This window comes from Neodiprion lecontei, chromosome 4 (genome assembly GCF_021901455.1).
Source record: "Neodiprion lecontei isolate iyNeoLeco1 chromosome 4, iyNeoLeco1.1, whole genome shotgun sequence".
In the NCBI taxonomy this organism is placed as follows: domain Eukaryota; kingdom Metazoa; phylum Arthropoda; class Insecta; order Hymenoptera; family Diprionidae; genus Neodiprion; species Neodiprion lecontei.
This window is the reverse complement of record NC_060263.1, coordinates 14,157,768-15,120,816: the sequence shown is the minus strand read 5'-3', so window position 1 is coordinate 15,120,816 and position 963,049 is coordinate 14,157,768. Positions and strand designations below refer to the sequence as shown.

At 38.8% G+C, this 963,049-nt stretch overlaps 98 protein-coding genes, 21 long non-coding RNA genes, 1 other non-coding gene and 1 pseudogene across 318 annotated transcripts; 56 read left to right on the top strand and 65 right to left on the bottom strand.

Annotated features, from left to right (window-relative positions):
- Positions 1-3,919: 3,919 nt before the first annotated feature.
- On the top strand, positions 3,920-32,500 carry LOC107226773 (40S ribosomal protein S4). Of its 7 annotated transcripts, none has more exons than XM_046736067.1 (7): positions 3,920-3,986; positions 9,433-9,440; positions 30,895-31,153; positions 31,442-31,539; positions 31,617-31,788; positions 31,911-32,040; positions 32,323-32,500. In XM_046736067.1, exons 1-7 carry the CDS (start codon positions 3,935-3,937, stop codon positions 32,447-32,449), a joined length of 846 nt encoding a protein of 281 aa, XP_046592023.1. In that variant the 5' UTR covers positions 3,920-3,934; the 3' UTR covers positions 32,450-32,500. The 7 variants fall into 7 exon arrangements, with proteins under 7 accessions (XP_046592023.1, XP_046592027.1, XP_046592028.1 ...); XM_046736071.1 differs by lacking the exons at positions 3,920-3,986; positions 9,433-9,440 and adding exons at positions 9,580-9,585; positions 27,752-27,757; XM_046736072.1 differs by lacking the exons at positions 3,920-3,986; positions 9,433-9,440 and adding exons at positions 9,580-9,585; positions 17,024-17,028.
- Positions 32,501-32,910: 410 nt separating this feature from the next.
- LOC107226771 (transcription elongation factor SPT5) lies at positions 32,911-40,070 on the bottom strand. The gene is made up of 14 exons (XM_015667685.2): positions 39,890-40,070; positions 39,234-39,501; positions 37,686-37,777; positions 37,524-37,611; positions 37,256-37,423; positions 36,897-37,129; positions 36,322-36,820; positions 35,894-36,245; positions 35,443-35,808; positions 35,137-35,360; positions 34,684-35,042; positions 34,182-34,583; positions 33,915-34,090; positions 32,911-33,745 (listed from the first exon to the last, which is right to left on the bottom strand). The coding sequence occupies exons 2-14, from the start codon at positions 39,467-39,469 to the stop codon at positions 33,503-33,505; spliced, it is 3,438 nt and encodes a 1,145-aa protein (XP_015523171.1). The 5' UTR covers positions 39,470-39,501; positions 39,890-40,070; the 3' UTR covers positions 32,911-33,502.
- Positions 40,071-40,975: 905 nt separating this feature from the next.
- On the top strand, positions 40,976-42,658 carry LOC107226770 (probable NADH dehydrogenase [ubiquinone] 1 alpha subcomplex subunit 12). The gene is made up of 3 exons (XM_015667683.2): positions 40,976-41,331; positions 41,482-41,564; positions 42,228-42,658. Exons 1-3 carry the CDS (start codon positions 41,237-41,239, stop codon positions 42,464-42,466), a joined length of 417 nt encoding a protein of 138 aa, XP_015523169.1. The 5' UTR covers positions 40,976-41,236; the 3' UTR covers positions 42,467-42,658.
- A 5,038-nt stretch (positions 42,659-47,696) lies between these two features.
- Positions 47,697-54,563, top strand: LOC107226772 (neural/ectodermal development factor IMP-L2). 2 transcript variants are annotated; one of them, XM_046736066.1, is made up of 9 exons: positions 47,697-47,898; positions 51,128-51,242; positions 51,582-51,803; positions 52,145-52,209; positions 52,295-52,379; positions 52,750-52,939; positions 53,523-53,722; positions 53,804-53,926; positions 54,024-54,563. In XM_046736066.1, exons 3-9 carry the CDS (start codon positions 51,582-51,584, stop codon positions 54,042-54,044), a joined length of 906 nt encoding a protein of 301 aa, XP_046592022.1. In that variant the 5' UTR covers positions 47,697-47,898; positions 51,128-51,242; the 3' UTR covers positions 54,045-54,563. The 2 variants fall into 2 exon arrangements, with proteins under 2 accessions (XP_046592022.1, XP_015523172.1); XM_015667686.2 differs by lacking the exon at positions 51,128-51,242 and having other exon boundaries at positions 47,698-47,898.
- A 22,265-nt stretch (positions 54,564-76,828) lies between these two features.
- Positions 76,829-78,296, top strand: LOC124294076. Its single transcript, XM_046737930.1, has 6 exons — positions 76,829-76,862; positions 76,909-77,298; positions 77,381-77,619; positions 77,693-77,807; positions 77,891-77,944; positions 78,019-78,296. The coding sequence occupies exons 1-6, from the start codon at positions 76,829-76,831 to the stop codon at positions 78,060-78,062; spliced, it is 876 nt and encodes a 291-aa protein (XP_046593886.1). The 3' UTR covers positions 78,063-78,296.
- A 3,076-nt stretch (positions 78,297-81,372) lies between these two features.
- On the top strand, positions 81,373-90,918 carry LOC107225101 (lysine-specific demethylase 4C). Of its 4 annotated transcripts, XM_046736576.1 has the most exons (12): positions 81,373-81,745; positions 82,315-83,186; positions 83,263-83,468; positions 83,696-84,051; positions 84,146-86,805; positions 86,925-87,107; positions 87,231-87,530; positions 87,717-87,908; positions 88,008-88,121; positions 88,596-88,688; positions 88,765-88,806; positions 90,508-90,918. In XM_046736576.1, the coding sequence occupies exons 2-11, from the start codon at positions 82,407-82,409 to the stop codon at positions 88,804-88,806; spliced, it is 4,926 nt and encodes a 1,641-aa protein (XP_046592532.1). In that variant the 5' UTR covers positions 81,373-81,745; positions 82,315-82,406; the 3' UTR covers positions 90,508-90,918. The 4 variants fall into 4 exon arrangements, with proteins under 4 accessions (XP_046592532.1, XP_015520923.2, XP_046592531.1 ...); XM_015665437.2 differs by lacking the exon at positions 88,765-88,806; XM_046736575.1 differs by lacking the exons at positions 88,765-88,806; positions 90,508-90,918 and adding an exon at positions 89,222-90,185 and having other exon boundaries at positions 81,373-81,532.
- Positions 90,919-91,004: 86 nt separating this feature from the next.
- On the bottom strand, positions 91,005-93,264 carry LOC107225100 (nuclear nucleic acid-binding protein C1D). Its single transcript, XM_015665435.2, has 2 exons — positions 92,834-93,264; positions 91,005-92,758 (listed from the first exon to the last, which is right to left on the bottom strand). The coding sequence occupies exons 1-2, from the start codon at positions 93,045-93,047 to the stop codon at positions 92,547-92,549; spliced, it is 426 nt and encodes a 141-aa protein (XP_015520921.1). The 5' UTR covers positions 93,048-93,264; the 3' UTR covers positions 91,005-92,546.
- Positions 93,265-118,189: 24,925 nt separating this feature from the next.
- On the top strand, positions 118,190-180,939 carry LOC107225099 (octopamine receptor beta-1R-like). 6 transcript variants are annotated; one of them, XR_006903768.1, is made up of 5 exons: positions 118,190-119,546; positions 127,443-128,609; positions 153,606-153,827; positions 159,667-160,925; positions 180,887-180,939. XR_006903768.1 is itself a non-coding variant. In XM_046736757.1 (5 exons), exons 2-4 carry the CDS (start codon positions 127,852-127,854, stop codon positions 159,971-159,973), a joined length of 1,287 nt encoding a protein of 428 aa, XP_046592713.1. In that variant the 5' UTR covers positions 118,190-119,546; positions 127,443-127,851; the 3' UTR covers positions 159,974-159,990; positions 169,042-169,082. The 6 variants fall into 6 exon arrangements, 4 of the variants coding, with proteins under 4 accessions (XP_046592713.1, XP_046592711.1, XP_046592710.1 ...); XR_006903767.1 differs by lacking the exon at positions 180,887-180,939 and adding an exon at positions 162,204-162,653; XM_046736757.1 differs by lacking the exon at positions 180,887-180,939 and adding an exon at positions 169,042-169,082 and having other exon boundaries at positions 159,667-159,990.
- LOC107221403 lies at positions 177,925-186,638 on the top strand. Of its 2 annotated transcripts, XM_015660384.2 has the most exons (19): positions 177,930-178,229; positions 180,887-181,109; positions 181,263-181,428; positions 181,505-181,727; positions 181,842-182,127; positions 182,228-182,493; positions 183,170-183,350; positions 183,457-183,696; positions 183,787-183,877; positions 184,013-184,263; positions 184,343-184,517; positions 184,604-184,875; positions 184,991-185,102; positions 185,229-185,315; positions 185,416-185,550; positions 185,629-185,903; positions 185,999-186,123; positions 186,191-186,346; positions 186,440-186,638. In XM_015660384.2, exons 1-19 carry the CDS (start codon positions 178,193-178,195, stop codon positions 186,541-186,543), a joined length of 3,405 nt encoding a protein of 1,134 aa, XP_015515870.2. In that variant the 5' UTR covers positions 177,930-178,192; the 3' UTR covers positions 186,544-186,638. The 2 variants fall into 2 exon arrangements, with proteins under 2 accessions (XP_046592709.1, XP_015515870.2); XM_046736753.1 differs by lacking the exon at positions 186,440-186,638 and having other exon boundaries at positions 177,925-178,229; positions 186,043-186,123; positions 186,191-186,332.
- Positions 186,639-201,281: 14,643 nt separating this feature from the next.
- LOC107221390 (aspartate--tRNA ligase, cytoplasmic) lies at positions 201,282-204,977 on the top strand. Of its 4 annotated transcripts, none has more exons than XM_015660364.2 (12): positions 201,282-201,423; positions 202,275-202,337; positions 202,412-202,496; positions 202,587-202,773; positions 202,870-202,972; positions 203,135-203,453; positions 203,532-203,703; positions 203,817-203,964; positions 204,070-204,259; positions 204,339-204,419; positions 204,501-204,612; positions 204,693-204,977. In XM_015660364.2, the coding sequence occupies exons 2-12, from the start codon at positions 202,300-202,302 to the stop codon at positions 204,854-204,856; spliced, it is 1,599 nt and encodes a 532-aa protein (XP_015515850.1). In that variant the 5' UTR covers positions 201,282-201,423; positions 202,275-202,299; the 3' UTR covers positions 204,857-204,977. The 4 variants fall into 4 exon arrangements, with proteins under 4 accessions (XP_015515850.1, XP_015515849.1, XP_046593135.1 ...); XM_015660363.2 differs by having other exon boundaries at positions 201,331-201,487; XM_046737179.1 differs by having other exon boundaries at positions 201,343-201,482.
- Positions 203,036-209,088, bottom strand: LOC107221388 (mediator of RNA polymerase II transcription subunit 16). Of its 4 annotated transcripts, none has more exons than XM_046737177.1 (15): positions 208,908-209,088; positions 208,495-208,641; positions 208,128-208,326; positions 207,771-208,017; positions 207,542-207,697; positions 207,274-207,443; positions 206,861-207,188; positions 206,574-206,781; positions 206,281-206,455; positions 206,045-206,200; positions 205,747-205,960; positions 205,576-205,685; positions 205,357-205,502; positions 205,145-205,271; positions 203,036-203,700 (listed from the first exon to the last, which is right to left on the bottom strand). In XM_046737177.1, exons 1-14 carry the CDS (start codon positions 208,964-208,966, stop codon positions 205,148-205,150), a joined length of 2,439 nt encoding a protein of 812 aa, XP_046593133.1. In that variant the 5' UTR covers positions 208,967-209,088; the 3' UTR covers positions 203,036-203,700; positions 205,145-205,147. The 4 variants fall into 4 exon arrangements, with proteins under 4 accessions (XP_046593133.1, XP_046593132.1, XP_015515848.1 ...); XM_046737176.1 differs by lacking the exon at positions 203,036-203,700 and adding an exon at positions 203,832-204,903; XM_015660362.2 differs by lacking the exon at positions 203,036-203,700 and adding an exon at positions 203,832-204,903 and having other exon boundaries at positions 206,054-206,200.
- Positions 209,089-209,449: 361 nt separating this feature from the next.
- LOC107221385 (lipoma-preferred partner homolog) lies at positions 209,450-214,075 on the bottom strand. 2 transcript variants are annotated; one of them, XM_046737181.1, is made up of 6 exons: positions 213,742-214,075; positions 212,904-213,040; positions 211,641-212,157; positions 211,225-211,559; positions 210,729-211,144; positions 209,450-210,600 (listed from the first exon to the last, which is right to left on the bottom strand). In XM_046737181.1, exons 2-6 carry the CDS (start codon positions 213,030-213,032, stop codon positions 210,348-210,350), a joined length of 1,650 nt encoding a protein of 549 aa, XP_046593137.1. In that variant the 5' UTR covers positions 213,033-213,040; positions 213,742-214,075; the 3' UTR covers positions 209,450-210,347. The 2 variants fall into 2 exon arrangements, with proteins under 2 accessions (XP_046593137.1, XP_046593138.1); XM_046737182.1 differs by having other exon boundaries at positions 211,641-212,028.
- A 138-nt stretch (positions 214,076-214,213) lies between these two features.
- LOC124293980 (COMM domain-containing protein 3) lies at positions 214,214-215,137 on the bottom strand. The gene is made up of 4 exons (XM_046737187.1): positions 215,118-215,137; positions 214,915-215,059; positions 214,570-214,841; positions 214,214-214,465 (listed from the first exon to the last, which is right to left on the bottom strand). Exons 2-4 carry the CDS (start codon positions 215,042-215,044, stop codon positions 214,295-214,297), a joined length of 573 nt encoding a protein of 190 aa, XP_046593143.1. The 5' UTR covers positions 215,045-215,059; positions 215,118-215,137; the 3' UTR covers positions 214,214-214,294.
- Positions 215,138-215,277: 140 nt separating this feature from the next.
- Positions 215,278-220,417, bottom strand: LOC107221384 (116 kDa U5 small nuclear ribonucleoprotein component). 4 transcript variants are annotated; one of them, XM_015660354.2, is made up of 8 exons: positions 220,270-220,417; positions 218,942-219,195; positions 218,575-218,846; positions 217,810-218,498; positions 217,477-217,706; positions 216,647-217,365; positions 216,265-216,545; positions 215,278-216,186 (listed from the first exon to the last, which is right to left on the bottom strand). In XM_015660354.2, exons 2-8 carry the CDS (start codon positions 219,182-219,184, stop codon positions 215,681-215,683), a joined length of 2,940 nt encoding a protein of 979 aa, XP_015515840.1. In that variant the 5' UTR covers positions 219,185-219,195; positions 220,270-220,417; the 3' UTR covers positions 215,278-215,680. The 4 variants fall into 4 exon arrangements, with proteins under 4 accessions (XP_015515840.1, XP_046593123.1, XP_015515839.1 ...); XM_046737167.1 differs by lacking the exon at positions 220,270-220,417 and adding an exon at positions 219,865-219,888; XM_015660353.2 differs by lacking the exon at positions 220,270-220,417 and adding an exon at positions 219,337-219,489.
- On the top strand, positions 220,411-222,935 carry LOC107221378. Of its 2 annotated transcripts, none has more exons than XM_046737183.1 (9): positions 220,411-220,521; positions 220,579-220,866; positions 220,962-221,052; positions 221,282-221,508; positions 221,582-221,806; positions 221,906-222,013; positions 222,097-222,207; positions 222,288-222,398; positions 222,483-222,935. In XM_046737183.1, exons 1-9 carry the CDS (start codon positions 220,435-220,437, stop codon positions 222,612-222,614), a joined length of 1,380 nt encoding a protein of 459 aa, XP_046593139.1. In that variant the 5' UTR covers positions 220,411-220,434; the 3' UTR covers positions 222,615-222,935. The 2 variants fall into 2 exon arrangements, with proteins under 2 accessions (XP_046593139.1, XP_046593140.1); XM_046737184.1 differs by having other exon boundaries at positions 220,962-221,102; positions 221,395-221,508.
- On the bottom strand, positions 222,630-226,861 carry LOC107221401 (vacuolar protein sorting-associated protein 41 homolog). Of its 3 annotated transcripts, none has more exons than XM_046737174.1 (12): positions 226,709-226,861; positions 226,430-226,567; positions 225,971-226,253; positions 225,670-225,868; positions 225,310-225,464; positions 224,687-225,192; positions 224,092-224,583; positions 223,688-224,024; positions 223,372-223,608; positions 223,230-223,274; positions 223,056-223,129; positions 222,630-222,969 (listed from the first exon to the last, which is right to left on the bottom strand). In XM_046737174.1, exons 1-12 carry the CDS (start codon positions 226,727-226,729, stop codon positions 222,931-222,933), a joined length of 2,526 nt encoding a protein of 841 aa, XP_046593130.1. In that variant the 5' UTR covers positions 226,730-226,861; the 3' UTR covers positions 222,630-222,930. The 3 variants fall into 3 exon arrangements, with proteins under 3 accessions (XP_046593130.1, XP_015515868.1, XP_046593131.1); XM_015660382.2 differs by having other exon boundaries at positions 222,630-222,943; XM_046737175.1 differs by lacking the exons at positions 225,310-225,464; positions 225,670-225,868 and having other exon boundaries at positions 222,630-222,943.
- Positions 226,862-228,799: 1,938 nt separating this feature from the next.
- Positions 228,800-233,613, top strand: LOC107221399 (mediator of RNA polymerase II transcription subunit 24). Of its 4 annotated transcripts, XM_046737165.1 has the most exons (13): positions 228,802-228,917; positions 229,005-229,037; positions 229,125-229,280; positions 229,356-229,481; positions 229,563-229,896; positions 229,982-230,404; positions 230,645-230,828; positions 231,149-231,524; positions 231,606-232,051; positions 232,134-232,226; positions 232,286-232,576; positions 232,663-233,110; positions 233,189-233,613. In XM_046737165.1, exons 3-13 carry the CDS (start codon positions 229,149-229,151, stop codon positions 233,333-233,335), a joined length of 3,000 nt encoding a protein of 999 aa, XP_046593121.1. In that variant the 5' UTR covers positions 228,802-228,917; positions 229,005-229,037; positions 229,125-229,148; the 3' UTR covers positions 233,336-233,613. The 4 variants fall into 4 exon arrangements, with proteins under 4 accessions (XP_046593120.1, XP_046593121.1, XP_015515863.1 ...); XM_046737164.1 differs by having other exon boundaries at positions 228,800-228,917; positions 229,005-229,280; XM_015660377.2 differs by having other exon boundaries at positions 228,813-229,037.
- Positions 233,502-235,286, bottom strand: LOC124293979 (Parkinson disease protein 7 homolog). The gene is made up of 5 exons (XM_046737185.1): positions 234,944-235,286; positions 234,701-234,862; positions 234,440-234,641; positions 234,182-234,360; positions 233,502-234,104 (listed from the first exon to the last, which is right to left on the bottom strand). The coding sequence occupies exons 1-5, from the start codon at positions 235,136-235,138 to the stop codon at positions 233,757-233,759; spliced, it is 1,086 nt and encodes a 361-aa protein (XP_046593141.1). The 5' UTR covers positions 235,139-235,286; the 3' UTR covers positions 233,502-233,756.
- A 63-nt stretch (positions 235,287-235,349) lies between these two features.
- On the bottom strand, positions 235,350-237,809 carry LOC107221392 (inactive peptidyl-prolyl cis-trans isomerase FKBP6). Its single transcript, XM_015660369.2, has 6 exons — positions 237,668-237,809; positions 237,280-237,541; positions 236,745-237,205; positions 236,473-236,661; positions 236,250-236,361; positions 235,350-236,115 (listed from the first exon to the last, which is right to left on the bottom strand). Exons 1-6 carry the CDS (start codon positions 237,709-237,711, stop codon positions 235,810-235,812), a joined length of 1,374 nt encoding a protein of 457 aa, XP_015515855.1. The 5' UTR covers positions 237,712-237,809; the 3' UTR covers positions 235,350-235,809.
- Positions 237,810-238,272: 463 nt separating this feature from the next.
- On the top strand, positions 238,273-239,116 carry LOC107221376 (NAD-dependent protein deacylase). Its single transcript, XM_015660341.2, has 3 exons — positions 238,273-238,515; positions 238,619-238,843; positions 238,978-239,116. Exons 1-2 carry the CDS (start codon positions 238,285-238,287, stop codon positions 238,835-238,837), a joined length of 450 nt encoding a protein of 149 aa, XP_015515827.1. The 5' UTR covers positions 238,273-238,284; the 3' UTR covers positions 238,838-238,843; positions 238,978-239,116.
- Positions 239,117-239,484: 368 nt separating this feature from the next.
- Positions 239,485-243,334, bottom strand: LOC107221391 (fanconi-associated nuclease 1). Of its 3 annotated transcripts, none has more exons than XM_046737169.1 (8): positions 243,271-243,334; positions 242,108-243,082; positions 241,597-242,002; positions 241,386-241,523; positions 240,863-241,300; positions 240,352-240,763; positions 240,147-240,269; positions 239,485-240,005 (listed from the first exon to the last, which is right to left on the bottom strand). In XM_046737169.1, the coding sequence occupies exons 2-8, from the start codon at positions 243,039-243,041 to the stop codon at positions 239,760-239,762; spliced, it is 2,697 nt and encodes an 898-aa protein (XP_046593125.1). In that variant the 5' UTR covers positions 243,042-243,082; positions 243,271-243,334; the 3' UTR covers positions 239,485-239,759. The 3 variants fall into 3 exon arrangements, with proteins under 3 accessions (XP_046593125.1, XP_046593126.1, XP_046593124.1); XM_046737170.1 differs by having other exon boundaries at positions 239,485-239,626; positions 239,894-240,005; positions 242,108-243,301; XM_046737168.1 differs by having other exon boundaries at positions 243,174-243,300.
- Positions 243,335-243,446: 112 nt separating this feature from the next.
- Positions 243,447-251,347, top strand: LOC107221375 (protein MMS22-like). Its single transcript, XM_015660340.2, has 19 exons — positions 243,447-243,886; positions 243,960-244,094; positions 244,198-244,351; positions 245,153-245,389; positions 245,507-245,632; positions 245,725-245,934; positions 246,076-246,323; positions 246,474-246,565; positions 246,642-246,817; positions 246,931-247,086; positions 247,175-247,424; positions 247,482-247,716; positions 248,989-249,085; positions 249,161-249,355; positions 249,453-249,626; positions 249,720-250,073; positions 250,180-250,382; positions 250,446-250,634; positions 250,745-251,347. The coding sequence occupies exons 1-19, from the start codon at positions 243,672-243,674 to the stop codon at positions 250,815-250,817; spliced, it is 3,519 nt and encodes a 1,172-aa protein (XP_015515826.1). The 5' UTR covers positions 243,447-243,671; the 3' UTR covers positions 250,818-251,347.
- LOC107221407 (high mobility group protein 20A) lies at positions 251,317-254,077 on the bottom strand. The gene is made up of 7 exons (XM_015660389.2): positions 253,404-254,077; positions 253,100-253,280; positions 252,819-252,933; positions 252,533-252,697; positions 252,387-252,468; positions 252,090-252,305; positions 251,317-251,989 (listed from the first exon to the last, which is right to left on the bottom strand). Exons 1-7 carry the CDS (start codon positions 253,486-253,488, stop codon positions 251,853-251,855), a joined length of 981 nt encoding a protein of 326 aa, XP_015515875.1. The 5' UTR covers positions 253,489-254,077; the 3' UTR covers positions 251,317-251,852.
- Positions 254,078-254,602: 525 nt separating this feature from the next.
- Positions 254,603-263,017, top strand: LOC107221393 (piwi-like protein Siwi). 3 transcript variants are annotated; one of them, XM_046737172.1, is made up of 11 exons: positions 254,603-254,801; positions 255,307-255,535; positions 257,690-257,768; positions 257,954-258,052; positions 258,146-258,354; positions 258,513-258,698; positions 258,967-259,137; positions 259,257-259,536; positions 259,686-260,041; positions 260,151-260,559; positions 260,712-263,017. In XM_046737172.1, exons 2-11 carry the CDS (start codon positions 255,317-255,319, stop codon positions 261,350-261,352), a joined length of 2,649 nt encoding a protein of 882 aa, XP_046593128.1. In that variant the 5' UTR covers positions 254,603-254,801; positions 255,307-255,316; the 3' UTR covers positions 261,353-263,017. The 3 variants fall into 3 exon arrangements, with proteins under 3 accessions (XP_046593128.1, XP_015515856.2, XP_046593127.1); XM_015660370.2 differs by having other exon boundaries at positions 255,307-255,541; XM_046737171.1 differs by lacking the exon at positions 254,603-254,801 and adding an exon at positions 255,159-255,226 and having other exon boundaries at positions 255,307-255,541.
- On the bottom strand, positions 261,359-264,430 carry LOC124293981. The gene is made up of 2 exons (XR_006903842.1): positions 263,566-264,430; positions 261,359-263,199 (listed from the first exon to the last, which is right to left on the bottom strand). It is a non-coding gene; the product is annotated as an uncharacterized LOC124293981 (long non-coding RNA).
- An 83-nt stretch (positions 264,431-264,513) lies between these two features.
- LOC124293983 lies at positions 264,514-266,458 on the top strand. Its single transcript, XR_006903844.1, has 2 exons — positions 264,514-265,216; positions 265,373-266,458. It is a non-coding gene; the product is annotated as an uncharacterized LOC124293983 (long non-coding RNA).
- Positions 266,459-269,094: 2,636 nt separating this feature from the next.
- On the bottom strand, positions 269,095-299,271 carry LOC107221386 (neogenin). 6 transcript variants are annotated; one of them, XM_046737159.1, is made up of 26 exons: positions 298,911-299,271; positions 280,091-280,259; positions 279,848-279,987; positions 279,601-279,768; positions 279,381-279,503; positions 279,136-279,298; positions 278,915-279,042; positions 278,666-278,825; positions 278,466-278,581; positions 277,724-278,135; positions 277,485-277,635; positions 277,234-277,362; positions 276,014-276,220; positions 275,640-275,928; positions 275,394-275,552; positions 275,068-275,273; positions 274,830-274,985; positions 274,578-274,740; positions 274,291-274,485; positions 271,563-271,704; positions 271,247-271,479; positions 270,930-271,034; positions 270,484-270,695; positions 270,194-270,404; positions 269,963-270,102; positions 269,095-269,882 (listed from the first exon to the last, which is right to left on the bottom strand). In XM_046737159.1, exons 1-26 carry the CDS (start codon positions 298,963-298,965, stop codon positions 269,784-269,786), a joined length of 4,431 nt encoding a protein of 1,476 aa, XP_046593115.1. In that variant the 5' UTR covers positions 298,966-299,271; the 3' UTR covers positions 269,095-269,783. The 6 variants fall into 6 exon arrangements, with proteins under 6 accessions (XP_046593115.1, XP_046593117.1, XP_046593116.1 ...); XM_046737161.1 differs by having other exon boundaries at positions 271,328-271,479; XM_046737160.1 differs by having other exon boundaries at positions 271,563-271,692.
- On the bottom strand, positions 285,481-286,691 carry LOC124293982. Its single transcript, XR_006903843.1, has 2 exons — positions 286,037-286,691; positions 285,481-285,685 (listed from the first exon to the last, which is right to left on the bottom strand). It is a non-coding gene; the product is annotated as an uncharacterized LOC124293982 (long non-coding RNA).
- A 656-nt stretch (positions 299,272-299,927) lies between the features above and the next one.
- LOC107221380 (arginine-glutamic acid dipeptide repeats protein) lies at positions 299,928-310,254 on the top strand. Of its 7 annotated transcripts, none has more exons than XM_046736198.1 (10): positions 299,928-300,246; positions 300,698-300,871; positions 301,796-301,931; positions 302,315-302,674; positions 302,761-302,841; positions 302,951-306,374; positions 307,484-307,759; positions 308,028-308,235; positions 308,397-308,463; positions 310,199-310,254. In XM_046736198.1, exons 3-9 carry the CDS (start codon positions 301,884-301,886, stop codon positions 308,461-308,463), a joined length of 4,464 nt encoding a protein of 1,487 aa, XP_046592154.1. In that variant the 5' UTR covers positions 299,928-300,246; positions 300,698-300,871; positions 301,796-301,883; the 3' UTR covers positions 310,199-310,254. The 7 variants fall into 7 exon arrangements, with proteins under 7 accessions (XP_046592154.1, XP_015515830.1, XP_046592152.1 ...); XM_015660344.2 differs by lacking the exon at positions 310,199-310,254 and adding an exon at positions 309,230-309,338 and having other exon boundaries at positions 308,028-308,226; XM_046736196.1 differs by lacking the exon at positions 310,199-310,254 and adding an exon at positions 309,230-309,338.
- Positions 310,220-312,208, top strand: LOC107221383. Its single transcript, XM_046737928.1, has 4 exons — positions 310,220-310,280; positions 310,394-310,490; positions 311,177-311,447; positions 311,613-312,208. Exons 1-4 carry the CDS (start codon positions 310,220-310,222, stop codon positions 311,724-311,726), a joined length of 543 nt encoding a protein of 180 aa, XP_046593884.1. The 3' UTR covers positions 311,727-312,208.
- A 462-nt stretch (positions 312,209-312,670) lies between these two features.
- LOC107221381 (atrophin-1) lies at positions 312,671-325,301 on the top strand. 5 transcript variants are annotated; one of them, XM_046736203.1, is made up of 8 exons: positions 312,671-312,798; positions 313,718-313,889; positions 314,536-314,820; positions 314,907-315,042; positions 315,132-315,251; positions 315,389-315,492; positions 317,139-317,552; positions 317,790-325,301. In XM_046736203.1, exons 2-8 carry the CDS (start codon positions 313,887-313,889, stop codon positions 319,350-319,352), a joined length of 2,625 nt encoding a protein of 874 aa, XP_046592159.1. In that variant the 5' UTR covers positions 312,671-312,798; positions 313,718-313,886; the 3' UTR covers positions 319,353-325,301. The 5 variants fall into 5 exon arrangements, with proteins under 5 accessions (XP_046592159.1, XP_046592160.1, XP_046592161.1 ...); XM_046736204.1 differs by lacking the exon at positions 312,671-312,798 and adding an exon at positions 312,817-313,033; XM_046736205.1 differs by lacking the exon at positions 312,671-312,798 and having other exon boundaries at positions 313,045-313,920.
- Positions 325,302-331,607: 6,306 nt separating this feature from the next.
- On the bottom strand, positions 331,608-336,346 carry LOC107221396 (delta-1-pyrroline-5-carboxylate dehydrogenase, mitochondrial). Its single transcript, XM_015660375.2, has 7 exons — positions 336,207-336,346; positions 334,742-334,955; positions 334,170-334,604; positions 333,622-334,032; positions 333,244-333,422; positions 332,969-333,157; positions 331,608-332,787 (listed from the first exon to the last, which is right to left on the bottom strand). The coding sequence occupies exons 1-7, from the start codon at positions 336,248-336,250 to the stop codon at positions 332,553-332,555; spliced, it is 1,707 nt and encodes a 568-aa protein (XP_015515861.1). The 5' UTR covers positions 336,251-336,346; the 3' UTR covers positions 331,608-332,552.
- LOC107221397 lies at positions 334,843-336,907 on the top strand. 2 transcript variants are annotated; one of them, XR_001525625.2, is made up of 3 exons: positions 334,843-334,976; positions 335,112-335,300; positions 335,590-336,391. It is a non-coding gene; the product is annotated as an uncharacterized LOC107221397 (long non-coding RNA). The 2 variants fall into 2 exon arrangements; XR_006903663.1 differs by adding an exon at positions 336,770-336,907 and having other exon boundaries at positions 334,951-335,300; positions 335,590-335,771.
- Positions 336,908-337,240: 333 nt separating this feature from the next.
- Positions 337,241-342,224, bottom strand: LOC107221400 (probable ATP-dependent RNA helicase DDX23). 3 transcript variants are annotated; one of them, XM_015660381.2, is made up of 11 exons: positions 340,759-340,920; positions 340,295-340,568; positions 339,922-340,234; positions 339,485-339,817; positions 338,968-339,390; positions 338,703-338,829; positions 338,487-338,610; positions 338,293-338,408; positions 337,917-338,177; positions 337,658-337,832; positions 337,241-337,574 (listed from the first exon to the last, which is right to left on the bottom strand). In XM_015660381.2, the coding sequence occupies exons 2-11, from the start codon at positions 340,551-340,553 to the stop codon at positions 337,351-337,353; spliced, it is 2,355 nt and encodes a 784-aa protein (XP_015515867.1). In that variant the 5' UTR covers positions 340,554-340,568; positions 340,759-340,920; the 3' UTR covers positions 337,241-337,350. The 3 variants fall into 3 exon arrangements, with proteins under 3 accessions (XP_015515867.1, XP_046592162.1, XP_015515866.1); XM_046736206.1 differs by lacking the exon at positions 340,759-340,920 and adding an exon at positions 342,095-342,224 and having other exon boundaries at positions 339,922-340,568; XM_015660380.2 differs by having other exon boundaries at positions 339,922-340,568.
- Positions 341,077-349,414, top strand: LOC107221402. 3 transcript variants are annotated; one of them, XM_046736201.1, is made up of 7 exons: positions 341,101-341,236; positions 341,305-341,520; positions 342,057-342,311; positions 342,429-342,621; positions 342,805-343,015; positions 343,156-343,298; positions 343,436-349,414. In XM_046736201.1, exons 2-7 carry the CDS (start codon positions 341,450-341,452, stop codon positions 346,016-346,018), a joined length of 3,456 nt encoding a protein of 1,151 aa, XP_046592157.1. In that variant the 5' UTR covers positions 341,101-341,236; positions 341,305-341,449; the 3' UTR covers positions 346,019-349,414. The 3 variants fall into 3 exon arrangements, with proteins under 3 accessions (XP_015515869.1, XP_046592157.1, XP_046592158.1); XM_015660383.2 differs by having other exon boundaries at positions 341,077-341,520; XM_046736202.1 differs by lacking the exons at positions 341,101-341,236; positions 341,305-341,520 and having other exon boundaries at positions 342,234-342,344.
- A 1,745-nt stretch (positions 349,415-351,159) lies between these two features.
- On the bottom strand, positions 351,160-355,354 carry LOC107221398 (ATP-dependent zinc metalloprotease YME1L). The gene is made up of 12 exons (XM_015660376.2): positions 354,939-355,354; positions 354,671-354,799; positions 354,180-354,566; positions 353,821-354,061; positions 353,459-353,553; positions 353,071-353,314; positions 352,850-352,982; positions 352,526-352,763; positions 352,200-352,442; positions 351,959-352,105; positions 351,723-351,884; positions 351,160-351,637 (listed from the first exon to the last, which is right to left on the bottom strand). The coding sequence occupies exons 1-12, from the start codon at positions 354,963-354,965 to the stop codon at positions 351,452-351,454; spliced, it is 2,232 nt and encodes a 743-aa protein (XP_015515862.1). The 5' UTR covers positions 354,966-355,354; the 3' UTR covers positions 351,160-351,451.
- Positions 355,355-356,568: 1,214 nt separating this feature from the next.
- Positions 356,569-364,223, bottom strand: LOC107221394. 6 transcript variants are annotated; one of them, XM_046736191.1, is made up of 11 exons: positions 363,472-364,223; positions 360,082-363,137; positions 358,917-359,204; positions 358,666-358,809; positions 358,398-358,601; positions 358,084-358,219; positions 357,978-358,001; positions 357,691-357,828; positions 357,269-357,583; positions 357,088-357,193; positions 356,569-356,979 (listed from the first exon to the last, which is right to left on the bottom strand). In XM_046736191.1, exons 2-11 carry the CDS (start codon positions 363,070-363,072, stop codon positions 356,808-356,810), a joined length of 4,518 nt encoding a protein of 1,505 aa, XP_046592147.1. In that variant the 5' UTR covers positions 363,073-363,137; positions 363,472-364,223; the 3' UTR covers positions 356,569-356,807. The 6 variants fall into 6 exon arrangements, with proteins under 6 accessions (XP_046592147.1, XP_046592146.1, XP_046592149.1 ...); XM_046736190.1 differs by having other exon boundaries at positions 360,082-363,112; positions 363,472-364,217; XM_046736193.1 differs by having other exon boundaries at positions 357,703-357,828; positions 360,082-363,112; positions 363,472-364,217.
- A 136-nt stretch (positions 364,224-364,359) lies between these two features.
- LOC107221379 (signal peptidase complex subunit 1) lies at positions 364,360-365,275 on the bottom strand. The gene is made up of 3 exons (XM_015660343.2): positions 365,115-365,275; positions 364,721-364,780; positions 364,360-364,639 (listed from the first exon to the last, which is right to left on the bottom strand). Exons 1-3 carry the CDS (start codon positions 365,145-365,147, stop codon positions 364,457-364,459), a joined length of 276 nt encoding a protein of 91 aa, XP_015515829.1. The 5' UTR covers positions 365,148-365,275; the 3' UTR covers positions 364,360-364,456.
- Positions 365,276-365,453: 178 nt separating this feature from the next.
- On the top strand, positions 365,454-369,256 carry LOC107221404 (ubiquitin carboxyl-terminal hydrolase MINDY-3 homolog). 4 transcript variants are annotated; one of them, XM_015660386.2, is made up of 5 exons: positions 365,454-366,000; positions 366,275-366,673; positions 366,768-367,036; positions 367,158-367,455; positions 367,556-369,256. In XM_015660386.2, exons 1-5 carry the CDS (start codon positions 365,954-365,956, stop codon positions 367,860-367,862), a joined length of 1,320 nt encoding a protein of 439 aa, XP_015515872.1. In that variant the 5' UTR covers positions 365,454-365,953; the 3' UTR covers positions 367,863-369,256. The 4 variants fall into 4 exon arrangements, with proteins under 4 accessions (XP_015515872.1, XP_015515871.1, XP_046592165.1 ...); XM_015660385.2 differs by having other exon boundaries at positions 366,262-366,673; XM_046736209.1 differs by having other exon boundaries at positions 365,455-365,728.
- On the bottom strand, positions 369,110-378,670 carry LOC124293817. The gene is made up of 3 exons (XR_006903665.1): positions 378,216-378,670; positions 373,362-373,368; positions 369,110-369,194 (listed from the first exon to the last, which is right to left on the bottom strand). It is a non-coding gene; the product is annotated as an uncharacterized LOC124293817 (long non-coding RNA).
- LOC107221406 (ell-associated factor Eaf) lies at positions 369,449-372,112 on the top strand. Of its 2 annotated transcripts, none has more exons than XM_015660387.2 (6): positions 369,449-370,080; positions 370,553-370,677; positions 370,751-370,982; positions 371,073-371,306; positions 371,384-371,679; positions 371,776-372,112. In XM_015660387.2, the coding sequence occupies exons 2-6, from the start codon at positions 370,581-370,583 to the stop codon at positions 371,904-371,906; spliced, it is 990 nt and encodes a 329-aa protein (XP_015515873.1). In that variant the 5' UTR covers positions 369,449-370,080; positions 370,553-370,580; the 3' UTR covers positions 371,907-372,112. The 2 variants fall into 2 exon arrangements, with proteins under 2 accessions (XP_015515873.1, XP_015515874.1); XM_015660388.2 differs by having other exon boundaries at positions 369,452-370,080; positions 371,806-372,111.
- On the top strand, positions 375,763-376,550 carry LOC124293816. Its single transcript, XR_006903664.1, has 2 exons — positions 375,763-376,199; positions 376,307-376,550. It is a non-coding gene; the product is annotated as an uncharacterized LOC124293816 (long non-coding RNA).
- On the bottom strand, positions 376,436-378,196 carry LOC124293815 (putative nuclease HARBI1). Its single transcript, XM_046736210.1, has 4 exons — positions 377,819-378,196; positions 377,410-377,706; positions 377,080-377,288; positions 376,436-376,981 (listed from the first exon to the last, which is right to left on the bottom strand). The coding sequence occupies exons 1-4, from the start codon at positions 378,083-378,085 to the stop codon at positions 376,687-376,689; spliced, it is 1,068 nt and encodes a 355-aa protein (XP_046592166.1). The 5' UTR covers positions 378,086-378,196; the 3' UTR covers positions 376,436-376,686.
- A 3,547-nt stretch (positions 378,671-382,217) lies between the features above and the next one.
- LOC124294032 lies at positions 382,218-421,103 on the bottom strand. Of its 4 annotated transcripts, none has more exons than XR_006903916.1 (4): positions 421,086-421,103; positions 383,536-383,880; positions 383,090-383,291; positions 382,218-383,010 (listed from the first exon to the last, which is right to left on the bottom strand). It is a non-coding gene; the product is annotated as an uncharacterized LOC124294032 (long non-coding RNA). The 4 variants fall into 4 exon arrangements; XR_006903917.1 differs by lacking the exon at positions 421,086-421,103 and adding an exon at positions 384,135-384,162; XR_006903918.1 differs by lacking the exon at positions 421,086-421,103 and adding an exon at positions 383,967-383,986.
- Positions 384,205-391,482, top strand: LOC107226725 (golgin subfamily A member 4). Of its 3 annotated transcripts, XM_015667628.2 has the most exons (9): positions 384,206-384,628; positions 384,794-384,881; positions 384,951-385,108; positions 385,188-385,508; positions 385,586-389,567; positions 389,647-389,963; positions 390,189-390,218; positions 390,476-390,778; positions 390,855-391,482. In XM_015667628.2, exons 1-9 carry the CDS (start codon positions 384,542-384,544, stop codon positions 390,876-390,878), a joined length of 5,310 nt encoding a protein of 1,769 aa, XP_015523114.2. In that variant the 5' UTR covers positions 384,206-384,541; the 3' UTR covers positions 390,879-391,482. The 3 variants fall into 3 exon arrangements, with proteins under 3 accessions (XP_046593494.1, XP_015523114.2, XP_046593495.1); XM_046737538.1 differs by lacking the exon at positions 390,189-390,218 and having other exon boundaries at positions 384,205-384,628; XM_046737539.1 differs by lacking the exons at positions 384,206-384,628; positions 384,794-384,881 and having other exon boundaries at positions 384,972-385,108; positions 385,192-385,508.
- Positions 390,770-392,753, bottom strand: LOC107226730 (transmembrane protein 177). The gene is made up of 2 exons (XM_015667637.2): positions 392,535-392,753; positions 390,770-392,281 (listed from the first exon to the last, which is right to left on the bottom strand). Exons 1-2 carry the CDS (start codon positions 392,711-392,713, stop codon positions 391,507-391,509), a joined length of 954 nt encoding a protein of 317 aa, XP_015523123.1. The 5' UTR covers positions 392,714-392,753; the 3' UTR covers positions 390,770-391,506.
- LOC107226728 (inositol hexakisphosphate and diphosphoinositol-pentakisphosphate kinase) lies at positions 393,299-407,403 on the bottom strand. 21 transcript variants are annotated; one of them, XM_046737545.1, is made up of 30 exons: positions 407,286-407,333; positions 406,527-406,586; positions 405,735-405,842; positions 404,206-404,406; positions 403,972-404,112; positions 403,767-403,866; positions 403,542-403,696; positions 403,124-403,416; positions 402,837-403,031; positions 402,648-402,734; positions 402,332-402,520; positions 402,073-402,170; positions 401,755-401,877; positions 401,380-401,614; positions 401,063-401,271; positions 400,745-400,971; positions 400,527-400,663; positions 400,212-400,344; positions 399,860-400,099; positions 399,660-399,773; positions 399,391-399,545; positions 399,153-399,301; positions 398,783-398,830; positions 397,169-397,519; positions 396,356-396,535; positions 396,014-396,257; positions 395,754-395,782; positions 395,562-395,673; positions 395,090-395,458; positions 393,299-394,861 (listed from the first exon to the last, which is right to left on the bottom strand). In XM_046737545.1, exons 2-30 carry the CDS (start codon positions 406,557-406,559, stop codon positions 394,369-394,371), a joined length of 5,148 nt encoding a protein of 1,715 aa, XP_046593501.1. In that variant the 5' UTR covers positions 406,560-406,586; positions 407,286-407,333; the 3' UTR covers positions 393,299-394,368. The 21 variants fall into 21 exon arrangements, with proteins under 21 accessions (XP_046593501.1, XP_046593505.1, XP_046593500.1 ...); XM_046737549.1 differs by having other exon boundaries at positions 402,085-402,170; XM_046737544.1 differs by having other exon boundaries at positions 401,740-401,877; positions 402,085-402,170; positions 407,286-407,332.
- On the top strand, positions 407,491-408,693 carry LOC107226727 (NADH dehydrogenase [ubiquinone] 1 alpha subcomplex subunit 8). Its single transcript, XM_015667630.2, has 3 exons — positions 407,491-407,749; positions 408,063-408,238; positions 408,336-408,693. The coding sequence occupies exons 1-3, from the start codon at positions 407,621-407,623 to the stop codon at positions 408,556-408,558; spliced, it is 528 nt and encodes a 175-aa protein (XP_015523116.1). The 5' UTR covers positions 407,491-407,620; the 3' UTR covers positions 408,559-408,693.
- LOC107226726 lies at positions 409,409-412,723 on the bottom strand. Its single transcript, XM_015667629.2, has 6 exons — positions 412,508-412,723; positions 412,085-412,304; positions 411,791-411,951; positions 411,510-411,700; positions 411,150-411,423; positions 409,409-409,955 (listed from the first exon to the last, which is right to left on the bottom strand). Coding segments are annotated over exons 1-6 (1,284 nt in total). The 5' UTR covers positions 412,509-412,723; the 3' UTR covers positions 409,409-409,518.
- Positions 413,346-414,746, top strand: LOC124294045. The gene is made up of 2 exons (XR_006903938.1): positions 413,346-413,727; positions 414,008-414,746. It is a non-coding gene; the product is annotated as an uncharacterized LOC124294045 (long non-coding RNA).
- LOC107225617 lies at positions 413,943-415,594 on the bottom strand. Of its 2 annotated transcripts, none has more exons than XM_046737632.1 (4): positions 415,482-415,594; positions 415,091-415,303; positions 414,807-414,981; positions 413,943-414,745 (listed from the first exon to the last, which is right to left on the bottom strand). In XM_046737632.1, exons 2-4 carry the CDS (start codon positions 415,157-415,159, stop codon positions 414,540-414,542), a joined length of 450 nt encoding a protein of 149 aa, XP_046593588.1. In that variant the 5' UTR covers positions 415,160-415,303; positions 415,482-415,594; the 3' UTR covers positions 413,943-414,539. The 2 variants fall into 2 exon arrangements, with proteins under 2 accessions (XP_046593588.1, XP_046593589.1); XM_046737633.1 differs by having other exon boundaries at positions 414,817-414,981.
- On the top strand, positions 416,698-418,860 carry LOC124294029 (THAP domain-containing protein 5-like). Of its 2 annotated transcripts, XM_046737631.1 has the most exons (6): positions 416,698-416,715; positions 416,811-416,892; positions 417,109-417,351; positions 417,419-417,594; positions 417,798-417,908; positions 418,140-418,860. In XM_046737631.1, the coding sequence occupies exons 2-5, from the start codon at positions 416,831-416,833 to the stop codon at positions 417,893-417,895; spliced, it is 579 nt and encodes a 192-aa protein (XP_046593587.1). In that variant the 5' UTR covers positions 416,698-416,715; positions 416,811-416,830; the 3' UTR covers positions 417,896-417,908; positions 418,140-418,860. The 2 variants fall into 2 exon arrangements, with proteins under 2 accessions (XP_046593587.1, XP_046593586.1); XM_046737630.1 differs by lacking the exon at positions 416,698-416,715 and having other exon boundaries at positions 416,749-416,892; positions 418,140-418,859.
- Positions 418,936-421,108, bottom strand: LOC124294028 (THAP domain-containing protein 5-like). 3 transcript variants are annotated; one of them, XM_046737629.1, is made up of 6 exons: positions 421,023-421,108; positions 420,594-420,675; positions 420,136-420,378; positions 419,893-420,068; positions 419,579-419,689; positions 418,937-419,347 (listed from the first exon to the last, which is right to left on the bottom strand). In XM_046737629.1, exons 2-5 carry the CDS (start codon positions 420,653-420,655, stop codon positions 419,592-419,594), a joined length of 579 nt encoding a protein of 192 aa, XP_046593585.1. In that variant the 5' UTR covers positions 420,656-420,675; positions 421,023-421,108; the 3' UTR covers positions 418,937-419,347; positions 419,579-419,591. The 3 variants fall into 3 exon arrangements, 2 of the variants coding, with proteins under 2 accessions (XP_046593585.1, XP_046593584.1); XR_006903914.1 differs by lacking the exon at positions 421,023-421,108 and having other exon boundaries at positions 418,936-419,347; positions 420,485-420,727; XM_046737628.1 differs by lacking the exon at positions 421,023-421,108 and having other exon boundaries at positions 420,594-420,727.
- Positions 421,109-421,151: 43 nt separating this feature from the next.
- LOC124294024 (putative nuclease HARBI1) lies at positions 421,152-423,279 on the top strand. Its single transcript, XM_046737606.1, has 4 exons — positions 421,152-422,012; positions 422,125-422,421; positions 422,543-422,751; positions 422,850-423,279. The coding sequence occupies exons 1-4, from the start codon at positions 421,671-421,673 to the stop codon at positions 423,142-423,144; spliced, it is 1,143 nt and encodes a 380-aa protein (XP_046593562.1). The 5' UTR covers positions 421,152-421,670; the 3' UTR covers positions 423,145-423,279.
- LOC124294040 lies at positions 422,539-424,073 on the bottom strand. Its single transcript, XR_006903932.1, has 2 exons — positions 423,632-424,073; positions 422,539-423,524 (listed from the first exon to the last, which is right to left on the bottom strand). It is a non-coding gene; the product is annotated as an uncharacterized LOC124294040 (long non-coding RNA).
- A 238-nt stretch (positions 424,074-424,311) lies between these two features.
- Positions 424,312-426,585, top strand: LOC107218034 (methionine aminopeptidase 1D, mitochondrial). The gene is made up of 6 exons (XM_015655777.2): positions 424,312-424,796; positions 424,871-425,113; positions 425,204-425,395; positions 425,763-425,913; positions 426,002-426,112; positions 426,311-426,585. The coding sequence occupies exons 1-6, from the start codon at positions 424,698-424,700 to the stop codon at positions 426,499-426,501; spliced, it is 987 nt and encodes a 328-aa protein (XP_015511263.2). The 5' UTR covers positions 424,312-424,697; the 3' UTR covers positions 426,502-426,585.
- On the bottom strand, positions 426,563-428,270 carry LOC107218033 (proteasome subunit beta type-4). The gene is made up of 5 exons (XM_015655776.2): positions 428,055-428,270; positions 427,536-427,742; positions 427,301-427,447; positions 426,935-427,133; positions 426,563-426,833 (listed from the first exon to the last, which is right to left on the bottom strand). Exons 1-5 carry the CDS (start codon positions 428,225-428,227, stop codon positions 426,741-426,743), a joined length of 819 nt encoding a protein of 272 aa, XP_015511262.1. The 5' UTR covers positions 428,228-428,270; the 3' UTR covers positions 426,563-426,740.
- A 4,461-nt stretch (positions 428,271-432,731) lies between these two features.
- Positions 432,732-433,629, bottom strand: LOC124294034. Of its 5 annotated transcripts, none has more exons than XR_006903921.1 (3): positions 433,378-433,432; positions 432,983-433,225; positions 432,732-432,915 (listed from the first exon to the last, which is right to left on the bottom strand). It is a non-coding gene; the product is annotated as an uncharacterized LOC124294034 (long non-coding RNA). The 5 variants fall into 5 exon arrangements; XR_006903924.1 differs by having other exon boundaries at positions 433,396-433,423; XR_006903923.1 differs by lacking the exon at positions 433,378-433,432 and adding an exon at positions 433,344-433,361.
- Positions 433,630-436,854: 3,225 nt separating this feature from the next.
- LOC107224363 (cyclin-L2) lies at positions 436,855-440,012 on the top strand. Of its 3 annotated transcripts, XM_046737602.1 has the most exons (5): positions 437,324-437,465; positions 437,709-437,975; positions 438,502-438,686; positions 438,834-439,418; positions 439,577-440,012. In XM_046737602.1, exons 2-5 carry the CDS (start codon positions 437,943-437,945, stop codon positions 439,830-439,832), a joined length of 1,059 nt encoding a protein of 352 aa, XP_046593558.1. In that variant the 5' UTR covers positions 437,324-437,465; positions 437,709-437,942; the 3' UTR covers positions 439,833-440,012. The 3 variants fall into 3 exon arrangements, with proteins under 3 accessions (XP_015519872.1, XP_046593558.1, XP_046593557.1); XM_015664386.2 differs by lacking the exon at positions 437,709-437,975 and having other exon boundaries at positions 436,855-437,465; XM_046737601.1 differs by having other exon boundaries at positions 437,709-438,686.
- Positions 439,578-441,047, bottom strand: LOC107224348 (leucine-rich repeat-containing protein 51-like). Its single transcript, XM_015664360.2, has 3 exons — positions 440,977-441,047; positions 440,617-440,756; positions 439,578-440,493 (listed from the first exon to the last, which is right to left on the bottom strand). Exons 2-3 carry the CDS (start codon positions 440,732-440,734, stop codon positions 440,018-440,020), a joined length of 594 nt encoding a protein of 197 aa, XP_015519846.1. The 5' UTR covers positions 440,735-440,756; positions 440,977-441,047; the 3' UTR covers positions 439,578-440,017.
- Positions 441,046-444,342, bottom strand: LOC107224364 (chondroitin sulfate synthase 2). The gene is made up of 6 exons (XM_015664387.2): positions 443,245-444,342; positions 442,854-443,161; positions 442,193-442,783; positions 441,832-442,107; positions 441,570-441,756; positions 441,046-441,461 (listed from the first exon to the last, which is right to left on the bottom strand). Exons 1-6 carry the CDS (start codon positions 443,888-443,890, stop codon positions 441,163-441,165), a joined length of 2,307 nt encoding a protein of 768 aa, XP_015519873.1. The 5' UTR covers positions 443,891-444,342; the 3' UTR covers positions 441,046-441,162.
- Positions 444,343-444,473: 131 nt separating this feature from the next.
- Positions 444,474-452,254, top strand: LOC107224360 (mucin-5AC). Of its 3 annotated transcripts, none has more exons than XM_015664381.2 (5): positions 444,474-444,783; positions 445,202-445,323; positions 445,555-445,707; positions 445,791-446,164; positions 446,460-452,254. In XM_015664381.2, exons 2-5 carry the CDS (start codon positions 445,203-445,205, stop codon positions 450,075-450,077), a joined length of 4,266 nt encoding a protein of 1,421 aa, XP_015519867.1. In that variant the 5' UTR covers positions 444,474-444,783; position 445,202; the 3' UTR covers positions 450,078-452,254. The 3 variants fall into 3 exon arrangements, with proteins under 3 accessions (XP_015519867.1, XP_046593524.1, XP_046593523.1); XM_046737567.1 differs by lacking the exon at positions 444,474-444,783 and adding an exon at positions 444,847-445,091; XM_046737568.1 differs by lacking the exon at positions 445,555-445,707.
- A 708-nt stretch (positions 452,255-452,962) lies between these two features.
- On the bottom strand, positions 452,963-460,051 carry LOC107224365 (ceramide synthase 6). Its single transcript, XM_015664388.2, has 7 exons — positions 459,556-460,051; positions 457,764-457,881; positions 457,558-457,670; positions 457,099-457,429; positions 456,897-457,015; positions 456,661-456,805; positions 452,963-456,547 (listed from the first exon to the last, which is right to left on the bottom strand). Exons 1-7 carry the CDS (start codon positions 459,732-459,734, stop codon positions 456,422-456,424), a joined length of 1,131 nt encoding a protein of 376 aa, XP_015519874.1. The 5' UTR covers positions 459,735-460,051; the 3' UTR covers positions 452,963-456,421.
- A 178-nt stretch (positions 460,052-460,229) lies between these two features.
- LOC107225493 (protein ANTAGONIST OF LIKE HETEROCHROMATIN PROTEIN 1) lies at positions 460,230-462,204 on the top strand. 4 transcript variants are annotated; one of them, XM_015665979.2, is made up of 4 exons: positions 460,230-460,449; positions 460,530-460,566; positions 460,778-461,087; positions 461,188-462,204. In XM_015665979.2, the coding sequence occupies exons 3-4, from the start codon at positions 460,780-460,782 to the stop codon at positions 462,068-462,070; spliced, it is 1,191 nt and encodes a 396-aa protein (XP_015521465.2). In that variant the 5' UTR covers positions 460,230-460,449; positions 460,530-460,566; positions 460,778-460,779; the 3' UTR covers positions 462,071-462,204. The 4 variants fall into 4 exon arrangements, with proteins under 4 accessions (XP_015521465.2, XP_046593560.1, XP_015521466.2 ...); XM_046737604.1 differs by having other exon boundaries at positions 460,743-461,087; XM_015665980.2 differs by lacking the exon at positions 460,530-460,566.
- Positions 462,099-464,608, bottom strand: LOC107227993 (transcription factor Adf-1). 2 transcript variants are annotated; one of them, XM_046737615.1, is made up of 4 exons: positions 464,367-464,608; positions 463,860-464,126; positions 463,355-463,517; positions 462,099-463,256 (listed from the first exon to the last, which is right to left on the bottom strand). In XM_046737615.1, the coding sequence occupies exons 2-4, from the start codon at positions 464,107-464,109 to the stop codon at positions 462,608-462,610; spliced, it is 1,062 nt and encodes a 353-aa protein (XP_046593571.1). In that variant the 5' UTR covers positions 464,110-464,126; positions 464,367-464,608; the 3' UTR covers positions 462,099-462,607. The 2 variants fall into 2 exon arrangements, with proteins under 2 accessions (XP_046593571.1, XP_046593570.1); XM_046737614.1 differs by having other exon boundaries at positions 463,860-464,111.
- A 2,790-nt stretch (positions 464,609-467,398) lies between these two features.
- LOC107224350 (protein Malvolio) lies at positions 467,399-473,630 on the bottom strand. 6 transcript variants are annotated; one of them, XM_046737595.1, is made up of 11 exons: positions 473,320-473,630; positions 471,827-472,029; positions 470,612-470,734; positions 470,286-470,512; positions 470,008-470,146; positions 469,606-469,761; positions 469,356-469,514; positions 469,188-469,238; positions 468,268-468,650; positions 467,974-468,184; positions 467,399-467,854 (listed from the first exon to the last, which is right to left on the bottom strand). In XM_046737595.1, the coding sequence occupies exons 1-11, from the start codon at positions 473,414-473,416 to the stop codon at positions 467,774-467,776; spliced, it is 1,830 nt and encodes a 609-aa protein (XP_046593551.1). In that variant the 5' UTR covers positions 473,417-473,630; the 3' UTR covers positions 467,399-467,773. The 6 variants fall into 6 exon arrangements, with proteins under 6 accessions (XP_046593551.1, XP_015519851.1, XP_046593552.1 ...); XM_015664365.2 differs by lacking the exon at positions 473,320-473,630 and adding an exon at positions 473,140-473,313; XM_046737596.1 differs by lacking the exon at positions 473,320-473,630 and adding an exon at positions 472,999-473,061.
- A 74-nt stretch (positions 473,631-473,704) lies between these two features.
- On the top strand, positions 473,705-475,883 carry LOC107224351 (elongator complex protein 5). The gene is made up of 2 exons (XM_015664367.2): positions 473,705-473,967; positions 474,124-475,883. The coding sequence occupies exons 1-2, from the start codon at positions 473,907-473,909 to the stop codon at positions 474,921-474,923; spliced, it is 861 nt and encodes a 286-aa protein (XP_015519853.1). The 5' UTR covers positions 473,705-473,906; the 3' UTR covers positions 474,924-475,883.
- On the bottom strand, positions 475,330-480,676 carry LOC107224349 (integral membrane protein GPR155). 2 transcript variants are annotated; one of them, XM_015664361.2, is made up of 10 exons: positions 479,978-480,676; positions 479,473-479,635; positions 479,110-479,399; positions 477,993-478,804; positions 477,787-477,854; positions 477,520-477,666; positions 477,315-477,457; positions 477,058-477,220; positions 476,771-476,960; positions 475,330-476,676 (listed from the first exon to the last, which is right to left on the bottom strand). In XM_015664361.2, the coding sequence occupies exons 2-10, from the start codon at positions 479,553-479,555 to the stop codon at positions 476,176-476,178; spliced, it is 2,397 nt and encodes a 798-aa protein (XP_015519847.1). In that variant the 5' UTR covers positions 479,556-479,635; positions 479,978-480,676; the 3' UTR covers positions 475,330-476,175. The 2 variants fall into 2 exon arrangements, with proteins under 2 accessions (XP_015519847.1, XP_015519848.1); XM_015664362.2 differs by lacking the exon at positions 479,978-480,676 and adding an exon at positions 479,781-479,942.
- A 202-nt stretch (positions 480,677-480,878) lies between these two features.
- Positions 480,879-487,339, top strand: LOC107224352 (calsyntenin-1). Its single transcript, XM_015664368.2, has 4 exons — positions 480,879-481,609; positions 482,361-482,640; positions 483,104-483,915; positions 484,075-487,339. Exons 1-4 carry the CDS (start codon positions 481,501-481,503, stop codon positions 485,736-485,738), a joined length of 2,865 nt encoding a protein of 954 aa, XP_015519854.2. The 5' UTR covers positions 480,879-481,500; the 3' UTR covers positions 485,739-487,339.
- Positions 487,340-490,038: 2,699 nt separating this feature from the next.
- LOC107224353 (RING finger protein 207-like) lies at positions 490,039-495,441 on the bottom strand. The gene is made up of 6 exons (XM_015664369.2): positions 494,924-495,441; positions 494,145-494,293; positions 493,232-494,016; positions 492,828-493,172; positions 492,454-492,736; positions 490,039-492,381 (listed from the first exon to the last, which is right to left on the bottom strand). Exons 1-6 carry the CDS (start codon positions 495,094-495,096, stop codon positions 491,408-491,410), a joined length of 2,709 nt encoding a protein of 902 aa, XP_015519855.1. The 5' UTR covers positions 495,097-495,441; the 3' UTR covers positions 490,039-491,407.
- A 96-nt stretch (positions 495,442-495,537) lies between these two features.
- LOC107224354 (retinal rod rhodopsin-sensitive cGMP 3',5'-cyclic phosphodiesterase subunit delta) lies at positions 495,538-496,663 on the top strand. Its single transcript, XM_015664370.2, has 4 exons — positions 495,538-495,701; positions 495,912-495,974; positions 496,048-496,305; positions 496,406-496,663. Exons 1-4 carry the CDS (start codon positions 495,661-495,663, stop codon positions 496,485-496,487), a joined length of 444 nt encoding a protein of 147 aa, XP_015519856.1. The 5' UTR covers positions 495,538-495,660; the 3' UTR covers positions 496,488-496,663.
- A 134-nt stretch (positions 496,664-496,797) lies between these two features.
- Positions 496,798-498,458, bottom strand: LOC124294039. Its single transcript, XR_006903931.1, has 2 exons — positions 498,318-498,458; positions 496,798-498,052 (listed from the first exon to the last, which is right to left on the bottom strand). It is a non-coding gene; the product is annotated as an uncharacterized LOC124294039 (long non-coding RNA).
- LOC107224347 (homeobox protein ARX) lies at positions 497,857-499,990 on the top strand. Its single transcript, XM_015664359.2, has 3 exons — positions 497,857-498,064; positions 498,348-498,553; positions 498,633-499,990. Exons 1-3 carry the CDS (start codon positions 497,857-497,859, stop codon positions 498,951-498,953), a joined length of 735 nt encoding a protein of 244 aa, XP_015519845.1. The 3' UTR covers positions 498,954-499,990.
- LOC107224356 (cullin-2) lies at positions 499,548-504,661 on the bottom strand. Of its 4 annotated transcripts, none has more exons than XM_015664373.2 (8): positions 504,525-504,661; positions 503,072-503,315; positions 502,495-502,993; positions 501,984-502,163; positions 501,657-501,875; positions 501,360-501,530; positions 500,335-501,276; positions 499,548-500,027 (listed from the first exon to the last, which is right to left on the bottom strand). In XM_015664373.2, the coding sequence occupies exons 2-8, from the start codon at positions 503,188-503,190 to the stop codon at positions 499,896-499,898; spliced, it is 2,262 nt and encodes a 753-aa protein (XP_015519859.1). In that variant the 5' UTR covers positions 503,191-503,315; positions 504,525-504,661; the 3' UTR covers positions 499,548-499,895. The 4 variants fall into 4 exon arrangements, with proteins under 4 accessions (XP_015519859.1, XP_015519860.1, XP_015519858.1 ...); XM_015664374.2 differs by having other exon boundaries at positions 504,433-504,579; XM_015664372.2 differs by lacking the exon at positions 504,525-504,661 and adding an exon at positions 503,957-504,404.
- An 8-nt stretch (positions 504,662-504,669) lies between these two features.
- LOC107224359 (proteasome subunit beta type-3) lies at positions 504,670-506,007 on the top strand. The gene is made up of 3 exons (XM_015664380.2): positions 504,670-504,825; positions 505,100-505,665; positions 505,893-506,007. Exons 1-3 carry the CDS (start codon positions 504,823-504,825, stop codon positions 505,939-505,941), a joined length of 618 nt encoding a protein of 205 aa, XP_015519866.1. The 5' UTR covers positions 504,670-504,822; the 3' UTR covers positions 505,942-506,007.
- A 193-nt stretch (positions 506,008-506,200) lies between these two features.
- Positions 506,201-507,158, bottom strand: LOC107224358. Its single transcript, XM_015664379.2, has 2 exons — positions 506,991-507,158; positions 506,201-506,901 (listed from the first exon to the last, which is right to left on the bottom strand). The coding sequence occupies exons 1-2, from the start codon at positions 507,040-507,042 to the stop codon at positions 506,273-506,275; spliced, it is 681 nt and encodes a 226-aa protein (XP_015519865.1). The 5' UTR covers positions 507,043-507,158; the 3' UTR covers positions 506,201-506,272.
- Positions 506,557-512,315, top strand: LOC107224357 (band 4.1-like protein 5). 3 transcript variants are annotated; one of them, XM_015664377.2, is made up of 9 exons: positions 506,557-506,692; positions 507,170-507,343; positions 507,416-507,631; positions 507,868-508,015; positions 508,112-508,288; positions 508,371-509,099; positions 509,253-509,692; positions 510,046-510,486; positions 510,702-512,311. In XM_015664377.2, the coding sequence occupies exons 3-9, from the start codon at positions 507,479-507,481 to the stop codon at positions 510,831-510,833; spliced, it is 2,220 nt and encodes a 739-aa protein (XP_015519863.1). In that variant the 5' UTR covers positions 506,557-506,692; positions 507,170-507,343; positions 507,416-507,478; the 3' UTR covers positions 510,834-512,311. The 3 variants fall into 3 exon arrangements, with proteins under 3 accessions (XP_015519863.1, XP_015519862.1, XP_015519864.1); XM_015664376.2 differs by having other exon boundaries at positions 507,170-507,333; positions 510,702-512,310; XM_015664378.2 differs by lacking the exon at positions 510,046-510,486 and having other exon boundaries at positions 507,170-507,333; positions 510,702-512,315.
- On the bottom strand, positions 511,344-519,563 carry LOC124294075 (facilitated trehalose transporter Tret1-2 homolog). The gene is made up of 2 exons (XM_046737927.1): positions 519,384-519,563; positions 511,344-517,102 (listed from the first exon to the last, which is right to left on the bottom strand). Exon 2 carries the CDS (start codon positions 517,072-517,074, stop codon positions 515,482-515,484), a length of 1,593 nt encoding a protein of 530 aa, XP_046593883.1. The 5' UTR covers positions 517,075-517,102; positions 519,384-519,563; the 3' UTR covers positions 511,344-515,481.
- Positions 519,564-521,719: 2,156 nt separating this feature from the next.
- Positions 521,720-533,242, bottom strand: LOC107224361 (polycomb group protein Psc). 2 transcript variants are annotated; one of them, XM_015664382.2, is made up of 4 exons: positions 532,715-533,242; positions 530,172-530,303; positions 528,931-529,580; positions 521,720-527,784 (listed from the first exon to the last, which is right to left on the bottom strand). In XM_015664382.2, exons 2-4 carry the CDS (start codon positions 530,290-530,292, stop codon positions 525,412-525,414), a joined length of 3,144 nt encoding a protein of 1,047 aa, XP_015519868.2. In that variant the 5' UTR covers positions 530,293-530,303; positions 532,715-533,242; the 3' UTR covers positions 521,720-525,411. The 2 variants fall into 2 exon arrangements, with proteins under 2 accessions (XP_015519868.2, XP_015519869.2); XM_015664383.2 differs by lacking the exon at positions 532,715-533,242 and adding an exon at positions 530,508-530,781.
- Positions 533,243-538,199: 4,957 nt separating this feature from the next.
- LOC107220987 (polycomb group protein Psc-like) lies at positions 538,200-552,686 on the top strand. 2 transcript variants are annotated; one of them, XM_046737572.1, is made up of 6 exons: positions 538,200-538,544; positions 540,157-540,360; positions 548,020-548,110; positions 548,211-548,314; positions 548,481-548,851; positions 549,329-552,686. In XM_046737572.1, the coding sequence occupies exons 2-6, from the start codon at positions 540,246-540,248 to the stop codon at positions 551,321-551,323; spliced, it is 2,676 nt and encodes an 891-aa protein (XP_046593528.1). In that variant the 5' UTR covers positions 538,200-538,544; positions 540,157-540,245; the 3' UTR covers positions 551,324-552,686. The 2 variants fall into 2 exon arrangements, with proteins under 2 accessions (XP_046593528.1, XP_046593527.1); XM_046737571.1 differs by having other exon boundaries at positions 540,154-540,360.
- A 127-nt stretch (positions 552,687-552,813) lies between these two features.
- LOC124294041 lies at positions 552,814-554,710 on the bottom strand. 2 transcript variants are annotated; one of them, XR_006903934.1, is made up of 3 exons: positions 553,880-554,710; positions 553,427-553,521; positions 552,814-553,271 (listed from the first exon to the last, which is right to left on the bottom strand). It is a non-coding gene; the product is annotated as an uncharacterized LOC124294041 (long non-coding RNA). The 2 variants fall into 2 exon arrangements; XR_006903933.1 differs by lacking the exon at positions 553,880-554,710 and having other exon boundaries at positions 553,427-553,855.
- Positions 554,711-555,562: 852 nt separating this feature from the next.
- Positions 555,563-559,885, top strand: LOC107221001 (prohibitin-2). 2 transcript variants are annotated; one of them, XM_015659837.2, is made up of 7 exons: positions 555,563-555,918; positions 556,079-556,341; positions 556,503-556,820; positions 556,973-557,050; positions 557,269-557,365; positions 557,665-557,918; positions 558,049-559,885. In XM_015659837.2, exons 1-6 carry the CDS (start codon positions 555,789-555,791, stop codon positions 557,865-557,867), a joined length of 1,089 nt encoding a protein of 362 aa, XP_015515323.1. In that variant the 5' UTR covers positions 555,563-555,788; the 3' UTR covers positions 557,868-557,918; positions 558,049-559,885. The 2 variants fall into 2 exon arrangements, with proteins under 2 accessions (XP_015515323.1, XP_015515324.1); XM_015659838.2 differs by lacking the exon at positions 557,665-557,918 and having other exon boundaries at positions 555,566-555,918.
- On the bottom strand, positions 559,574-563,528 carry LOC107220999 (solute carrier family 35 member F6). The gene is made up of 8 exons (XM_015659835.2): positions 563,259-563,528; positions 562,970-563,077; positions 562,736-562,883; positions 562,039-562,389; positions 561,680-561,764; positions 560,553-560,711; positions 560,282-560,436; positions 559,574-560,191 (listed from the first exon to the last, which is right to left on the bottom strand). Exons 2-8 carry the CDS (start codon positions 563,044-563,046, stop codon positions 560,024-560,026), a joined length of 1,143 nt encoding a protein of 380 aa, XP_015515321.1. The 5' UTR covers positions 563,047-563,077; positions 563,259-563,528; the 3' UTR covers positions 559,574-560,023.
- A 95-nt stretch (positions 563,529-563,623) lies between these two features.
- LOC107221000 lies at positions 563,624-569,224 on the top strand. Its single transcript, XM_015659836.2, has 3 exons — positions 563,624-563,978; positions 565,187-565,399; positions 565,496-569,224. The coding sequence occupies exons 1-3, from the start codon at positions 563,906-563,908 to the stop codon at positions 565,669-565,671; spliced, it is 462 nt and encodes a 153-aa protein (XP_015515322.1). The 5' UTR covers positions 563,624-563,905; the 3' UTR covers positions 565,672-569,224.
- On the bottom strand, positions 568,464-650,700 carry LOC107220997 (transcription factor 12). Of its 18 annotated transcripts, XM_046737583.1 has the most exons (18): positions 650,608-650,700; positions 638,810-638,859; positions 634,083-634,305; positions 632,945-632,970; positions 632,207-632,251; positions 581,605-581,689; positions 580,708-580,844; positions 579,769-580,047; positions 579,415-579,579; positions 578,575-578,634; positions 577,880-578,032; positions 577,682-577,799; positions 576,953-577,109; positions 576,329-576,418; positions 574,557-574,646; positions 573,877-574,022; positions 573,620-573,774; positions 568,464-573,525 (listed from the first exon to the last, which is right to left on the bottom strand). In XM_046737583.1, the coding sequence occupies exons 1-18, from the start codon at positions 650,687-650,689 to the stop codon at positions 573,481-573,483; spliced, it is 2,106 nt and encodes a 701-aa protein (XP_046593539.1). In that variant the 5' UTR covers positions 650,690-650,700; the 3' UTR covers positions 568,464-573,480. The 18 variants fall into 18 exon arrangements, 17 of the variants coding, with proteins under 17 accessions (XP_046593539.1, XP_046593544.1, XP_046593545.1 ...); XM_046737588.1 differs by lacking the exon at positions 632,207-632,251; XR_006903913.1 differs by lacking the exons at positions 632,207-632,251; positions 632,945-632,970; positions 634,083-634,305; positions 638,810-638,859; positions 650,608-650,700 and adding an exon at positions 588,795-589,481 and having other exon boundaries at positions 568,464-573,193; positions 573,362-573,525.
- Positions 589,716-591,304, top strand: LOC124294044. Its single transcript, XR_006903937.1, has 3 exons — positions 589,716-590,264; positions 590,338-590,659; positions 591,046-591,304. It is a non-coding gene; the product is annotated as an uncharacterized LOC124294044 (long non-coding RNA).
- A 592-nt stretch (positions 650,701-651,292) lies between the features above and the next one.
- Positions 651,293-655,648, bottom strand: LOC107221002 (glucose-6-phosphatase 2). The gene is made up of 9 exons (XM_015659839.2): positions 655,578-655,648; positions 653,860-653,962; positions 653,374-653,565; positions 653,006-653,100; positions 652,844-652,925; positions 652,624-652,754; positions 652,392-652,532; positions 652,161-652,308; positions 651,293-652,081 (listed from the first exon to the last, which is right to left on the bottom strand). The coding sequence occupies exons 2-9, from the start codon at positions 653,919-653,921 to the stop codon at positions 651,859-651,861; spliced, it is 1,074 nt and encodes a 357-aa protein (XP_015515325.2). The 5' UTR covers positions 653,922-653,962; positions 655,578-655,648; the 3' UTR covers positions 651,293-651,858.
- Positions 655,649-656,279: 631 nt separating this feature from the next.
- LOC124294030 (cuticle protein 1) lies at positions 656,280-664,891 on the bottom strand. Its single transcript, XM_046737635.1, has 3 exons — positions 664,654-664,891; positions 657,332-657,526; positions 656,280-656,800 (listed from the first exon to the last, which is right to left on the bottom strand). Exons 1-3 carry the CDS (start codon positions 664,705-664,707, stop codon positions 656,651-656,653), a joined length of 399 nt encoding a protein of 132 aa, XP_046593591.1. The 5' UTR covers positions 664,708-664,891; the 3' UTR covers positions 656,280-656,650.
- Trnak-uuu lies at positions 657,660-657,732 on the top strand. Its single transcript has one exon. It is a non-coding gene; the product is annotated as a tRNA-Lys (tRNA).
- LOC107220992 (U-scoloptoxin(01)-Er1a) lies at positions 658,492-662,278 on the bottom strand. Its single transcript, XM_015659817.2, has 3 exons — positions 661,919-662,278; positions 659,528-659,718; positions 658,492-659,115 (listed from the first exon to the last, which is right to left on the bottom strand). Exons 1-3 carry the CDS (start codon positions 661,947-661,949, stop codon positions 658,981-658,983), a joined length of 357 nt encoding a protein of 118 aa, XP_015515303.1. The 5' UTR covers positions 661,950-662,278; the 3' UTR covers positions 658,492-658,980.
- Positions 664,892-670,262: 5,371 nt separating the features above from the next.
- LOC107220990 (probable chitinase 2) lies at positions 670,263-676,257 on the bottom strand. Its single transcript, XM_015659815.2, has 9 exons — positions 676,124-676,257; positions 675,861-676,023; positions 672,745-672,948; positions 672,470-672,635; positions 672,039-672,135; positions 671,741-671,950; positions 671,402-671,599; positions 671,153-671,281; positions 670,263-671,049 (listed from the first exon to the last, which is right to left on the bottom strand). Exons 2-9 carry the CDS (start codon positions 675,952-675,954, stop codon positions 670,756-670,758), a joined length of 1,392 nt encoding a protein of 463 aa, XP_015515301.2. The 5' UTR covers positions 675,955-676,023; positions 676,124-676,257; the 3' UTR covers positions 670,263-670,755.
- Positions 676,258-676,948: 691 nt separating this feature from the next.
- Positions 676,949-684,179, bottom strand: LOC107220994 (protein seele). Of its 11 annotated transcripts, none has more exons than XM_046737620.1 (6): positions 683,923-684,179; positions 683,415-683,644; positions 678,754-678,850; positions 678,490-678,605; positions 678,012-678,218; positions 676,949-677,913 (listed from the first exon to the last, which is right to left on the bottom strand). In XM_046737620.1, exons 3-6 carry the CDS (start codon positions 678,845-678,847, stop codon positions 677,740-677,742), a joined length of 591 nt encoding a protein of 196 aa, XP_046593576.1. In that variant the 5' UTR covers positions 678,848-678,850; positions 683,415-683,644; positions 683,923-684,179; the 3' UTR covers positions 676,949-677,739. The 11 variants fall into 11 exon arrangements, with proteins under 11 accessions (XP_046593576.1, XP_015515313.1, XP_015515311.1 ...); XM_015659827.2 differs by having other exon boundaries at positions 683,400-683,644; positions 683,923-684,157; XM_015659825.2 differs by having other exon boundaries at positions 683,415-683,641; positions 683,923-684,157.
- Positions 679,822-702,660, top strand: LOC107220993 (paired amphipathic helix protein Sin3b). 8 transcript variants are annotated; one of them, XM_046737561.1, is made up of 18 exons: positions 679,825-680,686; positions 684,449-684,747; positions 688,709-689,025; positions 689,561-689,707; positions 689,804-690,132; positions 690,223-690,463; positions 690,560-690,817; positions 690,989-691,399; positions 691,513-691,961; positions 692,054-692,528; positions 692,611-692,857; positions 692,952-693,317; positions 693,404-693,573; positions 693,729-693,923; positions 694,326-694,622; positions 698,920-699,071; positions 699,149-699,359; positions 699,443-702,660. In XM_046737561.1, the coding sequence occupies exons 3-18, from the start codon at positions 688,729-688,731 to the stop codon at positions 699,692-699,694; spliced, it is 4,497 nt and encodes a 1,498-aa protein (XP_046593517.1). In that variant the 5' UTR covers positions 679,825-680,686; positions 684,449-684,747; positions 688,709-688,728; the 3' UTR covers positions 699,695-702,660. The 8 variants fall into 8 exon arrangements, with proteins under 8 accessions (XP_046593522.1, XP_046593520.1, XP_046593518.1 ...); XM_046737562.1 differs by lacking the exon at positions 684,449-684,747 and having other exon boundaries at positions 679,823-680,686; positions 693,404-693,564; XM_015659822.2 differs by lacking the exon at positions 684,449-684,747 and having other exon boundaries at positions 691,004-691,399.
- Positions 702,661-704,676: 2,016 nt separating this feature from the next.
- On the bottom strand, positions 704,677-718,048 carry LOC107220996 (ATP-citrate synthase). 3 transcript variants are annotated; one of them, XM_015659829.2, is made up of 11 exons: positions 717,910-718,048; positions 710,047-710,401; positions 709,381-709,574; positions 708,761-709,071; positions 708,295-708,613; positions 707,771-708,203; positions 707,362-707,687; positions 706,756-707,275; positions 706,365-706,670; positions 705,827-706,244; positions 704,677-705,727 (listed from the first exon to the last, which is right to left on the bottom strand). In XM_015659829.2, exons 2-11 carry the CDS (start codon positions 710,386-710,388, stop codon positions 705,636-705,638), a joined length of 3,261 nt encoding a protein of 1,086 aa, XP_015515315.1. In that variant the 5' UTR covers positions 710,389-710,401; positions 717,910-718,048; the 3' UTR covers positions 704,677-705,635. The 3 variants fall into 3 exon arrangements, with proteins under 3 accessions (XP_015515315.1, XP_046593525.1, XP_015515316.1); XM_046737569.1 differs by lacking the exon at positions 717,910-718,048 and adding an exon at positions 712,191-712,482; XM_015659830.2 differs by lacking the exon at positions 717,910-718,048 and adding an exon at positions 712,265-712,481.
- LOC124294038 lies at positions 717,065-718,048 on the top strand. Its single transcript, XR_006903930.1, has 3 exons — positions 717,065-717,169; positions 717,675-717,853; positions 717,913-718,048. It is a non-coding gene; the product is annotated as an uncharacterized LOC124294038 (long non-coding RNA).
- Positions 718,049-720,863: 2,815 nt separating this feature from the next.
- LOC107220988 (serine/threonine-protein kinase 16) lies at positions 720,864-724,239 on the bottom strand. Of its 3 annotated transcripts, XM_046737616.1 has the most exons (8): positions 723,750-724,029; positions 723,432-723,666; positions 723,157-723,361; positions 722,909-723,063; positions 722,658-722,792; positions 721,415-722,562; positions 721,069-721,250; positions 720,864-720,915 (listed from the first exon to the last, which is right to left on the bottom strand). In XM_046737616.1, exons 1-6 carry the CDS (start codon positions 723,857-723,859, stop codon positions 722,446-722,448), a joined length of 957 nt encoding a protein of 318 aa, XP_046593572.1. In that variant the 5' UTR covers positions 723,860-724,029; the 3' UTR covers positions 720,864-720,915; positions 721,069-721,250; positions 721,415-722,445. The 3 variants fall into 3 exon arrangements, with proteins under 3 accessions (XP_046593572.1, XP_015515300.2, XP_046593573.1); XM_015659814.2 differs by having other exon boundaries at positions 720,864-721,250; XM_046737617.1 differs by lacking the exon at positions 722,658-722,792 and having other exon boundaries at positions 720,864-721,250; positions 723,750-724,239.
- Positions 724,240-725,612: 1,373 nt separating this feature from the next.
- On the top strand, positions 725,613-735,316 carry LOC107220998 (phosphatidylinositol 5-phosphate 4-kinase type-2 alpha). 2 transcript variants are annotated; one of them, XM_015659833.2, is made up of 9 exons: positions 725,613-726,013; positions 727,134-727,231; positions 727,653-727,763; positions 728,120-728,314; positions 730,359-730,497; positions 730,574-730,873; positions 730,977-731,155; positions 731,373-731,515; positions 731,718-735,316. In XM_015659833.2, exons 1-9 carry the CDS (start codon positions 725,876-725,878, stop codon positions 731,903-731,905), a joined length of 1,491 nt encoding a protein of 496 aa, XP_015515319.1. In that variant the 5' UTR covers positions 725,613-725,875; the 3' UTR covers positions 731,906-735,316. The 2 variants fall into 2 exon arrangements, with proteins under 2 accessions (XP_015515319.1, XP_015515320.1); XM_015659834.2 differs by lacking the exon at positions 728,120-728,314.
- Positions 729,150-731,035, bottom strand: LOC124294043. Its single transcript, XR_006903936.1, has 2 exons — positions 730,917-731,035; positions 729,150-729,246 (listed from the first exon to the last, which is right to left on the bottom strand). It is a non-coding gene; the product is annotated as an uncharacterized LOC124294043 (long non-coding RNA).
- Positions 732,273-736,252, bottom strand: LOC107220991 (CDGSH iron-sulfur domain-containing protein 3, mitochondrial). Of its 2 annotated transcripts, none has more exons than XM_015659816.2 (2): positions 735,942-736,252; positions 732,273-735,639 (listed from the first exon to the last, which is right to left on the bottom strand). In XM_015659816.2, exons 1-2 carry the CDS (start codon positions 736,014-736,016, stop codon positions 735,277-735,279), a joined length of 438 nt encoding a protein of 145 aa, XP_015515302.1. In that variant the 5' UTR covers positions 736,017-736,252; the 3' UTR covers positions 732,273-735,276. The 2 variants fall into 2 exon arrangements, with proteins under 2 accessions (XP_015515302.1, XP_046593590.1); XM_046737634.1 differs by lacking the exon at positions 735,942-736,252 and adding an exon at positions 735,760-735,926.
- A 17,412-nt stretch (positions 736,253-753,664) lies between these two features.
- On the bottom strand, positions 753,665-755,832 carry LOC124294025. 5 transcript variants are annotated; one of them, XM_046737611.1, is made up of 3 exons: positions 755,539-755,832; positions 755,242-755,339; positions 753,665-755,150 (listed from the first exon to the last, which is right to left on the bottom strand). In XM_046737611.1, the coding sequence occupies exon 3, from the start codon at positions 755,135-755,137 to the stop codon at positions 754,196-754,198; it is 942 nt and encodes a 313-aa protein (XP_046593567.1). In that variant the 5' UTR covers positions 755,138-755,150; positions 755,242-755,339; positions 755,539-755,832; the 3' UTR covers positions 753,665-754,195. The 5 variants fall into 5 exon arrangements, with proteins under 5 accessions (XP_046593567.1, XP_046593566.1, XP_046593564.1 ...); XM_046737610.1 differs by having other exon boundaries at positions 755,242-755,470; positions 755,543-755,832; XM_046737608.1 differs by having other exon boundaries at positions 755,242-755,390; positions 755,543-755,832.
- Positions 755,833-768,461: 12,629 nt separating this feature from the next.
- Positions 768,462-770,101, top strand: LOC124294033. The gene is made up of 3 exons (XR_006903919.1): positions 768,462-768,806; positions 769,051-769,252; positions 769,332-770,101. It is a non-coding gene; the product is annotated as an uncharacterized LOC124294033 (long non-coding RNA).
- Positions 770,102-771,316: 1,215 nt separating this feature from the next.
- LOC124294027 (THAP domain-containing protein 1-like) lies at positions 771,317-772,916 on the bottom strand. 3 transcript variants are annotated; one of them, XM_046737626.1, is made up of 5 exons: positions 772,895-772,916; positions 772,718-772,799; positions 772,259-772,501; positions 772,016-772,191; positions 771,529-771,812 (listed from the first exon to the last, which is right to left on the bottom strand). In XM_046737626.1, exons 2-5 carry the CDS (start codon positions 772,777-772,779, stop codon positions 771,715-771,717), a joined length of 579 nt encoding a protein of 192 aa, XP_046593582.1. In that variant the 5' UTR covers positions 772,780-772,799; positions 772,895-772,916; the 3' UTR covers positions 771,529-771,714. The 3 variants fall into 3 exon arrangements, with proteins under 3 accessions (XP_046593583.1, XP_046593582.1, XP_046593581.1); XM_046737627.1 differs by lacking the exons at positions 771,529-771,812; positions 772,895-772,916 and adding an exon at positions 771,317-771,473 and having other exon boundaries at positions 772,718-772,878; XM_046737625.1 differs by lacking the exon at positions 772,895-772,916 and having other exon boundaries at positions 772,718-772,877.
- A 5,665-nt stretch (positions 772,917-778,581) lies between these two features.
- Positions 778,582-788,412, top strand: LOC107226365 (sperm-associated antigen 6-like). 3 transcript variants are annotated; one of them, XM_015667160.2, is made up of 10 exons: positions 778,582-778,640; positions 778,713-778,975; positions 779,063-779,273; positions 779,363-779,541; positions 779,632-779,805; positions 779,872-780,024; positions 780,107-780,256; positions 780,326-780,484; positions 786,696-786,841; positions 787,738-788,412. In XM_015667160.2, exons 1-10 carry the CDS (start codon positions 778,616-778,618, stop codon positions 787,889-787,891), a joined length of 1,614 nt encoding a protein of 537 aa, XP_015522646.1. In that variant the 5' UTR covers positions 778,582-778,615; the 3' UTR covers positions 787,892-788,412. The 3 variants fall into 3 exon arrangements, with proteins under 3 accessions (XP_015522646.1, XP_046593555.1, XP_046593556.1); XM_046737599.1 differs by having other exon boundaries at positions 779,608-779,805; XM_046737600.1 differs by lacking the exon at positions 780,326-780,484 and having other exon boundaries at positions 779,608-779,805.
- LOC124294035 lies at positions 785,369-786,718 on the bottom strand. Its single transcript, XR_006903925.1, has 2 exons — positions 785,789-786,718; positions 785,369-785,548 (listed from the first exon to the last, which is right to left on the bottom strand). It is a non-coding gene; the product is annotated as an uncharacterized LOC124294035 (long non-coding RNA).
- Positions 788,355-789,645, top strand: LOC124294031 (annotated as a pseudogene).
- A 187-nt stretch (positions 789,646-789,832) lies between these two features.
- LOC107226364 (cuticlin-4) lies at positions 789,833-823,325 on the bottom strand. Its single transcript, XM_015667159.2, has 9 exons — positions 822,269-823,325; positions 818,684-818,721; positions 815,091-815,148; positions 803,248-803,462; positions 792,738-792,905; positions 792,263-792,468; positions 792,013-792,175; positions 791,686-791,883; positions 789,833-791,533 (listed from the first exon to the last, which is right to left on the bottom strand). The coding sequence occupies exons 1-9, from the start codon at positions 822,333-822,335 to the stop codon at positions 791,330-791,332; spliced, it is 1,317 nt and encodes a 438-aa protein (XP_015522645.1). The 5' UTR covers positions 822,336-823,325; the 3' UTR covers positions 789,833-791,329.
- LOC124294042 lies at positions 792,823-795,833 on the top strand. Its single transcript, XR_006903935.1, has 3 exons — positions 792,823-792,938; positions 794,453-794,562; positions 795,489-795,833. It is a non-coding gene; the product is annotated as an uncharacterized LOC124294042 (long non-coding RNA).
- LOC124294037 lies at positions 796,863-806,087 on the top strand. Of its 3 annotated transcripts, XR_006903929.1 has the most exons (5): positions 796,868-797,415; positions 797,518-797,761; positions 799,485-799,798; positions 804,790-805,081; positions 805,600-806,087. It is a non-coding gene; the product is annotated as an uncharacterized LOC124294037 (long non-coding RNA). The 3 variants fall into 3 exon arrangements; XR_006903927.1 differs by lacking the exons at positions 804,790-805,081; positions 805,600-806,087 and adding an exon at positions 800,759-800,773 and having other exon boundaries at positions 796,863-797,415; positions 799,485-800,553; XR_006903928.1 differs by lacking the exons at positions 804,790-805,081; positions 805,600-806,087 and having other exon boundaries at positions 796,939-796,953; positions 797,036-797,415; positions 799,485-799,987.
- A 1,510-nt stretch (positions 823,326-824,835) lies between the features above and the next one.
- LOC107226363 (poly(A) RNA polymerase, mitochondrial) lies at positions 824,836-828,849 on the top strand. Of its 3 annotated transcripts, none has more exons than XM_015667157.2 (7): positions 824,836-825,038; positions 825,207-825,400; positions 825,502-825,738; positions 825,833-826,042; positions 826,141-826,355; positions 826,504-826,724; positions 827,626-828,849. In XM_015667157.2, the coding sequence occupies exons 1-7, from the start codon at positions 824,876-824,878 to the stop codon at positions 828,222-828,224; spliced, it is 1,839 nt and encodes a 612-aa protein (XP_015522643.1). In that variant the 5' UTR covers positions 824,836-824,875; the 3' UTR covers positions 828,225-828,849. The 3 variants fall into 3 exon arrangements, with proteins under 3 accessions (XP_015522643.1, XP_046593549.1, XP_046593548.1); XM_046737593.1 differs by having other exon boundaries at positions 824,885-825,024; XM_046737592.1 differs by having other exon boundaries at positions 824,938-825,074.
- On the bottom strand, positions 828,303-831,147 carry LOC107226366 (thioredoxin-like protein 1). The gene is made up of 4 exons (XM_015667161.2): positions 830,928-831,147; positions 830,484-830,751; positions 829,374-829,657; positions 828,303-829,283 (listed from the first exon to the last, which is right to left on the bottom strand). The coding sequence occupies exons 1-4, from the start codon at positions 831,023-831,025 to the stop codon at positions 829,070-829,072; spliced, it is 864 nt and encodes a 287-aa protein (XP_015522647.1). The 5' UTR covers positions 831,026-831,147; the 3' UTR covers positions 828,303-829,069.
- Positions 831,148-836,597: 5,450 nt separating this feature from the next.
- On the top strand, positions 836,598-838,728 carry LOC124294026 (putative nuclease HARBI1). The gene is made up of 4 exons (XM_046737613.1): positions 836,598-837,461; positions 837,574-837,870; positions 837,992-838,200; positions 838,299-838,728. The coding sequence occupies exons 1-4, from the start codon at positions 837,195-837,197 to the stop codon at positions 838,591-838,593; spliced, it is 1,068 nt and encodes a 355-aa protein (XP_046593569.1). The 5' UTR covers positions 836,598-837,194; the 3' UTR covers positions 838,594-838,728.
- Position 838,729: 1 nt separating this feature from the next.
- LOC124294036 lies at positions 838,730-839,514 on the bottom strand. Its single transcript, XR_006903926.1, has 2 exons — positions 839,081-839,514; positions 838,730-838,973 (listed from the first exon to the last, which is right to left on the bottom strand). It is a non-coding gene; the product is annotated as an uncharacterized LOC124294036 (long non-coding RNA).
- A 1,249-nt stretch (positions 839,515-840,763) lies between these two features.
- On the top strand, positions 840,764-846,309 carry LOC107220041 (dymeclin). Of its 12 annotated transcripts, none has more exons than XM_046737835.1 (13): positions 840,764-840,850; positions 841,371-841,530; positions 841,630-841,935; positions 842,064-842,267; positions 842,383-842,627; positions 842,763-843,002; positions 843,071-843,255; positions 843,360-843,485; positions 843,563-843,676; positions 843,788-844,000; positions 844,096-844,278; positions 844,381-844,497; positions 844,584-846,309. In XM_046737835.1, the coding sequence occupies exons 3-13, from the start codon at positions 841,649-841,651 to the stop codon at positions 844,752-844,754; spliced, it is 2,085 nt and encodes a 694-aa protein (XP_046593791.1). In that variant the 5' UTR covers positions 840,764-840,850; positions 841,371-841,530; positions 841,630-841,648; the 3' UTR covers positions 844,755-846,309. The 12 variants fall into 12 exon arrangements, with proteins under 12 accessions (XP_046593791.1, XP_046593792.1, XP_015513934.1 ...); XM_046737836.1 differs by having other exon boundaries at positions 840,795-840,850; positions 841,386-841,530; XM_015658448.2 differs by having other exon boundaries at positions 840,797-840,946; positions 841,381-841,530; positions 842,787-843,002; positions 843,074-843,255.
- Positions 846,310-847,364: 1,055 nt separating this feature from the next.
- Positions 847,365-853,616, top strand: LOC107220036 (Hermansky-Pudlak syndrome 3 protein). The gene is made up of 3 exons (XM_015658431.2): positions 847,365-851,170; positions 851,332-851,449; positions 851,552-853,616. Exons 1-3 carry the CDS (start codon positions 847,931-847,933, stop codon positions 851,731-851,733), a joined length of 3,540 nt encoding a protein of 1,179 aa, XP_015513917.1. The 5' UTR covers positions 847,365-847,930; the 3' UTR covers positions 851,734-853,616.
- On the bottom strand, positions 853,382-874,456 carry LOC107220037 (facilitated trehalose transporter Tret1). Of its 3 annotated transcripts, XM_015658432.2 has the most exons (9): positions 866,489-866,915; positions 865,008-865,518; positions 856,715-856,844; positions 856,477-856,612; positions 855,691-856,144; positions 855,231-855,480; positions 854,942-855,151; positions 854,639-854,831; positions 853,382-854,533 (listed from the first exon to the last, which is right to left on the bottom strand). In XM_015658432.2, exons 2-9 carry the CDS (start codon positions 865,025-865,027, stop codon positions 854,289-854,291), a joined length of 1,638 nt encoding a protein of 545 aa, XP_015513918.1. In that variant the 5' UTR covers positions 865,028-865,518; positions 866,489-866,915; the 3' UTR covers positions 853,382-854,288. The 3 variants fall into 3 exon arrangements, with proteins under 3 accessions (XP_015513918.1, XP_015513919.1, XP_046593801.1); XM_015658433.2 differs by lacking the exons at positions 865,008-865,518; positions 866,489-866,915 and adding an exon at positions 874,343-874,456; XM_046737845.1 differs by lacking the exons at positions 865,008-865,518; positions 866,489-866,915 and adding an exon at positions 872,421-872,694.
- A 1,580-nt stretch (positions 874,457-876,036) lies between these two features.
- On the top strand, positions 876,037-877,664 carry LOC107220035 (NADH dehydrogenase [ubiquinone] 1 beta subcomplex subunit 5, mitochondrial). Its single transcript, XM_015658430.2, has 3 exons — positions 876,037-876,191; positions 876,711-876,928; positions 877,160-877,664. The coding sequence occupies exons 1-3, from the start codon at positions 876,104-876,106 to the stop codon at positions 877,403-877,405; spliced, it is 552 nt and encodes a 183-aa protein (XP_015513916.1). The 5' UTR covers positions 876,037-876,103; the 3' UTR covers positions 877,406-877,664.
- Positions 877,665-883,747: 6,083 nt separating this feature from the next.
- On the bottom strand, positions 883,748-902,131 carry LOC124294065. The gene is made up of 4 exons (XR_006903963.1): positions 901,960-902,131; positions 901,735-901,895; positions 901,377-901,616; positions 883,748-883,947 (listed from the first exon to the last, which is right to left on the bottom strand). It is a non-coding gene; the product is annotated as an uncharacterized LOC124294065 (long non-coding RNA).
- LOC107220039 (facilitated trehalose transporter Tret1) lies at positions 883,939-908,940 on the top strand. Of its 4 annotated transcripts, none has more exons than XM_015658435.2 (5): positions 898,766-899,407; positions 901,197-901,285; positions 905,338-905,685; positions 906,734-906,891; positions 906,988-908,940. In XM_015658435.2, exons 2-5 carry the CDS (start codon positions 901,229-901,231, stop codon positions 908,081-908,083), a joined length of 1,659 nt encoding a protein of 552 aa, XP_015513921.1. In that variant the 5' UTR covers positions 898,766-899,407; positions 901,197-901,228; the 3' UTR covers positions 908,084-908,940. The 4 variants fall into 4 exon arrangements, with proteins under 4 accessions (XP_046593800.1, XP_015513921.1, XP_046593799.1 ...); XM_046737843.1 differs by lacking the exon at positions 898,766-899,407 and adding an exon at positions 900,474-900,689; XM_046737844.1 differs by lacking the exons at positions 898,766-899,407; positions 901,197-901,285 and adding an exon at positions 883,939-883,956.
- Positions 885,150-892,952, bottom strand: LOC124294064. Of its 6 annotated transcripts, none has more exons than XM_046737841.1 (6): positions 892,334-892,952; positions 890,767-890,838; positions 887,860-888,076; positions 886,858-887,678; positions 886,014-886,183; positions 885,397-885,800 (listed from the first exon to the last, which is right to left on the bottom strand). In XM_046737841.1, exons 3-6 carry the CDS (start codon positions 888,059-888,061, stop codon positions 885,758-885,760), a joined length of 1,236 nt encoding a protein of 411 aa, XP_046593797.1. In that variant the 5' UTR covers positions 888,062-888,076; positions 890,767-890,838; positions 892,334-892,952; the 3' UTR covers positions 885,397-885,757. The 6 variants fall into 6 exon arrangements, 4 of the variants coding, with proteins under 4 accessions (XP_046593797.1, XP_046593794.1, XP_046593796.1 ...); XM_046737838.1 differs by having other exon boundaries at positions 886,014-886,170; positions 892,334-892,939; XM_046737840.1 differs by lacking the exon at positions 890,767-890,838 and having other exon boundaries at positions 886,014-886,170; positions 892,334-892,938.
- Positions 908,941-928,542: 19,602 nt separating the features above from the next.
- Positions 928,543-931,920, bottom strand: LOC124293875. 4 transcript variants are annotated; one of them, XM_046736673.1, is made up of 6 exons: positions 931,562-931,920; positions 930,438-930,951; positions 930,046-930,347; positions 929,648-929,769; positions 929,360-929,531; positions 928,543-929,216 (listed from the first exon to the last, which is right to left on the bottom strand). In XM_046736673.1, exons 2-6 carry the CDS (start codon positions 930,889-930,891, stop codon positions 929,064-929,066), a joined length of 1,203 nt encoding a protein of 400 aa, XP_046592629.1. In that variant the 5' UTR covers positions 930,892-930,951; positions 931,562-931,920; the 3' UTR covers positions 928,543-929,063. The 4 variants fall into 4 exon arrangements, with proteins under 4 accessions (XP_046592629.1, XP_046592626.1, XP_046592627.1 ...); XM_046736670.1 differs by having other exon boundaries at positions 931,448-931,918; XM_046736671.1 differs by lacking the exon at positions 931,562-931,920 and adding an exon at positions 931,208-931,275.
- A 2,431-nt stretch (positions 931,921-934,351) lies between these two features.
- LOC107220042 lies at positions 934,352-962,444 on the bottom strand. Of its 2 annotated transcripts, none has more exons than XM_015658449.2 (6): positions 962,069-962,444; positions 944,088-944,479; positions 943,269-943,957; positions 942,600-942,754; positions 937,514-937,733; positions 934,352-937,422 (listed from the first exon to the last, which is right to left on the bottom strand). In XM_015658449.2, the coding sequence occupies exons 1-6, from the start codon at positions 962,099-962,101 to the stop codon at positions 937,088-937,090; spliced, it is 1,824 nt and encodes a 607-aa protein (XP_015513935.1). In that variant the 5' UTR covers positions 962,102-962,444; the 3' UTR covers positions 934,352-937,087. The 2 variants fall into 2 exon arrangements, with proteins under 2 accessions (XP_015513935.1, XP_046592625.1); XM_046736669.1 differs by lacking the exon at positions 962,069-962,444 and adding an exon at positions 948,017-949,478.
- Between the last annotated feature and the right edge of the window lie 605 nt (positions 962,445-963,049).

The following is a 963,049-nucleotide window of genomic DNA, read 5'->3' as shown; positions in this document are numbered from 1 at the left end:
TCCTTCTCCCGTAGTAGACTAACCTTCCCGGTACCAAACTACCACATAATGATCGACCTTAGCGTCAATATTGGTGATTTCAATGCTGATGCCGACAGTTTACACATGCGCAATTGGATGGAAACAATCGAGAGTATGAGACGATTCTATAATTGGCTCAACAACTTCGCGCTCGAAGCCGCGCGTAAACATTTCCAAATATTGTACTCAACCGCGCAGAGATTTGTTGTGTTTGAAATGCAAGGGTGAAGGCCATACGCAGAGGTAACTACCGTGCAAACGAGTACGGCGGAAAGAACGGTTGACGTGATAGTTAGTAACAACCGACAGGCGATCAGTAAATATTCAAATAAATTAAAGTAAAAAATAGTGAATTAAAAGGTTGAATCGATCCCGGAAGTTCCAAGTGTACTGTGAAAGCTTCGGTAGCTTTACTCGAACAATTCGAAGTGATTTGTGTAATTTCACAATTAAATGACCTCGCACGAGATTATTTTAAAGTAAAATTTTCCGGAATATTGCACGCAAACGTGACCGTAGACGAGATGACAGTGTGAACGTAGTTTTGCAGATCGTATCAGACGACACGCAAGCAGTCGATGTGATAGTCTGTCGAACTTTTACGGAAGCACCCGTCCCAGAATTCCATAAAGTGGGCAATGATTTAATCTTCAAGTTAAGTGAAGACACTCGGACCCATGAGATGACCGTGGGAATAAACAGTGAAATTGTTCGAGCAACAACGGACCAGAGTGAGCTACCCCCACTGTCCGTAAACTTTATCGAAATGGCCACTAACGAACACTGGCATGCTTTACCTCTGCTTAATTTGAATTCCTCCATGCAACGATTCCTGGGAAAGAAAGTCTGCTTACTGGATGAATTACGGAAAATATCGTCGACAGAACCGCCGGTATCCTACGAGAGCATCGACCGAGTGGATATCAAAGTGGGACCGGAACAATCGAAGATGTAATAGAGGACTTGCCAAACGTATTACATAAGTTCCGTGTTGCGTAGCCATGAATTTCAATGAGCTAGGGTGCGCCCGAGATGTAGTCATGGATATACAAGAGATTCTTGGATCTACACCTGTAAGTAATAAACCCTATCGGCAGAGTAATAACGATCGCGAAGCTATGAAAAAAATTATGGAATAATGGAAGAAGGCCGGAATTGTAACTGATACCGAGTTATGCGAGCCCGGCGTATCGTTATAAATTACCGTGATTTGAATAAGCAGACGAAACGGATTCATGTTCCGCTACCCGACTTAGACGAGAATTTGGTCCAAATAAGAGATGGGCAGTTGGTTATTACATTAGATTTAGCTTACGGCTACTTACAAGTACTCCTGTCAAACGAAGCTCGATCAAAGACATTTATCACACCCGACGACATGGGAGAATTACGTATAGTATGACGTTCGGTTTTATGAACAGTCCTTTCTATTTTTCGAAGGCCATGTACAAGGCTGCACTAAGACCCTTATGCGATCAAGCTGCTCTGTTTGACCCGGACGACATTTTCATATTTGTTAAGGACTGGAGCAATTTGAAATATCGTCTGACTGTCGTTCTCGAAGCGCTATGAGAGGTATAGGTTTAACGATTAAAATGTCAATTTCGCAAGAGAAAGTAAACTACTTAGGTTTTGAAGTTTCTAAAAACGGGATAGAGCCAGGTAGTTTTAAAGTTCGAGCGATAACGAATATTCTTACTTTGACAAACCTATATGAAGTACGACGCTTTTTTTGGTTTAACGCGTTTCTTCCAACGTTGCGTACCAAAATTTGCTCAAATTGCGGAGCTTTTGCATGCCCTTCTGAGAAAAGATCAACCCTGTACGTAGAGATAGCAAGAAAACGAAGCATTTCATAAGTTAAAAAGCGCGGTAATAAACAAGCCGAGAGTTCAGCCATTTAACACCAAAAATTTCATGGAACTACTCACCGAAGCTAGTTCCAAGGGCTTAGGAGCAATGCTTCTACAAAAAGGGAAGGATAATAAATTACACCTTGTTTATGTGATAGGTGAACGAACAGGTGAGACTAAAAAAAAAAATTACCACTCGAGTAAATTAGAGTTAGTAGCGACAGTTTAGGCAAAACGGCCGTTTACGAAATTTGTTATTAATGAAATACCATTTATTGTTGCCATCGATTATCAACCACTGATCTATCTTCTCGCCTACAAACTGAAAAACCCGCAAGTCACTAGATGGTCGGATCAATAAGGTGAATACGATTTTGATGTAATATATCGACCAGGTACTAAGCATGTAAGTGCCTTAGGAGTACGTAGTATACGTAGGAGTATCGAGCGAGCAGACTTACCCTTTGTCTTCCTATAATTAATGAACAAATGAACGAGGAGGGTTCAAATTTCGACGGTGCATCGCTCTTTCGTAGCGTAATTTACAGAAGTTACACACATCCCGAAAATCGTCAAAAAAATTTGTAGTCTTTTTAATCGTGTTATTATTCCCATGTATCCCCCATTTTACGGGCCAAAAAGTGCACAATTGAGATACTTTGCACAATTCTGGAAAGAATGAAGATTAAAATGTGCCGTCGTGAGACTGTTTTCATGCAATATTGCGGTTGGTAGACAAGAAGTAGGAATTATAATAATTTCGTAAATAAAAGACACTCTCACGGTCAGATGGGTGTACGTTATTCCTAGTTTTGTTTCCTCCTAGTCCATGGTCGGACTACTCTCGCCTTCCTCTTTCTCGCGCGATAATAGCTCACTTTTCGATTCTCCCTCTGTGCATGCGCGGTGCTCGCTTACCCCCCAACTTTCCTCCCACTACACATGCATGACGCACAGATTTCCCGCGCTCACCATGTCATATGATTGCTGGAAGTGTGTTCATATTAGCTGCTATAGCACATATAGGCAACCGAAAACGTCCTTATTCGACCAAAGATAAGAAGTAATAGAAAATAGCTCCGCTCGATCGGCGACAGATAGTCCGCGTGATAAGTGTTGGTGATCCTTGAAAAATATGCCTATCCCACACCCTTTCGGAGAGCAGTGAACCGATCGGCTATGTATACATGTTTCTAATCGGAGTAGTTTTTGTCCATGATGCTGTTGAAATTACCTGGCGTTCTTTGGGAGGTTTTAGGCTAATTCCGACATTTAGATCGACTTGATTATTTTGGAACAATGATTTGGAAATCATTTTTTTAATATTCTGCCGTAGCTAGTAAATTTTTGAGTCGAGTCCTTTATGACTGACCTATTATAATTCCATGTTCTTTTTCAAAAAGCTCGTGTATCCAAATTTCTGCTTCTTTGAAATCTGAGCCGATAGTTTCTCTGAGTTTGACTACCTCTTTATTATATGAGAAAATGACACAGTTGGTATCCGTCGCCTTGTGGTTTCCTCCACAGTTTGCACATTTGATTTCACTAGAGCAGTCCTCCTCGTGGTTCTCGCCACATCTGTTGCATCTGATCGTGTGGTTGCAGTTTGTTTACCCTGGATTACTATCCCTTACTGTTTACTGCGTCAATGTCCTTACCTTTGCCATTATAGTTTAGTAATGTTTAGTGTTATTATCTGTGTCCGTTTACAAGACCAGATCCTCAATTAAGGAGTGGACAATAAATAATTTTGTCTCCTGCGAGATTCCCCAATAGATCAACACTGGCTGCGTTATACCTTGAACAACTCCAACTTAGGTGATCCAGCGACTCTTGGTCCTCTCCGTAAAAGCAGAAATCCCCATTTACGATCTTCATCCTTTTGAAATGGATTTAGTTCTTGTATGTCCACTTTTTAATCTATTTGTAATACATATTTGGGCCCTGTTCCAACTCAAGGTTCTGAACCAGGGATTAAGCTTGAAGTCACGCGCCAGTCTAGCATATCGCACTTATTTTATATGTTGCTATGCCTTCCTCATTTTCCATCTCTCTCAGTAATGCTTTATCCTTTTGCCATAAGTGATATAATCTGGAGTTTAACACCTGTGCGTTGGTTACATGTCTATGGTTTTTAAGAACTTGGACCTTTTTGAGTTTTTATTTTCTCTATGGGGCTGTTTAAGTAGGCCATTTTCCTAATCATAAAGCGTTTGGATAATTCATTGAATGCATCCCTCTGTGATACCAGTCTGATTAGGTGCAAAAGCATGTTAATTGGGATAGTTTTTTAGCAGCCAAGGCTCGATCTCATAGCTGAGTTCTATGTCGCTTAAGTCGATGCAATTTGTTATAACTCGCGGTAGCCAATAAAAATCCTGCCCGTTCCATAGCAGGTCTCACTAGGTCCTTGCAAACCTGTATGAGGGTCGTTCGATAGGCTCCCCATTTGAAGCCTGCGATTGCCTGGAGAATATTTAGCAATTTACCGGCTTTAGTTCTGATTGTGTCTATACATGGGTCATTTCACCAAATATTGGCCAATGTTGTACCGAGTGGTCAAAATTTCAAAAAACTAAATTTGCCTTTCGAAAGATGGTACTCAAAAAGATATCCATGATTTTTTGAAAATTTTTTTGGCCAGTGGTTTTTGAGCAATAGCGGCGGAAAATTTTCGAGTTTTCAAAATTACAAAATTTTCAACTCGATATATCTTTCTTCCCTGAATAGATAGAAAAAAACTTCACAGACATTTTTTTTTCGTGAAACTCTGAAATTTCCAACAAAAAATATATCAATATCCAATGCTATGTTTATAACCTCGAAAATCAAAGTTGAAATCTAAAAAACAATTTTTTAGCCCTTGCCCCCAATTTTAGATCGTTGAAAATATTTTTTTCGGAACATTCAGAGTTTTTTACATCGAAAATAACTCAAAGGAACTTGGGATCTCCATAAGTACGTAGGACAAGAATTAAAATTAAAAATAATGACAGCAAAATTTACCATATTTTGTTTACTTTTCCTTTTTATCGATGATTTGTTACGTAAATAAGTTAAAAACTTATTTACCAACATTTACAAAAACCATTTGCAAAATTGATTCTGTTCCTTTCAAGGGTTTTACTTTTGGATATCTTTCTTTCAGATACTCCTTCACTCGATTTTTACGCATCGTTAGATACCATAGCAAAGTTCATTTGATCAAAATATTCATCAGCTCACTTAGTACGACGCAACAGATGTTAACATTTAATTTTTTGTGCCCATTTGTAATGCTTTTGAAAATGCTACAATACCTTCTGCCGGTAAGGCAGTTTCCTTCCTGGGCCTCCGGGTAGTGTGGCAAATGAATTCAAGCGCGACCACTAGAGGCGCTTAAGTCAGCATCTCCTCAAGCAGTTTGATAATATAATTATTCAAATAACTATACTAACATTAGTGTTGCAGTGTTGACGTATTTTTTTCGTTTGTGTTAAACGTTGGACATTATAGTGTCGGTTTTTCACTATGCCCAAAACACCAAGAAAGCGGAAAAATAAAACATGTTTCAATCCATTTGAGAAACCAATCTTCTCGTATAAGTAATTTGAATATGTTTTTCTTCTACAGTAAAAAGCAATTAGCTTCGTTTGCATTACAGATAACAAGAGCAAAACTGATCTGCGCAATGGCTGAAAAATTGTTTTTTAGATTTCAACTTTGATTATCGAGGTTATAAACATAGCTGAAAGAATGTAAATTCGAAAAATTGGTGATTTCGAAAAATTAACGACGGAGCCAGGAATCGAACCTGGCGTCTAGAGTCTTATAAACATAGCATTGGATATTGATATATTTTTTGTTTAAAATTTCAGAGTTTTACGAAAAAAAAATTTCTGTGAAGTTTTTTTCTATCTATTCAGGGAAAAAAGATATATCGAGTTGAAAATTTTGTAATTTCGAAAACTCGAAAATTTGCCGCCGCAATTGCTCAAAAATCACTGGCCAAAAAAATTTTCAAAAAATCATGGCTATCTTTTTGAGTACTATTTTTCAAAAGGCAAATTTAGTTTTTTGAAATTTTGACCACTCGCTACAACTTTGGCCAATCATTGGCGAAATGACCCACATGGTGTCCAGCTGAGTTCCACATTCCATGTTACTTCGAGATATCTCGCTAGATTAACATTGCTTATTACATTTATTTATTTTATTTATTTACTTATTTATTTGCCAGGCAGTACAAAATTGAACATAATATGATATTCAGTACTTATACCCTACGGAGGTCTAAAACATCTGTACATAGGATCAGCGTGGGAAAGAGATTTTAACAAAATTAGGTTACTATATAATAGATGAAATCAAAAGAGAAAATAAAGACAAAAGAAGAAATAAAAGGTTTAATAGATTTAGGTGGTAAAATAATTACTTCAGTCCGACTAGCCAGTTTCTCAACTCCCTTTTTATAGTATTTTTTTTTTTTTGTGGTTCAAGGATTTAAGATTATTATCCAATTTATTGAAGTATATCGTAGCAGTAATGAGACTGCTTCTATAATAGACTTCCCTTTTGTTGTAGGGAGGAATAGCGCTTTGTTTCTAATGTTGGAGCTAGAGATATCGAGGTTAGATTTTAAATTTGGATAGTAATGTATTAGTGATTTTCAAATATAGGAATCTTTGAGACACAGGGGTGTCTCTCTTCTAACATTATGTTTGCTCAGCACTATTTTTTGGAGCTTATCCTGCAGTGTTTGGAGAGGCCCTATAACGTTTGCATGTGCTCCGACCCAGGCAACTATGCCATGCAAAGCCACGTTATGGAATAGCGCATAATAAATTGTTAGTCTAGTTTTAGGGTCTTTGCTCTGACTCGTTATCGTCTTTTCCTCTTCCAATTCATCTTCTTCCTCTTCAACTGTCTCTTCGACGATCGGTATCTTGATGAACTCTCTGAATTGTCCAAAATCCTTTTGTTTCTCTGGTTTTGGTTCACGCTTTTTTTCCAGGAATATTACATTCCTTCGTTTGTATACTTCGTACGTGTTTGGGTTGATTAGTCAATATCCTTTCGTGTTATCGGCACAGCCTACAAAGATTAGTTCTTCTGAATCGAAATGGTAATCTTGGTTATCGAGGTCATTAAACAGAACAACCGAAAATTTGTTCACGTTTCGGCTCGAGTGGGGGCCTTCCTCAAAACGAATATTTATTTATTGACCACATCTATGACAAGTGAGAACAACAGGTAACAGAAGGAAATGAGATAAAAAAGATAAATACAGAAGGTAGCACTAAGAAAGTAAAACTTAGATTTAAAATTATTTTATAAGAAGACATATCAGTATCGAGGCAATCTGTGCCAAACGAAAAAACAAGAAAAACGAGCGGTAAATGCCTGATCGTAACGTTGTCAGTTGCATAAATGATGAACAAAAACACGACGAACATCACAGGATAAAACACAAAGGGGTGACAAGCCCAACGGTATAGTGTAAAAACAGAGCGATGCGTTTTTTCCAAACGTACATCTTAATCAATTAATTATTAAAATTGAAGTTGATAATGTTAAAAATTGATAATGTTATTACGTTCCGAGAGGAACGTTTCGAGTCGATTCTGATTCACTGCGTGATTTAAATTATTCTCCTGACTTTCGTAGTTGGTATATGTAAATCTCGGGAATCCGCTGATTAGCTCCTCAGATCTTCTCATTCAACTCGCCTACAATTCTAAGAGTTTGTTAGGTAAGGCTCGTGCCAACCATCACTACGCGTGATTGAAATAATTATTTATAACAACACTTGGGTTAACTACACATTTATTAACAATCTCCTTCTAGATCTCAATGGTAGGTTTACAATTGTGGTACAAACTGATGTTAATCACTATCGCAGTCACAAACTGTTAATAAGTCTCGGAGGTTCTGAATGTGATTTAATTCTAGGATTTCAGTAAAGTTCTGATCTGTTCTCTATGATGTCTGAATCTTCTCTTGTGTTCTCTATGATGTCTGAAGTTCTTCTCTTCTATTCTATTCTCTGGAAGGGTTGAATTGGAGGGAAAGTAGGAGAAGTTCAAAAGGAGTCGCGGTTTCTCGCAGGTCTCGGATGATTGGTTAAGGATGATGAAATAATTGGGGGTAAGGTTTCTGGTTAGTGCATGAGATCTCGGTGGTGGATTAGCGCGAGGTGGTTGGTTTACGGAAGCAAGCGGCGAAGCGCTAATTGATCTTATCGTCATTAAAATGAAGGCGCTATCCTGAATTCTGAGAATAAGGGTTTCTTTCTCTGTGAGCTATCCATGATTTCTCTTCCCACGTTTCCGGTGTTTAGTCTACTCGATTATCTTAACTATTGCAGGTGTTTATGATTTTGGGTTATTGCGGCTGAGATCGTAAATCAAAGTTTTTATGTGAAAGCTAATGTTGAAAGGTTAATGTTTAAAAATTATTGTGACCGAAAGGACGAAAAATAATTTGAAAAAGCACATGTGGATCATCCGACGTGTGAGCGGGAAAAGGTTAAAGGTAAGGTAAAATTAAGGTAATAGACAGCGCGGCAGCTCAAACTCAAAGAGTTAAATAGATAAGGTTATAGCATGGTTAAAGGTAAACTCAGTCGGTATTGGTTAGGCTCTATGTATCAGTGGAGTCTAAATTATGCTAAGATGTTCGATGTCCTGTCTTAAGTTAACAGCATTAGAATGTGCAACAATATTACACATTTCTAACAGTATACGTTTATAATAATGCGGCTCAACTTCTAAGGTGCTGGCTTGATCATAATTAAAAGCATGATCAAATCCGATAGAATGTCTCGTGAGAGCTGTGTGATTGTCCTCATGTTCAAAAATATTGCGTTTGTGTTCCTTTATTGTGGTATGCAACCGTCTGCTAGTTTGATCTATGTATAGACTGTTGCATTATTTACACGGAATTTTATACACGACGCAAGAACGTTTATCCAAAGGTAACAAATCTTTACCTGAGTCGAATAAGGAAGATAAGTCGTGAGTGTTTTTTCCGACAAATTGAAGGTTGAATTTAGAAAATATTCTGTTAAGTGTTTCAAATAGACCAGCCACATATGGGATGCTAACAAAGTTTTTTTGAATGATAGGTGCGACGATTGTGTTGATGTTGTCAGAATCAATAACCTCCACAATTGACTTATATTTCGCTTGTATATGTTTCTTAAGAAGGACGGGAGCATAAGCGTTCTTACGTAATACATCGTCTATCAAGGACAAATTCTTATTACGAAATTCGCTACTGGATAATCTGATTGCTCTGTCAACCAAACAATTGATCGTTCTGATCTTGTATGATCTGGAATGGTGAGAGTGAAAATTCAGGTACCTTTGTGACCAGGTGACTTTGTGGAACCAATCAGTTTTGATGAGATGATTTTCCTTGATTATTAGAACTTCCAAGAAACTATTCATCATTAGTTCTTCTACCTTGGAATCCCATTTTTTGCGTCGTCTCTTTAGGACCTGTGCCATCGCCTTGCACTCAAATACTTTGAAATTTCTTAAATCCGGTTTTAGACCGGTCCACATTTCTTCTGGAGTCTTCCCAGTGATTTCTCTGATTGGAGATCTGTTATTCAGGTAAACAGCCGTAGCTACCGTTTCTCCCTCTCTCAACGATAGTGCTGTTCAATCTCGAATCACGAACTCACCTTCGTTGTCGGATCGGATGTATTGTATTTCTCTTCCGGTCTGTTTTTCCACAAACGTTTTCATCTCCGTGGTGCTATCTTTCTCTTGGTCCTTTTTTTTCAAGAAATAGATAAACACTTTACGACTGAAATCATTGATTAAGATTATGAAATATCTCGATTCTCCAATAAATGCACTCTCCATCGGTCCACATAAATCTGTATGTATGACTTCGAGCATTTCCTTAATATATTTTCCTTCCTTTGGTAACGGTTTTTTTTTGCAACCTTACCCTTGACGCATGGAATACAAGGTTATTCTTCAATGTTACTCAGCTTTATTCCTGTTGCTAAGTCGTTACTGAGTTGTGATATACCTCGGTAATGAAGATGACCTAGTCTCCTATGCCAAAGTTCCACTGTTGGTCGCTCTATTGCGTAGAAAGCCTTCTCCTTTGCCATCTTGAGTTTGTATACACCTCCTTCTAACGACATTGTGCCTAGGTTGTTCCCCTCATCATCGCAGAACTCGCTGATCTTTACAGAAAAATCTACAGATAAACCCTCTTTAACAATTTGATTTACTGGGAGCAGGTTGATTGTGCTTTTCGGCATGTAGAGCAAGTTGTATCTCTACACTTGTACTCGTGGGAATCTCTAGGTTCATATCTCCGATTGACCTTGCTGACATACCTTGGTTTTTTCGCCATAGTCACTTTCTTTACTGAGCATATTGTCTGGTTTTTTTATCCCTCATCCTTTGTCGAAATATGGTTCGATGCACACGAGTCGACGAACTAGTTTCTACCATTCATTCCCGTCGATGGTAGGAAATTCCAATACGCTTCACCTTGTGTTGGCGCTTTCATCCTTTTGCTTTATTCGCCTGTACTCGGTTTTTCGATTAGCTTCGCTTTGCATTCGCCAGCAAAGTGTCCTATGCGCTTAAACCGAAAACACCGTACACTTTTCGAGTTTGGTTTTGTTCCGTTTGTGTAGAATGCCGTATCACTGTTCGCACCCTTAGCCATCTTCGTATTCTTGATGTCTTGCAGCAGTTTTGTCTTTATCGAATCTGCCGTTATCGCTGTTCCAGAGTTTTCCAGACCCATAATCATGGGGCGATATTCGTCTGGTAGTCCTGTCAGAAGTAGCGTTCCTACCTACTCGTCCAGTACCTTAAATCCTACGCCGTTGAGTTTGTGGGCTGTTGTAATTATAATGTCTACATAGTCTTCAACGTCTTTACATTTTTGTAATTGAGGAGTTACTAAGAACCTTAAGAGGCTGACCTTGTGCGTCAATCCCAAGTCTTTGAAAGTAGTTTGAAATTTTTCCCATACCTCTTTCGCAGTGGCGCACTCCTGAATATGCACATAATTTATGGGGTCTACTGATAAGATAAGTTTCGACTTAGCCTTTGTAGCCTTTTTCTCGTCAGCTACGTACTCTTCCGTATCGATTACGTACGCCCACAGGTCATCGTGTTCCGGTAATGCTTGCATCGCGAATTTCAATGTTGGGAAATTTTCTCTTCTATACAGCTTCTCGACGAGTAGTGTTCGGTTTAAGCTCGATATTCTTTACGGGAATGAAATTTGTTAGCAGCGAATCGCCAATTATTGCTGAGAAATAACAGAAGGCTTTCACACGTATCTCTCACGTTGAGCGGCAAGAAAAGTTTTTCTTTTGAGGTTAGGTTACCCACGCCTCGTATTTTTTATTTATTTTTTTTTGCTCCGTACGTACTGATACAAAAATAATATGATTGACAAAAAAATAATAATAGATTGAAAAATGATAATAGAATAAAAGATATATTGGATACAAAACAAGACGGCCAGTGCTGGCCTCGACTGTCGAATAAGCGCGAGGGGTTTTAAATCATGAGTTTACCTTTTCAACATTTTGTGCTTTCCCAGATTCTTTCTGCTCCTATGACCTCTGCTCCTTGTGGCATTCTGGACATTTATGTTCTTATGTAGTAGATTTTTGTTTATCTAAGTTATCAGACCCCCGCATTTACTGCTGCTTCATCTTTCCTAATAATGTTTAAATTTTTAACTGCTGGGTTGAACCTGGAAGTTAACGATAGTTTGGTCTCTGGTAAGCATAGTATATCACATTGTTAAGCTGATTTATCACGTCGTGATATTTGGAACATATTCCATTTAGGTTCCACCCTATAATCTCCATTATCCTTTAGTCTATTTATTCTCAGTTGAATTTTAATTAAGTTTCCAGAAGTTATGTGCCATACAAATTGAGCCCGGGGCTTCTATCCTCTGGAGCTGAGAGATCTTGATTCGGATGGATTCCTCAGTTACCCCTCTCTTTTCCCAGAGGGGGTCGAGGACCTGTCCTACGTAGTTCCAACTCAGGCAATCTTGTGAATACAAGATGACCTAGCCATCTGGCCTGGCCATTATCGCCTGGGATCGCCAGATTGGTTATTTCTTAGAAATGGGGGAAGAGATGAACTTACGTCCTGTTTTTTCCATTACTTCATTAATGGCCAGTGCCTCTGCTTGGCTCAATATTCTCAGTAATTCCGAATCCTTTCTATGCTGACTTACCAATTTTCTTCCAATATCCTCGACTACCTCCTGATTGATATTAACTTTATCGATTTTAGAATTTAGTTCTGAGGTAGAATGACTTGTCGCAATCTCCTACTTACGAAATTCTCCTGGCCTGCTTTCTTTGTCTTGGAGATTATTAATACTGAAGGCTCCAGCACTTGGCGGAAGGTCATCACTGGGTTAAAAACTTAGCTGTTCCTGTTTCCGTGATCGTTACTCCATGATTTGCGCCGAAAAACTGCAGGGTCCACGCCTCCGTCTCCTTGTAGTCGGTGCCCAAGGAATTTCTAAGTTTTATCCCCTCTTCGTTATAATTAAATATAATACAGTTATCGTCCGAAGCGCAGTGTGTTTCCGAGCAATTGGCACATTTGACATGATTATCGCAGCCCTTCGCCTATGTCCTACTCCACATCTGTTGTATCTCATGGGGTGGTTGCAGTTGGCTTTATGTCCGAAGCGCTGACAGTTAAAACACCACACTCACCTTTTGAAATGAGGTGAGTTTAAGAATATCCAACAGATTCTTTCAATCCATCTATATCTTACTCATGATCATGAAAATTAGAATTAACTTGTCTGCAATAAGTTTTCCTTGTGAGAGAGACAGAGAGAAACGGAATTATTATAAGTCCTGGGACACTACGATCCCCGAAAGACTTTGCACCAAGTACACACAAAGAAGATAAACAAAACCAATAAAAAAAAAAGAAACAAAAATTACGATACATCAATAAAAATAAATAAAATGAGGAGTAAAATAAGAAAATTAAAAAGTAAAAATAAAGAGTAGTTAAGAAAATAAAGATTGAAAAAATAAAAATAAGAAAACAAAAAATAAACAACTAAAAAGCACGAAAATACAAAGTACAAAAATGATGCTACCCCAAAAATTCAAACATCCAGTTATAACTACAGCTTAGGGTGGTCCTTATTTTGGGTAAGTCGGAATTTCAAACCTCTCACCCCTTGCATATCTCCCATTTGCCAAAAAAAAAATGTGTGCAAAGTTTAAGCCCAATCGGACAACGGTTTACCCGTGGCCCAAGAGGGTCAAAGTTTAATATTGGAGCCTAATGGTAAAAACGAGCTTGAAGGCCTTGAGATATGCAAGGGGTGAGAGGTTTGAAATTCCGACTTACCCAAAATAAGGACCACCCTACTACAGCTAGTTCACATATAGGGCTTAAAATTTAAATTTCGAATTTTACCTGACGGTAACAGCTTCTACGAGTCTAGTCCTGAAAGTCGAAAGCGACCTTGCTTCATGTACAGCCAAGGGAAGTGAGTTCCACAGGGAACAAGTTAGAAGCAAGATAGACAGATTTTTGGAAGGCTGCCGTTCTGGCATACGAAAGATAAAGGTCATTAGATTTCGACCTTACGTCCCTCTGCTGTACAGTTTGTTTCCGCAATACACGCAAGGCGAGATATTGGGGTTCCTGTGTGACTAGGAGTTTAAAAATAAACAGGCCAAGAAAGTATTTCCGCCTAATCTCAACTGATAGCCATCCCAGCACGTGATAGAAAGGGGATATGTGCTCAGCCTTTCGCACACCAAAAATAAATCGTACGCAACAGTTGAGCGTACGGTTCAACTTCCCATTGGTTTCATTAAAAAGAGAAGAGATCCCAAGACAAAGCCCTGAGGCACACCCTAGTCCAAGGGTGCCCAGACAGACATCGTACTAGATTGACCTACAACGGCTTGGGTGCGACCCTGGAGGTAACTTGAAACCCAAGTCAGCACGTGCTGAGAGAGACCAAGAGATAGGATCTTGAACAGAAGGGTTGCATGTACGATGGTATCGAACGCTTTACTAAAATCGAAGAGCACTAATATAGTGACCTTACGACAGTCAAAACGCAACGAACATCTTCTGTGAGCTTCAGCAATGCGGTTTGCGTACTGTAGTCGGGTCGGAAGCCGGACTGACGTGGGTTTAACAACATGTGATCGTCAAAAAATGTTTTGAACTCCACCAAAACAATACGCTCAAGCAACTTAGAAGTGAGGCACAAGTTAGCGATGGGCCAAACTTGCTGGAGCGAAGATGGTGATTTTATTTTGGCTAGCGGATGAATACGAGCTCGCTTCCACTCAGCTGGGAAGATAGCGGTATTAATGGACGGATTAAACAAAGCCAGCAAGTAAGGGAAGATTACCAGCAGCGCATCTCAGATGTTACGCAAAGAGATGTCATCAACGTGACGAGAAATGAGAAATCGCATTGCGAAGAGCAACGGGAGGGATGTCGCCAAAGTAGAAAAGTGAGTCATCGTACACTCGCGGGGGAAAACTGGCGAAGAAGCTAGCTACTTCCTCATTTGCCGTAGGACGCTGAGACACAGAGGCGAAGTGGATTTTAAACTCATCAGTACTGAACCTGCTGAAATCATTATGGTGCAAAGGCATAAGGCCAAGGAGCCTAAGTTCATTCCAGAGCAATCGAGAGTTGTTCATTCCAGCAAGTCGGCTAGTATAAAATGCAGTTGCGAGCGGCAGTGATGCGTTTATGCAAAGTGTCCCTGGGGTCACGATACTGTAGAAGAGAAGTGTGGTTACGCGATCGCTTGTAGGCTCGATAGTAAACGTCCCTGGTGCGAGCGAGGGACAGAAGCTCAGGTGAGATACACGGAGGCTGCTGACGCTTGAGATGAAAGGTGCGATGTGGCGCATGCACATTTAAGGCCGAAGTGATGTTACCCTGCAGGCACGAGAGCATTTCGTCGACAGAGGCAGCTGGGTAGAAACTGATCCAATTGCCGCTTTCGAGCTGTTGAAGAAATCTTTCCGACGAGAAAGCCCTGTACGAACGCGCGGTTATCAGCTTGTCCGCAAGAGGGGGGGAATTAATCGCAATGGTGATGAAGATCAGATGAACGGTGCATCCGTCTGCCCATGGCCGAGAACAGCATTCAGATCGCTGACCAAGCAGAGGTCCAACAGTGAATCCGCAGTGTGCGTATGATGAGTAGCCTCCGACGGTAACAGGTGAAGAGCATGCGCAAAGCAGGAGTGCACGTTTTAAGCATGGTAGGAGTTACCGAGCTGGTCCGCGTTGAAGCCGCCAAAGACTAGAGAGAGGCTATAGTTGTTACAAAGCAAGCCAGAGTCCTGCTCGAAGTTAGCTAGGTTGGCTGTTTGGTGGCCGATAAACAACGGAGACTAGAATAGGTGGAGCCCACCACGGTTTGACTTCAGCAATAGGGTACTCAGGGTTGGAGGCGTATTGCAGAATGGAAAGTTTCCGACAGTCGATACCATGCTTGATATTGTAACAACGGGGGAAATTAAGAAAGGACTAAGAGAATCAAAGGGTTCTCTGTGCAATTTAAGCGAACGCCGAGCCAAAGAAGTCTCACAAAACAAGGAATATTTTAGAAAGAAAATAGATATATTTCATTACGATGCTGTCTTTTTAAAGTCTAGAGACTAACTCATAGAAGATACTTCTTCCCACTGAGGCCCGACTCCTGTGGATTTCCAATTCCGAACTAGGAGGAGTTCTGAATCTTTCTCCTGGGCGATGATCCAGTCTTATTTATTTTCAACGAGAGAAATTTGACGAACGTTAAGCGAGGGATCTTACTGTTTAATTAAACGAGAGCACTGTTCGCAATCGTCCCCGCACGGACGACGAGAAAGTGCATCAGCATTACCATGCAGAACTCCGGGACGGTGTTTAGTTTCAAAGTCATATTGACCTAACCTCTCCAACCATCGAGCTACTTGGCCTTCAGGTGATTTGAACGAAAGAAGCCAAGTTAAGGAAGCATTGTCTGTCCGAATCAAAAATTTCCTTCCATAAAGATAATGATGGAAATGGCAAATAGATTTTACCATCGCTAATAATTCCCTACGGGTAACACAATAATTGCGTTCCGGTTTAGACAAGACCCGACTAAAATAACTAATAACGTGCTCTTGGTTATCCTGAATTTGAGACAAAACCCCACCTATACCACAGAGAAAAGCGTCAGTATCTACGGTGAATTGAGAATCGGTGATGGGATAAGCTAATATCGGCGATGAAGTTAATAATTTTTTAAGGAGAACAAAGGCTCCTTCGCATTCGGAAGTCCAATCAAAAACAACTTTAATTCCTGTAAGAGCATGGAGGGGTCTCGCTATAGAAGCAAAGCCCTTAACGAAACGTCTGTAATAAGTACAAAGTCCTAAGAAACTTTGAACCTTTTCTTTTGAATCCGGACGAGGCCAATTCGAGACCTTTTCTATTTTAGAAGGATCTGTCTTAACACCTTCCGCTGAAACGACGTGTCCGAGAAAGGTTACTTCTTTTTTGAATAAATGACATTTTTTGGGACTCATTTTTAGACCAGCTTGGAATAAACGACTAAAAACCTGCTCAAGATTTTCCAATTCTTCATCAAAAGTCTTACCGAACACGATAATGTCATCGAGATAAACTAAACAAATCTTGCCAGTGAGACCTTGAAGGGCGAGTTCCGTCGCTCTTTCGAAGGTAGCTGGAGCGTTACAAAGGCCAAAAGGCATAACTTTAAATTGCCAAAGTCCACCTAACCCTGTGACAAAAGCTGTTTTCGCTTTATCTAACGGATTCATTTCGACTTGCCAATAACCGCTCTGTAAATCTATCGTAGAAAACCAACGGGCACCAGATATTAAATCAAGGGTATCTCCTATCTGAGGAAGCGGATATGCATCTTTCTTGATGACCTCGTTCAACTTTCTATGATCTATACAAAACCTGTTGGAATCATCTTTTTATTGACTGAGACAATAGGAGAAGCCCACGGACTAGAAGACGGCTCAATAACATCTGCTGTTCTCATATCTTCTACTAATTTTTCAACTTCCCTGCGACCGTTTAAAGGAAGCCGTCTAGCTGCCTGTTTAATCGGAGCGTTATTCCCTACATCTATCGAATGCTTAGCGATGGTACATCTCCCGATGTCGGCAGAGTCTTTAGCGAAAGTCTCTTTAAAATCGTTAAAAAGGCAAACGAGACTGTTAGTCTGAGCGATATCTAAATCTTTAGAAGACCTAGTAAAGAGTTCCGTGAGATAAGAAGGAACGACTAAAGAGTCCGAAACATGTTCTAAAACGCGCAAAGACGAGAGGGTTTCTTTCTGTTGAGAACAGTTAATATACCTAGACGTTTCGAGGTTGATTTTACGGTAACCAGAACAGAGAGTCGAATCCCCGGTAGAAATGACGCAGTTGTGAGCGGAAATAAAATCTACGCCTAAAATGCCTTCATCTTCTATATCAGCTACTAGAACTTCATGTGGGGATTGAACACAATCCGCTCCGCTACTGTTACCTGTACGACCATCTTACCTACGACAGGGGTAGTTGCTCCGGTAGCGGTGCGAATAGACAAATTGTCGGTTTATTCCAAGTTCCTTAGCCCTATTGTTTCACAGTTCGTGGTAAGAGGCCTGCGTCGTACCGGCCTATATGCTAAAGGTTCCGTTAACGGAACAGGTTGTTTGTGGGTGATAGATACCGGAGCCGAAATTTCCGTTGTTCGTCCTGATATGATTTCGTCTCTTGCTTCAATTGCATTCTGTGTCTATTCGCACCGCTACCGGAGCAACTACCCCTGTCGTAGGTAGATGGTCATGCAGGTAACAGTAGCGGATTGTGTTCAATCCCCACATGAAGTTCTAGTAGCTGATATAGAAGATGAAGGCATTTTAGGCGTAGATTTTATTTCCGCTCACAACTGCGTCATTTCTACCGGGGATTCGACTCTCTGTTCTGGTTACCGTAAAATCAACCTCGAAACGTCTAGGTATATTAACTGTTCTCAACAGAAAGAAACCCTCTCGTCTTTGCGCGTTTTAGAACATGTTTCGGACTCTTTAGTCGTTCCTTCTTATCTCACGGAACTCTTTACTAGGTCTTCTAAAGATTTAGATATCGCTCAGACTAACAGTCTCGTTTGCCTTTTTAACGATTTTAAAGAGACTTTCGCTAAAGACTCTGCCGACATCGGGAGATGTACCATCGCTAAGCATTCGATAGATGTAGGGAATAACGCTCCGATTAAACAGGCAGCTAGACGGCTTCCTTTAAACGGTCGCAGGGAAGTTGAAAAATTAGTAGAAGATATGAGAACAGCAGATGTTATTGAGCCGTCTTCTAGTCCGTGGGCTTCTCCTATTGTCTCAGTCAATAAAAAGATGATTCCAACAGGTTTTGTATAGATCATAGAAAGTTGAACGAGGTCATCAAGAAAGATGCATATCCGCTTCCTCAGATAGGAGATACCCTTGATTTAATATCTGGTGCCCGTTGGTTTTCTACGATAGATTTACAGAGCGGTTATTGGCAAGTCGAAATGAATCCGTTAGATAAAGCGAAAACAGCTTTTGTCACAGGGTTAGGTGGACTTTGGCAATTTAAAGTTATGCCTTTTGGCCTTTGTAACGCTCCAGCTACCTTCGAAAGAGCGACGGAACTCGCCCTTCAAGGTCTCACTGGCAAGATTTGTTTAGTTTATCTCGATGACATTATCGTGTTCGGTAAGACTTTTGATGAAGAATTGGAAAATCTTGAGCAGGTTTTTAGTCGTTTATTCCAAGCTGGTCTAAAAATGAGTCCCAAAAAATGTCATTTATTCAAAAAAGAAGTAACCTTTCTCGGACACGTCGTTTCAGCGGAAGGTGTTAAGACAGATCCTTCTAAAATAGAAAAGGTCTCGAATTGGCCTCGTCCGGATTCAAAAGAAAAGGTTCAAAGTTTCTTAGGACTTTGTACTTATTACAGACGTTTCGTTAAGGGCTTTGCTTCTATAGCGAGACCCCTCCATGCTCTTACAGGAATTAAAGTTGTTTTTGATTGGACTTCCGAATGCGAAGGAGCCTTTGTTCTCCTTAAAAAATTATTAACTTCATCGCCGATATTAGCTTATCCCATCACCGATTCTCAATTCACCGTAGATACTGACGCTTTTCTCTGTGGTATAGGTGGGGTTTTGTCTCAAATTCAGGATAACCAAGAGCACGTTATTAGTTATTTTAGTCGGGTCTTGTCTAAACCGGAACGCAATTATTGTGTTACCCGTAGGGAATTATTAGCGATGGTAAAATCTATTTGCCATTTCCATCATTATCTTTATGGAAGGAAATTTTTGATTCGGACAGACAATGCTTCCTTAACTTGGCTTCTTTCGTTCAAATCACCTGAAGGCCAAGTAGCTCGATGGTTGGAGAGGTTAGGTCAATATGACTTTGAAACTAAACACCGTCCCGGAGTTCTGCATGGTAATGCTGATGCACTTTCTCGTCGTCCGTGCGGGGACGATTGCGAACAGTGCTCTCGTTTAATTAAACAGTAAGATCCCTCGCTTAACGTTCGTCAAATTTCTCTCGTTGAAAATAAATAAGACTGGATCATCGCCCAGGAGAAAGATTCAGAACTCCTCCTAGTTCGGAATTGGAAATCCACAGGAGTCGGGCCTCAGTGGGAAGAAGTATCTTCTATGAGTTAGTCTCTAGACTTTAAAAAGACAGCATCGTAATGAAATATATCTATTTTCTTTCTAAAATATTCCTTGTTTTGTGAGACTTCTTTGGCTCGGCGTTCGCTTAAATCGCACAGAGAACCCTTTGATTCTCTAAGTCCTTTCGTTATTACAGTGACACAAATAAGTGCACTCTGCGTACTTATACCCTTTCGGAAACCGGACTGCCATGGGTCTAAGCAACCACTCTCGCGAAAAGAATCAGATAGCTGATTGAAAACAAGTTTTCCGAGCAGCTTAGAGGTAGCGCAGAGAATGGATATAGGTCGAAAGTCATTGTACTTTTGGCACTAGAGATTTTAGGAAGAGGGCACGTGTGGAGTGCTTCCAAATTTCCGAAAAGACATCATGCATTAGTGAGAAGTTGAAATATCGAGGAGGATGGGCACCACAACTGATGCAGCTAGATTCAGGTAGCTGACAAGGATGCCATCGCAACCCCTCGCGTTTGACTTTACAGGGATAGACACTTCTTGATCTGGGCTAATGTCACATACCGAAAGTTGAAGTCGGAGTCAAAAACGGGAGGAGGACAGACGATTCACAATCCTGCACTCCTCCCATATATTCAGAAATGAAGAAGTCGTTAAAACCATTGGTCGAGAGGTGGTTGGGTATAGCATGGCTTTTGCGTTTGATGAGGCCCATTTCCCGAAGTTTTTTCCAAAGCAACCTGGAATCTGTGACCCCTTTCAATTTGTCCGCAAAATATCTGCTGCGACCCGCACGAATCGTTGTTTGAACCCGGTTCCGAAGGGATTTTAAATTAACTCTGACCAAAGGGTTACGCGAGCGAAAGAAAGCCCTACGCGCAGAGTCCCTTTCTCTGATAAGCTGCCTGATTTCATCATTGAACCAGGGTGCAGGGGCCTTTGAGGGGCGAACCGTGCGCAGAGGGACACAGGAGTCAATCGAGGCTTTAAGCTTGTTAGTGCCTGCACCATGCAATCAACCGAGCTGGATGAGGGAACAGCTGACCAATCCCTGCAGTGCAGGTCCTGAGTGGAAGCCAAAACTATAGACCAATCTCACTACTGTCTAATATTGCCAAGGTTTTCGAAAAGTTGTTGCACAAAAGACTTTCTAACTTCATCAAGGAAAATGAATTGATCGCTAGCATGCAATACGGTTTTAGACAAGGCAAGGGCACAAAAGATGCGCTGGCTTTCGTCACAAATACACTCTATCAAAATATAGACAAAACGAATGCCACCATTGTCACTTTCCTGGATTTGGCAAAGGCTTTCGACACCGTAAACTTTGAAATTTTGTTCAGGAAATTATACAGATACAGTATTAGGGGAAAGGCATTAGACAGTATCAAAAGCTATCTGACAGATAGAACGCAGGTTGTAAATTTAAATAGCACCAAAAGCAAAGAAACAAAGGTTGAAATGGGAGTGCCGCAAGGTTCAATTTTAGGGCCACTGCTTTTTGTTATATACATAAATGATATTTTCGATGAATTACCACAAGGATGTATTGTTTCTTTTGCTGATGATACTTCGATAATTAGCACCGACTCAACTTGGGAGCAAGCAAGACTCAAAATGGTGAATTATTTAGATAAAATTGGAGACTGGCTCAAACGTAACAAATTAACTTTAAATGTAGAAAAAACTGTGTTCATCCCTTTTGGGGCTTATCAAGTCAACATTCCGACAGAGTTCACAACTACCATTAACGGTATGGAAATAAAGAGAGTACAGAGTACAAAGTACTTAGGGGTTATCTTTGATAGTCATCTCAGGTGGAATTTTCAAATAGACCACATTATCAAAAAAACCAGACATTTCCTCTACGTTTTCTGGAGACTATCGCATTTCGCTCATAAAAAAATTCTGGTAATGATGTACCATGCACTTTTTGGAAGTATAGCTCACTACGGTATAATAGCATCGGGTGGAGCATACGGAAATGTAATGGACTCTCTTGAGAGGGTCCAGCACAGACTATGGAAGATAATTGCACGAAATAATGCTGATTTGATGGAACCTCTAAACATCCGCGAGACTTACACATTGGAGTCACTGCTATATCATTATGACGACTTGAAAATCAAATACACCCAATCGGGAAGCAATACTAGAAACAAAACCATTGCTATACCAAAGACCTCCAAAACTATAGGCTTTAAAAATCATGTGATTCAGGGAATAAAGAGCTATAACAGACTCACGCATGAGCTGAAAATATTAGAATGTAGTAAAAAAAATATAAAGAGGCAAATAAAGAGCTACCAAATATCACAAAGAAACTACTCAAGCACCGAAAAACTACAACAAAAACGATCATTTTATTTTATATTTCACATTATATTTTATTATATTATTATTGATAAACTTTCTTAGTTATATCTTAAATAACTATTTTGTTATTTTTTTCTCCATCTACTTTCGCCAGTCCTGCGCGATATTGTTGTCCTTGGGACTATTAGTCTTAAGTCAAGTATGTATATGATGTAAATTGCTGGTTTAAGTATACAAATAAATATACAAATATTGAACTACTTTGATAAATTAGATCATTAAAAAAAACTTACATGTATCGACATTCCTTAGCACTTATGATGTTTGGTACATGGTGTTCAAGAAGGAAGTGATTATCCATATGCCTCTACTGACAGACTATTCTCTTAATATTAATTATAACAACTATCTTTGATGTCATACATCTATTTACATATTTGTTGGTATGTTGGAAAATTGTTTACACAACAGTCAATACATGTACTCTTGACTATTTATATCATGTCAGAATAGAGGTGACTCAAATCCTGAATGTCAGTTCTTTTGTTGACAGTGTTGTTTTTAGAAATATGCAATGTATCATTTCCTTTATGATCCTATTATACCAATTAGTTTCTTTGTCCATAATTTTCACATTTTCAAAATCAAACCTGTGGCCTTCGACCAATGAGTAATGGGCCAACGCCGATGTAACTGGACACCGTGTTTTTATATCATACTTATGATTAGCAATCTGTTTTTTTAGATGCTGCGATGATTGGCCAATATAGCATTTATCACAATCTTTACAATCGATTTTATAGACAATGTTGGATTGTTCCAGTGTGGCTGTTTTTGATTTTAAAGACGTAAATATATTATTCAACGTATTAGTAATTTTGTACGAGACATTGCTGTTTTCTTTAGACAGTGCCTTTTTGATGTTTTGTGATAGGCCTTCAATAAAAGGGATTGATCCAAGACACTTGTGTTTGCTAGTATCAATGTTATCCACATTGTTTTCTATGCAACTATTATAATGTTTATCTATTCGTTGTTCTTGTAAATGCCTGATCAGTTTTGCTGGATAACCATTTTTCTTCAGAGTTTCGCGTAATAATTTCAAATTTCGCTTTCTAAATTCAGCATGCGAGTGTATAATACTTCTATCAAATAGGCCTATTGCTACTCTTTTTTTATACTGAAGCGGATGGTGAGATTGATAGTTTCTGTATCTGGCAGACAAAGTTTCTTTGTGGTACCAGTCAGTTTTCACTATTCCTTCGTAATTAATTATCCACGCATCAAGAAAACTAATTCTATTGTTTTTTTCAATTTCATAAGTGATTTTTATACGTGGATGATACAAATTAAATGCATTTAGTAGTAGTTGGATGTTGTCCTTGTGCACACATGTTATTATATCATCTACGTATCGTTTGTAGAAAATTAATTCGGAGGGCAGAGAATTGATGACTGTGTGTTCTAGTTTTTCCGTCACCAAATTAGCTACGCTCCGACTAATTGGTGATCCCGTAGCTGATTGAATACAGGTTTGTGTTAAAATCGCCCACGATAACCACATTGTCGTAGAGGTAACTAAATCTCAACAATTTTGTTCAAAAGTAACCAACCCTCCCACTTTCGGAGGTCTGTAAACCAACGAGAACATTAGCTTCGAAATGCCCTGCCCCGACAAATCGATAATCAAGAACTCAGGCCTGTGAGGGAGATACGACATCTAGCGGTTGATTGAAAATATTACTTCATACTTTCCCATGCATATTCGTAATCTTATCAAACTAAATCGAATTCTAAAATTGTCGATAATCACAATTTTTGGCAAAAATTCGTCCAATTTTACGATAATTTATGGAGTTTATAAAAAGTTGTAGTTTTCAATCAAATGCTTATAATACTACGAGAAAGAAAATTTATGTTGTCTGAGTTCGAAATCGTAATCATTTTTCATAGTAAATTTTCAATTTTTATCATTTTTTGTAGAAATTCGTAATTTTCCATGCCAGCCCTTACGGAAAAAACCCCCAATTTTACCCCCAAAATAACCCTCAACCTCGTACCCCTTAATTCAGGGTTAACCTCGAAGTCGAAGGATTACTCCCAAGTCGAGGGTTTACTCCCAAATTGAGGGTTTACTTTCAAGTCGAAGGTCTACTCCCAAGTCGAGGGTTTACTCCCAAGTTGAGGGTTTACTTTCAAGTCGAGGGTCTAATCCCAAATCGAGGGTTTACTCCCAAGTTGAGGGCTTACCTCTTAAGTGAGGGTTAACTCCAAAGTCAAGGGTTTACCTCCAAGTTGAGGGTGAACCTCCCAATTGAGGATTCACTTTGAAAGAATTCTCGAGTCAAGAGCTTATTATGTCATTTTATTGGGATTATAGATGTAACGGTATTATAAAAGTGCATTACACACCATTAGTAAATACAATAGAAACTGACTAATCAAGAAGTTGTCTGGTTATTTCTCATTTGATATCTTAAGGCAATCATATACATATATTATATATGCATTTGGATATTCATTTTTATCATTGAATGCCAAGAAAATGATATATTAACATTATTAAATTCTTGTATATCTATACGAATTCGCGTTTAATATAGAAGGAGGGTATAATGTATTCCCACGCAGAAAAATAATCGTAAATAAAATTTAATCTACGTATACGTATAATTCATATAGCCATGAAGAATTATCTATACCCAATGCATTCCATTTATTATTATATTATAATGAAGATGTATGCGTACATGTACATACACTATATGAAAATATATAAAATATTCAGATTCGATAATTTTCAGATAATTTCTAAGAACTATCATATGAAAAATCACTGAGATAATCGAAGAGGGTCAATTTTTTTGATTCACCGAGTTGACGTGGGAATCCCCATATGGGGGTTTCTCCGTCAACTCGGCCACGTTTTTTTCGACCATCTGAGATCTGCCCCATAATTGGTTATATCAAAGTACTACTAAAAAGTACTCTATGTGAATTTTTTCAAATTTTTTAATTCATTATTTGAGAAGTTGCCGTTTTTTTTCAAATGAATATATCTCGGAAACTTGAAGTAACTGAAAAAAAATGACTCTGCATAAAAGTTGTAGTTTTTTGTTAGCTTTCGAGAGGAATTGAGGAATGAAAAAATTTTTACGTTCCGGTAACGCTGATTTTTTACCAAAAAAGGAAAAAATTATTTTTTTTATTCAAGATGGACCCTTTTTTTGCTGAAAAAATTACAGAGTCTTCCAATATGTGGGACAATATCACCAAAAAATCTCCAGAGTGGCACGGGTCGAGGTTCAAGGGTAAAAAAAATTAAGCCACACAAATAATAGGTTACAAAATAATATTCTGAAAATCATAAGCAAAAATACATTTATAACTGAAAATTACCCTTTAAATCTTGAACAAACATATGCGCTTGAATCATTAGCCTATCACTATTCAAAATTATTAAAACTCCATAATGAATCAACAAGCAAAACAAGGTGTAAAAGCATATAGCTACCAAAAATATGTAAGACGACGTGTAAAAACATAAGGTATGTTAATGAGATAAAACTTTTTAATAGACTTCCAAATGATTTAAAATCACCTGGAACAAAAAGAAGTAATATAAAAAAGAAATTAAAAATTTGGGTGAAAAATAACATTTAAAACATCTGATTATATATTTTCCATTATTGTAATAAAAGAAAAAAATAAACTCAATTATTTACAAAATCAAACTCTACAAAAAATAAATCACTACTTATTTACTACACTACTAGCAGACAGCTGGTTACTCAACTGTTTTGCACTACCTTGTGCACTTTTTTTTTTTTATTTTTATCTTAGTTATTAGGTTATCTATAAGTTATTTTTAAGGTTGTATTCCAGTCCTATGTACAAGGGTCTCGCACACTTCTATAGACGGTAGTTCATCCCATGGATGACTACCTGTACTTTTACTGATCAATAAATTAAATTCGGTCGAGGTTCCGGTAAAAAAAAAATTAATTTGTGTGGCTTTACCATCAATTTTTGGGAGTAAACCCCTAAATTTACCCCTAGGCTTACCCCCAAAAATTGAGGGTTTTCTTCCGTGAGGGAGAACTTAAGCCTGCGTGCCAGTAATAAGTAGGCCCGTTTTTGGCGCAGAGTTAGCATGTAAACTAGGTAGCTATCAACAACTGATCAACACTCAATAATCATAATATTTGAACTACCAAAGAACACGGACGCAGCAAGTGGCAGAAATCGATACAATTAAATCTGGGCTGAAATCTGGCCCGACTTTGTTTTCCGGAGTTTCATCTCCTTCTCTCTTACTTCCTAGTCATGGATTCAGAACCCCATTTAAGATAGATATTTTGTTCTCGATATTATCTTAATATCGATACTGATCTCTTGATATATCATTTGATATCAATATTGATATTTTTCATTCGATTCTCTTCCCTAGTCCGAATTGTCGCAGAGTACTCGTAGGGGTTGAATTGCAGAGCAAGCCAGAAGCTGATTCTCAGGCTGAAGATCTTTGTGAAAACAACGCCCACTAATAATAAGACTATGAATAAGACTTTCACAGGTAAGAAGAGACCAGAAGTATGCAAAGAGCGCAGTTTTTTACCTATTGAAGACAATACGCAACGTGAGAATACTAAACTGATCGGTGATGTAAGCTTGATAAAATCGCTTCTGCTTGGTTGGAAGTATTTCATTTTTTCCCCCTTTTTTACATCGATGACTAAGAAAAATATACCTACATCAAATGAACATTCACAAATATAAATTATTTCCATGTATGTGTTTTACGCACTACACGATGATAATTTTTGATCACTTCTAACTTGATGTTATTTTATAATGTTAATGTCCTGTAATTTCCGGCATTATAATTATCTTCATTACTATTATTATTACTAGTACTGCTATTATTATGGGAGATAGTGAGACCTTGTTTATATAGGTATTATTTTTAAGCTGGTAAATTTGTACGTGGTATTAAAAGAGAACAGCCTGGTCAAAATGATTTCTACGATTTTCTACGAACTTTGAAAGAAATTTGAACATTTTGTACAAAACAATTTTTCCTACAGAATTGTAAATATGCATGATTTTTCATAAAAACTTGTTGATTTTGAAGAAAATTTGAATTTTTTCTGTAAAAAATATGCAAGGCACTACAATTTTTAAAGCAATTTAACAAATCTTTATCAAAAACCATACATATCTACAATTTTATACGAAACAATACGAAATGTTCCAAATTTAGTAAAAATTCGTAGTAGTAAAGATTTTTACTTCGGTCATTCGACACTTGCTTAGCTAAAATTGTTTCAGAATTCTTTTGGGAATAATAGATGCTATGATAACACTATTAGAAAAAATTGTCTTGCGTTCTTTACTATATATTTCAGTACAAAATTCCATCTATAACAACAATTACCAAGAGGAATGATTCTGGTGGAGGATCCTGCATTGACAACTTTTATATTAAAAGCAATGGTGTAAACTTTTAAGCTCATAAACTTGTATACAGCTTAACGGATTATGATCCAATACTGATACAATTAGATGCAGTTCATTCATTAGAACCTACTCCCATAACTGAAATATACAGGAAAGTTGTCTTTAAAAACTTTACCAAACTAAATGACCTTGGTGATAAATCTAAAATGAATAAAAAAATTAATAAACGGAGACTTCCAAGGAAACCTTGGATCACCACGGCTATTATTAAATCCTGTGACATTAAAAACAATATATATAAAAAATGGTAAGTTGATCTTAATAATCAGGAAAAGAAAATGTGAACAATATTCTGATAAATTAAATGGAATTATTAAATTTGCAAAGCAACAAAATGGCTCAGAATATATAAAAAAGGTAGAAAATGGTAATGAAAGAATACGGAAATATATTAATAATAAAGTAGGTAGACAAATTAAGGGAAAGGCTAAAATAAGTAAGCTAGACTGTGATAAATGTGTAATTCTGAGGATGTAAATATTGCTAATAAATTCAATAAGTTCTTTGGTACGGTAGGCAAAAATCTATCCCAAATTATGGCATCGGTTGACGCCTATGTTAGTAATGAATCAAATAGTAGAAGCATAAGGGAGTCAATATTCTTGAAGTCTACTAATATCTCTAAACCAGTATAGACAATAAGTCTACTAAAAAATAAAATGACTTGTTTAGATCAACTACATGCAAACATATTGAAACAAGCTGGCCCGTATATTTATAGCTGAACTTCTAAGCAAGATTTTCAATGAATGTTTAGCAAAGGGATATTGCTCTAGGTATTTTTAAAAAGCGGAAATTGTACGCGTATACAGCAAATCAAAAAATACTACATCAGCATATATCACCGCACATACTGAATTTGAGCTAAACTCAAAGGCAGGTATCAAACCTATGTACAGCCCGTTGTAAAACAACAAAATTAAAACAATAAAAAACTTTTCGAATTTTGAAAGAAGTTGGAGATGGCTAAAGTTACATGAACTTATAATCAGACGTATTACAAACGAAGAAAGCATAATGCCAAGTTTCGAGTGATCGAAATTGATAATGACTAAAAACGAACAAAATTTTTTTGTTGTCACTTGGAATGGGGGTCGTTAAGTCTGACAGAAGATGATAAAAGTGGGGGGAGGGGATCAAAAACTCAAAATTCGATGACGTCATTTATGGACGCTCCCTCTATTATGAATCTTCCAAGTGATTTTATTTTAACGATTAAAGAAAAAATTATAACCTGGGCAATGCCGGGTATTTCTGCTAGTCTTGAATAAATTGATAGTCAGCATGATCATTCAAAGGATTGCAATCAATTCTATATTAACCCTTACTTACCACACTTCGGTACAATCACGTACTTGCCAGACTGGGATGCTTCAAGCCCCAGCGACAAACATTGTTTTAAAAAATAAACTGTCGAACATTTTTACGTCAAATTTTTTTTTAGAACATTGTGCAAGTTTACCTTAAAGCGTCATGTAGTTAATATAGTCAATAATTAAATTTAAGTATACTAGAAAGATGCAATGGAAATTTTAAGAAAAAATGATTATTTTTCCAAAAAAATTCACGATTTTTTTTCATTTTTATTATTATTACCTTATTTTTTTTTTTTAACTTTATTTAATTTAGGGGAAAAAAGGCCTAGGGGACTTACACCCCTAGATGGCAAGTAAGTTGTCATAAGTGTTTCGTCCAACAAAAGTATTTTGTTGAATTAAGTAAGGATTGTGTTCGCCGCATTTGACTATAGCATTTAGTTGAATCAAATGAATATCACTCGACTCAAATAATCCTTTCCTTCGCAGGATCTTCACATTTGCTGTATAATACTTCCAGAAAAAAAAGATTGATACAATTATAAAGAAATGTAAATAAATTTTTAAAAAAGGACCGCACAAAGAGACCGAGAATAGTAACCCAGTCGGAATGTAAAAAAAAGAAAATACCTCAAGTTGCATTGATTTAACAGCATGATTTTATTTTTGTAATCGTTGGATCGATGAGGGGGGGGGGGGGGTTCATCGGTAGTCTAATTCCAGATTTTCTAGCTTCGGCCGCCATATTGAATTAATAGTTCAAGTGGAAAAATATCAATCGTAGATAAAAAAATGTTCATAACAAAGTTGTAGAGAATTAAATTTACTACAAGTTTGGTTATTACCATTTTTCGTTTAAAACTAGAAATCAACGAATTATTTGATAATAAAAAATTCCCCCTTCATTCAAGACAAATGGTTAATTTTTATTTATTTTTCTTTTGAGTGGTCTATACATTATTTCACGTTTCTTTTCACCTATGTAACAAAGACTAAAATCAATGAATTGTCCTTACCGGGTGAAATAAACCAACAATCCATTACTATAAAAATGTATTGAATTTACTTTCAACGAAAGGTTAATAACGAATAAATAGGAGAGCAGCTAGGAGAAGCGAGAAGTTATGAAGTCACGGAAAATGGGTGAGCTTCAGTCGATATTTAATGACGGCTTATAATTGTTCAAATTACAATATTATTCTTAGGTTAATAATTAAACTATAAATGATATTTAAATATTGTATAACGCATGTGGAAGCGTGATAAACTCGGATTTTCCTGGTCTATCAAAGTGAATTCCGGTAAACGTATCAACGTTCCACTATTACAATACATATTAATTTTCAATCTTTGTATAAAATCGAGTGGGTCAAAGAAAATCAAACTTGCGTTTTCCATCACTCCTACGTAATTTGAAAAACTGAAACGGAAGTAATTTCTGTCGATCAAGAAGGAGAACAGTATTACCGGTATTACCATACGGATAGTGGTTGCCATCTTATTTACGACGTCACTCGGGTTCGCTTCTTCTTCGCCAGCCGTGTCCGCCTCCATAGCCTTCTCCCTAGTCTACGGTCTCTTTTCCGTTCAGAAATCCAAGATGGTAAGTTTGTCCTGTGACCGATGATACAAATCCTTAAACATCGCCAATATCACGCATCACCATAATAAGTATTGTATAAAATATGGAAGTGTAATCAACGGTGTGGAATAACATATCCGAATTTTATGTCAAATCGAGGAATAAAGTGCGATAAGGCTGTCTGAAGTGAACGTGTGTTTTCGGCTTGTGTCTGTTTGGCACGCACGCGAGCTCAAGTTATCCGTAAATGCTCCGAAATTATTTATCGCGTTATTTGACTCTCCATAAACATACATTCTTCCGGGAATAATTCTCGAAATCTTTCTCTACGCATTCCTGAGCCACCAAGGTTGTATTTAATCTGCAAGCCGAAGCAACAACATCACGACAGAAAACTTTCACCATAACCGCGATTTGACAGTTTACTTAATACTTTCGCAGCTGCAGTAAAGAATCTTAGGCTCTTCTTTTCGTCGTCGTTTTAAAGTCAGGTTGATAGTCGTAGGAATTATTTTGCGACATAACCTCGACGGACTTTCACTACTGTTTATTATATCTGATGGCACGATCCAGAATCTTAACTAATTGCAAACATTTAATTTTCAGGCTCGCGGACCCAAAAAGCACTTGAAGCGTTTAAACGCGCCTAAGGCATGGATGTTAGACAAGTTGGGAGGTGTCTATGCACCTCGGCCATCAACAGGGCCCCACAAGCTACGGGAGTCTCTTCCGCTTGTAATTTTTCTTCGCAACAGGCTAAAGTATGCCCTTACGAATTGCGAGGTAAAGAAAATTGTTATGCAACGCCTCATCAAAGTTGATGGCAAAGTCAGGACTGACCCCAACTACCCATCCGGCTTCATGGGTAAGATGTGAATATTTATATATTCGTAGACCAAGTACGCTTAGCACAAATTGTTGTATTTCGGCCTTTCGAAGCTATGGTAGTTTGTCTTGAATAATACTGTAGTCAAAAGTTGGCCGATAATAAATCATCCTTCTTATGGTCACAGATACACCGTCAAATGGTTTAATTTGTATTACCCAAGGAGGAAACAACTAATAAAACATGGAATGTCTAACATATTAGTAATAATAATAGCCCTGCAACTATCAATGCATGCGCTTCTATACTTTCTTTATATTCTTACAGATGTCGTGACTATTGAAAAGACTGGTGAATTTTTCCGCCTGATCTATGATGTCAAGGGACGTTTTACCATTCACAGAATTTCCGCCGAGGAAGCTAAGGTATTTAAGCAACATTCAGGTTAACTTTTAGAGATTTACACTTCGCGGTGGTAATTATTCTGTGTTTTTATTTTCAGTACAAGCTCTGCAAAGTTAAACGTGTACAAACCGGACCCAAAGGAATTCCCTTCCTTGTTACCCATGACGGTAGAACATTGCGTTACCCAGACCCTGTAATCAAGGTGAATGACACCATACAGCTGGACATTGCCACAGGAAAAATTATTGACTCTATTCGATTTGATTCTGGTACATATCTTTCGCTATCTTCTCGATTCTGTGAATTGAAAATACTCGAATTTGTGTGCAAGTAATAGTTTACCCAACGCGAATTTCGTAAACTTATTCCAATTTGTTGTCCAATTTTCAAGGCAATTTGTGCATGATCACGGGAGGCAGGAATTTGGGTCGTGTTGGCAGTGTTGTGAGCCGTGAGCGTCATCCTGGATCCTTTGACATCTGTCATATCAAAGATTCTCAAGGACACACCTTTGCCACCAGGTAGTGAAAAACCCCTTCTATTAAATATTTATCTTTTTTTCAATTTTGTACTTGATGAATTTGGCCATATCGAAGCTAAGGCATTGTATCTTGAAACGTGTCTAAGTCAAAAGTTGGCCAAAATGAAATTAATGTCCCTCCAAGGTCACTGTCAGGTCACAGCTCACCTTTCCGTATTACCCAGGAAGGATACAAACAAATTGTCATGTAGAATAATTTCAATTTGCGATTGTTCATGCACCTCGAAATAAGGTATCTCTAAACTTGATTTTTCTTTCTTAGGCTCAACAACGTGTTCATTATTGGCAAAGGATCTAAGGCTTACGTTAGTTTGCCAAGAGGCAAGGGTGTCAAGTTGTCCATTGCTGAAGAACGTGACAAGAGGCTGGCTGCCAAGGGTGGAAACTAATGTAAACATTCAAACAAAAATCAATAAACTAAGTGATTTATCTTGGTGAAATTCTTTGCTTGAATTTACTTACCGTGTCAACAGGGCGTCTAATGCTCCTTAAGTCCCGGAAAATGTCTGGAATATTTTGATTTATTCTGAAAAAGTTGACATAATACATTTTTGATTCAAAACTCCTACGTTTCATTTGTAATACGCGGCTTTGAACATTCTTTCAATCATGCAATTTTTCTGGGTCGCCCAAGATCCCACTCTCTGCCGTTGAAATGTGAATTTTTACTGTAATACTCACCATAGACGTATACTTGGGAATGCCTATGATACTCACTGATTTCGCGTAAAACTGTGATATATTTATTCATAGCTTATTAGCCGACGCGATACTAAAAAAAACTCGCGTTTTTGAGACTTCACGAGACAGCGGTTCGTGAGGGAAAAATGTGAGAGTTAAACGACTGATATTAAATTTTGTATAGAAATTTATTTGTCAGCAGAAAGATCCCATCTAGATCGTTACAACTATTAATCTTTCAGGCCTATGTAAAGTGTTGGGATATCATAACTAATATTTCATTTCAATTAGGTACTATACGTAACGAGTAATTATCGCAAATCTTGAATGCAAAACAACTTAATGCATTCTCATAATGTTAGAGTTTCGACACTTGCAGACGTTTGTAAGATACAATTAATTCTGTTTTTAAATTTTACCGAATCCGAATGAGCGCAATGAATGATCCAACTGAGATTTTTTGCAAGTTCGTAGCTTAGAATATTTTGAATGAAGATTTTTGAATCCTTTTTGTGGGCAGCGTTACTTTATTTACATTTTCTTTTCATACTAAAATTGATCTGTTCCAGTAGAATTATTGTATTAACTTGTATCAAACTTTGCGTGGTACATAAGACTAAGATTGCTGTAGATATTCGACGCGGAACGAATTGCCCCTAAAATAACTTATTTCCTAAGATTAACGTCTGCACGGGTCTCTTTTAAAAACTGAGAATGCAACGTATTATCCGACTCTGTAACAAGACACTCGTGATAGCTTATTAAGTCGTAGAAGCCTTCATTTTACACAGAAATCGCAGGTGCAGCATCTTAACAGCGTCTGTACTAAGTTTAACGACCCCTTCTTGATTATCAATAGAAAGAAGAATTCCTACTGCTTCTCTATCTTCGCCGACGACAACTTTGACCTGATCGCCGCGAGATGGAACGACAGGCTCTAGTTGCTCGCATAAAAGATTCACCACTCTGTCTTCGGCAGGCAGAAAAACTGCGCACATACCACCCTGTAAAAAAAATGTGGAATAGTTTATTTGTTACAAAGAAACTAAGCGATATTACGTAATGATTTTGGTATCAGTTTGTGCACATTCTTAATCTTCTTGCAATGGTGAAAGTTTAAAGCTGATGTAATTTGTTGACGACTGTGACGTTTTTCACTCAAGTATAACTTACCGATATTCCACGGATTACTCCTTGCTGTCCTGCTAGAGCCGGATCCTGGTGAGTATCGCGTATCCGTACTTCTATATCCGGGGTATGCCATTCCGAGCCCATCATCATACCACTACTAGCCCCAGTGTCAAGTCCGGCGCCGGGTGTTTGAGGGTTGTAAGGACTGCCCGCAACGCCTGTATATTCGAGTGAAAAAATTATACAAAGGAGTTTGAACTAGTGGAAAAAAACATGCAGAGAATTTCCCATAAATTTTTATTAATTTACCAGGCGTCATCGGGCTATAACCCATCGGTGACGGCGATGCAAACGCGCCGTGCGGACTCGTAGTGTATCCAGTTCCCGAGGGAGATGGGGTGGCCACATAACCGGCTGGACTCGGACTTGCGCTTGCGCTTGCAGCCGGACTAGGACTCGGCTGATAGGGACTGTAGCTCTGCTCTGAACCGTACATTGTCCCGGGTGTTTGGGGTGTGAACGGACCGCCAGTCGAAGGGTAGCCAGGAGCGTAACCCGGAGACCCTCCTTCTTCCATGCTGTAATTGTCGAAATCGTTCGCTCGCGCTGGCGTGTTTGTCACAGCCGGGTCCCATGCTCCTGATTGACCAGGGGTACGAGAACCGTCGTGCGAAGGGGTCATCGAGCCATAATGAGGCGTGCGCGAGCCGTCTGCAAAAATAGAACAAGTTGAATGACATTTGCCACTGTTGTGTTTTCACTGATCATTCACCGTAGTATAAACGGTGTTTTAGATTTTTTCAGTACTCACTTTCGTACATCGGCGTTTGCGAACCGTGCATCGGAGTCTTTGAACCATCTCTAGCGTACATTGGAGTCTGACCACCGGCCGTGTAAGCCGGGGTCCGGTTGTAGCTACTGAATCCACCATCCTTGGTCGGCACGCCAACGTTCGCAATGTGTGAACGATCCACAGATATCGTTTGACACGTCGAGTGAAGTTCTACACGCGCCGTATTCTCTGTTGCGTCTTTTACTATTCCAACGTTACCTTTGTATGGCCCACCCGTTATCTTTATCGTTGTTCCGATCAGCTCTCTGTCACGTCTCGCACCTCCACCTCGGCCTCTGCCTCTTCCGCCACCTCCGCCACCTCTTCCGAACCCGCCACTGGTTAAATGAGAGCGTAAATTCATTGGTTAAATTTTTCTTGAGAGAAGTACATACGATTTTTGCGGCAAGAATTCTCATTTTAGATACCTACCCACTTGGATGCATCGGTGATGCGATTCTGGGAGACATAAATCCGGACGATGGCGACATCGCAGGGCCCATTCCAGCTTTGTTGCCTCCAGCTAGCTGAAGGTGTCTAGTTTTACATACGAATATTCCTCCGTTGTCCAGATACATTCTCGAGTGCAGAAACGCGAAACTTCTGTAAAGATGCTTGATCTCACCTCCTCTGCCTGCGTGCGGTCCATCGATTACCTTTCAAGTTAATTTGAGAATTGTGTTAACATTTTGGATACATTTTTTGGACTCGATGTTCTTAGAAAATCCGAAAACATACCTTCACTATATCCTTTTTCTGGATCGTGTTTTGCTGCGAATCTAACGCGACTGCGTTTCTGTTTTCACGACGCTTTGTAAGACCTTGAGGTCTCGCCTCGACTACTTTTCCGTTCATCGATAATACGTGAAAATTCTCGCGCTCCAATCGAACGATTACACCGACGGTCTGAACATCGAGCTGTACTAAATCACCCCATTGAAATTGACCCAGACTGTCAACGCCGGTTGCCATGTCAGAACAAAGTTGTAGATCTCGTGGGAGTACCTCTAGCTCGTGCATTGATAAATCGGAAAAAAGAACAACCCTATTTTGTTCGACACGTACAATCAGCCCCGTGTCTCCTTCGTATCTACCAGCTACTACCTGCAAATTTGAAAAATTGACAATTTGGAACCGTTTGAATAAAAGATAATACAAATACGGAATCCAAGATTTGTAAAAAGATTACCTTTGCATGATCTCCCATTCTAAAGTATTTTCTTAACTCATTTGCCTGGAATTCTAAGGCTTCTTTGAGTTCCTCGTGCTTTGGCATGACCATTATCATGTTACCATCAATTGATACAATTTTTCCTTGTAAATTCATCAATTCTCCCTCGCAAACTTCTACATTGTCGCCATTACTGAATGAATGAGTAACTGCCTGATCCTCTTTACCGGCAGAAACTCCTGTAGTCGGAGTGCCGCTTAGTTCTATGTCTATACCCTCGGGAGCTTCTTCAAATCTCTCCAGTTCAGAGAGCGTCGGTTTAACACCTTCGGCGATAATGGCACTTGTCGTGAAATTTTTGTAGAGAAATCTAAACGGTAAAAGTTCAGTTAGACCTAATTTTTTGGTGTTAGAAACTCGGAGCTTAAGTGATTAAAATAACAAACCCTTTTCGACTGTATCTGTTCCCTTCAAATATTAAAAAGTCTCCGTCGCTGGTCACCTCTCCACCGATTGCGCGGATCGCTTCTGGATCGAAAGGTTTTGCCGGTGGTCGTCTTTTCTTTTTGCGTTTCAGTGCCTCGGATTCACTTTGTGCAGTTCTTAGGGCACCTCGAGGTCTCGTGTAGTCTATTCTCGGTAGCAGTTTTAAATGTACTTGATTTTGCGCCAAATCCACATAGTCCACTTGCGCTATGTCATCCTTGTATATTCCTCTCTTTAAACGAACCCATTGCTTTGCCTTCAAGCCAGTTTGCTCCTTGACGACACGCAGTACATCCGTCATCTCCTTGATCGGAACCATTTGTTGTTTCCAAATACCCATTCTCAAATTACCGACGTTTTCTATAACGGCCTTTACATGAGGCTGTTTGTATGCCTCGATGTAAATATAACCTTTAACGCCCTCGGGCGCAACAACGGACTTTATTTGCAATGGTTCTCCTGCGAATTAAATAGGAAAGAGCGCTTAGCAAATGGAAAAATAAAATATTGCAATTGGGAAATTGAACCATCGTACCTGAAAACTGATATGTTATGAATTTTCGCATGAGTAAGAGCACGGTGGCTTTTTCTTCACCGATACGGCACTTGACCATCCAGAGATTGGGGTCCTTCACACCAGGCAAAAGCGTTTGCTGGGTAATTTCATCGCTCATTTCTTCACCCCCATCTCCAAAGTGACGCGAAACGACAGATTCGTCGGCATATTTCTTTCTGAGGTACTCTTCAATTTCATCTTCTTTCTGTGAACTAAATTCGCGGGATAGCTATTGTTAGACACTGGTCAACACTGATTATTGCACAGGTATAGATGTGGTTATTTGGCAAACTGTTCCGTGTATTTCTTGATTTTTATATCCTTATCCTTTTACTCACTCCCACAGATTTGTGCCTCGACGTCTTCCCTCAATTTCAGGTGCAGTCGGCCCCAATTCGTCCACTTCGTTTCCAACAATTCCTATCTCCTGCGCTCCATCCTCCCATTCGTCGTCATCTTCAACTTCGTCATCCACTTCAGCCTCGTCGATAATAAAACCACCAAATCTGTAAGAATAGCAGGTAAACGGAATACATGCCGTATTTCTTTAAGGATTATCAGTTAAAAAATCATCAATTAATGTATGGATCGGATCATGTAACTGACTTGTCTTTCTTCTTCTTTTTCCGGCTTGGTCTGTCGTCATCCTCGTACTCCTCCTCGTCATAATCACTGCTACCATCCAAATCTTCCCCTGAAAAAAGTACATGAGATCTCGATAATCACATCTGCCTTATCAAATCAGTCACAACTGTGTTAAAGACTCACCTTCTGGTTCTTCCTCAGCCTCAACTTCTTCATCATCACCAGAATGAGCTTCTTCAGCCTCATCCGCTCGATGGCTACCTCCAGCATCCGAACTTTTGCATGGAAAGAAAAAATATTATTCACAATTAAATTTCGGCTTAACAAGGCGACACTACACCAATGACATTTTTGTAATTTTTCATAGTTATGGTACTGAAAGGTGAGAACTCGAATAACAATTACCCAAAGCTGTTCGACACGGCCTACAGTTTTCTAGAAAATCGATTTTGAAATACTACAAACGTGTTATGTACAATAAATGGTAAGTACCCGGCAGCAAGGTCCATGGCACACCGGGTAGCATACTAGGCCAGTAATCGCTGGATCGCTGGTACGATAACTACCATGAGTAACTTTTTTATATTCATTTACTTTTTCTTTTATATGTCGGCTCACATTATTTAGGTGCGGATTTGATCAAATTTATGTTAATCAACGGACATTTCATGATTTTCAATGACAGAGACAGATCTTGCTTTTGCTTACCTCTCGCTTTAAAAGTCGGGCTTACCATTGAAAATAGTAATTCTTAACCAACAATGTTTGTGATAAATTGAATTTTTATACAAAACTTGCTAGCCTTCCTGAAATTCTGCAGAAATCTTCTGTGCAATTGCAGCTGAGTTCCGCAGGTAGGTAATTCTAGGATATCGCTGTTCGGCCCATTATGGGCTTGTGGGAGAATTTCTGCAGAATTTCAGGAAGGCTGGCAGGTTTTGTATGAAAATTTAATTTATGACAAATATTAAGAATTTCAGCAGGTACGTTATACTAGCGTGTGGGCCTACAATGGGCCAACGAGCCATTTCCTAGTATTACCTACTTGCGAGATACAGCTGCAACTGCACAGAACATTTCTGTAGAATTTCAGGAAGGCTGGCAGATTTTTTATGAAAATTTAATTTATCACAAATATTGTTGGTTAACCTTTAGACGCCCGGGATTTGTGAGTTAAAATAGCCCTTGAAAAGTACCCAAATTAGTGTCTGATATCATGTATGAACTATATACAAAATTTATATCACAGGGTCAGCAGATATATCGGTTTTCCGATCCTCTAGAGGTTAGGAATTACTATTTTCAACAGTAAGCCCAACTTTTGAAACGAGAGGTAAGCGAAAGCAAGATCCGCCTTTGTCATTGAAAATCACGAAATATCTGTCAATGAGCATAAATTTGATCAAATCGACAAGTAAGTGATGTGAGCAAAAACTTATCAGCAATTCAACGATTACTCACCTGGTACGCTACCCGGTGTACCACGGACCTTGCTGTCGGATGCTTACCGTTTAATGTACATAACACGCTCGTAGTAATTCAAAATCGATTTTTTCGAAAACTATATGCGGCGGGGTCGAATGGCTTTGGGGTATTGTTATTTCAGACCTCACTTTTCAGTACCATAGGTGTCAAAACTTACAAAAATATCATTGGCATAAAGTCCCTTTGTAAAAGAACAAGATTATTGTGCATGACTTGGTGCTTAACACAAATTTAGTATTTACTAACCCAGAACCGGAACGAGAGCGTGATCTCGATCTTGAATGACTTCTGGATTGTGATCTTGATCTGCTTCTGCTCCTACTTCTCGATACGCTACGAGAACGGTGTCCACTACCTGCGTCGCTACCGACTCCAGATTTTACCGAACGGTTGTCTTCAGGCTCGCTTTCACTTCCACCACCACCACGGCCTCCCGCGTCACTGTCATTGTCCGAAAAATTACTAGCCTCTGAATCTGACATTTTCTTTATTTCTTGGTGTGGAAATTTCGCTCCTGAAATACATGAGTAATAATTGCAGTAGCTTTAAATATGGTTGCAGCTTGTGATACTCAATAGTGCAAAGAAATTGGAGTGGTACTGAAGTTGAAGCATTGAGTAAACATTTCAACAGATAATTTAGAAACTGTTTGAGCCATATGTGAGGTTACTTGACTGGTTAAATGTGAAGAAAAGAAATTCTCACTGATAATTGGACGGTTTTCAACAGTGGCAAAGATTCTTAGCCTTAATTAGGGGACTACCGAGATTTGTTTAGTGGGTAAATACACACTCAGCACCTCATGAATGAGGTATAAAAATGGAGACAAAAGTATGATTTCTTCAATTGTATGGAATAATTACTGTTGATCGCCAGAAAAGTTTTTCTAAAATTTTACTCACCTTAACAGCAGAAAAAGAATATTATCCAACAACTGTGTTACAGTTATGAAAAATACAGTATTATGGTACAATCGCAATCAACTCGATAATAATTATCAAAGCTTCTCTCACTTCACCGAGATTCACTGAGTAACTGAATCAAACTGAATGTAAGCGTATGTATGAAGTTGGCTCGAAACGGTACTTAGAGCATAGACTACTGCAGACTACCTATGTCGGCAACTAGCCCCCCGGCACTCGACTAGATTTCAATATAACAGGCAGTCCGCCTCAACGTCCCCCGCCGCTACGTAGCGCTGATAGTAACTTGCTCTACCCCTACCCCCACTTCACCCCCCGGCGACAATCACCGCCCGCAAATCTGCTGTCAGCATTGTTTACGTTGATTCTAACCTCGACATAACGCATATAACCGATATAAACTATAGTTCTTTCTGATTTTTATTGCTTTTATTCGTACGTTTACAATGCCTTCGCCTGTTGTACCGGGCGGTACCTCTGTCTACCAAACGAACACGGAAAAATTACATTGTTTTACTGTGCCGTGTGATCCCGAAACCCTGGAATTGTCGAGGAAAGCCATTAAATGTACGGACATAATAATAAAGTCAGGGTTCTATTGTATCAATTCCTACTTCATTTTCTAGCTATGATATAAGTATGTGTAATTTCTATATAATAAATTTGGAATAACAAGATTCAAACGGGTCGTACGTAGACCCGCACATTGTGAGCAGGACTACTAGCGCCACGCAGTGGCGCGGGAGATCAAAATAGACTCGAAAAAATTGGATTGTCAGGGGGCTGTCGGTAACCTCGTAAAACTGTGGCCATAGTGATGAAACAGCGAGATATAGGTATGTCCCCGGGCTCCCCGGGTTACCCTGGATATTCTGTCTCTCTCGCTTTGCATTTTATTGGCTGAGAAAAGAGGTATCGGCGAACCAGGTTGTAGAGCGAGAGAGACAGGCTGTACATGGCGGACATGGCACAACTACTCCATCTCATGCCTCTGTCACACTTTCTGTAACCGTGAGGCTACCTCCAATAGTATATGCTCTAAGGACTGGACAAACTTCTGGGACTAGCGAATCTTCAATAAGATCCCAAAAATTCAATGTTGACGAATTGAAGACTATTTAATCGTATTCCAAACATAAATTAAAGAATCGCTATAAATTTTAGATTCGCTATCATTTGGTCATTCATCTTTATTGCTTAGCTATGGCTTAGCTTATGGTTCTAAACCGCGTATCGAATTTCTCGCAGCCATTTTGTATTTACATAATTTGTTAACATTTACATGTCTAGCTGCAGCAGACAGTCAACGTTGTTGATTTAAAAAAGATGGCGAAATTTTTTGGAGTTGATAAAGTCGTGAGATTTTTCCAGATTGTAAGAGATAATGGTGGCATACGAGGATCATTACGAGCTCTGTACAGGTTTGTATCGTACAGCGTTTTTTAACTATTGGTCGAATATTGTTTCGACCTAACCTATACTAACGTTCATTTATGCTATCAAAATATGAAGATAAGCCTCTTCGAGTTACGTATTACCATCAACGCTTGTTTTATCATTATTTTCTGTAGACGGGATGAATTGAAATCAGGAACTTTGATTGGCGAGGACAAATACGGGAATCGCTACTTCGAAAATAACATGCACTTTTATGGTAATTATTATATTGTTAAATTAATGCTGAAACATCATCTTATACCCTATTCTGTCGATCTTGTTCTTAGGTGAAGTTTAGATTTCTCAATTACTTCTTTCCCAATTTCTATCACCGGTTTTATATTTACATTTATACCTGCTATTACTGCGCAGTAAATACATCACATGATTCACAAGATGCTAACTGTAGCTGGAGCCAAATATCGTTGTATTTTCAAATAATGTTTACAACATCCAACATTCCCAGCATACAAAAGGTGTAAGCACACGCTTTGTTTAGTCGCAATCCTTAGCTGAAACAAGAGCTGTAAGACTTGGGTTTAAGCAATTTCTTTTTCTCTTCTCTTCTTTTCTTTTCTTTGTTCTTTTTTCTTCTACCCACTTACCGGTTAAAGGGAGAAGAGAAAGAAAGCAATAAGAAGTAAAGAATGCTTCAATGTCGTCTACTTTTCAAATTCACTTGGCTGTTTTATTTTTTATTACATAACCGCCTACTTTTGCCCCAGATTGCCCTTGAGCCAGACCATAATATTGACCTTGTGTAAATTAATACCTTGTGACAATTCTGTTACGAATATGAAACTACAAACATTTCCAACTGTTTGCTTCTCTTTTTCTATAACTTCGTAATTGATAAAACTCGTTTGTTGGGCCATTTTAGGACGCAATCGTTGGGTTGAATATGCCGATCATGTTGGTCTAGACTACAACGCATCTCAAGTGCCTCCCGAATGGTTCGGCTGGTTGCATTACAAGACTGATCTACCTCCATACAAGGATCCATCTCGTCCCAACTACAAGTGGATGCTTGATCATACAGAAAATATGACGGGAACGAGAGATGCTTACATGCCTTATAGTACGACTCGTCCTAAAATTGAAGCGTGGAAACCCAAGTAAGATTATTGCCAAATCTAGAGTATGATGAAAGTAGAAAATAAATTTACAAGCATTACAATCGTGAAAAACGTAGTCGTAGAGACAAGCAAAAGAAATGAAACCCTTAGCTAAATTATTTCGTATATGTAACATATATTATAGTACGCTGTGTGTACAATTGTTGCAAATAAATCGCATCTCTATTAACTTCAATATATTTACAAATTGTGTCAATATATGAAATATGAACCAGACTATCCTCATGGTGTTCTTTGAATGATTGATATCTTCCCAAATTTTTATTTCTTATCATTTAATATATATATATATATATATATATATATATATATATCACAAAGGTAAAGAAGAAAAATTTTATTCCAAATTCAGTGCATTTTCAAATCTGATCCTGCTCTATTTTTTGCTGATAACGAAAACAATAATAATACTTGTTGTTATAATAAGTAATATTATTGACACAAATTATCGGTATTGACGTTATTTCTATTATTATTGTCATTATTATTGTAGTGAAAATAACGCGGTGTGGGATTAAGAAATTACGACCATGCGCTGTATTTCAAGATATGAATTGCGTGCGTAGCTGCCGATTTTATTTTGCACTTATTACGTAGAGTCCTTGACTTTCACATACAGCTGATTTGGCGGTGAGGGAAGTGGAAGAAGAAGAAGAAGAAGACTACAGTGAAGAAGAAAAAAACGATGTGAAGAAATAAGGAGTTAACTGGCGTTGTTCTGTAACATAAAACGCGCGAGATGCGAAGAAGATAGTAGTAGTAGAGAAGAGGAGAATGGGTGCTGCAGAAAAAAAAAGAGTAAAAATTGATCGGAAATGGGGCGACGAGGCAAGGACAAATTTTAATCTACGTATTGCACACAGCATAAGCATAATGCACGTGAATCGGCATTCATATTGAAAGCTGAAGGTGATCAGGCAGGATCCGGTGATGTCCGGCGAAAACTGGCGCGAACTCTCGCAACCGATGAGCCACTTTCTCATCCTCACTTTATACATATACGTACACGTATATGGAGGTACATTAATTTCTTTTTACATTCATACTTTATAAATGTATATATTTACGGCACGTGTTACGATAAACGTGTTTATCTGATTCTGATGTAAAAATTAATGAATTATCGATCGCGCAGCGAGAAACCCCAGTGATGTGCCTTAATTAGCAATCAGTCGAAACGAATGACTTTGTACAGGGTTGGGCTCGCGCGTAAGTTAAACACTGACGCAGCTATGTAATTCTAATTTAAGAACGCACCGCGTCCACATCGTCGGGCAAACAGTGTAAATATGAGTTGAAGAGTATTATTCTCGCAGACAAATGCAATTCTCGAATTTCAAAGCACAATCTTGGAACCACGATTTGTTCTGAGATGTGAACGAGTCAAACACGTGTGACTGGTCAGTTTCCAAAACCAACCCGAAAAGTCGAAAAGAAAATACTCGACCATTTGATAAATGAATTTGAATTATGGTATAAAATCAACATGGCCCCTGTTTGCCTCTCGATTCGAATTCTATTTTGGCTCTAAAATGGTTTCCAGCGCTGGTCGTTTTACAGACGTTATTACACGCCGAACAGAATCGCGGCAAGAATAGTTTAGTTACAAATTCGCTGCCGACGAAAGCCCAGCGAACCGAAAATTTAGATTGCGAAATTCTATCATACGCGCCCTCTCCGCTGTTTGCAATTGACCCGCGACATCATGTACCGCAGAACAATTATATCGTCCAATTAATTGTACTGTCTAATACGTGCGTTGACGCCTTCTTCGTCTCTTTTCCACTATCCGCCTTTAACCATCTACCCGTCGGTCGTAAGCGGTATTCGTGTTTGTCCATTTATTAACGATCAATTTTGCTCAATATATCTTTTATTAATAGTAATATCAGGAGCAGCGTGACGCCCTTCTCCTTTCTTCGTGGCCACTCATCCTTATTTTCTTCCTATTAATTATCACCCTCGGCTCTATTTCAAGGCTCTGGCTGTTGTACAATTAGCCGTAATTAGACATAAATCATCAGAACGAGGAAAAAGGGATGCTTTACCCAAGTTGATTTCAAAGGCGATCGTCTTTTGAGAAATTTTTCATTTAAAAACTGCAAACCTGCTTCGTTAGGGTAACATTTTATCCACACAAAGTTCATCTGTCCCTTTATCTATTTTCCATATTATATGTGACAGGCATATTTTATTTGGTAAAGAGACCTCGTAAACTGGAAACATGTTTTCGTATAAAAGGAAAATTCATTCCAAATTTTCTAGTTTTTCAATCATTTTTTATAATTTTTTTTTTTTTGCAACTGATTTTGCGAACGCAACATCTTTCGAGAACTTCGAGTATGGTGTTACGGGTGTACTTTTCTTGTTTTTTTCTCCCGTGTTTGCGGTTTTTTGTTTATCTATTTGTATGTATACAGCAATGTTGGGCATTTTTTTCTTCCCTGGCTTTTTTTATTTTTTTTTTTTTTTAATTTCACTCACGATTCTTCCTCCTCACCTTTTCGCCACTCTGTCGTCTTTTTCTCACAGCCAAGAATATAAATATGGAGATTAAGTTCTGACTGCTGTTTAACCTTGGAATTAGCATGGGAGAAGCTGAATTTATCGTACCTACAGAAAGATTTTGCCCTCCGTTTTTCTTCTCCTCTTTTAAAGTTTCTTCCTCGTTCTTTTCATTCGTCATCTTCGTCTCTTCGTCTGTGACTTCGTCTTCCTTCGACTCTGTAGTTCGTGCAGGAATTCGCATTGCATACATGTAGGTTGTTGCGCGTTCACAATATATTCCTATTTGCAACATTTCGATGCATCGTTACGTCACAAATTAGCTACCGATTCTTCAATTTTTGTGCATATAATATGTATCCCATTTATGACGCGTATGTACATACAAATACATGGGCACTCGTAACACCTGTGAGTGCATATTCGTATGTTATTAAATCTCGCTCGGTTCCCACGAAACCTGTTTTCCACGCATTGAAATCGTTCTCGTTTTATATATGTATGTATACCACACACCGCATGTACGGCGATGAATCACTAATTCTTTTTAAAAAAAAAATCACCGTACACTCTGGTGTACATATGTACTACATATACACATAAACATATACGAACGTGCGCACCTTGCACCGGTTAAACCACCCACCTAAGTTATAGTGAAGACACGCGGATAATAGGAACGGGGTATTCGTTTTTATTCCCATTATCATTAGATATTACGTATGTACAAACGGGAGAATTTTGTCTCTCCCTTGACAGAAGGAGGTCGGTATGTGTTAATGCGTAATTTACGGCTCTCTCTCTCTCTGTCTCTGTCTCTTTTTCGTCCTCTCTCCTTCTTCATATACTTCTAGGAATCAATTAGTTATTAGATATTCACGGACAAGAAGTAATAACGTCAGAGGAAACTACGAATCGTTGAGACAGTTTCCTGCATTCCGCGGAGAACACTCATTGTACTTTGAAGTATAATATCAGAGTATACCTACTTGAGTTTTCGTGCCTGAAAATAGGATAAAGTGATCTGCATTTATTGCAGGATAAAAAATAAGGGAAGGAAAAATGAAACGATTCGTTGTTGAACAATTTGTTCACAGTTGGAAATAATGACGAGAAGGATGACGAGGAGGAGGAGGAAATAAAATGAGGCAATATAATAGCCGTTTGATTTTCAATATATGCATCATTAGCTAATGGTAATGATAATTGAAAGATTGTTCACTTTTCGCTGCGGGGGAAACGCGTCTCGTTAGCCAGACATGCCGATATATATATTATACATACATACCATCAACCTGTATAATTATTTACATAACATATCGACATTGTTATACATTATACGTATTTTGTGAAAAAAATTTAATTTGTGTCAATTGATTTTTGTCTCCGAAATATTGGACGACGTTTTTTCTTGTTTGCTTCTTTCTCCTCGCATCCGTCACGTTTCGAGGTGTCCACACTGCGCATAGCGTTGGTATATATACATAAGTGATACGTAATAAGTCGAAGTTCTTCTCAGAACGAGATAACAATTACTAGATTCCAAGATTGAAACCCAAAGACGGGATGACGACAGAACCGTGAGACAGAAGCTCACTGTAGCTTTTATTCTTTTGCAAGCTGCGCAGCGCAGGGTGGTAATTTGCATCATGTGCTGTAACTTTAATTACCATCCGCAGGCAGCACTCGAACGGATTCGGCAGAGCTGATGATACTTCCGCGAAAAGTGTAACCGTGTCTCTCGTGGTTACCCTGAGCTTGTATCGATACAGATATACCAGCAGGCATTGAATGTGTGTATATAAGTAACGCGCATACACAGATTCGGAGTATGTGCGTATTCGTCATCGGATGAATTGAACTAGTTTTAAAAAGATCAAAACGAACTTCCTCTTTACGTTGTAATGATGATCGTTCTCCGCTTTCGTTCTTAATTAACCGCTTCTTCTTCTGAATGTATGTAAAACGATTGACACGCCAAATTCTCCTTGCCGTAAAACCCATGGGGATAGAATCGCATATGCGAATACCGCAGTTATACTTGTTTCCGTTATGACTTTAATGTTACGAAAATTGAAATCTCACCGTGATAATTCATGAAAATCGAGGACCGGGGAAAAAAGAGAAAAATCGTTCGTACTGTATACGGACAGAGATTCTATTTTTTAATGTTACTTGTGTAGAATTTTGTTTCCTCATTATTGCATTATAACTGGCGTAACAGCATGTGCAGTGTGAACAGTTTAAAATCATTTTTCCGTTGTTACCAACAATCACCTCTGCAGCAGTTGCCCCTTGCAGCTTTGAAATGTATATACGCAGTGCAGTGAAAGAGTGTGAAAGGGTAGTTGTTATAGATTTATCAAATGTAAAATCAACGGCTACAATGCGAATTGATTGATACCGCAGTGGGAGAAATTTCCAAGAAATAAAACCTTTTAAGTGGTATAATATCAGGCATACCTTGCATACATATATATAAAATATGCTTACGTATGGGTTGCGTGCGCACGTTTGTGTGTGCCTGCGTACACCGCGCGGTACGGAGAACCAAGTATACTAAAATGTTGGAAATGATTGGTTGCCATGGGAAACCTCTCCCCCTACCCGCCTTAATCCTAACCAGCGCTAGCCAATCCAGTAACAGCGAGGGACAGCATTGTTGTTTTTGAAACGTATAAATTGACCGACACTAACCCTCTGCAAATCAGTTCCCAGGTTGAACGCGGTCTTATATAAAGAGAGTTTTTTCACGTAGATAAACGATAACGATATCGCGCATTATTTACTGCAACGCGTTCTATTACACAGAGCATTCGGATATAGATATTGTAAAAAGGTTCGGCTAATTGTCGTCCTATCGTACATATCTGCCACTGTAGCTTCTGTATATCCTCAGTCGTCTCATCGGTGAGTAGAAAATAACATATTATTGTTGCTTGCGTTGTTGCATTGGCGTTTTTATTGTTGAAAGAAAAGAGAACGATAACTCGGGTGATAAAAAATTCTATAGATATCACGTCGTTATCTGCACATGATAAGGCAGTAAAAAATGCATTTCCAATTAAACGTATCACGGTAAGAATATATACGAATTGTACAGATAAAAATTACCATATTCGCTATAATTATCGTCAGCACGACACAATGCTCAAATTTTTTTGGAGTTGATCCTCGTTCCTTCTTCCGCCTGTTCGGCTCACCGGAATTTTTTTTTTTTTTTTGTTAGTTGTATAATTCGCTATCGGGCAAGGAACACCGTTTTCTTTCTTCCAATTCCCGAACTTTGGAATTATTCTAGTTGAGAGGGATTATAGTTTCTTTGTTTCGTGTTTCTCTCTCGTCTTTTTCTTTCAAGTAACAGTAGAAGATTAATTTCAGTACGGATATAAATGACGAGAATAATTCGCGTATATTGCATATACAGGTGCGATACGCTTTTATACCTATGCCGTGTAATCACTGCAGCACGAGGGAATTGTGGTCAGGTAACAATTTATACACGTCCATCCATCCTGTCAGCATTAATTGCAACCTGCATCGTATACCTGGATACGTTGGGTAGAACATAGATATGCCGGGTATCAGCGCTGCTACAATATTCCGGGAAAGTTTAAAAGAAATGATACGGTGTATCTTGCGCAGGGAATAAATAAAGAAATATAAGGAATGAATGAATGAATGAATGAATGAATGAATGAAAGACAGGGAAACCAGATATAGATAATAAACAAAACATCGTTAAGCTTGCTCAATGATCAGCGGAGTTCCACGATCGTATTTGATTAAACAGGTATAGGTGTGCGCATACATGGTTTATTATACATTGTACCTATGTTCAACATGTATAATATGTATAATAGACACATGTGTACACGTCTCCATTCTCCCCGTACGTGTAACTCGCGGTCGTTGTATTGCGGAGTTAAATTACACACAAAAAATTTATCGTTTACGACATCCGGACGTGAATAACTACGGGTGTGTGTGTGTGTGTGTGTGCGTATAATATCGTGTATATAAGGCATTATTCGCGCAACTCTGCAGCAGCACGTCGTCGCGCGAGGTTTGCGTTCGGCACATCAGCCAATTTTTCGAATCGACTCATAGAAATACTTACCGACGTCGCCATATTTATACCTTATTTATATATATATATATGTATACGTATATTATGTGTGTCTGTAAAATGTATGTTTAGTTGATCGCCCTTGGCTCTGTATTATTTATTAGATAGATTTATCTTTAAAACATGAAATTCGTGACACGTGCCTCTCGCGATCTCAAATCTCGCGGTCCGCGGCGTCGCCGCACGATTCTCCGCGAATTTGAATCTCATATCGCTGTAATTCGGCGTAGCTGGATGAATATATATACATACACATGCATGTGTGTGTGTATATATATATATATATATATACACACATGTATATATGTATATATATATATATATATATACATACATGTGCCTAATATCCAAATTCCATAACATATCTGGTGAATCCACATAAAATATGACGAAATCTATGATTCAATATCGATATACAGATGTATCACGAGATATGCACGTATGTATATACGTATTTATTCTCTCATCTCTCTCTTCCTCCCTCCCACTCCTCCTCCACCCTCTCTCTCTCTCTCTCTCTCTCTCTCTTGCTTCGAGCTCTTCTGGCTCGTCGCATAAAGTTTGCCCCTGGCCCGCGCGCCAAACGATAATCAAATGCGAACCTCATCGAGTTTCTATGAATAAATAAGCAATGTCCGGTAGATTTCTTTACGTCATCGTTTTCTAGGAGAACCGGGTCAACGGGACCGAAGGTAAGAGCATCTAGAGATCCGACTGATGATTGTACTCTCCTGTGTGTGCATGTGTGTGCGCGTGTACTTGTAATAAACGTGCATAAGAGAAGAGATTTTCGGAACTTTACGGCTCGTCAAGTTTCACACACAGCGCGACTTTTATACGCTCTGCATGTGATTTTCTCAAGCACTAAACTCGGATGCATTTATCAGACGGACTCGGCGCGCTACGCGCGTCGACGCTCACGTGTATAATAATAAGCTGCGTAACTCGTAAGCAGAGCGTTTTAAAAGACCAAACGATCGCGCGATGCGGTATCCTAATTAACTTATACACATACATCAAAAGTTTCCGGAGAACTCGTTTATATGTATACATCGTCCCGGTTTGTGCCAGTCAGCAGCAGTTCCTTGTCTCTCTTTATTTCTGTATAATTTTACCGCAATTTTTCACCCGCACACGAATTATCTAAACGAATCCGCGGTAAAGTTCCTGTAATTTAAAGCTAACAACGCCCATTTGTTGGATGCCTAATTCGGTGCGCTCGGCTTTACGAAATGCCTGAAATTGTGCGTTATCAAAACATCGAGTCATTCTTGTACTCGTTAAACGGAAAAACGGGCCGCAGGTAGGGACTCATCGCGATGCCTACGTGCTACTCCGTACGTGTGCTACTGATAATGTTTAATGTGCGGTAGTACGATACGGTCAAATTTTAGCTGGGACCTTTACCCGTCTGATCTATGTATTATTCATAGATCCGCGGGTGGATTTATAAGGCCTTACCGAGGGTTTATAAATATTAAAATACATCCTTCTTGGCCTTTGGGGTTTGTATGTGCATATTATTATAACATTGTCTCCGCATAACAACGTGGAGTAAGACACGTATCCCGCATCCTAGTCATCGCGGCCAACAGAACATCGAGATGAAATATAGGTTCGATTATCATAGACGTTTTTTGAATGAACCTCAAGTCGTAAATCTTTAATACGGGGTTTAGTATACTGTTTTTTAGTATCCTATTTTTTAGTATTCTCTCTATCTCTCTCTCTCTCTCTCCCTACATACGAGCTTAGGAAATTTATGTTCGAGATGTTCGGAAAGTACCCGGGATATCTTACACGCCTTTCGGCTCACTCAATAATTGGCTAGCCCGTTATTATTGCCGGATCGGGTTTGAACAGAGCAATTTATTGCTGTATAATGAATCAATCAATCATAAATCGGCACAATTTTCAGGCTGCAGCGCCGTTCGAATTCAAATTACAAACACATTATTAGATAACGCAACCGATAGTTAATGTATCCATCGAATTTTTTTTACCACGTAGTTTATCCCCTGAAGGATCGCGCCACGACGTCTTTTCATGGTGAATTTATAATTCATTCGATCGCTGCGGGCAGGAAGACTACCATTCAACTATCGCTAATTCCTCATTCATCCATGTATGTATTTACTTACGTAATTCGGAATTCGCTGTACCATAGGTTTAATATCTTATTATTTGAACGTCGCGAGATTTTTTGCTATTAATGTTCAGATTTCGCCGTGGTTACAGGCATACTAGGGTGTCATTCTCCCTTACATCAAATCGTCTAACTATTACTCTGTGATAATAAACCTCCAACCATTACTGTCTAACTATAGTTGAGTTGTTATCGACTAATTATTGAAGACGTCGTATATTCTCGGATAATAAATCTAGTTTACAATCTATTCGAGGCTCGCAAAGTGAAGGGAAAGGTTATGTTCATTATTTCAGACATAGAAGTCTATGATTTCAGATGCATCGACTGGTGTTGATATGCTCGGCGGGCTTTCTGCTCGTGTCTACAATTCTCGAATTTGCGAATGGCAGCCCGTTGTCCTTCCTGAGGGGTCGCGTCCAAGAAGCCGACGATGATCGGGTGATCGAGGGGAATGAGATCGATGGTGACGTTGTGGTGGCGCCACCGGTTGTCATCTCTCAAACGCGACAACCCGTCAAGGGAAAAAATAAATTTAAGGTAAATGAAGATGTAGCCGTTAGTTACAGTACGCTTTCGAAAATCTGAACAACTCTGTGTCATGTCCTCTGACCGAACTTATTAGGAACTTATTCCATTATTCTTTCATCCTCCCTAACAATGGCGAGTAATAATGCAATGCGTGAATGGGAAATCCTGGGTAATTTTGCATTGCACGCGTGGTCCTGAATTCGAAACCGTAGATCACCGAGATGAGATTTTTCCAATAAATCGAAGCTAAGAGTATGAAATAGAATTTTCATTTCGGCTTTGAAGATTCGTTGGGAATGAGATTGTATTGGCATTACTAATTCTCAAATGTTCCAATTTCGAAATTCTAGATAATCAACAAGGAATGGGTACAGATGCCGAAAAGTCCGCCAGGTGCTATCAGTGTTCCCTTAAGGTAAATACGATTTTTGATTTCATTTGATTTCGTCTCATCCACAAACTGATAATGGGAATTGATTATCTCAATTTTTCTAACGTAGATCACACATTGAATTGGAATGTGAGGCGATTGGAAGTCCTGCGCCTCAAATTTATTGGCTTCGAGGAACAGAGCCCCTACGCCAGGTATCTTAAACTGTTGTTTGATGTACATGAGATCATTTCAGGGTCACAGAAAATTTAACTGTATATTAAATCAAACACAGAGTAAAGTTTTTATTGACGTCAGCTCACTTATCGCTTTTGTAAGGATCTATATCCCGGGCAGTTGATATACTTTAGTTTGATGCCTTATGCTTTGCTAGAAAGGTGATATAAGCAAACGTTAAAGCCGCATTTCCAGTTCAAGTAGATGCTGCAATACTCGTAGCATCTGATAGTGCAGATGAAATCCAATCTTTGTAATATCTACAAAGAAGAAAATCGATTCTATATCGAAGACTGGAAGTGATATTGCTCTTCCATTATTATAATCATATTTTTCTTCATTATATAGCTAGATGAAGTGGTTGGAAATAGCGTAGCAGATATTAATACTACACCTTCGGTTTGGGGAGGTATTGCAAGAACCAGATCTCGACTTGTCATTGACTGCGCTTCACCTAGAGACCAAGGCATCATTCACTGCGCCGCTGTCGCTGGCAGTAGGATAGTTCTTTCAAAGCCAACCATGATTATTATCGACGGTAAGGATTCTTCTTATTTCTTATAGCTATACCGCAGTCCTGAATGTGCCAATACGGTAAGGATTGCAGCATGGACTGTGTGAACCAAAAGACTATTTCAAATTTCAAGAAGTCTTAAAAATAATTCTGCAAGTCGTTGTGTGCAAACGAAAAGTATATTTTTGACCACATCGAGAATAGGAAGATTTATATCAGTAGTTAAAACCGCAGTTCTATTTCTATACTGCATTAACATATCGGCAATATGGGATACGTTCGTATAATACGAAGTTGTATCAAATTTGAATAATCAAATCAGCTCGTGATCTGAATTTTTGGAATCGGCTGCCAATAGACATATGACCATATCTCTAAATAAATCATTTCTAACAGCTGCTGAATATCAAATTGAAGTCAGATTTGTAAGGCACAAAAATTTATGCAGATTCAATAGGGTCATTGATTTCTAACTGTATTGTAGGCTAGAATTTTCAGAACTATAGGCGTCTCATATCTCATCAACTAAGTATTTAAAAAAAATGAAATCACTATTTGCTCTCCATAAGCCCTCCCCCTTGGTATATTTAAACCACTATTTTTTCAGAACTCAGCAAGGGTAACGGTAGCAGCTGTGGAGCAGAAACTAAACCCCGAGTCACTCTTTATTCTCCAGTTATGCTAGCAGCTATAGGATCGACGGTCACCTTGCCATGCCGGGCTAACGGAAGACCTCGCCCCCCTCGTACTCTTTGGCTGGACAATGATGACCGGCCTATAACATCTTCCTCTAATCCTCGCTTTAAGGTATTATTCGATTTATCTGTTACATTATTCGTTTTCCTTTATCATATTCCTGTAGAATAATTTGAAATATCTTTGCATCAGGTCTTGGGGACCGGTGAGTTGGTGATTTTTCCCTTGAATTGGGACGACATGGGTGGATACACATGTATCGCTCAGTCTGATCGAGACGAGGATGCTGCCAGCACGTTCTTATATCCAACGCTGGTTGGTTTTTTGCAATTTTATAAAATTTCATGCATGAATCTGGAGTTGAGTATGAACAATATCTTCACTATTTTTTTTCCCTGTTTCTATTTTACAGAACGATGAGAACAATAGCTAAGCAAGTAAAGGGGCAACGCGGCAGCGTACAAATAAACTCGGTCATTGGTGTACTGTCAAAATTGAATTCAACGATTAGAGCAACGAGTCATATTTGCATACTTATATATTATAGTTGAGTTGCGTTACTTTGAGATGCATTCAATTAAATGTTCTAGTCACTAAGCGTTAAGTAGTGTTTATTTTTGGAAAAGTATTTCTTTTTGAAATTTTCTTTTAGTTGAAAAGTAATTATTAGAAAAAGTAATAACATTCCGCTGCTTAATATATTATGATTCTTATTTTTATTATCATTATCATTATTATTATTATTATTATTATACATCAATATATCGTATTTGGTTTGAAATGGGTAAATGATGTAGTGTAGGGAATCGTACGTACTTCAAAGTATTCAATTGATTATTATTATATGTTAGTTAACATTGCCAAACAGTAAATACGAATACATGTATACACTCATTTATTGTCATCAGCACTTTTATTACATTACTCAATAATATTATCAAATAATAATATATATATATGATTTCATATACACCATAAATGCATAAAACAACATCGTAGACACGCATACATTCCATACAGATTATAGTACAATTCAGAGTGATTGTTTCTGTTCCTATAATATTATTATTTATTACTCGTAAGATTGATTTCTATTTACGAATACGGTATTCTATACATGCTTGTACATTTTACAAGTGCATACATACATAAGTAACAATTTTGCGTTGCATAACGTATTACCCTTCTAAAAATTTTCTAAGCACAATATAATTGTTTATGTTAAAAATAATTTGCAAAATGAGAGAGAAGGTATGGAGTATAGTTTCGTTGCTCTCTATTAAGGAAATAATAAATTTACAATGTAAGGACAAAATCATGAATGTACTTAATCAAAAATGAATAATAAAGGGTAAAAAATATTAAATTAATAATGAACAAAAGTTAAATTCAGATTACTATTGAATTTGTACCAATAAAATGTTTGAAAGAATTCATATGGTAACCTGGATAATACTCTAGGTTACATGAGTGAAATGGTGCTACGTGACAAAATGGTAAGATTCAAACTGCCGCGGATGATGTATTGCGCAACTGCGCATGTGGGATAAAAATAACCGTTGATCCCATAGCCGTATAAGGTGCCGCTGACCTGGATCTAAGAGATGTAATCGATCGAAGCGCCCTCTGCGTAAGTTTTCTCGGTTCCAAACCATTCGAAGGTGGTACTCTCCACCGGGGAGTAGCGCAACACAATATTAGACAAAACGCGGTCGGTAAAGGGCCTGAATCTGAGTCGGTAACCATACCAGCAGGATTGACTCGAATTTTGCATGCAAATGATGACGTCATGCGTATAACGATTGCATCACGACCGAACTGATTATTTTGATAGTTTTATGGTGAATATAGCAAATTCAATTTATTGTTCTGTGAAACACCCTTGAATATGGGACATTCTTTGACGAATCGGACAGATTTAGATAAAAATCGACCGACACAATTTTGATGTAGCTTAAAATTGTTTCACGGGTTCTATATCGAAAAAATAGGGATACGTGTTCGAGGATTTTTTTATTTTACATATTTCGTAACATAGAGGGGATCGAAAATTTGATAAAATTTGGTGTTTTCTGGCACGGAGAACTCATTTTCAAAAATTCATAACGCCGGTTCTGTTTGAGCTGAAAAGTTGGTTTTTTAAACCCAAAGCTAATAAAATGAATTTTAATGCAACAATTGTTTCATTTACGATTATTCTGAAATTTATATTGTTATAAACAATTAATGTGTTTAAATCGATTTTTAGCAATTGCCTTCACCTCGTAGCGAGTTCTCAGCACGACCATCGTATTCTACGTCAAATTATCTATCAATAACGCATTTATATTTGATGGCGAAATTATTATTACTGTAGGAAAAAATTAATTTATCCAGCGCGGCACGTCACATCGGCGCGCGGGTTCCATTGCACGCCTCATTATCTTGCCTCGTATCGTTTTCTTCTGTAATATAAATGATTACTGTATATTCTCAATTGAATAATAATATTCAATAGCAAGTAAGACTTTATGAAAAATGTAACAAAAAAATAATCAAATACAAAATATTATTGTGTCAAATAAAAAATCAATTTATTAAGATTTCAATACATTATTTTTTAGTTAATAAGTACCTCGTCCTGCTGTACGTCTTAAAATATTTACATTTATTCTTGAAAATTTGTGTGATTCCAACCTTTCTTGAAGAATTGGAAACAAAGCAATTCTCATTGTGTCAGCAAAAAAACGGTTGTACAAATTTTTAAACGAAAAATACTATAGATATTAAAAGTGAATGTAAATATTGTGAGACGTAATGCAGAACGAGGTGTTTATTAAATAATAATAATGTATTAAAATCTTGGTAAATTAATTTTTTATTTGCCACAATAATATTTTTTATTTTATTATTTTTTTGTTAAATTTTTTATAAAGTCTTATATGCTAATAAATAATATTATTCAATTAAAAATATAGAGTAATCATTTATATTACAGAGGAAAACGATACGAGGCAAGATGATAAGGGGCCGTCCATTAATCACGTGATCTTTTTTTAAGGGCGTTACCTAGCTAGAAAGCGCGGGCTACTCCGCTTCCCGCGTTAACCGTGGCGAGAGAGAGGGTAAAGAAACAAGTGAGACGGAGCAACCGAGCTGTCGCCGGAGTGGGGCGGGTGACGCGCTAGCCTCTTCCACCCCTCACGGGCATTCGGTTTCAAATACTTTTAAACAGCCCAGTGTATCGCGCTCGGCACGACGCAGCACCTGATGAATAATAGAAAAAAAAGTAGACTCCTTTCAGATTCCACTTGAAAAATTTACTAGTAATACAGAATTTAATAAGGAACCCGAAACTATTTTTTTTATAATTCGAAAACTTGTCATTAATGAGGTAAAAATCGTCAAACATTTGAATTGTTTAAAAAAATTGGGATTTTCAATAATGTTCAACATTGCATTTTTTTTATGAAAGCTTATTCGTTCACCTTCCGAATGCACTGTAAATGATGTCTTTACGTCGAATAGAACCGGATATATATGCGAGCTCCTTTTGTATCAAAATTGAATGATTGTCTTGTAACTTTCGAAAACAAACATAATTCGGACGAACACCAAAATGCGTGTCGATTCTTTTTACCTTTATTTCTTGTGAAAAAAAGTATGAATAGATTGAAAAAATACGAGGTCATTTTTTGATGGACGTGACGTAGAATTCCTTATACGTATGTTGATATAGATATACATTCTTCATATTTCAACGAAAATTATATTCACCGGCGCGGCGTCCGTATTTCTACGCAATGCGATCACGTGACTGGTAATAGTCTAACAGCCGGTATTCATAGTCAGGTTCGATTTGCAGGACTGTCTTGAGGCAGCTCAAAGCATAGCTTGATCGGCTGAGAGCTGTTCCTAATACAGTCTCAAAAATAATACGTAACTATTTACGAATACCGGCCAGACGTCGTCACAGGTCATTTTAAATTGAAAATGCAACGAATAGCTGTGAGCAAATTCATGATATAACAACGAAAATATCATCAATCTCCCAGGTCTCACCACGTGGAGGTCGCTATCAAACAGAGACCCGCCTAACCCGTCTCTACCTCCCAACCATGATCGGGTTTGCACCAAACAAATACAAAATGATAAAAAATAATATAAAATGGTAAAAGTAAAATTGAACTCGTTTAAAATTAATAAACATAATCACGAAATCTGTATGAGAAGGATCTCATAGAAATTAAATTGAAACAGTATAAGTGAAACATGACAGTAATCTTGATAAAGAAAATTGATATAACAAAGCATCGAGCATTGTATACATTATATGGCTAAATAAATTCTATAGAAAGCGCGAACTATGGAAAGTAGTACGTCACGAGTGCAGGTCACAGATAGTAATGTAAAAATAGGCTATAGAATATTTACATAATATATAGGTATACACGCAGTCTGGTCCGACTGCAGAAAGTATTCCTGGAATGAATAATCAGATATATAATTATAACGATATGACTAGCAAATTTTTAGCACAGTAATACATATAACTAACTAAACATAAATCACAGAAATATTGCACGTAAGCTATATACAAAGCTATTATATTTATGTACACGTGTTCATATATTTAGATTACAGTGTTTTGTCGTCTGTCGGTCGTGAATTTACTGTTTCTTACGCGCGGCCTTATCTGGGCTTCGATGATTTGAGGGGGTTCGCGGATTGAGCGTTGTCGGGCGCGTCTAGAATCTACGATCTCGGGTTACAAACAAAAGTAAAAGAAATCTGCTCATTTATTCTCCATTTTTTCGGTCCAGAATTTATCGTCACGTTTTATTTTATCAAAAATCAATCCCTTTGGCGTCCAAACTATAAAATAGCACCACTTCCTATTCGTAATGTGTAGAAGACCTTGGACCTGATACATGTAATTATGAGAAAGCTCTAACTTGGCTTTTCCACCGATTATTTTCGTCTCAAATATTAATTCTGTATCCCAAAAATCTATCGAGCGAGCGCAGCGAGCGAGCAAAATTTTTAAATGTTCAAGCGAAATCCCACAAAAAGTACTGATATCCCCAAAAAGCACCTCTGGTGCAAAAACCTTTCGCCAAGTATATTAATGTGACAGCCACCCACATAACAGCCACCTACAAAACTGTCAACAAATTAGATACTGCTGCCAAGTATAATTTATTTAGAAGCTAATGATGATTTTGATATACTATAACTAATATAATGACGAAAAAAAAAAATTGAAATCAAAATTGAAATTGAAAAAAAAAAAAAAAATTTTATTGAAATAAAAAAAATTAGAGATAGTGGTAAAAGGCGGGCTTTTTTAAAACAAGCACAAGAAAATACAAGTCGAGTTATATCAATGTTGTAATGGCAATATAAACATGGGCCCGCCAAGTACCACGTACTCCAATTTTTTTTTTATCAAAATTTTTTTTTTTTTTTTTTTGAATTTCAATTTTGATTTCAATTTTTTTTTTTTTTTGTCATCATTAGTTATAGTATATCAAAATCATCATTAGTTTCTAAATAAATTATACTTGGCAGTAGTATCTGATTTGATGACAGTTTTGTAGGTGGCTGATTTGTAAGTAATGTGTGCATGTATGATTACCCCAGAATTACGTCAAGTTTATTTCTAAAAACAAAATGCGCGTATTTTAGTGGCCTAATACGTATGCGCCGTATTTACTTTGTATGGAAAATTCTGTCAGGTACATTGTAATTTTACCTTGGATACTTAGGTAGTCACAATAAGTGATAAGAATATTCCTTATGATCGACAAAGTGTAAACACTCATGCTAATTGCCGAATATCGATTTCGATCATTTAACCTGAACACGTAACAAATTGATGACATATTTTAGCGACTAATGCAAACCGGGCTAGTACCACACGTCACAATGCATTCTAGTTCATATTTTCGTATGTATAAAAAAACTAGAGAATGAATTTATACTGCTATTATGAACAGCACTATCGGCTCTTGAAAGTACCTTCTTAAATTAAAGCCCTGCGATTGTTCGTACTCAAGTGATTGAATCTCGAAGTCAGAGAGGGTGCACCATCAATCATATAAATAATTCGATTTACCTCCTTTTTTCCTGAAATTTAGCCAAAATCTTTATGTCGGGTCGTTTCTTCTTCTTCAAAGACACATTCCCTCTCTTCTTAGCCATCGCGGGAATAAATACTGATTCGAAATAATAAAAAACACTGTAGAAAAACACAAGCAAAAATAAAAGCACGGAACACTATCCACGTGCCGAGCGACGAGGATTCGAAGGAGGGGAATTGTAGTGGGGGGTGTTGAGTCTACTCTCCTCGCCTGTAATTCGCATGGTCGCCGGCCAACGCAGTCGTGGCGTGGCGCTAGCAGCCGCCCGCCTTTTGCGCGAAAAATTTGTTGTTTTATGCTTCGTGATTTTCCTTCTCATTTCCTCATTTTTGAAGATACTTAGGTTCTTAGGGAGTCATTTTGAAGATAAAGAATAGATCTGTGTCGCCTTTTTCGCCGAATTGCGAAAAAAAATTCACTGTCCGCTGTGTTTCACTTCAAACATAACGTACTTTCAAGTACGTTTTACGCAAATCTGAAAGCGAAATCGAAAATTCGGCAAAAAAGGCGACACAGATCTATCCTTTACCTTCAAAATGACCCCCTAAGAACCTAATTATCTTCAAAAATGAGGAAATGAGAAGGAAAATCGTGAGTCTCTGTTTGCGCGCGCTCTTCGAGGCATAGGCAACGCCCCCGCCCCTCCCCCTTGGTGATACGTGGTGAGGTTTAAGACTACCCCCCCCCCCACCCCCCACCCAACATCACGTATATTTTTAGTATCTAAAAAAAATCTAAAATTTTTCAGAATATCTTAGAATATTATCCTAAGTACAGATATAAAATATAATCTTATCTTATTCTGATATTAAGGACCATGATAAAAATAAATACACGTGATATCTTATTACACCCCCCCCCCCTTGTAAAATTTCGTGATTTTTGTCAACCCCCCCCCCCTGCCTTTCAAGCCTCACGTGATTAATGGACGGCCCCTGAGGCGTGCAATGGAACTCTCGCGACGATGTGACGTGCCGCGCTAGATAAATTAATTCTTTTCCTCCAGTAATAATAATTTCTCCATCAATTCAAAATACGTTATGGACAAAAAATTTGACGTAGAATACGATGGTTGTGCTAAGAACTCGCTACGAGGTTGGGGCAATTGTTAAAGATCGATTAAAACATATTAATTGTTTATAACAGTAGAAATTTCGGAATAATCGTTAATGAAAGAATTGTTGTAATAAAATTCATTTTATTAGCTTTGAGATGAAAAAAACGAACTTTCCAGCTCAAATAGAACCGGCGTTATGAAATTTTGAAAGTGAGTCTTCCAAGCCAAAAAACACCAAATTATCAAATTTCCGATCCCCTCTATTTTACGAAATATGTGAAATAAAAAATCCTCGAATACGTATCCCTATTTTTTCGGTATAGAACCCGTCAAAAAAAATTTCAGCTGAATCAAAAATGTGTCGGTTACAAAGGTGTTCGGTTGTAAAAGAATGTCCCATATACATTAAAACATATCGCGCAATATTAGTTTTACACAGCACGAAGTATTTTCAAAATGATTTCATAAATATCACCATTCACCATTTGTAGATATTTGGAAATATGTTCGAAAAATACGATTGAAACAAAACGGGTACGAATCGTGGTCTCGTTTTATGAAGTTACGCCATCGGTCGCCCCCCCCCCCCCCAACTCCGCTTCTCCTTGTTGCAAACTTGAATGGTCATGTTTATTTTCCGTCCGTGCATTGCATTGTATTCGATTATTCGCTCAGTCTACGGATAGTGACTGTGCGCGAGAAAAAAAAATCTTTGTGTCGTCAGACGACTGTGCTCGAACATTTTGTAGTTCGAAAATAAAGAGTATTTCTCATTCTTCTTCAGAGGTTTTCTATGAGGTACACACATAATTATCTCTGGTGAGTATTTATACATATATATATTAGGGTGGTCCTTATTTTGGGTAAGTCGGAATTTCAAACCTCTCACCCCTTGCATATCTCCCATTTGCCAAAAAAAAAAATGTGTGCAAAGTTTAAGCCCAATCGGACAACGTTTACCCGTGGCCCAAGAGGGTCAAAGTTTAATATTGGAGCCAAATGGTAAAAACGAGCTTGAAGGCCTTTATTTAAGTAGACCAGCGAAAAAAAATCGTAGCAGGCTATAATCCACAAGATTTCTAACTAAATTCACAACTAATTGAATGTACTGATACCGAGTTCCGCCAAAAATTTCTATGTCGAGTTGTAGATGTACGTATTTGTAGATGTACGTATGCTGTAGAATCTACGTATTTACATCTACAACTCGACATAGAAATTTTTGGCGGGACTCGGTATCAGTACATTCAATTAGTTGTGAATTTAGTTAGAAACCTTGTGGATTATAGCCTGCTACGATTTTTTTTCGCTGGTCTACTTAAATAAAGGCCTTCAAGCTCGTTTTTACCATTTGGCTCCAATATTAAACTTTGACCCTCTTGGGCCACGGGTAAACGTTGTCCGATTGGGCTTAAACTTTGCACACATTTTTTTTTGGCAAATGGGAGATATGCAAGGGGTGAGAGATTTGAAATTCCGACTTACCCAAAATAAGGACCACCCTAATATATATACATTATACAGTTGTATAAAACGTGCACCCCGACTTACGTTTTTTTCGACTTACGCCGTCAATGCCGTCAATACCCATAGCGTAACTTCGGGATATTACTGTATCGGAATCATTCTGAAATTGTACATCGCTTGTTACACACAACTCTACTGACAATAATGAAATAATTTTATCTTCGAAGCTATTTTACTAGTGAAAAGGGTTTCAAAAAATGATTACATATAATTTCGCAACACTTTATTCATGTTACTATGGATATATGAAACAATTGTTGACATCGACGTTGAGGATTATTTTTATACCCTCTGAAATATTAAATGCAAGGAAATAGTATCTGAGATTCGAGGTAACTATGAAGCTGCGGGTTGTGGGAAACAGTTCCTTCTCCCGGTTGATGGGAGTTTCTAACATCCTTTGCGAAGTAATGTAATTTGAACATAGTTCACCACTCCATGAAGATATCCTCGCGGCATGTGACATTGTGTACGTCCAACGGTTACGACGGATTATCCTGTAAAATATAAGCGTGTTCATTTGGTTGTTTCGCTTTTTCAATGCAGAATCCATAACAAGATTAGTACTTGTCGATAAAAATATACTTTGGCAGAGAATTCGTGCCCTCCCCTCCTTATCATATAAAGAGACATACAAATACATGGGTCCTCTTCTGTTCTCTTACAACCATGTGTCGGCGCCATCTCACTATACCCAAAAATGTTAAGAGTGAATGGTCGAATCTGACGAAATGGAATAGTGTGATTAAAAATTTTGATCATCTTGAATAATCCGAAAAGTTGAGATAATTCTTTTGAAATTAAGATATTCATTTTTTACGAATCACTCTAAATTTCACCGTGTTCAATATTTTACTACCGATAGCAGATATCTAATGTATGGTCATTCGGAATGAATATGAATGGGAAATTCATCGTCAAACCCGACGGATTATTTGTAATCGGAAAGATTTTTTACAGAATGTATAAAATGGTAGAAGCCTCGCCAAAAAATGGTACCATTAAACAATTCGTTCGTTAATAACAATTACAATGTTCAATGTTTCCGGATAAACCAAAGTTTTCTACGAAAGCTTATCCTCTCTGCTCGCGAATGTGCTGTGAATAATTTTTCTACGTCAAATAGAACCGGAGATGAGATATTAATTCTTCAAGTTTACTGCGCGCTCATTTTGCAACAAAATTGAATGACTCGACGCTTCCGGAAAAAAAATCGTAGAAATAGGTTTTGACTTTTTATGGTCACATATCACTTCGAAAAAGCTTTCATTGTTTTGGAAAATACGCGGTCATTTTTTGTCAGAATGATATTTCTGACTCAAGAACCTAAATTTCGTCCCAACTGACTTTTTATGGTTTATACATATGATGACATAATAACAGTCGTAATATTTATTTTCCTTAAGATTTGAAATTTCTCGCATATTTGCATCGTACTTAGGGCATATGTCAACACGTGTAATTTTCTCCAATTATCGGAAAAGAAAATTACCGTACGATTATAATAATTGAACTCTCCGAGCATTCGAATCTAGGCTCCGATAAAATTGTGGTATTCGCAACGAAGCATTCAGCAATTCTTATGTTCTGCACACTCCTAACGAAAAATCAAAATGATTATATATGAAGAGAACAGAGAAAAGAAAATTTGAAACACGTATACAATTTGGTTACTCAATATTTTGAAAAATGTATAACAAAACGACGATCTTTCGAACACCACTCTTTCGAAGCAAACGTAAACGGACGATTTGTTTTCTACATTTTTTTTCTATACTATGAAAATGCTGGAAGTCTCTCCCCACTCCTCAACGGTATACATTTTCGTAGAAATACAATGAGCATCATGGGTACAGTGAGAACACTCTGGGGCGAGTGTTTCCATACTTATGAACGGTAGTGTATATTCATTTGAAAAAAAAAAACGGCAATTTCTCAAATAATGAATTGAAAAATCTGAAAAAATTCACACAGAGTACCTTTTAGTAGTACTTTGATGTAACCAATTATGGGGCAGATCTGAGATGGTCGAAAAAAAATGGCGGAGTTGACGGAGAATCCTTCCTTTTCGGGTTAAATTCCGAAAATATCGATTTTTGTAAAAAAAGGTGAGAACCGAAGTTGTTCAGAATTTAATTCTTAACAAGTTTGTTACTATTCATTTATGCCATTAAGTTGAAAATAAACGAGATAATGGAAATATTTCGAATTTGTCGTTTTTTCAGGTTTAATTCCAAAAATCTTGATCCTAGAAGAAAAACTGTAGGAACTAACTTGTAGAGAATCAAAATTTATACAACTTTTGTTCTTACGGTTTTTCTGTAAAATCAAAACCTGCCGAGTTATTCAAGAAAAACCATTTTAACCTAAAAAAACCATTTTTCGAATATACGCATAAGCATGATTTGGTCGCCATTTTGAATTTACACTCCCAGTGACCCCCCCGAGACAGCTGTGAAAAAAATTTTCGTACAAATTATTTACAAATTAACCGGGGAATTTCAATATCAATTCTGACGATGACCCAAGAAATTAAAAGGTTGATCGAAACAGAAATCCGAAAAAATGAAATTTCCATTTCTTTGAATGAAAAAAGGCGTTTTCCCGAAAAATTTCTTAGGAACTTTCGACTCCAATTTTGACAAGGATTCGCCCTGTCAAGTATTTGCTGTGAATTACGAATCACCCTGCATAGCAAGTGCAGATTTGGCAGGATTCTTGTAAATGATATCTATAATTGCATAACAGAAATTTGCAGTATAAAACACTTACCATTGCAACGAACGATTCGTTCGTCGACGCGTCAAATTTAACCTTTTTTCGGTTCAGCCGTGCGACGTAACTTATCCATTGTTGCACTCACAAGATTATTGTTGTTTGTAACAAATATATGTATACACACTGGTCGCGTGAAAATTTGCACGTGATTAGAACTTGTGACACGGCAAATTACCAAAACACTCGCGTTTGCTTCGTTCGCCGCGAAAAGTGGATGTAGACGGTACGCGAGGAAACGCAGAAGTGACGGCCGCGCGGATAGTGGGGACAGTGGGGTGTGAGGGATAGTACTTGGAATCCGAAGAAGTTGATTCCTTCGAGAGTTCCAAATTTCTGTGAAATATTATAGGATTGTGCTGGACTTTGATGTACAGCAGTAACACATACCCTGACTTTTCGTAGGTCGTATACGATGCAGAAACCAACCCAAAACTCGCTAGCGTATCCGTAGCGTATACCATCTACGAGAAGTTACGGTATGTAGTTTTATAACGATTTCCACCTAATGAGTAACTTTCAGGTAGTTCGTCTGGTGTAAAAAAAAAATTTTGGTAGCATCATTCAGAACTAGGCGTAATTGACAAATGAAACGAAGCAAATAAAGTATGAAATCCTTATTTGTTGAGAATTAAAAACAGAAAAAATTGGCAAGCAAATCTCCATCAGAATTTTAACAAGGATCGGCCCTGTAAAATATTTGCCACGAATCTTGAACCGTTGTATGCAGTAATTGTATGTATGTACAATGACATAGATTTTTTGCGGGATGTATTTCTAGTATTGTTAAACACATCCGGTTCAGAAACAATTTCGCGTATGTATTAGGGTAATCTTTAAAACAGGCTCGGACGATTGTAAACCGGCCCCCCCCCCTCCAAATTTGCTATAAATAAATAAATAATGGTCTGTTCAAGAGCACAATTTTTTATCTCAACCCTAAACCCTCACGCCTATACTTGCGTATTTCCTGCAATTTCGGTATTTATTTTACTGCCGCATCTAATCTTTCGGTCAATAATCTGTAAGTATGACAATTTTGCGGACATCGGTGCTACTATTAGATGAGGATATCCGGAGCGTATATGGGGCATTCTATGTCAATTATTCGCCATTTATATCTGCCTTTTCGACGAACAGGAATTAATGGATAGGTATTTTCGTTTTTGGTAATGATTTTCCATCAAATCTATGAAAAAAGGCAGATTTAAGTGGTGCGTACTCGATGTAGAATGCCCCAAAACCCTTCAATAAAATAAAAAATAATAATTTTCTTTGCGGAAGTACGACTCAAAACGAGAAAAGAAACAGTATGTTATTTTAATATCGGGTTTTGGAAAAGCCATGAGCATTTAAAAAAAAATTGTGCGATATTTTGATAAATTTATGGTGTTTGGATGGGTTGAGACAAACATCTAAAATATTTCAGAAAGACTGCTTTTGGCAGGTACAAGAAAGTGTAAAATTTTCAATAAAATCAAAATTGGTCGGGGTCACGGGTTGGTCGGTTTCGCATGGAATGCCCCGTTCACGTATAGTCGGGCTACGTGCGATTACGAATAGTTACCGCGATTGTGAACTGATGTTACCATTTCCAAACGATGCCTTATAATATGCACGAATTTCAAAATCTAACGGTTATTCTGAGTGAGTTGTATATTTTTTCGTATCCACCTAATAGCCTATGCTCTCGTCGGCACTGCAGATTGTTGCTTTAGTAGAAACATAGGACATGTGCGTATTACCATGTCGTTTTACCATCTGGTACCGCTTCGGTTGACTACAGCGCTTCTGGAGGTTCAACGTTGAACTAAATTACAGACTTCTCGTGCATCGGAACGGGCTCCTGTCACCTGAAAATCACCCGCACAAATCGTGCCATATTTACAGAAAACTGACTAGTGTTATAGGTTTTCCCGGATTACGTGTGTGTTTTTATACGTCGGTATCTCCCTGGCAAAAGTGAAAGAAATTCTGATATCGTACAAGCGGTGAATATTCAACAAGTCGCTAGCCCGATCGGCCATGTTTGACGCGACGTGATTTTATTGAGTTCATCATTATTTTTATTAGACGTTATCAGTGATTTGCGATAGTAGTGACTGAGATACAGACGTACAATTTTATTCAAGCTACTTTTGAAAATTTTCCCAGTCAGATTCGTACCCCCGTTTTATCAGGATTTGTGCGGGCGATTTCCCCGCTTCTGACGTCACGAAATATATATAGGACATACCAGGTCAGCGGCACCTTATAAGACTCCATGTATGCGTTGACCTCCGGCAAATGCTGCGGTGACCAATCAGGAGCCCGGCGCAAGTCCGGCAGCGGCTACCTCCGGCATGCCGCACCGCACTGCGTTGAGATCATTCGGCTAAAGTCGAGAACCTTCGGGGCCATTCGGAATCTGGCAAAGCTCAAATCATGGCTCAAATAATAGTCAACGCGACGTAGGTTATGTCGTATAAAACAGTTTATGAAAACAAACCATCAATAACATCAACAAAAGATTCCACTATGGAATATAATTGTGATGACGTGAATGAACTTGTAATTCATTACGTGAGAAACCGCTCGGAATTATGGGATAGAGTATTCCTTTCTTTTAGGTTATGTAGCTATCGTTTGTATACGTTTTTACGACGCATCTTCGATTTTCGTACGTGGCGTGGCGCTAAAGTCTGCCGCGTGCATGGAGTCGCCTTCCGCATGCGTTTGCCGGACGCATACATGGAGTCTTAGCTTTATATGCCTATGATCCCTTATACACAAGGCTTTTCTCCTGACATCAGAAAAATTCTTAAATGTAACATTGCATTGTGTATGTGTGATTGAGCCTGATGTGTGTATGTGTGCAAGTACCGAGCGCGAGCGAGCGTCGAGGGCGTCGTCAGTCAGTCGACACCAGAACCTTGTACCATGAATACAACACTACTAGTATAGTTACAAATATTGTGTCGAAGTCATTCGTTACCTTCCACGCTCTGTTCCTAGTATTCCCAAAGAATGTAATAAAACCTATATTGGACAATCATCATAAAATTTGAAAACAGAATATCCAAACACAAATCAAATATTAAATGTCATGACAGCGACACTTGTGCTTTAGCAGCTCATGCTTTACAATTAGGACATTATTTGGATTTTGACAAGGCAACATCTGAATCAAATTGGTACAAACGGAATATCAAAGAGATGATCCATATTAGTGAAAACAACAATACCGTTAATGGATGTACGGATATACAAAATCTAAGTCATCTATATTTAGATATACTATAGTTAAAAAATTTTGCGCCAAACAACAGTTATGGTAATTCTCACTTTCGACAATTGACTACAATATCGAATTATTGATTCTGGTAATAGATCGTAATCAATCCTCCTGTCACTTCCTTCCATCATGCCGTTTAAACAACATCAAAGCGGAAAAGGTTGTCACTTATTCGTAAGTAATTTTTGTAACGTCGCTCTCCTATAATTTATATTCCAATTCTAAACCTTGTATATAATCCTTTTCTAACATGTGCTTCTATTTTAATTTATAATTTTTAAATCAAAGACACAAACTATTACAATTTTAAAAAGAAACTGAACCGTCATGATTTTGCTGCCACTTAATAAATTGACAGTATATGGTTTATGAATAATAAATTTACCTGCTTTTAGAATTTATAAACAAAATTTTACTAATTATTACTCTATATAAGGATAATGTAAAGAATGTTTAACAAAACAATTCTGTAATTTTATTTTAGTCTGAAGATGGTCGGCAGGGCCCGACCGAAACGTTGAATTTACATGTTTTGTAAATAAAATAAAATTGATGTAAAATGACTTTCAACCGACGAAAATTTTTTCTTACTAAAAGACGACAAGGTCACGAATAATATCTAAATGAGTACAAGACGACTAAATATCGATATTAAATAACATGCGGTTACGAAATATGTAAGAAAATTAGGAACAAGCTGAATGACATCGTATAGTCTATCAGGTGTGGACATTTAAATAACTTATAAAAAACAGTCACAATCATCAAAAACCACAGCCCCAGAAAAAGTATTGGTAGTATAACACTATTTTGTACAAACAGCTTTCACTAACCTCTGACCTTTGACCTCACAGTGTTACCTTATTGAATGTATGCCGATCAGTGCGTGCTGCATCTACAATTTTTTTTACCAATGTAATGCAATCTACTGGAATTTAATTTTATTGTGTATTCCAGGCTCGGACCGGGCTCTGCTTTTTTTGCTAGAACTATTAATGCAACCTATTGCCGGATAGTGAGGCATGTTGTGTCCAGAGCTAAAAATTAAAATAATAAGTTTAAGAATGGAACACGTGTTATTCATAGTTTACAAATAATACTACTCCACAATTAAAAGTAAATTTGAATGCTTTAAGGTATAAATGTATCGGATATCATAATCTATAAAATTTGAAGAACGATCTGTCGCGATAAATTTCTATATACATACATATACTTACAGTACATAAATTTATATTAATATATTTCATTCGCCACTATACCACTTGATCAATATCACCGCCTACCTTTTGCTCGTTACGTTGTTCTTAAACGCACAAGCGGCATGAGCAGTACGTATAAATACCAAGTCCATGATACGTTGCACTACATCTACATCCTTTGACATTTCCCAAGCAACAACATTTGTCTAACAGACATCTATAAGATGCAAATCAAAAGTTATCTTTCGGATTTTCAAATTTTTGAACGAAAAGGCAATTATAAGACAGAACGTTTTGTTAACGTTGAATAGTTACCGAAAAGAAAAGACCACCACTAATGGATAACTCAGCGAGCTGGGTGAATAGTTGTCTACATCCACACTTTCTTTGGTGTACACGTCGTCATTTGAAAGTGTCTATATGTTATAGTTCGAGGGATGCCATAAATATATCTTTCTTAAGATAACATTTCGTAACCCAAGGTAGTATACAACTATCGATATCTACCAGCTAACAATTAAGACTACATATAGATAACGCTAGTTAGTCATGTTATCGCTATCGAAACGTAGATGACGTTTTGTACGCCGAAAAAGGTAAATGAAAGACGTTCTAACCAAACCAAAACTGCAGGTCAAACCAGATTGTATTTGGCGTATTTGGCGTTCCTGTATATCGCACGGATATTTTACAAGTATAATTTTAGCTCGATCAGTGCAGTTATTCGGTATAATAGTGCGTTATGTAACGAGGGAATAAAGTCAACTCTTATTCCTGTGTTACATATAGGACTTTATTTCCGTCTCAACTATGGCTGTAATATTTATTTGAAAATTGGGATTTTTAAATTGACCGCGGCGTAGGCAATGCGGTGTGTCTTGTGGGCAATTGTTTGCGCTCGCTTCTTTTGCTTTCTTCAAGGCGCTCGTTTCTTCTGAATTTGGATTTCCGCTGATTTGGATTTGCGGGAAATATATGCCACTTTCGCCTCGCTTTTAAGGTAAAAAAAGTTGACTTTATAGCTGAATCAGGAATAAACACTATAATGGGCCGTCGCTGGTTTTATAGTGATAACAAAGCTAATTCATATTTCTTATGGGCAGGAACATGCATTTACTTATTTACCGAATGGAATAGTTCAATTTCTTCAATAAAAGGATTGATTGATTGAAGTGAATGCGAAGAAAAAAAAATTCGTCAACCTTTCGCGAAGGCAACAACTTCGACAAATTCGTCAGCATTTACCTGCTTATTCTGCGCTTTGCGATATATCCACGCCTGCCTTTGAACAAAATAATAATGACTATGCTGGGCCAGATGAGCGCGAACATTATGATCATGATGACGATATGTCAGAACAGTACAATCATAATGAATAGAATAATGTTCTGATAGAAAATAATTGTCAAATTGATTATCCTACAGATTATGAAGTCGAGTCATTTGATCTGACTGCATTTCTGTAGAGTTGGCATGTTCAGAATACCCTAACCTTCATGGCCACTGATCAACTTTTGAAAGGTCTTTACAAGGCAGAACTCGCAAATATTCCATATTCTGCAAGGTCATTAGTTGGCACACCTCGTTCAAATACTCATAGCACTAGCTTCTGGTTTTTTGTCATCTTACGGAATAGAGAAATCATTAAGAGAACAATATATTTTTCTCGATACATCAAAAATTCCATCTCATTTATATTGATTTGTTAATGTGAAGGGTAAGAATTCTCGACCTCGTAGATAATATATTATTGAGTCTTGGTGAGCGGTCATAGAAATATGATTCGGCAATCTTTAAATTTAACAATGACACACGAAGACCTAGAAAGGTCATGCATCAGCAATCCAGATTTTGATTTACCCTTCTATTTCCGATATGTTGACGATATTTTAACTGCTGTCCCTAAAGAAAAAATAGACTACACACTGAATATTTTCGACGAATATCATCCACGATTACAATTCACCATCGAAATAGAAGATAATAACGCAATCAATTTCCTGGATTTACTGCTGATACATAACAACTCTAAAATCAAAACAGATTGGAACCACAAAAAAACTTGGTCTCAAAGATATTTGAATTTTAATTCCCACCACCCGATGTCCTACAAGATAGGTACCATCTTTAATCTGGTTGACCGAGCCATCAAATTATCAAGTATAGAATTCCATGAAAAAAATTTGTCACTCATATATAATATTTTAAGATGGAATGATTATCCACACGGCCTTTTACACAAACATATAAATAAGAGACGCTTCCATATCAATAACCTACTTGACAATAATATTGACTCTGCTTCCGCAGACGACAACAATAGACCAGCCACTACATTTATTCCCATCCCATATGTATCGGGTCTCTTTGAGTCACTGAATAGGTTATTTACCAAACACAATGTCAAGTTTGTGGGAAAAAACTCAAAAGACTTACAACCTGTCTTTGATTCGGGAAAAGATAGGATCCCTATGGGCAAACGATGCAATGTTTACAAAATACCCTGCAACGATTGCAATCAAGTTTATATCGGACAAACTGGCCGCCATCTAGACACTAGAATCGAAGAACATCAACGAAATGTACAAGATAATGAGGATCGACATACTGCTCTAACCAAACATGTGACCAAAAAACAACATATTTTTAACTATGACAATGCAAACATCCTTTGTGAAGAATCCAATTATTATAAACGGTTACTACTAGAAATGTGCAATATTGTAGGACACCCAAATTCCGTTAATCTTAGACAACACGTTGAACATCTTAGCAATATTTACAAACCGCTGATTACGGCCCACATATCACACATTGTTTAACCTTAACTAAGTACATAAATTTGTTGTCCCCATGGCACATGTTTTTATAAATGTTTATACTTGTTCACCTTCACTCTGGGTCATATTTGATTCTCCCATCAGTCGTTGTTTACCAGTTAACTCAAACGGTTTAACAAAAATTGTTCAGACATGGAGAACAGGGTCATAATGATACCAGTACCATTGTTTGGATATCGTTTAAACTATTTTAACTACCATAAACCCTTTCTTTAAACCTTTTGATACATTAACTTATAGACAGTGAAGATACATAGCTTTTTTAATTAATTACTTTCATATTTTTAACACCTATACTTTTAACAATTGGAGAAGTCGACAACGATTATTGTCATTCTATTTGATGAACCTGCGCTCGCCAAACTGTATTTTACGATTCTGACTTGTATCTTAATCCTCTTTCCTATAAAAGGTAAATTACTCTTTAAGTTTTATCACTTTATAATCATAACAGATATTTAATATGTACTCACTAACCTACAATAGACAATAGCTTCAATAGTATTACATCTATAGTAATTAATGTCTTATTGTATATTTAAAAAAAATTTTTTGTTCTTGACAGTCAAATAAAAAAATTAATCGTTCTCAGGAGGGCCCATATCCGGGTCGAAACGTTAACGAAAATACGTTATACATTTCTATGACCGCTCACCAAAACTCAATAATATTTTATTTGTTAATGTCGATGGCATTCCAATATCCAGCAGTTCGAAGAGCGAATAATTGCCGCCTATTTTAGGTAGAATGGACGATCCGTCATTCCCTAAAGTATTTTCCATCGCAGTATGTCATGGCACTGGGAAACCTTCATCATATCAGGAACATAACTGTAATATTGAGTGTACCTACCTTTACATACAGAAGGATTCAACTTCAATAATCATCGTTTCAGAATTCATATTAGTAATCAGAGCATTTCTTCCTGATACTCCGGCCAGAAATCTGACTTGTTTTCCGGGAAACAACAGCCGTTGTGCTAAATGTTTGCAGGAAGGTATTACCATACAGTACCGTAGACTATCCTTGTTACTGATTCACCGTTACGTACAGACAAAACTTTCCGGGCTTGGGCTACCCCCTGATTTTGGAAACGTCTGAACGGTATTAGAAGATATAAATATTAGCATGTCAAGACAATTCTTATTAGAGTATATACATCTCACGTGCCTTGGTGTGATGAAATAGCTCCTCACAATATGGACAAATGAATATAAATCGTCGCAAGCGACCCGAAGATCATTTCATTTTATAGATCAATTTTTCCGTACTTTCGCAACCAATTTTTCCCGTGAATTTGTTCGTAAATGTCGCACTTTTGACGAGCGCCACCACTGAATTTCGCGTATGTTTATTATATCTGGGTCTTATTTTTTTTTTCAATTAATTTTGCCAAACGACCTTCTTGCTTGTTTCAACGGCTTGAATTCTGCTGCTGGGATCTTATCCTCTCCATAAAATTGCATAAGTAATAACCAATATGCCAATGATCTCTTAGTTCACTTTGTAAAAATGATGCGATGTTTCTACGGCGATGAGACGATGATTTTTAATGTTCACAATTTAATTCTCATTGCAAGTGATGTTCTGATGTACGGGCCACTTGATTCATTTAGTGTATTTCCATTCGAAACTTTCTTACAGACGATGAGGAACAAATTTCGTTCAGGAGCACTGCTTTTGTCTCAGGTGATGAACAGATTAGCTGAAAAATCAAAGTCTGCACCCTTGAACCATACGTCAGTGCGTTCGGGTTATAATTTGCAGAATAAGAAAAAAATGGGTGCCCTTCCAGATGGTTGGCACAATGCATATGATAAAATTGTATTCCCCACATTTACATTGATTGACAAACCTCCTGATAATGCGTGATAGCCGAAGGATGGGAATGTTATACACATTGAGTTCATCTGTTATCGTGAGGACTGCCATGTCCTGTTATTGTTGGTCGTCAATTCATAAATTTGCTATCCATGAAACATTATCCTCGTGCTTCCCGGCAATTAACCCTTAAACGGTAACGTTGGGTCATTCGTGCCTCGGCAAAACTAACTCTCATTGGTAGCTCGAGGAGGAGGGAAGGGAGTCCGGCCGAACTGTGCTGGAAAAAATTGTATTGTAGCAGGCTGCTAGAACCCTGAGCACCGACGCCGTAATCCTTCACCACCCGTCGTGAGGATCAGAGATATTTTCGAAAAGGCACGAGTGACCCGACGTTACCGTACATGAGGGCGAAAAGTGCAAACCGTCACAGGATAGAAAGACTTTTTTGTGCTGCAGCAAGTCTCGCAAGCCTGTCTGCGAAGACCACAGATACGATATACGCATTGATTGCGTCTAGTTTTAGGCCAATCTCTTGTATTTTTCTACTAAATATTTTTTTTTTTTTTTAAACAATTCATGAAAAAATCACAAAATTAAAAATAAATGCTATTTTCATTAATAAATTGATTGAAAAATATGAAAATGTCTTCTTTATTAAAAATTTCGTACATTTACGCATTTTTTAAAACCGATTTTTCATGCTCAAAACTTAAGCATTCCATTCATTCGTATCGCCATTCAAGTTTTTTTTTTTGTTGAAGTACAACTCTTAAACTTTCATTTCCCGCTTGGATCATCAAAAAATATTAATTTGATCAAAAATTGTGGATATTTGAAAAAAAGAGTATTTGACACATTTTAATTTGCTTATTTAATTATACAGAATTAAAAAAAAAAATCGGCAATATTGTGAATTATTTTTATTCTAGGATAGTCAATAAGTCACCATGAATTTTTTAAGATTTTTTAAAGCATTTTAAAGCACTTTTTTAAGCATCGGACACGAGTGACCCGACGTTACCGTTTAACGGGGGAACCCAGTTTAGACCGATCGAAAAATCGTCTTTTTTTTATTGCATGAATCGTTAGTATACGAAAACGTTCACAGCAATTCTAAATTTGAATCCCTACGATAATGAACTGAAAGTTGTTAAAAGTGAATGTATAGGCCATGTTCAGAAAAGGATGGGAACTCGGCTCCGAAACATCAGGAAAGATAAAAAACTGGGCGGAAAAGGAAAATTGACAGAGGCGTTGGTGAAAAAGCTCAGCACGTACTACGGCTTAGCGATTCGAAGAAATATAAACAGCGTCGAAGACATGAAGAAGGCTATAATGGCAACTTTTCAGCACATGATATCCACAGACAACAATCCACAACACGACAACTGTCCAGAGGGAGAAGATAGCTGGTGCAAGTGGCAGCAAGCTAAAGCACTTGGAACAGAGCCTGAACCGCACCCTGCCCCATTACACCCCGACGTTGAAAAAGAAATTCTTCCGATATACGAAGATTTATCGAGAGACGATCTGCTGACGAGATGCTTAGGCGGTCATACGCAGAATGCGAACAGAAGTTTCAATTCAACCGTTTGGCGACTGGCTCCAAAGCATCTACATGCTGGTTTAAAAATAGTCGAGGTTGCAGCATTTTTGGCTACTGCATTATTCAATGAAGGAAATTCAGCCCTTCTAATGCTGATGAATGAATTAAATATCGTCGTTGGCTCACAGAGCTTCAATTATGCCGAGAGCATGGACAGAAAGCGCGTGACGAGACAGAATAGGCGCAGCTCATTGGAGACGAAGGAAGGTCGTATAGCTCGTCAAGCGGAGTTGCAAGCTAAAAATGACGCATATGAGCAAGAAGAGGGATTGCTATGAAATAAAATGTAGCGAAAACGAGAAATTCAAGGCAGTAATTAATTATAAAAAATGCTCACCGGTTAATCAGCTATTCCAGCACCATATAGCAATCCCTCTTCTTGCTCATATGCGTCATTCTATTATTCAATAGCACAGCGGTATTGAGGCAGGTAGCTGGAAAAGAAGGGCCTGGGCGACCGCTCCGTTATAATTACCGTGCGCTTCTTCACAGAACCGACGGGCGGTCACTTAAGTGCTCATTGCATTCGAACTAATGGGAATTTCGCTTTGAAATTTTGACCACATATTCTTGAATAGTTATACTAACGATTCATGCGATAAAAAAAAGACGATTTTTCGATCGGTCTAAACTGGTTTCCCCCCCTTAAGGGTAGTCAAAATGACGTTACCCTCGAAGGGTTAAGTATTTTTTAAATTTTAGAGTTATCTGGACAACGAGCATGGCGAATTGATGAGATAAAACAAAAAGAATTTACTATATCTTCAGTAAATTCATGTTATGTTTTTCCGCTGATCCATACCGAAACATAGGTTTCTTATCAGTATCTTTTAAGACTGGAATTTACCCTTCTTGTCATGTTTTTGTCAATTTTTTATTCTTGCCGTCTCTTGTTATTGACTACACTTGACATCGGCATTATACTATTACTAATTGCACACGGCAGGTTAAAATTTTTGTTCTACTCGTTGCGACTTTTTCACATCAACCATGCCACCTATAATACTGCCACCCATTCGGAAGAGTAACCAAAATATTCTACGTGAGTAATTTCAATATTTGTTTCACAGATAATGTCCAACCCCCTCCAGTAAACAACGTTGCTCGCATATCAACATACCAAAACGCAGGTGAGCAACTCCAACGGCTTTATCAGGGTCAAGCTGCATCTATTTGTTCGTTTTTCGTGCCACCACAATCGAATAAATTACAACGATTCAAAATAATAAAAGTATATAACAATCAGCTAGTGGACTTGCAACAATTACAAATAGTTGACGTGATTGACAACCAACCGCCTGATTTGCGAAATAACACGGAACCAACGCAGAAAGAGGAGCATGTAGAGGCAGAGGAGTATGTACAGGAAGATGACTACATTGAAGATGATAACCAGGGTGGAGAAGGTGAAGGTGTAGTTGAGAATGTTGAAGTATATATTCACTCCCCTACTATTTGCCGTATGTACTTGACTTATGATAACATGCTTGCCATTTTTCGTTTCCTGCACAATGACGTCATTTTGGTTAGTCTCATTGTAAGATGGTTGCAGGGCAGAAAATCAAGAGCTCAAAACTATAATAAACAATCTCATACAATCCACCGGAAACATGGAACGAACGATTACCGAAATTTCGTTATTTCTTCGGAAGGGTGGATTGAACAATAACAGACCAAATCGAGCCATTATTAATTTCTTGGAACATTCATTCGATGCGTTACCTGATCTTCTTGCTTTTGATTATTCACTTGCGGACGACGAACCGAAACGCAGACAATTTGTAGGTATTAACATTTTATATTCCATTTTATCAATCTATAATATTTATATATTCATATGTCCACTCATTTCAGGCACAAAAAATCTGTGAACAGGATGGCCTAAATTTGCAAAAAGCTATCAGTAAAGCTATGGCCACCGTTATGGCAGATCAATTGGCTACCAGGTATACGTGGAGTGGTCATACACGTAATCAAAGCATGAAGTATTACCATGTGAAGTATAATGTTATTGCTTATGTTCTCCACTTAAATACTGTTTAATATTTACAGGAGCGGATAATATTTTACGTGTTTCAACGACAAAGTTCGCCCAAATCATCACAGGCAAATATAAAAATATTCTTTACTACAACGATTATTTTGCAAAGTAATTAATCATGGCCATGTCTTTTTAATAGATATATTACGCGGTGAACACAGTATTTCGATTCGTAACGTATAGACGAGAAAATTATGCTGAGTGGTTACGTCGTCCGGTGACCGAATGAAAACTGCTGAACGAGCTGCAAGTAATTGTTGTAACCACAAGCAGGGCAGGTACAACCCAACAACAACAATCTGCGAATCGAAACTTAATCTTACCGATGATCATCAAAAATTAAGGCTAATACTCGATGTATAGGTATATTGCTGGTTGCGGTAGAATCTTTCTTTTATTTTATTCTTTTTTTTATCCACCCAGGTTGAAATTTTTTCTTATTTACTTAAGGGGGGGGGGGGGGGGGGGGGTAAGGGTTTGCACTTTCGAAAAATCGATTTTTTTGTCTTATCTTATTGTTAAACATTTCAAGAATATATTCTCAAAATTTTAAGTCGATCTGAACAAAACTCTTGAAGTTATTGTCTAGTTAGTTTCCTACCTTTTAACACTATAGCTCTCAGAGCAGGTATACAGCTTATTCACTTCTATCGTTCTGGTCCAATATCCTGTTTCGAGAATATTTTATTTAGTAAAGACAGTTAAGTAAAGCCACAAAGACATATTTTATATTTGTATGTATACTATACACTGTACAATATTTTAAAACGAGAGACGAGCGTCAGTTTGTCGTTGTACGTTCGATCGTGCGCTTGTGATTTTTTCTCAAAACTACTTTTTCAAAGTCCGTGTTCACTGCCATTTAAAAACTACTTGACCGATTCATTTCAAACTTGGTACACATTTTCTACATATAAAATACCTCCCCCCAACATTTAGTTAAAATTCTTTTTTTCACATTAAGGGGGTTTCCCACCCACAAAATGGCGGAATTTTGCGTAGAAAATAGCAGTTTACATTTTAGATGGCCACCAAAAATTTTTAAATGAAAAAAAAATAATCAAAGAACGTTGGGAGCAGGATTTGATGATACTTTGACTACATTTTAATGGTTTTTGATATCAGATAATTTCCGACTGAGATATAGTGAACACCGCAAATTGTTTTTTTTCTGAGACGTTCTGGGGCAAGCTCTGTCACCGGCTTGTTTTTCAACATTTCCGCACAAAAAAATTACAGAATATTGTTAAAAGTATACTTAATAATGTACAAAAGGTTTGACTAAATTTGCTCAATCCATACTTTTAAAAAAAATTCACAAAAAAAATTTTTTTTTTACGCTGAAACCCTTACCCCCCCCCCCCCCCCCCCGCCCCCTTAATAAGAAAGATCTCATTATAAGTGTAATACGTCACTCGAAACCTTGAGACGAGTGTTTTTCTTTAGAATTAACGAAAAGCGAAAACATTAAGTTTGGCCTATTTTTAAGAAATCTTGATATTCCTTTATACGTCATTAAATAACTATGGTAGTAAGATTTTCTTTTCATTATTCTACAAGACGTAAGTACTCAAAAATCTACATCTCATTTGCTGCCAAGTATGCGAAATACGTCTCGTAGTACGTTGCACAAGAACATTTTTTCAGTTCAGTTTTTACTTTAATTCGTATGTTGAGTAGAAAATTGGCCAAGTACTTCGTACATAAATATAAGGGTTTGACTGAAGCTAACCAAATACTTGAGAACCTAGTCTGTGATTTCGTTACTTTTTTAATAATACATTTCATTAGCAGGGCATTTTATGCTCAATTAAAATAAAGATAAAAAAATAGGATAATCGCACTTGCATCGCGCCGAAGCTGTGACGTTTTTTAATTTAAAGTTTATAATACATGTAATAGTGTAAAAATACGTGTAATATTGTGGTTGTATTTTTTCATCATGGAATTGTTTATGTAAATCGATGCACTAAATTAATGTGACCATCGTTTTAAATATGAATAAGTTATAACAGAATCCTATCGGCACCGAAATAATGATGATAATATTTCTGTTTTGTCCCACATGAGACTTTCGTGGAGTGAGGATATTTAACCGGGGATTATTTGTTGAATCGATTTTTGAAAAACTTCACTATTTATTATTGTGTCCGTTTTTTCTAATTTCGTCTACAACAACGCTAGTCCGATCGTGAGTTTGTGCATCGATACCAAGAATTTGACGTCTCTTCCACACAAGTTTTCGTTAACTGACTTGCACTAAAGAAGCACTAGTAGTTTGGTAGTATTAAAACCTATGCCACAAAGATATTACGTTAGAGCAATTGAAAACGCAGCCCTTTGCTTTTCTAGGTATATTTACTGCAGATAAACCATTCGAAGCACTGTTTTCGTATTGGTCGATTATTGTAACCAGTGCGAATTTAGGATTGGACAAGAACTTGTACCGTAAGTCTTGGTTATACGAGTGGCAATTTTGTACGTACGAGGGAAGTGGAAGCATCCAGGTATGCTTAAAATTAAACAATACGCGACCCTTCCGCACTTTGCAACCTTAGAGTCCAGGTAGGCCAGCGTGCACATCCAGCCGCCAACTGAGTCTTGTAAATGGGTAAAGGCCGTGGATAATTAAGTTGTAAAAATCCGCGCTGGCAGTCTCATATATACGACTCTTCGTTTATATAGTCGTTATTCGATATTTCTTTATTGTTTAGGGTCGTAGTTCCTTCAGCGCGGCATTATCTTGCCAGACCTTTGCCTTTTCTGTATGGCTTTACCTGACTTGCAATTTACCTTCCATGAAAGTCCCAACGGTAAAAGAATATGTAGATTAAAATAAGTCTATTTATATTGAAGAAACTGTGTAAACATATAAAAATTTCAACATCATCACGTTGAATTTTATTACAACTCACTAACAATTTATGATAATATTAATTTAGTGCATCGATTCTACATAAATAATTTCTCAAATCCCCAATCCGATCCTAGCCCTCTTAATGCTAACTACCGTGCTTAAAAAATCCGACAGAGATCCGACAGTCTGTGTCGGATTTTTTAAGCAGGGTATTGGATACCATATATAATCACTGATAGTGATCGTTTCGATAACTGTAATTTCGTCAACCTTGAATTACGCTACTTTTATAGCGATATATTTTTCATTCTATCTGAATGTATACCAAACAGACATCATTTTCAACATTAAATGGTGTCGTTAGGCCAGACATTAGGTAACGAATCCGACAACCTAAAAAAAACTTATTTGCCATACGAATTGTCATCCTTCACGATTTCAAGATACCTCACTGACATGTACCGGATGTCTTGGTGTTGCTTGGGTTGTTCAATAATCAACTAGTTTGAAACTGACGCGCAAATGACTCCTATCAATATGGCTGCCGTTCTGACCTCCCCGCCCCCCGCCCGCTGCCGTCTTTCGGGACAGCCACCATGCCGACTATACCACTTTGCGCTTCGTCCATTAGCAGTAGTCAGCGGTCGATCTCCACCAGGGGAAGTTTGTAATGGTGGTTTGTCATTTATCCGAGGTATTGGGCTAGCGTCGTCGAGATTGGTGAAAAACATTAATGTTTAGACTGAGTGGTGTGCAGTTGAGTGAAAAATGTGATCGAATTTAATTTGCAAACGTCGTGAGTTTGAGAACTAAATAACTTATCTACTTCCTATTTGAAATTTCCGTAAAATACACAGTACCCTCGATTTGGCATAGGCCCAGAAACAGGGCTAGGATTCGTTGTTAGACGTCTTTGTTAAAACTCAACAATGGGCAAATGATTTCCGTGTGAAAAACTTGGAACAATCAATTGAAACTCGCCGCTATACCTTGGTGTCAATGTATCACGGTATGAATCGCTGAATGCATCTAAATAGCCGATACTGTCAATAAGGGCGCCCATTTTGTTTACATGATGTGTGAAAGCGGTTCGGTCCTGTTCTGAAAACATTGGTCACTTATCTAGGAGGAGGATGTTCGGCCCGTCTTCCCGATCTTCATCTTATTGTTTATATTTTCGTTCTATTGTTATTATCCCTAGATCATTTTCTGTCGATTATACAATCCCTCGGATCTGCTAAAATCAGTAAATAATTTGCACGAAATGTCAAACTCACTAGATATCTTTAAAACTCTACCAATACGTATGTACACAGAACGTAACGGTCTGCAAGGCTAAATATCTCAGATTTAAAATTTTGTATACGTTTACTTTCCAGTCAGACACGTGCGTTCGTTTATCGTAGCTTACAGATAAGTTATCGAAAAAAGAACTTCCAGATATTTCAGTTGTACCGAACAGAAAGATATTCCTCCCTCCTCCTATATCCTATACCTCCTCCCTATTTTGTCTTAAACATTGTTTGGAATATCAAAAATTGCTCAAAATATTCGATAATGCTTGTTTTCGTTTTGCAGAGGTTTCACGAAAATCTGTTGAAAAATAAAAAATAACTAGGAGAATAAAGACGGACAAAAAGTGAGCCAGAAGTGCCACGCTACCGTCAAGTATGGCTGTCGACAATAATTCTGGGGGGGCACCCCGAATCATGGTATTCAGGCCGACTTACGAGGAGTTCAAAGACTTCAGCAAGTACATTGTGCACATGGAGAGCAAAGGGGCGCACAAAGCAGGGATAGCTAAAGTTATACCTCCACCTGAATGGATCCCGAGAAAGTCAGGCTACAAGCTGGAAGACCTCGACATAACGATACCAGCTCCTATTTGCCAGGTAGTTGATGGCAAGCAGGGTCTCTACCAGCAGATAAATATACAAAAGAAATCAATGACTGTAAAGGAGTACAGCAAGCTTGCAAACTCGGAAAGGTACAACACTCCGAAACACTTTGACTACGAAGATCTTGAGAGGAAGTACTGGAAAAATATAACTTACGTCGCTCCGATCTATGGCGCTGACGTCTCAGGGTCACTCACTGACCCGGAGGTCAAAGAATGGAACATCAACCACCTTGGCACGATTCTTGACTATGTTAACAAAGATTATGGAATATCCATTGACGGCGTCAATACAGCCTATCTCTATTTTGGCATGTGGAAAACAACTTTCGCATGGCATACAGAAGATATGGATCTATATTCTATTAATTATTTGCACTTTGGTGCACCCAAAACTTGGTACGCTATTCCGCCTGAACACGGACGCAGACTAGAGCGATTGGCCAATGGTTTTTTTCCATCCAGTTACCAGAGCTGCCAGGCCTTCCTTAGGCACAAAATGTCCCTCATTTCACCACAGATATTAAAGCAGTACTCGATTCCTTGGGACAAGGTACGGTAGGATATTAATTTACAATTGATGTGTATTAATGAAACTGATTCTAATGACCAACTGTTTCTCTTTTTAGATAACGCAAGAAGAAGGAGAGATCATGATCACATTTCCCTATGGCTATCACGCAGGCTTCAATCACGGTTTTAACTGTGCTGAGTCAACTAATTTTGCCACACCTAGGTGGGTCGAGTATGGAAAAAGAGCTACGCAATGCTCCTGCAGCAAGGATATGGTCAAGATATCAATGGACACGTTTGTTAAACGATTTCAACCAGAAAGGTGATGGATGGACCAGCTTAATACTTTCTCATCCTTATTTATTTGTCATTGGTGGAGATTTGTCAAAAACTAACGAAAATAAAGTTAATGGATTTTCAAAAAGTATATGATACGAGGGATATCTTGGCAGGGAATATATTATAGGTTGAAAAATGGATAAAGTAGTTGGAGAAATGTGTACAATATTTCACATTACAATTATTAATTAATTCGGCCCATCATTCTAGGTATGAGCTGTGGTTACGCGGCGAAGATATTGGGTCACATCCGGAAGATCCACGACAGACAGCAGCTCCGCTTCCATCCCAGATGGATTTACTCTGCGGTAATAACAGCAATGGGCAGTTACCCCAGAGCTACTTGGATGCTCCTAAGAACAAAAGACATCCCATTCACCGCAAGAAAAATATAGCTGGGACAAACCCACATGTTAATATGGCAGACTTAGCCAATCGTCCTGACATACCTCCAGACGTCAAGAGAGTACTGCAGGATATGGAATTGGAGGAACCTGAAGAGGCTGCGCCTGACGAACAGCAACTGCAAGTCCTCGAAGATATATGGTTGAAAGCCGGTGAGATGGGTAAGTGAACAATTGAGTCTGTTTACCATAATCGTTCAATTTATTCAATCGTTAATTTACAATGAAATTGATTCTCTAAATTTTTATACGATAGACGTGAACGAAGCAACAGTCTACGATGAAGGGTACGGTTACAATCGTAAAAAAAATCGAAAACGCAAGAAGAAACAACTGAATAAATCGGACAATCCCATAAAACGAAAGTCAAAGACGAAGAAGAATACAAGTAAATTAAATCCCACCTCATATGCTGCTAGCAACTCGGAATCTGATATGAAACATAGCGATATAATGAACATTATTGAAGCTTCCGTTCCATGTCTTGTGCTGACCAATATCAAGGGCAAGAATCCCGAAATTTTGACTCAATCCAAAAAAAGCGACGACAGTAGCATCGATGTCACAATAGAGAGTGTTGTTAAAGAAAACGAAAACGAGTCTGTAGGCGATAAAGCTAATGACAACCCTAACGATTCTGAGATTTCAGTAAAACCAGCTAAGCAGAAAAGGAAATACGTCAAACACAGTGAGTCTAAAAAGGTCAAGCAGAAACACGGCACCAAGGGTAAACATAGAGCAAATATTCCATTGCTCACAGCCATGGAACCCCTGGATATTTCTGACATAAGTGTACAACGGAAACTCACTTCGATGCCAAGTCTAAAGGCATCCAACACAAAAGACATGTCCATCGGTCAGAGTAAGGTCAACTCCTTACCCGGAAATATTATTTCAGTTGGGAATGAATTCAGCATGACCACCATGAGGAATAAGACTGTAGTTAATATCACAAATGGCGGACAAGTACAGGGTTCTAATCACATGATGGAAAAAGATTTGGATAAGGCTATAGAGAGATACAATGAAGGTATTTCAAAACTTGCAGAGAGCAAGGGTAATTTTGCAGAATCGATACATATTGATTCTTTAGAAAATACGAGCAACGCATTCACCAGCTCGTGTCCAAATTCGGTCAGTGGTTCGCAAGAGTTTACAATAAATTCAGCTAACTTGACTGATAACACTTCAGGATCGAAGGTTTCATCTCAAGTAAAGCCTGGCCGAAATACTGCTCGTAAAAATATATTGAAAGCTGCAAAACTGACTCCAGCTATATTGAAATCATCAGCCACAAAAAGGAATCCAACATCCATAAAAACGGTGAACTTGGTGAAATCCGAAGAGGAAAAAGACATCTCAAATGCAGCCGATGGGCTTTTGGTTCTGCAACAAAATTCCTGGGAGGCTGTTCAAAAGAATTCCAACTCTCCGATTACGTACATCAGTGTCGGGAGTCCTGAGCCGAGAGATACCCCTCCAGAGTTGAGTCCACAGACGAATTTGAGTAAACCGCAAAATTTAACGTTTAGAAGTATGGCGCAGCCTCTGTGCTCCATGACTTTGGTGAAGAGAGAGTTGAAGGACATGAATGTGACCGTTCTTGAAAATCAGGACTCGTCATTGAAAGAAAGGGCGCAAGGCACTGGCATGGAAATCAAAAAGTCTCCTAATAACATAATGACCATGTACAACACGCCAGAGGTAGAGAGATTTATGCAAGGTGGCACATCAAGGAGTATTCAATTACAAGGTTCAAAGCTTGTTAGGCCTGTACAGCAGGGCACAAAAATTATTCAAATGTCAAATGGTGCGAAAATGTTTGTGCCTGATAAGCAGGAGACTAGAATACTTTATGGAACCGATTTTAAGCGAAAGCCACCAAAACTGCAGAACCAAAGTACTATTCAGACTGCTATCAATTGCGCAAGTTTGAAGCCACCCATTCTGTCTTGTTCCGAAACAACAATTACCAAAGTAATCACGAGTAATTCACCTCGCACAATGTCCAGCTGCTCCTCTCAGTCAGCAATAAAATGTAGTAGAGCTACGCTGACATCGCCAACATGCTCTGGTAATTCTTTTAAAACTGACAGTTTGTCGTCGAACTTCTTCAAAAATAACGAAAATAAATCAAGCAATGAGAACTCAGTTTTGCTTGAGCTGATTACAAGTCCGTTGGATTCAAGCCAAAATTACCTTTCCAATCAGGCTATTCAATACAAGCCATCTTATAACGATGATTCTAGCGAAACTAGTATCAGAAATATGTTACAGTCGTATAATTCTATGACTAGAAATCAGCATAGCATAATTCTAGCACAGGAAGATTTGGAGCCTCTGACGAATGAGCAGTGCATGCAAAGTGTGTTGGAAAACCTTGACTCGGATTTGAAAATCTGCGAATTAAAAGAATCAAAGCTGCAGTCATCATGCAGTAATCCACGTCTAACAATAATGACTTCTACCGGGGAGAACAGAACGCCAGTCAGCAAATGCCCACTGAAAACAACGAAATCTCATTCACCGACTAAAAGAAATTACAAAGAGAAAGCAAAGGCAACTGGTAACGTTGAAAAGAAGACCATTTCTCCTTCGAAAACTCAAGATATCACTAAGCCTCTGCCAGCAAACGTAGAAGACCACAATCATTTGTCAAATGTATCGAATAACTCCATCAGCTATCCAACACCAAACTCACAGCCTGTAATACCAGGACATATGATGGAAATGCTATATCCAAGCGTTCCTGATGACAATCTACTCCAGGCCTTCAATGACTACTGGAGCACTCAGGTTTCCCACTGTGCGATTTGTTCAGCATTCGCCACAGCGGCCACGGGAGGCGGCAGAGCAATGACATCTGATTGGAAATATTGCACGACGATCAATTTACCAGACACTTCACCAATTTGGGTAAGTTTAATCAATAGTTGAAATTCAATAAATTTAATATATTTGACCTAAATCCTTTGTCTACTTGAGCTGAATCGTCAATAGTCACTAGATAAAATTTTTCGTCATAATTTAAACAGGTATCCTCGAATACTTTTGCTGCCAATTCAAAGGAACAAGGTACGGAACCAGAAAAAAACAAATTATTAAGCTGCAGAAAGTGTCACGTTACCGTTCATGCTTCCTGCTATGGAATCAACGTCTTACCCACAGACTTACAGAATTGGGCTTGTGACAAATGCAGAGCTGGTATGGTACATGTTGTAAGTATTATGAGATATTTTTAACATTCACTTTCATGTAAAATTTTTAACATACCTTGATATAGAGTGCGAGAAGTGAGTTTGGACACATTATTCAACAGTGTAATGATTACTATTTTTTAGATGTGCTGCTTGTGTCCTATGCGAGGTGGTGCTGTAAAGCGAACTAGCGACGGTAGATGGGCTCACATTCTGTGTGCCCTTTTACTGCCGGGTGTTACCTTCAAAGATCCAATCAATAAGGATCCTATCAACGTCCTAACAATTAAAATCGAATTGTTGAAACAACAGTGCGGCTGTTGCGGTCAACGAGACGGTGCTTGCCTCAGCTGCGATCATTGTGAGGCCTACTTCCATCCATCCTGTGGCCTTATAGCTGGTGCGACATTTGCTGTACCAATATTTGACTCCTACAAGTTACAGGTTTGTAATTTTTTTCTGTTTGTTTTCAATTTTTTTCTGTTTGTTTTCAATTCTTGCATTGATGAGGACAGATTTACATTTTTCAAAACCTATGTTTATATGAATATGTGACACGAAGTTTCGCCTCGAAGTTTTGTGAATGTCACCCCTTTGAAATATTTCTCATATACCTTCATTTTCGTTCAGATATCCTGCCACAGGCACAATAATGAAAAGGAGAAAATTCCAATGGTGAGACAGGGAGAGGCAGTATGGGCAAAGCATCGCAATTCCCGATACTACAGAGCGAAAATCGACTCCATAAACGACACGCTCTTTTACATGGTCACTTTCGATGATAACAGTTTTCGCGACGATTTATATCCTTCGGATATCATTGTGAGTTTATCATCGCTGAGTAATTGATAAGAGTGTCAAGAATGAAATGCTTCAACCGCCAATTGGTAAATCTAAAAATTTTTATCCCTCTTTTTTTAGAAACTTGAATCGGGAAATCATCCTACGATCGGAAGCTCAATCATGGTCAAGAGGCCAGACGGCCAGCCGTACAATGGTACTTTTGAAGGCACGAACCATCGGATCATGTTCACGGTGAGATATTTTCGCGCGAATATATATACAAAATAGAAAAGGGTGGCCACACGCTTAGAACATCTGGAAAACCTCGAATTGTTAGGAAATTTTTTATTTGGTCATGGAAAAAAATGAAATTATAAGTTTGCTATCATGGGAATTAGAAATTATTCTTTGAGGTACTAAGTTCACTTTTGTTCGTCAAAAAACAAATTGGCTTGAACTAACTCTTTTGTACATTATATTTTTCTTCAATTCGAATTGAATTTGAACCGAATATAGAGTTAATAAACTGAAAGATTGAGGTTTTAGTAACTTATTAGAACTGGGAAAATATCAGGGAAAATTAGGTTTTAGGTCCTAAAAAACCGGGGAAAGTCATGGAACTTTTTTCCCAAAAATTTGTGGCCACCCTGTACAACGAACTGCCATCCATTTTCGTCAATTATTCAATTGAAAAGAACAGTCACTGACTAACTACGTTTCCTTCAGGTGGTCTTCGAGGATGGTTCTCAATTGCTTCTGAAACGTACAGACATCTACAGTCTGCAGGAAGAGCTGCCGAAGCGAGTAAAATCGAGATTGGTGAGTATATTATTGACGTTTGATTGATAGTTAGAAGCGTACTGATAGATTGCCTGAATCGTTTTTCTCCTTTTAGCTCCTTTTGCAGCAAGGCAATAAAGACATGACGTCATTCTAGGTAGAGTTGTTTGAGAGAGAGATGAATAGGTTGATAGATTTTGCAGAAAAAAAGAATACTTGCATTTATTTGAAAGAAGAGCTTTTTTTTAACGTATCAACTTATGTAGGACGATTGACGATGCAGCTGGTATTTTTCTACACGTTAGTTGATAGCATAATTTTAAAGAATTTAAAAAACCTTGCAGATCACTTGTAGAATCGAAACGTGCTGTATCTTTGTGCACAATATTTTTATTCGCTTTAATTCTCCCTTTACCCACATCTGATTTTGTTTCCTGCACTGAATTACCACAATATTGTTGTTCTCATGATGCATCTAGTTTTTTTAATTGATTTAATATTATTTCTTTGGTGTACTAATTTTTGTGATTTTATTTTCTCTGTTTGTTCTCTGTTTCTTTTATTTGGCAAAGTCATTCGCAACCGATATGAAGTATCGGTATCATCTCTACGGCACCGAGGGCGAATCAAAAACGCCGAGGAAAATCAAACCAGTCAAGAAACACGAATAACCTTCAATTAATTTTGACCTATCGTAAAAGAAAAGTAAAAGAAACAAACTAATGAAAGAAAAGAAAAATAACCTGGTTAGAACCTCGGATTAATTTCCAAATATTTTTATAATAACTTCGAAGTTATTCAAATGAAAGTAATCACAATTATTCAGTGATATTTAAGTAGAATTTTCTGATTACACAATATTTGTACGCTACGTTTTTTTCTTTTTTCATATACTACACAACCGTCCATGCCTGTTTGTTAGATTAGATGTTTATACAACACTTTGTAACGTACGCTGATGCATGGAATTTGATACCTCCTTAAAGTGGTCTATGATTAGCATTCGAAAATTTAACAGATCTGTAACGGATAATAACCGTTACCGGCATTCCTTATCCGCTGTAATACATTCAGAGAGAAATCATTTTAATTATTTATTCTTCTAAATGCCTATTTATCGGTAGCTGAATTTTGCGTGAAATAGAATATTGATATTGCGGCAGTCTAAGTGAAATAGTAATCGATTTTTTCGCTTGATTTTCTTTGCAATATGAATTATTGATTGCAGTGATTCCTGGGAAAGGTGATGGCTCGATGAGTCTATTAGCATAAAACGTTCTTTTAAATGTCGTATAGATTATTATTAGTATTTTCATTTGAATAACTTGATGTTAATTGAATGGATCCCTCGGAAATAGAATATTGTACGAAATAAATTGTGCTGAATAGCATTAAAGCTATTATTGAAGTGTACATACATCGAGGTATCGTTTTAAAATAACGGACTGGAATATACCTAGATAATTAATTAGTATTGTAATTCTTCATCAGTGAAGCCCACCGATTAATTTGCAATTAAAGGTAATAATTAATTTATACCATTGGTGAATATATTTTCATCTATTCTTGTCATTTGTACCTGTAGAAAAACTTTAAGGTGTGAATGAGTTTTAAAGCAGAACTAGAGCCAATTAGAAATACAGAAGAATAATCAATTGCGTATACTTGAAAACCCTAAATACCCGAAATATACAGAGAATTGTAATCCAAATATTGAACCAGTTTAGTATTTCCCAACTTTTGCCACCACTTTTTTACAATTGATTGTTAAGAAACCTTCATACAAAGAAATAGTGTACTGATTTACAAGTGTTTCGAAACCACTTATTAGTATCTACTTTCTGTATAAACGTTGCAGAGCATCAAATCGGAACGAGTTTCTTATTGGGGTACCGGATCACAGTCGTAATCATCAAGGTTGAAAGTGTTCAGAATGCGAATTGCAATTGAAGGTGAACAGACATTAACATGAAAAATAAAATCATTATACAGAAAATATCACTATCTACTTTCTTCTTTACAATTCTAAGGGAGAAAAAAAAGTGAACAGATTCTACGAAATTAGGTTGGAAGCAAAAATTAATATACAGGTATATTGAGAAGTGTACGAAACGGAGGAAAAATATTTATTACATAGATATACCTAAAATAAGAATAATACACATTTACATAATTATGTAACATGGTTTGCTATAGGTGATGATTATATTTAATTTTATCGTGTATATGTATACAGCTGGTAATAATATATCTATATTATCTGTATTAATCATATAGATTGATGAATCAGACAGTTTCAGTGATGATTCGAATATCAATACAAGAATGAACTATTAATATTTACTTTTTTTTTTCTTTGACATTTCATTATAACAACAGAGATTGGGATCACATTAGACTCTGTCATAAAAAGCAAATGCTTATTATTTTGCTCATGGTTACATTAGTAGTTGCGTGTCTTTCAAACACGCCCCTAGTGTGTTTAAATTGTGTATATTTGTACACCGATAACCACCGTTTAATTTACTTACCTAGAAATTACGTTTATGTATATGCCACAAGAACTTGGTCTATTATTTTCAAATTGAATGCAACTAGTGTATACGATATGATTGCAATAGTTTCTTCAGTTGTGTAGCTTTGAAAATAACCTTAGGCGTTGAGATGTTGATCTATATTAAGTTTTAGCATAATTTTGTTGCATCCTAACGTCAAAGAAGAAGACGTGCCTAATTGTCGATGTTTCAAATGTTTAATAAGTAGTAATTATTGAAAAATGCGTGATTCTAAGGATGACAAAAGTAATTTATTATAAAATACTGCAATCGTGTATGCATTCAGTATAACGAATGTAGCAATAGTTTATATTTAATTAAGTTGATACGGTAAGTTTATTAAAAATGTGCTGTAAACCAAATTGATGCGTGTGTTTTGAAATTTCAATGCGTCGAATTGAATGTAAATATATCATAATGACGACGTAAGTGACAAGCTATCACAATTAGCATTGATTATCGAATTGAATTTCAAACATGCGAAATTCGAATTACAGTACTCAAAAACAGGATTAATTATCGTTTCTTATTAACATAACGTTAACATTCACCTATAGTTTATAAATATTTTCTTGATCACTTGAACGATTAGTTGTGAAAATAATATGCTTTAGAGACTTCAAATGCAAAATATATGTGTGTAAACGAAACAACGGTAGTATTATTAATCATCATTTGTAATAAGTTAAACCTAGTACACACTTATACTTGTAAATAGTGTTGCGTTTATTTAAGCTTACTATTTAAATTATTCTTATTATTAATAATAATATTGTATAGTCACTAGTTTTAATAGCTTGGAGTCCGAATGTATTACTATGTAACTTTCAATAGTATAACTTAAACAGATATACTTTTAAATATTTTTAAACTAAGTTTCACGAGCAAAATAATGGTATAATAATTTCATTTCAATTAAAATTTGTTTTATATATCATAGACTGTATTTTTTCAGTTTTTTTTGTCCGTGCCTCTGTATGTCTGATGATTAATAATAAATATCTCCTCGATCTTTTTCTTTTTATTTAGACATTTTAAGTCATTTAGACAAGTTTTTTTATAATCGACAGAATGTAAATTGAGGCAAAATTTTCAGAGCTGATAGTTTCTTCTGGAATACACGTTAATTAGAAAAACATTATTGATAATATTTATCGTCTTTTGCTTAGAAGAACATAACAAAAGGATACAAATTCATCATACTGGTGTTGATTTGGATCTACATGAGTTTTTCTTACGTGCATTTGATTATAATGTTGAAAAATAATCAAATTTTTACAAAGTTATTTGATCAATGTTAACGCAGCTCACGTTGTACTTTGAAAGTTGACAAATTCAGTTTTTAGGTGGTATTTTTTCTCGGGCCCTTCATCCCTTTACTTTTATCCTTATCACTTCTACATTCCCAAAGGCCACTTCTAACAAATCTTTGGGCCACTTCTCTGTTTACTCTAGGCATTATGGTGTCCCTGTCTTTGATTTGTTTTGCCCGGGCCATATATTGTTTCAATCTCTCGTTTTCAGACTTGATTTCATGCTTCATTGGATCCTCACCTGAAAATTGTGATATTCTTTAATGACTAAGCATGAAGATACACATGATAGTTGATTGAAAATGTGAAGCCAAACCTTCGAGTCGCAAGTACATCCAAAACAGTGTGTTCAAACTGTATGACATTAACAAGTTATACTTCAATTTATCAGAATTTGAAAGCTTCTCGTAGAACTCGGGGTTAGTAGCAAGTTTCAGATGGTTATTTATATCATCTGTTGATTTGTGAAAGTTTTTAACTTTCGCAACAAGATTAGCATCACTGGCTAATTCTTTAAACTCAACTTCCATTCTGCTAAAACTTGATAAAAACGTGGATTGCTAGAGTAATTCACAAGTTTATGAAATTCAGTTAGAAGAAATTTTAGCTTGAATATTTCCCCTCAAGGTAATAGATTATCAGAACCAACTGAAGAATTGCAGATTACGTGTTCCTATCCTAAAATCCGTTAGAATGATACCAATAAGACTACTCGTAAGCCTACGGGGCATGGAGCTTCTAGCATAGACTTATAAAGATAGACTGAGTGCTCCTATAAGAGGCACTGACAATTACATATAAAGGACAGAGATATACCGGGAGTACTGCTCTCTCTTTTCAATCGGCGTCATGGCGGGAGGCAACGGAGTAGTGGAAGTGGACAGCTATAGATATAGGCGCGTAATTTCGCCTCATTCTCCTCTACCGCCTCGATCCGCGAAGCAAATATCGTCAAAAAGAGAAAGGAGTACTCTCGGCATATTTCTGTCCTTTAAATGTTTGCATTAAACGGCTCATAAGAGTGCTCTGTCTATCTTTATAAGTCTATGGCTTCTAGGCTCCATGCTAAGACCGTGCTCCATGCTAAAGCACGGTCTTACATAACAGGTCTGGCAACACCTGGCAACGAAGCCAATTTTCTGCAGAGCGACGTGATTCTCTTGTTGTCCGTGGTTTTTAGTGTTTGAAATAGCCATGTCGCGGCGCTGTTATCTAGGGATGTACGTGGGGTAGAGATGAAAATGTGTCACCGTAATTATATTTGAAATGAAGCATATAACCTAAAATCAGCGCGTGCGTCATACTCACGGTCTTACATACGCGTGAAACGCTGTTGCGTTTAAAAAAAAAAGATGGTTAAACCGTGTGCGGTACTGCGGTGTAAAAAATTATCGAAATTAGTTAACCAATAAAAACAACACAGTTTCTTTAAATAACATACGTTTATTTCATTTATTACCTTCGTAGATTTATTATTCGTACATACACATGAAATTTATATATTTTTTTCCTTAAAATGAACGAGATTGATATAGATAATTTGTTTACATTCTTATCTAATATTTAAGTTATAACCCCGCTTGGGGTTTAATCAAGCTTGGTGGTTTATTCGGTTAGGTCACCGCCTGAATTAATTCAAACGCAAGCGATACAAGTATTCCATAACTTGATAAGTAAATCATAAATTTCAATAATGACGGCTGAAAATAGGAAACGGAGATGATACTCTTTGCCTCTAGTCTCCATACATATATCATTCATAATAATTATATCATACTAATATTTATATTGACTACTTTCGTTCATAACGATTCATTACTTTTGATAATAATATTATTATTAGGTTGGCGCTACATTGCGCACGCGTTGATTATCCATCCCTCGATCACAACGTCGACCTGGCGGCCACAAAATGAGATAAATAACCGACCGTGAAATGAACCACCCCCACTACCTTCGTTGCCAGACCTGTATGTAAGATCGTGCTTTAACTCTTTTAAGCTATGACCAGCCCCCTGACACTCACCACTGCTCGTATGCTAAAAAATTGTACGCATCTTGTCCCCGTTTTTTCGTTCCTCTACGTAGCGCTAGTAGACTTCTGACACAATCGCTGCCCTCGCTGACCGCGCGCAAGCTCGTCAGGTAACTACTAGCGCCACTAGTGGTGGAACTTGGCGGCAGAATCGAGGGACATTTTGCGAACCACTTTTAGCAGCGTATGTCAGGGGGCTGCACTTATATATATATATCAGTGGGGGGCTGTCTATAGCTCCAACGCGGAAACCGCCATTTGCAAATTGTCTTCAACATGGCCGTTATGCCGGACGCGGAGGGCATGGAGACTAGTGTGAAGGAGTCCGAACCACGGTCTTACATACAGGTCCGGAAACTAGTAGGGTGGGGAATGACTCAGATAATGAGGCAGAACCGTGGTTATTGTCTTCGCCGTCTGCAGCGCTGCCCCCTTGGGGTGAGTCAATCATAAATCAGATCCGAACAGCTGATTTTTCGGAATCAACAATCCTGAATAACACTCAAAAATGAGGAAAGATGTGAATAAAAAATGATTGAGATGTTTACTAGCATTCCATGGCGGGCGTAATAATTGTTTTATTTTAACGGAATCCTCAAATGTTTAAGTCAATAAAATCCATAAACATCAAGCGAGGGCTCACAACTTTTGAGACAGTTTGACACACACTTTACGCTGAGTTATGAACTGTCAAGACCTTCGATGAGCAGGTTATCTTATCGGTATATATCTATATCTATCATACCCCGGGCCAATGACGCCCCTAGCGGATAGATGAGAAACAAGATCGTATGCCTCACTAACGGTGACATCCCCTACCACTCAAAAGTGCCGGAGTTACCAGACCTGTATGTAAGACCGTGGTCCGAACGCATATGGCGGAATCGTCGAAAAGTGGTTCGTGAAAGTGATGAAAGATCTTGTAGTTCGAGATGTATCCGCAAGCGATACCAGCGCCTGGTTACGAATAGGATACAGAGTTGAGGATCGACGATTCAAAATTACCGCGCTGACGGAGCCCGCAGTGGTAGCGCTGCTAGGTGGTTATAATCCGCGGATCGTTCATCACTTTCACCGACCATTTGGCTAGCATTGCGTTCGGACTCCTTACCTCTAGTCTCCATGGCGGAGGGTCTGGAGCGATCGGAACGCCACCTGGATGCTATATGAAAAAAGGTGCCACATTCGTAGTCACAGTTTGTGCTCCTCTTTAATGCTCCGTGGGAGTAACTGTGACGTCGGAACGGTACATGGTGGAAATTTCCAGATGTTAGACACCGGAATCGTTCACACAGCTACAGTTAGACTCACATCAGTAGTTTGGGTCACCGATTACCGATAAAGTATTGAAATACACCGGACAACGGGCATTCTGTCGCTCTAATCGAACGAACCGAGGAAGGAGTAATTATTGGATAAAAGATTTAATTAATTGGCTTACCTTTTCGAGAATATTCTGGATGTGATGACTTGCAGCGTAGATTGGTGAGAGGATTTAGCGGAATAACTGACTCTAATATATTGGGATACTTTGATTAACTTTGATTTATTTTATAAGTTCAATGTTTAAAGTCACAAAAACGGAGTTGCTTAGTGTAAGATCTTAAATTAATACGACAAAATGGAGCTGAAAGCTCGCTGGACTTTTGGGCAGAGTAACGTTGTATGAAAAGTTTAAATGCAAAAGGCAAAAGGATTTTACCGCGAAACTGTACCGGAACAAGATGACGAATCTGGTGGTAGAAACCAAGAGGACGATCCGATGATCGGTCGCCGTTTTTATAGGTGTCGATCGTTGCGCAGAACGATCCCCTTCTTTAGATTTTGTCAACTTTTGCGCACCTTCCCCTTTTTCTAGAAATTATAATTAGGGCACGACATCTTCGCCGTATGCACGCCTGTGATCTTAGGACTTTAGCTATTACTATATTGCAAGCTTTTACATATGGTATAACGCTGCGCTGGTGGAGTCGTGTAGGTGCGGGGTCGTTGTTCTGTAATTTTCCATTCTGCGTGGGCTTTGTTGTTGGGGCGCAAGCCCCCTTTGGCCCCTCGGCTGCCGTGCTTCTTCGCCCCTGTGGCGTGCTTTCAGCAGCTATTTCCTGATATGGTAATCGCAGTGCGTATGCGCTAGTGGTGACCCATGTTTCGTGGTGTATGTTAGTGCTGTGTGCATTTTCGGGGTCACGATGCGCTGAATTCTAGTTCCTGTTTACTTCTTAAGTATTCCTACTATCCTGTTCGTTACAAAGTCTATATATTAAGATTGTCATATTGGTTACTCGTCGTTTGTTAGTTTTATAGCGTGTAACTATATAAAATTGCATATGTATCATAATTGATTACTGTCGTTATTCACCTGGAGTACAATAGCGATTGTTTATCAGACATAGTTGCTATTTGCTTAACATTATTAGAATCGCGCTGCTGCGAATATTCTTAGGTGTTTGTGTTATAACTATCTTAACAGATTTAGGGTATTTAACAATTTGATAATTCGTAGTTTTAGAGCAGGTTTACATGTGTGCTTTCGTATGTAATTCTCTTCTGTAATTATTAATTCTTATATTGATATAAATCGGCTTGGAAGCTTCTAGAACGTTTTTCTTATGTTTGTTGGTTGCCTGTTACTGGGCGTTGCCACGTGTGTATCCTTGAGTTTATTGCGAGTTGATTTACCTTCGATCGTTTCGTCGGTAAGTTTCCTAATGTGTTCTCTAGATGAGGCTCTGTATGGCTTCACATTGGAGATCTGCATTGCCTTCAGAACGTTGCGCGTGTTGCCTACAATACGGCGTTACGGAGAAGAGTATAGTTCATGCTGGATAATTAGTATTCACGGTTTTGAAGGTTTTGCAGTCTCTGGTTTTATGGATTATTGCAGCAGTGCTATCTATATATTATATTGGTTATACATTTATGTATGGTTTTACAGTCTTCTATACTCCAGGCTATATGGTATAGCGTAAGTTGCTTATAGTATAGCTCTCAGCTCCGAATGCACAAATGGCATTGTCGAGTGCTATTTAATAATTGGATATAATCGTGTTAGTTAATTATGGTGTTATTATGATAGTGATATATAATAACGTATAATAATATTATAGCTCTTTGTAGTGCAAAGATCTCGTAACATGGTTTTTAAGCTTTGGTTAGTGAATGTCATAGTTATTTCCATTTAGGGATATTCCAAATAGTTAGACAGTTGTTATAATCCCTTATGGTTATAAGGTTCTCGTACTTCGAGTTTGGTTAGTTGATAAAAGTAACATGCAGTAATAATAGTCGATAAAACATACGGACGTTCCGGTCGAATGTTACAGTAACCATGCTGGGTGCTTTCCATTTACTGACTCAAGACGACTTGTGTCGCTATTTCTGTTGTATTCCTTTGCCCAGATTGGCCGGTTACACCAGAAATAGCGACACAAGTCGATTTGAGTCAGTAAATGGAAAGTACCCACTGAGATTAACAGAGAGTTCAGTGGTAGGGGCATGGTGTAAAAATAAGAGGTGGTCCGACTTCCCTATACTTCCTGTGTGAGGCAGAGATGAGTAAGATCTCCAACGCACGGCTTTTCGTAATACCAGCTAGGTTGGAGCGTCGACGTGACACCTAGGCGGCCACGCACCGAAGGTGGCCCATTTCCGACCTGACACCTAGGCGGCCATGCACCGAAGGTGGCCCACAATCGTGTGCCAGGTATGAAGTTAGGCGCGCTCGCAGAGTATATATAGATATACTCGGTCGATCGAGCAAGTGGTTGCCAATCGCATCCTTGTCCCCGCTCGCACAGATGTTTCCGGGAATGGAAGAATTGGGATTTTTTTTGTTTCAATTACGAATGTCAGCGAATAAAAGTATCTCCAGATTTGATAATTTTGGATTCAATTAGCGGACGCTGAACTAAAATAATTAACCATTCCCAGCCCGAATACTTTTTTTTTTAATAAATATCGTTTTTTTATTGATTTGAAAATATGTGACGCCTGGTGTTCTCGAATATTTGTACACGCAGTCTATGGAAAAATATACGCAGCCAGCTCGATAACATTTATGCAAAATATGCAATGGGCAAGTGGTTGGGGGAAATTTTTTTTTCTAGAACTGAATCTTGCAGAGAACCATCAGCGAATTCCAAGCAAGCTCCATAAACATACCGAGCAAACGCGCGATCACGGACGTACCTGTGGTGTGGCTGAGTGCATACCATATGAGGATGAATTTTCAATCACAGGTTTTTGCGCGAAGTTTTCCTGTATTTAAGTTAATTACTGCTGCCTTTGCTATAATACTGCATTCAAGTCTTAAACAAAACACTAAAAAAAACAAAATGTTGGATTGAGCTTAAAATTTAAGCCGGAGTTACATAAACTAAGATAATTACAAGTGCAACATTGTAAATATTGTACATTTATTGTTCATCTAAATAAATATGGTTTCCACCTTGAAAAAAAAAAAAAAAAAAAACATGAGGATGGAGTGATGCGGGACACGGGTTCGATCGCAGTTCACTCTTTTCTTTTTTTTTCTTCTTAGATTCGATCCCGGATTTTTTTTGTATTTTCGGAGAGAAAAAACAAATGAAAGAAAGAAAATTTCGAGAGCCGGTCGATTTTTTCCTTCTTTCCTTTTGCTTTTTTTTTTACTGAACCCACCTTTTTTGTAGTGGGGGTAACCCAGAAGAGAAATAAGAAATGAAAAAAAACAATTCCGAGAGTGTGTAGATTTTTTTCCACTTTTTTTTTTTTATTTTCTTTATTTGGTAACCCGGAAGAGAAAAATTTCAGCTATCTCTCTCGCAATCATGTGTCGGCTGATCAATCCTCGCGTGCTCTTAGTAAAGAACATATATGTGTATATATATTATATATATTGTTATAAAGGGTGAAATCATCAATCACCCTTGTTATCGCTTTTCTAATGATCTAGTAGTCATCTTAAACTGGAGCTTTCATATGTCTTAAAATGAATAAGGTTGCTGGTCAACAATTATTATTGTAGAAACAGTCAGTCTCTAGACTTTAAAAAGGGAACTTCGTGACCAAATACATCCATTTTCTTTCTAAAATATTCCTTGATTTGTGAGACTTCTTTGGCTCGGCGTTCGCTTAAATCGCACAGAGAACCCTTTGATTCTCTCAGTCCTTTCTTCATTTCCTCCGTTGTTACACTGGTGTCAGAAGTGGGATCTCTTCTGTGCCATTTGAATGGATTTTGAGTGAAAAGAAGTATATAAAAAAATGCAAAGATCTCCTCTGACGAGACCATCACGCGCGGGGCGACGAGCTGCCGGACGTGTTTCGTCGTGCCAACGCTCTCCTGAACCAGCGTTTCCTCCGATTTCTCCTCATTTGGAAGCTGAGGTTCAGCCCCAGCCCAAACTAGCTCTCTGGGCAGAGCTCATCCGAAGGAATCAAGATTTGCTGATGCGACAGATACAGCAGCAACAACAACATCAGCAACAGCAACAACAACAGCAGCAACAGCAGCAACAAGAACAGCAGAATCTTCTGCACGAACTCCTCTCCCAACAACGTCAACAACAGGAAATCGTTTCCCAGGCGCTGATCGGGATCCTGCAAGGTGTGCAGAGGCTACAGGAGCGGCCGCAGGAACTCCTAATTCGCCCAATCCCGTCCCCAGGTAGAAGGACTTCTCTTCCTTCTGTCCCAGTCCCAGCTACGAGGACCTCCATTCATTCAATTCCGGTTCAATCAAGGTGTGACGCCATTTATGGGGAAGGCGAAATTTCCCCTGTTGCTAATAATTTTCCACCTACTCATGTCTCGTGAAAAGCTCAGGTTAGCTCTTTTCCGCAATGCCACAATGTTCCGTCACGTGATATTTCAGAAGTAGTTGAGCCTCCTGTCGCGTCGTCTCCTGCCTGCCGCGAGTATTGTAGAGTTGCCCTCGAAACAATCAAATTTGAAGCCCGGTTCGTATGACGGTTCGTCTGCTTGGAGTCTTTACGAGCGTCAGTTCAACATGATAAGTCAGGTTAATGGTTGCAGTCCGTCCCAGAAAGCAGCTAATTTGACGGCCTCTTCGTCCGGTCCGGCCTTCGTAGTTCTTGGATAGCTTTCAGATTCGGATTCTGAAAATTTCGACAGCATTTGTGCGGCTCTCAAACATCGGTTTGGCGAAAAACATCCTTCCAAACTTTATTACAGTCAGTTTGAAAATAGACGTCAAGGGCCCAAGGAAGATTTAGCCTCTCTCGGAAATGACATCGAACGTCTCGCTCGACACTCCCTTACTCATTGTGCAGAAAAAGCTAGAGATCAGATAGCTCGGGCGAAATTCATAAATACGATTCGGAATCCGGAGCTTCGGTATCATTTGAGGCTCGCAGCTTCAACTTCTCTACATAAATTATTAAGGGCTCAGAATTAAAAGCCATCAACGAGGCGGATTTAGGTTCGCGTCAACTTCATCGATTAAACCAAGCTGAACCTTCGGAAAATTCCTCGTCCCGTCCTTCAGTCAATCAGCCTAGCTCAGATTCTCTTCCAAGAAGGAAAAATAGTGATTCCTCTTGTTACAATAGATGAAACTCCAATCGGCCTGTCTCAGAGTGCCAGTTTTGCGGCGTCAAGGGACATATCGTGAAGAATTGTTTCAAACTCGACCGTCAGTTGAAGAGTGCGGAAGATTCGTGGCGCAATAATGCCTCTAAGAGAGCACCCTCTAATCCGGTTTGGGCAGCGCAACCTTCTGTTCCTCAGAATTCGGGAAACTAGCTACCGATGTTTCGAAAGGGCGGATATCATCGGTTTCTTCCAAGTTCCTTAGCCCTATTGTTTCACAGTTCGTGGTAAGAGGCCTGCGTCGTACCGGCCTGTATGCTAAAGGTACCGTTAACGGAACAGGTTGTTTGTGGGTGATAGATACCGGAGCCGAAATTTCCGTTGTTCGTCCTGATATGATTTCGTCTCTTGCTTCAATTGCATTCTGTGTCTATTCGCACCGCTACCAGAGCAACTACCCCTGTCGTAGGTAAGATGGTCGTGCAGGTAACAGTAGCGGATTGTGTTCAATCCCCACATGAAGTTCTAGTAGCTGATATAGAAGATGAAGGCATTTTAGGCGTAGATTTTCTTTCCGCTCACAACTGCGTCATTTCTACCGGGGATTCGACTCTCTGTTCTGGTTACCGTAAAATCAACCTCGAAACGTCTAGGTATATTAACTGTTCTCAACAGAAAGAAACCCTCTCGTCTTTGCGCGTTTTAGAACATGTTTCGGACTCTTTAGTCGTTCCTTCTTATCTCACGGAACTCTTTACTAGGTCTTCTAAAGATTTAGATATCGCTCAGACTAACAGTCTCGTTTGCCTTTTTAACGATTTTAAAGAGACTTTCGCTAAAGACTCTGCCGACATCGGGAGATGTACCATCGCTAAGCATTCGATAGATGTAGGGAATAACGCTCCGATTAAACAGGCAGCTAGACGGCTTCCTTTAAACGGTCGCAGGGAAGTTGAAAAATTAGTAGAAGATATGAGAACAGCAGATGTTATTGAGCCGTCTTCTAGTCCGTGGGCTTCTCCTATTGTCTCAGTCAATAAAAAGATGATTCCAACAGGTTTTGTATAGATCATAGAAAGTTGAACGAGGTCATCAAGAAAGATGCATATCCGCTTCCTCAGATAGGAGATACCCTTGATTTAATATCTGGTGCCCGTTGGTTTTCTACGATAGATTTACAGAGCGGTTATTGGCAAGTCGAAATGAATCCGTTAGATAAAGCGAAAACAGCTTTTGTCACAGGGTTAGGTGGACTTTGGCAATTTAAAGTTATGCCTTTTGGCCTTTGTAACGCTCCAGCTACCTTCGAAAGAGCGACGGAACTCGCCCTTCAAGGTCTCACTGGCAAGATTTGTTTAGTTTATCTCGATGACATTATCGTGTTCGGTAAGACTTTTGATGAAGAATTGGAAAATCTTGAGCAGGTTTTTAGTCGTTTATTCCAAGCTGGTCTAAAAATGAGTCCCAAAAAATGTCATTTATTCAAAAAAGAAGTAACCTTTCTCGGACACGTCGTTTCAGCGGAAGGTGTTAAGACAGATCCTTCTAAAATAGAAAAGGTCTCGAATTGGCCTCGTCCGGATTCAAAAGAAAAGGTTCAAAGTTTCTTAGGACTTTGTACTTATTACAGACGTTTCGTTAAGGGCTTTGCTTCTATAGCGAGACCCCTCCATGCTCTTACAGGAATTAAAGTTGTTTTTGATTGGACTTCCGAATGCGAAGGAGCCTTTGTTCTCCTTAAAAAATTATTAACTTCATCGCCGATATTAGCTTATCCCATCACCGATTCTCAATTCACCGTAGATACTGACGCTTTTCTCTGTGGTATAGGTGGGGTTTTGTCTCAAATTCAGGATAACCAAGAGCACGTTATTAGTTATTTTAGTCGGGTCTTGTCTAAACCGGAACGCAATTATTGTGTTACCCGTAGGGAATTATTAGCGATGGTAAAATCTATTTGCCATTTCCATCATTATCTTTATGGAAGGAAATTTTTGATTCGGACAGACAATGCTTCCTTAACTTGGCTTCTTTCGTTCAAATCACCTGAAGGCCAAGTAGCTCGATGGTTGGAGAGGTTAGGTCAATATGACTTTGAAACTAAACACCGTCCCGGAGTTCTGCATGGTAATGCTGATGCACTTTCTCGTCGTCCGTGCGGGGACGATTGCGAACAGTGCTCTCGTTTAATTAAACAGTAAGATCCCTCGCTTAACGTTCGTCAAATTTCTCTCGTTGAAAATAAAGAAGACTAGATCATCGCCCAGGAGAAAGATTCAGAACTCCTCCTATGCAAGACTTTAGGTAGGATCAGAGAAAGGTATTTTTGGGCTTACTGCCGAGCTGACGTTGAAAATTGGTGCAGAACTTGAACGGTTTGTTTAGCCAAGAAGGGACCTCGTGAAAAAGGGAAGAGTTCTCTTCAAATATATAACGTAGGAGCTCGATTTGAAAGAGTCGCAATGGATATCCTAGGCCCTCTTCCTCCTTCTAGGTCAGGATATCGGTATGCCCTGGTGATAGCAGATTATTTTACAAAGTGGTTAGAAGTAGTCCCAATTCCGAATCAAGAAGCTAGCACCGTTGCTCGAGTTTTCGTTCGTGAATTCGTCTGTCGTTACGGAGCTCCTCTAGAATTACACACAGATCAAGGTCGAAATTTCGAGTCGAATTTGATGAAGGAGTTCCTTTAAATTTTAGGGATCATAAAAACTCGTACTACCGCTTTGCATCCTCAGTCTGATGGAATGGTAGAAAGATTGAATAGGATGCTTTTTCGTTATCTTTTTTCTTTCGTTGATCAGGATCAGAAAGATTGGGATGAGTGGATTCCCTTATTTCTTTTATCGTATCGCTCTGCAATTCACGACACTACCGGTTTTTCTCCAGCTATGACGTTGACAGGTCGGGATCTTCGACTTCCGTTAGATTTAGAAAAGGGCGTCAATCCTTCCGTGGCTTCGTCCCAGGTGATTTTTAATTCCGTTTTCCGTTAAAAATTGGACGAGGTTCATGAATTTGCTAGGGAAAGAATTCGTATGGCCTCCGATGAGACTAAGGATCGTTATGACATCAGAGCTAGAAATTTAAAATTTGAAAAGGGATATTCCGTTTGGTTATTTCAACCTCGTCGACAACAAGGGCGTTGTCCCAAACTCCAGAGTAATTGGAAAGGTCCTTATTTTATTGTTGATCGGATTAACGATGTTGTTTTTAGAATTAGACGTTCCCCTCGTACCAAATCCAAAGTCGTTCATCCGGATCGTTTAGCTCCTTATCAGTCAAGGGCGACGTTTTTGTAGCTCTCTGAAGGTTAGAAAGTTTGTTGACGGGTTAAGGTTAATTCGTTGTTGTTCGATACGGGAAATTTTGATACATCGATTTCATTGGCTTGAAGATTGCTTCGGTTCTGCAATGTATTCGCGATCCTCTCTTATTTTTCTAACCAATATGTCAGTTCTTTTATTTTTTATAGATTTTCCCCGTCGAATCTGCCACCTTTACCTGTTCCCGATGATACCTCCAGCTGTGCTATTTGTTCGGCCTTAGCCTGGGTTTTCCGGATATTCAGATGAGATCGTTCCTTTTCTTTCTATTGAATGAGTAATAAATCCAATCAATCGCGTTTTTTCCCCCAAATTCGCTTAGCGAATTAGGAATCATCCGCTTCCTCTCACTTTTGTCCGCCCAACTCTAGGGTGTGCTGTGTCTGGAGGAAACCCCGGGGCCGGTTCACCTGTCCTTGTTTTGATCCCCGCAAGAACTTTGAACGCCAGAAAATTTCTTCCACTGGGATCCCTTCTGTCTCCTGCCCTTCCGGAGCATCCTGACGCGATCTGTTCTCGAGTTCCTTCTTCGAGGTGTTCCAATGTGTCTTCGGCCAAGGAATCTCATGAAGAACTCACCAACTCACCTTTTACACTCACTTTTGTGAAAAACACTGAATATAATGATTTTTGGGATTTTGAATTTAGTGCTCGGGCATCTGCTCAGTAGTCTGCATCTGATCTAGTAGTCATCTTACACTGAAGCTTTCAAATGTCTTAAAATGAATAGGGTTGCTGGTCAACAAGTATTATTGTAAAAACAGTCAGTCTCTAGACTTTAAAAAAAGAATTTCGTGACCAAATACATCCATCTTCTTTCTAAAATGTTCCTTGTTTTGTGAGACTTCTTTGGCTCGATGTTCGCTTAAATCGCACAGAGAACCCTTTGATTCTCTTAGTCCTTTCTTAATTTCCCCCGTGGTTACAATATTATATATATTATATACAATATTATATATATATATATATTGTAGACATATATATGTATATATTTGTCGCATCGCCAAGGAGTTCGAGATTTTCAAGCGACGCTGCGTCCAAACAGTGTTCTCGATTCCCGGCCGATGCTTATGCAAACCCAAGTGCGAGGCGCCAAGGGATCGGGCTCTATGGCTGCAGAAGAGGTTGCGCCTTATGAGTGCATTCTGGCAACAGACTCACCCCCTTACGGGTGGTGTGGAGGGTAAAAACAACGAATGGCTTGCGTGACGGAGGGACGGCGATTTTTGCAAGTGGAAAGAAAGGAGGCTTTGGACACTTCTTTTGGGACCACGACCGAGAGAAGACGTTCTAGATCAGTACACCGATATCTGAATATTGTATCATTGATCTGCACATGCAATAAAACTATTTAACCGTGTCACTGCGGCAGTCAGTGAGTTAAATTTCGTGCAATTTGACATATATATATATGTAAGGATGGACAATAATCAGTAGAAGTCGCACGATTAGATTCGTCTAGAAATAAGAGATTTATTCATTTAATTACCTAATTACCATATTTACCGAGTGAGCGCGTGTCGTACTAACCTAGAAATAAGAGAATCAACAATCAAAGCTATTGCTTCACAGATCTCTTCTACTCCTTCGAAGATTCAACACTCTCAATTATTCATATCTTGTGACTTAGTTTCTATGCCCGTAGTTTACTTTACTAACTTTTATCAGTTACCAATTTATTAGATTATTTTATGTCTCGAGTCAAAGCTCGTGAAGGATTTCTATTTCTCCCCCTCTCTCTACCCTCCGTGTAGCGAGAGTGTCCCGGGTCATGCGCACAAAGCTTACGTATAATATGTCGGGGTGAAGCCTCGGAAAGGTGGAGAGGATGTAGGATTTGCTTTACGTGGATTGCTCATTGTAAAAAGCGCGATGATCCCAACAATATTCTCTACTAAGAGCACGCGAGGATTGATCAGCCGACACATGATTGCGAGAGAGATAGCTGAAATTTTTCTTTTCTGGGTTACCAAATAAAGAAACAAAAAAAAAAAAAAGAAAAGTGGAAAAAAATCTACACACTCTCGGAATTGTTTTTTTCATTCCTTTTTTCTCTTCTCGGTTATCAAAAATACAAAAAAGAAAGCGGGATTAAGTAAAAATATGTAATAAAACAAATTGTAAGGAAAAAAAAATCGGTCCACTCTCACTTTCATTTATTTTCTCTCTTCTGAGTTACCCGAAATAAAAAAGGGGCGGGGATTAAGTAAAAAAAAGAGGCGCCAAAAATGGGGAACAAATCGATTCACTCTGGGAATTTTATTGTTTCAATTATTTGTTTTCTTCTGGGTTACCCCCACTACAAAAAAGGTGGGTTCAGTAAAAAAAAAGCAAAAGGAAAGAAGGAAAAAATCGACCGGTTCTCGAAATTTTCTTTCTTTATTTGTTTTTTCTCTCCGAAAATACAAAAAAAAAACCGGGATTGAATTTAAAAATAAAAAAAAAAAAAGAGTGAACTGCGATCGAACCCGTGTCCCGCATCACTCCATCCTCATGTTTTTTTTTTTTTTTTTAAGGTGGAAACCATATTTATTTAGATGAACAATAAATATACAATATTTACAATGTTGCACTTGTAATTATCTTAGTTTATGTAACTCCGGCTTAAATTTTAAGCTCAATCCAACATTTTGTTTTTTTTAGTGTTTTGTTTAAGACTTGAATGCAGTATTATAGCAAAGGCAGCAGTAATTAACTTAAATACAGGAAAACTTCGCGCAAAAACCTGTGATTGAAAATTCATCCTCATATGGTATGCACTCAGCCACACCACAGCTACGTCCGTGATCGCGCGTTTGCTCGGTATGTTTATGGAGCTTGCTTGGAATTCGCTGATGGTTCTCTGCAAGATTCAGTTCTAGAAAACAAAATTTCCCCCAACCACTTGCCCATTGCATATTTTGCATAAATGTTATCGAGCTGGCTGCGTATATTTTTCCATAGACTGCGTGTACAAATATTCGAGAACACCAGGCGTCATATATTTTCAAATCAATAAAAAAACGATATTTATTAAAAAAAAAGTATTCGGGCTGGGAATGGTTAATTATTTTGGTTCAGCGTCCGCTAATTGAATCCAAAATTATCAAATCTGGAGATACTTTTATTCGCTGACATTCGTAATTGAAACAAAAAAAATCCCAATTCTTCCATTCCCGGAAACATCTGTGCGAGCGTAAAATTTCGTAGCCAGTTTCCCCAATGGCCCCGGAAGGTTTTCGACTTTAGCCGAATGACGTGCGGTACTGCGGAAAAATTAAAATATTTTGATTTCAACGGAGTGCGGTGCGGCATGCCGGAGGTTGCCGCTGCCGGACTTGCGCCGGGCTCCTGATTGGTCACCGCAGCATTCGCCGGAGCTCAACTCATACATGGAGTCGCTTTACTTCGTGGTCAGTACGGTCAGTACTCAGCGCGTTGCTAGCTGTTGACGCATGCGCAATTCCGATGAACATATGACAATAATTTTAACGGGTGCTGAACATGTGCTGAATGTTTTAGCCCCTCTAGGTTTATCTTCGCTCTACATTATAACACCAACTTTGTTATTCTCCGGATAATTTTCGCGGTCGCTGTTTGCGCAAACAACGCGCAAACGATTCTAGCGACGAAGTACCTAGAATTTTCCAAACTGGGTTCATATCCGATTGATATTCGAAGTGCACGAGTGCTGAAATTCAGCACCCGGTATTCATTCCACTTTTTCTCAACACCGCGCGAATGCTTAATCGAATTATTGTAATATTTTATAGGTTTGGGTGACGCGCAAACCACACGAACGATTTGAAGTGATTGAATGAAACGCAATATTTCAGCTATTTACCACATTAGTTACGGTCTATCCGATTGGAATCTGGAACGCACGGAATTGAACGCTCTCGGCGCATACGCAATAATTTATTCTGGTGGCTAATATTGTCAATTAGAAAAAATAATTCCTTTACTGGTAATTTCGATATTTTCTGCCTAATTATTTCGCGGTGCTGGTTGCGCAAACGACGCGCAAACGATTGACACGACAATATATCCGAAATCCAACGAGTCTTTCGCATAATACCATTTCCAAAAACCGAGTGCTGAAATTCAGCACCCTAACTTTATTTGCATTTTTCTCAAAAGCGAGTGAACGCGCAAACGATCTAAACTACTTTCAGTCGATTATATTGACCTCGGGTGCTACCTTTATGAACCTACTCCGCACCACATTTTCAACACCAGCAAACGATAGCCATTTTGCACGTCTGTAATGCACACAAAACAGATTACTGAGACAGTACATATTGCTGTATTGCGAAATAAATCGCGATCGAGTGAACTGGAATAGGTTATGTTATTTGTCGTTGAATACTTACAATTTTGGATCTTGCGGAATATGGAAAAATGTATGACTTGGTGCATACGCGAGCTTTTTTTGCTGCCTTGCACCCCACATTCGTGTACCATTTTTGGCTAGTAAACACGTTTACACACTAAACATACTGTCAACACTACCGTACCGTATTTGCTTTGTAAGCTTTGCGGCATAATAATAACTCGCGTTAGTTTACTAACATGGACATGTCGACACAGTATCAGTAATCAACTAGGCATGGTATGACCCCTGACTCACTAATGACGCTTACGGCGGTGGCTACGCGCAAGGTCCCTAGATTAGGAAGGTCAAGACACGCGTGGGCAAGAAAATTAGTGAGAATGCGCCAAAAGTTCGTATGACAATGGATTCTTTCCATTTAGAGCACAATATGACACGGTGTAAACATTTCTAGTCTATTCCTTTGCCCGGATTGGCCGCTTACAATAGAAATTTGTACACTGTGTCACACGGTGCTCTAAATGGAAAACACCCGGTGTGGTTCTGATTCCTGACCTGTCACAATGAATAACCTCAAAATATATACGTGCTTCTATTTATTTCGTGAACGCCAGGACACTAAGGGCACACCTCGTTAATGCTTAACCTGAAAAAATTGAGCAAGATTGGTCAAAACTGGTTAATGCGGTAATGTAAGTTTGATATAAATATGCACCGAGTTCCCCAGTGCAAATCGCTATTACTCGCGTGTAAAAATCTGCACGAGCACCCAGCCAGTAAGCCCCAGTGGAAAACGCTATAAGATACTTTTGGGTGAACGCGCATAGAACATTTTTGCCCACGTTATAGTGGGAACAACTGGAACACGCGTGTCTTGATCTTCCGAATCTAGGGATCTTGGCTACGCGAACCTTCCACTCTACCTAATCTTCTTTGCCACTGATCTCGTACTGAACTCGATATACCTATGTTTTTTTACGGAAAAATCGATGGTTTTTCAAGTCGATACATCGATAGTCGATAGAAAATATATGGACTATCGACATCGCCAAATCGGGAGTAAATAAAATTTCTGTGTAAAAAGTAAATGCTCGTTACTCAGGTTAATAATAAATAATATATTACGTGGCAAGCGCCGAAAAGAGGTCGTTGCAGGGCATGCGATTCCTGCTCGACCTCTTTACGGCGCGAGCCGCGTATTCTATTTTTCGTTCCATTTGCCCGCAAATTCGGCATTACGCGTCTGTTTTCAGACCGGATAAGGTTTCTGAGCTGGCACTTAAAAACAAACCTTATCCGGTCTGAAAACAGACGCGTAATGCCGAATTTGCGGGCAAATGGAACGGAAAAGAATTAATGCCAAAGGGAAAAACTAGTTTAAATTGATATCAATGATTTATTTTAAAAGTTCAGGAAAACACTGGTGAGTGCGAAATTGTTATTCGTAGAAATTTGATTGTCAGGTTCGATTAATATTTGCATCGATACTTCCAGAGTAATTAGATCTTTGAAAATAAAAGAACTTGAACTTCATGAAGAATGAGATGTAAATTGTCTTGTTGAAATATCGAATAAAAATACGCGTGTGAAAGATGAAATAGATCTAAATATTTATAGAGACGTTGACATAAATATATAGATTTTCAGTCAGCGATTGATATCGGTGTAGAAATAGACACATTGTATGTCACGCTTGGAGCATATACAGTATCACATTCTAAGATGTCACGATAGCTCGATGCGAGTTGTTGCGCCCGCTGGCCCGACTTCGGTGGTATGTGCACCAACCTTATGCCGCAATTAGAAAGACAGAGCACAGCTGAAGCCATACTTCTCACTCTAATCGGTGATTGGCCAATGAAAACACATAGACTTATATAAGTATACTTCGACGCTTGCTTTATTGCTGGCGGCTGGTTGCCATTTTTTCGATCGAGCAACTGAGAGGGCCCCAGGACTATCTCTGTCTCGGTTTGGACTTCAGCGACCCCGTAAGACCGCGCAGTCTACCTCTATAAGTCTCAGGATCTCAAGGGCAGTAACGAAGCTATGGATAATAGCGGTTAGGAGAAGTATCTTATATGGGTGCTCATCTGAAAAAGTGTCAACCAAAAACCAGGAAACAGTGGTTCAACAAAGCACATGAATGTGCGCCCATAAGCAATAAGGCTTCAGTCTGATTGGCGCATTTTTTTACACGGTTCAATCCGATTGGCGCTATGTGGGATTTTTTTGCAGCAACGTCATCTTACTTTCACTATATTGTATGGACACTTTCTATACTCGGAGATAGTCCTTCTGTACCTCACCCTCCATAAGCGAGGCCAAAAGCCCAAGAACGTGGAATCAGACTGCGCTGCAGCAATAATTTTAGTGACTTCTTTGCTCTTCATTCTTCACTCGATGTGGCATTGGCACAGTTGTCAGGCTGCGTTATTCCCCTTGGCGGTTGAAGCACAACATCGCTAACTTGATTCCAACTGATCCAATTACAAATAAGCGAGACCTTAACCGTCGCCTGCAGCGCTGCATACACGCACTGATATACCTATAACTGGTGTCTCCAAGGACTAGAAACTCCCAATTAGCTCATGCCCAGGTTTTTATTGTCAAGTTCAGGGCGCACGTGCGGCTCGATTGCGGTGTGATGTATACGAAAATTGTTCGTAACCTATGGAGATTCATGTCAACCACCCATTCGAAGAAAAAATCTAGAAAGTAAAATCTCATCGGATTCATAGACATGATTTCATTTCTGTAAGAGACCTTAGTTGAATTAATTTCCCAATAAGCTAAAATAAAAATATGATGATTTTTTAACTTCCCGCTCATTTTATTTCAAGTGTGTGCGTGCATGTGTAACCTATTTTTTGTTCGATGATATCTCGCAACAAAAGAAGGAATTTGAATGATCTTAGTCTCCCACTGACGGGGTTTACTTCACTTAGAACTGATTAGATTTTGCGTCTGATCGGTCCAGCTGTTTTCAAGATATTAGAATGAATACATCAATAAATGAATAAAAATAAATATAATGTCTTTGAGATGGATTGACGGATTTCGACGATTTTTTTTCTAAAATTTTATGATATTAATTTTCTGGTGCACACTGCCTTTAGCAGAGGAGAATGTTTATATTCTGGTTTAAGAAACGAACGATAAGTTTTACTTTTTCAGCTCTTTTCAGGTGACGACTGTACGAGAGAGCAAGATTGAAAAAAAAATTTCTTAAGAGATACACTGCAGTAGTGCCAACTCATGAGAGAAGAAAAACACTAGAGTATAATTAGATTGATGTTACATTGCTACGAACATATCAACATAAATCAACGCAACATTTCTTACTCTAAGACTGGCTAAATTGTGTATTCGATCTAACAGTTTTCAAGTTATTTGAATAACAAAATTAAGAACAGGAAAATACCATTGATAAAAATATTGTTGATGTTTCATGAGTGCATCCGAGCGGAAAGTTGGTTGACTGGCCCATCAACATGAGCCATATTACCTACTTGTCATTTTCTAAATCCTCAAACTTTAGCGATTTGAAAGAAACATCTTCGGTTAACTTCTACATTGGGCAATGAGAATTGGGTTAGAATTTGGTAGGGTCTCGTCCTCCGACAATTACAAGGTACAAAGAGGAGATGCGAAAATGAGCGGTTATATGATTAACGATGTAACAAACGGGGGAGATAAACTTTCTCGGCGCGAGATGATGATTTTTGCGAACAGCTGTGCTAGGTGCGTCTTTCGTTACTCGTAACTTATACTCGAAACGAGTTACTCTAATGACTGGGGATTTCCCACCGCATCCGGTTAACGCGACGCCTAAAAGACAGACACGAGTTTGGCGGTATGCATTAGCGGCAAACGATCTATCCCTTTCATTGATTTTAGCGATTTAAGCTAGAGTCCGCGGCCCTACGATATTGCGGTTAAAAGCTTATCGCAGCTTCTTTTCTTTTTCTTCTTATGATTTATCCATTTAGTGGTAGAGAAATTTCTCTCGCTTCTATTGCATGCTCTGATAATAATGACTAAAGGAATATAAATGTACATGAATGACAACTGTATAGATTGTACCACGGATTTTTGGAAACTTACCTGCAGTTTTTGGATGATCCTTATAGCTTATGCTTGCCGTATCATCTGCAGTAAGAAGAGAGGGAGAGAGGGAGAGAGAGAGAGAGAGAGAGAAATCGATGCAGGGTAATAAAAAATCCGATAATCCCTTCTAATAATAGAAATTTCCCCCAGTCCAAGTCCCTGAACTTGTCCCTTTGAGGTTCTAATATATGGGGGCGAAGTGGATCCGCTTTGAGAGGATCTTCTGCCTCCTTATTCCGCGTCGGTAACGTCGATGAAAATTGCTAGTAGCCAGCGATCTGCAAGAAGTTAGGCATTATATTAGTTAATCGTAGAATAGCTGGAGATATAATAATACGTCAGCATGAGGTGGAAGAAAATGAGTGAAGTAACTAAAAAAGGAAAATAAAAGCCAAGCCAATAATAATGATGATAATAATAACAAGCATGCATATAATAACGGCGATGATTATAAAAGGGAAAGAAGAGATATCACGTACGGCCAAGTTGGAAACTCTTTTACCTCGGTGCCTGCGGTGCAGGTAAGATTAGGAAGGTGGAAATTATCGCCATTATTTCAGGCTATTGTGCGAGAGAAAACCGTGAGATATACAGTTCGCGCTACTGATGCCGCTGGACGCGAGTAGCACACAATGCACGCGAATACCACAACCAAATGCACATACAGTGAAATGCACGTTGCAGTCGCACGCGCTCCACAATATGCTACAATGTTCCCATACTCTGCTGTCAACCGCGTTCGTCTTTCGTTCGTATTATACAGGAACGGAGTGCAAATTTCACTTCGAATTTAATGTACCGCACGGTTTTACACCAAGTAGATAATATAGATGGATGTATTCAAGTGCCTCATAGAAGATGCTTTTTCCTTCAGGTGTAAGGATTAAAGTTCCGTCGTGTACTCCGTATATAATACGTAAAAAGAAAAAAGATGAATATTACTAGCCTTCAAATCATTATTATTCGTTGAACACTCTAGATTTTTTTCATCCGAATACATAACATATTAACAATTATTTCAAAAGCTGAATGGGAAGATTCAATGCTCCGCAGATAACAGCACGCCTTATTATTGGAAAATGTCCTCATGACGTCAGAGTCTGGTTCTCGGCGCCATTTTATCACGACATACCTAACCTAAGTTTTTGATTTTGATGGAGGCAAATCGTAATCCTTGGGGTTTCAAACTATTCATGTAACATAAATTAATTAAGCGTAATCAATGATATACCCGTTCTATCATCCACACGCGAAAAAATACGATCAACGATCAGCTGTCAGCCTGGTTGTATTATTTTGATTTTTTTTTACCACCAGATGACGCATTGCAAAGTGACAATCCTAATAATACACATGCTCTGCACTTTGTTCTTTTTAATTAGTTATCGGATCTCGCACCACATTTAGGAATAATTTTTTTACAGCTCGCAACTACTTTTCATTCGATGATTGATCTATTTGCTCTCCATTGGCTGAACTTACGTATGATGATTAAGGCATGGTATGCCTTACACGTATACCTACGTATTTAAAGATAATACTTTTTGTTTATTGGAAAAAAATAACAATTTCCAACCCTCTGACAAGCTTCACGCTCATGCAGCACACGTGGCCCAACAAAGAAAATGCAGGCATATGTTTGCATGTACATATAAGTATGTACGTCTCGTATACACACAAGCATGTGACGCGCATTGATTTTCTCCACATGTTCAACAAAGGCGGTTTTTTTTCACCTTTTTTTCACTTTGTTCGATTTTTTTTTTACTGGTTTGCTTTTTTTTTCACTTTTGTTCCACAGGAGCGTTAATATTTCGCTCATCGTCGCAGTGTATGTACACAATATGTAACATATGTAACTGACAATTTTTTATATATTTTGAAAATTGAGAAATGCTTTTTTTTTACGGACATTTGAGCTAAGGCTGACAAAATTTGACAAACGATGAAGCTATAATTTTCAGATCTGCATGGTGATTCAAATCAGCAATAGGGAACCTGCATGCATCTGAAATCTCTATATTCCTCTATTGGACTAGAAAGTAAGATGAAAAATGATGAATTTACCAAGACAGTTTCTTTTTTCGAGCAACATTAACGCCGCAATAATTTTGTCTTTCACACTAATTTTTCTCGGTAAATTTGAACCGGCAACCATTTTGCTGGACCCCTCTATCAGCGCCGCCAGGTGACACGTTCGGGCACTATGCTCGGCTGTAAACACCGTCTCCTCCAAGCAGGCCGGAATCCTAACCTGCAATATTAATATTTGAAGCTCTGAAGCATAGTTGGCGTTGTCAAATTGTATTTATCTCAGTAAATAACTTTTAGTTTGGTTTAAATAAAAAGACAACAATGGATCCATCAGCTCCGCAACCAAATTTAGATTGGTACATGTATTGTTTTGTACCATCTTGTAAAAATACAACAAGTTCAACTCCAGAAAAGATATTTATCCGAGTGCCAAATAATGTATTAAAACGGAAGACTTGGTGCGATGCAAACTACATTTAGGATTTCGGATTGTTCGAAGCAGACAGTGTTTATAGCCGAGCATAGTTCCCGAACGTGACACCTGGCAGCGCTGATAGAGGGGTCCAGCAAAATGGCTGCCGATGCAAATTTGCCGAGAAAATTTGGAGGACAAAAAATTATTTTCTGGCATTAATATGGCGTCTAAAAAAAAACTGTCTTGGGGAATTCATTATTTTTCATTCTACTTTCGAATAAAATTAAAATTAAAAAACATGCAAGTTCCCTATTACCGCTTCGATTCCGGGGGGATTTTGGCTGCTTCATTCTTGGATTTATTGACATAGATAATTTCGTTTCCAAAGTTTTAGTCAGTTGATAAACAAATTTATAACACCTTTAAACCTACTTTTGAAGGGGTCTATTTCGCTCACCTTTTCTCTACAAGCTTCTTATACATAGCTCTTCTCATGTTCAAAGTATTCTAAAGTAAATACGAAAATAAATTTAAAACATTATTCAATTTTGAAAAATTTGTAAAATTTTAAAAGTGCTCATTTTGTTCGCAATTTCAGAATTTTTTAGGCAAGGGTGTTCAACACTCGGCATTGGTCAGGTTATCGTTTTCTGGTAAACATTCGAAAATCCATCGATTCAAACTTCTATTTAAAGAGTCAATTTCTTAGCGTGCTTATTTTGCACGCCTCTCCCCCATACCTCTCCGTACCCATATGTATACTTCCATTTAATTGTAAGTTATGCCGAAGCGCAAAGTGTATGCATGTATCTACGGTAGCATCATTTTACTGCATATAATGGATAATGTGGAGTGAAATAGAAAAAACGAAATTGAGGGGAAAAAAAATACGACAAAATGTAAATGAAAATAAAAACAAATTATTTGCATCGCCGAAATAGTCCGACAGCGAACAGACAGACACAGGCATACTAACTACGAGTAGCCGCGGAGCTCATCGAAACTCGGGATTTATGCATGTATGTATGTATGTATGTACATGACGTAGCATATACGCTTGAATAAAGTATACAACGCGGCAGGAAATCCCCGGTATAACACCTATAAGCTTGTGCAGCATGGGAAGCCAATCGATGTAAGAGTTCGATGTCAACTTCGATATCAATTTTCGAGTTCAGTCAAAGATTTGTAAGTTATTAACGATTGCACAGTTATGGCTGTATGATATAATCGGAAAACATGATTTGGTTTTTGTTGTACACCAGATTCGTTTAATTTCCGACAAATTTGGAGAGGAGATACTAATCATACAATACAGGTACTTTCTTGGTTACTTTTTCCCTCATACTGTGTTTTTTACAATATTCTGTGTATGTAGGTTTAAGCCTTCAAATACATAGAAAAAATAGGGATTAAAAGCTGTTCAAAAGTGAAAAAAAATGCTAAAAGTAAGAGTAAATGAAAGAAGATATGAGTAAAACAAGCTAGGTTTCTCTTACAGTTGTGGGACATATTATATACGGTTGAAATATGGTACAGCACTTACACCTTATCCGGTCGGCGACGAAATATCTGTTTGATTCAGCATCATTTCGAATCGCTCATACTGTATATTATACATGAGATAAGAAGCCAATTTATATCGATACCGATCGGAAAAAACAGTATCGATTTTAATCCGAATAGTACACAGGCAGACAGAGAGAGAAAGAAAAATAGAGAGAACGAGAGGGAGAGGGAGAAGGAGAGGGAAAGGCAGAGGGTAATAGTACTCGGTGCACCGTACGTGCATAAATGAACACGGTTGGCACATGAAGAGAGAAGCCTGTCATATCCGGCTCTCTTTCCGAAAACGTGGGGAGTGTTCTCTTGATCAAGGAGCCCCTTGGGGTAGTATACGAGGTTCTATACGTGTGTACGATATTAACCATCCACTCTTCCCCCCTCTCTTTCCTTCTCTGATCAACCATTTGCGTCATTTGGCCGTCGAAAACCAAAACCTATGATTGCATCAAATGTCCAATAGAACGACACAGTGGGTAAACCAAGAATTCACTTACAGAACGTGAAAATTTACTACAAAAAATGTACCGCAACTTACTCGGTGTGGATTCAAGACGATGCATACTTCATACCAAATCGCTGGTTACATCATAATCGATCATCTGCATACTTCATAATTACTGCAGTTTCAGAATGATCTGTGTATGTGAACTGCATGAATTTTAAAATCAAACTTCTTAAATATTACTAAAGCGATGCTAACTTCACTATGACAATGAAAACCGGACACTGGTAAGAAAAATTTGGCTCAACCTGTAATTGTCTGATGGTAGATTATCAAATTGTTCAAAGAAATTATTTTACAGTAGCTGTTCACAGAAGCCAATGTCGATAGCACCACGTTTCTTCCACTCTACAGTGCAAACTAACGTAAGTGCGTACCAGTTCTTGACACGTTTAGACCGAATTATTGACTCTATTATTTTACAAAATTATAAACTGACGGCACGAATGTGAGTTTCTCGATGACTAGAACCAATTGCTAGAGGGTTAGATGCTATAAGAACTCATTTTTTGGTAATTGTAGAATTTTGAATCAAACAGGTACAACCAAAGAAGGTCAATAACTGGGAAAGGGTCAGTAACTGTTACACTTGGCTTATAAGAAAATAAACCTCGTTTCAGCTTGGGCGCGGAATGACGACTGATCCGCGAATATCCATAAATCTGGCAATCGATGATCCTGATTATTTGGGATACGGGGTGAAATGGAAGGTAGGTAGAGATATGCCGCAGGTCGAGCTGAGAGTGTGGAACCCGCGGTAGGCCGGGGCTCGAGGGGCGAAAAGGACGGCATGGCATCAGGCATCCGCCTGGGGTGGCCGACGGTGCGCGGGAACGAGCTCCAGCAACCCCCAGCCTTGGCGGCCTCACTGCGACCTCGCCAGTCGTACCATCGACACCGAAACCGGCGGGACTTGGAGCCAGAAGCTCCGGATTTTCGCGAGAAATCGTGGTGATGGTGAAATCGGCGAACGAGTGCTTCAGAGGCTCGTAAGAATTATAGATTCCTGTAGTTGGGAGACGAAGTAGTTTGGTGCTTTTATGACATATACGCAACAAGTCGCGTTCCAATTGTTTATTATTATACGCATGAGGCTTGGTTAGAAAGAGGAACTCAACGAAACTGTAATGTTCGTTGAGTCATGGGATTGGGGAAAGGTGCCTACCAAATAAGAAGAAGACGATGAGTAGCTTGTAGAGCTTCTGGTCATTCTTGGTGAGTGTACCAAAGGAATTTGGTCAACGTCTTCAAATTTAGTTAAACCGGCAGTCTGTTTTTGACAATCCGGTAGACAAAGTTAAATGAAAAAACTATTGAAATAAAGAACGTGTTTGTGCGGCGTGTTGTTTTGTGCCAGTGAGGTATTCGACGGAGAAGATAAAATGTGAGGAACGAAAAATGAGCGTCAATTCGGATTCTGCTTTCTTGATTTCGTTTGTAACGAAAATGTTGTTTGTTTCTGTCTCATGTGAACCACGTGAATAGTCAGTGATTGTGAATAAAGATTGAAGCAGTTGAACGGGGGTGAATGAATTGATTATTAATTAACGATATTCTATAATTGGGAATATAAAAAAGCGTGACAAAAAGAAACGAGGACCATTAAAAACGACGAAATTAATTATCGATGTATGTTTTAAAGGATTCGTAATGAAATTAGTGTGTAAATAAAATTAATGAGAAAGACAGGATTAGGAGGCACGAAAAGTAATTAGATTAAAAATGACAGAGAGAGAGAGAAAGAGAAAAAGATGACAATTAAATGAAGGCAATATGTTGAGATGAACTGTTCAATGATGATTATTTATACAGATATGATGTGAAAGGGAAATAAAAGTAAGCGAGTCTCCGTGCAAAAGAGAGAGAGAGAGAGAGAGAGAGAGAGAGAGAGAGAGAGAGAGAGAGAGAGAGAGAGAGAGAGAGAGAGAGAGAGAGAGAGAGAGAGAGAGAGAGAGAGAGAGAGAGAGAGAGAGAGAGAGAGAGAGAGAGAGAGAGAGAGAGAGAGAGAGAGAGAGAGAGAGAGAGAGAGAGACGGATAGAAAGAAGGAGACAAACGTATAAGGGTAATGAAACGCGAATATCTTCATCCCTTCGACGAGAACGCACCGAGTATATAGTGGATATATTGGCGGATGGATGGACGGATGGATGGAGTGGGAGGGGAGGGCCGCTGGATCATGCCACTCGACAAAGCCAAGGTAGGTAATTGAATTTCAAGTAAGGCTTTTAATCCGGTACATGTCGTCGGTAGAATTAAACGGCTGTACATCTCTTTAGAAGATATTCCAATCGGAAGTCAGATTTCAACTACTGAGAGGTGGAGGCGAGGAGTCAGAATGATGTAAATAAGGAGGGAAGCGAAGGAAAGCGAGGGAAAAGAGAATACCGATAGCAAGACGTTATTAATACAAGAATATGCAAATGTGTTTACTGTATCAAAACAAAAAAGCAATAAAATTGATCTACGAAAATAATTTACTTCATGTACGAACAGGTATTTGGTTTGATTGGTTCGACAAATGATTTTAAAAAAAAAATTTCTAGTGTTTTCACATCCTTCCAACAAATTATGCAAAAACATCAAATTTGTGTTGAGATCTCGTGACGTAGTTAGGATTTTCTCTACGTTTAAATAAAACAAATAGTCTATTGCCACGGTGCTCTCTCGTTCTCCCTTTTTCTCCACCTCTGATTATTTTGCAGCTGCAACTAGGTTTGAGACTGGGTACCAAATGCTGCAATGATCCAGTTTATTTGGTCTGGAGGTCGTAAAGCTCGGTGTTTCGTACATAACGACTTATGGCATGAGGGTAATTTAAACTAGGGCAAATCTGCCTGCATTTATGCAATTTATTGTCAGGGTAAATATTTGACCAAAATCCGCCTGAATTTATGCAATTCTTTCTCAGGGTATATTTTTCCAAAAATCTATGTGTTTTCTGCTGCCCAGATTTTGATGATCAGCTTTTGTTTAATTGCTTGCGATTGGCTGACTGCTCAATCTATCATTGGATCGGAGAATGTACCCCGAATTGCATCAATCCAGGCGAACTTACCCCGTGTTAAATTACCCGTAAAGAATTACGTGCGCGAAATAACCCGGCATATATCTATTACACCTACTCCGTTGGTGGAGAACAGCAGCAGCGTTCAGCAGAACCCTTATCAAAACGCGAACGGCATTGTCTTTTTCGTGAAGCGCATATATACCTATTACGACCGAAGCGTGCCCACCTTATCTTATAGAGGCCCTGTTATATAGACACGGCTGGGGTGGCGGTCGAGGGATGATTCATCCCCGTTATACTTCTCGGCATTAATCCTACCGAAAAACGGTCGGTCTGCTGCTGCTGCTGAGTTTCTGTTCGCTATACCAGGACGAGGAGAAGAACAAGGATGATAATGGGATATAGGATCGGGTCGGGATTATACTATATGAGTGTGAGAACAGAGAGTCTGGGGCCTCTCTACGGCAAAGATCGACCTGATCATCCTCAATTATTTATGTATATCTTCTATAATGTGTCAAACTTTAACCGAAAACATTACGTAAAATAATTAACTACCAAGATATACAGACGAAATGAAAAATCATAATTTCGAAAACAGAATAAAATATTACACCGAATTGAATTTCATCTGTACTCCGCAATTCAATAAGAGCCTCTACTTCTTCACCCTCTCTTTCTCTTTCTCTGTCGTTCGTTCGCTCGCTCGCTCGTTCCCCATTTGAAACATTTATTCAGCTCAGTTTCATTTCGTTCCAGCTACTTCTCGCTTGGTTTTTACTCTCTTTTCTTTCCTCAATCTTTTTTTACTTCACTTTATTTTATTTTATTTTATTTTATTTTATTTCATTTTATTTCACGTGTATGCTAAGAGTTCTTCTGGAAAGGATCTGATCGCAGTACGCACGAATCAATAATTGCTTAATTTTGATTGACTGACATTCGTGCTCGTAGCCAGAAGCGAACCTTCGCTGACAAGAATAAATTCTCTAGAATCGACTGGCTGTTGAGTGAGTCGGCCGTAACCTCTCGCCTATTAAGGGTGCGTTCCGAAATAAACGCCCAGTATATTCAAAACATTTTTTTATCTATTTTGCGCTGCCGAGTTCTTGAATAGCTCTGCTTCTACTCTAGGGAGTTTTAGTGCCACCAGCTAATTTCGGAACGCACCTTAAGAATCCATGGATCACGACGCTGCCGCGATCCACTATGCACCGGTCACTCTGCCTATCATGCTGGTAACATTTTTACAAGGCTGGCTACACCTATAAACTAGACTAGCTGCAATCGTCAGAGCAGATCTTGTCAAGACGGATTCTCGGTATAATGTCTCTTCCGAGTTTCGTTCTTGCCTACTGTAATATATTATAGGGTATTTTAGAGGTGGATGTCTCAGGGTTAGAAGGACTCTTTATTATAACACGTGTGTATGACTACGTGGCTGTATGCAGAGAGTTAGCTAACTTATCTCTAGGGATATATCTAGAGAATTAACTAGGAACTAGGCATAAAGATACATCTACATACTTATATTATTAAATGCGATATATCTATAATCTGCATATAGGTATATACAAGGGGTTTATCCATCTGCAGTTACCGAGTTGAGAAAATGTTAACTACTGAGATAAAGCGAATCCTTGCGGAAATTATAGAACCTTGAATTTTAAAATGTGTAAGCGAGTACTTGAAACCAATTAGTACAAATACAGTAAAAGCCCTAACGACGAGCAATACTAGATAGGAGTAACGCGTGTAATAATATAAAATATAAATATATGCGGAGCGTATAGATCGAAGAAGTAAATAGAATAATCTAGAGAATTCACAATGTACAACGTATGGAATGTGAAAAGGGCATGCAAATACACATCACACATGTTGTTAGCTGTGATAAAAACTCCCAGGGCGATTGAAATTTATGAATATAAATTTCGCGTTTCCCCCTCGCTTTGCGGGAGCCCTAGAATTCAGAATATAAAGCAAAGCAGTAATATAAAACAAAATGAACAGATACGAAATACAATGCGAAGAACTCAAAATGTAGCGATCAAGAAAAAAAAACGATGCAAGACATTTTATTTCAGTAGGGATTTATCGTTATAAATAACATTATATATATACTCGTATATATATGAGAAGATCCATTAATTTTCAACTAAAACGTGCCCACACAGGTCACCAAATTCATCGCCTATTTCTTTACTGAAAGTACTCTCGAACAAACAGATTCCCCGAAATTTTCAGATTTTTAAACTTTTCCGTTTTTGATTTATTATGTTTCCAAGGCTTAGAGTTCATTTCTTTTCGATACGTCGCCGTTTCTCGCAGTCTGGTCTGACTGCTTCGAAAAGGACTTATTTTGATGGTGTTTCAATGTAGTCTTAAAATTGTCAAGAAAATTTGTAATGGGTTGAAAAACACCAAAGATATGCAAATTTTATTCATAAAACCGCATGATTTTCGCAAAGTTCAATATGGGCTATTCCGCGTCAACCGGATCAGTCATCTCTCAGATATTTTTTTAATTTGGCATGTGGATTGTGTGGGAGGAGTTAGATTTTTGTGCCAAAGCGCGAATCTCATAATGCAAAATTCGATTTTTTATTAACAATAATAAATTAGACTCCCATTTTTTTCAAAAATTCATAACTTTGGCAAAAAATTAGATACAATATATTTTTTTTTTTCAAATTACGCGGAAAGCTCCATAGAATTTAAAAAAAAATACGAAATGGTGAAAAAAAGTTGTTATCAATTGTTTATTTAACAATTAATTTTTCAAAGATTTTTAAAACAGTGACTGACACGATTAAAAAATTTTTTTTAAATTCTGACATGTTCCTTGAACTGTACTACAACCTGTGAATTAATTCCATAGGAGTGTTTTTTTTCATTTTCGAGTTAAAAATCATTAAAGGTGTGGATGCGCATGAAATTGCGGCGCGCCGAGTCTCTACGTAATGGCGGGCGGCCGGTTGTGTTTTTATTTTAAAATAAGTAGCAAGTTATGTAATTATTATCATTTATGTGCCCTCTCATGGTATGTAACCGTTATTTTGAATCTCTGTAATAAAAAAACGGTGAAAAACACATTCCTGAAACTTCACTTATCGCTTTGAGCAGGCCTTGTGAAGGTACAGTATTTTTTTCAGATTCTCCAATCGTGTCCTACATCGTGAAAATGACTAAAATAATGCTGCGACGCCACCGCGGGGTAGCGGTGGACGGCAACCTGCCGCCCGCCATTACGTAGAGACTCGGCGCGCCGCAATTTCATGCGCATCGACACCTTTAATGATATTTTACTCGGAAATGAAAAAAAACACCCCTCTGGAATTAATTCACAGGTTGTAGTACAGTTCAAGGAACATGTCAGAATTTTAAAAAAATTTTTTGATCGTGTCAGTCACTGTTTTAAAAATTTTTGAAAAATTAATTGTTAATTAAACAATTGATGACAACTTTTTTTCACCATTTCGTATTTTTTTTTAAATTCTATGGAGCTTTCCGCGTAATTTGAAAAAAAAAATATATTGTATCTAATTTTTTGCCAAAGTTATGAATTTTTGAAAAAAATGGGAGTCTAATTTGTTATTGTTAATAAAAAATCGAATTTTGCATTATGAGATTCACGCTTTGGCACAAAAATCTAACTCCTCCCACACAATCCACATGCCAAATTAAAAAAATATCTGAGAGATGACTGATCCGGTTGACGCGGAATAGCCCATATTCTTTTTCTCCTTTTATCATTATTTTGGTCTTTCTTTACAGTTAAGCTATCTCCAGGTAACATAATCCAACATTATTGCGCAGTATGTGTACAACGTTACTATAGTTCTAAGAAAAACTATAATGATACAAAAAAGTTATAAGAATACGAAAATTATGCGGTTTTATTGATAAAACTTGCATGTCTTTGGTGTTTTTCGACCGATTTCAAATTTTCTTGACAATTTGGACACTACCCAATAACTGTAATAACTGAAATAAGCCCTTGCTGAAGTAAATAGGACCAGACTGCGAGAAACGGTGACGCATTGAAAAAAATGGAGTTTAAGCTTTGAAAAAATTATAAATAAAAAACGAAAAAGTGTCAAAATCTGAAAATATTAAGAAATCTGTTTAACGGGGAGTACTTTCAATAAAAAAATCTGCGACGAAACCGATGATATTAGTACGCACTTTTTCGTCGAAAATTCATGGATCTTCCTATATATATGGGGCTGTCCCCTAAGCACGATATACTTTCAGACCTCACCACAACCGATTCAATCCATTTTTTGATGTTATTGTTATAGCTCTAAAACATTCTTCTGAGTTTTTTTTGTATTATGTTGGCCAACCCCTTTTGAGCGATTAGATTTTTTAAACTTAAAATTTGCACCATTTTGCAATTCTGAAAAAATTCGCCAAAATGATCTCAATGAAGTAGAACAAGACATCAACATCCACTTCCAAAACGTCGGTGGGATTTTTGTTACATTGTTTTTTGATTATTCCATAATTTTATTCGACAAAACGCGTCACTTACGACTTCTAACATTCCATGAATATGCTGTTCAATTGTTGGTTGATGATATTTTGGAAAATAAGGAATGAAAAAATTCATAAATCCAGCTCGTTGATCACTTGTGAATTTATTTTGATGCAAGAGTCACTTGTTTCATAAAATATACTATCTATTATTGTTTCTATTATACAATTCGTAAGTTATGTTGATTAGATTGGCAGAATGATCCATTAATAACAGTGAAAATATTTTATAAGTTGAATAGTTTCTATAATGAATTTTGCATGATCGTGTCCAAGATATAAACTTTGATGTAAACAATAGTATATAGGATATTTTGGAAAAAAGTGATTCTTCTATCGAAATAAATTTTCAAATGATCAACCAGATGGATTCTTGAATTTTTTCATTCGTTGTTTCCTAAAATATCATGAACCACCATTTCACCTACATTTTTGGAAGTGGGACGTTCTTCGACGTCATCGACAGAATTTTCGTAAATTTTTTCAGAATTCACAAATTGGTGCAAATATTAAGTTAAACAAAATTCATTATTCAGAAAGGTGTTACATCGTTCAAACCTCGGATTCCTTTCCCACACTCTTACAGCTACGTTATACCCTGCATTCTCTTTTTACCATCATATCACGACCACGGTTCCCATACCGAATTAGCAGATTGCTCCCTCCACCGCTAAACTGCAATTAACTAGCCTCGACGTCCTTCCTTCCATATACTCACTCTAAAGTCATTTTTCATTCAGCCAACATCCAAATTCATCTCATATTCCGAAATCAAACCGAATTTTTCCATTTTCCTTCCTACGAATAATTTCTCCTCCACATGTTCTCATTGTACTCTAAATGATATATTTTACAATAAATCAATTATATACAGTCCATAAGGCATACTCTCCGTCCAACTACACGTCGATTATGCACTTACGTGCCACTACTCCCAATGCAGGTAATGAGTGTAGGTGGAAGGAATCGATTTTGAGAGAGTTGAATGTTGTAGCTTCTGGTAGCCGCTCATCGAAATCTATACAATCTACCCCGTAACAAAGGGTTGGTCCAAAAGATTTTTGAAATTTCAACAGCATGTTTTAGAGCTATAACAACAATATGAAAAAGTGGGTCGAATCGGAGAATGTGAGGTTTGGAGGTGTATCGTATTGAAGTGGACACCCTCATACGTATATCTATATAGTCGCGAAAATGTAGGTATAATATGGAAGTATGTTCGGGGCAGAAGTTGTAAAAATTCAATGGGATCATTGAATGGGTAAAAGGATGGAAAGAATCAGGAGATATTAATTTCTTGCAAATTTATCTGTGTACGTATCATGAGAATATGTACACAGTGATGTACTTAATGTACTATACATATATATATATATATATATATATATATATATATATATATACCTATACACGGGCCGAAGGATCCGAACGGCCCGATCGATTAGAGGGTGAAAAAACAAGTAGGTACTTCGAGTGAGCGAATGAGTGAGCAAGTGCTTATCTATTATACACGTAGTAGTGGTGAATATGTACATATACATGTACGCAGGTATGTACGTTCGCATAACGTAAGGGGGGGTAGGTAATAGGTTGCGGTGACATTTTAATTGCTTTTTGATGTATACCTTATACATACCTTACAAAAGTAGGTGACATTATAACCGCACAGTATTGATGCATAAATAAATTCAAGAGAATGAAAAATACCGACGATAATGATGACGATTGCAACGACGTTAAGATAGAAACTATTCCTGCAAACGTGTTCACATTCAAACGTGTTCAAATTCTTACAAAATGAAAAGTTCAATGGAACTTCTGTCATACTAATTGAGTATCCGAATTACTTGAGATTCCAACGCGTTACAAGACTAAATAATTTCATATGAGTATAATATACTTATGTATATTACAACCACGACTGATAAAGTCGTGACGGACTTTGACTTGTTAGCCGCTACGGGTTTTAATTACATACATACTATACACCTAATCACCCAGGATTCACACGAACAAACACACAAAGTTCCAAGCTAGTCTTTCTGAAAGCAGCGTCGTTAATTGCTTGTTTACTGCTGGCGCTTGCCTCCCGTTAATATCTTTTTCTTCTCCTTCATCCGAACACTTCTATTTCCACTTTTCCCTTGGTGAAAATTTTTTCGTGATCACGGGTGGTGCGTATTATTTTGCTCTCCAATGATCGATCACAAACCGGGTGTTCAACTGTTTTTGGCACTGTTCTTATTATAGGATATACCTAAGCAAGCCAACAATTTGACAAATAAGCGAAATACTGCAGGAATATTGTGAAGTTAGCGTTGTACGTAATTGGTTTTCTGATTGGGCCGTGAGGGGCGATGGGGGTAAACGATAAACTCTATTTGCAGTAACCGATGAACGTTTCAATATTTCTGATACATCGTTTCTGGTTCTCGAATATATAGGATTAAACAACAAACCTAGTTGAGTACTCAAAAAAAAATAACACTGTGTATAGTTGAAACGGAGACGAGCAGAAAAATACATGTTATATACCCATGATTTCAGGGGGACATTGCGAGATGCGGGAAGTCGAAGGGTGACGGGAACTTCACCAAACCTCCAGGCAACCGATCAAACATGAAGAACGTGCCAAACCAGAGAAAAGAGTCTCGAGTCTTCGTACCTCGACTCACCAGTTCAAATTTTTAATCCAGACAGTATTTTCGCCCGGTTTACTTAATGCTACAGTTGGATTGGAGAACGATAAAGCGACGATGAAGAGCAAACGGGAAGAATACAGGTTTTGGGTATAATGCAGTACAAATTGACGAGGAAACGATGATACGGCCAAAGCTTGATCTAGTTAAAACCCACGCGAGATTCGACGCTCGTCTCGTGGTAAAATCGAGAAAGAAAAGGACGGTTCGTACCTTGGCTTGTGACTGATCGCAGTTGGCTAGACCGGTGAGGAAAGATGGAGTACAACGAAACGCTGGACTTTGAGGAAGAATTCGATTCGATGAACGCTTCGACGGTTGTGACGACAATCCTGAACGGAGATTCTGGGCCGTACAATGACTCGACGGGTGCGGTAAGGGAGAATGAGGATATCGAGCACGTCCTGCTGCAGCTGGTTAAGGCCTCCATAATGGGTTTCATAATCCTCTGCGCCCTCTTCGGCAACCTGTTGGTCATAGTGTCGGTGATGCGGCACCGTAAACTACGCGTGATAACGAACTACTTCGTGGTGTCGTTGGCGCTTGCCGACATGCTGGTTGCCATATTCGCGATGACGTTCAACGCGAGCGTCGAGCTTTCCGGGCGATGGCTCTTCGGGTACTTCATGTGCGACGTGTGGAACTCGCTCGACGTATTCTTCAGCACCGTCTCGATCCTCCACCTCTGCTGCATCAGCGTAGACCGCTACTACGCCATCGTTCAGCCCCTCGACTATCCCCTGATCATGACCAACCTCAGACTCGGTACGATGCTCAGCGTAGTTTGGTGCTCGCCGGCCGTCGTCAGCTTCGTGCCGATATTCGCCGGCTGGTACACGACACCCGAACACCTTCAGTACCGCTCCAATTATCCGGATGTTTGCGTATTTCACGTTAATCAATTCTACGCAGTCGTCAGCTCCAGCGTAAGTTTCTGGGTACCCGGCATTATCATGATCGCAATGTACTACAAGATCTATCAGGAGGCGGATCGCCAGGAACGAATGCTTTACAGGTGAGTCTCTCGCAGATGATCAATCGTTGCTTCTCACATCATAAATCACCCTGTATATTTACAGATAGCAGAACTCTTCAACGATAACGTGTTATAGGATTATCACTCAAAGTCCATGCAGATTGATACATTCTCAAAAAGAACCCTCAGCTCAAGGCATCGTCACTTCCCTGAGATTTAAAAAAATTCACACCTTTTCAAAATGAAATTATAGTGATACTTGAATGTTGCTTTCTGCTTTCTCAACACGTTCCACCTGCTATCGCCACGAATCTGACCAGAACAAACCCCAACAGGAACGTTGACCGATTTATAGTTTCCTTATTTAAATGCGACGGAAAACATTTTGCTCAAAATCTATCTCAAGTTTTACTTTTCGTTTCTTTTTTTTTCTTTTGTCTTGTTTTGCAAATAGTTTCGGGGATATTCTCGTGAAATAAATACATTATACGTATATTTTTGGAAAAGATAATTTGCCACGACAAAAATACAGGAGGCATGGGAGAGAACGTTCAGAAATGTTGGCCAGAAGCCAGGTTGCCAGAGGGAAAGAGAGCTAGAGTCTGGTCTCTCGAGGAAACTAATCCGCTAGCCGCGATGGTCCCGAGAGTAATATCGATTTTGCGATGAGACGGTTTTCATCAAAGGTGGTTTGGAACCTTATACATCTCATACTACTCACGGCCTGACGAAAGTCTATAAATTTGTACAAGCTGGGCGCGTTTTCTTTTTTTATCACCTATTTTCTTCTATTTATTGGGGAGAAAAAAAGAAGCGAAGGTCATATTACATAGCCTGATAGCCATACCAGAATCCGATAGCGAATAATAGTAAATAAGTTATAAATTCCAAAACTATACTATACACACACTGCAGCGACGACGACATTATTAGGATAGAAAAATGTCAATGTGAAACATTTTATCGTGCTTTTTGAGTTACGAAAATTTATTACTATACATATATTATAATATACAATGGTATCTCTCAGTAGTTCCATTTTTGTTCTACCAAAGTCGCCATACAAATTCGCAATATTTTTTACACGATATTCGTTCCTCATCGTTTACAAAGCGATTACGGCATAGTCTATTGCAAAAATCATTTCCGTCTGTGAAAATGTATTTGCAGGTATTTACATAATATTATAAGTGATACATTGCTAGTCCAGGTTTAATATACACATAAACGAATCTTGGGGCAGAAATTCAGCGATCACGAACAGTAGCCTACACGTAGACCTATTTTTAAACTCCAACCGGGGTATATTCGTAAGGCTTCGAAGTCTGAAGGGATTTGCAGGAGGCTGATTTCGCAGAGGGTATAATACAACCCACATAAAAGCTCAGTCTCGTGGTTAGAACATGCAATGTTTGAGTAGCTAATGAGCCGTGTCATGCGAAAAGCAAACAGATCATTACGCAATAGGCAGGATTCTTTTCAACCCTTATTTCGGTTGTGCAGATGGTTCACGCCTTTTAGGCAAATTGGGCATTAGAAAAGCCCGCACGAGTTTTCCTCCCCATTAAGCTAGTTCAGAGCCACGGCGTTTTTACCGGCCGCAACTCTAACGACACTTCAGAGGCCGTTTAGCAGGGCGATAAGAGCCAAAACTAGAAAATTCCAACACCATTCCATGGTCGCGAAGGAGAAGAGCACACGTAAGACGGGAAAATTGAAAACGACGAAGCACTGCGCTACACGGCAATAACGATTCATTGACCTGAAATCCCCTCCTCTCTCTTAGTTAATGTTCTCGCTCACTCTCTGAGCTGAATTGCTTTTTGCAGTGGTAAACGAGCGCAAGACCTGCACCTGGTGCTGCTAAAAGATTCTACCAATGCCACGGAGGGAAACACTCGTGACTTTTCTCTCACTGTGATCTTAACGTCCTCGGAACGCGTTGATTTTTCGGATTAGTCTTGATAATTCCTGCACTTGAAGATTTCCACTTCAACTTCACGAGAGAGTAAAAAAGTCTCTGAATTAGCCCTCTACAAACAGTTGTTTCACAACGTTTATCCAGGGTAAATACAGCGGGTCAATCACCTTGCATTTCACGAAAATTTAGAACATCCTGACGCTGATCAATGATTGGGCTTCGAAAGAGGAAAACACGGCCAAAATCTTGTATGACTGAAATTCTTCGAATTAGCCAATGTTTCTGCGTTCAAAACATTTTGCTTTCTGAAAAAACGGGAGTCTGAAATGGTCTGCTGTTAGGTAACCACCGCCGACCTTGGTGGGTCATGTGCGCAGGTAATTGCCTTAAGAAATTTATTAAATTATAAATGTTTCAATTTTTTACGTTCTATCGAGAGTTCAACATTGTAATGCATTGTTGTCCTTAGGGGGTACCTTGCCCCAGGACATTCTGAATAAACGCTTTTCTCTCTCTCTCTCTCTATCCATCCATCCATCCATCCATCCATCCATCCATCCATCCATCCATCCATCCATCCATCCATCCATCCATCCATCCATCCATCCACCCACCCACCTACCTACCTACCTACCTACCTCTCCCTCCCCCTCAACCTACTTTGGCGCCCATACTTTTTCATTTGCCTACGGTACATGTCTTTTATGTCAATGCACCGTAAGCTTGTCCAATATGCCCATGGATAAAAATAAAATATCTTTCTATGAATCTATCTCTGCTTGCCCAGTCCGCGTGTGTAGATTTATTTTCAAGTGTGAATACACTTATCACGGCAAACTTCCCTGCGTTGATGCGACCATAACGTCGGATTATCTTGGTGTTATCCGAGTTGCACACTGATGTTGTATACACAGTGCAGGCAGATAAAGAAGCGGAAGGATGATGGCTCATTCATACGTGAGGTTGTGGTTTTCCTCATCCTTTTTCCTCTTTCGCTAACATTATCATCGATGCTTTATACCCGCCTCTATACTTCACCGTTTCTCCCCCCACGAATCAGATAACCTTGTAGTACACAACGGGCTTCCCTCGAAAGCTTACATAAAAATGCCAGTTAACTCGCGATGCACGGCAGTTATGTATACTAGTAATAAATCAGTAAACGAGCGAAGGTTTGATGATCTAACAAGGAATGTATCTCAGGGCGATCTCTCCGATTTGGTTTCTTTTGTAATGTGTTACGGTAGACTAAAATCTAAGCGACACGTATTTTTTTTTATCTGCCATTGAAGGGGATAAAAACGACCCCCAAAGATGGGCACCCAACGGAGTGATTTCATTAATTAAATACATCAAGCGCATCAAGAAATCACTCCGTTAGGTACCTATCTTTGGGGGTTATTTTCACCGCCTTAAAGTGTTTGATGGCGGATAAAAAAAATACGCGCTGCTTAGTTTCGAATCTACTATAACATATGACAAAAGAGATCAAATCGGAGAGATCGACCTGAGATACCTTCCTTGTAAGAGTGTCCACTTCAAAACAAAGAAGTTGTCATAAAGACAAATTATGTATCTCATGATGATCATCATACCTTCCAGCTTTAGAAAATTTCAATTAACTTCTCTGAGTTTGATTCCCTGTATATCAAAAAATTGGCCGTAGTTAGTATAGGTGTACGAGTCGATGGGTAGATATAGCTAGGATGAGAATAGGTGGAGAAACGCTTTCAGCTTGATTGACAGTATTTGCAGTGTGACGGCGTTGCGCGGGAGGCAGAGGAGGAGTATGTTCACTGATTTACGCTCTAAAGCAAATAACCATCCACGCAACATCCATCGCATCTCTACCTTGCACCAGAGAGATCTATCGATCCTCATCACGTGCATATTATAATACAATTACCCGTTCAGATGCAATTAAAAACTTGATTAGAAATTCCGTCGCAGAGTAAATGCACGTCACGTTGCAGTAGCAGCAGCAGCAGCAGCACGGAGTGTTAAAGACAAGTATGCAAATAAGCATGGTAGCTAGATATAGGCTGATCATCAGTTATAAGTACTTATGCTTCCGAAGTATAATATTGCTCTCACATATTTATGGGTCATTCCATGTCAATTCAACGACGCTGCGACGGTGACCCTCTTAGATTTTTATAATTTTTTAATATTTTTTTATACATATAGAAAGAAGTCCACGGCTAAATTTTTAGCTCTTTATCTCTTCCCATTCCGGAGTTGTAGATTTTTGAAGAAATTAACGAAAACAATTCACGTTTCTGACAGTAATTGAAATAACCTAATTCAATACAAAAATTTTTAAGTATTTTTTGATGCTCTTTCTGAAAAAAATACAAGAATTGAAAAAAAAAAATTTTCTTCATGCTTTTTTGGCCATTTTTAATCGAAAAATTGGATTTTCGTTCAATGGGATACTTTTGATTTTATCCAAAAAAATTTACCAAATTCTACGTTAAAAAACAAAATTTTTGAGCCATTATAGAAGATGGGCTTTCAATAACTTCTAGTGAAAATAATTTGAAAACAAATTTTTTTTCGGTAATTTTGATTTATTTTCATTCTCAGAACGTAGTTTTCAAATTATTTGCACTAGAAGTTATTGAAAGCCCATCTTCTATTATGGCTCAAAAATTTTGTTTTTTAATGTAGAATTTGGTAAATTTTTTTGGATAAAATCGAAAGTATCCCATTAAACGAAAATCCAATTTTTGGATTAAAAATGGCCAAAAAAGCATGAAGAAAATTTTTTTTTCAATTTTTGTATTTTTTTTCAGAAAGAGCATCAAAAAATACTTAAAAATTTTTGTATTGAATTAGATTATTTCAATTATTGTCAGAAACATGAATTTTTTTCGTTAATTTCTTTAAAAATCGACAACTCCGGAATGGGAAGAGATAAAGAGCTAAAAATTTAGCTGAGGACTTCTTTCTATATGTATAAAAACATATTAAAAAATTATAAAAATCTAAGAGGGTCACGGTCGCAAAGTCGTTAAATTGACATGGAATGACCCTTATACACTTATAACGAAATAAGAGAAAGAAGCTTGATCCAATGCGGTAAATTGAAATTGATGAATTGCAGAGAACGAAGGCAGTGCAGGAGTCCCGGATTTTTGTGACGTTGATAAAACGAAGAAACTATTCCTTACGATTAAATATAATTGTAAGCGACAAAATAGCAACGGGTCGTTGAACTTATACGACAACGTTCTTCGTATCTTTCAGAAGAATCCCATTATTTTTCCTGTGAATCTTCGTGGTAATACGTCGTCTTCTGCACGCAATACATTGGAGTGAACTATAACCACGATGATAATAATAATAGCAGTTAAAATGCACTCTCGGTCTATTACATGCATAATATGACAATCCTTAGTAAGTATACGAATGATAGGTATACGAAATCCTGGTATGTGTGATAAGGTACATAAAAATGAGATATTTATACATATACAGTGTATACCTTATGATTATAGATATAGATATATATATATATATATATATATATATATATATCTATATCTATATCTATAATCCATTGTCAGAGAAGAGAGATCTCTCAGAGTCTTTCGCGGATGGTAGATATTAAATGTTTTTGATTTCCCAAGAGACCCTGATGAAAGTGCTCCCTCTCTCTTTCTCTTTCTCATTCTATCTCTCATTCTTTTCCTCTGTTTCACTGGAATTTGTGCATTATATCTATAATGTTTAAAATCAAGACGGAGAGAGAATAGATGAAATGGGAGTGCGAAAGAGGAAGTTCCGAAAAATCAGTGAAATGTACGATTCTTCAATCTGAATAAATATATATTTTCCTTCACGTGCGAGATTCTCATAAATACGTGGCGAGAATGTCTCCAAGAATTTCAAAATCATTACTGTCATCAACGTTTATTTATTTGGCAAAGATTGTTCTCTCCACGATGAACGACAAAAGTCTAATTTATTACTTTCCACATATCGTATACTCCAAGTTTGATGCCACCCAAGATAAAGAAAAAGCGAGCCTCGTAGTGTAACAACCGCGTTGAAAAATTCACAATTCGTAGTGTAATCCATATACGTGTATGTATGTATGTACCTATATGTATACCTGTGCAGAGCTGGTCTCTGGAATAACAACTGCGGGAAAGACGGTAAAATATTTTTTGTTTCATATGGTAATAGATTTTTACGAGTACCGTAACGCATATAACCTGCGACCGCGTATAGTAATGGAAAACTATACGTACCTATAATGTACTTATCAAGCTCTCCAGACTTCTATTCAAATTTCTTATAGCCAATTTCATTTTACTTCCAATCACATTATACCCTCATAAATTCCCACAGAATCATGTTACGTTAGATTTTTAATCTTCAAAGCATCGTGTTTGTTTGTATGATAATTATTTTACAAGAAGCAAACAAACTGTAAAGGGCGGCGCAAACTCGTATTTAACATTAAATTACGTTCGCCATACATAAGGTGTTCGAGTTGAAATGAAAGGAATAAAAATGATCAGCGAACTATAATCAAACAGCAATTCGGGGCTCTAACAAAAGCCACGAAGGACCGCAGAGTCTAATCGAAATGTGTGATGAGACGGTATAATAAAACGTCGGAAAGGTTAAATAACAGAGTGTCTAGCTAAATAGAGACCGTTGCGCGGGGAGCAACTATTCACTCGGTGGATCCTCCATAAATCTCGACTGATCCAATGCTACAAAAACGGTAGTGACTTGGAACGGAAATCTGATCTTCCTGCCAGTGATACCCGTCTACGTACCCTCAGGATGTAAAGTGGCTAAAAGCGAAGTCAAGGGAATAGAATAGAATGGAAGGAGCTGCGGAAAGGAAAGAAGCTTTACTCGAGCATGAATGAATTTACCTCTGCAGACAAGAGAGATGTGCGAAGAATCTTTGAAACGAATTTCCCTGACCCCTCCTCTGAGGGAGCATATTGTCCCGATCCAACTTTGAAATTAAACTGGCGTGCACGTCTGTCAAGTGAAATTCTAAATATACGTAACAACAATATTCTGTGTTACAAGCAGCTAGTCATGCGAAATCCAACTACGTTCCCTACAGTGTAGAGACAACATGCTGATACGGACTCTGTCCTGACGGCGAGGCATCATCAGGAGTGACGGAGAAAAAAAGAAATTTCACGAAATGGTGGAGAGACGCAAGAGCAAGAGAGTACGTCTCTTTCTCTCTCTCTCTCTCTCTCTCTCTCTCTCTCTCTGAAAGGAATTTTAAGTAGCCTTAGATAGCGAGGGTCTGCGTAAGCGAAAATTTATATGGAAGCATAGCGAGCCAAGAGGGACTCTCGGTGGTTGGTTAGGTGAGCGATGCTGGTCTGAATATAATGGACGCTGTGTCTCTTTTTCCTACCCAGTTTCTGGCTTTTTTGTTATCTCCTTATCCTATCGCTTAAAGTGCGGTACAGACCAACTAACGTCGGGTAAGCCCCATTTACGGTCTTTACTTATGTTGCTCATGGGGGAAAAATGATTATTCATCGTAGAGTTAATCATTGTCACGTATTACAAATTGACTACATGTGAATAACGGGGTAATTTGACCCGTTATTCACGTTTTTCCCTCCGTCCATTTATCTCCTTGCCAAAAAGATATGCTAAAACATTAATTTTTAGTGCAATTCACATTCACGTTATCCTGAAATTTTTATACTTGAATAAAAAATATGTAAATATATAGCAATGCAAGACTCGGTTCGTCACTTGCATAATAGGAGTTGGATTACGTTTAGTTCGATTTCGAAGCGTCGAGGGAACACGTTGCAATGCCCACCAGTAGTCTTGCAGTAATAGTGATAGTGACAGCTACTGTAATGCGCAATTGGAAGTAAATGGGTGTATAGTGCATGCATTCCCGTGAACATACTGTTAGCGCCGGCAACGGTGCATGATGGAGAGATAAGATAGCAGTATCGAATTTCTTTGAGAAGTACGATGAACGAATTCAATTTGTCGTTCCTCGCCCATGCCAAAGTACAATACTTATGTATCGTGGTACCCAAAGGCAATTTCAACGTCGTTAAGTTACCTCCTTTGTATTCGTCGCAGATATTGCGCGAGACGCAAGGTGTAAAGGTACGTACATACATTGGAAGACGCAGTCATAAGTCCATGCGCCATTTTGTGCGTTCGACGGTTTTTTCACGGTGTACAGAATGGCGCGTCATAATCATGGCGTGGAGAAATTACGGTATGTGTGTAAAGGTAGGAAAAGCGACACGATTCAATCAATCCTCTGCACGACTGATTTTCCACCTTTTCGATTTGGAAACTCGGCTCTTGTATGTTACACGCTCGTGTCCATCACACTCTCTCAGGTGAGGACCATGGGGGACGGAAAGAGGGACTTATGAAACGTGAAAACGTTCTCTCGCGCCTCCCACGCGGAATATTGTATAACTTCTCTAAGTACTTCGGCAAACTTCATCTTCCAGGGATGAAAACTCGCACGTTGCCCGCCTGTCCCACCTTACCCTTACTAATTCTATGTATTTCTTTCTCTCTTCTAGTGGGAGGTGTAAGATACGGTGTATACGCGTATAGTAACGCGATTCCTAAAGATCTCTGATTGTCAAATCAAAGAGAAGAAAACCGAGATGCGATTGCATCCGACTCGCGCCGCGAGTAAGAATTTCTATATCATACCTACGCATTTGTTCGATTTTCATATCTTCTTCACTCTTACAGTATTGCAATAACCTCTTGTCTTGTTCAAACCGTTGCTGCATCATCATTGATGTAGGTTGAAGGATTGCGGACGGCAGACTTGAATTCGATATTGCTAATGGAATCCTCGTCCTCGAGCAGCGAAAGGTTATAATCTGGTTTTCCAGGGAGCTCGCAGTATTTTTTGCCCTTGCAAACGGTATTCTCGTCTCTCTTGAGTCACGCTCCTCCGCGAAAGACGGAGGGGTGATAAATTCTACGAGCATGAGAACTCTTCTTGATGCAACTGTCGTGTACAACTCTAGCGGTTCTCTTCTGCCGTGCCTGATGTACGCTGATATTCCAGTCCAACTTTCATACGCCCATATTTATAACCAATTTAACGTTTCTGATGTTCGAGTGTAATATGTGACTCCGTCTTCCATGTTTTATACTCCCAATCCTGGGTCTGCTTGTGATGATCGTATTTTGAGAGTACCTATAATACGCTCTTCGTGCGGAGTCGCCTGAAGTTACGCATCAGTGGTCAGTCATCTGAATTCACCTGAAATCACTATTTCAAAATTATACCTACAAGGTCGGAATGACGGGTAGATAAATCATGCCGCAAAGAGAAGGACGGGTAGGAAAAGCTATAGCCACCAGAGAGATCAAACTCATTCGAATTTCCCAAAGCAAAATAGCGTTTCAAATCTTTTGAAGTTTAGCAATCTTGAAGTGAGAGTTACAGTATGCGGTACTAAGGGTTATACCTATAATAACGTAGCTGTATCCCGGTGAAAAGTTCTGAACTTCTTGCTGATTATAGGCTAGAGCGAGGGAGAGAGAGAGGGAGAGAGAGACAGAGAGAGAGAGAGAGAGAGAGGGAGGGGGAGTTACAATATCGACGGTATAAAAATTATCTCGTTTTTTGCCACCGCGAGTTATTTTTTTTTTCAAAGATCAAAGCCGCACCCCTTTTCGTGGACAATATATCTATATATATTGTCTATAGTGTATCTATGTAAAAAATTACACGAGGACATGATGGAAGACCGAGTTATGTGGGTATATAGCTATAGATACCGATACAGAAAATACAACGAGACAGCGGAGATGCGCGGGTAAAAAGAAAGGAAGAATAAGAAACGTGGGGAAAAAACAGAAAAACAATTGTTCAAAGAATGGGTCGTCGACAGAGGTGGACAATCGATCTAGCCTTGCAGGAGGTTAGTTGTCTGTAAAACTGAAGGAATCCCCGGAGCCTGAGTCTAGACTCTAGCTGGTAGCTGATATGGGTGACCTTGAAAGAAATTGCTGTGCAAGTTGTGGCATAACAACTGCACTCTTACATTATTTGACAATGAAGTTGAAACTCTCGTTATATTACCGCGTATCCAGAGTTATAACCTAGCGATATTTATAGCGAAAAATCCCAAGGTCGCATGTATCTATACACAAGTTTCTACATTATTTATTGGACGGAGCGCTATTTCAACCCTGCGGATCGCATCGATATTGCATTTTATGGACTGTTGTTACGACTGAGTGGTGCGATAAATAGAACCGTGGTCATTTCTTATTGATGAAGATTTTGGCGGAAGTTGTGCATTAATATGAAGACTGATTAAAACGATCACTGTGACAAGTGGGTATATAAATATTTAAGGAAAGGAGCGCATGAAAGAAGAGAGGGAGGAAGATGATGATGATAATGAGATACGATTAAGTGAGGCAACAACTTTATCTCATTGCAAGGAAATAAAACTTCGGTGCTAAGCGGCCACTAATCAAAGTGCTGCAGAGAGGCAACTTTACTCATAAAACTGTTAATTGCTCGAAACTGTTTGGTATAACATAAAACCGTGGTAATACAAGGAAACAGTGATAAAATAAATATAAATAAGTTTAAATGAAAAAATAAACTGTCCACCTTAAAGTTTCAAGTCCACGGGTGAAACCTTGTTTCTTCTTTTACCTTTCTCATATCTAGTTTCGTTTAGTCTAGCTTAGTTTTGTTTTGCTTGAACCGCTTTTCCCTCGCTAAGCTCCCGACATCTCATCTCAATTAACCTGATTCAAAGTGCATCACCTCAAAGCCGTATCTGATCCACAGGTTCGTCCTGCCTCACGGCTAAAATTTAGAAAAATTCAATTCACCGTACAGGATTCGATTGCTGCGGGCATTCGTCATAGATTTAATCATCGTTTCAGAGGATTATTTGGGTTTAACCAAGATTCGAAAGAATATTCGTTTTCAAAGGGAAATTTCGTCCAGAGAAATTTTCATCTACCTATACACTTTCTCTCACTCTCTCTCTCTCTCTCTCTCTCTCTCTCTCTCTCTCTCTCTCTCTCTCTCTCTCTCTCTTCTATATCGTGAAAATTGCGCAAACTTTGCATAATACCGTCTTAAATATACGATATCGAAGAGAAATTAAACTGAATCATCATTCCCTCTCCGTCTTCCTTACTTTCGAATGCGGTCAAGAAGAACCAATCGAAAAGTTTTAATTACACATTATCACACACATACCCACACACACGCACACACATACACACATACGCATACTCATATACAATTGCCTCGGACCAATTCTCACACAGCACGAATTTCCCAATACTTTCCTACAGTATATAAAAGGATTTCCAACTTCTCTCTATCTCTCGTTTTCTCTCATCGGACTCCTCTAGATCTACACATATATGATGTAATACTTACAAATACAACCTGATTAGAGAAGTTTTCACATCATGGCGTTGGCCCAGCATCTAGTACAATTGGGTGTATGGTATACATCATACAGGTATACGTACATGTTCACTTAATCTTTTATGGTAAAAAAAAATTCCTCTCCCCCGGCATGTTAAATATCAAAACGAAATATAACGACCTTGTCGCGCGACGAGGCTGCGTGTAAACGCGCCAACGCTGCCAGCGTCAAGAAGTCCGTGTATATGTACCCCTATAGACTTTATGTCGTTAGGGGTAACCAGGCCTTGATGCCCGGGACGACGACGACGACGTTTGGTACATTATTTACGCGAGGGTATTGATTGCCCGAAGAAGAAGAAGAAGAAGAAGAAGAAGAAGAAGAAGAAGAAGAAGAAGAAGAAGAAGAAGATGGATAGATATATTACCTCGCGGGCCAAGCTGTAGGATATGTGGAGACAAAGCGTTAAGAGTAAGAAGATATAATACCTATTCAGAAATATATCCATGTGTAATACAACAAATCCGGTAAACAATTGAGATAAGAACCAAACCGAGATATTGATTTCGATATCCTTCAGCAGAATCGTTCATGTATAATTGACGTTGGGTGTACATATACATACCATAAATACATACGAACTTCGATGTGGGACGCAAGACGTCGCCCACTCCCATCCTGCACCCTTAGAGAGTGGCGGACGAGAGTTTGAGAAGGGGGGAAGTAACTTTGCCCAACCATCCAGCAGCCAGCCAGCAGATGTAATTTTCCTGGAGGCGGATAAGTTGTCCTCTCTGCTAACGGGATCGAAGACCGAGCTTTCAGGGTAGCAGCAGCAGCAGCAGCAGGAAGATCCTAGTAGGTTAATACCTAATACCCAGTACAGCAAAGTTGATGAAATATATCTCTTCTGTGAAGTAGAAGAACCGCAGAGCAAACCAGTTGGCCAACATGTATAAACTGTCGTCAAGTCTTTCAAATCCAACGAATCGACTGTTGCGTCTCAAAACCCTCGCTAGACTTTAAGAGGTAATTCGCAATCACACATCTGATTCCGAAATGTTTTCTGCTAACTTTCATGGTGTCCTTCAGTTCTATATCCGTCTTTCTCATCTCCAACCTTTCAAGTACCTAGCTGCATTTTTTCTCATCATGTCCGCGTCCTAAAAATTTATGATCCTGTCTTATTGTTTCTCTAACTTTTCCCATAACTTCGTCTTTTTTCAATTTCAAATGTATGTCAATTGTCCCAGTACCCTGAATCAAAGTGAACGTTTCCAGTTCGCGAGTTACCCACAACAATTTTCAATGTATACTCGTGTCACAACCTATCAATGAGAACTTCATGTTAATAACGAATTACATCGATTTGCTACCTTACTGATTCGTTAAATATAGGTATTGTTATATTAATCATGATCGAATCTCATTCAACCTAAATACCTGTAATCCTTTATTTGATACCGCAAGGAGTCTACGCGATATCCGAAGCTAACGCAAGGCAAGGGTAAACGTGAACACTGACGAAAAGTTCGGCATCCCGGTTTTAATCTGGGATTGAGTAATTAGTTGGGGGTGGAATCCCTCTCTTCCCCCTCTTTCTCTCTTCGCACGCCACCTCGATTCATTCTCATTTCATCATAGATCTCGCCTCGAGCACGTGACCTGGATTCCTGATCTCTGACTTTTGTCTGTCTCGTGTACTATTCTTCTGTCCCATCATTTTTCTCAGTTATTTTCTTCGTACCCCGTAGTTAACCTTTCACGATGCGACGATGCGGGAGTAAATGACTTTTGTCGCGAAATTGTATTCAAGAAATAGAAGAATATCTCCATTTCCAGTAGGACAAAGAGTTCGATAAGCTTGTATAGTTCAAGCCCGCAAGTCCTTGACCATGGGGTGAGATGAGAAATTTCTCGACGAGTCTCGCGCAGCCTGAAGCATCAATGACGGCGTTGTCGGGAGGTGTGATGGTATTCAAAGGATGCGTAAGGGTATGTGGCCTTGTCCGAGAGAGGATATTTCATTACAGGCGACCACCGCGGCTCTTCTCCATCGTAGACGAGGTTATCTATCGAGGTTCCTTCGCACATATAGCCAGTTGAAAAACGATTTTAGCGGGACAAGATGCCATAAGATAGCACCCGACGTACGGTATGCGAGAGATAAGGATGGGTGTACCGAAAGGTTACGGCGATGATCGTCTTACTTTCTTTCGAATACCACACGGATGGGCGAATTCACCGTTGGAATTTTCACCTCAATTCTAAGAAACGCCCTCACCCTCTCTAACCTTCTCTGATATCCTTATACATCCATACCTCGCTTTATGGCCTAGATACGTCCCGGAAAAGTTGGCCGTAAATCGAAAAGCCGTATAACGAATCAATTATTTTTGCACAAATCCGTACAAATTCAATTGGATCTATTTCGATTTTTTGGCCGTATAACGAAACATTGTGGGCCATAAATCGAAAAAGTGCCGTAATTAAAAGAGGTCAGTATAGCGTAATGCTGTACATAGAACTGCCTTATAGAGAGACATGGGTGTATAGGGATATACGTACACAGAATACATAAGTGAACACATCAATTTCACAAGTTTAATTATACAGCTCTGCGTGGTAATAATTCTTGAAGGTTTTTTAATATAAGGTAGAAATTGAGCCCGTTGTTCGAGTCGAAAAATGATGTATCAACTACCAGCTTGACGAGCTTTTCTATGTCACCGGATATCCGTTATTCACGTATAGTTGTGATATGGTTTTCCGAAGCACTGCGTGGCATGCTCGCTCTTCATATTCAAATTAGTGTTCTAGTCAGGGAATAGCAGCAAAGCCGTAGAAAAAGAAGTAGAAAAGTTCTCTTGAATTCATCGGTAGAAAACGTAATATTGCCAACTCTACCTTTCAAAACTTGACCTGCATTTCCTGCTTATCGTTTATAATTTCTGGCAAGAGTGCCGCTCAGCTACTTGTCGAGTAATCTCGGACGAAGGTTGGAGGGTCCCAATATCGCAAGGTGTGGAAAGTGCCATGTCACTTTAATGGGATGCATGTTAATGCTCGAGTAGCTCACCTTGTAAACGTCCAAGCCGCTCGACCGCTACATCCAGCAGAAATGGTATGGAGAGGTATGTATGTGCATTATAAACGGCGAACAACCCCCGGTGTTAAATTTCCAGCATCGATCACTACTTTCTCTACTACCGTATAAACAGACCTTCACAATTATTTTTACACGGTGTGCATGCACAGGTTCGTACCACCACCACGACCCGCAGTGAGGCTGCGCGTGAACTATTTCGATTGGAAAGAATTCAACAGAATTGATATATAATAGGTTGCGTTTTCGGACAATGCGGTAGAATTGACTAATTGTAGATCGTTTTTTGGCTAGTTGGGAAATGGCAGTGATTATAATTAGAATTATAGTTGCGGGGCGGGGCGGAATATTAATCGGAGTAAACCCAAGTGAACGATACTCGTTACAATATGAATTAAGATCCTGTGTATGCAACGAAACGTCCGTGGTTAGTAGAGCAAAGAGTTTTTTTCCAGGAAATCTTTGCCTTACATAAAATTGTCCAGAACATAGTATCTCAGAATTTGGTCCAACGATATCCTATCAGCACCAAAAAGTATTTCTAAATGAAATCTTATCTTGGTTCCCGTCACGCATCAAACTGTTTCAATTTGCATATCCATTAATTATATTACCATCAACGCCTCCTTCCCTTATAATATTTTTTTTCATCAACCACTCTTTCGATTTCCGTACCAATTTTTACCTCGTCTCGTACAACGAAACAGACGCACTGTCACGAGAGTAGATTACCACCTGACAGCATTAAGGATGTACTACCTATACATTCGCAACCAAAAGTAAGTCTCGTCAACAATATTGAATACTTCATGATAAGATAAACATCGGAAAAAAAATCAACCACAATAAAGACGATAAGCGAATTAAATTTGAATAATAATCATGTCCAAAAGTTATTAATAAATTGTTTAAAGAAAATATTGCTTAACAAATTTATAGGTAATGTTTTTTTTTTTTTTTGTCGTGTGAAATGAATTTGTTTATTATTTTGCAATTTCCGTTTTCGAAAATTTGTAAAGGCTGTATTTACGAAACTATTCGTTCAATGTCGCGGAAACTTCTTGATTGTAATGTACAACGTTTTTACGAAAACGTATCCAAAATTCACGGTTTTTCCTACATTTTTCAAAATCTAATACGGATATTGTGGTTGGGTAGAATAATCGGTTGGATTGTTCTTCGAAGTTGAATTTTATTTGTCGTCATTACAGAGCTTAACTCGGGCATCGCGTTTCTCCGAGGCGTTGTCGTAGACTGATGTAGTTGCTTTTAGAAATTTGCCCACGCTCGTTGAGGGTAGGTGGAGAGTTTGCCTAAATTACGATTTCTTATTGGCTAAGCTTAAAACCAAAAACTCCCTCTGATAAGGGGAAAGTGACTCTGACCAATCGGCGAGTATACGTGGAAAACCCCGGCCGAGATCGACCGTTAAGCTTGCGTAGCCTCATGTGCAATTTGCATTTGACGACCAGATGTTGGCCAGGTCGAAGGAAAGTTCGAAGGGTTTCTCGAACCATAAAAAATCTGGCGCGCAAGCGTGCGGACTCGGCTCGAAGTTTACCTGGTCGCTACACTAACATTTTCGAAAACGGAAATTTCACAATAACGAGAAAATTCTTTAGAAGTTCATGTGTATTCAGAAAAATCAACGAATTCATTTCACGTGACAAAAAAAAAAAACATTACCTATAAATTTGTTTAACAATGTTCTGTTTAAACAATTTATTGGTAACTTTCGGGCATTATTATTATTCAAATTTAATTTTCTTATCGTCTTTATTGTGATTGATTTTATTCGATATTCATAGTATAATAAAGTAACCAATATTGTTGACGAGACTCACTTTTGGTTGAGAATGTATAGCCAGTACATCCTTGATTTTTCTCTCTCCCAGCACGGGCTTTTGCATTTTTCGCACTCTCGAAAATCTAATTTTCATCAAATAATTCATGGGATGTATGAATTTGTATATAATATATCGATTTTCGTTTGTAAGGTGTAGAGATAGGGAAGAATTTTCAATGTTGAATTATTCCTTCTTCGTCTCAAGGATTAGAACCAAACAGTTCTCACTGCAGGTACATTACCCGCCTTTAATATATGCTGGATTCTGGGTCAATAATGCTTCGGCAAGCGCACCGATGGTCATAATAATACACTAGTACAGATTTCGCTGAACGTTATAGCTCATACATAGGTACATTATCGGTATGTACAAAGGTATGCGATAGTGTACCGCACTCCGCAACATTTCCTTCAAAAATATTTACCTAAAAGGGTTGCTTTTTTTTGTTATTTTTACTTTATCTACACACCAGGAAACAAATATCTGAAAAGTCACATCGGCAACTTACTCGTTTCCTTATCTGAATTCAGGAACGTGATAGCCAGTTGCTGTGTTCTCGTCCATCATCGGTATTTTTCTCTCGTAGAGTTGCTGTTCTGCGAAAACAACATACAAATTTTCAGTCATATTTTTCAAAATAAAATTCAGGGTGAAGAGTACAAATTGACCACATGCGCAGCTTCAATAAGATCAAAAAAAAAGAGAAAAAAGTTAAACATGGCAATTATTAAAAAATGTGGCAGAAGGATGAGCTAAAGCAAACAGTACGCAAATATGCTCGTACATACCGAGAGTCCTTTTTGAAAGGACCTGCTGGACAATTGCAGCTCGTCTAGTTATAGGCGTAGCCAAGTTCGTAAAAATGTTACCAGCATGGTAGACAAAGTGCGTCGGCGCCGTGACCCGGCGATTCTTAAAATAGGCAAGAGGTTACGGTTAACGGTCACTCATCAGCCAATCGGTACTAGGGAATTTCTTCTTGTCAACGAAGGCTTGCAGGTTTACTTCAGACTGCGAGCATGAATGTCAGTCAATAAAAATAAAGCAAGTTGAATCACGCGCGCTACAAGCAGGTCCTTTCAAGAAGGACTCTCGGTATATGGATATGTATATGCATACGTTTCACATATATACATATTATACGTATTTAGTGAATATTTGCTGCAGAACGATATTTGGGGAGCATGAGCAGTTTCTGTGAAAGTGTGGGGGTTCCTCGGGTACACATTGAGTCTAAGGAAGGAAGGCAGAGGAACCCGTGGCGTGGGGGGGGGGGGGGGGGGGGGGGTGATGCTGGTTGCGGTATTTCTCTCTTCCGTCTCCCCTCCCTTCCTCGCCATCCGCCACCGCGAGACTCAAAGTCACGTCAGAATCATAATACCGAGGATGATTCCTGCCAGTAGTATAGGAATTAAGGGATGAATTATAAGCTCTGCAGCATTTTCAGACCGAATGACTTTGAACTTCACTTCACTTCTTGCTGTAGGAATTTCGTCCAATTCGGTTAGAATATCGGGAAATGATGTTTTGCTTTCGATTTTGTACATAAAATTGTATTAAAGATTTTTCTGTTCGGTAGATATATAATAATGTACCTGTATACCAGCAATTTCAGCAAAATGAGTATTTCTCTTCAAACTTACATCGCGTGGCAGAAGGAAGCAAATTTTTTTTTTAACCGTTAACAAACACAAAAGCCGGGAGCCAAAAAAAAACTCCGGAGAAGTAATGATCACGCGTTTTGAGTTATGAAAAAAAAAGTAAGAATATTAATTAAAAAAAAACTGCTGTGCAGAAGAGGGAACAGAAACGAGAGCAAACAGAGTGAATTGAAACAAGCCGTATTCGCAGTAAAAACGCGGCTGAAAAGATAAGAGAGATGTGACAGTCGTTCGCTGTTGCCTACTGCAGGATTACGGATCCGCTTCGATAAGGATAAAGAATTATTTATCGTTCTACCTGCAAAAACAATCTCCCCCATCACCGCCGCATCCGTTTCGCAATAATTTCTCTTTTAATCTCTTTCTTTCTTCTTTTTTTTCTATCTATACATATGATCGTATAATTTTGGTTGGTATTTGTAAAAGTGATGATAACAACAACAACAATAACACTAATAATAGTAATCATAACAATGATTTTTAGCAGTAGTTCGTATATCGAATAAATACAAATAATAATAGTAATGAAAAAGGAGGGGGAGATCTGTCGAGAACTGAGACTTCGCGAATTTTTCCTGGATCATATAATATTGATCATCAGAAAACAATTATTCTTCCATAACAATAACAACAATAACAACCGTAACCATAATATATTGCAGGTTAAAGTATACTTTTGACAAGTTACTCGATTATTCTCGTTTTAATTTAGTGTCAAATGAAATTTTTAAAAAACACAATGACATCGCAAACAATTGAATATGTAAAATAAAAGAAACAATGGAAGACAGAAAAAAAAAGATGCGTCTTGCCAACTTTTCAATAATGTAAATGCCCCCGAATATTAAGATTTAAAAAAAAATCTACGTTATTAGTTATTTTTATTATTCTTATTATTCGACGCACAATAGTTGAATATCTGCAATAAAAATGGTAATAGCTCAAAACCCTTTTAAAAAATTGTAAAATACAATCGTATCACATATTATATGTACACTTGTGGTCGATGAATCTGAGACGGCTAATTTTTCACACTAGACAGTTAAGTTGGCCGCACAGGAAATGTACAACGTTATAGTCGGCCGAGCGCGAAACAAACTCAATCTTAATAAACATAACATAACTCATGACCGTCGAATCTAACCTTAAAATACCGCGAGGATAATGACTTGTTGGATTGACACCACATTGACACATGTTCTACGGTTAATTTCCACGGTTATGGGTTATGTTACGTTTATTGAGATTGAGTTTGTTTCGCGCTCGGCCGACTATGGCGCTGTAGGTTTCCTGTGCTGCCAACTTAACTGTCTAGTGTGAAAAATTAGCCGTCTCAGATTCATTGTCCACAAGTGTACATACATTACAATAATCCGTGAACATTTTTCGAAAAGGTTGAGCACGGGTTACAAAGTAAGAGCATAGAAGTCATGGGTTAAGAGGGGTCCGAAACCTGTGCAGGAGGACCAACAGCGGCAGCAGCAACGGATGGGCTAGAGGGATTTAGCAATTCAAATATAGGTATAGGTATATGTATGGGTTGCCTAACGGAGACGCGAACGAGGATTGCTGCTAAATCCTGACGTGAGTTTTCACACAGTTATATATACGCAGGTATACTGTAACGCCTTGTGCGTAGGCTTGAGGTCCACGTCGACAGCTGTGCGATTCCTACGAAATAGTTCGCCAGCCCCCCAAAAGTTTATACCTTATGTGTACGTACATATGTAGTTACACATATGTGTATACCTATAAACCTTGAGGCCCTTTATCGTCGCCGTTTCGTATCAAGTATAAAACATACACATATACCGCGAGTTTTTCTTGAAAGTACCTATTCGACAATAGGGAACTTGCATGTTTTTTAATTTTAATTTTATTCGAAAGTAGAATGAAAAATAATGAATTCCCTAAGACAGTTTTTTTTACAAGCCATATTAACGCCAGAAAATAATTTTTTGTCCTCCAAATTTTCTCGGCAAATTTGAATCGGCAGCCATTTTGCTGGACCCCTCTATCAGCGCCGCCAGGTGTCACGTTCGGGAACTATGCTCGGCTATAAACACTGTCTGCTTCGAGCAAGCCGGAATCCTAAATGTAGTTTGCATCGCACCAAGCCTTCCGTTTTTACATTATTTGGCACTCGGATAAATATCTTTTCTGGAGTTGAACTTGTTGTATTTTTACAAGATGGTACAAAACAATACATGTACCAATCTAAATTTGGTTGCGGAGCTGATGGATCCATTGTTGTCTTTTTATTTTAACCAAACTAAAAGTTATTTACTAAGATAAATACAATTTTGACAACGCCAACTATGCTTCAGAGCTTCAAATATTAATATTGCAGGTTAGGATTCCGGCTTGCTCGGAGCAGACGGTGTTTACAGCCGAGCATGTGCCCGAACATGTCACCTGGCGGCGCTGATAGAGGGGTCCAGCAAAATGGTTGCCGGTTCAAATTTATCGAGAAAAATTAGTGTTAAAGAAAAAATTATTGCAGCGTTAATGTTGCTCGAAAAAGAAAGTGTCTTGGTAAATTCATCATTTTTCATCCTATTTTCGAGTCCAATAGAGGAATATAGAGATTTCAGATGCATGCAGGTTTCCTATTGCTTAGAAGCACATACTACTAAAGTTTAGCGAAGGAGTGAGAGAGAGAGAGAGAGAATTTTTGAGAATTTTTCCAAAAAAATCGAAGGATACAAACAATCTTCAAAATCAGAATTTAATCTATGAATTACAAAAAAAATAAAGTAAATAATTTTTCGATATTTTTTTGCATCAAATTTCCGAAAACTTCATGAAAATACACACAATTTGAAAAAAAAAAATTCAAATTAATGCATTTTTGAAAAAGTTATGAGCATTTAAAAAAAAACATCTAAAATTTTGAAAAATTCATATGTCGTGAACGGCTTGACAAAAAAATTCGAAAAAAATCATGGAGCTCTTTTTCACAGAGTGAAAAAAGATTAAAAAAATTACGACGAAATCAAAATTGTCAATTGCGATGGTAGGTCGGTTTGGCATGGAATGCCCCATATACATCTCTCTCATTTCTTCGGCTGCATTTTCCTGATGTCGATGGGATGGGTAGCTGTATGTAGTATATGCTCTAAGGACAATTGCAACTCGTCTAGTTCTAATACGCGAGAGGTTATGGTTGATTGTCACTTGACAACCAGTCGGTTCTAGGGAATTTATTCTTATCAGCGAAAGTTTGCTTCAGACTGCAAGAATAGAAGCCAGCCAATCAAAATTACCAAGTTGAAATGCGCGCGCTATGAGCAGGTCCTTTCAAGAAAGATTCTCGGTAGAGGTATGTTACCTGCATAATGTGTATTAACAAAAAAATGTTACAAAATCAAAATGAAAATAACTCCAAAGATTTTCTTCCAGAAATAAGTTGCCACTCTTCACGCCTTTCTCTCCAACTTAGATAAAAAGATAATTTTACAATATATAATAATTGTACGCAGATGAAAAATTAAAGATGAAAGGTATTATATAGTATATTATATAGTCTACTTATCTAGTATATTATGGAATATTATAGGTGTATTATATAGGTATAGAGGCCTGACGCGAATTAGACAGAGTTTTGATGGGTTGTGGGGCGTCGTGCGGGTGAAGTTAGTCATGGCGATAGTGCAGAATCCTGTTTCAACCGTGCACGAGACAATACATATATAACACCACCATGAACCTACTCTCCCCATCCAAAACCGAGTGCAAACTAATTTAGGGTAGGAAACTGGCTGTTCCCTCTGGCCAATTACCCAGTTCCACGGATATATTACAAACTTGAATTTATCTGTGAAAGCATCATTTTCGAAAGTGTACTTTCTTACATACACTGTATGTGGGCCTATAATATAATAATACACATGTATATATGTCATATGGAATAAAATAGATGATGACGCCTGACTCCCTCTCATCTTCGTCTCTTCTCGCTCTTCCCCTTTTCCCACCAATCAGCCGTGACACTATCGCATATCCCTTGACGCGCAGGATATAACAAGACACTCCTAGTCTGATTAATTGATTAATTAATTAATTATTATTCATACCGTGGGGATAAGTTACGATAGATTAAATTATCCAAGTATAGAATAATAAAAGTTTTCGGAAACATTTATCGAGTTTTTGGAATAAAAATAAAAACGGGGGTGAAGGGAGATTCGAGCACCAAATCGTCTACTTCTACTTATTATTATACCTAGAGGTTCTCTTGAAATAACCTGCTCGTAGCGCACGCGATTCAACTTGCTCAATTTTGATTGACTAATATTCATGCTCGCAGCCTGAAGCAAAACCAGCCCCCTGACACTCACCACTGCTCGTATACTAAAAAATTGTACGCGTTTTGTCCCCGTTTTTTAGTTCCTCTACGTGGCGCTGGTAGACTTCTGACAGGCTCGCTGCCCTCACTGACCGCGCGCAAGCTCGTCAGGTAACTACTAGCGCCACTAGTGGTGGAAATTGGCGGCAGAATCGAGAGACATTATGCGAACCACTTTTAGCAGCGTGTGTCAGGGGGCTGAGCAAAACCATAACCTCTCACGTATTAAAAATGGCATCCACTACGCATCGGTGACTCTGCCTACCATGCTAGTAATAATTTTACGAAGTTGGCTACGTCTGTAAACTAGACGTGTTGCAATTGTCAAATACGTCCTTTCAAGAGAACCTCTCAGTATATCTGTATACTCAACGCATAATTTCGTTCGTTTTATACAAATTTGATCTCATAACTTTTCGTTTACATGAATACGAAAATCTCTGAGAAATTTGAAAATGATTATAAGAAGACAAATTTCAATTTACGAAAAATATGTTGAAGCATTTTTATATTACCTCGCGCGGTATGATATCTCGCGCAATATCGTCGTCAAAATCATCTCTTGTGATATACCTACTCACAGAAATGGGGAGAGTAAGAGTAGAGGAGTGAAAAAAAGAAATGTGGAAAAAGAAAAGAATTAGAAAAGAGCCAGAGAGACGGAAAGCTGAATCTTCAAGTACATAATAGCGATGGTGTGTTGTATAGTATACATCTGTTATACATAGGTATTCGAGTTTTGTACAACCATTCGAGAATTCAACGAGTTCCTCTGTTCACAAGAAATAAATAAAGAATGAAAGAAAGAAAGGAAAAGAATTTGGCATTTGGACACTTGATCGGTGGATTAGCGGGCGTCTAAGGATAGAGAAAGAGAGAAAAAAAACGGACAAGAAAACAAGCCATCGACAGTGTGAAAGGGAATGGAAGAAAAAGTTTTTTCTTGACTCCACGTACGGTATAATAAGTGAAAAGTGAGCCGGCGTTCGATGGGCGCGGTATCGCTTGTATTGGAAAAGAAAAATAAGGAGAATAATAAGTTTTGGGGGGGAGGATAAAGAACGAAGTGAAGAAAGAACGAGAAAAGGTGAGCAAAAAATAAAGAAAGAAAGCAACTAAAACTACTGAAGAGTACAAAAAATATACAATTGAAACATGGGTTAGCCTTAATACCTACACTGCAGAGAAAAGAGGAATCTGCCTTCTGTGAAAAGTGCAAGATGTATTAAAATGGTATTAACACGTGTTGATTAAGAGGACCCTACAGGATTACTGCGAGAGGTGGGGAGTAGATGATAAGCGATAAAATTTTCCGCGCTGCTCAAAATATATCTAGAAACGAAGAAATGAGAGAAAGAGAGATACATAGACAGCCATAAAGGCTTTATTATGCCTTAGCCTAACAGGGCCTCGAGGCAAATATCCAGTATACAAAGTGAATTACATAATTTAACTTATTGTTGGAAAAAAGAGAAAAATTTGTCGTGCGCGAGTAACACAAGACGGCTGGACTTACAAATAGGTAGCATATGAGTATCATTAAGATACATTAGAATAAAATAATTAAAGTAAAAATAAGACTAAAGGTAGCATAGGAAGAAGAAACTAACATTATTGACATTTGAGATAATCCCTCGTGACGAAAGCGTTGTCAGTAATATCCGCATGTAGCCAAGTTTCCGTAATAGAAATAATATGGACAAACTTGCTAAAGAGAGCGAAAGAGAGAGATAGAGAAGGAGTAGATACAGTAGATAGCGTAGTTTATGATAGCTATGGGAAATATCCCCTAGGGCAGTGCAAGGCAGTGAATACGAAAAATAATATGAAGAAACAAAAACAATACTTAATGTTGTTACAAAGGGTAAAATCACCCGGCTTCCCCCTCTTTCTAATGATCTAGTAGTCATCAAAGATAAAAGGCATGTAAGACCTCTTATCTGTTATGAAATGAATAAGGTGGCTGCGTCAACCAGCATTATTGTAAAAACAATTTTGTTACTAATATCAATAATTGCTAATTACGAGGCAAGGCATGAGTGTACATAAAAAAAGGAAAGATAGATCTCAGAGAGGGACAGACAGAGAGATTTATTGATTGATTGAGTGTAGTTAGTAGCCCAGGTTTGAACAAAATACCGGGGAGAGAGAGAGAGGGGGGCGGGGGAGAGTGGGAGGGAGGGAGGGAGGGAGGGAGCGAGAGAGAGAGAGAGAGAGATATGCGATCATCAAAGAGAATCCATTAAATTGAACTTGAGTCGTCGGCAGTTTTTCACCCGCTGACCAGCCGTTGCAAATCTCCGATGGCTCTATTTATATATCCATCTATGTATAGGTATAATATGCGTGGGTAGATTTACTTTTTTCCGATTTCTCCGAACTCTGGGAATAAGAAGGCGAAACAAGGGGACGAAGCAGGGGCGAGCTATGCAACAGGGTATAATCTCGAGTATAATATTGGCGGAAACCCTTTCGTCCACCCTTTTCAAAGGACATGATCTTTTATATCGCGGAATAATAATTTCCACTTTCATTTCGCAAACTGATTCGAAAATCGTATATATATATATATATACCGGGTCAACTGTTATTTCGTAGAAATTTTACGCGAAAAATTTTGTGTGGGGGGGGATAAATCCGTCTGCATTTATACAATTGAGGGTGCATTTGACGAGAGGAATAAAGAAAGGTTTAGACTGGGGAAACAAAAATAAAGACACAACCACCGTTTCTCTCTGATTAAAGGAGTAAAGTTGCGGCCGCCCTGCTGAACAAGCACCTTCAAATAAACGGGATTTCAGCTGGACTGACCTCCCTGCCAACTGTTGGACAATCATCACCCGAACCTGCGCCGGAAGATCCACCGATAGCGAGTAGCAGCAAAATGAAAAGGGAACGAAAGGCTGCGAGGACTCTCGGCATTATAATGTCGGCATTTTTGGCCTGCTGGCTTCCATTTTTTCTTTGGTAAGTCATTAATATACGTTAATTATACAACTTTTTTTATTCCTCACTATTTTGTGGTAAAAAGTAAAAAAAAAAAAACAAATTGGGCATTCTATGTCAAATCGACCTGGGTGTGACCCTTAACCTCTCCGATTTGCCTCGTGGTTTTTTATATGATTGTTTTGACTCCGAAAGCACTAATTTTTTTCGAACTTTTACCAAATCGATTTGAACTAGCTACAATATTTGAAAACAACCATATTGATCAACAAAATTTAATAATATCAAATAATTCTGAAAAATCATGTATCAGACATAACAATTTTTGAGATTTGAGGTGGAGTGGGTCAGCGATTCCATCATATTTTGTCGATTTTTTTTCGATAGAAAGATTTTTAAAAATGAAATGGGTTACTTTACTATATGGTTGGTTACTTAAAAGTGTTAATATGCAACACTGGATTTTTGAGGGTCAGGCCCAGATCGATTTAGCATGAAATGCCTCATATACGAAATGAAAAATAGTACAGCTTATTTAGAAAATCCATTTAGTTATTATCTGTAGCCTGACGATCAAGATTGGGAGAAGAAAATAACTCAAGAAAGACAAAATTAAGTCGAACGGGTGAGAACAATCACGTCGTAAAGATGAAGGCAACGTTCATTTCGATTGATTTTGGCGAGAAAAAAACCCAGAAGGCTCAGTCAAACTGGCATTAAATCATCGATTTCTCCCCTGCGCTATACGTACCCATATGACGATCATGACAAAACGTTGCTTTCGAATTTTTTTATGTGATCCCCAGAGTTGCGATGAAGTACGTGGATTTGATGAACCTAAATTCTTCTTCTTTAAAATCGTTTACCCCTTGTCCCTCCACCGCTTGAATGGGACAATTTAAAAGTAATCTAGAGGGTTGACTTACAGTAGGATGCTTGCAGCGCACGGTGTGTCGCATGGATGTTGGTATTCAATTTGAGAAGGGTCTTGATGGAAGGGAGGGAGAGGGGTGAAGCTTATAGTGCCACTTGTCGTGCGTATATACCTAGAACGCATGTATGTACCTACATAAAGAAACTATCGGGACCTCTATTATCCCCGGCGAACCTTTTCACCCTGCATCTCTCGCTTTCCCGCCATCGTATCCCTTATACAGCATCTCAGAAATCGAGATTACAGAGCCTCGTGAATGATAAATCTAGTTATATTATTATATAACATGTCATATACATACCACGGATAATTCAGGCAGAGGCTGCATGATATTCGCCATGCAGAGGGTAAAGTCTAGAGTACTTTACGATTATGTTCGACGGAATTATGTACGAAGGAGTCCCCGCTTTTCCATATATCGTACCTTCGACTCACCCTCTTCACCCTCTTCGCCTTTTCTGTTCTTTATGTCATCTCGATTTTTCTCATCTTTTGTGTTCTTTTTTTTTTTTACACACTCCATGACTACGGCACTTATACCGTCTTGTTACAACTGTTTTCGTGGAATCAATTCCAGAGAATACTTTCTATCAGTGAAGTTTCTTCAGCTCTAGCTGTCTTTACCGTAATTCCATCAAATCGTAATACAAAAATTCTCTCATATTGGAATTCTTCCGAAATCATGATCATTCAATGAACTTGAAATAAGTTTAACGAAATAAACTCCGATTCAACTCTCCTTCCATTATGCGATGCATGCGTCTAACCTACCGGATATTCTGATAAACCAAATGACTATTGCATACAAGAGTGTTTCAAAAAAAAATAATTTCTAATTTTAAAACATGAATTTACATCGTAAGGAAGACCCACATTTGTAATATGAAATCTTCAGATAGTGTTCGGGAAGTGTATCTGATGACTTTTTCAATACTAATTCAATCTCATAAAATAGTTATAGTTCAATATGAACTTTTAATTTAAGAATATGTAAGATTAGGGTTCGATATATTGTCAGGTTACGGATCGTGATCTTTGGATTAAGTATAAATTTCAAGGATGAAATAATAATTGAAGTGGTACATATGTTGCTTCATAAATTGAAAAAAAAAAAAAAACGTAAAACGAAAAGTGAAAAATGAAATGAAAACGATCTTCCACATAACATAGAACGCTCATCTTTCCCCAGAATATTTCTTTTAACCTAAACAAACTTTTTTAGGGGGGCGGCTACTTTGGAAAATCGCCAATTATTGTCATCTGAAACACTCTGATATGTACCTGGTATATTCAAAATTAGGAAAAACGCAATAAATACTGTAGGTATGGATACAAACGACAAGTGCAGGAATATTCTAAGCAGCACAGGTGACACGGTTCGTATTACACACTCCATAATATAGGTATATACGTAACAACGCGAACGAGTTTGATAATTATTATAATGAGGGTGAGAAATAGAAGGAAAAAATGTTCTACCAGGAGTGCACAGAAGCGACGATAAGTACGTCTATAATATAGGTAGAAATATAAACGCGATAACAAACCCTGCGTCATAACCTTGCAGGTCTATCTACATATGCAGGAGTGTCATCGTGACCCCGCATGACCTGGTTTATAGATATTTCAAATTAGTATAATGGCTCTCAAACTGTACAACAGCCACCATCTGGTTTCCTTCCATTGTGTAGTCGATCATGGAAAGGGGAAATCACCCATTCCGTTCCAATTCCTCGAGATCTCAACGAATTATGTACGTACTCCATCCATAAATAGTAGTTCCTAACTGTTATACTCACAATGAAGTGGATGAATCAATTTCAAAGGTTCTTATTTCATGCTCTCTCATAACTCTCTTTTCACATGTATAGCTCGTTAGGAAAAGGGCATGCGAAATACAGCCTATCGTCTTAAAGACACTGAAGCCGAATTAAGCAGGTATTCATTTTACAAGTCGGTGCGAATCTGTTGGGGACTTCTATAGCATTTGAAATTCATCGTCGCAAATACCGAAAGTTCTTCTGGACAGAACCTGTTCGACAATTGCAACTTGTCTAATTTATGAGCGTAGCCAATTTCGTAAAAATGTTACCAGTATGGCAGGCGGAGCGCCTAAATTATAATAAAACTCGAAGTATCACCTCATGGCTCAGAAAGAGACAGCACTTCACCTTCGACTGAACTCTCTCACCTGAAACCCCACCACCGCAGTGATATTTTCAGTTGTATCATAGTTCAGTGGGCAGAGTACGGTCGTATACACAAGTGTGGAAACTGCCGTGGTGGGGGTGAGTTTCTTATTGAAGCTCAAAAGTTTCAGATATTGGCCGCTAAAGTTAGAGCGCTGCAATCTGGTAGTAGTCGACCGTAAATAAACCCTTGTAATCTCAGATCACGCTCCAAGTAACGTCAAAGATTGCTCTAGTCATTATAAATTATCGTCCTGCAAATCGCAGCGCGCAGTAGTCAAAAACACCGCGGAGTTCCTCAGTGCCAAATTGTGTAATAAATCGACCTGGCTCTGTTAAAAACAGTTTTCGTAATTTCATTTGTTTTGTACGTTTCCATTATAAAATGTAAAACTAATTTCAGAGACAAATGCTGTTCTGATTTATTATAGAGTTTACGAACATTTTTGAACCCCGATCGATAATATATACTTTGAATTTCAAGGTTATATTCAATTTTTACTTACTTTATTCTAGACAGATAATATATTCACTTATTGAATTTATTAACGAACAACATTGGGGAACTACTATACATTGAAAAAATCAATATTATACAGGTTAGATGCTATATTTACCACCTACTACCTACTACTAGATTGCAGCGCCTCACCACTCGTGGTAGGTTTCCGAAACACACCCCGCCTCAGTAAGAGACTTACCCCTACCACTGTAGTTTCCGGGCCTGTGTATACGACCGTGAGGTAGAGTGACTGATGCGTAGTAGATCGCAGCGGCGCCGTGACCATAGCTTATAACATAGATTGTGCGCTATTAAGAGCCGCTTGAAGCCGACGGGTCACAGGTCTGGAAACTCGCTCAAAATTTCAGTGATGGGGGTGTCCTCTTATTGAAGCACCGGCGATTTTGCCTAGTGACCACGAGTGTCACTGCTATCGAAGGATTCAGGCTGTGTGCGAGAGACGGAAACAGATTTCAAAACCACGGACGGTCTACAACCTGTTTTCATCTCTCTCGCACAGCTTGAATTCCTCTATCGCAGTGACACTCGTGGACACTAGAAGAAACAGCAGGTGCTTCAATAAGAGGACATACCCGGTCCACCAGAGTTCTCAGACCTGTATCTAAGACCGTCGGCGAGAGCAGCCCCCTGACACTCACCACTGCTCGTATACCAAAAAAAATTGTACGCGTTTTGTCCCCGTTTTTTAGTTCCTCTTTAGTGTCCCCGTTTTTTAGACTTCTGACATGCTCGGCTGCCCTCGCTGACCGCGCGCAAGCTTGTCAGACAACTACTAGCGCCACTAGTGGTGGAAATTGGCGGCAAAATCGAGGGACATTTTGCGAACTACTTTTAGCAGCGTGTGTCAGGGGGCTGGGCGAGAGTTTATGGTTGACAGTCAGTTGTCAGCTAGTCAATTCTAGGGAATTTGTTTTTCTTAGCGAAGGTTTGCTTCACAGGCTGCGCTACGAGCAGGTCCTTTCAAGAAAAACTCTCGGTATATGTATATCCGAGGACGGATTATAGTGGTTGTGTTACCCGGAGGCGGCTGTGTGCGGCAAAGTAACAGTTTTAATGGACTGCCTACTCCATTTTTGTAGATAGAGAGGACGAAGAGCGGGGCGAGTAACGAGTTGAAATATCAATTAAAGACTTGCGGCGAGACTCGTTCGCGCATTAACTGCACAGACTGCTGCTAGCTAAATGGAAAGAGAGCTGCTAGGGGACGAGTGTAAGAAGGGGTCGCTGAGAGGACTGGATATTAGGGAATTTATAACTCAAATTTAATAACCAGATAAATGTTTAATTTAACCGGTGCGCACATTTTTTCCCCTCCTAGATTTACTTGTATATAATACATATAATTTTCACGTTGCGTCAAATTCATGTAACTTGGGGCCAAAGAATGCAAAAAAAAAAAATAAAAATAGGAAGCGATACAAAATTCGGAAACTTCGAAAAGAGCTGAAAACCTGATGGATAGAATGTTCAAAATTGCCAGAGTGAAAAAACTTGGTATAACGTATACCTACCTACACAGTTACCTCTTTCTTTGGTTAGTTTTCGCTATTTTGTATTTTTTCATTTTTCTTCTTCTTCAGTTTCTCACATTTACGTTTTCTTATCGATTTGCACATTTTACTTTTTTTACACTTACTTTCTCTACCTCTGGGTCGTTTTTTTATTTTTTATTCTTCGTCTCGGTCTTTTCTTTTACCTTTGTATATATAAGTACATATATACATATATATGTATGAAGCTGAGGAGGATACGCTCGCGGCGAGAGAGAAATCGAAGAAGGATTTTAACTGTCACGTACGAACGGTATAGCAATCTATCAAAAAATACCGTCCACCCTCGTCGAAAATTAAAAAAAAAAAGAAAAAACAAACGAAAAAAGGAAGAGGCGATTTGAGGAAACGAAAGATATAACAAAAATAGAGAGGACAAATACAATGCTTTCAACTTTGCGCCCCTGTACCCAATAAATTTATACCCATATGTGTACCGTAACAGAGAAAAGCGTCTTTAGAAGCCCGCACTGCATACCGGGGATAAATAACCCCGCTGCAAGTTTTTTGTAAAACCACGATGCCAAAAAAAACTGCTAAAAAAAAGAAAAACAAATTCCGTACCCGTACGAATCGAAAAGTTGAAATTATTACGTGTTATCTACCCCTCCCCCCCTCATAATTGCGTGTAAGGGTATGTGTTTTTGTTGGTGTTATTTTGCAGGTACGTGATAACGGCCCTCTGCGACACATGCCAAAGTGGCAATATTGTTGTGGCTGCGGTGTTCTGGGTCGGTTACTTCAACAGCGCCCTGAACCCGTTGATCTACGCGTATTTCAACCGCGAGTTCAGGGCAGCGTTCAGAAAAACGTTGGAGAGTTGCTGCTCGGCATTCAGTCCCGTAAAAGATATCGGCAATAGAAATCGGAAGCAGGATTTGGTTCACAGCAACGCGTCCTCCGAACTCCATGTGAACAACCAATTGAGAACAAGCGAACTCACCAACGTTCACATTGAGGCTTGCATATAATTATATTTACAATATAGGTATGTAAAAATCGGAATACGTTATTCAATTTTAATTTTACGAATCCGTTTTCCTTTGTTCACTGCTCTTATTCTGCAATCTAATCGACTTATATCGATTTATTTGTTATAAATTACACACAGCTAATTTAACGCAAAATAAATTCGCTTGAATTTATGCAATTCAGGGTGCAGTTCAACAGATCCCGTGCCTGCATTTCGGCAACTGAGATTACACATTACCAATCGCTATTTGCCTCGATTCCGACACGATTGGCGTACTCCTTACAAATTTCTTCAATCGTGGTCCATGAGACAAATGCCGATCGATGATATGTACCCTCAGTTATCGAAGAGTAGGCGCACATCACCAAGATGTACCCTGAATTACATAAACGCAGGCGTATCTGAATCTGTCCGAGTGATGACAAAAAAACGAATACATAGGTATAGAAACAAAGGCGGGAGGTGAGAAGTAAATAGAACCCAATCATCGATATTATAAACATCACTGGACTCTATACTAAGTGGTGCCGATTAGAATCCCAAAAAATCGACAGTCGCGCTGCAATACCCAGAGTTAAACTAACGGGTCACGTGGGTGATACCCTATCAGAAACAGATTTAGTCACATGGTACAGCGTGGGGAAAGTTTAAATGCATGCGCCCCGTGAACAAAATTACGATGTTGTTCTCTTTTTCATCATATACTTACTTGAAGAAATGCACTGACGAATGTATTTTTTCTATTTTCTTACAAAACCAACAAAACTCCGTTTCTGCAGGAACGTTTATATGCTGTCAGTTCTTGTGAGCCACGTGATACGTTAGGTCCATTTAGGCTATTGAATCGGTGGTGTCGATTTCGTCTGCTTCTAATTGATTCAGGCGGAGGAGAACGATAGTCAGCCATCCAGCAGTGATAAACATGCAGAAACGAATTAAATAATCGGAAGGTGAGTGAATTTTATTATAATATAGGATACATGAATCAGAAATATGTTATTCGCGATGCAGTAGTTTTACTGTAGAGTCGAGCCGTATGTATAAAATACAACCTTGTACAAAATGGTGTACACACAAAGAATAAGGGGGTAAGGCGGCTTTGACGTTTCGCCTTTTGGGTCGGCGGCGGCGGATTGTTAACACAAGGATGTGCCGCGTGGGCTGAAATATAACGAACAAAGGATCCGTTCTATACGTAACCGTACATCGAGTATACTTCACGTGGGTCGCGTTTTACGCCAAGCTAACCCAACACCCCAACCCCCGACTCTCCTAACCAGTGTGTACAAATTACGTATTACAAGTACATATATATTGTATATACCTATATTAAATATCATACACGAGTATAATAACTCTGTGGACATTGTGACAGCAAAATTGCGGAATGAAATTGTGAATGATGAAACAACGATACTTGATAAAATACCCTATACCTAATATGATATAAGAACGAGACGGAACGAGATGACGAAAAAAAAAAAGAATGAAAATGAACGAACGTGGTCAAAAACTAGATTTGCATATTCAGACGAGCATGAAAATACATTCAATCTGGAAATCACTTTATTGCAATCCCTTTCCCTTACGATTATAATCGATTATACCTTTGGGCTTTTAGATAGGATATCAGTTCTCAAATTCAGAAATCTGCAGGCTGGTAAGAAAATATATACTTTGAAATGTAATTTCGAATCCGACCAAAGAACTAGCCGAATTTTTACCAATATATGGTCATACCTTTGTGCATAATTAGCAATAGGAAATTAATTTGAATAGAACGGTATTCAATTTTATCCCGGATCTATGTATTAATATTATCATTATTATTGTTGTTGTTGTTATTGTTAATGTTAGTATTTCCGGTATAGTCAGGATATAAAGGATAATATTTAGCAAAATTGGATTTGAGAAGGGATTCATGAAAAAAAAAGGGAAATCACAGTCTGTACCACCACGCCAATTCGAGTTGCGTTACCTAGCAATCATTTTGTACATATACACATTAGATATTATATTGATAATACTAGTCTTCGTAATGTTGAGAAAACAGAAATAGTTTTAAAAAAATGCAATACTGCGTAGTGACATAATAATATAATTATAAATACGAAAGTAAAGAAATCAATACCGCTGTAGCATGATTCGGTCAATTTTATCTTGGCATTATTGTGTATAATATTTTTGATGAAATATCTCAATTTCGCTTATATCTCTTATCTGTGCAGGCGCAGTGTAAAAACGTCGCCTAGTCTGAAGTATTATCTCTGCCAAGGTATTTGAAATTGAACTGAAGATAATCGACCACAGTTTGTGCCGCAATAATTGATATTAATATACTATAGTCATTTGAACTCGCGCCAATTAACATGTATAATGTTACATGTATTTATCAAAAATCGAACCACGACTGCGCACAATATTAATATTATTGATAGTTAGCGAAGAGCTGAATATCCGATTTCATTATATTATACCGGTGTGTGAGAAAAAATATCATATAATTTACGAAAAAAAGACAAAAAAATTAAAATTTCTCTGCATCGCGTACGACGATATAGGTATAATGCATACATATATAAGAATGTCGGTGCATGCACATAGATGTATACGTAATATTCAAATACTCCGAAAATGTGTTTTACATAATAAAAATATATTAATAATAATAATAATAATAATAATAATAATAATAATAATAATAATAATAATAATAATAATAATAATAATAATAATAATAATAATAATAATAACAATAATAATAATAATAATAATAATGTTGTAGCTGATTGACCATTTTTTGTATTCATATCCATACATGGTATATATGTATAATATACAATACGATATATGGTATATAATATAGAAAATATTCATACATTATGCCATATACATATGTATATGAATACACAATTGAACTATAAACATTGTGCAGAACAATCACTAACGTTAAGACTACAAACATACATCATCGGTTTAAAAAAAAAAGAGAGAAATATATGTAAAAAATTTTTTTAAATCAACCCAAAAGGTAAAATAAAAAAAAACACGGTATCTATACAATATATATTATAAATGTGGGGAAATTTTACAAGGTGATTTATCGCAATTGTGTTTCTTTTTTTATTTTTATCACGCGAAAAATTTACAATAGATGGAAAAGTAAAGTTTGCAAATTTAGCCTTTTCCCTCCATGGAAGAAGAAAATCCAAAAATTAAGAAATATACGTGATACCGTAAATTTGTAACGCTAAACTCGCGACGAATATTCGTGATAATTTATTAATAATACATATTATTACACACCGTGTTGTACGGAAAATTCTTGGTATATGTGTAATAGTAAATGAATATACTGATCGGATCACCCTGCATGCATATGCGCACATATACATATAGGTATAAGTAAATCGATCGTAATAAAAATAAAATATACGTATAGTAACGTAAATGAATGAAAGAAACGATGAAAAATTAGTCAAGAGTAAAAATGTTGTGATTAATGATAATTATTATCATTTTTATCGACGCATATTATCATTAATAATTACCGTGTATTATATTATAATTAACGACCGAAAGAAACATTGAGTATTATTACATGACAATAGAGTGGTTTATTTTATACATTATAGCGAGAGATCATAGTAAATATATGTATTATATTAGAATGCGAAGACAGAAAAAAATTTTAATCAGTAATGAAAGCAAATAATAATCTATACCTATGTGTATAAAATGATTATGGACATACATATATATACATGTTTACATGCAAACATGCGTAATGATTCGATATTATTTTCAAAAGAGGAAAAATAAAAAAGGATTGAATATACAACAAAAGATATAATATAAAATAAACATGTAGCGCGATAAATCATGCGTGTGAGTGCATGTTGATTTATTGAATGTACAATAGTGCAATATATATCTGTACGATTTATGTATATTATATATGAGGTATTCCATGCCAACTGAGAGGACATTTTCCCTGACCCCCGCCAATTTGCTTCATTATTTTTTATATGATTCTACAACCTAAAAAAAGCACTCAACACTTTTTTCATATTTTTCATCACAACCATTCTTTTTTAAAACATGTTACAAACCCTTTTATGGTCCTAAAAAAAAACGCCATTTTTAATTTTTTTATAAAAATTCACATAATTTCTGGGTCCCAAAACAAACATTTTGAGCCATAGTTCAGAGTGGAGAATTGATTTTTTGTATTTTTTAAATATTTTTTTAGAGGAATAATTTTTCTTATTTTGTATGTATTTTTGAGGACCATAAAAGGGTTTGTAACAGTTTTTCAAAAAGAATGGTTGAGATGAAAAATCTGAAAAAAATGGTGAGTGCTTTTTTTAGGTTATAGAATCATATAAAAAATAATGAAGCAAATTGGCGGGGGTCAGGGAAAATGTCCTCCCAGTTGGCGTGGAATACCTCATATACACATAGTAATATAACTATACAATACATATTTGATGTAATAAAGGTATAAATGTATAATTATATACTCACAAGAGTAATAATTACGTATTGCGTATTAAAAATTGATTATATTAAACATTACGCGATACGATGTATTTGAATATAAGGGCGTGTATATATGCGTATACATATAATACATGTATTGAATGAAAACTGAATAAAATTATTTTGAGAAAATTGACACTCCGTTTTGAAAAATGTATAATGTGATCAAAAGTAAACTCTCGTTTATTTTTCCTATCTCTTTCCCTCTTTTTCTTCCGTTATACATATATTTTCATTTTGTTCGGTACGTCGTATTTTTTCAACTCTTTATTGTCAACTTCCATTTGTTATTTTGTTTATTTTGGAGGCAAATCGCGAAACATTCTCTTCACATGTACACATATTGTACTTGATGCTTCCGCGCGAGGAAACGGAATAAAATCGAATGAAATATAATATGGGTACGTAAAAGGTTAGAAAAGGGAAATACAATTTTTAGGCTTTCAAACTGGGCCAAGAGGTTCAAAGACATATACATACATATACATATATACACACGGGCACATTATGCATCTATTATACATACACACAACAGCATCTTCCAGGGCTGAAATAAAAATGCAGGATTGATAACGCGGCTTACAGGAGAATGTAAACCTACTATAAAAAAACGTTCTCTCTCTCCCTCTCTCTTTCTTTTGACAAGGGAAATTTTCAAGCCGACGAAGTACGTATAGGTATATAAAAAGTTGCAAGATGTACGATCAGCTGAACTGTATACCTATTATAAACCTATGTATAGATATTTTTTGTCTCTTTCTTTCTCTCCCTCCATGTACTTTATTTATATGTATATACACCTATATATAATCCAAGCTGACGCACACTTTGAATTTTAAAACGACTTTGATATCCACGAACCGCTCGCGGCTTGCCTCGGGCATAAAAGCCAGATGACTAGCTTTTGAGTAGAGAATACAATCGTGCAGATTCTTAGCGAGAGATAAGGAGGGATTGCTTGTCAGTATAACCAGTTTTTTTTGGAGGGTTTTTGTCGTACCGTAATATTTCAATGAATAATCTTACAATCAAGTTTTGTAGAATCGAATGATTCCTGTTCTGATAAAAACAGAAAAAACATTCCAGACAATATATCTCTAAAATTGTGTAACTATCATTTCACATATTCAACGGGTCCAAATGAAAAAGAGCTAACTTACCGGACTCGTGGTAAAAGTAGGTTCATAATATAAATTATTATCATTGGAATCTGATATAGGGTTCCAGAACCAAACGGCCAATTAAGCTCAAAATCAGACATTTCTTTTTCCGAATCGCACATCTCTGAAAAATTTTCGCCTTTTTTAATAATCCTCTTGAAAAAAAATTCCCAAAAATTGACCGAAAATTTTGTATTCACTCAAAATATTCTTCATTCGAGAAAAATTCTTTGCCGAAAAATCTTGGTCCTTCATAAAATTGCGAAGCAAAGATGTTTCGGTAAAAAAATTGTTTTCTAAAAAGTTGGGTCAATTTTTGGAAAAACTTCTTTTTTGAGGATTGTTTATTTATTTATTTATTGCGGTTAAACAGAAAGAAAATTCCCTAGATAAAGAAAACGTACACTTGGGGACAATGAATCTGAGACAGCTAATTTTTTTCACTAGACAGTTATGTTGGCAACACAGAGAAACCTACAATGCCATAGTCGGCCGAGCGCGAAACAAATTCAATCTTAATAAACATAACATAACCCGTGAGCGTCGAATCTAACCTTATAATACGTGTCAATCTAACAAGTCATTATCCCCGCGGTATTTTAAGGTTAAATTCGACGGTCATGGGTTATGTTATGTTTATTGAGATTGAGTTTGCTTCGCGCTCGGCCGACTATGGCGCTGTAGGTTTCTCTGTGTTGCCAACATAACTGTCTACTGTAAAAAACTAGCCGTCTCAGATTCATTGTCCCCGAGTGTATTTATTTAATAAGACGCTAACATACAAAAAAAGGATAAGAAAAAAGCCAAGATATCAAACATGTTTGAATGAGATTCTGAATACATTAGTGATTGAGTAATAGCTCGTTTATTGTAAAAATCAAGCCATTCATGATTATTATTACATAATAACGACATGCGATGCACTGGTAATCGAAAATCAGAATTAGAGTTAACATAAAAGTAATAGTATTGTTTCTCAAAGTACGGCTATATACTGTAACGCTAAATTCTGTTACCCTCAGATGAGGACTTACTGTTGACACTTTGGCGCGATTCTCCACTTATTCAGAACATTAAACTATAACAAAATCAATTATGTTGGACGCCAGACGCGTTAGCGTCGATTTTCAAACAATAATATGAATCAATAATAATAACATGAAACCGTACGAAAAATAATTAGAGAACATGTTGTATGGCTGGCTAGGCTCAGGTACTCACACGAACTGGTAGAGTGGTGGTATTCAAGGCAACTAACGATAATTATAGAATTAAAGAAAATAATGAAATAAAGAATAAACTCAAGTCAGGAAAAATGAACAGGTCAATCGATCATATATTGTCGAAAAGGTTACAGGGTTGAGACAAGCAAATGAAATGGTATCGACAGCGGTAGTTAATAAAGTAAGCAATAATTGTTCACAAACATTTCGGTAGAATAGAATTAAACGGTAGCTTTGAAACGAGAGACGGTAGTTAACAGAGAAAAAAGAGAGTAGGTCGGGAGAAGCGATATAATGCAAGAATTTACTTAAAACTACACGTCACTGGGCGACGTGATCTTACCCAAGTTGCAACTGACGCTACGAAACTTATAATTCTGTTAATTAAAAACGAGAGTGAGAACTTTATTGCAATCGGTAGAAAACGAAGTAACGATAGCTCGGTAGATAATACGACGAATTCACCATAGATTCTAACCAGTACGAAAGATTGACATTCATTAACAATTTACAAAATCGGCATCACACGATGCAGCCAAGAAACGATAAATACAATATTAATGACCGAAATCATGCAGTCACACGGCGGCTTACCGCAACTCTAAGCCGTGGACCATGATTCACACAAAGTCGATAAATATATATATAGAATAAGAAAAGAATAGAAATTATGAGCAACTTCGTAACGATACAATACAAAGGCAAAATCCTTACCTTATTACATGATCTCAGGCACACAACACTGAGTTTAATTTAAATAAAACTTAAAGAAAAACGGGAGAAAACTAGAAATACGGCAGGAAATTTACAGAAATAAGGATGAAGCTAACGGTAGTGCAACGATAGAGGGTGTGGAGAAACGGTAGATAAGGTAACGAAAGAATGAGAGGAAAAGGATCGGTAGCTTAAAACGGGAGAATAATCGAGAGAATATGGATGGATAACTCTGAGTTTTCGCTCGGTGGGTCAAGCGTAGAATAGACGGAGGTCGGAGTTCGGCTCGCCGATCTCGCCGTTGTCGTGAGGTGATTCTTCTTCCCTTTGATTGTTTGGTTGACCCCCACCGCAAATAGGCCATCCCCCTGTGGCGAATATCGGTTACGGTGTGGTTACGCGTTTTCGAAGATTACCGCTAGATGTGGCGTAATGTTCTGCTCGTGATTTCGTCATTGACACCAACTCGTACGATTTAATAGCTGATTCAGTTTACTGTCCAGGTTGCCTATCATCGGGGACTTCTTTGACAGAGGCATACACAGGGTGCCTCTCGGTCAAAGTTACCGAGTGGAGAGTGACGTCTCATTGTTCACTTCCACCGGCTTTTGTACAGGCAGTAGCCGGCTGCCTATACTCGAGATCATGCAGTCACACGGTAGGCTAAACCGTGGACCGTGACCCAAACGATTAGTCCTTGCCGACAGGAAGGCTGCGTCGATCCTCGGAACGATGGCTTTATCAATCTGCTATCAGTCCCTCGGTGGTCGGGATCGTTGTCGTCCAAGTACCTTATTAGCGTGCGCCGAAGCGCGAAATACAGAATTTACAAAGAAAGAATTAGTTAAAAGTAGTTATTGCCTATTTTGTATCGAGTTCGGTTGGCGTACCCCGCTGAGGACACGTAAACTAGAAATAATAACGGTTGTGTACCCTTGTGACGGGCGACTCTGAAACGCCACGTTACAATACAAAAAAATTTAACTTAGAAAATAGTTCGGGGCAGTCAACAAGATTATGGATAAGAGTTTGAAACCTAAAATCGAATTGTGTCTATCGAAAGCTGAACGTAAAGATGGCTTGGGGTTGAAGCGATAAAGATATAGTCAAGGTCACTATAGTGCATTGCACGACCAATTTTGAAAAAGACGAATCTAAAAAACAGATGATTTACTTTAAGTCAAGTTTCGTGAGCAAAATATTAATATTCAGCCTCCATAAATTTGAACAGTACACCAAATTCGGATAGCAACAAAGAAAAATAGAAGAGTCTGAATGCTTTGATATTCCTGAAGATTTTTTGATAACCATTTGATAAAGTTCAGTTTCTTAGTAGTTTTGGAAATGATATAATCTGCGTGTTTTTTGAAAAAAAGTTTGCAATCAAAATAGACACCTAAATCTTTGATTTCCGTGACTTGTTCAAGATATAGATCAGCAATCATGAGGGAGTGGGTCCCCGGCCTGTGGCCACGTGCCTGAGGCCCGAGCTACGGGAGCGTGAGGGAGGGAGACGCGAGCGGCAGTCGGACCGCGGGCCTCGGATCGTAAAGACGTTACCACCCGTGAGATACTGAATGCTATATGTATACATAACGAATTTCGTGAATTGGGTATTTGCATGATTTTTATATTTCGATTCTATAAATTTTTTTAGAATTTTTGAAAAAAAAATATTTTGTTTTTGTTTATAAATATTTAAATAATTTAATAAATAAAAGTGGTCCTAAATCACATAAAAGTCACGTGACATAAAACGGAATGTGATTGGTTTAACGTCATTGTGCTGCTACTGGCGCGTTTATTTGAATCCACAAAGAGTAATGTACAATATTTTCTAGCGCTAAAAAAATTTTAAGTAAGTTTTTTAAACTTTAAGTTTGATACATTGTATAATTAATGTCAGACTTCGGTGAAAATAATTAAAATAGAAATCAATTTTTGTGTGGTGTTTTTTTTTTTTAACTCACACGGATAATTGTGTGGAGGTTATGATCACGTCAATGTTATTATACTAAGAATGTTAAGCAAGCATTAGTTTGAGTATTTTCACAAGTTGGTACTATATACCAACAAAAATCGTTTTTTAATGACATAATCAATAATTTAATAACTTTAGTTTACAATAAACAGCACTATCAGACGTTCTTTTCATCAATCACAACACAGAGCAACAGCTGATTACACGTACGGCGTGCTTACAGGAGAACTTGGCGCTAAAAATTTCAAAAAAATTCAGCATTGTGACGTCACATACGCGAGATGGAGCTACTTATTCATTTAAATATTGCCTTTTTTTTATTTATTAAATTATTTAAATACTTATAAACAAAAACAAAATATTTTTTTTTCAAAAATTCTAAAAAAATTTATAGAATCGAAAAACATCAAAACTTAAGAAATATAAAAATCATGCAAATACCCAATTTGTCATTTTCATAACCAACCGTTAAATAAACCGAAATATATTCTAAACACACCCATGACATCCATGAATCCTACAATCATATAGACACTTTGATCATAGTTAATGATTTTCTTACCGAAAGTAATACAGAAGCACTTGTTAACTTTGCAGGAATAACCGTTACAAGTATACTAATCAACCGTAGACTTAAAGTCGTATTGGAAAAGAATTCTGTCACTCGGACTTTTAATCACCTTCAACAACTTGACAGCATCCGCAAATAATAATAGAAAACAGTAATGAATCACAGAGCATAGGTCAGTAATGTAAGTCGAAAAAAGGGTGGGGCTAGATGAGTGCCTCGACCAACACCAGATGTGACTAGAATTGGACTAGATATACAATTATTGACTTTAACGAACGTATCAAGTTTTCTTAATAGCAGGTCAATATTGACAGTATCAAACCCAGTGGAAAGGTCCAAGTAGATAGTATCAACTGTATAGCAAAGTTAAATATAATCATTAAAGTAATCGAGGCCGACAGATGAATCCGTTTGAGTTGATCTGCTTCCAAGAAAGCCATGTTGCTGCGATGTCGAGTATTTGCGTAAGTAAGGTGTAATCACTTCTTAAACAACAGAGTGATGAAACATTGTTTCCAGCTGTCAGGAAAGGACTCAATTTCTAGTGATTTATCAAAGGCATTCGTTAAAACAGGGGGCGAAGAAGTTCTTAACAAGCAAAGGTTGGATATTATCCGCATCCGGCACTGATTTAACGTTGATGTTTACAATAACTTTGTAAATTTCAACTTCCTTGGAGGTAGTTAGACTAAAACCATCATTAAAGTTAAAGTTCTTATCTATCGGCAAAGTTAACTTCCTTCGAGGATAGATCATTACGCGTGTAAACACTGCTAAACTTTTTAGCAAATAACTCAAGAATGCCATTTAAATTATCTACATTGTCACTATTGTACCACATGGTACTGAGAATATGTAATTTTTCACATATGTAAAAAAGTTATAAGAGTCTTCTACTGAATTAATATAAATGGATTCATCACGTTTGCTTGGTTTCTTACAGCGAGTTCTTTCATTTTTAAGCAATACGTAGTAGCAATCAGACTTAAACATTTTATACAGTCTATAAATCTTTTTCTTATTGTTAATTGCAGACTTGAGTTCACCAGAGAATCACTGAGGGAAGTGAATGGGTGAGATGCAGATTTTCGATACAAGTTTGTGCATGATGTCCAAAATAAATCTATTTAAATCACTAACAAAACTATTCAAAGCTGATTCGTCAGCGTTATCAGGTAATGAGACATTGAAATTCATTAAATCATTCATAATGGCGCAATAATCTGCATTTTTAAAACCGAAGATGATGTCATGTAAGTCCATTTTCATATTAGAAAAAACAGGAAATGCAAGTTCAAGAGCTGAATGGAATTTAACACAATCAGATATATAACCTAGTCGATTATAACAATCTATGTTAAAAATGTTGGAAAAAAGTAGATTACAAATATTCCCCTTGAACTCCCAACACCATTAAGTTGTCTCAAGCTGTAGACTGAACAAAAGTCGAAAGCAGATAATCTTGAGCATATGATGTTCGTTACCTTTGAGTAACCACTTAAAACCCGGAATGTTAAAATCACCAACCAATAAAATGTTTATGGATCCAATGCCAGATGCAAAATTACAGGGGCAATTAGAGTGCTAACAATGTAGTTCAGAACATAATCGGATAAGTCAAGAGCTATGTGCGATACACAGAGTAGCAAAAATTCATTAGAATACACCTTCGGTAGTGTTGATGTATGTACTATACATTTATATTGTACACACATATATCTACACTCTGTAATGTATACTGACATTGAGGAAACCGAATCTGACCTACACGTATGTATTCTAATACCGAATGAGTGTGTGATAAGCAAGAGTGTTGTTTTTCTGTACACAGAGTCGAAGGGAGTCGAAAACAAGATCGCAGACAAAGCGCCACGAATGTCAGGTGTTGTCCCGAATATTCGAATATTAACTTAACGTATTTCTATATAATAAATATACCAATAGAATTATTGGAGTCTCGTTTTTCCCAACCATTCTAACAGGTAGTATACTTTCGTACGAGTTATCTGTAAGTGGAATATTGATGTAGTTCAGATCCCTGTCAGTTGCAACCACGCTTTTTAGTTACCTGTCACACCCACACGGAGAGAAAAATCTGAGAACAATTACCCTGCTGTTACTATAATCGTGATGTAAAAGACACCTAATGCAGTTTTTACCGTGCTGCATCAGAAAAATGCGTCGTCACATTTAAAACTTTGTGCTGCCGAAATACATAGTTTCTAAGCAAGGTAGTAATTTTTTCATAAAAACCCATAATTTTTGTAACATGCATCAATAAAAACTGCATTAGGTGTCTTTTACATCACGATTAGTAACAGCAGAGTAATTTTTCTCAGATTTTTCTCTCTGTGTAGCAATATTAAATTCGTCCAAACCAAGTTCACGACTGCTGAAGTTATCATCATCCTATGTCTCAGTTAGCACTATAATGTCGTAGTGATCTAAAATATTAACTCTTAATCGAAAATCGGACAATCTTCGACGTGAACTAGCTACGCTTTATTGTATTCATTATCGTGCTCGAAACTACTCTGATCAAAGCCAGCATCTTTACGAGATGGTTTCTTTTTAACAATGAAAAGAACTCATCGTCAGTTTCCATCCGATGTAGAGAGATGGCCACCATTGGCAACTCTGGATTTGATGTTCTCCCTCAATTTTTTGTAGAATTCAGATTGTTTGGTTGTGAGATCACCTTCCATTCAAAGATTACCATGTGCTATGGATTTTTTATTAAAAAATATCGAATCAACGTAATCTCTATTTTTGGAAGAAACTTTTAGTGGCCGAGTTTTCCTAGGTTGTACGCTACCCAGTCTCTTGACAGAAATATCATCGATATTGAATGGAGTAACCAGCCGGCTGTCGATAAACTCGGGAAACTCATATGCGATTATTTTTTTTTCATGCCAAATTCTTTCATTAACTTCGCTTGTAACCTCCTCGTTCATTGCCTCGAGATTATCTTCAATCACGCCAATCCTTTCTTCAACACTATCGATCGATCCTTTCACCAATAAGAGCGACATTGTTGGCTACCGACTCAAGTTTCTTGACTACATGAGTATCGAGCAATTTCCACAAGGGAGCCATAGAACCGTCAAGCTGAGCACCAATATCTACTAATGACTGAGCTCACTTGCTGTTCTTGGCAGCGATATAACTACCTTTAGAGCAGCACACATATCTCTATCTAGTGCCAGGCTTATTCAATGACACCCGTTTAGCACAACTCTTATGGAAATATGCTTCACATGCTGTACATTACGATCTAATGCTGATATCAAGATTCCCATCTTTGTTTTTTTGCTGGAGAACCAATGATTATTCGCCATCAGGACCGGATTAAAGGGGCACGATGCCTCAGGCTAAAGTACCAAAAAAGGCCGAATATCAGTCTTGCAAGATGGTCGAATAGGTTAAATTTAAAAAGCGGTGAAAGAAAATTAAATTGACTGAGGCTGAGAAAAACATCTGTATTATAATATTTCTCTTATGAAATTATCTTTTACGTTTCTTGAATTCCAAAGTTTGTCTTCCCAGCTTGAGGCCTGTGTAGTCTGAATTTGTGTTAATCGAGCTATGGTTTGAGTAAACGTTCTGTTTCTACACGTACACATTTGGATAAAATATCGCGAACGGCTGACTTTTTCTCAAGTCGATTACGTTATCAATGCAGACTCACAATCAGCCTGCAGTTAATCCGGCCGACCGGTATGGGCTGAATCTGCATTGCCAAGGTAATCGACTAGGAAAAAAATTAGTCGTTCACGATATTCTCTCCACATCTGTACAAAGTTCTCGAACTTCATGCAGTAAATTATTCGAAATCGGATGTCCCCGAATTTTTTTAAAATCTAGGTACTGTTTCGAAAAATGTGATTCTGAAATTTGAAGGGCTGTAAATTTCGAGGGTCTAAGGCTATAGCTTTCTATAGCCTTACGGTTAATCCAGGCCTGTCACGGATCCGCCATAGTTGGAAATTTGAGGGGTCACGCGCATAGACCACTTCCTAAGTTTGATGCTACATCGAGCACTTGTTAAGATTAACCCTTGGATCCAACACTATCTGTACGAAACAAATAACCTACACAAGGGTTACTCGCATCCCAGAACTTCAAATCAACGCTGCAAAAGGACTGTTCGTCGTAAAAGGGTTTTTTCTCACTCGAAAGCTAAAAGACTGAATAATAGAACAGTATATGCAAGAAAAACCTAATATGAATTTTTCACCGTGAAAAATTCGATTGGATAAAGTAAGAAAAATGATTTTCGCAGGCCGTACGAATTATGTGGCGTTAGGGTACCCATGTATAGGGTCCTACGGTTAAGAGGCCTAACCAGCCCCAATTCACAGAACTAATATATCCCTTGTGGTATGCAATCACAGGAACCAATTGTGTTATGGTTAACAAACCAAAAGTATCACTAGATCAATTAATCAGATAAGAGAATTATTATACGAGTGACACAGGCACCCAGCTGCCTATGGCAGCCATTTTTATATCCTCGAGGATTAATAAAACAGGCCGAAATTGTTCAGAGATGATTGATTAGGAAGAAACAAATGTCTTTGAATTTTGATTTTGAACTAACGTGGTCGTATGGTCCCGGATTTCTCTGTATCGGGTTCCAATGACTATAATTCATGCTGTGAACCTACATTCCGATTTTCTATCGAGCCAGGAAAATTGGCTCTTTTCTAACCAGCTCGGCAAGTTGGCTCGTTTTTATTGGGACCCATCGATATTTGGCATGAAGGAAAAAATCTAGTTCATATTCTTATACTTCAACTATCGGTTTATCACAGGTAGACGGTACATTATATATGTATATGTATAATATATACCTATACATTATTTCCCCCTGTAACGAGATTCAATTTTCGCGTCCTACCCACGGAAAATTTGAATCTTCGAATCATTTTCTACCGAATTTAATTCACTCGTAACGCTCGAGTTCCTCTTTCGCCCCGTCCGTAAATTATTATATACAGTTAACACAATTATAAGTTCAAATTATATACTCGTTATCGCACCTTACATTATATACACTTCGTACATACTGTATATATACAAGTATACAAAAAGCGCGCGCGCACACACACACACACACAGAGAGAGATTATCACATTTCGAGCTTCGTACAGCCTGGGCCGCAGCGAACTTTTTATATACCTACATAACTCTCATCAGAATTTCACCGATACCCTTATAAATCTGAATAATTCGAAGGGAAATATTAAAACTTTTTGTCGATATTACTTTTGTTTCTTTCTTTCATATCCAGCGATCAAGAAACAGGTATTGTTATAATTATTTTTATTATCAATATTACATTTTGAAAAGACTGAATGTACGTACTATAGGCATCACCAAAATGCAGCGAAGTTTGAGAGTCCAAGACATTACATTACATGGAATCCGCGCGGCGCTAAATATTCAGAAGAGAACGTCGCACGGTTTTGCTTCCGATTTGAAATTGTTAAAGTAAAAATTTCATTTCCTCGAGCTGGCGGGAAAAACCTGCAGCAGCAGCAACATGGAAAAGAGTGGGTGGGGAATCAAATCTACGTGGCAAGCATTTTACAGGCGACCAACTCGGTCTGCCCTTCGACCCTCGTATATCTCATTTTATACCTATACTATCTAAAGGAACATGCAACCACTTTCTTGGAGAATGTGACAAATTAAGAGAGAAAGAATGAAAGTAGAAAGTAAAAATTTAATTTATCCCTTTCGTGCATACAATTTTCCTTACATGCGATTCACTTGAAATATTGCATATATGGGCTTTTCGGGTCACTGATTTCGAATCTGAACTCGATTCAAAATGGCGGATCCAATAAGGTGAACGGAAGTACGAAAAAAGCCTTGGAATTAGCTAATAATGCATGTACCAGATATTTTGAGGTTGGTGATCCCAAAATTCGTCATCAACTATTTGTAAGCGTGAAAATAGTATATTATGTAACAAAGGAATAAAGTAAGGGAAATAAATAAAGTGCAATATCATCTCTAGGGTATAATATGTTACTGTCGTCCCGCTTTTCAGGTCAAAAAAGTTAACATTATGGTTGAGTCAGGAATAATGAATATTTTGTAATTATTTTGCAAAGCAAATGAACGTGAATCAATAATTTACGCACTAGCCTGCGCTCGGTGACTGAAGAATCGTAAGATTTCTCGGCTGTTTTTCTCGGAAATAAAAGATTATTCCACCGAACCACTTTAACCTTGTACACAGGGGAGGTCTCTCAACAAAATATATAATAATCGACCAAATTCGTTTGTATTCCGGTCTGATAGTCTACTTGCAAGAGGTCCACGGTGCTTCGGCTAAATCCAACGATATTTAAATTTTTCAACGCCAGTTTGGGTTGTACTTTCGAGTTCAGAAATATAATGATAAAATCGTGATCAGCGATCTCGAAAACCCAGATACATCCATTTTTAGCTAATACTAAGGCTTTTTTCGAATTTTTGTCCGCGTAAATCTTAAATTCCGGAAATCTGATCGTGAATTGGTGATCAGCGACCTCAAAAACCCTCGCATACCCATTTTCATAATAATTGGACGGGTAGAAAAAAAGAAATAGTGAGGATAAGGAGGTGGTAAGTATACCACTATGCATGAGAAGGTTAATCCTTCTTTCCCATTGAATTTCAATTCTTCTTTGAAATAACGAGAGAAAATCAATGTTATAAGTACAACGATTAGTACTTTTCCAATTCGAACAGGCCTTTATACACAGCGTATTGATTGATTTGAATATAATCTCAGCTTCTCCGATATACATATGTATAAGTGTATAATTGAATTGATTTCAAACCAATTGAATCTATTTGTATAATTTATATACTACGTTCTCCCCGATGAGACATACATATTTACAATCGAAGTACGACTGAATATTTAATCTACAGAAAAAAAAAAAATGGTAATATAAGAGGAAGAGTAAGCAAAAAGATATTTTGTACTCCTGATTACAATTAAATATGAATCAGGGAACCGTTGCTACGTTTTATCTCTCGTTTTACTTACCGTCAACGGTGTCAATCAAGTTGTATAAATAATTGCCACCGGTCATATATCAATCGAATTAGATCGCCCATTCAACCGCAACCGGGTGATCACGAATGCGTCACAAGTTGCATACGAATAGCTACAAAGTGATCAAAGTGATGCAGCATGGAGATGACGGGTGTACTACATGACGGCATTGAAAATCCAGAAATTCCCCAGAAACTTTTTTGTATTCTTTCCCTCAAGAGTAAAAAATCCTAAAACTTAGATATCAACGTGGACGAACGATGAATTGATCGATTGTATAAAGACGCGTACCAACAAAGTGATCGTGACAAGAAAATTCGTTGGTTAAAAAAAAAAATTTTTTAAACGTTCAATCTTAATCTCAACCTATACATATAATCTATCGCACCGATTGAATTGTCGCAAATCTTTTAAGAGTCGTAAAAATTTGATCAGTATTTAAATTCCCTTAAAATCATCTGAAATTCGCCAATTTGTACCAGTTTATCAGAATTTTTGTTGAAGATTCGATCGACATCCATGTTTTGGAAAAGGTGCATCGATCACCCTGAACAATAAACTCCAACGCACAAAAAGTGGCTGAGATTTCGATTGCAATGTACAATAAATACCGAGGCGAAGCACCATGATTCGAGGTCCTAGATACCCACGTCATCGCCCCCCACCATAACGGGGGGTTGGGGGAGGGGACTGAAAGTCAAGAGCTGGTACCCAGCGATCACTCCGAGGCGAAAGTGCAACGTTCTATTCACCGCGTGGATTTATTATACACAGTTAACGAATGCGGATACAAGCTGTAGTATAATCTTGAAATCGTTGTTGGCCTTTGGAAGTAAAGAGAACATCTAGAGAACAACAATTGTGTACTCGTGGACAATAATAAGAATATTTCGGAAAACTTTGAGATTGTTCTTTACACATGTAATGGGAAAGTTTAATCCGCGTCCATCGTTCGATTCTCGTTGTTGAATGATAATGTGGTGGTTCATCGTTTTAATCGTTCACGGTGAGTTTCATTATATTACACGGAATTTTACTACGTATTTTCATGGACTTTCTATAACATACGAAACGCATCCTGCAACTCGCGCGGTCTTTTTGACCTTATAAGAATAATGTGTGAATGTGTGCAGTACAGTGATAAGTATCCAGTTCGGTAGAAAGTCGCGTGTAAATAGGGACTAGAAATAAGTGAAAATCGACGTGACAAATACAAGTTTATGAAACATTGTAGGCTCAAATTAATAAAGTTATTCAATAATGTTAAAGGAAAGTTTTGCCTTTCACAATTTCTGTCTATGGATGTATAATTGTGAATCAGAATCTGTTTTACGCAGGCAGGCGACATGTCTTGTATAATCATTGAAGTCACCGCAATGTGTCAGCGCTTATTTCAAAATACATCAGGCATTCGACGCCAACTCAGTAGGCATTTTTTTAATATATATAAAATAATGTATTATTATTGAACGTCCATTATGTTACGACTCAATAATGCAACAGAAAAACATGTAAGATGTAACGCTTTTCAAAGTATCGTGGTACCCAGGCGAAACTATCGTCGCGGCAAGATTATAGTTAAGCAATAATTAATTTGTACGCGCGATTTGCACATGGACCCTTGGTTTCAAATAAGTATACAAACAGGTATGAAACATATTTTCGTAACACTGTAAATAAGATAAAATTTCATAGTAACACAAGTTAAAATAAATTAACAAATTTACAATTGCACACCAAAAGTACAAAATCAAATTAAATTTTTTTTATATTGAGCCAGATGTCAATCTCACAAGTATACTAACCGTAATTATCTCCGAACTATGATGTCATAGATGTTTATTCCCCCTTATTGTAACCAATCATGTACCAAGGGTACATACAGGCAGTAGATGTACCTCTATGTGGAAGACATGTCTGAGTATGATTTTCATTTTATTGAAAATTGTAGTACCCAGAAACTCAATGTTGGTTCTACCTAACATAGTCTTAACAATAGGCACTCCAACCATAAACTCATAACTCTTTCACGCATCTTTGTTATGTATTTTGAATTTAATTAGCCTTTCGGCAATTATGTATATATTTCATGGCGCTCAAGTAATAAGCCTGCCTGATATTGAAGATAACTAGAACCTTGTATATATCAGGACCCTTTCCGTATGTGTTGGTTTCGTTAATATAGTTTTGATGATTCTTTCGTTTAGAATCTCAAGTGGTATTATAAATTTCTCGTAAGTTCCTCCACAGATTGATATTACATGACTCAAAACGGACACAAAGAAAGCCTTGACTCAAATCACTGACAGATTTTTTTAAAGATTATCTCTCAGATTATTGAAGTAGCGTGTCAGATTCTCTTGGTAGTCCCACATATTTCACACTATTAACTACTTCGATGATTGTGTCAGATTGATTTCGTCACAGAACGGTATCAACTTTTTATCTGAAGGCACGCTATCAACATAACGATCAAAGTATATCGTCTTATTGTTAGTTTTATCGTAATACACACCCTCATGGAAAAAAAACCTCAATTTGGGTTTAAATTCATATCCACAATTTCTTTTTCTATAGGAATTTAGCATCATCTATAAGTTGGGGTTTTTTTCCGTGAGGGTAGACGGTCTGTTTATTATAAACTAGGTCAATATTTCCTTTATGTCTTCTTTGACAGTTAAAAGGAGGTTCACCAATTAATTGATCACCCCAATATCTCGTTATCAGGTCGTCTATCCTTACTCTTTGTTTTCTATGATATTAATTTTACGAAGGATTTTTCACGTGATAATGGGATTCTTAAAAACCTTGCAAACATTATTTCAAATTTTTTTAATCACCCGCGTTTACCCTATAAATATTTAAGTCCATCTCAAAAACACTTAAATTAACTTTTATTAACCAAGAAACAAAACATTCCGATTTTCAAATAGGTGAGACATTTTCACGCAAGGTTTAAAGTAACAAGACGCTTTTTTGCTATTTATGTTATAATGTTTTCCATTATTTGGGTAGTTCTTTCCATTTTCAGACCTGCTTCAAATCTATTATAATATAATACATACTGCATCTCCGATTTGAATACTGCTTTTTTAAAATTTTTTATTCTAGTGCTAATACACTTACGATTTTTTTCAAAATTTCATCATAGATTTTGAACAAGTATAAAAATAGAAAAAACGATTAGAAAAATAAACAGGAATGAAAAAAATTGAAAGGAACGTCCTTTCACTCTGAACCTTACGTGAACATATTTTATGGCGATGACCGGATATTTTTCTTTAGTTCATAACAATCAATTCGAGTATCTTTGAAATGGGTTTAAAAATGCATACGGCGTGATTGAAAAAATTTTAACACATTATTTGAAGATTTTCACGGTTATACCAATATTAGAAAAATCCTTGATGCAATTAAAAAATGTAATGGTCAACCGTTTACCGAGTTAATGTGGAATGGCTCACATAGACCTACGGAAAATCACTTCAGGACAATAAATTTTGTCAAAGTGAATTGAAATCTCGTAGACTATAGTCGAAGCAAATCAATCAAAGCCAATTACGCTATATTCTAACGGTAATTACAATAAATTATCGAGTTATAAAAAAGAGGAAAATGATTTTCTCGACCCCTTTATTTGATTTTTCTTAAAATACTTCACAGCGACAACAGTGAATGGTTTGAGATTGGCAGCCTACGTATCGTCGGGAGGTCTTCACGGTGAGATCCGGTTCGAACCAGCGGCTAAAAACGCGGTTAGAATACGTCTGGCCCTTCAAACAACCCTCCAATACCCGGATCAACAATGGCTCTGGTCTGTGACAAGATTCCCGGTGGATTACACGCTGGTCGATGGAAGATGCGATCCACGACATATGGGAGAAACGTAAAGAGAAAAAAAAATACACACCATGATATAACGCAAAATTGACATAGGATAGTACAAACAGAGCATCGGAACGAAACTTGCGATAAACAAATCATGAATTCCCGCGAGTTCTAATTGCTTCTCTTTTCGAATATCGACATCATCCTCCAGGGTCGTCGACCTGACGGAGATCCTCGGACCGCTGGATATGCCGGGAAACGAGACGGCGGTGATAGAAGTACCAGAGCTGAGTTTGACCGGGATAAAGGGTCTATGGGGCAAGGGTTTATTTTTGCAAGACATATTAAGCTCGAGAGTGATTTGCGCTTCCATAACGGTAAGTATAAGTTAGGCCTGATTCGAGGGCGAAGGATATGAACTATTGAACGACGATGAAATTTCTTCGTTTACAGGTATCGGATAGAAACGAAGAAAAATTGGCCGAAGCTCGTTTCCTCGGGCCAGTCGCCGGCAGCATATGGTTCAGATGGCTGGGCGGTCATCCCGGGGACAATTCGACCGATACGATAATTTACACGGACCTTCATCACGTTTCCAAGCACAAAACCGTGCCTCAAGACTTCACCGAACATCAATGGAAGATATACGTCACCGACATATTCGATTCTGAGAAAGGTAAATTTGAGTCGTACTTCAAATCAGCGGCTATAGGTATAATAACTTCGATCAAATCGATCCGCCAAATTTTCAATTCTAATGTCTTTCTTCCCGTTACGTTCAATGATATAGATAACGGAGTCGACAACTGTAATATTCTGCAGACTGTGTTTGACCCGAAAAATTCTGAACCTGGAAAATCTATCGGAGACGTTGATTCCCGTTTGGGAAAAGTTAAGGTGGCCACGGATTACCAGAAGAAATTGAAAACTGCTTATCGAGACCCCGAGCTGGCTCTATTGCCTACCGATTTACTGGGGCCTCACCGACTCCTGTACGTCGTGATATTTCACCCGACACACGACGATTCGTTTTTGGCGTGTGCCAAGATCAGACATCGCAGACAAATCACCGCCAAGTGAGTTGTGCCCATTCCTATGATTACGCCGCAATTATTCTCACATCTTTATGTCGTGTTTTGTGATATCCTTATGTTCTGCAACAATCAAATTTTCTAGAGCCTTGATAAACTCGAACGGTATCAAAGGTCAGGTGACGTTAGTCCAGGAATCTCCTTTCAATCCGACATGGGTGAACGTATCCTTATCACCAGTTAACGATCTAGCAACGAGGCTGAGATACGCAACTAAGATAGCCTCATACAAAATACACAACTTACCGCAACAGCCGGTCGGAAATCTTGTCAGAGGTGAAAACCCCTGTCTGTCAACGGACAGCGTGTTCGACCCGTTGAAAATTCACAACGCCAACACACCACCGGCAGGTAAAAACCTAAAAATATACTTTCTGCGCTACCGCCGTCAACAACTCGACTACTTCGTAGTTTTTACGAGCACTAGTGCTTATAAAATCTACATAACATTCTCCGTTTCGACAGGAGGCAACACCGAAAATATGATTTGTGGCATGTGCGCAGATAGGAAATTCTTGTCCCGTAGGAGTTTCGCATCAGGGTGGCGACAATTTCGTTCATGGGAAATCCCCTGACATTTCCCCACGAAGATTACGATTACACAACTTTTATGACCGAAAGCTCCAGAAGTTGTGCACCTTGAATATATAAATTTGGATCTCAAAAACAAATAGTACTACTTCGTTTCACACAAATAATTAAGTATTGAACAATACCATTTCCGAAAGTTAGTTTGACTAAATTTACGAAGCGTAACTCAAGTTTGAAAACGATTTGTAAGAAAAGTACGTTTGTTCCTATGGTCCATCATAATTTCCTGACGTTTCCCGAAAGACGAAGTTCCCTGACTATTCTCATTTTTCCCGGTTTTCCCGGTTTTCCCCGTCTGTCGCCACCTTGCGCACTCGTCAAGAAATGCATATTTTATGCGCACTTGCCACAAAAAGAACTATTGACTATCTACGTGTTTGTACAAGCAAAACTCAACCAAACGTTCTATATCTAATTAAAAATTGCAAAACCGTAGGATTGGGAACCCAAGATCAGTATGCAGTTGGTGATATTTCTGGTAAACTTCAAGGACGAAAAGAAGGCTCTTACCACAACATTGTCGCTAATAGCGCCGAATTGAGCGGAGTTTACTGGGACACATATCTACCTCTGTCTGGGATGTACAGTGTCGTGCACAGATCGCTGGTCCTCCACAAGTGAGTGAATTGATTAGTAGTATAAGAAACAAAAAGAAACTGGAATTTTTTTTCTCTGTTTTTTGTTTTTTGAACCCACTAAACCGTTTGAGGAATCAATGCATAGGTACAACGAAACGGACAATACCGGAGTATTTCCGTGGGTATGCGGCAACCTGATGCATCACCTGCCCAAAAACGCTGGACAGGTTCAAATTTTCACCGCCGAAGTTGTATTCAGATATCCGATCGTTGGGAGGATAATATTCCGACAACCGAAGCACGACTCTCTAATGGACACGACGGTAATAGTTGAAAATTTGGTACACGCGGACGGTAGTTCGCTCAACAATTCAGCCGGTCACAGGTGACGATTCATTATTGAATTTTCCAATTTTTTTTCTTCCAACGAGAAATATGAACCGCAAATTATCCAATTATTTCACAAATCTTACAGATGGATGGTGCACGAACATCCTCCGGGAAAAGATTACTACAACTGGACAGCGCGATGTTTGAGCGCAGGCAGTCCTTACAATCCGCACAAGGTACGTTCCAATTACTATTGAATTTACACACTGAATTGAGACAAGAGGTTTAATACTGCTGTGAAGATTATTTACATAAACACAAGTAAAAGAAGAACACTCGTTAGGCTAACCGATTTCCCTTACCGCTTCTAGGTTTATTGGGACCCCGATCATCCGGAATGGTGTTCAGGGAGCCAAGTAACGCTCTGTCGTCTGGGCGACATGTCGCGACACGATACGCTTCAAATTGCTGGACGAAAGAAGTTCGGACCAAAATTTACTCGAAAATTATTTACCGATCCAATGCTACCTCTGACGGGATCGCCGAGCATTCTGGGAAAGAGTTTGGTGATTTACGACGATCACGGACCTGTTGCTCGGGGAGAAAGATTGGCTTGTTCGATGTGAGTATTCAAAATTGCATTCCCGTATTTAGTAAGTCAAAGTACACTATCGAACTTGTCCTTTTTGTACTATTACTAGAATCAGCGCGGTCTACAGACGAAAAGCTGTAGTCAAAGACTGGTTTGGTAACAATGAAGTAACACCAGCGAAAGGAAAGTTAGAATTTATACAGCAAACGGAATACGATGTAACTGACGTTGAGGTCAGCCTAGAAGGACTGGCCGGCCAGATGAGCGAGTACCACATTCACATGGTAAAAGTGAAAAGGAAATTGACTCGTTTATGATATTGAAATTTCTACAGCTTCATCTTCCGAAACCAAACTCTCTTTCTCGACAGACACCGGTGGAAATCGACTTGGAATTTCCCTGTGAAGCTACTACGCTGTACGGTCAGTGGAATCCTCTAAAAATTAACGCCAGCCAACTGCCTCCGCCTGCCGAAGGAACTGCAGATCAGTACGAGATAGGCGATTTGAGTGGAAAATTTGGCACGTTAGATAATCGAAAGAGGTACAACGCTGTCTACAACGATTCATTGCTTCCGCTATTCGGACCCGATAGCATCTTGGGACGAAGCATCGTTATACACAAAAAGGAAAATAACTTTAGGTAATTGTCATAACAATTTTCAAAAACAAGGAGACGTTCTCGACGGAAAGATGATTTCTCAGAGTTATAACTCTCAACGCCAGAGTGTCTTTCATTGTTCGATCTCAAATTGCAGATGGGCCTGCTCCACAATCGAAAGAGGATATTCGCCTTCCGAAGCCAGAGAATTGAGAGCTATCGCCTCATTCCATCATCCGCAGGGGTTCGCCTACGGATATATCAGAATGGTAGGAATTCATCCTCTAAATCGTCATTATACATGACCAATGTTCGACAAACCAAATCGAATTATCGAACAACGAATAATAATCATCTTATCAGGCAATGATCATGTTGAATTTTAATTTCTGCAGAGCCAGCTGGTGTACAGAGATAACAGTAAAAGCGAAACGATTATAGAAGTTAATCTTCGTCATCCTGGGAAACACGATCGTAACGTGGTGAGTCTACTACCTATCACTCTGCACGATAAAGATCACAAACACATCAACCATCCCAAGGAAATTTTTGCCAATTGCTAATATTTATTCTTCAATTCAGACAAGAAATCACAACTGGGCAATATTCGTGAACCCTGTAGGCGTCGATGCGACTGTCAAAGTACCAGCAACGAGATGCGTAGCTGGTGGTTACGTATGGAATCCTTACTTCACGCAGCTCGCAGATCCGTTGAATGTAAGTCAGTGAACTGTAACTAATTGTCGTACCGAATCTAGATCGTTGTCTCAATTTGAGATTTTTAATCAATTACAGGAAGACCTCTACAGACAAGAGTGCGGGCATGATTTACCGCTGCGCTGCCACGTTGGAGACATTTCGGCGAGGATAGGACCCATCGACATCGGCCTAGACCGTCAGGTTTTCACGGACCCGAATTTCCCCCTAGAAGGCGTCGTAACCGCAATGGGAAGGTCAATCGTAATAATGGACAAAAACTTCGGCAGCGACAGATTCGCCTGTGCGAATATCGAGCCCGACAACGACATCGTCAAGTACGTCAACATAAGGAAACCGCCGAGATTCGTTGTGTGAGTATACGTGATTCGAAAATGGCTAATTGGCTCCCACTTGGGGTTTTAATTAAGTGCCATGTATCGAACGATGATTTTTTTTATACTCTCAGAGCGCAGTTCATAGAGGATGTAAGGGAAGTTATGGGGATTCCAGAATGGATGCTTTCGGTGGACAGCAGGAAGACTAAAACCCTACACAGCGGAGGATGCATCCAATTTCTGATGCACTTCAAGGGTAAAAGGATTCTCGCGTCAAGTTTTTCGCAAAAACTATACCGCAACTAAATGGATTTTTTCTTCAGGACCGATTTCCAATCAACTTGACCTGGATTTCAGCAAGCTCATGTCGACTGGAAAACTGGCGGCACCAAGTCTAGCGATACCAGGTTTCGTTCCGACAAAGAGACGCAAGGCTCTTGGATATCGCCAATGTGGAATTCGGGACCCGAACGACAAGAGTAATTACTGAAAATTAGAATTCACAATGTTTGAATAATGCTGGTGTTAGAAAATGTTCTCATTCAAAAACGCATGCTTCAAATCTGTTCTAGGTTTCACGCTGTTCCAGTTCGGTTCTGCCGCAGTGCAATCAGTTCCTCAATTAATAATAGTATTAGGATTATGTGGCATCGCAGTTTACGGCTACCTGATGTAATTATGTATTAAGAACGAGCAAGTTGTAAATGCAATATGTAAATCGAAATATGTAACCAAATAAAAACCAAATTACATAAAAAATATATTGACGCGAAGATATCTGCACGAATAAGAATAGCACTTACAGTATTTTGTCGCATTTTTTCTTGCATGTTCAATAAGTGAATCTCATGAATCAAAATCCAAGAATGGAACTAAACAACGGAGAAATTCCGGTGTGTTAACCTATATCAAGAGACTCGACTAGAGTCTCGCACCTAGTATTAAAAAAAAACAAAAATGCACGCGTGAGCCAACGCAGTCCCTTTAATGTACGTGAGATCAGCATATCAATTGTCAGCAAATGAAAAATACAACGGAGTTCTCTTCGCATGCAACCGAGTTCTATAGTTCCTGATACATTTTAGTACTAGTTCTGGCGAAATTGCCCGAAAAAAGTAAATCGAAAAAATTACCTGCCAACTTCCATAGCGATTATAATGTATTGCGCTCCGTAAAACCATGATATGATATCTTCAGGTATTTTTTTACGGGAGTTCTGAGGAGTTCCAGGAAAGTTCTGGCATGCCCGAGACTTTTCAGGAATAGTTCTGTCAAAATGAATTTCTTAAACAATCTTTACAACGCTTTTACAGCATCGCACTCCAAAAAGCCGTGATATGCCAGCTCAAAGTATTTTTTTACGGGGGTTCTCATGAGTTCCAGGAAAGTTCTGGCACGCCTGAAGCTTTTCAGAAATAGTTCTGTCGAAATCGATCTTTGAAACAATTTTTACAACGCTCTTACAGCATCGCACTCCAAAAAACCGTGATATGCCAGCTCGAAGTATTTTTTTTACGGGAGTTCTTATAAGTTCCAGGAAAGTTCTGGCACGCCCGAGGTTTTTCAGAAATAGTTCTATCGAAATCGATCTTTGAAACAATTTTCACAACGCTCTTACAGCATCGCACTCCAAAAAACCGTGATATGCCAGCTCGAAGTATTTTTTTAACGGGAGTTCTCATAAGTTCCAGGAAAGTTCTGGCACGCCCGAAGCTTCTCAGAAATAGTTCTGTCGAAATCGATCTTTGAAACAATTTTTATAACGCTCTTACAGCATCGCACTCCAAAAAACAGTGATATGCCAGCTCGAGAGAGCTTATGAGAACTCCCGTTATAAAAATACTTCGAGCTGGCATATCACGGTTTTTTTGAGTGCGATGCTGTAAAACCGTTGTAAAGATTGTTTAAGAAATTCATTTTGACAGAACTATTCCTGAAAAGCCTCGGGCGCGCCAGAACTTTCCTGGAACTCCTCAGAACTCCCGTAAAAACATACCTGAAGATATCATATTGTTACAAAGGCTGAAATCACTCGTTTTGCCCCCTTTTTAATGATGTAGTAGTCATCATAGATAAAAGACGTTTGTAACCTCTTATGTCTTTCAAAAGAATAAGGTTGCTGCGTCAACCAACATTATTGCAAAAACAATCTATCTCGAGACTTTAAAAGGAGAGCTTCGTCACAAAATAAATCCTTTTCCTTTCTTAATTTTCCGCGTTGTAACACTGGTGTCAGAAGTGGGATCCTTCTGTGTCTCGGTAGAGTTTTGAGTGGATTTTGAGTGATAAGAAGAACACAAAAAAAAAAAAAATGCAAAGATCTCCGAGAGCATCACGCGCGAAGCGACGAGCTGCCGGACGCGTTTCGTCGTGTCAACGCTCCCTTGAACCGGTGTTTGTTCCCGTTTCTCCTCGTTTGGAAGCTGAGGTTCAGCCCCAGCCCCAACTAGCTCTCTTGGCAGAGCTCATCCAAGGAAATCAAGATTTACTGATGCGACAGATACAGCAGCAACAACATCAACAACACCAACAACAACACCAACAACAGCAACAACAACAGCAACAACTGCAGCAACAAGAACAGCAGAATCTTCTGCACGAACTCCTCTCGCAACAACGTCAACAACAGGAAATCGTATCCCAGGCGCTAATCGGGATCCTGCAAGGTGTGCAGAAGCTTCAGGAGCGGCCGCAGGAATTCCCAATACGCCCAGTTCCGTCCCCAGGTAGAAGGACTTCTCTTCCTTCAGTCCCGGTCCCAGCAAAGAGGACCTCCATTCATTCAATTCCGGATCAATCAAGGTCTGACGCCATTTATGGGGGAGGCGAAATTCCCCCTGTTGCTAAAAATTTTCCACCTGCTCATGTCTCGCGACAAGCTCAGGTTAGCTCTTTTCCGCAATGCCACAATGTTCCGTCACGTGATATTTCAGAAGTAGTTGAGCCTCCTGTCGCGTCGTCTCATCCTAGCGTGGATATTCAGTCAGAGTTCTTGGCCTTTTTAAAATCGCGCGGAACTGTCAATGTTCTCTCTCCGCAGACTCAGAGCTCGTTCGGACTCAATCAGGTCTCTGTACCTGCCGCGAGTATTGTAGAGTTGCCCTCGAAACAATCGAATTTGAAGCCCGGTTCGTATGACGGTTCGTCTGCTTGGAGTCTATACGAACGTCAGTTCAACATGATAAGTAAGGTTAATGGTTGGAGTCCGTCCCAGAAAGCAGCTAATTTGACAGCCTCTTTGTCCGGTCCGGCCTTGGTAGTTCTTGGATCGCTTTCAGATTCGGATTTTGAAAATTTCGACAGCATTTGTGCGGCTCTTAAACTTCGGTTTGGCGAAGAACATCTTTCCAAACTTTATTTCACTCAGTTTGAAAATAGACGTCAAGGACCCAAGGAAGATTTAGCCTCTCTCGGAAATGACATCGAACGTCTCGCTCGACATTCCCTTACTGATTGTGCAGAAAAAGCTAGAGATCAGATAGCTCGGGCGAAATTCATTAATGCGATTCGGAATCCGGAGCTTCAGTATCATCTGAGGCTCGCAGCTCCGACTTCTTTGCATGAAGCAATTATTAAGGCCTTAGAATTAGAAGCCATAAACGAGGCGGATTTAGGTTCGCGTCAACTTCATCGATTAAACCAAGCTGAACCTTCAGAAAATTCTTCGTCCCGTCCTTCAGTCAATCAGCCTAGCTCAGATTCTTTTCCAGGAAGGAAAAATAGTGGTTTCTCTCGTTACAATAGATCAAACTCCAATCGGCCTGTCTCAGAGTGCCAGTTTTGCGGCGTAAGGGGACATAACGTGAAGAATTGTTTCAAACTCGAGCGTCAGTTGAAGACTACGGAAGATTCGTTGCGCAATAATGCCTCCAAAAGAGCACCCTCTATTCCGGTTTGGGCAGCGCAACCTTCTGTTCCTCAGAATTCGGGAAACTAGCTACCGATGTTTCGAAAGGGCGGATATCATCGGTTTCTTCCAAGTTCCTTAGCCCTATTGTTTCACAGTTCGTGGTAAGAGGCCTGCGTCGTACCGGCCTATATGCTAAAGGTTCCGTTAACGGACTAGGTTGTTTGTGGGTGATAGATACCGGAACCGAAATTTCCGTTGTTGGTCCTGATATGATTTCGTCTCTTGCTTCAATTAATCCTTCTGTGTCTATTCACACTGCTACCGGAGCAACTACCCCTGTCGTAGGTAAGATGGTCGTGCAGGTAACAGTAGCGGAGCGGATTGTCTTCAATCCCCACATGAAGTTCTAGTAGCTGATATAGAAGATGAAGGCATTTTAGGCGTAGATTTTCTTTCCGCTCACAACTGCGTCATTTCTACCGGGGATTCGACTCTCTGTTCTGGTTACCGTAAAATCAACCTCGAAACGTCTAGGTATATTAACTCTTCTCAACAGAAAGAAACCCTCTCGTCTTTGCGCATTTTAGAACATGTGTCGGACTCTTTAGTCGTTCCTTCTTATCTCACGGAACTCTTTACTAGGTCTTCTGAAGATTTAGATATCGCTCAGACTAACAGTCTCGTTTGCCTTTTTAACGATTTTAAAGAGACTTTCGCTAAAGACTCTGCCGACATCGAGAGATGTACCATAGCTAAGCATTCGATAGATGTAGGGAATAACGCTCCAAATAAACAGGCAGCTAGACGGCTTCCTTCAAACGGTCGCAGGGAAGTTGAAAAATTAGTAGAAGATATGAGAACAGCAGATGTTATTGAGCCGTCTTCTAGTCCGTGGGCTTCTGCCATTGTCTTAGTCAATAAAAAAGATGGTTCCAAGAGGTTTTGTGTAGATTATAGGAAGTTGAACGAGGTCACCAAGAAAGATGCATATCCGCTTCCTCAGATAGGAGATACCCTTGATTTAATATCTGGTGCCCGTTGGTTCTCTACGATTGATTTACAGAGCGGTTATTGGCAAGTCGAAATGAATCCGTTAGAAAAAGCGAAAACAGCTTTTGTCACAGGGTTAGGTGGACTTTGGCAATTTAAAGTTATGCCTTTTGGCCTTTGTAATGCACCAGCTACCTTCGAAAGAGCGATGGAATTCGCCCTTCAAGGTCTCACTGGCAAGATTTGTTTAGTTTATCTCGATGACATCATTGTGTTCGGTAAGACTTTTGATGAAGAATTGGAAAATCTTGAGCAGGTTTTTAGTCGTTTATTCCAAGCTGGTCTAAAAATGATTCCCAAAAAATGTCTTTTATTCAAAAGGGAAGTAACTTTTCTCGGACACGTCGTTTCAGTGAAAGGTGTTAAGACAGATCCTTCTAAAATAGAAAAGGTCTTCAATTGGCCTCGTCCCGATTCAAAAGCAAAGGTTCAAAGTTTCTTAGGACTTTGTACTTATTACAGACGTTTCGTTAAGGGCTTTGCTTCTATAGCGCGACCCCTCCATGCTCTTACAGGAATTACAGTTGTTTTTGATTGGACTTCCGAATGCGAAAGAGCCTTTGTTCTCCTTAAAAAATTATTAACTTCGTCGCCGACATTAGCTTATCCCATCACCGATTCTCAATTCATCGTAGATTCTGACGCTTCTCTCTATGGTATAGGTGGGGTTTTGTCTCAAATTCAGGATAACCAAGAGCGCGTTATTAGTTATTTTAGTCGGGTCTTGTCTAAACAGGAATGCAATTATTGTGTTACCCGTAGGGAATTATTAGCGATGGTAAAATCTGTTTGCCATTTCCATTATTATCTTTATGGAAGGAAAATTTTTGATTCGGACAGACAATGCTTCCTTAACTTGGCTTCTTTCGTTCAAATCACCTGAAGGCCAAGTAGCTCGATGGTTGGAGAGGTTAGGTCAATATGACTTTGAAACTAAACACCGTCCCGGAGTTCTGCATGGTAATGCTGATGCACTTGCTCGTCGTCCGTGCGAGGACGATTGCAAACAGTGCTCTCGTTTAAATAAACAGCAAGATCCCTCGCTTAACGCTCGTCAAATTTCTCTCGTTGAAAATAAAGAAGACTGGATCATCGCCCAGGAGAAAGATTCAGATCTCCTCCTAGTTCGGAATTGGAAATCCACAGGAGTCAGGCCTCAGTGGGAAGAAGCATCTTCTATGAGTCAGTCTTTGAAAATTTACTGGGCGCAGTGGGACTCCTTGTTTCTCCTCGATCAGTTGCTTTATAGGAAATGGGAATCACCTGACTCCAAGTCGGTACGTTGGCAGCTTCTGGTTTCTAGAGAAAAGCCGAGATTTTGTCTAGCTTTCATGATTCACCTGTCGGTGGCCATTTCGCTTCTAATTTTTATCTAATCTTCCATCTTAACCATGGTTTTACGGAGCGCAATACATTATAATCGCTATGGAAGTTGGCAGACCATTTTTTCGATTTACTTTTTTCGGGCAATTTCGCCAGAACTATCACTAAAATGTATCAGGAACTGTAGAACTCGGTTGCATGCGAAGAGAACTCCGTTGTATTTTTCACTTGCTGTAAATTGATCTGCTACGGCAAGTTGGCAGATCATTTTTTCGATTCACTTTTTTTTACTCAAATCGACAGAACTATTACTAAAATGTATCAGGAACTGTAGAACTCGGCTGCATGCGAAGAGAACTCCATTTTATTGTTGATTTGCTGACAATTGATATGCTGACTTCACGTCCGGGTCCCTTTACCGCGAAGAAAAGCCTTTGGCCTATACGGCGAAAATATTATCACATATTTCTCCCCTGTCACGATTAACTGTGAAATTCGAGAACTTTTATTTACAATGTGGGTTTCAAGAGCTTTAATTTAAGCTCTATTTCAATGCATCAACGACCGGGACACCGGATTTATAATTTTTTGTATTTATCACCTCGTCGAAATCGTCAGTTCGCTCAAGAATTTTCGTCGTATTCAGATCACCTTTTTGTTCTTCTTCAAAAACTGTATGTGCCAAAGTACTCTTCGAGCTTTCTCTCCCAGGAAATAGTTGTGATTATTTTTCATTTATTATATTGTTTTTTGAATATAAATTATTTATTTCTTTGCATTTTCTATTTATCAGTTGTACAGGGTGTCTCATTTTAATCAATCCAGTCAAATATCTCGAAAACCAAAAGTGTGAGTGGAAACTGTTTCAGACAAAAGTTGTATGGTTCGAAGGGGGAAAGATGATAACAGTGTCAGATTTTCCGTAAGTGAACCCGCCGAGGTCAGATGAAGGTGATTTTGATTTTTTTCAATAGTACAGTATATTGTTTTCATCGGCCTCCGGATAAGCATCAATTTCTGCATGAAAAAGTAATTGGATACTTACCACCAAAACTCGACTGGTGATGAGGTACGAGCAGAGATGAGTAGGGAGATCTCCAACGCTCGGCTTTTCGTGATACCAGCTAGGTTGGAGCGTCGACGTGACACCTAGGCGGCCACGCACCGAAGGTGGCCCATTTCCGACCTGACACCTAGGCGGCCATGCACCGAAGGTGGCCCACAATCGTGCATATATAGATATACTCGGTCGCTCGAGCAAGCGGTTGCCAATCGCATCCTTGTCCCCGCTCGCACTAATGTTTCCAGGAATGCAAGAATTGGGATTTTTTTGTTTCAATTATGAATGTCAGCGAATAAAAGTATCTCCAGATTTGATAAATTTTGGATTCAATTAGCGGACGCTGAACCAAAATAATTAACCATTCCCAGCCCGAATACTTCTTTTTTTTTAATAAATATTATTTTTTTTATTGATATGAAAATATGTGACGCCTGGTGTTCTCGAATATTTGTACGCGCTGTCTATGGAAAAATATACGAAGCCAGCTCGATAACATTTATGCAAAATGTGCAATGGGCAAGTGGTTGGAGGAAATTTTTTTTTTCTCGAACTGAATCTTCCAGAGAACCATCAGCGAATTCCAAGCAAGCTCCATAAACATACCGAGCAAACGCGCGATCACGGACGTAGCTGTGGTGTGGCTGAGTGGATACCACATGAGGATGAATTTTCAATCACAGGTTTTTGCGCGAAGTTTTCCTGTATTTAAGTTAATTACTACTGCCTTTGCTATAATACTGCATTCAAGTCTTAAACAAAACACTAAAAAATAAGTTAACCACTTAATGTAAAACAAAATGTTAGATCGAGCTTAAAATTTAAGCCGGAGTTACATAAACTAAGATAATTACAAGTGCAATATTGTAAATATTGAGCATTTATTGTTCATCTAAATAAATATGGTTTCCTCCTCAAAAAAAAAAAAAAAAACATGAGGATGGAGTGATGCGGGACACGGGTTCGATCGCAGTTCACTCTTTTTTTTTTTTTTTTTTTTAAATTCAATCCCGGCTTTTTTTTTTGTATTTTCGGAGAGAAAAAACAAATCAAAGAAAGAAAATTTCGAGAGCCGGTCGATTTTTTCCTTCTTTCCTTTTGCTTTTTTTTTTACTGAACCCACCTTTTTTGTAGTGGGGGTAACCCGGAAGAGAACAAATAATTGAAACAATAAAATTCCGAGAGCGAATCGATTTGTTCCGCGTTTTTGGCGCCTCTTTTTTGATATGGAAAAGTTTTGACAGTAATGGAAAATAGAGATTACTAAACGCAAATGTATTGTTTTTTAATAACACCGGCCCACAGAAAAAAAGTGGCCTGTACTTTTGACCGGACCTACCTATCTTTATGTATTTTGACGCGCTGAATCCGAATCTGAAGTCAGTTTTGCCCGTACACCCTCAAAATTTTGAGTAAATTGCAAAAAAACCATAAAAATCGCCAAAAATTAGCATTTTTGGTAAGAAAAAAATTTATGGAACTATAGACCAAGTATGATTTTTATGCATTTTGGTCCGCTAAACCCAAATCTGAAGTTTATTCAACCATAAGCCTTTTAAAATTTAATTGGGCCGGTGTTATTAAAAAACAATACATTTGTTTTTAGTAATCTCTATTTTCCATTACTGTCAAAACTTTTCCTTATTAAAAAAAAAACGCCCATTTTATATCAGTCTTGACGAGCATTTCTTAAGAAGTTTGAGAGATGCGAGATCGGAACGACAAAATTATTTCAGTAGCAACAATGTATGGACCCCTCTCCTTTTCTGATATTCGCAGCCAGTTGAGAGGCTTCACAGTGTTCAGTTTAGTGCCAGCAGCTCTCGAGGTAGCAAGATGGTAAGTGAATTACATAATTATTTTACATGTATGGAAAAACCGGCAGGTTTGACGATCGTCTATTTACTTTATAGATTAAGAAGAGAAAAAAAGGGAAGGACCTGTAGTCGTATTTTATACTTTATTTAATTTTCCTTGAATTGTCAGACGTTTTTATTTTTGATTGTATAGGAAGAAGATGTGTGGGGAATTCCATTCTAGTGCCCAAGAATATAGTACACATTTTCGATCATTTTTTCTTTTTTTTTTTTGGGAAAACATTTTCCTCAATTTCCAAATTTCCTTAATTTTTTGGTATTCAAATCGATTCTTAACAATTTTGCGCACAGGTGGGATTTCTTTAATTATTTTTTTCCTAATCCTGAGGATATTTCCTATCTGAGACCACTGTCAATAGGCGAGATTCCGGATATTATAAAATTACCTTTTTTTCTAATTAAAAAGAAAATCACATAAGGCCACTAAGAACTCGAAATGAAAATCTGACAAAATTAGAGATGTTTTTTTATATTCGAAGCCATTAACGTAAATAATCCGTTTAACGACCATCCTAATAGATATACATTGTATATGGGGCATTCCGCGTCAAATTTGCCACCCATGTACCTCACCCTCTTCGATTTTGATAATTCTTTAGTATGATGTTACAACCACGGTTTCAATCGACTTGAAACAGTGTCGGAATTTTTTGCAGATTTCTTTAGCCACCACTGAAAGAGAAAAAAAAATGAAAAACCAATTCCGGAAACGCTTCTTTTAAAATTCTGAAAAAATTCACACTGATTTTATAATTAAAAATATGATTTGTAAGCATGACAGGACAACGTGATCTCAACATTCACTACTTTTCTAGCAAGCATTTTTTTCTCATGCCGGAATTGGAGTTTCTATTTATTTGTTCGGTCATAAATTTCTCTATTATTAATGGATATCAATTTTTCTGAAATTTAGAGGAATGCCAGAAGGCCTGAATACAGTTCATACCATTTCATTCTTTTTTTTTAAGTTATCCAAAGATCCAAGAAAACCAAAAACTTGCTAGAAAAGTAGTAGATGTTAAGATCACGTTGTCCTGTCATGCTTACAAATCATATTTTTAATTATAAAATCAGTGTGAATTTTTTCAGAATTTTAAAAGAAGCGTTTCCGGAATTGGTTTTTCATTTTTTTTTCTCTTTCAGTGGTGGCTAAAGAAATCTGCAAAAAATTCCGACACTGTTTCAAGTCGATTGAAACCGTGGTTGTAACATCATACTAAAGAATTATCAAAATCGAAGAGGGTGAGGTACATGGGTGGCAAATTTGACGCGGAATGCCCCATATACAATGTATATCTATTAGGATGGTCGTTAAACGGATTATTTACGTTAATGGCTTCGAATATAAAAAAACATCTCTAATTTTGTCAGATTTTCATTTCGAGTTCTTAGTGGCCTTATGTGATTTTCTTTTTAATTAGAAAAAAAGGTAATTTTATAATATCCGGAATCTCGCCTATTGACAGTGGTCTCAGATAGGAAATATCCTCAGGATTAGGAAAAAAATAATTAAAGAAATCCCACCTGTGCGCAAAATTGTTAAGAATCGATTTGAATACCAAAAAATTAAGGAAATTTGGAAATTGAGGAAAATGTTTTCCCAAAAAAAAAAAAGAAAAAATGATCGAAAATGTGTACTATATTCTTGGGCACTAGAATGGAATTCCCCACACATCTTCTTCCTATACAATCAAAAATAAAAACGTCTGACAATTCAAGGAAAATTAAATAAAGTATAAAATACGACTACAGGTCCTTCCCTTTTTTTCTCTTCTTAATCTATAAAGTAAATAGACGATCGTCAAACCTGCCGGTTTTTCCATACATGTAAAATAATTATGTAATTCACTTACCATCTTGCTACCTCGAGAGCTGCTGGCACTAAACTGAACACTGTGAAGCCTCTCAACTGGCTGCGAATATCAGAAAAGGAGAGGGGTCCATACATTGTTGCTACTGAAATAATTTTGTCGTTCCGATCTCGCATCTCTCAAACTTCTTAAGAAATGCTCGTCAAGACTGATATAAAATGGGCGTTTTTTTTTTAATAAGGAAAAGTTTTGACAGTAATGGAAAATAGAGATTACTAAAAACAAATGTATTGTTTTTTAATAACACCGGCCCAATTAAATTTTAAAAGGCTTATGGTTGAATAAACTTCAGATTTGGGTTTAGCGGACCAAAATGCATAAAAATCATACTTGGTCTATAGTTCCATAAATTTTTTTCTTACCAAAAATGCTAATTTTTGGCGATTTTTATGGTTTTTTTGCAATTTACTCAAAATTTTGAGGGTGTACGGGCAAAACTGACTTCAGATTCGGATTCAGCGCGTCAAAATACATAAAGATAGGTAGGTCCGGTCAAAAGTACAGGCCACTTTTTTTCTGTGGGCCGGTGTTATTAAAAAACAATACATTTGCGTTTAGTAATCTCTATTTTCCATTACTGTCAAAACTTTTCCATATCAAAAAAGAGGCGCCAAAAACGCGGAACAAATCGATTCGCTCTCGGAATTTTATTGTTTCAATTATTTGTTCTCTTCCGGGTTACCCCCACTACAAAAAAGGTGGGTTCAGTAAAAAAAAAAGCAAAAGGAAAGAAGGAAAAAATCGACCGGCTCTCGAAATTTTCTTTCTTTGATTTGTTTTTTCTCTCCGAAAATACAAAAAAAAAAGCCGGGATTGAATTTAAAAAAAAAAAAAAAAAAAAAGAGTGAACTGCGATCGAACCCGTGTCCCGCATCACTCCATCCTCATGTTTTTTTTTTTTTTTTTTGAGGAGGAAACCATATTTATTTAGATGAACAATAAATGCTCAATATTTACAATATTGCACTTGTAATTATCTTAGTTTATGTAACTCCGGCTTAAATTTTAAGCTCGATCTAACATTTTGTTTTACATTAAGTGGTTAACTTATTTTTTAGTGTTTTGTTTAAGACTTGAATGCAGTATTATAGCAAAGGCAGTAGTAATTAACTTAAATACAGGAAAACTTCGCGCAAAAACCTGTGATTGAAAATTCATCCTCATGTGGTATCCACTCAGCCACACCACAGCTACGTCCGTGATCGCGCGTTTGCTCGGTATGTTTATGGAGCTTGCTTGGAATTCGCTGATGGTTCTCTGGAAGATTCAGTTCGAGAAAAAAAAAATTTCCTCCAACCACTTGCCCATTGCACATTTTGCATAAATGTTATCGAGCTGGCTTCGTATATTTTTCCATAGACAGCGCGTACAAATATTCGAGAACACCAGGCGTCACATATTTTCATATCAATAAAAAAATAATATTTATTAAAAAAAAAGAAGTATTCGGGCTGGGAATGGTTAATTATTTTGGTTCAGCGTCCGCTAATTGAATCCAAAATTTATCAAATCTGGAGATACTTTTATTCGCTGACATTCATAATTGAAACAAAAAAATCCCAATTCTTGCATTCCTGGAAACATTAGTGCGAGCGGGGACAAGGATGCGATTGGCAACCGCTTGCTCGAGCGACCGAGTATATCTATATATGCACGATTGTGGGCCACCTTCGGTGCATGGCCGCCTAGGTGTCAGGTCGGAAATGGGCCACCTTCGGTGCGTGGCCGCCTAGGTGTCACGTCGACGCTCCAACCTAGCTGGTATCACGAAAAGCCGAGCGTTGGAGATCTCCCTACTCATCTCTGGTACGAGCAGGTCAAGTTGCTACGAAAGGTTCCTATCGTACTCGAGTAATTAGTTTTGCACACTGTTTTGTATGGTAAGAGTCAACGATAGTCATGTTTTTTATTTTTCTCACACAACCGAGTGTGCATATGTACAAGTGAATTTCGCCGGATTAATTCTCAGAGATGAGAGAATACTTTTCGAATGTTTCGTCACGAAATAATTCCTTACTCAAAAATTGTGTGGGTGAAATAGCATCGGCAAAGCACAGTTAAATCTAAAGCAACGAAATTTTTTTTTATAAAATTGATTCCGTTCACAGTGGACACACCTTTTACACCACGGTCTTACATACAGGCCTTGCAACGAACTGAAATTTGAGTGGTGGGGGTAGCCGCGTTATTGTCGAATTTTTCTTTGCCACTACTGGCCACTACGCAGCGCTGTCAGTTATTCACAGACATATGAGTGACATTGAACGTAAGGTTATCTGTGTATGAGTATCAAAAAGATAGGTTAGGGTTCCGCCAAATAATAATAATAAGCTTATGAATAACTCGTAGCGCCGCTCTTGTGGCCATAAGTTGTACTTTTGTTTCGGACGTAACTGACCATCCCCCACCACGTTCGTTGCAAGACCTGTATGTAAGACCGTGTTTTACACACTCTCAATGTCAAGATAGCTGCCGCTCAAACGACTGCGATGGCATTCCGGTTGTTCAACGATTAGCCCTTAGATACCACTAAAATCCATTTCACCCATGATAAAACAGCAGCGCAAATAGGATAATTACAACTCCGTTGTTGGTTAAGCTCTATATACTGAGATTTTACACCGCGAAAATTCAGTGATATCAGGTGGCGCCACCATTAGTAGTTTTCGGCGCGGTGCTGTGCACAAATAACACATGACGCCATTATTGTTTACATTCTGGCCGCAGTCTTATAGACAAGTCTGGGGCCGGATTTTGAACGTCAAATGAGTTCGAGTTAGTGAGTTCTACGGTTTTCCGCTCTTATACTATTATTATAGTCGATGGTTAATGAACATCACGGTCGGTACAGAGCTTATCGATGTTAAATATTATTACGAAGTGGCATATGCTGTTGATAGAGGGCGATAGCTAAGAAAGGAGAGAAAAATAGATGTTATTCCTGCTCATTGTGGCATAATCGGCAACGAAATAGCTGATTCATTAGCTAAACATGCTATTCGACATGGCATTGATTCTCAAATCTCTATTCCAATAAGAGACTTTAGAAGCAAATGGAAGGATCATACGTATAATAACTTTAATACATGGTGCTTGGATCTTGCTAATACAAAAGGAAGATATTACTTCAATAACTTTTACTCTCTTCAAAGAAAACCATGGTTTACTAACATCTCAGCTAACAGGAAAACTATAGTTATTATTAATAGAATAAGATCAGGACACACAACACTTAGAAAACATTTATTTAAATTTAATATTGTCAACGATTCACTGTTCCTGTGGCTAAGTCGAAGAGTCAATAGAACATATTTTTTGGAATTGTGATAATTTTAGTAATCAAAGACAGACTTTAATCAAGACTTTAAAAATCTTTTTGGGCTTAGGATCATACAGTGTCGAAGAAATTGTTAATTCTAAAAACTCTATAATTCTTAATGCTTTAATTAAATTTATTGACTCTTGAAAAATTAATTTCTAATATAATAATATATTTTATGTTAAAATAACCTATAAAATGTTCAAATAATTGTAATTTAATCATAATATGAAATAATAGCAAACTAATATCAAGTGTAAAAATGGTTGTATGGGCTAGTACCCAAACCTTATGTATTCCTTTTTTTATCTCTCAGTTGAGAGAACTTGTAAAAAAAAATAGCCCCTACGGTGAACGAGCGATAAGGAACTTCGTTCCAAAAAAAAAATTTTAGTTCTGACGTTTGTTTGTATTAATCATACATAACCTCTTATTCCTTCTCAAAAGGTTGGGTGTTGAGTATACTGTATACTTCTTATTTTAGAGTTATTTTTCGGATAAGTAGTCTGTTACATATTGCATGCTCAACGCGAGGTTACGTTAGAAACCGGCACCACAGGCAAAAAAATAATAGAAAATACACGGGGTGCTAGTGGGTGGGCAATTACCACGAGCCACTGATATATATATATCAGTGCCACGAGCAGATAGAGAACGATTTATTAGCCGCTAGATGGCACAGACCGCAAGTTTCTGAGCCATACACTATTCAGGAAAGAAAAGATTGACATCACACTCCAAATTTCCGTTTCCACAAAGCGAACGCGAACTCACTTGATGACCTTGATGTTCAGAACCCGGCCCCTGGGCACTCCGGCTGTAAAACCGTGCTCGAAAATGTAGCCGATGTTGTGAATTTTCGCCGCTAGCGCTAGTGAGGGAGAGGCCTACTCAGTACGCATACACCGGCCTCGGAGATTGGAGCGCTCCGGTCTTTGGTGCACAAATTGAGAAACACAGGCTTCAAGACGGTCACGCTGAATTATGTAGGAAGGGGCTTGGAGTGCCCAGACCTGTCTATAATACCGTGATTCTTGCTTTTCGTCACGTGAGACGCCTGGCGGGGAGCCCGAGGACTTTATTAAAATAATCACAGAGCTTTCGATGGGGATCGGACCGGACTACCTCTTATTCCTTTCTTATTCTTACACCGTGTCGTACGCAGTCGTAAGCACCGTGTCTGTGCACGCGTTGAGTGGAGTCCCAGTACGTACATATTTACTTGCGATAAGCTGCTATCACGAAAGAAAAGTACTATTAAACCTGTAAGGTAAAATAAAGTCGTAAATTGAGCGTCCCGAAAAGATCCCTGATTAGCATATCATACCGCTAAAGACCGTTGTATAAATTTGAAGTTACAACTCTACTTGTCGTGTTCTGAAATAAAATTAATTATTGCAGCATCTCAGTAGACAGATTGTTCAAGAGTCTGTTGCCGGCCAGTGCTTTTTAAATAATCTAGTTCCAAAGTTCGATGTGATTTGCTCGTGCAACGTTAATGACCGGCTGACACTCTATTTTTCACATACACTGCTGTTTTAGCTTCTGAAAGTTCGGTGAACCTGCTGAACGACGTGTGTACTGATAATCTGTGACAATATCGTGTTTGGTCAGACCTAAAATTGGTCACGCAATTTGCAGGAAGTAGTCACTTAGTAAAACTTGTAGATAACATACCGTCAAAGTAATTAAAAATAATTTTCTGCGCTACCTCCCTCAACAACTCTACTACTTTGTAGTTTTTATGAGCATTAATGCTTAAAATTCGATGCACCAGTGCTTATAAGGACTATATTATATTCTCGTATTTGACAGAGGTAGCACAGAAAATGGAATTTGTGTCATGTGCATATAGGGATTTCTGAACACTGCATGAGGTTCGCATGTGCCTTTGACTCATGCGGTACTTTATACTCATTGAGAAATCCCTATTTTATGCGCACTTCCCACAAGAATAACTATTCTGATGCAGTGTTTACATCTGCACACAGAATTATCCATTTGTCTGTCAACATTTTCACCATCGAAGTAACGGAGTATTCACATTTTTTTTCCAGACACAGATTTCCATATCATAGGAAAATGGGCGGTAACAAGCCAGAGGAAGCTGCTCGCGAAGGGTAAGGATTATTAGTTCAATCATTTGCAGAAGTACTGGCACTAGTATCCTAATTCACACATTATTAAATTTTAGAGAAGATGCGTCAAAGAAGGCTCTCAAAAAGCAGCAGAAAGATGCAAAAAAGATAGCTGCCAAGGCTGAGCGGCAAGCACAACTAGTAAGAAAATTGTACTTGTAGTTAGAGCATGTTTCACGTATGTATTATACCTGATAAGCAATAATTCATACTGCTATTTGCTACAACCAGCAATCGGTGCAGCAAGATGCTGCAAACGAGGAGGATATCTCTGTCGGAAAATATGGACAGCCAGCGATGATTCAGAGTGTAGATAAACACAAGGACAGAAAATTCACTCATGTCCAGGATCTGAATCCCAATATCGCTGGTCAGATTATCTGGCTCAGAGGACGATTACACACAAGCAGAGCTAAGGGTAGATATTTATGGTTCTCAATTAAAAAGCAAAGATATTTCAGTACAACTTTGCACTGAACCGCTATTTATTGTATTTTTTCGAACCTTTCCGCAGGAAAACAGTGTTTTCTAATACTCAGAGAGCAGTCCTACACAGTTCAAGGACTCGTCGCTGTAAATGACGAAATCAGTAAGCAAATGGTCAAGTTTGCATCAAAGTAAGCCTGATTTATCACAATTTGGATAGAATAGGTATTGGCGCATGCAATATTTAGACAATCAAGAGTTTCACGAAAATATTATTTTTGCTTTGCACCGAGTATTTCATGTGAAAAATACATCCTCGCAACTGATTTCTTTGCACAAATTTCTCGTTTCAGCATTACCAAGGAGTCTATAATCGATGTCGAAGCAACAGTGAAGACTGTGGCTAAAATCGAGTCCTGCACTCAGAGAGATGTAGAACTCCACATCAAGCAGATATTTACTGTCAGTGCCGCCAAGGCTCAGCTACCCCTTCTGATTGAAGATGCGTCCAGGCCTGTCAAGGCGGAAGAATCTGAAGGGCTGAACATAAAGGTGAACCAAGACACTCGTCTGGACAACCGGATTCTCGATCTGCGTACCCCGGCTAATCAGGCGATCTTTAGAGTCGAAGCTGGGGTCTGCAAGCTATTCAGGGATGTATTAACTAAAAAGGTACATACACTTTTCCGCAAACCTCGCAGCAGGTCATTAATCGTTCTCTGAATGTGAGGTTTCACGTGATTCTTTTAGGGGTTTGTGGAAATTCATACGCCAAAGATCATATCAGCTGCCAGCGAAGGTGGAGCCAATGTTTTCACCGTCTCGTACTTCAAAGGGTCTGCATATTTGGCTCAGTCACCTCAGCTCTACAAGCAGATGGCCATTGCCGCTGACTTTGACAAGGTGTTCACCGTCGGAGCTGGTAACGAATTCATTTTTACTAAATAAGAAGTTATGCATTTCACAAATTTTTTTTTTCAATCACCAATGCAACAAAAAAGTAGCAAGGAAATGAACATTACTTTGTGTCCACAGTTTTTCGAGCGGAGGATTCAAACACCCATAGACATTTGACGGAGTTTGTGGGATTAGATTTAGAAATGGCATTCAAATACCATTATCATGAAGTGGTTGAAACTATCGGCCAAATGTTCACCGAGATATTCAAAGGACTTCGCGACCAGTCAGTAACACAGACTCTTATTTTGCGTGATAACAGTTTTTCAAATAATTAAAGTAAGTCATGCAACTACTAAATTATTTTTATTTGTTTTTTTCAATTCTATAGATATGCCGCCGAGATTAAAGCCGTCAGCGAACAATTCCCTGTGGAGCCATTCACTTTTCTAGATCCTCCACTCAGATTGGAATTTCATCAAGCAATAAGTTTGCTAGCAGAGGCTGGTGTCACGATCGGTCCAGAAGACGATTTATCGACTCCGGATGAAAAATTACTAGGCAAACTCGTCAAGGCGAAAGTAAGAAAGGCATTTTGAAAAACGGATAAACACTATTCTGATAACACAACTGACGACAAATGTTATTTTAAATTCACAGTATGACACGGACTTTTACATACTCGATAAATATCCGCTCGCTGTCAGGCCGTTCTACACCATGCCAGACCCGAGAAATAACGTAAGCAAACATCTGCACAACATGTGAAACATTATCAACAATATTCAAGATCCTTGATTTACATTCACATTGGTATTCTAGGGGACTTCCAATTCTTATGACATGTTCATGCGCGGTGAGGAAATTCTTTCAGGTGCTCAACGTATTCATGATCCTGATTTTCTCATTGAAAGAGCGAAAGTTCACAACATAGGTAACCTTATATCCTCCATTTTTGGACAGAGAGTTGCAAAAGCCATCTTTTGTTTCAATACAAAATTCATTGATTCGTAGATATCGAGAAGATAAAAGCCTACATAGATGCGTTCAGATTCGGTTGCCCGCCTCACGCCGGTGGCGGTATTGGAATGGAACGCGTTGTGATGCTCTACCTTGGCTTGGACAATATTCGAAAAACGTCAATGTTCCCACGCGACCCCAAGCGCATAACGCCTTAGGTGGGATGAAGAATCATATTTTATGCAACACCGAACCTTCGCCATCCCTGTGTGGGTCATGGATTAATTGTAAATGTAAATTAACACCAATTGATTTTAATAAAGATGGTATCGTTGACTATGCAAGTTCTATTATTCTCCAACAAATTTTTGGTGTGAAAATCTAACAGAATTAAATAGTTTTTAATACATTCTACACAAGTATTTACATCAGATTGAATAAAAATAATTTGCTAAATTTCATCAGTGGTACAATTTTTTGTTAGGAATAAGCAAGAACTTCTTTACCTGTTACTGAGACATTCGGCGAATTCGCCACAGTCCTCCGCATCTACAGGTCCGTGCCCATCTTTGATCCCAAGCCCGAATAGCCGCAGTTCTCATCATATTTTGTACTTGAGCTTTTCCCCCACACCTAGGAAACAATTTGATCCAATTGTATTATCGATGAACACATAACTCGTTCTGAGACTTGCTTCTTTTTGGGACGGATCACGTACCTCGAGCATTGTTTCACCAGAAGAGGCTGCTTTCCTAGATATAAGTGACGAATGCTGTCCAGTACTTGACCTGTGTGCATGCAACCTTCAATTGGATTCAACTCTGGTACAAACACCAATAGCTCAGGTTCGACACCGAATTCCAACTGGAATTAAGGGATGGGAATTAGTCGGTTGAAAATATTAAAATTAATCGGAAAGACTGAATTGAAAATTCACCTGAAGAGGAAGATTCTGACAAAATAGCATGGGTGTCGCTATGGCGGTGATGCTGCTCGCTTGGTGGAGTTGTGGTATCATTATCTGGTTTGGTAAGTGACAGCATTCGTCTGAAGGAATACATGACAAATTTATTCATGAAAGAGATCGCATCAGGCAGCTGAGACCCACCGATTAATCCTTCGTCAATTTGCTGCTGCTGATTTTCTCCATTGAGTTGAACTAGTCGAGACAGTAATCTGAACAGTAGCGGCAACGCATCCAGATTGTCTGTGTTTCGAAGGAAAACAGGTAAACATGACGGACGTAGTAAGCCCCATATCCGAATAATTACGAGCAGCTCGCGAAGAGTGTTCAACGCTTTATAGTCCTTAAGAAGTTCGTACTGAAAAATAGAAATAAAAGATTTAACGATGGTAATCAACTCGTGAAAACACTTGCCAAACGTTGATGAGAAAATAATTATTACAATACCAACCCCGCCAGACTTGAGCTGTGTACGTTGTTCTGGTAATCGAGCAAGGAGATTCAGAGCCATGTCGGCGACCCACTGAATTAGTTGCTGCAGCGATTGTAGAGTGATTGGTTCCACCGTGAATTCCTTCGGATCCAAATGGAACATCACCTGACGAACAAAAATGGGATTCAGTGGATTTGACAGTGTAGAGAAATAATTGATTTGTAAAATGTGAAGATTTTTTGTACCTTATCGACATCTGTAATAGGTTCTGTAATCACTGCTGCTAGACTCTCGGCTGGCCCTTTGTCATGAGAAATGAGCGCTGATGGTCTTAGCAGAGACTTAAATGCTGTCGCTACCGAATGTATCATCAGCAAAGATGACAGATCTGCTGCTTTGGACTGACCAGCTGATAGCATTCTGCAATGAAGGCAGCAAATAATATTCCAATAAACTATTGAATAGTGTTTTCGATCTCATGTAGTTGAAAGAAGGAAATTTTAAGCTAAAAGTCTGTTACAACATATTAAGCACAAACCTGAAGAGACAAGTTTTAATGCAGAGGAACTGAACATAGTAGAATTGTTGGATCGGGGCTAGTTGTCTGTTGTACGATAAGTCAAGGCGTTCACACAGGGTTTCAATCATCGAGGATCTTAAGCAGAGAAGTAAATCCAAGCAATCGAGTCCAGTGACGAGGCAATACTCTAGCATTGTACAAGCATAACCTAGTGTCATCGAAGGACCTGAAGTAACGATGTCAAACATTATTTTTTACTGGTTTTTACACATGGAGATGGTAATAATTCCCCTTTCCATCCTTACCGCCATCTAAAAGTAGTCTGTAAAGATAGAGGGTGCCTTGGGTATCGATAACGAGAAGAATTCCACCTAACCATGAGATGTCGATATGAGATATGGAGAGTGTAAGCCTTTGGAATTTATTGCTCGGTTCATCCTGTCGCCAAGGCATGTTTAAAGATGCCAAAGCGATTTCTTTCAGACAGTCTCGGTTGAGGTAATGTATGGAGGAATCTGCCAACGCAATTATCACACAGCTGGGTGGTGGCAACGTCGTAACGATTGCCAGTTTAGTTGTAGTTACAGCTACAACCGGAGATTTGCATTGGTACTGAGACTGATTCTGCCAAACCTGTTGACGATTTTTATCGATTACCTCTGGTAACTCTTTGAACTGGGCAAAAAAGTTTATACAACACACAGAACTGAGTACTCACAACAGTTTTGAATGACTCGAGGGTTTTTGGTTGAAAAAGCTTATGCACAGTTTGAGATTTCTCCCTAAGCTCCCAGACTTCGACGAGCCCTCCATTGTCTCCATTCGCAGCAACAATTAAAGAATCAGCATCCTCTCGGACCACAAATTTCAAGTGAGTTACTTTTGTGTCTACAATAGGAAATACGAAAAGATTAGAACAAACTTTGTGATCGAAAAAATAAACTATTCGATATATGATATCTTATGATTAAAATAAAAATGCTTACACATATTATCCTGGATGACGCTGTCATGCAGAAAAAAACTTGGAAGTGCCTGCGAAGTGATGTAACATTTTTCATCACTTTTTCTAACGGATACTCTGTAGCACCTAATTGGTAGCGCAACACTGCCGCTGCTCACCGCCACTAGATAGTGTCCATCTATTAAGAGGAGAGAGTAAATTAAAGTGTCCAGTTGAAGGAAATTGTTCGCTGCTACTTGATAGATGCTTACTTTTACCGTAACAAATGTCTACGGCAGTTATTCTGTGTCGCGTACTTCCGAGGCTTTCTGTCGCAAAACAAACTTGGCTCGGGGAATCTTTTGATATCATTACAGCTCCGACCATCCCTGTAGTCGACACAACTAAAACTCCTTCGGCTGCGCGCCCACCAAACTGCCTTACAGAAGGGGCGAATCTCAGGTGGTTGAATTTGTCATTGTAGTAAATGCTGTCTTTCTTTTCTGCGACTAACCCGATCTTGGCATTGATGAAGAAACATAGACTTATTGTTATAAGCATTGAGTATGTAGCTTTAATGGTACATTCAGAAAACAAAATTTGTTCCTCTACTGGGGTTGATTACTCACTTTTTTGCCATTGTGAAACCAGGCGGCACTGAGAACATGTTCTCCAGGAAAGCACGCAGACCCAATCAGCATCCAGTCATTCAGTATGTGGTCCTTAAAGGTCCATAACTGAATGCTTCCCGATTCATCGGCAATGACCAATTTATCACCTGGCAAATCCCACTCTAGGGCAGTGATGTTGGTTTTATTTGACAATACTCTATGACACATCAAATTTTAGAATATTAGAGAAACCTGTTGACATTGTGATTGCACTAAATAAAATCCTATTCAATCATTTTCCAATCCATTGGTAAATTTTAAATGTCTTGTTATGGAATAATATTATTTAATTATGGCACCAATCGTTGATAATATTGAAACTAACTTATGCGAATGCCATGGCATATTCAGGTCGCAAATATAAACATGAGATCCCCAGGTTCTTCCATTGAAATCGTCCAATTCAGTGGTGGTTGTAAAGGCAGCAACATTACGGCTGGATAATGAACACAACGAGTGTCCATCGCAAAACCTACGATGAAAGTTGACAGCATCAGGGAAAAATTACTATTATATTAGATACTTTTTTGAATGGTCCAAGAAAACAGATTCACAATATATTTGGATTTATCAACCCATGGATTTGATCTGCAGGGTGAATATTAAACAATAAGCAAATGAATGAATGCACGAAAACGAGAATAAATTAATGTTGTGAACAAGTAGTGTTGTGTATCTTGGGTACGAAAAGCGTACATAACCAAAAAATTAATGCGAGATTCAAATTGACGTACGAACCTTTCGGTACCAAGGCTAGATTTCACGTTTTTTCTATTAACAGCATAAATAAGATCCATTTTCTTTTGATAATTAGGTATTGCAGCGACACAAAATTTACATAATTGGAATTGACAGGCATAAACGACGCTCACTAAACCCTCAAAACTGTACCACGCAGACCGCAAATTATAAATCTACAGTGTTTCTTCGTTACCAGCCGAGCAAAGTTAATTTTGATACTTACCTGGGTTGCACAACACAGTGAGAAATTTTACTGAAAATCAAATTCGCAGTTAGACTTTGATTATTTTCTATTTTCCAGGTGATTCCAGGAATGGAAAAGAACTGCCTATCATTAATTATAATCATATAAAAAAAAAGAAAAGCAAATTGGAATCTTCAATAAAAGTGGTAAACTTTCGTGCCTTTCTTATTACGGAAGAAATGAGTCGTTTTCAATTGCACAGTAAAGCTAGAAATGTATCTGTGAATTCTATTGTAAAGCTAATTAGTATAGAGTATAGAAGTGTTTAAAAAATGCTGTTTGATTAAAACTAAACTTTTCTTATACTGCAATGGAATCAATTTGCCATAGTTCAGTTGTATTTGAATTTGCATTAAATGTGCATTTCTGTTTAACATACCTTAATTTCAATTAAATACGTGTAAGAACGTTATCAACATTCAAGGTATAGTCATCCCTAATTTATGTTCTACAATTTCATATTTTTCACAATAATCAATTGCATGTTTATGCTTGCTATCATACATACACAGAATAAATATTTGTTCTACTCTTGGGAGTTTTCTGAATATGAATCGTAAATTTGTTTGACTACTCTTTTTTCCGATACCTAAAACCACAGTTCGAATAAATGCAACTGTAATTTCATTAAATATTCATATGCTGACAGCAATCTATAATACATATGGTAATAAATCTTTTACCTATACGATAATACGAAACATTTCTAACTTATAAAACATCACAAATATTGGCTGTATAGGCCTCAGCTCAGCTCAATAATAAAATAAAACTATAACTCCGTGAGCATTTAAAATTACAATCTCTTTTTTATCTCTTCGTAATCATCTTTCACTTTTCGGTTTTTTCCCTCACTTTAGAATCTTTTTCTTTCTCGTTCCGCCTGCCTTTTCGTGCGAATTAATTAAATGAGGCTATGCATGTACGTGTATAAAAAAAAAAACAAAGTTTGATATTTAAACACCTGTAAGGGAATGAATTCTCTGGTCAATATTGACACTCTATACAATCAACAACTTAGGTCTAGAGTTTGAAAAACTCATGTAAAATGAGTCAATGGCTGAGTAAAATATTTTCAGTTTTTCAGACCTCATGTCGCAAACATTGAAAAACTGCAAACTTATCCATCTAATTGTTTATGTGTGGATTTTAAAAATTATCTATCCTACGTTCTGACTTTTAAGAAAAGAATTTTAAAGTTCGGTCGTCATGTGTGACGTGAGTACTTGAACCCTGGCAGCGTTGCATCCTTTACATAAAATGTGATTGTCCAACGGGTAACAGCCGCGACCCTCGTTTTCGGACGAAAGAATGAGCCCGCAATCTTCGCACTTGTAACAATGAATGTGAAAACTTCTATCCAGCGCCACAACACGGACGGTCTCATCCTGATCCGCTTCTGGCATGATGGGCAGTTTGCAGACGCAACAGCGGGGAGCGAATTTCCTACAAGAGAATGAACGTACTTCAATGCTGAGTAATAATTGGTTGTGCAGTACAAAAAGAATTTCGGGAGGTTGCATATTTACAAATTTATTGAACCACTATCAAACCACAGCCACAATTATACTCACTTGTGGAAACACTGAATACAGTGAATCTGGTTAGTCGCATCTACAGTGAATGGTATGCCGTCCAAACTTTCACCACATACGACACACGTGAAGCATGACGGATGGTAAGGTTTGCCAGTAGCCCTCAAAATTCTGTCTAATATCGGTCTCGTACAGACGCAGCATTTCTCTAACGTGTTAAGATAATCTTCTTCGCAATAGGGTTTTCCCTCAAGTGAGTAAAACGGCTTCCCTTGCAAATTAACCTGGCATACAAAACAGCAGAAGCAAGTTATATGGAAGACCTTGTCCATAGCCGAGCAGCCGTTACCCTCGCCTTCGACTTTGCGCCCGCACTGTGAACATATGCCATAAATATCGGCGTCATCCGCTCCATCCTCCATTCCTTGTACCAACAAATTAGTCAGCGCATCAACCTATTGAAAAGTAGACAAAACAAATCAATGACACTTGGTCACAAAAATACGTTCAGACTTCTGAAAGTGACGAAACAAACCTCCTTAACAGGCGACATTTTTCCCTGCAATTGAGTCGGAGGAGCGGATCCGTATCCGGAGTACATCGAGTAGTTGCATGATAATTGAGAAGGAGGCCTCGGGTTGATAGGTTCGTAAATGGACTCGTACGTCGAAGACTGAGAGCTGGGACCGTAAATATCATTTTGGTAATTCTCAGAGGGAAAATCGGTCTGATAAGTAGCTCGACGTAATTCGCTGTAACTGGATGATACAGGGCTTGGAGGTGGCGGCAGTTCTTCTGGCGGAGGAGGAAACGAATGTGACGGAGCGCAGGGAACGTATTCCGAAGGTTCTGGTGGCGGTGGAAGATCTTCTATAAGGTGAAAAACTTGAGAATAGTGAAAAGGCTGCATTTAATTGTGGTTTACAAATTGCAAATCGTTAAGCTGCTCACCCTGATTGTAAGCGCCTGGAATATTGCTATACATATTTTCCGGCTTGACGTTCCATTGGATGTTGCTGTATATCAAATCTTTCTCCTTTTTAGGGGGCATTTGCATCGAGGAAGAAGAAGCTGTGTCTGTATTGCCGTAAACAACATCCCTGTTGGATCTGCTGGCTCTGTCATCGACGGGAACTTGAGGAGATGGTACGTTTCCGACATTTGAGTAAAAATTCTTATCATCGTATCCGTACTTCGTTTGAAATTTATCCTGCTTCTGTTGTTGATTAGTGTAAATGTTTTCTTCGGTGTTGTAAAACTTGGCCAACGAACTCCCATTTGTTGGCGTATTATTGCGTACTGCGTTACTATTTTTCTCAGCGACTACGACGTTCGTTGTCTGTGGGACGTATGGTGCGGGTGAATTTGTGTACAGGTTTGTCGACTTTGACTCATTTGTTGCGATGTTGTTTAAAACTGTGCTGTATGAAGGAGCTGGTGCACTCTTCAGTGAGTAACTTTGCGGTATCTAGAGAACATTAGCCCATTTTCCACCAAAATTATTCCCAAATTGTTGTATATTAATAAAGTACAATAAAAATAATCAACTTCTGATAATACGATATTTGAATTGTTATTTAGAAATTTAAGCCAAGGTTCTCGCAAAGCTGGAGTAGGATGAGTGAGTTTAAGCGTGTATAGCGCAAGGTTATTGTAAGTAGAGACTAAACTTCTTCAAATTGTTCATAATACACACCTGATTCAACGAAATGGAAAGGGCTAGAAAACGGCTATAAATAAATAAATTTAACTTCAAGGGGATTGAAAATAAAACCGAATTGTGTGTAGATTTAAGATATTCAGTGGAGGAAAATGGGATTGGAATTCGGTAGATAAAGAATGAGGGAAAAAAACCGTAATTTTATCAAACCATGGTGCTTGTGAGTCATGTACTAGTTTTCACGACTTGAGTCATGCAAGCAAGTGTTAACATTCTTTAAATTGAATAAGCTGATTCAACAATTTCATTCTTTTCGTAACAAAACTATATATCTTTGACACAGATAAACTGCTTGAGTATTACAAGCTGAAGGTATTTGGCAACGAAGTAGCCAGGCAGACAGACAGGAAATTGAGGTTTTGCTTAATCGCCTGTCGTTAGATGTTGAGAAATAATTCACATTGTGCCTCACAGAGTGAAATTGCAAAGAGAACAAGGAGTATAGATGTTAAGTCCAGTTAGTCATAAAGTAAAACAATTTAAGCGTGCCTCACCTCAGGCTGTGACTTTTTTGGCTTTGGCGGAACTGTGGGTCCGACTTTTTTAACCGTTTTCCTTACTTCTCCTTCCAGACTCAATTGGAGATCATTTATCTGCTGCTCAAGTTGATTTATGTTCGACATTGTGATATCTGAAAAAATATCAAATTTTTTCAAATATTTTGGTATCTGAAAGATTAAAGAAAAACGAGCAAGTAAACAGAACTTATTTCACCTCAGCCCCAGGGTATAACATGAACACATTTTTTTTACATGAGCTCTACACGGTTACTTGTACTAATTATAAGACGGTTTGATTTACAGTGGGAGTAGATATGATTATTCATCACGACACCCGAATGAAAAGGCATAGGTGTGTCATTTTTCTATTGTTTTTTCCCGGTAACTTTTATCTTTTTCTTCGAATGGAATGCGAATGAATTCTACTTATTGTTCACTGTATCTGATTCAGGGATTTGATGATAGATTAAGTTATCTCTTAGATTTCATTGCGGAATCGACTTTCACGTAATAATAAAAACGATGCTGTCAAATTTTTTGTCAGATTATAAATACGTGAATAATACTTTATTCAATAAAAACATGTGAAAGTTATACATCAGGGATATTTTTAAGCGACAAGGATAAATCGGAATTAACTGTACACTGATAATAGAAAAAAAGGAAACAGTAAAGGAAGAACTGCATGTATGTATTCGCTGATTGCAAACGATTAAAATGAGATTCGAACACGATTTGAACGCGGCTGAATTTTTTAACTACAAGTTTTAAGGGCTGTGACAAAGAAACGTAAAGATTAGTGGAAACACCGAACAAAATTTGACAGATTTACCTTAGTGACAGTTACGCTGTGCCTGCACTGGTTTAGCTTAAGGTTGCGAATGTAGAAACAATTTTACTTGCGCTTACAAATCAATTGAAACGTCAGTGAGAGAGAAAGCGATCGAAACACGGCCTCGCACACAGCTAACACAGGCGGGTCTGAATCTGAATCATCCTACCGCAGCACATCCTGCTTAACGTTGGTATACGACGGGTAACAAGTAGACAAAAAAATAAAATAAATATATAACGTCCATAAATCATCCGCAGTCTAAAGTCCGCATCTAAAACTAAGTAGAGGGGCGTCCCTACTGATTTGTTTATTCATTTCGTTAGCTGACGAACTTTGTGCCACCTGGCGGCCGATGATTTGAATGACTTCATGGAGCCCCGTATCGGCGGCAAATTCAATATCACAACACTGTTGAAAAACAACAGATATTACAATTTACAACTGATGATCGCTCCCATAGATACATAACTAGAGTTTTAAATAAGTCATTTTATTTCAAACATGAAATTGGAGGAAAAGTTCGACAGGCATGTATTATCCTAACATGATTTTAAACATTGGCAACTTTTTCCACATGTCTGACAGCATCCTTCAATTTATACACAAGTTCTTGAAGCTGTTGAGTGGTGCAAGCAAACTTCATCACCTCTGGTTGTCCCTGATTAATCGTGCTAAATTGAATGGTATATAATTGGGAACCAATGTAATCTTCTATGTTCGACTGTAATTAGTAAATGATACATTATGGTTAGATGTCTGGTCCGATAATAGCGGTACAGCAATATTCCTTTCTCTCACGATAAGCGTTTGAAAATAATAATGTACCTTAACACAGTAGTCTAACTTCCAATTGACGTCAACGATGTGAGGTAAGCTATTACCGATTCTGCTCAACGATGCCTGGATACCTTCTTTATTACTCAAATAAGTATCACATAGTTTCTTTACTCTGGGACCAGTGATATTTGCATTTGAGAGTGCAACACTCAATGTCTCTCCATCGAGGTCAAGACGGGCTGCATCAATCAACACACTCGATAAATTGCCAAAAATTTCTTTGACTACGTCTGGTTTTGATCCATAGAGTTGAGCTATATCTGAAAGTTTTATATCACAACGAAAGTCATAACTTGTTGACTGATGAAATATGGTATCGAATCTTGTACTCACATTTCTCTTCAGATTTTTCACATAACTGTAAAACTGCTATATCAATCAAATTTCCAAATATAACATCATTAATTATCTTCGGGTTCTGCAGACTGGACAAGCTTTTGACCGTACTTTCACTCAATTCCATTATTGGGTAGCGAAACTATAAAAATTACCTTTTAATCATGCGATTGTTTATCATATATAAATCATAAATCTACCTTCACCTAACCTAACTTTTGCAGATCAACTTTGACAGACGTCAAAGTGAACAATGATTACAAAGTAGTAAAGATGAGAAACTCAACAATACGTTCTCCTGATTAGAGTAAACTGCCCGCCAAATATAAAAACAGGGAAATTTTATTTCCGAAAACATCATAATTATAAATAGGTTTTATTCGTTAAAGTTTGGCAAAAAAATATTTTCTTGACAATTGCGATAGTAATATGACCACTGTCTTGATTGTACTCGACCTCTTATACCTTACTCTACGTTTTTCTGTAAGAAAATTATTGTATGGAATGAGGTGATGAATAGAATGCGAAAAATAAAATATACTTTTTTTTTCCCCCACAAGCAAGCGTCGTCTCGATGCATGTCTGATCAAGCTTTGCCATACATGTACACGTATCTGTAATATCAGTGCACGGTGACACTATGATACATATTATTTATGACAATTTGAAATATGAACCGCTGTATCACTTGTATCAATGTTCTCTCCTGGCTTGTAGGTAATTCGTTCTGGACTAACATATTTAACAAGGATTTTTATCCAGCCTAAAGAGGATAATTGAGTAACACATCCTGCCTTGCGAGTTCAAGCAACATAGGATCGTCGAAGAATTTGTTGATAGAAACATCTTCGGAGAGGCCTTTGCGTCTCCTGGTTTTTAGCATAAATTCTCTGGCCAAATGGGTGGCTGGCTGAGGTTCGAGAGGTCTGATGGTTATGCTTTTGTCGAGAGGATCTCCCGGCACGATTTGCCAGTGATGAAAGACTGAGAGGCAAAACGCCTGGCCTTGCGTGTGCGTTCTGAGGTCTGTCTCGAAGCCGAAACTGTCGATAGCTGGGATAAATGCTTTTATCGTATACAACGGACTCCCGGGAACCGGAGCGTCTTGTGTAACGTGTCCGCGACGTTTTGCAAGGACCGTGTAAACCGCCGAAACACAATCGGCTGGTGCTTGGACCTCGACGAACAGATACGGCTCCATCAGGCGAGGAGTGGCCATTAAAAATGCCGAATAAGCGACTCTCCTTGCGGTCGGAATAATCTGGCCACCTGAGAGGACAAAAATCGGTTACTGCTGATTTTCTGGACGGGATTTCATTGAGGATTGCAATCGCAGATGCTTCTCACCTCCTCTGTGCAGGGGTTCCTGAGCAATGACAGCGTCCAATATCTTGAATTTTACATTTCTGATAGGCTCCTCGGCAAGAGGTCCTTCCCTGGTTCCCCATTGGAATCCTTGAACAATGGCATCCCTTGCGCTTCCCAAAAGTGTTTTGTCTACCTCCGAGGGCAGCGTGTCATCGACCAGAATGTTGGGTCCAGTGGAGTCAGGACCAAACGCCCAGATGCTTCGCGCCGCGAGCAAATCCCAGTCATACTTTGTCTGAAAAAATTCACCCAGGCGTTTTCTGGGGGAAATATTTGGATTAGATCGAGTTTTACTTCCAGAGTATCGATCGTTTCTGCTTGAGACAAAAGGACGGTATACCCCAAGACTCTGAATACATACTTGTTCCAAGTGATACGGACATGTTCCGCCTCGATATCCTCTGCCAATCCTCTTTCCAGAGGCTCAGCAATCATTGTCAGTTTATTTCGCTTGTTGGGAGTTTCAGCAAAGCATTTCAAGGAGCTAGTCTCGACCACCGTTTCGGCGAAAGCGACGACGGGATCAGCAACCTTGATATCAATTTCGGAGTACATTCTGCGCAGGTCGTGCATGGCGCAATCCAGATAGAGTTCACCAGTACCGAGAACAACGTGTTCACCGCTCTCCTCGACCCTTGTGCCAAGAAGAGGGTAGCTTTTGTTTACTTTTCTCAATCCATCCAACATTTTTGGTAGTTCGGACGGATTAACAGGCTCAACAGCGATCTTTATTACACTCTGAGTGTTGAATTTCAACGGTCGGAATATGTGCAAGTCATCGGAATTGCTTAGGTCAGTTATTGTGCTCGTTTTGACTATCGGCCTGTCGATACCTTCTATCAACACCCAATTACCAGCAGGTACTCGATTCAGTTCTATGGAGTAACGAGCTTCGCTGATCCACAAGCGACCGACCGTCAATATTCGCGAGTCCTCCTCGTCGGCCTTAGAATAAGCCTCACCCAAGACACGAACTCGCGCTCCCGCCTCCAAAGTTCCCGACATCACCCTTCCCAGTACAACGAACAAGGTACAATCTTCGGTGGGATACATTTTTGTACTGTGTACCATCAGTTGGCCCTAGAAGCGTACGTTTATTAACAAAATGTAATATACCCATGTAAAAGAGGCGCATTTACAGGCCAACATCGAGAGTAAATCAAGAATTTGCGCTGCAGAGAATCAACTTACGTCTGGATCACAGTTGGTCATATCCTGCGCAAGTGGTGAATCAGGAGGGCCAGTATAGACGTGTCGAACTTTGACTGGAGCATGAGAATGTGGACTAGGCACATGAGTTACGCACATATCAACGAGCCCGCTCATGTCACCCAAAAATCTTGTGCACACCAATCTCAGAAGTGGCCTGATATTCATTTTCATTTCTTCAGAGCTTAACCTAATGCCCAATTCGTCAAGCACTGAAAATATCAACAGCAGTCATAATTAGACAAATGAGAAATAAAATATAAATACTGGCATGTAGGTTCTCTGAAAAAACAAAGAAGTAAACGAATCACATACCATCCGGAAGTGTGGTGTCGACGTCGCCGACGACCTGTGCAAAAATCTTGTAAAGTGGTTCAAGAATAAATTCGATAAAACTTCGCTGAGCGGTATTATGCGGCGGTTTCTTGATGAACTTTCGAGTTTTCGAATTGAAGTATACATCGCCCCAAAGCCGCTTTGCAAATTCTGTAGCGTTAAGCTGCGGATGATTTTTGGCATAGAGAGCAGCAAATGATCTCAGAGTAAAGCAAACATTGTACTCCGAGCTGGCAAAGCAAACATTGCCCAAAGCTGGGGAGACGAACGCAGGATTCTCAGAATCAGAGTACAGAGCAATGAGCCCGTTCACTTCCTCAATTATGTGTCGCAACTTGTAGTAAGCGTCTAGAGGGGGCAACTTCAATTCCAGTATTAGTCTATCCACTTTATTGATGCAAACAGTCAGTGCAAGTTTTTCCTGCAGCGCATGCTTCAGCAGACGTTCTGTATTTAGCATCACACCTTCTGCTGCGTCTACAACCAGAACAGCCCCATCCGACATTCGGATAGCGGCTGTGGCCTCGTCAGAAAAGTTGACGTGCCCTGGAGTGTCGAATACGTTCAACAAGTATGACTTAGCCTTAACATCTTGGAGCAGTAGAGTGACTGGTGTGGCTTTCGTTGACACACCTCGCTGCTGTTCAGTAAACAAGGTGTCGGTGTATCTGTCAACGGAATCACAAATTTAGTACCAAGTTTAGATCGTAAATTTTCGTCACAAACAGACAATGTGTTTTGTACCTGAGTGCCTTTTCATCCGTTACACTGTGCATGTAGGGGTGAGTTTGACGAACGAGGCAGTCAACGAGAGTCGTTTTACCGTGATGCAAATGACCCAAGAGTACGATATTTCGTATAAGATGAGGGGCATCCATCATGTCTGCAAGAAACTCGATGCTGTACGTAGTATCTGGCAGTTGCTGTTGCTTGATTTGAAACTTTGGCCTTCTGGTTGGCGCAATCAGAGGCTTATCCAGGGGCTGGGCATCTTCTTCTTGCACCAGAGTTTCCACCTGTATGGAACAGGCAAAATGTTATTCGTGATAACGTTTTCATATGATTGAAAGGTGCTATTTATAAATTACTTTGTTGATGCACAAAGCCTCACCTCCGGTCCATAAACTTCCAAAGCGCTTGGATAATAGCGTTTATCTTCATGGAGGACAACGGCCATCGTGCTTTGGTCAGGGTGCTCCCGAACCTCGTCCTTATCTTCTTCCATCTCTTCGTCAGATCGCTCTTGATCCCCGGCATCGTCTCCTCCATTTCCATACTCAGCTTCATCCTCGCTCTCGGATGCCAAGTCGGGGCCGATGTAATTTCCGAATTCATCGTAAAGGTCGGCATCCATCGTCAAAGATTCTGGGGATAAATTTGATAAACTATATGATTTCGACGGCGAAGATTGAAGCCAATTATGACTGAAGTTAAATAAATCGAAGTAACGCTTTAACGGATATTGCAAACCTCAAAAATGATTTTGGGTATTAAAAAAACGCTCACTCAATCCAAAGACTAGCTGAACAAACTAACACTGAGGATTTACAACGAATTGAAACAGAAATGCTGCAAATAAATAAACATCGGCGGAGGTTAGGATTACGAAAAGCGTGCGTCGTCTACCGCTGTGACTTGAACTTAGCGAGAAGCCGTCGAGATGGATAGATCGATAAATCACCCGCAGCGTTATCTGGGTGTTTTTTTGGCGAAATAAGCGAGGCGCACTGTTATTTTGAATTTTTAAAACGCGATAATTGCACGACAATTCAGAAGTTTGTTCCCAGTTTCTCATTCTGTACCCAAACTTGCTTTTCAAACATAAGAAAGCTCGATTTTCACACCTTTTTTCCTCATTTCTCGTGCTAATAACGATAGCAAAATATAAATAAAAAATATCAATTACGCGTACAACATGTCTCTTTACTCTGGAGAATCTTTTCCTCGCAAACTGTTCGATCCCTGTGATAAAATTCCTCATTTTGAAATAGGTGAACCGGGTTATCGATTTTTCTCCTCTATAGAAATACATACCTATGAATTATTGTAAGATGAAATTGAATCACTACGGACACTTGGCTAACAGCAAATATTCTTTTAATTTTTACAGATGGTCCAATGCGGAGAGCGTTATGCTTCCGTGAGAATTTAATAGTCACTTTAAAGGACGAACTCACCACCAACACGAAACCTGTAGGCGGTTATTGTTTATCAGTGGAAAGTATTGGCAAGGAAGGTAACGAGTTTATGATACAAATGCTCTCATCTTTGACTGTGAACGATTCATTCGCCGGATCAAAAGTCCTGGGTTCGTCGACGGACAATTTCCATTGCTTGGAAGAGAAACGAACGGAGTTAGCCCTGTTCTCAAAATATTCCGAACAATCATTAAATCTCCCTTTCATGGCATTACGATCAACCTTTGACAGATATATTTACCAGCATGACGGACTGCAAGAGAAAGTTCTGTTCATTGGTCTGGAGGAGGATTTCTTTCAGGTGGAAGCCCAGGAAATCTGTCCCTGCGACAAATCTGTGAACCGAAAAGATTTACCGCTTTGTTCAAGTGGCGAGATGATAAGCGAGGCGACGAACGTGCTGCTAATGCGGTATCTCGCTCTGAGAAACTTCCACGGAAGTCTTTCCTTCCAAAGCATCATGATCAGTGGACAACTCACGACATCCAATTACGTGAGCAACGGCCATATGACATTGACTATAGATTAATGACTGGTAATTTTTTTGTAGAGATGTACTGGAGCGCAAAGAATGAAGCTGAACGGCAAGGTCCTCCCGGTTTATACTATAGAGCGCAGAATGCATGAGGAATGCGGACTTATCCACAATACGAAGACATACATGACTCAGAGCGGGTATATATTGCGACACGATTGGCTGGAGATTCCGTATCTGGTGCAAATCAATTCACTCATTGATCCCAACGACCTTGTCAACAAGGATCAAAATATTGTCACTCCACTGCGGTCAAGATGGAGAAGCGATATTCAAATGATGTCAATGTACCTTGATAAAAAGGTAGGAAGATTTTTCATCCGATGGTAGTGATTACATCCCCTGTATAAAGCGCGACCATTTATAAAGAGTTACTTCTCTTCTTTCTTGTAATTTAGACCTGCCAAATGGCGCAGCAAACGGAATATCTCACCGATCACCCCGAGATCAAGCAGTTGATAAGCGATTTCACGCAGACATTGTTAGCCGGTAATCATCTTGCTACGAAGGCAACATTTTTACCGAGTTTTCTTAGACAGGTCATAATTTAATTTAACCTTTATTCCCATTTTCACTTCTATCTATTTAACTTATTGAGAATAAAAGATCCTTTGATGGTATGTATATCAAAGAATCGCAAGCAAGCTTAGTCATAATTGTTTTTTTTTTTTGTTATTTAAAATTTTATCATCTACGGAATGCGATTTGATCATCGCAGTGAAGCCGGTTAACGTCTTATCATTTACGGTTCAACATTTCGCGGCATTTGCCAAAAACCCCGACCTGTCCAAGGTTGGCCCGTCAGGCGAATCAAATCTGGATATGTCACAGCTGTCTACGTACAAGCCAAGACGAGTATGCAGTGTCTGCGGAATTTGCTTCGAGTGTCTAATGTCGGAGCAGCCTCCCAATAATGTTGAGCGCAAACGCACGACTCGGGGCTCGGTAAGCAAGTGGCTTTTCAAGATGACGCAGAAAATACTACGTTCAAGTTTTCTTTCACTTTTTTCTCTGACAGAAGAGCCCAGCATTTTCGACGTGTTCCGTATTCACAAAATGTCCCAGTGACGCAATTTGCGTCAGAAAGTTGTCAGATGGCAGCGACCCGAGCGTTACTTGTTCCGACGATTGTAGAACTTGTGAACCCGGAGAAAAGCACACTAGCATTTGCAACTTACATCCTGAGTGTCTACTCACGTGCGGAGGGTGTCAACATGAAAGAGAACCGTGCCAAGTACACAAGGTAAAGCACCAAAATTCGAAATATTCAAATATACTTGATCAAGGAATGTGTTTTTCTTGTTTAAGAACGTTGGAAAAACGTTAAACTTAATTTATATAGGACTGTCCGGAATGTCTGGGATGCCGTAAGGTTTGCAGTTTTTATCCACAGTGTAAAAAAACTTGCGAGGGATGTCGAATCGTCAAAGAACCGTGTCGTGTGCATAAGGTGTTATAATTTTCAAGCATCCTCTATCAAAATATGTTACCCTCTGCGTGGAAACGAGTAAAAAAAATTTTATATGAGTTTAGGATTGTCCTGAGTGTCCTGGATGCCGTAATTTATGTAGCTTTCATCCAGAATGTGAAAAAACTTGCGACGGATGTCGAATGACCGAAGAAAAACCATGTAATGTGGATAAGGTATTGAATCTTTTGAGTATATTTAAGTGAGTCAGTTTTTCTGAGTAGAAACATTTTAAATTGCTAATATCTGTATATAGGATTGCAATGAGTGTCCTGGATGCCTAAGTAAAATCTGCAGCTTTCATCCAGAATGTGAAGAAACATGCGAAGGATGCCAACCTGTTAAAGAACCGTGTCGTGTGCACAAGGTCGTATAATTTTCATGCATACTCGATTGATATATTCGTCACGCCCATGTTAGAACGTTTGAAAATTCGTAATACTGGGTTTAGGCTTGTCCCGAGTGTCCTGGATGCCATGAAGTCTGCAGCGAGATCGGAGTTTGTTCAAATTGCGTAAAGTGCAACATTGAAATACTCCCAGAGAGCGCTAAAGTTGTTTTCAATCTGGACAGCGAAAATTAAAGAGTACCCAGCGGATGGTGTATAAAACAATAAAGAATGTTTAATTTATGGTACTATGTATAATACAATACGCTAGCAGTAGTGGCGGCAGAGAACCAAATTATTTATGTATATATGTCCTGCGCGCGCGCGCGCGCGTGTGTGTGTGAATTTAAAATATATTGATGAGCGATTTAATTATTTTTCATGTTTAAGAATTCACGTGTTTTTCACTCGATGGCAATAAAATAAGTATAATCTCCTCAAAATCTGTCGTCGATATCTCATCATTCGTTACTGTTCATCGTTTAGAAAACTGGCTTCTGAGGATTGCATATTACACAATTCTCCTGAAAAAAGAGAAACATTGCCAACACTTTTTATATGATTAGTAATTCTTGTAGCTGCCAACACGCATATTTTCAGTACATAAAACTAGAGATAATTGTAGCGTTCACTTACCAATGAATTTATGTTTCGCAAACAATCTTCATGAAACGAATGTCTGCAATAGAACATGACTAGATTTCTCGGTTCTGAGAAGAGAAAAGAAAAGAAAATCATCATTAAATAGAAAATTCTTGAACATGCACATAGAACATAATCGTCAAAACAAATTTCGTGGTCTTGACCTACCCCTTATAATTATTTTCTGATGACAGGCTCGACACATGTGATCATCTGTTAAAAAAAAGATTGGTCAAATTTTGTATCAAATCCTTTCCATTGAGATAGAGGAAAAACGGTTTGAAGAAACGAAATGGAAACGCGTCTTTACCATCTGTACATATTCCTTTTTGATGCGACCTAACAAGTTTTTCGTGAAGATTGAAATGATCGTTTGACAGTATCTTATTGCATCCTTCTTGTACAGATATTTGTAAATTGTAATCGCACATCATTTTGACCAGTGCATTTTTCAATCCAGGAATCTCAAGTCTTGGTTCAATTTTTTGAAGGATTAGTCGGGGATCCATGTAGGTGCCGATTCTTTGCAACAAAAATGTTATCGCCGCTGAAATTCGACACATACGTACAACATTAGGAACCAGAACAAATAAAAAAACGATGGATCACTGTTTATAACGTTTTACCTGGCTTGTCCAATGAATAATTGACCAAGTTATTCCACAGCTCGTCATCGTCGTGCACCTGACAGAATTCAATTGCACCTTCTATGTCGTTTAATTCTTGGGTCATTAGGGCAAGAGCTTCTGAAGTATTGCCAATTCTACCGAGTAAGTAAACCATCTCTGGGTAAAATTGTTTCTGACGACAAATTTCAAGGGCTTGTTCAATAGGATAATTGTCTGATCTCCTCAGAAGCGGTAGAAGTTTATCTCTGGAAAAATCTGCATACAGACGGACTAATAATCCATGATATTTCCCCTTAGAATCTTTCGTGTCTTTTTTGTCCAAGGCATCTAAATACTGATAATTATAATCGTCAGCATATTTCAAAGATTTGTGAGCAATTGCTAAGAATCTCTTCACTCACCATGTGCAAATATCGATGATTCTTTTGCAGTTTTGCGACGACAATTTCGGACGGGACTCTGTTTTTTTCAAGAAAAAATGCTATCGCCCTTTCTGCGTCTAAATCCATCAAACCTTCGATCATGTCATGGACCGAGTTGTACAACTTGTGCTTTTGTATAAGTTGAAAAACGTCTTTATGCCTCAACTTGAGATATATCGCCAAGGATTCGTCGTACCTGTTTTGATGGGTGTACAAAATAGCGAGAGCTTCAAGTAAGACATTCTGGCCATTCTCTTGGGTGGAAAGATGCTCGCGGATGCCATTTATCACAGCGACTACGTTGTACAACTTTGGCGACCACTCCTTGACTAGCTGCAGAAAACCGTCCGGATCCGTTTTTAAATATTCGTATAAAACCATTTCATAAATTTCCGGTCTCAGCGTTACGTCGCCTCTTGGAAGATATGACGATATAGAACGCAGCTGATGCACTCTAGCAAATTTGTAGACCTGTGTGGGAAGAAGAAATCGATAACATTCCCATCGTCGACTTAAAAAGTAGATTTTTATATGCGTAAGATAGTCAAAAGAAAACATGAAAAACAAATCGTACTTCTTCCTCCCAGAGATTTTTGTCTCGTCCTAAAACTTTCAAACACAATTTTCCAGCTTCGTCATACTTTCTGTGTGCTAATAAATGATCCAGATATACACGGCCCACATATATCAGTGAGTGTTTCTTACAGTCCCTGCCTCCATTGGCTGTCACGGTCTCCAAGGCTAGCTCAAATTTCCCGTGCGTCAAGAGCCACTCAATTCTGTCATCAGCGTCATACAGACTGGCGACTACGACGTCTTTCGGACTGACAATAAAATACCTATTTTCATCCATTAAACAGTCTAAGTGATAATCGTTGCAGCTGTACTCCTTGTAGCCACGTAACGTTAACGAAGTAGCGCAAATAGCCGTGTATTCTAGATATTTCGGTTCGACTACGTGCAACATTGGCCGCTGACTGTTACCAGTTTCATCTAGCTCTTTCAGGCAGCCAAGTATTACTAGCTGATTTTCCAATGGCGCGATACCAGATATATAAAAATCGACTTGGAATGCAGAGACTGAAAGAGAAATTCAAAAGTTTCAGTTACTTCTTAAGGAGTTTGGATTATAATGGAGTTGGTGGTGACAATTTTATTAAAACAGAGCACAGGAAATGATCAAAACAGGTACCATACCAGGGTCGACAGCGTATTCAGATAGATCTCGATTCGCCATCTCTTGTGCTGATCGTTTGCGTATTTGACAAATTCTAACCGTATCTACCCAGCCTATTAGCAGCGTTCTATTATCAGACCACCTTAAGTTGCATCTGTAATGTTCGGGTGAAGCACTGAAATTGAATCACAAGAGTTGAGGGTCGCTGCAACACTTTTTAAATTTGCGAATAATTTTGAGGGAGCTTCAATGATAGCTAATAGGTGTAAAAGTTCAGATTTGACATAGAGATTTCACAGAAGAATGAAATTCATAAAAACCTAAAGTGGCACAATAAGCAAACGCAAGTGAACAAAAAAATTGAAAATAAAAATACTCACTCTATGGATCGAGTCCACTGTATTACTCCTAAGGAACATTTAGCATATAAATCATATATTCTAACCCCAGTATCTGAAGCCCAAGCTACAAATTGACCAGCCCAGGATATGGATCGTACACCACCTTCAGCTTCACATAAAACTGTAGGTTTGATCCGCGATAAAAATGTCTTTTCATATAAAATTAGTTTACTGTCACCTGAAATTTTGCAATGTAGGAACTATCAGCATCAGATATGTTGTCAAACGATTGAGTTGAAAGAAGTTGAAAAACTCAGATAAAAATGAAATGCTGCATTACCCGTTAGGAATCTTCTACCGCTTCCATTTTTGTAGTAATAAGGGTCAAGCGCAATACTTTTGACCAATCTTTCCATGCTCATGTTGTGGTTATTCTCCTTGCTATATAGACCATATATAACAACCTTTCCATCGTCGCTGCAGGATCCAATGAAATCTCCATTCTGATCTATGGATATTTGATTGACGGCAACGGTATGGGCTTGAAGAGTTTTGGATCGTATTCTGTTTCCTTGGTGATCCAATATATGGATCATTCCCCAATGCGAGCCCAGGCAGAGAAACTGAAAGTAGCGGTACGTTAGGACTCTCTGTACCCTAACCTGACCTCGATGCGTACTCGCACATTCTACTGCTTCGTGCGAAACAAAGCGAATGCGAGGAAGATAAATGAGAAGGAATCATCGCTGAGCGGACATGTGAGGAATATGAGGTATGACAGAAGAGGCGTTAATGGCACCTTTGGGTGAACAGCGATGCAGCTCGCGGCATCATTTTGGAGGATACTATCAAGATCATTTCTCATTCGGACGTATTTCAATCGTGGTTCAACCTCTTCCACATCAGAATCTGAATCATCTTGATTATGTTCTTGATCCTGAAAATAGAGGAAAGTAGTTTCAGCTTTAACTTTCAACTCACCACCCTCGATTTCGATACAGTTAATTGGGATTTTGTTTGTCCATAGAATAATAGGAGAAGATCGATTACGTCTACGTAAATCGGGAACGATAATTACATTATTTACACTATTATTCATCTGTGGTTAAAATTTTCAAATAATTTTTTTACGCAGTCACGTAGCAGCAGCAACACGCCAGAGAATCAAAATATTGGTCTTCGCATACATGGATGTGACACATACGAGTTTCGTGTGTACAGCACGCGAAGATGTGTCATTTGAAAAAAAAAAGGCACAGCAGGGATGGAAGGGGGATGACCGCTGATGACAGATCTATGATTACGTGATCCGACAGACGGTAAAAGCTGTTCCAAAATTGTCCCAGGCGATTTAACGTTCTCGACTATGGGTGCGTTTCGAAATTAACTGGCAGCGCTGAAATCTCGCTAGAATAGAGGCAGAGCCATCCACAGACTCGGCAGCAGAAGAGAGATAAAAAATTGTTAACAGCACTGAGAGCTAATATTTGAACGCACCCTATGACGTAGAAGATAAGGGTGTTTCTGCGCAACACTCTCCAAGAACCAATCGTGTGCCTGGACCATATAAAGGCCATCTTGCAGTTCAACCAGTGGCTTCAACCTTAGAGCATGTCACGGATTTAATTAAGCACCTCTTGTGATGTAAGCCCGTATAGCGCACTCACCCCCAACCCCATATGATCTTACGATTCACCGTTTGCAAACCTTTTCCTTGGATTTAATGTCGGTTGAGATTAGAAAAGCAATCACTCGGTTTTTACTGATTTTTAGTCACTTTAGATGCATATTTTACGAATTTACGGAGTATGTTTATAAAACGAAGGCTTATAGGTTTCGCTTGCCGCCCTTTTTTCTACATTTTATAGCGAAAATTTCACTTTTTTCCGTAAGAGGCGCTCAAATCGCATTTAGACAATTCCTCTTACGTTACCTTAAAACTGGGGACAAGTTTTATTGCAGAGTGTTGTCTCCTTCCTACTACTCAGTGGTAAGAATGAAATCGAAAATAAATGGAAGGATGGAAATTTTATTACCTATATTGTACATAAAACATAAATTAGAAGTTATAATTTAAAAATAGGAATAATACTAATAAAAACATTAAAATTAAGTGATTGAATATGAAATGCTGTTCATAATTTTTATTAGGTGACAAACATGAATAATGCACGCAAGTATATGCTGTATGATAATATACTGTTATATGGCTCACGGTCTTACCATAGATTTATAAAGATAGACTGAGCGCTCTTATGAGCCGCTTGAAGCAAACATTTAAAGGACAGAAATATGCCGGGAGTACTCCTTTCCCTCTCTAACGATATTTGTGGCGGGAATCGAGGCGGTAGAGGAGAATGAGGCGAAATTATGCACCTATATCTATAGCTGTTCCACTTCCACTGCTCCGTTGTCTCCCGCCATGACGCCGATTGAAAAGAGAGAGCAGTACTCCCAGTATATCTCTGTCCTTTATGTGTAATTGTCAGTGCCTCTTACAGGAGCGCTTAGTCTATCTTTTTAAGTCTATGAATCTTAGGAGTGGTCGATTCTAGCGGCACAACCAGTTGTCGCTGCGGTCTAGTTACTAGCAACAATAACGTGATAAAAACGCGTGAGTGAGCGAATGCCCATATACATATATGCGAAACCACGGTCAGCCCCCTGACAGACGCTCACGGTCTTACATACAGGCAACGAAGGTAATGGGGGTGGTTCATTTCACGGCCGGTTATGTATCTCACTTTGTGGCCGCCAGGCCAGCGTTGTGATCGAGAGATAGATAATCAACGCGTGCGCAATGCAGCGCCAACGTAATAATAATATTGTTATTGGCACATTTTTATCCCTACCATCCCTACCCCACGTACATCCCTAGATAGCAGCGCTGCGACATGGCTATTTCAAACACTAAAAACCACGGACAGCAAGAGAACCACGCCGCTCTGTAGAAAATTGGCTTCGTTGCCAGACCTGTATGTAAGACCGTGCACACGCTGCTAAAAGTGGTTCGCAAAATGTCCCTCGATTCTGCCGCCAATCTCCACCACTGGTGGCGCTAGTAGTTGTCTAAAAAGCTTGCGTGCGATCAGCGAGCGAGCGAGCGTGTCAAAGGTCTACTAGCGCCACGTAGAGGAACTAAAAAAAGGGGACAAAACGCGTACAATTTTTTAGTATACGAGCAGTGGTGAGTGTCAGGGGCTGTCTGAGACTGTTATTAACAGAAGATGTCAAGATGGCGATGACGTCTCGCAGTTTTCGGTTAACCTAATCACGACAACAAATACGTAATTTTATTATTCAAGAATTGTACATACGGTTTATTCGCGTTAAATGTTGTTAAAATGAATCAATGCATGGCGTCGATTTTTCAGCAATTTTCGAAACGTCGTGTTGACCCGCCTAAGGTACTGTGAAATAGTCTCAACCGATGTATTGATCCTGTCTCAATACGTATGACAGGCTAAAAGTATCACTAATTCGAAACTCGACAGGCTGTATTTACCTTTTGATTAATTATGCGCAATCCTCTATCGACGAGAACAATGGAGACTAAGGTTACAAGCAAGACTAGCAGCCTCAAGGCTCTGCTATTAAGGGCTTGGCGTGAACGTTGGAACGACTTACAATGGGGAATCAATATAAAAACTGTACGTACCGCTGAATTCTGGTAATCAAACGGCTGTGAAAATTTCACATTTGACTTAAATTTCACTTGTTATCAGATTTTACCAAGAGGTGTAAGCGGAGATGTCTACAATTTGGCAGATTGCATTCTGCAGCAGGCTTTAGTGGGCCCCGGACCAAATCAACTGGTGTTATCGTACTTAAAACATTCGCTGAGCTCGCAGGTTTGCCCGTTTCTTTTTCTCCTCAAATTCGAAAGGTGATATTCCAAAAATCTGCTGACAATAATACATCACATTTTTCAGTTAGTGTCTTACGCAGCTGTTCTACAAAGGATAAGCAAATACGGTGCATTTCACAAGCCGCACTGTATCATAAGCCTGTTAGAATTTCTTGAAACAATTCAAGTCGGTATAACCTGTCGAGGAAAGCCGGAGGAAGATTTATTAGCTGCCTCTGTACTTTCAATAGTGCATTGGTTGCTGCTGTGTTATCTCCACGTGCTCAAAATACCCCAAAATAATCCATCACTCACCTATCCCACGGATTTGATCGATAAACCGGCGAGCATTCTGAAACAGATGATTAACTCCGACTTCCTCTGTGCCATGATGTGCCTAGCTAAGCATGATGATAAAGGTAGAACAGATTGAGATTTGATTTTGGGTGTAGAAATATCTGGTACCCTGTAGAAATTAAAACTTTCATTATTGTCTTTTTTCAGAACTTTATATCGAGGTGGTGAAAAAGTGCCAGGACATAGAATCTCTTCAGAAGAATAGTACAGTAAAGTCTGCAGTACCAATTGAGAGCTCGTTGAAACAGCTTTGCAACCTTGATATAGAAACATTGGCTTCGCATTCCAAGAACAACAAAAAGGAGCCGATCACTTATTGCTTGCAACCATTATTCGCTGTTCAAGTCTTGCTTAATCCAAGCACCGAAACCGCAGTTCTGGTCAATCAGCTCCTGATGATACAGAGAATCAAGGGATACTCCAACGCCAAGTTGTATTCGGAAATTATTCGCGCCTGCTTCATGTGTCTGCACGACGTAACCGGAACTTCCAAAGAGTCGCTATGGGGTGCTTTTACGTTTTTGAAAGTACCACACATTTTGAAAGAATTAAACGTAACGACTTTCAGCGGTGAGAGAGCATTTTCTGTATACCGTATTGTTCCGAGTATAAGCTGACCCCAATTCCGAGACAGTATTTCAGGGTGTTTTTCTTAGTTACCCACACATAAAATGGGTCTATGTATAAGACGAGGAGGATGTTGCCAGGTGCTATCAACGACAAAATTCCTTGGCTTATATTCAGAACAATACCGTATAATAATACAGGATTGCATTTTGATGGTAATAATACTCGCATTTCTCTCGATAGGTGAAGAGAAGTTGGAGTACTCCCAAGACATCTTGGACGCCTTTGAATTGCTGCTCCAATTTACTCCTCTGCTTGATATCATGGACACGGCTTGTTCCTGTAATTGCATCGAGTGCCTGCTAAACGAATTACAAAAAGTCAATTTGGTTACTGAGAAACAGGCGAAGCAGCTTAGCAGCCAACGGTAATAATTTTTATAACAGGTTCAAAATGCTCTGCAGGGACAGGGTGCTGTCTTTCGAATAGAGCTTTGGCTTAATATTATGCTGTTATCGTACTTTTCTGCATACTGGTGTTTCTATTACTCTTATTTTCTTTTTTTCTATTCTATGTACTTGCGCTTGTCGGCGTCACCTATTTCTCTACTGCTAAAATTTTATAAGTGGGCCAAAATCCCGTATAATATGAATAAATAAATAAATAAATAAATAAATATACAAATATGTAAATATAAACAACATTCCATGGTTGACGGAATTTTCACTTTATTGTTCTGTATTACAGAGAAGGTGTAACTGCAGCATTACAGAAATTAGAACCATCAGAAACTCCCAAGCCATCAATTCCAAAAGTAATAATTCGCGCGGAACCAACTCTGGCTGGAATTCTGAAGACTCTCAATACAGATTATACGAAAATTCAGGAAGCACTGCTGAGCATGCTGTGCCAGGTACTGACTGGAAAGAGTTTCGAATTAATCTTGGCCGTTGCAACTGTCGAGGGAAAACTGAAAACCTTCGTCTCTAAACTGATAAAGTTCAACGAATGTAGTAAACAAATAAACGATGCTGTGACAGGGAAAATGGCTGCGACAAGAGCAATGCTTTTTGATGTTTCGTTTCTAATGCTCTGCTCTATCGTTCAAACATACGGATCTGAAGTGAGCTTGCTGATACTAAAACATTGAAATCCAAATCCTCTTGATTTTGTCTCAAATTTCTCTCTCCTGTTGGCTATTCAGGTGGTTCTTGAAGAAGACGGTGATTCGTTCTTTGAACAATGGGTCCGAGAGTGTATGGCAGAACGAAACAAGCCCAAATGCCCGCGTCGGATGCTCCAAAACGTTGACGCAGCTCGAGTGGACACGTTACTTGCCCAAATCAATTCCCCGGATCCAGACTTTAAGTCTAGTAACATGAAATGGCACATCGCTTGTCGCTCGGCCATGGGCGCTGTCAAAGAGCTTCTCTGCGCCTGGGAAAGTGGAGCACTCGGAGCTGGCGATGTGAAACGCGCCTTGGACGGCCTGAGAGCAGCGGCCTGCTGCTTGCCGGTATGTGCAGCAGCCTGGCTCTGCGCTCACGTCAGCATAACGCATCAAGATGCGCTCTTGAAGCCCATGAATATGGTTCAACAATTCCTGACTCCTATTTCCAGTGACGAGATGCAGGATAATTTCAAAGAAAGGTAAAATTGCGTCGATTATTCACGTCGACTCAAGGTGATTCGAAATTAAATTATCGCTTCCTAATTGATCAAACTCTTTCAGATCAAGCCTAATGTGCCAAATAATACGTAAAATGCAGTACGACGTTCATCCTCCGACGCAATCCAAGACAAAGGTGCTTTCAATGTCGCACAGGTAATTATGAAAATTTTTTTAGTTATTAACCTAGGTCTTGTTAAATCATTTCATTTTAGTATAATATCGCGGCAGCCGATATCTGAGCAGTTGGAAACTGTGTGGCATGGAATACAGCAAAGGGGTTGGATCAACATCGAAGCTACTCAATCGCTAGAATCTTTGTTGAACACCGGCGGTTCGCTGTGGTTCGTTTCGAATTTGGTCAAAGAAGTAATGAAGTACAGATACCAAGAGGAACTGGATCAGGCAGTGGATTTGACGTTTGCAGTATTTCACTTGGACATTGAAAACTGCACCTTGGACCTGCTGCATCACGTCATACCTCAGTACCTCTACAATAGATCGCAGTGAGAATTTTGTGCCAAATATTTTGCGGCTTTCGATTGCTCAACTACTCCAACAAAAGCGGGAGTAAAATAATTCCAAATTTCAGGAGAGAGGAGCTAGTCGAACCTCAGTCTTCTGTACTGGCGAAGCTGTGCGTTTCGTGTATCTATTCAACCTTGGAGTACAACAACTCGAACCCACCCAGAGGAAACAGTCGTAAGCGTGCAAGGTGCGAATTAGACAGCGAAGAATTAGATGCGATCGGTGTGCCGGCCAACAAAATATTGAGACTGAACGAAACGGGGGACTCGAGTTCGATATTTGACACGAGCTCTCCTCAGGCTCAGGGACAACCTAACGGGCAGAAGTCTATTCGCTTAAGAGAGCCATTGCTTACTGCGCTGAATATGTTGTTCAAAACTTTTACACTACTCGCTGGGAAGGATGGCGAAGTATCACAGCAGACGCATTTCATCCTACAATTTCTACGGTTCATCGTTCAGTGCGGCAAGGACAGGACAAAAATCGTTCTACAAGGAATGCCGCAAACTTTGGTAAGAATAGGTCATACGAAGTGAACCAAGTTTAATTTCCAGAGTTATTTCGTAAACCGAACGATATTCTTCTTTTAGGTTCCATGTTTGCTCAAAGCGCTGCCCGAGTTATTTACGACTGATTTATTACTCAAGTTGTACGATATTCAAACAACAGCAGGACGAAAAGCCACTGCGAGAGATTTATGCATGCTGCGGAACATAAATCTGAAGCCTGTAAAGTAGAATATAAGCACAAAAATGACCTGTACATCCTGTTACGTTTGTAATTATTATTTTTTTTTTTTTTTTAAATTAAGTTTAGTCTCTATCGATCGAAAATAATTACTTTCCTAGTAATTCGATTACAAAGAAATTGATGCCAAAAAAAAATCAATTTTTTTAAAACTTACTTAAAGTACCTATAAAATTCTTTGTTTTCTGTTCCTCCTACAAATTGCTAACTCTACTAAGTTATCTGAGCGAGTGCAGCATCCATTTCGTTCGGTTCCATGTTCCTCATAGAATCAATCATGTCCTGGTGCCTTCTCGATTTCTTAAGTCTCATATGTAGTCTATCGTATATTTTCTGCATTCTGTCATTGTAGCGCGATTCTTCTCTCTCCGCATACTCTCGCATGTACCTGTCATATTCTGCCTGCGATATTTACAAGTGAGAAAAAAAAGTAAGCACCAGCATTTTAGCTTGAACCATAGACTGATGTGAAAAATCAAAGACCTGAGTCATGCACGGCATATTCGTCCACTTTTCTCTACGTTTTTTTAATTCTTCTTCATCTTCTTTGATTTGTTGTTGTAATTCTTTCTCCTCTATGCTCCTGTCTTCTTCCCTATCCTTAAGTTCTTGTCGTTGAATTTTATATTTTATCATGTATTCTTTTTCCAACATACTGGACAGAACTCTGCATTCCTCCCATTCGACAATTTCTGAATAACTCACCCCGCAGCAAGTCGAGCACGAAAATCGTTCCGCAATATTGGGATCAATTTCCTTCTAAATCATGTTACGTATTAAATGAGTTAAAAATTATTCTGAAATAGCAATTCTATAATTTCTCATTAGTTGGCTACCTTGTCTTCACGACAGCAGTATTTACAATTTCCACAACACTCTCTGCAGTATCCGTTGTCATATTTGATAGACAATTTTTCCGCAATATTTTCAGCAATGTAACGACCGCAGACTAAATGAACGAGATTCAGAGCGCACTGAATCGTGTTCGGACCACCTCTGCAGGTAATTATCTTACCTGAAAATTCATAATCCAATTTTAATCAATTTGTTTCCCCTTTTGCTGATACAATTCGTGGATGACAATTTATTATTACCATCCACGTGTACGTCATCGTCGATATATTTGTACTTCATGTATTCGGATCCTTCAATTTTGTATTTTATCAGCGGATGACACGTAAAAGTTCTTCCAGCACCTATATAATGCTTACGCAGCACCGGCACAGCATCTCCTATTGCGACTATCCACTTGTGGCTGTCCTCGAATTCTTTCAGCAGTTTACCAACCAATTCCGACTGCAGCAATTTATTATCTAGTTTACATCATTCAAATCTTACAAAATTTTATGTCTTACCTCTCCAAGCGATTTAGCTCCTAACAAACCGCCAGGTAGAACAACCACGTCGAACGATGGTTCTCTCAAGGCATCAGAAAGCGCTGCGTCTGCATAACAGAATATGTTACTGTTACCCCGTATGCAGTCTGAATCATCCAGACTTGCGATTACAACACTGATCTGGAATCAATAGCCAATTGAAGGTCTGCTATATTTTTAAAGTAAAGAAGTACGACACTTAATTCAGAGTTAGTCTCTCACCCCAGCCCTTCGCATTATATCGGCCATTTGAACTATTTCAGAAATCTGTGCATCTTCAGGCATAATGATCAACGCACGCTTTCCATTATCATTGAAATTGTCCAATTCAAGCTTCTTGTTGTCCGTCGACTCAATCACCTCTACTTCTTCGTCACTTATCATATTGTCGATTTTCAGTTCTTTCAGTTCATTCATTTAAATTATGTGACTGCTCGCTTCTCTGTATTTTTTTTTTTTGACACAGTATTTTTTTCTTTGCAATAATTCTCAGTCCCGGTTATTTTTTCCATTGACATAATTTTTGGGTAAATGCGAAATACGAATATAACATCGTTTATATAAATTTTCACAATAATCTGTCTATACCAAAATTTTGACTGTGTGTTTAAAGCGAAGACTGCCGAGATATGAATAGCTTTCCTTTATTTATTGATTCATTCATATTTTTCATACATAAAATAACATCTCTTATAATAATGAACGATCAATAGAATAACAAAAAGTGAAGTAACAGATAATTAATTTACCCAATCGCAGAGTGAAGGCATCAGCAAAATAATACGTAAACACGACTATTTTCACTTGTTTCATTTTTGGCCTTTGAATAAAGCAAAGCGATTATCAAATATCAATTTTGCACGTGTATTTTTCACATTGCAGGATGACGCATGTGAAGTTTTAAACAAAACTTTCTGGCTTGCTGAGTCTACTCTATGATCAAACTTAAATCCTAGTAAGAATGCTGAATAAGGATGTCAGACGGTTGGGACATTGGAAGAAGTTTTCACACCAAACACCGTGGACTATATTCTTAAAATTAAAATATTGTACTCTAATTGAATTGGCGATGTAATGAAAATAAGTCTTTAGGCTCGTCTGGCAGGTTCGTAACTTGGTTTAGAAATGTAATAATTAGTATGGCCGAATCGTTCGTGGGACGTGAAAAACAAGCCCATAGTAGCTGCCTGCTGTTTGAAGCAGTCCAATTCGCGATCATTCAACCCAGCGGGCAAAGGCTGCCGCATTACATCCGGATTATTTTTCAACTCTTCACAAAGTTCACGAGCACATTTAACATGCTCGTCCATTTCCTTGTCATTTGACTTAACCTGCAGCCATTTTGAGAACAGTTTCTTTTGCTTACTTTTGTATGCCATTATACGTTCGTTGAGCTGAAAGGAAATCAAATTCTGAGCTTGTAAGACAACAAATAACAAGTTTTATATATTATTTCTTCCAGATGGAATTAGATCTGCAAACAAATAGTGCTTAATTTGGTAAATGATGAATCAAAATGCTCAATTACCTGTTTGATTTCTTTCACAATCCTTTGATTGTTAGGGTCGATCATTCGAGATTTGTGGAATTCCTCCATCGCTCTATCGTATTCGCCCATAGTCATCAGCGCCTTTCCATGCCTGAAAGCAAAGTGAGTTCCTGGAGTAAGTAACGAATCGAAAATTGTTTCTGCAAGGTTTACAAATTTGATAATTAGTGTTCCATCTTCAGAATGAAAAGAAATGACTTACGTAAAAAAGGCTTTTGCGTTTGGCACAGGTACATCTCTACAAACGGTACAAGCTTTACGAGGTTCACCGAGTTTGTTGTAACAGATGCCCAAATTGACATAGGCCTTGGTCAATGCTTTCTGTTGCTTAGTTTGTTCTTCCTCATTCTCCAGTGCAATACTCTCCAAAATCTTAACGACCTTCAGGTACCTAAAATTTTCATCTGTTTGATTAGTGACAAGAAATAAATACGCAGAGGCATGAGATAATCTGGGTAAAAATCAATAACGAACCCTCTGGCAGCCTGTTTTGTTCTATTTCTATTGAAATCATCATTTGCAGTAGCATGAACAGCCATTGCCTTAGGAAAGGCTTTTTCCATAGACTTTCTCTCCTCCTGGTCCAAGTTGTCGTAAGTATCCGCAGCTGCATTGTCAACGAAGTCGCTCAGGTAAACAGCGAACATGACTTCCTCGTTGGGAGGAATTCTGGGAGGACATCCCATGGGTCCAAAGGCATAATCAGGATGGATGATGAAGTGAGAAATCTCGTGCTTCTTCATAGTCTGAATCCCAATTTCCAGTCCCGGTAGCAGCACTCCCTTGTTCAGTCGCACCCTCTCTGATGTCTGGCGCAAGTAAGACGAATCGAACGGTTCATCTTGATACTCAAAGTAGCCCATGTACTGGACATACACCATGGCATCCATTGGAACAACTTCCCCGACTCCGACTTGCTTCACAGACTTGAAAATCTGCCGCACAATGGATGATGATAAAAAAGTGAAAAATGAAATTTGTTTCAGGTGTGAGAAGGTCGAGGAGTTACCTTTCCTTCGCCCGTTACATCGGTCATGTTAACTTTGAGATCCTCAAAGCTTGTGTTGCATGGAACAATCTTAATTGAATCAGCCTGATTTTCACCATCGTTTTCAGGATTGGCGCTGTCCTCGTTGTCGTCGATATTCAAATATTTCATCATCTCTTCATTGCTGATGTTGCGGTTATTGAAGCCGTACACCTGGTCGTCTTCGTCATCATCGATATCGTCGCCAGCCTCCAGAACCAGATTAGGTTTGCGCATTAACTCGCTACAAAGGAAAATATAGAAATGTAGGTCAAACTCTCAACAGAACAGGAAATATTCCAGAAACAATTTCATGAATAATTTTCAAACTATCGAAATACAGTACGCGTTAATTATTCACTATATTTACCCAAGCGTGAATCCTCGCTGGCTTTTGAACTCTGTATTCGGCATCTTCAAAGTTTTTCGTTAAACGTAACACGACGCGCTGTTCACTATACTCAAGTTTTAACGTGATAGGGTTGATATGAATTACAAGGATCCTATTTTCAGTTTATTGTTACCGCTCGTTACCACTAACTGGAGAAACTTAACGTCGACCAACGTCGACTGACGCCGTACGCGTTGCGGTCATAGGTTACGTTGACTGAGGATCACGAAGTATATTCGAATTCGCACCGCGAGCAAAATGGAAACTTTTTTCCAGCGCTCTTTTGTTATTGTCAGGTTGTATGGGGCGACGTCGAGCGGATTGTTGTGGATCAAAATGTGAAACTTTTCCTGCGAGGTCAATGGCGGTCACTAAAGATGCATAATGCTAAGATGTAATATTTATATTTCAGTAACCATGAATCAAACGATCGCACGAGAACAGTACTTAGTACTTACATTTTATCGGTAGCCACAAGCCTCCTTGGGTAGACAGTTGTTGTTGAGCTTTGGCGAAATTTGTCGTGTGCACTGCAGTGACAGCTTAAATCCTAACCAATAAACCCAACCCTAATTAAACAATTGAAAAAAGTCTAAATGAATTCCTTTCGAAAGGCGTTGAAGGACGCCAAAAATGTATTAATTTTAACTGGAGCTGGAGTGTCGGCTGAATCCGGTGTCCCAACGTTTCGAGGTTCCGGCGGCTTGTGGAGGAATTATCAAGCCCAAAATCTTGCTACGCCGCAGGCTTTTTCAGCCAATCCATCTCTAGTTTGGGAATTCTATCATTACAGGCGAGAACTGGTCCTGAAAGTTGAGCCGAATCAGGTAATTTAAGGTCCCGATGATCAATAAAAAAATAAATAATGCCTTTGTTATGCTTCTATTCTTTGAACGTGACATGACTAGAATTTGTATTCCAATTTGATAGGCACACAAGGCAATAGCGGAGTTTGAACAGCGAATGAGAAATCACGGTAATATTGTAACGATATTAACGCAGAATATCGATGGGCTTCATCAGCGTGCCGGTTCGGCCAATGTCATCGAGCTCCACGGTTCTCTTTACAAAACAAGATGTACAAAGTGCAAGGAAGTTGTTGAGGATAGAAGCAGTCCAATCTGTCCAGCCCTTGAGGGAAAGGGGTAATGAAAAGTAACTGTAAAATCTCCTATCACAGTATCAATTTTACGATATTGCATGGGGAAAAATAAACCATATTGCATTTCTTCGCCTTCCAAGACTTCTTTCTCTCTTTCTTTTCTAATAGTTTATTGAACTTTCCACAGAGCTCCTGATCGTACTGCAAAATCGCTGCCTATTCCTGTCGATGAACTGCCAAGATGTAAAAAATCCATGTGCAAGGGTTTGCTCAGACCACATATTATATGGTTTGGCGAAAACTTGGATAGAAGCGTGCTCCAAAGAGCTGGTGAATGTGATAAAATGACAACAATTTATGTTATTAATTATATTAAACAGTCTGATAAATTCTCTACATCACAATGTTTGTACATAAAAATATGATGCTACTCTCAATATTGGGAACTCTAGCACTCGGATACATTATCTGGTGGCGATATTTAACATCTGAGTGAGTAGATCAAGAATGTCATGAAAGTGTCGTATTACATTTTAAAATTACAAAAACAATATCTATGTTTATAAAAATACACTTGTCTACATTTCTTTATGTACAGCGTGACCTACTCAATCTGTTGCATATTTTTACCGCTAGATGCAATTTCTTAATCCACGTCCCTGCCAGAGATCCCAATAATTATTTTTGTAAAATATTTCCAGGTGAGGCCGTAGAAAACTGTGACATTTGCCTCGTCATTGGCACCTCATCCGTCGTCTACCCCGCTGCCATGTTTGCTCCTCAAGTAGCTGACCGTGGAGTCGTCGTTGCTGAATTCAACGTAGAAAGTACTCCAGCTACAAATCAATTTCAGTAAGCATCTTTTTGACGTGTCGAGAGACCAGAAAGTTGGAGAATAATTCATGATGTTAAAACGTGCCCTTGATTAATTACTTATTTGCTAATTTGTTGATTTCTAGGTATCATTTCTCAGGTCCGTGTGCAACTACGATACCACAAGCCCTGGCTTTGTGAACAATGCAGGAAAATGAAGTCTATCAAATTATGGTTGTGATAATGATTAACTACAGTGATGCGACATGAATAATAATTAAATAGCTTACTTTTAATTTCACAAAGCTCGATGTCAGCACCAAGATCTTTCAGGTATCGCATCCACAAAGTTTGTTTAGGAGATAATGTGTCCCCAGGTCCTTTGACCTCTACGATCTTGTACTGTAATAAAAACGTTGTTTTAGTTACTAACTACCACTGCCTTATCGCTTTAAACTGTGATATGGTATTTACACGGGCAGTTTCATCAATTTCAAATTATATTCTTATTAAATTAAGAATTGCAAATGCTAATTCTGTTACCCTTTTTCCCACGGGATCCCAGATCACTAAGTCGGGGAAACCCGCTTTCCACACACTGAAGTTAGACCCCATTCTCTTACAGATCCCTGCCACTATAACAGGCCCCATGCATCGCACTAGATCCTGCAATAATAAAGCGAATTGAAAATTATTAACAGTACGTAAATCTGAAACGCGTTTTCTAAACGACATTTTGATTATTTACAACGAACTGCTCATTGGAAACAGCTAGAGGCTTAGGCATGATCGATTCGTAGAGACTCCGGGTCTCTAAGGAAGTTTCAATCAAACTGCATAGCTGCTCCTCGCTCAGAATTTTGATGAATTCAATCTTTCTATCAATTTCTTCTTTTCTGTTGGTGTAGAACTCCGAGGTGTATAAATCCAGAGGAGCTCTTTGGTACATGCTCAGATAAGTGCCACGAATCGACAAAGTGTAAAGTTCTTCCCACATCAGGAGCGCAAACAATGTTACGGGAAATGAACCCTCGCAATGCCACTTGTGAATGTATCCCAATTCCTTATAATAACACACAGCTCGTTGCTCGACTCCCATGTAACCTTTGTCTCCATCCTCCAAATCCATTTTCCATGTTGTTTTCCGTCCTGTTTTATTCCTGGAAAACCGTAAAAGACGCAAAAATCAGGATTTGTGGAAATATGGAGATAAATTTAGACTGATAGTCGCAAAAGAATTTATCTCGTCTGAATCTTACCCCTGCATCACTTTGCCATGTATAGAGACCTTGCGAGGCTCTCTGAGTATGTCCGGATTGATAAGACCTTTCAAATCTGACTGCACATCTCGATTTATGCCGTTTTTTCTCTTCGCCAACATAGAAGCTCTCTTTGTAAGAACGTGCTTTCCGATTTCTGTGACAGTCGCATGAGTCAATCCCTTTATAATTATACGAGCAGCATCATTCAGATTTTTGTTATACTTTGTCTCTATCAATGCCAGTTCATCGTACCATTCACCTTTTCTGCTCTGGCAATAGGTTTCCTGGTTTATAAGGTCATTTAGCATTTTAACCGCTTCTGGTATGTAAGAGCTTTCTTTCTTGAATATTTCTAAACAAGATGTTACTATTTTCATGCATACATATTTCTCGCTGAATTTCTGAACATGACGAGGCACTCCGGTGTCTGTTTGACTGCAAAATAATTGTTAAATGAAATAAAATATGGCTGAAGTAGTATTTCAAGCTATTAGGTAAAACTATTTTGTTTCCTCGTCACCTGATGGGATTCTGTTGCAAAAGAAACATCAACCGCGAATGAGCGTCTCTTCCAATCCTTCTAAATGTGTCCCAATTTCTTGGGTCACCTCTGGGCAGCTCAAGAACAAGCTTCCACTTTTGTTTCCAGTCAACGTACCTACAGCATAGAATTGAATTAAGTTCCTCCGTATATATCAAAGAAAAATCCAGGTGCGTAAATTTTAACCTACCGCACAAGGTGATCTCTATTTTGGAAGACAGGAACCTTATGAACCTGCACTTCCGGGTATCTCAAACTACCATCTTTAATCATTGTGAGTTGAAGAAATGTGCTGGAAAGAGTTGCAGTTATTTCTTGCGCAGGTATGAAGAGCGTGATGATACGTTCTACGAGGTTTATCATCTCCTGCAGCAGGCAAGTGCAAGGTCCCAATGCATTTAGAACCCTTCTCCTTAGCACCGTAGCTGGACTTTCTCTTCCAGGAAATAAGGATTGCGTAGAACTAGTCCTCAGAATTTTTTCAATCGCTGATTCCTTAGTTTTCTGTCGAGGTATGTTCGACTGCCGGGCCACATCGTGAACTTCGCTTGCCGACAGTATCGTTAGAAGATTTTCAAGGGGGACGTCATTGGTATCTGAAAAGATTGAATAATTTGGCGAACCTCCAAATTTCTTCACGTCTGCTACGAGTTATTAGCTTAACAGTAGACAAATTCCACAATAGCCAGATAGCCATTTACCGGAAGTGAAGAAGTTGTTTTCTTCCAATTCGTCGAACAGCGGATTAAGGTCTTCCGCAATTTCTGGATACTTAATAGAGGTGCGTCTCTTCCAAACGTGCGTCCTCAGAAGCATCCTTACAAAAAGTGCTTGTGATTGCTGGCTCATTGTGAGCATATCAAATATTCGATCAAGTTCATCGTCATCGAAATACCCACAGTTGATAGAGTTTGCAAAAACATCAACAATAATATTAAACATATGCTCAGCATGCTTGTCATTTGGTATATTCACCCTGTCGATACGATAAGTAGATGTTGTATCATCTATCTCAATATAGCCTCTTTCAGGTGGTTCAGAATCATTATTGCGATACACTTCTGAAAGAAAAAAATTATTCTTCGGCAAGACCCCAGTTCTAGCAAGGTTCAGAATCTCTACAACCTCGGATACTTTGCTAGTATCAATCGCCTCGTCGTATATCAATTTTCTAGGGCTTCGATGTTTCAGTCTCCTTATAACTGTGCTGACCGGTGTGTTCTGGGATTTTTTCCGTGGCGACATGCTGCTGCTTCTTCTCGAGCCGGATAAGGCTCTCTTCTGGGACACATTGTTCTTAGTCGGCGTAGAGGCGGAGCTGGAATTGAATGATTCCTGGTACGAGAGAGGCTTCGGGTCGCTAACCAAGTGCCTGATACTCAGCAAGGCTTCGTCTTCACTGTCGACCCGATCAACCAACGACGCTGTCGACAACAGGTCGCCACGATTCTCAGACAGAGAAGCCATGGTCGGTTGTTGCTTAGGATAGTTGATTCGATCCTGTTCAAGAGAATTTTCCTTCTGCTTCAGAGCCTCTCGAGGCGTCTTGATGACGATTGGAGAATTCTTGTCGGTTTGTTGTCGCCCAGCACTAACCACCTTATAATATTGGTACATGGAAGTTTGTTGAGACATGTTCGACAGCCGAATTGATGTTGTCTTTTCACTCGTCGTGACTGAAAATATTCAACTTTTTTACTAGCTGCTCTCATTCATAAGAGGTATAAATACTTATCAACTTGTTTTAACATAAATCACGGAATTTACAAAGCTGTTTATAAGTTTATTGAAGTTATCCGCTGCAACTTTTTATAATTAATCTTCGTTTTCATATGTAAATCTTTCATATTTAGTACAACCGCACCTCTTCGCCATCCAGTGATGATTAACGAGTGTCAGCACTGTCAGCATACATGCCACATGTTCCCGCGATCCTTGACCAATTGGAGCACCAGAAAGGGCCAAGTGGCCAATCAGGAACGTCGACCAGAATCAGTGATTAATTTTCCGCCAAAATGAGAATCGCTGCTTGTCTTTTGTTGCCACTTGCAACAGCTGATTGACATGTGTCAATTGACTCAATTCAACTCGGCACTGTAAATGGGGAAAAGAGAATTTTTCTTCTTTTACTTCCTTTTCGAGTATGCTAAATAAGAATTAACAACGTGAATAGTGGCGAACAAATTTGTCCCCTCGGAAAATCATAACGGCCGATTTTTTTTTCAATCCTAACCTTCGAACTCATCCACATGGTACTTAGGTTAGATGGAGCTGCGAGGAACGTTCGATTGTAGTGGGAAAGTGAATTCTAATGACTGGCAGCTGAACAAGTCAAGCTTATTTCTTCAACAAGAAATTAACAGCATGGTTTTCAACTCACAGGAAAGCCCTTCCTTTTTCGGGCACGTCGTTCTTTTTGGCAGCGTTATGCCGAGCTCCATTGCCGCTCTAAATCTCAAACACCTCACTACTTCCATAGAGTAAGACAATGCAACATCCAAATCTATTTCTTGTTTCAATTTGCATTTTCTTGAATTTTTTTCACTTCTACAGAATGAAGCTCAAGCTGCTCAGTCGCTGTAAGAAGAGCGAGACTCTAACAGCACGTAAAGAAAACCAGCCAGACTTCTTTTTGGCAAGAAAAAACGTCTGTGAAGCCCTGGTTTACATACGATCGTACTTTTATAGGTGAGGCTAATTTTTCTCTCCACGTTGAGACTTGTAACGAACTGGAAAAATTAGGAGAAAAATAAATCGCTATTAATTTTCCATATTTGTTTTTTCTATCCAGCATCAAATGGAACTCAGCCTTGATTAAAAATGTCGAAAATCTGATTGGAGAAGATTTTGCTGAATTGTTACTCGTGCTCAAAAAGTACATCAGAGAACTGAGAAACATTAATGACTCCATATTTCACTATGCAGGGTCCAATCTTGCTGTTGAGGTAAAGTCCCCAAAGTTTTCAAACCTCGTTTTTTTTCACTGCACATTGAGTTTTTTGTATTTATGTATTTATTTGTTTCTTATATTTATACAGACATACTCCCTTTAAACAAAATTTACAAAAACTTAGGTAGCAAAATACAGAAATGTAGAATAATAAGATTACAGATATTCAAAACAGGCAACCATAGCATTTTGTTTTAAAGCGGTAGTTAGGTGTGTTCTTCAGATCAATTCACGTGTTATTCCTATTAGCTAAAATGCTAAATCGCGCCGAGACGGACTTAGCCAAGTATGTGTTAGAGCAGACTGGCACCTGAAAAATGATGTCGTTTCTCTTAGCTGATGTCCGTGAGACGTGAAAGTAAAACATCTTGAAGATAGGAGGAGAATCGATTAAGTCGTTGAAAACTTTATATAAAAATAGTAGGTCTTGTTAGTTTTTCTAGTAGGACAAGCTGGGGATATTTAAATGTTTGCCAATCTCAGAGTATTCGTAATCTAAGAGTCTCACGGGATGATTAGTTTTATACGATACGTGTCTGAGGAATTCTACTGCACCACCTCCAGCTGGTAAACATTACCTTTACTAAGGGGGTGCCAGATGGAAGAAGCATAGTATAGGATGGGACAAACTAACGAGAAGTATAGCATCTTCAGGGTAGATGAGGACTTAAAAGTCCTTGGAGGAACGCATAACAAACCCAAGGACTCTGGAGGCCTTGTTGATAACGTAGTTAATGTGTTCATTAAAAGTTAACTTTGAGGCAAACAAAACCCACAGGTATTAAAAAATTTTCAGCACGTCCTGCCACAGTTTCATATGTATCATGTGCACCTCGAGCTAAGATGGTTTTGGCTGACGCTGATGGATGCCAAGGAGTACCCTGAGAATTCTTCCACACTCAATAATCTCATGAACTACAATACAAATTCCTTAGGCAGCATTAACATTCCCTATCACAATCCAGATCTGGAGGAGGCAATCACCATCGTCGTGGATGACCTTATTTACGTTGCTACAAAATTATTTACAAGGGTAAGACGCGGTTTCATCACTTGATAAGTTATCCTTGTTGTCTTAGAAAATTTTAAATGTCGCTTCCGTTTGCCATTTGGTTTAACTTTCAGTATTGAAAAAATTTTACTCCCCCAGATTTCCTTGGAATCAAAAAATCATAACCTCAAGATCAAGACACCGTACAGCTGCACCTGTACACGAGAATTATGGCTAATGCTTCAAATATTTATCGATGACTTGGCAGTGAAGAGAGGATCAAAGGTAAAGCGTCATTAATAGCACTTGTGAAGCTTGTCTATCACAATAAACTCTATTGTATCTTACACAATTATGCGGTTTAATGAAAATTTCAGACCTTTTGGGACTATGTAAACATTGGTCTTGATATGAGATTAGGTCCCGCAACAGCAGCAATCACATCTGTATCATGGAACAGTGTCCCGGAGGAGCATTTCTTAGAGTGTAAAAATCCCGAGATGTTTTCCATCTGGTTGATATACCACTTGACTCTACTCTATGGATATAATTTGGAAGGAGTTTATACCGGAATAGCTTCGACAAGGGTATGAAGAATCATCAGTGTTCCTTTATTCAACTTGAGGCGAGATCCTGTTCTGCAAATTTTTCCACCTGATAAACAACCACCTACTCTCTATGAAAACTAGAATTTTTGATTTCATTTTTTGTCAATTACGTTTGCTCAGATTAATCCAAACCATGTACAAGTAGAGAAAATTTTGAAAATCTACTTGAACAAAGGTGGCAAGGCTGGTGAACGAGTCGAAATCGATGAAGAGCTCCAAGAAATGATACCCTTATTAAGTGTACTGACTTGCGAATGGTGGCAGCCGCGTGTTCAGATCATTTCTCTGCTCTGGGATTGTTTTCATCGGCGATTGGATCAGCCATTTCTCCTGCAAGCCACAGGACCATGGTTCGTTTCCGTAGACAAGTGAGTTACCGTTGTTTCTCATTCTAAGTCAGTATTTCATTTTTCGATTTCGTAAACAGCGCTAGTTAATCATTTAATTTGCTACATGCAGTTACGTTCTAAAGTACCTTTGCAGTATAATTCGACTAAGCAATAGTTGCTTCTTCGCAGAAAATTGCCCAGGGATATCCTGAAACAAGTTAAGCAGAGATTAGACAATAACACGTGCACATCGTCTTATGGAATGTTTCTTCGATTGCTAGGTAAAAAATTAAACAACTTACCTGACGTATTCTACAAGGATTAATCCTAATATTCTACATCTCCCTCTACTCTTAGGTATATTTTTGCGGAAAACACAAGTCGAGGTCGATCCCAAGTATTGGAATCAGATAAAAGGCAGAATATATTCTAAATTCACAAAAAGTAAGGTGGAAGAATTTTCTGTCGTTGGACTCTACAATTTTATTTCACTGTTCGTTACTCTTGCACTGACGACAAATATTTCGCAAGTTGTAAGTACTTTTTAATCCATCTTTCAACGGCAATATATTCAGGGAGAAAACAGAATTTTAAATCTTTTAACATGGTCTATTATTATTTTCTTACTTTCAATCTACCTCCACAGTGTACTATGATGCTGGATCTTTTGCCTTCGGTACTTGCTGAAAACAGAGATCAACAAAGTCGAATTATAGCATGGAAGGGGGAGCTCGTGGTTTTCCTCCTGTTCGCCGAGCAGAAGATAAGCTTTGAAAAGATCTGTGAAAGATTTTTAAAAGAGGTATAGTGAAGGGACAATAAGAGATATTTGGCTTCTTTAATTCAAAAGTTCACCCACCAAACTCGTGTTTGACATTTTATATCTTCAGGTAGACGTGATCAGCTGTCGCAAGGATGAAACCTCGCGCTCAATGCTATCTGCGTACGTAGATGTGTTGGACGAAATTTTAACATCTAGTGAAGAAATGGAACTTTCCGAACACTTATTCATCGGTGGATGGATAGACAGATACTTTCTGGAGTGCCCTAGAGCCAAAGTCAAGACGTTGATCACGGTGCTTATCAACGTCTTTAACAAATGTATTGAGCTGAGGAGTTTGAGCGACGAAACGATATCAGGTGCGTTTACAAGCAATTAGAGTTGATTCGATTTCACCTCATATTTTTCCATCGCAGCGCGAAATGGAATCCGACCAATGTTAGATGCCCTTTGGAAGCATGTAGCAAGTAGAGTTAGAACATTGGTATTCGACATGCAAATATATGGCGACGATTACCACATTCTGTCGGAACTTGCGATGAGATTTACTTTGGAAGCATTGAAAGAACCGGAGACAGCTGCTCGATATCAACACAAATTTGTTTCGCTATTCAAACACTTTGTTTCCTCGCCCATGATCAAAGATGTTAGGTGAGAAAAAAATCAAAAATCTATGGTCTGGCGGGATTTTTGCTCCGCTGGGTCAAATCATTTCTTAGTGATAGGGTTCAGTATGTGAAGGTTTTTAATCGTGTTTCTTTAGCTATTAAGGTTACTTCTGGTGTAGGTCAAGGTACACACCTTGGTCCTTTGTTTTTCCTAATCTATATCGACGATATTAGCCTGGTTCTATAATCTGTTAAGTTCTCATATTTCACTGACGATGGCAAAATACTTAAGGCTGTTACAAATCTCTATGACAGGATGCTCGTACAGAATGACCTAGACTGCCTGTTCTGTTGGTTCAGTCTTTACGGTTTAGTTTCCAGTATCGAAAAGTGCTTCTGTCTTAATTTTGGTAAGCATCTGCAGACTACTGACTTAAGATATTACGTACTTAATAAATCGCCTTTAAAGTAGGTAAATGAAGCAAAGGACTTGGGGGTCTATTTTGACAGCAAAACGACATTTGATAAACATTTCGACTATGTCGTTTCCAAATCTCGTAGGAAGATCAATTTTGACAATCGTTTATTTTCATCACTTAAGAATGCTGCTACTTTTCGTTCACTTTATTATTCGTACATTTTTCCCTGTCTGACTTGTTGTTCTGTTATCTGGAGACCTTGGACCTTCACTGCTGCCCATAATCTTGAAAATTTCAATAATTTTTTTTTTTACGGTTTGTGGCCTATAGAATTGGGAAGCCCATACATACTTTTTCGTGACCACGACTACAGCACTGTTGCATTTACCCTGGGTATTCCTACGTTGTCTTCTGCTGTGTGCAGATTTTATGTGGTGTTTGCCTTTAAAGTCTTGCGTAATATCATTGATTGTAGTGAACTACTTTGTGAATTCTGTTTCTTTGTTTCAGCTCGACCTTTGCGGCATAACAATTTTTTATTCTACTCTAATTATACTCATGACTCTGGCTCGCTTATTTTCAAGCTTTCATCACTCTGCACCGAAAATGCTGAGTGGCTTGACATATATAACTGCACATTACATTTCGTCTCTCGTTAATCACGCAAACCGTTTTCGTATAATTAGTGACTCTAATACACTATTTCTTTACTTATTACTTATTTTTTCTTCCCATGTACCACCATGTAAATTAATTTTTTTTAAATTTTGTTATCATTCTACTTTGTGAAAGAGTTTTAACCCCTGAAGACATAAATAAATAAATATATAAATAAATGGAGTAAATTCTATCTTCACCAGCTTTAAAATACTGTCACAAAAAATCAATGTTTGCAGAATTATAAGATCATACTTGGCCCTGATTCTGCAAGATGAAGATGCCGTTTGCGAGCTAAGGAAAGAAGTTAAGAACTTCGATACAATCATCATACAGGTTGGGACTATTTAATCGATGATGGATATTTTGTACGTCGACAATAAATCATCTTCAAGTCTCATTTTTCTATAGGCATGGATAAAGTGCTGCATTATGAAACCAGACATCGAAAATACAGAGTTAAAGAATCTAACTCTTTACCTGATCGAGACGGACGAGATGGCTCAGGTATTTCAATCAACCTCTGAGCTAATTGCTGCTACAGATAGTAAAGAGCCAATTATTCTGTTCATCAAAACGATCATGAAGCGACATCAAAGTTTGCAGGTATTGTGGATCGAAACAAAGCTTTTAAACTAGCCAAAAAATGAAAATGAACAAATGCTCATTGATAAAACTCTACATTACATATTCCATTTGAAAGACAGAACAGGAGCGTTTATGGATTGCCGGGAAGTGCAGAGAATACTTTGCCCAAATAGACAAATGGGCGTCACAACTGATCACGGAAGAAACCAAGGAGTCTGATTTAACATACTGGATTTACCGATGCATCGGAACTCTAATATTCTATTGCGGGCCAATTTTGTACGTCAAGGTGCGTTGTGTTAACAATTGTTCATGTCTTTTATTCAAATTTATCTATTGAAACCAATGATTTCGTTTTTTTTTTCACATTCTTCCGCCACAGACTCAGCCAAATAACATGCTTGTAACTTTGATCAAAAAGTTCGTGTTGCCACCGGATAAACCTCCGTACGTCATGAATATTGGAAAGAGGATTTTCTCGTGGATAATTTTAGGAATTGGAAACTTGAATGTCAGAGGTGACCTCAGCCTTCAGTCGCTGATAAAAAATCTGTTCGAAGCTTATTTACCGCTGCTGATTACCGACACGTTTAAAACTGGGAGTTACAAAATTTCCGAAAAACTGTTGAACATTTTTCACGACAATAATGCCGAGTATTTAAGACTGATTTTGGACAAACTCTCCGTCAATTTCATAGTTTGTCGAGATGTTGTGACACATGAACACTGTTATTTGGTGAGTGAAATCATCTGTAAAAAATTATGTCTTTGTGACTGTGTAGAATAATCTCAATTATCAGAGTTATCGATAAATGGTTCATCGTTAAATTAACATTGCACAGGTGATGTTACTCTTCAGGAATTTAATAAATGGTGGAAGGTCTTACGGACCTCATATCATTGATACGATAATATCAGTTTGTCTTCCTCATGTAATCACGTGTTACATGAAAGTTCGCGATTTTCACGCACATAGGCAGCAAACAATCGATCTAATTTCCGATCTTGCGTCAAATCCATACTACAGAGAAAATCCAAAAAAAAGGTAATCCGTATGATGATTCATATTTTTTATTCAGTGAATTATTCATTTCAATTGTATTTCCAGAGAGGAAATCAAACTAATCATCATGAACACAGTGCAAAAGTACATGACAACATCTTCAAATATTTTTTTCGAATTCATCGCCTCGGTTTGTGATTTAATTCCAGAAGTCACACTGTTTATTTATTCGAGAATTGAAAGCACAATCGTTGAATTAGAGGCCAACCGATATCCACACGTCTCAAATCTGAGGTAAAACAAGTGGCTGTTTAGAACGTTTTTAAAGCTTGTAGTATCTAGTAGGAACTGAATTTCCTTCATTCCTGATTTTATCTATACATATATATTTTTTTTTTTTGCAGGTTTTTTTTAAACAGGGTAAAAGCACGGACAAAACCGATGGTGGAAGATTTTGATTTGATTAAGAATAAATGAGCAATAATTTTATTGGTCATAGTAACATTATTGATAATTGTCCAATAGTAGTGACGTTGTAAATAAGATTATCCAATGTGAAACATATACCTTCATAATTAATTGTGAGCGAATATAGTATGCAAGAGATTGATTATTGATTACCAGTGATGATGAAATTAAATCTCAGTTACTATGAAGTCGTTTTATTGTTATTTTTATAATAATTATTATTAATCCTACCAATATTAATGATTTGCACATTTAATTAACAATGATTAAGCCCAAAATCATACTCAAGACTCTGTAAATCTCTGGCAGTTTACATTCCATAATAACTCTCAGAGTAAAACCTTTTCGTGCCAATTTATGAAAACCAAAATGGAATAATACAATCATTCGAAGTAAGATTAAATAAAATCTATAGCCATTTTGATAATCAGCTTCGTGTAATTACTGCAGTTAAAAATAATACGACACTTAATCCTCAAGGGAAACAAGTAATTGAACCAAAATGAGCTGCGTAGCTGAAAGTTTAATTAAATTGAAGACAAAAAAAACAAAATATAAATACTAGTAATAATTGAATGTTTCAGAGATAACTTTTTCTTCTCCCTCACTTCTACATAACTCAAGTAATTAAATTACACTTTACACGTACGTTTAAGAGCTAATCTAAAGCTATCGATTCAAATACATGATCATTGCGAACTTTCGCAGTGCTATATACAACATAGGGCGTTTACTCACACTTCTTTTATAAAGTGGTCGAACGTCCTTCTCATGATTTAGATTTATTTTCACCCAGTATCTCTGTGTCTCGTTACCACAGTGGTTACATGACTCGATTCTTTTACTCAGAAGTTCCGTTTCTTCCAACTCAACAAGGAATAGGAAGATTTTTATCATTTTTACCAAACTGATAGAGTTCAACTTGGTTCAGTTCCATCAATAAACTCATTTTCGATGGGAATGACGCGAGCGATGATGTTTCAAGGTCGTTATAGAGTTTGTAGTAATTGGGATCGTTGCTGTTGTCGTTACAGGGGGTGACCGTCATCCAATCAACTCCAGGCGTGATACCGCGGCACGAACGGTATTTCGCAGTCCAGGATCTACGTTACTGCTAAGTAGAGATTCTAGTCTCTCGACATATCCGTCGATATTCTGCAAGGTAGCGCCGTCGTGAGTGCCTAACAATGGGGAAAATAGATAAGGTTACAGTACAGGAGTATTAGGTTCTGAAAGCGGTGCCACAATGGTTTGTATAATCTTTTTTTAGGATCAAACTACCTTGTAAAGGTATAGTAGCAAAGCTCCCTGCTAATTGGGATCGTAGTGAGTCGAGATGACGCTGAAGCGATTGATTAGTCGCACGCTGCTGGCTTGTTTCGGACTCTAATCTATTGACAGCAGCGTGCAAACTGTCTACATGGCGCTGAAGGACTGCGTTTTGAGCCTCATAATCGGAGGTGGCTTTTCGTAGCTGGCGCAACTCAGCTTCGCAAGCTGAGGGAAAATAATTGATATGAGGATTGTCTTGTATTAGGATAATGCAATAAATATATGCTGAAATGTTCGAGATATTACCTTTGTTATGATCCAAAAATTCTTCTGTAAAAATTGGAATATCAAATCCAGAGAAATCGTGATCCTTCTCTTGCTGTACTTCCTAAAAAAGAATATTAAGTCATTTCAAAAAGACTGAATTAACGACAGTACTGCATGATACGTACATTTTGTTCCAAGGTTGGTTCCGTTCCGTTTCTCTCTTTTTTATTCTCACTGAGCTTCTCGTTGTTCTGTTTTTCACTAAACAAACGATATGCTTCAGTTTGCTTGTAGTCAGTGATCTCCCGGTTGTAACGTTCCTTGTCCTGCTCAGCAGCATCTAGATATTGCTATAACAACCACAGAATGAATGTTCAAAAAAAATGATCTTCCTCAGAGTCTGGAAGCTGCAGAAATTAGCTGTAAAATAATGTTGTCAACAAGGTTCAACTTTTGGTTCTCAAAACTCACCTGTTTCTGATCTACCGGTAGTGAACTCCACTCCGCAGCTAGCATCTTAGTAATCTCGGGAAACGGTATGGAAGGATTCTCAGTCCTCACCTTTTCTCGCCGATCGTTCAAGAATCTGAAGGATACAGAAAGAATTTGGCACCATTCAAAAATAAGTAAAAGCATCTTTCGACTGAACTTTGCCAGCAGATTGTTTGAGTGGTTATTGCGTAGTAACCAGAAGAAATGTGTCCGACTTTCTAAAGACAACTGAGTAGGCAGCGCAAGTCAAAGATTCTCACCGAAAATATCCAGTCAGTGGCTGTTTGGGTGCCGTTGCATCACGAGGAGCCTTTTTCCGTTTTTTACCCCTACTAACGGAAGCTGTACCGCTACTGGCGACGACGGCAGTTTGGCCTTTTTTTTGGTCGCTATCTACACCAGAGTCAGGAACTTTGTCTTCTACAGTTCCAGGTGATTTGTCTGTGAAGAAGGAGGATAAAAAATCATGAACAATGTGAAGTCAGATGTTGGTAGTACGGAAATTCAATATTCACAGGTGGCTGGTATTTTTCAAAGCGCTGTGTTATTACAGATGGTACTCACTGTTCTCAGCTTCTCCATTGAGGGCAGGTTGCGCTGACCCTCCATTTAGTTCGACCATTTCGTTGGTAACAGCAGTTTCACTCATTCTTCGATATTCTCAAGCTAATTAATAATCATAGACGCATATCGGATTGAAGATGGATCGAAACATGTCGAGATCCAGGTGACGAACAATGCGTTTTTTGAATTCAAAGAAAAGAAACTGCCAACAAGATCGTTGAGTAATTGAGAATTTTTCAATCACTCACTCTCAGAGATATTTGTTTACAAAAATCCGCCTGCTCTTCCTCTTTGCATACAATCCCTAAAAACAGCTCGACAAAAACCAGACTTCGAAAACTGACACTTCGCAAGCCTTGCAATCTCGGCTCTATTATTTCCATAAATAACGCGCAATGCTGTTATTATTTAATGCTCGTCAAAAAGAACTCGAAATGACGCTTCTTTGAGGTTATGATTTCAATTTTTTTTACGTCTCAGCCACGAACCTTGGCAAGAAGGACTGTTGACCAAACGCATGACGTAAAAACGGTTGAATTGAATGGAAAAAAGAGCGCCCCCTAATCCACGGCTGGTAAATGAATGCCTCGTTTGAATGTCGTTTGTTCGATTTTATTTGTTATGATCTTCACTCCTTCAGTAACGCCTTCAGTCGACGTGATTAAATTTAGATTTGTTTTAAATAACATTCACGAAATGAAATCCTGTGCACACATAGTGATGCACGACAAAGGAAAAGATCGTTCCAGATCTTCTAGAAGATCTAGAGAAATATCACGAAAAAATTCACGAGATCACACATCGTCTAGAGATAGATCAAAGTGAGTCTCCGATAATTCATCGATCCCAAAGATTTTAAGTCTACGCGGCTCATCAATTCTGAATTTTTCTACCCTGTAATTGGCATAAAGCAAATTAATTCAATCTTTACTTTATACCACTTATGACGAGTTACAGGGTTAATAACACAACTAAAGTGATTATATTGTGGAAACTTATCTTGGTATCTCGATTATCGTTTTACATAATTCAATTTTTGAATCATGAAAACATGGCGCTGCTTCTGTGTTCGTTCGTGAAAAGCTTATTTTTGTGCTACCATAGTCATAGATTATGACTGTAGTCCGATGCACCTCCTGTAGGCGAAAAATTTAGCACAATTGATCAAATTGCCGAACGGAGTAAATCCCGCCCCTCTATCACAACATACTCTTTGTGGTGCAGTTAAAATTTGCTTGCACAAGCTTGTTTGACGCCGACGCGAATAAAGCAGATTGTACAAGTTTCAACATAGCCATCTTCTGTTCAATAATACACGTTTGTAAAATTATATTAAATAGTTTACCTACGTGTTACATTTCCCTCCCTACTGGGCCATCTACCAATAGCATAAAATAGGTAAATATGTTGACAATAATTGCAAATTTTGCACGCAATGGACGCGACAGCATGCGCGGATATTATTACATAGCCTGCCCAAATTTGGAAACGCTTGCACGCCAACGATATTGGGCATCGATGCCTTTGGTGCTTGTTATATTACTTGTATCTTGTCAGGGTTGAGTTATGTTCTCGCCATTTTACTAGAAATACCAGAGGAAAGCTGTTTCTCATAGTCACGAGGGAATAACATGCTCGACGAAGAATGTGCTTGCTACGCGTTACGCCGGCCAATACCATTGCTATTTCAAACTTATGCCGCTCGAGCTCAAAACTCGATTTTTTTTCCCCCTAATTTTACCAACGCGCTGTCCTCAAATATCGCGGATACGATCATATAGTGAACTCATTGGTTTCTAATTCTACATGTGATTGAAAACTAGGTACATAAATTTGAATGCTTAGATAGACAAATTTTCTCACTTTCATGGTCGCTCTGTCTAATTCTAGTATCATTTTACAGAGTAAGATCAATGGCGGAACAAGGGAAAGGAAGAGCAAGAGGCCGTGCCAGAGGTCGGGCACGTCAGTTAGAGGATGCAGGATGTGGAGAGCATAGGGCTCCACTACCGGCGCCGCAAGGTGCATGGGCTCGTCGACCGGGTCCACCACCAGCACAGGCGCTGCCGGCCCAAGTGCCACCAGCCCAGCAACCAAGATTTCCACCACCAGGTTTAGCCCCTGGACATATGGTACCGGTAAATATAGGATATCATGTTTCTCAACTGAGTTACCCTTATTTATTTCTTGAAGGAGCAGGAATCTACGAAATTTCCGAGAAAGTAAATGATTACACGATGTCTGTGTGTCATCCTTCTTAATTTCGTTTATTGCTTCACTGCTCTTGCCACTGCCTAGTCTCTTAGTTCTTGCAAAGTATCACCGCAGAAGCTCAGGGAAATATAATACCTAGTACCTGAACCTTTCCAACATCCTCCAATTGATGAGATACTTATATTCATTCATCTGAGTTTATTGCTTCAGGGCCCAGTTGTAAAAATTTGACCATATGCTCTACCCTTGTCAGTTTCTAATACTTGACCCCTAAGATAGGTGGATATTAGGTTTTTTTACTAACCAACTATTGGAGATATTCCCTTTATGTGTTTTAACCTAAAAGAGAATTTTACAAGATTCGTAGAACCAGTTCTTACGCCTACTGCTTTATACTGTATTCCTTAACACTCACTCTACCATACCAGTTCAAATGACTGATCTTTATCAATATGTATTAACAGAATTTGTTTGTATTAATATGATTAAATAATTTTTTATATTGGATATTTTTTGAAGACCAGCTATGTTGACTGGTTTTGATACAAATAGCGTCATCTTAATTTTGGTAGTTCTAGTGATAACCACGCAACTGCCAAGGCGTCACAGGAGCATCAAGCGTGCCGTAAGTGTCAAAAATTGCAGAATGGCGTCATAAAGTAATTCAATGTTTTTGGTGTTTCATATGACTATTTACTTTTGAAAGCATGCGTTTTAAGTACTTCTAAGAGAATCTGATTATGATCATGCAGTTATTTTTCCCACACATTCATACAGTTGTGAACCCTCGAAGTTGATGAATGTTTGATCATTTTCTCAAATGGCGTCATAGAACATACTATCATCATCTTTCTTACGCATGAATTTTTCTCTTGAAAAACATCGAATGATAATATTATTGAATTCAAATATGCAATTTCAAGCATAACGTAGTAATTTTTCTCATGTAAGCTATAATTATACTGTATGATAGATCACATTGACTCAGTAATTCTTGAAATTACATATTAGGACTTGGAAATAATATTATTCAGTATTTTTCAAAAGAAACATGCATCCCAAAAAAAGAAAATGACAGTTTTATGATGCCATTTGTGAAAATTCGTTAACTTTGACGGCTCAAAACTATGTGATTGCGCGGAAAAAACAACTTCTTATGGTCACAATCAGGTTCCTTCACCTCAAAAATACTTGAAACACATGCCCAAACATTGAATTTTGCTATGACATTTTGCAACTTTTGGTAGTTACTGTATATGCGCGCCTGACACTGCGATGATGCCTTGATAGTCGAGTGATTAAGCCTTTCGTTACCGCAGTCCACTCCGCTAAAGTGACACCACTGAGCGGTGCACTGTGCCACGAAGTGTCCACATTGCATGTCGATATGCTGATGTTCGGATTTTTTATTTAAATGTTACATAATAATTTATTTGGAGATTTGCAAATATAAATAAAAATGCAATTCAGGATAATTCAACAGATTCTTCGTAATTTAATTCAGTATGATAAATTTTAGACAAGGGTCGATACACGAACCCACATTATAGTTTTTATACTCGTACTTAGATTCTCATCTTTTATCATTTGCACCGCAAACAACGCAACTTCTATTCCAGTTTCTCCCTACTGATTTATAAACCGAAGGAAAAATGTCTTCTCTGTATCATTCCGGTACGGGTGTAAAAATATTTTATAAAACAAACTCAATAAAGTTCCAAATAAAATTTTCCAATAAGTGTTACGAACTTTGAACAATTCACTACTGTTTTCTCCAATTTCTTGTAATGCTTTAAGGAAGATTTCTTGGTATATTTTACTTTTGTACCTAGAAAATATTTCACTCCTAAATATCACACACAGAAGAAACTTGTTTCCATTTGTAAAACCTACTACGCACATTCATGCTGATGCCGGCTAAATACCAGCTGGTACACACAGATCATCACGTGGATGGTGACTGAATACGGCGTTCGTAATGAAAGGATTAAACTCTTTACCACGTAAATCTGAATGCCTTGCATAAAATAAATTTTGAATAAGTAAAAGGCTAAGTGAATATATCCTTACAGAACGTTGGGCGTGGCCCCCAGCGGACGGGTGATCAAGACGTTGGCGACATTGGAAGAAAAATGCAGGACATCACTGTTGGTATGATATATTCAATTTTTATAATCAAATTTTGATGTTTTCTTTACTGTAGGGGTCCCTTATGATGTTTCCCTTGCAGATTTTTTTTTTTTTTTTATTTTATTATATATATATAATTATCTGTACACAATGGACTTCAGATTTTTTAAAGAGCTGGTTCATGTTTTCTATTTTATTGCCAATAGGAGATGGTGCCAGCGTAGGTCGTGGTTCAATGCGTGGCCGGCGTCAAATTCTCCCAGAATACTTGATCACACGTCCTCTAAATCTCATCACAAAACAGGGTACCGTAAATCGATTGCAAGCAGCTCATCATAATTATGGTTGAACACCATAGTTGAAAAGCTTTATTTTACCATCTTGTTTTTTGCACGCAGGTAAATCAGGCCAAGGAATAACTTTACAAGCTAACTATTTCAAACTCCTGACAACTACCGACTGGTGCCTCTATCAGTATAGAGTTGATTTTGCACCTGAAGAAGATCGTACAGTGGTTCGTAAGGGATTGCTTAGACCCCATAGGGAGACTCTGGGCCCATATATCTTTGACGGCACGGTGTTGTATACAAGCAACCGTTTGCCAGAGGTAAAAAAAAAAAATTTAAATAAACACAATTACAGAAATTTTGATATATACCTGCATTTTCTTTTTCTCCGAAAATGTTAATGTACGTCAAATAGCCAATGTCTACTTCGAAATTTATATCAATGTACAGTGAAGAATTATTCTTGGCCGAATTTCAGAAAATGGAACTGTTCTCTGCACGCCAGTCAGATGATGCACAAATACGTATAGAAATTAAAGAGGTTGGAGATTTAGTTAAAGGAGATCAGCACTACATTCAATTTTTCAACATAATTATGCGCAAGTGTTTGGATCACTTGAACCTGCAATTGGTGGGCCGAGATTATTATGATGCAGCAGCCAAAGTGAGTAGTATTAACTTATGTAAACATACTTGAGAACCAACTGAACGTGTATACAGATTTTGCAATATGTATCGCTGAATTAGTTTTAACTCGAAATGATGTATGAATTTTTTACTTCAAATATTTGCACGTAAATTGCCTCGAGAATTTATTTAACAAATTGACCGAAATTTTGTTTTCTTAATTCTGAATTTACACCTTTGGTACAAATAAGTTCTGCATTAATTTAATTAGATTAAAAGCCGTGACGTTCCATCTTTGATTACAGATCGAAATTCGTGACTTCCAACTCGAACTCTGGCCAGGATACATAACGTCTATTCGTCAACACGAGCGCGACATACTGATGTGCTCAGAAATCAGCCACAAAGTAATGCGTCAGCAGACGATATATGATATTCTCGCCGAATGTCACAGACAGCATCGCGGCGATTTCAAGGTGAATACCTCTCACATTTATATAACAACGAACCGCCTTTATGAACATAAATACCAGCACTATCAAAAGTTATACTAATCCAACATATATTGATTTTTAAAATTTGTTACTCTTCGTAGCGAGCTTTCTGCAGTCAGGTCGTTGGACAAGTTGTACTCACCGGTTATAACAACAATACATACCGGATTGACGATGTCGACTTTGAAACCTCGCCACAGTCTACATTCCCACTGCGGAGCGGTGAAACAATATCCTATACCGACTATTATCGTAATAAATATCAGATAGCCATACGTCACCCTACTCAGCCGCTGCTGGTATCCAGATCGAAGCCTCGCGAACGAAGAGCTGGCCAAGCAGAGTTGATTTATCTTGTTCCTGAACTGTGCAGGGCAACTGGTATGTTTGAAATTCTCACTTTTGCTTGACCTGTAACGTACGATATACCTTTGATAATTCTTATTTGACTTTTGCAAGTATCTGTTCGGCTATGAAGCTCACCAAAGCTTTCATCCAGTATATTGTACGCCCTTATTTACCTTCCGCAGGTATCACTGACGAAATGCGAAGTCAATGGCAGCTCATGAAAGCTTTGTCTGATCATATGCGTGTTGGGCCGGAAACTAGAGTCCAGAAATTACTAGCGTTCAATCAACGACTTCGATCGCAAGCCAATGTCATGACCGATTTGAACGAATGGAACCTTAAGCTAAGCGAAAGACTCATCGATATACCTGGCAGAATTATGCCTTCGGAGAAAATCATCTTTGGTCGGGAGAAGAAAATTGAAGCTGGGTCAGAGGCCGACTGGACAAGAGAACTCCGCAATGTCACTATGCTGTCGTGCGGTAGAATGGACAATTGGGCTCTCATAGTTACCAACCGTGCTAAAAGAGACGTCGAGGTAAATTTGGTGAAATTAATAATGATTTGGTTCAAAAACGAAGTTGATTAAAAACTTCCAAAATCAACAGACAAGCAATTCCTCTCATTCTTCTCATATCGAATTCCAGAACTTCGTTTCGACGCTTATCCAAGTTTCAACGAAACTTGGATTCAAACTGCCTCAGCCACGAGTTCACGAGGTACCAGACGACAGAGCTCAAACTTACGTCGAGGCTATCGAGGCGATACTCAGCCGGGTCTCTGTCAACTTGATCTTCTGCGTTGTACCTAACAACCGCCCCGAGCGTTACTCCGCAATTAAGAAAAAATGTTGTTCAGACAGGCCTGTTCCTACGCAAGTCTTTTTGGCTAAAAACTTAACGAACAAAGGGCTTGCATCCGTTGCCACCAAGGTGGCCATCCAGATGAACTGCAAGATAGGGGGAGCTCCATGGACAGTTGAGATTCCGTTGAGCGGACTGATGATAGCTGGCTTTGATGTCTGTCACGACACTGCTTCCAAAGGCCGTGACTACGGTGAGCTAGAACAAAAAATGTCAAATCCTACTTTTCACACATTATCCAATGATTGTCCTGAAATCACATTAAGCTTTTAAACGACTGAGAATTGTAGCAATATGTAAAATGTAACCTGCGACAATTCCAGCTTAAACGAATCTTTGTTACAGGTGCCCTTGTCACCTCCCTGGATCGAGCTTTCAGCCAATGGTTCAGTGCTGTCAGCCATCATTCAAACGGCGAGGAGTTGTCCGACACACTATCAACAAACATTTGCAAGGCTCTACATGCGTACCGGGCGAGGAACAACGCACTGCCACAGAGAATTGTTATTTATCGTGATGGAGTCGGCGAAGGCCAAGTGCCCTACGTCTACGAGCACGAGGTTGTGCAGCTGAAAGACCGTCTGGCGCAAGTCTATGGAGAACAAGAATTTAAGTTGGCGTTCATCATAGTTACCAAACGGATTAAGACTCGTCTTTTCGCGCAGAAAAGAAACCCACCGCCGGGAACAGTCGTGGACGACGTAATCACCAACCCCGAGAAATATGACTTCTTCATAGTTCCTCAATCTGTGAGACAGGGGTCTGTTTCACCGACTTCCTTCAGCGTCATTTCGGACAATTTAGGACTCGATGCTGACAAACTCCAACGTCTAACTTACAAAATGACTCACATGTACTACAACTGGAGTGGTACTGTCAGGGTGCCAGCACCCTGTCAATACGCCCACAAGCTGGCATTTCTGGTTGCTCAGTCAATTCACAGACCGCCAGCTGCACAGCTGGAAAATCTTCTATACTTTTTATAATGTGTCGACCTTAGCTTTTTCATTACTTATTTTATATACTTGAGTAACGTTTCATTTATTACTGATGCGATGAATTTTGTAGAACTTTTTGATTCTGTTTTTCCTACCGTCAGTTCATCGCATCTGCATGTATGATTACACTCATTTGGTTATTCTTGAGATTATTTCTTTTCAAGCATTCGGAAAACATTCCATCCAGAAGAATGTACTCAAATGTGGAAAAGTATCGTGCATTGCTTCTTGGGTTAATCTGAAATAGGATTCCATCCTAAACAAATAAGGGATAAAGTTACTTTATAGTTTATCACGAAGTATAACATATTTTGGTTTTATTTTTTTTTTTTTTTTTTACTCGTGAGCTTTGTACGCAAGTGATAATTTACGAGTACGTAAGCTAAAAGATTCTGCACGGAACTTGATAATCGATAGTTAGATATTGAAAAGGTGCGTCAATAAATCAGACTTTCGTATGTTATGCAGAGGTGAACAGGGGACCAATTGATCAAGTCTTAGTTTCTTTTCACCCACTTGCTTAATTTTCTGTTGTCTTGATTGTGTAGTACACATTTAACCTTTCAATATTTTGACTTGGTGATAAGTAAGCATTGCGCGAAAAAATAGTTTCGTTTGAACTGAATTTGAAAAAAATCAGTTTTTCTCCTCTATAACTATTTTCAAATCGTCAAAGTACAACTATAATTTAAACGCCAGAACGCTAGTATCAAGTTATTCATTATAAACATTTGATTAATTTAGATTCTCTGTTGACATAATTTTGTTCAACTGTAAGTTTTACGTAGTGATAAGCTTACGTTTTAGAGAAATCTCGAACCGACAATACCAAAAACAAAACGCAGAAGCGGAATCATACCAAGAACGTTATTTAAATGATCTCATAAGTCCAGATGATTAGTTCAGAAACATTATATTATAAGTATATATATATATGTGTGTGTATTATATACAAATGTCTGACTATAATCGAATCTGTGAAATGCTAATAAAATAAGTTTTTTTTTTTCTCATTTCTCACATTGGAAACGAAAGAAAAGTTTCCACAAAATAATATTTTATGATGCAAGTTATTATTGATTTATATTTTTATACATAATTTTTAAAAGATGAAAAAAATTGAACGAATAAACTATTCAACCAAGCAAATGTTTCATCAATGCAAACATTGATATCCAGCTCCCACTGTAACAGTATATCTAATTGTGAGATTACATTCCATCACTACTACTGTTAGCAAAAGTGAAATTGTACTTGTTGCAATTGCAGCACACATTGAGTCGCAAATTTCTAAACGTACAAAATTGTTACATCAGGCCACAGTACATACTCAGGGCCATTTACTGATTGCTTGTCAGAAGTAGGCTGGTTATAGTTTTATGTAAGCAGTCGGTAATTACTAGATAACACTAATGCAAGTCTATAAAGCTGGTTGAGTGAAGCTCGATTTCAAATTACTCTGTTGCACAATTGATGTAGCTTCATATTTCCTTCTAGTTTTACCAATGAAAGCAGAGTGGAATTAAGTATTAAATATGTCTGAGAAGTAAGAAGGAGCCAGTGGTTCAGGTCGAAATCGTGGTCGTGATTGTTAAGGGGACCCGGTGGTCTAGCGCACGAAAATGACACCTATTTTCACGATTTTTTTTTTGCTATTAAAAATAAAAAAAACGATGTTCTAACTTTTCGAGCTTATTACTACGTTTATTAATCATACAAAAAAATTTTTTTTTCCTTTTAAAAACAATATTTATTATTATAAAAATGCCGCTAAAGATGACCCTCTCGAAAAATCGGATCCGGACTGCGGAGGTGATTTCGAGACTTCTACTCATCTGAAACAAAAAATTCAAAGACATTCTTAATCAGAAAGAGTGCAGTTATGGTCGGAACTAGAACAAATCGAAAAAATTGAAAATTGACAAAATGGCGGGCGTTGAAAAAAAAAGTTCGTAAAATCGGGTTTTTTTTTCACTAGTTTTTTAGTGTAAACAATAGGAAATTATTTAAATAAAATTATGATTCTAGTTCCGACGATAGCCATACATGTTGTGAATAACATATCCAAATTTCAAGTCATTCGGTTGAATAGTTTTTTTATTTTCACCCCCGCCGTGCCGAAAAAAGTCGTTTCGAGATAAATGAGTTTAAAGTTTGAGGTACAGATATTTTCAAAAATTGAGCAAATTTTGAATACTTACAGTTAATCCGCGATTCCGGCACCATAGAGGATCCCTTCGGAACGTTTGTATTCCACGATTTCGTCACTCCTTTCATTTTTTCGAGCTGTTCGAGCTTCTTTGGAGTTGTCGGTGCTCCTACGGTTGGCGCTCGATACTCGCCGCTCGTCTCGGTTTCGCGCGAGTTGCTCCGATTGTGGCCCGATTGTTATGCCCATGGTCTCCATTATTTTTAATAGCGATGCAAAGCCCTCTTTGAATATACACGCGGAAAGATAGGTGGCAATATCCACGATTTTTGTGCCGGCAAACATATGTTTCGGCGCAAGGTGCCACACACAAGCGTTGAAACTTTCGTTGTTGTTCTGCGTTATTGCTGCCAATACACCTTTCCAATAAATTTTCGGCGGTCAATTCTTCATAAATTGGTTTTAATATTTCTTGTGCATCATCGTCGAGAGCAAGTGGATGCTCGTAGGTGTCTAAAGTACCTGCAGCCTCACTTTGACGCCACTTGCACCACGATTCGGAACCTGGAGGACAGTACGAGTGTTGCGGATTTTCATCTGTTGAAATTTTGTGATAATATGCGGCCCATGTTTCACTTCTCATCCCTTCAGTTGAATCTGAATTACGTCTAATTGCTAGACCGTAATAAGTGGACAGCTCTTGCAATAATTTATTCGTCAATTGTTGACGCTTCGGTGTTTTAACTTTTTGGTTTTTCAACTGTCCACTCTGTTTGTTTTTCCTCTTCTTTTTATACCAATTTCTTTGATGCTTTTTTTATTTGTGCATGTTTTTTTTCGCATCAAGAGCACGTTTGTACACATGTAAAGGTAACGGTTACAAATGTAAAGGTAAAATGCGGAGAAGGGTCGGGACAGCTGCCGCGCTCCGAGTGCTGAACCCGTTAGGAGCGCGCGGACCGCTCTCTACCTGGAATGGGCTGTAGAAGCTATAATATTGGGAATTTCCGCATGAAAATTTCACAGTATATTCTTAAGATACTATACTTTCGAAATATCGAAAAAAAAAATCGATTTTTTGAAATTTCTAGACCACCGGGTCCCCTTAACGGAGTTACTTTTTGTCACTGCTTTCAAGAAAGTAACTTTTGCGGTCGTAATTGAGTTTCGTGTATGAAAAATTTGGATACACAATTTTTTTTCCACGCGATATCCACTTGACTAGATTTTGTTTGTCAAATATTACAGTATTCTTAGCAGAAAAATCAGCTTCAGATTGATTTTCGGAAATCAACTGATCACATTGTTTATTATGTCTGTATCGAAGTGTTTAGCCCGAAAAGACAATAAATTCATAAATCAGAGTTATTGACCATTTGTCATTCATTTACTAAATATCGTGTACAGTGATGCATTTTTGTAATGCGAAAATACACGTGAAAAACTACAAGCAAAAACCGTATACAGCAACACAATTTAACTAATTTCTGATGAAATGAATCACACTGTGGTAGAAATTTTCGTTTAATCGCTGGGCCATGATTAATTTTGTTCAGTCGCTTTTGAGTTACTTTTTTTTGGGTCTTTGAAAACTTTCTTTTCTTTTAAATTTTGGAAAAAACGTAAAAAAGTAAAATATTATTCCTTTCTAACAGTCGGTTTCGACATCTCCCATGTCACAGCTTCCAGATGATGTGATTACAGTAAGTTGAAACGGAAAACATTTACAGACATCTCGTAACGTTTGTTCTAGTCACTATAAAGTTTAAGTAATTTGTAAGTAAAGCACACTGTGAAATATCATTTGTTAAAGTATCTGTTTACCTTGTCACAGGTTGCAAAATTCTGTGTTTTTGTAGGTGCGATGGTAATATCTCTTGACCAAGCATGCAGCAACCATCAGTCATCACTCAAGTGTTGTGAACATGTGCAAGGCTCTGTGCGCATACGAGGAAAGAGAAGACGCATTGTAAACGAGGATTATTATTTACAGTAACGAAGTAGGCAAGGTTCCTACGTCCTCTATGTGTATTAACATGAGGTTGTGCACGTCAAGGTGAGACTGGTGGATATTTACGGTATCACCTAATCTATACACAAAATTTCGAACACGGATTTGGGAAATTTATTATCCACTCTCTGTGGAGCCATTTTCACAGACTTTTTATTTAAAATTGGCAGCTTCGTTTCCGCTGCTCTTTTTACTTGCATATTCGTTTTATACATCGACCACTGCCCTGAATTGTCATCTTTAACGAACTACGATAAAAAATTTTACAAGGAATTTTTTATACTAGTTTTACAATGTAAATTATTGCTGAATCATATTTTTGTACCAGAAATTAATAGTTTCAGGAAAAATATTTTATTTACACATATTTGTAGCATTGCCTTTATATTGCTCTCCGAAACTAAAATCTTTTTTGATACTTTAATATTATTCCTCCGATTGAATCGAATTAAATAACAGTTTGTAAAATTTAGCGATCGACAAACCCTCCAAGATTTATAAGCACAATAAGTACAAATTACTTGATTATTGTTATTATTCAAAATATAAACACCGACAAAGTCAAATAAATTGATATTATTACTGGGGCGAAATTTTGTTAGAAAAAGTAAGAATATTTAAAAGAACATTACGTACGTTTATTAGGTAATAAATTGTTATAAATATTATCACACACTTGTTATGAATGTTGCATCTTCATTTTTCATCCTCTATTTTTGTGGGATTTTTTTCCGGGGATGGTCATATTATTATGATATATATAAATATAAATATATGACGGTTTCCACTTACTGCACTCTGTCTGCATCGAGCTTAGACATTTCTGGCTTGTAGCTGCACTCATATACGAGTTAAAAATGAAGAAAATCGCACTCGTTTGCATCGAGAGCAGTGTGTGGAAAACGCCAATAGTTTATGTATACGTTTCGTAATGGCTATTGTTAAAAACTAGTTACTTACAAAGTGGTGTGTTAATTATGTACATCAAATAGTTGCGCTTTAATTCTTGTGAACCATATAGTTAGTCTTCGTGAAATGTTATTAATACTAATATAATAATAATAATAATAATAGTAATAACATTGATAATGTTATATATATATATATATATATATATATATATATATATATATATATATATATATATATATATATATATATATATATATATATATATATATATATATATATATATATACGTAATTAAAAGCAGCCAGCCTTTACCGAATACATATTAAATATATTTCTTTTTGTCAACGTTTTCTTTTTCCGATGATGAGTTTATGGTAAATAAATAATTGTTTATAGTAAAAATTATCATCGAGACCATCATTATCACTATCATCATCGTTGCGTGGATAATAATAATGATGATTATGATTTCTCCAACATGAATATACCGTGTATATATGTATAAATGTATAAGCTATCATAAATTAATGTGTTTAAGGTAAAGTATCATCGTTAGGCCATCGACATAGGCTCGTAGAATGTTAGTCGATTATCTCAGTTTTGCACAAAAGTTGCACAATCATCATTCAAAACTACTTCAACTTAGAATATTAAAAATAATTCGCATCAATTATTAATTACTTGATTAACCATTGATATAAATACATTATAATGATGAAGTAGATTGGAAATGTACGAAATATAAATGTTTTGTACCTAAAACTCGATACAGCATAAAGGCAAATTTTAGACATTACACTATAGAAATGTCACGTATTAGTCTATAACGTACAATTGGTTACGAATAACGATTAATCCTATACATTTATATTATAATGTATAGTATACTATTAGTGTAATTGAAAAAGTGCCTAAGCTAATCATAATCCTATTGATCCTTGTGATTTTTCTAGTGTTTTCCTTTGTACAGCTTCTGCGTGTATTTTCATTAATCGTACATAAAATTTATATATCTTACGTTATTGTAAAAATGTTACAAAAATGCATATCGTATGTATAATTGTCGTTCAACAATAAAAGCATATAGCAAAAGTGATAAATTATTATTCCTTTGATTATAACTCGTAATAGCACACAAGAAATACATATACGTTTTTCTTGCGATATTAAAAACAGAACAAGTCAAGAGACGAGAACAATTCGTAAGTTTTGAAGGATTACCCCCTTTTTTGGGGGGTGGGGGGTGGCAATCACAAAAAGATTTCTCTGTACCGATATTCCTTGTGAAGCAATACCGTCAAATTGATATAAACCTGCATATTATACAGTAATTGTATTTTGGATATATTCAACGCACGATCAGCAATGGCAGTAAATTCGAATAGTAGATCCATTATGAGGCAATGGCTCGGTAGTAACTTCTAATATTTTTATAATAAGAATACAATAGACGTAATATAATATAATACTCTATAATAAACCGATGTACACAGAGTTAGAAAATATGTGTCTAGCTTTGTTATTAATAAATTTTCTTGTTTTAGGGTTGATACTTTTGAAAGAACTACCCAAATCCATTTTGTTAGCTAGAATGTTATCAACAAAGTTAATGATGATCATACTATAAAATGTATGTATGAATTCGAGTGGCTATAAACTGTAATGATTCGTAATATACAAAAAAGAAAATGGACACATGAATGAGAACGATATAATTATCAAGCTGCATTTTTAACACGAAAGTATTCGAATAAAAGTCAACCAAAAATCAATTACTCTCTATCTTTCTTTTTCCTCAATTCGTGTTTTTACGTTTAAAATAAGATCTTTTGGCACTCACCGTTAACCAAATGAACTAAGAATCAATACTTGTTACCATTTTCTAAAATGCAAAAATATAAAAATAATTTAATGAGATCACGATACGGTGACTGAGATGATTACGGTAAACATGTAAAAATCTGAGTTAGGGTATTGTTTGGCAATAATAATTGAAATCTGAACTACCTATCCGTTGGTTTGATTGACAAAATTGAACCCTTACTGAGATATGTTGTGGGCGGTACGGTTTAATCGATGAACTACAGGGTTTGTTGAATATTGTATAAGTATGTTTCGTTGGTATGTCACAATGATTATTTCACCATTTTGTTAAACTTCGCACTTTTCTAAAGTACGAATTAAAGGAAAAATTTAGTAGTTAATGCACGTCTTGTATAAATAACTTTTTACGAGTTGAGAAGCATGTTAGTTGCCAAAGCTTCCTAATATATCAGTCAATTGAAGGAGACAATTTCAATTCCAATAAATTTCATCCATCAATATCACCATATTATCTTAAATTCTACTGTGTAGTAGCTGTAACTAGGTAAAGATTGCATATATGATTATATCACAATAAACCATATACGGTAAAATAAACTAAAACATGGCAGTCAGGTTTGTTTTTCTCCATCTCTTCTCATGTTTTGTTGTTGTTGTATCACATAATATATATTATTCCGGTACATATTACCTACGTAAAGTAAATGTAGTTTTTAAAAAAAACTGGAAAAATGTACACTCTCATATGTCGAGGGATTCTTTCATCGTCAGTTTAAGATGTAAGCTGAAGGCAAGAACGCGTGGTTTTCATATTATGTCAACTGCACAAAAATATTAGTTTTCAAGATTCTTTGATGTTGTACTGACATAAAAGTTCGTGTATTAAAAATCTTTAAAATTCCTAGAAATTAGAGTATATCCATATTAGCATTATTCAAGAGTACTTCCAAAAAAATTTCATATCCCGTGACAACGTTGTAAAAAGTCATATGGAATCCTCTCCCATCCGCCCCCCTCATATCCATGTGCAACAATTATCTTATCGGATTTATTCTAGGTTTGAGCTGCATTTATGATAATCATTACGAATCGGCTAACTAATTTTAATTGGCAAGTGCGACTGGATATAGGTAGATACATATAGAATTTATTGAAACAAAGTTAATAACAAAAGAGGCTATCCCTTAAGTTGGAATGATAATTCTTGCCCTGTTTCCTCTCTTTCTCTTCTTGCGTTTGTGTCTCACGTTGTACGATTTATCTACGCAGTACAAAACGAGCAACGCCACAATAATGATAATAATAATAATAATATCTATTAAAAGGTAATCACTCCACGATATCAGATAATTGGCTGAATCTCGCGTGATGTGCATAATAGTAGTAATAATAACAATAATGTGAATGATGATAGCCTTATTGCTATTAACATATGTCTTCGTTAATCACAACTTTCTTCTTTCAGTTTGAATTTCAGTTTCGGTTTTAGATGGCACGTGTTTGTAGGAACACACTTCTTTATCTCAGCACTCAAATTCTGACGCTGTTATGGCATTCAGATCTTTCATCAGCCCCTCTAAATTCGCCATTTCTTGATTCAATTCCTCCGTGCTGTATGACGGCTAAAATCAACAACAGCACATTTGTATGAAGTGAAAAAATTGCCAAACTTGCTTAAAAATCATTAATTTATGGAACGAACCTTCAATCGTTCGACCTCTTCAGCCGTATGCGTCGGATTCACAACCGTGGCTAACCTGTTTTTTGTTATCTGTGTCGTTGTGATCGGTGGTTTTTTGTATGGGCTACCGGATATCGTCGGCCTCACAGTGACTTGCGAAACTGTGCATTAAAAAAGATGTCAACGATAACAATACTTGCATAAAATTTCAGCATTATTTAGCCTGGGTATCAGTGTTTGCTCTACACTCACCTCCGTGCTTTTGTTGAGCAGGGGTCGAAGGCGCAGACTGAGGTGGCGGAGCTGGTACGCTGAAACTTTTCAATGGATGTCCCTGAAGTCGCTTCGCGTTTACATTTTCTATAACACCAACGGTACTGTTAGGCTGGCTACTAGAGCCATATACGCCAGACGTGTACTGGCTGTTTGCTCCATAATGCTGGTTCCCTGGGGGATAGGGAATCTGAAAGAAAGGACACTCAGATCACATCTTGTTTTGTTGTTCAAAGCAGAACAAAATCGAGTCCCCTCGAAATAGTTACCTGAGTTTGCAGAGGTTCGTAAGTACTCGGCATGCTGCAAGAGTCAGGGCTGGACTCTGGTGTCGGTTCCAGAGTAACATGTGCTCTGCTCAAGCTATACTGCGCAGCGGTGCGAGGATAATTAGGCCTCACGGAAGGTACGTCTGCGCATGAGTTATGAATTGCTGGTTGTGATATGCTGCTGTTTACAATGGGAGTAGCTGTGGCGATGGCTGCAACAACAATTGTCATAAATTCCAGACTATGAATACTGTGAGCCCACGAGGAGTGAATAAAACGACTACCGCGGAAAAAAAGAAGCGAACAGCAGAAACAGTTCACATTTTAGCAGAAATTACGAAAACATTGGAAAGTAAAGTAAACAATATGAATTATAGTGTCCGTGAATGCTGTGCCGACGAATGATGTATCGAATCAAAGTGAAAAACGATTGTTTATATACTTACGCTGATGCGGAGAAAGAGTGTCGACAGGAAGGGTAATGAGTTTGGGTTTATGACTTCCTCGGTTGTGTTGTCTTGTTAGGGTAGAACATTTTTCGTCGTTGTTACCTAACGTGTGTTCAAAAAAAAAAAAAAGAACAAATGAAAAACCAAAAAGGAAAATGAGTAACGAACAAAGTTGGCAAACTGAGAATGTGTAGAAAATAATGTTTGAAAATAAAAAGCGAGAAATCTTTGGTTTGTACTTTGGTTTTGTGCCCAAAGAATAAACGTTGAAAATAAACTAGCACTGAGCCAGCCAATGATTTCTCAATTCTTACCCATGTAACTAGGCACATAAGTACGCTTATCCAAGGAGCTTGAATTGATGTGCATATTTTCTTGATTGTAATCCTGATTACCAGATCTGGGAAGAGTATTGCTGCCCACTCCGCTTGAGCAAGCTTCGCCGTTGATAGAAGACTTCTCAGGAGCCTTGAGCTCCATTTGATCGTGATGAATCCACAGATCAGGTGGCTTAATGTTAGTTTTCTGATTAGAATCTTTCGTGTACCTGTAAAGGTATAACAACAAATAGCGTTGAAAACACGTCTGTTACTCGATTGCTCGTAATTTTAGATGTTTCAGCTCGCTTACCCTTTTTTGTGATCCGGGGACTCGGGACGTCGACGACAACACATGACGACAACGATTACAGCGACACCGGTTATGACAACAACGGATAGGCCGACTATTATGCATATCATCAAGCTCGAAAGCCGTCCATCTGTTGGAGTACCTAACTTTTATTTCTTCTACTTTCAAACGCACAATAACGCTATGTGTTAAAAAAAATCTATTATCAATACTTGAAGAGTGGTATAAATTTAGAGACATATATACTTCACGTTTTGAAAAAATGATAATGAAGAGGAAAAGAAATAGAATATATTGTAAGAAGACATTTATTTTGATTAATTTTTCTTTTCGACGTATATTTGTGATATTTAAAAAGGTTACAAGTTCTAAACTTCGAATGGTTTATGACGTTTAGACGAGTTCATTAAGGGGTGGGAGGGTATCACCGTAATGTGACATAGTATTACAAGTGGCAGGGGGGGTCAAAAGCTTTGTGACGTCACATAAATAAAAATAAGAAAAAAAATGAAAAATAACTGTTTTATTTTAATTATTTTTAAATACATGCATGTTTGAAAAATTTGTGACGTCACATCAGGGGGGAGGGGGTTCTAAAAATGTGACAACCTGGGACAAGGCAGGGGGAGGGGATTAAAAGTTCTAAAATTCGTGTGACATAATTTATGGATGGCCCCTAACAAGGAAACTGCCTGAGTTGTTGACTGCCCCCCCCCCGATTTTAACCATTTAACGATATGTTATTCTTCATCGAAATCTAAGCAACACGTATTTTTTTGTATCGGCAGAAAAAGGGTTTAAGGGGATGAAACCAGCCCCCAAAGTTGGGCATCGTCAGTGGTTGTTTCATAGTTTTGCATACTTCCAGTTGAGATATTAGAATGAAACCAATTGGAGAATAATTCCTATGACGAATAATGAAAAATGCATTTTGGCCGGTTACGACGGGGTTGAATGGTCGAAAATTATAGGGGTTGAAAATTTTTACAACTAAAAAATTGTTGTGCGGATTTTAATTAAATTAATTGAATTTGAAACAACAGAAAAACGTAATTTGTGGGAGTGGTTTTTATTATAATAAATGCAACCGAAATTTATTGAAACGAAGAAGCTCCTAAATTGTTGCTTAGAAAGAGTTTTGTAATGTTAAATAAGACGAATTGAAGCAACATAGTGCGATTCTAATGGGAATTCGGCTGCACGTGTATAAGGGTAGTTCACCCCCTAAGTGACGTTATTTTGAAAAACGCAATAACACGTATCCCCTGTGTTTTTCTGCTACTTCAAATGCAATTAATTTTATTAAAATCCGAACAATAGTTTTTAGGTATAAAAATTTTTTAATTTTCGACCATTCAACCCCGTCGTAACCGCCCAAAATGCATTTTTCATTATTCCTCATAGAAAATATTCTCCAATTGGTTTCATTCAAATATCTCAACTGGAAGTATGCGAAACTATGAAACAACCACTGATGATGCCCAACTTTGGGGGTTGATTTCACCCCTTTAAACCGTTTTTCCGCCGATAAAAAAAAAATATGTGTCGCTCAGATTTCGATGAAGAATAACATATCCTCAAATGGTCAAAATCGGGGGGGAACACCTCAGGCAGTTTCCTTGTAAGTTTAACTAACTTCAAATCAAATAGGGAAGTTGCATGTTTTTTAATTTTAATTTTATTCGACAGTAGAATAAAAAATAATGAATTCCCCAAGACAGTTTTTTTTTACAAGCCGTATTAACGCCAGAAAATAATTTTTTGTCTTCTAAATTTTCTCGGCAAATTTGAATCGGCAGCCATTTTGCTGGACCCCTCTATCAGCGCTGCCAGGTGTCACGTTCGAGAACTATGCTCGGCTGTAAACACTGTCTGCTTCGAGCAAGCCGAAATCCCAACTTTATTATACACCATGTAAATGTAGTTTGCATCGCACCCATCGCTCCAAGCCTTCCGTTTTAATACATTATTTGGCACTCGGATAAATATCTTTTCTGGAGTTGAACTTGTATTTTTACAAGATGGTACAAAACAATACATGTATCAATCTAAATTTGGTTGCGGAGCTGATGGATCCATTATTGTCTTTTCATTTTAACCAAACTAAAAGTTATTTACTGAGATAAATACAATTTTGACAACGCCAACTATGCTTCAGAGCTTCAAATATTAATATTGCAGGTTAGGATTCCGGCTTGCTCGGAGCAGACGGTGTTTACAGCCGAGCATAGTGCCCGAACGTGTCACCTGGCGGCGCTGATAGAGGGGTCTAGCAAAATGGGTGCCGGTTCAAATTTACCGAGAAAAATTAGTGTAAAAGAAAAAATTATTGCAGCGTTAATGTTGCTCGAAAAAAGAAACTGTCTTGGTAAATACATTATTTTTCATCCTACTTTCGAGTCCAATAAAGGAATATAAAGATTTCAGATGCATGCAGGTTCCCTATTGAGTAACAGATAATATTAAATAAAGTGAAAAACAAATGTAATATAAGGATATAGAAGCATATATCGAGTATGTATTTTAAATATAAGTACAAGTGACATTTATAAGATCGAACAAGGACAAATGTAAAAACATTTTTGTGTAAGCTCCCACTCGTAACGAATAAGACGTATAATACACAGGCAATAAAAAGAAAACTACTACTTAAAGAGTAAATAAGAACTTCTCCTTCTCGCTTTTTTGAAGAAAAGGGGTGAGAAATAAAAAATGTTTAAAAACTTACTCTCAGGTGTTTTGAAAGCTACAGAGGACGAAAACGGGCCGTATCCTCTGGCGTTTCTAGCTTTAATTTTGAAATAATAAGTCGTACTAGGCTGAAGAGTTTTTATCATGATCTCACTCTGATCGCCGATTATCGCCTCGACCCTCCAATCCCTGTCCCATTTCGTGTTGTCCGTTGTATACGAGATAATGTATCCTAAGTATGATTCGAGATGACAGTCAATTTATGAGCAACAAATGAAATCACTTGTTTTCATGCACATCGCCCCATCATTTTTTTAAACTTACCAGTAATCGGTGCATTAGGTTGCTTTGGTGGCAGCCAATGAAGCATCACTGCTGTCGCATGATCTTCGACGCTTTGAACAGTGAGATCTCGAGGTGGTGAACTGGGCGCTGCTTCCTGAGTTGTATTCAACTCCACCATACTCCAAGGAGATTCTCTCTTTCCCTGAAGTTACAACGATTAGGAAATACAGTTTTCAGTCTGCTTCTTGTCATTAAAACAAATATTGACACTTCATTATTTATTTTACGCACCTTGACCAATTTAACGGTAAATTCATACTGTGTGTTCGGTTTTAGATCAACGATCATGCAGTTCAGATCAGTAGAGTTGTAATATTTGTATCTTGGATTGCTGCTGTGATGATGAGAGGTATAACGTACCACATAGTACCTCTTGTCAGTCACATACTGTGAGATGAAACGATCCGATTACGAGAAACATCTCATAGTCTTGAATCAGATTTTTTATTAAAAGAAGAAAACAACAAACCTGGCTCTTTGACAGCGTGCTATCTGTCCAATAAACCATCATCGTACTGGCGGAAAGAACGACGGCCTTAAGTCCAACAGGTGGAATCAAAGGTGCCACAGATTCGGTAACCGAACGCGCGGTCGTTTGAACATTGGCGTAAGATGGGGTTCCCTCTCCAACTGCATTAGTGGCTCGAAGGGCAATGACGTACTCGGCTAACGGTTCTATTAAAATCACAGTGAGTTTAGGAATTAATTGAGGATTAAATGAACTGTGCAGTGATGTGGTGTGTTCAATTTTTTTGAAAATTTTATACGTTGCTAAACATATTGAGAAAAGCCTACCCAACGATTCGATCGTAAAGTAGCGTTGTTTACTGTCTAATTTCTTTGTATAGTTATCCGGAAATCCTTTTCCCCAGCCCAAAGTGTAACCTCGGACCTTGATGTTCTGGTCCTTTGGCGGGCTCCATGAAACGAATATCGAATCTGACATTGGCTTAGCTAAATGGGGGAAATTTTCATATAAAACATATTTCGATGTGAATGAAAACAAGTTGAAATAATGTTGAAAATCGTAAAGAAACTTACTTTTCAAATTAGTCGGAGAGTTTGGAACTTTACTTTCGTCCAAATCTCTTTCGTACGGTTCGATGTCCATTACATCGCTCCATGGTCCAGTTCCGTTGACATTCAATGCGCATATTTTGAGTTGGTAAATAACGTGCTTCTCCAGTCCGTTTAATTGATACATTTTCTGATTCCCCTGCGTCGTTGTAGGTGTCCAATGCTTTCTGCCCTTCTGACGATATCGAATCTGATAGCCGGTTATTACGCCATTTTTTCCTTCTAACGGCGGTTCCCAGCGTATTATTATACTCTGGTCAAATATAAACGTTCAATAAATTATTACACCAAATTGTAGACATGCTTCAGCTTCGGAAAATTATTATAATATCACTTACGGTAGAATTTGCTGCCTCTAAAGTAACGTTGTATGGAGATTGCGTTGGCGGTGCACTGAGAGTTCGGACTGTTATTTCATTGGTCGAAGCTCCGGGTCCGTTTTCATTGACAGCCTGAACCCAAAAATTGTATTCAGTGAATGGCGTAAGATTCAGAAGCCTGTACCTCGTTTCAACGGTCTCGTTAGTTTTTCCTTCGCTTTCGCCCTGAGAAAAAATTTGTAATAACATTATTGTTGTTTGAAAAATGCATTTAAAATATTTAATGTTTAATGTTTAATGTTTGTTTATTCACGGGAAGACCCTTTTACAATTAAATATTAAATATAATATATATATGTGTGCGACACTTTTAACTGACTTTATAAATTCAATTATAGCCAAGCAAAATAAAATAAAATAAAGTAAAATAAAATAATAACATAAAATAAAATAAAATTAGAATTAAAATTAAAATTGCAGCTTCACTAAATTAACAGATTAATTATTCGTATGTAAGTACTCTGCTGCGAATGGAGGCTTTAAACGTTTCAATTGAGACCCCGAAGGGTTCAATCCCTGGAGCTAAATTCGCTTCTTCTGGAATGCGACGGATCGCTGATCGTGCTTCCATGACATTTCTAACTATTTGTGTGTGGAAAGGTCTTCCCACTCTTTGAGTCCTGACAGGAGCATTTAGCGTGATCCTGGAGATCAGATAGGGGCAGTAAATTGTGCCAGCCAATATTTTGTGCAAGAAAACCAAATCATTGAAATTTCGAGACGATTCCAGGGTAGATATGCGTGTGTTTTCGGAGATTGTGCGATAATCATGATCTTCATGTGCCATCGGTCGCCCCATCTTATATGCAGCAAGTCGTAAAAATTTATGTTGCATCCGCTCAAGCCTACGTTTATGGTTTGCAAATGCCGGTGACCACAATTCAGAGGCATACATCACGATGGGTCTAACTAGTGTCAGGTAGAGACACCTTAGTGTATCCACACGTTGGAAGTCATAGGCCGTTCTGCTGACGAAGCCCAGGATCCGCATGGCACGCCTAACAATTACCTCGATATGTGGAACAAAAGTTAACCTGGTGTTGAACAAAACTCCAAGGTCCTTTACTCTGTTAGCCTTCAAGAGGGGGGTACCACCCAGCGAGTACGTGAATTCGATCGTCTTTATTTTTTTTTTTTTATTTCTTAGATAAATTTAGATAAAAAAATTTTCCACTCACCTCTATATACGTAATGAGGTATTTAATGACGCGTCCATTTGTTACGTATGGTTCTTCCCAAGTAAGGTCAATGCTGTTGCTGCTAATCGCTTGACCTAGCAAATTCAAAGGAGGTCCAGGAACGTCGGCCTATTTTTGGTAGCACAACAGGGACAAAATAATGATTGATCAGATATAATACAACTAAAATGCGCATGCATCTCCAAAATGTAAAGCTTTAGAAAATGTACTAATTATTCTCATGCATTTACCTCTGATTGAGTTGTTACATGCAGTATGGCACTAGACGCGCCGACGCCACGTTCGTTACGCGCAACTACACGAAACTGGTACTTTGTGCTTGGTTGTAAACCTTGTATCACACCTTCCAATCTGTTTTGCGACGTGTTTACAACGCGTTCCCTGGAGTAGCAGAAGAATTTATCAAAGTATGAAAAGATGAAGTTGACGTGCGATAAAAAGTTGAAATGATTTACACGACATTACTTACCTTGGTGATCCTTCCTGTTTATAATAAACATGATATGTCTGTATATCTCCATTGATATTCTCAGGCTCACGCCACCTGAGAGTAACAAATCTTGTTGAAATTAAAACAGCGTTTAGATCTCTTGGAGCCGACGGTGCGCTGCCTTCGATCAAATCCAGGGTATCGGTTTCATCTATAAAATTGGGTTCAGGAATCAGCGGGAATTTAGGATTGCTAATAATGCCCAATATGTCGGCGGGATCGTCCGAAGGACTTATGGATATTTCAGAATTTGGGGTATAAGCTGATAAGGTTTCGCCCAGTAACGTGTCTGGGTGCTGCCACGTGTTGTTGTACAACTGTCGATGGAGGTTTTTCTTCGGTGGGTGTTTAGGATTTGACGGTTTACGCTTTTCAACTTTTCCTGAGGGTTCGTTGTTAGTGGCAGCGAAAAAGTTACGGAACGGGAAGAAAGAGAGAAAGAGAGAGAGAAAAGAAACAAAATAAATGAATCAAACAATGCGAAAATAAATTCAAATTATAAAAGAAATCAAACGTCCGGTTTGTAGCAAAAAAAACTTTTACAGTAATGTCTTCGATGTACAATATAACAATATTTTAAAAAAGATGGGAGAAAATTAAATTCAAACCTTTTGATCTGTTATTGGGGCAGAACGTTGCTCATTCAATTGTAAAAATATAATGACAAACAACAAGGGATAAGAAAGTGACCATTTTTTTTAGGTAAAATTTCTCTACTCACTCGGCTGATTTATGAACAGTCTTGCCGAAGCCTGAACGCTACCCGCAGGATTTACACCGATGCATTGAAAAATACCAGCATCGAGTTGCAGTAGTCCATTGATACGCAGATTGTAACTGTGCAGGGATAGAAGATTATAACATGATGGCTTAAAAAGGTAGTAATGATGTGCAACGAACCAAATAATAAACAATACCAACCCATTAACAAGTTGCCAATAAGCGCTCGGTGTAATTTTTTCACCATTTTTTAACCACGTTACTTTGGGTTCTGGCTTTCCATATATTTCACACTCCAATTCCAGATCCTGATCTTCGTTTGCAATTCGGTCCTCAGGTTTTTTGATAAATCTGGGTGGAACTGTAACAAATAAAGAGTGAAATTACTACTGCAATCCCCATTTGCACCAGGTTTAATCTATGGACAGTTATTGTATTGATTATTTCTACCTTGCACCGTGACGTCGGCAACCGCGTCCAGGGCATCGACTACATTTTCTGCCCTGCACTGATACGATCCGTGATCTATCTCTTTGATATCGGTAATCATGAGACTGGAAGCAGCTACTTTTCGATACCTGAGCCAAAATCACATTCCAGGCATTAAAAAAGAATGAGATGGAATTTCCAAGATCCCATCCTACGATATTCAAACGAATAAATAATGTCACCTTGAATCGAGCGGTGCCAAATCAACTGCGATCCCATCTTTGAGCCAAAGAACTGTTGGTTTTGGGTTGCCATTAGCTGCACATTCCAAAGTAATAGTCGTCCCTTCGATAGCAACATGCTCCGAAGGTTTTGCAACAAATACAGGAGCTGTAAGTCCCTGATCTAGGAAAAGTCGTTAAAACGGTAATAAATATTTTTTCCCTACCACATATTTTGCATGTTTAGAAGAGAATGTACTACATACCAATGTCAGAGGTCAATAAATTTAGCTGTGCTTTGTTACTAAGTCTATGCTGCCCAATTCCACTCGCATTACACCTGTACGATCCGACATCTTGCGGTTGCGCGTGATCTATTTCTAAAGCACCTGTAAAACAAATTGGAGAAAAATTAAATGAGAGAAATTCGAGATTCGAGTAAATTTATTTTAATTTCTACTACAGTGACTAGTATTGGAATCTTACCTGACGGTAAAATGGTCATTCGGCTTTCGTCCAACGAAAATGGATGCTCATCCTTGAGCCATTGTATCTTTAAAGGACTCGCCGATAACGGGAGAACGCAACTTAGGTAAGCCACTTGGCCCGGATAAACCATAGTGTCTTGTGGCTCTCTCTCGAACCCTGGCAAACCTGAATTGACAAAGTAAAAATCAATGGACGAATGGATCTTGGCTTGAAAAGATTCATCTTAGAATTTCTCATTACTAACTGGCAAGTCTAATAGTAGCTATCCGCGATACAATGGCACCGACTTCATCTATGGAAGCGAGACACTGATAGCCTCCTGTGAGTTCAGGATTTCCCGCGTAAACGCTGCTTATATACAAAGATCCATTTTCCAGCTGCGATCTGTGATAATGGAGAAAAAATGTTATGAATTTGTCAAATCTATGAAAAGAAGATGAAGAACTTGCTCGCTTGTTCAATTCTTATTTCAATAATTTTCACATACCTGTAATTATCCCCTATAAAAGAGATAGGCTGCCCGTCATCTGTCCTCCATTGTATGGTCGGGGTGCCGAGTGATTGATTCGGCACGCAATCCAATCGAGCTTCGGCTCCCTGTTCTACGACCACATCCTGCGGTTCGACTAATAGCTGCAATCCGTGTCTCCCGATAGCTGGAAAAAAAGAAGAAAGGGTATTGATCAAATATTAAGAGATTGAGTAGAAATAACCAGATTGATGTGATATGTATGTAAAGAAAATGTATTTCTTTAATTTGAATATTGTCGCGCTCCTCTGCGAGTAAGGCAAAGACCGTCCTTTACGGTGGAGAGAAGTTTTGGAGATTAAATAAAAGCACATGGGCTATAAAGAAAGCCAAGTGAGAGAAAGTGAAGAGTATCAATATAATTTGTAAAAAGGGATCGACAAATTGAATAATAAATTTTAATTGTCGTTTCTTTGTTATCAGGTAAGAGTTACTGTACATAGTGTAAATAAGACATTAAAATAATTAAATAAACACTTTGTTTTCAGAGCAACGCAACATCGTATTATTCATGGGTTGATTTCCCTAACTCCATAAAAATTAGCACCCCTTATATATATCACATATATACTGATTTAAGTAAGGCATTTGACTTGGGTGATGATACAATTCTTTTAAAAAAAAAAACTAAAATAATTCCCGATTAGCAGGAATGCAATTAGATGGTTAGCAGATTACATTACTAATAGAGAAGCCACAGTAAACGTTAATAATTGACTTTATGAAAAATTCACTAAGATTTCTGGTGTTCCACAAGGAACATTCTCAGGTCCGATGCTATTTTCTCTACTGATTAATAATCTTCATGGCTGTTTTCATCGTGTCTAGGCTTTATTGTATGCAGGGCCGAATTCCAATATGAGGCACCCCTACGGCAAATCAATCGCAGTCACTCGCATTCCCTGGGGCATTTTAGGTTTGCAAGTTGCTGTTAGCATGGAATCTTTCAGTATAGAGCTCAGTTTCAATAAGGTTATTGGATTTTTGAGGGATTGAAAGTATTTTATATAGACTCAGTTAAATCCCAGGTAGTTGAGAAGCTGGGTTACATTTTTATGTAACTGGCTGCGCCCTGTGAAGTTAAGGAGCAGTGGAATCATTGAATCATACTCACATTGATCTTCCTGCTTCTTGTATATTTAAGAGATTATAAAAGTATTTTCAGATTGAACTTATTGCGTGAGTAGCTGATTTAATTCAAAAAATTTTAAACTTGTACAAATTTTTCAAACAAAGAAAAAATTTTTAAAAAAAACTTCAGACACTGGGTGCCCCCCAGACAGCTTGCGCGCCCACGCCATGGCGTGGTTGGCGTGCTGGATAACTCGGCCCTGATTGTATGCGCATGATTAAAAAATTGCTGGTGAAATATAGTTCGGCATTTCATGAGGAGAGCCAGCTTTAAATATTGGAACTATGTTGGATTTTTTTAAGGTATCAGGCCATTTAGATTGTGGAATACAATTATTTTAGATATCTAGATAAGAGTTTTGACCTTTAGTGGGCAGGGATTTGGGATTCTTGGTCTCCTTCAGAAAATGTATAAAAAAGATATATAATATGTTAAAACTATCATGGGTAAAGTTTCGATCATGCGTCACCCCCTTATACGGGTCTTCCCGTCCTCTAAAGGTCAAGATTTTGACACTTATGTATCTATGTTTCCAGACCTATTCTCCATGCTCGATATCACATTTTGAATTTCTAAGCTAGAAGTAGGTTTAATAAATATAGATATAGGATTCCGGTTTTGTTCGTCATGCGACTTTAGAGGTTTTTTTATTTTGGCAATTAAAACACTACCAATTATAATGAAGTGTTCATTGAGGGAGTTAGCTATTTCAGCATATTCAGAAATATTTTTGTTTTCCACAATCAAGTAATTAATTTTGTTTTCTTTGGTGGATTTGGGTTTTTCTTTGTCTTTATAATTTATATAGTCCCACAACTTTTTAGTATTAGTAGATATTTTTTTCAATAATCCTTTTCACATGCATTTGCTTGGCTCGAGATACCAATTTAGTGAATATTTTGTTATATAGTTTATAATAGCCACGCAGGAGTTCATTATTGTTATCTTCGTTCAGTTCAAGCCATATTCTTTCTTTGTTCAGACTAGAAATTACAAGACCACTAGTGATGCAATCTTTCCTAGCAGTTGCCTGGCTCTACTCATGAAATGGCGAACCATAGGGCAATATCTCTTACTTCCAATTTGACCAAAATATATGAAAAAATTATATACGCTAGACTTGTACATTTTTTCAACCAATATAACACAATATCTGGTAGTCAATTTGGCTTCAGAAAATATATTGGAACTAAAAATGCGATAGCGCAACTATTAGGCAAAATTTACGCAAACATTAACGATTCTAAACCCACAGTAGCTGCTTTCCTGGATTTGGCAAAAGCATTCGATACGATTAATCATCAAGTACTTCTTGCAAAACTTGAATTGTACGTAGTGAGCGGAACTGCCAATACTCTCATTCATAGTTACCTAACTAATCGCGAGCAAATCGTCAGAACAAATGATATGCTAAGTAATGTTAGCATCGTAACAACCGGCATCCCTCAAGGAACTGTACTTGGTCCTTTATTATTTATTATCTCCATAAATGATATGTTACAAATTATTCCGAATACTAACGTAATAGCCTATGCCGACGATATCGTCGTAATATGCTCAGGTAACACATGGGAAGAAGTGAAATATTTGCTTTCTTCCTATTTCAATGAAGTTGCAATATGGTTAGCTAATAATGTGCTCTCTCTGAACATTAGCAAAACAGTTTTTACGACTTTTGGAATATATATTAGGGTGGTCCTTGTTTAGGGTGTTGACGAATTTTTACCGCCCCATCACTGAAATCAATTTTAAATCATTTAAAAAGAGTTGCCAAATTTGTTCAGATTCTTACAGCAAGTCTGAGATAGCCCGCATTGTGATCGAAGTTTCTTATGGGAGTGACATGAGAAAAACTTTTTTTCGCACTATATATTTTATCGTGAAAGTAATAATGTTCCAAAAAATCTGTAATTGCGAGGTTTTAGTCGGCATTAATGATACTATATGAAAAAAAAACATACACATCATCGTACGAGGCAATCTAGACGAATTGCACATCCTCTAAATAAAAAAAAAAGTCAGGTTTCGAGGTTGTGCAATTCGTCTAGATTGCCTCGTCGATGATGTGTATTTTTTCCCAGATAGTAGCACTAATTGTCACCAAAACCTTGCGATTACAGATTATTTGGAACATTATTACGCTTGCAATAAAATATATACTGAGAAAAAAAGTTTTACCCATGTTAATTTCCATAAGAAACTTCGATCACAATGCGGACTATCTTCGTGTCGATGTAAAAATCTGAAAAAATTAGGCGATTGTTTTCGAATTATTTGAAGTTGATTTGGGGGATGGTCTGGCAAAAATTCGTGAACACCCTGAATAAGGATCACCCTGATATAATATAGACAGTGTCCCTTCTGAGAACGAAATTCAGATAGATAATTTGCCTGTAAATAGATCTGTATTATTTAAATATCTAGGTATAATCATTGACTGTCATCTAAGATGGGAGTAAGCGGAACTTATGCAAACGTTATAGCGCCTCTCCAAAAACTGCAGGATAAGCTCCGAAAAATAGTGCTGATCAACCATAATGTTAAAGGACCCCTGTGTCTCAAAGATTCCTACATTTTACAGTCACTATTACATTACTATACAATTTTAAAATCTAACCTCGATATCTCTAACTCAAACACTAGAAACAAAACACTTCTCCCTAACATCAAAAAGCAAGTCTATTATAGAAGCAGTCTCATTACTGCTATGATATACTTCAATAAATTGGATAATAATCTTAAATCGTTGAACCACAAAAAAAATACTGTAACAAGGAAGTTGAGAAGCTGGCTAGTCGGACTGAAGTAATTATTTTACCATCTAAATCTATTAGTCCTTTTATTTCTTCTTTTGTCTTTATTTTCTCTTTTAATTTCTCTTATTAGATGTATGGTAACCTAATTTTGTTAAAATCTCTTTCCCACGCTGGTCCTATGTACATGTATTTTACACCTCTATAGGGTATAAATACTGAATATTATATTATGTTCAAATTTGTACTACCTGGCAAATAAATAAATAAATAAATAAATAAAAATTGTTAACGCATCTTATCATATTGATGGGCAGCTTAACTTTTTAAGGCTAGTTAAATGGTGCTCTCTGAGTAATATCGACTTGAATTTTGAAAAATGTAATGACATCTCATTCTATAAGAAAATGAATCCTTTAAATTTCGGTGTTGAATAGAGTTCACTCAATTAAAAATCTTTGAAGAGGTTTTGATTGAAAAATTAAATTTTTGTCAACGTATGAATAATGTAATTCTTAAAGCAAACAAGAGATGATCACTTATAGTAAGAAGTAACTTAAAAAATTCTAACTCTATTAGAGTTCATCATCTAACATTGGTTAAAATCATACATTACATATATGCTTTCACTATTTGGTGACCACAATATGAAAATGCGAAAATGAAACTTGAGAGAATTCAACACAAAGTACTCCTTATTTCGTTTAAGTACTTGGATAGTAATTCTGTGAATAGATTTAATCATATATACCGATGTTACAAATAAATATGAAATTCCATCTGAGTCCTGTACCTGACCTGAGTCATATATATCTACAATAAAGGGATAAAATTTGTATTTATGAGGTAATGTGCAATATTATCTCAAGGGGTGAAGTTAAGAATACCATTAGTGTTAATTACTGACCGTACATTGCAGGTCAGATTCACTGAGCGTTCTTACTGACCAAGATGTAATAATAACATTGATCCTAGAAGTCCGATATACAGGATAATTTAGTAATTAATAAAAATAGAAGTTTGGTATATTTTAACATTAATATTGATGTACTTGACTTTGTTTCTTTATTTATTTACCCAGAAGAGTACTTGGTTACAAAGACAAAGCGAACCCTGCCAAGGTAAAACGCAGTTACCAGTTTGTAGAATTGGTAAAGGTTATGAATTATTACTTACAAACTATGTTTTACATATAAATAAAATGCTTGGTGCGTTTTTTATAATTTTAAAAATTATCTAAGTTATTGATATGCTTAATTTGTTAAATGCTCAGAACTAATTAGATACTTTAGAAACGTGTATTGATTTACTTTGTAATATGAATTTTTGATTGATTTACTTATGTTGTCTCGCTAGTGCATTAAGTAATACATTCAGGGCTATGTTAGTGTATGTTTAATAAAATAAAATAAATAAATGTGCGTGTTTAAGGGGTTAGGTGGGTTTCAAAAGCTCAAAATAGGTACATTTTTATGAATTTTTTTTTTTACTTAATCAACAGAATATTTCATTCCATCAATTTAACACATAAAAGATACATATTTTATAAGTAGTTTGTGAAATTTTCATTGAAAAATATTGAAAATTAAGGCGTGGACACGTCGTCTGCTATGACCCCTCAAAAAAAAGTTCTCTCGGCGTAGTCAGGATAACTCATGACAGATTCATCTGAAATGCAAAAACCAAAAATTTTCTGTTAGTAGATGTTTAAAACTCGTACTTGGACGAAGGGAAAAAAAAAAACAAAAATTACATTTTTGGCGGCGTTGAAAACAAAAAACCCTTATTTTGAGTAAAATTTGCACCCTTCATGGCCTTGAAAAATTACTTGGAATGGAAAAAAAAAAAATTCCTTCGTTTAAGTACGAGATAATATTATTTTGAAGAAGTGTGCAAAATTTGAAAGAGATCGGTTCATAAGTTTTCGAGAAATCGTGACTACCGATTTCAAAAATGTAGTTTCGAGAAAAACGCGATTGAAGATTTACATTCAAATAACATGTAAATAATCGTACTTACACCGTATAATGATGCAAACCCATGTTTTTTCCACGTGCCATCACCTGACACGGTAACATCTGTCGTATCTTCAACATTATTTTCATCACACGTTAATTTTTTTTCTTGATTTGCAGCAGACAACAAAATTGATTCGGCAACAGTTATGACGCACTCATGTATTTTATCAACGTAAAAATTGTACGTTGATGCATTCAAGAACGAGGAACTTATATCCATCAAACCACAGAATTTTTTACATCCGGCAAGTCCTAAGCCTAGTATTCGCATCACAAAAATAAACGAACAATAGCTAAGCAGCTGCCTCGATATATCTGCCTCCATATACCTGCGTCACGCTCGGTTATAGCCTGATGGGTGAAACATCCAAAGGCTATATCTCTTAGAATATGACTCGGATCGTTTTAAAATTTTAAAGGAATATTCTCAACATATTCAATTATAAGATAAGCAAAAAAAAAAAAAAATTCGATTTTTTGAAATTTTGAAACCCACCTAACCCCTTAATTGACACAAGATTATAACAAAAGTTTCAATCTACTAAGCAGAAATAACGATTAATTCACCACAACTTCTCCTCCCGACTTCTTCTCTTAATGGTATAGCGTTATTTCATTCTCCTCAAATCGGCAACAATTTTTTATTATACATTAAGCAATTACCGCTTACGCAATTCGAATGAGATTAAAAATCGCGCGTCATCATTTGGGGATTTACCGAACATATATTTATCGGTGAAAAGGTGGGGAAGAAAAGCAATCACCGTGGGAATTCCCGATCTAGATGAAAATCAACGATCGGCTATCTGAATACGAATACGTGTTTAAACCATTAGTAGTCATGCAGGTATAGATTTAGTCTACTTTCTTCATTATAAATTCCGTTATCTTTTTCTTCGTCGCCTTCTTTACTCGTTTTCGTTGACGTCTATCTGTCTGTATGTCCAAATGGATGTTCTCAATCACACTCCTGCAAGGCATTCGTTTGTTATTTGTAGCTTCTAAAGAGAAAAGAAAGTAAGGAAGAAAGGAAAAAGAAAGGAAACAAGGGAGGAAGAAGAAAGGGAGGAAGAAGAAAGGAAGGAAATTTGTTAACACCGCATCTAGACTAAACCCGAAAGAAAATAAACAGCAATGACGCTGTTTGATTTACGAGCCTGCACACGAAGGTAGAGAAGCGAGGAGAGGAGAGGAGAGATGTCATGAGATGAGAGGAAATGAGACGAGATGAGACGAGATGAGGGACGGAAGGTAAAAAGGAGAGCAGAGAGAGAATGTCTTTCTGGGCCGCGGCGCAACCATAGAGTTATAAAGATAGACTGAGCGCTCTTATGAGCCGCATGAAGCAAACATTTAAAGGACAGAAATATGCCGGGAGTACTCCTTTCTCTCTCTGATGATATTTGTAGCGGGGATCGAGGCGGTAGAGGACAATGAAGCGAAATTATGCACTTATATCTATAGCTGTTCCACTTCCACTGCTCCGTTGTCTCCCACCATGACGCCGATTGAAAAGAGAGAGCAGTACTCCCGGTATATCTCTGTCCTTTATATGTAATTGTCAGTGCCTCTTATAGTAGCGCTCAGTCTATCTTTATAAGTCTATGGGCGCAACCTACCGCACGATGTAAACGAAAATAACCATCTTTTAAGGTGCACACCCACCCTATTGCATGCGGGCTGCTGTAATAATAATACTGCAGCACTACATGCGCCGTTACTCTACTGCATTCCTTCTGTGATGTTTTCGCCTGCAGGATCAGGGGCGAGACGAGGTAATTAATTTGTTCAATCACGCCTCGTCAATTATGCATGTATAAGAAGAAGTAGAAGAAGAAGAAAAAGAATGGGTAGATTTTTATCAGGATGGATGAAGTTTGTAACGTTATTCTAACGATGCATCGTTGGCAGAAGTTGTTATTTTGCGACTTTAGGATTACTTGAAATTTAGTAAGCTGTTACATAATACAGCATCAACAAACTTAGATTTAGTAAATTAAACTTCTTCAGGTTTTCTAAAGGTGGAAAATAGTGATTTTTGTTTCAAGGTTTCTATAATTTAACATTACTAACTTCAGCCTCGTAGATTTCTATCAAGAGACTTAAGCACGGTTTACAATGTCCGTAACCGTAAACGTAACCGCTTCAGTAGAAAGTTAAAGGATATGAAAAACCGTACTATGGTTTACAACGCTGTCTGCTGTCGCTTAAGTTTGTACGGACAGCCAATCAGAATGCAGATTATATCCGTCCATCTCCTCACCCCCAAGCACACAAAACGAAAGGAAAAATAAATCATTGAAGATACGACAGCAAGCAAAACAATGGAAAGCTTCGATATGCAATTAATTGGACTAGTTGAAAAAGCCCCGTGCTTATATGATAAAAGTAGCGGTGATTATAAAGATAGGGTAAAAAAAAACAATACGTGGTTCCGTATTGCCCGGGAGTTGAATATTTCAAGTAAGTATTTAAGGTTACTTCATTTTGTATGTTTATATATAAGCATTATGTATAAAATTTATATATAAAACATTGTATAACAAATTTAACAAATCGTTCCCATTAACGAATCCTCCACAAGAAGGAAATGGAAAAAAAAAGTGAAAAAAAACAACAATGAAGATCCGATCGAAACGGTGAAAGTTACATTGAAAACCGTACAGCACTTTTGAGCAACGACCAAGATACAAAATCTGATATAAATTGGAATTTTTGTATGATGTTGTACAGTCAAATAAAAAAATTATCAAAGAAAAAAAATAAGATGGCACGGAGACGCATACTAGAGCTCATGGATGTAATTGAAAGCGACGATAGTGATTCTTGTATATTTAAAAAATTGTTCATGATCGTGATTTTGAATAAACTTGAATAGGTTATTGTATTGTCCTTTTTCTTTTCTGTCGAGTAGCATAGGACGAATCCATCAACGCCGTTTCCGCCTTTGTTTTTTTCTTTTTTTATCAGAAAATATAACACTGTTAATAACCCTAAAGTTGCTACTGCGTACGAACGCTTTCGTTTCATTTTAAATTGAGCTCACACTAAAAACCCTAATTTATTAGCAAAATTTACTTGAGTTTGAGGTTAGAAACATTATTCTGCACGTAAAGAAAAGCTCAAACGCTATTCGTTGTAGATGCAACCAACAGCGAGGCCATACCTTATGGAGGTTGTAAACGAGTCTTGAAATTTCTACGCAAAATGAAAGGTCTGCTGAAGCCGTTACGGTTACGGTTACAGACATTGTAAACCGTCCTTTACGAGCAGTATTAAGGACGTGCTTTAGAGCTTCCAAAATTTTGTTTGATCTTTTATGCAATTCCGCCAATTTTACCAGCAGTCATTTAATAATCGCTGTATATAATAATAACAATACCATAAACAATGAATGTATCGAAGTTAAAGAAAATCGTATATATTTGTGCAACAAGCAGGTAAAAATGACGATTCTGAGTGAATGCGAATATCGTACGAACACAGAATCGTCGTTGCCCACGATTTGCAATGAGGATGAAGTTAGTCACGTTATTCTGACGATGCAGGCAACATGGACGATATGATCCACCCTGATTTTCTCACTTGTCAGCACTCTTTGCAATTTTTAATTGTTTAACAATTTCTATTCATTAAATGATTGCAAATTTCGTAACGCAAACTATTGGAATATGAAGTATGCAACTGAAACTGATTGTCTACACTTTTTGGAAATTTTTTAAAAGCCCTAAATGGGGGAAAAAGAGCCCAGGACGAAATCATCCATGTCGGACCGGTAACATTAATAATAAGAAAAACCACAGAACCGGTGTAGGGTTGAGAAAAATCGCTACTTTCCATCTTTAGGAATGTCCGAGATTTTGTAAACCATTATAAACAAAATATACTTTACTTTTGAAAAGCCAATTCCTTGAAAGTCATTTTTAAATTGCCCATTAATGATGACTTTTGTTCCTGAGGATTCGTTACGTTAAAATTACTATAGCTGCAGCCTGATATGATTTGCACACGATATTTTTCACAATAAAAATGTAAAATTAGGCGACTTTGGCCGCCTACTGAAAATAAACAAAACACGCTATTTCGCAATGACTTACGCGCGAGGTGGGAAATGGCCAACAATTTTTCCACCAATGGGCAAAAACTGTTTTTACTCACTAGTCGAGAAATAGTTCGCCATTTTCCAACGTGCACGTTATTCATTGCGACATGGCGTGTTTTGTTCTTATTCAGTAGGTGTTAAAAATCGCCTATTTAAATTTCAACAAATGTGAAAATAATAATCTGCATTGTGTAACTAATATCGTATGTAACGCGGACATTATATGGACAAGATATTATAATCGTTGCAGATTTTTTCCCTCGTATTTACATACAATCAACAGTTCGCATAATGACCAGATTCCCGGAAAGCACACATTATAATTTACGTGTGTACGTTGTTACGTTCATTATCAGGTCACGAATGTTGCGTAATGATCACGAAATGATTACAGGTCACTTAGAAGAATGTAAGGAACTGAACGAAATTCCAAAACCTCTCGCAAGAATTTGGAATGATAAAAAGGTTTGAATAAACAACTGAAGTCACGCGTATACATAATATGTGTATACACTAGGGTGATCCAAAAAAATTGAATATATAATATGTTTTGTTCAAAGTCACACGTTTAATAGTTGTAGGAAGAGGAAAAGACACCGAAGTGAACTTAGCCCCCCAATATATAACAAATCAACAAAATTTTGTGCCATCGATTTCACTCCGTTTGCTATACCTTTATTGTCGTTCGCTCCTTATAACTTATATCAGTCTTCCGTTTTCGAAAATTGGAGCGCGGGGAGGGGGGCACCTTCGCCAATTTAGCCCCCCAAGACATGCCGAATCGAAATTTTCTTTTTGCCATCGATTGTCCTTCGTTTGCCAGTATTTTCCATATCTTTATTTTCATTTGCCCCTTCTTACAAGGAATGCTTCTCATTGACCCAACAGGGATTTTGGTCATATATATATTTCTTTTGGCGGTCGGAGGTCCCAATAAGAAAACCCTAAGACCGTTTGCTTGCAAATTTATATTTCCAAGAAATATGAATTTTTAAATTTTGTTTGTCTTTTTTTTCTTCATTTCTACCACTTCGGAATTGTGTAATCAAAATGTGTTTAACTTTCAGAGTGCTGAAAATTATTGTTTGATCATGATATTGCACAGTTTACGGTGAAACATTGATCTTGTCCTAAATATTTCTTATTATACTGCATAGGCAACCACCAGTATTTCGATGAAGTAGACAGAGATATTAGGAAATTAATTAGTCACAGAAGACAAACAAAAATGATGTTTACGTATCGTTGAATTAAAATATCAGTATAATAGAACGCAGGGAGTGGTTTTTAGATTTTTGGAGAGTATATTTACGAAATCAGCCAAAGTAACAAAGACTGTTCATTCTCAAAGTTTATTAATAAAAGTTAAGTTTTACTTTTATGATCTTCACAACTGAAAATTTTAATCATCACAGTTATCAATTATTTACAGTTTCTACGTATTTGATATATGAACGTGTGGTTCACACTCAAGACCTATCCAGTGTTGACCGCATAAGGAACACGAACACCAAGCACAATTGATAAGAGGATACTCTTCGCAATCAGCAATATCGCTTACACCTCGTTGCAATGTTAAGCAAATTTCCAATACGTTTTCAAGCGTATCGACATCCTCTCCTATCTCATATCCAGCAGCTTTGCATGCATGTAGGAGTATCGGACGGAAACGAGGTGCACACAATTGATTATAAATTGCGGAATGTTTCCTCATTATGAATATTCGATTTCTAAAACGGACTGCTACTTCTTCATAACTATTTCTGGCTCTCATGTAATCAGTTATACGCTAATCAAATATTTTATATTGGCGGAAGAAATATACGTCTAAGGGCTGACAAAGGGCATAGCCGGGTAAGCATGCCAAAAGTACCCCTGCTCAGAATGGATTCCGCAAGTGACCTTCTGTTTTCTGTTGACGAATGATTGACCCATACAAAATTTTAGCCTTCCAACTCCATTTTGCTCAAAGTTGTCGCAAAAAAAAACACGCGATTTTCAGTTTTTTCGCGTTAAATCCGCCATTTTAAGTCCAAAAATTATGAAAAAAATCACAAATCTAGCAGACATATGTACACATATGTTGTGATAAGTCTACTATTTTCGCTATTAATGTCGCAAAAAAGTGAATACTTACATGATTTCAACTTTAATCATGAATAACTATTGAAAGAGTTGAGTTATCAAAAAATTATAACAGACCTTTTCTGTAGAGCATTGAGTGCCCCATAGAAAATATGCATCGTACATTTATGTACATTGCCTTGTTACTGGACTACAAAATTCAAAAACAACGAAAAATATTTTTGCGTGTTAATTAAACGGAATATGGAAAATTGCGTTCAGGTAGCACCAAATATTACATTAAGTGCACAAATTATAACAGGCGTCTTATTTCCTATTACTACAACTAATATGAGTGTCAGTTTGAAAAAAAAAACAGTAAGTCGATTTTTTTTACCACCTCAGTATACACAACTATTCATTCAATCAATCATTCATTCATGCGTTTCAACATTTCTTCACCAATTATAGTACCACTTCTATTATATCGCGTGCCGAGATGAGATCAGTTAAGGACCCGTCGTCTCCTTCTGTCTCTCTCTTTTTCTCTTTCTCCCTCGAATGTCGCGAGCGTTTAAAATCTTGAATACTAAATACTAAAGCTGCTACAAGGAGGCGAAGAGAGTCACAAGAGCAGCAGCAGCGAGCAGACCACACCCTGAAGCATTAGCGCCCACGCAAATTATAAATCGACATTGGTAAGCATTTTAGTATACCTAGGTATACGCGGAGAAACTTTCCCCTTAACAGCTATAAGACACGTATTGCACAGGCATCTACCTATGTGCGGTATACGGATTGATGCACAGACGTTACAGGTATGTACGCATCTCTCGTGTCGTTACTGTTGTTGTTGCTAATGCAGGATTATAATAAATAATCCGTTACCCTGCCGAGAAGTTAAAAAATGCAGCAACCTCGTGCCAAAGCATATAGATATATAGTATGAGGAATTGAGAAATCTGGTAATCGAAACGAACTATACTACGGAGCGTAGGAAGATACGTATGCTAAGCGCGTTTTAACTTACATATGGGGAATTCCATGTCAAATTTACCCCTTTTTTCCCTCACCATTTTTGATTCGTTCCGTGATTTTTTATACGATTCTACCATCTAAAAAAGGCACTCCTGAATTTTTTCAAATTTTTTTCGCTAGCCTTTTTTTTTAATATTATTCAAACCCATTTCGAAAACGGTCTTTTTTAAAAATCTGAAAAAATTCTGAAAAATCTAGTTTCTCATTCCGATCATACCGATTTCAAATGAAAGACTCGATTTTTGAGACTTTTTGAAGATTTTTCATAACGTTTCAAGATGGTGTTTCGTTTGTTGAAAATGTTTAAAGTGCCAAAAAAAAAAAAATAGAAGAAAAAATCGGCCCATCATCGGCCAGGTGTCGGTATGATCGGAATGAGAAACTAGATTTTTCAGAATTTTTTCAAATTTTTAAAAAAGACCGTTTTCGAAATGGGTTTGCATAATATTTAGAAAAAAAAGGTTAGCGAAAAAAATTTGAAAAAATTCAGGAATGCCTTTTTTAGATGGTAGAATCGTATAAAAAATCGGGGAACGAATCAATAATGGTGAGGGGAAAAAAGGGGTAAATTTGACATGGAATGCCCCATATGTTGTTACATACGCGGCTACTGAATTTCAAACTAACTCTTATTAGATACAATACTTGATTAATGTTTATCTGTCTTCTAATTGCGCGTACATACACGGATATATATACACTCGCGGAAAATATTATCAGCCCTCCTTCGCTCAGATTTTGACCGGAAAAGGTCCAAATTTGAGACGCTGTAACTTTGCGTACATTGCAAGTAGAAAGTTGAACCGAAAACGATTGAGAAGCTGAACATCTTGGCTGCGAACTCCGTGTTTTCCAGATTTATTCTACATACGCATTTTCTCTCGAGTAATCCTATCTTTAGGCCGCTCATGTCAAATTTGTAAAGTGAACCTTCGACTTAGCGCATTGCAGTCTTACGGGATGAACTGAATTTTTTGATACATTTCCAAGATATCCATTATCTAGCTTAGAGTTTTCCCTTCCAAAGGTTTTCGTTTTTTTCACTGTTGTCTCGCTTTTTTTTTTGCAAAGTTATTCCATATTATATCCGAAAAACTTTAATCCTACGTAAGAAGTGAAAAAACTGGAGTAATGTTAATGTCGGAGGTAAGGGTGTAACCAAGCTGTCTTTCGTTTGAACTTCAACATCTTTGGTGTTGCAGAATGTAGGGAAAATGTAAACACAACAGGCTTTCGAAGAGAAATCTTTATTCTTCAAAAGACGATCGCCCCATTTTTACGGAAACTGTGTCGCGGTAAAGTTTAATTTTTGATAACCAAATTTTAAAGGTCATCTTTGTAAAGTTGTCAAGTTTGCGAGTGACGTTGAGGATAATTTTTGATCGAGATTCAGAAGGGCGGCATTTAGCGGTTCTATCTCGTTTCTTTTAAATTTCTGTACAATAGTTTTTTCACTTGATATGTAGAATCAAAGTATTTCGGACGCTATTTCTTTTGACATTAGATTTCTTTACGAGAAAAAGTCACACGCATAGTTTTAAAAGAACCATTTTCGAGGGAAAACTCCATGCGACAAAATAAATATCTTGAGGCCAAGTCGAAGGGTCACTTTACTAAATTTACAAGATAGGATTACTCAAGAAAAAATGCATAAAGACTAAATTACGCAATTACAGTAATTTCAAGCTGGAGTTTTTCACAACCAAAAATGGGGGGGGGGATAATTTTCTCGGCGAGTACATTTGCATTTTTGCCATGTCCTAGTTTTTTCTTCCTTGACTTACTAGTCGAATAACTCATCGACAACTGTTGTTTGAAAATACGTAGGCGCAGGCTGTCGCATCCTACACATTATGTATACAGTATACAATATATGTACACGTGTTGCATTCTTCCGAAGTAAATTCGGCATATAGTACACAATACATGTATAATATAAATACAACTATGTATACTCGTGTAGAATCAATATGCAGAAATCGACAGATGCAATTTAGATCAGAAAATCTGTCCTCTCACTTGCTTCTAGCTTGTAGCGGAGGTTACAGATTCCTGTACAACGTGCAAAAGCCACCTTTCTTAGATATTCTAGTGCAAGCAGCAACGATCTTAGCGTTACGGTCTGTAAACCACGAGTAGCAAGACGACGACGAGGAGTTTTTATACTTTTACTAAATTCCTATTCTCTCCTACACGTTCATTGTATGTCTATATTTGCGTAACATATACATGCAAATATGTAATATTCCCGACCTATACCATAGACGACATAATGTAATTCCGTGTGCGGTGTTTAATTAACCCTTTGAGTTCATAGTGCTAGGTATTTTTACCACCTATTTCGTATCCATTTTTTAAATATTTAGCAAACTCTTCAACGACTTCATGCGGTCTTTTGCTATTTCTGAGACTATTCTAATATGTCTTAAAGACTCAAGAGTAATTATTCCGATGTATCGTATTTTATTATTGTTATAACCAAATTGATTGAAAAAACGTGAAAATTGCAGAAATAATTCATTTGCAAGAAAATTTTCCTTGAAAGCATATAGATTATGTGATTTTGAGGTCACTGAATCATAATCTGAAGACAGATTTTGAATATTCAACGTGGCGGATCCAAAATGTCGGAAGAGTATTTCAAATTTCATCAAATCAAGACAATAAATTGCATGTAGAGGTTTTTGGGTCTCTGGTTGTGAATCTCAGGTTAAATTGTCGAAACTTAAGATGGCGCATCCAATATGGCGGACTAAAAGTTCAAATTCGAACGAACCCGGACTAAAATATGTTAAACGGGTTTTTGAGGTCGCTGATTATGAATCTAAGCAAGAAGATTTCGAAAATTCACAACGGCGTATCCAATACGGTAGACCGAATTTGTTAAATTCAGGTCATGGAGTGGATAAATTTTGAGATTTCATGGCAACTATTAGGATCCGCTATTTCAATTTTCATAATTAGACTTCGAATTCTCGTTATAAGCGACCCAACTCCTTTACTTAGATTTCTATCGAAATTTAATTAATTTTCCAAACTTGTGTTCTACATGCTGGATCCGTCACCTTAAATTTTCAAGATCTGATCTCAGATTCGTAAACAGTAACCCCGAAAACCCATTCATACAGTTTTTCGTCAATATCCGATGACATTTTAAATTTTATCTGTCATATTGGATCCAGATTTGGATGATTTTCTTGACCGTACTGGATCAGCCGTCTTCAATTTTCCAAAACTGATCTCAGATTTGTAATCAGTCACCCTGAGAACTTGAAAAATAATATATTGTTATAAAAGTTGTTTCGGAACAACAATGGGTGAGTCAAAGGATTAAAACGCAGAGCAACGCGCGTTAACAGTTTATTAACCGTGTGAATAATTAGAAAAATCGTAATTCCTTCGATCCTCCGCCCGTCGGATCAGCGTTACATTCGGGTAATATAGACGCTACGTGTAATTAAATTGTCAATCCCGCAGTAACTAGATCGCCTTTCTTCCTTCTTGTTCTTCCTCTTCTCCGACAACCAAGAAAGCGGACATCAAGGATGAAATTTAAAACCTTCACCGCTGCTGTACATACACCTAATTATTATACCTACGCTCGAACATCTCTCGAGTGTTTTCGTACACCTGGCGCGTTGCGTTGTTGTTGTTGTTTTGTGAGAATGAGGGTTTTACTAATACACAGCCAGAACAACAGCATGAACAACCGGTATCTCGTGCGATGTAAAACTAGAAGGGGCATAATAAAAAAAAAAAGAAAAAGACGAGCTCGCTGGCGACGACCATGATTCTCAGAAGAAATGGAGAAAAACCGCGCACCGCCTCATAACTTTATACAATACACTTAAAATCATAAATTCGTATCAAACGTTCCATCGCGATGAGGATTCTTCGGTAAATTTCTCCTGTTTCTCACGTATCGTTAGAATAATATTGTATATAACAATTTGTCACCATCTACGACGATAGAACAATTCGAGAGAGTACGAGGTTAAAGTTAGTAACGTCAGCGTTACGAAAAATTGGGAAAAAAATCACTCTTTTCTTAATTTTACAATGATTTTTAAGGAACTAAGATGTCGAAATATGAGTGTGTGTCTTTCTGTAACGGTTTACTGAATTTCGGACAATTCCTAAATCGCGAAATAACTCATTTTCCTCAGCATGACTCGTTATGATAGTGTTCCTATAGCGTCAGTATGAAGAGAGAGAGAGTCGGATTGTTGCCGTAGTTCATCTCTCCCTTTCCACCCGACTCGACGCGACGGGACAAGTCTTCTTATTAAAGCGAGGCAATTATTTCTCTATTGGTGCACAATGGAGACACAACGACGACGCCGACGACGATAGTTTGTAGCCTCGAATGGAATTGAACTCTGGGGGGATCAAAATTACAATATAGCTACTAGCCAATCCCAACGTACTTCACGAGGGTGCAACGAAGAGAAGAAAAGAGTGCCGGGCGATTGGCAACCCTGCACGAGATCTTCCGCCATCCTCCTCCTCCCTGGCCTATACGCAACTTGATAACTTTCTCTCTCTTTCTCTCCCGCACACTCACGGCCCTATTTATACGTGCATTTTATACTGCTATACCCCCGAACGACCCACCGACTCCCTTCTTCTGTTTCACGAATATGCGCGGAAGCGATCATCCTGGTCATCCTGGTTCATCTGCTTCACATACTCTCTTTGTGATTTGCTGATATTTGCATTAATTCGAAATTTGAACAGGTTCTAGCTGGCGGACAGACAGTATGATGATAACGACTCGAAGCTTCCGCGTTTCAATTGTACATTTTCAACAGTGGATATTAGATGCCATAATAATGGAAAACGTTTGCAGGTATGTCAGGGGAAAAAGAGTCGACTGGCAGAGAGGCGTTTAGAAGATATTTTCCAAGATTCTCTCGAGGCTTATTACACCTGTATATGTCTCTTTTCCACTCCGTGCTCCGTGTAGTCTCAGGGTAAATATTTACCCGGGCAAACAAGATTGCATGTATGGAAATTCATGCCTATACATGTAGATACCGTGCGTAAATTTGAGGCAGCTGTTATGTCAAACAAGAGGAGTACACACACACGCATACGCGTGCGCGCGCAGCAGGAACGCTTTACAAGTTTTTGAGAAAAAAATTGTTTGAAAAAAAATAAATATATTGATAATTAGAAGATTCTCTCTCCGACCGATCTTTGAGCAGAAAATACAATCAATTCATACGCGTTGTATCATCAGGTATATTTTCACTAGATGATTAAACCCAGGAGAAAATTCGCGTTGCGAAAATCGACACGCAAGTTGTACATGCGAAACCGTATGTATGATGCGTAGATACTATGTATTACAACTTCCGTATGTAAACTGATATTTGTACGTTCTATTTGCTGCCTTTTTCAATCATATTACAAATCATTATTACAGAATACGATAATAAAATCTTGAGATTCTATATTACGTTAGGAATAACCAGAAGTTTTATTTGCGATTGTAATATTCTCAATCGACGAAAAAATTGAAGAAAACAGGCGAAGTGGGGAGCGATTTGATTGATGATTAGCGAATCAACTTAATTAGCGCGAATTTTGTATGAAATTCGAACGCAACGCTGTAATGGAATAAATGTACGTCGAACATAAATTAAATTTGATTCAGCGATTGAATTACCTTGGCCGACGAACGTCAACAAAGCGAGCGAGATCAGCGCTACCCTCAACTCCATCGAAGGTACGTGTGTATAGCTTGGTCTTCTCCGATATTTTAATCCTGAAAAGATCTCACCAGCCTGCCCACCCACAATTACCTACACTTCTTCATCCGATCACTGAAAGGTAGCACGACTTATGTTCGACACAAACATATCTAATTCAGCGCGAAATCACTGATATCTATCACCACACTGCTGCTTGTTAGGTTTGTGTAACGATTCATTTTTATAGTCGTAGTAAACAACGATTTTGATTACCAAACATCACTAGCCAGCGATATAATTCCTCTGCACCATCCCGAGTTTCTTGGCTATCTGACGCGACGCCATTTTTGTAGAATATAGAGGCTCGCGCCAGCTCGCGCCAACACGGAAAAACCATGAACTAGAATGGTTTCCGAAATTCAATCATCGACAACGTCGCCAATACTAACGAGTAACGACACAGACCAGCGATACGGTGGTGAAAATATAGTTAGACGAATCAAAGTACCTCACGGAATTTCGAAAACTTATCGATTGAGTGCGATTGAGTGGCAATATTTTCGTCCTCGTTGTTTGTACATATTATTTATTTCTTTAAGTTATATCTTGTTTCATTAACACATTCACCCGAATCGCGAGCTAACAATTCTACGTAGGAAAACCCTTGTTTGAACCAGCTGTACCCAGCCCCCTGACACTCACTACTGTTCGTATACTAAAAAATTGTACGCGTTTTGTCCCCCTTTTTTTAGTTCCTCTATGTGGCGCTAGTAGACTTTTGACACGCTCGCTCGCTCGCTGATCGCGCGCAAGCCTTTCAGACAACTACTAGCGCTACCAGTGGTGGAGATTGGCGGCAGAATGGAGGGACATTTTGCGAACCACTTTTAGCAGCATGTGTCAGGGGGCTGGCTGTACCCATTTGGCAACAGCAGTTACGTTTCTATCGGTGGTTGATATTTCGTGACGACGACAATGGGGGATTGACATCTTGATTGACTGTATCAAAATGAAATAAAACAGAGAGCGAGAGCGAGTGAACGAAAGGGAGTAGGAGCAAGAGAGCGAGAAAAAAGAACGAGCGGAGAGACCAGAAAAAAAGTGGGAGAGAAAAAAATTGAAGACAATATGGCCGCGCCTGGGTGTTATGGGTAGTGTGTGATATTCGAAAAGCCTGATATTCGCGACTGGTAAACAATAATGTGCCCGGAGTTGTGTTAACATTAACGTAGCCACTCTGACACATAAATTAACGAATGGGCGGGCAAGTTTATACGTAACGTTGGAAGGATGCTAGGCGTCGGGAGCGTGGTAAGTGCCGAGCGTTACCTCCTCTCCCACAAGTTTTACTACACATATCTATACTTACCACATACATACATCTATTTTTACGCATATTTCATCGATTTTATTCCCTATTCAATCGATTAACTGACTGAAAATGCATGGAATTAGAGAGACAAAAGAAATAAAAAAAAACATCACACAACGAATAAATACCCCCATATCACGCTCGGTTAGATAACGCCAAGACAATTTAAGTTTCGGCTAAAGTTATCCGTAATTTCTCATGCGATATATGGTGTCATAGGTACATGCATCACTTTTCCCTTTTGAATTCCCTTAATATTCTCTTATTATTATTATCATTATCATCATTAACATCATCATCATCATCATCATCATCATGATTGTTATTACTATTTTTGCTATCATTATTTTACAACGCAGTTGAACAAATTCCATCTTTGCTCTCACCTAGGTCAACGTTTACCGTTTTTTTCTCCACAATAACCCATTGAGATAAATCTACCTTAGGAGGGTTTCCTAATCCTTCATTGTTCGCTGATACTACGCGTCTAATAGTCGCGCAATTAAATGAATCCGTGACACTCCGCTGATCCTCGCAAATGACGCATTGGCATGGCTACTAGAGGTATGTAGATCCAGAAATTCTCCTCATACCCTTTTACGAATTACTAATTGTTATGCAAATATCATAGATACCTTTCACATATTGCTATTTACAGCACAACAATAGAAGAAATTGCAAACCTTTAATCATAAAGCTTTGTTGTTACCCTTTCTCAATTACTTGCAGAGTTAATTACTGAACATGAGTTGGAAATTGCTCACTTTGCAACCTTTGATGAACCGTCTCAAATCTCGCAAAATCCTTTCTCATTAGACCAACTGTCAGATTTGTTATTCATTGTTGTTTTATCTGAATAGAATTTACTTCCAGGCTTAAAAGAAGTCATCAAATTATCAGTCACTCTGTTTTATAGCTATTCAGAGCCCTTGTTAAGATTACATATGGAATAAGCTATTCAAAATGCATTGGGATAGAAATACGAAATATATTTCTCGTCAACCATGATGTAAAATTAACCAACACTTTGCTTTGGTTTAATTGCGTCAACCTGATACTAACTTTCCATTTCATTATTTAATTTTCACGACAATGTAGTAGTCGAGCATGTGTAGTGTTAAAATTCTACTCCCTTTAGCCGAATTCTCAGAATAACTTTTGAGTCTCTCTAACTATTCAAGTAACAAATATAATTTACTCCTTGTAAGAAAATCAAGTCTTATCATCAATATGTGATTTTTCATCGACGCGTTGAATTTGACTCAAAACCTGTCAAATCAGAATATCACCGTTGTTGAAACTTCTTCATTTCCATACATGTTGGCAGTCATGTTTGATTTCAAATTCAAGACATACATAGTTTGATCTCTCTTTATATATCGTCTGTTATCAATAAATGGCAAAACTGATCGCCTACAGATTTATATTGTTTAATATTACACACAAAAATATTGTGCCAAATGTATTATACGCCTGACTAATTCCTAGGGGTGGAAGGTAGCACTTTACTGAGACTTGGAGACTGACAGTGGTTAAAACACTGGAGAAAGACGGTGGAGCTTTGGAGGAGGGGGAGATGTCTGCTGGTACCCAAGGCGAGATTCGGGTCGGTCCATCCCACCAGGTTTGCCCGATTCTTTGGAAAAACCTCACTGCTTCATAGCTACCCTGCAAATATAATTAATATAATTCACGCATAACATCTAATAACTAATGAATGTACAAAAGATAATAATTGAGTATAAGTCAGCGGCAATAACAAAGTTTTTTTTTAACAACACAATCGCTTTCTCATCGCACTAACAATAGAACAATGCAAGTAAACTTGTATCGGCTGAATAAGAAGGAACTTCAACCTAGCAAAGTTTCACCGAATTCTGTTGAGCTATTTATGCCTTATGAAATTCAGCTTAGCACTTTGAATAAGCAAGCCGGTATACATGTGTGCATGACTAACTCGCTTTGGCAGTGGTGCTAACCGCGCGCTACCCTGAATTTTGGGTACAGGAGTTGGTTTCTTGCCAGGCCCGGTTGCCTGAGTACAGGCCGGGCATCCCTCCTGGAGATCTTCATCCGGATCCTGAGTTCTCCAAAGAACGTGAGGAACTACGATGGGTCCCGGCCATGGCTTTGGACGGAGATCTGTTGATGTACTTAAGAGCTGCCCGATCTATGGCTGCCTTTGCAGGAATGTGTGACGGCGGATCTCCCGATGACGGTTGTGTAGCTGCCTCGCGAGACGACACTACGATCAACGCTCTGGACATTTTACATGACTCTGGCTACGACCCTGGCAGGGCACTTCAAGCACTAGTCAAATGTCCCGTACCCAAAGGGATTGACAAAAAGTGGTCCGAAGAAGAAACTGTGAGTATATTGTCGAGGGGTGATTACGTAGAACAGAATAATCGAAGGTCGATACTTAATAAATAATGTAATGTTCCCCATTTCAGAAACGTTTCGTAAAGGGTCTTCGTCAGTTTGGAAAGAATTTCTTTCGCATCAGGAAGGATTTACTGCCTCACAAAGATACGGTGATTATGAATGTGAACTAATATCTTGAGACGCGTACAATAGTTGGTTAAAAGAAGAAAAAAAAGAGGGGGAAACTGGTTTATGTTGGGAATTTTTTGCTCCGTTTAGCCTGAACTAGTCGAGTTCTACTACCTGTGGAAGAAGACGCCTGGCGCGAATAATAACCGACCCCACAGACGACGCAGGCAAGGTTCATTGCGCAGAATTCGAAACACTCGTAACTCTCGGGCTGGTACTCCCAAGGAGGAGATACCAACCCCAACAAAGGACACTTCTCCCGTGGCGCCAAACCCCAAGGAGCCAGCATCCGAACCAGAAATAGCACCTGTCGGCACGCCAGCTAGCAATAATCCAGGTGGCGAAGTCAGTTCAGTTACGGAAGATGATAATTCGGAAGAGGATAGCGATTCCAGGGACACGAATACAAACGGGACTGCGCAATCCTGTCAACACTGCTTTTCGACCAATTCAAAAGACTACCAGATCGCTGGTAAGGACAGGTTGTTACTTTGCGCCGAATGTCGCGCGCATTTGAAGAAAACCGGAGAACTTCCACCTGCTCCTCCGTACCTCTTTCGCCCAGTGCCGGCCGAATCTCCCGACAGTCCAGGCAGGATGAGAACTCGCAATAAGGCCAAAGAAACGCCGAGACCCGCACGACCAAGGAGAGCCGGTGGAACCGATACGCCTGATCAGGAGAAACAGCAACAGCAGCAACAGACTCCGGATAAGACAAAGAAGAAATCATCTGGCAAATCAGAGACACCGAGAAAGGGACAGAAACGTTCACAAGCCGACGATCCTGAGGAGGACAAGGAATTGCAGAAGCGTAAGCGTGGCGAGAGACCGGAAAGTCCATCCGAATCTCTTACTACGGACAGTAACTCGTTGATGGATGAACCTGAGCGGGAGACCGAGGGTGAAACGAACGATAATCATTTAGTCCCGGTTGCCGTCCAAGTCGACGAACCTCCCAGTCCTGTTTTAACCACACCGGAAGAAGCGCTGGAACCAACTCCAGTTTCAACGCCGGGTCCACCACCCATTCAAAGTTTGCCGATATCGGTTCCGGTTATTCACGCCATAGAAAAAAAACCGATCGTAGAAGAATTGCCAGAGACCAAAGAACAGTTGGAAGAAATGCCGATGATGATGAACCAGCCTTTGAAATTGGTTGAGGTCCTTCCTCATATGGAGAGAAACATGTCCCCGGTCGTCGAAGATTCCAAGGAAATGATTCAGCCCATGAATGCCGGCAACCAGCAGCCAATGAACAACATCGGCGACATCGGTCCCTGTATACGAAATTTATCACAACCTGGTATGGTGAGCGGCCAGAATTGTGCCCCGAACTTGCAGACTCTTCAGGTACCCCCTCAACCTCCGCAAGTCATGCCCCTAAATATGCAGCATCCCCTGCCAAATATACCGGCTAGCCAAAACGTACCGCAGAATTTATCCCAAAATCTGCACGTATCGTCAAATTTAGCTCAAAATATGGGAAACCCCCAGAACATGGTCGGCCCTTCGAGTATGGGGAATCCCCACGGAATACAGCAGAACATGTCTGCGTCCTCGCTTAATCTTAGCATACCCCAAAATCTCTCCACCAACATCTCGCAGATACCGCAACTATCGAATTCGCCGCAGCCCTTAGGCCTGCCCGTTTTACCTCCTGACATCAGAATGCCGGAGAGAATAGCCGAGGATAGAATGCCACAGGAGAGACACAGGGACAGCAGAATGCACGACAGAATGTCGGACAGGCTACAGGAACAGCGGCAAGACGGAAACGGAGAACTGGATAGAACCGAGCCTCAGAATTTGTTTCAGCCGATTCCTCCGCCCCAGAGTATGATGCCCTTGGAGAAGCCTCCGACCATCGCACCTTATTCATTGGTACCCACGCCCCCTATGGAACCACAGAATTTGAAGATAAAGCAGGAAATTATTCCTCCTGAACCTGACCCGTTGCAGAGCTTGAAAGAGGTGAAAGTCCCTGGATTTCAAACTGGATTCCCTGGCCCAAGTTTGGAAAACATCAAGAAGGATCCCGATAGCTCAAGCAAGCCCCCGACGCCCAGCAAACATCCTTTGGTGCAAAATAGCCAACAGGTTGCTCAGATTCAGTCGGTTGCCGCTTCCCCAACTCCGAGTTTGCCACCGCCACCGACGTCCATTCCGCAGCCAGTGATGCACCCCTCGCAGCAGCCGAGTCCGCACATGGCTCACCCATTCCATCCTCACCACCCGTTCATTCATCACTCGTTGTTAGCAGCAATGCATCCCTACCATCACGGCGGAATGGCTTACCCCGGTTATCCACCTGTCGGATCGTATCCCCCATTCCCTGCCTATCCTTACGGCCCAGTTCCTCATGCTATTCCGCCCCCTTCTCCACAAAGAAGCCAAGAGAGCACGACGATGATGACTGCTCATCACTCCAGCACTAGCTCCAGCGTTACTAGAGACGAGGGTGATAATTTGATCGCCACACATCATCACTCGTCCAGTATGCATCAGGCAACGACGTTGCATCACGACAAACTTCTGACTATATCCTCACACAGTTCGCACAGTCATTCGCATAGCCAATCTTCGCACAGCTCTCACAATGCTCAACGGAAGCCCGCTCTTGTGTCGGCCTGTTTAACGTCTAGCAGCTCTGTCCACCATCATCATCGACCGCCTCAGCTGCAGCCTCCTATTCCGCCGGAGCCGAAACCTGAGCCAGAAATGGTGGAACCTGAGCCTGAGGAGCCTCCAAGTCCTCGGGGCCCGTCACCGGAGCCGCAGATGGAGGATTCTGAGTGTCACAGATCTCAGTCAGCCATTTTTCTCCGGCATTGGAATCGCGGTGAGAATAATTCTTGCACTAGGACTGATCTTACATTCAAACCAGTACCGGATTCAAAACTGGCGAGAAAACGTGAAGAGAGAACAAGGAAGGAGAGGGAACGTGAGGCGGAGAGGGAGCGAGATAGAGCAGCCGCTCAACAGGTTAGAAAAATGTCAACTCCCGAAAAACAACCGGAGCCTTGCAAGCCACCAAGTCGAGGGCCTCTAGAACCTGTTGTATCTCCTTACGACCGCTACGCGGCTAGGCCAGGATCTTACGTTGACACCCCAGCGCTTAGGCAGTTGTCCGAATACGCGAGACCTCACGCTGCATTTTCCCCTGCGAGGCATCCTGGTCCACCTGATCCGATGCTGCACTACATGTATGGTCCGGTAGCGAGGGAGCGCCTCGAATTGGAACATCTGGAGCGGGAAAAAAGAGAGCGGGAAATCAGGGAGCTCAGAGATCGCGAACTAAACGACAGGTTCAAGGAGGAACTGCTCAAGGGAGGCCCCAGGTCCATACCTGGTAGTGTGGATCCGCACTGGCTGGAAATGCATCGACGATACGCCGCTGCTGCTGGTCTCGCTGGTCCCGGTCCTTCCGGTCCTCCCCAAGCATTACATCAGTTCAGTCTCTACGGCGCTCCTCCAGGTCCTAGCCAATTGGAAAGGGAACGTTTAGAACGATTAGGTACGAAACATTGTTCTTATCATTCTGTTTCTAACTCAGTGGCTCTTTGAAGTGGCAGAAACGGTATCTTGCAACGTTTGTAGCGCTAATGTTCAATCAGAGACGTGTGTCCATGATTGATTCTCATTAAAGTCTACATAACTTCGCTTCTGAATCTCAGTAAAGTTCATGAAAAAATGCAATGCAATCGATAAGTTACTTTTGCTAAAAAAAGACACTGAGTTTTGAAATTGATTTACTGTTGTTGAAGAATTAGTCCAGGGGATATAAATATCTCGTTAGAAATCGTGTTTGGAAAACTCATGTGCCGCAAAGGAATATTTTGCAGTGAAATGTCCGAAGATTTTACGTGTTATCATACTTCGTTATTACCACATTCACTTTGGACACGCTCTTTATAAAACATATCCTCTTGAGATGTATATACCCCCTTGGATGTGATGTAGATACATGATAATTTCCAGTAGCAGTAGTACAATAGTCTTCTACATGTGTAGTGGATAAGGTTTTAGGTTTCAAGCAGTGAAATAACATCCAAATTACGTTTTTCATGGGGATTAATATTTTATTATACCTGCTACCGTTACCTTGACTCACGTCGTTTCAATCGAAGCAATCGATACATTATTGAGAATTATCTTTACTCGTATTCTTAGCCAAAAATGTTGCAGCTTAGTAGTCATTGGAAGAATACTTTGTTGATAATTGAAGCTCAAATCTGTAAATGTTTACGCATATATGTTATAAACTCTTGTGAAAAGTCTTTTTTACCTGTCTTGTTACATATTCAGCTTTGTAGAGATCCCGCTTGTTGATAACGTGGGCCTTGTGATGTTATTTGAAACCGACATGTCGCAGTTGAAGGGAAACTAACTCCTATGGCGTCATCAAGTTACCAATTAAGTCTCAAAGAAATGTGTTTCCTTGAAGTATCTGTAAATGAAATACCCACCCCTTGTATCGAATTCTGATAAACACACGGAATTGGATCAGAAATTGATGATGAATATTGGAAATATGACGATGAGTTGAAATTTCCGAGCTCCCTTATTTCCACCCCCATAAAACCAGTGAGTAGGGTTATTTCACGGAGGCGCTGTCGGGTTTAGGGATACCGACGGCAGCCGGCGGGGGGCCAGCAGGGGGAGGGGGCGGTCATCCAGCTCACCATCACGGCCAGCTGGACGAGCGGCTGGCTCTGGCTGCTGACCCGATGGTCCGGTTGCAGATGGCTGGCATCTCGCCCGAGTATCACGCTCACACTCACGCGCATACGCACGCGCACACTCACTTGCACCTACATCCGGGACAGCAGCAGGCCGCTCAGCAACAGGCTCAGCAACAGCAGGAAGCAGCTGCTGCTGCCGCTGGATTCCCCCTGCCTGGTAGGTGATAGGATCTTCGACGTTAGTTAACCAACAAAAATCTCTATCCCGTGCCGAATTTCTCAAAATTTCAGCCCGCGTCTTAATCCTAATCATGTAATATTACTACTAGTATTTATTCTAATTGTACAACAACATTCACAGAACAGAAATGACCTCCCCTCCCACCACTCCTCCCTCATGTCGACGAATTATTAACCGTAACATAATTCTTCCCAAATTTAGTCCTTGCTCTGCAATTGAGTCATTTCATTTTTGTTTCACGCAGCCGCCGCTGGCGCTAATTACCCCAGGCCAGGACTCATGTCTCGTGATCCCTCGCTCGGCCTGCATCCTGCCGATCTCCTTGGTCGACCTTATGCTGAAATGGCTGTGCATCAGGAACAGCTTCAGCGTCACTTAATGATGGAGCGTGAACGTTATCCTCATCATCCTTCGTTTGTTGCCCATCACGAAGACTACCTAAGGTTTGTGTTGTAAGAAAAAATCGTACCTCTTATTCCTATTAATAATAAGCGATCAATTCTTGACGCAAGACACTAAATGTTATTCTCCTGGTTCCACGTTAATAAAACACGTTTTTTGTTTGCTTTTCTTTCCCTTTTCTTTTTTTTTTTTTTTTTTTTTTCCTCCCTAGGCAACAACGTGAACGTGAGTTAAAGGTACGCGCTTTGGAAGAAGCTGCGCGAGGATCACGGCCTTGAGTAAATTTATATTTCTATTTTAATTGTTTTGAAAAGTTAGGGACGCAAGTAGCATAGTTATAAGAAAGTATGCATGTCATTATGCTAGTAAAATGCAAAAATTTTTTACGAACTTTTGTACATTTATTTCTTTTTTTTTTTTTCTCTTTACAAACAACTCAAAGCAATGTACGGTTGTATAGCACACGCGCTGAGACAGCGATATTCGTCAGCTGTCTTTACCACTGCCTTCTTTTATCGTTATACCATAAGAATTTGACACATTCACAAATAGATATTATCTTCATTGGACGAATCACGACAGTTTTTGTCTTTTTTTCTCCTTTCACAATGTAACTGTTCAAGTTAAAATGTAATAATTGAGACTCGCGAACAAAGTCTAAACACAGGGTTAATTACTTTTTTCGGGAATTCGCAGAAATTCTAGTGGTAAATTTTTTTTGCGTACTTTCCTAACGTTAACGCTTTTTAATTTATTTTTAGTACTCTGAAAAAAGAAATTTTCTAACCAAGCTTGATTAAAATTTGATTTATTCAAGTGCTCGGCAAATGGCATCCGGTAATGCTAAACAATCATGTGTAAAGTATTATTTTGTTCAGTTTCAAGTTTTCAAGATGAGAACTAGCACAGTGACATAATACCGTATAATAATTATTACCTAGTAATATAAAATAATGAATATATATAGTAATAATCATGATAATGTTTGAACGAAACAAAATGATTGAGCAATGTTATTTATTTTTTTATTTACAAACGATGCAGATAGCAGATAGCAGAATAAGGATTGCCGGAATATTTTTTAATTAGCAAAAAAAAAAAAAAAACTAATAAAACTTCAGTACAGCTCTGTACCGTATACAACACAATAATAGGAATAATAATAAGAATAATAGTATTGATAAGAATAATGATAGTGAGTATAATCACACAGAAAATATACATATACATACATATTATTATATCATAATAGCAAAAAATTACTTTACATGAACATGAATACCTACATACAAACATACATGATTATACGTATTCATAGAAAACAAGTAACGTAAAAAAGGGGAGATAAAGAACACAATTTAAATTACCTAAGTAAAATTATTTGATAGAAAAAACAGCTGATGCGTGTGCAAATGATTGCAGTATCTGTAGTCATTGGGTGAAAAAGTACCAACAAACCATAAGGAAGAAAAATATTTATCACAAGAAAAAAACAAAACAAGGAAGAAGGAAGCTATAATACTGTATTGTATGTACCGAATGGTTTAACTTTAAATTTTATAAAAATACATGAATACTTCGACCGAAGAGCCACTATTCTCTAATTAGTTTAGCAGATGCTTTTTTTTGGAGTCGCTGCCGCCAGCGCCGCTGGTTGGTCCCTTGTTTTTATTGAGTGTAATGTGAGATGCAGACTCTGACCACTTGTGGGAGTCTCACCCACACCCCATGGCTTACCATCATTTTACTACGTTTCCGCATGTGCGTGTATGCGTACATGGGTATTACACACATGAACATGTGGTACACACATGTCAGCATGGCCTGTGGTGGGGGGGGGGGGGCAAATGAAAACGAGGATAGCGCATAGTAGATGCCTTACTCATTCATAAATCAGCCTTTCTAAAGCAAAGAGTATCTCGTAACAATTCATTCGAAGTATCACACTGAGTCTTAAACCAGCTAAGCTGTTTAATAACCAAGTTTGTTCATTTGGTCATCATTATCGCAAAGGAGAGGGAAAGAAAGCTAGGAATGGCTGCTAGGAAAAGAGATGAACCTGGTAAACAACGGTATCAAGCTAACGCTAGAGAACGTGACCGAACACATAGGTAATAATTGATTTCAATTATCTATATTTGCCTGTGTTGATAAGCATGCTGGTTACGTTAAGTATACCGTGAATTAATTCTCTATCCATTATGACAGTTTTCTTTTCTTTTTTTATCCCTATACTGCGAAACAATCTATTCAACGGAACAGAGGTCTTTCTTTTACCCTTAGATTCGATGGAAATAATTTGTGTGTAAGTGGTTTTTTGATGATTCATTTTGACAAAAAAACTGAAAAATAAGTACGTGGACACGAATTGTGTGGCTTTTTCTTCTGTATTTATAGTCGCAGTGCATATATTGCGACGATCAAATAATTCAACGTGACTGGAACTGAACGTGCGGCATATACCTACGTTTTATTTATATTTATGATACAATAACGGACGTGTACAGCTCACCTATGTGCAGTATCTACATGTGAATAATGCTGTGAAAGAACTAAGGGCGGGAGGAGTAAAATGAATAAATATCACGATTTCGATTGCTCTTAATCAATGATTCGACATAATCGGAACTAAAGAATCGAATGTTAAAATTTAAATAATTTAAATAATAAATTTAAATAATAAAAATTATTAAAATTAATAAAAAAATTTAAATAATAAAATTTAAAAAACATTAAATATGAGGTTATCACATGCACGCGTATTTATAAAATTTTTTATCGTTGGTAGAATATTTGATAAACGTAAAAGATCTCTGCTCTGTCGATTTATAGAATTTCGAGAAAACCTGCAGCTATCGACTTTATTGTTTTTTAAATTATCTAAAATTTCAAATGACAAAAAAATAGTCTATTGCGCTTAGTATAGAAACGTATTTCAAATGAAAACAAATGCAGGTTCACAACTCAAGAATCGCAATCTTCACTGTGCAGCGTAAATACAGCGTTCACCGCCCTTAGGACATTGATACCTACTGAACCTGCAGATAGAAAATTATCTAAAATCGAAACGTTGCGACTGGCAAGCAGCTACATCAGCCACTTAGGAGCTGTACTAATTGTCGGTGCTGCTGATCAGCCCTGCTTACGCTTAGAGGAAAATCATTTACGATCATCAACGTTGAACAATTCGTGGGGTAGTAATGAAACTCATACAGGCCGACCCCAGGTCTGCACTTTTTGCCTCGCTACGCACAAAAAATACGTAAGTGTAGTTGTTTCACGAAAATATAACGATAATCGCGATACGATTAGAATGTGCACGGAATTCTGTATTTGTTGTTTGATGACATGAAATTTTCCGGTATATGCAGTGAACCATGAAAATTTGAGGAATGAAACCGGAATAAACAAGTTTTGTGTTTTTCAGAATTTGAACGTCGCTTCTCAAACAATCACGGACTGTCAGAGTCAAGAAGGTGCGCAATACATTATACTTCCGTCGAGTTCGTCATCGTATTTCGACTTGAATCCGATATATTAAGTATAAGATTTTATAAAAATGCACGATAGATACACGAGCGAATGTATATTAATTGTAAATACGATTACAAATGTAACGACAGTAACGTATCTACCCTAATGTTGACTCAGTTTTCGAGAAAGAAAAGACAGTCGGATAAGAAAAATGCACCAACGCACTTTCGGCGATATTTGTTTTGGTCTCTCGCATAGCCGACAATGCAGTGAGGAAAGACGTTTTGGTGTTACTCTCCGTTCTCGTTTGCCGTTCCACATTTCAGTGTTTTTATTTGGTTATTTATCACCTGTAGCAAGAAATTGGAATAATGTTTGTCGCAGAAAATAACCGCCGTTCATGGTCGGAGCGTCACTAGGTGAGATTATATATTTTTTTTCAAATTTATGCCATTTTTCCGGTTTTCATAGCAACCGTGGTAAAACTAACTGGGTTCACCATTATGCCAAAGATTTTTCAAAAGAGGTAATAAACAAATGTTGCAAAAATTAAATCAGCCAATCTTTTCTACTGTTTATTTTTTATCGTACTTAATACAATCAATTTATAAGCAATATTTAACTCGTCAATCTTCTTATTCCTTTACTTCTATTTATTTCACGTATACATCACATTGCATGATAAGTTTACTCATGAATTAGACATTTTTCAATCTGTACTGTCTATTTTCTATTTCATTGTGTGTAATCACAAATTACGCAAGCTAATTAGGTATGCGGACCCTATGTCAGGGTGTCATTGACCCTTTAAGAGACCATCAAATAATAAGAATGGTAGAAAATACTTAATCGGTTGAAAAGTTGCTCGCATGTTAATGACCGAAAAATGACTATCGTATTTTGAATATTCGGAAATCATCGCTGCCTGCGCGCTTGCCCTGGTCACTTCCGGTTTTAGTCTAGTTAGACACTGCTACTGCTACTTAAGCGCGAACGGATCCTTTTAGAACCACAGTTTCGTCGCGATTCACATCCCTAGCGCTGCACGATCCATGATTAACAAAAATTTCGAAACGCGCGTAATTCCTAACTATTTGACCGTGGGATAGTGGCGAGAAAATTTAAATGCTGACAAACAGGTATTTGTTTCGTATTATGTAATTGTTTATTTCGAGAAAACTAACGATACGATTATTTTCATTTTTTCCCTCCGCGATGATAGCCAACTCTTCATAGCCACTCGATATAATCTCATTACCAAGCGCTCCATAACCTTAATACAATAATGGTTGTATTGTGCGGGGATCGATCGTACGTAACGCGTCATTCTACTGATCGTATAGGCACGGCCGTTAACTTGTATCCTGATAATTGGTCAGTATAAGTTTATTTCAAGCATCCTCTGTGTCGTCATTGTGTTATGTCAGGCAATCGAAAAAATTTATTTACAAATTAGAACAAGAGCGTAGGATCTAGCGGAGCTGCTGCCATGTTGAATTTTCGAAATTTCATCAATGACACTACCTATATTTTGTTTTCTTCTACTCGTAGATTTTATAACTTCGTACATGAAAGTATTTCGGTAGCAATTACTAGCGTGTAATGATCTTACGTCGAATTCGACTGATTAACTTTCTCATCTGTACACTCGCGTGCTCTACAGTCGACGTAAAATCGAATATTCTATTTTTCTTAAATTGGCATGTGCGCGTGTACATTCGTACGACATACATATACATAACTTACGCACGCATCGACGATTATACACATTCGCGCAGGCGAGTGGAGTAAAGGCTGACACGAAAACAAATCGAAGAGAAAAAAGGATATCTAAGAAAAATAATAATCAAGACATTATGCCAAATTATTCGATCTGAATATTTAACGACGGTATGAGAATGAATTGAGTATCGTGCAACAGAGCGGTTCAAGTTTCCGAATATTTCACAAGATTTAGTATCTCACCGCTTATATTGTTTTGCGCATTTGATTCAAATTGATCAAAAGTGGGCGCGCGGGTCGCCATCTTGTAAAAGTGGTTCTGTGTGGTGTTTGGAGGTTCTGCGAAGAACAGGAGCTTCGCCAGAGGCTGGGAGTCCTTTTGAAATCCTCCTAGCGGTCCTTGGCAGTCCCTGGGCGCCCAGGTGACGTCCCGCGAAGCCAGGGGACCTCCTGATAATCTCGGACTTCTGTCTATCAACACAAACACTGCCGAATCCTCGGGAAGATGGTGAGACGAGTTTTTCAACATTTTCTTTCGGGTATTTTTATTATTTGACGTTGAAAAGTCTTGTTTCATCACCGGAACCTTAATCTCACCTATTTTCCATCGATTGACTGGCTTATGATGTGTGTTTGTATTATTTTCTTTTTTTTCTTCACATTTCTTCACAACCGATTGCCAGAATAATCGAATGTTTCTTTATCGTCCTCATTTCTTTTCTGTGCCGTCTCATCAAATTTATGCCCTTAGAAAAAAAGGAAAACAAACTCGTGCTACCGCGATTGTGTCAATATTTCTTTTATACAGATATATCTATGTGCAATGTGTGGGTATTGTGTATTTTTACAATCACTTGGTATCCATTTACTTTGGCTAGCGTCAGCTTCTTTGAGGTAACAATATTATCGCAAGTCAAATAACGAAATTCTGATACAGCTGCAGACTATTGACATTCACTCGGTAATTATTGTTTGGCTGATTTCTTTTCCCCCTCTGCAGCGTCGTCAATTGAACATTAAGGGATGAACATATTGCGTCAGATAAAGGCAAGACATAATTTCAAATCGGATCATTAATCCATCTTGTTTGTATTTTCGACGGCTTCAATGACATCACTTAATTTCCTTATTCCATTTTCTTCGTTTTTATTCAGAGTTCAGCATCGACTGGAGGTACAGAGGGGTCTAGTCCAGCCTCCAGCCCTGCATCTGCAGCAAGTCTTGCAATGGCAGCACCTAAGTACGGCACATTAGTCCCGAACCGAATTTTCGTTGGTGGTATCTCGGCGAGCACAAGTGAGGCAGAACTTGCCCAGTTATTCTCCACCTATGGCAATGTCAAGGAAACTAAAATAATTTCGGACAGAGCCGGTGTCTCCAAGGGATACGGTTTTGTCACCTTTGAAACGGAGGAGGAAGCTAAACGACTTCAACAGGAGGTAGATTCACACCAATAGAGCATATTTCGATTGTGAATTTTTTTTCTTTCCCAATGTCACGTGCATAAATCCGTCCGTTTTTACAGTCGGAATGCATCGTGCTGAGGGAAAGAAAGCTCAACATTGCTCCCGCAATAAAGAAACAGCCTTTCAATCGATCTTACGACAGTAGTTCCGGTTCTCCCCCTACAGTACCCACAAACACCTATTACTACACAAATGGTAAGTCGAATCGCCAGCTCCACATATGTTGAATCTCTTGGGAGATATTTTTGTTGATTCGGCTTTCCTGAAAACGTTTTTATTTTCAGGCATGGGTCTAACGTACCAAAACGGCATGACTTTCTACAATGCCGGAGCTCCAGCCCCTACAACTCCGGTAGCACCTCCCGCCGATCCTGCAACCATATATCAAGCTACCAGTGTATTTGGTAAGTGTTCGTAACTTGCCAAAACAGACCAGTGTGAAAATAGTTTCATGTTCTTTGGCTGCATCTCGAAGTTTACAAATCAAGAATATTCCAGACGAAAGTTGAATTAGAACCCAATCACTTGTTTCATTCTTCAGGACCGCAAGCAACTGCTGGACACCAAACATTCGCTCCGGTTATGTATCCTTGCCCAGCACCTTCTTTGTACGTCCCGCAGCAGTACCAATACACGCCGATGTCGGTAAGCCAGTTTTCCATCAAATAATAAAAAATTTTCTACTTTCTGACAACAAATGAAAATCTGTACTTGGGTACCTGACTCGATAAAACTATAGAAACAAAAGACCAAAAAACATCAAAAATATTTATGCTGCACATTGGCTCTTTTGAAGATTGTACTTTATTACCATTCCTATCTCTCTCTCTTTCTCTCCCTCTCTCTTTCTCTCTCGGAAGATTGAAAGAAGAAGAAAAAAGTACATTTGGATACACAAACATCTTTTTCTCTACTTTCGTCAGCCCTACACTCAATATGTATATATATACATATATACACATATATATATATACATATGCATATATATGTATGGTATATCGGTTACGGTTGACAGACAAACGGTCTGATGGGCGAAGGCATCCCACCAGCGTTTCTACCCAACCCTCAGCAACTGCCCACTTACGTCCTTCTCGACGCTATACAGTATTGAGGTCTGAAGGTATATGGTCTATGCTACGTGTCAAGCATGCATTGCAATCTCTAAGCACTTTCATTACTGAATCCATTCCGACACAGGGTGCAGCATTGCACGTATTTCTATTTAGCATGTCCTGCTTAATTGATTTTTTTTTTTTTTAAATAACATGGCTTTACCACCTTTGTTTTATGTGTGTCATCACTGTTTTACTCTCGCTGCATCACTTTGCGTGTATATGTTTATTTCGCAAATTCTATCCCTTTCTTTGCATCTAGATGACTTGGTTTCTCGTGTTTGTATATGTGTTTGCATCGATAGGTTGTATTTACTTTTTTTCTTTTATTTGTGAATCATCTTCGAAACGCAATATTTCAGTGTTTACCACATTACTCTTAACACCTGAACTCTTGGTAACACTTCTTCATCTTGAAACTATCAAAAACATAATTTTTATTTTTTTGCTCATTACGTATCGTTTTATACTCTCACTTTAATATCTCCTCATTCCACCTACTTGTACCCTTTAATCGCTCCTAAGAACACCTTAGCCTCATCTTCGTATTAATTATTTCACAAAAACGGATCGTTCATGTTTCTCCATTGTAAAATAGGTTTCCTGATCCATCGTATTGTCAAATAACAAGTCTTAGAAATTTCGAGCTACGATTTCCTATATTTCGTCACAAATATTTCATCCACTATCATACATCATCTTAACTGCCTTGATTCAATTTTTTGTATCCTTCGCATTCAATTAACGATCCAGCAAAATTTAAATGCTGTAAAAAAAGGGGGGGGGGGAAGAAATGGAATGAAACCAATTAGATCAATCTTGCAAACTGATGCATATTAGCTACCATTACAATACGTTATTTGTTATTCTTTCAATATATTATTCGTCATTATACACTGCTACCTTATCTCGCGTTGCATGTGGCCAAAGAGAACGACAGTTTGATTTCTTTCTTTCAAATTGATCGTCTCACAAACTTGATAGATTAAATAATGGGATATATAAACAAGTAAATCGGGGTCGCTTCGAAGTTGAAAAATTTCAATGTGTTTCAAAAAAGTGTTCAATGTTATTTACAGAACTCGTTGAAGGTTCGTAACGATCCTTGTGATGCTTGTATATATTCACCATGTACTTCCCTTATGTTCCCCTGAGAAATAGATTCGTTTATAATTACAGTACGAGCCATATTACACAGGGGCAACGGCGGCCGGCACGCCTCAGTACTTGTATACGACTAGCAGCTCTCAGAGCATTACTAACGGTGGAGGAACGGGTTCTGGGGGCGTTACAAACGGAGCGACCAGTCCGCCGGCTGGCCCTCCACCCGCTCTCACGTCTCTTCCAGCCCCACCGCAGCCGCACCATTTTTACACGCAAGCAGCCCCACCACCTCATCATCATCCCCAGGTACCCACTGGCCCTCCGCAGCCGCAGGTCGATCCCGTGTACTACTCGTACACGGCTGGACCTCCACCGCCGCCCCCGTCACACGCTTCAATAGGCCTCACTGACCAGCAGCTACTGTTATACGCGACAGACGGTTCATGCCAGCCTCAACAATCAAACGACACCCAGGCACAGTCGCAGGAGGTAAGATAACCATTCAAGATTTACAGCAGATTGAACAAGGGAGTGTGTTAAGAATTGCCTTACACGTCATTTCCTTGTCTATATACTTTTCTATTCCTTGATCATTGGACAGTTTCTTCGAGCATGTCGGACCTTGTTGACAAATGAAATGAGAGCTCGTTTCTATAGCGCTAAATGAATTGTATCGATGAGAACAGAATTGATGCGAGTTAACGAAAAAATTGAATAAAAACTTAGGATTCTCTGAACTCTGAACAGCCGCAGCACGGTGATACATCTGGTTCAGCGAAACCGCTGGTTCCTTTGGTACCCATTAAATTCCCGATTACCAATAGATACCCAGAGAGCTATCACCATCCAGTTGCGATTCATACCACCAATTTACATGGTTCGCAGACATGCTTAAGCGATAACGCAGACGTGGGAGATGCCGGTAGCGTAGCTCAGATGCACTGTAGAACGATTGTCTATCATCCAACAGCCGTCTACATTCCTCACACCCATCCGTCGTCTCAATATCATCCGTCTTTGTCGGGAGGTCCTAGCCTTCTGCCGACGCCGACGTCTGCGTCATCCCATCATCACCACCACCACCACCACCATCACCCCTCCCTTCAGTCGACAGTTAATCCAAAATTGCAAAGCATCGTAGCGCATCAGCGCGACTATTCGAAAGCGATCGTAGCCGGCGCACAGGGCAGCTATAACGTCAAGTCACAAAATTTGAGCATCGCGTTAATCTCCTCATCCTCCGGTGTTCACAATCACGGTAAGCCTCACGGTTCGTCGACACAGGGTCAGAAGTACGCGAGCGCGTCGGACTTTCACAAATTTACAAGCAACGTTTTGTCGACGACTCATTTTCCCCCTCAACATCAACTCGCCAAGCGATCGTTGTGCGCCAACGCTGGTCAAGCGGCTTACTTCTCAGGTCAAAGGTCGGGATACGGGTCCTTCAAGTCATTGGCGTTCGGCCCGACGACAGGTGTGGTTTTGAATGGTCTGAATTATCCGGGATCTCAAAAGTTGACAGTCAGTCATCAGAAATACAATACAGATCAGTATTTCGAGGGCGGCGGCAACAATTCGAGGTCCTCGAGAAATTATTCGCATAAAAATCACGCCGCCGCGGGTCGAAGTAGCGGCACGGTCAAACGGGTGAGCTTGGACAATAACAACTGTGGCAACAGTCAAACTGGGGAAAAGTACGGTGCGCAATCAGATTCGCAAAACGTTGATATCGCCGCAGAAACTACAACGACCTCGAGCACAATGGTCGTTTCCGAAAAGTCGTCCAGTCCGCCACCCGCACCTTATTCACCCATGACTCGTCCTCTCCCAAACCTCTCGCCTCCCGTTCCTCAGGTCCAGTTCTACGCTCCGGCCCAAAACCGTTACCAGACGGCCATGCCGGTGAGCAATACGCCTGGACACCAGCAGCAACAGCAACAACAACAACAACAACAACAACAACAACAACAACAACCACCGGCGCAGCGGCGGTACACAGTTGCACCGCCTCTGCCAGCGGGGAGAAAGCCTTCGGAAAAATATTCAGCTGCTCCGGCGCAGAGTTCGATGTTGCGGCAGCACAAGTATAAGCCTAACGGCATGATGCAGTCTGGCAGTAAATCTGGTGATGATAGCTTGGGGGGAGCTGGTGATGCGCCGCCTGGTGTCGGTCGCATTCCGATTACCCCGCCGGGTACCCCGAGGAACGCTCACACCGGAGGGCTTTCGGGTGGTGATCAAAACCAAATCAGCGATTGCACTCATCAGCTGCAGGCATTGAGCCTTTAGCCCTTCTCTGACTCAGATCTGCCCCTCGACTGTACCAGTGGTACAATAGTGTTTAACGAAAAGCAAGTAATTAACCGACTAAGTAAAGTAAGTGAATTAAGTAAGCTAGCCAGCTAGTTAGTTAGACAGTTAGTTATTTAGATATAATAATTATATAAAAATTCAGCTGGTTAAAGACAAAAAAGAAATAAATATATATATTAATTAACAAAAGAATAATAATAACATCAATAATTAGACCGATAATAACGATAATAATACGCTAATGAGATATATTTAATAAAAACTATAAAAGAGGTATATATATACATATACATATATATACACACACACATAAATGCTGTAATCTGTGTGTTTAAATCATTCACCATTCTCAAAAGCTGATGACGAACTTTGTGGTTTAAAAGAAACGAAGACGCATGCGTGAAACGTACTTTGATTTATTTATTTATTTTTTTTTTTTTTTTTCTTCGTAATCTCATTTCTTTGACCGTTGCAGAAAAGATTCAGGGGGTTTGGATTTTTCTTAAACTTAGAAGCGGTTCATGTTATTTTTGGCAAATATGATTTCGTTGGCATATTTATCTTAAGTGCCACATGTTACCTATTGATGATTGAAATTTGAAGAAAAATTGGAATGCTCCTGATGTATCGTATAGATATGTTCGTTATTCCCTCAACGGTCTACTTGCACACTCCTTACAGGAAAGCACGAGTGTGATACAACGAACTTCCAAATTTATTTTTAATGATTCCTTGCAACGATATACATATACATGTATATGAATGTATGTATCATACATACATACGTGTATATATATGTATATATATATACACACATATACACACACACATATTAAGCAGCTCCCACTCAGCATAAGTTGTTAAATATTTATAATTACGAAAAATTAGTAATAACGAACCGTTGGCAGAAAAGTAAACAAAGTTAGTAAAATGATATATAGAAGTATATACATATGCATAAGAAGAGAGACAAATCGATGTTATAAAGGCCCTAGATATATAAGATACAATAATAAAATGAGTAATGATAATTTAATATATTAATATTTAAAATGCGATATTCGGAGATGCGATATATTACACATATATACGATATACACGAGATAATATATATACATTTGTATATGTGTACGTATGCGTGTGCGTGTGCGTGTGCGTGTGTGTGTGTATATATGATATATTAGATAGCATATTATTACATATTATACGAAAATACGAATAGGTATAAATATTACATACATACATACATACATATAACATACTTATGAATCACCTGCAAACAATAAAGGAAATGTTTTTACATGTAATAATTACTATGAAAAGATCCATTATGCACACACACTCCCACATATATTTTGTGCATGTGTGCGCGCGCGAACAGGCAATCGAAGTGATTGATTTGTTCAATGTTATAAACAAATTCTTCAACACGAAGTAGAACGAAAGAAACGTCGAATAGTTTTTCCTCATGTCTCCATGTCATCAATAGCCGTATTGTTTGCGTATTGTACTAATGGAATGAATCGCCCCTATTATGTTAAACCTTATATACATGCCTCTGTACGTACATACATACACTCATACATACATACATTTACTTACCTAAAAGTAAATATTAGTTGGAATACCACAGTGTCGTGTAGTATCTAATAAATCGAAGCATGCATGATAGGCTCGAAAAAAAGACGAAGAAGAATGTAAAAAAACGAAAGACATCTTTAAAAACAAATCAGCAATTCCGAATCTCACGAGCAAGGCTAGACTAGTTGTAGCAGACAGATAAAACGAAGAACGGTAGTATGAACTAAGTAAGTAATATTTGTAATCGTACAAAACGAGCGATCGGTCATGTGTTCAAAAAAAAAGAAGAAAAAAAAGATTGTAACGATAATAATAAGAAAATTAAATAGAGATACCTTAGAAAGAAAGAAAAAAAATATAAAGAAGGATACAGAAAAAGCATTGAGAGGGGAAAAAAGCGATAATAAATAAAAGTATAATAAGGATATTAATTAATGAAGTAACGATAATAATAATAATGATAATAATAATAATAATAATACAACTGTCATTATTACACGCATACATACATTATACACAAACATGGACAGATAATTAACAACAGGACACACATGATGGAGTTAGTATTCGTATAACGGTTGCTCAAGGCACTGCCACATATTTTTCTTTTTCCATCATGAAGAGAATTAAAGCTTTACTTGCGGTCTAGCTGGAATTATTATTATTATTTTCAACCCTATCCCAGGTCTTGTAGCACATCTGTCGCCTCACATCCAAGCAAACATGACTCATTATCGTATGAATATTAATAATATTTTAAAACAATTTTTGACGGTTACAGCGTTAATGATGATAATGAAGATGATAATGATAAATAAGCCGCAAGGGATGATAGAAAAAAAATAATAAATAAACGTACTACGCATCATCTCTTAATTCCGAGTGACTAAATTATACAATGAAATATAGAAATGAAAGACAAGGGGAAAAAAGGAATAATAATTTGAAAACAGATAAACAAAAATATATAAATGAATAATAAAATTACCTAAGGGGAAAAAAAACATGAAAAAAAAACAAAAAAAAACCATAAAAAAAATGTGTCGGCTGTGAGCTTCCAAGCAAATAACAATAATTAAATTATTATAATGATATTATAAAGAGAAGTTGAATGATATTCTACTCCTAATCTCTGACGGTTATGAGAATGAATTTCTTCAAACTGTGTTGAGAAATTTGTTATTATCTACTATTGTCGCGTATTAACTGTTACTCTCTGTTTATGAAGAAGATATTGAGAAAAATAACTAGTAACATAAAATATTATATAGTAAGGTAACAAATGAGTCGATCGATCGATCTACTTGATGTCTAGATTCAAGCGTTTATAAGATAAGGAAAACCGGGCGGGGGGGATGAAAACAATGAAAAAAATAGCACTGACAACGCGACAAACGCTCGATCATAATGCAACGTGTCGAAGGCCTAAAAGTCGTTAGGTCGTTATGGAGAAATTAATAATTTGTTAAAAATAAGAGTGCCTTCTATTTGTTTTCGTGGTTGTATTGTTATACATTTGTTGAGTTACGTTCCGAAGAGACTCTAATAATGTTGTTATAGATGAGAGAAGGAAAGAGAGAAAGAAAAAAGAGAAAAAAATGTTTGAATATTGTTGTTCCTCTATTTATTTATTAATTTATGGGCTGCTGTGACAGCTTGGTAATAAAAGCCCAGCGAATTTTTGGATGTATAAATTTAAAATGAGAAAACAAAAAATAAGAAAAGGCAGGAAATTTTCGCGTTGGCAATTTGGCACCACACGATACTAAGGTGACTATGATGGAAATATAAAGCAGAATAGAATATGAGAAACAAAACGAAGAGAAAGAAGTAAAGAGGAAGAATGAGTGAAATGAGAAAACTATGTATACATATATATGCGTATAAAGGTATAAAATATTGTAAGTTTAACCCTATAAATTATTATTATATATTATACATTTCTTCACCGAGTCATGCTAGCATGACGCTAAACAAACAGCAGCTCATTTCGACACCTATTTCTATCTATGATACACACAAGAAACAAAACATACCCAGCAATATTGAAATACATATATGTTAAGATTTATTAGTGATATTCAGATATACAGATTTACATATGTGTATTGGGCATTCCGTATCAAATCAACAGCTCATGTCCTTCAACCCCTTCGATTTTAATCGTTTTTTAGTATGATTTAGTTACTAAACCAAAAGGGTCTCGGCATTTTTTCATATTCTTTTAATCAACAGTCAAATTTAAGAAAGACCGAAAAACCAATTCCGAAAACCCCATTTTTAAAAATCTGAAAAAATTTACATTGATTCTATGATTCAAAATATGATTTTTAGGCCCTACTAGATAATGGGATCGAAATATATATACTATTTTCTTCGCAAGTGTTTAATTTTTCCATGTCGGAATCGGAGTTTTTATTTTGTTGATCAGATAACTTGCGAAAAAAATTTAAATACTTTAACTGTACTCAGACCTCCTGTTAGTTCTCTAAATTTCACATAAATTCAAATCCATCAATATTTGAGAAAATTATGACCGATCAAAAAATAAAAACTACAATTCCTGCATTGACAAACTAATAACTTCCGAAAAAATATTAAATATTGAGATGAGATTATATGTTTCATTACCGTGTGCTGCTTCAAAATCAGATTTGAAATCATAGAAACAGTGTGAAGTTTTTGAGATTTTTAAAAATCACATTTTCAGAATTGGTTTTACTTTTTCAAATTTCACTGGTAGTCAAAAAAATCTGAAAAAAAAATCGAAAACCCGTTTGGTTTGGTAACAACATTATACTAAGTAATGATCGAAAACGTAGGGGGTGAAGGATGTAGTCTGCTGATTTGACGTGGAAAACCACATGTGCATATTGATGAATCGCTTGATCGTGCATTCAATACTGTCTTTTTCAACAATTTTAATAACTTGTTTATTATTTCCACCCTTTTTAAAATCATGCAGAAAGACTAATTAGACATGAAAGCAGCACAACGTGGTCCTAAATATGATTTCATAGAACGCAGAGGCCATCTCATTTAGAACTCAACCTTGCAAACAAAATGTTCTGGCCCAACTACTAAATGGCATTTTTCGCTGTCAGGTTTGAAGTTGAATTTTAAATACCGGCCCAGTTGGGAGAAAATAGAGTATGTATATGTGTGTGTATATACATAGAGAAAATACACACATAAATATACATACATATAACACAAATACACAAATATAAATACGCGTCATGGTATACATATTATATATAAGATAAAAATGTAGTACTACATATACATTATATATTGTAGCGTAGCGACGGTAAAACAAAATAATATAATATACAATATAATAATGAATAAAAAACGTATATATACCATAAGCTACACACGCATGCGCGCGTCCACATACATATTAATGCAAGGCATTTTGAAGACCATCGTTGACTATTTTGCGAATACACTGTGAATGGATCACAATGACATTCAGGAATACTAACAGATATCTGTTCTCTGCTTCTATTCCTTGGCTAACAAATCATCAGTGATTTTCTTTGACATCTCGTGTGACGAATTCGTAAAATTACTGAGGTACATCACCTTACTTTTCTAAATACTGACGGCTTAATAGGTTTCTTAGATGACCGTAATTGCGGATTCTAGTTGAAAGATTATCTATAAAAAAAATGGCCTAATTAACTAAGGTTGGAGAAATTGTTGGATTACAGTCCTCTTATGATATGACGAGGATTCTCTATGAGAGTAGCTTCTTCTTAAAGCAGTCCTATTTATTGTTCGTCGTTATTCCATGGATGATATTTTCTAGAAATGATAGTAGTAATGCTATAGATATCTCCTCTTTAAAATGCCTTGTGTTTATAAGAAGAAATTAATGTAATGACATAAAACAAATTAAATTATATACAATGATTCATGAAAAGAGAAGAAAATGACATTTAGAATGCATCACTACGCATGTATAATACACTTACATATATTATACACATATTCTATTAGATAACAGAATGAGAAACCAACCATTGTGAAGTGATACACGAATACAATATAAATTATATGCATACAATGCCTAAAATAGACTTCGCGACTATATGCATATGCGTATGTATATATGTTACCATACATGATCATATTTATATATTATGTATGAAAAGAGAAGAACATGAAAATAAAATGAACAGTCGATACTAGAATTATATGCATGAAATAGTGTGCACAATACACATATCCATACGCATAATGAACTGTAGCAGGCGATAAAAACTCGGCGAACAACACACGTAAAAGACATTGTAAAACTGCATTGCGTATGGTAAAAATAAACATGTAGAAAAGTAATTTATATGTCTCTTATCAACATTATCCCGTTTTGTGAAAAAGCTCCCCTATCGCGTGCACTCGTTCAGGCGACAGTTTTAAGCGGGAAACGCACATGATTATAGAGATTCTTGTCCTCTTTGATATTATATTACTTTGCTAAAGTTATGTTTCGGATATCATGTAATGAAAACATTTCATTGAGTCACGTAGGATCGAAGTAAATTGATTTAGAGTTGTTGAAAATCTCAAAATTTCACGACGTAAATTCAAGGGGGTCGTCAGCCCTCCTTTTTCATGATTTTTCGAGCGAAAAACTTTTTATCTCAGAATCTATTCGTACCACCATTTCTAGACTAGTTGCAAAGGACCAGCAACAAAAAAATTACGAAAGGAAGTCTTTTGTTTTTTGGCTGTAACTCTTCATCCGCTATCCGTAGCAAATTTGGACTGCACGCAATCTGTTTCTCGCAAAATTATGTAGATGTGCATCAAAGAATTGTTTCCAGCAATTTTTAAAGTCGCACAAATTTTCAACAAAAATCCAAAGGGGTTAGCCTTACTCTATTTTTATGCAAAAAATCCTTCGTCTCAGAATCGATTTGTTTGACCCTTTTCAGAGTAATAAAATCCCGAGAAACATATATTCAAAACTTATAATCTTACGATTAATTTCAAAACTAGCCGAGCATTAGAAAAATGTAAGGGAGTACGCTCGGAGCGTCCCTATTATTCTGTCACCGCAGATAGCAACATTGTATCGTTCTTCATTGAGCCACAAAAAAAGCCATTTGTGGACTTGGATTGGCTGACTAACCAGTGAGTATAAATAATTTCATTCAAACCTTATTGAATGGTATAAAAACTTAAACCGCATTTTTCTCGAACCTATGCTTTTCAGATCGGCAGCCATGATATCTCGATAACACATTGGCCAATTGAGCTTAGATTTTTTTTGACTGTTTTCCACGTTGGTAGCAGAAATGATTCTAAATAATATTTCTGTTTTTTATACAACTCCTAGAATGGTCAGAAATGGGAAAAATTGATAATCAAAGTTTAGCCCTGTTATAAAATTTTTATTTTCGTTTGCTGAATCTGGTACCAACCATACACAGTCATACAAATTAAGAATATGTTTGGTTTTTACCAGATTCATACAACGTTCGTTTGTTTTATTTCTATATATTCTTGAAAGATCGATAAATAGGTGTACAAAACTTCAGAATGCAAACTCAAACAATTTGAAATCCATTCCATCCTAAAAATCACCTCCAAAACAACTCTCCAGACATCAATATCCCCTTAGGCGCCGCTGAACTGGCTTGCATTTTTACATTCCGGACGTCACGAGCACTTACAGCGCCCCTAGATGGTCAACGTTGATCTAAATGACATGATTCGATTGGTTGGAACCACGGTATAAGAATAAGTTCGAAACAAATGAACCATATAATATCTATAAAGTATAAAAAGGAACATTATTTAAATATTGGCAGGAGTTGTTGTGTTTGTCCTCGATGTGCACAAGACGAATGTGGGGAAGATATAGCTTTTTCACTGTTCCCAAAGCAATTGATCTATACAATAAATGGAGAGATGCAATTGCTCTTACTGGGATAGTTTTAAAAAAGACTCAATATATTTGTCAAAAACATTTCAACCCTGATCAAATACAGGATCAAGTCACTATCCGCGATCAATCTGGGAAGGTGTTGTTCCAAGTAAGTAGCTAAGTCATACAAGTGATACATATATTATTTCTCTCTGCAATATGAAGAGCTTCGTATTGCAAACGTTGGGAAAATTATTTATTCTAAAGCGTGTGTAATGAATGGTTTTACAATCACATAAATATTTTCAACTGCATAACAACAACAATTAGATATTCAAATATTTATTTTTAAGAAGTTTGCACATACTGTGATGTCTGTTGTTGCAATACCATCCAACAATGAGAAGATATTGCCCAAATCAATAAGTCAGCAGTGTGCAACGGAGGACCTTCTAGCCATGCAGTACAGAAACGTATAGCCAAGATGTGCCTATAAGGACATGAGTAACAGATGGCGACAGAATTCGTGTACATTGACAATTGGAACTGGTTCAACTTGTAAATCGTGTGCATCTCTTGATAGTATTTTGCGGAGGCATTCGGCTAGCAAAGAAAGTTTTGAAAAGACATGTTCAAGCTCAGGCTTTCAAAAAAAGTAAACGAAGGTTGTGTGGCATATCACAAGAAGTAAACAAATTGCATGACAAATTAGCTCATGTTGAGAAGAGTACATTTGAAGAAAACTTGGGAAAAGTTGCATCTTCCTGACGCTCAGGTATGTACTTTGTACATAGATTTTAACCCTTCGTTGGCCACGTAGGTCAAATTCGCCCACTCGCACTTTCTCTGAAATGGTCATTCGACTCGATTTCCTATTGTTTCTTAATTTTTATTTATTGCATCACTGAGCATTTTATTATTCTAACTGTCGGAACATCAAAAAGAATCCTCAAACTAGTTACCTACATTTTTTAAAATTTTTCTTACCCCTAAATGGGTAAAGATCAGCCTAGGACAAATTTGACCTAGGCGACTAACGGCGTGATTGAAATATTGGTGGCCAACGAAGGGTTAATGAACTGTACATGGTGCCTCATGAAATGTAACAGGTCTTTTTTAATCTTCCGAATGATAAATTAATTAGTCACCTATTATATATGAACTAATTTGGCACATCGTAAGGCCAAAGTTCGGAACGTTAACGTGCTTTAATAATCAATGATCTTGTACATTTTAATCACTCAATTTGTATAAATAACGTACTTTACTGACAAAACTCTGTATTTGGTTGTCAATTGAAAATCGTCTACATAATAATTATTCAAGTTGTTTCATTATACTTCGTAATTGCCAATTATATCAACTTTGTCTATGAGTGAAAAAGTTAATAAAAATTACATGAATGAAATTGAGTTCTCAGGACATTCTCATGCCAGATTGCTCATACATAATATTAATGTAAAGAATATTGAAATTTTTATTATTGCACTTTGAACACATGTATGATTGTGATATAATTCAGCTGACCATTGTATTATAATTTTTGGTGTAATAAACTGCTCTGCTCTGTTAACTTTAATCTGTATATGCTGGAATTTGTTTATTAGGTTTTACTTATTCGAGACTGTGGGTCGATAGGTAAATGTCCTACATCCAACCGCAACACATTTGCCAATGAATGACTCCTGTTGTGTATGCTGTTATGAATACGAAGCTCAGCAGCTTTTATTTTTTTGCAGAGCAACAACATATTACCCTTATCATCTCGAACGACTATTCATAAGCACCTCGGTTCCATCTACCAGCAATAGCTCAGCATGAAATTCTTCTGATTGATGAAATGAAAGTACAGGAAAGCATTTCAATCAATGTAAAATCTATGACATTTGATGGACTCGGAAATGGACAAAAAGAAGGTCAAGAAAGCGGCATTTCAAATGACTTGACAGATTATGCCTTAGTTTTTATCCTTGGGGGAGGGGCGAGTTTCACCATTCAATAGCCACATTCCCTTGTAAAGGTTCTACATCTCGGAGAATACTTGCATAGTTTGCCTTGAAAGCAATTACAGAACTAGAAAAAGCAGGAGAATATGCAGATAGTATCATTTGCGACGGTGCGACAACTAATCGGAAGATGTGGACAGAGTTTGGTGTTCAAGGAAACATAGATAATGCCTGCCATTTCCTTGAAAATCCAATGGATGAACCTAGAAAAATCTACATATTCTCGAATACACCACATTTGATAAAATGTGTGCAAAACAGATTACAGATTAATAGGATTTTGAAGGTGAATTTACTTTATATCTAGTGAAAAGTGTTGTATCCTTCTTGACGTTCGTCGGTCCCGTTCCCAACCTCACTGGTCATATATACAGTAATTCTACTGATCTCGTTCATATGGAGATCAGTGAGTAATTCACATACTTGTAATTTTATTCTCAACAGATGGATGGTAATTTCATTAAATGGCTGTATAAAAACTTATATTACGAAAATTGTAAGAACCGAGCCAATCTCGGAGTGTGCCGAAAAGTAACTCGGAACCATATCAATCCAATGAACTGCATGAAGATGAGAGTCTCATTAGCAGCACAAGTATTGATTGTTAATATTTTATTTCAAAACTACAATTTCCTAAGGTTTGGTAATCACTTGTATTTGGTACTACGCTTACATGTATTTGTTTGAACATACTTTTAATATATTTTCAGCAACAGCGTTGCGGTAGGTTTATAATTTTATCACCGCAAAATTTCATCACAATTTGTAAATTGTCAAAAAACCATTGAATTTACACTTTTACTGAATGGAATGCTCGATGCACTGAACAGACGTTTTCCAAATGAAGGAAACGGTAGTAAGGATCTTGACGTATGCAGGTCATTGAATTATGGAAAATAATAAGTTGGCAGAACGAGCTTATCTCTCCTATCTGTTGTACAATGCAACATGAGGATTAAGAGTAATCTGTCCTAGACCTTTCAAAATGCTTTGAATTGGCTTGATAATTGGGATCACAAGTTTATAAATAGTCAGATTATCTGTGATCAATTTCTTATGAGGAGCACAACTGAAGGCTTGCGAGTAACCCTTTTATCTACCATAGCTTTATGCGAACAGCTCCTCAATACATATGATTTTTAATATATCTTGACTGCTAATATGAGTCAAGATCGTTTGGAGGTAAAATCTTACACATTTTATATTTGTTGTGCCTTCCGATTTTATATCTTGGGGGAGGGGGGACCCAATTTGTATCACAATTTAAACTAAGTATATCAATATTGTAGTATTGGATATTACATTTCCTTGTGTTAAGACTATTTTAGCTATAAAATGGTATCTGATCTATATTGCAGCAATTTTTTGGAATTATCCGGCAAGCAGGAGCTGCTAATGACTACCCTACGCTTCCCTCATTTTTACAACTTTATAAATTAATATCAATATATCAACTGTTGACACCCCCAAAATTTGGAAATTGTATAGTGCAAAAAGTAACCCACAAGCCTTTAGATTCATTAGCCGATTACCCAATGATTATTAGAAAGGATACTACACACATTTCAAAACACTTGAAAGAATTAAAAACGAAGTTAGACTCCATTATCCAAACAACGGAATGGGAATACGAAGATGTTGTTAGGTTTGACCATGATTATGCGTCAGCTTCGGTTGTCAATTGCATAATATATTATGTGACTGGATTTTTGTGCCGCAAATTGAGAAATCAAAATAAGTATCAAGTATGTCAGATAGCCTTTCAGTCAGTTAAAGAAAATGATACTCTCAGCGAAACAGAATTGATTAATATGAAAACCAGAGGTCGTTTAATTCATAGCAATATATTTCTGTTCTCTCTTCTATCAGCGATCAAGAATTACTTCTGTAATCACATAGAATCTCAGAATCAATCTGTATATGAATCTACTGTGTCTGATATGATACAGAATTACAGCTTTTCATTTCGTTGTGAACAATACAAGGATGAGATGGTATCATATGTCACGCAATACTACATAACTATGAGAATGCGACAATGGACGAAAATTTATACACGGGACGTTCTAAAACAGAGCCGTGAAAAGAGAAAATTATCTAGATGATGAAAACGTAATTTCTAGCAGCTTGAAAGTCACAACGATGATGCAATAGGATACTCGGAAAAAGCACAATTTTAGAAATCAAATATTGTTATAATTGCAAAATAAGTGAGACCCTATGTTTTACCCAACTTCAAAAATTATGCAGTGTAGTTTACTGTTTTTGAACTGCTCAATCTTCTCTCTATTCATCGAAAATTACGTCCATACAAATCTTATTTTTTTTCTTTAACGAAAAATAATCGATGTAATTTTGCGACATAAAGCAATTGCGCGTAATTTGAAGTTATCGAAAACAGTGGATCGAAAATTACAGCCGAAGAAAGAAGTCTTGTAATTTTCCAGATGTCGATCCCATGATTTATGAACTGATATTTTACGAGTATTCGAGGATCCAGTCATTTGGAAAAGACTCTTCGAATCAGCATTTTTCGCAGACAGACTCGACTCGGTTTATTTTTGAGAAAATTCGTACTATCATCTTTTATACTGACATATATTATCCATTAATATTGGTTACTGAAGCTTGAAATTTTTGCACACAAAGCTGGTGAAATAACTAGCCAAATCACACCTCTTCAGATTCCCTTCCGAAACCACACCGTCCACAAGAAATAGGCATTTGTAGGAATTCAGAAACATAAGAAATTTAGTCCAAAACCAACTATCTCAATCTGTCGATTTTATTATACCTATATTATAACGATGAATGCAGACATAAGCAATTAAAATATACAATGATTACTACAATCAATATAGTTAATCGTTTTTACACTTTATTGCTATTTTACAAATAGAATAAATAACATCAGAACATTAGCCACTACATCTGCATTATATGGTGCATATTGTAATATACACACATATAAGTATATACACATATATATATGTATGCATACATATACTTTGTTGTTACTATTATCCACACTCGTTAACGATTACATAATTGTAATACATCTCATCATTCTGATACACCTATGTATCCATTGAAAAAATACCTACTTAACTTCTCTGCAATCACTTGAATAATTCAAATATTACAATTTTACATAAGTTACGATGAAACAATCATGAATACAAATTGATATGCTCGCTGAATACTAACAATGAAATACCAACTTTATTCCACATGGTATCGTAAACATTCAAGACTATTCATTCATATTGTCCTAAGACATAACGGCGATACAAATAATTGTAACGTGACGTGGTAGTCTTTGTTTAAGCCGTTTAAGCAGCTATATTTGCTAGAACAGCCTGAGCCATTGATTCAAGGACCGATTTTTTCAAGAGAAAACAGAAATTGGAAAATAAGTTTCTAAAATAAGACTTCAATTACTCTTGAGATTCGATAGATAAGTAGAAGAGCGTTCTATTTGTATTCCAATTGGACTAGGAGATTGTGATTATCCGTTAAATCTTGCACATAACGCGTTGTCGTTTTTTGTCAAAATTTATCCATTACCAACTCTGAGTGAAACGCGCTCCCTAATCGTCATTATGGTCAAATTTTTAATACTATCCTGGCTTTCTTCCACATCACAGGAATAACGGTCGATTCGTAATAACCGATCCATTATACGCTTCTCATTATGCCATAAACACACATCTAAGATCTCATATACTTGTAGTCGTAGGTCGTCTGAGGCACGAACGTTTCCTTTATGGCCTGCGGAGAAGCCCATCGTAGGGCATAATGTGGCCCGCCAGCTTTGTCGTTTGTACCCGACATCCGACTTCCACCAAACGGTTGCTGACCTACCACAGATCCTGTCGATTTGTCGTTTATGTAGAAGTTTCCTGCCGTATACTTTAGTTCATCTAATGCGTATCGAGCCCACTTTCTGTAAACATTGGACTATGATTGGAATATGTTAATATGTAAAATGTAAAAATGATTGGAATATGTTATGGGAGAGAGCTCAGTAACTAGCACAATGATCAAGGGATTACAATGCTGTGGAAGATGACTGCTATTAATATTACATAACATCCAAAAAAAAAACCTGCCCACAAAATACTCACAAGTCTTTGGAAAATATCGCTCCTGTCAGTGCGTATGGCGTCGAACTCTCTACCAGTTTCAGGGTTGACTCAAGATCCGCATCTTTGTATACATAAATTGTTAGAACAGGGCCGAAGATTTCCTCAGTCATCAGCTTGTCCTTGGGATCCTTAGATACGATGATCGTTGGTTGGACAAAGTAACCTTGTCTGAAAATGATGAGAACAATGATGCATCTAGGTGGACCATAATAATAATGGTAAAAACGACCAAATGTCTTGCAATAAGTACTTACGAATCATCATAAGTACCACCTCCTATTATTTCGGTGGTATTTGAGGATTTCGCATGTTCGATGTAAGACGTGATTCTCTTAAATGCATTTTTGTCTATTACAGCCGAGGTGAATGAAGTGAAGTCTTGAACGTCCCCGATTTTCAATTTGTCACGAGTTTCGAGAAGACCTTCCTTGATCTAGAAATGTTCAATACTTCCATAAAAGATAATAAAAAAACATAATAATCTAACCTAGCATCACAAATATTATAAATTACAATTTTCGTACTAAGATCCGCGAAGGATCATAACTGTAAAATGAGTATCTGCAAAGTGTTTCAATCCAAACATGTAATTGAATTAATAATAAGCAAAGAATTACACCTTCATATCTCACCTTCCCCCATAGAGATTGAGGAACGTACATCCTACTGCATGCTGAACACTTCTGTCCGTTATACTCAAATGCGCTTTTGATAGTGCCAATAACGACGGTGGTAATATCAGCACTTGGATGAACAAAGTGATAGTTTTTTCCGCCGCATTCACCGATCATTTTTGGATAATTTTTATATTTGTTTACATTATTTCCAACCTGGGTCCAAAGCCTGTTAAACGTCGGTACGGACCCAGTGAAATTAATACCGGAAAGGTAAGGGGACGCGGTTATCGTATTTCCAAATACCGGACCATCGCACGGAATAAAATTTACAACTCCTGGAGGTACCCCAGCTTCTTTGCAGATTTTGAAAATCCACCAATTGGAAAGTACTGCAGTGTCAGATGGTTTCCACAAAACGCCATTACCCTAAGCAATGAATATAACAAATGGAAAACATGTATTTCTCTTAAGAATACGTCAACAGCTATTTTCAATTCAGTTTACTTGTGAGTGCGCAATTTATGCCATCATTTATGAGATTGCGCCAAAATCAAGATGCTCACCATAAGCGCTGGTGTGTAACTAAGATTACCCCCAATAGCAGTGAAATTGAAGGGAGAAATTGCAGCGACGAATCCATCCATGCCTCTATACCTCATTGAGTTGAGAGTTTCCTTAGGATCGGGTGAAATCGGTTTGTACTTTATAGCTTCTTTGGCAAAGTATCCATTTATTTTAAAGAAGTCTATCAGCTCAGCGCTGCTGTCAATTTCGGCTTGAATAACGGTTTTGCTCTGTCCAAGCATCGTAGCTGCATTTAAATTCTGTCTGTACTTATTTTGCATCAGTTCGGCAGCCTTCAGCCAAATTTCAAGCCTTTTTTCAATTGGATATCTCTCCCATTCCCGCTGAGTTTTCACAGCTACATCTATCGCTTTTTGGACCAGCTCAGGAGTCGCATAATAGAACTTAGCTATTTTGTGCTTGTGATTATGAGGCTGAAAATCAAAAATGATAATTGATGTAACTTCTTGTAATATAAAAACATGCCAGAATTCATAGGCGTTGTAATATCATTCAATATAATTTTTGTATTAGACATTGAATAAAATTTGATTGGGACTGTCCTACTCACCATGACTTGATACTTGTAATTATCAGTTCTAAATTCCTCCGAGCCGATGACAATGGGGACATCCTCGACCTCACTGCTCATCACTTTTAGAGCAGCCTGGAGATTTGCCCGCTCTTTGCTGTTTTTCTCATATCCAAGGACAGGCTCGTTCTCCAATGGAAATTCGGGGGGACATATCACTGGCACGACACTCGACAATGACCGTATTCCAGTTCTAAGAAGAAATAGTGAAATAGTGAGATCAAGCTATTTGAAAATAGTTTAATACAACGAGAAATGTCTTTCAAAATCAATTATCTACCAAAGCTGTCACTGCTTATTACATCATCTGTATACATGAATATGTGCTTAATACAATGAAATTGTTTAGAGTGCACGCTTGGACTTTGATACATGGAGTTTCAAGATAGGGACGAATTTATCTGCTAACTAATACAGGCTTATCAATCTGCTTCAACTGTTCATCATTAGCATTTCTCACTCTGGAGCCCACAGACGATTGCTTGAGCTACTGCCACTCTCTCAATAAATTTCGAAGACATGTAATTGGATGAAACAGGTGAGCTAAGTTCTTCACTCAAGTTCAAATTACTTAGAAACAACATTTAGAGGAACATAAAAAATAAATTCTCTGAGTGAGACTTGAAAATGAATTGCTCGATAAGTATTTATATAGGATATTCTCCATACAAAGAATTCAGATTGTAAAGTAGATAGTATGATATGTTGATAAAAAGGCAAATAAAATGGGTAATAATCCTTCACAGATTAAAAATCATAAGAGCAAACAGAAGAAAAATATCTATATTTGATATATTTTAAAATGGTGTGTTGCAAATTATTTGCAGATGCAGCAAGTGTAGGTTGCAGCATTCGATGCATCAGTGTGCATCTTGGTGGCTGGTACGTGGTATTTTAAAACGCTTCAGCATATGTGTGTCAGCAGATCCAGTGTACCAAGCTGTATAATGTATTTACAAGAGACATTGCATAACTACTCTTTTTAACACCTGAGGATCAACTTATCATGGTGATGAAAAATCTTCGTTTATGATAGCCAAAGTATGATATGGTTAATAAAATTTTAAGGAATAAATAAAGTACAACAAAAAAAGGTGCTGTACTTTCTCAAAGATATCAGTGCAGTGAAATAGCATGGGGATTAGATGAATATGTATAATCGGGCTACATCTATTACACTTCAAGCCAATTATGCACGCTGCATGCATATATATGTATATAGTAGGCATGTACTTGCGAATGTATAAGCAAGCTATGGGTAAATCGAATGCAAGTACCAAAGCAGGTATATAGGTGTGACGGAATTGAAACAGTCGAATATGCCAGGTATGAGAATAGTGGAATATACCGACGGCGAGCCTGAATCAATGAGAATTCATAAACGCGCTGTCGATATTTCAAATTTTTCTTTCTTTTTCTATTTTTTGTAATAGTTCACACTCACTTTTGTCCGCCGGAGATGACAGCTTGTCGACATACGCTTAGCATTGTTACGTGTTATGCCCTTTACCCCACCCAAGGATGTAGGATTTTCTGCGACTGGTGGCACGAGTGTGGCGTTAGGATTATAATATTTGTTACGCTCGTCCTGATGTCGCGGAACTGTTGAGTCGGCTCTAGACCATCAAATGAATGGCTAACCAACTACCTCCGGCTTCTTTGCACTATACCTATAATGTATATCGAAATTGTTAGCACTTGGTACCGCACCGCGCACGCGTTGAGAAATTCACTCGCACCAGAGTATCGCGGAGTATAACGAAAAGCCTTCCCCCTCCAAAATGCACGTTTCACGATTGTCGCGAACAACAATATTTTCCGTTCGTACAATTTATATTTAGGACGCTTCTGCCCCCCTCCAGGTTATTTCCTGAAGGCTACGTAATCCTAGTCAGGTTATATCTATATATTATTTAATTCGTGTGAACGTATGTATGCCAAAAAAAGAACCACAGAAAAACAGGCCGTTGGCTCTGTGACAACAATTTCTTTCTTTTTTTTTTACAGTATTACGCCCGTTCATGAACTTTAAAATTATTCTCCATTCGTAACGATCGAAGGATGAGTATCGTATGTTTGCCATTGTTGCATATTGGAGGGAGGAGTTGGATTTTAGCGCCGAGATTTTTAGAAGGGATAAATATAGAATCAGAAATGCATCGAGCTTGTTTCTGGTCAAGGATGCTTGTCCGTTGCATGCCGTCGATTGATCGCTAGCAAATTGTTAATTACCTACCGGATTCACGGCGAAGAGATTTAAAAAATGGGTTCAACCAATGGGTATGTAGCTTTATTGTAGTTGGGCAACTTTTTTTTAACTTGATGGCGGTTGATACGCGGAAAAATTCAAATTTGTTTAATCACTTTTTATGGATATAATTGGAATACGGAGCATGACGTATGGAAACTAGTCTCGTGAACCAATATAACTTCAAACGAATACGCCGAAATATCTACATATATATCACATACATTATATCTATTGCAAATGTACACATGAAATTTATTGTAAAATATTATCGACGGACTCAATCACATGTAAAAGATTGAATCGAATTGTAAACATTAAAGAAGGAAACGCAATACATTTATGCAAATATCTTCTCTTCCCGCCTCTTCTTGGTGACCACAGTACCAGGCTTATGCTGGGCGTCGGGATGGTTGAGTAATTCCGGTGGGCACGTAGAGATAGGACTGCCCAGAATAGTCTGTTTTAAATCGTAGAACAAGTGGCTGTCGTCCTTTGTGCAGAAAGATATAGCAAGACCGGCTTTTCCCGCACGTCCGGTTCTACCGATACGATGAGTGTAATCTGATGAAAAAATGAGAAGCCATTAACGATGTTAAAATTTTGGAATTCTCATCGGAAGGATTTAAAATTCCAGAATAATTTACCTTCGATAGTTTTAGCCATGTCGTAATTTATAACCATTGATACATCTTTGATGTCGATACCACGACCAGCAACATCCGTGGCAACCAAAATATCCTTGCTACCACCTTTGAGAGATGCGAGGGCGTATTCTCTTTGTTCCTGACCTTTGCCACCATGCAAAGTGCAGGCATTGTACTGTGAATAAAAAATATTTAATAATGAAAGCATTCTATTGGACAATTTTCCTTACACATGTAGTATGAGTTTCCAGAGTCTTACCCCAAGTTTCTCAAGTCCTCTTGCCAAAACGTCGGCACCCTTCTTTTGGTTTACGAATATAATAACAGGCGGCTCGACACCACGGCTCAGTATTTCCATTAGCTTTCTTCTCTTGTCTGCCTCTCCCATTATATGAACTATTTGCTCTGTTCTTTCCGTTGGTTTTCCAACGCTGCCGATATAGACGACAGCAGGTCTCCTGAGATATGTTCTGGCAAGTCGTTCAACAGCTGCGGGCATTGTAGCCGTGAACATCACAGTCTGAAAAATTAAAATTTTTGTGATGTACTATTTTTTTTCCATGACAAATAAAAATCCAGAAAACAGATTCTATTTATTATCATAGGAAGGGACTTAAAAGATATTCGCCACCCACCTGTCGGTATTTTTTCTTAGTATTGTAATTGGCCAACAATTTTTCTTCATTCTCAGCATCTTCGTTGTCTGGTTTCAAATTTGTCACCGGCATGTATTCCAGGATCTTTTGAACGTCTGAGCGGGACAAAGAAGGCAAGGTAAGTATGTGTTTTATATTTCTCTGAGAGCTAAGAAGAGCAAAGTGTTGCTCACCTGGTTCAAATCCCATGTCTATCATTCTATCAGCTTCGTCGAGAACAATATATGTGCACTGATTCAAAACCAAATATCGATTCTCCAGGACATCTATCAATCTACCAGGGGTAGCGATGACTATCTGAAACAGTTTAATATCAAAAAATGAGTTAATTATAAGTTAAAAATTAACTTTCATTTGCATAAACGCGCAAATGTCTTATTTCATCGTACCTCACAACCCATTCGTAATCTGAACCCTTGCTCTTCTCTTGATAGACCACCAACAACAACAACAACCCTGATGCCAAGGGGTTGTCCAAATTTGTTAGTTTCCTCTTCAATCTGCTGGGCCAATTCACTATGGGATTGATACAAGTTGAATCATATTCACGAATAATGTAACAACAGTCATCAATCCACTTAACTTGCCGTGCAAAAATATTTATCATCAAAAAGTATTGTTGAAAAATATCATTTGCTCTTTTGTTTAACTCACCGAGTCGGGGCTAGAATTATGCTGTAAGGTCCTTGGTCGGCTTCTTCAAGTCTCTCAATTTTCGGAAGGCTTGTAATCCAAAGGAGCAGGGGAATTAGGAAAGCCAACGTTTTACCAGAACCAGTTTCCGCAACACCAATAATGTCTCGATTTTGTAGCCCAATAGGAATAGCCTGTCTTTGAATTGGCGTTAGGTCTTTATAGCCAACTTTATCAATAATATCCAAAATTTCTTTAGGAAAACCAGACTCTTTCCAAGATCGTATGGGATCAGGAATGCGGCCACCTTTTATTGTTATATTATAGTCTTCACGAAATATTCGCCAATCTCTCTCTGTCATTTCCTCAATTGATTTCTCAGACCAGTGACGATCATCCCATTTTTGTTTCTCTTCCTTCTTCTTAACTTTCTTCAGCCGCATTCTTAATGGGGGCAAATAAGTGAATTATTCATTTTTATATTAAAAAAATTAACTACTTTGTAAGTTCTATAAGTATAATACCACTAGCATCTTACTTTTCTTGTTCCTTTTCAGCATCAGTACGTCTTTTTTCCAACAATTCACCATAGAATTTACTTTGATCTCGCTTCTGTGCCTTTATATCAATTCCAGCAAGATTTCCACGACCAAAAAATTGCACCTGGTGTCGTTCCTTGTATATGTTATTATAATCCACCGAAGTATCCTCGGAAATGTCCCAATCAAACACAAACTTTCGATCGTTTAACCTTCTCACTCTACGCTTCTTTTTAATTAATCCCAAGTAGCGTTCTTTGATTGCCTCTACCTCCTTTTCTTTGTCTTTGTCTTTGACCTCGTCGTCTCTGGATCGCGCTGCCTCTCTACGCCTGAAAATTATTTATATTAGAAATCATACTGAATATCGTAACATAACTCAGTTTAATGCAATTCACCATCTACCGAAATAAAACAACTCTGAAGCTCTTTTTACTTGTCTCGATCATCCCATTCACGGTCCCTGTCTTTGCCAGTGCTAGGCCCATCATTTTTAAAAGCATTTTTCCTTTCTTCTTCCTGTCGTTTCCTGATGGAATCAACTTCCTCCTGTCTTTTTTTCAGAGCTAGTGCAGCACGTTCTTCTTTACTCAAAAACTTGGGCTTAGCTCTTGCTTCTTCTGCAGCCTTTTTTTTTGCCAGCAATTCCTCCAAGCTGAGGGGCTCAGCCTTGGCGGGCAACTTTGGTTTTTCCTCTGTTTCATCGTCACTTTTTTTAACATCACTTCTGCTCTCCCTTCTAGCATCATCTTCCACAGAAAACATTGGACTGAGTTTATGTTTTTTCTCATCTTTACCTCGATCCTTACCATCTTTACGTTCCCTCGACTTCTCTCTCTCCCTGGACCGCTCTCGTTCTCTCGTTCTGTCTAAATCTCTCTCCCGAGATCTGTCTCGCTCGCGTGAACGTTCTCGAGACTTTGAACGCTTCCTGTCCTTCTTCCGATCCTTGGATCGGCTTCTCGATCTCCGTCGCTCCCTCGTTTCTCGTCGCTCACGTTCTCTCTCGCGTTCTCTATCCCTTTCTCTGGATCTACTCCGCCTGACAGGTTTTTTCTCGTGAACCATGGCAGAGAAGTAACCCTGAGAGAATTTTAAAACACAATAACGAAGACAATATTATCGTTGGCCGAGTTTGTTTTACATGTATATTTGCTCAACAAGTGAAAAGAAGAGAATTCTTCATAATCTGTCTACTGTCACCATTGCCGCTTGGCTGTGCAGATACGCATTAATTTTACTTTGAATCGTGAAGAATTTTTGAAAAAAATACCTTGTTCCTTAGGTTCGAGTCAACAGAGACAGTTATCGCGCATGAAACAACTTTCTTTAGTCCATCGTGAAACTGTATAATTAATATTTAACCTATTCAACGAATAAATGGAACAACGTTTTCTCGACGTCCTGGAACACAGAATAAAAAATTGTAGAAAGAAGTCGAATCCGATTTTAGAGTAGTATACGCTCTAAGGATTACGTTTACCTATCGAAATATATCCATAGAGCACAAAATGTTGCATAGAGCGGTATGCGAGAATGGACGGTTATCCAGAGGCGAGTCTCCTCTCGGGTGGAGGAAACGAACGATCACGGGTTAAAGTTAGCAGTAAATCGCAGCTGACTGTGACAAAATGGTAGGGCATTCTCGGTTAACGAGAGGTGATCAAATTGTATATATTGCCGCGTAAGGAACAATGAACGTTGATAGCCATGGTCAAGTACAACAGCCGGCATTAAAAAGCTCGAAATCTGTAAATATAATAGATGATAGCTTGATCGGCAGTAAGAAAATAAAACGAGAAAGACCTGACGTTTACAGTGACAATGGGGGGCAGCCGCCGATCGGTGACAGTAGTGGCTCTCAACAGAACAGAATATTCAGCTACAACAATACATCGTCCTTGTGCGTTAACAATGGTCCTCATCAAGCCGGTGAACTCGTCAAAGATATTCTCGCCGGGAAAATGACAAGCATCGCCCCCAGTCCCGTCGATAAACATGATAAAATTAAACAAATGCTAGAAGATGCCATCAGGTCAGTTTCATTCGAACATTTCAAATATTTCTTTTCATTCACTCCCCACTTATGCCGGTGTCACTTATATTTTCCGTAATTTTTATCAACGCTGTTTGGCGGTGTATGTACATATACTTATGCATTTCCCGGCATAATCTTGCTTTATCGATCAATCGGTATTTCCATCTTTTGTTCACCCTAATCCCGATTCTTTGACAAATTTCGATTTGTTACAGCAGATTATTTACTCAATTGAATAATTTTATCATTGCCCACTGTCATTACGTTCTCCTCTTACAGACGATTTTCATATCACTTATCAATATTTTGACCCGTGAAACGCATTTTTATAATATTTTTAACCTATATTATTTACTTTTTTAATTAACTCTTACTGTGAAAAAAAAATCGCGATTCATGAAGCAACTTTATGTATACAATTATGTACAGTATTCAGTGATATATGTATAGGTATATGTATATAATGCATTGGAAAAATTATTTGTTGTGTTGCATGTGTTAGCAAAAAACTTACTCCTTTATCTATTCAACAGTGACGACTCGAAATGTAGAGTACAAGGAATTTACTTACAAGTAGAACAATTGCGGATAGAAGAAAAGCTCCTGTTGTACTTGAAATTACCAGCTTCGTTGACCAAGTCTGGTGAGAACGTGGATCCTTTGAGACAGCCTTTAAATCCTCTAGGAAACCGCTATGAAATTCACCAGACCATAATGTGGATAAAAACTCATCTTGAAGAAGATCCAGACGTCTCTTTACCTAAGCAAGAAGTTTACGACGAGTACAAGTGGGTCCTTAGTTGAATATGTTTTGGAGTGCAGTTAAGCCCTAATTTTTATTCAAAGTACTGGTAAATACAAAGAATAAGCTGAAATAAACTGATCCGCACTACCTCTTATTTTAGCATGTTCTGCATAAAGAATTCTATGAAGCCTCTGTCCACTGCTGACTTTGGAAAAGTGATGAAACAAGTTTACCCCCGAGTTAGGCCGCGGCGCCTCGGAACACGCGGTAACTCTCGCTACTGTTACGCAGGAATGAGGAAGAAGATTAAACTGGATCCGCCGATGCTGCCTCCTATAACCGGAGAACAACCGGTGAATTAGCTACATATTATAGACACAGATTTGGACAATGTTTTACTTTTAAAAAAAAAAAAAAAAAAACAAAAGTATAACATTACAGAAAGCGTCCCAGAATCACCGTATTAGTCGCAATTTCATATGTATTAGTTCTACCGTCTTCAAAGTTCACTAACACCACCCATGTGTTTCACATAGATCGACGAGGAAGATGAGATCACTGAAGAGATGCTCGGTGCTGCTTCAACGCTGATAAGGGAATGGGCGGAAAGTTTACTTGGCTTGAAGTTCCCTTCGCTCAGTGCTTTAGCTCGGCATTTGGTGAACAATCTTTGCGTAGACACACGGTCACTGGCCGCGGTATGCATTTTGTGCGCTGCCTCAGATCCCCAGACTGTAGGTAACAAAGGTTAGTCAAGAACTATCTAGCGATCCTAATGTCGTTTAAGCATCGCGAATAGCGTTCTCTTCTTTGAAACACATTTGAAGCAAGAAAGCATCAGAAATCCCAATTTTACAAATTCATGTAAACTCGTTTCAATTTGATAGAAGCTCCGTCACCATCACCAACAATACTGAGCAGTGAAAAACCGGGAAAACTTAGGGAAGCCCAGTTGCAGCTACAACGCAAATTGCAGCTCCGTGAGCATATAAGGGAGCAAAAACTTCGTAATCATGACGCAATTACGCAGGTAATGTGAACTGATAATAATGCTATCCACTAATTTTCCGACCTCGACAATGCAAGAAATAATTCCGAATGTTGATATGTCTAAGTTTAGTGCAAGTGTTTTGCCGATAGCAAAAATAATTTTCAACTGTATTTCAGAATCAGAACAAAGAGAAGACTGTAGATATTAAGGGAGGGGGGGGAAAGGGCAGCAAGAAGAATAAAGCGAGTCAGTCATTACAAGGTACAGGAGGAGGTCCGTTAGCGGTGCGAACCATACCAACCAAGTGTAATTTATCTGTTGTAACGACGAGTCGGCACAAAAAGGTTCTTAAATCAACTAGCAACAACTACGCGTGCAACAGCATCTCCCTGCAATCTAACTGTGATAATATAGTGGTAAAAACGAGCGAAGTCGCGTCTCGTAACAACGAGACGAAGGCGGTTGTTACTAGTACAGCAATATCGTCTAAAGACCCTAAAATAAGAAATCCTCGGAAGCGTGCCAATTTGAACGTAGGATCTATGAAATCTGAATCAGTTGTAGAAAAACAGCCAAAATTATTAAACTCACCGGATACCGTACAAACGGTGAATAACAACCCGCTGCCAAGACTTGCGTCGATTCAGAGGACTGGTGGTAGAAAATCGGCAGTGTCTGCAAACAGCGTAAAATTGACAAAATTCAAAGTGATACAGGCCACTTTTAATCAGCCTGAGGAAAACTGTGATATCCAATCTTCTAATCGGTCTAACAATTGCGCCAAGCTGAACGGTTGCCAGAATGTCTCTGATATAACCGACGTCTCGACAATAGCTAACAAACAGCCTCAGCAATCGCAAGAGAGTTCCAAAACTACGAATAAAACGAGCAAAACCTGCACCCTTGACTCCGACGCTCTGGACGACTATTTAAACGGAGGAAATAACTCTCAAGAGCAGGAAGAAGAGCTTTTACAGTATTTTCAACAGAGCAGCTCCTCCAGCTCTGACACAGAAGTGAACAGCTTATCGACAGATGTCGATCTTGTATCAAGATCCGACAAAGTATCCCAGTTACGATTAATCCTCCAGCAAAATTTGAAAGTAAACGCGACTGGACATTCAACAGCGGAAGATCCCGTCACCGTTCTTAGTCCAGGAATAAACTTGGCATTGGAAAAGGCTGGCATCGCGTCCAAACCCAACGCAATATTGTCTTCGCTCCTCAACTATCCGAGCCAATCGGGTACCAGGCGTCGAGTAAGTTTTGAAACGAACGTGGTGGAGCACTTCCAAGATCATAGCAGTCAGGTTTCGACGGTCCCTCAAAGTCCAAACACGCGCCGGAGGATATTCAACTTCACCCCAATTTCCCCTGGTCCTTTATCCCCGATCAACGGACGTGCTTCCAAGCCCAACTCCGCCAATGGAAGTCCCTTTGTCTCTCCTAGAAACACACCCGTTCCTCGTTCGCGGAGTAACGTTCAATCGAATGTCTCCAGATCCCGTACCTCCCAGAAACCGTTCTCTAGGTCGATGTCTTGCAGCACGCCTTACACGAACAGAAACGACATATTTGTCGTGCCTACAGAAATAACCAGGCCCATATCAGCTTCTCAGTCACCTCCGAGCGGCGGTAAATTGAACGACCTGCAAACGCCTGCCAACGCTACAAGCGTCCTTGCCAAAGTGGACGAGCCGCAGAGACCAGCGTCTTCTAGCATTTTGCCGACCGATTTTACGTCTCAAAAACAATTGCTGATCAATTATCCGAGCCAGGAGAACCTGCAAGAAATAAAGAATTCGTATCAGAAAACCACCAAGGCACCCGACCAAGAGATAAGCGAGCTCTTTCACGACGAAAAGAACTTCACGACGGAGCAATTGTTTTACAGGTCGCAATCCGTTCCTCTGAGAAGGATGGTTAATCCCACGCTAATGTCTCCGTTATCATCGCAACACTATCCGATATGTTTTCAAAGTCATAGTTTCAATCCTTCCACGAGTAGCTCTGTGGCTCCCACTCCTGTTCCCAGTGAATTCAACGACTTTGGCCCTATCGGCCATATAGATGGCGGTAGCTTTTTGCTTAATGATGCAGATGGAAACATCATGCCGAATGACGACAACTTTATAATAGGCGACAAGGAGATAAGCACTGAAAATTTGACAAACATTTTCAACATTTTGGATAGCCAGAGCTCTCAGAGCTTAGAAATTTTGCCAGAGCATAATACCAGTGACGAGCCAATAGTGTCGAATAGCCTAATTTTGAATAGTTTACCAAGTACACATTTAAATCTCAATGTTGGGGATATATTGGAACCGGAGACAGCTTTGGACTCCCCGGAGTCTTCCACTTTGCAGCGAATGATGCAATCTCGATCTTATCCTAACACTCCATTGCCTATGGCTTTGTCGTACGCTTCTCCTTACGCTGACGATGTTGCCAGTGGATCAAAATCGTACCCTTCAACACCGTTGCATCCAATCGAATTAAAGGAAGTATACACAGAGTCAAGCGAACCAATGCTTTCCAGTCTAAATCTAAATTCGTTGCAGCTTCATGGCGAGACGGTGAATTCTGATTCTTCATCAAATAACGTTTGTCGCAACGTCACAGACCTGTTGGAAAGTAGCTTTCTTGCTGATAACGAAGGTGAAACTGACAGCCTAGATCCGTTGGGTAATTTTGACGGACTGCAAGACGTCGACTCGCTAGCACCGCTCTTCAACGATGTATCGGAGACAAACCACTGAAGCGAATAAATCCTCAAGTGTTATTTGAATATTAAGTATATTTCTTAATATTTGCGATATGCGTGCGTATATTTACATAAAAATAGGTGCAAAGATCTCACGAGTATAATGGAAGTACGGAGATACCGTCAACTCGAAATATCAACTAGCAAATTCAACCATCGCATACACACATAAGCTAGAATATAAAATATTGGTTCGTTTTTGGAACATTCCAAGTTCACAAGTAGCAATAGAATAGCATGATTTATAAGATATTGGACGGAATCAATTATTTGTACATAAAACTATTAATTATATTCAGTTTACACAGTTCAAGACTAGATAAATATTTACCTTTATTTTTTATTCGCACTTCTGGAAGTGAAATAAAATGTTTAGAAATTTTAGAGCCTGCAGGATGTTTAGAAAAAGTAATATACATATATGTTTTACGTAGAAATGGCGTCAGAATTTTGTGTCTTAATAAGCACTGCCTAATATAGTGATATACTAATAATTGTCGAGAATAGTTCATATTATCCAACTATGCATACACGTGTAGGGCACATACTATAGCAATCCGATACTTTTTACCTTTTAGCCGCAGGTTTGGTACTGCATACATAATAAACAGAACCGAAAAATCACACGACAAGAAGAAAAACTGAAAAGAAAAATAAATAGCGAATAGTTATTTTGTTTCATTCCGTAGCACGGAACTATTCTCATTTGTCAGATAGTAGAAATAGTGTATAGTAATAAAAATGTAAGTGCCGTTGTAACTGATCGTTTAGCGTGATTTTCATAAATAATTAATTAACGTAGTTTGTATTCAGACGAAATATTAACTGCCCGCCAAGTAGTACAAAAGTTAATGTACTGTAATTCAAGAGGTTTGCAGGTTTCACAGTGCTCACGCCAGGTAATTGCAGGGAATATAGGGGAAAGCTTTAAGAAAATAGGGAAGGGGGGGGTTATTAGGGTCCTAATATTTTTTCATAATATTGACCAAATAGAGAAAAATTAGATACACACTAGAGTGTCCATTATTTTGGTCGTTTTGGAATTTTTTCCATGGCACCCCAAAAATATGTTTATATTATAGGAAAAAAAATCCCTTGTGAGTATAAAAATTATCTGGATAATATAGAACATGGACCGGGGAGGAGGGGTTAAACTTTGAGTGTAAAATACATTGAAATTTTCAATTTTTTTAAATTATTTTTTTATTCCATAAACTAAAATGGATCCAGAAAATCAATTTAATGCTTCGGAACAATGTTTATAATTCCAACCAAATATAGGAACAAATTAATTTGGAATTTTATTCCGTAGATAAGGACACTGAATTAAACCGGCAAAATTGTGGATTTGTGAAATGTAAGAGTTTTGAAATGCAATGTTTTTTTTTTTTTTAAGTCAAGTGTAAATATTATTTTATACTTATTTATTAATACCTTAAACATCAAATTAATTTTTTTACTCAATTTTAGCTTATGTAAAAAAGTAACTAACTGGCATAAGTTGAGGAGTTTTAAGGTGAAATTACTGCCTTAGGGTACATTTAGGGGAAACCTTCAGTTTGAGAGAGCTCATAAGGGAAGGAATGAAACCAGGGTACTTTTAAGGAAATTGGGGACCCACTGTGTAGCCTAGGTTTGACATCAAATGTCGATAGTACCAATACCCAGTTATTGCAATTGAAAATTGTAGATAATAGAAGGTTTTTCTTCTTGTATCACAACCCTAAAAAATATACCAAGTAATATTCCAGGGTATAAATTTTCATTTTACTATATCTGATGAATTGAATAAACCTTTTGCTTTCAGGGACTAAAGAATTTTTCAATCAATTATAATAATCTCACTTGAATTATAATATACAAATCGAGGTTGAAGAGATCTTTACGTTTCCATTATACTCGAAAATCCTTTAAAACTTGTCTTCAAAAGATGCAAAGTATTAAATTAACAAGGAATGGTGCTGGATGTGGTATTAAAAATAAATATCCACCGCAGAAGAAAGCGTATCTTTGAGAAAGTGAGAAATTATATGACTATTGGGATCAATTAGGGTTGTTACGAAGAATAATTAACGAGTGTATGTACGTGCGTTTACTTGCAGGCTTTGTTTACATGGTCGCAATAGTGGTTTGTATCAGTCGCAATAACGTTCAAACGACAACGATGATCCATTTTCTCGACCAATATTTGTCCATGTGGTACTAACAAATTGTAGAAGTGAAAATCTTTTACAAATAATTGTCAACAGCAGGCATTATTATATCGTTATTATGGGCATAGAATGTTGCATAAAATAAACAAATCGTCAAGGTACAGGAAATATATTTACGACATGCTTTTGATAATGATATCTACTCTCTTCATTAGCATGAATGGGAGAAAGAATCGATATGAGTTAGTGGAAAAAAAAACACCATTTTTGGTAAGAAATCAGTATTGCAATGATTATTAAAAGTTCATTCGTTATTGTTACTCCTCATGTTACATTATCCTTTGTTAAAAAAAAGTTACTAGTTAGTGGAGATCATTATTGCAAATGTTACATCTTTTAAAATCAAAGTGAAAAGATTTGAAAGAGGAATTTAGAGCAGTTCTTTTTTCAACTTGTTTCACGTTGCCTTTGAATCCCATAATAATGAAGATTGCAGTGATCATTGGCACACATGTTAAGCACATGATCGCTGAACATAAAATTTTGCAAAGGCATCGATAATCTGTTTTAGTAAACACCTGTGTGAAACTTGAAAACAATTATGTTACACATAATTATTAAATCTTGGTTTCTGGTTTACTAGAGAGAGTGCAATTTTCTAGTTTACGTTCTCTTTCTTTCGATTTGAACACGCTGTTTATCTCTCTGCACACGCACACGCGCATACACAACACACAAATACACGAAGTATCATGTACCGCGTTACAGCTAATTCAAGGATAACTTTATAGTATATTCGTAACTGTGTACAACTGCGTTGTCAAGTATTTTATTTTCTCCAGTAATCTAACCCGCAAAAATATAATTGTTGCGAGATACGAATTCCCATCCATTACCTATCATCACCGTGATAATTTTTATAACACAACCGCCGAAGAAACGCTTGATAAATATTGTTTTTGCGAAAGAAGAAATCAGATGGATTAAACAAGCAAAGCAGCTACCTTTGCTTGGTTGTTTCTTCCGTTTGAATGAATTGGGCTGAGTTGAATGTATCAAACCGTACTGTGAAACATACGTTAATGTTACTAGTGATAGAAATAAAAATTAAAGTTAAAAGGAAATAATAAAAACGTATTGAACCGAGATATATAGCTAACAAGTGAAAAGATGATGGAACAAGGTGAACTTTTTGTACGCGTAAAATGCGAAGGATGATGTATTGAGATGTTTGGATTTACATGATCCAAAAAATAATTTTTTAGTAAATATTAAAATTCGGCAAAATCCGTGAAGCAATTTAACAACCACTTTAAAAATAAAACAAGTGAAAGTTTAACTCCTTCTTTACAAACGTTAATTGTTGAACTTTCATCATCGTTATCGAGTGCATGTGTGACACTAGATTTTAAATTAATTGATTATCAAGAACGAGAATCTAATGAGCACGTTTCTTCATCTTTTTACTTTCTTATTTTCATATTTTGAATTAAATTCTTTTTCTTGCTAAAATCTCGGAAGCTATGTATATTTCAATGCTCTCACCATGCTTTTAAAATTTAAAAATTGAATTTAGCTGAATTGAGAACATTATTATTATAAAGAAGTGATCGATCATTATATATGTACAAATTATTTAATAGGACTGATTTTTTTTTTCTTTTCAAGTTGTAAGTTTTTTTTCTGTCTTATTCTCGTTATTACGTTTACTTCTTGTGTAGCAAGTATTTTTAGCTTCTACTATTCTTTTTAAATAATTATAGCATGATGCCAATAATTCATTGACGTCCCAATGCCGGTACCTTCTTTTTCATCGTCTCTGATGATTTTTAGCTATTGATAGTTAAATTGATTTATTATTATTATTACTGTATTTTAATTCAACGACCTAACTTTACCCAGAAGTAATTTTTAATATTTTCGACTAAATATACACTTGTAAAGAAAAAAAAAAAGAAACTTAAAAAACGAAACAAAAGAAAAAATATATAAAAAAAAAATGTGAGGGCAACAAATTCTATAAAGTATAATAATGTGATTCCTCTCAATTAGTTACTTATAAATTTATAATAACTATTTTAATTCGTTAAATTTACAAATTGTATATTTTTTTTCATAAGAGTTGCAAAATTTTTACTCGTCCATCGTCATAGATTACAACATTATATTGTTTGTAAGTATAATGAAAAACATTTTAATATTAGAAGACAGGGTATACTACCTATAATTGCGGCATGCAGTACGTCTGCCAGGGATTGAAAATATATCTCTTTAATTCACGGTGTGCTTTCAATTGATATTTAGAATAAACAATTAGTTGCACTCTCAACAATTATCTACCCCCCCCCCCCCCCCTGCTCACATTGCTATTATTTTACAAATTTTTCATTAGAAAACGAAAATTCCTCTAAAGACGATCATATATTCCCTAATTTTTAAGCAAATCAATCCCCTGCGATGAAACAACAGTGAAAATAAACCTTAATAAAACAATAAGTTTAGATATATATATATATATATCAAATATTTCTAAATCGTGTGTCTTCATTTATTTACCTAATCCTTTGATTTTCCAGAAGCTCAGAATACTCAAGAAGGTAATGAAAAGTCTTGCAATTGGGAAAAATTTTATTCGCAGATCAAAAAAACCCGATTCTATAAATAATAAATCATACGAGTCCATCAGTTAAACAAAAAAAATTGTTTTCGACACGTATTGTCACAGCTTACTATCTCACGAAAGTTCCAAAGCTACTGGGCACCGAGTAGAAGAACTCTAAGACTATTCATGCTATCTGTTTGTCGAATTATTCGGTAATGTACTACGAATATATATCGGTTAAAATTCTTGCCTTTTTGAACACAACATTCTATAAAAGTAAGGTAAAGCGCACTTTAAACGGATTCAATAAACTTGACTGCACTTTTAAGAAAAATGGGGTCCTTCTTCTCACCTGGTTTCTATAGATTTTCCAAATTCATGTAGTTTTCAACATATTTTATGTACAATATAAGTTGCCTATATATATCACACCATACTTCTTAGGATACGTTTATTTGTTTATTGACGGACAATACGCGAAACGTCGCCTATTCCGGTAACAATTGTTTATGATACAAGTTCAAAAATTCCCTCCAAGATCTTGACTGAGTGTAAGTGGATGACTAACGAATTATGGAAAATACATTAAAGATCTAGCACGTTGGAGCAGAGTGGGAAAAAAAAAAAAAAAATCAATTTCTGTACCATATTTGTGTACTATTATCCTTTAATATTACTTAACGTTTTTGGGTGTCTGGGTTTTAGGTTTTTTGGGCGGTCTTTCTGGACCCTTTTGCCCCGTCATAATAGCCTTTACTTCAGCTGCATCCAACGTTTCATATTCAAGCAAAGCCTCCGCCAGCTGTTTGTGCTCTTTTGCATGAGCCTTTAGTATCGCTTTGGCGCGGTCGTATGAGTCCTGGAATATATTTCACGGATGAGAGATAGAGAGAAAAAAGAGCGATATTAAGATAAGATAACAATAACGAAACATTAAACTCTACCTGCATTATTTTTTTAATCTCCAGGTCGATCAATTCTTGAGAATACTGACTAAATTCGTTTACTGTTACATAAGTTAACTTGTTTTCGGAATACGTTCTAAGTCCAACTTTCTCTGACATCCCCAATTTTTTTACCATGTTCATAGCTATGTCGGTGGCTCTCTGAAAAATATACGAAAAATAATTCATATCGAGAACGTACTAAGGAAATCGAAGGACAGAAAGCATCTACTGACTTCCAAATCATTTGATGCACCCGAGGTAATTTTTTCGGCTCCGAAAATCAACTCCTCCGCAGCTCTTCCCCCCATAAGTGTGTCCATAATAGCGAGTAAATGTTGTTTTGTGGTGTGATACATTTCTTTTTCTGGCAGGTAAGCGGTCTGCAAAGTGAAATGAGAAAAAGTAGCGAGCAGAGCATTTTTTTTGCAATACGATCAATTTGCAAGACTCATAATAAATATAGCTTCAACGCACGTGTCCCAAAGTTTCTCCGCGGGGAAGAATCGTCACTTTATGCAACGGAAGTGCACCCTCAGTATAGTAGGCAACAATCGTGTGACCACCTTCGTGATAAGCCGTTATGAGGTTACTCTGCTCATCTGGTAGCCGTGTCTTCCGCTCTGATCCCATTAGAACTTTGTCTCTGGCTTGTTCCAGGTGTTTCATGCTAACAGAGTCTTCGCCGTCTATAGTAGCACGCAGAGCGGCCTGGTTTACCTATGAAGAAGAATAGTACATTTCTATTATTACCGGAAGTAGTGCATAATTTCGTATCAAGCATTTTTTCAAACAACACCTACCATGTTTTCTAAGTCAGCCCCAGTAAAGCCAGTCGTCCCTCTTGCCAGCACCTCGACATTGATATCGTGACACAATATTCGCCCAAGATACAGATCGAGAATCTCCACTCGGCCAGTAAAATCAGGAGTTGGGACTGAAACTTCGACATCAAATCGACCCGGGCGCAATAGAGCTGTGTCCAAATCCTCTCGTCGGTTTGTGGCTCCCAGAACTATGACTCCTGCATTCTGATGGAAGCTACGTCGGTTTAAAAGTAGAATGTAACTAATTTTCGTGTATGTCGTTTAGTATTGAGAATTATTAATTCACCAAAAAATGCTTACCCATCCATTTCTGAAAGCAACTGATTGATGGTCTGGTTTGCATAAGGGTGAAGGAAGGAACTTGTCCTCTTTGCTCCTACTGAATCGATCTCATCAATGAATACGACACAGGGGGCCCTTTCTTTCGCCGCTTCTGGAATAAGATTTTTAATTTTTAGCACTGAACAGTAGCAAACGATCAATTATAAGTACTTGGTTCAAATCGTAATCTCATTACTCACTGAATAAGTCTCTGACTCTCCTGGCACCTTGACCAACAAGAATTTCGTCAAACTCAGGGCCAGCTGCATGAAAAAAGGGAACTCCAGCTTCTCCAGCAACTGCACGAGCCAGCAGAGTTTTTCCTGTGCCCGGAGGTCCGACGAGCAGAACTCCTTTGGGCAGTTTGCCTCCGAGTGCCGAGAACTTGTCAGGAGATTTTACAAACTCGACGACATCTTTCAGTTCTTGTTTAGCTTCATCGGCCTGGTAAATTAGTTGAGAAAATCGATAAGAATAGCAAATAGATGGATTATCTAATGTTGTTACAAAGGAAACTTAGTTTTTCAACCAAGCTACTAAATGCTACATTATTTTGATGATGCTAGACCTTATTCATTAGCAACTTACCCCCTTGACATCGTTGAAAGTAACATTGATGTCATCGGCACTGACTTCGATCTGATTGCCCAGTGGAAATCTAAACACGCTGCCGCTTGCACTTGCTGAAATGAAAAACATGTCATTCATTTTCATGCCAATGGAGGAAAATGTTTTTCGATAGATCTAAATATGAGCAACAAATCACATTTTCTTATTTCAGTATCCTGATTCTCAGGTAGCTCGTTCGAAAACTTGAAGCTTATCATTACGTAAATAAATGAGATAAGAGACAACAAGGAGGAAAATAAGCGTTTAAATAACTTTAAAACACTATTTGTAATTACTGTAGCAAAAACAATGATTAATTCTGTTAAATAAATATTACGCACCATAAAGTGTCACTCCGGACATGAGAATAAGAGTCATCAGTGCCAAATATTGAATTACTTTCAACCATCTTTTAGTACGCGTAGGATGGATTGGCAAATGTCCAGCCAAGTAGCCTTCGACGAATGCGACTTTAATACGCTGTTGTTCACTTGTAGAAAGCTGGGTATCGGTAAGCAAAGTTCGCAGGTTATCCACCTGAGATAACTCAGTCGTGCCACCAGGTACTTGGACTTTCCCGACCTGAGGTATGGAAATAAAATATTGCAAGTTTTAATGATTCAAAAAATTTCATACTTGTCGATATTTAATCATCAAAATTTTCATTCTATATAAGTAGACTAAAGTTTCAATCTCAAACCTGATAATCCGTTGTAGATCTTCCCATCCATCGTCTAATTCTGGCTGAAAGACCGGGATTTCTGTCCAGTTCAGCCTTGATATTGTGTTCGGTTTTAAATCCTCGAGTAATGGTATTTAAGTAGAATGGCGCCATTGCACAGAGATTATGCCTATACCGGTATGGATTCTGTTGATAGTTCAAGCCTATCCTTTTGTTTTCATCAAAACTATTGCCCGATGTATAAGAGATCCTCCATTTATTACTATCGCTTTTAAACCTGGCACTAGTGCCATTTGAAATTTTCGATAAAATTTCCAGCAATTCATTTCTATTTAGTTGGAGAACAGTGCCCAAATATTGTGGATTTATTTTCTTCACCGGCAATTCGGTGCAGTTCCTAGCCGCCTGATAGAAGAATGAATCCGTTTAAAAAATAAACGACTCCTTGACATCGTTAAAAACGATATCATGTCATCCATGATAAGCATAATAACGACAGATAGCTTTACCTCGACGAGGCTCTCGCAGCAAATGGCGTTTCTCTCATTGTTGCGTTTTTCATTGTTCTTAGCTCCAACTACAAGACCACGACGTCGAGGAGTACAGGCCGCTGTCAATTGAGTAAGGTGAAAGAGCACCTGGAAATCATTTGAGATGATACATAGGTTAGGAACGAAATTTGAGGACCGACGGACAGACGAGATGATGGTATCTGCCTAAATTGTTAATAATTTCGGAAACAGTGAGCTGGCAAGATAGTGAGGTGGGAATGATTACCTGGTTGTGAGACTGTAGTGAAATCATGGAAGACTTTTGGTGTTATTCTTCTTTTCAGAGATAAAAAATATGGGGAGGGGATGTAACGTAGCTGATGAGTGACAGGGAGAACGATCTCAAAAGTATCTTCTGCTACTTCTTCCCTTCTTTTCCTGATATACCTATTATATTGGTATGTGTCGTTTATTTTCGTACGACTATCTAGGTTCTTTCCGGAGCGAAACTGCCACAATGTCAAATCTAAGGCAATTTTTACAGCTTGTATTGTGTGCATGGACCGTTGAGGGACTGAGACATCGAAGATCAACTTTTCGTCGGTTTCGACTCCACGATGTTGTGATAGCGGCGTACCGCAGTGCCACCATTACGTGTGCACGAACTATTCCCGCGATTCAAATCTAATCAGGGGTTAAATGTATGTAATATACGCTCACGTAGGTTACAAACTGATCGAAAATCGGTTTTCGTTGCTCGATTACTTTACCACGTATTTTTTTGTTCAATTTTGTTTTCATGACAAATTTCAGCCATATTTTTTTTTCCAATCTGACATTGCAGAGTTGATTGAAACAATTACCGATCGAACAGAAATTCTGATTTTAAGAAAATGGCTGATAGTTAGCCTCTCTGCCGCCAAGCATAAAGTATATAACGAACATATGATTGGGTTGTTTTAGCAGCGTGACTGGCCTGGCGCTTGCACTTGGCATATACAAGTAATATGATCTAAGCGTTTGCACAACCTCAGTCGAAGTTCAAATCAATTTACGTGTACAAAACTAAAATGATGTTTCAAGGCGCATAAAATGTTAAGCTGTCGTATTGTACATACATTTATAGTTTTATTTCCTAAAGCTCTCATGTTTTGGTTTATATAGGTACAGTGTGTCATGATATGTATACATACATAATCACACATATTGCATCATACATATATGTATATATATAGGTATATTATGTTGTGACGCTCAGCAATATTTTTCTTCACCTCATGTAATAAAAATATAGCTGTTATTTGAAAATATATTTCTCTTAATAAAATATGGAATGAAAATTATAATATATTAAGCAACATTATATTATACTATACATTACATAAGCACTTTGACGCTGAATCATATTCTCATCGTTACTCAGGTACACAAGAAGCGGAGCTACTGAAGTAACGATTTCGTAATCACGGCAAATTCTCAATATCATATGAATCAATTATTTACTGTGCGCATTGATGATTTACTTCAATGATTGGTCTCGTCAAGCAGTCTGTCTCCAACATTTGCAATTTGAAATAAATTTTGAAATCAGAAACTAAGACACTTGCTTCTTTTGAAATTGAATCCTCTCTTGAATACTTTTTTACTATTCAATACATACTGATAGTCTTACGCGATTGATTCAAAATCATAGCTAGTCGTATAACGGTATTATAGTTTTCACATACTCATTTAAAAAACTGAAAGGGATAACTATTTACAAACAATATAAGTATGTAAACGTACACAGGTTATTATACAATTGTATGTATAATATCCAAAGATGTGGTAAAAAAATTTACGGCGATATTTAAAAGAAATTCTATTGTTAAATTCTATTCGTAATATGCCATTTTCCATGTGAGTATTAATTTGTGTTTATGTATAATATTTTCTCCTGTTCCTTTGATCGAATTCGATAACGGTTTTCTAAGTGGTTCTTTTTTTTTTTTACATAAATAACGCAAGCTATATTATTAAACTTTACGCTTTAGAATATTGAAAACTTAACGAATTTTTGTTTCACGGTGTAAATGAACCGGACGTCTTTTTATCTTACATGATCCACAGGCATTACAGTTCATTTATTTTTGCAGATTCTTCCGTCGTCCATCTGTCATTTGAATATTTTATCGTACTCTGACAGCAGACATTCGATGACCAAATTTTGCTGCATAAGATCTAATGCCATATTTGCACTTTCAACCCTAGGCCACATCAATGTTGGCCCAAATACTATTGCCAAATTTGGTATATGCATGCGGTTATACTTCTGGTACGAGGTCACCCTAGGACGGAAGATAGAATAAATACAGTAAAATACAGTTTATCCATACATCATTTCGTTATGTACTCACGATAGATGATAAAAAGAAAATTCAAAGATTTTCACTCACTTCAATAAATGTTGCAGCAATAGTTGCAACGTGTCGTAATGCGGCTGAGAAAGCCCCCGAACAATCTCCCTAAAGACTTGGATTTTCTCTGATTTCTTCTTAGACACTGAAGTGGAGAAGTGATTAATGAGAGTTTAAAAAGTTTTAATAAAAATCATTGCGTGATTGTCGAGTTACTTACTACTTGCCCTTAGAGCCCGTTCAAAAAACTCATAGGGAATAAGCGGCTCTTTCAATTCACGGAAAAATAATTTCAGAGCTCCTGTCAGTACGTGGACGTCTTCCTCTTGTGCCAAGATATCAAAATTGTTCTGGTCTACTTGCAAACGAATTTTCTGAATTTGACTTAGATTCCCACTTGCTCTGTACAACCCGTCAGCTTTCATATTTTCCAGATTGCTTTCCAATATTTCGATGCAAGATTTCACAAATCTAGGTACCATTGGAGGCTCCCGTGAGCACACGTCTTTCAAATATGAGCCAAACGCCGGCTCGTCTGGAGAGAAGCAATTATCATATATGTATAAAAGGAAAGTGAGAGCAGAAAATTTTACTTTTTTAACCATTATTTGTCAGGCGTAGAGAACTAGGTAATTTAAATACCTTTGTATATACCGTTCTTGACGAGGGAATCCATCGTTGGTCTCCTTTGAAAGAAGCGTTTTAACTTTGCTTTTATTTTTGTTTGACGTTCAGCCGAGGATCCACTGAGATCTTCAGTCGAGCCTTCGATCTTTTTAACTGTGTGTACGAAATTATACATTATGGATAAGGGCGTTCAGGTTGTTATTAAAAATCTGAATACATGCATCGGGCCAATTTTCAATGGCATTAGCCAATTCAATCACCGCATCAACGTCTTTGTTTCGTTTTCCTATTGTAATACTTACAAACGCTAGCGATATTACCAATTGCTGCATCCACAATACAATTGTTAAATTTAGATCTTTTCGTATTCATTTTTTGTCAAATAATACAAAACGACTGTTCACTTACTTTTAACAGATCTTGTTCGTCCAATTTTTGAGACAACTTTACTCTCCTCGATTGAATTAACGCTCAGAAATTGTTTACTTTTGGTATCTCGCGGCCGCTCTAAGCTAGGAGGTGTTTGAGCTTCAAAACCAGAGGGCTGGAAAAATAAGATGAAACAATAGTCAAACAGTCAGTTTTTCTCATACTAAAGAATAACAATACTTTAGATATTCGATTCAATAAACTGTTGTGATCGAAAAAATTAACAATTTTTGAATTAATTAGGGATAAGGGAAATCTATTGAGCGATTAGGAGAATGACCAATAGAACTTACGAGATTGTGGATGACATCATATATCTCTTTGAACCATTCGTTAGCGACTGTGGTATTGTCGTTTTGAATTAAAACTTGTAGACCAAGTATAGTGCTGATAATGTAAACATTTTTTCTACTGCTCACTTTGTCATCAGGTTCTATAATGGCACCATTAAGATCCACAGATATATCTGGTTTTGCTGCTGCCGATTGCCCCGATTTCTGTGTTGTGATTTTATTGGAAATGATTAAACTTTTCGTCGAAATTTAACTCTATTTTCCTTACCATAGCGGAAAAGCTTTTAGCATCTTTGAAGAACAACAAGAACAATTCTGACAACACAACGTACGACGTGCTCCAATGTTTCCTCAACTTTTTACCATTTTCAGTTATTTTAGTTCTCTGTAATATTCCCTCCTTAAGAATGCACTGAAAACGAATCACAGTATATATAGATATAAATTACCCACTATGAAAAAGTGTTACTTTTCGAAGTCAACGAGCTGCTGAATTAGTTTCCACTGTTCAAACTTTACCATATTGCCATCGAATAACTGCGGCCAATCATGCGAAAGTGATCCTGACCGACGTGCAGCAAGTTCTTTCTTAGTTGGTCTTTGATTTCCCACGAGCAAGCTGCGAGCTTTCCCAATTCGGAGTTTTTCGCTGCCTGAATTGGTCCTGAGCTCAATATTGTCATGATTTCCCTCCATATTTCTTAAGGTTGGCTCAGTAGCTGGAATGCTGGGAAGTATCCACGATGATTCGTTGCTGTTTTCCTCAAAAAAGTAAATTTTACCTTCCGCATCATTGGATGAGAACCACTGAAGACACAAAATTGCATTATGTTTAAATCGTTGCTCGCTGTATAATACCGAATGAAAAGAAACTTTGCATTAGTTAAACAATGGTTGCTTGGGTGGAAACCAAACAGCAAGTTCGTATGCTTGCAGAAATTTCCTAGTTACTGCAGACGAATTTATAACTAACTCATGGCCAAGGATGGAAGTTTCTTTTCCTCTATAATTACCTGTGTTATATTGTAATCGGTATTTGAATACACAAGATCGCAATATTCACTAGCGCACTGAAATCTAATTTCCCTTAACCAATCAAAAGTAGAGAACATCGATTTTATACAGACACGTTCAAAGTTTGCAAGCATTTTATTCTCTAACTCAGTTGGAATCCATTTGTAACTTGGTCGATTTGTTTCATTTGAAGTAAGTTTTTCCTTCAACTGAACACCACTAGGTACGTCTTTGTCAGTGCCCTGAATCATTCTACTGCAAAATACGCGAAATACCCGGTCAATTCTGACAATGCCATACACCATTTACTTTTTGAATGTAATTTGACATCTACTTCACTGTCTTATCATTACGTACGCAACGTTTCTTGTCTGTGTGACCACATCCTTTCGTGGTCGAGTTCTTATACCTAAGCACGTCAGCAGAATGGGCTTTACGTCTACCACATAATTGTTCCCAAGTTACGAATTGAGAAGAATGAACGTTGAATGAATCTGATTACCGAACTTGCTCGTTAATTTCAAACATTCAGAAAAATTCCACCTTGGCTCAGCCCCGTTAACAAAAGCATACAATCATTTCTTGTGTTTGAAACCTAAGAAAATTTAACTGTACAGGTTTACTAGAGTGTCAGAAGTGAATAAACAAAGAAATGCTGCATAATGCTCACCTTCTCTCCCCATGTATTAACAAAGCAGATTTGTTTCGACTGTTGATCGTATTCTTGGGTCCATCCCGGCGGTAGATTTACAAAATTTTCTCTATCACGATCTACGGTAATGGGACTCGAGGTGTTGGAAACTTCAGACAAAGCATAAACCTCGGATTCCGATTGGCTAAAAAGTGCTTCGGAACTAATATTCGAGCTAAGTATTTGCTCGTCCGATATGCTTCTGTCGATGACGGGCAAGCTCTCGGAACTGACGACAACTTTGGAATTGATTTTGCTGTCTGAGCTAAATGCCAAGCGTTCGTTCCTGCTGATGGAACTCTTTGGAAATGCTTTGTAATGGAGATACTCGTCCGAGCCGCTATCAGATGTGCATAACAAATTTTTGAAGCTCACAGCAGTGCTCTTGTTGGCATCAAACACTTTTAGATTGTTAAAACCTTCGTTCAGATTTTCGTAACTCCTTGATATCGACGGCGGCAGGACTTGAACACTGGCTTGAACCCCTTGATGCGAGCATGGCGATTCAGCCCCAATACTTTCTCGGACATCTTTCATTGGCTGGATTTTGCGACAACTGGGAATAGGCTTTGCAACCGACTTGTGCAAGGCATTTTGAGCCCCATCTGCTCTCTTTGAAGCTGCTAATGTGTGCTTTAGCTCCCTGTTTACCAATAATTTAATATTCTCAAGACTCTGACTTCTTCGTTTAGTCCTCAATGTCGGCGAGATGCGAGAACAGTATTCGGAACCTTCATGTCTTTGGAAGTGTTTGTAATACTCAGGCACAGCGACACAATTGAACGTTGCTGACTTTTTTATCTTCCTTCTCCCAGGCTTTGTGACACTTTCCGAGTGCTCATTGTCGAAAGTCACATCTTTGGTAACAACTTGACTCTTCTGTTCTTGTTTTGACTTAAAGCTGCCTCTGTAATTCAATTTCGATTTGAAATTTTTCCACATTTCACTATCTTGGTCAACATTTATTAGGTCGTCTCTACTTTCCAATATATCTATCGCTGCGGGCTCGATTGTTTCCGTCTTTGTCGTTACCCTCTTTTGATCAGCGCGACCCTGAGGCCATTTATTTTCGGTTGGTGTAGATTGTTGTGTATCGCTATCTACAATGGAAGTTCTACTGGCAGGTAAAAATTGTATCTCACTTGCCAGTTTTTCCAGTGATGGCGTCAGCTTTATCTTTGTATCCACGTTTTTTATCTTCAACTTTAGCTGTGGTCGTACCTTAGTTTCGTTTTTCAATTTGTTCAAAACATTTGAATAACTTGGCTTCTCAAATTTAGCCAAATTATCACTACTCTCCGATTTAAACAGCTGTGAATTCTGCTGATAAGACAATACGTAATGCTCTTTATCAGCAGATAAAGTCGCTTTCCTATCACTCCCTTCATCCCTGACATTAATCGGCATTCTTGATTCGTCGTTCAGTATGTTTGCCTCCTCGTATTCGTCCTGTCGTTTGGTAAACTTACAGGAATTATTGATATCAGTTGAAATTGAACAGACTTCGCTGTTGGTCAGTGAAATTCTACTCTTTGGTGATTTTGATTTATTGAATGTAGATTCAGTTTGTGCCAGGTTCTTTGGACTCTTTAAAGGTACTATCGTGGTTTCTTTCTCTTTACATATTGAAATTTCTGGCGGTTCTTTAATATCATCTTCACTTTTGAAGTCCGCTTTCGGGGAATTGGAAACTGTGGAATTCTCGTGTTGGGATGTATGAAGATCGTGAAGCTCTTGAGTGAGCTTTTCAAGTGGATCAAATCCATCCTTAATTTCTATGCTTCTCAACACAAAATTAGAGGCATTGTCATCTACTCGTTCCTTGCGAATCTGGGTCAATTCACTCATCAACTCTTCAACAGCCCATGACTTTCGTTTGTCATTTAAAATTCTCATTGCGTTCTCAGAATAATCAAATGTGCTACCACTGCCCTGCAGGGATGGAGAAGTCGAAGACATTGCGACTTTATTACCAGCAGAAATCGGTGAGCTGGGCTTCTTCTCAATATTTGGTGTCACTGCGCAACGATCGGTGCTGTTATTGTCGGACCTTTTTGTCGCGATGTTCTTTTGTACAGATAATTTTGATTCTTTTGTGGAAGGTCTCGATCTTGGACTATGTTTAATTAACGAAGAATCTAAATTTACACTTCTGCAATCATCAATAGACTCCGTGCAGCCTGTAGGGTTTGTAAGATTCATCGCTGACTTTTGGCAATGGGAAATACTGTGCAGAATTTGCTGCTGAGGCGGATTTTGGTATTCAAATAGGGTGCGGTCAGGTTCTTTAGCCTCCTTTGGTGAATATATAGGATAGTTTGAAGCTGGTGCTGATTTTCCATCTACATTTTCCATCACCGTGCGCATAACATCTCTTGTTTGAGAGTTTCTGGCAGATGTGTTGTGTGCAGAAGTATCTTGTGACACATGCATACTGCTGGAAATCTTTCTAACGACATTTCTGAAACGTTCTAAACTTTTCTTTTCATTTTTAATTTCGTTGCTTTTCTCATTTCCTTGAAGGCTCTGCTTCTGTTGGACAATTCGATTCTTGATCTCTTTCATCCCTGCATCTTCGAAATTTTTCAATCTATTATACTGTTCTAAATTCTCAGGACTTCTCGATCCATCCGGCAACATCTTAACGGTAGTCGAAAGCCAATTCTCAACATTTCTTCTCCTGGCTGAATGATCTCTCGAAGTAGTTTGAAATATCGCATCATGTTTACCCGGGCCTGTGAATTTATTGGGCGACGAAACACTGCCCAATTCAGTAACGTATGTCACCGGAACATAAAATGACCGTTGTTCCTTATTCCGTATCACTTTCCACCAATCATTATTGGTCTTTTGTATAAGATAAAGCCTCTCATCTTTTTTTATAGCAATTTGACGACCGTCATTAGTTCTGTACTCAAAGTCGTGCTCCACTTTCAAATAGGAAGATTCTTCAACATTTGCGCCACTCATCTCAATGCAAATTTACATGTTTCCAAGACCCGGTGAGATGCTGCCGAATAAAAGTATACACAGATCTGTATAAACCATAAATCAATCAATAGAGAATAATATTATCATCAGAGATATTTATGTATACAATGTGTTTACGTGAGTCGTATGTGTATCATTTGAATTGGAGGTTATGTTATGCAAAAACTTGACCATACGGGGGGTAATTGAGGTATAGTCTAAAAATGTATGCGTCGTTTTGAAAATCGAAACGATCGGATAAATGAACAAGTGATAAACGGATAATGTACAATTTTTAAAGCCAACGCCATATGTTTGGTAAAATGGGCAATTTCATCGAATATAAAAAACAAAAAAAATGTATACGTATGTATACGGCAGCTATATTCTCAAGCTCACCTTGGTGAACATTTTTCGGACAGACGAACGGTGTTTATTAGATTTAATATTTACGTTAGACACCTGCGGTTCATTGTTACTTTGTTATCACTTGACAGGCCGTTTATCACGTAATCATACCTGTCCTCTATCCCGAAGCACGCACAACATACGAAATTCGATCGATATATGTCATTTTCACCCTGTGTATCTGATACCTATGAATAATAGCATTTAACACTACCACACAAGTTGGTTAAGGAAGGCCACGCCCCTTTCTCTCCTATGCCATGGCATTCACTCGCGTGACGTATCTGTACATATGTCACCGCATAAAACTTTACTGACTTCGTTTATTGCATTTGCTTGCAACGCCGAAGCAACGACTATTTTTATCACGATGAGGTATATCAGAATGAAAGGTATGCGTCATTTGTGGTTGACATTTGAAACGTTTAGGTTAAAGCCCAAACTTCCCTTCGACTTTCCAACAAATTATTTAGTTACTCAAAATTAACGCAGCTGCAATTAATCGTGAACCGTCTCTAAGATTTTTTTATCGTACATACGATCCCTGCGCATATAGCGTAGAGTTCCTATGTATCTACTAAATAGATCAATTTGAAACATTAAACGGAAAAAAACAAACCCAGTGACTGTTTGCGGCCATTGGGTAACAAAATTAGTAGTACCGAAACCTTGTAGTCTGCCGGTTAATTTTCCTCGACGTCATTGACAAACTATCTAACTATTCGGGAACGATTAATTCAAATTCTCAAAATTTTCGATGAATAACATTCAAAGTCTAGCATCCTTGAAACAAATTTGAATTACACGATTGAATTTATAGAAGTCATGTGTAGTGCACCTGAAATCTTTGCTGCAAGGTAATTTGAATAATTACAATGGTTTAAATTGAAGAATACGAGATTCCATATTTAGGTTATATCATATTGTATATATGGATCAGGAATAAGAATATTTAGTCAGAATTTAATGCAGGAATTTATTTCTTCTTCTTAAACTTTGTTGGCACTTCAGGTTGAGGCTTCTGCCAGTCTAGAGGCTTGCGACGATACATTGGCCATGGCGGAATCGTGACTATGCCAGCCAAAACAAAACCTGCCCCCAAAATGTAAATAGTTTGGGAAAATTGCTGTATTGCATAACCCCAAACAAGCCCAACCACCTGGAAAAACAAACATTAATATATTGACTATTCAGCAATTTCAGTTATACAATAAAATATGAATTTAATAAATCAACTTACTCCAAACAATGTGACAATTACCCTGGAGAGTTTTTCTGCCCTGGCTTGCCCGTCATAGTCCTTTAAAAAGTCAAAAAGATACACACATAGTTAATTACGGCTAATTATACTGGCCCAGAAGGGAAGATCAGCAAAATTAACGCTGTAATGAGAAACTGAATCATCCTCCATCGAACCACTGATAAAGAAGAGCTTAGGATTTTCTGAATAACTTCTTTGGTATAAGCATATAATAGAAATATCGTGAAGTCGACGGGAAAGAGCCAAATTTCAAGTGATTATCAGTTTAATTTGATATTGAAGCTTTCTGGGAGGTTATGAACTACTGCATATATGAGATATTCTATACGTTTGATTTTAACAGTCTAAGTCAATTACGAGGTGAGAAACGTACCATGTGTGTTGGCAGGGAGTCAAAGAAATCCATTTTTATAGAATTATACAATAATTTACTGCCCCTTCACTAATATTTAAAACCCACAGATGGTGACCCGCATGTGACGTTGCACACAGTTCTTACCTGAAGTAAATCACAAACTTACGAAATGTTATAGAAAGTACAGCCGATGTAAACTGTATTGGGTGTAGATCAGTGATAATAACGATGTAGGTGACAAAACTCGAAGGAAAATTTCAATATTTTTGGACAAAAATTTAAACTCGCCTGCGGCAGTTGAAAGAACCTCATCGAATAGTTCGAATTTGAAACTAATTTTTTTTTATTCGCCGATATCGTAACGTTTGTGACAATACTTTTCCGAAATTATGCGTTGCGAATGACAATATTACAAAGTGCGAAACTCGTGGTGTGTATTTTATGTACTTTTTTTTGTATACGTTTTACGCGTAAACCTTGGTGTAAATAACGAATCGGGGATGAGAAGAATAATAATAGCTGTGAAAGAAGGGTCTCTCCGCTCATTCGCCGAATGGTTAATCACAATGGCGACACCCTTGGCAACTGTCGAACGTGAAATATAGGTTATTAAGAGTATAGTCCTTTCGAAGGTATTATTTATTTGAATAAACTATTATTGTCTCAATCGCAATAGTATGTCGTATATAATTCTGGCCATATAACACACGTATACGACGACGACTGCGACGACGACGACGACGACAAGGACTACAATTTTTACTGTATGAAAGGAGCGATTTTCTTTTGAAAATACTTATAATGGCTGGTAATTTAGCTAACGACACAGACCTCGTACAAGAAATTAAAACACTGCTATGGGGTCCTTCTGTCAAATACGACGTCTTCAAACAGTGGTCTCAAGGTTAGATAAATAATCTCACCTCTCACATCATGTCTTTCAACATCACCCTTGCTGTATTTTTTTTTTATCGTACTTTTCCCCTAGACGGTTGAATTATAAAATGCGAAAAAAAATTAGCTTCATTTGATTTTAACACACCTTTTCCATATGTAGCAAGATCAGATTCTTTTCTTTACTGTGAATAACTAAAGGAAGCGGTATAAAAAAAAAAGCTAAGAAACAACACAATCAACATCTCAGAACCAACAATTTGTTTTACAGGATTTTTTTTTAGCAATGACGAGCCGACAGCTCTGGTCCAAGCAGAGGGAGGTCCGTGTGCAGTGATAGCACCAGTTCAAGCTTTTATACTGAAAGAATTACTACTAGAAAGCGATATCACTAGTTGGAAAGAGGTCGGAACCGAACAGTGTAACTTCTTGCTGGTAAAGGCAATGACGGAAATAGTAGCACGTGCCGCGGACAGCCTGCAACCTAGATACTGTATAGTTCGAACAATGGGACCGCAAGGGTACGGCACGACATCTATGAATTGTGAAAACATTTCGAACAAGGTACCAGACCTGAAATCTCCTGAGGAAAATAAGAAGAATGACCAACACCACCAGGAGACAACAAACTCAATGGAAAATAGACTGGAGCTAGAACCCGACATTTTTCATTCGCAATTGAGGTGAGTATTCAGACTTACGTGTTTGAACAATACCAAATAATGACGATATCAGGTGTCGTGTGATTTAATAACGACACTCAAAATTTTTTTTCAGGATATTCACGATTGATAATATGGATGAGTTGAAAAAATACTTCACTGACCAAATTGATATGATGAAAAATCAGTTTGGCATTTTATTATTCCTATACACGGTAGTTTGTACGAAAGGTCTTGCAGGAATGCAATCAGAAATGTCTGACCCCATGGAGCCACTCATAGACTCGACTTACGGCTACGGCAGTCAAAGTTTGATCAACTTAATGCTTACTGGGCGCGCGGTCAGCCACGTATGGGACCATGATCAAGATGTTGGAGGGCTTAGTTAGTTTCAAACAACCTATTCCATGACTTGTGATTGAGTTGTGAGAAATAAGAAAATGAAAAAATCTGTCCTTTATCGCAATTCAATCAATTAAAGCATCATCTTCATTTCTGATTTCAGAACTTCAAGGTATAGACAAGCAGAACTCGGTTGGTTTTTTAGCCTTTTTAGAGCACCTGAGATATTGCGAAGTTGGAACATTTCTAAAGGCCCCTTCGCATCCGATATGGGTTCTTGGTTCTGATACACATCTAACTGTACTATTTTCCTCTGAAAGAAGGCTGGTGAGTCCTGAAACACCTGCGGATCAGGCTCGGAGGGTATTCAAGAAGTTTGACCCCGAAGGAAATAATTTTATATCATCCAATCTGTTGCAAGATGTCCTTGCCGAACTCGATCTCGTAGCTGACACAGAGTAGTAAGTATAACATGAAAAAATTGATGGTGTAGGTCTACATAATCCAACAGAGTGCTCAGTTGACTAAATTGAAATTTTAACTGGAAAAACAAAATTACAGTGTTGAGATAATGAGGAAAAAATTGGACAGCGAATCTCTAGGAATTATTCTGCTAGCAGCTTTCATGGATGAATTTTTTCCCGAAGATCCTCGTACTTGTCCTGACACATTTGTGTTGTTCCACTACAACGGTTTGCCACGAAGCAACCTAGAAAACAAAGTCACATATCGGAGAGGACAAGCTGTGCTGCTAGAATGTACAGTCAAATGTATTTTAGATAGCAATCCGATGTTGACGGTATTGCAAACTAAATGGCCGAGCATCGAGGTACAGTGGGACAAAGAACAGACACCCAGTGTCAACTAGAAGAACAAATTTTTTTTTTTTGTTTTATACGAAAGTGTAGAGACTGCATACTCTCTACGACTGAGTCTAGACTGTGTACAAAAAAAAAGGTAAAAAGAAAATAATAAATCAGAGCACCGTAGGCATTGAGGTAGAGAAATGTTAAAAAAAAAATACGACCAGTTACGTGATTCTAAATTTATAATAATATAACTACCTTAAGTAATATCTAAGGTACCAATTGTCTAGGGTCGTGACGGTTTTATTTATATGTATAAAAAGTAATGATATTAAATTAATGAAAAACAGCACATTCCGGAAGCAACCTTGACTTTTTGAGTTAGAACGAACAGCGGGATTGTACATAGCTCTGGTCATATCTAGTAATTTTCTTTAATTTGCTAAGAGATGTTTCAAAGATTCAAAAGATTTGAGGGCCATAAGTTCATAACAATTATTGTGAAAATACTTCTGCTGCAAAAGTTAAAACCAGTAATAGTAATAATGATAATAATAACGATACTGAAGTGCTGAAGGCTTTTTGGATTCCGATAAAAACAAAAGTTAAGACATTATTTTGCTAAGATGAAAGGATTATTTTTTTGCATATAAACATCGAGATAACAGAAAAAATTGCACTGGTGTAAAGCCAATTGAAGGTTGCCGTTCAATCTCATGCACACGAATTCGACTAATATAATGAAGAAATCTCAACAGAATTAAAACAGTAATTGTCTAAATTAAAAGCTGATTCCCCCTTTGCCATAGTTACGTTTTGGGTTACGCTGAATGCGGTATTCTTGATTTGCCTTGTTAATTTGGAAAGTCAGTAGCACAATGTAAAATCAACAATAATGACAACAATAAATTCGTTGCTTTACGCAAATGCTCTGAAGACTGAGTATAATATAGGAATCAATGTTTAGAGTATAACTACCACGTTACGTTTGTAATAAGGTTGCGTACCAAAAGAGAAAGAAGTGTCTTTGAGGAAAAATATAGTAATGATAACATTAAATAAAAAGAAAAACAAAGTTATACTGATAACAATTATAAACGAAATTAAATAATAATAATAATAACTGATGTAAAGAGAATGTTCTCAAACATTAGGTATAGATAATGTTTCTGAATGAATATGTATACAGGAACAAGGTAGCGTATACTAGAATCTTCTTAATATATTCAGTCAAGAGAGTGAAAGAGAAATATAGTGATTCGTCTCATTGTATAAGTTGAAAGTTTTTTTTTTTTTCTGCACAGTTTAGACAACTAGCAACAAATGTATTTAAGCTGACCATCATAGTGTACATGAGTACATGGGATTAATAGTTAATTATTTATGACGCTCTTCTAAAATTGTTGAAAAAAGAAAAATGAAAACTAATATTGAAATAAAGAATAGTAACACCTCTCATGTTATAGTTATTCTTATCAATCCAATTAATCATTGTTGCATTTTTCGCATGTGTAACCCACCGCCGTGCGGTTTTCAAATTTTTGCGGACTCACGACTAACAGCCGAAACCACCGATTAGCAAGAACGGGTCATGAGATCGATTGATTGAGTTTTCTTGCCAATCAGAGCTGGGCTCTGTAACATTTTCTCTACTGTCACAAATATAGGAGTAAAATCACAAAGTGTCAGTCAGTTGCTTACGGTTTGTATAACAATAATGCAGTTGCTGGGCTGTTAATTTTTGTTTAACCAACAATGAAGTTGCATGTACCGCGAATTGCAAATGCGAGTGTCGAGATTGAAGGATAATTTGGAAATTTATGAAAATAGAGAACGAATTCGAGGTTATGTTTTGCATGCGTATTTTGCCGTTCTATCGAGTGACGTCACCTGTCACTCATGCGAAAAGTAACAACCGAAGCTGCTAGTACCTATGATTTTTCCTCGCGAGTCGCTAAAGAGCGCAACAAGTTCCAATGGTTGCGACGACTTCCGTCTGCCGTAAGATTGCCGGGCCCAGATTTTAGAATTTATAACACAGCTGACAAAGTCGACAAAGGTCATTGTAACCAATCAGGCTGCAGATTTGATCGGACAACTTCTTTTATCACCGGTGACAAAAATTTCGGTATCCCAGGTCCTCGGATGCCATTTTGACGCTATCCAGTATTCATTCCCCTTCTTTCAATTTGTACATACATACTTGTCACGCCATGAGTGCGAGAGTTGCAGCCCGAGACTAAAAATTGGGTCAATGGAATATGTAGCGTAAATTTCGAGGTAAGTTTTCACCATTATTTTGCACAATTTTTCGACAATATTACAACCGTCTTGACCGACTCTACTCGAATTCTATCTAAACTCGTATCCAATCTAACCAGCTGGGTTTTACCCGAGCAAACAATTCCGCTTTTCTCCCTTCATTTTTTTTTCCTTTCTTCTGCTCTCATCTTTCGTAAACGAAAAAATACCAGAAAAGTCAAGTAGACAAAGGCCAAAAAATGTTTTGTTTCTATTTAAAAAAAAGCCTGATCTTCCAACTGTTATTCACAATCCTACCATGTTTTATTCTTACTCGACAATGTGGTAGAAAAGTTGATGGGGGAAAAATGTTCAGATAAATATTGTAGGCTGTGAACAATTATCTCAGTTTTCTGCAAAAGCTGCAAAAGCCATCACTTATATTTGTCCCCATTTCAACTTGTTAATGGGTATGAAACAATGCTTTATCGCTTTATTAAATAAATGCCAGACATTTCTGAGACGCTATTTCCTCCGAGATGGCCGAGAAACTTGGCCTCGGCCCTGAGATTCGGGAGCTTAAGCTGGGTCCCAGTTTTACTAACAAGAAGTCGACCGCGTTCCACACACTTAAGTGTAAGTATCTGTACGCTACATTTGTAGTCTGTGTTTCGAAGTCAAACAACCCTACTGATTTATTTATTCGTAGATGACTTCAAACCAGCCAGTGTGGACGTATCTAAGATGGCACAAGTTGACGTTGGATCGAATAATACCATGACTGTAACTGTGCCACACTTAGATGGTGCTGGAACACCTCATACTGTCTTCAAGGGCTCCCAGCGACCGTATCACAAGGAGTGTGTATTGATAATAGATCGTGTCACAGGGGAAGTAACACTCGAGAAGTTGTCATCGAATATACAAGTGAAAAAAACGCGGTAAGCATTGTTGGCATCTATCGTTTCCCGGTTTTATAGAACGTTACATTTTCAAGATAGTGAAATAAACGATAAATGGTTCCTTCACAGAACCGAGCCTAAGAGTCAATCATTTCTGAGTATTCCTGGGCAAAACAGCAACAACCGCCCTTTCACGCCGGTTGAAAACAAGAAAAGCCCGACTCACGGTAGGGCCAATGGAAGAACCAAAGTGGCTACCGGGAGAAAGAAAGAACCCATGGTTCAGCTACATCCAAAACAACACAGCCCGCTTCAAGCGTCACCTTATCATGGAAAAAGCCCCCCAAACATACCAAGCAACAGGTATCCAACGACCGGTTGATATTTACCAGTCCCCAGAGTCTATGCACTATATTCTCTGATGCTACTTACCATTACAGTTCTCCTGTGCCGCCTTCCATTGCACAGTCAACTTTGGCCAGTCTTCCAATGATTGGTTTAGACAACGACGACTTTGCTTTGTCTTCTATGATGACGCCCGCTCAACCCTCACACGGTTCGGCACCACCCAGGACTGAAACTCCAGTTATTCGGGAAATAACTCTGGAGGAAAGCGCTCCTGCTACTGAAAGTGATGAACGAGCTCTCAGCGACTCAAGTTCTAGTAGCTCCAGCTCTGATAGCTCTGACAGTGATTCGGATGCCGAAAACATACCAGTTCCGATGACTACTAATGGCAAGTATAGTTATTTAAACTTGTCAATTGGTTATGCCTGCTGCAAGTATTCTTCTTTCTTATTTCATTGATTCGGATTTATACGTTTCTTTTCAGCTTGTTCAAACTCTATTTATCTACTTTCAGGACATGCAAACGGCATGTCAGCATCTCCCTCGTTGTCAATGCCTGATAATTTGCTTAAGGATGATCTACAATTGTCTGAATCTGGATCAGAGAGTGACTAAAAATATCATCTCTCCTATTTATCATCTCTTGACTTGAATTGGGGAGAGAGGGCAATAAAGATGCGAGTTTCATTATATCGGCCATTGTGGCTGCCAGCATGAGTTCAAATTTTTATAGCTGACAACAACAGCATCATATTGGATGAAAGAAATTACGTTATAAATATGTACAAAGCCTTATGTAATGAATTAATTAAATGAATTGTTCATTATAGTTTTCTCCTGTACATCAGAGAACTTAAACTCGAAGATTCTTTTTTCAGGGAGCGCAAAATTTTTAACTAGCGTGCCTAGACCAACTTCAATCCCATAGATTATAATTATGCCACGAGATAGCATCAATGTAACTTTTGCAGTCGCCGTAGAGATAATTTAGGGCAGTGAGCGAGGCACTGACAAACCTAAAACGTGCCTAGAAAAAGAAAGAATCGCTGGCACCACTCTATTGGTTTGTTCATGCTAGCTATACTTTCTACATTTTCTCAAATATACAGTGATAGTGTTCTTACCGAAGGTGTAAAAAAAAGAAAAGTGGTGAAAGTGTAGCTGCACGAACAAACCCTATCTTTGTCTCATTCGCCTCTGATTATCAACTGTTGACGCCGGAGCGGCGACTAGTGTGGAAACAAGGACAGAGAGTTAGGTGTCAACGATTCTCCTTCCCTTTCTACGTGCCTTTCAGGATTTTCGTCGCCTCGCTCACTCTATCCTAATATTATCTCTATGGTCTTCGTACGGATGTTCTACGAACTAGTGTCGCCCACGAACCGGTCTTACATACAGGCAGCCCCCTGACACCCGCTGCTAAAGGTGGTTCGCAAAATGTCCCTCGATTCTGCTGCCAATTTCCACCACTAGTGACGCTAGTAGTTGTCTGACAAGCTTGCGCGCGGTCAGCGAGGGCAGCGAGCGTGTCAGAAGTCTACTAGCGCCATGTAGAGGAACTAAAAAACGGGGACAAGACCACTAAGCGCGTATAATTTCTTAGTATGCGAGCAGTGGCGAGTGTCAAGGGGCTGCCCCCTGCAACTAGATTGAGCGAAAAAGTAAAAAGAGTAACCTAGTATGTCACATAATTTTAGTTCTTATTAAGGGCGCTAGTAGTGCAGTTGCACGGGTTGCACTCTGTAAAGACCGTAAAGGTCATCGCGATGAGTTCCGTATAGTTAGCAGATAAATATAACAATTATTATTTTTTATTGTTGTTATATTTAGGGAATTATTTACGCAATTTAATGCCACTATTATTATAATTTATGACATTATATTTTGTTAATAACAAATAAAAATCTGTTCAGCATATAGTGAGCAGAAAATGATTGGATATTCCATTTTTTTCCCCCGAATCAACTGGAAATCATTTGGGAAACGCGTATATAAGGTTGAAATAATTTGCGAAATAATTGTTTTATCACAAAAACACGATAAATAAGTCGATCAATTTTTCTGGTATACCCAATCTCTCAGTCGATATCGCATACCCGATGCGCGCAATATTGTGGGGTGTGATTTGGCTATGTTGACGCCGCTCCGTGAACGGCGTGAACCCAGCGGTTCTCAGTATTCTCACTCTCGGCTTTCGGGACGTACGGACGTATCAGCCATAACCTGTTCGTGTCAATTGATAGTAGTTTGTTATTTATTTATTTTTGATTTAGTTTTTGTCTAATAGTTCGCTAATCGCCTCTCGAACTTGAAGCACGCCAGCGACAAGTACGACAAGTTTCTGTACATTCCACGTTTCTCGTTTAAATCGATGATTGAAGAGAGCTCAGGCAAATGTGTATTTGTTTTTCTCGCGTCGTGTCACCATCGAAGATTTATTGTTCGTTGAAAAATCGATGTAGGGCACGAGGCAGTCGGAAAGGATGGAAAAAGATGCGAATGTTTCGGTGCACCGTTGGCTCGGAACTGTTTGCTCAAAGACGAGCCACGGCGAATTATATAGTTTCGCAGTGTCTTCACGTATGGTTTTCAGAAAGATGGTCGAGCAGGAGAGAAGAAGAGGAGAGAACCGACGAAAAACGTAACCGAAGCGTTAAATCTATGCTGGGCCTCGTTGCAAGCCTTTTGCTGCTCCACAAAAAATAATAATAACGTGTCAAGAAATAGGAAAAATGAGGCTCCCTCCCTGGCCAAGGAGAGCCAAACGAAGTTCTTGAATCACTCCGTTCAACCGATTGATTTCAGCTGCTTTGGGGTCTTGATTGACAATTGGCTTGTTCTTTATTCTTCTCGCACGATCCGCAAGTCATGGAATTACCGCCCAGAGAATCTTGGAGAAGTCTTGTTAACTTACTGTCACGATATCCTATGTAAGAGGCAGGTCCACCGTCTCCCAATTGTGAAATTACGTTGCCCAGTGCTAGGAGCCCCTTATTGATATTCACACCTTCTTTGAACCGTTCCCCCGTAGCCTGCGTCTTTTTACTACCTACGTTCTGAACCAGCCAAATCAACCAAATGAAACTTAGTTCTGTATAGTTAGCAGTCCCGAACCAACGGTGCACCGAAACATTCGCATCTTTTTCCATCCTTTCCGACTGCCTCGTGCCCTACATCGATTTTTCAACGAACAATAAATCTTCGATGGTGACACGACGCGAGAAAAACAAATACACATTTGCCTGAGCTCTCTTCAATCATCGATTTAAACGAGAAACGTGGAATGTACAGAAACTTGTCGTACTTGTCGCTGGCGTGCTTCAAGTTCGAGAGGCGATTAGCGAACTATTAGACAAAAACTAAATCAAAAATAAATAAATAACAAACTACTATCAATTGACACGAACAGGTTATGGCTGATACGTCCGTACGTCCCGAAAGCCGAGAGTGAGAATACTGAGAACCGCTGGGTTCACGCCGTTCACGGAGCGGCGTCAACATAGCCAAATCACACCCCACAATATTGCGCGCATCGGGTATGCGATATCGACTGAGAGATTGGGTATACCAGAAAAATTGATCGACTTATTTATCGTGTTTTTGTGATAAAACAATTATTTCGCAAATTATTTCAACCTTATATACGCGTTTCCCAAATGATTTCCAGTTGATTCGGGGGAAAAAAATGGAATATCCAATCATTTTCTGCTCACTATATGCTGAACAGATTTTTATTTGTTATTAACAAAATATAATGTCATAAATTATAATAATAGTGGCATTAAATTGCGTAAATAATTCCCTAAATATAACAACAATAAAAAATAATAATTGTTATATTTATCTGCTAACTATACGGAACTCATCGCGCAAACCGCGCAACTGTACTACTAACGCTCTCTACCGAGTGTGACAACATAGGCTCGTTTTCTGAAACAAGGAGTTGCAGGGAGCTGGTTGACGTCCGAAACAAAAGTACAACTTATGGCCACAAGAGCAGCGCTACGAGTCATTCATAAGCGTATTATTATTATTTGACGGAACCCTAACCCATGAAGACTAGAGTAACACCCGTATTCATAGTCCTTATGTGGTGGTTCATTTCACGGCTGATTGTTTATTTCACTTTGTGGCCGCCAGGTCGGCGTTGTGATCGAGGGATGGATAATCACGCGTGCGCAATGCAGCGCCAACGTAATAATAATATTATTATTGGCATATTTTCATCCCTACCATCCCTGCCCCACGTACATCCCTAGATCAGAGATGAGTAGGGAGATCTCCAACTCTCGGCTTTTCGTGATACCAGCTAGGTTGGAGCGTCGACGTGACACCTAGGCGGCCACGCACCGAAGGTGGCCCATTTCCGACCTGACACCTAGGCGGCCATGCACCGAAGGTGGCCCACAATCGTGCATATATAGATATACTCGGTCGCTCGAGCAAGCGGTTGCCAATCGCATCCTTGGCCCGTATTCATAGTCAGGTCTCAAGGCGGTGCTTAAGACCGTCTTGGTGAAGATCGTCTTATTCGTTCAAGACCGTCTTGAGATGCTATGTATTCATAGTCGGAAAACAAGACGGTCTTCGTCAAGAATTTGGTCTCAAGCGCTAGCTTATTTCATTCAAGACCGTCTTGACGAAGACTGAGCTTGAGACGGTCTTATTCGACGTTCGGTTATGTTCGGAATATTTCCGATGTATCCCCCAATAAGATGCTCGGATTTTATTTCTCAGCCTGTGCAAGATATTCGTATAGGCATGCAGCTCTTGAGTATTTTTATAGTTTATGAACACAACAACGTTAGCGCCACGTAGAGGAACTAAAAAACGGGAACAAATCGCGTACAATTTTTTGTAGTGGGTGTATAGCTATAAAACGAAGAAGAAGAAAAAGAATTTTATAGTGTATGTTTATGTGTATATAATTTTTATATACACATATTTTAACCTATATCATTATGTAAATCTCTATACCGGTTATTGATAAATAAATTGTATTGATATGTTAAAAGGAATCCCGGTGCAGACTTGCAAAAAAATGCGCGTGAAAGGGACAACCTTTGATCTTCAAAGTTCAAAAGAGCAACTTTAGTTCTATTTACTGGCTGTATTTATAATGTATTGAATATTTTTACGTAGACAAATTTTCATAAGTATTATCGTAACTATAAGACTGACGCTTAGTACAATTACGTACATATCAGTATTTTCATGAGTAAGTGAGGGGTTTAAAAATAAAATGAGAACCAATGATAAGTTATGAGTAAAATATGTATTCTAATGTTAACTGTTTGTACAGATTAAATTCAATTTTATTAAATATTTGGAGTATATTCATTCTAAAATCAATTACTCTTTACAATTAAATTAACTTGATATACATATATTTTGATTAAATGAATAACCGTTCGATTAGAGCTTCGCGTATTGCAAAACCCTCTCCAGGCTGCCAATGCGGTGCTTGAGGTGGCAATTCATCCGCTTCTTCTTCCTCGATGCGATTATCTTCCGGAAGAGCATTATCCAATGTTAGTGATAAATTGTGTAGTACGGCACAAGCTACAACAATTGTGGTAGAGCACAACAATTTGGTTCCCAAACCTCGGGATAGGCAAGGAAAACGTTGCTTCCAAACTCCAAATGTTCTTTCAACAATTTGCCTTGTTCTGCTTTGTACGTTGTTATACCTATCAAGATACCGACTTGGTTAATTCACACATGTATACTTTGTCAATTTTATGACTACTTATCGAAATCTAAAGTAATGCGATAATCTTTATCTTACCTTTGTTGAGCATCTGTAATTGGATTTGCCAGTGGAGTCAGCAGAAATGGCAAGCACGGATAGCCGGCATCTCCAACCAGGGTTCCAGTAAGTTGTCTCTCATGATACCGCATGTAAATTCGTGAATTTTGGAATATTTGACTGTCATGGTTACTTCCAGGCCATTCCGGAACCACATCCAAGAATTCCATATTGGGTCCGACAACTGCCTGTGGTATCATTTAAATTAAAAGTACCGATTTTCATAGAATAGTATTGTTTATTTGTATCCTAGATAAAATTAATTGCAACTTATGGTATTTGTAAACGGTTATCACCAACGCGACATACCTGTACATTGAGGGAAAAATATCCCTTACGATTCCTATAAACCTCCTGCAGGTCTGCAAATTTCGTATGACATAATCGAATGTGAGTGCAGTCGATAGCGCCATCAACGCCAGGTAAACCGATACCCTCCCTGCGTGCACCAAGTTGTCTGAATAGATCTCTGTTTGCGATCATAGCAGCTTCCGTACTAGGAAATTTGATAATTGCGTGAATCAATGATGCAATTTGAGCCGATACTCTGTGTATTATCCTCGATACTGTAGACTGCGATATAGTCATCAGATCTCCGATGACGAGCTGTACAGTACAAAATGTATTAGCAATCATTCATTCCATGATCACAGGAAGCAATGAAATCACTTTATATTTTCAGTAGAATGTCAGGAATTATAATCACAATGATCCTTACTTGAAAGCTAGCGGTAGCGTAAAATCGTAGACATATTAATAATTGCATGACAGGTGGAATTGGTAGACCACGATTATTGGCACTGACTAAGGCAGCTTCAATTCTAGGTAGTATTCCGTACATAATACCATCCTTTGAAAATCGGAATCGCCGTTTGAACTCCTGCTCGGAATAAAACTCGAACGGGTTTTGACCATCTCTGATGTATCTCTTCGGAGCTCGCTGTACTTCACCCTCGTCTTCGTCATTCGGCCCAACGTTGACCATTGAACAATCATATTATTCATTTCTTCGATCTGATCGTAGAAATTAAACATATCTTGCATATTCGCCATGTCAATAGAATTTCACTATTCACTTCACTTCACAAATTTTTCAAAGCGAATGCTCTCATAACCTCTACTTCAATTGCAAGTTTCCGTTGCTACCCTGTTACAGTAAATAATCCCGTCCCAGCTGCACTTTCCCAAACATTCCTTCACAATCTATTCCTGTTAATTTATATTGTTCGAATATAATATTTTCCAAACAATTCGTAATTATCAATTTCGTACGCATCAGAACAATTGAGTAATATTTAGGCAACAAGCATTTGCTTAAGTGCAGTCCGAACTCGACTTGATCAAGATACGTAAATAAGACTGCGTTAATTGACTATGAAACGTTGCGTGCTCAAGACCATGCTTATTTCAAATAAGACTGGACTATGCAACCTTGTAAGCACGCTTCGAATAAGACCGACTTGATGAAGACCGTCTTATTTGCCGCGTCTCAAGACCGTCTTGTTTGACGTCTATGGAACCCAACGCCATCTTGAGGCCTCGTATAAGACCGTCTTATTCGAGTCCGGTCTTAAGCACTGACTATGAATACCGGCCCTTGTCCCCGCTCGCACAGATTTTTCCAAGAGTGCAAGAATTGGGATTTTTTTGTTTCAATTATGAATGTCAGCGAATAAAAGTATCTCCAGATTTGATAAATTTTGGATTCAATTAGCGGACGCTGAACCAAAATAATTAACCATTCCCAGCCCGAATACTTTTTTTTTTTTTTTAATAAATATTATTTTTTTATTGATATGAAAATGTGTGACGCCTGGTGTTCTCGAATATTCGTACACGCAGTCTATGGAAAAATATACGAAGCCAGCTCGATAACATTTATGCAAAATGTGCAATGGGCAAGTGGTTGGAGGAAATTTCTTTTTTCTCGAACTGAATCTTCCAGAGAACCATCAGCGAATTCCAAGCAAGCTCCATAAACATACCGAGCAAACGCGCGATCACGGACGTAGCTGTGGTGTGGCTGAGTGGATACCACATGAGGATGAATTTTCAATCACAGGTTTTTGCGCGAAGTTTTCCTGTATTTAAGTTAATTACTGCTGCCTTTGCTATAATACTGCATTCAAGTCTTAAACAAAACAATAAAAAATAAGTTAACCACTTAATGTAAAACAAAATGTTAGATTGAGCTTAAAATTTAAGCCGGAGTTACACAAACTAAGATAATTACAAGTGCAACATTGTAAATATTGTACATTTATTGTTCATCCAAATAAATATGGTTTCCTCCTCAAAGAAAAAAAAAACATGAGGATGGAGTGATGCGGGATACGGGTTCGATCGCAGTTCACTCTTTTTATTTTTTTTTTTTTTTTAAATTCAATCCCGGCTTTTGTTTTTGTATTTTCGGAGAGGAAAAACAAATGAAAGAAAGAAAATTTCCAGAGCCGGTCGATTTTTTCCTTCTTTCCTTTCGCTTTTTTTTTTTTACTGAACCCACCCTTTTTGTAGTGGGGGTAACCCAGAAGAGAACAAATAATTGAAACAAATAAAATTCCGAGAGTGAATCGATTTGTTCCCCGTTTTTGGCGCCTCGTTTTTAATAAGGAAAAGTTTTGACAGTAATGAAAAATAGAGATTACTAAACACAAATGTATTGTTTTTTAATAACACCGGCCCACAAAAAAAAAAGTGGTCTGTACTTTTGACCGGACCTACCTATCTTTATGTATTTTGACGCGCTCAATCCGAATCTGAAGTCAGTTTTGCCCGTACACCCTCAAAATTTTGAGTAAATTGCAAAAAACCATAAAAATCGCCAAAAATTAGCATTTTTGGTAAGAAAAAAATTTATGGAAGTATAGACCAAGTATGATTTTTATGCATTTTGGTCCGCTAAACCCAAATCTGAAGTTTATTCAACCATAAGCCTTTTAAAATTTAATTCGGCCGGTGTTATTAAAAAACAATACATTTGTTTTTAGTAATCTCTATTTTCCATTACTGTCAAAACTTTTCCTTATTAAAAAAAAAACGCCCATTTTATATCAGTCTTGACGAGCATTTCTTAAGAAGTTTGAGAGATGCGAGATCGGAACGACAAAATTATTTCAGTAGCAACAATGTATGGACCCCTCTCCTTTTCTGATATTGGCAGCCAGTTAAGAGGCTTCACAGTGTTCAGTTTAGTGCCAGCAGCTCTCGAGGTAGCAAGATGGTAAGTGAATTACATAATTATTTTACATGTATGGAAAAACCGGCAGGTTTGACGATCGTCTATTTACTTTATAGATTAAGAAGAGAAAAAAAGGGAAGGACCTGTAGTCGTATTTTATACTTTATTTAATTTTCCTTGAATTGTCAGACGTTTTTATTTTTGATTGTATATGAAGAAGATGTGTGGGGAATTCCATTCTAGTGCCCAAGAATATAGTACACATTTTCGATCATTTTTTCTTTTTTTTTTTGGAAAACATTTTCCTCAATTTCCAAATTTCCTTAATTTTTTGGTATTCAAATCGATTCTTAACAATTTTGCGCACAGGTGGGATTTCTTTAATTATTTTTTCCCAAATCCTGAGGATATTTCCTATCTGAGACCACTGTCAATAGGCGAGATTCCGGATATCATAAAATTACCTTTTTTTCTAATTAAAAAGAAAATCACATAAGGCCACTAAGAACTCGAAATGAAAATCTGAAAAAATTAGAGATGTTTTTTTATATTCTAAGCCATTAACGTAAATAATCCGTTTAACGACCATCCTAATAGATATACATTGCATATAGGGCATTCCGCGTCAAATTTGCAACCCATGTACCTCACCCTCTTCGATTTTGATAATTCTTTAGTATGATGTTAAAACCACGGTTTCAATCGACTTGAAACAGTGTCGGAATTTTTCGCAGATTTCTTTAGTCACCACTGAAATAGAAAAAAATTGTAAAACCAATTCCGAAAAAGCTTCTTTTAAAATTCTGAAGAAATTCACACTTATTTTATAATTAAGAATATTATTTGTAAGCACGACACGATAACGTGATCTCAACATCTACTACTTTTCTAGCAAGTTTTTTTTTCTCATGCCGGAATTGGAGTTTCTATTTATTTGTTCGGTCATAAATTTCTCTATTATTAATGGATTTCAATTTTTCTGAAATTTAGAGGAATGCCAGAAGGCCTGAATACAGTTCATACCATTTCATTCTTTTTTTTTAAGTTATCCAAAGATCCAAGTGTATATATATATCAGTGACGAAAAGCCGAGCGTTGGAGATCTCCCTACTCATCTCTGCCTAGATAGCAGCGCTGTAGCGCGATTCTGTAACTCGTTATAAGAATAACGATTCGGAACGCTATCGTAACGATAACGAATTTCGCCGCGTGTAACGACAATCTCATAACGACGGCGCGATTCCGTAACTACGAATAGCGACACTTCGACGTTACAGAATGGGATAACGAATCGTCGTTATGGATACCGACAGGAAGTGACGTATTGTGACAAATCCTTAGTAAGTAACTAGAATTTTATCGAAACTCGCCTTAAAATAATTGAAATTCGTGCCGCGGTGGCGCGCATGAAGGTTTAAATCGAGGCGCGCACAATCACTCAGTCACAGTCAGTGCAAATCCATCGTATAGTGAACATTGTAAATATAAATATCATCATTGTTATTATATCTTAACGATCTTAACACCGTTTAATACTTTTAATAAATTTCAATACGAGTAAAAAAATTTATTTGCACTCATACTCTTAAAAGGAGCCCTTTGACCACGTGTCGTGAATCCCCATGCAGCGTTTACTGCTTCTACGTTTTCCTCACTATTCTTTTTGCATGGACCACCATTGGGTTCTTCACGTAGAACCAATATTCTGAAGAGTAAAATTATATAACTACTCCCATTTTTTACTAAAGATCATAACTGTAGCTGTAATATTTTCAATACTTCAAGAAGTCTTTGAGTTTGTTAATTTCATGGAGGCAAAGCTATTTAAAAACAATACCATTTGAAAAAAAATTGAGGTCTAGTTTAGAATAAAGATTTTTCGCGTTTTTATTTTTTGTTCAGGTTAAAAAAGGTGAATATTTTTTATAAAATAAAGTTATACTTTAAAAACACAATTGAATATTTCTTTATGTACAATCAATTGTAAACATTATAGTTGAAGGAATGTAAATTCGAAAAATTGGTGATTTTGAAAAATTAACGACGGAGCCAGGAATCGAACCTGGCGTATAGAGATGCTTGACCGCAGCCTTACTCCTATGAGCCTATGAGATTTTGATGAAATAATATCTGTGCATTGAAGATATTAAAGAAATGAAATGACATGGAATTTTGAAAAAGGTACGCCAAGGCAGTACGTCGGAGCGTAACACCGCCCTGACTCTGTTGTCGTTAATTTCTCTCATCACCTTTAAACATTATACTTGTTGGCAATTTAACCATAAACATCATTCCATATTCTGTATTCTATTCATCCGCATCACGGAAGTTGGGAAATCTTTCTCTCATAATTTGTTGTTGAATTCGTTGAGCCAAAGCGCGTGGTCCTCGTCTGTTGTATTCGTCATCTTGATCCATCGGATCAACATCATTCTCTACGGGATGAGCTATCGGTGCTAGTTGTTCGTCATCTTCATTGTTTAATCGTAGTTGCACTCTCATGTTGTGCAGTACTGCACACGCATTAACAATTTTCGCTGCGAACGCTGGTTCGTACATCAAGACTCGCTGGTATGACAAGCATCTCCATACAGATTTAAAAACTCCAAAAAACCGCTCGACGACGCTTCTAACCTTACATAGTTGTCGTGTATATTGATGTTGTCGCGTATCTTCAGGAAAATTGGCCAGAGGTGTTAACAGCCAAGGCTCCAACGGATATCCAGCATCACCTGATGGAAAATATATTGATTTAGAAAAAAGTAGACTAAATATAATATGCATATTATGTATATAAAACTCAAACTGAACCTATGCTGCTTTGCTGAGGTGTTAACCAAGATTCATCACAGCTTCTTGAGGCAGGCGAAAAAGGCTGAGAAACTCTTCTCGTGGTAGCTGAAAAGGATTCTGAGCATCTCTCACTCGCCTTCTTTCCACACGACGTTCGAGTCGACGTAATCTTTCCTCAAGAACGAATACATCCCAAGCAAGGTATTCGATAGCCATGATCCTTTGAGATTGAAGATAATCAAAGAAACAGCGTAAATAATAGACTTAATAGTAGAAATGAATTATTAATGAAATTAATGAATAATTATATTTGTGGAAGCAACTTTGTGGGTTCTTCGGAGCAACACTACAATTTATAGGTTATGTTATTCTTTTTTAGAAAATAATGAAATCTATTCTACAATTTTTTCTGAAGTCAATCTGCATTGATAATTCCTAATTACTGCAAAATTCAACTTACTTACTTGTTATTTCAAACGGCGTAATTATTTTTCACTTTCGGAGCACTTTTCGAAGCACTTTCTCGGAGTCGAGAAAAATATGGGAAACGCACACCACTCCTCTAGCTCGTGTGCAAAGTGTCGTTATAATCGTCGTTATAGCGTACCGAGGGGGTCTCTGAGCCTCGCTATCCGCTCGCACCGTAACGACATCATAACGACACTTTTCGTTACTAATAACGACAAATCTCGCTAAGAATAGTGTACAGAATCGCATTTGTCGTTATAATAGCGACGCGGTCGGTAGCATAACGAAACTTGTCGTTATGAGTCCATAACGACAGCATAACGAGTTACAGAATCGCGCTACTGTGACATGGCTATTTCAAACACTAAAAACCACGGACAGCAAGAGAACCACGCCGCTCTGTAGAAAATTGGCTTTGTTGCCAGACCTGTATGTAAAACCGTGGTCTATGCTCATACACAGTAACCTTACGTTGTAATGTCACTCATATGTCTATGAATAACTGACAGCGCTGCGTAGTGGCCAGTAGTTGCAAAAAAAATCTGGACAATAACGCGGCTACCCCCACCACCCAAATTTCAGTTCGTTGCAAGACCTGTATGTAAGACCGTGCCCACGAATCACCGGAATTACCGCAACCTAATCTAGAATCTATCTATTATCCACTTCACAGTTGACTTTTACACGTGGTCAGTGGCTAATAATCAAGATTGTCAATGATAATTTAAAAATTATACGCGAAAACAATAAGTTTGTCGATTTTTCGCTCTATTAGGGCTGTTTTTATCATTATCCAATTTTGTTGAAACTGGACAAGACGCACGATGGGTGTTTGTTGGAAAAATGGGTGCAATTGGAGCGCGTGTGACAGTCGTCGGCATGTGAACGGGGCATAAGTGAGCAGTGATCTCATTCCACGTAAACATTCCAGTGCAGGGTTAATACACGACCCGAATTATTATTGACAGGGTTTGTCGGAAAAAATCTGATATTTCAATAATAATGTTCAAAAAATTTAAGGACAAATTGGCCGAAGAAATGAAACAATCTCCGTCCCGGCTGCAAGCTGGCATGCAACAACTCGCCCAGGTTCAATATCATCTTTTCTAATCTTTTGAAATTTTAAACAGCTCACGTTAAAACAATATCACCATCACCGTTAGTTTTCAATTATTCTATCTCCTCTCGGTGTACTAATTTCACCATAATTTAAGATTGATTTAATTTACACGCATGTCTCCAATTTTTTAACAGGCCGTTATTTCTCCAGCCGCCTCCAACAATCTCATTCAAGACCTACCAACATCGGTTGATGACCTGAATTTAACCGCAGAAGAAGCTGGTAAGCAGTTTGGACATTTCTGATGAAAGATAACGGTTGAAAATTGATTTTGTTTATCACATATTGCAGAAACGGTCCCTAACAATTCGGCGACAAGTCAATTTCAAAGCATAGATTTACAGTCTTCAAATTCGATGGAACGCTCGCGGCGATCATCCTTCAGTAGTGTAACCAGTGAGAATTTTTTCCCCACATATGAAAGCCCAGGAAACTTGTATCACCTACAGGTAAAAATTATTATTTCACCAGTTTCTACTCTATGCTTCTATGTCCAATACTTGGTTTACATATCAACAATATATTCAGTCAGACATGGAACAGTCAGCGAGCGAATTTGAGGACGGTTCGTCACCACTGAGTGACCTCATGGTGAAAGAACAAGTATTTGCCAAATACAACAAACTGAGGACCAAATACACAAATTATCGTGCAGTCTATCGAGAGCTGTACAAAGAGAATATGAAGATGAAATCAGTTCTAGTAGAGACACAGGATAAAGCATTGAGGCGAATAGCTAATCTCAAGGAACAATGCCAGCTTGAACAGGAGGCCAAAGCGCACCTGGAAGAAGCTTTGAGAAACGATATAGAAGAAAAGGATCATCTCATAAACACCCTGAACACAAAAGTGCGTAAATGTTTGTCATTACGAAACATGTGATTTGAAATACCATGTGAATTTAATCTAATTTTATTTCCTGCCAGATTAAACTGTTGCAGAGCAACGAAACAAGCGGTGAATCTTTATCAACTTCAGAAGCTGAAATGCACAGTGAAAAAAGTAACTTTGATCTCCTTACTGAATCAATAACTATGCCAACAAATGCAAATGATAGTTTGATATCTGAGAATGCATCGTTAAAAGAGAGGATAAAGAAATTTGAAACCCTACTTGCCAAGTGCAACGAGTCTCTCAAAAGAAACAAAGAGAAAATTGCTCAGCTGACGGAAAATCGAGATATATTGGAAAGGGATTTGAACATATTGAGAAATACCAATGAGGAACGAAGGGATATGCTTGAAAGCGAAATATACAAGGCTAAACACGAGATATTGTCGCTGAATGAACAGATCGAAGTGCTTAAGAAACGGGAAGAAGATTCAGCTCTTTCTTTGGCTGAAAATAAGTTATTTATACACAGGGAACTCGAAGTAAAGGAAGAGCAGAATAAACGGTTGGAACAAGAATTGAAAAAGATCACAGAGTACAAAGATATTCTTGCCGAAGCCATTGTCAATTATGATCGCGAATTCAGACAGTTTGGCGCAGTTATAAATGATCGAAATGTGGAACCTGATAAGAAATTAACTCAGCTCAAAGATTTATTCACGAGTCAATCTGATGCTGTAAAACTTGTACAGCAAGATGTTAAGCAAAAGTTCAGGGGGGCTGAGCAAGAAATGAGGTCTAAACATGACAAGGAAATGAATCCTATTATAGAGAATTCAACCCCTGTTCGACAAGGTGTAAATGAAACTGAGGAGATTAGTAGATCAAGCGACGACATTGAAATTCAAAATGCACAACTTTTGGGACTAACAACAGAACTGAAATCGTGTAAATCAACAATAAATGATCTGAAAGAAATGCTTCGAGAGGTGACAATGGATGGGGAGCAAGTTAAGAAAGAAAAAGAATGCCTGATTGCCAATATATTGCATTATAAAAAAACTCTTTGTAAACTAAAGCAAGATTGCAACTCCATAAAGGTTGAAGCACAAAAGAATTATTCTGAACAAGAAACGATGATACACTCAGTCAGCAAAGAATTTTCAAAAATATATCAATCTGCTCACACAGCTGCAAAAAAAGAGGAGACAAAAGCTTTGCAAGAAGAGTATGATACAGCATCGAGTGTAGAACTGAAAACGATTATAAACGACAATAACGCGCTGAGAAAAAAGTGCGAGCAGCTGATGGAGCAGAATGAGGAAATGTTGACCAAAGTAAATGATTTTGATGGTGTAAATTCGAAAAATATTAAACTTATCTCCGAAATTGATGAACTTAATTTCAAAATGCGAGATATCGCAGAGCTACAAGAAGCTCAAGACAAAATGCAACAAGAAATGGAAAGTTTGAGGAGTAAAATGCCGTTTAGTAACAATACTGCGAATAATAATGAGCACTTTTCCAATGAAGTTTCTTTATTAAAGGAAAAATTAAATAATTACGATGCTCTGACTCAAGACAACACAGCTTTGAAACAGCAATTGGTTGATATGAAAAATGAATTAGCTGCAGCTTTGAATAACATGGAAGTATTAAAGTCCACACATGTAAAAAACTTGGATCTAGGCGTGGAAAATTTCTCTAAAAACTGCGAAGTCTATGAGAGTACAATAACAAATCTGACGAGTAAATTTACAGAGCAGACTCGGCAGCTTGAAAAGTTGCACGAAGAATTGAGAAAGCAAAAAGATAACTTCCGCGATTTAAGCGATAAATTAGAGGTTCGAAATTCAGAGTTCAAAGAGGCCAACGAGACATCTGTAAAACAGGTTCTGGAACTAAAAAACTTGAATGAAAAGCACAAAATGCAGTGCGATGAGATTGAGGCCCTTCGAGAAAGGGACACAGAGATACTGAGACAGCTGGATGAAACTGTTAAAGTTAGACAAGACATGGTTACTAAATTTAACGAACTTGAATCGTGCAAGAATAACATTATTGATGCAAAAACCAAGGAATTTGAAGAGCTTAAATTGAAATACGAAAGATTGCTAATAGATTTAGAATCGTCTGAGGAAACGAAAACCGAATCTGTGATTATGAAAACAGACGAAATTGCAGCCTTGACTAGAGATAAAGTAGAATTGGTCAAAGAAATTGATCAATTGAATAGCCAAAATGAAGAAATCTCGATTCTTAGAAGTGCTAATGCCACTCAGCAGCAGGAATTGGAAACATTGAAAATAAACTACATGGAACTAACTGAACAGAACAAAGAATTAAAAGAGGAACAAAACAATTTATTAAAAACAATCTCTAGATTGGAACTCTCCGAAAATAAATTGAAGCAGCAAAATGACGAGTTGCAAGTTAACATTTCAAAATTAGAGAATGATATCAAATGCCTACAAGAAAAACTTGATTCAGAGATGCATAATATCAATGAAAGTAAATTGCTGTTACAGATAGAATTACAAGATGCTAAATCAAAAATTCAAAACACTCAGTTACAGAATGCGGAAATATGTAATACAGTTACTGCACTTCAATTAAAAGAAAATTCACAGGCAGCTCTGAAAGGCGAACTTGACACAAGTAATAAATTGTTGACTTCTCAAGTAAAAGATTTACAGTCCCAATTACATGAGTTTGAAAATCTACGACGAGCAAACGTTGAACTAGAGAAGGTAATAGAAAATTATAACTCACAAATTCAAATACTCAATGTTGTAAAAACAGAAAATGTCGAACTCCAGAAAGAAATTGCACAGCTGAATGGACAGATGAAAAGGTTATCAGATTTTGAGGTGGAAAACCGGAATTTGAACATCCAAATTGAAAACTTAAAATCTAGCATATCTGAACGGGAGATTTGCAAGTCAGAGAACCAGCAATTGCATAGAGAATTGGAGATTTCACACAAAGCAAAAGATGAAACTTCGAAGGAGGTCCAAGATTTATTAGAAGAGAATGAAAAGTTAAATTCACAGGTCGAAAATTTACAATCCTCACTAAATCAAAAAGATGCAGAGTTGGATTCAACGGAAAGCAAAAACGCAGAGCTGATGTGTAAACTGGAAACAATAAACTCCGATCAACTAAAGAGCTTGGAAGATAAATCGAAAACAATTAGTGAATTAGAAAATAGGGCTAAGGATTTTGAAAACAAGTTCATCGAACATCAAAAAGAAGTTGAAGCGTTCAAAATTATCAATGAAGATCTTACGGATCAATTGATAAAAATAAATGCCAATCATTCTAAGATTTTGAAAAATGAAACAGAAAAAAATATCAAGCTAGAGAAAGCTGCAAGCGAATTTGAGAATACGGCTGCCACATATCAGCTAGAAGTTGAAGCATTGAAAATGATGAACCACGAACTAAATGATAAGTTAAAGAAAATAAATTCTGATCATTCCAAGACTTTGGAAACCACGACGTTAAAAATATCCGAACTGGAAAAGACAGTGAATGACTTTGAAATAAAATTCGTCAAGGAACAGCAAGAAGTACAGGCATTAGAAACATTAAACAAAAAGCTACATAATCAACTGGAGAAAATAAATGCCGATCATTCGAAGGATTTAGAGAATAACTTGAAAACAATTACCGAACTAGAGAAAGCGGTCAAAGATGTTGAGAACAAATTAATGGGTCGACGAGAAGAAGTGGAGGCACTGGAAACTGCAAATAAAGATTTGAGGGAACAACTGTTGAGTATTAGCCAAAATAAAAATGCCGATGAAGTTTTAACAATGAATTGCAATAGATTACAGGATGAAAATAAAAAACTGCAAACTCGGGTGGACGAGGCGGTCTTACTGTATGAAACCAAAGAGTCCCAAATACAAATGTTAACCAACGAATTGAAACAGCAGACAGAAATGATGTCAGAAAAGTTCAAAACAAATGAAGAAGAACAGTTAATGAGGATAAAACAACTGGTCAAAGAATTCCAAGCACAAATACACGATAAGGACGATCAGATTCAAGCGGCATTGGAGAAACGTTTTGGTAAATTTCATTGATTTGGAAAGCCTGATTGTTTCAACTTATAAAATAATTTTTCATTATTACATTTTTCTCTTTCCAGAGCGCCAGCAAAATTATGAATCTGAATTGATTCAACAATACAAGGAACAACTCAAGGACTTTCAGGTTGAGCTTACAGCGAAGTCTGAACAAATTGAAAATCTAATTATGGATAACAAGGAAACGATCCAGGCTTACAAGGACCAGATAGAGGAACTTACTCAAACAATAGACGAAGTTAAGAAGGAGCACACTAATGAGCTACAGAACATCGAACGAAATTGGAAAAGTGTATTACAACAAAGGACCGATCAGCTCGAGAGTAAGCACATGGATGAAGTTAACGAACTGACAAAAGAATGGTCTAATGAAAGAAAGGTAAAAAGAACTGAAAATTTCAATTGCAGGTATATTATAATTAATACTTTCACTTAAGGCTACTTTCAGCACTTAATTTAAACCACAGCAATGATAATTAAGATGACAAACTGATTCTACCCAGGGAAATTCATCATCGACACAACACACTCTATTTGTTTAATTTTGATTTCGTTTCACCAAAAGTCTATCCTTCATTTACTATGTTTCTTCGTTTCTTTTCAGGCTGCTGAAAACTGTGATACTTCTGCAGGGGTACATATAATTTATTTCAATATCATTTTACTGCCAACTGAAGATGACTCTGACATTTAATATTTTTAACAGTACTGTTATTACTAACGGTGTTGAAGAAAGTGTGAAAAACAAAAATTAGATATTTGAGTTCCCTACGTTTTTACATTTTGCGCAATATCTGGGTCCTTACTGTGCCACGAAAAATTCATTACCAGCATTCATTACTACCGATGCTGTAGAAATACAGAACTAATTTCAATCGCTATAAATCGCAGGAGTTGGAGAGCACGTCGCACGTTGCAATGGCTACCATACAATCCAATACGGGATCCCTTCACTCGTTGCAACAAACGTTAATATCGCAAAAGCGGGAGCTTGCGGAGCTTCGCAAATTGTTGAGGATACGAAATGACAGTTTGGAAGGATCTACGGAAATCGAATACCTCAGAAATATTCTTTTCGAGTATATGATGGGGAGGGAAACTCTAGTTCTCACGAGAGTGATATCTGCCGTTGTTAAGTTCGACCCGGAGCAGACTTCAAAAGTACTTAAAAAGGAAGAAGACAAATTGACATTGGTAAGTAAAGAAATTTAATTCCTAGTCATCATTCCTAACACATAATCATTTCGAAATTCCTCATTTTTTCTTGCAGCTCGGTTCGCTTGGTTTGTTATAACTCAAGGTAAATAAAATCTCGGCTTAATGCCCGCTGAGTGATTGCATTTAAGATAGTGGTGCATTATGTGATTATTTATTCAACTACCTTACGAAATCTTTACTTCTAACTAATCTGTTGCTGGTTGAATTTGCGTAATTTGTTTATAATGAATTGTGCAATGATCATTAACAACACAGTAATTCTGTGCTGAGTATTTTAAAGTTATAAGTTCGTTTAGTTATTCACAAGAGAGAAATATAATAGGATAAGATGCAGCGCTAATATCACTGCTACAATTAAAATTGGCACTAGGAACATATATGAAGTAATGGAAAATCTTTTACAAATAGTAGGTAATTATACATACGCGACTCTAATGCAAAGCTTTGTACAAATAATTTACACAATCCAATGTAAGATTTACATGTATGTATGTTAATACCTGATGTATAGTTTCTAAATTAAAAGAAATATAACACGTAGATATTGTGTGAAGATCAAAACCAAGATATTATATAGACTCAGATAGAGTGTTTTATATAGAATTTTCAATTAGTCAACTACTAGCAACAAATGTATTATTTATTAAACAGGAAATAAATTTAATAACATTTTAAAGAAATCTACTGCTATTTACAAACATCTTTTATCTAAGATTTTCCATCTGTTCATCAAAATATAGCTTTCTATAAACAAGCGGCATACCTTTTTGTCTCAAAAAGAATCGTTGGTTACCGCTGACTGAATACAATTTAGCGCCATAATCGCCCAATAAGCTTCTCAGTGCAACATTGCGCTCTAAAATTTTACAATAATATTCTTGACCACCTTTTATGTAATCCTTACCTAATTTACATAATTCCTCGTCGCATTCATTATCATATTGAATGGTGGAAAAATCCTTCAAGGCTCCCCAGGTAGCGATGCTAAACATACCGACAAAAGAGTACAAGCAAATCCTGACAATTGGAGGACGATAAAGACTGTCTAGCATGACGTTGGCCCTCTGCGCGATCGCATAAGCAAATGCAGTACACAACATTGGTAGAATGCAATTCACCCAGATTTCGTGTGATTGACACCTTAAAACTTTCTGTGCAATAGCAAATTTCTTTGCTTCTTCCGACAGCAGCAGAGATGAAAGTAAATTTTGACCCTCTACAGATTTCCAGTCGACAGGTTTGTCTTGGAGTACCAACGTCGAGTCGTCAATATCTTTTAGTTCCTCATAGTCAAAGCTTAATGGCACGCCGACGATAGCTCCTGAGCGCAGATTCGGTGATCCAGCGTGAATCAAGTCAAATCCATTAACTATGAACGGCTTTATGAGTCCCCGGATGTGGTCGGGGACTTCAAGGTCGTCCAAGACGGCATTGAACTGTTTTTTTATTTTTGCAGTTACCCGTACCGGACGAGATTTCCTGAAATTTGTTCATTTGGTTCACTTTCAAGTTCTGAGGGTTAATTTTTTCAAGCACTTTTGTTAAATTAGGTTATTATTTTACTCGTGCATTACGCTGACTAATTACGCTATTACTAATTACAGTATTGTCGAGAACAGCGTTTGTTTGCCACTTGCTACCGAAATAGTCGGTCAACAATTAGATAGAAGCAAAGAAACCGATAATGGAGTGAGGCTACAATATAACATAACCTAACTCGTGGCGTACGTACCTGTACATCTGAAAGACTTCTTTGTACGTATCCAAGAACAGACTATGTGGTAGATAGTTCGCGGCAAATGTGCCAAGGCCGAAGGTAATAACGCATCCTTTACTGAACTTTCGACCACTTTCCGTGGCAAACCAAGCCAAGTGGTTGATTTTTCTAACCACTTTGAACTTTACGTTCATTGTTTTTGAACGAGATGCAGCGTTGAACCGGTCCAAGGTTAAACCATGAAGCAATATAATCGTCTGCTAGTGATGTTATTTTTTTTTACTTTGGTCTTTTACTGAGAACAGTTAACTCTCGAGAGCTGCAACAACACGACCAGCCCCCTGACACACGCTGTTAAAAGTGGTTCGCAAAATGTCCCTCGATTCTGCCGCCAATTTCCACCACTAGTGGCGCTAGTAGTTGTCTGACACGCTTGCGCGGGGTCAGCGAGGGCAGCGAGCGTGTCAGAAGTCTACTAGCGTGACGTAGAGGAACTAAAAAACGGGGACAAGACGCGTACAATTTTTTGGTATACGAGTAGTGGTGAGTGTCAGAGGGCTGAACACGACCGATGAGCGCTACTACCGGATACCGGCAAACCAGAACTAACTTTAACTGTTTGCGTTGACTGTTGTAACTAATCGGTTGGTCATAATCCGATTCAGGATGGCGTTCAGACAGTCAGTAGGATATTAAACGGATTTTGAGTGGAGCCAGGATTTAAAGTTAATGATAGAAATTCGTCGGGATAAATGATTAGGTTGATCAATTAATTTGAATTTGGTAACATGTTTTGATTTATTTACTATTTTACAGCCGATAACACGATCTAACAACATAACAAAAAATTTAACTATCTCAAAATTGTGCATCGATATCTGTATAAGTGGCACCATAATAAATACGGAATACTAGTTACGTAGTACAATTCTGAAACAACGTCTGTGAGTTTCTTTGCCTTTTTGTCTGAACTAAGTGGCGATTTAGGACATTTCGCTTTGACGTAATTAAGGACATGACACAATTGTTCAGGGAAAACAAACAACGTAAATTATGCTGCTTTAAAATCACAGATGAATGTTAGGCGCTGTAATAATTTCAGATTGTCTACGAATGAAGATAATATAAATACTCAGCCACAGTTGAAAATTTAGTTAAGTAATTTCGTAATTTTTGCTTTACAGGTCCAAGTGATTATTATGGCAATGATAATATTAACACAATTACAAATCAGTGTAGATACACTAATTAATCAAGTCTATTTATACATATTTTCAAGTTGCGGAGTTTACTCCGATTTGTCAATCGTTCAATAAACTTTCTAACTGAAACAACTTTACATTCATATTTCCATGAGTCATAAGGATTATTTGTCTCTAGTCATTAGATTCATGGTGATCTAAGCACACAAATTAACGTGACTTTGTCACGATAGCAGGAACGTTGAATCGTTTCACATATAGGTTTTGTTTTCTAATGCATATATCGTGCAGCAGGTTATTCAATCTGTTATTGTTGACAATATGATTAAAATGCTTCGATATGAATTGACAATCATAGGCAGGTTTCAAACAAGTCCTTCTAGAAATGGACATCAATTAACGCTTCTTTTAGTTATTACTCAACACCACGAATTGCATTTCAAGATCAATAAATTAATCATGATCCAACTATTAAGTAGTTATTTGACGTTGAGCGTGATAAAATCGATAAATTCTACGGAGAATGGCGTCTGCGCAAAGCAAGTGCGGTACAGTCATTGGTAATAATACTAAAGTGATTTCCCATGTAACATCAATTAAATGAACAATCCTATCAAGCATCGTTACAAAATTATTATTTCTCTTCCTTAACCTGCTTTTTCGGTATCAACGTCAAAACCAACTTTAACATTTGTACCGTCATTAAGACTGCTCGCTAGTGTAAGTACAGGTTCCGATGGTTTGTTAATTCTCGATCCATTGATGGGAATTGGATGGGTGAGGATCACCTCCGAGTTTCTTGTGTTGTCAAGATCATCCGGAGTAGAAAGTTCCTTTTCAATTGGAGTAAAGCTCCGGTAATCGGAGTCAAGTTCTGCATTCGAATGTAGTGGTGAAAGAGGACAGATTTCAGATTTTGAATAATTGCTCTTGGAGATTGCCCGTATTTCAGTCGTTTGTTGTAAATCAACACCACTCTCATTACTGAACAATGGTTTTGATATTTTTCTACCACCTTCGATAGTTGCCTCTTTGACTAACACAGATTGGATCACACTTTTCGGATTGCTGGTACACACTGTAACCTGGTCTTTCATCCTAACGTCATCATCCGCAACTTCCATACTTTCCACGCGGAATCTAGCGTGAAAAAATATTTTGCTTATCTATATCTGACTGTGTTGTTAAATGTGATTCTTAACAATCAAAGTTGAACACATACAGATAAATATACTAATTAATATTATAAAGCCATAAAAGCTGCTATCCAATCTCAAAATACTCTGATAGATGAAAAAAAAAAAAAAAAAATTTGCTATTAAACAATTGTTTGTACTATATTTAATATTATTTTTGAACTGACCTTACCTTCCAATTTTTTTATAACTACAACTCGGTTGTACCGGATTAGAATTTTCCTGCTGTTTGAAAACAAATTTGATGTCTTGTTTCTTCTGCACCTTGCTCTGTCTCAATGTCAAAGTATGGTCCTCGTCTTCATCGATGTTATCAATGATTGTAGCATCATCAACACATACTGATTTCTTGATGAGCTTACAGCTATCGTCTTGGCAGATTTTCAAAATTTGGCCATCTTCGTTACTGTAGTAATCTGTAAAAGATATACTTCCACGGCTTTCTCGGCAGCCTTGATCTATTCCCATACAGATGTTATTTAGGTCTAGGTTCAAATCTGGTGTTCTGGGAAATTCGTGCGCCGTATTGAACACGCGCATTCTGTGAATGAAAGACAATTACAAACTATTAATAAATCAGGTGGTCATAACAAAAAAAAATTATTCAATGAAAAATTCAATTACTGGCATTCTGCAAAATTTACCCGTCATTGCTACCGAGACTGGTAGACATGCTACATTCACCCGCCGACGTAGGAGCAGGAGAAGATGGCTCCGACGACAAAAAAGATGGCGCTCCACTGCTCCAACCTGCGCCTAGAAAAGACAGAGTAATAAAGTTTAAACAGACCTTCAACCGTTGGCTTCAAGAGGCTAAAAACTTTGAAAATACTCACTGTTAGGACTGGTCGGTGACAGCTGATTTCTATAATCAGATTCATTCAGTAATTTGTAATTAATCAGAGTGGGCATTACGTACATGACAAAAATTGAAAATTATTCGTACACGCACGGAGAGAATCGCTCGCTTTTCAGAGGTAATTGAAATGCTCTGATAAATGTTGAAACACGTAAGAATGAAACCTTTAAATTATATATCAAATACCGTCGTTACTTCAAGCAAGTTTATAGGGTCAAATGCGAGCTTTGATATTACCTAATGACTTCATTATCGGAGGAATGGTATTCGCGACCGATGCTGCCTATGCTTAGATTTTGGAGGAATGACCCGTGAACAGATCCACCTGGGGATGGATATTTAGGCGGCGAGGATGCCGGAGTGCGGAAAAAAGACAGGCTAGTCATCATTTCTAGAAACGAGTCCAACTGTCTCAGAGACAGTGCGTTATGCAATGTTTCCAATGGTCTGATTGGTGGGACGCCTCCGAATCCATCTATAGCTGTGCAAAAACGAAAGCATTTCAGTTTTAATGGAGGGAGGGACGTGTTCTACTATTTTCTAGCTCTGCTTTGGGGTTCGTGGAGCATAGCTATTTACCTGCAACAGCAGAGGCGTGCTGAGGCACCATATCCTTGAGGTCCGGGGCGCTCGACGATCCGCTGATAACAGCTGTGCTGAACAGGCTGTTTGTAGAACCGGTAAGCTTCTTGCTAACGTTGTATCCGAGCATCTTGAAGTAGGTCATCTGTCCAGAGACGCTGTGACGATAGCGTCTTGCTGTGCAGGTAGGGCAAGGTTGAATGACTCTAGGTAGTGTGCCGGGATCAGAGTTTTGGGGAGAATACAGGTATTACGGACTATAGGGGTATATTTTGCGATTGCAGCAGGATAAATGTATTAACTGTATTAAAGACAAATGTTCTACTGAACTTCCCAGTCAAGCAAACATTTAATTAACCATAATTCTGAAGCAATGAGTTATTTAAAGCTTTACCAAGATGAGGGAATACCTTAAATAATGAAACGGATTAATTTTATTTAATTACACCGATGTAACACATGTTAATCGATGATTGTAGGATCAAGTTGATTCTGTCTGAATTTTGTGTGCTGTTAGTTTCATCTGAGAAAAAGTGCAGAAGATTAGGCTGCAAAGGCTACTTATTTGAGAATATTTGTTGTATTAAAAACAGTTTGTTATTCGCACGAACATGATTTCCTCAATGATTAATCACAATGTGGATATATGCATAGAGCGTTGATAACTTAGCCCGTGATAAGGATCTAGATCTGATTGTGAGAAAAGCTTTGTAACTAACGTGTAGGAAAGTGATTCATCTCTATGTTTTACAGGAACAAAAAATTGTCAAATATGGATATCTGAGCTGACTGGCATCAGAGTAAACTCACCACACACTTTAAAGTTAGACAAAGTTGCTTCGGTGTAAGATCTGCCATACTTCTTAAATTGCGTCAATAATTGCGGTTTGGCTACGGTATAAGACGAATTTGTTTCGTCTATGGGAGCACAGACTGTACCGGGAGAGGCAAGAGGGACTCGGTGAAAAGTTATCAACGGAGACGAAGATGAATTGGAATTGAAAACCATGGTTACAGGCATATTGGGTGAACTGAGCGAGTGCGCTAGAGTAAATGATCGTCTCAATGACTTTTGCACCCTTGATAATTTACTGATATTCTCGCAATGATTGGCAACATGCAGATCAGTTTCTTGCTTTAGTGACTTTTGACAGCAATCGACTGATTATAAGTTATGCGTTATAAAATGAGATGGTACAAGGAAATTAATAAGTCGAAATAAAGTCATGTGACAGAATAGAGGACAAGGCGAAGGAAGGATGAAAAGAGAAACAAAATATTTTATTAAAAACCCAACACCAGATAATCCTGTTGGAAATATAATTCTCCTGTAGCGACGACGAGTTTCAACTTCTACTTTGACAATTTTGAAACTCTTCAACTGCAAAGAACACTATTGAAATAAATGATAATATAAATAAATAACAACATCAAAAATGAATTTTCAATTAATATAGAAAGAAAAATGATATTTGAAACTATCTCATTGTTTTCTTGAAGGCTATGCAGTCGATATATAATTGAAGACTACATTGTTAGTACTTCACTGTTTGATGCGTATTAAAGTATAATTCTCGAAAAAATTTATGAAACTAAAAGGAAATTTACACGATTTTTGAAGAAGCTTGTAACATTTGATCCTTTTTCTAAATAAACTGATACGCATTACATGGTTGAGCATATCAGAATTCATTCTGGTCTGATTGTGGTGTCTTTTTATAAATTTAACAATTTAAATCATCGCTAGAAACTGCTTGCATGGAGAAATAGAGATAGAAAGCAAAGAGAAAAAGGTAGAGTGCATCGCATTAAAAGGAGTAAAAATCATGAAAGAGAAGCGCTTTGTGTAGGGTAAATTATGTAAAATCGAATTGTAGAAATTGAACAATTGTGTAGAAAGCTTGAAAATGGTTGAAAAATTTGTAGTGATCTTCATATCATAAACGAATAAAGTATGAAATCGAATCTACAGAATAAAATTTAACTTCGATTTTCTACAGATGAACGTTTCTGATGATACAGGCTAAAAAGTTCTGCACACAGCATGATATACGATACAACGCTTAGAATGGTTGATGTTGAGCCAATTTACATACATCGGTATAGCTGATAGAAAAGCAGTCAATAAGCAGATAGTGAACTATTAATAACCTGATTGGTAGTTTCTCAAAATTATTTTAGGTCTTTTTGATGTGCAATAGTTTATGGTATGTCGTTGATATTTGCCAAATGTTGTGCGAAGATTGCTATACAAATATGAAACATAAATTCACATCGGTAAAATTACTAGTCAATTATTTATTGTGATTATTTGCTAAACGATGGACTGAGCCATGGTCGATAAAATTACGACAACTCCTAGATCCCTACGTATGTTGGTGATTAACTCTGTCAAGTGATTGTACTAGAGAGTGAACCACATACCTTCCTTATTGACTGCATCCAAACTTTGATATTGCACTTTCTCAGCAGCTATGGAAAAAATCGAATTGTTACAAACTCGATATTGAAAATGAGAATAACGATGTTGCCAGTATTATTCTACTCTCAGCAGTGTGACTAAGATTCAAGAATCTCTGTGCACGCCTCGCTTGGCTACTGCAGGCATACGACTTGTCTTATGAAAGTCGATGTCAAGATCACATAAATTTTTGCTTCCACTATTACTAGATTTTGTTAGTGGCTTGGACGAGGATAGGGAGTTTAATAATTTTATGGGCTTGGTAGAATGTGGGAATATAAAAGGTTATAAGAAGTTCACCGAACAAATAGAAAAAGCAGAATTTGTACAAACGTTTTACAGTTTTTTCTTGTCTCTGGTGGTCATAGCTTCTGGCTCTTGGTTCATTGATACTCGCTGCCTCTAGTTCTCGACGTTGACGTTGACTCGCTGCTAGCTGGCTGCCAAGTCTAGCTGCTTCGTGACCCGCCACTGTTCTCGCGCTGTGAAAAACTATCCAGCTCAAATATCTATGCTCATTGATATCTGTTCTTTATCCAATTGTTATCTATATCGATACACGTTTCCTCACCTGATTGGAATTGGCGCCGAACTCTGTAGAAAGCCACTATCGAAAGGTTCGTCGATTATGGGATCCAGGTCCATCATATCGATAGTTTTACTCGCCTTCGAGCTCTCGCCATCCAAGGCCAAGTTGCCCTCGTCTGTTTCCATCGGTGAAGTGTTCTATGATTATAGAAAAATTTCATAACAATACTACACCGAAAATATTCTCCAGAAGCTCGATGTTGCGAACGTTGCTAATGCGTGTTTCAAAAACTTGTCAATTTCTCTTCTTACCGAATTTGTAACCGGGCTATTTGTGTTGTCATCCAAGATACTTAATTCGGAATCTTCCTCTTCGATTCGCGTGCTGCACTGAGAACTGCCTTCTGCACCTGATCCCGCCTCACCCTGTGCAAAAATAAATACGATGTACTTTTAGAAATCGACAGCATCAAATAAATGCATATCGATACATTGCCAATATCAAAACGTACGAGATTATGATTACTCTCGTTCCGCGAATGCGGCCGGAAACCCGGTCCCGGGGGAAGATTTTTCTGCACACAACAGTTCACTCCGGGACTAAAGTGAAGCTCGACATGGAAGCGCTCTTCACTGCTTGGATCCTTTGTTGGATCTTCGTATAACATAACGACGATTTGCGACATGTAATTCAATTCTGATACCATGCTTACGTACTCCATTGCGCGTCGCCATTGTTCGTCCTTGACCACCTATTGGAGTAACGGATGACATAAGTAATGAAAAATAAAAAACCCTATATGTCTTAAACGACATGGCTTGAGTTTGATAACTTATTTGAGGGGAAAAAAAAATGATCATTACATCAAGTAATCCTCCATATCGCAGTACAGTGAGTAGGGAGTGAACATGGCTTTCGCTTGTAAAGTATAATCTCGTTCTGACGTGCCTTCCAGGACTTGAAACTCCGTGCGAGTATCTGAAATGGAGGATACGACTGAATACAAAATAAATATTCGACTTTTTGATTCTGATGGAAATAAATATTCTACAAAATTATGTGAATCAAGTTGTTGCGTGACAAAAATAGCATATCAACGACCTCGAATTTCTGGAATTCGATTACATAATTAGAGACGAAATGAATTTGTAAGGATTTAATAAAAATATTATACTTGCCGTGGATTTAATCTATTGACAGTTTCTTCGCCGGTCTCCTCTATATTTCGTTGAAGATCTGCTCGAATCTTTTTCAGTAGAGGTGTGCAAATACCTTGTCCTATGGTGAGTTTTTCCTGAACGGTTAGTCCATATTCCTGATAATTGAAAAGTAGAAATTAGGCAAACAATATATTAAATTCTTTTACTATAATACAGTCAAAAATTGTTGGTATTACCTGCGGTATGACAATATCAGCTAAATATTTTGAGTATATGTAGAGCTCTTCCGCATAATCAAACTGAAGCGTATGATTGTTGTGCTGCAGGTCGTACTTAATGCAGTCATAAATGTCGGGGATTTTCGATATGTCGAACCTCTTCTTTTTGGTGCAGAAATCTTTTTCAATTTTACCCCACCGGCGGCCCATTAATTCCCATGTTTCCCCGTGGTACAGAATAGCATCTGGAAGTGCAGCCCGTAACAAGCCGTGTTAAAAAATGTAACAAAAACATGAGCATTTCTACAAAAGATCGTAGTTAATGTTCACCCTCACCTTTCGTCTTGGGATCGTCTTTCTTAATCCTGACAATGTCCATTAGTTTCTGTATAAGAACGTGAACGTGCTGACAACATCTTACAGGATTTTTTACAAAATTCATTGCCGCATTTATGCTCAGAGCATTACCGGGATTTATCTGCTCGCGATCTTCGCGGGTAAATTCTCTATCCTGTTGCAGTAGTTCATGCAGTCGCGTTTTTACCCTGAGAATATAAATGCATGAATTGTGGATCACGAAACATAGCAAGAATCATTGATAGATTTTTTTCTTCAGCAAAATAAGGAAAAAATAGACAGTGATAATTACTTACATGTTTTGGTATTTACTGCTATCGCAATCGTTGTCCAAAAGTCCATTGGTGTTGGCACTTTTGACCATCTGTACCAGAATGGGAGTTAGTTCGCCCTCCAAAGCAAGTAGACCCTTGGCGAAAGCTGCAGCCGTCATTTGGACTCTGCCTTCATCGCTGGCGTAAATTTTCAAGTCATGACGAAAGGTTGAGTGCAGTCGAAGGAGACCCAGACCTTGGGCACCGGCATATTCTCCTGCACGGTACAAATCGAATTAGTCATACGGAGACATTCGTCGATTGCTCATGAATAAGGGATTTAGGGTTGTTTGGGAAAGGGAGGAATAAACAGAATAAAAAATAATGGCGAGAGATACGAACCACTAAGGTGTCTACCTTGACCTCCCGGATACATGCACCGAAATATACGGCCAAGTTCTTCGGCTTGGATGCGTCCAGCTGGCGTCAACTCTCCGCCCCACTTTAGAATCAGCACCAAAGATGGCTCGCCAAATCTGTCTAACAGAAGAGAAAAATTCAAATTTTGAAGACAAGTATCCAGTAGTTCGAATCACGAAAGTCGGAATGACCATGAATTTTCATATTAAAATGGAAAATCGAAGTACTCCAATAGAATAAAAAGCACACTTGGTGAACGAATGTTGAACGGAAATGAAATCGAAAGTAAATAATAATATAATCAATCATGCATACTGTTGGTTTTACCGTCGTCTGAGGAGCTCCCTCTAGGTCTGCCTTTAGGCTGATATTTCATCTGGACCTTACGATTAATTCCTGAAAAATGGCCATACCTGAATAAAAACAATATGTTAAATTTATAGCTGACTTTGTTCCTGTTCGAAAAAAATAAATCAAAAATCAAAAAGAACGAGACAGTAGTAAAAAAAAAATAGGCGAGGCGTATATCCAGCATCTTTCTTGCAAGTTTATCGATTTGATTCTCACTGCTCACATTTCTAGGACACTTTTCAGCTGCTCCAGTTTTCCTTGCTTCTCTTCCAACTCTGGTCCAGCAGCACGATGCTGAATCTCCGTTAACAAGCTACGTGCGGTGTCCAAAATCTCCTGAAGCTGTTTGGGCCGCTTTAGTTTGACGTGACCGTGTTTGTAACCATCGTACTTGGCAAAGATCTCAAAAAATCTGATTAAAGTAATGGAAATAAATTCGTAGCTAGATTTCGAACGGTATCAAATTAACCGTCAGAATTGATCGAGGTAGATGAAATATTTTCAGTCAAGTATCAAATTACAAAAAGTTGCAAGCTTACTTGGGATGACGAACTTCGACCTTCATTTTTTGCTTGGGAGTTCTATCGCCGTGTCTGATAACTGCAACGACACATCTTAGCTCCATCCTGAAAGGAAGAGCTCAATGAACAATCAAATTGTATTGTTTACATTGCTCAAACGAATCTTGTGATCAAAATAACAGACAGTCTGCAATTCCAGATGCTCACATTTTTCCAAATGTAGTGGGCACAATGGGTGGATCATCCAATTGAAACGGAACGCTCCAAGGAATGTGAAGAGTAGGTGCCAGTTCTCTGAGAATCATGTTACCCAAAATTTTCGCGCAATCGTCATAATACTTGTTCGAATTTTTAACAAAACTGAATCCATTAACGTCACAGACAAACGATTGACCATTGGCTCTGTAACCAACGTAACAGGCTTGTAGAAATTCAAATAAAAAATCCCAGACACTGAAATCGTGGATGAAAATTGAGGCAAGAGCTACGTTTACCTGAGCAAATCGAACCCGCAAACGGTTTGCTTAAAGGCGAGGCATACTTTTCTGCTTATAAGTTTTTCAGCATTGCTAAGAATGACGGGATAGCGTATTTCCTTTCCCTCTGAGTCCCGTTCCACTTTGCCATCCAGAGCCGGGCTCTTTCTTGCTTCGGCGTGAGCATAATCGGGCCCAACTGTGTAAACTTTAACGTCAGTGCCGTCAGTCGGCATGAAATCTTCATATATGTAAGATCCAGTTTTCCGGACCCGAGACTCTGGTGAGTAAACGCTGCTGCGGCTGCCAATCTGTACAGCAATGTATAATTGGCTCTAATTGGGATCGACAAGCATGAGGTTCATTTTTTGTATAATTTTGAAGGATGTTAGATATTTTTTAGCTCACATAAATATTGAATCATCGTTCGACCTACCTTTCTAAATAATCTCTGACTTCCGCCACCCGCGGATGTTGGATAATATATGTAAATATTATGATCTTCGGCAGATACTGGCTTCTCAACAAACGGTTTATTAAATGTTATACCATTCACCTCGACGTGGTCCTCCGATTCAACCAGTTCATGATCTGCAATGAATAAATCGTTACTAATTTTCGTTGCGGATAAATGTGTTAGTCCAGAATTATATAAGTTTACGCTTTGGATCTGCAGAATCTCTGTCCAGGACTGCGTATCGCGGTATTTCTATGCCTTCTCCATTGAGTATCGCATAAACTCGTCTGCGATCCTGTAAGCCCAAAATAAAGGAAGAAACAAAAAAACGAATCGACGCACAAAACCTTTTCGACTTAAGTCTAAGTATGAAGCAACTTTTAGACATTTTACATACTATTTAACTTACCTGAATATCGTATTGCATACGCAGATTGTTAATTATAAATGGATTTCGTAAGCTGGCATACTGTATAGCTTTATCGAGCGGAAAACCTTTGCTGTGAAAACTTATCAAGCAATCGACTATCGGCCAGTCTTCCACAGGTTCCTAAAAACGTTAATGAATAATTGAAAATTTGTTGCTGAATTTTTCAGCGTGTGTGATCCGAGAGATAGAGATTAGATAAAATAACTCGCTCACTTTAAGTATGACTTCTTCCGGAAAAACAATGATTTTCAAATATTCGAACTCTTCAAGCCGTGTCAAGATCTCCTTCATAGGTTTACTCTGAGACTTCTTGGCCATTGCACAAACACCAACCAAGACTTGCTTTCCCTCACCATCCAGAGAATTCGTACTTCCCATGCATCCATCTTCGCTTAGGCATCCTTTCGGCAGATCCTAGACGTACATATGTGTAACGGTGTTAGCTAAATGATAATGATCTTCCACAAGATTGAGCGAAGAAAATGAAACTGGGCAAACAATTCTCATTGAATCTTTTATTTCAGACTTTCAAGATAGATTCGGCCTTTATTTAGGTCTGACATCATTATGGAAGGGATCATTGCTTTCTTAGTGGGATTTTTTAAAACAGGATGACTGCGATTTTTTTTTGTATCACCTTACCTCATAAATTTTTGGATTGTCAGACATTAAAGACTAGAATTTGAACACAATCAATCTGATTGGTTGAGGGATATCAGATGAATGATTTTTAGTGAAATAAATTATAATTTGTCTAATACTTACAAAACAAGCATCGCAATAACAAAACTCAGGTGAATTATCTGCGTTCTCGAATGAAAACATCAGCAATGGATCCATTGGACAAATTGGCGATAATAACTAATAACAATTTGAGCACATAAGTGATTTCACTAACGCTGATAGCTGCAGTACAACCGTTACTGTGCGTATGAAAAGATCAATAATCTCTCAAATTATGAGAATAGTGAAAGAAAAGAATTGAATAATTTTTTTCCTCTCACTTGATCTTACGGTTTTCACAATAAATCATGAAAAGTGAAACAGCTCAAAATTACATCATTTTGGGCAAACGAACAGCAGTGTCTACATACCAAAACCCTGGCACAAATATTTCTTAGGATTTTCAGAAATTTTCTGCAGGGAAACAGGAAGACATGTTTTTTAAAAATTATTTACAAAAATGAAATCAATACAGATATAAAAAAGAAAACAGTCGACGAAAGCTGAAACGAGCTAATAAAAAGATATGCTTCTGATTCCTGGATATCTGAACAATCACTTGACTATATTAAAGTAGTGCAGTAATTTGTCACCTCTTATCAGCATTATAAAAAAAGACTACACTAAGTTATGTTTGCTTTAGCATTTACCATATATATTTAAAGAATGATAGAGTAGCTCAGGCTTTTACTACGTTATAACTTCAAGATTATCCGATTATAAGCCTGCAGATTAGAGTATGAAAAAGCTGAGGTTGGTTTACATAGATTGCGAATACAACTAAAAGTTTCAAGGTTGCAGAGATAGAATTTGATAATACCTTGACTTTACAACGCTTTTAATTAGCATAAGACATTCTGTTGCGTAATGTCGTGTGAAATTGTTTTCAAGGTACTGTATAAAAAGTAAATTATTGAATAAATAGCAAGGGAGAGAAAACGAGGGGAATGATCGAAGTACTGGAGGAAGGAAAGTGAAGTCTTAGAATTGTTGAGTTAGTATTAAAATGTTGAACTCACTCGTACCGAGGAATGGTAGATCGAAGATGAGGACTGACCGACGAGGGGGGATTGCCCTGGGTTAATATCTCCTACGTAGAAGACTGGTCTTGTTGCATTCTTCAGATCCTGTTCGTAGAATGCAAACTAAGTAAGACATCGTTTGGTTGCTTTGCCAATAGCAGATCAATGCGTGGCTTGTGATCATTGTTGTGTCTAATTCGATTTTGCTGCTTTCTCTATTTTTTCCCCCTTCCCCGAATGATGAAAAAAAAAATCATGACAAATTCAGATCCAAGAAACCAGAACCGAAATTATATTAATTGTTAGGAAGTAATAATGAGCTGGTGCTATTGTTAGTCCATGGCTACGCGTAAAAGCATCTAGATAAGTACCGTGACAATAAACTTATGTTAGGCAAAGAAGGCTGAGCCTGCCGCTGTAGGCTAAAGGTCAACATAGTCGTAAATATTCGTAGATTACAATTGAAAGAGCACCAAGCGTGAAGAAAAAAAGGGAGGCATAAAAACCAGCCACAAGCTAATGATATCAAGAGTTCAATTCAAAATTGACCACTTTAAGGGCGCAAAAATATATAGTAATAAAACCAAATTACTGATGGATATTCATTGGTATGATAAAACTCAGAGTCCAACAGCAAATGCTTAGTTTAGAACTTGTTATTATATGCAAACGATTATATGATCTTCAAATACTTTCTCTGGGCTAGTTCGTTAATTACAGAAAAAAAAACAGCGTAAATTTACAGGAAAAGAAAATTGTTCATACAGAGTCGATAATGAATACACTTACCTGGTAGCCGTACTCTAATTCCGTATAAGACATATCAGAGAAGTCTCTTTCTTTTTCTCGCTGTAATTACATATCATATGACAAGTGGTCAGTGTTTCTATTAGAGTGAATACACATTCTTATTTCTGTAATTTTTGCAACACTTAGCAGTTAGTCTGTGAATTTGTTACCAACTAATCAAATATTTGCATTGACCCTGAGCATTGAAACAATTGTCAGTTACAACATAAAAAAGCCATAACATTACAATCTGTACCCAAAATTCACTGAAGTGAGTTGAACGCAGTAACAATAACTGCGATTCTGACAAATAAATTATTCCTAGAGTCTAGTTATCTTTGTAAAGAAAATTTGGCTGAAACTTATAAGGTTGAAACATAAAATACTGATTTCCAATTTGAGGAAATGATGGCAAAGCTGGAATATTGACAACAGTACCGGAGCTGAAGTAGGTAACACTGTGTTTGTACCTGAAATATGAAGGAACGAAAGTATTTCTCATTTGAATATAATTTGGAGTGTAGCAAGAAAGGCGCGGTGTGATTCGAAGTTGTCAGTTTCTACCTAGCACGCAGTAGTGATAATCTGATTATTTTATGTGAAGCTGACAGCCATATCGCGTGTCATACTTCGATGTGACCAGCTGGATTTTGTTTATTTCGTTATATTTTACTGATTAGCGGTCCAGAGTTGCCCGTCCGGGTTACGAAACATTGGTGTACACAATTATTTGATTAGCATAAGTATTTCATCACCTACTTCTTCCCTCTTCTCTCGACGCGACCAACGAATCGACGAAATTACTGCAATAACGTCGCGACAACGAATCCAGTAGACGGCGAAGTGTGTGCTAAAAATGAGTCGGAATCGGTTATTTTTCGTTTAAGAGTTGTCACATCTGTCTCTCAGCTGTTCGACCGGAGTTTTGGATCTGCGCTTGCGTCACTTGCGTTTTGCAGTTTGCAGATCTAGTGAGCAGGTCGAGGGGGTTTTATTTGTGACATTCGGGTTGTTGCACGGATTCTTGAGGATTCTGAAAATAAGTTAATTAAGTTATATAGAAAAGCGGCCGCTAACCGATACAGAGGTACGAAATGGTTATCACAAGTTCAACGTACCTGCCTTCCGAAGAGGAACTGACTGTTGAGGAGGTTAACGTTGGTACAGCATCTCTGCGCGCCGCAGCTTTTCATATGGGCAAACATTGCGAGCACCACAATAACGTAAATGAATATTCAATCTCACGTAGCTCGGCTGATTCATCGACCCATCGATACTCCGAAATTTCAATTTCCGACTCAGGCTCAGGCTGTTTTTTGTATCCCAAATAACTTTCCTCCCAACGTTACTAGAATTATTATGTAATTTATGGAGCATAGAAATAGAGTCTACGATCCATTATTCTCAAATAAAACAAATTTTCAGTTGGCTTGTTGTTTTTGATGATGATTTGTATCTTCTGGACCAGATATTGATTGTAAGCATCAATTCTATGGATAAGTAACCTCGATTTTCAATGCTGTTTGTTCTGTCCAGGAATTTATGTTGTGCCGTCAAGAAGAGGATGATCCTAGAAGTTGCTTGAACGAAGGCAAAGCAGTGACTGCATGTGCTCTGGAGTTTTTTCGCAAATTAAAGAAAACTTGTTACGATGAATTTACTCAGTACGCAACCTGCCTGGACAAGAGCAGCGGAGATATGGCATTTAATCGGTACTTTATCTAGACATCATTGGCTGCCATAGCAATTAGAAGCATTTGTTTTCTTTCTCGACAAAGCAATTAAAATCTTCCTCGTTTGTCTTTTCAGCTGTCGGTTGACACAAGCGGTCTATGACAAATGTGTTTTGGATAACTTGAATATAGAGCGGCCGTCCTTTGGATATTTCTGCGAAGTAAAGGTCCATGATTCACCCAGGCCCAAGCCACCACCTGAGCCCAAAGCAGTTTACCCTGATGCTGCGCCAAAGTTACCGGATGACGCCGAACGCCTGCCAGCACGTTTTGGTGCAAGATCCATATTTGGAAACTAAATACACATAGTATGGAATCAATTTCTTATTAACTATTTATAGAACATAGTGGACGGATTGTGTACTATATCATATCGTAGTGCTCAACTCTTGTGTACAGGAAATGTGTAAATACAATCTATACCTGTACTATAATTTTATTTCCCATTTATTTGTGACGGTATATTGAAAAAAAAATCTTGCCATATTTCCTGTAAGGGGAAGATGATCCAAATGAAATTGAAACTCTAATTTAGTTTGTACATTTGGGATACATTCGAGAGTTTGATTAAAAATTTCCATACCTACTTGAATTTTAATGGATCCTTGGACAATTTGTGATGTATTCAAAATTTGAAAAAAATATAAATTATTAGTGGTAAGTACACATAGGTATGTCTTTCTCAATTAAAATTGGCTATGTATGAACAGAGCATATGTTAGTTAACCTAACAATTATTTTATGGCTGACCGTTGTATTAAATATGAAAAATGTTCCGTTACATGCCTTAACAACGGAATTGCGATAAATACGCCTTCAGCTGCTGTTCTAATATGCTGAAACTTGTTAATGTAATTAACCACCAATTACAAGCATATTAATGAAATTATTCTATAGCTAATCATTGCTGATTCCAAAACATATAGCAGGTTTCAAACAATCTAAATTCAAAGTCAATGTTCTCAAGGTAAAATAGAATATGTACAAATTCATTTTTCAGGTAAATTACTTTGTGAAACTGACGACACGAATACCAATATCTGACAATGAATAGAAATTCAAAAATCGAAATTCTATAACTTAACATATCACAACCTATGATAAAACACTGTTGTAAAATTCACATACGGCATCAATTTTTTGGCGTTGAATAATAGAATTACTGATATTTAACCTGCAACATATATCGACCTAACTTTATCAATAATTACCTCATTTTTTCTTAATTGTATAATTACTGCCTTACTGTTCACATTCATTTAATTTGAGAATTGAGAATTGTCGGTGTTATTGGACGCAGAACGAGCTCCATGCCTATCTTGCTCGTAGTCTCTGTCAAATCTATCGTCATGGCCCCAGCTTTTGTTGGAATTATGTTGCTTGGATGACCAGACTTGCTCGTCGGTAAGCTTGTCCTTTTTACCTTTTACTTTTCTGTCCCCTGTGTTTTCTTTTCTGTTCTCTCTTATGCCTAATCCTCGAATTGCCCTTGGCAAAGATGGTTGAGATTGGGGAGATATAATGACGAACTGAGAATTTATCATCCCAGACGAATTCTGCTCGTAAGACTTCGGAGAAATCTCGAAATTTGCACTTTCTTCCACATTCATTGATTTCGCCAAGGTTCCAACACCGCTGCTCGCGTTACTCAATCGTTCTTTGCGATTACTATCATACTTGGTGTTTCTCGCAGTATCTGCAAGTTCATATAATACGTCTGTACAAATCAACTTCCAATGTGTTACAAGTTCGACTTGTTTCCAATTATTTTACTGCGGTACATGTCTGAATACAAAACAATAGGCACAATCACACTGTAAGGAATTTTCCATTATTACTTTTCTTCAACGTGAAAGTTTTACAGGCATTTCATAACAGAAGTTTAAATTTTTCCAATAATTCTGTTGATATGCAGATTCTTCCAACGATTTTTCTCTATGATTTGTCAAACTTTTAGACTGTCCATTTCTTTTTACTTCAACTCCCATGAACATATTCTACACGTTTCAGTCCATTTACATTAGTCAGTCAGTTAATAGGTATGTTATTTTTTCATTAAAAGAAACGAAGGTAAGAAAATAATTTGTGAAATACGAAGATTTATCTTATCAAATTAGAAATTATCTTGTTCTCCTTTCCTCCTGTATAGTTCAGTAATGACGATAATCGAAGGATATGTCAAGTAGTGATTTCAACATATTTTGTTTGTTTGTGTTTGTGTGTGTATATTAGGGTGGTCCTTTTTAGGGTGTTTTCGAAAATTCCTGCGGATAAGGCGGAAAAAGTTTGCAAAAAAATCAAAAAAAATGTATGCAAAACTTGAAGCCTGTAGGTCAACTCTAAGAACTGCCTCCAAAGCAGTGAAATTTCCCATTTAAGTAATATGGGAATTCGAGCTTACTACATTCTTTTTTTTCCCTGCCTTAATAGTGCTTTGAAAAATCTGAAATTTGGTTTACATCTTCCCTGTAGTCGTAGGTATTTAAAAAAAAATTGGCCGATTTCCAGTGATAAAAGTTTCGAAATCCCAAGAAACACAACTTTGAGATTGTGGGATTTAGAAACTTTTATCGTTGGAAATCGGCCAATTTTTTAAAAAATAATTATGACTACAGGGAAGACGTAAACCACATTTCAGATTTTTCGAAGCACTATTAAGGCGGGGAAAAAAAAAAGAATGTAGTAAGCTTGAATTCCCATGTTATTTAAATGGGAAATTTCACTGCCTTGGAGGCAGTTCTTAGAGTTGACCTACAGGCTTCAAGTTTTGTGTACATTTTTTTTGATTTTTTTGCAAACTTTTTTCGCCTTGTCCGCAGGAATTATCGAAAACACCCTAAATAAGGACCACCCTAGTGTATATGTGTGTGTCACATGAACATTTCATTACCATTCATTTGGTCCTTTGGTTTAACGATATTCTTAACATTCTGGTAACGCTGGAGCTGCATCATTGCTTCGTCGCCAAGTTGAGCTAAATAAAATGCTTGCAGATCACCTGACAACGGCTCGTATAATTGATTAGCCAAGTCGACTGCGAGCAGTAACATACCTCGAGATTGGGAACTGAGATTACGATTCACCAAAACTGTTCTTACATGTATAAGAAATCGCTCGAGTTCTGCTTGATTTGACGTTCGGATTTTTTTCCCATTCAACGAAAGCTGTGTGATCAACATATCAATGGAATATCAGTTGCTAGCCCCAATCTTTCATTTTCAAAAGAGTTTAAAAACTATTACACTTGTACCTGAGTGGCAACGAGTTCAATATCTTCTTCAGACGCCGACTGGAGCAGAGCTTTCATATATTCAAGCAAAGGCACCCCGATCAACGGCAATGGCTCTCCTGTGGCTAGTCGCACTTGATAATATACTTCGCCTAAGAGAGACATGGCATTCAAGTAATGCATCATACATTGCTCTTTAGTTTCATCCTTTCCTGAGAAAAAACATTTCAATATGAATTCAATAAAATTGAATCGACACTAGTGCAAACACATTCTTCAAATCTTTTCCCTCTGACACTCACTTTCGTAATCCTTCTGCAAAGTAGACAAAAGAATACTTCTCAGTTTTGTGCCATTTTCATCCTGCTGATCACTGATCTGGTTGTAACTAAAGAGCATGGCCAGTTTTATTCCAAATTGTCTGTCCTCCAGTGCCTGTGTATGCAGTGTATCGAATACAGACCTGAGAAGTTCATAGCATACAAGGTTCATATTTTATAAAGAATCAAGTTAAAATAAGTGTATCATTTTTCTCAACCATATTCCTGAATGAGTCGATTACGAGTAGACGGCATATAGAAAAGTCACTTGTGTACCTGAGTCCTTTCTGCCTTGCCGCGTCTCGGATCAACTCGTCGATTTCATCTATCTTGGACATCGGAGTGGCATTATAGATGCTGAGACTGTCGATTTGGCCAATCAGTTTGAGATGGTCAGGATTTTTTTGGGATACAATTGGTCCCGGTCTCCGCAGTACGGCCTCGCGATTTTTTGCCGTTGCCCATCCTCTGCCTCGTGATACCGATGTCATGTTCACTTCAAGCCAAATAGTCAAAAAAGGAGTTTCAATAAAAATTTTCCCACAATTTCGGTAATGTTAAAATACATTGACATTTCGCATGAACTAGCAGTCGTTTGAAACCGCGAAAGGTTAAGCCGTATGTTTTCCCCACCGGCTATTTTTCGCATTCGCTAGTTGTGGAAATTGATTCTATCAGTAAAGCAAGCTTTTAACTTACTTGACGTAGAATATGATCAATACGACGCAAGTTTCTTGTGTAAAGCGATCTTGTAGTTACTCGAGAGTAACAAGTCAAATACAACGACCAAAAGTTACGGAGCTGCCATATTTGAAAGCAATTCGAAGTATTCGAAGTTTTGAACAGATCTCCGATAGGACGCCACTGTACTAATTTTGTTTTCAGCAATGTTATTCAGTCATTGGTACTGTTTACGAGCTGCTTTTTCCACATTGGAGAGAACCATTAGAAGAAGAATTAAGGTGTGTTTCATTGGTGTGTTCCTTCGGCGGACGCAATTGTGGTCCCGTTCTGCGCATACATCGACATGTACTTCATGACGTCAGGAGCGAGGAAATTTCCTTGTCGAATAGTGCGAGAACGGAAGTACGAATTTGACAAGAAAAATGTTGAAATCGTAGATTAAATATAAGTGCATGTCTGTATGTCAGTCACTGCTAACATAGATTGCTGATAATATTTATTATGAACAATGATGAAATAAATAAAATCACTTAACATCAACATGGCCGATCGTACTCCTAGCTTGAATATTCACCGCTTCTACGATTTCAAAATTTCTTTCACTTCCGACAGGAAGATTAAGACGTATAAAAGAACATATCTAATCCGGGAAATCCTATTCCATCAGTTAATTTTTCCGTAAATATGGCACGATTCGACCAGAAAATTTTCAGATGATAGGAGTCCGTTCATACCCAGGTAGCATTCTGTCGCAAGTTCACGTTATGGTCGTCACGTGGCGCGTGCATGGCTCTGGCGGCAGACCACTATCTGCCTGTTTCCGCAGTTGTAGGAGACGTGCGCATGTGTGCTTTCGACAGAAGCTTGCTGCCACGGTCTTACATACAGGTCTTGCGACTCTGAGTTTCGACGTGGGCCTCTTAACGTGTCAAGCCGCTAACGTCGCTGCGATCAAGGGATGCCCGGTGCGACAAGGATGACGATAGTCGCGCTCGCGCGTCACATGGGCGTGGAATCCTAACGTCAAAGGCTTATTCAAACATTGTAGGTTATGTTGATGCATCCCTCGATCGCAGCTCCATCTGGATTTTTCTTCAACAGAGGAGCCACTCTCTACCATTGGAATTCTATTGAGTCGCAAGACCTGTATGTAAGACCGTGCTTGCTGCAGATCATTCATGATTCTCGAAGGGTCTGCCGGGTCTGCCGGTATTCACGAAGAGCAGAAGGCACAGGTTCTCATTGGCAAATAAAAAAAAAAGAAAACTATATATTGTTAGATTTTCTCATTTATTTAAAATATAATGTTCAAAATCACAGAACATGGCAGGTCATTCGTTGACTATAATCGTTATACTATATAATTATAATAATATTTATATTTTGTATTATTAATATGCGGCTATAGTAAAATATATGATATATTACATCCATATATATGTATATATAGGTATAATATAAGTTTGCATATTTTTTACTTTTACTTAAAGATAATTAGTTATAAACGTGTTACAGTTACTGGCGAGCAAAAATGAACAAGAAAAACACTGACTTTCAAATCTATGTCTACAACAAGACTAGAAGAGAGGGTCTCTTCTACCGTTGTACAGTTATTAATATAAATATGTTTTATACGTTGTAGCTTAAAATTATCAACTACAGTTTATAATAGTATTGATAAACTGATATCAAATGAGTAGAATAGTAGATAATAATGAAGTATTTGAAATCAAAAAATTTATACCAGATACCAAAAGCGTCTACAGTATCTAAATGTTAGCTATTTTATAGCTATGTTTGTACAAACCCGCCGCATTTGTTGATATAGGTATAATGTTTCATTGGAAAACATATAGTTACATGTCACTTGTGGATATCACAGCTGCAGTACCAATTATAAATACTATGCTTGAGCATAAACATAAAAACTAACATTACAGCTATACGTACTAAAATATTTCTTAGTCAAACAAAGTACATAGGTACATATGTTTGAATACACGTAGGATCTTTAATAGGCAAATTGTGGGTCTCTTATTCCGCAGTGTCATTGTCCTGGGTGTTCAACCTCGTAACGATGAGCCATTTCAGCCATATATTTTTTTCTGCGACCCTCCACATGGACAGAGCGATTGGCACGTCGTTTTGCATCCCGCAATCTTTTTTGTGCGCCCCGAATTGCCTCTTGCATCAGTCTCGCAAATTCTGTACTATCATGTGGCTGTGGTATTGTTCGACACTCACGTAAGGCATCTGCGTAAACAATCATCGAATCGTATTACTAGTCAATAACGATAATCTTAGTCATACATACCAAAAAATACCTTTCCGATACAGGCATTAAATAACGGTTGGAGATTCTCTTTATCTGAAACAGACTTTCCAGTCCAAGAGAATTTTTGTGTCAGGCTATCCGTCATGGCTTCCTTCAGAAATTGGTTGAGAGCATCTCTAGCTGTGACACCACCAACGTTAATAAGATAGTGTCTCTGAAATCCATATCACTCGTTTTTAAACTTGCAATAAACGTCACTGAAATTATTTACCACCCGAGAAAAAATACAGTATCGGGTGATATGATAAAACTATAATGCTTACTAGAGATCGTTGTCTTTCAGGATCTTCTTCAAACTCTTGGAATACCTCCAAGGAATCAATCCGGAGCATCAGCTATGAAGCATCTGAACTTTATTTTTACTAAATGATTCTTGAAGTGGATACCACCGCTGGCGAAAACCTCTTGGACTTCATTTGTGAACATTTTAAAGAAATTGTTCGGATCTTTCGGCTTACCCTTCCCATAATAGACACCTGCGATAAGTATAGAGCTATCAGGAATATTTATGATTCAGAACTGGATAGGCCAATACTGAGTTGAACCGTCTTTTGCGCCAGCAGCTCCATCAGTACTAACATCAATTTTTAAGATATTAGGTATGGCATATGTGTGTTTGGAAAGTTCTTTTAAAATTCCAGCAACAAAACTTACATGCCAATATTTTCCGGGTTCAACATCAATCAATTCAACGCGACGATTGCAAGTCCCAATCAATATTCTTACATCTTCTGGACGAGAAACCAAACAGCAATGTGATCTGAGAACTGTAAGTATTGAGTTCGCCTGAACATTGTCGATGTTATTCTCAATAAAACAATCAGCTAACTGTGTTCGAAAGCAATTTTTTAATCGAGTACTGCCTTCTTCACCCATAGACTGACTGTTACTATCATCTTCACAGATAGCATCTGAATTTGAACACCCATATTCGGAAGAATTATCTTTTGCCTCGTGAGCTAAGTTATTCCACGTAACTGAACTTTGCGGTTCGTAAGGAGAACTATCATTTGGTAAAATAGATGCTACAACGTTTCCATTATTCAAAGATATTTCCTCAGAACTATCATTATTGACGATATTGCAACGTAAATAAGGATTAGCATCGGCATGCCTCGCCATTCTACAGTCATTCAAACAATTACACCGTTGCCTTTGTGAGTTGACTAAGGGGGTTTAGTTTCAGCCTAATCATGATTCAGGCATGTATATAGACAAGCTACAGGAATTATTAATAATATTGCATATAGTTATAGTAGAGGCAACAAATACAAGTCTCTGAGAATTACGTGACTTTAAATTAGCCGAAATATCACTTTCGTACGTAAAAGTAATAGCAATGGCCAAAAATTTAGCTTACAAAGTGAGCTAATATCGGTAATATTGTATTATATGACAACATTTGGACACGACATGCAGGTCTCCATATGAGCATTAATTTTGAAAGATAATTTGAAACACTTATGCTGTGAAATGAGGTAAAGCATTTCTTTTTGTTTCCCTTCCAGCACGTGTATGTCTTACGGCTGATAAAATATCGTCGACTATATATTTACACGTTTTACTGGGAAGCCCAAGTTCCCCGGTTCCCGCTATTATTGTATGTAATATGTAGGGTATAAGCATCCTGCGCGTACGTGCAGGAAGCTTGCGAAGTACGAAGAACATAATTGCGGCAGACGTCGCACGAATGCTGCAGCAAGCTCTATTTGACAGTCCCATGCAGCTTTGCTGTTTGCTCGCTTGTTTTGCCTGGTTTTGCGTCAATTGCGTCGCCATACAGAAATCATGCATTATTCTGCCGCATGGCGCTGCCGATCAGGATCTTGCACTGATATATATATACACTGGATTGGATTAAGCATGGTGCCGTCACGCCAATTGAACGGTAGCCATTTTGTACAGATTCTTGTCACTTCAGATATATATATATATACGTGATATATGTATGCGTATATAATCGATTGCGACGGAAAATTACAGTAACAATTATTGAGGTAACAATGAGTACCTGCGTTTTTTGCAAAACAAAGCAATCAAAATATAGTGGGCGATCATTTCACAAGTGAGTATACAACGCTGAAGCGTTCTGCAAATGATAACTTGCAGAGGTTATGTCAGCATACGAAGTATTTACTAATTATATTTAACGAGTATTATAACGTACGAATCGTGTCAGTAAAAATTCACAATATTTGAATTATGAACCGATCTTATTATAATTGAAATTGAAAAATCGGGTATTATTGACTCAGGGATTAAATTATAATTCGATATGTAGATTTCCCGTGAAAGATGTGTTGCGCCTTCAGCAGTGGTTAAAAGAAATGAAGAGGAAGGACTGGAAGTCAAACCGAAATAGCACATTGTGTTCAGCTCATTTTGCAAATGACTGCTTTGATAGGACAGGATTCCTAATTACATTGAAAAAGAACAGTGTACCAACTATATTTGACAACCCAAAATCAGAGTGTTCATCTTGTCACCGATTAAGGGAATGTGGACATGGCTATTCATTGTTCAAGTAAGTACCGTTACTCAATGCAACATAACGTGTGAATTAATAAATTTAAATTCTGCATGTTATGTAGGTTCCCATTGGATGAACCTGATATTATGAAGCAGTGGATCGCAAATATAAACATTGGACCGTGGTCTCCATCAAGTGATAGCTTTCTGTGTTCCGACCACTTTGAACCCTCTTGCTTTCAGAAGAAAAGTAAAAATTATATAACTTTACCAAAAGGCAGTATCCCAACGTTATTTGGTAAGATCTGAAACTGTTAATCCCTTTTAGGTCAGAGAAAACTCAGTGTGCATAAAGACACGTTGATGTGATGCACTATTGCGTCAATGCCGTCGAAGCGGTTAATTACCTACAGATTATAAAGTGCTCTGTTACAGAAAAATCGTGTGTGACACATTTCTGTGTATTTCCATTGTCGTTATTTATTAGTAACTTATCTGTAGGTGAAAACTTGCAGCAGACCAAATTTCAGGATGAATCCGATCGGCCCACCACAGTGAATGTAACCAAATTACATGATCACCTACACATTTGTACCTGATTTGCATGCTCAGGTATGTACATCTTTTTTATTTTCTTTTGATTGTGCTTGTAACTTTTTCTTCATGTGAATGGATTGTGGATTGATACTACTAATTATATTACGGTTGTGGTTTATCGCACGCAACTCTATAAAAATGCCTTAACGTTTGCAAGGAAAGTTTTATTCTCCATATTTTTGAATAAAGTTTTTACTCACCCAATTCGATATAATTTAATTCAAAACTTTTTTCACATGTCTTAAGCTTCACTTTGATGATCAATGGATGGTAAATGGATTCCCTAACGGTTGAATTAGTGTTATACAAATTTTTGAATAATCCGTATGGAATTCAGCCCACCATAGGATAGAGGATAATGGACGGAAACTTCTTAGAATTGAGGACTTCTTTTGAACATGAAGAAAAATCACGCTTAAATACAAGTTTTTCGTCATATTATTTAATGATCTTTTACATCATATAATTGTAAATAATAACATACCTTCGAAAAAATGATTTGTTCTTCATTTAATGTATCAAACATTATTTTACTCGTCAAAAACTTTTTTGTGTGACGAATATATCGTTAGACCTAAATAGCATATATTACGCAGTTCAAATCTAGCGCGCATTTTGTGACAACTTTCTGTACAAGATGGCGGAAATTAAATTGTTCAATTGGACGCACGAGCTTACACGTAGAGTATACGGTAATATCCAATCCAGTGTATATATATATCAGTGTCTTGTTGTCCGTGGTTTTTAGTGTTTGAAATAGCCATGTCGCAGCGCTGCTATCTAGGGATGTACGTGGGGTAGGGATGGTAGGGATGAAAATGTGCCAATAATAATATCATTATTAGGTTGGCGCTGCATTGCGCACGCGTTGATTATCCATCCCTCGATCACAACGCCGACCTGGCGGACACAAAGTGAGATAAATAACCGGCCGTGAAATGAATCACCCCCACTACCTTCGTTGCCAGACCTGTCACTGATATATGTATACACTGGATTGGATATTACCGTATACTCTACGTGTAAGCTCGTGCGTCCAATTGAACACTTGAATTTCCGCCATCTTGTACAGAAAGTTGTCACAAAATGCGCGCTAGATTTGAACTGCGTAATATATGCTATTTAGGTCTAACGATATATTCGTCACACAAAAAAGTTTTTGACGAGTAAAATAATGTTTGATACATTAAATGAAGAACAAATCATTTTTTCGAAGGTATGTTATTATTTACAATTATATGATGTAAAAGATCATTAAATAATATGACGAAAAACTTGTATTTAAGCGTGATTTTTCTTCATGTTCAAAAGAAGTCCTCAATTCTAAGAAGTTTCCGTCCATTATCCTCTATCCTATGGTGGGCTGAATTCCATACGGATTATTCAAAAATTTGTATAACACTAATTCAACCGTTAGGGAATCCATTTACCATCCATTGATCATCAAAGTGAAGCTTAAGACATGTGAAAAAAGTTTTGAATTAAATTATATCGAATTGGGTGAGTAAAAACTTTATTCAAAAATATGGAGAATAAAACTTTCCTTGCAAACGTTAAGGCATTTTTATAGAGTTGCGTGCGATAAACCACAACCGTAATATAATTAGTAGTATCAATCCACAATCCATTCACATGAAGAAAAAGTTACAAGCACAATCAAAAGAAAATAAAAAAGATGTACATACCTGAGCATGCAAATCAGGTACAAATGTGTAGGTGATCATGTAATTTGGTTACATTCACTGTGGTGGGCCGATCGGATTCATCCTGAAATTTGGTCTGCTGCAAGTTTTCACCTACAGATAAGTTACTAATAAATAACGACAATGGAAATACACAGAAATGTGTCACACACGATTTTTCTGTAACAGAGCACTTTATAATCTGTAGGTAATTAACCGCTTCGACGGCATTGACGCAATAGTGCATCACATCAACGTGTCTTTATGCACACTGAGTTTTCTCTGACCTAAAAGGGATTAACAGTTTCAGATCTTACCAAATAACGTTGGGATACTGCCTTTTGGTAAAGTTATATAATTTTTACTTTTCTTCTGAAAGCAAGAGGGTTCAAAGTGGTCGGAACACAGAAAGCTATCACTTGATGGAGACCACGGTCCAATGTTTATATTTGCGATCCACTGCTTCATAATATCAGGTTCATCCAATGGGAACCTACATAACATGCAGAATTTAAATTTATTAATTCACACGTTATGTTGCATTGAGTAACGGTACTTACTTGAACAATGAATAGCCATGTCCACATTCCCTTAATCGGTGACAAGATGAACACTCTGATTTTGGGTTGTCAAATATAGTTGGTACACTGTTCTTTTTCAATGTAATTAGGAATCCTGTCCTATCAAAGCAGTCATTTGCAAAATGAGCTGAACACAATGTGCTATTTCGGTTTGACTTCCAGTCCTTCCTCTTCATTTCTTTTAACCACTGCTGAAGGCGCAACACATCTTTCACGGGAAATCTACATATCGAATTATAATTTAATCCCTGAGTCAATAATACCCGAGTTTTCAATTTCAATTATAATAAGATCGGTTCATAATTCAAATATTGTGAATTTTACTGACCCGATTCGTACGTTATAATACTCGTTAAATATAATTAGTAAATACTTCGTATGCTGACATAACCTCTGCAAGTTATCATTTGCAGAACGCTTCAGCGTTGTATACTCACTTGTGAAATGATCGCCCACTATATTTTGATTGCTTTGTTTTGCAAAAAACGCAGGTACTCATTGTTACCTCAATAATTGTTACTGTAATTTTCCATCGCAATCGATTATATACGCATACATATATCACACATATATATATATATATATGTATATATATATGTGTGTGTATATATATACACACACACACACATACACACACACACACACACACACACACACACACACACACACACACACACACACACACACACACACACACACACATATATATATATATATATATATATATATATATATATATATATATATATATATATATATATATATATATATATACACACACACACACACATATATATATATATATATATATATATATATATATATATATATATCTGAAGTGACAAGAATCTGTACAAAATGGCTACCGTTCAATTGGCGTGACGGCACCACGCTTAATCCAATCCAGTGTACATATATATCAGTGAGACCTGTACGTAAGACCGTGGGCACACCATTGGTTCTGGTTCTTAGGCCGGTATTCATAGTCAGTGCTTAAGACCGGACTCGAATAAGACGGTCTTATACGAGGCCTTAAGATGGCGTTTGGTTCCATAGACGTCAAACAAGACGGTCTTGAGACGCGGCAAATAAGACGGTCTTCATCAAGTCGGTCTTATTTGAAGCGTGCTTACAAGGTTGCATAGTCCAGTCTTATTTGAAATAAGCATGGTCTTGAGCACGCAACGTTTCATAGTCAATTAACGCAGTCTTATTTACGTATCTTGGTCAAGTCGAGTTCGGACTGCACTTAAGCAAATGCTTGTTGCCTAAATATTACTCGATTGTTCTGATGCGTACGAAATTGATAATTACGAATTGTTTGGAAAATATTATATTCGAACAATATAAATTAACAGGAATAGATTGTGAAGGAATGTTTGGGAAAGTGCAGCTGGGACGGGATTATTTACTGTAAAAGGGTAGCAACGGAAACTTGCAATTGAAATAGAGGTTATGAGAGCATTCGCTTTGAAAAATTTGTGAAGTGAAGTGAATAGTGAAATTCTATTGACATGGCGAATATGCAAGATATGTTTAATTTCTACGATCAGATCGAAGAAATGAATAATATGATTGAGGTGGTTGCAATGGTCAACGTTGGGCCGAATGACGAAGACGAGGGTGAAGTACAGCGAGCTCCGAAGAGATACATCAGAGATGGTCAAAACCCGTTCGAGTTTTATTCCGAGCAGGAGTTCAAACGGCGATTCCGATTTTCAAAGGATGGTATTATGTACGGAATACTACCTAGAATTGAAGCTGCCTTAGTCAGTGCCAATAATCGTGGTCTACCAATTCCACCTGTCATGCAATTATTAATATGTCTACGATTTTACGCTACCGCTAGCTTTCAAGTAAGGATCATTGTGATTATAATTCCTGACATTCTACTGAAAATATAAAGTGATTTCATTGCTTCCTGTGATCATGGAATAAATGATTGCTAATACATTTTGTACTGTACAGCTCGTCAACGGAGATCTGATGACTATATCGCAGTCTACAGTATCGAGGATAATACACAGAGTATCGGCTCAAATTGCATCATTGATTCACGCAATTATCAAATTTCCTAGTACGGAAGCTGCTATGATCGCAAACAGAGATCTATTCAGACAACTTGGTGCACGCAGGGAGGGTATCGGTTTACCTGGCGTTGATGGCGCTATCGACTGCACTCACATTCGATTATGTCATACGAAATTTGCAGACCTGCAGGAGGTTTATAGGAATCGTAAGGGATATTTTTCCCTCAATGTACAGGTATGTCGCGTTGGTGATAACCGTTTACAAATACCATAAGTTGCAATTAATTTTATCTAGGATACAAATAAACAATACTATTCTATGAAAATCGGTACTTTTAATTTAAATGATACCACAGGCAGTTATCGGACCCAATATGGAATTCTTGGATGTGGTTCCGGAATGGCCTGGAAGTAACCATGACAGTCAAATATTCCAAAATTCACGAATTTACATGCGGTATCATGAGAGACAACTTACTGGAACCCTGGTTGGAGATGCCGGCTATCCGTGCTTGCCATTTCTGCTGACTCCACTGGCAAATCCAATTACAGATGCTCAACAAAGGTAAGATAAAGATTATCGCATTACTTTAGATTTCGATAAGTAGTCATAAAATTGACAAAGTATACATGTGTGAATTAACCAAGTCGGTATCTTGATAGGTATAACAACGTACAAAGCAGAACAAGGCAAATTGTTGAAAGAACATTTGGAGTTTGGAAGCGACGTTTTCCTTGCCTATCCCGAGGTTTGGGAACCAAATTGTTGTGCTCTACCACAATTGTTGTAGCTTGTGCCGTACTACACAATTTATCACTAACATTGGATAATGCTCTTCCGGAAGATAATCGCATCGAGGAAGAAGAAGCGGATGAATTGCCACCTCAAGCACCGCATTGGCAGCCTGGAGAGGGTTTTGCAATACGCGAAGCTCTAATCGAACGGTTATTCATTTAATCAAAATATATGTATATCAAGTTAATTTAATTGTAAAGACTAATTGATTTTAGAATGAATATACTCCAAATATTTAATAAAATTGAATTTAATCTGTACAAACAGTTAACATTAGAATACATATTTTACTCATAACTTATCATTGGTTCTCATTTTATTTTTAAACCCCTCACTTACTCATGAAAATACTGATATGTACGTAATTGTACTAAGCGTCAGTCTTATAGTTACGATAATACTTATGAAAATTTGTCTACGTAAAAATATTCAATACATTATAAATACAGCCAGTAAATAGAACTAAAGTTGCTCTTTTGAACTTTGAAGATCAAAGGTTGTCCCTTTCACGCGCATTTTTTTGCAAGTCTGCACCGGGATTCCTTTTAACATATCAATACAATTTATTTATCAATAACCGGTATAGAGATTTACATAATGATATAGGTTAAAATATGTGTATATAAAAATTATATACACATAAACATACACTATAAAATTCTTTTTCTTCTTCTTCGTTTTATAGCTATACACCCACTACAAAAAATTGTACGCGATTTGTTCCCGTTTTTTAGTTCCTCTACGTGGCGCTAACGTTGTTGTGTTCATAAACTATAAAAATACTCAAGAGCTGCATGCCTATACGAATATCTTGCACAGGCTGAGAAATAAAATCCGAGCATCTTATTGGGGGATACATCGGAAATATTCCGAACATAACCGAACGTCGAATAAGACCGTCTCAAGCTCAGTCTTCGTCAAGACGGTCTTGAATGAAATAAGCTAGCGCTTGAGACCAAATTCTTGACGAAGACCGTCTTGTTTTCCGACTATGAATACATAGCATCTCAAGACGGTCTTGAACGAATAAGACGATCTTCACCAAGACGGTCTTAAGCACCGCCTTGAGACCTGACTATGAATACGGGCCTTAGTCATGGCTGCGCAGGAACACATGGTCCATACATCTCCGCATCTTCTTAAGTAATAACCATGGAGACTAGAGTACTGGAGTCCAATCTCTAAGGCGGAGAGGCAGAAAAAGCGTCCACGAAACTCCGAGATTTAATAGTGCACGGTTTTATCACCAGCGTCGCTCCGGACGTTCTGATCCTATAAATATAGTAATACAGAGATTGGACTCCTGTACTCTAGTCTCCATGGTAATAACCTTTGGTGATAACCACGGTGTGATAACTTACTGTCCATCCATGCCGGCGTTCATTATTGTTACTGACAATTGTTAATTTCTGTAAATTTGGAGCTGTAGAAATGAATGAGTGATTGATAGTTTGTGATTTCAGGAAATCTATTTGATGTTATCGAACGAATGAACTTATGTTTATTCCATGGTACCTTAGCCGGCCAAATGCAAAATCACCGAAGATTGATCCAGACTTTATTTCTACAGTGACAGACATTCCTAGTTATCTCCTTTTATAGATGTTATAAAATTTATTTTGCGAAGAGCTTGCAAGTTGAAGGGTGAATTTTTGCAACTCGGATCTTTTGACGAAGAGAAGGATTTTTAAAGTTTTAACGTATCTCATTCACTCATGAGACGTGTCACAATGTTGAAAACTTTCAATAAGACAATAATTACCACTCAACCGGCATGTACATTTTTCAAAAACTTTTTCAAACGAGAGTCAAAGGTACAGATACGAAATCCAGACCAAACCTTTTTTTTCTAAGTTCTAACTCTCAACAATTTGCAATAAATTAACAGATTTCATCAGAGACGAACCTAAAAACTTCTTTTGGCAAATATGGCATTGTCAAACCATGGCCAATTGTCTCTGGTAGAAAAAGTGTACCTTCTTACATCCCAAAACCATCTTATGCCGAATCGTCAATTCCTTGTGACAGACCGAAGGAAGCAGAAATCAAAGATAAAAACCAAATAGAATGCATGAGGCACAGCTGTATTTTGGCCAGGCAAATATTAGGCAAAGTTCGAAATTTCTTAAAGGTTAAATCAGCAAAGATCTATTAGTCTCTGCCTCTAGTTATTCAAGTTTGCCGTTTACAAACTGCTCACACATTAGATTGATTTTTTCAGGTTGGTTTCACAACCGAACAGTTGGACGCTAAACTTCATCAATTGATTATTGACAATGGAGCTTATCCCAGTCCTTTGAATTATCAGGGTTTTCCAAAGTCAATTTGTACAAGCGTAAATAATGTTGCTTGTCACGGAATCCCGGACAGTAGACCTTTGCACAATGGCGATATACTCAACGTTGATATAACGGTACAGTAGATCGCTCAGAATCAAAATGTTTGAACTCTAGTACAGTACACTGGGTGTGGCTCACCCAGCTGGTTTTATCCATTTCGCAATATTCTTAGCTGCCAGACTCTAACGGCTACGATTTATTTATGACTAATTTTTGTGAAATTCGATTTCATCCTATTTCCTTGCATTCTCAATCATTTGACGGACAATTTTGCATTGGATTCCTGAAGAAATCTTCATTACAGCCAAAACTAATATTTCTTGGAGTTTGCCAGATAAGAAACACCCAAGTGTACAGTTAGTGATTGGCTGTAGAAGTGTACCGATTAAAGGTTAAAGCAATAGAATACTGTAATCTTCAATCAAGCCTTTCCGATTACAGGTATTTTTGAATGGGTACCATGGCGATTGTTCTGCAATGTTCAAGGTAGGCGAAGTTGATGAAGAAGCTCGCCAATTGATCGATGCAACAGAAACATGCCTATCTAAAGCTATTTCTATATGTAAACCCAATGAAAATTTCTCTTCAATTGGTAATCATTCACAAATCGACACTATCTCTTGAATTCAATAATTAAGTGAATCATTAGCTTAACCCAATTTTTACTGTGCATCCATCAGGTCAGATTATTGAGGAAACAGCGCAAAAACATGGCTTTGGAATTGTTCCCGCTTTTGCAGGCCATGGCATTGGCAATTACTTCCATGGACCTCCAGATATTTGTCACTTCAGTAAGTTCGATTCATGACAGTAGGACTAGAGATATAGATTGTGGATTAAAAATTACTAACTTCTGGAATATATTCAGCTTGGGAAAATTTCAACCGAATAAATTGAACAATATCTTATGAATTTTGAACATTGTTATCAATTATATGTATGCATTAATTTTCCTACCTCTTAATAATTTCAACTTTCAATTTTTCCAGAAAACGACGAACCTGGAAAGATGCAGACTGGAATGACATTCACAATTGAACCTGTACTGACACAAGGTGGGCCTGACGTAGAAATCCTGGAGGATGGCTGGACGGCAGTGACCACAGACAATGCACGTACTGCTCAAGCGGAGCACACCATTCTGATTACTGATACAGGCAGTGAAATTCTGACTCAATAAATATATCAGAGTATGTAAATAGTATTAAATTCAAATACATCATGTACAGACGCGAACCATATAAATAAATCAAATTTTACGTTTTATTTTATTACTGATATAAAAGAAGAATCAATTTCACGGAGCTGCGCTAATAGTTCAATTCTGTGCTAGAACATTTGAAAACACATTCAACACTATTATCACATTCACCGCAGTTTTATGCAATTATTTGTATTCCCTCATATTCTGCATCATGTTTATCCAATCATGTGAGCAAGCTCCCAGTTGCTTTCTAGTGTCAGTGGTCCCCTAATCTCTATTCCTTCTTTACTTATGATTCCAATTTGGTACTGTAACACAGATGAAATTCAGATGCTTTATACCCAATTTTCAGTTCACTTTTAAACTATACTGTGGAAATTTTCATGCTTGTTCAGGAGGATTTACTGACCTTTGGAAATGATCTGGCATCTCTGTAAAAGAGAACCTGCATGGCTTTGGTCAAAATATCTATAGCTTCTTCTTTATTCAAATCTGGCTTAGACTCTAGAGCCTTTCTTAACAGAGGTGTAGCCATGTAAGCTCCGTAACCAGTTGCAATCACAGGATCAATGTAAGCTGTTCCGAGCTTGTCTACCGTTCCCATGAAACTGGGTGAATAGGTGTTTTATTAGCAACCCTCAAATAAACACGTGAAATTCAAGGGGGAATAATGAAATTTGAAGGTCTTAGACGATTGGCATTTGCCGAATTATTAGCTGTAGCATGTACAACCAAAATTGGCGTATCAATGTTCAGGGTTGATAAGTTTACTCACGGCTGTCCATATTCCAGTCCAGCGATGATAAAATTGTTCCAAAACGGATCAAATTTTGAGCGCCTATTGTACATTACTCTAGTCAACCAACAGTGCAGTGATTTAGGTTTCAAGGAGAATCCATCATCTAGGCATTCTTCTTCAAGTCTAGAATAATTGTTGGTAATACCGAGTCTTTAACAATTGTTTATTCAATTATAATAGCGTGTGTTAGATTCAATTCAGTGCAGCTTACATCTTTTGTTCAATGATGTTCTTCAGGTACTGAAAATCTGCATAATCTCCACCAGCTCCCAAGATGATGTTGTCATTGACCTTCATTATGCGCTGACAATTTCGGAAGCGGGCCAATGACCCGTACGACCCGAGCACATCAGCTGCTATCACAACTCCGTCTTTGAATTGAAGTCCAACTACTGAAGTCGCGGTAGTCAATGGTGCCCTATATTGTTGCAAAGAATTGACACTCGTACAATTTGATTCTGAATTAGACAAGGGAACGACTCATTTCCGTGTCATGACAAGCGGGTTTTTTTTTTTGGCAAGTTCTAGACGTTGCGGTTTAATGAATTTTACCGGGGCTTCAAGGAAAAATCATCAGGTACAACGATTGATGATAGTGAAACTTGGGACGTTTGTTTTGCATTGAAATTCAAAGTGTATGATATAACGGTAGAACAATATTTGACAGAGCAAGTATAGGTTACGTACCGGACGACGGACGAAAGAATAATTAGATGGAGTATAGACTTACTGTGATCGTTGTGAACCGTAAATGTCTGGGACCAAAGTATTGGCTGACAAATCATACGAAGCACTATGAAACGAGTCATTTTGCGCTGCCAAAAACGGAGAATAACGATTAGCTTCGCCTAGAAACGCCATGTTTTGACTGACTTGTGCTTTCAGTGTGTTCTGCGCAATCATCGCACGCAGCTGACCAGTTCCGTATGATCACGAACACGTCTTACATACAGGTCTTGCAACTCTGGTGCTGGGGGTAGGCTAGGAGCACCTAGGAGTGACTCAGATATTGAATCAATTTGTAGCTTACGGTTTCGGCACTACGTCGCTACTATCTAGACCGTGTTCGTAAATTGACTGACAGTACTCAAAATTCCCTAGAACAGCGTCAGAGCTATTCACGAACTTGGAAGCGCAAAAGAGATAAAAGATTGCTGACAATACTGTCAGTCAATTTTCGAACACGGCCCTAGTAGGGCTGAGTTACAGAACCTCAAATTTCGTTATTTTTGGCCGTTGTCGCAAACCGCTGAATGGTGAGGTTGCCCATTTTCTTTAATATTGCATTTTTTTCATATCATTACATTCGTTTTCATAGTATTAGTATCTGATATCCGCAATTTCGGATATCAATACAGTTATTTATGCTACATGTGGGATAAGTAGCAAATAATCGGACAGTCATGTTGTTGCGACATGAGCGTAAGGCTTATGGGACGTTCGTATGAAGACGCGTGTGGTAGATGTCGCTACGAGCCGTCGGGCGAGTTGCGACAACCACACGAGTCTTCATATGAACGTCTCATAAACCTTACAGCGAATGTCGTAATCACGAATGAGATATTTGCTACTTATCCCACGCGTAGAATACAATATTTTTTACAAAAACTGATCTGGAAGTCGAATTTGAGAGGAATATATTAATTTTAAAACTTAAATTACTATAGCGGCATCAGATGGCGTTTGAATAGTTTCTAGTAAGGTGAAAAAGATAGAGGCCGTGTTCGAAAATTGACTGACAGTACTGTCAGCAATCTTTTATCTCTTTTGCGCTGCCGAGTTCATGGACAGCTCTGTCTCTGCCCTAGGGAATTTTTAGTACTGGCAGTCAATTTACAAACACGGCCAGAGTGAGTTTAATACAGACTGTACTCGTGTGGTTATATTTCTATAGTAGTATAGTTTCGGTGGAATCTGTGCAGTTATCTGATACTTAACCGAACATGTGCGTTTATGAAACACATACCTATAGGGTATGTTCCGATATACACTGCGAGCACTGTAAGGTGTGACGTCAATTTAGTATACTGCGAAGCCGTTCCTTTATAGTTAGCTATACTGGTTACTGCTTAAAACGGAACGCAGTGGAGTATACTGTGATCGACATTTTTTGGCGTTACTTTCATTTCATACATAATATTTGTTTCACATTGCAATAAACACAATTTATTCAAATTTTCCATTTTTGTTTTTAACGGCCGGTATTTTTAAATGACAATATTCAATAATAATAATTATCAATAGTGGAAGCTGTTAAAGTTCTGAACGCTGTTGATCACGTGATCAAAGCACTGAGAGCACCTTACCTCGAAAGCACCGGTGTTCACAGTAGAAAAATGGCGACGATTTATGACGTCATATATTTCCCTAGGATACTGCGACTGTATACTGTCCGTCTATAACGGAACGAATTTCTCCCCAGTAAGAGCACTGAACAGTGCTCGCAGTGTATATCGGAACATACCCATAGTCAAGTATGCGATTATTGTGTGTTTCGGAGATAACATACAGCGCTCGAAAAGTCAACTTCCAGAGCAGGTGTTGTCAAAAAGTAATCAATGTGGTTGAGAGGTGTTACCGTTAGTGAGGCACACGGTCTTGTTTCCTATCTATCCGATAGGGGCGCCATTGGCCTGGGGTATGATAGGTATAGATATATACCGATAAGATAACCTGCTCATCGAAGTTTTTGACAGTTCATAACTCAGTGTAAAGTGTGTGTCAAACTGTCTCAAAAGTTGTGAGCCCTCGCTTGATGTTTATGGATTTTATTGACTTAAACATTTGAGGATTCCGTTAAAAAAAAACAATTATCACGCCCGCCATGGAATGCTAGTAAGCATCTCAATCATTTTTTATTCGCATTTTTCTTCATTTTTGAGTGTTGTTCAGGATTGTTGATTCCGAAAAATCAGCTGTTCGGATCTGATTTATGATTGGCTCACCCCGAGGGGGCAGCGCTGCAGACGGCGAAGACGAGAACCACGGTTTTGCCTCATTATCTGAGTCATTCCCCACCCTACTAGTTTCCGGACCTGTATGTAAGACCGTGATGGAGCCTTACTCTAGGCTCCATGCCTGTATGTAACACCGTGATCAGCCCCCTGACACATGCTGCTAAAAGTGGTTCGCAAAATGTTCCTCGATTCTGCCGCCAATTTCCACCACTAGTGACACTAGTAGTTACCTGACGAGCTTGCGCGCGGTCAGCGAGGGCAGCTAGCGTGTCAGAAGTCTACCAGGAGTCTACTAGCGCCACGCAGAGGAACTAAAAAACGGGGACAAGACGCGTACAATTTTTTAGTATACGAGCAGTGGTGAGTGTCAGGGGGCTGACCGTGGTCACGAACGTTAAGATAATCACAGAATAGACGTTGGAATAGATGAGTGATCATTATTTTTTCCGCTTGTTTCATGGTCAAGTAGACCGATATAGAAGCGTTCTGTAGCGCTGACTTATGTATGTACCGACAGGCAGCATTCTGTCACAAGTTCGTGATGTGACCGTTATATATGTCTTATAAGTCTATGCTAAGACCCTGCTGAGGTCCGTGACTATAGACTTATAAAGATAGACTGAGCGCTCTTATGAGCCGCATGAAGCAAACATTTAAAGGACAGAAATATGCCGGGAGTACTCCTTGGTCTCTCTGATGATATTTGTGGCGCGGATGGAGGTGGTAGAGGAGAATGAGGCGAAATTATGCGCCTATATCTATAGCTGTTCCACTTCCACTGCTCCGTTGTCTCCCACCATGACGCCGATTGAAAAGAGAGCGCAGTACTCCCAGTATATCTCTGTCCTTTATGTGTAATTGTCAGTGCCTCTTATAGGAGCGCTCAGTCTATCTTTATAAGTCTCTGTCCGTGACTTAAAGCATATGACGATCGAATGTTGCAATAGGTTCGATACTAATGGTATTGCGCCATCCTGCAAGGAGTATGCGAAGCTCAATGCAACTCAAAATCCTTGGTGGCATCCAATCTAGTTGCAAGTTTACTGATCCTTGGTTCGAGTATAATGTCGAAATCACGGTCTTTCATACAGGTCTGGAAACTCTGGTGGTGGGGGGCGACTCACTTCTTGAGTCCGCCTTCAATAATTCTTAGATTTGGCCGCAAGGGTCGCTGTAACCTAGTAGGGTCACCCCCACCCGTGTAAGCCCCAGCCGTGTCACCTGTGAGCGACAGAGATAGAAAAAATTTCTCTCTGTTGGCGCAAGCGCGCTACAGCCTAACCGGCCCTACTAGATAGTAGCGACGCAATGCCGTTCCGAAACAAATTGGTTCAATATGTGAGTCACTTCTAGCCTACCCCCACCACCAGAGTTTCCACAGAGATGAGTAGGGAGATCTCCAACGCTCGGCTTTTCGTGATACCAGCTAGGTTGGACACTGATATATATATACACTGGATTGGATATTACCGTATACTCTACGTGTAAGCTCGTGTGTCCAATTGAACACTTGAATTTCCGCCATCTTGTACAGAAAGTTGTCACAGAATGCGTGCTAGATTTGAACTGCGTAAAATATGCTATTTAAATCTAACGATATATTCGTCACACAAAAAAGTTTTTGACGAGTAAAATAATGTTTGATACATTAAATGAAGAACAAATCATTTTTTCGAAGGTATATTATTATTTACAATTATATGATGTAAAAGATCATTAAATAATATGACGAAAAACTTGTATTTAAGCGTGATTTTTCTTTATGTTCAAAAGAAGTCCTCAATTCTAAGAAGTTTCCGTCCATTATCCTTTATCCTATGGTGGGCTGAATTTCATACGGATTATTCAAAAATTTGTATAACACTAATTCAACCGTTAGGGAATTCATTTACCATCCATTGATCATCAAAGTGGAGCTTAAGACATGTAAAAAAAGTTTTGAATTAAACTATATCGAATTGGGTGAGTAAAAACTTTATTCAAAAATATGGAGAATAAAACATTCCTTGCAAACGTTAAGGAATTTTTATAGAGTTGCGTGCGATAAACCACAACAATATAATTAGTAGTATCAATCCACAATCCATTCACATGAAGAAAAAGTTACAAGCACAATCAAAAGAAAATAAAAAAGATGTACATATCTGAGCATGCAAATCAGGTACAAATGTGTAGGTGCTCATGTAATTTGGTTACATTCACTGTGGTGGGCCGATCGGATTCATCCTGAAATTCGGTCTGCTGCAAGTTTTCACCTACAGATAAGTTACTAATAAATAACGACAATGGAAATACACAGAAATGTGTCACACACGATTTTTCTGTAACAGAGCACTTTATAATCTGTAGGTAATTAACCGCTTCGACGACATTGACGCAATAGTGCATCACATCAACGTGTCTTTATGCACACTGAGTTTTCTCTGACCTAAAAGGGATTAATAGTTTCAGATCTTACCAAATAATGTTGGGATACTGCCTTTTCGTAAAGTTATATAATTTTTACTTTTCTTCTGAAAGCAAGAGAGTTCAAAGTGGTCGGAACACAGAAAGCTATCACTTGATGGAGACCACGGACCAATGTTTATATTTGCGATCCACTGCTTCATAATATCAGGTTCATCCAATGGGAACCTACATAACAAGCAAAGTTTAAATTTATTAATTCACACGTTATGTTGCATTGAGTAACGGTACTTACTTGAAGAATGAATAGCCACGTCCATATTCCCTTAATCGGTGACAAGATGAACACTCTGATTTTGGGTTGTCAAATATAGTTGGTACACTGTTCTTTTTCAATGTAATTAGGAATCCTGTCCTATCAAAGCAGTCATTTGTAAAATGAGCCGAACACAATGTGCTATTTCGGTTTGGCTTCCAGTCCTTCCTCTTCATTTCTTTTAACCACTGCTGAAGGCGCAACACATCTTTCACGGGAAATCTACATATCGAATTATAATTTAATCCCTGAGTCAATAATACCCGAGTTTTCAATTTCAATTATAATAAGATCGGTTCATAATTCAAATATTGTGAATTTTTACTGACACGATTCGTACGTTATAATACTCGTTAAATATAATTAGTAAATACTTCGTATGCTGACATAACCTCTGCAAGTTATCATTTGCAGAACGCTTCAGCGCTGTATACTCACTTGTGAAATGATAGCCCACAATATTTTCATTGCTTTGTTTTGCAAAAAACGCAGGTACTCATTGTTACCTCAATAATTGTTACTGTAATTTTCCAACACAATCGATTATATACACATACATATATCACGTATATATTTATATATATCTGAAGTGACAAGAATCTGTACAAAATGGCTACCGTTCAATTGGCGTGACGGCACCATGCTTAATCCAATCCAGTGTATATATATATCAGTGAGGTTGGAGCGTCGACGTGACACCTAGGCGGCCACGCACCGAAGGTGGCCCATTTCCGACCCGACACCTAGGCGGCCATGCACCGAAGGTGGCCCACAATCGCGTATATATAGATATACTCGGTCGCTCGAGCAAGCGGTTGCCAATCGCATCCTTGTCCCCGCTCGCACAGATGTTTCCAAGAGTGCAAGAATTGGGATTTTTTTTTTCAATTATGAATGTCAGCGAATAAAAGTATCTCCAGATTTGATAAATTTTGGATTCAATTAGCGGACGCTGAACCAAAATAATTAACCATTCCCAGCCCGAATAATTTTTTTTTTTTTTTTTTAATAAATATTATTTTTTTATTGATTTGAAAATATGTGACGCCTGGTGTTCTCGAATACTTGTACACGCAGTCTATAGAAAAATATACGAAGCCAGCTCGATAACATTTATGCAAAATGTGCAATGGGCAAGTGGTTGGAGGAAATTTTTTTTTTCTCGAACTGAATCTTCCAGAGAACCATCAGCGAATTTCAAGCAAGCTCCATAAACATACCGAGCAAACGCGCGATCACGGACGTAGCTGAGGTGTGGCTGAGTGGATACCACATCAGGATGAATTTTCAATCACAGGTTTTTGCGCGAAGTTTTCCTGTATTTAAGTTAATTACTGCTGCCTTTGCTATAATACTGCATTCAAGTCTTGAACAAAACACTAAAAAATAAGTTAACCACTTAATGTAAAACAAAATGTTAGATTGAGCTTAAAATTTAAGCCGGAGTTACATAAACTAAGATAATTACAAGTGCAACATTGTAAATATTGTACATTTATTGTTCATCTAAATAAATATGGTTTCCTCCTCAAAAAAAAAAAAAAAAAAACATGAGGATGGAGTGATGCGGGACACGGGTTCGATCGCAGTTCACTCTTTTTTTTTTTTTAAATTCAATCTCGGCTTTTTTTTTGTATTTTCGGAGAGAAAAAACAAATCAAAGAAAGAAAATTTCGAGAGCCGGTCGATTTTTTCCTTCTTTCATTTTGCTTTTTTTTTACTGAACCCACCTTTTTTGTAGTGGGGGTAACCCGGAAGAGAACAAATAATTGAAACAATAAAATTCCGAGAGCGAATCGATTTGTTCCCCGTTTTTGGCGCCTCTTTTTGATACGGAAAAGTTTTGACAGTAATGGAAAATAGAGATTACTAAACACAAATGTATTGTTTTTTAATAACACCGGCCCACAAAGAAAAAAAAGTGGTCTGTACTTTTGACCGGACCTACCTATCTTTATGTATTTTGACGCGCTGAATCCGAATCCGAAGTCAGTTTTGCCCGTACACCCTCAAAATTTTGAGTAAATTGCAAAAAACCATAAAAATCGCCAAAAATTAGCATTTTTGGTAAGAAAAAAATTTATGGAACTATAGACCAAGTATGATTTTTATGCATTTTGGTCCGCTAAACCCAAATCTGAAGTTTATTCAACCATAAGCCTTTTAAAATTTAATTCGGCCGGTGTTATTAAAAAACAATACATTTGTTTTTAGTAATCTCTATTTTCCATTACTGTCAAAACTTTTCCTTATTAAAAAAAAAAAACGCCCATTTTATATCAGTTTAGCGGACCAAAATGCATAAAAATCATACTTGGTCTATAGTTCCATAAATTTTTTTCTTACCAAAAATGCTAATTTTTGGCGATTTTTATGGTTTTTTGCAATTTACTCAAAATTTTGAGGGTGTACGGGCAAAACTGACTTCGGATTCGGATTCAGCGCGTCAAAATACATAAAGATAGGTAGGTCCGGTCAAAAGTACAGACCACTTTTTTTTCTTTGTGGGCCGGTGTTATTAAAAAACAATACATTTGTGTTTAGTAATCTCTATTTTCCATTACTGTCAAAACTTTTCCGTATCAAAAAGAGGCGCCAAAAACGGGGAACAAATCGATTCGCTCTCGGAATTTTATTGTTTCAATTATTTGTTCTCTTCCGGGTTACCCCCACTACAAAAAAGGTGGGTTCAGTAAAAAAAAAGCAAAATGAAAGAAGGAAAAAATCGACCGGCTCTCGAAATTTTCTTTCTTTGATTTGTTTTTTCTCTCCGAAAATACAAAAAAAAAAGCCGAGATTGAATTTAAAAAAAAAAAAAGAGTGAACTGCGATCGAACCCGTGTCCCGCATCACTCCATCCTCATGTTTTTTTTTTTTTTTTTTTGAGGAGGAAACCATATTTATTTAGATGAACAATAAATGTACAATATTTACAATGTTGCACTTGTAATTATCTTAGTTTATGTAACTCCGGCTTAAATTTTAAGCTCAATCTAACATTTTGTTTTACATTAAGTGGTTAACTTATTTTTTAGTGTTTTGTTCAAGACTTGAATGCAGTATTATAGCAAAGGCAGCAGTAATTAACTTAAATACAGGAAAACTTCGCGCAAAAACCTGTGATTGAAAATTCATCCTGATGTGGTATCCACTCAGCCACACCTCAGCTACGTCCGTGATCGCGCGTTTGCTCGGTATGTTTATGGAGCTTGCTTGAAATTCGCTGATGGTTCTCTGGAAGATTCAGTTCGAGAAAAAAAAAATTTCCTCCAACCACTTGCCCATTGCACATTTTGCATAAATGTTATCGAGCTGGCTTCGTATATTTTTCTATAGACTGCGTGTACAAGTATTCGAGAACACCAGGCGTCACATATTTTCAAATCAATAAAAAAATAATATTTATTAAAAAAAAAAAAAAAAAATTATTCGGGCTGGGAATGGTTAATTATTTTGGTTCAGCGTCCGCTAATTGAATCCAAAATTTATCAAATCTGGAGATACTTTTATTCGCTGACATTCATAATTGAAAAAAAAAATCCCAATTCTTGCACTCTTGGAAACATCTGTGCGAGCGGGGACAAGGATGCGATTGGCAACCGCTTGCTCGAGCGACCGAGTATATCTATATATACGCGATTGTGGGCCACCTTCGGTGCATGGCCGCCTAGGTGTCGGGTCGGAAATGGGCCACCTTCGGTGCGTGGCCGCCTAGGTGTCACGTCGACGCTCCAACCTAGCTGGTATCACGAAAAGCCGAGCGTTGGAGATCTCCCTACTCATCTCTGGTAAGACCGCGGTCGAAATTTTGACGCGTCGCTTGCCGCCATTTTGTTATGTATTTCGGAACGCATAACTCGAGACTGATATAATTGACGCGGTCGTGGACATGGTGATGGAGCAAAAAGTTAAAACATTATTTCAATTTTAATAGCGTTAGTAGCCGCGGTAAAAGAGAATACGATTTAGATAATACCGTTACTTATTGTACAACGAATAGCTTTAATTTTACTACTTAAAGCAATCGATTCTCAGTGATTCCGTGCATCTGAAATCGCGATCCAAAACGTTCCGAGTACGTGACCCAAGCATTCGCACATCGTGTCGTCGTTCGTGTTAAGTATATGCCAGAAACAGTGTTGCGGGTGAATTAGATACTTCGAAATTGTTTAGAATGGGCACCCAAAAAGAGAAGGAAAAGGAAAAAGAAAAGGACAAGGACAAGGACAAGGACAAGGACAAGGATAAGGAAAAGGAAAACTCAAATCAGTCAGCCGGAGGAAAAAACGCCAAGTCATATGGGAAAATAGTGCTTACCCTTCAAAATTGCCTCTTGCCCGAAGAGAAATTAAATTCTACTCCATCCCACTCAGACGGCTTAGATACGGAGACAGAAACTGACCTGCGCATCCTAGGATGCGAACTGATACAAACTGCTGGGATACTTTTAAAACTTCCTCAGGTGCGTATCGTCAGATAGAGTTGTATATGCTGATACATTTACTAAGATTGAGTATGAAAAAATTGAGGAAAGGAAATAAATAAATACCGAAGGTACGTCGGTTGGTTTTGCTAGATCAGAGTTGCGGAAACTGCTACTTTGTTGCCCCGCGGTATCGTTGAGCATTTAAGGCTTATTAAATTAGTTGTGAATCCACATTACATGACGCAATAGTCACGTTAACAATGTTATGTTGTTTTACAGGCGTCATTCGTTGACGAAAGGATCATTGTCTAAGGAATGATCTATGGACTACGCCAAATCGATGCATCAATGAAGCAACCGATCTTGGATACAGACTTGGTTCAAAAAGCATCAAGCCGGCGATACCCAAATTGAGCATCGGTTGAACCCTTGATAAAAAAAAAATTCTCAATCGACACTTCTGTGTACTATCAATATTGTCCCATGTAGGAACCTGTGCGCTTCCATTGAATAATGTTATATAGAATTAGGAACAGTCAACAAAGCGTAAGATATTTCCAGATGCATCCAGACTTATCACTAGAAATATGGTATCAATATCACTCTGTTAAGATTTGTATTTATGGTACGAAAACTCTTGAGACTGCAATTACTAATAGCATAAATACAGGGAAAGTAGTCTATTTTCGAAACTTAGAATCCTGTTTTGAATATTTATTCCGATTTCCATAGAATCTATCATAACCCTTGAATGAATGGGATATAACCAGCAGGTCAGAGAAGAGTTACCGTAAAGTATTTAGCATTGGTTTGGATGCTTTTTATTTTATAAAAACAAAATTCTTACTACGTACACGAAAGTAAAGTTTGAATATCTTTAAACGGCATGTGTAACTGGCGCTAAATTACGTTTGACTGGGAAATAATCGATGTGACACATTCATTGTTCCGCACAGGCTACTATATGCGCTTAATAACTCCAGGCAGTGATCCTCTAACGAATGACGTCGAAGTTTGGAAAGTATATTGCCTAGTGTTTGTTTATAATCATGTTTCTCATGTTTTCTTTCAGGTCGCTATGGCCACCGGGCAAGTGATATTCCAGCGGTTCTATTACAGTAAATCATTGGTTAGGCACAATATGGAAACAACGGCCATGGGATGCGTCTGTCTGGCGAGTAAAATTGAAGAGGCTCCAAGGCGCATCAGAGACGTCATTAATGTGTTCAATCATATTAAACAAGTTTCAAGTCAGAAGTAAGTTCTGCAATATTGAACAATGGGAATATTACCAATCAGATATTTGCAGCTTTCGTAGCTGTACATTTGAATACCAGCTAAGGTAAAAGATTGCTCTGCAGTAAAAGCACTTAACTTATAATTCTTTTCTATTTCTATTCACAGGACTATCCAGCCAGTCATACTAGACCAGAGTTATGTGACTCTAAAGAACCAGGTAATCAAGGCAGAGAGGCGTGTTCTGAAGGAGCTAGGTTTTTGTGTTCACGTTAAGCATCCGCATAAGATAATCGTCATGTACCTTCAAGTTTTGGGTTACGAGAAGAACCGTGCGCTGATGCAACAGTGTTGGAACTACATGAATGATTCGCTTCGCTCAGATGTATTTCTGAGACATCAGCCCGAGACCGTTGCTTGCGCATGCGTTTATCTAGGTGCACGCCAGTTGCAACTTCCACTGCCTGCGACACCTGCTTGGTTCAGGCTATTCAAGGTTAGTGAGTCGTCCATCAGAGACGTCTGCCGCCGAGTTTTACGCCTCTACGCTCGACCCAGTATCAGCGCTGAACAATTGGAGAAACGTGTCGACGAGCTTCGCAGACGATACGAAGAAGCCAGAGCCAAGGCGAGGGGTGGTGAAGTTGATGGTCATACGCCCAGCCCTCCGCTACCAAAGCACCACAATGCTTGGGGAGGATTCATCAGCCGCAGTGGGACACATGCTGCCCCTGAAAGAGCAAAATCGCCCAGGTGAGGTTGGGATGACAAAGTCATTGAATCTATTTTCGTTTGCAGTTAATTAATCTTTTGCGTGCAATTGTTGAAGTGCAAATTCACCTGTCGTAACAGCTGCAATAAAGCTGTACTTCTATGTAAGCATCATTAATGTATTCTTTTTTCATTTTCAGGCATTCTAGATCTACCAGCCTCTCCCCTTCCCGAACTGACATTGCAAAACATGGGAAGCGAAAGAAACACTCGAGTAGAAGTAGATCGCGGAGTCACAGTCACAGCAGATCACGCAAACCGAAAAAGACCCAACGGCGAAGATCAGGAAGCCACAAGTCGTCCCGAAGCCACTACAGATCTCGTAGTAGATCGAGAGACAGAGGGGGGGATCCAGATAAAACAGGGAAGCATCGAAACAAGCATAGACGCCATTGATCAGAAAGAATTTTTGTAAGAAAGAATACAATTTCATTTCCTATGCGACCATTGACACGTAATTTCGTCGAGTTATTATCTTGGGTATATTTACTTAAGTGTAATCGCGGCTCTATTAACAAATGATATGAATGTATTTTATTAAGTAACAATCAAATAAAAGTTATATTTCGAACGAGAGACGCTTAAGCGTTCATCATTTTCGAAAAACCAGCCGGAGGGGCTTTTTTCCTTTCAGCAGCTACTACTGGAGCAAAGTCCAAGTTTACCAGTTGCGGCAAGACTGTCAAGATGAATGATCTGTACGAGGGCACAGATTCTATTGGATTTCCGTGCAGTGTTAGGTTTCTTAGCTTGCACAATTTTCGCAACTTCGGAATGGTGTTCAAATTCGAAATTGCATTTCCGTGCATGTAGATTATCTTGAGATTCGGGAACTTCGTTATTTCATCGTCAATCTCGCTTATGTTGTTGAACGAGAGATCTAGCCAAGCCAGACTGCTCGGCTCTACCAGTATTCTGTTTACCAGATTTTCCAATCCACTCATCGAGCTCAACAAGTTGTTGCTAAGCCAAAGGGAACTCGTAAGGAAACGCTGACTGGAAGTATGCAAAGGCACTTTGCCCACACGGATAGATCGAGCCCGTTGGAAATCGAAATCTGAAAAAAATCGATGGTTTCGTTTGTTGGTTCAAAAATCTATGTCAGTCAACTATTGCCCTTGATCTTTCACAAATTATCGAGCTTCTTTACAGTAGAACGAATAAATATCGTGGTTAATACCGTTCATACTCGTTGCCTTTTTGAAAGAAAGGTCCATGGGAGGCCCGGCTTGCATTTCCTCGTGATCGTCACGACGATAAGCTGATAATCCATTTCTTAGGCCGTTCGCATTCGCCATTTCAGAGGATATAAAATTCAATCTGTAAAATTTTTCATTGATTCCACGCAGGTGATCAAAAAATTAATTTAGGTGTTCAAAAAATTAATCAGCCTTTAATTCGTTTAATTTATAGCATAGTGGAGGATTATATCGATTCAATGAAATCTCCACAACAATCCGCGGTTACCACGATTCTGAAATCAGGCTGGCCGTTTGACATTACATATTTCATATTCTGATAACAAACAAACTTTGCTTACCAACTTCAAGCTCCAAATACTGAGTAATTTCATGTAAGCATGCCTTGAAAATCGAAACTAATTACAATATTGATATGTTAACGGCAATATACTTTATTTCAATCAACGTATAAATTGACAATATATTATTATCCTTTAGCATTTCTCTTTATGTTTTTAATTCATGCATAATAGTTATTCTAGGATTTAATTGCTATGCTGATACTGCAGTATAAGTTTGGCAAGCTGCCCACGATTACCAAGGTTTAAACTACGAGCTTTCATACAATCTATATGTGTTATGTCACTTTGAGTTCCTCTGCAATTCATTTCTTTGTACCGGATCTTCAATGCAGGTTCTAGTGCGCGAAACGGGTGCAAATCTCCAAACAAAATAAATAGTTCAAATGCAGAATTAATTAAATTCTGTTCGGATGGCTTTAAAACTGTTGCGATATCTCGATCCGCTCGGACAGGTGGAATTATACTTTCTGCCAATTTCCGTACTAGAATATAAATTTACATGGGTATCATTTGTGAATTTCAAACTAATGGTTAATTAGTAGTATAGGTCGCGAGAAAAATTTATGACAAGATTGTCATCAATTACTTACTCGATGTGTAATCTTTGGCATAAAATGCAACATGGTTGAAATTATACTCGTCGTATCTTCCATAGTTTCTGTTTATGTCTAATTCGTTTTCTTTGGCTTTTGATTCCGAGTAAGCGATATCTGGGTGATATTCGACAAAAGGCATTGGGCTGAATACTTGCCATTGGCTAATGGTATTCATTCGTACCTGTGATCATTTTGTGAAAAGGAGATACAGAACTGCTACAGCAAAAATAAATGTCGATAGTTTCAATTGACTTACTCTGTTCAAGTAATCGACTTTCAGCTCCATTTCAGTTTCAACAAATAAAATTAAACTTTCTGGGGAAAATTTCCTGACCACCAAGTCTGTTACAGCGATTTTTAACATTGGCTCCAGTTCAATCGAACTCACGCTCGATGGCAAGCGGATGGAAAGCCAGGTAACCTTAGACTGATCCTTTTTATATTTTTCTGTTAATGACAAAGCATGCTGTTTTACATCGAAAAACACATCGTCTTTGTCTTTCGATGGTGAATTTACATCATAAAGAAGCACCTGCGATGTAGAATGCACTTTAAATACGAGTATAACAGCTTTAGCGATTGAGTAACATATTTTACACGAATGATCCTGTACATACCACCATTAAAAACGTTTTGTCTTTTTTCTCCATGCAGGTTTGAGCGTAGTGTGACATAAATTTGATAGTTTCGTTCTTTTGAAACTTGTTAACTGTTAAAATCAAATGAACTCTGGCATTCTCAGTTACATATGGAACTGTCAAAATCTCTACTTTGCCAAGTGGCTTACAGATCTCGACCCTCTTCACTAACTCCTCCTTGGTTTTTGTCTCAGCAAAGACCAAGTCCAAAATATAATCCATGCCCCTCGAAGCGTCGTACCTTTTATAGCCGTTTAAGAATTTTTTGTACTCCAACATCCCCTTGTAATTTCCTTCGATTCTGTCGGCTGCTGCCTTTATCACATACTCTATATCTGTTTTGACGCTTCCTTCGAACTTCTGCATGTTTTTCAAACTCTTGTCTGAAGCCATGTGCGTTTCATTGAGGTAAGTCCATTTGACGATATCAAATCGCCCAGGAGGCTTGTTTCCTGGTTGATTGCCAATAGGCCAAGTCACGCTATGATCCTTCTCCGGTTCTAATTTGGCAGTCTTCAATATCTCTTGACGCAAAGTGGATATTTGATCTGTGACCGCTGTTAGCTCCAGCTAGAATTAATTTTGATGTCAATGCACAGTACGGATCGAAAAACAAAATTTGATTAACATGTAAAATTACCCTGGCAATATAAGCGTTGAGTTTGTAAATGGTTGAATGGTCAAAAACAGGATAAACACTGATTGGAGATTCCGAGTAATTCTGAGCTATAGATGCGTAAAGATTTGTCTCCAGGGCAAAGCTTTCATTAAGCACTGTGGATTTGATCGTTTGTCCTTGAATAGCGTCGCTACAAGGCAGAGATGAAGAGTGAACGATGCATCTACCAAAGTTAACATCATCGGAGTCGGAATACGTGTTTCTGACGCACCAGTCCAAGTTATTTTTCATCTTTCGGATCACTGAATTACTCAGCAAGATACCTGAATCTGAAAAGGTCATTAAGTTTAGTTACGATATTTATTGAAAGAACGAGTGCTCTGTGTTACTCCGTCTTATGAAAATCACCCACCCAGAGAGCAATAGGTACCAAATTTGCTGGCAATACCCAGATGAACGTCCTGGCTGATGCTGATTTTATTTACAAGCTTTGTCATTTTTCTAACATCTACATAGGTCAAATCTTTGATTAAATAGTAGTAATCGTAATCCTCGAGGTAATTGTCCGTTATGTATTTGAGTACATGGAATGGTTTCAAAATGCTTCTGGTATCTGTGAAGCCGACAATCCCAGGCAGCGAAACATTTGGTTTAGCTCCTTCCGTTATCGATATAAAGTATCTGATTTTGTCTACGAGATGAGCAATGGTTTTGTTCTGAGCTACGCCTCGGCTGTAAAGATATTCTCGACTCGTCAGTACTCCGACAAATAATTTCTCCCTTATGCCGAGCTCTGTCGAATAGTATCTAGGGCGCATGAAAACCTTGGGAGTTTTCTTGGCCCGCAACGGCTTTCCCTCAAGGTTCATCTTTGGCTCGTAAATGTCGCTGAATTTTGGCACGCTTAAAGGAGGTGCAAGATCTTCCACCGTCTCTAGACAGTCCCCGTCATTGGTCGGTGTAAAAAACGAGCTTATGCATAGTCCGAAGCACATGCCGAAGATCAAATATACGTTGCTTCGACAGTACGAAAGAAAGACTTTTGTTATCGTATTCATCGTTTTATTATCAGATACTGTATTGCAATACAATTTCTACAGTCCTAATTAGTTATATCGGATTGTTTGAATTATCTCATCATGTACATACATGCAACGATAATTTGTTATGGTTACATTTCAAGACAGAGACTATTCGAAGCTGTTATCAGTGATTGTTAATTGGTGATCGAAATATTACGTTAATAGTTAATTCAACGAATGGAATAACGTTAATTGTTAGCAGCTTTAGGAATAGAAATAGAAAAAATGGAAGAAATGAATCTGGTGGAGATGGAAGGTTAGGGAAGCGGAGCGGGAAATTTGAACGTGATATAAATCGTAGCCGATTATACGTAGCTCCCGTTATATGCCGATGTGTTAATTAACAGACTATATTGTATCCTCGATTAATGAATAAAGCAGTTTTGGTTAACTAGTTGACAACACTGCAGGATGACACTCGGTATTTTTCCTGTTAGTGGCGACCATTTTAAAAATGAACGCAATGAGCATACGCTGCTAGAACCCGGAGCCGGATGTTTTCAGCAAGGTCAATCGCGTGATTGTTTATCCGCCATTTTGTATTACTGTTCAGGGTCCAGTTTTCCTTGAAATTTTTGGCTCGCAGTGGTGTGAATTTTGGAAAATGAAAAGCATTAAACAATCTCGTAATAAATTTTGAAACCCACGCCGAACGGATTCGTTGAAAATCGTTGTTTCCTAACTGTATAAATATTCGGCGCGTTTTTAAACCACCCTCTAGCCCAATACGAAAAAAAAAAAAACTGTAATAATGACGATCTGTGACAAGTTGGCTTTGACTCGCAACCCAACTTTCTTTACATTATTTTGAGCTCTAATGGCGATTACCAAATAAATCGTGGGGTTTTCGCTCCCTCCTACGACGCAAGGTACATTTCAAGTAATTGTTTCCTATTATCAAACATTCTTCAAATCGCCCGTTTGGAATTTCACACAAAATAATTCAGCATTTACTTTCTAATTTCATTACTTATCTATACACACACTTAGTGTCCACATATGATACAATACACACAATATGTGTACCGACGCAATAATTTCGGACTTGACCTATTTCTTCTCGTTCTTGAATTTGGTTTTTCATTCTTGCAAAAATCCGCCATCTGTTTTCACCGCTACCAAAACAAGCAGACCTCACAATCTGTGCCGCAACAACATTCAAAGCGATTCTGTTTAGGTTACATAATTCTACAACACCTGCTATGTCTATTTTATCATTCATCCTGCTCTATTTGTCGATCAATTATGAAAATTGACTATCAATGTTTCTTATCCGATATTTTGCAGAATGTCGGGACAGAGCGGAGGATATCGATTGCATTTATCTACCCTTAACGAGCAGTTGACTTGCAAACTATGCAGAGGATATTTTATAGATGCTACTACGATCATCGAGTGTCTTCACTCGTGTAATTATCTTTATATCATAACTATTATTCTATAAGAAGTGTAAGAAAAAAACCGTTTAGAAAAAATCAAATCATCCAAAACTCTTTACTTGGAAAAACGAAACTAATGCTTGTTCACCTCACATGTTCACTTCACAAGGAAAATAAAAACCTAGCCATAGCTAATCTGTTTTCCAATGCAAGAATCTAGAGAGTACTTCTTCACTCACTTTCCCTTTTTTCACTCCACAGTCTGCCGCAGCTGCATTATCAAATATCTGGAGAATAACAAGTACTGCCCGATATGCGAAGTACAGGTTCACAAGAGTAAACCGCTCCTGAATATCCGACCTGATCACACGCTCCAAGATATTGTTTACAAACTAGTTCCTGGCTGCTATCAGAGTTAGATTTATTTTGAACTGGTTCTCTCTCATTCCACCTTTGATATCACAGGCTGCGGGATTGACCTTAGTTGCATTTTGCAGATGAAATGCGATGCCGCCGCGAATTCTACAGCAAGCATCCTGACGCAAGGTCACAAGCCAGTTCTCCTGAATCTAGGGGCGAGCCGATCGAGTCTCACATTTACTCTCTGGACGAATCGCTGAGTTTGTCTCTGGAATATTACATCCCAAGCACAAAGGACCAAGGCGAAGGTGATAAGGAATCGACAGCCAAGACATTGCCCCGAAGATATTTGAGATGTCCAGCTGCAGTGACCATCTGTCACCTGCAAAAATTGATACGTGCTAAATACGGGCTAAGCGAAGCTCACAGAGTCGACATTATGTACAAAGAGGAACCACTATGTGGCAACTATACACTTATGGATGTCATGTACATTTACCACTGGAGACGAGTAAGTAGAATTTTTAAAACATAACATAAATAGCGAGATATAATATTGCTGATAACATTTTCTGTACTTGTACAGAATCATATTTATATTCACAAGGTGAACTGACTACAAAATAGGTAATTTGAGTGTCAAATGTTGAATTTTCAGTATGTGGAAAACTCTGGCAAAACTTGAATGACAACTTATATTTAGATCCTATCTTATTAGATGATTGTGATGTGTAAACGAAGTTAACTTATGCATTTCTTCATGCCAGCTTGTATTTATATCATGTTCTTACACCCGACTGTTGCAGAAAGTACCGTTGCATCTTAGCTACAGGATATTTGAGTCTTCGCCGAAGCGTTTAAAGCTGTCCGAAGATAATCACATGTACGAAAAAATACTTTCTAATACCAGGGTAGATTCGATCGAGGTAAAGCGTGAGCAGAGTGAAAAGCGCGAGTGGAAAGAGGTGCAATTAAAAATTTCCGAAACTGGTGTCATGAGCGTAACGAATATATCTAGTTTTGAAAAGAAAAGTGCTAGTAACGGAGATGGTAACTCAGAGGAACTGATTACTATCGATAAAAATGTTGGTAAAATCGAAAAAATGCCCGAAGGTGAAAAAGAGGAGAATAATGAAGCTCCGATACTGGAGAATTTGATAAAAAAAGAAGATCTTGACAAATCTAACGTCGAAACATTACTAAGTACGACGATTCCTAATTCTGAAGTAACAGAGAGTAGCCAAAACTTTTTATTTACACAGGAAACAAGAACAGTCTTTGCTAAGTCTGAGTACAACAAAAATATCGATGGCTCAGAGTCGCAGAAACTTAATCCTCTGCCAATGCTAGTAGAGAATCCCTCAAAGGTGGTAACAACGTTCGACACCGAAGGTGAAAGTCTTGTGGCTCAGACGCAGAAGGCCAACAACCAAAGCAAAGTGAAAAATAGTTCGATACAGGATTCAAGTCAGCTGAAAAATAGGCAGGAATGCACCACCTCGAGTACAAAAAAGGCTGAGAGTCGGCTGATGAATACGAATAATAATTTAATAAGTGCAGACACAAAGGGTAATCAGAGTCAGAAAGAAAATTCTAAAAACTCCGGAAAGGAGATAAGAAGTGCCTCAACAAGCGTCGAGATTAAGCAAAATGTTCCCAATTCCATGCTTTCCTTTCAACCCAAAGTCGGACAGGTAAACAATACTTATTCCAAGAAGATTCCAAAAGAAAAAAAGGGAACGCTGATCAACTCAAGGAAATTGGATTCAAAAATAGTTCCAGAGCAATCGAAGAGTGATGTTAAACCCTTGGCGTATTTTCCCATCACAAAATCTCAAGCGACAGCCACCGTCTCATTAACCAAATTGGCTACTACTGTCGTCTCGTCACCTCACTCCACAACGATGTCAACACAGGCTGTAAACACGCCCGTGAGCATACCACAGGGTGGCTGTCTCTTCGTTTCAGCCCCTCAGATGACGACGTGTGTTGTATCAACTACTACCACAATATCGAGTATTCGAAGTCCATCGGCTGCAAACAAAAGTATCCCACCGTCGCCCCAGAGGCTGGATTGCCAGCCCGTAAAACTGGTGGATTCTAAGCCAGATTCTACCGCGACATTGAAATCAGATTCGACTGGTCAGAAAGTCTTGCTGGTGAAGAATAATAACAACAACCTGCCGACCACCAGTCAAAGCTTAGCTTCCATCGGTCTTAACATTTCCACAACCCTACCTGGCTCGGTGGAAATGAGTCCAAACGTTTCGCATGCTGTGCAGAATCTTGTGAGCACGTCCCATGCAAAAAGCAATGAGTCCAAAGGTGAAAATAGTTTGAAAATCGGCAGTCCAAGCGGACGGCAGGGCCCCGCTCCCTCAGACATACAAATGGTGGCCCAGAGTCTAAATGCTCACTCTGGTTCGTCACCTATCAGTAATAGTCCTCGTTTGTCCTCGTTGCAAACTTCGACTGGTACCAAGAGAACGAGCTCGCAATCTGCCATCGAGATAACCAGCATCTATACAGTACCACCTTGCCCAGACGCCATTCCTATATCTTTGATGCCGATGAAGCCATCGGTGCGAAAGCACGAGATAATAGCCAAGGGGACAAATTTAAATGAAATATGCGCCAAAATTGGGGAAAGTTCTAAAGAGAAAATTAAAGCAGCTACAAGATCGAAGCCGGAGATTCCGAATCTATTGAAAATAACGAAAAAAACGTCAGTAGATTCTAACAAATGTATTCCTAACGTACCCAGCATCCCTATCTACACATCTGGCCAAAATATAATCCCGTCGGAAGACAAGCCGAACGCTTCGATTGGTAAAGAAACACCCAAGACCGGCTCTGTTGTTTCTACATCTCAGTCAGTCCCGACATCTGTGTCATTGCAGAAGGGTTGTTCCATCAAGAAACAGTCGCTGCCTGTCGGCTATAAAACGCTGCGGGATCCGCCGAAATCTTGGAATCCGACATTGTCGAAAAACAACTATGTCGCCGCGAGGAATCAGGCTAAAGAAATGCAGACCCAAAGTCAGGGGCTCACAGCATCAGACGGCAATCATGCCAAGCCGATAACTTCCAAGCCTGCCAAGATATTTAAGATGCGGAACATGCCACGATATCTTGGCAATCCGTCATCTGGCGTTAAGCGAATGTACGGAGTGTCGAACGAAAGCAAAGACAAGGATCAAACTGTGCAGAATCCTGCGAAGAACAGCTCTCTCAGCATGATGACCATAGATCCTAAAACTCTGTCACCGATCGTGTCCAGCGCCAATTCGACCATCGTGACACCGCCCCCTTATTCTCCCACTGCGAGGAGCTACCAAAACACCCAATTCTCGAGAGATATGTGCCGCAATCCAGGTTCGCCGATATCGCCAAGGAATTCACCGATCAATATGCTCTCGACGAATCCCTTCATACCATCGCCCACGTTGAACACAAACCCTAAACTGATATACACCCACTTTCCGCCGCCGTATCCCGACACAAGCCGGTTTCCGAACCCCCTCATAAGATCGCCGATCGGAATCCCCTCACATAGTGCCTTTCACAGCAGTCTGCCTGCCTCCATCAACAAATACCAACGCTGTAACTATCTTCCAGCAGCCGCAGGCTACACGACCGCGCCTCCACCTCCAACGATTCAAAAAATCTTACCCAGTATGCATTCTTCCCCAAAGTCACCGAAATCTACTTCAATCACTAACAGTTCCATATTTCCCATGGGCAAAAGCGAAGTGCAGCTTTCGACAAGGGTGGAGAACATCGCTTTGCACTTGGCTAAAAACGCGGCTCAACAAGAGCTCAACATATTCAATCTTTCCAAGACAGGAAATCCGACAACAAATAATTTCCCAAACCTATTGACGACCACCACTGTTACGCTTGTCACGTCTTCTGGGTTCACATTGACGGACACTTTGCCAAATGTCACAACCCAGGCAACGGTGAAATCCAAGTCTCAGCTGGAGATAAAAGTATCCGAGACAGAAAGTCCCAAACAAAAGTCCAAAGAACCGGAAACTGTAGTTCTTGAAAGCGCCGTTGGACCTCCTTTGACTCCGAAGGTGAAGAGTTGCGAGGGTGACGCAGAAGCGAAGGAAGAAAAAGATATTGAAAAGAAGAAAAAGACACCGACAAAGATTAACGGCGACGTAGCTACCCAAAATACAAGTCCTGCGGAAAAAGCTGAGAAGGAACAAAAACCGTCGAAAAATACTGAGGCAAGTTCGGTTTCTGCGGAGATTAAACAATTGAACTTGAAAGAGGTTGAGAAACCAGAGAAGCAGGTAGAAATAAACAGCGAAAAGATGTCCAATGAAGCTAAAAGCGAGGATATGGTTCGCAAAACGGGTGAACCGATTCAAGGAAAGAAATCGGATGTACAAAGAAACAAGCCGGAATCGTAATTGAAAGACGCGGGTGGTAATATTTGTATACTGCAGTTTTGAGTTAAATGATTTCGTCGGTTGCGTACTAACAAGGGGAGAACGCCATAACCGGGAATCGGATTTGGACGAGTCTTTTTCCTATTTCAGTACTTCACCAGAACTGTGATGTAGTGAAGTCACACGATGCAACTCTCAGCCGTTTACGAGAAAAAAAAATCGACAACGCTTATACCCTATTTACGTTACGATACTTTCAGCCGAGGTGAATTAGCCGAGCAATTGATGCGATGGTTCATACGCGGGCGGTCCGGATTCAAATCTTGTCAATTTTTTCTTTTTCTTTTTCTTTTTTTTCTCTCCTGTGAATATAAATAAGTTTATTTCAAGTGAAAAATTGTTGTTTAAATTAAAAACAGGTTTTTTCCTTGACAAATTAAAAAAATCAATCGAATTCCGCATAAAAATCATACCCGTTATTATTATTACTATCATTATTATTTTTACCACGATTACAGTGAAATTTTGTGCATAAAATATCAAATTTTTATTTCTGGTAAAGCCGGTTTCCAAATGAGTGAAACCTTCGCTTTCCGAGGGTTTTATCCCTACTTTGACCGCCCGTGTGTGAACATCGCACTAACCGCTCAGCTAATTCGCCTCGACTGAAAGTATTGTAAGGTAAATAGAGTATAAGCGTGTCGAATTTTTTTTCCCGTAAACGGCTGAGAGTTGCATCGTGTCACTTCACTCCATCACAGTTCTGGTGAAGTACTAAAATAGGAAAAGACTCGTCCAAATCCGGTTCCCGGTTATGTCGGTCTCCCCTTGTAAGTGGCATGCTGTATATTACTGTAAATAGTCTATGGAAATATTGTTATTTACTATATTATGTGTTGAGCACAGACCTTACAAGAATAAGTTGGTTTTATCGATCGGGCGATTAAATTCGAACGTACTGTTACGTTATTGTACCCCCGATTTGTGGTTTTACCTTTTTTTTTTTTCCAAGTTGGCACGTTAAACGAACTAATCATTCTTCTCTTTTTTGAATTTAGCTTTTAAATTAAGCTGATTAGAATCTTCTTGCCGGTTAATTCGATCAATTCATAGGCAATTTTATTTTATCCTCGTGTACGGTCAGTTGTAGTTTTATATTATACTTATTTCATCCTTCCTGACTAAAACCATCCAGCCTTTGATAGTACTGTCAAATATTTAATAACAATTTATTATGTACTCACCAATACATGTAACTATATTACACAATTTAATGTAGTTATAAAAAAAGTTGATTTAGTCGCATAAAGAGATCATCCAATTGTACATTAAATTTTATTTAAAGCGTTTATCACACTCGCCAATCTGTAAGTTAAAAAAAAAAAATTTATATTCAACTATTAATGAGGTTATAACAACCATTATTACTATGATCATTATATAAATATAATTTTAAAATATAAATATTATATATACGTATCTCACCTAAATTGTATAAGCGATAACAAAAACGGTTACGGACTATAAATGTTAACGCGTTGGCATATAATTAATGATTAAATGAACATGTTATTTAAAAGAATTCATTTTTATGTTTGTTGATTAACAAATAATTAATTTAATAGGACAGAGGCCTGAATATTTTTAATACATGCGATTACTATGATTATTATTCATGGATTCGCTCGCTGTAGATGAAAACAATAAGCAGATTAATTAATGAATTGATACATAATTAAATTATTACTTATTTCAAAAGAGAAAAAGAATACTACAATTATCCAGCGCCGTAATTTTTGGTAAAAGATACAGACGCATGAGAATAAGACTTGTGTCTCACAATAGAATAGTCAAGTGCAATTTTTTCACTGGTATGGCGAGCTCTTCTCATGGAATGTGTATAAGCAAAGTGTCGACAAACAAGAAGATTAATCGATTGATCAATTTTAAATGTACATAGATCTGGTTGCTCTGATGTCTGACCCAGAGAATTAATAAAAGTAAGAGAAGGACAAATTATGGAAACGTGGATGTAGTGAATAGAAGAGGATTATTTAAAAAAAAAAAAAAGAAGATATATCTACCTATAGAGTTTTATGAAATTTTATCAACTTTAATATACATATACTATTATAGGTTTAGCGTAATTTTATACGATTGTAACATATATATAATACATATATATTATCGAATTTTGATTCCTTTCTCTCTTTTTTTGTTTCTTTTCTAAGAGTTAATAATATCGAAGTGGTGAATATTTTTCTTTAACGCAGAGCTAAGAGCATGAAGATGCGGCCTGCTAGTACTAGCTGAAAATCGTGCATATTATGAATAGAAATAGAAATGTTTTCACCAACCACATGACTTTTGTCAAGAGTAAATTTTTCAAGTCAATCGTTAGCGCTATCCGTTGTTCATATTTCCGAAATAAATTCAACACTAAACGATTATCACAATTGTGCAATTGCAAATTAATTGTAAATTATTAATAACATATTATTTTTGTGCGTAGGTAAATACAATGATAGAGAGTGAAAAGGAGAATATAATGAAACGGTATCGAAACATATCACATTTCAGTCGAGACTCTTCATTATTAAAACGTATCTATCGATTCTTAACACAAGCCAAAATGGATTAGAGATGCTAGAAACAGTAGCTCGAAGTTAAAAATCTATGGTCAGCCTGACATTCTTTTAATGATAATTCATCGTTTCATTACTGGCAAATATTTAACAAGTGCCTACAGGGAATAATCGATGTTAAACAGCATAGCGATTGATAGAAGAGAAATTTTTCAAATATCCAAACTTGTCTGGGAATATTATACAACGCATTCAACAATATCTATTCGACGAGTGAAGAATACCAATTGTTCAAATGAAAATGAATTTTTTTAAGCATTGATTAATCAACCAATGAATTTTTCATACATGCAAATTAAAACTACGTCGAGACTGGTGCGATTGCATTGCCTAGCTCTGATTTCTATTGATAGTTTTTAAAGAAAACTAATCCTATTAATATTATTATTAATATTATTCCACCATACTTCGATGAAGTATAAAAGCGATGTTATAGAAACCGAAAATCTTTTGTAAACCTATTGCAAGTATTATACATAGGAGGGTTTTATAGTAATATATTTTTGTTATTTTTTAATAATTAACTATCGTCGACTTTAAGCGGACAGGATTCATTCTTAAACTGCGTTTCTTTCCTCTTAACAGAAATTTCCACAAACAATTCAGACCCTTTTTATGAAAGAAATGTTTTAAAAATATTCAAGCCGTAGTTGTACGAGGCCTTACCGTATTTTAACTCGCATATGTAGTGTATAAAATAATGTAAATCATGATATATATATTATATATGTGCGTGCGTGTGTACACACACGCACACACGCATGCATATATATATTAATAAATAAAATGAGTAACTCTGTAAGTAATAATGCATTATTATATGAACGATTTAAGAAATAACACTGTGATTGTTACCCGTTTGTGCACAGACATGATAATATGTTATTACGCATTGATGTTATTAATAATTCGGTAATAGTATTTAGACGAAAAAGAAAAATGAACAAGGTAAAGTTGAAGGGATATATATTCGCTTTTTTTTTTCATTGTCGATAAACTTGAAAATTAAAAAAACGAATAAAGTAGATAGGTGCATTATATTATATTACAGATTTTGAAAGGTTTGTAATGATTCCGCAGGCAAAAAAGTATGGAAGTAAATTATACAAAACTTGTAACGATAATAAACAGGAAATGAATTTTAGATCGGAGTATACTCCATATTATTTGTATATATGTATGTATTACGGTTGCAAATTTATAATATTAACATTATTATTATTATTATTACGTAGTAATATTTTAGTAACAGTAAAATTTAATCATTAATACAATTCTATACATAATAATGTACGTAATAATTATTATAAAATATCTGAATAAACCTTAATCATTTTTTTTCGATGTATACAACACTTTTAGAGATATTTAGACAAGAAATATATATTTGATTGACTATTGCACTACTGCAATTTATTCTTCAAAAAATCAACCCGCGGTTGTTTGGTTCTTCGTTTTACGTACCTGCAAAATTTTTACAGCATTCCTCTATTCCAGTCTCATTCTCCACAATTATTCGATTATCTTCACGGTTGCTGGTATAAATTTGATCGCAAAGGTAATGAGGCATCGTGGATTTATTTTGTTTGAGGCTTTTAATGTTCTGTTGTTATTATTATTATCATTATTATTTTATCTTCGTCATTTTGCACGGACAAAATTGTTTCTTTAATTCTCATTGGAATAAACTTTTCGATGTACAAAAATGTTTTATAGTCTTCTATAATGTATTATTGTTATATAGGTAAATGTCGATATATTGTATACAGCTTGTGTGTTACATCTAGCTGTGCGATAAAAGTATTTTGTTTTACATTGTGATATATTATAATTATTATTATTATGGGTAGTATAACATAATGTTTTTTTAGGGAACTTTGAACAAAGCAGTCGTGCATACTATAATGTATAAATCAACTTATACTTTTTTGTTCTGCATTCCTAATTATTAATGATATAACTTTGTAAATTTGAAATATAACTCAACGACTAAGCGATTCAACAAGCGTTATATCAAGCGGGAAAACATAGTATAGTCGCGATAAGTTTGTAATCTTACGTTTGAAGCATTGTAAACTGGGACGGCTAATTTGAATTTGAACGGCGGAAAATTTTCAAATATGCAGATAGTAAGGGAAATTATTTTGATATTCTCTATGCACTCAAAATTAACGACACCTTTCACAGATTCCGGTTATTGCAAGGCTCTGTATATGTATTCCTAAACATAATTGCTACAACACGTCCTGGCATTACTCGGTGATAAGCAAAGATGAAACGAATCATTTTACTTCAAGCTAGAACAAGTCCCCGGTAATACCCTAAAAGTTATTCAAATATAACGTTTTACAGTAACTTTGAAATTGTTTGGGAAACTTTTTGTCCGATTGTTTTCCCCACTTCCCCCACTTTATTTATTACTCGTCGTATTAATGAATACTAACGTACACTTAACTAATTGAATAATGATTACGTAGCAAGATTTTGAAATCTTGGCTACTTTCAATCAAAATTGATAACCAAGCTGGACAAGAGGATATATTTGTTCGTAAGTATTACCTACTTATATACACGTCCTTTTTTTTCCACATATTGATTGAGTTGTACCTACGCGTTTATAAATACTTTTTTTATCTCATGTTTATTCTACAAGTTGGAGGGTAAATGGATTTCACAAAGCATTGCTTTCCTGATATCCAATTACAAAATTATAACAGTAGATCATAAACAACGGAGTTTTTTGCGATACATATGTGTTCATTAAAATTAATAATACCATTTTACAAGCCTCACTACTTTCTTTTTTCTTTTTGCTGATCTTATCTACATTTAAATGCCAATGTCACAGTTTTTCCAATTATTAATCAGTTTACACTTTAAAAATAATTTAGTATATCTATGCAGCTGCATAGATTTGTTCGTAGCTCGACATTTCTGAGAAAGAATTCTGAAATACAAATATAGAATTAGGAGTATTGGATTTAAATTGTTCAATTTTACTGTAAGCAATTAATTTTATACATATATCTCATACTGTGCTATACATACGAATACTTAGGTAATATTTAAAGTAAGAAATGATGGATTTTATTTTAATGCCTGTCTAAGTTGATGGAAAGAGTGAAAAAAAAAATGTCAAGGTTTACCTTTACAGGGATAGTTTATTTTTTGTACTTTGAGGTAATTTGAATGTGGGAAGATTGGAAAGAGAAAAATTGTGTGATTAGAGAGTTAAGAACTGTGTTACGCCATTTTTTAACATTGAAAATAAAATATTTCATGCTAAAAAAGAACAAACATTTTTATTAAAAATTTAAGTAATATAAAATGAGCGAATATTAATTTTCTTTGGGTCAGCTCGTGCCAGGAGTAAATATTTCTTTTGTTTTTGCCTTATATTTATTAATATAAATAAATAATTTCCAGCTTCTTTAGGAAAAAAGTGTTTGATTTTTTTTTTGTGTTTTTTTTACCGCATCACTTCATCATGAACTATGAATATAAAAATGTAGTTAAATTTTACCCTCTCTTTGTACCTAGATATACAATAAATGCAATGAGATGTAGTTCAGACGCTCCTGCCATTAGATAAGCTGGCATTTTTTAAATCTACATTATCACGAGTTCACGTATTGTATTTTGCATCATTGTAATTTTCAAAAAGTCATACAAACACTCGATTACAACTCCTTTTCTCTGTAATCATAATGTTTGTTCTTTTTAATGCTGCTTTTCCCTTTGATTTACTTTTACTTTTTGAGGTTCGTTCGAGTTGTTTGTGGTGGAAGAATTCATCAGGGAATCTGATATGTCTTCGCTACTACTGCTCCGTATATCACCTTCCATCTATATAAAATTCAACAATCACTCTTCAAGAACAGCGAGAAAACTCAGGTTTATAGTGAGCAATGAAAAGAATTTTGCAGAATTTTGTAAAATAAAATTTGACCGCTACAAACCTGTCCAGCGTAAAATGCGTTGTACGCGATTTTCAAAATCAGCCATGTCCATATCGCGTGCAGTACAAGTAATAAACTTAGCAACGCGTTAAATATGAAATACGCAGGGAACATAGGCACAATTTTTGGTGCTTCTATCGTTGTGCTGTAAGATAAGTAATACACAATGTATGTATTTCAGTGAGTTGTGATTAAAAACAAATTTAACAAATAGATGACACTGGTGAAGAATTTACCTGTAAATAATCCAGAATGGATAAACACCCATTCTTGTAACAATCCAGAGGATGGTGAAGATAACAAATATGAAATCACATAATTTTTGGTAGTTAGCATACTTTGCCATTTTTGCTGCCTGAAATGACGTGTGACAAGTGAAAAATTAGTTAATGTTGTCAATATCTTACTTTACTACTATTAGAAATATTAATATCTTACTTCTAAGAATATATCAGCGCAGTCGTGCACCAATAGGACTAGAGAACCAATTCTGGTCAAGTTTCCGATCCATGAAAAGCACATGAGGATTATAGTGGCAATATGATGAATGAACATTTGCCAAAAATCTTTTCGTTTGACGTCAAAGAACTGCGAGAAACTTAGCGACCAGTAAAACGCCATTGAGACCATGTAGTACCACCATACATCGCTAGTGACGGGATGAAAGGGGTAATTGTAATAGCAATTTTTTATTTCCCATAACCAGGGCTTGTCCCACAATATAGTCAGACCGAAAGTAAAAGAATAAGTGTAGTACAAGCATCTCCAGCTAGAAAACAAAAGTTCACACATCTATAAAATAATGAAAAATCAACCATTTTTTTCTTTATTCAACTACAGTGCCAATTTGTTATAGGTATTAAGTTCTGATGAACAAAAACAAAAAATACTTCCGACCTATTTTCGCAGAATTTTGTCAACGTCGAAGGCTTGTCTTGGGATCTGCGGAGTCTCAACCACCTTTCAACTTGTCGCTCAGACCAGTCTAGCTGTTTTGCTAAGGCGAGCACCTTCAAATGCAGACATTATTACTCATTACGAATTACTGCACGTTAAGAAACAATATTACAGATGGAATAACAAAGTGCAAGTGATTATCTCACCTGCTTGTGCTTTATCTTCTTTCCGGTGTAAGCTTTTTCTAATATCACATTCGGTGAAGCTTTCTTTGGTCTTGTATTTTTTATGCCTAGCGATTTGCCAAACGGAGCAAACCAGAACCTATAACGAAACGAGAATGGAAAGATTATAAAAGTGGTAGACTCAATTTTTTTTTTGTCAAATCAAGACAATTTCTTTTCTGACACTGAATCAACATCAACAAACAAATAACATAAAGTGAAATCTACAATTAATAACTCAACTTTAATGTCATCAAAACCTAGATGATTTGGATGAATGAACATGCATCTGTGGGGGGAGACTAAAACTGGCATTGTCTAGATTCTTATATAACTACTCACCTGTTACCTTTTACCTTGAATGACCGATATCCACGGTATACTTTAATTGTGGTTATGAGTTTCGATACTGGTCAACCAAATACGACAGGAAAATTATATATTTTTTTCTCTTTCAATGGTAATTAAACATGGGTTTACTAGCATGGAATATTCGCAATATCTGTAGGATATTATAGAGACAAATGAAATTCTTTGTAACGAGAATTCAAGAAATGCCTCATCCAAACGGCAAATATATAAAAAATTCTCATGGTACGAAAAGTACTTGAGAAAATTTGGCTGCTATGAAAAGAATCGTTAGTATTGCTTTTGCGATATCAGGAGCTCAACTGTTGTGTGATGTAACGGAGTTTTCTTCCTTTACTTTCTATGCTGCACCTGATAGCAGTGTGTACGTTAGTCGCATACTAATTGCTCAACTCAAGGCTTATAACTGTTTTTTGCCTTTTACAAGTAGGTGTGTATAGCCAATGTAACGGAGAAAACAGCATGTTCAAGCTATTGTGTTACTACATTAGCAGTCATTGTCTAATGCTACATAATTGCTCTCGGATATTCATGTTCCATTGTCAAGTTGACATTGGATTTTTTGAAACATTGGAAAAGGCTTAAAGGTGGAAGAAAAATTGAACATACAGGAAAATATGAAAACTAATTAGTAGTGGCATAATCTAACCGGAACATCATAAAAGTCATTAACATGTTTTTGCGTATTAAACTCAAAACGATAAGTTCTAATGAATATCGAGAGATTAAATCCACCTCTCTCTCTCTCTCTCTCTCTCTGAATTTATTGTTTTCCAACTGTGGACGTTAATGACGGAAAAGGAATGAATTGAAAACCAATTACAGGTAGTAATACGAGCAGTAAGCAAGATAAAAAATATGTGATAAACACCAAAGTCCTTGAATCTTGTTATGAAAAATCAAGTTTCACATCTGGGATGCATATCGCAGGTCATAGGTGATAGATAAATCAAAGTTGATAGACGAGGAGTCAAACAAAGTGTGATATGCTCAATTAAAAATAGTAAGTTGGTAAGAGTATCGGTGTGATGAAGATAAAAGGATAGGGAATGAAAAAACGAGGTAAATTGAGTTTCGTGAGGTAAATATTATTGCTGAGATATTCCATGTATCTCTGAGTGTACGGATTAACCTTACCGTTGTTTATTGACATTAAGTAGGCGGGACGGTAAGCGTGATGAAAAATAAAGGCAACTTTGTTAGATAATTAATATTGTACGTGGGCACGATCACCGGCCGTAAACCGAAACCAATAATCGCGGGCGTGATACACGTGGTGGGAGGACAGCGTAACCGTCAAGGCATCAATAATAATCCTCGATCTGAGCCAAGGATCCGACGGTTTTGCCCACGTAGGGAAAACAGACTCGTTTTAATAACCATGATTATGTTGATAAATGCATACCGTTCGAGGACGTATCGCAAGCCCAGCATACCGATGGACATTATTATGGGGAAAATCAAGTGTCTGTAATCTAGGAAGTTGTTGTCTGCGGTGGGCGTGAGATCGGCCCACGTCGTGTTCGGCGGCAACCAAATGTCAGGGGACCAAAATCCCGCTGAAATATTTTGCAGGATCTCCATCGTGTTGTGTGAAAACCGTTTTTGCACTTCTATAGAGTACTAGAGTTGAGGTTAAACTCGCGCCGGGCAGTATCGCTCCTTTATAGTGTACTTAGGCAGAATGCGGCATTGAACGAACCGCGACGTGTATTTTTACGTGCGGCAAGTCCCTCCTTATTGCAACACACTCTTGCTGCTTAGCCTTACGACGCCCAGAAATTTCTCGTCTCGCAGAACCACTACTTCACCACATTTCACACTGACGCATGCCTAACTTGTAGGGTGGCGATGGCCGTTACCAAGCCGTTACGTAGCTGTCGACGTCCATGAATCGAATCAATCGTCTAGACACCATCGACTGCACATATATATACATACACATACCGCATCTCTGTATTCTTCGATGCAGCCGACAGAGTGCAACACCGTCGGCATGGACGGAAACGGAACGGCGGAATTGTACAACGATGAAAACTTTGAAACACGGTCTTAAGGTCGAAGCACATAAAATTACAGAGGCCATGGGCAGAATGCAGAAGCCGTAGCGCATGCGCAATTGCGAAAGTCCAGTAGAGCCATATGGCTTCTGCATTCTGCCCATGGCTTATGGATTTTTAATCTACATAAAAATCCATAAGCCATATTCCATGGCATAACAAACACAGAAGCGTGCGTGATTGTACCACTGTTGATTACCTGCAACTCAAAAGAATAGGATATACATTTTAACAGACAGGTAGGCTCTTTTATTGTTCAATAATTAATGTAGGTAAAATTACATACTGGACATGGGTGTCAATATTTCGTCTTTTGTAGATACAACTTTGAATCCTGGGCAGTGTAACATTTTAAGGTTAGGCGGATTTACGCACATGATTTCTCCAATTCATTTTTTGGTCAATTATTAAGAACAATATCTTCGTTAATGTTTTGTTCGATATATTAATCTCAGTATTTTATCTTGGACATTCTACAGTTTAAGTGATTTTTACAATTCAAATTTTTAATATAATTATATTTTTTGTTTAGATTGAATTTCGAATCATAATGAATTTTTATTATAGGAATGGATGACTCTGATTTATTGTTAATTTCCTCGGTTTATCTGGGAGCAATTTTGGTAAATCGCCGAAGAGAGAGAATACGTCGGCGGCGCAGACGTTTGTGGGTCCGACCAATTAACATGCGCAGACGGCAGCAGGGTGCTTTCCACAATCTCTTTCAAGAGTTGAAAACTGATCCGCAGATGTTCTGGAAATATGCTCGTATGACACTTCCATCATTCCAGAACTTATTGGATATTGCAAATCCAAGTTTGTTAAAAAGAAGTCCACGTGCTATTAATCCTGAACAACGACTCGCTTTGACGCTACGGTATTAATTTGTATAAGTCAAGATGTAATTCTACGTAGATAAATAAGTATAATACAATACGTATCCATTCAATATCGTCATATGTATTTTTACCTTTCAGATTTTTAAGTGGAGACAAAGTTCCTGCCATAGCGTTTGCTTATCGTGTTGGTCTGTCAACAGTGCATAAGATAATCAAAGAGACCAGCGACGCATTGGGGAGAGTTCTTGGCCACAGATATCTTCAAGCGCCTTCGAAAGAAGAATATTTACAAATTGCTGAAGGCTTTTGGCAACTATGGAATTTTCCACATTGCTTGGGGGCGATCGATGGTAAACATGTCGATGCACAATGTCCGCCCAACTCTGGCACTCTGTACTTCAATTATCACAAGAGATACAGCGTAGTACTGATGGCTGTATGTGATCATAATTACAAATTCACACTAGTTGATATCGGCTCCGCTGGTAAGAACAGTGATGGTGGAATTTTCGCAATTAGCGACTTGAATCCTGAAAACCGGCAGCTAAATATCCCTGAAGGAGCCAGCAAATTGAGCGGAAGCGACATTCAAATGCCTTATTTTTTCATCGGAGACGAAGCATTTCCTATCGGTAAACATTTGATGAGGCCTTTCACAGGAAATTATCTTGGCGAACGTAAAAATATCTTCAATTATCGACTGTCTCGAGCACGGCGTATAATAGAAAATTCGTTTGGGATTTTAGCTAAAAAATGGGCAATTTACAATCGACCCATTGTTGCGATTCCAGAAAATATAAATAAATATATTTTAACAACTGTGTGTTTACACAATTACATCCGCCACCAAGAAGGTGACAATATTCAGTTTCAAAACAACGATGAAGTTATCGAGAATATCGAAAATGGGATTGCATATGCAGTAAACGTAAGAGAAACTTTGAGCAATTATTTCTTAACACCACCGGGAATGGTAAATTGGCAGTACGATTATGTGACTAGGGGGCAAAATCTAGACTAAAAAAATTAATCGACGTACGACTCACTTGTATATTATATTGTAATATTTATTGCTGGTCCCGTTTCACTAATAATATATATCATCAACAATAACATATTATGCGATACTTAATCTTATTAAAAGGATTATTCTTACATCAGTTTGTAAGTTATTTCCACTATTCATAAAATCACTGTTTTTTTTTAAGTTTGAACACTGCAGGTAAGTTTGGTGGTTAACTGACTTAAATAAAAATATAAAATTAAGAATAGAATCTCTTATACATATGTAGAAATTATCGTAATGAGAAATTTTCAACAGGTCTCGCCTTTATATGATAATGAATTAATGAAGAAAAATATTATATTTATATGATATGACTTAACATGATAATGCCTTTGACTAGACATGATAATTTTCAGTTTTTAATGTTTTTATAATCTAATAGTCACTCACACAGCCAATTAAACAACGTTTAATTCCACCTGACCACTTTGTAGACAAACTCATCCAAAAGTTCTTTCTCCATAGCAAAAAAATATATTGGAGAAAAACTATCTAATCTTTTTTGGGGCTACTATTCTGCCATAAAATTTTCAGGATTTCTCGTTTTTTATTGATTTTTTCATCCTCCTTCATTCTATTCAATTCTGTCACAATTAAATTGCCGAAAGAATGGTCGTGATCGTTACATGTTTGTTCAGGTTTTTTCTTATTTACCAAATGCGCTGTAACTACCTTATTAAAATTAATGAAAGATGCTTCAAATTCATCATTCTCTGCTTCTTTTTTTTTAAAGTCTTTTTTTATCGTTATATATGGATTAAATCTGCCCTTCGTATATGATGGTGGTTTCTTGAAAGTGTTGGGAGTTTCATGTATTGTGGGTGACGCTAGTGGAGACTGATATGATGATTCATTCGACGTGGACGCTGATCGATTTTCAAACTCGTTCACAGTGAAATCTGTTGAAAAAGACGATGATGATGACGCTTCCTCAAAATTCATCACTTCGGGTGTCGTGCATGGAGTCGGTCGATTTGTTGATTTCGATACATTGATGATATCTTGTTGCGATGAACTGCTGTGGATTTCCGAAGTGAAATCGCCTTGCTGCTGCACCCATTTTGAGATTGCCTGATTTCGACTCTCGCTTTGCTGATGAGTTGAACTGAATGGTTGTGTCATCTTGACATTGCTGACCGATCTGAGGAGATATTTAATTCAATTTGTAGATCCACAAGAGTACAATTTTTTACTAATATAATGTAAGAGTCTGCAAAATATAAAGTTGAGAAATCTCACGATCGAGTTTTTACGAATTTATCTATAAATCGCATGGCTTCGAAGTGTACGAATCCTCGCCGTTGAGCCGCTCCACTTCCGCTCTTATTCTCAGTATTTTTTTTTTTTTTTTCTTTCGAGTAAGATTCCCTTAATCGAGTCCAACGAGTGGAGCAAATTTGAGCTGTAATTGAATTTATGAGAAATTTGTTTAAAAACATTTATTGCACAATAGCATAGCAGTTTTTCAGTATTTGATCTATTTTTTACACATCGAGTTATTTTTGATAAAGGATCAACTTAAAAATGATGAATTGTGTGCTTTTGTGGAAGTTCATGAAGTGATGTGAGTGTAGTACACATTGATAAGAATTATATATTACAAAGAAAGTGATAGAGATGCAAATCACATTGCAAATGTCTGCAAGAGAAATCTGTCATTCGAATTCAATCATCGACCTTAATTTAGAGTGAGCAAGGTTGCTCATATAAGAATACTTCATTGGCAAACAAAAATAATACTGACGAGTCGCATTCAAAACTCCGGCTATCTCCACCCAGGAGTTCTCTTTTTTAATGGCATCGCGGTAGTCTTTGCAGCTTGTATCGTACAGATGCGGATAGCTTTTAACCGCATCTATCAAGATTTCATCAAAACCTCGCTCTTCTTGATTTTGTAGTACCACTTGAGGATCCAAATTTTCTTGCATTCCACAGTCTTCGAAATTCCTTGAATTATTGCTTCGTCGACAGTAATCCGTATGATCGTTGTCCATGTCTATAACGGCAAGATCTGAATATTCATATGGAATATAAAGAAAATCATCATACAACCGATATATTGTAATAATTAGATAATAAATTATTCATGTGGTAAATTTGAGTTGGAGAAATCATGCACGTAAATCCGCCTAACCTCAAAATGTTACACTGCCCAGGATTCAAAGTTGTATTTACAAAAGACGAAATATTGACACCCATGTCCAGTATGTAATTTTACCTACATTAATTATTGAACAATAAAAGTGCCTACCTGTCTGTTAAAATGTATATCCTATTCTTTTGAGTTGCAGGTAATCAACAGTGGTACAATCACGCACGCTTCTGTGTTTGTTATGCCATGGAATATGGCTTATGGATTTTTATGTAGATTGAAAATCCATAAGCCATGGGCAGAATGCAGAAGCCATATGGCTCTACTGGACTTTCGCAATTGCGCATGCGCTACGGCTTCTGCATTCTGCCCATGGCCTCTGTAATTTTATGTGCTTCGACCTTTACATACAGGTCTAGAAACTCCCGTGGTGGGGGTATGTACTCTTATTGAAGCATCCCTCTATCGCAGCGACACTCGTGGTCACTAGGCGAAACGATCGGTGCTTCAATAAGAGGACATCCCCACCACTGAAATTTTGACCGAGTTTCTAGACCTGTATGTAAGACCGTGCCATGGAGACTAGAGTAAAGGAGTCCAACACATATGGCGGAATCGTCAAAAAGTTGTTCGTGAAAGCGATGAAAGATCTTGTAGTTCGGTATGTATCCGTAAGCGATCCAGCGTCTGGTTACGAATAGGATGCACACGTGAGGATCGACGATTCAAAATCACCGCGCTGACGGAGCCCGCAATGGTAGCGCCGCCAGGCGGATACATTCCGCGGATCGTTCGTCACTTTCACCGACCATTTGGCTAGCATTGCGTTCGGACTCCTTACCTCAGTGGATAGCCTCCGTGATTATTATGCTTATCGCATGACGAACGGACAGGCTGAAATTTTCATACAACCCCGTGAGGACGCCTTATACTTTTGAACTATGCAAATTCATTTGAGCCTAATTCAGCAATATCGAGTCCGGTACTACCTAGTTAGATTGTGACTCTGTGCGCTGACCTCCAAACACAGAAAGTTATTACCAAGTGACACAGGTTTAAGATATGACCATATCTATCCGCTTTATTATATATAGACTTGTGGTAGTACCCGTGTTGATTATTAGGAATTTCGAGTTTGAGAATAGGTATTCTCGACAAAGTCGATACCATTTTACCCAGAATACCAGTACTTTTCCGGTAATTCCTAATAATAATATTACCCAGAGGATACATTTGTGTAATAATTTCAATGCCTGAATTTTGCCTGTGAGGTAGTGGGTAATTTTTGAATTTTATTTCTTAAAGAAAGTGAACTATATTATTATCGAGCATCTTTTTGTAAAAAGAATTCCCATACTGACTGGTAAATTCCGGATACCCCGTAAACTTTGACGATATTTTTTAGTCGGAATTATAGGAAACATTCATATTTTTATGATGATGTTTATGACAAAATAATTATCTTTTCCTATTTCCGTCAAGATATATTGTCAAAAATGTATGCAGTGTCCACAAATTACCAGTCGCTAGGAAATTTTTTTTACAAGAAGTTTCTCCGTATAGTAATAATGATATGACTTGCAATTCCGTCGTTCAGGACGAAAATTGAAAGTTTACCGAGTGTTGTAGTACTGAGGAGGTGAAATTTATGAATTATTATGAATAAACGTCAACGAAAATCATTCATCGACCAATTCAGTGAATAATTATACTACTTAAATGTTGAAAGTCCGAGAGATAGAAGTTACAGTATCGATCCGATTGTTGGAACATGCAATCCAAATATACATAAACAAAAAACGTTGTTGATAAATATAGTATTATACCCAAATAAGGTTTCACCGATGTAAAGTAAATTAACAACAATTGACCGTAATTCAAAGCACGTCGATCTTTTGTTTGACTAATAAAAATGTTTTAAAAAGTGGTGTTAATTAATTACACTTTTAAATTGGATATAAGAAACTAACGACTGATATCACCTGAGGATGGATTTTTCGGATTATTTGTAACCAAATCCTTGTCAATTATTTACGGATGGTTTCATGACGAACAGTTTATCGCTCGAATGAATGCGTCAAAGGTTGATGCAAGAACTTTGGACACGTGCAGGCTTTAAAGTACGATATCTCTGTCAAAAAAACGTAGAGGAAAGGTTGTAAAACCTTTCTGAAGCTTCAAGAGTGTTCTGCTTCCAACAACCATTGCTCTTTTTTGAGATACGATTCTGAAGTTAACATTTGATCAGCAATAGGTTGAAAGTCGTATTTTTTGATTTTTTTTAAATTTTACAGACCTTTGCCGTAGTTGAAGAGTTAAATGGAAAACCCTTCAAAATAATCAGAGTTTTGCTTTAGAAACTACTTATTGTTAAACTAATGTGGTTTGATATTATGAAGAACTTCGAAACTCGCTTCGACAAACCAAGTCCCCAGGATCAAACTGAAAATCGAAGGGTACGTATCTTGGGATCGAATGAAGCTATCAGACGAGGCTGAATATTCAAAGTATGAAATAAATATTAATACTATTTAGTTTATCGGGACTTAAATAAAAAGCACCGCCCATGTAAAATACTTGTCTCCTTCGGAATATATGGTCATATTGAATAAAGGAAGACTAGCGCTCGAGTGCAAGAATGGCAAAAATCAATCCATGAATAAGGTATTTGGCCCGCGTACAAAAGCAATCGGAACAGTTTGGTAATATGCAACAAAACTGATCGATGTGAAGTTGGTCTGCGTCCTTCAAATTTCTTAAAAAGTTGTATGCCCCAAAATTGCTCCCGAATATGCATTTTCGTTTTTTTCGATTTTCTCGAAAACGCGTGGGAGTGAATAATAGAAAATACAGAGCAATTGCAATTTTTTGGCACAAAAATTTTCAAGAAATTTGTAGGTCGCAGGCCAACTTTATATCAGTCCAGAACCGGCAAACTGTTGCGAAAAATAACCCAAGGCATCCTCAGCCAACGTAATGAGTATGAATTATATGTAAGCATGCATGTCTTAAGTACGTTCTTGATAAATTGGTTAAGTTACATTCCCGCACGCGTATTCCGTTCGTCAGAGATTGTCGTCTAATGACAAAATTTTAAATTAAGATGAGGTATCTATAAAATATCTGTATATTCTCGTGTGTTTCAACCTAGTAAGTACCTTTGTTTAAATATACATTTTTTGTACGGACAGAATATATATTTTTACAATTTGCTTACAAAAATTACACATTGCAGATTATAAAAACAGTAGCATATTTTTAATGAGCTGCGTGAATAAGGTGACTGAATTTGTGTAGTCCACTAGTTTACAAATTTTTTATGTAACGTAAATTCCCATACATATATGTGTATGGAAATGATGTAAAACTTTAGAAAATAATTAAGAACCTATAATAAATATTAATAACCAATAGTCGGACGTTCCTATCTGTGCAAGTTTTTTTCTATTTTCACTGTATCTCAGAAAATATATTACATCCTGATTTCCACGATACTTTGTAAGAAATAATTGTACAAATTCTTTAGGCCCTTCGATTTTGTTACTAGTACGAAACTGGACAAGTCTTCATCCTTGCATTGTGTAAGGCACTGGACTGGATGATTCAGGATTAACATCTCGTGGATGGCCTACATACTTGATGATAAACTGCATAAATAATAAAATTGTTATCATATTAAGCATACATGAAGTCAATGTTTTTCACTCATGAGAAGTTCGAAATAATGCTTCGAATAGTGAATGGTCACTTGTCTAGTTATACATACCGCGTTTTCGGTCAATCGAGTTGCACCCATTTGGATAGCTGTATGTATAATGAGGTACATACAAAACAGTACATAGAAAATGGCATAGATTGCAATTAAAAGTAATATTGCCCAATGCTTTGTCACTCGTTCTTCTACTGTATCGATGACAAAGTAAATATTCACAGCAAAGACTACGACACCTAAAGCGCAAGAGATGATTTTGTTTGTGCTGTTGAAAAGGAAAAAAAATTATGTAGAAATTTGAGGAAAAAAAAGCAAAATATACCAGTGCAAAATCACCCCTTTACTCACAATCCGTTTTTGAAATCTCCCATTATTTGCAAACTACTCGTAAATCCTATGGTCGGCAATACAGCAAACGGCAATTGCAAGCTCATCACAGCATTTAATAATTCGTTCATTGTACTGAGGTTATAGATGTTTGCCCTAAAAGCTACAGCCAGCGTAGGAATGATTGCAATTACACGAGTAACCAAGACTCGCTTCCACCTTGGCCATTGCAGGTTCAAAAATCCTTCCATTGCAAATTGACCAGCATACGTGCCAGTCATCGTCGATGATTGACCAGATGCCAAAATTCCTATGCCCCAGATATACATAGCAGCAGCGCCAAACTGACAACCCAAGTATATGCCACCATGATAGAGATCAGCTTCGACATCATTAGTATTGTTCTAAAGACATATTATGAGCACAATCAGTATCAATTAATAAGTACTTATCCCATCAGTTGCTTCAAATCTGCACGTACCGATCTCAGAAAATGATAATTTGATAACACGCAAGTAATTATTCTGATAAGAGTAGAAAAAAAAAATAATAATTACACATCAATTTAATCTAGTCAACTCATTCAAATGGTCTTATCATTTCAAGTCCATCAATATCCGAACAACTGCTTAATGTAATGACTTTATGAGAACATGGAGATCTTCTTGTAACACCCGATAAAATTTACCAATAACGCGGGAAGAAACCTGTTATTTCTTAAAGGATTTTCGTTCTTTCTTTCAACGCGACGGCACTTTTCTACGATCTGAAGATTCACATATCCATAGCTGCTTTTGCACTGAATCGGGAAATTTCGTTATCTACAGGATGAGAGGCATAATTTTACATAGGACCATCGAGTCAATGGCTTGCGAATGAGCCCTACAAAATGTATCTCAATCAAAACTCTGTACTTGAAAATTTATTGATCGTCCTCTCACCTCAAATGTTTCTATTCCCAGGGTGAAGTTGTTTTCGTAGCACATGGTATACTGAAAGATAATTAAAATGGTTATTGGCGTAAATTTTCCCATGCGCTAAATCTTATGAATATACCAGGTAAAACTATATTTTACTTGATTACGAGTTTATATTTATGAAATACATACCACGTCCTTATTTGATTTATCGAAAAGCCCATACGCGAACACAGAGACGACGAATATGTTTATTATAAATGAAACAAACAATGCAATGCAGGCTTCGGTGAAGAAGTACATGTTTGCATCTTGCACTTGAACCTTTTTTGTTCGGTCGATTTTTCTTGACTGGGGAAAGAAACAGACATTGATATCAATTATTAATGAAGATACGTTTGGGGACATTGAATACCACTATGTAGATGCCTAATTCATTCACCTTAACGAGAGCACTGTGAAGATAAAGATTATGAGGCATTATAACTGCTCCAACGATTCCGACTGCCTGTGTTATTGCATCGTTGTCACAATTCTTACACCACGGTGTAAATAGTCCGGCAACTACTTCACTTTGTGGAGGTGAGGTCACAATGTACTGAAATCAAATAAAGTGTGTTTAAAAAGCTTTTACAACTCCCCTAAGGATGAGATTAGAAAACCTTTTTCACGTTAACAATAACGTTTCATCAAACACACATCATTGCGATGAAATTATGTTATTTTGATAAATCAAAACGCACTCTTAAATGACAACCCCTTCGAATAATCTCTATATGAGAGCTTATTGTGCATACAGATCTTACAAATAATAACCGTTTTGTGGTTAAAGCATATACTTTACCTCATATCCAAATGTGATTGCCATTACAGTAATGAGAAATCCAAAAAAAAACTCCAGCTTTCGCAATCCATACTTATCTAAAAATAGAAACGTGAAAGTATCCACTATCGTTATCAAGACTCCTCCCCATAGCGGTATCCTGAAATAATATATAACTTTCAAATATTTGACCATTTGTAAATTGGCATAAGTAAAATCCCGCTGTATTTCAAATCGCGTTTATTATAATGTCATAAAGGATAAATCTAATAAAACTCGATGTTTAAATCAAAGCTTACGCTTTGTTGGAGAGCAGATACAAAGCAATCGCTGTGCCTATAACTTCCTGCATATCGCTACCTATGATGGCAATTTCCACCATAATCCACAGCATGAATCGTGGAACAGTTTTGTATTGCATATAACACATCTCTGCTAGATGTATTCCAGTTACTACTCCAAGCCTGGCACTCAGTCTTTGCATGATAAGACTGAGAATGTTCGCGCTTAACAAGACCCATAATAGCTGAAAATTAGATGGTTTAATTGGATATATTTATTTCCATAAACATTTTCCTTAGTAAACGAATCGTTTTTAAATCTGATTGAAAATTTTGTGAATTACTTTGTAACTTGCTGCGACTCCAGCCTGTAAATCTGATTCGATATTTCCAGGGTCAAGGTATGCAATGGACATTAAAAATCCGGGCCCAGTGAACGCCCATAGTTTTCTAAAGCTGAAGTGTCCCTGTAATTAAAATTGAAGGAATATAGAAACGGCAATGAATATTACATCGATAACGAACGGAGGGCAGAACTAGAAGACCATTTGCTGTAATTAAGAACTAGACAAAAATATAAGACACATGGTACACATTTGCCTGAATCGTAACTTTCAGATTCTATCAGTTACCATTATTAGAAGATGAATGTTCACTTTTATTACAAGATTCGTATCTTTATCTTCCACAGATAAAGAAAAAAATACAAATTTATGAAATCCGCACCTGGAGGTTCGATCAAACGATTACACAGAGTATTAGTTTATCTGATTCGAATTTTCTGATTTGATAGGAAGTAGATAAGGCTTCCAATTGATTGATTTATTGAACAATATAAACTTTTTACATCTAGCATAATTGCGTAAATTAATTATCACTATTCGATGAGTTCAAATAGTTTTATCTCGCTCTGATAATCACATAATTACTGGTGAATTTTGTGGACTTTACTATTTCATATACAATATTTCTCCTGATCATTCCCAGTGAGTTTTTATACCTTTTATGATGGCGCAAAGTTACAACAGAAAAAAAAAAATTAATTGGTAAGCTCTGCTTTTCTGCAATACTTGCATTTTGCTGCTGATCCTTGATAGATTGATAAAATAAAAAAGGATTAAAAAAAAAAAAAATTGTATGTGCCTGCGTCAATGAAACGGGCCACTAATAATTATTTATCAATTCATTTTAACATTTACAAGTACATCTTCAAGTACAGCAATCTGAGGTTGTTGTATTTTAAGTGCTACGTGCCTGACAAAACTATTAACTATTGACTTGAGTTCTTTGATAAAATTACATACGTGATCAACCTCAGAGAGATTGTTATTATTAATCAACAATTAAATATTTTCTTGGAGATTTAATTAAGTTTTTTGATCTTTTACCTCCATAACTTAGACTTTTTGCAAGATTTGAAATATTGCGATACTCAAAATTTATTGCATTAGAATTTTATAAACTCTGTGAAGGGACGAATAAATCCGAATGAAACAAATGGCTCGCTTTCCATCAAGTCCTAGGATATAACTAACATTGGTAAGCATAAAAGAAGTTACCTCGGTAATATCTGGTACGTCAATTTGTTCTTCGTCGGTATAAGTTTGTATGGTGGTTTTGGAAAGCATTGTATTTTCTGACGACTTAATCCCTTCGAGGGAATTCCTTATCCTTGAGTTTTCAACCGTGTTTTGCCTTGTGTTGGAAGAATCCATGTTGGACAGTTCCACTGTCGGATCCATAATTGGCACAGTATCAGAATCTGAAAATATTTGAAATAATAAGGAAAACAATGGCAATATTATGATCATAGCCTGGATTAAAATGTGTGTGACATTCACATATTACAACCTGTGATTCAAGCGACCATTCGAAGATCATATGCGCAACATGATTTTTCGTATTTGAAAAACAAGTCTACTGTCTTGAATGCGTAATTATAATGAAAGAAACAATTTGGCTAATTTAGTTATTTACAAAAATGCGTAGTTAGCTCGAATAATAACGAGTGATGGAGTCCATTGCTGTAATATATGCCAGTAGGTATTATGCGAAAGAGTGTAATGACAAAAGTAAGCAAAGAACGAAAGGCTTGTCTTGAAATGTCGTTGACTTACGTTTTAAGTAACAAAAAGATATATGTATATCAGTTTAACTCAGTCCTCGAGAGAAATGAACCTGACGAGAGACCGAGGTACAATGGGGCAGTTATTTGGTATGTCAGGTAATTTGAACGATTGACTGAGCAAAGAATTCTCCCATACGTTGAGACCAATGTTCGATAATCATAACTACTTTCCGTGTCTGGTACAATGTATGTACAATATGGATATGCACGTGTAGTGGGCATGTGGCTTGTGTAAAAATAAAACAAATAATAAATCAGACCTGCGGACTGATCAAATTATCATCATATCACTCCCACTTCTTTTGCTACATCTCCTTGTCGTTGCTCCTAATAGTAAGCACAGCCAGAGCTTTATGAGAATGCTGGAGGCCGCTCCGAAGGTGCACAACATGATGAGATTTTACAATTAAAAAATCCTCCCTACTGTTCAGGATAAAAATACGGAAATCTGAATAAGAATCTAGACGCAGGATACTTAGAGGTTAGAAGCTACGTCGCGCTACCGTTATTACCATGAATTTCCACCACATAAAATAATTTATGCAGATTCTATAGGTGTATAACTATGAATGATGCTGTGAAAATTTGAACATAAATGTTTACAGCAGTTGGCAATTGATCGGTGACGGTGATTCATACTATCTCCGGATTTGTTGCAGGGTTATAAATGGTAAAACTACGAGGGTGATACAGGGACTCCACAATACTGATTTCATGTTATAAGATGCTGGATGTATTTTTTACCCATTTCGGATCGAGGCTTTGGAGGTCCTATCACTTTCGGTAATGTTAGTACCAGTTTCTGTGCTGTTACAAAAAGTGATTGATTAGACTGATAAGAAGCATTGTTGTGGTCAGTACATCTGTAGGGTGGTTAGTGACTCAGCGTCATATGCAGTCATATGAGTTATGACGACACCTTACTCTGCATCTTAACATGCATGAGTGTTATCAGTCTCTGGCGGATCCGCCCGTGGATATTTTCAATAGCTTCTTGTGGCAAAACTGTAAAGACAGCCATATACTCTCGTGAACTTTTTTGTAGAGCTCATCAAGACCTTGATAACTCTTAATTATAACCATATTATAACTTTCTTTTATTTGTCAAGAGTGTAGGTAACGGTCGCATTTATAAGTGTGTCGTTCCGATCCGACTTGGCTTGCAAATATCGTTATATCACCAAAACCGTTATAAATCCGGTTATAACGAAATATAGCTTAAAACATGCCCAGATCTAGCCATCTATAAACACAATAATAATAATAATGAAAATCGGATCTGTGGTTTTGGAGTTATACGCGAACGTACGGCCAGACAGCAGAGCTTGGTGTTCAAATGCAGACAAGATGTATGCATGTACCTATGTACAACATTTTCGCAACCCCAGATGGTGTGCAGTTTTCGGCGAAAACTCGACTGATGCCGTTCGTAGATATCGAAAATCGAAGTAGTCAGATGGTGTTGATATTTGACTTGATATTTGAGAGCATTTCCATACTAATAAGGTAAAATGTCTCTTCTCAAAACGCTGCCGACTCTCGATGGAGCCAGAATAATTGTCGTCGACGAAGGTAAACAGCAGTCTTACTGTTCCATCTAAAATCCAACCTAACCTAACCTGATGAAAAACGAGCTAGTATGTCTGTATGTAGTACATAAATCTTAGATTGGCTTAATCGATTAATGGTGAAATATAAATTAAGAGGTGGGCAAATATATATTTTCAGATAGCGAAGCCAAGTATGCAGAGTCATTGATCACAGCTTGGGTACCAATTTGGACAGAAAAAGATGGCAGAGAAATTAATGTCCTTCGTTTCTCTGGGCCAAAAAGTTCTAGCAGAATCTACGCCAACTCTTTGAGAGGAGATAAAATCGAAGTCCACGACTATTACACTTTTGGTTTGAACGAAATTGACCCTTATAGTGATAAAAAGTTGTGGGAAATAGTGAGGGTAGATTCCTTTAAGCAAACATCAACGGTTGTTCTTGACAGTCTTAGTTCGCTGCTTCTCTACAAAAGCCTTGCCGAAACATGTAGGTTTTTATCTAAGCTGAGCACGAGGGTAACGCTAGTGGTTTGCATTTATCAAAGGGATTTTGTGTGGCACAAAATACCGAGTATCAAAACTTTGGGAACTAGCTATGTACGTCTGGAATCTGTCGCCAGCTTGAAACTAGGTGGCAATTTATCATACAAAGCTTTGACGTCTCACTGTAAATCTGGTGGCAGTATTTTACAACAAGCTGAAATTGTCGAGCAAAATATCAGCTCGTATGAGATTCAAACTGAAATGGTTGGTCACAAAAGTGACCAGAAGACATCTGTAGTTCAGTCCAAACCTTCGGATAAAATTCAAGCCTCGTTTAGGATTGAGATGAACGATCGAGAAATGGAGCAGAGAAATGCTACTCCTCTGCCATATACCTTGTCAGCTGCGTCATCGAACGAATCCAAAATCCATTATGAACCTGATGAAATTGACGATTTGGATGAGGAAGATCCTGATGATGATTTAGACTTTTAACAACGAGAACTTCAGGCTTCGTTCGATTAAATCTTTATCCTCAAGTAATACATTTCATGCTAGGTGGGATAGATAGGAAAACTGAAGGTTAAATATAGCTTACATCCATCATATATTTACTATTGATTGGTACAAATTTAAATTAAATAAATTATATAAGCTATAAAATTCTCTATTCATTTGGTGCGTTGCTCTGTAATTGTAGAGTAGGTCAAATGTTATATTGGCTAAACAGTTAAAGTACTTTGCAGTCAATTATTGTACCACATCGATATCACAACCTTTTTCTCCCTGCTGCTAATATTCGAGTTATCATAAGAGAAAACCGAGAGATCCTAAGATAACACAACATAACAATATCACGTACGTCACTGTCGTGAATTTGAAACAATATATGGACATAAAATTAAATCGTAAAACGAAAACTAACGAGCTTTATTTTGTTTAAAGATATACATTATTAACATTCTACAAATAACATCAATTGTAAATTATACTGTATTTGAAAATAGCTGTGCTGTGGAAGACACATGCAGAGATAGTAAATATTATTTGTCTAACAAATTGGCTACATTAAAAAATGTCTCATTTCATAGAAAATATTTCCATTTCATTCTACTTCATAGAATGGTGGCTATAAAAACTCGTTGGCCTGATGAAGAAATCGTATGCTAAAGATTAACACCGAATTTACGCAGTTACAGTATCAATTAAGCAGGATATTCAGACCAAACAATTGTGCGATTCTTTCGTTTTGTAGCTGATTAAAAATTTCATGTAATAGAGTAAAACTGTTAGTCCTAGTTAAGTAACTCCACGCAATAGAATAAAAATATATTCATACGTCAAGCGCGTACGTGTTATACGAAGATCTACTCGTCATTTTAAAAATATTCTATAGAGCTAGCAGTAGTTTAAAAGGAACTGGTGTGCGCAAAGAGTAGTTTCTGGCTTTCAAACTATGCTTTGCGAAAAATAAAGTTGAAAGATCAGGGAATACATTGATCGAACAGTAAATTGTGCTACCTTCAATCTCACGTTTTCCGAGATCGGGTATATAGAATATGACAATACTTAGCATTATACTTTCATTATCACCTGTCTTTTGTTTCAAAGCACATTAAAGCTGAACTTCATAATTCAACGTTCTATAATAAAACGTAACGTTAAAACCATTGATAGACGAGAAGCAAGTCTACCTGAGAAATAAACGGCAATATTGACACCAACCGAGTGAAATTTGGCTAGAAAACTACGTGGAGAAGGTATATAATAAGTTACTATCGTGAAAATGCTCGGTCCCATCTACATGGCACAGTACCCTGGCATCAAGAAGGCATCTTCCATACATCACAGCTGCAGGGCGATCAGACACCAGTCCAGCTTCTAATAACCAATCCACAAGATCGGTACCAGTGAAAACTCCTCTGTAGACGCGTAGCAAACGTCTTCGGCATGCTGCGATCCGTGTACGACATTCTGCTAAGTGAGACTGAGCAAATTGCTCGCGTACAGCTCTCACTTCATCCGTCAAAGACTCCTCATCAGGCAACTGCAGAGTCTCCGCCCTTGGGCACATTTCGCAGAGCTTTTTTATCCATTTGCCCAAAACACTTATGCCTGGATCCAAGCCAAATATCACAAAGGCTATCAAGGACTGCCCAAAGTTTAGAGCCACGTCCAAAAACGCAAGCTCTGCATAGATTCCGGATAATTGCTCCATCACAAGTCTACCGATAGACAGAGCCAGGCCCTGAGAAAAAAGACAAGAATCAGTTTGTTTTGGCTGTTCCCATTAAACTCGTGGAATTTTTCAACTGAATAGAAAAATGAAGACAGTAGCTTACAACAAACATGGAACAGAGCAATAAAATCAAGAGGACAAGGTGCCGTAGGATCTGTGTATCTGCTGGTTGCTCTGTTATTAGCTCGTCATCTGAATTTTCATCGTAGCATCCCTCTCCTAATTCCCCTTCACGATTCATCAGACACCCCGTACCGTTTGAACATCCATTATTTTCAAATTCACACGGGTGCCTGCATTCAGAAAATTAAAATATAATGAATATAAAAGACGAAAGACGACTAGGAAAATATGTTGGTAATCATATTCAATCCAATAATAAAATCTCACCTAGATATATTCGTTGATTGGGACATCAGATCCTCTACGTCGACAATGTTGCGTGGCGTGTTTACACCGTTGTTTGTTGAAAGAGATGGAGTAAGGCTGGAGTATCCAGGCGGCATTAATCTCCTCTGATATCTTTGTTGCAGCACCAGGCAGCCCAATGTTACTAAATTGTTATATAGAAGTTGTAGTAGAGTGAATCTTTTTATGCATTTGCAAAGTCTTTGTCATTTTCCAAACGAGATGAAGTACTAACTTACCAACGAAGCAAAAGACGATCAAGAAAACTGATATCGCAGCCTGAATTTTACCCATCTGGAAGTTCGGGCTCCCCATATCGAATGCATCCTTTCCAGACGGGGTTATCAGCATAGCCATAAGGCTGACGATTAGAATCGGCAAGCTACGAGTTGAATCTTAATATAATTTTACTTTCTCTCAAAGCTGGTAAAAAATTGCTCTTACCCCCAACCAATTGGCAGAACCCATTTCTGCAGTTGCGATACAAAGGACAGTGATCTACTGCTTAGAAACAGAAGCGTTGCTGCTAGTACAGCCGTCCATAATCTACTGGTATAGACCCCTCCAGTTATCATCAGGAATTGAACGTACCTGGACATTGGGCAGAAAAAAAAGACTTGAATTTTAGTAGTGACTTACCAATTCTTAAGGAATAAATGTGACAACGTTGACTTTGGTCAAACCATACATTGAACATTATTGGATTATTACCATAAACGAGATACTGTACTCGGTGAACCCATTTGTGACCAAATTATAACACCGATTGATGTTATCAGCTGAAACGGATGACAAAACAAGTTACGGTTGCTGTTCTGGTCAGCAATACGACACCCAAGAGAAAAGAGTCAGTTGAAAGCTACCGGGTGAATCTATTGGTTGATTAAAAAACACTTCGAAATTCTTTCTTTGAATACCTGAGAAACGACAAGACAGACAGTGATTCTGTGTGTTACGCGCTTGTATTTCTTTCCCTCAAAGATAAAAAAGCAGATGAGAAGCCAGCAGCACGCGGCTGTGGAAACAGCACTGGCATCCAGGGCAAACGCGCTCAGTTCTCGAACATAATCTGCAGGAGTATGATCCGCACTGATGGCATCGATCATTTTTGCCGAAACGAACATCAGTGGCGCTGAGAGAAACGTGCAAGCTACCATTGCAGAGGCAATTAGGTCGATATCGATACTATATCGCAGTGTGAAGACGAATAATGCCGGAGCTGTTGGCAGAGTTCCATATAAAAATCCAAATGTACTCAAATCTCGAGTATCTGTTGCATTTTCACCAGGACTGAGCAGATTCACGGATTCTCTGATAACCAGTGGTAGGGCCAGTAGTTTGACAGATATTAATATCCCAGGAATAACAAGAGCACGGCCTTTTAGTGTATGGACTTTTCCCACCATCATCAGACCTAGGAGGAAAAGTGCACTGGCTGCGAAAGCATCACCGAATACTTTCAAAATGACTTGCAGAGCTGATGGGATTTTGTGACTACACAAAAAATTTCCTAAGATTCCAAGTACAGTCATGACGAGGATTGGGTTGAAAGCTATTCCTTTGGCTGTTGATTTCAGTAAAAACCAACTGAATCTTCGCTCCTCGGGTCGCCGCTTATTTATCTCCAACAGAATGAAGCCAATTGGATTCAAGATCGCCAAAGATATCGGAGCCATCAGGTATAAATACGCGGCATATTCGGAGTGAATTTGGCCATACAAGGCATTAACTGAAATAAAACGTAATATTAAATTCATTGTTTGATAAAGGTATAGAAAATTGTTAAACATATTCCTCTCAATACTGTGGAACATGACATCGTATAATGTAATTGAATGCTATAAATAAGAATTGGAAGAAATGTTGATTCTACTTTTGAACAATAACACATTAAGAGTGTTTTTCTTATGATAGTGGTGGATAGATGATCGTGCAATAAAATTATCTGTATAATCAACTGGTGTATCCTTGCGACTGCATCAATGAATACAGATTATCATTTTGTTAAACTAGGTTGAATATTTGCCAACTTACTCATGGGATAGCCAATTGCAAAGTCGTTACTTTGGGTAGCGAAAATAGCAAAGAGAGCTGCCCGCCCAGGGTTAATCGGTCGAGAAATAAGCAGAGTAATTACAAGGACGGCTGTGAATACGCTAGCCTTGGCAAAGGTCACAGCCATCAAGAACTTCCAGTTGACTTGTTCAAGATCCAGCTGAGCCAAAGAAGTGAATATCAAAGCAGGAAGTGAAAATGTTCCAACGAATGTATTCAAGCCCTTTGATTCCGATTTTGTGATTATTCCAGATCTCCCAGCGATGTATCTGAGAAATAACGAGAATATAATGTGATATAAGTGATATAAATATTAGCAAGTACTTTTATGAATAATCTCACCCGCATAATATGACTGCAAAACATTGCAACAGCGCTAGGTACAAATTGTCGGTTGCTGAATTGGTCGTTAGTGGATCGGTCATTTTATCGAAGTTACAAGGAACTCACTTTGGATGCCGTCAAATGAGCATTGGCATGTAAGCTGCAACTGGGCAGCAACAGCCTATCAAAAACAAATAGCGCTAAAGTAAGAATAATACATTTTTATCAACAAAATATCCATCTCTTTATAAGCAAATATACTAGTATAATAATCATGCGACAGTTGTCATCGCATGGATGATGATAATGTCTAAGTTACGAGTTACCTCCTGAGAATCATCGAAGGTATCGCATTAATTACCATCAATCATTTGGTGGCACTCTTGATTACATAAGAAGTGTAATTACAGTAAAAAAATAATTGAAAGCAACCATCAAAGTTTAGTAGAATTCTTGAAATCTATGTTACAAAATCAGAACAATCTAATGAACCGAGAACAAAGTGTGTAACTGTTTTATTCACCTGGAAAGTGGCTATTTTGACGTCAAAAATTGTTTGACATTGACATTTCTTTTCGAAGGTCAGGCATAATTGTGACACATTGTGATTGTTTTGAAAGTTGTGAAATGGAGCGAACGGAACGTCTCCAACTTAAACCGATTCACTTATGGTGGGGGCCATTTTAAACTACGGAATTCCATGCAGCTCTACTTTCATTTCCGCACAAGTGAAATGATAAGTTGAAAGCCCATAAACAGAAATTTTTTTTATCACATGTACAACGTGATATTCTCAACATCCCGTGGTATCTCTAACAGATTGATCGCCCATTTGGCAAACTGAAAAAGGTACACATGAGTTAATTCGTCTGCTACATTTACGCAGTTAAATTGATGTCGACGCCCTCTTCGTGATGCCGTTTAAAGTTGCGCGTCACACGTCTACAGTCTATGATCGCGGGAAATTCAAATGTTCGATTAATTTGATTCAACAATAAGCCATTCAACCTTTAGAGAGCCGGCCTGGCTCTTTTAGGAGTTGGCAGTTACTCGGAAACTCCACTGGACGTGTTGAATATTTATATACATAAATCATACCTCTAAAAAATATAGAATTTCAAAGTGACTAAAAAATACTCCTAAAACTTGGTCGATAAATCAGTGCGATAAATACAGTCAATACAGTGTATATCCAAATGAACTGAACAAAATGCGGCCTAACGAGCAATGCGAGAATCGACGACACGCGATACACGAATTAATCGTCCAGAGTTCGTAATCAACGTAGAACTTGAGGCTCTCTCCCCTGGAGTTTTTATTTGCATTAATACGCGTTGTTTGGTCGATAAAGGACCGATTTGATTATAAGGAACGGGGAGGTTTGGTGGGGCGTACGCAACGGCGCAGGTGCAACTCGATAGATTTTTACACCACTATCGAAATCTTCGTAGTCTCTGGTGCGGTCTTTGGACTTAAACTTCCTGTTTTTGCAGTCGCTGTATCCGCCACGCCGAGGAACTCGAAGCTTTCGTCTGAATGTCGGGGCTAAAATATATTAGCAACCCCAATGAGATAGGGCGATGAAAAATTGATAAGCGTTTCGTGCGTGAATCTGTGTGCTGGAGAATATACGTTATAGCATCGGGGTAACCGAACGCGGCGTCACCTCTCTCGCCAACCTTGCACAGTATACATACCTATATCGCGCTGACACCTATCAAATGAATTGGAACTGCGCGCGTTCAATATAATAACAATAACCACAACAGTAATAATAATAATAAAACCAGCGCGCTCCGCGCATTGAAGAGGGGGGGGGGGAGCGATCCCAGCGCTGTCGGCGAGTAAACCTTGGAACGAAAATTTCTGGCGAATCGATATTCCACTCAAATATTGACTACGCGATTGTAGTGTGCCGCGACTAGAGTGGGGCCGTTGCGATGCGCTTCTAGAAATATATTTTTTTAAAAAGTGATTTTGCGACCATTCGAACAGAGTGATTACTGACAATTGCTCGCTAATCAAGTCGTAAATACAACCGACGAAATGTTACTCGGTTCGCTGTTCTCTGCGGGCCTGATTCTCCTAGTAGTCGGGAATTCGCGAGCCAGTCTTCCGTTCAACCCGTCGCCGTCATCTTACGGCAATCATGGAGGTGATATTCTCATGTCCTCGATTTCTCTCCCTTGGTGGTCCTCCGAATGTTACTCTCTCTCTCTCTCTCTCGCACTTGCACTCTCTCTCTCCTTCTCTCGCTCGCTCATCCTTATTCCTTTCTGTCGCCTGCGTTCCTTTCTCGCTTTATTCCTAAATACACATATTAGTTAATTTACAACGATTGATGTCGTTATGATTTAAACAGGTATCCATTTCGCTACCTGTATTGTCTTACAGCGACGGGCCGCTGCTGTAGACGCCGTGAATTTAACGCAGCGGGGATAAATCTCCGAATCTTTTTTCCTCAAATTCGTCAAATACTTTTCGTCACTTTCACTTATTCTTCTTCTTATAAACTCGTGATGGTTGCGGCGAATTTTCATCTGGATACTAATCCAGTATTACTTATTATACTCATTTTAAGTTTTGAATGATAAATTCGTTTCACAATGCTCCAAAACGACGATCGGTAGATTCCAGGTGTAACGTTCATTTTAGACTTCTAGTGTGTTTCTCGCGACAGTCTGACTTACTTCAATTATATTATCCATAACATTGATCGGTTTGAGGACTGTTCTTTTTTGTCTTATTTCTGATTTATTCAATTAGTTTTTCGTTTATTCACTTCAAAGAGATATTTCATTTTCAGCTTCTTTTCCCTTGTTCGATCCGTCAGAGACATACGTCATTTTACATTTAATTTACTACCAAAAAATTGTTGCTTAAATTTTGTTGAATTTTTTCGACAGTACCCCGACTGGATCTGGAAAATCTGGACAGCGGATACCATGGTCTGGTTAAAGAAAATGAAACTCTGGTCGAAGTAACCCCTCAAATTCGTGCAACAGGTGGGAAAGTCTGTTCATTTCGCATAGCGAACAAACATCATGGAGAAGCCCCATTCGAGATTGTCCTCAAGGACAACGGAGTTGCCGAACTCAGAACTCTAAGAGTTTTGAACTGTGAGAAGAGGCGCAATTACAAATTCGATATAGCTGCCATCGGATGCTCAGGAGCACAATCTGAAAAGTACGATATGTAAACGAAATGATATGAATTGGTTATCAAAAAGCAATTGCACCTTATTTGACGTGGGTCAATCCGTTTTGTGTCTTCTTGGTTCAAATTGGATACTTGTATTTGTTGAAACAATCTAAGTCAAACCTGACAATTTGTTTGTAGAAGTTCTGGGAAATGAAATGTAGCATGAGTCAAGCACTACTTGTTTCTTCAAATTGCTCATCACTAAAAATAAAATCTACTCGTCTTTTTTCAGCCAGTATTAGGTCACTATTCCCTAGATTTGCAATGTAGGATACTTTGTGAATGATACATGACATGAAATTGAATTAGGCAAAATTAACAACGGGCTTTATTCAACAAAATATGCAGTTTATTCATTATTACCTGAAAGATGTTTGGAAGCAGTGCTACCCACATTAATGTGTTATACATGAATAATTTGAAAAACGAATCCCTTACAATTTTTTAGCGCCACAGTTCACATAACAGTCGTAGACGTTAACGAGTACGCGCCACAGTTTCTTCAACCTGCATATGTGAGCGCAGTTGATGAAGGTCGGCTCTATGAGGAAGTGGTGCGTGTCGAGGCTTCGGATCGCGATTGCACCCCGAAGTTTGGCGATGTGTGCAAGTACGAGATCCTAACCGCAGACCAACCATTTGTAATCGACAACGAGGGAGCGATCCGTAACACGGAACCATTGGATTATGAAAGATCTCACAATCATATCCTCAGCGTAGTTGCTTATGATTGCGGTATGAAGCAGTCCGCTCCGGCCATGGTTACCATCAAAGTAAACCGTGTCTGTTCCCCTGGCTGGAGAGGAATCCCTGAGAGAGTTGATTATGCCGCTGGAGCTGGACCTCAACCCCTTCTTCCATCAGCCAGGCTCGAGCTTTGCGACGCTCCCTGTGTACTGAGAAACTTGCGCGCAACTCTCACTCTGGCAACCGATCATATTGGAAAAGGCTGCGACAGAGATACGTACGGAGTTAGGAGCCAGCGGAAATTATGCGGCGCCGCCAGAGACAGCGTGGACCTTCTGCCCACTCCGGGACCTTCCACGCCTTGGACTTCGTCACTCTCCAGAGATGAGGGGAGGGAAGCCGACGAAATATTCGAGTTTGATGGTGCTAGCTCTGCTGCCATTGTTCCCAACGAAGTGCTCGATCACGCCTTGGCTCAGAAATTTAGTGTCGGTGTTTGGGTCAAGCACCGGCCACGTCCCAGACAGGATCCTCACGTTAAGGAACATATTTTATGTGCCGCTGACGATCACAGTAAGAATTTTATGCAATTATCACAAGGAATTAACAAACCTGATCTAGATCCAATTCAGAGCTTCTGTTTCACGTTTTCATCAAACAAATCAAGCTTCCATTTTTTAGCTTGGAATTCACCGTACATTGCTGATGATAATTATTTCATTACTTTTCCAGAAATGAACAGGCATCACTACGCACTGTTCGTGAGAAATTGTCGACTGATTTTACTGCTCAGGCGTGACTTTTCCGAGGGAGATCCGAACATCTTTAGACCGGCTGAATGGCGTTGGAAGCTGGATCAGGTCTGTGATGACAGATGGCATCATTACGCCGTCCAAGTCGATTTTCCCCGAGTAAGTCTATTCGTCGATGGCGTGGAGCGTCATTCGGATGAAAAGAATCCAGAAGTCATCGACGACTGGCCCCTGCATCCGGCCAAGGGTATAAACACCACTCTCGTAGTTGGAGCCTGCTGGCAAGGCTCTGACAATCGCACAAAGCACCATTTCCGCGGGTACTTGGCCGGGCTTTCCGTGCTAGTAGGTAAGAACGAACGACCCGAAGTATTGTCCTGCCTCCGTCGCTGCCAGGAAGGCCTGCATGTCCCTCCGATGGATCTTTTGCAACCCGGTACTCAACTCCTGGCCAATTCCGACCTAACAGATGTCAGTATTGACGGCAACAACCGCACAAACATCGAGACCCTTCTACGCCGCATAGGATACTCGAATTCCCGTCGCTTCCCGACCCCTGGTCGCCGAAATTTCCGCCTCGATACGACGATCCTCTGCGAGGGCAGCGAAGCTAAGCCCCTTGCCGTTCCTTCCGTCCAATCCTACGTGACCGTACTCCCGCCGCCGAGGCCCGGGATAACTGTAAATGGCACGGGATACGTCGCCAGAGAATATGCGGACTTCCGTCTGGGTGTCAGAGTTTTTCCCGACGCCAGGGTCACCGCTGGGTCAGCTGCGAGGCTCGACGCTTGCGCCGTCAGCGTTTACCCAAGCCTGAATCCGGACCACGAAAGCTTGGGCCTGCCAGGTGACGCATTACGTCGTCTTAACTCCATCACAGCCAGAGTGGATCGTGATGGTGTTGTTCTCTCAGGTGCGGACACGCCTTACGACTATCAGCAGCTGATCAGATTTATTACTTACACAAACCGGAAGCCCGCCTATTATCTCGACAGAGTTTTCAAACTGACGTGCTCGGAGCTGAGCGGACGGTTCGCCAGCAACGAGTACATCCAAACTCTGGCAGTGATTCACCCCAAAGAAAAAAGTACACCTATCCCGCCTCCGACCCCCGGGGATCCACCGATGGCCAGAATTCTTGAGCCGGCGCCTGGTCACGCACAGTTATCTCCACATCACGCTGATATTCCTGAAGAATATGCCACAACGACCCTCAGGGAAGGAGGGCGGACGATTTCTGGAGCTGGGGGGAGCCATGCGGTAACCATAGTTGCTGCTGCGTGCGTAGGCTTTCTTTTACTGATGGCTGTCGTCGGGGCTGCGCGTGTCAGAGGCGCGGCTAAGAGGCGACGATCGGCCGGCGACGAATTGGCTGCTGAAACTGAAATGGCTTGGGACGATTCCGCGCTGGCAATTACCGTCAATCCGATGGACAGATTGGCCGATCATCGCAACTCTTCACGTCATGCAGCTCAGAGAGACGAGGATGCCGAGGAATCTGGTAGCTCGGATTCAGACGACGCATCATACAGGGATGAGGACCTTGATAGCAGTGATTGCGAGAACGAATGCGAACCCAGCAACAGTCAACGTCACCGTCATAATTCTCCCCATGATCTAGAATGGGATCATCGTGACGTTTAATTCTTTGCTTTCCATTTCTGTGTCTCGCTGTTTTACCTTTGTTAAGAGGAGTACGTTGCTGATTGAGATTACGGTTGCTTCTTAACTTTGTTGCCGAATTTTTCGTGTCCTGGAGACGCAGAGAATTTACCATTGTATTGTTTTTGTTTTTTGTTTTGCTCTATTGATCGTCGATATGCTAACCCTTTTTCTTATTTATTTTTTCTTACACCGAATTGTTGCAAATACTTGCAGTAAACGTCAGTCTCTGATCAATTAGCTCGAAACTCTGATTCGTCTGATGATCACGGTGAATTTCGGCGTAGTGACGTCTTTATAATTTTTTTAGGGGTAAATTATTGCATGGGTAATCACGAAATTGCTGTACAAGCTATCGTCATAGAAGAGCAGAAAACAAAAATTGATGCCCATTAGAAGAGAATCCCCCGACACATGTATTAAAATCCGCGAGATTTTTACACACGCACAGTTCCTACAGGGTATGATCGTAATTGATGATCAAAAGCAAAGTTTGCATGATTGAATTGATTTATTGGATTGTTAAATGTCGGTTTGAGAGTCGACTGGCTGGTCGCTCTCTGAATTTTAAAAGAATCGTTGAAGACGCGTATTTTCACATACGCGACAGATGTCCGTCCCGCTAGGTAGCATTTACCGGCGTGTATTTGTCTCTAATTGTTTAGCCGATTTTTCATTCGTCGCAGGTACTCCTTTTACACTTTTAAGACAAACGCGAGAGCCCTTTTGGGAGAGCTGAATTTACTAACTATTAGTATACCTGCAACACAGCGCCATCGACGTAACGTCGCGCATTAATTAACACACGCAATCGATACCCAGCTTATTGGGTATAAACACGCATTTAAAAATAGACGATTTATATTATTAATTGATGGTAATTAGTAGTCGGGATAGGAAGCTTCTTAAATTTTAGATAGTTCTTTTTTTATTTATCTTTCTTTTTATACTCTTAACGTTGAAGCTTTTGTATAAGGTCTTACTAGTATCCTCATCGACGCATATTTTTTTTTCTAGTATTACCGCATGAATAGTGGCAGGAAAAATTTTTAAATGAAAAATCGTTCGTTGCTTCTTTCGTTTAACAGCATTTTCAGTCACTGTGGCGTCTTAACGCTAGCCTGTTTCTTGCATTCTAATTTTTATTTTTCTACTTTTGATTTCTAGGGTGTAAGAATTTGTCTTAATCCTGTTTCTTTTGGACTATCACCTTTCAATCTCTTAGTTTTTAGTTACAAGATACTAAACACGACTAAACGTGCTGATTTATAGACGCTGCTGTACCAAGAAGCGTGTCAAATATCCTATATAATGTATTCGGATCGAGCGGATACTTGGTATGGAAAATCTATTATCTATATTCATAGAAACTATTGAGACAATTTATTTTTCCAACGTGCATATCATATCATTTTTATACGAGAATGGTAACAAAAGCAGCAGCCTGTTGTAATATCAGCTGCTAGGAGAAAGGAGTCTTGGTTACGAGATCTCCCATGTAGCAACGATTTATTTATTCATTTCCATAATTTTTAAATACCATGACCAGTAAAAATCGAGCAAATATTTAAAAAAAAAAAAAACGCAACAATATACTTATTCATGCGTTCTTTCAGTATTTTTTAATTATTATTAACTTCATTGAAAAAGACTTTTTCTTTTCATCAAGTTATGTGATTCGCGGCAGCTCGATCAACAAATTACTATTATTAATAACTGTCGACCAGTGTTTGTTTTTTCTCTTCTTTTTCTTATACACATTGCACAACGAATTGTGCAGCGCTACATCTAAGATCTCCGAAACAAAGCCAGAAAGCATTGAAAGAAAAACGCAAAAATTAACTGCGCCTTCAATATAATGAAACTATTGTCCGAAGCAATTGGATGTAAAGTGAATCAGAATTAAAGTTTATTCCGTCTCTGGCGTCTCGTACCCTCGTAAAATTCACGTTTGTCGATAGTTTTGCAGCTGACAAGAATTCGATACAATAAATTAATTAACTACTGACTTACTACTTGGTAGATAGGTGTCCCCTAAGCACCTATAAGGATGTACTTAATGAATAACTAACTATGATTAACAACAGAGAAACAAACCAACTAGACACTATAATATACACATACATACATATATAAATATATTATATATATTATACATTATAAATATATCTAAGCTATTTGCAGATAACAAAAATAACAACAAAAAAAAAAATAAAGTAAAAATAAAAAATATGAATTTGTAATGTATTATTGTATTTTGTAGGGAGCTAATAATATATTATATTATCATACATGTATACGTATATACATTAGACTGGGCCAAAAAAATTGACTTTTTTTTTTTTTGAAAAATATATTGAGAATATCATTCAGTATGGCAAAAAAAAAATTTCATGAAATTTTAAGCCCTTAATATTAACTTTAAGAGGTCTATCATCGCTATTTTTGATTTTTAGTAATAATTTGATGTTTTACGTCAGAACTGTCGAAATATTGAAATGAAAAAATTTATGTTCACTTATCCCTTTATAAAATTAAATTCCCTACAAAAAAGGTCTGATTATAGATTTTTGTCAGACAAGCCGTTTCCGAGTAATTAAGCTTAATAAATTGATATAATTTCTCGAGAATTAATCGAGAATTAATCGAGAATTAATCGAGAATTAATCGAGAATTAATCGAGAAATTATATCAATTTATTAAGCTTAATTACTCGGAAACGGCTTGTCTGACAAAAATCTATAATCAGACCTTTTTTGTAGGGAATTTAATTTTATAAAGGGATAAGTGAACATAAATTTTTTCACTTCAATATTTCGACAGTTCTGACGTAAAACATCAAGTTATTACTAAAAATCAAAAATAGCGGTGATAGACCTCTTAAAGTTAATATTAAGGGCTTAAAATTTCATGAAATTTTTTTTTTGCCATATTGAATGATATTCTCAATATATTTTTCAAAAAAAAAAATAGTCAATTTTTTTGGCCCAGTCTAGTATACATATTATATATATACGTATATGTAAATGAATATTCACACATACATACATGAGACATCGCATGGAAGAAAAGACACGCCATGCAGGCATCTAACACACACAGACAAACACGTGCACACACGAATACGTAAACGTAAAAATATAATAATTAAATATTAAAACTAATAATACTATGAATAATCACCGAATAGGTAGGCCGTGTTCGAATATTATCATAGGCCGACTAAAATTCCCTCCCATTACTGATTGTGTGTTAACTAATAAGATAATTAACAATATTAATTGTAAGGAATTTATTATGATTATCATTATTATTATTATTATTATGGTTATGATAATATTGGTAATATACGCTGAAGTGTTTAATTATATCGTATGGCTAGCGCAAATTCTATAAAATAATAAACCGAAGGTAAGATACTAATCAGAATACACGCGGCTGCTCGATGTTTTGCTACTATACACTGATCATTCGTCATTTGGTCGGTGGCACAGAGAAAATTAAATTGAAATTACCTCGTTATACTGCAATTGATATTGTTTTTTAAAGGAAACAATATTAGCAATAGGAGATATTTACACATACCTAAATATGCGCATACACGCTGCACAGGCTAGGAAGAGTAAATTAAAATATGGTATACACCTAAACGACATATTATATATAAATGAAGAAATAAATAAATATAACGATGTCAACTGTATTTCTTTAAATAAAGATGTACATTCGGACTAATGTGGTTGCATTTCTCTTTTCGAAAAAATGGGATCTCCAGACAGAGTCACGGATACCGGGTTTTCGCCATTAGGAAAAAATAAGTACAACGATTCTTCTGTATTCATTCAATAGTATATTTTAGTTTAATATATCGGCGGTATGACATTTCTTACATATACATATTTGTATATGTTAGAACTTATTGTATAATATTAATAACGTCCTTGCAGTTCCAAACTTTTTGATTCCTTGATTCGCTTACGATACAATATTACACCTATATACTATTGTAATAATAAGACAGCATTCGTGTGGATGTGTACATCCATACCTCTCTCTCTCTCACACGCACGCTCGCTCAGTCACTCACTCACTCATTCTTTCTCTGTCTCTCTCTCTCCCCCCTCACATAGGCTCACTCTTTCTTTGGTAACGTTATTAATCATCATTGCTACCTATAATTATTCGTTACAATAATCAGTTTACCATATCTATACCAATTTGACAACCTTAAGTGTGTATCATTTCGTTCTGATAACATTAACGAATAACGACAATTGTAGTGCAGTGCGCGTTAGCTTTGGCAATACGAATAATTTATACGTTTTTTTTTTCAAATTAGGCATCCCCGTGATATTAATATCTTCGATTAAATTCGTAATATACCTTGGCTGGCAGTGTTCTTTATACTAACTAGATTTATTTTATAATATCAATTACTTAACCATCTTGTACATAATGAAACAGTTTACATGCATAATTTTCGTTACATTATATCATAAGAAGGTAATGTTCGAAAACTAATTGTAGAGGAGGGTGTCACGCGATCATGTCGCTGTACTATACTAACATTAGATTGTTTCTGAATGATCGAAGAAATTCTAAACAATGGGGCTATCATGGGACGCTAGATTTTTGCAAGCACAAATTTCAGTTTAGCTGAAATCTGTTGCAAGATCAACTGTTAATAAGATGAGTGCAATAGCATTAATTTCAAATCCGTAAACTGTAGTGGCAAAAAGCTTAATTTGTAGTTTCATCAAATGTTCTGTAATTAGATTTTAAACAATGTCAATTGAATTATGTCTGGCTTTATTTTTAGTTATCTATTTTTCTCATGTATCTATTATTTTCCACGTGGTGACAAGACGTATACTGTACGTCTACAATATACGCATGCCATACGTATCACATATAGAATACATACGTATTACATATAGAATACATACGTATATGTTCTCTGGGATTGAGATCAGAAGTGATATTTGATTACGTGAAGCTAAGTAACTGATTATAGTTAGTTAGTTCGAATTGGAATCACTTTGCGCAGGATTTAACTGCTCGTACTTATTGATTATGAATCAAATTCCTAATTATTATTAGTTCGTCCAAGCTGTGTTTCATTTATAAACATCAGTCGTAATATAGAACAACTATTTCAAATATATCCATTGCTATAGTGGTAAAAAAAAACTCATCAATTCTCAACCCATTTTCTCTCTTCAATTACCACAAAAATTCAACAGTAGAAATTTTGCTTCGTAACACCTAATGTCTTCCAATTATTGGTGTAACCTTACAGAGATAATATATCAATTTCCATTTTATAATCTATCATTAAGTTTATTAGAAATTAATCCAATTAACGTGTTATTCGAACGCCAAGATTTTCGCGTCCAACGGATAATACGATTATAATATAAAAACTTCGGTATAAGTAATAATCAATGCAGTTTTGGCGGATAAATGCCTAAAAAAATGCCTGATGTCAACGATCGATAGTCGGGCCAAAATTATTAACAAAGCGGTCATACTTTTATCTTCCTTTTTATCTCGAAGCCTCTATGCCGATGTTAATATTTTCTACAGAGGTCAAGATAACGATAGAGCCGAATCTTCGATACTTATATACCTGGCTCTTAGAAGAAGTTCCTCTAATTTGTTTTGCTTTTGCGATGATGCCGGTGATGATGATGTTGATGATGCCGTAGCTGTGACCGCGTCTCTTGAACAGCGGCGACTAGCGTGCGGACAGCTTCCTCGTGTCCTTCAAAGCTATCTGCTTTTTTCAGCTGACCAATCTCAGGCTTACTGTCGTTTCCTCCCCGCTTGCTCTTGGGTCTCGGAAACGTTTCCCAGGATCGCTGCTTCTGCACCAGAGTTGAAGGAGCGGGCGAAGGGCCGATTAATAAAACCAAAGTCTTCCTATCATCCGGCACGGTCTGACCTCTAGTACCTTCTCCTATGCTAGATCGTCTACTGTTTGCCGATCCCGTTGTGCTCAGGCTGTCGCAGCTCGCTCTGCGCCGTCTTCTCGCCTCGCTTCCACTTTTCTCCCCTGTCGTGTAGAACACGTCTTCAGAGTCACTAGCTGGATATATTTTCACACCCTTGCTACTGGGTGTTACGATTTCTTCCGCAGGGACGGCATGGATCTGCGCCTGTACGCGTTTTTTCACCTCTCCGACGGTCGAGGCCTCCGATATTCTTTGGTATTCGCTTTCCTCTGCAGCAGCTGTCTGCAACTGTTGTTGCTGTTGGCTCTCTGCGCAGCTGACAACCTGGTCGACCATTTCCGCAGACGAATCCCCGCCTCCGCCTCCTTTCAAGGAACGATATAACGAGCGAACTTTACTTCCTGAGGAATGTCCCGGCGGTGTTTTTGGCTTTGAATTGTCTGGAGATTTTCGCGATCGACGGGTCTGACTTCGATCTCTTCCATCTTCTCGTCCGGGCGACTTTTTCCGGTCTTCCTTTGTCCTCGCTTTCTCTATAAGCTGACTCAGTACTCCGCGTTTTGAGTCCGATGATTTTGCATTTCCATAAACTACAATGTTTCCACTCGAATCCAGCACAGCTCCAACACCTCCAGACGGGGTTCGGCAGCGTGTTGGTATCTCTTTTGCTTCTGTGAAGATATTAGGATTTTCATCAAAAATTCATTCAAAGGAATTAGATAGTTAACAATATATGTAATCACCCTTCATGTAGAGTGCGTTGTCAGCGCTGGTAGAATTATTTCGCGGATGGCGACAGTCTTTGGTGTGCGTAGCCTGCTGAGACTGAGGTGGCTCTTGTAATTGGAGGCGGGCGAGATGATCCAGCAAAACTTGAAGGTGCTGATGACCAGCTGCTTCGGAGGCAGTGATACTTGCTTCTCCTGCACTCATACCAGCTGAGAATGACTTAACAAAGGGCTCCAATTGCTGAGCAAGTGTGGAGAGCTGTTTCACTTCACTTTTTAGTGTAAGAATGTCGTTCATCTGAATATAAAATAATAATTTACCATCGTGGACACATGATATTTTGCTGTAAAACTTTTTGCTGTTTCAAATAGAAATTACAAGACCATACCTGCGAATGGAAAATCTCTTTTTCTATGTGAATTCTGCAAAGCTGCTCTTCCCATAGAGCATCGAAAACATTTCTCAATCGCTCAAGCTCAAGCTGATGCGATTCCAGCTGCTGTTCCAGTAAGCGACAGTCTCTAGCTACATGGTCATAGCGTGTACCTAAGGGTGGAGTGTTCGCTCGTCTAAGAAGAGCCACGTCACGATGCAATTCGCTGAGACGTTCCTTTACTGCGACTAACTGCTGGCTAAGCTCTTTCAACTGGGAGTCAAAGCTGCGGCAATGATTGGAAAACGGCCCGGCGTCACCGCTTCCTTTCGTCTGAGGTCTTTGCAGACTCTTGTTGCCCTGGGAAAAATCAATATTCGATTGCGGAACTCTCAAAGGGAAGAAGAACCAAGAGGTACCTGTGCATGCTGAGACTCGGCAGGAGTGACAGAGTGAGTTTGATCGTATAGTGAATCCTTGGTATTCTGAACTGAGCCAACATAAGGATGAAGAACACGAGCGAACTCTGCACGATAATTTGTCTTCAAATGCCCAGCCAGTAGAGGGGGGCGAGTAGGATGGCCAAGCTGAGCGACTCGTCCAAGTCTTTCGAGCATCGAGTGAGCGAGTTCAAGAAATTGATACTTGGTAGCACTGCTGGTGAATGACGTGCAGAGCATGAGGTGTGTTTGAAGAACAGGAAGAGCACCACCCAAGGAAAGCAGCTGGGCCCTGACGGATCGCTCTTTTGTCTCAAACTGTCTCTGAATCTCGGAGAGAACAGACGAGTGGGTCTTCGCTACAGCCTCCTGCATCCCCTGGCAGTAAGAGTTCAAGGATCTTTTTTCAGTCTCCAAGCTGTGTCGTAGTTCATCCAATTGAGACTTCAAAGCTCTGAGTCCATCGCGTACGCCAGCCTGCAATTCGCAAATAGAGTTTGCTGCACGTTCCATTTTCTTTGAAGCCTGCTGCCACGCTCCGTCAATGTCGACGCAGTGGAGCCTCGCATCGGCCGGTGTGTCCCGGAAACATGTTGCGCATAACATGCACTTGGCGCTTTGACTATACATTATGTACTGCTCTCCATGCGTGGCACATTTCCTCTGAGTATCTTTGGCACATTTACTCATGTGGACGACATCATGGCTCGAAAACATCTTTGCTCGATGTGTGTGTTCCCTGCAGTGGTTGCACAACGCTTGACCTATTTGGTAAATTTATTTCATTAGAATATACATTTACCAGAAGCATTACTTTTTACTAATAACGCATTAAATTGCCAATAGACCAGTAGATTGAAATTATTTGTTACTAGAAATCGGTCATACAAACCGCAAGTTGTACAAAAGAACATTGTAGTTTTATCGCGTTTATCGCAATTGGCGCATGGTGGATTTTCTGAGTTTGCCAGCTCAACCAGCTGACGCATCAGGTAGTCTGGTGGAGGAAGCTGTGCCCCTTCTTTCAGCTGGGTTACTTGCCTGTAATAATTATGCAGAAAAACGGTATCAGGTTCGAATAAACAACAAAAAAATCCATGTTTATACTTCTCGCCATTCAGTTGTTTACATGCATAATCATATAAAAATTCGTCCACAAAATATTGAAAAATTGACTATGATGAATTTATCTAATTGTACTGTTGTATTCTGTGATAAAATAATGGGATATTCATAAATGTTTCTATTAGAAACAAATAATGATAATAGGAATAATAATAATAATAATAATAATATTGCCATTGTGCATAAGTTAATTGCTACAACGTTGGGGTAAGAATATTGACGTTTTGAAAACAATAAAGAGAGGTGAAAGGTCATCAATCGCCATGTAGATCTGTAAGGGTAAAGAGAAATGTGAGGTTCCGTTTTAAAGGAGTAGACAATTAACATCGAAAGCATCACGTAAATTTGGAATCCGGCAATTGTTCATAAAAATCTTCAAAGAGTTTGGCAGATGGAAATGGGGAGTATAGATTGGTAAGCTCGTAGCCATGTTGACGTAGGTATGTAGAACGCGTATGAGTGGGAGCGGTTGTAATTGATACAATATAAATCAATGCGTATACATATACATAGGTATAATACGTTAGATCTAATAGAAATGTGTACCCGCAAATGGGGCATGAGACTTTGCCGTCGGGATGTGGCCCCCTCAGACATTGGGCGCAGAAGCTGTGAAAGCATGACAGCAGACAGGGCTCGTTGTAATAATTGTGACAGACGCCGCAGACCAACGGCCCATCGGCGTCTCCATCGGCGGCAAGGCTCCCCGTGTTTGCCATCCCGTCTCGAATCCCCGAATTCCCGTCCTCTCGCCTCCCTCTCCAATTTCTTACTCACTTTAGGTAGAGATTTTTAATCTTAACATTGTATTAAAACAATCCAAGCGCGCGCTCGACGTCGACATCGTAAAATCTGTACGTCTCCCGGCAATTACCACCCGTGTTTCAAGTTTCCGACGAATTCGTAATCACTGCGGTATTTCTTGACTGACAAGCACGGATATTTACGGCCAATTTATCAGGGTCGACATAGCGGCGGCATCTCTCCAACCCTCAGCCCTGCTTTTTGGCTGCAAGAGCGCGCGCCCCACGCTAGGCAACCTAAATTACGCGCGCGCGCGCAACTTGCATACTCGCATAGAGATAATTGCATACTACCATGCAGACCATGCATACTACAGATTCGACGAGGAAAGTTTCCGATTATAGGCGACCATTTCCGAGGTTTCACGAGTCCTGCGAGATATGGACGGTCGATAGTTCTTCATCGAGCTGTCATTATTTTGTTTTCGTAGTGAATTGCAGTTTAATTCTGTGAAAAGAAGAGCCTGGGCATCTGCAAAAATGCCGTTACGAGCTGAAGAAATTCTCAAGGGATTTCAAGTGTATCCTTTCAATGTAGTTTTTCGATCCGTATGGAATAATCGTGCGTAGCTTGAGGTAGGTTATGTTGCCCGTAATTGATCAGTTTTGTTTGCTCGTGTCGTTCACTCACAGTAGAATCTTGAAACCGTACTAAGTATCTAGATGAATATCAGAGAATATCTGTCATATTGTATTGATTAGTCCTTGACTGCTAATTGCTGTCGAAACAGTAATTGGATGAATTTGCGTGATGCTGACAGTGGAAAAATACTTTGGCAAGGGAACGAGGACCTGTGAGTAAAGATTTCACCTGGTTCTCCAAAGAATTGAGAACCTATCTTTAAGTACTACATTTCTTCATATCAGGTCTGTACCAGAAGTTGAACACGAAGCCCGAGTTCCTAAAAAAATCTTGCGATGCCGGGCGGTATCTCGAGAGATCAATTTCAGTTCCGCCGAACCAATGGAGCGCTTTAGATTGGAGCAAAAGGTTTTGTTCAAAGGACGCTGTCTTGAAGAATGGTTCTTTGAATTCGGTTTCGTCATTCCTAGCAGCACAAACACTTGGCAGACTCTGATCGAAGCAGCCCCAGAGAGCCAAATGATGCCAGCTAACATTTTAAAGTATAACTCCTTTGCTCTTAATTCTGATCTGAAAATTTGACTTAAAAAAAAATGTTTCAAGTTTTTGACTACTTTCTGTTGCTGTGTTTTCTTGTTTTAGTGGGAATTTAGTTATTGAAACAAAGTTCTTTGACGACGATCTCTTGTTGTCTACTAGCCGTGTTCGCCTGTTCTACATCTAGGAGAATGAGCATTCAAATCGACTTTGAGAATTTGAACCACCCTGGGACCAAGGAATACAGAAAGAAGCTCAAAAACAGCGAACGTAGAGCTACTTAATAGAAAAACCTAGTAGCAGTCAGCATTAAATGTTCATCACGGTAGCAATCCTTGATAATACAAGAAGAATTAACATTGATCTCATGACTTTCTCTAAACGGAGCTTTCACCCAACCCAAAAATTTTGTTGATACGAGCAACAAAAACAATGATGATAATAATGAGAAAATCATAATCATGACATTGACACCATAAGATTTTTTATCCAATTAAACTTCTTTCACAAAAACGCCACTGGAATGAAACTTTAAAATATTACAAACAATAGCGTATTATTGGCTGTAATAAAATTCAAACATGCTTCTATATTTATTGATTTACAACTTATCATATTTAATTATTAATTAATTGTATATAAACGTATGTACTTCTAAGTCTTTACTATCAGCAGCACCAGCTATGAGTTATCCAAGCACAAAGCATTTTTTAAAATAACCAATAATACTGGAAACTCTGTTGGCATATTTTTGTAAATACATTGTGATACACTGCACTTAGTAATAAACGGTATTATAACAATAACATACAACAGTTTATTGCAAAGTAAACAAATATTTACCCCACAGTCAAAGAATTTTTCTGTGAGTACAGTAACATCTCGTCAGTTGAGTCCCGTATCAAAGCTTCAGACATTATCTCAAGTGCATTCAATAGCTTCTTTTATAATAATGCTAGCCTTCTCTTCAAAGTAAATTTTAAAATATTTAATCAATTAAGAACTTGCTCATAATGCAAGGTTCTTTAAAATGGTAATCACTGGTTGGCCAGCGGTGAAATGAACAATTTTTCGTCACCCCTTTGGGTTGCAGTGAAGCTGTTCAATCTGTGGGATGGTATTAATTTATTTCTTGACATGCTTTAAACTGAAGTAAAAGCCAGATATACATTTCGGTCTGTTTGCCTTGTGTATTATTGATTCGTAGAGCTGAGGCAAAGCGATATGCGGGGCACGAGTAGGGCTTCGTTACCCCCCTTGGAGTTCCCGTTGAAAATACAATCCCCTGCTCAGTCTACCTTGCACAGGTGTAAGTAAGTAGTGGATAAAAAAAAATATACATATACACAGAAAATAAAATAAAAGAGAAAAAGAAAGGTAGAGCCCCAGAGTTGTTTGAGCGGGGGGTTGAAACGTTGTTCTCAACCCAGGGTGATTCAATTACCGACAGCCTATTCTACTTGGGGCATCGCCTCAGCGAAGTAAAAGTCAGTTACAAATCAAATTAGCTTCAATAAATTCATTGATATTATACCATTGAAAAGACTTGGATAAAAATGGATTTGAAAGAAGAAGAATCTGTCGAAGATAACAACAGGCAGTTATTTTTGGTTGGGACTCCTCGAGATCCTCTCGTTTCAGCAGGTTCTATTATCACTGCTGATGGTACAAATGATGATATACATTCTGGTGATCTGCAATCGGCCACTCTAGCTGGACTGATGGGCACTCAATCCTCCTCCGTTTGCTTCCCTGCAAAATTCAGTAAGTGGACACACGTCTCTCTGGGAATGGTAGTTTTATTTAATTAAGTACCAGGCTCTTGGGGAAGCGTTCAATTAAATTATTGCTAAGTGCATTAAGCGGCAGAGTACCCTTTTCTTAAATAGAGTTAGCAGTAATCTGTTTAACACTCATAAACAGATTTCCTAATGAAATAAGCATTCCTTATTCACGAAAATGAATTACGCAGCATAATGTTACGACTTATCACTCGATTGTACTCGTGTAATCTCACCTTTGACGTCTGTCGACATATGCTTTTCAGCATACGACTTTTCCTCACCAAGTCCTGGAGGCGATGACAGGCCAGCGGCTGGAATGGGAAAGCGAAAACAGCGAAGATATCGTACGACGTTTACTAATTTTCAGTTGGAAGAACTTGAAAGAGCTTTCCAGAAGACTCATTACCCGGATGTGTTCTTCAGAGAGGAGCTTGCTCTCAGAATTCAGCTGACGGAGGCCAGAGTTCAAGTAAGCGTACTTTGTACAGTTACGAAATCCTGTATAACTGTAACTGCGGATATAATCGGAGGCCGTCGAACCCTTGCAGGTCTGGTTTCAGAACAGACGAGCCAAGTGGAGGAAGCAGGAGAAGCAGTGTAAGGCTGCTACTCACATGGCCGCTCACATCACGTCTCCAGATTGTCAAGAACCGCAGCAACAGCAGCCGCAGGATCATCTGCTGCTAGAACCACCGATGGGTAGCCCGCCTCCGATTTATCTCGGCATGGAATGGGCTGGATTCTCTCCATATGGAAACGCTGCGACTCCATCTCCGCTCATAGTGAATCACATGAACAAGCCATCGGAGAATGATGATAATCCTTTGCTCGATCCTGAGCTGTTACAATTGAAAACGCCGAGGTCGTAATGATGCGGGTGTAGTACGTTGTGCGGTGTGTTCAATCCTACAACGAACGCCTTACTATTGTACAATGAAGAGCAGATTTCTCGACTCCGATTACAAGAGCGAGATAATAATTAAACTGATCAGAACTTTTCACTAACCCAAGGTGTGGAATAATTAGATGATGACTGTAACGGTCACAATGATATTAATCACGATTGGCTGAGATAAGATTAGTACAATATGTAAAGATTTGAAAAATCTTACATTATTAAATTTGTATACGCGTTAAAATAGCGATTACTAATTTATTTAGCATTATAAGCATTGTGTGATTTGACTTCTTAAATGTACAGTGAGAAATTTCATTTCGTACGTGCAGCACAAAGTCGCCTTCAATTAATAATTAGAAAACAAATTAAAAAGGTTAAAACAAAGATCAACTGATAAATATAAGTATGAATATACATGAATAGGCGGACTTATGCTCTGCCTCACCGTCTATTACTGAATTTTGAGACCAGGCATGGATATGAATATTCTGTCTCTTGCAGAAGCACTTTGTACAGGAGCAACAAAAAAAGAATGAATCTGTTACCGAAATCATTAGACCGATGATAAAATAATAACGGCATCTTTATTGGTTGCGTATATATTACATTTTACCTAATCAATTAATTTACTTTTAATCGGTTGAGGAGTAGTTAAGTTTCTTACGTTACTCCCTGGCCCTGTTTCATTGTTACAATTCAGCTGCATTAACTGGGCTGAATCTCATTTTCCTTGGCAGATAACTGACGTGCGATTACAATGCAAGATGATTCTTGTGTAACAGAGAGAGAGTGATGATCACATAGTTACTTGCTCCTGCTGACAATGAATCGCTTTACGTTGCGCCGTAGTACGCAAGACATACGGGAGTATCTTATTACTTGAAATAAATTAGCAAGGTGGATTGGAGCTAGGTTACGCAACGTAAGAATATTCGTCCGAACTGTTCGCCGTACGCTCGATATATTGTTTGTCAATCAGAGCCTCGATGCATTTTTTGATCATTCCAATTGATGGAGCAAAAGTAATTTTCGACTGACCAAGAACCTGTAACAATAAAATATATGTAGATTATTTGCTGCTTTGACAAACTTTAATCTTCTGTTCAGTTGTTGGAATGATTGTCCATGTTATTAATAAGAGTTATTGTCATTGTTGTTCAGATAAAAACATTTCAATATTGTAACCCATTGTAGCGGTAACGAATTAGTACGAGTTAGATTTTTCTTGTAATTAGAATATTGTTCTCATAAAAATAATAATCATCCACCAAAGGCAAACCAACGTCAATGATTTGATATTTGTTTTACGAATTTTTTTTTACAACGACTCTATTCAACGCATCAAATCTTACCTCTTGCACAAGTTGATTATGTCGCAGGAGTTTCCGACTCTTCATTATACGTACGATGGCAGCCTGGAGGTAAAGCTTACGATCGTGATCGACGCTGCGGTGAGTGGTTTCTGCATCTTGGGGTCCCTCCCGTTGAAGAGCGGCTGTGACCCGGAACTTCGTCCGTTTATTCGAGTAGTCCAAGTTGAGCATGAGTGTCGTCTCCTCGCCAAGTTCGCCATCGGGTGATTTCTTCAAAAGTTTACAGTCTATCAAGCTGACTACGTGTTTCTCGAGCTGTTCCTGAGACACACCAAGGGACATGGCAGCCTCCTTGCAAGGCAACGTATCGCATTGTTCGAACAACAGGAGTAGCGCCATTTGATAAGTTTGTACGGTAACCAGATACGGCCTTTTCAAGTAATTCAGCTTCAGTTCACCCTGGCAAAGAGGGTGCAGCCAGGTGAGCTTACGCCCACTGAATTGAGCGTGGTAAAAGGTCTCGAAAGCCTGAATGGACTGCTCTAGCTGCTGCGGAACGTGAAAAGGACCGGGAGCGGGAGGAAGACCGAGCGGCCAGGCACCGGCCTGAAGAACATAGACTCCGAATCCGATTCCGAGTTGTTTTTGGCCCTGACCTTCGCGTTCCCTCAGATTGGATGAAAACTTGGTATTTAGATCAGCGGAGACAGACATGTCGGTAAACATACGGTGCAATTTATTTGTGAATTCATATCCACATGCTTGTTTTAACCGGTCTATCATAGCTTCCTCCGCATCCATTGACTGCGACTGTTGATGGATTAACCGCTTGGCGAGCATTCGAGCGTAAAACTTCTGGAACACGTCCTTGTCGTCTACGTACTTGAAAACTGTTATCGACCGGGCCAATTTCTCCTCCACGTCGCCTTCTGTTGTTCCTCGGGATGATTTTTTCAGCAGGGAGTCACAGTACTTGGCCAACTAAAAAAATGCCTATTAGTTTTACATCTGGATACACAAGACAAGTCCCTAAATCACGTTTGGAATGCGTTGGGAAAATTTACCAGTTCGGCAGCACGTGCTGGCTGACGAGAAGCAGGCTGATGGTTAACGACGGCTGAACAGGCCTTATCTAGGGCGCTAATGAAAGCTTGATCACCTTTAAATACAGCCTTAATGAGCTCATAGTATTTGGTGTGGACGTCCAGCATGCTTTCCACGAATTGCGTGTGAACCTAAATGAATGAAAATAGAAGATCTTAGTATCATAAATCGTGAATAATATTGACTGATGAAAACTTGCGCTGTTGACTTTTTACTCGGAATGTATGTCAACCTTTGATCGCTTTGGAAATGCTCACATTGTCACCTTGGAGAGTTCCGATAGCTCTCAAGCCTTGCTGAGTGATATGCGCTGTAAGTTTTCGAATAAGCGGCGCCAGGCCTGATGGCAATGGCCTCAGCAAAGGATAAAGAAAACTGAGATCCCTTCTACGCTCATTTTCAATCATCACATCGGCTTCGGTGTGTAACCATGACAAGTGCGCGGCAACCATTTTCTCCTGACAGCACTGTCGCACCTTTAGAAATCATTACCAATTGAATATTATTATTGAAAGTAATCTAATATTATTAAAGAGACGTGTTGTGAACATCAGTTTCAACTTATTTATTAATACGTGCTTCACCTTTGGAGCTGAACTACTATGAAGGAATTTTTGGCAGCGTAGTTCTTCCTGACTAAACCTCCAGCTCACTTGTTCCATGTAATAAGATACATCGGACTTTTGGAGCAGCTCGGATGCTTCTCTTGCGTAAAAATTTCCACTATCTTCGAGGAAAGGTTCTTCAAAAATTTGCTGATACAACTACAAGGATACGATACGTGAAGAAAAGAAGAATATTTACTGAATTTATAACTGGGACGAAAAACGGCGAATATTTACTTTGCAAAAATTTGGATCTCATTGAAAAATACTTTTGAATATAAATTAGTTTCACGAACATGTAGAAGGAATGTAAAATGCTTTTGCACGACTATTATTGTCGGTAATGATACAGGTATGAAACAACTTTAGCTTTGCAAAGACTAGAACAACACCGGCTATTATTTATTCTTTCCAACAATATGATATTGTTAGCAATCGCGAAAAAGCTGAAATAAATTCTAATAAAACAAGAGATGTTTATTGTACGTACATCTAACTGGCCTTTCTTTTTGTATTCTTCCACACGAACAAAACTTTGAATGACCCCACAGATAACGTCAGTGGTAGCATGTCGAGCTTTTCCCAATCGGTCGCCATGAATTCCTGCTAGTAAGAGTGATACCAAAGATTCCTTCAAGGGAGTAATCATCTTACGTTTCCAAATATCCAGCCCAAGTTCTCCGATCTCCATTTGCTCTTGGTAATCTGCTGCGGCAGCGCACGATGCCCCGTATATTATTTCTGCCTCTGTTGTCTTTTGCTTTTTAATGTGTTGCTGATTGAGGTAGAGATAGAGTTGATGAAGGTAATCGATTCCCTGTGAATACTCTGTCCATGCACTGTGATATGCTTGCAGAAGACTTGCGTCCCCTTGTTTGGAGACCCCCAACAAAAGTTCTGACACATGATCGTCGAGAAAGTGCTTGGTTTCATCATATAGTCTATCGGCAAGTGGTTCAGGGTAAGCAACACACAGGGAATACACATCGCTGTTGAAAAGATTTGTTATGCAATATGCAAAGCCGAATTGATACTTGGTTCTAAATTTTAGATATAAATGTACGTACGTAAATCTGTCATTCCATGTCGATCTGGGGACATCGGCTAACGTGATGACTCCTTTGACAGTTTGTTGGAGAATATCCCAGGTTTGAGAGAAGTCTACCCGTTTTGGTTTCAGCGACATTCTTCTTTATTATTTCCGCTTACCTTTTCCAAGGTTCAATAATATCAGGATGTTTCTCAAGGAAATTCTTTTATGCTAAGTATCGGGATTACAAATGGCAGATGACAGCTTCAGCTGCGAGATATCTAAAAATGAGAATAATGCCGTGGTGGATCATATAAAACGAGGTATTCGAAGGTGAGAACGCAGTTTTACTATTAACTATTTTGTCAATATTCGAACAAAGTACCTGCTGTATAAATACACAATTATGTTTATGAATTCAAACTCTAAGCAGAGCAAAAATACAGGAAATGAAAAGAAAACTGTATAGTGTCTCGATGCCGTTCATGTCTAAAAGTCCTATGTTTTCATTTCGTGAGCCAAGTTGCGAGGTCAAAACATAATAGCTATAAACTACACGCAAGTGCAGAGTCATCGCTGCTTTCCTCCATGTTTCAAGCATCAGTGACATATCTCATTTTATACTTCAAACCATAACAATGAATTACTTTAAACAATCCTGATCTACATCTGTCTTAGCTTGATATATATGCTAGCTCACCAACAAGTACTGTCACATTAAAACAAATGTATCTAAATACACAAGCTTTCTATATGTATAACCGTTTTTATGACTGAAAATTTTTTCTTCAAAGTGATTAAGCATATGTGTACATTTGACAAATAGAGCGTCGCATTTTGCGACATATTGTTATATGAGAATTTTGAAAAATTTCTGCTGTGATAAAGATTTCTCTTAAATGAGAGAATAATTTATACTTACAGCTGTTATTGAATCAGAATCAATGGAGATGAAAGGAATTCAAGGTTACATACGTCTCAAATAATTTCATGCGTTAGTTTTTCCCATTGTAGACAAACAGAAAATTGAAGAAGAAATGAGAATTTTCATCTATTCTCAATTGGCAAACGGATTTTCGGAATTTAAAGGTCCTTGGCCGTTGGAAGTTTCCAATATATCCGTATGAGTAATGGATTATCAAGGTAACCAAAAAACATAGTTGTTTGATATAAATAGAAGGGTTTGATCGAAAGGAAAGCTTGAAGTTCGGGTACGCGAATAGAACAGAATTTCAAGCAACGCGATATAGCAGCGATTATAATTTTGAAAATATAGTGAAATTTCATATGAGTGGACAAGTCATCCCCTTGTTGCAAAATAAATGACATTTGAAATGCGTGATTCTGGAATCTGGGGAGCCAGTTCGTCGAATCTTATAACTTGCGCGTCTTACATACGTATCAATACAGCGGAACGGTGTTGGGTTAATTCCTTAACTAATCGAACCACTCATTCATTTCCAATCAACATGTACAGCCAAATAATCTACCTTAAACTTTTCAATAACATTACACGGCCATTATTTTTTTCTTCCCAGTTAATCCAAAACTAGGGGCGCGGGGTGTCTAGAAAGTTTTTCCACAAAGTACGGGATGCCCTGAAATGTAGTGAGGCATTCGTTCCTCAAATCACCACCAGAGTCAAGTACCGCGGCTACAAATTACGATGTAAAATGGGTCTCACCAGATCAGTTAGTTTGTGATTGCGAGTTGCTGAGGCGGCACGATTGCTGAACGAAACAGCGTCCTGAGCATTCCCAACAACCAGGCCAAAGATATTCCTTAGAAATGGTAAGAATTCCGATAAAACCAATAAGTCATAAGTCATTTGATTAAACAGATAATTCTTTTTAATCACTGCAAGATTCTATCGTATGCAGTGTTTAGTTTTATTTTTAGGTTAGGTTTATGTCAAACCGTGCATCAGATGACACTGCATATTTGTGTGACAGAAACTATAACCATTCTGTAATGAATTAACGTACCTTACATTCCCATTAATGTTGAGAAATTTCTGAGCTTACAGGGTATCTGAAATTTTATAACTTCATATCAATTGTTTTAGAGTATCTTGGCATACAACGGAGGTGCTATCATAGCGATGAAAGGCAAAAACTGCGTCGCCATCGCTGCGGATCGTAGATTTGGGGTACAAGCTCAAACGATATCATGCGACTTTGATAAGATATTTGAAATGGGTCCACATTTATACTTGGGACTGCCTGGTCTAGCCACAGATACCATTACTGTCATGGAGAGACTTAGATTCAGATTGAACTTGTACGAGCTCAAGGAGGACAGGAAGATTCATCCCAAAACTTTTAGCTCCATGATCTCTAATTTACTGTATGAAAAGCGATTTGGTCCATACTTTGTCGAACCGATTGTAGCTGGCCTAGACCCTGTCACCTTTGAGCCATTTGTCTGCAACATGGACTTGATTGGCTGCCCGAACGAGCCAGAGGACTTTGTAGTTGGTGGAACGTGTACAGAGCAGTTGTATGGAATGTGCGAGGTCCTTTATGAGCCTAATTTGGAACCTGATGATCTTTTTGAAACTGTTAGCCAGGCTTTGGTCAACGCTTGTGATCGTGACGCTATTTCTGGATGGGGTGCAATCGTCTATATTATGTAAGTAATGTATTGCACAGAATGTGATAAAAAAAAATTTTCAAGTTGAAGCTATGTCGACATGTATATATATATGTGTATATATATATATATATATACACATATGTATATCTACAAATAAAAGCTGCTAGTTGAAATTTTACTAAACATTCTGATGAAGTGGTGAGAAAAATCTGGCATTCTAGCAATACTGAAGCCATTTACTAATGCTACACTTTTCTTTTCAGCGAGAAGGACAAGGTTACCATACGACACCTGAAGACGCGTATGGATTGAAGTGATTCAGGCAAAATTCGTAAATCAACATTCTTTATTAAACTGTATGGTTAAGCAAAATGAAAAGAAAAAAAAATAATAAACAAAATGATTTATTACACTTTTTTGAGAAACAATTGGTTCATAGTATTCTGTAATCATCTTGCCTTATATCAGTCAAATGAATTGTGTTATGTCTGATTTCAGCAATTCACTAATGACCGCAAGTTTTTTGTCAGGGAAAACAATATTTGGGTATTGAGCGTGTTTAGTGAACTCATTTCGTTGGAACCATCCCTTTTTATTTTTCCTGTACAATACATTTACAGGATATTTTTGCTTGACATTACTATTATTTTGTAACTGGTCCTAATTGCTCGGGCCTAATTGGTTGCTCATTCGGGAATCTTAGCGGAAACACTCTTCTCTGTTGTTTTTGAACCGGTCTTTCTTTTGCTTTTTCAAGTTTTTCCATTACATATTTTGCTGCATCAAATTGCTCAGCCTCAGCAATTTGAGCCAGAAGTTCAGCCTGGAAGGCCTTTTCCTTCCGCATTTCTCGCTTCTGTCTCACTTTAGCCCATTCAAATTTCATCTTCTTCCGTAGCTTCCTCAACTTGTGTTTTTTCATTTTTTTTCTTCTAATTACTATCAATCTTGCCGCCTGTTTTTCTAATACATGTTCTTTTGTAGGTGGAAGCTGGACAGATGATGTTGGAAACTCTTCAACATTGTCCACGCTAACACTTTTAGGCGGTTCTATTATTTTCAGGTTTGTGAGTAAAGGGCATTTTATTATTTTAGAAATGTTTATGCCATTAGTCGTAACATTGGAATCCAAATCTAGACTGCGTGGAGTAAAATTGATGTTAGAGCTGAGGCACAAGACTTTGTTGTTGTGTCTGGTGCTCAATGAAACGACTAAACTATTAAAAACATCCGAAGACGGTTTAGCCGTATAACTTTGCGACGAAATGGTCCCTAGAAATTATGGAGAAGGTTGGATTAGGTTAAATAATGTCAACTTGAGCAATGTTCACAAGTCGTGCGGGACCTGATCTATGACTTACTTTTCGTACTTATTTGCAACTGACGCAGAAGTCTATGCAGACCGAAGGCCATTTTCCACTGTTCTATGTAACAATATTTCGATTAATATTTTCTTTCAAACCTCACTTTTTGATAACACCATGGCTACAAAGAAAGGTACGTAACGGTAGCAGGCGACAAATTATATCACTGATTATAGATCGCTAAAGATAGCCAACGTAATGGGCCGTATCGAAACGAGAACGTCAGAAAACGGCTGAATTAATTTTTGCCAAGCAAGTCTACAACCATAGCTTTGATTATAGTCTATGGAGTGTACCGCTGTATTGCAAATGGCTGCCATTGTCAACAGAAAGCGAAGGGGTGTGTTTAAGTTAGATATTTTCTTCAATAATGTTCTGTTACCGTATGCTGCCAAAGTTATAATACCATAAATATTTTTTAGCAAACACCCAGTAATGATAAACCTATTTCGTAACTGAGACAAGTGCCTCGGAAATCGGAAAAAATGTTGAGATTCTTATCGCGGCGCAGGGGACGCAGCACGACTGCCCAGGGCGGTTCGTCGCACATCAAGAATCAGAGATTATTGGGGAACAAAAACGTTGTACAATGCAGGGTAATCCTGTTGGATGGAACAGACTTGCCTATTGAACTGTCGGTAAGGCAACAAAGACCTGCATTACTCCAATTCTTCCATCGACATGCTGTGAAATCTTAGTGTTTGTCATTCATATTATGGTTTTTAAAATTCTGCCAAACAACAATCATATTTTTTGGCTATGCTAACAGCTAGAAATCCTAGACTAGAATATCTTCTTACTTCCAGATTTGGGTTGATCGATAAAATTACATTACGTCTGTTTTGCTTTCTTTTTGTTTTTCAACTATCTATAGAAAAAGGCATTGGCCAGTGATCTATACGAGCAAGTCTTCTACAGTTTGGATTTGATAGAGAAAGATTACTTTGGGCTGCAGTACACTGACAGCAATAATGTTCAGCACTGGCTCGATCCTACCAAACCTATCAAGAAGCAGGTTAAAAGTTAGTAGATCTCTACGCAATGTGTATGTGTTGCATTTTAAGTATCTACTTAAAATTTTTGAACCTGTTGAATTCATTCTCTTTATTCATCCCCAGTCGGACCGCCATATACTTTAAGATTAAAGGTAAAGTTCTATTCGTCGGAGCCTAATACTCTGAGGGAAGAATTGACACGATATCAGTTCTTCCTTCAACTGAAACATGACCTTCTTGATGGCAGACTGCATTGCCCATATCCAGTTGCCGTACAAATGGCAGCTCTTACTTTGCAGTGTGAGTAATGATTATTCATTGGCTTTCAATTATATCGCTTTCATTTAAATCACATTGTTTGATCTTATTTATCTCCCATTAGCGGAATTGGGCGACTACGATCCTTCCGTACACACTGCAGCAACGGTATCTGAATTTCGTTTTGTCGATGATCAGACAGAGCAGATGGAGCTTGAAATATTGGAGGAATACAAAAAGTGCTCTGGCCTGAGCCCGGCGCAGGCAGAATCCGCGTATCTTGGGAAAGCCAAATGGCTTGACATGTATGGTGTGGATATGCATACCGTGCTTGGTAAAGACGCGTGCGAATATTCGCTTGGCTTGACGCCAACGGGAATTTTGGTATTCGAAGGTTCACAGAAGATAGGGCTATTTTTCTGGCCGAAAATAGGAAGGCTGGATTTCAAAAAAAAGAAGCTGACGTTGGTTGTAGTGGAAGAGGATGACCAAGGCCAGGGCGAGCAGGAGCATACCTTTGTCTTTAGACTAGCCAACGAAAAAGCTTGTAAACATCTGTGGAAATGTGCCGTTGAGCATCACGCGTTCTTCCGCTTACGCGCTCCAGTCAAGGGTGCTGGAGCACGTCAGAACTTTTTCCGAATGGGATCACGTTTCCGCTACAGTGGAAAAACCGAGTTCCAAACAACCCAGCTTAATCGAGCAAGACGCACTGTTCAATTCGAACGACGACCAAGCCAGCGATACGCCAGACGCCAGAGCCATGTACTTCGCGAACGACAACACCAAGTCGAGCCGCCTCAAGATCAGCCGCTAGTTCAAGCTCAGCATCCTCAAGTTCAGCCTCCTGTTGGTAAGAATCTAAATATTACTCTCGATCTGTTTAACTTTGTTCTGAAACGAAGTGTCTTCGATGGCCATTCACTTTCAAGAAAATTATTACTATGTGATGCTGAGCTTTTCTCACGCCCTTTACATTAGTACAGACTTTGCAACTTTATTCCAGCTGTAGAAACCGAGGCTATCAGACGCGAGCCCAGCAGATGCAGTTCAAATTCGACCAGTTCCAGCATCCAGGGTGCTTCGTCACCACTGGTAGATTCGTTGCTCAAATCGTTAGCAAAGGATCAACATCCTCTGGAATCAAGAAATCAAACCACAGCTACTGATACAGACAAGGAAGCTGAGCCGGTTAAGCCATGCTTAACTCCCGAGAGTATGACTAGTCAGCATGCACTGTTGGTACCCAATAATCAGGTCGGTGGTGGTTCCACGCTGCCTCCTCGCACTCCTATACCTCCCGAATCACTCAAATGTAACATACTGAAGGCAAAATCACTGGAACAGGGAAAAAATTCGAATCTTATATCTGTCAGCGCTACTGAGACGCCTTCGCTACCTCCAGACAAGAATCTGCACACAGATGCCGCGACTATAGTGTCTGTGGTAAGTTGGCCTGTACTTATTGTCTTCTGTCGTCATCAAAGTAATTTTACAAAATTTTGCCTCGATCAATCTCTGGTATGTGTCCTGTCTGGCTAAGTGTTGGCTACATTGATACACTAGTGCCTTTTATATTAATTAATGACAAACGTTGCGGCAACAAAAAGATGCTGGAAAAAAATATTCTTGCTCAAATTTTTGTCAACCCACCTCCCTCGAATTCCCAATGTGAAATTTGGTCAATTGTGGTGATTATCTTTGTTGTAACTCTTGTTTAAGCGCCGTTCTCATTTTTCGTTTGTGGCTAGCTTTCTATCTTTACACATTTTGTTGCTTTTGCTTGGCTAATCACATAGGGTGGAGACAAATTGACACTTTCTGTGAGTGGAGCAGCTGCAGCTACACTTCCAGCCGATGATACGGTTACTGTGACACACTTCTCGCTGGACAGTTGGGGTCAGATTGAGCAGAAAACGACACCGTTGACCCCCAAGGTTTCTAATCACTCCCAGAACCCGTTTAATCCTTTCACCAGCAACGAGAATAATGATCTTGCCCAAGTTTCGGAGGAAAAAGAAAAGCCGGCAGCTAGGACTGCAGGCGAAGAGGAAGAAAATAAAAACACAAATCCCTTTATCGACTGTAATCCATTTCTTGGCTTACTGAATCCATTTAAAGAGGAACAGTCTGTTGCTTTGGAACGGAAAGATAACGGAGAGAGAGAAGTTGAGCGAGGTGGAGCACGGATTGTGAAAACTGAAGAAATTCAAACTACGACAACCACCGTTGCTCATAAGGTATGGTTTTTGCTGTGTTGATCTTTGCTTGATTTATTGAACAGCAGTGTTTCCCCTGATTTGTTCTCAGTTTTACCCTGGTCCTCCATTGTTTAGTATGTGCTGTGTAAGATTATGCGTTTTTAGTGATTGTACGTAGAATTAAAAAACTAGGGGACAAGGGAGACCGCATTTTTTTTTGAATTTGAAAGATCGTTTTTGATTGTTTATTTCAGGACGATGGGCAGGAAGCATCTGATATTAGTCCGTGGCTCGTGGCTGACCCAACTCAGGAAACTCCGTCGGTTCAAAGCCCACCACGGCATACTGTAATCACTAGAAAGACAGTCATCACTACGCAGCTATGAATTCTGCCACAATTTCGGTTCAGTGTTTTTAATTATTTTAACCACAACAGTATCGTTCCTTCCAGGTTTATAAATATATACAATCCATATTATTCATATATTATATAGATACATATATATACGCAAATATATATACATACCTATGTGCCTTATCCAGTTAGTGGAAAGAAGATCAAGAAGGAAAATGTCGAATTCGACACAATTCATGACTTGAACGAGCGGTGATTCTTTTTCATCAATGACCACATCGTTCACTTTCTGTTTGCCAAGATTTGCCTGCAGTTCTATTATAGTCCAAATTTTTTTTTGTTCGTTATTTATTTGTAAATAAGATACAAATTTTTATGTTACTGAATTCATACGATCCACATCACGCATGTATTCGTTCATCCAAAAACTGGATGGTTTTTTCTTGTCCTGTTATTCGAAGTTTCACGTCAATTACAAAATATAGCACGAATACAATTCTGCAGATAATCGATCAAGTACTTGGTTCAAATTTTTTGAACGTTTAATTTTCTATTGGATTACCTTAATTATACTCGGTTTTGACGGGTCAAGTAAGGCAGCTATAGAGTTTTTACGCTTAATTTATGTTGGTGTATCCTGAGTAGAAATATTGTAACGATTGATAGGAGGGAGTGGGGTTAAAAAGGAATCTCTTAAACTGATGAAATATTCGACGGTCGTATTATCGGGACCATAACGTTTATACTATTTATAACAATTCTGTTAGAATAATATTAGTGTATACAATCATACAAACGTGTATACTTAATTTTATAACCTGGCACGTTATACTCGCCAAATTACTAACGAAGTGTATAATATCTATACGAAGAAATGTATCTCGACTCCGTTATTATATGCAACTACTGTTATATGTATAATATATGTGCACTTATTTACGTACGTATGTATATACATACATCATTCACGAGACTGATGGAGTGAGCGTGCACCTGATTCACCTGCCTCGGGACTTTTTTCGTCATCTTTTCATTGCGAAATGATCATTGCATAATTTCTTCTGACTCTAAAGCAAGCTTTTATAGTTCAAATTGAACTCGGTATTTTTTTTAATTCCGCTCGCTCTCCTTCCTACGTTTTCATACGCATAGATACATACATAAATGTATCGTGTATATTAACGCAACCATAAAGATAATTATACAAGATGTATTAACGTTGCGCATTCCATAAGGTATAAAATAATATTACGTGGCCTTAGATATGTTGTAATACAATTATTGTCGGAAAAATGTGCCTCGTTAGGATATTCATATCACTTATACACATACATATGAAAAGTGTACCTAGAACCCTTTCTACACATAGAAAATAAATAAATAGCACACACATATATATATTATACATATATGATAATTTGAATGTAGATATACAATATTTAGTCGCATACATTTAATATGTCTAGAATTTTATAATGTCACGCGTGAATATCCCTGATCTATTCCGTCCCGAAAATAAACCATATACAGAAAGGAAAAAAAGTGTATCACGCAACAATGCAATTTTTATCGCTCTTTCGCCAATAATTTAAGAAATGTGTGCCTCCTTAACGTATAAAATATATGTTTCGTTCGTTATTATTTATTATCGGAGAAAATGTTCGCGCAGTGCAAGGATGTATGTAACGACTTTCTGAAAGACAAGCCGTTCCCGCCGAAAGATATATACCTAAAAGGCTATGTATAAAATCAGAGAGAAAAGAAGGAAGCTTTATTCGGTTAAAGTAGGATGGATACAAAAGGGTAAGATAATCTTACAAAAGGGAAGCTTGCGTGCGTGCGTGCGTGTGTGTGTGTTTGTATGTGTATGCGTAGGTATTTGACGGATGACGAAAAGCGGTTACTGCAACACGTAAGAGTGGGTGAAAACTATGTGCACGTGGATGTTGATTTGCGTACCTATATGCATTTTGTTCTCCATCCCTGGTGCCGATTTTTTTTTTTTTTTTTTTGATTTATGCATGCATACCTAGGTTTGTGTATTGTTTTGTTTCACCTACATTACGTAAGAAATTCACAAATGGGTGTTAATTACTGTTAAAGTATGCAGGATAAGATTCAAATGCAAAAATGTTTACGCGCTGACACGAAGAGGTGCGAACTTTTTGAAAATTGTCTTCAGGTTCCATCACACTGAGTATAGAATTAGGCGCATGATGCATAGATGACGAAAATTTGTAACTTCAGGGGGAAAATATGAAAATAAATTGCGAAACGTGATTGTGAGAAAAGAAATTTTATCTGAGGTGACGTAATCAAAATTAGTGATACGGTTTCAAGTATACTAATCATGCTTGTGATATTCTGCACCCGTGAAATTGTTCAAAATTTATCTGTGCATTAATTGTGCATAAACATTTGACAAAGACAAGAAAAACTGTTACGAGATCGGATGGGGAGTTTCCCGGACGTGCGTCTTTTAGTTTAATCCGCCATTATAAAAGTTCTCAAGTTACTTCCGATTAGTCGGCGGTCTACGAAGAGTCGGACCTTAGAGTTTGCATGTGATGGAATTTACAGAGAAATATCGACGAACCCGTAAAATGATTATTAGCACTAATTAGGTATCTTAGGTAGGTTAATCGAGTTGAAGAAAGTCTCGCCGTTCTTTTCTTCGTTGTCTTTGCTTTCTTTCCGATTTATTCACCGATACGACGAAAGATGCCGTGAAATCTCTTCAACTGTTGCTTATTTCTTACCGAGAGTTATAGTTGTATGAAATAATTACTCTCACGACTAGTTTCTGTCTTCGGAATTGACGATCTCGATTTGTATACATGATAGATCCCATGCAATTCAGCGGTCAGCTGCAGTGAAACGGGTATCGCAAAGCTCTCTAAAATGTTTGCTATAGGCAGAAACGACTTTCAATCGATGAAGCGAGGGGTTTTCAAGTAAATCTATCGTTCCGCGTGAGCATACAACACACCTGATATGTGCAGGCTGAGCCATATAATGGCCTATAAGTGCCTAGCGTCAAGTAATATCGTTCATCGGCTTCGTATTGGGGCGAATACATCTCACTGTAATTTTTTTGATCATATATTTATTTTGCTTCAGTTTCTTTAAAAATTTCCATGCAATTGCATTAATTGTATATAATATCTTAAAAGATCACTGGGACGATTCGGGAGAAATGTCGCTGCTTCTGCCGTCGGCGGCAAAGAGCTTGCACGAAAGGGGAGAAACGCATATCTTCGTTCTGGGGGTCAATTTAGGATAATCAATATACTAGATAGGTAGTAGACATCGTTTATGTGTCGTTATACCTTATATATAGGTATATAACACAGTGCTTCTGACGTCGTTGATATCCTGAAGACATAACACCGGTCAACGCGAATTTTGAGTCTGGGTTCTAGAAGTCAAATTTTGATTTCTTCCACGTAATTAATAACAGAAAAAATCGTTTTATCAAATAAATTTTGTTTTTTATTTCACCGTGCTGCTACCCGCTGTTTATATTATCAACCAAAAACATCAACAGTTTTATTTATCAACGTAAAAAAGACAAAAACAAATTTTATAAGTAATAAATGAAGATTTTGTTTATTAGTCAATGTATAGAATCAAAAATTATTCATTTAAATACAAACCGAAAAATATATTTTATTTTTTGTCGACCAGTGTTATGCACTCCGTATCACACATGGGGATCACAGATGGTCACATTATATCTACATTTACAACTTGTAACGACAGGGTGAAAGAAAACATTGTCACTTATTTGCTTCCGCGTCCTTGTCAAATCAGGTGATCGCTAAACAGTCATATTTTCCTGTGGCATAATTGTCACATGTATAACAATATGTGCATTATGATCCTATAATCGATGTGTTGGCAAAAACGTCAACTCGCCACAAAACACACCCATCTATAATGCGTATAATGAACAGAAATAATCGTTCGTTACTCGGTTAATAATCTAGAACCTAGAATAGGTCCAGTGTATATAGGCGACTTCCGGTGGTGGGGGAAACCCCGCCGCTACCGCTAGCGTTTTACCCACGTACCACGCCCCTTCGCCTGTATTATACGCAGTGTGCATGCGTATGCGCGTATACGTGTGTCCTTGTATGGATATCCCCCCCGCATCGCAGCAGCATTCGGCTTCTAATCACATATTCTTTAAGGGGTTTAACGACGTCCGCCTTCTCTTCATTGGCGACGATTAATTATCATACATGTACCGGTTAGAGATATATAAGATGCCGTTTTCCTGTTACATATATGTATTTCAAAAAGCTGATTCCGCCACGGGCTTGGTTTTTCTCTTCGGTATTAAATGCAGGACATTATATATTCATAATGCATCCGTTCAGCTTATTCACACGATGTTTATGCACGCAGGACAGCAGCATGATAAGCATGTACGCATAGCTATACTTTACATAATACGTCTTGAATCGTTACACATTGTTTCACGTCATTTATATAAAAACGTAGGTGTAATCGACAGTGGCGAAAAAAAAACATTACAACTATGAGGAATTGAGATAATCATACTCGCTGAAAGAATTTTTGTACTTTCTGCTCCCTGCAGCTTATTATCTTATATATACATATATATACATATACAATACACATTAAACAATATAGTTAATGTATAAGTTACTTTACTACGGGTGACTTTTCTTCATACTGTCATCACCGACTGTATGAATTGTATTCGAGGTTGCGACCACGGCGGCGGCGGGAGCGTTTCTATTCCGTAAAAAGTGATCCTCTATATCTTGGAGAGTTTTGTCCTTTGTCTCGGGTAAGAAGAAGTACAAGAAGACCGTACCAGCCGCGGTCAGAGACCCGTAAAGTAGAAAAGTCCCCGGATTACTCAGGGTCGCGGTCATCGCAGGTCCGGTCTTGACGACGATGAAAAAGCAAACGAACGCGAAGCCCGAACTGAGACCGGATCCGAGGCCGCGTGCCGCGACGGGGAATATCTCGCCGCATAAAAGCCAGGGCAGTGGCACCAGACCGACGCTGACCAGGAAGACGAAAACGACGAGCATCGAGCCCGGAAGCCACGGCGTTCCCAGGCCGAAGAGCAGCCCTCCGCCGAGCACGAAGAGACTCGACGCCGTTCCGGCGCCGGAAACGAGGGCGAGGCCTCGCCGACCGCATCGGCGGGTCAACCAGCAGGCAAAGAAGCTGGCGACGACGCGAACGACGTCGAGAACCAGGGTGGCGTAATGCGCGTTGCGATTATCCGCGGGCTCGGAAACGTCGGCGATCAATTGTACGCAGTAGAAGGCAACCGCGTTTACGCCCGAGAATTGTTGAACGAAGAAAAATACGTTGAGGATCGCTAGGGGCGCGAGAAACGTCCGGGAGTTCCAGACTGCACCGCCGGTCGTCGAGTTTTCGGGGGTTTCCGACGAGCGATATTCCAACGCTCGAAATTCCGCTGCCGCGTTCTTACCCCGGAGGTAAAGCCAGGCGTTCGTCGCATCGGAAATCCGCTTCTTCTTCACGAGCCAGGATGGGCTCTCCGGGGCGAAGAGGCAGGCGAGGAGAGACAGGACAGGGAACCCGGCGCAAAGGTGGGCGGCGACCCGCCACGAGAACCAGGTCCCGAGGACGTGGGAGATCAATATCCCCACGGCAATGGCCAGGCTTATACCGGCCAGCAGGATCCCGCGCATGCGCGGCTCGCTCGTCTCGGCCACGTAAACCGGGCCCAGCGGACCCTGGAGGCCGACGCAGAGGCCCGACAATAAACGACCGACTATCAGGGCCGTGAAATTAGGGGCAAAACCGACCGTCGCCCAGGCGATCAGGTACGCGGGACTCACCAGGATCTGAGACACGCGTCTGCCCAGTCGCTCCATCAGGATACCCGAGAGCCAGCAACCCGGGGCCATCAGAAGGGCCGCGGAAGCCGCGATCCAAGATTCATCATCGAGGCTGCTCGTCGTTATTCGATGATCCCTGTCGTAATCGTTCAGCTTGTTTTCCAGCCAGAACACGCTGCTCGCGTTTAGATCTCGGCCGAAGCCCCCCGCTGCTGCTGCTGAGTCAGGCTTCAGCTGCGGCAGAAGCACCGCGCTGTAACCGAAGGTCGCGCCGACCGATATCGTAGACATTATCGGACCGATCGCCGTCAGTGTTTGTCTCAATAGATGTGACCTTCCCGAGACTTCCTTTGCCGATGAGTTAGCATCCGATTGCTTTGCCTCGTCCGTCTTGCGGTCATTTCTGTTCTCATCCTCCATTGCAACGCTTCGGGTTACAGACAATCACCTGCAAATGGGTATAATTAAACATGTCGTGGGTATATACTCGGTTGGATCTTATACTATATGTATAATATGACTTCGAGAGGAGGTTCAGATGGATATAGGATTGATATGCGATGCATGTCGAAGATGTGCACGAGGATGTGAAATGTTGGAAAGGAGGGATATCTTAATAAGGCCGTTTTTTGAACCATGTCAGGTTCACTTTCAACTATGTATATTGGTATTTTATTCATTTCGATAAGAGTCACATTTCGTGACGAGATTCCTTTGTTGTCCGAGCTATTATTGTAGGTGCGAAGAACATCCTTAGTTCTCGCAGACACATGAAATTATCACGTGTATGGTCTGCACTGCGATGTCAGCGTTGCTCGTTTCACGCTGTTAACAATGAACTCCCATGACCACCGTTCTTTTCTAAAAACTACTCATATGAAAGGTGTATGAAATGTGTCAAAGTTGTTATTTTACTTTTTTGCTTTCACATTAGAATCGAGCTTCCTATTAATTCGTCCATTACAATTATCCAAAAATTTTCAAGCAATAATTTTTCTTGCGAGCAATTAGCTGATAAGTAAGTGGTTCGAACTTGACTAAAATAAGGAATTCCAGACACTTAGAAAATGTGATAAACGTATTAGACGTAAATTTAAATTTAATTTATTTATTTTTTAAAAATTAGCTCGTAAATCCTCCGATTTTCAAAGTTGTCTATCTAATCTATAGTAGAACTTCGTCGATACCTGGATAGCTTTGGTGTCAAATGTTTTTTTAACTTTATACCGTTTTTCTGTTTTTAGAGAAGAATGGAAGTTATTGTAATCACCCCGAAAATGCAACTTTTTATCAAATGTCCACATCTTAAAGTCTAGAGCATCATCTCCAATCATTTTCTGATGGATGTTCGTGTGTGTGTGTGTGTGTGTGTATGTGTGTGTGTGTGTGTAGGTACGTATGCGATGATCAAGTGTTTTGTCCGACGATATCTCGAGAACAAGTTACCGGACTTTAATTTGAAACAGGTTGAATTTTGTCTTTGATCTGTTTGGTACTTTTCTAATTATTTAAATACGAGTATTCTAAAAAACAAATACAAATGATATCTTGAGAATGGATGAACATTGAACCATTGATGGAGTGAAAATTGGAACCGTTAGGTTTTTCTGGTCGCTGATCACGACGTATTTGATATTGGTATTCCAAAATTCGTATAAGACAATAACTTTATTATTATTGTTTTTGTTATTGTTGTTGTTGTTGTTGTTGTTGTTGTCATAATTATTATTTCAGCCCGAAACGAGTTTGAATCCGAAAAGTTTCTATAGGTTGGATAATCATGGTCAGCTCGAACCCGCCTATTTATCTGTAAGTATATCAGACAAATCAATTATGAATTGCGGCATCTTTAAAAATAATACCGGAAACACTCAACGCCAGGTGTAATCGTTTGACAATTGACCGTCAAGTAAAGAATCACTTATCCACAAGCTGGTCTAATGAAAACGGACGTAAGACGATTCTCAGAAAATAATCCGTATGCGACATTTTTCACGGGGTTGAAGTAACGCTAACGTCACGGACCTCAGGAATTGAAAAAATCATTATTTTGCAATTTTAAAGTGATTTTCAAGAAGTTGGCTTTTGAAAAATATACGTGTATTTGGTTCGGTATGGTATACTAAATCTCAGACAATTCTAATGTTGCGTATAATAGTATCGATTTTTTATTTTTTTTTAACACGTTCCGTTACAGTAACGTTACTAACTTCAACCACATGATTTTTCATACTCCGAGTTCGGCAATTAGAGATGTAAACAGCATAATGTTAACGAGCCGTCCATTTTTTCGATATAATTGTTCAGTTGGCAATTGTCTTTCCTCTTTTTACACGTTTATAGTTCCATAGCAGTTTAGTGTATAAGTACTTGACACGCAGTAATTATAGAAAACTGTCGCTTTGGTCTTCTGTCGCATAATCGCATGACGTAATAAGAGCTCGGATAAAAGATGATTTATACAAGGTGGTTTGTGACGCTGATCGAAATGAATAATAGAATCAAAAACCGACTTTACCGACACCCCTCCTGCGTATAATACTATATATAATAAGTCCAGCCTCAACGCCTCCACCGACAAAGACTGATTTTACGATAATGAATCTTCTCTGCTTCAGTAGAATGTCATGGTATATCTACATACTTATGATGAGAAGTGTAAACGCTTTGCAAACGTTGCGTTCTTACGCCATGTATATGTATATCTACAACAGTAAACAGTGACTTACGCTTATGCAATGTACAACCTGCACATTTGTCAAACACGTCAAAAGTTAGTAGAACAGCGCTGTTGGTAAACGATCACTCACGATATTACATTTATAGGTATATATGTATATAGACAGCTCTTATGATTGAGCTTGCACAGCGAACGACGACTGACGAAAACGAATGATCGTTGCGCGGTTTTCAACTTGGACTAACAGCAGTCGTCATCGAACGTGGAGCGAGATTCGGTGCAGGTATCCTATCGCAGATATACTTTCTCCATTAGCCACTTTCGTGCAGCTTTCACCAAGCGGCGTACCGTCGTCACCGCACACGAAACCATTTTCGGTGTATTTGTGATATAAATATGTATACACACACATGCCTACGTTTACACGCCGTACGGCGGTGCCGCAGCACTGTAGCTAGTAACCAGCGCGCCCGGTGCTTACATTTATCTATATTTTTACCCCGCACGAAAAACTCTTCGTCGCAAGGTGACACCTACAATTAGTCACATGTGCCCGCATTGAGGGAGAATTGACTGCGTTAGTGTCGCGACGTACCTACTTATGCATCATGGGCCTCGAGGGCAAATGTTTTATGCAAATATTCTCAGACCCTATCGCGACTATAAACGATCTTTCCTATTATTTGTTTGTCGTGGGAAGAGCATTCGTTGACTTTATAGGTATACGTCAAGCTCGACGTTGCCGTGCACGTTTTCGCAAAACGAGAGAAAGCGTGCATAGATCGTTGCGCGTGAGGTCTTCCGATCAACTTTTGTTTTCCATAAATTGAAGCCAATCGTCGTTCATACGCAACCTGTAACGCCAACTGTGTAAGACGAGAGAGTGCCGCATCGGGCTAAGCGAGCGAGGACGGATATCGCACGGCTAAATAGGCGCGGCTGCGCTCAGACAGCTCACCAGTAGCGAATCGCGGCAGGCGTGGCTAGTCGCCATTTTGTACCGCCCACTGCGCTGTCATACGCTGGACACGCCCAGCGGTTCGCTACTGCTTCTCATTTTCCCTCGACGGCTTCGTCTTCGTCTTCGTCTTCTTCTTCGATTTGATACCATTGACTCTGACGCACGATTATCCGCGCAGATGCAGCTCACGTACCGCTGGAAATGCGCGTTCTCATTTCCATCGGTCAAGGTTCCAAAAAGTTTTACCCTGCGCCGAATGATCATCGGCTCAACGTCTCGCTCGCCGACTCGTTCCTTGAATCCGGCAATACCGTTTCGAACGCGATCGGTGCAAGCGCTGCGCTACCGCCGGCGTATGATCGTCGAGACAAAGGAATTGCGGCGAACGATGAACTGCCGAGCGGCACACCTACGCAGCTACGCTGTGCACGCTGCGGTACGAACGCAGCCACACTCGTACATACGTCCGTGCAGCTGACGGCTACTGAAAATTACAAATATGCGTACCGTCAGCTCCGCTCTTGTACTAGCTGCTTTATTTGTATTCACTGCGTACGGCGGCTTGGTTATAATTATAGGTAGGTACTTACACCTTTGCAGCGTCCATCTCGTGGCGTAGCTTTGCGTAGGTACCTACTTCACCTAGGCTCGATCGGCGTTGTGCGATTCTATTTGGCAGCACGAGTTTGTAAAAGTTCTTTATGATGATCGTTCAAACAATTTTACGTGTAGGTATGTATCTACTTACCTTATTATTTTTTCTTCATACTACTCGTGTAATCATCGAGCTTATACTTCTGTGTGTTTCAACGGACTCTCGCTCGGTCATGTAGCGGCTCGTAATGCCATTTTGAAGAGGAAGAGATTCGGAATACCTGGAACTTCCAACTGCAGCTCGGAGAGGGGGGATTACCTGTAGCTACAGGGCATTATTGTAGGGATTTTTGACGGTATTAGCCTGCAATATTCTATACCATAATCTAGAGCGGCACGAATATATTGAGTCAGTGATTCGCCTTGTTGTTATCTCGGGGTCGTGTCAATTATGTAGTGCGATGAATGTCACGATCGGTATTACAAGGCTTGTACACTCATACTTTGGTGAATTTGACACGATATTGATATAGATTAGGTACTCATTACTTGCTTACCATATTATCCATGTATATGCCTGCGTGCAGCACCGTAAATTTAACCATATTCTTTTGTACCTGACGAAGCATGTGTACCTATTACAGATATAATATTAATGCCTATACAGTAACAAAAGAGTTTATTACGTTTCGTTCTTCTTATTCAAGGCCTATAACCCGATCTATTTTTTCTTATGTAAACCAACACGGTTTCTAATCATAGGAATTGGGAAGGTGGATTATGAGATCGGTTAGTTATAGGTAAATAACCTCAGCAAAACTTGTACAATGTTACATGAGACACGTATTAATCATATTTTTATTATGTATATAATGGTTCGTCAAACGGATACATATTACAATTCATATGTAGGTATATAAGAATTACTATACAATAATAACACTAAAATTCTAATGAAGGTACGTGCGTATAATATTATATTTTTGTTTAACGAAAATTAACGCATGACTTGGTTGGAGGAGGAGGAGGAAAAGGAGCAGGAGGATGAGGAGGAGGAGGAGGAGAAGGGGCAGGGGTGGTGTTGACTATCAAACAAAAGAAGCAACCGATAAATAGTAATAATAATAGTATAATAATAACAAACTATCAACTATATGAAGGTACTTAATACTCTTAACCGCGTAAATACCCTTATACAATGTAACATAAATAGACAACAATATCAACGTCCCAATATTAATATGTATATTAGGATGGTCCTGAAAAAGTTCATTTTTGAATTTCTATCAGTCCATCCCCCAAATCGATTCCAAGTAATTAAAGAAAAAATATTTCTCCAATTCTTTCAGATTTTTATCTAGACTCTAACCCGTGCCCGCAAGAGGGTGGATTTCCCTATTTAACCCGTTCAAGGGCACATTAAATCTACATTAAATGAACGGATTTCGATGAAATTAGGTACAGGAGGGTTTCTTGGGTTGCTGATTACGAATCTGAACTAAAAATTACAAAATTGGAAATGGTGGATCCAACATGTTAATATCAAGTGACTTGTGAGATTTTGATCCGTCACATTGGGTCCGCCATTTTGAGTTTCGTAATTTTGAGTCGAGATTCGTAATCAGCGATCCAAGGAATCTCCGCACGCCAAATTTAAACGGTATCCATTCGTTAGATTTAGTGTGCCCCTGAAAGGGTTAAAGGGTAAAAAAATAAAATAAAATCCACCCTTTTGCTGGCACGAGTTAGAGTTGAGATGAGAATTTGAAAAAATGAGCAAATTATTTTAAACTTATTTGCACCCGGTATGGGGGGTCAGCCGGTCGAAATTTAAAAATTACCTTTTTAAGGACCACCCTAATGTATATTAATATTTATATCATGTATATATATATATACACATATACATATACATATATACACATGTATATACGTATATATCAATATTTAAAATTGCTCAACTTAAACAGTGGAAAGGGAGAGAGTAATAAAAAAGAAAACAATGAATAAAAATTGGTAAATAAACAAAACAAAGACATTCGGTAATATTTTGAATATTACTGCAGTAGGTATAGCCAAGTTTATAAAATACCTGTATAATAATAATAATAATAATAACAACAACAACAATAATAATAATAACAACTATTATTGTTATCATTATATATATATGTGTGTGTGTGTGTGCGTGTGTGTATACATATATATTCATATATATAAACACACACAATATGTTTGGTAGGTACGGAGAATCATTACATTATATATAATACCTTTTTACCTCACCCATTAACGGGAGGGTATAATAATTTATCATTACATGTATATGTACACACGTACGTACGTCTTACTAAAAATTCTAGATAGGTTTCCTTAATACATAGTGATAAAAATTTTAAAACGGAACTTGGGTCGCGGGTTGTGTAGATATTATAACGTGTATATCATAAGTATATAATACGTTTCCGGAAAGTGGAACTTCAAATTTACTCTGTAACAAAATATTCTCGTTGCCCTGCACCTTATTATAATATGTTATTATACTGCAACTTTTGTATCGATATATCGGTATTATTTTAATCATAATTTGCGCTATTGTACCGCTGTAACTACTATCATGTATCGCACATACATGCTTTTCTAAATTTTTTAAAGTCGCGGGTTATTTTTTATTTTTTTTTGCTCACCCATTCTTGTGTATTATACGAAAGTGAAAAAATTTCTTTCACCACAGTCTAATGATGGATTCGTAATTCAATCTAATCATACAGACGCATCAAAGCGTGTACGTAGATTAGGGCGGTTCTTACTCAACAATTCCCTAATTTTGTCACATTTTTGTTTCCACGCTAACCCCATGCAGCCTTGTACGAGGGTGGATTCTCCCATTCGAAATAACGCCTTTCGGCTATAGTCTCAGTGAATATTTTATTGTAAGAGTAATAATTTGCAGAAAAATTTATAACTGCAAGCGTTTCGTAGGCTTTGATGCTTATACTATTTGATAAAAAGTTTGCATCGTCATACTTGGCAATGTAAACGAATTGCACACCATCTAAGTATCACTTTTATTTTAAATTTATACCCGTACAATAAAATATATACTAAGAATATAGCCGAAACACGTGTATTTCAAATGGGGAAATCCAGCCTCTTACATACAGGGGTTAGAGTGGAGATAAAAATCTGAAACAATTCGGAAATTGGTTTTGAATTATTTGGAGTCGATTTGGGGGCTGAATGATAAAATTAATTCCAGCCCTAAGTAAGGACTACCCTAATGTAGATGTACGTACAATGTACGTACCTATAAGTTTATATATTGTTTCGAGAATATTGGGAAATATGAGAACAGGATCCCAAAACTTAGAGCCAATCAAATTTGACATGTTATAAAGTACATTAGATTTGTTTTTCTGTTTTTTCTTTCGGATTTAATTTTCCTTCACGATTCTTTTCATATTAGGGTTTCTATTCGATGATTATGCATCCAAACGTGCGGTGAAAGTAAAATCCATATTATTTTCCTATTTACTAACTTTCTTTATGTTGTTGAAGTTTATCTCACGCGTTTTGCCATTCGCAAAATAATTCTTTATGTTTCAAGTATACCATACATGTCAATAAATGCACGAGGATCAAAGATCCGGTTGAGTTTGTATAACATATAATGAATATTACGAAACCAGGTTTGAAACAAAGGATAAACCAAGTCTGCAACATATGGGCTTGGAAAAAAAAATAAATAAATCATTGACGCATGGATTAAAATTTTCCAGTGTACACTAGACATTATACTTATATAGACGCTTTCGCATATCATTATACCAATATAGGATTTATAAATAGGAATATATGTTGGTATTCATTTATGTATATATCATATTACATAATAATAACATTGGATATTAGTTTGTTTTTGTATTTTTGTTTTTGAAATTTTTGTTTCTAGGTTTTTTTTCTCTTCCTTTTCTCTTCAATTATCATTGCTAATTATAGTTAGATTGCACTACGACATTGCACACGTTCTCTTGACATTCTTTGGCATCTCTATATTATACATATAGACGAATAGTTATACACGTAAACACGTCTCTATTATATAGGTATAGGTATATAGTATAATATGTGTTACAGGTAGGCATACACTATACTTGTATATGTGTATTTCTTCTCGTTCTATATACGAATTATAAGTATTATAGTCTACGTCGCCTTGCTTCGTATACCACTGCTTCGGTACAGTGATAAAATTAAATTGCAGTTTCATGTTTATAGAGCCACGGTAATTATACATAAATAATATAAGGATACTCGTAACAACTGGTGTCATACATGAGTTGCGCATACATATTTCCTTGTCCAAAGCATATAAGGATCATGCGAATATACTGGAAAGCAAATGCAAATGCAAATGCAAATGCAAAAAAAAACTAAACGCACGAGGAAAAGTACAGGGGATATGTCGGACTGTGACTGTCTATCGTTTGTAAGGACGATGCCGGATAAATTCCTGCGATAATTAAGGAGGCTGTTGTTGAGCGGTAAAAAAGCCCGTAGACGTCCTCTGATTCCTGTTATACTGCGAGGCGACAAAGGCTTGAGGATTTGGAATGTGCCTGACAGCTAGGTTCGGTTTGATTTTCATCCCGTTACCGAACCCGGATATTCTGTGATGAGGCTGAGGTATGCGCAGAGCAACCTTGTTGCCGCTGCTCTGCACGTTCGTCGAGTTGTTCGCGGCGGTTACTCTCTGCACCTGATGATCGAGGGTAGGATTGCAGGGAGCGGCGCTGGCCTGAGTAGGGCTGGTCCTCAGGAGAGATACCGCGGCGTCGGAAAGCGTCCGCAAATTCAGATCCTGATTCTTCTTGACGTCCCGCTCCGGCGACTTGTCGGCGCCAACGACTCCGCGGGCCATCGTCGTCGGCGTCGGCTTGCTCGCCGTCGGCGGAGCTGCAGGCGAGGTCGAGTAGGTCGTGCTCGTTATGACCGGGTTGCTGCAGCTCGGGGTCGGCGAAAGATCCAGAGCGTTGTTCGCCCCGCTGCTCAGATCGAGGGGCTTTTCGATCTTGGAACCGGCGCCGCGGCTCCTAGCTGACGATGAGATCAGCCCGACGTGGTGAGGGTTCACCTTCGTCTGTACCGGGTGCGCGCTTTTCGGCGGCACCGAGAAGCCCTGCTTCAGGGTCAGCGGCGCCAGGGGCGGCGGCCCCTTCTTGGGCCCGTTGCTCGAGCCCGCCTGCAGGCCCCCCGGCTTCGACTTCGACATTATGCTCTTCAGCGCATCGCGCATTTGCTTCTCAGCGAGCAGGCTTCGCACCCGGTTCGCTTTGCTCTCCCGTAGCTGTCTCTCCAAGGACTCACGATGATAGTCTATCCCTCCGCCGGCGCCGCCGCCGCCGCCGCTGCTTTGAGAGTTGCGGATCTTGTCCTGAAGCGTCTTGCTCGCTTCGCTTATCGCCACCAGTCCGAGTCTTCGCAGCACTTCTTCGTCCTTCGGTTTCTCCTCGGGTTTCTCGCACACTCCAACCACGCTCGTTGCTGACTCGACCCCCTCGCGCTGGTCACGATCCTCGACCTTGAAGATGCTTTTCTTCTTCCCAGTCTCCTGCACGTCCTTCTTTTTATGCTGTTTCGACTCCTGCACCTCTTGAACTTCATCCTCGACGGTAATAACTTGAACTCCGGAGCACTTCTTCTGATCCTCGATCGGCGACGCTGCGGCAATTGGCTTCACACCGCTGCTCTTATTCATGATCTGCGCAACCCGGACAACCTCATCCGGTATTCCGTCTATTATTTCCTCGATCGTTTCCTCCTGCAGATGAGCCGGAAGAGGATCTCCGCCGGACGCTGCGTTCGCAACCGAGTCCTTCGCAATCCTGGGCTGTTCAGCCACGACCGTCTCTTCGTTGTTAGTCGTCGCGGTTCCGAGGAGTATCGGCGATCCGTCGATCGAGGCCGACGGCGGCGGTGTCAGGGGCAGAGAGGGCAGCGGCGTCTGGGGGCGTTCGGTCCCGGTTTTGATTTTCTCTCTGCGTACGGCTCTCATCTGCAGCAGCTTCTCCTTGGCGCTTCCGGAGCTGGATGTGACCCTAGGCGGGCACGGAGTCAGTCGGACTTTCAGTTTGAGCAGGTCTTCCCTCGGCGTCGTCGTTATCTCGGCTATCAATCTTTTGTTCCGTCGTTTCCGCCGCTTGTGGTGCTCCAGCCTCGGCAACTTTCTTCCGCTCTTGTTGCTCTCCGTTCCCCCAGAATTTACCGTACCCGCGGCGCTGCAGCTTCCCTGGAGTCCCGGGGCTCGCATCACCGGCGTAACTTTGCAACGCGGCTTTTTTATCTTTACACCGTTCGTCTCGCCACTCGGCACCGGAGACCCGTTCGCGTCCACCGATTGGGCGACCGTTTCCTGCACGCCGCAGCTGCTTATCAATTGCTGCTGCTGCTGCTGCGGCGGCGCGGGCAGCTCGACCGAAATCGGATTTAAGGACTTTGCCACGACTGCGGAAGCCGTTTCTTCCGTATTTTCCACAAGGATTTCAGACTCCGTTCGTTCTTCGCTGACTTTTCTCACCACGCCGCTTACCGGTTTTAATATTTCGAGACTTTTTATCGTCGGTTTGCACCTTGGCTTCGACGTATTCGATAACTGTGCGGGTTGTGGCTGCACCGACGTTCTCATTTCCGGATTAGACGATTGCTTTGGACTTGGCGGTGGGGTTGGCGGTCTTTGGACGTTTTCCATCACGTTTGAATTGTTTCCAATTGTACTGTTATTGTTGTTGGCAGTGTTGTTATAGGAACTTAGTGATATCGGTACCCCTGACTGCTGCTGGAGTATCGTTTCTTCCGATCGCTGTACTACCCGGTAGTACAACTTCATTGGGGTTTCCTAAAATCGAGGGGGTTAGTGCAGGGCGACAATTATAGAGCGTCAGGTGTCTCATAAATTTGTGTGCATGAGTTGTCGCGTCGCAGCGCAGATTTCCCCCCCCCAGTGTTCACAGTTTGTTTTTATCTGCAGGGTGGCCAGAAAAGCCTACGGGCACACTGAGAGAAATTTTTAGTTCCGATTACCGCTCACTTCTCAACTATTTTCATTTTTTATCATAATCGAAAAATATAGTTCTAGGTACAAAATGAAAATAAGTTTTCTAGCTGTTACCGGAAAGTCTAGTATCCCTTACTATTCTTTCTCATTACGATCGCTGTTACCATATTTTCTTGTAACTGTTGCGAAAATTTAATGCTTGTGCAACGATAAATTGACGCTAAAGCCTTATTTAAATATGAAAAGTACACCGAACAGTAAACCGAACAAACTGATTTTGCGTTACAATTATCAAAAAAGGATCGACGATAGCGCAAAATGGTTACGTGTACCTCGTTTTTCGTAATCCCGATAACATTTAAACAGTTTTTTTAACGATACCTGTTTTACCCAATTTTTCCACCTACTGTAACAACTGAAATTTTTCTCAGTGCATGGTCGGGGATATTTTTCCTAGAGACAAGTGCGCATAAAAATACTGAACTGACGTAACCGATTTTGCACCGAGAAATGAGTTTATTTAGGACTGTTAACAAACGTACATTTGTACATGGCGAAATAGATGTTTTGTTATTATTATCATATTTTGTCAAGTCAAATAATGATCGGTAGAATTTTTATAATAGTTAACAATAGTCATACTTGGCTCAACTAAAATTTTATAATAATAACGAAACATTTATTTAGCCATATCCAAATATACGTTTGTTAGTAGCTTGAACAAACTCTTTTCTCAGCGTGACTATTCTCACGGCAAAGTTAAAGTCGTCGAAGAAATCTCATTTCTCATGGCCACATTTTTTTCTCTACATAATTCACGTTTAATTAAAGTATCGATTTTTATAACGATATATACCTACAGTTGTGTTGAAAACGAAATGTCGAATTCTTCGAATTCAGTGGAAATATGGAAACGCTAGGCGTTTTGTAGGTTGGTATAGGTATATGTGAATAAGCGTTAGTCCTGATAAAGAATATATCGCTCACCTTGTCCCACTTGAAGATGCACGCGAGGTCGAGTAGAGTCCAGGAAAGTTCGAGGGGTCGCATATCCGGCTTACCGGTATAATTCTTGTCGGGAAGCGAGGGTTGAACTTTAGGATATTCGTACAACATCTCGATCCTCTTGAGGGGTAATTTAGCCTCGGCGTCGCCCCACCCACGTTTTAGGGCCAAAAGTCTGACCAAATGTCTGACGGTGACGCCGGCGGGACATTTGAGGTACCTGATTTGTCCCCTGCCATTCGAATTCTCCTCATCGGCGTATTCATGCACCAGCTCGCCGACGTCGTTGCCGTTTTCCGTCGTTGGCCGCGGGCGTCGCCGTCGCCGGCGCGGTTCCTCCGCAGCCGCGACGACGTCGTCCGTGTTCACAATCTCGCAGAGGCTTAGACTCACCGCGTCGTCGAGGGTCAACGTTAGGCCGCCGAGGGGCGGGGCGGGCGGCGGACACTGGGGATTCACCAAGCGGAAGTGACGTCTTCTCTCCAATTCCGAGCGGTAGAGTCCCGGCACGGCCAAGTAGACGAGATGCTGCAGGGCCAGGTCCGGCAACAGAGGCGGAAGCGTCAGCGCGCCGCAGACCGGACAGGCCCGAGCACCGCTACCAAGACGGCGAACGATGCAACCCCTGCAAACTGATCAAACGGAGGCAAACCAACCCCAGCGTCAGCCATTTTTAACACCCGACCCGCGTCCGCGCCCACACCCACACCCACCCCAGCCATACCCAAACCCCCGGCCATCAAAAATGAATTAGCTACACCGAAACCCCCCTCGTGCACGGCAAATGCTGATGCGGTATTATACTATACGTACAATACCTAACCCGGCCTATACACCATACGCTAGTGCAGTCGTAACGTTTGTCAATATCCAACATTATTACATCCATTTCGGTTAGCAAAGTTGAAACTTTCTGTTTTCTTTTCTACTTTTAGGGCAATTCCGGGCGAGATGGTCACAGGTAAGAGATGGCCGACGGTATACTTTCTAACGTACCTCGCTGTACTGGACAGCACCGTAGGCCATCTCTTTGTATCTACGCCTGGCATCTCACCCGAAATCACCCTACGTATCGTGTTGAGACAATTATACAGTCCCTGTAAGAGGAAAATTTATAAGTGTACGTTTATGGGCTCGATTCTCGTACAGCAATCCTTGTCACTCGTACTTGCCAGACTATGCGTCTATACTATTGCGTGCGTGGGATTGATTTTCATACTAACAGGAATGCAGACATTCGACCAGCGTAGTCGCATCTATCAGATACCCGCGACACAGCGGGCACACGATGTGGTCGTGTAAATCTTTGACCAATGGTTTCCTCGTCCCGTCGGCCACGGCCATCTCGTTTACTCCTGTAATCAGAGATGATAAAATATAAAGGAAACAAGTCAGATAGCTAAAAGCCGTTGGATCGTGGAATTCCGAACGGTTTTTCACAATACATATATGTGGCGTGAGTATTTTCACAATTCCCAGTTCTTTTCATACCCTGCAGCATCCAGGCTGCAGCTCCTCTTTCTTGTACTAGCAATTTTCAATCCCGACGTGTAACGTACCCTATATACCAGCGTTAGCAGTTCGTTCGGGAGTCGACGCATCTTGGCGGCCTACAATTAGCACCTATAACAAGCATCGCTGGTAGAGTCTCGAGTCGCTGTCCCTGGACACGTGTGCCTAGTATCTCTCGCATATGTAGGTGTGCCTAGTATCTCTCGCATATGTAGGTGTGCCTACGTGAAACAGTACACGACGATGATCTGGATTCGGATCCGCTCCGAATGACCCCGGGGTGATCTGCGCAAGTGCATGATGCTGCTGGCGGCACTTGTATACCTATCTATACCGTGCAGTATTATACAATAACAGTCGAAAATTACGTTCACCAATACTTTGATATTGCCTTTACTCATATATATATATATACACGTCCGTGCACATGACGTTGCAGGTTGCAGGGGTTGCATGGATTTTGCGAGGGTGGATACGCAAGATTCTGTCCATGACTGGAATACATATGTGTATATACATGCACGCGTGTGCATATCGTAGGTGTATATAGGTATACGAGAGCGTTGCCTCGTGCAGTTAGCGACTAGGGATAACCGATATAGAGGGCTGGCTGACACATCATCCCCGCACGTTGCCGTTTCACCCTGTACGCGTAGGTCTATACTCGGGTAATGCCCCGCAACAACCCACGTATTTTATACCTCTCGATCCGCACATGCGTGCACTATCGCAATGTCCATGCGGAGAATGTGCGTATGTGTACCCTGTTCGAACGCGACGGCATAACTTGCGACTCGAATCGCATCGATTTACGTGGGTTTCCTGCGTTTCTCGTTATCAATAATTTTCACGATGCCGTTGGCACGGACTGCTGCTATTTTGAAGTTCGCATCATTCGAACCTCGGTATCGCGTTTACAGAAGCGTGTAACGAGAATAAAAAAAAATGAACTCGCAAACTGCGGACTACGTAAGCGGTAATCAGATATTCCCGCGTCATTTTTCACCATTTCTTCACACCGTGCCCCGCACCCTCCCTACCCGCCTCCACCTTACTGTTACGTACACCGACCGCATGCAGTTGACGGAATGTACGTATGTGTGCAGTATTGCTGCTGCATATGGTGTTACAGCCCTGGCTGACACGTGGTCAAATGGCACGTGACTATCCGATCCCTGATACGACCTGTAGCAATTTGTAGACCTTCTTATGCCCGCAGAAAATGCACGGTGTTTGTATCATTTTTATACTCGAACAACGCGGAATCCGTTGGGACGTGTGTAATTATGCATTGGTGTATGGTAATTGTCAATCGTTGTATCTATGTGTAGTTTTATGGAAATTACGCAAATTCTCGTCACTCGATATCTCGAAGGGTGGTCTGCAGCCTGTTTGCGTCTTTAGGCTCGATCGCGCTTAAAGGGGATGCTTCTTTTTGCGTATTATAAATTTGATTGCGATAAGGGAGCATGAGATGTTTGGTTTAAAGAAATTTTTTAAATCATTACGCTTTGGCAGAAGACCTCCGTTCGCGTAATTAAGTGCAGCGAGATACTGCGTTGTATCGTAAACAAGATGGAAGCAAATAATAAAATTTGCATAGAAATTAGGTGACATGTGAACACGTGACTCGCAACGAGTAATTGTGACAATACTCGTTGTAGCCCACTTACGGAGCAGTCGTCGAAAATTAGCAACTATTCGACGAACGGATAAAGCGAACAAATGAACGACAATGTCCGGAAATAAAAGCAGAAAATCAAAAATGCAAATTGACTACGAGTAAGAGAAAAACAGCTGATTTCGGAGATAAAACGTTAATTATCTAGACCACCTGCGGTTAGATTCGATAAAAATTCTCAGCAGCAGTATCGTATACAAGAAAAAGCAAAACAAAAGGAAATAATAGAACGATTCAATGTTGAATTTGTGCGAACTTTTTGCACGCGTATATACGTATCGAATACATTGGCAAATGTGCGCTACATATACTAGGTATCCCCATCCTTAATGGAACAACTATTTCGTATTAGATGTATACGTAATAAATAACAAATTATATCAACCGTCATACCAATTAACGGCATGGGTAAACAAGCAACAACGAGACAATTTGAAGAAGGAAGGAAAAGTAAATAGAGAGAAAAAAAAAAAACAGAAAAATATCGATGGGAAAAAAAAGAAGTTTTAAAAAAAAAAAATTAGCATAAACAAAAAACCGATTGTAGGAAGGCTGTTGTTACTACAAGCTTACCAGCGCAGAAAAATCAGTAAGCCCGAGCCGTAAGCTCCTCGGGGTAGATGTGGCAACGACGTAGAGCGCTCGCGTTCGCTTGGAACTTCACTCGTTGGCTCGCTCGCTCACTGGTCTCGGAATACTTGTTATGCTAGGAACGGTAGGTGCGGCAACGCCGCCGACTGCCTCAAGGCCCGATCCAAAGAACCCTCGACGTACCGCCGCACCATCGTGGCTTCTGCAGCACTGGCTCACGTCTCAGCACACGGGATTTAAAGAGCGAATAAGCGCCAAAACCGAGCGACGCCTCTCAAACGGTAGGACGACGGTTGTATACTCGAAATAATTCATCGAGCGCGCACCAGCCTCGCCGTCGTCACCGGTGGATGATGATGATTTTCATCGGTCGCGTATTAAAACCCGAATATACACACCGCGCTGTCGCTGGGTCTCCACCACTGATATAAACTTTTTGATATAGTTCGATACCCGCACTTACTGTACCAAACCGTATCGTATCGACCCCGCCTAAACCCCGCCTCGCTACCGCGGAAATGCACGAACCCCGACGGACGTTGCCGAGGGATATATCTGCCCGCGCTCGCTTAACTTACTGCATACCTACCTTGCCTCGCCTCGTCTCGTCTCGCCTTTGCTTGCGACGATAATGCGTGTTCGTTCACATGTGTGCCTCGGCCACTCGCTTTTCTTCGTGAGAATCTGCGCTCAGCGTCTACCTAGTTGGCTGCCCGAGTCTACGCGATACCAACATTTAAACGGAAACTGCGAGACCCGATTAAACTAACGCGGAGGTACGTAATGCGGTGCGTCTTGTCCGGCAGGAAGGAAGAAACATCGCAGCCTGGAACAGAGCGCCGGCTGATCCTGCGCGGAGGAGATCTCGCAGCATGTAGCGATCCCGCGATTTTCGCTACGGATCGGATCGACTTTTCTTCCTCGGAAATCATCTTCAAGGATAACAGATTCGATCGTACAAGCCTCAGCTCGGTTATCCGACTAGCCGATCAATTTACAGCCTCGTGAGCAGGGGTTTTAATCCACCGCCATTTTATCACGTGCACAAGCCGTGCACGCGGTTTCAGCGTTGCATGTATAGGTACTGTAACGCGAAACGCGAATGTCGACTCTTTCGAAACGAATTAGGGCAATTTTATCAAACGATGATGGTTAGCACGAGCCGATACACTTATATGGGATAGATTGTGAACCGCAGATTACATATATTTATACCCGCCAGGCACCGATGCGGATCAGGGGACTATGAAGAGGGAGACTGTCAATGTCATATTCTCGGTGTTCATGTCGCCACCGCGAGTTTTCGACTCTCGATGCACTCGAATCTCCAGGAAAACCGAGAATGCTACTTCCATTCTGGGACTGTAATGCACAACCTGCAAGGAATGATACCGGGAATCCTGGAATGTGTAATACGTTTCGACACATTGGTATCAACGCAACCAGTCGTGATCCCTGTGAGGTCTTGCTCGTCAATGACGCCCGCCTATCGAAACTCATTCTATAATTATAGAATATGGATTATAAAATGTCGCCCTGTGTTGGGTTAGTATACTGATCGACACTTCACCTCGTGCAGATGTAGTCGGTACGGTCTACCGACATAATGGTCCTGCGAACGACCGGCCGAACAGTTTTTCTCAAAAGCAAATCTACGAGCATTCGAGGGAATGTCGACCGAACAAAAGGGTGCAATAAGTTTTCGGCAAACTATAAAATTGCGCAAACTAACGGTGTTTTCTGGACGAGGTATTTCCCGCTGAACTCGCCCGTCGCGCTATGATTCCCTCTATAAAACCCAATGGCACTTAATAAAATTTGGAGCGCTGGTTCTCGGAATCATTTATTAATTGTGGCTTTCACAACGTAGATAGAAGAACACTGTCGTCAGACCTTCCATTTGGAATGATTATCAAAAAACGAGAAACTGGAACGGACCGCCGCGCGTAGACTCGGCGTGGCATAGAGATCACCTTACTCCTCTTTCCATTTATATACGATAACGATGCCTTAATAATCGCATGGTCATACTTTGCGGGTATATATGGTATATTTCTACCGACCATACATCATTGTATCACCGAAAATTATTCTACCCTGTCGTTCTTTACCTGCAGTAAATGTCCAGATCATATCCATATCCCATGACCTATATATGCTCCCAAGCAAAAGGTTTGACACATATCGGAATATTCTTTTCTTCCTGTTATGACATGCCTTATGCCCTGACGTCGATGCCGCAAGCAATTAGAGAAAAAGCCACGTCCTGAAATACGTTAAATTACAGTTCCATTATTTATGAAGCTGAAGCTAGCAACCAGAGTTGGCAGCCATACGTGTTAAACTTTTGGAGATAGAAAAATGCAGTTCAGTTTCATCCTCATTGTTCTGCAAAAGTATTGGGGGTTCGAGGTATTTCGCAAAATTTTAATTTTCGGACTTCATTAGGTACCTTATTCGAACGAACATTAGGACGCTTGGCTGCTATAAGTTTCAGCCTGTCCCATTATTCAGGTACCTTGAGACATCCAAATCCTGATGTCTACCTGTACCCGAACCTGCGGAATGACGATGGGGCGCGCCCCCGCCCCTTGTACCTATACCACCTTAATCGCGGACCTAGGTAACTCGTTTCTCCCTTCCTCTTCCATCCGCACCCTTACGTCCAACAGATACGCACCACACGGGATTTTTCATGCGGTGCATTACACGTAGAAGGTGCGGGAAAAGAAGAAGGGCTTCCCATGTACCGAGGGCGAAGCGATCCTTCTTTGTGATTGGTCGCGGGCTAGCCCATCGAGCGGGGAGGGAGGAAAGGAAGGTGTGGGGGAGGGGAGAAGGTCTCGACGAAGGAGGGAAGGAAAGAGAAGCGGAGATGGTGAAGGGGAAAGAGTGCGTGGCGTCGCTTCAGGAGGGGAACGAGGCGAGTCTGGGGGGAGAGGAGAGAAGGGAAGAGAATGAAACGAAACGGAACAGGCGAGGAGGCCGCGAGCGGCGAGGGTCTGAACTGAAACGGGAAGGCAAGGTTACACGATCAGGAAAAGTTTGAAGGGTGACGCGAAATGTTTTACCCTTCCAACCGACGGGCTGAAACTTTTCCACGAGCTGCATCGTGTGTCAATTACTTGCCTGCACTTGGTGATTTCAGCCCGCAGCCCCCTCCACCACATTTCTCACTTTATTCTCGTTCCCTCTCTCTCTCTCTCTCTCTCTCTCTATCTTGTTCTCTGTCGATGCTCGTCGTGTCGTTGCCGACGTCGCGTACCGTCACTACGCTTTGGGTGGACTCGCAGCCGCCGCGTGCGGATGTATATACCTATATATATATACATATACACATATATACCTGTGAATATATGTATACATGTATACCTATATACCAACATTTCTCTCTTTCTCGTTTTCTCTATGCCTTCTCTTGCTCCTGTTCCTGCTCCTGCTCCTGCGGCTGTTGCTGCAGCCACACACGATAAGTACGTTCGTTCTGTGCCTGTATGTGCGTGTATACGATGAATAATGTACCGTGTGTGTCGGGTGTACGGTATACTTAAGATACCTACACTAGATATACTACTCTCCGTATACGTATATACATATACGTAGGCACAAGTGCGTGTGTATAATATTTTAGGCATAGTTGGTGGGAGGAAGGGGGCGAGAAGGTCCCTTGGCGAACGAACGTTGTGGAGCAGGGCGGAGGCTCGGTCCCTTTACCAATATTATTCCCCTCCGCCCTTCTCCGTTTCATATACGAGTACATGGTGTACGTGTACGACCACATCGGCGCCTTGGCTCTCCCTCTTCCCCACCCATTTTTCCCCTCTCTGCTACTCGCCCAACATATAACACGATACACAGAGAGAGATGAAGAGAGGGAAAGAGAGATAAAGTGAGAAAAGAGGCATTACGTATCGGTATGGATGGCAACAGTACGTGAAATGAGATGAGGGTACGTAGCCAGAGGCTTGAATACGTTGCTCTCGCGAAATATGCGTGTACAAAGGTATGCGTACGCATATGTCCATGTACGCCCGTGTACATATATGTGACCACCGCATACGACTACCGAATTTTGATGTATCATTGCAAATTAAAGTGATGAATTTGCCTGTGCACTGGGTATGCGTACAAACACGCATGCCGATAGGGATACAGATATAAGTTTACTTCAAAGTGACGTGTGAAAGAGTGCATCGCGTACGTTTTCCTCGAAGCGCCAAAGCGATAGGTAGGTACGTACATACGCACAAGTTACTTCTGGTGTTTCGACGATCACTGCATATCCGTACGTGCATTATAATGACGTGTGAGAAGTATTCGTAAGGGTAACAAGATCGAAAAACAACTCTTAACGTTCGTTGTTGTAGATGGTGGATTATACAATTTATACAATAATAAAATGCGTACCGTCTACGTACCTATAATGCATGTGTACAAAATCTTTGTAATCTTTAATACTCATACGTTTTGGGGTGACAATATTCAAGCTTTGATTCTAAAAAGAAGATGAGGGAAGGAGCAATGAGATGATATATATCTCTCGTTCGAACAAAGCATTCACCCGTATCTCGCAATTCTCATCTTCTCTTCCTCTTTTCGTACTCCTCTCCTCGGAAGATAGAATAGTATAACAATGGGAGAACAGAGGAGAACCGCAAGACGCGGGTGACTTCGGACTCTCCGTTTTATCCGCACGGCAGAGCGTGGTACAGCGCTCCATATATATATACCTAGCATATATATACCTAGTACGGTATACATAGAAGAACGAGAGAACGAGCGGAGTCGCTGGTAGATATCTCGAGTCCCCCGGATCTCTATCCACTCTCTTCGCCAGTCTATCTCTCCTCCTCTCTCCCCCTCGCTCCTCTCTCTCTCCGTCTCTCGCGGTGTTCTTCTTTCATTTTTTTTTTTGTTCGTTCTCCCTCGTTCTCTCCCTTCTCTCGCCGCGCCCTTCGTTACTTCTTTTAATTCCCGGCTCCCTTCATTCGCCGTACCCCCAGGAAGAAGCGCTGCCGATGGGCAGGGGACGGGAATAAAGGGGGCCGCGCATCCCACGCGTGTGCGTGTCTCTACCATCATCACCCCCCGCCCCCGTACGTCCATTACGTCTACCCGCACACGCTCGCGATGAGCCGTGTTAGCTTGAGAGAGCATGAGAGAGCGAGAAAGCGAGAGAGAGAAAGAGAGTAATGGTTGGTCGGAGAATGAGAGTATAGTGATCGCAAACGTGAACGGTGCTGCCGAAGCCCGGGAGGTAGGACAGAGTCCGTCAGGGGAGGTACGGAAAACACGACTGGGGGGGTCGTCGAGAGAGCCGAGAAGGGTGGTAAATAATAGACGTAAGGGGAGCGAAGGGCACGGCGCGCGGCGATGCGCCGAGGAGGCGAGGGACCGAGGGGAAACCACCACCACCACCAGAAGAGAGAGACTCTCCCTCGTTTGGTTTAGTTTGGCGCGAGACGTCCTGGTGATCGGTTGTGCGTTAACCTCTCCGCGCCACGTTTACATCGTGAGTCTCCCTCCTCTCCCACTCTCTTCCGCCAACCCTCGCTCTCCCCCCCGCAGCGCCCCTCATCAAGGCTATTCCGACGGCCGAAGTTCGGGTTTTTAACGCTTCGTGCAGCATGGCGCTGACTGTACCGCTGTTCAAGATTCTCCGTGGATCGCCGCAACCGCCTATGGATATACGTGGACACGACTACCAACACTGATATCGCCGTTGCTCCTGCTAGTCGGCTGCCCTGTCGCTCGGCGGTGACTGGATTATTCTCTGTGGATCTTTATATGCATTGTTTTCTCATGCCGTGCTGTACGTAACCGCGATACAAATAATTATCAGTTTTTAGTATCCTCGACGATTTCAATGACTTCGTCGTCCCGACTCTTTGTAACGATTTAAAAGTTACCATTCGACACATGTTCAACTCTGTGTGTGATGGCGTTGCTTCTTACGAACCTGCGTCTCATACGTACAAACATACATCCATACACCTACACTCGGTATACAGAGATATGCCGCATTTAGGTATACACATAATCTCCCTCTGCAAATCGTTGCCTGCTCTCCACCCTGTCGAGTTCAGGCAATTTTCATGCACTTTCCTCACAGCTCTTGCGTACTTGTACGAATCTGTTTGTTTCGTTGACATTATAGCTGCATGTGTGCATGAGCGTGTGTGTGCTTGTGTGGGACACATCGCATATTCGTAAGTTCAGACCTCCTACTGGAGTTAGCGAGTGAGTGTTGAAGAGAAAGAAAGAAAGAGAGAGAGAGAGAGAGAGAGAGAGTGAGAGAGAGAGAGAGAGAGAGAGAGTGAGCGAGTGAGTGAGTGAGACAGTGAGAGGGAGAGAAAGAGAGAGAACAAGTAGGCTGCTGCATATCGCGAGTACACGAAGAGAGGAGGGGAACGAAACTCTCCCAATAACACGGAGAGTTTTTAAACCATATACTGTACATTCATTTTCCGCCATGGTATGTATGTATATATGCATGTACAGTCGGTATAGTTATGTTTACGTTGCGCCAGGGATCTACCGATATTTAATAGGTACGTACATACTCGTACCTATGCGGAATAGACCTTAAACGACTATTGATGCTTCTCATTCTCGATTCTTTCTCTCCACGACTGACTGCATGCGGGATATGGAAAAATTAATGGTTGTACTGAGAATGATTTCGTTTTCCGGCCGAAAAACATGTTCCGTTGTAGATTGTTGCTTGGTTTAACAAAAATTGATTATACCAACGTATGCATATACACGGGCATGCAAGTCGGGAAAAACGCTATACTCGCGCACAACGTGAAATTGAAAATCGGAAAACTGCATGACTGTATTCTCGACTATACCTACGTACTCGACGATGGAAGGGAAGGTAGTGAAAGGGAATGGAGGGAAGGACGGGACGGCAGGGTAGGACAGGGGGGGCTTCTCGCTACCTGAGAGTCCTTTATGAAAGTGGGGTAACCTAAACCTAAACCTAAACACATGCTATGTTGGGTACCGCCTGAGCTCCGGTGCATAGCAGCAATGTTTTGTACGTAATATGATTGTAGCAGGAGAGAAAAAAAAATTCACTCATCACGTACCGCGATGAAAAATATCATAAAATATTCCGATCGTATACACGAGACCTTCAGTCCTTACCGACGGCCGGTGACACCGCTAAGCTTAATTGACGCATGAAATGAAACTAAGAGAACGAAAACGAAAGTCCCAAATTTCGGACGATCCTTGGTAGGCACATAAAAATCGATTATATACATATATATCTATATATGTATATACGAGCTACACGAAGTATCATTTTCCATTGACTTGCGATTATTGCAAACAAAATGTAATGAAACTCGTATCCTCCGAAAATGTGAAAACTTTTGAACAATGCGGCATGTTTGTTTCTCTTTATGTTTCAGTAGCCTGGGATTATGTTCAAGCAGTAAAACAATAGAAGGCGAAAGGGAGAAGGGAGAGAGAGAAGAAAAAGAAGTAAAACTGAGTTGTAAATATGGCGGGTATGGGAAGGAGAACGTATCTTCGAGATGTGAACCCCTATTTGATATGTCCTCTCTGCAGAGGATACCTCGTAGATGCCACTACTGTCGTTGAATGCCTTCATTCGTGTGAGTATAATACATCCCTGATACTACTTATTATTCACATTTGTTTAGACACTTTAACGATATAGCATTCGCCAACGACACGTGTTGCGTTTTCGAAGTTAGTTTCGTTTCTCTCTTCTTTTTATATTCTTGTAACACACATTTTATGTCGAAAACAGCTTAATCAATAAGCCCATGTATAGGTACATGATATATGCAATATATGTTGCGTCAAAGCATTATTAGGAGTGAAACTTAATTTCGAAAGAAACAAGACTTAAGAGAGACAGGAAAAAGAGCGTTAAAGAATGAAAACGTATTATTTGATTCCATTTCCTGGGTATGGGATAATCAATCTCTGTGTTACTGATTATAAAATTATATACATACCTCACCTTCAAACACTCAAAATCAGACGTCACTGGTATTACGGTGAATTTCTTTCCTGGTGAAAACAATTTCTAAAATATTCTACGAATTTTTAGAGAAATTGAAACAATTCGTATTATTTCGTATAAAATTCTGAATATACATATCTTTTCATAAAGGATTGTTAATCTTTTTTCAAAATTATAAGTTACTGCAGTTTTTTTATTGAAAAAATACAAACTTTCATAAGAATCTACAAGGTTTTATGAAAACCCGCATATTTACAATTTTTTATGGAAACAATTTTTTTTTTACGAAATTGTACGAAATGTTCCAATTTTTTTAAAAATTTGTAGAAAATCGTAGAAATCGTTTTCACTAGGGTTGTAATTATGGCAGTACAATATTATATACGTATGTATCTATGTATGTATATATATTGTAACAACGGGGGAAATTAAGAAAGGTCTAAGAGAATCAAAGAGTTCTCTGTGCGATTTAAGCGAACGCCGAGCCAAAGAAGTCTCACGAACAAGGAATAATTTAGAAAGAAAATAAATGTATTTGGTCACGAAGTTCTCTTTTTAAAGTCCAGAGACTGACTGGTTTTACACTAATATTTGTTGACCAGCAACCCTGTTCATTTTATGACATATGAAAACTACAGTCAAAGATGACTACTAGATCACTAAAAAGACGATAACACGGGTGATTGACGATTTCACCCTTTATAACATTACTCCCCCTCGAGGAAAGAGTCGTCCCGACTCGTATAAAACGAAACAATTGTAAAAGTGTTCTAGTAGCAGGTGCTCGTAGATGGGCTATGGCCCTAGTTTTTTTTTAAAAACATCTGGAATTCGCTAACGGTCTCAAGGGAAACCATAGAAACCCTTGAGCAGATGCCCGAGCACTAAATTCAAAACCCCAAAAATCATTATGTTCAGTGTTTTTCACAAAGGTGAGTGTAAAGGGTAAGTTGGTGAGTTCTTCAAGAGATTCCTTGGCCGAAGACACATTGGAACATTGGAACACCTCGAGTAAGGAACTCGAGAACAGATCGCGCCAGGATGTTTCGGAAAGGCAGGAGACAGAAGGGATCCCAGAGGAAGAGATTTTCTGGCGTTCAAAGTTCTTGCGGGGATCAAGACAAGGACAGGTGAACCGGCCCCGGGGTTTCCTCCGGACACAGCACACCCTAGAGTTGGGAGGACAAATTGAGAGGAAGCGGATGATTCCCAATTCGCTAAGCAAATTTGGGGGGAAAATACGCGATTGATTGGATTTATAATTCATTCAATAGAAAGAAAAGGAACGATCTTATCTGAATATCCGGAGAACCCAGGCTAAGACCGGACAAATAGCACAGCTGGAGGTATCATCGGGAACAGGTAAAGGCGGCAGATTCGTCGGGGAAAATCTATAAAAACTCAAAGAAACTGACATATTGGTTAGAAAAATAAGAAAGGATCGATCAATCGCTCACGATTTCATCCAAGCGCAGAACCGAAGCACTCTTCAAGCCAAAGAAATCGATGTATCAAAATTTCCCGTATCGAACAACATCGAACTAACCTTAACCTGTCAATGAACTTTCTAACCTTCAGAGAGCTACAAAAACGTCGCCCTTGACTGATAAGGAGCTAAGCGATCCAGATGAACGACTTTGGATTTGGTACGAGGGGAACGTCTAATTCTGAAAACAACATCGTTAATCCGATCAACAATAAAATAAGGACCTTCCCAATTACTCTGGAGTTCGGGACAACGCCCTTGTTGTCGACGAGGTTGAAATAACCAAACGGAATCTCCCTTTTCAAATTTTAAATTTCTAGATCTGATGTCATAACGATCCTTAGTCTTATCGGAGGCCATACGAATTCTTTTCCTAGCAAATTCATGAACCTCGTCCAATTTTTGACGGAAAACCGAATTAAAAATCACCTGGGACGAAGCCACGGAAGGATTGACGCCCTTTTCTAAATCTAACGGAAGTCGAAGATCCCGACCTGTCAACATCATAGCTGGAGAAAAACCGGTAGTGTTGTGAATTGCAGAGCGATACGATAAAAGAAATAAGGGAATCCACTCATCCCAATCTTTCTGATCCTGATCAACGAAAGAAGAAAGATAACGAAGAAGCGTCCTATTCAATCTTTCTATCATTCCATTAGACTGCGGATGCAAAGCGGTGGTACGAGTTTTTCTAATCCCTAAAATTTGAAGGAACTCCTTCATCAAATTCGACTCAAAATTTCAACCCTGATCTGTGTGTAATTCTAGAGGAGCTCCGTAACGACAGACGAATTCACGAACGAAAGCTCGAGCAACGGTGCTAGCTTCTTGATTCGGAATTGGGACTACTTCTAACCACTTTGTAAAATAATCTGCTATCACCAGGGCATACCGATATCCTGACCTAGAAGGAGGAAGAGGGCCTAGGATATCCATTGCGACTCTTTCAAATGGAGCTCCTACGTTATATATTTGAAGAGAACTCTTCCCTTTTCCACGAGGTCCTTTCTTGGCTAAAAAAACCGTTCAATTTCTGCACCAATTTTCAACGTCAGCTCGGCAGTGAGCCCAAAAATACCTTTCTCTGATCCTACCTAAAGTCTTATTAGAAGCGAAATGGCCACCGACAGGTGAATCATGAAAGCTTGACAAAATCTCGGCTATCTTTTCTCTAGGAACCAGAAGCTGCAAACGTACCGACCTGGAGTCAGGTGATTCCCATTTCCTATAAAGCAAGTGATCGAGGAGAAACAAGGAGTCCCACTGCGTCCAGTAAATTTTCAAAGACTGACTCATAGAAGATACTTCTTCCCACTGAGGCCAGACTCCTCAGGATTTCCAATTCCGAACTAGGAGGAGATCTGAATCTTTCTCCTGGGCGATGATCCAGTCTTCTTTATTTTCAACGAGAGAAATTTGACGAACGTTAAGCGAGGGATCTTTCTGTTTATTTAAACGAGAGCACTGTTTGCAATCGTCCCCGCACGGACGACGAGAAAGTGCATCAGCATTACCATGCAGAACTCCGGGACGGTGTTTAATTTCGAAGTCATATTGACCTAACCTCTCCAACCATCCAGCTACTTGGCCTTCAGGTGATTTGAACGAAAGAAGCCAAGTTAAGGAAGCATTGTCTGTCCGAATCAAAAATTTCCTTCCATAAAGATAATGATGGAAATGGCAAATAGATTTTACCATCGCTAATAATTCCCTACGGGTAACACAATAATTGCGTTCCGGTTTAGACAAGACCAGACTGAAATAACTAATAACGCGCTCTTGGTTATCCTGAATTTGAGACAAAACCCCACCTATACCACAGAGAGAAGCGTCAGAATCTACGATGAATTGAGAATCGGTGATGGGATAAGCTAATATCGGCGGCGAAGTTAATATTTTTTTAAGGAGAACAAAGGCTCCTTCGCATTCGGAAGTCCAATCAAAAACAACTTTAATTCCTGTAAGAGCATGGAGGGGTCTCACTATAGAAGCAAAGCCCTTAACGAAACGTCTGTAATAAGTACAAAGTCCTAAGAAACTTTGAATCTTTTCTTTTGAATCGGGACGAGGCCAGTTCGAGACCTTTTCTATTTTAGAAGGATCTGTCTCAACACCTTCCGCTGAAACGACGTGTCCGAGAAAAGTTACTTCCTTTTTGAAAAAATGACATTTTTTGGGACTCATTTTTAGACCAGCTTGGAATAAACGACTAAAAACCTGCTTAAGATTTTCCAATTCTTCATTAAAAGTCTTACCGAACACGATAATGTCATCGAGATAAACTAAACAAATCTTGCCAATCAGACCTTGAAGGGCGAGTTCCATCGCTCTTTCGAAGGTAGCTGGAGCATTACAAAGGCCAAAAGGCATAACTTCAAATTGCCAAAGTCCACCTAACCCTGTGACAAAAGCTGTTTTCGCTTTGTCTAACGGATTCATTTCGACTTGCCAATAACCGCTCTGTAAATCTATCGTAGAGAACCAACTGGCACCAGATATTAAATCAAGGGTATCTCCTATCTGAGGAAGCGAATATGCATCTTTCTTGGTGACCTCGTTCAACTTCCTATAATCTATACAAAACCTCTTGGAACCATCTTTTTTATTGACTAAGACAATGGGAGAAGCCCACGGACTCGAAGACGGCTCAATAACATCTGCTGTTCTCATATCTTCTACTAATTTTTCAACTTCCCTGCGACCGTTTAAAAGAAGCCGTCTAGCTGCCTGTTTAATCGGAGCGTTATTCCCTACATCTATCGAAAGCTTAGCGATGATACATCTCGCGATGTCGGCAGAGTCTTTAGCGAAAGTCTCTTTAAAATCGTTAAAAAGGCAAACGAGACTGTTAGTCTGAGCGATATCTAAATCTTTAGAAGACCTAGTAAAGAGTTCCGTGAGATAAGAAGGAACAACTAAAGAGTTCGAAACATGTTCTAAAACGCGCAAATACGAGAGGGTTTCTTTCTGTTGAGAAGAGTTAATATACCTAGACGTTTCGAGGTTGATTTTACGGTAACCAGAACATAGAGTCGAATCCCCGGTAGAAATGACGCAGTTGTGAGCGGAAAGAAAATCTACGCCTAAAATTCCTTTATCTTCTATATCAGCTACTAGAACTTCATGTGGGGATTGAAGACAATCCGCTCCGCTACTGTTACCTGCACGGCCATCTTACCTACGACAGGGGTAGTTGCTCCGGTAGCGGAGCGAATAGACACAGAAGGATTAATTGAAGCAAGAGACGAAATCATATCAGGACGAACAACGGAAATTTCGGCTCCGGTATCTATCACCCACAAACAACCTGGTCCGTTAACAGAACCTTTAGCATATATGCCGGTACGACGCAGGCCTCTTACCACGAACTGTGAAGCAATAGGGCTAAGGAACTTGGCAGAAACCGATGATATCCGCCCTTTCGAAACATCGGTAGCTAGTTTCCTGAATTCGGAGGAACAGAAGGTTGCGCTGCCCAAACCGGATTAGAGGGTGCTCTCTTGGAGGCATTATTGCGCCACGAATCTTCCGCAGTCTTCAACTGACGGTCGAGTTTGAAACAATTCTTCGCGACATGTCCCCTTACGCCGCAAAACTGGCACTCTAAGACAGGCTGATTGGAGTTTGATCTATTGTGGTAACGAGAGAAATCACTATTTTTCCTTCCTGGAAGAGAATCTGAGCTAGGCTGATTGACTGAAGGACGGGACGAAGAATTTTCTGAAGGTTCAGCTTGGTTTAATCGATGAAGTTGACGCGAACCTAAATCTTCCTCGTTTATGGCTTCTAATTCTAAGGCCTTAATAATTGCTTCATGTAAAGAAGTTGGAGCTGCGAGCCTCAGATGATACCGAAGCTCCGGATTCCGAATCGCATTAATGAATTTCGCCCGAGCTATCTGATCTCTAGCTTTTTCTGCACAATCAGTAAGGGAGTGTCGAGCGAGACGTTCGATGTCATTTCCGAGAGAGGCTAAATCTTCCTTGGGTCCTTGACGTCTATTTTCAAACTGAGTGAGATAAAGTTTGGAAAGATGTTCTTCGCCAAACCGAAGTTTAAGAGCCGCACAAATGCTGTCGAAATTTTCAGAATCCGAATCTGAAAGCGATCCAAGAACCACCAAGGCCGGACCGGACAAAGAGGCTGTCAAATTAGCTGCTTTCTGGGACGGATTCCAACCATTAACCTTACTTATCATGTTGAACTCAGACGAACCGTCATACGAACCGGGCTTCAAATTCGATTGTTTCGAGGGCAACTCTACAATACTCGCGGCAGGTACAGAGACCTGATTGAGTCCGAACGAGCTCTGAGTCTGCGGAGAGAGAACATTGACAGTACCGCGCGATTTTAAAAAGGCCAAGAACTCTGACTGAATATCCACGCTAGGATGAGACGACGCGGCAGGAGGCTCAACTACTTCTGAAATATCACGTGACGGAACATTGTGGCATTGCGTAAAAGAGCTAACCTGAGCTTGTCGCGAGACATGAGTAGGTGGAAAATTATTAGCAACAGGGAAAATTTCGCCTCCCCCATAAATGGCGTCAGACCTTAATTGATCCGGAATTGAATGAATGAAGGTCCTCCTTGCTGGGACTGGGACTGAAGGAAGAGAAGTCCTACTACCTGGGGACGGGATTGGGCGAATTGGGAGTTCCTGCGGCTGCTCCTGTAGCCTCTGCACACCTTGCAGGGTCCCAATCAGCGCCTGGGACACGATTTCCTGTTGTTGACGTTGTTGGGAGAGGAGTTCGTGCAGAAGATTCTGCTGTTCTTGTCGCTGCTGTTGCTGCTGTTGCTGATGTTGTTGTTGCTGCTGTATCTGTCGCATCAGCAAATCTTGATTTCCTTGGATGAGCTCTGCCAAGAGAGCTAGTTGGGCCTGGGGCTGAACCTCAGCTTCCCAACGAGGAGAAACGGGAGGAAACGCCGGTTCAGGAGAGCGCTGGCACGACGAAACGCATCCGGCAGCTCGTCGCTCCGCGCGTGATGCTCTCGTCAGAGGAGATCTTTGCATTTTTTTGTATACTTCTTTTCACTCAAAATCCACTCAAATGGCACAGAAGAGATCCCGCTTCTGACACCAATGTAACAACGGGGGAAATTAAGAAAGGTCTAAGAAAATCAAAGAGTTCTCTGTGCGATTTAAGCGAACGCCGAGCCAAAGAAGTCTCACGAACAAGGAATAATTTAGAAAGAAAATAAATGTATTTGGTCACGAAGATCGCTTTTTAAAGTCTAGAGACTGACGGTTTTTACAATAATATTTGTTGACCAGCAACCCTATTCATTCTATGACATATGAAAGCTATAGTCAAAGATGACTACTAGATCACTAAAAAGACGATAACACGGGTGATTGATGATTTCTCCGTTTATAACAATATATATATACATATACATTATGCGGGTTAGTCGTACACATGACGACACCTTTTCACCGACGGTACATAGTTACATACCTATAGCTGCCGACTACCACGGAGGTCCTAAACGGCAAAACTAATAAACTGTCCTCTCTTGGAAGTCCATTGCCGGAATGCGTTGGCCTCTAAACAAACCTGGTTGCGGGCGTTTTATTTTTCCTCCTATATTTGTTGCCTTTTCGAATCCCCGATGAACAGTATGTTCCATCGTTTTCTTTCAATTCATCTCTTTTCTCTCGTTACTGACCATTCATTTTTATGTTTTAGAAGTGAACAGTGCGCGTGTTTGAAAGACAATCTTGCATGAATGCTTTGTTTTTTTTATATATAGTTTCCAATATTTTAATACGAAATTTACTATTTTCAGTCTGTAGAAGCTGCATACTAAAGCATTTGAGTGCAGAAGCTCATTGTCCAACGTGCAATCATGTCCTCAATAATGCCAAACCCGATATCAAGTAAGCATAAAAGAGACTGACAATGAGAATTATATTTGTATAAAAAATAAACATAACTACTTATGGTGGACACTATTAAATTGGTATCTTTTATTTACAGGGCTGACAAGGCATTACAGGACATCGTCTATAAATTGGTACCCGGACTTTATCACAAAGAAATGCGGAGAAGACGGGAATTCTATAAGAAACACCCTGAGCACGGTAATCTTTACTATTGTGCAATTATCTTTAGTCAAAGTTGCGATGAATTATTTTTATCGTGTGAAACAGTGTTTTTTTTTCTTATTATTTCACTTTGTTTACTTCATTTGGCCGTCTTGATGTGTTTTATTAAAGTTTTCTTTATTTTGCCGCGAATTTTGAACAGCCGATTCGGCCACGCCAGAACAAAGAGGCGAGGACGTTAGTGGGAGATTGATTTTTGCCCCCGAAGATGCAGTAAGCTTGAGTCTGGAGTACTTGCCACCCGGTGCCGACCCCTTGACCTTGGGGCCGACGACCAACGATGTGGATTCCATACATCGCAATATAAATAATAACAACAACAACAATGATAACGCCAATAGAAGATATCTCCAGTGTCCAGCGCTGGTAACAATCGCGCATTTGAAGAAATTCTTGGCTCTCAAGTACAGTGTTGACTTAACTCGATACACCATAGAAGTTTGCCATCGAACTGCTCCTCTGCCTGAACACTGGACCCTCATGGACGTCGCCTATATGTATGCGTGGAAAAGGGTGAGTCATACAAGGGCCAATTACATTTTCAATCGTCATTTGGTGTATTCAGTTTATTGCTGGATTGAATTTTCATTAACGCAATAAGACTTTCTTATAATTGTATGGTTTTGATATCGTATAATCGGATTATAGTTTCCTAGACTAGAGTACAGGAGTCCAATCTCTAAGGCGGAGAGGCAGAAAAGGCGTCCGCAAAACCCCGAGATTTAATAGTGCACGGTTTTATCACCAGCGTTGCTCCGGACGTTCTGATCCTATAAATATAGTAATACAGTGATATAGTGACCAAAATTATAATAATTATAATAAACATAAATATGTGCGGCAACATCGGTCCAGAGTAACGACAGCGCCGCTGTAGCGGAACCCTTCTTTCTCATGATTTCGCGGACACATCTTCAATACAGAGATTGGGCTCCTGTACTTTAGTCTCCATGCTTCCATTAATTACATGTAATCGATTCTCATTTTCAGAATGCACCGATGAGATTTTTCTATCGCATCGCGCAAGAAGAACCCCGGCTGGAGGCTCCGCCTCACGATCGACCATCGACTCCAGGCCTTGGGGCAAGTTTACCTCCTGGTGATTCAGCTCCAATTGATACCAATGATATCAAACATGAGAAAGATTCTAAACAAATAGTTGTCGATACGAAAGAAGCACCGCAAGTAAAAAGTCCCATAAAGATATTGAAAAATTCTGAAGGTCGGTACGAGGTTCTGAAAAGTCCTACAACCCGGAATCCTCTCATTCCCACGAGTGGCAATAGTTTGGAACAAAAAAATCTTAGTCCCGAATTCAGTGTTGTTAGTATCGGCGATGGGCAGAGTTCGAATGGAGTTAAAATTACACTCAAGCAGTGCTTGCCGAATACTATGTCCTTGAAGAAACCAAAAGTAATCAGTAATGTTATGCTGCGTCGCTGTCCAATAAAAAACGATATTCAAAAGCCTTTAAATATGGAGCAGGTCCAGCGGCAAAGGTCTACGAATCAGGCAAAAACACCGATCACTGGGGATAAAACTGTGACGGGAAAAGAAAAAACAAGTGTAAAAGATGCCGAGATAGAATCGCAACAGGATAAGCAAAAGCGTAAAGTAACTTTTGGTGAAACACCTGCCGTGTCTGCGTTACCTAAAGTCAAACTGAATGGCGACTGTGGAACTGTGACTAACAAGAAACCAGCAGAGCTTACAGAAAAGAAACAGTTCCTTCAGAGCTTTCAACTCGCAGCTAGAGATTCTAAGAATGAAACACCGTTGCTAAAGGACTCGGTAAAAAATGTCGCTCCTAAAGTTGATGTTTATACTTTTCCAAACGAACCTTCTCCACTGCCGGCTGGTGCTGTTAAGAGAAAATGCCCCCCTGGTCTGCCGATATTCGAAGCTAAACGACGAAAACTTCCGTTCCAAAATCAGCCAAAAAAACTTACCGTCAAACCATTGAACAGGCTGAAAACTAGCCAACAATCGCAAATACCGAATTCTACCAGTTCGGGTGTAAATTGCTGTGGGAATCCTGCGGGGACGACGACACCGGCTACGTTGGTAGCTGTGAGCACTGCTTGCGTCAAGTCTGCTAGTCCCAATGTTTACAATAATACTCGAAATTTATTGGATGGCTGCGGATTGAATATTCCGGCGAGCCTTAGTATAACACTGACAGCACCAAAGTCGCCAAGTAGTAGTAACAGCGCTGGAATCGACCCCGGAAACTTGAAGGACAATCAGATGAGCCTGTTGAATAAGGTTAACCCAAGCATTACGTTAAACGATCGATCGGTAGACCCGAGAGTCCTGAAAGCCCTGAAAACGGGCCAGATTCGAATGCCAGCGCCGAGTAAAACAAAGCCGAGAAATCAATCTGATAGGGAAATAAAGATCAGTCCTAAACGAAAAAAGGATCAGGACCAGCTAGGAGAAGATGCTCTAGACCTTAGCGGTGGCAAGAAAATTGACATTCATCCGCTCAGGATCCCCCAGCCAGTTTCAAAGCCCAAAGGTAAATCCGCCGCAGCCGCTACCAGGGAGAATAACACCGCTCTAGGACAGGTCGTCACCCTTGTTGGTGGACAACGGTATTACAGAGCTCCGCCTGGGTCGCTCACACCGGCCGTGCATCGGGTAACTGATATTCCTCCACCCGCGAGTACCCGAACTCCTGTTTACGCTCCGTCTTGTCTTCCTAGCCCCACCAGTAGCAGCAGATCAAGTCTGTCGTCTGTTTTTCCCAGTCTACAGAGCCTGTTTGCTCTTAGCCAAGCGCAAAATAGACAACAGTTACAAATCGAGGCTAGACTTAGGCTGCCCCAAACAGATGGAAATTCCCCTAACAGTCCGAGCAAAAGCCATCTCGCTGCTCAGTGTGCACCCATAAAACCGGCAAGATCTTCTGTCACGTCATTGGCAGTTCCCATTATTAAACAACCGAACAACGCGCCTTTGCCTTGCGAGGGAACGCTGCGTTGACGGTGTTTTCGGTTTTTGTTTTTCTTTCTCTCAGTATCACGAACAATGTTAGTAAAGTGTGAAATTAGTGTAAACTTAATTCTATATGTCTCTCGCGATATATTGGCTACCAAAGACTTGGACATTTTTTTATTGGCTTACTAAACTTCTTTATACCAGACTGAAGCATGCGGCAAAGCGGGTAAATATAACGACGCTGCTGTTTATTTGATAAGAATAATGATCTGACGTTTGCGTTGAAGGCATTAAAAAACAGTTCGAGGATAGGGACGGACTAATATGAATATGAATAGTGAATATTGTTTGGTTTATTATTAATTTATTGAACTGAAAAAGTGAAAAAAGTATTTGTAGGATTATGTGAATAGGCTGTTTGAACGAAAAATATTATTTCCGCTGTCTCAATTGTTATTAACGACACTCTTCTCAACTATCAAAGTTCTATCCTTTTGCGAAGTTTTTACGAGTTTTTTGGTGTTTAGCTAACTAAACAAATTTAAAACTGACATATGTGGAAAAATTTTTCTAGTTATGATAAATATATATCAGTATTGTGTCTTGAATCGAAATAGAGTAATTTGTGGCTATTGTTGTTGATATCTTAGTTCTCATTCTATTTCGTTGATTGGTTATTGCATTGAATGATAATATTATCAGTAATAATGATGATTGTAATATTGTTACTTCACGTATATTTATGTGTTTGTATTATATTTTATATAATATTACACTCATGTCTATTAATAATTTTTTTTGTATCGATTATGTATATACTATACATACTATACATACATACTATATAACACAAAGGAGCATTATCTGATGTGATTTGCAAATTAGTTTATAAGGCATGACATTATACATACTATTTTAATACAATCATCGATAACTATGAAAGAGTTATTCATTGAAATTCAACAGTGTCATAAAACTGACACTGCATAGTAATGGGATCAATGTTACGTATACTGCTGCGCTCGATACGTGTATAATATATTGTGTACAAGAGCTTGAATATTCGTGCATAGCGTGAAAGTTTACGCAAAATGCACAATCATCAAATGTTAAATATACTTGAAAATATATCGTATCTTGGCGACAAGGGTGACACGACTGAAAAAACACTTATGTTAAGTACGAGTAGAAGAAGAAAAACAAAACTTTCAAAAGTTTGACGGGGCAATCTATTGGTCTTTGAAGGAAACTATTATTATCGAAAAGTCCATTCATACCGAGTAGGATGACTCGAATCAAAATTGGAATTCGTTTGGTTGCATCTTTAGTGGTAGAAACTAAGAGTGCTTTGAATTATGTCACTATTGTTAATTTGTAAATTTTTTTTTGATTAGGTTATGACATAGTTGTGTTTGAGTTCCATCGTTTTTCTAGCCCAAAAAATCCATATCTTTTGAATTTGAACAATTTTATTTCATGTTGTGTCCCTAATCCCGACTAACTTCAGCATTGGTGTTAAGCCTACTTATTGTTGAATTCTGTCATAGTTCTTGAAGTTTTCTCTCCTACATTTTGTGCTTATGACTACGGGATCATAGTAATACACTTTTAAATTTTTTTTTTTTTTTTTGTTACTCACTCACCGTTTCACCTTTAACTATTTATTTTGGCACAAGAACAATTGTGTATTGATGAGGAATGAGATAAAGGACATCCAGATGATTACAATAGAGTGAAACATCTTTTATTTTCCAACACCGCAACAGTGATTTTTTTGGTGTGCGCTGCTTTGCATTCGAGTTTCTCAATGTTGACAATTACTTTTTTTTTACCTTTCACCTTAATCCTGGCGTAATCCTGCTGTCACACGACGTTTTGAAATACAGTATTCCCGATCCATCCTTAACGACTTCAACACCTTCATATCGCCCATTTTGACTACATCACCATTCGTCGTGTTGCTGAAGTTGTTTCCAAGCTGTTCTACAAGTTGCTTAAAATTGATGAAATCAGTGTGACACATTTCGTTAACTTTATAAGGAGCTTCTCTTACTTTAGCTGAGAGAATTATTCTTATATACTGAGATGGATGTAATTCAATTCCATCTGCTCATGTCAATTCGTATTAATTTTAATTAATTCATATACCATTGACGCGCCAATTCGACAAGTTATTGCCTCCTCGGTCTCCAGGTTCACGATCTTCGTCGAAACAACAGGTAGTGACCAGATTGAAAATGACACTACAATGTGTGTTAAGTTTCGGGCTCATTAAAATGAACAGTAATGACTTATTTAAAAATTAAAATGCAGGGGACCGTAATTATTGAAATTAGTCAGGCTTAAATAAAGACACAACTCGAAATAGTATTTCGTATATTGTAGTAACCTCTGTATGCAAACGATGTACATACATACTTATAATGACACAACTAAAGATAATACGCTGCAAGGACCACAATGACGCATTTTTGACCGATAAAGGTGGCATAATTACAAAAATGACATATTATATTAATAATTAATTATTGATTTATATTTCATCGAAATAAAGCGACACTTTTTGAGTTACGATACAGGGTAAAAAAATATTTGACTTACCTTATTCGTATGAAGTGTCACAATTTGAGATATCGTGTAACTATTCAAGTCTTATAACTGGTGTAAAGTTGGCTGCGAAACGTTTGAAACGACATACTTGATGCCCATCCGGTTCAAAACCGGCGCGCTACGATGACAACACTTCTGTCCTCTGGGTGGCGAGTTTTACGACTACACAAGTGTCACTTCGCGTGGTTAAAGATTCGAACCTCAGCAATAGAAATTGTATAGTATTAACATATATTTTTATTAACTCAAAAACGCCAATTTTAGAGTTGTTTGACCTTTGTGACCAAGGCGCGATATTTATATCATACGTAATATAAATTACATTAGGCATTGATAATAAAAATCCATGCTCTGCAACCCCTGAATACAATTACTCGAATGAGAATTCAGTTAACAGTGGTATATTATGAAGACGATGTTACACATACCCTATACGTTGAAGTCTGTACTTTCTCTTTTTTATTTTATTTTTTTTCGTGAAGTATTGATAATTAATATTGATTTTGGTGAAGCGTTGCTGGAAGAATTTAAAGAAACCGTAATAGCGATCCGAAAGTTTCTGTATCGGCGGGAGCATGTAAATACATGCAATACCATAAAACACACAGAACCCCATTGGGTTCACTGCCGTTACCCGTCTTTATGATCAACGGCAAATATGGCAAGATTGAACAAGCAAATTTTTGGATGACAGGAGTTTACAATCCACAAGAAGTCTGTCTCGATTTGTAGGTGATTTCATTGGTCAGATCCAACTGACCTACTGAACTGGCCAATGAAATCAGCGGTCTTAGTTCAACGTTGAAAGACCAGACCGTTGTATGTGACGTCATAAACGTCATGAAATGCATATTTACAAGCCAGGCTTACAGCATATACTGTACGTACACTTGGGGACAGATAACCCATGACCGTGGAAATTAACCGTAGAATATGCATAGTTCTTATATGTCTATGAAAATATGTGTCAATCCAACAAATCATTATCCCCGCGGTATTTACTGGATTGCGTTGCGCGTGGAAGGAAAGATGCAGAGGGCGCCGCTTGACAATGAATTCCTAGACCCACTGCGTCGTGACCACGGTCTTACATAGGTACAGGTCTTGCAAAGAAACCAATTTTCTGCGGAGCGGCGTAGTTTTCTTGTTGTCCGTGTTTCAAGTGTTTGAAATAGCCATGTCACGGCGCTGCTATCTAGGGATGTATGTGGGGTGGGGATGAAAATGTGCCACCGAAATTATATTTGAAATGAAGCATATAACCTAAAATCAGCGCGTGCGTCATACTGTGTCTTTTTGATACTTATTATTTTTTACTTAAAGTTCAATATTTAATTTCTTTACTGTTAAATATTTAGGCCATGTTCGCAAATTGACTGACAGTACTGAAAATTCCCTAGGACAGAGTCAGAGCTATTCACGAACTTGGAAGCGCAAAAGAGATAAAGGATTACTGACAGTACTGTCAGTCAATTTTCAAACACAGCGTTCGCTTTTGGATGCGTTCCAAAATTAGCTCCCATTACCATTAGCAATCTTTTATCTCGTTTGCACTTTCTAGTTAATGACTAACTCTGTTTCCGTCTTAGGGGACTCCGAGCACCGGTTAATACGTGATTTCGGAACGCACTTTTTGTTGCAGCGCGATCAGCGTCTTCACGCCCGACTCGTCCTCAATTCATCTACACGATCGAAGTCGGCAGTCTAGATTTCATCAAGAGCACGTGGTTGAAACCAAGTAGAGCCAGCGGCAGGCCTCGTTATCGGCCTTTTAACCTTTGCATCAGCTAGTTTGTTCGTTACGTGAAATCATTCCCGAATTTATCGAGCATTTATTTGAGGATCGTTATTTTGGTTTGGTTGTTGAAACTGATAATACGCCGTGAAATCTATATCGACAATGGCGCAAAGTAAGCTCAACGAACTGGCTGGCAAGTTTGGAAAAGCTCCGAATGGTTTATCGCCGGGATTGAAATTGCTCGCCGTTGCCGGCGCTGCCATGTATGGAGTCACACAGTCTATGTATACTGGTAAATAAATTCGTCTCACACCAGCTAATTTGTGTTCTAGTTATAAAATTACATGAACAATTGCGTTGTGATGGAGAAAATTTTCTGTACAAACACTGCTTGTACATACGGTTTTAATCTATAAACTCCTCGTATTAACATCGATTCATTTTACCAATAGTTGATGGTGGGCATCGGGCAATCATATTTTCACGCCTCGGAGGTATCCAAAAGGACATCATGACGGAAGGACTTCACTTTCGAATTCCGTGGTTTCAGTATCCCATTATATATGACATCAGAAGCAAACCTAGGAAAATTTCATCGCCAACTGGATCAAAGGATCTTCAAATGGTCAACATTTCCCTTAGAGTCTTATCTCGCCCTGATGCATTTAATTTACCTGTCATGTATAGGCAACTAGGTCTTGACTATGATGAAAAGGTGATTAAAACTGTTATTTCGTCTACTTTTCAGTTAAAAATATCAGTGAGTTGAAACCGAGAGGACATTTCACGAATTATTTTTTTTGTAATTAGCACTAACTTTGAACTACTTTTGTAAAAACAAAACTTACTTATAGGTACAATACTTTGCACTTGTAGGTTCTGCCAAGCATTTGTAATGAAGTACTAAAGTCTGTGGTGGCCAAGTTCAATGCATCTCAATTGATAACGCAGCGACAACAAGTATCTATGATGATTCGCAGAGAGCTAACTGAGCGTGCAAAAGATTTCAATATCGTTTTGGATGATGTGTCAATAACAGAGTTGAGTTTTGGTAAGGAATACACAGCTGCCGTTGAGGCAAAACAGGTAGCTCAACAGGAAGCGCAACGAGCAGCATTTGTCGTTGAACGAGCCAAACAGGAGAAGCAGCAGAAAATTGTCCAAGCAGAGGGAGAAGCGGAAGCTGCAAAAATGATATCCTTTAACTATTTCAACCGTAAAACTAGTGTTACATTCAAAAAGGAGAAACCTGCGGCATTTCGTTAGCCTTGTTGCTAATCGTGTGGGCTGATTAGTCATATCTGATTCTTTCGGTCTTGTATAAATTATCCTTGACTGAAATATACCTTGGTTTAGCTGTTGGACGAAACCCTGGATACTTGAAGCTAAGAAAAATTCGGGCAGCGCAGAGCATATCTCGAACGGTAATTCAATTTAGGGACCTAATAGTTGTTTGCTATTTATAACTTGATTATATGTTTCAAACCATGAATATGATTAAATTACCAGTGACAGGTATCGGACCCATATTATTATAGATTATAGCTTTCTTCACTGTCATCAAACCCTTTTTCTGTATCATTGTTTCAAAGCTCAATGTTAACAAGTGTTGATAAATTAACAATATGATTTTTTGTTTTAGATCGCAAATTCACAAAATCGTGTGTACTTGAGTGGCAACGGCCTTATGCTCAATATTCAGGATCCAACATTCGATGATCTGTCTGAGAAATTGAAAAGTAAGCAGTAATGACTAATTGAAAAGGACTTCAATCTGCACTTCTCTATTTCGTCATCTGTGCTCCGTTCTAATAATTTCCAGCGTCAACTAATTTACAATGCAAATACGAAGGACACAAAGTTGATTGTTAATCATGTAGCTAACAGATATTATAAAATACGCAAATTTGTAGATATGAGCTTTGCAGCGCTTGCTTCTTGCCCTGGCCTCCTGCCCATTATTTTCAAGTTTCCCACATTTGCCATTAACCTAATAAGACCAGGCACGCTCGCAAAATCCGAGATCATCTGATTTCAGGTAATGGAATATCGCCTGCTAGGTGGAAAAACTGGAATGAATCTGCGCAGCATGCAGTCAAATCTTTGAACATGAATTCATCTCAGCCAGCTTTGAGAAATGTTGAAAAGCCGTCGATTGTCTCAACTACTCCTTACGTCGAAGATCCTATTTCCCTTATTCTGGACTCTGCAGATGCGGGGGCTAAGCTTATCGTTCCCTAAGCGGCAATTTAATTAGAAGAATTTCGGATCTCTGTCAGAAGTTTGTTCAAAGTAATCTCACAAGCGAGCCTGCCTTGTCATATCTAATTATCCCAAATTCCTTATTGATCCTTTATAACCAGGCATCCATCCTCTACTTCACACCGGCATAATACATGGTACTAATCAAATTTTATTACAGGCTAAGGACTACCATCCGACGAACGATACATAGATTCATACCGAAGGTGGCAAGGATTGTCCTGGGTAAAACTTGTGTACATCAATACTGTCACGCCTGTATAGTGAAGATAATTCTAATAAATAACACAGTTTTAGTTTGTAAAATGTGATCAGAGCTTTTTAGTGACTGAAAATCTGCGTTTGCGGTACTGTGGTTTTATTGTAACTTTTTTGCCAGTAGAAGTTTTGATTTCCGAAATCAAGCAGGTTAGAATTCTTTTCAATCTCTTTCCTGATGTATGTTATACCGAAATAGCGTTCCAATATTTACTTATACCCTGTTGGAACTAATGATGTGTTTTTCTAACACATTGAGAGGCGTTATTCGTGCTTGATTCTGACTTTTGGAAAGAATTTTTGAAAAGACCATATTTGCCAAATTCGGGCAACACTCTGGCTAAGGTTGACCGTTTGTCTTCAAATGTCTGTACTTAAAAATTTTGTTTTGGAATCAACTTGTCGGAGAATTCTTTGAGAAATTGGCCTCTTAGGAATACGCAAACGAAATCGTAGATTCAACAATTGGATGAATTCGTAGAATATAAAAGTTTTAGTTGTTTGGATGTAACTTTTGATCCGGTGTTCACAGCGACTTTAGACTATGTGTAATCGGTTACTCTCGCAAAATTACGTTAATATGGCGTCTAAATAAATTTATTCCAGCAGTTTTGCAAAGTTCGCGAGGAATGGACTGCAAAAATACAAAAGGGTTGTCCTTTCTTTTTTACGAGCCTAAGACTTTTCGTCTGAGAATCAATTTCAATGACTCTTTCTAAACTAATCGTAAATATTAATTAATTCCGAAATGATATGAATACAGCGTCTGATTAAATGCAATTCATGATTATGATGAACGTATCATTTTCCAAAATCTGTGGAACCGACAAAATACAAACGGATTTGATTTTTAGCGAGTTGCAGACCTGAAAATCGATTTGTCTTCCAACGGTTTCGTAGAAGCGTTGCGTCAACGATTGGACCCTCAGAATTTCGAAATACGTGTACAATATTGTGAGATCAATATATGTTGAAATCCAAGGTCTTTTCCTTGCTGTCATTTGTGAATTTGTGACAGCAGAGACTGGATACGAGTCGCAGCCAAATAATTACCCCACAGATTCCGGTTATAGACCGAACTCATACACACGCATGACAAGGAAATTGATTAGTAAATGAGCCTTTGTATAACTATGGGTAATTTGCGCATATATTTTAATCTTTTAACAGCATTACACCTCAATTTCTTACAAACATCAAAATAATCTATGTTGTTAACTTAATGATCTGTCTGTTTCAATATCACTTCCACAATTACTAGGATTTGTGCATTTGCACCCAGTTCGTGAAACAAATCAACAATGAATGCAACAGTTTACTGATGCAATTGCATATGTAGAGACGATGACAATATGCTGCTAGGTGTGTGTAGGGAATGGATAACGAAAGGTTATTTATGGGGAGAAATGTTCAATTCCACTCAGGAGTCTGTAGAAAGAACAAATTATATATTCATGGTAACAATACATTAACAATACGACGATCAATTAGAGACGCAGGATTATTAAATCTGGTAATTCAACATGTTTTTCTCGTTCTCTTACGTCTACAGTTCGACTCACACACATAACTTTTCTTTACTCTCTCCTTACTCTCTTCCGCTTTTCATCTTACTACCTTTATTGTCAACTCTACTACTCTCGTGCTCTCTTGCTGTACACTCCACATGCCTTTCGCTCACATTCCTATTAGCCTCTCTCTACATTTTGCTGTAATCTGCCTCTCACCACATCTAACAATTCCATGCAAGAAAAATTCCCATAATCCGTTATGGTGGTATGAATGAAATACTTTGTTTCAATATTTATCTCTTTCAGTAACAATTGTGTATTTATCATTGAGAATTCGATTTAAATACGTAGTATAAGGAATACTCATTATTCATTTTTATCGGCAACATCGTCGGCTGCTGTAGTGATGATGCTTTCTTCATCCTGTTGTGGCTGACGCCGCCCCAAGCGACACTGAATTTTTCGGAACAATTGTGGTACAACAATATTGTTGTAGCAGGACATACCAATTAGTAAAACTGCAAAACCTATGAGCTAGAAGACAAAGAGAAGGACCATATAATTGTGGAATAAATGAATACTGCAATGGTGAGATTATTCTGAAATCGAAAGTTGCATAATCACCTGAAGATAATGAAAAGTTTGCCATTGAAATGCCAAAGAGAATGCCCATATTACCAATGTCCTTACACTGTCCAATACCATCCTTGTAGTGGCGCTCATTTCCTTTGTAACACTGACGCCAGCAAAGTTGAAGAATGCTATGCTCACGGTCATACCTTTCAAGTTTAACATGCAGGTAGATTAGTAGTAAATTTGTATCTTGAATAAATTTAGGAATTAAGCTGGACTCAGAAAGAAAGATACAATAATTGTAATCATCCAACATACGTACCAATAATTGCCATAAGTAAATGTATGCTGTTGCCAATTTGAACAAAAGCATCTACAGTAGCTTCTAATGTTCCTCGAGAGTTGTTCGCAAAAGGTGGCAATGCATATATGTAATTGAGCGGAATCATAGCAAGGCATATTCCAATGAATCCAAAAACACCTGTAGCCACAGAAACAGAATATCAAGTTTTTGGATGCAAATCTGGTTGTAAATTTGAAATTCCATGATAAAGTTGTCAGAATGAATTACATACTGCAGTGTTCTGAATTAGTTTTTTTTTAATTCTTATTTTCGATGATGAATTATTTTTCAAACGCTTATATCTTTGCTTCCACTGCATAGATTGAAAAAATCAGGTGGTGAAATTGTTCGCAAGAAATCAACTTGCTAGACAACATAGTTTGGAGGTATGGCTTTGTCTTCATATTTAATTTTCGATTTTAAATTTAAAAATTGAATTTTTGGAATGTATGCCTCTTTGGAAAATTACGAAATAATTCACAAAAATTCTAACTTCCAAAGCGAAATTTTTAAGCCTGGTCCGATTGTGGAACTCTGATTCCTTCATATTCATTTTTAAATTTTTCAATTTTGAATGACGCACTTTTTCTTACAATTCACAAGGCTCCGATACATAATTGATTATGCAATGGTTTTTAACATCACTTACACTACATACAATAACCTGTAAACTGTAGACACTGTATAGGGGTCTTTCATACCAAGTAGCTAGACTTTGTCACACGTCACTCAGAGATATATCGAGCTTTTAGGATGTTCCAGAACATTTCTTCGAATTCACGGATACCGATTTTCATTTTTGTTTTTATGCAACTTTGCTATATTTATGTAATTATCAAAAAATCGACAAATAAAAAAAAATTCAAATTTTAACCGAATATATTCTTTCATTCAAATAAAAATGTCAACAAGTTTTTAAAACTCGGTGGGGATAGCAAAAATTCCAGGTAAAATTCGAAAATTCTCTGAGATCCAAGGAGTTTCCATTGTGAAAAAAAATACCACAGTAATTCAAGGGTTTTTCAGGCTGGTGGACACCCTGAGAATACTCCAGTTAACAGCGTATTGAACATAATCAAAATTAGAGATGTGATTTCCTACTCTACCTTCCCAACCAACTGCCTGGAGCGCAGGTATGTCCAATCCAGAGACGTATTTTTCTTCCACCACCATTTGAACTGCCGTAATCACCTTCAACATTGCAGTAGATAAAACAGTTATACTTGCAATCATGATCACTAAATTCTACGGAAATTTTGGTATTAAACTTGTTTTGTTGTTCTATGAACGTTGAGTTTAACATCTGTAGCCAGTGTATTTGTCCGGTACAGTTTTAATATTGTTTCATCCGGGTCTATCTGCTTGCGAGATTATTAATTTAATGTGCAAAGAGCGAATATGAATAAGTAATAAACTATGAATAAGTATTGTTTATGTGGGTCGATAACAGAAATCACTATTTTACCTGTGCACATATGATAAGTAAATCACCAGTGATAATGGAATTAGTGCTGACACTGCTGTCATTTTGCATGATAAAATCGCTCATCCCAACCAAGCTCAAGCCATTTATAATTAGGGAAATTCCAAACCACTCTCTTGATCCCAACTTCCGATCCAAGAATCCTACTGAGAGTATTCCAGTGAAGACAATAACTGCACCTCGCAGCATTTGAAAGCTACTAGCATATGTCATGTTTAGCCCAACGTACATCAAAGATGTTGCAAACATATCACACATTGCCGGTGCAAGCAATACAAGAGGGCTAAAATTTCGGGAACCCTTCGTCAAAGAATTGGAGTCGACACTGCCATTCTGTAATAGCAAATAAGGTAAGTGATTATTTTCAATGTTGCGCAAATCAGGTTTATAATTCACAAATTATATACTCGACTTTGAGAAATGCATAGATGAGGTTCGTATAACAGTTTGTCTTATCTTGTGTCATGTTTCACAATGATTCATCTTGTGGTGATAAAGTGCAAGGCGGGAGTCAAGTCTGGGACTGGTTGACCTTTGTAACATTATTCACAAAGTATAATAGCCACATGCTGGCATAGATATGAATTAATTGTTGTATATCGGATAATATTTGTCGATTGAGGCATAGTGAGTGGCTATAATTACTCGACCAATAGTGATAATTTCGACTTTTTCTTACCATCTGCCGGGTGTAGTAGCAAAAAGCAATTTTAAATAACAGCATGCAAGACATTTCACCCAGAAACATAAATGACGATTGCATGAAGGGATGATTGAAATGTCGAGGTTCTTCATCTTGACCTTTAACTATTTGCAAGTCCGCGTATCTGAAGAATAATAAAACAATTCAAGCAATGTTCCAAAACAGAACAACGAGTAGTAAATATAACAGAACCAAAATCTTTCGACTCACTTGACGGAAAGCGTGTTGAGGGAACCAGTAATAACCATAAGAATGGCCAGTACTCTTTGGTAGTGGGTCCAAGCCATGGTCGTTCGTTGTTTAGAAACTCTTAATTACCTAGAATCAATAAATATTTTGCTAAAGTTACACCTCATAATTATTGAGCAGCCAGATTGTAAGTAGCAGGTACAAAGGCATAAAATGAGTAACGATGGATAAATATTCTGTGATTGTTGTAACAAAAATGAGTGAATACTAGCGAAATGACAGAACGGTATTTGAGGACTCGTATACTTACCATGGATTTTAGTAACTCCAAAGTTTCATAGGAGGCATTTACGCATTCCCGATATGTCTAGAACCGAATCGTCGATTGTGACAGATAGAATAATTCGGTTTTGAGCAGGGACGACAAGTATATAAGTATGTACGAAACGAGCACGAATGACAATATACAGAATATACAACAATATACAGAATATACAACAATATACAATATTGAATACGTTCAGTAGAATACCACAGCGCTACCAACCGCTACGAATTTGCGATATTATAAGACATCGGACGTACGGTCTGTGAAATTTCGATGTTCGAGACGATGCGAGAGCGGTGACGTTTCAAGGCTCGAACACTCGAACCCCGGTGGAAGTTCGATAATTCGCAGATGGTTGTTCGATGCAGTTCGATGTTCATTTAGTTCATTACCATTCGTTACTACGACAGTAAAGTCGGGGGTGCTTGTGGTACGATGCGCTAAATAAACTGTCAAAAGCTGTGCGATACTGTGGCAATGATTCGTCTGAAAAATCGAGCTACCTATACGTATTACAATATTTGAATTAAAGGTGTTGCCGCCGATACAGAGTGGGACATCCGTATCGGAGTAAAATACCCCGAACCATTTATTATTATGTGATCAAACATCTATTGTCATACGCGAAGATGTGGAACTTGAGTTGTGAGATTTTCGCTTCTATGTGCATTGTGGCTGTGATCTTGTCGCAGTTTGTTACAGGTAAAACACTATATTCCAATGTTGTCAACAGTTCTATGCAGTAGGTAGTGTTACACTTGCTTGTATGCATTGCTATCGTCGCAACTGTAACGCACAAATTGACATTAACTAAAGATAGCTGCGACCGACCCCACCGACGTGATAATTTACATCCGTTGAAGCGACTATATATCTTTCGTTTGACAACGCCGACAGTAACGCGTGTAGTAACATCCAACACGACCGAGAATAGAATCGCGAATTCAAGCTTTTCAAATTTTACTTCGAAAAGTTAATTTCCTCTTGCATTAATGTTTTTTCGAACTTCGGACATTATTACTTGTTATATCTATAAATATTCCGTCATTTCTTGTGTTTTTTATCATCTCTCTCTGGTTCACTCTCTATACTTTGTAGAGCAAGAAAGTATGATAATTAGCGTTAATATAATAATGCACGTGAAATTTATCTACACATCTTTCTTAAAGATTAGTTAATGTTCTTTTTTGTTTCGTTTTATTTCTTTCTTACCAACATCGCAAAATCAGATTGGGGAATAATCAAATATGCTTGGTCACCATTCCATTGTTCATTAGGTTTATCATCGCTGTAACGACAGATATATAATCCTGTTGCCCTGCCAACGATACATGCAATATATGTAGATATACATATGTATGTCAAGTACTATATATCATCCTAAGTAAATAATTCAATGATAACGGTCAGGCCAGAGGCAAGAAGTAAGGAAAGCAACAAAAATCATTTACTTTATTCCATTGAATTCATACCACACTAGTTACTACTAATTTGAATCACTATTTCATTCCCGGATTATATTCAGTCGCATTATCTTGGTCCATCTGGATAATGAAACTAATTTATCTCAATTAAGTTATTTAGCCAATCAAAAGCTGTGCCGTATACAAAGGGATAGGTCACACCGGTGATGTCAATCTATGCACATCAACATTTAGTTGATGTAACCGAGCAGAACACAACGCGTTCGAAGTAACCTCATGAATCTTGACCCCTCAATAAACAGAAAATGAATACTTATTACCTACTTTATTTTAAATCCTCTATAATTTTATAGTTATTACGTTTTTTATTCCAACAGCTTGTAACACAGAATTAAAACAAAAATGCTCAAAAGTATGCTTACCTTCATTTGAAACACGATAAAATAAACAAAGAAATATTGTTAAGTTTGAATTTTAAATTTTCAGAGGCCAAAAAAACGTGTTTAATAGTTTCGTTATTGCCAGCTGATGGATGCACCAAAAATGAGACTTGCAAGCAAACAAATAATCAAACGGGCGAATGTGAATGTCTCCCGAATTACCAAAGACTAAATGACAAATGTGTCTCGATTCCAACAACAACAGAGTCTCTGATTGACCCTAATACTATGAAACAGGATACTGGAGAGAGTTCAGGAGGTGAGTTTTTATTCTTTCTCGGACTTGTTATAAAGTACAACCGTTAATATAGTTGTTTTAATAGCATTCTCTAATCGAACGCTGTAATATTTTCAGGAGGGGTAACAGCAGGTCTTCTTATACCACTATTCCTGATCTTGTTAACAGCGTTGGTCTTTTTAAGTGCAAGAAGATACAAATGGGTCCAGCGGTTGAGACAGTACCGGCAAAACCGTTACGGCAATGTGTTAGTTACTAGGGATGAAGATGACGATGATCCTCCCATTGTTTAGAATAAATTTTAAGCTCATTAGAGTAATGCGAGAGAATGATTTACTTCAAACTTTGCACCACCGAGAAATTTTCACCTTGGCCATAGAAACATGAATAATAATAATAATGATAATAATGACACCGAAGACGTCGATGATGATAATGGTGATGGTGGGGGTGATAACACTAACGATGACACCAACAGAGCAGTAACTATCGCATCGTTAATTTAATTTTGATATTTTGTTTTTACTATACTGAGAAGGAGATTTTGTTCTCTTTTGAGTTGCTCAGAATGACAAAAAGAGTAAATAAACGTATTATCTAAATGTTTCACTGTAACTTTCAAAATCGATGTATTTATCAAACATTTCTTCAAACAAGTAATAGAAGAAAATGATGGTAACTTCATTACCAATTACCAATGCAAATTCATTTATTATCATTATATTTATCTGTTGCTTTGAGTTTCACGGTATTGCAATACAGTTGAGCTGAGACGAGGTGAGTTTCATTCTCCTGATTTCTTTTCACATTTTAGAATTCTTTTTCGCTTTCCTTGACATTAGGTACGGTGGTCAGTAACCATATTACAATATTGTAAAGTTATTACAGTAACAACCATACTTTAAAGTGAATGGTAACCTATAGTAAAATTATCCACGAATTGCTTATAAATTTCAAACTAACAGACACTGAATAGTATAGGTAATATCAACGAAATTGTATATTTTTTATTTCATGTATGAGTCGACTATTCGTGCCATTTGTACATCAGAAAGATGTACACGTAATAGAGCACTGCAAACATTCTTTGTTCTTTTACACAATTTAAGTGATAGAAAAATAGTATCCGACTACAAGCATAATATTGGAAAGACTGATTGGATTGTTGTAAACTTCAAATTGATCAAGCCTTGAGTAAAATAAAGCAAATTCAAAGTAACTAAATCACTAGAACTGGGGCTTAAGCTTCTTGTCTGAGATAGAAAGGCATAACGTATGATTTTGTAAGAGATCGTAAGAGATGAGACTTTCTGTGACTATTTCATGCTTCACATTAACTAGTATTCTTTACTTTGTTACAATGAATTCCAAAGTTCCTGATACACAATTGCGATATATATGTAGATCAAGTAATCTTAAAAGTAAAACAGCATGACTGGTTTGTTTTTCTTATACTATCTTTGGACAATCTGTGGACTTATCAACGATCAATGAATTAGTAAGATAAGATTTTTATGAAAAGTTGTAACAGGATTTTTGGACGATCTCAGAATAATATAAATGGAATGTGTTGAATTTTTTTTTTTTTTTTTAATATTAAAAAAACTTGTATGATAATGTAATGAAGAACTGTAAATATTTCTCGCTAATCAAACGCACTCTTGCCAATTAGCTCAAGCATAATATATTGGCAATTACCGATCGGTAATAAGCATTTAATATATTCACTGGTTATGGTTTCAAGATATATAGTAAATTATACAACTTTCACTTTATCAAAGTCTCAAGGAATCCCCCGGATCTCACGTAAAAAAAAGGCGGTCCAAGGACTTTCCTATACAATCATAAACCGATGATGTAATCTTATCGATTTATGTAAGACATTTTTATTTTTAGCTACCTATTTCTCGATTCACTTTTGCATGATCATATGCATATGTAGAGACACTTACTGTGGCAAATTTGAGAATTCTGTAAGAGTACGCACAAATTAAGGATTGGCACTTGATTACCAATGGTTTTCAAACGAGAATCAATTGAGTACTTTTTCCCTCTTGTTTATCAATCTTCAATCGATTACGCAGTCTGAAATACACCGTCACATGTCAGAGAAACTCTTGCCATTTACGAAATTACGTTGATTGATTCAAACTGGTTTTAATACACGCCCAGAGCTGTCTGAAAGTCGTGGTCACAGTTTTTAAACACCTGCAAATATAGTTTTCCAATATAGCGCAGTGTTAAATGTTTTCATTTACAGAAGCTGAATTTGTGGTTTAATTAATTGCTGCACGAATATCGAACTGCTCTATTATTATGACAGATGACAGAAAAAAAGTGAAAATAATAAAAGTGTAAACTTTTCAAATAATAAATATTAGAATTATGATTACGCAAAAACATTGTCAATGTATCGGAATACCTAATTGTTCAAGTATAAGGTGTGATTGAGTTGTAAATATTTTGAAAGAAATATATTTTCAAATGGAATAAATAAACGTATGCAAAATATGATGAGGCACAATCATACAACTTCGCTGATTAATTTAACTTAAAATCTTCAGAGACCTGTCTGAAATTCTGGAAAAAGATAAATTATGTCTTATAAAAGATAAAACCTGTCTTAAAAATATTGAAACCCTGAAGTCAAATCCAGGAATAGCAAAGGTCGGATGGGTATAAAACGTGGTTTTATGGAAAAATGGCACATTTATTATATTATTAGTGATAATAATATTACTAGTAATTAAACATTTTTCTCAAATATTTTTTTTTTTATACGCGTAGATCATACAACATTCGCTTCTTCCATGAACAGCATACTTTTGCCTGTTCACGCATACATTTCACTACCTAGAACTATTGACAAAATCTAGCTTAAACTGACTTAAAAACTATTAAAGTTATATATTACATGATTTTTTTCTTTGAATATTTCTTTTTTTTCAATGTTTTTGTTTTTAAAAAAGTTCTTCACCTGCAGCAGCTCACGCACGCATTTTTTAGCAGCTTAAATTTTATGTCACAATGTACAATTTAACTTATTATATTCAGTAATTGTAGAGCAGAATTCATGCCTTCCCACTCTTTCACCACTGTTCGAAATTCCTGTCCGCTCAAACAATTGTCATTTATTTTTTTTTTTTTTCTTTGGATATTTGTTTTCATAAAACTTCTCCGCGACAATTTGCGAACAGAGAGAAATTTTGCGTGGAGAAAGAATTTGCATATACCAGCGTGGGATTTGCTATTTTTATTAATTTGTTTTTTTTTTTTTAGCTTCGTTAATACGGTACTGTATAGACATAACGTTATTTTGTAATGATTAAATTCAGAATTTCAGTGCGTCGTTTTTTTTCCTTTTTTTCCTTTTTAAAACTCACTTTGATAACATAATAATGCAGCTTGAAATATGATCTTTCAAGTACAATAATATATAATATTGCAAAAAAAAAAATATATCATCGATATGAAATGATGAAAAAAAAAAAAAAAAAATACAAAAAATATACATACATACTAGGGCTGTGCGGGTACCAGAATTCTTCGGGTCGTCATATCGGAAGAAATCTATTACTTTAGGATCGTGTTGCCGAGAGTTTTGTGATCCCCGAAAACATCCGGATTTATGAAAATGTCGGGATTCTCTACAATATCAGTTTTGTCAAAATTTTCGGCATTCCTGGATCTCCCGATGAAAGATGATATATTTTTAACTGAAAATATTTACGCCATTTAGATATGCCATTTACATATACTATTTACTACTATTATTCAGTATTTGTCCAATACTATAAATATTCGGTAAGTTCGGTTATCCACGTTACGGTTTTCTCCAAAATTTCTGGATCGCCAAAAAATCTGATCTGATTTGATACAAACCCATCCACAATCTAAACTTTTGTCCCGAGATTCCGGAAATCCGCACAGTCCTTATATATGTATATATATATATATATATATTTATATATCTGACCTATCGGTAATTCGTAGTAAAAGAAAAAACTTAAATAATAACAAACATGGAATATATTTCTAATGCTAAAAATTTGCTATATATGTATAGTATGTGTATGAAATATTGTAATTTATATTATAATACTCAAAAGTGCCAAATGTCTGGGACGTGTGCGTATAATGTTGTTGTAAAGTAAAGTCAACAAATAAAACACTTCTGTCCGATATCTTGTTTCACACAGATAGAATGAACCCATCAGTAAATAAATTAACTCTGGATGGAAAATTAGCAGTTCAATGCAATCGTTACCAAAAGTTGTCAATTCTTTTTGAGATTATCAACCGCTTGAAGCATTTATTCACTGGTCTGTTCTCTCTACAAACCGATTGAATAATAATAAAAAAAAAAGCGTATACATAAACTCCAGCCTAGCAAATTTTTTCCTATCTCGTTATAAATTAGCCACGAATGTAGGAAAAAGTACTGCATAAAATTTGAATCCCCTATACACATACTGACGAAATAATAATAATAATAATAATAATGTTTGAACAATTCTTTCACTGGAACAGAATATACCATATATCGTCTGTTTGCTAGCGCGCCGGTGCAAGTTGACAAAGCAAATTTAAGTAGGCGGGCAGAACTCTTTCCTATGTACAAACACTCCTTAACTAGGAGCAATGAAATATGAGTGTGTACGCAAAGGTATAATATTTATTGTCCTTAATCTTAAGGGAATGCGTTCGCTAGTAAGCACTTAAAGCACATGTTTGGCGTCAGGATTTTTTTCCAAGTAATTTAAGAACTTCTCCTTATTCATTCCGTTTTTGCGAAACTACCAGAAAATTCACAGACGAAACAATAATTCCGTTAAAATTTGATAATTTGAACCATGCTCTACTAATATATGATAAAATTTATCAACCGGGAGTTGTCTCAGTTGTGACTGGTTTTTATCACACTCCCCTTGCTATCTTTCTGTAGCTGGGGCCACATTCTGATCATTGATAAATATGAAAGTAATATAAACGAAATAATTAAGAAACGTCACTGGGATCACTTAGTTTTTCAAATAAAAGTTTGTTACTGTATACATATGCATGTACGTAATACACGCGAAATAGCACGGCGGATAGATGGGTAAAAAAAAAAAAAACTTTTATATCGATAAATTCATACAGTTCATCATTTCTCGAAATCACATCGGGCATTCAATCTTAAAAACAATGATGCTCAAACGAAGAAAGAAATAAAAACAGATGCACAAACGCATTGCCTCTAGTGCGCCTATATTGAAAGGATTTTTTCGTCAGAAAATTGTCTCACAAAGCATGACATTGCTTAATTGACCTGAACGTAAGTTGTTAAAATGTGTTATCAGTCACTTGATAGTAAAATATATAAGATTATTGAAGAAACTTTCGTGGAATTGAGCTCTATGCTGCGCGGACAGCTCAACTTCACGAAACAAATGGTAAATTCAAAGATGGAATACAATTTCAATTGACGTCAAGTACCGTAAAGTAAAAGCAGAGATAAGCCCATTAGCCAGATATTGAATTCAAGTCAAAGAAATTATCATGCCCACTTAGATGTCGTTCTACATCCCATGGTATGACAAAGACGATGCGCTTGTACCAAGTTTTTCCATCACTATCATTACATTGTTTTATATTCGGATGCCTGATGTATCTGGTTTGACACTACTACTCCCCCCCCCCCTTCCCCCCTTACCTTGTTAGGCAAAGCAAAAGTTTAGTATACAACGCAAATGTTCTCAACATGCAGTTATCTATTTCGATTGTATCGATACAACACAATGACTGCAAAGCGTGTTGCGGGATGTTGAGAAAATGTAAGTAATTTATCACATTTAATTGCTTTCTTATTTACTAGCGGAAATTTCAACAAATTCGCCTCTTTACATAATACTTATCCGTTATACCCGAAGATTCTATAACGCGTAGAGAAATATAAGTAAACGTCAAAAAAAAATCATTATAAAAATAAGCATCAAAAATCTTTCGCCTTGTTGCTAATAAGCAGGCGGAATAATTCCGACAAGATTATTGATACAGTAACGATTTGAATCCTGATTAATCTGTTTCAGAGCTGTCGCGACGAAGAGAGGTGGGAAATGATGAAACATGCTTCAGGTGCGTACTAGGACATGTATCCACTTAAACTGCTCACACACGTCAAGTGTGGATATTCTACACACGCTATAGATAAAGCCAGGTTTCCTTCTAAATACCTAATCTTGTGTATAGTCTTTGAGCAACGCATTTTTTATTTCACATACACAAACACTCGCATACCCGCGAGCTTTATTCGTGCTTACACGAGTAGTCACGTCACACGCGTTGCGCCGCTTATGCTCTGCCGATGCAGATCGTCATTTATTACATTAATAGCGAACAGAAATGAATTTCAGAAATCTGTATATTGCTAAAATATTTTATAATTAAGATGTGATAATTTATTTATTATTATAAATAAAAAACTTTGAAACTTGTCAGTTTTTTTTTCTCTACATAATTTCGTACTTTTTATTTCCCCTTACTCACATACCAAGAGAAAAAAGAAAATTGGAAAAAAGGGCACTGGCAATTGATTGTAAATGAAAATAGAAATTATGAATCACAGTCATCTTTTTTGTTTGATATTTCTTTTCTTTATAAAAGGCTATCGAAATATCTCTACGAAATGCGTAAGTATATGGAAATGAACGTGTGCATGTGGAGAATTTTTCAGTAGTAAAACATACACTACTGCTATTAATGCTTGTGAACATGACTTTGGTTACTTTGCCCGCTGTACAACAATAACAAATACGAGAAATAAGTACTACCAAGAAGGGTGCATTGTTCTTAAAATTCGCTTCGTAAAGATCCAAACGATTGGCATGTGATAAAAAACAATTGTATGTACGTCTTATTGTGATGCAATTTAATAATCATTTATTCAACGCGAGTTTTGTATAGTGACCGACAATTCTCTTTACGGTCCCACGGCATATGCATGATATTAATAATTCTTGGAAATGTTAAATGTGAATAGTAAAAACATTGTTTTCTTCGTTTGTCTTAAAATCTGATAACATACAATAAGGATGGCGTCATTGTAAGTTACCGAAATATAAAGTCCGTATTTTGGGCAGTGCATTTAAAGTTAAATTCCAATGATTATTCGTTGTTGTTTTCATGAATAAATAGTATTTATTTATATAATAAAAATATAATTTTTTAAAAATATCATCCAAGTCAATATTTCTTGACTCTCTTTCCAAGACAAAACTTTAATAACGTCGTATCGAATAAAAAATCTGTTGTCACTTCTACCGTCAGCTATTATGTATTTAGTATACCGATTGAAGACTTGTCAAATCCTTTGTTTTTCGAAAATGCAGGACTATTTGGATAATTACAGATACAACGAAAGCTTAAACTTATACTATCGAAATATGCCTGGTTAGATGAAAGCAACACAATGATATTCACTCTTTGCTATGCGACACGGCAAGAATAAAAAGGAATAGAAGTATTTATAATTTGTGTTCCTGGGGTTGAACATTCTGGGGTATTGTACAAATTTATGCAATTGAACTTCTCTATTACCTTCAAAAATGCAAACTGTAACAAGCAATATTTTATTATGGTACACGACGTTTCGTTGCTACGCGATAAAATTAAAAATAGAAAACTGTCAGATTACTCACTGCGAGCGAAATTTCAAAACATGCATCTAAGAGGAATCTTAATCACTTCTTGAGACACTGTATTCTTCACAAAGCAAGTAATTCTGTACTCTATTGCCGTACGTGCGGCTATTTTCTTTGCTGCCAAAATAAGTACCTGAAAGCGACAGCACTCGATAAATTACGAGTATGCGTGACAGCCCGGACATGAATGTTAGCAAATAAAAGTGTATGTTGTGTTTGTGTGATCGTAAATTCGTGTGTGTAACTTTTATATACATGTGATTGATTGGTGTACGGGGTAGTTGAGAAGTAAAATAATTACGCTATACGGTAGGATAATTAGAATCCATTCACGAGACAGCAACAAGACAGCCCAGTGATGGAAAAACTTATAGCAAACGCATCGCCTTAACACAGAGCGACGTTATCGCCCAGCCGCTGCTACTGTGGTTGAGACTGGTTGTGTTGAAGGGAAGGTGGTGGCCCCTGGAACATAGACATCGTTTGTGGATTACGATCGATAAAAAGAAAGACAGAAATATTTCAAGCCAAATGTTAGATAGAACAGAAAAAAACTTACAGGCATCGCGGGGAATGGCGGCTGCGAGTGCGAGTGCGGATGGGGATGAGGATGCGCTATGTGGGTAGCTAAATGTCCAGGTAATTTGGGACCATCTTCAGCTTTCTCTTCTTCTCTTCTTTTTAAACACGCTGCTTTTGGATTTAGATTCCGTTCTGGGAAGAGGAATTGATAGTCATTTTTTAATTACGACCACAGTCATTTTACATTTCTATTAACCATGCATAACAATAGGTTGATAGACGTAGGATAAATACCTCTGACTTGTTGCTCCAAGGTCATAATAACTTCGACAGCCATATTAAGAATGCCAAGTTTAGTTTGTGGTTTGTCGGTCTTTAGGTGCGTCATACACATTCTGCCGAGTTCCTTCAAAGCTTCATTAATATCCCTAATACGTATCCTGGATAGAAAAAAAAAAAAAAAACAACGAATGTCGCATAGTATAATATATTTGCGTATCCCATTGTTTAAGCGAGGAACAGGGAATATCCACTATTATCCATCCATACCCAGTTGTTTACAACAACAAGCTATAATGCGTGTAGTTAGATTAAAAATTGACTACACAATGGAGCACGTCAAAAGCATCAGGGTGATCCCTGTTATTATTAACGACAGAATATATTGTTGAAACTATATGAACGTGTGTCTTGTACAATGAGTTTTAGCTCTGTCACCTCTTGCTGTAAGTCGCGCGATCCAGTTGAAAACGATTAGTGATTTATACAAAAATAAAATAGAATCCAAAAAAAACATACTATACAAAGACTACGGGCCAGTTAATTAAAATGTTACGGTTCGTTGTATAGATTACATACATATAGACACAACATGTAACATTGAATTGCATATTTTCGCTTATGTACAATTTTTATAAACAATTAGTATGCAGCAAATTGTTTTTGTTTTCTTATTCTTCAACTTAGGGTCTTACCTTTCCCTAGCATTATTGGCCTGCCTCCTCTCCTTTTCCCTCTGAGCCTTCATGTCAGGATCATCATCCTCGTCTTCGGCGCTCGAACAACAGTTGCGCAATAACAATACTCGATTAATCACCTGATTTGACAGTCTTAACAATTAAAAGTAAAAAAAAGTTGAGCTAGATTATCCAGCGTCAATAAGACGTATTTAGTGAGAGCTACAAACACCGTCACAAAAAAATTAACAATTCAAAAATCGGATGAATTTGCAGGTGACCAGTTCTACTTATACAAAATGATTCTTTGATAACTGTGACATGGGTAAAAACCGTCATTTAGTGATGTTGTTCGAGCGATAGAGTCTGTTAGTTTTTTCATTTAATATTTATAAATTAATGATTTGTTGATTCGTGAGATTCATGTGATTCGTGTTTTCATCGACGAAAAAATATTTCAAAACAACTTGCATTAATGAACACACGCACTTGGGTCCATATTGGATTTTCTTAGGAACTGAGGTGATTTCCTTTCTTTTTATTTTCCTAGAGGTTTTCTTTAAGCTGGCTCAGAGAAAGGCCAACCCTAAACGGAAAAACTAATTTTTCTTCAACTTCATCTGAAAGGCCCATACTCTTTGTACGTTGATGATTTTGTTGTTTTTCCCTCTCTCTCTCTCTCTATCTCTCGCGCTCTCGCTCTCGCTCTCTCTCTCCCTCCCTCTCATATGCTCTCCCAACTCTTTCCCTGATTGTTTGGCAATCAAAACTTTTCGAATAAATTCATTTTAAACAAAGGTAGGAATGTCTAGTTATATTTCAGAGAAAGATGATTCTTGTCTATTACATAGAGTAGACAGGACAAAATAAAAATGAGAGTAAAGACCAAGGAAAAAAACAAGAGACAAGTTAATCAGGAATAACTGGAATACTCGAACGTGGTAAATGTTGTAATGAGTTTACAAATCACATCTTAATCTGAAATAAAACAAGGTTTTAGTGTAAAGGGGGAGATGATAAATTTTATCCTAGAATACAATGAATCTGTTGCACTTGAAACAACAAAAGAAAATATGCACAAAAACCAATGTATTATATAAACCAATGTTACGAGAAAAACAGGTCTATAACAGAACATGCTTGATAGCTAAATTCCAGCTGCATAAAACTGAAACTGATTCCAACCAGCTTGTGAGAAATTCTAAATCATGTCTCATTTTTGTTTGCAACTGGCAAAATTTTGATTTCCATTTATATAAAGACGGGCCTTACAGTAGTAAGAAAGATTTACAGACAGGTAACAGGAGTACTATAATATACTTGCTGCCTGAAATTGTGTAGCAGTGATATAGAATTGTTAATGAATCCTAAAGTTTGTCATATATTCCAATTACAGTTGCCTTCGTTTGGAAAAGGCTAATCAGTCGCAAAATCAGGTAAAATGAGGGTTTATACAGGCACGATCGGACATCACTTCTAATTGGCCGTAAACTTGAGTAAAGGAACTGACAATGAAAACGTACAGATTCGATTTCGCTGGAGTGAAGATAAGAGAAAAGTCATACTGTATCGAGTCCAGTAACATTGTAGTAAAAACTTGCGATTCAATTGCTTTGTCAACTAAAAGTTGACTGATATCGCGTGAAATGTAGATACAATCGGAACTGAAGATTAATGAGATGTTGACGTGATTGTTGTCATATGACAAAATGCAGGCAAAAATTTCAGAGGAAATGTTACAAGGATTTGGACCAAAATGCGAATAGTGCGTACTGCGTGTGCTCACTAACCTTTCACGAACGTTGTTAGCCTGTCGTCTTTCTTTTTCACGCACCGCTTTAGTGCCAGGGTCGTCGCAGTCTTCCTCAGCGCTCGAACAACGGTTGTTTAAAGACACAGCAAGTTAGTTTATATCGTCACACTTTTTTTGCGATTTTAAAAATCAAACAATCATGAAAATCAATAGCAACAGATTTCTCTCTTCCACATTAAGAGTATACTTTGCTTTATTTCTCAATCTATCCAACAATCTATTCATGAATCTGTAAGATATGCTAACGAATAGTAACTCGTATTGATTGATCGGAAATGAAGTATGAATTGGGTTAACATAACCCCTTAAACATGATAGACAGCGGTAAGTCCTAATAATCATTGAACGGCGAGATGATCCGTCAGCCGCACCACCACCTGCTATTAATTGATCTTAAGTTTCTATCGAATTTCTAACTGTTAAGTATTATCTTTTCCCGACCCTCAAAAACTGAAGGAACAAATAATTTGAATACGTAAAATACATAAAAAAAAAGCAAAAAAAAAAAGAAAAAAATATGATAGACATGAATCTGGAAGTTTTTCTTCTTTGTTTTTTTGCTTTCTATTCTACTGTTGCGAGTAATTAGGAAAACACTTACTATCTGCGCGATCTCTTGGTGCCTTTCCCTTGCGACGTCGAATTGACGGTAGAGGCTCCTATGACACCAGCTCCAGTGACCAAGTCGCTGCTCGAAGGTTTGGTTTCGCCGCCACTACTGTCTGGCGGATCTTTCCTCTTTTCTAAAGATATATATTCTACTAATTATTGATACTGTCTTAAACGAGTGTAGTATAGAGCGTTTCAACAATATTTCGAGGGCATAATCTAAATGCGATAATATTGGGAGACATAAGTAGGAACACCCGCAGAGAAATACGTGATAGTCACTATTAGTATAATGCAGTTCATTTTAATGAACAAGAATGCATTCACCAATTAAAAGCAGGAAGTGACCGAGTATAATCCTAATTTAGACATACGCCATATGCGTCACGAGCCTAGAGGTAGATAATAGATGCTAGCTCATGGAACGTTTACGAGTATCTAGTCATTTGTAATAGTCGTCGAGTTTATATCTGATATAACGCACAATGGCCAGACTCTCTCCGAGATACCCATATAAGAATCTCGCCGTCGTCTACAACAAGGTGATTCAAGTTTAGATATACGGAAAATTCAAACAGACAAGTTGCAAGCCAGTCTGCCTCTCTAGCCACATGGCATGTATTATTATTTAGGAAGATTGTTGAAATTCCGGAAAGGATCTTGATATCTTTCCTCGAAAATAATTGACCATACTTTCGTGTAACAATGGACATTAACTTACTGGCATTTGAAACAGGTAACCTCTCGATTTTTATAGAACCATCTGTGTCGGGTGTTGACGTCAGACCAGGGTACGAACCCTGAGGTTGCGCCACTGTTACCGCAGGGTGAGGACTCGTCTGCAAAGCGAGATGCACAATTTTCAGAAGTAAGTCCTAACTCTATTCATAACAGTCAATACTCCCATCGATGTACTTACTAAATGGTCCAACTGTGGGGGTGAGGTATGGGAATATAACGAGGCGTGAGGTCCTACAGGTGCGAGGTGCAAGCCGAGCTGACTTTCCGCATGATTCCTCAGTACATTGATTGCATCGTCCAGTCGCTCTTCCATCCGTGTTCCCTGTACCAACAGAATACCATAGACCCGACTCGATTACATTTTGGTCGTCCATCAATAAGATGTTTATTACCATTTTATACAGTTTAAACTTAATCGTCTGTCTAAGGTTGATCGTCCATAATGAGTTTCTTTCGTTGTTCTTTATTTCATATTCATATTCTTATCATGTGATTTTGGTAAAAGTGTGACAGATTTTTAAGCATCTTTAAGATTTCATTATACATGTCGTTTAGTAGTGTTCTACATGCTGCACCACTTTAAACATAAGGTGTAACAACATTAAGCTCAAATCATTCTGATTTTTCCGAACTAAGAAATGGTTATCAATCAAACCCTGTGTCAATCTATTGAAACGCGTAACAAGAAAGATGAAGGAGAATACAATTGTGGACGATCTGATAAAAAAGTGTTAGTCAATCAAGACAAACCGAATTCCTGATGTAAGAAAATGAGAAAGATTTTGCAAAATGAAAAATCAAATGCATGGTCACGTAATTCTTGTGTTAATTGAATACATAATGGGCAAGTAAATAAAAAACGGTGATCCTCACCTCGGCATGGTCGCGCAGGAAGCCGATGGCATCATCTAGCCTCTGCTGCTCTGGTGCCGGCTTCACACACAACACCAACGCAACAACAAAACCAAAACAACCAATTCAACACAACGTTCACAACAAACAAGAAGGGTAAAAAGTTAAAAAGAAAAGACAACACAAAAAATAAATTAATTATTGGTGCACTCTCTCTTTCTCTTTCTCTTTCTCTTCCTCACCGTGTGTTTCTCATGCTTTGTGCATCCCCAAAGCTATTTCCATTGAAATAATGAAATTAGAACAATTTTCAGTTCGTTAGAATAATTTCGAGTCTACCTTCTATGCGTTTTAATGAAAATAATTAATTTCTCAACAATGTTTAGATCGAAATCCCTCAAGGGAAAAGATATGTGTAGTTATGCTCTTAGTATTCAGCAACTATTCCATGGAGTTCTTTGATTTTCTCCAATTTTGTACACTGCAAATCCATAGTTCGTCTTTAGTTGTATAAAAATACTCTCGCTGCCTATTGGTTTTTATTACACGTATACGTGAGAGTATTATCAGGAGTTCATCGCATCCCATTTTCAGCTAACCTAAACAAGAACTGTTAAGGCTAGTCGTAGAAAGGTTTCGAATAGTTGCTGAGAAAAATAATTAATCAAAGCAACTTTTACTGGGTAATTAATGCAGTAAAACAGCCTATTATCCAATTTATGTTGATGTAAAATACATAATGAGTAAAGGGAGGGGAAAGAGGGATAAAGCAAGAAAAGAAAGGACAGGTATATCAAAAAGGGACAGGTGGGTAAAAGACAATAATGTCTTCAGACAAAATCACAAGTAAATAAAACTTACCATGTGAATAGTTCCGCCACGATTTGGGTCTGCCGCAAAATGTGGGGAAACTGGGGCTGTGCCTGAGGCCCAGCCTGGTGCAGAGCCCGTTAACGGAGGGGGTGAGCTAACCGGCGTCGAAGGGTTACTGCTATAGCTAGATACCGATTGGTCCGTGGGATAAATCTGAGGAAATGAAAAGACAATCAAGAATTCGTGCAAAATCTATACCGCATTTGAGAAACTGTTCAATGCGTCTTATACACATGCATAAATTGCTTTGCTTGGGATAAATTTCCGCACAAGGTTAACTATTTTACTGGGTTTAGTCGACATCGGCTTTAAGAAGAAATGAGATGCGTGAGGGACACGTACTCTTGCACTCACAACAGAGGCAAGCGCTTTGCCAAGGGTGTCTCCTGGCGTTGGCTGGTTGTTGGTTGTCGCACTTGGTGCACTGGGGGCTGGTGGCGGAGCTCCGGGGCTGTGGCTGTACTGCAAGGAAGCGGGAGATGGAGCTCCCGTCCCACTGCCAGCTGCTACAGCCGCGCTACCTCGAAACGTTGACATCGGTGGTAAAGACGCAGCACTCGTAACAGCTGAACCAAGTATCGGGGCTGCCGTATCACCATTCGGCGATATCACGGGATATGCCTTGAATTGGAAATATTTTATTCATCATTACAATGATCATTCTTGTTATTGAAAATTGCCAAGGAGTCGAAAAACAATACTGAACTCCTCAATGAGGGTTTAAAGTCATATAAATAATCGCATAAGCTCTATATATCTTGATTTCTCAATACATTCTTTTCCCTTTCTACTTCGACTATATAACATACATCAATGACTTCCAAAGAAGACTTCTGTGTTGGTACGAGATCTAGTAGGTATAAAAATGAGGTAGTAGTAGGAGGATAGTAGCGCGCAGCGGTCGTATCGCTAAGTAGTGTAATTGCGTAAATCAAACAGAGGCTGCTTGCTGCACTTGACTAGAAACATGATGTAGCAGGAGAGCTGAACTATATATAGATACTCTGACTCATTCGGCTCATGCTGCACTTCCCCAGTGTCTCTCAGCCTCTCAACCCTACAGAAAGAGGTAACGAGGCTATCCGCTGATCAATAATAATTGTTGTAGATGAATTCACGAACATTTGTATTTCAAACTTCTATAACGTTGCTTACAATAAATCAGAGCCTAATATTCTGATCTGTACCTGCACTTTGCCGCAGTTTCTCAGCGAACTGCAGTCGCACGTACCACTGAACTCCTCAGTGTTATTAATTGCAATAAAACTTATCCATTCTTACCATAGGGTCATGGGGTATGTGCATGGGGTAAGCTGGCTGTGCCAAATGGGATGGTGCGTAGCCACTGTACGGAGGTTGCACTCCGCCTGTGCTTCCTGTCCATGGATCACCAGGGCCCGCTCCAGGTCCGTTGTCATCTGAACGAGAATAACCATATATTAATTGATTTTTGTGACATTTGCGTATTAATTGAGAAGATGAATGGATGGATGGACTAGCAGCCAAGTTTCAAAACACAGTTTCCGATGGAGCACAAAAATTGATTGTCGAGTTATTGAACCTAATGATACTTTCCAAACAAGTTCGTTCTCTTCAATTGGCAAACCCCATCCAACTCCCAATTTGATGGTAATGAAATTGAAAATTTGAAAATTGCAAAGTTTACTTTGTTCTTGCACCTATTATCGACCCACAGGATCAGTTCTATAGTATCACCTTTCTGTCTAAGCAGCGATACGAAGTGAAAGAAGTTTAATAAAAATTACGAGACACATATAGTTCTCTTCGGCAGGTTATTGTACTTCTTTAGAAAGAAAAGTAATATTCCCCGCACACGGAACATTTAATATTACATATCGATCTCCGAAGCAGCAGTCTTTGCCGCGAAACGGATAGACGTAAATAGTAGGGAGGTACAGTAGAAAAACAACTTCGGCCGAAGTGTCGACCATTTCTTTATTTCATATCACTTCCTCGTTTATTAGTATATTCTACTCAGTTTACTTCACAACCACTTCTACGAATAACAGTTAAAAAAAAAAAAGGAGAGGGACAAAGCTGGTTGTAGGATGAGGTGGTGCTTACAGCACGAGGTAAATGGTATTATATATGAATGGAAAAGGATGAAGCTATAAATGAGATTAATGAAAAATCTGAAGAGAATAATTATACACTCACCAAGATAATAGTGGTCGGCGTAGAGTGCCGCGGCTTTTGGGGAGGTGTACCTTGGTGAATCCTGACCGAATTCGTCGGAGCCATACTGAAAGCAGATGAAAAATATCCAAAATTTTAACAATCACATCGGTCGATCTATCGTTATATAAAAATGAATACATTTTTCTTATGAATTCAACTCAAGGATCAGCGATCGATGGATTTAATTATATTTTAAAAACAGATGTTCAAAAACTGATCATCAATCCTGATATCTTTGATTTAGAAGAATATATAAAAGGCGCAGATATTGTATGGAAATTATCGTCAAATCGAGAAAAAATACAAAACGCGAAGAAGTTGAGAGATACGAAACTTTCACAACTTCCAACTATTTCCACGATGAGATAGTTGCGTGCATCTTCGATTAGTATTTTATCTGTGTTATACATTACACATATTTAGCCGAGTTTTGGTACCATTTTATGAGCTCCGTAGCTGATCGGATACACGAACATTTTAAACCTGCAATCGCAAACACAGTGTGTGTGCCTATCTCGAATGGATTAATTTCTGACCGCAAAACTTAGGATAAAAATGAAACGAAAAAAACGAAAATATGAATAAATAAACACCGATCACCGATAACGAACAATGTTTATACGTTAAATCGGGACGGTAACTTCTGTCCCATGTCACACAAAGGTTTCGCCCGCATCCGACGAAGGGTAAGGCAATACTGTTGCTTCAAGTATGCGACTCTAGCTCAAGCTGCCTCTCTTAAAGGTTCCAGAATTTAACATTTCCTCTTCCGTTCCGTATCGCAGTGTGGTTGCAGGTTGATGTCCCAAGAGTCATTGAGGTGGAGAGGGAGGCGTTGTCATGTATCTCTTCAATTTTTTGTGCTTCTTTCGGTTTTGTTTGTTTCAAGTCAGGACGACAAAGTCAGCATAGCTTTCTATTTCATGGCGTTACCGTCGTCGGTGTCTAGTCAACGAATCGATGATCCCGTAGTCTCGCCACCAAACCCGACAGAAATCATCGTAATTCATATATTAAAACATCACGGAAAGAGATAAATTGTACTTCAACACCTACGTAAGCAAACGGCGATACCTATATTACAATATAAGAACGTCCGACCGAACGGAATCCTAATATTACGTCGGGTTCCGTATCTCCTCTTTCCCTCGGGGTCAGCAACGTCAGCGATTTCTTTGGCAATATAACTGTCCGATAGAAGCATTGATTTAGACGTCTGGACATCGGGCAACGTGTCGTCCTTTCTTTCCTATACTAACGTAGGTCGCATATAACTCTTGAGGTTCGCCATACGGCCAACGCGACAAAAATCTGACTACAGAGATTGGCGTGAGGTCGGAATATCGAAACGAGCAAGAGAAATACAATCGCAACCCGCTGTGAATATCCACAAACTGCGGTAATCGCGCAGCGTAGATCAGGGTTTGTTACATCTGTCAATTTATGAAAAGACGGACAAATAATGAAATGAGTGAATAAATAATGACCGACGAGTAGTACGAGCATCGAAGAGCAATTAAAGAGTACGGATAATAACGGAAAAAGAGTCGAGTGTAACAAGAGAAAAAAAGTCGGAACGGATCTTGCGCCGGAGGCATGTCAGTACTATGCCTGTACATACGTCTACATCGCCCGCATGTGAGTTGTTTCACATATCTGTACCTACATAGGTTACAATATAGCTATACAGAGGTGCACCTGCCGTCTTAAGATCCATAGATCATTCTGTGTCTAACGGTGATAATATTGCGAGTTTTTTTTATTGTTTTCTCCATCCCTCCTCCTTTTTTATGCAAACCGCAAATAGGTATACTTTAGGTATACTATTGATTCGCGAGTACCTATAATGTGGTCATACATACATACGTACATAGATATAAAAACAGAATGATAGATCTGATGATATTGAATTGTGTGAATTCATTCAACATATTGTACGTATATCTCACATGTATCTGTGTATTGTGTTATAAGTCGGGGCATTCTGCTCGTTAATAAAAACTTTCTCTCTCTCTCTCTCTCTCTCTCTCTCTCTCTCTCTCCCTCTCCCTCTCCCTCTCCCTCTCCCTCTCCCTCTCCCTCTCCCTCTCCCTCTCCCTCTCCCTCTCCCTCTCCCTCTCTCTCTCTCTATGTGTGTGCAAGCGCGCACGTGTCGAAGAGCGCGAGAGAGACACGAAATGTCAGTCGCGCTTTTTCTCTCTCCGTATCTCTTTCTTTTTCTATCGTGCCGTATTTGATACACCTTTTAAACTTTATTTAAATTCTGTTACAATTAACGACCCGAACGAACGATCGCGCGTTGAAGAGTCAAAAGTTTGTTGTTCCTTTTTTCCTTCACCTATTTCTTGTTTCTCTACCTCTTACCCTACTCCCCTTCTTCTCACTATCTTTCTCCCGCATTTCCTAAATGTAATACAGACACGTGCACGGAAACAGCTTCTTAATTGTTTGTCGACCTCGTAGAAACAATCTGCCTATCTCTCTCTTTCTCTCTCTCTCGAAGCCAGGGAAGATGACCAAATAGTACGAGACAAGTAAATTAACCTTGCATTAATTACCCAAGAACCTCGTAGCTCTCTTAGCCGTGTTCCCGCCGAGACCGTACGAATGTACCGACCAGCGCAGGTGTCTTATCGTTAAATTTCATCTTAGCATCGCGGCTTATAACCTATTACCTATACACACACTTCTTTGCCCGTATGTTTTATTATACCGCAGGTATAGAGGTATATGCTGTTGGTATCCATACAGTGTCACACCCGTTGAACCGTGGGAACTCAGCCAATAACGCGTGAATAACCGTTTTCCCGGGTAATATACTTGTGGCATTAGACAAATAATGGATCATCTCGTCGCAGGACAAATTCAATAAGCATCGACTTATAAGGTATAACAATTTCATGATTCACGTCTGACAAGTATGTACCTATAATTTTCTGCGCTTCGTACCAACTGCACACCACTCGATTTTTCATCACGCATATAAATATATAGACGACGATTGTTTATTGGCAAGTATGTCAATCCGCGACGACGAATCTTAATTTCGTGAAAGTCGGGGTATAATCGACCTGGACCACACTTATCCATCTTCTAAGCACACGTGCCTGTACTATATACCTGATCTAGGTATAGTCGATTGAATTTCTGATCGCGTGGCCTTGAGTGACGCGTGTATGACCAACACCACCACAAAGGTTTCTCATTTCTCATTTACACACCTATGTAAGTGTGGACGTTTTTTTTTTTGTTCTCCTTTTCTTTCTACCTTTTTGCAACACCAGTGGCTGCAGAGAGGTTCTTCGACTCTCGAGTAACGCAAACCGTATCTATAATAATTTCCATAATAACAACAACAACAGCAACATATATCTATACGCGCACAAAATGTATACAGCAGCGTTACAAGAATCGAATTGCTCTGCGTTGCAGCAGTGCGGCGGTTCATAATATTACCGTAACGCGTTGATCTATAGTGCAAAAACAAAGTGCAACGATGCATACACCCTACAGTACTTTTTTTTGTACCCGACGTTCGAATTTGTACCTGATATACGCATGGAAAGTGAAAAAAAAAAAAAACAAAAATAAATAAACAAATAAAATAATTACACAGAAACGGAAAAAGAAAAAACAGGCACCGTGAAAAAAAAAAAGAAAAGAAAAAGAAGCATTAGAATGAATGCTCGCTAGGCAATTACAAGGTATAGTTATTATACCACTCACGTTACACTCGATCCCTCCCCCTTACGGCGTTTATGCAAATTACCTCCATCTCATTATCCTCCTTCTTTTTCCCTCTTTAATTATTCTTCGTCTTCTTCGTACGAGTCTTTCCATTCTTTCCCTCTTTCGTTTTTTTTTTTCTTTTCGCCCCAACCGGCTCTCGTCAGAAGTTTCTTACGTTATACGGGCGGGTCGTCGTTGCCTTTTCCCATGCACGGGTGTCCAGCTATAAGCAGCCTGCACCGCCAGACATTTAGATATACGGAAATGTACGTGGATGGATATTGCGTGTTGCCACTTCCCGATGTATATTCGTGTAAGGTACAGACGTATATTTCCGGTCAGTATTGCCTTCGGTGCGTTTCAACGGTCACCCTCGCGACACGACACCACCTCAAACGTATTACAATACACGAGGAATGGATGTATGCGAGTTACGGTTAACAGACAAATTGAGACGTTCTTACCACCCACCCACCGACTTTTGCATACACGTTTGTATACTTATAGACGTACGTATAACAAACGCGGCAAGGAAGGTAACCTGTTGATTCCGCGTGGGCACGCGAGTTTCCCACGCCGCAAAACATACGACACGCCCCCCCCCCCCCCTTTTTACGTTGCGGTATACTTGTACGTCATATGCAACGTCAACTACTAGAGTCCCCCCCCCCCCCCTTATCTGTCACAAATTTCATCCCCCATCGAACGCCAGAAAAAGAATCCGGACAAGTGCGAGTAGGACTCGAGCCCTGAGGGTTCTGTACAAACTTAGTTATTATTTTTTGGACTTTTTAATTTACTTGTGCTGTGAGACATTGCTTCTTTACAAATTTCATGATTCTAGGGCAACTGGAAGTATCGAGATATGTGACATGAATGGGCGTATTTTCATCGCGTTGACTTAGAAGTTTGAATTTTTTACACCTCCAAGGGACCGTAGATATTAGTATTTGATATTAATTTTAACTTGATACCTCAACCCGTTCCTGAGAAAAACGGTCTTTACAGACGGACAGCGAGGCGAACCTTATAGTGAGGTTACGAGGGTTCCCCTGAAAACGTATTAAATAAATATGATCATCGCCAAGAATTAAGGATTCCGTACCAATTCGCTGTTCAATTTTCATAATCGCTAATATACGTCAAGAAGAAAAGAGACGTTCGTTCGTTCCGAAAACATTTTACCAAGCTGCATGTGATAAACGGAGCGAGGTATAACCGCGGTACAACAACCGGCTCTAACTATATCCATGATTATCGTGTTGCAGTTAGTAACGTTATCGTAACGATTCATGCTAAGGAAAAACCTACATTATCTCGCAATTTAGGAACTGTGAGAAATTCAGTAAATCGTAATGAAACAAAACGTACTCACATCTTGCGATTCTAGATCCTTCAAAATCATTATGAATATAAAGCAAATACTGATTTTTTTTCACAACGTTTCGTTACGATAACGTTACTAACTTCAACCTCGTCCATGATTACCCTTATAGGGTAAATGGTGACTTGTGTTGCAGTGACGCGATAAATTCAGCACGGGAAAACTGCGAAAGAACTTATACGATTAGCATCGTCGTTGTCGATTATGGTGCGTCTCTTTCCTGCCACGACCCTCGACCTTCGCATTCGCAGCCTTAGCAGCGAATCTATATGGCCAGATATGCGGTCGTATACGCGCGGTGGGTAATCTTTGGAAATGAGACAAGAATAAGATAAGTAACCCTGAATGATCCCTGAAGTAACGCTGATGCCGAGTGCAGCAGGTGCGCAACGACTCGAGATCGCGCGACGCGTCATTCGTATATTATATTATACCTACACATAGGTATATTATATGTACACGTCATGCGTGTAACTAAACGGGTATAAAATATGAACAAGTCTAATTGTAAGCATACCGAGTAGTGATTCTGATCATACGATACCGCAATTACCGACATACGTTTGTACTAATATATATTTGCAATCGCGGTGTTGAGAAGAAAAGAGAAGAAGAAAGAGAAACAAAAATAAAATAAAATAATAATAATAATTTAACATCGAGGTTTAGTTACGTCGCCTCATTCCCACAAGTATTATTTTAGTCGACAAAATGCACAGCAGAGTAACGCGACTATAAGTCCTGACTCTACGTAGTACGTCGTTGCACATGGAGGTATACCTGCTATATATATATATATATATATATATATAAAAGATGGGAGAAGCCAAGGAGGTGAAAATAGGGTGGGGGGAGGGGAGGCGGACACGTACGGCCGTATAAGTTGTACGTACCGCGGGCGAAGGAGTAAGTAAGTATATGTAAGTAAGTAAGAATAAAGTACACCTGGCCGATTCTCACCTTGCTATACAGTCAGACCACGTATCAACGACTAGCGACTAAATATTGTACGCGTAGCGATTGTCAATTTCTTTTTTTTTACACCGCAAGGATCGTGGAGAAAGAAGAGATTGATGAAAGGAAAAGAAAACAACGAACAACAACCACGTACAGAAATTAACCAGGCTACCAGGAAAGTTACACAAAATAGCGACGACAAAGTTTTCATCGATTTTATGCACTACGTGACAGTTTTATGAGAGCGTTCATTGCGATCGGCGATAATTCATCGGTATTAATCAGACAACAGAAGTATCTTCTCTTAGAATACCGCGACGATTGATTCAGCGATGATGCAAGATTAAAAAAAAAAAATATGAGTTAAAATAAAATTTAGTAAAGCTCGTAATAATCCGTCATTATCCTACACGCATCGTTATCTACACCTTTGAAATTCCCTCGCATCTTTACTACCAAAACGCCGTTCGATTCTTAATGTCCCAAGCCCACGTGCCGCTGCATTGAACTCCGTGAGTGTAGCTCGGTATAAATCTCTCCACCGAATAATAATATTCCGTATTAGTAAGCGCATTGAGCATCAAGCAATCATATTAAAAGAATCGACGCGCCCTCGCATACCGAATCTTGACGTGATGCGTGGCTTGCCTACGTCTCGCAATATCCTCTGAGAATCGCGTTGGGGTCTTCACTACGTACATACTACGTAAATTCATACACCTCTCGAAAGGAGGGTGGACGCGTAGACGCGAAAAATCGTCAAGGATAAAATACCAAAGGGTGGGTATTCGGCAACAGTGTATAGATAGAGCGGAGGTAAAAACTTGGAAGGGTAGGAATTAGTAGAACGACTTGACACGACAGTGACAGTTTCAAAAATCAAAATTTCGAACGGTTCATCTTTCGTTACTTTATTTTCGCACGTTTGAAATTTCGATATGTTCGTTCGATTATTCGAAATATTGACCCTTCCAAGTTTTGACCCCCACCCGGTAGGTACAGGGAATCCGCATCGTTGAAGCGGGACTTTTCCGTGTCTTTGAAAATTCATTGCGCAGGTAGGCCAAGCGAATGGTTACAATAATTTAAATGATTTTACCCCGCTTTCCTGTCCAGTGCAGCAGTACTGTTTCCAATAATTCGCCGACGAGTTTGTCGATACGCTGCAACCCGCGCCGCCGGTGATGATCGGCGATACCGAATTGCACAGCTGGGTCATCGGAGACGTGACGACGACACCGTCGTGATTCGTCCGGCGTACGAGGGTCGCGTGATCGTTGCAGTTACTGTAAGGAACGTTCCCTCCAGAACTTTGCGGACAACCGTGGAGAGTTCGATGATTGTGGTTCTCGATACTTTGGTAATGTATTTTGTTATCGCACCGCGAAGCGGCAGCTCGATCCACACGGACAGTCGTCGGAATGTCGTCATCTGCGTTGTTGACGCGAAATTGGTAAAAGTCACGGGCAAGTTTACCCTCGTCATCTCCAGGGCCACGGAAGTCACCGAGTGCAAGCTTAAAGCTTCGCTGGTGGTTGATCATTTCGAACCCTGGATGTACCTTTGCATCAGTTGCACAACCCTCCTCAACACCGCGATAGCTGCGATCCATAATCGATTCTCATCTCACCCCCGACTCTCGTTTCGATCACACTTCATGCATATCGTACACTCGGAACGATTTTTTTTTGCCAAAACTTATACGTGTCCATGCAACGCTACTGTTTCGACTTGGCAGTGGTAGACACTTGACTCCTCCGGGATGACGGCGTAGGCAGAGCGGGTTATTTTTAATATTATCTTGAACACCTAGTCGACGAGTCGTTACCTCGTTACACGCGTAGAAATTTCTCGCGGGGAAAATGGTATCGCGCACCTCAAAACGCCGAACTGCCGGTAAGATTGATAGTGAAACCGTGAATCCCCAACGAGTATCGGTGACTCGAAGTTCGGATTCGATAGAAATGTGAACGGGGTGGTGGACCTGCGGCGCAACGCGGTGAAATAAAACAGTTGGTTAGCCAGCTATCTAGCTTGTGGTGCTAAGCTGACTGGTTGGTTGGTGACTCTGGATCGGAGAGACCGAACGAAGCCGGACCGAAGTCCCCACCAACCAACTTGCGTCGCGGGAGAGAGAGAGCCAGAGAGAGAGAGAGAGAGAGACCAAACCCGCGACACGAGTAGGACGTATGCATCGTGTATGTACCGCATGCCAGCCAACCAACTCGCGGGAGATGTGTAAGTCAGAGGTGTATCTCATCCTCGAGAGAGTCGCCGTCGTCGTCGTCTTTGACTTTGACACGAGACAGTAAGGTACGGACAGCACCGACAGAGGATCGGAATAAAATGTCCGTCAAAGTAGCGAAGTATCGTCCCCGTTGAGCCACCGTCATTCGACGATCGTCACGTTCCTTTGGAGATTACGTCACTCGAGGCGTTGAATGTCTCCCGTCTCATCTCCCGAGGAAGCTTCGTCAGCCGGTCAAGCGTCGAAGACGGCAAATCGACGAAAATGTATGTCAGGTAATCAGAGCGACGGACCGCGGTCGTCTTACACGGTAAACGGTAGGTAAGCAAATATTAGCGATTGTAGGATTATGAGGATGATGCAGAGGCCGATTACGGAATTGTGCCAATTCCAGATCCTCCTAGCCGCGACTTTAGGGACGAATTCACGCACAGCTGACTGTGTCCCTTCATGGCGTACGAAGGCTCCGTTCCTATGCTCGACGAGCATCTGCTACCTGTTGCTTCTTCCCGCGGGCAGTTTTTCCTCGGATTCGCTGCCGCCGCTGCCGGGCTTCGGAACCCCAGCAGGCAGCTTACCAGCAGTGGCTACGCGACTACTTATACTTTACTCAGCTAGCTATTAATCTACTCAGCTCAGGCTGTTTACCCGGCACGTTAGAGTTGGTCGGTTAGTAACTGCGCCTGCAGTGTTTATACAGAAGTCTGCTTGCACAGGTACGAGTTATTAGTTAAACAACGATTCGACGTCAGCGACTATTAAAGTAGTCTCACGTCTTCCGCCCAGGATATTTACCCTACTGCTGAACAATTTTAATTCTTTATTTGTCTATTTACACGTTTATCTTTTCACTGACATACGATACTTATTTGGCATTGTACAAAAATGAGCAAACAATTCCGGATAGTTTGAGAACTTTTCAAGAATATTATAACAGATATATATATATACATACACACGCACATATATTCAAGTTAACGTGGAACATCTTCGGTATTCTGTTATGCCTCTTACAATATACCGCATCGTCGTAATTAATTTATCGAACAACCCGAGCGATCAATCAAAATGACTAATAAATTAATCGATGAATCGTGTGCAGCAGGGACAGCAGCTCAAATCCGAACCGCAACCTGAGTTCAGAAGACTACCTTGATAATGGGTAAGCAGAACACGTATCGACGTAATGATACATACCGGGACTTGCCTGGCTGGCAATCAGTTCTACGCGCGTTGAGTATTAAAAAGTCATGCTCGTCCAACGAGCCGATGCGCTCGTTTCTCTGTTAGCTGCTTAAGTGACGTTTTTATTATCTTCTTTTTTTCATTATAATTGTATCTAACACACGATACCGACCGAGAATTTTCAAAAAAAATAAATAAATAAATAAAGAAAAAACCAACCTTCATAAGTTACAGTCTATTTCTTACCTACTTCTCGTTTCTACTCTGCAAAGTCAGCTCGAATGAATGAGAAATAGAAGAAAGACATGGAATATGCTTAGGGAATAGACGTCATCTGCACTGTCGTAATCATTGATCTTTACCAGCTCAATGCACGCTCGATGGGCAGAGAGAGAGAGAGAGAGAGAGAGTGCGAGTGACAGTGAGAGAGATAGAGGCAGATATATATATATATATATATATATAGGACTGCAGACCGCATTCGCGAGTCAAGGTAGTACGCGACGTGGTTTGTCAGGTATCGAGGAGGGAACTGAGAGTGAATGCGCGGTGGTATCTTACTATACCTACCTATATACCCAGCTAGACTGCTTGACGCCGAGGGAACAACGACGCCGACGTGCCGCGCCGCGTCGAGTAGAGGATGAACGTCTTTCAGGAGGCACGGCTGCCTGCCTACGCAACACGGCACGGCACAATCTCTGCATATCGCCGTAAGTGCACGCACACTTTTACCTGTCTTCTCACTCTACGTCGAAATTCTTAAACGTATCGGCTTGTTTTACTAGTACGCGTGAGCCATACACTCCGCGGGAATAAAAAATCACTTTATACGGTGGATGGGTAGATTTGCGATTTTCACGATGAGATCCTCTTCAAACACAGATCGTCGAAAATTTATATTTATATCGTATTACGCAAATAAGTGCGCTATACGTAGTTTCGATAATTAGAAACGTATTTTTGGCTTTTGGCGCTGAACCTGCGCGATCCCGCGGTCAAACTGTATACATTCTGAAAAAGAAAAAAGTAAAATGGAAAGAAAAAAACCCCGGAAGATATAAATATACAGGAAGAAGTTCGACGACCCAACAAAATTTCCAAGCAATGGTATTTAACGAGATCTTTTTATTACGCGACAATCACCGCTACACATACCTACGTATACGATATAAGGGAGGAAAAATGAAGAGTAAATCGCAGACTGTATTGTACAAGAATGGATTGTGTCAGGTTAGGTATACGTGCCAATCGATACCAAAGTAAGAGGTATACGTATAGGTATTAAGTACGAAGCTGGTGGTCTGCGGTAGCAGGCCAAGAGTAAAGGATCGACAAGACAGGAGAGAGGAGAGGCGAGGAGAGGAGGGAGACGAATTTTTCTCACCAGTTTATAAAATGAAAGGGAGTTGACCTCTGTAGCGATTCGCGCTGCTCGCTGCTGCAACGGTCGGTTACAATATACGTATACAGTATACACTCTGCATTACACGCGTATCCTGCAACACTTACACATGCGTCGTGTTAATATACGTACTTGAATATAGAGAATAAATGCACACTCGCCTCCCGCACGCGCGCAGATCTTGCTGCAAGGAAATAATAACCGGACGGCTGCGCGGCGGTCGCGACTATAATACAAAATTAATATAGTACACGTACATGTATTATACACACATAGTGCGAGAGACTCTGCTATAGTTATATCGTAAAACCAACTATATTGCAAAACCTAAGATTAATGGTCTCACCGCGATAAGTTTCGACCACGATTTTCATCCTGCAACGTTTGTTAGCAGCAGTCTAAATCCGCTATTACTGGTACTATTCTACAGCAGGAATTGTTTTATGACTGGGATTGGTTTATGATCAGTCTTACTTATCCTAACGCTCAAAAAGGAAAACTAAACACCTGCATATTCAAATAAATTTGTATTCTGTAAGGTAAAAGCGTTGAAGGTGAGAATCCTTCCGTGTTACACGGAAGGCTAAATCAATTACTACTCTCATCGGGAATGAGAAGAAAAACCTAGGTACGTAGAGCGTACAGCCTGGAAGCAGGTTCGGGGTAGGTAGGTAGGTAGGTAGTTAGGTATGATAGGTATAGGTATAGGGTGCCGGTAGGGAGAGAGAGTTTTGGTATATAGAGAGGAGATTGGGGTTGGAGTCGTTACACGGGAGTAGGATGAAGGAGGGTTGTAGCCAACTTGGACACATTAAAAATTTAATAACTCGCTTCGCTTGGTCGCTCGGTCGGGTAAAGTAAAGCTAAAGAGCGATAGAGTCGAGTTAACTATACATACCTACAAAAGAGAGAGAGAGAGAGAGAGAGAGAGAGAGAGAGAAAGAGATAATCTCTGTCAAATCCGCGACAGAGATTCTCATTCGAAAATTCCAAACAGACTAAATTACATCGTTTTTTAATACAACTATTACTATAAAGGAAGGAAACCCACCCGCAGCGTTACTTACGTCTACCCAATCGGATTTTTACAGATAAGACCGTGAGGTTTTGGATCAGTTAAAACGTGAATCGAGAAATCGGCGTATCTGGCTATACTCGGCGGTTTATCAGCAACGTCGTATCTTTCGTTCCCGCGAATGCCGCGGCGTGCAAGCTGGATTTTGTAGGACCGAGGATAATAACCGGCGACGGGTCGATGAAGTAGATATGCCGGTGGATTGGACGATATGCACAACCTGCGTTCGTGTATGAAATTTTATTTGCTCGCAGAGAGCCACTGAATTGTGTGTCATTATTCATTAACTTACGAGGCGGCTATTCCGCCGCCTTCGCTTCCACCACCCGCTAAGAAAATTATAATTTATAACGGGAGAGGCGAGGGAAGAACGAGGGAACAGCGAGGTTATACCGTAAGGTATGATACATATGTAACAACTACACGCGTACAGATGCATATATCAAGCCAGGGTTTAAAGTCAAGACGTCGCGTAATATTTACAACATTTTACCCCCCGAACACCGGAATCAACATCATCGTCGTGTGCATATCGCACTGCGTGTTTACAATGCGTAACGCGTCGCGTTCAAGTGCAATTATGGTCAATTTTTCAGTTTCACGCAGATATAACACGTACACTTGGGGACAATGAATCTGAGGCGGCTAATTTTTTACCCTAGGCAGTTATGTTGGCAACACAGTGAAACTTACAGCGTCATAGTCGGCTCAATCTCAGTAACATAACATAACCCATGATCATCAAATCTAATCTTTGAATACCGCGGGGATAATGACTTGATGGATTGACACGTCATTTTCGACGATTCGACGGTCATGGGTTGTGTTATGTTTATTGAGATAGAGTTGGTTTCGAGTTCGGCCGACTGTGGCGCTGTAGGTTTCTCTGTGTTGCCAACATAACTGTCTAGTGTAAAAAATTAGCCGTCTCAGATTCATTTTCCCCAAGTGTACATTATATATGATACAATTACAGAATAAGAAAAACGTCACATCTCTGGCTGTTCACACGCAAAGAGCCGAGAGGAGGCGGACAAAATATATCTGAATATCTGCTTTGTCGATTAACTCCCGTCCCCAACGACACTTTCACGTTCGAGTATTTGAATTTACAAGTATTCCATACCTACACACGCAGGGCAGATAAATATACGATTATTTTGACTAAGCACGCAGCTTGCGGGAGGCCGAATGACATACATATCGTATATGCGTGTTATACCTATATGTATTGTACATACAACCGGCGTATCCCGGTTCTTTGTTTGCTTTCATAACCAACTAATCGAGGAGTGTATAATAACAAATTGAGGACGAAACATTTTTCTTTGTAGCGAATAAAGCGTATTAATTTCGCATTTTACTTAGTCTAGAATGAGGATGAAGTTAGTAACGATACTGTTAACAATACATATTTAAAAGAAACCGTTACTTCGCACCTCTAGGATCATCTGAAATTTGATGAAACATGTTAAACAAAACATGCCCATATTTTTAAAAGCTAACCCTTTCAAAGTCATTCGGATATTGCACGGTAACGATTTTTTCCGTGATGATGTTTCGTTATGACAACGTTACTAACTTCAGCCAGAAGAGTAAAAAAAAAACTAAGTAAAAAATCGGCGGAAACCAACGGCAGTGTAGCCAACTTCGTAAAAATGTTACCAGACATGGTAGGCAGAGTGACCGATGCGTAGTGAATCGTGGCAGGCGATGTGGGTCAACCGTTATTTAATAAGCGAGGTTATGGTTGGTCATTTGTCAACCGGTCGATTCTAGGGAATTTTGTTCTCGTCAGTGAAGGTTTGCTTCAGGTTGCGAGCATGGATTTCAGTCAATCAAAATCAAGCAAGCCAAATCGCGCACGCTTGAAGCAGGTGGTCCGTTCAAAAGAACTTCTCGGTAGGTACGCAATATATGATAAAATTTTCGACATGACCGATACCTGCAGCAGGTATTGTAACTGACGGATATACGCGATCGCCTCCTACGATTGTATATTATAATAATAAGCGCGTCACTGGTTATTTTTTTTCCTTTCGCACTTCAGACCAAAGATATGACAGATAGCTAATCGTTACGTGCAACCACGTACGATGTGTTACATTGTATTATATTGTATACGATCTAATCTTTGATACAGACTTTGTAGGATAATAATACATGGATTATATGTATATAAGATAAAAAGGAAAAAAAAATTCTGCAAGCGAATAAGATTTTTCGAAAGATTGTTATTCTTTATGTATACGAGTACAGTAGGTATATTAGGGTGGGTCAAATAAAATGATTATTTTTTTTCCCTCGTTATAATGAAAAATTGATTGTATGGCATCTCAAAAACACCCTCCGCAAGTATTAGCCCTTCATATTTAAATTAAGAGGTCCCTCGTCGCAGATATGTATTTCCCATTTAAATAACATGGGAGAATTTTTTTTTTTTACTTTGTAATTTTATGAGGCTTTAACCGTCGAGGTTAGGAGAGTCGTTTTTGTACATTTCTGTAGAACTTTTGATGCTCTACAAAAAAGCTCTCTTGTATCTAATCGATAAAAGTAACCGTTCAAAAAATAATCGCTGTTAAAGCTTTGATTTAAATCGATTTCAATACTTTTGAAATTATTACGCTAAGAAATGTAATTGATTTTAAAGTTCGTCATCGTATTTATTTGAAAACAATTAGTAACATATATTTATTCTTATTGGTAACTAAAATTCAAAAAAATTTGGAATTTATGTACTAAAAACATGGTAAGTCGAATCCAAAGCTAATTATTACCGATTATCTTTTGAACGGTTACTTTTATCGATTAGACACAACAGAGCTTTTTTGTAGAGCATCAAAAGTTCTACAGAAATGTACTAAAAAGACTCTCCTAACCTCGGCGGTTAAAGCCTCATAAAATTCCAAAGTAAAAAAAAAAAACTCTCCCATGTTATTTAAATGGGAAATACATATCTGCTATGAGGGACCTTTTAATTTAAATATGAAGGGCTAATACTTGCAGAGGGTTTTTTTGAGATGCCATACAATCAATTTTTCATGATATCGAGGGAAAAAAAATAGTCATTTTATTTGACCCACCCTAAGGTATATATGTCGTATGATTACGTATAATAAGCATGTACGATAAGCGGGTGACCGAAAAAATTATGATGATCATTTAGTTGTCGCTCTTTGATCGTTACTTTGTTGCCAAGGGCCAGAAACGAATATCATACATACGTCCGTATCAATGAATTGATTATCTATTTCGTTTGATCTAGGCTCCATATTTCTCGCGTTATCAGCACCCGAGCTCTACACGTGATCACAGCCATAAAGTAAATTCATCAATGTGTGCTACGATAGAAGTATTGGTATAAGCGAATCGTAAGCTAGAGTTAGGTCACACTTTTTTATACGTACCTACTCTCCATCCGAATAAACTCCAACATCTCGCAGAAATAAGATGAATTAATGGAAATGGTATCGACTTCAGAAGAAAAGACACGATAAGGACACAAAAGAATTAGAGAAATAATTAATGGATTTTATGATATATACAGGTATACGTATATATTAAATAAGTATAATACTATGTATAAGTACAACTTGTATGTATAATATACAGCAACACAAAGCGAGCGTGTTCTGAAAGAATTTGAATTATCTGATCGACGGTGGATAAAATTATTTGCTTATAGGTATATATATATATACATTATACGTATATACACAAGGTATTCGGCGGAAACGGGATTATAAGATAGAGATCTACCCTCCTCCGATGGGAATTCACACCGCGCAAAGCATATATCTACGGCTGGCTCCTGAACCACCGTCGTGCACATACGTATGTGTGTACGTAGAACGACCGTAGACATAATTCCACATATTAGACAACGTTGCACGTGATGCATTAAATGTGATATTACAATGTCAATTAGCATGCGCAGCGACACCCCCGTCAATAACAACCATTACGTGCATACACATTGATATTGCGAGTGACATGCCTACGTCGTAGGCATGGTATGGAACATTGTTCGTGTGCGCGTGTGTGGTTTTACACGCCGAAGCGTGTTCAACTTACACCCCGCAAAATGAGAATAGAAAAAAACTACCTTTTATACTCGCGGATCTGGAATATAATTCCTAAGGTTCCGAAGAGAGTGGAATTTCAAAAAGTGGCTTGAAGGATCCGAGCGATTTTCGGATAAGTCAGATTATTCGTATTGGTGGTCTTGATGCGTCGGGCAACGTGGTTTTAGAGTATTCGTGCAGGACATACAAAGTTATAAGATATACCAAGAGTTTTTTTTAAAAGGACATGCTCGCTACTACGCGTGCGATTCAATCTGCACAATTTCGATTGGCTGACATCCGTGCTCGCAGCCTGAAGCAAACCTGCAAACCTTCGCTAACAAGAACAAATTCCCTAGAATCGACTGGTTGACGAGTGGCAGTCAACCATCATAACCTCTCGCCTATCAAGAATGGCCGGTTAAACAGGGCGTAACCGCAATCCATTACATATCGATCACTCCGCCTATCATGCTAGTAACAATTTTACGAAGTTGGCTACGCCTATATAGACCAGACGAGATGCAATTGTCAAGCAGATCCTTTCAAGAAAATCTCTCGGTATATAACCTACAACAACAATATTAACACTAACCGTGCGTATGTGTGAAGATTTGATTTCGAAGAAAAGTATATTAGGAAAGACTTGACGGTGGAACCCCCTACAGAGCGGGAAAGGCTCAGACCAGAGAGAAGTTTCGCCTGATAAGGCTGATGCACAACATTCACCGTACGAGAGGAGTAGAAGAGAGGAAGAGAGAGAGAGAGAGAGAGAGAGAGGGGGGGGGGGGGGTCAAAGAGAGGACGTGTATCAAGCAAGGGTGTGCGGTATGGTGGAATAGGGATAGGGGGTGGTAGGGGGTTGGAGTAACTGGTAACACGTCCGTTGTTCTATGATTTGTAGTCTAGCCAACGGTGTGTTGTTGTATCGCACCCCTTTACAGCCCTACAGCAATTTCGGCCTTCCCGCCGCCTTGCCGCTTATGCTGTAAGTAATTTCATATATATATACATATCTATATCATACGCATTTTGGATATAACCCGGACCTAATCTAGTTGGCTGTTGGCTGTACCAAAGCTACCGTATAACGCCGCCACTGCAGCCCCTCTGCACCAACTTGGTTTATTAATCATGTGTAATTGTGCGTGTACGTTATACGATATTCTTATAATGTATGTATATGTATATTATACTTGCAAACGTGTTATGCATACATGATAGGTAATAAGATAAGAAATCGATATTAACAATCGATAAATATATGCATGCATACACGTTGTAAAAAAAAATGGATATACCTGTAGCTCACATTCGAACCTAGACGTGTGGTACATGTTACGCGTGTGTACATACGTATTATGTGTATTTACGAACGCGTAAGAATTCAGTGACGTGAAATTTATTAGTCAGTATAGCTACATGTATAACTGCCAGAGATGCGTGTACGAGGAAGATAAATATCTCACACATGGCCAAGCCGCCATTTTGGCAATGGTTTGCCCCCTTCCTCTCTGACTTCATATTCTGCCTAACGCCTGTTTCTCTTCCTCCTCCAACCGTTATTCTTCGGCAAAGCCTTAATCCGCATACAGATTTCACGGTATGTTAAGTATATCGTTGTACCTTGTTTTATTAATTTACCGAGAGGTCGTCTTGAAAGGACTCGCTGGTAACGCGCGCGATTCAACTTGCTTAATTTTGATTGGCTGACATCCATTCTCGCAACGTGGGGCAAATATTTGCCAAGAATAAAAAATTCTCTAGAATCGACTGGTTGACAAGTGACAATCAAACATAACCTCTCGCGTATTAGATATGGCTGGGTCACTACTAAAAATGGCATCCACTCCGCATCGGTCACTCTGCTTACAGTGCTAGTAATAATATTTTCCGAAGTTGGCTCGTAAGTTAGACGCGTTGCAATTTTCAAGCAGGTCCTGTCAATAGAACCGCTCTGTACGGTGTATAATGACGACTACGGCTGTGCGATATTTCAGTATACCGAAACTTTTTTTGATAATTTTGTTTCAAAATATTTCGGTAACAAAATTGGCTTTCAATACTGACACCGAAATACCGATATCGTTGTATGTACCGAAAGTTTGAACTACCGATACCAAAATACCGAAATACAGACATACTGAAACTGTAAGTCTCAAAATGTCAAAAAACCGAATACTTCATGCTTTCACGTTATTTCCTTTGCGTTGCCTACTGGGAATAATCTTGGTGTAACGTCGTATTTTCACATAACGCTACCGTCTTCTCAGATCGTGGTAGCTGGTGTATTTGCCTGAAGTTGACCGCGGACGAGTTTGCGTTCTACACATTCAAATAATTTCTGCAATTATAGGAGAAATAGTTTCTAATTTTATACGCTCTCCGATTTTCAGTATTTCGGTATTTCATATTTACTTCAATATTTTATCGGTATTTCGGCATCCTATTGGTAATTTCGTATATTTTATCGGCAATTCAGTATTTTGATATTTACCGACAGAAAAATATTTCAACAATATAGAAAATTGATATCAAATATTCGATATCGCACAGCCTTAATGAAGACGCGGCTCGAGTGTCTTTTCTCAATTATTCTGGATCGATCCATTATGATGAAACAAAAGATGTTAAAGGGCCGACAATTCGGTTCATTATAAATTATACGAGTTGTCCTGTAGCTGAATTTCACTCTAGACCAAATTCAAGGTTCAACAAAAAAAATCTTACCGAGGTAGGCGCAAAACGCGAAACAAGTCCGTTTGAGGGAGAGAAATCGATTTTGTCCGAACTTACCTGTAACATATAAAGGAAAAGCGGATCTGTCAATATGAGAGTGTACGAGATAAATTGGGATATCTGGATAGATCGATCGATCTTCGTTATACATGACAGGTTCGTAGTCGAATCAATAAAAATTTAATTCAATTATACGCGATTTAATTTACGAAGATACGAAGTTTACTGCAGCCGTAAACATGTCAGTAAATGAAAAGACGAAATTTCCAAACAAGAATCGGGGATGGGACGGGGGGGGGGGGGGGGGTTATATTTTTCCTATACATGTACAAGGCACCTCAGCTGACGGAATATTATATACAATCGAATGATATAGTATCACCTTATTTAACACGCACACATGTATGAGTTGCGTTGGATGCCGTTACACGTCGATATTCATCTTGTAATAATAGATTATCTGAAAATGTCAAATAGGATAATAATATAAAGTGACGAAAAAGAGGATAAAAAGGATAAGGCAAATTCCAATGTGTTATACGTTTATTGAAAATGTATAAAATAATAAACGAGAAAGAAATTAGAAACCAAGCATAAATTGATCGTCTACGTGACCGTGATACAAGAAATTATCGGTTATTACAGGACCTTTGAACGATAACAATATAAGCGACGCGGATAAAGTGAAAGATGAAGGGATCGGCGAAACATAAGAGGCAACGAGAAGGATCTGAACTCGTCAATTTTTTTTACACAAAGAGTCAGGTATTGCAGGATACATGGATATCTGTATACCACGCGGCCCAGTTCCAGATACGGCGATCAGCTGTCAGCCCTCTAATTTAAATACCGCCGCCGTTAACCCGCAAGCACGATTAAACTAGCTCGTTTCTATACACAATATTATACTACGATTGTATCGCGGGATCCGCGCAGTTCTTCGTGTATATGCATAGGGTATAATACGCTAATGCACACATATACGGGCAATGGGTTAATAATCTAGCTGGACAGTGGCCGTATAACATATATATATATATATATATATTCTTACATATCGCAACTATATCTTTGATTTCTTTTCTTTTGCGAAATAATATGTATATGGCTCGAACGATTTATCACCGTATTGTTACATTATATGTGTCGTATAGCGTATAACTTTGCGCGGTATATTGACGTATGTATCTCGCACGACATATGGTTCATTTTATACTCAGTTCTGCGTAATCACTTTGATACAGGTGTATATATATATATATATGTATATATACGCATGTTACATAGTTAGGATGACTAATTGAGGTGCTCGACTCGAATCGGCGATTATTGATAGAAATAACAAAAATTCTGATCATGTAACAAAGACGCACGGTAGCGGTGTATAATATACAGAGACAATACGAAAAAATGGTATATTCGTTGTATACCGCAGGTTAGGAAAAAGAATTTGCTAATACCTATATAAAAATCCCGGGAGTTGGTATCCGCGTTGGTTAAATATTTAAGTACTTATAAGTATAACAGGGTATTCCACTCTTCAGTTTTTTACCCCTCGTGTATTCTCATCCCTCTTTCCTCCCTCGTCGGCAATCGCGTATTTCGAGGTTCCTCGATCGCGAGAAACGGCTTTCGCTTCATCTCCCCAGTGCTTTTATCGCCTCTCCGTCTGCCGAATTGCATTCAATTGCAGAAGTCCCGTGATAAGTAAATTTCTCTGTTTCGTCATTCGAAACATCCCTCCTCTCCTCCTGATGGGTTAGAAAATGTACATTCGAATTGCTAAAGGAGCTTTCGAAGGAAACCCCCACCAGAGGATCAGGATCTTCGGGCATTGGAAAGGGCGAAAGACGGAGAGAAGTAAAGTAAAGAAAATATATTCACTCGATTGGATGTTTTTGATTACATATTATCCGATCGTATTATGCATCGACGGCCGTAATTTTTCGCCGTCATGGTTTATGATACGAATATATACCGATTCGATTTACATGTACCTAAAACGTGCACGTGTCGTTTCTGGAAAACGTGATACGCTAAATGTAGTATATAACTCGGCCTGCTTTTGACCGCGGCAATACGTAACTCGGCGCCGCAGTACAAACGTAACGTTGCGTCGTCTAGGTTGGAACGACGATATATATTCGTTGATGAAATAAATCGATCACTCTGATTACGTCCGACGGAGTCGAATTGCAGAAAAAACGAAATTGGTTGAACGAATGAAAAAGAAAAATTGCGATACCCTGCACCAACAACTCATTCTCGTGTACATGTATATGTACACACGCACACATATATATATATATATATATATATATATATATATTAGGGTGAGCCAAAAAAATCGACTATTTTTTTTTTTCACTTTGAACTCCGAAAACTTGGTTGGTAGAGACCTCAAAAACATTCTCTCCAAGTATGAGCTCCTAATTTCAATAGGAAGGTCCTCCGCCTCGCAGTTTTCTATTTTTTTCCTGTGGTGAGGAAGAAAAATTCATATCTCGGTATCTACTATTTATAAAAAAAAAAAATATGTATCATATTTTCGTAGGAAATTGAATTCTCTACAAAAAAAGGTCTCTTACAATTTTTTTGTATACCTCACTGCACACAAAAAAAACAATGGCGTATTTTCAAGAGGCGAAAAAATATTGATTATTTTCGTTACTGTTGGTTTTTATGATACCGCATACTTTTTTCTTGAAACTTCGTGAAACGAAGGCAGCAATTAAAAATTAGAATCAGCGATTTTGAAAATGCATCAGAGAATTTGTATTAAATTTTTCTATATAATGGAATCAAGTGTAGAAAAGTTTTAGTGCCCCATGAACAGTTCTTGATACAAGGTCAAACAGTCAATAAGGAGTACTTCTTACAAGTTCAACGCCGTTTGCGTGAAGCAATCCGAAAAAAATGCCCAAATTTGTGGCAAAACAATTCATGGCTTTTTACACCACGATAATGCACCTACTGACACTTCATTCCTTGTTCGTGGTTTTTGCTACAACCAACACTGCAACGATGCACCAGCCTCCATGTTCATCGGACATGGCGCCGTGTGACTTTTTTCAGTTCCCAAAAATAAAGAGAACCTTAATATGAGATTAAAAACACATCGCTGAGAGAGCTAAAAGCTATTCTACGCCGAACGAATTCCAGAAGTGTTTGGAGGATTAGAAAAAGCGCTGGCATAAGTGTATAATACATCTAATGGGGATTATTTTGAAGGGGATGACATTGTTGTAGACGAATAAATAAACTGTTTTCTCGTTATTTTTCGAATGCACCTCGTATAAAACGTGGAGGTAACAGGGTTCCAATGATATAGGTATTGAAAGTAGAATCTGGGACACTCTTCACCCGCAGGAATCCACGGTTCTCCGATTAGTAATTGCGGCTGTCAGTCAGTCGTCCAGTCAATCGTACGTACAAGTCGACCCTCGCAAAATTTTCGGTGGTGGTATTTCGCCGACGCGAATCCTTGCCCGTTTCACTGTACTTAGCTCAACCACGTCGCGGCATCGCGTAGATGAACAAGAATTCCCGTGGTCAACATTGATATTAAACAACGAACGAATGAACCGCGTATCTTACATAACAATGATATGTGTAAACGTATTTAATTCCGCGGCCATTCAACATCGTCTCGATGTTTAGCAGCTATTTCTCCGGGTGACCGTATACACATAGCAGGAATGACATTAGCGCGATTGAAAACTATCAGCGAACTTTTTCTCTAACAAATTCACCGTACCTATTTTTAATTGTATTTCGAATTCAGTAGCAACGTTATTTTTATCCAACAATAAGACATATTCTCGGCAAAGTGTGTTACAACCGAACGTGCAGACTACAAGTAAAATAAACGAGCAGGAAGAATAGAAATAAAAATCGGAAATGAGATGGAAGGCGAGCTGATAAAATTAGCGACAACTTAGCGAGTGCACGTGAGGTGGTAAAGACCACACCGTTCGAGTTTCTAAAAGGTGTGTCGCCGCCTTGATGGGGGAGAGAAGGGGGCATGCGGCAGGAAGGTAGAGAGATACGTGCTACATGGTACAATATACAACAATAATTGGCAAAGAATTTGTAGCGCGTGGGTGGACACAAAGGGAACCGCCGCTGTCGCCGCCATTTCCCTAAAGAGGAAACAAGACCGTACGCGGTGCGGCGTGTATCTTTCAAAAGGAGAAAAAACAAAAGCGTATTAACTGGAGACAAAAAAAAAAAAAAACCGTGAGCGAAGGAAAGAAAAAATAAAAGAGAGAAAGAAAAATAGAAGTACCGGAGCGCGAATGCCGCACACTACGGCAGCATTGTCTCGTGTCGCCGCCGCTGCAACGAAACGGAAGATAAGTAAGTCCGAGTCCCCGGAGGGTTTTAACTCTGGTACAGTGGCACGCACGCACCGCTCTCCGCGGGTTATATAGCATATAGTAAAGACACGTCTGACATTCTGCGTATATAATTCGCAAGCATTATATATACGTAAACACACACGCGCACACGCGTACGTGGATATAGACGCAATCTGGGCAGCGCAACCACGGGAGAATGCAGCCACCTACGTGGACGGGAATGCGCAGTGGTGGATACTTTTATACTATATTCAGGGGAATGGATGCATGGATGCATGCATGCCGCCATGCATGGACGCCGCAATGAATTTCCGAGACTACGCAGCGCCTGCCTTCCCGGATTGCGCAACAACGAGCCGCAAGGCGCGGGTGGCTTTTGCCTGTATTGTAGGTTATAATGCAGCGCTATCGCTACGCAGGCTGCAGTCTTTCGCTGCAGCCGTGCCTATTGCAGTTTTACCTTTAACGGATACGAACCTGGTTCATATCCCCCTCCCCACATGTATAATGTATAAGTGATTAACATTCAAATGCACCCGAAGCTTTCCCTTGTATAAATTTACCTCGCTTGTTATGTGAAGTATACGATACGCGAGACCAGTAAGCGAAAATTGAATTTCGTATGATTGACAAAAGTTATTCTGCCTAGATTCAATTTCAGCAATTTTCTAAGAGAAAAAAAGGGAGGAAAAAAGTGTTCTATATATACTTGTATTTCGACCTGCTGCTACATGCGGTGACTAAAAATCAAGATTCGACTGTAGGTAGTAAAAATTTTTTATTCCAATTGTAATGTCAGTTTTGTTCTTCCATGCACTGCTGCGTTATAGCATACACGCTTACGCTTGTTACGCAAGTCGAAATATCGACGTGCAGTCTGCATCTTTCCCGCAAACGTATGTATCTTGACACGTCAAGCGTGTTACAACGTCGTACGCACGATGCATGCAGCCTAACTATAAGCGAAATTTATGTAACAGCGTATCGGCCAGACAGGCGTGTATAGGCGCCGCAGGTTAAGCACCCCTGACGATGGTGGTGGCGGTAGGGGGAGGGGGGGGGGGGGGGCGAGAAGAGCGTGGATTGGTCGGAGGGCTACGCACCTGGCGGACAGCTGCTCCTGCCGAAACGCATACACGCACACGCGTGCGCGTACGACGCTGCGTATAGAGCGAACGCAGTGTGACCTATACAGGCGCACATACGAACCGATCAACGAAACACCGAACTGTGAGCTCAACGATCACGGGCACGCGAGTAGGTACTGACTGCCCTGCGATGCGGAACGAAGAACAGCAGTGTAGAGAAGAGAGACGACGACGATATAAAAGTCAGCCAAGAAAGTAGGCATAACGACGTATGTGAATATTGCTGGAAGTGCGGCACGAACATTTTGGCATATACAGAGAGTAAATCCGTCTGTACTTATGTAACGCAATTATGATATCGTTCAAGAGGTTACTCGCCCGCCTGGCGCAAAAATAAAGTCCCGCAGGAGTTTGTATTACAAAGAATAATGTTTATTAAGGAATGGTGAGAAACTTTTACATTTCTTTACGTTGAGCGCCTCGTTACGAACTGACGCCGGTTGGCGTCGGTCATACAAGGTTCATTATTTGTAGAGGACGTCTCATACGCATGTGTGTCTAACTTCTACATCGGACCTTGGCCTAACCATTTTGCATTCGGGTTACAACAGAAGATGCATGATTTTGTTAAGCGCGGGAACACACTTTATCGATCGTGATACATCTCATGGTACGTGAGCGAGAAATCGTCAAATCGTAAGTCATGAAATAAACGTCGATCGGTATAAAGTACAAATTTTGTCAAAACATGCCCTGCTGAAAATGAATTATATTATAATGCGGGTGAATTAACTCGAAACGTTCAATCAGGACCTGGACGCATCGTCGTTCTTCCTATTAGAAAATTTAGAAAAAAAATCAGAGAGTTTATGAGCTTCCATGCATCAACAGACGCATGTATTATAATAGGTATGTATATACAAGCATGAAAACTCAAGGGTGATTATCCAGATCGTAGCTACGCGACCTGCTGCCGTGGCGTCGGTGCAGCTGCAGCAGAGAGCGCCACGTTCGTGCAGGATACCTATAACGTAGCTTTCTTTCGGGCGAAAGACGAGACCGAAGTTGTTTGTAGACAAAGTCCGGGGTGCCGTCTAGCAGAGTGCAGCCGGGTGGTGTGCGGGACTCGAGAGAGTTGGCGATGCAGCAAAGTCTTTTCGGTTCTCCGTGAACTCTCCCACATCCATCCCGTGGCAAACAAAGGCTTCGCCGGGGTGAAGAATATCTCGTGTTCCTCCAGTCTCAGGGTGTATCGACGCGTTGATAAGATTCAAGTATGCAACTACTTACGTACAAATTATCCGCAACAAGCATATATTGTATGTGTTCATGAAACGGATTAAAATTTGAAAGAAAAGAAACAAAATAAAAAGGAAAAAAAAAAGAAAAAAAGAAAACCAACCGATTTACTTTTCGAATCCCACAGTACTGCACTGCGCCGCAGCGTCGGTCGACGTTCTACAAACCGTGTCTTTCGAAACCCTGCTGTGGTACACAAAGGGTGCGTGTAGCCCCCCTAAGCCGCAGGTTCGCCATCAGGGGGTCGGGTCAACGAGAGAGACACTCGATGCAGGGATAATTGTCACGGTAGCGTATACCGCACCAGTCGCAGGTCCGTCTCTCGACTCAAGGCTAATCGGGCTAATCGTTTCCTCGAGGAAACTACCTGCAGCCCCAAGAAGCAGTACCAGTACCACCGTGGAGCAGAAAAATATCCTCCTCCCCTACGCATGTATTCGACTCTCGCCCTAGCGCTGTTCTCCGTCGTCTTCGGGGACCTGATTCATTGTTTCAAAATGTCTCTGTGAATGCGCTACCTGTCCACGCACCTCTTCATGAAAGCCCAACGCACACGCAGCCATTTTTGACTGGTAGTAGTGGTGGTTGTGGTTGTTACCGTAAGTACAACACGTGGTGCGTGCGCACGCATACATAGCCCGGCGTACTACGGAAGCCATTGGAAGCCAACTGTTCACTTTTGGAAATCCCAGGTTCGGGGGACCTGCCAGCAGGAGCTGGACGACTGGTACCGACAGGTCTCACCTTCCGCGACTAATTACAGTTAAGATATACTTATTCTAAATAAACAACTTGTATATCCCAGGTACGATTCGGAAATTAACCTGGACATATCGCGTCATGCCTCGGAACAATCGGAGGCCTCTTAGCGTCTTCCCGGGTCTGTTTAATGCGGAAAGGTCAATGGTATTAACTACCAGTACCTACTTATCACCCATGGTTTTGAACCGCTTTCTCCGGGGTGCGGGAGGGAAGAAAAATCTACATCGAATCTCGGCTACAATAATTCCCAGAATCAAGTAAAGTCCCCTGAAAAGAAGAAAATTGAGAGGGTCGAGAAGGGGTTCGATCGGCTCGATCGTATATATAGTGACAAAAACTAACGTCCAAAAGAGTTCACGTCGCAAGGATATAAAATCACGTGTATAACAACATCGAACGAACGAACGAACCAGCCAGTCATTCCGCTAGCTAGCTAGCCAGCCAGCCAGCCAGCCAACCTCTGCAGGCGTAAACTTATGTAGGTATCGACCGCCACGACTATAAATACTCTTATACGTGTCTATTGCACGTTCAGAGTTTATCAGAGAAGGGGATGGTTGTCGGTGGAAGTGGCGGCGTCATAAGCGAATACGGCGCACGCAAATCATCCGTATAAACCACGTATCTAAAATAATTTCAATTTCAGCTCTCCGTCCGTATATCCTTTGTCAAATTATTTCCGCCTTGCGATGCATGGGGAATAATATGTAAAATTTTTAAATCAATTTCCTCGAAAGAACGTCCTCCTTGAAAAAGAAAAGAAAAGAAAAGAACTCTCTCTGAAAAAAAACAAAAAAAAAAAAACCGGATACCTATGCAATTAAAGTTTTCCGGCCGAAAAACCCCCGACAACGCTGCACCTTTTTTTCTGCATCATGTTACAGTTACACCGCCTTATACAGCTCGGGGTTCCACGCATGGCTCTCACGTCCACCACCACCAGCAACCCTGGTGCTGCAGAGGAGGCGTCGATGGCGTCGGGGGGCCTGCTGCTGCTCTCTCCTCTCCTCTCCTCTCTTCTCCTCACCACCGTGTCTGCATGCAGCGCGTCCGCATGTTGAGGGCGGTGGTGGATGATCACGAGTCACGACGACCCGGGTTCCCATTCTCTCGACAAGCGTTCAAGCTGTACCCCGGTGTAACGGTGCGCGTCGGTTAGTGGTGGTGGGTAGACGTCGTTCAGTGGGGCCCAGAGACCATATGGCGTTGCAGTAGAGAAGGCCGGAGGCCTGACGCCCTACCGCCTCGAATCGCCTCGTATACATACATACATATGTACATACATACACATGTATATCGTACATATACAGACGTTATATACATATACGTCCGTATTACCCGCGCGAATCAGTGGAGAGGAGGAAAGCGTACGGTCCTGCATTCTGCTGTATAAGACGTAACAGGAATTTTCTTACTCGGCGTCGCGTCGCGTCGCATGCGTTCGGTCGGGAGATAATAAGAGAAAAATGTCAAGATTTAAAGGCGGGATGGAGAGAGGGAGGGGAGGAGGAGGAGGAGGAGGAGGAGGATACAATGCAGCATGCACGCTGTAGTCGATGCCTCTCCGAGCTTATCGTCACGTGGCGAACGCGAGATTCCACGTGCGCACGTGCTCGTGTATCGTTTCGTGACTACCTACTGCATAGAATCCTCCTACAGGTTTAGAAGCGGTTAATCAATTATGCATGTCCAATGGAACAGTCAACGTTTCTCAAGAACCTGGGCACCGTAGGATAATTTTTATTTTTCTAGGCCAGTATAGAAACAAGCGATAATCGAATAAATAATAATACCACGCGTTCGCGCGTCGTGTATACATCAATGTAAAATGTAATTGTGAGTAGAAAAAAAGAAGGAAAAACAATAAACGACATCCGGTTGAAATATAAAAATAATATAACGATTATAATCAATGATAAATAATTGTTTTCCATATCTAAAGAGATCGTGTCGTGTAATGCTTCCACCGCATCGATAAAAACCGGAGGCAGTTGCGAAGAGAAATTGAAAACCAAGTATCGCACCAAGGTCATAATACAGCAAGCAGCGTATTACGGAAACAGGAAAATTATTCTCAATTACATCTTGCGTGAAACAGTATTATTATGTGAAATATTATTTTCATCCTCATTTTAAAAATTAAACGCGAGCTATTCATTCAAGTGTCAAAGAATTAACAATCGACCGACTATCGCTATGTCTATAATTCCATTCAATTACACGTGTAACGCGTAGTCAAATATTTTATCCCCATCGTTCCTTCTTTTTCTTAGAAAAGTTCAATCATAATCTTGAAACCGTAGCTGTCAAAAAATGTAGCGAATGTTTAAATGTTCTACTTTATCAGACGTTATAATCGGAATATTACGTGCGTATATTTGTATAGCCATACTTGTAAGTGCATCACACCGTGCACGGTAAAGAGGCCGTAGGAATGGACCGAAGCACGTACATATAACGCATACAAATTCCGGTTCTCTTCTCTCGAAAAAGCTGCCGCTTTCTTATGCTTTTCTACACTTTATTATTATACACGGCTATGCCCCGGAGGGATATTCATGCGTGTGTTCGTCAACGAGTAGAGGTATGAGTGCGTCATACGCGTCCATATCCGACTTTCCCGCGAGTAGAATTCGGCCACCGTAAACGCGATCAAGACTTTGCGGGCTCGCGCCAGGAAATGGCAGGTGCGAGAGAAGATCGAGCCGTAAAACTGGGATTGCTCGATGCATCGTTTCGGACGAGCTCGCGCGTTACTCGCTTCTATAATGCAGTTTTGCACGCCAATTTTGGTGCCATTGCGCATTGATAAGCTTCGATCGGCATAAAGTGGAAAAGAAATAGACACAAAAAAAAAAAAAAAAAAACGTGAGGGAAAGAGATACGATATCATCGAACTATTCGGTTCATCGGACATAATTTTCAATGCTTATGCAATAGACTTATGCGTACATTACTGCACGTAAATCACACGAACGCGTGATAATTTACAGCGATCAGCTCCAAGTCTATATCTAGGTATTATTTATACAGGAACGACGATGTAGCGGCCGCAGCTTGCTTATGTGTGTATTCCGTGTTTCTTCCGCGGGATGATGATCGAGCAAAGCAATACATATTCCAGGATTCGCTCATCTACGCCAGGCCGCTGCATCGTTCCGGGAACACGTATCTACAGGGTGGGCCGAAAATAAATAAATAAATAACTAAACCGGAACCGATTTGAAATATGTGAATAAGATTCGAACGCGTTTACAGATATTTAAAAACTTGTCAGGTGAACGAGACTAGGAAAATTTTAAAAATGCCAGAATCAAATTTCAAATCATAATTTAAGATGGAAATTAAGTCGAACATTCTTTAGTATTCGTTCATTTTCATCCTCCCAGCGACTTTTTCAAAACCAGTTTTTCAACACCGTGTAACTCATCAACGAATCAAGATTTATCGGATCTTCGAACGCGGAATGAAAGATTAATTTCTTTAGTTTCGAGCGGGGCGGGGAGTTTTTTTTTCTTTGGTCCGCCCCGTAAGTGCATACAACCAGGAGTATCATGTATAGGATTTCGCAGCTATTAGCATGGTCCGAGGCAAGGCGGGCAGAGAGTGCTGCGCGATTCGCGGATAATGTTATAAATTATACGTATAGCGGTGAGTATAAAATATTGCGATATGGACGGATGGCGGATCGTCCGCGAAACCTTTACGTATACATAATAGATTTCAAATCAATCGAAATCGGGGCTGGGATCGCTAAACGTACAATGTACACATGTTTCTCTTAGTTTCTTTTTCAGAGCGAAACACCGGGAAATTTCAATTCTCGGGATGTATCGTTAGTATACATATGTCGTAGCATATGACGTACGTATAATAATCATGTATAAATATATATAGCCTATTGTGCCGTGGATATGGATCACGCAGACGGGGAGGAGCAAATAAAGCAATAACGTATTTACGCGTACAACATAACTGCACAGGCTGGATCTTATACGTAAGACAGGTTATATAATTGATCCAGATGCGTGTACACGACGCAGACAGTTACAGTCGGATCGTTGAATTAAGCCTATTGTGTATGCCTATAATTTTGCACGTACATACATATAGTACACGTACGTAGAGATCGCTCCATGTAACGCGTACCGCGGTTAATTAATATACTGATATTCAAACATATATGTACCGGAAACGAAACTCTCGTTTAATATTTCGAATATCGTATAAAAACAAATGTGAAAAAAACCAAGTTATTTCCTGTTCATTTTTTATAAACTGGCAGAGATCCAAAAACTATGCAAACTATCTGTTATGCTTTACTCCATAGTGTCACTTTATGTGGAATAGTTGCTTGGGGAGGAGCACATGCGATTGTTATTGGACCTCTGCAAAGATTACGGAACAGGCTCGTGAAAATAGTGCTTAAAAATTCGAAATTGAAAAGACTTACGAGATTTTAAAGCTCCTTTTTTATTGTACAATCATTATTATATTAGTATGAAAAGTTGAAATTAAACAACGACAGCTCAAGCAGCAATACGAGAAATAAAAACCTAATCCTTTCTTAATTTAAAAAAGGAAATTTACGACAGTAATAGTTTCATAACAACAATGATTTACTTTGGTAAGCTTGATAATAACTCGAAACTATCCAACTTGAAGAAAAATACTGTAAAAAAGAAACTGGGAAATTGGGTTATCGGTACAAGGAAATAATATGGCTTATCTATGTATTATTGAGCTATCCATTTTTGTTAGAATGTCTTTCCACGCCGGACCTATGTTAAGATGTTTAATCACCTCTATAGGATATAATGATGGAATATTTCTCATACCCAATATTGTATCATCTGGCTTTAAATAAATAAATAAATAAATATCCGTGAAAGCCGTTGATAAATCAGAAAGGTAAAGGGTAAAAATTCATTCAAAACGACTTGCAGGGAGTTGGATTTTCAAAATCCGAACAGTTTTCTCTGTTACGATTTACTAGCTGAATTTCAAACAATCCTAAGGCTGCGACGAGATAACGATGTTTCCTAAACGTGCATCGTTACAGTAACGTAACCAACTTCAACTTCATAAAAATTCTCGCTCTTTCCTTCACCTGCGTGATACGGGAATACACAATCGCGAAGGGCCAAGGGTACACGAACACAACTAGATTGCGGTCGGCATGGCATATATTATTTATAGCACTGTGTAGTATATAATAGGCTGAGAAAGAGAGAGAAAGAAAGAAAGAGAGAGAGAGTGAGAGATCTCCTCGCGACCGCGGTCCCTTCCATTGCTGTATCGGTTTGAAGGCGACGCGATACCGGCTCTTCTAGGAGCCAAAGAACCTTTTATGGAAATGACAACGCGGCTGCTGCACGTCGAGTTATAAGACATCGTCGCCGACTACGCCGAGTATTAACAGCTATACCTACACTGCAGGCGAGTCCACGCGTCGCGTGGAGGAAAAAGAGAAGAAAAGATCGGGAGAACAAATTTTCACCCATCAGCCGGATACGGCGCATACATAACCGTTTAGAGGCAGCGAGTAAGATGGAACGGAACATACGCCTACCTTACCGTTTACCGTATCGAAACGTTGAAACAAAAATTTACCATCTTGCACCTTCAGGGTTAAATAAAGTAACTAGAGAAGTTGAATTTATAAAATCTGGGTTCCTTCGTGCTTTGTTAACGGTTTCCTAAATTTCAGACAATCCTCCGGTGTTGCAAAATGACAAGTTTTTCGAAAGCCGCGTCATTGCAAAATTTTACAAGTCGACCACAACGACGGTGTCTCAACCATGCTCTGTAACCATCCATATTCTCGCAATAATTGGAATATTAATATTCGACAATTAACGATCATGCACAGGTATTACATCCCATTTTTCCCCCTCTCTCATTAATTTCTCAAAAGCTCAGCATGGCTACCGCGGTTCTTTGAAAGCTTAACGTACGTGCATCGTGCAGTCCGCCTACAGACCCGGTCCGTAACGCGTGTAACGCTAGTAGTAGGGTGCGACATCATCGACAGGGGGATTTCTTCTTTATATCTTTCGACAAGGGTCCGGAGGAAAACGAGACCCCCCCCCCTCCTAAGGATAAACATTTTTTTGTTTCTAATTTCTTCTTCTTTCGTCAGTTTTCCCCCTTGCCTCGCCCCGTCGCGTCGTTCATGCATTTTGGTTTTCCCCGGACCCCGAGAGGGCGTCGAGAGGTGGTGACGTGGGTTTTTCGGTGCCTGTACGGAACCTGTTTTGAGCCGAGGGCCGAGGGGAGGGGCTGGGTCATTTCCGGTCCGTACCTCCTCGTCATATCCACTGCAGTTGTAATAAGCCCGTCCCTCTCGATCCCTGTCTCTATCTCTTTCTCTTTCTTGCCCGATCTCGCGGTATCGGAAACACATTGCATTACAATAGATAGAGACCAGTTTCGAAGATTCTTCGATCGCCCCTCCTCCGAGTGCATTGTACCATTATTTTTATTGGCTATGGTCAAGAGATGCGATAACATTTAATCACCGCAAACGAAATAACTTATAATAACGCCTCGTGTTACACATTTGCCGGGATAATGCCAACGAGGAAGTGGGTAACAAATAAAACATGGCTATTCGTTGAGTTTGCATTTGAAGAAAAAACAAAAGTAGGCAGGGTACGTTATACCTACCTACCTACCTACCTACCTACCTACCTACCTATACGAAGCTAGCTAACAATAAGAAAAGAGTGGGCAAAGAAAGTGCGGAGATTGAAATGAAATTATACACGCTTGGAACTGAGCGGAATGCATACTATAAATTCAGATATAACGTACACCCAGAGAAGTCGTGCGGATATATTATAGAGCTATACGGAAGAAGCGACTGGTGGGGGGGGGGGGGGGGGCAATAGTGTGTGAGCGTGTGTGTGCGTCGCTGCGCGAGTGTTTTTAGACATATACATATACATATAGAGTACATACATATATATGTAAACTGTAGAGAAGATTAACAAACGGAATAAGCTGCTAATCGTATTACTTCTAGCTAAGCCGTATTTAAATTGGATATGAATTCCATTTAATCAAACAATGCATGCATTATTCACGTATATGGTAGGTATAGCAATAGTATAAGGTACGCATAACATTATACCTCCTCCTCTATATACCGCACGTTTAATCATCATCGCTTCGGTTCGAAAATAATACGCATATCCATATACACGTACATAGGTGTGTGCGTGTGCATATATATATATATGTATATATAATAAAATAAATAATATATACACGCACATATATATATTTCGCGTCTGCATACGTTTAACGTTATATACATATGCGGGATCATCGTGAAAAACATGTACTGTTTCTCGTTGGAACGCGCTAATATCGCGCGGCTGTAATGTGCACTCTCAGACAAAATAACGACAACAATAATAACAATAACAACAACTGCAAGAAAAAAATTATACAAATAACAATAATGATGCAGTCAAATAAAAGCGACACGGACATAAGATTATTCGCATATAATGTGAAAATCGTCAAGAATTTCGTAAATATGTATGTATTGGACTAACTCAAAAAAAATTCTTTTTTTTTTCGTTTTCCCACTTCACGAAATAATAGTTTTTAACATAATATTGAATCTCGTGAAGGAAAGTGGCCGTCCGATGTTTTTAAGCGGTAACGCATCGTGATTTTGTATTTGCCATTTAATTAACACGGAAGAAATTCAATTCTGACGTTCGGAGGGAGATAATTGTTCTATACAACGACGGAACTCTGTGCGGTAGCGTTTTATAACTTGTATGTTTTCTTCGAATCGGCGCATCGTAGAAAATTTCAATCGCGCTCATACGTCAGTACATCCACCTTCGCAAACTCTTAAGGATTTAAATTGAAAACTTTTGTTTAAACAACAAAAAAAAAAAAAAGTATTTAATGAATAAGTACCATTTTTAAAGGATCAAAACCTGACGCATGTAAATGTTTAATGTAAAAATAGTATTTATCGGAACAAAATGTTTTTTTCTACGCGAAAAAGTTTCCATTAAAGTATTTGATAATTTTAATTTCCCGGCATACAGGCAGATCGAGTTCGGTTAGATTGAATAAATTTAATGTATTTCAGACAAATATTGTTCAACGTTTTACTGCGACCCAGTCGAGTAAGCTGGGCGTTTATAAGTACCCATTTGTCGAGAAGGTGAAAAACCACGTTTTGAGCAATATTGAATATCTCGAAGCTCGCGCGGTGAAAAATTTTCTACACCGCGCTTACTCGAAGAAAACATACAAATTGTCGAACGCTACCATATAGAGTTCCATCCGTTGTAGAGAAAAATTATTATCTCCCTCCAACGGTTAGAATTGAATTTCTTACGTGTTAATCAAATGGCGAATACAAAAACTCAATGCGCACCGCCTAAAAAAAAATCGCACGGCGATTTCCTTTCACAAGGTTCAACATTATATTATAAACTATGGTTTCGCGAGGTGGGAGATCCAGAAAAAAATATAGAACTTTTTTTTTTGAGGCAGTCTATTACGTATGCTTGTCGAAGCATCCGAGCATCGCGTGATAAGGAAAAATAGAAAAGAAACGAGATGCGACATTTCGGGGAATTCGTTCGCGGGGTTGCAGAATTTCAAAAGAGCGAGAGACGGCTGCAGCAGCAACAGCAGCAGCATCGGCAACGGCGGCGTGTCCACCCACGTGACCAACGCCATCTTGATGACGTAACATCTACGTGCCGATTATTATAGTGCGTCGATAAGCGCGATCCATGTTTTTTTTTTTTTTTTTTTTTAGTTTCTCTTCCTTTGATTTTGACATTGATAGTGGCGGTAATGACAATAACGACAACAACCAGAGATTTCAATCAGCATATTCAACCCATCGTACATATTCACAGACAAGTTTTATAATCCTACGAGAGTTGTAAAAAAAAAAAATAAAGAACAGAAAAAAAAAGAAACAAAACAACTTCCGACAAAAGTTTGATCGGAAGATAAGTGGAAGAAAGAAACTTTGGGATAAAGTAAATTGCGAATCGTCTTTATATATCAATAAATGTTGCATCTTAAATTCCCCCCCCCCAAAAAAAAAAAAAAAAAAAACTTGCATACGGTTATTACGTATAAACTTTGTTTTACCTGAGGACCACCACCGACGATGGATTGGTAGGCGGAATGAAAAACGCTACCGAGCTGAGTCAAGCCCTCGTCCTCCATTTGGAACATCATTTCCGTAGCCGTAGATCCGTTATTGTTGTTGTTATTGTTGTTGTTATTTCCCATCAACTTCTCCGTGTTACCCATGTCCCTATATATCGTGTTAGATTGCATTTTTATACCCCCGAACACACCGCTTCGGTAAAACTTGCAAATTCCTCTTCTTCTCGTATCTCTCGATTTCGTTGTAACACTTTTTCTCCCGCATGGAGCTTGCGGGAATTGTTTCTATCCCCCTTTCCCCCTGCCCCCCACCCCCCCCGCCCTCCCCGCCGCCTGCGTCGTTTTAAATAAATAAATATATACTACAATGTCCGCTATCTGCTTCTCGCGTACTTCCGTATAAAACGACGGAAGACGAATGTTGAAACTTCAGTCTCATTCTGCATCAGCTTATCCGCTCAAACTCCCGTGCACTTGTAACATAACTATACTTTTGACGAGATACTCGGGTTTATTATTAGTTGACGCGTTGAGTTTTCGTTTTTTACAATCGGTAGCTGTAGTAAGTACAACTATTTACACATTATCGAATTCACCTCACTTTCCTATTATAAACGTTGGATAATCGGTACGTAACGCGGTGAAAAATATCATTCCGTCGACAATTATTATCCACATTTTCCGGTATCCTGCACTGATTCTCCTCTCTCTCGCAATCAGTTGCGTTGCTAATTTATCACAGACTTTATTTATACATATATAAATATATCGTGATAAAACTTGTTTTAAAATTCCGAAACGTACGTGTCAATAAGTTTCCCAATTCGTTATAATATACCGCACATATTTCCTCTTTGTAGCAGGTAGAGATTTCGAAGGCGTCTCATACACACGCACGCATGTCGATGTTGGTACAAGTTAAATATATCCACTTATATACCGGCGATCGCGGAAAATATCTCTCTTTTTTTTTTCGTCCCTCTCTTCCCCTTTGCTATACCTAGCGCCGATGCTTCTCGCAGCTCAGATACACGTTACACAAGTCCGCGGAGTACTCGATATTGTACCTCTCCTTTTTAGAGAATTTTCGTTGACACGTATTATTTACACAACCCCCACCTTAAACACGTTTGAGGCAGCGAATTTTAATAGAATCACGAAATAGCGATAATCCTCGAACATCGTCTTTGATCGTGTCAAAAATAACGAGAGTACCGGCAACAGCAACAGCAATAACAACACCAACACCACTGCCACCACCACCACCGACAACAATAACAACAGTAATATATCCAAGCCTATATTACAATGCGCGTGTGCGATGCGGAGGAATGAAAAATATCAACGGCGAAACGAAAAAATGAAAGCGTCCAAATGGAGAAAATTAAAAATAAAAAAAAAAAAAAAATAGAAAATGAACAAATCGCCAACGAAACTATGCTATTTACAATCCTGGGATTATGTACACATTTGGACAGCAACGAGCCGTTTCAGCTGCATTGTAATATTGAATTCGGGATATTTGTTCGTCGTTATTGCTCATATATTTCGTTTATATCCATTCTTCGGTTGATATCATTATTATAATCAACATTACTTGATTTCGTTCTTGCAAGATTCACTTTTACATTTGTTTTTCTTTAACCAGGGGTGTTACAAAGTGAACGGTGATAATAACGCACCGTACCCCGCGGACTACAACGAATATGAAAATTACACGCTGCTGTTACGAACGGCACACGTCGCGTCGCGGTTACACACGTACATAAGCCTACATACGTGCATAGGATCTAAGGATACACAGTTACGCGTCGTCGTAACAAACTATCGGATGTAGTAACTATCGATGCGCAGGTACGGGTACGTATATTGTACGCATACGCGATAGAATGTAAGTAAGAAGAAGAGAAAGGAGAATGACAGGACGAAGAACGAGGCTCGAAGATCACTGCGACGCGCATCAAAGACGTGGCCTCGCTAACGTACGCGACGCGACTGATATTTCTAAGGGGGCGCCTCGCCCGTCTCCCCTGCCCCCAGCTCCGCCCCCTCTCCGGCCGTTCTCCCCCTCCGACGCCCCTGCCCGCCTCCGCCCCTCGAGCAACGTACGATCATTATCCCTCACTCCAGCCCCCGCGGGCCTCCTCAGCTCCCCTCGTGGTTCGCGCGGAGAAGCTCTTTCCTTGTTTCTCTCTGCGAGCGAGCGTCGCGACGCTTCCCCTCAAGCGGTAGGCGAATCCAACGCTCGGTCGTCGTCGTTTCGTCGGGACTCTGTTGTAACGCTGCAATCGCAGGGCCGACAGGCTTGTGTGTACACGGGCGCAGGCAACCCCTAACGAAAGAAGGAGGGAACCGGAGAACGGAAGAAAGAAAGAAAGAAAGAAAGAAGGAAAGCCGGAGGAGGGAGGGCTACTAGTTTTTGCCGTACCCGAAAGAATTACTAACCGAGCTAAAAATATCGTCCCACTTGTTGAGTCAAAAACCTTTATTGTAAACCCTCGCGCGCCCGATTTACGACCATTTCTTTATTTTTCCCCTTTCATCCGCTTCATCGCTCTATAACTCTTCTCCTTCCTCTCTTTGTTCGTCTCTCTATCCATCTCTCGCGCTCTCTGTATGATTTGCGTATACATGACGTGTGTGTGGGGTGTTTCACGGAAAAATGATTTGCGAATATCCATCGTGGCACCCTCTGAAAAGTTTGTTTGGGTTGAAAAAAAAAGATTCACTCCAAAGACGCGCGTTCTACGTTACGTCTAAGATGGCGCTCATCCTTGGAGAGAATCATTCTTTCAACCCAAACCTTACAGAGGGTGCCACGATGGAAATTCGCAAATAATTTTTTCGCGCAACACCCTTACGTGTATATACCATACCGATTGTCAGAGGCGCAAATATCGCATGTATAGGTTTACGTACGACGTGCGATGTGTAAGTACATCGCACACACAAAACACGCGTGTACCTACGCGAGATACGCATACATGCAGGAACTGCAGAATATTTTTCGACCGATGCGCGCAACGCATAACGCGCAATATTTAGCAGAAACGGAGGTGTCGTCGGTCGGTTGGAGTTTAAAAGCTTTATAACTGCGATCATGTTTACGCAAAACTAAGCTAATTCAATTTCAACGGTTGGTGGTCGTGGTGGCTATACCTATAGGAATTAGCCTTACTTGTCGAGGGGAAGACGTCGTTTGCACGCGGCTACTAAAAGTGTTTTTAGCATCGCGAATACGTGTAGGTACCGCGATCTCTCTTTACAGATGCGGTATTGTTAAATAACTGCACACGTACAAACGCGCATCAATTCAAGATCCCTGAACGAACATATTTAATAAGAAACAAAGCGCATCGCGCGCCGACCATTTTCGTATTATTACGTACGTACGTATCGCGTTGCGTAACTACCAAAGAAGTACCAGTGGCGCAAGGTTATGTCATTTGAATAGCTAAACTGCACTCTAAGCGCGCCCCAACTGTAACGATATCTACAGAGAAAATTATAATACCTACTCGAATTCGCCCGCTTTCTTTATTATCATTTTTTAGCGCATAATCGTGGTGCATGTTGCCTATCACAAGGGCAAACAAGGACTGATGGCTCTGAAATCTTTTTTTCTCCCAATCGAGCGTGGCTGCAGCTCGTCTAAATCCAACCTTACGTGCTTTATACTCTATGTGTATATACATGTATATACATACGTGCATCCTGTTGCAGCACATTACAAGCGCCAGCGACGGGCCTGCAGTGCTGACGAGATATGGAAGCGTTACGCGTGTTACGCGGGATTATAACGTACCGTATAATATTCAAATCCTGTAGCAAAGTTTGGTAAACGCGCGAGTTATGTCGCCACGACACGATGCCGAGTCACCCACCCACCCATCCGTCCATAGTCGAGTATGTTATATGCATATCATACATACGAAGCTGGATCTAAGCGATGGATCATCTATTTTTAGATTCAACGGCTTTTGTCGACGTATACATAGAGTATATAATGTACCGTACGTGTATATGTATATCAGTTAATTGAGAGTGCGACACACGCGTATAAATGTACGACAGCGTGTACGTGGTACATAGGTTGTAAGAGAAAAAATGTGGCGCGGACTTCTATAGAATACTTTTTCGTGTCAAGCTAACACTATTTAACGTCGATCTAACATGCACTGTCTCACGTTCAAGTTCAGAATCGACCCAAAAAGTTGTTATATAGTAGCCCACACGGCCGAAAATTGGTCGATTTTAACAGTGTCATTTTTTACAGTCTAATAACGTAGACGCCGAGCGAAGTATGTATAATGGCACAGCTATCTTACGACTTGTCGTTCGCATGCTTTTTCTAACCGACTTGTGTCCATATGTTGCATATGCAACACCCATACGGAGAAACTCGCGTGACTCGAAGACGAAGACCAGGACGTACTTCGCGCTGCTCCGGGAGCTCTTCGGTTAATTGTAAACCACCAGTCAATCTCCTGCAGCTACACCTATATCACGTAGGTATACTTTTTGGCTCGGTAGGATATGTTGGATAAGAAGTTTGCGGTGGGAAGATGTTTCGAATCCTTTAGCTTGCTGCAAAGTCGGCCGACACGATCGCGGTTCGTCGATATGGGTATATCGATGATAACGTCGGTAAATGCGAAATAGCTGAGGGCACATCAAGAGTATCTACGTACATTATATGCGGTATATCGTGTAGGAATATTAATACAGCGTAGCGGCGTTGCTTCCTAAGATCGAAGGTTGTGACGTCACCTCGCGCCTCGCTTACAGTTTATACAGTTGGCACGGCGAGGTTACCTAATTATTTGTGAATTCTTTAATGACAAAATTTCATACGCGCGCGCGTGTGTGTGTTTGTGTGTATGTATGTGTATATATATGTATATTGCTTTATATATGCTTCGATACTCGTTACGAGTGATCTACAATATATTGATAAACGTGTAACAAGCTGTGTTAATTTTTTTTTTTTTGTCTTCTTTGAAATGATTATGATGAAAAAAGAAGTGAAACGCGTGAATTCATTTCCGTATATATGTAGAAGAAAATAAATTATCGCGGTGATGATATTTACGAATTTATATTATAGAAATTCCAAGCTACGGAGATTGTATTATTATTATAATAACTAAAATTCAACTCCCAGGACAAAGTATTAATCATTAGCTGTAGAAACTCGAAATTCCGTTGTACGCCACGTATGTGAAAACAATTCAATGAATTGACTGTCGCATAAATTGTCACCTCCAAAAGCTGAGTGTCGCTTATTGTATAAACGTAAAGCATATAGTAGGCATATGCGGTTATTGAAACAGACTTTCGATCATTTCTTTCCGCATATACATTATACACAATTCCTTTTCCCGATTCGCACTTCACCTCTCCACCCTTATCTTCGCGTGTGTGTGTCTTCTAATTCTTCTTTCAAACAAAGGGATGCTTCTTTGTATGTACGGTGGACTTACAGGGGGTAGAAGAGATATTATATGTATATACTGAATGGCGGCCAGCTAGTAAGGCAAGATCGCAGGCTGCAGAGTGGGTGGGTGGCTGGGACGAAGGTTACCAGCGTCAGTACAGAAGGAAGCTGGCTGGCGGACGGGAAGGGACGAGAGGATGGGGAGGGAGAAGGGGGAAACTGGGAGAGCAGGGCAAGAAGGGGAGGGGGGAGGGGGAGGGATCTACTACCCTGGAACACATTAACTGCACGGCGGGAGGATGCCGCGAGCATTGTCGTAGGCATCGGGTTTTGAAAAGATTTCTCAAATATTAAAAAAATTCATTGTCGACGACGTTGAAAACCGACGTATCACTTGCAATTGCAGTATAGGAGGGGTCACGACCGTCAGATAACTGCTGTCGATAGTTTATAAGAAAACGGAAAATGGAACCCATGGATCGGTAAAACGACGTATACGCTACCGCCGTAAGTGAACATAATATACAAGCGACGATGATAACCGTAACGCACATAGAGACGGGATTTCACGAATCGACAGTAAAATGCGAACCGGTGGATTGGATAGGTACAAAGGTATAAAAGTAAGTATCACAGCGTGCCACCAACCCCCGATTATAAAGTCTGACGCCAATGGACGGAAAGAGGGAGCGAGCGAGCGAGCGAGTGAGGTTAGGGGCAGACGACGCGGAGGGACGTGGAGGAACATCGAGGCGGGTAGGCGGAGGTTAGTATTACGCCTGTACGTAGGCACACGCACACAGAGCTACACCTTATAGGTGGTAGGTTGCTTACGCACACCATCGGATTCCCGAGAGCTCAGAAGCAGAAGCAGAAGCAGAAGCAGCAGACACAAACGTTCTATGTAGGTACCTAGAACCGGGACGCGTATTGGCACACCGGCTAGGGCGTATATGGCGGAGGGAGAGAGTGGGACGGGATGCTGCAGGATGGGTCGTGGGTCGCTCGAGATGCTTAGGGTGAGATTTAGTAGGTCTCCCTTCCTCCCTCGCTCCCACCCTGCATCGTGTATACCGTATACACGTACACACACGCCCTGTACCTACACGTGGGCGTGTAGAGCGGGTCACAGATATAAACCGTACTTACGTATATGGAGGTATATAATATAATAACATATAACTTTACTCGTCTTGTGTTATAGTCGCGTTTAAGGGCGTATTAAGGTACAGGAATACCGTAGGCCGTCGGGTCACCTGGAGATCCACGCGGAAACACGTTGAACAATACGACAAAATAGATAAACGAAAGAGAGAAGTGAATATTCGCAATCGGATAAAAAAACAAAAAGCGAAATTTAGATTCGCACGACAGCTTCGACCGCTCGTTTGCAGTTTCTTTATTTTTATTCTTATTTCTTATGACACGTTGCAATTTACAATATCCTATGCAGATAAGTGTACACAGAATAGTATGTGGGGGATGATGTATCTTATGGTGGGCTTGTGGTAGTAAGGTGGATGGAGAGAGCTAGTGCTTATCTTCGGTGTACTTTGGGTTGCCGGCTCTTGCTTATAAATACTCCCGAGTTTGGCCCTGGCTGTTTCTACTCCCCCACCCCCACTTCCACCTCCACCACCTCTTTTCTCCTCCCCCTCCACCGCCACTTCGACCTTATCCTCATCCTGCTCGATCCTCTTTTCCCCTGCATCGGAGGAACGGTGGCTCCCTTAGCGTCTTACGCGTATTTTCAAGCCATGTACCAGTACCTGCACCGGTGTTTTTCAACGTTCTTGAATTCGCGACCCCTTTACGACTAAAAAAAATCTGGCAAGTCCCCGGGTCCATAGTGAAACTATGTCAGTGATTTCAAAGGATTCCTCGCAAAACTTCGTTTGTGCTTTTCACTTTTACCTGGCCTGCGACCGCGACCCCCAGGGGGTCACAATTTGAATAACACTGACCTGTCCCATCATCGTTTTACCTGCAAGTCTTGCGAAATCAGCCCCTGAGGTATTTACGCACTCCACATTCAGAAGAAATAATTTACTTCAATTTTTTAATACGTAATCTTTATACGTAATACGAAAGAGACACGACTCTGATCCATTTTTTGAATCGATGTGAATCGTTTTTGGTGTTCATTGTTTTCTAAAAAAAAAAAAAAAAAAAAAAAAAAAAACTTTGAAAATCAGGATTGTTTCTTATTTTTAACAGTAAAGATACCCTCTACCTATGTACAATTCGCCTACACAAAAGAGATTGATTCGATCGTTGCCATGGTTCAAATTTACGCCCGCAGATCAGGTCTTAATATATGGTCGAGCCGGGTAGGTAACAGAGGCTTAAGGTTAGGTAAGTACAAAACGTTTTCTTATTGACGAAACTATTTAGCGAGGGTGGTTCTAGCCCCCCCATCCACTTCCTCGCCTGCCCCGTACCAAATGGACGAGGGGAACCGCGAGGAAGAGAGACAAAGCGGGAAAATCGAGGTGGGCGCTGGGGGTTGGAGAAGAAGTAAAACGCGAGAGAAGCAGAAGAAAAAGAAGAACTCGTGTTAACTCAAGGATATGCGGCGGCGGAGTAAACCACACAGGGATAGTCGTCTAGGTTAGGCTGGGGCGGTACCTTTTATCCCAGCAACTTGAAAGAAAGTTAAAATTCTGAAAACTGTTCGTCCCTCCATCGTAAACGAGACCATATGTTCTCCCTTCTCCACTGTATGGGGACGATAATAAAATTCTAATCAGAGAAGCGGCACGAGAAACGACGACGATTTACGAGACGTTGGAAGAAAAGAGAGGGGGTAAAAAAAAAAAAAAAAGAAAAAACATCGTTAGAAGAATGGAAGAATATTATTGTATCAATTGAAGATAATATTAAGTAACTATAATAACTCGACGTGATACGAGCGTACGTATATATTAAAGTTGAATCATTAAAGCAGTCTTTTTAATTATCATCACCGATTGTGAGTAATACGATAATTAGCGTTGAGAAAATCACACACGCGTCCTTGACCGATCCTTGTAGGAATTACAAAAGTGTCGTGCACCGCGTTAGGAGATAATCGGTACGGCGCGTCCACAACACGCGTTGTATACGACTAGAACTCGGGTCTACCTAAACACTAAACTCTCTCTAAACTCTAGACTCTTGAAGGTACACCCTATCCTCTCCGCCTCCCTATAGAATTAGTCGAGCAGAGGGTGGCGGGAGGAAGAGCTGCCTCAAAGCAAACAGCTTGAACGTAGGCACGTGTAGTTAAGGGCAGCTCCCAGCCGACAAGGCTCGTGTTATCTACATCGGTGTGTATTTAAGGGATGCTACCCCCCCCCCCCCTCCTCACTGCCCCTCTTCCCTTCCTCTCCCTTTCTCCCTTTCTCTCTCTCTCTCGCTCTCTGAACCCCGGAACCAAAGTACTTGCTTCGCAGCTTCCCGCGACGACTTGGGATTAAATTTCAGAATAGATAAAGAAAATGGGGGAAAAAAAACACGTTGAAGATATCCGATCTATTATACAGAAAATAAACCTGTGTATCAAAATCTTTCTCTATCCTCGGTTTTTTCTCACTCCTTCGGTACGCGTTCATTTTTCGGATGCTCGTACCCCGTTTCTCCCCTCTCTTGCCCCGCTTCACGGGGTAAGTATAATTTTATGGGTACCCGTGATGTGAAGTATGTACCTCGTATATGTATAGAATATACAGCGGGGGGACGAGTCTTCCTAGCTACCGTGTTAATTTCACAGGCTGCTAGACCACAAACGAAGCGCGGGCATGCGAGCGCGAGAGTAGAAGAGGACAGAAGGTTGGTAAATACATGCGTACAATACATATGTACGCCTGAATTGATATGCAACGTTGAAATCACCGTCAGATCCGCATGTGCTGTATACGATCGAACGAAGGGTACGTAGGTAGGTATTATACGTCGGTCTGGTTCCTGCTTGCTCATCCTCGAAGTTGCTTTCTACAGAGGGGGCAGGGTTGAAATTTCGAATTTGAGAAGTTTGGAAAGCGCCAAATTCAGAATTTTTTGGTGGCGAAACCCAGAGTAAAGAAATCAAACTTTGACGAAACATTCAAGTTTCGAATGGTCTGAAACCCGACGCTCAAAGTTTTTAAAGGGCTTAACTCCGACGAGTCAAATTTCCGAAAGTGCGATTGAGAAAATTTAAAAATCTAAATCATCGACATCCCGAATCATCGAAGATTTTCAGTTCTGGGAATTTCACCACTTTGATCTCTCTTTGTTTTGGATTTTCGATATTTTTACGTTCGGAATCCTTGTCATTCTGATTCTCGGTTTTTCTAATTAACCACACGCACTCGTTGAGTAAACTACGCTGTATGAGTATATTTTAATTTTCGGTACTTCACTCTATCGGAACTTTATTTTTGGGCACTTTGCTCTGTCGGAACTTGAATTTTCGGAATCTTGCATTTCGGAACTTTGAGCCGTCGAATTTCCAACCATTCATAACTTTATTGTTACATAAAAGTTAGATTTTTTTACTTCAAGTTTCGCCATCAAATAATTCGGAATCAGACGCTTCCGGAAGTTTTCAAATTCGGATTTTTTACCCCGCCCCCTGCAGCGATTGTTTACAGTCGACGCAATTGAGGGGTAAAAATAACGAGCTTGCTCAGCGTGAAATTTTCACAATGCATGAGAAAGATTCGTCCAATCAGTTGTTACGAGGTAGAAATTTGATCGAGTTTTCGCAGTTTATTAAACAAAAAATTTTACCGATCCGTGCAATCTTGTGTTTCCACCTTCGATACCTTGACGGATTATTATTTCGATTCAAAAATACAATCAGGTAGGGATGAAAAAAGATATCAAATCCGATAAAGATGATTCGAAATTTCCGATACGTAAATACAGGTGGACATTCCCCAACTACCCATCGTATATCAATTATTGAAAATAAAATCTGTGTTATCTATACGAAGGTATCCTTGGTTGAAAAATGTACAGGGCGACTGTTTAACACATGAGATAATTATACCTATATCCCTACATCCGTGTAATATCACCGTTATAATAACACCGAAAGTACCGATCAGCGGTCGAGCGCTCGCCTCTGGACGATCTGTCGCTTTAGAGCTGCAGCATGAGAAAAGAATACCGCATCATGCACCGTTTGATATATTCATATGATAATACGTCGGCCCTTGGCCCTCGTCCCTCGATCCTCGGTGCACGCGACGGGCACTTGGTGCCGGCTACAACGATCGGCACTCGAAATTTCACGCGAGCCGTAAAGATAATAAATTAATTGTTGTTATACGACGGGGTTCACCAGCGTTAATCGCAACGTCCACGGCGACGTGATGCTGCCTGCGGTGTCACCCTCGATCGCCGTCTCTTTGTTGTGTCTCTCGTCGAGTATTAAGAGGTACGCACGCACGCACGCACGCACGCACGCACCGCGTGTATCATCTATACGACGTATGGACTGCTGTCTGCCTACCGATCACGACGACGTAAACGCATATGAGAGCGATCCGATGATCCGTAAAATCCGACGTATGTTTGTTTTTTGACAAGAGATCCGCGGGAGGCGGGAAAGAGAGAGGGAGGAGGGGGTGCTCTCTCGACGCGTCGTCACCGACTAATTTACCGCACGCGGTACTTTTATGTTAGTCGGAGGTGAAGAGTACAAGTGTTGGAAATCAGTATCGTACGCGTTTACCAACGTATAATAATACCGTGTCATTTTGCGAAGACATGCAGGGCGTTGATCCACATGATGAATCGATGCTATTCATTGTCAGGGTAGGGGTACATCTTGCCAAAATCAGCTTGTTATCGTAAACCGGAAGTAGGTACACCCTAGCGATTGTAATTCGACTCTTTGTTCACGATTGTTCGACCGCTGCTCTCCTCGTTCTTTAAATTTTTCAACCACATTGCAGCGCGATAGAAATTTCGATTGGTAAAAGGTACTTCGCACGGTTTTTTCAAGTGTACTCTGACAACGAATGGCATAAATTATACAACTGCATTAACCCGATGTCGTACAAGTTACCTCAAATACCGCACTTAATTCCGTGATAAATAAAATAACATTTTGGCAATTGAAGATGAGAGGAAAGGTAACAGAGAAAAAATCATAAAATCCAAGAAACGATGTTATATTATAGAGGCGCGAGATAAAAGGATGGAAAAAAAAAATTATACGACCCCGAAATATCGACACCCTAATATACACACGCAGGCAGACAGAAGCCGTACACAACCGCGCGTCCACTCGCTCGGTGTACTTAGTCGACAAACTCTGTGTGCCGAGCACACAGACCTCCTCCGTCGCCTCGGTAGCCTCCGGCTCCCGCTGGAGTGAGTAGTAACAACGAGAATGGGAATGAGAATGAGAATGAGGAGGAGGAGAAGGAGGAGAACGAGGATGGAGCGAGGCGAGGCGTGGCGCACGCTTACCTCCGGGAGTCGCGCCTCGAAGGGTGCACGGAGGTGGAGGAGGGGGGGAGAGTACACGCGAGTAACAGCAACAGGTGTCCCTCGGTCGTTCGGTCCCGCGCTCTCTCCGAGTCAACGTCACAATGCGGTTTTCTCTTTTGCAAGCGTTTTGCAGGTACACATGCTTACCCTTCGATTTTTTATTTTGTTTGACGATGTTGATTTTTGAATTTATCATCTACGTAATATCCGTATCAAGTATTTTTGATACGTACACTTGGAGACAATGAATCTGAGGCGGCTAATTTTTTACACTAGACAGTTATGTTGGCAACGCAGAGAAATCTACAGCGCCACAGTCGGCCAAGCTCGAAACAAAATCAATCTCAATGAACGTAACATAACTCATGACCGTCGAATCTAACCTTAGAATACCGCGGGGATAACGACTAGTTGGATTGACACGTCATTTTCGACGATTCGACGGCCATGGGTTACGTTACGTTTATCGAGATTCAGTTTGTTTCGCGCTCGGCCGACTGTGGCGCTGTAAGTTTCTCTGTGTTGCCAACATAACTGTCGGGTGTAAAAAAATTAGCCGTCTCAGATTCATTGTCCCCAAGTGTACCTACCTACATGTATACATGTAATAAAGGAAATACCGAACCTGTAACAACGTTACATATTGCATACATCTGAAATGTATCCGCTGGTAGATTTTATCCGTGAAAATTCCAAAATGTCAACATAAAGCACTATTTAATCTTTAGCTATCAACTTTATCCGGCACAAAATTGATGGTACATTGGGGTCGTCGAAAATTGCTTGCTGTAAGGAAGCAATTTAATATTATAACTTAAATTTTTTTTTTCGAGTATTCACTTTAGTGACTTGTACAAGATAAAAAAGATTGCAACAATAATTTTTTAATTTTAACTGACCCCAAGGTGTAATGATATAGGTACTAGATAAAGGTGCCAGCTAGACGTAACAAAAAAAAAAAAAAAAAAATTATTTCAAACATTCGACGAGGTTTTCCGAGCGACAGAAACAATATGAAACGCTTCATAGATCATTGAATTTGGTGCATCGGCGTGTGCGCGAGAGGTTTGCCTTTAAATGTTCATACGGAACGTAACACGTTCGCGTAAGGTATAACTAAAATTTTACAACGTACGGAAATTCATGCAACGACCGGAGCCCTTGACACGCAACCCCTCGTACCGAGTGGTACGTTGGGTTGCCTGTTTCCAGGCTCACGCTGGAGTCGAAGCGGAGGGTTGCCAATGACGTGTGACTTCAGCAGCGGCAGCGGCAGCAGCACCTTGCCATCATAAACAACTCGGAAGAATATTATAATTTATTCAGAAAGTACTAGGCACCGAGGGCGCGATTACATTTCTATTAGGAAATGGCCTACGGAGCAGCGGCGTCTGGGGTGTCGTAGAGAAACTGAACGTGCGACTCGCTCCCTCGGCGACGACCTTTCCCGCCCTGCACTCGCCCTCGACGGTGAAAACGGGGAGGGAAATCCGTCTCTACGTTTTACGGCACGTCTGAATATTCGTCGGGTTATTTTTCATTATTTTTCCTTTGCTTACATATTAGACTTTTTACCGTATCCTCACTTTCCTTCCGGTCCTTTCGTGAAACCGATTCTTTCTTTAAAAAAAAAAAGACGCGCATTTATACTGCAGTTATTACACCGGTCAACACGAATTTTGAGTCTGGGTTCTAGACGTCAAATTTTGATTTCTTTCACGTGATTGTTAAAAGAAAAAATAGGTTTTTTCATTAAAAAAAGTTTGCTTCTTATTTCAACGTGCCGCTACCTGTTCCTTATACTATCAACTAAAAATGAACCCACATTTCCACGATCTTCCGCACAATTAAGTACTGAGGTCATGAATTTTTCATCCATTAACCGAAGACTTCAAGACTCATTTATCAACGTGAAAAAGACATAAGCAAAACTATAAGTAACAAATGAAGATTTTGGTTATTATTATTCAATGTATAAAATCAAAATTTATTCATTCGAACATAAACTCGAGAAAAAAAAAATGTTGTTGACTTGTGTTATTATTGCATCGACGAGGCACAAGGACTGCGACGTTTTTGCAGTTTTTTCCCCATCCTATCCTCGTCATCGTCATACCGGACGATCATATCGCGGTTGACCCTTCCGCTAAAATTCCCAAGATACTGTATCAATTCAGTAGCCACACCGATAGTAAGATGTCTCGTATAAACGCCAAGAGTGTGAAAACAATTTACCGATCAATATCATATCGACAACAGCTCGTGAAAATATCTTCGAAATATATTTCTGTTCGATTCCGAATCTTCAATAACCGTAATACCCACTTTGGTTTAAAACTGCAATTGAGCGACGAGTCATTTAATCCCGTAAATATAATTTTATGTGTAGCACGCGTGGTAAGCGATGGTTGACCTGACATGCCGCAGTCACACTCGACTGGGACCAATTTTCCCACAGCCAAGCCACTCTCACGGTACATACGACCCTTGCAACCGGGGCTGCCACCCCCTCAGGAACCGCAGAGCAACGCATCGTGATATGCGTTATATACTCAAGTTTTAATAGACGAACAAGCATCATCCTCTGGGGGGGGGGAGGGGATTATTTTTTGCCTCACTTTTTACTTTCCGCTTTTGGATCCTTCGTCTTTCTTTCCTTTCTTCCTTTCTTTCCGCCACCTCAACCGTCTTTTGTACATCATACGTCTATAACTTCGTTACATCCGTATCTACTCGCGATTGAATAAGTGCAACCGGCAATAATTGCGGATTAGAGACGTGGCGATCCACACGATTGCGAAACAACTTGACCTGAAGTACGTCGAACGGCAACGTCGCAGGTTAAACTGCACGCGTGTCTCGGTTTTTAGCCTCTATACCAAGAGCACGACGATGACGCCGACGACTCGGTCTTTATTATACGGAAACGTCTATTTTCGGTCGACGTCTTGTTAGGCGGTTTTTACCGTTGATTCACGAGCGCGGCCGAGCGAAATAAACGCGCGCAAAAATTCACCAACTGTAATTATATGCATGTTCGCAAGTTACGCGAAGCACCAACCCAAATGTAGTTAGGATTTTCGCACGTCCAATTACACGGCAAAAATATCGAAAACTTCACGGGGTTAAACAACGATCGTAAATGCTAGAAGAATTTTTTTCATACGGAATGTGACACGGACGTGTAAAATATTCATAAGAAATATCGGACTTACCCAATGCTGTGTAGTGACGACTTCTCCGTCGGGTCCGTCCATGTTCTGTTTGATATTGAAAAAAAAATTGTAAAAAAATTGTAAAAAAAAAAAACACAAAAAAAAATAGAGCAAGAGAAGAACAGAGTTCGGGTGAAATGTATTATGTACAATCGATGGTGTTACATGCGTTTTTACACCTATATAACGCATTCGTGCAAAGGACGAGATTGCCCCCCCCCCCCCCCCCCCTCGCTTACTCAGTCAAGTATGAGAAAAAATAGGTGAGGATACATAAAAAAAAAAAAGAATAAAAGGATTGAAAGAAGAAACGAAGCTTACGGTATAGGTGCGCAGCGCTTACGATCGAGAATTGAAAGCACGGAAGAAAAGCAGAGCGGAAGAGAAAAAAAGAGGGGGAAATAATGTAAAAAGAAATTCACAGAGAATCAAGAGATTGATAATATAGAAATTAAAAATGAAGACGAACGGCTGTCGGCTTGTTGCGAATCAACCAATCATCAAGTATCATAATGTGATCACATTTAAATCCACGAACCCGTTGAGGATATTTCCTCCGCTCAAGTGAAAAAACAATTAACGACAATAGAATTTTCAGTCGATAGATCCGAACTTCCTCGTTTGCTGCTGGACTGACGCGCGTCCATAAATAAATAATAACAAAAACAATAATAATAGTAATAATAAAGCAATGCAATATCGTGTGTAAAATAGATGCATCAATTTTTTTCTACTTACGTCTTTCTTTCTCTTGACAGCTGCTCCTGAAACAAAAAAACAGAAAAAAAAAATAAATAAAATGCCTGTGAATGAAAATTCCTGAGCAACGAACACGTCGTGACGAGTGCATGTGTATAATTTAGGTAGAGTGTGTATATTGTGTTCGCCATGCGTTCGTTTGGTCAAACGGATTCACAGCGAGCGTTCGCGCGCACACATATACACCCTAGGGTGTTTCAAAAAAAGACAGAATCTTTTTTTTTTCTTATGGTGTCCAAAAATTGATATTATACCTAAAAACAAAATTTTTGCGCCAATATGAGCTCTTAATATCAATAGTAAGGTTTGCCTCTGTCCATTTCTTTATTTTCCATTTAAATAAAACGGGAAAAATTTTTTTTTTTTTATTTTGGAATCTTTATTACTTTGGAACGGTTCATCGTAACAACAATCTGAAAAAAGAGATTTGTAGAAAATTTCACGCTCTACAAAAAACGTCTGAAGATCAAAGTTCCTCAGATCAACCGTTTCAAAGATATCAGCGATCAAAAATAACACTAATCAAAAATTTCAAATATTTTCCAATAAAAGTACAAAAAAATATCACATGCCATATTTATATTATTTTTTTTATGTAAAATTACTCTAATTCTGTTAACCTGAGACTGTAAACTTTTTTTTTGGCTAATTAATTCAATACTTAACTCACAAAAAGCACAAATACATAAATATAAAGCTTAAAAACATCACATAAATGATTTTTGGGTCTCTTTTATAACAAATTTATTTATTCCTTTTTTGCTAAATACTAAGAAATTTTATTGAAAAATTAACTCGTTATAACAAAAAACAATATTAACAACTTGTTACAAAAATTGTTTCAACTTGCAAAAATAAAAAAAAAAAACTCTTCCCCGTGTTATTTAAATGAAAAATAAAGAAGTGGATAGAGGCAAACCTTACTATTAATATTAAGAGCTCATATTAGGGCCAAAATTTTTATTTCTAGGTATACTATGAATTTTTGAACACCGTCAGAAAGAAAAAAAAAAAAAATCTTTTTTTTTTGAAACACCCTAATGCACCCGCACACAACACACACACAAGCACGGTAATACACTTTGTGTAAAATTTATGGTATACGAAACAGACTTACCGGCTGTGGGGTTCGATAATCTCGCGTTGTTGATGACTGGTGTCGTGGGGTTGGAGGCGGATGTCGTGGTTAGGGTGGCTCCGGAGGGTACCGCGGTACCACGGGTTCCGAAAGGGAAATACGGCGAGTCCGGGGGGTAGGTCGCCCCCTCGACCCCCCCGCCGCCCCCGGGACCGCCGCCGGGTCCCCCGCCCGCGGCTCCGAACGGACCGCCGCCGTACGTCTGAAATGAGAATGCGACGAAAAATTGTATTCGAGTAGATGGAAAAAAGAGGGAGGGAGAGAGAGACGAAGAGAAGGAGAGAGACGACAGATTTCCGAGAGTCGTAAAAAAGTTTCTTTAAATAAATAAATAAATAAATAAAGTACGAAATGGACTTGCAGAAAAAGCTTACAGTTCTGATTCAACAAACATGACGAGTTTATACATGACCTTTATACATATACAATAGAAGGTGTTTGAAATTAAAAAAAAAAATATATTGTCGTTGATTCGGGAATAAACAATGATTCTCGACAGCTGTAGGTATTGGAAAAACAATGCAGATTAATTTTTCGACGAACACACTGTACGAGTATTTTCTCGTGGTGGATGTCAATACGATAGTTTATTGAAAAAAATAATTCACGCTAAATGTGCGTTAAAATCAAATTCTAGATTTTTTTTCATCACAAAAATCAAAAAACGGCTCGGCCTTACACTTGAGCTACAGTGTAAGTGCCCAGAGTCTTTTCAAGACTTCCTTTTAGACTAGAAGCAAGCATTTTCTTCATCCACTCGTAGGAAAATCTTTCTTTTTATTTCATTTCAAACAGCCCAAATTGTACGTATATAAAGAAGAAACGGGAGGTGATAGCAGGAGAATATAATTACAAATTGATATATAAAACATTGGAGTATAATAGAATAATAATTACCGATTCAAAATAACACGTAATAGGGGTTTTGGAAATGTACAATATAATGTAAGCCCGATCATCATCAAGCGGATCAAGAATCTCTTATCGTTTTATCATTTAACAACCGGCGATTAGATTATTAAAGTGCGTATTACCGTTCCTCGAAAAATCTATACCAACCCACCTTACACCTACTTTACAGACACGTACGTGCATATAGATAGGTATACCAACCCTGTATGGGTTATCACGAAGCTAACCTACAAACCTCACAATAATTGTGCCCATCTTTGTGCGTATGTATACGAATTTATGGGTGAAGATGCAGTTGTTTCACGAGGCTGCAGTTAGAACGTCAACGAAACGGAATATGGGGAAGAAAAATCGTCGTTGTGGAATTTTAGAACGATTTCCTAGAAATTGGATCTTCAAAATATAAGTTGTTTTTGTCGGTTTATTATGGCTAACTAAATTTCAGTAGTTTTAATTATGGATTTGAATAACCGGATTTCCTGGTCACTAATACTTCACAAAGTTTTAATTATGTTTAATTTCTTAACTACTAAATTTCATCATTATTTCTGTACAGGGACAAACAATTCAATTGCAATAAAAAGAAAAAAAAAAATGAATCATCAGGAAATATCGAAATGTGAACAAAAATTCTTTGAAACTCACTTCAATCAGAACGAATTATCGAGGAAAAATTGAGATTCATGAATCGAAATGATAATGGATTAGGAAATTTTTTTTTTTTTCGATCAAATCGCATGATTTAATTTAAACGAACTGAACTAAAAAAATGATTGCGTGTCACTCAAATCTCGAGTTATTTCCCCCTCGGTTTAGTTGGCAGCGTATCAAAACTGACCAAAGGTTTCTTCTTGTCCTCCCCCCTCGACATATTCGTGTTACACACGTATATAAGAACCACAACCCCGGGGACTCCCAACTACTCTATAAATAAATATTCTACTCGCAGTTGTACGGGTTAAGACGCGAGATAAATTTATTTCGCCATATGCAACCGCGACTGTACCTACGGGTAAGGAATTTTTGGCTGATAATACGTATAACGTAGAAAGAGACGATATTTATTTATATGTTAAAAATTTAATACCTCGTCCTTTGCTTTCTGCGCCCACTTTCCATTATCCTGATTTTCCTCCTCCCCCAGTTTCGCGATTCACGACTTTCACTTCGCGAAAAAACTTTGCCCCCCTCGCCTCATGAGTTATATTTTTGGACAAAGTCGTTCACGCGCCCGCGAATCAAATATATGTCCTATACCTATACGTATATCGTATCGTTTATAATATGTAACATTAAACGGTGGTGGGGTATGTCAATACCAGGGTTCGTATTTATATTACGCTTTTTGGAATCTGAAAGTCCCTGACTTTTCCAGATATTCCAGCCCGAAAATAGCATTTTTCCAATAACCTTTCTACAAATATACCGTTGAATAATGACAATATTTTTTACACATACTAATACATTCAGTACTGCCTGTTAAATATCTTACTGTCTGACTATCAATTTACAAAAAATATTTTGCAATTTTCCGTATGAAAAAAACGAAAGAAGGTTCGGTATCAAGTGATATACATAAAATGTATGAAGCGGTGCGACGAAACAAAATTTGAAGTACGCTTTTTTTTCTCAAGATCGATAGTGCCTACTTTGTATGAGAACGAGTTTATTTCTTCGCAGACTCAAAAGTCCGGTCTTATTTTCGAAATTCCCGGTTTTCAAGGTTTTCTCTACGCATACGAACCTTGAATACGTAGACATACCTACACCTTATTACAACGATAATTAATTCGGTAAGATGTATCGATATGCAAGATTTGTACGTCTTATATCGATAGTGATTCTGCAGGTGTTCCGTTTTTGCCAATTTTCGAAAAATTCCCATTCTACTCGTCACGGTTTCATACCAGGCATTGCCGTAACCCTTGAGTCACACATTATTGTGCGGAGTCAACTTTTATAACAAGATAGTATTCTATGGTTTTTGGGGTCACTAATTACAAATCTGAAATCAAATTTCAAAAATTCAAGGCGGTGGATTCAATATGGTGGGCCAAATTTTTAAATTGAATCGAATACGGTCAAAAAATGGTATGCAGGGGGTTTCGGGGCCGCTGATTGAATTTGCCGTAGTGAATTTTCAAAATCTGTTTTCAGATTCGTAATCAGCGACCCCAAAAATTGGACAGAGAGAGTTTTTTCTCCGAATTCGATCGAATTTGAAATTTCATTTCACCGTATTAGATCCGCTATCTTGAATTTTGAAAATCCGATTTCCGATTCATAATCAGTGACCCCAAAAGCTTATAAATTATGTAAAACATGTATATGTGTAGAAGGGTAACCTTTTCGGAAATTAATTATTCCTTCAATTTGCACGATATTTTTCAAGCATCTCGTTTCTGACAATAATTTACACTACATCGCAACAATTACTCTCAAGTATTGAAAACCTACTAGTATTCCATCAGAAATAGCAAAGAACCGCATAGAAGTATGTTGAAAACTTCTTTAAATATACAAAAAAAAAAAAAAAAATGGTGGTAAGAATACTTACCACGACGACTCAAAGGGTTAACCTAGCCCCACAACTCTGTTTATCTTCCCCTTTTACCCCCGCATACCCGGCGTATGCTAATACGAATGTGTCGTATACCCGAGGCGTTCCGATTATAATATATATGGGGAATTCCATGTCAAATTTACCCCTTTTCTCCCTCATCATTTTTGATTCGTTCCGCGATCGAGTTTCGTTTGTTGAAAATGTTTCAAGTGCTAAAAAAAAATAGAAGAAAAAATCGGCCCATCATCGGCCAGGTGTCGGTATGATCGGAATGAGAAACTAGATTTTTCAGATTTTTAAAAACGACCGTTTTCGAAACGGGTTCGAATAATATAAAAAAAAAAAAAAAAAATGGTTAGCGAAAAAAATTTGAAAAAATTCAGGAGTGCCTTTTTTACATGGTAGAATCGTATAAAAAATCGCGGAACGAATCAAAAATGGCGATGGAAAAAAGTGGTTGGTTTAACATGGAATGCCCCATATACTACCTTGAATTGCGTTACAATATAAACCGATCACGCGTGGCGATTGCATAATTGCATAAAAATAGTAAAATAACAATAAGTTATAAATGCAGGTGGAGAAATATAAAACACGCGCGTACCTAATTTCGTATATGGGTGTATACGCGGTGGCGTCTGTATATCGTGCGATGTACAAAGTATAACCGCGGTGATAGCGATTATCGTAGATTAATGATATACAATATGTAGGTAACCGGGTACGGGAGGAGGGAACGCGACGGGAATTTTATCGGTGGCGTCCGACGTCTAATCGTTAGGAAATAACTCTCTATAATATAATGAAAACGCGATACCTCCGCGGTCTCTGAGAATATTTATCGGTCATTACGTGTACGTATTAATATAAACCAGGGATCGCCAACTTGATCGGACCCGAGATTTACCGTTTACCTTCCAGACACCGAGCTATCTACCGATCTCAAATCTTTACCACAGAATTAAATGAAATACTTTTCGACAGCGGCATGAAAAAATATATCTTTGGCTTGCCGCGACCGACTGGCCTAATAGCGACGATCGAACGGTTGGCCAACCCTGATATAAACCCACGTATCGCGCGATTATACGGATGAAATGCAATACTAACCCGTACCGTAAAACTGATTCCCCTTGTTGTTGTTGTTCTTCTTGTTGTCACAGAGGAATTAGGGTAGAGTTTGAAAAAAAGAAATAGTACGTCTATACGCATACTTGTACAATATACTCACCATACCGTTGTCCATAGCTGGGCCATATGGCGACTGGAAGCCTGGTTTGTCTGCAACGATAAAATGTGAATACGAAGAATGAGAAGAATGAATAAATACACCGAGCAACAAATGTATACAAAGTAGGTTTCGTGCGAATGAGGATGGGTATATAAAAAATGAAAAAGTCGGTCCGCCGGTCCGCGGTTGTGTGTATAGGAACGAGGGAGGATTAGCCTCACCCCCGTGCCGCCTGTGGCATACACGGCACGTGATACATCCGCGAATTTTCAATGCGCGAATAACATTACAATATACAGACAGGGTGGAAACCTTTGCATGTTTGCAACGAATATACGCATACCCACACACCATATCACGAAGATCCCTCATATTTATAACGCGTCTTCGAGCACCTCACCTCACCTCACCTCACCTCTCCGGCATACGAACTGTTCCAGACGCGGGGAGGATTCGAGTTCGCAGCTCGACCTTCCCTCGATCACACACATCTGCCATAAATTTACCATTCCGTACCTTACCCTTACTCTTGTATACTTATCGATAACCGCAAAAATAGAAGAAGACGAAGAAGAAGAAGAAAAAGAAGAAGAAGAAGATAGAGAAGAAACTCACGAGTTTATAACCAATATGCACACACGGTATGTATGAGGCAAATACACCGACAAGATCATACACAGCTATATCGATATACGCGTTGTGAATTGAATGGAGAAAAATTTGTAACATCGCGGGGTCTTTAATAAATAATATCGAACGTATGTGGTGGGAAGACGAATAGGCGGAGGGGAGGGAGAAAGCGATCCGAAAGCAGCCTAAATCTGCAGCATTTATGTCCGCGCGTTACAGGTGTATGCATATATATGTATAGATATATATGTATTGTATCGGTGGACACGTGTTTGCGTTACGATCACGATCGTGAAAAAAATTGAGTATGCTAGGAGCGAGCAGAAAAAAAAAAAAAAGGACCTCGCCCCCTCTTCACCATCGCCAAACCAGCATCTTCACGTTTTCCGCGACCCCGCGAAACACAAAACAAAACTGCTAACGCGGCCGTCGTGGAGCAGTTTTGATTTATAAAGACGTATAGGAAATTTATTCGACTTCTCTTTGCATTTTTCATTCATATATTATATTGTATATTGATCGGCAAATGGTGAAAAGAAAAGGACGGCGGAGGGAGTTGGAGGAGGGGGGTAGAGAATTTAAAGAATATGTATATATGCATCGATGACAAAGTTTGAAGATCAAAACCAATCATCATCAGGCGGCTGATGGAGAATTTTCTTGACAAGTTTGTGGCACCGTCACGATTTTCGTGCTGTTCTTGTGCATTCTCGATTCGAATCGATTGGTAATGATAATATGAATATGTGCATCGGTTTGAAAAGAACTTAATGATAATTTGTTATATGAGTAATGACGAGAAGGATATTTGTTGTTCTGTTACGCTGCAGCTAGAACCGAAAAAACTTGTTAGATATTTAATCCCAGCGGTTATGTTATAATTTGTCATTTTTTTTTTCACCTACTTAAAGCAGTCTTTCAGAATTTATTTAGACTTTGTCTCAACCCGTCCAAACACAATAAATTTTTCAAAATTTCACAAAAGCTCGCGAAATCTTTTTTGAACGCCGATAGCGTTTTCGAAAACAAACATCAATATGAAACGCTATGTCTTTTTTTCGTTTTGAATTGTATTTCCATAAAGAGAATACGGAAAAAAAAGATCGATATTCATTTTCATATATTTTAGTCGATTTTAAACCCAAAATATTTGTTTTCCAAAACTTGGGCCATTGTAATTTTTTTGAAAAAATTCACCACCATCCTTCCTATATTGCCGTTATTTTGAGGGATGACGCAGTGAATTTTTCGTTTTGCCGGCATCAGCTTATTTACCGTTGTTAAAACGGTTTGTCAAATCAAGTTTCATTGCCTATAAAAAAAAATCTGAAAGACTGCTTTCAGAAGGTACAACGAAAAAAAAATGAATAATTTTCAAGTAAATCAAAAATGGTCCGGGTCGCGGGTTGGTCGGTTTCGTATGGACTGCCCCATATGTACATATAATTGACGAGTCGCAGATAGATGGACAGACATATCGACAGACAGGTATATTATTAATACGCACACGTTGACGAGAATTAACCGAGCGGTAATAACGCAGATCTGCTTTGTATTGAGCAACGTTCAAATCAACTACGCAGCTAGTATATAGCATGTTTGAAAAGTAACGTTACATCGTACACGCATGCGCGCGCGTGTGTATGTGTGTCTGTTTATATATATATCATATAACGCATAACTGAGCTATATCGGAAATCGATCCACTTATTAAATATTCTTCGATTTACACACGAGGAATACCTAACAAGACGAAGATGAGGAGCGTGAGGAGAAGAAGGTGGATCGAGACACGTGGATATTTTATGTATAATTCCGGAGTGATCGTTTAGTATAGTTACACATACGTAGAGACGATATATCACATTAGGCATACACATAGACATCCGGCATGAAACTGGTAATAAAAATTCTCTCTTTCTCCTCGGTCTCCCGCTTCGTTATACACGTATTAGAATAATCGTCATCGTGCCTGTGTACCATTGGCCGTTGCCCGTGGTTACACACCGCCATACACTTATACCTATATACACACCATCATACACTATACGAGTATACATAACGCGTATGCTCAAACTCTATAAGAGCTAAAAACTAAGAACACGCCCGTGCGATTACCATACTTGTTATACGCGGCTGATCGGGCGATGAGAGAGCCAGTTTCTACACCCAGCCAACTGAAATGCCACGCGTTTATGCCGCCGCGAGTTGCTGCCTATTACATGTGACAAGAATCAATGAATTTCTTTCCACCGGAGCCAGGGAGTGAGACGAAATAACACCGACGTATGGCGAAAAAAAAGAAAAAAAAACAAGAAAAATCAACTTAACGGGTATATTTATAAAAGACTGACGGAAAAAGGTACGCTTTCAAACGTCAGCCTGTGAGACTTGAATTGACTCGTCCGGGTCATCGTCAAAGACGGACTTTGGTTCGGTAGAGGGGATTCGGGAAGGTACGAGATGGAAGAGGGCGAGTTGACCGGAGTTGGACAGTTCGCGGGAGAATTGTGCGATAGGCGGTGTGGTGCAATCAAGAGTTTTGAATTCCCTGACAATGACAACGCGGTCGGTCAGCCACCAGCAGCAGTGCTGTAACGCAGTGTACTTTGATGCATGATATCCCCGTCGACGACGACGACGACGACGACGATTACAGAGCCACCCACCGCCACTTCGTCATTCCTGCAGCAGGTCGGCAGGATTATGCGATATTATTGTACCCTCACGCTCCGCAAGACACGTCAAGAACAGGAGTTCAACTACTATGTACGTTATAGGTTACTACGCGTGGATTCCAGTTTAGCCCTCAACTAGGATCTACATGTCTTTCACCTCGTGCGTAGGCTTACTCACACTCTCCGACACGGCAAAGTTTAAAAAGAGTTCTAACTTCGATCGAAGCATTCCGACTTAGGACCTGCTTTGGACCTGGAATCAAAATTCCTGCGATATCGAGGAAATCGCGTCAGTGGGTGAAAAGCGTCGAACGTCCGAGAGTATTTGAAACAGGATGCGATAGAGGACTCCTCGTATAACGCGCCGCACGTACGTGTTAGGTGCCAACTTCCTGGAGTACACCTCCACGTCCACACCTTACACGGTGTCCTTTATACCGCCTCCTCGTCTGCTGCACCGTGCGATCGAGTTCACGTTCACGTCGGAGTATTTAGTTTTTCAGATCATTGTCTGGTGCAGGGTCGTCAACCCGAGTCGCACCGACGCACCGCCAAGGGCTACGCCGCTGCAGGTTATAATACATAGATTTCACGGACGCAACGAAGCTGCGTCGTCTGGTTACCCGAGTGCAATACATCCAACGCTGATCCTGTATTTATAATCACTAGGCGACGTCGGGTGCGTGTCATAGGTATCTACCTGCAATACATGCTATGTACTACCAACATGCACGGATGGATTTTCACAGGTGGTCCAGGAACCTCCGCAGTGCAGGCATCGCGAGGCAACACGCATCGTCCGCATGCTCCTCCTCCACCCACGACATCTTTCTCGAATTAATTATGTCCGGCCCGATAGGTCACCCCTGCATATTATACTCCCTGAGGGATGCGAGGGAAAGTGGAGCGAGCTCAGGGTCCGTTTGGCAACCCCTCTGCGTCTCCTTAGTCCCCGTAAACTCGACCGGATGGGACCGACCGACCGACCGGTGGTGCGAGCGGAAGAGAAAGAGAGAGAGAGAGAGGGACAACGTTTCTTCTAACCACGTTCCGTTCGCGTGCCCGAGAAAAGTTTCTACCTGCAGACGCAGCATGCTATGGCACTATATGCTCATCGACTCCATCGTCTGTGTATGATGTAGGTACGTTATACAATGGTACATAACACCAAAAATATCAGATAATTTCGGGGGAATGATTCTCCAGTTTCGAGGGTATCGCTCCCGTTTGATGACAGTTTCACTTTCAATGGAAGAAATCCTTGATCCAAAGTCTACTGCGCGGCAAAGCCGCAGAGATTCTGCATTACGCCAAACAGTATACACGTATAATATATAAGAGGCGTTTGAGAACCGTTGGCTACCTGAATTATCCCCGCCCTTTATTTTTCGAGGGGCCCTACCTACATTCGATGCCGGAGGGACCATTTTTTCCATCCCTCTCTTCGCTCCGGCACATTAGAAATTCTCTCTACCACCACAGACGCGGTTCGTTGTAATACATGCTCCGTTTTTCTCTCCTGCGTGCACGTTCTCTATCCCCTTTTTCATCCTATTTCAACCAGCTATTTCATTCTACGACACACGCACACGCGCGCCTCTTCTTTTCTATACCTCCGTAAAAGCTGAACCTTTGAATGTAAAGAAGGCAAGGGTAGGCAGGCAGGTATATGTATACCTCATCGGGTCGCGTGGCACCAACCTCACGCACCTCCGCAATGATTATCGCCTCTGTTCCTGCAGTTGCAGTAAAGTTTTACGACCGTTTGTTTGCAATAATATAATAGTGCAATAAATTGTGCATAGACGCAAGAATTAGGAAAGTGTTGAGAAAAATGAAAAGGAAAAAAAAAACACAATACACACGATAAGAAGTGTATTAAAACAAAGAGAGAACAAAGATTAGACAGGTAACGAACTGCCATACTATTATACGTGCGCGGATATAATTATTCTCATCTACCCATGTACAGAAAATCTAATCTTGTATCGCGTACCACAACAAAGCGCGTTAATAATACCGTCTGTGATGTTCATCACGAAGTTGCGGTTATACGATACCTACGTACTGTAATATAGGTCGTACACCGGCATACATACAATCCTTGTCAATATCCGAAGTGTGTTAATTGTATCGCGAGCTGATGGTTCACACGACAGATTCACCCACGATTCCTCAACCTTATACTACCACGTGAGAGATTAACGAAGTCAAAAACGACATATGAATAAAGAAAACATGTGCACGTCGTATTATATCGATCACGGATAGAATAAAAGAGAAGATTTGACCCAAAACTACGGTAAACGAGAGGGACGCGTCAGGTCTTTTTGGTAAATGGAAACATACTTCGTAAAATGCAAAATTTACTATAGAAACAGTAAAGATCACCGTGTGCAGAGTAATATCTGTTACGTTTGATGGAGACAACAATAAATTGTTGACATGGGTATTTTTTTTACAAAGATTTTGAGTGTCTCTCTTTTACTGAAGTTTTGATTAAAATCTGCTCTTTTTCTTGTCTCCGTGATTAAGTGTGAGGCGAAGCTTTAAACGTAGAAAAAAAATTGACACTAAAAAGAAAGAAGTCAAAATTACAGAGGATCTATTCAAAACGCGTCAAATTCTCTCGCAGTTTCGTGCTTTACCTGCAACAGGATTAGCGTTGTTCGATTTCGAAAGGGTAAGCTGGGAAAGAGAGAGAGAGAGAGAGAAAGAGGGGGGGGGGGGGGGGCTCCAACATGGTATACCATGCAGCAAGGCTGCAGGCAGGCTACGGACTGGCTAGAATTTCACGAAAACTCGAAAGATGACAATCAGTCCGAGTTTTATTTTCTTTTCTGCAGAAAAGAGTAAAGTGGGTAATTATATGATTAATTCTCAGGTCAGTATTTAATTATAAATGTACGTTTCACTGTATAAATATCTGGTTATCAGCAATTTAATCGGGTCGGACAGGCCAACACAGCAGCTGTCGTCATTTCCACGAGGATAATTGAACGAGGAAGTGCCCGCGATTTTGCCGTCACAGTTATCATATCACTTATGATTTCTTCTTTCAGTTACTAAAAAGTTGCGACATGTGTTTCAATCTCAATTATTTCAAACACTGTACACAGAACGTAAGTCGGATAAGTTAGCAGGCTGAAGTTTGTAACGTTATTCCAACGGTGCATGATTGGAAAAAATTGTTGTTTTGCAACTTTGGGATTTCTTGGAAATTTAGTAAGCTGTTAATACAGCATCAACAAACTCGGATTTAGTAAATTCAACTTCTTCAGTTATTCTAAAGATGAAAAATAGTAATTTTTGTCTCAACGTTTCGACGCTTTAAATTTACTAACTTTAGCCTCGTGGTAAGTTACACTCTGTATATTGTCAGTATAAGCGCGTTGATCGTTAAGGTTGTATTACGTTCGGAATATTTAAGCGCAGCTGCCACCTTATACCCTATGTACCAGACTATAACCAACTACGAAGAGAGATCATCTCGCATTGAAAGAGTCCGTGGCGCCTCTCTTCGTAGCGGACAAGCCGAATGCAGAAGAAAATAACGACACATGGACGGTAACATAAGAAATATTTTCGAACTTTAGCAAACTTAAAATTTACCCACACACAGGCATACCGAAAACGGGTGAAGAATAAGGTGTCCAACAGTCGGAAAAGTGTATAAAATTGAGTAATTACGCGTGACCTCTATGAATAGCATCCCAACTTCCAGGTTATACATACATGTACATAACAACGATATTATCGTAAGCCGATGTAGAATCGAGGAGAAACCGAGGTAGAAGAAGCGAGCCAGCAAAACCAGAAAAGCGCCGATGAAGAAAGAAGAGGAAGAAAAAGAAGAAGAGGATGAAAGGACGGGGATAAGCCCAAGGGGGAGCCGGCAGAATGTGGCGTGCCACGCGACCGACCGCTCGCCGTTCGGGCAAGACCCCGACGTGGTGAGGGTAAGGTCACTGCAGCATGGAGCAGCTGTCGTTCCGAGTCCCTCCCTTCGATCCTCTCGCCCATTCGACCGACGTCGAACGGACTTACGGACCCCGATCCACGGTCCCAGTGTGTCGGAACGGCCCTCCGAAGAGGACGAAGAGAAGGAGGAGGAGGGGGAGGAGGACCACCTCCGTAACACCGAGTAGAGGTTCTCGACCCAACGCAGTATCCCCGAGAGTTATCCCCAACGTCAGTATATTGGGCCGGTTATACATAAGTATTTGCTTTTGTGTATGTGTGTGTGTGTGTGTGTGTGTGTGTGTGTGTGTGTGTGTGTGTGTGTGTGGGGGGGGGGGGGGGTGGAAATAGAGTCCAGTATATGTTCGCTCTTGTCATTTTCCAAACTCTCCCACTGCAGGTTTACCGAACGTTTTCAAATATATATAACCCTTTCAGTCACGCATTTAACAACTCGGAGATTTTTAGGCTCACCGATCACGAATCTAAAGTCGGAATTTCATCATTTCTAAATCCAAGATAGCGGATCCAATATGGCGGCTGTAAAATTACAAAAAAAAAAACTATCAAAATCCTAAGGGGGTTTTTGGGGTCGCACGAAGTAACAAAGATCATTTGAAGTTGAAATTGAAAATTTGTTAGCTGGGACGCTGGGTTAATTTTCATCGTTACAGGATCATCCATCTCGTTGTTCCGGTCGCAGTCTACACACCTATCCATAAGCGACACGTACTCGAGTAACGATCCGGAGAAATGAACGAGTCCTCGAGACCATGACCAGGATTTAAAGGAAACGAGATTTCTCACCTACCCCGTGCGTTACGGCGTGATTGTCTCTTATTATGAAAAATGAGGAATCGCCGTTGAGACGTATAGGATGCGCCACGTGCCGCGCGCGTGCCCGATACACCTCCTCGTCTCCCGTTGGGGGACTTTGTCACCTTTGTTCGCCGCGTCGCGTTCCTGTTTCTCGGGATGCGAGGCGAGCAAGCGAACGAGGAGAAGGTATAGTTGAGGTGGATCGCTGCCGCCAGTCTGCTCGCCTGCCTGCACGCCTTGGGAATATAAGGTATAGTGTATAAGCGGTGGGTACAAAAGCGCGTGTGTAAGGTACCGGTAGGCAGGCAGCAGACGCTTGGAATGTTCAACAGGTGATCGACCAGCCGAAAGTCCGGCGAACTGATACGCGACACCATTTTTCCTCGATTTTCTGTACATCCGAGCAGAAATTTCTGTAAACGTTGTATATATATATATATACAGATTCACGTATACAGATAACCCAGCTCTGTAAATCCGAAACTCCGGTCAATTTAGAAAACATATTGTACCGACGTACGCGAGCTTTGATTGCAATACGCATGATTTTTTCAGAATCCGCGGTGTACAAGTTACAAGGTCGCGGATGTACGAGAAATGGGATCAACGGTTGTGATGATCCGCAATTGACGCGTACGACGGTATAATATTTACGAAAGAAAGACGATCGTTTCTTCAAGTTGCGCGTTCTACGATACATCGGGTCGATTAACGACTCTCCACTTATCGGATTCGATTCCTCTCAAGTTTTCGATTCAGAGACATCGGTCGGATCTTCGCATCGTCGTTCGGTGCAGAGTAACTAGAATTTGAAGGGTACCGCGGGTCAAAACTTGTGAATAACCGATATATCCTATTAGACGAATCAAGATTTCGAACAATTCATCTATCGTTATTTTATCATCGCATGTTTGAAATTTCGATGTATCGGCCATTCCAAACGTTGATCCATTGGTGAGTTGTTGCCCCCGCGCCCAATTTGAAATTAAGGGTATCGTTCCAACGGACCGTAATACCGGCTACGTAGGTGACGTTTTCACACGAGGTGAGTGTGAACGTGCACGCTGCACTTACATTACGTGGTGGGCGCCTGACTCTCCGTGCGACCCGCGAACGGAGGTAAACTCGCACCGCGTAAGTAGAAACCCGTGCGTGCATGCGTACAAAGCTAACAAAAACCTATATACCTCGGCGCACAACGTGCCGAGGAGGCAGCAGCCGGTACAACGGCAGCAACGACAACGGCAGGTGCACTGCGTCGCGTCGGTGTCGCACCCCCACCTCGTCCTCCCTCCCGCCAACCTAAAAGAAGTTTTACCATGCCCAACTAACCCCTCGGATCTTCTCCTAGACTCGCTCCGACGATTGAAGAAAAAAAAGACGTGAATGATAAAGAAATAAGGACTGTACGTTAGGCCGTTTTAGAAACAAAGTAATTAGCGATTTTCCACCAGTTCACCCCCATGAAAGGTTTTTTTGGGTTTTAAAAGAAAGATTCTGTCGAAACGTTCTATGTTATGCGTATTCACGTTTATATACAATTTTTTTAATTTAACAAGTATCGTGAATTAAAGTTTTTTTTTCTACCGCTTACGTCAATCATAATATCAATTTACGTTACAAGGAAGACCTACACTTGTAATATCAAGAAGTCTACAATTGTTGTTTGAGAAGTGTTTCTGGCGGCTTTTTCATTGTTAATTCAATCTCTGGAAATCTTTATAATTTAATATAAACTCGTAATTTAAGAAAATAAGATTCCCGGTTGATGCGTCGTTGTTTATGGATCGTGATTCTTGGATGTAACATAAATTTCAGGAAAGAAATAATAATTCAATTGCTGCAACGTCTCTTCATAAATTCAAAAAACCATGGAAAAAAGTGAAAAATCATATGAGCGCGATCTTCCGCACAATGTAGAACGCTCTTTTTTGGACAGAATCTTTCTTTTGACCTAAACAAACTGGTGAGCTGTTGCACCAACGGTAGGAACCTTACAGTCGACAAAGTTGAATGAAAAAAAAATAAATAAATAAAGGAGACGCCTGCGCATGGCTGGTACTCATATAGGGAGTGAAAAACAAGCGAGGGAAAGTAGGAGGGAAAGAGAGAGCGAGAGGAGAGTCGGAAGGCTGGTAGCACGCGGGACGGGGTTGATATTTCGCTATTTTCGCTACTGCGCACCTGTCGGGGGTTCGTACGTGGTGGACTACGACACGTGCTTCTATCTCAAATACAAAGGTCGACACCGTCGCGAAAAACGGGTAGGTATGCCCGTCTGCCGAGGATATATTTTCGTTTAGCGTTAATTCATCAGTGCATCTTTGCATCCGATACAACGGCGGGAATTCGGACAAAGGACGATGTTGCAGCGATTGTTGCAAGTGGCGACAAAAATCACTCCACCTAGCCAAAGTCTGAAGAGATCGGAAGATGCCTTCTCTCAGTTTCGAACGTTTCTTGATTGTTTCGGCGGTGCAATAAATGAGGTTTTCTACGCTTCTTTCGCTTTTAATCCATTATTCGTTCTCATTAATCACTCTCGAACGGACAATAAGATTTCCAACACGTGTAACGCGTCGATATGTCGAATGGAATCCTACTTGACACTGGGATCGTAAATCTATCGCGTTTGGGGGTTAACGTTATCTTAAGTATCTCAAGTATATCAAGTTCACTAACACCGTCACGTCGACGAACTATTCCTAACCACTATCGCCCGTTTTTTTCAAACTTTGTGCGTTTGTAATACCCTCGCGGAAGAATAACTTGCGATAACCTGTGCACGATGATAACTTGGTCCCGCAGACGAGTTCGCCTAACTCGTGCGGAGGTTGAGAACATCTATGACTTTCCGTGCAGAGACTTTGACAACTTCGACGAACTGTATCTGTCCACGCGTTTAGAATTGTGTAAATATGCATTCGAATCTTGGCTTTAATCGCGCGATGGCGAAATGGAAAAAGGGACACCTGTAAACAGATCGTCATTGTCAACGGGGTATTGGTAATATGATGGGATTCGAGCGGGTAAAGTACAGAAAAGGATATCAGAGATTCTAACCCGCCGGGTATTGTCTCGGAAGAGTGATATACATATGTATACGTGTATAAACGGCGAGGGAGAGATTGTTTTCGGGGTGTTGGGACAACGGGGTAGAGAGGAGGCGAGGAAGAGGGATGGAGTGAATCTTAGCGAGTATCGCGTGTAAGTTGTTTGGTGAAATCACGTTTGGGCTGAGGGGCGGTAAAGGGGGAATGTTTAATTGGGAGAATATACATCGTTCGGGAACTGGATAACCTCGGGTGTTGCGAGTAAATCTTAAAAAGTGGAAAAAAGTAAGTCAGGGGAGAGAAATGCCGTAGAGGCAGCACCATCTACATTGTCAAGTGAACCAAAACAGAACCATCCTGGGAAACTGGGTTGAAAACGGTTGTTTTTAATCATCGTTAAATCGCATCCCGTACGCCGCGTAATTGGTAATCGAACGACAACCGTCCGGTCAGATATTTTCACCCACATGTCACTCGGACGCGATGTTTTTGGTCAAAAAACGCGGCGCTGTATACGTCTGCGATACGATATCCGAACGAAACACGACACGCACGCTCTTAAACATTCACAATTATACGTCAACTCCGGGCTAGTTATTCACTGTTTATGCACTGGTTCTTAAACCTAGTATGTTAAACTTCGTTTATTCACACTCACCAGGCTGCTTGTTAGCGATCTTATTGAAGCAGTTTTGAAATACTTCGTAGAGATGCATCGGCTCGTCGTCGCTGGCCGCCATGTTTCCGAACATCCAATTCATTTGTTTCGATTAACGGCCGCCAGCGGCGCCACAAATCGTCATCCTCTCGAACGATGATTATCGACTAGCTTCGACCAATCTCGACTCCCGCCAATATTTGAAATTGTTTCCGGGCGATTTTCCGATCCCGCGATACAATATACGCTATAAATAGCAGCGAAGAATATGATTGAGAAGGTGGCAGTAAATTTCAGACGTAACTAAGAATGGCAAACAATAAGAATAAGACAGGAAGAGCCCATATATGTTTCGGCTAATGTAGGTTCAAAAAAACAAAAAAAACCTGCCATATTCTCAGGCGATATTCGACGAGCGTCCGCAGTACAGGCACCAGGGTATACAGATATATAATTTACGTGCCGCGCACTGTTCTCTCGGTATACCTTCGTACCTACGTATACCAAACTCTGCCCGAAAATCGCTTTCTTTTTGTAACTTTGTTGTTTTTCTCTATTTTCATTGCATACAAGGTGTTCATCGAGATATTTATCGATGTAAAATAAAACCGTGCAACCTGTAAGAATCGGGATTATACTACAGGTGCAAAGGAAATATAGCATCAGAGTAGAAATGGAAAGATTATGCAACCTTTTTTATTGTTTTCGATACTCGATCGATATAATTGCTCTAAATATATTATCTATATATGTAGTTTGGATGCATTATGCACCTGACGAAATTTCCAAAAAATATTGATTATACGATATGATACGATGGCAGACAAATTACAAGACTGATTTATTTCTGACTTTTAGTTGTATGTCAAGTTTGTTAGATGCTAGAAATTTTCCTAAATCTTTGATGATCTGCCAACCCGTAGATTTGAATCTATGCCATTCGAAACGCCGAATAACAGGCCTAAATATGTTACGAACTTTCGCAATTAAATCTTCTACAATCATCGAGTTTGCTCTACGATTATTAACCAACTATGCCAACTCACTCACAGAGCTCAACTGCATATGTGTATATGTATAAATATGAATAGTAAATCTGCAGTGTCGATGACACAGTGCTGACTGTTCATGAAGATTGTTTGACTAGAGCACCGCGAGGTACTTTAACTAGACTCTTGTGCTGCACTTGATAAATAAATTTTCAATAAGATATAAATGACTTAATTGAAATATTAACCATTGTGTTGCCTATTACTCGACTTTGAGTCCTGGTGTTGGACGATCACTAGTCATGAACGGCACTGCAACTAAGTACATGTACGGTTGAACAGCATATAACATGAAGACGCAGAGGTAGAACGGTAGTACTCGATCAGTTGGGATAGCAGATTGAGCGAGTTGCAAGGCAATAGTCAAGCTGCAAATCAGAGCTCCTTTAACTATGTAGCTTGAAGATTGTGCGGAGTGAGATATCCTAAAACAATATCAATATTTATACAATTAGTGCTTCAGCTTTGAACAGAATGTTCAACAGAAAATGTTCATGTACTCACCTGGATCGGACAGGTGCGATTAATGCTAATCCAAAAGCGGCACCAGATACTCTCACTAGAGAGAATAGCGGTGTTGTGTTGACGTGAATCCACTCCGGATTGGTGCACCATTTAAACGCCAATTTGACACTCCACTGTGGATCCATGCCTGCAAAATGAGTAACATATGTCTGTCTTCGCAGATGGAATCACAATGGGCTTGAATAAATTGTCTGATAGTAACTAGTTTACCAAGGCCCTTCTGCAGCCAATATGATCCAAAGGATATCATAGTCATGCCTAAGGCGGCCAGGAGTAATTTTGGCCTGCGAGAATGCCGCCACCATGTTGAAATCCTATAGTTGCATAAAAACATCCGTGCTATCAACACACCTGCAAAAAGACAATTTTGAACAGATGACGAACTGTGACACTGAATAAAAAATATTATTCAGCACTGAACATTACAGGCAAACTTACGCACCTCCAAGTACTCCGAGGATACACTGATGGGGAAAATGCGCAGCGACGTAAAGGCGAGACGCAGAAACCAAGAACAGCAAAATACCGAACAAAAGCCAGAGAAAAAACTTTATTCTTGTATTAGTCGTTTTGCTGTAAAAAACGGGGAGTTAATAAACAAAGATGCTCTCCAACTGGAATGTCATTTGATGATGGTGAATAGAAAAGAAGACTCGATCCACCTAATTCTTTGATGCCTTGACAACGATTCGTTTGTAAAGTGAACAATTGCAAATAGTACAGCTGCAGAGCCCATCACATGCCCTGCAAAATTTCAAAGTGTGATACATGAGTGATTTTGCAGAGATTTAGAGATGTATATTGCGATGCTCTGTTCTACTCACCCGATGGGGAACCTGGACCAGTTTCACATGTTAAATGAGTTTGTCTTAGCAGAGGTACAGGGTGCTTTGTGAGCAGCTCTCTTTCTTTAACCCACCTACAGCACATTAGTGAATATTTTCCATATTTATCACAATATTACATTATTTTTGTTTAATTCAAGTTTACAGTGATGATAAATTTCAAAACTGAAAACCTTTACCTTGAAAGATAAAAACATCTGCATAGCTAGGGCTGAACTGATCTACTAAATGTACGTTTTATCTGAAGTGAATGAGATGACAGATATTAGAATAAGTCACAAAATTACAGTCCCCATTACACCTTGCAAGGTTGAACGTGATGACGATAACTTCCATTTTCAACTCACCAGTACGGTCTATGTTCCATGAGGAGCCATTTCAACAGGATGTTACACCACTCGGACACAAAACTAACTATCAGTATATCAGAAGATAGCTTAGGACTTAGAATGACAAACAGTGGGACTAGAATCGAGAAAGCGTAGTCTGGATCAGCGACTTTTGTTACAGTCAAAAAGAACCTGTCGCTATCTGGAAACCTGCAAGAGAAAGAGAGAATTTTCACATGCGCTATTACAGCTTTTCTTCTGTAGAACTATGACGCTGAAACTAGAAGGTAATACAGGTGGAAAGGTTCCAGTAGATGATCAAACGATGAAGCCTGACAGGATAATTCAGGGAACTTTTTCTAAAGTATTCCTTGATATTTCATAATTTTCTCACTCACTGAAAGCCATCCAGAATTATTACATGCCGGATATTACTTGCCAGTTTGAGGACCATTGTAGAACTTTTTGCTTTCATACTTATTCATCAAGAAACGTAATACTCACATGTTCTGCAAGCCATCAATAGCTGCGGCACCGATTTCGTACAATGCTTCAACGGGATGCATTATGGACTTTGAGGTTTGGCAAGAAATCAAATCCAATGCTTCTGAAAGTGTGCGTTAATATTTTCAGGCATGTACATTGTACACACATCAGTACATATATAATATGTATGTATTGCAGTGCCGGCCCAAGGGGGGGGTGCTAACAGTGTGAGCATGCAAGGCCCTGCCTCTCTGAGGCGCTGCACCGCTGACTGACTTGCAGATGACTAGTGCTGACAGTCGGCGACAGACTACATAATAAAAAAAATTGAAGTAATGTTTATTGTGCTTGTGTTGTAACGGCTGATCGTACATCATTCATTTTTATTGCGATGTGAAAATAAATAAAATATACATATTTGAAAGGAAGACGAGTTTTTTTATGTAATGCGTTATTGAGTTTTACTGAATAATATATTTTATTGTTTATTGTTATAATCGTAGTACCAAAAAAGTGAATTGTAAATATGCATGGGGCTTTCCATGCCAACTTGGCAAAACTTTGAAAGTTGACATTTTTTATTTCGCTGAAACTTAGCCATCTTTTTGCAGCCTAAAAGAAAAGGTTTCTTAATTTGTTTCAACGTTTTATTCAACATAGTTTTTGGGTAATAAATTATTGAAAAATTCATATTTTCAATAATCATTTACTTTTCAAACGCGTTTATCTTTGCTCCCACTGCATAGATTTACAAAGACAAGGTGCTGAAATTGTTCTGGAGGGAACAAACTTTCTAAGTAACATATTTCAAAGGTGCTACAGCTTCGTCTTCAGACTTCATTCTCAATTTGAAAACTAGGAATCAAATTTTCAGGACATGTGCCCCTTTTGAAAATTGAAAACGATTTATTTGAACTCTATTCAAATTTTATTAGTGTTCTGAAAACTTTATTGACCTTACCAATTACCGTCACATAAGCAGAAAAATCGTTCTCGAGGTTGAAAATAATAAAAAATTACTTGAGACGTGACACTAGTCAAGAACGATTGACTTCCTTAACCACTATATCGACTGAATCCGAATTGACCAAAAACTTAAATTATGATGATATTATCAACGAATTTGCTGTAAGACATGTCAAAAAAATTATTTTAGTTAGACGAATCCCAAATTGTATTCATAAGTTTATGAAGCAATTATTTTTGTTATTTGATTTATAAACGAGTTTTTATGTGATTGAAATGTTAAATTTATGAAATAAATGTAAACTAAATGCTGATGAATAATGAATTTAAAAAATGTAGTGAATTCTACGACTTTACTATTGCGATTTCGTAGAGTCCATGCCATTTCTTTACTTCTGCGTAAAGTGAAAATGTGTTGCAGTGTTTTTGTTCAGGATTGCGTATAGAATGGTGCTGTAGGCCCTTTTTTGCGTTCGAGATACGTGGACTCTGATATTTGGAGATACACAAATGAATGTCAAAATCGACCAAGGCACGAACTTACATACATTTCAGACACAGTTGAAAGTGATCTTCAAGAGTAATATATACCAAAATTCAGTAAATCATTACTTCTTTGTACGAAATTTGTTTCAAGGTCTTGCAAGTCAAATTTGCACTAGGCCCCGCTTCTGTTCGAGCCGGCACTGCTGTAACGTGTATGATGCGGACACGTTATATCAATAAAGGTTAATGCGTGATCCGTGTAATTGCAATTGAAAATTTTGTACCTTGAATTATATTCAGGATTAAATCACGCACATATTCTTCAACTGTATCGGTTTTGGCAGAGAACTGATTAACAATTCATTACTTAAATATCAAGAAACGGTTGAAAGAAGAGATTGACGAAACACTGACAGGCACCGGCAGTCTCCATCTACACCGTCAGCCTCCATCTTGTGTCAACCGGCAGCAGAAGCAGCCTGCAATGTTGGCGCCCTCTTGAGACTGTACTTTTACCAGAGCTTTTACGGTACGGGCCTAGGACTTAAGATTCAAGCTGCGAGCTCAAAAAACTCCCTAGGGTCTTAGAATAGCAATTTAATGAAAAGTTCACGTGATTGCTGCCAGCACTGGTAGCTGCTTCAGTATGGTTGGATACTGATGTGTGCATTGTTTCTATTCGATAGTATCGATGTCAGTATTTAAGCGAGATTTATGACGTCACATTCAAAGATCGTTAAAGAATTGACGAACAATCGAGTTGCCATATTATTAAAACTCGACGGCGTGTAACGAATTTTCTCACTTAATGAATAATCGTGTAATAATTGTTAATTTATTATATCCAAACGAAACTAACAGTCAAAATATGCCGGGATATAAATAGTGCTCACATTCACAGTGCATAGCTTAACCGTATTCAGAATTTATCGTAAAAACGGCATAGCAAAGGCGAAACAACTAATTCACTCAAGACTTAATACACGAGGAGAATATCGTGTCGGAATGACGATGCAAATTCTTCGAAACCAGCTTTCATATTTTTCCAGATAATATTGCTCGAGTTTTATTAAACATACCTATAACGATCAAGGCAGTGTATACACAATGTTCGTAACAGTAACATACATTGTCATTGAGTTTAAACCAGAAGTTGTAGAGTATGCAGGATGAAAGATGTGTTTAAATATGCGAATTATAGCACTTATAAGCAGTACGGGTAATTCAGACACCTTTCGGCGTTCACGTCAGCTGGGTATAATCGCGGCGAATTTCTGTCCGACGGGATGTTCCAAGTGGGTTCACCGTCCTCTTTGGACCCCGACGATACGCCCGGGCTGGTTGCACCCACTGATCTCTATATTACACACAGATCAGTAGTTGCACCGCCCATCAGAGTCGCTCCCGCGTGCAGAGCCGCGTTGTCGCCATTTGGGTAGTTTGGGCAGCTCCGAGGATTCACCCCGGCCGGATACCGCGTCGCGACTTCGGCGGATGCAGGCGCTGACTGTAAAATGCGGACTGTACGCCTTACGTCTTTCCTTAAATTTTGCGGGAAATCGCCCAGACACCGAAATCCGTATAGTCCAGACGGAATATACCAAGAAAAACCACCACAAATTGAAATTTTTTTATATTACTATTTTCTTTTTCTAATCGTAGGGGCGGCAGGGTCATCGGTAATCTAAATCCAGAATTTTTACCAAATTCTGTATAAGCAGCTTCGGTCGCCACCTTAAAATATCAGAAAATATCGGTCGTGGACAAAAAGTTGTTATCATCAAAGTTGTCGAGAATGGAATTTCTTACAACTTTAAACTTAACCATTTTTAGTAAGTTTTTAAAACAGGCGAGATATATGACAAAACGAAATTGTCCCTTAAATTCAAGATGGCAGCCGAAGCTACTGTAGAATTTATTCCGAATTCTGGATTTAAACTACCAATGATCTCCCTTAAGAATAGAAAAATAAAATTGTGGTATCAGAAAATTCCAATTTCAAATGTACATTCAGACTGGACTACAAGTTTACCAGTACCTCCGAAGCGTGTCGTTCCGGGCTGCCGCCCCAGGAATTCCATGAGTTCCAGGAGTCCTTCGTGACGATGACTCGACCCTCGTTTAGCGCCGCGTTATCGCAGCTTGGGTAATTCGAACACTTGTGAAGGTCAAGACCCGCGGGATACTGGCCGCAAACCAGAGTCGCCACATAGGTGAGCAGCGTGCCGGCTAGCTGCAAAAACAAATACATGCACGATTAGCGTTCGTTTATCAACGGACGAGAGTAGCAAGTAGAGGGTAGTCGCGTAGCGTCTAATCCGGCCGTCTTCACCTTGTTTGTTTTCTAAACAACATATTATTCAATGGCCCGGATAGCTCAGTCGGTAGAGCATCAGACTTTTAATCTGAGGGTCCAGGGTTCAAGTCCCTGTTCGGGCGTTACTTTTTTGAAATCCACTAGACATCCTCTTTTTTTCGATAACTTCCCTATTTTTTGATCCGTGCGTAACTCACTATTCTTTCAACCACGATTCGATCCCGAATAACGTTGCAGCAGCGGATTTATGAGAGCGTGGTCGACGGCGCAACGGACTATTACGCGTGGCTGCAGGATGCGGTAATTTCGCACCCTGCACTGCTTATATACCGAGTCATCGAAAGACACGCCCTGCGACGTGTGCGGCACGATTTCTTTTCATCAAGTCCATTGCATCTCCCCTGTTGGCCTGGAGCAAGGACCTTGCAGCGTGGTCTTTGGTCCTCGAGGCGCGGCGTCGCCGCGTCGCTTTGCCTTTATCAACATGTCAAGCGTCGAGACGTGCCCTGTTAATCCTTGCTTCGCAAAGATAATCGCTAGAATTAATATCAAACGTGTTCTACTTAACCACGTGACTGCGACCAATATACGCTTTTCATATCCATGCGACAAACGGTAGGATTTCTGGATTTAAAATCTGCACTCGGCTCGATTGTTCCGATATGCAGAACCAAACTCTACTCTGATTTATTCATTGTATAAGAGCACAGGCAAAATACCTAGCCAACATATAATTCTGATTTTAGCTGATTCAAGGGCAAATAAAAATTCCATCACCTTACGAGAATGCAGTCACCCTACCTGTAATATGTTCCGCATAATGTCCGGGTAACGAATATATATAAATAATTGATATAAGTAGATACAAGCTGCAAAAAATGTACGTTAGAAGGAACAACTAGAATATATTTTATTCTTAAATAAATATTAAATATATAATTCATTAAAATCACAATAAGTATAGTAAAACATTTATAATATTATTAGGCTGACTATTTCATCTCCGTATGGTATACGATACACAGAAGAATATAATCGTAGAATATTCGTGCCAATGGAAAAGGTTTACATTATAATACACGATATACTTATGTATAGGTATGTATACATAGGTATATATATATATATATATAGATATAATTCTTAATTGACGGAGGAATAATGGGTGTAGCATATTATAGGTACAATTAACGTCGCGTGCGATAGGACATAATATGTATAAGTGTGTGGCGGGTGATCTTTTAATATTGTTTTGTAGTAAAATTCACGCAGGTGACGAGGGAGGGTGCCGTCGTCGTCGTCAGAGTAGGTAGACTCCAGCCACCGTTACGAACCTCTCTGGAATTATCTACGCGCTCATTTCCACTTTCCTACAGGTCTTCATAGGGGCTGCCACACCGGACGTTGTAGAACTGGTCGCAGACTTGAAATTGCTGATTGAACAGAGTCCCGTTGACGCAGAGATGGCTCGATACGAGTTGCTCGCCCTGGCAGAGATGATAGGCCTGAAATACGAGAAATTTCACCACTCCGAAACGTCGGAATCTCGTCTTATATACCTATGTCATAGAGTATACAGTGTAAGAATTAGTTGGCGATTGAATCATGTTAATAAGCGCAACCCGCGCCTTTGTAATTCACGCGTGCCGAGACAAGCCTTCCTTCATGATCTGATCGGACAGCGGCGACGTCAGTCGGATCCCATTACAAGTTTGCCTCTGACAGTTTAATAACTTGACCGCTAGGACACGTGCGGGATGTGACGTAATGTATGTATGTACAACATACGTGCAGCCGAGCGCACGCGTCAAAAACGTGCCCGCATGTCGCTCAGCAAAATCTAATCAGCGAGGATATACGCTTCGCGATTCGCCGCCCTCTTGTATCCGGAAAATCCACCAGCGAGGACTTACTGACCTGACACTGAGCCGCGGTGTCCGCCCACAATTGGTCTCCCAGGCCGGAGCACGTGAATCCGGTGTTGGGGACCTCGCGATAAGTCGGGTAGAGCGGTGGATCGTGAATCAGATGCAGGTTGTGATAAGCGTCGTACGGCGTCCCGTCGGCGTTGTAGAAATGACCGCAGGTCACCACAGCGACGAGGGAAGCTGTAAGGAACCGTCGAGACGTTCGTTGGAATTATTCGAGCAGGTGCAAGACTGGGGAAAGACTGGCAAAATGGGCCCATTAATGAGGGAATAACATTAGACCAATTTCGACAACGCAGTTTTCTTGTCTTTGGCCTAAAAATACATTTCAAGCGTTATCGGCACTTTTTGAAATCCCATTTCATTGTATAGTAGAACCCATTACGCCCGCTGGGATCCATTTTGCCCACCTCGTGTTGCAACTTTTCCAAACTCGCAGTCTAATTATATCGGGTTATGTCCGCGATGTGCCTCTTAGAGCCTCCTAGTTACAGGCAAATCAGGGTACATATCCACCCTGGGCAGCTCCGATGCTCTTTTGTTAGCATTGAAACTCGGAGCTGCTCATAGTGGATATGTACCCTGATTTGCCTATAATTAGGGATCCCTATGGGGCGCCTCACGGAAATAACCCGGTGCGCGGTGGGAGAATGGTGTGAAAATTTGGAATTATCGTGTTCGTGCGAAAACTGTATACCCGGGGTTCGTACTCACTGGGAAAACCTAAAAAACAGGGATAAATCAGGGAATTCCTTACAGCAGGGAAAAGTAAAGGAATTTCGAAAATAAAACTGAAATTTTGAGTCTGTTGAAGAAATAAACTCTTTCTTATACAAAGTAATATAGATCTAAAAAAAAATTGCACTTCAACTTTTCTTTCACCGCACCACTTCATACATTTTATGTATATTACTTAATACAAAACCTTCTTTCGTTTTTTTCTTACGAAAAATCGCGGGCTGTTGTTTGTAAATTGATAGTCAGACAGTTAGACAGTTACTAGGTAATATTGAATGTTGGTAGTTATTAGTATTAATGTGTAAAAAAATTATCACTAATCAGTGGTATATTTCATGAAAGGTTACTGGAAAAATTCTATTTTCACGGTGGAATACCTGGACAAATCAGGGAATTTCAGATTCTAAAAAGTGTACGAACCCTGATACCGAAAATGTGTAAACACACCACGTAAGCATGGTAGGGCGCGTTATATATTAGCGCGTCATCTATGTACACACGTCTAATATCGAATAGATCGCAAAGCCTTCAATTTTTCTCTTCAATACATGCTGGACTCAATGAATAGCTTTACGAAAGTGTCTAAGCCCGATAGAGCCTTGGTCAATTAACCTTGGCTGTTGGAAAGACCGCTGATTGTAAAACAGATGTTTATATCCACATACTAGACCAAAGTGGGAAGATCTGAAGCTGGGTAATTAATATTCCTAACTTAGCAAAGCAACTCTGTTATACTCAATATAGCCAGCAATTAATTAATACGTATACTTTGCATTTGCGTTCAATTCCCATAAATCTATCCTCTTTGAAGGACTTTCGCCTCGTTCACGGACAAGCTGTGTACAGTTCGCGGCAAACGATCTGCACACGCTCCCCGCCCAATTTGTTAGATTCCTTTTTTATCACTCGCCGTCGAATATTTTAATTACTTTCAAGAGTTCAACAACTGGCATTGAAATACACATTTATTGACGCCAGGCTATTCCTCGTCGATGGCGTGTTTAACATTAGAAATAATACAACGCGTTATCGTCTCAAGTATTCGAACAATCTTTCCATATGTTTCCTAACAAAGTCATTCGGTCAGATGTTTTCATTATATGAGCTAATCGCGGCGATTTCCGAATCCGCCGTGCGCGTTCGAAATTTGAATATTTAAGAAAATCGAACGCACGCTTGAAGTGAAAGGTTGAAAAATTTTACGGGAAGAACATTACGTAGCGATCGTTTCAATGGACAATTGCGCGTGCAATTCGTGCACCTGGGCCATTGAAGCGTGCGGCACGCGAGTGCAACAATTGGCTCGGTTTCACGTTGAGGGGCTATTTCGCATACACATATTAATCAAATTAGTGCCCGGAGGCTGAATAAACGAGCCTCGGTCGGTCGGCGCCCGATTATACAACGAGGTGACAAGATACACACCGAATAAACGATCAAATTATTTCTAATACCAACCAGTAATTCATCGCTCAACCTGCACGCAAATTTCCAGCCAGACATTATTTCACATTGTATTAGCGTAACGTACAAGAAGATAAATGATCTAAACAATCTATATATGTGCTTGTATACACTTAGGAATTATCGATGATACAGGTGATGGAAAAAAAGTGATGAAAAAAATTGCAGTTGCACTTACCAGCGAAGAGAATGAAAATTGTCTGCGTCATTTTGGCAAAGTTTTGATGAGAAAAAAAAAGTAGAAAATAAATTTAGGGTAGCAGAATGAGGTGTCTTGTATACAAACTAAGCGATCACTTCACTAAGATGAAATAATGGCGTTGTGTTATTTATAAAATTGTGGAGTAAACTCTCGCTTCTTATTTTCGGTGGATGCGGTTGTCGATCGCTAACATTCGACGGGTGATCGGATATCGAATACTGCAAAATTGAACGAGCGAAACTTGCTGGGGCCGAAAAATTTGGACCGAGCAAAAAAAAAAAATGGTGGTCCTTTCAATTCAGTCGGCGGAGGCGAACTGGCTCCGAAATGATGGGCTCCGGATACTCATAAGGACAACCTTAACTGCCCACTACAAACGAGTGAATGTTTTTTTAAAATCTCTCGTTGAGAGTCGGCTCGTTGGGTGTTACACAGGAACACCGACAGCAGGACCACCGAATTCGGGGGCCAAACTTTTTGTCCATTTTGACGAAATCGGCGACAGTTCTCCGCAGATGCGAGGACATCTATACGTTGCACATATATGCTGCCAGTACATGCCTGCGGTACATGCAGCATTTAAAATCGAATTAACTTGAGATCTATCTTTTCTCCCGCGGAACAAATTCATTTAACTCTCTTGCGAAATTGTAATTTTATGTTTTTTTATTTTCGCATGCTTCTTCGCTTATTTATTCTAAATTCTCAAATGATCTCATCGCAGCAACGCTTCAGCATGCCTGTGTAAAGAATGAAGGCACGCCGCGATCGTATATAAGAAGAAAAAAAATATATCCGAGTTTACGTCATGTTGTTGTATGTGAAATTGAAAGGTGAATTTTTTGCCTCAAGATTGTTGGATTAAAATACTATTGTCGAAGTAATAAACTCCGTATTGTTCCGGTTCGTGACGTGGGATATTTGGCAATGTTATTGGTAGCAAAAAAAAAACTTGACCTCGTTTGGTCAATTATAGAAATTAATTTTACAAACCGTAGAAGATGCTATTTGAAAATTTATGCTATTCTTAACTATACATAGAACCTATCTACAGTTAAATGAAAAACAAAATACGATATTTCAAAAAGTATTTATTCATTCGGCGTGTGTTTATTCAGCTACATATTTTTTATTTTTTTTTTTGTTTGTTTGTTCTTGTACAAATCGTGTAAAGGCACGTGATTATAAGTAGATGTACGGCACAATGATAATGAAAAATCCTCAAATTTCAATCCCACTATCACCCACGCACGATTATAATTGTTAGGTATATAAGACATACGGCAAATAATTGTAAAAATAAAATAAATCAAACGGCGGGCGCCACGCCGAAGCGAAAGAATGCGGTTGCCAAACTATCGAAAGAGACCGAAGAAAGTGAAGAGAAAAAAAACGACGAATAAAAATACGGTCACAAACTGGACCGTGGCTTCAGCAGCAGCAGTCTGCGATTTTAAAACGTACGTATATGCGTATCGATTATTGAGATCATCGAAAGTTGCCAGAATCCCCTTTTCGCGGGGCATGCACGCGGCTACTTCGCTTACGCGAGGGAAGCAGGTTCTCCTTTTATTTCAACTTTTAGTCGTTGCTCTTTAAAGTGCATCGACCAAATCCAGGGCCGAATTTAGGGGAGGGCAACAGGGGCTGAAACCTCGGGACCTCTACAAGAGAGGGGCCTCCGCAATTCAAATTTTTAGGTGAAATTTGCTTACAAATCGTGTGCAAAATGTGAAATAATCACTCTTCTGACAAGAAGAAAGTTCTCCCTCTTTCGTGAGGCATTATTGTTGCTTCCTCATGGAGGAAGCTTTGTGACGGTGAAGTTTTTTTTTTTTTTTTATTTCATGAAACGATTAGTGATTTTTCGTTCGAAAAAAGGTCACCAAATTCCTTTCACCCAACGATGTAATTTAATTTGGTTCGTTTATTGTATTTTACGATATTTACATATGTTCGTTCACAGTATTGTATTTGTCTCGCAATCAAGTACTGAAACACTGTAAACATGAAAATAGTGTACCTTGTTTGAAAAATAATTAGGGGTCTCCCACTTTTGTGTCGCCCCAGGGCCTCCACACCTTTAAATCCGGCCCTAACCAAAGCTGTTGTATAAACAGTAGATGTCTCCTTTGACCGACACTGATTGAGAATTTTGTCGGAGAGTCGCGAGGAGGCTTTTTAATCGTATGATAAAAATCACTATTTCACGGGTACTTGTCGACGATTATAATAATGACCATAAAAGGACAGCCAACACCAGTAGTGCGAGTAAGCTGGGACTACATTTTGTTGGCCATGAATCAAATCACTGATACGTCATACTTATAGGCGCATAGAAGCCTAAGCTCACCGTTTCTTCGTTTATTTGATTCCTCAGAATTTCAATGATCCTCGAGATTACAGCAACATACGTATATATAATTTGCGAAATATACGTAGCTTAGTTTTTCGAATTCAACTGGCGATTCGGAGGACGCCGGGAAAGGTCCTGTACAAGGTAAGTGTACCAGTGACTGACACGTTCAGACCCTTTTATTTTCCAAAATTATAAATTGACGGCAAAAATTGTGATTTCTCGATGACTAAAACCAATTACTAGAGGGTTAGACGCTACAAATTTATTTTTTGCTAATTTCAGAACTAAGGATCAAACAGACAGAACGAAAAAAGGTGAATAATTGGACAGAGTCAATAACCGGTACACTTACCTCAGGGATTGGTGCACCTTTGACCGAAACGAGATTCATGTCTCGGGAGGACATCCTTTTTCCTCGGGTTTGGAATATAAGTGACTTCCCTGCTGCGACGTGATGTTACCGCAGCCTCTGATACGGATTTGGCAATACGTTCGTGACCAATTCGTGTGATTAGTATGACGGGTGATCTCGGTCTTTGCTTGAGGATGGTGAATCTCTCCTCTGATGTGGCAATGTCGACATGAGCGTAACACGCATGCCTGTGTGTAATATCGCTTACTCCGATTGTACTGTTAACCTCATGATCCCGGCAAGTCCTTGCCCCGCGGACAGTACGAGGGTCACCTGCTTACAGGTCCTCCTCTTTCATTTTAAAAATAGCTTCGCTGACATTCACTCGGTTAGGTACCTTATTAATTGGATCGCTCGTACACACGAAGTAAATTACCGTATTGTGTAACCGCGTTCTGAGATCTTTGAAAAGGTGTTTTTGTACAGTAGATTGCAGACTATTGTTGCTAAATTTTAAAAATCAAGAGACGTTATCACGAATGACTAAACGATCAATCCTTCCGTCCGCGCTTTATGCATGTTACGCCTATCTATCAACCTGCTTAAAATATATGAGCCGCGGGTTGTCCATACGATTTGAAATCGTGACGACGTTTAGTAAAAGCGTGACAAGTTGTCGCCGGAGTCTAAGCCATTATATTAGAGTGCCGCGAGAGATCGCCGCCAGTCGAGGATTTTAAAACGCCAATCTCTCGTCCGTACTCGAAATCTTCGTGACAGACATTGTCGTCGCGTTTCGTGTTCCTTCGAGGCTTATTGTTATGACTTCCGGTTTTGGAACAAGTATTCTGGAAATAGGTCGTCGTCGAGCAGGCGCCTCTCAGTGCCTGCAATTTCGCAGCGGTTTTTGGTAGATCAGAGGTCCCACCCGATATGATTTTAAATGTATACATCCATACATCCACGGGGAATTCACCCGCAACTATTCGTCTCTACGCTACTAATTGCGGCATCATTCACGATGATCGTATTGTGTAGTGCACAATCTTTACTGTGAAAGTGAAATTTATGCGTATAATTAAGGACGAGGAATTTGGAGTTGAAAGTATCAGGCCGCGATCTGGATAAATGAAATTATTCAATCTGCAAAATGTGTGTAGAGATTATATATACATACATACAAATATAAATTCATATGATTAATGGCCGCTTTGTTTCATTCGTCGGCAGGTAAGATCAGGTCCGGGTCCACCGATTGTCGGCTGGTCGTGCCGCACATCGGGGTGTAATAATTCAAGGCAATTGATCCATGCCTGAACAAAAGCTTGGTTCACCGGATCTGTTTTGTTCCACTAAAATCCCAGACAATCGTTATTTGTTATCCAAAATAAGTACAAGCCCGTAATTACGATGGATTTCTAATAAAATAAAGACATGTTTATGTCTTCTTCCCCATTTCTAACTTCGATAAACGGAAGATAAAGAAAAATGCCTTAAGCAGTCGGGGAATAATACGATGAGTTGGATCCAATACCGAATCGATGCGGTGTGAAATAGCACGATCGATTCTCAACCTTTTGCAAACTCACAGCGAATTTTGGTTGCAGTGGGATAGGTCAGGAGTTTCTGCATGCGAAAAGAAGTTGAATTGATCCGGTATAACATTACGGTGACTCTCTTACCGGGATACATGCGGTGACAGGTAATTGCAAGTTATGGAATAGAAAGTTGGGCGCGAAAGAACGATGATAATAATAATAAAAGCAACCAAAGATCCAAATAAAAATCTGCAGTCTAATTAGCGAACTGTAACAGCGATAGCAGAAGGCCGATCGTAGGAAACAGTCGAATCCGATAAGGAACCAACCGGGAAGCAGTCATAAGTGTAATTGATGTACATATTACATGTACAAGAATGACTTTGAACGCCGCGCCGGTGTGTGCAGAGAACGGATTGCAGGGAATCAAACGTCCTGGCGCCGTTTCAATGATTTCCAACCAATTCCTTTCTTCTCTCTTGAGGGGGGGGGGGGTTATAGCTTGCACGGTTCAAAGTCATACGTATTTTTAAGAGTTTTTTTTTTAAGAAAATGACACCACTTAGAACAGTTTAAGTTTGAGGGCCGTATTATTTACAGTTTCAAGAAAATCTTTGAATTTTTTTTATTGAAATTAATAACAAAATGACGACATGGCACATATAAGTAGAGAACGACTCCGAACTCAAGTGCTTTTGCGGTGGCGCATCTCCTGACATCACTGTCCAACTTGTAATAGATGAAAACATTTTTTTGAGTTAAAAGCACATTTTCGGGTTCAAGCTTGAAGCCCAAATGTCAACAAAAAAAAAGTTCAAATGTATACAGTTATGAATAAAAAATGTTTGGGATTGTCATTGAAAAATTTCGCCACGAACTCGAATCGATAAACATGTTTTAAAAATAGTGTAAAAATTTCAAGTTGATCGGATGAAAATTGACCGAGGAATTTGCGCCACCGGATTGAAAAGGTAATGCCGCCATTTTGTTGTTAATTTCGATGGAAAAGTCTAAAATGTTCTTGAAACTATAAACAATAAAGCTGTCAAACTCAAATTGTTCCAAGTATTTTCATTTTCTTTAAAAAAAAAAATCTTAAAAATAGGAATGATTTTATATCGTCCAAACTGTACCCCTCCTCCCCCTAATTATAACGACGACATTATAGGTATGTACAGGGGTTGGGCAGAGCCTGTATGTAACGAAGCTGCACCGTTATGTGTGCGTATTGCACGAATGCCTTTGAGAAATTGGATAGATCTTAGATTCGTTGACCTACATTCTCACACAACAAACATTCACTTCAAAACTGGAGCACAATCACTACACGCTTGTGCCTCTGTGTGAGGCATATCCCCAAGACGCGCATTATACCTGTCCAATAACACGCAGAGTTCATAAATGGACCATATTGCATATAAATATATATGGCGCCAGGCGAGCCAAGTGCAAACATAAGTAGTCTGCCCTGAACATACATAATCGTCGCTGTGTTAGGTGGATAAAAATCGGGTGGGGGTAAATATCTAAAAAGATGAAAAATCGGAGGGCCACAGTATCGAATTTTTAATAAAGTGAAAACTTGATATGTGGAATTTAAAATTATGGAAAGTCGAAGTACGGAGAAGTAAAAGATTAGAAAGGTCAATATTAATATAGAACGCCAAACTGTAGAATCGTCGGAATTCCTCTCGATAATATATAGAATCGTATATACAGATTCTCGATTTCGCTGTTCCATGTTTCGACCTTTCTATACTTCGTGTTTCTGTATTTCGACTTATTATGTTTTCAATTTTCTGTACTTGAACTTTCCACATTTCTAAATTCTGCGAATAATATTTTCGCACCTAAGAAAATTCGATATTCTGGCGCGTCTATGAATTAGCGATTCTAAGTTTTTACCCCTACCCACAAAAATGGAAGGATCCGCGAGCTGCGCGCCAGCACGCAGTGATCCCGGTATGCAGGAGAATTAAGGAGCGAAGGCCGACGTAAAAGTATAATTTGATATTTTTATTTTTGTGGCGCCCACTCCTGCCACCGGCGCTGCTCGATTTTATGTAACTCGCCCGAAAGGAATTCCGAGGCCGGAGATTACAGATTAGTGTTTTCTGTACGCCAATCGCCGGTTTTGATGGAGTTGACGCGTTTCTCGTGCTAACGCCGCCGGCTAGGTCGTACGAAACAATTCTGGTATTTATACCTCCTCACGTATTTGAATTACCCACCTACCTATACCTATGTGCAATAATTATGTGTACATGCCTTGTTAAAATCGATTCGAATCTATGCGTTCAGTATCCGCGTTCGACGAACGATTCAGAATTTTTAAAAATAATTACCATACGTTTATAACGACCTAAAAAATGATCTATACACAAATTTCCATCATCTTTCGATTGCTTGCTCCGCAGCCCTAGTAAAAATTCCGATAGACGCCGGATAGAAACGCACAGAAAATGTACCAAAAACAGCAAAAAGGAGAACAGAAAATTGATTCTCAGTCTAATTTCTATATGGTTTTTCGAATAGTTTCCGTACCTATGTTGATTGATTTCTCGACCTCATTATGAATTTATGTGGAGAGATTCTCGGTATCAAAGGTCATTAACAGTCAAACTGAATCACTACACATTTCTGTACGTATATATCTATCCGCGTCCAACGAAATTTATACCAAGAAGAAGCGTCAGAAGCGCTCGATCGCGGAATGAATGTTTGGAATTTTCAATTCGTTTTTATTGTTTATTCATGATTTCCGGCAGTGGCAATTGTTGCTGGGTCGATAATGACAGAATTATGTTTCGATTGAGGAAATAAGTATCAACGTGATTAGCGTGTCCGCGATTATTTACAAAGCGACGCGATGTGGGGCAGCGTAGCTGCAGGTCAGGATTGATTTTAAAACGCTGATGAATAATTAGCTTGTATATTATAGTTATCACGGACGTGTATGGGTGTGTATGATTCGAGACATTCTAGTTGGTAGTTATAAAGTACAATCGCTGCGAGACTCTACGGCCAGTCGCTTCTGCATCTACGTTAGCCATTGGATAGGCACAAGCCGCCAGCTTATAGTTGCAGTTTGCCATGTCTCTGGATTCAAACTAAATAGTTCGACTCTGTATCAGTCGACAATTGATTGTTTATTATAAAACTTAATCAACGGGCTAAAGTAAACGTCGAGTGTTGACTACGAAAAGTGAAATGAATGATATAATATGTATAAGGTATACGAATATACACACATGCGCGTTCTAGACTCAATACGTCATATCCATATACTCGATTCTTGTATTTGGTTATACCTGTATAGATGGAATATGGATGCCTGCCTATACCGCGGAGCTTAGATAAAGGCTGTACCTATAGCCTAGTTATAAATTACATAAGTTTCACCTGGCGAAATCGCAAGGATTAATCTAGAGATAAATTATTTAGAAACAGTTGTATAGTGTGTATTATATATATATATAATGTATTTGATTATATTCACCGCAGCACCGTTACACTTTTACCAACGGGATTGGTATATTTCACCGTTAAAACTTTCAAACGAACAACCTGCAGATATTATATTATTATTATGTACATCTTAATATAGACACTTTTTATCGTCGCGCGTTTTTTGCAATTATAAACAGCATTGTTTCTAGAATGACGCAACTCTTATCGAGTCCATATATCCAAGAGTTAGGAAAGCGTACCCATCGTCGTATCAGTTCCTAATTATCAAAAACTTTTCTTCTCACGCATGATTCTCTACCTCATTGTCAGCTGTAACAAAAAATGGCAAACTTTGATATTGATGGTCAAGTTCAGAAATTCATTTTTTTGCATGCAAGTTTTTCTTTGCATTTATATAAACAGTACTTTTCAAATTGCGTAGTACGGTTCGTTCGTGTGTTTAAATGTAATAATGAAATTAAAAAGGAAAAATAGCATTCTACCTACGGGATTTCGCGACAGCGCATGCGCCGCATTTTAACGTGCGCAGGTCTGCCACGACAGCAGAAGAACGCTTTAAGGAAATACAGCACATTCAGCATGTGATGTTACATCATTCCATTTCTGAGTAACATAGAATATTTTATTAACGAATATAATAGTAGTATGCTATAGAATAATAAATGCTGACCTATAGACGTATAATCACAAAGTCAGTATATTTATTTTACAATTACAGTACGACGTTGAATTTAGTAACGTTAATGAAACGATATTTTTAAAAAAATATTACCGTGTTCCAACTTCCCGATTATATTGAAAGAATTAAATTTTTTTTTCAAAAATGCTCTGTTACATTAACGTTACGAATTTTAATTTGATATTACAATTACCTTGCAAGAAACTTAATATATAACTGTTTCTATCATTTAGGGATATCGCGAGGTACGTGTACAGTGTGCACCCTGTATATAATGTATATTTTTCTCTTTTCGAGAAGCTAACAGGGCAGAGAAAAAAGTTTTTTCCTTAGAAAATTTTACCAGATCAGGTTATAAAAATCCTAATGAGCTTTGCAGTAAGAAGTCTGCAACTTGGAAGAAAATAGGTGTCTTTAGCACAGACTCGATACTAGGGAGATGATTAAAATGACGCTGCTTAAGGAAGCCTGGAGGCCGCTATCCGGTATCGGGGGTTCGACGTCGTCCGGAACGAGATTGTCATTACTGTCGTGGCTACTCGGGGCTCGAGATAGAGCAAAATTGATCGAACGCATCAGAGGATAATCCAATCCCAAAAGAGGGTCCAATTTTTCAGCGTTGATATTTGCGCAGGTTCCCAAAAAGTCGTCAGTGTCAATGCTCCACACCATTACGCCGGCCAGCTTCATTTCCGCGGCATAATCAGCCTGCAAGCATAAACACGTCGATTCGTCAATTATACTTCAATCTGTTCTACGCTCCATACGCACTTTATTCCGCTCATGGATTCGGAGTTTCCAATATACGTACCTTCATCATCATGCTGTTCGGGTTGTCGAAGGTAATCGCTTTGTCCCCCTTGACTGCCCATGCTGTTCCACTGGCCTTGTCCCAGCCCGTTCGCCACCCATTCTTTTCCTTCACCAGTTCGCTACAGATCTGGAAATAGTCCGATTACTTTCATGAAAACCATGAATATTTAAAAATAGAAAATACCGAAGTAGCTCTATAAAATTTCGTTTATCGGAAATAAAACATGAACTTGTGTAATATGCATACCTCGTTGTAACCCATAAAACCATTCTCTCGAGTATAAGGTCCTTGGAACCCTGTGGACATGGCTTCGGCACCGATCGGACTATCGTTCGCGCCACTTAGGAGACTAGTAAGAACGAAGGTGCGCCCATAGGTCGGTAGCCCCAGAACCAATTTTCTCCGCGGAGCACCAAGCTTGAGTAAGTGCTGGATCGAATCTTCCTAAAACATACATTTTTCGTTGTACTTGAGGTTTTATTCAGTATTACTGACTGAATGCTTGTTTCCTGGTTTTTTTTCTTTTCTTGCAGACGCTGTTGTCTGATATTCTAATATCAACTAGCTGCACAATGCTCAACTCACGACGCTCAGTTGGTCGGCGGCGCGTCCCAAGGGCGCGTTGGAGAGAACTTTCATGTTCCACGCCCCGTGGTAGTCGTAGGCCATCACGTGGATGTAGTCGAGGTATTCGGAGAGCCGGGCAACGTCATAGGCAGCGTTGATAGTCGCAATGCCGGCCCCAAGTGCCGCCGTCAACAGAAGCCCCCTGCTCCTGAAGGCGGTGCTCAGGTCCTAAATCGGACACAATTACGCTACACTTTGATTCGGGAAATGACAGATAAGTGCACGCGATATCGAAAGCAAATTATAAATCCCTTACCTTCGCAAGAAGGACAAAGTTTTCTTTGTCATGAGGAGCCCCGCCTCGTTGCGTAGGGAATTCCCAATCGAGGTCGAGTCCGTCGAAATTATACTTCCTGCAATTGAAAAGAATGAGTGCTGTTTAATGAGATATTAATGTGTTATTGAGACATTGCGTTCGACATTTATGAGACATTATAAACTGACGTAAGAATGTATGTAAGGATTGTTTACATGTTGGAATCTTACGCTTCTGATGGGAAGCTCGTAAGACGGTCAAAGACCGTCTAATAATTGAAATGCGGATATGCATTATCATTAGTTACGAGACAATCGTTAATTTTTCGAATTCACCAGTTTATCAAATTTATATCTTCAATTATAAACTGACGCTATTCAACATCATCGCGATTACAAAATATATCATTCTCGCAGCACCGAGTATCCCACCTAACGAAATCAACAGCGCTGTTGACAAAAGTTTGCCTCCTTTGCGGAGATGCCGCTAGTTCGGAGTAGTTAGCACTGCCTTCGTTCCAGCCTCCGATGGCTATGGTCACTTTCAGTCCAGGATGCTTGTTCCGGAGTTCAGTCATTCTCTTGTATCCTCCTTTCGCTGCAAAAATGTTTTTTCGCTATATTTCCATCGCCCGAATCGATTACCGACATCGCTCATCGATTCAAACAAGAACGAATAAGTATAGCATGCATAGATTAATTCTCACCACCGCCTTCCTCGAGGTCTGCCCATGGATCGATGCTACGAATGGAGGATGTCGAGGCGTTTAGTCCGGCGAAGGCGTACACCAGGTGGGTACAGTGCTCGGCCTGGAGCTCATCGAAACCGAATCGTCCATTGCCGGGTCTGTAGATCGCCCATGAGGAAACATAACACACGACCACCTTATCGTGTTGAGGTCTCGTCGTTGCTGTTGGAGACATTGGATTCTTTAATGCATTTGTGATACTTTTTTTTCCAAGTATCACAGTTTAATTCAACAAATTATTAACAATTTGGCTCTGTTTTGACTACGTTTACACAACTATCATCAGCTACATTATTATATGTTTGTATGTACATTGTACATACATGCTTTACGTGCAATTGGAATACAATTATTAATTGTTTACAGTTCAAAGGTGTATTAACCAATGCATCATAATATAATTGCTATAAAACTAGTTTAATTCTTAGAAAAATGTTTCAAGTATTTCCATGTCTTACGCGCCAGCTTAAATTTCAAGTCTAACTAAAGTATATGTATATACCGACAGCGAGTGATATACGTGTAGCATATTGTTCGCACCTCGTGATTATTTTTCCTTACATCACAAATGTATTGTGTACCCGCTGTGTATGCATTTTATTGTCTAGCGTACAGCCACAGGATATAAATATTTTTCGAATTGAAATCGACAATGAACTAGGAAGAAAAAAAAATAATCGCATAATCTTCAGACAATCGACATTACAATATATTGTAGTAGTGCCGTATTTGCTCAACAAGCGCGATGATCTATTGTATTCTCGCATATTATATATATATATATTCTAAATGTATCTTTTATTTGTATCGCGAACGAAAAATCCGTGACTACTGCAGGATGAGTAAACTTTCGTAGATTTCGTTTACAAGCAGTTGTAATATTAACGCGATGGTAATTCTGGTGCGGCCTTCGATTGGAGTCTCTTGCTAGTCAACTTTCCCTGACATTATCCAAACATCGATATACCTTTACATCGTCGTGATTTTACGTTTTTACCGCAGACTTGGATCGACTTATACAGGGAGAACAAAAAAAAAAAAAAACGGACCTATGAATAGACTATGTGCCTTCAACTTCGAAAGATCAGTAAATAATTCTCCTCTGCGATTGTGAATTTAATGCTATAGATAATTCGTAAATATTAAAAAAGTTAGCCGTAACGCCTTGTCGAAAAAACGTGAAAATGTTCATCTGCCTGGTGGTTGGATGTTCCTAATTAAATTTTGATTAACTGTTTGTTAAAGTATTCCGATCGTTTATTTTACCAATATCAATTTTGATAAAGTTCTCGTAATCATTTACAGCCGAATTTTTTGATAGTGGACATTCTTGCACGGTGGTCACTTTTTCCCAACGAAAAAATTCTCCGACTTTTCGCTAACTAAAGTTTCTGTTATCTTCATTAGTCCGAATCCCGAATTAAAATACCCCAAATTTTTCATTTTATTTCAATGTAAATTCATGAGGAACTTTAACAATATTGAGAAAAAGACACGACAACACGTCCTTATTTAGGCCATGAACGAATTTTTTATCATTCACCCTCCAAGTCGGCTCCAAATAATTTAAAAACAATTCTCTGATTTTTGTCAGATTCTTATCTCAACTCCAACCCCTCCCACCAAGAGAGTGGATTTCCCCGCTTAAAATACACATGTTTAGGACAAATCCTCAGCATATATTTTATCGCAAGAGCAATCATTTGTTTTTTTTTAATCAGAAACTGCGAGATTTTGGTGGGCATTGATGCTAATATGTGATGGAAAATTCACATTGTCGTACCAGATAATTTATAAGAATTGCACAGATTTGTTTTAAATGAGGAAATTCACGCTCTTGGGGGGAGAGTCTATAGTTGAGATAAAAATTTGAAAAAATGAGGGCATTCTTTTCAAATTATTTGGAGTCGATATAGGGAGCGGCCTGGAAAAAAATCGTTAATACCCTCAATAAGTAGTAAGTGCCGTCCTAGTATACACATGTGTATCTTGTATACGTACATATTATGTACGCTGCGCGGCACTGTTTACAATGCCAAAAAATTTCGCCAATTTTTTTTTATCAATAATAAAATGAGAATTTTCTAATTCTCGTTCCCGTCGTTTTTTTTTTTCCCTAACCAAGTTTGAAATTTCGCTAACATTTCCATGATTCCCTGACCCCCCCCCCACACAAATTTCGTGGTTCTCCTTCATCGTGGCCACCATGTCTTAATAATATTCTGAAAACAGAATTTTGACCGCAAAGCGGGCGTTTTAACACTAATTTACAATAAACGTTTCATGCCATGTGAATAGAATCTAAGATTCGCTAAAATGCTAAAATCAAACTTCGAATCACAATACAAGAAGGTAATTTCGTTGAACATTCTTTGCTGATACTTTTTTTTCATCCTCCCAACTACTCCAAAACCTGTTTTTCAAGAGCGTGTATCTCAGCAAAGAATAAATATTTCTCAGATTTTCAAACGCGAAACGAAAGGTGTATTCTTTTAATTTCGAATAAAAAACGTTATTGAGAACCATTCGACGCGTTCAGATTTTATTCATATTTTAAATTGTTTCATTTTATTTTTGGCCCACTGTAGGACGCCTGTGTTAATAATGAAAAAAGGATGTGGACCGCAGGTTTTTTTCATTCTGTTGTTATTACATCAGTAACCGAAACCGTGAAACATAGGTGTAAAGTAACATGCCCGCGGCCTCATACTTATAGAGGGAAATCAAAGGGGCGACAAGAATTATTCTTTTGATGAGAGATCTTCGAATGTGCCACTCGTCAAATTCGCAAAGCCAAACCCGTATACGTTGAATAAAAAGATGCCAAATAAGAAGCAATTAAATATGTGTATAACAAAATTCGACATAGGAATCAAGGATAAAAAGGCAAAAATTTCCGACGTTGGTCCCTGGGCATCGAAATCACTACCGGCGAGTGAAGTGTACGTGTGCATAGGAGTCATACTGATGTGAAGGGGGCGATGGAAGAAAGAAAGGAGTGCAGAAAAAGAAATTGAAAAGTTTGACGATTCCGAATAAATGTCAAGGAAATTGAACAGCCAGCTGTGACTTACCTTGTAAACCGTTAACAATCTGTAGGGCAATAAGGGCAGCAGCGAAAATAATTAGAAAAGCTCCCGATGTAACAAAGCCGAGGTGATTTCCCATTGTCGTCACTCTCGTTAGTATATTCACACCGTATCTACTCTCCGCACTGTCTGTCGACTTTCACTCGAGCTTGTGGAGAAAAATTTGTTTAGTAGGTTGTACGAAGCCGCGAACAAGGTATAGGATATGTAGATAGAAACGGATTCAAGCAAGCTGGAAGGGGAGATACCTAGTGGTGATGGAAACGGTGCACCGACTAGCAGCGAGGGTAACTGTAGTTCAGCGACGAGTGGAAGGGACGCTCCGAAATTCCCATAGGACTTATAAAGATAGACTGATTGTGAGCGCTCCTATAAGATGCACTGACAATTACATATAAAGGACAGAGATATACCGGGAGTACTGCTCCTCTTTTCAATCGGCGTCATGGTGGGAGACAACGGAGCAGTGAAGTAGAACAGCTATAGATATAGGAGCATAATTTCGCCTCATCTCCTCTTCCGCCTCGATCCCCGCCACAAATATCGTCAAAGAGAGAAAGGAATACTCCCAGCATATTTCTGTCCTTTAAATGTTTTCTTCAACCGGCTCATAAGAGCGCTCAGTCCAGTCAGTCCGAATACTGCGCCAGCTTCGTCTCTTGCGGGTTTCGGCTCTTTTGCTTTTACTTTTTTCTTAACTTTCAACGACCGATTTTCTGCTGACGAATCAAATGGAATTTTAATTCTATCTCATGATACAGGTCTATTTTTACGATACTTAGAATGGCCCTGGATGACCCGATGACCTGATCCAATCTGACTTCTCTACCCAACGAAAATGCAGATAATTCTCTTACGCGATCTGACAAATTATCGTGCCGTAGTGTTCAACAGGTTACGCGCGTCGGATAGCCTTCGGTAAGGCGTAATGGTAGAAGTGATGTATGCTGCCTACGGTAAGGCGTATTGGGTTAAGCGGCTGATTGCGAGCAACAGGTGTGATTCGGAAGGGTTACTTGCATCCGAGATCAGTCGTAGGAATTACTAACGAAAATCCCTGACAAAAGACTTGATTTAAATTCAGATAACCTGTTTTATTGCGAATAATATTTAAGTGCTTGAAGCGACACGATACTGAATCGGTTGTATTGCCTCGCAATTACGAGAAATAGTAATTGCTCGTTCGAGTCATATTGACCGTATAATTAACATTTTCATCTAATTTTCCACAAGAAAAATACATGAATCATATACAATCTCCGTATAGGATTCTAATCAGATTCAACAATCTTGCAACAAATTTCTAATTATACATTCGCTGGCATAACGGTGATACGCAACACAATTGCGCAAAGCACAGCAAAAAGAGAAAATAGGAATATATTTTTTACAAAAAAAAAAAGAATCAGTAGATAAATTTCATTCGCATGAACTAAATATATCGTTTTGTCGTACAAAACTTCAGTGCCTACTGAAATATTGTACTGAGGTATCAACGAGATGCTGTATACAATCATATACAATAGATTGGCGCGTAATTACACCTGATCAACAATCGTTGCCATGAGGAGTTGATTTATTTACAGCTGTAACAGCAGGCAAATGTATGTACGAATATCAGTTCAAGCCGACAGTCAATAGAAATTCGTGGCTAACCTCGTAAATAACTTATTAAATACACGGTGAGTAATTTTGTGAGAAGAGAATCATTTCTATTTCTCACAATTTCACATTTTTTTAATCACCGAGTTAAATATAATTACGCGGGTGAAAACGAAGCTGCGGAACGAATTTGTTTAACATTGTACAAAATTTGTAAAACTGCTACAAACTTTCTTCACCAACGTCCGTTTCTCGTTTTTCATCACAATTCATCTCTCTCTGTGAAATCATCGTCCTCCGTGAATTCATCCTCACCAGATACAGTGTCCGAACAGAAGTTTGCCACATCCGTACAGACCTTGACATCGATGTCTTTAGTTCCCTTGCTGAACAACTGGACTATATCATCTTCAAACTCATCAACGATGCCTTCGCACTGAAGAGGGAATAAGGAAACAGGTTTAAATCAAGGTAAAACACGACTTGGGCTAATGATAGTTTGTCACAATTAAAGAATAACTCCGCTCTGCTTACATAGAATTTGAGGCTTTTGTTCAAATCTCCGTCTTGAACAATGTCCACTTTGCTGATGTCAGGATTCATTCCTCCGGTAGGATCCATTATTCTTAGAAGCGTAAGTTGACCGGTTGATTTGTACGTAGCTCTGACATAGTCGTCAAGTTTGGCGCATATACTGTCGAGCATGTCAGAAATGTGCACTTCAGATCTGGCGAGAGGAATCTATTGAAAAATAATATATTGAACAAAAATATTGATCAATCAAAGCGTATCAGCAATATAATCGAGCAAAGAAAATTCAGATCACAGATTGACAATCAGTATATCTTATCAATTTGGTATCAGTTATCGTAGCTGACAGTTGACAGCTGAGCCAATTAGCTATATTTCTATCAATACCAGGCTATCATAATTCTTCTACTCATCTCGGATCAATCAAATTTATGAAATCAAGACACATGGAGAAACGGTAAGAGGCTACATGTTTACGTACAGACTTTTGTTTCACATTTCCATTTGCGTCCAGTCGGTAGTTACCAACATCAATGGAAACTGATGGATCGATTTTAGCTATTTCTGCCTCCAGCTCATCCATGGTAGTTCTGCAAACTAAAGGCAAATAATTATCAATAGATCCAAGATCTTTTGTTCGGACGTTGATATTTTTTTAGCTACTCCTTTGATGTTCAATGTTTTCACAACGGTTAATGAAAACTTTTTTCATTCCTTTCGAATAAAACTTTCATTTTTTCCGCACCTAAACATTGTAGCTGTTTGCTGTCAATTTGCTGACTCTGGGTAAAAGCTCCGATACCTAGGCACAGTACTGATATTATCGTCAGGAACATCATCGTCTGCAACAGTAGAGTAAATAATGATGTTAAAAACAATATCAACAAGTACACAAAGCGACAAGACGAGATGGTCAGATCCCTTCACTGTTAACCTTGAATAAACCCTGGTATATGTGGATATTTATAACCATACCAGTTTCCTGTAAACTCTATCGAAGTCAGAGCTACGCAAATCACCTGCTAAACTTAGGCGAGGAACCTGCACGTTAAACTGCGGCTAATCCGCATAGGAAGCCTGCTTTAAACTACCGTGATCATCTCGCGAACGCACGACACGTGTAATCTCATCGCCCGTTACCGCTTCGCTACACGCTCTCAATTCCGATTGGTCGACTACTAACGCCCGGCCGCCACTACCGTCCAATGAAAAACGATAGTTTCCTGTGTCGAGAGGTCGAGTGGTGACCGACGGGAATAGAAAGGAAATGAAACATCTAACAAAAGTTTCATTGTTGTTACAGTTGTCAAACTTTAACCGACAAATTTTACTCTGTCAATTGATGAACTATCAAGACTTTTAACTTTTACATTGGGCTTTTGTGTGCATCTACACCGGGTGTCGGGTTGTAATAATTTACGGGGATATTACCGGGATTAAGATGTTCGTTCGATATTTTACCACTTGTCAGTTAAATGCGAGTCGTAGTGGTGTTCGACTTTTGAAAGACAATTTTGCCCAACACCGCGCGCACGCGTGTTTTTGTAGCGACTGGTCGGTCACATTTCACTTTGTATCGTCGTGCCAACCGGACGAGACAACTTACAGAAATCGACGGCATCGTGAAATAATAAATGTAATTAATTAATACGTGCGAGAAAGGGAATTGATCAGTAGATGTCGAATGAGCAGCGATGTCGATAAAAGCCGATAGGTCGAAATGATTTTATAATCGGTAATAAAACTTTTTAGTGATTTGAAATCGCTGATAAAAGAACAAAAAAGCGAGTGACGGCTATCAATGGTACATACATACCCATATGCACTGTGGAGAGGAAGGAAAAAGAGGCTCACGCACAGTTCGTCTTCGGTTGATCAGATCCAATTGGCCTGCGTACCGGAACGACACGCGTGGCCGTACGTACACACGTTTTATTCACGAGTAAAAGGGGTTTCCAGCGATTTTATCATGAATTTGAAGAGAAAATAAGGCAATAACGGAAATCGTAAACATTTGGTCCTCGGTATTAATCATTAGTTAAGAAACAAAAGCTGACTACAAAGGAAGAAGAGGTTAGCTATGGCATGTTTGCCGGGGATATCGGAGTTCGTAATCGGCGCGCAAACGTCGCTCGGACTGATCGACCAATCGGAGGCGAGCTCGGGCCGAGCCGCGGGCGTCGGGCAGCATGAAAATGCAGCTTCGAGCCGAGGGAAAACAGTTGCCAAGTACGGACGAGTCCATTAGCTCGCGCAATGGGGGTGATCGTCAGTGACGCCGCAGAGTCGATTCCTAATTTAGATGCAACGCGGCTGACGCGAGTCAAACTCCAGCGGTTATTAGGTGAAATAACAGTGAAAATGTGATCCTGGCTCGGTCCGAGACCAGCCTCCGCTTATCCGTTTGATAAATCGTCAAAGTGTTGTCGGAAGGACAAGCCCGTCACCCCTCCGGGCTCGTTTGAGTTCGGCCGTATTCGCGGCTGACCCGACAGTCTTCAATCGGTCACCTGCATGAGCGGACCAGTTTACCCGTAAGATGTGTCAAGATTCATCACACAAGAACAATAATAATAATCGCTATTTTATTGGTGAATATTTCCAAGTGTCGACGTCAACGGAAAGTGCAGTTTTATACGCTCTGATTGAAATTAAAGTGAAATTCAAGCGGCTGTCAGGTATGTAAAATTGTGGTCATCACTGATTTGAAAAAAGAGAATCTCCCCCCTCCCACGTATGCATTTCACCCTTGAAAATTCACTGACGCAGTCATAAAACTAGGCAATCGTGAGCATCGAATGTATAAAATAATCCGGCACATCTGAGCCAGGATTAAAAAAAAAAACTGCGTGTCGCGTATCACCGCGGTGACAGAAATATTGTTTGGGGGGGCCGGGCGGAGTGACATAATGTCCCGTGTTGCGTTACTACGTCATATGGCAAAACTCTAACGTATTTTTCAATTAGAAGTTAAAAACTTCCTCGAGGATCGTGCTCCGTCCGCATATCGTTACTCCCGTTCCTCGCTGCACCAATTTGCATATTTTCGTTGATGTATGAAAATCACGGTCTATCGTTTGTCCACTTTCTTACGATTAACCCAGAGGCAAGCAGAAGGCATATTTGTATAGTTCAAGCAGCTAACCGAGTACCTACAGACTCGTAGCTTCGCGTGCAGCAGCGGGAACACTTGGCATCGCCGCAGCCGCGTTATGGAGAAGAAAACATTCGGATCCGCGGGAGCCTCGTTCGAAATAATCGTTCGTTTCGCGTAATACCCAACCGAGAATAATATAAATCCGTCGGATTTTTCACCCACTTTAATAATTGAAATTTACCTGTTGTCGCATTCTGTCGTTGAATAATTTTACTGGAATGAGAGTAGTTGCTCACACGCGTACGCATGCCACAGATTGACAGATGATTACCACGAACTATTTTAGAAAAATCAGAACAGAACATCGCCTACTAGAGTTTTAGCCATCGCAATGCAGTGCGACACAATTCGATTAGGGATGTAGGTTTTTTCATTTAAATTTGAGTGAAAAGCGCGTACGATGTAATTTTGCGTGAAAATAATTGAATCACGATGAAAAACGTCCGCCCTACGGACTGTCATATTGATATCGGTGGCTTTTTCATATAAGATACTTTCTTTATCATGTTGTATCCTTGCAGCCAGTTGTGCGACTACTATGTGCGGTGATTAATCTCCTGTGAACAACATCCGTAATTGCAAACGCGTTATACCCGCATTGCGTACCTATGCAATCGGTTGGGTGAGTGTTTAGAGAAGGAATTCATCGCCGAACGTATTTGTTGTTATACGTTTTTCGTCTCTGTTTCGAGCGAGAGCCCATCGTTTGGCTCGCCCGCGCGTTTCGCGTAGGACCGCGGGATGCGCGAATGTGAGAGAAGCGACCACCAGCCACGCAGAAACGGAACGCACGCTTCAAATATCGATTCCGGTGCACACGCCGCCGTATAATAACGATGGCTCTCCCGGCCTCGCGCCTCGTGCTGCGTACATCGTCGCCGTCGGGTTTGCGCGCAAAATGCGAAGAATCACCATGAAACAACGGGAAAAATATACATGCGCACGCTTCCGTATATCCAACCGCTATTATATTCCAATGCATAATTCACGAAATTTAGTACCGCGTTAAAATACCAACGATACGAATGTCAGAAAGAGAAATTTCCCAACATCAAATTCAACGAATATTTATTGAGAATTTGCACAACACTGACTACGAAGAAAGCCGCCGCCGCTGCTGCTGCTGTTGCTGTTGCACAGGTACGCGTGATTTGACAGGCCAAGTAGGTAGTTCATCGGTTGCCTGAATAAGCTTCGGACACATAAACGCGCGTGCGCACACTGCCACAATAATTCGCGGTGGAAAATCCAAAGCTTTGAGTCGACGAAGGATAGAAGATTGATCGTTGGCTATGTGTGTACGTACTACTCGATGCAGGACCTCATATTATGGAACGAGAGTATGTTGCGTGGGGGAGGAACTACTTTTGTCATATTCTCATGGCGTGTGCCTTAGAACGGCTCTCTGTCCACTAAAAAGACTGGCTCCTCAGGGCCGTCGATACAAAAAAATTTCTCTCCGTTCCCCTGTCCCTCACCAACTCCCGCGTCGTGTCGCGGTGCAAAGCGCGGGAACCACGGCCTCTTCGACGTTGCGAGTATTTTCTTTAACGAAATTTCGTACCGAACTTTTGACGTCTGTCCCATTTATTCAGGCATTTACTACTTATTGTTGAGAGTATTTGGAATCTGTAAATTTGTAATTGAACAAACGAAGAAACGTTGTCATATATCTATAAGTATAATGCATATACTTTCATGTGAATCAGATCTTTTAGTAAAACGAACATCAATTACAGCCTAATTGTGACGAATTACCATACATAAACGGCACATCCACGTGTAACTGGGAATATCGATACGGCGATGCCATCAATTTATTCACGAAATAATGGCAAATTGATTGTGGTCCGTTACGGCGTTTGATTAGTCATATATTAACGTCCGTCAGTTCAAAGATTTTCGCCGATTTTGGAGTTTGCGATACAGGAAGACTCCTGACAAAGCGGACCCATCGAATAATCGCACTATTAATACCTTTCTCTGTCATTTGCTAGCTTCAATGCAAAAGCTTTTCAAAGGTAATTCTAAAAAAAGAATGGAATACCATACAAAACTACGATACAGGGAATTGATGGAACGCAACCACGCACAGCTTATACTCTTTTGTACATCTTTTGAATTTTTAGAATCTATTGAATTCAATTAGAAAATTTCACTTCGTCCAATTTGTGGGTATCCCTATGAAACTGATTTTTAAAGTCGCTTGCAATACGAGTACGAATATGTAATACCAAGATAAACGTTACCCAGTGTCAAAGTTAGTGACACATCTTCTCGGGGGGTAAAAATCTGTCATTGTCGAACGCAAAAGTCCCTCATCTCGCGTGCGTGGACTTGGTCCGCCAATCCGTTGACTCCTCTCTCAAACCCGGGCCAATACGGTACAGCCTTACGTATATCTTTCGACCAGTAGCGTATATTTTCTTTTATCCACGAAAAATCGGGAGACCATCCTTTCAGCTATTCCCCGCATCTTCTGGAACGTAAGACGAGTTAAAATTTCTGGCATTTTTATTTTGACATGTACAAGTTTATTCGCAAAGAAATAAAACGAAATGACAAATGTCGACGCCACGCGTATGTTTCGCCGCTGGGTACGGCCCTGGCAACGGCGAGGGGCTAAAGGATCAGCGGTGGGGATATTTCGCTCCCGAGCAGCAATAGAAACATACGTATATGCGACGAACGCGGGCTCGCGGCAACGCTGTATTTCTGATTATCGGGAGAGCCGCGCGCGCACGGTCGAAGGCTCACCTCTGCGTCTCTGCCTCTGACTGGACTCGCGCTACGACGGACGACGTGGCTGCGTTGTCACATTTTTTCGTTAGCGGCCAAAATAAGACCGACTTCGGGGCTTCTTCTCCTTCGTCTTCTTTCGTTTTTTTTTTTTTTATTTCTCCTTGTTCTTTCCACCTTCCCCGGCTTGTTGATACGTTACACAGATGGAAAGCAGCAAAATAGTAGTCGTCGGAACCGAACTCCCCCACCTGGTATTCCATCCCCACCTCAATATCTAATAACTGACGATGATACAGCTTTTACACACCTCGGGCTACATGCATATATGCGGCAGATAACTACCACGCGCGGACGGGCCTCCCCCTCTCCACTCTCTCTCTCTCCCCCTCCCCCCCTCTCCCTCCCCCTCTTTCTCTCTCCCTTTCCCCACTCCCTTGTCATCCGTACTCGAAATGATAGAATAACGAAGAAATAAAAGAGAATAACCAAAATATCCGGTGAAACAACGGAATCCCTGGTGACGATAGTGTGACCGCTGCAGGAAATGTACGTAAAAATCGAAAGGGCGTGCTCGAGGTGTGGCGACGGGCGTCAGCGTCGACTAGGTGACACAACAAGCCTGGTTGAGAGCGAGCGATGGATGGCGGCGTCGGGCTTGCTTACTCGGACGAGGGACAGACAGCTAGAGAGAACTACTACCGTGATGCACCCCCAACCTGACGATGATGCTTCGTCCGTTTTCGTCCCTCTCGCCCAGTTCGGTCATTGGCGCTTATCCGAATGTCGACCGTATGTGGCTGTCCATATGGAGACGAGAGAGAGCAAGGTTGCTGTTGTATCGTAAGATATCGCACGAACCCTAGCTTCGATACCTGTCTGAACAAAACAAATACATAGCTATATGTATAAGTATCCTTCGTGTACTTTTCGGGAAAAGTTTTTTTTTTCTATTTTACACTTGAGAAGTAGCTCACGGATTGAGTTTAGCTGAATGCCCCTCCTCGCTCACTTATGTCCGGATGGATGACCTCCTACTGTCTTTTGCGCTGGTATTCTTTGATCGCGTACTACGCTAGTTTCAGGATGGATGCGATACCGTTCAATCGGGAGGGAAAAACGTAAAACATTTACACTACGGATCAATGAATGTCCGTACGACGTGTAGAAGATCCGGCTTATCGCGATTAAATTTTGACCTTGATCCTTTACTGCTGCTAGCTGCGGTTCTACTTTATCGAAAGATATTTTTCAAACTGTGAAACACACCGTGATGTTTACATTATATGCTTTCAATCATTTATTCTCGTTATTTTCATTAGTGTTATTTAACACTCAATCGATCCACAGGACGTTGTTTTGGCTGCTGGTGCTGTTGCTGGTGTTTTATTTCGATTTGACAAATTACTTTCCAGAGAATTGCATATGTTTTCGCTCGTCAAGAAAGACCAAGGTAGATTATAGTATTTATACTCACGTACATTTATTTTTTCAGTACAACATACGGTACATACACAAATGCTAATATGCATGTACGTTCTTTTAATATTTTGTGATCAGAATACGCTCGGGGGCATTTGATTATTTTTTCCAAGACTTCGCCTATATCGTAGATAAAATTTTTGTCACGCTTCCTCCTGCTGTTCTTGTTTACCACACGACAATCGGAGATGAATTATATTGCTTAGGGATTGAACGCATCACGTAAGAAATAAAAAAGTCTTTGCACGTCAAAATTTATAACATGTGTATACACAGATTATATCATTGTTTACGATTTGATGCCGGTGATTTTTGGCATATATTTAACGGAGATCCGGAAAGAGCTGAATGCGCCTGGATTGATTAATTCACTCACACCCTCGCTGCCAAACGTGAGCACGACGAGCATGTGTGTGCGATTATGTCCTCCGATAGGTTGGTCAAGGGGTGACGCGAATTACCTTCCATATTACATATACTCGATAATACACGCGTCGTCGTTGCGTCGTCGTCCCAGCTTTGCTCGCCCGCGTCTCGAACATGACGACAGAATCACGGCGACGGCGTTGTTACGTTGCCCCGAGTTTTCTCCTGCCGCCTGCCGTCCATTCCCGGGTCTAGAAACACACAGCCAATGAGCGTCGAGTCCTTTGCAAGCGAGCCAATGAGACGCGCCGGCATATGCTCTGCGACTTGGAATAAATCGCTGCGAATTTCGAATTGATACAGGATTCAGGTACTTGCATTTGGCATCCTGGAAGATTTTCTTCAACATTTTTCACAATCGCGATGGTACTCCACCGTCTATTTTACCCGAATAAATCGTCCTACCGACAGATCCGGAGAGTGTTGCGCAGTTTCCCGTGACCCAGATAACCAGGGGGAGTTTGCTCGCTGCCGGGAACAGCTGTTGGCCGCATAAAGATGGCCGTCGCTCCGGTATTTCGTTAACCTGCGCGCGCCGTTTGGCGGCCTCCGTCGTCGCCGCTAGTTTCAGGGGCGTGTCCGTGGGTGAAAAAAGGGAGACACCAAACCCCCTATCAGGTCCCGTATTCCGATTAGAACGGCAAAATTTACCGTCCGAACGAGCGTGTCGCGATGGTTTTTCGACTCGTTGATAAACTGCTCTGCGTTATCTCTGGAAATTTGTAAATTTTCATCGAACTTGTTCACTCCGTTCATTGGACATATTATCTTACACCTTCACTTTTAAAAGAACGTTGACGTTTCGGTGCTCCCGATGTGCCCACCGTTAGAAATACGCAGAACTCTGAGCGCAAACCGATGTTACCTTAGTTGGTTAAAACGAATGAATCTCTTGTACCAGCAGCCGGTGGGACCGGTTGGCAGGGAAACGAAGCGACGCAAAGTACCCTCGAATTACGCCCCTGCAGAACCGCCCCCCCCCCCCCCCCCCACTCCGATTGCCGTGCACTACCCGTCGGTTCCTTGTTTGCCATACAAAATCCAATAGTTCTTCGAGTACCCCCGTAGCGGTGACAATGTCCCTTGTGGAGATTATCTTTTCCCCCGTGAATTTCCGGGATATTTATAAAATATATTGACTGATCACCTTTATTAGCGAATGAGTGTCGTTGTAGTGAAACGATGATCGGGAGGTGAAAGTTTTTGTTTGAATTGGAATACGCGTGTACGAAGTTTCGCGTATGAATACGTAAAAGCACACGAGACGTCGTATGTTTGGAGCATCGTTGTTTCTTTGTTAATTTGATTTTTCCATTATTATTACACGCTCTGTGTTTCACTAAACCGTTCTTATTTCATTCATGGAGTTTTTATTGGTTTTTCGTGACCGGTTTCTCAACGTGTGACTGAAGCAAACGATGATAACGTTGATCGGAATTCGGTACGATACTTGATATCGGGTGGTTGAGTAGGAGTATCGGTTTTTTTTCCTCATTCTTTTACGTCTTTCCTGAAGAAAATTCAAGTGGAGGTGGTTGAAAATTACGAGGCCGGCTTCCTCTCCGGGAGGAGAGGCACCCTGCAGTTCGTTCGCGAGAAACAACGTGAAATGTGTAACGTATTTCTCTTTATTATTGCGTAACAATAGTGCTAAGAGAATAACTTGGAGTTTCGTTGTTTACAATTAGATTATTGGCAGACGACTCGGAGTTTTTATTTTACTCAGTCTTTTCTCTACAAACCGCCAACAACACTGTTATCCAAGTCGCAGCCGTGTAGCGAACGAGAGTACAGTCCTCAATATCTAAAGTTCTTTTCGCTTCACACGGATTTCTCGAGAAGCGTTTATTTCCGTACACGTCAAGTTCTGCTTTTCCTTCTCTTATTTCCCATTTCTCTCCCTCTCTCTCTTACATTTCTTCAACTGTACACTACCCCGAACGTTGATCGAAAATGATGCTTTGCAAAGGAGTTGAAAAAACAAAATGACGCTTACCTCCTACTGCTCACTCACGATTTGAGTCAGGCATGAAACAATATTCAGCGGCAGCTTCTCTGAAAATATGTCGAGCTGAGCCGTGAAATGTGAAACGTTGTCGAAACGTTGCCGATTTGCAGGTTAGAGAACGGTTAAAGAGGAAAGAGTACGTAGAGTGTCGAAATATGATCGAATTGCACCGAAGAAAGAGATTTTTACCGGTTGTTCGGAATAAATGCACGTTGAAAAGAGTGGGTAAATCGCAGTGCACGATAAAAAGGCGGAGTGATTTTTGTAGAAGTGATGCTTGGAGAAGGGTACGTAATTTTGTAAACCGTCATATCGGGTCCGGCCCCTGGAGACGCTGAAGAGATAGCCGGGCACGCCATGGCAACCAACATATGATTTAGCTTGGACTACACACGCCCGCGTTTTCACCACCGAGTCCCGAGTCTATTTTTAACCTTTTATGCTTTCAAGACTCCCCGAAGGGCACCGAAGCTCGTACCCGCGCTCCCGCGAATATTTTCCATATTTGCCCGCCACCCCCGTTTATCGTTTTGATTTTTAACCACTTTCATTGCTGATATTCCGCGAGCATCCTTCTTTTCTGTCCCTTACTTTCAACGGCTTCGTTTTTTCTTTGAACATTTCTGCGTAAGTTACACGTAACCTTAAATCGGTGGAACATTTTTTATTTTGGGGGACCGTCATCCAGTGCTGTAATAATTAACCCGTTTGTATGCGGTTTCATTCCTAAATTTACAGTACAAGGAACACTTCTTTCATTCTCTGTCCACTGTTTGTCTACCTGGACAAATTTTTATTTGTTTCCTCCCGACTTTCATCAGTATCTTTCGCATTAAGAAAATATACCTATGCATTACTTTCAATGTTTACCTACCCTTCTGGTTCCAGCATTTCCAATGTGATTTGAGATGAAACGTACTCGTGGGGTGGACGAGGTAGCATCGGCAGCAGCAGCAGCAGCGTTGAAACATTCATCGGGAGGTGCAGGAGGAGGTGGCATAGGTGGTGGGGGCGGGTTAGAAGTCGGAGAGAACATAGACTACCGTCCTAACAGTGGTTTGGCCGTTGGAATTGGGCCTGGTCAGCCAATTAGGCCGATAACTTCCAAGGAGATGCCAGGCAGCATCCAGTTTGGCGCCGTTCAGGCGCAACAGCAATACCCAGTAGCCGTAGTAATGCCTACTCCTGCCCCTTCCAGTGTAAAGGTAAAGATTGTTTCGATAATCGAGAGTCTGCGAAGCAAGTAGTCGGAGAATAATAATTGCCTTAGAAAGGAACCGAGAATGTTCTTTTTAAATTCATGCACATTGATGCAATTGTACTTCCAGAATGATCCAACATGAACGAATTGTCATAAACATCTTTTTCTTTCCTCCTAGTCATTCTAATTGGTGTTCCCTTGTTTCTTTTCGAGTTCAACAGTTATCGTTATACCTGAAATGTGATTGATAGCGATAGCACTTCATTGGTAATTGAATACTGTAGTTGAGTACTTGAACTATGTGTGTAACACGCTAATGGTAACCAATGTATCGATTTTTTTTTCACCTAACAGATCACATCTACAAGTATTTATTGTTTATTTTATAACACAAATATTCTCCAAATTATAAGGGATCTAAAGATTGAGGTTATATAATATTTTCCGAAGCGATAAGGGGCCAAACACAGGTAGAAACAGTGCATTGAACTCTATGCAGTTTTTGGAATTCTCTAGAATTTTTTGTAACTGTGTTATAGGTGCATTCTGGTAGCACAACACCGCCTACGCCCACGGCTCCAGGGAGCAGCTTGAGCGGAGGGGCGCAACAGTTCCAAAGATTGAAGGTTGAAGATGCTCTGCATTACCTCGATCAAGTCAAATACAAGTTCAACAATCAACCGCAGGTAAGAAAGATTGTCAGATATCCAGTTTTAGGTTTATTCTCTTTTTAACTTTGTCGTTGAATGGGACTTTGATAAATGTGATTCTTTCTTGGTTAGGTGTACAATGACTTCTTGGATATCATGAAAGAGTTCAAGTCTCAGAGCATAGACACACCAGGTGTTATTAAGAGAGTCAGCAACCTTTTCAAGGGACATCCCCAGCTCATAGTTGGCTTCAATACGTTTTTACCACCTGGTTATAAAATAGAAGTACAAGCCGACGAACAGGGATACGCTTTCCAAGTATCGGTTAGTATGCCTAGTCCGACTGCTACGCATACCCCAACATTATCTCATCACTGCACAGGCAATGTTGGTTCACCACCCATTGCCAGTCCGCCTACTCAGCCGGCCAAGGCTCCATCCGTCCTACAAATCATGCAAGGGTGAGCAAGGAATTTTATTTGAGTAGATGCATTTTTTTCATTCTTGTCCTATCCGCGATATTCGACATATACATTCTATCCACTCTACAGATCTGGCAGCATACACCACGCCATTGGAAATAACATTCCAAACAATAGCTTAACCGTTCATGCTCCATCATCACCGCCGGTCCAATCGTATAACAATTCGCACATAAGCACGGCTCAAGCCCAAGCTGCTGTCAGTCAAGCTTTGAGCCAGGCACAAGATGGTACACCAAACAGTGGTCAGACGCAGCAAAGTCAACCTGTGGAATTCAATCACGCCATCAATTACGTGAACAAGATTAAGGTAGAAATACAATTTTTATTCGTTGCTTTACTTGCAAAAACCTTGAGAAAATATGTCATCGGGTTGTTGAATTTATACGTGCATACCTCTTTATAGAATCGATTCCAAGGTCAGCCTGAAAAGTATAAGCGATTTTTGGAGATTTTGCATACCTATCAAAAGGAACAACGCAACTTAAAAGAATCCGGTCATATGGTAACTGGAGGAGGAGCAGCTGTCGGAGGAGGAAGTGGGAAACATCTAACAGAGGCAGAGGTCTACAGTCAAGTCGCTAAACTTTTTGAAAATCAAGAAGATCTCCTCGCTGAGTTTGGACAATTTTTGCCTGATGCTACGAACCAACAAAGTGCCCTGGTGAGTGTTTATTTGTCAGTTGAGGATAAATTTTTGGTTCTAAATTCATTTGGAAAGTTTGACACAGTTTATTCGTTATGATCGTCTCTGTGCATCCGATTGACATGAAACTGTGACAGGATGTGCATTTAGTTCGCAGAGAAATAATCATTTAATTCTAACTGGTGCCAGTCTGCTATGTTCCAGAGTAACAAAGGTGGGGCGGTTAACGATCATTCGGCGATCGTTAAAAAACCCCTAGGATTGAAAGCGTTGTACAACAGTTCGGGGAACATACCTAGAGAACACAGAGAAAGCGGAAGCTTAAGTGGAGTAGAACGAGACAACAGAGATCATAGAGAGAGGGACCGGGAGAGAGGGGTGGGAGCCAGGGATTTGAATAGCGGTCAGAAGTTTGGTCATAGCACTGGTCAGCTGAAAAGAAGTCCGTCCTTTTCAACATCGGGAACCACTGGCAATTCGCATCACACTCAACACGGTCAGCCACCATCAAAAAAGCACAAAATGGCTACGCTGAGAGATGTGACATTCGCCGATGCTGGAAAATATGGAAGCCTTAACGATTATGCCTTTTTCGACAAAGTAAGTTAAATTATTTTGTGAAACTAAAGACTAATTTCAGTTACTGCTAGATTGTACCAATTAAGATGAATCAAGATACACGGAAAAGTAAACGAAATGTAATTGGTTCATAGGTGCGGAAGGCCCTGAGATCGCAAGAAGTCTATGAGAATTTCTTACGCTGTTTGGTTCTGTTCAATCAAGAAATCGTGTCCAAGACAGAACTCATACAATTGGTAACACCGTTCTTGGGCAGATTCCCAGAACTATTGCGATGGTTCAAAGATTTCTTGGGTCACTCTCCGGACTCCTCAACTTCTATGTCCACTACAACCGGTGGTTTGAACGTCGAAACGCTTCCTAACAATGTCGTCAGAAGTCACCAAGACCGTCCCCAAGGAGATTTGGCTATGGAAATAGATTACTCCACTTGCAAACGGCTCGGCGCATCCTATTGTGCGTTACCTAAATCGTACGTTCAGCCTAAATGCACCGGTAGGACGCAACTGTGTAAAGAGGTGCTGAACGATACGTGGGTATCTTTCCCAACATGGTCTGAAGACAGTACCTTTGTTACTTCAAGGTAAGATAGAAGTTACTATACTTGAAAGGCAATCATATTTTAATTATCGGCTTCAAATAAGTGCATACTTTATGAAATTGTCAATCCTGTAGGAAAACTCAGTATGAAGAGTTCATATACCGCTGTGAGGACGAACGGTTCGAACTGGACGGTGTTATAGAAACAAATGCAGCGACGATTCGAGTCCTGGAAGGTGTGCACAAGAAAATGAGTAGGATGAGCTCGGAGGAGATACAAAAGTTCAGATTAGATGATTGTCTGGGAGGCTGTTCGCCGACAATACACCAGAGAGCTCTGAGGAGGATATACGGTGACAAGGCTGCGGACATTATTGACGGGTTGAAGAAAAATCCTGTTGTTGCGGTGCCGGTCGTCCTTAGGAGGCTTAAAAGCAAGGAGGAGGAATGGAGAGAAGCTCAAAAAGGGTTCAATAAAATATGGAGAGAACAAAACGAAAAGTACTATTTGAAATCCTTGGATCACCAGTGTATAAATTTCAAACAAAATGATGTCAAGGCGCTCAGATCGAAAAGTCTCTTCAATGAAATTGAAACACTTTACGATGAGGTAAAGTCGATTCTACCAGAATTCTACATGTCTTGACTCCAACGGGAACTTGTCTCACCTAATAATCTTTATAATTTAACAGAGGCATGAGCAAGCAGACGACAGTAATGCAGAGGGACAAGGGGGAGGTGGTCCACATATGGTGCTGGCATACAAAGACAAGTCCGTACTCGATGACGCAGCCAATCTCCTAATTCATCACGTGAAGAGACAGACAGCTATTCACAAGGAAGACAAGCAACAGATAAAGTTGCTTCTAAAGCACTTTATCCCTGACCTATTTTTTCATCCACGACAAGAACTGAGCGACGATGAGCGCGACGAAGATGGTAAGTTCAAACTTTGATCTACGCTCTGCAAAACTACAAGCATTTCCCCCTCGCCATTGTTTCTTCTACGTGAATTTTATGTTGAAACTTGCAGATGAAAAAGAGGACATAGACTCACCTGCGTGTAGCAGCTCTCATATATCGTCATTGACGATAACATCTGGTGGTCTTCACGGGAGTAGAAACAAAGCAGTGGCTTCACCCAACTTTTCTTCTGCACACGTGAAAAGTGATCCAGATCTAAAACCTCCCTCCCATGCCTTATCCGCCGATCCCGAAGAGGCGTACACCCTGTTCATGGGCAGTAACAACTGGTACCTTTTTCTGAGGTTACATCAAATTCTATGCGAGAGGTTAACAAAGATGTACGAAAGAGCGGTTGCCTTGGCTGAAGAAGAATCCAGATACAAACAACAACGAAAGGAGAGCACAGCGGTTGCATTGAGATTAAAACCAAAAAGTGTGTAATCTCGTCGATTTTCCGCACTTTTGAATTGTTGTCAGTAGCAACAACATTTTGTAATGTTTTTCTTTCTTTTGCTGCAGATGAAATAGAAATAGAGGATTATTATCCAGCGTTCTTGGACATGGTGAAGAATGTTTTAGATGGCAACATGGAAAGCACGGCGTACGAAGATACGCTACGTGAAATGTTCGGCATCCACGCGTATATTGCCTTTACCTTGGATAAGGTGGTCACATATGCTGTAAGACAAGTACGTTAACATAAATTCTAATTACTGAGTGAAATACGGAACAATATAAATCATCACAAGTCTTTAGCACACGTGAAATTAATGACGAATTTTTTGCATCCTCTTTCATGTCGATAATATTTTTACGGTGCTTAAACTATTTTTCGTCTGTTTAGTTGCAGCATTTGGTTTCTGATCCAACGTGTCAGCAGTGCATGGAGTTATTCCAACGAGAACAAAGGCAGCCAAAGGAAAGTAGCGGAGCTGGTGGTTTGTGCGCCACTGCCTATCTGAGGCTAGGAGCAGAAACCGCCTACCAACGTAAAGCAGAGAGAGCTATGACTGATGAGAATTGTTTCAAAATACATATTGTGAGTATTTCGTTGATTTGCTTATTTGCTTTATTTTTTTTTTCTTTTTTATTTTTTTCTTTGTTATTTGATTCCAAGTTTTATTTACCGGTCCTTTATCGAGAACTCTTACAATCATTACGGTCTATTTGAGGCTACTCTCCATATGACAAAATTTCTAAGTACATTTCAACATGAAATCTGCAATTGAATCAATATCGTGGCAAGTGTGAAATACACGTAATTCAAGATCGTGAAGCATATCTGGCTAGACCGTGATTTTAAATTGGATAATGTGTAAGAACCTCCAAGAGTTGTGCATAGATGCATAGCGTATACCCAAATATTAAACGCAACTCATGTAAAATTATATCCGAATGTAGTTTCGATTGTCGTTACCTTGGTTTTGTTAACTTATTGCAGTACAAAAAAGACTGCAAAATAACAATGGAGCTGCTAGACACTGAAAGTGAAGACACGACGGAGGGCGGATGCAGGGACCGAGAGAGCGAAAGAGAACGGCAGAGAGAGGGTATAAGTTCGGCAGAAAAATGGTCGACCTATGTGGAGAGATACCCCGCTCCTCTTGGCCAGACAAGTCCAAAGGACATTCCTACCTCTGTAGACAACGACGCGGCAGCCAATCATCCTGTGAGTAGCGACCAGGCAGGAAGGGGGGGCAGGGGCAGAAAGCGCAAGAACGCTGATATTAACAAGAAGGTATAGGACCACACCCATAATCATAAAACATTGCTGACATTGTAGTTTGCATTCATTTGGGCACCCCGAATAATTTCTGTGTCAAACTGCTGGGAAGGGTGATCGATATTCATCCAAGTCAGATCAAAGTATCGTCTGGAACTTCGACTTCGTCGTTTGTCGTTTCGACATGCAGGATTGTCAATTTAACAGCGGCACATTATCTCTGTACAACAATAATTCAGTCACACGGTACTTTTGCCCAAACGAAATTCAAGTTTGCACATATTTTCATTTAGTGTAAGGTTAACAATGCACTGACAAGCTTATCGCCACGACGTGTATTCGTATTTTTGCAGTTAAATACAGAAAACCTGTATCAATTTCATTATTTCTCTACGAAAATTGATTCACACTAAACTTGAACGATGGTCAGGTTTGCAAAATCTAAAAAACGAAGGAACAGTCTGACCCCTGCGATAGCTGAGACGGAGTTGGTAGTTAGAATTCGATTAATTCACTTGAATATCTCTGCAAAGCATGATAGCTCTTCAATATTACTCGCGATTTAATCTGACTGCGTTTGCTATTGTCCCGACTGTTGTTGGTCAAATCAGATGATGACATACCTTTCAGTAATGATCGTAGATTTAATGTAGCGGTTGTCCTTATATATACACCACTTCTTTAAGCTAATGAAATGTAGCAGAATCAACAATAGCTGTTAATCGGTCATTTCTTTTGTGCAAAAAGTATACCGTGATTGGATTATTGATGGTATATGCAGAACTTCCTATATGAATGACACTAATATACTAAAGATGTACCTGTGTACGTAACTAATGAATTCTTTTCCTCTTCAAACGTGTCCATAGACTGCGATTAGTGATGAATTTGCATAAATTTTTCCAAAATACTTGTACAAACTCAAAATACCGAAATCGATCTTGAACAAATACCATAAGTTTCTCATCTTCATTTGAGTTTTATGTACAAATAACATCATTAATTCGTAACTTTATACATATTCGAGTAACTGATTTTCTAATTTGTCGTATGGGACGGGATCATTCTTTAGTACAATATTTTTAAAACTTTGTGGCAATGTGAGTTCCCCGGTGTATTTTTTATGTATATGCGATATGAAATGATGCTAATCGTTTTCGAAAGGTTAATTTTAATCGTAAATGGTGAAGGAAATGATAGTCTGAAATGAAATCTTGTAGGCTCCGTATACGTGTCTCGTCTCACTTATGGGTGCTACAATCGCTAAGTAATTACGGAACCCCATGTATGATGATTTGATATTCGTTTCAACGACATTTGAGTGAATAATGGGCTGACAGCTAACTTTCACTTTTGCAATAAATTATTATTCGTTGTATAAAAATGTTTGTATACAATATTTGTGATAGACAATTTTTTTAATATTACCCTCAAAAAAGCATATAATAATTATAATGATAATAATCCAGTGACGTCCTAATGGCAAGATGCCTGGTGACCAAAAAGTACTATCGTCGTTTGTCCAAAATCTTTGAAGGAAAGAAAACAGGAAAACGAAGAAATTAAGAGAAACTGTAAATATTGCACCATAAAAAAATTGTACATAGATTTTGATACATTATTTAAGATAGCAGTAGTGTTAATTTGTGAAGTAATTCTTGTCACTCTCATGAGATAGATCGGTGAAGCCTTTTGGAATTAATAGAGATGCCTTTGAATTTAAAAAACTGTACTAATTTATTCACTATGAGAACTAATAAACAAATAATAAGTCAAAAAACTAATACTCTTACATTGCGCGTGAGAGAAGGAAATGAGCAGAAAATTTTTGTAAATTTTGTGAAACATCGAAATTTGGACTCCATTAATTAAGTGGCTAAAACCGTAGCGCAGCTTGGATTTTTCTAAATTTCTTTACTTTTCCAATCCGGACTACAGAACAAACAAAATTTCCGATTTTCTAATGTGTAAATGGAGCTTTTCATAGAATTTGTGGAGAAAAAAGATAGAGAAACACATGCTTTGATGTGTAGCGATAATTTTAAGATAGAGAGATTTCGCTGGTTCATCTCTTATATTTTTAATTTAAAATTCACTACTTTTTCCCCTGACTGCTATTCTGCTACACGGCTACCCTCTTTTAGAGTCAGATGTTGCCAAAGAAGTGAATTCGCTAGCGTGCAGGGTTCACAATTCGCGTCATTCCATGAATAGTATCACTATCTCGGAGAGCTTCCTAAAGGTTTCATTGTAACGACTAGACCACCTTATATGTGCTGACTCGTTAATGGCTATTGATTCAAAACTTTGGTTGAAAACCATCTTCCTGAAATGTTTGTGCAGAAAATTCTTTGACATCTCAAAAAAATCTCTCTCCTCTCGCAGTCTGATATTATGCCTGTGATCACATATCGACTGAATATCAATCAGAGAATTGTCATTGTATTATGGGAAAGCGCAGATGACTATTTTCTTTATCATATTTATTGTCTTACATGCCACTAGCATTATTAGTACGATATTTTAATATACGTTTGAAGAATTAAAAATCTACTTGTCTTGATCTCATTATGCACGTGACCCTTTGTCGAATCGTATGTCTGCGTCTATAGGATACGTACTACTCGGTTGTAACCAAAGATTTGATTGCCATAACATCATTATTTAACTTCAACTCGAGTCCAGCAAGTCCTGTGCGAATGTAGCTCCCTTGTCATTTCCTCTCCCATCCCCCGTTTTCTGTTTCCCAACTTTTATCTCTTTATATGATGAATTTTAATCTTGAAACATATGATAAGATATATATTTTGTAACTATAAATTATATATGGAGTGTGTGTGTATATACATGTATATAAATCAAATTTATATACATGTATATTCATATATATATATATATATATATATATTGTATAGAAGAGAGAGATATTGAAATACATGAACAATGCTTTTAAACATGATCGTCTATCATTTTTGTACCACTAAATTATCAGTTTGTCTCCAAAAAAAATTACGTTTTTTTACTTTCTTACTACTTTTAAGTTTATCAATTTCTTTTCTCATCAGAGGACAACTTTTGACATTGGTTCTAAAAAAACTTTGCATTGCTATAAATGTAATGGTATCTTCTTGAGTTCCTACCTTTCGCTTCCTCTCAATCTCAGGTCTTTCTTTGTAGCGGAGTCATTCTTTAACAATTTGATTTTGGCTTAGTACATTTTATCCCTGCTATATACATTCAAAACCAGTTCATAATGACGTACGTATCTTTTTTGGGAAACCAACGTACAGAGAGAATAATATATCTCTTTTCTAACACACCTTTGTGCCACATTCAATGAATGTTGATTATTTTATTGTAAAATCATTGGATCTGGCAGAGAGTTGATACATTTTTTAATTAGTATGCCTAAGTTACATTAGCAGTGTCTTAATAGTTTATTATAATTTTTATATTGTTATACTTAAGAAAATTATGTTTATCCTATGTTTACCACTTTACTATTGAATTATCAACTGGATAAGATTTTACTTCTCTACCTTTTGTATCGCAATCTCAGTAAGAATGTAGGTATTCCGTTTTTTTTTTTTTTTCTTTTTTGTTTTGTATTCTTTTTAACGGATGACTACATTGAGTCTTGTTTTAGGAAATTCATACAGCTCTTTCTCCCGTATCTTCCAGCAACTAGGATTCGAGTTCCAAATAATTGCAAAAGTTGAAAAGAAGTTGACGGATCAAATCTAATAATCAGTAACCTGAGTGAAAATATTGTTTAATTTTAATTCCGAAGAATTCAAGTTCAAATAATGTAGTTTGTCCAGTTTTGTAAAGAAAAAGTTTCTCTTGAGCAGTCGTTCGTGAGAAGGATTTGTAGAAAAAAGAACATTGACTTTGTTAGTGCCTAGATAACATATCACTGCATTTGAAAAAAATTACATAATAGCTAAGCTTTAATGCATCTAAAAATGAAGAAGCATTGGATGATACCTGTTTCAATCATACAAAATCTATCTATAGCAAAAATCACTATTGATGTGTATATATATTTATGTATATATATATTTATTTTTTGCGTGTAACTGCAATTTAGAAAAAAAAGAATTTCGTTAATTTGCCTAGACAGGTCAAGTAACTCGCGAAAAGTTTTGAAAGTCTAAAATTTTTGCTAACACAACATATCTACAATGAAAAATTTATCAAATCGATTGTCACTACATCAGACTGAAAAAGTTCAACTTCCTGAATACTCCATTAGATTCGACATCATTCCAATGATTCACAGTAAGTTAATATTGAACTGTGATTGTTGTAGATGGATGAAACTGGTTGGAGCTCGTTTGACAGACTTTTGGTAGGTCGCAAGCCCGTATTCCTCTACCGTAACGTCAGAGAGTGGCGAAAACGTGCATCAAGGATGGCTCGGTTGCCATCGTTGAATACCGTTCATTCTGACAAAACACCAGAGTAAGTTTCAGTACGAGCATATCCCACAATATCGCAATGGAATGTATTTCATTAAAAATATTAAACCCTTTACCTAGAATAACGGCTACCGACAAAACAGTTGAAACTTCTTCTGGACTTTTGGAACGGCCGGCACCATTAAGAATGACTGAACCAGGTGACACTGGTGACATAATTAATACCGACAGTACGCAGTGCAGATTTAATCCGAACAGTTACCGGATGCTCTATGTTGCCAGCAAAGAGGCTTTCCTTTATAAGCCAAATTCCTTTACCAGAGCTAGACAGGTAAGATCTTCAGAATGGGCATTCAGTTGGTCTAACAGTTTTGCGGAATGCCTTATTGGTATAAAATTGCATTGTGATTTCAGTGTCATCCGGCGGTGACGAAACACCTGAACTCTAAGTTTCATCAGTGGCTGGCAAGGTGGGCGACGCAAAATGTCGCAGACACGCAGCACCGCTTGTGCCAGGACTGGTTAATGGGTCGTTACGAAAATCTAATACCCCACAGGACACGAGTTGTTACCGATAACGATCAATCTCGTTCTCCTTATCGCCAGTACAATCGATATCGAATCGAACGATTGAAGTCTGATTCCTCAACGGAACAGTGTGCGTAGCCCTTACTTCCCCTGTTACCTCTTGTGAATATGTCAAATTTGAGTGTGAGAAGTTAACGAAAGAGTGAACTCAGTGAATCATTGTGAACATAAAACTTAAGGTTGTGTTTTTAGTTTGAAAGATAGGTTTTACTTTTACACACACATACACACACACATTAAAAAGTGAATCACGATTTTAACTACAGACCGGAGGTTCGATACGGTTGTGATGTTTGGTGGCATCAGTCGACGAGAAGGTACCTACGAAAAGCCAACTGTTTCCCAAAATCTTTTTTGATTTGTCGGTTGATCCTGTTCCGAAATGGCAATGAATCAAATTCATGTGAAATGGACAAACTTGTCTTGTGGCGGTAGAAAATATTTTTAAGAATATAACAAAGTAAGCGTGAAAGATAATGGAGGGACTTGTACAAACGGTAGAACGTACAATATTATATATACCCGACGTCAGTTGGAACTTTTTACAGGTTGTAATAAATTTCGCAAAGGATTGAAGCTATCTGTTCTCAAAACAATCTTCGATATCAATGTCGAGCGTAATTTTTTGATCAAGAGCAATATGAATTAGTGATAGTTAATATGGCCTGTAAATAATTGACCTGTGATGATCAAGTGAAACATTGAAAACCATCAACTTTTAATATATAAGTATTGAATGAATAATAACATCATTCTGATTATCAAGAGATTTTTTAATTTAATTTTAGGTCTGCAGTTTTGGCTTCCATTATTTAAAACAAGGCTCCAGTTGTGACTTGCATCAAACCTGAATTATGTCACTAATTCAATGTTTAAAAATTAATCTTTTATTTCAGTTTTTAATAGCATCTCTTCGTGATTCTTTTTTTCGCATTATTTTCAATCGTATATGAATAACGAATCTTTCATAAATCAGTGAGAAACAGTAAGTTATATAACACAATATATTATGTATATACCGCATTTGTTAACATTTGAACATTTTATAATATGTTCGCATTAATTGAAAAACGGATGGTTCGATATTTTCCTTCGATCTCCAGGCACACCTAAACAGGGAATTCCGGAGACATTTTTTAAAGATCAAATCTGGCTTATAACCAATTGAAAGGTATCCGCGTGATTGAGAGCAGCAAAGCTGGATCCTTTAAAAGGATGGTTGACTCTTCTAAGATTGTTATGTGTATAATAAAATGAGTGTGATGGTGAATTTAATTTTATGATCTGTACAAATCTTTCATATTTAGTATTTTATAAATATACAAATATCCTAAATCTTCTGAGGACGACGATAAAAAGATGCTTAGGGTGACCAGTGTGCTTTGATATATTGAGAATAAAATGAGCTGTAGGATGGTAACTCGAATTGTACAGAACAAAATTTCTGACGCTGTCAATTTTAATAGTACACTGTACATTGAAGGTGGGATATAAAATTCTCTTGAACTTTTAGTTCTCTATACACGCTGGTATAACAAGTAAGAAACAGTTGTCTCAAAAAATTGTAATCGAGGTGCTATTAGATTAAATTTGCATTTATCTGAGTAGCAATTTTGAAATCGAACGTGAATTACATTCAAAAGTTCTGAGTGGAAAGTTCTGATAGTTTTGCGAAAACAAAATAGAAATGAATCCTGTTTATCAACAAAGTCAAATATTGTTGCTGGAAAGTAATTTTTTGATCAGCTTTGAAGGATATGCGTTTAATTTTTTATCTCTAGTACCTGAAGTATAGGCATTTGAATCTAAAGCAATAACATTTTTTATTCACAAGATGACAACATGGTTTCTGCTATGTTTTCAATTATGTACATACATATATGTATACATATATATGTGTGCGTGTATATGAGGTATTCCACACCAACACTACAAATGATTTTCCCTCATCATTATTGATTTCGTTCATAATTTTTTATATGATTATCCTAACTCTAAACAGCACTGCTGAATTATTTCAAATTCTTCTCTCCAATTTTTATTTTTTCATCATTTTTAAAGATCAATAAAATTACATTTTTGAAATTATCTAAATAATTCTCAAAAATTCTTCGATCAAAGACAATTATTTCAGGCTAAAATCAGTAGTGGAAGCCATAATTTATATACTTATTTGTCTAATTTCATAAAAATAAAAAATCCTGAATTTGTTTAATTTGGTATTTTTATTGGTACTTATTTATTTGTATACACCAAGCGGACATGTAGACGATCAGTTCAGAACAAATCCGGAGGTGTAAACTTTTTTTTATATTTGACTGATTTAAAACAAAAAATAAAAATTCTTTAATTTACTTAATTTAGTATTCTTATTGGTAATTATTCATTTTTATGCCCTACATAGATGATTATACACGTACAAAAATGAATAATTACCTATCAAAATAAGAAGTAAAGCAAATTCAGGAATTTTTATTCTCTTGAAATTAGTCAAATAAATGTTAAATAAATAGTTTCTACTTTCGGATTTGGCCACAAATGTTCGTGTTTGGTCGAAGAATTTTTGAGAATTTTTTCAAAACTTACCAAATGTCAGTCTGTTTTGATGTATAAACATTTATAAATAAAACTGTTGGAGAGAACAATCTGAAATAATTCAGGAGTGCTATTTAGAGATAGGATAACTGTAGTAAAAATTGTGAACGAAATCAAAAATGGTGGGGGAAAATCATTTGTCGAGTTGGCGTGGAATATCTCGTATCTGTGTATATACGTATACATGAACATTTTCCTCTTTTTGTTTTGAAAATGAAACAAATGTAAAATAATTATATCTTACCTCTGATGAACAGAATGTAACGTTATTGTAATAACTATCACCCTCTCTAAATTGTCGTTACTAATATATTTTAACAGTGAATTGTTACTCTTAGTGAATACCGACGTTTTGAAAAATTTATGGACAATTTTATTATTCGAGATAATTTAATGCTAGTATAGTATTTCGCACAAAATGATTATTATAAATAAACTTTGAAGAATAATACTGTCTTATCTGTTGAACAAATATTATGTTTGTACAAGGACGATATCAAGTACATAGTTGGTAATTATACAGATAATATTTGATGAAAGCTAACAATCGAGATGACTTTGTATTGTTGGTGCAAAGTGATCACCAGGATCATCTAGGTAATAATTTCAAGATGCTGTGGATGAATATTCACTGATCCGAATGCAGAGAGGGCTGTTGATGTCTAGATCCTTTTACTCGCAACAACCACTGGATTAACTTCAGGTAAGTAAAGTACTAGTGATTTATGATATATATGTACTGTAAGTAGTCGTATTTATCTACTTTGATACAGAATGGTATTGATCGACGATTTTTTAGGCAGTTATAAGTTGATCGACATCGGTTCAGTCAATGTAACTTGGTCAGGAGGAAGCAAACCTACTGGTATACCTCCAAAGAACTACGATTATTAAGAACGGTTCCCTTACATAAGATTCGAGTTTCCACGTTTTCATCATGCAAATATGCAATCTAGCAGATATTTCTCGGCAATAGAAGCAAAATTACATTTTACTGCTACAGCTGGTTCGGATTTAACTGCGATAAATCAAATTTTGGATTTTAAGAATTGTTCGCTGCTTGATTAGTTTGCAATTTGAAAAAATGCATTGTGTGCATAAACGAGGTATACCATAGTGGGCTTTGCTTGTACTTTGTACGCACTGTGCAGTACGTCAGTACAAGTTTATGAAATTAAAAATCATAATTGCTTCAATTTATCGAAGTGAATAATGAACTTAGCTCGTACATTATGCATACGAATTCTACATACCCACGAACCACTAGTTTTCAGGCTACGCGGTGGGTCCAGTATTTTCCTAAAAGTATCCTTTGTTTATGTTCACCTGTAAGGACTCTAAAACTGAAAGTTTCCCGTAAATGTACTATAAAGCAATCGATTGCCCCCTAAAACCATTTTTACCATTCAGTTACTTTTTTTTTCATAAACTAAAATGGACTGAAAAAATCAATTTGATGCTTGAGAACAATGATTATGTACTTCTAACTCCACATAGGAAAAAAAAAAAAAATTGAATCTCAATACTCTAATACTTCACAAAATCCTGGTTTTTAAGGTTTAGTTAAGTGTCGTTACCAACAGAATATGTGCGCTCATTGCAAATAATTTTATACCTACGTTTATTTAAAAATAGAAACATTGTTCTCAAGTATCAAATTGATTTTTTCAGTCCATTCTAGCTCATGAAAAAACCAAATAATTAAAACATCAAAATTTTTTTATATATTTCATGATTAAAATTTCAATCGCCCCCTGGCAACGTGTTCATAATATGATCCAAAAATTTTTGTATTTCCACATGATTTTTTTTTTCTATAATATGAACATATTTTTAGAGTGTAGTCGAAAAAATTCCAAAACTGCCAAAATAACTGACATCCTAGTATATGTATAATTTTTTTATTTGATGAATTTTATGAAAAAATATTGGAACCCTAATACCTACCCCCCCATTTTCACAAAGCCTTCCCCTATTGCCCCTAAAATTATCCGACGAGAACTGTGAAGCATGAGTTCTACTTGTGACAAAAGTGCAGCAATCATTTTGAACTAAAGAGATTCTTGAAATTATTTTTTGTAATACTTTAGTTTCGAAATCACGAGTAATTAAAAGGACGTCTGAGTGCAAAATTAAACTCAGACATGGTTTTTTTTTTTATATTTATTATTTTTTTAAAATCGTTTTTCAAATATTCTTAGTTTCTAAAAGCATCTACAGTTAACATTTATACAGAAGGTAATATCTTCAACCATTTTAATCTCACCTATAATTTTAATTAGATAATTACAGTTATCGAGACATTCAGAAAAAAAAACAAAATTATAATATGCTAAGTAAAAACCTAAGTAACAATACGCATATAAATATTTTACACATGTTCTAGTCCTCGTGTAATAAATCCATCAGATGTCTACTCTTGCGCTAGAATTAAAATTTTATAAATTGACAACTTACGAAAATTATTCAACAGTTAAAGTATAATGCTTTATTAAAATACAACCTGATGGCGGCATTCGGTTCACATTTGAATTGAGTGATATATGATACGGGTAAAATACATAAAATAATCGTGCTCCTGATAATATTCTGATGCGTCCAACAAACTGCGCCCCAAATTCAATCACCTCAATTCAAAGCGAAAAATGATCAAGTGCAACGTGTAAATTATCATTAATTTCAATTATAATTCGCCAAGTTTTTTATGCTGCATGTCTTCTTTCCAGTGATAATTACTATTGTTTTTTGCAGCATAATAATATTGAAAACAAAAATTTTACCATTATCAAGCCATTGATCGTTTCACAATACCTATCTATTATCCGAATTTCCATACTTCATTCTGTATTCCGAGTTATCTATAAAATATGTAACAGTGACAGCAAACCATGAAATCGATGAAAATCGAATTTCAAACTTGAAATAGTGTTTCATCATAATTCATAAATACGTCAGAATAAAATGATAACAAAATAACGAGTGACATAAATTTCTATTTTGAACTGCATTCAGGAACAGGGAATGCTAAATAAAATGCAATGCACGAGACAGTGATAATTCAACCGTTTAATATCGTGCTGTTTTTTAACCGATGACAAATTATCGCTTCCTATAAAGTATTAATACCTTATTGCAAAGTTGCAAGTCGTACGAACAATAAAGTGTGTGTGCGTGTGTGTGTGATGACACTGTGCTGACCTAGGTGCGACATTTACGTGGAATGTACCTAATACGATATTATAGTATTTTCACAGAGCTAGGCTCATTTTCAAGTTTATTCAAATTCATGAAAACAATTTTTTATGGAAAATAATATATGACTCAGGCTTTTTTGTCCGATTTAGGCAGGAATCAGTAAAAGTACGAATCGGAAATTATTATTAAGCGCTTATGACAAATATTGTGGATTATGATGTGACGATCTTTAATTGTACTGTTCAGGGAGTACATAAGAAATATCGTCCCAGGGATGACGATATAGTCCTTGTTTTAATCTCTTCTGATCCATAAAGTGACCTGGAAAACAGAAAAGGTTATAAGTATTCATTTTATAGTGATCTGTCAGAGCATATGGATTTTATACTTTGAGTGAACCCGCTAATATCGAATACATACCAATGAAACCGATACTCCTTCCAAGTACGAAGAGGCTGTTGATAGCTCCAATTTCAATATATTCCTGAGCCTCTTCCCTCGTGAAGCTGCCGCTATTTCTCAGCATATCGACAAATGCGCATGCAATCATGCCGTCGACATTGAGAATAAGATTAGGCTTCTTACTTGTCGTAATTTTTTCAACTTCCAGAGCATATTCGACTAGTGGTTTGGCAGGGAAATTTTCCAACACAAATTCTTTAATGAGCTTCACGCGCATATCCGGATTATTGATGGATTTAATCCGATGCCCAATTCCCATGATAAGCTTCCCTTTCTTGCGCGTGTCATTTACGAATTCCTGAGGATGAAGGCCTGCGTCGTAGGCTTCTGAAAACATATGGGCTGCACCATCTAAAGCTCCACCAAATCGATCTCCCTGTAGGCAAGGGCAAAAAAATACGTAAAACATCGGAATGAGGTCATTTAGAATTCGAAATTATTTTCCACTGATGGTTTAACGTAATCACGATTAATCGGGAAGCTTTTGACAACTTACAATAGTAAGTAATCCAGATACTAGTGAGCTGACTAAATCTTTTCCAGCTCGGGCACAGACGATAGTATTGTGGGCACCTGATACGGCTGGGCCGTGATCAGCGGTAAGCATCAGCGACATTTCCAGGAATTTGCAATAAGTTGCGGGTAAACATCGCTGGAACCACAGTAAAGACACAACTCCGCCAATTCCAACATTTTGTTTCAGCACCTCCGTCACTGGCATACCAGCATAGAGCAGCTCATGGCCACGCTCATCGCAGATCGATGTCATGAAGGATGCAGGTTTTCGTATCAAACCAAGTTCCTGAAATAGAAGTAGTACAAATCTCTTAATGTAATAAATTGCCCTGAATAAAATTGTGTAAGGAGTTTGCAAAACGTGTACCAACCCTTGCCCAACTATAGTCCATAGGTACAGTGGGTGGAGGAACTTCGGGTTCAGGACGAATGATTCCAGCTTTCACTAATCCCTGATAGACATTCTGGATTAGATCGCCGAGATTGTCGAAGCTATCGGGAACGTAAGCTCCAGCAGCTTTCAATGCAGCGTTCTTCGCCACAGCTGTTTCAAGATTACTGTGCGCAATAGAGCCAGCATGCCCAAATTGAACTTCAGATTTGAACATACTGGCACAGGTACCGATACACCAAGCTACCAAAGGTTTCGTTATCTTCTTAGACTTGAGAGCTTCGCAAACTTCGTACTCTTCAACTCCACCCACTTCGCCCAATAGGATTATCAGCTTGACATTGGGATTGGCTTGATAACGCATTATATGGTCCATGAAATTAGTGCCAGGATAACGATCTCCACCAATAGCTACTCCTTCTAATACACCATTAGATGCTTTGGAAACTATATTATTCAATTCGTTTGACATACCACCTGATCTCGATACATAGGCAACGCTGTAATACAGAAAAATTTGGATGACTCGAGTGTCTAAAAAGACAATAAACGGGAAATAACCGCTTAACCAACTGAAAAACCTCACCTTCCTGGTCTGTAGAGTTTGCTGTGTAGAATATTATCCATCATACCTCCAGTGTTACCAATTTTGAAACATCCAGGCTTTACACCACCAACAGTTGCGGGTCCGATGATAGTGACTCCTTTTTCCTGAGCGAGTAGAATTAACTTCCTTGTCATATTTTCAGGGATACCTTCAGCGATAATGGCAATAGTTCTGATTTGTGGGAATAGAAGAGTTTCAACTGTGCTGTCGTAAGCTGAGCGCAAGGAGGCAAAAGTCACCATGACATCAGCATCTTGATGCTTGTTCATCGCATCTTTCATATGTTTGTAAACAGGAATCAATACCTATGCAAAAGAATCGCGCTGTCAACAACTTTTCTTAAACTTATCGTTAGACTCATCAAAACTTGAATATAAGTCAAGCTGACCTCTTTGTGGCCCCAGTAAAATTTCTGCTTGTGGTCACCCACAAACGGATATACAATAGCTGCTACAGAGGGTTCTGTTCTCCTGCACACAAAGTCAAAGTCCAGCATACTTTGAACAGCCCTGTTTTGCATTCCCCAAATAATAGCCCTGGTTTTATTGCTGAATAACTCCTGCCCACTAGACGAATCAACAACGTCGGTTTCTTTTATCTTTTGTTGTTGCATAGGCAAGCCAGAGCTGGTCTTTTGTGGCGCTGGGGGACCAACATCCTGGCCAGAGGGGAGGAGGAAATTAGCTGTCGAGAATTCCTGTGCCTCAGGATCAGGAATTGGCTTCTTTCCGAGAGCCATACCGCAGATAGCAGTCATGTGTGTTTCAGGACCGAATACATAGCCACATATGCCCAGGCGCTTTCCAACTTCGCGTATAATTCTGTTCGAAAACACAGGTACAAATAAGTCACAGTAAACGTTAACAATTCAAACACAGCATCGCAACGTGTTGTTCGTTGACATCAATTTACCTTAGACCCTCTTGGTAGTTAGGCCCTGCCCTCCTCACAAAGATTTTAATATCATATTCAATCAGCTTTGGCTGAAATTCTTGCAGAGCCTTGACGATCCCCTTGAATGTTGCTGCAACGTTTGTGAAGTTAGCAATACCACCGCCGATAATCAGTACTTTTCCATCAGGATGCTTTTCTTTTGTCATCAGGCTCAGAATGGTTTTCGCGTACTCATAAGTTTGCTGCTCGCTGGGGGCTCCAGAGTATTCGCCATAGTTTGCCAACTCTGATGCACCGCCAAGATCGCAAATTGTATCCGAATAAATAACGGACGCACCTGAAAAACATCTTCTTTAATAAAAAAAAAAAATAAAAAAATACTTTTAGCAAACAAAACTGCAAATTATATGATTGCAGGTAACTACAACACGTGATTTAGGTCTTTCGAGTTTCAAAGTTTTCTTATACTTGTAACAACTCTCACCTCCACCAGCGACCATCGTCCAGATGCGTCCCGATCTGTTCAGGATTGTCAATTTCAGACTGGCACCAGACTTAGCATCCAGATCAGCAATATAAGCTTCTTCGGGATAAGCATCCCGACCAAAAGGAGGTGGATAATCAATTTCACCCCACACGGGTCGGCAGATAAAATCAGCTGTAGTATCCAACTTTGCTGCAAGATCCAGTATGTAGATTGCGTCATTTGTCACAACCAACGGATTTATCTCCAAGTAAGTGAAGTACAATTCAACGTATAATTTGTACAGAGCTTCGATGAATTTGGCGATCACACTGAAACAAAAAAAAACACTTGTCTGTAGGTATGGTTTACTCTGGCATTGATGTAACATGTTGCCAATTATCCGAAATAAACCTGCAAATGCGAATACATTGAAATATTGATAGCAAAGCCCCAAAGGACACAGGACTTTTGCTGAAACCAGGAGACAAATATGCTGAATAGCTGATCTGTGCCGATTGGTAATTAATATTTCTTCAATAAACATGTGTATATTATGACAGCAACAGAGGGGGATCTATAAATTATGTTCAAGATAAAATTGTTGCTTATAACTCGATAGTATCACGAAAATGACTCACGGTTTTTTAGCTGGCGATACATTGATTAATAATTTTTCAGTCAGCTTAGCCTGGTCAGGAGGAGATGAACCTACTGGTACTTCCAACTTGAGAGCTTTGGCATCTACGTCTCCAATGTCTACTCCACCTTGGTGATGGAATAGAATTGTGTCTGCCTTACGATGAGAGTATATGCAGACGTAAGCTTCCTCCTCCTATTGATGTAAAGAACAATTCGGAGAATTACAATTAATAGGCGTTATTGGATATTGTTTTAATAATAGGGTGCCTAATAAAGTCAGGACCCAAATTCCCTGGGGATCCCAGGTTTTTCTAGGCAATTTTTCAATTTTTACAGATGTATCGGAGAGATAATTTTCCATCTGTGGTGCACTTAAACAATGTTAGTTAGTACGAAGCGGAAATTTTTTTTTTATATATGTGTCGGATAAAATTGTTCATACTTGGGTCTTTGCATATAGTACGTATCGGTAAGTTTTCTATTTATAAGTTGATTGAATTATAAAAAAAAAATTCGTATTCGTCAACAAATTCCCTGAGAATTCCTGGATATTCCAAGAGAAAAAAAAATCTCTGAGAATTCAAGGAGTTCCAAGTTTTTCCAGGTAGTAGACACCCTGTAATAAAATTGACGACAAATCTTTCAAAATTGAAAAAATTACTTACAGGTTTGTGAGGTATGAAAGGCTCGATTATAAACGTCTTTAGCTTTCCAGTAGCTTTTTCGACCTGTTGATCTTTGTTCATCCTTTCTTCTACCCATTTCTGAACGGTAGGTAGATCAGCGTTGACTTTGATTAGTCCCAATTTACCACGTCGCTTGATCAGCTGATCAGGCTTGACAACTAGTTTCTCAGTTTTGAGCCATGGATTTTCAATAGCAATATCAACCCAGTTTGTATTGTCATCGATAGAAACAAACTGGCATTTAACAGCAGCAGTTCCCTTCACTAGATTACGATTAATCAGATCTTTGCCCGTCGCCTCGCGTATTGCCTTGGCTGACATTTTTTCTAATAATCTGAAACACACAAGTTTAGATTTTCATTTATAAAGCTGTCCCATTTTTCTTCGTTATATCTGAAATTTGAAAAGGCATTTTACAGTATTTTTTTGTATGTGATTTAGTCAAAGTAAAACGATTCTGCTACACAAAAAGAGAATAAAGAAGATTATCTGTGGAGTGACCAGATATTCAAGTAAATGCTGAACATCAGAGAGCTGAAAACCAGTTTTTCTAGTTGACTTTTGGACTCATTATACGTAAGTGACTGGAGTGCCAAAGTTGTAGCTATAGCAGGAAAAGTATGTAGGCATGAAAATAAAATTGTTCCAGCATAAATTATTTTTTCATTCAACCAATCGGCACGAGGGAAAATTAAAATAACACATAAGCGAATTGTTATGTACCAGAAAACCGTTACCGCTCTAGAATTCAATCGAACATTGAGCCAGACGGAAGGTCTCTACTTTCACTTGTTATATGATAGTATCGTACAGTTCCGTGCATGCATATAACATCTACATCTATCACAATAAATTAATGAGGGCACATTCAAAGGGCAGCAGATTGAAAAATTTATTCGTAACCAAGAATGAAAATGATATTCCCAAACACTCGACCCTCGACTGACGCATAGATCTATGAACGTACAATGTACATACATTCTGCATATATACGTTGTATGCCGTGCACGTGTACAGTTCGACGATAATTCCGAACGCGTGGCTTTTATCCAATTATGCTTACGACGCACAGGAAGACCATCGAGGTATTGTACGATAAAAATTAAAGAAAAAAAATTATCATTTTTACATCTCTTATTCTCTACGCAGATCGAAATCAGCAATTTTTTCGTTAATGTGGATTCCTCGTTATAACGTTATTGGTGACAGAGCATACATGTGAGTATGAGACAATAAAATAAAAGCAAAGTCAACGAATGAAAGGATTCGAGGTTGCACGTATATTTGGGTAATAAATAGTCTGCTGCTGATCAATCGAACGTACAGAAAGACCGTATGGATGCCGAAAAGGTCCGGAAAGCGGTCTTTCTAACGCAGAGACGTGTCAGTCCAACGTTACGGCACTTTCTCCGTTCACAACTTTCTTCAAATAAAAATTGATCCAAGTTGAGTATCATTATACGTATATATATATTGAAAAGTTCATATAGAAGTAACGGGAGAATATTCGGACAGAGGTATCGTTGTTGAAAACTTGATCAATTTTACACTTGTAAAGCAACTGATACAAACGTCCTGCTTCTTGTGCGTATGTACAATTAAATATTCGTTTAAAAATACCGCGATCTGAAATACGGAAAACACTATAGGCAATTCAATGTCCTAATGAATCGAAACAGACATTTTCTCCTGATGTTACAAGATTGGCTCAGAAACGGCGGGAAGAAAAAATTGCAAAAAGCAAAAGAAATCAAAGGTGAAGAGACACTCGTGGCCGCGTCACGTTGAGAATACATTACCGATAATTTGCGGGAACCTTATGTCAATGAGGCTAACCTTGACTAAAAGTCGTCATTTAAATGAATTCTAATTCACGTGTGCGCGTACATGAAAAGTTGAATAAAAAAAGAAATAAGAAAACGCAACCTAGGAAGAAGTAATGATGTAAGCACCGGACGAAACGTTGATTGCGAAATTACATTTTAATTTGAGAGATTCAACTCAAGGGTGCTTAACTTTCCACAGTTTAAAGCTCGAAAACTACTTTTGACGAAGAAATAATAATACATCGAAGGTAACAATGATAAAGAAAATTACAACCAGTCGGTAAAACATATACGTACGGCGGTTAAATACAGTTGAAAGCAAAGGCGGGAATAATACGAATGAAACGTTTATCCACTGAAAACAGTTTTACCGTTTGTGAGGATGAAGATTTTGCAAAACGTAGAACACTTGGACGTCTTTCACCTGGTGCGTAAAGGTTCGTGATATTTGTGCTCTGCCAAAATGGATTTCTTATTCTAACAGGTATCACGGTGTTGACTTGAAATTGATTGTAATTATGAATTGAAAAAATTAGAAGTAAGTGACGACAGAACAGATCGTTTACTCGGCCGACTGCTCGCGGCAGACTGAAGTTTCCGACGTGCTGCGATCCCATATGTATAAATGTGCATTATACGTGTATTATAACGTATGCCTGCCTGCATGTGTATGTGTGGGAATCGCTGCCCCACGTCCTTGCGATAATCAAATGGCAAAAGCCACAGATCGTACGATTTCAACATTTTTCTGCATATCCTAATCGTCACACTCATCCGATCTCTCTTTTGCTTCTCTCTTTTTCTTTTCGGAATATAAAAAAGTTTAATATCGCACGACGGATGCATAACTGATCTTCGCAATGCCCCCGCGTTTCAACTTGCTAAACTTGCTCTTCATTATCAAGGAGAACAATACACTTATAATATGTATGAATTGTATTAAAAAAAAAAATACAATACACTTATAATATGTATAAATTATACGTGTAATAAACGGAAGAGCGACAAACAGGTTGAGAAGTGAAAGGACAAACTAATAGAAATACACACGTTGTTTAGGCCGTATTTGTATAAGAAATATGACATGTGTATGTCGTAGGAAATGACGACCAACGAGCCATCTCGGAAGGGAGAACTAACTATTAAATGAAACGTGAAACGAAGCCACGTGGCCAGGCACCCAGGTCACCGGCTCATGAAAAGGAAGTTGCAGATTTAGTTTTGACTTGTATGTATTTTTAGTAGGATTTACCGTGTAATATGTCACGGCAACGTTAGCAAATAGCGAGACGGTGGCAAAAACAAGCGTGCAAAACAAATGATTGCACGGAGATTAGGTCGTTGACTCATCGTTGAATCAATTGTAGGACGGGAAATTACGGTTGATACCTATATTATACATATTCGATAAATAAGCGTTCAAACGGTTAACGATAAGCTTACGTCATGTAACGAGTTGTATAACAATTAAATACTGCTACATAAGGTATGTATAACGCTACGAATTTAATTGAATTTCGAACAATTTTACGGACATTTAAAAATACCAATAATGCAAATAATAATCGGAAGAGAAAAAAATCTTAAAAACTTTTTACTATACTGTATACTATATGTATATACTTCTTACTACATATAGATATTGAAGAATAGAGTTTTCGTATAGTATTTTCGTATTTGCAGAAAGGGCAGGAGGGCGAGCTTTGCGTCCTGCGGTTACCAACATCTATTATCGGATAGCCCCCCCCCCCTCCTAAAAATGTGAATATAACGCATAAGCTGCGTCGCTTCAAGAAATATTCTCTAACCACACATGGATACGATAGAAATATACGAATTCGTATCGATATCTTGAATCGGCAACGATTATTTGACGAGGGAACATCAGGCGGAGTAGCGCGATAAAATATGCAGGTTTATACCACGTGGTGATAAAGTCACACCACGGCCACGCGTGTACAAGTAGGCAGGACTGTTATCACCGGCGGACAAGTTCATATGCATAGCGTACACATATACCTATCTACTTCAATTTTGTTATATTCTAACCATTACGTAGGGGGCGGTCGCTAACACTGCAAATCGCCTTGTCCATTGCGTAACGCATCGTCGCTCCGTAGTATGTGTTACATGTACATTTTTTGGAAGTTGATGTGAGGGGGGTTGTAAAAGTGCGTTATGTGTACACATACCTACGTGTGGCCATTGGCCATACAAACCCGGGCAATGAAAAGAATTTGCATTTACACAAGGGCTTAGATGTAACCTATTTTCACAATTTGCATTATATCGATAGCAGCGGTCACGAGACTGAAACTACCAGCCAGAATTAGCGGCCAAACGTTCTAATGCTCATTTGAATAAGATAGTGAAGTACCTTAAACCTCCGATACTTTTATAGAATTACGAGGATAAGACTGAACTGCATTTTTCTATTTCCAAAAAGTTTAACCGTTTGGCTGCTAGTTTCAGCTTCATGCAGCGGTCTGTAAAACTTGTTGTCGTCATAGAGTAAATGTTGCAGAAGTTGGATTAGAATCGGTGAGCAATTCTGTGAAGGATTCGCGAAGTATCGAACGCGGAAGCTTCATATTCCGGATATTACAATATCAACCTATTTATGTTTACTTCTGCAGGAAATTTCGTGTATAACTGTTATTCTTATCGTAATATTTCAAACTGTAACTGTTATTTTCCAGTCGATTGGACAGGCCGAGTCAAGTAGAGCCGCAGGTGAAGCCTTATAGAATCGGTTATGCGCGCACACACGCACGCATACGCACACAAATGTATTATCTAGTCACGACCTATCTCAACAATAGCGTAACATATTTCAAAATATTCTTCGCGGCCGCCGGCGATAATAGTCGTGATAAAAATAACGACCATTTTTCACAAAGTTATGCCACCGCGAGGAAAAATAGTCGTGCGATCATTATTTTTTTATATGTTTAGTTGCGAGGAACAGGATGTTTTCAATATTTGGACAGAACCTCCTTCGGAAACGAAAACCAATTCCCGATTGGCGACTATCTGTGTATGGTTTCGCTGATGGAGGGGTCGTGACGTCTGCTTGACATTAACACACGAGTGACCGAACCGTGATGAATACGTGATAGTCACGGTTGATGACGAGCCTTGCACGTCGCTGTTTCGTACGTTCGTTCTTCACAGGCGAGAGAAAATGTTCGCTTGTTTTTCTTCGAGTAACGTACATTTGATTTTTTAAATAACTTACACCATCGCGACAACAATAGCCGAAGGACATTCTATGACTACGATGATTCTTTGACTAATTATGTCTGCTGAAAGAGGCGTCGTTGTGACATTATGACCACATTTGCACTATCACTCGGCTCTCGTCTTCCTGTCGCACGGCGTAAACGCACCAAGTGTTTTTTTTTTTTTTTTTTAATCTCTCTCTAATGACGAGAAATATTAAAATATTGGGCCAAGGGGCCCATAAATTTTAAACGAATTGGAGGGAAATGTGTTTCTCTAATTCGATTTACGGCTATGCAGTTTTTGTTTTTTTTTACCTTAAAACGTGTATACTTATAGCGGAAACGTGTAACAGGCGGCAAATAATAATTTTTTTGTTTTTTCGCTTCCCACCACCCACCACAAACGAACGAAGAGCGGACCGAAAGATGTCTAACGCACGACTGAAGAATGAGAGTTTATTTTCATATAAACCAGGTCGGAACGTGTTTAAATCATTATTCATTCATTAAGGATGATAATTCACGCGTAGAAGAGAATAGTAGATAATGGGCTTCCTGCATTCCCTTAGCTAATTGATCGGAGTTTCTTTGTAGTAGGTGTACGACGGAAAACGAAATATGTAAACTTAGCAGATCTATCATATCTACTAAGTAGTACTTGTCTACGTTCGGAGAACTCCTCGGCAAACGTGTGCAGTGTCTGCATTACATCCGTAGAATAAAATATCCCGATAGGCCCAAAACCGCTGCAGAGAGGAACTTGGCTATTTTGGCAAATAGATATATTATCGCTACAAGCAAGCGGCAAACCCGTGGCTCCCGGTTTTTTTGCCACCGCGCGATTGACAATCAGCCTGGAGTCTCGCGAGTTTAGTCCGGAGTCAAAGTGCGAGTATTACGTAAATCAATTTGCATTTGCGGCGTCATGTGAGAATAACAGATAATCCGCACGCAGGCTACGCTTAATACTCAGGTCAAATAGATTCCTCGTAGATTCAACGTGCGTCGTACGCGTCATGCGACGGCTTCTGAGTTTGAGCAGAGCGCGAAACGCAGGCTTATACATACGCTAATAGAAATGGTGTAGATGAAACGAATTATACACAAATAGGGTATAAAAATATCGAAATTGTGTCATCGGTTTAGGTACATACATGTACCTACATTGATACATGTAATTATATACCTACATTGCATGATATGCCTACTAACGTTGCGAATTTATTCGAGACCAACGTCGCGACTTTTCGTACCAATAACCGAGGAATTCAAAACTCGAAGCGTTGCTCCGTACTTCTTATATACATTGCCGCATTCATTCGAATAAGGATTGCGTACAGGTACCGGACGATAATTGGGCAAACAGTAATTATGTGCGGCTTAATATGTAAATGCTATAATGAAAACGAAGTAGAAAACGTATTATTCGTATTAGGGGTTGCTTTAAGGGGGTGCCCTAGTCAACTTCGACGTTGTATGTACGTGCAAATATCGAACTCCACGTACCTAAAACGTGAAAATGGGCATAACGTCCCAATTTTATACACAATTCTCAACAAAAACACTCCAATCCACTTTCATTTGACGCAGAAATACGGGAATGGCATGGATTCCATGAAATCGCAATGGTAAATTCGTTGAATTCATGCTACTTCTTTATTTCTGCGACGAATGGAAATGCATGATATTTGGAGATATATAGGTACGTCAACGTCGAATCCGACCAGGGCACCCCCCTAAGCGTAAACGACGCGTTTAACACATGATTGTTATTTCAAAACGTCACGTAATAAGCCAACATCTTCGTCACTTGACTATTTTTGAATCCCCACCGATATTGAACGGAGAGAAACTTTGCATAAATATGAGGAACAGCATTGGCTAATTATTTTTCACAAACCGCGTGACGTGATGTACATAATTGGTGTACATCAGTAAGTAAGCAACCATTAAGTCTACATTTTGTAAAGTCTACATCAGCAATATACAAAAATCGTGGAACACTTGTTCTTATGGGTTATGAAGGAGCTTGATTTTAAATCACGAAATAACGTGAGCAATTCGGGCTGCAGTCCAGCTGGTGGGAGAAAAAGTTGCATAAATAAAAGAACTAGAAATACGTGAAAAACCTTGCGTAACCCGTTGAACGCGATTGCATATTTATTGAATTGGTGGTTACGTTTCTGCCAAGGTTATTCCTGTTTCGAAATGAAAGAAATAGCAAGACATAACCGTTTTATCTTCCTATCTGGAATACTGGTCTACACTACACTACAATCAATCAGGCGTGACAGATAGTAGTCGTATTTGATTATTCCGATTGTGCAACTACCCCGTGCTCAATCAGGTTTTAATTACGCTGAAAAAGTATATATTATCGATATTGAACGTAATCTCAATCACCGCGGTCACATCAACTGTAATTCGCAATGGGCAGGCAAACAATGATATGACTGATTGAAGCAAAACTGAAATGACGAATGAATATCAGATCTCTGCGCTATTTTTTAGGTTAGTTGTGACGCAAGTTTTACGAGAAGTTCGAATTTTTTAATAGAAAGAAGAGAACCTAGTTGTTTATATACTCGACAAGAACAATTGTCAAGTAAATACAATCCCGTCGTGCGTCGCTTGCTGTTGTTTGGCTGAACATCTCTTGTCAATTGGCATCATTGTTGCAATACGGATGTAATAAAGACGAGGAACAATAAAACTATATTATCGAGATATTGGAAGGTAAGTCGTGATTATAATTCGTCGGATTGAACGAAATATTCTATAATGTTACTCACAAGTTGACAGGCGCCTCGGATAATAACGTGTAATTCAAAATTCGACTGGAAATCCGACGACGAAAACATCCATCGACACAACCGACAGGGAGCGAAAGGACGATTTAACGCTGCGCCCCGCGATCGCGAAACACCGAAGACGAACAGTTGCCACGCTGTCACCGACTAGACACCACGGATCGAACCTTATTGATGAGATTTATAGATTCTGAGAGCTGCTTTACATCATTTGCAATGAGTTGACACCAGTAAAAGTAACTGGCTCAATCTAAGGGAAATAAGAGAAAATCTATTATCAATTAACGTCAGTTGCCTTCAATATGGCCGACACGTCGGCGACACCGTCCATGGAGACTAGAGGTAAGGAGGCCGAACGCATAGGGCGGAATCGTCGAAAAGTGGACCGTAAAAGTGATGAAAGATTTTGTAGTTCGGGATGTATCCGCAAGCGATACCAGCGCCTGGTTACGAATAGGATCACGGTCTTACATACAGGTCTTGCGACTCTGAGTTTCGACGTGGGCCTCTTAACGTGTCAAGCCGCTAGCGTCGCTGCGATCGAGGGATGCCCGGTGCGACAAGGATGACGATAGTCGCGCTCGCGCGTCACATGGGCGTGGAATCCTAACCCATAAATTTTATTTACATATTATAAGACGTGTCAAAGGCTTATTCAAACATTGTAGGTTATGTTGATGCATCCCTCGATCGCAGCTCCATCTGATTTTTCTTCAACAGAGGAGCCACTCTCTACCATTGGAATTCTATTGAGTCGCAAGACCTGTATGTAAGACCGTGAATAGGATACATACGTGAGGATCGACAATTCAAAATCACCGCCATGGAGCCCCGAACGCTGTACTGCGGACGTGGGCTACGAAAGCAGTGAAAATTTTTACTGAAATACCCGCTGGCGCTGCTGTACCCAAGAGAGGATGACAGAGACGGAATGAGAAAAAAGAGAGAAGAGAATATTCATATTCGTAGCGCAGTTATACGTAAACAGATGAGAAAAACAGTAAATTGTTCGTTTGTCAATTAATTCTGTCATCATGCATTTGTTAACTAGATAATATTTTTGGGCATAATTCAAAGTCGAGTTGACCTAAACCCTAGAAATATTTATTATTAAAAATTATTTTTATACACTACGCGTCAAATCCAAATGAATTAAAAAACAACAACAAAAAGTGCGAATAGTTATTATTTAGTGTACAATAGGAATGTCCTTTTTCATACAGATAGGAAACAAAAATTTTTAAACGACAAAACATAACAATTTTATTAAAAAATTATTATTTACTGCACAATAGGAATGTTTTTTCGTACAGATAGGAAACAAACATTTTCAAACAACAAAACAAACATTTTTTAACAATAAATAATATTAACAATGCGATAAACTGCGGACTGGTGTAAATAAATCGATTTTCACCTAAATCGAAGTTCATCCAAGAGCGAAATTTTCATCGCAGACCCTCGACAATTACCGCATTATCATGAATTGTCCAGCTCCGGATGGCCCGACGAACTCAATTGTTCTTCTACTCAACACGATGAAACTAATGGTTTCTCAGTGAATAATTTATATGGAGCATTCCACCCGAATTCGACCAGGCTCCGACCCTCACCCTTTTCGATTCGACTCGAAATTTTGTATGCCGTTCACTCATATTAGTAAAGGCTACCATATTTTTTTACATTTTTCTTTTCCATCCCGTTCTCGAGTGACAATTTTTTGAAAAAATCTATGAAACCAAATTCAATCAGTGATATGTTCTAATTGAAAAACGGCTTTCCGACTCCAAATGTATTGTCTAATGATGTCTTTGATCCATTCGCTTCCGGGCTCGAATTTCGTCTTGTCCTCGTATGGAAGACTTTTTTTCGAATGTACGCTGGAAATATTGTAACATCACGTTACGATTGTACAAGCTTGTAAAGAATCTCCAAAAATTCTCAACGATCAACTTACGCTTCGGAAATAACAATCATGGGCACGAATTTTCCGTTCTGAGTCGTAAGTTATATTAGGCGGACGAGTTTTCATATCCACACAGTCAAAAAGCGCGCGAAGGTTCATCTGGACCAATTGGTTGCATCACAGGATGCACAGATGATCAGTCGATTTCCACACACTCGGTATACCGCTCGAGACGACATTCCGATCGGTCGAGCTCTTGAACACCTGCGACGTGCTGCTCTCGAAAACATCCCTTCGACCATCGGTGATCGACAAGAAACTCGCCCATCTTATTGAACAGCTTTTGTTCGGCCTCGAGCTCCTCGTAATACTGAGCGTTCGTTCTGCCTGGTGGAAATATTGTCTTGTGCAGCGAGGCCATCTGTACGAGAATACTGGCGATGCGTCTTCTTATGCTATCATTGTGCTGCCGTCGTCCTAAGCGCTTGCAGTTTGCTCTGCTGGCATCTCTCCCAGTTCAGCAGCCTGGGTAAGAACAATATTTCCCCATTGTGCACTCTGCTACCAGAAATAAACTCAAAATAAAATTTGTGATTACACATGACAATATATGAATTTTAACCTCACTTTCATGCTCGTTTTATTCAATCCGTAAATTACAATTTAATAAAGTATTGAAAATAGCATATGTATTTAAAAAAAATACCATTTTCTCACCTGCTTAGACATAATGTGGGGCAATCACTCACTACACCTTAAGACGCTGATTTTTATCACAATAAGAAAATCTTTGCAAAACTCGTTTATACGTGCAAAGACGAAAAGCCAAGAATGACGTGTAAATCACGGTCGTATATACGCAAACCCATCTCCTATCTTCGCAGCACTAGCGTTTCCCGTGGCTGCATTTCGAACCCAAATTTTCACCACTTTCAGGGTCTACGTTTATAATACTGTAACGTTCTTGGACGTTACGGAAATAAATATGGTTTCGTGAGTTTGATTATCAAGCCAAAATCAAAGGCGTAAATACATGTCATGTAAAAGCTTTAATTGCAGGGTACGTGTTTCTGGTTTTAAATCTGAAACAAGACTGTTTTTACAATAATGTTGGTTGACGCAGCAACCTTATTCTTTTTAAAGACATAAGAGGTTTATAAACGTCTTTTATCTATGATGACTACTAGATCATTAAAAGTGAGCAAAACGGGTGATTTCACCCTTTGTAACAATACTTTTCCTATAGGCGTTCGGGCTCCTTTACTCTAGGCTTCATGATCACCGCGCTGACGGAGCCCGCAGTGGTAGCGCTGCCAGTCAGGTACATCCTGCGGATCGTTCATCACTTTCACAGTCATTTTGCTAGCATTGCGTTCGGATCCTTACCTCTAGTCTCCATGACACCGTCATTGACTACCTGCCCAACAAGATAGTAGACTTCTTAAGATCGAAAATGCTTGACTTATCGAACTCTGTCTAACTATTACGCAGCGTTTGGAGACTTTCATCCTCAGATATTACTGTAGGTAGCTGCCACCCATGCCGTCAACCCAGCCCCCTGACACTCAAGTGGACACTCACCACTGCTCGTATACTAAAAAATTGTACGCGTTTTGTCCCAGTTTTTTAGTTCCTCTACCCGGCGCTAGTTGACTTCTGACACGCTCGCTGCCCTTGCTGACCGCGTGCAAGCTCGTCAGGTAACTACTAGCGCTACTAGTAGTGGAAATTGGCGGCAGAATCGAGGGACATCTTGCGAACCACTTTTAGCAGCGTGTTTCAGGGGGCTGCGTCAAACTAGCGAAAACTGAAACCGAAGTGATGAGAGGAGATATATACTAGGAATACTCCGTCTCTCTCACTTTGCATTCGAATGGCTGAGAGGAAACGTATCGACGAATCCGGTACAGAGCGAGAGAAACAGGATATAATGGCATCTCTCTCCCTTACCCCTCCGCCACACTTATTGTACATGCGTGGCTACCTCCTATAGTATATGTTTTAAGCTTCCACGATAACTGAACTTACACGAACAGTTTCTAAAATGTCTGATGATCTTTCATCCGTTATAAATTAAACTGGCGAAAGGACGCTAATCGTAAATTGCTTCAAAGAATGATATTTTTTTTCTCGGAATTATATATTAAAATATGTTTATCAACTATATTATATTACATAATATATATCGCTCAATGAATCTTACAGCATGGAATGTGTGTACTACATTAACCAATCTTATTTTTTCGATTTTGTGATATTTTAAATATTATAATAAAATATTTTCCGTTCAATAATTGATTTAACTCTCCGACAGTTTCATCGCTCTGTGATCATGAACAGGAATAACATTCTTAATGATATTTATAGTACATTCATTCATCTCAGGCATGAATTGGACCGTACTGATCGAATATCCGTAACTGAATCGTCAGTTTGATCAATTCTTGGTTACTGTCCAACGTTGTTGGAATAAGATATCCTGGATGTTCGTTTAGTCTTTACCGAATTTGAAAATTTTAATTTTCGTTATTCTTTTTAGGAAAATATCCAAGTAATCCATCGTCATTGCAATCATTTACAGGAAAATTAGTTGGCATAGTCTTCAATAAGGATTAGACCCTGCCCTCTAGTTTTGCCAAAACGTCGTGTGCGTGTTCAATAACGCTATAGATGTAAGGTCTTTCCATTGGATTAGCTTTCAACATCGAAAGAATTAATTGCTGAATATCCTGCAACAAGGACCATAAACGAGCCATTACAAAAACACACTACGAAGTTAACAGTACTTTTGTTAAAATATTATTTCAGTCGGTTAATCAGTTACCTCATTGTATGGGGCACTTTCAGGGAATGAAATATTAGCGCTCATCACAGCCAACGCTACACTGTCCCCTCGCTCATACACGGTATCAAATGGTGATTTGAAATAACAAAGTGCATACAAAATACAGCCAAGCGACTATAACAAAAATGAACGTCTCAACTTGAATTATTTACTCTAATATTCGTAATAAGCCAAGTGAATTTGGATAGTACATGTTTTCTTGAATATAACATTATATAATAGTAACGTACCCAAATATCCGTCCTCTCATCAATCATACAATAACTGTCTACATTAAATAATTCTGGTGCTCTATAAGGCATCGAGCACCTTTCAGCGGCAACGTCCTGTAATGTTTGCGCCGTATGTGCTCCGCATACTTTGATCCGGGCTTGTGCTACTGATCCTACAAAATTATTATTGAAAAACATGGCTACAACCATAACAATCCGGTGAAATTATATCTGTATTATCTATTATGATGCAAGAGAAAGTTTACCCAAATCCATAATCACTGGGGTAAGCCCTTCGCCAAGAACAATGTTTGCAGTTTTCAAATCCCTGTGCGCTAAAGGCTCGGGCTTAGCTTCATGGAACGCCTTGACTCCGTCACATATTTGTAAAAATATCTCAAGAATTTCGTTAGGATTCATGTAGTCGGATGATTTTCCTCGCCGCTCCAATTCGTTGGCCAAAGTGCCTTTCTAAGTTACATTCGACGTTAGCTTTGATTTCGAAGTACCTCTTCGAAAGAAGATGAAACGTCCAACTTACATGATAATAGGGTAAAATGAGCAGCACTTCACTAGTAGCATTAACTACTGGATCAGCAGTGCCTTTGTGTGTTGAATCAATGCATTCTATGACATTTGGGTGTTTTATAATTGTATGGTATTCTATTTCTTTCAAGGCCAATCTTTGGTCCTCCGGTCCGTGGCAGACAATCTTCTTGACGGCATATTTTTTATGCGTAAGAGAATCCTCGACCAAAGAGACGGTACTGAATCCTCTAGAAAACGACGACGATTATATCATGCAGCAATAATCACAATCCCTAAGGTTGTAGTAGTAATAATATGTATGCAAATATACCCTTCTCCAAGATGTTCACGCACAGTGTATTTCCTCCCATTAACAGTGAATGTTTCCTTGGCGCAAATGCACCCCATTTTTAAAATCAAACTCAAACCAAGACTGTTCATTTTTAACGATACATAATTATCACAGAATCAAATTTCAAATAAATAATAATATTTAATCATTGGGTAACCACTTTCAAAGCGCCAGATGCTTACACAGATTTCGCTGTCACAAGCAGAAAGGAGTCTTTGAGTAGCAACCAGGTAGCAGCCTAGCGCTACCTACAACAGTAGCAGGTCAGTACGAAAGCCGTAGTGCCGGCACAGCTGATTAACGTATGTGTATATCGTCGGCCGATAAATGCCTATGGTTAATTCAGTCAAAAACGTCATGCGTGCCAAAAAGCGTGACACAACTTTCTTATTAGTTTCCCCATCTGTGTTAGAGTTAGTTTATGGTATTTGGTTATCTCAGAAAAAAATTCGCCGTACTTCGCCGATTTCTGAAATGCAGTAGAGAAGTTTTAGTACAGCAACGCTTTTAAGTCTCATTCACAAAGCAACATTTCTGTCATCTCCAAATAAGCTGAAATTTGGATGAATTCCCATTCAAATTAAATTATATCGCATGTCTAATGGTGTATGGACGTATGCGCCAAAAAGACGAATTTGGTGGTGAAAAGGCGTATAAATTTTTTTCGCGATATCCGCTACAAAGTCTCTCAGAACGCCTATTTACACTAGAATAGGCCGAAAAAATCAATGTAGGTAAAAGGCCTTATGTTTGGTGGATACGCTCCTTCGGCACCGTCAATATTTGCGTTTATCACATTTGTAAATGGTATAAGGTTGCATCCTATTTTAGTCTATTTTTCGTCAACGACGAAAACCTTCCGAAACATAATGATTTATCGATTTCGGGAAGAATTTATAAAATTTTATATTTTTCCAAAAAATTATATCCAACTTAACGGTATGAGGTTACATCCGTCATTTTTTCCCCGCAAATGCTTCTAAAACATTTGAAACGTAAAGATTCGCCGACTTCCGGAGGAATTTAAACATTATTTATGTTATAAAAAAATAATTTTGGACGTAAAGGTATAAAGTCGTATGTTGGAACGTGTGACCTTGCACCGTCAGTGAATGTCATTATTTTTCATAAAGTTCGTGATGACACGGCATAGCCGATAGCGTTGACTAAAGACCTTGACTGAATTATAGGTATATCTTCAGTTCGTTGGCCCTATAGATGCCGACGATTCCACTGTTTCATACCATGATACCACTGGACTAAACAACATCACTACATGGCTCTACGGGTTGGATTTCAGCCGAGAGAGATAGCTCGGAGGTGAAGTGCTGTCTCTTTCGCACCGGCACAATCTTTCAAAAAGCTTATACACCCTTATCGCAGGCGTTTTATTTTGTAAATCAGTGACATCACATTTTTGCTTAAACTGTCCCACGCATACGCATAACTAGTAGAAAGATACAGCCCTTCACCTCCGAGCTATCTCTTTCGAACGAAAATCCACCACTACAGTACTGTTGTGTATAAGGCTGCTTTTTTACATGCAGCAAACAGCTGGATGTAGCAGTAGCAAAAATGCTCAGATTGGTCAATGATTCGGTGTTTTCTTCAGTACTTTGTCATATACGAGAATTGCTGTTTGAAGTAGAAATGAACCTACTTTCTACAGCAGTTGGTTTTACTGCCTACAGCAGAAGTCCCCCCCCCCAAGTAGCCGCCGCCCCCCTGTCACCGTCGCTACTTACCAAGCAGCCAATGAGAGCATTTGAGCTGCATCTCGATTTTTAATTTCTCAAACTATCCGATAGGGGGAACATGGGCAAGGCCGATTTCTGCCATTTTTACAGAGCTCAGTCGCACACGAACTCTTCTGCAGCGAGGTTTATTGAGATTAATTGCGTTCTGTCAATTCGCAGTACATAGTCTGATTCAGAGTTTTATTTGCGTCGTCTCGAAAGGAAGCTTCGAGTTAATATGTTAGCGTTCAATGACTAATAAATCTGTATTCACCGTTGAAAAAGTTTATTGACTGACGACTGACGCCTGGACAAGACTCGTAACACATTGGGAGACAAAACAAAATTGACGAGCAAAAAAAAAGAAAAATGTCGAGTGTACCGCAAGTTTCTAGCGGGCTAAGCAAGCTCAAAAAGAAACACTTTCGTGTTAAGCATCAAAAGGTGAAATTATTTTGGGCGAATGAACCGCTGCTTAGCGTGTTTATGTGGGGTGTCAATCACACGGTAATGTATCACGATTACTTCTTCATTCTCCACAACACGTAGTTCAGATGATAGGTAGCACATACCTATTTTACTTTCCCATGAATCTTTATAAGCTCGATACCGCGTGAAGCTGTTGACAAAAAAGTTGCCGTGCATAGCCAAACCCGACGCGTGTCGACCAATCATTTTATTATTTTATCATACACAAAATTGGCCCAGGGCAATGAATTTCTTATCTATACTTTATACGTTAATGCCTTTCCCGTTCTTTTCTCGTCTCTGCAAATTCTTATTAATGCCATGTACTGTATTTGAGTTGCACGAATGAATGATACCGCAAACTCATACCCCTGGCTAGGCTAAGCCTCTGGTTAATTATTTAAATGATATGCATCGTTTGACGACTACTTCATAAATGACAGTACTTCTTTCCACATACAAGTATATACATATTGCTTATCATCATATCTTTAATGTACGCACAACAGAGACGGATGCATTATGCAACTGTGCCGCGTATGAAATATAAAGATTTGTTGCCCGACAGCTGTACACGTGATATAATACCTGTCTGCAATTTTCAATGGCTTTATATAATTATAAAAAAAAGTGTTTTTACTTGTAAATCGATAAAACAACAAGTAGTCATATACTCTAATGAAACTGAGCGAATAAAAAATTTTAAAGTTCGCTACATAATGTCATGCGACATGCATTCCTATTTAACATAGCTTTGCATTGTCTAAAGTAGTATGTCAAAAATATCAGTCCTGCTATCCAACAGATTCATTGGTTGATAGATATTGCATTTTTTCTTATCTGCTAGATAAAGGGATGTCATCATCACAATCTACCTAGGAGATAGCAAACGCTTCTTTATTGAATTTTAACTTGGCGCTGCTTATCTCATGCGTATGATCAGCTTTAAATGGCTAAAACGAAAAGGAATAGCTGCTGTGGCAATATTCAGAAATCAGATTTCATGAACTGAGCAATCCTGTTAGAATATGAAAATGAAATTCTCGACGTCAGAGAATAGCCTGTTCACTAACGACATTTTAATGTATTACTTTGATTTTTTTTAGTAGATAATCAAAAAGGTGGTATGTTAATATTTATTTATTTTCTTATCCAACAGATAAATGAGTTGAGCCATATCAACATACCAGTTATGCTGCTTCCCGATGATTTTAGGGCCTACAGCAAATTGAAAGTTGACAATCATCTTTTCAATAAGTAAGTTCTAGTGTCCTGTGTATAAATCATGAGATAAGAGACCTGTTTCTAGGTTTTCTATTTGGTACATACTTTGTATCTCTTTGTTCATGGGCACAGTTTTAAACTTCCATCTCACATTTTGAGAACAATTATACCAATGTAATGCTCGTCGTGCCAATTTATCCGAAGGCCGCATGTTTAAGGTCTGTACTTGAGTTATTTTCAATTTAAATCTCAGTCGCCGCCTGTGATTTTTAAGAAGGGTAGGTACTTTAACGTTGTTAATTGTGGAGGTCGTGCAAGCAGTTGGCCTACCAAGATTGGAAATAATCAAATACCTTGAAAAATTAAGCGGCAATTAATGACCGCATCAAAGGCAAATGCTGAAGAATTTTACTTTGATATACTCAGATAATTATTGCATTGATTATTATTCCAGAGAAAACATGCCGTCTCACTTTAAAATCAAAGAATACTGTCCGCTGGTCTTTAGAAATCTGCGAGAAAGGTTTGGAATAGACGACTTGGACTACAAGGAATCTATGACAAGGTGAGATGTCTTGGGATAACATGAAAACTTATATTGGGAAGGCAAATGAATATATGTATACATATATACATGTACATTTCTTTTCTATACAATCTTATATCCAGGGGCTTGGATGCATGAGCAAGTGATAGCAATTGTACAGATCTATAGATTTATGCTTTGTAACGAAAGATGAGCTACCTGTTACAGCTTGGAGCATGAGATTGTATATATCTTTGTTATATTTCAATGTCTACCGATGTCCTTAGCCACACCGTTCTTTAATTTGACATATTAGAGTCTATTATGAGGGCCCAGTAAATATTCTGGCAAACAAAAACTTATGATTGTTGAGTTTAAATGACTTTTGCTAATAGATGTCGGACGTTTAATCCTTCGCGAGCTAAACGGCGGCCAGACTCGGCAACTGCCGTTGGAAGGACTCGGCAATTGGTGCAGCGATCGGCGACAGTTCCCTCGATTATTTTATCCCCTCCTCCTTCTGCAGTTTCACATATTCCAGTTCTTTCTAAGCCGCAGCGTGCCTACAGTCTTAAACCAAAACGTTTGAGGTCAGCTAGGTTTTTACATGAGTTTTTCTGTGCGTGTCGTTTGTGGCTAACGTGAAGAGACAACTTCTTAGTTTGATTATTTTTTCATTATTTCGTTATCCTTTTCAATTTCCTTTCTTACCTTTTGCCACGCACGCCCAAGTCCAGCACCAACTAACACAACTCATCATTTTTGTAAGAGAACTAACCGATTGTCGCAAAGCCTGGCATAGTTGGAAGTCTAATCAGCAGAGATGAGAATTTAAAAGGTGTCTGTACGCGTATACTTACTTGACAGATGTAATTCACATTTATAAATTGGTTGTAATTATGAAATTATAAAATAAATTATTGAAATAGTAATGAATCACACATGACCTCAAATCATCAAGTTATTTGGTCGTGTTCGTGCAACGAAAATGTCGTCGTTTCACATCGAGTTACTAACAAAAGTAGAGTACATAGATATCTACAAATATTATTTGTAATGGCTGTACAACTAACAATATTGGTACCATTCATAATTTTCCATTGATTTATTTATTCATTCAATACTTTCATAAACAAATTGTTGATAATTTTGATCAGTGTTATTCTGCTATAATATTTGACACAGCACTTACAACTGTGATCGTTGGCATGCAAGAATTACAGTGTTTACTCATCCTTCTAATTCCTTTCAGCTTCGGATAAAGGAAATTAGTCTACAAGGGGTTACATTCGGTCATACGCTCGCAAAGCAGATACATCTTTGAGATTTTTTCACGAGCCAAGTAGGGAGTAGATTTATTTAATCTTTGGATGGTGATTAAGTATCATTAGTCAGCACCTATAGGTAATTTTTTTCATCGAGAAACAAAGGCGTTCAAGAGCTACAAAAATTGTGCCCAACTTCTGTAGTTCTCGCAGGACTAACAATAAGTGGTGGAGGTTGTAACTACGAAGGGCCATACCTGAAATAAAAAATTTCAAATGTGTTTTAATATAAATAAAAATGGTTACACATTTACGATCGGGAATATGAAAATGGATTTGTATTTTAGGTGTCATTATAAAACGATAAAAATATCAAAAAATCCAATCATGAGTGCATGCAAAATCGTAAAAAGAATATGTATGCAAAAATTGATGTTAATCCATTGAATGATGTTTGAGTTAGAAGCTCCACCATGGCGGAAAATTTAATTTCGAGATAAAGGCGTTTGACTGCGGTTTTGATGCTGATTTTGTATGAGATGAAATGAATTAGTCTGACCCATAATACACGATTTCTGGGGCATATAGGAGGCCATCCGCCGCAAGTGCAGCTTTCTGACAGGCTAATCTTTCTAGCCTTGACTTGGTTGTATTCAGACGCACAACGGCGTCCTCTATAGAGAGCGATTGTGCATTGTTTCACTTAAGTGCTCATAACTTTCTCAGTTTTCGGAAATTCGACATTGGTTTTGGACTCAAATATGCTTAAAAGATGTAGCTATAGTAACATGTACAAAAAAACGATTATTGAAAAGTTGGGACCGGATGTAACCCCATAAGTTACAATAATCTATTTCGGCAGCTAATCACTTTTTATACAGCATTTGAATATTCCAGTTTTGAACAGATGTCTTGGATAGTAGGCAGAATTCAGAATCAATTGCTACTTTCAGATGCTGATACTCTTGTAATTGACTTCATCTTTCCTTGATGTTTACTGAATTATTTGAGAATCTACAAAACTTTTCATCTTTCTTGTACTCTCTATACAGTTGTTTTGTAATCTTTGGTAATTTTGGCAACGGTAATATTTTTTTTTTTTTTTTTTATTACAGAGGTAATCCTTTATTAATTAACCAAGGAATGATGGCAATAACATTATAGTAGTAAAATAAATAATAGCTAAATTATGTCAGTTGTGCATGCATTGAAGTTGAATTTTATTCAACCAAGTATATACCATTGATCCCCTCAGACCATTGTCATAATTATATTATGTTAATTTGGCTTGATGCACTTTGAACCTGTTTATATTAAAGATGATGTTGAAAGCATGAAACAACTGCGTAAAATTTATCTTGCTTTTTAGATCTCAACCAGTTATCTATGACTTATCAGGTAAGAGTGGCGCCAAGTTTTACCAATCGTACGACAAGTTATTCATCATCAAGACTTTGACGAGTGAAGAGGTAGAAAGAATGCATTTATTTTTGAAGCAATACCATCCGGTGAGTCAATTTCCAACTCTTTCACCATTTGACAACAGAATTGAAAATGCCTGTTAACTTAATTATAATTTTCCAGTATATCGTTGAAAGGCATGGAAAAACGTTGCTGCCACAGTATGTGGGCATGTATCGCTTAACGGTTGACGGAGATGAGCATTACTTTGTTGCCATTAGAAATGCTTTCTCAAATCATCTTCCCACGCACCGGAAATTTGATTTGAAAGGATCGACAGTGGACAGAGAAGCCTCTGATAAAGAAAAGGAAAAAGATTTACCGACATACAAAGACAACGATTTTGTCAAAGAAGGAATGAAAATTTACATAGGGGAAGAGGCAAAGAGAAAGCTCATAGATACGTTAACAGCTGATGTCGGCGTTAGTAGTTCGATGTTGATAATTAATGATTAAATTTGCTTACAGTATCTTTCAATAATAAAAGTCCAAAGCGTTCCATAAACGTTATTCCATTTGCATACAGTTTTTGACACACTTAAATCTGATGGATTACTCGCTGTTGCTTGGTGTTCACGACTGTGCACGAGCAGAACAAGAAAACAGAGAACGTGCCGAGAGAGAAGCTGATGAAGACAATCGCGAAGAAGAAGACGATAGTGAATCCGGTAGCGGCCAAGATACTCGTGGCCCTATGGGAGAATGGTAATAGTTAAAGTTATCTTCGGACTTTATTCTTTCATAAATGATCGTTGAAAGAGTGATATAATGCCTATGAATTTCATGCAATTTATTTTCGAATTGGCACCTATTCTCAAACGCATATTCACCATAGAATCTAGTCTTTGATTTCATACATATACAGTTAAGAATCTTGTTTCACGACAATATTGTAATGCGTTTTTTTTTTTTTTTTTGGTAGCCGGCAGTTGGGCGCCTTTGCGGTTGCAGGGATGTCAACTCCCCCAGAATCCCCGCATACCGCTTTAATGCGAGATTCCAGTCTACAGTATGAAGGCGCTATCATACCTGAGTTAGATATATACGCAATCCCAAGTTCAGATGGTGAGATTTCTAATAATAACTGATCCGACTAACATTTCAGCAAATATTATTAATAGGCTATTGGGACATAAATTGGGGAAAGGGTTGTATTAAAAAAATGATACAGAATCCTGTTGTTCACAATATGTATAGTGAAATACGAAAAAGAAAGAGAAGGACAGATGTTGGATGAGAAGCGTTCACTTTGTTACATTCTTTTCAGGTGCCCCGTCGAAGGAAATTTATTTTTTGGCCATCATAGATGTACTCACACATTATGGCGTGCGTAAACAAGCCGCAAAGGCAGCTAAAACCGTGAAGTACGGTGCAAATGTCGACGGTATATCAACTTGCGATCCGGAACAGTACGGGAAACGATTCATCGAATTCATGAGTAAAGCGATAGAATAAGCTCAGATACTTGATCAAATTCAGGATACATATAATTTGAGAAAAAACAACATTCGGAAGTGATTATTTTTTATTTCCTTTGTTCGAGAGATTTTAACATTGATTGATTAAAACAGAAATTTGAAGTAATTATACACGTGTAAAAAAGTTGAATTAAACTTTACAATTCATTTAATTGTATTGTCAATCACTTTGTTTTGCAAATTCAATTCTTTGTGATGGGGTTGTTTATATGTGATACAGTGATTTCATAATGTTCGAAGCCTCGTAGTTGAAGTAAAAATTTACAGTAGCCAATGTTAAATCTTTACAATATCCAGCTACTTTTTTTCACTCTTTACATAATCAATACTTTTTCGAATACAAAAAGAGCCTCGTGAGTAAGTCACGTCATATTTGTCTGTCGCACCGCCGTTCTATTTCAGTTTGTGTTCAATTCAAATCGTTACAGTTCTCTCATTGTTATTTATACAGCTGCAGAACGTAAATTCAGCCATTTCAAATCTGAATTGAGCCATCAAATGATATGTATACACGTTTTTGAATAGGTGATGTACAACATTGTAGATAAATTGTTTTATACGTTATTATAATATCCCAAACTTTCTTTCATCGGATCCTTTCAATCTTATTATTCATTGTCCAAACATTGCATCATGCAAACTCGTAAATGATTCGATTTTACTGCATGATCAAAGTTTCTTCTTTCCCGTACCTGACCACGAAACATGGTCTATCATACTTTAATGATACTGTCCATGAGGTGGTGTAAGAAAGCGCAAATGTTGATAGACCAAAATATATAATAATGTTATTTGAGCACATTTTTTGCTTGACAAAAATTCACTTTGATTTTGTTGAGCATGCGCGGAAGCACGATGTACGTTTACTATTAAATATAAAAATAATTTGTTTCAACTAATTTCACGATTTCTATACTACAATACTGATATGAGTTTCGACAAAGTTGTTGAAAAAAAAATTATTAAACTATATATATATATATATTTATGTATGTATACAAATATGTGCGTGTGAATGTTATAATACTTGCGAGCTTTGACGTAATATAGAGTTTGTGTTGAAAGTTTTCATCAGTTAATTCTTTAGGCCATGTGGAATATTTTCTCTATAGTCTTCTCTAGCTACATGGCTTCTTATTTTAAATATATTGATGCAAATAAAAGATCGTCAAGTATATTCAAAGAATCCTGGCTAAATTTCAATATTGCTTATGATTTGAGAGACCAATTTAGTTTGCAATACTCTTCTTTTTCTGAGATCTGTGCTGAGTTTATTTCATATCGAAACTTTTAAAACATACTTTATTACACAACAGACAAATTAATTGATGTGTGATCTAAGAATTTATCCAGCTTTTTCAATAATCTGTAGGATGGTTCGTTTATGTAACAATAGAGCCCAAATGAAAAACAAAAAAACATTCATGACTGTTTGAATAATGTTTTTAAGCTTTTTCCTATGCAGAGCAGTCAGTTTGTAATTTGAGGTGAATTGAATCATTCTAATCTAATATCCTTATTGCAATTCAAAGAAGCAAGTAATTTCCAAAAACCTTCACTTCTATGCTTTAACCAGCTTTAAACTTGCACTCAGCAACTGACCTATCTACGTTAGGCAACATTGATGTAACCTTTTTCTATGGGAAAGTGTTGTTACTAATTGTAGAGTACAGGTAGATCAATACTGCGACATTACTTTTGATATACCCATTGTGCTTATACAAAGTATGTCTGAATGTTTTTTCAAGCTTCACTGCCATAAATTAATCCAGTCAGCAATGTAACATTTTTTTGTGATTTGTAAAATAACACAAATATTATAACACACTACGTATCTCATAATACATAAAGTTTATTAATCTGTGAAGTTTCTTTTAACTCTTGTCATTATAGAGATACATATATATACATATTTGTTGTAGAGAGAGAGAGAGAGAGAGAAAGGGAGAGAGGGAGATGGAGTGAGGAACAGAGGGAGTGCGTCATAGTTTATCGCTTTCCAGAAACGCTATGTAAAAGTAATAAATTACTTGGCATGTATGTGTAATAAGTATCGTAATGCAATAATTCAAAACCATCTAAAGATGCAATTGCAGGAGACATGATTACCTGTGAATGAATTCCATTACCCAGATACTCCTTTCATAGATAAACATTTTTCCAATGCGTCATGAATATGTAGTCTTGCAATTTGTTACAAGGTAGCATTATATCATGACTCATTATTTTATTACTAACATACATCTAGCCTCAGTTCAATTGCTCGCACAATTAACCGTGAGTTGAAAAACACTTTTCGTCCTAGTTGGCGTAAAGTGAGATTTTACGCCCGATAAATCCGGTTTACGCCTACGTAGGGCAAAAAATATTGTTTGCACCACGGGCGTAATACTTTACACCGACGTGTGACAGATCGCACTAGGGTGTAGAACTTTGTGCCCTAGGTACGAAAATACCTATTTGCCGCGTGCGTAAATAATACGGTATTCTGACACACTCTTCATTAATTCCGACATAACTTGATTTCAATTAGTGTCTCTGTTTAAAAAATTGCAGCCGAATCACTTGCGCGAGAAACAAGAGAAAATGTTGGAACTAAATTGTGATTTATTTCATAATCAATATCACCCGGACTACTAATTATTTTTACAATTTACTGGTACTTGCTATGTGAATATTTCGCCATTGAAGCTGTGTAAAAATGTGAAACTATGTAACTTTGCAGAAAATACTTTGTTAAGATTCAAGATTGATTATAATGCTCATTCACTAATTGTACCTAGTTGTTGTTGATCCTCAACTTCTCAATCGAGTGAGCCTATAATTATACATGCCCTGAATGTGTGATATATCTTGATGATTATTTCTGATAAGCATGAAACATCAGGAGACTTTGATTTGCACATGGCTGCATATATTAATCTTACATGCAACTAGTATAAACAAATATAATATTCAGCATTTTTAATTCGCACCATATTCAGAATTGCAAATTAATTATATTAAAAATCTAAGTTCATAAATAAAATAAATGATAAAAAAAAAAATAATAGAATTATTAATTTGTTGCAAAATCTTAATTTTTGAATCAATCATCTTTATTAATGTGAATCGCAGGAAACTGTAGCAATAAATTAAAAATAGTGAATAGAAAATCAAATACCATTTTGAATACTTATAGGATGGTTTATTGCTAGCCGGGATACAGGATCAGAATGTATTTCATAGTAAGGCATATTACTCATTCGCATTTACCCTTAACTGCAAGATATTCAACTACAGTGTAACGATTATTTGTAATTCATGTACGACCGATAAAGTAAGCAAGAAACAGTTTGCAGGTATCTACTAAGACCTAACTGCATCTTGAATTTCTTGTCTCTTGTGCGATCCATCGCAAAAAGGTCTATTCGATGTTTGTTTGCAATTGCATAACCAATAATCTTTTGTTTCGTCAACCATGAATCTAATTGGTCTCTGCTTAACTTTTATAAAAACATCTCTGTGTGTGCCGTCACACAATGGTTGCGATTTACTCCTGCCGCATAAGCACCAGTGATAATGTTTTCCAGCTTCAATTCGCATTTTGAAAGGCTTTTTATCATATATTTTACCATTTTCTGCCTGCTCATTGGCAGAGAATAAACTTTGCAACGCATTCTTTGGTATTTTAGGCTGTTCCTTTTCTTTTATAGAGGACGAGAAGGTGACCTAAAAACAGAGTATCGTCAGCGCTTGTTTGTACACATAATAAAACGATACAAAAGATAGGTGGATGAGAATTAGTAAGAAGAGGCAGATAAAGTATTTGAGCGTTCAATCCTTAAATACATGTGAGTATTTCCCCATTCGCAATGCCATTTGATAAACGATTTCACGTTCGGCGCATATTCGCAAAATATCTGTAGCAGACGACAGGCTTTACTTGAAGGTTATATTAGGGTTTTCGGTATCTTACGGTTTCTCAAACTATACGTGTGTACGTCTCTGGCCCGTAATTTTCAATGACTTACGCGTTGCATTTGTAGATATTGATTACATCGAAAACTTTGCTTTAAAGCTCCGCCAACGCGAACTATGGAATTCATAACGACGAATCGTGCAAAATAGGGTGCATTCGTTTACTGAGTGACTGCGGCAGATGTTATTCGTTCACTCCGCGTGTGAAAGCGATAGCAGCGCAATCGGCCGTTCGTTTAAGCAAGGATGTACCCTATTCACGCAAGCTACCTCGGAGGTCCCTGCTTTGGATACTCTGCTCGCAGTATTGCGTAAACGAACGTGAACAAACATAACAGTAAGTTGCGTGAGGCCGGAGAGATTACTGAAGGCTCCGATGGGTCATGCCAATTTAAGAAATTGAAAATTCATTACTTTACCACATATCTCACAGAATTAAACTAATGGGTAGTGAAGAGACGCGATTTGAGCAACTGTTCACGCAGATATCCGATCGGTAATTTATGTCACGTTACTCGCAGATGAGAAACGCAGTGTAAACGAATGCGTCCCTCCTATTTATCAATCATAACGCCATCATTACCCACCAATCACCGCCCGACAATCAAACCCCTCTTTGATCAAACCCATGAAGGATGATCAAACCCTTCCTCTTCTCCATCCTCCGTGGCTCAAGACCCGTAGGGAGAGCGCCAATGTACTCTGTGTTCCTTTCTTTTTGAGCATTTTAAACTTTATTTAACAGTTTAATTTTATTTGTGTTAATCTTTTCCATTAGATCTACGTTTCATCTAACTTAAGCCGCTTGGCTCTCATTGTCAAGTTGCGTCGGTGATGAGAGTGTATAACCTCAAAAAAATTAACCTGTAGACTGGCTGTGACGCGTCATACGGGTCATAAGTGCATAGACGCCAAGCGCAAGCGCAAGCGTTGACTACATGAAACGAAACAGCCAATCGCAGTGCCGAAGATGTGACGTCGGAACGGTACCTAGTGGAAATCTTCAGATGTTAGACACCGGAAACATTCACACGCAGCTACAGCTAGACTCACATCAGTAGTTTGGGTCACCAATTACCGATTAAGTATTGAAATACATCGGACAACGGGCATTCTGTCGCTCTAATCGAACGAACCGAAGGGGGAGAAATTGTTGGATAAAAGATTTAATTTGGCTTACCTTTTTGAGAATATTCTGAGTGTGATGACTTGCAGCGTAGATTGGTGAGAGGGTTTTTTAGCGGAATAACTGACTCGAATATTTGGATATTTTGACTAACTTGGTTTATTTTATAAGTTCGATATTTAAAAGTTCACAAAACGGAGTAACACAGTGTAAGATCTTAAACTTAGTGTGACAAAATGGAGTTGAAGCTCGCTGAACTTTTGGGCAGAGTAACGTTGTATGAAAGTTTTAATGCAAAAGGCTAAAGGATTTTACCGCGAGACTGCACCGGAACAAGATCACGAATCTGGAGGTAGAAACCAAGAGGACGATCGAGTGATCGGTCGCCGTTTTTATAGGGGTCGATCGTTGCGCAGAACGATCCCCCTCTTTAGTTTTTGGTCACCTTTGCGCACTTCCCTCCTTTTTCTAGGAACTAATTAGGGCACGACATCCTCGCGCATGCACGCCTGTTATCTTAGTCCATTAGCTATTACTATATTGTAGGTTTTTACGTATGGTATAATATATTATGGAGTCTTGTATGGTATAACGCTGCTTGGTGCGGTGGTGTAGGTGCGTGGACTTTGTTCCGTAGTTCTCCGAACTGCGTGAGCTTTTCGTTGAGGCGCCAGCCCCCTTTCTGGCCCCCCTCAGCCACTTAACTTCTTCCTGTCTACCTCTTAATGTTTTTGCTATCTTGCTCGTTACAAAGCCCATATTTCATATTGGTTACCCGTCGTTTGTTAGTTTTATAGCTGTATCTATATAGAATTACATATGTATTATAGTCGACTACTGTCGTTGTTAACCTGGAGTACAATAGCAATTGTTTATGAACATAGTTTGTTATTTGCTTAACATTATTAGAATCGCGCTGCTGCGAATATCCTTAGTTGTTTGTGTTATAACTATCTTAACAGATTTAGAGTATTTAGTAATTTGATAATTCATAGCTTTAGAGCAGGTTTACATGTGTGCTTTTTGTATATAATTCTCTTCTGTAATTGTTAATTCTTATATTGATATAAATCGGCTTGGAAGCTTCTAGAACGTTTTCGTTTCGTCGGTAAGTTTCCTAATGTATTCTCTAGGTAAAGCTCTGTGTGGCTCCACATTGGAGATCTGCATTGCCTTCAAAACGTTGCGCGTGTTGCCTACATTACGGCGTTACGGAAGAAGGTATAGTTCATGCTGGGTAATTAGTATTCACGGTTTTGATGGTTTTGCAGTCTCTGGTTTTATGGGTATTGCAGCAGTGCTATCTTTACATTACGTTGGTTATGCATTTATCTATGGTTTTACGGTCTTTTATACTCCAGGCTATATAGTAAAGCGTATGTTGCTTATAGTACAGCTCTCAGCTCACAATGCACAAATGGCATTGTCGAGTGCTATATAATAATTGGGTATAATCGTGTTAGTTAATTATGGTGTTAATATGATAGTGATATATAATAACGTATAATAATATTATAGTTCTCTGTAGTACGAAGATCTCGTAACATGGTTTTTAAGCCTTGGCTAGTGAATTTCATAGTTATTTCCATCTAGGGATATTCCAAATAGTTAGACAGTTGTTTTAATTTCTTATGGTTACAAGATTCTCGTACTTCGAGTTTGGTTAGTTGATAAAAGTAACATGCAGTAATAATAGTCGATAAAACATACGGACGTTCCGGTCGGATGTTACAAAGGTTTCCTCAAGGAAGCTCGAGACCTGCCTTGAAAGAAGGAGGCCAATAAGGCTCCTTATTCTGTCGAGGAAGGTCTATGAAACGTGAAATGAGGAACAAGGAATCCTTGTCCCTCGAGGAAGGACTATGAATACGGGTATAAGGTTTTGAAATTATAAGAGGTTGTTTTTTAATGATTGAACTTCAACTTCGCTGCTCGTAGTTTATCCATGATTAAAATAATATTAATGTAAGTAGTATTACAAGTTGAAATATAATAGTATTCAAAGTCAAACAATAAAATTGTACTTTGAGGAGTGTGCCTAGGATGGAATATAAACGCATCTACTTTCAGACAGAGCAACCTCTTATTACTGAATTTCTGTATTACACTGGCCCTACGTTTGTCCTTAGTGATCCCTTACTAATCGGATTTTAATATTGAACTGGCGCTTCGAGTTTAATCTCATCCTATGCTCCTAACAGCTGTACAATTTCGGTTGATAGATTTATTACATCGAGTCACCAGCAATCTTTTGGAGGTAGATTAATTATGATTGGTTCACACCAGGTTGACCTAATTTCGTACCTCCGTCGTGACCTAATAAGGTCTGCTTCGCATACCTCGCCTAGCTTCTAGCTTGCTTATAGAGCTGCCTTGCAAGGTTTTATAATATTTGATATTCGCTTGTGACTCGAGATATATTTCAGAATTATTCCAATAAATGAAATATTCTTATAATCAAATTATTTGATATATATGTAAGTGTATAATATGGTACTTAGATCATTTGGATAATTGTACGAAAGGCTGCACAGCTTTGCACAGCTTGTTGAGTACAATTATTCTACATGTAATGTCTTAATGGATTTGCTGCACCCTAGACATTAATTCTAAATATTTTAATATTTGATAATAAAATAACATCGACTTATAAGAATTTTCATATACGATCAAATATATCCATTGAGGCTTCGAAACGTTGACTGTTGCTGTCCACCATTCCTGAGAATGTAGCCTTCGCGACAGAACGTTGTACCTTCAGTCAACGGTTGTACTGACCGTGGTATAGCATGGCTTGAACTAGATTTTCCGTCGCAAAGAGATTACAAATATATTAAAATGAATACATTTTACTCGGTTTAATATTATTTAGGTTATCTATATCATATTGAAATAGATCTGACGATATTCTTCAGATACTTGGGTAGTATGATGAGAATAATAATGCAAATGGACAATGTTTAATATTATTAATATATATAATATTAGATATTTGAATATTATTATTTGGATAAGAATATTCTGATTTAAAATGCGAGTGAATACTACGTGAGTACAGAGGAACAATATTTCTTATTACAGGCGTTTTAAAGTATTAATATTGTATAGATAAATAATAAAAAACTGGTGATTTCTAAAAATTAACGACGGAGCCAGGAATCGAACCTGGCGTCTAGAGATGCTTGACCGGAGCCTTACTCCACTAGACCACTAGCCGCCCTGACTCTGTTGTCGTTAATTTCTCTCTTCACCAGTGAGTTCAAATTTGTCTTCTTGTGCTTGATATGTGTGAATAGAACGTTTTCGTCTCTTGAACACCCGATGTATGAATGTATGTAGCTGAATGTTTACATGTTGGAATCTTACGCTTCCGATGGGAAGCCACGCAAGACGGCTAAAGTCGTCTAATAAATGTCGAAAAACTGGTGATTTCGAAAAATTAAGGTGGTCTAGTGGAGTAAGGCTCCGGTCAAGCATCTCTAGACGCCAGGTTCGATTCCTGGCTCCGTCGTTAATTTTTCTAAATCACCAGTTTTTCGAATTTATACCTCCCAACAATGAACTTCTCGTAATTAATGATATTCACATCCGCATATCATTTATTACACGGCTTTGGCCATCTTGCGTGGCTTCCCAGCGGAAGTGTAAGATTCCAATATGTAAACATTCAGCTACATACATTCTTACATCGGGTGCTCAAGAGACGAAAACGTTCTATTCTTAGATAAATAATATTTGGTTATTAGTATTTAGGTATTATAATATAAAGAAACTATATCCATGGTTATATACATGTATATAGGTGTTGGAATGTAAGTACAATATTTTCGGTTACAAGAGTTGATTATATTTATGGTGTCCTTACCGACAGAACTACGCCGCGTGAGTGGGATTGCCTGTAATGCGGCGCAGTCATAGTCTCTCAGAAAACCTCCTTTCGAGGTTTTCTGTTGGCTAATATTCATGCTAATGATACTTTTGAATAGGTTGAATTATAATCGTGGCAATACCAAGATCGTGCATGAGAATCTTGCAACTTTCAGGTAAGTTTGTTAAAAGTCCGGAAAGTCTGGACTTGCACTTGATACACAACTTAGGTTGGAGTACCAACTAAGCGTTATTTGGTAACTCTAAGTTTATCGCAAGATTCTCATCATATTCTCATACTGAGGTCAGTCATGGACTGCAGGCCTGGTTACTTGGGACCAGCCCCCGGACACTCATCACTGCTCGTATACTAAAAAATTGTACGCGTCTTGTTCCCGTTTTTTAGTTCCTCTACTTGGCGCTAGTAGTAGACGTCTGACACGCTCGCTGCCATCGCTAACCGCGCGCAAGCTCGTCAGGTAACTACTAGCGCCACTAGTGGTGGAAATTGGCGGCAGAATCGAGGGACATTTTGCGAACCACCTTTAGCACCGTGTGTCAGGAGCACGGTCTTACATACAGGTCTTGCGACTCAATAGAATTCCAATGGTAGAAAGTGGCTCCTCTGTTGAAGAAAAATCCAGATGGAGCTGCGATCGAGGGATGCATCAACATAACCTACAATGTTTGAATAAGCCACGGTCTTAGGATTCCACGCCCATGTGACGCGCGAGCGCGACTATCGTCATCCTTGTCGCACCGGGCATCCCTCGATTGCAGCGACGCTAGCGGCTTGACACGTTAAGAGGCCCACGTCGAAACTCAGAGTCGCAAGACCTGTATGTAAGACCGTGGTCAGGAGACTGGTTGGGACTATGAAATAGAAAGGAAAAAATTGTGGTGGGTAGGTCGGATGCTACCGTAGCGTGGGTCGAATTTATGGCAGGATTGGGTATGATTATTGCATGCTACTGCAGCACAGTTTTCCTTGTAACTGTCACGAGTGCACGAACTATAATGTGATTCGTGTATACATGACTCAAGTTATATGTATAAATACTGATAGCCTTATGGGACTTTTCGTAATTGAAAATGGACGAGATAAATTCAACGTCAAGCGGCACCCTCTGCGTCCTTCCTTATGGGATTATGTAGTCGAAGAAGTAAATCAAATGGTAGGGATATATAATTGTTCCTATATGTATGTACCTTATATGATTTCTGTACATATGTTTAATACTCAACTCATACCGTGAACCGAAAATAATAATACGTATCTTCAGTCAACACCCATATCTTCATTCCGAAAGAACATGCAGCTGACGTGTATAAATAATTTCTAAGCTGACGTTAAATTTCCGTGGTTTTTTACAAATACAGTTAATTGCAGCGAAAAACCCAGACCTTTCTACGCAAAAATGCTACTAGTAAATATTTTTTGGAAATTAGTTGAGACTCGATTGTTACTAACGTTTGAGTCCATGCTGTAAGAAACACCGATGAACCTCAGGCAATCATTATCACAAAAGTAGTTTTAAAAAAATTTAAAGATGATCAAGGTTCTTTTTTTCAAGTTCTACTCATATTACCTGGTTAGATTGCGACTCTGTTCGCTAACCCCCTAACACAAGATTGTTCAGAACTTTACTATCAAGAGGCCCAGATTATAATTACTTATATCTGTACACTTTGTTATACGTTTATGGCAGTGATATATGGCAGTTTATTGTTAGGAATTTTGAGTTTCAAAATATGTATTATCGACCAAATCGATACTATTTTATCCGGAACTTCAGCACTTTTCCGGTAACCCCTAATAACGATATTACCCAGAGGATCCGATTGTATAATAATACAATATATATATAGGATATCAGAAACTAACGACTGATATCACCTAAGAATGGATTTTTCGGATCTTTAATAATTAATTTCTCATCAATTATCTACGATATCTCGGTCAAAAAAACACAGATGAAAGGTTTTGCAGCTTAGGTAGAAGAAGAATTTCACGAAGTGAAGAGGAGACATTGGTAGAACGTTATTGAGTTACATTATATATGTTAAAATTACAAGAAACTTTTTAGAAATTTATGTAATTGCTTAGTAATCATCCAAGAAATATGCATCGTTGATGAGTTATTGGAACGGTATCGGCTTCCGGTGGTGGCCTGATTGTCCGTTTTGAAGAAATATATGTAGGTCCGTTAAATTCGAAGCGATACTAATCCTGTGAAGATCACCATCCAACAATGCCTGTACTGGTCTTTGGAATTGATGGCGCGGCAGCCAACTTATGCGTAGACCGTTCAGTTATTGATGCATCATTTGTTTCGCGTTTCACGAATTTATCCTCTGAAAGTCCGGCCTTCCTTTCTGTCTACAGTGATATGATTTTATGTGTTTAATGTGACGAAACATTTCTTATGCGATTTTTAATTGACTCTAAAATCAAATAATAATATTGTAACGTTTTAAGACGTTGCAAAATAAATATGGATTCGCGAGCTTATTTAGTGAGTCAATTAAAGGCGCAAATAAAATGTTATGGAAAAGCTTTAATAGCAGAGAACGTGTTTCTAGTTTAAAGTCTGAAACAAGACTGTCTTTTACTATAATGTTGGTTGACGCAGCAACCTTATTCTTTTTAAAGATATAAGAGGTTTATAAGCTTCTTTTATCTATGATGACTATTAGATCATTAAAAGGGGGTAAGACAGGTGATTTCACCGTTTGTAACAATATTATGAAATGCAAGTTATCATATTGGTTGCCTTTCTTTTTATGTACACTCCCGTTCATAAGTATGGAAACACTCGCCCCAGATCCGAGCCACACAAGAAGTTGTATCGCTCTTTGAAAAATAAAGATATCTCAATTTCCCAAGCGGCGTTCTAAAAAGGACATATTCAGCTTCATTAACCTTTTTTGGAAAAATTTTTGCGATTTTTTTTGAGCCCGGTACGCACTTTGAAAGATACATTTGAAGCGGGGAGTACAAACTTCAATCTCATTTTTTGGAAAATTTTTTACGATTTTTGTTCGCAAAGATATTCAACTTTTTACAAAAGACGACCATATTTATAAGGGGTAGTCTCACTCTGAAACTACTGGGTTTTCGTAAAATTACTAAGAGAGTAAAAAGTTGCATACAATCATTTTGGATGTATCACATTTTTTTCAGAATTAAAAAAACAAATTTTACCAAAAAAGGTAAATGAAGCTGAATATGTCCATTTTAGAACGCCGCTTGGGAAATTGAGATATCTTCATTCTTCAAAGAGCGATACAACTTCTTGTGTGGCTCGGATCTGGGGCGAGTGTTTCCATACTTATGAACGGGAGTGTATGCGAATGTAATGATTTTTTGAAAAAAGTATTCAACACTGGATTCGGTTAAGTAATCTATTAATCGAGCGGGTATACAAATTTGTCTTAAAAGTTTTGAAATAATTTTCTACAATATAGATTCGAAAGGTCAAATGGGGAAAAAAAATCTTGGAATTGCCAAACTCTAAATTACCAAAGGTATGTGCACCTTGTTGACTTTAATTAAGAAACGAAATTCATCAAAAAGAAAAATGTATTTACGTGGAATTCACCCAGACTAAAATAGAGAAATCCGAAGGTATTACGATTCCACATGGGTTACGCATTATCGAAGCATGAGTTTTATTGACAATGAGTTAAATTTACGCAAGAATAAAGTTGTCGTTTGAAAAACTGTAATATCTTAGTATGTGACCAGTGAAAATAAAGTTAACTTATGCTCATTTCCACATCACCGCAAGCGGTAGACCATCCGACGCGTTTTTTACGTGGTAACCCCAGTAGGCCTACTCTACGGAGAATACTTACAAGATCGATTTTATGTTCTTCGAAAAATTGCTATTAATCACATATGAATTATGGTGAATTGTTTTTCCCAATCAATTTGTACTCGCGTATATTCGCGGTTTCTTCGAAATTTTTCAGTTTATATAACCCGCTGACTATTTGTCATCAATGAAAGATGACTGTTTTGATTATGGCTGAAAGATGGTAGTTCTAATTTTGAATGAAGGATGATTGTTTTCATCTTATACGCGAACGGCGTTTGACTTTGGATGTTTGCGCATGGGTCTTTCTTCTTATAAGGTATGAGATAATCACTAAAATAGAGAACCTGGCGAATACGCAAAACAATCAACAACTGCCATGGACAAAGACCGCAAACACGAATCCCTGTAAGACGCTATCATTTACCTATCGGAAGACGATGCAGAAATCTTTGAAGAAATGGAAACAAATCGAAGTATAATGAGCACAATCATCAAAATACGATAGAGCTATATAATTTTACAGTGAAATACAAACCGAACATGACCACTCAGTGACTCGAGAAAAAAAAAACTCTGACACTAAAACGATTGCAATAAAAGAGTGTGAAACCATTGAAAAATAAACTACAGCTGAATAAATTATACTACATTTTGTGATCATGATGATTCTGACCTACATCGCTCAATCTATGTATCGGTGAAAACAAGATGACTGACCCTGAACCAGACCTAAGGAAGACCTAAGCCTAAATAATGAAACGTTAATTTTTCGGTAGAGCCAATAAAACTCAGTTATCTGGAACAGATGAGAATATAATGAGTGACATATGGTGATACAGACAAGAATATACTTAGCTTGGATGAGTAAAAAATGTAATTAACGAAAAAAGAAACAAATTAATTAGTTGAAACAGACAAAAGGTTTGATTGGCTGTAACAGCTAAAAGGTTTTATTGGCTGTAACAGACAAAAGGTTTGATTAGCTGAAACGGGCAAAAAGTTTTATTAGCTGAAATAGACAAAGGGTTCGATTAGAGGGTGGTGTTTGACAATGATTTTCGAGTCTCTTTGTCATGTTCCTGGAAAGCTCTGGTCTGATCAAATGATTTTCCGATAAAAACAAACACTTACTCCAATTTCCGGCGACAAGACATTGAGTGTTCTCGTGTCGGGCTGAGATGCTGGTGTTTCACACTGAGTTTTAAATCTCTTTTTCATTTTTCTTGAAAGCTGTGGCCCGATCGAATGATTTTCCGATCAGAAATATGTATTTTCGTAAACACATCAAACACTTACCCCAATTTCCGGCGCCAAGACGTTGAGTGCTATCGTGTCGGGGTGAGATGCTGGCGAGTGGGAGTAAGTTTCGAGTCTTTTTTTCTCTCGACAGCTTTGGTCTGATCGAACAATGTTTTGATCAAAAATATATATTTTTTTTAACGTTACATGCTGTCGTCTCAGGGTGAAATACTGGTGTTTTAATGTGGGTTTCGAGTCTTTTCGTTTTTTTCGACAGCTCTGGTCTGATCTAACAATGTTTTGATCGGAAATATTTTTTTTCAACGTTACATGCTGTCGTATCAGAGATAAATGCCGGTGTTTCGCAATGAGTTCGAGTATTTTCATTTTGTTTTGCTTGACAGCTCTGGTCTGATAGAATAATGTTTTGATCAAACATATATATTTCTATGATTATATCAAACACTAACCCGTAACTTTCGTCTTGACCACGTAACATGCTGTCGTCTGGATGTAAAATGGTGGTGTTTTGGAGCGAGTTCCCAGTCGCTCCGACCAGTCTCCCGATACTCCCGGTTCGATCATACACAGTTTCGGTCAAAAACGAACGCAAATGATTTTTTTCAACAGCTATCTCGAATTGTCGGCATTATGACGCGAGGTGCGGGTGTTTTACGGAGATTTTCGAGTTGCGTCGAACTCTTTCTTGTTCGTTGCAGTCTAGTCGAACATAGTCCTGGACAGAAATATATTTAGACATTTATTTCGCACACCGACTTCGAACGTTTGGCTGTAGGACGTGAGTTACTAACGTTTTGGAGTAAGTATTGAGTTGTTCCGACCTCAATCTTCATATTCCCAATCATATTATCGAGTCGATCATAGTTCCGATCAGCGACACTTTCAGCTGTTCAATAGATTCAGTCAACGTCAATATTCGGTTCGCAGACTTCAGATGTTGCTGTCTTGGAAAGAGCTGGCGGCGTACGGATCAAAGTTTCGAGATTTACTGGTACTCGACATCATAGTTTGGTCTTGTCAGAAACGGTTGGAGAACTAGTATTAAATCGCGCGATGTCAGCGGAGTGAAAACTTATGTAATGTTTTTTCACCCGTTTGACCTGCAGAACTATATACCTGAATGATGGTCAAATTGTAGTAATCAGTCTAGATGCTCCGACACGTCACGAGAAATTAGCATCTCGTATAATTGGAATTTCGTTTTTAATAACAACTCATCATATTTGTAAATCATGTTTGATTCCATGGAATTCTTCTGATATCTCTAATTTGCAGGTCCGGCGATCGAATTTCGTTGAGATGCTGTAAGACGCTACGCGAAGTAGGCATCTCATTTTTCGAGAATGCTTTTCTTGGAGAAAATTCAACGGAACTTTTGCTCAAACCTGTATAGAACTGTAGAACTATTCGGGATACTTCCAGCAGGAAGATCTAGAACCCAATTTTAAAACCTTATAAAAAAGAGAATAAAAGAAAAATGCAATTACATCGCTTCGATCCTTTACACTTGCAAGAAAAAAACGGAATTTCCATTTCAAAATCTTATAAGAAAGAGAACGTCAGAAAACAAAACAAACAGGTAATGGTACGGGGATACCACGTCAAAAAAAAAGAACGTGCCTGAAACTTCACCCCGGTGGTGATGTGGAAAAGGGTAACTCTAATAAAAATATTGTTGACGGTTCTCTTTTTGTTTGTCGTTAACGTACGACCTTAAATATGAACTAAAGTGAAAAAAAAAAACGAAATGTAGCAACCAAAACTGTCGAAAATTTAATTCCCTACAAGTTACTTGATGTTCATTCATGCCCTAAGGTTAAAAATAAACGAGACAATGCAATAGTTTTACTTCGCTGCGTTTTTCTGGTTTGATCCGAAAAATATCGATCTTTGGAAGAAACATGTGAAAACAAAAGTTGTGGGAAATTAACTTTCTTATCTTTAAGTTGCGATTCACCCCAACTATTCTTAGCTAAAAGATTATTGACTTTCTTCCAATACTCGGGAAAATAATTCTATCAAATTAAAAAAATAACTAAATATGCTAATTTACTGTAAACACCTAAAAATAATTTAATACGATACACATAGGGCGGATTCCATCCTAGCATTAAAACTGTTTCTACATAGCTGCTCCATAGAAAATTGAAAATGTTTTTTGAACCTTTCAAAAAGAGGAATCACAAAAAACTTTGTCAATTTTCTGTGAGACAGCACATGAAAAAGTGTTAATGTAGAAACAGTTGCAGTGCTGCTGTGACAGTCACCCCGTATGTATCCTATTAAATTATTTTGAGGTGTGTATAGCAAAGAGTATTCTCTTTAGATTTTCTTGTTTTTCGTTTTTTTACGAACTACGGATTCCAAGGCTTTCGTTACCAATTATACATTAAATTTATCCATTCTCCATATTTGTTCTAAATTTTACTACTTAATCACCAAAATCAATATCAAAAACTCGGGCTACTATGACAAACGTTTGTACAACAACGCGTCCTTATTGGAAGTCATATTATTTGCCTGATGACAATGTTATCAACGTATATGAATCGAAGTCAATTAAACTTATCCCAGATGAAGGAGGATGCAAATTACTTATTGTAGCAACATTAAGGTATAAAAACGAAAATAGCATTTATTATTTCGACTGTCACTTACGTTTAATCAATGCGCAAATACCAGGTAGTGTTGATTTCATGTACGATGAGCTCGCTATTCACTGTAGCATTGGCGTTACTTATTTGAATTGTAAAAAGTAGAATTCATCCATTAATTTACACTATGAGGACAAATATACGTTCATCGAAAATATAATCACGAGTAAAAATAATTTCACTGTGTGTTCAAAATTTATTTTTACATAAAGCATTAATGCTTGGTACGAAAAAAAATATAACACGTGTGGCACGTGACTGAAATTAACTGTGTACAATGACATATTCAAATAATTATTCCTAATGTCAAGTTGAACAAAAGAAAATAACTCACTAAAACTTAAGATCGTCACTAAAACACAATCAAACGAAGCGCGCGTTTTGCTTGTCTTCGACACCGTCCGACTCTGACCACAAAGAGTTAGCAACTGAATTTGCAAACCTCTTCAAAAATTATGTGAACTGCAGGCCGAGACCGAAATTCGCTGGGTGGGAGCAACACCTGAGTGAGCCAGGCAGATAGAGGGAAAGGCCCAAAGACAAGGCGCGTCATTGGTGAGGCCCAATGCCGGCTGAAATAAAAGGAAGCGGACTAGACGATCGCTTATAGGTCTCCTACCCAGGCTAATTCACTTGATTACACCGGTTTGAAGAAAGAAATTATTTCTCTTGTACTTGGTGACTTAGTGCTCGTTCCGTGGCAAAAATTTTGTAAAACACGATTACCGTCAGTGCATGTTTCCTTAAAATCACTGAATATTGGTGGGTTTGAAGAGAAAATGAGATTTTGGAATGAAAGAAAAGATTGTCACTCGCTTTTCATCGATCTCGTTGAACTGGTTAATAATCCCCTTTGTTTCGCTAGATGTCTTCAGGATGATGAATTATAATTAAAAAAAAAAAAAACTGTTAAACAATTCAACTGGAAGTTCAGCTAAGACACAATAACAAATGGTTTATTCAAAACACTTGTTATTTTGAAAAATATTTTAAATAAATTTTTGTAAGAAGCCAAAGTTATTATAAGACCGGTTATACTGGTTTGTTTTTATTCTCGCATCTGAAATTCACTTCCAGTTTTCAGTTAAGAATTGCCCCGTTGGAAGATCTAGATGTACTGACAAGTCTTTTGTTGCCTATATGACGAAACCGGTGGAAGTGAAAATTGAATTACAGTTAAGTCGTCGCCTTCCACTCGGTAACTTGAACCGGGAGACATCTTCCGTACATGCCTCTGTCATAGGAATCCGCAATGATAGGCAACCTGGACATTAAGGTGAAGCAACTGAAAAACTGTGCGAGTTGGTGCCAACCCTCTTTGGTGTCAACGACGAAATCACGGGTAGGAAATCATGTGTCATCTATCGGCAATCTTCGAAAACGTGTGACGTAATAAGAATCGACATTCATCACAAGAGGGATGACCCAATTATGGTGGGGAACAAACGACCAATAGTAGCATAGCAAGGCGGGTTCTACACGCAGTTTCCTGTTACCGACACTTACTGACATTCTCCCCAGACTCAAACGCCTTTCTGCGATGACGTCACAGTCTGCCGTACTGACTTTTTACATGTATGGAAAAACCGGCAGGTTAGACGATCGTCTATTTACTTTATAGATTAAGAAGAGAAAAAAAGTGAAGGACCTGTAGTCGTATTTTATACTTTATTTAATATTCCTTGAATTGTCAGACGTTTTTATTTTTGATTGTATAGGAAGAAGATGTGTGGGGAATTCCATTCTAGTGCCCAAGAATATAGTACACATTTTCGATAATTTTTTCTTTTTTTTTTTTGGGGAAAACACTTTCCTCGATTTTCAAATTTCCTTAATTTTTTGGTATTCAAATCGATTCTTAACAATTTTGCGCACAGGTGGGATTTCTTTAATTATTTTTTCCCTAATCCTGAGGATATTTCTTATTTGAGACCACTGTCAATAGGCAAGATTCTGGAAATCATAAAATTACCTTTTTTTCTAATTAAAAAGAAAATCACACAAGGCCACTAAGAGCTCGAAATGAAAATCTGAAAAAATTAGATATGTTTTTTTATATTCGAAGCCATTAACGTAAAAAATCCGTTTAACGACCATCCTAATAGATATACATTGTATATGGGGCATTCCGCGTCAAATTTACAACCCATGTACCTCACCCTCTTCGATTTTGATAATTCTTTAGTATGATGTTGCAACAACGGTTTCAGTCGACTTGAAACAGTGTTGGAATTTTTTGCAGATTTCTTCAGCCACCACTGAAATAGAAAAAAATTGAAAAACAAATTCCGAAAACGCTTCTTTTAAAATTCTGAAAAAATTCACACTGACTTTATAATTAAAAATATGATTTGTAAGCACGACACGTTGTAAAATAATTATGTAATTCACTTACCATCTTGATACCTCGAGAGCTGCTGGCACTAAACTGAACACTGTGAAGCCTCTTAACTGGCTGCCAATATCAGAAAAGGAGAGGGGTCCATACATTGTTGCTACTGAAATAATTTTGTCGTTCCGATCTCGCATCTCTCAAAATTCTTAAGAAATGCTCGTCAAGACTGATATAAGATGGGCGTTTTTTTTTTTAATAAGGAAAAGTTTTGACAGTAATGGAAAATAGAGATTACTAAAAACAAATGTATTGTTTTTTAATAACACCGGCCCAATTAAATTTTAAAAGGCTTATGGTTAAATAAACTTCAGATTTGGGTTTAGCGGACCAAAATGCATAAAAATCATATTTGGTCTATAGTTCCATAAATTTTTTTCTCACCAAAAATGCTAATTTTTGGCGATTTTTATGGTTTTTTTGCAATTTACTCAAAATTTTGAGGGTGCTCGGGCAAAACTGACTTCAGATTCGGATTCAGCGCGTCAAAATACATAAAGATAGGTAGGTCCGGTCAAAAGTACAGACGACTTTTTTTTCTTTGTGGGCCGGTGTTATTAAAAAACAATACATTTGTGTTTAGTAATCTCTATTTTCCATTACTGTCAAAACTTTTCCGTATCAAAAAAGAGGCGCCAAAAACGAGGAACAAATCGATTCGCTCTCAGAATTTTATTGTTTCAATTATTTGTTCTCTTCCGGGTTACCCCCACTACAAAAAAGGTGGGTTCAGTTAAAAAAAAGCAAAAGGAAAGAAGGAAAAAATCGACCGGCTCTCGAAATTTTCTTTCTTTGATTTGTTTTTTCTCTCCGAAAATACAAAAAAAAAGCCGGGATTGGATTTAAAAAAAAAAAAAAAAGAGTGAACTGCGATCGAACCCGTGTCCCGCATCACTCCATCCTCATGTTTTTTTTTTGAGGATGAGGAAACCATATTTATTTAGATGAACAATAAATGTACAATATTTACAATGTTGCACTTGTAATTATCTTAGTTTATGTAACTCCGGCTTAAATTTTAAGCTCAATCTAACATTTTGTTTTACATTAAGTGGTTAACCTATTTTTTAGTGTTTTGTTTAAGACTTGAATGCAGTATTATAGCAAAGGCAGCAGTAATTAACTTAAATATAGGAAAACTTCGCACAAAAACCTGTGATTGAAAATTCATCCTGATGTGGTATCCACTCAGCCACACCACAGCTACGTCCGTGATCGCGCGTTTGCTCGGTATGTTTATGGAGCTTGCTTGGAATTCGCTGATGGTTCTCTGGAAGATTCAGTTCGAGAAAAAAAAAATTTCCTCCAACCACTTGCCCATTGCACATTTTGCATAAATGTTATCGAGCTGGCTTCGTATATTTTTTCCATAGACTGCGTGTACAAATATTCGAGAACACCAAGCGTCACATATTTTCAGATCAATAAAAAAATAATATTTGTTAAAAAAAAAAAAAAAAAGTATTCGGGCTGGGAATGGTTAATTATTTTGGTTCAGCGTCCGCTAATTGAATCCATAATTTATCACATTTGGAGATACTTTTATTCGCTGACATTCATAATTGAAAAAAACAATCCCAATTCTTGCATTCCTGGAAACATCTGTGCGAGCGGGGACAAGGATGCGATTGGCAACCACTTGCTCGGGCGACCGAGTATATCTATATATACACGATTGTGGGCCACCTTCGGTGCATGGCCGCCTAGGTGTCAGGTCGAAAATGGGCCACCTTCGGTGCGTGGCCGCCTAGGTGTCACGTCGACGCTCCAACCTAGCTGGTATCACGAAAAGCCGAGCGTTGGAGATCTCCCTACTCATCTCTGATTACACCGCGCCCGGTCTGTCGTTTGATGCGATGTTAAAGTGTACCGACATCGAGCTCGAGCTTCTCACCGACATAGATATGGTTATGTTTATCGAAAAAGGTATTCGTGGTGGTGTGTCACAGTGCTCGAACAGATACGCAAAGGCTAACAACAGGTACATGGGAGAGGAATCCGATCCTGAGGTCGAAGAATCTTATCTCATGTACTTTGACGTTAATAATTTGTACGGTGCTGCTATGAGCTTTGCTCTGCCATACAGTTCCTTCGAATGGTTATCAGACTTCGGACAATGCGACGTTCTTACCATCTCGGACGATGCGGAGTTTGGTTACATACTGGAGGTGGATTTGGAATATCCTGAGGAACTGCATGAAATTCATAAGGATTTACCACTGTGTCCGGAGCACTATGTACCTCCGATCTCGAATAGTAAGCAACCGAAATTGACGCCCACGCTACTTTCCAAGAAAAACTACGTTTTTCACTATAGCGTTTTGAAACAATGCTTACAATTAGGCTTAAAATTACTCAAAATTCACAGAGTTCTCAAATTTAGACAAACCCCGTGGCTCAAAAAATACATAGATTTGAATACCGATTTGCGCAAAAAATCTCACAACGAATTCGAAAAAAATTTTTACAAACTGATGAACGACGCAGTTTTTGGCAAAACAATGGAAAATGTTAGGAAGTATAGAGATGTCAGGCTGATCACGAAATGGGATGGAAGATACGGTGCTAGAGCTGCGCTGTGAGCCTCGCTCGTGCCGCCACTTAGCGGTTTCAAAAGCTAAATAGCCGGCGTGTGAATTTACATTAGAGCCATACTGATAAATATCCAAATCAGCAAAATATTATCAAATAAGTGATATTTCCATTGTAACAGTGAAGTGAAAAGTTGAAAATAATAACGAGTTGAAACTCCAGTAGTATGTAGCAATATAATATTAATAAATACACAATGAAAACCACTACCTTTTACGAATAAAGGTTTTTATTATTCTACTTGATAGTTTTTGTTTTATTAGAAAAAATTGGTGGCTGTAAATTTACTAAGCCGTAGATAACATGAATAATATTACCGATGCAAAAGAACAAATGTTCTGGAATTTTATACAAAATTTGATATGTTTTAAGTCGTTGCATAATTCTTTCTACATGAATTCGAACTCTTGCGATGTTGTAAGTCAGATCTGTTCCTTCTTTCGAAAATTCTGATATTTTTTTCCAAAAATGGTGGCATAATAAGTAATACTCGTTTACCACTTGCATCAATGATAGATCTGATTTCAGGAAAACCTTTATCTGCTAAAACCACATCACCATCTTCCAATGAATCTACCAAATTCGATTCAATAGTTCATTGGGAATCACCTTTTCTACCGCCAGCAACTTTCGATTTGAAACAGATGAACCCAGATGGTGTGATTCCAATCAGTACTTTTGCTGTAAAACCTTTCTTATAATGAAAGTAACAGTAAATACGGTCGTCAACACTTGACGGAACATCTATCTTGAATTCAGTGCAGTCTATGATAACCCGAGTATTAGAGTACTGAGGTTTAAAACATTCTGGCATAGTTTTCTGTACGGCAGCTCTACTTGGCCAAAACACTAAATTTGCAGTTGACGAATTCAAATATTGTAAAGTTGAAAAGAATATCTTGGAGATAGTTGACCGATATAAACCAAAGAAAATTGCTATGGCTGAAAATGTCAGTCCAGTTTTTATTTTCACTAAAAAAATTAAAAGCCTCTGTTCTCTTGTTATTGTAGATCTTTCCGATGGGTTTTCAGTTTTAGATAATAAAAAATTAAAGTTCTGGAAGTTCACTCCAGCAATATCTAATAAATCTTCATCGGTCTTAATAGATGGAAAACCACAGAAACTACGCTGTTTCCTATTTTGTTCAACTACAGCCTCGTTAAAACCAACCGACTTATCTACTCTATCTGTTAACGATGTGCCGCATTGTACCTCTTCATCTTTCATTTTTTTCCTATTCACAATAGTTTTGAGAGTGGCAATTTCCGGTATTTCAGTTTGAACTTCAGCATCGCAGTAGTTAGTCATGTAAATATATCTGTTACAAGTGAAAGCTTTTGTTTGTTCGATACCAGCAGAACTTACAAAATCTACTTGACACACTTGATCACTTTTTAAAATTACTTCGGCACTGCTTATATCCATAGGTTCACGTCCACTATTATTGACAACATTGTTGGGGTCGTTATTAACTTGATTTCCAGTATCACAATTCACTCCGATGTTACGCTTGTGAAAAGTCTTTCTTCGGTTCATGAGTCGATTGTACCTATAATTAATAGATACATAGGTTACTATATAAATATTGATGTATATATTATTAAATTTTATAATTATTTTTTTACTTCTCATACATTTACCTGCTCAAAACAGCTCTTTCATTTACTTGCTTTGCATGATAAACTGGAGGGAATAGAGTTGGCGCGTAGCTTGGACTCGCAGGATCATCTGATTTTTTCTTGCCAATGAAATGAGCATTACATATTACATGATGAGTTTTTGGACTCCACTTTGAACCATCAGGACAGTAAAAAACAATAATACTTATGTATTTATATAGTGTTTCATGCAGATAGCATAACAGTTCACCTATTGATATAGTTGGCTTGATTTTAAAAATATAGAAAACTAAGAGATCGAAAGTAAAGTTATGTTACTTACTTTTTTCTTTTCACAGCAGCAATCCATTTTTGCCTTTGAACTATTTTATGTGATGCAGTTGGAAACTTGTAAAATATACAATCACTAGTTTTACCGTTATTTTTGCAGTTAACAACACAACAAGTGTAATTCCACATACCGTCTATTGTTTCTCATACAAAATGCTATCACAACACACGCTGGCTCAACTCACTACTCGCCACCCCGCGCGCTGCGATCGTTTCGCAGCTCCCCTCCAAGCGGCGGCTCACAGCGCTGCACCGTTTTCGACAAAGATATGATTATCGTTGGAATGAGTAAGACGAAAGTCAAGTTAAATAAACCATTGTATGCAGGTTTCTCCATCATGGATCTGGCTAAAATATATATCTACGATTTTCATTGTAATTATATTAGGCAGAAATTCGGCAACTGAGCAAAATCAATGTATACGGATACCGACAGTTTGATTTACAATTTTACCGTCCCCGACATATACGAACATATAAAGGAGGACTTGCATAAATTCGATACGTCTGATTATCCGCTTGACAACGTTTATGAAATGCCTCTAGCGAACAAAAAAGTTCTGGGCTTGATGAAAGATGAGAATAACGGAAAGATAATGTTGGAATTTGTAGGATTACGAGCTAAATTGTACGCATTCCGAGTCTTGGGAGATGAGAAAAACAATAAACGTGCCCAAGGTGTCAAAGGATCAGCGTTGAGAAAAATAACTTTCAACGATTATTTGGAATGTGTTTTGAACCGTGAAAATTTGTCTACAAATCAGTATTTGATATTGAGTCGAAAGCACGAGGTATACACCGTAGAACAGCAGAAAGTGGCACTGAGCTGGAATGACGACAAGCGGATCGTGTTTCAAAACACAACCGACACGCTTCCGTGGGGCTACAAGCCTGCATCTTAGCTTTGTAATTTATAACTGTACCATGATGTATAAAATATTATTATGTAGGATAGTGAATACGAACGCTCCGAAATATAAAACATTGTACAACGATGCATATGTCAGTCGATTGTCTAGAAAATAAAGATGCATACCTGTTATGTGTCGGGTATAAAATAAAGAGGCACATACGTTTTTACAAAAAATTCATTTATTCAAATTTTACGTGTCCGATTCGTTTATCCAACTGTTGTGTGTATTGTCAAAACCTAACCATTTAACGTATATTTTTCGTCCACGCTTCTTGAGCACTTTCTCCACCAGATAGATATCCGGATGTTTAAGCTTGAGGAGCTCTTGTTCGTAGAAACCACCAGCGATAGGTTGATCTCGGTAGTCTTTGAGCTTGTACGTCACAGGATGAATATTTTCCACTCGACTTATCGTGAATATTTCAGTCGTCCGATTGGGAGTGTAACCTTTCTCGAAGACAATTTTTGAATTTGCTGATTCAAACTTTGTCGCCGGATTTCAATTTCGCCGATATGGTAGGTATCGCTCGAAGCCCTCCGTACGCATGACGTAATAACAGCCTCTCGTTTGCAACGGTGACATCCGACGGTTTCATTCTTATGGTTCGGTGTTTGACGTTGTTGTAAGCCGAAACCAAATCAGATAAGATATCGAGCCGCTTGTAGCTTCCTTGCATGCTGAACCGTTTCCACATTTTACCCTTCAGCGTGCGATTGAAACGTTCACAGATCGAAGCCTTCAAATTACTGTACGTGGAGTAAAGTTTGATTCTGTAACGTGTCATAAGCGATTCCAATTTCGAGTTGTAAAATTCCGTTCCTCTGTCGACGTGTAAATTTTTCGGCACCCGTCCTTGAACAAGCACAGATTCCATTGCTTTCTTAACATCATTTCCAGACTTGCTCTTTATCGGTACAGCCCACGCATACTTCGAAAAAATATCAATGACTGTCAGCATGTACTTGTAGCCTTTGTTTTGTCCAGCGTATGACGTCATATCAACAAGATCCGCCTGCCAGGTCTCGTCGATGCCGCGCACGTCTACACGTCGACGTGGGTAATTCCGGCGTGCAGGCTTACCCAGTTCCGTCACCAGTGCTTGCTTTTCCTCGTTCATATTCCAACGCTCTTAGTCGGGTGTCCAATTGAGAAATGTTATCAGCGTTTCGAATCGACAGGTCTCTGCCTGTTTTAAAGTCTGTGTAAAAGGTATCCAAGGCTTTCTCCGTGGTGAGCTCTAAAGCTCTGATCATTTGATCGAGGTTGTCGATTTGTTTTTGCAGCACGTTGAATTTTCGTCTCAAGATTTTTAAAGTTATAGCATTGTTCGGCTCTGCGGAATCTGCGACATTGCACAGTCTCTTGTTCCGTATATCGTTATGCCCGTCCGCTGTTATTTGAAATCCGACACCCGGAGGACCGCGAGTGCTCGCGGCCGTGTTTTTATCCAGATGCCGTCCAAACACGTCGACGCTCATCTCGGTAATAAATGCAAAAACGATGGAAGCTGCTTAATAAACGATTCCTGCTTCGCGTAGCTCTTTGATAATGGAGATTATTTCGTTATTGTGACTCGGATTTCCCGCTGCCTGAGATGCCAGGAGCGAACGAAGACGCTCCACTAACTCGTTTGGATCATCCCAGAAAACGAATTCCGTTTCAACACCTTGTCGAGTGATTATAGCTTGCGGAAGTGGACCTTTACCCCTTCGGCGAGGTGATGGGGAATAATCCATCAATTCGGCAATGACATTTTTGAATTTGTAACTGTTATCGTTTCGAAAAGCCCCATCGGATGAGTAATACTTTTTATGCGCGTTCGTTGTGAGGATTATGTTTTTAAAATTTTCCCGATCTCTGGCGCTCACAGAAGAACCGTCAGGCTTCTTTTTGAACAAAAGTTCCAGCAAACCCTTCGTTTTCGGGTAACGCGTATCGCCAATACGAATCTAGTCACTCTCAAAACAACGTTTTACGTGTACACGTTGTACAATTCACCTTTTGTCTTCGCATCTCTCATCAGTGCAAAATACTCATCATCGATTTTCTCGACCGGTGTTTCTACGATTGTTTCATCTCCTGCCGAAGCAAAGGAATCGTCCATTTCCGAGACAGTTTCATTTTTCGTTTCATTTTTCATCTGCTTTATCTCTTCTTTCATTTCTTCCACCTCTTGTTTTACAGGTTTAGTATCTTTTGTAACATTCTCCAGTTCTTGCAACGGAGTCACTATTGGTTTGGAAACGTCACTCAATTTCTGAGTCGTAGATTCCTTGCCCGACTTGAGGAATCTGTGTTTTCGACGGATCGCAGCACTTGCTTGAGCGATCTGATGTAGGACATCTTTTTGCTTGGAAATTTCAGAGCTCTGCATGTTGACGTAACTGAGTCTGCAACGCTACTGCGTCTCTCGCACGAAAACGTTAGATTTTATTTCTTTTCCAGGCTAACAAAAGAATTAAATCCCCTCCTGTATCGTCCTTCGTTGAGCTCACTGTCTTTGTCGATCACCAGAAACCCGTACTTGTCACCGTTCCAGCATGCAGAGCACACACTTTTAAACTCTGTGTAAGACATATCGGTGTTTACATGGTCGTTGTATACGTGTCTCAGGTTCATATCGTCTCGTTTGAATAACACGAGTAAGTTTACGTTGTCACACACGAGATGTTTGGGAATACGCGCGTACGTCTGACAGAGATAGAAACAGTCAACGTCGCGATGTCTACCCATGCAAAAGTAGGCTCTAATATTGTCCTGTTTCTCGCACGCCACATCGTCAAATATGATTATTGAGTTGGGCCGTGCTTCTTCCGGTGTAATCACTTGCTCACGCTCGGTAAACGCAAAATACTCCATATTCTCAACATGGTCCAACAATTGCTTCAACAATTGGTATTTAGGTTGGTTGAGAGATTTCGAGTAGATGTAGATATTTTCAAATCTGAGTTCGTTGGGATGGGTTATAAGTGTGAGCAACGCATTAGTTTTACCACAATTCGACGGTCCACAGAATATTGCACGTACACTATTCGGGAGTAATTCACCGTGCCGTTTGTGCCTTTTGACATTTTGCCCCGAAAGTTTGTCAAAATTCATCACGGGAAGCTTAGTAGGTTGTTTCTCAAACCGCATCTCGGACATGACTGATCGGATTTGCTATAAATACCCCGTTTTAAAGCACTTTTCTCCAGTCAACGCACGAACATGATCGCGTACAGAGGTAAACGAAGCAGCAGGCGGCAACATCGTGGCAAGGGTCTGGTGAATAAAATCATCAACAGCCTTCCAGTCGAATTGCATGTACCTGATTATCAGTACTGTGGGCCTGGTACAAAATTAACAAAGCGACTCGCACGGGGTGATTCGGGAATCAATCTTCTCGACGCAGCTTGCAAGGACCACGACATTCCTTACTCGCAGAATCGTGAAAATCTTGAAGTTAGAAACGAGGCTGATAGGGTGTTGGCTGAGAAAGCTTGGAAACGGGTTCTCGCAAAGGACGCAAATTTGGGTGAGAAGGCAGCCGCTTGGGCAATAGCTAATACAATGAAAGTAAAATCAAAACTCGGAATGCGAATTCGAAAGTCAAAAAATGTAACCTTGAGAAAAATTATAAATGCTGCAAAACGTTCTAAGGTTCCAAGTAACGATGCAAAAGTAGCTACCGAATCTGCGCTGAAGGGAGCTGAGAACGCCCTTAAAAAAGCGGGTGGTAAATGTAAAGTGCGAACACCTCACGTCGTACCAGTACCTTCAAAAGTCGGTGGTTTTCTACCGTTTCTGATTCCTCTTTTCGCAGGACTTAGTGCTACAGGCGCGTTAGCCGGTGATGCGGCAGGTATAGCAAAAGCTGTGAACGATGCAAGTGCTGCTAGACGAGAACTGGGAGAGAGCAAACGACACAACAAAACTATGGAAGCTATCGCGTTGGGCAAAGGGCTTCATATGAAACCGTACAAAACAGGTCTTGGTCTCCATCTTTCAAAAAACTAGATGCGATGCTACCACGTCGAGCGTTGACTGATTGGGACTTGTTGAAGTATGCAAAAATCTTTAAGGTTCCGCATTTCCGCGGTGTTTTCATGCGAAACGAAATGCCCGAAAACAGTCCACGAAAAAACAAGTCAGCTATAATCAACCTTGACGACAAAGCCGGTCCGGGAACACACTGAGTGGCATACAAGAAACGCGACAATAATATCGATTACTTTGACAGTTTCGGCAACTTTCAACCACCCTCAGACCTCATGAAATACCTCGGCGTTGGTAGTGTTAAATACAATCATGAAAGGTACCAGGATTATGACACATTTGAATGCGGACACTTGTGTCTGTAATTTCTAAGTGGTGAGCTATATAAACATGGTGCATGATTCATCAAAGTCAGTCTACCACTCGCAGTCATGGATAATTCGTTAACGTTAACGATTTCGGGAACCTCTTCGATTCTCGAGGCACAATATTTCCCACTGATTGAACTTGCTCGTGATAAAAGTTATGCTCTTGGCTTGGTAGAATTGTTAACCTTTAATTCGATTCCCAACGTTGATGTTGGTCACAACAAAATTTACGTAGCCGATAAAGTGATCGCCATACCTACCGGCAGCTACGAGATCGAGGACATAGAGAAGTATCTCCAAAACGCGCTAAGAAATACAGATATCAGGCTCTCCATCAAACCCAACAATAATACATTACGCAGCGAAATCACATGCAACCACACGATTAACTTTGAGCCCAATGATTCCATTGCTTAACTTTTGGGATTCACACCACGTGTATTGGAGGTTGATAAAACTCACGAATCAGACGTGCCTGTAACTATACTCAAGGTCAACGCATTGCGAGTCGAGTGTAGCATTACAACGGGTGCCTACGTCAATGGACACAAAGTACACACTATTCACGAGTTTTTCCCGACTGTCCCACCAGGATATAAGATCGTGGAAGTACCGTCGCACGTCATTTACCTTCCGATCACCGTCAGGACCATAGATCACGTTCAGCTCCGGTTAGTGGATCAAGACGGAGACCTGGATAATTTTCGTGGAGAAGTTATTAATGTGAGACTACATATCAAATCGCAATAAACGATGGGAATTGTATATAACAGACTGTCAAAGAGTAGGTATATCAGTAAGTCGGCATGCCCCGATCAAGTCAGTCATCGATCGATTCTTGAACCGTTAACACCTCGAAACGTGGAGTTCCTGATAGCTCTGGGTCTGAAACTGACCACTTTTGGAAGAGGAATTACCGACAACTAAAAATCTGATTTTGCTGTTTTATCATCTGCTACATACCATGGAGGAAGAAATCTTAAACATTCAAACACCAGTCGTCTTTGACGAATCCGTTGCGCATTACGAGATTCACGCTCGCAAACCTTACGCCTTGTTAACTTTCAACAATAGCGATGAAATTCGAATCACTGTTCAGCATCAGGTTTTATGCATATTACCCAGCAAAAGTTCGGTACATATCCATGGACGACTCCTCAAACCTGATGGTACAGCTACTGTGAACACAGAGCTTGTAAACAACGCGATCTGTCATCTGTTTGAAGAAATTCACTGCGAAATTAATGCAGTTGACATTGATAGAAGCAAGAACGTTGGCTTGACAAGTCTCATGAAGGGTTACGCTTCCCCGCACCCTGGTTAGACTTGGCTGATGGAGAACGCTGGATGGCTGGATGTAGAAGAGAAGAAAAAATTAACCGATGCCGAGGGTAATTTTGACGTACTGATACCGTTCAGCATGATATTGGGTTTCGCTGAGGACTACCGCAAGATCGTTGTCAACGCTAAACATGAGTTAATTTTGACGAGATCAAAAACTGACGTCAACGCTATCATGCAGACTCAAGAGGAGGAATTCAAAATCACGATCAATGCAGTGGAATGGCTAATACCGTATTTGAAACTCGCGGATCAGAAAAAGTTGACCTACTAAATTTCATTCAGAAAGATCCACCTATTTCGATGAGCTTCCGCAGTTGGGAATTGTACGAATATTCCTTACTTCCCACAACATCGAAACACGTTTGGACTGTGAAAACTTCCACCCAGCTTGAAAAATCTCGTTACGTCCTTTTGGGTTTCCAAACAAGTAGAAAGAACAAGACCGGCAAGAACGCAAGTCATTTCGATCATTGCAATAACACGGACGTCAAGCTATTTTTAAACTCTCCATCTTATCCGTACGGTAACCTGAACCTCAACATGAGTCGTAATCTGTACGCACTCCTGTACGAGATGTACGCAAACTTCCAAGCTACCTACTACGACAAGAACCCCGAGCCGTTGCTGACAAAGAGTGAATTCCTTCGAGACGTCCCCTTATTCGTTATCAACTGTTCAAAACAAAACGAATCTTTGAAGTACGGACCTGTCGACATCCGTCTTGAATTTGAAGCTAAAGCCAACCTTTCCGCTGAAACATCGGCGTACTGCTTGATTGATTGTTCACGATCGTATTGTCGAATACAACCCGCTCAGTGGTGGAGTGAAAAAGTTGGTATAAAAGCTGACCCGTTCCCACCATCTCGCACAGTTCAAAGATGGAGCTTATCGTTGACATACAAGGCTTTCGTAGACCTTTCAACAATACCTTCACATTGAAAGAATTGGCTATAATTTCAATCTACTCGGAAGCATCTCCATCAATGTTTTTCTTCAAGACACCTTACGAATGGGATTGTCTGGACGTGAAATACAAAAGCCAAAATTCTTGGTTAGAACGCGATTTTCACGGTTTACCTTGGAGCTGTGGAACCATACCGTTTGAGGAAGTTGAATGGACCATTGAAGACAGGCTGTGCAAAGCTGAAACCGTGTACGTAAAAACAGAAGAAAAACGAGATTGGTTGCTCAAAATTGTCCCGAAAGTTCAAATCATCGATATGCTGGACTTTGACTTTCCGTCGCTTCAAACCTTGCAATAAACTTCAGCTGTGTCTCTAAGATGCGACGTTCATACAATACCGAACGCAATTTGTGCAGCACACAACGTTTTGATACTTCAAAATTGGCTACAAAAACATCATACTGTTCGGATGGCGAGGGTGTACGATTTGTGTTACTGCGCAGAAGCGTCTACAAGAACGGTCCCGCATTTCTGGCGAATATATCATCCTGGTTATGATACTGTTGAATAGAATTATTGTACTATCGTTGTGAAGTAATTGTCAACTGTATCCTAAAAATTGTACTCAGTAAAACTGTTTTTTAAGGAATATTCATGAAATAATTTTACACCTTCACCTTTACCTTAGCTCTTAAGAGAGAATTTTTTTCAATGCAAAGCTTATGTAAGATTCAACCTTGCTCTCCATCCTTGACCGAGCTGTACTCAAACCGAGTTATGTTTTGCATTCCTAGAGCGATAGTAACCCAACACCGCAGATCCTTGGCTCTGAATATACATATACTACCGCAGCTATCGGTCGACCTTGCACTCTGGTCTTGTCTGAACCCGTCCAAAATTCATCGTAGAGTTCACATTACAGTTACAAGACGCAAACGCAGCTCGAAACCCTCCATCGTTGCTTAGTGGTGTTCGAAGTAGCATATTCTTAGATTTTAAGACTTAATCCTAGATACAATTACAAGGTACAAAGCGCACGTAGGATTAAAGGTATAAAAGATGGTTAGACGATAAATGAAAAAATATTCATAATTTCAATCTTTTTTTTTTTGTTTGTTGAACGTAAGTACTTCCACAGGACACTGAACATTTGAATGTGATACTCAGATTATACGTATACGAATTCAAGTTGACCGTACGGTCCGCCAAGATAGCGTAGATGCAACCGTCTCTCGTTACTGGCTGTCGTCACCTTCTGGCACAAATCTTCATCTTTTTGGAGGGCCTCGGTCAGTCGGTTCGGTAGAAAAATCGTGAAAGAGTCCTCCAAGTCCAGAACGATTTTATCACCAAATTTCTTTTTAACCCGACGAACGCCACTGACTCGGTATTCGAAGTATACAACGAGGTCCGAAAGCATTTTCAAGGGCAGAAGTGTCTCCAGGCGAGCGACTTCGTTCAATTTTGAAAAGTCCATGATCGTTACTGTCGGATTGTATGTGCTCAAAATCTCTTGTAAGTTGATTGAGGTCAGATCTGATTTTCAGCAGATGTTTTACTTCTCCAATATTCTTGATGAGCAGTTCTAGTCGTTTCTTCAATTCACGTTGTTGTTCCAAAGCACTTCTCATTTGCAAGAAGAAGAACAGCTTCAGACTGACGATGAAGTTTTCACTTTTGACTTATATAACGTTCCCCCACCATATAATTTGAAATTTGGTGGAGGGTAAAGAATGTCACGTGGTTGATATCAAATACATATGTTTGTGCATGCGCGCGCACCTTTTAGCATTCTTAGAGCGATAGTAACCCAACACCGCAGATCCATGGCTCTGAATGTACCGCGGCTATCGGTCGACCTTGGATATCAAACCGACATCCGAGTAAGTGAAAAACAATTCTCAGAACCATTAATCTTGGAATGTCACGTGGCTGATAACGTGGAAAAGGAATGCGAGGTGGATGATGTTACACATCAGCGCTATCCGAGTGGATAAAAAACAATTCTCGGAACAATTAATTTTGGAATGTCACGTGGTTGATAACGTGGGAAAAGAATGTGGGGGTGGTTGATGTTACACATCAGCAGTCCTACCGTGGGAAAGAAATTCGGAGTGGTTAATGTTACACATCAGCAGTCCTATCGTGGGAAAAGAATGCGTGACGGTAAAAAAGTTTTCGCCCCCGCTGCGCCCTCTACCGTTGGCAGGCGAGCACTACAGACTTTGACCCTCAGTCAGTAAGATTGTCGGTAAAACAGCATCATTTCGACCCTCAACTGATAAGAATCGCCGGCAAAGCAGTGCGATTATTATTGTCGACCGATACAACTGTCGGTAAGATTGCACGTTTTTGACCTTAAGTCGGTACGGCAGAGCACGTTTCATCTGACGAGAGTGGGGTAACCTTCAAGGGCTTGCGTCCGGGATTTGCGGAGCGGTTCGGTCGGTAAGGAAGGTGTTTGTACTGAGAACTCTCCTTGCTATACTACTACCAATCAACTAGACGTATTACCTGACGACACGGTGAGGTCGGTGATCCGGTCTCCGAACTCTGCTAGTCTGCTTATTCTCAGCTCAACCCATGCTCAACCCGCCAGGAGACAGCTTCACTACTATCTTGCTCTCGTTTTGATTTCCTCCGGTTACCTTCCCTTCTTCCTTCATCGCCATCGCTATCGTTTGTTCTATCGCTACCGTCTTCTCACAACTCGCCTGCCGTTTGCATTATCGTTTATATCGTTCCTCTCCTTTCGATTACCTTCCTTCTTACCCTTTTCTTTGCCACAGACAAGTTTAGTTTAAATTAGAATCAGTTCTTGTGTGCCTGAGTCATCAGCTAAGGTGTGGCTTCTGCCTTTGTATTGTATCGTTACGAAGTTGCTCATAAATTCTATTTTTTTTTCTCGTATTCATGTTTCTTGGCTGCATCGTGTGATGCCAGTTTTCGATAGAATCATGGTCCACGACTCTGAGTCGCGTTAAGTCGTGTGACTGCATGGTTTCAATAGTTGACTAATTCCGTGTCTTTGAGCGACCTTGCAACTACCGAATAAGTAATTCTTTCATATTTGTGAATTATTCCGATTATCTGTAAATTTCTATTAGTCTGCTTCTGTAATTTCAACCGTATCTTGAGCTATATTGACCAAGCAGATTATAATTGTCCATATATGTCCGCTCCATTATACATTTGTGGCGGTGCCCGTGTTGATTATTACGAATTTCGAATCTCAGTATATGTATTTCCAATAAAGCCGATACTATTTTACCCAGAATTTCAGCACTTTTCTGGTAATTCCTAATAATAATATTACCCAGAAGATACGATTGTGTAACAATTTGAAATCCTGCATTATGCCTGTGAGATAGTGGATAATTTTATTTCTTAAAGAAACTCGAGAAGAAAGTGAACCATATATTATCATCGAGAAACTTTTTGTAATAAGAATCCACATACTGACTGGTAATTTGCGGACACCGAGTAAGCTTTGTCGATATTTTTTAGTCGCAATTATAGGAAACCGTATTTTTATGATGTTATTCATGACAAAATAAATATTTTTTGCTATTTTGACCAAGAAATATTGTCAAATTGTACGCAATGCCCACAAATTACCAGTCAGTACTGGAATTTTTGTCACAAAAAGTTTCTCCGTATATTAATAATGATATAACTAGCAATTGCGACTCGCGTCAATTTCTTTTCATGCGCAATAGCAGATTATAACTATGAGTATCATTTGATAACAGTAGTACGTTCAGCCGACAGGATAAAAATTGACTTTACGGATAATGTTGCGTTGGAAACAGGATCTACTAATCTGCAAGCTATGGGATGATTTCCCTTGAAAATCAGTTATTAACAAAGAGCCGTGGATTTTTTAATAATGTTATTCATATAATTCTGAACATCACAAAATTTGCCCTGTGAAAACCAGATTTCACCTGTACTTTGTAGCACTGTGAGAAACTACGAATTGACAATAATTAATATATAGCATTCCAACAATTGAAAGGAAAAATATGATTTGATAAGTACTTCAATATTTATGTCGAAGGTAAAATATATTTTTCGTCATATTTCCGAAAAGTTGTATTACTGTAAGACAATGTTCACAGCTTGTCAGACTTTTATTATTCATTCCAGTTAATTTGTAACGAACCTCATGATAGATTCATTTTCATATGTATTCAAGAACTTGCGCAATTTTTCTTAATTAAAACCCAATTACCGCTTCCAAATTTTTGGAAAACTCTTAAATTAGGCCTTCGACATATCTTCAACGTGCTTCTAGCAAAGAGAAAGATGTTTCAGAAATTTTCGGTCATTTTCAAAACTTGAGACATCAAATTTTTTCAATTCATAATTTCAAAAATGCTCAACAAAGCAATAAGATACTTCTTCATCGGAATATTCCTGAAACGACTAGAACTGAAAATGAAGTAGTTCAAAAAATTTTCAAAATATTTACCGATCGAAATTGCTTACGTAAAAAACTTCGAAAAAATAAATTGAGCATCTTAGAGATGCGACTGTCGCCTATAAAAGATTTTATATTTTCAGGTAAATATAAACGATACAGATGCATGTACTTGATTGACATTTATTTTTTCGTCGCATAATTTCGGCATCCTTAATATTAATTGTACGGGATTTTCTCAACTTTTCAGTTTCACGATGACAACGGCACGTTACCAACGTTTTGCACGCGATACATAGTTGTTGGTTATGCAGAACTTCTTTTACCGACGTGATCAGCTGCTTGGTTGATAATACGTGAAAATGTTAATACCCCCAAACTCGGCCAGACCCGGCAAACTGTTACGAAAAATAACCCAGGGTTATAAGTCTTTATAGGTATGTCCTCAGTCAACGTCATAAGCATCATCTAGGAAGGACAATAAAAAATGAAATTTTAATAAATTAATTGTATAAAAAAGATCAGAATTTGTGAAGAAAGCATGCAGATATGTAACCGAAGAAGAAAAAATCGTACTTGCTTTATTCACATATACAAAAATCATGGCTTGCTTTATTTCGAGACCTAGTGCAATACTTCGTGCAATATCTATATCTACTCCATTACTACTATGTTAGTAATCCATGTTCATTTCTAGGTCCCTGATACAGTTTTTCCAAGGAAATACGTAATTGAATGGTAAGTTTATTGGTCTTCATGAACTAGTGCATTGTACAATAAAACATAGTTGAAGATATTGAAATGAATCGTGTACGATACTGTGCAGTATCGCACGGTCTTGTCCAGTCGATAAAGGGTGAACGATCATTATCGTATACGATTATCTAACCTAAGCTCAAAAATACAGTTTTATATATCGCATTCGATATTTCAGACATCTAGCATGCGCTATCTAGGGTCCTCAATTCAGAATAGAGCCCCTGTAGCGCGATTCTGTAACTCGTTATGCTGTCGTTATGGACTCATAACGACAAGTTTCGTTATGCTACCGACCGCGTCGCTATTATAACGACAAATGCGATTCTGTACACTATTCTTAGCGAGTTTTGTCGTTATTAATAACGAAAAGTGTCGTTATGATGTCGTTACGGTGCGAGCGGATAGCGAGGCTCAGAGACCCCCTCGTTACGCTATAACGACGATTATAACGACACTTTGCACACGAGCTAGAGGAGTGGTGTGCGTTTCCCATATTTTTCTCGACTCCGAGACAGTGCTTCGAAAAGTGCTCCGAAAGTGAAAAATAATTACGACGTTTGAAATAACAAGTAAGTAAGTTGAATTTTGCAGTAATTAGGAATTATCAATGCAGATTGACTTCAGAAAAAATTGTAGAATAGATTTCATTATTTTCTAAAAAAGAATAACATAACCTATAAATTGTAGTGTTGCTCCGAAGAACCCACAAAGTTGCTTCCACAAATATAATTATTCATTAATTTCATTAATAATTCATTTCTACTATTAAGTCTATTATTTACGCTGTTTCTTTGATTATCTTCAATCTCAAAGGATCATGGCTATCGAATACCTTGCTTGGGATGTATTCGTTCTTGAGGAAAGATTACGTCGACTCGAACGTCGTGTGGAAAGAAGGCGACTGAGAGATGCTCAGAATCCTTTTCAGCTACCACGAGAAGAGTTTCTCAGCCTTTTTCGCCTGCCTCAAGAAGCTGTGATGAATCTTGGTTAACACCTCAGCAAAGCAGCATAGGTTCAGTTTGAGTTTTATATACATAATATGCATATTATATTTAGTCTACTTTTTTCTAAATCAATATATTTTCCATCAGGTGATGCTGGATATCCGTTGGAGCCTTGGCTGTTAACACCGCTGGCCAATTTTCCTGAAGATACGCGACAACATCAATATACACAACAGTAGTAAGGCTAGAAGCGTCGTCGAGCGGTTTTTTGGAGTTTTTAAATCTGTATGGAGATGCTTGTCATACCAGCGAGTCTTGATGTACGAACCAGCGTTCGCAGCGAAAATTGTTAATGCGTGTGCAGTACTGCACAACATGAGAGTGCAACTACGATTAAACAATGAAGATGCATACATCCCGTAGAGAATGATGTTGATCCGATGGATCAAGATGAAGAATACAACAGACGAGGACCACGCGCTTTGGCTCAATGAATTCAACAACAAATTATGAGAAAGATTTCCCAACTTCCGTGATGCGGAAGAATAGAATACAGAATATGGAATGATGTTTATGGTTAAATTGCCAACAAGTATAATGTTTAAAGGTGATGAGAGAAATTGACGACAACAGAGTCAGGGCGGTGTTACGCTCCGACGTACTGCCTTGGCGTACCTTTTTCAAAATTCCATGTCATTTCATTTCTTTAATATCTTCAATGCACAGATATTATTTCATCAAAATCTCATAGGCTCATAGGAGTAAGGCTGCGGTCAAGCATCTCTATACGCCAGGTTCGATTCCTGGCTCCGTCGTTAATTTTTCAAAATCACCAATTTTTCGAATTTACATTCCTTCAACTATAATGTTTACAATTGATTGTACATAAAGAAATATTCAATTGTGTTTTTAAAGTATAACTTTATTTTATAAAAAATATTCACCTTTTTTAACCTGAACAAAAAATAAAAACGCGAAAAATCTTTATTCTAAACTAGACCTCAATTTTTTTTCAAATGGTATTGTTTTTAAATAGCTTTGCCTCCATGAAATTAACAAACTCAAAGACTTCTTGAAGTATTGAAAATATTACAGCTACAGTTATGATCTTTAGTAAAAAATGGGAGTAGTTATATAATTTTACTCTTCAGAATATTGGTTCTACGTGAAGAACCCAATGGTGGTCCATGCAAAAAGAATAGTGAGGAAAACGTAGAAGCAGTAAACGCTGCATGGGGATTCACGACACGTGGTCAAAGGGCTCCTTTTAAGAGTATGAGTGCAAATAAATTTTTTTACTCGTATTGAAATTTATTAAAAGTATTAAACGGTGTTAAGATCGTTAAGATATAATAACAATGATGATATTTATATTTACAATGTTCACTATACGATGGATTTGCACTGACTGTGACTGAGTGATTGTGCGCGCCTCGATTTAAACCTTCATGCGCGCCACCGCGGCACGAATTTCAATTATTTTAAGGCGAGTTTCGATAAAATTCTAGTTACTTACTAAGGATTTGTCACAATACGTCACTTCCTGTCGGTATCCATAACGACGATTCGTTATCCCATTCTGTAACGTCGAAGTGTCGCTATTCGTAGTTACGGAATCGCGCCGTCGTTATGAGATTGTCGTTACACGCGGCGAAATTCGTTATCGTTACGATAGCGTTCCGAATCGTTATTCTTATAACGAGTTACAGAATCGCGCTACTGATCTGTGTATAATAGAGATCGGTGGACACAATAATCCATGTCTTCCAATCTCCCTACTGGACTTTCGCACATTGAGACTAGAGTAAGCAGTCCAATCTCTGCACTGATATATATATACACTGGATTGGACTACGTGTAAGCTCGTGCGTCCAATTGAACAATTTAATTTCCGCCATCTTGTACAGAAAGTTGTCACAAAATGCGCGCTAGATTTGAACTGCGTAATATATGCTATTTAGATCTAACGATATATTCGTCACATAAAAAAGTTTTTGACGAGTAAAATAATGTTTGATACATTAAATGAAGAACAAATCATTTTTTCGAAGGTATATTATTATTTACAAATATATGATGTAAAAGATCATTAAATAATATGACGAAAAACTTGTATTTAAGCGTGATTTTTCTTTATGTTCAAAAGAAGTCCTCAATTCTAAGAAGTTTCCGTCCATTATCCTTTATCCTATGGTGGGCTGAATTTCATACGGATTATTCAAAAATTTGTATAACACTAATTCAACCGTTAGGCAATCCATTTACCATCCATTGATCATCAAAGTGGAGCTTAAGACATGTAAAAAAAGTTTTGAATTAAATTATATCGAATTGGGTGAGTAAAAACTTTATTCAAAAATATGGAGAATAAAACATTCCTTGCAAACGTTAAGGAATTTTTATAGAGTTGCGTGCGATAAACCACAACAATATAATTAGTAGTATCAATCCACAATCCATTCACATGAAGAAAAAGTTACAAGCACAATCAAAAGAAAATAAAAAAGATGTACATATCTGAGCATGCAAATCAGGTACAAATGTGTAGGTGCTCATGTAATTTGGTTACATTCACTGTGGTGGGCCGATCGGATTCATCCTGAAATTCGGTCTGCTGCAAGTTTTCACCTACAGATAAGTTACTAATAAATAACGACAATGGAAATACACAGAAATGTGTCACACACGATTTTTCTGTAACAGAGCACTTTATAATCTGTAGGTAATTAACCGCTTCGACGACATTGACGCAATAGTGCATCACATCAACGTGTCTTTATGCACACTGAGTTTTCTCTGACCTAAAAGGGATTAATAGTTTCAGATCTTACCAAATAACGTTGGGATACTGCCTTTTCGTAAAGTTATATAATTTTTACTTTTCTTCTGAAAGCAAGAGAGTTCAAAGTGGTCGGAACACAGAAAGCTATCACTTGATGGAGACCACGGACCAATGTTTATATTTGCGATCCACTGCTTCATAATATCAGGTTCATCCAATGGGAACCTACATAACAAGCAAAGTTTAAATTTATTAATTCACACGTTATGTTGCATTGAGTAACGGTACTTACTTGAAGAATGAATAGCCACGTCCATATTCCCTTAATCGGTGACAAGATGAACACTCTGATTTTGGGTTGTCAAATATAGTTGGTACACTGTTCTTTTTCAATGTAATTAGGAATCCTGTCCTATCAAAGCAGTCATTTGTAAAATGAGCCGAACACAATGTGCTATTTCGGTTTGGCTTCCAGTCCTTCCTCTTCATTTCTTTTAACCACTGCTGAAGGCGCAACACATCTTTCACGGGAAATCTACATATCGAATTATAATTTAATCCCTGAGTCAATAATACCCGAGTTTTCAATTTCAATTATAATAAGATCGGTTCATAATTCAAATATTGTGAATTTTTACTGACACGATTCGTACGTTATAATACTCGTTAAATATAATTAGTAAATACTTCGGATGCTGACATAACCTCTGCAAGTTATCATTTGCAGAACGCTTCAGCGTTGTATACTCACTTGTGAAATGATCGCCCACAATATTTTGATTGCTTTGTTTTGCAAAAAACGCAGGTACTCATTGTTACCTCAATAATTGTTACTGTAATTTTCCATCGCAATCGATTATATACACATACATATATCACGTATATATATATATATCTGAAGTGACAAGAATCTGTACAAAATGGCTACCGTTCAATTGGCGTGACGGCACCACGCACGAAGTATAGATACAAGGAGTCTGAACGTAATGTTGAACGAATGGTCGTAATTTAGGGGACAGATTTTTTTGCCGGTAGAGTGCGCCACTTTTTAAGAAGCACTCGTTTAAATTCTTACGCGGGAAGTCTTGTTGCTATTGACACCTCTCTGGAAAAAAATATTCTGAGAAATGTGGAATTAAATACAAAGTTTTAGGATTTACATTTAACTTTTCTCTCCGTAGCACTTTTATTAAAACATTTGACTAGAAAATGCCCCCGCATTATTATGAAATTGTTAATTATTTTTTTTGTTAATTCTTTTTTATGCTCGTCACAGCCAACAAAAATTGATATATTTCTTGTCGTATCGTCATTTATATCAGAGATTGTTGAAGAATCATTATTTAATAGCAAGCTACAATTGTTTTCATTGTCGTCATTAGTATGTGATTTTGGCTCAGCTTTCTTCCTCAAATGAACTTTCTGGTATTCATACACATATACACTACCATCTTTTAAAATCTCTCGATCAGTTTTAATCACATTCTCTGGATTAAAGTGTAATTCGCAAATAAAACTGCTAGCTTTTAATTCTTGTCCCAAAGCTGAGCTCCATTTACTACGCAATTCAACATCCTTAAAAGTAATATATATTTTTATATTTAAGCACATAAATAAAAATATTTTTCAAATATTAGAAAACTACATAAATTTTAGAATTATTTGTTAATAACACAAATTTTCAATATTATTTTGAGGTTACTCACTTTTGGTGCTTTGAATAAAGCTACTTTCTCTACATTCTCACTTGCCTTTCGGCCACTAAGACAACCATGAACAGCACAACACCTACCCATTGTTTTCTTAAAATTAATTTTAAATAGATAAATTTTTATTTTATATTTAATTTAATTAATTTTAACATTCGCGAGCTAGTATATGGTGTATGTTTACGTGTAATAATAATAATAACAACGGTACGTCCTGAGTACTTGCGCAGCCAGTGGCAGAAAAGAGAACTATGATTTAGGTTTATTATTGCGTACATTAATACTATGAAAACCCCGATACCGTTCGGACTCCTTGTATCTATACTCCGTGGCACCACGCTTAATCCAATCCAGTGTATATATATATCAGTGAATCTCTGTATTGAAGATGCGTCCACGAAATCATGAGAAATAAGGGTTCCGCTACAGCGGCGCTGTCGTCACTCTGGACCGATAGCTATATGTATAATAAATGTATAGTCTCCATGATACCGCACTTATTTACGTTTATTATAATTATTATAATTTTGGTCACTTTATCACTGTATTACTATATTTATAGGATCAGAACGTCCGGAGCGACGCTGGTAATAAAACCGTGCACTATTAAATCTGGGAGTTTCGTGGACGCTTTTTCTGCCTCTCCGCCTTAGAGATTGGACTCCTGTACTCTAGTCTCCACGCTTTCGCATTTGAGAACAACAATTCATACCGCTATTACGTGCCAGCCGGTATCCACGGCGGCATCCTCTCTGCGACCTAGCTTACCAGCGTGCAGTTACCATAAGAGAGCCTTACGAGCTCTTACCAATAGTTGTAGATTAATACCAACACACATAGTTACCATCGTAACGTCCAAATTCTTATATCGATAGTTCTCATACGCTAGATTAACCGTTATTTCATCAGTCAAATTCATAACATAGGTATATGGTATATATATTTTTTTCTCATTCAACCATTATACCTTTCAACATTAGCTTTCACATAAAACCTTTGATTTACGATCCCAACCGCAATAACCCAAAGTAATAAACACCTACAATAGTTAAGATAATCGAGTAAACTAAACACCGGAAACGTGGGAAGAGAAATCATGGATAGCTCACAGAGACAGAAACCCTTATTCTCAGAATTCAGGACAGCGGCTTCACTTTAATGACGATAATCCACCACCGAGATCTCATGCACTAACCAGAAACCTTACCCCCAATTATTTCATCATCCTTAACCAATCATCCGAGACCCGCGAGAAACCGCGACTCCTTTTGAACTCCTCCTACTTTCCCTCCGATTCAACCCTTCCAGAGAACAGAAAAACAAATAGAAGAACTTCAGACATCATAGAGTACATAAGAGAAGATTTAGACATCATAGAGGGCAGATCAGAACTTTACCGAAATCCTAGAATCAGATCACATTATAATTAATTCAGAATCTCCGAGACTTATTAACAGTTTGTGACTGCGATAGTGACTAACATCAGCTTGTACCACAACTGTAAACCTACCATTGAGAGCTAGAAGGAGTTTGTTAATAAATGTGCAGTTAACCCAAGTGTTGTTATAAATAATTATTTCAATAACGCGTAGTGATAACGCACGAGCCTTACCTGACAAACTCTTAGAATTGTAGGCGAGTTGAACGAGAAGATCTGAGGAGCTGATCAGCGGATTCCCGAGATTTACATATACTAACTACGTAGGTCAGGAGAATAATTTTAATCACGCAGCGAATCAGAACCGACTTGAAACGCTCCTCTCTGAACTTATACGTAACACCGCAATGTGTTGGCTTCAAAAAGACGAGAATGTGAATTTTTATTGGAAGAGAATTTTACAACAAGTTCGACTGATTATTCGATCGCGCCTTTTCGCTCGTCGACTAATCATGGGAATCAGATGCGTTTCTCGTGCGAGAATTTCACCAACGGTATATTATAGAAAAGGGAAGTACTCCTAATGTGCTTCAGCCTTTAGTTCATAGTCAATTTTCTAACTAAAACGTAAATCATGTTTGAAGGCGTCTTTTTTGCGTTGACTTCATACTTTTCGGTTCTAAGTGAAAGTGCGGCATTTGCTAGCCGACGCGGGTATAAAACTTGCGGGATGCTTTAACAGTGATGACTCGACCCTCGGTGACGCAATGAGTAGGTATATATCATTCTAGGGTGTCATCTTTTCAGTTTTCTCTAAAATTACGTGAGAGCAAATGACGATACTGGTAAATAAATAAAAGAAATTGAAGAGCAAATAGAACGATACGCACTCGGGACGAATTATCATTTTTATCGTCGCAGGTATACTTGGGGACAATGAATCTGAGACGCGTACTGAGACGGCTAATTTTTTACACTACACAGTTATGTTGGTAACACAGAGAAACCTACAGCGCCACAGTCGGCCGAGCGCAGAACAAACTCAATCTCAATAAACATAACATAACCCATGACCGTCGAATCTAACCTTAGAATACCGCAGAGATAATGACTTGTTACGTTGACTGAGGATATAGGTATATAATCCTCAGTCAACGCTTGTTAGTTTGACGCGTATTCTAAGGTTAGATTCGACGGTCATGGGTTATGTTATATTTATTGAGAATGAGTTTGTTTCCCGCTCGGCCCACTATAGCGCTGTAGGCTTCTCTGTGTTGCCAACATAACTGTCTAGTGTAAGAAATTAGCCGTCTCAGATTTATTGTCCTCAAGTGTACGTGAGTTCAAATTTGCCGCGACTCAACCCTCAGCGACGTAATGAGTTCCTATCATTTTTACCAGTTTTCTTGAAAATTACTAGGGAGCAAGTATCAAAATTGGATGATACGTGATGAACAATCGAGGAGCACTTGAAAGCAATTGTCACTTGGACCGAATCGACATTTTTATATTTTCTCTTTCGGATACGATTTCGAATCCGCCGCTCGTCGATATAACCTAAAGACCAGTTGCTCTGGTTTTTCACGATTTTCTCAATAACGTGACAGGAGCAAATAGCTAAATTGGTAGGTTGCGTTTAAACAGTCGCGGAGCAATTAGGAGCAATATGCACTAGGGTGGAATTATTATGTTTTTGTCAGGTATGTACGTGAGCTTGAACTTGCCGCGACTTGCCTCTCGGCCACACAATTATGAGTTGGTATCATTTTTCACAGTTTTCTCGAAAACTATGAGGGAGCAAATTACGATATTTGCGGAGCAATTACAACCAGTCTAGGAGTCTAGGAGCAATTATTAGAAATTATCAGATTTTCCATATTCCTTCATTCGCTTAGACGACATATTAAATACAATTTGATCACACTCCGCCTCGTGAAAAGCCCCTTCTCGGTTTTTCTTCATTTATTTGACACTATGCAAAAGCAATCTACAAAAATAATAGAATAGTTTGGAAAAATTAAGAAGCACTTGAAAAGAAATGTCATTTCTTTTGAATAACCATCTGTTTGTTCCAAATATTAGTTTCAATTTGGCGCCATTTTACCGGGGCTTGAGTACGCAAAACTTTTTTTTTTTTTGAATTTTCTTGAAAACTGTGTGGCAGTAAATATCAAAAGTTAGGAAGGAAGTAAGAGCAATTAAAGAGCAATTATTTGCTACATGAAAGTCTTTGGAAATACGCGAAACACCCAGCGGTTCCCGGTATATCAATACATTATGCAACAAGAGAATAGGCGACCTTTATTCCTGTCTTGCATACAGGAATTTATTTCCAATTTAACTCTGGCCACATTATCGGCTTGAAAAATGGGATTCGATTTTGCAATATCGTGTTATAAAATTCCGAATAGTGATTATTGATGGCAAATTGAATAGTGAAAAATGCATAGTAGCATACGGATGTTGGTTGGCGCGAGCGGGTCGGGTGTAGCGGGTCACGCAGGGGAGGGGGCTTCCCCCTATCTAGAATAAATACTTTGAATGTGCAATATCCAACGTTACGACGTTCAGTTACAATAAAAGTAATAAAATAGTTGTAAAACTTGTCGGGACAATTTTGACTTGCAGTTATTATAGTTATTTTAAGAAATGTATGATCCAAAATATTTAAATAAACCGGTAAAGGTATTTTGTGTATAACAAATCATAATAATTTTTTCTATTATTTGTGAGTGTCATCATTTTGTTAATCTAAAGGCTATAAGATTATTGAAAGTTTGTAATAACACAGAAAGAAATAGTTCAAAATTGAAAAAGAAGAGAGATAAGCTGTAGAAAAATTGACAAACTAATTTACAGGATAAAAGTATAAGTGGGAATTATATGCTCCTTTCGTCCCGTTTTTCAGGTAAGCGATTTGAATGACGAAAGTTAACATTTCGGTTCAGTCGGGAATAAATGCAATTTTTTTCAATCTTCTCGAAAATCATATGGGAGCAAATTACAAAAGTTAGAGAGCAATCAAGAGCAATTAAGGAGTAATTATTTTGCGTTAAATTTTTTGAGACATTCGATGGCCGCAGGCCAACTTCACATAGGTTCTAAAATCTTTTTTCGTGTCAGAAGCACTGATATCGGTGGGTGCAGCTAAATTTCTTTGTATTACAAAGATACATACGATCAGGGCCGTAGCAACCTTACAGATTACAATCGTTAATGAAAAGAAACCAAGTGGCAAACGTATAAAAAAACATAATTACACTCGTCAATGTCCCTTTACTTCTGAAAGTCGCATATCTTTGCAACATCATGCCTAATATATTTTTTTCTGGTATCTGAAGCTCAAGACAGAGCTTGAGGTTGCAATAGTTTTTGACACAGTATTGAACGCGATCGTCTTTCCACAAAGCGGTAAAATCTTGGCCACATTCAAACGGTGGACACAGAAATTGACGCGACGTGACATCCTAACTTTTCGCAGTTCCTATACCAAGCATCATTCACAAAGAGTATCCGCATCTGGTGGAAAATATATCTAGTAGGAGGCAAATACGCCTGGAACATGACCGCACGAGTGATTTTACAAGGTTTAGTGAGCTGAATATTGAACATCAATCTTCTTTATTTGCACACGAGTAATCTCACAAGGTTCCCTACAGTTTTCGACCAGTATCAAAAGGCACGCGTCAGCTTTGTTCAGACTGTGGCGGATTTAGCTTCGAGACCCCAAAACGTCGATTGTTTGGAAAATGCCGGCGTATTAGATTTGTTACGCCCGTTGCTTTCCGACGTTGTACCGTCGATCCAGCAAACAGCAGCTATTGCATTGGGCAGATTGGCCAACCACGATGATAGAGTAGCACAAGCAGTTATTAGGCGAGACATCATGCCACAGCTACTTAGGAACATCGATAAACAAAATGTAAGCATAATTCATTAAGCCATACTTCTTTGGCTTTGCGTACATTTTTTACTGCTCAGAACTAAAGGAGAAACTTGCCTTAGATAGAAATTTTTCAAAAAAGCTGCACTGTTCGTCTTACGAGCCGTAGCTAAACACTCCCCAGAAATGGCATCTGTGATCGTTCACGGAGGAGGACTCGAGGCAATGGTCATCTGTCTGGAAGACTTCGATCTAGGAGTTAAAGAGGCAGCTGCATGGGCTCTGGGATATGTGGCACGGCACAACAAAAGCTTAGCTCAGGCTGCTATCGATACTGGTAGTTGATATTGAATTATCGTGAGAAATTATTGAGCAAAGTTAACAGGTGTGACTCATTGTACATCCTTATTCTAATTCAACAATCAGGTGCTGTTCCACTTCTTGTTCTATGTTTACAAGAGCCTGAACTATGCCTGAAACAAATTAGTGCGTCTGCCCTCTGCGATATAAGCAAACATTCTGAAGATCTTGCTCAAATTGTCGTTGACGCTGGAGCTGTACCTTTTTTGGCAAAAGCTATTTCTAATCCTGATCCTAAACTGAAGGTTAGCTCATGAATTGACCAAACAAACAAGTATCGCAAACGTAAATTGAGATGATTATTATTTTAGATTAACATCTATTATCTTCTTCAGAGGCAAGTATTATCTGCTCTAAGCAGTATCGCTAAGCATTCTGTTGAATTAGCTGAGATTATTGTCGAGGCCGAAGTATTCCCAGATGTTTTAGTCCACATGGCACACCCTGACGATAATGTCGATAGAGCTGCGGCCAATCTTACCAGAGATGTGTGTAAACATACTCTGGAGGTGAGAGTAGGACAAATCATGTACACCAGTTTCTATGTGAATTGACATCCGCAATTCATTCTTTAGCTGGCACAGCTAATTGTCAACACTGGGGGTATTGGTGCGCTTGTCGAACTCGTCGGCACATCCAAATCAGATTCCAGATTACCCGCAATCATGGCACTGGGCTACATTGCTGGACATTCGGATCAGTTGGCAATAGCAGTTATTGGGTCCAAAGTAATTTGTTATAGGGTTGCAAAAACCTTCGATCTACTTCAGTTTTTTAGGTGTACCTAAATTTTCAGAATCTAAATTACAGGGTGTTGTCCAACTGGCTATAGTGCTTCAAGAAGAAACTGAGGATCACATTTTATCTATAACAGCTTGGGCCCTCGGTCAAATTGGGAAACATACTCCGGAACATGCCAAGGCTTTGGCCGTCGCTGATGTGTTTCGCAAGTTATTAGAGGTAGGTGGTTCAATGAAACTGCGTGAATGATGTTCGACCAAGCCTATCAGATTTTATTACATATCACAGCTGTACATGGCACCTAGAAGTTCGGAGGATCTAAAAGCCAAGTGCAAAGGGACAATGAAACAAGTCTTGCAGAAATGCATGCACATTGAAGCTTTGGAGCCGCTTCTGTGCGACGCACCTCCCGAAATCTTAAAGTATATTATCGGCCAGTTCAGTAAAGTGAGTTCTGCAAATTTTTTGTTGGTAATTAACAGAAGGCTTGAGTGCAATAAAGTAGGGATGAAAGGGCTTGGTAATGGAATGAAAGACCTTGGTATGGATTTTAACAATGTAATATATTAAAGGTCATATCAATGGCTTCCTGTTTTGACATTTATATAATAATTTATAAATAATAAGTAGCTATAATACGGTATACAAAGTTCAACATGTAATCTGTTCCTACATTGCCAGATTTTTTATTTTTTATGATTATAGTGAATGATTCGTCTATAATTTTTTTGTAATATACCGAGGAATGTTTTCCTCTTCAATAATACAGAATTCAAAATTTTATGTATATTCATATCACTTTATACTTGATCAATGCCTCAATCAGGTTCTTCTTCTGTTTTTGTTTATTTATATTTAAAAAATAATATGAAATCGTTGTTAGTTTTTTTCTTTGAAAAATTTTCATCCGAGAGAAGCAGGTATAATGTATTATTATATCTAAATTTATGGTCTGTTATAAAAATCTGGTATCTTAGTAAAAATTGGTCAAGCAGTCCTGTAAGGCAAATGTATATAACTGTGTTTTTTTTCTTCTCATAATTTCGCTAATAGAAATTACCAAGTTATAGCGTTTCCTAATAATGATCTACAGTGATTACAATGCTGAGTATATATTACAATTATTTATAGAAAAGGAAACCTCTGAAGGTCTTCCACGTATAATGCCAAATAAATTTGTCCCTGTGAGTTTTTCGACCGCTAGTATTTTCTTGAATACGGGAACGCTCCATTTATGTAGTCACAATTTGTATTGTTTCATAGTTGCATCATTTGGCATTGGTCTAATTCCTGCATTTACCGTGATCGAGGACATTTTCATGTATGAGTTGAAATATCTCCGCTTACTTTGTGTTAGAAATCGAATCTAATATAAGTTTGGAAGATGACAATTTTTTTTTATTCCGAAAATGTCATTTATAATTCACATTTATTAAATCAAGTTTTCTAACAGTGTTCCACCAATGGGAAAATAGAGCGAACTGAGAAAACATACTTTATTAAATGCAAAGTGATTGAACTTGTTATCTTGAACTTTTGACGTACATACAGTGTTATCGCGTCAATTACATCTTCACATAAGAATATTGACAGATAAGGCATTGCGTTTGATATTCACTCAATCATTTTCTAACTCTATACAGTACAAACCTTAATTTCTAATTTCAAGATTACAAACTACATCATTATTCTATGTAGCTGAGTTTTAAAATTTTAATAAGTTTGTATCAAGCTCGTAGTTCGTAGAAAAAAATGACTTACTGTTTTAGCAGTTTGTTTGAAAAGTAGCGTACCTATATATTATATATATGTTTCAGTTTTATAGACATTATTTTTACCTACATTTCTTATTATGCAAGTCCTCTCGGTTTTCTGTTGTTATTTTTTATTAATCTATTAGGATTATTAAATGCAATGGTATACATACGCACTTGATAACTTTCATGAAAAAAAATGGGGTCTAGTGATTGTTAGAGATTGAAAACTGCGTCTAGATATTGTTTATCTTTTCTCTTGATGCAGCTGTAGCAAATGGTCGAGCTTACGAATTTTAAATATAAATACTTTCTAAATGACTTACTCCGGTTTGTCTCATCATGAAGTTGCGTTCACCTTAGATGAGATGTATTTGCATGGTTAGTCTACTTGGTTTAAAAAATTCTCATGAGAAGTGCATGATGCACAGTAAGTGCATCAATATAGATTTTAAGTGAAAAATGAAAAAATCGGAGCTAACAGCTACAGATGAAAGTATAAAAATATGGGCAAAGTAAAACACGAAATTCAAATGCAAATGTAATCGTGATCTATTCAACGGGGTATTGTAAAGCCAAACTGACGATTTTAACTCAAAGAGTGACGATGACAAATACCTGGGCCAGAGCATGCATTCTGTCCAGGTAAGCCTGAAAATAATAAAGTAATATGAAATTAGTTGCAAGTAAAACATAAAAAATCGAATCAGTGAATTAGGAACCAACACTATTCAATGCATACGAATTCAATCATATGACTGAATTAAAATGACTTGAAAGGAGAGCAGAGTTGATGTTATAATATGCTAAATTAAAATCACATGTTGTTCGTTGGCCATTTACAGTACAATGTATGATAAACTTCCAACTAACGTTATCTATTTTACACAATTCTTATGTAGGTTTTCCTCTCTGATTACTTGATTTTATTTTTTTATTTTTCTAGTTTTGTTTAGTTTCGTTTATCTACAAACCTATGGAGATGATATACAGCCTTTTATTTTAAATACAATTGAAAGGAGTCACAACGGCAGCTACGGCAGTCAATGCATATAGTCTTTGGCTTTGTGTCAATAGGACGGTGATTTTTTTAGAACTCATTGATTGATTCTTTTGCTAGACGTATCATTGTTACAATACTGTTTTTTTACAAATTCGTAGTTATGTATTTCAATAAGTGGCAACATTACAGACTTATGTTACTTTCACTTGAACTGATTGAATAGTAGCTTTGTATTTTGCAAGGTATATGCGTCGTATACTTGATAAATAAGGATTTCAACTGTAACTACGGCTAACAATACTCAATGAAAAAATATCAGGGCTGAAGCTTGAACAACTATGGATATACCAGAAGGGGTACATTGAAAAACATGACTTTTGTTCCTATGGCTCATAATTACCTTGCTCACATATGTATAGTAAATGTGCATAGTATTATAGTCATGTTATTGTTGTCATATATAGCGTGTGTAGTTAAATTTTATTTCTCTTCTTAGTATAGACGTTACTATTATTGCCAAGGCATAGAATGCGTCCAATACATAATTGTCTATATTCGTGATGAGAAGCCTAAAATAGTCATCATTGTGATTATTTTCGAGCCGTATATTTTTCTGGCGCCTAGCCAACTGCATGTACTGCTGATTCATTTTATTCCATACACATTCCGCTTCACATTTATGGCATATTTCAGTATAAATATAGGCATTGCTTTCTGCCTCTGTAAATTATAGTCGTAGATGATATACTTATGCTGAAAACTCATTGTATATTTACTTTGGCGTTTATAAACTATAAAAATGCTGGCTGCGAAAACAAGCTGTACTCTTTATACGCTTTGTTCTTTACCTACTAATTGTTATTAATCATTTGTGTAGAAAATTGAAATCTGGGTTCCCTGGGTTCTCAATTGAAAAAAAAAAAATTGACAAAATGTATATAATAGATATTTATTCATCGAGTGTCAAATTGATCTGTCAACATTGTCGTTACTGAATTATGAATTTTGAGAGAGAGGTAATCGTAGGTATGGCTATATGTGCTCCGTTATTTAGGTCTGAGGTGATAAAAAAAACTCTGCGCATAGTGCCCTTAGAGTAGCAAAATTCTATCTAATCCAAACGTATCATGTATGATAGTACAGGGTGCTCTGTCATTGAATACTTGAAGTAATTGTCATGACGCATTTTTGTTTTTGGAGACAGCATTTTCACACAGAAATGTTAGGACCCTGGAGCGAATTTGCCATTTAACCTTTATTTAATATTTCTATATATTCGTGAAAACAGATAATCAACTGCCATAACATAATGTATACTAATTTCAATATTTCTTCATAGTATTTCGTCTTATTCATCAGCTTCGTCGTTCGCCTTAATGCTAGCGTATGTATTAATGTTTCTATTTACCCTTAGCATCTTCAAAAAGCTGCCCAATACCAAAATCGTTTTTCTGTGCCTTCTGAAAATTCCAGAATACAAAGCCTCTCGTACATCCCTTCTGTCGCTTACATCTGAGTCTATACTAGATACCGAAACTACCGATGGCTTTGCTGTTACAGGTTGATGGCCATGAGCCTCGCCAACATTGACAATTACTCGATGCTGATTATTTATCATTTTTGAAATTATGTCTTCAAATCTCTGTGTACCTTTCAGGAGTATTTTGGACCCGCAAAATTTACTTTTCAAGATTTAAAGACGTGTGGATGCTATTTCGATGCTTCATGCAATGTTACACATTTGAGTATATATATATATACATATATGTGTATACTGTTACAATTAATAACTCCGTCTCACTGTAGCTTGTATTTATTACTTGAGGTCAATTCCAAGCTAATATAATTCCACTGGCTTGTTGTTTGACCTCACTCTAATTTTTTACTTGGAAACTTTTAATGGTTCTTGATTTTGTTTTTGATTCCTTCAGTTTAATGTGACTCTCTGCCATTTAGTGTTCATGTTATTTTTCACTCGTCACTCATTCAGTATCTGCGATGTTTTACTGTCTTTCCTAGCACGCTATCGGTACTTTTATACCTGGATACTATCCAAGAGAACGGTCTGATCATAAGCACTGCTTCTTCGTAGGAGGAGTATTTGAATACTTAAACCTCATTTGCGTCAATTTACCTTCTTTTAATTTCAGTTTGCTTATTACTCTGTCGACTATATCTTATCTCAGAATCAACATTGAATTATTTTCAGGCACGTAACTGGGAGTTGTGTTTACAATGTTTATCTGACCTTCTGCGAACATATATTCTTGACGAAAAATATGTTTCTGACGAATTGTCAACAAGAAAATTTGAATTAATAGTGATTGATTATTAGTTCGCACAAATGCTGACTTTTTAGATTATTTTCCAGCTTTGAAATCCTTCCCGATCTTTTTTGTTTCGTGACTGCTTGTATTAGAGTCAATTTTTAATGGCAAATCCATCACTTCATTTGCCTTTCATGTTAAATTATTTTAAGATATTCACAAATTTGTATCAATTGCAAAATCCACGTACAACGGCCACTATTAAAATTGATTAGAAATCACATAAGTCACATTAATGTTTTTACCGTTAACTCTTACAGCTGGATAAATTATTCTTCATTATTTGGATTTTTTTTCAATTTGACGTGCTGCTTGACGCACTTTCTGTGAAATTAATGAAGTTTCAATGTAAGAGGAGGATATATCCATCTGTTGTTACCAGAGCCGCTGAATCTCTCGACCTCCAAGCTTATACTGAGTGCTGCAACTGAAATGAAAATGAAAGAAAATAAGTCAATCGGCTATTTTTTCATGAAGATATATTTAGATCCTTGGTAAACAGTATGAACCAGGCTAAATTCTCGTGCTTGCCAAAATTCTGTATGTCAACAAGCTAGCGTGAAAACATTTCCGTCCTAAAGTTTATTTTAATAAAGTTATTTTAGTACATAGGGTGCGAGAGAGGAAATTAATATATTATTTTTTAATCCTATGTAAATATACTTACTTACATATTTGTCCGTGCATATGCATATCAAACATATATGTATGCGAATGTGGAAATGCCTGAACATAGCGAGAGTGAAAAACTATGTGGACAAAGTACAAGAGTGAGAAAAAAAAATTAAAGTAACTTTTAAACTATGCCATGGCACGTTTAGATAGATGTTTACCTGGTAATGATTCTATCTATATCCACGTTACATAAATATCTTGGCGCAACAAAGCAAATTGAAACATTCAATTTGTAATCTGGACAAGCAATGTTACATACGAGGTGTAAGAACTCAGACTGACTATTGACCAGGCTTCGGAAGCCTTATTATCGTTTTCACGTTGTAATGTAACTTATATGATTGTTATTAATGAGCCAATTATATAAACCTCCGTCATACAAGCTCACAATCAATGATTTCTCATACTTCGATCACTAAACATGTATATACATTGAAATACTTATGCGATACATGCTGTGCTTTGGACTCACAACATACGTATTTGTTGTCCACATATTTACATGCGTACGTGACAGATACGTAAGAATTTAAAACAATTTAGGGTACTTGGCCACTCAATGGAACTCTATTGATTTATGAACTTGTTTTCTCTGCGCTGCTGATGTATGCTATGAAATCTATTAACTCTAATAAAAACTGAAAAGTATAAATAAGTACAGGCTCAACGGAACCACTGGTAGAAATTCTACTTCGTATATATTTTTATTTAGATTTAGACTGTAAAAATTGTTTTCCTAGCAAATCATGTAAGAAATTAGCTATTTATATAATCCACCGGCTATGACATTCTTTCATTTAAGAATAGTTATGAGATTCTTGTCCTAACTTGACTATAATGTTGAACATATTTATGTTTTCACAAGTCAAACATGTTAAGAAATGAATTTATAATTATAGATTCTACCTAATGATGCTAGAGCTCGTCGTATGTTTGTTACCACTGGAGGGTTGAAAAAAGTGCAGGAAATACAAGCTGAACCTGGTTCAATGCTACTAGAATTCATAACTATCATTAACTGCTGTTTCCCTGAGGAAATCGTGAGGTTTGTAAAGCTACTAATTACATTGCAAGGAATCCATACTGTATGAATGAGTAATCTGGATTTTGTAACCAATTTAAATCGTCAGTTGAAACTTAGATTGTCCTGAAAAACAAATTAAGTGACGTAAAAATAACAATTAATCAAGTGAAAATGGCTAAACATCTAGAAGAAAACACCAGTTGCTTGTCACATTTTAGTACGAAGTGAAACCACTCACATTTAGTTGGAAAGTCATGCTGATTGTCAAGCAGAGATATGAATATCAATCAACTGAATACTTTGATATATTTTTCATTGGTTCCTCATGAGTTCTTGTTATTTAGATTGAGCAGTTGATATGCAGTACTGGGAGTAACCACCATATTTGTTGGGTGTTTGGTGTGTGCCAGAACCGTATACCTATAAGTATTCAATGGATCAATATGCCTATATCTCTGTGTTGGATATATGTATATTCTCACCTGTAGGCTCACCTACCCACTGTAAATTGTACATGACTTCAGTACTGTTTCCTAATAGCAGCAAACTGAAACGTATGCACTTACAACCAAATGTGGAATTGCAATGTATAGTAAAATATTTACCCATCATTCAACATTCAAATACCATGAAAGAAAAATATTGTTTCACCACTTCAAGCTATTTCAATGAAATGATGAACTGAGGTACTAGTTAACAAATAACTGATCGCCAAGCGATTCTTTATGTTATGGCTGCTCTCTGGTTTTACCTTCTGCTTACAGTTATTATATACAGGAAAATATTTCCCTCAGATGTTACATAGTTATTCTATCACTCTGCATCTGTTCTGACATTGCTCGATAAATTTGCTGTTTGGGATTCACAAATGGAGGGAAGTACACATTTCATTCTGAAGCTGGTTTTTATTATTCCAGATATTATTCGCCGGGATATCCAGACACGCTGTTAGAAGCGGTCGAACAATACCAACCGAAATGTCCATCAGTCTTTACAATGGACCAGAAGATGTCCGATGAATTTTCTAACTCCAGTATGTCATTGCTTCATTACAATGAGGAACGCGGCTAAAAATTAGTGTAACAAGAAAATTTTAATGTACAACTCTTTTTTTTGCAATAGTATAGAAAAATTCACATCAGCTGTGTCCCGACAACTGGGAATACTAAATGTATAAATTCTGTACGTTTGAACCATCATTATGTGTTTATTTGTATTTGTAAAACAAATGAGCATCATGTGTTCTTTTGGAAAGAAAATTACCGACAGGCTGTGAATTCGTAGGTACTATAGATTTAAAAAATCGTTATTTTTATATGGTCGTCTTCATTATGGGAGTAATACTGTGCCAATTGAGAAATATATTGGAACGCCTGAATTATATTGTACGACACGAACACAGTCGGAGGTGGCTGGAAAAACAACACCTACTCTACAAATATTGGGTCAAATCAAACAGCTGAATAACATTACTTGTGTCACTTAGGAAATATGTATATTTGGATGCGAATTTTTGTAATTGTAACAAACTAAAATGGAGTTTTTTGGAATAACATTCTCTGGCTATGGTAATTATATTACGGATGTCATGAGAAAAGGTACTACTTTTACGCGGATTCATCGCAATTTAGATTCAGACTCCCCTGTTCAGCTTGTATGACGAAAATAAACGGGATTACGTTTCAGATTACGTAGAACCGACAAAAGTTCCTAATGCTAAGGATATTTTGGAAGAACGGCTGAGGTTCAATTCTCGACTGAGTTTCAGTGAGATTTACAATAAGCTGGACCCAATTTTGGGTATTGGGAATGGCTTTTCATATGGCAGCCACCAGCGCTTAAGACTTCAAATACGAAAGGGGTTAACGAAACTTGTAGGGCCAACTGATATGTATAGAGTACCAGCGACTACTGGCCAGGATTGGGGATTTTGGCAAAATGATCAGCTTCTTAAAGATGCGGGTTGGACAAGAATAAGTGCAAACTATAAAATGAGGTCTAGCGAACTGGCAAAATATGCACCTGTGTTGTGACATTGATGCGCTATTCATGTTTAATTAAACTGAGCTTGGTGAAATAATATTTTGTCTAATGTCGAGTTAAATTTTATTTTAAATTCGTACTTTTTTTGCTTTGTAATAATTTTTTTTTCTTTCCATTTAGTGGTTAAATCTGCATATTCTGTTTATGCAGAAGATAAAGAAAATTTCGATGCCATTTTTTTTGTTCCAAAGTGTTTTATTGTAACTGATAATCGAAAGAGCGATTAGTTTGCTAAATAATGAATGGCGCGATGTTTGCACACATTTTACACAGTGAAACTTGTCCAATGCATAGATTCATTATATCATTGTTTCACAAAGTCGAGTAAAATACATAGAGAGGATCTCTTGAAATGGGTCCTTGAGTGAAATCATTTTGAATATCCAGTGAAGTTAACTTTGAAATACCCTCGAGGTATTTACGTTTACGGTATTGTGAGCAGAAAATTTTCGTGAAATTGAGACAAGTGAGCTATAGTATTATATGTGTCGATAATTTATCTATGACGAAATCATTGGCACACGAATGCAGTTTGGCTCATTTCCAGGAGGAAGAGTAAATTAGCGAAAAATTAGTTAATAATACAGTTAAATACGTTTTAATTATGAAAATATGCTTATGAATTCGTTATTACATAGTTATAACATTTTTCGTATTTACAATTTACTTTGTCGTCTTTGGCAAGGGTCCAGAGTATCATTTAAGGCTTCTTATTTTTTTTTTCTTTTCAGTTTCTATACAGTTATATCTATATACCAAAATGTTACTTTGAACCAGCGCCACTTTGCGTAAAAAAATACTTTTTCAGTACCTGCAAAAGTATTTCTCAAACAATTCCAACCCCCGTCAATACTACGAGAAAGTTTCTAAGTCATTTTCTTCGATGTACCTCATGTGGTCAGGTTCTCTTCCCCTTTTTAAAGTTCTAATTTTCTCTTTTTTCTTATGATATCTGAGAAATATATTGGCCGGAAACTTTTCTTCGTAGTATAAACGTTTGTGCAATTCTTATCTAGCATTCGTTTTTTGAATCGGAACATCGTATAAGCATTCCAGCGATTTTCATGATCTATTACGCTCATGGTTTTTTAATTTTTTTTTTTATCGTTTTCAATTTTTGCTTCGATGTTTTAATCATATACCCACCACCGAATTAGACCCAGTTATTCGACTGCTTTCATGCACAGCGATTTTTTTCCCTAATTTTAATTTAGTTATAGATATTTTATAAGCCTAGCTTTGTTTTAGCTGGATTAATGTTAACACTCTTGCGTTATGCAGCTTTCAATATGTAGGATCATTATCGACTTACAACTAGTCGAGTAATTGGCCATTGAAAATCCTTAGATCCATTACAAGAGCAGTAACACAAGGGCAGCACCTTGATTTTATTTACCTAGTTAATATTAAATGAATAAGCGTTATTGGATTATACTCTAAGTAAATATACTCTGAGTTAAGACTAAGTAGCAGCTGATTGTCGTTTTCTGTTCATAACAGATTTTATATAGTATATATAGTTGACGGTAAGAGGTGATTGCGAGACACCGGTGGTTGATACAAATTTAATAACACGAGGATAAAAATGCGATATCCTTGCTTTCAGCTAACAACTTGAATTATTAAAAAATCTTTACACTGTATTTCCTGCAACAAATAATGACCGTCTCTCGTAGCTACCTCTAGAAACTGTGTGTTTTTATCAATCACATAATATAGCTGTACGATAAACAAACGTATCGTAATATTAAGGAAACAAAAAGTGCAAAAATGCAACCAACAAGGAATATTGATGGCCTTATCATTGAAAAGTTTGATTTAGTCACGAGCTTTGTAAACAATCTAGGAAATAGTTGACTCTTGCCAGATAAGCCAGCAGGTGAATTACTCGTATATAATTATCGTACTAATTGCTATAAATTATAAATATTACTTTTTAATGGACGGCTAATACGGGAGGAATGTTTATGTTTTGTTTGTGTTCATCCGTGTGAGTGCAGTTTTAGTACCTTGAAAAGTTAATTGTTGGATTAGGAGCGTGTATATCGGACTAGTATACGACGCATGGATATCTAGAGACGAACAATGGATACTTATTCTTAGCCCACATATTAAAATTAATTTCATTTCCCACTTATACGTTCTTGTATTGATGATAATATTGAACAAGCACTGTAGCCGAAGTACCAGTCCAAATTATTCAACTGTTCCATCTATTATTTTTATATAATATACTTTGACAAGATGGAGCATCGAGGCACCAAGATTTGGTAGCCTCACATTTCAAAGTACTGCCGGAAAATAAGAAGTTCAGCAAACGTTGAGATTGTCTTTCTTAAATCCATTGCTATATGTACATATAGTAACTTTTTGAACTTTGATTTCGCCCCCAAAGACATAGTATTCAAAACAAACCAAAAATACTGCCTATTCGATATGAGTAACATCCCGTAAAACTACAACAGCTTAACTGCTATGACTGTAGGCAGTGTTTGTGTAAGGGCCGCTATAGATCGATGATCCTGTTGTTGAAATACTCTTGTGCCGCCGCCTTGCTAAGAGAACCAGAATCGCAGCAACCACGGCCAACATCAGGATCAATCCAGCTATTGCTATCCCAATTGCGAAGCTCCTCTGCGATATGCATATGCTGTTCGGATCATCTATAGTCTGTAAGGAGGAAATAATTATTCGACGTGTAGATTACAGCAGAGAATAAAAACTTTTCAGGTAAAGAAATATAGCAATCTACTCTTTTGCTTTGATAATGTACTCTGTAATAATTGAGTACATTATCGAATACTCATGTAAATGTCTTATACCCTTTCTTTAGAGACTTCATTGAAGTAATCCGACTTTGAAGTGGTGTCTGAAGCTTCGTTCACATAAAGTCCACTAAAGACTTCGATCGTAGCCGGTGTTTCACCTTCAGGTAAGCCTTCCGCCGTATTAGTATCACCCTTCGACTTATTGCTTGGCAAATCCCTGCGCCGTCTTCCTTTGCTGTTGCACGACGGTGGCTATTGAAAAAGATGTGAGAACTTCATATTCCAATGTTTGAAAACTATCGACGTGACATAATTAATAAACCTCAATAATGCACGTAATTTCAATATTATTTCAGTTGAGAAAACAATTATCATATTTACCGTATTCTCACATCCGCTTCCTAATTTAACGCAGAGCTGAACGTTGCACTGGTAATAGACACTGGCTATGTATGGAAATTTGTGAGCCTGGAAGTTTACCTGTGCCTTAGTTTTGTCCTCGCTGTAGGTGAATTGATCCATTATTTCCTTATCCACTGGACAGCTAGAAGGTGAATAAGAGAAATTTTAGAACACAGTTTAACTATCTGTTCATATAGTACAGTATGCCACACAATTTACTGCCCCGTACCCTTCGTCATTTATCAGCCGCTGTTCACCCCAGCCAAAGCCATCCCGGACGAGGCAATCTGATATCCTCAAGCCGTACATCTCCTGGGTGTCAATGCTGATAACCAGAGTCAACGGGTCTCCGATCTTCACATTCTCTGCGACTTGGTGCTGCGTCGGATCTCCGCTGAAAATTTTCATTGTGCAGCCAGGCATCGGTGCAGTTGCCTAAAGATGGTGGTGAATAACAAGTATTTTTAATATGCTGGTATTGTAGGCCATGATTGTTATTTATTCTTTAATACTTAACGGATTTTAATTGTTAAATATATTCCATCGAAAATATATTTACGTTCTTCCCAAAACTCTTTACGGTGTAAGCCAAAAAAATTACAGGAAGACTGTATTATGGTCTAAAAGTGTAGCGTCTCTTAAATTAAAATTGCTATGTATGTACACCTCCCAAGGTAGTGTACCGTTGGTTGGCGTTGAATTACCTGAAGCGGAAGCGACTGTAACATCGCGACGTGCGTGTTGTCATTTGTAACAATTTTATCCCTAGTTTGATAGCGGCATCTCACGTGAAAACCTCTCCCCTGATTTGTGACTAATTTGAGGTGAGGCTGGACGACTATTGTGTTGAAGTATTCGATTCCACCGTCATCCTGAAAAAGCCAAATATATTTGAATATCATTAGGTGAGGTGATTCGAAAATGTCGAAAACAAATATGAACACGATTGAAATTTGGTCGCGTTCGGAACGACCGAATGACGTAATTGTAGTCAATAATTGTTTTTTTCTTGCAATATCCAAAATCGTGATGACGTAGACATCGCAGTATCATTAGAAATCGGAAATTAGACTCGCCGAAACATCGCCCAGGTCAGTATTAGACTGAGCAAGGTTTAATTAAAAGTGGGCTAGTTTCTTATGTCGTTGCACCTTCAACTACTTGTATCATAGGATAATGAAAAATTCCGAGATAAATGGACGGAATACGGTCACAGTGCTAATTAGGCATTACAGATAATTGCTACTCTGACTACCTAATATCCGCAGCACAGTGTTTAGAGTACATATGTAGGGAAAAAAGAGAGACAATTGGTGAATTGAAGAGTATATAGTATACTTGTTCTCCGCGGGTTGCGTAACGCGTTACAAGGCTTTTTCGTACAGCATTGAGTAAGGAATGCCCTAATTGTAAGCCATCGCGGCTATTCATTCATATCGTAACAGTATAAACAGCTGTTACGTGTGCATGTATGTGTACTCGTATGTATGGATGCGACGTTAACTCTGCATGTCGGTAAACTCTGTACGGTATTTATTTTCTCGACTCTATTCCCTCTTCTCGTATTGTGTCGGCGGTTCTTCGTCTGGTCCCGGGGCACCGAGGAATGCCACCTGCGAATCTAATTGACACATATTCTCTTTTTTGCGTTGTTTTTTTCAAGAGAATCCAACACATTTTTGCATGACTGTTGAGCGGAATTGTACGGCTATCTCCTCGCGACTGTCTTCTCTGCATCGATTAAGGCTTCATTCGAAACGCGGTCACGTTCCCGTGAGGAGTCGTATAAACGCGCTCGCTAAGATTTCAATATGTGTGTGTAACACAAATGACACATTCAAACACGTATGTACGTTAGCACGCGCCTGATTTTCGTACGGACTCTGTCCTGCTCTGGCACGCCTTATTAAGGAAAAAATCATTCCGAGTTAGCTTTGCCAAACGAGGTAAATCCGACGTATTCGCCAACGTTGATAAATTTCAATTTGTAAATGCCCGCACAAGCTTCCAAACTACATACTTGGAAAGTTAGTAACATTATCGTAACGAAACATCACTATTTTCTTAATTTGACAATGATTTATATGGCACTAAGATTTCGAAATATGAGTGTGTTTTGTTTTATTACGGTTTACTGAATTTCAGGCAATTCAAAAATCGCGAAGTAACGGTTTTTCCTCACCATGAATGGTTACGATAACGTTACTAACTTCAATATGCTTCCAAACTTTAGCCCCCTTACTTCGCGAAAAAACGGGCGTTTGCAGGGTCTTCGGTAGACGATAAACGGGATGTGAAACAAGGATCAATTACCGGCTCACGGTCCTGCCGGCACATTACATCTATGTCCATATGCATTACGCAGGTATGCACTGGTATATGTATATCTCGGTTATATCTGTTGTTGCATTTCTTGCAGGGTTCGATGTCCGGTCAGTCGAGGCAGCTCAGAGGTTGGGATCCGGCCTCTCCGGACCACCATCAACAAATAACAGCTCTCCGATTCTCCAGTCCCGGCCTCAAATTTCGGTAAACATACGATTTCGTTGCCTTTTTTATCTGTTTGCACATAGCAAGGCCTTCCAATTTCAATGTAATTTCGCAGTCACCCGTGCAACTTTCGCGAAAACTTTCGGTTTCTTTTTTTTTTTCTTCGCATAATATTGTTAAAAAATATATCTTGTACCTCCTACGTATGATTCGAGTTAAACGGCACAATCCGTCAAGGACCCAGGCCCGTTAATCGTTCTCTTGTAAATTAGGACTTGAAAGTGTGTGGGTATTCGATATTTATGGCTCCAGAAATTAGCATATACAAATATTATCTTATGCGAATATCTGAGGTACATCTATAGTGTCAAATGCTTGCGATAACGACCACACGAATAGTCCCTTCTAAAAACGGAAGGTTGTATATCCAGAGATATTTCATACAAGGACTCTGTTTCCTTTTTTTTTTTTGATTCTATTGTTATGTGGTCGGTTTGATGAAGTTGTATATTAATTAGCAATTTCTCTTTCTATTGCATATTTGTTGCTGCTGTTGTTTTCACATCCATTATTATTAATATTATTACTGTAACTCATTAACATAGTTTCTTGTACGAAATTTACTTTCATATCATAAAAAATAAGTATTATTTTCAATCATTTCTCCGAGAAAGTTTTGCACTGCCATTCCGGACGATAAATTTCGTTCAGTGCACTTCGATCATCATATGAGAATCAGAAATCGCGTCATTTGAACGGCGTTTTTCCGCCCCCTCGCGATTAAGGTGAAATCGCGCAATAATCTGCGGGTACCTTTCTACCAAGAACAAGCAACGCTTTTTCCCCCGTAAAGATTCTTAGAAGGCGATCATGGTGAGTAGGCGTCCGCATCCCGCGTTAGCTAAAAAAACCATCCGCCTCGACCAGTATACGGGGAAATAATAAGCTGTATGTTATATATATAGGTGTTCCTGGCAACGACCTTCGCCCATGCAGCAGGAGCCTCCACCAGACCGTCCTCAGCAAGGATATTTGCAATCGCGAGTGCATCGCCCGAGGTACTCGACGGCTAAGGATAGGATTCTCGTCCGTGCGGCTGCATACTTGGAGCTGTACCTATATCCAGTCCTGCACACATACATACATACTGTATATCGTATCAACACCCACGTTACAGGGTGGTAAGTATATCGTACAGTACGGACCGGTATAATACACACCTACGGGCAAGTACGTACGGATAGATTTACTTTGCATCGTATGCGGCCGCAGATCGCGTTTCCGCTTCTTCGGCACTAACGATAAGTGATTTTATACCCCTCACAAAACTCTTCGGATGCAGCGCACACTGTCAAAGATATGCACACGTAGGTGTGTGCACGTGTGTGTGTGTGTGTATTTAAAACGAATTATACGATCAAGATATTCAGCAAGCATTACGTGATTCCCGATCTTATGGGCCGGCGAGAAGCCAATTTCCTCTACATCTCCCACGTATTTCTAAACCCACGCTTTTTCCTCCGCCTCTTCTTTCTCTCCTTCAGTCACTCGAGATCCCGTCGAGAAGTTTTTTCAATTGTCAAATGAAAGAAGAGTAAAAATAACATCATTTTTGAATATGGAAAAACCCGACAGTCCTGTTGATTGATTTATTCTACAGAGGTATTTTATCGAAAACATGTTGGTTTCTACTTATACCTCTCTTGAATTTCATCGGGATTATGCATACTGTAATAAATATATATCATAGCTATACGGAGATGACTATGTCCAAACAGCTGGAGCAGCAGCAGCCGGACACGGACAAATTGCACAGCCTCGTTCCCGTTAGAGACATCACGAAGATGATATTATACATCCGCATCGACGTAACGTTAATTATCGTTCGTCATAGGTAGACGAGGAATAAAAAATAAATAAAAGAATTAAGAAAAGTTCTAATGGCGCGGCTTGACAGTCCCGTGCCTATGGAAGCGAGACATCATGTATTATGTGCACACATACAGGCGGATACGTTTTATACAATCGAAGATGTACGTAACTGCGCGTACCGTTTAACTATGCCTGTTTTTAACAACAACATCCAACATTCATTCTCCAACCAATGATTAGTGAAACTCGACATTCGAGGAAAGACCTTGAGGCCTCGGTAAAACGTTGCTGTAACCGCTGCCGTGCTGCTGCTGTTGCATGATCTTATCTAGAGTCGAAAAAGAAGATGACAAAAATAAATTTTTACCTATAACGTACGTATGTATAGAGGTATAGCGATGACGCGCGTCTATCTTCGGAGTTCTTTATATACGACAAATCCCGACGTACTTGACTCGGAAACCGCATAGTTAATATTTATCGTACTCGTGCAAATGTTACGTGTCAGGTACTTCCTGAAGGACAATCTCAGCTTATGTAACACGTATAAGCGATTAGGTATGACGCGCTTGATATGCGATCTTCATGTACGTATATAATAATGTAACGTAAACCATCAGCAATATATGGAATCGCGTAGATCCAGAAGATAATCTGGCATCCCAGCCGTTAAATATACGCCTACGACTTCTTATGTTATACCGCAAACGGAGAAGGATTTTCCCCCTGGCCGGTGCGAGACTCGTTTGCGAAGATTACGCGGAGCAGGCGACAAACAGTCGTTGAGCCGGTTCGGAAGACCGGGCTTGTGACAGTGTCTCGCAGGTCCCAGGCACTCTAGGATTGAGGAGGAATGCGACCTTGACGCCGCAAGTTTAAAGGATGTTTATGTGGGGACGAGTAGACTGCCGATGTACCTACTCCTCAATTCCTTACTACGCGTGTTATACACGGCTGTTACATTTGTCCGACCCTGTATATCCTCCAGAATCCGGGCTCGGTTGTATCCTTGAGGACGAGGTCCGTATTCTGTATAGTTGTAATTTTCCCCGCCCTTCTTTAACTAATTCACCATTATCCGAGTATATCTTATGGTTATTTAACGGTGATTATGTCCCACAGAAAGAGCAGCTGTACCTTCTACGACGAACGATTCGCCACACACGCTGACGTCACCGAGGAACGCGTCACGTCGCCGTCGGTCCCTTTATTGGCCTTATTGTGGAGTCGACGAGAAAGAGGGAAGAAAATAATAAGGAGCCATGTAGGGGGAGACAAAGGTGGCGAGATTCTCGAGGGACCGGTCCTACTGCAGGTTCGCGTCGAAGAACATCCCTCCTGTACTCCCGCTGCCTGTGCCACGGACGTAGGTGCAAATATTGCGAACACTAAGGCAGAACTGGTTGGAAGTATCTTCAACGTTATACACATGTACACGCATCACTTTTGTGTTGTACATTAACCGTGAAACGACGATCATAACTGCCGCGCCGTGAAGATTGTAATAACTTAGTTCTTATTCGCTGTCATCTCGTCGGTATTCAAAACTTTATGCAGATCTGATTTGAGTGTAACTCACTGCGATATTGAACTTGGCTGTAACGTCTAACGGACTCTTGTCTTTTTCTTAAATTCTGATCGCAGGTTGTGAATGCATTGGAAGTGTTTTTGATTTATTAGGTATAGCAGGTCAAACATAATGATCGTTAGTCGCGGTTTAAACTGCATCTTTAAAACGAAAAAAGGTCGCATCCAGTTTCCACGGCTGTTATTATATCGACTAAACTTGCGAATCTACTACTTAACTGTGGTAGAGTCACGGTACTGACCGTCAATTTACTCGTTTACGTAGCTCGATTTGCTTCTCGCACGGTAAATTATGAGCCTTAAAGATCGCACGCATTGGAAAACGGCTGTGCTGAGCGTCCAGGGGCTGATAGGGCGATTTACCAAAGAATCGGGATGTTTCCCACAGATCATTTCCATCTGTGGTGGTGGTATGTATTGACGGCAGTAAATCGCCTTTTTGTTTTACAGAAAACACATGGGCTGCCGTAATTTGAACAGTAGAATCCGTGAACGAGGAAACGAAATAAAATTCATGTTATCGCGGATGAACCTCAGGCCTGACCTTCGCGATCTGACTTTGCATTCGCCCGCATGCAGAGTTGGCCGACGATTCGCGAAATACGGGAGTATTGAGCTGCAGAACGTTTGTGCTGTACATACTAACATATTCCGCGCTGCGGGGCGTAAAGCGTCCTATTTTGCCTATGGTAACTTACGGAACACTGCGCATACGCATCTTAACATATATTATACGCCTATTCATGTGCGCACTTATGCCTGTATGTATAATAGCGTACGTACGGTCTTTCGTTCCACTTCACTGTAGGAAAACACCTACCCGCAGAACGAAATGAATCTTTTTATCGGGTTGTTAAACCCATGCAAAGGTCAAATGACCATAGCAACTGCAGAATTGCTTAAAAATTTCGGGAAGAAGCTGATAGGTGATAGTCAGTGAGTACGGACATATTACACCCATACCGCCGAATGATGTACCTCTTATGTCTAAACGTATCGCGAAGAGGATAGGATACAAGTACTTCCTCGTATTCTCTTCTCGCGGTTACACCTAATACGAGATATAATTTTTTAACGAAAATCTTAAAATTTTATATACTGTATTACGAGTTTACAAGCGTCGGATATATTGCATGCCGTTGAAAAAGGAAAGGAATCAGTCGATGATTTTTGTATGCAATTGAGAAAGCGCGTGTGAAAGCATACCGCAAGTAACGGGGATCTGATGTTTTTTAACAAGATTTCAGTCTGTAACTTGACCGCACGGACAAACATCATCTACTCGGGGATTTTTCCGGTCCGCAATTTCATCCTATTCCGTATTTCACGCTCATGGGATACTTGTTTTGTTTTTATATAGAATCATCAATACAAAATATTTTGATGTAAATTCCCATAATCTGTCCACACAATTTCGTAACTTTCTCGCTATATACCTGTAAGTTTAACCGAGTATAGGTATCCATGTATGCATATTAATTATCGTTTTCTGTGTGCCGTAGATATATTTGGGAAGAAACTCTCTCGAGCGAGTGAGCGAGCGAGCTACGGACGGACTTGCTGACGATGAGCCTACAAAGGAGAGTTAGTCGGACAGAGAGTCAAGAACCGCCGGACAAAGATGCCCCTCGCTATGCCACCTCGTCCTGTGCCTACGAAGAGACGTCGTTCCGAAATTTCACTTTCACTTTGGTCAAGTCACTTGCAGGTTCGGCTTCGAAGCCATCCCACGAGAGCTGAGAAAACAAATACGGTTTACGTGGGGGACCGAATCGTTAAAACGAAAAAGAAGACAAAAGTAGTCGGAACGTCGAAGGTTAGCAAGAATTAATGAATTCTTGGTAATGTTTTTCGTCGCCGTATTTGCCAGACTTCGAAAACAATTTCGATGTACGAATCCTCGACCTCTATGGCATTAATATGCCTATAGGTTTAACGTGTAAATAATAATCATTAAAAGTAAATTCTTGAGCTGGGATGAGCGAGAAAAATGAATTTCTCAGTATGAGCGCACAAGTATGATCGCAAGCATCGCGCGAAAGCATAGCTCGAAATAGCCGATGAATCGATTCTCAGCGTTCTCCAGGTATCCGGTCCGCGGTCTGGTCGCGGTCCTTCGAGCGACCTTGGCGAATCGCAGGAGAGTCGTAGGTTTAGCGTGTTGCGGTGCGGGTTTCGCTCGCCGACGCAACCGTAGAGCCACTATCGGCAGGATTGTACATGCACACATCCGAGATACGCTTTAAGGAGAGAAGTCAAACGAGTTTCAGCGTGGGTAGTTTTCACCACACGACTCCAACACCACGCGCCATTTACGGAGAGAGACGACCAGGAGAATTTTTTAGTTGTCAAAAATTTAGCGCCTCTCGCTTATACGACATTGCGAATTTATTCTGTCTCGTTAGGTATCACAAAGCTTTGTAACTCTCACGCGTTCACCAAATGGTATTTTTATCGGCTCTGGCGGCAACTTTTACTTTTGTAATTCGGCCGAGTCAAGACTCCGATCAGGTGATTGCCAACTCATTGTCAGCTACGGCTGCGCAGCCCACGACGAAGGCTCAGGGCCGAGTATCCTTTTCCCCGTCGTCGATGACTAATCCTAGGCTGCGGATTGTAAAGTTTCAAGCGTTCATTCGTCCAAATTTTAACACATAGCTCCGGTTCCCTCACCCGGCATTTGGGCATGATGACAATGACGATGATGAGAGCCTCTTTGCGACAATATTTCACCAATTTTTTTTCTTAGTAACAAATAATACTCACTTCGTCGCAGTTTCATCGCTAGACAGATCAGGAGGGGCTGTTGATGATTCAACTGGGAATAATGCAACTTCGACGAAGGAAAACAATAGACGATAATACTATTATACACGTACGCGTGAACACGTGTGCGCTTGTAAGCTTACGCAATTGCGTAAAATGGCACTTGGCGAGTATTAACGTACATACATACCCACACTGTTTATGTATAATTACACACACGCTTTCATCAAACTTATTGTTAATCAGCTCGTATATACCAGTATAAGATACCAGAATATTAGGAAAGATCATTTGAATTCTATTAGGAGTACCTTGAAATATCAAAGGTTCTCTTGTCTTTAGAGTTGCGATATTTGATCTCCTCTTTTTGTTCTTTGGATTAAATATTTACTTCGTTCACGAAACATCGTTCTTGTCAATAACCAATAATCAAGCCAATTGGCCTGTTGCCAGAACAAACGTGTGTAAAAAAAGAGTGAACAATGGTTCATGAAGTGTCTGGTTTTTTTCTGTAGAATTTTAAGGTTGAGTAATAACGCGTGGGCGTAGTGGTATTTTACAAAGTTGTCAGTCAAGATAATCTCTTTCTCTACGCTGTAATCCTTCGTTAGATCAAATCCCGTATAATCTCCGCGTGCAAAAATCGAAAATGTGACGCGGAAGAAGATTGATCGATCGATACATTATTACAGTCACAAAAACGACCTCGCGAAAAGTCTTTGACCTCTGGGAGAAGGACTTTCACGGTAATATATGCGGTGTTCAGGACTGTTTTCTGTGTCTTCTGTTGTTCATTTTGTTTTTTAACTTGAGCTGTGGGCGCATCGGGCGAGAGCGAGTATGGAACCGTAGGTGGTGGGTATTTTCATGTACGCGCGATATAATAATTCACCCGTCGGACCTTAGAGCCATCTACGCTGATGTGGGTGCTGTTATACAAGTTACAGATTCTCGATCTACTTGTAGATCATACATCTAAGCGTGGATAAGTTTTACTAAGTAATTGTGATTAAATTCTGACCGAGGGACGAATCGATGGAGGGCCGCAGATCTACCACAAAGTATCTAGGTACGCAGTCGGTACTTTATACCCTAGATGGTACTCGTTGCGGTTTAAATAGTTGCATACAAATGACATAAACGCCGTTACTCAACTTCGCGTGAGACAACTACGGAATGGAAAGACTAACCCCGCCGGCGTCGTCAAGAGAATGTAATGGAATGGAAGAGTGGAATAATGAAACGGTTTCTTTAGCGGACCGCGACCACGTCTAAGCAGAGCGCCAAGGTGGAGGCGGAAGCGAGGAAGTCGCGATGCGCGAACTAACCCAATTCAACATAAATCGTGGAATATCGCGTTCATCATGCGCAAGTTTCACGAAATTCATCAGTGTGGTTTTTTAATTTTCTGCTGTTCATCTGTGATTGTGTCTTGACGAATGCTGCTTGATCCATATCGCTAATGAGATCATCACTTACGATCCGGGATTTTATTTTTATCATACTCTAGTACCTGTTACAACGAGTAAGATAAGTATTGCATGGTGGCAACGACACGGGATTAAATTTAAACCCCATGCAATGTACTGTATAGTTTACGCGTTGCGCCTACGCATATGGAGATGCGGTAAGAAGATGAGGACGCGGCTATCCTCGTCAGCGTGGGTTTCAAATTATCAAAGTTAATTTACTATTACCAATTCCCATTGATTCACGCAATAAACAGGTATAGGCGTAATAAACAAGGCAGGTTCATCGTGTCGTAACTCCTAGACGAGTGTTACTCAATTCCAAGCTGAGGGAATATTCGAATTTCGATGCCGAGGTTTGTAGATTCCTGAGTAATGCATCATCGGCGACTCAGACATCCGGCGTGGAGAGTTTAGTGTTCAATACGTTCAGTAGCCGTGTAACGTGGTTATGAAATAGTAAAGTCGACATCTGCCTCATATATTGGCACGAAACCGACGAGGAGAGAACGGTCTGTTACAACGCGAATGCACGGGCATGGCAGCTGCCATGTCGTCGTCGGTGGTGCAAACGGCGAACCTGATGGCGATGGCGATGGCTTCCTCGCTTCCATAACTGGACCGTTATGTGACCGGGCCCTCTTCTGGTATGGGTACACTTACACGCCGTTCTCCGTACCTATGCATACCTTGCTCGTGTATGTGTATACACCGGATTATATTCTCTCTCTTTCTGCGAGTGAGATTTTTTTGCACGTTTGCATTTTTTATCCGACGCACGTAATTCCTCGGTGATCCGAACTTTACCGACAAATGGGAATATCGAAGAAAAAATTAGCATGAATTTTAATTGAATTAATAGGTAATTCAAAGAATCAAAGATACAAGCATCGAAGAATGAACTGATTAGTGAGAAAGTCGATCCCTGTATCTTCGCTGCAGACACATAGAAATATTGTTCGCAGGTAGTTTCGATCGATTTTCGAATGTTATTTTCCAGTTTCCATTAATTTGTTATAATTAGGCTTACCAGCTCGGTCGGCATAGTGTTGCACGACCTAAGGGGCAGGGTGTAGGTGATGGGGGCCGGCTGACTCCTGTATTCCTGTAGGCACGAGCTGTTCTTCGAAAGGCCTCGTGGATATACGAGACCGTGAAACGCGGAGTTACCCTCCGTCGAAATATGCACGATGATTGATTCGCTCGCGCATTCGATCTGCACCGTGCTTGCGACCGCCACGGTTGCTGGAAGAAGAAGAAGATATTGAAATTAAAGTATATTCAATATAATATAAGGCATGAGCAACCAATTGATAATTAAATCGAGACTGAGGAGAAGGGTTAATCACCTTGAACGCGTGAAAGGTCGACTGACTGTATAAGTATATGTGTGCCAAGGAAAAATTTGCAATCCGCAGTGTCGCGAAGATTAAGTTTTTTGGGATTACCGCGTAAACCGGCTTAACTTTGCCAGGAACAAACTTCAACTATCGCGATTGTTACGGTCGTAATGACCCCCGAAAAATTCTAAGGAATGTATCCAAGTAATCAGCGTACGGGTATACATCCAACCGTTAGAGAAAGATATTTTAGTTTGTTTCCAACAACTTGCACTCCACAATCTTTACTATTTTTTCAAAATCTTCTGACAACTTTTGTTTCACCGCGCGTGATTGTGAATTTATTTTCGGGATACGTCTGGAGGAAACTGGACCAATCCGACCAACGACTACGTAGTTTTACCCAGAGCAGAATGTGTAACGGTGCTCGATATTCACTGTTGCAGGCCAATGATCGAATGTGCCTGCTGTGTATACGGTTAAAAATGATTTACACGCCTCAGAAACGACCCAGCAGCTTTTTCTCAGCTTCTCGTGCTGCTACAATATTACGAACCACGTTGGTTAATATCGCTCTGCCCGATTCGAGATCGCTGGCTATCATTCGCTTCATGTTCCTGCGGGGTTCCGTAGAGTGCAAAATCGTCAAAGGTCCTAAAATAAAAGTTCATTGTTTCTCGCCGCTACGATTTCTGAGGGATTTTCACACAATCACTGAAAAGGAGTGTCATACGAGAAATAAATGTATAAGCGTGAAGTTGGTTGAATTACATCGGAGATTCGCGGTAAGTGTCATGACGCCAAGACAATGATGAGATAGTGTTGAACTTGACTGACCGTCTCACTCGCTCGCTTGCAATCAGAGAAATTTCATTCCACGTACGCATACATATGCGTACCTACATACGTACATACATACCTTCACTTACAATTACCTGCAAAGGTATTTTCTTACACTCTCAAACCCATTCAAAGATGTAGTATAACATCTCACGTACAACTTTCGCTGGCGGATGAAAGGCCTGTAGCGTCATAATTGGTAATTTCCCCGTTACAGATGCATGTATTCTCGAACTCGAAAATAGATATAGGTATATATATGAGAAAAAGAGAGAGAGAGAGAGAGAGAGAAGGATGAGGGGGAAGCGTACTAGGTGAACAGAAGTCTCGGTAAATCGTTGGTGTATTATTCACATTGTACTCGAAATTTAATAATTCATAAATTTTGGCAGAAGATTCGGAGAAACGGATTTCTGCGATCACAAACGCGTATCAGGCTGAACTGTGAAATTTTTCATCTACGGAACCGTATAAAGTGCTACCAGGGATCCCGTAACAGCGTCAACGCTAATCACCGAGTTACTTCGGGCGCGACGAAACCCAGGAGGTGCAGTTGTAAGGCGGACCGCTAGGCCTGAGCTCTCGCGTAATCGCGTAATCGTATAATCGAACCGCATGACGAACTAACAAGCGACAGCCGTGGAGCGGGCGGAGGACGAGCAGTTATGCAAGGTAGTGGGCAAGGTGAGGATACGTATGCTCATACCTGCAACGTGCAACGGAGTCCAAGACCTCTTCCACCTTCCTCCTCCTCCTCCGTCTCCCGTGCTTTGGACGTTCCGCAGTCGAACTTTTGCAGCTCATTATACCGAGATATAATACAACGGTTGACACGGCGACCAATCGTCGTTGTCCTCGCTAGACTTGGCGCAGCATACCTCGTATACATGATGTCATGGTTCTACGATGCTGCACGTGGCGCTACATGCCCGCGGTGTAATATGCCGCTAGAATAATAACCCTGCTCCTGCGGTTTGTACTTCGAGACCGTCGACGATGACGAGAACAACGACGACGACGACCGGGATGGACTCCGAAGACGGCCCTTAATTCCCCTCATTGCACAGGCTTCCTGCACTACCGGGGAATATGAACGTATATCCATCCCTGCGGGATGCCATAAGCTTAAAGCTATATATGTGTAATCCTGTCGCGGTCGCTTGTGTTCGATGATAAATACGTAAAATTGTCATGGATTGCAGGGTAAAAAGTTGCGGATATCACACAGCGTCGAACACGTAGATGCTGAACCAACCAAGCTCTAATAAACACCGAACGAGAAATTGAAGGAAAAAATGAAGACGCGGAGAGCTGGACCTGAGAAGAGCCGCAGGATTCGCGATGAAGAGAGGAAGAGATGGAAAGGGACGAGGTGTGCAGGCGGAGAGGTCAGTAACCCCGCAGCGTTGACCGCACGGACTAAACTGCGCCCATCACCCGAGGAAATCCGAGTTGAAACGGAGGGACGTTAAGGCGCGGATTGTCGGTGCAGTTTAAGATCGATGACCGATGACTGTGCAAGCAAGGGATAAGAAATTTGCTTCCTTCTTCTTCCTCTTTTCATCTTTATCCCGCGAACTTTCCGCCATAGAAATATTCCATGTATTATAATACGTATTATGCTGTCGTTAAGTTACGTATACCTGATACGTACAGGATCACGTGGTAATAAAACGGTAGTTCCATATAATCATACTCGTCTGATAATTTAAAAACCGACTTCCGTTTCTCCTAATGAGTTATTGTAACGGTTAAAGATACGATGTATATAGAGGGTATGAACTTTAGGAAGCACGTAGTACGCAAAATACATTGATTGAATTTCTTCTGCATGCAATTTTGTATACGATTGCGGTTTCCGTTCCCTCGACTGTAAGAGTGAGGTCGGCAGTTAGAAAATATTGTAAGTAATGAGCGAAGCTGCAGTGCGTCCAGCTATTGCGGACTGTTGCTATACAAGAACTGAATTAGTATCGAATATAAAGTCGCAACGAATTTAACTTAATACACAAAATTTCTTAACGCTTCTGTATATCGCTTGCAGTTATATTTTATGTGCTTTTGCATATATTAAATGGTGGCTCTTTCTTTCGTTTCCTCTCATCGTTTCGAATCGTTTACTTAATTTATTCCTCCGGTCGTCTTACGGCAAGTATTCACATGATCGCACTCAGCATGCTCATCATAACGGCCACAGAACTTGAGATATAATGTACAAGGCTTGATCGATCGTTACTCAAACTTGGTTTTATCGGACGATCGGCTTGAGGGGGGAGCCTGCTTTAGAGGCTTCAAAAAATCTATTTTTTTTTTTTTTGCATAAATGTCTTCCCAAACTATCCAAGAATGTGTCCCTAAAATTTCAGACGCAAATTCGAAATATTTTCGGAGTTACAGAAGAAATAGTGAGCAAGCGTCGAGCAGGTATACGAGCGGTTTTTTGAAGTTTTCAACCAGTTTTTTGAAGAGTCTGAACCAGTTTTTTGAAGTTTTGAACCAGTTTTTTGAAGAGTCTGGAGGGCAACTCTATGGACCAGGAATCGCTGATTAGCATATTAATGCGGTAAGTTCAAGAAAATTACGATTTTTTATATACGAAAACTTTGACGCACGATTTCTCGGTTTTTCATTTTTACGATTTTTCCTAATTGGCGGGAAAGATAGGGAAAAAAATAAACGTCCTATCGAAACGAGACAAATTGCATTGTACTCGGGATTAAATTCTCTTCTAGTTGAACCTAAAAAACCTGAGGAAAGTTAAGATTAACCCACTTTTTAAACAATCTAAAGTGAATTTTTTTTTTTAATTTGCGAAAAATTGTTGAATTTTTCACTTTTTGTTGAATTTTTTTGGTTTAACTAGAAGCTATACTATTGAGAAGTAAAAATTTTTTTGGGTTCTTTGTTTCAGATGGCAATTGCGACCTGCACCTTTCCCGCCGCACGACAAATGCACACTCGAGACGCCTCGGTGAAATGCTTGTACCAGGCATAATATGACATATATCTTAATGAAAAAATTTAAGAAGACTGCTGAAATATATAACAATAAAACCTGAAAGTTTCGGTTCAATCGGATATTTCTTTCCTTCCCAAAAAAATCCTTGAAAAAATCGATTTTGTGAAGCCTCTAAAGCAGGCTCCCCCCTTAATCGTCAACCTGCAATATTTTGCAAAAATATTGTGACAAAGTGCAGAAGCTATATAGGGGAAAGATTTTAAAAGGAAGTTCGTACCGATCCATTCTGAGAATTCCGATCTATTGTTTCCTTAGCTCAAGATCGACTTGCACAAGCGCAAATGAAGTTTTTCGTTTACTTCCGCGCAAAGTACGGAGCAGCTTGTGAATTTACAAGCAATCGCTTAGTCAAGGAATAACTGCGTATTGCAATTCGGAGGCTTGTAGAGTTCTGTTTTTTCCGTTCTTCTCTTTTTGTTTCTTCTTCTTCAACTTGCCTGTCTGGTCCCGTCTACTGGTCCCTTCGGGCGATGACTCACCACCGAGAAGAAGACGACGCCCCGCGCGAGAACAAAGGAACATCGAACCGCGTTCGATGCCTGTAAACCTGTCTTGGAATTTTTACTCCGAGAGGACGAAGAAAAGGTGGATTTCAAAAGAAAAAGAGGAATTTTGAAAAGTCAGCGGTAATCGCGCACATTGTACCTGAGTTTGAAGTCAAGAACGTGGTATGCATTAAAAAAAAAAAAAAAAAACATACGTGATATAAACGTGGTGCAATCGTCGAATTATATCGGTTGGATGGCTGTAGTCTTCACGGGATGCGACATCCGGAAGTCGGGTACTCGACAGACATCCGGTTGTAGGCAGCGATCGTACGTATACCCTGCCGATTGTATCCACTGCGTGTATGAAGTAAGAGGACGGATTGAATATTTTAGTACCTCGGTTCTTAGGTAGGCATATACACCTGCGGAAGCGATGCGCGTCTTGAACGCGATCGTAAAATTTAATTTCCGTTGTCTTTCTGCACTTATTTGCAGGTTTCTGGCAGATAGTATCATGATTTTACATGTTAGGAGAAAAAAATCCAGTGATTCGACGTACAAGTTGTACGCAATTATGTCGTAGATATATTTATCCAATTCTTCATTTAATTATATATTGTTTTAGTTTTATATTGGTTATAGTGGGAACAGCCCTCGCGACAATAAACAAATTGCGGAGATGGATTGAAAAGTCATCAGCCATTAGAGTCCTTCAAAATCACGCCCAATGTTTTATACGGCGAATACACACGTAACGCGTGCGAACTACAGCTTTACACCTATAGACTTAATTGTAATACAGAATCGATTCTTGCGGGCGGTTTAATCACGAAATGTAGGTTAACACGTGTCGTACCGTGTCTTCCAAATCCGTTATAAATACGTCGATTCCTGTATAGGTATAAGTATTCACAGTGATATTACGGACTATAAGGTATATTATACACAGATTCACTTTATACGCGGTCAGCGGCAGTCCGGTTCGTCTATCTATTATTATACTATACACTACAGGTATTTACTAAAAGCGAAGCCCCACATTCCTACTGAATAAAGTCTTTCCGCGACTGCAAAGAATATCGGAAAATAAAGATAAAAAACAATCCGACAAAAAAATTAATCACCGAAAGCAAAAGAAACGTGAAACGTTCAGCCACAGCCTCTCAGTGGGGATAATTATTGCATAAACCGCGGGCGGCCGAAGATTTTACCGCTGCCTCCTGATACCAGAGCCGGTTGCCGTTTCTTTATAGTACCTTATACCTACCTACCTACCTACCTACTATACTCTGTTGATTCGGAGAGACGAGAAAAATCCTAACGGGATTCTCCTATCCGTAGAGTTTGCCTTCCGAAGCAGAGAGCTCAGAGCACCGCAGTGTTTGGCGGAAGTAATGTAAAAAATAAACCGGCCAAGCACGTAATATCGGTGTCCTCAAATTGAATAGATATATGTTACGCCCTTGCAAGTGGTCGATAATTGGCGAAATCGCCGGTATTCTTTTTCAGTCGCTAATCGTATGTCCGCTCCGTTGTGCCGCATTCTGGAGGTCTCACATCCGCTGTCATGCTTTTAACGAATAGTTGTACTTGCGGTAATGATGAATAATTAGAATGGATTAATTGGTTTGAAAGATCCAAAGCTTTTTGCACATAAAATATAGGCGAAGTAGACGAGAAACCCGTAACGAAAAGGATGAGAACGTGTTTTTTTGCTGGCGTTTGAGCATAGTCTGTTCTTATTCTTTATTTTTGCGAAGATGACCAGGCGGATATAACGATGTGATTTCATCAACTGTAATTATACTCGTGTATATGGTTATATACTCCGGTCTAACCATGCACGGCGAACTTTGGACGTTTATATATAGTAGATAATGTTAAAAGTCACACGATTAAAGTGTCCAGTCAGCAAGATTGGCAAGGAGCCGGGTAATTAGCGATTCTCACGATCAGGATCCCGGCTCTTTGATGATCGATACGACACTTCGCACCGGCCAATTACACTTTATCACGCCTCGTCGTCCGCTTCGTTCATTGCTCTCATTTTATAATATAATACATCGGAACTATAACTTCTAACGGACCTTTTGTCTGGAGCAATAAAAAATAGCACACATACAAGACCAATATAGTAACAGCAGTAAAAAGAAGAACTTGTGAACAGAAAGCAAGTGTGACAGCGTATATTAAATGGCGGATGAAACTCGTCTTAAACCATATACGAACAATGTTCAAAGTTACAGGTTACATACGGATGACGTCATATGTATACCGGTGGATTGAGACGGATGATGACGAATCATTGCGCTCATCTGCAACGACTTCAAGAAAACGTAAAATTCGTGGCTCATTTCCTGTTTACGACTCCAAAGTCCCAGACATCACCGGTCACCGGTTTCTTCCCCACCTCATAAGATGGACGAAGTGATGTTCAAGGTAAAAAGTATCAAGGACCTTACATTACTTATCACATACGCATATACCGGTGTAGAGTATTGTGTATAATACGTAGTCGGAACTCAGTTCCAAGTAGGTAAATAATTTTACGTCAATAGGTATCTTCTTCTTCTTGCTTCGTTATAACTTTTTCTCTTCTTTTTTTTTCCGTTCTGCTCAGGCAACCACGGTAGTTTTTATATCGACAATGCGGGAAGAATGTATAATCTTAGCGATGATTTAACGGAAATAATACCAGTTGTCCTCGGTGTTTCTATAAGCTAAACACGTTCGGCGACTATAAATTTTTGCATACCTATATGTACCTAACTACAGATGAAAATAAATTCCCATTGGTGAGCGAAAACGTTATAGCGACCGAAGCCTCGTGGAGAAATATTACCGCTTATTAACAGCTAGAAACAGCCCCAAGCAATTACCTGTTCGCAGGCATGCACACTTATGCGTGTAGCATCTACATATTACGTTAATAGATTTGCCAGACTCAAATCAAGGTTCATTGACTCCGTATATAACTGTACCTTATACCCTATAATACTGGAAATGTACACGGATATGCAGCGGGTAATTGGATTAATTGACCCCGTGCGTATAGGCGTATATCTCCAAGAACGAATAATACGCGAGAATAGTATATTGTGTAACAAGGACGCAAACTTGGTTTCTTCGGGCGAAGCGTAAGTTTGCAATATGAGTCGTAGGTGAGCAGAAGAAGAATATTGCAAATACGCTAGGCGAAAAGATCGTTGCCTCCTTGTTGCACACGATTCTTTACGCAACGAGAGTACGTCACGCGTTTTTTCACGAATCACAAAACTGAGGTTAGAGTCACGTAATGTCGGATTTGTCCGCCACAGCGCATGCGCACAGCACGGAAAAGACCAGTTTTAACTCCTAGGACTTGAAAGTGGTTTTTTCGGTACTCCGCGCATGCGCATTCGCAGACTCATTAGACCGTCATAGAAACGGGTTCTTCGTGTACGGTAAATACGCATGGAAAAACGTGTAAACCATTCTCGCGTTATATAAACATATATTGTATACATTACGATTTGGTGCGATTTCCCAACATCCAACAAATAATTCGGAATTTTTCTTTCTCAACACCATCCACCCTGCCGTTTTCTGCGCAAAGCCGATTGCCGCTCACTTCTTTGCACCTGAATATACGTACACACATGCACATTGCCGGAGATTGCCCGCGAAAACAGGAAATAGGAATAAAGAAACAAACAAAGCCCTTGTTCTTCTTTGTGCCTTTTACCAACTAACCGATTCTCTGATGTTAATATATTTTCAACTTTCTGACACTCAGGGAAGTTGGCCATCGTGTAGACGGTGGTATTCTACAGGTATAGTCCGCGTGCATAGAGTCCAATTACGCATAATATAGCTGGGTAGGGAGAGGCATTATACGATAAGCCTAAAGTCCCTCGTCACAGTGAATTACGCCCGCTGCAAAGGATGTTTATCTCGTCCGTTGTTAATTAACGCTTCGAAAGTGTATAAGCGGTATAAACAGGTAGCCGCGTAGGTATTGTTCCAAGCTATGCTATATTACGCCAGATCACAATGGGAGATTTGCAATCAACACGACATCCCGGGGCGAAGCGAGCCTAGAGAAAATAAAAGGCCAGTTGCTGTATCATCTCCAAAGCTGGCAAAAAACTTGTCGAGCATAATATCTCCAAGTCTCAACAACTGTAACATTCATAGGCAGGTGCCTTCGTTATACACTTGTTGTAGGTACCTGAGTTAAATGGTGTACACAGGTATACCCCCTCTATGCAAACATTACGCGAGGGCCAATTTGTTCCTTGCTGAGGAGCAAAAACTTACCCCCACAGAAGTAGTGGTACGTGATGCGAGATTGCATTGCATGTATGGACATACACGGTTATCGCATACACGCATCTATAACTGCCACCGATGCGTGTGTCAATCACACGTCTCTTATCTCGTACATCCTACGTCACGACGATCGACCCGAGTCACGTTACACACAGGATCTATAATCCATCCCGTACAGGTAGATTATATCCGCGATCGCTCCTAGCTGTTGTTCGCATCGCCTTATTTATCACCATGACTCGCAGTTATGTTATTTTCAAGACTGATCGGTGAAGACGTGCAGACGTAATTGGTCCGAGTAATAACAGATTTTTTCATACCTTTGTACGGAATCAAGAACTCGCAATATCGCATGTTCAGATTTGTATATCTGGCATGGATGTAAGTTATTATGGAAATCGTTATTCTTGTAGCCGTAATTTCTAAAAAGAAAAAAAGTAGTTCAAGCCGGCGAAAACGTGCTCGACCGTTTTCGGAGAAACCCTTGTAATTAAGTATAGTAGTACATAGGTACTTAACAATGGAGAAACTAGTTAAACTTCTATTCATTCAAGCTAATTTTCATCAGAGTGGAATGTATATTATACATATGTATGGTATGTAGGGCATTCCATACCAATTCAACCTGCTGCAAATATTGACATTTTTGATCTGGCCGAAACTTGGTTATCTTTCTGTATTCTGTGAAAAACTTTTTTTTTTGGAAATGTTCATGAGATATGAATTTTCAAAAATTTCAAGTTTTTTTTCAACTGCTTATGACTTTTTGAAAAATTCATGAACATGAATTTTTTCAACTTGATTTTTCATACTTTCGATTTTGAATTCTTGAAATTGATGAAATCCATTTTGTTTATTTAAAACTTCAAACATTACTTGCAATGTCTCTATAAAATGTCTTATTAAACATACGAGTAGTGAAAAATTGTTGAAATAACGAATCAGTATTTAGAACGCGATTTTTGTTATCAAATTTTATTTTGAATATCTTTATCGTTTGAATATTTTACATCAATGATTTTCATTTAAGCCTGAAATCACTTTCAACGTATCACCCATGATGCAAATGCAGTTCACGTTTTTACGAATTATCACTAACTTTATTAAAAACTTGCCTAAAAATGTTAAACAAATTTATTATTTTTTCTGATGAAGTTCGACAACAGTTCAAAAACTACAAAAATTTTATAAATATTTGCTATCGAGAAGAATAGTTTGAAATAAATGCCGAATGGCATTTCTCGCGAACCATCATAGTAAAGGACCTTGCGACGGCGTTGAGGGTGGGATAAAAAGAGCAGCAGCACGAGCAAGTATTTAGTCTTCAGTTGCCATTTAATCAACAAATTTTAACATGTCAAGCGCTATGCGAATTGGTCTAAAAACCAACTAGCTTACCAAACATCAAAGTAAAGTTTTAAATAATTGCAAATTATGACAAAGCTGCCAATAATCTTAATATCCGATGTAGGTACAAAGACTAAAACAATAGCAGAAACTCGAAAACTCTATTGCGCGATTTCGAATAAAGATTGATCTTTAACATTGAGAGTGATTTTAAGCAAAAGTTTTTAATATTTTTTTACATTGCATTTTTAAAAAGTACACTTGAATCACACAATTTGTAATTAAAAAAAAAAAAAAAACGTTCGAAATCAAGGATTTTTTTCTAAATTATAAGTGTTTGAAAGAAAAATTATTAAAATTTTCCAAAATTCGTACCTCATGAACGGTTTGTCAAAAAAATTTGAAAAGAATCAAGGTACCTTTTTTCACAGAATGCAAAAAGATAGCCAAGTTTCAACTAAATTAAAAATGTCAAGATTCGCGGTGGGTTGAGTTGGTAGAATGCCACGTATATCTCCACTTTTGGGGAAATATTTTATTGTTGCTATAATTATTGATTGAAATTTTTGTAAAACAATATTAGAACAAGAAGAAGGAAAAATACTGAATCTATATTACCAGACATCGAAATTACAGCATACGAGAAACTCTATCGTTCCTCAAAGTTCTACCACATCGTTAGGCAGGTGCCTTGTAAAAATAGCCACCTTTGACAAGTTTTTTTTCGCACGAAAGCGCGTTCGAATTTCCTACATGTAGGATTAATTGAAACATTTTGTTACTATGCAATTTGCCATTTTTTCCTTTTGCAGGATAATTGTCAATGAATCCGAGAACTTTTTTCATTAATTTCATAGATTATTCGTGGTGTTTCATTCCTGTAATTTTTCCACTTGTCACAGGTTGAGAAATTGATCAAGTTAAAGGCGCGACATTCGTACCAACACATCTGATCCGGTGCGGAAGTGGATCTCGCTGTGAGGGTGAGCCGACATTCTTACCTACACATTCTTTATACCAGACCGAGAAACGATGACCTTCCGTTTCGAGGGAAGGAGGAAGGTGAGCGCAGAATCGTGCGACCTAGATTTCAGATCATCCACGCGAGAGTACATACAAGTCTAGAATGAGTCTGCAGGTACGGCATCCGTCTTGGCACTACATACTCTCCATTATCAAACAGTACACAGTAATGAGGGGAAAGAGAGAAGAAGAAAGAGAAAGATGACGATGAACATTGAAAGAGAAGTTTTTATTTTCACCGATTCAATGCATGCAGTGTAAGCGGAAAGGCGCTCCGTAATTCAAAAAAAAAAAAAAAAATAACGTTGCAACGTATTAAAACGATAACAAAGATCACGATAATTAAAAAAAATTATTCGCATTTAGGGACTTTGTTAGATACATCAGTGAATGGTGTTACGGTGTTGTGTTATGTAGGTACGGTTCCTTATTATTGTTTGCAAAGTTCAATTCCAACATATTTTGTTCCATATTATCTGATTATTGTTGAATATGGCATACTCACTGGTCGGTAGGGCAGGTATTTGGGCGGCATGTGTAGTACTGTGCCTCAGTATTGTGACCTGGAACAAAGATCGGAAAAATTTGACTTCATGACGTCAAGAATCGATCGTCGGAAATTGAATGATTGAAAAACAAAGGCTCCCAACGCATTGTGACTCGCTCGATATAATGATTCGATGAATAGAGCAGTTGTCCTGCGGCCATACCGCGATAATTGATGAAATACTCAGATAACTTGGATGAAGAGTATCTATTCTCGGCAATAAATTGTTCGAAGACTTTAGAACCGGCTCGGGATCGAACAAACCACTCGCTGAGCCACTTTCATCTCTTGGGGACAACGACGCGTGCTATATTGTACCAAGTTACCGTGTACGGACTGGATTGATAAATGAAAATAAAAGTGCCCTGCAAGCTGCAGGCACCCTTCCTTCCATGTCAATAATGCTGCGTATGATATATTTAGAATTGAAAATTTATAAAGCTACCTGAATTGTAAAATCAAATGCAGTCGATACATTATTTTCAAATCTCTCATTACCGACCGTATGGACAAGGTTTTCGGCAGTTTCCCTTGTCCCTCGTGCAAATACGGGTGTTTCGACTACCACCGCCAACCCATTGCTTTACTCTACTCTTACTCCCATGTATATGAAAACGTAATTGTGATTAATGAAGAATTATTATTATTATTATTATTATCATCATTATTATTATTATGAGAATAAATGAATGATATAATGTGATACGAATAAATCGGACGTATATTTCAAAGTTTATATGCCTTGCTTGCTATATAAGGTAAACGGCCGAGAACCGCGGAGATACGAGAACCTTGGCGAGTTTTACCCGGCACGGCTGCAGCGGAGCGGGAGAATTCGAAAGGGAGGAGTAAAAGACGTATGGCCCAAGCGATGTAAAGCGCTGGCTTGAGTATACGCCAAAGAAAAATCTGCACGATAGTTTGGATCCAGTAATGTGGAGGTTAATATTATATAGTAAGTGCAATATTGTAAAATCGGTCGCCTTTACCGCGAGGCGTGATTGCATCTGCAGCGTCGCGAATTTTTAATCAGTCATCTTTACATACCCGAATAACTTTCTCTTCATGTTTTATAGAAACAGTCATGATCAGCTTTCTTGCAACAAACCCAAATCGCATCGTTTTTGACATACATCGGGTGAAATTTTGAATAAACGCGAATAAACAACTGTACGCGATTTGTATAAGAGCGTTACGTATGAGACTTTGCAGCATGTGAGGGACAAGATACGCCAAGTCCGGGCAGTTCGTCGGATGACTAACCAGTTCACAAGGCAAGTCGCAGTGGTGGGCGTCCTTATATGTCCACTATTATACCTATACATACGTGTACGTGGATAATCTGACGTCACTTGAAACGCTGTTGCTGCTGCTGCTGCGTCGGCGTCGTGGTCTCGTGGACCATGCGTTTGGAATACAGACGAAGCAGCAGCGATGTCGCCAAACGTGTTCGCAGAGCTATATCGATACCCGTATAAAAATCGGTATACGTTGTCCACGCACACGGCTATATACTCGCAATATCTATACGCAAAAAACTTTACATGTATCCCCGTACATACATTGCATATTATGGCTATAGAGTATCGCAGAGGCGGGCCACCAAGGATGACGTCCTACGCAGAAATCGGCACGAATAGGTGTAAGTTGTACTTGCAGAGATCCGTGACTGTACCGCGTCAATCGTGACAATAACAGTACGGGCAACAACAATTAATACATGCTGTTTGTCTGTACGTATTACACATATACACGGGAACTAGAAAGTAATTTTAACAATTTCTCAAGACGACGTTTTGGACACATCGACACGTACTCAATTTCGAATCTTATACTCATTGTTCGTGAGTATTCGTCAGTTCTCTCCGTATATTACATTCATTTGGCTTACCGGGCGATCACTGTGACCAGAAGCACTCATCCTGTAATACAAAAAACATCTATGCGTATACCTATATAATACACCCGATTACGTGCAAAGACTGGGCCTCCTCGAGGAGGTCTAACGCAAGGTTGCGATACCAGTCTGCACTCTACAATGCGCGTGAGTAGCTGCCGTAGTGTCGTAGAACGTGCCGCATGCCCACAAAAGACGAAGACAGCCTCCGAAGTAGGCAAATCGCTGTTCAAGACGATTCAACTCGGTCAATTACGCAATGCATGCGAGTATATATAATAATACAAGTACGCGTATATGCATAGATGTAGGTATGCAGTATACAAACGATGCGTAGTCGCGCCTCGACGGCATTTCCAATCCTCGACACATTTATCTTTCATCCATCCTCAAATTTGGCATATTTTTTGCGTCCACTTCATGCAATTTACCATCACTGCATACAAATAACTTGCCGTACATGCCGTAGCTTCCTATCATCTTATTATGTACGAATGGATAGCAAAACTCGCCGTTTGCGGGAGAGAGAAGTAAAAGTAGGCGGGGCTCTGACGACATTCGAATAGATTGTGTCTCGCGACGTTTGGCCATATTTGCTCACGGGCCACTCTTTAATCTTTATCCGCAGCATGAGAAAACTTCATGTACATGATACTTAAATCCCCCTTTACGTTGACACTTGATAGCGCAAGGATTGATAATAAATTTCTTTTTTTTTTAACAGTTAATTTCACTTTCATCTCCGTCAAAATGAAAGAATATATCACGTGTAGAGAGTGTGCTTCGAACTCACTTGCCCGAAACAATAAGCCGAGCGTATTTAGCAGTTGGCATTGAAATATACGAATAAAGTCATTAATACTCCATACCTTGTATACACCCTGTAGTTCAATTCGACTGCTAAAATAATACTATTCGCCTTGTGCTATAATTGATAAACAACGCGAAATAAATGCATAAATCGCGCCATTCGCTGGATGTCATTCGTGAAAAAATTAGGGCTTATTAACGCGTACGGATATAAGTATATCGCTCCTAAACGGGTCAATAGAACTAGCAAAGATCACAACTGGACAGCGTGCGCGGTTTACGCATACAGATGTAACACATAGGTGTATGGGATACGTTATATTGTACGAGAAGAAAAGGAATCACTGAACTCGGCACACGCGGTCTGAAAACATGGCTTCATTATCCCTACCGGTGTATGACTGCAATAATCATTATCTAATGATACTTGAGTTTTAGTTGTTGCGAACTCATATTTTTATCCTCGCTTGCCTGACTGTAGCAGCAGCGCCCAGGTTAGAAAAGGCTGAACGAAAAAAGAAATTTTTTTACAATGCAACGGCAAGGTCATCGTCACTAATTGGTGTTCATGCACCTCGGTAAATCATCTGCAGAAGGCAATCTGCAAACTTGAGATAATAAAGTAAATTCCGGAGGAACATTAAAGAAAATGCAATCGCTCAACTTTTGTTGGTAATTTATTCATGCAACTCGGTACAAGCAGCAATATATATATTAAAAAAAAAAATTCGAGCGATCGCACTGTTGTTGTTTGTTGACGCAGAGCATGGATTATATGATCATGATAATCAACATTATGGGTAAAATAAAAAAAACGATGATCAGTAATAATTGTTTTACTCACCAATAGAATTAGCAGCGTGGCCTCTCGCCTCACCATGGCTAAAATAAAAGAGAAAGTCTTATTAATATCTGGGTCGAACAGGCGGCGGCATTGCGCCTACAGTGTAAGCCTTTTGCTCGCACGTACACTACACACGTATATACATTGCATGTATGTAATTTCCCTATTATAGCCACACCGCAGACACTTTCGTCTTCTCCGAGTTTTCTATAGATTTTCTAATATCTGCATATTGGTTAGAGTTTGCACGATGGTGCGCGGGGTGGTAAGTATATCGCGAAGTGGGTACCGACACGAACGACGAGACGCGGAGATTTCACTCCTGGAGTCAGCGAGCCGACGGTTCCGCCTACAAGCTGTTCTCCGCAGGCGGCGACGAGATCTCGCGTGTGTATTCGTGAACCTCGATCAACGTTTTCGCCTCAGCTAGTAGTGGCCCCGGTCTCTTGAGAAAGTAACACATTAAATGCGGATAAATTGCGTTCACTTTTTAGACTACCATACCTGCGGACCGGCACAGCTGACGGCTGACTGTTGACCTCGGAAACTCTGTTCGCATCCGTACCCTAATCCTAAACGTGTAACGATCGCGATGAAACAATGCCCCACGAAGAATCTACGCCACCGTGAAATTTGTACGCAGATACATGGGCTTCGTTTTTTCTAAAAACAGACTCAAGTTTCGGTTTTGGTTTCAGTTTCGGCCGGATTGGCCGAAACTTTGGCTCGGCGGGAACTGGCGTTCGTGTCGTATCGGGCACTGTCGGGTATGTTCGAAATTAATTTTTTACCTACATTGAATTTCAAAATAAAGTGATTTCCGAATAAATTAAGGTCTTTTATTTCTAATCGAATAATCTGTTACAAAGCTAGGAAAAACACTAGATTTCCAGGCATGTTGAAAATTTAACTAAATTTTAACTTAACTACATAAGTTTCGGTTTCGGTTTCGGTTTCGACTGAAAATCGTAGTTTGGTCGGACGCTAGTTTTTTCCCTCTTTTTCTTCGTCCAGTGACTGTGAGAATGACAGGATCACGACAGTGCAGAGCAAGAATTGTCGTAGCTCCTGTTCGGTTTGTCCACGTATTACCGGAAATAGGTCCGAACATCGCAAAACGTACCAATCAGACGTTACGGATGCTCGTGCTGAGCACGAGGAAATATCAGAGCCCGGGGTGCATCGGGGAATAAAACACGGTCGATCGGTTCGCTGATGTTTACTTGGTAAACCGTATTTCTTGTTCACAGCCGCATCGCGGAGATCATAAAAAGCTGAGCGCACGGGGTAAAGTACGTACAGCTTCTGGAGCGAACCGTAATGTTCTTTGTCAAATTTTACGGTGGACGCCTCCGTACCCCGAGCACGTTGGATAGTCGGTTATGAAGTTTGACGAAGCAGAGAGGAGAACCGTTTCCTGACTATTCCTCGAACACCCCTCTTTTCATATTCCCAACGGCAATTTCTCCAGCCAACCAAGTTCTTAGTACGTCTGTACGTGTACCCATAGCCGAAAGATTTCGAACACGTACGGATCGGGATAAGGTGACGTCGACTCATTGTTGCCGAGAACTCGAATTGCATAACTGATAACTACACGTAGCGTATGAATACCGTATAAGTTGCGCAAGAAATCGTTAAATCCTCGATCCGCGGCTGCGGTAACTCCTGTATATTGTAGGAACGCTGAACGCTCAAATAATAATTATTTAGAAGAAAAATCTGGTCATGGGAACAGCGTCTCCGATAAAAATGAAGAAAATCCTAAAAAAAAGCATGCATTGAGATTGATTTCGTAGTCGGGTTGGGGGGAAGCGATGAGGCGATTCCCACCGTGCACCTTTCGATTTCTACTCCGGAAGCAGGTGGACGGTAAAAAAAAAAATAAACACCGTGAATGTAGGTGCAATGTACACGTGTCTGATTCTCATTCCTACAGGAGAACCACAACCACAACCATCAAACCGAACCAGACGAGAGCAGGCACTTTCGTAAAAGATTCCCTACGCTCGGTTATCGACCTGCAGACAGGATCCTCGAGGTGCCTCGTCGCGGGCATCCGTGATTAAACATTCTTCCCTGATGACATTAAAACCCGAGAGAAGAAAGAAAATAAGAAGAAAAAGGGAATTGAAGGTCACGGTTGACTGAAGGGCATCCAACTATAAGTGCTTCGCAGAGAAGATCGGAGAGTTTACCTGGATCTAAATTATTGTACGTGTATGCCTTTCGAAATAGCAGGAGCACAATCCGAATATCGCAATATTTCGTCGGTGAGGAGACTCGCCGAGAATGAAAATATCAAGTATCTATGGACGAAAATACTTGACACGTGATGATTTGTTCGTCCGTGCGAGTCAAGGATAAATAATTAAGGTATGCGCGTTTGGAGATATCGTTTGCGCTCTATCCGTGCAGTCTGGTGAACAGTCGAGTCTCCGGTCCCCCGTTTGAAGGACGACTGCCGAGGCAACGTGGGCATTGCTCGATGCGTCGATAAGTATCGTCTATCGACCGTAGGACTACCTGGCTGGATATTAAATACGGAGAACTGGGTAATCTTGCGGCCAAGATCTTTCCGATCGACCTCGCAATTTGAAAAATCTAGCGGCCGACGGGAGAGCAGTCTAATTTCAACGATCGTTTGCCGGTCATATTATAGAAGACGAACTAGAATTCTCGATAATTGTCCACGGCATGTAGGGGATAAACGTATAGGTAAAAATTTCGTAACAGTCTGCGGAACATGCGGTATAAAAAAAATGTGTATCGTAGCGCGTTACAACAGCGTATTTACACAAGCTGTGCGGTAATATGAGTGGTATTGAATATACGCGGAGCTCTGTTATGGAAGATACGCATACACGCGATTGGTTTAGTTACGAGTGCAACTATCTACTAACGCGGAGTTTAATTTCAGGCTGTTTTGGCACTTTCGGCTTCCTTATCTGTAGGTGTTCAATACGGTCTCGGAACAAGCGGGAACAACGTATACGATCTGGCAAAAATGACTGTTACGCATATTAGACATTAGGCTAAAGTTAGTATAAACGTTGACGTAACGAAACCTCAGGTTAAAAAATGAACATTATTGGGTAATTTAAGAATGACTTTCAAGGAGTTGGCTTTTCAAAATTAAATTATATTTTGTTTATACTGGTTTTTGCTTTGTTTATACGAAATCTCGGACATTCCTAAAGATGCGAATTAGCTATTTATCTTAAACAAGCGTCGTTACAGTAACGTTACTAACTTCATCCTCATCGTTAGACGATGTAGTCATGTGACGATTACAATGGCAAAGAGCATACAGTAACATCAGCATGCAGCAGCGGAAATATAACATGGTGCGGACAAGCCGAGCTGCAGCCTGCAGCCGATTATATTCGGATCGTATATAATTAATGTGCGGAGGAAGCGAAGAAACCTTGGGCTCCTTTTTATAGCATAGTGTAATTAATTGCTTTTACACGACTTGTGATTTCAACGCCTACATCGAAGTATTGAGCAACCCTCGGGGCGCCACCACCGGAAAATTATTATTTATTCATTCATTTATAAAATTAACAACATTTAAAATCTTACCTGTTTTATGCTGGTATAACTTTTTGCAGGTAAATGTATCCAAATGAGGGAAAAAATTAACTTTCATCACAAAAGTTAATAATCCGTCACCTCGCGGCCACACTGCTCTGACGATCAAATGATAATTAACGTTATCGGGAATATCGAATTTTACGCGAAAGTTGGATTCATTTACGTGCGTAAAAGGTTATAGTATCACGTGGTGCGGATGTCTGATAAAACTGTGCACAGTTGTTCAATATACAAGCAAGAAATCATCAGACTATGGCTTTCGGTCGTAACGACAAGGATTGTTATTAGGACTAATGAATGATTTTTACTTCTTTCCTTTCTGCTTCCAGTCGATCGATTGTGTTTGATTTATAAACCTTCAACACGTGTCTTGATATCAAATCCATCATCCTTCAGGTTTCCACTGACAATGTATATCGTGCATCGGTATAATTCGATAAACAACTGTGGTTTCCTTCATTTAATCTTGCCGCTGTAATATTCACCAGCAAACCATAACTCATTGTTCATCGATTTCTTCTATGGCAATGCTAAAGAGCTGTCGAATCATACATCGATGTATTGCAATCTAATATAGCGTGCAGGTTTTACCGCGTTTTCGTTTTCTACATGTTTTTGATATAATTTTTATATCAATTTTTACTCAGTTTCCAACGCGAGCAGTTATCCGTTCACCTTCGATTTACGTACAGGCGTTATAATGATATACACGCTTTGCAGTTGATCGACTCTTTCGTCTATTATTGAATCCTTTCGCTTATCGTTCGTCGTCGTTCATACAGTTGTTGTCATTAGTATTATTATTATTATTATTGTTGTTGTTGTTGTTGTTGTAAATTCATTTTGCGGGCACGACACTACACTTGCTTTCGGGATTGATTATCCCTCTGCCCTCTGCGACTCCGAGCTGGCACAACACTCGGCGTCCTTAACGTTCGGCGGGAGAATCGAGACTGGCTACCCAAGGTACCCAATCCCCTGGGTTTCTCAACGGAGTATACGCGGGCTCTCGAAGTCTCGAGTATTATTTTACTCTCTCATCGGTAGAGGCATGGACGCTCACTCTCTCTCTCTCTCCTTCAACACCACAGCACACCGCACGTTTCTTGATCTTGGCGTGTTGGCGAAAGGTATCCTCCTCCGTCACCCATTTACCTTCAGAATCCCCCCCCCCCCCCCCCCCCCTCCACAGGCCGATTTGACGATGCTCCATCGAGTCATCGCCCAAATTGGACACATTAACCATCGCTCGCAACCGGCTTGTATGTGTGCACATACATGCATACATACATGGTTTGCGCAACCTGATCCCTCTGCTATATTCAACATAAAAACCAAGAATTCGATGAGAGACATAGTAAATTTATGATAAGTCGATCATTCCGAACCTAGGTAGTACACTTATCCAGAGGCTCATTGTCATTCGACTACAAAAAGTTGTCGTTCTGTACAATTAAAAAAAATGTCGACGCATTGTTGGCAAAACATGGACAAAAGTTCGGATATTTTTGATTGGCCATAGATCGACAAGAAAGTGAACTTGACGTTGACATGCCGTATACTTCATGTTTACGAATGTTCTCTGAAATGCCAAGTATAAGGCAAATAGACCAGACAACTCGTTGTTACCTTATTGTTAGTACGGGAAGGTTAAGTCAAAAGTTTTTGATGGTTTTCAGACAAATAATTGTTTATGTTAGCGCATTCATGTGCCGAATGAACGTCAATGTCTGGTGGTAGTTTGACTGACTAAACGCTATCTCATATACTTGACGCCAGCTGACTATTAGTTTGCGTAATTAGCTTACTTACGAGTTATTGCCTTTTCGTCTTGACTGCTCACAGTCAACTGAATACTGAATAATAGTTGACGTCGGGTGTTGCCTTTACCATGACATTTCAGAGGACATTCGCGCACTATTAGTCAGTATACACTCAACAATAGGCTCATAATATGCTTATTCCCAGTTGACTTGAAATAGTTCACTGAGAATTTCTGTCGTTATTATGTCAATTAACAGCCAACAGTGTGCTACCTGGGAAAGCATACCATCAACCCTCGAATGATGAGATGTATACATATGACACGAGCTTGCAAGCCAAGAAAATGGAATCATCTCAGAACGGTGAACTATCAGTTTCGCAATACGAATACGGCACAATACTTTGAAATCTTAAGATTGACGAATGGTTGCCATATAGTATCTTTTAATACATATCAATTATACCAATCAATGCTTACTTGGATTAAATTTCCTAGCAAAATCTATGGCTATTCCACATTCTATATTCAATTCACGATCAAATACCTGATCAAGAGAGCAGCCTGGAGAAGCCCATATTAACGCTCTCTGTTATGAAATACTAAGGTTTTCAAAAGTAATTTTCGAAGGGTACAAATCGGTAACTGATCTGTGTCTACTTTATCAATAGTAAGTAATGCAGAGCGTATCTACCGTTGTATTTACCATAGTGCCAAAAACAGTTTCGCCTCAGAGGGCGCTAGTACTCGAGGTTTATAGCAGAGAGAGTAAGGCGGCCACAATACGACATTACGGCAATATTTGATGTCGGCTCGTGCTGTAGTGTTCAGACATGGCTTTGCTCGCTCGTGTGAGCGGCAGTACTCGGCAGATTTCAAATAATCGTTTTTATAAATTTTACGCAAACTGTGTATGCTCGAAATTGTACAGAAAAGCACCAACCAGCTTTGCCTCGGGCATACAGAGTAGTGTAAGCGCACGGTATGCTAGTTCAGGTACCGGACTGAAAACTAACCTCACCAAAGAGTGAGGTTAAGTTCAGATTTTCCTTATAAACAACTTTGTTACACATACCCGGTTATCGCATTATTTAGAATAAACTCGTACAACGGAATCAAGCCTCACGTACAAACAGAGTTTAAAAATTCCGTATCATATTTCAGGAAAATCCCCATCCACTGAAAAACAAGACAAATATGTATTCTATGAAGAAATTATGTCGAGGAGGCGAGATCAGGCTAGACGAAGTGTTCTGATTCAAGTACAATCAGAAAATTCAAGCTACGAACTCTACGATTACTGTTCCCAGTTTGGAAAGGTGCAAGAAATGCATCATTATAAAATAGGCGATAACTTGGTGAGCTATACTTGAGGTTATCCAACATGTTTGGTAATCATTCTCATTGACAGTCAGATGACATGTATGACATGTACGTACATACTCTTATTTTTGCACAGAGTTTTATCTTAATTGAGTTCAATTTGCTATCTGACGTGGAGGCCATAAATTCCGCCTCAACGCATATACAAGTGGATCAAAATCTTCCTGTCACATCGCCTTTTTTGTGGTTCCGAGTTGTACCGAATCGGGTGCGAAAGGATTTTGTTGACAAGGACATACCATTAAAGGTAATAAATGCCAATGTCGCTTCCGCGCCTGATGACATGAATATGTTGCTGTTTAAGGCAGAGTCGGTAAGTTGAACAATATTGGAAATGCAACTAACTCGATGATTGATCATAAAAAATCTTTTTTTTTACCGTTTTGGTTCGTTTTTATTTTCTATAGGTTTCTGACCAAATGACATTATTACACAATGCAACAAAGTTAAATGAGACTGGTACAAGGTTACGCTTTCTAAGTGCACGTCAAATCGAATTGTGCCTGTCAGGAATGTTTTCTGAGGTCACAGTGCTCCCCTTCGGATCCAGCGTTAATGGCTGTGGTAAACTGGGGAGTGATCTCGACTTGGTACTACAGATGCATCCCCATCTGAAGGTAAGTTCTTCTTGAGTTTCACAATATCAAAGACTGAATTGCAAAAAATAGGAGATTACTTCGAGACCCTCATCTCCTAATCTTCACGATTGTTCCAGGAAAATGTACAAAGTAGGTTGGTTTATTACACAAAGGCATCATCGAATCCTGACAGAGCTCAAACACAGAAAGTGATGGAAATAATAGCAAATATCATTGATCACTTTCTTCCTGGGATATCGAGTGTAAAAAAAATACTACATGCGCGGGTGCCGATAATTAAATTCAATCAAACGTTGACCAACTTGGAATGTGATCTCAGTATGAGCAACACGTGAGTACTACTTATAATCGAAATGAATATGGCATGGAGTTCATGGGCAACTGAAATATTCACTCATTTACTCATTTGCTAGCTCAGTTAATCTTTAACATAGTTCACGTGTACAATATTATTGACTTTGGAATATTATTCATTTCAGGACGAGTATATATATGTCTGAACTGTTGTACCTTTATGGTGAATTAGATTGGAGAGTCAGACCCCTGATTTTCACAGTAAGGTCTTGGGCAAGATACATGAAGTTAACAAACAATTATCCTGGCCATTGGATAACTAATTTTTCCCTGACACTTCTCGTTTTGTTCTACTTACAGCAGAAACAAATATTACCTAGTTTACAAAAATTAATTGAACTTGCAGGTACGTATGTGTGCGTGTGTACGCGTTTGTGTATATATACATTAGGGTGGGCCAAAAACATCGACTATTTTTTTTTCCACTTTGTACTCCGAAAACTTGGTTGGTAGAGACCTCAAAAACATTCTCTCCAAGTATGAGCTCTTAATTTTAATAGGAAGTATCTACTATTTATAAAAAAAAACATGTATCATATTTTCGTAGGAAATTGAATTCTCTACAAAAAAGGTCTCTTACAATTTTTTTATATACCTCACTGTTCAGAAGATATTCACCGTCAAACTTCAATGCACACTATTATATTATAAATAGTAGATACCGAGATATGTATTTTTCTTCCTCACCATAAGAAAAAAATAGAAAACTGCGAGGCGGAGGACCTTGCTATTAAAATTAAGAGCTCATACTTGGAGAGAATGTTTTTGAGGTCTCTACCAACCAAGTTTTCGGAGTACAAAGTGAAAAAAAAAATAGTCGATTTTTTTGGCCCACCTTAATATACATATTTTAACATTGACTCAGATGTGTTTCTGAATCGTAGAAGTCTGAAATTAGGGCTTTACAGCCTTCAGTAGTTATCTTTTTGATTTAGTAGCCGTAAAGTACGCCATAGCAGTCGCGTTTTATGGCTGTAAAGTTGAACTTTACGAGCACGTGTGCAAGTTCAACTTTATGGCTCCAAGTGCGACCATGTGGCGTATTTTACAGCAACTATACTGAAAAATAATGTTCGCATCACAGTCGTACTACTTTCCGGCCTTGCGTGGATCTCGCAATCCACGGATGTGAAGATCCACACTCAGCCGTAGAGTTGAGCTTTACTACCTTAGTACGAAAACTACTGTTATATGTTATCTCATTGGTAAACTTTATTTGTTAATGGGATATTTTATATTTATACCAGATAAAAACGATGTTCGGATAGCAGATGGTGACGTGAATTGCACGTTTTTACGTGATATATCAAAACTACCTCAAGCATCTTCTAGGAACGAGGATGATTTGGAAACACTTTTGACAGACTTTTTTATTTACTATTCGAATTTCGACTTCACAACAAAGAGCATTTCCCTAAACGCAGGTATGCCGCTTCCCAAACCCGCGGAATCGACTGTTTATATTCACAATCCGTTTGAGCCAGGTCTAAATGTGGCTAAAAATATTAATACCCAGGAGATGGAACGGCTAAAAATTGAAGCGCGAAATGCAGCGTGGCTGTTTTGCTCTGCTGCTGACAATAACGCGAATGACTGGGGACTTTTATCGTTGTTCAATCAAAAAATTGAATTGAATGTTAAACCTATTCGCCTGAATCATACGAACAGAATGGTGGAACTTACTGCGTTGTTCAGTAAATCAAAAACAGTGGATGGCGTGGAAAAACACAGCAAATATACTCAAAGTGCAAATGCCAATAGTAACACAGTGAATCACAGTGTAGACAAACAAAGAATAAGTAGTAAAAAGAAGAAGAGCAATCAGAAGCAAGAATTTAGGAGATAAAACAAAAAATTCAATTGTAAGAAAATGAATAAACTAATTTTACGAGAACATGGTGGAAAATCTAATGAAAAAATTTAGTATATGAGAGGTTTGTAATTTATTTGATTTCATCAGCTTTTGTACAAATAAACTATGTAGTGGTTGTAATCAAATTTTCTTTCACACACGCATTATGAATACTGCAGTTTCATAATTATCGGTAATCAGTGACTGTGCAAAATGTCCAGTGGCGAAGCAGTTCGGCTTCAGCAAAAGAAAAGTTCAAATCACCACTACACTACATCATGATAAATCAGTTTTAATCATCAGCCAATGAAGCAAAAGCTCAATAATTTTGGGACTTCAATCATGTCTGGAAGCAGTGGTCGTTATATATACGGATATTTTTTCTTGTAGTTCACCCAAGTATTCAAAATTTATTCACCCTTGTTTTTGTACAAACAAATGCATTCCCATTTTGCAAAGTATAAAGAAAAACACATGAAAATTACTCATGTAGCTGTACACAGAGCAAGAACCAACAATGTTAAAGATTTATCACACTAGTACAATGGTTAATTGCCTCTCAATTTTTACAACTTGGACCTATAAAGATTGTTTTAAATATGGATTTATATCCATTTAATAAAAAAAAAAGTTTTTTCGGTAGTAAAATATCATCATTAAGTATGCTGGTTAATATATTTGGATAGACTTTGTAACAAGGTGCAACGTCATATCAGTAGGCAATTCTCGAATCACCAAGTTTTGCATGAATTGATTCTTGATCATCTATTTGTTGATTATGATTACCAGAAGACATCGCGTGGTTCAGTTTTGGTCTATAAATAACCAGGAATTATACATTAGTGACTTTCCCCTTTTTTACCAGCAACTCTTTTGAATTCGCCCATGTTGGTCGTTGAGATTGGCGAACCAATGATCACCAGATGATCAATTCGCGTTGTTTCGCTGCCACCCTGATTGTCTTTGACGAAGATTTGAAGATTTTGTACATTTTGGAACTTGACATAGCGTAGAGGTACTGGATTTCCTTCCTCGAGGTCCGATGCCTTCAACCTATGACAGAAGAGGTATATGTAAAATTACCTTTTGTGAACGAACGAAGTTCCTTAACTCATTAGATTACATGCATAACAATTTACTTACGAAACATCTTGTACACTGGTATAAGAGTCTGCCATATCAAAGTCAACGGTTCTCGGCTGGTTTATGAAAAGTTTCAAGTTCTTAGGCCCTTGGCCTACAGGTGCTTTAATTTTTAGAGAATGGACCTTGACAGCTTGTGTGAAAGTAATTGATATTATCAATTGTTCATCACAGTCACTTTCCAGGTAACCACCTTCTGAAGATAAGCATTGCAAAAACGGATGCTCATCGGATTCATTCAGGCATTCGCACTGTCCCTTCATAATGAATGTGCTCAGATCCATCTGAAAGCAGAGGTTGCTGTTCTGTGGATATTGCCTTTTTTAAATTGGTCAAACAATCAAGGTCAAAAATTTCTTCGTGCACACATCACAAAGATAAAGAAATACAAAGGTTTTACTCATTTTTCTTATTCTTTTTTTTTCTGTTTTTGATTGTACAAATATGAACGTGTTTTTATGATTAATGAGATGAGTTATAATACTAAATACTTTGTTACTATTTGTTTTAATTTCGTCTCCTTACTACTTATATAATATCCATGTATAACAATGTTCGATATTTCCAAATTATAGTATAAATGTCACTCGGTTAGTGCTAAGATCCAGACTCACATTAATATCTAGGCACTGTGACTGCATTGGATTATACGTTAGTGAAATGAATTGACAGTAAACGAAACTAGGATTTGCAGCAAAATGATGAAATGCCATTGTATTAATTAAACGGAAATATATGGAATGCGGAATAGCAGCAGATGGTATTGCTCAGAATGTAACTGCAAAAGTTACCTTTAAAACGAATCTATGAAAATTAGTCGAATACTTTGCATAATTGTATGTAACTAATTTTCCAGTGGAACTTGTACATATTACTTTCAGCATTGTGGTTGAATAGGGCACCACCGGCGTTAAATATGAACAAATAACAAATATTTATCCCGGATTGAGCAGTGAGTGAAATTGTGCAAGGTGGTGTCTTTTCATTTTTCACTTGAGAACTTGTTTGCAGGGTCTTCTTCTACTGTGACTTATTCCAGTAGTACAATGTTACTGCAAGAAAAATCATTCCGAATATATGGAAATAGATGTTATCTTTATTATCCCGTACATGTCCAGCAATTGGCCCCTCTGTTTCTTCTGCATCTCCTGATCCATAATACTGCTGAATCTTGGTCTCCAAGCCTGTTGGATCTGCCCCTTGGCATGAGCCCAGTTTGGTGCGATTACGGTAAAAGATGAAAGTTGGCATGGCACTGACTCCCTGACCAGCAGCAGTTTCAGCACACTTGTCCACGTCAACTTTTAGGAATATAGCGTTTGGATACTTTGTTGAGAGCTGTTCAAAGATCGGTGCTATTCTCTGGCATGGGCCACACCTGAAAATGAAAGCAAATCGAAAGACTTTGAAGTTAGGGCAATGCATGGGTACACTATAATTAGATTGAAAATTAAATTGTCGCATCATGGTTGAGAGGATTGAGTCGAGATCCTCGTTGGAAGTCCTTATCGGTGGGAGGTGAGAAGGTGGGATAACCTAAAAAGAGAAACTTACCAGGTCGCGGTGAAGTCGACGACGACTAATTTCGTCCCCGCGCGACTCATTTCCCCAAGGAAATGATTGTCGTCGTTGATAACACGCACAGCTCCCATTATTACACTCTGCTCTATTGGTTAATCAACAACTATATTGGAAATGTTCTTTGCTAACAATGACTGGCAGCTTGATCCTCACTTCTCAGCTCGCCGCATGAAGGAAGATGAGGTGTGTTCATGCGCAGCCATTTGTAACAACCAATCGCGTTCTGCTCCACGTGAAGGCCATCTTGATTTGTCAACCAATCGCAATCGAGATCGTAAATTTTCAAGATAGTGTAACATCCGACCGGAACGTCCGTATGTTTTATCGACTATTATTACTGCATGTTACTTTTATCAACTAACCAAACTCGAAGTACGAGAATCTTGTAACCATGAGGAATTAAAGCAACTGTCTAACTATTAGGAATATCCCTAGATGGAAATAACCACGACATTCACTGATTAAAGCTTAGAAACCATGTTACGAGATCTTCGCACTACAAAGAGCTATAATATTATTATACGTTATTATATATCACTATCATATTAACACTATAATTAACTAACACAATTATATCCAATTATTATATAACACTCGACAATGCCATTTGTGTGTAAGCAACTTACGCTATACCATATAGCCTGGAGTATAGAAGACTGTAAAACCATAGATAAATGTATAACCAATATAATGTAAAGATAGCACTGATGCAATAATCCATAAAACCAGAGACTGCAAAACCTTCAAAACCGTGAATACTAATTATCGAGCATGAATTATACTCTCCTCCGTAATGCCGTATTGTAGGCAACACGCGCAACGTTTTGAAGGCAATGCAGATCTCCAATTTGGAGCCATACAGAGCTTCATCTAGAAAACACATTAGGAAACTTACCGACGAAACGATTGAAGGTAAATCAACTCGCAATAAACTCAAAGATGCATACGTGTTAAGAAAAACGTTCTAGAAGCTTCCAAGCCGATATATATCAATATAAGAATTAATAATTACAGAAGAGAATTATATACGAAAGCACACATGTAAACCTGCTCTAAAACTACGAATTATCAAATTATTAAATACCCTAAATCTGTTAAGATAGTTATAACACAAACACCTAAGAATATTCGCAGCAGCGCGATTCTAATAATGTTAAGCAAATAGCAACTATGTCTCATAAACAATCGCTATTGTACTCCAGGTGAATAACGACAGTAATCAATTATAATACATATGTAATTTTATATAGTTACACGCTATAAAACTAACAAACGACGAGTAAGCAATATGACAATCTTAATATATAGACTTTGTAACGAACAGGATAGTAAGAATATTTAAGAAGTAAACAGGAACTAGAATTCAGCGCATCGTGACCCCGAAAATGCACACGGCACTAAAATACACCACGAAACACGGGTCACCACTAGCGCATACGCACTGCGATTACCATATTAGAAAATAGCTGCTAAAATCGGCTCGAGTCCTAACGCCCACAGGGGGGAAGAAGCACGGTAGCCGAGGGGCAAACGGGGGCTTGCTGCCCCAACACCAAAGCCCACGCAGAATGGAAAATTACAGAGCAACGACCCTGCACCTACACCACCGCACCAGCGCAGCGTTATACCATATGTAAAAGCTTGCAATATAGTAATGGCTAAAGAACTAAGATCATAGGCGTGCATATGGCGAAGATGTCGTGCCCTAATTATAATTCCTAGAAAACGGGGAAAGTGCGTCAAATTTGACAAAATCTAAAGAAGGGGATCGTTCTGCGCAACGATCGACACCTATAAAAACGGCGACCGATCATCGGATCGTCCTCTTGGTTTCTACCACAGATTCGTCATCTTGTTCCGGTACAGTCTCGCGGTAAAATCCTTTTGCCTTTTGCATTTAAACTTTTCATACAACGTTACTCTGCCCAAAAGTCCAGCGAGCTTTCAGCTCCATTTTGTCATATTAATTTAAGATCTTACACTAACAAGGAAACGTTTTCAGGTGTCCCCCTCCGATTTCGATGAAACTCTGGTATGTTATAGAGGGTCAAAATCGATGACATACGTATTTTTTTTTATCAGCCCAAACTCACTTTAAAGGCGTGAAACACCCTTCCAAAGTTGACCACCTCCCAAGATGATTTTTCTGTTTTGCATACAAGGAGGGGATTTTGATAACTAATAATGATAGTAATAAATACCTTGTCAAAAGTGATGAAAAACACACTTCGAATATTCTCAAGAACTCTTTATTTTAGTGGTTAACTTGTATATACAAAGTTCATTTTTTACATTAGAAACTAGATGTTCATCAGAGCTCAATGAATCCAACAGCACTGTGAAGAGCATGCAAGAATACAGAATACGTGCTTTCGATTTTTTCCCAAAAACTGAATTCTTATCTACTTTTTTCCCAATATTGCGGATTATGTCTAGTATTTAGCCATGAATCATTGAATAACATTGTTCGAGGCTCGCATTCCTTCTGGCATCGCTCTCTTATCATTTTACTGTTTTATCATTTTTTTTCAAGAAACGTAAATATTTTTCATTTCAAACAGACTATCAACTACTCGAAAATTCGATGTGTGTCATATGTAAACAAGTCATATCTCTACTTGAATTAATTCTATGGCACAGATATTTTTTTCAACGATTACGCGTATCTTTCGGATATTTTCAATATGAAAAGTTGTGAGACCGTTCAATGCTTGTTAATACGTTAATAACAAAGCTTGGAACAGTTATTGAATTTCTTCTCACGTTTACAATGAAAGTGAATCCAATAAACGTTATTAAACTTCTGTGGACAGCATTTGAAGTAATGAATATACCCGAGTCCCCGTTAACAAATGATGAAGGTGAAATAGTATCGAACTTCGAAAACATTTTATTACAAAGCATTACAGAATATAATAGTGTGGAAATGATTGAGGAAAATTCTCTTGACTTTGAAGAGCCCTACAAAAATCTTGAAACGTTCGCAGTGGAAGATGCAGATTTTCAGGTCCCTTCCGAAGGACCTGAAGATAGCTGTTCCGAAGATGACGAACCTTTAAGTTTCGATTATAAAAGAAAAGCTGTTGAATATTGGAGAAGTGCAAAGACGAAAAAAAATCGCTCAATTGATACGGTTCGTCATAGATATAAAAAAGTCAAATCAGTACGACAATTGCGTCGTTGGGCACACCAAATCAACCAGGGAGGGACATACATGGAAAAATTGGCTCGCATATCAGAGTATACATTGTAGAATATGAAAAATGCCATTGACGCAGGCTTGATTGTTCATGATACGGATCTGCGAAGATGGGCTTTACAGGCCCAAGGACTTATCAGTCATAAGGATTTTCGATTTAAAGCATCGCCAACGTGGTTACTTCACTTTAAGAAGATCCATATCGCATTACTAGCAGAAAAATCAATAAATTCGTCACGCGAAAATCAGTGGAAAATAGTGGATATTTACACAAGAGTGCTGAAGAATTTTTGAAAAGAGTTGAACCTTATATTTCCGAATATGGATTACAAAATATATATAATTCTGATCAGAGTGGTTTCCAAATAGAGATTCATTCTGGACGAACGTTAACGGAAGAAGGAACTAAACAAGTGTCGTGCATAGAACAATCAGTAACTTCAACAACGCACAGTTAAATTTCAACGGACGGAAAATTATTATCTCCTTTATTTATTGTTTTAAAAGAACCATCCGGAACGTTCGGACCTATAGTTGAACGACATTTATTCAGACCGCCAAATGTTTTCATCAGAGCTTCCAAATCAGGAAAACTTACTTCAGGTATAATAATTCTTGTTTCGCGCTGCATATATTCAAACGGTATTAATCACAATGATTCATTACAGAGCATTTCAAGATGTGGTTAGAAGAAGTGTTTATCCCAAAAGTGGGACCTAAGAGTCTACTTCTAATTGATTCTTGGAGTGGGCATTGTGCAAGAGACAACACCCCCAGACAAAAAGTTGACGACTTTATTGATACCGAAAGGAATCACTGGAAAAATTCAACCTCTCGATGTTTTCGGCTTCCGTATATGGAAAAATTATATTCGTCATTTTTCAGACACCGTAGTTCTTCTTGATTATGATTTAAATTTACATTTAAGGAATAATATAATAAAATTACAGTCTTTAGTTCACAACCAACTGTCATCTCCGCGATATCATAATTTGTTTCGTTATGCGTGGCATAAAAACGGGTTCATCTCATCCGAATTGTAAAATCGAAGGTTGCACGAATGTCGCAATAATCAGATGTTCTTGGTGTAAAAAATCACTTTGCCTACAGCATTTTTTTGATGGATATCATTATTGTACCGACTATCATTCATAAAGCGATTGATAGATAAACTTGGAACTTGTTTTTGTTTAAAGGGTGTGGCCACGGTAGAGGAAGTAGAATCATGTGCATATTCAACAATTTTGTATTATATCAAAACGTAATTTATTTACAAAACTATTTACAGGTGTATTTAGTGTATGAATCAAAGTAATAAAAAAAAATTTCTTTATTCATTTTTTCAATGCAAAATGGCTAATAATCACTACTTGTTTTTTGTTTATCTTTTTCCCAGCCCTTAGTCCTCAAATATCTGTGCCATAGAATTAATTCAAGTAGAGATATGACTTGTTTACATATGACACACATCGAATTTTCGAGTAGTTGATAGTCTGCTTGAAATGAAAAATATTTACGTTTCTTGCAAAAAAATGATAAAACAATAAAATGATAAGAGAGCGATGCCAGAATGAATGCGAGCCTCGAACAATGTTATTCAATGATTCATGGCTAAGTACTAGACATAATCCGCAATATTGGGAAAAAAGTCGATAAGAATTCAGTTTTTAGGGAAAAATCGAAAGCACGTATTCTGTATTCTTGCATGCTCTTCACAGTGCTGTTGGATTCATTGAGCTCTGATGAACATCTTGTTTCTAATGTAAAAAATGAACTTTGTATATACAAGTTAACCACTAAAATAAAGAGTTCTTGAGAATATTCGAAGTGTGTTTTTCATCACTTTTGACAAGGTATTTATTACTATCATTATTAGTTATCAAAATCCCCTCCTTGTATGCAAAACAGAAAAATCATCTTGGGAGGTGGTCAACTTTGGAGGGGTGTTTCACGCCTTTAAAATGAGTTTGGGCCGATAAAAAAAAATACGTATGTCATCGATTTTGACCCTCTATAACATACCAGAGTTTCATCGAAATCGGAGGGGGACACCTGAAAACGTTTCCTTGTAAGTAACTCCGTTTTTGTGACTTGAAATATTGAACTTGTAAAATAAATCCAAGTTAATCAAAGTATCCAAATTATATTAAAATCAGTCATTCCGTTAAATCCTCTCGCCAATCTACGCTGCAAGTTATCATATCCAGATTATTCTCAAAAGGTAAGCCAATTAATTAAATCTTTTATCCAATAATTACTCCTTCCTCGGTTCGTTCGATTAGAGCGACAGAATGCCCGTTGTCCGGTGCATTTCAATACTTTATCGGTAATTGGTGACCCAAACTACTGATGTGAGTCTAACTGTAGTTGTGTGAACGATTCCGGTGTCTAACATCTGGAAATTTCCACCAGGTACCGTTCGACGTCACAGGCCGGTATTCATAGTCAGTGCTTAAGACCGGACTCGAATAAGACGGTCTTATACGAGGCCTTAAGATGGCGTTTGGTTCCATAGACGTCAAACAAGACGGTCTTGAGACGCGGCAAATAAGACGGTCTTCATCAAGTCGGTCTTATTCGAAGCGTGCTTACAAGGTTGCATAGTCCAGTCTTATTTGAAATAAGCATGGTCTTGAGCACGCAACGTTTCATAGTCAATTAACGCAGTCTTATTTACGTATCTTGATCAAGTCGAGTTCGGACTGCACTTAAGCAAATGCTTGTTGCCTAAATATTACTCAATTGTTCTGATGCGTACGAAATTGATAATTACGAATTGTTTGGAAAATATTATATTCGAACAATATAAATTAACAGGAATAGATTGTGAAGGAATGTTTGGGAAAGTGCAGCTGGGACGGGATTATTTACTGTAAAAGGGTAGCAACGGAAACTTGCAATTGAAGTAGAGGTTATGAGAGCATTCGCTTTGAAAAATTTGTGAAGTGAAGTGAATAGTGAAATTCTACTGACATGGCGAATATGCAAGATATGTTTAATTTCTACGATCAGATCGAAGAAATGAATAATATGATTGTTCAATGGTCAACGTTGGGCCGAATGACGAAGACGAGGGTGAAGTACAGCGAGCTCCGAAGAGATACATCAGAGATGGTCAAAACCCGTTCGAGTTTTATTCCGAGCAGGAGTTCAAACGGCGATTCCGATTTTCAAAGGATGGTATTATGTACGGAATACTACCTAGAATTGAAGCTGCCTTAGTCAGTGCCAATAATCGTGGTCTACCAATTCCACCTGTCATGCAATTATTAATATGTCTACGATTTTACGCTACCGCTAGCTTTCAAGTAAGGATCATTGTGATTATAATTCCTGACATTCTACTGAAAATATAAAGTGATTTCATTGCTTCCTGTGATCATGGAATAAATGATTGCTAATACATTTTGTACTGTACAGCTCGTCAACGGAGATCTGATGACTATATCGCAGTCTACAGTATCGAGGATAATACACAGAGTATCGGCTCAAATTGCATCATTGATTCACGCAATTATCAAATTTCCTAGTACGGAAGCTGCTATGATCGCAAACAGAGATCTATTCAGACAACTTGGTGCACGCAGGGAGGGTATCGGTTTACCTGGCGTTGATGGCGCTATCGACTGCACTCACATTCGATTATGTCATACGAAATTTGCAGACCTGCAGGAGGTTTATAGGAATCGTAAGGGATATTTTTCCCTCAATGTACAGGTATGTCGCGTTGGTGATAACCGTTTACAAATACCATAAGTTGCAATTAATTTTATCTAGGATACAAATAAACAATACTATTCTATGAAAATCGGTACTTTTAATTTAAATGATACCACAGGCAGTTATCGGACCCAATATGGAATTCTTGGATGTGGTTCCGGAATGGCCTGGAAGTAACCATGACAGTCAAATATTCCAAAATTCACGAATTTACATGCGGTATCATGAGAGACAACTTACTGGAACCCTGGTTGGAGATGCCGGCTATCCGTGCTTGCCATTTCTGCTGACTCCACTGGCAAATCCAATTACAGATGCTCAACAAAGGTAAGATAAAGATTATCGCATTACTTTAGATTTCGATAAGTAGTCATAAAATTGACAAAGTATACATGTGTGAATTAACCAAGTCGGTATCTTGATAGGTATAACAACGTACAAAGCAGAACAAGGCAAATTGTTGAAAGAACATTTGGAGTTTGGAAGCGACGTTTTCCTTGCCTATCCCGAGGTTTGGGAACCAAATTGTTGTGCTCTACCACAATTGTTGTAGCTTGTGCCGTACTACACAATTTATCACTAACATTGGATAATGCTCTTCCGGAAGATAATCGCATCGAGGAAGAAGAAGCGGATGAATTGCCACCTCAAGCACCGCATTGGCAGCCTGGAGAGGGTTTTGCAATACGCGAAGCTCTAATCGAACGGTTATTCATTTAATCAAAATATATGTATATCAAGTTAATTTAATTGTAAAGACTAATTGATTTTAGAATGAATATACTCCAAATATTTAATAAAATTGAATTTAATCTGTACAAACAGTTAACATTAGAATACATATTTTACTCATAACTTATCATTGGTTCTCATTTTATTTTTAAACCCCTCACTTACTCATGAAAATACTGATATGTACGTAATTGTACTAAGCGTCAGTCTTATAGTTACGATAATACTTATGAAAATTTGTCTACGTAAAAATATTCAATACATTATAAATACAGCCAGTAAATAGAACTAAAGTTGCTCTTTTGAACTTTGAAGATCAAAGGTTGTCCCTTTCACGCGCATTTTTTTGCAAGTCTGCACCGGGATTCCTTTTAACATATCAATACAATTTATTTATCAATAACCGGTATAGAGATTTACATAATGATATAGGTTAAAATATGTGTATATAAAAATTATATACACATAAACATACACTATAAAATTCTTTTTCTTCTTCTTCGTTTTATAGCTATACACCCACTACAAAAAATTGCACGCGATTTGTTCCCGTTTTTTAGTTCCTCTACGTGGCGCTAACGTTGTTGTGTTCATAAACTATAAAAATACTCAAGAGCTGCATGCCTATACGAATATCTTGCACAGGCTGAGAAATAAAATCCGAGCATCTTATTGGGGGATACATCGGAAATATTCCGAACATAACCGAACGTCGAATAAGACCGTCTCAAGCTCAGTCTTCGTCAAGACGGTCTTGAATGAAATAAGCTAGCGCTTGAGACCAAATTCTTGACGAAGACCGTCTTGTTTTCCGACTATGAATACATAGCATCTCAAGACGGTCTTGAACGAATAAGACGATCTTCACCAAGACGGTCTTAAGCACCGCCTTGAGACCTGACTATGAATACGGGCCACAGTGTTCCGAAGCCGATACACATATTTTCAGTTAACGTATGAAGTTAGACACACGCGACGATGACTTCCCGGGAGATTCGAACGGAAAGATTTGCCAACCTGAAGTGGAAAAGTAGCTCAATTGTCGGTAAGTTAGGGATTCTAAGGTCGACATTACAACAGCTTCTCTCACCAGATGCTGTGTATCGGTTTCGGAACACAATCCAATCGCAATCCGTATTCCGAGTTTTGTAGTAATGCAAAACACTAGCATTAGACTGGCAGTCTTTATACATCTTTTCACGCATTAAATCGAATGAAAAAGATTTACATAAATTATGAAATTGTCTGTGGAAGACTACCTCGGCGAAAAATGTAATTATTTTACTATATACAGGGTGTTTGGTAATATTTAGTTGTAAATAACCGTAGTATCCCTTCTTACGTTATTAGGATGATCCTTTGTAATTTGTGTGTTTTGCTTACTCTAATACGGGCAGTTGATCAGTTTTGTGAATACTAATCAATACTACTACAAATAATTCAAGAGTATATATATAATTGTAGTACTCTACACTCCTAATTTACACTATTAGACGCAACAACGCTGAAGGTCCATGATAATAAGACTTCTAGATTATCAATTACTAAAGAGCACGTTTGTACGAATGATACGAAAACTAGTATTTTAATTGTTAATCTAAATTTTTAGAAAAGCAATTATATGTTTAATCACTAACGATAGGCCAAGTTCAACTTAATTAATTTGTTTCATTTGCTAGATATGATTTTATTAATAATTAAAGAAGTACACATGCCAACAAACTGCTTGACGATTCCGCTGTTTCATATGGCACCGCGTTGTGTAGCGCGATTTATGGCCTATATGAGTTGTGAAGTGGTTCGACCACGGTCTTACATACAGGTCTTGCGACTCAATAGAATTCCAATGGTAGAGAGTGGCTCCTCTGTTGAAGAAAAATCCAGATGGAGCTGCGATCGAGGGATGCATCAACATAACCTACAATGTTTGAATAAGCCTTTGACACGTCTTATAATATGTAAATAAAATTTATGGGTTAGGATTCCACGCCCATGTGACGCGCGAGCGCGACTATCGTCATCCTTGTCGCACCGGGCATCCCTCGATCGCAGCGACGCTAGCGGCTTGACACGTTAAGAGGTCCACGTCGAAACTCAGAGTCGCAAGACCTGTATGTAAGACCGTGGGTTCGACGACTAGCGACCACCGTGCGACCGCGAATTTTGTCGATTTCTCTCGAATTGCTTTTTACTGCAGTATATCTCGAATATCGATCGGATCGTGATCGGATCTGACGGCACTGTTGTGAGTTGTCAAGTTTTTTTTTAACCATACTACTCCTGCTGTCTACTGTCTGTCATGCCCTGCGTATTAAATGTTCCTCCTGATTGATGTTATTTTGTAAGTGGTTTATAAATAGGGTCACCATTATTGCCTAAAAACGAGACGGCATATGATCGATACATATTGGATTTATCGTCGCTGAATTGGAATTAACATTCGGTATTTCAAGATAGTAATGTTTATTCGTCAAGTCCGTATAGGTTACTTATTTTTAACCTACACATTTTCCTCAGTCTTTCTCACACTGGCCTGCAATTTGTTATCTCCTACACTCAATGGAAATTTATGAACCATTTGTTCACTAACAAATGATCGATCACTTTGATCTATTTGCAAGCACATATTGCTACGCTGTTTGTTAGAAAATTTCACCACCATTCATACAGCTTTGAGCGTTGCTTTAATTCTAATTTACCCATCACTTGCATGCTGTGAATGTGAAAATTACTTACATACAACAGCATTCTTACTGATCACACAGCTTCTTGCAGCGTAGACATCGTTTCAAAAAACCATCGGCCATTGAAATGTTTTGAGAAAACGTCTCGAAACATATTGAGCCTCTAAATAGTGGCATAAGCTCGAGCAGCATTGCCATGCACACGAGACTTACGATTTGCAGAGATAATTGCCTTCGAAAGGTAAGTTACTGTAAGTTAAGTGATGATGACGCATCGCAGTTTTCTTACTTGCTGGCATATCTACCTGTTGAATATCATTACATTCTCATACTATTTTAGGTGAGCTACGAGTGAAGCAATGGGTACGACACCAAGTCGATACGAGGACCTCTCCAAAAACAAATTCCTCATTAAATTTTCTGGAAAAGAGTCTATTTCCCCGAGTGATCAATTCTGGAATAGATTTTTATCATACAACATCCGTCCCCCGGTGACTAGAAATGATCAAATTGAACTCGATTCAAGGCTGGACACAACGTGTCAGCAGTTACTTGCCAATAACCTCAACACAGGAAACTTTGGCAGTCTCATACAAGTATTTTTACAACGAACTACGGAATTGCTTGCTGCTTCTCAGGACCAAAAGTGAGAATAGAAAACAAAAAGTCACTACATTTTCAAAGAGTTTCCATCAAAGTTTACTCAAAGATTGTTCTTTACGTTTTCGCAATTATACCTTACCTCACACCTGCAATCATTCTTTTTTAACGCAGCATAATGTTTGCTTGGCAAACGTACAATGCACTCTTTGCAATACGATGTGTACTAAAATATTTATTGGAAACGGTTGGAGAGGAGGAAATGATTCGGCATGTCGAATCTATGCCGCAGCGGACTAATGCACCTGAAAGTTCAGTTTCTAGGCTTGAATCGTTCTTCGAGGCCTTGGTAGAAACTATTATCGATGTACCCTTATCGTGAGTAGTTTTCAGTGGATTTTGTGGTGTAACTTTCTTGACTGTACAATTACCATACACAAATAGGAATATTCTGTATACTTGAAGTTGATTTCATGTATATTTTCTTTCTCAGGGAATTTACGTATGTCGTACACCTAGAAGCAGTAAACTGCTTGCTAGTATTATTATCTGTACAGTTATTTTCCCAAACTCCAGCAGAATACAGTAGTGTATACAAAATAGCTATGCATGAGGATCAAAGCGCGCATGCCTCAATAATGGTCTATACTCTTTTGCATAATTTTGTTCGACAAGATCATGCACCTCCTGGTTTGCTTACACAGCAAAATGGAGGAGGATTAGTCCTAAGTATTGCAGGTAAATTACAGAATAATAAGTTCGATTTTAGAGGAGGAATTTCATCACTTTATTATAAATTTGGGGAAAGGCTAACACTAGTATCTATGCAACTATGTTATACAACACTAATCTGAAACAAGTATTGACCATCAGGTGTAGTAAGAAAACACATTTTAGCTGGCTTATGGAATGTTATCACAATGGGCATGGCAAAAAATTCAAAAAACGTACAAGTTTCGAATGTTGGTACGACGGAGGATGAGGAACGACAACGTGATACAGAAACTCCACTTGCTAGTCAATCGCTTCTGTTACTGTTGGTTCTCACAAACCACTGTACGGCAACTCATAATCCATACAGAGATGCATTATATACTTTCACAGACTCTCAAGGTATTTCATTTGAATAAATTATCAAAAAAATTCCACTACCAATTCATCAAATTAACATTTTTTCTTAGTAGATGACTGTACTGTGACACCGGCGAAAGCAGCAATGTCCTTTAAATTTAATCTAGATGAGTTGTATACTACTATTTGCAAAGTTCCGAATACGGATGAAACAACGTTGCTACTTTACATGTTGTTGCATCGAAATCCAACAGTTAAAGCATATATTATGAAAAGGGCAGACATACAGTTACTGGTGAGCATAAATAATGTAAAACATTTATTGGAAATGCTTTCAACTTCATTGTTAGTACCATAACATTATTAACGAAAAGTAATGTTTAATAAACCTTTTTCTAGGTGATACCGATACTACAAATATTGTATCATGCCCCTGATAACACATCTCATCACATATACATGTCCTTAATAATTTTGCTAATACTCAGCGAAGATGATACATTTAACAAAAACGTACATGAAATTGTGAGTATATTTAAATAATGAATGTATTTTTCATTGCGATTCTGTTCTCGATATTAATACTTGGGTTATGTACTTAGATGTTGAGAGGTGTGACGTGGTATACGGAGCGATCTATAAGTGAAATTTCACTAGGAGGATTGTTGGTTCTAGTTGTCATTCGAACCATACAATACAATATGCTGAAAATGAGAGTGAGTTATTAATTTCAAATAGATAATATAATCATTCTTACCTAGATCATTTCTTGTAATAAGTAATTGCGAATACTTGTAAGAAACTCAAGTAATTTAAACACTTATTAGGACAAATATCTTCATACTAATTGTTTGGCGGCTTTGGCCAACATGTCAGCTCAGTTCAGGTCCTTGCATCCGTATGTTAGTCAGAGGTTATTAAGCTTATTCGAAACACTGGCAAAAAAATATGCAAGACTGGAATCAAATATACATATGCAATCGGGAAATGCTGACAGCGCTGTTGTGAACGTGAATGGAAATGTAGTCAGTTCGGACATGGCAAGTGACACATCAATGAGAAATATGATAACTCACTTCTATGCCATATATTAAATCTGGAAAATACAACCAGTTGTACTGTAATGATTTTTCAGATTCAAGACTTGACAGTTCTTGAAGAAGTACTGAGAATGGTGTTAGAAATTATAAACAGTTGTTTAACGTACCAGCTTTCTCACAATCCTAATGTCGTCTATACTCTTCTTTACAAAAAGGATGTATTTCAACCTTTCCGAATGCATTCAGCCTTTCAAGATATCGTTCAAAATATAGACTCTGTAAGTTTTTATGAATATGATTGTTATATAAAGTTTATAAATCTCTCCTCATTTTCAAATTGTTGACTAAACAATCGATTTCGTCTTTCCGTTCTCTTATAGGTGATCAACTTTTTCTCTTACAAATTAGAACAAAGAGATCAGTCGCATATTGGCGTTAGTCAGGTGTTAGCAACCATAGAACAAGGGGCTACTCAATGGCCGAAAGACCGAATGAGGGTAAATTTGAGAGACCATCTAATATTTACATCATTGCTCCAATGTATAATATGGTATGATTATTCTTCGGCCATGCTTTTTTTTAGAAATTTCCGGAATTGAAGTTTAAGTACGTGGAAGAGGAACAACCAGAAGAATTTTTCATTCCGTACGTGTGGAGTGTTGTTTGCCAAGGAGCGTTACTGCATTGGACTGCTGAAAGTATTAAATTATTTTCATCCAACAGCAGCGAACAGACGACAATCGTCGTTTGCTGATCCTTACACACGGTTTTTTTTTTTATGTGCTACTACTGTTATGAGAGATCATGAGCGCTAATAGTACAATATGGAAAAGTGTATTGGATACCAAATACGTCGGAATACTATGAAGGAATATACTTTATAGGGTCAGTAGCTAGTAATATGTATACTTGAAAACTTATCCGCTTGAAGGTTTTATATTTGAACATTGAAGACGATCAAGTGCTTGTATTGAAATATATCTATCGATATTGACAAGTATATTCGAAGGAATAATTTCATTGAAATGTGTCTAGAAATAATTCTAAAACCACTGTAAAATCTCGCAATCCAGCACTTTTTCGTTACGTTTTTCATATTAATCTCTTTCAGTTTTTCAAAGCCTTCATTTATCTATTTACCATTTCCCATTACACTTTAATTTATCTCGGATAAAGGCATTCCTTACAGTTCGGACTTATACTTTGAACAAAATGCAAATTTACGAAGTACATCTGACCATTGACTCGCATTATGGCATTTGACGTATCATCATAATTTGTATTGATGTGTTCATATTGTGAGATGTTAAAATGGAAATTAGAATCATGCGAAATTTGTTCCAAATATCCGATGCAAAATTAAATTCTTTGTTGAAGTACAGTGATACTTGAATACGAAACACATCATTATGTGATAAGTGAATAGATGGTGAAGGAACGGATGTGATTTTTCTCTATTCCTAGAGATACTGTCTACTGGAATTGGTTTTTTCTATCGTCGATTGCTTTAATATCCATTAGTATCGCACAATTGAATCAAAATATTCGATGGTAACGCGAAGGTCTAATTCGAGTTTAGAAGTTTTGTATATTTTTTTGATTAGTGGGTATTTTTTTAACTGTAAATCCTGTAATTAATTATCGTAAGTAAAACCTGAGAGTAAATAAATATCAGTTGTCACGTCAGAATAACAATTTAATGACACATTGGAGTAAACAGCTATTAATTTATAGAAAAGCCATCGCGTGTGATATCTCAACTCCGTCGTAGCCAATTAGACACACGTAATTATAACGTGCATTTTTTACTTCCTAGCATCTAATATGGTACACAAATTTCACAGGATTGCTCCACACTGGTACTCGGAGATCCCTACATTAATCCTGATATCATCCTGAATCATTCATATCCAATCATCCTGTGGCAGTCAGTAATAAATTTACACATTGTGATTCACACAGCTTTTACCCTGCGAAATGTGACCATGGTAAAAAAGGTTTGTATAAATATCAGCATCTAAGATGGCAACTGCCTATTTAATAATTATTAACGTCATCTTTCAAACTATTGGAGACACAGATTCCTATCACTTATGAATCACTAACCAGCAAATGAATCATCAAATAAATTTCATAATGATGCTTTGTGATTCATTCAAAATGTACAATGATAAGTCAATGGTCAATTCTGCATTTTTTGCAAAAGTATCGATAAGAATAAAAAAGATAATGTTCCATTATCTAAATATTCAAGCAGTTCTTGGTGTAAAATTTTATTCGAATAAAGATTATCAAAGATATTACGTCAATGATTGAATATAAATTACGTATCTAGTGGGATATTCGGCTCCGTTTTGCTCAGTTTCACTCTATGAAATTAACGCTCAATCGCTAAAACTTGTGTTCCACAATTTAGCATACGTCGCATTTCTGAACTACCAAATACTATCGTTGCATCTACCTTCGGCCTTCTCCATGCCGAGACAGTTAGTGATAAAAGCTGAATGACCCACGCTATCCCTGGAACCTAAAAGATCGCAGGCCACGCGTCTTTGCCTATCTGTCCGCTCCTAAACTTTACAATTTGTGGATCATTGAAGGAAACATGTTAGGATATTCAAATTGTATGTGCAGTTTAAAAAAAGGTTCGTATACAAATCGAAACCTGTTATCCGTACTCGAATAATCTTCTACATGGCACATACCTGTAAATTATATTTGCAAAGTCAATCTTACCATTAATTACTCGATATGCCATTTCGCGAGCTATCGAAACTATAATCATTGAAAGTGTGGAGAGCAACCCCAAAAACGTACAATCTATCTATAATTTATAAGCTTGCAGGAGTGATTTTCTTGCAACGTATTAATCACTTGTGAGTTTTGATGATATATATTAGTATACTGTCAGCAGTAGCAAAAAAAAAAAGAACTAAAGTATATTGCAAAGTTCAATATTAAAAAAAATGGACATGAAATAAGTGATAAGAATATTGTCTCTATTATAACCACAAGCTATGACCGCCAATTGTTCTATCGGAATCCTTTATTTGAGGCATTATCAGAAGAGTCAATATAAGTCACAACGGCTGCGCTTCACCAGAAACTTCAAGTGATGTATATTTCAATTACCGCCAGAAATACCGCTGTATTGTCCTCGCATTCGTTCAATTCTTTCTATAAACGCGTTGTGTCTCACGTTTAGTTCCGCTGGTTTACTTCAAAAGTCGAAAATGCACGTAACGAAAGTTATTATTTACACGCTTAAAAGTTGTTACGATTTATATTTGCCATTTATTTATATTAATTCGTACCGTATAACTACGAGCACGTGCGGGATGCTCAAATTTATTTGCGCCAATAGAATGCGGCTCATTGCGGCTCTGACGATAATGTCGTATGCTGTAGTTTTTCTTTATCATCAGATGATTCTCAATTCTGCGGCTTCCCATTTGCCTCAGTTCTCAGCACGTTCTCAGTCACGATTTGGAACCATCCGTCACTTGACAGCTCGATGAAAACAGCATGGAAAATTATTTCAATTCGGATCTCCGTATTTGTATGTTTAAAACTGCATTTCTCACGGCATGTGTTCAGTTCAACGTGATGATCTGCAATCTCCCCTTTGTAGAGAATAACTGGTAATATAACCTTGTGAAGTTACAAAAAAATACTACGAACACAGACTACGCGGATCGCAATTTAACTGATGTTTAAGCCCTTCCCAGTTCTGTACGTCATGCAAGCCGTGCTCACGAGTAATTAATAACACACCTGACGCACCACAACGAAAAAAGGAGTTCAGTCACACCCAAAAGCGAATTTTTAATCCATCTACTCAGTCTTATCTGTGACAAAAAGTTACGCTTAGTGTAATTCAAATTCAACTGAAGCCATTTCCCAAGAATAATTAACACATCAGAATTAAAAATGGTACGTGTGATTCCAGTGCATAATTTTTTGAGCCAGAACGTGGCCACAATAGAAGAGCCCACTGCATCGTGTGTAGCATGTAATCTTCACGGAGAATTATTGTTGTTGGCATTACCAACCCATTGTGTCGAGGTTCATGATCTCAAAACGTCTGACCTGAAACTTCTCACAGTATTTCCAACCGTCGATTTGGTATGTCAAATCCTCCACTGTACAACAGGCGATTACGTCGCAACTCTGGAATCAAAAATATCAAGAGATGGTCTTACGACTAGCTACTTTGTAAGAGTTTACGTTAATTGGGCACTAGTAGAAAGTCAAGGACATGCCATGCGAGCAAGAATAGCAGGCAGAGTAACACCGAGCTTAAACCGTCCTATGAATAGTCTGGAGATGATAGAATTGCCTCTCAACGGTCAGCCAACGGTTATAGCATGCTGTCAGATGACAGGAAACCTACTTGTTGCAATTGGCTGTAGCGCTATTCTTCACGAGTTTAAGGTAGAGACTCAGCAAACTTCGAAATTAAAATTTATAGACTTTGAGGCAAGGCCTTGGTCTTTGGGCTTCAGTTTTTCTCCTACTCGAATGGAAATCACAGAAGATTTCATTTGCATATTGAATTCAACGCACTTCCTCGCCTTTCGCCTAACGAATCCGATGTACGATGACATTGATCAGCTCAGTTCTATTGCCTCAACGAATTCGTCTTCAGTTGACAAAACTTCGATATCTACAAATTTTTCTTCACTGGATAAAACTGACAAGACATCAAGTTCCGGACAACAGGATTCATCTCCTCGTTCAATTGAGAATTTAAATTTCAAAACTACTTATAAAGGGCATGAACAATCCGGTGCTGTTAGCCTTGATTTGAATTCTCTGGTAACTAGCGATTCTAGAATAAAATCATCCCCTCGGGATAGCACAAAAGTGAATGTAGACCAGAACTTGAATAACAATAAATTACTCCGCTCTAGACTGGGTCCTAACAAGGTACGATCCAAAATTATTTCCAACCCGTACATAGATTGGGAAAGATTGGTATGCAACGAACACAATGAATTACAAAGGCTAGCATCACGGGGCATCGTGGAAACGAATTCACTTCCATTTACCGTTAATCTACCGTCTATAAGCTTGGAGAGAGCAAGTCCTGGACACACCTTGAATCCGTTTATATTGAATCCAAGCAACATGGACGTTGTGATAAAAACAACATCACCGGACGACGGTTGGTCAGAAAATTATGCAGTGAAAAATTTACTCCGTATAAAAATATCGAACCAACCCAAGAACTCGAACTATGATGGGGAGTCAGAGATATTTACTTGTCTTGAATTAAAACCTCTGTACCTGAAAAGGGAGTGCAACAGTCTCTGCTTAAAGAAGTCTATACTCAGGTCCGATAAGTTTAAATATCTTCATGGTATTACATGTATTATCTGTACCACTCAAGAGGGATATGTCTACCACTTTGCGGCAACAAACTGTGAGGATTCCAACCCGACTTGCTTGACAACCTATCCATTCACTGCACCCGTTCGTCATATTGCTTTGGAAAACACTGTCCTTCACGCGCTCACCGAAGCTGGACTCGAGTCCTATACTTTACGGTTGTCCCACCACATAGCTAGAAGTTTAAACTACATCGATAACTACAAAATCTCATGCCCCAGTGTATCGGAGCCTGTCTGCCTGATTGGCCTGCACCCATTTTTGGGAATGCAAAACTTATTGTATACCAGTAGTTGTCTCGTTCTTCTAGCCAGAGCAGAAAACTCCTGGACTTTGTACTCTTTGAATTTACCAAGCTCTGAAAATTTGTACTTGGATTTTTTGAACACTGCTAAACATCACAAAAACTCCAGCCCAATTACGTACAGGCACCTGCTTGGCGAAGCACACACAATACTGAGATTGTCTAAAGAAGTTAAGCGATTTACTGGTACATCCATTACGGATACGTCAAATATTAGTCAAGATGTCCCGGATTCTAGGATAGAGAGCTTATACAGCCAGTCGTGCGCCTTGTTGGGGGATTTCTATGTCAATTCTGATTTACAAACAGAATGGGAATTGAGTATTCCTTATTACAGAATGTCCCAGATAAGAACTGCAGAGATTATTTCAAGGAAATCAACAGCCAATGCTCCAGGTTTGGTCAGATATCTGAGTGAAAGCTTAGCAAACATGAGAAGCGGACCCGAAGCGGATGCCCTTTTCCAAACTCACAATGTAGTAGACTTATTAAGTTCAGAAAGTGTCGAAGAATTGTCAATTTTGATACTGAGAAGTTCGATATTGAGAGAATACGCGACTGACAAATTGATTAATGTTTTATCGAAACAGGTATCTAGCGACTGCGCAAGATTGGCAACCGTGCTGCTGTACCTGCAGTCAGAGAAACAAGAAGTGGCCAAGGAAGTATTGGCACCAATATCAGAAGTTTTCGTTGAGAAGATGGTCCTCGAGCATTGGCACCTTCTGTTCGATTCAACTGCTTTGAAAAAACGGAGCCGAGCTGTGCCAACCTTCTCGGAGTTCTCCGGTATTTTGATGCAACTGAAAACACGAATATTCGCCGAGGTTCTGACCCAGCTTATCGATGATGGTATTCTAACGTTGCATCAAGTTGTGCAAGTGTTTTTAGAGTATTTACCATCTAGAGTTGGGAGGGATGGTCATGATGCGGCAGCAGCATTGCAGCTCTTTATAGAAACATACTTTCAATGTTTCTACGGTGATAAATCGTTGGAGCGGTCTTGCTGTTCGATAACCGAGACAGCAAACGATTTTGCAATTGCGGAAGCCTTCCGAATCCTGGTGAGATCATATCTGGGCAACTTGACACAGTCAAAAGTATACAAAACAGTAGAAAACATTACAGATTGTAATCAAAATGAAGAAAAAGCGTACCTGTTTGCCAATAAACGGCCTTTGTATCTTAATAAATTACCCCCCTACTCGACAGAGTGTAAAAGAGTACAGCGTCATGAAGAAATAAACAATACGTGTGATGTATTCAAATCAATTCGTAGCGAAGTACCAAAACTGCAAGCCTTACTGGCCAGTGGATACCTACCTGCCGAATGCATACGAGAAGTAAAGCAATTTTTGGAGACCCAAGAAATCGAGGGCCATCTTGCATTAAAATCGCTATGCATAACCGACAATGAGATAGTTACACGGATGCTTATGATAGAATACCCACAGGCTGTACTACAGTATGCAAAGGTTTGCTTAAATTATGAAAACCATGAAAAAAAGATATCACTTCTCAAACTCTATTTAAATTTATCTGTTCTTGATGCGAAAGAAAATGAAAATAACACTCTAATACTCAGATGTGTTTAACTTTTTTCCTCAATCTCAATCTTATCACATTCAATCCACAGGATAAATATACCAAGGAAACTGAGTGGAAATGTTTGATTCAATTGCTGCAAAATGAAATCTCAATGCTGGACGAGGGTCAGGAATCTCAACAGTGCTTCTTTGATCAAATAATGAAAGGTAAAGTATCTGATAGCAAACGTAAATCAAGAAAATTCAGTTAGTATTCGATACTTATCCTATACTCACTTCATGTCAATCATCCATTTGTTATTTCTACAGACACACTGACGTATTTGGCACAAACTTTACCTTTGGATGAACTCTGCCGAGTTCTACCAAAGGAGGATGAAGCAGCATACAAGCGCTACACAGATGCTTGTCGTCGAGCAGGTCATGCGGACCATGTAAAATCGTTGATTGTCGCAACAGGTCATCAATTATTGGCTACATTAAATCTATAAAACTGTAAGTAGTAAATTGTGAAAATCTTACTCTACTTGTACATTGTCCTGAATTTAAAAAAAAGAATTTTGTCCTCGTTGGAAATTCATCCGTACAGTGCAGAGTATGTGCATTGGGTTGATATTGGGACACAAATTTAGTATATTGAATTTTGTTTTTCTTCCGAGCTATCCTACTTCTATACGTACAAACGGAAGTTCGTCATAGCTGACATACCTTGTATAATTTATAAGTATAAGAAATAAGTTGTTTATGTCAGGAAAACAAAGTGAGAGAACACTGATTGAGAACTACATAAATTAGCTCTGTAATTTATCGTTGAGAATCTGATATTGCTTTTGTTTTATCAGCTAATTGCTCGAATTTCTAAAGTCAATGACTTTATTTTTTTTTTTTGCACACTAGTCATTCGTAGTCATAGAGATTATATAATATATAACACATGAGATGCCAGGCGATCCAGAAAAATGTAATGAAGATATTACTTGTTTGATGGTTAATCATATTAGATACACGGTTTATGCCAAAGTACTTATAACAATGTACGATAGAATATCTCAATTTGTTACAAAGCTGTGACTGATGATTCGATTCATTACAGTTGAATCTGCACTATTTAAACGTAATACACATTATGCTTTATTTTCAATTATCGGTTTTGGAAATTCTGTCATTGTCGCTCACTGTCGTTATATTTTATATCTATTCCAACAAAGCTGAAAATTTAAATGGGTGAAAATTGTAAAGTTCACAAGGAAGATCTTCCTGTAATGGACTAAATTCGGCTTCTTAGCTAAATTCAGATACTGTTTGGAACCAACTATCAGATAGCTACTAGTAATCAATTAATAACTGATGTTAACGAAATTTTAAATGATAAGATTATAGTTATATATATGCATATTATATTAAATATAATGGACTGTTGAGTGTTTTTACATATTATAAGTAGAGATTAAATTTTAAAACAGTTTAAAAATTTCTAAGGCGTTTTGTTATTCTTCAACAGTATCTTAGGCAAAGATTTACAGAATAATAAGTATACTTAACAAATTGTCACACTAATTGTAACAGGCAAAGTCCAAGTTCTCGGTTTAAACTGTGGTTCCCACTTTGCTACGAACTATAGCATTCACTTTGCCAATTATACTTAATAATTCCATATCCCAAATTTTTTGTCTTAATCAATGATCACATAAATTAGATATTGCAATATAACTGATCTGATATTACACAACGCTTTAGAAAGTAAACTGCAGTCTTGATGTGCCTTTAGGATCTGTCTCTCTTTGTTAAACTATTCATATAAATTATATTTCAAATTTCGTATCGTATACATCGATGAATTAGTACGACGTAATAAATGAATGAAGTTAGAAAGTATCGCTGTGTCTGTAAACGAACGGTAAATTAAACTTATTAATGTTACATTAACGGTGCCGTGGTGCATGTATATTGTCATACTTACCTCATTTGTATAGTATCAGTTTGATGATCAATCACGTAATAAATCGATCAGAATCTTACTCGGAAATGATTTGCAGTCATTTCCATCGGATTGGATTTCATGCATCTACCTCGAAGGCAAATTTAATATTCCAAGCAGTAGCATAAATAGTCTTTGACGTGAAACTACACAGACGTTAATACATGTATATCACATTTATTTTAATTCAATTTACAATAATTAATTTTTTTAAACCAACGGATTCGCGTAATTTTCAACTATGTAACAACTAGTGTTGCTTTCGCATTTCAACATAATAAATAGATTTGAGATACGTGTAGTGAAGGCACCATTCTCCATATTTACTCAGTACATCTTTGACCTGCAGCTACTAGAAAATCGAGTAACACTTCTACAGCAAAGAGGTCACAACGGGTTCATGTTCAAAAATATGTTCGAAGATGTTATAAATTATAAGTTAAAAGTAAATGATGAATAACAAGTGTAGTGTTCACTGAAAAGACGAATTTGAATTTCTAGTCAATGAATAGTTTGTCAATTACTTCTATCTATACGCTATAAATATTTATACATATATATGTATGGTTAGCATCTTACAACGCTAATTGCATTTGTTTGAATTTGTCTGGAATGTGTTTACAAAATCTTGTCTAACTCCTAGCTTTGTTATTGCAACGGTATGCGAATATGTAGAAATGTTGATTCGAAGAAATCTTGATTTAAATTGTTTTTCACTAATATCAAAATGGATATACGGTCAACAACTCTTTGTCATTCTCTCGCCGCTAAGTACAAACATTCTATCATACAATTATATGTATCTGAGGTAAGACCTATCGTACAATACAGTTAATCAGCCAGATTACACGAAGTATCTTAGTTCGAGTATAAAACCAAAATCTACAAAGTAACAATTTAAATTAATACGTAAGATTCGTAAACGTGATTTCAAACATTCTCAGCTGAATAGTTGTCCAATGAAGTTCATGGTGTCATCGCTGATATTATTGTTATACGAGTCACTTGTATAAATTTTCTAAACATACTCTACTCGACCATATCCTACAGTCGAATTTATAATACACATTATACCATCTCTTTTGACTTTGGATTGAGAGGTTCAGACACGGCTGCATTTGCATCTTGCTTGGTGATCTTGTGAACATTTCGCTTCTTTACTTTCGATTGTGAACCGATTGCCACAAAGTTATTTTCAAAGTATTCTTCAATGTCTGATAATTTTTTGCCATGAGTCTCTGGGAGCATAATATAAACAAAGACTGCTGTGCCCAGTGAGACTGCAGAAAAGAACCATTGGACACCATGTGATCCTGAAAGAAGGAGAGTTGTTAATTGCTGGGAAAATAATATCACATTTACAGTTTCAGTCTACCTCTTGAAATCTCATTTTACAAGTATGTGGACCCTATGCCTACCTCCAAACAAATCGGTGAGACCTCTGTAAGATTGGACTGCCGCAAACATTAGAACATTTCCTATCGAATAAATAATAGAATTAGCTAAACCTCGGATGTCCGTTGGAAACAGCTCCGCCGTCATGGTCCATGGTATCGTCAACATCCCGATCATGGATGTGGCAACGTAAAACAGTAAACACGCAACTGGTATCTGAAAGAATACATGTAGTCGACAATGTCATCGCTTACACAAAGAGCCGATTCTAGTTGACCGGCTGTGAGGTGCTCAAGGCTAAAAACTGTGTACCAATGATAACTCACCCAGTCTCCTAAGTTAACCTTCTGAATCTTCATAGAATACGTATAATAACCGGATATCAGCATAAAAATTGCCATGCCGACAGACGATGTTATACATAACATCCTTCTCTTAAATCGTCTCAATAAATAAGTGTTACCTATCGAACAAACGAGTCGGGTCAAGCCAACCCAGATCGACGCTTTGTATGGATCTACATTTACCTCAGCTTCCTGAAAACGTTAAAGCAATACTTTTAAAAATATGTTGCTTCATGATAAGACTTGTTTCAGATGAAACGTAAATATTAACCTCAAACCATGTAACCGCATAGAACAAAGTGATATAGATCCCGGAATACTGTTGGAATAGGAAGAGCAGTATCAAAATGAACATTGGTTTCCAACCGGTTGGTTTGAGGAAGGAGCGTAACTTAGCACTTGTACCCTCATGCTTGCTCCTTCGTTGTTCGCTTAGTCTAATTTCATGTTCTTTCAAAATTGTATTGTACATATCCTCAGCTGCCGTGACTTTGCCTACTTTTGGTGCAAATCTGTATATCCTGGAACGGAAGGAAAAATTCAAAATCCATATTTTTGCTGCATGCACGAATACCATGCTATCTTTCAGTATTTGTTGCATGAGGATTCTGAACTATAATTGGATCGCTATTTTGGAGTGGCAAGAAAAGCCAGACTTTATAAGAATTATAAAACTTGGATAGCTAAGCGAAAAGGAACAATTTTCAATACTCTTGTTCGAATTTTCTTACCATTCGAGGGATTTTTTGGCTGCATCGGGCCTTCCCTTCGCGATAAGCCACATAGGAGATTCTGGTAAAAATATTAATAATACCAATGGTATGGCAGCATAAATAATGCTGATCCAAGCAATAACGCGCCAGCCCAGGTATGCACCCTTAATATAAGATAGAACCATTCCGAAGGAAGCCAGACCTGGTCCAGCTGCAAGCAGAGATCCCCTGAATTCCGGTCCAGCAACTTCAGTGATGTAAACCATAGCTGGAGCCGTTCCCATAGCAGAAGCCGATCCGGTTAGGACTCGACCTACCAATATCATTGGAACATTGGTAGCTAGCGCAATCATTATCCAACCAATGGTGCTGGGGATTGCAGCAAGCTGAATTGTTTTCAGACTGCCGATAGCTTCAGTGAAGAATCCGCCAATCAGTGCACCAATTGGCACACTCAGCACGACAATGCTGGCTGTAACAAATAATTAGTTGAGTACTTTCAATATTACATACAAAACACCTCGAATCATTTCTCAAGGTAAAAGTGGTGTGATACAGTGAGATAACATCGGTAACTGTGTCAAACATTAAATTGGCAGTTTCCGTTGGGGAGCGATGAGATAGAAATCTAATCTTTTATGCGTAATTAATTGATAAGTATTTTCGTTCCTGAGCAATTATATAGATGATAAGAGGTAATTAATATTTCAATCCCCTGGTAATAATTCAATTCCTATTTGTAACATACATTGTATACAAGGCATATTGGCATCGCCTTCGCATTGTTTAAATATAAAACCATACCCATCCATGAGGTTTCGGTTTTTGTAGTGGGAAGGTCTTCTTGATTCTTCTCGAGCTGTGGAACTAAAACTGCAGAATATGCCATGGCTATCCCGACAGCGACGTGAAACGACGTTGCCATCACGCAGGCTGCAAACTAAGTAGTGGGATTTTTAATGATTATAAAATGAAAAAAACAAGTAACGCATGACAATTTATTTTTTTGTTCCAAAAAGTTTTATTCATATACGTATCATACCTGTGGCAATGCAGCCTTGATGGAAGGTGGTTCTCTGAACCCCTTATTGAGACTTCGCGAGGAGACAATTGCATCTTTAAAACATTCTCGTTCATTTTCCTCGATATTTTTCGACGCCTCCTTCTCAACACTGCAAAAACAAATGACATCTTTACATTCACACGAAAGCGGACAAATTGGTTATAATTTTCTAAATGTTATGCATCAATTCGTTAAAATTAATTGTTTATCTCTATTTCTGTTACGTACAATGCATGTAAGTACAGAGTTGGGAACATAAATGTAGGTGGGATAGAAACTAATTCACATTAATAAATATATAGTTGCATTCTTTATTTATTGTTCGACCCCTAAATACATTGCATTGAATTCCGTCAAATAATTAAATCGTTCGCTTATCGTTGGTGATGATCTATTTAAATAATTGTGCAAAGTTTAAAAATTAGCAGTTTACAACTCGAAGTTTCGAACGTCTTCAAATCAATACCCGTAATCAGCATATGGTTGAAGTTAGTAACGTTACTGTAACGTTGCAAGTTAAAAAAAAAAAAATCGTTACTTCGCACCATTAGAATTGTCTGAGATTTAGCAAACCATACTGAATCAAACATACCCATATTTTTCAAAAGCCAACTTCTTGAAAGTCACTCCAAAATGGCCAAATAATGAGATTCTTCCTGATGTTTCGTGACGTTAACGTTACTTACTTCAACCTTGTCAATCAGCCCTCAACTGTTTTTGTTGTCGCACTTTAGGTTATTGCCCGATTCTCGGACGGTTCAGCTCAGCACGTGAGCATGTCGATTCAATCGTATTTCCAACTTATTCGCGCCTGCTCCAAAGAGCCAATGAAACCTTGAACATCAGCCCTTGTGTCGGTTCGAAATAAACGCGTATCACAACAATAGGAATGAAGGTATAATTTTCCCACGTGCTAGTACAGCAACTTTCATAATTCTGTAATTACAGGGTAATCGAGTTTTTCACGCGCAGCTCTCGAAAATATGCGAATCGTTTTAATGGTTTCACAATACGTAAATACATACACATTAATACCCTAGGTATACATGTTGGTACTCTAACTCGATTGATGCATTCAGCGTGTGTATGCATGCGTACGTACATGGTATGTACGTAGGTAAAGCGACCAGAGTAGTTGTCTGATCGCAGGAGTCGTATCAATTGAAGTGAGTCTTTGCAAACGGCGAAGGACGAATTTATGTAACCCAGGCTACTCAGATAATGAAAATCAATGTGATACAGAGCAGAGCCGCTGTCGCGTATTATTGTTAGTTGGAACCGGCACGCGAACAGCGTGAAAATAGAACGGATCAAACAATAAGATTCTATTCGTAGTAATTGGGTTCATCTTGTTCGCGAAAACAAAGAACTTACTAATTGCAGAAATATGTTATACGTTTCGTAGAATAGTTCCAAGCTTTTGTCGCCGGTTTCTCTTTCGTTTTTCGACGTACATATATACATGAACATTCGCGAGTACAATTCGGGATCATCTCTGTATCACCGTGAAGACTTGTGTATAAAGCATTAACAGACACTATGAGGTCACTGGCCGATTTGGTGCAGGCGTCGATGGCGTTTGTTAAAACATTGACGAACAAGCGAGAAATAAGAATTGGACACACTCCTAACGGTGGTATGTCGCGGTGCTAATGCCAAAAGGGTGTATAATTTTTTTTTATCGCCAGTGGTTCCGTAGACTTACTTTCAAGCTAAATATTGAAAAAAAGTATATACGCCCTTTTGGCTATAAAATTTGTTTTTCTTTTTTTTTTGTCAATGAAAAAAAAACAAGAATCATACGCTCTTCTGGCAGTAGTACCGCGACATTTTCTTACTCTTCGCCCGGAAAACATAGAGCTCGCTGATAATCCGGATTGCCGAAAACAGGATCGTTTCCCCGTTGTTTCGCATGGTAATAGACGTTGCATATTTTTCTTCTTTTTTCCCCATCCGAATCGCGGAGGACGCGATCACGAGGTTGTGGTCGTCGATTGCGCGACGTTTGCGACCGCGACGCGTTACGCCACTGCAATTTCAATGGCACTTGTCTACAAATGTAACGTAAACCACGAGTATTGAACAATCGTCGATTGAATATTAATGTCGAGCGCATGGTATTTCGAAATTATAGCAAGTAATACTAATACTAAAAGTCTGCACGAGGCTCGTATCGATAAAATGATCCTTCGATTAGAAATTTATTCCGAAATTCCGATTCATGCAACCAAGACTCGCGTATCGTTTGAAACACTATATTGTGGAATTCCTTTCATTTTACGCGAAGAGGAAATGAAGAACAATTCTTCAACGCCGAGGCCTGCGGAAAAAGCGCTGCAGAGTTTCAATTACAGCCAACACGCGCTGCCTTGTGCTGCGATAAAAAACAACAGCGGTCAGCTGTGATTAACCGTGACGCGAAACACAATATCCACCTATCTGTTGCATGTGGTATTGAAAAATTGCGTCAAAATTGAAGCAATTCGTTGTCGTCGCAAGTCAATTAGTAAGATATCATATCTTTATGGGCCCGTTAAACGATTTGGTAGACAAGTGGAGAGTTTCTTTTTATATCTAAGGGGTAAGGAAGCGGAGGAACGAATGTGCGCAGAAATTTGTGTAAATTACGGCGCCATTCGAGGTGGACGATTGTATGTGTTATTTTTCACCGAGAACAAATGACACAGATATTGTCAGATATGATAATCGCGAAGTGTCGAGACTAACAATAAGGGATTTACGGAAGGTAGATCGGAATTAGTAGAGGAGTTGTAGAGGATTATTGCACCGTGCAGTACAGCATTGCCCTATAATAAACTAATAAAATCTTAGCAGCTGATCAACGCAAAGATAAGAGAACCAGCATTTGGGGATAGTTTAAATATCCAGATTTGAAAGAGAGCACATCAAATACGGTTGTATTGCGTTGATAACAGAATTCTGCCTGTATGTACGTGTATCAAGCCCAGACAATGTTTACTGCGTATATACAATTAGACATTATGTTTATACATATTCAGCCGTACAGGAATAATTATTAGTTGCCAAATCTGAAGCTTATAGGATGGATACACGTCTCCTTTTTACGACGACGACGCCTGTTTCAGCAGCAGGGCGTGCTCGAGTATCAGATTATGATGTACAGCGTCGATCGTGTTTCCTATTGTATTTGCTCATTTCTATACAACGGTTCAAGATTGTACATTTTTTCATTCCCCTTTATTTTCTCACCGCTTTTCGCCTGCCATTAGATCAAGTCTTACCGCACTAAGTGTAAACCGAATTGTGAGCAATCACATTCCACGAACTCTCTCGAGTATATTTTCCCCATTGTAGCGAGAATAATAATCCCTATTTTTCAACTGCTGCAGAATAGCTAAGTAGAGAATATGTAATAATGGTAATAAATAGGCGTATACGTTGCAAGATCTGCCTATATGGTAACGCGTGTTATTTTCGTTAAATACTACGAGCTCTTCGTCCGCCGTTACACACCGTAACTTCCAGAATTAATAACAATTAAAACTGATTTCAAGCGATGTCGGTTTATTACGGTTTTTATTATTATTATTACTACCATGATTATTATTAAAGATCTTCCCATTACGATTGTCACCCATTACGGCGTCGGAATTAAGAAAACATGGCCAGAAACCTTGAAATAATAATAACAACGAAGGAATAGAGTAGGCATTATATACTTATGTGTATGTTGACGAGCGAAATTTATGTGACGACGAAGACGCGAATCGGACTGTGCGGATAAAAAATAATTAAATAGGTTATATTACATGTGCGATTATGCGCGCACGTGTTAGAAATATATTACTGTAACGATCCAAACTGTAGTTTATATAGCAGATATGATGTGATCTCTAGCTTGTCTAAAGACGATGCCTATGAAGACGTATTGCATTTCTTTTTATACACAATCAATCATTGATTCAATATCTTACATATGCCTTATGTATTTGACTCGAAGACCCTTGTTAATCAGACAACATATAACAACTAGATCCAATTGGTGTCAATTAAACCGTGTTACCTTTTCCGACAAGCAATCTAAGCCTTTAGTGTCAAATATAGAATTAACACGCGAAGATGTCGGCTCTTTTTATCACGATTGTATTAATTTTTTTTTCAACTGCTACGAACGCTGTTCACAATTCTATGCGAAACAATTTGAAGCGAAAAGAAAACTAGACGAAGAAATTAAGATATTTTAATCGGTTCGTCATTTTTTCCGGTCAACATAATTCTCAAAGCACGTACGCGTAAATACGCGGCAGCAAAAATTTTCAGCATACATCGTTAAGTGGAATAATACCTGCATCTGAATATAAAATGTGCAATAAATAAATGTCACAGCGATAAGTTCAGCCTGTTCGCAACTGGATATTTTCAATAACGACTGATTGTTGGGAGCGTATATGTAAACGATATATTCGTTCAGCTTAGGGATATAAAAAAAATAGTCACTATTATCGTCAGCTGTTCGGGACGACTTAATTTATGTGCCTACGAATTCGCAATTTCGTATTCAGTAACTGGAAATCTAACTTCTGAGAAGTAGGTATAATACGATAGGATAGGTGCAAGTCATATCTTGCAGTGAGATACATACCGCGAACGAAAAGAAGGCCAAAGGAGGCTCCTCGAGTATGTTGTTGAAAAAAATACTTTGCCATTGTCGACAATATTTCGCTTCTCGGGTATCTACATCGTAGGTGTACGTAATACATCAATAGAACTCTGAGCCCTTGAACCATCCAGCATTGCGAGATTACAAACTTGGCACGTGAATCAAGGAAGTAAGTCCAAAGTTTCACTGCGCTGTGTCGTTATACTTGTGTTTGTTTTATTTCTTTTTTTTTCGTTTATTCGCGGCATCGATGGCTAAGGAAAGAGTTACAAAATATGTGTACGAAAAATCCCGATAGTTTAGCCTTGAATATTTTTTCATCCTTTTGCACTTGACGAGTGAATTCTTCCATCGTTGTGTTTATCTTCTCTTTCGTTTGATGACAGTTTATCGTTTTTATCGTTTTTTTTTTTTTTTTTTTCAATTCTCATTCGCGATTACGTAGTTTGGCCAAACGCCGACGTGTCGAACAACAGGAGCTTTGTGTATAATTATTCCCGCACGGATCTTACACCGTCGATAATTAATTTTGCCTAGGCCTACTGCTACCAGGTACGTATCCAGGTAATAATATTCGACATACTAGGTATTTATAATGTACGTAAAACAAATTTCAGAGAGGTGCGAATCTTGCAGAATAATCCTTATATCTATATGGCAAACAGACGCGTGTTGTACGTATAAGCTGTAAATGACCAGTTGGTTAACGACAACAACAAGACCTGATTCGATTTGTACGCGACGCAAGAGAAGTCGGTAATTCGTTAATTAAGCATTGCAGCTGAATTTATTCACATTGAATACCTATATTGAAATCGCGCATTCACGTAATATGGTACATATATGCAATGCGTGCAAGTCTTTTTTTTTGCAGCATCAACAAGTCTCGGTAAAAATATTTTAACCTGTCTCTTCGAGTCATTATATATGTGCGTGCGTGCGTGTGTATATATATATATATACACATATATATACATATATATATATATACACATAATACATATAGTTTTTTTTTTGCACACTACACACGATATTTAAATATATAAAAAAATCGCCGATGGTAGGGTAAGACGTAGGTCGGTTTGGTGTGAAATGCTTAATGTATGTGAAGAAAAAACCAACTGACCAAAAGTTCGTTCGACTCTCTTACGTACGGAATATTAATTATCGTATCCTATCCCAGAAAAGTTGTTGCGAGTATAATAATAGCTCGATATCCCCCGCCCCAATCTACATCGTTATACATCGTTTGTGTTTAAACGGAACGGAAGCATTGGAGGTAGGTAACAAGATACGAGCAACACCGTGGCTTAAGAATCGATAGCGTCCGATGATTGTTGTCGAAGGATCGATAGCGCATTCCTATCGACGTGTAAATACAGTCGTACGGCTTTTGTGTATTGTGGTGACCTTGTATTTTCTCTCCGTTTTCCTGTCTCATCTCCCGCTATGCTTGTGTAACTCTAGACGCCGCGTCACTTCATGCTCATATAGGCATCGCCGCGTAACGTTTAGGTATATTAGCTACAAATGGTAACGAGGATAATGATTTGAAATAATTTTCCGTTGTTTTACGCGATTTGCCCCCCCCCCCCGCGGTTTCCGATCCATATCGGAAACATATCCAATAATGTTATCGAGGAAAATTTACATAATCAATCATTTGACAAATGCAAATGAAAAAAAAAAAATAAACAAAAATAAATAAATAACAAATAGGAAGCAATAATAACTATGTAAAAAACGGTCTGATTTATACTCGGAACGCGTTTATCATACTTTACATCCTACGCGGTACATAAGACTCACTGAAACGGGGAGCGTCAGAAGTAGTTATAATATACGGTCAAGTGTATGTACCTAAGCTCCTCTTTCCTCCTCCTCCTCCTCCTTCTCCGTTACACCTATGCACTCACCTGCAGTAGCATGCGACATGCATAATGCATTGGGACATGCATGTGTGTCCAAGTCGGGGAGTGGGGGGGAGGTCGAGGAGCGTTGCACTCGCCTCTGTCAGACTTTACGGCGTTAGCGGCAAAAGCCACGCGCACGTGTAGCAGCTCACGATCAGCTGTATTCTTCGCGCGCGATCGATCATTGCATATCCCCTCCCAAAGAATACCCAACCTTTCGTCCTTCCGCCGTGACGAACATGTATTATCACGTGGAATCGATTCTTCCTTTCCCTTACATCCCAACTTTACGACGAGATTACATGCCGTTGATTGTTTACTTTTTTTTTTTTTCAATTATTTTTGGAACGACGCGACGGTTCTCTACGATCGACAGTGCGGTGTCTCCCCTACTGAAAATGTTCATGTGTCAAGTCGTATAATGTTTTGAAAGAATTCAGCGTGTAATTTATTACACGGTTTGTTTGGAACATTCTATAAAATGTATAAGAAATCGCATAACTAATTATGAAAGCCCGAATCATCAGATATACTGGATCAAAATTTATCTAGTATATCTGATGATTCGTGCTTTCGTGATTTATTACGTTATTTCTTATATATCTTATCGGATTTACAAAATAAATCATTTAATAAATTACACGCTGAATTCTTTGAAAACATGATATGATTTGACACATAAACATTTTCAGTAGTGTTCCTTCTCTAACCTTTTCTGTTTTCCATTTGCCCTGGCCTTAATACACCGCAACAAGTATATTTACAGATAACCAATATGTACGTGACACATATATCAATCGCCGCGGCGTATATCAAGGATTTTATTTGCAAATAATGTCTGGTTAGATAACATATTTTACTATATGTATCACTTAATCATTCCGCCTTCACGCTCTCTCTTTCTCTTTTTGTCGACTCATTAATCCCTTTTTTACTCGGGGTGAAAATATCAGCAGCAGCGGATTGTAATGAATAACATATGTAACAAACCCGACTGTAGAAAGTCAGATTTGTAAATCATTCCTACGACTCGCACGAATACCTACATTTCGCTACGTGTATACTATATACCTTCCGTTACTTATAGATATATACCTACAATGAGTTGGTGGGAAGAAAAAGAGGCTACACTTTTTATCGGGTCGGGTTCCCTCCGTCTCTCTCTTTTTTTTTTTGCCCCCCATATCTGTCGGTCAAACGTATCAATCGAAATACATTCACGCTTCCACAGCTTCTTACGCATTACAAACGCACACGTTTTCAAATTGCTTTGAGCAATTTTACCAGCTGACAATGAGTATCGTTCTTTTATTTATTTTCTTTTATTCTTTTTTTTTTTTCTCTCTTTTCCTTCTGATTTTTATCACACGTTTTGAATGATTTTATTTTTTATTTCTCTCCACTAGCGGTAAACGTTGAGTGAACGTATATTACGTCAACGATTGTAAAAGTTTCCGTTGACTTTGCGGGGAATTCTGATCGCGGATTGAAACGATGACAGCAATGCCGCTCCACGCTGTGCAACAGTTGATACCGGCTCTTTCTCTTTCTCGACGTAAAGGAGAACACGTGCCGCGCGTGGTTTGCATTCCCATGATTTTCGTATCATCGTCATACAATCCTCGGATGGATTAGAATTACTGAACAATGTTGCCGCAGGCGTTCGAGGACGGCCGATTCCTATTGTATGTGTGGGTAAATTACACGTGCAACTCACCTCAGCGAGTACGGATCCATGTTCTTAGCTGGAGTGTAGTAGTAGTAGTGGTAGTAGTAGTAGTAATAGTAGTAGAGTAGTAGTAGTAGTAGTAGTGGTAGTAGTAGTAATAGTAGTAGTGGTGGTGGTGGTGGTAGTGCAGTAGTAGTTGGGAGTTTTCGCCTTGTTGCCTCTTCTGTTTATTTACGAATTATGTAGACACATGCATATGTATGCGTATGTCACACTTCACGCTCTGTTAAATTTAGTTTCGGCTTTTCGTATCTTTTTCCTTTTTTTTTTTCTCGCTCTTCTTCTCGCGTCTCTTCTTTTTATGGTTAACCTTGATTGGTCTCCGGTTGCTGCGGTGTGTGGATATATGTCTTCGAATTAAAATTCACTCATCTGTACGTATAGTAAAAAAGTCGAATGCGTGTGTGTGTATGTGTGTGTGTGACTGTGTTCTAAAAATTTGTTTCTCGTCAACTCCTTCCGTTCCGGTGCGGTGAAAACCTCGTTTTCATATTACCTCCTGAAACGTAAGAAGAGATCAAATCTGTGGGTGAAGAAACATCGAACGTTTTTTTTCAAACGCAACAATACTGTAATAACAATGATAAATCGTATAGTGTAACGAGGGAAAAAAAATGTTGTTCCAGTATATATTTTTTATATTTATTACTTCTTACGTGCAGGATGACTTTAATTTCGCGCGACACAAATCACGTGCATATTTCTAAAACACTAGACACCGTCCAAGGCTCGAGATACAAAACGTCTGACGATAAGCGAGTTCAAGTCTCGCGTAAGCCAATGCTGTTGTACGTAATACGACATACCGGGTGTACAGCAGCAATCATTTGCAGAGCCGAGCTACTTTGTATTTTGCCTTTGTTGTAAGTTGCTAAGGCCGCGGTCGGGTGTGCAGGTTCCACATAATGTAATGCATGAGTACATATCCTTGCTGGCGTATATACGACAGGCGTGCCGTGTCTATGTCCGTGAAGTGAAATTTGCGTTATACGCCATCGAGAGATAGGAGAGCACGATATGACACATATGATTTATTTTCTTATCACGGGCAACCAGAGATTGACGATGGCATTATTGACACGCTACACGGAGACTTAGCGAAATTTATATTTTTCTCAGATTACGCGCGATGTGCACGTTTCTTTCGTTATCAACGCATGATACAACGCATTCCAGGTTCTCGGTGCTATATTTCTCTCTCTCGATTGTCGAACAGATAAAACTATTTAAAAACGTCTCGATTCGAATACGCGTTATTGAATACTCGTAAAATTTTCGCGCGTCGTTATCGAGCCGTAAAGCAACCTGCTGTATAAAACATAGAGTGAGAGAAGAAGCCAGGCTACGATATACAGTATACGATTTATCACGTGTAGCAAGTAATCGTAATTTCATTCGCCGTCGCTCGTACAATCCTTAATTTATATACACACACGCTTATGTACATCATACAATAATACCGTACTTACTTTCACCCCTCCGCTCAGGCGTCGCCGGGGTTTTTTCCCTTCTAATCCTTCCTTCGATCGTTCCTCGCTTGTTCCACCAAAAGTCAGTGGGTCGCGTTAAATTGTCGAATACTCGTGCAGACGACGACGAGTTCGAAAGTCACGAAGCACTAGGAGAAGTATACGAAGACGGAAGAGGAAGCTTAGGACGTACGGGAGTGCAAAGGACAATGGACACGAGCGTGTTATTCGGTCGGGATGAGGATGCGTAGGTAGAGCGTTAGACCGCGAGCGGATGTATGCGTGTGACCCTCTCCAGTGGTGGCTGACTGACTTACCGACTGACTGCCGGACCGCACGGCCAAACAACCGCGACTGATCAGACCTCTGGAGTTTCGCAGCTACGGACCATCGACGGACCGGCTCTTAATTCAGGAGATCTGACAATGAGCCAACCCCGGAACGGCATGCGCCGGCTGCAGTACTCCTCACAGTCATCATACATCAGACATTGGCTACCAGCCGCCCCATAATTCCGCCGATGACGCCGGTCGACATTATCGCTCGCCAATCCGTTTAATTTTCACGCTAATTGCACGCCGATCTCGCGTATTAGATACACGACGTACCGATTGCTCGATATTAGATCGGATCAATTATCAGATACACGATTTTCTTAATTGGTAATTACCCGGAACAACATCGGGAACAATACCAACTGGAAATGATTATTATATCGTGTTTAAATGTCTTTATCTCTTGCCTCCGACAATTGTACGTGTTTTTTGGCAATGGGCTGTGCTTACTTACGATCGGACTGACTTGTAATTGTAAATTACATTTCCTTACGTCGCGATGGTATTATAGGTCTGTTTTCTTGTCTTCCTGCCGCAGCGTCTTTGCGACATATACGTGTACATATTCGCAATACGGAAGGTGTAGAAAACCGTGTCTCTAAAGTTGTTGTACTCTTTCGTTATTTCAGAAATCCTCACTTGTGTACCTATACTTGTACAAGCACAAAGCATATCATCCTGCGATAGCCGGATAGTGTTTCTGGAACATTCGCAGCTCCGGATACATCGATACGATACGATATTTCCGAACTGATCCGTGCATTGGTATACGTGCAAATAATTTGATTCCCCCAGTTATAATTGACCGTCGAGTTTCATGCGGTTAAAGAAATGTCGTAAGAACCCAGATAGAACACGCGTATAGATAATGTCCGAGTGACCGTCTCAAATACGTGTAGTACCTATCCGTAAAATCCGTTAATTACGGATAATGTACATATTATAGACGGTCTATCTTGCAGTCTATTTGTACGTTTTATTTTGCTGAATTACTTTCTTTTTGTATTCCTCATGCGAGTATTTTGATTCGTGGAGAATGTTTGGCATACGCAACGAAAAAAATTGACGGTCGTCAAGTGATTGCTGCTATATATAGGCAGTGAACAAATGTAGGTGATCCGATGAATAAGAAAGGTAATACCCAGGACCAGGCGCGAATCCATGGCCGGGGGAGAGCAGAGCTCGTATATGTGTAATTACTTTTCTTCGGCTTTGAGACAAATCAGGTCTTCAAATTTTGAGACTTATTTTGATGAACCAATACCGCGACAAATATTTTTTCACTGATCTAACATTACCTAAGAATATTGCACACCAATAAATTAACGGCCATAGAGGGACAAACAAGGTAAAAATGCAATTCTCCGATCGTAGTTCATTGCCAATGTAATTAACTAGGGAGAAAAGATTGCTGTCGCGGAATAAATTTCCATGTGTTTACTATTACAATCAGGGTTCTGAGGGTATCAGGATTCTTCAGATCGGGTCGAGTCTGGAAAAATCTATAAGTATCGGGTCGGGGTCTCGAAAACTTCTGGGTTCGTGAAAATGTCGGGATTCACGAAAAAATCAGTTTTATCGAAATTTCTGGGATGCCAGTATCTTCCGATGAAAGATGACTTTTTACTGAAAATATTGATGTCACTTAGATATATACTATTCACTATTAGTATTTAGCATTTGTCCAATATTACATGTCCAATATTAGATGAGTTAGGTTATCCGCGTTTCGGGTTTCTCGACAATTTCTGGTTTCCCGAAGATATTGGGTTTTACGAAGATTCCGGGTTGTCAGAATGTCCCGAGTTTCCCGAAGATTTCAACTTTCCCGACCATTCCGGTATCGGTAAAAAAACCCGTTTTGAATCCGAACTTTTTCCCTCCGAGATTTCGGAAATCCGCAAGGCGTAATTAAAGTACTATGAGACCTAAAAGTATCAGACGTACACTTATTGGATGTGAGAAAAAAAAAAAAAAATACAAAAAGTACAAAATAATTTTGCTTTCAGGATTGACCTGACCGATTTGATTCAAAATTTAATGTGATATTGAGAGAGTCAAGAGCTTTTACAGATACAATGGACAGATTTTTAGTTTATTTGTCTTTATGCTCGAAAAGTATCACAGTAAGGAACAAAAATTTGAGAGAAAATAATTGTTCTTATCATGAATTTAAGAAGCTCAAAATCTGTCCATTGTGTCTACAAAGATTCTTAACGGTGTCAATATCACCCTGTTTATATATATATGGGTCATGTCATTTCAACGACGTTGCGACGGTGACCCTCTTAGATTTTTATGATTTTTTAATATGTTTTTATACATATAGAAAGAAGTCCTCAGCTAAATTTTTAGCTCTTTATCTCTTCCCATTCCGGAGTTGTCGATTTTTGAAGAAATTAACGAAAAAAATTCATGTTTCTGACAACAATTGAAATAACCTAATTAAATACACAAATTTTTGAGTATTTTTTGATGCTCTTTCTGGAAAAAAAATACAAAAATTGAAAAAAAAATTTTATTCATGCTTTTTTGGCCATTTTTAATCGAAAAATTGGATTTTCGTTTAATGGGACACTTCTGATTTTATCCAAAAAAATTTGCCAAATTCTGCGTTAAAAAACAAAATCTTTGAGCCATAATATAAGATGGGCTTTCAATAACTTCTAGTGAAAATAATTTAAAAACGAATTTTTTTTCAGTAATTTTGATTTATTTTCTCAACGATGTAACATATGGTGACATCAATACTATAATTATAATTTTAATCGATTTTTCCTTCAAGTAATTAATTAATTGAGTATAAAACAACATTGCTTGCAATATACTGCTCCATGAAAACGAGCCTTTGAAATTTATTCTATGAAATTGTTCACAGTTCAATTTACATTACTTTGAAATACATTCGTGAAATCAATAAAAATCTTAAAGTTTCAAACGTTGTGAAGGGATTTCGAAATCGCAATAATTTGTTGTAAATTAGCGATTTCTAGTAATCTCACAAAGGTTAATTAAAGAGTACCGACAACTGGGGCGTGTGATTACACAGCGGTTTTTAGAAAAAACAAGCATTCGAGAAACTTTGAACCTTCACCAATTTATATGGTTTTAAAAGCCGATTGTTTCCACTTTACCTTTTGCTTCTCGAGCATACAAACCTTCATGAAGATTTTTGTTTGCTACTTCCGAATTTTCCTTTCAACTCCCAACCATTAAAACAAACTGATCCACGGTACTTTTCAAATTTGAACAAAAAAAATATCTTTGTGTTACATAAATGTCATTTGCATATCAACGGCCAAGGTAAGTTCTACTTTTCACAGTAGTTTTTGCTAAAAAAATATCGGGTCGGAGCGATTTGAAAAAATTTTTTCGGGTCAAAGCTATTAGTACTAATTTGTTTCACGTGTTAGTTGTTGACAAAATAGGCAGCAATAATTTTTATCAAGGCAAACCTTGATTAAAAGTTTAAAGTCTGAAAGTATGAAAGTTTAATATACAGTCATGATTTGCAGTATTTTTTACAGTAATAAATATACGTTTTTTTTTCGTATTTATAAAATTTATCATGCAATTTTATCTTTGCCCCCTCCACCCCTCTCCCCTTCCCCAAAATTTGTCCTGGATGCGCGCCTGCAAGGCCAAGAAAAATTATACATGAACAGTAAAAAGATTTGAATGCAGCGATTGTGAAAAATCTATGAAACGTAAACTCCAGTTTCGATAAGTGTAGGTACAATTTTATCAAAAGTAAACAACACAAGTATTTGTAACGTTCTTTACTCTTTTATTTTCGACAGCCTATATCCGTATAATTAATTATATCACAGCACGGGGTCTCTCCCAAGTAATTCGTGTCCACATTATTCCGATGGCTCCGTCTTTCTTGATTTTATTTCAATTAGGCATGTTTGGCCAAGTATAATTCATACCGCTCGAATGGCTTTCGCGTTACGTTATGTTACGTGTATTATATACATATGGCGCGAAACAGCTGCTTATTCGACTGCTGTGATAAAAATATAAATGGATATAATAAGGCGATCGGCACACATACGCATACATAGATACAATATATGTATACGATGTTTACCTGTCGTATATACGGCCACTTTGGGCGATAGTTAATTAGACAATGATTCATTAGCTGTGGGCTGCTTGGGATGGGTGTGTTGTATAAACGGCGTTGACGCAGGTCTACATTGATTAATAAAATAATATTATAACACGATACGCGGAATCACATATGAGTATGTGTTTAATAATTATCTGGAAATCGCGAATCCGGCAATATTATAGTTCGTATAGCACAATGCGATCAGTCGTATCAGTTGGAAATATCTCATTGCCAAGTTGTTCGCGTAAGATCAGGTTGACACGTTGAAATTATCCAATTATCTACGTTTTTTTTTCATGTTGTTTCGACGATATACGCTCGTCGCCTTCGTCGGCTGTATTACAAGATCAAATATGCCGATTTGTGCGGTTTTTATCGCGTGGGTGATTTAAAACGACGCCGTTTTTTCAGCGACCAGGTTATACCCTTGATTGTTGTATGTTATGCACGTTTATTACGTACGTATGACGATCGGTTGTCTGTGAGGGGATCTCGAGACAGGGCCGCAAAGATGTTCGGTACGCCATGCCGTCACAATTTGCGAACGTTTATAAGGTTCAACGAGGCACTTGACCCGCGCCATTGCGATACCACTGGATGATGAAACGGCACGCGGGCTCTCCGTACAATTCAATATCATCGTAAATCTTACGTGAAATAATGCGATGCGGCTTTATAAGGCACCGGATCGTTATCATGATATGAAGGTTAAAATATGAAATGTACGAAAAAAAAAAGAAAACTGCGTATACCTATACAGCGATTGTTTTTACACATCCGTGTACCCTGTAGACATCGGAACTCAGTCGTAGCTTATATTATTTATTTGTCAAACAATGCATGGGATATGAAATTTGGCGAACGGTATATTCATGTAAGTAGCGACCAGCTGCTGAGCGTTATCAGCGAATAAATAAGTGATTAAACGTAAAATTCACTCATGCGCAGTGGCGAAACGTATTTATTATTTATATATAGGTATCTGTGTTTTTTGTTTAATTAATTATTGATGAATAGTTAAAAATTTTCGAAACCTTCGGTGAATGCATTTCTTCTTACAACAAAGATATCAACGAATATTTCGAAAACTTACAGAATTGATTCTATAATGTTGTTGAAATCTCGATTGGTATTATACGCCTTTCGTACATGTCGTAATACGTTTCCAACTCGTGATTATGTACCGAACGATAAGACAGCATGTGAGCAATGAATTGAGAGTCGAGTGTATGTGTATATGTATGTGCACATGTATATACACATCTGTATCAGTATATTTTACATGAATCAGTCAGCCGCGTGTACAGAGTGACAAAATATCGTTTGTTACACATTTTATCGATAATATATTCCCATTTCTTGAATTAAATTATAAAATTTACCCAATTTACCGTATCCACCACTGTAGTATACGGGAAACAAAGAATAAATGTTAGTCAATAATGGAAATTCGAAAGAGTTTCTCTTTTTGTCAACTTACTCCGCAGGGCAGCCGTTTAAAAATTTCATTTCCTCCGTGCGGCGACACCTTCTGTCAAATCTCTTATTGTACGCTTCTGCACCATGTACGATTTTTCAGCCACACCGTTGACGATAGCAATCGTTGTAGATCGCATTCGAATAAATAATTATACTTGTATCGTATGATTGACAGTTAGTATAATGCGAGCAATACAGAACGTGAGTCTGCGAATTCGGTGAAATTTTTACAGACGATAAGGCGGCTATCTTTGCGACCCGAAGTCGACGACACTCCGATTTTAAATAATGGGTACTGATGGAATTTTTGCTCATACTTAATAACACGCACATATATATATACGATCTATGCATATATCGTATAATATTATGTACATAATTATAATACGTAGGTACGTAAACAATGGATCTGCCTGTCGCGTGGTGACACTGTTTTATATTTATATTGCAAAAATATTCTGTTTGCTTTAGTTTAAATAGTTTAAAGATACATGTACGGGCACAAGGTGTAAAATGTACTCATGTGTGGATTAGGTTTTACCTATTTTTAGAAAAAATTTATCGCCGCTTCTACGCGGTAGTTATATCTATATGTAGCGTAGTACATCAAGTCCGTATAAATTATATACCCAAAGACATACGGAAGCCAGGGGCATGACATGCCTGCCTGTTTCTGTAATATAAGGTTACGGGTATACATACGCTAATATATGCTTGTATCATTGTATCGTAAAGTTGTGTATACAAATTGTTTGCGATCTTTTTATAATTGAGGAAACCAAATTCTACGTTGTAATATTTAAAAAATCAAATAATACACACGCGTGTACGAAGATTCGTGACTGACTTATATTACAACATAATATCTTGTACGCGAATTCTCGCGCGAAGAGAAACCTCTGCTCGAAGAGTTATACCACTTCCGTTCCTCACTCTTATCTCGCGATTTTTTAATCAAGCCGTTTTCTTACTTCCTCTCTACCCCGCATCCTCGCCTGTCATTCCGAAATTTTGTCATTGCGCAATTCACGTAGATATAATATACCGTAATAATATTCATGATTTCTACGTGCAAGCTTATAATTATCAGTTTTGCGCGTCGTTGTGATTCTTTTCAGAGGCAGGTGTATTAATGTATATCGAGATATATGGGTATGCCTGTACTCCGTACCTTCGTAAATACAGCGTAACTAGCTATCGTATATAATTATAATATTATAATGCCGTTTTTCTTCGTTTGGCATGAAAAGATGAATATGCGACAATGAAGTAGAGTATACTATCGGCATCTCTTGTATGTCTGGCCTAGAATTTGTCGAATCCATTTGACCCCGCGCGTGACACCGTATAATTAATTAAGCCCAGGGTGCGAACGTATTTCAGCTTTTTATACGCGATATCTCTACCAGTTTGCGTTATAGCCCTGTCAGAATTGAATAATCAGCTATAGTGACAATTGGACAAAAAGGACAATTTCACGTCAACCGCAGGATCGTGTAACCAGGTCTAATTATAATTATTGACGTAATTTCAATTTTCAATCGCTCTCGTTGAATTCGTGATGTCTTTTGCGATTGTTTCTTTGATAACAGCGGGTAAGGTTTCGATATAGATATTTTGGAAGTACGGATATCACGCGACTATACACAACAATTGCACAATTTCCGGTAATTCTTTTCTTTTTTTCTTGTTCCCCAAACGCATTTTTTATTTCAATTTGTTTTTTTATTTTTCACGCGGTACACAATATCTTCCATGTAAGAACGATATGCGAAGGTGAAGTGGGCCGTAAAAGATCTACATAATCCTAATCTGCGCTATAAAATAGACGTCAACTAGATATCAGGTACGAATTATACGTAATAATTGGGAATTGAAGCGAAGGAGTAAAGCGCGAGAAGAAAAGAAATGGTGAAAAATTACCTCTCGGTCCTCATCGCCCCGCGTAGTTTAATATCAGGACCGTCACAATTAGGGATGATGATGCGGTAGGGTCATGACATTCGACTGCTAAAGCACACTCTCGCGGTTATGAACTGACACGAGAACGTGAAATTTTTCCCTGATACACTTAATCGCCCCACCATTATGTATATAGGTGTGTATCGCATATATACCTAACGTAAATTATAGTCTTTGAACAGTTGGGGATGATCAGTTGACAATAAGTTACTTCATTTCGCACGCATTTGCTCTCTTTTTTTTTCGCTCGGTCTCCCATCTTTCATCCTTGGGGTTCTTCAAACACGTATAATCACATGAATGCGGTATTGCTCGAACGAAAGATAATTTTCCAACCTGTTTACAACATGGTATAAATGTCTCACTTTCGGTAGAAAAAGGAAATATTTTTTTTTAAATAAATGCCGACACTGCAGTTATTATGCCAATTTATATTCATGGCTATACTGTTGTCGATATATGTACTTGACCGGATTACGTTTCTTCGACTTTTCGTATGTTTCTCTTACGAATCGGTCTACCATCATGCAGAAGATAGTTTTTGTTTGTTTTCTGCGTTCATCAGGATAGCTTGATAATACGGTTATACTGATCTGATTGTGAGTCCCAGATTACGAATTGGTTGATATCGAAGCCCGTAGCTGGCCCGAAGTGAATTCGTGCATAGTCGAATCTTTGACGCATGTATATTGTACGTATACCCAAAGCACATACGTAACGCGGCATTTTTTGTAAATATTCGTTCATTGCAAGACTAACAATGAGCGAGATTTCCGCACTAGATGAGGAGTAGAAAGACAGAGCGAGAGAGAGAGAGAGAGAGAGACTGGGGGAGAGCTAAGCGTAAAAAGATTATCCGCTACAATTATACTCACGATAAACATGTAATTATAATTAGTATTTGCTTGTTCTCACGTAATTGCTCACGATTCTCGTGACTCTTCGGCACACCATTTGATAATAGGTATGTTAAAACGAATATGTATTATACCTACATTCATGCTAATGTACTGTATGCAGCATACAACGTGTGTGCACAGCGTGTTATGTGTGCGTTTATAGGTATTTACATATTACAAGCTTCGTGGAATCTTTTAGTTGCGTAGAAATTTCATCAGGCATCATACATTCTTATAGGTATGTGTGCCGTCAGCGGCGTTGTTTTTCTGCATCTATGCCGTGTGGTCCAGATGATTGTCATGTGACAAAAATTCACGCATTCACATTCAGAGAATAAATAACCATTCTTTATTTCTCCGCAAATCCATGCGATTTCGGTGGATATATATGATATCTAAATATATCGCATGAGAGTCCCGACAAACAGATCATGGCAATTAGAATATGCGAAGGTATTTGTGCATATCCTGTTCGTAACTCATATTTAATCTCGAAATACTTACCAAGTTCGCGACAGACATTCTTCTCTCACTTCGGAATTCGAGATAATTTTCTAACCGAGTTCAAATAACAATCGGCTTCATTGCGATCGGATTCTTACGCCTCTTCACTTATTTTCAAGTCAAATTCTCCCGGGAATTGAGCGGTGGCACTAGCCGGCAGTAATCTTCATTCAATACCGGCGATCACCACGCTATACCTGCTCGGTCGGTAATTGATCGACAGATTCCGTCTGTCAGTGGCTGCCAACAGAGAGAAACTTCTGCCAACCTAATTTCATCACACCTCTGGCTTCAGTCTTCGGGTTGCAGACAATCCAAGATGGCGGTGTGGAGTAGCATGCTCCGTACCTTGGGTCAAAATATTGTCAAATATCGCGGAACCGTGCCGGTAAAATTTCCAAACAATGGTGAGTTGTTGGCATTAATGACAAGCTAACGTAATTTGTTCACGTGTCGTGGCCTCGGGCTTCCGGACTCGGTGAAAACGGATGAAACAAGGTTACGCAACTCGCCTGACCGGAGGCAACGTCAATAACCCAGCCACCGACGAGTGGACTTACTTACGACGTTCACCAGCTTTACGAGATGATGATGCTCCGTTCCACATTCAGCAATTTTTAATTACGCAACTCTCGCTTCTCCTTCAATTTTCATTTCATTCATTCTCGCCAAGTATCGGAGCAATTTTCCAACCTAACCAAGTGCTTGGTACTTCACGTGTATTGTTCGTTGAGGAGACCTGAGAACGTGTTCAAATTTCGACCATTTAGACAACAATGAAAATAACAATGGAACCTTGTCGAATTTGGAAAAACAATCTTATTCTACATTGTTTATGGAATTTTCCTAGGATTGTTTTCCATTCTATGTTTTGTGTTTTAAATACTGAGAATGATCGACAAAAGATTTTATTCTATCGATTTCAGGAGCCATTAGAAATATGTCAGATCATGGTCCACGCATTTTCCCCCTTCAGCCGAGCAGATGGCAGTGGAACAAGACCAAGGACCTTTTTCACTTTTACATGATGCTGGGACTCATTCCTGTAGCCATCATTGTTACAGGATCTTACATTTTTATCGGACCTGCCACTCTGCAAGAAATCCCTGAAGGCTACGTTCCGAAACATTGGGAATACTACAGAGTGCGTAACATACTTTATTACAGTACTTTAACATACTTTACGCTATAGTTTTTCTGTGGATCCTTAGAATTTATCCTCAGCTAGTTTTCTAGCTTATAGGACTGCTCTTCCATTGGTAGAGAAAAATAGCTGTGAATAGTCGAGGATACCGATAGTCTAAATTGGCTGTTATTTTTATTGTGTAACGTACAATGAAACCAATATTTAACTTGGAGTTAAATGCCGTTGCAGAACCCAATATCCCGGTTTCTGTCTCGTTACATCTTCACCTCGCATCAGCAGGACTACGAAAAAGCATTGCACTTTTTATGGGAAGAAAATGAAAAAACAAAGCTCCGTCACTTGGAAGAACGTGTCCTAAACTTGATGAAGGACAGGACTGATTATCAGGCATGGTACTACAGACCGGGCATTGCCAAGTATCACAGATACAGTCGTAAGGCACTCGAAGAAATCAACTCCATGGATGGAGAATAAACTTCCAATAGAGCTCTTATCCTCCCATGATAAGATATAGATTATGAAAATTTTAGTTTCTTTCTTAATTAACCCTGTCATGATCCAGCGTGCATGTTAACAACTTTCAATTATTGTTAATGGTCTCAATTTGAAAGTTTTAAAGCAAGCGAGGAAATGTAGTGTCGAATTCGCATTCGTCGCGTTTACCTGGGCGATAAGGTATCACTGTACAGATTGAGTGTATAAATAACGCATTAAAGTTGCACCAACCAACAAAGCGAACAACGTCGTTCATTTAGTATTATATTATCAACTTTTTTTAAACTAAATTTCTATCTTTGTTTTTTTTTTCCTCAAAATAATCGAGCAGTCTTCACCGCTGCTTTCCCAGATTATGCAATTCCTGAGCAAAGTTGATACGGAGACGACTAATATCTTACCATTTATTATGTGAGTTTGATTCAAGTTCTATAGGCACAACTTTCTGATTTACGCAGTGATTCCACATTTATTTCTTGAAACAAACTTTATTAAGTTGGCGAAGTTTATCTCTGAAAAATTTATTATCATTGGAGATGTTTTAGCACCTCTTTTCACATCTCTTCCATTCGTGAATGATTTTTTTTCCTTTTACCAACACAATAGCAACAACAACATGTAATATATTGAATGTGAAAATCAAATTTCCCACTGATTTTCATTCAATAATAATTCACCACAGTGCGAATTACACGAGTCTAATCCTCAATTGTAAAAACAACAACTCATGTAATCATGGGTTCATTTGTAATCAATTTTTATCCCTGTACATACGCTTAGTGGAATACCTCTGTTTTCGAATTCAGGTATTCTAATCTCTTGCACAGCTTCTCTAAGACTTCTAGTTTTTATCTAATTATAAAACGATTTTTTCATGTCCGACAATAACAGGAGCAGGATATAATTTTACAGAATGTCGACGTTTATCTGGCCGTGTACAATATTCCATCAGGTGCACGACTCCTTCATTGAAATCATATCTCATTGCTAGCTTTGGCATATGTAAATGTATAGAACAGGTATTAATACATACATGGCGATACACGACACACACTCACATGCGATGAAAAAGATTCGCTTTGAACAGAGACAAGGAATGGGAAGTAATCCGCGTATCGTCGTCTGCACAAACAATTCGCATTTGATCCTATATCGAATGTCTATTTGGTGTAGGCTTGTATGCAGCTCGGCAGAGAGTTAATGACACACGATACACGGAATAACATCGTTACCGCATCGCAAAAGCGTCTCTCCGCATTGTGTGCCTGGTCATTGCCAAGGCCTTCTCTCCTCTTCTGACCGCTTGTGTAATAGCGTTACGTGTAACGTATCTACACATTAACAACGTCACATGTAGAATGTGCATCCATACGTTATGAAACACACACATACCCCCCTCGCATCTATCCGTCCACAGCAGTCCATCCAGCTAATCATTTTCCCTCGACTCGCGTCTTTTCTACGATTCTTGCGAAATTCTCGTAAAAATACTCCGTATTTCATTTTCTTCTCGCCAATATTATCAGTCAATCGTCGTGTCACTTTACCGTACCCAATTTACAATAGAGATGAAAATTCAACCGCGATTCAGAATGAGTCAGTCTCCGTGTCTCTCCCACGCGAAAGTTTTGCGTCTGGTAGGTATAACATTCATGCGAATACAGTTGTGAAATTTATTGGACTACGAACACGAAGGTATTTGCGCGGCGCGGCGTAGCTGTTCAACTTCTTTCGCATTGTTTTGGAAAATGGTCGAGACCACCGCTTCCCTTTATCGTCTCTGTCGCAGTTGTCCTACTGAAATGGCTCCAACTAACAATAGTACCATGTATGGTGTAACAAAGAGGCAAACTCGGTCTTTTCTGGCCGAGAGTAAGTTTGCAATGTAAGTCGTAGGTGAGCCAAAGACGAATATTGCAGATACGCTAGGCGAAAAGACCGCTGCCTCCTTGTTGCACACGATTCCTTGTATAACTGGAGTATGTTGGACTTTTTACGAAGCACGAAATTGAGGTTAGGGTTGCGTAACGTCAGATTTGTTCGCGACAGCGCATGCGCATGGTACAGAAAAGACCGTTTATAATTCCTAGGACATAAAAGTGGTCTTTTCGGAACTCCGCGCATGCGCATTCGCAGACTCACTCTGTCGTCATAGAGACGGGTACTTTGGATATGGAAGAAAACACGCGAGAAACCACGCGTAAGACGCGTTATATATATTCGTTTTTTCCTCGGCACATGTTGCATACATGCGCCCATAACACGGTTGTATGCAAATGAAGGTATATAGAAATCGCGACGGCAGATAGGTAGGTAGTCAGCTACCACGTCGTATGTACACAAAACCTATGTATAAGGGTACTATGCATACAATTGACTGTGGAGAGGTTGACTTTGACCTGAAAACTCGATTGAGGGATTTCGAAATTACAACTTAGCCAAAAAGTGAATGCAAAATTTGTTCAAATAGTTTACACTTTTCGCGCCGTTTAACCATGTCAAATCTGGTTCTCCTTAAACTCGATTGTCTGTTAGACATATTCGGCACGTTGTATCGAATGTCGAAAGAGTATCATCGCGCATTATCTCTACGAATTAAACGATCATCCCGAAGCCTCGGCGATCAGATAACTACGTTATACATATATTGTGTTAATAAATTTTCTCCCACACAAATTTCCAACACCCGCCGACATAATGGGACGCACAACCTTTGCCGGTCTGTAAAAATAACGAAGACCCCTTTCCAGAGATCTTTTATTTGATTGCCTCTTATCGTTTTGCACTTTCGCTCGAGTTGCATCGTATGCAGTCGATGCCGACCTCCCCGATGAATTATTTATGCTGCGTTATTTATGAATTTATCATGTCATTTATCTCCGCGCACCAATCCCTCGACATTATGTTAAAAGAGCGGGGTTATTCTTTTGCGCTATTATACGAGATACGTGGTTGAACGATTGCCAAACGTCGCAGCTACTGCCGAGCGTGGGTGGTGCTCGCCGTGAAGTATTCATTAAAAATCAATCGCTGCCAGTCATACAAGTTGTATACCTATATGCATATTTTCTCTACGGTATTCCTGTTTTGTTCTTCAGATTTTTTTGTTCTTTCTGCCTTATCGTACCCAATTTTGTTGACATTTATTCTGAGCAATCTCCTCCTCTTTTTTACCTACGTTTGCCTGGATTATCATAAAATTCGGTATTCTAATTTTAAATAAGTCAAGGATAAGATCACCGGTGGCGAATACCAGCCCAACAGAACGCTGCAATCCCGGTGTAACGCTTGACGACCCTGATGACGCGAAATTGATTCTTTTCACTAACGCAATTGTTTATTGCACATTGTACAGTACGAATCTCCGTGAATTTAGCTTGAAAATGTAAAACTAAACCGGTGATAAAGTGGATACTGATTGGTCGTCCAATTTTCAAATATCTTTTCTTTAATAATCAAAATAAAAATTATTTTTCTTCATGTCATTAAATTATTATTAATTGATACAATTTCCAGCAATTCTTTCATTTCCATGCGATGATACAGCATTATCGAATTTCTATACCCGCAATACTTCGTAACGAGTTATAGTTACTGAGCGAGAAAATTGCGGATTTTCGCAAATCGGCCAACACATCCATATAATTGCCGCAAGTCCAACCGCGATGAAAAAATACAAGCAAGATAGAACAATCAACGAAATGGAATGATGAAAAAAATGTACAACGGCAGTATAATTACCGTCGGGTACAACATATACATAGGTATGGACTGTGACGTGCGCGTCACAATGCATATACATTCGCTATTCCCCATAAGTATACCTCCCGAGTGTAAAAAACGTCACAAAATCAATTCTTTCTTACACGTATGAAGTGCATATACATATATTGGTATAATATCATGTTTGATCGCCATCAGCGCTGCACAGTTCTCTTGTGCAGGCGCGTTACGTGATAATCAGTTGCAGATAATAATCATCATTCTACAATTCGCTGTTACACCTATATTCAACGTGTGCTTATTAGGTTAAATAATCATTTATAAGTTCTTAGTTCACGAGATTTATTTTCATTAGAAACAATTTTTTCTTCCTCTTACGTAATTTGTGTCCAATTGTCTCATCCGTCTTGTTGTGTCTTAACATTCGTACTTAGTAGCTGCGCGTCCATATGTCGCAATCGGCCGTTGAGATTTTTCTGCAGCCGTAGTTGATCATTATTTACATATAATACATACGTATAATGTTGTTATTATAGTTTCGGGTCGACGTTACGGAGAAAATCATAGTTACGACCCAGTGTAGCGAGTGACGCGATGCGAATCCGATTGAACCGTTTAATTGCTACGAAGTGTATGAGTACCTATGCCTGCGCGACTTTTTCTTTTCCTTCGGTGGCCGGCGCAAACTGCAACATCTGGAGTGCGAAAATTGTATGCGTATCCAACACGTATAAAAAGGTGTAATTACAAAGATACTTAGTCCTTTATTCCAATTGCAGTCCGTTCTGAACATTCGTCGTGTGACGCAACGGGACAGAACGTAGGCCGATTTCCGATTCGATTTATTGTTAGAGAGCGCCGGCGTAACGTCAATTATTCTGCCTGTTCTTGCGTAAACATTTTAATGATTGAAAATAATTTTTAATCATTGCAGTGAAGTCGTAGATATATTGTTAATCGGTGAAATTAAGTATACATGCATCGATTTCCCGATAAAACTAATTGCAATTGCATATTACAACCCACTTAGATAATTCCGCGAACGGATACAATTTGGCACAAAAAATTGTGTCAAGACGACAGTACGTTCAGGCACTGCGAAGGTATCTATGCTATCTATTTTCAGCGATAAGATAACTACGGGAAAATGTATAAAAAACAACAATCGCGGAAAAAGAAATAAGTTTACCCAGTTGCTTGGTACAAATGAAGAAAAATAAAAAAAAAAAATGAAGCAAACAAAACGAAAACATAGAGTGAGACAGAGAGAGAAAGAGAGACAGAGACAGAGAAAGGGAGAATTGACCTGGTTATTGAAGGTCCACTCACAGTTCCGTGTTATTTTCATGTACACAAAATGTGGCGTTGCTTTAACACACGTGTTATTGTTTTAACTCTCGACACGTGCTCATTCGACTCAAAGTACGGTCAAGTTTAACGTATTAAAAACTGCAATATAATAAGCTGTATGAACAGCCGCACGATAAGAGGGTTTGAAGTGCGCGAATTTCGCAAGTATTTTGATACCGACGGTGAAAATTTTGGGAATATAATGGGATGAGGGGTAAATAAAATATGCGCGAGTGGATCGATTGATCGTCCGAAGAAATAGTACATGGAAACCGACGATGGGTCCATTGGTGTTACAGGCTGAATAAAGTCGATTTCAGAATTTCATACAGAGCAATTCATCCAAGAGTGTAAGAGCATAATTAACCGACGGGACCTTTCTTGCAGTCGCGGTCGTTTATCTCCAGGCCGTGATCTCGACAGGAGGTCACGCCTGCTTCGTATAATATCGATTGTCTCGTCGTAGGAAATAAGGTCCAAGGTTTTTACCTGTGTCCGGAAGTAGGTTAATCCTCCGGCCGGAAGTTGCCCTGAACACACCTGTATGTATGTATATGTACACAGGTGTATATGTATACATATGTTATTCCCCCCGCTCAAAGCGGCAATTCGCCGTCGTTCGCGTTTATCGCGATGCTAATATATGCGCGTTCACGTTCGTGGATATTATATCCAGAATGAACAGCGTTCGAAATGAATTAGAAATGAGAAGTAAAAACGACAAAAACGTAGCGGCCAACAACCGTTCGAATCTGTCCGAGGGCAGGAAAACGTCTATACCTATATACCTATATACCTGTGAAGTACCCGTGGTGTGAAAATTTGGTCAATTGAGAACTGTTCGAGTACAAATGTCCTTCGAACGAAATGAAGTCCGAATGGCTTTCGTAGAATTTCGCACGAACTTGAACGTGGCCGTGTACCAACACTCAGAATTGGTCGAACACTTTCTATCCTCGGTATGTAATCGGGATCATTGTATAGTACCGCGGGGCGGGTCCAGCATTTGAAATTTTTTGTGCAACACGGTATGCCGATTTCTCATACCGATCGTTATGAATTTAGTAGAACGCGCGAATACGGTACTCGACTAATGCGGAAGCGTATCTATCATAGGTACTGTATGTATACCCGTGAAGCAAGAATCGGTAGGAAAGTGTGTAAATTTATTGACAATCGAATTCTATCGTAGTAACGTAGTAATTCGAGTCGTTATGTTCTTCGGTTGCATCTTTCTTGTTTATTTCATACAGTTGTGTAGGTATTACATACGCTGGGCACGTTTTTCAATGGCAGCCTGGCGGGGTTTAAAAAAATCGCCCGTTCTTCTCCCAGTGAGTGTCGGACCGCGAAACTAGATCTGTCGTATATTCCTCGATACCCTGCAACATCCACACCGCGCGCCCAGGATCGGCTGCAGCCACGCCGTGCGGTCCTTGGCTCAACTCCTGGAAATGGTAAAGTTATCGATAAAAATGGAATGGAAAGACGTTGACGCCTTATACGATTGCCCGGGATTCTAGGCCAAGTCCGTCGGTGTTACAATTACAATTTAATAGAATTACAATTGCAACGCCTATCCGCGGGTCCTTTTTACCTAGTACATTATCCTACACCGTGCAGGACACGATATAAGTTGATTCACCGCTGGCTGGCATCAGTGAATCACGGGTATTGTTAAGGATGGTATTTTTCACGCATACGGACAGAAATGAAAATAGGTTTTAAGCTGCTGCAACGGTTATATTATGGTCCAAAATGTACAAGAGAAATTAAACAATCGAAGTTTTACAATATCGCATTGCGGTTCATAATTTTTTTACGTATCCTTCGATCGACGGTAACTCGATATAATTTGCCGAGCGGTTGATACCTATGGTTTACTCTTTCAGCCTCTTTTGTCTTTCGAATCTCACTTCCTCTGGCAGCCGTGATATCTTGCGTGTAAAATTGCTTTTCGGTCTTGGACTTATCACTATAATAAACCCGCGATTAGTTAAACGTCCACATACCAATATTTACGCACACGCGTAAATTAGATGTCTTGCAGTCTGGTAATCCGTCATCTTGTGGAAGTTCTATCATACACATCCGTGGCTGACGAAGAGCCGAACAACGCCAACGTCACGCGAAATATTGACTTGAGATTGTACGACGTTGTTGAAGCAAATTCTGAGACACGTTGTTTTCGACTGAAATTTTGAGATACCATGTGGTTTATTGTTAATCAAATTCCGAGGATGTTACACGACGATGTTGTTCTGTTCAGCTGTCGATATAACGATGAACGCATGTCCCAATAAACAATGCCAGTATATAAAGCGTATGAAATTCGTCAAAAAAGAACGTTTTATTCTGTAGAATAAACGTGCAGCACCTACGTATTTTATTGCGAAGAATGTCCGCCGTGATTTCGGTTTATTAAACGTTTTTGGTGGACGTCTTACGATAGTTGTTCATATGCAAATTTTATACGTTTGAAACCAAACATTTATAAATCGTATCTCAATTTGTTGATAAAACGTATCGAAAATCCGTTATTTTAATATTTATGGTAATCGTCTAATATTTGGATATTGATGACTACTAAGAGACGTTTCGCAAGTACGTTTTAAAACTCAAATTATGAAGGAAATTTTTTCTATTAAAATGTGTTGACAATGTCCGTTTAACTAACGTGACAAAATGTTTTCTGTTAATGACGCTTTAATCTTTCATTATTTATGTCTAAACGAATATTATACAGTGTTAAAAAACGTTTTTAATTGGACCTCTAGACTTGAATACATAACGTATCTTGGATGTGTAATTGAAAGCGTATATAGTACACTGCTATAGAGGAAGATCATTTCACGTTAGCTAGAAACAAGTCTGGGTTGAGTTAGAAAGCGTACGAATTTAGTTTATATATGTGAATCGATTTTATTATATCTTTGTTAGAACGTTACACAAATATCTTATATCTATAAATACTCATTTATCAAAAAAAAAGGTACATCTTGTAGCTCATAGACACAGCTCAACCTACACTATACTTTCGTCTTCACGGTAGTTACAACTAACAGAAAACGCTAAGAATATTACACTTATATCAGAAATATTTATATGCCTGTATGATTTGTACTTTTATATGACTGTTTTTAAAATTAGTTGACGTTTACCACAGTTTCTTAGCCCTTCTTTCGTACATAGGTATGCCGTGATCGAGCTAGTTTTAACCAGTCTTTCACGGCACACGAAACACTGGTTTCGGTTGCATCACCAATTTCCTTCTTGCCAAGAAAGGTTTGTTTCACAGCCTCTGAGAAAAAATACATCAAAAGGAAGGTACAATATCACGATATTGATAACTGATAAGGAATAATTTCAATGTAAATTGTGATGAATCTCGAATATATTGGGAAAAAAGTTAACAGTTTGCATAATTTGAATAATAATGTGTGAATAATATTGTTTTCACACGATAAATCCAAGTAATAACTGTTTCTCGAAAATTTCATGAATTATTCATTACCGTAAACAGTTTCCATTGTCAATGTCTTTTGAAATGAGACTTTGTCCCTCCCTGCCCAATTGAATTGCATCGCTAATTCGTTTGTGAGTAGTGACCTCATTATAGCCAACACACATTGGCGACCGCTTGTCCCTCCAATAGAAGCCAGTTTCCCGGTCTGCAACAAAATACTAAAATGAATGAATGTCGAATTGAATTCAAAATATTCTTACTGTTATCAACATCGATAACAATTTTGACTAGTTGGAGATTGTCGATTCCTAATATTTTTTCAGCATTTTTTAACGTTAACCCTCTCGATCAGACCGAGACCGATTTCATGTTGAATGAAAATCTCTCACCATATTGATATTTCGATGGGTGAAAGCAGTTTACCTCAGGGTTTAGGAGTATCTATAAGGCCATCTGACCTTGCTTAATGGAACTATGCAGTTAGAACCCTGACCTTGCGACCGATACAGTTTTATGAAGCCTCAAAGTGCGTGTTGCGTAGAAGCAACATACGGTCCGAGAGGGTTAAAACGTTACGAACCGCAATTCTGTATGCCTGTAGTAATTTTCATTATTCCTTTGCAGTCAACACATACCGAGCGTATTCTTCAATGAGAGACAACCCCCTCCCTAGTGCTAAGCCAACTCAGGCACATGACGCGTACGTGAAGTTCGGTCGAGTGGAGACTAACATGGCCACTGGCATTCTATCCCCTCCCGGCCGAGCCTCATGTGCCTGTGTTGGTTTGCGCTAGGGAGGGGGTTGGCCCTCATTGAAGAATACGCTCGGTATTAGTACCTATCCGTATGTCATGACATACATATTTTGAATATGATTGCAAGGTCTACTCACTAAATAAGTTCGATGCTCTTCGGATTTCAGGATATTTTCGAGGTTGGAGAAGTCTTCCATGGAGTTAAGAGGAAGTTTTGGGAATTCGGCTGGTTTCTTTGTTACGTCGATGCTGACTTCCTTCTGTTTTGAGAAGATTTTACGTAGTAGCAGATGGTTTTGTTCAGTGTAGGATTTAATGTGTTCTAAATACTGCAGAGTTTTTTCTTCAAAGGTATTCTGTTCGCGTGATGTGGTCGGGGTTGAAGGTTCAAGTTGTGAAAAGGATCTTGATAAGTCATATTGCGTGGTAGACCTGATGATCCTACTAGAAATGTTTCTATTTGATGTTTCATATCCAGACAACTGATTCGGTGACTCATGGGAATTATCATTATACTGGTGCTGTACGATCTTGTGGGCCAAGTTTTTCTTTGGTGTCTGATTTTTGGTAGATCCTTTGGCTGAGTTAATGTAGCGAGTATTCTTATTACGGTTAGAAGTCGATTCATCGACTTCGGACGGTGGCAAATTCTCGTCAGCTGAAGAGGTGTAACCTAAACTACTTGAACTTTCACGAGAACGCTTCGTTTTTTTTTTTTTGTTACTAACGTGTCGATTTTTAGCCTTCTTCTTGTCGGTTTTGTGTTTACGTTTTTTCTTTTGCGGCTCAGGTTCGACATCATCACTGTTCGTAGCTTCATTCTCGTCCACGTCATTGGTAATATCTTGCTGAGGTATTACAGTGGATTTTTTAGCGATGTTGCGAATTATTCCGGATTCATCGGACGTGCCCAGCTCCAGTAGGCGCGCCATCGTTGCTTCGGTGTCGTGGTAGTCATCTGTTAGTTAATCAAGGAATATCAATCAATACCGAATGCTCATTGATTAGCAAAATTAATCACAAATGTACAATATGATCAAAATATATCGTCGTAACTCTTATCCAAGTGAAAATTAATATGATTGAAACATTCAATCCGTATACAATTGTAAAAAAAAGTTCTACGTTCCAATAATCACCTCCGGTATGCAGTACTTTGTGAATGGCAAACTTTGGCCATGTTTTTTCATAGGCAGCCTTTGATTTTACAAGTTTTGTAAAATGATCTTCAGTTTTTGTCCGTGGCCAGTAACATTGGGTGTTGTTTTCGACCAGCCAAAGAACTGGTACCAATGCGCATTCTCTATCTTCGCCAACCAAGAATTCAATCACCGCATACATAGTTCTGCAGCACGACTGAGTAAAAACATCGTTAAATGTATCATATTCTCTAGTCTGGTGTATAAATTTATATTTGATCAAAATTCAAGCACTTTTATTCCACTCTGAGCAAAAAGTGCCAGTTTAAAAGTTTTTAATTAGGACATCAACATAGGAATATGCAAGGTAGTATATAAGTTAAAAGATGAATCGATCATGAAACATTATGAAGATTTTGGGAACGCATGTCTAACCAATACTTGAACGTCAATGTGACGTACAAAACTATAATAAATCAGCTCAAAAGTGATGTTATGAACATATGGTAGAGTTGGGTATATTGGACTACTAGGTAAATTAGACTCGGCATATACGGTATATGGTAATAGGTATACGATAATGTTATTTTTTGCTAAACATCTCAATTGAAGCAAACTTTTAATATAAAAGAGATAATGAACCTACGATTCTCGGGAATGTGTGCGAGGTAGACATAGACATACTATACATGTCTTGAACGAATCCCTCTTCCTCGTACACATTGCCGAGAATCGTAGGTTCATCATCTGTTTTTTGTCGAGAGCTCGTTTCGTTGAGATGTTTAACAAAAAATAAAAATTTTATTTCATTTCGTGTAGTATCGGAGTTACTGCGAAACCATCTTTAAATGGAAGACAGACGAATTTATGTAATATATCATCGACGCGATAAGATTTCGCTACGTTGAAACTTCTTACGAAAAAAATCCCTAGTTTGGAAGATTTAATAGGTTTCTGATAAAGGTCTCGCTTGTACTTGAACGGAGTACCTATAATTCTATATTCTCCGGCAATGAAAAGGATTGATTTGATCACTAATATTTCTGTCCCACAAGCTACTACATTATCCGGCCTTTTTATTGATATTTTGAATTTTTTCGTTTCCAGAGCCTGACATTCACGAGAATTTCCAATAAATTTGGGTTTAGGAATAAATTTTTCCTGACAATTAGTTTTACGAATAGAACTTAGTTCTTCAAGTCGATTACTCAGCTGCTGCAGCGGCAAGCGTTTCGATCGAATAAGTCGTTTCAAATGGCCCAAATGATTTTCATACACAAAGCAACTGTATTCTTCTAATGGGCCAAATCGTTCTACGTCGTCTATGACATGCAGCAGCGAATGTACATTATATACGACAAAGTTTTGTCCGTATATCTTAGCACCTTGAGTAACGAATTTTTCGATCATATCTTGCGCGATGTTTCGAAAACGCGAGAACAAGGCTGTATTCGATAGAATATACACGGCGGCAGACAATAATAAAAAATGTTTGTACTTTTTTCGATCTAGCACATCCCGCATTACAACAGGGCCGGAATATAACAAGAAAAATCTAAATTCTGTCGCTTTCCATCGATGCAAATCCAAAAATCCACGGGGCTTTCGAGGAAACTCTGCCGGAACATATCGCGCCAATAGTTTCATTATACGTTCAATTTCTAACAAAATATCCTTAGACAATTTGCAATCACGTGAACCCTCGACCCAGTATTTAAGGAGCAACCTCTTCAAAATTCCCAGGTAGATTAAATGCATGGGATCTAAAGGAAATTGGGAGACTAGTCCCACGTAAAGATCTAAAAGAGGCGAACGTCCTTTAACGTGACGATCGTTTTCACTAGGTGCAACAAAATCACTATCTTTTCGCTTCTGGAATTCGGTGTCACATGGATAACACAGTTTACGGTTGAGATGAACTGCGCGAATCTTACACCTCTCGCAAGCATCCTTACCCGAATGTCCTAAACACATTTTCAACATAGATCTCGCGGGCGCGTCACACGCGAATAAACCAACTCTGACAAAGTATTTGGTGCCATTAAACTCAAAACCATTGGTGCTTAAACGTGACGTTTCTTTAATTAAATCTCGTAAATATGAAGATAGTGGCATCGGTTTACCCGTACCATAATAAACACCAATTACAAATGGGCTATCATCGATCATTGAAATACTGCGTCCCAAAATTGGCCAAAATGATGTTCCGCTACTTTTATAAACGGGAATCCCATCAATATTAAAATCAACTCGCAACGTATGTTCAGGTGACAGTCCTTTTTTGAGACCTGACTCGAGTTTTTGTCTCAAGCATTTCTCCAAACCGAAATAACACATTTCTCCGTTGTCTAAATTTAACGTTTCAATACGTCGTGACGTGTGAAGTAGAGTCCTAGCACTTAAGGGTAAGATAGGATGTGCTGGTTTCAATAATGCTAGCAATTGATCGATCGCGTTATGTGTGATGTTATTTGAAGATGCCCAGTCGCGCAAATTTTCAACAAAGTTCGTTTCATCATCTAAATGCACTTCATCGCTGACGGAACTTGAATTATCTTCAGAACTGTACAACGTAGCTTTGATGCTATCTATGTCACTTTCGATGTCTTTGAAATCTTTATTATCGCGGTTCGAATTAGAGTTTTCTTCATTCTGTTCATTACTTTGATGGATATGATCAACATCATAATCGCTATCTATAGAGTGCACATATTCTCCGATACAAGACACATGTTCATGACTAGCATCTTTTAATTGTGATTTCGTAAGGTGCTCGAGTGCACAATTATTGCCTGCAATACTCAGTAATACTTTACGAGTATTTATAGCTGTTTTGCGACGCAAATGTCGTTTACTCAGAACTTTTAAATCATGAGGCATGTTATAAAACTAAATAATAATACACACCAGACAAGAAATGATGTACGCTTTAACGTGCTTGCCTTATTTGTCGTAAATATCCGCACACCACTCTGAAAACTAAAAGTTAAATGAACCTAATGAACGTAGTACGTGAGTCAATACAGAAGATTCATAGCAATAAAGCTTTTACACGAGTTAGCGCAACAATTTATATAAAATTTTATTGAAAATTAAGTAATTTGATCAAAAATGCTGTTTCGTGTATATTTTCTTGGATTTGGGCTAAATAAATATTAAAAAGGCATTTGTAGCCGAACAATTTTGTAAACACGAATAAAAAACGTGGTCAGCTACCCATCGAACGTATATAATACGCAGGTAATGAGTAGTTTCATTCTATTGGATTTGACTCTGACATTTACCGATAAACGCATAGTATACTCATGATTTACGTTCAGTAGTAGGAATCGTGATATATTTCAGGACTAGATAGTACTGTTACTAATATTATTATTCTATAGTACTTATAGTTCTATGTATCGCTATTTATTGTTACTACAAATTAAACAAGATCGTAGTTTAACGTTGAACCAATTCTGGGCCGATGTCCTGCTTATATTCTAATACTTTTCGAATAGTATATCATGACGCCTACTACTGAACGTAAATCATGAGTATACTATACGTTTATCGGTAAAGATCAAAGTCAAATCCAATGGAATAAAATTACTTGTTACGAATTTCCTGCGTATTATATACGTTTGATGGGTAGATGACCACTATTTTTACCAGTGTTTACAAAATTATTCAGGTGCAAATCCCTTTTTAATATTTATTCAGCCCAAATCCAAGAAAATATACACAAAACAGAATTTTGGATCAAAATACATAATTTTTAATAAACCTCTATATAAGTTGTTGCACTAACTGGTGAAAAAGCTTTATTGCTACGGATCTTCTCTATTGTCTCTATTGTCTAACATGACCGTCTTCTTCTGATGGATAATAATTGTTATTTTCAATTGAAGGGAAAAGAAAATAAAAAATATTGTCAAAATAATATTTCTGTGATTTCGATGGCACAGAAATATTTACGTGGCTGTATTACTATACTTTGTTACTTTGGAAGATGCTACGAGTTCATATGTATGTTATAGATATGTTGAAACGGTATCTAAAAAAATAATAAACACGAAACCGATTTCAAACAATACAGAGCAAAAGTTACTAATAACCGCATGATCACATGGGATGATTATTAACATGAAGTTTTCCTCAAATTCGACAAGAACTAATATAATTAACCTATAATATACGTATCATAGTAAACTTAACACATATAAATAACGTTTAAAAACAGTTCAAAAATATTCATGAACGTTATATAATAAACAATAAACTATTCCATATTTTTATGGTACATCGTTTGGTTTAGAGAAAAAGACGCAGAACATTACACATAGTTTCTTTTGAAGAAAGAAAAGAAAGGAAAGAAAAAAATACAGAAGAGACAGAATTTGAGTTGCAAAACACATTATTTTTTCAACCAAGAATGCTCGATGTATTAAGACAAAATACCACCATATTTGGAAAAATATGTAGTTGTACTTACCAGCGTTATTTAATGACGAATTTGCTTCTTCCGTCTAGGCCGCAGATTAACAATAGCTTCTCACCTTTTTTGCTACACGATCACCGATCGATCCGAGCACCTCCGCATTCGGTTGACGAATAACGCCATAACCAGCGCCTGAGGCCAGTTGCAAGGGTGGGGATGAATATAGGCTCCCAGACAAAGACAAAGATAGAGGAGACGCAAGAGCGACAGAGAGATCGTGCCCAAAAGGGAATCAACTTTGCCATATATGCCCGTGTTATTCCGAGCTGTCCTTGTCTTACCACTCGCTATACTTACACTTACTGTATGAATGCGCGGTCCATGGGATAAGTTCTGTCTCTACATATAATTATTGCGCTCTTACTCTAGCTTGCAGCGTTACCGACGCTGACGCACCAGAGCAGGAGAATAATATATCAGTAGTGACACAATGTATAACGCACAGAACTCCGATAAAATAGCGCGAAAAATAAACGTACAAACGACGTTAAAAATGCGACAGGATATGATGAACGCTTGTTTTAGCAAGTACTCATACAAGATATTGAAGTCTTGACGTAATTCGTGCCAAATAATGAGATTTAATATATTATAATATGATAACCAATATTGTGAAATAATTATAAAAATGTACAATAAATTATTATTCTTGGTACGAAATTATTCACGTTTCGGACACTTCTTTATTCTCTTCCTTTTATTGGTTATATCTATGTTCCATGCACCGGTAAATGAATACAAGATCAGTGTTCAGCTTTAGTTACCACATAATATTGGCATCAAAATAACGGGTAATTAAAGTCCATTTTTCGGAAACTAATTATAAGATAATCAACTGATTTGGCCACCGCTTGGCATCAGGCGGTTCCGCATACATGAATACTAAAAGTGCGTTCATAATCTGAATATTGTACTCAACGTTGAATTTTCCTCAATCGTGTTGAAGTAAAACAAGTATGAACCCATTTGATCAAATATACATATTATACAATTCAATGTATCTTGAAAATAGTCCGATATTGAATAAATTTCATAAACGGTTATTGAACGTAGATCACAAGTAGCAGTAAAACGTGAACAATAATCGTTGAAAAAATACGTTCATCAAACGATGAATATATTTCTGTGCAATAGTGGAAAACCGCAATAATTAAGCGCTTAATTGGGGTTGCTGGTAGTTGTATGATGAATGTACAATATATATATATATATATATATATATATATATATATATTAGGGTGTGTCGAAAATGAACTTTTTTTTTTCTTCGCTCCTACCACTCAAAACTTTAGGTTTTGACATTAAAGAGGTCCTCGTTCAAGGAGGGCGCTGTAGCTTGAAGTTTAGAAGTCGCTCAACGAGGATTTAGGTTTCCCATCTAATTAACACGTAAAAAATATTGTTTTTCGTTCAAAATGATGTCAGGCATCCAAAAAATTGGCGATTTCTGTGCTTCTTGGCTTATTTGAAAGCATGACTCATCCCCTAAACGATGATAGGTCGTTTTTCGACTTACCTTGTACCAATTTTTTTTACGCCACTTTTCGACCACAATAGTCACTTTTTCAAGTTTACAAAGTCTCCAATGTATCAATGAGTTCAAAATGAATTGCTACAAGTATTGATTCTTGATTCGAATATAAATAACCAATTCCAAAAATTAGTGAAACATACAAAATTTCTCAAAATAAACATGGTTTTTTGAATAAAATTGAAGATACGGAATTTACCAATTTTTAGAATTGGTTATTTATATTCGAATCAAGAATCAATACTTGTAGCAATTCATTTTGGACTCATTGATACCTTGGAGACTTTGTAAACTTGAAAAAGTGACTATTGTGGTCGAAAAGTGGCGTAAAAAAAAATTGGAACAAGGTAAGTCGAAAAACGACCTATCATCGTTTAGGGGATGAGTCATGCTTTCAAATAAGCCAAGAAATACAGACATCGCCAATTTTATGGTTGCCTGACATCATTTTGAACGAAAAACAATATTTTTTACGTGTTAATTAGATGGGAAACCTAAATCCTCGTTGAGCGACTTCTAAACTTCAAGCTACAGCGCCCTCCTTGAACGAGGACCTCTTTAATGTCAAAACCTAAAGTTTTGAGTGGTAGGAGCGAAGAAAAAAAAAAAGTTCATTTTCGACACACCCTAATATATATATATATAGATGTTGTAGACACCAAGATTGAAAATGAATTTCATAAACGTCTATCACGCGTAGATCAGAAATACCAATAAAACGTACATTATAATAGTCGAAGATATACGTTCATAAAACAATCAATATACTGCTGTGCAATGGTGAATAGGAAGTATGATAAACGTCTAATTAAAGTTGCTGGCAGTTGTGTCATGAATGAATATTATATGTTGTGATTACCAAAATCATAAACGAATTTCGTGAACGTTAATAGCTCGTAATTTGTAAATTCAAATGAAACGATTCTGATAAAACGTTGAAAGATGGAGTACCAACATCGTTAAACATATAAGTTTTAAACGATTTTCGTACGAATAATGAACAAATATACTATACGTTGCTTTTGCTATAATAATACGTATTTTAAACTTCTGTATAATGAAATACGCATAATAAACAGAGTAATCATACGAATAATATCCATCCGAAATATTACAGTATATGTGATACGGTTGAATTTTATACTTATACCATTATTAAACGACTTCGACGTTTCATATACGAAATTTATACTGGTGTGTGTTTATTGGGGTCCAGGTCCTGCAAACCTCACGGAAACCTCGTGCACGTCTGCACTCTTAATGCAGACGAGGTGGTGGTTCCGTTTTATTTTTTTATGCCTGCGACATCGGGGAAATCCGATGAGCAATTATTCGATCGGTGCCAGGAGTGCTGATAGAGTCGCGGTCCGTAAACGGGGATAAAATCAGCTCTGCTTACAGTCGGCGGTTCGCGATACGGGTGGAAATGATCCCACGGTGATTGAGTCGAGCGATAGACGAACTGCAGGCTGTTGCTGCTCTATGGGAGGGCTGAAACCGGCATCACCTTGTTTCAGCGTTGCCCAGGTCAGGGACACCTCGCCGTCTATCGTTATGATTATGCTTCAGGTGCACCTTATTTATAATACCGCTTTCATTTCAAGTGCAGCGGGCCCGATTTACAATTGTTCCAATCACTCCGGGAGGGGGTAAAAAACTAGAATTATCGATTGACAGAAGGACCAGAGTATCGAATTTTCATAGAGGCGAAAATCTTATTCATAAAATTTGTAAACCTGAAACGTTCAAGTATAGAAAATTGTAAATCAGAAAGTCGAAGTACAGAATTACAAAATATACAAAGGTCAAACCATAAAACGGAAAAATCAAGAATTTGTATACGATTCTGTATCATCGAGAGGAATTCTGACAATTTTGTAGTTCGTCATTATACGTTCTGAACTTTCTATTCTTTTACTTCTCCATAATTCTACATTCAACATTTTTAAATTCTATAAATCAAGTCTTCGCTTCTTTAAAAATTCGATGTTGCGACCCTTCAATTTTCTGATACTTCCATATTTTTGTCCTCACTCATCACTCCTATTATACTTTTCGCTGACGGTTTGTACCTAGATTAAACGACATGCGCTACGCTATGCAGCTAATTCAATCGAAAGAAGGATATTTTAAATTGAAGCGCTTCGATGCCATTCGCTTCGTTTCCCACTCCATTTATCTTTGAACACTTTGTACTATACGCAGTCGACATTAAAAATGAGCATAACGGTTTTCGACGCATTTGTCACGACGGAAATAACTTACGTAAGGGTCAAAACTGGCGAAACTTTTTCAACTATGATTATTGGAATTATTATAATAACAACCGTTGACATCGTTAAGAACAGTTTTGCGCTTCGACTTCCGTTCCGAAAATCATGCGCAGATTTTTTTCATCGCCTCCAGTCGACAGCAACATACGTTTTGTTTCGCGGACAACACGCGATTGTGTAATGTCGTACACGGAGCATTAAATTAGAGCTTGATGTCCGTAACAGGCATGAGTGCACGCGGATATGAATGGAGACTTTTCTACGGTGTAATATAACTCGCACACCTTGCACGCCGTTATATCGGCGACGTTAATTACTGTTGTTCTTTCGGCCCGCGGCACAGAAACTGTAAATAACGAAGAAAACATCATATGTGGACCAGCGTAAAAACACTAGTTTGGAACTTGTTTCTCAGCAAATTGCATACGCTATGCGGGCGACCTTTTCGACGAACGTTGAACTCTCACGTCAGATTTTGAGACACCTCATTATTGTTCCGTGACATTGGGCGATTTGGGCTGACGATGAGCTAGGTTCTGCACGTTGAAATACGAACTAGTAAACAGTCAACTGCACAGAGTGGTTCGCAAGTTTCTAAACGCTGAGAGAACGAAGCCACACCCTGAGAAACAATTCCGGTTGAACCAATCGGAACGGCGGTTACGGGCCGGGAAACGCAGATTTTGTTACATTAACTAAATATCAATTGACACAGTTGAATATTTTGCCGCAGATGCGAGGGGCAAGGAAACATTTAATTTTGTTGACTGATATCTAGTTAATGTAACAAAATCTACGTTTCCCCGCCTGTAACCGCCGTTCCGATTGGTTTAACCAGAATTTGTTCTCGGTGCAAGAATCGTTTGTTTATTTGTTTTTTTGACTCAATTTAGTAAACTCGTTTCTCGCTTTAAACTACTTATAGTATCCCTTACATGTGTAATACGTGTATGGGCAGTTGTTCGAAGTTATGTGTTTTCGCAACAATTAACCGGCGCAAATGTATATGCGCCTATACTCGCGGCACTGCGCATAAAAAGAATCAAGAAACAACGCCGTAATAAATGAAAAAAGAAACTGTGCGTCGAATTAATTTACATTTAGTGGATTGGACAGCATTCTTTTTCCTGTCATCTCTTTTGTTGATGGACATGAGCGTGTGAAAATACAGGTAGAGGTGCACCGCGCTTGGAATATTACCGCCATTTTTTTGACAACGAGATGACAGATGTCCCTAGTTTGAAGACCGATCAGATACTACTTTTGCGAATAAGCTGAACCACTATTTCTAACCAAATGCCACACGTACATTGACGATGTCAATCCGGCGTAGCGCTTATTGTTAGCTTTATACATAATCATGATCGGTGAATGTTCTGGAACTCAGATTTTTGTTTAAATTCTGGCAAGTTGGCCGGCTGCAAGATGTAAGGTCTATACCAATGTGCTAAACCCAGGCAAATAGCTCGAAAGGCGAATAAGCCTGTATACAGCATAATCATTTGTGAGAAGATTCTGGAGCCTCGCTCGCTCGATAACCGAATAAATTGATTACGTAAGTCGTTATCGGGAGGATTCCATCAGGTTCTCTCGCCATTAGCAGAAGTTTTTTTTCCCTCTAATTGAAATTCAAAAGATAGATATCGTGTTTGTGCTCTTCGAGAACTTGTAAACGAATCAAGAAGATACGATTGATATACATGCATACATTACAGGTGCCAGACGATTAATAACAATGTTATGTAGCATTTAGGCGGCGCTAAACTTCACCTAGTAGCTACAGAGCAACATGTACCAGGTTTGCTGTGGCTAGCCTTATTTTTATCATCAGGTGCGGGATGACGCGTGTTTGTTATTGGTGCATCGCGTCTCTTCCCAAGACATTTCTATCAAGAGAGGGAACGGGTACTCCGAAAGTTTCAGCCCTTCGCTTCCAGGTTCGTACCTTTATTTTTTTACATGCGACGTAGAAAACAAGAGGAGGGAAAGAACGCGGGTGAGCGGGGAAAAAATAGTGAAGATCTTAGTCACTTCTCGTCGATGTACATTTTACGTATAACATACGTAACAACGCTTTACCACAAGTCAATGCAAGCGTCGTTAAAGCAGCAGAGTCAACGTGATGCGAATGAAAATCGTGTGAAAAACAATAATTATAAAATGAAACAAAATGAAGATGAGTATGGACGTCGTGTTTTGTGTAATAGAAATATGAAATCTGGACGGAAGTATTATTCTACTGGACAAGTTCGCTGACTAGAATAAATGAATTCTATGATACAAGCGAGAAAAATGGTAAACATCCGAGCACGATTTAGAATGGCACAATCAATTTATTGGTTTCTCCTGATGTTGAATGGGTGGCGATATTTCTCGTGGTAGCTGAATTTACACACCATTTCACCTTTTTACAATTGCATATCGACGAGACACGGGAAATGAAACGGTCAGATGTTTTGAAAACTCCAAGACGCGTTATGACAAAACCGCGGCAATTCTTGTTTAAGAGCTTCAGTCTTTCCTCCTATACACACGCATAAAATACACAAATACGTCCGCCTACACGTCGAGAACGTTTTGAGACGGCGGCAGCGTTACCGCGTATAAATCGGCGACTCAAGAGTACGATTGACTCAGTAGCGATCAAAGAGTTGTGCGAGCGAATCGCACGCGATTCGATCGTTAAGGTCTACAGCCACGTGACATTCAAATAGCGCAAAGATTGAGGAGGAAGAACTCCGAAAGAGTGACATTATCCGCGATAATCGACATTTACCGAAAGTTATTAAAACGACAAAAAAAAGAAGTAGTGAAATATCGAGAAAGAGAAGCAAGTGTGGCTACGTTGTCTTTGACGGTTGATTCATACCCTTATACAGTTTGGTTTTGGCAAAGGAAAACTCTTGGAGATTTATACTGCAGCGTAGAAATAATAAAAAATTTTAACGACTCTGCTGTTCAATCGTTTATCGTCGATGCTGCGATTATCCAGCAGCAAGTTTTGAAAAAAGAATTTGATATACCCAAGAAATAAAAACGCTGATAAAGAACAAAGAGGAAAATTTATAGTACCAGCCCAACGCGTAATAATAACTGCTACAAACACTGTTATAGATAGAACAACGTGAAATCTACCGAATACTTTCGCAATCATATCCGCGCTACTATGTGCCAATAAATAAATCTAAAACTATGTGTATTAATATTGCGAATACTTGAAGCTATTATAGACGCAGCAAATTGCCATCGAGGGAAATTGTTCACGTATGTTAAATTACAATTTCTTAATATGCATGAATTCTCTCTCTCTCTTCTCATGTACCTTCCATTTAAAAGTATGTAATCTCAGCGTTCCGCGATTATCCTTCGTCATCTGTTTTTTTCTACATTTTTCTTTTTTCATCCGAACGTGAACGAAACGTTTGCCCGTGACGTCACAGCGGCTTTGACCGCCCGTGAGTAGAAAGTGTTGCAAAACTACGAGACAGATATGCCTCTATACCTGTCAATAATACACCGCCCGGTGCCAGGTCGTCTGATCATTTTTCTACGCAAATGAAAGTTCGCACCTTGCAAAGATAAAGTATAAAAAAAGTATAGAAATGAAGAAAATCTGCTCACCAAGCAATTATCTTTTTTATTTGGTACAAACTACCTATGCATGGTATGAAATTCAGCAACGGCGAAACCTGGTGTTACTAAGTTCAGTATTTAATTTGAACGTTCCGAATGATTCACTCGTCGATGCTCGCAGAACTCTTGATAGCTTCGCAGCTCGCGTTTCGTGGTATAAACGTACATACAAGTACTTTGCACGTCTTGGAATTTGCTCTCATGATTTATCCCCGCATTGTTTTACTGCCATTACAATCGAAGCTTATACGTGAGCCGCATCTCTGATAAATGGAATATTAATTATTTCACGGTGAACATTGTGCGTCTCTTTTGACCTCACTACTGTAAATCCTTTGATTTGAGAACTCCTTTTTTCGCCCATTGTCATTACGAGTCATTATACAATCACTCGTCGAAGTACACTCAATAGAACATGAGCCGTTCGACGCCTGGTATCACTTTGTTTCTCGAATTCACTCGCGATTTCACCCGACTTGCCCGATATAACGAAGTTACAGCTTTATTACCTCCGCGATGATTCCGGCGGTTCGCCTGCTCGCACACAACCTGCGACGCTTCCTTACGTCTCCGGTTGCGTGCGCGGTGCGCGCGAAACTAATGTGGCAACCGGAAACCGTCAGATTTGAAAGTTCAATTCCACCTATGCCGTTGCGCGGTGGATCGTGGTGATTTGTAGGAAAGAGATTCGTCAACTTACGCTTCGAACCCACGGTGCTACGTTTGAAACCATCTCCATGGTACGAATTAGAATCGGGTTCGACTGACACACGCGGCAGGTGGAAAAACGAGAAAATGAAAATTGAGCGTGGAAGTGCGGTGGTACAGAAATGCACGTCCGTACTTCCGTCGTCTGCTCTGCAGGTCACCCGGTACGTTGGTCATTATATCCCCGAGCTGCACGTGACGGACGGTGAGTGACTCGTGACTTGTTATGAGGCTCTTTTTTCCACTGATTACTTCCTAAACGCACCTCAAAGTGGCGAACGAGCGCAGCGGCTTAAGCCGGACCATTATTCAATTTGGAAATTAGGCTCATCACTTTATGAATTACGTTTCTCGTGACTGGCTCACGAATATTCTACTGTCACTTTAATTGCTGTGGCAAACTAGCCATACAGGATTGTGTATTCCTTAATTTCGCAGGCTTTCGTGAAAGTTGGACTTGATGATACGTATATTGTAGTAGTTAAATATTCATGCTTTATCGCCCCGCTACGGTATTTTGCATATTCCACCTGTCGCGAAAAAAATTTTCCGCCGCATTCAATGATTTGTTTATTATGTCTCTGAAAAACGTTTATTATTCATTTTGCGTGTATTCAATGGCAGTTTCATTTGTCATGAACGCTTATAATAAGTGTATGCATCTGATGTTAGACGTGTCCTTACATTCGAATAACCGAATTGGTCTTTACAGATTCACTCTTACAGACGTGAGTCTCCGTTGATATGATAGCCGAAGCGAAATATTGGTGGAAGATATTTCACGTCAATGAATATAAATCTGTAAGTATTCCGTGAACTCATTTATATACTTATTTAATAATTTATTCGTACATCCGATTGTTCATTCATTTAATTTCAATTGTATACTCACTTGTTTATCGTATGATACTTCGTTGTTCATCCGTAATTGCATAATAAAACGTAGCACGAGGCCAAACAGGGCGTCGAAATGTAACGAAAAAATTCCGTTTTGATACTTATCGTGCTGCAATAGCTAGGAATGAATTGGGTTCCTTTCGGCGCATGTTTGTTCAACTCCTGTCGTCGATCGATACAGATCCTCGATATCCATGCGCTCCGAAGCGAGTCAATCCAGTGTTCGGTATATTGTCTGTAATTGGCAAATGTCTGTCGTAGTCATGAATGATATTGTCAATATTTACGCGCATGTATAAGAAAGCATTGGTAACGCTCGTTTTTCGCATCACCATGAAATTGCAGCAACGTACTTTTCAGGTGTCGAGGCAAGATGTTTCGCAAAGACAAAGACCTGCGGTCACGTACTGCGATTAGATATTTTCAACTTTTCATTTTCGCTCACTCACAATCAGCGCACGTTCGATGCAGCGATGACTCCGGTAAGGTGTAATGCGCCACAGATGAATAAACACTGAGTCAAAAAGTAAATTAATATCACATAACATACGAGCAGCTGTCTTTGCAATGTTTCTCACCTTGATAAAGTTTCTTTTCTTTCGTTAGTTGTAAAAATATAATAATACTGATTCCCTGAATTCAAGTTCCTCGTTTCGATCGTGATCAATTGGACAATTTGCCGATGTTATTGCTCCAGATAATCAAGTCGATACCACCTCCCCTCCTTTCGCGCCACTCTCATTCTATACCTGCTTGAGAAACATTCCTGCGATGATAATCGTGTGTATGAAAAAATTCGACAAACACTAGAAACGCGTTTCCATTGTTTTGTTTGCGAGAAAACAGAAACATGATACCTGATCTGTAATGATAAGAGAAAACCGTGGTCGAAAACAACTACTAAAGAGATCCATGCGGTGATATCACGCGCAAACTCAATATGAAATCGATTGAAGCTCAACTTTCCAAAATCCGCGTTGATATATTTTAATGTACTTTGTTGTTTAGTTTATAATATGTGAACCAGTAGATCGCTTGAGTGATATTGTACCTAGGTTCGCTTGACCTTCGAGCTATCAGATGAAGTGAAGAAAGGGTATGGCATATTATATTATACATATGTATAATATGATGTATGTATGTATAATCATAGATCTAATCAATTCGTATAATAGTTATAATGGTAAAGTTATAACGGGCGCGTTGACGCAGAAACTACTGGCCTCGTCAAAATATTCACTATCTCCGTATAATTATATCCTACAGGTTTTCTAAAATGAAGGGAAAAAAGACAATCATTCGCGTATAAGTATACTGCTTTAAAACAACCAATTCGATCATCTACAGACAATATCGGCAACGTACGTGTACAGTTAATGAGGTCATAAACACGCATGGAATAAAATATAATGTAGATTTTACATCTGGTGTGGTGAATATATGGACAGCACTTTCTTGGAGTCAAATCTACATTAATTATGGTTGATCTAGCTAAGCATATGACAACTCTTTTTATCAGATTTGTAAATCTTGGCACAATTGCTGTATATTTAACTTCAAAAAAGTGCTGTCCATATATTCACCACAGCAGATGCAAAATCTACGATATATTTCTTTCCATGCGAGGATGAAGCTAGTAGCCCGAATTAGCAGTCAGACGTTCTTACGTTCATTCGCGTAAAGTAGTAAAGTGCGAAAATCAAAATTTTGTGTAATACCTTGAACCCCCAATACCTTTATAGAATTATGAGGATAAAATCGAGCAGCATACTTTTAATTCGAAAAAGTTTAAAAGGTTTAGCTTGTAATTTTGGCTGCTAGCTTCAGCGTCGTATCATAAACGTTCATCGAGCGCGGTAAATAGTTTGAAGTCGAATATATCTGAGGAGACTGATGTGAAACGAACTTAGGGACAGAGCTGTTACGATCTGGATGGTGAGATTGATAAATTCTGACAGGCATAGACCTACATTGGAGAAAAAATGTATGAAATTCAATTTGTTCTGAGTAGACCTCACGATAATAACGCTAACAATACGAGATACGCTCTTCTGTCGATATCTCGTGCAGCGTTGATTGTTTTACAACGACGCAATTTGGTTGATTCCATCAACATCTTATCAAAGTGATTTTTCGCAATTGTCTGGTAAGTGGAGAGTTCAGCTCGCGGTGGCGTTGAGCAGATATCACAATCGATTAGTTTAGTTGGAAACGTCGATCTGGTGACGACTACCTGAGAGTAAGGCACGAGGCATTTCGCCCGTCGTATCAAATCTTTGAAAATATAGGGTTTTCAGTGTGTAATTCTTTGTAGCTTCAATAATTGATTAACTCAAACATCAAGCTAATCTATATTTATTGTAAATCCGGATCGAATTTGTATAAATATATATGCGAGGGAGGTTTTCACTAATTTCATGATTATTTGACACCATGCACAGTCCACGTCTGTTAGCAACCGTAAGTGACTTTGTAAGGCTAGTATATACCTACCCTATAGATTGTTTCAGATTGGGACAATGATTTTTTTTTCTCTACTGGAACAAGGTGTAAACGTAAGTTTTTGACGAACTAAAAATTCTCCCGAAATACGTGAAATGTCCCGACTTTGGTTATATCTTGTTTCCGGTTGCTCCAATGTACAAAAGAACTATTATGATTTTTGCAAACGATTTGATTATGCATACGATTATTATATCCACGTAATATAAGGCCATATACATTCATATAATATATAAGATCATACTCAAGATTGATTTGGAAAATTCGGCGGAGAAACTGGTACAAGTAGGCATGTTTTTACGTGTCATTCGAATGGAAAAAGTCCTATTCTATAAGGCATCTCTCAGACTTGAGATAAAATCTTATATTAACGATTAATAATATATAAATAATTCTTATGTTAAATTATATTAAAATATATTAAAATAATTCTTATAATATACGATACTTACTTGCCTATACACTTATATGAAATATATTCTGTATGTGTACGTGTGCATAGGTATACTGGGAACGTAGATTTTGGGCACAGAATTGTCTTTGTCTCTCTTTTTATACGGATTACGGTAAATTAAAGTAAAATAAATATTTTTGGATAATTTACGTCGTCAGGTGTTTTATATTCTCAGTCTATGTACGTACACTGCAGAGTCAATATATGTAGTTTTCTCCGAAGTAATTAGCCATTTGCTCGTCCTCGAAAGTATAAGGTAAACAGAGAAGCACACATGTTCACACATACGTCAGAGATACATGCATATACAATCGAATTATTTCTAGCACTTGGCATCTGGCCTGATGCGCAATACGTGTCGTAGGTAGCATACGTGTCAAGATGCCAATTATCATTTCACTAATCGAATCTCGGAATTTGTAAAATCTCAAAAAATTGCCGTCACCATTTTCCGGCAGTAAGTCGAAAACTGAGTTCTATATGAATATAATTTTCCAAACGAATCATCAGTCCGAATCGTATTTTCTGTCATTCCCATCGGCATTCCATGCAACGCCACAAAGTCATCCCGGGTACGTATCCGCATCAATGTCGTTTCATACAAATAATCTCCTTCTGGGGCAGAAGTCACTTGTCTAAAAAAATGTTTTTCCACCTCCATTTTTATAGCTAGAACAAATTTGGGAACGTTTTTTTATGACGTAATAATGAATGTGCGGAAATTTCAACCGGTCATGTTTAACCACTGCTTACAGCGAGTGAGTTATATAAGCCACAAATATTAGCAGTATTTAGCGATGTATATTCAAAGCCGAACAGAGGATTCTTGTACGGCAAATGTCCCTGGCCGTCACGACTGCCAAATTCAATGTCAATGTCGTCCGTGTAACGAACGAGCGTGATTCCCGTCGTCGCCATAAATCTCCACGAGTAATGCAGATATGTGTAAATATATATGCAACAGGCGTATAAATTAGAATCGTTTTGCTAATTTTTGCAGATTCTCGCCGCGCTGGCCGCTCACTCCGGGCAAATATCGGTTGGGCTTTCCCAGGGGTTCAGCGCCGTCCTGATTCCGAAGCTCCTCGAGTCCGGTTTCGCAACCGAGTCCGAAGCCTCCTGGGTCGCCTCCCTCGGCATCGTTTCAAATCCAATCGGCGCCCTGGCCGCTGGCGTCGCGGCAGAGCTCTTCGGCCGTCGCGCCGTCGTCGCCTTGGCGACGCTCCCCCATGCCGCTGGATGGCTCTTCATCGCCCTGGCGACCAACGTCCCGCTCCTCTACACCGGCCGTTTCGTAAGCGGCCTGGGCGCCGGGATGGCCAACGGGCTGTACCTCTACGTCAGCGAGGTATAAACCACTTCGACATATATTTTTTATTCCTGCCGGTATACGTATAATTTAATTTATAACGATCCAAGCGACAGTTATACATTTACTTGGTAAAAACTGTTGCGAACTCGGCCTCGCATTTCGACTTATAATGTACACTTGGGGACAATGAATCTGAGACGGCTAATTTTTTACACTAGACAGTCATGTTGGCAACACAGAAAAACCTACAGCGCCACAGTTGGCCGAGCGCGAAACAAACTCAATCTCGATAAACGTAACGTAACCCATGACCGTCGAATCTAACCTTAGAATACGTGTCAATCCAACAAGTCATCATCGCCGCGCTATTCTAAGGTTAGATTCGACGGTCACGGGTTACGTTATGTTTATTGAGATTGAGTTTGTTCCGCGCTTGGCCGGCTATGGCGCTGTAAATTTCTCTATGTTGCCAACTGTCTAGTGTAAAAGATTAGCCGTCCTCAGATTCATTGTCCCCGAGTGTACGTACCAAACGTTCGATCAAATACGTTGTAGAAAATGTTACGTCATTTAATCCTTTATTATGCATACATTTTTCTTTACATGCGAAGCACTCGAAATTTTTCATATATTGGCTTTTGAGGTCGCTGATTACGAATTGGAACTCGAAAATCGAAAATTCATAACGGATGATCTAATATGGCGGACAAACAAAAAGAACAAGAAGAAAAATTTTGAGAAAATTCTGTAAAACTTATTGGTGTATATTAAGTTTATGTAAAAATTGGCATCGGGAAATTTCATGATAGATTAGCAGAATGTGCTTTTATCGGAGAAAAGTACGAATTTCGTCCATTTGTTTACACGTGCTATTTTCGCAATAAACAAATAAATAAAATTTTTATTTTTTTTACACTTAGAAATATTTCAGGAGCCATGTAGAATCAGAAGACTTGGCAGTTGTTACCGAAACAGTAGATTAATACATAAAAATCTGCAAAAGAAAAAAAAAGTGGGGTGCTGAGCGTTCCAGCGTGTATTGAAGGGTTAATATGTGTCTAATCTTATATAATTTTGTCGGTAGGTCGCAGCGCCTGAACAACGCGGTTGGCTGGCGAGTTCCGGGCCGGCGGTCGTCTCCCTTGGAGTCCTGATGGCCTACAGTCTGGGTGCCTTGACCACGTGGCAAAGGGCTGCTGCAATCAGTATCGCCCCAGCGATTGTGTCGCTTGCTCTGGTGAGGTAGGTCAATTTCAATCGAAGCACGGTGCGGTGACGGGATAATTGAGAAGAGGGGATAATGAGATAGATAAGAATGAAATTGAAAATCTCCTCCAGACTCCTTCCGGAAACGCCGGCCTGGCTAGCAGCGAAGGGTCGAACGGCCGACGCGAGAAAGTCGTTGCTGTGGCTGAGGGGTCCGGGGGTTTCGACGGAAGCGGAACACAGCGAGCTCTGCAAGTCTAACGTGGAGAATCAGCGAAGGGCAGGAGGCGGCCTCCTGAAGGCGCTCTACAAGCCGAACGTGTGGAAACCCTTTCTGACCCTATTCTTCTTCTTCGCCCTCCAACAGTTGTCAGGAATATACGTGATCCTTTTCTACGCGGTCACGGTCCTCCAAGATATCGGCGTGAGCATTGACGAGTATGCGGCGAGCGTCGCGATCGGGGGAGTCCGGCTCTTCTCGGCGATACTTGGTGCGGGCCTTGCCAGGTCCGTGGGGCGAAAGAAGCTCGCCTGCGTCAGCGGCCTGGGAATGGCGGTGTTTGCTGCAGGCGTCGCCCTTTCGATGAGGTACGCCATGCCCTCCTGGGTCCCCCTGATGTGCATCGGGGGCCACGTTGGTTTTTCAATGATCGGCTACCTCACACTGCCTTGGGTGATGACCTCGGAGCTTTACCTGCTCCGTTTCCGGGGTCCTCTGAGTGGCCTGACGACGGGACTCGCCCAGATGATGACCTTCGCTGCTGTCAAGACGTACCCCGACTTGCGGACAGCGATTGGCCTTGAGATGACCATGTGGATATTCAGCACTTCGGGACTAATCGGTGCGATATTTGCGATGACGATATTGCCCGAAACGAAGGGTCGGAGTCTTAATCAAATCGAGAACGAATTCGCCAAGAACACCCAACCCGAGGTAACCACCGTCGATGTGCAATCTCGGATAAGAAACAACAGCCTTCCGAGGTTCAGGTCCGTTTCCGAGGACAGATCACACGGTGATCCCGTCGGTATTCAAAGTAGCGCCCACTGGAGGAACGTCTTTGCGTACGACAATCTCGGGCTCGACGTCACCCTTCCTAAGAAAATCAAGGAGGAACATGGGAAAGTTCAATCTATCTTGGACAGTGGTGAGCCCAGTAACCGAAAGATATCGGTAGAAGGTGGGCAGGTCAACGCAGTTTCCAGCTACGAGCATGTCTACGTATGACAGAAAAAATTTGCCATGTGATCTCGTCTCATTGTCAACATTTTACCACCGCGCACATTAATCGTGGCGTTTATCCACTTGCATAATATCGTACGCAGTTTGTAGCCTATATCTTTTAGGTTTTTCACCACGGGCTGCGGAGATACTTGTAAGAATTTTTCTAGATGCAACAGAGTTGCCCGCTCAAGCATCGTCGGACATTCTCCTTGAGCATATAGATCTATACTGTCCTTGTGGAACAAAAAGTTCTGTACGATAAGAGATTTTATTCGTCACGTGATCCGCAACGTTTGGCGTGGTAATAATTTTTGATTACAGAAAGAAACCTAGCGTTTGACTTTTAACGGAACGATACGATTATTTTCACGGAAATATTGACAAACGCCACTCTCGAATTTTACTACAAAAATACAAAGACCGTTAAGTAATTTTAATATGCAGTAATGTTGACCGTCGATCATTGAAACGACCCGTTCGTGGAATTCTGTTAATTTTTTAGCTGATCAGTATTAAGTAAGAATTAAATGAATAAATATAGAATTAAGTGTTTCGTATACATATTGATGTGTACAGAGTACCCTTACTAGGTATGTATACCTACACTTGGGAACAGTTTGTAGTCCATAAGGAATCCAATTGGTATTCGGAATATTTGTTTGTTATCGTTAAATTGTTATAACTTATTTATATATGGTATATGATGCATCACGGCAATTGGGCGTGAATATGCGCAACATATAAGAGTTGATTTAAATTAGTATATTTACTTTGAATCTGAAACGTAGATATATTTGTCACAAGTGATACCTAGCATAAGTGCATAAATATAATTTATTAAACACTTATCTCAATACTTATTAATGTGGTTGATTAATTTCGAATCGGACCAACAAACACATGCGTATTTTATAAGAATATATTAATTATATAACAGGAATAAAACAGATACATACATATGCATGTGCTTTAAGGAGCAACTGGACATATTGTTCATATTAAATACACTTTCACCATGAAGACGACGTGAATCTCAAAATGGCAGTTAACAATGCTATTAATTAACCCAGGTAAATACAGCTTACAACGTTTTTCAACTACGATGAGAAAAGAGCACTAAAAACCATTCCTAGGTGCTTTATCCTGATTATAGGGATCCAAGGAACTGAAAAATGAGATAAAAAATATTAGGATCACGTATTAAATAACTGAGGTTGTGTTTAATTGGATTTCTTATCATGATAACTCGATAAGGCCTGTGAGTTATATGTAACATTTTTCGGATTTTCGAGATACAGGTATAGAAAAATAAACGACAGCAATATATTATTAAATAGCTTCTTATCTTGGCCTCATTTGAATGTTGAATTCCTAGTTTTTGTTCATAAAGGTCTTCACATTGTCTGTTATTGTTTTGACCGGAGTGGAAGCCCTGCTCAGAACGAATATTTATTAATTTAAATTATTAATTTAAAACCTATTTATTTATTAAAAATTGCTAAGCAGACGTGGACTGGCTATATTAGTCATTCGGTGTAATCGCCAATGGGCCGATGCGAATTTGAACCGGTCGAGTTACCATATATTTTTGAGAAAGGTTTCAAATCTTTAATAAAAATATTGTGTCATATAATATTTTGACAGGATAATCTAAACTCGAATGAACATTAGAACAGATATAATAATATAGTATTTGTATTAGCGAAGTAAAATAATCGTGTGACGAAGAATCACTATCATTTGACGGGTTTCATAGAAAGTATTGACGATAAATTAACAAAGACTGTTTGTTGACTTCGTGCAAATAGACTAAACAACACGAAATCGAAAACAGTCCTCCGTGAAACAAACAATTGATGAAGGCCGTTTGCTCGTTGCACTAGACCTGAATGATTCATTTTTATATCCGATCGTTTATGTACTTAAGATAGATACCTGAATTAGATAAGATTAGAGCTGATCAGTTCATTATTCCAAAAAAGTAACAATCTCCCCGCCCCTACTTTCCACCTTTCGCTGTTTTTGGGTTATGAACCGTTCCGCTACTAAAATTATCAGGCTGGTTCAAATTCGCCAGTCTGCTCCTGTACTCAAAAGGGTACCCAAATTTTTAAAAGATACAGTAGCAACAACACATAATGTTTTGGCACTCAGTTCATAGATACACAATTCAATGGGGCGCATGGGTGAATAACTCGTGACTGGGCTCGTGGTCTCTGTAATGTGATGGTTTTGAATCAATCGATCTAAAGGTAAAAAAATAAATAAAAAATGAAGCAAGTGAAGAGAGAAAGGTACTGTAGTTACTCGTCAATTTTTTTCTACCTGTCATTGAGATGGCACATTTTGGATTTATTACGATTAATTTATTATATCATTATTGTTATCATTGTCGTAGTTACCATGGAGCAGTTGGAGCAGGATGATTCAGGCGCTCGGCCGCGAGGGTAGGCCATTGCGGTGGAGTGGTCTGTGCCCGGCGACCGAATGCTCAAGTTCACCGCCAGGTAGCGGCATTTCGTAACTTCACTCGCAGATGAAATGTGGCTGGGCGAGTACTTGACTTTGACTGCTGCACATCCCCGTAAAACCAGGGTAGTACAATGATTAACTATCCGTGTCGAAATATTGACGCTACGAAACATTGTATCGTAGATGGGAGACAGCACTTGACTCATTGGGAAAGAGTTTTATAGTGACAGACATCCAATATTTAGGATAAAGGTACATGGTCACGGTGGAATCGACAATACACTAGGCAGCGCTGCAGTATAAAGGAAGGTTTAGAGAATGAAGCGACCCGAAATAAGGTATCTTGGCAAAGTGACGAAATTTTGATTGGGGGGGCTGTCTACATCTTCTGCGTTAATGAAACTGCCGGTAAAAATTTTTCTGTTCCATTATCATCATAAAATGCTGCGTCAGCGCTTGTCTCCACACATAATAAAATATCAGATCAACATAATTCACCGTTACCAAACGTCGTAGGTTCAATATCAAATTCGGCTGATGAACAACTTGATGCGAATTTTAATGGCAACACTGCCGATATCATATTTTCATTAGACAGAGCTAATTTTCCCGATGTTCTGACATCTGAAGAAAAACGACTGTTTATTAAACTCGGCCTGTGCCAACCAATGGGTAGTTTTGCTAAGGACACAATTGGTCGTAACAAGAATAGAGGGTTCAGCGCGAATTTTTATACAAGTAGAGAGCCAATGAAGATCAAAAGACAATGGTTATATTATTTGACGACAAGAAATATTTGGCTTTTTGATAATTCATTTCAGATCCGAAATTTGTAAAAGGAACAGCAGACTGGCTCATTTAGGTCACAATATTGAATCTCATGAGGAATCAAAGCAGCACGGAATTTCTTGTGAAATTTACCATCGTTAGCAGACTGATTCATTGGTACATTGGCTGCAAATCATTTACCCTTTGGAGGTCATAAAGTTACGAGCCCGCAGGATAATTTAAATTCACAAGGGAATTTCCTAGAAGTAATACATTTATTTTCTTGGTATGATGAAGTATTGGCAGATTTATTAGCGCGTTCTAAAGGCATGGTCAATTACCCAAGTCCTGACATATAGAACGTGGTAATCAATTTGATTGCAAATCAGATAAATCTTGGGATCAAAAGAGAATTAGAAGAGGCTGCATGCGAGACTATCATATCAGATACAACTCAAGATATCGTAAAGATTGATCAACTCAATACTGTCATCCGTTACGTATCGATACAAAATGATGAAAATGATAGGACACGTAAGCTAGAGGTAAAAGAAACTTTCTGTGGCTTCATACAAATCAGTGATCAAACGGGTTGAGCAGTAGAAGCAACCGTTTTGAAAATTATTCATGATTTTACAAGTACCTAAAAATTATGTAGTCGAGCCTTTGACGGTGCTGAAAATATGAGTGCTACTTGTTTCGGACTTCAAGCTCGTATAAAAAAAGGAATTGATCCGCTGAATATATTTTTTCCAGTTCTGTCAGAAGATAGGCTATGTGAATGGATTCGAATCAAACCAATTTGGTTAAGACATTAAAAAAGGTTTGTCCAGCGCGATGGTCTTCGCAAATTCAAGCGCTCGATGCATTACGCTATCGTTACTTCGACATTATCAAATTGTTGACATATCTGTCATTAAACGGTAAGAATTCCGAGGAATAACGGGAAGCTAGGAGTTTAATTCAATATTTCAAAAAATTTCCAACCGTCATTATTTCACAAACAAGAGAAATGATTGGGACTTCGTAAAGACCGATGCGATTGATTTGTCAAAAACATGGAAAATTGAGCCCACTTTTCCCGGAAAGCGAGTACGACGTATTAGGCGGTTTTTCGGTGAGTTGAAATTTTAGACCGTTTGACGTGTCACTGTCAAAGGGTAAGGGACTCATATTTGATGCACACCGCTCCGAGGCGCTAAAAGTCTAGCTACGCCACTGATTATCATATTATTACGTATTATCGTAAGGTTAAAAATAAGATGAACAAGAAAGTTGAATAAATCAGAAGCTATGATTTATTTCGAGTTTTATATTACGTTTATCATCTACTTTACGTTAAGGTCAGATAACATTTAACATATCATAACCGTTTCCTCATGTTACTAGAACTCGAATCTAACAATTAATAACATGTTGACGATCAACCGTAAACTTAAATTTCAATGTATTTGCTGTTTTCTGTCAGTTTTCTATCTGCTGCTGATCATTTTCGTATCCATTTATTGATAATGAACGAATTAGTTTGTGTCTTTGCCGCTACGTAGATTCGTGGAATTTGTACTACTCGACAGGTGTACCGATAGCTGGACCCGATATGTAACCAATATGTGCGAAGCGAGTGATAATTCTATTAGGTGGAACAAATTGGAGCATTATTCTACTTCGTGACAAGACGTAAAGTGTGCGCCTGCGCTCTGGCTGTGAGGCTATCCGTCCATACTATTTCGTGTGTTGCGTTGCCTTACGACAGCTTGTCAGGCGTATCGCGCGGTATAGGTCAAGTTGAAAATTATCATAACATAAAAAGACCCAGTAGTCTCGTGCCAGGTGTACCGATAAAAAATTTCACGTATGAATCGACGCAGTCTACCATAAAGAGAAGCCGTTCGCCTATACGGTGAAAATATTATCACATATTTTTTCCCATTCACGATTGAATGCGACATTCAAGAATTTTATTTCGGATGTAGATTTGAAAATTTTTCATTTAAGCTCTGTTTCTATGCAGTCAGTGAACGGAGAGCTGAGATACATAATTTGTTGTATTTATAACCTTGACGAAATCGTCCGTTCGTTCCACAATTTTCGGCTCCATCTCCAGATCGTTATCAGACTTTCAGACTACAGATATATAACATTCGATTGAAAGTTGTATGAATATAAATATAACATACGGGGGCAACGTTTTATGCAGAAGTTACGCCGATCTATTGTATAGATCAGTGAGAAGTTGACGGAAACAGAAATAAGAGCGAGCGTCGATTTCGCTATATTTGGTCGATGGTATAAGAGATTTGTATGAGTATAAAAGTGAGATGGAAAGTTGCTCGATCCATACGAAACTTATGTAGAGATGTAAATGAGGAGATATACCCGTCTAGCTATAATCACACTGTAGTACGGTATATGATTCAATTTTGTAAACAATCCATCAGCTGCATGGCATACGATGCGAATGAACGGTAGGGAAGCAAAATCAGTATCATTGTTTAAAAGTGTGTGAATGTAATGTATAATGACATATCGTTGAACATCACTTACATCGATTTTGATCTACAATGCACAAATATTGCGGCACATACTACGCCGACAATAGCTTCGCTTTGGCGAACAATGATGCCGCCAATTTTAATGTTACGAGAGTTAAATTGTCGAAATAATCGTTATAATTTATAAGAAAGCATTTTAACGTGCCCTAGAAACGTAAGTGTGAAAAATTTATGAGGTATATTTTACACGAAAGAAGATTGCCCTATTAGATTGGCATCAAACAATTATTCTACTAAAAAGTTTACGCGTCTGGCGATTATTTTTAGCTTGACACAAGAAAATATGTATAACGCAGAAAAGCATGCTGGGTGAGGTATATTTTCATTCATCAGTCCCGATTTAATTTGCAATGCTGGGTTCCAAATAAAAAGCCTTCTGTTGCAATATGCTTGTTTTCCGTGTAATTTGAAAAGTAATTTTATCACATCAATACCTAATCTCGATGCCTAATTGTCAATACATTTAGGGATTGTAATGAAATTTTTTCTGATTCGTAAGCTTGAGTGTGGAAAATTCGACAGCTTCCTCTTACTGTAATTTGAATGAAATGTTTAACCTCGTGACGTTAGATTAGAAAAATCCATTTTTGTATACCGAGGGGCAGTGGAGTGTACCCCATTTTTGGAAGGCGAAATTTCCTATCGCTCGCACTAGCCGAAATTTATGCACCAGCATAGAAATCTCCACAATACCAGCATTTGCAAAAGGGTAAAATACTGATATTTTTTTTTAAAAAGTACAACTTTAAATGCTCATAATTTGGAGCGGCTTTAACCCTTTGAGTCATTGTGGTAAGTATTCTTACCATCCATTTTATATCCATTTTTTGTATATTTAGAGAACTTTTTAAACATATTTCTTTACGGTTTTTTTTCTATTCTGATAGTATGATATTAATGGGTTTTGAATATTCTAGAGTGTTTATTTAGATATAAAGTAAATTATTATTGTTAGAAACAAATTGATTGAAAAAAATCGCGATAATCGAAGAAATAATTCATTTCCGCGAAAGTTACCTCTCTACACATAAACATGCTTTCCATGAATTATAAGTTTTTGGGGCTGATGATTACGAATCTGAAATTGGATTTTAGAAAATTTGAAATCTGATCGAAATCGGAGAGAAAACTCTGTCCATGGGTTTTTGGGGTTGCTGATTACGAATCTGAAAACAGATTTCGAATATTCAGTATTGCGAATCCAATCAGCGACTCCGAAAAGTCCTGCACAGAGTTTTTTAATCGTATTTGATCTAATCCGAAATTTCCGTCCACTATACTGGATCCGCCATCTTGAATTTTCAAAACTTCATTTCAGATTTGCAATCAACTACACCGAAAACCCTTGCATAGAGTTTTTTGAGCGGATTCGATCATATTTGAAATTTTTGTCCGTCGTATTGGACCCACCATTTTGAATTTTTCAAATTTAATTTCAGATCCTTAATCAGCCACCCCAAAAATTATAGGATGCTATTTTGGTATAAAAGTTAACTTGGCACAATACCGTGTGATTAAAATGATTAAGCTAGTGAAGATGTGACAATGGATTTTTTAGGTTGTCACAACCCATGTAAAAAAAGTGTTAGAACTTCTTGAAACGCGGAAGCCTATTATGAACCATGCATGACAAATTGTTGTACCTATACAGCTGCACAGTAGTCGAGGCGTACGGGAATATAAATGCAGTCATTAGATGTTTGCAAAGTGTAACTGAAAATGTCACCCTATTGAATTTGTATTTGATTTAATACGCCGTTAACCTTATTGCAGACTTTTGTAACATCTTCATTTTAGGAGAGGGTAGGTATCATCGCGTGATCAAGATCCCGAACTTTATTAACATAATTTATACAATGATTTCCGTCTATAATATGAGTTAGGGGGGGGGGGGGGGGTGGCATTAAGCTGATTTATAAACCTAGCAGTACGACATAGTAGCGCCTTAGTCTTGTGGAAGTTGATTTTTCGACAGTTATTTGTAGCCCAATCAGAAATGGCCTGTACAACCTCAGAAACTCATCTGATACCTGTATTGATATCCGTCGGAGAAGCGAGAAATAAATTTGAAGGTCGTCCGCATAAAGAATGTACTTACAATTACGAATCACTACTGAAAGATCATTTACAAAAATAGAAAGCAATAATATGCCAAGCACACACTGCTGCGGAACCGCCGAGTTAATTTCATCCAAGGAAGAAACAGAACCACCCGCAACTCGAACGGCCTGTTGACCACTACACAAATATCGACAAAACCACTCGAGGACATAGGCAGAATAGCCAAGATTTTTCAATTTGCCCTGTAGCTTTGCATGACAGATGGTGTCAAACCTTACGGCAATAGAAAAAAAAAATGGGTGCGTGTACTTATGTACGCGCGTGAGAAGTTATACTTCTTTGACATCATTAAAAAACAATAAAACAAATAACGGATGTCTTACATTATATTCAAATAATCTATTAAATTTTTGTCACGAACTTTTTATTAAATGTTCTATTAAATTTATTTCTTTATTTTGTAAATATTAAAAAACCAATAATAAATATTCAACATTGATAATTTAATAATATTTAGTATTAATTATATTAAATAATGATATTTTAATTTATATCAATAAATAATACATACGGATAACTAACCTCAATTATATTGGAGTACTTGAAAAAGTATTTTAGCACAATTTTTTCACTAATATTCACAAATAGTAAATAATATTAATCCAAATATTCAATTTAAATCACTACTGAATATATTTTATTGCCACATATATAATTCGCACTTGTATGAAAATAAAACACGTGTTGTGACTCGAGACTTAATGAATTCGGTTGAGTGGGCAACTTCATCCTGTTAATTTTGTGTTACAATTTTGTGTTACAGTGATGCGCGCGCATCTTGAAATTTCACTCTCATCAGTTTTTCATAACGCGCCTAAAGAAGTATAACTTCAAAAATACTGTTAGAGTGTGACCATACGAGAAGCAATTGCTTGTTTGACATCATCATTTAGTTAGAGCAGGGCTAACTGCGTACTACTATGTCTACGCCGAAAATCCGCCTGACTTATGAGGTTATGTAGATGGCGTACATTCAGTAGACGTACACTAGCTGTTATATGGAGTTGTGAGATATGCCGGTCCCAATACTGCGGTGAATGTACCTCAATATCTGCCACTGAGACTTGCTTCATGCAGATAAAGAAGAGAACGCTGATGATGAACTGCCGGGAATGTAGGAATTCTTCCGGAGATGCTGATATAAGTTTCTGAATAGTCTGCAAGGGAAGTTCGACAAATTATGACGGTAGGAAGACTCGCAGGTGATTCCGTAGCTTTGGAAAGTACTCACAAGCTCTGGAAGCTTTTAAAAAGGATTCGGAGAGGAACTAGCAGGAGCTCGACGAAATCACTGATATAAAGAGAGAATTGGATGAGATTAGACTACGGTATGGATATACTACCCAAGGCAGTGGATTATGAAGAACTTAAATCGGTGATAGCAGACCCAGGAGGTAGTATTAATGAGAAGGAATTTATTGAAAAAGTAGCCGAAAAGCAAAGATGTGCTAGGAACATCATAATTCTAGGGATTACTGAAGACCGCACAAATACGGATGAGAAGCGAGCTTCAGATACTGTGCAGGTTGGCACTATTCTCGGTAACTTGCAGGTGCCTATAAGAAAGATTAATTAAGGTACTGCGGCAAGGACGGGAAATATCTAAAAAGAACAGGATCATGTTGGTAATTTTACCTGCGATGGAGATAGCAAAGCAAGCTCTTATCTCATCTCAGGAACTGCTCAATGCGATAAAATTCAGAAATGATATAACAGTCAAACAGAGAGCCCAACTGGATAATCTAAGAGTGGAGCTGGCCCGGAGAGCGGCTGCCGGAGAAACGGACATGAATATCAAGTTCATAAATAACAGACCTAAGATTTTTTAAATTGAAAACATCAAGGCCAGGCTACCCCCACCACTAACGAATAGTATCGGCGGTCATAGTCTATCCAACCCAACAAAAAACTAACAGGACCACTTCTCCACGTCGATGTCCTAAATGTCAATCCGGCGTCGATGATCGTAAAAATGGATAATTTCCAACGGGTTGTAAATAACGTAGACCCTACAGTTACAGTGGTAATGGAGACATGGTTGAAACAGCATCTACCAAACGGGTTAGTTAGTATACCAGATTACCAGCTGTTTCGGAAGGATAGAGAAGGGAAGCGAGGAGGTGGAGTTGCATCACAGATAGGTTTCACATTAGTGCCGGGCAGGGATGAAAGGGGAACAGTTTTTCGGCGAATCGGCGTTCCCCCACCTTCGACCTCCGCGCTCCCCGGCGGTTTTGTTGTTCGCTTCGTGTTGAATATAATTTTTTTGTCCGAACTACATACATATGGACGAAAAGAAGTTTTATTTGACGGCACTATTAAGAGAATCATATGAGAAATCATAGCTAGCGATAATTTTCTGAGAAGTGGGGGGAAAGGGTTCACGCATACAACTGGGGAAGTGGCGCTATTGTGGGCAGCACTAATGGCAGACCCAACTGTATTAGCTAAGGAGTTGATAGGAGATAATCATATCCCAACGACGCCTAGAGTGGAACTACTTGATTAGGAACTGGAAGCGATATGGTTGGATGTGGAAGTACTAAAGCACAAATACCTCGTTGAGGGAGTATATCGAATGGGAGAAAAGGACAATACATAAGGTTATTGAAGATATGAAGATGGCCTTAGGACGGGCGACTTTCACTAACCGGGTATAGACTAGAATCCGCTCTGCTGCGATTCCTATGATCAACCGAAAAGTGAGAACCTGGACTGCTACCTGAACAACGACTTCATGCATCGCAGGAAGTCAAAGGGCTTACTAAGCATAGAATCGGTCAAACCGCGTCTTACGTAAACTTGACACTAATACACGAGCAGAAAGTGCTGATGTGGTTGTTGCAAAATACTCACAAAAAGTGTTGATTTACACTGTATAACAATATAGAACATTGTACTTTTATTATTACTGTACTATATACTGCGCAATTCCACCAAATCCTGTACGCAATTCCGGCCTCCAAATTATGGATTTTTATATGAGTTCTTCACTTTATATAGATGTCAACAAAGCGATTTCTCGTGTATGACGTCAGTTAATACGGGTTCTCGTGATTATTAGATTTAGCTTTGAAATTTTACAGTTATTAAACGGTTCGGAAAGTGATGATCATTTCTTTCACTTTTCATTTTAAGGGTGAAATTAAAAAAATAAAACATAAAAAGTCAATTCTGCCATGTTCTCAATCGTTTTTTGAAAATCGGATTCCTTTTTCTGAAGGTTCGGGAAATTTCTGATGTTACGGTTTCGGTTTAAATAAAATTTGTGTGCTTATTTTCACCATTTTTCACTGATATTATAAACTGTGCCTTGGAGTTAAACGATCCGAAAATTTTTAGAAGTGATTTTCATCAGAAATTTCTTGAATTGTCAGAGAAAAAATTTAATTTTCAAAAAACGTTTGGGAACATGGTTCAATTGACATTTTAAGGTTTATTTTTTGAATTTTGGGTCAAAAATGACAAGTGAGAAAAAATCCCCATCATCTTCGAAAAATTCTGATCGAAAATCGCATTTTCAACTTTTTCTTTAAGGCATTTTTTGAACCGTTTAATACATTGATAAATTTCGAAGAATCCGATAATTACGAAAACTGAACTCAGAGATCTTTCACACTCGAGAAATCTCGTTGTTGACATCTAAATAAGAACACTAAAGAAGAACACATAAAAAAAAATCAAAAATTTGGAGGCCAGATTTGCGTACAGGATTTGGTAGAATGGCCAATACACAACTTTCACTTCATCCCACGTATAATTAAGGTTTAACGTGCACCAATCAAAAGGAGAAAAAGAAGAATAATTTCTTCAAAGAATAATCTTAACGAAGTTCTGTTACGTTCTGGGAAGAGCGCTGGGAGAGATCTTCAATTCGCTGCGTGATTCATTTTCAGATTTCAATTCGACTCACAAATCTTATGATGTCCGTGTGCGCAAACTCTGATGTCGTTTCGTTCAGGATTTTCGTTCAGCTCGTCACTATCTGTGAATTGTTGTGTTTTGATCGTGCAAACTATGACTACGCATAACTTGCTCATGATTTTCTGTATCTCATTTTCTCAAATTACAACTCATATGAGATATTGGAAAGCAATTTTCGAAATAATCGTTTTTTATTTTACAGAACCTCTGACGCTGAAGGTTGATTGATGCGTCGGTTACACGCTTGATTTTGAGAGGGCCATCAGTTTGACAATACAAGAAGCAATGCATGTAGCATTGTTTAGTATAATTATTTGACTGATCCTTAAAAACGTCATTTTTGTATTTGAACCGACTCAGCACCCCCTAGATCGGATGAAAAGAAATTAGAAAAAATTGGTCCAAAATTTCAGCATTCTACTTAGTTCAACTAAAACGGGTGCCTGTGAGCATAAATTCATTTTGAGTTTTTAATTTGGGCAGGAACCGCTAATAATCACTGATGATGAAAAATGTATGTGAAAAATGAACTACATCAGCTATTTGAACAGTATTTCCATTGTAGCGGGGAAATGAGGAAAAAATCATGGCTTTGTACGTTGACACTCCTGAAACAATTCAAACCATGGCAGAAAAATTCTTGAAATATTGAAGGTACAAAAAAGATGAATCATTTATAATTTAATCACAAATCGATCAGTAATTATTCCTAATTCGCCCTCATTATTCATTACTTGAAGTTCGCAATCGATCATCGTCACGAGTGTTTTTGTTCATCTGCAAGATTCGGAGAATTTTCTAATTTTTTTTTTGTAGCCAATCTTCAGATCTTTTCCAGATAAGCTTTCTGAAGACCACTCTAATGATATATGATATTTGTGTCGAACTATTTTTGAAAACATTTTTTGCAAATTTTCGTAACTGGAATAATATATCTAATTGTTTAATATTATTTATTAATCCATTTATTTCGTTAAATGGTGATTTTTTACTTTAAGACACAACTTTGATGCGCTGGTACTTTGTTAATTTCATCGTTGTAAATCGCCCAAGTTTTTATAGAATATCTATGGATATAGGAAAAACATATGCCAAGTTTCAGATTTCTCAAAATAGGATTTAGGCGTGGGCGAATAAAATAGTGCAGTTAGTCCGAATTCCCATTGAAATTACACGGGAAAATTCATGGCCTTGGCGGGAGTACTTAGGGTTGGCTTACACGCTCCCGGTTTCGCGTACTTTTTTATTGATTTATTTGCAAACTTTTTCTACCTTGTCCGCAGGAAAATTCGAAAACACTCCAAATAAGGACCATCCTAATGTGTATGCTCCTGACCACGGAAGTTCCTTCATCGATCACCAGTCAACTCTGCCGTCGACTACAAAGATGGCGGCCACGATGGTTCACTCTTAATAAGTCTTCTGAAGAATGTTAATAACGTCTGATTCCGTGTTCTGATTCACATCAAAATCAATAGGCTTCAAGATTTTAATGGCTTTCACTATATTTTCAAATTCAAAGTTCAATATGCATAGCGGTTCGATACATAATGAGTTCCCAAGCAGCGTTCCGTGCCTCAAGTTTTCAACAATTTTTTTCGTTGGACTGCATTTTCGGATTTACTTCTGAATTAATAGGGAGCGAGATTTCGATAGCAGTGAATCCTCGTTTAAATTTGAACTCAATCCGTGTAGCCGTTCGTCACTTATTGAGGTCCCAAGCCTAGGGGCGGAGAAGAAGAAGAAGAAGAAGAATATTTTTCATTTTACATCAACTTTGACTGTTAATAACTTTAAAACTGGTGGGCAGGTTTCAATCAAATTTATAGTGCAAGGTCAGATGGACAAGCTCTTTAGGTCCTGTGAGTTTTGTTGAAAATCATTTACACGTTCCGGAGATATGACATCCTGATTTCGGGCTTTATTTGGTCAGGGTAAAGATTCTCTGCTAGCGCTCGCCGGCCTGCGGGTACTTGGCGGCGATTCGCTGCTCCGGATCTTGATGGGATTTTACGGTCCGTTTTGCGGGTGTAAAATCCCGTTTTTCACACCGGTATGTGTAAAATGAAAAAGGACCCAAATTCCCGGAATCATTATCACTCGCATTCATAGTTGAGGTTAGGTTGATTCTTAGAATAATCGGTTCAGTCCATCGTTAGGAGAGTTATTGTTCATTTATACTTTCTAACAATCAACTAATATTGTTCTTCAGGGGAGGCCGATATCAGTTTATTTTTTTTGTTTAGCTAAAAACCTTTGTACACTCGGGGTGTAGAACCGTGTTTTACACTCTAGATACGAAAAGTACTAAAAGTTTCCACATATACTTGGTTAAAATACACATTTTTTGATAAGGAACAAGTCATTTCGAACAATTCTTGGAGGTTAGGTTTTAACGAAATCTGAAAACTCGGAAAATTCTTTAATTGCAGTTGTAGTAACAATACTTGAGTACGGAGTTTCTGAAACTAAGAGTTGTTTGATTTTAGTTGATTTGTACTGTACGTAAATTTTGAAATTGGTTTTGGTGTGGTTGAAGTATAATTTTATTCTAAGTTTTATTTAGTTTTCTACAAATAGATATTTAATTTTGTTCAGCTTTCTGTTTTTCGAGATTTCTGGAAAGGTAGAAGTAGGAGCTGGATTTTGAGAAGGGACTTTTTATTAGTGATTTAGGTTCTTAGGTAAATCAGCACAAGACGATTTGCCTAGGAGGGCCGATCAGCTGGTGCTGAAAGGGAGCCTTGTAGATTCCCGTTTCTAGGAATAGAGAGTTTGTGAACTGGTCATGGTTTTTCTTTTTCACATTTTTCACGTTTCAGTTAGCAGATATGACGTTCAAATGTGAAAATACATACCCCTAGACGCAGAACAAGCTTGTGCCTTATTGAAGCAACTATGGAGTTACCGCTCATGTTCAGCCTCGTTTCCTGCTATGGCCATCCCAAACGTCAAACATTAGTTTTTAAGGGTACCAAAATTCGATAAATAATCCTTGATGTTTGGGATGGCCATGGTGGGATATGGTGCTCAGAGAGAAACCTTGGTGCTCAACCAGAAATAAGAGAACTAAGGTTGTTTGAATAAGGCGCACACATCGTTCTGCATCTGGAGATACTCATGGTATATGCTGCTCAGCATTGCATAGCTACGAGCTTGGTTTTACTTAATAACTGATGGTATATGCGTGAAAATTATCATTACAAGGGTGTTCCTTGTACACTATGATGGTAACTGTGTGGGTCGATACAGATCTAAGAACTTAACAGTGTGTTAGATGCTATTATGGTAAACTGCACGTCGGTAATTTATAATGCGGAGAGGACGCCGCCATGATTACCGGCTGGGACGTGACAGTTCTACGGAAACCCACTCACCCAAGAGTCCCAAGCCTATGCCGATGAAGCCCAAGATCTACAGGAAATTCTATACAAACTGCATCAGCAGCCATCTAAGTGGCTGCTCTTATGCCGAATGAAGACAAGTGTGTTGTGAATTATGATGCATCTGGGTTAAAATAACCCACATATTGTAAACTTTCTTGGATGCAACCATATGGCAATAAGGACCTCTCAAAAGGACCTTGGTAAAACGATCACCTGTGATCTCAAATGGTGAGAATACATAAATAGCGTGGCCAATAAGTTCAACTAATTGTAAGTTCCAGGATAAAGAAAGCCTTCACATGCATTATATCGGATTTGTTCATGAAAATTTACAAGACCTACGTCCGGCCATCACTGGATTCCGCAAATATAATATCGACACTCTACTTTGCGGGGATATCGAACTTCTAGAAAAAGCCCAGAGAATAGCAACGGAACTACTAATAGATCTGAGACACCTGGATTATAATGAAAGGTTGTAAAAATTGAATCTACTATCAGTAACATTAAGACTGAAGAGAGAAATTAACTAACCGGACCGTGTGATATGAATGGGGAGGAGTTCTTCAGGCTATCAAGGAATACGCAGTAATGGGGCCATCTAAAGCTCGATCGCAGTCCATTCAATAGAAACTCACAGGAAAACTTTATTAGTAACAGAGTGGTGGCAGTGTGAGATTCACTTCCAAATGCAGTCATTGATGCATGCACAATCAATCAATTCAACAACAGGCTGGATGCTTCTTTCTATACGCGTCCTCAAGAAGACTGAATTAGTCAGACAAGCTTTAGCTTGATACTGTAATCCTGCTAGTAATGATAAATTGTCACTTTTTCTTTTGCAGCTTCTGATTTGATCCCAGAAACTTTAGACGCGATTAAGCGCGATCGTTCCCTCATGTGAAATTACGTCGGAATAGCGTCTCGATAAATTCATACCAGCGTTTTTCATAATCCGTGAGAAATACCATGAAAAAATACCAAGGAGTTAATCTTCTTTTTTGCAATACATAGAGTCCTTTAACTTTTCGTCTTATTGTTAGAATAGATTAGCAGGATCTGTTCATTATCAATTCGACGCTCAGGCATACGGAGAAGATACATAGAACCTCGAGGTGGGATTCCTAATGAAGCTTGGAACTATGGGGGTGCAGAAATTACAAGGGAGTTGTGGGGAGTGTGACAGAGGGTATGGAGAGGAGAAGGGTGGCCAGAGGACTGGAAAGAAGGGGTGGTTGTACCAATAGTAAAAAAGAGGGAAGGGAAAAGTGTAGAAGAATGTAGAGGAGTTACATTAATACCGACGGCGTATAAAATATATGTGGGAATATTGGAAAAAAGGTTAAAGGAAGAGGTGGAGAGCAAAAAGTTTTTGCCGGAAAGTCAGGCGGGATTCAGAGCAGGAAGGGGAACGATAAATAACATATACGTGATAAATTATTTGATAAGTAGGGAAATAGCTAAAAATAAAGGGAAATTAATAATAATGTACGTGGATTTCAAGGCGGCTTTTGACTCGGTCGACCGCGGGAAGTTAGTGGAAGACATGAGGAAGAGAGGGGTGAGGGAAGGATTGGTAAGAAGATGTGAGGAGGTGCTAAAAGAAACGTGGGGAAGGGTAAGAGTGGGGAAACAGGTAGGGGAAAAATTTTGGACGGAAAAGGGAGTAAGGCAGGGCTACCCACTGAGTCAATTGTTATTCGTGCTGTTTTCAGCGGATATGGAGGACGAACTAGAGAAAGGAAGGTGGGGTGGAATAGATTTATCGGGGGGGAAGAAGGTATATGCATTGGCGTACGCGGATGACGTGGCGTTGCTGGCAAAGGATGAGGATGATATGAAAGGTATGATTAGGACATTGGAAAGGTATGTTAGTAGGAAAGGGTCGGAGGTTAATACGGGGAAAACGAAAATAATGAGGTGCAGGAAGGGGGGAGGGAGGAAAAGGAAAGTGTTTTGGAATCGGCAGCGTAGGGAAATAGAAGAGGTGGGTAAGTATAACTACCTAGGGTATGTGATGAAAGCAAATGGGGAACAAGGTGAGCATGTTAAGGAAAGGGTTAGGAAAGGAGCAAAAGTAATGGGGCAGGTATGGGGAATAGGAAAAAGAAAATTCGCAAAGGAACGGGGGTGGAAGAATATGGTTGTTTGATAAGTTGGTATGGTCTGTGATTAGTTATGGAGTTGAAATTTGGGGGTGAAAAAGAAGAAAAGAAGTAGAGGATATGCAGGAAAGATATTTAAGATGGGTTCTTGGAGTGTCCAGGAGGGTGGCAGGGTACATGGTAAGGGAGGAATTACAAAGGGATATGTTGGAAGGAAGAGCAGGAATGAGAGCATGGGGTTATGAACAGAGGTTAGAGGAAGGAAAAGGCGGGGAGTTAGCATGGAGATGTAGAATGGAAATGAGGAAAAGGGTGAGAGTGGGGAGAGGATTAATGGGGTGGGAAGCGGAGAGAAGAGACTTCTTCGAAGATAGAGGATGGGAAATGGTGGAGGTGGAGAGAAGATCGGAGATGGGTGCAATGAGAGGCGAGGATTTAGTAAAAGTAGAAAGAAGGAGGCAGAAGGAAGAGAGATGGGAAAGAATTGTAGGGTCGAGAAGTAACAAGGAATATAAGTTTGTTAAGGGAAAGGGAGTGCCAGGATACCTTAAAAAAGGGTGGAGTGAGGAAAGGTGGAGAAGGATAGCAAAATATAGACTAGGAGATGAGCTGAAGGGATATAGGTATTGGGAGAAGAGAGAAAATAAGGTGTGCGGTATATGTGGGATGGAGCAGGAGAAATGGGAACATGTGTGGGAAGGATGCTCGGGGCTAGGGATAGAGACAGGCTGGCAAGAGATGAGGGGGGATGTTTTGGGGGAGGAGGGACAAAGAGAAAGATGGTTGAAAATAATAGAGAAGATAAGAGGAGGGGTGGAAGAAAAAGCAGAGTAATAGGGAAAATAGAAAAGTGTAGCGGAAACGGAGGTCCTGGGATGAAAGATGAAGGATGCAAGAGTGAGTGAGGAGATAGTGGGTAGTGTGTGAGAGCCTGAGTGTGAGAGAAAGAAGAGGGAGAAGAGAAGAGAGAGGGGAGGCAAAAGAAGGAAAAAAAAACAAATGTGTAAAACAAAATTGTTACATAGTTTATAAGTATAGAATATAAGTGAAGTAGAGGTTAAGAGAGGATGTGTAAGCGGAACGGGAGTCCGCAGATGTACCCCTGATAAGGGAGCAAATAAACATCATATTATATATACATAGAACCTCGTGGAATTCACAACTCTGAAACTATACGACATTTCTACTGTTTCGCGTCTGTAATATTTGATTCGTTGCTTTCAGCGTCTTCAGACTACATGCAATTGCTTTTCGCTAGAAATACGCTTGAATTGTGTTCAAGATCACTTTATATATTGCGATGTTGAACTACGTATGACTGTGTGTATGTAAGGAACAGTAATGTGTATGTATGTTCCCGCTTGTGTATGAAACTTAGGTCACCATTTTTATATGATTCAGATGACCCCTATGACCCATAAATGATAATATTTATTAGTAAATGCGATTAATTTTATAAATTTTAGTCATATTAGTGCTAGTGTATTTACTTTACTTGTTTACTTTGAATAACGTTTGTAGAGTCATAATTCGAATACCGATAGTTTCTGAATATATCTATTACTATTATAGCCGGCACCCCAACGTCTATTTTAGTTTGACTTTCCTCCAACGAATCAATTGAATCTAGCTGGAGAATTCGCTTAAAGTCCCGCGATAAAAATACACAGGGTTTACTTATTTATTTATCTCTCTATTTCCAAATTCCTATTCTCAAATCTGGTTCACGTGTTTCTAGTGTTACGCTTACGTGGTGTAGATGAATCTTGTGCTACATATACATATATATATATATATGTAAGTTTGTGGCCTGTTCCAAATTATTCCAAAGAATTCAAGAAATATTTGAAAGAAAAAAATATAACACTGATTTTCACAGCGGTAGATTGTCCGTTTTCCAATGGACAAAACGAGCGTACAAATCAAACATTAGTAAACAGAATTCGCTGTAAACTTTACGAAAACCAAAATAAATCATGGACAATGCCGAACAATGCATAAGTGAATATAATAATACAGTACATAGCTCTACAGGTTTTTCACCAAACTATTTGCTCTCGGGAATGGACAGGTCAATAATTCCAAAGGAATTAAATGAAAACACAAAAGAAAATTTAGATGTCAATAGAGCAAAAGCATTAGAAAATTCCATAAAATCGCATAACAGGAATAAATTATACTACGACACTCACACAAATGCAATAGAATATAACGAAAATGACTTAGTGTATATACAAAATGGGAATAAATTAAATAGAAAAAAATTAGATCCCGTCCGAACTGGACCATTCAAAATTACAAAAAAAATATCTAAATCCATTTATGAAATTGATATCAGTACAAGAAAAAAAGATGTAAATATTTTTCACAAAAGCAAAATGGTCCCATATTCACAACCCGTCCCAGATCCTAACCAATCCTCTCCAGGAAGGGGGGATGTAAGTTTGTGGCCTGTTTACCCAAACTTATCTATGAAAAACAACAAACACGCTGAACGGGTTACGGAAAGGATAACCAAGAGTGACCATCGCGGAATCATCGCCTCGGGAGAGAGGGGAGTGATTGACAGGCGCTCGAGACATCCACTAGCGTCATAGTGAATGCTCTGTAAAATATATTGTAAATTATATTGTAAATTATTCTTTTCATCATTGTCAACTAAGCCTACAATCCCGATCGTCAAAACCGACATTGTTGTTGATTTAGGTGACTATAAGTGTTATAATTATTTTTGTTATTATTTATGTAATTATTTGTGATTGGTGTTAATATAATGTTTTAGTATCGTTTCTACATCAACCCAAGTCGTTGAGACTCAGGAATTATTATTTCCGCAACCCTTTTAAGTTATAAGAGTCACGCTTATAACTTAAATATATATATACACATAACATTGTAATTCCTCTATTAGCTTATACCAAAGCTTGTGCAAAAACTAATTTTCGTGTTTCATCAATAGTTGATGTCCTTCAATTAGAGATATGGTGATGGGTTGTACACTTTTACTGCATTTGATTTCACACGGCTAGAGATTGCACTCGCTTAGTAACTCACCTGCTTTTACATTACAAATGTTGACTGTGAAATTGTGAGAACTTTCGACTAGTCATTATATTCAGTAGGATACAGTAATATATGACGAGCACTGTACAAATTTTATTGTTCAAATTGGCTGGTGTGAACGTTTATCGACCGATTTTTGGGGTCAATTTGAAAATTTACCGAAGATAGTCTTAAATTGACACCAAATTGTAGTCTATATAAGTACGCATCGAAAAATGTTATACAGTGTATACGGCTGCTGCGTTCATTTTTTAGTAAACCGTTATCACGTTACATTCAATTTTTTGGGTGTGCACAAGTAACTCATCATGAAATCGGTATAACTGTCTTGAGCTGAGCACAGTCATGGACTGCCTCAACTTACTGTTCGCCATGAGAAACTCTAATAATTGGTATTAGCTCTTTTGTATTGTTGCTCTACTCTGCATTGGGTTACCGCCTCATCTGACGTCAATGCAGAATCTAGTGTTGACCATAGCATCGCAACATTTATTTATATTTATGTGTAAACTAGAAACTATTGTGCTATAGCTGATAGTCGAATGTTTCAGCTCAATTGCTTGTTCAACCTTGGGAAGCTTCGATCTGCATGTTACTTGGCATATTCCAGTAGAGCTTCCAAATGCGTTGTGGTCATGTCGTCAGTCGGCCCAAATGCAATGCAGACCCAGGCCACGATGCAAAGTGCGTATTTCCAAGTGTACATATTACTTTGGACGGTGTATTCATCATCGACGGTTCGGATCTGAGGTGAAAATAGACCGGAAAATTTTCGTCAAGTGACATGCAAAAAGATCGCTAAATCTTTTAAAGAATTTCAGTTATGCTCGTGGTAACACGAAATATTTATAACTCGATGTGAACTTTGTAAACTACGCTAAGGCTCACCGTGTCAATTTGCCGTGTTCCTTGATCAAGAGTTGTTGAATTTTTATATTGGTCTGTCTCCGTCAAGTGAATACAGATCGCTACAAGGTACAGCAGAAGTATAACTATTGCCAAGCAACGGCGGTAAGAAATCATGCAAAATTGGTCCAGGTCGAAATGTCCAAAATCAATTCTAAAATTCACAAGTATTACAACATCATGCACGCTGCAGAAATGAAGATCGACGTGGAGCATAAGCCAATTTATACAGCGAATATACGTAATGAATATTGTTATACACTTTCGTACCTGTCCATCGCAGAGAGAAGACTTATTGTGACGAGAAATAAAAATATCCCTGATATTATCTGGGGGTAGTTAGTGGCATTTATTAGCGCGAGTAGACTGGGATCAGCCTCCATTTTTGCTACCTAGAATTATCAGATCAGCCTTAAAGTTAATTCCTTTTCTTCATATCTGAAAAAGTTCATACCTCGGGGCCGTTCATAAAACACGTGACGCTCATTTTCGGAATTTTAACCCCTCCCCCCCCCCCGTGACGCTCATTTACGGAATATTCCTTACCCTCGTCAGCAATCGTGACGATAGCACAGATCATCCGCCCCCCCCCCCCCCCCCAACAGCATCACGTGTAGTACGAACGACCCCCTAACGGTAAATAAACTTTGATCAACTTCCGTACTCACCAAGAGGATCTGAGTCAAGGCGATACCGCCGAGAAGGCCCTGGCACCAGATCATCACACATTTGGATAGATTGTGCATTTTGATTGCGACGTGTATAGGCCTCAAAAACCTTTCAGTGGCGTTTTCGACCTTGTTGCTTTTCCTAATTTTCACTGCACTGAACCCGTTTCTCCCCTGAACGTAAATCGTGTCAGTTGTCAACTCCAGCATGGGCGATGGCTCCTCATACCTTGTTTTGTTTTTTTGATTTTCCTGCGCATTTCGCAATAGTTCCGCAATCGGTAGTTCATCAGCTGCTTTTTCTGGAATGTTTCAATGTAAAGAGAACGAATCTGTACCCGAGAATCGCCGTTGTTGGGTTTACTGAAAAAATGTGTCATCAGAGTACTCACTTTGTCTCTGTAGATTTTCCGCCCTCCTACGGCTTTCTGAATCCGCATTTCCGTCTGTGGCACGAGGTCTCCTTGTCGTCGTTTTCTCGTCGACTTTCCCGCGATCATCGTTTCTGCTTTCTTCTGGTCTTCGCCTCTTCGACCGTATTTGTCTTTTCCCCGTCTGTTTCTCGATCCCAGTTCTACGAGTTCTGGGAACTCCTTGCTTCTTCAAAACTTGGGCGCTTCTCCGTTTGGGTAAAGGTCTCGTTACGGAGGTCTTGACATCCGTCGATTCTTCCGAGTCACAATTCAGAGGGGCCGATATATTTTGACGAAGATGTACTAGATCAATTTTTTTCACTGGGGTGCTGGTACACTTGATGTCGGAATCCGACTCATCGAAGTTTGTTGATCTGTCGTCACCGGTTTCATACCTGATTTCGGAACTGTATCGTTGCTCTCTTATAGACATTTTCTCGCTTCATAATTTCTATCTCGTGAAAGTCGCCAGTCCTTGATACCCATGAGGGATCTGGAATAGAAATACTCAATCAGCGACATGCCTAAGGAATTAACACGAAGCGATCACCTCCTAGACGTTAAAAGTGTTGCAGCAGCCACGGAGAGTCACGAGTTAAGATCTCTATCGATTTCCCAGCGCAACATGTTTCATTCACTGCCTAACTAGATTACTCATATACAGCGTGAAACGCTAACAACTGCATGATCCGTCGTCTGATAAAAATTCGAGTTAGTTTCCCAGAGTGACCAACCATCATGAACCTAACCTGAAAATGTTGACAGTTGTCGCTGGCAGTTGTATTTAACGACAACAGTTGTTGTATAAAATAAATTTATGACGGCTAGTCGTACTGAAAATAGCCGCTCTCGTATTGTAGCGCGTGCGCATTAGACGACGGACCATGCAGTCGTTAGCAATTTGCTCTGTATACGCGACGTTGTCTTGCGTCATTAAGGAATCATGGCTACTGGATACCAGCGAAAGAAAAAGCTATTACATACGTTACCTGAATACAGAGTAATCACTATTTGGTCCAGTGTTTATTCTCAGATGAAAGATAAGAATAGCGAGGTTCAATGGTTAGAAAATTCACAAAATTTGTAATGTAAAATACGAGCACCTTCACTATCTAGCTGTCTCACATCCCGATCGACATTTGACGGTGTCGTTAGCAACGAGGCGCTGGCTATGTTGTGGATTTCACCATGCTTAACAACGCTCGATAAGCTGGGTTCAAGTCTTACAAACGGTTTAGAACTGTGCCGGAGATTGAAACATGTAGGCACATAAGTTTTGGCGCAGTGTCAGTCGATAACCTTCGAGTCGAAATGATTGAATTGTCATTTCTGACCAAATTGTGATACGATTTTGCGTTACTATTCCGCTGCTTGTAGCACTGGGAGTCTCCTCGTTGCATCCAGATATTACAAAAGGACTTTACGTCGAACGTGGTGTTTCGGTGCTGATTTGGATTTATATTCTGCTGCCTATCGGTGCAGTTAGGATTTCTTGCCTTGCAATGGTGGTACTTATACAGAGTGGCTGGGACCACCGATGTCAATGTTTATTGGGATGTAGATTTCCTAGCAGCAGTTTGCTTGTTTCCTTTTTCCCAAACGAGACAACTTTTTGAAATAAATGTATCTGTATCTTTACTCCCTCATGGCGATCCATTATTTTTTTTTTTTCAATTCCACTTTGCCATAATCTTTTGAGACCCTCACGACTGTTTTGGGCATGTGAATAAGGTGTTACTTTAAAATTCTTCCGAGCCACCTGCAATGCAATTACTGTGAGTTCACTTATTTATTTTATCTAACGAACATTTGTCTTTCTTATTTTAGCTCCCAGGTTGGATAACAGTCATAATTAAACAGTCAGAAGCTCCGAATGGCAGGTTTCAAACCGATAGCTATATGTATAATATATATATAAGTATATATGTACAACGTACAAAGGGTGGATTGTGGAGGTATAGGTATGGCAGTATAAAACCAAGTGTCGATAAAGCCAAGTTGAGACCTCGAATCTCTGCGTCTCGCGAGCAATGAAAGTATAAATTGCAAAAGCCGCGCGGTAATAAATTTAGCGTGTCGTAGATAGAGATAACGATGCAGATGTGTAGTGGTGAGGTAATGGCTGCAGAACGGTGACTATACGGTTGCACGTTGCACACACGTATGGTATGCATGCCTATACTCCACGTGTAGATCGACGCACACTAGGAGGCATTCGCCGCAGAATGTAGATAAATGGCGGAGGTATTGTGCCTGTGTCGGCTTTGCAGAGAGTGCAGGAGGGCTGTAATGTCGATCCTGCATACAGCGCCGATTATAGAAAGATACGTGTACGTATGCACGCCTTGTGCGTAGGTATACTGATATAACTATAGCTGGCAATTAGTTTCGTGGAGAATGTTGTCGTCCTTGGTGGAATGGATGTCGGTATCGCGGGGGTGTAACTCCACACGTAGGTGCCTTCGGCACTCGCGATCCGCCTGCCGGTAGGTATGACCCGGGTGCAAACCATAGAAATATATAAAATAGAGTAAGCGTCCCGTGAACGGCTTTGAAGCAGTTCTCTGAAGGACAGATGATAATTAATAACTCACCCGTCCTCTCTGTCGCTCTTCCCATGGAGTGGGGGCCACGAGAGGGGTAGCTGCGTCCGCCTGCCTAGCTACTTCTATGAAGAGAGCTCGTCGCCCGTACTCCATGGAAAAAGCGACAGAGAGGACGACGGGAGAATTATTATCACGCTCACGGGACGTTTACTGTATATCATATGTCTCTATGGTGCAAACGTCACCTGGAAACTGGGACTGGGAATCCATTAGCAAAGTCGAATGGACGGGAATTTTACTCGTTGATCAAATCTCATACACGTCTAACTAGTTTCGCGCATTCGAATTAAGCAAATGAATGTACCTACACGGTATAATTATGAATATTCTTTGAGAAACGAAGACAATCATAATTGTCTCCTTTCGCGCATTTCACGACTCTTATCTCTCCGTCGACGGCATCTCCTTTGCATCTTTATTCTGTGTTGTGCTCGCTGTTGATGGCGGGTCTTCGCGTGCAAGCCCAGGATATATTGTATGTATTTGTAATACCGGTTCAAGTCTTGTTCCTGGGATTATTTCGCTTCGATCATCGTTGCGCGGTCGAGAGGTGTTGTTGCAACAAGCTATTAGATTAATTGTCCGATTAAATTCTCGTAAATCCCGGGATGGTATCTACGTACCGAAACCGCCCACAAATCGCACTGCAGAGTTATGGCTATAAACTCGATTCTTTTATTCGTTTCATTTTTTCAACCTTTTTCTTTTTCATCGCGATTAATATCTCATTCTCCTCGCAGTCTGTGTAACTATATTCTGTTGAATTCCTCAGAATACGAACAGCGCCTTGGAGCTTTTTTCACCGACGCAGTTTGTTTCTCATTTAATTACAGCATATATGCCTACCCATAATAATTGATTAAAAATTTTTAATGGCAACTGGTGTGACAATTAGCAAGAATTTGATGAGGCAAGGTTTGATTTTGCAACGAGAGCAAGAGGAAGAAGAATGTTTTACGTCAAGGCTAAAAAGACGCGTATACGTGAGACGACGGCGGTGATTCACGCATTCGAGGACACGCTCCATCGTGTGCGTGCGTATCTACGTCGTTATATCCTATGGAACGATTATGATTCATCCTTACTTTCACTTGAAACAGTTCCAGCTATTCAGACTTTCACTCCCTATTTCAATATCTATTAAACGTCATACTTTTGTAATATTTTCGAATCAATTTTGTATCTGCACACATGGACTATAAACAAATAATTTACGGGTCTGGTATGAGACCCAAGTTTTTTACTATAGGATATTAGTGGACTCCAACAAAAAAAAAACTACAGAACCATATTTCGCTGGTTTATTTTCCTTGAGTTAGTATTCATTATAAATATTTAACAATATTCAAGATTAATGTGTATATTAGTAAAAATAATAATCTCAATCGAATACATTTTATAAAATACATAGGTGTCTATAAATATATATATTTTCATATATGTATGAATAATTAAGAATTTAATTATTTGTGAGTACGTATATAGATAGTATTTAACCGTCGCAAAGATTTAACAGCTTGCAGTGGGTACAACTGTAGTAATTATAAAAAGACATGTATATATACATATACATTCGCAACATTATGCCAAGAAACTCATTGTCAGTCGTTAAATATCGCGTAAAGAAAAGCTTGTTTCTTTAATCGATATTTGGGTTGTTCTGATAGGATGTTAACAATCGGATATTGCATTAATAACGTGAAAATTTATTTCCACTTTAACATAGTAACATCTATTCGGCATGTTTCATGGCATACCCATAGACAACACATTATAAACCTATACTTGATTAAATAACTTGTCGATAAAAAAGTTATCGATAAAATTTATAGTATCTCTTAAAGTACACAAGTTGGTCACAAATGTGTAACTAAATACGCAATCATGATTATTGTATAGATATAAATTGAGTAAAGATCATATAATTGCGGTAGTAAAGATTGATAAAGCGTAACAAGGAGCTATGTACATGTAAAAAGCAGGATAATAAATATAATTTTGCCAGTGTATACATCATGTATAACACTTACATTTACAGCTATATAAAATGATTGAACGAAACTGGAGAGGTGTATCGAAATGATATACCTCTATATCTCTAGAACTTTGTTATTACCGCGTTACGCCACGGTAAAACCAAAAAAGGGATCCGTAACATTAAGTATATTGAAAAAAAAAAAAACTGTGTTTTTTCAAAGGTACGATCAATACGTCCATAACTATTAATAAAGATATATTTATAATTACTGGCAGAATAGATATTCTCCGATAGAAAATTGTTATATTATATAATTATATATATATATATATATATATATATATATGTATATATATATGTGTGTGTGTGTGTGTGTGTATAAATATATATATACTTGCATGTATAAATTTAAACTCAGATGCGCGCGCATCTTATTTTTACATTAATATAATCTAACTTTCAATGTCAGCCCACGTGAGCCTATATCCTTAATTTATAAATCCTTAAATCCTAATCGTTCATGGAACATACAATGTTGAATATATCATAGATATATGGGACCAAAATCACCAGTCTGAATCGTATTCATAGCTGTATTATGTCACCTGCTGTTCAACCCCTTCTACATCATTTCAACGTTTCCAACAATTTTGAAGTGAAAGATGTCAAAAAATGCAAACATCGGACTGTGGACACCGTTAATCACGGATGTAACATTGATTTCGATATTTATTTTATTTCTTTAGAACCGTATTTCATGACTACTTTATAACCAAGTATAATCGATTACGCAACGAAATTTTTGCTTTTACCGGGAAACGCGTGAACAATTTGTCACGGTTCACCGATTTAAACGGGCCACACGTAAGTCAGTTTTGAGGCTCGACTAGTGTTCCAAGGAGGACACGTACCGGCAACAACGTGCCGCGTCTAGAATTGTCTGCTTGTATTTTTTACTTTTTATTGCATGAGCTTTTTCAACTTTTTTTAAAACTTTTTTGAGGAGGACAGCGAGACCAGTCAAGCAGCAGCGAACAGTTCCACGCGCTAAGACTAGCCTATAGTGACATAACAACCAACGATTGAGACCAGCAAGCAAATACAAGAGGAGGCTTAAGTATACGTACGTACGTTTTTACGTTTAATTTTTTTCTTTTTTTTCTCTCCCTTTTTTCTAAGAAAAGAACTTGAAGCTACCGTAGTAAGAAGAGAATAAAAAGTAACACGTAGAATGAAGAGAGAAAGTGAATATTGCTACATATGTAAGACATCACATTCGCGGGACGTTACCTCCCGCGGGCGATGCTTATTGTACTTATATAAGAGATTACTTAGAAATCGCCCAATTCATATGCAAATAAGAAGGCAAGAGAATGAGAAAAAAATACCGTCATATTGACGTGCAAGGAAATACAAATAGAAGACGAAGCTACAGTATATGCGATAAAAAGAACAGTAATATCTTAATTAATCGCCGTAATTGGCGTACACTGATTCAATAAACACACCCACCTCGACACGTTTCAAATTATTGTCCGACAAACAATAACCGTAACGTTTGATGGATCATTATGTAAGGACTTCCGGTTTTAAACTCTTTACCCCTCGTTACCACCTTCATCCATAGGTGATCGGAAAGAGTTGGAAGTCAACCCGATTATAATTTTGCTCGACTCCGGTCGAATTTCGAACATACATCTACGTTTCTGCACGTATCAGCTTCTTTGCCAATGACGATGATGACGATAATAACAAAAATAATAATAATACTAATAATAATAATAAAGTTAAGAATATGCATAAAAATTAAAATAACCGCGCAACGAAGATTCGTCCGATCGTAAGTCGAGCACAAATTTCATCGGTGATTCGGCACGGTATACCTTGATACGGTACCTGTATTCTACGCAATAAGTCTAAGAAATGTATTATACAGTATACGAATTAATGTGAGGACGGAAGTGCAATGGTTTGACTTACGCATACTCAACACAACTAGGCCAAAGTATCCGTAAGATTTTCCCTCTTTCACGCATCTTGTTCGCCTAGAGGCAGTAGGGATGGCAAAATTGATAAACGAGTCTCTGACTGCGTTCCGTTTTCTTCATGATTCCCTTCTTGTAGTACTGCCTTATGCTACGGCTGAGCTTGTCGTAGTTCATAGCAGGACGATTCTTCCGCTTACCCCAGAGTCTCGCGACCCGCACGGAATCCTCGATCTTGAAGACCCCTTTGCTTCGGTCCAGCCACCGGATGCAGGATCCGTGTACTCCCGGGTTCTGCAGGAGTTCCTTCAAGAACTGCCAGAGATGAATGTGAGATCCACCGTTGCGGATCTTTCCACCGGCGGTCTGCGCGGGGATCGGATCTTCCTCCTCGTCTGTTGAGAGAATGCAGTTTCCGAAGGCATGTTAGAGGGTCGTAAGTTGGGATCAAGAGGATTATTACGTAATTTCAGTATCCCTGCTTACCTTCCGAATATTCCTGCATCGCGCATCCCGAACCGCTGCCCGCGGACGCTGGTCCAGCGGTGTTGACCGAAGCGGGCATCGAGGAAGCGTCGCTGGCGCTGCTCGCGGGTGTCGCTGGAACGGTTCCAGGAGGGCTCCAAGAGGCCGCGAGGGTGTTTCTCGGGGATTCCTCGACCGCCGCCTTCCAGATCTCCAGTTGAGCGTGAAGCATGCTGCCGCACTGTGAAACAGATAACACAATCGATCAACAACTGTTATATGCATACAGTTCGTGCATTATATTTATTTTTGTTATTTTTGCTTTCTTGCTTTCTTGCTTCCTCGGTTCGGAGGAACATTGTAGATATACTTTTGCATATAGCGGAGAGCTGGTATAATAATACTCGTCCATTCGGAATATAGATAAACTTAAAATTTCAATTTTTCGATACCGCTCTTTCCTTTTTTTAATCGTAGCGGAGGGTCATAGGTATATATATTCAGAATTTCAACAAGATTCTGCAGTAGTTTCAGCCAATACCTTAAATTTATGAGGGAATTTGTTTTTGTCCAAATAATTCACCCATCTTTAACTTTTGACTATAAATGGTAACCACTAAACTTGTAGGAAATGTAATTCTCTACATCTCTGGTCATAACAAGTTTTTGTCTACGACCGATGTTTACCGACTTGAACCGTAAATTGAAGATGGCGGCCAAAGCTACTGCAGAATACGGACGAAATTCTCGTTTTAGACTACCAACGACTCCCCCCCCCACCCTCAATTATTAAAAGAAAATACTAGTATATAAAAATTGCAATTTGAGGTGTTCTTCTTTGTATATTATACAGGCTGGTGGTAAATAGACGTCGAGTGACTCGCGATGCCAAAGAGAAAGCTGTCGGCAATAATGCGCAACGCGTGTGTGCGACCCACTTCGGCGTGCTGTGCGTTATGGCGTCGGTCTGGCCAATCGGGGAGTCGGAAAGTTCATCAATTGACCAATCTCGAGTAGCCGGAACAATTTGAATAATTTTCTCAGTTAATTATTCACTGAATGAGCAATCACGCGAGAGTTGGACGAACAATGTTTATGTATATAAATAAGTATATACGTGTACAGAATTGTTCTTCCTGTTCTCTCTCTCTCTCTCTCTTGCTTTTTCTTAATTATAACTGTTGATGAAAACAAATGAATCCGATTGCGTAACATTGTGATATCCGCGTGTGTCACGACAGACGTGTCCTTGGCAACAAATTGCCATTTACCCCCGTGGAAAAATTCTCCTTATACTTTTTTTTGTCATTTCTGAAGTATTCATAGGTATTATTCTTTCATTTTAAATACATACAGACCTACAGCCAGGTACAACTATTCGAATGAATCACAAGGCGTGATCTATTCTCTATTGCGGGGCCCTGAGCAGTGTTTCGATTCGATCTTCTAATCGTTCCGCGAAAAAACGTTACCACTCCAACAACGAGCGACTGTGCGTGCAAGTCGTAGCTACGTTACTTTTTTAACTTTTCTTTTCTTCCTTTGTATATTCTCATACCGAGTCATAATATATTTGTTTCACGGGGCAGCCTTTTTTCGTGTCTAGTTCCAAAGAAAATCATTCCGCACCGCTGGATGGATGAAATGAGAATTTGTATAGAATTTAATCGTAAATTATTTTTGCAACAACAATAGTTGCAAATGATTTATTCTTTATTAATGCCTCGTTTTTCTCCCCTTTTTTTTTGCAGAATATTCAGAAACTATACAGCGAATTAACGTTGTGTAAATGTTTTGGCAATGGCATAGAAAGTTCGATGATTACGCACTGTATCAAATGTATGCGCGGGACAAATTATAAAAAGGCGTCAAGTCTGCGATTTCAAGACCTGTTCCGCGAATTATTGTAAAAAAAAAATACATATTTTTGAATTTCAGTCGCGTGTCGGCTTGTCAGTTCAAGGAAATATTACAGCACCGACTTTCTCCGATCGTGCAGGTGTGCAGTTACACATAATAATTACATTGAAGCAAGTTTATGCGGAATGCAATACAAAAATTATTATTACGCGCATATTATGGTAGAAATACATTTTACTTTTTACTCATCCCATTTCATCGTGTACAATATCTTTGAACGTGTCACGGGTAGAAACATTGTATAACTATACGGAAGAATCATATCACGGGAAGCTGCGGTGGGGGGTAGCTCTACCAGGAAATCGTTCCACCGCCTGAATATAATAGAGGTAAGAGAAAACAGATTTTCGTTCTTTTAAATTTACACTGTAAGTATCAGGTTACGTGCAGCAGAGAACGAGTACAATTTCCCAGAAACTCACTTTCACTTCTAATAGCATATCACTTTTGCTCAGGGGTTATACATCAGTTCCGAGATGTCCTTTCCCGTAATTATCAGTTTTCTTATTACAAACTGTAAAGGGAATTCTCCAGCAAATATCTTATTATATTCACTGCGTGTTTACAAGTTTGTTAACCGCTTGACGTCAAAGTTATTGCCGCATCACGTTATTGCTCGCGTGATAACTCTGGGGAAACCAATTTTTACATCAAATTACGAAAAATTGCGGGTCGTATGAAATCGTAGAAAATAGCAAAACATCGTATAAATGCGTCAAAGATTGGAAATAATCGCGAAAAAGTGTAGTATTTTTCACAGAAAAGTACAAATTTCTACGAAAAATTATAAAAATCTAAGTCTTTCTCCGAAAAATTATAAAAATGACATGTTGGAAGTAGATTTAATTTTTTTTTTTTATTCGATTAATTATGAATATCTACGACTTTTTATGATAGATAATTTAAATTTCGGTCCCAAACATTATGAAATTTATTCTTCGTAGAACCGCGTTTAATTTTGTAGAAATCTACGAGTTTCTGCGGCGAGTTTTGAAAATTTACGACTTTCTACAAAAAATCATTTCAAGGGGAACTTGCAATCTAGAATTTTCAAAAAATCGATTTTTTTTTCAATATTTCGAAAGTATAGTATCTTAAGAGTATACTGTGAAAATTTGGTAATGATATTCACAGTATTTTAAGTTTTACAGCGCATTGAAGGTCGGCGCGAAAGTAAGTAGAAGGGGCATCCGGGCGGTCCGCTCATTGAATAGTTCTATTATTCGTAAAAACGCACCTGAGTTGTTTACCAGAGTTGCAGTAAAAATATTTTAGTTTTGAGAGTTAAATCGGTTACTGTAACTCGGTCTACAGACAGAATAACATCGAGTAAAATTATTATTGTTAAAAAAATATATTAAAAAAAAAAAATGGATCGTAAACAAGGTAGCGGTACTAGTAGAAGACCAAGCTTCAAAGCAAAAAAAAAAATCGTTCAAAGTTAATAGATATACAAATGAAAATGCACCAGAATACACTGGTACCTCTGCAAATAAACTAAAAAGTAGTGTCGAATTAGAATTAAATGTCGAATCTAGTATGAGTTATTCTATTATTCAATTCAGATTAATGTAAGTACACGTTTAAATCTAATTTTTTTGAGGAAATACTTATTTGAAATTTTAAACGCGTTTATCTCGAAACTACTTTTTTCTGTCTTGTGTTAATGAATAAAAAAAAACTACTCGACCGATTCATCTCAAATTAAAATATGTTATTAAGTACACGGGCAGCTATCGCAGGGACTAAAAATTTTCCATCGAGTATTTATAATTTTTTTGTAAGCAAAACGTTGTTAAAATCAGGCTGTGTTCCGACTTCTAAGTTTGACAATACGCCATGTTGTCATTTTTTTTTTCCTCATTCTAGTTCCTGCGATAGATATACTCATAATAATTACGGATCATTTTTAATTTTTTGATTTCGGATAAGTGGAGAACCAAATCCATTAACAGCAGCAACGTCAACTTTTTTCGAAGGGACGACTTCAGCACCGGTTTTAAAATAATAAAAAATTTTTGTTTTTTTTTCAATTTCCAATTTCGTTAAATTTACAAGTAATGAAACATACCTACAAAATTTAAATAACATTGTTCATTACTTTCATTAAAAAAAAAAATGTTGAATAGCAGTCAAATTCTCACCCGCTAGACCGCAAGGTCCCCTTAAAATTTATGACTTGTAGTAGATTTAATTTCTTTGTTCGTAGAATTCCGTAGAACACAGCGAGAATCAACTAAAAATTATGTTGTATTATAATTCCTATATAAGTACGGGAATCGTACATACGATTTTTTACCTTACCCAAAAGTTCAAGAATCTACGACAAAGTATGGTGTTTTACGTATAAGTGAATAGGAAAGGGCTACGCATTTGATGTAAATGTACTATTTTTAAAAGTACAATAATCTACGAAAAATTCCACGACAAAACTACGAAGTGTTCTAAATGACGTACAAAATCGTAGAAAATTAACGTAGTTTGCGGTAGAAATAAACCATTGTTCTATCAAGTCGAAAATGAAGTATCGAATTTTCGGAAAACATTAAAATCGGTATATTATGTGGTGGGTAATTCAAACCAAGATTCACACTCGATTATGGTTTGATAACGAGTCAATTTTATTTCGCATGAATGTCTACGGCTCGAGAAGAAGAGAATTTTTCAAACGAACAATATTCATAATCTCAGATTCTTTGTCTTCTTCCTTGAATGTATACAGGAAAACTACACAGAAAGCAGGGAGAAGAGCAGATTCTTAAAATGTGTTGTACAGACCATATATTCGTGGTATATGGGTATATCCGTGTATTTCTTGCGCCCCATTATAATACTAACATTACTACAAAACTTTTAATCGCGCAAGTCGTTGGTTACGTAAGAACGCGTTTATCTAAGCGTCGCTTCTGACAAATATTAGCATACCTTACTGAACATCGCGCGTCTACGGATGATGCTGCGCATCTATGTATACTTATACAGACTCTGACTCCGACTCTGAGACACGAGTCGAGTAAATATCTCACTCTCCGAAGTTCTGTGACACGATCGCTGTTTCTTTGGGAATCACTGCTGGTGTAAGTAGCCTGTAGCGATGACATCTATACACCTATATCCGTGTATTCGATTCGTCAATCGAAGAAACTGTGGAATTGTTCGCATCTGAAAGTCAATTCGCTATTCTCACCTGCGGAGCCCTTTGGCAAAATTCTTCCTCGGTGAGGGACGTGAGGGTGGCACCATCGATGTTGAAACTCTCGAGCGGTACCGAAGGTAACTGGAGCTGTCTACGAGCCCACTGGACCCATGCAGCAACATCAGCAGCGCTCCACCGCCTCGGCTCTAAAGGAGGACGAATGCAAAAATACAAATGACAGCAAGAGCATGGCGATGCGTCGTTTGAAAAACCGATTTTTTTGCTCTCATAAAATCTTCCAGGTAGGATTGAAAGAAAATGGGGATCGTCTATGCATACTTATACGTATAAATTGAAGAAGCAAATTACACTAGACACGGGTATTGGTGCGTAGGTTATATCCCAAGGTGTGACGTCACCGCTTAAACCAATAGATGAGAACCGGTCTCATCGCCACTAGAAGCAGCAGAGCACGTATGTACCTATACCTACATAGGTAGGCATAGAGGCATAGCTACTTGGCTCGGGGCAAGGTAGCCATAGGTATGAACGTACGAGTAAAGAGATGAATGTGAAAAAATTACATCGTCGTACCGCGTGTCTGCAAGCAGATGTATGTCGGCTGCATGCGTTCCGTAATAAACGGAAGCTCAACGATTGGCGGGACGTCCAATTTTTCGTACCAGTAAAAAAAAAAAGTTTTCTCCTTTCGCAACTCACCAGGATGGATGCCTAGAGCGACGCAAGTGTTGTCAAAGTCCTTCTGAAGCTGCTGCATAGCGAGGCTTAGTACCGGTTCGATTTGCTCTCTGGCCAAGTCACCGACGCACTCGCTGCCCTCCATGTTCTCGACGAAACCCGTCCCAACACCTCCAAGATCTACGGGTCTCAGGTTGTACTTTCTCTGAAAGCTTGTGTCCCTGAGAACCTCCCTGAGAAGCTGGTGATCGTTCTTCGAGTGTTCCTTAAATATCGCCTCCTCCCTTAACTGGAGATCGCTACCCGCAGGCGAGGCGAGGTGGTGATGTTGCTCCTCCTCGAGCCTTCCGCCAGTCAAATTTCCGTTTATATCACCTGGTTTATTCTGGTGGTGATGGTGGTGGTGGTGCTGCTGCTGCTGATGGTGATGATGACTACCAGTCGTACTTCTGAAGAGTAGTTCACGAAGCGGAGAATTCTCGAATTCTAGCGCAGTAGTGTTATGGGATAACGGCGAGGATGAATCCACCGAAAGCGGTTCCTCCTTGAAGAGTATTTCCTTCAAGAGCGGGTTCGACTCTTCTTCCTTCTTGGCGAAAAAGTCCGTGTCCAGCGTGTTGTATATGTCCTCCTCGGTACGAGGTGGGGTACAGGGCACCGTGCAGTCCGTTGAGTCCTGATCCTTGTACCCAAGACTTTCGGCAAGAAGCCTAGAAAAGACGCGGGAATTCCCAGTTGTCTTATTACATCCGCCTACTTCTTAAACCATTCCGGTTAGCTATAAAAAGCCAATTTTGATCAAATTGGTAGACCAGTTGCCTCGTGGCGTAGAAAACTTACCTAGACTCTTGAAGGATGGCCAGGAGGTCCAAGCTCTTTTCTCTCTTGGCAGGCTGCTTGGAGGCAGGTTCGGGACTCGTCGGGTAAAACTGGGCGCTGAGAGGACTCTGGGGCACGTAGTACGGGCTGGTGGGATATCCTGGTGATCCGTCGCCGACCGAATAGTTTGGGGAGAGTTCTCCGCAGAGCCCGGGATAGGGTGGGCTCGGGTAGGTATTCGGTGATCCCGGTCGGGGCGAGCAAGCCTCCCGCTTTATCTGGGGTGGTTTCAGCAGGCTACTCTGGGAGTTCAGGGAGTCTTGGTCCTCAGGAAGTAGTGAGAGGTCGAAGGCGAACGGGCTATAGTCGAAAGACGACGAGAACCCAGCCGCGGACGGTACTGTCTGTGGCATCTGAGAACAGTGAAAATGAGTACAACATTTGGTTAATTATCCTCGATTCTCGACAAGTAATTTCACGGTACGCTGCATGTTTCTCGATATTCCCGTAACTTGATGATGCATGTACGTGTATGCTGTAATAAATATTATTGACAGAGATCAGACGACGAGAAAGGAAGGAAGGAAGTAAGGGTTGACGACGCACCTTATAGGTATTTAAGGATAAATCTCAAGTCTGCCCTCTCCTTCCATACTTCTCCACATTGCGCGTTCTACTCGAGGATGGGGTACAACACTCCGTTTATCTCGCTCCGTGTTTATTGCCTGTCTTGTATTTGACCTGACTTCACTTTGTTTTGCTTTGTGAGCCACATTACGGCTATACGTTCCCCTGCAGCGAGAGTACACGTCCAACTACCAACTCTACCCCGGATAATAGGATCGGCTCGGGTCGGATCGGGTCGGCTCTGACATCTTGACGTAGTGCACAGCAAAGATCGAGGCGAAATAAACGATAGTATACCTTGCACGTGGGTGAATTATAACTATGTGTATACCACGCACACTAAACGCACGCTTGTGGTATCGAGATAATTTTTTACTCATTGACAATACCATCATTAATAATAACAATCATGATAATGAAATTGAATTGAAAAAGGGAAATTCATGTGAGTGCAGATTTTTAAATACCATTACAAATAGAAATTTCAACCGTAGTGAAATGAGAAAGATAAAATTACGAGTGCACTATATTCACTGATATGCATTATTCTGTGATATAATTATGAACATAGGTATAATCTTCATTCTTCGCGGAGCTCATTCTCGTCGTCTAGTACGTTAGAGAAACAACAAGAGTTACGAGAGATGGTTTTTTGAAAACGAGCTGCTGCTTAAAGTACGAAATATGAAATCCATTTCTGGGATTACTTATCGACGGCACGTATCCCGTGTAATAGAATACGTACGAAGCGTAATTAATTTCAGAGATATCACGGCAAATCGCTGTATCTGTATCGAAGTTTTTCGTAGTTCTTTTAGATGCTTCAGCATCTCCCCCGCTCTCACAGCAACATCTCGTTGCCGGTCGACCATCTCCTTCACACGTGCTTCACACGCCTCTGACGTCACGAGATTCACTTGTATCCTGAAAATCTCTTGACACAACGTCAACTGCATACGCTATGATCACATTTGTTTCTGTTCCGCCTTTCTCCGCCTACAATCATTCTTACGCTCCACGTGCAATTCATTTCGCCTCTCAAGAGAGGCTTAATAAACGCAGGGTATTAATTATTCTACGTAGCAGCATGACAACCTATTACATGTATTGTATATGTGTATATATACCTACATACACACCAAGCGGCGACTGCACGCAGTGTGTGAAAAATATTTTCATTACCTTTCGATATAATTTTTATCTTTTTATTTTTATACCAATCTATGCACCTTTCGAATTTATAAAGTTACGTGGCATCGAACAAATTATACTTGGTGATATCACCGCAAGCTCGCGTAGGTGTATAAGTCGAACGTTGTGAATGATAATCTATTTCAGGCGATATTTGTTTTCTTCCAAGCTTTATAAATAGAGTAACGCGCGGCTTCTCACGGTTGTATTTAAACTGCGTGCCAAGTTTCGCGCACCCGACCATCAATTTTGTCACACCAACGTTCAGCCACTAAGAATTCACATTCATGTATACTATGGGTACATACACATGTTCATCAGTATACTGTGTAGGGGTGCGGTAGTATAGAGATGAATGAATCTGGACGTGAAACATCTGGCAGCTTCCAAATATAATACCTGTATCATACGTAACGTATACCTGCTACACGCAAAGAAATGTTCATTCCGTACCGCCACACCAACGAAAAGTGAGCATACTCTGTGTGATAAGTATATCACCAAATGAGTGAAATAAGCGAATCGCAACGAGGGTTATCCTAATACGGCTGCATAAAGACGTTCGATTCAATTCGTTGCATTAAATAAGAAATTGCCGTATAACGCTATTGTATACGCACTCTACCGGACTACAGATGAAGCTAGTACAGAGAAGGAGATCAACGATGAAGAGAAAACGGCGGGGGAGGAGGCAGAGATTGAGATCGGTATTGGTATTAGTATTCGTATCGGAATCGGTGAGCTGTTATGTACGGCGGATTCGAGACAAGGCAGGGACAAAAAATGTAACAAACGAAAAAAACTTGGTAATAAACTGAATAGGAAGCAAAAACCAGCCACGCCTGTAAAAGTAGACCAAAACAAGATGGCGTGCGGAGGGAGGCAGGGGCGTTTATTATAGCGTGTAACAAACACTAAGGACTGCGACGCGGTTGTTCGTGGGCTGCTGGCTGCCTCATGGCTTTACGGCGTTCGTCGACCCGCGGTTTAATAAAAATTGAAACAGAAAGAGGTAAAAAAAAAAAACGAGCAAGCCGAAAAAGAAATCGAGTGGGGAGGGGGAAGAAAAAAAAAAGTTCAAGGACGATGACTTGTACCGGCTTCTACTGGATGTGACGTAGCAATGGACAGATTCCTTTCTAAACTTAATTGCGTCACGAGCGCTTTGTTTAGGCAGCGGCACGTGGACCTCCTTCAAATCCGCGTCCACCTTACAATTGGATTATATTACACAATACCGCGGCCGATGTGTCACCAGATTATACTATAATATATAAACGAATACGTAAACGAGTGGAACATCCTCTAGGAGAGTTCATTTCAACTATCTGCGGAATATCCGCGTGACATCAATACGAAGATTCGCCAATAATTCAGGTGGGTAAATTTGAATGACGTCAACCGCTTTGGACGGTAATGACGGTATTTGACGTCCGTATGATATTATGATATGTGTACACCGCCAATGCCCGTCAATCTATGTTACAGGTTTAAAGGTGTACGTCCTTATACACATCGAGATCCATGCGCGAGCAAGTTTTTCGAACATAGGGAAAAAATGAGAATCGAGACGCGAGATCAAGTTTTTGTTTGCACGTGTGTACATATGTATGAAAGATGTTTGAAACCAGATTAAACCGCAATCCCCGAGAGACTCGTGGCACAAGAGAAAATACCGAAAACTCCATTCAACAAAACAAACCTATAAAACCTACCATTACTTGAATTTAATTGTCACGATAACCTACGTAGTGACATCATAAAATTTTGACGATAATATGTTCAACTTATGAGGGAAGAAGAAATAACAAACAGATAAATTAATGTAACGTAATAGAAATAATGATCTTAAATATGAACCTTCGTGCAGGCATTAATTATATAGAAGTATTTTCTTTACGCCTCTGATCTCTGGCAGCTGGTATTCACTCGAGCATCGCAGCAAATAAAAGATGTTCAAAGTGAAATTGATATTATGTCGTGGACCGCTAATGATTTTGACTCTATCTTTTATACCAATTGACACGTGATACAGGTAAAAACTTGCAGATGAAAATTTTTTATGCATTTACATTTTGAACGTGAAACAAATTATATTGCAGTTGGAGTAAGTAAACAGGTATAATACGTACCAAATTAGATCTGCAATCTCTAACCCCGACTTTGCGTTTGCCACTTTTATTTCAGCGAGCCAACCCCGTGCGAATTCGAAAAGACGGGGATACACCCGTATTATTACGTATAATAAAAGATAAAGAATTTCTTAACCAAATTTCACAAGCTCAGGTACCTTTAACACACGTAGAATATTTGCTTCTTCTTTACGCACGACATTATGTAGGATTACCGTAACAGCTATTGTCGTTGATTGCACAAGCCGATCAAATTTCATACTGCGAATCACTGTCGATGATGTAACCAGATATGGTTATTGCATCTATCACATATACAAGTATATATGTATACACACGTGGACACGTGACTGATTGAACAAACGTTATCTTCGAGCATTAAAATTTAAAACAGACGAATAATTGTACAAAGAAAAATAAATAATTTAAACAAATAGTCACAAATATATGTGTATTTTAGGACTTAGATTTTTGTATTCATTTAGTTTTGTTTAGTCCCTGGTCGTCTTATTTGTCATAGAATTTCTTTTCTTACTGTTATCACAGAGTAGGTTTTGGTCTCATGAGGTTGATACGCGCTCCAACAAATGTGCGAAGAAGGATTTTTTCAGCTGATTGATTTTGTTCAAGTTTATTTTACACCAAGTTGAATTTCGTAAAGATCCATTTAAAAGCTGCAGGTTTTAACGTTCAATTTATATCAGTTTAATAATTAAATTATTTATCTAGTCCAATGAAGTTACGCGATAAATATCACACGCATAACACATATTACAGAATTAGAAACATTTTTCTTTAATAAAAACCGCGGTATATCACACGTTACAAACTACACCAAAGGAAAGCTATTTTTTCTCGTTCTTACTTCCCTTGGAATGAGTGAATGAGTGAATAAATAAATAAATAAATAAATAAATAAATAAATAAATAAATAATAAATAAATAAACAACTTATAAAACGACGTCGACGTTCAACTCTCCGGCGTCACGTGTGGCCGCCATGACAGTTGCGTGTCTTATGGCTCGAGGAGAGTGGTGTGGGTTAGTTTCAGCTTCTTCTCTCCCTCCGATTTAAAATTGAAGGATCGCACCGATCTCTATATCTATCTATCGCTCTCTTTCTCTTTCCTTCTCTCAGGTAAACCAGCGACTCGTCCTCCTCTCATAGCCAAAATTCTCCCCCTGATCCCCCCTTCGTCTCTTTGCGTCGTCACCGTCCCTCGAGCAAATTCTACCGACAACGTGGTCCAGCGGACCGGTACATGAAAGAAACTGTCCCTGACCAATTCCCCGCTCGACTTCGCGCCGCGGTCAGCGTATCTCGTTTTCGTCTTTGTCTCTCATTTTCAGATCGAGAGGTGCGCCGATGTGGAGGCGTAAGTACGGCAATTTTACACCACCACTTCTATCCGTCCATACAGATTTCGCCGTTGCGATTATATCCATACATTTTGATTCGTTCAGCAGCTATGGTTGTATTTGTGATTCCCTTTTCCTTTTCGATTTGAACCAGTCGTACGTCCCACCGGTCGATGATGGCGTTGATTAAACGGCGATTGATCACTGGGCCTTGACCCATGCAATTTTTTTTTTTTTTCACGTTCATAATTTCATTCGCATTTCGTGTTTGCGCCAGTTTCCGGTATCACGTGACGAAGCGGGCCCCTCGCCGATTCATATTTTGTAATATAGGTGTGTAACACGATATACTCACGGAGGATTGTTCAAAAATGTCACAGGTACACGAGACGGTCGAGAGAGGTATGAGTGCGTACAAAATCCTTGAATTTCGATAGTGCAAAAGCATAGGGGTACGTACTATTATACATATGAAACAGTCTATCTACTGCCCACGTATATGAACGACGTTGTCCGGCAGGGTATCCCCGCCGTGCTTGCTCGTATTTCAGTTTAAGTCCGAACCGACGACGATTATTCATAATTATGCTGTTATCGAAATTGAAAACATTTTTTCAATCGTTCGTTTCAGACTTAGAACCAGGCACAGGTTTCCTCAGTTATAATTGTCGAATGAAAACAAAAAGAACTTGATATGGTTTCAAGAAAATAATATTAATAATAACAATAATAATCGTTGAATTCAATCGTATTATAATAGGTTCGCGTTCCAAGGTTCAGGCCCAGGGAACCGATCGAGCGATAAATATGTACGATGCGTCGGTTTTTCCAACTCATCATTTTATTTCGGAAGGAACGCGTGGCGGCGATTTGCGAGTCATACGCTTGCGTAAGGTGTTTGCGTCTTCTTAATTATATGCGAGAGAACCGAGATACCGAGACGCGTATATGCAGCGTAGAAACATGTTACAGGTGTATGAGTGTTGAAAGACAAAGTTTGAACAAACAGTTAAAGTAAGGACGCCAACGGAGGTGGAGGGAGTCATCCATCGAAACGCGTTCAAAAATTACACGAGAGATGTACCAAAGCGTTTCGTAAGACTGTAAAATATTTAATAACGGCAGAAGCTCGCCGAGAGGTTCGAGCAGTGATCCTAATTCTCCTCTTCCAGCTCGTAGAGGAGCGAGATGTAGGGTAGCTACCTACCCGAAGCCTCAATATGCTCCCATTATGGGAGGATTAAATTGTATTACTACTTTTACGCCATATCGGGCAATTCTCTCTGCGGCATATTGTACAACATCCGTGTCGTTTATTCGTCTTCCTCGAATTCCCTTCGGTGCAGCGGCCGCACCCTCCTTTTCTCTGCATCTAGCATAATCGTTTTGACTTTGACCTTACGTTCGCAGAGATAAAAAAGTACCGCGGCACCGATGTACTCACGATTGAGAATATGTGCGTAAGTACGAAAGTTTCTCGCTGTGCAAATTTTCATATTTGTACAATTTCCCAATTGCGGTATCCGAGTTGCGTGAACAATTAATAATTAACCGTGTAAGCCGGGCCGTGGTATAATAATGGGAATCAACTCTTACAAGGTGCATAAAGGTATAATGGTAATAGAAATGCGTCAGTAGGTGCGCTACGGTGTGTGAAGTTAGGCGTTACGCCGCGTTACCTCACTCCGCCCGTCGACACCTACACAGGTATAAGGTGAATATCTCCGAGAGTGGCCGACTCGGAGGCATGGCCCTCGACTGCCTCGCGTTCAGAGACATTCACCGTTCATGAAATGCAGACGTGTGTTAGCCCCCCAAGCTAACAAGTAAGAGTGGCTAGCCTGCACGTAGAGTCTCGCTTCACCTTTAAACCGCCGCGATCTACATCAAACCTTCTCTTTCTGCAGTCTGTATCAGCAACAGCAACAGCAGGAGCTGCACAGGAAGCTTCACCGTGAAGTGCTACGAACGTCATGAAAAGCTAGGCCCAATCGCGTCTCTCCGTCACGGAATTCAATCGTATGTACAGGAATCGAGTTTGTATATCGTGTACACTGCCGGGATTCTGTCAATCAGTCAGTCAGTCAGTCAGTCAGTCAGTGAGTCAGTCATCGTATGGGTTCGGAGGATGAACGATCACGGCCTGCACGTGCAGCTGGCAGCTCGGAGCATAATGTTTTAAATTGAAATGAGATTGTCCGCTTCCATCTCCTCTGGTCGCGATCATCGTCTTCTTGTTGGTGGTCGTCGTCGTCGCCGTCATCATGGGGAGAGAGAAGGGGCCCACGGCACATTGAATTCAAGGCCGTCCACGCCGTTGGGTTTTCCAAACCGTGCTCGCGGGTCCCTCCGGCCAACTACTTCCTATCTCCGTCTTCGTCGTACAAAATAAACATGAAGAAGGAGGAGAGAAAAAAAGTAACGTGCAGAGACAGACGCGGCGCGAGCTTCTGATCAGCGACGGGGAACTAGTACTAGTACTACTACTTCCACTACTACTACTACTACTACTACTACTGATACTACTACTACTACTACTAGTACTCACACTCACCGCCTATTATACACATTTGTATAAAGCACTTCCAGTATGTATTACGTATAAGGTATACCGATTTCGCGGGGACGTCGATCAAAAAAAGGCGAGCCGCGATTAGCATGGATTTAGAATTTGCTCTTCTTTTGATTATATATTGCTTAAGCATTAGACTTGTGGGTGAAACGAGCCGAATGGCGCCGCAGAAACATCACGGAAAGGTAACGGACGTTCGCCGTCCTGCATAACCATATCATTCTATTTTCGAATTGGACATTTCCAGTCGTTTCGCTGTATCAAGGTATCCGCGAAACGCTTTTGAGCTGTGCGCATTTATAAGTACACAGATGGTACCTTGGACAAGATAAATTTAGTTTCATTATTGTACACCTGTGCGTAGTATGTGTATCTACACACTCATAATCGAGTTGCGTTTGTGTGGATAAAGCAATCCTACCGCATTCCGATCTTCAGCTCACTAAAAAACGCGCAGCGCGATCAAAAAAAAAAAAAAAAAGACGAAAACCAAAATAATAAAATTATCACTATCTTGTGCGCGTTAATAATAATGAAATAATTGACAGCAAGGCGATCGGGCTGGTAAAAAGAAAAAAAAAACGAACGCCAGTACAATTCGCCTGAATTTTTAACCGTCGATGATCTAATTTATTTACGAGGCTCGCGTACGTGTGTATAATGTACACGCTTATGCGTTGCATACGTATACATACATCATACACGGACACCCGTTACTATAAATCACGAAAATTACGTATCGCTTGTATATTGTTCCCAGCGTTGTGTTTATTGTTATAGCATATAATACCCACTCACATGTAGGAATGAAATCACTTACATGCTTGCTGAAAAAATCCGCCTTATTGAAAGAAGAGAAAAAAAAAAAGAAAAAACCTCAAGTTGCGTCACATGATATTAACTTTGTGAGCAAAGCAGTTCTTTGAATATTGGATACTACCCGCTACACGGTTACTAACGCTTGTAACAAAGAATTACATAAATGGTTAAATCGCGAAAGAAAGGCTTGAACTAAAAATAAAATTCATAACGGCTATCGCGGTTCTATTAAACCTGACAAGTGCGCAATCGGTTAATTTTCACGCGACTATACAATAACATATCACCTGTAGGTATATATATATACCTATACGACGACAAGCCTGGCGGTAGTTTTCCGATGTTTTGGTACGAATACCGCGTTGCTGCTGAGTCTGTCCTGGGGGGCAAAGCGGCCTCCAATTCACTACAAAATTACTACTGGGAATATAATTAAACGCGTATATAATAACGCACGTATGTACCGCGGCGCTTCGACTGGACTAGCCTAGGCTAACTCGGATTCTCCAAACGGTATGGAAGCAATCAAATATTCTCGGGGATTCCCCGTCGTACCCTGGTCGGTGGCTGCACCTATAGCACAACGTTATACATGCCCCTGACTAGTCTCCTGCACCATACACGTTCAAGTTCGCTATCCGTATCGTCTGCTGCAAGCAGACCTGTACCGAGCCGACGCAAACATCGTACCTAATATCATAATTATTACGATACATCCAAAATGCGGCGCAAAATGGACTCGATGCTTACCGCCTGTAACTTCCTCATAGGATGTAAGCAGGTATAACACAGCACTTGAAAGATTTTCAGACTTTCATTACATCCTACCATTTGTGCAATAACGCGCAATTATAAATCTGCCCGCTAAAGAGAGCACATTACGATACGAGTATGTAGGTACGCTCAACTTCGCGCCTGCAGTATCTGTATCAAGTATAACGAATGCGACGGGGTTTCTGCTGCTCATAGATCTTATAATTGGAGGTAGGTGCACTAATGCATGCCGTACGTACACACTTTTGTATATATAGTATATATATGTATTTATATTGTATGTGTACATTTACATTTATTTACATTTATTTATATATATATATAAATAAATGTAAATGTACACATACAATATAAATACATATATATACACAGCATGGTGAATTTCCCCGTTGAAAATACACGTGTTTCGGACACATTCTCAGTATATATTTTATTATAAAAGTAATAATGTTCAAAAAAACGTGTAACTGCGAGGTTTTAGTGGTCATTAGTCCTACAATCTGAGAAAAAATTCACATCATCATACCATGAAATCGCGACGAATTGCACACCTTCGAAATCTGCCTCATTGCGTTTAAAGGAAGTGCAATTCGTCGAGATTGCATGGTATGATGATATGAATTTTTTCTCATATAGAAGCACTAATGACCATTAAGATCTCGCAGGTAGAGATTTTTTTTAACATTATTACTTTTGTAATAAAATATATGCTGAGAACGTGTACGCAACACGAGTATCTTGAATGTATCTTGAACGGTGTAATACACCCTGTTGTCGGCACCAGTTAGAGTTGAGATGAAAATCTGAAAAATATTGGGTAATTGTTTTTGAATTATTTGAAATTTATTTGGGTGGTACGCTTGAAAAAATTCGTCAGCACGCTAAATATGGGACACCCTACATATACATATACATGTGAGCCTCCCACCCCGCGATACGTGCATGCGTGCAGTTGCGAGTGTGAAGCGTTCCTCACCTAATACTTGTAAGATACCGCACATTCCGTGTATCCACGCTTTGAGCTATGCGGATAATACCGTGTGTGGCACGTATAACTCCCTCCTCCGCATCTCGGAGCTTCGCAGGGTATGAGATTTACATACGTATGTATAATGCAAATACGATACGACGTTTGTGAATGTGTGACCGGGTGATTCTCGGAAGAGAAGAGGAGGCCATTGCAGTATGTGCCGCGATGTGCTTACCTTATACCTACTTACTCCACGACCGACTGATATCTCAATACGCGAACCCTTCGGCTCGAATCTATTATAATACCGAACTGCCGAACCATACGACTAGTACGACTCGGTCCCAGCTATGCGCCTAGGTGTTATACTCGTGCATGTATGACATGCATATATACGGCGGGAACTACTTTCATCTGTAGTACCGACAGGCATGGCTGTACATAATATGTGTGGGTACTATTGGAGCCGCGGGAGGAACGTTCACAATTCGAGATTTCGTAAGGTGTGAAATTTTTCCTTTCTTTCTACCTATTCGGGTATCCGAATTTCGAAGAGATGCGTCAGACCCGAAGTTGGGTGTATTACCGGTTTTCCCTTCAAGTCAACGGGCTAACTGTAGAAATTCTCTCTGTCCTTGTACCATAATTATTACCTCACCATCAAATAATAATATGATGTATAATGTAAAAGTTACAAACAAACACCATTGTTATACGTACGCCAACGCGCAATACTTATGGTCTGGACCAATTTTGATAGCCATGTCACTGGCCTTGGTATAAGGTATCACTATACTTCCGAAGAAACCGGCGTGTGAATGAGATATGATCATAAACGTAAAATAATTTTCTTTTTAACGAAATTTACCATTCGTGTTTTACAAAAAATGGTATATCCGAATAGTAGCGTGTGTGCGGTGAAGGTGAAACCGTTAAAGTTTCCTCGAAAGTATGATTCTTATAATGCACAAGATGATAAGAAAGAATTTCATTCATCGCCCTGCAATCTTTTAACACTTTTGTTCGAGTGCATCCAACGACAGCTATACCTATGTATCGCCACCCGCTGCATACCGCACAGTAGCATGCATGTAGACATGCCACTGAATTAAACATAAGATAGCCAATAATATAAGAGGAAAAAGGAATCTGCTATCGTATCGCTGGAGTTTACAGATACAGGCGTTAACAATAAATATTCTGTACACAGAAGTACAGAGTATACGGGTACGCGAAACTTGATTCCTAACGGAATACTATAAAACCGCGAACATGATATAGATATAGATTTGTACAGCAATATGTGTTTACAGATGTGCCTGCTAGGAGTACGAAAGAGTGGAAAAAAGATGCACCGCACTATAGATTCGGAACAGGGAGGTGATTTTTATCGTCAACAAGACATGTTTCACAAGCTGAAATGCCTCGTGATATCGTCATTATTCACTTTACCGATGTTTCAAGTTTCAATAGTTGTATATGTTATATTAGAAGGTAAAAACATGAATGATATAAAAGAAAAAAAGAAAAAAAAACATTTGACAAACTGCACTTGCTGATTTCCTAAGGTATTTGACTTGTATCGTGAACCGCCATGTTTTTCCCCACAACACAAGAAAACGAGGAAAGGGGCAAAGAGCATGAGATGCGAATCGGATCATGATTTAAGAATCGGATAAAGGAATAACAGAATAAGGGATGATGCGCATTCCATATATTATACATATACATATATCTAATGCCCCTAGTTAATTTTAGAAAATTTTTATCTCTCTCAACTCGCCCATTAGCTTGGCGACTGACTTTGTACGTGTAGTCTGCACGCACGTGTAAAGTTGCAGAGAAGGATCATTCCACGCGTAGTCAATAACGGTTAAACGTACCGTGTTGCTGTTCTTGTATGACGTTACACATGAAGACACGCGTGCACGTATACGTGACACACCTTAGAGCCCGTCCCTCTCATACCTACAATTTTTTTTAAATGTCATCATGATTTACCAATGAATTTTACAACTTTAATTTGATAATACTTACTTATTTAAGACAAAGATAGGGAATTAAAGGAAACACAAGTTCTGCTCATCGTCTAGTATGAATACATATATTTCAGATCTTCATTATCGGGAATGTTGAAGGTGTGGGTATATATATGACCCGGGTGGAATATCATGGAAGTGTGATGAACGTACACGACAATAAAAGGAACGAAGTGGAGCCGAAAAAAATGGACAAGAAATTCAGAAGCCTCGCAGCTGTCCGAACGAAAATGAAACAAGTGACAAATTTTAATGATACATTTTCAAATATTCAACGCATCGTCGCGGGTACAGAGATGCGTTATGCACATGTCGATTGCATCGTGTGTAGCTTCATCTTCGTGTGCGTGTACAAATGTTCATAAACGCAAGATTTCAGGTAACAGAGGATTGAAAAGAAAAAATATGAAATATTTGCAGCGACCCTTGCGTGGATAAACGAAATGGGGATGGAAATGTCGATCATTTATACAGCTTGTTCTCCTTCGATATAATTACCCACTATCTTCTGTTTTCATTTTTCCTCCATCGTTTTGTTTAATGAATTTCGCTGCAGGGCGACGTGGTCAAGACATTGCAGTTTCGAAATTGAATGCCTCCGGGGTAGAAATACGACTTTAAGTTAAATTTACAACGGCCATTATACGCTCATTCTTTGTCTTGTCTCTCAAGCGCGCTTTTGCCAAGAGCTCCAGTAACTTACCTATGCCTTGTGCACACGTATACGTCTCTACTTTCTATTATACGTATATGCTTAGGCGCGCATGTGCGCGTGCGTTTGTGTGTATGTGTATAAAACGCGGGCTACGGCGCTTGCTCGTTGCTTCAGGGAACTGCACAGCGTTGTTCGTCGCAATTCACTGATACTGCGGGTACACCGAATTCTTTGCCGCAAAACGATTTGCCCGTTTTACCCAACCCTCCTTGCTCTAACATAAGCGAATACATATAAGCCTGTTTCTACGTCGCAGCGTGTTGTCCTACACTGGTCTGATTGCCTCTTGCTCGATCATAAGTGAGAAAAAAAGGTTTCATTTACGGGAAAATAAAATATTACACTATGTAACAAGGAGGAAAATTCGGTCTTTTCGGGCCGAGCGTAAGATTACGATATGAGTCGTAGGTGAGCCGAAGACGAATATTGCAAATAAGCTAGGTGAAAAGACCGTTGCTTCCTTGTCTCATACATCAAGAATATGTTACGCGTTTTTCCACTAAGCACGAAATTGAGGAGAAGAATCGCGTAATGTCAGATTTGTTCGCGACAGCGCATGCGCGCAGTGTAGAAAAGACCACTTTTAACTCCTAGGACTTAAAAGTGATGTTTTCGGTACTTCGCTCATGCGCATTTGCAGACTCACGCGACCGTCATAGAAACGAGTACTTTGTGTGCAATTAATATACATGGAAAAACGCGTAAAATGTGCTCGCTTCATATAAATGATTTTTTCTCGCAAACAACGATATAGCGGATCGTGTAGAATATACGCAGAAACTGCGAGAACATTTGAACATGGTTAAAAATGTGCGGGACATTTGCAAAATCCAATAAGATTAATAGACAACAGCACCAAAAACCTTTCTTTCCTGTCTCACAATTTTTATTTGCCAATGTTATTTTTTGCTGTGCTTGTTCGCTGCATAACATCTGAACTTCGTTAAATGTATTCACTAACTACCGATAAAGTAAAGTATCTATATGAAGTATGCAACGTATGTACCTATAATACAACCTATCCCGGGGGAACGTGAGTAGTCTTCCAGTGAAAGTCATATCGAGTGGCCTGCAGTACGTGGAGGAATAGTCCACAGGCCGCCAGGTCTGCACTGCGTTTATTGCTTAATACCAACGAGAAAGATGACAGGAATATTAAGATTATACTTGGGCGGCTATTTATACTGCGATCTTTCTGTATGCATATTACGCGTGTAGGTGATGTATACGTGTCTCGTCCGTCGGGCTCGGGTATTGTTACGGACAAGTATGACGACTGTATGGATAATAAAAGTGTGTTCGTTTAATAAGATTTTTCTACCTCTCTTTCTCTCCCGGCGTCGGGGTCCGGGGATGAGAGGGGACAGAGCACCGTGATTAATATCGCGCCAAAATATAAACCTGGCATTTTGTAATACGTAGGTATAAGTATGTAGATAGGTGTACATAGGAGCAAAAGATCGAGCCACCCAACACGGGAATGACGCAATAATGCGAGAGTCAATAATTCATTCAACGCGGGATACATGCGCGAGTATCAAGCATATACACTGCTGGTATAGGTATATTACAATATACATGTATATAATATGCACATATTATACATGTTACTCTGATATATCAAGGTGAACTATATTTATATACCGGTATATCAACTCGGGCGAGCGCGCGTGAAGGACTTTCGAATTAGGAAATGATTATACGTAGCGCTGATCCGTAGCGGCAGCGACGTCGCGATGCACGAGGACCGCCTTAATCTTATACGGAAGTACCAGTATGAGTATCGAGTACACGCATGTATCAAATGGTACATAACGCGATTCGCGTGTACAGGATTCGGATGTTCCCCGAGGAACATGCCTCGGGGATGGCTGGCGGTGTGTCGCCGATGTTCCTCCTGCACGGCAGAAGGATGCGGATCAGAGCACAGGCCGTCGTCCTCATCCAGCATCGTCGAGCGGTTCATTCTCATTCCGAGAAAAGGCAGAAGGTCGAACCAAGAGGCAGGCAACCAGGTAATACGCGGACTGCTTTCGGACAGTCGAGCTCGGTACCGCACGGGGCATAAAAGTCTGCTTAAAAGCTCTTTTTCTCCATTGTCCAGCTTCGTGGGATATCCTACCCGCGCCCGCGATTACTCTCCGCGAACCAGTCGATAAAGCGCTGGTCATACAAGTGAAATAAATACGGCGAATTGCGGCAGAGAAATTGGCGGAGTACTTGAGCGGCGCAAATCGACCCTTCGACGGTGTAATTTTTCCAACCGAGATAGGGATTCCGAAAAGTATCGCTCGGCGCTCTCGTCGGGAACAATAAAATTCTCGCCGTTTTATAGAGGTCGATGTAATAGGAACTTAGGTACATCCAAGCCGGTGCACGTAAAAAGACAACGAGTGACGGGTAGAGCGGTCAACGCCGTCGCGGCGGTATTTCGTGGAACAAAAACCTCAACGAACGCACCACGCGATCATGTAACCACTTTCACCAAAATTTCTCGTCTTCCTACCAGGTATCCGGGCCGCCATCTTACAATCGGTATAAGATTCGTTCTTCTTTGAGGCAGTGTCCACTGTACACGGAAGATATAATGATACAGGTAGCTGCTCTCGTTCCACGCTTCTCTGATTCTCTGATTTCTCGATCAACGCCGTCTCAAGTTAGAGCTACAGCTGCATCGAAAGTCAAAGTCGTAAGAAAGCAACTATTCCAATAGCTAGCCGATTAAGCGGTTCTCCAGCCGAGTCCTCTCACTCCACCCTTGAAATCGCATCGCAATGCGCATTAAAGACAAACAGCGTATACATTTATATACGCCTGCGGTAGGATAGATAAATTATTGACTTGAAAGTGTTTTGCAGAATGACGGAGGAGAGGCTGGTAGAAAATTGATCACGCCCTTGAGCCGGGGATTCGAATTTGCGCAGGGTACGTTTACAATGTAATATGCACACTGGGTCATTATACGAACGCCGGCAAGGACGTCAACTACATAGATGCCCATACACCTACGTGCAGCAGGGATAACCAGCGTGTCGGCACAAAGCATGTCTTTTTCTACCGATCGCTTGCTGTACCATTCGCGAAAGCATGTCCGAGGAACAAGTCCGACCGACAATCACCCGCACTTCATCATTTGTTCACGCGTACAGCGATTAAGAGCAGAGGCCTGTCACATGGGGCGGGGGACGGGAGCGGGGGATTTGTCTACTATTTAGATTTTCGGAACCGATTTGTATGACGCAACGGCGTGGACTCTGCATAGTTTCCATAAAAATTCGCCCTCGTACTCGTACCGACACTTTTCATTTTCGGACTCGGATGAACAGAACAATTTTCCGATACAATTGACGATTAATTATTTCTCCAAACTAACTCGCATGTATGTACATACCTGCTCACGTAATACCAAGCCGGTTGGCAGGCAAAAAAGCGCCTAATAAAAGGCTCGCAAATACCGTAGCTTTTATGTGAAATGTAAGGTGATAAACGGGGCACTAACCGTTTGTTGGCGGATTGTTCGTATCGATGAAGGAAATGAGTGAGGAGTTCGAATTCTGTGGGTACGAAATGTCGGGACAAGAATACAAAACCTCGTGCAAAAAAGAAAATGGTCCGTAGCAAGAAAGAAGTGAAGTTTTACCTCGCAAAATTTTCCATCCACGCATACGCTGATACTTGTACCAGTACACGTTCTTAGTCTCGATTGAATTTCTAGACACACGCTCGGCGACGCGAAGAAGTAGTCGATTCGAAAGTGTGCTGACGCGCTGGCAGCTAGGCCGGTCTTTCTATGACAGGGGCGTATTTACTCGTGCTGAACCCTGTGCCAGCTATTACACGTATGTTATACCATATACCTATATCATCCAAACACGTAAGCGGCGCGCTTAATTACAGAAAAAAGATGCTGCTTTCGGAGATAGAGCCGAACGAACGTCGCTGACTCTTCGCTGACTGATCTTCCCTTCGCTTTCATTGGTTTTGTATTTCAGCCAGCGTCCCTCTTCCGTAATCCTTGAACAAGGCGCGACATCCTATAATTCGGAAGACGATTACGAGAGAATCGTTAACTTCGCTAACTTCCGCAGGAGATGAGGAAGAACGTCGTTGCTTCTGCGAAAGATGCGAAACAATCACGTTCAACTTACTATGGTTTGTCTCACGTGTTCGAGAACGAATAGTCGAGTTTTTGATTTCTCTTTTAGTTCAAATTATGTAAAAGAATAAAATGGAATTGGACAGCTGCTCCGAGCGATGCTCGACTCGCAATCAAACGATAGCGCTAAAGGAACGGTAAGTAGATTTCTCGTGACCGCAACTCGCGTTGCCTCACTTCATCCAAGTCAATTTCCAGGAACTAGGCTACGTATAAGGTAAGCATAATAAATTGTTCGTCCCTCGAGGTTTTCTCTTGCTGCCGTGAAAATATTTACGAAAGGGTAAAAAGTTATCTTGAACCATGAGGCATGTTGGATCGATATATTCGAACATTTCGGACAAATGTTTTCTTTCTGTCCCTCAGAAATGATAACGATTAAAGCTGATCTTTACGTTCGCAAGTACGCGCGATACTGTAGTATATGAAATACGTACAATCCAAGAATAGTTTGTAGAAAACAAATGGCCGATATGCAACGACAATAGTCTGCATTGCATGTTGCGATCGATGAAAGATACCTGTAGATCATTGACTCCTTATCCCCAGTGATTGCGTCGGCGCGGGATTTCTGCGCTCGGAGACCGACATGCGTAAATTGGTCAAAAAGAAGAGAAAAAGAAAAAAAGAACCAGACCAAAGACTTACCGAATCCATGTCGAAGCTACTGCCGTACACCATGACGAGATCTGTCACTGATGATCGTGTAGGGCGCGTACAAACAGTTGGGTGATTCAAGATTTATGTATCACTCGCGAATGTCTGAACACGGACGAACGAATGAATGAATAAATACATAAATAAATAAATAAATAAATAAATGCGGGTCCCGCAGAGAGGGGGGATCGGAGAGGTCGAAACGTGGGCGGCTTGCACGCACGTAAGAAATAATAAATAAACAATAAAAATAGAATCGCGCACTCGTTGGTCAAAACATGAATGGCCTATCCCTATACATCTGTTGCGTCTCGAGAGGTCTCGGCGTAACTGAATCAGCCCGCTCGCGGTACAGCCGTCGACTCGCAGCGCGGCGAACAGCGCGCGCCAAACTCGCAAAGCATCGCGCCAGCGACGACGATCGCTCGACCTACAAACTAGTGTCCGCGCATGCGCCGTGCGGCAATCTCGGCAAAGCGGGCACCCCAGATCAAGATATAATTGTTTACTCGGAGTTTTACTCTTACGTAAATGTTGCGGGTCGGTCGCGGGGGAGGGATTTGTCCAATTGACCGTGTAAACAGGCGAAAATTTTCTGCACACCATCGCGCGTTACGTAACTTTCCAGCGTGGTTACAGTTTCGATTTTTAAATCCACCGACCGATTACCGTGTTGTAAAGCTAATTTTCCTCGGCAACTTCGAATTATATCACCGCAGATATGTATGTGTATCTCGTCGAAATTCTCACTAGAGACGATTGCTGGTTCGTTAATTTCGTTCGAAATGGTTAACAATTACAATCCGTAATCAAAACATCAAAGGTGTGACGAGTCTGCGTGTTCCGATCCACAGGTATAGAGACGCGCGTATCGCGCTCTACAAGATATATTTCAACGCGGTGGATGTATGTAGATGAATCAGCAGCGATTCGCCAAGCTGCCTAACCTTTTCGCAACGATAATTATAGTGT

Bases quoted from the DNA above. Each gene is read 5' to 3' on its own strand.
- LOC107226773 (XM_046736067.1), top strand. From the start codon at position 3,935: ATGCTTTATCCTTTTGCCATAAGTGATATAATCTGGAGTTTAACACCT. The intron at 31,154-31,441 runs GTAAGATGTGAA...ATATTCTTACAG, and splicing joins CTACCCATCCGGCTTCATGG to ATGTCGTGACTATTGAAAAG. The intron at 31,789-31,910 runs GTACATATCTTT...CCAATTTTCAAG, and splicing joins CTCTATTCGATTTGATTCTG to GCAATTTGTGCATGATCACG.
- LOC107226771 (XM_015667685.2), bottom strand. From the start codon at position 39,469: ATGTCAGATTCAGAGGCTAGTAATTTTTCGGACAATGACAGTGACGCG. The intron at 36,821-36,896 runs GTACGATGGTTC...TTTAATTCGCAG, and splicing joins CATAACATATCAGTTTTCAG to GAGAACCATTGCAAATAAAG. The intron at 34,091-34,181 runs GTAAATTAATAA...TCGAATATACAG, and splicing joins TTATAGCCCGATGACGCCTG to GCGTTGCGGGCAGTCCTTAC.
- LOC107226770 (XM_015667683.2), top strand. From the start codon at position 41,237: ATGGCGAAATTTTTTGGAGTTGATAAAGTCGTGAGATTTTTCCAGATT. The intron at 41,332-41,481 runs GTTTGTATCGTA...TATTTTCTGTAG, and splicing joins TCATTACGAGCTCTGTACAG to ACGGGATGAATTGAAATCAG. The intron at 41,565-42,227 runs GTAATTATTATA...GGGCCATTTTAG, and splicing joins AAATAACATGCACTTTTATG to GACGCAATCGTTGGGTTGAA.
- LOC107226772 (XM_046736066.1), top strand. From the start codon at position 51,582: ATGCATCGACTGGTGTTGATATGCTCGGCGGGCTTTCTGCTCGTGTCT. The intron at 51,804-52,144 runs GTAAATGAAGAT...TCGAAATTCTAG, and splicing joins AGGGAAAAAATAAATTTAAG to ATAATCAACAAGGAATGGGT. The intron at 52,940-53,522 runs GTAAGGATTCTT...CTATTTTTTCAG, and splicing joins AACCATGATTATTATCGACG to AACTCAGCAAGGGTAACGGT.
- LOC124294076 (XM_046737930.1), top strand. From the start codon at position 76,829: ATGCCACCTATAATACTGCCACCCATTCGGAAGA. The intron at 77,620-77,692 runs GTAGGTATTAAC...CACTCATTTCAG, and splicing joins AACCGAAACGCAGACAATTT to GCACAAAAAATCTGTGAACA. The intron at 77,808-77,890 runs GTAATCAAAGCA...TAATATTTACAG, and splicing joins TACGTGGAGTGGTCATACAC to GAGCGGATAATATTTTACGT.
- LOC107225101 (XM_046736575.1), top strand. From the start codon at position 82,407: ATGGCTGTCGACAATAATTCTGGGGGGGCACCCCGAATCATGGTATTC. The intron at 88,122-88,595 runs GTGAGATATTTT...CGTTTCCTTCAG, and splicing joins ACCATCGGATCATGTTCACG to GTGGTCTTCGAGGATGGTTC. The intron at 88,689-89,221 runs GTGAGTATATTA...TATTTGGCAAAG, and splicing joins AGCGAGTAAAATCGAGATTG to TCATTCGCAACCGATATGAA.
- LOC107225100 (XM_015665435.2), bottom strand. From the start codon at position 93,047: ATGGAAGTTGAGTTTAAAGAATTAGCCAGTGATGCTAATCTTGTTGCG. The intron at 92,759-92,833 runs GTTTGGCTTCAC...CACAATTTTCAG, and splicing joins GATGTACTTGCGACTCGAAG to GTGAGGATCCAATGAAGCAT.
- LOC107225099 (XM_046736757.1), top strand. From the start codon at position 127,852: ATGGAGTACAACGAAACGCTGGACTTTGAGGAAGAATTCGATTCGATG. The intron at 128,610-153,605 runs GTGAGTCTCTCG...CTCTGATTAAAG, and splicing joins CAGGAACGAATGCTTTACAG to GAGTAAAGTTGCGGCCGCCC. The intron at 153,828-159,666 runs GTAAGTCATTAA...GTTATTTTGCAG, and splicing joins TGGCTTCCATTTTTTCTTTG to GTACGTGATAACGGCCCTCT.
- LOC107221403 (XM_015660384.2), top strand. From the start codon at position 178,193: ATGATAATGTGGTGGTTCATCGTTTTAATCGTTCACG. The intron at 182,494-183,169 runs GTAAAAACCTAA...GCAAAACCGTAG, and splicing joins CGCCAACACACCACCGGCAG to GATTGGGAACCCAAGATCAG. The intron at 183,697-183,786 runs GTGACGATTCAT...CAAATCTTACAG, and splicing joins AACAATTCAGCCGGTCACAG to ATGGATGGTGCACGAACATC.
- LOC107221390 (XM_015660364.2), top strand. From the start codon at position 202,300: ATGGGCGGTAACAAGCCAGAGGAAGCTGCTCGCGAAGG. The intron at 202,774-202,869 runs GTAGATATTTAT...ACCTTTCCGCAG, and splicing joins ACACACAAGCAGAGCTAAGG to GAAAACAGTGTTTTCTAATA. The intron at 203,704-203,816 runs GTAACGAATTCA...TTGTGTCCACAG, and splicing joins GGTGTTCACCGTCGGAGCTG to TTTTTCGAGCGGAGGATTCA.
- LOC107221388 (XM_046737177.1), bottom strand. From the start codon at position 208,966: ATGGATCTTATTTATGCTGTTAATAGAAAAAACGTGAAATCTAGCCTT. The intron at 207,189-207,273 runs GTGAGTACTCAG...AATCGTCAACAG, and splicing joins TCGAGTCATTCAAAACTGTT to GTTTGGCAGAATCAGTCTCA. The intron at 206,201-206,280 runs GTACAAAAAATC...TTTGTTCGTCAG, and splicing joins CTATTACAGATGTCGATAAG to GTGATGTTCCATTTGGATCC.
- LOC107221385 (XM_046737181.1), bottom strand. From the start codon at position 213,032: ATGTCGAACATAAATCAACTTGAGCAGCAGATAAATGATCTCCAATTG. The intron at 212,158-212,903 runs GTGAGGCACGCT...AATGTTCTCTAG, and splicing joins CAAAAAAGTCACAGCCTGAG to ATACCGCAAAGTTACTCACT. The intron at 211,560-211,640 runs GTGAGCAGCTTA...TTCACCTTATAG, and splicing joins TCCAGGCGCTTACAATCAGG to AAGATCTTCCACCGCCACCA.
- LOC124293980 (XM_046737187.1), bottom strand. From the start codon at position 215,044: ATGGAATTGAGTGAAAGTACGGTCAAAAGCTTGTCCAGTCTGCAGAAC. The intron at 214,842-214,914 runs GTGAGTACAAGA...TAAAACTTTCAG, and splicing joins TGAAAAATCTGAAGAGAAAT to ATATAGCTCAACTCTATGGA. The intron at 214,466-214,569 runs GTACATTATTAT...TACTAATTACAG, and splicing joins AGTTAGACTACTGTGTTAAG to TCGAACATAGAAGATTACAT.
- LOC107221384 (XM_015660354.2), bottom strand. From the start codon at position 219,184: ATGGATGCCGACCTTTACGATGAATTCGGAAATTACATCGGCCCCGAC. The intron at 218,847-218,941 runs GTGAGGCTTTGT...TGTTCCATACAG, and splicing joins TGGAAGTTTATGGACCGGAG to GTGGAAACTCTGGTGCAAGA. The intron at 216,546-216,646 runs GTATGTATTCAG...TATTTCCCCCAG, and splicing joins GTCCGTATCACTTGGAACAA to AAAACGCCTGGGTGAATTTT.
- LOC107221378 (XM_046737183.1), top strand. From the start codon at position 220,435: ATGCGGTATCTCGCTCTGAGAAACTTCCACGGAAGTCTTTCCTTCCAA. The intron at 220,867-220,961 runs GTAGGAAGATTT...CTTGTAATTTAG, and splicing joins CAATGTACCTTGATAAAAAG to ACCTGCCAAATGGCGCAGCA. The intron at 222,399-222,482 runs GTCGTATAATTT...TACTGGGTTTAG, and splicing joins AACCGTGTCGTGTGCACAAG to GCTTGTCCCGAGTGTCCTGG.
- LOC107221401 (XM_015660382.2), bottom strand. From the start codon at position 226,729: ATGAATAATAGTGTAAATAAT. The intron at 226,254-226,429 runs GTGCCATTAACG...CGCTACTTTCAG, and splicing joins GCATCGCTGTTCACCCAAAG to TTTCTCTGCCTGGGCTCGCA. The intron at 224,025-224,091 runs GTGAGTGAAGAG...TATAATTATCAG, and splicing joins ATCATCGATATTTGCACATG to TATTTAGATGCCTTGGACAA.
- LOC107221399 (XM_046737164.1), top strand. From the start codon at position 229,149: ATGCGCAATCCTCTATCGACGAGAACAATGGAGACTAAGGTTACAAGC. The intron at 229,897-229,981 runs GTAGAACAGATT...GTCTTTTTTCAG, and splicing joins AGCTAAGCATGATGATAAAG to AACTTTATATCGAGGTGGTG. The intron at 230,829-231,148 runs GTAATAATTTTT...TCTGTATTACAG, and splicing joins AAGCAGCTTAGCAGCCAACG to AGAAGGTGTAACTGCAGCAT.
- LOC124293979 (XM_046737185.1), bottom strand. From the start codon at position 235,138: ATGAATGAACTGAAAGAACTGAAAATCGACAATATGATAAGTGACGAA. The intron at 234,863-234,943 runs GTGAGAGACTAA...TATTGATTCCAG, and splicing joins ATATAATGCGAAGGGCTGGG to ATCAGTGTTGTAATCGCAAG. The intron at 234,361-234,439 runs GTAATAATAAAT...ATGAATTTTCAG, and splicing joins CGATGACGTACACGTGGATG to GTAAGATAATTACCTGCAGA.
- LOC107221392 (XM_015660369.2), bottom strand. From the start codon at position 237,711: ATGCCGAATACAGAGTTCAAAAGCCAGCGAGGATTCACGCTTGG. The intron at 237,542-237,667 runs GTAAATATAGTG...TTTCCTTTGTAG, and splicing joins CAGCGAGGATTCACGCTTGG to CGAGTTAATGCGCAAACCTA. The intron at 236,362-236,472 runs GTAAGTCATTTC...CTTTGCTTTCAG, and splicing joins AACGCAAAAGCCTTTTTTAC to GCATGGAAAGGCGCTGATGA.
- LOC107221376 (XM_015660341.2), top strand. From the start codon at position 238,285: ATGAATTCCTTTCGAAAGGCGTTGAAGGACGCCAAAAATGTATTAATT. The intron at 238,516-238,618 runs GTAATTTAAGGT...CCAATTTGATAG, and splicing joins TGAAAGTTGAGCCGAATCAG to GCACACAAGGCAATAGCGGA.
- LOC107221391 (XM_046737169.1), bottom strand. From the start codon at position 243,041: ATGTCTCAACAAACTTCCATGTACCAATATTATAAGGTGGTTAGTGCT. The intron at 242,003-242,107 runs GTAAATGGCTAT...CAATCTTTTCAG, and splicing joins AAACAACTTCTTCACTTCCG to ATACCAATGACGTCCCCCTT. The intron at 241,301-241,385 runs GTGACGAGGAAA...ATTATTTTGCAG, and splicing joins TTGCAACAGAATCCCATCAG to TCAAACAGACACCGGAGTGC.
- LOC107221375 (XM_015660340.2), top strand. From the start codon at position 243,672: ATGGAGCTGCGAGGAACGTTCGATTGTAGTGGGAAAGTGAATTCTAAT. The intron at 249,356-249,452 runs GTATTGTGGATC...TCCATTTGAAAG, and splicing joins AGCGACATCAAAGTTTGCAG to ACAGAACAGGAGCGTTTATG. The intron at 250,074-250,179 runs GTGAGTGAAATC...AACATTGCACAG, and splicing joins CACATGAACACTGTTATTTG to GTGATGTTACTCTTCAGGAA.
- LOC107221407 (XM_015660389.2), bottom strand. From the start codon at position 253,488: ATGAGTGAAACTGCTGTTACCAACGAAATGGTCGAACTAAATGGAGGG. The intron at 253,281-253,403 runs GTGAGTACCATC...CCTTCTTCACAG, and splicing joins CAATGGAGAAGCTGAGAACA to ACAAATCACCTGGAACTGTA. The intron at 252,698-252,818 runs GTGAGTTTTGAG...TGGTTGTTATAG, and splicing joins TACCGGTAGATCAGAAACAG to CAATATCTAGATGCTGCTGA.
- LOC107221393 (XM_015660370.2), top strand. From the start codon at position 255,317: ATGGCGGAACAAGGGAAAGGAAGAGCAAGAGGCCGTGCCAGAGGTCGG. The intron at 258,053-258,145 runs GTACCGTAAATC...TTTTGCACGCAG, and splicing joins AAATCTCATCACAAAACAGG to GTAAATCAGGCCAAGGAATA. The intron at 259,537-259,685 runs GTATGTTTGAAA...TACCTTCCGCAG, and splicing joins TGAACTGTGCAGGGCAACTG to GTATCACTGACGAAATGCGA.
- LOC107221386 (XM_046737159.1), bottom strand. From the start codon at position 298,965: ATGGAGTTGAGGGTAGCGCTGATCTCGCTCGCTTTGTTGACGTTCGTC. The intron at 279,769-279,847 runs GTTAGTAATGAG...TTGTCAATTCAG, and splicing joins AGCTACTATTAGACTTGCCA to GTTTGCCAGGGTTCGAGAGA. The intron at 274,986-275,067 runs GTTTGTTGTTTT...TTCATCTCACAG, and splicing joins GCACGCTGTCAAAGAGCCAG to TATGTGACTGACAAGAGGTA.
- LOC107221380 (XM_046736198.1), top strand. From the start codon at position 301,884: ATGTCTGCTGGTACCCAAGGCGAGATTCGGGTCGGTCCATCCCACCAG. The intron at 301,932-302,314 runs GTTTGCCCGATT...TTTTGGGTACAG, and splicing joins GGGTCGGTCCATCCCACCAG to GAGTTGGTTTCTTGCCAGGC. The intron at 302,675-302,760 runs GTGAGTATATTG...TCCCCATTTCAG, and splicing joins AGTGGTCCGAAGAAGAAACT to AAACGTTTCGTAAAGGGTCT.
- LOC107221383 (XM_046737928.1), top strand. From the start codon at position 310,220: ATGGCTGCTAGGAAAAGAGATGAACCTGGTAAACAACGGTATCAAGCT. The intron at 310,281-310,393 runs GTGACCGAACAC...CCATTATGACAG, and splicing joins TCAAGCTAACGCTAGAGAAC to TTTTCTTTTCTTTTTTTATC. The intron at 311,448-311,612 runs GTAAGTGTAGTT...TGTGTTTTTCAG, and splicing joins TCGCTACGCACAAAAAATAC to AATTTGAACGTCGCTTCTCA.
- LOC107221381 (XM_046736203.1), top strand. The intron at 315,043-315,131 runs GTAAGTCGAATC...TTTTATTTTCAG, and splicing joins CACCTATTACTACACAAATG to GCATGGGTCTAACGTACCAA. The intron at 315,252-315,388 runs GTAAGTGTTCGT...TTCATTCTTCAG, and splicing joins TCAAGCTACCAGTGTATTTG to GACCGCAAGCAACTGCTGGA.
- LOC107221396 (XM_015660375.2), bottom strand. From the start codon at position 336,250: ATGCTAAGCGTATGTCGACAAGCTGTCATCTCCGGCGGACAAAA. The intron at 334,605-334,741 runs GTGAGTAGGACA...TTTGATTTTCAG, and splicing joins ATTACAAGTATCAAGTCATG to CCTCATAATCACAAGCACAA. The intron at 334,033-334,169 runs GTGAGCATCTTG...TTCATTGCTTAG, and splicing joins GTTACACACCAGCGCTTATG to GGTAATGGCGTTTTGTGGAA.
- LOC107221400 (XM_046736206.1), bottom strand. From the start codon at position 340,553: ATGGTTCACGAGAAAAAACCTGTCAGGCGGAGTAGATCCAGAGAAAGG. The intron at 338,830-338,967 runs GTGAGTTAAACA...TCAATCCCATAG, and splicing joins ATAATTCTAGCCCCGACTCG to TGAATTGGCCCAGCAGATTG. The intron at 338,409-338,486 runs GTGAGCAACACT...TGTCCCGCTCAG, and splicing joins AGACATGGGATTTGAACCAG to ACGTTCAAAAGATCCTGGAA.
- LOC107221402 (XM_015660383.2), top strand. From the start codon at position 341,180: ATGAACGTTGATAGCCATGGTCAAGTACAACAGCCGGCATTAAAAAGC. The intron at 342,312-342,428 runs GTGGGTCCTTAG...CTCTTATTTTAG, and splicing joins GAAGTTTACGACGAGTACAA to CATGTTCTGCATAAAGAATT. The intron at 343,299-343,435 runs GTAATGTGAACT...ACTGTATTTCAG, and splicing joins ATCATGACGCAATTACGCAG to AATCAGAACAAAGAGAAGAC.
- LOC107221398 (XM_015660376.2), bottom strand. From the start codon at position 354,965: ATGATTTCACTACAGTCTCACAACCAG. The intron at 352,443-352,525 runs GTAGGTGTTGTT...TCTTCTTCATAG, and splicing joins GGGCTGACTTAGAAAACATG to GTAAACCAGGCCGCTCTGCG. The intron at 351,638-351,722 runs GTAGAGTTTAAT...AATATATTCCAG, and splicing joins AGATTAAAAAAATAATGCAG to GACTCATACGACCGCGCCAA.
- LOC107221394 (XM_046736191.1), bottom strand. From the start codon at position 363,072: ATGAGTGGCGCAAATGTTGAAGAATCTTCCTATTTGAAAGTGGAGCAC. The intron at 359,205-360,081 runs GTGAGCATTATG...TTGTGTCTTCAG, and splicing joins TTAATACATGGGGAGAGAAG to TGGTTCTCATCCAATGATGC. The intron at 357,584-357,690 runs GTATTTAAATTA...GCTTCTCTCCAG, and splicing joins CAAGAACGGTATATACAAAG to ACGAGCCGGCGTTTGGCTCA.
- LOC107221379 (XM_015660343.2), bottom strand. From the start codon at position 365,147: ATGGATTTCTTTGACTCCCTGCCAACACACATG. The intron at 364,781-365,114 runs GTACGTTTCTCA...GACTTTTTAAAG, and splicing joins ACTCCCTGCCAACACACATG to GACTATGACGGGCAAGCCAG. The intron at 364,640-364,720 runs GTAAGTTGATTT...TTGTTTTTCCAG, and splicing joins TAATTGTCACATTGTTTGGA to GTGGTTGGGCTTGTTTGGGG.
- LOC107221404 (XM_015660385.2), top strand. From the start codon at position 365,898: ATGGCTGGTAATTTAGCTAACGACACAGACCTCGTACAAGAAATTAAA. The intron at 366,001-366,261 runs GTTAGATAAATA...TTTGTTTTACAG, and splicing joins CTTCAAACAGTGGTCTCAAG to GATTTTTTTTTAGCAATGAC. The intron at 367,037-367,157 runs GTTAGTTTCAAA...TTCTGATTTCAG, and splicing joins TCAAGATGTTGGAGGGCTTA to AACTTCAAGGTATAGACAAG.
- LOC107221406 (XM_015660387.2), top strand. From the start codon at position 370,581: ATGGCCGAGAAACTTGGCCTCGGCCCTGAGATTCGGGAGCTTAAGCTG. The intron at 370,678-370,750 runs GTAAGTATCTGT...ATTTATTCGTAG, and splicing joins CGCGTTCCACACACTTAAGT to ATGACTTCAAACCAGCCAGT. The intron at 371,307-371,383 runs GTATCCAACGAC...TTACCATTACAG, and splicing joins CCAAACATACCAAGCAACAG to TTCTCCTGTGCCGCCTTCCA.
- LOC124293815 (XM_046736210.1), bottom strand. From the start codon at position 378,085: ATGGTCAACGTTGGGCCGAATGACGAAGACGAGGGTGAAGTACAGCGA. The intron at 377,707-377,818 runs GTAAGGATCATT...TGTACTGTACAG, and splicing joins ACGCTACCGCTAGCTTTCAA to CTCGTCATCGGAGATCTGAT. The intron at 377,289-377,409 runs GTATGTCGCGTT...ATGATACCACAG, and splicing joins ATTTTTCCCTCAATGTACAG to GCAGTTGTCGGACCCAATAT.
- LOC107226725 (XM_015667628.2), top strand. From the start codon at position 384,542: ATGTTCAAAAAATTTAAGGACAAATTGGCCGAAGAAATGAAACAATCT. The intron at 389,568-389,646 runs GTAAATTTCATT...TTCTCTTTCCAG, and splicing joins GGCATTGGAGAAACGTTTTG to AGCGCCAGCAAAATTATGAA. The intron at 390,779-390,854 runs GTAAGTAAAGAA...TTTTTCTTGCAG, and splicing joins AAGAAGACAAATTGACATTG to CTCGGTTCGCTTGGTTTGTT.
- LOC107226730 (XM_015667637.2), bottom strand. From the start codon at position 392,713: ATGAACGTAAAGTTCAAAGTGGTTAGAAAAATCAACCACTTGGCTTGG. The intron at 392,282-392,534 runs GTACGTACGCCA...AACAAATTTCAG, and splicing joins GAAGTCTTTCAGATGTACAG to GAAATCTCGTCCGGTACGGG.
- LOC107226728 (XM_046737540.1), bottom strand. From the start codon at position 406,559: ATGTCTTATACGGAATTAGAGTACGGCTACCAG. The intron at 401,615-401,739 runs GTTCGTATCTCT...TGTACCGTGCAG, and splicing joins TCAAGGTAGACACCTTAGTG to GAGAATATGCCGGTGCCCAA. The intron at 398,831-399,152 runs GTTTGTACAAAT...TTTTTTCCATAG, and splicing joins ACAAGAAAAAACTGTAAAAC to CTGCTGAGAAAGTGCAATAT.
- LOC107226727 (XM_015667630.2), top strand. From the start codon at position 407,621: ATGGTTATCACAAGTTCAACGTACCTGCCTTCCGAAGAGGAACTGACT. The intron at 407,750-408,062 runs GTAAATGAATAT...TGTTCTGTCCAG, and splicing joins ATTGCGAGCACCACAATAAC to GAATTTATGTTGTGCCGTCA. The intron at 408,239-408,335 runs GTACTTTATCTA...TTGTCTTTTCAG, and splicing joins GGAGATATGGCATTTAATCG to CTGTCGGTTGACACAAGCGG.
- LOC107226726 (XM_015667629.2), bottom strand. The intron at 411,952-412,084 runs GTACACAAGTGA...TGAACTTCTCAG, and splicing joins GCAAGGCAGAAAGGACTCAG to GTCTGTATTCGATACACTGC. The intron at 411,424-411,509 runs GTACAAGTGTAA...TTGATCACACAG, and splicing joins TTGAACTCGTTGCCACTCAG to CTTTCGTTGAATGGGAAAAA.
- LOC107225617 (XM_046737632.1), bottom strand. From the start codon at position 415,159: ATGCTCCGGATTGATTCCTTGGAGGTATTCCAAGAGTTTGAAGAAGAT. The intron at 414,982-415,090 runs GTAAGCATTATA...TATGGATTTCAG, and splicing joins CTGAAAGACAACGATCTCTA to AGACACTATCTTATTAACGT. The intron at 414,746-414,806 runs GTATGTATGACT...TTGTTTACGCAG, and splicing joins TATCGGAAAGGTATTTTTTG to ATGCCTTACGTGAGTGTCGA.
- LOC124294029 (XM_046737631.1), top strand. From the start codon at position 416,831: ATGAGTACCTGCGTTTTTTGCAAAACAAAGCAATCAAAATATAGTGGG. The intron at 417,352-417,418 runs GTAAGTACCGTT...CATGTTATGTAG, and splicing joins CATGGCTATTCATTGTTCAA to GTTCCCATTGGATGAACCTG. The intron at 417,595-417,797 runs GTAAGATCTGAA...ACTTATCTGTAG, and splicing joins CAGTATCCCAACGTTATTTG to GTGAAAACTTGCAGCAGACC.
- LOC124294028 (XM_046737629.1), bottom strand. From the start codon at position 420,655: ATGAGTACCTGCGTTTTTTGCAAAACAAAGCAATCAAAATATAGTGGG. The intron at 420,379-420,593 runs GTGAGTATACAA...TTCGATATGTAG, and splicing joins AGTGGGCGATCATTTCACAA to ATTTCCCGTGAAAGATGTGT. The intron at 419,690-419,892 runs GTAAGATCTGAA...ACTTATCTGTAG, and splicing joins CAGTATCCCAACGTTATTTG to GTGAAAACTTGCAGCAGACC.
- LOC124294024 (XM_046737606.1), top strand. From the start codon at position 421,671: ATGGCGAATATGCAAGATATGTTTAATTTCTACGATCAGATCGAAGAA. The intron at 422,013-422,124 runs GTAAGGATCATT...TGTACTGTACAG, and splicing joins ACGCTACCGCTAGCTTTCAA to CTCGTCAACGGAGATCTGAT. The intron at 422,422-422,542 runs GTATGTCGCGTT...ATGATACCACAG, and splicing joins ATTTTTCCCTCAATGTACAG to GCAGTTATCGGACCCAATAT.
- LOC107218034 (XM_015655777.2), top strand. From the start codon at position 424,698: ATGAGACGTGTCACAATGTTGAAAACTTTCAATAAGACAATAATTACC. The intron at 425,114-425,203 runs GTTAAATCAGCA...TGATTTTTTCAG, and splicing joins AAGTTCGAAATTTCTTAAAG to GTTGGTTTCACAACCGAACA. The intron at 425,914-426,001 runs GTAATCATTCAC...TGCATCCATCAG, and splicing joins TGAAAATTTCTCTTCAATTG to GTCAGATTATTGAGGAAACA.
- LOC107218033 (XM_015655776.2), bottom strand. From the start codon at position 428,227: ATGATTGCGCAGAACACACTGAAAGCACAAGTCAGTCAAAACATGGCG. The intron at 427,743-428,054 runs GTAAGTCTATAC...GCAACAATATAG, and splicing joins TACGGTTCACAACGATCACA to GGCACCATTGACTACCGCGA. The intron at 427,134-427,300 runs GTGAGTAAACTT...CTATTCACCCAG, and splicing joins GGACTGGAATATGGACAGCC to TTTCATGGGAACGGTAGACA.
- LOC107224363 (XM_015664386.2), top strand. From the start codon at position 437,178: ATGGGCACCCAAAAAGAGAAGGAAAAGGAAAAAGAAAAGGACAAGGAC. The intron at 438,687-438,833 runs GTAAGTTCTGCA...TTCTATTCACAG, and splicing joins AAACAAGTTTCAAGTCAGAA to GACTATCCAGCCAGTCATAC. The intron at 439,419-439,576 runs GTGAGGTTGGGA...TTTCATTTTCAG, and splicing joins GAAAGAGCAAAATCGCCCAG to GCATTCTAGATCTACCAGCC.
- LOC107224348 (XM_015664360.2), bottom strand. From the start codon at position 440,734: ATGGCGAATGCGAACGGCCTAAGAAATGGATTATCAGCTTATCGTCGT. The intron at 440,494-440,616 runs GTATTAACCACG...GATTTTTTTCAG, and splicing joins AAAGGCAACGAGTATGAACG to ATTTCGATTTCCAACGGGCT.
- LOC107224364 (XM_015664387.2), bottom strand. From the start codon at position 443,890: ATGAATACGATAACAAAAGTCTTTCTTTCGTACTGTCGAAGCAACGTA. The intron at 443,162-443,244 runs GTGGGTGATTTT...TGACCTTTTCAG, and splicing joins TGGTACCTATTGCTCTCTGG to ATTCAGGTATCTTGCTGAGT. The intron at 441,757-441,831 runs GTAAGTCAATTG...AAATGATCACAG, and splicing joins AAGTCGATTACTTGAACAGA to GTACGAATGAATACCATTAG.
- LOC107224360 (XM_015664381.2), top strand. From the start codon at position 445,203: ATGTCGGGACAGAGCGGAGGATATCGATTGCATTTATCTACCCTTAAC. The intron at 445,324-445,554 runs GTAATTATCTTT...TTCACTCCACAG, and splicing joins CATCGAGTGTCTTCACTCGT to TCTGCCGCAGCTGCATTATC. The intron at 446,165-446,459 runs GTAAGTAGAATT...CGACTGTTGCAG, and splicing joins ACATTTACCACTGGAGACGA to AAAGTACCGTTGCATCTTAG.
- LOC107224365 (XM_015664388.2), bottom strand. From the start codon at position 459,734: ATGGAGATCCTGCAAAATATTTCAGCGGGATTTTGGTCCCCTGACATT. The intron at 457,882-459,555 runs GTATGCATTTAT...GTTTCGTTATAG, and splicing joins TTGCGATACGTCCTCGAACG to GTTCTGGTTTGCTCCGTTTG. The intron at 456,806-456,896 runs GTAAATTCTTCA...CTTATCTTACAG, and splicing joins CCATTCTGGATTATTTACAG to CACAACGATAGAAGCACCAA.
- LOC107225493 (XM_015665980.2), top strand. From the start codon at position 460,780: ATGGATGACTCTGATTTATTGTTAATTTCCTCGGTTTATCTGGGAGCA. The intron at 461,088-461,187 runs GTATTAATTTGT...TTTACCTTTCAG, and splicing joins CGACTCGCTTTGACGCTACG to ATTTTTAAGTGGAGACAAAG.
- LOC107227993 (XM_046737615.1), bottom strand. From the start codon at position 464,109: ATGGACAACGATCATACGGATTACTGTCGACGAAGCAATAATTCAAGG. The intron at 463,518-463,859 runs GTCAGTATTATT...ATTCAATTACAG, and splicing joins CGGAGTTTTGAATGCGACTC to CTCAAATTTGCTCCACTCGT. The intron at 463,257-463,354 runs GTGAGATTTCTC...ATATCTCCTCAG, and splicing joins AAATTCGTAAAAACTCGATC to ATCGGTCAGCAATGTCAAGA.
- LOC107224350 (XM_046737595.1), bottom strand. From the start codon at position 473,416: ATGGCTGTCTTTACAGTTTTGCCACAAGAAGCTATTGAAAATATCCAC. The intron at 470,735-471,826 runs GTAACTTCTTTT...TTTTAATTACAG, and splicing joins ACGTACCAGATATTACCGAG to GGACACTTCAGCTTTAGAAA. The intron at 470,147-470,285 runs GTAAGCTTTGAT...ATATTATTTCAG, and splicing joins TATCTGCTCTCCAACAAAGC to GATACCGCTATGGGGAGGAG.
- LOC107224351 (XM_015664367.2), top strand. From the start codon at position 473,907: ATGTCTCTTCTCAAAACGCTGCCGACTCTCGATGGAGCCAGAATAATT. The intron at 473,968-474,123 runs GTAAACAGCAGT...ATATATTTTCAG, and splicing joins AATAATTGTCGTCGACGAAG to ATAGCGAAGCCAAGTATGCA.
- LOC107224349 (XM_015664361.2), bottom strand. From the start codon at position 479,555: ATGACCGATCCACTAACGACCAATTCAGCAACCGACAATTTGTACCTA. The intron at 479,400-479,472 runs GTGAGATTATTC...GTTATTTCTCAG, and splicing joins TTTGCAGTCATATTATGCGG to ATACATCGCTGGGAGATCTG. The intron at 477,667-477,786 runs GTAATAATCCAA...CCCAATGTCCAG, and splicing joins AGTACAGTATCTCGTTTATG to GTACGTTCAATTCCTGATGA.
- LOC107224352 (XM_015664368.2), top strand. From the start codon at position 481,501: ATGTTACTCGGTTCGCTGTTCTCTGCGGGCCTGATTCTCCTAGTAGTC. The intron at 481,610-482,360 runs GTGATATTCTCA...TTTTTTCGACAG, and splicing joins ATCTTACGGCAATCATGGAG to TACCCCGACTGGATCTGGAA. The intron at 483,916-484,074 runs GTAAGAATTTTA...TTACTTTTCCAG, and splicing joins ATGTGCCGCTGACGATCACA to AAATGAACAGGCATCACTAC.
- LOC107224353 (XM_015664369.2), bottom strand. From the start codon at position 495,096: ATGGCAAACACGGGGAGCCTTGCCGCCGATGGAGACGCCGATGGGCCG. The intron at 492,737-492,827 runs GTATGGTCTTGT...TTTTATATTCAG, and splicing joins AAGAGATTTTCCATTCGCAG to ATGAACGACATTCTTACACT. The intron at 492,382-492,453 runs GTGATTACATAT...ATATCTTCACAG, and splicing joins CAACGCACTCTACATGAAGG to AAGCAAAAGAGATACCAACA.
- LOC107224354 (XM_015664370.2), top strand. From the start codon at position 495,661: ATGCCGTTACGAGCTGAAGAAATTCTCAAGGGATTTCAAGT. The intron at 495,975-496,047 runs GTGAGTAAAGAT...TCTTCATATCAG, and splicing joins TGGCAAGGGAACGAGGACCT to GTCTGTACCAGAAGTTGAAC. The intron at 496,306-496,405 runs GTATAACTCCTT...TTCTTGTTTTAG, and splicing joins ATGCCAGCTAACATTTTAAA to TGGGAATTTAGTTATTGAAA.
- LOC107224347 (XM_015664359.2), top strand. From the start codon at position 497,857: ATGGATTTGAAAGAAGAAGAATCTGTCGAAGATAACAACAGGCAGTTA. The intron at 498,065-498,347 runs GTAAGTGGACAC...TATGCTTTTCAG, and splicing joins TTGCTTCCCTGCAAAATTCA to CATACGACTTTTCCTCACCA. The intron at 498,554-498,632 runs GTAAGCGTACTT...GAACCCTTGCAG, and splicing joins TGACGGAGGCCAGAGTTCAA to GTCTGGTTTCAGAACAGACG.
- LOC107224356 (XM_015664373.2), bottom strand. From the start codon at position 503,190: ATGTCGCTGAAACCAAAACGGGTAGACTTCTCTCAAACCTGGGATATT. The intron at 502,994-503,071 runs GTACGTACATTT...TCTTTTCAACAG, and splicing joins ACATGGAATGACAGATTTAC to CGATGTGTATTCCCTGTGTG. The intron at 501,876-501,983 runs GTGAAGCACGTA...TGATTTCTAAAG, and splicing joins ATAGTAGTTCAGCTCCAAAG to GTGCGACAGTGCTGTCAGGA.
- LOC107224359 (XM_015664380.2), top strand. The intron at 505,666-505,892 runs GTAAGTAATGTA...TTTTCTTTTCAG, and splicing joins GGTGCAATCGTCTATATTAT to CGAGAAGGACAAGGTTACCA.
- LOC107224358 (XM_015664379.2), bottom strand. From the start codon at position 507,042: ATGGCCTTCGGTCTGCATAGACTTCTGCGTCAGTTGCAAATAAGTACG. The intron at 506,902-506,990 runs GTAAGTCATAGA...CATAATTTCTAG, and splicing joins GTTGCAAATAAGTACGAAAA to GGACCATTTCGTCGCAAAGT.
- LOC107224357 (XM_015664377.2), top strand. From the start codon at position 507,479: ATGTTGAGATTCTTATCGCGGCGCAGGGGACGCAGCACGACTGCCCAG. The intron at 507,632-507,867 runs GTAAGGCAACAA...AACTATCTATAG, and splicing joins ACTTGCCTATTGAACTGTCG to AAAAAGGCATTGGCCAGTGA. The intron at 509,100-509,252 runs GTAAGAATCTAA...ACTTTATTCCAG, and splicing joins TCAAGTTCAGCCTCCTGTTG to CTGTAGAAACCGAGGCTATC.
- LOC124294075 (XM_046737927.1), bottom strand. From the start codon at position 517,074: ATGGAGGATGAGAACAGAAATGACCGCAAGACGGACGAGGCAAAGCAA.
- LOC107224361 (XM_015664382.2), bottom strand. From the start codon at position 530,292: ATGGCCGTGGCCGACGGGACGAGGAAACCATTGGTCAAAGATTTACAC. The intron at 529,581-530,171 runs GTTAGTATGAAA...CCGTTTGATCAG, and splicing joins GGTCGAATGTCTGCATTCCT to TTTGCAGGGGTTGCATCGTT. The intron at 527,785-528,930 runs GTGAGCGATATA...CCTCGATTTTAG, and splicing joins GCATCTTCAAGTGGGACAAG to GAAACCCCAATGAAGTTGTA.
- LOC107220987 (XM_046737572.1), top strand. From the start codon at position 540,246: ATGGCGGGTATGGGAAGGAGAACGTATCTTCGAGATGTGAACCCCTAT. The intron at 548,315-548,480 runs GTAATCTTTACT...AATTTTGAACAG, and splicing joins TAAGAAACACCCTGAGCACG to CCGATTCGGCCACGCCAGAA. The intron at 548,852-549,328 runs GTGAGTCATACA...TCTCATTTTCAG, and splicing joins ATATGTATGCGTGGAAAAGG to AATGCACCGATGAGATTTTT.
- LOC107221001 (XM_015659837.2), top strand. From the start codon at position 555,789: ATGGCGCAAAGTAAGCTCAACGAACTGGCTGGCAAGTTTGGAAAAGCT. The intron at 555,919-556,078 runs GTAAATAAATTC...TTTTACCAATAG, and splicing joins CACACAGTCTATGTATACTG to TTGATGGTGGGCATCGGGCA. The intron at 556,342-556,502 runs GTGATTAAAACT...TTGCACTTGTAG, and splicing joins GTCTTGACTATGATGAAAAG to GTTCTGCCAAGCATTTGTAA.
- LOC107220999 (XM_015659835.2), bottom strand. From the start codon at position 563,046: ATGGCTTGGACCCACTACCAAAGAGTACTGGCCATTCTTATGGTTATT. The intron at 561,765-562,038 runs GTAAAATAGTGA...GCAATGTTGAAG, and splicing joins TACTTATCATATGTGCACAG to GTGATTACGGCAGTTCAAAT. The intron at 560,437-560,552 runs GTACGTATGTTG...TAAACTTGAAAG, and splicing joins TTTACTTATGGCAATTATTG to GTATGACCGTGAGCATAGCA.
- LOC107221000 (XM_015659836.2), top strand. From the start codon at position 563,906: ATGTGGAACTTGAGTTGTGAGATTTTCGCTTCTATGTGCATTGTGGCT. The intron at 563,979-565,186 runs GTAAAACACTAT...TTAAATTTTCAG, and splicing joins CTTGTCGCAGTTTGTTACAG to AGGCCAAAAAAACGTGTTTA. The intron at 565,400-565,495 runs GTGAGTTTTTAT...TAATATTTTCAG, and splicing joins TACTGGAGAGAGTTCAGGAG to GAGGGGTAACAGCAGGTCTT.
- LOC107220997 (XM_046737573.1), bottom strand. From the start codon at position 589,307: ATGGATCGCAGCTATCGCGGTGTTGAGGAGGGTTGTGCAACTGATGCA. The intron at 581,690-588,794 runs GTAAAATCATTT...ATCTGCTTTCAG, and splicing joins GCACTGGACAGGAAAGCGGG to TATGGCTCCGACGAATTCGG. The intron at 579,580-579,768 runs GTACGTGTCCCT...TCATTTCCTCAG, and splicing joins CCTCTGTTGTGAGTGCAAGA to ATTTATCCCACGGACCAATC.
- LOC107221002 (XM_015659839.2), bottom strand. From the start codon at position 653,921: ATGCATCCCGTTGAAGCATTGTACGAAATCGGTGCCGCAGCTATTGAT. The intron at 652,926-653,005 runs GTGAGTAGAACA...GAAATTTTGCAG, and splicing joins TGGTCCAGGTTCCCCATCGG to GGCATGTGATGGGCTCTGCA. The intron at 652,309-652,391 runs GTAAACTAGTTA...CTCATTTTGCAG, and splicing joins TTGGCTGCAGAAGGGCCTTG to GCATGGATCCACAGTGGAGT.
- LOC107220992 (XM_015659817.2), bottom strand. From the start codon at position 661,949: ATGACGCAGACAATTTTCATTCTCTTCGCTG. The intron at 659,719-661,918 runs GTAAGTGCAACT...GGTTCCTTACAG, and splicing joins AATTTTCATTCTCTTCGCTG to CTTCCCTCGTCGCTGTGGTG. The intron at 659,116-659,527 runs GTCAGTAAGTCC...CTCGTATTTCAG, and splicing joins ACACCGCGGCTCAGTGTCAG to GCCTATCATCTCTGCCAGGG.
- LOC124294030 (XM_046737635.1), bottom strand. From the start codon at position 664,707: ATGTCCTCCCGAGACATGAATCTCGTTTCGGTCAAAGGTGCACCAATC. The intron at 657,527-664,653 runs GTAAGTGTACCG...TTGTTTTTGCAG, and splicing joins AAGGTGCACCAATCCCTGAG to CTAGCCGGCACGCTGCTCAC. The intron at 656,801-657,331 runs GTACTGGTAAAC...CGCATTTTACAG, and splicing joins CGGAACGACACGCTTCGGAG to TCAGCGCCTGCATCCGCCGA.
- LOC107220990 (XM_015659815.2), bottom strand. From the start codon at position 675,954: ATGGGAAATCACCTCGGCTTTGTTACATCGGGAGCTTTTCTAATTATT. The intron at 672,136-672,469 runs GTGGGATACTCG...TTTCAATTGCAG, and splicing joins AGCGCTGTTGATTTCGTTAG to GAAGTATAATTTCGACGGAC. The intron at 671,282-671,401 runs GTATGCATATTA...GACTATTTCCAG, and splicing joins GTTTTATGGGTTACAACGAG to ATCTGTAGCGAACTGGTGAA.
- LOC107220994 (XM_046737618.1), bottom strand. From the start codon at position 682,341: ATGAACTACCTACTTGGCCTGTCAAATCACGCGTACCTGTGCAACAGC. The intron at 678,851-679,824 runs GTATGTATGTAC...CTACTGTTGCAG, and splicing joins CCTCTCCACAGTGCATATGG to ACGATGATGTTCCTGACGAT. The intron at 678,219-678,489 runs GTACGTAAACAT...ATTTTTCAATAG, and splicing joins GAAATGTGAAACAAAAGTCT to ATTCCTCTCGCCAGATCTGA.
- LOC107220993 (XM_015659819.2), top strand. From the start codon at position 688,729: ATGAAACGTACTCGTGGGGTGGACGAGGTAGCATCGGCAGCAGCAGCA. The intron at 693,574-693,728 runs GTACGTTAACAT...TCGTCTGTTTAG, and splicing joins TCACATATGCTGTAAGACAA to TTGCAGCATTTGGTTTCTGA. The intron at 699,360-699,442 runs GTAAGATCTTCA...TTGTGATTTCAG, and splicing joins CCTTTACCAGAGCTAGACAG to TGTCATCCGGCGGTGACGAA.
- LOC107220996 (XM_015659829.2), bottom strand. From the start codon at position 710,388: ATGTCAGCCAAGGCAATACGCGAGGCGACGGGCAAAGATCTGATTAAT. The intron at 709,072-709,380 runs GTGAGTCATTTT...TTTTTGTTTCAG, and splicing joins GTATCGCCAGCTAAAAAACC to TGTGATCGCCAAATTCATCG. The intron at 708,204-708,294 runs GTAAATTGATGT...GTTTTCGAACAG, and splicing joins AACTACCAAGAGGGTCTAAG to AATTATACGCGAAGTTGGAA.
- LOC107220988 (XM_015659814.2), bottom strand. From the start codon at position 723,859: ATGAACAGTCTTGGTTTGAGTTTGATTTTAAAAATGGGGTGCATTTGC. The intron at 723,667-723,749 runs GTATATTTGCAT...GTCGTTTTCTAG, and splicing joins CGTGAACATCTTGGAGAAGG to AGGATTCAGTACCGTCTCTT. The intron at 723,064-723,156 runs GTAAACTTTCTC...ATAATTTTGTAG, and splicing joins CCCAGTGATTATGGATTTGG to GATCAGTAGCACAAGCCCGG.
- LOC107220998 (XM_015659833.2), top strand. From the start codon at position 725,876: ATGTCGAGTGTACCGCAAGTTTCTAGCGGGCTAAGCAAGCTCAAAAAG. The intron at 727,232-727,652 runs GTAAGTTCTAGT...TTATTATTCCAG, and splicing joins GACAATCATCTTTTCAATAA to AGAAAACATGCCGTCTCACT. The intron at 728,315-730,358 runs GTCAGCTAGGTT...CTTGCTTTTTAG, and splicing joins CTTAAACCAAAACGTTTGAG to ATCTCAACCAGTTATCTATG.
- LOC107220991 (XM_015659816.2), bottom strand. From the start codon at position 736,016: ATGAATTCCATAGTTCGCGTTGGCGGAGCTTTAAAGCAAAGTTTTCGA. The intron at 735,640-735,941 runs GTAAGTCATTGA...CTCTGTTTTTAG, and splicing joins AATATCTACAAATGCAACGC to GTCACCTTCTCGTCCTCTAT.
- LOC124294025 (XM_046737608.1), bottom strand. From the start codon at position 755,569: ATGGATTGCTGCTGTGAAAAGAAAAAA. The intron at 755,391-755,542 runs GTAAGTAACATA...GATGGTTCAAAG, and splicing joins GCTGCTGTGAAAAGAAAAAA to TGGAGTCCAAAAACTCATCA. The intron at 755,151-755,241 runs GTAAATGTATGA...TATTAATTATAG, and splicing joins GAAAGAGCTGTTTTGAGCAG to GTACAATCGACTCATGAACC.
- LOC124294027 (XM_046737626.1), bottom strand. From the start codon at position 772,779: ATGAGTACCTGCGTTTTTTGCAAAACAAAGCAATCAAAATATTGTGGG. The intron at 772,192-772,258 runs GTAAGTACCGTT...CTTGTTATGTAG, and splicing joins CGTGGCTATTCATTCTTCAA to GTTCCCATTGGATGAACCTG. The intron at 771,813-772,015 runs GTAAGATCTGAA...ACTTATCTGTAG, and splicing joins CAGTATCCCAACGTTATTTG to GTGAAAACTTGCAGCAGACC.
- LOC107226365 (XM_046737599.1), top strand. From the start codon at position 778,616: ATGACCGCACGAGTGATTTTACAAG. The intron at 780,257-780,325 runs GTAGGTGGTTCA...TACATATCACAG, and splicing joins TGTTTCGCAAGTTATTAGAG to CTGTACATGGCACCTAGAAG. The intron at 780,485-786,695 runs GTGAGTTCTGCA...TTATAATTATAG, and splicing joins TTATCGGCCAGTTCAGTAAA to ATTCTACCTAATGATGCTAG.
- LOC107226364 (XM_015667159.2), bottom strand. From the start codon at position 822,335: ATGAAAGTTAATTTTTTCCCTCATTTGGATACATTTACCTGCAAAAAG. The intron at 815,149-818,683 runs GTGAGTAAAACA...TCTTTGTTCCAG, and splicing joins CCACGCTGCTAATTCTATTG to GTCACAATACTGAGGCACAG. The intron at 791,884-792,012 runs GTAAATATGATA...CTTTTTCAATAG, and splicing joins GAAGCGGATGTGAGAATACG to CCACCGTCGTGCAACAGCAA.
- LOC107226363 (XM_015667157.2), top strand. From the start codon at position 824,876: ATGGCTTTGCTCGCTCGTGTGAGCGGCAGTACTCGGCAGATTTCAAAT. The intron at 826,356-826,503 runs GTGAGTACTACT...TATTCATTTCAG, and splicing joins GATCTCAGTATGAGCAACAC to GACGAGTATATATATGTCTG. The intron at 826,725-827,625 runs GTACGTATGTGT...TATTTATACCAG, and splicing joins AAAATTAATTGAACTTGCAG to ATAAAAACGATGTTCGGATA.
- LOC107226366 (XM_015667161.2), bottom strand. From the start codon at position 831,025: ATGGGAGCTGTGCGTGTTATCAACGACGACAATCATTTCCTTGGGGAA. The intron at 830,752-830,927 runs GTAAGTTTCTCT...TTTCATTTTCAG, and splicing joins GTCGACTTCACCGCGACCTG to GTGTGGCCCATGCCAGAGAA. The intron at 829,658-830,483 runs GTACGGGATAAT...CTCTGCTTTCAG, and splicing joins AGGGGCCAATTGCTGGACAT to ATGGATCTGAGCACATTCAT.
- LOC124294026 (XM_046737613.1), top strand. From the start codon at position 837,195: ATGGTCAACGTTGGGCCGAATGACGAAGACGAGGGTGAAGTACAGCGA. The intron at 837,462-837,573 runs GTAAGGATCATT...TGTACTGTACAG, and splicing joins ACGCTACCGCTAGCTTTCAA to CTCGTCAACGGAGATCTGAT. The intron at 838,201-838,298 runs GTAAGATAAAGA...GTATCTTGATAG, and splicing joins ATTACAGATGCTCAACAAAG to GTATAACAACGTACAAAGCA.
- LOC107220041 (XM_046737835.1), top strand. From the start codon at position 841,649: ATGGGTACGACACCAAGTCGATACGAGGACCTCTCCAAAAACAAATTC. The intron at 843,256-843,359 runs GTGAGCATAAAT...ACCTTTTTCTAG, and splicing joins GGGCAGACATACAGTTACTG to GTGATACCGATACTACAAAT. The intron at 843,486-843,562 runs GTGAGTATATTT...TTATGTACTTAG, and splicing joins ACAAAAACGTACATGAAATT to ATGTTGAGAGGTGTGACGTG.
- LOC107220036 (XM_015658431.2), top strand. From the start codon at position 847,931: ATGGTACGTGTGATTCCAGTGCATAATTTTTTGAGCCAGAACGTGGCC. The intron at 851,171-851,331 runs GTTTGCTTAAAT...TTCAATCCACAG, and splicing joins CTGTACTACAGTATGCAAAG to GATAAATATACCAAGGAAAC. The intron at 851,450-851,551 runs GTAAAGTATCTG...TTATTTCTACAG, and splicing joins CTTTGATCAAATAATGAAAG to ACACACTGACGTATTTGGCA.
- LOC107220037 (XM_046737845.1), bottom strand. From the start codon at position 872,449: ATGAAATTTTTAAACGGCTGCCCTGCGGA. The intron at 854,832-854,941 runs GTGAGTTATCAT...GTATTCTTTCAG, and splicing joins AGGTTAACTTAGGAGACTGG to ATACCAGTTGCGTGTTTACT. The intron at 854,534-854,638 runs GTAGGCATAGGG...TCCTTCTTTCAG, and splicing joins TCTCACCGATTTGTTTGGAG to GATCACATGGTGTCCAATGG.
- LOC107220035 (XM_015658430.2), top strand. From the start codon at position 876,104: ATGGCGGTGTGGAGTAGCATGCTCCGTACCTTGGGTCAAAATATTGTC. The intron at 876,192-876,710 runs GTGAGTTGTTGG...TATCGATTTCAG, and splicing joins GGTAAAATTTCCAAACAATG to GAGCCATTAGAAATATGTCA. The intron at 876,929-877,159 runs GTGCGTAACATA...ATGCCGTTGCAG, and splicing joins AACATTGGGAATACTACAGA to AACCCAATATCCCGGTTTCT.
- LOC124294064 (XM_046737838.1), bottom strand. From the start codon at position 888,061: ATGTATGCGGTGATTGAATTCTTGGTTGGCGAAGATAGAGAATGCGCA. The intron at 887,679-887,859 runs GTGATTATTGGA...ATTAACTAACAG, and splicing joins CAAAGTACTGCATACCGGAG to ATGACTACCACGACACCGAA. The intron at 886,171-886,857 runs GTGAGTAGACCT...ATTTTGTTGCAG, and splicing joins AAGAGCATCGAACTTATTTA to ACCGGGAAACTGGCTTCTAT.
- LOC107220039 (XM_015658435.2), top strand. From the start codon at position 901,229: ATGATAGCCGAAGCGAAATATTGGTGGAAGATATTTCACGTCAATGAA. The intron at 905,686-906,733 runs GTATAAACCACT...TTTTGTCGGTAG, and splicing joins TGTACCTCTACGTCAGCGAG to GTCGCAGCGCCTGAACAACG. The intron at 906,892-906,987 runs GTAGGTCAATTT...AATCTCCTCCAG, and splicing joins GTGTCGCTTGCTCTGGTGAG to ACTCCTTCCGGAAACGCCGG.
- LOC124293875 (XM_046736673.1), bottom strand. From the start codon at position 930,891: ATGTCTATAAGAGAGCAACGATACAGTTCCGAAATCAGGTATGAAACC. The intron at 930,348-930,437 runs GTGAGTACTCTG...GAAACATTCCAG, and splicing joins GGAAAATCTACAGAGACAAA to AAAAAGCAGCTGATGAACTA. The intron at 929,532-929,647 runs GTACGAAAGTGT...TGTGAATTTTAG, and splicing joins CTTCTCTCTGCGATGGACAG to AATTGATTTTGGACATTTCG.
- LOC107220042 (XM_015658449.2), bottom strand. From the start codon at position 962,101: ATGGTGTACGGCAGTAGCTTCGACATGGATTCG. The intron at 944,480-962,068 runs GTAAGTCTTTGG...CACTGTTCTCAG, and splicing joins GTAGCTTCGACATGGATTCG to ATGCCACAGACAGTACCGTC. The intron at 943,958-944,087 runs GTAAGTTTTCTA...CGTCTTTTCTAG, and splicing joins GCCATCCTTCAAGAGTCTAG to GCTTCTTGCCGAAAGTCTTG.